General features: G+C 39.1%; 7 protein-coding genes, 2 long non-coding RNA genes and 2 pseudogenes across 37 annotated transcripts; 7 read left to right on the plus strand and 4 right to left on the minus strand.

Annotated features, from left to right (window-relative positions):
• Nucleotides 1-23,588: 23,588 nt before the first annotated feature.
• On the minus strand, nt 23,589-557,032 carry ITPR2 (inositol 1,4,5-trisphosphate receptor type 2). 4 transcript variants are annotated; one of them, XM_067695968.1, is made up of 57 exons: nt 556,481-557,029; nt 511,413-511,483; nt 452,706-452,821; nt 451,834-451,920; nt 450,043-450,201; nt 444,051-444,149; nt 443,700-443,783; nt 443,258-443,404; nt 438,971-439,066; nt 425,882-425,926; nt 413,983-414,134; nt 408,841-408,940; nt 408,146-408,306; nt 392,488-392,629; nt 390,261-390,422; nt 385,961-386,133; nt 384,934-385,053; nt 384,632-384,817; nt 383,017-383,268; nt 376,867-377,011; nt 375,039-375,189; nt 347,536-347,729; nt 343,864-343,993; nt 338,749-338,806; nt 337,152-337,317; nt 335,918-336,091; nt 309,188-309,277; nt 308,966-309,091; nt 304,001-304,123; nt 303,153-303,353; nt 300,591-300,842; nt 297,814-297,939; nt 274,882-275,010; nt 273,545-273,665; nt 257,710-257,900; nt 252,308-252,450; nt 247,426-247,534; nt 196,734-196,842; nt 195,593-195,780; nt 190,831-191,014; nt 189,865-190,121; nt 180,550-180,750; nt 177,592-177,702; nt 173,492-173,587; nt 171,918-172,040; nt 138,929-139,036; nt 134,497-134,689; nt 131,604-131,729; nt 124,066-124,241; nt 112,285-112,449; nt 108,832-109,027; nt 104,461-104,553; nt 94,012-94,142; nt 92,721-92,886; nt 81,470-81,630; nt 31,243-31,404; nt 23,589-30,289 (listed from the first exon to the last, which is right to left on the minus strand). In XM_067695968.1, the coding sequence occupies exons 1-57, from the start codon at nt 556,570-556,572 to the stop codon at nt 30,203-30,205; spliced, it is 8,106 nt and encodes a 2,701-aa protein (XP_067552069.1). In that variant the 5' UTR covers nt 556,573-557,029; the 3' UTR covers nt 23,589-30,202. The 4 variants fall into 4 exon arrangements, with proteins under 4 accessions (XP_067552069.1, XP_067552073.1, XP_067552072.1 ...); XM_067695971.1 differs by lacking the exons at nt 23,589-30,289; nt 31,243-31,404 and adding exons at nt 69,771-74,320; nt 78,047-78,230 and having other exon boundaries at nt 556,481-557,032; XM_067695969.1 differs by lacking the exons at nt 23,589-30,289; nt 31,243-31,404 and adding exons at nt 69,771-77,955; nt 78,047-78,230 and having other exon boundaries at nt 556,481-557,032.
• Nucleotides 557,033-557,165: 133 nt separating this feature from the next.
• Nucleotides 557,166-570,832, plus strand: LOC137201732 (uncharacterized). The gene is made up of 3 exons (XR_010932297.1): nt 557,166-557,436; nt 558,677-558,740; nt 569,271-570,832. It is a non-coding gene; the product is annotated as an uncharacterized lncRNA (long non-coding RNA).
• A 26,866-nt stretch (nt 570,833-597,698) lies between these two features.
• Nucleotides 597,699-598,652, plus strand: LOC137202789 (heterogeneous nuclear ribonucleoprotein A1-like; annotated as a pseudogene).
• A 46,798-nt stretch (nt 598,653-645,450) lies between these two features.
• On the minus strand, nt 645,451-678,506 carry INTS13 (integrator complex subunit 13). 2 transcript variants are annotated; one of them, XM_067695973.1, is made up of 17 exons: nt 677,946-678,505; nt 676,728-676,963; nt 674,242-674,316; nt 668,273-668,475; nt 667,788-667,868; nt 666,237-666,327; nt 664,733-664,861; nt 663,138-663,222; nt 659,737-659,826; nt 659,439-659,528; nt 658,140-658,318; nt 656,883-657,053; nt 656,467-656,621; nt 655,941-656,171; nt 652,472-652,611; nt 646,623-646,758; nt 645,451-645,802 (listed from the first exon to the last, which is right to left on the minus strand). In XM_067695973.1, exons 2-17 carry the CDS (start codon nt 676,950-676,952, stop codon nt 645,763-645,765), a joined length of 2,121 nt encoding a protein of 706 aa, XP_067552074.1. In that variant the 5' UTR covers nt 676,953-676,963; nt 677,946-678,505; the 3' UTR covers nt 645,451-645,762. The 2 variants fall into 2 exon arrangements, with proteins under 2 accessions (XP_067552074.1, XP_067552075.1); XM_067695974.1 differs by lacking the exon at nt 658,140-658,318 and having other exon boundaries at nt 656,883-657,007; nt 677,946-678,506.
• A 103-nt stretch (nt 678,507-678,609) lies between these two features.
• Nucleotides 678,610-711,383, plus strand: FGFR1OP2 (FGFR1 oncogene partner 2). 6 transcript variants are annotated; one of them, XM_067695977.1, is made up of 8 exons: nt 678,610-678,884; nt 681,472-681,532; nt 692,363-692,499; nt 694,692-694,809; nt 702,485-702,627; nt 704,985-705,098; nt 707,546-707,659; nt 709,361-711,383. In XM_067695977.1, the coding sequence occupies exons 3-8, from the start codon at nt 692,365-692,367 to the stop codon at nt 709,496-709,498; spliced, it is 762 nt and encodes a 253-aa protein (XP_067552078.1). In that variant the 5' UTR covers nt 678,610-678,884; nt 681,472-681,532; nt 692,363-692,364; the 3' UTR covers nt 709,499-711,383. The 6 variants fall into 6 exon arrangements, with proteins under 6 accessions (XP_067552078.1, XP_067552077.1, XP_067552079.1 ...); XM_067695976.1 differs by lacking the exon at nt 681,472-681,532 and adding an exon at nt 687,959-688,184; XM_067695978.1 differs by lacking the exon at nt 681,472-681,532 and adding an exon at nt 687,959-688,063.
• Nucleotides 711,384-720,119: 8,736 nt separating this feature from the next.
• TM7SF3 (transmembrane 7 superfamily member 3) lies at nt 720,120-756,352 on the minus strand. Of its 2 annotated transcripts, XM_067695982.1 has the most exons (12): nt 756,064-756,352; nt 746,315-746,469; nt 742,501-742,651; nt 739,100-739,220; nt 738,188-738,359; nt 733,208-733,385; nt 728,212-728,298; nt 726,581-726,661; nt 725,814-725,966; nt 722,963-723,060; nt 722,038-722,200; nt 720,120-720,772 (listed from the first exon to the last, which is right to left on the minus strand). In XM_067695982.1, exons 1-12 carry the CDS (start codon nt 756,152-756,154, stop codon nt 720,510-720,512), a joined length of 1,713 nt encoding a protein of 570 aa, XP_067552083.1. In that variant the 5' UTR covers nt 756,155-756,352; the 3' UTR covers nt 720,120-720,509. The 2 variants fall into 2 exon arrangements, with proteins under 2 accessions (XP_067552083.1, XP_067552084.1); XM_067695983.1 differs by lacking the exon at nt 728,212-728,298.
• Nucleotides 756,353-762,668: 6,316 nt separating this feature from the next.
• MED21 (mediator complex subunit 21) lies at nt 762,669-768,553 on the plus strand. Of its 3 annotated transcripts, XM_067695984.1 has the most exons (5): nt 762,740-762,807; nt 763,441-763,491; nt 766,746-766,860; nt 767,407-767,507; nt 768,068-768,553. In XM_067695984.1, exons 1-5 carry the CDS (start codon nt 762,766-762,768, stop codon nt 768,242-768,244), a joined length of 486 nt encoding a protein of 161 aa, XP_067552085.1. In that variant the 5' UTR covers nt 762,740-762,765; the 3' UTR covers nt 768,245-768,553. The 3 variants fall into 3 exon arrangements, with proteins under 3 accessions (XP_067552086.1, XP_067552087.1, XP_067552085.1); XM_067695985.1 differs by lacking the exon at nt 763,441-763,491 and having other exon boundaries at nt 762,669-762,807; XM_067695986.1 differs by lacking the exons at nt 763,441-763,491; nt 768,068-768,553 and having other exon boundaries at nt 762,669-762,807; nt 767,391-767,473.
• A 19,517-nt stretch (nt 768,554-788,070) lies between these two features.
• LOC137201739 (uncharacterized) lies at nt 788,071-855,829 on the plus strand. The gene is made up of 3 exons (XR_010932301.1): nt 788,071-788,191; nt 854,180-854,338; nt 854,703-855,829. It is a non-coding gene; the product is annotated as an uncharacterized lncRNA (long non-coding RNA).
• LOC137202673 (glutamyl-tRNA(Gln) amidotransferase subunit C, mitochondrial-like) lies at nt 825,215-834,028 on the minus strand (annotated as a pseudogene).
• Nucleotides 855,830-884,167: 28,338 nt separating the features above from the next.
• Nucleotides 884,168-965,656, plus strand: STK38L (serine/threonine kinase 38 like). 2 transcript variants are annotated; one of them, XM_067696003.1, is made up of 14 exons: nt 884,168-884,309; nt 938,529-938,673; nt 942,322-942,373; nt 947,610-947,732; nt 947,992-948,075; nt 954,210-954,333; nt 955,863-956,017; nt 956,623-956,725; nt 956,905-956,966; nt 958,715-958,832; nt 959,263-959,386; nt 960,589-960,684; nt 962,658-962,749; nt 962,856-965,656. In XM_067696003.1, the coding sequence occupies exons 2-14, from the start codon at nt 938,540-938,542 to the stop codon at nt 962,981-962,983; spliced, it is 1,395 nt and encodes a 464-aa protein (XP_067552104.1). In that variant the 5' UTR covers nt 884,168-884,309; nt 938,529-938,539; the 3' UTR covers nt 962,984-965,656. The 2 variants fall into 2 exon arrangements, 1 of the variants encoding a protein (XP_067552104.1); XR_010932300.1 differs by lacking the exons at nt 959,263-959,386; nt 962,856-965,656.
• Nucleotides 965,657-972,202: 6,546 nt separating this feature from the next.
• BMAL2 (basic helix-loop-helix ARNT like 2) lies at nt 972,203-1,076,235 on the plus strand. Of its 16 annotated transcripts, none has more exons than XM_067695990.1 (19): nt 972,441-972,650; nt 981,457-981,614; nt 982,073-982,217; nt 982,699-982,909; nt 1,006,056-1,006,206; nt 1,013,792-1,013,833; nt 1,018,340-1,018,497; nt 1,023,496-1,023,575; nt 1,024,649-1,024,741; nt 1,027,744-1,027,861; nt 1,028,692-1,028,835; nt 1,043,415-1,043,655; nt 1,044,348-1,044,454; nt 1,044,611-1,044,761; nt 1,046,186-1,046,244; nt 1,047,775-1,047,883; nt 1,050,888-1,050,966; nt 1,052,388-1,052,496; nt 1,054,480-1,055,035. In XM_067695990.1, the coding sequence occupies exons 4-19, from the start codon at nt 982,855-982,857 to the stop codon at nt 1,054,614-1,054,616; spliced, it is 1,833 nt and encodes a 610-aa protein (XP_067552091.1). In that variant the 5' UTR covers nt 972,441-972,650; nt 981,457-981,614; nt 982,073-982,217; nt 982,699-982,854; the 3' UTR covers nt 1,054,617-1,055,035. The 16 variants fall into 16 exon arrangements, 14 of the variants coding, with proteins under 14 accessions (XP_067552099.1, XP_067552092.1, XP_067552091.1 ...); XM_067695993.1 differs by lacking the exons at nt 972,441-972,650; nt 1,054,480-1,055,035 and adding exons at nt 973,077-973,331; nt 1,076,108-1,076,235; XM_067695987.1 differs by lacking the exon at nt 972,441-972,650 and adding an exon at nt 973,078-973,331.
• The last annotated feature ends 24,034 nt before the right edge of the window (nt 1,076,236-1,100,269 follow it).

Here is a 1,100,269-nt window from a genome sequence, read left to right on the forward strand (position 1 = left end):
CTGTTTGCAGATGACATGATTCTATACATAGAAAATCCTAAAGATGCCACTAGAAAACTACTAGAACTAATCAAAGAATTTGGTAAGGTTGCAGGATACAAAATTAATGCATGGAAATCTCTTGCATTCCCCTACACTAATAACTAAAAATCAGAAAGGGAAATTAAGGAAACAATTCCATTTACCACAGCAACAAAAAGACTAAAATACCTAGGAGTAAACCTGCCTAAGGAGGCAAAAGACTTGTACTCAGAAAACTATATATAAAACATTGATGAAAGAAATCAAAGATGACATAAACCAATGGAGAAATACACCATGTTCTTGGTTTGGAAGAATCAATATTGTGAAAATGACTATACTACCCAAAGCAATCTACAGATTCAGTGCAATCCCTATCGAACTACCAACGGTATTCTTCACAGAAGTAGAACAAAAAATTTTACGATTTGTATGGAAAAACAAAAGGCCCCGAATAGCCAAAGCAATCTAGAGAAAGAAAAACAGAGCTGGAGGAATCAGGCTCCCCGACTTCAAACTATACTACAAAGCTACAGTAATCAAGACAGTATGGTACTGGCACAAAAACAGAAATATAGACCAATGGAACAGGATAGAAAGCCCAGAGATAAACCCATGCACCTATGGTTAACTAATCCATGATAAAGGAGGCAAGGATATACAATGGAGGAAAGACAGTCTCTTCAATAAGTGGTGCTGGGAAAACTGGACCGCTACATGTAAAAGAATGAAACTAAAACACTACTTAACACTATACACAAAAATAAACTTAAAATGGATTAAAGACCTAAATGTAAGACCAGACACTATAAAACTCTTAGAGGAAACCATAGGAAGAACACTCTTTGACATAAACCACAGCAAGATCTTTTTTGACCTACCTCCTAGAGTAAAGAAAATAAAAACAAAAATAAACTAATGGGACCTAATTACCCTTAAAAGCTTTTTCACAGCATAGGAAACCATCCGTAAACAAGACACAGAGACAACCCTCAGAATGGGAGAAAATATTTGCAAATGAAGCAACGGACAAAGGATTAATCTCCAAAATACACATACAGTTCATGGAGCTCAGTATCAATAAAATAAACAACCTAATCCAAAAATGGGCAGAAGACCTAAATAGACATTTCACCAAAGAAGACATACAGATGGCCAAGAGGCACATGAAAAGATGCTCAACATCACTAAATATTAGAGAAATGCAAATCAAAACTACCATGAGGTATCACCTCACACTGGTCAGAACGAAGGCCATAAAAATCTACAAACAATAAATGCTGGAGACGGTGCAGAGAAAAGGGAACTCTTTTGCACTGTTGGTGGGAATGTAAATTGATACTGCCACTATGGAGAACAGTACGGAGATTCCTTAAAAAAATAAAAATAGAACTACCATGTGACCCAATAATCCCACTACTGGGCATATACCCTGAGAAAACCATGATTCGAAAGGATGCATTACCCCAATGTTCATTGCAGCACTATTTACGATAGCCAGGGCATGGAAACAACCTAAATGTCCAAAGATAGATGAATGGATAAAGAAGATGTGGTACATGTATACAATGGAATATTGCTCAGCCATAAAAAGGAATGAAATTGGGTCATTTTCATTGACCCAATGAATGGGATGTGGATGGGCCTAGAGTCTGTCATACAGAGTGAAGTAAGCCAGAAAGGGAAAAATAAATATCGTATATTAATGCACATATGTGGAATCTAGAAAAATGGTACAGATGAACCTAGTTGTAGGGCAGTAATAGAGATGTAGATGTAGAGAATGGACATGTGGACACAGCGGGGAATGGGAGGGTGGAACGAATTGGGAGTTAGGTTTGACATAAATACACTACCATGTGTAAAATAGATAGGTAGTGGGAACATGCTATATAGCACAGGGAGCTCAGGTCGGTGCTCTCTGACAAACTAGATGGGTGGGATGAGGGGGGTGGGAGAGAGATCCAAGAGGGAGGGGATATAAGTATACATATAGCTGATTCACTTCATTGTACAGTAGAAACTAACACAACATTGTAAAGCAATTTTACTCCAATAAAAAATTAAAAAGTGAAGACATCTTAAGGGACATTTCAGACATCAAATGGAGTAACATTCACATTATAGGGGTCCCACAAGGAGATGAGAGTGAGAAAGTTCCAGAAAATATTTTTGAATACTGTCTGAAAATGTCCCTAATCTGAGGAAGCAGAAATCCAGGTCCAGGAAGCCCAGAGATTTATAGAAAGATAAAGCCAAAGAGACACACATGAGGACACATTAAAATTAAATTATAATTAAAATGGTAAAAGTTAAGGATAAAGAAAGAATCCTAAAAGCAACAAGAAAACAACAACAACCACAACTCATTACATACAAGAGAAACCCCAAAAGACTATCAGATTTTTCAGCAGAAAACTTGCAGGTCAGAATGGAGTGGAATGACATATTCAAAGTGCTGAAAGTAAAAAACTTCCAACCAAGAATTCTCTACCTGGCAAGGTTATCATTTAGAATGGAAGGAAAGAATAAGAGTTTCCCAGATAAGCAAAAGCTTAAGGAGTTCACCAACACTAAACCAGCCCTATAAGAAATGTTAAAGGGACTTTTTTTAAAATAAAAAGAAATAGCATTAATTAATATTAAGAAAAACCTGCAAAAGTAAAAATCCCACAGGAAAGGGTAAATATATAATAAAAGTAGTGGATTAATTACAAATGAAGGACAAGCAAGATGAAGAGCAGAGGCTAAAGGAGGAGGAGGAGGAGAAGAAGCGCAAGGAAGAGGAGGAGGCAGACGAGGAAGATGAGGAGGACAAGGATGAGGATGAGAAAGAGGAAGAGGAGGAGGGAGATGCTGTCACTGGCCAGGCCAAGGATGAGCTGTAGGGGCCACACTGCCGCCTCCAGAGCTGGACTGAGGCCTGAGTGCTCCTGCTGCAGAGCCGGCCACACCAAATAATGTCTCTATGAGACTGGAGAACTTTCATTTTTTTCCCAGGCGGGTTCCAATTTGGGGTGGATTTTGTTTTTGTTCTCCCCCTCCCTTTTTCTTTTTTTAAGCTTTTTTTTTTTTTTTAACTGGTGTTTTGTCTCTGATTCTCCTTCACCCTCACCCCTTGCCTTCATCTTTCTTGATATGACATCTTTGCTTTCTGCTGTCCCCTTATCTCCCCAGATCCCTTAGTTCCCCTCCAACTTGGGGACTCAGGTGGGGTGTGGCATGGAGGAGAAGCCCCAGGCCCAAGATTCCATCTGCTCTCCTTCCTGTATCCCACAGGGGGGTAGGAGAAGAGGGTGGCATCACCAGCCCCCCAGCACTGAGAAAGAATGGGGATCCTAAGGCCTGAGCTCTGACCTCTCTCTCTCCTTTCTCCCCTGCCCCCAGAACTGGGCCAGTTCCGAGTGGCTCAGGGGGTTCTAGCTTGGCTCATACTGGGAATGTAAGAACTACAAACAAAATTTCTATTAAATTAAGTTTTGTGTCAAAAAAAAAAAGCATGAAGCTTAAAAGACAAAAGTAATAAAATTAACTAAACTTACAAGAATCAGTTAAGGGTTATAAAATAAAAAGATACAGCATGTCATTAAAAGTTTAAAATGTGGGGCAGGGGAGTAAAAAGGTAAAAATTTGGGATGTGTTCAATTTAAGTTGCTACCAACTTAAAACAGACTGTTGTTTACATAGAATGTTACATGTGAACCTCACAGTAGCCACAGGAAAAATTTAGTAAACACACAAAAGGAAATGAGAAAGAAATCTAAACACAATCCTAAAGAAAACCACCAAAACACAAGGCGATAGAAAAAAGAGAAGAATAAAGGAGCAGAGAGGCACCACAAAAACAGCCAGAAAATAATTAATATAATGGCAATAAGTACATATCTATCAACAATTACTTTAAATGTAAATAAACTAAATTTGCCAATGAAAAGACATGGAGTGGCTGAATGGATGACAAAATAAGACCCATCTAAATGCTGCCCACAAGAGACTCATTTCAGAAGTAAGGACACACAATGACTGAAGGAAAAGATATTCCATGCAAATGGAAATGAAAAGAAAGCTGGAGTAACTATACTCATATCAGACAAAATAGACTTTAAAATAAAGACTAATAAACACAAAGAAGGGCATTATATAATGATAAAAGTGTCAACTTAGCAGATGATATAACATCTGTACATGTACATGCACCAAACACTGGAGCACCAAGATATATAAAGCAAATTATTAACTATTTAAAAAGAGAAACTGAAAACAATACAATAATATTCAGAGACTTTAATACTCCACTTACATCAGTGGATAGATAATCCAGGCAAAAAATCAATAAGGAAACACTGACCTTTTTTTTTTTTTTTTTCTTTTTGTGGTATGCGGGCCTCTCACTGTCGTGGCCTCTCCCATTGCGGAGCACAGGCTCTGGACACACAGGCTCCGGACGCACAGGCTCAGTGGCCATGGCTCATGGGCCCAGCTGCTCCGCAGCATGTGGGATCTTCCTGGACTGGGGCACGAACCCGTGTCCCCTGCATTGGCAGGTGGACTCTCAACCACTGTGCCACCAGGGAAGCCCAAGGAAACACTGACCTTAAGTAACACATTAAACCAGATGAACTTAATAGATATAAACAGAACACTGCGTCCAAAAGCAGCAGAATACATATTTGTCTCAAGTTAACATGGAACATTCTCTAGGATAGATCATATACTAGGTCACAAAACAAGTCTCAATAAATTCAAGAAGACTGAAATCATATCAGGCATCTTCTCTGACCATAATGATATGAAACTAGAAACCAAGCACAAGGAAAAAAAGGGGAAAAAACACAAAAACATGGAGATTAAACCACATGCTACTGAATAACGAAAGGGTCTTCAAAGAAAACAAAGGGGAAATCAAAAATACCTAGAGACAAATGTGAACAGAAATATAACATACCAAAACCTGTAGGATGTAGAAAAAGCAGTCTGAGAGGGGATGATCATAGCAACACAGGCCTACCTCATGAAACAAGAAAAATCCCCCCAAAATGTCTAAATTTACACCTAAAGGAGCTAGAAAAAGAAGAACATATGAAGTCCCAGATCAGTAGAAGGAAACAAATAATAAAGATCAGAGAGGAAATAAATTAAATAGAGACTAAAAATTAAAAATAATCAATGAAACTAAGAGGTGGTTCTTTGAAAAGATAAACAAAAATGACAAGCCATTAACAAGACTAATCAAGAAAAAAGAGAGAAAACTCAAATAAATAAAATCATAACTGAAAGAGAAGAAATTAAAAATGATACCACAGAAATACAAAGAATCATAAGAGACTACTGTGCACAATTATATGCCAATATACAGGACAACTTAGAAAAATGGATAAATTTCTAGAAACATGTAATCTTCCAAGGCTGAATCATGAAGAAATAGAAAATCTGAATAGGCCAATTACTAGTAAGGAGACTGAAACAGTAATCCAACAAATAAAAAGCCAGAACCAGACAGCTTCTTTGGTGAATTCTACAAAATATTCAAAGAAGAGTTAATACCTATCCTTCTAAACTCTTTCAAAAAACTGAGGAGAAGGGAAACAAAGCCAGCATTACCCTGATACTAAAACCAGACAAGGACACCACAAAAAAGAAAATTATAGGCCAATATCCTTGATGAACAAAGATGCAAAAATCCTCAACAAAATATTAGCAAACCAAATTCAACAATACATTTAACAGCTTGTACACCACCATCAAGTTAGATTTATTCCAGTGCTGCAAGGATGGTTCCACAGCTGTAAATCAACAAGTGTGATACATCACATTAACAAAATGAAGGATTAAAAATATGATCATCTCAGTAGATGCAGGAAAAGCATTTGACAAAATTCAACATCAATTTATGATAAAAACTCAACAAAGTTGATACAGAGGGAATGTACTTCAACATGAGAAAGGCCAGATGTGACAAACTCTCAGCTAACATTATACTCAGTGGTGAAAAGCTGAAAACTTTTCCTCTAAAATCAGGAACAAGACAAAGATACTCACTCTTACCACTTTTTTAATGAACATAGTATTGGAAATCCTAGCCACAGCAAGTAGGCAAAAAGAGAAATAAAAGTATCCAAATTGGAAAGAAGAAGCAAAACCATCACTATTTGCAGATGACATGATACTATATATAGAAAACCAAAAAAAAAAAAAAAAAAAAAACTGACAGAACTAGTAAATGAATTCTAGTAAAGTCACAGAATAAAAAACCAGTAGAGATCTGTGATGTTTCTATACACTAAAAATATACCATCAGAAAGAGAAATTAAGAAAACAATACCAATTTCATCAAGGAGGTGAAGACCTTTACACTGAAAACCTTAAGACACTGATGAAAGGAATAGAAGAAAATGCCAAAAACATGCAAAGATATTCTGTGCTTATAGACTGGAAGAATTAATATTGTTATAATGCCCATACAACCCAAAGCAATCTACAGATTCAGTGCAATCCCTATCAAAATGCAAATGGCATTTCTCACAGAACTAGAAAAAATAATTCTAAAGTTTGTATGGCACCACAAAAGACTCTGAACAGCCAAAATAATCTTGAGAAAGGAGAACAAATCTTGAGGTATAATGCTCCCTGATTTCACACTATACTACAAAGCTATAGTAACCAAAACAGACTGGTACTGGCACAAAAACAGACATATAGCTCAATGGAACAGAATTGAGAGCCCAGAAATAAACCCATATGTATATGGACAATTAATCTAATACAAAGGAGCAAAAAACATACAATGGAGAAAGGACAGTCTCTTCAATAAATGGTGTTGGGAACTCTGGATGGCCACATGCAAAAGAATAAAACTTTCCACTATCTTACACTATACACAAAAATTAAATAAAAATGGATTAAAGGCTTGAATGTAAGACCCAAAACCATAAAATTCCTAGAAAAAACATGGGCGGTAACCTCATGACATTGGTTTTAGCCACGTTTTGTGGATCTCACCCTGAAGGCAAGGGAAACAAAAGCAAAACTAAACAAATGGGATTACATCAAACTAAAAATCTTCTGCACAATGAAGGAAACCTTATGTCCATTGCAGCATTATTTATAATAGCCAAGATAGGAAACAACCTAAGTGTCCACTGATGGATGAAAGGATAAAGAAGATATGGTATATCTATATACAATGAAAAGTGATCAGCCATAAAAAAGAATGAAATTCTGTCATTTGTGACAACATGGATGGATCTTGAGTGTAGCATGCTAAGTGAAATAAGTCAGATGAAGAAAGACAAATACCGTATGATTTCACTCATATGTGGAATAATAATAAAAAAAACTAAACAAAACCAACTAACAAACAAAATAAAAAAGTAAATTCATAGATATAGAGAATGAATTGGTGGTTACCAAAGGGGAAAGGGGTTGAGGTATGGGCAAAATGGATGAAGGGGGTCAATGTATGGTGATGGATGGTAACTAGATTTGTGGGGTTAATCACTCTGCAGTGTATACAGATGTTGAACTATAACGTTGTGCACCTGAAATATATAATAATAATTTTTAGAAAGATCTATAAATGGCCAATAAGTACATGAAAAGGTACTTATCAGTAGTCATTGGGGATATGAAAATTAATACCACAATGATATCTCATACCCACTAGAATGGTTAAAATTAAAAGGACTAAAACTTCCAAGTGTTGGTGAAAATGTAGAACAATGGGAACTCTTGGTGGTGGGAGTGCAAAATGGTACAGCAACTTGGAAAACAGTGTGGCAGTTTCTTATTTAAACACAAACTTATCAAACCATCCAGAAATTTCACTCCTAGGTATCTACTCAAGAGAAACAAAGTGCATGTCTATAAAAAGACCCATATTGAAATAATCACAGCAGTTTTATTTGTAAAAGCTTGGAAAACAACCCTACAGTAAAATGAGTAAATATATTGGAACGTATTCATAAAATGGAATCTTAGCAATGGAAAGGAACACACTGATACAGACAATAACATGAATAAATCTCGAATACATTATCCTAAGTGACATCATCCAGGTACAAAAGATTATATACTGTATCATTCCATTTCTACGAAATTTTAGAATTGGCAAAATTAATCTATGGTGATAGTAATCACATCAATGATTGTTGGAGAGTCATAAGGAGGGGAGAGAGATTGTAAAGTAGTACAAGGGAATTTTCCAAGGAGATGGAAATATCCTACATCTTGGTTGGGGAGGTTATTACACAATATATATATTTATAAAAAGTTATCAAATTATATACTTACATGTGTGAATAGTATAACTTATAACAAGATAAATTTGATTTTAAGTGGATAGGCACAGTATTAAATATGTTGTTATATGTATATGAATTTCATCAGAAATACACATAAAAATTTATGTTCGAAGACTGAGATTGTCATAGGGGATCAAAAGTCAAGACCCAACTATATAACTGCCTATATGAAGCCCACATTAAATATAAAGACACATGCACATGCAGATTAAAAGTAAATGGATGGACAAAGATATACTATGCCAAAACTAATCAAAAGAAAGTGGGACTAGCCATACTAATTTCAGACAGAGCACACTTCAGAGCCAGGAAAGTCATCATGGGTAAAGAAAGACATTACATAATGATAAAGGTATCAGTTCTTCAAGAATAAAATCCCTAGTGTGTTCTGTGCTTAACAACAGAGCACCAAAATATGTGAGGCAAAATCTGATAGAACTGCAAGGAGAAATAGATGAGTCCACTAATATAGTTGGAGACCTCAAGAACCCTCTAGTAGAAATGGATGGATCCAGCAGGCAGAAAATGAGTAGGACATTCTTGAACTCAACAAACATCATCAATCAACTAGACATAATGGACTTCTATAGACGACATCATCCAACAACGGCAGAATACACATTCTTCTCAAGTTCACATGGAACATTGACCAAGATAGGCCACATCCTGGGACATAAACTATACCTTAACAAATTTACAAGATTAGAAATCATACAAGCCTGTCATCAGACCACAATGGAATTAAACTAGAAATCAATAACTGAAAAACAGCTGAAAACTCCAAAATACTCCCTAATGATTAAGCAACACATTTCTAAATAAAACATGTGTCAAAGAAGAAATCTTAAGGGAAATTTTTAAATATTTTTGACTAAATGAAAATGAAACCTCAGTTTATCAAAATTTGTGGGATGCAGTGAAAGTGGCGCTTAGAGTGAAATTTATAGCATTGAATTCATATATTAGTAAAGAAAAATGATCTAAAATCAACTGTCTAGGATTCCATCTTAGTAAGCTAGAAGAAGAGGAAATTAAATCCAAAGAAGCAGAAGAAAAGAAATGGCAAAAAGTGAAGCAAAAATCAATGAAATTGAAAAAAGGAAATCAACAGAGAAAAACAATGAAATCAAAATCAAAATCAAAATGAGAAAAACAATGAAATCAAAGCCGGTTCTTTGAAAAGATGGATAAAATCAATAACCCTGTAGCCAGGCTAACTGAGAAAAAAAGAGAGAGGACACAGAAATGAAAAACAGAAATGAAAAAAGGACATCACCACAGATCCCATGGACCTTAAATGGATAATCAAAAATACCCTGGTGGCGCAGTGGTTGAGAGTCCGCCTGCCGACGCAGGGTACACGGGTTCATGCCCCGGTCCGGGAAGATCCCACATGCCGTGGAGCGGCTGGGCCTGTGAGCCATGGCCGCTGAGCCTGCGCATCCGGAGCCTGTGCTCCACAACGGGAGAGGCCACGACAGTGACAGGCCCACGTACCGCAAAAAAAAAAAAAAAAAAAACCATGAACAACTCTATGACCACAAGTTTGATAACCTAGATGAAATGGACCAATTCCTTGAAATGTACAATCTGCCAAAACTCACACAAGAAGAAATAGGCAACCTGAATAGGCTTCTACCTACTTAAAAAATTAAATTGATGCTTCTCCACTTTCTCTTACCCCTTGTGCAAGTGGTGCTAGCAACTAGAGGAACATCTGGGTTTCAATTCCCACTGTCTATGGCTAAGTATTGACTATCAGAACAAAGCACAATGTCCATGGAGGACCCTGAATTCATAGGCACCATTCCAGGGAGTAATCCAGGGAGAGCAAACCATTGGAAGCATGGACCCATTGTGAATCAGATGCAGTCATACCTCATACCGGCCCAGTCATCTGCGAAGACTCAGTCTTACTAGGTTTGCTGACTTACGGGTCACCTGAATTTAATTCACCTTAATGGATGAAGGATTAAGTAGACAAGAGGCCTCCATCTTAGGGCCAGCCTGTGTCACCAGAGGTTTTCTTATGTTGATAAGCGTGTTCTGGTGCCTTACTAGGCAGCTTGGGTTTTACGTGTGAGTCATAATGAGTCAGAATTTTGTCTTGATCCAGTTCAGCAGTTATGCCTCTGAGTCTGAGAGTTTCAGGTGGACACCTGGAGACACCCATCGCACAGCCGGACTGCAAATTATTTTGTAGAGGGAAACTCTACAAATCATTCTCTGACTGGTTCCAAAAAGGAAAAGGAAAACAGGATTGTACAGCATTTAGTGTCATCAATTAGCAAAGTCATGGGGCTGAACAAGTCATTCCCAAACTGAATATCTACAAACTCAAGTGGCCTCTTTGAATTATTTGGGAATAATGGGCCTCAGGGAAGCAAGTGCTCTCAACCTTGTGATCTGAGCAAGGTTCAGGCACTGGAGGGGTTTTGGCTGAGTCACCGCTGGCTGCATGACCCCACGCACATCACCTGACCTCCACATGCTTCAGCTGGCCCAGCTGTAGAGATGAATAAATGCAGCCCTGAGGGGCAGAGACAGCCTTCTGCACACTGCTTCCCTGGGGCAGCTTCTGGGGGTACAGGTTAGATCCAATAGGGGCAGGGAGACCCTGAGAGGGACTCCTAGGGTAGCCTCATCTAAAAGCCACCTCTGGAAAGGGGACCCTTGCCTGCTCTGTAAGAGTGTATACTGGCTAAAAACTTTTTGAAGCCTTAAATCTATTCATACATTTTGACTGTATGATTTTCCTCCAGTGAATTTATTCTTAGAAAATAATCAGAGATGTACACAAACTTTAATGTTCAACAATGTTCATCACAACATTGTCTTTAATAATGGAAATTAAATGTTAAGCCGTAAAGCATTATTAAATAAAATACAGTACGTCTATATGTTGGAATAGTGGACAGCTATTCAAAAAATCACTATAGCAGAATAATTAATGACCTGGGAAAATGTCCACAATAAAATAGATAAGTAGAAAAGGATTATGAAAAAACGTGTGAATAATCCAACTTATTTAAAACTATACATACTGCCACACATAATAAAAGGCTGGAAGGATATACACTAAATTGTTAACAGTTTAGTTTCTGGGCCTTAGAATTATGAGTCCCTTTTTTATTCATGATGTTTCCTGTAGGTTCCAAAATTTTCACAATGAACATGTGTTCTTTTTGCCATAAACATCAATTCCCTGAGTCTCTATTAACTGGGACTGTCGTGTATGGGGCCAACCTGCACGCATACCTATGGAGCAAATGAATACAGTGACATGTCTGTGAACTGAGGCTTGAGCAATTCCAGCCCTGGAGCCTCTCCAGACTGGGAACAGAGTGGGATTTTTGTTTGAGGAGCCTGAGCCTGGAAGAATGATGACTCTGTGGGTGGTTTCACAGATCCTCAATGCACGTGGCTTCCAGCCCTGACTGCCTAAAATTTTGGCTTGATGACCAAAACTGAAGAGTGAGTTTGCCTAAGCAGTTAATTACCCTGCATAAGCCCATGGTTTACTCTGTATCCATTTAATATATATTAAGCAACACCTGATCCTGTTCACCAGGAAGTTATGTTCCAAAGGAAACCTTTCTTTCAAAGTTAAGCAAACATCCTTGGTCAGGGGCCTTAACAGCTGGGAATCATGCAGCTAACTTCTTAAGCATCAAGTCTACGCAAACGTCCTGAGTCACAATTCCACGGTTGGCTGGATGCTAAACTCATTGTGATGCTCCCTGCGTGGGAACAGAACTTTTCAAATGGCACATCTTCCTTTGAGAAGAAAGCTGTCTCCTCCATAATTCATGCTGGGAAGAAAACAGGTAATTTATGGGACAATCAAAGCCCATGATCCATAGAGCTTTCAAGATGATATTCTGAAGCAACACCATCATTCCTGATCACCTTTACCAAAGCCAAGAGGCTGGGGCAGTAGATAACCTCACCATTCCTGATACCTGGCTTGGGATGTGTTGCTTAGGGCAGCAGTGAGCATGTGCTTTCCCTAAGCCAACTTGTTGAAGATGGCCCAGGGGCATGCCCAGTAAAGAGGGAAGGCAGTCGGAAGTATATTTTAACATTGTTACGGATAAATCACAGTGTGAAATAGGAATAATATTATCTCCATTTCACGTAAAAGAAATCAAATAATCAATCAGAATACTAATTTATTTAGCATTTACTTTGTGTCAGGTACCGTTTTAGGCACTGGGGAAACAGCAGTGAACATAAACAGATAAAGTTCTTGCCCTCGAAAAGCTTACATTCTATTGAGAGGAAACATTAAACAGATATATAATATATTGAATGATAATTGATATGAAGAAAAATCAGGCGGGGAAAGGGGAGAGAGATTGAGGGAGGTGCAACTCTACATGGAGTAGTACCGAGGGGAGCCTTCTCTGATAAGCTGACATTTGAGGAGAGACACAAAGGCGGCGAGGAAGTGAGACATGTGAATCCTTGCAGGATGAATGTTTGAAGAAAAGAAAGTGCAAGGTCTTAAGGGGCGTGCATGTCATGATGTGTTAGAGGATCAAGAGAGACGACAGTGTAGCTGAAAGCCAAGGTGGGGACTTTGGCCTTTGCTCTGAATAAGAAGAGAAGCCATTGGAAGGTTCTCAGTGGAGGAATGACACGATCTGACTTACCTAAAAGTGAAGGGTGGGCATGGTCATGGATGGGAGCAGGGTAACCAGTGAGGATGCTATTGCCGTCATCATAGTGATCATGGTTTGGACCAGGCTTGAAAGAATGAGAGTGTAAGAAGTGCAGCAATTTCAAAGGAAGATATGAAAGGACTGGCTGATTGCATGTGGGAGGCAAGAGGAAAAGATGAACAAAGGTAACTGATTGGCCCAAGCAGCTAGAGGAATGAAGTTATTTTCAGAGATTAAGAATGGGGTGGGAGGAATTCACAGGTAAGTTTTGGATATACAATGGTTTGTCATTATGCACAATAGCTATATTCTACAAAGTCATCGTGAACACTGAATTAATGAATACTGAACCCTTGCTCCTAGGGGAAATACAGAGTTGGCTTCCAGCGAGCCCCTGATTACAATATTTTTGTCAACTGATCAAAACATGACCTTGATTACAATCTTTTTGTCAACTGACTGATACATGACCTATGCTTCTGTTTAAAGACACCTCATGTTGTGCACCATGGTTCTCTTTCATTTCATACTATTCCCTGGCATCAACTCTATCTTAAATTGGAAACCACTCCCACTAAAGGCACTAAAACCTCTTATTTCCCATACTCAGTGATCTCTGTTCACTCATGGTTCTACCACAGCATCCGTTTTGCCAGTTGGTGCTGCATTTCATTATGTCCTTGTGTCTTTTGTCTCTTTATGTCCACAACACTCAACTCTCCAGTCTCCTTTCTGCTTCTCTGATCACTGCTGAAGTATAACCTTCTGGTCTCTCCCTTATATCTCTTTGGTTAAAGCCAGGGCACTTGTTTGTAACAGAAAATTAGTTAGTTGAATGGAAAGTGAAAATAACATAGAAAGTCCAGGGAGATTGGAGGAATCAGCTGAAAAATGGGCAGGAATAGAAGAAAGCAATACAGTGAGACAACAGGCAAAATCAAATCCCTACACTTGCTCAAAAGGAGCTCCTATCACTGCTGCTGAACTTTGGATGCCACAGCTCACGGTCACAATGCAGTTAGTGAAGATACAGGATACATTTGCTGCAGTCATGACATGGCTACCTTGGCTGACTTTGCAACCAAAATTCTTTTATCCCTGTCACTTTGTTTCCTCTCCATCTTACAAATTCAGTGTTGCTGAGTTTGAATGCTCAAACCTAGATCAAGTCCCCTGACTCTAGGTGCAAAGGGGATGGGAAAGTGAGTTTCTGGATCTTTTGATTTCTAGAGTAAGTGGCAGCCTTTGCCTGATACCAAGACTCATGTAGTAGAAAAGAGGATCACATTTTAGCTATCTAAAATGACATGTGTCTACTTCAAAACTTCTTTAATTTCCTCAAGTTAAAAAAAAAGACACCTTACTTAATATATGTTGTTTATTCATTATCATTGAACTCATTGCCAACAGCATGATCACTCATTCCTGAATGAAGCTTATGTAACACACGTATTTTCTCCATAGGGCTCATCACCACATTCTTGCGGAACGGAGCAATGCTAGACAGTGCTTCGGCACAGTGCTTAGGAATCATTTTAAACACTGAAATTACCAAGAGAAGCCCACAAATTTAAAAAAATGTGGTATTAAAGAGATCACTAAAGGATGCTTATTTACATTGTGGGAGCTGATACAAGAAGCCAGAGTGTTGTCATGTGACCTTAGCTGGAACGTGCATGTTGGATGACTCAAATTTTTTGCAGCTTTGCACATGTCTACAAATGATTGAGAAGGCACCATGACTATTGATTTGGGGGGTCACAAATAAATGTTAGCAAACAGACAAATTTGCAAATATGGAATCCTCGAACACTGAGGGCTGACTGAACTAAGATTAAGAGACCTATTATTCATCCACGTGGAGATGTGAAAAAAGAGTTGGATTCTGGGGGATTCCAGGGGAAACACTGGGGCTGCAGGTATTGATTTGGCAGTCATTGCCATGTATTTAAATCTATATCTGTAGTTAGTGCGAGACTGAACGAAATCATCCAGGGGGCATAGGAAAAGGACAGAGAAGTTCCAGAGACTGACCCCTGGGGCAGTGCAGTGAGGAAGTGTCTGCAGAGAAGACTAAGGAAGAGTGGCCAAGTGGAGTAAGAAAAGAACCAAGAAAGAGTTGTGTTGCAGAATGAGGGAATCCAGGATGGGTCAAATGCTGCTGAACGTCGTGTCCCATGAGAGAACCTTTAGAATTGACCTTCAGATTAGGCAAGATGGAGGTCACCGGTGATTCTGATGAACAATTTCATTGGAATATTAAAGATAAACGTCTGAATGGAATGGATCAAAGAGCAAGTGTACAATCCTTTCCAGGAGTTTTTATGTGAACGAGAGAAAAGAAATAAGGTCAAAACTAGAGAAGGATGTAAGATCAAGGATTCTCTTTCAAGGGAGCAGTGTTGCTGAGGGGAATTAACCAATGGAGAATTGTCGATGATAAGAGAAGAGACAATCGCAGGTGGTCCTCTCTGTAATTGTAGTAACTCATTTAACATCACATTAACTGCATGTGATCAGTACTACTACCATCTTCATCTACGGATGAGAAAAACAAGGCACAGAAAGGCCAGAAACTTGCTCATGGTCACCCAGTGAATAAGAGGCAGAACCAGGATGCCAATCAGGGCCTCCTAGAATGGGGGCCCGTGCTTTTAGCTGCTGTGCTGCACTTCTGCAACTTTAGATTTCAGTCAGTTCACATGTGTTGATTACCTTGTATCTAGCAGCCACCAACCAAGGTTGAATGGGGAGAGGAAGAAAGAGTGAAGTCCCAGACTTCTGCCTCTCAGCTTCCTGCACTTTTGGAAACATCACGCTTTGTCCTCAGAGGTGAGCCAGGAAAATGCTGCTGCTGCAGTTTGAGGAAAAGCCATGAAGTCTGGGTCAGTGCTCATACCTGATGCTTCTGGAACGTGTCTCACCTTTAAAAATGCTACGAGGTCAATTTTGCAGCACACGGGAAATAAAATTCATTCCTTGGGGTCATTCCCAAGTCAAGAATTTAATTAATCTTCTCACAAACTTCTCTGGCTCTTATTTTGGTCCCATATGAGAGGGTTCTGAGAAAACAGCTCAGCTCTTCCCCAAATGTATGCAGCTTGGCATCCCTTGGACCCTGTCTACTGCCGTTAAATAAATCACTTGTTGCTAAATAGAGCAATTTATTCCCCTGAAAACAACGTGGTCCTCTTGGTTTATTTTAAAATATATCAACTAACTTGCCACAACTGCCATTGCTTTTAATGTGTCTGACACATCCAATTTCGATAGCTCAATGAAAATGTCCTGTAATAAAATAGAGAGAGGTGGCTGAGGAGTCGGTGTGTAGGCGCACCCTTGGAAAGACAGCAATGAAAAAGCTTGTTCAGGTGGTATTCAGGAAAGGGTCTTCCTGCCAGCAGCATGGGAAACAAATTAGATTATATGGAAATATCTCTTTCTATATATTCTCTTTATAATATTACCCCCTCCCACAGTGTTATTTTAGCTAATGGAACCTACCCTTTCTCCCAAGCTTTGTCACAAGAAATAACACCTGCCTAATCTCTTTTTTTTTTTTTTTCGGTACCTGGACCTCTCACTGTTGTGGCCTCTCCCGTTGCGGAGCACAGGCTCCGGACACACAGGCTCAGCAGCCATGGCTCATGGGCCCAGCCGCTCCGCGGCATGTGGGATCTTCCCGGACCGGGGCACGAACCCGTGTCCCCTGCATCAGCGGGGACTCTCAACCACTGCTCCACCAGGGAAGCCCTGGCTAATATCTTTAATTTTTCATTTCCAAGAAAATATTTACTCAGGAATGTAATCATGTTATTTTAACAAAGTAAAGAATTCTAGAATGTTAGATGTGTGTCATCCATATCTTCATTCCACAAATGAATAAATCCAGTGATTCAGTGCTACCATACTCTGGGCATTGTGACAAACAACAGAATCATAAGAATTAACAAGACCAGTTCTGACCTCAGTGGCTTTGCAGTCTCATGAGGATGGTCTCTCTCTACAGGCAAAGGTAGAAGGAGGTGGTCCAGTTGTAGTTCCACAGCTAACTAACTGTGTGATCACTAACACAACTGACTTCAATTCCTCAAAATTGAAAGGATATTAAATATTACTTTGGAAGGATATTAAATACCTACCTTTAGGATTGCTGGGGGGATTAAAAGTAATACCATATGTTAAAGCATTGTAAAGCTTGATGCAAATCTTGGTTCTTCTTAGCTAAACTCAAAATACACTGCGATTATTGCATCTCCATCTATAGCGTTGAGGCAACTGATTCGGTTGCCAACCATCTACAATCCATTACTAATGTTTTTATAGGGAAGCTATCTGGCATTGAAAATAAGGTGTTAGGAGATCACAATGATGATATTATTTTGCCTCAACAATCATAGAGCCTACTATAATATTCATCTGGATGCCTGGTAGTTTCCTCAAACTCGACAGGTCACAAACGTATTCACTGTGAAGAATTTCCCCCCCCTTGCTAACGGACATCTCTCCCAAATTAGAATCTTGAGATAATCCTTAAGAACTCTCCCTCTATTGGTCTAAAATCGTGGCCCTCTAACTCAGTAATGTCTCTTGGGCTGTCCGTGCTTCTTTGCAGACCACCAGTGCCCTGACACAGGCCTTCTCTTGGGTGGATATTTGCAGCAACCTACCTGAACTGGCCTTCCTGTTGATAACTTCTTCCTCTCCAATGCAGCCCTCACTCTGCCTCTAGTTACTTTTCTGAAACTAAACATGATCATGTTCTGCTTCCTGTAAAAGCTTTTGCCGGCCTCTCTCCCATTGCTCCTTAAGATAATAACATGCACAGTTTCATGGCCTGGCTCTTACTACTCCTCCTCCGTGACACACCAGCCACTGCAACTTTGGCCATTCCATGAACACAGTTTCTTTCCTCTTGTCTCTGTTTGCCTTCACGCTGCCTGAGATTTCAAATGCCTATTCTCCCTGAGCCCTTTCCTCGGCCACTTCTAACTTCCCATTCAGTTCTTCAATGCCATTTCCTCTGTGCAACCTCTTTCCACACTTTGGACATGGAAACTTCCATACTTTAACCCTAGCATTTACTACATGGTGTTGAAATATATGTTGGCCCATCTCACTCTGGAAGTGTGAGCTTCTCAAGAATAGTGGTTATATTTTGTCTTTGTATCTCCAGTGCCCAGCTCAGTGCTTGAAACAGTGTGTGACCTTGACAGATGTTTTATGGATAAATAAATGTAGGAAGAGGCAGAGCTTGTCTTCATTTTCTCCCATCCCTCAGGCATTTGTCCTAGATCTTCATCTTCTGAGAGCTGCCTAGCTTTCCTCCTGCCCTGCCTCTCCTACTTCTACTTTAAGTATTTAACGACACTGCTACATTTCCATCTCTCCTCCAGCATGGCTTGTCCTACATCTTCTGTTTGTTTTTCAGTGCACGGGATAGCCCGTGGGCTGAGAGGATGGATTTTAGAATCAGACTGTGTTGGTTCAGATCGTATAAGCTGTGGGATTTGGGGCAAATTGCTTAACTTCTTCATGCTTCAGTTTCCTCATCTTTAAACTAGAGATAATTAAAATATATCATAGCGTTACAGGAAGATGAAATAAGTTAAAACATGTGCAGCACGTAGTATTCTTTGGTGCATATTCAGGGAATGTTAGATGCTTCTAGTATTAGCTCAGCTGAGAGTGCTCCAACTGTGAACTCCTCTCCCTTCTCCTCCAAGCTCCTTCTTCTGGGCTCCATAGAACACCTCTCTTAGCTAACCTTTCCCCTCCCATGAGTTCTTCTTTACAGAGCATGTTCCACTTTATCTCCCATCCTCCATACACAGCATAATTATTTTCTTTAAGAAAATGTACCATTTTTATTTCTAAATTTATTTAACTTTATCTTTTATAATTATTTTTAATTTAAAGAAGTGATTACCGAGTCACGGACAGTTTAAATCAGATAGACAGTGGAGTCTGGACAATCACGGATGGGCATGGCCTTCACAGAACAGGCCATCACACTGTGTTGGATTGGCTGCCTGCATAGCTCATTCACTGAGCCAGCCCAGGGTCTTTAAAGGTGACACTAGAGGAACAAGATTGTGCGGGGCACAAAGTCAGTCTCAACTTCGTGGTATAGTACATCCAATATTTGTGTGTTTGTCTACATGCATGTCTACACATTGCTGGATTATTTTAAACCAAGAGAAGGCACATACCACAAGGTACAGGTCAAACCAATAGCACAATGTTGAAACTACTGAAAAGCAGGTAAATTGTCATGTGTTGGGTATCTTGAAGCCAGAAAACTGGGCCCTGCAACTATGAATTGAGTTTGAACTGGTGATAGAAATATGCTTCTCATTTCAACTTTCCTGAGCTTATACTTCTCTGTAATTCTTCATGTAACCAAATTAAGGAGGGGTTTCGGGGAGGGATGTAATAGGAGATTGGGGTTAGCAGATGTAGCTATTATACATAGAATAGATAAACAACAAAGTCCTACTGCATAGCACAGAGAACTATGTTCAATATCCTATGATAAACCATAATGGAAAAGAATATTAGAAAAAGAATATATATGTATAACTGAATCACTTTGCTGTACAGCAGAAATTATCACAACATTATAAATCAACTATACTTCAATTTAAAAAATTCAGATGCAGAGAAGGCTCTGGTGCCACGTCCTTTTTAATTCAGCATTCAGTTGTATCTCTACCATGTGAAGGTTGACTTGAAAGGGAGGTCAGGACTTGGTTCCTTAGGGTGGCCTGTGCTACACTGAGCCTATTTGGTGCTACCCTCCTAGCTGCCCTCAATCAGCCATGCTGGAGGAAGGAGAACGTGGAGCTCCCTTTGGTAGAAGAAGACCATTTTCTGCATTCCCACTTTACTTCTCTTGCTTGAGCAGGTTGATATGCAAGCTAGCAGCCCAAATTGCAGTGCCTAGCAAGGAATTGTCGTAGAAGTGCGTTCTTTCTACACTAATTCTAGATTCTCTAGATGCAGCACATTCTTTTTCATTCAATATATGTATTTCTCCAGGCAACCTTCCTGTCCAGACTCACAACAGTTTTCCTCCACTGAGTAGACATGCCAAGATGAACCTTGCTTCTCGCCTGCCCCATTCTACTTCCTGTAGAGTTATATACAGGACGTTTACCTACAGAGGTAGAATGAGAAGATTTGATGGGAACAGAAGGGAGAAGGGGAAGGTTGACATGGGGACTGACTGACTCAGAGCATAGCTCTCATGTAAAAGGGGATGGTCACCCGTTTTCCAGATGAGAGCAGCCCATATCCAGGTGTAAGGACACAGTGTGAGAGTGAGTCAAAGTTTTCCCCTAGTTTCTTAGGTTAGGCTGTTGACAAACTGATTCTGAGAATGGAATGTCAAGGGAGTGGCCCAGATGCAGTTAGAAAAATTCCTTAATAGACTTTTCTTTGCTTTAGTAATGGTATTATCTAGTTTATGTGTGATGATGGAATTTTGTTTCTCTATTGTATTATTAGGTATGGCATTACTCTCTAGTTTTTATGTTTACAAATATAAAGTTAGGGTGTATATGAGGCTCTGACAGTCTACTAACATATTTGATAGGAAATTCTGTACCTTTTTGAATCTCTCTCCTCCCTTGACTTCTGAAACATCATTCCTTTTTTGTTCTCACATTAGCTCTCTGAGTTTTCTCACTTTTTTTTTGGCTTCCCTTGCTAGATGTTCTTTGGGGCTCTACCCTTGATCTTATTCTCTTCTTAATGTCTATTCTCTGTCTTTCAGCATTTATTTACTTCTTTGGTTTCTCTGTCATGTTATGTCTTGATGACTCTTTCTTCTATCTCTAGCCCTGACTTCTTTCATGGACTCTAGACCCTTATTTATATCCAACTGTCTAACAGATATTCCTTCCCAGATGTCTCTTAAAGAACTAAAACTCAGTATGTCCAAGAATAAACTTATCTTTTACTCCCCCCCTATAGCCTACTCCTTCAGTACTCCCCAGCTCAATGAACAGCATCACTGTTTCCCCATTCATGCACTGGGAGTGTGGAGTCTTAACCACTGGACCACCAGGGAAGTCCCTCCAAGAATCATTCTGGATTCCTCCTTCTTGAGTACCCAGTTGGGCACCACGTTCTGTACATTCTCCCTTTTGAATATTTCTTGTATTCAACCAACCCGTCTTTCTATCCCCAATGCTTACTCTTTGAGATAAAACCCTCATCATATCTTGCCTGGACTTCTGCAATATTCCTTAAATATAATAGACACTAAATAAACATATGTTGAAGTAAATGAATATATAAATATAGAGATAGAAGTTATGAAAAATCTCAAGGTCTGTTTGATTTTTACATGAATGTTTGTCTTCTCTACCCTATATTTATGTAACTGAGCTCTTTAGAGCTAAACTTTACATTTCTCCCAGTTAATCACAATAGCTTTGTTCACTATTCTAGTTTTCTGACCGTATTGTTACTTTGTCATCCATCCTGTTTACTCTACTTCCCAACTTTATGTCATCTCCACATTTTATAATTTTGCTATTTTGTTATTCCAGACATTGGAATAAAGGTTGGTCAGGAAAAGGCCAAAGACAGAGATCTAACAATAGGCCAAGGATACTTTACCCTAATCTCATGTTAGGTAAAACTGTTCACTTGCATGCATATTTGTAGAACTCTACTCTAATCAAGGACAAATTTTCTATTTTGTCCAAAGGAATATCATGCAACTTTTCTTAAATGTCTTGTTGAAATCAGTATAATCTGTGGCTATAGTATTTACTTAATCTACAATTCCAATGATCCTATACAATATAAATGAGTTTGGGAAAACTTGTTCCTAGAAAACACTTGCTGGATTTAATACAACTTTCATTTCTTTTAAAAAATGTTATTATACTATAAAAGCAACTTTTAAAACTATAAAAAGCTTAGAAAATAAAAAAAGGAAAATACTGTATAATCCTATAGTTGTTTTAAAACAAATACCATTATAGTGTATTTTGTTTAAGTCTTTTTGAGAAACATGTTTTTCTATAGTTAATAGTGTACATATAATTTGTAGGCATTTTTAAAGTTTATCCTGCCTGTTTTCCAATGTTGCCTCAGTTTACATACTTCCCATAGATTCATAACATTCCATCCTATGACTGAATCATAAATTTTAAAACACACCCAAAATTACTGGACCTTTGGATTACATTCAGTTTTTAAATGATAAATAATTAGATTTTGCCTACATAGATTTTTCTTTATATTTTTCTTGCACACCTCCCAGAAGTTGTATATTTGGGTCAATTTTCTGGTGCCTAATACATATATCTGGATTAGTCAGGTAGGCTGGGTTATGCTACAGCAACAATCACACATACCCCAATCTCATTTATTTAACAAAAAACAAAAAACCCTTAAATTTCAATGGCTTAACACACAAAAGTTTATTTCTCACTCATTTCAATTCTGCCGTGTGTATCAAGGATCTCCAGGATAGTTCCCTTCAAAGCCGTGACTTGGGGATTCAGGCTGGCTCCATCCTGGCCTCCATGATTAATGTGGTGGGGAAAGAACTGGAGGTTGTACAGGGACCTTTTTTCTACCACCCCTGCTTGTCAACTGAACTCACAGTCCACTAATCAGAACTAGTCATATCAGCCATATGCGAAAAAATGAAACCTGGGACCACTGTCTCACACCATACACAAAATTCAACTCAAAATGGATTAAAGGTCTGAAAAATTGGATGTAAGGTCTGAAACTATAAAACTCCTAGAAGAAAACAGAGGCAGTATGCACTTTGACACTGGTCTTAGCAATATCTTTCTAGATATATCTCCTCAGGCAAGAAAAACAAAAGCAAAAATAAACAAATGGGACTACATCAAACTAGAGAGCTTCTGCAGAGCAAAGAAAACCATCATCAAAATGAAAAGACAACTTACTGAATGGGAGAAGATATTTGCAATCCTATATCTGATAAGGGGTTAAGATCCACAATATATAAAGAACTCATAGTAACTCAACAACAAAAAAACAAACAACCCAATTAAAAATGTTTCTAAAGAAATACAAATGGTCAACAGGCACAAGAAAAGGTGTTCAACATCACTAGTTATCAGGGAAATGCAAATCAAAGCCACAATGAGATATCACGTCACACCTGTTAGAATGGCTATCATCAAAATACAAGGAATAACAAATGTTGGAAACAATGTGGAGGAAAGGGAACCCTGGTACACTGTTGGTGGGACTGTAAATTGGTGCAGCCACTATGGAAAACAGTATGGAGATTCCTCAATAAGTTAAGACTAGAGCTACCATATGATTCAGCCATCCTACTTCTGGGCATTTATCCAAAGAATATGAATACACTAATTTGAAAAGACATATGCATCCTTATGTTCATCATGGCATTATTTACAATAGCCAAGATATGGAAACAACCTAAGTGCCCATCAATGGATGAATGGATAAAGAATATGTGGTATGTATAGATACATAATGGAATACTAATGACCATAAAAAAGATGAAATCTTGCCATTTGTGACAACATGGATGGACCCTGAGGGTACTATACTAAGTGAAATAAGTCATATGGAGAAAGACAAATATAGTATGATTTTACTGATATGTGGAATATAAAAAACAAACAAACAGAATAAATGGGACAAACCAAACCAAACAAAAACAAACATGTAGATACAGAGTAGTGGTTACCAGAGGGGCGAAGTGGGTAAAAGGGATCAACTACATGGTGATGGACGGAAACTAAATATTTGGTGGTGGGTAGGCTGTAAGGTATACAGAAATAGAAATATAATGTTGTACACATGAAACGTATATAATGTTATAACCAAAATTACCTCAATAATAAATAAATCTAGGGAATTCCCTGGTGGTCCAGTGGTTAAGATTCCATACTTCCACTGCAGAGGGCACGGGTTCGATCCGTCATCATGGAAGTAAGATCTTGCATGCCGCACGGCGTGGCCAACAAACAAACAGAAAAAACCCTTAAAAAAATACAAACCCTTAAAAAAATCTAAAAAAAAAAAAAAGAACTAGTCGTGTGTTTCCACCAAACCACAATGGGTGCTGGGAAATATGTCCTTTGTGTGTCCAGTACGAGGAGGAGCATCGCTATTGGTGAGCATTAAGTTCTACTCCAGTGCAGTGGCTTTGCACTCCATCAGTTTAGCTTAGCTGGAACTACGTTTCTCAGAATCTCCTCTCTCAGAGGATTATAGGTTAATTTTGACCACAGGAGATATTTTCATGAGATTTGGAAGGTGAGAGTGAAGCAACAGTCATTAAGTTCAGAAGGAGTAGGCAACAGGTACCACTGAAGCCTGATCTCCTGCTCACCATGCTGGTGTGGGCAGCAGCCAGTCCACAGTCTTCCATCTTCCACTTCCCATTAGATCTCCTCTTCAGCTTCACTGAGTCCTGGGTCAGATGCACATGCTTCTCCAAGGTGAAGAACACTAGCTTCTTTTTTATGTCACATGAGCTATGGAGTTTGGAGGTAGCAAAAGCTAGATGCGAATTTTGTTCCCATGGGTCCTAGTTTGCCCTTGCTCTTCCATGCCTCACACACAGCTTTTTCTCCTGACCACCAGCCCCACTGACTCACCATGACTCCAGACCTTCCACCACTGATGCAGAAGCAGCAGCCTTCCGTCGAGTTCTTCACCAGCTCTTCACTACAACTGCATGATGTCAAATCCTTAAAATCCTTAAAATCTTCTCAGTCCATGTCACCCAACCTGATTTTTCTTCTCCAATAAAACCCTAAATGATATAAAATACATTAATATTTTTTATGAAGCAGGGTCTAATTTTAAGGTAATGTGTTCACAAAATTTTTATTTGGATATACTGCTGAGAAGACCAGGATCACAAAAAATCATTTGATCCACGTTGAGAGGGAAGAGGTTACGGCAGACAGAAAGGCAGATACAACTGTCCACAGTGAAGACAATTATAAAAACAAAACAAAAACCACAGTTATTAGAACACGCAGCAGCCTCAGAAGGTTTTTCCTACACAAATAGATTTGAGGGAAGGAGAACTTTGGAAGGAAGTGCTGCAGTGGATTGTAGAGGGGATCCCCACCTGTATCCACATTTCCACAGCTGTTAGGAGGGCAATTCTACCTGGAGCTGATTTTACCCCAAGGACCAGAGTGAAAAGGGAACAGGCTAATCTAGGGGGAAATCCACATCGAAGTGTAAAGACCAGAATTTTCTGTTAGATTGAGTCAAACTGAGTTCAACAACTTCTGTCTGTTCTTATAAATTTTCTACTTTCATCAAGTTTGGTCTCTGTGTTTCTTTGTTTGCCATGTGACACGTTCCATGTGACGTGCCAGCGCCTCTGCTGTCGGGGAAGGACATAGGAGAGGTTCAAGTACACAGATTTCTGGCCTGCAGTTGTGCTCTGAAGACTAGCCTTCCCAAGACTTCCTCAAAGCACTGCAGTTGACAGTCAAAGGCAGGGTGACTTTCAAATGTCCATCACACTCTCCTCCACGTGTATCCTCCCGCCCTTCGTGCTAGTTACTCTCACTGGAAAAGGAACACATTGTCCACTTTTCCTCCCGAAACCTTTCCTCGGATCCCAAACAAAACAAAACAATTCTTGCCACACAGCTTCAAGGACACTAGAAATTGCCCATGTGAGCAGAGAATTCTCTTTGTGGTTTGCGAGTGATTCATGCAAGTCATTTTGATATCAGCTGTCCCATGCTCTGGGGGTTAAGAACCAGGAAATCCTGGATGGTCAAAAGGCCTGTAATCACAGAGCCCCTGCTGTGTATCACCAGGATGTAGATATACCAGTAGGTGTTGGCCAACTGGGAATTTGACCAACTCTCAGTAAGCGCTGGACACAATGGTCCACCTGGATTAGCTCACCAGTGTGATTCAAGTCACCAAAATTTTTGTCCCCCATGTCTCGTTATGTAAAATAGCAATAATAATGACTTTCATACCAATGGATACATTATTCAGAAACGTTAAGAAATGAATAAAGCACTTAAAGTATCACATGCAAAAAAGCTAAACAAATTCAATTTTATTAATAATAATTTATGAGTTATACTTATCTGGCTTTGACATATATTAGAATCATGTTTTTTGAGGCAAATGTAGCATTCCTCTACTGCAGGAAAAAAAAAAAAGGCTACTGGTGAAATGAGAAGAACTGGTAGGATAATTTTATAAATTAGTTCAAGTCTGTGGAAACACTTCAGTTCAGAGGTGACACCTGGAATTGTTTTCCGATTTCTCAAGTTTCACATGCATTTTAGCTCCTGTGCTCCATTTTGGTATAGTGTATTTTCTTCTACTAAATGGGGTAGCTTTATCAACAAATGAGTGACTAGAGGGCCTCAACTGGCCTCAGGCATTTTCTTCAAAGTGGAATTAGGTGTCAAATCTTGCAAATAGAAAGTTCCCCACATTAACAGATGCAAACTATTACATACAGAATGGATAAACAACAAGGTCCTACTGTATAGCACAGGGCACTATATTCAGTATCCTGGGATAAACCATGATGGAAAAGAATATGAAAAATAACATATATATATATGTAAAACTGAATCACTTTGCTGTACAGTAGAAATTAACACAAACATTGTAAATCAACTATACTTCACTAAAATAAATTTTTTAAAAAAGAAGCTCTCCACAGGCTCCCCTCTCCCTACATACAGTGTACCCCTCACACTTGCATACATTTTAGTCACTTGCCTGGTTCCTGTAGGCACCTGTGCTTGTCTTTAAGATGCCTGCTGCACCCCTTTTTGCAATGTATCATGTGTCAGGGCATCCTGGAACAGGTCTGTGGGTCAGAATATGCTGACTTCTTATTCTGTAAAGATTTAAGAACTGCTGGAGGGAACACACCTCTTATGGCTACTCCCCACAAAGCCCTGTTCTTTGCATGTTTAAGGGTTATCTCTTGAGCCTGTAATCTGTCACATCATTATACTTGTGCAATATTTACTTACTTATGCCCCAGTCTACTGGGTTCCTGGAGGGTAAGCCCCGCTCATCCATATTATCTATCCTTTACTCCTTTCCCCTAATCATAGCGAAGTCCCAACCTGCACCTTCCCTCCCCAAGTTTCCAGATCCCCAGCCTCTCCGCTCATTCGCAGCCCTGGGGCATCGGGGTAGAGGGTGGGCCCTACTGCATGATTGCTTCTAATAAAACAACTATAAACTAAAAAGAGCAGCCAAAACAATGAGTTGCGAGCTGAGAATATGGAAAAAAGCAAACAATTAGTTCTGACTTGGATGAAATATCTTCCTGACTTATCAATAATCCACTAGAAACTGCATCCTCATCACAACAGAAAAATTTCAGTATGAAAGAAAATAAGCCCTAACTTTTTAAAGTTAGTTTAAATATGTTTTACAAGTATAAAATTTATTTATTTATTTATTTTGGGTTTTTTAACATCTTTATTGGAGTATAATTGCTTTACAATATTTTTTAATATTATAATCTTAAAACATACTTGCATGAAACTCTTGGACCTCAGAATGGAACATGTAGGGGAATAAAATCCTTTTGAAATTAAAAATTATGTTCAGCGGAAACATACTTTTAAACCAATATGGGTTTTAATAACTAAATAGTAAAACATTTTCCTTAACAACAAAATCAAAGATGATTATATTTATTTTAATATTGCTATATAAATATGAGAATGTTAATTGATACTTGCCTAGGTCAAATATTCCAGTTGCATTAACAAACATATACAAAACAAACATAAATTTATAGCGAATGTCAAATTTCCCCGTGATTATCTCCTCCATCATGAATTTCATAGCCTTGAAACTGCCTTTTTTTGTTTGCTTTTATTTTGCTTTATAGTCTTAAAGTATTTAGGCAGGAAAGAGAGAGACAGAACTGAGAAATATTTCAATTTTGACTAAATAAGAGTCTGGTTAGTTGTAATCGCTTTTGAATACTTCTCATAGGAGAAAACACACTGTGACACGGTGACCTGCCACTCCACAATGGTTGGAGAGGTGAAGCCATTTCTTGATGGCAGTACATACCCAATGGCTCATTCTCTATAAAAAAGTGTAAGGAAAGACTAGATGGTTCATCTGAAAGGCAGGTTGCTCTCATCTGTACAAATTAACTTATTTTCTTGATGCTAGAACATCCATCAGAAAAATTTTACTTTGTGTTAAACAGGGATAAGTTCTGACATTGGAACATAGCCAATGTTTTCCACCTTTCTCTTCTTTTCCCTACCCATGAAACTCTCTGCCTAATTAAAATACTTTGAAAGGTACTTTTCATCTAATACTGTTAATAACAATAATGGTCTTGGATTTTTAAAAAAATGGCTGCTTTGGTCTACTTCAGTTTTGGTGAAGCCATTTTTAAAAATCAAATATATGATATAAAGTTTCAATGAAGCATTAGGATCGAATGACACTGGAATTTCTCATACATTTACTGAATGCCTCCTAGGTTCAAAGTTCTGTGTTGCATACAGATATATATCCCAGTTTCTGAGTATCTTTGAATCATGATCCTTCAGCAACTGGTTAGGAAAAATACTACCAGATCAGAGCAAGGAATTCTTAACCTGGGGAGGGATTTGGAGGAGCGGGGGAGGTGTACCAGCAGATTCAGTTCAAAAATTCATTGCTCTGGGTTTCAACAGCTTTCCTCCAAGTCTACATTTTAATGGGGTGCGTGGAAAAAGGATTGGTTCAGGCATCCTTTATCATCTACCCAGACCATGATTTGAGAATTTTAGGAGCCAATAGCTTAAACTATATTAAAATAATCCAAAAGCTTTAAAAATGGTCACAGCAAACGCTGTCCTGAACTTAAACCTTGGTGGTGATAACATGAGAGTTCAAAAATGCAATTTTTTGTTCTTTTGGGGGCAGCGACTAGGAAAGGTCAGCTTGCAGAGCACCTCCAAGAGTCTGGTGTCATGTGCCTGCTCTCCTGCCACGTGGCAGTTCTCCTAACACTTTCATGATCTGAATTTTGTCTTAACATTCTAAAAGCATAATCGCTAAGAATAATACAAGCATGGCAGGTTAATTTCTCCCTCCACAAATTCTGGTTGCATAATTTAACATACAAACAATTTGAGGAAGAGATTATTATCTCTTTACATTTTGAAAAGCTCTTCCTGATACAGTTTAAAATACGCGATTGAAACTCTGCATTTTCTTGAGTATTCAATATGTTTCTTGGATTTTTTTCCTAACTGCAAGAAGAGGATAAATAAAACCACTCAGTTCTTAAGCACAGCAAACATGGATCAAATAGCTTTTACTCCATATCTATAAAAGGCAATGCCACCATCATGTTTCTCAATATTTCCTGTCGCCTTTAACATGCTCACTTATTAATCTCAATGTATTTTAATAGCATACATATGTCCTTGGGGCTTACTGTCATCTTTTTTGTCCCCAAATCTTTTAAAAATCTTAGCCTCTACATGACTTTAAGCATGTTTTTAAACAAGTTTTATGAAAACCTCTTTTTGTACTCCATATTGACAGAGCCCCTCTGAATCTGGGAGAAGGAAATCACATTCCAGTCGCATTGTCAGCCCGAGGGGCATAAGCTCCAAAGCTCTAGTTCCTAGAGCTGTAAATCCATTGTGTTGCAGGTTATAAATAAGGAAATTGGCCTGTGACAGCTACGGTTTGGAAGCATTAACATTTTTGTTTGCAACTCTCATTTTTAATCTTTTCAGTTATTTCCCTTAGTAAAACTTAGCCACCAAAATGACTTCCTGTATCACTGACCCATATGCCATCATTAAAAGAAAGAAATTCCAACCAACCATGACAAAGGTTGCAGTCAGCATTTAAGACAAAATGGACTCTTACAGATTCAGCCAAAGGTAGCTCTCTCCGCCCTGCATCTCCTTCCACCCCGCCTCCCCCTACCTTCTCCGTCCATTTGAGCAAGGGACCTCTCTTTGCATTAAGAATGCGTGATGTGTGCTTTTTAGTGGCTGCATTTTAAGTTTGGTCTTCTCAACCATGAAAACACAGTTAGAAATTGTTCTCGGAGCTAAACCACTCAACATCTTGGCACTTGGTTGTTTTTAACTTTTCAACAATAGGCACTGTTCACTCCCCTCCATCTCAGTTCTTTATTCAGTGATCAGGCAGTACACTGATGAAAGGCTAGTCACGGCTGCCCCCATGGTATCAGTGCGGTGGCATGTGATGATTCACATGGGGTGTGTTTGATCCGAGAAAGCCCAGTCTCTGCTTATTCTTCCTTTGTTCTGTCATCTGGGGGAAAAGAGAGAATGCGTTGAGCTGATTTTCTCACTCATTCTCAGTGCTGGTGGGACACACAATGCTGGGTGAATATTTCCCAAGCACCTATAGTCTGTCCAGCATCACAGAAAATATATTTATCAAAAAGGAGAAAATATTTTTTAAAGTGAATTTCCCTAGGCAGAGAAACAGAGCAAACCACTCCCTGTGGTTAAGAAAGAGGAACTGTGGTTCTTTTAAAGCAGCCCTTGCTTGTAACACATACATAATCATCGCCATCACCTTAGTCATTTTAAAACCTACCACGGTTACTTTTGATATTATTTTTACTAATGCTAACAATTTTACACGACAAAGGGGTTGATTGTAGTGTTGAAATGACAGGTACTAATGACGATCTGCCTTTCTGATGAATTTAGTAATGGTTATGATGGCAGAAAATACGATTTTTCTAGGGCTCCCCTGGTGGCGCAGTGGTTGGGGGGTCCGCCTGCCGGTGCGGGAGACGTGGGTTCGTGCCCCGGTCCGGGAGGATCCCACGTGCCGCGGAGCGGCTGGGCCCGTGAGCCATGGCCGGTGAGCCTGCGCGTCCGGAGCCTGTGCTCCGCAACGGGAGAGGCCACAACAGTGAGAGGCCCGCGCACCACTGAAGAAAAAAAAAAAAAAAAAAGAATACGATTTTCTATAAAAACGTCCAAAGAGGTCCTTGTCTTTCGGCAACTGCTCCTTCCTTCCCCGTTCAGTGGAAGTGTCACACAAGATGCGGAGGTGTGATAAGCAGAAGTAGCCTCTGCTTGTAGAGATTTGGTTCTTACAACACAACGTGGGGTGTTTTTTTTATGGGAATTTACAGTCCATCGTGGATAACAATCTTGCGCCCAGGAGTCTCCAGCCACCCCTCTCTCACAGAGGTGAACAATTTCACATGCCCCGCCCCCCCAGCTCCATCTGCCGAGCGCACCCACCTGCTCCTTGAGCTCCGCCAGCTGACCCGACAGCTGTCTGACCAGACTCATGGTCGATTCCAACTTCTCCTGCAGGTTCCGAATCTCATTTTGTTCACTGTCACCTTCATTGCTAACAAGGGACATAGCTCGCATCCGAGGAAACCAGTCCAAATTCTTCTCCTAAAAACAAATACATGTGCAGGAACAAGGGAATAAACGTAGAAGAGTGCCTGAAGTTCTGTAAAGAACGTTTATAAGTGTTCATTATTACTAACATTTAAATCAAAGTTTCTTAGCACCCAAAGCAAAAGGTACTCTTTCTGGCCAGGGGTGGGGAGAGGTTGAGGGTGGGAATTAAATATCGCAACAAACTTCGTAGGGGCTCCCAGGGAGGTCCCGGATAAAGTATTTAGAGCAGCGCCCTGAACGCTGTGGGCGATCAGTGAATCTTGATGAATGATGACGTAGGGTCTGGAGATGCTAAAAGAAATGTTTCAGTTCCAGCCACCCATGCTGGTTTACCTCCCACTTCCCCAAGACAGGCTCCCAGCTCTGCTCAGGGAAGAGGGAAGTGGAAGGGCATGGCCCTAGGTTACCTTGTCTGCTCTCTTTGGAAACATTTTATTACAGTGGGAGGCAGGTTTTAGAGTTAGACTTCCCCAGAGGGCAACAGCTGGTGCCACTTCTGTTTTTCCAGGCTGACTGAGTGTAGGGGTGTGAGTGCATACGTGTGTGTGTGTGTGTGTGTGTCCCCTCCATCGTGGTAAAGACAGATGGTTAACGAGATACCCACCTCTCTTGAAAACTCTGCCTGATTGCCTACCATCATAGAATCACTGTGAATTACTTATACCCCATCTTTCAATCCTCAAAAGAGCTTGCAAGGTAAATCACTGTCCCATTTTACAGACGAGGAATCAAGCAGCCCCAGCAGTTTAATTACCCTCATCACAAGCTAGAAAATGGCAGAGTCAGGATTTGAAGGCAGGTGAGCCTTTCCACCACTGATTGGATATGTCAGTCTGTATCTCTACCTATTTCTCTAAGTCACCTTCTCCCAATATCCCTAGCAGTGACCTTCCTGCTTCAGATTCTTTCCACTCCAGAAAAGTCCACTGCAGTGGCTACAAAGACGTCTGCCTAGCTGATCCCTAGAACAAGAGTCCGCAGAGTACGTTCCTCCCCTAAGAGGAAAGGGGAAAGACCCAACCTATGTATATCTGGACTTCTGCCTAAACCTCATCTGGCCCTTGGATTGTTTTTTTTTTTTTTTTTTCGTAGTTGTTAGTCAGAGAATAACAGGTTCTTTACAGTCCCCTACTCCCAATGGCAGTGAAAAGGGCTGATAAAGGATAGGATAAAACATATTAAAGACATTTAAGCTGCATTTAAATAGCTGTAGCCAATTAGCATTTCAAAGGAGAATGGTAACTTATGCGGAAGTGCAGAGTGACAGCCAGATTCATTCATTCCATCAATCCTTCAACATCTACTGCCAGGTATTTAGAGATGAAAATCAGGTAAGACAAAATGTCTGCTCTCAAGGAGCTTGTGGCTTAGGAAAGCCCTCCACAAAAAGTGAACTGGGCACTCTGCATATCAAAATCCCCTGGGGTTGCTTGTTAAAATAGCAGATTTCAACCCCACTGTCTCTTACGAAATTAGAACCTCTTAGGGGACCTGCATGATTCCTATGTGCACTAAAGTTTAAGAACTCTGATCTGTGGAGACATAGAAGATAAATGGTAACTGCTTGGGTAGTGGCAGGGTAGGGGAATGGAGTGAAGAGGAAAGATCTGAAATGGCTGGCATGAGAAATGGGAAGAGGAAGCCAAATAGGGGCCCATTAATTGCTTGCAGGGGCGGAGTGGGAGACCGTGCCTTTTTTTTTTTTTTTTTGTGGTACGCGGGCCTCTCACTGTTGTGGCCTCTCCCATTGCGGAGCAAAGGCTCCAGACGCACGGGCTTAGCGGCCATGGCTCACGGGCTCAGCCGCTCTACGGCATGTGGGATCTTCCCGGACCGGGGCACGAATCCGTGTCCCCTGCATCGGCAGGCGGGCTCTCAACCGCTGCGCCACCAGGGAAGTCCGGGAGACCGTGCCTTGTAATGACTCCAGCAAAGACCACTGTTCACCAACAGCCCAAGTGGGTGTGGAGTTGAGGCAGAGAGTTGGACTGATACAAGATGGTGTGTCCCCTGGAATGGGCCTCAGAAAGACAAAGGTATCAGGAAGCTAGGAATGTCAGCAGAGCAGTGATCGGAGTGAGGCACACTAGCGTGTGGACTGGTAGCAGGGATGGAGAAGCACAGACCTGTGCTAAATGCTCTGTCAGCACTTAATCCTTTCGACGATCCAGTGGACTCCAGTTCTCTTATCTATTTAGTATTTATATTATCTACCGTATTATCTATATCTGAATTTTACAAATGAGGAAACTGAGGCTGGCAAATAGTTTGGCTGGGATCCCCATCCAGACTTGTCTGCCTCCAGGCCTCCTAGCAAGAAGGGAGACTGTGGACAGAAAGTGGAATCATGTTTAAAATTCTGAAGGCAGCACAACTTCAGGAAATAAAAATTCTAGAGTGAGAGGGCCTGAAATCTGATAAAATACCAGGGAGTTTGGGGAGTTAGTATTTCATGGGTACAGCGTTTTAGTTGGGGAAGATGAAAACTCTCTGGAGATGGACGGTGGTGATGGCTGCAAAACAAGGGGAAGGTACTGAATGCCATAAAACTCTACACGTAAAATGGTTAAAATGGTAAAATTTTATGTTTTATGTATATTTTACTACGGATTAAAAAAGTCACAATTTGCAGAGGAGAATCTTTTGGATGAATCCTGCACGAAATCCGCAAATTCATCCTGAAGGAGGTCAGTAGAAGGGGTGGATGACACACAGGAGTGACTGGGGGTATTAAAAGACAGTGATGGAAAGGCTTGAAGAATGGGTTTTCACATGACGGTGAAGATGTGATGATTTCTTGGCGATGGGGAGTTGAGTCAGCTGACCCTCTTCTGGGGGCCCTTTCGTACTGAGGGGGTAGGAAGCTCGGCCGCTGCCACCAGTGGGTTAAAGGACAGGGGACTCCTCTCAGGAGAGCCAAGAAGGCAGCCTTGTAGGAGAGGAGAGTTGGTCTGTATCAGGACAGGGATTCCAGGGAGGCTGATGGAACAGAAGCGTTTGAGAACCTCAGACAGCTGGGCCTGGGGTGAGAAGGTACCAGGAGACATGGTGATGGACCCAAGGTGGGGCTGGAGAAAACATCAGCTTTCAGAAAGTTTCCAAGAGAAAGAGAGACAAAACAGTGTTCTAATGCTTAGCAAAGAGAACATGGGTGAGACGGTGGAATTGCCTCTGAAGAAATGCTCTTGTAGGTGTGGCGGGGCCCAGGTCAGCCCAGTCCACGGTCTCTTGCTTTTGAGGAAACAATGGCAGTTCTCAGGGGACCACTGCCCCAGCTGGTTGGGCCACAGGACTCTTTCCTTACACATTCTTTCTTCACTTGTTCCTTTGTTCATCCATTCATTGACTAATTCTTACAGTGTTGACTATGTCTGTGCTAGGCACTGGGAAAACAATAGAGAGCCAAACCCAGTGCAGTTCTTGTGCTGGTGGAATTGACAGTCTAGGTGGAGAGTAAGACTTCAATCAAAGATGATGAAAACAGCGACAAGCCGGGCTTCAGGGCTGGCTAGGAAAGCCATCCAGCTCCACTGTCCTTTCTCCTAGTCCCTAAAAATCATTCTCTCTTCTAACCCTCTTTTGGTTTTTCTCATCTTTCTTCCTTTCACTGCCTGTATCTTTCTCTGTTTTTGTTTGTTTGCCTGGTTCTCAGCCTTTTCTCTCCTAGCTTTATGCTTTTTGTTTCATTCCTCTCTTCCTCTGTATATCAACGGACCATAATCTGAAGCTAAAATATAACGTGTCATTAAGATTTTTTTTTCAGTATTGAATGCTTTCTGGTTCTTTTTCTTAATTTTTAGGAACCTGACTTGAATGTTTTGCATCTCACTAAAATGGCAAAAAATAAGCAACCTAAATGTATGGTCTTTTGTCCTCTTTTTACCAAAAAAAAGCCACACTTTTAAAAATAAATGTTCACAACTGATGTTCCTCTAAATTCGTGCAGAAAGTATATTCTTTTCACCAAAATTAACTCAAATAAAGCAGAGTTCTTAGAATAAATGCTGCATGGGCTTGTTCACTGAAAGTTGTTTCCAATGAAATACCCCAAGGTTCCTCTCTCTGCTCCAGTGTCAGAAAGAGCAGCTTCCATGGAAGGCTCGGCCTGAGCCTGGTGAGAAACGAGAGCACCGCACTTTAGTCTGAGCCAGAACTGCAGGACAGACACTCAGAACGGTACAGGACGCCACTCCCTCACCGCGTCGACTTGTAATGTGTCCATCGTCTAACAAAGCAGTTGGATTTGATTTGTTATTTCTCGGTTACTCACATATGCTACGTACACCTCGTGATCGTGCTCGTGATTAGCAGAGTCCCATGGCGACTCTGGTTAGTCAATAGGACACCATTTCCTTATTTCATCAGGAATGAAAATGTTTAATCACAGGGTAATATAAAGTCAGGGAAGCTGCAGATTAAGTGTTAGATTCTGAGGTTACAGTGTATGATCCTAGCTACTTGGTGATGGGAAATCCAGAGCTTCTCAAGCCTTCTAAAATGCAAAGCCCAGAGATGAAGGGACTGAGAGCATGCCAGCCATAACCCTCTTGCTATCCCTAAATTCTAATAATAATGGGTTTTTCTCGATGACTAGAAGATAGACAGACTTAAGTGTGAAAACCTTTCAAATAGTCCTTTCAACAGATCAATTTGACTTATGTAATTTTGTAGTTATTCTGCAAACAATTAGGTTGTCAGAGTCAGTTAGAGCTTAGCCGTGCTGTTTTCATATTTGGTTCTTAAATGTGATACCCCATTTGCAGGAAAGAGGCCATGCGATATAAAGGGAAGAGCATTGATCTAGGAGTCAAAACACCTGGGTTCTGGTTTTAGTTCAGCCCAAAACTAGCTATGTGATATAAGGATGGTGGGGAAGCCTTATTCTCTGAGTCCCAGTTTCCTCATCTGTACAACCAGAATGTTACCCTGGGTGGTCTCTATGTCTCTTCCAGCTCATCGTTCTGTAAGCTATGAATTCAAAACTTTACAAACCAAATTGCTGAGACAAGCCCCAAGCTCGCCAAGTGAGCAAACAGAAACATAGCATTTAGGCTAGAAGCAACCTTGAAGCCACATAACCCAAGCTCAGCATATTACAAATGCCCATTCTGAAACCTAGAGAGTTTAGGTTTCCTTGAGGTCTTATAACTGTTTCCCTGCACTTAACTTCCACTTCTGGACAAGTTCTTCCATATGACGTAGTGGAAAAGCTCTTGTATGATCTAGCCCTGCTGATGCTTAATTGGTGACAGGCTTGAGAAAATGTAAAGATTGTACGGATTTCTCTCTGCATCAGAACGAGAGTGAAAAGTAGGAGGAGATTGGTTTCAGTGAGCCCAACCTTGGAGAAACTGTCTTATGTCATTTTAGCTCCACTAGGTACATATTAAAAGTCACGTGGGATAATTTAGGAGTTTGGGATGAACAGATATACACTACTATATATAAAATAGATAAACAGCAAGGACCTACTGTATAGCACAGGGAACTATATTCAGTATCTTATAACAACCGATAATGGAAAAGAATCTGAAAAAGAATATATGTATACATATATATATATATATAACGGAATCACTTTGCTGTACACCTAAAATGTAAATCAACTATACTTCAATAAAAAAAGGTTTAAAAAAAGATTAAAAATAAGTCACCTGCATGTAAGCTAAAGAGAAAGCAAGCACTGTAGTTCTATAACACAGTAATAATCCCATTTTTTGGCTGCCTGACAAGTGTCAGGCACTTTAGTCATGCTATGGCCAATACCCAGAATGATTCCATAAGGTTGAGACTGTTACCATCTCCATTTTACAGATGACAACACTGAGGCAGGAAAAGGACTAGTTACTTGCCAAGGCCACATAGGGGCTATAAGTGGCTGGGCCAGGCTTTGGCCTCCACTCTGTGCGACGGGAAACCTTGTGCTCCCTTCACTGCACTGGACTATTTCTCCACGTCCAATGGAGATGTCAATGCTTAGCTTCTGAACTTGCCAGAGAAAACAGAGACTACACGGAGAATATATTTTATAACTTGAACCCCCTTGATTACTCCTTCTGGGGTATGCTAAAGGTTTATTTACTGAAAATCAGAAATAAATGCTTTAGGTATTGTATCAGAAATGCAGATGCAGATACTGTGCAAATACATTGATCGATGCTTGACATTCACTGCAATTTTGCAGAGTGCTCTAAAAGACTGTTAATGAGGGGTATCACATTGAACATACCATGCATTGTATTGTGTTGTACTGGTATATCCATAAACCATTTAATATGTATCCTCATTTCTGCTTCTAGACTCTCTATGCTTAAAATATGCTGTTACAAGACCACTGGCAAAGGTTTTCTTGGTTACCATCCTCTTCTAAGCCTTAAGTTTATATTTCATTTTCCATTCTAAAATCATACGCAAAGCCTCCTAGGCCGACGAGTATAACCATTTCCCCAAAGCCTCATTGTGACCCACTGCATTCCTCTCTTTGCACTTTTGGTTTGAAGATGTCAGCGGAAATGGCTCTCAAAAGGAACACCAGCAATGCTAATACTACCTACTTCCTGGGAGGTCCCCGAAGGAAAGACACAATTCCTGCTTTCCTGGAACTTCAGAACAAGGACAATATCTGGAACAGGGATTCTTTCTGAAGTCAAAGGAATCGTGTTGGTTAACGCGAAGTGCTTCACGTACCCCATCCCAGCCTCTGCTCCATGAAGGAGGGGCATGGCGGGCTTCCCGCCCTCAGACCAGCACGGCGGCCTTGCTGGCAGGTGAGACATTATCTCAAAAACTTAAGGGAGGGACTTCCGTGGCGGTCCAGTGGTTAAGAATCCGCCTTCCAATGCAGGGGATGCGAATTCAATCCCTGGTCGGGGAGCTAAGATCCCACGTGCCGCGGGGCAACTAAGCCTGCGCGCCACAACTACTGGGCCCGCACGTTGCAATGAAGAGCCCGTGTGCTGCAGTTGAAGAAAAAAAGATCCCGCATGCCGCAACTAAGACCCGATGCAGCCAAAAAAAGAAAAAAGAAACTTAAGGGACACCCACAACACTGGCATCTGGGCTTCTAGCTTTGCTCTCGGTGAACACCCGACCTGTATGTGACAAGCATTGCTCAGTTTGGACAACAAAAGGCTGATTCTCACAGGGGTTCGGATGCAGGCCCTGGGTTTTGAGGAAGAAAGGATGAGCTGGAAAACACACTCTTGTGTGACAAACACTGGGGACTGGAGGTGACACGGATGCAGGCCCTGGGTTTTGAGGAAGAAAGGATGAGCTGGAAAACACACTCTTGTGTGACAAACACTGGGGACTGGAGGTGACAGAAAGGATCCAGCTGTGTCCTTTGAAATTAAAACGTTATTCCTGGATTGACAAATAAATGAAAACCTTGGCAACTCATTCTAAAGAAAAGGGAGGGAAGAAGGGCAAATTTTGCTGCATTAGAAAAATAACACGTTCCAGGACTGGAAGATTCATTTGCCAGCCGTCACTTTTTTTAAAAAAAAATGTTTATTTATTTATTATTTATTTATTTATTGGCTGCGTTGGGTCTTAGTTGCAGTGCATGGGATCTTTCGTTGCAGCACGTGGGCTTAGTTGCCCCGGGGCATGCGGGCTTTTAATTCCCTGACCAGGGATCCAACCGGAGTCCCCTGCATTGCAAGACAGATTCTTAACCACCGGACCACCAAGGGAAGTCCCTCAGCCCTTATTAACTGTATCTTCCTTCTGTCTCTCCCTGTTTATTCTGTATCTGTATCTTCCTTCTGCAACTGAGTTCCTGCAAATGCGGTAGGAGTACCATATTTGTGTGGACTGAGAAATTTAAAATGTGTTAGTTATCCAAGGCAAATCTGTATTGAATGCTTTCGTAAAGTAACAAATCCCTTTAAAATGTCATTGTCAAACCTTGAAATATTTTACAAATCTAAGTGCTTGGACATCAAGTTTGCATTATGCATGTGAAAGCAGGTTGAACCCCACAAAGCAGTGTGTGAACTTCAAGGATCCTTGGACAGCTGAGCTGATGGCACAAAGGCTGGAGCCTGCCCCTTAGAGGCACCTGACAAATGCTCAAAGAGCAACAGCCCCTGGCATCACTGTGGTGCTCCTGCCTGGCCCCTTTCCACACCCCCACCTCCAGGGCATCGTTGCTGGGAAGGGGGCTGCTGGCTGGGGAGCCCTCCAGGGACAAGGCCTATTTAATCCAGTCACTGCTCCCAAGGGCAGAGAGAAAAATACGTCCAGCAAAAGTGCCCATGAAGGAGGAAGTGCTGGGATGAGGACGACAGGGTACTGATCTCAGCAGGACCTCAGGCTGGCAGTCAAAAAGTTACAGCTGGGAGGGACTGGACGCTGGTCCAGTTTCACACACAGCACAGCCGTGGGGGAAGTGGCTGCCCTGTTCCCAGCACGGGGTGTGCAGGAGGGCATCACAGCCTGGCAGGCTCAGCTTCTGCAGAGCTGAAAGCTGCCTTCTGTGGCTTCCTCACCTTAGGAGCCAGAGTGAAACAGGTAAGTGTGGACCCCCCTCGGCTGAAGAGAGGATCAAAACAGTTCAACAAACACTTAAACAAGAGTGTCATAATGCTGGAGAGGGTGTGGAGAGAAGGGAGCCCTCTTGCACTGTTGGTGGGAATGTAAATTGATACAGCCACTATGGAGAACAATATGGAGGTTCCTTAAAAAACTAAAAATAGAACTACCATACGACCCAGCAATCCCACTACTGGGCATATACCCTGAGAAAACCATACTTCAAAAAGAGTCATGTACCACAATGTTCATTGCAGCTCTGTTTACAATAGCCAGGACATGGAAGCCACCTAAGTGTCCATCGACAGGGAAATGGATAAAGAAGATGTGGCCCATATGTACAATGGAATACTACTCCGCCATAAAAAGAAACGAAGTTGAGTTATTTGTAGTGAGGTGGATGGACCTAGAGTCTTTCATACAGAGTGAAGTAAGTCAGAAAGAGAAAAACAAATAACATATGCTAACACATATGTATGGAATCTAAAAAAAAAAAAAAAATGGTGATGCCTCTGATGAACCTAGGGGCAGGACAGGAATAAAGACACAGACGTAGAGAATGGACTTGAGGATACGGGGAGGGGGAAGGGTAACCTGGGACGAAGTGAGAGAATGGCATGGACATATATACACTACCAAACGTAAAATAGCTAGTGGGAAGCAGCCGCACAGCACAGGGAGATCAGCTCGGTGCTTTGTGATCACCTAGGGGGGTGGGATAGGGAGGGTGGGAGGGAGACGCAAGAGGGAGGGGATATGGGGATATATGTATACGTATAGCTGATTCACTTTGTTATACAGCAGAAACTAACACGACATTGTAAAGCAATTATACTCCGATAAAGATGTTAAAAAAAAAGTGTTGGGCTCTGGAGTTTCAGACTCATGGGTCGAGATTTCTGTCCTTCAACATTTCCAGACTGGCGCGGGAGCTGGTGCTGGTCAAGTCAGGCATTAATGTGGACCTCGGCCTCCTGCAATGGGCAAGAGGCACTGCACGCACTAGGCCAATGGAAAAGTCATTGCCTGAGTGTGGTCTGCGTGCCGGATGGGGGACCCCGGCTATTTGGGGGTTGAGAGAACTGTGATCTTCAAGTCCTACCTATTCCAGCAACCTGAAAATGCGCCGATTTTGAAAAGTAGGGCTCTCAGCAGTGACCTGGAGTAGGTGATGCACCCCTGGGGGCGAGCGGCGGCTCTCATCATGGGCAGCAGGTTGGCCTGTGGGCAGAGACCACAGCCCCGGAGCACCCACCTTGCTTCCTAGCCCTTCCCGCCTTCCCAACCCTCCCTCTTAGCAACACCCTGTATGTCCACGATGGGAGGGCAAGGGCTGCACATGGAAGTGAAACTGCTTATAGGTTCTCTTTTGGTCTCTTTTCACCCCTGGCGCAGCTAACCGTGTCCCCTGGGTGTCTACACAAAGCATCAGCTACAACAGCAAGTGGAGGGGTTGATCTGCTCCCAGCCCACAGGGCACCCAGGGAGGGAGCTGTACCAAGGAGAGAGAGTGGTCCATGGCTGGGAAGATCTAAGAGGATCCGGACCCAAGAGTAGCTTAGGGCTGCTGGGAGCTACAGTCCTCTTGTCAATAACTAGCAGGATTGCTAGGCTGGTAACCAGGAACACTAAGGGGCAGAAGGTCTCTGGCTGTGGCAGCAGCTGTGATATGGGGTTGCTGGAGGCTATGGACCCCACCTTGAGCACCGACCAGGTCGGGGAATCACTCAGAGAGGAAGGGAGTGGAGGCCCGCAGCCAAAGATGCTGTGAGCCACCAGCCAGCTGATTCAAAGATACACAGCAGCTGCAGAGGCAGGGACCGAAACCCAGTCAAAGGTCTGATGATGTGGTGATGGGAGGCTTGTCTGCCACCTGGCTGTGAGAGATCAAGGAACCAAAGGGCCTGCCTGACATTCTCCCAGATCCCTATTGCCGTTTTTCCTGGAGAAGTGTGAAGTGGGAAGCACTCTGACCACAAAGGGAAAATAAATAAGTAAAGCTTGTGTAACAGAGGAGATTGTCGGGAACGCCAGGCAGCTCCAGGGCCTCCTTACAGCCAGTCATTTCCCTTCCTGTTTATGGTTTTCTTTTCCTGTCAGTTCATAACTCTACTTAATCTATATTTTTATTCTTGGGGCTATACCCCTTTCTTAATCTTATTATTTGTTAATTCCCATATTTACTCTCCTAAGTTTCCCTCTTGGCCTCTTTATCAAAGAACATAAATATTTATTTTCTTCCGCAAATAACCTCAAGTATGAGCATTTGGAAGTCTCACTGGGAAAGGAAAAAGCTGGAGATTCTCAAGTGGGCATCTGTCCAACTTCTGGCTGCCTAACCCCTGATGCCCTCCTGTGCTTGAGGAAACTGCCACCGGGGGGTCGTGTGGAAGGCTGGGTCCATCGTCCTGCTGAGGAAGCTGAAAAGTCTGTCCTCTCTGTGGTAGTCAGAGCGCAGTCACTTGACCTTAGAGTGGCCCACCAGTTGCTCCTGCTTGAGATTTTGACAAGGAACAAGGGCTACCAAGAAGCAGAGTTCTTTTTGTTCACAGTGATTGAGACAGTGACCTCTGGTTGTGGTGATGCCACTGGTGCCAGGGCCGGCTTCCAGGACACAGCAGCAGAGGCAGTGGCGCCTTCCCTCCAGCCAGCCTTGGCCCCAGGTGGGACTTTCTGGCCAGCTAGCTCACTTTGCTTGGATTCTGCCCAGCTGGGCCTGGTTGTCACTTTCCTCTTGATTCTGAGCATCCCTTCCACAAATTCCTTTTCCCCCTAAGATAGCCAGGTTAGTTGCTGTTGTTTAAAGACTCCCCGACTGGGGTTTCCCTGGTGGCCCAGTGGTTGGGAGTCCGCCTGCCGATGCAGGGGACACAGGTTCGTGCCCCGGTCCGGGAAGATCCCGCATGCCGCGGAGCGGCTGGGCCCGTGAGCCATGGCCGCTGAGCCTGCGCGTCCAGAGCCTGTGCGCCGCAACAGGAGAGGCGGCGATAGTGAGAGGCCCGTGCACCGCAAAAAAAAAAAAAAAAAAAAAGAGACTCCCCGACTGGTGCAAGTGTCAAGGGGCTAAAGAGGCCAGGTGCTAATTTAACACTGGCCTAGTTTGTCCAGCACAAAGGTGATAAAACTTTAAACTAGAATGACTAAGGCCCTTATCTAAGTCATACACAGCTAACTAATGATCTAAGTCATACAGCTAACTAATTATTATATAACAATCATATTTAATACTATAATAATTATGGGATAATTATGACCATACCATAAATCAAATATCACAATCATATCATATCATAAATGTCATACATGATTAATATTATTAATTAATTATGGGGTCATCAGTTACACAGAGGAGAAATCTGTGAGCTGTTTAGTTTATAAGCCCTTTAGAGGGCAGGATTTCTTTCTGATTTCTTCTCGCCTCTTCCATTTCTACGTCGTTGGCACTCGATACATATCGTTGGTAAAATGGAGGGATGCTTAGGAGTTGTTATATACGGTAAACACGGTAACCTGAGTTTTTCAAGAAGACATATCATTACCATGAACAACTCCCCTTTCTTTTTTTTTTTTTTGGTACGCGGGCCTCTCACTGTTGTGGCCTCTCCCGTTGCGGAGCACAGGCTCCGGACGCGCAGGCTCAGCGGCCATGGCTCACGGGCCCAGCCGCTCCGCGGCATGTGGGATCTTCCCGGACCGGGGCACGAACCCGCATCCCCTGCATCGGCAGGCGGACTCCCAACCAGTGCGCCACCAGGGAAGCCCCCCCTTCTTTTTGTTCTTTACTAATCCAAAGCAAAAAGACCTCCTTCCTTTCTTTCTTCAAGTATATGTAATGAACACCTATTATGTAGTCGATACTGTTCCGAGCTCTGGCTAAAGCAGTGAACAGCTCAGAAAGGGTCCTTGCTCTCATAGAGCTTACAGTCTAACAGAAGGTGAAGGAAGAGCAGGGAGACGATAACAAATGACAATAAATGAAATAATTTCAGATAAGGCTACACACTCTGAAGAAAACAGTGGTTTGAAACATTGTCTTTGGAGGAGAGGGGGCTATGTAGATTGAATAGGCCATACAGGTTACTCTGAGGAGGTGATGCCTGGTTGATGAGAAGGAAATAGCTCTGCACTGAAGTGATGGGACAGAGCTTCAGGCAGAGGGAACAGTCAGGCAAAGGCCCCAAGGCTCAAAGTGAGGTTGGCATATTTGAAGAACAGAAAGGAGGTTGACCTGGAGTGTGGTACTAAGTGAGAGACAGAGAGTGGTAGGAGATGAGGTACCAGAAGCAGACCCAGTTATGGGGAGGACTGGAAGCAGTGGGGGCCAAGGAGGGTTCTGGCCCCCAGTGGAGGAATGGCTATTCCTGGTTTACAGCAAATGCACACACACATGTACACATAAAAATAAAATGAAACAGAACACTTTGGCTGCTGCATGAAGAACAGACATAGTAGACTCCCATTTGGAGACCACCATCTCCAGGTGGGCATTCATGGGGACTTTGGCAAGGGTGGCAGGAGTGGGACACAGGGTGTGCTGTCACAATAATGTCAGCCCCGGGGGGCTTTGAAGTCAGCAAATAAATGTTTGGAAATGCATAGTTGACAGACCACACCTTTTCCTGGAGGATAAGATTGCATTCACAGAGCTCAAAATATTTTGTTTGCATGATTAATGTGAACAGATAGACTGGATAATTGGGCCCCTAAATGGATTATTGGGCCAGAACTCCACAGCTGTTCTCCCACAGAAGGGAGCTGGTTTGTGCCACTGTGTTCCACCTCTGAGTTCAGTGACACCACGTTGGCAGCCTGAAAGCAGCCACGGTGGGAATATTTACACCGTGGAAATAGGCAATGCGACCATCAGGGCTTTCTCGTTACCGCCAGAACTGGTCGTTAAACATTAGCACACCACTGGAGAATGTCCCTTTCTAACAGAGATGGAAGAAGCCTTAAAGATAGTTTAAATTTAACCACTAACCCCTGAGTCACAAATCAGAAGATCATTGGCAGAACCAGGATGACAATGGAGGACTCCTGATACATCAAAGACATCCCTGACCTTAAAAGTCTCTTGACCCTAGAAGGTGTCACCAACTGAATTTTTACTATACGGGGTTCACGGGTTAATCTTTGTTCTGAATCTTTCAGTTATTCGGTATTTACATTGTACTTTGGCTAGACCTCTCCTCCATTATGAAAATGACAAGCATGTTTAGATCAAGATCAGCCTGTTCTTTATAATCAAAAAAAGTCAATAATGAAAACAAAAAGGGCAATTTATATTTCAATACTATTGAAAAAATAGCAAGTGGTGAACCAGCAGTAAAATGTAAATCAAAACATCTTTTTCTGCTATTTTGACAGGACTCTCCTGAAATTTCTCTCGAATATCATCATCGTATTCATTTCCACTGTAGGTGACTTATTAAGAGGAGAATTAAGAATAATACATCTATTTAAAAAATCATAGTAAATTTATATAGAGAGCTCAAGGAAAAATTTACGTACACACACATACAAAATGTCTGTACAGAAAACATAGATATAGAGAAAAAACATTCCAGAACTTTTTTTAACACCAGAGTCAAACGTAACACAATAACAAGTGGAATTAAAATCTGTTTTAGTAACTCCATCTGTTACTGTTTGAACTTCACTGCCTTTTATACCTCACATAGATGTATATGTATGTATATACACAGCACATACAGGTTTGTCTCGAACAAAAAATGAGTAAATTTCTAAAAGACTACTTAAATTCCTTCTCTGGAACAACAACAACAAAAAGAATGCTCTTCCCCCCCCCGCCCCGCCCCCCTTGAGAGGGCGGGCCGGGGGGGTATGAATGGTCAGCAAATCTCAAAATCACACACAAAAATCAATGAAGGATCCAGCACGTGGTTATCATCGCGGGGCTTTACCTGTAATAATCTGACTAGACTGAATTTGCAGTCAGCCAGCTCACCAGCTGATGTTCTTATACCAGCCCCTGACGTTAAGACCTTTTATCAAATAGCTCCTTTAACTTGTTTGGTTTATCCTAAAGTCTTTTCCCTTGTCTTCAAAACACTACCCAAGCAGAGGAAAAGAGTTGTTGGTCCTTAAAGGCTGTCTGTCCTGGGTTAGCAGCACTAACATCAAATGGGAAACAGAAATGCAAATTCTTAGGCCACAACCCAGACCTGCAGAATCAGGAGCTGTAAGGTTGGGGCCCAGTAATCTGTGTTTAACAAGCCCTCTAGGTGATTCTGATGTACACTAAAGTCTGAGAACAACCACTTTAAATAACTCAGAACCTAACCAGTGATATCTCAACATCGCTAACCTTTGGCTGAACCTTAAAGGAAATCCTTAACTGTACTCCTGTTATTAACTATACTCCTGTTACAAATCATCTAATTTGTAGGCTAAATAGGGACACATGTGAGCATGAAAGCAGTGTTATTAAAAATTTTGCACAGTATGGCTGATTTGCTTTGCCATGTGGCAGAAACGAACACAATATTGTGCAGCAACTATATTCCAATAAAAAAAAATTTCTTTCTCCTAGCAATATTTTGTAGTTCTTTTTTTCTTAACAGAGTTTGCACCTATAGTTGGTTAAATCTCCTTGTAATTATTCCATGTTTCTGGCATTTAAAATTTTAATTTTCAACAGGTTTTGATTAATATACAGAAATATGATTATTTTGTGTATACGTTATAATTTTGAACCTCTTTAAATTCGCATGTTAGTTCTAGTAACTCTTTATGGATTCCTTAGGATGCTGTATCAGCACAGTCTTATCATATGCAAATAAAAACATTCTGCTTTCCAAAAACAAATTTTTGCAGAGACAATGGCATAACCAGGATTGTTCCCGTCACAACTATGGTCCCTCTGGTTTCCACTGAAACCTGGACTATCATTTATAGTATCTGGACCAATTAGGAGAATGAAAGAGTTCCGTATCTGGGCAGGCTGTAGATTAGAAAATTGCATTTATGTACATATATTGCTGAAAGGATGACTGTGAGGTATTATCTACTATGAAGTCATATGTATTTTGGTCACTTGTAAATTGCCTATAAAAATAGGTTTTGACTTATTTTTCATGGGAGTAGTCTATACCTGCTACTCTATTTTCATTATTTCCTGTTCTCTCTTTTTCTCTTATAAAGTGGATGGATATTAATCCTTCCCTGAAATTTGTCCTTGATTCCAATGACCTTCTCCTGAAAAAAATCCAGACTTTTTCCTTTAGTTTTTATTGTCACTGGCCTCTCTACCAGTCCCTGAATTGTTTCAAAAATCTATCATGAGGAGCTGGGGCATGGTCACGATCAAGATCCGGAGTGGCTTTTCTTAGATCAATCTCCCAAGGCAACAGAAATAAAAACAAAAATAAACAAATGGGACCTAATCAAACTTACAAGCTTTTGCACAACAAAGGAAACCATAAACAAAATGAAAAGACAACCTACGGAATGTGAGAAAATATTTGCAAATGATGCGACCCACAAGGGCTTACTCTCCAAAATATACAAACCGCTCATACAGCTCAACGACAAAAAAACAGACAACCCAACTGAAATATGGGTAGAAGACCTTAATACACATTTCTCCAAAGACGACATACAGATGGCCAGTAGGCAAATGAAGAGATGCTCAACATCACTCATTATTAGAGAAATGCAAATCAAAACTACTATGAGGTAGCACCTCACACTGGTCAGAATGGCCATGATTAAAAAGTCTACAAATAACAAATGCTGGAGAGGGTGTGGAGAAAACGGAACCCTCTTGCACTGTTGGTGGGAATGTAAGTTGGTGCAGTCACTATGGAAAACAGTATGGAGGTTGCTCGGAAAACTAAAAATAGGATTACCATATGATCCAGCAATCCCATTCCTGGGCATATATCCAGACAAAACTATAATTCAAAAGGATACATGCACCCCTATATTCACAGCAGCACTATTCACTATAGCCAAGACATGGAAACAACCTAAATGTCCATCAACAGATGAGTGGATAAAGATGTTGTACATATATACAATGGAATACTACTCAGTCATAAAAAGAATGAAATAATGCCATTTTCAGCAACATGGATGCAACTAGAGATTATCATACTAAGTGAAGTCAGAAAGAGAAAGACAAATACCAGACAATATCACTTATATCTGGAATCTGAAATATGGCACAAATGAACCTATCTACAAAACAGAAACAGACTCACAGACATAGAGAACAGACTGTGGTTGCCAAGGGGGATGGGAGGAGAGAGAGGGATGGGAGTGGGAGTTTGGGGCTAATAGATGCAAACTATTACATTTAGAACGGATAAACAACAAGGTCCTACTGTATAGCACAGGGAACTATATCCAATCTTCTGGGATAAACCATAATAGAAAAGAATATTAAGAAAAGGATGTATATATACGTATAACTAAGTCACTTTGCTGTACAGCAGAAATTAGCACAACATTGTAAATCAACTATACTTCAATTTAAAAAATAAAGAATAAAAAAGATCTGGAGTGGTTCTTTGGGGTTAGCACAATACAGAGACCTAAAAATAAATTCAGAATTGGACCAAGATGATTTGCCACATTGTACCAAAGAAATCTTACACTCAGGTCAAACTTTTTCATTAGCATCAACAAGCTAACATTTCTTCACTAAATTTTTCTGCATAGGACATCATGTGGATTGAGGGATGCTGTATAAAAAACTCTGAATTGAGTCCAAACCAATACGTTCTTCTGGCATAGGGGCAAGCAGGGTGTGATATCAACATGGGACTGAACTGTACGTTGGATGATAGCTTTGCAGAGCATAGCAGTGGCCACTGTCTGGGACTTAGAACAACTGTAGGATGGTGCACAGATTGAAAAGAATTTTACCAAGGCTGGCAATGCATCAACAGCTGGCCAGCTGGGTCCAAAGATGATGTAGTCCTGAACACAAGGAGCCCAGCAGCCGTAGACGATGACACATAACTCTGCCAAGCAGCAGCTGTTAAATGTGAGAAGAAATGAGGTAATCTCAAGCGGGATGAACACGGGAGACTTCAAAAGACAAAGCAGAGGTATGGGCTGCCCAGGACACAAGTGAGGCTGGGAGAAGAGTAGGGTGCACCGAAACCCCAGAGCATGGCGGCTCTTCTTGAATAATGACCCCTGGTTCATTATAATAATAAGATGCCAAGTCACAGAAGGCACAGCGTCTTGGTGAACAGGAATTGCAACCATAGGTCATAGAGCAGTTTGACACAAAGGCAATGTGGAAACAGGCGCTGAACATGCAGTAGGTGTTGCCTTTCTAATTTCTGTGCAGCTTCACAAATAAACTCCCTATTTTTCCAACTGAGGCTGTTCGGGTTTTATGCGTTTTATCCATTTTTCTATTTTTGAAACATTTGCCTGATGATTTGTTTTTATGGAATGTCAATCTGACACAAAACTTAAAGAAACTGAAACAGATGTTGAAGCGATGTGTACGTGTAAAACTCATTTCTGACACATGATGGAGCCAGTCGGTGCAACACTGTGATGCCTGGTGATGATTGGCTGCTGTACACAGGTGCTCTGTGTTGATGAGAACTCCGATGCTGTCCTGAGACGTTTTATAATGAACACCGGCTGACTTTTAATTGCCTCCTCATTTAGGTGGTACACATCTTAAGAGTTGAAACCATGGATAAATCCATATGTATGTGGCCCCCCGAGCAGTATAGGCAATTTCTGATCTCACATTTCTCCTCTGACTTGCTTCTACCCCCGTTACCTTCCTTCCCACCGCCAACTGGCCACTCCCAGGCCTGTCACTCTCCTTGGCTGGGGCACTGCTGTACAATAAAAAATAAGACTAGTCTTTGCCTGGCTCCTAGGGGGAGACCGTGCATCCTTGGAATTTCCCCAATGATCGAAATGTCTTTGTTATTCACAACCCCCCTGGATCACACTTGAGTTTATGCTAATGAGGTGACTCCCGGTGGGCCCCTATAAAGCTTCAAGACAGGGGCAAGGCACCAGAAAGACCAAGCGCTCCTGAACAGAGGGCTGGGACTTTGAGCCAGCCTGACCTCCGGAAAGGGGAGAGAGGCTGCAGATCAAGTTCAAGTCCATGATTCAATCACGCCCATGTAATGAAAGCCTAATAAAGCTCTGGGCATTGAGGCTTGTGGAACTTCCCGGTTGGTAAACACACTGATGTGCGGGGAAGGTAACGCACCCTATTCCGTGGGGAGAGGGCATGGAAGCTCTGTGTTCCCTCCCAGACTTTGTCCATATGTCTGTTTATTTTGCTGGCCCTCCTGATTTATAATAAAACTGTAATCATAAGTACAGTGTTTTCCTGAGTTCTGTGAGTTGTTATAGTGAGTTATTGAGCCTGAGGGGGGTCATGGGAATCCCTGAACTTATATGTAGGCTGTCGGAAGTGTGGGTGGCCTGGGGACACCCAAAGTGCAGTTGGCGTCTGAAATCTAGGCAGTCTTGTTGCGGATCATGCTCTCTAACTTATGGGGTTGCTGATAGTTTTGGGTGGTTAATGCCAGAACTGGATTGCAGCGCCCCTAGATGGGATAGCTGGTGTTAGAATAGGCACCAACCCTGTTCACCGCCTCTGGTTGTGGGCTGTGTGGCCATCAGTGGCTGCAGGTGGCCAGAGGGGCAGGGTGCCCTAGAAGCAATGGTGAAGAAGCTGCAGGACAAGCAGTGCAGGTAAACTGGGCTAGCTAGGCATCAGTTTTTGCTAACTTGTTGCTGGTCTGAGACATTATATATATATAAATATTCGATTGGACTGTTTTAAAGGGAGCTGCAGAAGCACAGAGTAAACCCAGAAATGTGCAGTTATATACATACTTAGGATATGACCATGCAAGGCAGAAAGATTTATCCAGGGTGTGTTTATGGGAAAAGAATAAAGTGAAAAGGATGCTGTTGGATTGCCATCTTAAGTTCTCTCTTTAGCCCCTATCTTCTGCCTGAGGGGTTAGGAGCAATTTGAAATCTACCAGCCTGTGAATGTTCTGTGAGTTGAACTATTTACCCTAGTATGTTCTACCCATTTCCTTGTCAGGAGTGAATTTTGTGTATGAGAAATAATTGATAATGTTGAACCAAAAAGTGAAAGCACTGATAAAGTTTTTAGAATAAATTTTCCTAGCATAAAATGTAAAATTCTTTCCCAGCCCAGGGGCCCTGCATGATCTAGTCTCTGTCCCTCTCCCCTCCCACATCCTTGGCTGCCATCTGCCTTCCTCACTAGCTCTGGTCACGTGGCTGCCCTGCTGGTCCTCCCTCATGCCCAGCCCATTGCTGTCAGGGGCTAGCTTTTGCTGATCCCTGGAGCTTTTCATGGCTTTCTCACTCACTCTAGTAGAATGTACCTCCATCCCTCTCTACTCCTTTAGCTTACTTTGTTTTTCCTCACCAGTTTAATTAAGTCCCATTTGTTTATTTTTACTTTTATTTCTTTTGCCTTAGGAGACTGACCCTAGAAAATATTGCTACAATTAATGTCAAAGGGTGTTCTGCCTATATTCTTCTCTAGGAGTTTTATGATTTCAGGTCTTACATGTAGGTAAACCATTTTGAGTTTATTTTTGTATATGGTGTGAGGGGATGTTCTAATCTCATTGTTTTACATGTAGCTGTCCAGCTTTCCCAGCACCCCTTGTTGAAGAGACTGTCTTTTCTCCATTATATATTCTTACCTCCTTTGTTGTAGATTAATTGACCATAGGTGCATGGGTTTATTTCTGGGTGCTTTAATCTGTTCCATTGGTCTATGTGTCTGTTTTTATACTAATACCATGCTATTTTGGTTACTGAAGCTCTGTAGTATAGTCGGAGGTCTGGGAGGGTCACATCTCCAGTTTGTTCTTTTTTCTCAGGACTGCTTTGGCAATTTGGGGTTTTGTGGTTCCATATAAATTTTAGGATTGTTTGTTCTAGTTCTGTGAAAAATATCCTGGGTATTCTGATAGGAATTGCATTACATCTGTAGATTGCTTTAGGTAGTATGGCCATTTTAATAATATTAACTCTTCCAATCCAAGAGTGTGGAATATCTTTCCAGTTTTTGGAATCATCTTCAATTTCCTTCATCAATGTTGTATAGTTTTCAGAGTGTAGGTCTTTCACCTCTTTGATTAAGTTTATTCCTAGGTATTGTATTTTCTTTGGATGCATTTTTAAACAGGGTTTTTTTTTTTTTAAACTTTCCCTTTCTGATATTTCATTATTAGTGTATAGAAATGCAACATATTTCTGTATATTAATCTTGTGTCCTGCAACCTTGCTGAATCCATTCAGTAGTTCTGATAGTTTGGGGATGGAGACTTAAGAGTTGCTTACATAGAGTATCATGTCATCTGCAAATAGTGACAGTTTTACCCTTTCCCTTCCAATTTGGATAGCTTTTATTTCTTTTTCTTGTTTGACTGCTGTGGCTAGCACTTTCAATACTCTATTAAATAGAAGCAGTGAGAGTGGGCATTCTTGTCTTGTTCCTGAATTTAGCAGGAAGGCTTTCAACTTTCCACCATTGAGCATTATGCTGGCTGTGGGTCTGTTGTAAATGGCCTTTATCATGTGGAGAGATGTTCCCTCTATACCCACTTTGATGAGAGTTTTTAACATGAACGGATGTTGAATTTTGTCAAATGCTTTTTTTGTGTCTCTTGAGATGGTCATGTGTTTTTCATTATTCCCTGACATGGCCTCCCTTATATAGTTATTTGTCTGTTTCCAGTAATAGAGTGTAAGTTCTAGGAGGGTGGGCATTGTTTCGCTTATTCTTAGAGCCTAGAATAGTGTTTCGCACACAGTAGGCTTTCACTAGATGCTAGCTGAATAAGTGTAGAGGCTACGATGAAGGATGCAGAGGAAGAAAAGTCTTCTGCCACTGCTCTGACTTTTTCAAGCAGCAGAGGTGAGGAATATTCAGGGAAAAGGTGAAGTGACTTGTTCTGTGCTGGGAAGGTGCAGACTTTGTGTTAGCACTAACCAACGTGAAACCACTCAAGACAGTCCCCAAATGAGAGGATGCTTCGATGAGCAAGGAGCCAGTACAGCAGGCTGTGATGGAAAAGGCAGGGGTTCTGCAGGCAGTCCACTCTCTGCCTGAATCCCAGCTTTGCCTCCCATTAGGTGTGTGATCAGAGAAGATTACTGCTCAAGTTTTGCCCTCTAAAAATGGGGATAATAATACCTATCTTTTAGGATTTGTGTCAGGATTAAGAAATGATGTAGATGAACTGGTGCAATGATTTTGTCTTGTGGGGAACGAGAGATAATATTTATAACAAGTTTCTGGTGGGAGGAGAGTCGAATGGGAGCCAGGCAGGGCAGAGTAGGTGCAGGATGTGGGAGCATAAGGTTGGGGCAAAGCGGATGGGAGAGAGTGGGAGGACTGGTCTGTAACTGGCCTCATGAGATTATGACATCACTGAAATCAACAAATTTTCAGGGACAAGAACAAGGAGTCACCCTGACATTGAGTTTTAACGTTTTCCCATGTCAAATGCTATTTGGGAGTTTCAGCGGGTATTCCCTCCACTCTGTCCCACCCCACTGTTCGTAACCCTGTGGGAAAGAGGAGCCTGTTCATTTGTTCCAGATCCCCACATGCAGCTTTTGCTTATAGCTTCCCAGTTTTTAACATGTAAATTCCTCAAGTCACCATGGATTTCAAAATCTACTGTTTGAAAATCACTGACACACAGAGAAGAGGGAGGCCACCTCAGAGTGGAAGAATTCTATTTTTGTTTCCGTTTCTTTGCAAGCCTGTGGTCAGGCTTCTCAGGAATGGTGCCACACAGTCAGAGACCACAGCATTGGTGTATCTGGACTGTGACTTTGAAAGAAAGTGACGAGGCTTTTTTCCAGGGTATTTTAGCCCTTCCACATTTTACAAAACACACTGTTAATTCTCTTCCACTTCCTCCTTCTTTGTCTAACCCAAGGGGGCACAGAGAACCCCTTCCACACATCAAGTTTATCTCTTCCCTCTCCCACTCTGACCTCCTTGTCACCTCTCTTCAAGGCTCACTGTTTTAGAGAAACAAGTGATGTTGACCTTTGGCTTTGCCTGGTCCCAAAGCCCAGGGTGATGCTATGAATTGTGTTAAAGAAGCCTTGCCCTTGGAGCCATATTTGGCTTTGCCTTAACTTTGTGCTTGAAAATTCGATTACAGGAGATGTCTGCACTTTGGCCCGGTCTGTGGTGTCAATATGCTGCCAGTGAATGCGTGCCTACTTAACTTCTGAGCTGACAAGGCTTTTTACTGCCCTAACAGGATTTAGTTGGATTTAAAATTTATCACCAGGAATGGAAAACTGATGGTTTTGCCTGTGTTAGTAGCCAAGACTTCCAAGGTCCTGCTGAACTCGAATTTATCCTTAGTTCCTCAGTAGATGTTCTGTTACATCTTATACATTTCACCAGGCAGATATGAATACATAGTTTTCTTTCTATGATGATTTTAATGGAATTTGCCTATGTCTTCATGTGACAGTTTTAAATACTTTTACATGACATTGTAGTTGTCCAAAGTTTAATAAATTAAACTTTGGGGTACTTATTTAGCATATAAAAGAATGTTACCAAAGAGCCTCACATTTTTTTTTTCAACATCTTCATTGGAATATAACTGCTTTACAATGGTGTGTTAGTTTCTGCTTTATAACAAAGCAAATCAGCTATACATATACATACATCCCCATATCTCTTCCCTCTTGCGTCTCCCTCCCTCCCACCCTCCCTATCCCACCCCTCTAGGTGGTCACAAAGCACCGAGCTGATCTCCCTGTGCTATGCGGCTGCTTCCCACTAGCTATCTATTTTATATTTGGTAGTGTATATATGTCCATGCCACTCTCTCACTTTGTCCCAGCTTACCCTTCCCTCTCGCCGTATCCTCAAGTCCATTCTCTAGTAGGTCTGCGTCTTTATTCCCGTCCTGCCCCTAGGTTCTTCATGACCTTTTTTTTTTTTAGATTCCATATATATGTGTTAGCATACGGTATTTGTTTTTCTCTTTCTGACTTACTTCACTCTGTGTGACAGACTCTAGGTCCATCCACCTCACTACAAATAACTCAGTTTCGTTTCTTTTTATGGCTGAGTAATATTCCATTGTATATATGTGCCACATCTTCTTTATCCATTCATCTGTTGATGGACACTTCGGTTGCTTCCATGTCCTGGCTATTGTAAATAGAGCTGCAATGAACATTGTGGTAAATGACTCTTTTTGAAGTATGGTTTTCTCAGGGTATATGCCCAGTAGTGGGATTGCTGGGTCGTATGGTAGTTGTATTTTTAGTTTTTTAAGGAACCTCCATAACGTTCTCCATAGTGACTGTATCAATTTACATTCCCACCAACAGTGCGAGAGTGTTCCCTTTTCTCCACACCCTCTCCAGCATTTATCGTTTGTAGATTTTTTGATGATGGCCATTCTGACTGGTGTGAGATGATATCTCATTGTAGTTTTGATTTGCATTTCTCTAATGATTAGTGATGCTGAGCATCCTTTCATGTGTTGTTGGCAATCTGTATATCTTCTTTGGAGAAATGTCTATTTAGGTCTTCTGCCCATTTTTGGATTGGGTTGTTTGTTTTTTTGATACTGAGCTGCAAGAGCTGCTTGTACATTTTGGAGATTGATCCTTTGTCAGTTCCTTCCTTTGCAAATATTTTCTTCCATTCTGAGGGTTGTCTTTTTTATGGTTTTATAGTCTTGTTTATGGTTTCCTTTGCTGTGAAAAAGCTTTTAAGTGTCATTAGGTCTCATTTGTTTATTTTTGTTTTTATTTCCATTTCCCCAGGAGGTGGGTCAAAAAGGATCTTGCTGTGAATTATGTCATAGAGTGTTCTGCCTATGTTTTCCTCTATGAGTTCCATAGTGTCTGGCCTTACATTTAGGTCTTCAATCCATTTTGAGTTGATTTTTGTGTATGGTGTTAGGGAGTGTTCTAATTTCATTCTTTTACATGTCCAGTTTTCCCAGCACCACTTATTGAAGAGGCTGTCTTTTCTCAGCCTCACATTTAACTGTGTTGTGTTGGGTTGGAAATTACATTATCTATTAGAATTACAGCAACATCTATTCAACATTACTTATGGTATTTGGTTATGATTTATATCCTTGGCCATGGTTTATGTATCATATAAGATTTAGCATAATTTCCCTGCATTTCTGTTCCTCAGAGTAATCCTTGTACTCCTAGCCCCATTGCTTCATAACTCTTTTTTAATCTGCTGAAAAACATGGGGAATGATTTGGCAATACAACTATATAATACAGATTGTATTGGTTTAGATTGTGCACAATGACCAACTACTGGAAAAAAATAATCTATTCTAACCTGAGACACAGGTGTCTTTTAAGTTAATGTGATATATAAAAAACAGATTTACAAAACCAAACATATTAGATTATTTACTATTCATTTCATAAGGCTCCTTTCCTAAAGGAATAACCACAGGATTTCTTTAAGTATCAACTTCCCCAGGTACATTGGAAGTATGTTTCAATTTTCAACACAAAATACATTTATATGTAATCTTCCAATGAAGCATCTAGGGTAAAAAGTGACGGAAAGATTTTTTGATGTGTACCATAAGGTTAAGCAGCTAATTTAGCAAGTTCTTATTTATATTGACAACCATTTTATTGCAAAGTCAAATTTTATAGGATGAAAGCAGTTGACGCGATGCGCAGTATAAGCTTTCTACCAGCCAAATCCCACGTTTAATACAGAGTCTCCTGTGCTATTCCCTGAGTCACAGCATCACCACCTTATTGCACAGAATCCCATTAAAATAAATACACTTGTGACAACTGGAGCAAAGCAATGAGGTGTTTCTGATGTGCCCCGCTTCCAAGTGGCTTGGGATCCTGCAGCTGAAGGGCACTGCATTCCCTGGCTTCCGGTTTCAGTCAAAGTGCTGAAGTTCCATTAACAGGCTGGAGTCACATGCAGCTGCCTGGGATGGTGCACAGAGCAGGGTGCCCGCCACCTGGTCCAAGTTCATTGACAGCACTGTACAGGCTCTCCCTCAGAGCTGGTCACTGGCAATTTATCTCCAGCCTGAGCTGAAGATCAAACCCAGAGCTCCCAAGGATGTGTTCTTTATTAAAAATAAAACAATTTACATAGCGCTTCTGGAGCCTATGTTACGTCAACGTGACATTTTAGAAAACATGCCTTTCCATGCTTTCCTGACGTCACATGCGCCTAACGACCACTTAGATTTTTCTCTGCCTATGCCTGGCATACAAGCCCAGCAAGCACTCAGATACTTGGGGCCGGATGCACACATGCGAGAATTTTTTTTTTACTATCATCATGCCCTCCACCTGCTACTTAGTCGCTGATTACTTATAATTACATTTTTATTTTGTCTGTCCTCAGACCCTTTTTATCTACTACAGTGCTGTCAGGACTCCTTTAAACCAGTGTAATAAGTTCCTCATCTGCTTAAACACAATCATTTTCTAACCTATCACATTGAAACTGCTTGGTCTCTTGCTATAACATTAAAGCCTAACTGCTAGGCAGCTACCCGGCCGCATGTACGGGTATCTTCCCTTGTATCCTGGTCAGCACCTTCACTCTCCCTCATCACCTCTTTGTAATGTAGTTGAAAGAATGCTTAACTGGGGGACAAAGATAGGGAACCTACTGGCAACCGATCTTGGATGAGTACTTTTGTTCTCTGATCCTCTCTTGGGAGAGGGATTCCTGAGTTGGGCTGGAAGGTTGGACTAGTTATTGCAGCCCTAAGATTCCTGAAGCCTACGCTTTATCATCTTAACTCCTGCTTAGGATTGTGGGCAAAATATTGGTACTGATATGAAAGGAAAAGTGAAGGAGAAACCACTAAAAACATTATTAAAATCGGTATTACTTCAATCACATACTACTTTAAATAGTTCATTGCTCTAAATAGGTGTTTTAAATAGTTCACATAAACTCTGTGGAGGGCACCCCAAGACACAGGAGAGAAAACTAAGGTTCACAGCTGTCATTGCTTAAGCAGTGTCACACAGATGATGAGAAAGTCAGAACTAGGATACAGGCTTTTGATTCCCAGGTCCCCGAATCCTTTCTCTGGAGATCATGAAGTATCAGAAGCCTTTTCATGATCTTATCTTAGAAGAGATCCTACAAATCGCTCTAAGTATGTAGATGCCTCTAAAATGCTTGAAGTCAGACTTAAAAAAATGAACTCATGATAAAAGAAATTTGTATTCTCACAACTTAAGGATAAAATGTCTTCCAGAACAAAGAAAGACCCACTCTTAATTCATCAATGGAATTAACACATCGAAAGGCAACTCTGTCAGTGGGAAGGAAGGTAGTTAGCTTGGGACAAAGCGGGCAGAAGTCGGCAGAACTGGCTTGCGTCCCTAGCACTCTCCTGGGGATATGTGCCTAGGTTCTGTGTGTTCCTCATGGAAGAGAAAATGAGAAGAGCAGTAATAATAATGACTCAGAATGAAAAATATAATGGTCCAAGTGCTGTCACATTTACATTCATTACTTCATTGCATTTAAAAGGAACTACACTGCGCTGGTTACTTTCCCTTCCCTGCTTTATTTTTCTCTGTAGCATCCATCACCATCTAGCATATTATGTTATTTATTCATGTTGTTGATTGCCTGCTATCAGAACGTAAACTTCATGAAGGTAGGGATTTTTGTCTGTTTTGTTTACTGCTGCTTCCCCAGTGCCTAAGATAATGCCCAGTTCATTATAATTACTTAATAAATACTTGGTAATGAATGAATAAATGAATGAGCTTTCACAATAACCCTAAGGTAGGCACTAGTCTTATCTCATTTTACAGAGAAGCAAACTGTTACACAGAGTGATTGTTTCCCAAGGTCACAGAGCGTGTAGGTGGTAAAGCCAGGACTTACCCGTGGGATTCAAGTTCTCTTTTACACTCTAGGCTACAGCTGCATGCAATGACGAGGCTGTATCAGCTTATCTGACCCACTAAACATTCAAATCATGCATCCAACTAACTCCCTTTGCGCCACACCTCTGCTCATTAAGCAACCTTCTGATTATAATCTGACTTCGCAGGAAAAAAATGCACCGACCGGCCAGCACACGTGTCTGTTCTGCTTGGAAATTATAATTTATCTTGTTAAATCAATGCATAAGCAGTCTGATGTCTCCACAGCTCTGCTTTTTGACTCTGATTAGCGTATTCCCACCCCAATCCATTCTGTGTGTCCTGATGATATCTAGGATCTGAGCCTGTGAAGTTTAGCACACGATCTAGAACTTTGTCACCTGGGAAAGGGCCTGTCTGGAGCTCGGTCCCTGAGACACCATCTGGTGACCTGCTGTAGGTCAGCCTCCCCAGGTGGTGGCCCTATATCACTGCATTCCCATCGGATCCGGGATAAGGGATAAAGCATTTTCAGTAAAGCAGTATTCTAACTACACTTATCTGATATAATTTGGGAATGACAGCAATAAGCAGTAATCGTGAAAGGACGATTATTGGTATCACACTAAGAGGACAAAAGCAAGCCACAACTTTATTGCGGGGTTTCCTAGCAAGGTTAAACTGGAAACTGTAAGGAAGTCAGAGGATTTTCATGCTTGAACACAGAGGACTCGAGGAAAGGAAAATGAACCATGTCACTATATAGAATGTAAATTAAATTTAAAGCTCAGTAATTCCTGTAGCCTGAGTAACTAACAATATTTTTAATATAAGAATAAGGCATTGTGCATTCCCCAAACATGCAGAAAATCAAGAAATGGCTCCTGCAACTTTAATTACATGAATCATTTTTTTATGAAACTGTTATATTTTTCTTGACATATTGTATCCCCAGACTTAAGACATGGGAATTCAGAGGTAAGAGATCAGAATTTTCATTAAGCACACATGACATCCCTGAAACGTAAGATTGTTCATGCTTGTTTACCATTATATATATAACTTTACAGTTTTAAATCCCAAAATAAATTTGCTCATCTGTGCATTTATTCTAGAAGGTGAGAAGCAGAAAAGAAGATGTTCTCTATGGAAAATAAGTTGTGAAAAATATATGCCTTCTACTTAAAGGAATAAAATGTTTTAATTAAAAGGCAAATCTGTCACCTCAAGAATTTAAATTGGATACTTCTTTTTTTTTTTTGCAGTACACGGGCCTCTCACCCTTGTGGCCTCTCCCGTTGTGGAGCACAGGCTCCGGACGTGCAGGCTCAGAGGCCATGGCTCACGGGCCCAGCCGCTCCGCGGCATGTGGGACCTTCCCGGACCGGGGCACGAACCTGTGTCCCCTGCATCGGCAGGCGGACTCCCAACCACTGTGCCACCAGGGAAGCCCTAAATCGGATACTTCTTAAAAAAACAATTCCATCTAATTAAGATGATGTCACGTGATGAGGGCAGCTAAGGGATGTAGGCACAAGAGTGAGTGTGCAAGAGGAAACCTTCGACAGACTCTGGCCCTATAGCTGCTGCCGGCACAGAAACCATTTCTGAGTTGAGTATTTTTAGGTAATATTGTATTACTCTTGCACATTGTCTAGTTTACCATGAAAACTATAAATTATATGAAACTAGAAAATAATAATACAGAGGATTTCTTTAAAAAGATACAAGAGACATCTATTTTAAATTAATTAACAGCCCAATATCCTCTTTCTGCTTGCCGACAAGGTTTCAGTATTTATGCAACAAATATTTTCCTACATTAGCTGGACTCTTCAGGAAACAGTTTAGTCTGTTTTCCTTGTTCTCTTTGCAGACTTTAAAGACATTGCCCATGTGATGCAGAAAATGTAGTTTCTGCTGGTTTAATGGCTAATTACAGGAACAACGGGGAGATAGGGAAATCCAACTAGATTGCAAATTAAGTCATGAATGGCTATGTGAGCTGTAACTACAATTTCACACCCTGTTGCAACTGTTTCACACCCTGTTTTTAAATAAAGCCTCTGTTGAGACAACTCTTTTTGCTAATTTTAGTTTGATATTTCAATGTTTATTAGGTATCTGTTTTACAGAAAGCGCCTTAATGCTTATGTTGGATTACACTTATACGGGGTTATGCTTACGTTTTTTCATTAGCAGGGATGTTTTTATCAGGATCCACTCAACTACAGTCCTACCTCTGCTCTATCTTCAAAATAAAATGCATTCTTCTGTTGTTGTTGGAATAACTCAAATACAATCTACCATGCTCTTCTCCAGTATTGTTTTAGAATATCTTTCAGGCTAAGAACACTAAAGAGAATGCAAGTTTCTATGAGAGGATTCTTCCTCCTCTTGTACACCCCTGTTTACATTCATGGCAGGAGGAAAGCACCCACTTATCTGGGGGGGGTGTACTTTGCTTTAATGTTTCCTTTTGAGAAAAAACAATAAAAACAATCTATTGAGCAGTCACTTCTAAAAAGGATGCCCATATTAATAGTTGCCGTAACCATAAGGAAAGAAAAGTCATTTTGACATTTTGCTCATTTTGGAAGAATACATTTTCTGGTTCTATAAAATCAACACTATGACTTCTTTTTCACAGTGAACAGAAAAGGGCATAACATGACACTTCATCCTACAGAAAACCATATGACAATTTAAACTAGGACTGATTAAAAACACTGATAGCTAACTGTGGGCTTTAAGGATTATTTGAAACCACAACTTCCCCCAAACTCCCAAGCTATAATGCAGTTCTTGATCTATTGAACTCTGTGGAGTAACTGTAGAGATGCCTATTATACATAGACTGGATGCGCCCAATTTACAACCTTAGATATAGACTTTTATATCTGAAGGCCCTCTGAGGCAATTGTGTAAAATTCTATATCAAGGATTGTTGGAAATATTGAAAGATTTCATAATGTAAAAACTACATCAGTGTCATTTAAATTGAACAAAATGGTTCTTTACTTTTCCATATACATTTTAACCATCTCCACAAACTTCTTCAATAAATACTGCATGAAAAAAGCATTTTGCACTTTGTCTCATAGATGCAATTTGCCAACCGGATTGATTTCTTTCTGTGTAGCTCACCTGACTTCTACATATTATATATTTTCTCCTTTATTAAAGATGATGTAATCTTAGCTTCTACCACATTCGCATCCACAAAACTACTGAAAAAAAGAGAGATATGCAAAGATGAAGATAGGAAAGGATAGGATTGCAACCAAATATAGAAATCTGACAAAAACTCATAATGCAGATGAAGATTAATGAAACAATGATATTATACGAAAAGAAGAAATCTGGCAAGTGAACCAAACTAAGACACATATCTGGCAAAAATTAAGAATAAGCAGTAGGGAACCACTTATGTGCTCTGAGAAGACAATGTTACTATGATTTGAACAGATCAAATAATGTGTGTATTGCCAGATGGAGAAATTGCATTCACATGTGTTAGCCCATGTTTCTATCACTGTTTCTATCTAGACAGTGCCCTTTCACTAATGATATAAACTAATCTCTCTTCCTTCTTAGGTAGTACTTTATCTGAGAAACAGTAAGAGAGGAAAGAGATGCTGACGTGGGCACTGACCTCAATCTGACTCCACCTTCAGCTCCATTTTTGTTGCCATTTCTCTAGACAGACCAGAACTGGCAACCTAATCATAACCAATGGAAGCATGCTTTTCAGTGACTGTTTATGTCTCACAAAGAAAATTTAATTGACACTGTAGGACTACTTGGTGACCATTTGAATTCGCAGGACCTTATAAGAAAGAGAGTGCCATTGCTTTTCTTCAAGGTTGGTGTATGATTCTCTGATCCACCTCCGGCTTCCATGTCTGCCCAGATTCGTGGCTTTGATTATAAAACCACAGAACATCAGGGCTCGAAGGGTCTTTTGATAGTTTAACTCAACTCCTTGTTTTTCATACAAGGGAGCAAGAGGTTAAGAAACATGGCCAAGCTCTCTCATGTCTCCTAGTCTCTAATTCAGTCTTCCATGTCCACAAGGTTTATGTTAGACTTGCTGGATCCTCTGATCCCAGGTTCTACTTGAATGTGTGCATACTGGAGAGTTATTAAGTATTGGGTGGGAGTAGTTTCCTCACTGTTAGAGGTCTTCAAACACAGTTTTAAGTGTTAAGGTAGATAATAGTTTTTTCTTTTCTTTTTTCACAGACGAGTACATTGAGGCAGAGAGGTTAAGCGAATTGCCAAAAGTCACACAGCTAGGAAGCAGCCAAGCTGGGATGTGAACTCAGATAGTCTAATCCCTGTGCTCTTCTTACTATCCCATTTTGCTCACTAGCTATCGTCTGCATTCTTAGGAACCTAAGCTAAGCCACTAGAGACATATCGTTACTTATTTCTTATTCATTTGTTTGTTCACTCAGTCATCCATTCATTCAGCAAGTATTTACTGAGCACCTACTACGTGCCAGCCACTGCTCTGAGTCCTGATGATATAGTAATGAATAAAAAAAAGTTGTTGCCCTAATGCAGATTATGTTATGTATGTATGAGGCAGACATATAATTAAAAAGTAAATATGCAACATAATGTCAGATTGCAATAAGTGTTTGGGGGAGTCAATAAGAAGGGTAAGAGGATTAAGAATGATACAGACAGGAGAAGGGACCCCTTTTGAAAAGGTGACCAGAGAAAGACTCTCTGAGATGGCGACGTTTAAGCAGAAACACGCAAGAAGTGAAAGAATAAGTAGAGTGCTGCGGGCCAAGAGAAAAACAAATGCAAAGGCCCTCAGGTAGAAACAGGCTTGGCGTATTGTGGGAAGAGCAAGGTCAGTGGGGCTGAAGACAATGAATGATGGAGGGGCAGGGGATGGCAGGTGTCAGAGTGTATAGGCCTGGGGAAGAAGTTTGCATTTTATTCTATGTACTTTAGAAAGCCAGCAGAGGGCTCTGAGCAGAGGAGTGACATTCCGAATCACATTTTAAAAATCATTACCTTGTTCTCTGAGGAATAATCAGTAAAGGGGCAAGTATGGAAGCAGAAAGACTCGTTCAGTGGCACCTGCAGCCGTCTAAGTGAGAGTGGAAGGTTATTTGGACTAGAGTGTTAGAAGTTTTGGGAATAGTAGATTCGTATCTGTTTCACTGGATAGTGTAGATGAAGTACTTTGGTGGAGTGTATGCTGTGTATAAGAGAGATAGAGGAATGAGGAGTCCTAACTTCCAGTTAAGGTTTAAAACTCCTTTCCAATTAACTGCTTAAAAAAAAAAAAAAAAAGCAACAAACGCATGTGCAGAAAATGGGGAATACATCTGCTGTATAATGTGATTGGTCTTTATCTCTTCTTCCAGACAGGGCGGTTCTAATCTAATAGAAGTGTATTTGTCATTCATGAGCCCCTTGGGTCACACCTCAGTGTCTGTTGAGTGATGAGATGACTCATGATGGGGCTTGGTTACCAGAAACACCAGCCATGTGATTTAGAGGGTTGGGGCTTTGAGTCAGCCCAGCCTCCAGGGAGGGGAAGGGGGATGGAGATTGAGTTCAATCATGTGACAAATGTCACAAAAAGTCAACTGTGCCTATCTACTGAAACCCCAACAAAAACTCTGGACACCACAGCTCAGTGAAGCTTCCTGGTTGGTGAACACATCTCTGTTCTAGAAGGAGGATGCACCCTGTTCCACAGAGGGAGGGCACAGAAGCGCTGTGTTTGAAACCCACCCAAATCTCATTTGGCTGTTTCCAATCTAAATCCTTTATAATAAAACTGTAATTGTAAGTATAGTGCGTCTCTGAGTTTTGTGTGTCACTCTAGTGAACTATCAGACATGAAGGGCTCATGGGAAACTCTGAATTTATGGTCAGAGTGCAGGTGGCCTGGGAACACCCAAAGTGCAGCTGGCATCTGAAGTCAGGGGAGCCTTGTTAGGGACAATGGCCCGTAACTTGTGGGGTCTGAGCTAACTCTGGGTGGTTACCACCAGAACTGTATTGCTATAACGACTGGTATCAGAATAGCACCCCAGGTCACCATGGCTGTACAAGACAGAACAGACCTGAGGAGAATGACTTATCCATAGTCAGGTCCTAACGAAAAGGGAGGCCTTTAGTCTCACCAGCACTCGGTACTAAACAGTGAGCAAATTCATGTAACTATTACATGTTAACGCTGATTTACCATGCTAAAAGCTCTTAACATGTTCCTTTAGGTTATTTGAATGAAAATGTAGGATTTTCATTCAAATATCAATAGCTACACTAATAGTTTCAAATAAATCAATCTTTGTTATTACCGCCAGTTAGAAAACATGAATTTCACATATGAGTTCCATAACTCATGTTCAGTTTTGGTCAGCCTACTCTCCTGGACCCCAGTTTTGTTATCATCAGGAACTTCTGGATGGATGGTCCATTGTAATCATACATGGAATGAGGTGGTAACCAAAATTACCGTTTCCCTGCATGATTTGGGGGAAAAAAAAGTATTCTTCTAGTCACCCAAACCTGAAACCTCAGTCTTCTTTTCCTTTCTCTTAAATCCATTGTCAGCTAATAGTTTTCTTCTTTTATGTGTCAGGTAGAATCAGAGAGTGAAAATTCAGGTCTGGAAGGGCCTCAGAGATCAGTGATTTAGTCACTTATTCAGTAGATATTTGTTGAGAACCTTTTTATTCCAGAAGCTGTTCTGGGTACTGGGAAAACAGCGAGCAGCACAGTCAAGAGTCCAGTTCCCAGAGAAACAAAGACCAAAGAAAGTCAGCACATTCACAAGGCAAATCATTTCAGATAGTGGTGAGGACTTTGTAAAGATATAACCGGGTACTCTTATCAAGGGCCTGGGGTCTTAGTGGGCTTGGCCAGGAATGATGATCTTAGTTCCTGAAGATAAACATTCCAGGTGAAGGGAACAGCAGGAGACAAGGTTGGCAGAATTGGAAAGCTCAGGGGAAAAGTCAGGGAGGCTGGGCACAGGGAGAGAGGCAGGTGTAGGGGGGCAAGACCGGCCGGTTGCTGGGTGGTGGAACAGGACAACAGCCCATCCTCACTCTTGGTCCAATCTTTGTCCCACCACACCCTTCCTTTTTTTTTTTTTTCCTTTGCGGTACTCAGGCCTCTCACTGTTGTGGCCTATCCCGTTGCAGAGCACAGGCTCAGTGGCCATGGCTCACGGGCCCAGCCACTCCGCGGCATGTGGGATCTTCCTGGATCGGGGCACGAACCCGTGTCCCCTGCATCGGCAGGCAGACTCTCAACCACTGCGCCACCAGGGAAGCCCCACACCCTTCCTTTTTATTCCAGATTCCTTCCATCACATTTTCCATCAGAGCAATGGTCACTGGTTTCCCTTCCTCCAGCCTTTGCCCTTTCATTACATCCTACTATGAACTATACGACACTCCATTAAAAAGAAACCCATTTAAAAAAGTCATATAATTCCTCTACTTAAAAATTGCCGACGTCTCTCATTTGTTTGCAAGATCATGCGGAAACTCCTCATCCTGAACAATGAATTACTGCTATCATTTAGCCCAACCTAATCCAGGTATGGGTCTACCTAGGCTTTGATATCATTACTCGAATCTGCTTCTTTCCTTTACACACAACATTCTCTCCCTAACTTGCAGGAGAGCTCCTCATCGGCAGCTCATCAAACATTGCTACGTGGTGTCATCAACCAACCTTCATGATCACACATTATGCTCTCGGAATTAGGCCCAAGCTTCTTGATGGCTGGGAATTCATCCGTCCTTTATCTGTGCTCTCCTATATGATCGAACCCATTGCAACCAACATGGTAGGCACTAAATATAAAAGTTGTTAAATAAATAATAATTTCTTGAGCCTTGAAATGCTATTCTGATCCTCACTCATATATATTTTAAATTTTCATGTAACATTTACTCTGCGTCAGATACTTATAATATTAACTTGTTTAATCTTATAAAAATCCTAGTGGTAGGGATGATTACCCATTTTTCAGATGAAGAAACTGAGACATAAGAAGGTTAAAGTAACTGCATAAGCCCCCAAGTCCGTGTCTAAACACCATGCCATGCTGTGTCTCTCTCACACACAGCCTCCTTCTAGTAACTCCCTTTGAACACTCCACTCTTATTTCATCCTTGGGTACTTGGGCACAAATGAGTTAGACACTAGAGGACAAAGTGAGGAAGGCATGACTTTCTTAAGTAACAATACAACTTATCATCCTCCAGTAAAATGAGTTATCTTGTTATGTATCTGTTGGCACTATGTCTTTGTCTGCTAAAATGATATTTCAAACTGGGTTTAGTGCTTCCAAATGGTACTAGGCGCTCATTCAGGAAACAGGTATTCTCCGAGGCCCTGCGGCACAGGTGCAGCTGAGACAGTGGAAACTTCCCAACCCCCCACTGGAACCACAGTTGAGTTTTCCCTCAGAGGTGAGGCTCCAAGTCTTAGAGGAAAATTCACGGTCTGGTCCTAACCAGTGCTGTCCTCTGGGGAATCCCAGCAGCATGGATGTGTTATCATGTGGACAGTAGACCAACTACCAATTAACAGCCAGAGTCCAGCCAGGGTTGGGGGAGGGGTCAGGCCACACACAGTCCTCCCAGTGAATAACACGGAAACAGTCAAATTCGGACCACTCCAAAATTCCTACCACAACTGCTTCCGGCTTGTAATAGAGAACAAACATTAACATACTCAAAATTTAGTATAAAGAAATATTTTAAATATTAGAGTTGTCAGAATTTTAGAACTAGGATGAAGAGACTTTGGAAACCACTTAGATTCTCATTGTGAATGAGGAGTTGATGTGCAGGGCAGTCAAGTCTCTTCTCAAAGTCACAGGTAGAACCAGGGCCAAGGGCCTTTATATCACAGCATGGTACCCAGCCGGCTAGAAAAAATTCCTGGGTAATTATCTCTCTGTCAAGCTGTAAGTACCTCTGCAAATAAACCACCCCTGAATTTGGCTAGTTTTGAATTTCAGATCCTGGTGAACTGGTGTTTTTTTTTTTTTTTTTTAATGTCAGTTGTGTTTGAAATGCTAATCAATAATCTCACAGAATGACATAAACAATTTGAATTCTTTCTTGAGAGTTAATAATGACAGCAGGACACCAATGCAGAAGGATATTCTTTCTAAAGTGAAATGTGTGCTTTGTATTGGAACTTTTTCAAATGTTGGGAAAAAATTAAAAAGGTAATTACATGACTGAAAAATGCTGTTAAGTTAGTTCTTCAGTTGAAGAAGCCTAAAATGTAGCCTTTGGAAATGAAACACACTTCCTTTGTGGCTCCCTCCACAGAGACAAGATAAGGGCAAAGCTTGCACCGCCCCCCAACCCCAGGGGGAACTTGAAGTAAGCTAGACAAAATCTGTTCTCCCAGCACTTTTTTTTTTTTTTTTTTGCGGTACGCGGGCCTCTCACTGTTGTGGCCTCTCCCGTTGCGGGGCACAGGCTCCGGACGCGCAGGCTCAGCGGCCATGGCTCACGGGCCCAGCCGCTCCGCGGCATGTGGGATCTTCCCGGACCGGGGCACGAACCCGCATCCCCTGCATCGGCAGGCGGACTCTCGACCACTGTGCCACCAGGGAAGCCTCTCCCAGCACTTTTGTTCTGACTCAGTGGCAGCTCCTGCACTCCTTCCACAACAGCCCTGCCCCGTGTCCTCTCTGGGACTCTCCTGCTGGCATCACACCATACCTCTTTGTGGCAAGATCTCTCCTAAAATCACTTGTTGAACTCAAATGGTTTCAATGGTTCAAGCCATTCAAATGTTTAAGTGAGCTCCTGACTTTCAGTTTAACAAAGGAACAAATGCAAATGGACTTGAGTTTGAGTCAGGCCACAAGCTATAGGAAGGTCCTTCTGCACGGCCTGTCCTGGTGGTAACACTCACTATGTAAAAACTGTGGTGACTTGTTTAGGGTCTGCCTTCTGCTCTAAACAGGAAACTCCGTGACAGGCCACACCTGTCCTGCTCTCCTCTGCCCACCTTTCCAGGGGCTAACGCAGTGCCTAGGGCACGGTAGGTAGTATTTATTGAACAAATGAAGTTGACCATTGCCTGACCTCTAAGAGAAACATGATGCTGAATCAGAAAAGGGTTTGAACATTAAAAGGCTTAAGAATGCTCTGAATCTGCAAAACAGTATTTAAATGTAGCCATATTATTTTAAGAGGCCAATACTTTAAGTGGAAGTGGAATGATCAAACATTTCTTGAGCAATGACCAGGAACCAGACACCACGTTAGGCCCAAGGATGGAGGTGGTTTTGTTGAATACATACAGGGATCCTGGCAAAGAGGGGTAGGATCCCCATTTACAGGTGAGGAAACAAGACTCAGAGCTGGGGTGACTTACCTTAGTTGCTATTATTTCAAAACACCTTGATCTTGAAATCCCCTTAAAAGTAACTGATTCCACAAACAGGACATTACGTGACTCATCTTTGAAATACAAGTGCTAAATCATTTTTGTAAAATTCAGCAATTATTTTTCAGTAATTCCCTTAGATAAAACTAGTCCAAAAGCCTATGGAAACTAGCTTGCCTGATAACCTTACCTAACACAAGAGTAGTGTTTCAGCTTAATTGCCATCTTGACTAATTACTCACGATGTGGCACAGGCTATGCTGGCCTATTAAAAACCAGTAGACAGAAGCTGTGTGGCTTTACAGTATATAGTTCTCATTCCCACAACTTACATTTTCATGGCATCTGTTACTCTCTGGAAGAAAGCCAGAATTTCTGAGTAAAACGTATCAGTCCTAACAATGTGAACATTATTACTCCAGAAAGCCAACTGAGAATTGAACAAGATCTTACAGTAATGACTAGAACTTTGAAACAAGAATTTTCATTGGCACAGTGGGAAGAAATCTTTTTATCAAGGTTATGAGAATCAGAGATGTGAGCATCCCTTTAGAAGCTTCAAATAAATGCCTTAGGATGGGTCACCACTTCAGAGAGGCCTCTATAGCTTGAACAAAGCCCAAATCACTTTGCTCTAAACATTTGGGTTTGCGGCATAATTCCACACTAAAACTTATTAATCAGTGTTGGGTTACAGGATATCCACATATTCACCAAAACACTTCTAGGTTCGCTGGCTGATGAAAAGTTAAAATCGTCTTTCGGAGCCCTCCTATGAAAATTGTTTTTCTCCTTTCTGGTTCTACTTTTTGATGAGTAAAATCTGGGTGGTAGGACCTACACATTATTATTATCATTAGTTGTTATTATCAGTATTAAATAACAGTTACAGTTTCGTGTCCGTCTGTCTAAGAGCGTGTTTCTCTGATTTACTCACTCTGTATAGTTTCCCTTGGAGCGCTTCATCCAAATCTGTGATTTCAGCTATCAAGTATACTCCAGTGGTGTATAAATTTTATGATCATTTAACAAATTTTTAGTCAGTATCTACTATATACCAGCCACTGCTCTATGCTCTGGAAATCTTCCCCATGTGGTAGTTGATCTTTTCTAACTCCTTGTGGGAATTGGAGACCCATCTATTCAGTTTCTTATTGGACATATGCACTTAGACACGCAAATTGTTCCTGTGCACTTGGACACTGATATCATCACATCTCCTCAGCTGGCCCTTGAGGAACTCCTAGGAGTTGGGTTGGGCCCCACTGCTCAACCCAGCACCCCCAACTATCTAAGGCCAGAGACTGAAACCTCTTTCCTCTTGCCTTCGGTGAGTCTTCTGCCTGAATCATTTCATACTCATCACTTCCTCTCAATCCGCAGCGGCATTTCATACCAGCTCTCATCACTGTTGCTAGGAAATGAAATCTTTCTACCCGTTTTTTTCTTTTTTTCCTTGCTCCAGGAAGGCCCCCTTGAATACGTTTCCTACACTGTTATGGAACATACTTTCTAAAATGCACATCTGACCTTGTCTCTTTGGTTTAATATCTCTGAAGGGCTTCCCTTAGCTTTCAGGGTAAAGACTTGCGAGCACACAAGGACCTTGTGATCAGGTTCCTAGTTACATTTCCTCCTGGACAGCCTCACTCTCTCCCTAGACAGGCTGACCTGCTCCCTCCACCTGCTCCCTCCTCATTTACTGACTCACCCAAGCATCCAGGCCTGACCCTGTGAAGCCTCCCTGCCCAGGCTGTCTGCTCTGCAGCAGGCTTCACAGCTGCAATGGGCCATCACCACCCTTTATTTGATTTCTCTGCTGTATTTCACCAATGTTTTTTGAAGGAAGCTACGGTATTTGCCTCAACCTTGAATCCCTAGGCAGCCCAGTGCCTGGAGCACAGTAAGCACTCAAGACTGTGAGCCTGCATTTATTGGATGAACAAATCTTGAACTGATGGAAAAAGATTTATTGGTTTGCAGTTTTAAGGCATTCTGGATCATACCTCAACTATTGCAGCTTAAAAACTAAGGATTCTAATTCCTTAAAATACGTGTTGGAGAAGCAGAAAGAGATTTCCTCCTTCCAAAGGATGTCTTTTGGTTGGGGTTTGGGTTTTTTTGCCCTCCCTTTTCTCCAACACTGAACTTACATATATTTGACTTTAGTCGTTCTACTTGATTCTTCACTAGGAGATGGAATAGCTAAAGGTAAAATCATAAGCAAAGGTGCCAGAAAAATGTGTGTTTGGATCCTGGTTCAAGCCCTATTTACTGAGAACCTTGGATAAGTAATAAGCTTCTCTGAGCCTCAGTTAACATAAAATGGGTATAATTAAATAGGATAACATGCAAAGCTGCTAGCACATAGTATACACTGAATTAGTTTTCTTTCTTTTTCTCTGCTTAGTTTCCCTTAAAGATACACACTTCAGGGCTTCCCTGGTGGCGCAGTGGTTGAGAGTCCGCCTGCCGATGCAGGGGACATGGGTTTGTGCCCCGGTCCGGGAAGATCCCACATGCCGCAGAGCGGCTGGGCCCGTGAGCCATGGCCGCTGAGCCTGTGCGTCCGGAGCCTGTGCTCTGCAATGGGAGAGGCCACAACAGTGAGAGGCCCGCGTACCGAAAAAAAAAAAAAAAAAAAAAGATACACACTTCACCTGGAATATATTCCTCTCCATCCCTTCTGACAAAATCCTCATTTTTTAAGGTCCAACTCTCCTCCTAATCTTCTCTGTGTAGTTGTCCCTGGAGCCTTCAGCCAGAAAGGGCTGTGCTGTCACCTGGGTTCCAGTGCCTCAATGTCTTATTTACTTTGTTCAACAGATCTATGCTGAGTGTCTACTATGTGCTGGGCATTAATTTAGGGGCTGGGAATCAGCAGTGAACGAAACAGATGTGTAAATGCCTGAGTCGTAGTGGAGAGGAATAAACATGTCAATAAGTATAAAAACAATATTAGGTCAGATGAATATACGTGCTCTAATGGGTAACAGGAAAGGAAGTAACCAGAATGGGGGTGTCAGGGAGGGGGCCAGGCATGATGGAAGGAGCTTGGGGACAACAACTGCAAATGGAAGGCATCCACACACCAAGGTACTGACCAGGGAAAAGTGTGGCGTTTTCGATAAATAGAAAAGGGCCAATGTGGTTGAACTGTCGTGGGCTAAGGAAGGTGGGATGGAATGGAATTGGTGAAGTAGGCTGAGGCCAGATGGCATAAGAGGGCTACGGGGAAGAGTCTAAATTTTATTCCAAGTACCACTGAAGGGTTTTAATAAATCAGGGGTGTACTGGTATAATTTGTTTTAAGATTTCTCCAGCTACTGTGTGTCTGAACGTCTATTATCTCTCTCATGGGAGTTCTGATTTGCACTATAGTTTCTGGTGAATATACCTGTCTTTTCTATCACACTGTGGTTCTGTAAGGGCAGTGATGATGTTTTATTCTTGTTTCCATCAGTGCCTCATGCATAGTCTCCCCAGTAAATGCTTGTCAAATTAAATGGAAATGTCCTGTTCCTTCTTTCTTGCCTGAAACTGTAGTAATTGTCATTGTAACCCTTCTAATCTTTGCAGGAAACTTGCAGTTGCCAGCGAGATCTGAACGAGGACAGCTTTCATATTTGTATTCCTCTCAGGCCTTCCTGCCATTGTAGGCTTCTCTGCTGACTTCCTGTCTCCCAGCCAGGTTACTCCCAGCCCCGGCCTGCAGGGCGCGTTTGTGGTCCCTCTTCTGTAGAGCGTGAGGTTTGTGCTGGGCACCCGCCCTCACAGGAAGCATCGCTGCTAGCTTTACACGACTAACAGCATCATCGTAGAACAACAGCACGCGCGCTGGCCACTTGCATGTGTCCTGCACGTAACCGACACAGCATCCCCTTCTGCTGGCTGTGTCCTCCCTAAGCCTCGGTTTCCTCATGTGTAGAATGGGGATAATCACAACAGACTGCCTCCCGGGGTTGATACAAGGCCTTTAAAGAGATCATGCATGTCAAACTGCACAGCATCCAGCAGATAGCACTCATCGAACGTCAATTTATATTAGTCGTAGTACTGTTTTTGTTTTTTAAAGATTTTTTTGATGTGGACCATTTTTTAAAAGTCTTTATTGAATCTGTTACAATATTGTTTCTGTTTTATGTTTTGTTTTTTTGGCCGAGAGGCACGTGGGATCTTAGCTCCCCGACCAGGGATCAAACCTGCATCCCCTGCATTGGAAGGCAAAGTCTTAACCACTGGACCGCCAGGGAAGTCCCATTAGTCATAGTACTGTTAGTATGCACAATTTGATTTAATCCTAGTAGCAACTCTGCAAGGGAAGTCTTGTTATATACAGGGTCAATATTCAGCTGGTTTGCATAGATATGGCTATACTAGTTGCTAAAACTATTGCAGTATCTCCCAGTTGCCAAATTACCTGCTGTCCCAAGCCCTCTAAATCCCGCTCCCCGACTCCATGACCCTGCAGCCTTCTCTGCCCAGGTTCTTTCCCTGGGATCCCTACCTCCCCCTTCTCCCCATGACCTGGCAGCTAATGGGACAGGGTCTGGCACAGCAGGAGGCCTCCAGGTTCCAGACAATTCCCCTTCTTCTATTCCGAGTGCTGACTGTCTGATTACACTTCCTTCATTGATGGGTAATGTGAAGTACAGAAGGAATAAGTCGTCCTCGATCTCATAAATGGGAATCCTAGGAAGTCAGACTTCAGAATCTGATGCCCCGGTGCCTTCCCTGACGCTGAGCTTCTCCTTAGACACTGATTAGAAAAACTAACAAGAGCCACTTTAGCTTCTTGAACTTGGAGGACTATTACCCGGACACCAGCAGATTCAGTTTCTGATCAATTCAGGAAGCAGTCAATGACATCTGAGAGTCCCCGCCTCAAGTGCCTGCCCTCGACCTTATTCCCCACCCCACTTCCATCCGAATCTCATTTAAAACAATTTGGCCCAAATCCTTCCACCCTCACTTCCGGCGCTGAGGACAGTCTTTGAGATGAAGACTGCGTGTACAGCCACACCGTTAAATAGTCACCATTTCTATCTCTATTTTCAAAATAAGAAGAGAATTAGAAAGACGTTAACGTGCACACATATGTGGTAACTCATGGATTATAGTACGAATACTAAATAGGAAATTAGGATAATGTATAGGATAGGTCCCACAACAAAAATGAAATCCAGAGTTGGGAATGGAAAAAGATCCCTCTTAAATTGAAGACACATGTCTGGATTTAAAATGTGGACAGTAGAGGTGGCATCTCCTTGAATGTAGACATTTCCTTCTTAATTGTACATTCTGAAGCTACAACCTCCCGCCCCCAGCTTGCCTTGAAATGTAAGCATTTTAAAAGTGTCTTATTATGTTCTAACGTCTTTAAAATAGGTTTTCAAGATTGAGCAGTTACATAATTGGCTTAATTAGATTCAATTACACAATTAGCGTAAATTGGAAATAATAGGATCAGAACATATAATTTCATAATTATGGCACATGACGATAAGGCAGACATTAAGCTGGCCAACAGTGCTAATGCAGGAGGAGTACATACAAACCTTAGAAGACTTGATGTCTTTCATGAGCCCAAATATATCCTCCCTCCAATAGTTACGGCTCAAAAATACGGTTTAACTAAACGAGATTGATTTTGAGTTCCAGACACAGAAAACAACATCTGGAAAATTCTTAGCTCTTTTCCTTCCTTCTGGGTGACTACATTTCTTTTCTATCTCATTAAAAGGATAATCCCTCTCTTTTTGAGGCCTTAATAGATTATGCAAGGAAGAATTCACTCTGAAGGGTGAATTACGCTGAACAACCCACCAATGCGCATGCTTGCCCCTCTGCTAGGACAGCAGCTTCAGGGGCACTGCTGAGGATTTGTGCATATATGGGATGGGTCAGCCTTCAGAAATACTGAGAGACGAAGGAGGGATTAAATTGCCTGTCTCTCAGATCAGCCACCCGACTTTTAATATTGCATTCATTATACTTGGTTCAGGTGGCATAACATCCCTGCTGCGTCTTTATCTTCCGATTTTAAAAGAGGGGAAAGATGACATTTGCCTAATGAGAAATTCATGTTCTCAACTCCTGCAGCTATTTTGGTGTATCTTTCCGTAAATTATGTCCAACTACCAGAGGGCTAAGAATAAACCGTTCATTTGTTAATTCACTCATTATTTTATTTACTCATTGAATAAACGTTTTGAGCTTCCTGAGGGAAGAGATTACTTCTTATTTATCCTTACGTATCAAACGCACAGCACAGCTGCTAGCATATAAGAGGCACTCAGTGTCTATCGAACTGCTTTCAATATATACTATAGCTATCATCTGCCCTGGTCTTACACAGAACAAAAGCTACTCTATTCCTGGTTGTGGCCTTCAAGAAACTTACAATTATTTTTTGTGTCATGACAATTATTATGTTAACAAAAACATGAGTTAATTGGTACTACCATTATGGAGAACAGTATGGAGTTTCCTTAAAAAACTAAAAGATAGAACTACCATATGATCTAGCAATCCCACTCCTGGGCATATATCCAGAGAAAACTATAATTTGAAAAGATACATGCACCCCAATGTTCATAGCAGCACTATTTACAATAGCCAGGACATGGAAGCAACCTAAATGCCCACCGACAGATGAATGAAGATGTGGTATGTATATATATGTGTGTGTGTGTGTGTGTGTGTGCGCGCGCGTGTGTGTGTGTATATGTACACACACACACACACACACAATGGAATATTATTCAGTCATAAAAAGAATGAAATAATGCCATTTGCAGCTACATGGATGGACCTAGAGATTATCATACTAAGTGAAGTAAGTCAGACAAAGACAAATATCATATGATATCACTTATATGTGGAATCTAAAAAAATGATACAAATGAACTTACAAAACATAAACAGACTCACAGACTTAGAAAACAAACTTATGGTTACCAGGGTGGAAGGGGAGGGGAGGGATAAATTCGGAGATTGGGATTGACGTAAACACACTACTATATATAAAATAGATAACTAATAAGGACCTACTGTATAGCACAGGGAACTCTACTCAATACTCTATAATGGCCTATATGGGAAAAGACTCTAAAACAGAGGGGATATATGTATATGTATAACTAATTCACTTTGCTGTACAGCAGAAACTAACACAACATTGTAAAGCAACTATACTCTAATAAAAATTTAAAAAACAACCCCCCTCCAAAAACATGAGTTAAATTGTCCCAGCTGACATCACTATGATGTCCACAAAGAATTTTTAGTCAAGAGTCAAATAAGTAGAAGAGCTTAAAAGTGCCACGTGCTAAAATGAGAAACTGGTCCCCACAAAGCCATGGTCATGGGGCACGGTCAGCCAGGGTCTGGGTCACAGCCCAGTACACCAGAACACGTGGGCAGTTCTCTGAACACACATGTGGTACCTGTCCTTCCAGGTACCTCTGGTTTTGATCCCACTGTTTGTCAAATTAAGTACTAAATATTCCCAAAGGTCCTGAACATACCTCAGCAAACGAACAACTGAAAATGTCTCCAAAGTGTTAGAGAAACCTCTAAAAGCCTTGGGCATTTTTTCTAATGATCTCTATTTTGTTTGTTCCTCTTCAATATCATCCTATGAGTAATGGGAGAAGCAAAAGGGCTTAGTGATGCTCACAGGCCATTACTAGCACAGGCTGCGGGACTTACCCTCTTAGACCCTTTCCTCCTAGTTTATTGGATTCTCTTTCATTACTTTTACTTTTCTGCATGATCCTTTCTTTTCTGTCTCTTACTTTCTGTCCCCAATAAATACTAGCTCAAAATATCATTCTCTTATCAAAAATGAGCGTTTGTTTACCAGAAGAAAATATATTACCCAAATACCTTGATCTATTCACATCTCCCCTAACAATATCCCAGAAGAGGTTTTGTGTTAATTCAAAGACTCAGACAGTGGATAGTCCAACAGCTTGGTGTAGGGTTTGAAGGCAGGGGTGAGGAATTTTTAAGCTTCTGTTAATATTTCAGGGTCTTGATCCTGTCACTAGAGGGATGTAGAGGCACAAATGTACTTCCTAAGATTCTAACCCCTAGAAGCTACATATTAACTTATTTAAAATGTATGTTGTAATGCACATTAGTATAAATATTCCTTATGGGACCTAGCAGTAAAGAATAAAGTTGAAGTACTGGAGGCGAAAAAATATACAGAGGGAGAAACATCCCCAAACTTGTTATATTCTTGTTTTTCTCATTTCACCAGAAGACAGGAAGCATTTTCTAAGGGCCTCTAGGTACAAACCAGGCTTAAAGTGTGTAGAATCCAGATGAGTTGTTTTGTGAACAAGTATGAAGAACTTCCTTATTTTATTTTGCATAAATCCTTGAGGGTAAAAGCTACGGCAATTATGAGGAATTAAAAACTTCTTCTAAAGCTCTACTGGTTTAAGCACTTAAATCAACTTGGTAAATGCACCTCTTTTTAAGGACCAAAAATTAAAGTGGGAGCAAAATGGAAGTTTTCCTACCAAACTGTTAAGAGTAGTTACCTCTGACCTGGAGGGAGAGAAAATGTAGTCTTTGTATTGAGCTACAGACAGGCTCCAACTTGCCATGTGCTCTAAAATCTTCTCTCTCTAGGAGGGTCAAGATTAGGAGGCCATGATCTCCAAGGAGCCTGGAATAACAGATTTTCCAAACTGGGTTCATCAACTACAGATTTTTAGAAGTTTTCCAAAAAGGCTATTTCAGTAAATGAACACTCTTACCGGCAAGTGACTTTTTGTTTCCATCCTTCCAAAGCTTAATATCTCTCTTTCTTCTCCTGCCCATTAAAATCCAGGACCAGTGCCTGTTCTCTTGGGTGTGCACTGCTTGGATGAGAATGAGACAGTTCATGTTGCAATAAGCTTGTGGGCTCTCCTCCCTCCTGTCCTGGTTCTGGAGAGAGTTCTGACAGGAGAGGATGGATAGACACACGGATCAGTATGTCTTAAAAATTCAAGCACGAGAGCCCGGCAAAATGAGGGTCTTAATGTGAAAGCTAAAGACGGGTCAACGTTTTTGCAGCAGTCTTCTCTCACGGTGAAAGTCACCTGGTGATTTCCTTATCACAAAATCCAAAGGCTTGGACCCGTCTCCTCTTTGCAGCAACTGATGCTGTGAACTCTGACACGGAAATACTCATCTCTTGGCTTCTAACACGCTCCATTGCCTGGTTCTTCTTCTACCCTTTTCAGTGTCTTCTCTTCTACTTATTTTACTTGTCTTTCTCTTTTTTCCTAAATGGGAGATTCCCCCAGGTTCTGTCTCTGGCTTTCTCTTCTCCTCTCTCTGCATTTCTCCCTTCTCCCACCTCTTGCTAACCTGAAGGCTTCAACTGTCATTCCATGTGGACGATGCCACTGAAAACTGTCAATTACTGAGTATCTACCATGAGCTGGACACTTTAAAAAAAATATTTATTTTCTTTTATTTATTTCCTTTATTTTTTTGGCTGTGTTGGGTCTTAGCTGCAGCATACAGGATCTTAGTTGAGGCACACGGGATCTTTGTTGAGGCATGTGCGATCTTTCATTGCTGCACGCAGGCTCTCTCGTGGAGGCGCACGAGCTCAGTAGTTGTGGTGCGCGGGCTTAGATGTCCCACGGCATGTGGGATCTTAGCTCCTCGACCAGGGATCGAACCCTCATCCCCTGCATCGGAAGGTGGATTCTTTACCCCTGGACCACCAGGGAAGTCCCGAGCTGGACACTTTTTACATGTCATCTCACTGATCTCACACCAATTTTCTGCCTTTTAGGTGAGGAGGTAGAATCTCAGGGAGGTTTGAAGACTCACCCGAGACATCAAGACCACACAGCAGACGTGCTAGAGCCAGTGTTGGAGTTCAGATCTTTCTGGCTGTAAGGCCCACACTGTTGTCACTACACCGGCCCTCCTAACCCATGACTCGGCCTCCGGTCTCATTTCAAAATCCACAAGTCTTCTTCTCTGACTGGTTTCTCCTCCTAACAGAGACTTTCTGAAACCATTCACCACCTTTCTCCCAGTGACCCAGCTCCCACTGGCGGGAGTCTCTGCCTCATCTCGCGGTCCTCCCCTTGCCCCGCTTCTCCACACCCACCTCCTAATCTCACCAGCTGCCAGATGCTACCTCTGACTTCATCTTTCCCTTCTCCCAACCAGCCGACACACCACTTCCTGAGCACCGTTCCCCAGGCCACATTCTTCCCTTAGGTAAAATCTTCGGTGGCTTCCCGCTGCTGGGAGAAAATAATGTCCAAATACCTCCACTTCTTGCTCAAAAGTCCAATCTACTTTTTGGGTCATATCTCTCAGAACTTCCTGACACGTAAACTGTGTACCAGTGAAACCGGGCAACTAACTATCCCCTGAGTGTCTGAATGTCCCATTTCTATGCTTTTGTTCAGGCTGCTCCTTCTTACAGGAACTCACTCTGAATCCAGCAGCCACTCCCCATCTGCACAAACTCTACCCCGTCTCATGTAATGCACACGCAGACACACACACACACACACACACACACACACCGATTCTCCTCCACCACCTTCCAGTTGGATGTCACTTTACATCTTTAAGCCTTCCCAGATTTCCATCTGTTCCACTCTTGGGGAACTTAGCCTGTGCTACTTTGGGTTTATTGCCCCCCTCCTCTTCTTCGTAAGCTCTAAATCCCTTGGCACAGAAGGGACATTGCAGACTCCTCAGCGTATTCCCTGCAATCTTTTAGTCCAAGGGACATAATGGATGCCTGCCAAATACATATTAATTCAATTGAGTCAAACTTTGGTAAAATCTAGCAGCGTGAGGTCACATTTTAAATGCAATGCTGTACACGATTCTCCCCTAGCAAGAAGAAACAAAATGTTTCACACAGTCTCTGAGCATCTTGAGATCAAGACTGTTTAAATGATGACTAGGAGTGCATAGCCTCAAAATGATTACCTTTTTGCCTAATGTAGAAGGGAGAGAGGGCAGAAAAGGATTTGTGGAGAAAAAGAAACAACGTTAGGTTCTGCCCACTGTCATATGAAGAATGGAGAGGAAATAACTTACGGTAGAATGCACATCGATAAGATAGGATGGCAAACGCTGAATGATAAAAGTTCAATTTACGTGTAGCTCTCCTGTGACACATAAATATTGTCAGGTAAGGTACACTACCGCAATATTAACCTGTACTTAGTGAGATGTTAGCCTCTGAAAATGTTCTTTGGTTTTTCCCTATATTGTAGTTTATGTCTTCCTAAGTGGATGGTAAGTTCACAGAGGGGAAGACATAGACCCACTGTTACCCGGCTCTTCTGACACTTTGGTGTTTACTAAATGTTATCCTTGGGACTGAGCATCAAAGAGGGTCATGACTCTTCTAAGGTCTCATTCTCAAAGAGTTATTAACACAATTTTGGAGGATGATTTTTGAGAAGATATCCAATATATGGCTATGTTTATACACAAGAATTTATATCAGATTCAATGATACTCACTCCCGAATTGTGTATCATGGATACAAGAAAGTTGTAACTTTGACTTCTCTTTAACCCTGTTAGTTTTAATCTACTATGAAGCAGAAGAAAGTTCAAATCATGGACAACCACGCCCTCTGTGCAATGCTACTGATCTTAAGGAGGAGTTACAAGCAACTGGATGCAGCAAGATCAGTGCAAATCTATCACCAACACCAGTCAATCTATCCAAAATGTGTGCTGACAAAAAGCCAGTGCTCTCCCATTGGGACCGAACATTATCCTCTCCCCGAACACAATGTAATTGCTTAAATCCCTAATTTCTGCAACTCAAGGAATTTCTTAAAGTATGAATCTCCTTTTGCCAATGGCAAAGTTCCAGGTTTGGGGAATTGAGACATTAGTGATGACAGGAGGCATGAGGTCAGAGGATGACAGACAGGACTGAATTCACTGCACAGAGAATTCTCCAGGAAATACCATCTGCACACCTGAGGCTTAGAGTTGGTGTGTATAACCAAGAAGTCCACTAGGAACCAATGATTTAGCCGGGATAGGGGCTCTCCAATGACTGCCAGTCCTATTTAAAAGTTAACAAAATGATTGCTAGAAACTTTATGTTCTGGGAGAAAGGTAGGGTAGGGAAGGTGAAAGCAGACAAAATGCAACATAGTCACAGATGCAAACCCTCTTCTCACTCACCACAATCATTTGAGCCACGTAACTTTCAGGTCCGGTGTATTCAGTCGGGTCTTTCACCTTCACCAGGACTAGGAAGTACAAATAATGCCACATATTGTGTTCTGACTTGATGTGCTCCTCAAAAGAAACCGTTTTATTATCAAACTTGTCCCTCTCGAGTCCTGCAAATCACAGGAGACACAATGTGTGTAATTTAATCAGCACTCGCTTCTTGGCATAAAAACAGAACATAATAATTATTGTGAAAAAACGCTTTCTGAAAGACCATGACAATTTAAAATGTTATGATTAAAAACAACGTAGTATATAAGGCCTGCAAAAAAAAGTCATAGAGTTTTTAATTTCTTTCCTGTGGATCCTTAGAAATGCACAGTCCTATTATAGATGTAAAATTTGCAGACAATTTTAAATATAGCTGTATCAAAATTGTCAAATTAAACTGGACCGCAAGTCTAAGAAAAAGAAGTCAAAATGATTGTGCAAGAAAAAGCACGCTTGCTAATCAGGGCAGAAAGAAAGTGTCATTTTAACCGAAACTTGGGTAAAAGGAGAAAAGGCAGCTAACAGTCATCTCTTCAAAACCACTTGTAATCAGTGAAGGGCAAACGAATGTCCACAGATATCTGGGCTCTGAGCGCAGTAAGGACTCACAGGCTCATTCCACCCCTTAGACTACTGTGTTCCAGGCATTTTGGGGAGGGGAAGGTCTGCTCAATTTCTGGGGCATATTTTTAGCCTCTGGAAGGACACGGAGCAGTAATCTCACTGGGTAGTAAGATTCTTTTCTCTCAAAGGTTGAAGCGCAGATGAAAGGAAATGAATGGGGATGAAGAAAAACATCTATGGAAAAATGAATTATACTGCCAAGTAAAATGGGATGTTGGGATTCAGTCTGGTTTTGCAGTTCAGATACTGGAGGAGAAATCTGGAAATTGAATTCCAAACCTGGCTACTCTTTTCCTAAACATATTTTTTTTTTTTTTTAAAAAAAGGTCATTTGGCCATTTAGGCATGAAGAAGACCCTTTAAACAATAAGATGCAAAACAAAGTCCGATAAGTAAAAAACCTGTCCCCAATGAAGGCGTGACCCTTTAAATTATATTACTGGATATTTTTACGGGAAATACCATAAAGTTTGGCTGGCAGATGGCTATGCCTCATCTTACTTGACCTATCAACAGCTCAGCATGCTTCAAATAAAATCCAATCCTCTCCCCCAAACCTGCTCCATCCATGTTCTCTTTTCATTCCATGACAACTCCGTTCTTCCAGTTTTCAAGCCAAAAGTCTAGGAGTCAACCCTGAATCCTCTCTCTCTCTCTCTCTCACATGCCACATCCAATTCATGTTGAAATTCTTCTGGCTCTACCTTCAACATATACCCAGAATCTGATTGCTTCTCACCACCTCCGTGGTTACCACTCTGGTCTGAGCCATGATCATGTCTCATCTGGATTACCCAAATAATCTCCAGACCCCCTGTTTCCACCTTTATTCTCTGTGGCCTATTCTCAACACAGCAGCCAGAGTGATTCTTTAAAAACCCGAGCAGGATGGTGTCCCTCCTCTGTTCCCAACACTGCGGCGGCTCACCTCCTCAGAATAAAGGTCAAAGTTCTTACAGTGCCCTACAAGTAGGGTTGCCGGGGAAAATACAGGATACCCAGTTAAGTTCAAAGTTTGGAAAAACATCGAATAATTGTTGAGTTTAACTACATCCCACGCAATATCTTTTTGCTAAGCCCTAAGTGATGTGGCCCTCCAGCCTCTCTAACTTTGTCTCCCTCTATCTTCTCCCTTGCTAACTCTCCTCCAGCCACAATGGCTTCCCTGCTGATCCTTGCACCCAGACCCCTGCCCCAGGGCCTTTGAACTGGCTGTTTCCTCTGCCCACAACCCTCTTCTCTCTGGTGTCTCTTTGACTAACTCACTTACCTTCCAGTTTTTCTCAAATCTCACCTTCTCAATGCGGCTTACCTTGATCACTTTATTTAATCCTATAGCCTGTCTCTTCCGTTTTGCCAATACTTTCGATCACTCTTTCCTTGTCCCCTTCCTTTTCCTAGAGCGCTTATCACCTCTTAACAGACTGAATATAGCCATTTCAAAGGTGTTCTATTAAACTGGACCACAAGTCTCAATTACAGAGGTAAAAATGATTGTGCAAGAAAAATCCAGCCTGCTAACTGGCACAGAAAAGAGGAATATCATTTTATCCAGGAACTTAGATATGAGCTTATTACGTTGATTACTTATTGCATGTCCATGGGCAGATATATGTGTCTCTTTTCTTCACCAATGGTCCCAATAGCTTAGAATATTGCCTGCTACATAGTCGGCACTGAATAAAATATTAATTGAGTGAATTAAGAATATGTCACTAAGAATATAACAGAACTGAAGAGATGCAGAAAGAGTAGGATATAAGCAGAAAGCAGTGAGGCAGTAGAAGCTGTGAACTGGCAGAAACCAGGAGGTAGAGCAGCAAGTAGAGAGAAGCAATTAGCATAGGGAAGCCATTCTAGACAGAAAGAAAGGGGAAGCTGAGAAAAAAGTTGTTGGGTAATAGCGTATGGTGGGGCTGAGGGTCTTGCTTTAGTTTCATGAATAGCATCTGGCTCCCCATGATGGCTCTTTGCTTACTGCACCTGTTATCTTAAACGGCTCATGTATTGTTTCAATAAATTCTCATTACTTTAAGAAAAAAAAGACTATGTCACTCATAAAATATTGTTCCACTAGGACGGCTATAATCAAAAACAGATAATAGCAATGTGGATGACGACATGGATAACTTGGAAGCCTCCTACACTACTGATGGAAATGTAAGATAGTGCAACTTTACAGAAGAGCTTGGCAGTTCTGCAAAAGGTTGAACATAGAGTAACCATGTGTACCAGCAATTCCACTCCTAGGTATATACACAAAAGAAAGACATATGTCCACACAAAAGCATGTGCATGAATATCCAGCATTATTCATAATAGCCAAAAAGTAGAAACAACCCAAATGTTCATCAGCTGATAAAAAGATAAACAAAATATGGTATATCCATACAGTGGATATTTTTCTGCAATAAAAAGAAAGGAAGTACTGATACACGCTATAACATGAACCTTGAAAACATATCAAGTGAAAGAAGCAAGTCACAGAAGACCACATATTTTATGATTCCATTTATATGAAATGTCCAGGATAGGCAAATCTATAGCAACAGAAAGTACATCAATGGTTGCCTAGGGCTGAGGTGGATGGAAGGTTTGATGGGAAGGAAGGGAGCAGTGATGGCTAAAGGGTATGAGGTTTCTTTTGAGGGCAATGAAAATGTTCTAAAATTGATTGTGATGATGGATGGAGAACTCTGAATATACTAAACCCACTGCATTATACACTTTAAGTGGGTGAATCATACAGTATGTGAATTGTACCTCAACAGAGTTATTACCAAAAAAAAAAAAAAGGAGAAAATTTTAAAGTAGCTTTCTCCTAGAATTCAATTCAAACAATTCCCTACCTGTTGCAAGATACACAGGACTATAAAGATAATGTCTACCATCAATTAACCTACAATATGGGAGAGGAAACAGACAACTTGTTTATATTCTGAAGTGATACAATCTTCCAAGGAAACATAAAGGAGGACAAAATGAGTTCTGACCAGGCACACTTTAAAAGGTTTCAAAGAGGCATAAAACTTTAAATGTCTGGCCTATGAAACATGATCATGGCAAATGGAGAAGAGACGAATGGTAAGAAAAGGTACTTAACTTTTATTGAGCACCTATTTCTGCTGACAACTATAAAGATGTCCAAACATGCTATAATAATTACAATAATCCGATCTGACCTTTTAGCATGTGAGGAAAGAGATTCAGAGAGATTCAATTAATTGCTCAAGTTAACACCTCTATTTAGTGGAAAAGTCAACCAGTATTTAAATAAAAATATTCCTGACTCCAAAGCCATGTTCTTTTGCCTCTGGGCTGAGGAAATAGCACAGCAAAGCTAGAGATGAGAGTAAATGCCCTGTTTAGGGGGACTGTCAGTTCCTCTGGTGTGGCCAGGAGGGAACACGCAGAAATTAAGATGAAATGGTACATTTGGCACAAAACATGGAAAGTATTAAACACAAAGCTAAGGAGTCTGTGCTTTATGCTGAAGATTTTTTTTTTTTTTTTTGCGGTACATGGGCCTCGCACTGCTGTGGCCTCTCCCGTTGCGGAGCACAGGCTCCGGACGCGCAGGCTCAGCGGTCACAGCTCACAGGCCCAGCCGCTCCGCGGCATGTGGGATCTTCCCGGACCGGGGCACGAACCCGCGTCCCCTGCATCGGCAGGCGGACTCCCAACCACTGCGCCACCAGGGAAGCCCAATGCTGAAGATTTTTGAGGCAGCCTGGCATACTGGGAGCTGTGCTTTAAATAACTCCCTGTGCCAGGATTTAGAGGAAGACTGTGAGAGAAGAGGCTAAGGGTAGAAGTCCAGGGGACTAGGACAGGGGAGGAGAGATATAAGGGAGGGAAACTGGTTGTCTTTCATCTTCACTCGGTCTTGCTCTCTAAGCTTGATCATCCATTCCCATGGTTTCAACCATCATCATGCTGATGAGTTCTCGATCTTTATCCCCAGTACTGACCCTTCTTCTCAACTTTAGATTCTACTTCCCGCTGCCTCCTGGATAACTTATGGGCATGTCAAACTCAACTCATCAAAGATTTGTTTCTTTAGCCCTTCTTCTTCCCCTCTGTTAATGAAATCCCTGTCCACCAGTGAACTTGAGGTCGCCCTCAGACTCATGCACTGACTATCCATTCTGTGCACGTCTTGTAGTCACCCTGACTTTCTCACCATTCTCCAAACACACCAACTCCTCTGAAAACTCTACGCCCCCATCTAGTCTCTTTCCCACTTTACAGGAATTTCTTCTCCAAGAGCCAACTCAACCACTGCCACAGCTCTGACTCCCTTGGTTGGTCCTCTCTGTGTCTTTGTTATGAAAATTTGTCTGTTTCTATCTTAGGCTCTACTGCTTTGTCTGATTTATTCTTGTATTACCGGCACCTGGCATAGTAGCTGGAAAACAGTAGGCATTCAACTAAAGTTCACAGAATAATTGAATGTATCAATAATAAAGATTGAAGAGGACTCTGGGGTAGAAACTGAAGAGGGCTTGATGTCCGATTAGAGGTACCAATTTAGGAGGAATCTAGGACTACTCGATATTCTGACTTGAATGACCAAGTTTAAGGTAATATCACTAAATCAAGAGGAAAAAAAATAGAAGGAAGAGATTTTAAAGGGAGGACGTATTTGATTTTGGATGTGTTGAGTTTAAGATGCCTACGGAACAACCAATGTTGGGATGTTAGGTAGGAAGCTGGAAATTCCAAACAGCATTCAAGATATAACTCCACTAGTCCAAGGATAAATGACATAAAATGAACAATGAAAGCCAGAGCATCAGATGAGACAACCAAGGGAGAAAGAAAGGAAGGGTAAGAGGAGCTCTGTGTGCTCAATACAAACTTTTCAGGAAAAATGTTAAGGCTACACTTATGTTGTGTTTCCCACCCAGTATGACTAAGGTAAGGGAACATACCCACTCACTAGCCAGGCATCCACATTCCTCTTCTCTGCTTTATTTTTCTCCATAGTCATCATTTGACATTCTATGTATGCTGGAAAATAAGTTCCATGATGGAAGTGTTTTTTGTCTGTTTTTGTTCACTGCAATACCCTAGCACTTAGTAGATGCTCAGTAAGTAACGGTTGAACAAATAGGTGAATGAATGACTTTCACGCATAAGTATAGACAATAAAGATAATAAAATAATGCGCAAAGTATAGAGAAGGGACTAATTACCAAGAGAAGAACCTAGATGCCCCCCCTCACAATTTAGCCTTTATTTCCTATTAAATCATCTAGAAAGATCTTTAATTCTAGGAACCTGACCCTCCTATGATAGGAGTTCTGACCTATCATCAAATCCTTTCTCCATTTTGTTATTTTGTCACACCTGGTCTGTCGACATCTCCTTTTCACTGGATTTTTCACCTCTAGTAATTCAAAATTAATAGTTAATGTGGACAACAGAGTCGATTTGTTTCCATGCTTACTGCTTCAGCTCTGTCATGTGCTCATCATCACCTCATCATGACCACCTTCTGGACCACTAGCAACTGTTTTCTGAATCCCAACTCTGAAACACCTGGTTCACTGTCTTCAAGGCTAGGAAAGTCCCATTTGCTCTCACTGCCTGTCACAGTACCTACGTCTTCTGTTGCTACTATGGGCATCCTTGGAATACTCCTGGGGCCAGCTCCTACTGTGGAGAATCTCTCCTCTGTTATTTGATACTATATCCCCCTTTGGATCACAATTTAACACCAAACTCCTCCAAGAACCGTTTCTAGATTAATCACAACTATTTGATAGCCTACTAATACAACCCCCAAATATCCCGAATGTTTAAATTATTCTTGTAATTAAGTTCTTCTAATATATATGGTATATATTAGATCTTATATGTGGTAAGTGATTCCAGGAATGAATGCATATCTAGATATACTTTATCACAACACTTCCCACATGTTTCTGCCCTTTGAGGGCAGAGAATAAAGAACCTTTATGTTACTGAGGTCACAGGGATTAGCAGCTAAAAGAGCTTGAAAACACTTTTCAATATTTAAGTAAGTTTCTATTTTATTTCAAACGTTCACACTAAATTTGTTCTACTTTACAAAGTATTTGTTCTAATATAAAAATACTATTTGAATTTGCTCTCAGGCTGACTCACCTCAGTGGTCTCTCAAATTTGTTAATAAATGTGAAGCTTCTGAAAAATAGGCCATGTTGATCTAATACCTTCTGATATAACACCCTATATCCCTGTGGACATGTGTGTGCCACAGAAACAATACCATACATGTGACAAAACTTGGGATAACTTGGAATTAGTGCATCTAAGTTTTTTGTCTGCAGTATATAGCAATTTAGGACTTACTTGCTTTATCTTCCTTTTATAGGTTATAAGCCACATAAGTATAGAGACAATGTTAATTTGGAGGTGACTAATTGGATAGTCATTCATTAAGCAAATATTTATGAATGATCCCTAATATACACTATGGAAGCATAAAAATGGATAAGATGTAGATGTGGATCTCCTAAAGACGAGAAGTTATCATGTATTGAGAGCTTACTCTCAGTTAAGCATGGAGCTAAGAATTTTTAGATACAGGATTTCATTTATACCCACCACAACCCCAAAACATGGCATTATATTCCTCACTTTCAAGGTGAAAGGAAACTTGACCAAGACCACATAGCCAGGATGTGGAACCAGTGTAGACCCATGTCTACTTGATGGTAAAGTTCATATACTTTCTATAAGATGGTAAGGCATAGTATACAACAGAGGAGATGAGGCAATGAAAAATATGTACAGTACTATATAGCTAATCGTGATCGACAAATTTAGGAGCAGATGTGTTTGCTTCTGGTTAGTGAGACCAGAGAAAGCTGAATTCATGGAACAACGGCTTTAGATCTGGGTCTTAGAGACAGGGCAGTAGTTCAACAGCTTAGGAGTTTGGGTATTCCAAACAGAAACACCATAACTGAGAACACATGAGAGAGAGTTAAAGATGAGTAATGCAGTTGAACCAGAACCTGAGCTATAAATGGGAGAACAGTGGAGGAAAAGGCAGGCAAAAAAGAAGGGGCCCAATTGTGGGGCAGCTTACATGCCAGGAAAATCAGAATTTTAGAGTTATAGACTGTACAATGTTATCGATAGGCTTTTGAGTAAGGAAATGAGTTCAAAGTGGAAAATTCTGTCTGGCAGCACTGAATAGTCCATTTGGGGTGTATGAGCCAGCGTGAGCCTCAAAAACCAAGGTGTGGCTGTGGGAATATGTGGAAGCAAGTGAGACTGTGAAAGCAGATTCAGTACCACGTGGTAACTAGTGCACCCGGAAGAGGAAAAAGGAGATGCTTAAAATGATGGAGAAGTTCCCAGCCCAGTGGGGTATCATTAATTGCAATACAGAAGACAAGAGAAGTTGCCAGGTTAGAGGAAGGAGATGGAAAGGCATGATGCACTGGTTTGCAGATATGGTAAAATTGGCTTCCAGGAAGCCATATCTTTTTAAATGTCAATCAACCATGGAAAATAAAGAACAAAAGCCTGGAGAGAGGTTGGAGCCCTGGCTGCATATTTGGCGATAATCTACATAAGGGCAGAGGGAAGAGACAAGGCGTCTATGATAAAATCAGAACCTCTGATCAGGGGTTGGGAGAAGGACTAGGGCCTTGTGATAGACCCAGAGAACATGCAATCTGAGCTAGAAGAAAAGGTCAGCAGGAAGTTCATGATGAGATTTGAGACAAACATTTCAACTTGGTGATGAAGGTTATTGTGATATTTTAAGGAATTTACAGGCTACAGGCTTTTTGATAACCGTGAAAAGCCAGAGAGAATTCTGACATTGAAGGGAAAGCTCAGAGGAGCAGAAATAGGGGTGAAGTGACACGCTTATTTTGCTGTTTACGTTTTTTTGTTGTTATAATAGGGGGGACAGGATGATGTCTTAGAATGAAGCTCAGTCTACCGATAGATTTTTCCAAAGAACTCATGTTTCGGAGGTAGTGTGCTGACATAACAGTTATTACGATTGTGAAGAAAAAGGCTTCGAGGAAGCAGTGTAAAGGCAAGACCATGAGACACAGGAAGATCTTCAAAGGTACTACCTTTCTTCCTCTGTGGGACTCACCCTTCTATATAATAACTCTCTTCCCCAAATCTCCCAATTATTGCACAACATCTTTCTGGCGCCACGTCAATCTTGTGTTCCTCCATCTAATCTAGACATATGAAGAGAAGACTCTTCTTTTTGTGTCATTTCCTTCCAGCAAGTCCCTCCCCAGCACTGTGCAATCTGGTATCTGCCCTTACTTTCCTGGAAACTCCTCTCTAAAATCTCCAAAGCCTCCTAAACGAGAAATTCAAAGGCTCTGCTTCAGTTCATGTTACTGCTTTGACACAGTTGATAATCAATTCTTTTGTTCCCAAGGGTATTTTCTCCCCTCACTTCCACGTGCCACACATGTCCGGTTGTCCTCACACCATTCGGACTGGAAAGGTTTTGTGAGTGTGTGATCCCCTTTCTCTTTCAACTTTTCAATGCTGACGTTTTCCATGTGAGCTCCCATCACCTCCTCCTCTCACTTGGAAGCCTTGCTCCACACTCCAGCTTTTTCTATGTCATACGGGCTGAGGATTCCCCGATACTGTCTCCTTCTCTGAGGCTCAGACAGATATGTTGACCTCTGTGCTGAGTGTATCCCATTGGGCTGTTCAGTACATACCTCAATTTCAGTACTTCCAAAGCCAAATTCAGTATATGCCTATGTAAAATTGTTTTTCTTTTTCTATTCCCAGACTCAGCTGTTGGTACTGCCATCCACCCAGGCACCCACGCTCTCTCATATCCATTCCAAACCAAACCATTGAAATTTAAAAATTCTATCTCCCCAGTATTTCTTAACTTTGTCCTCTAATCCTGAATACTGCCACCACTACCTCTCCCGGATCAAGGTTTTGTTACCTCTCATGGACTATGGCAATAACCTTCTACCTAGTTACTCTGCCTCCAATATTGTCCCCTGATGAACAACTTCCCATAGCTGCCACAGTGCTCGAAAATAAAAATTAGACCCTGCATCCTCTACTTAAAATTCTTTAATTGTTCGCCATCTTCTATAAGTCCATAGGATGAGGTCCAAGCTTTCTAATATAAGAGGCCACATATGATCTGGCCAATCTCTTTTGCTGGCATTGCCCTGCTCTGAAACTTACACTCCAGAAACATTGAGCTGTTTACAGGAAATGAAGACTCTACTCATGCTGTTCACCCGTCCACGCCTTTCCTCCTTCTGCTGGCCACTCTGCTTCTGCCCACTTGGATATGGCTCTCTCCCTTCCATCTTTTTTTTTGGCCGCGCCATGTGGCATGCAGGGTATTAGTTCCCTGATCAGGGACCGAACCTGTGCCCCCTGCATTGGCAGCGTGGAGTCTTAACCACTGGACTACCAGGAAAGTCCCTCCCTTCCATCTTTTACCATCAGCTCCATCACCATTTCTTCTAAGAAACCTTTCTTGACTCTTCCTCTGCTGCCCCCTACCACAACCCAACGAGATGTTAACAACCTGTAAACTTCTCCATCATTTCCTTTAATGCATTAGATAGCACTGATATTTACTGTGTCTGTATTCCACAACAGATCGTGGACACCCCGAAGGGCATGTCTAATTTGTGTTTGTTTCCTTGGAATAGAGCTCATGATCAGAGGTTAATATCTGGCATACTCCCACCTGTTGGAGGGATGCTGGAAAGGCTTGGAAGAACCATTCAGGGAAATGAGACAGTTGATAAAAGGTGAACCAAGGAAGGAAGGGGATTTATTGCGGGTCCAGTTTAAGTTATATAGAGTAAACATCGTAGTGAGGCCCTTATGTTTGTTTTGTGACTTTTATCAAAAAGATTCTTCAGCTTGACGTGGAAAAATAGATGGTGAGTATCACCAGGAGTTGGTGATTATTCAAGGAGGGGGAAGGATCCTAGGGTGACTAAGCCAGCTACAGAGATGACTAAAGCCAGAAAGGGCTAAGGTCTATGAAGCAGAGGATAGAGCCAAAGGAAATAATGAGGACAAAGAGAGGGTTGGGTGGGCCTGAGAGAGCTAACGATAGAAGAAGAGGAGGACAGGATGTGAGAGAGAGAGGGAGGGAGGGAGAGAGTGGCAGAAATTGAGAGAAACCACAATTCAGAATCAAAAACAAAGTACTGCCAGTGAGTAGAAGTTCAAGCTGCTGGGAAAATCATCTGTGGATTCATAACCTAACAAAATACAATAAAAATCATTCTATTGTTTAATCAATATGTTATTGTGATTAAAAATCTGTTTGCCAGTTGGTGGAACCTTTTGGTATTTTGTAACACATACTATAGTCGGAGAATCATACAAATTGCAGAAATAATGGCAAGTTAGCTTTGGGATGTAATTCTTCTGCTTCTTCTGGAAGCAGAGTATCCCAGTCCAATGCTCAGTTACATAAACTGAATTTTGTCCAGCTTTCATTTTGAAATAATTTTTCCCAAAGTACGGCAAACAAAAATCATTCTAGTCCCTCCTTTCTACTGGGCAGTTTCTTTCTCTATTATTTTAGTATCTTGAGAACACTTACCACAGATGAAGCAGGTTGTCTTTAGAATTTCTTCTTTTTTCTGTTTTTCACTTCTGAGATCCGCAAAAGTATCAATGATAACCCCAAAAATCAAGTTAAGAACGATAATGATGACAATGAAATAAAAAAGAAGGTCATACACCACTCGGGCAGCAAACAAGGGCTCCTGAAATAAAAAATTTTAAAACATTAAAAAAAAAGCCCATTGTGTATATATACACACACACACATTTTGGAGGCATGTTGATTTAGCATATTGTCTAGCAGAAAGTATATATTCAACCACTGTTTGCTAAATATGAATAGTATTCCAAGTTGGAAAAATAAGACCCACTTTCTATCTTCGTTTTCTTTAAGTGTTGTGAGGAAAATTTTCCAGTCTGTCCCCAGACCCCTTCCATTCCCTAGGACTTGCACTTTTCCTCTCCAAGGGAGGGACTTACTGTGTATTAAAAACCACTTTACGTGTCATTGTGCTAAATGCGTTTTGGTGCAGTGGGTCCCTATCCCAGAAGCTGCACGAAAGGTAAGACAAATACCAGTCCCAAAGGTCAGAGATCAGAGATTTGAGAGGATATAATGATCCGTCCATTTCTGGAGTTGAGTTTGTTCTTGGCCTTATAGAGTTAAGTACATTCAACTCAGGCTTATTTCTACTTGACAAATGGTATTAAAATACACATTAGAGATCAGATAGCCTAGATGTTTCATAGATGAGGAAACATGAGATGAACGGACAACGTGATACGGCTGGCCTGTTGGAGGACTGAGATTATTCAAGCTCCCAGCGTGGCCCTTGAGACGTTGTAGCCAATGAGAAATTTTTCAGCCTTGCCATTTGAATATACAAAATCCTGTTAGAATTTGTTCAGATTTGATATTCCTCGTCGATAAATAATAGAGGCTGTTCCTATTCAGAGGCAAAGAGTAAATATTCATGCCTGAGAAACCTGACAGACAAAAGGCAGCCTGGTTTCTGTTATTTACGTAACAATCAACTCCTCCATAAAGACTATAGTCGAAATATATATAGTTGAATATAACTCTGTCCACAGTTCAAAGGTGTACAGAGTTCATGACCCTACTAACGTACATAGATTTCTAGGACATTAGCTGTTTCTATGTAATCCCAGTATACAGCGAATTGGTTTCAATGGCCACCGTGATACTGTTAAAGCAAACAACATAACATACAGTACCCTGAAAACAAAAACCATATTGTAAATGCTGTTAAGAAAGGTTAAAACAAGATCATGTGCTTCTTGAAAAACCATTTTTCTCCAGCTTTTACTTCTTTTGAGGGTCTTCTCAGCACATCTCCCACGCCGCCGCCGTTCCTGAGGCCCTGGTTCAGGACAGTCACGATGCACATAAGGAGGGTGTCACACGTTCTTTCAATTCCATCTTCATATTCCTCAGCAGCTACAAAAACAAACAAGTCAAACAGTACAGCAACCTCATGCTTTTAAAACACACTCTTATGTACTGTCAAAGATCTATTTCTTTATAACTGTGTCAGGACACAGTTTTCTGAAGGGATATAACACGTTATTTTCCATGCGGCAGCCCGTGAAGCCCGTGACTGACACAGACTCAGAAAGCACGCATATAATATCCCCAAATCATTTTTTCTTCCATCGGTGGAAAATGACAGAACGAAAAGGACAGAATATAAGAAAGCTAATATTCATTGCGCATTGTCGTGATGTGGGGAGATTTCAGTGAGACCTTCTGAAAACACAGTTAACTCACCCAGGAAGCAAAAGTATTGTGGGGGGGAAAGAGTTTGTACAAGGAAGCTAGGTGAACCCAGCTTTAAATTCTACTCTGTTCCAGAACTGGGACTTGGGCAAGTTACTTAATCTCAACGTCCTCCTCTGTAAAATGGGGGGGGGGGGAGTCTGTTTAAGGATTAAACCCTTCAGAGGGTTATTTAAGGTATGTAAAACACTTTGTACAGAGATTGGCACATCCATAGTAAGTTAAGGGCTCACAAATTGGGGCAAATGCTATTTCACTTCTTTAGTAAGTGTTTAAATTTTTCTGAATGACCAGCATGGAGCTACAGGTAAGAAGCACGATGCATTTATGTAAACAATTTATTTCATGTAAATAATTTATTTTATGTGAATGTGTTTATGTGAAAATATTTAGGGACAAACGGAGAGAGATAAAAAAGTATAATGTGACAGGAAAATTCCTAGTCTTATTTTGTTTAAAGATAAAGTTACCAAATATGGTAGTAATCTCTCAGTCATTTAAAATAATAACAAATTCACACCAAATTGGATACTAGAATCAGGATTTCCTAAATTAAGTAAGCAGAAATGTACTTTTCTTGTTACAAGATTAAAGAACCAGAGTGGCACTGAACTTTGGAATGGTGTAGCCAGTCTGCATGTCACGGCGTGAATGTAAAAACAACTACCACCAAAGGAAAAAGAAAGAGAACGCTTCTATTGATAATTTTGTGTACCTGACCCACTACAAATAGCCTGTCTGGTACTTTGTTATGAAAGGGTTGATTTTCTTCTTGTAAGCTGACTTCAACATCACATGGACGAGGGATCCGGCATTTTCCCTTTATTCAGAGCTGCTTCTTTCTAAAACATACTCCTCAAGAGGAGGGTGGAAGTCAGAGAAGGGTAAGCATCAAATGCAGTATCAAAGATACCAGCAGGGTCTGTGCTGGACCACTTCCCGTAGAGGTGAGCACCAAGGCACATTCTGACTTAGAAAGTAGAAGAAATAAAACCGCTTTTGGAGACAGGAGAAATGAGGAAGAAGTAAAGCTTGTGGTACCAGCTGTCAGAACAGCAGAAGAGGCAAGAAGGGCAGAGAAGACAGTGAGAAAGCGCAGTCTGCACAGTGCTTGGTTAGGTCCCCGACACCTGGTGGTGGTGCTGGCTAGGAAGAATGCGAAGAAAATAGTCAGAAATGTGTACGAGAGTTAAAGGAATTTTTGAAGAGAAATATGGTTTTCCAGCAATGCAGTCACGTGCAGTATGTCTATATACTACTTTGCCACGGTCAGACGTTCAATCAGTCTTCTATCTAGTGGCAGGATCTGCATTCGTTTATTTCATCAGCAACTACCTGGTCATATGACACCAATGTTTACTAAAGGCTGATTAAGTACCAGATTAATCAGTTTATGGAAGCTACAGGAAAGTGCTCCCATCTCTCCCCAATAATTCAGAAGTGAGGTTGTCTGCTCTTTAATAAGAGCTGAGCTAGTAAAATCCACACACAATTCACACGATTAGCCATTGTGAAATAAAATAGATTGGCTGCAAATACATAAAGAGAATTGGCTTTCTGTGTGACATGTAAACAGCGGGAGAGTGCCCAGGTCAGGGTCAATGTCAGCCATAGTCCAGCCCACTCACTCCATAACAAGTGCTTGGGCATGCCAGTTACACAGTAGCCTCTAGGAGCTCGGTTAATAAGGTTTTACCTTTGTGAGATGGATCTATTCATCATATGTTAAGCCAAGTTCCCAGGCCTTCAGGCTGAGAGCCAGGCCCTGAGTCACGATGAATTCACCTAAATAAATGCCACCTTGTGGAGACCTATCTACATAACCAGCTCTCCCCAAGCCAAACCTGCTTCATGTTAATATATCAAGAGCCCTTGCATTAGGTGCTAGAAATACAAGTGGGAAGATGAAAGTGCTGCAGCCCCCAGGAAACTTATGGTCCCCTAGGAAATGTGGGTAGCAGATGAACAGAGGCAGTGCAGTACCATGGGTACTAAGGAGGCCGGATGGATAAGCATCTCATGGGCTGGGGTGTCAGGGGTAGCATCCTAAAGGAGGGGGCACCTGGGCTGAATATTGAAAGAGGGCATGGTTGGCCAGTAGGATCAGTGAAGACATTCCAGGCAGATAAAATGGGATGAGTGAAGGCAAACAGGCATGAAAAAACATCTGGAGTGTCTGGGGAATGGCAGGTGGATTGGGATGCCAGGGCCTCTGGGATCTGCAGATGAGTGCGGGAGTTGTAGGAAGAGAAGTAGGTAGGGCCAGATTATGGAGAGAGTCATACACCAAGCTAAAGGGTTTAAACTTTATCCTGAAAGCTATGGGGAGTCACTGGAGAATTTTAAACAGAAGAAAGGCGATTTAGCATCTAGTTGGCAAAGCAGTATGAGATAAAACATGAACTCAAATAACAAGACAAATTAACACACGATAAAAGCCACAAGGGCGGTGCAAAGAGATCAGAATAGAGAGAGAACTTTTAATACTAAGGATAATGAGGGGGGAGTCCCTCAATGGACTAAGACAGCAGTAGATAGGCATTTCACATGGCACGGGTAGAGAGCCCCAGAGTTAAAAAAATTGCTTATATGATGAAGAGCCAATAATACCAGTATGTAGAGGAGTGTAAGATATGGCTGGAGATAAACTGGCAGCTCTCTGAAAAGCTCTAGGGAGTTTGGATTTTAGTTGGCAGGTAATGGAGCATCGTGGACACCTTGAGTTGTGGGTAGGGAAGGACACATTCAAAGCAGTGATTTCTGACAAGTAGCCTAGTGGTGATATAGTGGGTAAATTGAGGAGGAGAGAATAATTGGAGGTAGAAAGACCACTTAGGAGGCAGTTGCAATAATTCAGGCATGATGTGCTATGAGCCTCAACCAGAGTAATGGCTGTGAGAATGGAAAGGATGAAAGATCGGGAGCTGACGGGACTCGGTATGAAGGAGACGGCAACGTGAAGTATCAGACTGAAGCTTCCAGCCAGCGGTGACCTGGGAAAGGATGGTCTCACTAAACCACAGAAACAGACCACCTGGAAGGAAAAACTGGATGCCGGGGCTTTGATGAAGACAAGGAAAGAATCTCAGATGATTTTTACGTTTATCGGACAAGACGACTTTTAAAAGGCTAGAGAGGACAAGAGCTGGGAGAGTACTGTCATCCAGAATTAAGGAAGACAATAATTTAAAGATGAAGAGAGTATCAAAAAACATCAGAATTACAGAAGTGTCAAAGGCAATGAGAAACAAGAAAAGGTCACTGGATTTAACAATTAGGTCATCAGGAAAAGCATAGGAAGATGTCATAGGAAGATGGCAAATAGTTTAAGAGAAGATGGTTGATTCAGAAATTGAAGGAGAGAGTGTAGGTCAATTGTTTTATAGAAAAATTTAGTACTGAAAGGAAGGAGATTAAGAGGATATTAGTTTGAGGGGATAAGAGAATGCAGAAGGAGGTTCAGTTAGGACCCAAGAGTGTATATAAGAAGAAAGAGAACAGATGGTAGCAAGGAAAAGATTTCAGGTGCAAGAATAATGATCTAGCTAATGGTGGCAAAGGGGTAAGGATGAAAACAGAGGTGGTTATAAAAGAAGTGAGAGGACACGTCCTTGTTTACATGCATAAAGGAACAATTAGTGGAAATAGACTTTAATGTGAAGACATTTTAAAGGAACTAAGTATATTCATGTAAAGAACTTAGAACATTGCTTGGCATATGTTTAGGGGTGTAATAAATTCCAAGTATCATAATTAGCATTATTATTGATAGATGGCTGTCAAATCTCATGCAAAGTTATAGTTTTAATATAACCAACAAATTCTATACTTAATATGAGGTTAAATTATCCTCATTTTCAGTTTAGGAGTATTAGAAAGGATTTTTTCTTAATTCATAATAGGGGTGTCTCATATGAGGAAAGGAATAAAAACATATTCTATTGACTCTGAAATACTTCCCCCGATCTGAGGTGTTAGTCTATAAATTTTTATGGACATGCATAAATAAAAGTATTTATTAACGCCATTTTTTTCTGCTTTAACAATTAAATAATTCCCTTTTTAATGGTTTCGTAGAAGCAATAGATTGTCATTGAGACATATTTGAAATTCTGAGTACAACTGAGAACCTCTTGTTTCTTGGCCTTACCCTTTAATCACAATCACCTCAATATGGAATTGCTGATTTTAAAAAACTTTAGGAAAAAAAAATTAAAAACACGGGGCACCCAGTAGGAAGTCAAAGGTAGTGTGACATAAAGACTGACCGGTTCTGCTAGACATCAATCATTTTTACTAAAGTAAAATACAAAAATATATTCAATTTGAATAACTCATAAATGTCGGACATCTGTAAACCTCTTTTTTCCCGTACATTCAAATGATTTTTACTTAGAAAATAATTGCAAATAATTTTTTTGCCTCAAAAAATCCTTACTTTTCTAGCAAATCAGTTTTGGGGTTTTTTTTAGGAGAACATTTTTGTCTAGGAAGTCAGGGAAGTCTGCAGCAAATGAAATAAAAGATTTCTGTTTTTTTATTCAACTGCAGTCAGTTGCCAGTTGCCATGAGAATTCGCTGCCTCTGGGAGGATGACTCTACCCGCACCTATGGAGCCTCCGCAGCAGCTGGCTGCTCAGCCTTCCACTCCCCGAGGCTTGTTACCATGCTACTGCGCGTGTCTGGGCCTTCTGTAATGCAGACCTGCTGTCCACTCGGTAACAAACCACGGCCTTCACAAATGCACGCTAGGGCTTGCAAATTCAGCTTTCATCCTGGGGCTTCCCTGGTGGCGCAGTGGTTAAGAATCCACCTGCCAATGCGAGGGGACACGGGTTCGAGCCCTGGTCCGGGAAGATCCCACATGCCATGGAGCAACTAAGCCCGTGTGCCACAACTATGGAGCCTGTGCTCTAGAGTCCAAGAGCCACAACTACTGAGACTGCGTGCCACAACTACTGAAGCCCGTGAGCCTAGAGCCCGTGCTCGGCAACAAGAGAAGCCACCGCAGTGAGAAGCCCACGCACCACAATAAAGAGTAACCCCCGCTCACCCGCACGCAGCAACGAAGACCCAATGCAGCCAAAAAATAAAATGTAAATAAAATAAGTAAATTAAAAAAAAATTTCATCCTGGTCTTAGACACAGCAAAGTTATTTTTACATCTAAGCGACACACGCTGCCCCACAAACACCAGGTTCTGGCTTTCATTCTACTTTTGCAGTTAGACACACGTGGCCAAGATTTAAAGGTGGCGGGGTTACAAGGTCAGATCCGCAGAGTTTTCAATCAAATGGATTTTATCACTTACCATGTCAAATGTAAGAAGGTCACAGAAGAAAGAGCAGATTAATACAGGCTTTCCTGTAGCTTTTAATACTGATTTACAAATGATCCCCAATCGTGAAAAGCTACTGCCACCATCTCTGGATCCCACCAGCGTCCCTGTCACACCTCCAGTGCTGAAATCCCTCCAGGATTCTTTCCTCCTTACTCTGGGAGCTTTCCCTGCAAAATCATACCCACAGCTCCCAGTTCAGGTCAGCCTAAAAAAAAAAATGCAGACTTTGCCCCTGGGGCAATACACCTGGAAGAATTGTCCCCTTTTGTCCACAGGGAAAAGGGAAGTTCTGTTCTTTGTGTAATGTATTAGGTGAAAATGACGGTGATAGCAGTATTATGGGAAGTCTTTAATGCGTTTGCATTCGGAGGTATAAATCAATGTCCAAACAGACTCTGTGACAGAACAGACTTTCTCAGCCTCAACACTGTAGACCTTTGGGGCTGAATAATTCTTGGTTGGGGGGGAGTTGTCCTCTGCATTGTGAGACGTTTAGCAGCATCCCTGGCCCCTACTCGTTTGCTAGATGCTAGTAAAACTCCTCCCAGAATTATGACAACCAAAAATGTCTCCAGACATTGTCAAATGTCTGGGGAAGAGAGGAGAGAGTCAACTCCAGTTGATAAATACATAATAGAGAAGATTTACTTTTTTTTAAGAAATTGCCTTTAGAAGACAATACGCATAATGAACATCTATCCAAGCATTCTATGAGGAAGGCAACATTAGGCAGAATTTTAACCATCTCTAGATTTTGGTTAGGAAAGAAATAATTTATAGAGATTAATCCTTTAATTAGGAGGCAATAAAATTTAGAAGGTTGGAGCACAGGCCTTGGAATCAGAGATCTAGATTTACTAGCTGTGAACGTAATGTCTCTGTCCTTCAGTGTTTTTACGTATAATATGAGGATAGTTAGCAGAATCTATCTATCCCTGGACATGCTTCAGGGCCTTCACTCATGCTGTTCCCTGGGCTCAGAACGGCTCCTTCTTTCTCTTGGCCTTTCACCCTCCAAGTCTCAGTTTAAATAATCCCTCCCCAGAAGGGCCTCTCTGTTTATCTACAGCTAGGCTCTCTTGTGATTACCTATCATAGCACCATTTGCAGTAACGTATTTTGTAACTTTTTATGCTTCCCTCACTATTTTATAGTTTCATAATGTCCAGGATTATTTCTTTATTCAACACTGTCTTGAATATGGTGGCTGGCCCACAGTAGAGGCTCAACAAATATTGCTGTATGAATGAATGAATACACAGAGTTTTTATAATTATTAATATCATCATCGTCATCATCATTGAGGACCTGTACTGATCTGACTTAACTAAATTCCTATTTTACAAAAACACTCACTTCATTCTGTTGAATGTTAAGATCAAAATGTCACCATGAGTAAGACTGTATGAAACAATGACACTAGGATACCTGGTTGAGCATCTACAACAATGCCTGGGAAACTGTATAAAGCCTAAGCTTTGCAGACTTGCACAGGGTTGGGCGGCAACATCCTGGGATGTGTCCATACGTGTATGACAGAGAGGATCTCATTCTCGGAGGGGGGGCTTCAGCGGCTCCCTCACTGTACCTTAGGGCTGGATGAGCACTGCTGGCTCAGCTGCTGTGCTGGGCCCCTGGGTCAGCCGCCTTTATAGACTCCGGCAGGAGGAACACTAGCTTTGTTTTTGGTTCACTGGCAAACCAATATTTTGCTCTTAAAATCAAACCACTGTTACAGTGTTTTTTTGTTTGTTTGTTTGTTTTGGGTTTTTTTTGCGGTACGCAGGCCTCTCACTGTTGTGGCCTCTCCCGTTGCGGAGCACAGGCTCCGGATGCGCAGGCTCAGCGGCCATGGCTCACGAGCCCAGCCGCTCCGCAGCATGTGGGATCTTCCCGGACCGGGGCACGAACCCGTGTCCCCTGCATTGGCAGGCGGACTCTCAACCACTGCACCACCAGGGAAACCCAGTGTATTTGTTTTTTTAAAAAAGTAAATAATTTTTAGAAGAGCAAGGCAGAAATAGGGTTACTCTACTTGGGACCATGTTGTTAAAATGCTCATGCTAACAAGAAAGTAAATTTTTTAACATACTCTTTTTCATACTCTGTCACAGAGAAAGAATGTTGAATTAAAAAAGAGATAAGTACTTATAACAATAAATTGATGCTCAAGGTGGCCAACAGATCCTAAGAGCTATTTAAATCTAGCCAGCTACTTAAACTAGGTCTGAGTTTTTGAAATAGCTCTCCGTGATTTTTTGAATTGTGGAAAATGGGAAGAGTAAAACGTCTGCAGATCTGAAGTTGAGATTATGACAAATTCTGCAAACCGCTGACAAATGAGATTGATCTGCTCCCCCAGATAAGATACGTCATTGAAGGGATTAGTGTGGGAAGGAGTCAGAATCAAGAGAAGCCAGTAACGGGTTCAGACGAACTTCACATTGGGAATATTGGCAAACATGATGTATCTGGGCTTTGGCAAGGAGGCTTTGAGAAGGAGCCTCATGAGATATTTTTTAAAAGAAGGAGGAACATGGGATAAGTGGTCGTTTATTTAAGGCAGATTTCTTTGTGGGTGAATAATGCACAAAACATGACTATGTTAATCTGAAAGCACATTTCTGGTGGCCACACACCAGAGGACTCTGTCCTTAGCACTGTCCCCGTGCAGCACTTCTAGCACCTTTAATGAAAATCTTTTGAGGTTGGCAGAATTTTTTTTCTGTTAAGAGCCAGATGGTAAATATTTTAGGCGTTGTGGGTCACATACAGTCTCCATTGAATCTTTTTCATTAAAGAAAAAAAAAAACTTAAAAAAAAGCTGCAACCATTCTTAGCCCGAGGGGTGTACAGAAACAGGTGACAATTCGTATTTCCCCACGGCCCAGGTTTGCCAACCGTGTTCTAGAGCTTATCAAACTTGAGGATGACGTGAGAGAGAATGAATATTCTGCTTAATAGAATCAGGACCCATAAAGATACCATGAGCCTCATGGCACGTGAGCACTGGAAGGGACCTGAAACCTAGAGATCATCTGTCAAGAAGTCCCTCCTCTATTCACAGGACAAACTGGGACAACCTGGGATTATGCGCTGGCAGAAAGATATAGACATAAGTGCATGATTTTATACTTGAAATCCCAAACTCCCAATTATGTGAGCACAGAATAGGCATTTATGGCTTGACAGCTGAACCAGGGAAGAACGGCATTTTAGCCAAGAGTCAGTCAAATATGGGTCAAGCGTGTGGTGTGACTGCAAACTGCACCATCCTAAACATGGTCACACCACTCAGCTTCTTGCCTCGGAGTGTTACATGAAGAGTCATCGCTGTAATATGTGAGGAAGCTGAAAAAATTGGAGGTATATAAGCCAGGGGATGCATGTAACGGGATTTTAGAAACTTCAGAGCACAGCAAAGCTACACAAGTAGAGAAGGAGCTGGTTTGTGGTTTATAGGCCTGAACTGGGTACCCAGGAGGTCAGGGGGGAAAGAAGTCTGAGTGGCAGCTTCAGCTTCACAGTGCCTGAGCTGCTGGGACGCGGAAATGGACCATATGCATGTGTTTAATTCTCCCTTTAAGTCATAGAGCATTTAGTCAGTAGACGAGACTGTCCATTTTTGTTGGACTTCAAGCAACAGTCCAGCATCTTAAGGCAAAAGGCAACTTGGGGAAAAAGGCTCTATCATTATGACCAAACAATGTGCTTCCAGATGGAAGTGGAGAAATCCATCCTTACGCTGTGATTAACTCTTGCTTCCTTCATTTTCTCTGAGTCTGATTTTGCCCTCTGTAGACATAACAGAGACTAAATCTATTCCTTTTTTATATACAGAACTCTTGAAATATCTAAATGCTCCCTAAATCTTTGCTGCTTCTGGAAACAGATCACTAATTCCTTCTACAGTTCATTAAATTTCACACATGCCATAGTTTCCAAATTCCTGCCACATCCTTCGAGAACAGATTAGAGTTTAAAAAATTCTTTTTATATGCATGGTTCCATTTGTTCCTTTGGAGGCAGGGAAAGTATCATATGCCCTATCTATCTATCTATCTACCTACGTACCTATGTACCGAGATAGATCTCCCTCTCTCCCTCCCTCCCTCCCTTCCTTCCTTCCTCCCTCTCTTTCAGGACAAGCCATCTGAACAAGGTCCAGGAAATTTGCATAACATATGCAAGACATAGACCTAGAAAGTGGCAGGTCAGGGATTATAACCAAGCTTTTTGAGTTCTAAACCCATGCTTTTCCATTCTTTGTTAAAGGATGGATTCTTCTGTTAAAGGCAGTATATTCTTAGTTAAAGGCTATACAGTGGAAAGGGTCTTGCTTAGTGTGGTATGGTTTTGCAATATGGTGACAGAATTTTTAGCAGCATGTACCACAGGGTAAATTTGATAAATTCTCATGATTACAAATAACTCAAGGAACAGGGTGAGGATACAAAATGACGGATGTGAGAATCCTTTCTCTAGTTGGAAACTTTTAGGTTCTTTTACCCTCCATTCTTCTATTTCAACTCACCATGAAATTTTTAGAGCAACTCTCTAACCTATAATAACTTTAATCAAATAAACATAACTTCAGAAGTATCGAGTTCATGCTGTCCTGGAGCCCTTTTTACAGACCTGTATTTGAAGCCGGTATTGTGGGTGAGCAGTTGTCCTTTTCACATGTTCCCAGGATTGAAGTTAAAGTCATAGCAGAAACTGCATTGCTACCTGAGAACACACAATAGAGACACGGTATAGAGACAAATATGCAAGTGACAAGAAATGAGCAGACACATTACCAAGGCACATAAATAAAAGGTGCTATTACTCCAAATTAGCTGTGTTCCTAAAGTTTTTAGTTAAGTTAGTGTAGCATTCCGCACACAGTCTTGCCTACTGAATCAATTTTATAAATAGAGAATAGGTTCATGGGCCAACCCACTAAAAGCCTTTTCTATCTTTCTAAAGTGGCTGAGATAAACGACTAATAATACTGCAGGCCCTAACCACCATGTGTAACAATGTTCCCATGGCCAAATGCATTCAGGGCTCTGGCTTGGAAATGCCAGAAACATGTTCCCCCAGTGTAGCTGGTAACCCTGAGCTCTCAGCCACTGGTGCCCACGGCTGAGGTAGAGCAAGCAGGAGGTGGCATCTCTTAACGGTAAACTGTGGGTTCCTGGGAACAGGCCATCAAACATCTCAGGGAAGCAAGAATCTTCTGCCAGATCCCTGTTCAGAATCTTTTCTTCCTTAGTCCCCAAGGATCCATCTTTACCCCCTATCTCCCTGGCCCCGATAGAAAAGTAAACAGTAACCTTCTTACCTGTGTAAAACAAGTTGCATATAACAAATTTTGTTGTTAGTACCAAATACAACATGAAGAGGTTCGTTCCTCTCAAACCTGTTTTTCACATGGAGCCACCAAGGAAAGTCCAGAAGGTGGAGGGAGAGGATTAAGTTCATTTTCAGATACTGAGGAAATATTCACGTGCATTTCGGGGCAGCACCCACCGAGGTTAGCCTGATTGTTTGATGAGGCGAAGGCAGAAGTGGGGAATGGTGGCTGGAGTTTGGACGTGTGATGAGGAGAGAGACCAGGCTTGGAGTTGCCACCAACACAAGCCCTGGAGCTGAGAGAGCTCGGGTCCATGAGGAAGGGAAGCCGCAAACTTTACCTCCCCGCACCCTGACTGGGGCAGCATGGCAGAAAGGACGGGTATATCACGGGGTGGAGTGAGCATCAAGTGGTCAGAGAGGTGGGGTTCCTGAGTGTTCCCCAGGAGCCATTCCCTTAATTAATATTTACTGACTTCGTGCTAAGCTCTGAGGACTCGGAGTCAGGGCCTTGGAGAACCCACAATCAATTAGGGAATACAGAGAGGTACAGACATAATTATAGTTGAATGGAGGGAGTGGGGTACACGTAAAGTGAGGTAGTGCATTCAGAGAGGGAGAGGTGAATTCTAGAAAGGAAAAAACAAAGGTTTTTGGAGAAGGATCCATCTAGAGGAGACAGGATTTACACACAGGAAGATGAGGTAGAGGGTAAAGGGGGCAATTCCAGGTACAATCCTATGACAAAAGGTACAGAGGCCAGCAAAGGCACAGACAAGGCAGAGCTTCTAGGCTAATGATTTTAAACCAAGCATCCCACAGCCAGCCCAGGGCCCAGCAAAGTTTTCAAACCCATAAGACACAGAATCAGAACCGTGGTAGGAATGAATGACTTGCACAAGCAGAAGAGAGGCTGAGCGGGGGGAAGCACCTGGGAAGTTTCTGCCATTTTCTGGGGAGAGGAAATGAGGGTAGAAACAGGAGGGCAGCACTGAGGATGGGGAATAGGGGGCAGTGGGAGAGACACTGGAACCTCCGCTTGTCAACACTACCTTCCCGCCAACTCCTTGGGCTTGTCTAAGACATGGATTCCCCTGAACACCGTCAAGTGCAGGCTCCTGCATCTACAGAGTCAGATTCCACTGGTGTCAGAGGTGGGATATGCATTGTCCTAAACTCCCAAGGCCATTTGCAAATTATTGGTCCTCTGCTCTCATATCCATCTGCGGTGCACCTGCCATTCAGCTCTAGAACCTCAACCTTCTCTCTTTGTTCACTGATTTCTTCACATTCACTGAAGAACTGTGTACCCAATTTCACTTGCTCCCTAGATGTGCTATGTTTGATAATTTCACTCAACTTTGGGAGAAAATAGTTTTCAATAATTGAAAGAATAAACTTTATGCTACATATCCACAGACATAATATATAGTATTAGGAATTAAATTTAAAATGTTATGAAAATATGAGTGCTTCTTCCAGGGCATGGTACCACATACACTCTCTATGAAACAAAAACTCTCAGTCTATGAAGAATCAAGAGTGTAACTTTGTTAGCTGTTCTTGTATGCCATATTTTTATACATTTTTATACATTTTATACATTTTTTTACAAATGCTTTCTCTTGTTTAACAACTTTTTATATAAATATGTATAAATATTTTTAGTGAAGATCTTGACATTTTAGTTTTCGTGCTTCCTATTTTGTAGAAGACAGGAAAGAAGACTTTTTTATATTTCTAAAGAAAATATATTCATAATATAATGACGCTAACTTACTTTTTTTTTATTGGAGTATAGTTGCTTTACAATATTGTGTTAGTTTATACTGGACAGCAAAGTGAATCAGCTATATGTACACATGTATCCTCTCTTTTGGGGATTTCCTTCTCATTTAGGTCACCACAGAGCAGGGGGTAGAGTTCCCTGTGCTATACAGTAGGTTCTCATTAGTTATCTATTTTATACATAGTATCAATAGTATATATATGTCAATCCCAATCTCCCAATTCATCCCCCACCCCCGTCCCCCTTGGTATCCATACGTTTGTTCTCGACATCTGTGTCTCTATTTCTGCTTGTAAATAAGATTACCTGTACCAATTTTTTCAGATTCCACATATATGCGTTAATATACAATATTTGTTTTTCTCTTTCTGACCTACTTCCCTCTGTATGACAGTCTCTAGGTCCATCTATATCTCTACAAATGACCCCATTTCGTTCCTTTTTATGGATGAGTAATATTCTATTGTATGTATGTACCACATCTTCTTTATCCATTCCTCTGGACACTAATTTACTTTTTAAACAACACAATTAAAATTATTTACTACAAGGTTCATAAAACAATAACGACTGTACACGTTTGGATTCAGAAATTGTGATGCTTCAGTGTCAGACTCACTCTGTACTGAATAACTCAATGTGATCATGCCTAGTAAATAATTGAGACAAAGAATTTTGAGAACAGATAGTTTATGATTCACAGATAGTTTAGTACAAGTGGAGTTTTGGGGGTACTTATATACATGAGCTTTTCCTCCAAATATTTACACCTATAAAACTCTAGACAAAGTAACATTTAAGGGAGAAAAAGAAAGGCCATAACAGAAAATATACCATGTGTCTGTGAATAAAGACTACTCCTAGGTCTGAAATTCAGTCTCAAGTTTAATAACTTTCCATCTATGTATATGATGTTTCTATTCCGTGCCTTGATTACTTAGACTAAATAATAGATCTAAATGCCACTTAATTATCCCATATTCTAAAAGCACCACTAATTAAATCCTACTTTTAAATTTGATGGTTTGAAGAAAGAGAGAGTCGTTTTGTGGTTTCCCTTCTCTGTAACCCATAGGCAGTGGAATCACCCAGAGAAACTATCAGCAAAGTGCAGAACTGCAATGTCCATGCAGCAAAACAGGAGAGGAGGAAAGAGACTTAAGAACAAAATTTAACCAAAACAACAAAATGTAGGAAAGGGGGAAAGAAGAAACCATTAGGGAGCATAATAAATAAAAAGTCCAAAGTGAGATGGAAAGAATCACCCCTCATACCACAAGAATCACAGTGAGTATAAATGGGTGATGTCTAACCAGTCAGACAATAAAAACAAATATCATGCAGAAATTCTGACAGTCACATATTCACGGACAGAGCCCCTTAATGACAATATTTTGAGCATTTTTCTATAGCATATTTTCTGACTATCTGATGGTTTCCAAATCAAAGCATTTATGCTTTCCAACTATTCAAGTATAATATAATGTACTGTGAGCAAACATGTATGAAATAATGGTTGTGAATGATGCTGGAAGTTCTTGGGGGAGACATCCCCCAAGAGAAAGAATCCCAAAGCTATTATTACCCTGCACTGAAATTGTCAGCTGTCCCCGGGAGTACAGTCAACACTGTTGAAACTTCTGTACTGAGACTGAGCTCAGGTGACGTTTCTTGTATGAAGATTTTCCTATGCACACTGTCAGCTAACATACAGCGCAGGGGTATTTCACACTCATGAGCTCTTAGTGAACAAGAAAATGTTTTCAAAGGAATGGAAGAAAACATTGCCTCCATCATCATTCATCTGTGATCCTCTTAGCAAGAGATGTACCAGTCAGAGCCGCCATCAGAGCAAGCTCATTTAGTGGTAACAGCAATACCTGTAAGGGGAGTTCTGTTTTTCAGCCTATCCACCTCCATAGTGAAGTCATCCTTCAGAAAAAGGAATCCAATAATGGAAAACAGGTAGACAAGGATGAGGGCGAGGACTGCAGTTAGAATAATGGAGCGGCCATTCCGTGTGACACTTTTTATGACATTGAGCAGAGTCTCTTCTCTATATACTAAATCAAAAAGCTACAAAACCAAAGAGAACAAAAACAAGGAAAAAAAGGCAATGAAGCAAAGGGTGAATAAATACAAAGGTAATCACAAATACAAATGCAGGCCATTTTAATTTACCTGTGAGAGAATAACAGTATAAATAACAACTTAAAAATGAACCAAAATATGTATTTCTTCTCCAGTTTGAATGTGTTAATAAACTGTTTTTCAATAAAGATAACTCTAACACAATATATAATGTGCATCTGTTGGTTTCATAACCAATGTAGTATGAATTTTTTAAGACATGGTAATAGCACAGCTTCAAATTTGAATTTAGAAAAATTGTAATATGATACATAACCAACTTAGCTACTTATTCCCTATTTTTAGCCTTTCCGATATTCTGTAGTTGCTTCTAGAATATGTAAAATGGCTAACATGAGAATGCTGAATTAGGGAACTAAGTGATGAATAATTGAAGGATTCATTCAACGGATTGTTTAATCAAGGGATTAGAGGTGAAATGACATGAATTCAATTTTATGAGCCCACTAAAATAGAAAAGGTATGAAATTTAAAAATATTTGAGAAATGCAAACATCTTTCTTACTAAACAGGTAGATTGAGGGCAAAACCTATTACTTTAGTAGATGCTTTTGGGAACAGAAGTATAAACAGAAATATAATTCACAAGTGTTAATTCACTTCCTCTATGGATAATGGGTTATTCTCCATTTTGTGTTTAGTAGTTGACAATCCATATGCACTGGTCAAGAATCTAGGTATGTGTTTGCTATCTGCAGTCAACTTTAAGAACAATTTTACTTATTGCTATATTTAAAGTTGAAATTATACATTCGCAACTACATGTTTCATTATTAAAAGCTGGTTAAAAGCAATATTAACATTTACTTTAATGAAGGCATAAGTATCAGTTTAGAAATGAATAGTATTTTTGATATTAGAATAACTGGGGTTTGTTTTCTGCTATCTATGGGGAGTGATTAAAATCTCTGAGCTGGTTGAAATGATTAATACCAGTGTCGCTCATCCCTTCAGAAACACCAGGGCCTTGTACTCTGTTTTTCAGAGTTTTGAGGCTTATACAGTTACTTTCCAATTTAACTATAGTCTTGCAAATAATTGCTGTAAATATATTAACTTGTTTGCTCACCTTAGGACACTGATGTTTTTTGATGGTCAAACACAAAAACATATGTTTAACTATTTTGCTATCTGTTTATCTCCTGGAGGGAGATACAACCTTTAGAAGCAAATTCCTTATTCTTCCCTAAAGACAAATTAAGTAATGCAAGTTCAGCTTCCACATTACTGACCTGGCTTATTTAACTTATTTAAGCATTTAGTTGATAGAAAGGAGATTTTCCCTCAGCTGAACAGTGGCTTAAAGAAAAGGTCTGGAAATGGTTCCAGATCATTTCTGGATAGTTTATGAAAGTTTATAGTTTTCAGAAGCCCATAGGATACTTGATGAAAATGCATATTCCTGGGCCCTATTCCATACCCATGGAATCAGAATCTTGAGAATGCAAAGGTATTGATGTTGGACAGGTGAACGGTTCCTTCCATTTATTTCTCAAAGGAAAAATCTAGAGTGTGGTTTCTATTACCGGTTAAAGGATTGGCATTTGTGGACACAACTGGGAATGCAAATTCATATATTTTTTAAAACATAAAAATATTTTTAAAATACATTTAAATACCATTTTGACATTATGTCCATTAAAATTTTCTTCTAGTCCTCTAAACATGAAAATGGAATATATCCTTTTTATAACCAACCCAATGAAAACAAATTAGCATAAGTGTTGTATGATTTGAAAAACATGAGAGAAAAATGCAACTGGAAATTAAGGTTAACATAAATTAAAAGTAACATTACTATTAATAACTCATACAATAATTCAAATACACCTTTATTTTTTCAAAAACCTTTCCTTAAATAACAAAGATTTTACATGTATCATTTCACATGTTTTTCATATTATTTCTTTAATGGGTCTTGATATTACTAGGCTCTCATATTACCCCTATCCATTTTATAGACAAGGAGGTTGAAGCACAAAAACATAATAAATATTACATATTTATTACAGTCAGGGAAAAGAGCTGGGTATAATAGACCTTTACCTATCACAGGCAGATATTAAAAAATGCAATTTTTGTGGTGAATTAGAGCAAAGAAGGAATTCATTAGGATCCTCGGATCAGAAAAAAAAGTCTACTTTTGATGGCCGAATACTAATCTAACTTAAGTGGCTGAATACTAATCTAACTTAGCTGCCTGGAAGATAATTTTGTATCCTTATGTTGATAAGGGACAAATCCGCTCTTCACTGTGGCTCTTTCAAGTGTTTTAGGGTAAACAGAAAATTAGTTTCTTACTTAATCTTCCTACATGGGTGAGCTAGGTCACAGGGAAGCAGGAGGCAATGAATTTGCCCCTCATGACCCAAGAAAACCAGGTCAGCATAATGTTTTTAGATCTTCAGCTTGTTTTCAGGGATTATTTTATTGGGTAGTGTTCTCCTCTGCATAGCAACTGTGAGCTGAAGATATGAATAAATTGTTCCTCTGGCATCATGATGCTAACCTGGTAATGCTCTAAGTTTCAAAATATTACCATATACTTGTATTGACTCCTCTCCTGGTTTATAGCTACAGAACATATATGTAGGAAGGAAAACTGATAACCAGCAAAAAAACAAAACCAAAACCAAAATGCGGCTTTAGAAGAAATCTGAAAATCCACTTAATGAATAGATATATGTAAATCAGCTTAACAACAACAACATATTAAATCTAAAACTATAAGACTGCCCTTAAAACAACTCATCATCTTTTTGCTAAGTTGGCTTTCCCCTTCATTTTATTTATATGCCATTCTAAAGATACACAAAATATTTGCTGTTATAAATAAATGCAATGAATTCAGTACCAAGAAAGTATATCCCTTTTCTTGTTGAAGAATCTCTAAGGGAAATATGACTTGGCTGAAACCCAAAGCAGCCTGCTATACAAAGCCTCGGTCAAGAGGTGGGTCTCAGAGATAAAATAAAGAATTGTACCACCTATGTCGTTTCTCAGAGATAAAGACTAAAAATAATAATAATGCATGATTTTCCTAGGCAAGTCTAAAAATAACATAATTTGTCCTAAATGCCAGACTCTGCTTAAAAAAAAAAAAAATCAAAGGAAGAAGCATAAGAAGCAGCAGCATTATGTATTTTTTTCAGCAGTGACTATCCACATAGAGATGTACTCACCAGGAAGCTATAGAAGAATTCGTGAACAAAGAGGCCCAGCATGCAAACCAGGACATACGCTACATGGTAGAGAAAGGCCATATCCAGGATGACCGCTCGGTACCCTCGGGTGAACGTGCCACGATTTCCGACAAAACTCACCAGAAATACTATTTTATTACAAAGCTAAAGGGAGGAAAAGATTCGATTTTACTGTCTTATTTGTTCTGAAACTCACAAAAACAGCATGTCATTGACAAAACCTATTATTCACAAAGTCTGTGGTTTTCTTTTATGATTTCTCGTTTTGTAATTTTTCAGCACTGCTTACAAATCTGCATGTAAACACCATAGAGACAAACCCTGTATTCTTTGCAGTTCCAGGAAAAGAGAGGAAGAGTGATTAAGAGCCGTAGCTCTGCAGTCAAGACAGACATGAATTTAAATGCTAGTTTTCCCACTACTATTATCTGACCCAGGCCATGCAACTGGAGGCCTTGGTTGTTTCTTCTCAAAAATTGGAATAAAGGAATTCCCACCTCATAGAACTCTTCAAGGAATTAAATAATTCATAATGAATATGAAGCCCTTAGTACAAGGACTCTTGAAATATTACTCATTATATTTTCCATATTAAAAGTAATAATGCAATGTTTTTATTATTATACTATAAATGAAATAGAAAAATATATTTTCAGAAAACATCCAGAGATTTGTCCTCGATTTTTTTATCCTGGACTTTCTCTACTGAATATTATTTTAAACAAGTAGGCCATTAAAAATTATTTTTGTATTTAATTTACTCTACATTCATAAAAAATATAAATATACTTCTCTACCTAGATTAAAATAAATATAATACTTGGATGTATCTTCTAAGTCCTATGTATGGTAATTATTCAGTAAACGTTTTGGAGTGTTTATTATGCTTGGTACCATGCAGAGCAGGGGTCCCCAATCCCCAGGCTGTGGACTGGTACCAGTCTGCGGACTGTTAGGAACCGGGTGGCACAGCAGGAGGTGAGCGGCAGGCCAGCGAGGGAAGCTTCATCTGCCGCTCCCCATCGCTCCCCATCACTCCCATTACCTCCTGAACCATTCCCCCCAACCCCGGTCCGTGGAAAAAATGTCTTCCACAAAACCGGTCCCTGGTGCCAAAAAGGTTGGGGACTGCTGATGTAGAGTATTCAAATTAAAAATACATTTAAATACAGAAATTTACATACAGAAATTTAAATACAGAAATTTATACTGAGGTTCTTTGGCAATGGTATCATATTTGTTTTTATATGTCCAAACCTAACTTTGGGAAGACAGCTTGCTCTTTGCAACATCATAGATTTTTTTCCATGTATATGAAAGAAACTGCCTTATGGAATGATTTTAAATAACATAAGAAGGAGCACAACACTTTGGGCAGAAGTAAAATTTGAGAGGTTGGAAAAACCTTTTCCTTCCACTTTCTGAAATCCAAATCAATACAGATAAAATGAGAAATGGTTTATCATTGCACGTTGTGAAGATAACCAAACCAAGTCAACAACATAGCAGTTAAAAACTTCAAACCTTTCCTAAGTTTGCCCCATGTTAATTAAATATCCTCTCAATAATAGATATTATCAATTTCATCATCTTGTTAACTTGAATAATGTTAAATAGAAAGTCTTACTTCACTATTTAGTGTTACATCATCACACCTTTACATTACTATTAAATATAGCTACTGTATTAATGGATGTCTTTATGTTTACTATCCAAAAGCAAGTTTAATTCATTCACCCATATCATCAATATGAAATAGAAATAAGAAGTTCTATAAAAAATAAAATTAAAAATTAAAATTATGACTTTTCAGAAGGATGAATTATATGTTGAAGACAAATTGTTTAAATGTTGTGTATTTGAGTCATAAAAAAATTATGCAGGAAAACTATAAGTCCTATATACTTATAGGAAAAGGGATACATTGAATTCAGGTTCTCAAGAGCAATATAGTTCAATTCTCAAATAATGCAAAAGCAAGGGCACACTTCTGCCTAAAAGGGCCTCTGCCATTCTTGCATGAAAAAGAAAGATTCGCCTTATTTGTTTCAGGTTAATTTTTTTGAACCTTGACCTAAAGCTTCATATTGATGAATATGCTCCTTTTCTCTTGATGGAGCCAATGCTGGTAGTGGCAGCCACCTATTTCTGCAGAGATCAGAAACAAGGAAACTGCTGTCTTTTAATTTTGAAGTATTCATACCATGAAGAAATAAGTGTAAGTATAAATGATTTGGGTAGGAAAAAACTTGAACGCTGGTTTTTCCTGATGCATGACCTGGAAATTTGCAAATTAGTTTTATTGAGCATTTTCCATGAAAGCTGGGAATATTTATGGAAATGAAGAAGTTACAGAAACATTCTCCCATTTCATGTCATGACTTACTTGACATTGTCTAACCAGTCCTTCGTTTGTCAATACCATTACGTAGGCGATCATTACTTCTGTGGCAAGCGTTCATGTGGGCAACAATAAACGGGGGGTGTGGGAACTGAGCAAGGTGGTTAAAAGGCCATCTTCTGAACTGGTGTTGGAAGGACCCTCGAGTCAGTACACAAATACCGATATAAACGATCACAACCGTCCCTTATATTTTTTTCTTTCTCCATCTATTCTTCAAAGCTGCCCTTGATATATTTTTCATTGAGAATGGGATAAATTGTGTGAAGGTTGGGGGAAAAAGTGGCAGGTGGGGGAGGGAAACGGCAGCAATGTAAGCTCTCTGTACAGCCTTTTAAAAGTAACACATAATCCAAATGATGGTCTTCCAAAACAGAAAAATGAATGTTCATTTGTTAATCAATGTATACTAAAACAAATTCATTAATTTTAACTAGGTAAATTAATTATACAGTATAGTAATATTTTCATAGATACTTTATATTTCATTGATATGTCTTTGCAGGACTTTTTTTTTAAACAGTGCAATATAGTGGGAAGACCCTGGCTTAGAAGTTGGGCCATCAGGGTTCCAGTCTTGGCTCTGCCACTAATTACTTAGGTAAATCCTCCTGGTGTCTATAGGATGTATACACTCATTTCTAAAATGAAATGACTAGAAGGGAATAAGCCTTAAGGTGCCTCACAGCTCTAGAATTTTATGTGGTGTCCCTTAAAGTTTGCTATTTTATGTGATCACAGAAATTTATAGCTGCCTTTATATAATCCTTTCTGTCTTACTTGGTTCTATGTCCCTGATCAATAATCCTATCCCCATCTTACATTGTTCCTATTTATTTTCCAACAATAATTATAGCAAAAAAAGATTGTCTACTATTTATTAAAAAGTAAAATTGAATCTATTGTCTTGAACTGCAGTTTAACTATATTACTATATATTCATCAACCTTCTTACTAAAAAATCAGATTATCTGATTCAAAAATCTCCATTTCAGTGATGTTACATCTTGGGCAGGATAAGGTTCTACAGTCAAAGCGTGAGGCAAAATTGTCATGTAGTCAAAATCACCCAAGAGATCTTTTAAATTGCCAGCGAAACAGTACAGTAAACGAGGGTGGTGTAAACTGTAGTGTCTCTTACTAAATTCAACACATGCTAGTATTCTCCCAGCACTGGGGCAGTTTTCTGTTTCTGCAACTGAATATCAGAAGTGGGAACATCAGTGACTGTATTATATGAAAAACAGGGAGTGTGTGTGTGTGTGTGTGTGTGTGTGTGAGAAAGAAAGGACGGGAATATGAATGTTTTGACTCAATATATTTCACAGGTGTTTATTGTATTATTTATTATAAAAATCTAAACAATAAGAATTAATGAAATGGTTAAATAAATTATATAACATCCATATAACTGGTTAATACTATCATTATTAAAATGAGATTTATAAATAAGTTTGATGGTATGAAAACATATTAAGTGATCCCAAACTGATAAAATGTGTTTATATTTGCCAAAATAATGTTAATTTTCATTAGCAATAACTAAACATGTAACGTAGAGGTGGGAAGAAAACTGTACTGGGTTATAAGATATGCTTTTCTAACAGAGAAGAACATTTGAATTTTTAAAAACAACTCAAATATTGAGGTAACCCTCGCGACAAGACAGAGAAGCGAGCTGCAAGCTAAATACAAATTTTTTAGAAACTAGCAAAGATGATAAAGATGAAGCAACATAATACACAGAAACTGATAATACTAAGTGCTCAGAATATAGATTGAGGTTTTTTCCTCCCACTTGATTCCTTTACCAAAAAAAGGACTTTCTGTGTTTGCTTAACACCGTGAAAGACACTGAGTCAGAAACAAACAAGTCCCTGTGAACCAAAATACAAACACTTTTACGATCATGACAGCAATGTTTTACAATTAAATCCTACTTCATGTATTAGATACTGGTAAATGGCAGCCTTTATTGCTATTATTATCGTACTATTGTTCTTTTCTAAATCTTCATACTAATCTTCTGAACTGATCTTCTCAACAACCTGATGAGGACAGACTAGGCTTTAATATCTTCATTTCACTGATGACAAGAATGAAATTCAGAGGCTTGCTATTTACCTAAGGTCTGGAATTCTGATGCTCATTAAGGCTTAACTCTCAGGTAGACGATTTTTCCCTGTTTCTGATACCTATAACTTTAGCAATTATAGTTCCACCTGTTACATAATGCAAAGTTTTAAGTGTAAATTAAGTTAATAAATACGTTAAAATCTAAGGGAAAAACATGATTGATTTATGTTTTCTTTTTTTTCCTACCTCCTAGGAAATGGTAAACCATAGACAGTTCTGTAATGAGCCTGTTATGTTAAACGTTAAGGTAAATGATATTTGCTAAAATGTTTTTATTAATCTGTACAGTATCAAAACTATAGGTAAAAACTCTTCTATCAATATCTATCGTAACAAAATTACAATTATTCCATTCAACTTGTCCCAAATCAAAGCTAATATTTTCTTTGGTCAAAATGCCCTGGACAGGCAGATCATAATGTATCATTTGGGGACTGTGCAAACGAGTGTTTTATGCTGTGAAGGCTATTAGACTACCCACAGATTCACATAGTTAATAAGAAAATTATATCTCCATGTAGATTTCTTCTCAGGAAGAAATTAAAGTATAACACTTGCTGCTCTTATGAAGTTATTTTTTTAATTAAATTAAATTAATTAATTTATTTTACACAGCAGGTTCTTATTAGTAATCCATTTTATACATACTAGTGTATACATGTCAATCCCAATCTCCCAATTCATTCCACCACCACCCCCCACCCCGCTTTGCCCTCTTGGTGTCCATACATTTGTTCTCTACATCTGTGTCTCTATTTTTGCCTTGCAAACTGGTTGATCTGTACCATTTTTCTAGATTCCACATATATGAATTAATATACAATATTTGTTTTTCTCTTTCTGACTTAACTTCACTCTGTATAACAGTCTCTAGGTCCATCTATGTCTCTAAAAATGACCCAGTATCATTCCTTTTTATGGCTGAGAAATATTCCATTGTATATATGTACCATATTTTCTTTATCCATTCATCTGTCAATGGGCATTCAGGTTGCTTCCATGACCTGGCTATTGTAAACAGTGCTGCAATGAATACTGGGGTGCATGTGTCTTTTTGAATTATGGTCTTCTCAGGGTATATGCCCAGTAGTGGGATTGCTGGGTCGTATGGTAGTTCTATTTTTAGCTTCTTAAGGAACCTCCATACTGTTCTTCATAGTGGCTGTATCAGTTTCATTCCCACCAACAGCACAAGAGGGTTCCCTTTTCTCCACACCCTCTCCAGCATTTGTCGTTTGCAGATTTTCTTAGGATGCCCATTCTAACTGGTGTGAAGTGATACCTCATTGTAGTTTTGATTTGCATTTCTCTAATAATTAGTGATGTTGAACAGCTTTTCATGTGTCTCTTGGCCATCTGTATGTCTTCTTTGGAGAAATGCCTATTTAGGTCTTTGGCCATTTTTTGATTGGGTTGTTTGTTTTTTTAATATTGAGCTGCATGAGCTGTTTATATTTTTTGGAGATTAATCCTTTGTCCGTTGCTTTGTTTGCAAATATTTTCTCCCATTCTGAGGGTTGTGTTTTCATCTTGTTTATGGTCTCCTTTGCTGTGTAAAAGCTTTTAAGTTTCATTAGGTCCCATTTGTTTATTTTTGTTTTTATTTCCATTACTCTAGGAGGTGGGTCAAAAAAGATCTTGCTGTGATTTATGTCAAAGAGTGTTCTTCCTATGGTTTCCTCTAAGAGTTTTATAGTGTCCAGTCTTACATTTAGGTGTTTAATTCATTTTGAGTTTATTTTTGTGTATGGTGTTAGGGAGTGTTCTAATACATTTAGGTCCTTAATCCATTTTGAGTTTATTTTTGTGTATGGTGTTAGGGAGTGTTCTAATTTCACTCTTTTACATGTAGTTGTCCAGTTTTCCAGGCACCACTTATTGAAGAGACTGTCTTCTCCAATGTATATCCTTGCCTCCTTTGTCATAGATTAGTTGACCATAGGTGCATGGGTTTATCTCTGGGCTATCTATCTTCTTCCATTGATCTATATTTCTGTTTCTGTGCCAGTACCATATTGTCTTGATGACTGTAGCTTTATAGTATAGTCTGAAGTCAGGGAGTCTGATTCCTCCAGCTCTGTTTTTTTCCCTCAAGATTGCTTTGGCTGTTCGGGGCCTTTTGTGTCTCCATACAAATTTTAAGATTTTTTGTTCTAGTTCTGTAAAAAATGCCATTGGTAATTTGATAGGGATTGCATTGAATCTGTAGATTGCTTTGGGTCGTAGAGTCATTTTCAGAATATTGATTCTTCCAATCCACGAAATGCTATATCTCTCCAACTGTTTGTCATCTTTGATATCTTTCATCAGTGTATTATGTTTTTCTGAGTATAGGTCTTTTACCTCTTAGGTAGGTTTATTCCTAGGTATTTTATTCTTTTTGTTGCAGTGGTGAATGGGATTGTTTCCCTTTCTGATCTTTCGTTTTTAGAGTATAGGAATGCAAGAGATTTCTGTGCATTAATTTTGTATCCTGAAACTTTACCAAATTCATTGATTAGCTCTAGTAGTTTTCTGATGGCATCTTTAGGATTAGTTATGTATAGTATCATGTTATCTGCAAACAGTGACAGTTTTACTTCTTTTCCAACTTGGATTCCTTTTATTTTTTTTTCTTCTCTGATTGCTTTGGCTAGGACTTCCAAAACTATGTTGAATAAGAGTGGCAAGAGTGGACATCCTTGTCTTGTTCCTGTTCTTAGTGGAAATGCTTTCAGTTTTTCACCATTGAGAATGACGTTGGCTGTGGGATTGTCGCATATGGCCTTTATTATGTTGAGGTAGGAGGTTCCCTCTATCCCACTTTCTGGAGAGTTTTTATCATAAGTAGGTGTTGAATTTTGTCAAAAGCCTTTTCTGCATCTATTGAGATGATCACATGGTTTTCATTCTTCAATTTGTTAATATGGTGTATCACATACATAGATTTCCGTATACTGAAGAATCTTTGCATACCTGAGATAAATCCCACTTGATCATGGTGTATGATCCTTTTAATGTGTTGTTGGATTCTGTTTGCTAGTATTTTGTTGAGGATTTTTGCATCTACATTCATCAGTGACATTGGTCTGTAATTTTCTTTTTTTGTAGTATCTTTGTCTGGTTTTAGTATCAGGGTGATGGTGCCTCGTAGAAAGAGTTTGGGAGTGTTCCTTCCTCTGCAATTTTTTGGAAGAGTTTGAGAAGGATGGGTGTTAGCTCTTCTCTAAATGTTTGATAGAATTCACCTGTGAAGCCATCTGGTCCTGGACTTCTGTTTGCATCTGAGAAGAAAGTGTAATCTGCTGTTTTCAGATGGAATGTCCTATAAATATCAATTAAATCTATATGGTCTATTGTGTCATTTAAAGCTTGTGTTTCCTTATTAATATTTTGTCTGGATGATCTGTCCATTGGTGTAAGTGAGGTGTTAAAGTCCCCCACTATTATTGTGTTACTGTCGATTTCCTCTTTTATAGCTGTTAGCATTTATTTGCCTTATGTATTGAGGTGCTCCTATGTTGGGCACGTATATATTTATAATCGTTATATCTTCTTCTTGGATTGATCCCCTGATCATTATGTAGTGTCCTTCCTTGTCTCTTGTAACATTCTTTATTTTAAAGTCTATTTTATCTGATACGAGTATTGCTACTCCAGATTTCTTTTGATTTCCATTTGTATGGAAAATCTTTTTCCATCCCCTCAGTTTCAGTCTGTATGTGTCCCTAGGTCTGAAGTGGGTCTCTTGTAGACAGCATATACATGGGTCTTGCTTTTGCATCCATTCAGCGAGCCTGTGTCTTTTGGTTGGAGCATTTAATCCATTCACATGTAAGGTAATTATTGATATGTATGTTCCTATGACTATTTTCTTAATTGTTTTGGGTTTGTTTTTGTAGGTCCTTTTCTTCTCTTGTGTTTGCCACTTAGAGAAGTTCCTTTAGCATTTTTTGTAGAGCCGGTTTGGTGGTGCTGAATTCTCTTAGCTTTTGCTTGCCTGTAAAGCTTTTGATTTCTCCATCGAATCTGAATGAGATCCTAGCTGGGTAGAGTAATCTTGGTTGTAGGTTCTTCCCTTTCATCACTTTAAATATATCATGCCACTCCCTTCTGGCTTGTATATTTTCTGCTGAGAAATCAGTTGTTAATCTTATGGGAGTTCCCTTGTATGTAATTTGTCATTTTTCCCTTTTTGCTTTTAATAATTTATCTTTGTCTTTAATTTTTGTCAGTTTGATTACTATGTGTCTCGGCGTGGTTCTCCTTGGGTTTATGCTGCCTGGGACTCTCTGTGCTTCCTGGACTTGGGTGGCTATTTCATTTCTGATATTAGGGAAGTTTTCAACTATGATCTCTTCAAATATTTTCTCAGGTTCTGTATCTCTCTCTTCTCCTTCTGGAACCCCAATAATGCGAATGTTGGTGCATTGGATGTTGGTGCATTTAATGTTGTCCCAGAGGTCTCTTAGGCTGTCTTCATTTCTTTTCATTCTTTTTTCTCTACTCTGTTCCATGGCAGTGATTTCCATTGTTCTGTCTTCCAGGTCACTTATGCATTCTTCTGCCTCAGTTATTCTGCTATTGATTCCCTTCTAGTGCATTTTTCATTTCAGTTATTGTATTGTTCATCTCTGTTTGTTCTTTAATTCTTCTAGGTGTTTGTTCTTTAATTCTTCTAGGTGTTTGTTCTTTAATTCTTCTAGGTGTTTGTTCTTTAATTCTTCTAGGTCTTTGTTAAACATTTCTTGCATCTTCTCAATCTTTGCCTTCATTTTTTTTCTTACATCCTGGATCGTCTTCACTATCATTATTCTGAATTCTTTTTCGGGAAGGTTGCCTATTTCCACTTCATGTAATTGGTTTTCTGGTGTTTTATCTTTTTCTTTCATCTGGTATATATTCCTCTGCCTTTTCATTTTGTCTATCTTTCTGTGAATGTAGTTTTCATTCCACAGGCTGCAGGACTGTAGCTCTTCTTGCTTCTGCTGTCTGCCCTCTGGTGATGAATAGTCATTACTTATAGTGGAACTATTCTCACCAAACCAGGCAGAAGTTATCTTTTTATCCTGTCCCATGAGGGGCAAAAGAAAAATTCTCCCAATGTTTTTGGCTTTCCCAATAGATTTTAAAATGTTATTCCATACCTCTTTATATATCCTTAAAGCTTCTGGATGGCAAGAACCACAAATCCTCTATTATTACCATTGTCTATTAGATAACAGAGACCCAATAAATGCTGTTATTTTGGTCTAATTCTGTCTAGCTATTATTTCATTTATCAAATTTGGATTTTCTCACTTGGATTAATGTCTTATTGAGAATCAGTTATCAGTTTAGAAATATTATTTGTTTCTTCAAATAATTGGGTTCAATAGTCAATGTATTTTTTAAAGAAAAAATAATAAGCTGGATGCAGTAATAGGCTTAGAAAAAATCAGATAAATTCATGAAGATTCCTTAATTCACTCGGTTGGAAATTTCGCAAAATTATCTTATTTCCAAAGCACCGAAAGTACTACTTCAGTTCACGTAAACAATTTTTGAATGTTTAAGTGCTAGGCATTAAGGTGGAGGAAAATGGGGTAGGGAGTGAGTGAGGTAGATAGGATTATATCTATGAATGTGACAACCCCTGCCCTCAAGAAACTTACAGAATAACATATTTGGTACTTTACGGAATTCTTTACTGATAGAGCCCTTTGTATGTATAGTATACTTCCCCTTATTCACAATGATTGAGGAATAATTGGTAATTTGGTGACCTGAATGTAATCATTTAATATATATAAACATATAAATATATCTGTCACATATATATATGTATATATATATGTAACCATCACATATATATGTATATATCTGTCATATATATCATGTCCAGTTTTTGAAGAATTATAATATTATAATGTATAATATTATATGTAATATTATAATAGGGGTCAGAAACATAGATTCGGCCATACTAGCTTGGCTTTATAGTTCTCCAAAGTTTGGTTGATTATTTCATTTATTCATTTTCAATATATATTTGCCACCTGTTTTTTATGTGCAAGGCACTGTAAATGTATAAGAATACAAAGATAATCTTTCACTCATTCATTAGTTAATTTAATTAAGAAATATTTGTTGAATACCAATGATGTTCCAGACATTGAATGATCAAGCATTAGTCTTATGAATTGTATAATGTAGTAGGGGAGATACCAGATACAGATATACAGACACCAGAATATAGGATATTATGTTAGAAACCCAGTAAAAAATATAGAAAGTGCTTAGCTATTGAGCAGACATATTAGCAAGATTTATTTACCTGCCACATGTTCTTTCATCAACCTGGTGATTTACCATTTCCTAATATCCCTTTTTAGCTGTGCCATACAAAAAGTTGTCTAGTCCCTTTAAAATTTTATCTCTTGGGCAAAATTACTGCTATTTGCAATAGTAGTCTGGCTTACTTATTCTAAACTTACTTAGCTCAAGTTGTGAAATGTATGCCCTTGTTCTAATATTTCAAAATTAAAAAAAAAATTAGTGGAAAAAAAGTCTCATCTATGCCTTTCACAAGTTAATAGGTTTTGTTCTCATAAAAAGAGTCCAACTTCATATTTTCTCTTACAGCAACCCTTTTCTTTTGGTCATTTTATAAAAGGTATTATTCACTTCTAAAATTCTGCTGAATATAATTTAATCTTTCTCGGATGATTTAGAAGTTACTTTAGGATGTTAACAGTGGCTCAGAGTTAATTTTGTCAATAGCTGCCCATATAGGATGCCAAAGGCATTAAAACTGAATTGGATTAAATTGACTGCAGAGCTGGGTCATGCCCCAAATGCTACCATCTTAAATATATCAAATTTTCACTTGCCATTTTTTTTTTTTTTTTTTTTTGCGGTACGCGGGCCCCCCACTGTTGCGGCCCCTCCCGCCGCGGAGCACAGGCTCCAGACGCGCAGGCCCAGCGGCCATGGCCCACGGGCCGAGCCGCTCCGCGGCATGCGGGATCCTCCCGGACTGGGGCACGAACCCAACCACTGAGCCACCAGGGAAGCCCCTCACTTGCCATTTTTCCTTTCTCTCAAAAGTCAATAAAAAAGGCACAAGTTAAACTCTGACTAACTCGGACTCACAATGAATTAGAATTTACTGTATATACAGAGTTAAAGCATAGAGTTACAGTTTTATATTTAGTACACTTTTAATTCATCCAGAACAGTAGAAAGCTAAGTAAAATACTTACATTAGCTGCACCAAGAAGTATTAACGTAGGTCCAAGACCTATTGTATATATTGATCTGAGCATTACTGACACAAGAAATGGCCGAATACCCACAGGCTTGGAGAAGAAAAACAGCATAGATGTGCAGACTGCAACTGCTATCCAAAGCAGAACCGAGAACAATGGTGAAAGTGTACCTGTAAAATGTGGAAGGAGTTTATTTTTACTAAGAACAAAACTAGAACAGTCTACTTTATATAATACAGCAAGATAAGCCCTAAAACAGTGAATTTCAAAATAACCCACTCTACACACTGTATACTTAGAGGAAATGTCTCTGTACACATTACTCATTATTACATTTCCAGAAAGTTTGTGATGAATTCCAGGCTGCTTAAATACTCACTAGTCAACGCTCCTTTCATTAAGTCTGAGACTTGTTCATCTTTCTCTCCTACGGGAGTTACATGCTAAATACTTTGGATAGAGGTATCTCACTTGGGAGTCTTAATTCAAAATTTATGATTAATGACCACTAAATGTTCAGCTAAATCATATGGAATCAGGCAGTGAACTCATACCTTGTCCTGTTTTATTATTATCAAGTTTTTATGTTATAGATTCCTCTAAAGAATTCAGAATGTAGAATATCCAGTCTTTAATGAAATAGACCTAAGCTTTAACTGTTAAAACATACAACTGTATTTATGTGTATGAATACCTATGTATATGTGTGTATTTAAAAGCCAAATCAACATCTAAAAAAAATGTTCAGCTATTTATGTCATCAGAAAACAGAAGTTCCAAATGTTTCAAAACTAAACTCCATTACGACAAAAATTTCTTTAGAAATGGCCCTAAAACGGGTTCAAAAATACATTTCCTTTTTTAAAAAGGACAATTCATTGACGTTTGCTCTGACATGGGGATTCAAAGAATCCCCCTCTGAAGGTCATGTGGTGCTATATTTGCAGAAGTAAATTAAAGGGCAACACTCTTGGGCTGATTAGACCTCAGACGTGTGTCTTTAGGCTGATGAAGGCAGAGGGGAAAGAATAAAATAGAGACTTTCCACTAGTGATTTCTCTGGGCCACACCTCCTTTTATTATTTATAAAATTCACTTCTGAATGCAAACACCACGAGTGCTCTGATGTGCAGAGTTTCTGTATTATCATGGACACCATGGAATTATCTGGATTCGGTCAGTGAATTCTGTACAGGCCTTTAGTTCATAGTGAGTGCTAATGGATCCAAAGTAGGCAGGAAGATCCTGTCAGTCATTAAAAAACAAACAAAACAAAAGTCAGATAATGAGCAGCATTGGCTTAGACAGGTTTACTCTTGCAAGGTTGTTCTTATGTTATCTCTCAAAGCAAGCAGTGATGAAAGAGGATTGGGAGCAGAGATCTGATCTGCCCCCTTACCAGATTTATGATCTGATAAGAGTACTTTGAAGATGGTGGGAAAAAAAGGGGTAAGCTGCTTGCTCTGGAAATTACCTTCGATTCCTGGTCTCTGGCAACACGAACAAAATGGGTACCCAACTCATGTGTATTAAGACGCTGGCTTGTGAGCCGTCTATGTCTACCAAAACATAGCCTGACCACCAGCTGCCCGGGTTTCACAGATCTGAAAGAGCCACGGAGAGGATGATGCCTTCCACCTTCTCTCATGCTTACTGGGGCGCCATCAGAACGTGAGCTCTGTCAGCGTGAGGACCACCTCTGGGCCCGTCCCAGTGCCTGGCAGGCAGTAACAAATAAATATTTGCTGACTAGATGAATAAACAGAAACATAACCTGTGAGCTCGTTTTGAATAAGTAACTAAGCCTCCAGTTATAAATTCCCCAAGTTGTGGAGCTTCACTGTTAAGTTTACTACAACTGCCAACATCTTTGCACACTTAACTCTCAGCCACTCACTGGACTCTTCAGCGTAATTCATAAGCAATGACTCGGTGTGACATGCTTATTTTAAAAGTCTCAGCTTTGGCACTGCTAGTCACACCGTGCACTGTCACTAATGCCTGATCATCTAACCACATCTTGACCACTCTTTCCCAGACAGTATCTGGCTTGCTGAGGTTTCCCCTTGATTAAATATGAAATTATAACCATGAACTTACAACTGGGTATTTGATCCCTTTGTAGAGAGAACTCAAATGGTGTCTAGCCTAGTACCTTGCACAAAGTTTAGTGTTAAATATGTATTTGTGAATAGTAAATAAATTTACAAGTTACTTAAAATGGCTATTAATTTACAGTTTTGTCATTTGACAGTTGACAATAATTTGTAATCATACTCTATATGAATGATCATACTGTTTTCTAGCTGAAGATTTGATGCTAAAAGAATAAACTGAAACTCTCTGACAAACTTTAGAGAAGACAGTACAGACTGTCAAAGCCATTTTTTATCCTTAAGGGTCGAAAGGGGGGACTGTCTTCTTAATACTTGATATTAATTTTCTATAATGAGCATGTATTACTTTTGTAACAGAAAACATTTTTAGAATTCCCTCTATATATTATTAAGTGTTAGAAAGTATAAAGTTTGTCCTTCATAAAAAAATTCAAACAGAAAAATTGGAGACCTCAAGGCAATTCACCTCTTCTATCTACCTCAGCTGCCTTGTTTATACGTTTACTTAGAGAGCTCGCCGCTTATTACTCCCCTCTCTTCATTGCTCTGCCTCTTGCAGAGCCTCAGAATTTCCTGTTTCCCCCACCTCAGTCCAGCTAAAGTAGACCAGATAAATCTATGGGTTCTTTACTATTGTGCCTCACTCCTTTCTTCATCCCTTAACTAGACTGTAAGTTCCTTGAGGACAAGGACAACCTTCCCAACCTTTGTATCTCTAGGGCCTAACACAGTGCCTGGCACCCAGCCACACTCCATCAATGGTTGCTATTAAGATGAATGCATTAAAACCACCCTGAAGAACTTATTTCCTTTAACACAAAGCACTTGAGGGAAAAAAGAATGACACCCAAAATTCGAACACAATATTCTTAAAAAATCACATGCTATCTGGATATAAGAAATTCCCATGGCAGCACTTTTCTCTGCTAACGGTCTGCCTTTGCCAAACTGGGCAGGGATGGTTGGCATGGCAACGCTCAACTTCTGAGTGGACATCTCGGAGATTCCCTAGCATCAACAGCTGTGGCTTCAGCCACAACAAGCATAGCATCATTCCTCAACTTTGGCACAAGTTTCTTTTTTAGAGAAGCACATGTTAAACCTATAAACCAATCAACCAAACATGGAAACCCAGACCAAAACCTACAGCCACATAATAAGCCCTGGATTCCTGAAGAAATTCAGAGCTCTACAAAGCCTGGCAATGAAAGGAGATTATCCGCAGTAGGGGTTGGGAGGGTGGGTGCCTTCTAAGCTGATCCTCTGAGAATCACCTTCCCCACTAAGTATCTCCCTTTAATTATTGTACACTACTACCCTGGTTGCAGGGTGACACCATTCTCTCAGGTAATATTACAACCCAAGTGTGAACCAGAGATCTGGGCACAACTGATTGCCAGTAGCTCATGTGTGGTTAGGCTGGAAAATACCCTTGGAGGAAGCATACTCAGCCCATTCCCCGTGCCGCATCAGCCACAGTGGCTCCGGAGCAGTTTGCATCAGGATCTGGGGGTGGGAAAGGTGGCCCATTTTGACCACAGGTCTTTTTTCGGCCCAAGATTCACTAGGTGATTTTTGTGATCAACTTCTATACCCAGAAACCAGGAACCTCAGAGTTGGATGGAGTCTTCATATTTACTTATTTTTTTCTTTTTTAACTTTTTATTTCAAAACTTTCTGACAATGTTACAGTTGCAAATACAATACAAAATTCCCATATACCCTTTACCTAGATTCCCCCAATACCTTACATAATCACATTACCATGATCAATATCTGGAAATGAATATGATATACCACTTTAATCTATACACCTTATTCAAAGATCATGGATTGCCCCAATAAGGTCTTTTTTCTGAACCAGGATCACACATTCTTTTTAGCTGTCATGTCTCTTTAGTCTCTTAATTCCTCAATATCTCTTTGACTTTCATAAGCTTCAAGAGTATGGGCCAATTATTTTGTAGAATGTTCCTCATTCTGGATTTGCCTGAAATTTCCTCAGTTTAAGCATTTTTGGCAAATGATGCCATGTCCTTGTCAGCACATCATGTCAAGAGACACTCGATGTTGCTGTGTCTCATTACTGGTGACATTAACATTGATCACATAATTAAAGTGATTTCCCCACTTTAAAGTCACTCTTGTTTCTTTTATAATAAGCATATTATGGAGAAATATACTTTGACTATGTCAGTGTCCTGTTTCTCATTATACGTTTTCATCTAACACTCACCTATTAATTTTAGCATCCACTGATGATTCTTACTACCATATGACGTTCGCCAAATGGTGACATTCTGTTTCCATTATTCCTTCTACACTGATTAATTGGAATACTTTCTCTTCTATCAATATGGACTGCTGGATTCTTATTTTATTCTATGGGTTATTACATATTACTGTCAATATTTTTTCTCAAAATTTCCACTGATGTGGCCACTGGGAGACCTTTCAAGTTGAATCCTGTGTTCTCCGACATGTTCCCATCATTTTTTTTAGCACTTTTTGGAAGGAATCTGTTTTTGTTTGGTTGGTTTTTTTTTCTTTTTTTTTTTTGCAGTACACGGGCCTCTCACTGTTGTGGCCTCTCCCGTTGCGGAGCACAGGCTCCAGATGCGCAGGCTCAGCGGCCATGGCTCACGGGCCCAGCCGCTCCGCGGCATGTGGAATCTTCCCGGACTGGGGCACAAACCCGTGTCCCCTGCATTGGCAGGCGGACTCTCAACCACTGCGCCACCAGGGAAGCCCTGGAAGGAATCTTATGATCAACTAATTCATCTCTAAATTGCCTCAAAGTGCTCCAGCCATGGAGTCATCTGGCCTGTGCTTGACAAAATCCAGGGTTAGAGACTTGCACGTCCAGCACAGAATTTACCTTCTCCAGCCAGTTCTGATGGCCAAGTGCGCCAGTCAGTCTTAATTTTGCTTCCTCAGCCTTCCTAGCTATGCATAGCGTGTAACTGAAGGTTGGAGGCTCAGCTAATCCTGACCAAAATTGTAACCTTATTCATGGAGCTATAATTAAATAACCCCTCTAGAACTGTAATCAGATTACGCAAAAAATCTGCGGATTCCACATTGCCAAAATGGCAGCTCATGCCTCCCCTTCCCTCTTAGGGCCACACCCACACCCAGATACCTAAGAGTGAGCGTCCATCTTGGTTACTACTGTTAACGTCTATTCAGTCCCTTTCGAAGAGTGAAGTCTGCATCTGCACCTGATGATGACACAGCATGTTTTCCTGCCTTGTTTGTGTTAGTCCTATTTCTTTCTGAGGCTGCAGCCTCATTCCAAATTCTACTATGCATGTGGTTTCGAGTTCTTGTTCAAGGACCAGTTGTATTAGCAACACCCTGGGAACTTGTTAAAAAAAATACACAGTTCCAGACTCTACTCCCGAATTATTGGGCAAATATTCCTAAGCCTCTAAGTCTTTATCCATGAGGATGAAGTACTTACTTTATGGATTGTCAGGAAGATTAAATGAAGTTATGTATGTGACGTGCTTAGCATTTTGCCTGAGCCTATCTAAACGGTAAACAATAACAGCTGCTGTTATCCTCATCAGTTTTACTATCATCGTTATTAGTCAGGCAAATATGAAAAAATGTAGCAGGTGTTCTACTTTCTCCTGCTGAGTAAAGAGTAGATGTCCGGAGTGGTGGCAGTGCCCATCTCCATGATATTTCATGTACAATTGGTGGCAGCAGAGGCTGTATACTTTGGTTCTGGTGGTCTTGTAAGGGATATCATGGAATGGAACTCAGGGAAGATGATGTCCTGTATAAAGGGGTACCTGCTACCTACACACTCCCAACCTAATCATCCACGGAGAAAGGTCCTAGATTGTAAACAAAAGCGTTAACCTTCTACTCTGAGATCTGCCATTCTTCAGCTTCTCTGGGCTTCCATCTCTGTATGTGTCAAATGATGATTTGATATTAGATGATTCCAGAACTGCTTCCATATCTAAGACGTTATGCTTCTGTTAACCGGGACACTACGATCTACTCTCAGCATTCCTTGTGCAGATGATACTAATTTATCATTTCCGGCTGGACTTCTCCCCGTAACAAGAGTTACATTCTTCTACGCCAAGAGGGCTATCATCACTAAATGAGACTAAACACAATGAAGAGAAAGCTGTTTCCACTTCCTGCTGTATTTGCAACTTCCCTACATAGGGCGGCCAAATATTTGCTATGTTTTCATTGCTATTTAACTCACACATCCACTCCACTGCCAAATATTCTTCTTTTATTAGCACTGGCGTACCTTCTAAAAGAATCAAACTTTTTATGACCACTCAGATTATACCCAAAGGCTAGAACTTTGATATCTGCTGTCTGTAAGGACCTTTGAAATAATAAATTACCAGCACACTCCCATTTCCCTTCCTGCTCACCTCCAGTTCATCTGAAATAGGCTTAAACACCTGTTGCTCGTGTCATACCATCCTTTTCACTGAGCTTCCCTTTGTAGTACTATTATTTATCTTGTAACAACAAACAACATCGACAGCTAAGCTTTACGGCACGCTCACCAGCCGCTATTCTAACCGCTGTACCTACAGCATCTCATTAGATTCTCACATAATCCTATGAACAGATGAGATACAAAAGCACCTTGTGGTGATTGTTTGCTGGCCTCTCCCATCTTGTCCTTCAAGCCATTCTTTCAACACCCATTCCAAAGTTATTGACCGGACTGTATCCCAAGCCTGTGACATACTTTCCCATATGCACTTTTGCCAGATTTAAACAAAACTTAATTCCCACAGTCCCACCCTTTAGCATACCTCTCCTATTATTTCCCATTTCACTTAACATGGGATAATTTCTCCTGTCCTTGCTTTTGCAAAACCTCATGTATTGTTCGTTTAATAATATTAACTTCATAGTCAATATCTTTTATGCTCTATTGTCGTATTTGGTCTTACCCTGTACATTTAAAAACTTCTTTTCAGACTACTTGCCTGCTCCTTGTAGAAACCTCAGACAACACGGAAAGCAAAGAGAAGAGAGTAAAATAGAGATTCTACTTATTTATCTCAGTCAACATTTTGGCATACATCCCTCTCATTTTTCCCATATATTTATGTAATTGAAACAATACAGTATAAAAGTGCTTTCAGTCACAAAAATTATGTACAAATAATTTTTTCATTGCCTTATTTGTCAATATATAATATAGCTCTACTAGCTCTTCTGTATATGAGCTTTCTAAAAAAACATTTATATCGACCATTGTTTTTTGCCTACTCTCCTTACCATCATTCTCTATTTCCAATGAATCTGTTCAACAAGATTGTAATTGTTGTAATTGGGAAGGTCTAGATAGTTAGGGCATGCATCAAGAGTATTGTTTCACACTCAAAAATACTTATCATTTAAAGATAGACAAGCACTTGCCTTCATCTCCATCATCCCCAAATGGGTAGAAGAGAGCCACAGCTAAGTTGATGAACACAGCCAGGTTGAAGGAGATGCTCCCCCAGAGAGAAATGTGCCTTGAGAACCAGAACAGGGCAGGATTACCTAGCGGGAAAGAAGTGCAGAGGAACAGGACAGAAAATGAATTTTGATTTCAACACAGGAGCCCTACTGAAATAACATTTTACTAAATGCATTTTTGTTAACTACCATAAAACTACGACTTATTTTAGAACATTTATAATCGATACCAAAAAGGAGTCTTCTATTTGATTCCTTCTTTCTCCTTTAGCCAGTTTACATCTAAGCCATTGTAGAAGGATGAGTAATTCCGCAATTGCTAAAGGTGGTCAGAAAAGATGATTCTATATGAATTCTCTTTAATTTATCCCTAGAACAGATTATGGGGGAAGAGAGTTTAGCAGCCGCCTGGGGCACCTTTTAATGGAATGGTATACATTGTTGTGTAATTTAGTAATATTGATAAATTGTTCTCACTCCCGTGTCTCAAAGTAAAATAAAACCCCCCACCCCTTGCACAGATTTATCTTTGGTGAAAACTCCAAATCACAGTCACAGCTACCTGAAACTCTGAAACTTAACAGCACGGCATAGCATTGTTTACTGGGAACCAGTGATTTATAACACTAAGTTTTAAACCTTTAGGCTTCCCGAGAACTTGTTGGGTTTGCAACAGCAGAAGTAAATGAAAGATACAACAAGAACTACCAATAAGTGGGAGAGGCTTTGCTGAATAGTTTCAGAAACGGGATTCTGTATCTGTCGTCAGAAATGAATTAGCAGATGCATCTACTGAACACAACTGACATTTACATAAACCAAAACTCAGCTGTTTTCACCTCTCCTAAAGAACTGAACAGATACGTCATGCATATAAGTTTGACACGTGACTTATTCAAGTCTTGTCCATTCTCTAACTCTTAATAGCTTAACATCAGATTTAAAATATTGGAGTCAATTGAGGGGGAAAGACATCTCAATTTTCAAATGGAAATTTTAAGCTTTTCAAATTATGTTCTGTGAATTCCAATCTCAAGTCTGTTCCTTACTTATAAACTACACTTCCCTTCAGTACTTCTTGTTTTCCTTCTCTTGGAATGGAGCATTCCAGTACTGGAGTAGGCTATGATTAGCCATGGGATTTAGTTGACTAATGTGTCATAAATTGTAAACATCTGCATCTCCATCATTCCTGAATTAGGAGTCCTCATTTTAAAAAGCAGAATATTGAGACAAAATCAGAAGATATTGATGCATACATTTGTCATAACAAATCCATCAAATGAATTAGATCCGTCTATAACCTGATCATAAGCTGCTTCCAAATTTTAAAAGTAAACTGCATGTTGGAAATTATTTTAAGATTTGTTTTTTTAAAAAATATTTATTTATTTATTTGGCCGCACCGGGTCTCAGTTGCGGCATGGCAGGTTATTTCAGTTGTGGCATGTGGGCTCCTTTAGTTGCTGCATGAGGGCTCTTAGTTGCAGCACGCAGGATCTAGTTCCCTGACCAGGGATTGAACCTGGGCCCCCTGCATTGGGAGGGCGGAGTCTTAACCACTGGACCACCAGGGAAGTCCCAAGATTTGTTTTTTGATAAATGACAAAACATTTATCTAAGAAAGCACAGATCCTACAAGCACTGGCTCATTATTCAATTTACTTTTTGTCAAGAACAAAAAGTATGCTTATCAAATTAAGTTTTCATATGTATTCTGGACACCCAAAATTTTCTCTGAATTCCATAAGGTTCTACATGGTAAAATGCTAAGGGAGAGTAATTTCTATATTTTTTCAAATATCCTGCTAAGAAGTGTGACAACGCGTGCTACAATCTTTATCCGAAGATGCTATGTCTCAAGCTCAACCAAGTTCATAAACCACAATCACTGAAGTTCCTAGGAAACTAAACTGATGAAGCACTGTTGAGTAGAGGTATTGAGAACATATGCCTGCCTATCTGGAAAACCTTCCCAGAAGTCAGAAAAGGATTAATCAAAAGTTTTCCCCTATCAATTTTTGTTAAAAACTCATAATATTTCTCATCTGGGAAAATAAACTTTATTTTAAACTTGAAAATTTTTCAATTTTTTGGTAAACTTTTTGTTTTATTTTTTCACTTTTTATTTTATATTGGAGTATAGTTGATTAACAATGTTGTGTTAGTTTCAGGTGTTCAGCAAAGTGATTCAATTATCCATATACATGTATCTATTCTTTTCCAAATTCTTTCCCCATTTAGGTGGTTACATAATATTTCCAAATAGACTGGAGACCTGAGAAATAAGTAATGGTAACTGTATTATGGTAACTTTTAACTGTGACGTTGTAACCGTGCCCTATTTGAATGCAAGTGTCACACAATTTTTACTTTGATTTGCTGAGGTACAGATATGTTGAAAGATAGAATGACTCTCAGAAGAAAATATTAAACAATCTACTCAATCATGAGATCGGAAACAGAAGAGGACAAAAGTGCTGGTGCCGACATCTCTCCACCCCGTTCACTGATTGTTAAGGCCGGTCAGGGCCTATTCATGCATTTCAAACTTGCAGCTGTTCCAATCTGCAATCCAAGCTGCAATCTTGGATGTCATAATATTTATAAAACTATAGGATCAGCACTAAAAGATGATCTAATTAGTCAGAGTTTTCTGTTTTCCTTAAGCCACAGGTGTCCTGGCTTCAGTTGCAGACTGAGCTTACAATCTTAAGCCTATAAACGATTTCAGTAACATCAGATGGCAAGAAATTAAGAACCAATTGAAACGAATGCTGTCAGTTATCCCGAAGTACCAAGGTATCTAACATTATGCTCAAAATGAACCATTTCAGTTTACTGTACTTACTCCTGATTTTCTTCTGCCACTTCATCTCATTGTAGAGATCTTCCGTTTGCTGGAAAAAGTCATTCACTTTACTTCCTTGTTCATCCCTTTCCGTGGTATTGAACACACGGCACTTGGATTCTCGCGTGAGGTATTCACATATATTGGGGACAGGAAACACTATTTGTTCCATTGTCCTATCATGCCGAACAATCTGAAAACATTAATTTGCATTTCTTTCAGGCTTTGGATGGTCTTAAACTATTTTCTGTTTTTAGCATGACTTTATTAATGATACTTTATGACTTCAGTTATGAAAAAATGTACCAACCTGAAGTATCTGAAATAGTCCTTTACATTTTTCTCTTTAAATGAGAGAAGTTAACTGGACTAATGTATTATAAGTATTATATTTTGTTATAAATAACAAAAGAAAATCTTTATTCTTTCTGGATTAGCATTAAACTCTTGCCACGCATTTTTATGTTCATGAAGTACATCAGAGAACTAAGAGGGTCTTAACTGGCAAGTGACTGGCTATGTAATCTTAAGCACAGCGCTTGGTATATTTTTAACCTGCTGTTAGCTTGTTCTTCCTAAAAAGGGCTGTTGGGGAACAAATGACATATACAACATGATGTGCCCTGAGTTCTACAGAGAAAAATGCTTTATGTCATTAAAATGTGGCAAGACATATTTTTGTAGGTATAACTTCCATTCAAGCATATACCCAGATGTGAACAGTCATTATTTTGTACTTCTCTTATTTGGTATTTGTAAGAATTTAACTTTAAACAACAACAACAACAGCGAAACCCAGGGTAAATGTTTTCATACAGCTTTCCTATGTCACAAGGGTTTGTGTAGACTAAGTCCCAAGCTTCATGTACTCTACCTAGCCCTCAAGAATGAATCACAGGGTTGGTTTAAGGCAAAAGAGTCATTCTATTTCCCTTTGACTGGTATGGTGAGGAGCAAATAGCCTAGCTCTGGGAAATGAGGCATAAGGAGAAATATCCTGGGGTTGCAAGGTGCTCCCAGGAAAGATTTTGCTTCCTGAAAAGGCAGAAAGCCACATGAGACAAATAAAATAACAACAAAAAATCAAATACACAACACAAAAGCTCTTTCTTGCTGTACCGTCTTTCTTCCTGCCTAGAACAAAAGGTGGTGATGATACTTAAAACTCTGGCAGCCATTCTGCCACCATGAAGTGACATATCACCAGCATAAAAAGGAAGACTTAGCAGAAGAGATGGAAAAGGTCTGAGTGTTTGAAGACATCACTGAGTCATTTAATCAATTATAGAACTACTGGTACCTCCAGACTTCCCATTATGCGGGATAATCAAACATTTTTATTGTTTAAAAAATTGTCAGTCTGGTATTCTTTTACTTGTAACTGAAGCTACCTTAAATGATATGTTATATACACAGACCACATACTAGAATACTATCATAAAACAAAGAAGACATTTGTAGTGGTAAATAAAATTCTTGAACATAGGCTAAAAAAATCAATTGTACAAAAGAAGAATTGGACCTCTTTGGTATGGTAAGCAACTATGTGTGGGGAAAAAAAGGTTTACTTGATCCAACAGTGTCAAACATTTTAAAAAAAACTCAGGGTGCATTTAAGAAATAATGTTCTGATTACTATAAGCCAAGCTTTTCAGCCCCTTTAGGACACATCATGTTTGATCTTGGTTGTTACATTTTACAAGGGGCATTGACAGACTGGAGGGATTACTGAAAGAGATGGGAATGCGTTAACTGTAAAAAGCCAAAAATGTATACTTTTTAAAATATACTTATTCAACAAATGCTTATTCAGTCCTTAGGCGAGGAGTCCTGGGAAATTCAAAGTGAAAAAACAACATGAATCCCTATCTATAAAAGCTTGTATTGCTTACTAATCACAATGGTTCTTCAAATGTTAGAGGTAAGCCTGTCGTGTTGACAGGGTAGCAAATATTCGGAACAGTAGGCAAACATAAAAGTGGGTTAGACTGCATGTTTTATCAAAAAATAACTTTCTAATTATTGGAGTTATTCCAAATTGGATGTTTCCTCCTGAAGTGGTAAGATCACTATCACAGGAAGAATTTAAAGCAGAAACAGGATCCTTATAAAGCAATTCCTCCTTGGATAGGTGAACAGACTAGGTAACCCACAAGGTCCTTCCTATTTCCCAGGGTCTTTGAGTCTATAACATATAGACAAACTATTATTTTCAACAATACTCATTATTATGGTTAGGCTCCAAGAACAGTGTTCAGTTTTGGAAATAAAAGGATGATCAAGACTAGCTTCTGCCTCAAATAGGGAACAAGTTACCCAGAAGAAGCTAACAGTATTCCAACATGACACGTTAACAGAATGATCAAACTGCTGTGGGAGCATAGTGGGATGAAATTAATGAATGCCTGAAGGAAGGAGGGCATGAGGATTGGTCAAAGGGAAGAATTTAGATCATCAACTCAGACTACTCCTTTGAACCCTTAACTTCTATATCCAACTTAATGCATTCCTCAAAGTCACCTCAAATTCAATTTATCCAAGAATCAACAAATGATCTTCCTGTACATTTTAACTGCCAAAGCTAGGATCTCCATGCATAACCCCAATTTCTGTCCATTTATTCAAACCAGAAGCCCCAGGGGCATCCTTTTCCCCAGTATTTCCCTCACCTTACATGTGCAGTCCAACATCAAGCATCAAGTCGTTTACATGTGTATATGTGTGTGTGTGTGTGTGTTATAATATATGTGTGTCTATTCTCTCCAATCAAGTCATCTTCAGTACAACCATTTCTCCCTTTTCTATCTTCCTATTTCCTCTACCTGCATTCTTTGCCTCATTCCCTTTTCCAATCCCTTTTCCAAACAGCAACTTCAGTAATCTTTTGAAGAGAGCCATTCCCCTTCCTATGTTCTTTCACCTTCCCTTCATTTAATTCTACCTGAAATCCCACGCCCAAATTTTAGTAGAGAGAAACCTCTACTTATTCTTTTAATATATACTTCATGACAACCTTCTCTGTGAAATCCATCCTGAAATTCCCCAGGCACAGTTAATTACTATTTTCTCCAAATTTCGTTGGCCTTTATTATACATTTACTACACAGAATGACCTTCTCTATGTGTATGTAATTGGTAAAGAGTAAAGGCTCAGTAAACATTTACCAAATATATGTATTTACAGCTAAATCTCTCCTCACTGCTGGGAACCAATAGAAGTCCAACTTCAATAACAACCTCTGTCTCTCACACACAAGTATTAACCCAACCTCTACCTCTGGCCCACCTGCTATTCTACCTGCCCATTCTGTCTATCATTCCTGATAGCCTCTGCTAATCCCTGGCTTTGTACTTTGGCCTCTGGGACCTTCTGCAGAACCTTGGTGGTTTGATGATTTATTCGTATCAATTCCTCCGGCTTGCTGACTTCGCCAGCTTCCCAGTTCCTAAGCCCCTGATGCAGGGAGCAATGTTTTTGCTGCTGGTCCAGCTCACGCACTGCACTAAGTCAAGTCTACCACCAAAGCTATTGATGCTTATACACGTGAGCGAGGGATTCATTTCGAGACACAAAGTAATGATTCTCATTATTGCAGAGGTTTGGCTACAGTAAACAAGAAGGTACAGTGACTATGTACCCTGCGAGTTAATAGCAGTGATGCCATCATGCACTCTGCTGAAAACTAAAACTACCTGCCAAAGTGAATGCATGTGTGAATGTAAATTACGAGTGACAGGCGTCAACTACTCTGCTCACTTCTGCCTGATTAGCTCTGCCAACCAGTGTCAAAATGATACCACAGCTAGTAAATGACAGCCAGATGGGTCTCACAACACAAAATGATTAAGGCCATGTTGACCCGCACCTCCTGAACTGCCACCAGCCCTTCAATAAAGTCTCATTTACGGGGGTGGGACTGAATCGCTGCAAAGTGAAATGGACATTGTTAAACCATTTCAAGCTCATGCTATCAATATGAAAACTCTACTAGTGCCTTCCGTTTTTCCCACCCTTCTGAATACTTTCTTACACAGAGATCTCTACTTTAATAAGCTTTCCATAGTTTTTAAAAAGAAACCATTTCTTGAATGATAATATCCACTGTAATAATCCCGTCTCTAAAATATCACTGCTCTGCAATGATTTCTTCCAGGACCAAAACAAAACAAACAAAAAAACAACCTTATTAATTATAAAAGACAATTTACATATATTTCTGGTCAAAAAATAAAGACAACTTTGAAAGAGGTGCACATGAATTTCTCACAAGTGACTGCTCACATCTCTTCTTTTGGTATATATACTTTTACAGTTTACATCACTCAACTCGACTTCGTTGTTCTAGGAAACAATCATGAAAATGGTCTGAAAGAGAAAGTAAACATATCTTTTCACAGTTGGTCCCATTCAAGAAACAATATAGATGGTTACCTCGATCTGTGCAGTGTGGTTGGCATAATACTTTAAGGCTTCATCTCCGTCATCTGGATCGGATCCTGGTTTGAGCATCTGCTGCAGGAGTTTGTTGTGGCGTGCCAACTAGAGGGGAAAAGAGGGAAGCAATGCGTTAGGACTGTTTTCTTCCCCTGTCCTGGGGACAAACTTTGAAAATACTTTGTCCACTTTATACAAAGCTTCACAGTTCTGGGGCTAATGGCAATTAATTCCATTTCAGGAAAGCATGTCTACTTGAAAGGCATAAATAACAACGTCACTATAGCAATCTTACATTTTTATTTGGCGATATAGGTTCTTAGCATGAGAAGACTGTGTCTTGCCCAGAGTAGGTATTCACTTACTAATTGTTGACTAAATACACATCTTCAATAATGTATAATTGTGCCAGGAAGAAGAAAAGCCCACAGTGATATATAACGGATACTCATAATAAATAACTTGATGAACACTGTGATAGTTCAGTGGTAGTGGTACCAATATAAATGGAAGCTTCTTATAGACACATAAATAGGTATCTATGTTTCCTACAGCATCTAATCAAAGCTCTACAATTAGCACTTTGTACTAAAATCCTATGCTTCTACATGTTCATATGTCAGTATTGGTGCTTTATGAGTACAGATCTCAGTTTTATTGTAATTGAAACCGAACATTTAAAACACAAAAATTTCACCATAAATTATCTTAACCTGCTGTTGATAGAAGTAATCTTTCTCACTTGAATGTCTATGGCATTTGTTGGTCAGTTCTCTCACTTTGTAGATAACGAATACCTATTGCCTTCAGATATCTCTTTTATGGTTTTCTTGAACAATCTCTAAAACCCCATAACGTCTTTAACCTTTCAGATTTTCTATTAAGCCTCAAGTTCCCTGAGGGCTTCTAGTAACAAAGAATCTGCCATATAATTCTTTTATTGCTAGTACCATTCCTATCTCCTACTCTGTGCCAGGTACTATCCTAAACATTTAAGTACGTGAACACATTTCATCCTAGTAAGAAATCCTGGGGTAAGCACTCTTATCCTCATTTTACAGATAGAAAAACTGAGGCACAGAGCACTTAAGGAAATTGCCTGTGAGAATGCAGCTTTCCAGCTAATAACAGAACCAGTACTGAACCCAAGCTGTATGGTTGCAGAGTCAATACTCTTATCAACGTTAAAGAGCAATAAATAAGTCTTTGTATTTACTCGTGAAATGTTACTATTAATTGTAAGTATACAGAATGGAGATAAATTTTAAACAATAATCCAGAACCTATAAAACTAAAAGTAAATAAACAGCATCCTTGTTAGTGATGATTTGATAAGTTATTCATTCCATTGATGTTGCTCAGTTTTGAAACTATTATTTTAGAATAGCCTTTCAGGGATATTTATAAATCACTCAAGAAAGCCGTTTCCTGTTTTATATTTACATTTTATTTTTGACTGAAATGTGAATTATACAGATTTTATTACAAACCACAGTCATAAAACTTGTTGTGACTTGTAGGTGTTTCTAAAAATCTAAATGAGTTTCAAAGGATAAAACTATGGTAATCATTTAGGCACATTAGCATATGTTTTAAGAAACGGCCAGTTCTTGAAAGCACGGACTGGCATGATTTGTGTACGGATTGGATCTGGGGCATGAGAGAAAGAGAGGAGTTCAGGGTGACTCCCAAATTATTGAGCAACTGAAAGTTTAGAAATGCCACTTACTAAGGGAAAATGCAGGAGGAGCATATTCAGGGGGTGAGTATCTGGACTTTGGTTTTAGACACATGAAGCTTTAGACGTCATCTAAAGGGAGATGGCGAGCAGGTTGTTGATGTTTGTCAGGAATTCTGGGCAGAGGCTGGGGCTGGAGCTAAATGTCAGGGGTCATCGGTATATGATTGATATTTGAAACCATGAACCTTAGTGAGATCACCTAAAGTAAGCTTAGACAGAGAAAGGAGATCTAAGGAACTCTGACAGAGGCTAGAAAGATGAGCGGTATTAGCAAAGCAGACTGAGAAAGTTGGGCCAGTGAAGTAGGAGCAAAACCAGTGAAATCAGGTGTCCTGGCAGTCAAATGAAGGAAGAACTTTAAAAAATGGAGGCAGCAATCGTCTGCATCAAATCAGATGAGGACTGAGAAGTGGTCACTTGTTTACCAACTTGGAGGTCATGGTAACCTTGACAACAGCAGGTCAGGCAATGGTGGGCACCAACGCCTAGCTGTAGTGAGTTTAAATAAGAATGAAAGGAGCAGAAGTACAAATGATGAGTGTAGGCAGATCTTGAAGAGCGTTGCTCTAAGGGGGGAGGCAAGATATAGGGTGGTAGCTAGAGAAAGGGACAGGGTAAAAGGGAGGATTTTTTTAAGATGGCAATTATAGCGTCATGTTTGTTTGAGAGAGATGGAACATTTGCTAAAGCAATGTCTTGACTAGGTGAGAATGCAATGATTTTGTATAGAAATGGAAGAACTTGCCTCAGATAGAAACAAGTCCAGCCACAGTGACAGCAGAGAATACGGGTGGGCAGTTGTCGTGGATACACAGAGTAGTTCTTTTCTGGTTACTTTTATTTTCTCAGTGGAGTAAAAAGCTGACAAGGAGGAGAGAGGTTTGGGAATTTGAGGAAGAGAAGGTATGGAACAGTCGGCTAGGGAAAGTGAATGGACTTGGAAAATGGGATTGTCGGGAAACCCCAAGGGTCCCCCTTCTGCTATGGTCAAAGTGAGGGCAATAAGCATCTCTGTGTTTTTCTCCCTTGATGTTTATTTGTCAGGGTCCAGACATGGAGTAAGCAGAGTTGTAATTAATGAGATTGTGGTTTTGCTGGGTGAAGTCAACAACGTACAAGAAACAGAGAGAGGTGGAATTTAAGAGTCTATGCAAGGAATGTATATGGGACCATGGAATCCAAGCTGAATAAGGAAGGAAAGGAAGTCAGGAGGGACAATGAAAAGGTGACAGGATCAACGAATTGTAGCTTCTAACATGGTTTTAAAATGTGTTGGGAGTTAGGTGGGAGAAGGAAGTCCTAGTTAGGGAGGGCTAGTCAGAGTGAGATACTCGGAATGGAGCTTACTGACAGGGTGCAGGGAGCAGTGATCAGCAAGGACCAGGTTTCAGAAGTTTCTATCATCTCATTGCTTCTCACACCTCCACACCACCCTGGTCCCAGTCACCATCTCCTCTTGCCTGGAATTCTGCAATAGCCTCATACCTGGTCTCCTGGCTCTACCCTTGTCTTCCGGAGTCGCCTTAACCCAGGAGCTGGTGTCATCTTTTTGATCAGGTGATGCCTCTTTCCTGCCCCAAACCCTCGGGTGGCTGTCACCTCATTTAGAGCCAGAACCCCGTCCTCACCGTGGCCAAGAAGGACGACAGAATCTGGCCCCGCTCCCTTTCTGGATCCTCTCCTGCTACCCTCCCCACAGTCCCAGCCCCACTGGGCTCCTGCCTGTTCCTTCAACCCGAGAATCACGTTCCCATCTCAGGGATTTCACAGTTGCGGTTCCCTTGGCCTGGATTCTCTACCTCTGGATCCCTGCATGGCTTTCTCCCTAACCCTACTTCAGGACTCCTTCCAAATACTGTCTTAGCAATAACCATGCTTTCAGAGACCAACTCCCTCACCTTCCCCAAAACATCTAACTCCATTTCCTGCTTTATTTTTCTCCATGGCACACACTACAACATACCATATTTTATCATTGATCTATTAGTTATCTCCCCCCTGAAGAAAGTAAGCGTATGTTCTTAGAGGACATGGGTTTTCATCTGGTTTGTTCACTGCTGTTCACTGTTCCAAGGCTTAGAACAGTGTCTGGCACATATTAGATGCTCAATACATACTTGTTTAATCGACTGAATGTAAGTCTTTCAATCTTAAATTATGGAGAGCTTCCCAAGGTGAGACATTAATTTGAATAATTTCTTTTAAATTTATTTATTAAAACATTTTATTTCTTTTTCCTTCTCTTTTTTCTTTTTCAACTGATGTATAGTTAATTTACAATGTTGTGTTAGTTTCAAGTGTACAACAAAGAGACTGTTAATATGTGTGTGTATATATTATATATGCATATATATATATTCTTTTTCAGATTCTTTTCCATCGTAAGTTATTACAAGATATTGAGTAGAGTTCCCTGTGCTATGCAGTAGGTCCCTGTTGTTTATCTGTTTTATATATAGTAGTTGTATCTGTTAATCCCAATCTCCTCATTTATCGCCCCCCCCACCACCCCCTTTGGTAACCATAAGTTTGTTTTCTATGTCTGAGTCTATCTTTGTTTTGTAAACAAATTCATTTGTAAAAAAAAAAAAAAGCTTTTACCTCTTTATGGTCACTTTACAGTGTCAAAATTGCTATAATTATTTTAAGAAACCACTAATGCTATTTTATGTGATATAATTCATAGTACAAATCTATACAAATACTTTTCATTTCATCCTGCTCAACAGAAACATGACAAGGCCTCTCTCTTTCCTTCAGGCTTAATGAAATGATCCTACATTTGTCTTGGTGGATTGCAGATAAGGGGCACTCTAAAAGGCATTTTAAAAAATGCCTAGGCCTCCCTTCACATGTTCAAACATTTAAAATAATATTTTCATTCATGATTATATAAGCAATCTATACAAATCTTGGAAAATTTGAAATATATAATTTTTTTAAATAAAAAAAAATAGAAGTAATTGTACCATTTTTTTCTACCTGGATGTCTTTTATATTCTTTGTAACTGATGGCCTTTCCTGACTAACGTCACCTAGTGTCTTTTTCCTTGTTCTGTGTTCAGATAGTGCCCTGTACATATCTAGATAGTATAATTTCTCATACTGTATCTTAGTAACTATTATGACTCTCCAACAGGCTGTGACATGCTTGAGGAAAAGTGCCTGGTCTTACTCACCTCTACATTCTCAGAGTCAAAAACAGAACTTGGTACATCAAATTGATAAAAATAAATATTTGTCGAATCAGTAAAGAAATGGGTTAATTAATGACATTCATTATGCACTTAAGTGAGCAAGTACCCATAAATCTCAGTAAATTATCTCTCTGTTTTCTCCTTGATAAAAGAGAAAGGCCAAAGAAATCTGATTAGATATCAGATGATGATAAAATTCCCAGTGTTTACAGAAATAAAATATTTTAATATTTTTTCTTGTCTCATAGTTATTCATGTACTTATATCCCTTCTGCTAGATTGTAAACTATTTGGAGAGGAAGGGACTGGATACTCAAAAAATGCTGAATTGAATTGAACCCTTTATGAAGCAAGGATAGCATTCCTATTATACAGACAAAATACAAAAGAAGTAGAGTATCTCACTGGTTCTGAAATGTGTGAAAGTGACTGGTATCAGTATAGAGCTCTCTTGGTCCAAATTTAGAGTTTACTAAAAAGCACAGTGCAAATTCTCAGAGACCAATTAACATATGCCCAACTGTTCTTTAAAGAAAGATTTAGTCCACTATTTATGCAATTCTATAAAAACTATCATGTAGAATGGCCACACTGCCAACCAGAGATATCAGTTTTTCCTTAGAGATGGGGTCTTCACTCTGGCCACATTTTGTCCGCTATACCTGCCATGTACCTTTTTATATGACATAAAAAAAGAAAAACAACCCCAGCACCCAAAGATGCAATGGCATCATTTAGTATTACATGCTTTGGAAACTAAAGGTGAAAACACTTGATAAGTTTCTGGACAAGTATAGCACATCTGTCGAGAGCCATCATAGTAAGAAATCTAATTTAAATCCTAATGAAAAACCGGAAAACAGCTAATTAAAATAATCAAGGATAGCCATATGACAATATCCAACTGTACTTGACAGAGACCCTTACCACAGTACTCGAAATCAGCTGATGTCACAACACAACATAGTCTGGAAAACCAACCAGCAATCAGTATTAGTAATAATGAGACTCTGAACATGGGCAACAGTACTGAAGGCCAAAAGGGATAATGTCATAGGTGGGAAATCTCTGGGTTCTAGAAAAACTTGTAATCCGCAACGATCTTTGTAAGGCAAAATAGCAATTGTTTTATATATGATGTGGGTTTACATTTGTCATCCCTGCTTAGGAAGGGATGCCAAAATGATTTTACCAATAAACAACTCTCATTAGCTCATTATTACAAACAGAAAAACTAGCCCCGAGATAATTTGTTGTCTATCATAACAGAAAAAATTTAAAGCAAAATGCAATGTAATCATGGGCAGATATATGCACATATATAAGTCAGGAAGGGATCGAAAGCTTTGGTGGACAGTCAGCCTTATAAAACAGTAAAGACATCCCTATGAAGCAAAGGACTACCAAGAAGGGCTAGCGATTCTTTCACTATATGTTGAAAAGAAAAGTGAAAATCATGTACCTCATTATTAATTATGACATATTTGTAATTTAGTTAAATACATACACAACACTGAATAGAAATTAACATATGTATATGTATATACACATACTTATGTATATACACACACCTTATACATAAACACGTATAACCTACAGCAGGGTCTTTGACTAACATTGTTCCGTTTTTAAAATCCAAGACTGGGGAATAAAGATGACAGACTTGGGCTTTTCATTTTTAGCAGCATCCCTTATTAAACCATTTCACATTTGTCTTCTTATCATTAGGATTTTAGTGTTCATTTCAGTTTGGGTCCAAGTACGGTTGGAGTAAAAAAACCAAGCAATTGCACTTGAACATTATTCAACGATAATTATTCTTTGGAACCTCTCATCTGTGAACTTTTTCATGTAAGCTCCACTTTTATTAATTGGTAAAACTGACATGGCTACCAGCTTTCCAAAGATCACAAAGTGAGCCACAGCCTGAAGTCAGAATAATTACCTTTATCTGCTTAGGTTTGGTACACTGCTTTTATACCAAACACTCTTCTTGTTTGAAGCAGAGAGAAATCAGCAAAAGAGGATATAAACTATTATATATAATAGTTTATATTATATAAATAGTTTATACTATATAAATAGTTTATATTATATATATATATATAAAATATATATAAATATATAAACTATATTCTAACAGGCTTAAAATACACAAGTCTTGTATTTTCAAGACATCTATTTTTCTCTGATTTTGTGATTCTGTTATGTGCAAAGCATAGAACTATTGTGGGAATATAGAGATAAGTAGACACTTTCTTCTTTCAAGCAACCTACTTTCTAGTTGGAGGAATTAAAGCAACTACAGAAATGTAATTAAAAGAGGGAAAACAAGGGCAGAAATACAAGGAATCACATTTGGTTGGTGGTACTAGGAAAGGAGTCATGTAAGAAATGCATCCGATAAAGGTTTTAAAGAATAGAGAAAATGATAAAGGGGAAGGAGGATGGCATGAGGAAGCCATTCTAAAGTAGAGAGGGATCTGCATGAACCAAGTCATAGAGGATGGATAGTAGGAGATGGGACTAGAATTTGGAGTCACACTAAATGCCCATGTGAGGAGTCTGAATAGAGACTACTTCTGTGGGTTGAATTGTGTCCACCAAAAAGATAACATTCAATTTCTAACCCCCAGGACCTGTGAAACGGACCTTATTTGGAAATAAGGTCTTTGCAGGTATAATGAAATCAAGATGAGGTCATACTGGATATTGGTGGGTCCTAATCCAATGACTAGTGCCCTTATAAGAAGAAGGAAATTTGGATACATACACACACACACACACACACACGGAGAATGCCAACTGATGACAGGAGAGATGGGAGTGATACAAGCCAAGGAATACCAAGGATTGCCAGCAACCACCAGAAACTAAGATGAAGCAGGGAGGGATCCTACCCTAGAGCATTCAGAGAGAGCTTGGCCCTGCCAACACTTTTTATTTTGCTTTTCTGCCAACACTCTGATTTAGAACTTCTAGCCCCCAAAACTGTGAGAGAATAAAAACCTGCTGTTTTAAGCTATCAAGTTTGTGGTAATTTGTTACAGCAGCCCGAGGAAGCTGTCTTAGTCTGTTCAGGCTGTGCTAACAAAAATACCATAGACTGGGTGGCTTATAAACATAACTTATTTCTCACATTTCTGGACGCTAGGAAGTCCAAGATCAAAGCACCCCAGATTCAATGTTCAAGGAGAGCTCACTTCCTCACAGTCGGATGTCTTCTCATTATAATCTCATTGGTGGAAAAGGCAAGGGATCTCTCTCAGGCCTCTTTCATAAGGGCACTAATCCATTCAGAAGGGCTCCACCATCATGACCTAATCACCTCCCAAAGGCCCCACCTCCTAATACCTCCTAATACCATCACATTAGGCATTAGGATTCAACATATGAATTTTGGGGAGACATAAACATTCAATCTATAGCAAAAGCTAATACAAACCATAAAGAAATTTTTCTATTAACTGTGGCAAGATAAACTGAGATCCTTACCTATTCTTTTTGCTTCTATTGGAAAAGGAATTGGGGGATTAGAGAGAATTCATTTGGGAAAGGTGCCATCTGTCAGAGCTACTCTCAGGACTGTGAGGTCCTTTATAAAGAAAATAGATCAAAGAAGAAATAACTCTTCTTCTAGCATGTGGTTGCCAGAATTATTATTCTGTTAGGAGTAGGGTCAAAGCCATGTTCAGAAGAAGAAAAGGTTTACTCACATGAGGCAGTTCAGCCCTGCGGTCTCGACAAGAAGACAGTCACCGTGGCAGGCGGTGTTTGCACTAAGATACTTTAGAAGAGAATCAGCTTCAGGCCCCCCAGTAGACAGGAGCACCCCCTTCCCACTTCAGGCAGCAGAATTCAGGCTGCAGGAAACCCCCATTAATATTCAGCTCATGTCTGAGGTTAAGTAGTGAAGGGCTCCTTTTCCAAGGAGGAAATGATGCCCCTTCCCAAAGAAGGGAGGTGATAATATTAGAGAGTTGGAGGAGGGGTCAGATGAGGATGAGAGGAAGTGGGAAGAGTATTATAGATGGGCTATGGGAAGCAGAGGAAAGTACTGATTCACCACCAACCAGTGTAATGGAATGGATTAGCTGGGAAAAGTAACAAATCTCAGTCTTTCTTAAAAAGTCAGTTAAAAAATCCCTTTTTCTCTTTCTCAAGCTTCCCTGTTCCTTAGTCAAACACAGCTATCCATATTATCTTGAGCAGAATTTGGACTGTAACCAGAATGAGAGAGAAAAAAGGCAATTATTCATTTTTCTGGATTTCCAAATAGGCTCTTGAGAATCCCAACAGAAAGCCCCAAAGAAAGCGTGACCAACCAGGAAGCTGGCAATGGACAGAGAGAGAACAGAGGGGGTGTTCATTCTGAGAAATACGGTTTGGCACCCTGGGAAAGAGATGGGGCAAACTTCTGAGCACCTTGCCAGGCAGCTGTGGAGAATTCATAAACCACCAGCCCAAAGAACCCCAGACCCGAAGGAAAGCATGAGATCTCAAGACTGTTTTCTCTCATCCCTGCCACATACACACCACCACAGGGAAGTAAGGAACTGGTCCCTTCCCTCCCCCTGCAGGACTGAAGGAGGGACCCTGGAAAGCCAGCATTACCCTACGGTAGAGCATCGTTATCCAAGGAGTCTAAAAAACATAGCTTTTACTTAACTAATATCTAAAATAAATTCTTTATGGTTCTTAGGGGTCAGTTTATTATTTCCATTTTACAACGGTGGCCAAACTAAGATAAAGATACATGCAAAATGACAAGAAATTTGTGAAAAGTTTTAAAACTCCTAATTTCCAGATGATCTAGACTCCTATTCATGAGGGTCTGTCCAAAATTATAGTAAAATCAATAAAACACCTTTAATGGTTATAATAAATATGATAGCTCAACCCTTGAAGCAGGGCAAAGAAGGAGAGGGGGCAAAAAAGGCAAGAAACAATGCATTTTTAAATGATTGAAAGTAGTAAGTTTTCTAGGTACTAAGGTTGTGACAGAAAGCATTACAAATTGTGATGAAGAATCTAGCTTTCCTACTGATGGCTAATATTCATGCTAATACAAAGGTTCTCAGAATGTGGTCCAGGGCCAGCGACATCAGCATCACCTGAGAACTTATAAGAAATGTAGTTTCTTAGGTCCCACCTCACCTTCAGAAACTCTGGGGGTGAGGCCCAGCAACCTGGTTTAACCAACCCTCTAGGAGATTCCAATCCTCCTAACAGAATCCTGGTCCTTAATATGTTTTATCACCATGACCAACTTATATTCTTGACAGGAAATCCCCTTTTTTTGTAATCTAAAACATAAAAGAAGCAACTTTTTTAAAAGAAGTTTTTTCCTTTAAAAACCTATAAGAAAAATGTAAACATTTATTAAATACTCTTAATAACAGTAGTTTACTGAATCCATTTTTCAAAAAAAATTGAAATTGGGATCAGACATATCAAAAGTATTCCACTTAATTAAAAGAAAACTGGTCACTTATCACTCATGGCTTCCAATTTCTGAGCTCACTTTGCTCTTTTAAAAAGATTTCTGTGTTCACTATTTACAATAGCCAGGACACAGAAGCAACCTAAATGTCTATTGACAAAGGAATGGATAAAGAAGATGTGGCACAGATATACAATGGAATATTACTCAGCCATTAAGAAAGAAAGAATGCCATTTGCAGCAACAAGGATGGACCTAAAGATTGTGATACTGAGTGAAGTAAGTCAGACAGAGAAGGACTAATATCGTATAATATCACTTACATGTGGAATCTAAAAAAGATGGTACAAATGAACTTATTTACAAAACAGAAATAGAGCTACAGATGTAGAAAACAATCTTATGGTTACCGGGGAGGAATGAGTGGGGAGGGATAAGTTGGGAGATTGGGATTGATATACACACACTACTGTATATAAAGTAGATAACAAATAAGGGCCTACTGTACAGCACAGGGAACTCTACTCAGTACTCTGTAATGACCTATATGGGCAAAGAATCTAAAAGAAGAGTGAATATATGTACACGTAGAACTGATTCACTTTGCCGTACAGCAGAAAGTAACACACACTGTAGATCAACTATACTCTAATAAAAATTTTAAAAAATAAATAAAAAGACTTCTATACTAAAATCCCATTCAAATAAAAAAAAGTTTATTAGAAGGTTTACATAATTATACTATATAATAAATATATTAGTTTATAAAATTAGTTTATAAGTGTATTTTCATGAATAGGAACAAAATTACCTTCTAAAGCAAGCTTTTCCCTACAATTATTTGTCATATTTATTCTTTAGTTTCATTTCTTCAACTGAAACAGGTCACACTTTCTCCTACCTTAATACTTAGAAGCTATATATATTAGTATTTTATTAAGAATTTATCATTTTAAGGGAAAATACCTGCCATTTTACATTGTTTCATGCAAACTTTAGCAAAGTATAAATCTGAACTGCTTCTGATGTCAATGTAAAAAGGTACATCAGTATTTTCTGAATGACTAAAAACTACATGAAAATAAACTGTATGTTAAGTAAGTCATCTTCTCTGAAACCTGTATTTTACAAAAATATTCTATATTAATCATTTTGGCAGTCCTAGTCGAAATAAATAAAATATTTCATGGTGAAGAGCAAGAAAAAAAGAGGAATTCTACATGTTTAGTGAGCTTACTCGAAATACAGATAAACATTAATATGACAAAGAAAGCAGCAGCTGATGTCTAGGAAATCCCCAAAATGATGTACATTCGGGTTTTTGCTTTTGTTTTGTAGAATTGATGACAGACATTTCTTACGCGGGCCTATCACGTTGCGGAGCACAGGCTCCGGACGCGCAGGCTCAGCGGCCATGGCTCATGGGCCCAGCCGCTCCGCGGCATGTGGGATCTTCCCGGACCGGGGAACGAACCCGTGTCCCCTGCATTGGCAGGCAGACTCAACCACTACGCCACCCAAGGGAAGCCCAAGACACGTCTTTGAAATTTGGGTCTTACTATTCCCATAGAGGAAGTAATGCATTTCTTCAGACGCAGAGATAAGAGGATAATAATACTTTAGTATTATTATCTAGAAATAATAATAGAAATAAATTTGCTGGATATTTACAATTATGTCCCCTCCTTAGTGATTTTTCAAATGTGGCTTGGGAAACACTAGCAGAACAGAAGGATCCTTCTCCATGACAATTAAAATAATGAAATGTGAGTGTGAATTATTATTTATTTGATGTTAGTGTATCTCCCTCACCTAGAATATAAGTCCTAGGAGGACAGGAATTTTGCTTTGTTCACAGTTGTGTCCTATGTAACTAGAACACTGTTCAGCATGGAACAGCTCCTTAATAAATATTTATTGGATGGATGGAGAGCTGGATGGACGCGTGGATGGCAGACATAGAGAGTTTTTGTTCAATTTTTAATGGTAAATGTGTTTAATTTTCCAAAAGAGATTGATTTTTAGAAAATATTGAATTAAAATTTGTGTATATGAAAGATGTTCTAATTTCCTTCTGGAATAAAGCAGTCATTTACTTACAACATAAAGAAATTAGGAATTATAGCATTGCTTATCTCTTCAAAAGTATTCTGATTCCTTCATTTTTTCTAGTGATCTTTTTTCCCCCCCCAAGGAAAGCACCAAGAGGTGAAGAAAGCCATCGTTTTGAGGGTTTGACCATATTAAAGTAGGTCTTATGGTTGGCTGGGAAAACTTAGAGAATTCTTGCTCTCACAGTAATTGTTGGAGTAAGTGGGATTATTATTCACACTAAGGGACTATCTCTAGTTCTGTCCCTGACCTTTCATGGGAACACGTACACATCCCTTGACCTTTTTATGTCTGATTTACCTGGCTGTGAAATAACAATAATACATACAATACCATATCAAAGAGAATTACTGGAGGGTCTGTGCTTCTAATGCCCCTGACATTCCTCAACCAAACAGACTTAGTGAAGAGCACAGTATTACTATTCTACTCTCCTTTCTGATAAACCTCTTCTAAGAATGAGCCAGTTGCTTTTCTCTTGCTCTTAGTCTTGACAAAGCCATTTGAAAGTGGCCTAATTAAAGGCTTGGAATCCTAATGATGATTTTCACAACAGTCCTCACCCTGCGGTGTGCTCAGGAATCCAATCTGAAGTGCACGAGCCAGATGTAAAATCAGGGGTGGAGTGTGGGGAGACGAGAGGAAGCACTGCGAGATCATTTTCAGGAACTTCAAGCTCAGTTGCTTGAAAGCGTTGCAACCTCCGGTTTCTGCAGCTTTCTATTTCTGAGTTACATCAGACTGAGAAATACCATGCTAGTGCCATCTCTATGTTTAACTGTCTAATCAACAGCTGCTTAAAAAAAAGGTCAGCTTTTGTTAGATAGAGCGCTTCTCAAAAGTGAGAGAATTATTGCTCAAGTGAACTTCTGCCTTTCAAAGGCAAACCTAATGAAGGAGGAAATGAGAAGGCAAGGTGAATTTCAGCTCTAAGTCAGGATTCAGATCAGTTGAATCAAACTGAAAAGAGACAAAGAATTGCAAACAGATGTCTTCTGTTACTTGTTCATTCTGTGACACCCAACACCTTTTCAATGTTATCTAGTCACTGAGAAGTTAAATTACCCAGGTTGCAAATGAGAAGACAAAGAGAGGGCATGCGAAGAAAAGAGAGAAAAGGAGGAAAGAAAATTTAGAGACAAACTCATTTAGGAAGATTTGCTCTCCTTTCTTAAAAAATACACAGCTAACTGGTAGACATCTAAAGAAACGCGCCTTGAACACAAACATATAGATACTATGGACAAAGCTACTGCCTGCATTTTAAGCGTCTTTGGTACTACATGACGAGGTCGTGAATTATCCATAAATATTGTTAGATCCATAAAGCACGTTATATGCAATTTTAACGTAACACAAAGACCCACTTATCCCAATCCAAAACAACAACAACAAAATTCTCTTCATCAGGTAAGCAATCATGAGCTAAGTGCTATGACTGGTGTATGCCTTGTGTGTTCATTCTAAAATACTTCAGGAAACTGTAGTGTGTGCCCAGTAATTCTCTAAGCATGATGGATTACAATAGTGAACAAAACAGACAAAACTCCTGCCCTTACGGAGTGGACTTTCTGGTCATGGGGGAGACATACACAAACAAATCTATGGTCTACCAAAAGGGGAAAGTGCTAAGAAGAAAATAAAGCAGAGGATGGAGGTATGAACACTAGGGGGGATGGAGGCTGCCATTTCAAATGAAATGGTCAGAACACTGTAACAGAAATGTAAAAGGCAGAAGAAACAGTAAATTCAATGACATAAAGCAGAATTATGTTTGCTGGCTTCAAAGCACAGCCATGAGACCAGTGTGGCTTAAGTTGGGGAGGAAGAGGGTGGCTGGAGATATAGGTAGAGGGGGCACAGGGGTCAGGTCATACTGAGAAGCTTATAAAGCCAGTGCCAAGATTTGACTTTTGTTTAGAAACTAGATGTATCAGAAAGTTGTAAGCAGAGAGGTGACATAATCTGCACTGCATTTTTAAGGGTTCAGTGCAGCTGCTGTTAGAGAAGACATTGAAGAATGCAGGGGTAAATGGAGCGGGGAGGACAGTTAGACGCTTATTAGAATAACTCAGGTGAGAGATTATGGTGATTTGGACTAGGTGGTAGTGAAGGATGTCGACAGATTCTGGAATATAAAGTACAAGAGGAAGGATGCTGATAGAGACGGCTAGAGAGTGGGATTGCACAGTGCTTAGCGTCAGGGGCTCAGAAGAGACCCTGTCCAATAACAGTACCTTATTCGTATTTATCTCAGAGAGTTATGGTGATGATTACATGAGAGACAGCACTTAGTACTTGATAACTATGAGCCAGCTTTTTTTTTTTTTTTTTTTTAAGTAATCAGGCACGTGATCATCAAAGGTCTCCCAAGCCCTGTTCCTGAGTGCGTGCCCTGTTCTACTGAAAGCAATTGAAAAGTTTGGTCAGGAGACAGACACGAGCAGTTGGCATTTTAAAACAATCCCTTTGACCTCCCTGTGGAAAGTGGATTAAAGAGGGACTTGACTGGAGGCAAAGAGAAAGGAAGCTGCTGCAGCAGCTATCCAGGCAGAAGGGCAGGAAGAGGAAGAAGACCGGGCAGGTCTGAGGGTGGCCCAGAGGGCAGAACTGGTGGGCCTTGCTGTCCGCGTCGGGTGGAAGAAGGGTCAAGATGAATGCCGGCTTACTAGCTGGGTAACTGCTTAGAGGACCGTGCCACTCAATGAGAAAAGGACCTCAGCACAGCTCCGGGGAGAGGCCGGTGATGATTTTCAGACTGTTTCCCTGCGCCACAGTAAACGCAGACGGCAACACACAAGAAAGGAGAAGGTCAGGGCCCTCAGGAGAAGCCAGAAGGGTCTGGCTGCCTCTCACCACCTGCAGCCTCAGCACTGATCTTTTCTTGATATGTGTGTTTAACTGATTACTTTGGAAAACTTCTCCCTTCATTTGTGTCAGTGTTGAACGTGTGGGAGTGATCAACTTCAAAAATGAGTTAAATACGCACTTCTAGAATCAGGGATGCAGTCCATAAAATAAGGGGTGATGGAGTATGTCAAGGAAAACTTGCCCAAAGAAAGTGTTTCCTGTTAATACCATATAGACAAATGTTTGTTTATTCCTTTTGGAGCTCATTTGTGGGCCCTCTTGCAGCATCCACTTAGGATCTGAACACGGCAGCTGTCTGAATTCGAGCCCTCCCCAACCCTAATGAGCTTCAGGAAGGCTGACGTGCTTCTCCTTCCTGCTTCTGTCTCAGGAATCTGAGCGCGAAGGCCTTGCTGCACCTCCTGAGCCCGCTGACATTTAATTAGCACCACTGCTGTGATCCCATAGCGTGCGTTGCCAGATGGGAACCGTGGAGCATCACGTGGGGTGGGTACCGGCTGAAACAAATCCCTTGTCTGGCAGCTAAAGATCTGCTTGTGCAATGGAGAACCTATATTTCCTATTAGCCCTTTACTGGTAGTGCTTTTGGGTAATGTGCTAAGAGCAGAGACAAACATACATGAGGAGGCTGCGGAAATCTTGGATGGACATTTTAAACAAAACACACACACGCAGACACCCACGTCTTCTGAAGAGCAACTGCAGTGTATTAAGGGTATAAATGAAGTTGCTCAGTGACAGCGAGACAATTTGAGTTGTAATGCCACCAGTGTTTATCTCATCCTCCCTCCCCTCTAAGATTTAGAACTGATATTTCACTTTCATGCTGCTGAGGATACACTGACTAAGCTGTTTTGATTCACTGCTTCTCTGACTCTAACATGCACCTGGAGTGAACCTCCTTTTTAGGTATTAATCCCACAGCCTCCTCTGCTCACTGCTGTCTGTTTACGGCCCCCACTGCTCAGTATGGATTGCTCTTAGTGAGACTGTTGGTAACCTGCTAAGTGCCAAGTCCTGGGGTTGGGTATAGGGCTGCACCTTGTGTATGGAGTTCCTTGGAGTCCCTGGTCCCCGGCTCCTTTGTGAGTCTCTCTCTTATCTTGCTTTCATGTCCCATTCGCTCAGATCTCTCATTCTCAACCTATACGTTTCTCTTTCTCCTCCTTTCCTTTAAAGTGTTCCATTCTCGATCTTTTTCCTCCTCTCATTCCAATTGCTTTTCCTGAGAAATTTCATTTACACCCAGCACTTCCAATAGCATCAACATACTAATGTCTCTGTCCATCCATGTTCCAAGCCCAGCTCTCGTTCCTGAGAATCAAGTACCTATAATCAACACCAGGTTAAACACCTCTGACCCAATATCCCATAAATTCCTCAAACACCAGAGGTCTAGAACCAAGCTTCTTCTCCCCCCATTCCACCTCCCAGCCTTCTCTATCTCCAGTCTTGTGAAATGCATCATCATCTAACCAGCCACTGACTCTACCCCTGGCAGTTATCCAAGACTCTCCCACATTCCGGTTCTCCTCATGCCATTCCCAGAAATGAAGTGGAGTTTGCGTTTATATGATGGTGATGGCTTCTCATTTCTCCAGGGATAAAGGCCAAACCCCTTAGGAGGCTCTACATGCCCTGACCTGACCCTGCCAACCTCTGCAGCCTCATCTCTGGCCCTCTCCCACCTTGTGCCCCAGCCATTCTGGCCTTCTCTTTTGGTTTGGTCCTTAGGAATTTTACATATAAACCAGTGAGAGTGTCAGGATTCTCACACTGCTGTAGGGGGTCAAAGAATACATGCCCAGGGAGGACAGAGTTATGGTTTTTGCTTGTTTTGATGCGAGTTTTTTAAAAAGATTCTTTCTGTTGACAAATAGCTCAGATTAATTCCTTTAATTTCACATAAAAGAAAATTAGGTGATAATCAGATTCGTTTGATAGCAGGAAGGTAGAAAGTTCAAAAGAGGCTGGATCTGGGTCAGGTGACCAGCCCCGGGGACAGTTAGGGAAGGAAGATGATGAGGGCAAACCTCTGGAGCAGCTTCTTTGAAACCGTGGCCTGCGGACAACTTGAATAAAAATACCCAGGATGTACGGTAAGAGGCAATTTGGGGTTCCACCCCAGACCTATTCAATCAAAGTATCTGGGGACGGGGTCCAGGAGTTTGATGCCCACTACAATGGCAGAACCACTGCTTTGACCTCCACTTTAATACACAGCGTTTCCCCAGTTACGTACCAGATGGAAGCAGAATGTTACCTTTTCCCCAGCGAAGTTTCTTTATTCTGACCTCTAATCTCCACCCCTAGATCTGTGTCATTTCAAGTACCTGTGCCTTCATGTTCCCCTCTTCTGCTTCTGTTCTACTCGATTCACTCACACTCCTGTTTCATACTTGATTCATTCATACTCTCAATCTGACGATTCAACCTACGCTGCCTGGTCAGAGTCAACTGTCATTTAGGATCAGGCTTCCACTGTTCACAGAAGACTGAAATCACAGAATCATAGCAATGGAAAGAACGAACCTCCAGTGAGTTCGTTTTTACCCAGGCAGACGCTCTAAGTGTACGTCTCTCTGTTGTGTGTGTACGCATGTGTGTTACACTCATATACAAAGTGAATTGAATGTTATAAATATAAACACGAAAGATACTTGCAAATAAATGACTTACCAATTCTGACTCATAAAGGTTTTTCAAATGTGAGAAACTTCTGATTGTGAAGATTCTAAAAATCATCTAAAGCAAGGGTTTGCAAACGATGGCTTGTGGGTCAAATCTGGCCTACCACCTGTTTTCTTAGATGAAGTTTCATTTTAACATGGCCATGCTCATTTCTTTATGTATTGTCTATGGCTGGTTTGGCACTAGAATGGCATGTTAAATGTTTGCAGCAGAGACTGTATAACTGAAAAAGCCTAAAATATTTACTACGCGGCCCTTTGCAAAAAGTTACCTATAAAAGTGAAAAGTAAAACACACTTGCAAATACTTTGCAGATCTCATACAGCTGACAAAATGTTAGATATAGATAGACAGATAGGAAAAAAGATATATTTTGAACCAAACCATTTTATATCTCTAGAAGCGATATTATTTCATTGATAACATGAATCCCAACAAGGGACTTTCCAGAACTTTCCCCTACTTATAATTTCAAATAACTGCTTGGTTGTGATGTAGATGGGGGACTTTTTTGGTCTGGCTGAGGATAACTATTTCAGTTTCTGAAACCTGACTTTTTAGTTCAACAGTTTATCTTCAAGCATTATTTTGTCACTATGGTGTCTCACTTTTCTGTGCCTCTGTAAGTAATTCTGCACCAACAGGCACAAAACATAAAGGCTGAGCAAGCTCATTACATTACTAGTAAGACGCACATACCTACAAAAGTCTCTTGGCTATTAAATCAGAAATCTTTTTATTTTAGTATTTTCATACACAACCTTAATATTCTACCACTGGATCTATTGACCAAAAGAGTAAAGTGGATCCCTATGTCCTGCCATCCCATCCCATCTCATACTTCTACAATGTATCATCGGAATAAAGTGTCAGCTATATAGTTAACCTTTCTTCACTTATGTTTGAGCTGGAAAAACAAGTTAACCAATAAACACAGGCAGATACACGCAAGCACGCACACAAACACATACATCCAGAGTACTACTTGTGCTCTGAAATAAGTGTTTTCATATTGGCTTACATGTTTACTAATTATATTTTCTCTTTTTAAAATTAAAAAAAATTTAACATCTTTATTGGAGTATAATTGCTTTAAAATGGTGTGTTAGTTTCTGCTGTATAACAAAGCGAATCAGCTATGTGTATACATATATCCCCATATCCCCTCCCTCTTGCATCTCCCTCCCACTCTCCCTATCCCACCCCTCTAGGTGGACACAAAGCACCGAGCTGATCTCCCTGTGCTATGCGGCTGCTTCCTACTAGCTATCTGTTTTACATCTGGTAGTGTATGCTACTCTCTCTCTTCATCCCAGCTTACCCTTCTCCTCCCCGTGTCCTCAAGTCCATTCTCTACATCTGCATCTTTATTCCTGTCCTGCCCCTAGGTTCATCAGAACCTTTTTTTTTTTTAGATTCCATATATATGTGTTAGCATACGGTATTTGTTTTTCTCTTTCTGACTTACTTCACTCTGTATGACAGACTCTAGGTCCATCCACCTCACTACAAATAACTCAGTTTCGTTTCTTTTTATGTCTGAGTAATATTCCATTGTATATATGTGCCACATCTTCTTTATCCATTCATCTGTCGATGGACACTTAGGTTGCTTCCATGTCCTGGCTATTGTAAATAGTGCTGCAGTGAACACTGTGGTACATGAGTCTTTTTGAAGTATGGTTTTCTCAAGGTATATGCCCAGTAGTGGGATTGCTGAGTCATATGGTAGTTCTATTTTCTCTTGGGTTCCTTTTTAATTGACCTATCTTTAAATACTTGCTTAGTAATGTCAGGTTATAAACTAGTGCATGAATAAAAGTATAATCATTAAAAGATCTTTTGAAGACTTGTAATAATGCTTTTGAGTTGGTGGATATCTTTTATTTTTTTGCGCTACGCGGGCCTCTCACTGCTGTGGCCTCTCCCGTTGCGGAGCACAGGCTCCGGACGCGCAGGCTCAGCGGCCATGGCTCACGGGCCCAGCCGCTCCGCGGCACGTGGGATCCTCCCAGTCCGGGGCACAAACCCGTGTCCCCTGCATCGGCAGGTGGACTCTCAACCACTGCACCACCAGGGAAGTCCTATGCTATATTTCAATAAATATTTTGACTGAATTGTTTTTTGGCGCTTAAAACCCTCCAGAATTTGCTAAGATGTGTCCCTCCATTCTCCCTCTACATCTGCACCACGCTGCTTTCCATATCCCTTGTTGTGGCGTCCCAGAGTTCCTCACCTCCATACACATATCGTGATGACTATTACCTCTTCCTCTGCTCTCTCCTTCCCTGTGATGGAAATGCCTTCCTCTTTTCTCCTTTTATCTAAATCTTATCAATACATAAGGTTCATCTAAAATGTTAGCCCCTCCACAAAGCCCTCTATAGCAACACCAATATTAACCTATTTCCTTTCTAGTGATCTATGGCACCTGTTAACTGTAATAGTCACTCATTTACTCACTCAATCAAAAGTATTTACTGTATCAAACACAGTCCTATGCACTAGGCAACACATTAATGAATAAAACACAAATCCTGACTTTGCTGAACTTGGAGTCTAGTGGTAACAAACAAGTAAACAGGCCACAGTAATTCAGTGATATATGTTCCGTGATCAGAGTAAGCACAGTGTGTGATGGGAGCACACAGCACAGGCATCAACCCAGCCTTGGGTTAGAGTAATGAGAAGAAACTAAGGTTCTGGAGTCACAGGGTCTGGCTCTGTATCTAAGTTTAAAAGACGGTGGGAGAATCAAGAGTTTCATTACAAATATGTAAAGTGTGAGAGGCCTAAAAAGGCATTCAAATGCAGATCTCAAACAAGCAGCTGCATATACCAGTCTGGTGTTCAGACGAGAGGCTCACGCTGACGATACAAATTGGGAATTTATTATGGTACAGCTGGAGTTTAAAGTCACGTGACTGAGTGAGATCATCTAGGGAGGGAGTGTCGACTGAGAGGACGAGAGAGCCATGGAATGGGTCCTAGAACACTCTGATTAGAACACTTCTGATAGAAGCAGGAGAGGAATGGGAACCAGTGACAGAAACTGAGAATAAGGGGCTTGAGAGGAAGCAGAAAGCAGAAAATCAATCGTGCTGCATGAAAGCTAAGTATTTCGAGAAGAGAGCAGCCGACTGTGTGAAATATTAGTGACAGGACAAATAATGATGGAGTCTGAGGACAAGCTGTTCGATTTATCCAGGTGGCGGTCACTGGTGACCTCGTTACGAGCTGTTCTGGTGGCATGGTCAGGATGAAAGGCTGGCAGGGATGAATTTAAGAGAGAATAGAAAGAGGAAATGGAGGTAGCGATTGTATACAACTTTTGATCGTTTTGCTAAAAAAGGGAGCAGAGCTATGGGTCAATGGCCTAGGGGTTTTTTAGAGAAGCTGATTTGCCTGCTTGAACGCTGAGCAAATGATCGAGTACGGGGGAAAGTTATATCTCTGTTCCTCTAACTCTCTCTCTCCCTCTCTGTCGCAGCCACACACTCATTTTCCCATGCACACCCCTAACCTGAGATCCCAGAGCATCCCAGGGACACATCTTCCACAGGGCTGCTGAGCTGTGATTGTCTTTATGTCTCCCGGTAATAAAAGGTAAATTCCATGAGGGTAGAGACTATTTCTCATTTTCACACCCTCGGGATTCCCCATCTGTGGCACAGTTGATGTCTGCAGCATACCTGTCCCAAAAGGAACAGGCAATGTGATCTCAAGGAGGATGACATCCCCACAAGAATACAGGCTCATTGAGCAAGGGATTTAGATCTGTTTGCTGAGAACACAGCCAGGTTATAGTATGTGATCAATAAATTTACACTGAATTAAGAACGAACTGAGAATGAATTTAGCTGAGGAAGGTCATGAAAATAAATCTGATTAGCCTTAACACTGATGGAGCACTTCTGATGCACCAGGCTCTGTCCAGGTGCTGGATTGTGTATGTAGGAATATTTGTGGAGACAATTGTCTATATAGCATCATGTTAAAATTTTTATTGAAAATTCAATTGCCTTTTATTATTACAGAGTATGCACGGCAACAGGATACAGCTAAGCTTTTTTTTTTTTAATCTAGTATCTGACAGACATTTTTAAATTACTAAGTTGTATTAATCTAAACCTCTATCACATCACCAGTAATTAATACTACTAGTGAGGGTTCCCTCAGTAAATTCCTATTAGCCTTAGGTACAAAGAAGTGTTGTGCTTCACTAATAATCAGTATGGGTTTGTTGTTTTTGGGGGAGGATTGGGTTTTGGGTGGGTTTTTTTTTTGCATTATATATGTATCATGTAACTTAAATATTTCTTTTTTTGCCTTGGTTGCCAAGAAACATAGAATAATTAATGCTCAAAGTAACATTAGTTTGTAATAACCTATTTTATTACATCAAACTGCCTTGTGATAGCAACACAGAAAAATATCTTTCTTGTAGGGGGAAAATAGCTGAACCTGATTTTTCTATTTCTTTCAAAAAAGAAAACCTGCAGTTATGTTAAGTTTTCAGGCAAAGTTCCTTCAGTTGCTTACATTTCTACATATCTATTTGCCAAGATTTGCAGGTTTTTCACGTAGCTAGGCAATTAGGATAAGCCTATTTTTTGCGATTTGATAAAATAATCTCTTGATATATATATATATTTTTTGCGGTACGCGGGCCTCTCACTGTTGTGGCCTCTCCCGTTGCGGAGCACAGGCTCCGGACACGCAGGCTCAGCGGCCATGGCTCAAGGGCCCAGCCGCTCCGCGGCATGTGGGATCTTCCTGGACCGGGGCATGAACCCACGTCCCCTGCATCGGCAGGTGGACTCTAAACCACTGCGCCACCAGGGAAGCCCTATCTCTTGATATTTAAACAAGTTTTATTCCAACTAAATTCACATATTGTAAAGTTTCTACATTATGAAAGTCTCTCTATGAAGTGACCTTACATATCTATTTTCAGAATGACTGTTGTATCATACACACTTCATGTTTATTTACATTCAACTCAATTATAATTCAGAAGTGTACATCGTTATTTATCCCTGAGGACTAAAAACAGCTATGTTCATTTTTTTTCTGGTACGTTCTGCAGAACAGTTTAGAAAACATTGTTTACCATGCTGTCCTCTGCCCTTGTATACATTTATCTGAGAATTAAATACCAGTAATAAGTTGGTCATAAATGAATAGTATAGGTATGACTTGTATGGCCCATTATTTTATATATTTATTTATTTTCTGTATGCGGGCCTCTCACTGTTGTGGCCTCTCCCGTTGCGGAGCACAGGCTCCGGACGCACAGGCTCAGCCCATTATTTTTTACTCTTGGTTACCAAGAAGCTCAGAGCTACCACTGATAAATAGTGAGGATATTGGCCGAGACCGTTAGCACACTTAGATTCTTTTCCTTCTCAAGGCTTTGATCTTGTATTCTAACAGTCTAATTTTACAAGTGTATTTCTTATTCAATCTCAAATTCCTTTTATAAGTAGGTAAGGTATAAATAAATGCATAAATATCCAGTAGCTGGTTAGTTACTTTGTTATGTTATTTAAAACATAATCTACTCCAGTAAAAGAGCCATCAGGGTCCAACTACTCTCTAGTTAGTGGCCAATAGGTCTCTGAAAGTTTGCTCTGCAAACATAGCTCATGGATACTCACCATATTTTTTTAGAGAAAGCTGAAGTCAGAGAAGTTGAGTGATGTAATCAGCTAATGGAGAAAGTACAGGGTTCGGGGTGAATAATAGTTAAGCTGTTTGTACTATATTCTAGCCAGCAAATTGCTGAGCTACAAGTGCCTCTGTGAGCTGAAAACCCAGCTGTGTTTTCTACTCTCTGCACTACAAGCAATAATAAAGATGAAGAAATTGTTAGTTAAAACCCTTCAAAGATATTAAAGATGGAAGTTATGTATCCAATTACAAGCTCATCCTTCTATTTCTACAAATAAAGTAAATGAAGCAATGCTGATTACTACATATAAGCATAAGAAAATAGAAGTGGCAAAGAGGTGAAGCAGCCTAAGTCTCTAAGGAAAACATTTTAAGTAGTTTGAGCAATACATACATTTCATATGACTTCAGTACAAATTAAAATTTAGCTACTTAGAGTAATGTATATGCATATCCCTTAAAATGAACATAGCTCAAGCAACAGCAGCTATGAGACCAAAATTCTAAGGAAAAAAACCCATATTAATGAGGACTATCAAGATATCTAGCAAATTCTGTCAGCATGACAGAAAGCATCCCAGTCCTTGAAACAGGATGGCAGTTCCTACCATCCTCTCCCCTGAAAGGAAAGAAAGAGATATTGGCTTTGGCTGGGGACAGGGTAACAAACCAAAGGTCTAAAATATGCTAGGAGATGTATGTATTTCCCTGCATGGAAAAAAATATATATAGATGCAGCCCTGACTGGTATCTCTAGCTCTCCTAGTAGATTTTGAATTCAATGAATACAGTTGAAATTAGAGCAGACCTAAGGAGGAGCTGAAGACACTGTGAAGGCCTCTTATGTTGCTAGAATTCAGACTGATGCTCTAATAATTATGTCACTCAGAAATAAATATAAATCTACCAAACATGAAATGTTAAGCAGAAAAATATTTGCTTCCACTGAACTTGGCTTCAAGATCCTCACGGCAAACTAACAATTAGAAGTCCAATTTCGATCCATTTCCTGGACTATATTTTTTTATTGCTCCCACTCACCATGAATCTGAGAGGTCATATAAATGGCTGTAATCCCAAGATTCTCTGTTGCTTGTTGAAAGATATGTAGGTGCCTATTTGAGGATTTAAATACCTAAGCATTTTTCCCTGTGATATTTTTCTTTGTGGGAAGTTTTTTTGTTTTGTTTTGTTTTTTAATGAGGCCTTATGGGTACCCAGATTTTGTGAATCTGCTACTAATTATGTAGCCTAGACCTATATACATGAAATAAAGAACAACTCTAGAATTATACACAGCATAAGCTAGTGTGAAAGAATGTATGCAGTTTGGGGTGAACATAATAGATATAAGAACTCAAAATAAAGAAAGATCATTGTTGACTGGAAATAGGGTAAGTAGGTTTCAATTTGAAGTTTAAAGGAACTAAGGTAATACTAAGTGAATTTTAAGAACAGGAGGAGATATTAGTTCAGCAGAAAGGTGGCATCATGAATGAAAATAAGAAAAGTTCCTGACGAGGGAAGATATCATAGGGTCCTACCTATGTAGGGTTTGCTGACATGATTAGCAAAGAATAAACTACAAAATTAAAAAGGAAGTCCATAGCAGTTGAATAAGATCCTTGATTGCCAGAATGCTAATATCAATTTTGTAGGATTCTATAAATCTTCCAGAGTACCTTCATTATATAAAAATATTCTCAGCACACATGCATTTTTACAAGAAATTATTCCCCCAAACTCTTCTTGAGTGTCTACCATAGCTAGGTATGTACTTGACACAGGAACAGAAAAAAATAACTGTGCACAAGGATTTACACTCCAGTGGGGAAAAATATCATTAATTTTATGATATTCGATGATAATGATGATAACAGTAAAATATTTTTATTCAGTTTTTTATTATAATACTTAAATTATAAAATACTAAATTTTTAAAGTGTACCATGTCCTACTCATTCATTCACTCATTCATGCAATATTTGTTAAATGCCTACAATCAGGGTCATTACAGTTATCAAAGATGTTGACTCAATTCAAATGATTGTAATTCATTTCATATAAACATATAAGTAGATACCACACAAAATCCTTACCAATATTCCCCAAAGAAGTTCCTTTCTCTAAAATATCTATGGTGCATAAGTCATTACCTCTGCCTGGAATGTTCTCCCCCTTCCCCCTATTCTTCAAGATTTAGTTCAAGTGTCACCTCCTCCATGAATTCTCTCCTGACTCCTAAGGGAAGCGTGTCTTGCGCACACCTCCATTTTAACCTAAGTACATTCAGTTATAATGACTTATTTGTCTCCCTCTCCCCCCTCCAACACACACTCAATTGTGAGCTTTTTGATGGCACCTTTATTCATTTTCTATCTTAGCAACTGAAGCAATGCTTGACATAAGAGGTGCTCAATAAATGTTCTTGAATGACTATCTTATAATAAATGAGCCTCAGGTGCAGTGTTTGTGAGTATTATAGTGTTCAAGTGCTGGTGGCTGGCTGAAGGTCCAGCTACACAGGTCTTTTATTCCTGTAAACATGCCAAGCTCACTGCCACTTTCCAGCCATCTGTGGGATGCTCCCCCACACTCTGCACCATTATATACTGCTGACTTTTGCTTTTTCACTTAGATCTAACTTCAGTTTCACCTTCCCAGAGAAAACCCTCATGATCAGCCAATCTACAACAGCACCTCCTGAGTGTCTTTCATCACACCCTCTTCTCATTCACTGCGTAGCCTGTGTCACTATCTGCTCTCTCTGGTTCGTCTATTTGTCACTGCTCCCAGTCAGAATGTAAATGTCCTGAGAGCTGATCTCTTGCTGGTCTCCTTCACTACTGTATCCTAGTATCTAGTACAGTGCCTGACATCTGGTAAAGCACTCAAAAGTCCATGCAACTGAATAAAAAAGGAATGAGAACTTTAGATCCTTTACTCTACAAGTGGCAAACTATGCCTCATGAGCTGCATTTTGCCTGCTGGTGAGTTTTGCTTCGACTGCTCAGTGTTTTACAAATTTTTGAATGAGTTGCCAACTTTTAAAAATTAGGAGCTTTCACATTTTTTTAAATTTCAAAATTCAGACTTTTTGAAATAGTGAAAGAAGAAGAAATTCAGAGCCTACAAGCCCAGGTGGAAAGTCGGAAGAGGTAAGCAACAGGTTTACCATATCACCCCATCGACCCAGCCTCACCTGCCCCCATATCACTCATTTTTGTTTGGTCCTGAATGTGGTTTGGATTTGGACCCTGATCTCTTCCAGTAAAGATCGCACATGCCCTACACCACACTCACATAACTACTACAAACCCTTCCCCCGTGGACCGCTGTTACTACTAAACCTTGGACTATGTCTTTAGAGATAAATTAACACAAGAACTTACCTTTTTATTATTCCTGCATTATGACACGGAAAAATTACATAGTTAAAAGCAAAAACTGAATTCATTATACACTAGAAGAAAATCTAGGTAAGTGTTTAACAGACCTCAAGGTGGTGGAAGAAAACTATCATTAAAACATTAAAAAGCAAATGAACCAGGATGAAGTAGACCTAACTACTATGACTAAGATTTATTAACCTTAACTAAAGTTCACTAAGACAAAAATGAACCCCAACTGAAGAATGGGTAAACACATTTTCAAGTAATTCAGAGAATAAATAGAAATGACCAAATAACATATTAAAAGACAGTCCAGGGCTTCCCTGGTGGCGCAGTGGTTGAGAGTCCGCCTGCCGATGCAGGGGACACGGGTTCGTGCCCTGGTCTGGGAAGATCCCACATGCCGCGGAGCAGCTGGGCCCGTGAGCCATGGCCGCTGAGCCTGTGCGTCCGGAGCCTGTGCTCCGCAACGGAAGAGGCCATAACAGTGAGAGGCCCGCGTACCGCAAAACAAACAAACAAAAAAAGTCCATTTTATTACTAATCCAAAAGATGTGAATTAAAATGAGATCCCTTTTCATCTATCTCATTAATTCATTCAGCAAACATGTGTTGAGTGGTCATTATGTTCCTGACACTATCAACTTGGTGAAGCTTTTTTTAAATGGTAATAATTTTAAGATTCAGTAAGATGACTACCATCACACTGTGAAAAACAATTTTATAATGTGTATCAAGAACCATAAAATAGTTACTACCCTGCAACCTAGTAATTAAACTTCTTGGAATTTATCCTAGGCAAATAGTCAGTGTAGCAGACAAGGATTAATGTATGAGGATGTTAATCATAGCGTAATTTATAATATCAAAAACATTAGAAACCTAAATGTCTAACAATAAAGAGTGATTAAATAAATTATGGTACATTCAAATGATGAACAATTATGCAGACATTAAAATTACATTTTCAAAGACTATTTAATGACATGGGGAAATGCTGATGAAAAAATTTAAAGCCTATATTTAAAAAATAATTTCACATATCCAATGAAAGGGATCCATGCTTTCCTGCCTTAAGAGCCAGGAGTTATTTTTGCTTTCCACAGGCTTGCTATATAATATTTCTCCTCATCTTGAAAAGCACATAACACTTCTCCCTAGGCTTAATTCTAGTAGGTATTGAAATAAAGGGTGTCATTGCAGCATTATTCACAATAGCCAAGGTATGGAAACAATGTAGCTGTCTGTCAATGGATAAGTGGATAAAGAAGATGTGGTATAGATATACAATGGAATCTTATTCAGCCAGGAGAAAGGAGATCCTTCTGTTTGCAAAAACCTGGATGAAACTTGAGGGCCTTACGCTTAGTGAAATAAGTCAGACAGAGAAAGACAAATCCTGTATAATATCACTTAGATGTGCTATCTAAAAATGACAAACTCAGAGAAAGAGCGTAGAGTGGTGGTCACCAGGGTTTGGGAGGTGGGGGAAAGAGGGAGAGATATGGGGGTCAAAGGGTACAAACTACCAGTTATAAGATTAATAAATTCTGAGGATCTAATGTACAGCCCAGTGATTATAGCTAATGACAGTGTATCATAAACTTGAATGTTGCCAAGAGAGGAGATCTTAAATGTTCTCACCACAAAAGAAAAATGATATTATGTTACTGGATTGGGTGTTAACTCATGCTATGGTGGTAATCATTTTGCAACATATAAATGTATCAAATCAACATGTTGTAACACATTAAACTGATACAATATTATATGTCAATTATATCTCAGCACAACTGAGGAAGAAATGAAGCTAAACTAAATGTCTTGGAAAAACAGAAATCGCTACATGGAATCAAAGAAACAATATGACTTATATGTTAAACTTAACCTAAAGTACTGAGCAATGTTCTAGATTGCAGGCAGCGATTGTTCTATAGAAAGACAGGAATAAAGAGAAGGAACAGGAAGAAAGCAGAATATAAAAGATCAAAACTAGAGCAGACAGAGGAGACAGAGACGCATGAGAAGGGCATGTGGAGGACAGAAAGTCTAACACGGACACACAGCTGAATTTTAAGGAAATTCTCTGCACGACACTATGGTATTAGAACTTAAGAAATTCCCTTTTTTGATGTATTTATAGTTCTATGTAGATCAGACAAGACACTTACAAGAAGCATTATTTTTTTCTTGTAACACCAACCACAGGAAGGGCCAAAAGGATGTCATGGTGGAAAAAGCAGAACTACCTCACTACCATGAAAAGAATAACAACAAAAATTGAAAGTCTGAGGGCACCAAAATAAACTGTCTGTACAAAAGATGATTATAGTAAAACAAGGAGGAAGTTGAACCTCAGTTTTGGAATTACTGAACTGTGCAAAGGCAGAAATCAATCTGCATGGTCATTAGCACGCTGGAGCCAAACGATTCTGCATTCGCGATGAAAACAGCCAAACCTGGATGCAAGAAAACTCTTGGAGCACAGCTACATGGCTACTTCTGAAGCAGTGTTCACAACCACTGTCTTTGGCATTTGTGTCTCAGTATGGGGGTATTTGGACAACAGGTTCACAACGAACTCAGCAACCATCTTTGGCCTCCTAAGAAACCAGCACAATATGCTGGCCTAGAGAAAGCCAAAGGAGTCATTTGTGGAAAGATCAAAAGAGCACAGCGGGCTCTCTTCTGGGTGAAAACTGAATTTTTCATTAAAATTGGTGGGAGGAGTCACCTCACAGAGAACACATTTATAAAGTGGCAAGGCAACAACTTCCTGTGTCACTGGAAGAAAGTGAGCAGACCTTTGCTTAACTACACTGCTGGTTACATATACTGTTGCATATATTTTGCCATTCCTGTCCTTTCCTTGAGTTCCTAGAAGGGACTCCCATGGACTCTCGTTTCGTGTTTACACTCTTACAATTTAACCACAAGCCCTTAAGTATTCAGCAATTCCGAACCTCCTTCTTCCCCTCACTCAGTCTGACATTATCTCTTCCTGAAGCCTGGCTTTATTTATGTATCTCTACATTGTACCATCCCAGCTCTGCAAACTACCACTTTTCTAACATTTTGGTTTTCAGAAATTCAGAAACCTCTAGACAACCATTCAGACCATTTTCACATCCACTGTTTCATCTCTTCATTTCAGTAAGTTGTTTTTAACCCCTTGTTACTTTTTTTTTTTAACTGCTTCTGAATTCCCACTCCTTAGACAATTCCACCACCATCGTTGAATTTAATCTGTTCTCTCCTAGCAGTTTCATAAACTCAAATCCATCAAAATCATTGACCTTATGCTGTCTTCATTTTAAACTTCTTTCACATTTTAAATCGTTATCTTTCAATCCATGACTAGCACTTGCATCCTTTATCCTTATTCTCCACTCTTCTCGACCTTCACCTTAACCTGTTTTTAAAAATCTGTATTCTCTACTCTTATACTTAATCCAGCTTAAAACTGGACTGACCTAACATAGGTCTTTTCTTGACGTTGATCTTTTTATTGTTACTCATATTATAAGTAGTAACATGAAACTGCATTTTTAAACTTTTTCTTCATAGGTATGAGGTGATCTGACTCCAACATCTACTCCTCTATTTGTTCTAGGTCTGACTTGGCTGGTCTGGTTGTTCATTTCCCACTTAAAAGACACAGGGTCAGGTCTTGCTCGTGTAGCTGGGATAACCTTTCCAGACAGAGCAACACTAGCTTCAGTCAAAAGGACATGGGTAGCTGTATTCCCTGACTTCCTTCTTCTAAAATTTATTACTGCTCATTCTGCCCTTCTCTTTTTTGCTGTTTTCCTTCCACAATGCTACAGCTTCTGAAATAACTCCTTGATCATGTACCCATGCTGTGTCACTGTATTTCTATATTCATTCTAGAAACCAATATGATTTTTTTTTTTTTTTTTTGGCGGTACGCAGGCCTCTCACTGCCGTGGCCTCTCCCGTTGCGGAGCACAGGCTCCGGACGCGCAGGCTCAGCGGCCATGGCTCACGGGCCCAGCCGCTCCGCGGCATGTGGGATCCTCCCGGACCGGGGCACGAACCCGTGTTCCCTGCATCGGCAGGTGGACTCTCAACCACTGCGCCACCAGGGAAGCCCTAGAAACCAATATGATTTTAATTCTCAGTTCGGGCTCATTCAGACTCATTCAGACTCTGGACAGTCCTTCTCCAGCTTGATTCAATTCCTGTCACCCAATTTATTTCTCCCTTCCTGCCTCCCTTCCTTTCTTTCTCTTTCTTTTCTTTCCTTCCTTCTCTTTCGTTCCTTCTTTCTTTCTCTGTCTCTCTTTCTCTATCCCTCCTCTTTCTCTCTCTCTCTCTCTCTCTCCGCCTCCCTCCCTCCTTCCCTCCCTCCCTCCCTCTCTCTCCCTCTCTCTCCCTTTCTTTTCCACATCCTAAATCTCTGTGTTCTACTTCCTTCAGTGTGCCCTTCACCTTAACTTTCAGTTCCTCAATAACTAAAATTCTCTCTTGTCTTCCTAGCTATAACCCATGTGCCCTCACCTTCTTCTGTTCTATCTGTGCATTTCGCTATACTGTGAGAGACCTAAAAATCTTCTCAATGGTGCAACTATATTACAAAATGATACCAGCTTCTTGTATTAGTATCTTTTAGAATTTGACTCCTTCCCTGATTTTTTTTTTTTCTGGTACGCGGGCCTCTCACCGCTGTGGCCTCTCCCGTTGTGGAGCACAGGCTCCGGACGCGCAGGCCCAGCGGCCACGGCTCACGGGCCCAGCCGCTCTGTGGCATGTGGGACCTTCCCGGACTGGGGCACGAACCCGTGTCCCCTGCATCGGCAGGTGGACTCTCAACCACTGCGCCACCAGGGAAGCCCTCCTTCCCTGAATTTTTTGTAAAAATTATATTCATGGTTACACACATTAGGGAGTTATACAAAGGACAGAGAAGGGCAATAACTGTCTAAAAGAGGAAACTTTTAACACCTTAAACTCACAGAGTGCTGTATGTCTATTACATCTCAATAAAAGTGGAAAAATTTAAAAACTAAAAAGATTAACCTACTCAGAGTCTTACTTATAGCTACCAATGTTTGTTCAATTATCTGGTAAGATGTACAGGGAAGCAGGAAAAGGAAGAGATTGTCAGTGGGAGAAAATGACTAGAAAGAGAGATTGGGAACGTCTAGAAGTCTGGACTTCATGCTGTAAGAAAATAAGAGCTATATGGATAAAATCAAATGGGCGTATGTCATTTCAATTTTTTAACTTCTAAAAACTCTGCATTAGAAGATGCAAATTTAAAGCTGATCTTCAGGTTAACGAAATTAAATTTATCAAATAAAATTTATCAAGCACCTGTTTTCACAAGTTACTATAAAATAGAAATGGTTTTCCTTCAAAAGACTGCAAATTTAGCCTTATATTTATTAGAAGTCCAACAAAACCCAGTTAGAGGCTGTCACTTTAGAGCTTCTGCAGGAAACATGCCAACCTACAATTCAAAGAGGCCAGAAGCCTGTTTTGATCTGAATGCAATCCCTTACTTCATACTCTCTATCTTCTCAGTAGCCTCTTTCCTCTCTCCTTCAAGACTTCCACCTGCTACCATGGTTTCCCTATTCCTCAGGCTCTGACATGGGATTGTCTCCTCCCTGCTGGCCCAGTTTTTGGTACCAAGTATCGTTTTCTTGTGGACCAGCCCCTAGCACAGCCCTGGAGGCACCATCAGGCATTCCGGGAGCTTTTTCTTTTCCTTGACCCAGAGCAAGGAAGGCAAGTGCTGAAAAAATGGAGGGACCAGAACTTGAAAATATGATAGCAAGCGTTGACACAAGACATGATTGATAAGATTAGCAAAACAATATAAAGATATAAAATGTGACACCTGATGGGCCAGAATATAGATATTGTGTCCAACATCTTTTGGGGAAACACCATCATCTCCGCCCTCATCACCCCCATGATCGCATTCCAGTCCTTGGTTATAGGCATTCTTCACCACATCCACCTATCAAAAAACAAAGGGGAACAAGAAGGCTTGAAATGCCACAAACAACATGCATTTACATCATCTATGAGGTGTAATTAAAACTTGGAATGCTTCCTAAGACTTGAAAAGTATAAAAGAGTTCTAAATGAAAACAGCCTAGGAAACCATCTGTATTTAAATGAATATGGAAGTATTTTCCTACAATATTCCCTGTTTTCTTTGCGAAATTTGGCTTTGATTTTTTAATGTTGACTGTGCCAGAGTTCCCATCAACTGGGAGATGTTGGAAACCTGATAAACATCCATTATTTATTAAGGGCCCACTAATAACAAGAACACATGGTGCTAGACACCATTCTCTGCCCTGAGGACCCAACAGTGGATACAACAGAGTATCTGCCCTCAGGGAACTTACTGTCAGCAAATGAAGAGGCCAACACAACTGTGAGACACTCAGCAAGCATAGGGCAGGGGCACTAACTCAGGCAAGAAGTAGATGATGGGATAAAAATGTTGTAGGCAAAGGAAATGGTATTTTCAAAGGGCTATTGTGCAGAGATATTGTCGAATGAATATATAACTCACCGCTCCATTTAAGCATAAGAATAAGGAACGCCTTGCTCCTCTTAGCCCACTGCCTTCCATGGATGGAGTTTTTTGTTTTTGTTTCTTGCAGGTCCTATGCTCTCATTAAATGTATGTTAAATCAAACTGCATCTTATCTTTCTCTTTATCTGCCTTCTTTGAATCCATCCCTTACTATTAAAGAGAGCAAAAGAGTGCCTTCACAGGTTTCCCCATAGCACCAACAATGGTGTTTATAAGACTGGGATTTAGTCATTGGGGCACTGGCTTATACGGTTCGAGAATGTTCTCAATGCTTTTGAAACCCAATGATTTTAAAGCATGGTGATATTTCTTCATAATTTCCATGTCACAAGTGAGGAGGAAAATGTAACTTCTACAATAGGAAGACACACTAATGATCTCTGTGGAATTCCCAGCAGGTCTCCACACAGTTTCCTCTAGGCTGAGTACTGTGTAACATTTTATTAATAAGAACAATTACCAAAGAGATTTATTTTGTTTTTATTTTCAGAAAGAGGTATAAATCAAATTTTTGAGGGGTACAAACATTTTTATATACCTTCCTCACCTATATTCCAATACAAAAACTAAAGCAGAATTTTTTTCTGGCAAAAAATAATTTGCAGATAGTTTAGGCAAGTGTGAAAATCTAGTTAAGAAAAGCACTTAAAGTGGATAAAGCCAATGAAGAAATCAGGACCCAAATCACACAGGCCTTCGCTATCATGGGGCTTCTGAGGTACTTGTAATAGCAGGTCTTGATGTGCCATGGTGCCTTGGTAGAGCAGTGAAAGCCCGCAGACATTTCCCCTGACATGCACACTATAAATTGTCCCTTTTAGGTTACACATTATTAACACAGTTTTCAAAAGTTTTCTTACCAGTTCTCTGGGTCTCATGTTAAATAGAATTCTTTCTGCATTCTCACTGTCATGTCTACTTTCCATGATGGCCAGCAAAAGCTTGGAGGCATTGTTCTAGAGATACAGATCGAGTTGATACACATGAAAGGTCTATTTCATGGATTAAGGATCCCCTCAATTTGTTTTAATTGAGATTATCAGGACTATTTTTTTTTTAAATCAAGCAGAATTTTAAACTGCTAATTTAGTTTGGCTTATTAACATTTTAAAATAGAGTATTTTACTTTATTGTTAACACAAAATAAAAATAATGAATATGAGAGATATGTTACAAAGGATATTTTAAATATCGGTGAAAAGGAATTTTAAACACAAAATTGAGTTTATATATAATGCATTAAAATCTAATCATATCTTCCTTGACTATTTCCTAAATAGGCATTTCTATGATGAAACTTTAACAAGACACCAGTATCAACGACATATTCCACAAAAATGGCATATAATTTACAAAGAATTTAGCATAATTGTTTTAACACGAAACATTAACACACACTGGCAAATCAAAATGTTAAATAAATTTGAGCGATAATTAGTGAAAAGTAATCTATAAAATTCTAAATTCATGAGTTAGAAACAAAATATTTATTGATAACAGTTTACTAGTCTCCCTACATGGTAGCATATATGCAACATTTTTACCATCTGGGTTGTAGAAGAAGAATATTTTCTATTTCTGTTTAACAGAGAATAAAAACAGCTTATGTTGTCTTTGGTGTTTTCTAATTTAGTTTATAAATATATTGTCTCAAACACGCTTACATATTGAAATCAGAAATGTTTCTGATACAGCCAATTTATTATCCAAAACGGGTACAACATAGTTATACACCATCTTGCAACGCAAAGTACAATATCCTCGACATTTGGAATGATGTTTCTTTTTTTTAAGTCTTTATTGAATTTGTTACAATATTGCTTCTGTTTTAAGTTTTGGTTTTTTGGCTGCAAGGCATGTGGGATCTTAGCTCCCCAACCAGGGATCAAACCCGCACCCCCTACACTGGAAGGTGAAGTCTTAACCACTGGACCGCCAGGGAAGTCCCTGGAATGATGTTTCTTTATACTGTGTTTTCAATAGCACTGCCCTAGAATTGTGGCACACTGCAAGATGATAAACACGACCTGGGAGATATTTCTATAGTGTTTTTGTAATATTCACTTAGATAAAAATCTCAACCTCCACACACGCAGAGCCAAATGGCTCTAAGATGCTTCTTAGTGACTCAAAATTAACATCTTACGGGATGAAAACTTAAATTGAATCAGTTGTTTGGTGATGCAGGCATTCACAATACAAATTTTGTTAAAGTTGTGCAAATTAATTACACTGGGTATTTTTAATACCAAATTCTACCCAACTATTTTTCTTTCAGAAATACAGCCTATTGATTAAATGGCTAATATTAGTAACGATGATGATAATGTGATGGTGATGATGATACCAACGTCACTAACCCATCCTAAAAAGATGTTAGGATTTTGTGGGAAAGGTAGCATTATTTTTTCTGTTCCATTTTCAATTTTTACAGATTTGTACTAATCCTAAAATTCCCTTTTTATAACCTAGCATCCCATATAAACAACATACCTAAAAAAATAAAGCTCCAGTGTTAGTGGAGAGCTTAGATCCTTAGAGCAATATTAATTGACCCCATAGAATTGAAAACTAAAACCCTGGCAACGCTAACAGTACTCTCTGATGAACCTCACTCAGCAGGCCCAATACGTAATAGCTTAAAAATACATCCAATTTCAGAATGCTATTGGCAATACGGTATTTTTTCTGACCAATCTTTTTCGTACTATGTTGGAGGAACAGAAATCTTGTAAATGACTTACTGAAATTTGAATCAGTTTGAAAGTACAAGAGCCTATATATGCTTAGAAATCAAATTCATGTGTGTTAAAAGAGGATTTTCTTCCAAAGGAAGCTGGAGTCCTTAGAAGAAAAACAAAAACCAAAAAACCAAAAATAGTAACAAAAAAACCTACTTATTTATAAATTTAGCACTTTATAGTCCCAGATCAGTTATGAAATATAAATTAAAAGGGACAAGATATATGTATCAGAAAATTCATAAAATGGTATAGTAAATTAGTAAAGTTAAATATACTTAAAATTATAACTGGTTAAGTATAAATTTAAGGGTGGATGGTATAAAATAAAACCTTAACATTTTTAATATGGAATCTCTATAATGTTCTGGAGAATTTATAATTAAAAGCACACTACCTATACCTTCTAAAATTTGCCGATATACTATATCATTCTGTCTTACAAACATTGTTCTCATATTGGCCATTATGTACAAAGCCTCATGGATTGTTTAGAAATGTACACTCACTTCTTTCTTTAAGTAGAAAACTATGAATATTTCAAGTCAAATTCATTCATTTTGTATTTTATACATACCTTGATCTATCCAACTGTCATATTTTGAAAAGGTATATATAAATTATGCCTAGAAACATAAATGAAATTTTAAATGACCCTTTTTCAAAAAAGATTTCCATTTGAATAGCCAAGAGTATCTTTGTACTGTTAAGTCATACCCCATCATTTAATTTAGGTTTTTTTACATAGGTCTGGATTTGTAAATAATCTGTATGCCTATACTTTGACAAATCCTTCAGTATTTTCCCCATTAAGTTATGTCAATTAAGAGTGAGACTTAGGGACTTCCCTGGAGGACCAGTGGTTAGATTTAGACTCTGTACTTTCACTGCCGAGGGCCCAGGTTCAATCCTAGTAGTTGAGGAACTAAGATCCCACAAGCCTCGTGGCATGGCCAAAAAAAAAAAAAGAGAGAGAGAGATTTAAAGGTATAGTCTCTAGGTAAAGGATTTTAAAAGCCTGTTTCTTTATGAATTATGGTTAAAAATGAATTCAAGATATAATAATTTTTTTCTAGTAATTCAAATTAAGCTGTCTGTTATATAGGCCTAGGCTGTTTTTACTAAGTGAAGCATGAAGCTAATTAGGAAAAGGACACACGTTCAATCTACATAAGGATCACCTTCTTTCTAATCTATGAAGATAAATACCCAAAGATTATATATATTGCAAATAAAAATAGTTAAGTTATCTCTTTGTTTGCTTATTAAGAGCCATTAGCACAATCTCCACATAAGTAGGATGTATATATAATATATATTCCATTATCTATCTAAATCTATATTTAGAAACATAATTATAGAAATGTCATTTCTATTCTTCTTGGCCATAAATTTACCCATTAAAAAGTTAAACTTTATTCTCTCTATGATATTGGATCAACCTGTCTTTACAGAAAAATTTTATTTAACCAATGATTTTTAAACCTGTTTAACACTAAACATATGTGGTCTTTAATAATTCATCTCAATTGAATAGCATGCCTTTATATTTGGGATTATATCGTTTCTTGTGTATATTCATTTATCTGTTTCTACTTGAACAAAAAGTTGAAGAAATTTTTTTCAAAATGCCATTGTGCTCCTGACCTCTGATCAGTGGAACTGCTGGGAAGTATGCGCATGGTTTAAGTTGAAGCACCTCCTCAAAGGGAGTGTGAAAATGGCTTAGCTTATTTGGGGAAAAAAATAAGATTCTAAGATATAATAAAAGAAAACAACTTTTAGAAAGTAGACAGACATAAAACTAAAATGCAGCCCTCCTCTGACATAGTCTCATTAATCGTGACTTGCTAGATAGAATTCTGTAGTCAAGACGACTTAAAAATATATGGGATAGTGAATGTTCAGAACCTTTTCCTCCTCTATATAATGAAAAATAGAAAATAAAAGCAGAAGAAAAACAGCAAAACAAAGTGGCTGCTTAAAAAAACTTCCAGTAAAGTACCCTCCAACTAACATTATCTCAAATCTTATTTGACACTATCAGGAATTTAGCGCTCACGGTGCTTTAACTATCCCTTTCTGCCAATTCATTAGTTGAAAATACGATAATACCTTGCTTTTTACAAGACCTACTTGAAGATTTAGAGTCAACTCTGAAAGGGAGTTTTATATAGAGAATGTCACTTCCCCCCCCCCGAATAGTGGATTTACTCTACCTTTAGTTGGAGCACCAGGTCCATTCGATATTTACCAAGAGGGTTTATGTCATTTAGAATCAAAGCAATGATGATATCAATCCCATTAGATTCATGAGTAGCAATACATGTCTAGGAAAAAAAAATGTTTATAAAATAACACTCTATGTACGACATAAGTGCGCTAGAAGCCATGACATAAAATTACAGAATCACCTTAGCCTTTCGACTTTTAAAATATAATTAAAATTTAACTTTGAGATTAAGTCTAAGATAACTCAAAGGTTTAACTTTAACTTATTCTTTTGCATAGAGTCTATTAGTTGATTAGTATTAGCTAAATGGCTTTGTATGAAGAACATAGAGATAGACATTGTATGAAACAGGTATCTTTTCAATGAACCATTTTAATAGAATTTCAAAAAACAATGGTTAAGTAAAACACTCAGTCACTAAATTTTAATATGCCCTTCATTAGAGGAATTCCTTAAATTTAGAATTTTAAGATCTGATCTATCCAGGCTAAGAGAATATTCCTATTTACAAAAGGAATGCGCCCCTTATGTCCAAGGTTTGTAAGTAAACTTTATTGGAAATGATGTAGCAACTTCATTTATCTGCTACTTAATGCTAAATGAGTAACAAGTGATGCTGTTGATCACTGTGGCAGCAGACAGGGAATACACGCACCTCCTGATGTTTTGGAGACATCTTGTCAATTATGGTGGTTGAGGGAAAAGGTCAGAAGATTCCTCAAACTTAAGTGATTCACAGAGGAATCTGACTTGAGAAAAGCTTATAAAATATCCTGAGAGGGGCTTCCCTGGTGGTGCAGTGGTTGAGAGTCTGCCTGTTGATGCAGGGGACATGGGTTCGTGACCCGGTCTGGGAAGATCCCACATGCCGCGGAGCGGCTGGGCCCGTGAGCCATGGCCGCTGAGCCTGCGCGTCCGGAGCCTGTGCTCCGCAACGGGAGAGGCCACAACAGTGAGAGGCCCGCGTGTACCGCAAAAAAAAAAAAAAAAAAAAAAATCCTGAGAGATAAATGTCAGTATTTTGAAGGTTAGGGTCTACTGTGCTAGGACTCCGAATTTAATTCATTTTATAGGACTTGAAAATCAGGAACTTGTGGGTTGGAGTTTGTGGAACTACAGCTTACCACACAGCACCCACTGTCAAGGTGTCTGAAAAATTGAAACCCAGGTAAGATAAATGAGAAAGAGTAAAATCAAGGTGACTCTGAAAGGACTGTTATTTTTCAGAATGGGCTTCGTTTCTCCCTTCATATAAGGAAATTTTTACTCCCCTGACACCCAAGAGAGGTGTTTTCCATCTGTCTTCTACATCTCCGGAGGTTCTTCTGATTGTTAAAATGTTTGCTAAACTTAGAGGGAATCAATTTGCAGACTGTGTCCGGAATTTGCTAGCCACTTTCTTTCTTTCCACACACTTCCAGAGCACGGGGTTCAGAGTAAGTATATTTCCAGAGTATACAGGATTCACGCTATTTTATTATTAATTTCTACTTTTAGAGCTTACCTGATTTAGTAAAAAACCAAGAGTGGAGAATACCTGTTTTCTGTTATACATGATTTTAACCAACAACAAAACCAAATCTTTGAATTTGCATGTATTTCCTTAACTTTAAATCAACAGTTAGGTTTTCTTGTATCGTTGCCCTAGGAGAGGGAAATATAACACAGAGCAAAATCCACAAACTCTCTCACCATGTCACGTGCATATTATGGGGGGGGAAGAAGTATGCCCCTAACAAATTATTTACATCAATAATTGCGTTTTTGTTCTACATACCTATGCATTTACATGTATGTGTGTGTGCATTTTTGTACATATACATCATATAATTCACAATAGAAAAGCAAATTACTTTTTTCACTTTTCTATATTAAGCACTGATATTTGGTCTCAATGGCTTCTTTAAAATTAATATCCAGAAATGTCTGTGACTTGAAAACTCTTTCTTCCAGGGTGGATCCATGCTTGTGATGGTAGCCCTGTAACAACCTGTGTAGATGTGAACAGTCAGTAAATTCCAGGGTGCCCCCCACTTTACTAGTCCAAGTGTTCTACTGTCTACTCCTTCTATGTGACTGTGCTATCCAAGAAAATGGAATCAGAGACAAACATTCTGGAAAAAGGAGTCGAAACCTTGCCCTGGAAAATGTAATACAGTTAAAAGCGCACTCTAGACTAAACCACAAGTCCTCAGTTTTTGTTTGTTTGTTTGTTTGTTTGTTTTTGCGGTACACGGGCCTCTCACTGTTGTGGCCTCTCCCGTTGCGGAGCACAGGCTCCAGACGCGCAGGCTCAGCGTCCATGGCTCACGGGCCCAGCCGCTCCGCGGCATGGGGGATCTTCCCGGACCAGGGCACGAACCCATGTCCCCTGCATCGGCAGGTGGACTCTCAACCACTGCGCCACCAGGGAAGCCCAAGTCCTCAGTTTTAAGAATGGCCCTACAACGTACAGATTCGGTTACTCTGAGACTCTGGAACACCACTTGATTTCTGAGTCAGAACCTATTCATCAGCAAAATGGAAGCACTATTACATATTTCATAAGTTTACTGTGAATATGAAGGAGATAACATACACAACCCACTGCAGTGGAGCCGAAGAAACCAATGGGAGTTGATGCCACAAATCCTAGAAAGATTGACTAAAGATGAAAAGTGATCAATGATGAAAAAAACGAATTTAACGTTTTTTGATAACTCTGATTTTTATCTGGAATATTTTCATGGGAATTTCCTTTCAAGGTGAAATTAAATTAAAATATGGCATAGTATTTGTTAGTCCATAATTCAGTCTTTGTATGTTTTGTTAGGAAGGTAAAACTATCTAGCAAAGCAAGAAGAAAGGTCTTTTACAGGCACACAAAGCTTGGCTCCTTCACCAATCTGATCCTTTTGCTGACTGGTCAGAATACTTGTGCGTGAAGGACTGCTTTCACAGTTACCTGATTTTCATGGCACGGGCCCTGGCAATACTCAGTCAAGCTCTCCAGAGTCTGGTTGACCAGCACTACATTCTTCTCATTGATGTAGAGACCCAAGAGGCCCAGGCCACCCGTTGTACTTCCACAAATGCAGTCCAAAAACTGAAGGGTCTCACAGACAAGGTTGTAATTTGTTTTGTTGTTTTGATTCCTCAAGAAATTCTAAAGGCAAAAGAAAGCATACCTGAAGCATTAAAAAAAAAATCACTGTGATAATTGTTTTTAGTTCTCTCCATAGGAGTGTTTTTCTAACTCGAGAGGATCCCCGTGGTAATGTGGAATGGAATGGCTATTTATATGGAAGCATTTACATTTATTAAATTTCTCCTGCGTTTAAGAAATAAAAGATGCATTTTTTTCCCAAGCATCTATATTTATCAGTATGGTTCATAACAAATATTTCTCAACATCATTGTCTTAAAACTATATACAAAGGACAAAAACAATAGGTAGTAGGAAAAGAAGGAAAAAGAAACTGGAAAGAAATTCATTAGGGAAAGAAGAAATCAAATATTCAACTAAATGATCCCTTATAAACAGTGTAGCTTCAAACAGTAAATGATGCAACCATTATGGAGGGCAACTTGGAAGCATCTATCAATATTTTCAGTTAACATACGACTGCAAAGAGGTTCACCGCATACTGCTTATAACAGCCCAAACTGGAAACCGCACCATACCCATCACAATGTGACTGATTTAATAAATAAATGTACATCCAAACACTGGAATATATTGAAGCTCTAAGAATGAGGTACTTCAATATGTACTGATATAAACATAATCTAGTAATAAGTAATTTAGTAATAAGATATATTAGTAAATGATAAAAGTAAGTGGAAGACCATTATATTGTGTGTGTATTTTTTTAAAGGTTTACATGTACAGATCAGTATGCTTATATGTGCATAAAAATGTCTGGAAGGAAACACAACCTGTTAGAGTGATTTCGAGACCTTGCCCGCTTGCTGACAGATGCGGTCCAGTAGCTGGAGCAGCTGGGGCCCCGCAGGAACTGAATCGGCAGCCAGCGGGGGGACCCTCTCTAGAACCAAGTCTATCGAGAGATTATGCATTCTGTCCACTCAATGCCATGGATAAGCATCCCCACGGTCTCAGTGCTCCTGCTAGAGGTGAGAGGTTACAGCAAACTATATGACAGCATAGAGGAGTTTCCATATGTATTGCTGAGGGAATAAGAATCTTACCGATCTTCTTTAAAGAACCAACTTCTGCAGAGGGCAGACAGCAGAAGCAAGAACTACAATCCTGCAGCCTGTGGAACAAACACCACATTCACAGAAAGATAGACAAGATGAAAAGGCAGAGGGCTATGTACCAGATGAAGGAACAAGATAAAACCCCAGAAAAACAATTAAATGAAGTGGAGACAGGCAACCTTCCAGAAAAAGAATTCAGAATAACAATAGTGAACATGATCCAGGACCTCGGGAAAGGAATGGAGGCAAAGATCGAGAAGATGAAAGAAATGTTTAACAAAGACCCAGAAGAATTAAAGAACAAACAAACAGAGAGGAACAATACAATAACTGAAATGAAAACTACACTAGAGGGAATCAATAGCAGAATAACTGAGGCAGAAGAACAGATAAGTAACCTGGATGACAGAATGGTGGAACTCACTGCTGCGGAACAGAATAAATAAAAAAGAATGAAAAGAAATGAAGACAGACTAAGAGACCTCTGGGACAACATTAAACGCAACAACATTCGCATTATAGGGGTCCAGAATGAGAAGAGAGAGAGAAAGGACCAAAGAAAATATTTGGAGAGATTATAGTCGAAAACATCCCTAACATGGGAAAGGAAATAGCCACCCAAGTCCAGGAAGCGCAGAGAGTTCCATATAGGATAAACCCAAGGAGAAACACACTGAGACACACACTAATCAAATTGGCAAAAATTAAAGACAAAGAAAAATTATTAAAAGCAGCAAGGGAAAAATGACAACATACAAGGGAATTCCCATAAGATTAACAGCTGATTTCTCAGCAGAAACTCTACAAGCCAGAAAGCAGTGGCATGATATACTTAAAGTGATGAAAGGGAAGAACCTACAACCAAGATTACTCTTACCCGGCAAGGATCTAATTCAGATTCGAAGGAGAAATCAAAAGATTTACAGACAAGCAAAAGCTAAGAGAATTCAGCACCACCAAACCAGCACTAAAACAAATGCTAAAGGAACTTCTCTAAGTGGGAAACACAAGAGAAGAAAAGGACCTACAAAAACAAACCCAAAACAATTAAGTAAATGGTCATAGGAACATACATATCGATAATTACCTTAAACGTGAATGGATTAAATGCTCCAGCCAAAAGGCACAGGCTTGCTGAATGGATGCAGAAACAAGACCCATATATATGCTGTCTACAAGAGACCCACTTCAGACCTAGGGAAACATTCAGACTGAAAGTGAGGGGATGGAAAAAGATAGTCCATGCAAATGGAAATCAAAAGAAAGATGGAGTAGCAATACTCATATCAGATAAAATAGGCTTCAAAATAAAAAATGTTACAAGAGACAAGGAAGGACACTACATAAGGATCAGGGGATCAATCCAAGAAGAAGATATAACAATTATAAATATATATGCACCCAACATAGGAGCACCTCAATACATAAGGCAACTGCTAACAGCTGTTAAAGAGGAAATCAACAGTAACACAATAATAGTGGGGGACTTGAACACCTCATTTACACCAATGGACAGATCATCCAAAATGAAAATAAATAAGGAGACAGAAGCTTTAAATGACACAACAGATTAGATAGATTTAATTGATATTTATAGGACATTCCATCCAAAAACAGCAGATGACACTTTCTTCTCAAGTGCACACAGAACATTCTCCAGGATAGATCACATCTTGGGTCACAGATCAAGCCTCAGTAAATTTAAGAAAATGGAAATCATATCAAGCATCTTTTCTGACTACAACACTATGAGATCAGAAATCAATTACAGGGAAAAAAAAGTAAAAAACATAAACACATGGAGGCTAAACAATACGTTACTAAATAACCAAGAGATCACTGAAGAAATCAAAGAGGAAATCAAAAAATACCTAGAGACAAATTACAATGAAAACACAACGATCCAAAACCTGTGGGATGCAGCAAAAGCAGTTCTAAGAAGGAAGTTTATAGCTATACAAGTCTACCTCAAGAAACAAGAAAAATCTCAAATAATCTAACCTTACACCTAAAAGAACTAGAGAAAGAACAAACAAACCCCAAAATTAGCAGACGGAAAGAAATCATAAAGATCAGAGAAGAAATAAATGAAATAGAAACAAAGAAAACAATAGCAAAGATCAATAAAACTGAAAGCTGGTTCTTTGAGAAGATAAACAAAATTGATAAACCATTAGCCAGACTCATCAAGAAAAAGAGGGAGAGGACTCAAATTAATAAAATTAGAAATGAAAAAGGAGAAGTTACAACAGACACCGCAGAAATACAAAGCATCCTAAGAGACCACTACAAGCAACTCTATGCCAGTAAAATGGACAACCTGGAAGAAATGGACAAATTCTTAGAAAGGTATAAGCTTCCAAGACTGAACCAGGAAGAAGTAGAAAATATGAACAGACCAAAAACAAGCAATGAAATTGAAACTGTGATAAAAAATCTTCCAAGAAACAAAAGTCCAGGACCAGACGGCTTCACAGGTGAATTCTATCAAACATTTAGAGAAGAGCTCACACCCATCCTTCTCAAACTCTTCCAAAAAATTGCAGAGGAAGGAACACTCCCAAACTCATTCTATGAGGCCACCATCACCCTGATACCAAAACCAGACAAAGATACAACAAAAACAAAAAATTACAGACGAATATCACTGATGAATATAGATGCAAAAATCCTCAACAAAATACTAGCAACAGAATCCAACAACACATTAAAATGATCATACACCATGACCAAGTGGGGTTATCCCAAGGATGCAAGGACTCGTCAATATACGCAAATCAATTAATGTGATACACCATTTTAACAAATTGAAGAATAAAAACCATATGATCATCTCAATAGATGCAGAAAAAGCTTTTGACAAAATTCAACACACATTTACGATAAAAACCCTCCAGAAAGTGGGCATAGAGGGAACCTACCTCAACATAATAAAGGCCATATATGACAAACCCACAGCAAACATCATTCTCAATGGTGAAAAACTGAAAGCATTTCCTCTAAGATGAGGAAGAAGACAAGGATGTCCACTCTCGCCACTTTTATTCAACATAGTTTTGGAAGTCCTAGTCACAGCAATCAGAGAAGAAAAAGAAATAAAAGGAACACAAATTGGAAAAGAAGAAGTAAAACTGTCACTGTTTGCAGATGACATGATACTATACACAGAAAATCCTAAAGATGCCACCAGAAAACTACTAGAGCTAATCAATGAATCTGGTAAAGTTGCAGGATACAAAATTAATGCACAGAAATCTCTTGCATTCCTATAAACTAATGATGAAAAATCTGAAAGACAAATTAAGGAAACACTCCCATTTACCATTGCAAGAAAAAGAATAAAATACCTAGGAATAAACCGACCTAGGGAGACAAAAGACCTGTATGCAGAAAACTATAAGACACTGATGAAAGAAATTAAAGATGATACCAACAGATGGAGAGATATACCATGTTCTTGGATTGGAAGAATCAATATTCTGAAAATGACTCTACTACCCAAAGCAATCTACAGATTCAATGCAATCCCTCTCAAATTACCAATGGCATTTTTCACAGGACTAGAACAAAATATCTTAAAATTTGTATGGAGACACAAAAGACCCAGAATAGCCAAAGCAGTGTTGAGGGAAAAAAATGGAGCTGGAGGAATCAGACTCCCTGACTTCACACTATACTATGAAGCTACAGTAATCAAGACAATATGGTACTGGCACAAAAACAGAATCATAGATCAATGGAACAAGATAGAAAGCCCAGAGATAAACCCACACACCTATGGTCAACTAATCTATGACAAAGGAGGCAAGGATATACAATGGAGAAAAGAGAGTCTCTTCAATAAGTGGTGCTGGGAAAACTGGACAGCTACATGAAAACAATCAAATTAGAACACTCCCTAACACCATACACAAATATAAACTCAAAATGGATTCGAGACCTAAATGTAAGACCGGACACTATAAAACTCGTAGAGGAAGACATAGGAAGAACACACTTTGACATAAATCACAGCAAGATCTTTTTCGATCCACCTCCTATAGTAATGGAAATAAAAACAAAAGTAAACAAATGGGACCTAATGAAACTTGAAAGCTTTTGCACAGCAAAGGAAACCATAAACAAAATATAAAGACAACCCCCAGAATGGGAGAAAATTTTTGCAAACGAATCAATGGACAAAGGATTAATCTCCAAAATATATAAACAGCTCATGCAGCTCAATATTAAAAAAACAAACAACCCAATCCAAAAATGGGCAGAAGACCTAAATAGACATTTCTGTAAAGAAGACATAGATAGAGATGGCCAAGAAGCACATGAAAAGCTGCTTAACATCACTAATTATTAGAGAAATGCAAATCAAAATTACAATGAGGTATCACCTCACACCAGTTAGAATGGGCATCATCAGAAAATCTACAAACAACAAATGCTGGAGAGGGTGTGGAGATAAGGGAACCCTCTTGCACTGTTGGTGGGACTGTAAATTGATACAGGCACTATGGAGAACAGTATGGAAGTTCCTTAAAAAACTAAAAATAGAATTACCATAGGACCCAGCAATCCCACTACTGGGCATATACCCAGAGGAAACCATAATTCAAGAAGACACATGCATCCCAATGTTCATTGCAACACTATTTACAATAGGCAGGTCATGGAAGCAACCTAAATGCCCACTGACAGAAGAATGGATAAAGAAGATGTGGTATATATATATACAATGGAATATTACTCAGCCATAAAAAGGAATGAAATTGGGTCATTTGTTGAGACGTGGATGGATCTAGAGACTGTCCTACAGAGTAAAGTAAGTCCAAAAGAGAAAAACAAATATCGTATATTAACGCATATATGTGGAACCTAGAGAAATGGTACAGATGAACCGGTGGGCAGGGGAGAAGTTGAGACACAGATGTAGAGAACAAACGTATGGACACCAAGGGGGGAAAGCTGCGGGGGGGTGGGGATGGTGGTGTGATGAATTGGGAGATTGAGATTGACATGTATACACTGATGTGTATAAAACTGATGACTCATAAGAACCTGCTGTATAAACAAACAAAAAAAAAGTGATTTCATGGGGGAATAAACCTGGTGAAAGGGTAAGCAAAGATGGAAACTTTTATTTTATTTTATTACTTATTTTCACAAATTTAATTTACTATTTAATTCATTTGAATTCATTTCTACCATTTATTCTATTTCCTTTTAGTTTGCATTTGTGATTTTTTTTCAATTTTTTGTATTGTGGCAAGATATACATAAAATTTACTCTTAACCATTTTTAAGTGTACACAGTCTGGTGCTATTAAACATATTCATAATGTTTAGCTACCATGTCCATCATCCATTTCTATAACTACTTTCATCTTTGTAAAACTAAAACTCTACACCTATTAACAACTCCATATTCTCCCTCTCCCTAGCCTTTGACAACCACCCTTCTACTTTCTGTCTTCATTATTTTGACTACTCTATCTCATATAAGTGGAATCACACAATATTTGTCTTTTTGTGTGTCTTATTTCACTTAGCATAATGTCCCCAGTTTCATACATGTTGTAGCGCATGTCAGAACTCCCCTCCTTGTTAAGGCTGAATGATATTATATTTTTTGTACACACTCCATTTTGTGTACCCATTCATCTGTTAATGGACACTGGGGCTGCTTCTACATATTAGATATTGTGAATAATTCTAACACTGATTCATAATAAAACAAAACTCTTTTATAAGTAGCATTTTCCAAATTGTTTGATCCCACATTCCTATCAGTAAAATGTTTGATCAGATACTACACATCCACTTCCCACATGGACAGACCACATGGGTCAGGATAAGTGCACAGGCACATATTCAATATCTCCCCTCTGCAAATAAAGCTTCTGGTCTTTTCCTGCTGACAGTTCTGCAGCAGCTCTCTCCAAGTTGTGGTGGGGTGGTCCACAAGAGTAATGGCTTCCGCCATTCATTAATTCCTGAGGGTCTCATCTCCTTGGAGGATATTCAATCCAATTAATATGAATCTACCCTCTCTTACCAATTCAGAACACCTGCACTTTAGATGCTTACTAGAAAACACAGCTTCAAACTCTGCTGTCGCTCTAATACTGGAGTTGTGCTCTTAGACATGACGTCACCATTCATGTGGTTTTTCTATGGTGACATAAGCAGCATGTACAAATGATGCCCAGAACAAAGGGGCCAAAATTCCTAGGCACACCTAAGTTCATCTATTTGACAACAAAAAATGTACCAAAGAAGATGTAAGGCCAGGATTATATTAATTTACAAAGGTATCAACCTTCACTGCTATAAAAAATCCTCTTCCCCAAGTAAATCAATGAAGTTAGAACGCTCCCTCACACCATACACAAAAATCAATTCAAAATGGCTTAAAGACTTAAATGTAAGACATAACACCATAAAACTCCTAGAAGAGAACATAGGGAAGATATTCTCTGACATAAATTGTAGCAATATTTTCTTAGGTCAGTCTTCCTAGGTAAAAGAAATAAAAGCAAAAATAAACAAATGTGATCTAATAAAACTTATAAGCTTTTGCACAGCAAAGGAAACCATCAAGAAAACGAAAAGACAACCTACAGACTGGGAGAAAATATTTGCAAACGATGCAACCGACAAGAGATTAATTTCCAAAATATATAAACAGCTCATACAACTCAATATCAAAAAAGCAAACAACTCAGTTGAAAAATGGGCAGAAGACGTAGAGAGACATTTCTCCAAAGAAGACATACAGATGGCCAACAAGCATATGAAAAGATGCTCAACACTGCTAATTATTAGAGAAATTCAAATCCAAACTACCTCACACCAGTCAGAATGGCTATCATCAAAAAGTCTACAAATAATAAATGCTGGAGAGGGTGTGAAGAAAAGGGAACCCTCCTACACTATTGGTGGGAATGTAAATTGGTGCAGCCAATTTAGAAAACAGTATGGATGGTCCTTAAAAAATAAACATAGAGTTACCATATGATCCAGCAATCCCACTCCTCAGCATATACCCAGAAAAGACAAAAACTCTAATTCAAAAAGATACACTTACCCCTATATTCACAGCAGCATTATTTACAATAGCCAAGACATGGAAGAGGCCTAAGTGTCCATCAACAGACACATGGATAAAGAAGATGTAACACACACACACACACACACACACACACACACACACTGGAATATTACTCAGCCATAAAAAAGATTGAAACAATGCCATTTGCAGCAACATGGATGGATCTAGAGAGATACCACTTATATGCGGAATCTAAAATAACAGTACCAATGAACTTATTTACAAAACAGAAACAGACTCACAGCCAGAAAACAAACATATGGTTACCAAAGGGGAAGGGGGAAGGAGGAGGGAAAAATTAGGAGTATGGGATTAACAGATTCACACTACCATATATAAAGTAGATAAATAATAGGGATTTACTGTATAGCACAGGGAACTATTCAATATCTCATAATAAGGTATGATGGAAAATAATTTAAAAAAGGAAATATATATATATGAATCATTTTGCTGTGCCCCTGAAACTAAAACAATATTGTAAATCAACTACACTTCAAAAGAAAGAAAAAAAATCCTCTTTATTAACTCTGTTTCTAATGAAGACATACAAAGATACTCTGTAACCTCACTCAAGGAATATGAACTGAGTCGGGAATGACGAAAACCTCTACAGTCTTATAAAACCATGAAAGATACAGATGAGGCAAATGTGACCTTACTTAACAAATCCCGGAGTCCTAAGGTTAGATGATACCCACTGAGGCTAAAGAGATGTGAGTTGAAAATGCAAAGAATGATACCGTAGGAGCCTGATTTTTTTTCATGCATAAAGGAATTTTTCTCTCACTTTTCTTCACTTAGATACCAAAGTTTCTTCCATTTCAGAAGAGCACTATTGTTTTTATTATTTCTCGCAAACTCTCTCCAAAACTACTTGTTAGTTTTATTTGAATTTAACTACCTCTAATCATAGGCTGTATGCTCAGCTTTCACACAAAATAGAACAAATACCTGCAGTTCCCGGTTGTGATTCTCACAGAGTAACTGAAGAAATCTCAGAATCGGCTGCATGATGGCAATGGCAGGACTCATTGTTACTTCCTCCGCAGACTTTTCCTCAGCGTTTCCCGCTTCTGATCCTGTGCAAATGATGTCTATTTCTGGATCCATTTCTCTTCTGTACGCACAGTATGCTTTGGATGTTGCCGAAGAAGCTTCTGTTAATTGCCCTTTCATTCCCTCTTTTAAATGTAATGGTGAATCTCTTACTGAAAATAAAGCAGTATTCTTACATTTATGAATTAACTTCCTTTTGCTAATTAAAAAAAAAGACAGTTATCCAAATTCTCTAACAATTGAATTTAAAATCACCTGACAAGAGGTGCAAGAATTTCCCAAAAAGAATCTGAGAGGTAGCAACTAAAAAATAAACTTTGCACTGGGATATTTAAAAAAGGTCTTAATGCTTAGCCAATTTTAGAAGGGCTCCTGTCTTTGTGATAAATATAAAATGTCAGAGTTCTTGAATACGAGAAGGTGGGAAAATAGGGCAAACTTCAAAAATGTTAATATTTAGATGATTTGTATTTACTACACTGACGACTTCATTATTCCAAATACCAAAAATCTTTCATAGAGTTTACTGCTGTAATTCCTGTTCTTACAGTTTAAATTTCATGAACATTCAGAAGGTTTGGGCAGTTGTTCTTTACCATAAATTTCACACTGAAATCAAACATTTTCATGTCACTTGTTGCTTTGCACTGATAACTCCTTGCTTGAGCTTGGCCCTACAGAGCTCTTTCAAGGTCAACCCCATGACCACAAAAATTCAAGGGTGGAGTTCCATAAACAGAGTCACAGCTGGAATAATTAGACTAAGACAAGTGAGATAAAAAACATAAGAGAGATCTAAAAAACTGTGTTACCCCTCTTTTCTCTCACTCTATTCTCCCCAATACTCAACTATTTCTTTACCTCTCATTCGTGGGCCAGATGTCATCAATTCGTTGTCATCATCCCTTTTTTTGTTACCTAAGTCTATGGTATTAACTGTCACTGTTGATCTTATCTCTTTCTGAGCAGCCTTCATTCGGTCATAGAGAACTTTGAAGAATTTTTCTGACTTTTTTTGTTCATGCAACTGCTGGTAGAAGGAATACTGCAAGAAAACATATTTTAAGACATCTATACCCAAGGGGAGAAAATAATGTTTTTACGTTTGAAATAAACATAAGCATTATGGATAAAAGTCTATATTTAATGTGCTGCCCATGATTATTTCATAAACTGACAGCTTTCCTAGTCTCCTGTACTATTTACTGTGTCCTAATAATAGCTTGTATTTGCTTAGCACTTTCCACTAAAATCCAACATAATTTCATGTTATTGAATTCATCTTTACTGATTATTTGTTTTAAAATTTTACAAAGGTACTGTAAGAAGGGGTATGCAAAGAGCGCTTTGATTTTTATATTATTATGAAGTCATGTTTTGATTCAACACATATTTACTGAGGGCCTACTATGTGCCGGGTCCCATGCTATGAAGGGATAGAACAAACAGGGGAAACAACTACAGTCTCTGCCCTTGTGACTTTGTAATCTAGCATGGAAAACAACCACTAATCTGATGGTAAATGTGAGTCTATAAAGAGTTATTTTTCTCTTTGTCTAAATTATAGTACATTTAATTTAGAATGTGTTACCATGGCAGCCTCACTCACAGGAACCCACTGATAAGTAGGCACGAAATTCTTTTGGTACTTTATTAGATACGTTGCTTTGCATGGGGTCTAGGGCAAGCCCACCATAAAATGTATAAAGTGAATTCTGCTTTAGAGTAAATAATGATGTAGAAAGGATTCAACACCCGAACTATGATAAAACATATCTCACGGAGAGGTGGAAATACTGAAACTTGAGAATATCTGCCCTAATCATGGTCTGCTTAATGACTTCAGGAAGTAACCGAAGAGGTAGGAGATGGGAAAGGTGGTACACTCCAGAGAAGTCAGGGTGGGTGGGGAAATTGTAAGTTATTAAGACTAAAACCTTGGAATAGATGCAACACAAACAAGAGAAAGTAAAAAAAAATTAATAAAGATAATAATTCCAGGAACTGTGCTGATAAAAAAGTTATATAACCTTGATGAGAGACAACGGGAAGAAAACATCTGAAGAAATAATGACTTCCAGATCAACTAGAATTGACCATAATCCAATATATCTAAACAGTCAATTTTGGGGAGTTTGGCTCCTGCAGATATACTTTCCTGAAAGATTGCCTGAAACCATGACTCATTGGTCCTGGAACTTATAGGTGAGACTCTAATGACATCAGGGCTTGAAATGGATGCCCGTCCTGCAATTTGTGATGTGGGCGATGCATATTCTCCAAGTGTTTCATGAAGTCTTACAAGTTGGCTTCATACCGACAAGGGGGAAGCTCTAAGCAGAGGGCTAGCAGCAACTCAAGAAAGCAGGCCCAAAAGCCACAGTAACCATAGCAACCACAGTGAAACAGTCAAGCTGGTTCTGTTAATTCAAAGGATAAATTCAGCATTCAGAGACCTCTGTGGTTTCATAAATTAAGCTGATGCTTGAACCCTAATATTTTCAAAATAATGGCGTTAGAAGGTAGAAAGGGATTCCTATATATTAATGAGGAAGTTATAGAACTTTGTGGTTCTATTAAAACAAAGTTTTATAATTTATGTTGTTCCTTGACATATATTATTATCTCATTGATTCTTTCAGTGCAACTGTGTGATGAACACGGTATTCTTATTTCCATTTTGTAGATCAATAAAATACGGTTTGGTGAATGTAGACAACTTGCCCAATATTATATAAGTAGTAAGTGGGTAGAGCTAGGATTTAAATCCAGATCCTCTGACTCTAAATCACTAAATTTATAAAAGAACCCCTTAAGCTCAAAATATCAGATGATTTACACAGACTTTTAAAAACCAGGGCTCTATAACGCTGAACAGTATGATTTTAATAAAGATAAACAGTATGCTTTTTATATGTGTATATAATCTCAACAGGTAGCATAACGATTTACCTCACAAAAGAGGTGGGCTTTGACTGGGGAAGCACCTCCATGAGCTTCAGAGTATAAGAGGAAACTCTAAGATTTTTGGGGGGAGCCACGGGTGATCGATAAACAGATCTATGTGACAGAGGAAGGAGTTTCCCCCAAGAAGGGGGTGGGGGAGACTAGAAATGAGAGGACAGAGAAGAGAAATGAAGTGAGGAACCAGAGAGATGAAGTAAGACCAGGGTTTGACGCAGGGTGATCAGCCAGTGAAACTTCCTAGGAGTGAGGCGATAGAAGGGTATTTTCGAAAGGAGATGTTTGCAGTGGTTAACAGCACAGACTCGGGAGCCAGTCTGCACGGGTTCCAATCCTAGCTCGATCTCTAACTAGCTATGTGAGTTTAGGTATATCTCAGATTCTTCTTTGTTAAGATGAGATAGGACACAAGTTCCTGCACAGGTTGTTTGTGAGGATTAACCAAGTTATTACACAGAAAGCACCAAGAATAGCACTTGGTGGAGGTATTATTTTCATTGTTGCTATTATTAGCGTGCAATTTGAAATTGTAATCTAACCACCTCCTCTATCCTCCCCCTCAACCATTCTCTAATAAAGTATATTAAACATATAAATTGATTTATGTAGCTAGGAGGATAGAAATTAAGGAAGAGGATCAGATTCCTACCTTAGTACTACAGAAGCTGCCAAGTGCCAAGACAGCCCATGAACTAATAAGAAAGCAAGACATTAGTGGCCAGCGAGACTATGAGAATGTAACCCCTCCTGGATTTTGGCAGAAGTCTTGGGGAGGGCAAGGATTCAAGTTGACCTCAACTAGACCTCTTAGGGCCAGGAGCACACAGTTGACATCTGGGTTACACAATGATGTAGATAAGTGAGAAACACGAATAGGGTAAGGCTGGTACATGAGACTGTCATAACCCATCTTAAAAGAAGGTTTTCTTATACAAAAATCATTGAATGCTATCCACACCAACAAATATTTGTTGAATGGCTATAAAGCAGCATAGATATAAAGAACAAGACATGATGCCCTACTTTAAAGAAGATGACATTTAACTGGAGAGACAGGATGTCATATAAATAACAACCAAACAAAGCTGCACCGGCAAAGTGCCAAGTGAGCATCAAAGAAACAAATGCTATGGGAGCTCAGATAAAGGACTGGTCCCGAAGGCCCCAACCAGACAGGGAAGACTTTGTGAATGAGGTAGAATTTGATTCGGACCATTCATTCATAGAGCCATTCACTCCTGAACATTTATTGAATCCCTAGGCTGGGCCAGCCATGGTGCCAGACACAAGGGATGTAAAGATGGAAAACATGTGGTCTCAACCTCTAAGGAATCATGGCCTGATGAACTCCTGCAGGATAGAGCAGAAGCGTACAGTACCTAGTGGACAATTCTGCCCAGTGGGACATAGGATCAGAAAAGGCTTCCAAAAGAAGTTCATGAGTTGAGTCCTTGAAGAGGAGAAAGTGACATGAGAAACGGCACAACACATCTACGGAACTACAAGAGCTTAGTATAGCTGGTGCACAAGAGAGAGGACGGGGGAGGGGAGAGATGGAATAAGAAAGGAAAGATGGAAAACTTGAAGAGATTAGATCACGAAGGATCTTATGGACTACGGTAGAGTTTGCCTTTACAGGGAAAGTGACTGATTTTAAGCAGGAGAATAACGTGTGTTTTGGAGAGATATCTTTAGAGGTAACATGATTTTTTTTTTTAGCGTTTAATTAGATGTGGCTTCTACTTGCCATGAAGAGGGAAAATGGATTCTGAATTTTCCAATTAGTTGTAAGCGTCGTTTCCTTCCTGACCAAGGCAAACCTAGAAATATCAGATTAGTGAGCGGCAGGGCTGGGAGGATGATGCCTGTTCCCTGGGAACACTTCCCAGCTCCGGGGATCACACAATGAGCGAGCTCTGCCTTTAAGTGGGGGGAGTCCAGACACAACTTGGCAGGAATTTCAAAGTGAAACACGTGCCTTCTAGAAGCAGTGGTCTGATCCTGCATGCAAGTGAGCACACCGCTCACTGGAGCAGAGCACTGAATAGATGAACGATGACTGTCAAGTCACCCCTCCTGAGGTGGATGAGCAAACGGAATGAAGAAAAGAAGACATGGTTCTTCTCTCCCCACACCAGTGAAAGCAGGGAGAGGCAGCAGGGTAACGAGCACTGAGAGATTTGAGGCAAAAGGGAAAGGTAGAGTTCTGAGCTTCTGAAAAAGTATCTGAGATGGGTGGGGAATGTTATGGGAACTTGTTTTAATGCCAAATACTGTGCGAGGAGTTTATATATATTACCTCATTTAATTAATGCACTTAATACTTTTTCTTCTACATTTAATTCTTTGATGAGTCAAAATGTTGTCCTGATTTGCTGAAAGTAAGCCTAAAATTTCCCTAAGCAAACCAGAATTTCTGGTATCATGTTAGAAATGATGGTGCTAAGGAATGTTCTGCTTCACCGAATAATCTGTGGAGCTCTGTAGTTACTACAGCAAATCAAATAAATATATAAGGAAAATGTGGTTGTTTTTGGGTGGGGGAACAGTCATGAGAAGCTTAATGAAAAAACATTACTTTCCCTGGGTTTCTATAACAAGTAAATAAGAAATACAAAATAACAAAATGTAACAAATGGTCATGATGGTAAGCAAGTACCTGAGTTTGTGTATTTCCTCCTTCAAGCAAGGCAATGCCAAGTAAAATGCCTTCCGAAAAAATTCTGTCATTTTTGGTGCTCACGATAACATCGATGACAAGTTCAGATGCACCTTCTTTATCCAGTAGACACTGAATATCTGACATGGATATCCCCATCTTATCTGAATCTTGTCCAGAAAAGCTTCCTGTGATTAGGAAAAACAAATAAATAAACCTTTGTCAGAAGGCAAAATTAATTCAAATGTTCAAATCCATTGTTTTATGAACCCAAAATTGTGCAAAGGTTTTTGGGCCTCTCACTGTTGTGGCCTCTCCCGTCGCGGAGCACAGGCTCGGGACGCGCAGGCTCAGCGGCCATGGCTCACGGGCCCAGCCGCTCCACGGCACGTGGGATCTTCCTGGACCGGGGCACGAACCTGCATCCCCTGCATCGGCAGGCGGACTCTCAACCACTGTGCCACCAGGAAAGCCCCTGTGCAAAGGTTTTTAATAGTGCTTTTAAAATTTATTTTTCCAGTTTTATTGAGATATAACATCGTATATCAATGATATATAACATTGTGTACGTTTAAGGTGTACAACGTAATGCTTTGATATATGATATATTGCAAAATGATCACGACAATAAGATTAATTAAATTCATCATCTCATAAAGTTAATTTATTTTCCTTGTGATGAAAACTTTTAGGATCTATTCTCTTGGCAACTTTCAAATATGCAGTACAGTATTGTTAGCTATAGTCATCGTGTTGTATATTACATCTCCTGGATGTATTTATTTTAGAGCTGGAAGTTTGTTCCTTTTGACCCCTTTCCCTTGATTCCCCTACTCCCCACTCCCTGCCTCGGGCAAGCACAAATCTGATGCCTGTGTCTGGGAGTTTGGTGTTTTTAGATTACATATGTAAGCGATAGCAAAGATAGCCTGTCTTTGGCTGACTTAGTTCACTTTAGCATAACGCCCTTGAGGTCCATCCTAGTTGGCGCAAACGGCAGGATCTTCTTATTTTTGCTGTGGCTGATAATAGTGCTCTTTAAATGATTTTTATATTTGTGCTATGTTAAGTAAAATATTAAGTAGCACTGCATGCAGACACGCTCTAAAACTCCAAAAATGAGGAAAAAATGATGTCTTGCCTCCTCCTTGTGCAGATTTGCAGTAGGCTCCAGAGAGGTGTCCGTTCATACAGACACCATAATCGCCTCTAAAGTACCGATTCAGGAGTATTTTTCTTAATGTAGTACCCTAATAAAAAGGATTAGAAAAGTGTAAGTTATTGTTTCTTTTTCTAGCAAAAGAAAAAATATCAATACATTAAAGTGCCACTTAAAATGCATTTTATCAATGATTTGAGACATGGAAAAAGTAACTTTATACTGCATAATATTTGCTGAGGCAAAAATTTGCAAATGTTTCCCAAGAAAATAACAATAGTTTTGCTTCTCCCAGAAATAAAGAATAAAATATAGTATTTTCAATGGACTATACTAGGAAAATCACAAACACTATACATTTTAAATTGTTTCAAAAGTGTTAGTAAGAATATTTATGGTGGCTAAAGAAAACACAGATTAATAAATACCCTAAGAATTGGAAAGAAAAAGCCTTAGTTAGAGGGGCTCAGTAAAAAGAGCTAGAAAAGTGCTGGGTATACAGCAGGTGCTCAAAAAATTAAGCTTGATCAGACAAAGAGAATTATATTTAAACTCCAAGTGCTGTATTCTGAAGACAGTGGGCAAAAGACAGTGTATCAAACATGTAATTCAAAAATTCCTAAATCTTCAATTTTGTATGGATTACAAGACATTTTTTAAATGATATATTTTGCAATATAGTTGCTTGCATGTACATAAGAAATATAGACAACTCTAAATCTTCCAGTTTACTGGTTATTATTTTAAGAGACAAGAGTAATTTTTAAAGTATTATTTAAAGACTGTATGTTTAAACTATTTAAATTAACACCACAACTGCCAAGGTAAGGACATTGTGGTCCAAGAGCTTATGTAACTGGCTGCAGATCGTGTGGCTAACAGGTGATAGAGTAAGACCTGAACTCAACTCTTGATGGCAAAACCCAGCCACTTCCCCGTGCTGCATTGCACGCTCCCTCCCCAGCATGCCTGCCTTTTATGCTGAGACAGGTGGCTTTCATTGCTCCTTCTCTCTCTCATGCTTTGGTTGTCCTTGTTTCTCCAGCCTTGTTTCACGTTTTGTCCTTAGCTCTTCTCCCCTCAGCTTCCTTCTCCCCATCAGCATCTGACCCTTGCTTGCACAATCACCTGTGCAGGTCTCACTGCCAAGTGTGTTTCCTTCAGCTTTGACCTCGTTTTCCTGAGCCTCTCATCCTGTTTCCACTTACATTTCCTTATCTACATCCGGAGATTCTGGTGGCACCGCAAACTCAACTTTTCCGAAGGGAATATTCCTTCTCTCTTAAACCGGTTTTCCTCTCAAACTGAAGAAATTCAATTTATTTCAAGGAGATCACATCGTTCTGGTCTTTTAGGCTCCAAACTTAAGGGATCATCTATTAGCCACCACCCCCAACTTGACAATGATTTGTGAAATCCTGCCTACTCTGCTTTTTCAACAGTTACTTCCAAAAGTGTCTTCACACATTATATTATAACCAAACTGAACTATGTGATGATTCCTCGACCACAGTTTTCTAAGTCTTTCTCTTTGTTCACATCATATTCTCTGTCTGAAAAGCTCTTCTTCTTCTTGTTTATGGACATGTCCTATCTTCCCTCCATTCTACCAATATTCATTAGGTACCAAGTGTGTTTTAGGAACTATCTTAAGTGAATAAGATATAACCCTCTCCTCAAAGAATTTGCAATACCATCGGTTCCATAATAGAGATGTATACTAAGCCCTATGGAAGCGCTTAAGGGGAAACAGCTGATTCGGAAGAGGCTTTACATGGCAAACCTCCCCTGCTAACCCAGACGATCATCCCAGCAAAGCTGTCTCGTGCACAGTGTGGAACAAATATGTATGTCCTAAACGTCACAGTGCCAAGAATTTCAACAGGCACCCAGAGCCTTATAGCAACTTTCACTTATTGACACTTAAATTTTTTAGAACACAGACATTTATTATTGTCCCCTATTTCATGTTTTCTTCCTCTAAGACTTTTTCATGTGGGGTGTTGTGAGCAAAGGTGATGATCAGTCTTGGAAGAGACAGTGAGGTGTTAAGAGCTTATTCTACCAGTGAAGAGAACTCAACTCGCCCCTGTCAAACCAAAGTGGGGCACTTAGAGAAGACGTAAGAAATGAAAATTTCTTTTTTTCTTTTAAAAGAAAGCCTTTTGAGTAAATTAATTTCATCTGGCCAAAGAAGCATCCTTCCAACAGGGGAGGAAAAACAAAATAAGACATTTCTTTGGAATCAAATGGGCTTTTACTGTGTATCTCATTACAGCAGAAGGAGATGCTACAAGAGACCTTTTTAGACCCATCAATTATAAGGCTGAGGTTGTATGTTGGGGAGAAAGACATGAGAACACATTGACTGAAGTACTTAATTTCTTTAAAGGGCACCTCAGTTTGCTGCACTAATCACGGTTCTCACCTCTACACATGAATGGATTGCTTCTCACTCTAACCTGGTAACATACAGTTGGCCCAGCTGTAATAAGTAAAACTGACAAACGTGAAAACACAGGACTGTTTTTCTTGAAATGGTACAAGTCAGTGTCACTGTCTGGAAGAGAACCTGTTGTGAGTGGAACCCCAGGTCCATGGGAATGAGCTCCCTTTTTATTCTCTGTAAGAGCCTTTTAACCACATTAATCCAAAAACTCAACCAAGAGATAGAAAAGCAATAGTTTAAAGGATAAATATTATAGAAAGCTACATTTTACCCTCTGTTTTTAAAAATGCTCTTTATACTACTAGAAGAATAAAGCTGTTCAAAACCAATCAGACAGTGGAAGTGTTTCATATCACATTAAAATGAGCACCATACTTGCCATCATTGCTAAATTCTTTTCAGGCAGATGAAATCACAGGTGCTTATCAGATTCATAAACATCTAAATCAAATGAGCAACACTCTTCTTATCTACTTCCGGCCTAGTTAGAAGCGTACATTTTCTAACTATGTGACATTCAGAATGCCACCGAAAGGAGATGGGGGCTCCCTAGATCTCTGTTCGCAACTCTGGAGCCACACTGCCAGCATTTCAATCCCCTCTATGCCACATACTAACTGGAATATCTTAAGTTACTTCACTACCCTGTGTCCAGTCCCATAATTGTCAAACGGAATGATCATAACACTTACTCTCAGAGGGCTTCAGTGATGATTAAATAGGGGGAAATATGTAAAGTACTTAAAACAGCACATAGTAAATGCTATATAAGTTGTGTATAATTGATGCTGTTGTTGCTAGTATTAATATTATTCAGATCACAGAACAGTTTACAGTTGACAAGGTGATTTTGTACATACTTTCTCACTTTATACCAAACCGTCCCACATACTAAGAAAATGGCAAAAATAATAAATGATAAACTACTTGAAAATCTTTAGTTATCCACTATTTTAACCAGTCCTTGGAATTATATACTTGTGAGCTAATGGACCTGGGGCTCACAATGGACCTTCCAACTTCAACTAGGTGGAAAAAATTCTACATTGGTCCAAACTCCATAGTTTTCAAAAAAGGCAAACTTTGGTGCTAAACATGAATGAAGAATGGGCAGAGATGGAGCAGGATTCTTTTCTGTTTGTCTTAATCGTCCTCATTTAAGATTGGAAAACTTTAGATATTGCCACATCACAAGTTTAGCAGAACTGATTCCTGTTGTCAAATACTGAGTTCTGCCTTGAGGCATGGGAGGCAAGTGTTACGTCCAAACCTGTCTTGGCCTTACAGTGGTGACAGCTCAGAGGCAAGTCATTTACACAAATTCCTTTAACTCAAATAAAAGTAATTGTAGAGCCATGGTCAGAAATTCTGGTGCCAGGGTTATAAATAATAGTCTCAGAGTTATAATTGCCATGGCAGAAATTTGGGAAAGAAATAAAAACATATTTTGAAAAGAATTCTACAACAATTGAGAAGTTCAACTTCTGTACTCGTTCTTCAATTCCAAAATGAATTCCTGACTGGGCTTCCCAAGAAGGTGTCTTTGTTAGATTAGGCCAAGTAGCAAGGAATGTCCTTCCCAGTCTTTTCAATATCAGAGTCAATTCCAGGCCACAAGACACAGCTTTTAGCCAATGTCTTCATGTGAACACATCCCAGATGTACTAAATGTAATGTAGCCAACATAACTAACAACCACCTTCTGAAATTACAATAAAACATCTCCATTAAAAGAGAAGTCACACTGACAGTTTGTGAAAATCTGAGATGATGGGTTTTTCCTGGCCATTTCCTGTTGCATCAACTCCAATGGATCAAAAATTAAGAAGCTCAGGACTTCCCTGGTGGTGCAGTGGTTAAGAATCTGCCTGCCAATGCAGGGGACACAGGTTCGAGCCCTGGAATGGGAATATCCCACATGCCACGGAGCAACTAAGCCCATGTGCCATAACTACTGAGCCTGCTCTCTAGAGCCTGCGAGCCACAACTACTAAGCCCACGTGCCACAACTACTGAAGCCCACATGCCTAGAGCCTGTGTTCCGCAACAAGAAAAGCTACTGCTCGCCACAACTAGAGAAAGCCCGCACACAGCAACGAAGACCCAATGCAGCGAAAAATAAATAAATAAATAAATAAATTAACAGAAAATTAAGAAGTCAGAAATGATTGCCTTTCATGGATAGAAAGGATAACAAAAATGTATTAGTCTTAGAAAGGACTAAAGGTTTTCTTTGATTTTCAAAAAAGCACAGCCCTGTTTGCCTTAACAGGAGTTAATAGCATTAGGAGTGAAGAGTTCAAGGACGTGATGTTTGAGGTACTGATTCCACCTCTGTTCCTGTTCCCTTGGAAGTATCATACACTAAAGTAATATTTTTTCCACAGTGTGCAATATCATCAAGACATCATCAAAATGTGTCACCACAACCAGAATCTTGGAAAACTAAGCCCTCAACTAGAAATTCAAAAGGTAATGAAAATTGCAAACTGAAGATGCTTAATTTAGGGTTTTCCCTCCAAGACTAACAATTAGCTGCTAATCAGCTTGGATAAGATCTGTAAGGAGGTGATCGTATGTATCTGTAGTCTCCACACAATCTTATTTTAACATTAAACTTGATATTAGTCTAACTGGCGTTCCCCTAACCTTTTCATTAATGATAGCCTGTCTGATTAGATATTTTTCCTCATTTGAATTCCCAGGGGTTAAAAAGGTATATATCTAATTTCAAATAAATTATTGCAACAGCTGTATCCTAGTGGAATTACATTAGATCCGTCATTATAATCAACTCCATCTTTAAGGAACTCCTTTGAGGAAATGTGGCCAATCTCCTATAATCCAACTGGCTAATGGTTTGTATTTCTTGGTCACTGACTCCAAGGAATGTAAGCCAATTCTTTCCCCTGATGATTTTCCCCACTTTCTTAAGATAAGAAACATAAACTTCAATAGGAGTAGTTATTATATACATTCACAAGATGCTCTTCATCAATCCAATGACACAATCATGATAATTTTGAAAAACATACAGATGTTTCAATAATTCTGAAAAGAATTCTGAAATTCTTTTTTTGTAAAGGAGGTTACAAAAAAAAAAGAATGTGGAAAAAATTTAAACCAATTATTCATACGTCACAATGGCAATCTACTGCCATCTCCTTTCTTCCCTTTTTCTAATTCACTGTAAAGACGTTATATTTCTACCATGTGTCAGGAACTAGGAAACGGGGTGCAAAAAGCAAGCATATGCTAAAAGAATTTTCAAATATGTAGAGGACATATGGCACTGTTTTTCAACATAAATAATCCTCACTAGACCATTTGATTCCATTTGTGAAATTTAAACATTTACACAGTAAATGATGATATTTAAAACATTTGATGATGATACTGGAGATAAGAGCGACTTAAAGTCATCATTCTGGGTTTATCAAATATCCCAGCCTCTAGACAAACAAGGTTGCTGAGAAGGCTTTTCTTAGAGGATGCGTTTGTGCCCTCTAACTAGTGAGAAATAAAGGAAACTATTTATCTTCTCTAGGGTTTAATAAAAGCCTCTCGGTACTGGGTTTCCAGGAAGCATACGGACTGACATGAAACTCAACAAAATCATACACCTCACCCATTTTAACACAGGGTCTGCTTAAATTCAGAGGTTGAGAACTTATGCAACCCTTCACCCACAGTACTGGAGAATGGATCTTTCTGCTTGTAAATGGATCTTTCTGAGTAAGCAGTCTTCGTCTCATCTCCAGAACATAAAGTCGAGAGAAGAGTAACTAATCAGACAATAAGCAGATGAGCCTTAGACACCATTTCCCTATTGAAGCAAAACTCCTTGACTCACACATCATAAATCACTACCTCGTAAAATTATACTCAAATGGCAGTGCACACAACCACTAAAGTTAAGCCCATAATCCGCTGGTTCACAGTATAGAAACTACTTGTTACTGAGAAATATGGAATCAATATGCTGCCAATGCAAGCACGCACACTCACACCAAAGGCCAGGAAAAATGGAATTTCAAATGGTTAATTTCAAAGCTTCTGCAAAGGCTTTGTGTACCTGAAGGATGATACGGAGAGGTATAGAGCAAATAAGATTCAGCTTATGGGAGGTCTCAGAGAACATAAGGGGACAAAGCAAGAAGGGGAGGAGATGGAAATAAATGAGAGAATTGACCTTGATCTGAATAATAATGTGAAGTACAATTGGAGAGTTTCCCTCCTGGACAACAGGAAGAGTGATATCTGTTTTAGATCCTCAAGTGCTGTGATTCCTCTTGTATTTTCACAATCATTTGGTAAAGACTGATACATAGGTACAACTTTGCAAGATGGAGTAACAGTGGCAAGGAACAATATATCAAGTATTGAAATTCAACCTGTATCTCACACAATCCACAAAAATCAATTCCAGGTAGGTTCAAGATTTAAATGTGAAGGACAAAAGTGTAACACTTTCAGAGGTCTGTGGAGGACAGTATATTTATGATACAGGGGTAGGGGAGGATTCTTTAAACAATAAATTAAAACTGCAAACTATAAAAGACTACAGTAAAATTGAGAGCTTCCATTAATTAAAACACATCATTAAAACCACAAACTGGGAAAAGATATTATATATGTGTGTGTGTGTGTGTGTGTGTGTGTATAGTGTTTAAGGAATTCCTGCACACTAGAAAAAAAGCATACATCATCCAAAAGAAAACGAGCAAAAGGCTCAAGCGGGCACGTCATGGAAGAGAAAAGCCAAGTAGCCAATAAACGTAAGAAAATAGATAATCAACCTCACAAGTAATTAGAGAAATGAAAACTTAAACTGCAGTAAGAGATTTCTCACCTACACAACCGGAAAAAATTTTAAATTCTTTCAACATCAAGCTTTTACAAAGATGTGAGCAAACGGAACACTGATAGCTGGGCAAATTGGTACAGCTACTTTGAAAAACAATTTGACATTCTTAGTAAAGCTAAAGATGTACAAACAAACAACAACAAAAAACAAGACAAAAACAAAACAAAACCAAAAGAAAAAAAGACAGAGAGGTAAGACCAGCACACTCCAGCCCTATATTTACCTCCCTGTTTCTATATTCACCTTCCTGTTTCAGTGTAGTTCATGAGCTCCAAGCTGGGAATCTACCACCTACAACCAAGAGGGTCTTGGCCCATGGGGCAGTGAGAGGAGCACAGGACTTGTAAGAGTTATCAAGAGAACAGCATGGTAGAATACCCACCCCCTTACAGAAAGAGAGAGACAGAAACCTAATCCCTTTGCCCAAAAATACTAGAAAGAAATTATCCTTGAAAGGGAAGGAGAAAACTAGCACTTGCATTACTTATCAATCAATGCCAATATTTTGACAAAGGAAGTATGAAGTCAAATTTTAATAAGTTCAGAATATATTTAGAATTTCCTCAGATAGAAGTATCTACAGAGTCAATGGAATGAAGAGGAGCTCTGCATAGCACAACTTCAAGGGAAGCTCTTGAGAATTAAATGAGATGATATCTATCTGCACACAGTTTAACACACAATCATGTGATTTACGAAAGGGCTCAGCATTGGAAAGCTGTGCACTTAGTGAAAATGATAATGTTTTAGAGACCACGCACAGCAACGAAGACCCAATGCAGCCAAAAATAAAATAAATAAAAATTTAAAATAAATAAAAAATTAAAAAAAAAAGCGGCTTGCTCCTTCAAAAAACAAAATGGATTCACAGTGCAAAATGTTGGCAAGGATTATGGAGCAATGGAAATTTTCATACACTGTTGATGAGTGTAAATTGGCGACACCATTTAAAAAAAATTGGTTTGATCTGAGTTCTACCACAGGCTTTGTGATCTCAAGAATTTTATTTAGCTGCCCTCAGACTCAGTTTCCCCATCTTTGTGTAATAATATCCACACTGCAGGACTATTTTAAGAAAAAGAAATTGTTTATGGAAAGCTTTATGTTCTTAGCCCATAATAAGTACTAAATAAACAGCTATTGTAATATTTTGTTTAATGTTTTAAAAAATAAGCTTCATTTGAGAAAGACTTGCGCAATTGGCATATATAGGATATGACAATGCCCAGTGCCATGAAGACACCCACAGCTTTAAGTTCTGACATAAATATCGAGTTCCAACTTCCTATAAATTTTTAAGAGAAGGCAAATGAAAAACAGCATTCATTTCGTAGAAGATCACTTTGAAGCCTACTTGAGCAGTATGCTATGGTTTCATAAAAATAACACATACACATGCATAAGTTTCAAGCATCCCTAGTGCGTGTACAAAGCAGAACTCTTCAGAAGCCAATTTAAATCAACTTTTCTTAAAGTAGTGTTAAGTGGGAAGACCAAAGGTCCAATGTTCTCTTAGAAAAGAGCAATATTTCTTCCTAATATTTGTTTTTAACATAAGAAATGTAAGAAAAAGTATTAAAAACATTTATAAAATTATCACACAATGTCCATTAGGAAATATTGTGCTTCCTAACTAGGCTCCCCATATGCACTTGGTGCCTCCCCCAATTCATTCTCTGTCATTCAGAGGGTTGTGAAACAACAGAGAACTATAACAGAGAACTGAGAACTGAAACAACAGAGAACTGAATATATATGAATACATAAAATGCTTACAGATCAATGAGAAAAAAATCTGGTAGAAAAGCAGACAAGAGAACTGAACTGGCATTTCTTATAAGAAACATATATGGCCAATAAACATGAAAACATGCTTACCTTTTATTAGTAATTAGGGAGTATTAATTAAGATTATGCTGAAAAAGAATATATATATAACTGAATCACTGTGCTATACACCTGAAACTAACACAACATTTTAAATCAACTATAATTAAAAAAAGAAAGACTACCATAAGCCACCATCTTACACGCACTAGACTGGCAAAAATTAAGAAGTCTGACAAAATGAAGTGCTGGAGAGGATGTGGACCAATTGTAGGAATGAAAATTGGTATAACCACTTTAGAAAACATGTTCTCACCCAGCAATTACATTCCCAAGGAAACATGTGCTCCAGGAGACACATAGTGCCACATCCTAGACATTTCTATTAGCATTGACAGCAAAACAAACAGGCAACAAATAAACCAAAACACTGGAATCAATCCAAATATCCACTGACAGGAAAAACGGATCAGTAAATTGTAGTATATTCCCAGAGGGCAATAATATCTTTGGTAAATAGAAAAAAAACTTGAGCCTCAGCAACACACAACAACCTTGATGACTCTCAGAAACATGATCTTGAGAGAAAAGGAGAAGTCCCAGAAGATACGTAGTGTGGTATTAAAACTGAGATGTCCTAGTTGCCTCTGCCTCTGGAAGGGGAGGCCAAAACACATAGGTAGATACAAGCTATTCTTCAGTTGGCTGAGGGATTCATGGGTCTCCATTATATTGGTATGCTTCATAATTTTAAATGATGTTGTATATATTATTTCATATAAATTCAATATTATATTTAAGCATCATGATGGTTGCTTCCTGCATATCATGTTCTGTGGCTTTTGAATACTGACCCAAACCCATAGCGTGGTTTAGGTAAGGACTCATGATCCAACATCTACAAATCTTGAACCATTGTCATCCTTGTTCTCTGAATCAATCTATATCTTCCTCCTGCCACACAGGCCTTTCAGTGTCTCCTCATGTCTCCTCTTCCTCAAGGCATTAGCAGATGAGGTTTCCTTTTGCCAGCCATGCTTTCTGTGTACCCCCATCCCCAAGTACTCCCAGCTTTGCTTAGTTAACTCCTACTCAACCTTTAGGTCTGAGCTCAACCATATCAGAGTCATTCTCTCTAACCTTACTAAGCTAGTTCTCATTCAGTCCTCTCATAATATCCTGCACTTCATTCACCAAGTATTTTAGTTTTATAGCTATTTATATCAGTGTTTGAATGATTTCTATCTCCTTCTACTAGATTATAAGCACCACAAGCACAGGGACTGTGCTTTTTTTCCCCTTTTTGGCTGCCCAGCAAACAACTCCAACACCTAGTGCAAAACCTGGCACATTAAGTACTTCATAAATACTTTTGAATGAATGTCTAAACCAATGGTTCTGAATGAGAGATCACTATCTACCAAAAGAGATTTGTACTGAGTGCCACCTATTTAAGGACTGCAATATATGATATCTATCATGTCTTACAACTTGGGTAGATATTTGAGATATATTTAATGTTACTTGCATATTAAATGTTTTTAGTGTACAAACTCATTAACTATAGTTTTATGGCTGAAAGAAGGAAGTTATGTTGGAATCCAACAAGCAAAATGTTAGAATACCAAAAAGAAAAAGTAAACAATTCTAACGTTCAGTCTGAAAAATTGGAAGGTAAAATATTAATCAATGATTGTGATATGGCCTAATGCAAGAGAATACGCTAATATGCCGAAAGTGTAGTCTAAGTTCTTCCCTGTCACCATATGTCTAATGAAATAGGATGTTCATACTTTACTGAAAAACACAGAAACCACCTTGATGCTGTACATCACTGCAAGGATCTGACTGAGCAACGTAATTCTTAATATTATGTAAATGTATCACTTGAAAAGATACCAAGTTACTATTTTCTTTAACAAATATTATGTTTGGGTGTGCCATAATTTATAACAAAAGATAAAATTAAAAATAATTCTATTTTATCTCATTTTCCCCTCATCAAATGAAAATCCTGTTTTTCTTTAGTGTTTTCTTTAGTGACAATAAAAAATTATGTAGGTCTAACGTTGAGGATTTCTTGCATCAAATTGTCATGAGATGATATATTTTGCCTACTGTTATATAAGCAAGTATCTTCTTACACCTCCCAACTGTGTTCTATATGTTAACCATAACTTTCAAAGAATTCCACAATGAAAAACTGTGAGACAATGATTTAGAACTAGTAGAATCTAGGAATTCCATAAATGTTCGACAACATTTCAAAGCACCAATACAATTATTACCCAAAGAAAACAAGATCTCAATCCAAACCAACCTAAAGATGCCTGAGTTGATTAAAAGACGAAGTGTCAAATGCCTACCTTAGGAAGAGGCTTTTGCAGAAAGTCTTTGACTAGGCTTATCACAGTCTCGTGAACACTATTTTGAAAGTCATTTTGATTCCCTCTGGCACGCATCATGGCAGATATTTCACTACTTCACACATCCTCAACTGTAACTGGAATCCAGGGCACTAAGAAAGTAACACTTTATGTCTAATAATATGCAAAGCACGTTTGCTGGTATGGAAGTAGAGCTGCTTGGTAGTGCTGGGGTGAGAGGTATCTGCATTATAAACATTTTCACAGGCCTGTGAATCACCTGTCTAGTTAGCTTTGGAAAGGAACAAAACAACATTCTCAGACTGAAAAGAAAACACAATCTTGAAAAAATCTGATTTGAGGGAAGCAAGCTACTTTCAATTAGTAAATTAAAGAATACAGGAAAAAGAAGAATTTCAGTGAATTATAGGTTGCTAATTTCATACTCCCACACTGGGTAATAATAAGTTGATGACTCTCCCTCTTTTTTATACTCTTCTTTATCTGTGTGTGTGTGTGTGTGTGCGTGAGTGTGTGTAATATGTCACTTTTATACTTCTGGATATTAATATGTGTAAAAAGGTATTTATCAAATCTTTGAGGTATGAAAAGTCTTGTTTTCTCCTGTAGCATAGATGATTGGGTCCCCTCCCCCCCAAAATGTGCACTAGCACATCTCCTATTACATTTCAATGATTCTAACAAAATTCTAAAATTTTCCCCAAATTTTAACATTCCTGAATCACAGGTCACTCTAAAATTAATGGTTTATCATAGCTCAACTGGCAACATTCTTTTCTTTTTTTCCAGTGATACAATTGATGGCGTATTAGAACTGATGAGATGTATATCACATTGAATGAAAAAATAAGAATATCGGGGCTTCCCTGGTGGCGCAGTGGTTGGGAGTCCGCCTGCCGATGCAGGGGTACACGGGTTCGTGCCCCGGTCAGGGAAGATCCCACATGCCGCGGAGCGGCTGGGCTCGTGAGCCGTGGCCGCTGAGCCTGTGCGTCCGGAGCCTGTGCTCCGCAACGGGAGAGGCCACAGCAGTGACAGGCCCGCGTACCGCAAAAAAAAAAAAAAAGAAAAAAAGAATATCTTTTAATCTGGCATTGGAACTCAACAAAGCTTCACAGTATCTGGTACTTCTATCACACCCATTTTTCACATAAAGCAAGATGAAATCATACCAGAGATTTAAATAAACTATTTGTCTTTAGTGTTTTCCCTTTTTTACTGCGACATGTTGTGTATAATACTTCAGTTCACCACTGTCTTACATTTTGATGTCACATGCTCTGAACTGGGCCTACATTAAAATCAGTAAACAAAATGACAATATTGACAGAGACAAGAGGTATATTGTACTTACAAATGAAGAGCCATGGAAAAGTAAATAAATAAGAGAGATGCATTTAACTAATTTATGAAGCATAGACAATATGAAATTGCTGTCCTTTAAAATATTCACCCTTAGATACCACTTTACCCCCACTAGGATGGCTAAAATAAAAAAAGACAGACAATAACGACACTGTTAATGTGGAAAAATTGGGACTCTCATACATTGATGACCATAATAAAATGGTGCTATCATTCTGGAAAACTGTTTTGCAGTTCCTAAAAATTAAACATAGAGTTTGCATATGACCCCTTTTGCGTAGGGATATGCAAAAGAAAAATAAAAACATACGTCCATACAAACACTTGTACGTGAATGTTAATCACAGCATTATTCATAATAGCTAAAAAGTAGGGACAACCCAAATGTCCATCAATGATAAATGGGTAGACAAAATGTGATCTATCCATATGATGGCATATTATTTGGCAATAAAGAGGGAATGAAGTACTGATACAAGTTACAACATGGATGAGTCTTGAAAACGTTATGCTAAGTGAAAGAAGGCAGTTATATAAGACCACATATATTATGATTGCATTTATATGAAACATCTAGAAGAGGTAAATCCATTGAGACAGAAAGTAGATTAGTGGTTGACAGGAGGTGGGGGAGGGAATGGAGAGTGACTGCTAATGGGCATGAGGCTTCTTTTGCGGGTAATGAAAATGTTCTAAAATTAGACAGTGGGTGTTGTTTGCAAATCTGTGAATATGCTAAAAACCACGGAACTGTATACTTCAGCCCGGTGAATTTTAGGATGTGTGACTATTTCAATAAAGCTGTTAAAAAAATAAAATATATCCATTAGATTACAGAAATTCACTCTTTAAATGATTTTAAAATCCACATCTTAAAGAAAATAACGTCGGTTCTGTCCAACTTTTTGCTAAGCTGCTGAGCCATTACTGCTATTTGCCACAAAGCTCTCGCATTTAAGTGCATCTGTACGACAGATGTATTATAATGGCTCATGTTTTGAATGTTACATCTGTTAGTAAAATGTAGAGCGGCTCAAACTGCTAATTAAATATAAAACTGTATGTGTCAATTAGGAGCCAATTTCTTTTCAAAACTATCTAATGTTTAAGGCACAATAAATTGAACTAGTAACTAAGACTGTTTGTGTCTTGACCTGTGTGGGAAGGCAGTCCAGTGCACTGAATACAGGCTGGACAGTTTCCATGGATACCTCACACTACTTGAGGTGGAGAAACTAAAATTTAAAAACAACCTCAAGAAAATTATGCTTCACAAAATCTATTAGTTTAAAGAAATACTAATTTTCCTGAAGAAAGATGCTAGAATTTGTTTTGTTGATAAGTGGATAAGGTTTTGGGGGGGGTGAGGGGGGGCAAGGTTTTTAAAAGGATAGTTTTTAAGTTGCATTAGAATTCATAGTAGTGGGAGAGCCATATTCAAAAGGCATCTATCATCAAAAGGTTTACAGCAAACCTCTAGAGTTTTAAAGATATTTAGCTTTTACAGAAACCAAATATATCGAATTATTCCAGCTGAGTTCAGTTAATCTGGCCACTGCGTACTAATATGCTGATCTTTCCAAATAAATGTACACTGTGATTACAACCAGGTTATTACCCCACCCACCATCCTTTTGTTCCTTCCCATGGAATATGACTACACACTTTCCAGATGTAGCATGAAAGCCACAGTGTTATTCAACAACCACTGCAGAATTAAACAAAACAAAGCACGAGAAGAACACATGTAGCTTTCATAAGAAAAGGAGACATTCCCCACTCCACTGTGCTGAGAAGACCTGACCATACACCTCTTTGTTCACACCTTTAAAGGTTAGAGAAGAAGAATCAGAAAGTCATAGCATCAGCTTTTTCCATGTCCCCAAATCACTTTCCCTATTAGGCAACCAAGTCAGGATTCATTCCCAGAACTCAAGAGAGAACAAGCGTGCATGAAAATATGGTTGTTTTCCTTGGACCACTTAGTCCTGTCATTATGTGACATCCAGCATGAGTGAGGGGAAAGAACACAAACTGTTTTAATAAAGGAGACAAACGAATCAGTAAATTTTAATCAAATTAAACCAATATTTGATATATATCAGGACAATTTCACAAATATCTCATTCGATGCTGACAGCAAACTGACATAACACCTCACTTAGCAGCAAGAGTCAACTCACTGCATATGCTTGTCCCAAATATTTTTGGAAGGTATGCATTCGTTTTAATTTTATGTTAAAATAGAGACATTTTGAAAAATTAGAAAACATTCACTAAAAATGTTGGGGGCAGAAGTTGATAGTAAAAGAACACAAAAAGAACTCTACCCAGGAAAACACTCATATTAAATAGAACTCGGCTCGAATCAAGTTTTCTTGACTGCTGCCAACTCTCTTCCCCTATTTCTTGTTCTCTATCATCTTGATTCCCCCCAATTCTTCCTGTTTTCTCAGTTTCCTTTCACCTGAGCTGTAACCAGTTCCTTCCTTGCAGTCCCTTTTGCTTCTGGGTGTCTAATTTTTTTAAAGGGAGGCGAGATCTGTACCAGTATCGTCCCATCCACGGTGCAGTAGCCTTTGACTCTGTTGTTCCCTCCACCCTGTGCTATGCCACTGCTCCTACCGCCTTCATCAACACCTTGGCATCCTTCTGGTCTCAGCTTAAATGTCACTTTCTTGGAAACACCGTTTTCTGGATACCCCTCTGCTCGCCAAACCTGTATCCTCCAGTTACACACTCTTATAGCACTTGGGACTTTTTGCTCAGAGTCATTAAGTAAAGAAAAAAAATTAATTAATCCCAGCCCAACTATTTCGCTGGTACCTGACTTTCTCACTAAACTCTAAACTCTCAGGATGTAACAGAGATTGTTCATCAACGTATCTTCAGGGGTTAGCAGACATTCAGTAATTTTTTTGTAAGTATATACTGTGTATATATATATATATATATATATATATATACACACACACACACACACACACATATATACACCGCTCTATATTTTTTTGTTAGTATTGCCATGATGCTAACATTTCAGCCCTTTGAAAAAAGAATATTAGTTTAGTTGTCCCTTTTGGAAAACATAGAACGTTTTAAAAACATCCAGTGTTAAACACACCAGCAGCTATCCCTGCCCTGTAAGTCTGACATTACCAACACAAGAGAGGAAAAGACAAACTCTCTGGTTTACTGCTAGGAGAGGAAGAGGCTGGCCCGCTCTTCACCAATCCTCTCTCTTTTCCTCTGAACACACAACTCGATTACGTTGCCCAGCCTTCCTCTCAGTCTGGTGGGGTCATGTGACTGAGTCTGAGCCCACTGAAGGGGAGCAGAAGGGACAGGGATGCGGCCCACGTGGGAATCCTGCATCCTCTCCTCTATTGTAGCCTAAGGCAAAAAGGCACAGCCGCCTAGGAAGATGCAGAGCCCGGAGAAGGAAGGAACCTAGGGCTCTGGATTGCTGGGAAGCTGCCTGGCCAGGACACTCCCCTTAGGATTCTAACTTTCATGATGCGAAAACAGAAGCAAACTTTTATTACACTAAGCTACGGAGGTTTTCGGGTTTATCTGTTCATTAGCTAGTGCTACCTTCAACAACATAGGCCAGCGTGGGTTGGCCTGAATGGAGAGCTGCTGGTCTGGTTCCTGGCAGCTCCAGCTGTGACTCTTCCTGTGGTATTTTGTCCAGACCCACCTCTGTCTGGAGAAACTCTGAGCACAAGCTAGTCATGAAGCTGCCATGAAAAGTCATCTGGGAATAAAATTTCATCCACACGAGAGCGTTTACAGGTTTTCCTTAGCTTACCACAGTATTCCCTCTTTCCAGCATCTTTGCCTTCTCTCTCTTACCCAATTTTTCCATTGTCTCCAACTCCCCATTACTACGATTCATACACACACACTCTCTCTCTTTCTTTCTCTCCTTCTTTCCCATGTGGCTGACCCTGAATACAGGGAAATACAGAAGGAAAATCAACTGACTTCAGGCCGCATGCCTATCACCAACTGTTTCAAACTCTCTACCATTCAGCTATGTTTCCACCAACTTTGTCATTTGTCTGTTTTCATTTGTCTCGTCTTTGAACCTCTGAAAACATATCCCTTCCACAGTGATAACTTAAGGCTTAATAAGCCTCTGAAAGTATTAGAAATCCCTCAGTTAAATACACATTCCAAGAACAATATGATACTTCCAAACAATATGAAGCAAGATTTATTTTTTTTATTATTTTACCAACTATGGAAGAAGTATGAGCTAAATTTCTTAGCATAATCAGTTCTCATGTAAAAACTTCCAGTTAACTTCATTCTTTAAAAAGAGAGACAGGAAAAAAGCAAGAGTGAGGGAACGGAAACAGGGACAAATGAATTGATGAATGGTACCAGCTGGAATTTGTATCAATTAGTTTGATACACAAAGAATAAAGTGATTATTGCTATTTCTTCTAATGAAGTCCAAAAAAATGATTTACAGGAATATTTACTACAGTCATGATGTTTCTGGGTTTGAAATAAATCCATACAAAAAAAATATTCTTCTGTACGGGATCAATCAAGTTCCCGCCTGGCTAGAAGTGATGATAATTATTGGAAAGTAAATTGTTACGTTTTTGTCTGACTGCCTGGTACCTTGGCACGTGGTATTATTTCCAATTCTGTCTGTAAATAATAGTACATCAAGCCACCTTGGGTGACTTATATAACCAGCTACTATCACTTGAAAATTGTCAGCTCCAGTAACTTGCTACCGCATGCGTAGTTACACTGTTGGAACACTGATTTCAGTTCATTTATTTTCTGTTGTGGAGAACTGTATTTTACAAGGGAAATTAATTCTAAAGCTTCACCTTTAATCTTAATTCAAGCCATTTAAGTTTGGTAACTAACAACAACCAAAAAGGGAAAAGACTTAATGAACAGCTGACCTTAATTTTTCTTATTTTAATTTATCAATTAAAACTTGCATTTAAACTATGACTACTCTTCAGACAAAACATAATTATCCACTGCTGTTTGTATTTATAACAACAGACTAAAAAAATTATCCTTCTAACAGAACAGAATCTGGGTTATTTCACATCAACTAAAAGTTAGACAGTAGAAAATTATTCTCCTATACTCTGGACAGTTTAACAAACACACAAAGTAATTTCTACCTCAGTACTCACTAACATATTTTGCACTATCAGAAAAAAAACAAGACACCTAAAAAACGGTGAAAAACAGGGTCCATAAAATCTTACTCAAATTGGGCCAATTTGGTCCGGTAGCAGCAAAGAGAAGAAGAAAAAGAGCTTACAAATTAAAAAAAGGGAAACTCTAGGGGAAAAGAACCACACACAAAAAACAGAAGCTTCATATCAATTATTAATGAAAATAATTTTCCTGGACTATCAAAATACTAGCACCAAGTTCCAATACTAAAAGATCTTTTTAAGGAAATAAAAGTCAAGAAAAAGAAAAGCAGCATCTCTCTCATTTTCTACAGTGACTTTCTGGGGGCAGTCTGAACATTATTTTGAACAGCACCTGTTTTAAGTACTATATTACCTGTGTAAACCATCAAAGTCCAATAGTAAAATGCTATTCTTTAAAAGCACATAGACTTCCAGTATGTGTTGTACTAATTAATTTAACATCATTATACTTCTGTGGAAATCAACAAAAACAACAATGAATAAAATGAAACCCTGAAAATTCCATTTTCAGCAAAAGGAAGAGATAGATATAATCCAAAGACTATAAAGGACATAGAAAGGCTGTCCATATCAGCTGCTGTCTGGCAGAAGCCATGCATGATAAAGTGTCAGGAAGAAGCATTAAGAGTGGTAAGATGGCCCTGCAGCAGAGCCAAAAAGGGAAGGCAAAAATATACCCCCTGAAGTTATGAACCAACCCCCCTCTGCCCCCCGCCCCAAATACAAAAGCTACATTCCATGTTGCATCACTAGATGTCAGGATGAGAGTGAGGAAAAGCAATGTGAGAGGTGCAGAGTAACTAGAGTCGCCATATTTATAGGATCATTCTGTCTTTGTGGTGGCAGAAAAGGAAAGTGCTTTTGGACCTTTAACACCTCCTGTAAAGTACTTGGTTGTATCAACAGAAAGAATATATAAAAAGGGACATGAAAGGATAGAAAAGGTGAAATGCAGCAGCAAAACTTATCAATAAATGTCACTCTTATGAATTATACATGCAAATTAAAACTGTTAACAAAATATTTCAATATGCATTTTTTTTTTTTTTTTTTTTTTGCGGTACGCGGGCCTCTCACTGTTGTGGCCTCTCCCGTTGCGGAGCACAGGCTCTGGACGCGCAGTCTCAGCGGCCATGGCTCATGGGCCCAGCCACTCCGCGGCATGTGGGATCCTCCCGGACTGGGGCACGAACCCATGTCCCCTGCATCGGCAGGCAGGCTCTCAACCACTGCGCCACCAGGGAAGCCCCCAATATGCATTTTTTTAAAGTTATGATGAAATCACCTCTATAAAAGAACAGAGCAGAGCAAAAAGATAAGAATTCAGAAAAGAGATTGTGGAAAAGATAGTAGGAGATGAAACTAAGAAAATATTTCTTCAGAAATGAATAAATAATTGGAAGGGACACTACAGAAAACAGAGAGACACAGAAGACAGATATACGAAAAACAAATAAAATGGACATTAAGTAATTTCTTCAAAAGTTAAAAGAGAAAGTGAAAAAAAAAGAAGATAGGGAATGAAAACAACGTACACATAATTGGAGGTATGAGGAAGAAAACCAAAGAAATGGAAGAGAGCAAATACTTAAAAAGATATAACATAATAGAATTCTCCTAAATGCAAAGAAAAATTTAAGAGTATATCATTGATAACAAACAAGAAAACTAGGGATTAGTTTTAAAAATCTGAAAACAAGATCCCCTGCATCTGGTAAATAATAAACTCTCCTTAAACTTTTGGGCCAGAGAGAAAATTCCAACTAAACTGCAGAATTTCTAGACAACAACAATGAATAAATTCCTATATAGAGACAGATGCTATAGGATATAGGAAAAACAGAGCCAAGAGAAAAATCCATAGCCCTAAACAGTTGCAGCAATAAAAGTAGATTAAATGTCATACTGAAAAATAAAAAAGAGCAAAAATTTAAGCCAGATAAAATTTAAAATATAGAAGTACAATGTAATGAGTTAGAAAAGTAAATAGCACTAATAAATAAATTTTTTAAAACTTTCCCTTTGGGAAAAAATGAGAAAGATTAACCATCTGACACAGTAAAGAAAGGGAAAAAATGCTAAAACACTAAGTAATACATTGCAAAGGAGAAATAACCAAACAGAAAAAAATTAAATGATCGTAAGATTTTCTACGAGCAATATAATTTTTCATCTCCATATAAAAGTTTTCTTCAAAATCTGAATAAAATAAATAACTTTCTAGTAAAATATAATTCAACAAAGTTGAACCAAAATGAAACAAAAAAAACTAAAGGTCCATTTCCAACGAAGAAACAGAGAAAACTGCCAAAGAGCTAAATACCCAAAAAGCACCAACCCCAGACAGTTTCACAGGGAAACTCTACCAAACATTAAAGAGATCATTCTAATGCTATCTGTGTCAGGAGAGGAAAACTAGAACGACTTCCAAATTCTTCTTATGAAACAGTAAAACTGATATAAAAACCCAAGGAATAGTGACAGATAATAACAAATACCTATAATCTTTTTCCCGTGAGGAGCACAGGCTCCGGATGCGCAGGCTCGGCGGCCATGGCTCACGGGCCCAGCCACTCCGCGGCATGTGGGATCTTCCTGGACCGGGGCACGAACCCGCGTTCCCTGCAACGGCAGGCGGACTCTCAACCACTGCGCCACCAGGGAAGCCCCCTATAATCTTTTTATAAGTATCATTGTGTGTGTGTGTGTGTCTGTTAACAATTCTATGACCCAGTGGACTCTGTTCTAGGAATACAAAGATGGCTCAATATTAGAAATATTAAGAAATCTATTAACAACATAGGAAGTTAAAAGAAATATATCTAATATATTAAGTATAAAAAGAAAAGTCACATGGTTGGTCATGCCCTATAGATGCTGAAAAGCCATTTAACAAAATTCAACATCATTTCTGATTATAAAAAAATAAGCTCAATAAATGGATAATTCCTTTAACAAAGTAATATATTTTATCATACCCCAAATCCAACATCATGCTTAATGGGAAATATTAGAAGCATTCCCAATAAAGCCGGAAAGAGACAAAGATGTTCACTATTACCGTCAATATTTAACACGGTGCTGAATGTACCAAAACAATTAGCAGAGAGAAATGATTTTAGAGATAGAAAGAAAATTTGGAAACGATCAGCATTTGCAGATGATGTCATTTCACCCTGAGAACACCGAAGAGAATAAAATTTGAAACTACTGAAAAGAGAGAATTCATTAAGGTAATGAGATATTAAAACATGATGAAGCCCTTTATGTATGAATACAGCAAAATCACCAAGATATACTGTTAAGTAAAAAGATCAAGATGCCAAAAAGTGGTATGAGAAGTAATATGATAACAAAGATAAGAATATGTACTTGTGGGCTTCCCTGGTGGCACAGTGGTTGAGAGTCCGCCTGCCGATGCAGGGGACACGGGTTTGTGCTCTGGTCCGAGAGGATCCCACGTGACGCGAAGCGGCTGGGCCCGTGAGCCATGGCCGCGGAGCCTGTGCTCCACAACGGGAGGGGCCACGGCAGTGAGGGGCCCGCGGACCACAAAAAAAAAAAAAAGAATATGTACTTGTGACAAAGGATTAACCTCCAAAATTTAAAAGAAGCTCATGCAGCTCAATATCAAAAAAACAAACAACCCAATCCAAAAATGGCCAGAAGACCTAAATAGACATTTCTCCAAAGAAGATATACAGGCTGCCAACAAACACATGAAAGAATGCTCAACATCATTAAACATTAGAGAAATGCAAATCAAAACTACAATGAGGTATCACCTCACACTGGTCAGAATGGCCATCATCAAAAAATCTACAAACAATAAATGCTGGAGAGGGTGTGGAGAAAAGGGAACCCTCTTGCACTGTTGGTGGGAATGTGAATTGATACAGCCACTATGGAGAACAGTATGGAGGTTCCTTAAAAAACTACAAATAGAACTACCATATGACCCAGCAATCCCACTACTGGGCATATACCCTGAGAAAACCATACTTCAAAAAGAGTCATGTACCAAAATGTTCATTGCAGCTCTATTTACAATAGCCAGGACATGGAAGCAACCTACGTGTCCATCAACAGATGAATGGATAAAGAAGATGTGGCCCATATATCCAATGGAATATTACTCAGCCATAAAAAGACACGAAATTGAGTTATTTGTAGTGAGGTGGATGGACCTAGAGTCTGTCATACAGAGTGAAGTAAGTCAGAAAGAGAAAAACAAATACCGTATGCTAACACATATATATGGAATCTAAAAAAAGAAAAAAATGCTCATGAAGAACCTAGGGGCAAGACGGGAATAAAGACGCAGCTACTAGAGAATGGACTTGAGGATACAGGGAGGGGGAAGGGTAAACTGGGACGAAGTGAGAGAGCGGCATGGACATATATACACTACCAAATGTAAAATAGATAGCTAGTGGGAAGCAGCCACATAGCACAGGGAGATCAGCTCGGTGCTTTGTGACCACCTAGAGGGGTGGGATAGGGAGGGTGGGAGGGAGGGAGACGCAAGAGGGAAGAGATATGGGGACATATGTATATGTATAACTGATTCACTTTGTTATAAAGCAGAAACTAACACACCATTATAAAGCAATTATACTCCAATAAAGATGTTTAAAAAAAATAGAATATGTACTTGTATACCACATGCTATCACTTATATGTGGAATCTAAAATATGACACAAATAAACCTATGTATGAAAAAGAAACAGAATCACGGACATAGAGAACAGACTGGTAGTTGCCAAGCGGGAGGGGGTTGGGGGAGGGATGGAGTGGGAGTTTGGGGTTAGCGGATGTAAACTATTATGTAGAAAATGGATAAACAAGGTCCTACTGTATAGCACAGGGAACTATCTTCAATATCCTATGATAAACCATAATAGAATAGAATATTCTTAAAAAAAGGAATGTATATATATACACACATACATATATATAAACTGAATCATTGGTGTACAGCAGTAACTAACACAACATTGTAAATCAACTATACTTCAGTAAAAATTAAAGAATTTTGTATTTGCTTATGAACGCATAAAGAAACTCTGAAAGGGTACGTAAGAAACGAACAACAGTGATTATCTAGTTGGAGGTAGATGGGAGGGCAGGAACAGGATACAAGGGGTGTGAAGGTGAGAGCGAAATCATTCTCTCTATATTTTTGTACCACGTGGTATATTACCTGTTCAAAAATTAAATTTCAAATTTTTTTTTTTTTTTTTTTTTGCGGTACGCGGGCCTCTCACTGTTGTGGTCTCTCCCGTTGCGGAGCACAGGCTCCGGACGCGCAGGCTCAGCGGCCATGGCTCACGGGCCCAGCCGCTCCGCGGCATGTGGGATCTTTCCGTACCGGGGTACAAACCCGTGTCCCCTGCATCGGCAGGCGGACTCTCAACCACTGTGCCACCAGGGAAGCCCTCAAATAATTTTTAATTGAGAGGGTTTTCTTAAGTTACTTAAAGTCGAGCGTGCCGGTTTTTAAGCTATTGCTTCTCAGCTCCAAACTGTCCCTTGAGGTGCGGGTGCTAGGATTTTATAAATCTCTTTTCTGCTTTGCTGGCTGGATCCAAATGAGGATCTGCCAGTAGGAGGCAGGAGAGGGAGAGAGTGCAGGACTGAAGGAAGAGGCTTGTTCTTTCCTGTCGGCTTCCTGCGGGCTGCCGGTGGACTTCCTGGTTCTACTTCTTGTTCTTGGGAGTGGCTTTCAAGCCACACATTATTCTGGCAGGGGTGATTTCTGTCCATAGCTACACCTAACCCAGCGTGTAGCTTTTCCATCATGCCTTTCCCCCAAACACATCTACTCCTGGCCTTTGCCACATGCCTCAGAAGTCTGATCCAGCCATACCGGTCCCCTCTGCTAAGTTTTTACATCTTAGTGATTCTAATCTCTTCCCTTTGCTCCAGCCCTAGGGGTGACAGCTGCTTCTTAAAGTTCCTTTCTATATCACACTTTAGTGTTTCTCTTTTAGCCTTTCATTTCTTCAATTCCTAATTAGCAATTCTTTATTTTAAACAATCTGTTAAAATAACTTGTGTCTTTTGCTTTTTCCTGACTGAAACCTGATTAATACACCAAACAAATCTTTTAAAAAAAATTTTTAAGCACATACTACCTATGAATTTGCTTAGATATTTGTGGGAATGGATCTTCTATAGGCTGATATAACTTTGAAAAACTATACAGAACAAGTCAGGAACTGGGGAGAAGTCATTTATGAAAGAAATATAATTTCTTTTTAGAGTACCTGAATAAATTATTTCCTGGACCGAACATCATCACATTAATATAACAATATGCGTCTTTGTGAAAGAAAGTACACTAGAGACCCAGATTCTGCCCTTAAGTAGCTTCCTTTCTATGGTGCAAATCCTCAAAAAGAGACTCCATCTAACCAGCCTGCATAAGGCTGATTTCATTTATTTTATTACCTAAAGACATTTTTGCGAGACAGTGCATTTTCAACAGTTATGAAAAACTGAAAATATATGGTTCATTTGTAAAGAAAAGTTTATTTGCTCATGACTGAAGTTCAGAAAACCATATCACACTTTATTATTTACTTTCATAAGTACAACACATGAAAAATTATTTCTATTTATAATGTAATGCTAGTATTACGTAAATACTAAAATGTAAGTTAAAAAATGCCTAAATACCTGCCAATCATGTACTTGGCAAATGTGTTATGACAGCTGAACTACTAAGAATGTGCTTCTAGAAAGTATATGTTCTGCAAAGTTGTCTGTACCCTGACTATTAACTTAGAACTGTCAAAAGTTTTCAGATTCGTTGCAGGCATTCAGAGCCCCCTTCCAAGTCTATCCAAAGCCCAAGCCATGATGCTTGGTCATGAAGCATGTAGGTTCACAGGCTTAATTTGGCCTTCGCAAACATCTCCCTTTAAAACAAACATTTGTGGTACAAAACAAGATGATCTTTGCAAAAAGATAGGGTGGGGCTGTGGGGTGGGCTTAAGCTGGGGAGTGAGATAAAGAAAGGAAAGATGCTCATGGAGTCCCGGCCCCAGGAGTGATGGATCACACATCCTCTTTTAAAGATGGAAACAAGAAAGGGAAAAAAAAGAATCATGGTAGGGTAAGGGATGCGCTAGTCCCTTTTTATTGTTTTTCAAAGATGCAGCAGCAAGTTACATCCACTGATGATAACGAGCCATCCCTCCAACACCAACTCATTAAACCAACTCTGAATTCCCTCGTTAACAAAGTTACACTAGCTAGCATCAATTTAAGACCTGGAGGCCAGCTGGCCTTTTAATAGCAGATGCCATTTATTGAATTACGTTTCTCACTGTATTCTTTTGAATATTATACTACTACGTTAGCCACAAAATAATTTAGGTCCATTTTGGAAAGATACATTTTCTATTAAAATTTTACCAAGAAACAGAAAAAGAATGAACTATGTTTTTACAATTTGGTCTGAATATATATATATACATATATATACGTACATATATAAATACACACACATATCAGAAGGATGAACAGAAAAAAATATTTTTGAAGTAGAGCATAAATAGAGATGTTCTACTGCTATCTCTATAGCTCAGAATATTAAACGTGAAGTAGCTACCAACTCTTATCTTGCATCAGAATCACCTGGGAAGCTATTTTAAAATGACATAATCCCAGACCTTCACTCTAGGCATAATAAAATAGAATTTCCTTGAAATATGGGCCAGCCTGGCACCAGTCCATGGAACAGCATTTGGGGACCATTAATACATAGAGGGATGAGAATGCTTACGAGCTGTTTTGGAAACCCTAGGCAGTCACTCCTTGCGGTGTCACCCGGGGCAGCTCATTGTACCTCTGTATGCATCAATTTTCCCTTTAGTTAATAAAAACAATAGTAATAATACCTACTGCAGATAGCTAGAAAAATTAAACCAGTGAGAAAAACCTATGCATGTTAAATCTCACAAAATTTAGATAATCTATCAAAAAAGAAAAATGGTTAAAATCTGGGTTTTACTACGACATGTTAGAAAACAAACTACTCGTGAATATCCACTTACACTAAAGGCAGGATATAAGGTTACCCTGAGCAAATTCGTGTCCTAAGGATTTCAAAGGATAGGAGAGAAATACAAGCCTTTTCCAATAGGGAAAAAACTACGACAACAGTGGTGGTTTTGCTGCAGTTCAAGACGACCTTACCTTAAATCACAAAGAAACTGTACTCTTTTTTTTTTTTTTTTTTTTTGCGGTACGCAGGCCTCTCACTGTTGTGGCCTCTCCTGTTGCGGAGCACAGGCTCCGGACGCGGAGGCTCAGCGGCCATGGCCCACGGGCCCTGCCGCCCAGGGCACGAACCCGTGTCCCCTGCATCGGTAGGCGGACTCTCAACCACTGCGCCACCAGGGAAGCCCAGGAACCATACTCTTAATCCCTGTTGATATAACAAAATGGAAGCTCTCTGCATAGCGTTTCGGCACCCTAGGTTTCAATTCAATGTCCCAAACAATTCTAATGAACTTTAACTTCTCACCGGGGGTTTTGGTTGACACCTTAAAGCCCATCTGGAGGAAAATGGGGGTATAAGAACCTGGGAAAGTCAAGCTCACATCACTGATTTTTGTGATTTCCCAGTGGCCCTTTAAGTCCTTAGTATGATAATAATCCTCAACTTTATTCCAAGTTTTCAATTTCTTAACACCTACTATTATCTTCCCTCCTCCATCCCAGATCTTCTTTTGTGAAAAGATTTCAAGAAGTTTCAGCCAAACAATACGGGGTTAATTTCAGATGACTCCCAACTTCTTAAATTGCTCAGCTATAATTTCACAAAGGAAGTAAACTTGCTCAGTATAAAAAGGTCATGGAACTCACAATTAAAAATTTTTTCCAATGAAAGTTCCTTCCCCCAACCAAATTATCGCTCTATCAATTTCTTTATTCTCATTCACAGATCATGGCATTAAAAAAAAAAAAAAAAAACACCACATAGGCAGCTTTTAGGCAGATCCCCCAAAACAATGGCAAAATCTATTTTTTAAAAAGAAAATCTATGGCTGTCTGTAAGAAAATATTTTTTTTCTAGTCTTGAGGGTTGGGTTTTTCCCCCCATTATTTATCCAGGTTACATAATGCTTAAATTCTGCTCTTCTGTGGCACAATGATATATATATATATATATATATATATGTATATATAATGCAACTAGCCTTGCTGGAATTATAATGGCAGTTTCTCAATTTACGTGGGGTTAATCAACCCATTTGCTTTCTAGTGGAGAGCAGTAAAAGCTTATCTCATGCAGATTCACGGATCATTCAAAGCAATCTAATTGAATTTCAGGGCCAAGAGCATTGCACAACACGTGACGTGTCTCCAGTGGAGCACAGTGCCAGACACTGCAGGCGTTACATAATCCCGTGCTGTCGCTGGCAGAGGATGCCTTCCTAGCCGCCTCGTGGCTTGGCAGTCCGTGTCTCCTCCAATCATGCCCTGCAGCTTTAATCTGCACAGGCTGTTCACATGGACAGTCACATGTTTTGAGACTTTCATAGCAGTTAATAAAACAGGGACCATTTCCCTACTGGTAGAAACAGTTCATTAAAACCAGTCACACAGCACATAAGATTAAGGATAGGAAAGAGGACACATACAACACTGAAGCTTCTAAGCAAGCGAGAGAAAATATCAAATATTCCACTTTTCATAGAATTAAGCGTGACTAATAATAAGTGTGAAATAATAATAGTCTCTGCCCACGGTTTCTGCTAATATTTGGTCTTTGACCCTGGTTCCCGACAAGAAGCTCCTAAAATCCTTGTAATTTCCTGAGTAATAGGAGTGTCTGACACAGAGCTCCTAAATCCCTTGGAACTGTCTGGGTGACAGGAGCATCCTTTGTTCTAAGGTAACTCTTGGTGGGCTCCTGGTTGGGGCTGGTCACCAGAAAGACCAAGTTGCGATCAGAAGTCTGGAACTTTCAGCCCTGACCCGCATTCTCCAGAGAGGGGAGAGGGGCTGGAAATGGAGTTAACAATCGATCATGCCTACATGATGAAGCTTCCATAAAAATCCCTAAAGTACGGTGTTGAGGGAGTTTCCGGGTTGGTGAACTCCTGGAGGTGCTGGGAGAGGGCAGGGAAGCACCGCACCCCTTCCCACATATTTGTCCTACACATCTCTTCCATCTGGCTGTTTCTAAGTTGTATCCATTTATAATAAATTTGTAATTCAGTAAGTAAACTGTTTTTCCTGAGTTCTGTGAGCCACTCTAGCAAATTATCAAACCTGAGGAGAGGGTCATGGGAATCTCGGATGTATAGCCGGTCAGTCAGAAGCACAGGTAAAAACCTGGACTTTACTTTGGCGTCTGAAGAAGGAAAGCAGTCTTGTGGGACTGAGTCCTTAATCTGTGGAATCTGATGCTGCCTCTAGGTAAACAGTAGTCTTGTCTCTGGTAGTCAGAATTGAATTAAATTGTAAGACACCTAGCTGGTGGTGGAAAATTAGTCAATGGGGGGAGGGAGGGACTTATACATTTGGTGGCCAGAAATGAAGTAAGAGAGTCAAGAAAAATATAGTCAGCCCTTATCTGCAGATTCTGCATCTGTGAATTCAACCAACCTAAGATCGAAAATACCTGGGGAAAAAGATTCCAGAAAGTTCCAAAAGGCAAAACTTAAATTTGCCACAGGCTGGCAACTATTTACATAGCATTTACATTATATTTACAACTAGCTGCATAGAGTATAACCAATTGTCAAACATGAGCTGGTTATTCCTGAAAATGAGCTACAGGGGCGCCTATAAATTCCCAGCCTCATGTACTCCTATTTCCAAGGATTGATTAGAATATGCACAATTTTAAAATATTAAGTATACCTAGTTTTCAAGTAATGTTATTTGATTTGAAAATACTGAGCTAGCATATAAACCTAGACATTTAACCCTTGCCTTCTTTCCATTTTACTGATAATGTTGCGCCCTAATGTTAAAAGAATTCTAAAACTGAGAGTGAAATATAATACATACTAAACAAACAAAGAAACCCCCCCAAACAAAGAACAACTACCCATATTTAGTTTTAAAATTTTTTAAACATATATTATGTACAAGATCCTGAACCCAGGCACATGGTGATGTCCACAGATTTTTTTTTTTGTTTTTTTTAACAAAAGAGATCAGTTTAGTCTATAGCAGGGCTATCTAACAGAACTTTCTGTGATGGTGGAAATGTTAGATGGAGAGGAAAAAAAATGAAAACAAAAGAAACAGGAAAATGAAAACAAAGTACACAAACCATATTGTTTCTGGTTCCCAGATGTGTCTACAGCTCCACCAAATATTAAAATATTATTGAAATAAGTAATGTAATACCAGAGTAGCTAAAATTAAGTGGACTATCAATTGTTAAAAAGTGTCACAAAACAGCAGAACTGTGAATAAAATGTGACTATGTTACTGTAACTAGATTTAGAAAAAACTTGTATGATTTCATGTGACCTGAATAAATATTTATAACTATGAAGTGAGAACTCAAAAGATATATGGGATAAAATAAAACAGTAATTTATTTTATATAATTTAAAGCTCTACATTTGACAAATTCTCAAAGTGGGATAAATCATTTGTGAGATGCTGACACCTACTGATGAGTTGTGACATTGCAGCCCAGCTTTATAGGTTCTTGGTTCATTTATCGTCTTAGCGAAGAGACAGAAAGAGGAAATTTCAAGATTTCAGTGCAAAATACGAGTATCACTACCATGAGGAGAGTATGTACATGGAAGAGAAGGAATGGCAAAGAAGAGACATTCATGTTCCTGCCAAGCTTTCCAGTCCTTTCTAATCCTAAAGCTTCCAAAGTCCAAGTCTTCAAGCTCTTCATTGCATGATAACTCCCTTTGAAGAGTTTTTATTTGGGGATTTATGACAGACATATAAATTCCATCCTTTTCTAGTTGCAAGAGTCATCGAAATACATTTCATAAGCTCTCAGATAGACAACTACAATCCTCTCCTACATGACTTCTCTGCCTACAGCATTTCTCACCAATGATATCACTGCAGGGTTAACTTTAATAGAGTCACTCCCTGATCAAAAATATTCTTTCAGTAGCTTCAAGTTGATTGACTGCAACGTGAATTCTATTCCCACAGCTTTAGCTTTAAGACCTTCTATAAGTTAGTTTTACTTTCCAATTTATATCCAAGTACAATTAAAATAAAACTGCACCATATAAACAGTATTACTCCCAAAAAGAACAGTGCTCTGCATAATTTGTTCACAGACCACATCCTGAACTATTTTGCACTTTCCTCACACTCTCACTCAAGCTGGAATGCCCCTCTCTTTCTCCTCTGCTTATATGAGCTGCATTCTTTTTTTTTTTAAACATCTTTATTGGAGTATAGTTGCTTTACAATAGTGTGTTAGTTTCTGCTTTATAACAAAGTGAATCAGCTACACATATACATATATCCCCATATCTCCTCCCTCTTGCGTCTCCCTCCCTCCCATCCTCCCTATCCCCCCCGCCTAAGTGGTCACAAAGGACCGAACTGATCTCCCTGTGCTATGTGGCTGCATTCTTAATAATTTTACAAATGTTTACTGAGTAATCCAAGACACTTTGATATGCACTGCAGATACAGTAATAAACACAAAAGACAAGATTCTTATCCTCATGGAGTTATAGGGTTACAGAGGGAAAGAGATAATAAATAAACAATAAAAGAATGGAACTAGACATTCGCATTTTCTAAAATGTGCTATGAAAAAAATGAATAGGATAATATAATAGAAGACAACTGAGGGAAGTTATTTTAGATGGGGTCATCAAAAAAAGGCATTTGAGCTAAGAATGTGACATGTGAGCTGAGACCTAAAGGATAAAAGGGAACAGGTACTCAAACAGCCAAAGGAACAGCATTCCAGGCAGAAGGAATAGCAAATGCAAAGCCTCTAAATGGAAAGAGATTATTTTGTTTGAGGAACAGACAGGATATTATGTGGCTACATTATAGTAACGTAAGGGAAAGAGATTAAAAAGATGGCACAAGCTAGATCATGTAGGGCCTTATTTATTCTGGTAAGAAATGTGACTTTTAAAGAACAATAGAAAAACATCAAAGGATTTTAGCAGGAGAATGATATCATCTTACTTATGATTTACAACTATTATTCTATGGAAAGAATGGACTGGAGGTTACAAACAATGGAAGCAGGGAGATGAATTAGGACATCATGGGGTAGTCCAGGCAGGAGATGATGATGTCTTAGGTCAGGATAATGAGTCCAGACCAGGGAGGTGCAAGGCAGACAGACAGCTGAGTGTGTTCAAGAAACATCATAGGTAGAATCAGCGGCACTTGCTGATGCATTTGCTGTGTGGATGAGAGGAAAGAGGGATCAAGAATGACACTGAAGGTTTTGATTGAGCAGCTTGGTAGATGGTGATGCTACTTACTAATAAGTGGTATGCAGGGTGAGAAGGGTACCAACGACTCGGTCCTTGGGATATCAGACGACCAGTTAAAATTCTACCTCCTTCCTGAAATTTCCTAGGACCAAAAATCTCACAATAATCTACTCCTGCAAAGTTAACAGTAACACTCATTTTTTAGTGTCTCAAACTTTATGAATAATTCCTAGGAAATGGCTTGTAGCCATCCCAAACCTGTCAAAAATGTCTTTGGTGCATGACTTAACATTCTGCCTCTAACACCTATATAATTCACTTAGCAGGAAGCACAGGCTTAATGCACGTTATTTCCTTTTCACATGTACTTGCCTGGCATGCATTCTACATTAGAGCACAAACTTCTTGTGGGCAGATAATTGATACTTTCTGATGCCTCAGAACTTGGTAGTACTGTACTTCGTAGGAAGCAGGTTTTTGAAAGTGTCTGTTGTTGATGATGAAGAGTATAACGGCTAACAGTAGCATCACATCCTGAGAATTCTAGTAAACAGTGTCCAACCAATCAGAATGGTTCTGATATAGCTGAATGCTCAGCATTTTGAGCAATGGAAATCAAATGAATACCTTTCAATTCAGGTTTACCGGTAAACTTACTGAGAAAATCAGTTCCAAATATTCATTTTAGAGACATTTTCCTAAGTCAGTCTAGACTAAAACATACCTATGTTAGGGGTTCTCAAGCTCACAGAGAAAAGAAAAGATTCAGCATCAGTGAAACTGGCAATTATGCACAGCTTAGCAGTAGCATAGACTGAAGTCCCAAACTTGACGGCAAGTTATTAATCAATATGTTTCTGTGAAAAAAAGTTAAGACCTAGTGCTCCCATTGTATAAAACAAGGAGTATACATATACAGTATTTCTTATAGAATTGTGAACTTAGCATGGATGAAGGCAATTAAAATTTGTTATGTAATTAAATAAAACTCCCAAAGGAGAAAAGTCAGTGGGGAACTTCCTTTTTCTGCACCTCATGTGTCCTGGGCGGCGGAACTCCTAAGAGTGACACTTTGACCTCTCTCTGCCGACTCACTCACTTCCCCCCTAAAAAGGGGAAGTATCTTATCCGATTGGTGAGTCGGAAAGACGGAATAGGAAGATGCTTAGCAAAGCTTCTGCTGAGTCCTTCCTGACCACAAAAGCAGGTGAATTCTGGGCTGCTCTCTGCCATTCTCTAAGAGGCTTGCCCTTCTGGGGAAATCTGGGGCTGTTATTAGGTTGGGGCAAAATGTTAGCAAACATATCCACAGATTGAAAGCATGTTGTCCAGTTGTAAGCTGACACTCTGATCTCAATCTGAGTGACTCTGATGTCTCTCAATAGTTACAAATCCTGGGAGAATGATGCTATTTAAGGGCCCCTCTCAAACACTAACAGATAGTTTGAATTAGAACCACACAGGGTGCTGAATTTTCATTTGAGGCTACAGAGCTAAACATAAAATCCAATACCCGGGCTTCCGTGGCGGCGCAGTGGTTGAGAGTCCGCCTGCCGATGCAGGGGACGCGGGTTTGTGCCAAGGTCTGGGAAGATCCCACATGCCGCGGAGCGGCTGGGCCTGTGAGCCATGGCCGCTGAGCCTGCGCGTCCGGAGCCTGTGCTCCGCAACGGGAGAGGCCACAGAAGTGAGAGGCCGGCGTACCGCAAAAAAAAAAAAAAAAAAAAAAAAAAATCCAATACCCTTAGATCATCTAGGAACACTGCATCTAATCCCAGGAAAACAGCAACTATCTAATTATCCTCTCCCATAGTCTTCCTTAGTCACTTGTTATAACAATACCCAGCCTTATGAAAACCTGAAGGGGGAAGATGACTGGAGTAACATTTCTTCACAGGTCACTGAAATCCATCTAGTATATCTAGTATATTTGGTAAAATAAATCAAGTACAGCAAATTGTTTTTATCTTAAATATCCTTAAGAGTAAGAGAAAAGATAAATGTCTGGGAGCTGAGCAAGTTCACTTCTGTACGTCGTTCCCTAGTAATGCCATCAACATTCATCGGACTTTCCTAATGTACCTCATTGTGTTCTGCCCGCTGAAATATCTAAGGCAAATGTGAAGTACAGACAAGTGTAATACACTCCAGCATTATGTGAGTAAGACATTTCAATAAAGGTACTGAAAATAACAGCAGTGAGCCGTAAGATCAGAAAAAAGATTTTCTCATTAAAGTCTGTAACGTCCTTCTAAACGTTCATTTACTACACAGTGGTCGTGTGTATTAAACTGGAGTGAAAAACTAAACTTAGAGAAATTCAGCAGTGGACAGGTATAAATAGTGGTTTTTAAAAATGCTCCTGGGTTTTTTTAGTCCTTTTAGCTTTGTGATACATCCATAAAAATGCTCTGATGATGGTTGTTCTTATATAGCTCAGACTGGCTCTCCACTTCCAGAATAATGTACCTTAGTCTAGTTTTTAATTATAGGCAATATTTTCTCACATACACCTTTGGTTTTCTACTACCATGTTCTATGTCTGATGTTTACTGCTTTACATACATGTATAAATGTTTACCTGAATGATCCAAGAAAATTCCCTTCTTCTTGTGCAGTTAGTGAAGTAACCATTTAGAATCCCATGGGAGAGATTACAACAAAAATCAAAACAAAAATGATCAAAAATCTTAATTTAGCTATACAGTCACTTGTTTACAAACAGAAGAAATTATTGTGTGAATGTGTCTTGAAGTATTTTTCTGATACTACTTACCTTACATTTGTTAGAATGAGAGACTTGATTTTAAATATACAAAAAGAAAAACTTTACACCTAAGAAAATAAAGTAGCACTGCTTTAAACTATCAGAAAAATGTTCTATAAACCAGGAGATCTACAAAAGTAATACTATGACTTGAGTCATTTTCTTTCTTAAAATAAGGAGAACCCATCACTTCCTCCCACATACAAGCACAAGGAATAAGGCATTGAGGCTAGGCTAAAAGTAGTGCTCCTGGTTGTGTTATGTTTTTTAAAATTTACTTTATCTAGGCTTCCCTGGTGGCGCAGTGGTTGAGAATCCACCTGCCAGTGCAGGGGACATGGGTTCGAGCCCCAGTCCAGGAAGATCCCACATGCCACAGATCAACTAAGCCTGTGTGCCACAACTACTGAGCCTGCGCTCTAGAGCCTGTGAGCCACAACTACTGAGCCCACGCACCACAACTACTGAAGCCCATCAGCCCTAGAGCCCATGTGCCACAACTACTGAGTCCGTGAGCCACGACTACTGAGCCGGCGCTCTAGAGCCCGTGAGCCACAACTACTGAGCCTGCATGCCACAACTACTGAAGCCCATGCGCCTAGAGCCCACACTCTTCAACAAGAGAAGCCCCCGCAATGAGAGGCCCAAGTACCACAATGAAGAGTAGCCCCCACTCACCGCAACTAGAGAAAACCCACAAGCAGCAATGAAGACCCAACGCAGCCAAAAATAAATAAAATAAAATAAATAAATTTATTAAAAAAACTTGCTTTATCTTTATATAAGTATTAGAAATAACCATTTAAAAAACTGATCACTTATCAAAATAAATAAAATTGTGCATTTGTGGTTTACAAATAGTAGGAAACCGGTCATCTAGAAAAGGTATATTTTTCAATGAAGGATTTTAAGTGTGTATTTTTTATGAGAGGACCAGAATGATAAATTGCTAAAATGATATTCCACAATAATTCTTTAATTTAATTTGGAGCAAACAGAGAAACTCCAAAGATCATATCTGAAACTTCCAATTCTTTGTGATTGTGCTGAAACACTGTCAAAAGTGCCCAAGAAAAAAAACTGGACTATGGTTTTGAAAGTCAGGCCAAGGCTAAGGACTATCACAAACATTAAATTCTATCAAATTTTAAAAGTTTCCCATTTTGTGTTTTCAGAACCAGTCAGATCTATATAGTGATTCAATTTTACGCTCAAACATCTATCCATGTACTTCCAAGCATCACTGGAATTTTTATGCCAATCAACGGTTTTCTTGCAACATTAATCCAAGATATGAAACAAGAGGGAAGCAAAATCCTTTTCCTACGTTTCTTCGTTGGTTTCGACTGATTTAAATAATATTTAAAAATAACTTCCTAAATCTCTGCTTGTAGATGCCAGCAATCTGCTCAGTCCATTCTGGCTGCCCTCGACCAAATGGGCAAAAGAGAAGCGTACACAGAAAACGTTTATACACGTCTTATCTATGAGTACAGTAAAGTCCGAGGTGGTCATACAGGCTGATCACGTCACCCAAAAGTTCATAGTTGGAGTCCTAACTCCCATTACCTTAGAATAGGACCATACTTGGAGGTTCGGGCTTTAAAAAGGTGAGTGAATTAAAACACGGTCGCCAGGGTGGGCCCTAATCCAATATGACTGGTATCTTTTATACGAAGAGGAGATTTGGAGACAGACACGTGTACAGAGGGAAGGCCATGAAAAGACGCGAGGGAGAAGACGGCCATCTACAAGCAAGGAGAGAGGTCTGGAAGAGATCTTTCCCTCACAGCCCTCAGGAAGAAACAACTTCCCGAACACCGTGATCTCTGGACATCTCGCGTCCAGAACTCTGAAAAAATTAATTTCTGTTGTTTACCAGTCTGTGGTACTTTGTTATGACAGCCCAAGAAAACTAATGCAGGTGGTATCGTGTCAATCCTTAGTATTTTACCACAGAGTATAATGCAGCTCGTGGCACGTTCTCAGGAGGTGTGGTTATCTGACTAAAACGGTACAAGTGAGGCCAGGCTTTTCTCCAAATAATCCTCTCTCTGGTGCCTAATCCCTGACCCAGAGGAACACCGCTCAGCACCCATCCCTCAGCTGCGTGGAATCACTGGCCGCCGTGGCAGAGGTCTACCTGGGGCAGGCCCTTCATCTACTCCTCAAATTCCTGGAGTAGATGGAGTAGGTCCCAAGTTGTGTGAGATTTTCTTTTCTCCCTAAAATATAGGCACAGCAGACATATTCAGTATGCTCTTTCCAGAAAGTATCCCTGGCAAGAATCAGCAGGATGGTATGCAACCGTGTGAATCTCGTTTTACTTTCAGGAAACTTCAGAGGTTGAGGAGAGCTGACTCTTGCCAACAGACCTCAGAGGGAACTGTGCTTGATCTCAACTGTGAGATACATTCCCAGACCCTGACACACCCCTTAGGACCGCAAAATGTAAAAATCTCTTCTACTCTAATTTTTACATGATTCTAGATAGAGCTGAAGAAATAACTTCATCGCACATCAGTGAGTTACTATATTTTCCAATTTATTAACTCTGCTTTAATAATAGAGTACTCTGGCTTAAAAAATGAGAGAAAGAAATACTCTTATGAAAACCTGAGAACGCAGTATTCTTCGCAAGCTCTTGTAATGAGATCTTGCAAGCTATTTTTAAAAACAGATTAAATTCAATGTTGAACAGGTAGTTTACTAAGGAAGAGAAGATCCCACAGCACTGTGAACAAATAGGTTCCCCTTAAAATGAGTCTCCTGCTGTGTCTGGCATACTGGCTTAACACACAGATAACTCTTTGGTAATAGGCCTTAAGATCAGGTATCTGTATGGAGGCTTTTCATTCTTATGATTAAAAAATGTTTTATTCAGTATGGAGGTTCCTCAAAAAACTAAAATAGAGTTGCCATAAGATCCGGCAATCCCACTCCTGGGTATATATCTGGAGAAAACCGTAATTCAAAAAGATACATGCACCCCAATGTTCATAGCAACACTGTTCACAATAGCTAAGACATGAAAACAACCTAAATGGCCCTTGACAGATGAATGGATAAAGAAGATGTGGTACATATATATTGGGTTGGCCAAGAAGCCCGCTCAGGTTTTTCTGTAACATCTTACGAAAAATCCGAATGAACTTTTTGGCCAACCCAAGACAATGGAATTCTACTCAGCCATAACAAAGAATGAAATCATGCCATTTGCAGCAACATGGATGGACCCAGAGATGATCATACTAAGTGAAGTCAGTCAGAAAGAGAAAGACAAATGTCATATGATATCACTTATATACGGAATCTAAAATATGACACAAATAAACTTATCTACGAAACAGAAACAAACTCACAGACATAGAGAACAGACTTGTGGTTGCCAAGGGGGAGGGGGTGGTAGGGGAGGGATCGAGTGGGAGTTTGGGGTGAGCAGATGCAAACTATTATATATAGAATGGATAAACAACAAGGTTCTACTGTATAACACAGGGAACTATATTCAATATCCTGTGACAAACTATAATGGAAAAGAATATGAAAAAGAATATATATATATATAACTGAATCACTTTGCTGTACAGCAGAAATTAACACAACATTGTAAATCAACTATACTCCAATAAAAATTTTAAAAATGTTTTATTAATTGAGGAATAAATGAAACAACTTAAAATGGACTGAATTACTGATCCCCAGAGTTAACAGTACAATACGTCAGAAACTATCATGCATAATAAAAATGAGCCTAAAAGCTGCATGGTGCATGCACACTGCTTTCCACTCGTTACTTAGAGCGTGGTCGAGGCCACCCAGGTCCAGGAAAAACTTAATCAACAGTCATTAGATAAGGCCCTAGGGTGGAAGTTGTGCTCACTGTATCTTCCATCACAGCCTTGTCAATTACCTTCTCATGCAAAGGTATGATTAGAAATTAAGACCATTAGTGAACATCTTGAATACGATATTTGTAGCCCAGTTCATGATCATGATCTGGTTCTCAAGTTCATAGTTTCAGACAAAGAAGGTGTAGTTACCAACCTTGGGACTCAGTCAAATGCCTGGGGGATTTGAGTTTCAATGTCTTCCTGAGGGGCTTTCAAGGGCTGAAGTGAAAGACTACTTTTCGCAAAACTAATGCGGAAGTGTTATTCCAATGGCAATACATTTAGTTAAGTAAAGGAAAAGGAGGGAGAATTTAAATGTTAAAAAAAAAAAAAAAGCATGTAAGTTACTGAATTAGAACTTTTAGCCCTTGATTTTAAAGTAGAAATTTTTCATAAGAAAACCCTTTTTTTTGTTGTTATATTGTGACACAATTATTTAAAGATGGTGCATATAAAGAAGAAAAGAATCCAAAAAGAACAACTTAGATGTCAGTCAAGATTTCAAAGATTAATATTTATGAAAACAATTGGCAAACAACAGTCTATGATCCAAGAGCAAAAAATGTTACAGCAGATGTCTTGTCAAAAGGCTACAGACTACGAGAAGTAGCGAGCTCTTTTCCATATGTTTTCTCAGCCTGAGAAAAGATATCCTCAGCCATTTCAATTCTGGAGAACACGGAGTGCCTGTGTATATAGTGAAGTAGAAGCTTTTCTGTCAGGGAACTTTGAGCCAAGAATTCTGGTTTCACTTGGAAAGACGTGGCATATACAGTTAGGTGGAGCATGAATAGAAAATCAGGCAAACGACTTAAATAATCTAAATTACTCAATCTGTCAAGAAGCAGAAATTGCAGAAGAAACTGGAGTGGTCATCGGTTGTTTTGGCCTTCCTGGCACCCTTCCCCTACCTTTTGGCAACAGGACTCCAATTCTCTCCTGGGGAACCACTCTCCAGTCTTCCATGCTGTTTTGTGAGGACTGCTTGTTAGCGGCCCGCCTTAAACAGCTGCTCAACAGTTGGGCTTGTGACTCTGAAATCTTGGGTTAACAGGCAGAGGAAGGGAGCAAGCTGGGCAATTGGGAAATTAGAAGGGTCAGTGGTTCTGATTAAGTCAAAGGACAGTCATAATGGGTGTAGTTAAATAAGCAAGCTGAATGGGAGAGAGGAAAGGGCAGCCAACAGGATGTCTGAATTCATTATTGTGGGGAAGAAGCCGTTCCTGGTGATAAAAACTTCCAAAATGTTGCCAAAGAAGTCAGTGATGGGTGTGGAGGGGAGAAGGTCAGTGCAAATGCAGGGGTCAAGGGCCTGAGAGGCCAGCGTGTTGGATGCACGGCCCACGTGGACTGAAGCTGCCCCGGTGACGGCAGGTCTGGGGGTGGGGACACAGAATGGGAGCCAGGTTCCAAAGTCTCAGAGAGCTGAGAGGGAGGGACTGGAATGCTGGCAGAGCCAGGGTGATCGTCAGAGGGCCTCAGATTTTAAAAGACAGCAGAGGAATTGGTCTAGAAATAACCAGGAGAAAAGAGCATGAAGACAAAGCCTCTTCGCACATTGGGTATGAGAGAAAAGCTCTAATCCACAGAGCTGCTGACAAAGAGGGGTGGCCTCAGGGAGAGTGACTCTTCATTTAAAGTAAGAAAGTGGGGGATGGACTGGGAGTTTGGGGTTAGCAGATGCAAACTATTATATAGAGAATGGATAAACAACACGGTCCTACTGTAGACCACAGGGAACTATCTTCAATATCCTGGGATAAACCATAATGGAAAAGAATATAAAATAGAATGTATGTATATATATATATATATATATATATATATATATATATATATATATATATATATATAACAGAATCACTTTGCTGAACAGCAGAAATTAACACAACATTGTAAATCAACTATACATCAATCAATCAATCAATCAATAAAATAATTTTAAGAAAAGAAGGTGGAGGGAACACATAGAGGAGAAGATAATGACATAGGAACACCTTCTGAGAGGGACAGAGTGGAGAGGAAGAGCCTGGGAGACCGAGGAGGAGAGAAACAGCAAGGTCAGGGCAAGGAGACGGGCAATGCCATGGAGACAGCAGGGGCTGTCTCACCAGGACTGGCTCAGCGTTTACACTTTGTGTCCTGAATGGCAAAAGCGTATGGAATTGACAGCTCTCTTTCAAGAGAGCGGGCAATTGGCCAACAGCCAGAGGTCTCATCTAACTCTGCCAAGGGGACAGGGAATCTCAGCCGACTCTACATATGGTGCAGCCCACTTGTTGAATGAATAAACGACTGCATGCACCATGGTGGAAGACGATGAGGAGCCTAAAGAAAGCATCCTTCTCAAAGGTGCGCCCAAGTGTGAGATTACTGCTGGTTACCACATCCCTTCTGGCAAGCACATCTCGGGTTACTATATGAACATACTCTGGCATTTTCAGAGAAAGGGAAATTGACTCGATACCTGGGATGGAAATTTACAAGTACACGTCCTCTGAGTTAGAATCATCAATATTATTCCATCTATCCGATATTAATTACAAGCATTCGATTTGATTTTAACTGTCACATGCCCTCACTTAGATTTTTTTGTGCCACCAACTCATTAAACCAAGCTGCCAGGATGTGTTCATTAACACATCATGTCTGTTTTCCCTACTCTGTGGCGGCAGAGCTAGTATAGTCTGTAATTTGAGTTTTAATTAAAAACTCAGCCAAAGGCTAAGAACAACTGAGAAAAGATAAACCTCACATCGCACTGAGCAATCTGCAAATATTCAAAATGTTGTATGCTGTTCTGGTGTAAGTAACCAAGATTTATCCAAAAATGCTTGAGAGTTTCAAGTACCAGATGGAATGTGCAAAAACCGAGCCTACCCTGAAGAAATCGGCAAATAGTAGCCGTTCAAAATCATTAAACACAAGAAGAAATATCTTAAGGTTGTTTGTGTTACTTGAAACAAGAAAATAGTTTTCCTCTGACAGCTATGAGTGACGTTCTTGTGGCTTTGTAAGTTGATACCAGACTAGAATGAAAGGCAGCCTCCCGCAGTGATTGCAAACATGGGCTCTGGAGCCAGAAGGCCTGAGTTTTCATCCTAGCTCCACCATTTTTTTGCTGTGTGACCTTGGACAAGTTCCGTAACCTTTCTGTGCTGCAGTTTCCTCAGTGTGTTGTTACGGAGGTTAAATGAATTAACACTGTAAAGCATTTATACGAGCACCTGGCTTTTACTATACAGTAAACACCACAGAAGTTATAGCTATTGCTATTATTTAGAGTATGTACCTAAAAAAGAATGAGAATACATTTCCTTTTTAAATTTCTTTTTCAAGATTGTTTGAACCTTCAGGTTTCTAGAGGTAGTAAAAGAACTGAAAGTCTGAAAGAGGTGGTTTCACAAGGTGAAATCAAATTTAAATGATCATTTACAGAGTAGATCATAGACAGAGTAGAATCAGAACACCTTGATTCATCCCTAGCTCTGCCACTTATGAATCATATGATTGTTACCAGATCATTCCACACTCTGGGCCTCAGTTTTCTTATCTATAAAATGGAGATTAAAAAATATTTTCCTCCCTCAGAGAGTTATTGTGAGGCTCCAAATGCCCACAGACACATTGTTACTTTGCAAATGGCTTCTTTAGAGACGCACCATCAACAATAGTTAAGCAACAGCAAGGACAATAATGGGGTTTTAGTGCCTCATGTACTAGGTCGGGTATCTCCTCTGTGAGCACCTGTTCAAATACTAGTCCAGAGATGAAGGTATCAGACGGAAAAAGTAAAATGTCTCAGGCCCAATCTGCTTCAAGCCTTTACATCCCTCTTCCTCGTTACGGTGGTAACAGCAGAACGGTTCCAAACACCAATCTGTCCCGTGGCAGGAGATCCTAGTGCTGCTTGAGATCAACAGTTAGTGGCCTCTACGGCTACTTACACTAGTTAGCGTGACAAACTCAGTGACCAGTTCAGCAGGGGCTCTGCAGAGCCCCAGTTGCTCTCAGGTTCTCCTGGCTACACAGTGGGCTCTTCCCCCTTCTAGTGTGGCCTAACTTCCTTGCTTGTTCTTCCCAGTCGCTTCTCGGGGAGCGGGGCCCTTCCTGGGAGAGAAGCCCAGTGGCCGGAGCCTTCCTCCCATTTGCTTGCCTCCAGATCCAGTCATCCTCCCTTTGCCACAGCTACCCTGAGCTGAGCACCCACGTTACTATGTCTGGGGATTCCCCAGTTCTTTCCCTTCCAAGCCAGAGAGCAAGCAGACACCACACAGCCCATCAGACAAAGCATTTGCTGCAAGATAATCCCCTTCCCCAGTGCTCAATGCTGTATGTAGCTCTCCCTGCAGCTGGCCCAACTCTGCAGGCGTGCCAAGTACCAAGAAACCTACCACGTCCTGGGTTACAAAGAGATGCAAAGTAGAACTGAAGTGATACTTCTAGAACCCGCTTCTTGGATATGACTAGTGAAGGGCAATGTGCTGTACTAGCAGACAGTCACTAACATTTATTGCTACTATGTATAAATTAGTCAGTCCACAAACACTTATTGAGCAATGATTGTGTGCAGGGCACAGTGCCAGCCATGGGGAACACTGCAGCGAATAAGATTGCCCACCTCTGCCCTCAATAGTACAACACGTATGGCGTGTGGAGTGGGGCTGGAGAGAAAATACAGAACTAGACCTTTACAGAATCTCAGCTCTGAAAGGCCGCCTGTGCATTTCTGCAGCGCATGTATCAGACCCATCCTCAAGGAGTTTCTAATTTATTTAAAATAACAACACACACCAAAGAAATCCTTCAGAAGGCAGGACAATAAAAGGTCTTGTTAGTGTACTAACAAGACAGACATGATTTTGTAAGTGCTGAAATGATTACAAACTAGAATAATATGGAGTTAAAAGAAACTGATCATGAATGCATCCTGAAAAAGAGTTTAGGTTAGATTTAGGTAGAAATAACTAACACGATAGTTTAGTAATATATTAATTTTAGTGTCTTTTCTTTTATTCTTTTCTTATACTTTTTTTTACTTTTTATATTATCCATGTTTATTTTTTAATCACAATACCATTTTTCACCTACAGTCATTAACTACCAAGTGTCTTACTGGAGGCAATAAATAGTTGGCTAATTTTTGAGTATTCATAATATTTTCAACATGATCTTTTAGTCACTGATCTCTACAGAATCAAAGCATATCTCAAAAATCATTGAGGCAGTGATGTTATTATGTCAGATTTTTAAGTGGGAGAGTAAAGGCAAGACGTAATTAAGAACTTCATAATTTTTGTAATAATGAGGTTACAATGGCTTTAGTAAATCTGATAAACGTATCACTTTGAATGGCCTAACAAGCGACCAAGCCAGCTCAGCAACTAAAGAGTAAATTTCTAAACGTAATTATTTCCTTTGTGCCCACCTGAATGGTCAAAGTCTTTTTGCCCAGATAAAAATATAAAATAAAAATTCCAAAGTGGAAGAGTATACCAATTATATTTCTAAAACAGATCTCTTACTGTAAGGAGACATCAACATAATTTCACATTTAGTTACCTAGTTAAAACACAATACACACATATACGCACACACTCACGCATTCACAATACAGGAATGGTAGTACAAAAGGTTTGCAACAGCACTTATTGTATCTAGTTTAAAAAAAAACACATTAGAACATACGGGAAAAACTGTACTCACCTCTAAAATGTATCTTTTAAAAAATTCTACAAAATGCAGCTGATGCTAAAACTGAAATTAATTTTCCCTTAGCAAAACAGTTATTATCAAATTCTTAAGCCACAGTGCACTCTGTACAACAATTCTACTTAAATCTGTTTATCTGCCTCCTAAAAAGTGAAATGAGTGCATGCACAGAAGGTGAATGATTCCGCACAGACTCTTACAATAAGAGGAGCTTGATACAATTTACAAATTTGCAAGAATGTGATTACTGTCGGGACTGAGAAGTCTGCGTATTTGATGAAGGAGTTAAGTTCCTTGGTATATATCTGACATTCTTTTTGCTGCTCCTCAAAATCAGAAATAAAAGATTAACTACAGTGATTTTTTTCCCGCTGAGGAAAACAATAAAATCTAGTTAACTCAGCTGACAGTAAGTTTTTGAGTTAAAAGATGGAAGATATTTAAAAAATAACTCAAGGCATCATTTCTTAAAGATCTTTATTCCATATCAATCCACATACCAACTTTCAAATCAAGAAGCCTCTGTCTGCCTGCACTGTTCAACGTGTAAATATCACCTACCCCACCTGGGCATTCATAAAGATCACAGCTCTCAATCAGATGCTATGCTGTTTGCTGAATGCCACATTTCCACAAGGGGCTATCTACCATGTCATCTTATAAAGCATTGTTTAGAACTTTTATATATAATATTCAGGCTACTAGCAACTCAGACCATGATCACAGGGTGGGTCTTGGGGAGCTCGGATATTGATCTGTAGGTCTGTAAAAATAAATCTTAAAAATCTGCACAGCTCTTGCATCATGTTGTTCCCTCACAGCTCAGTCTAAAATCTTCAAGCCTTTCCTTAGCAGCTCACTGAATAAATGGCTTAGGCTTTCCAGTACTCACGCATACAAATTTTATCAAGAACAAAACTAAAGAATTTTTCATTTTATTTAGTTGAATATCTGAGAAAACAGAAGAGGTGTGATTTTAAGTCGTATCATCTGTTTGGCTCTAACATGCGAGTTAAGACCTCAGGAGCCAAAATGTTTGGGTGGGATACCAGCTCTCTTCACCCACTAGATGTGTGACCTCAAACTCTATACCTCAGTTTCTTCATCAGTAAAAGAGAGATATAATACTACCTATGACAAAGAGTTAAAGATTAAATAATATAAAGAGGAAGAGTATCTAATTTTCAGGAAGCTCCCAATAAATGCTAGCTATCATTACTTTATAAACACCAGAGCACAAAACTACACGGGAGTAGAGGTGATTTCTAGATCCCTTTGCAATAACATTCCAAGGATATATGGCTCTTCAAACCTGAACATTTTAAGAATATTGAACTTGACTAAACATCTTTTTCATCCTGTAGATTACATGTATTGTCAGTGTAACTTACGAGTAGACAGGAATATATTCACAGGGGAAATTATGATTGGCATTCTAAATAGGTCAACTTCTTTGACTGCAATGTAAGGAAAGAGACCGTAAATCACCAGTTCCACAGGCTACCAGGGAATATTTTCAGTACTCATTATCTTTTCGAATTCTACAGCACAGAAACTACGAATTTTATATATTCAGGATCATATCTTATAGACATCTTTAATATTTATGATTTATATATTTCTCCCTTTTTATGAGAGGGAATAGTTTGTAATGCTCTATAAATCTTAATAGAATTATATACTGAAGAGTGTAAGGTGAAGAAAACTGACCCCCTCCCCCCCAAAAAAATCCTTAAAACCAAACCAATCCATTGAACCAAGTCCTTCCTATTTCCTGCTCCACCTTCCACCAGCCCACCTCTATCCAATCCACTCAGCTCCTTCTATCTCCTGACCACCTCAGGTGAACCCTTACTCAGATCTGGACCTAAAATACCTCGAAGTACACAAACCTAAGGTGTGATGCTATAATTAAGCCACACTGTTGAGCAGCACACGCGTCCTAACAGGTCTTTCTATTTTGTGGTAGAGAGTCACAGAAATAAGAGTAAAACAGCATGGCGCTGAGGATGGAGAACATTAGAAATCATACTGCCTTAAAGCCATTTTAAAAACATTCCTTCTCTTCTCTTTCCCCGCCCACATTTTCCAACATACATATTTTTTTTTAAATGCAAATAAACGTGCCTGCTGTTGTTACCTTAAAGGAGCCTGTCAAACAGAACCCATCCCAAAGGAACACTGAGCGTCCAAGGTAGAGTTATATATATCCTTTGTAACTTTTTGCTTTTCTACCAGAATCGCCTAAACAAACAAAACTTTATAAAATTTTTATAAAACTTAGCTAACTTTCCCCCTTCGGGACTTTCAGTATACAATTTTCATGTTTTAACCTTCAATAAAAATAAGTACTGTAACTTATAACAAACAGTACAGAGGTGATCACTGGATTTCACACAGACATGCCTAATAGAAAATTCAATTTTCATTTACTTATACTACTCTTAGCAATCTTCAAGATATTGCCACCCACATCTTCTCTCTCATCCTTTTGGTGCAAAGGAACACGAAAGCAAGGAAGAATATTAAGTAAAATTAATTTAGGAATTGTAATCAAAGGGATTACAAATTGTAAATGTTTTTAAGGTAGACTAAATACCAGATAAAACGTAGTTACATAATGATTTTCCTTAATATATCATACATAGAAGGCTAATAAAATCAGAAAACTCGGTCTCAAAGTCGCAAATTGCTTTAAGGATATGTTTCAACCATGAAGCAAACTTGCTTCATTGCTCTATTTTTAAATTTGCACCAGCTATACACAGACACACACACATATACACACACACAACTTCCAGTATCAGAGACCAAATTAACAAAAATGAAAATGGAGATTTTCTTTTAAGGTAAGATTTTAAATTTAAATAAGTGAAGTCTCAAATGTAGTATTTGGACAGCTTGTGTGAAAAACCCTGGTGTGAGTTTTCTGTTTTAATTCTGAGATATCTCTTGGGAATGCTTCGATACACAGACAGAAGAAATCCAGTTGATTAAGCGTTAGACAACCAGGTATTAGGTAATGTATGTAACAATGCAATTCAGTTCTCTTGAGTCCCTCCACATTACAAACCTGGAGATAACACTGCCTGCTCTGTATACTTCCTAGAACTGTTGAAAGGTAGCAAAATATTTTAAAATACTTTGAAAACAGCAAAGTGCTATACATTCAAAGCATTTTTGTCATATTCATTCACATGTAAACTGCCCTACATTTTAATCAGCCACAGGTAAGCTCTCCATCTACATTCTACATGCCATTTCTCAGTGTCAGTAAAAGGATCATTGTGATAGACTGGAGAATGGCCCTCCCCAAAGATGTCTATGCCCTAACCAACCAGAACCTGAGAATGTTACCTTACACAGCAAGTGAATTTTGCAGATGTGATTCAGTTAAGGATCTTTCGATGGGGAGGTTATACTGAATTATCTAGGTGGTTCCTATGTAATCACAAGTGTCCTCGTAAGAGGGAGCCAGGAGGGTCAGAGTAAGAGAAGGGGATGTGACAATGGAGACTGTGTGTGTGTGTGTGTGTGTGTGAGAGAGAGAGAGAGAGAGAGAGCGCGGGGAGAGGGGGAGTTGAAGATACTACTGCTGCTGGCTTTGAAGATGGAGGGAGAAGCCATGAGCCAAGGAGCACAGGAGGCCTCTAGAAGCTAAAAAAGGCAAAGAAACGAATTTTCTCCTAGAGTCTCCAGAAAGAACGCAATCGACACCTTGATTTTAAACTTCAACCTCCAAAGCCATAAGATAATAAACATGTGGGTTGCAAACCATTAACTTTCTGATAAATAGGAAACTAATATGATCATGAAAGCACAACCACCTGTTATCCCAGGACTGATATTCACAATTTTTTTCTGAGAATACACGATAAGTTGTAAAATAATAGCTTTGACCAGTTTCTGAATCTGTTTCCCAAACCCATTTCCCCCAGACTGGCGAGTCCTTTAGATCCCCTCCACTGGCACGGATAACGGAACACCAGCTGTGTAAGACGGGCCAACTGACAACATGTAGAGATCGTCCAGGCCTGTCTCTTTCCCAGCATAGGTATTTGAATCATTCTGGATCTAATATGCTTTTTAAAAAAATTTCTTGGGGGGGAAAAACGTCTTCTCCTTCCACTAGTAGAAATGCTTCTCATTCTAAAACATTTAGAATGAAAAAGTTGTCTAAGATGTAGAATTCTTTCAGCTAAAAATTTTTTTCTTACTCTGTCTTTAGTAAACATGGAAATTAAGAAATGATACTTATAAGTCTCTTTCAGGTTTTTCTTTCTAAGTTAATGACTACACTTCCATATTCTTTAATATTTTCTTAGAGGTTTTCTAAACCTTTATCTATTTTGGATATTATATTCTGCTATGTTCCGCCTGCCTATGACTTAAAATCTGGACCTCTAAACATGCTGGACAAAATATATTAACCTTTCTTAATAGTGATATACACCATTTGTAAAAGTTGGCTGTGATCTAATAAATAAGATTAGGCAGAGAGGAAGGAGTTCCAATTTAAGCCCTGGTTCTGACACTGCCGTGTGACCTTGAGCAAATCACATAACCTCTCTGGTCTCAGTGACGTCATCTATAAAACAAGGAACTTGAACTAAAGATGCAGTGTCTTAAAAGAGAGGTACAAAGTATTTTGCTAATTCTATTGAGAAAGTAGTCACCTCTGGCAAAAACAATTGATAAGTGCTCCTCATTAGCTCCTTCACAAAGATAACACTAGGGATACTGAGGCTTGTTTGGACTTTAACAATCCTGATTCCGGATGTAGCAAGCCTCAGTAGAGGGAAAGCCTGAGGGACACTGCAGGCACACTGAGTGGCACAGATTTTGAGAGGTTAATGGATGAGGAAGGGTGGGGGGAAGCATAGGGGGCACCATGGAGAGCCTGGAACACCAAGGCAGTGCAGAGCCCCTGAAGGTTCCTGAAAGGCTCTCGTGATCTCTGCAGATTGTGACCGGAGTCCACTAGCATGTGAAATGTACCCCGTGGTGGCCCTTAGCAAGCCGTGCCATTCGCCACCTTCTCCCCAGTGCCCAGGCACAAGAACCGGCACTTAATAGTTGCTCACAGTGTGTGTGAGCTGAGTGAATGAGCCCCAATAGCCCTTCTCGTCTGACCCTTTCCCTGAGGACCGTGTCCTAAGGGTGCCATGCATATTATGCGTGATGGGAATGGTGTCCTTGGAGTTATGAAAACAGCAGCCCTGCCTCCCTTCAGGAGGTCTCAGGGAGCTGGGCTATTGGAGTTTTCTAGACAAGAGGAAATGAAAGCCTGAACTAGTGACAGCCCTGGGAATGGAAAGGAGAAACAGTTGCCAGCATGATTTATTTTAGGGTGGTTTGGGAGATTTGCTGAAATACTCTTGACTAGTCAGAGTAAAATGTTACTTGATTTCTTCCCTATTTTCCTTTAGAGAAATTCAATAATAATCTATTATATAAAATTGGAAGGCTTATTATGTATCTCCTGATAAGCACAAGTTACTTATCATAAACCTCACTCTTCTGTCAAAAATTTATATGATCCCATTTTTCTACCTTTAGGATCTAGTACGTCAGCCAAAATCAAACAATCTACAGCAATATTTTGAGGAACCAAAGAAAAACAACAAAAAGTCCCAAGGAACTCTATGTACCATTTTTTTAAAGGATACCATATACTCAAACTTATAAGCATATTTCTTGAGTTCTATGTCACAGAAACGTTTGCTAAAACTGCACTGACCACCTCACCTGTATTTTGATGTTTCTCAAATATAGATTAAATGAACTAACACAAAGCTGAAGTCATTTTGATTACTGAAGAAACATCTGATTCAGATGCTGTATTTTAAAGCTATGCCCCTTCTATTAATATCCAAGATTCCACTGTATTTCTTTTCTACAAGAATACTTTTTTAAAAAAACCCCTACCACTACAATCTTTTTGGAATTAGATAGCATATACATAAATGAATAAATAAAAATAAAATCCTTCCAATTTTAAACACAGCAGATGATTAGTATTTACAGAAACAGACCAAAAAAATTATTAAGGAGCATGGTACAAATTATGTTTGATACCTAGCATAAAAGTAAAGGGTAAAGGTAGCTAGCTAAAAAAACCTACACTAGATATATATTTTATATTTAAGTGTATCATCTTGGGTATTAAACATGCTGCTAGCTATCTCTTAATGAGCAACTGAGCTGTCATTTTTAATAACAGACTGACAATTATTATCTATAAGTTGATATTCCCTGAAAAGTCATCTGTGCAATACTTACATTAATACAGTTAAGAATAGAAACTTACAGTTGCATTTATTTTAAAAAGTATTATTTTATAATACTTGGCATAATATTATAGAAAATGACATGAACATATATTTACAATGAAAAATCAACATATTCCAAAATGCAGAGACCATTTCAATACGCAGCAGAACTTTATACAGAATCTTAATAACGCATCTCAGTCGCTCATTGTTAAAAAAATTTACTTGGTCTGTTGATGTTATATGAGGAAAATATACATAATCAAGATAAAATATGATAAAAAATAAACCAAATACTTGGGCCATTCTAATCTTAGTTCCTTCTCAAATCAAAGCAGACATGAGAGTTGAATAGCATAAAAATTCAAATTATCTAATTCATCTAAGTACACGACACCATTAATACGTAATGCAAGGAATTATATAATAGCCTATTGTAATTCATTCATTATAATATTCTAGAAATTCTATTTTATTTTCAAATACTAAGAAAAAATTTTAAATACCTCTTCCACAAAGCTGTCTTTCTTCTCTAGCATTTCTCGTAAAGTTTGAAGAATTTTAATGCACAATTTTTCTTCTTTCTCCATCAGTTTCTTTGTATGATTGATCAACCTTAAAAGAAAACATTAAACTTTAATAGGACAGTGGTTTCTCTTCAAGCTATATACTAACATCATATGCTAGAGGAAAAAAAATCACACTATTATTTGAGAGTATAAAGTAAGCCAGATACATGTTGTCGAAGTTTTAAAATTATACTCCAGCTTATAAGCTTTGTATTATACAACCTTTGTTTTACAGTCAGTTTATCCCAGTGCACATGAATATCTGCAGTATATTACATTTTATTATATTATGTCATACTATATTATTTTCTATGTACTATATCACATTAACTGTATAGTAGAGTAGCAGTATACAACTTTGGAACCTTAGCATTAATGGGCTGCTTTCCAGTTTCCATTAATAATAATTGCTGTGTTTCACTGCTAGGGCTTGGTAGAAACAGGCAGTTTTTGTGATTAGAATAAAAAAAAAAAAAAAGGAACATCAACACAGTCTACCCATTTACTATTTTTGCTATAATTTGGGCAAAGACTCTAATTAATTTTACAGTGGTGACTTCTGCACTGGTGCTCTGTCAAGAGAAAAGTTTGCAGATCACAGTTCTATAACTCTCCAAAAATTCAGAATCAAGTAAGACGTTCAGAATCCGAATTTACAGCTTAGCACATATAGCTCATGTTGTTAAAAAGCTGGTTCTCAAAATGACCCTGTGAGATGTGTCCTCCTAGAAAAACAAAACGATGTAGAATACAACGGAATGATCTGATTTCAGTGACATAACAGGAGTCCTGAGGGACAGAGCCCTGAGGAAAAGTGAGCTTTCGCTAGATAATGTCCAGGAGTGCTTATCAGCTCTCAGGGTGAAGTATGAGGACCTCCCCTGGATTTTCTCCATTCATCCTCACAGCAAGCTAATGTAATAGTTTCTATTATCAGGCTAATTTTGCTCATGAGAAAACAGAGCCCCAAAGAGAGAAAGTAACTTGCCTCTGGTTACACAGTTGTTCAGTGGTGGGATCTGGAAATAGACCCCAGGACCATCTGACTTCAGAGCCAAAATTCTGAAGCACCACTTTGTGGAGACAGGACAGTTCACTGATGAAGAGTCCTGACACACGCTAGGTTGTACAGAGCTGCCTCTTATGTGACACGGTAAGTGCTGTAGCAGAGGCAGTGGCAAATGCCATAAACTGGACAAAGAAACAATTATATTCTGTTGGGGGAGCTGCTTAGGGCTGATCAGAGAAGGTTTCGGTGACAAGGTAACACTTAACTGTACAGATTTCACCTGGCAGGGAAGAGTGCAGAGAAAAGGCATCCTCGCAAAGGAAATGAACAAAGGGCAGATACAGAAAGCTGATGGCACGTCCAGGGAATAAGTCCTCCAACTGCCAGCTGACACTTAAAGACATGGAAGAGGAGAGTGTAAGAGGTGCAGCCTGAAAAGAAGGATCTGGGAATATTGTGCTAAAGAGTCTGGAATTTACGCTGTAGAAAATGGGGAACCACTGTGTTAAAGGACTTGTATGGCCCTGCCTGCCTGTGACAAAGATACGTCAGATGGAGGTGGGAACAAGGGCACAGAAGAGTGAGAACAAGCAAGAGATGAACAGGGCATGTGACGGGGTAAGGATACCAAAGGCAATATTGAAACAAAATAGCCAAGACCTGGCAAACGACGACATACAGAAAGTGGAAGAAGAGAGGGAAGGGAAATCACAGATGCCTGAAATGGGTGAGTTGGGTCAGTAGATGGAATATGATACTTTTAAATGACACCTATTTCACACTGTGAAGGAACAGTGATTTCCTTTCAGACATGTTACATCTGGGCAGGGTGCTATATGTCCATGTGGTCAGGCACAATAATTGTTCTAAAGTTCTCCTGACAAGAAAAAAAAAAACCTGCCTCTCTAAAACCTCAGCTATTTAGTCTTTTTTTTCCCACACGATATAGTCTTTAAAAGATATGAAAATCATTTGATGGACACTGTACATTTCTTTTGATTTTTTTTCTCTCTTAGGCTATTTCCATTTTCTTTAACTTTTCTTTAGATAAAATATTTAATTCACTAACCATCTGAAAATATCAGTGGGAATGAATGAACACTTGCTCGGGATTTACACAGGTATTCGTCTATCATATAATGTTTGGTTGAGTTCGATCAGGTGACTTTCAAATACTTTTTTCTATGAACCCCACCGTGCAAATACATGTCTGTGAGTGTATTTGTAAAACTAATGCAAAAGTTATCTTTACTCTATAAGATGCACTCTGATATTCCGTATTCTTTCCTAATTCATTTTTTAAAATTAACAGTTGCCTCTTCTCCACAAGTCACATACCACAGTTTGGGAAACAGAGCTTCTTCCTTCATAAGAGAGGAGTGAGTGCTGATATGAATGAACTATAAGCAGCCACCATAAAAGCTAACACCCACAATGACCTCTTCTCTTCTCTCTTACTCTAGGTGAAATCTGGTCCTTTCCTGGGGTTTAGCCCTCGCATTCTCCTGCAGACACATCTGACTCAACAAGTTCCAGGAATTAAATTCATTTGAGGAAGTCAGGAGGCCCACTTAAGGTCTACAGCAATTAATGAAGTTGGACTCTAATTTTAATAGATATCTTTGCAAATAAAACTCTTGGTTCTTCCCAGAATTAAGGAAGGAGTAAGTAAACAGATATCCCTGAGCCTCTGGCCATACTACGATCACACACATACAACAGAACAAAAATCTTTTCTCTAACCACTACACTATGTGTGACACCCTCTTCCTCCACCTGGGTGTAGGACCTGTGATATATTCCCATTATCATATCACTCTGCTTCTGTCCTTTGAATTTACCTAATATTGCAACAGATTTGCTTCATCTTCAGCACAGGTCAATATTTTCTTGATATTCTGAGTTACTTTATATTACCTTCATATAGACCTATATCTTTACGTTCTAGACGAGTGCTGTCCAACAGAACTTTTTCTGTGATAATTAAAATATCCTGTATCTGGGCTGTCTTAGTTGTTGGCCACTAGCTACATATGGCTATTGAGTACTTAAAATGTGGCAAATGTAACTGAGGAACTAAATATTTTATTTTTATTTAATTAATTTAAACGTTCATTTAAGTAGCCATGGATAGTTAGCAGCTACTGTATTGACACTCTAATTCTTGACACTCAATCAGCAAACTCTTGTTCTAAAGGGCCAAACAGTAAATATTAATAGTTTAGGCTCTGTAGGCCATGCAGACTAGGCAACTAGTGGGTTCTTCTACAATAGTATGAAAGCTGCCATAGATGACAACATGTAAATAAATGTGTGTGGCTGTGTTTCAACAAAACTTTCTTTGCAAAAATGATCAATGACCTGGGAGCCAGAGTTTGCCAATCACTTGTCTAAACTATCAAGTCTCTGGGATATAGCTATAGTATCATATGAATATACTGGAGTTAAAATTCTCAGGCTTATTACCCACTTTTTAACCTATATTCTATACACTGATACCTATTCATGGGAGGTTAAGTATATTTGTCAAAGACCCTATTTTTATACTAGGCAATATCTCTACTTATTTTTTTTTCCCAATGGCTTCCACCATCATCAGTTTTGCAGACACTCTGGACCTCTTCATTTAAAAATTCTTATTAGAAGTCTGGCCAATGTCCAGACAAACCCATTCTTCCCAGGCCCCTTAAGTCATAGCAATCAAAAGCCAAGAATCCGTGATTCTGGCCATAATACAGAAACCCACCTATTCTTCAACATGACCCCTGCAGTCAGTTCTTTGCACCCCATACCTTGTTTTCTCTCCCCAAATCCCAGCTGTAACTGGTAAAAGAAAGAACATACTTCTTGTGTCTCCACAACCTTCAGTTTCGCCCTCAGTATGTCAACAGAGGAGGTTTTGAGACCATTTCAGTTGTATCCTCAACCGCACAGGAACAGGCTGTGATGGATAATGGTCAAGAGGGTTGAAAGCCTCTTCTGACTCTCCATCCAGATACTCTCCCCAAGGTGACCGAGCACCTCTGACTGGCCATCTTGAGTCTACGTGTAATTACTTGCGCAAATCACTCAGCCAAGGGTCCTCAACATTAAGGTCTGTCTTTTCTTTCTGGAGCTACTTACACTTTTTCTCACAACTGCTTTTATTTCCTTAAGAATTGTTCCTTTACCATTAAAATGAAAATATGCTACGATTAACACATCTACTCTAATAGACCTGACAATACCACAGAAATGCTGAGAGAAATACGTAAATGAGAAAGCTACAGATGAGGATCATCAAGGCATCATGGGAGGTGCTGGGTGGAGACTTAACAGCTCTTCCCCGAAGCATGCCTGGGCCCCAGCTTTCTCATCTCTAAAATGAGGCTCAACCTCGCAGAGCACTTGTGCAGGTTAGATAACACACACAGGATAACAGTGCACATAGGAAGGCCTCAATAAATGCTACTACCCTTTCCTTCCTCTCTCTGTTAATGAAAATCAGTGACTTTAAACAGGAATCTTTTAAAACTTCACACCATACAGTTATAGAAAGGAATCAGAACCAAGATACTCTTTTACGTGATATTTTGTGCCCAATAATGACATTTCATTTTCAGCAAATATTAATAAATGTAAGTTGAACGTCACCAAAACAGAATTTCTGTTGAATCAGACTAATTTTTTGGAGGTATATTTTAACACGGATTTTAGACCTTTTACATGCTCTGCGAACTGTCATTAGGCATCAGCAGAGTAAAAAGCAGGGACGTCAGAGGCCAGCTCCGTGGAGCAGCACCTGCAGCGTCTCAGGCTGTACGCACTTACTTGGACATGAAAGCACCGCATCTTATTCTTGCATCGCTCCCCTCAGGAAACAGTAGCTCTGGACTGTACAGCACATCAACCAACACAGAGAATTCAGCCTGCATCATCGGACTGAACTGTTGCTCCAAGGACGCCACTACATCCTAAGGAATAAAGCAGAAGAGAGACCATGTAAAGACCTAACTCGGATTTCATCCTTTGAAGACAGGACAACCTTAAGAATACTAACCAGGAATGAGATGTGGGAATTTCAGAGAAGAGGCACCCTACTTCCCATGGTACCAAACGTCTGTGCTTTAAGTATAGGCTGGTTTTCCGTATGAAAACTGTTTGAGTCTCCTTTTTCATTTATACTATAAGGGAGGGGTGGGTAGCTATATGATTTCTAAGGATGTACAGACAAGATGATAAGTCAGTAAAGCCACTGTTACAAGCACTGCAGTGTTTAAGATTGCAATAGAGACGATGCAGGTATTCATCAAACTGGGGTATGCTCAGCAAACAGCTAAAAAAGACTTCATATATGTCATTGGTCATCCGGGACTAACCATTTCTTCCAACGGGAAAATTCCTTGACGTATTATCTGAACCAGCAGTAGTACTGTACAAGGGTTCAATGGCACTTAATAGTATTTCAAATTATATTTTTTGATAGACACTATTGGTCACCTGCCAATAGCCTTTCCTCATCCTCTTCCTTGCTAACAGAATCTCCAAGTTATTTCTCAGTCAGGTAACAACATTCTCAAGGAGAGGAGCTCCCTCAGCCTAAAGACAAGATTGATTAGTTTAAGCCAGTCATGGTCATTCCATTTCCCCTGCCAGTAATTGATTAGGAATAATTATGTGACATAGTCCTGGCCAATAAGACATCTGGTGAAGTCTGCTGAGTGCGGGGCTGTGTATAGGGGGAGGACGGGGCAGATTCTTTAGGAACTACTATGATAGTAGAATCTACAGTACACTTGATACTACAGTATACTTGAGATAGTAGCTATCTCAAGACAGCTCGAGAGTGTGAAAATCCAAAATACGAGGCAGCCCTCTTATGACCTTTGGAGGCCAGGCTTATGCTGAAAGGCAACAGACCAGTGGTGTTAAGGCCTGGACCTATCAAGCAACTGAACTAAACACCTCAGGAAGAGCCCCAAATCCAGATTCCTTGCTATGCGAAAGATATATTTTTTATTGTTTAAGCCACTTTTAGCTGAATATTGTGTTAATTATAGCTGAAAGCATCTGACAAGTTTCTAAAACGGACTATAAGCAATAATTTACTGATCATTCTTTAATGATTAAAGCATCCTCTTTGTTTTTAAGATAACTAAGTTAGAAAATAAACCAAAAAAACTCGCATAAAGCAATACTTTATTCACCCATACCTGTGGCATATTTTGTTAAGCAGAAGACTGACTGCCGATTGCTTATTGTTACTCTCAGCTATGGCAACACGCTTTTTTTTTTTTTAATTGGTTGCACCAGGTCTTAGTTGCAGCAGGTGGGCTCCTTAGTTGTGGCAATGCGAACTCTTAGTTTCGGCACGCACGTGGGATCTAGTTCCCTGAGCAGGTATTGAACCCAGGCCCCCTGCATTGGGAGCACAGAGTCTTAACCACTGTGCCACCAGGGAAGTCTGACAACATGTGTTTTTACGTTATTTTCTTCCTGGTAGTCTCTTGATTTCTTATGGCTAGATCTCAGGGGTTAACTTGTTTAACTCTTTCCTCTCTTTGTAGCAAAAGTGATCATTTCTACTTCAATTACTCTAAATAAGCTTTCTGAGAAATTCCTCATGACAGCTAGGAGAGACTACTAGAGAGGAAATCACATAAATGGGAAACTAGATATTATACAAAGGTGGGAAAAGAATATGCTTATCCAATGTGGCCATATTTAATAAAACATCACTAACACATACCTATCTTTCAGATTACCTCTCTTCTTCCTTTCATTTACTAAACAAATTGTGCCCAGGCTTCTATGATGTGAATTCTGTCTTTATCTCCTATTTTGATCATGGGCCAACTATGTGATCTCTGATTCATTATTTCTCCACGTGAAAACCCAGGATAATGATACTAGCAATTACATGGGATTAAAAGCAAATACATAAAACAGCCTCTACGTTGTCTTGTAATAACCTATAATGGAAAAGAATCTGAAAAAGAATCATTGTTGAACACCTGAAGCTAACACAACATTGTAAATTAACTATACTTCAATTTTTTAAATGGTTAAAAAAAAAAACAGGCTCTAACACATATTGACCACTTAGTATTCCTGAATAAATGTTAGTAATTACTGAGTACCAGTTAGCTGCAATCATCACCCTGTTGCCAGACCTAGTGGTTCCTTTTCTGACCTCATGTCACTCAACCACTGCTAAGCATTTTACACACTTGGCCCTACTCTGTCAAACACTTTCTGCGCTTGGCTTCTGTAACATCGCACTCACCTCATTTTCCACCTATGTCCTGACCACTCCTTTACCAGCTCCTGGTAGCTCCTGGTCCTTTTTCTTCTATATCTACAGTCTCTTGCGAGGAATCTCACGCAATTCCATGGTTTTAATATCATACGTATGCTGAAAATCCCCACATCTATATTTCCTGTGTGGACATCTTTCCAAACCACTTCAGACTCATATATCCAGCAGCCTATTTGACATATTCACAGAGATACTGACATAGACATCCAACACTTAAAATTCTCCATACAGAACGCCTGATTCCAACTCTCCCATTCTTCCCTATCTTAGCAAATGATCCAATCATATCATACCCAGGCTCATCCTTGATTTCTCTTTCCAACATCCCACATCTCATCCATCCATCCACCAAGTCCCACTGGCCCTAGGGGACCAACTATATCCGAAGTTCATCTACTTATCTTCATTGCTGCTGCTATCCCCTTAAGCCAAGCCACCAACACCTTTTGCCTGAATTAATACAATAACTACCTAACTAGACTCACTGCTTCCATGTCTGGACCCTACAATCCATTCACCATTCAAGATCCACAGTGTTTTTTAAAAGGTAAACCAAGTCATGCCTATAGTCTGCTAAAAATCTCCAATGATTTTCCATCACATTTAGAATAAATCCAAATGCTTTACCATGGAAGTCTCTACATGAACTGGCTCCTTATTTCATAATACTCTCTTCCTTTGCTCACTCCTGCCCCAATGGGCTTCTCTTGGTTCTTCAAACCCACATCCTCGTTCCTGCCTTAACATCTCTGCATTTACTCTTCCCTCCCCATAAAGCTCTCTATCCTCCTATCTTTGAACAGATTATTCCTCTTCATTATTTGGGTCTCAACTCACTGTCTCCTTAATAGAGAGGAGCTCCCTCACTGCAGGATCACTCTCCCAGCGATTCTCCATCATATTGTTATACTGATTTATTTTATTCATAGCAGTTTTAATTCTCTAACATCATATCACTTACTTACTGCATCAGAATGCATTTTCTATGAGGGCACAGACCTCATGGTTCTATCTCCAGTACTTAACACAGTGGCTGGAACGGAGTTTTCATCAAATATATATTTATCCAGTGAACGCCAATGACTGTGCTAAAAGAAGTTTAAAGCACGCCCTCTTTACTTCTCCCCTGAAATGTCTACCCCTCTGGCTCTCATGAACCTGACTTCCCTCCTTTCTGACGGTGTCTTTTTTTCCTCATTTATTTGGCCATTCTGCCACTTCCGGCCGCTCACAAAATGTTCTTTGTTTTTCCTATCACTATACTCTCTATTTCAGCAATACCAACCACTATCCTCACTCCAACTATTATCTCCAAATATAGACTTACCTTCCAATACATTCGGTAGCCTATAAACCTAATTCACTGTATGTTCAATGATCATAGCCAACATCTTTTACCGGATCCTCTCCTTCCCTCTTACAATGAAGAGTCTATAACATTACCTAGTCTCCAATCATCAGTGCCTCTTAGACACCCCTCATGTCCCCTCTCTGTCTCCATCCAAAAACCACCAGGTCTGTTCACCCTGCCTTCATTATTGTATATAACACCTACTTTTTCATTTCATTGATACCACCACCTGGCTGATATGTTTAGTAATTTCTTATTAATCTGCCTTCCTCTAGTCTCTTCCTGATATTTCTATCCTGCAAACCAATAACTGCTTACTCATTTATAATGACATTTTCCTCAAAACATTTAATGACTTATAACCTTCAAGTTTTCAGACTGAGTCTAACTTGTTTTTTGGTTTTTTTTTCCCCTTCGGCTTTGCCACGTGGCATGCAGGATCTTAGTTCCCCGACCAGGAATCAAACCTGCGCCCCTGTGGCCCCTGCAGTGGAAGCACGGAATCTTAACCACTGGACCACCAGGGAAGTCCCTAACTTGTCTTTATAATCATGTATAATGCTCATCTATCAAAACTCTGAACCTTCACCATTTAATCTACTCATTACCTCTTACAGTATTTATTTCAGTTCATGTCTTGACCATTCTTCACGCCAAGAACTTTCCTCAAGCCATACCCCAGATCATCCCATGAAATCTTCCACTAATTATGTGAGAGGAAAGATATCTGTTATGGGCTGAATTGTGTCCCTCTCAAAACTCATATGATAAAGCCCTAACCCTGGTACTTCAATGTGACTATATTTGGAGTTAGGGCCTTTAAAGGGGTAATTCAGTTAAAATGAATTCATATGGATGGCCTCTAGTCCAAAATGCCCGGTGTCCTTATAAGAAGAGATTAGGGCACAGATGTGTATGTGCACAGAGGGAAGACCATATGAGGACACAGTGACAACTAGGCCATCTGCAAGCCAAGGAGAGAGGCCTCAGAAGAAAACAACCTGCTAACACCTTGATCTTGAATTTCTAGCTCCAGAACTGTGAGAAAATAAATTTCTGTTGGTTAAACCACCCAGTCTGTGGTATTTTGTGATGGCAGTCCAAGCAGACTAATACAATGTCTCTCTTTACTCAGTGTCCCAGAATGTCCAGGCCAAAAACCGGAGTGGGATACTATGCAAATAAATTGGGAGTAAAGGTGCTCACACCATTCTCACCAAAGGAGTATAAAAGGATACTTAGAGATGAATTGAAGCAAGGTTGTAAATATTTATTACATGAGTCTTTACAGTAAATTATTTTACCTAATGTACTGAAGTTATTAAGACCCATTACTCTACTATCAGAGCACATTAAATAATACATACTCACCAAAAACAACTCACCGCAACTTCTACCTAGAAGCTATGCTTTTTAAAAGGGTGGTGTTCATAGGACATTGTAAAGTAAAGCCTGGTCCCCAACTAGAATTTGATATTTTTAACCATATTTTATTTATGTGACTACATATATTAAAAATTATAATTTAGAAAATATTAATGCCATTTCATGCTCTTATTGTACCTGTAACTTTTCAATAATATTTCTATAATCCCAAGAAGGCCCTCCAAGAGCTTCCTTAAAGCGTGGTCCAGAGCGAGCTGATAGTCTCCAACCCATGGCCGCTCTCTGCACCATATTGGAGTGACTCTTCATAAAAAGAGTATTAACTTGGCCGTCCAAATCCACTGGAATGGCAATTCCACGATTCTTTGCTGAAAAAGAAAGATTTAAAATATTTTCCTGTTTATTTGACTAAAGCTACTTGCATGCTATCAAAATAATTTTATAAAGATAGAACACATAAAAAAGAAAAAAATAAGATAAATAAATTCTGGGATGTAATGTAAAGCATATAGTTAGCCATAGTGTATTATATATTTGAAAGTTACTAAGAGAATAGATCTTAAATGTTCTCATCACAAGAAAAAAATTGTAACTATGTGAGATGATGACTGTTAACTAAATTTATTGTAGTAATCACTTCACAATATATACATATATCAATGACAATATTATATGTTAATCATATCTCAGTAAAATTGGGGGAAAAAGAAAATGTCAAACCTTCAAATTCTGTCAAATTATTTTATATAACTGCAAAAGTTTTTAACTTGAAAGTATCTCAATTCTTAAGACCAATTATTAAAGTGGGCTCATTAACATTCAAGAATTTATGTGATTTCTTGATGGTTAACGTTTGAAACGCACTTTACAAAGCACGAATATGGCAAAACACTGTATACCAACCATGTAAATTTGTACCTTCCAAGATGCAAAGGAAAGTTAAAAAGCAGACAGAAGACACATGATAAAATCCTGCCAGTCCATTTTATTACTATAATTCACGTGTATGTGTCTGTGCACAAACGTGAACAAATGCACCAAACTGCATGTGGTAAAACATCTGAGAGAAGAAATAAAAAATTCACAAGTATAAAAAAATCTGCATTGGAAGACAGTACACAGTACATGTCCTTCTTTCTTCCCAGGATCCACTGAAATTTATATTTTAATACACTTATATCACAATACTGAGAAATAAGAGTGCTTGCCGTAAGGAAAACAGAAATGTTGAGGCATTTCTGCAAGCAGAATGGAGATGGGATTTGTCCATCAGAGAAAGAAGAAAGAAGAAATTGCTCTACAAGACATAAGAATTAGAACAGGTCTTCCTAGGTTCCCAGACACACACAAAGTGGTCACGGGGGATGGGAAAGTCATCTGGCAACTCAAGAAGGAATAGTATCTGAATATCTGGGAAGTAAAGGCCTTCATCCCTCTGACTAGCATAAACAGAGCAGCTGGCAGCAGAGGTTTTTACCCAGAGGATAGAGTTAAAGACATGCAGAAATGTTCTCTCAACAAACACGAATACCTGCCTGGAGAGAATGCCAAATGAAGGGGCTAAGAATTGACAGAGAAGCAGAACAGAGCTTGAAGAAACTGCAAAGTCCTCATCAAATAAGCAGTAGCACAGCCGGGAGAGAGAAGGCAGCTCAAAGAAGAAGAGAAAATATACAAAAGATCCCAAGCCCTGACGAAAGCCCTCCTTATTTTAACCCTTGTTAGTATTCCCAGCTTGCCTTCTGCTTCACACACACACACACACACACACACACACACACTCCAAGAAAGCCTGTGTATCATTTATTCAGCCCCTCACCCAGAACTCAGGGTAAGCCCTGTCATTTACATGAGAAAGCTAGTAGAGAAACAGAGCCTCAAAACTGCAGTGGAGTAATATTCCATTGTATATATGTGCCACATCTTCTTTATCCATTCATCCGATGTTGGACGCTTAGGTTGTTTCCATCTCTGGGCTATTGTAAATAGAGCTGCAATGAACATTTTGGTACATGACTCTTTTTGAATTATGGTTTTCTCAGGGTATATGCCCAGTAGTGGGATTGCTGGGTCATATGGTAGTTCTATTTGTAGTTTTTTAAGGAACCTCCATACTGTTCTCCATAGTGGCTGTACCAATTCACATTCCCACGAGCAGTGTAAGAGTGTTCCCTTTTCTCCACACCCTCTCCAGCATTTATTGTTTGTAGATTTTTTGATGATGGCCATTCTGACTGGTGTGAGATGATATCTCATTGTAGTTTTGATTTGCATTTCTCTAATGATTAATGATGTTGAGCATTCTTTCATGTGTTTGTTGGCAGTCTGTATATCTTCTTTGGAGAAATGTCTATTTAGGTCTTCTGCCCATTTTTGGATTGGGTTGTTTGTTTTTTTGTTATTGAGCTGCATGAGCTGCTTGTAAATTTTGGAGATTAATTCTTTGTCAGTTGCTTCATTTCCAAATATTTTCTCCCATTCTGAGGGTTGTCTTTTGGTCTTGTTTATGGTTCCCTTTGCTGTGCAAAAGCTTTGAAGTTTCATTAGGTCCCATTTGTTTATTTTTGTTTTTATTTCCATTTCTCTAGGAGGTGGGTCAAAAAGGATCTTGCTGTGATTTATAAAAAATAAATAAATTTTTTAAAATTCAAAAATGAATAAATAAAAAAATTACTTAATTAATTAATAATTTGAAAAAAAGAACGAGGTTGGAAGACTGTCAAAACAGCACACAGATCACACACTCAAGCCCCGGAAGAGGGGGAAGTGCCTTAAGTCCCCCACTTCGGATGACATCTCCCTGCCTCACAAGTCTCAGTCCGACTGGGCTAGCTTTGGCAAGGGGACGGAGCTGGATCAGGAGCCGCTGCTGCCATATCTGGATCAAGTTCCAGTTTTGGTCTATCATCCAACACCTAGCCAGACTCGCCTAGCAACACAGCTGAGAGGAACAGAATAGGATAGCTCAAAAGAATAGGCCTCATACAGCATCAGCCTAAAGGAGTTTATGACCCTGGAAGAAATGGATCAGAAAAAAGGATCCGGGGGACTTCCCTGGTGGTGCACTGGCTAAAGACTCCGCACTCCCAATGCAGGGGGCCCAGGTTCGTTCCCTGGTCATGGAACTAGATCCCACATGCATGCCGCAACTAAGAGTTTGCATGCCACAACTAAGAAGCCCACCAGCTGCAACTAAGACCCAGCACAACCAAAAAAAAGAGATCAATCAATAAAATAAAACAAATATTATTAAAAAAAAAACAAACTGCAGTGGAAGCCCACGCCAGTCATTATAGATCTTTATGACACACGGCCAAGAATCACAGGGAAAACCAAGAACATTAAGAATAACTAGCCCCAGTGAAAACAAATGATTTAGGGAAGCACAAAAAATATTTAAATAATTGTAATTATTGTCCTCAGAAAATGTGAGCATATGGTGCCTCCAAAACATTAGGAAAAAAAGAAAGAAAGAAATCTTGGAAATTAAAATATGATTGCGCAAATAAATGTTTCAAAATTGGCTGAAAAAGAAAAAAATAGGAATAAGGACCAAGCTGATAATCTGGGAAAGTTAAGGAATCTTGTAGAGCATAAAAGAGTCAAAGGGGGGACTTGCCTGGTGGTGCAGTGGTAAAGAGTCCGCCTGCAAATGCAGGGGACTGGGGTTCGAGCCCTGGTCTGGAAGGATCCCACATGCCACAGAGCAACTAAGTCCGCGTGCCACAGCTGCTGGGCCTGCGCTCTAGAGCTGGTGAGCCACAACTACTGAGCCCGTGCGCCACAACTACTGAAGTCCGCGTGCCTAGAGCCCATGCTCCACAACAAAGAGAAGCCACCGCAATGAGAAGCCTACGCATAGCAATGAAGAGAAGATCCCACTTGCTGCAACTAGAGAAAGCCCATGCGCAGCAACGAGGACCCAACGCAGCCCAAAAATTAATTAATTAATTAATTTAAAAGAGTCAAAGGGAAAATAAAACAGAGAATATGAAATAGGGAGGGTCATCCAGGAAGTCAAATAACTAATACATGTAAGCTCTAGAAAAAATATCAGAGACAATGAAAAGGAAGAAATGATTAAAAAAAGATAGAGGACAATTAGTCACCTTGAGCTGAAGAAAGATGTTAAGTCCTTAAACTGAGAAGGTCTACTGTGTGTGTTTAATAGTATTAAATAAGCATATTGGCCATATTCTAGTAAACATCTATAATGTTATTATGGATTGAATTGTGCCTCCCAAAAATATATGTTGAGGTCCTAATCCCAAGGAAAACAACAGTGGGCAGTACTATTTCTGCCAGTGAAAATTCTCTGAAGCTCAGAGATACTTAAAAACTTCTCGAAAACAGATAATTTTAGCTACCAACACAAAAAGTTCCCAATTTAAACAAGGGCTCAAGCTGAAGCATTAAGGAAATAATAACAGCTCTAAGGCAACCCTAACGATCAATTGCACCACTGCCCAAATTTCCATAGTGAATGTTTTCCTAATATTCATTATAAATTTCCCTTTCCAAAGCATACAATGTCTCTGTTTCTGTCCATCACTCACAGCAAAGCAACTGCACTCCTGTCCCATCTGAAGGACCGACAGCCTTGAAAAGTCCAGGCACATATTTTAATAAATACTTAATCCTGCACCATGATCAAATCCCAGCGAGACTTTCATCCTTTTATGGCTGTTTCACTTATAAACTGGGTTTGCTCTAAACATTCAAAGTCAAACAGAAGACAATACTTCTTATATGTTATTTTATAAGCAACAGAAAATAACGAAAATTGTAAAACTGAAAGTTGCTCAAAACTTATTACAACAAAGTTTTCGCTCATGTTTAAACAAAGTTGGGGGGGGTAGACTTACCTCCCCTTTAGGAAACAGGTACGTTAGATACAACTAACCAACAAGTGAGCATTTGTTGCTATGAACGTCACTTACATGAAGACGTGCTCAAGGAGTATTCTAATGATATCAGTGGGAATGGAATCCGATGGTAGCACCTCTGTTATTCCTAGCAGTGCAGCCCTCCTATCAGTGTGGTCAGGGAAGTCTCACCCCCGCACCCCTACCTCATGCATCTATGAGCTGCTGCCACTATTCCACTATGGCCAGCAGCAGGGACAAACCAGAATGAGAAGACTCCACCATCCCAAAGTTTACTGAAAGGGTTTTTTTGGTCTCCCAAACTGTACCACTCTAGGTGGTATTTTCTAGTCTCTTGTCTTAGCACAGATTGCATGATATAAATTAACTGGCTAAAGTAAACCCTACTTTCTCATGCCCAAAGGTAAACTCTAGCCAAAGGCTAAATCACAATTTCTAGGCAATAAAAGAAAATTAACTATGCAACTGGGGAAAGGATTTGAGTTAAAATAAGTCAGCTGTGTAGATAATGACGAAACTTTTTCAAGCAATTGTAAAAATATTAATACCATTAAAGACATGGCCTGAAATAGATTCTCTGTACTGTCAAAATATTATAGAGATTAATTTGAAAGCAAAGTTGACAGTGTTGGGCTTCCCTGGTGGCGCAGTGGTTGAGAATCTGCCTGCTAATGCAGGGGACACGGGTTCGAGCCCTGGTCTGGGAGGATCCCACATGCCACGGAGCAACTAGACTCGTGAGCCACAACTACTGAGCCTGCGCATCTGGAGCCTGTGCTCCGCAGCAAGAGAGGCCGCGATAGTGAGAGGCCCGTGCACCGCGATGAAGAGTGGCCCCCGCTTGCCACAACTAGAGAAAGCCCTCGCACAGAAACGAAGACCCAACACAGCTAAAAATAAAAAATAAAATAAAAAAATAAAAAAGTTAACAGTGCTAATTCAGCTTTCTATATATTGTTTAAAAATTAAAGCAGAAGATTGTGACTAGGAAAAGAAAGGAATTAATTCATGATCTCACTTACAAGACCATTAATAACTAGAATAATATTTTTCAAATGCAACCAAAAATATGATTCAAACTTAGCTTCCTTTTATTTAGCTAGAAAAAATTCTGATATAAATAGTATATTGCAATGTGAACTAGGACGAATTCTTGGGGTTAATGGTTACCCCACCTCCCCACCCCCAATAAGGAAAAACTAATGAATTTACCAACAGTCAGTTATTCTTCGGGCACGTAGCATTAACTCCAACTTCTGTGTTTTAGAGGTCACATTGAAGTTTAAGATGTTTAAAAAATAAGTGTTCCTGTTTCACTCCTAAGTTGGACCGCAGCTAAGATACTATCTTGTTAAGGGTATTTTGCCAGAGAATAAGCATATGGAGTTCTTTAAAAACTAATAAGAGAGAGGATGGGTTGTTATTAATTCACCTTTTATAGAGCTCTGCGCAGCGACAGTTCTCTAAAATGCGCTATCTTTCTTCACAGGTATTGTGATTATTGGGCTAACCAACTAATTAGGCTTACAAATCCTGAAAATTCTCTAGATAAGACAAGACTTTGCAGTGATTTTAAGATGTAATTGAAATCTATTGCTAATTATTATTCATTAAGTCTTGCATATTGTGTGGAATTTTTAAATTAGACAAAATTACTGGTGGTAACTGCCAGACCAAAAATCTCTGAGAACACACATACTGCAGTGGTAAGTGCCATGGAAAAAAAATGCTTAGAGAGATAAACTGACAGGAAAAAAAATGCTTAGAGAGATAAACTGACAGGCAGGGGGAAAAGGCAACAGAAAGTGTGAGCAGTAATTATAACGCTTCATTTATTGTCAAGCTCTCCTGTACAGGTCCGCAAGAGCAAGGACAGCTGGTGCACAAGGAAGGTATAATGGGGTTCTGAATCATGTCAAAATATCCAGGATAAATCTGTACCAAAACACTAGTGTTCTTAAATACAAAGAACACTAAAAACACAAAATGTATCTTTCTTGTTTGGTACTCAAACTATACTTAATTAACCCCTAAATTGAATAAATAAAACAATTGTATTACAGGTGTTAAACAGGATGTGGAGAAAAGGGAATCCTTTTGCACTGTTGGTATATAAATCGGTGCGGCCACTATGAAAAACAACAGTATGGAGGTTTCTTAAAAATTAAAAATAGAACTACCATATAATCCACTTATTCTACTTCTGGGTATTTATCCAAAGAAAACGAAGGCACCAACCCCAAAAGATATACACACCCTCGTGTTCAGTGCAGCATTATTTACAATAGCCAAGATATGGAAACAACCTAAGTGTTCATCAATTAATGAATGGATAAAGAAGATATCTTTTATATATATATATAAAACATATATACACACATACAATGGAATACTATTCAGCCATAAAAAAGAAGGAAATCTTGCCATTTGGAACAACATGGATGGATCTTGAGGTTATTATGCTAAATGAAATAAATCAGACAGAGAAAGACAAACATCACATGATTTCACTTATACATGGAATCTAAAAATCGAAACAAATGAACAAACAAATCAAAACAAAACTCATGGATACAGAGAACAGATCAGTGGTTATCAGAGGAGAAGGGGGTTAGGAGGTGAGTGAAAAGAGTGAAGGGGGTCGACTGCATGGTGACGGATAGAAACTATACTTATTGTGATGATCACTTTGTAGTGTATACAAATATCCAATTATTATGTTGCATACTTGAAACTAATACATTGTTCTATATCAATTTTACCTCAATAAAAAAATATATATAATTTTATGGTTGTGCAAGAACTAGTATTGGCACACGTGACTAGTCATCTGGAAAAAATTAAGTTAATTCCATATCTTATACCTTACAACTAAATATATTCCAGATAACTCAAAATTGTAAACAGTCGCACCAAAAACACAAACAGACAGAGAAACTAAAAACATGAAAATTCTCAATGGGAATTAAGAAACAGCATCTTATACTGATCAAGGCCACTCTGAAGATGAAAGAAAACCTAAAATGCCTAAAAGAAAATAAATTTCTGGGCTTCCCTGGTGGTGCAGTGGTTAAGAATCCGCCTGCCAATGCAGGGGACACAGGTTTGAGCCCTGGTTTGGGAAGATCCCACATGCCGTGGAGCAACTAAGCCCGTGCACCACAACTACTGAGCCTCTGCTCTACAGCCCGCAAGCCACAACTACTGAGCCCCCGTGCTACAACTACTGAAGCCCATGCGCCCTACAGCCCGTGCTCTACAAGAGAAGCCACTGCAATGAGAAGCCCATGCACCACAACGAAGAGTAGACCCTGCTCGCCGCAACTGGAGAAAGCCAGCGTGCAGCAACGAAGACCCAATGCAGCCAAAAATAAATGAATAAAATAAATGTTTATAAAAAAAAGAAAAGAAATTCCTGCATGCCAAAAAATATTGAAATGACAAATGAAAAATTGAGAAAAAATATTGGCTACTTACAGGCAAAGAGCTCATTTTCTTAAGAAATAAAGGGCTATCCAAACTATCGAGAAAAACAAAGCCTTCAGGAAAAGTGAGCAAAACACAAAAAGTGACAGTTCACAGAAAATACCAACGAATCAATCATATGGAAAGGTTTTGTTTTCCCTCACTCATAAGAAGAGAAACAGACGTTAAAACTATAACAATACTTTTATATATAAGATTTGCAAATATGTAAGAATTTGATAACATAGCACATTAACAAGGAGAAAGACACTCTCCTACATTGCTTGTGGCATATAAATTGAACAACCTCTACAGAGGGCAGCATCTGTCAAAATTAGAATACCCAGAAATTCTACCTTTAGGTGTTTACCTTATTCTTCCTCATGAGCAAAATGACTGGAAACAACATAAATAACCAACAGTGGGGTTAAATAAATTAGAATATAGGCACACAATAGGATATCATGCAGCCAATGACAAGAAAAGGATATTCACTCATTTCTTTGTATTCACCCAGGTATTTTGTTCAGACAATAAATATTCACTGAGTACCTATCATGCTCTAGGCACAGTGTCAGGCTCTAGAAATTTGTAACAGATAAGGTACTTAGTTTTATTCTGCTTTGTGATTTCTATACATGTTACATCTACCCCCAATGTACTAGAAATTCATTGAGGGCAGGAAATATGGTTTGACAGACTGCAGTTCCCTTACAACTAGAATAATGCCTTTCAGGTAATGATGGTTCATTATAAATAGTTCAATTAATAAATAAGTGAAAACCTTTATAAGATTTTGCCCTGTCTTCTGACTCATTCATATTTAATTTTTTTAAAGTAATAATGGAGGGACTTCCCTGGTGGTCCAGTGGTTAAGACTGTGCGCTTCCACTGCAGGGGGCATGGGTTCGATCCCTGGTTGGGGAACTAAGATCCCACATGCCATGCAGCGCAGCCATAAATTAATTAATTAATAATGGAGTTTTTATATTTCCATTATTACTTTAAAACCATAATTACAGGGATGTATTATGTCAAGCTCTTTATACAATCAGCCATAACATCTAGATAGATGAAAATAGACATGTTTGTTTTAATAAAGACTGAATTTCTCTTCTCAAAGAATTAATGATTTACACACATTCGAATTTGGGGGGGAAACAACTGGCTTGAAGATGGATGTTCATTATTCAAACCATTTGTACAAGATATTTTACAGAATTTCCATGTGGAAAAAATGATTATGTTTCCAACAAAGTACCCAATATTAATCCCCCTAAATCATTTGAAGATTATGAAACACATGGAACAAAATTCTTTTTTAAGTGAAGTAACATGGGAGTAATCCTTGGATGCTTTTTCTTGAAGTACTTCTAACACGTGCTATTGTATTTTATATAAATGAATAAACTGAGGAACAGTAACTGACCAAGGGCATTAACATCTTGATCAATATTTCGTACTTTAAAGGTATAAAACAATGTTTACTTAAACTTATTTGTGATAGTAGAGCATCACAAATGCCTGCTAACATGTCAGTCTAGAAGGGGTTCACACCTGCCTGTGTGACCCAGCAAGCTGTCTAACCTTGCTAACTTCATGTTTGCATCTGTAAAATGGGGCTAAGAATTATGTCCACATCATAGGGTTTACCACAATGTCTATCACTAATAAATGCTCTCTACTCCCAGCCAGGTAAGTGCTAATTTAGTAAATACTTTTGCTGTTTTAACTACCTTTTGTGTCCAATGTACAAATATGGAACAGAGTGAAATACTTTTGATGATAGATGAGTTGAACCAATGTACTTGAGAGCACTTTACAAACTGAAAACTGTTATATAAATGTCACTATAATAGATAATATAATAGCTATTTGTATGTATAGGAGTATGTTTACCAATTTGTAAATGCACTGGAAATTTGCTTTATAAAAACTAAGTATTCTCCCGACTTGTAATATTTTTCTTAAATATGTATATTCTTTGTTTTATAACTATAAATTCTTACATATTTGAATTATAATAATGCCCTTTTGTATTCTTAAAGAGTTGCTGAAACACGGAAATGACGTTGCACCTGAGTTATAAAATTTCAGACAGCTCCCTACCAGCAAGCCAGACTGCCATAGTTCTAGTTTATATGTCAGGGCTTCCTAAGATATGACTTCTAAGATATGACACTCAGAGGAACCTGGATTTCAAATCCAACTCAACTACTTGTTAATTGGGCAAGTTATTTAACCTTTCTATTCCTAAATTTCACTATCTGCGAAATATCTAGCTCATGAATTATTGTCAGTCAACAACATTCATAAACCGGCTTCATCAGAACCAGACACTTTTAGGCAGTAGTGATCAGTGAATAAAGCAAAGTCCCTGCTTTCATAGTTTATGCTCTAATGGGAGAAGCTGACAACAAAGAAGCAAACAAACAAGGTGCTTTCAAATAGTGCTAAGACAGTAAGATAGGATGGGGGGAGCTGCAACACTTCACTGAGCACTGAACTTTTGAACACGTGACCACCTGGGAGATAAGGATCCAAATAGTGGGAACAGCACACGCAAATGCCCTACGATGAGAAAAAGGCTTGTAGATGAGAGACAGAATGAAGGCCAGTGTGGGTGAAGCGAGGGTAGGGAAATGGGGGAAAGGAGTAGTAGATGAAGCTCAGATGATGAAGGGCTTTCTAAGTCATGATAAGGTATAGGCATCTTCAGTGAAATGGGGAGTTTTACATAGGTGAAAGATAGGGTTTGATTTACATTTTAAGATCACTCTAATTATTGTGTAGGGAATGGATTGTAGTGAGACTGGAGAGGTGGGGAGTTCAGCAAGGAGACTCTTCTGTAATCCATGTCAGATTATGGTATATTTGGACAAGGGTGCCCCACAAGAGAACACAAAAAAAGGTGTATTTTAGAAGTGGAACCAATAGAACTTGCTATTGTATTTAATGCAAGTGAACAAAAGGGAAGAATCATATGTGACTCCCAAGGTTTTAAGATTACTAACTGTAAAATAGTTATTCTTTACAACGGGACAAAAATCTGCCTCTTGCAGCTACCATATGTTAATTATAATCCTATTCCTGGGAACCTGTAAAAGAAGTCCATTCACACCTTGAAATGTTGGAAAATAATTATGTTCCCCCTAGGATTTCTTTTCTTTGTCTAAATATTTCAAATGTTTTCAATCACTACACAAATAAGAGGGGTTTAGATCCCTTTACTACTATGGGTGCTCACTTCTGAATGTCTCTCATTTTGGTTATGTGTTTTTCCATAAAAAGCATCCACCAACAAATAAAAAAAGATGTGGCCTACCCATTGCATAGCAGAATTTGCTTTCCACCTTTTTTATCCTAGACCATAGCTTTTATTAATGTCTTTTTGACAGATACTTCATAGTCATTGCCCCTCAAAATCTAGTAGATTAATACCTATGACGACGTAAGCTAGGATACAGTAAAGACCGTAAGAAAAGTATAAACGGCCAAATGAGGGTGAGTTCAGATCTGGACCTGGGAGTCAGAAATGGCTTTTATGGAGGAATTTGGACAAAGAATTTTTTTGAGTAATGGAAAAGATGCTGAGAGATGGCAATGGTGGAAACTGGAGAAAGAAAGTTATAGTGTGAGCAATGCCTGGGGCATAATAGTTCAGTTTGCTGGGTGGGGATGAGAAGCAGTGAGCAAGGTCAAAAGAGGAGGTAGGGCTGTGGAGGCCACAAACATTGCAACGAGGAATCCATCCTTAGTTTGTTAGACAAAGGTATGCTGCTGAAGGCTGAGGACTTTGTTGTTGATGTTTTTAAACCAACAGAGAGAATTTCACTTCAAGAAGATTATTCTGGTAGCAGATTTAAGTGAAGAAAGACAGAAGGAAAGAACATTGAATGCCTACAGTGGTCCAAAAAGGAAGCAAAGTGGGGTCAAACTAGGCCATTATGGAGGAGAAGGTGGGGGAAGTACAAATGCGGGGGATAGCGGGAATGGAATGTCCATAGCTTCCTAACTGTTCAGGTGGAAACAACAAACAAGGAAGTGGAAGAAAACAGGCTTGCCATTTGCAGCAACATGGGCGGACCTAGAGATTATCATACTAAGTGAAGTAAGTCAGACAGGGAAAGACAAATATCATTTGATATCACTTATATGTGGAATCTAAAATATGATACAAATGAACTTATTTACAAAACAGAAACAGACTCACAGACAGAGAAAACAAACTTATGTTTAGCAAAGGGGAAAGGGGTAACAGAGGGATAAATTAGGAATTTGGGATTAACAGATACACAGTACTATATATAAAATAGATAACCAACAAGATCCTACTATATAGCACAGGGAACTATATTCAATATCCTATAATAAACCAGAATGGAAAAGAATATGAAAAAGAATATGTATATTTATGTATAGCTGAATCACTTTGCTATATACCTGAAACATTGTAAATCAACTATACTTCAATTAAAAAAAATGTTCACAAAGATAAAACAGATTTTATACCAATACATCACTCTTCCAAACCTACCCTGATTGTAGACTTAGATATAATTATTTTTTAGACTTCCTATCACATATGTCTTTTAGCATACAAAGAGACTAAAATTTCCTGTTAAATCATAAACAGTCGAGGAACTGGTAGAAAATGGAATGAAAGAATCTTTAGCCTGATCCAGTTTCAGTGACTGTTTTAAACCCCCAAAGCTCTGCCATCCTGCTCTGCAAGAGCTGATGTGAGTACACAGGGAACACCACTGAAGCAGCAACTTGCAACTCAGAAGGAAAGCACAGCATGGAATCTCACTTGTGGCTCAAAGCTCTTCGCCTCTCAATTTGCAAGTGGTGTGAACAGCATGCCCTCTGTGCCCCGGGTAGGGCCAACTGGTGTCTTCCCTCAATGCATTTACTAAGTACTGAGGGAGCAAGAGCAGAAGGAAAAAAGAGGAGAAAAAAGGGGAGGAGAGGGGCTTCCCTCGTGGCGCAGTGGTTGAGAGTCCGCCTGCCGATGCAGAGGACACGGTTCCTGCCCCGGTCTGGGAGGATCCCACATGCCGCGGAGCGGCTGAGCCTGCGCGTCCGGAGCCTGTACTCCGCAACAGGAGAGGCCACAACAGTGAGAGGCCCACGTACCGCAAAAAAAAAAAAAAAAAAAGGGGGGGAGGAGGAAGAGGGGGGACTGCCTTAAAATGTAAAATATAGAAATGTACTTGGCAGCAAACACAATGTATTCCTATGTAAAGTAAACAGCATCATCACATTTCTTTGCTTTTCCTTCAGATTTTAGTTTTTGATGGTTAGTATATTTCCCAGCTGATTTGGTCCAAATGAAGATGCTTTTAATACTGTTTTATCATAACTTGAAAAGTATATTATTAAGAACTCAGAAGTTAAAGGAAAGCAAGAACAACAGAACCAGACTGACTTATAATTCCACCAGCCAGAGATACCATGTTATTTCTTTATTGATATCCTGCCGGACATTTTGCTATGTGCAACTTTTTTTTTTTTTTTTTTGCGGTACGCAGGCCTCTCACTGTTGTGGCCTCTCCCGTTGCGGAGCACAGGCTCTGGACGCGCAGGCTCAGCGGCCATGGCTCACGGGCCCAGCCGCTCCACGGCATGTGGGATCTTCCCGGACCGGGGCACGAACCCGCGTCCCCTGCATCGGCAGGCGGACTCTCAACCACTGCGCCACCAGAGAAGCCCTATGTGCAACTTTTTAAAATAAAATTTAGGTTCTCTTCTGTGTCCTTCTTTATTTTATGGCAACGCATATGGTGGCCTCTTCCTTTACCTCTTCCCTTCCCCTCCTGAACTATTCTGTCCTAAAACCTGGAGGAGGAGCAGAGCAAAGTCAAATGCCAGCGTTGGACAAGGAGTGCTAGGGGCCGAGGTGGTCCAGAGCACTCGAGTCCAGAAAGGAGTGGAAGGCAGGTGCACAGGAGGCTGCCGGGAGTGGAGAATTAGACTTGAGTCGGGTGAGGAGGGCGTCCATGGCAGGGGACAGCCTGGCGCCACGTCAAAGGTGATAAGGGTATTCATGCAAATGAGTGACCCAGCACAGAGCCAGAGGCCACCCGGGAGGAGAGGCCGTCCCTCAGAGCAGCAGGGTGACGTGGACCAGTGGGAACTGCAGGAAGGTGGCAAAGGCCAAGCTACCAGAGGATGCATCTTTGTGGGGCGTGGCCCTACCTGGGGTGCCTAAGCCCGAGTGGGCCGTGACGAGGGGAGGGTGAGTGCAAAGGAGGGGTCTCGGATGTAAAGCATTAAAATTATAATTTTGAGGAGAACTGGCATCCTTACAAGTTGAATTTTGAAATCCAGAAATAGTATAGCTCTCCATTTATTAAAATCTTTCATATCCCTCAAAATAGCAATATAATTTTATTCTCTTATGTTTCTTAAGTTTTCTCTTAAGTAATTACTATTTCTATTGCTGTTGTGACATATCATTTTCACATTTTTTCTCCCTTTTGGATATACAGAAAATCTACCAAGTTTAATACTTATTTATAATTAATCACCTAGATGAACTCTATTAATCTCTTAGTTTTAATAATTTTCAATTGATCCTCTTGGGTTATAACTGCTTTTGAATGTACTCAAATTAAAATTGAGCCATCATTAAATTTTGTTAATATTAAGTTACTTAAACCAAATTGCAGATGGGGAGAAAAGACTAAAAATATTTTATGTGGTCATTAATTAGTTAAACCATTTATTCATTTATCAAATATTTACTGAGCACATACCATAACCCTGGCCAAGTTACCTAATCTAGATAATTCTGTTTCCTCAACTGTAAAATGTAAATAATCAACGAGCCTACCTAAGGATTAAATAAGATAATATGTGTGAATTGCTTAGCATTGCAAATGGTGTGCACTGACAAATGTCAGCAGTGATGATGACCACGATAATGAAACACACTATAAGCTGCCCTTCCCAATGCCTGCAGAACCACCTGTAGTTGAGAGAATGATCCAGCTCTTCTGTTTGTTTTTTGAAGTCCAGCCCAGTCCATATTTCTTTTCCCTCCTCCTTCCTGACAGCCCTAATTAACTTTATTTAAAAAAAAGAGGACTCTATGAGAAATTCTTCCTACAATGTACTAACCTTCCCTTAGCTGTTATCCCCTTGCATTCCATTTTATTTGGAATTTCTGAAGCCTTGTATGCATAACAGAGCCTCAATGAATACTGATGAATTTCACACAAAATTAGAAAACTAAAAACCCCTCAAAACGTCCTCCTGCCACATGAAGATGTTAATAAATCAGGCTACTTAACAGACAAGACAATTCCATAATGAAATCTGAGATAACAATTAAACTAAACTCATTTGTGTAATAGCTTACTGAGCTATATTAAAGCACCATATACAATATTAAATTTAAGGTTAGAAATATAATAATTTAAAAATAAATATATTTTAAAATATTTAAAAAGAAGAAATATAACAATTATATTCCCCTCTCAAAAAGGATGCAATTTCAGAGTCATTTGCTGATCACTGCTCTTCAGCTTCACAGAAACCACGCCTGCTCTCTTTTTAAGTTGAAAACTGGAAAGCTACGTGTATTACCTATTAGCCAAAAGCCTGATTTCTTTCACAAAATGTGAAAATAAGTAAAATCCGACACTCTGACTTACCCACTTCAGCCAAAGTTCTGATACAGGACTCCACCGAGGCTTTCTGTGCCGGATTTGGCCAGGTGCAATTGTAAATTCTGAAGGCAGACTGAAGCAGCTGAATAAAAACTGGCTGATGTGTCTGAGAACAGAAAGAAAAGAGGCAAACTGGTCACTAAACCGTTAACACTCCTGATGCAGTATCTATGCATTATCAAAAAAGGCCCACCAAAATAAAATACTGTCGTGCCTTTTAAGTTTCAGTGCCACTTAATGAACATCTCATTCAACAAATATTTATTTTGTACCCATCTCATGAGAGGCACCACACCAGACACTATAGAAAACTGATTATTTTAACTATATTCTTAATCAGGAAAATATGGCATTTCTTGAAGCCAATGACATGGATTTAAGTATATTTTTACAATCTCTGGTTTATTTCCAAGTATAAACAGAGCAGGCATTTTGGGTTTGTTTGTTTCACTGCTTGTATGTTTTTGTTTCCTATGATCAGCAAGTAGAGGAGACAACAATTTTGACCTACAAAAACAATTTTACATGATTCTAATAGTTCATTCAAAAGTTTTCCCTAAAAAAAGTATAACTGAAATAATACTTTTATAAGAGCAATACACAATCACTGTAGAATATTTGGCAACGAAAATCACCAATAATCCTAACATGGAGAGATAATCAGTATCAACATTTTTAAGATAATTACTTCCTGAGTTTTCTTATGTATATATGCACATATATTCTTTACACGCACAAACCTGGATGACACTATGATGCAATTTTGTGGCCTGTTTCACTTTACATTGCTTCATGATCACTTTCCTTAGGCATCAATTTTTCTTTTAAAACATGATTTTTAATTGCTATATAATAAGCCACCTACAGATATACCATAATTTATTTAGCTATTCCCCTGTTTGTGGACATTTAAGGTTGATGTCAATTTTTAAGTATTATAAACACTTCAATGAAAATCTTAGTATATAAATTCGTGCGAATTCTTTCGGGATTTACTAAACTGGAATTATTGAGTCAAAATGTCTATCCATTTAAAGAATCATTACCAGTTATTTCGACACTTGGCAGTCAATCTACAGATGTGAAAGTTCCTCTTTTGCTTAGAGGGAGAGCAAAAATAATTCAGTTTGAAGATGGAGCCTCTTTATTTAAAATAAAGCTTGGGAAACTCAGAAAGCGGCATAATAGTAAATAATAGGAAAGAAGAGTGATCTTGAGAAGTGTAGGAAAGGACTTCCAGGCGTATTGAAGTTTTCTACACTCAAATAAGGTACAGAAATTCTGTGTGACAGACTCCTTTTGTACTTGTTTGTTTATATTACCTGCAGGCTGGTACTGTTGTCTGAAAAGGGAGAATTAAAAAAGCCGCTCACAACGTTCATGATTGACTCAGTAACACACTTCTCCAAAAAGGTGTCTGCGTGTTTCCTGTCTGTAGTTGTGTTGCAAACCTGGAGAGAAAAACAAAACAACTCAATGTGTTCTATCTCATCTTTGAATTATAAGTCAATACTGGAACCTTCTAAAAATTGTCATGAAATGGTTGTTTATAACATTTCTTCTGCTTTTGAAAGTTGCTTTGAATAAAAACATTTCTGGGACTTCCCTGGTGGTCCAGTGGTAAAGAATCCGACTTCCAATGCAGGGGAGATGGGTTCGATCCCTGGTCGGGGAACAAAGATCCCACATGCCGTGGGGCAACTAAGCCCGCGTGCTGCAGCTACTGAGCCCACGTGCTCTGGAGCCTGCATGCCACAACCAGAGAAGAAAAAACCTGCATGCCACAACTAGAGAGAAGCCTGTGCACCAAAATGAAGAGCCCCGTACCGCAATGAAAGATCCCGCATGCCACAACTAAGACCCAATGCAGCCAATAAATAACTAAATAACTAAATAAATATACTTAAAAAAAAATTTCTGCCTGAAATCCATTCAAAGTTTATCATTCTGTAGTAGTTTCACCTTTAAGTTTGGTTGCCATTTCATTCTTGGGCCAGAATTCTTTCACAGACCCCAGCCCCTTCTTCCAGATCTGCTTCTCCCTCCTCCTGCACACAACCTTCTCCCTCCATCCTCAAGCCTAGCTTTGCTGGAAAACACTTTTCCACTTGATGTGAGGAAATCAAAGAGGAAACAGTCATTACAAGTACAAGAAAGTGGTGAAGGTGATTAATGGTGGCTCATATCTCTCTATACATTTTCACCTCTAATACCTGGCTCAGATTAGAAAATGCAAACAGAAAATATTTGGAGAGGAAAACAGAAAGATAAGAAAAGGTCGGGCTTCCCTGGTAGCGCAGTGGTTGAGATTCTGCCTGCCGATGCAGGGTACACGGGTTCGTGCCCTGGTCCGGGAAGATCCCACATGCCGCGGGGCGGCTAGGCCCGTGAGCCATGGCCGCTGAGCCTGCACGTCCAGAGCCTGTGCTCCGCAACGGGAGAGGCCACAACAGTGAGAGGCCCGCATACCGCAAAAAAAAATAATAATAATAAATAAATAAATAAAATAAAAGGTCAAACTTGCCAACAATTTTGACTGTTCATCCCCAGATTATCTGGGAAGCATGGAGGGTGTGTTCGTGCCTTCTTCTCAGAGTTGGCTAAGCAAGAAGACAGGACACTAGAGCAAAGGGAACATCAGCAAAGAACATGGGCTCTGACCTTTATGTGGGATTAAATGAGGCTGTAATTGGTCATTCTGCTAAACAAACTGTAAATTTCCAAACATGTCAGGGTTGACAAATTGCAAAAGCTAAGATACACGATTAAAACCGAATGAAAAAAAGTTGGGTGGTGAAAAAAAAGGGCACGGAGATAAAAAAAGAATGAGTGGGGGAGAACATAGGGTGCGAGGAAGGACTCAAGAACTGGGCAGAGGAAGAATGTTTAAATATCCACGAGATTACAGTGAGTCAGTATGGTGGCCAGATGTTCCAGATGTTCTTAGACAATTTGAATTTTTATATAAGTTTTTTATTCTTTTCAATAGGTGATTAATCAAGAGTAAGGAAACGTAATTTAATCTGATATTCCTTTAAAACTCTGCACACAAGTTCACCAAAAACTCCCTCCTCAAACCATGTGTCCCAATGTTTCAGTCTGGAAAATAACAGTGTTTGCTGAATGGAGAGAGAAGAGCACAGGGTCTGTTTTGCTTCTAAGTCGCTTCCCGTTGGGGGCAGCTCACTTTTTCCCCATCTATTAAATGACACCTACCTGACAGGGGTGTCATCAGAACTAAAAGGTTTTTAGTGTGTCTAATCCCATAGTTACTGTAGAAAATGATGCAATTAAAGAAAATAAATTATGTCAAGTTATGTCATCTTTTAGTTATTGTTTCAGCACATAACATAATGTGTAGTAAATACAAAAGTTCAATAAATGTTTGTGAAAAGAATGAACCAATTAATTTTTTTTTAATGAAAGAATAAGAGAGAATAAGAAAGGACTCATTTTATCTTAGTTTAACTAAGGGTTAGACTCTATTTGTAGAATATCAAACCTCAGGTTAAAATTTAATGTGGTCCCAGATCTAATACAAAATTGATTTTCCCATGATGGGTATTAAGTAGGAATTATTTCATTTAGTATCTTACAGCACTGGTTTTTATGGTGAATTTTTCTGATACATAGGATAAAAATATATTAAAGTTGAGTAAGTAGTTGAACAATTCTACCATAACCAGCCCAGAGAAGCTTCTTCCTCATCCAGTGACATTTCACACAATTGAACGGGGCTTTCTGGAGCTACTATAGAATCACACTACATTACCCGCAACTGATCATTTGCTAAAGAACCCCACAGATTTGCTTTAGTCAGTGGATTAATTAATAAAAGTTATCTATAATACTTCTAGATGAAGGCTTTCCTCAAAATCCTGGTCGTGGAAATTCTGGGCTTACACAACTGTGTGGAACCTATTCCTCAATTCATTTGAACAAGAAATTCAAATAATGTTCAAGATACTTTTTATGCCTCAGATGAATGACAACTTTTTCACCTTTAGAGCCTGTATCTTACACTGCAATATTATGGACAGGCAAGAGATAAGGAAGCCACTTTTTTAATTAAAGTCCTTAAAAATTTTTCAGGAAATAAGGAACCTAATTATTAGCAATATTTCTTTATCTTGTCTTTTATTTATTTTTACTGTTTCTTCCCAATAAAGATTAGAAATGGCTCAAATAAAATTACATCATATTAAATTAATTTTTATGTGTAATACATATATTTTTAAAGTTTCTGTTTGCAGATATTATTCACATACCATTATTTCCTATCAAACATTCCCATGTACCATCATTATTTAAACACTTATTTCAAAACGCTATATTTATTCCATTACTCTAATGCACCATCATGCTTTAATCCATTTTTGGAATGAGTTTAGTTAGGTATACGTAGATAAAAAATACAAATCATTTTCTTATTTTCTTAGCTATTTCTTTCCTGCGAGTCTTATGTGATTCCCCCCCGCCCCCCAATTATTGTTATTATACAGGATTATGCAAAATTATTATTTTTACTTTCAGATTTTGGGGGTATATTTCACCAAAAGAGGAATCACCAGATGAGGTTATATAGACAGTTCTGTACTACTTGCTGGGCTCATCCTCTAAAACAATAAATTTACAATGATATCAACAACCTATCTGTGCATACACAGGATGTTCCTTCATTACCATCAACTAGCTCTAGCTTTCGGGCTCTGGTTAGGTTCAGCTGATGCGACGCACTGGCAGAAGATCACAGAGTGGAAGAGAAAGAAGTCAGGTACCTACTCTGCCTCTGCCTCTACCTGCATCCCAATCTCCATTCTCCTCGTTGAGGCTTCAGCAGTGTCTGTGTCTCTGGGTATAGCTTCTGCTGGAGCCCTTCTGCAATGTCTCCAAGTTCTCTCTGGGCTCTGGTAACACTGGTGCCACCCTTGCCCCTTCAGGCCTGGGGTGGCAATAGCTTTGCATTGTTACCAATTCCTGGATGCTTCCCTGTCACTCCTGGTTCCTTTAACCCTTCCCACACCTCTTGGAGTGTGCCATCTGTTTGCTGCTAGAACTGTTATCTCTGTAAATTATAATGACTTTTGCCAGTTTAATGATACCTAAAAGTTATTTTATCTGGCACTTCTGACATTGCTAACAAGGCAGGGCATTTTTCACATAATAATTTCATGTCTATATTTTGTCACGTAGAGATGATTCAAACCCTCTAAGCCACTTTAAAATGAAACATGGATAATGACTGTATATTACATATCAGTAAACGTATTTTACATAATAAACTTTTCAGCAGTCATTTCACATGTATTTTCACATTCTGACTCTTTAGAATATTCCTTTCATTACATTTCATGGTGTAAAATAATTTTTAGCATTCAGGCACTGTTTTTTTCTATTTGGGTCATTTCCATTTGTTTAATATAAAGAAGGAAAAATCCCTTCCATGAAAGAAAAGAATATTCTGTACATTTTTGTTCTAGGTTTTTTTGGGAGTCCTTCTCCCATCTCCATCCACATGTTGACTCCTACTTAACTTTTAAAGCTATCTGAATTTGCTGCTGTAGGTGACCCGATTCATGCATTCTGATTAGTTTTTTTCCATACTGATATCCAATTGTCCTCCAAACATTGATTTAATAGTAATTTCTTGCCTCACTCTCAGGTTACTTGAATTTTATCTTATAGTGTATCACTAATCACTGTTTAAATCTCTCCTCATATCTCTGGTATGCTCCACGTATCATTATTTTTTAAGTATTTTAATTCAATTCTATAAGAATGAAATGATTTTCAATTTGAAATGTGTTTTACACTGGAAAAACAAGTCTACCTTCATTGTCCTTTCCAAGAAAAAAAAAATCACCTTTTGAAATATCTGTCCTTTTCTGCTTCCAGATGAATTTTACTACGCACCTATAAAATTTCATGGACTATCACTTAGGGACATAAATTGTTAAATTAAAACTATTAGACTAGGAGTTAGAACAGTGAACCAAACAAAACAAAGTCCCTACTCTACTGAAACTCTGATTCTAATCAAAAGAGACACACAATATACAAATTAACAAACATATAAGCGGTAAAAATAGAGCAAATAAATAGACTTTCAGAAAAATAAAAAGCAAGTAGTGCAGGCAATACAGCAGGAGGAGTAGGTACAGAGAAGGATTACTATTTTATCTAAATTGCTTGGAGAACTTCTCTGTATAAGGTAACATTTTAACAAAGAACCAAAGGAAGTGAAGAAATAGCCATGGAGGTTTCTGGGGGAAGAGCAAGTAAAAATCTGTCTCCACCATTAGAATGTAAGTCCCTAGACACCAGGAGCTGCTCTGTCTTGGTCCCCACTGCACATGCAGTACCTTAGCACATAGTACGTATTTAAAATTATTGGTTGAACAAATAAACATTAAGCATAATTTCTAGATATAATTATTTCTGAGATTTCTCCCCTTGTATATATGATGTCCCTTCTTTCTCCTGCTCTAAAAGTGACTGTTACTCTTCCAAAGATGACAGATTGGGTTAAATAAGTTATCATACATACACTGGAGCAGCCCTGTCCAAGAGGACTTTCGGCAATGATGGAAATCTTCTATATCTGGGTTGTTCAAGATAATAATCACTAGACATGTGCTTATTCAGCACTTGAAATGGCTTTTTTAATTTTATTTTATCTAATTAAATTTAAATGTGGCAAGTTGCTACCCTACTGGATAGGGCAGCTCTCGCCAGTAATATACTTTTGATCATACAGACCACGGAATACAAATCTTAAAAATCATTTTTTTATTCCTCATAGGCAGTAAAAATGTTCTTATAAATATCTGAGGTGATATCTCATATTTATTTTAATTTGCATTCCTTTATTTATGAGGCCAAAACTTTTCCAAACATTCGCTTTTAATATCTCCTTTTTATGTGAGTCATCTGTGCCTACACTTTCTTAGAATTTTAAATTCATTTTTTAAAAGGTAATATATATTGATGTTAAGAAAAATATTAACTGTAGGAACCCTGTAAAAAATAGAAAAATACAAAATGGAAAACAAAAATTATCCATAATCTCAAAATCCAAACAAAACCATGGTTAACATCTTGGAATCTTTTCTTCTAATCTTTTTGCTCCTATATATTTTACATAATAGAAATAATTCTGGATAAGCGGTTTTTTTATTCCCCTTTTAATACTCATCACTCAATCATTAGTACTTCTCATATCATTAAAAATCTTCAGGGTTTCCCTGGTGGCACAGTGGTTGAGAGTCCGCCTGCCGATGCAGGGGACACGGGTTTGTGCCCCAGTCTGGGAAGATCCCACATGCCGCGGAGCGGCTGGGCCCGTGAGCCATGGCCGCTGAGCCTGCGCGGCCAGAGCCTGTGCTCCGCGACGGGAGAGGCCACAGCAGTGAGGGGCCCGCGTACAGCAAAAAAAAAAAAAAAAAAAAACTTCAAAAAATAATCAGTGATACTATAACTTAAATCTTTTAGATATATCATAATTTGTTGAACCATTTCTCTATTATTAAATATGTAAACTATTTCCTACTGTATTTTATTATAAAAGTATGTTGAACTTCCTTGCCCATAAATCCTTGATATCATTTCTAATTATTTCCTAAGGACAGATTCTTGGAAGGTAAATTACTTGACACATTAAAAAGGTATGAAGGCTTTTTTTAATGTACTACCAAAATGCTTTTCAAAAAGAGCATAAATTTACTCTCATCAGCAAGGTATGTGAACCGACATTTAATATTACCGTTTTACTTTTATCTTTTTAGTCTTAAACTTTGACAGTTAGAAATTAGATCTTATTTTCCTTTTTATTTTCTTAAAATTATTAACAGTTGACTATTTTCTCAGGGATTTACTTGTATGTCCTCCTCTATAAACCATGAATGCCTGAATTTGGCTCATTTTATCATTAGATTGTTATAGTGCTTTTCTTATCTATCTATCTATCTATTTATATGTTCTTTGTATAAAGGTTATTAGCCTTTTTTTAATGTAGAGTAACTTTTTCTATTTTGATGTTCTTTTATTTTTATGATGTTTTTATATACTTAAGTTTTAAATTTTCAAATAGTGAAATGTTTTTTCCTTAGCTAATTTCATCTATTGCTCTTATGCTTAAAAATAACTCTCTCATCCAAAGACAGACAAATATCCACCTACACTTCCAACCATTTTTATCATTTCACATTTATCTCTAAAATCTATTGCAATTTACGCTAATGTATGATGTGAGGACATGAACTGAGTTCATTTCACCCCAAATAGCCAGGGTCTTCAAATGTCATTTTGATTTAGTTCAAATCAACAATTTTTATTGAATGCCCATATTCCATGCCAAGGACATTCTGTGTACCTGGGATCCATCAGTGAACAACAAAACATATAAAAGTCACAACCCTAATGGAGTTTATTATTTTTAATTTAATAATCCAGGGGTAGGCAAACTATCATGGGTCAAATCTAGCCATATCTATTTATTTATATATTGTCTATGACTCCTTTTCCTTTAGTAATTGTTATAAGACCTGTGATAGTAGCCTGAAAAACTATCAAGATCTGCACAGAAAACGTTTGCTGATCACCGGAAATAACCCATCATTTCCCTACTAATAGGTGATAATTTCTTTATTATATCTTAATATCTTACATAAGGAAAAATCTTTTTCTGGCTATTTATTCCATTCCATTGACAGGCCCACTTAATTCTATGCTAAAACCACACAATTTGTTTTCAAATTCACTTTTTAAATATTTTTAGCTTCAGATGATATTTATTTATTTATTCCACAAATACTGGGAATTCCCCGGTTGGGACTCAGGGCTTTCACTGCCATGGCCCGGGTTCAGTCCCTGGTTGGGAAACTGGGATCCCGCGGGCCACATGGTGCAGCCTAAATAAATACATAAATAATAACACAAATACTGAGTATCTACTATGTTTGAGACGCTGTTCTAGGTCAGCTATGCAGCAGTGAACCAAACAGACAAAATCTCTGCCTTTCTTTTGTTTCAGCAGAAACAAGCACAAATACATATAAACACATCAGGTGGGGATAAAATGAAGCAAATGAAAGAGGGACGGAAGGAAGACATTGTTACTTTACACCAGGTAGTCAGTCAAGGCCTCTCTGAAGACTTTAGGCAAGGGCCTGAAAGAAGTCACGAGAATGGAGGGTACCTGGGGGATGAGAGCATCCCAGGCAGATGCAAAGATGCTGAGATGAGAGTGTGTTTGCCATATCTGAGGAGCAGCAAGAGGCCACCAGATGAAGCAGAGAGCTAGGTAGGGGGAGAACAAGAGCACACTGGGAAGTAAGGGCGGGGATGGGGGTGTTTGTTGGACAGGGGAAAGCGCAATCATGTAGTGGTTTTACTCTGTGAGGAATCTGAGCAGAGGAGTGACCTGAATCAAAGTTCTTCCTCTTTTTTAATCATTATAGCTGCTGTATAGAGAACAGATGATGAAGGGAGGGGGCAAGAGTAGAAGCAGGGAAGACAGGTTATGAAGCTACTGAAGTTATCCAGATGAGAGTTAATGGTACCTTGTTGCAGGGTGGCACTGATCAAAGTATTCAGAGGTAGTCAGATTTTGAATATTTTAAGGTTAATGCTTGCAGAATTTGCTAAAGGATTAAACTGAAGAGCAAGAAAATAAGAGTTACAGATGACACCAAGATTTTTATGCCCGAATGCCTAGACTGAATGATGGAATTGCCGTTTACTGAGATACAAATGACTTGAGAAGGAATTAATTTTAGTGGGCCATGAAAGTGAATGAAGAGTCTGAGGTTCGATAGCCAACTGGAGATGTCTCATGGGCAGCGAGATATGTGAGACTATCAGGGGAAGGACCCAAGCTTCAACCAGCGTGGGATTAAAGTTAGGAGAGTGGATGAGATCAGCAAGCAAGTGACTGTAGACAGAGAAGGGAGCAAGTCTAAGGTTTAAGCCTGGCACATTTCAATATTTAGAAGCTGGGAAGATTTGGAGGAAACAGCAAAGGAGATTGAAAGGGAGTGGCCAGTGAGGTGGGAGCAGGGCTGATATCCTGGGGGCCTAGTGAGGACAGGTTTCAAGAAGGAATCAATCAACTATGATAAACCTGAAATTGACTTGAAGGGCAGGACAGGGGCCAACCAATCATCAGTCGAGAAGAGCCAAACAAGTGCTCATCCCATCTGGGCACCATCAGTATAATTCAGCATGAAAACTGAGGAGAAAAACAGAATTACAACTGAGGGAAAGGTGCTACACACAAAATAATATTTACAGAATATTTACACTCTTCACTTGGCTGCAATGTTAGCTAATAAGGGCATATTCAAAGAAGGCTTTAGAATGAGACTTTTCGATGGCTCGTTCAACTTCAGAAAGTGAAGAAAATAATGGAATCAACTCATCAAGGAAAGAAAACCTACACAATCCTATCAAATTAGAGAACCTAGAAAGTGTGTTTCAGAGTACATATAAATTTATCTTTACTCCCATTTCCTACCTATTTGGTAAGCTAAACAAAGGGAGAGAATGCTCAAGTGATCTCTTTGGAAATGAAATACTCTGATTTGTCTTGTTTAGCAATGACTGATGGGGCAATGACATGACAATGTGTTAGGTGTGTCTCTAAGTTATCCCTCGGTCTAATTTCATCTGCCAGTACATCATTTAGGGTATTGCTGGCCATTACAGAATCTTGAAATTGATAGCAAAATTGAGAACATCTTCAAAAGAAAAGGGAGTCTGACACTGAACACTGCCCCCCCCCAAATGCTTTCTAATGATGACTCAAATCCCCTCACTTTGCAACAACAATCAGTTATGAAGGCAAAGGAAAGCATTTCTGCCCTACAAACACCAATTTTAGCTGCACTGGCACGGAGATCAAAGTGGGCTGCCGTTAAATGCTCTAAAGGACAGTAGAGCAAATTTTCATGTATCTAACAGCTTTGCTGCCTATCTAAACCTGGTATATTTACAGGACATGGATGCAGTCTCTGTCAGAAAATCAGAATAGAGTAAGGACGTGAAACAATCCAGTGCAAATAAACAAATAAAAATAAATAAAATTAATAAAAATTAAAAATAAACAAATTTAGTTCATTAAAGGCAGTCTTTCAGAAAGCTTTTCTTATATGGGTCTTACCAAGATAACAGACAAGGGGGTACAAACAGGAAACTAAAAGATACTAATTAAGGGGACTCTTTAGAGAGCTTTACCAAGAGCAAACAAAAAGAACTTGCTGGTGCTGACTCCTGAGAAACATGAGGAGAAAGGCGGAAGGTGGTACGAGGGCCACTACATATTAATAGTTCATTTGCCTTCTAAATAGGATTGCTTTCCAAATTTCTACTAAAATAATCATCTGCTTCGTGCTGGCTGGACCCTGCCTGAAGCACTGGGTTCCATCGCAAATGCCATATGTTTAAAATACTGACAAATTAGAAAGAACTCAAAACTGTACTGAAAACAAGGAGCCCAGAAGCCTTAACAGAAGAGGAACCACTGAAAGTCATGGAGAAAATAATGGGAGACATGAGGACTGTCGTGACACATTTGAGAAGCTATTGTGGAAAGACCCCTGAAATAGGCTGCCACAGACCTCCCAGCTCTGTTACTAGCCAGGCGAGTCACTCCATGCTAGGAAATTAATCTCTCTGGAACTCAGGAACAAAATTAGGAGGTCAGCCTAGATGATCTTAAGTTCCTTTAAGTTGAATAATTTTGCCATTTCAAACTACATCATCAGCGAGGAGAATAGTAAACACCCACATTCTTCCTGAATGGAATCATTCTATGCTGCTAGAGAAGGAAAGAATAAGTAAAAATTATAATAGATAAAAATCTGGGGCCCTGAACCAAGACGGTGGAGTAGAAGGATGTGCTCTCACTCCCTCTTGTGAGAACACAAGAATCACAACTAGCTGCTGGACAATCATCAACAGAAAGACACTGGAAATCACCAAAAAAGATACCCCACATCCAAAGACAAAGGAGAAGCCACAGTGAGATGGGAGGAGGGGCGCAATCACATAAAATCAAATCCCGTAACTGCTGGGTGGGTGACTCACAGACTGGACAGCACTTATACCACATAAGTCCACCCATTGGAGTGAAGGTTCTGAGCCCCACAACAGGCTCCCCAACCTGGGAGTCTGGCAACGGGAGGAGGAATTCCTAGAGAATCAGACTTTGAGGGCTAGTGGGATTTGACTGCAGCACTTCAACAGGACTGGGGGAAACACAGACTCCACTATTGGAGGGGACACACAAAGTAGTGTTCGCATCGGGACCCAGGAGAAGGAGCAGTGACCCCAGGGGAGACTGAACCGTACCTACCTGCTAGTGTTGGAGGGCCTCCTGCAGAGGCCAGGGGTGGCTGTGTCTCACAGTGAATACAAGGACACTGGCAGCAGAAGTTCTGGGAAGTACTCCTTGGCGTGAGCCCTCCAAGAGCCCACCATTAGCCCCACCAGAGAGCCCGGGTAGGTTCCAGTGTTGGGTGGCCTCAGACCAAACAACCAACAGGGAGGGAACTCAGCCCAACCCATCAGCAGACAAGCAGATTAAAGTTTTACTGAGATCTGCCCACCAGAGAAACAGCCAGCACTACCCACCACAGGTCCCTCCCATTAGGAAACATGTACAAGCCTTTTAGATAGCCTCATGCACCAGAGGGCAGACAGCAGAAGCAAGAAGAACTACAATCCTGCAGCCTGTGGAGAGAAAGCAAATTCACAGAAAGATAGACGAGATGAAAAGGCAGAGGGCTATGTACCAGATGAAGGAACAAGATAAAACCCCAGAAAAACAACTAAATGAAGTGGAGATAGGCAACATTCCAGAAAAAGAATTCACAATAATGATAGTAAAGATGATCCAGGATCTCGGAAAAAGAATGGAGGCAAGGATAGAGAAGATGCAACAAATGTTTAACAAAGACCTAGAAGAATTAAAGAACAAACAAACAGAGATGAACAACACAATAACTGAAATGAAACTACACTAGAAGGAATCAATAGCATAATAACTGAGGCAGAAGAACAGATAAGTGACCTGGAAGACAGAATGGTGGAATTCACTGCTGCGGAACAGAATAAAGAAAAAGAATGAAAAGAAATGAAGAAAGCCTAAGAGACCTCTGGGGCAACAGTAAACGCAACAACATTTGCATTATAGGGGTCCCAGAAGGAGAAAGGACCAGAGAAAATATTTGAAGAGATTACAGTCGAAAACATCCCTAACATGGGAAAGGAAAGAGCAACACAAGTCCAGGAAACGCAGCAAGTCCCACACAGGATAAACCCAAGGAGAAATATGCCAAGACACATAGTAATCAAATTGGCAAATATTAAAGACAAAGAAAAATTATTGAAAGCAGCAAGGGAAAAACAACAAATAACATACAAGGGAATTCCCATAAGGTTAACAACTGATTTCTCAGCAGAAACTCTACAGCCAGAAGGCGGTGGCATGATATACTTAAAGTGATGAAAGGGAAGAAACTACAACCAAGATTACTCTACCCGGCAAGGATCTCATTCAGAAATCAAAAGCTTTACAGATAACCAAAGGCTAAGAGAATTCAGCACCACCAAACCACCTCTAAAACAAATGCTACAGGAACTTCTCTAAGTGGCAAACACAAGAGAAGAAAAGGACCTACAAAAACAAACCCAAAACAATTAAGTAAATGGTCATAGGAACATACATATCGATAATTACCTTAAACGTGAATGGATTAAATGCTCCAGCCAAAAGGCACAGGCTTGCTGAAGGGATATAAAAACAAGACCCATCTATATGCTGTCTACAAGAGACCCACTTCAGACCTAGGGACACATACAGACTGAAAGTGAGGGGATGGAAAAAGATATTCCATGCAAATGGAAATCAAAAGAAAGCTGGAGTAGGAATACTCATATCAGATAAAATAGACTTTAAAATAAAGAATGTTACAAGAGACAAGGAAGGACACATAATGATCAAGGGATCAATCCAAGAAAAAGATATAACAATTATATATGCACCCAACATAGGAGAACCTCAATACATAAGGCAACTGCTAACAGCTATAAAAGAGGAAATTGACAGTAGCACAATAGTAGTGGGGGACTTTAACATCTCACTTACACCAATGGACAGATCATCCAAAATGAAAATAAATAAGGAAACAGAAGCTTTAAATGAGACAATAGACCAGATAGACTTAACTGATATTTATAGGACATCCTATCTAAAACAGCAGATTACACTTTCTTCCCAAATGCGCACAGAACATTCTCCAGGATAGATCACATCTTGGGTCACAAATCAAGCCTCAGTAAATTTAAGAAAATGTAAATCATATCAAGCATCTTTTCTGATTACAACACTATGAGATTAGAAAACAACTACAAGGAAAAAAACATAAAAAACACAAACACATGGAGGCTAAACAATACGTTACTAAATAACCAAGAGATCACTGAAGAAATCAAAGAAGAAATCAAAAAATACCTAGAGACAAATGACAATGAAAACACGATGATCCAAAACCTATTGGATGCAGCAAAAGCAGTTCTAAGAGGGATGTTTATAGCTATACAAGCCTACCTCAAGAAACAAGAAAAACCTCAAATAAACAATCTAAACTTACACCTAAAGGAACTAGAGAAAGAAGAACAAACAAAACCCAAAGTTAGCAGAAGGAAAGAAATCATAAAGATCAGATCAGAAATAAATGAAATGGAAACAAAGAAAACAAGAGCAAAGACCAATAAAACTAAAAGCTGGTTCTTTGAGAAGATAAGCAAAATTGATAAACCATTAGCCAGACTCATCAAGAAAAAGAGGGAGAGGACTCAAATGAATAAAATTAGAAATGAAAAAGGTGAAGTTATAAAAGACAACGCAGAAATACAAAGCATCCGAAGAGACTACTACAAGCAACTCTATGCCAATAAAATGGACAACCTGGAAGAAATGGACAAATTCTTAGAAAGGTATAACCTTCCAAGACTGACAAGAAGAAATAGAAAATATGAACAGACCAATCGCAAGTAATGAAATTGAAAATGTGATTAAAAATCTTTCAACAAACAAAAGCCCAGGACCAGATGGCTTCACAGGTGAATTCTATCAAACATTTAGAGAAGAGCTAACACCCATTCTTCTCAAACTCTTCCAAAAAATTGCAGAGGAAGGAACACTCCCAAACTCATTCTATGAGGCCACTATCACCCTGATACCAAAACCAGACAAAGATACTACAGGAAGATGGCGGAAGAGTAAGACGCGGCGATCACGTTCCTCCCCACAGATACACCAGAAATACATCTACGCATGGAACAACTCCTACAGAGCATCTACTGAACGCTGGCAGAAGACCTCAGACCTCCCAAAAGGCAAGAAACCCCCCACGTACCTGGGTAGGGCAAAAGAAAAAACTAAACAGAGACAAAAGGATAGGGACGGGTCCTGCACCAGCGGGAGAGAGCTGTGAAGGAGGAAAAGTGTCCACACACTAGGAAGCCCCTTCGCGGGTGGAGGCTTCGGGAGGCGGAGTGGGGGAGCTTGGGAGCCGCGGAGGAGAGCACAGCAACAGGGGTGCGGAGGACAAAGCGGACAGATTCCAGTGCAGAGGATCGGGCCGACCGGCACTCACCAGCCGAGAGGCTTGTCTGCTCGCCCGCCGGGGCGGGCGGGACTGGGAGCTGAGGCTCCGGCTTTTGTCGGAGCGCCGGGAGAGGACTGAGGTTGGCGGCGTGAACACAGCCTGCAGGGCGTTAGTGCACCGCGGCTGGCCGGGAGAGAGTCCGGGGAGAAGTCTGGAACTGCCGAAGAGGCAAGAGACTTTTACGTCCCTCTTTGTTTCCTGGTGCACGAGGAGAGGGGATTAAGAACGCTGCTTGAGAGAGCTCCAGGGACGGGCGCGAGCCGCGGCTAAAAGTGCGGAGCCCAGAGACAGACATGAGATGCTAGGGCCGCTGCTGCCGCCACCGGGAGGCCTGTGTGCGAACACAGGTCACTAGCCACACGCCCTTCCGGGGAGCCTGTGCAGCCCGCCACTGCCAGGGTCCCGGGATCCAGGGACAACTCCCCCGGGAGAACGCACAGGCGCGCCTCAGGCTGCAACGTCTCGCCGGCCCCTGCTGCCGCAGGCCCGCCCCACACTCCGTGCCCCTCCCTACCCCCGGGCCTGAGTGAGCCAGAGCCTCCGAATCAGCGGCTCCTTTAACCCCGTCCTGTCTGAGCAAAGAACAGACGCCCTCCTGCGACCTACACGCACAGGCGGGGCTAAATCCAAAGCTGAGCCCCTGGGAGCTGTGAGAACAAAGAGAAAGGGAAATCTCTCCCAGCAGCCTCAGAAGCAGCGGATTAAAGCTCCACAATCAACTTGATGTACCTGCATCTGTGGAATACATGAATAGACAACGAATCATCCCAAATTAAGGAGCCCTGTGGATGAAAGGCTCTTGGGGCTGCAGCCAGGAGTCAGTGCTGTGCCTCTGAGGTGGGAGAGCCAACTTCAGGACACTGATCCACAAGAGACCTCCCAGCTGCACATAATATCAAACAGCAAAAATTTCCGAGAGATCTCCATCTCAACGCCAGCACCCAGCTTCACTCAACGACCAGCAAGCTACAGTGCTGGACATCCTATGCCAAACAACTAGCAAGACAGGAACACAACCCCACCCATTAGCAGAGAGGCGGCCCAAAATCATAATAAGTCTACAGACACCCCAAAACACACCACTAGACGTGGACCTGCCCACCAGAAAGACAAGATCTAGCCTCATCCACCAGAACACAGGCACTAGTACCCTCCACCAGGAAGCCTACACAACCCACTGAACCAACCTTAGCCACTGGGGACAGACACAAAAAACAACAGGAACTACGAACCTTCAGCCTGCAAAAAAGGAGACCCCAAACACAGTAAGATAAGCAAAATGAAAAGACAGAAAAACACACCGCAGATGAAGGAGCAAGATAAAAACCCATCAGACCTAACAAATGAAGAGGAAATAGGCAGTCTACCTGAAAAAGAATTCAAAATAATGATAGTAAGGTTGATCCGAAATCTTGGAGATAGAATGGACAATAGAATGGACAAAATGCAAGAATCAGTTAACAAGGACCTAGAAGAACTAAAGATGAAACAAGCAACGATGAACAACACAATAAATGAAATTAAAAGTACTCTAGATGGGATCAATAGCAGAATAACTGAGGCAGAAGAACGGATAAGTGACCTGGAAGATAAAATAGTGGAAATAACTACTGCAGAGCAGAATAAAGAAAAAAGAATGAAAAGAACTGAGGACAGTCTCAGAGACCTCTGGGACAACATTAAACGTACCAACATTCGAATTATAGGGGTTCCAGAAGAAGAAGAGAAAAAGAAAGGGACTGAGAAAATATTTGAAGAGATTATAGTTGAAAACTTCCCTAATATGGGAAAGGAAATAGTTAATCAAGTCCAGGAAGCACAGAGAGTCCCATACAGGATAAATCCAAGGAGAAATACGCAAAGACACATATTAATCAAACTGTCAAAAATTAAATACAAAGAAAACATATTAAAAGCAGCAAGGGAAAAACAACAAATAACACACAAGGGAATCCCCATAAGGTTAACAGCTGATCTTTCAGCAGAAACTCTGCAAGCCAGAAGGGAGTGGCAGGACATATTGAAAGTGTTGAAGGAGAAAAACCTGCAACCAAGATTACTCTACCCAGCAAGGATCTCATTCAGATTTGATGGAGAAATTAAAACCTTTAGAGACAAGCAAAAGCTGAGAGAGTTCAGCACCACCAAACCAGCTCTACAACAACTGCTAAAGGAACTTCTCTAGGCAAGAAACACAAAAGAAGGAAAAGACCTACAATAACAAACCCAAAACAATTAAGAAAATGGGAATGGGAACACACATATCGATAATTACCTTAAATGTAAATGGACTAAATGCTCCCACCAAAAGACACAGATTGGCTGAATGGATACAAAAACAAGACCCATATATTTGCCGTCTACAAGAGACCCGTATGCTAACACATATATATGGAATTTAAGAAAAAAAAAATGTCATGAAAAACCTAGGGGTGAAACAGGAATAAAGACACAGACTTACTAGAGAATGGACTTGAGGCTATGGGGAGGGGGAAGGGTAAACGGTGACAAAGCAATAAAGAGGCATGGACATGTATACACTACCAAACGTAAGGTAGATCGCTAGTGGGAAGCAGCCGCATAGCACAGGGAGATCAGCTCGGTGCTGTGTGACCGCCTGGAGGGGTGGGATAGGGAGGGTGGGAGGGAGGGTGACGCAAGCGGGAAGAGATATGGGAACATATGTATATATATAACTGATTCATTTTGTTGTGAAGCTGAAACTAACATACCATTGTAAAGCAATTATGCTCCAATAAAGATGTTTAAAAAAAAATAAAAAAAAAAAAAAAAAAAAAGATACTACAAAAACAGAAAATTACAGACCAATATCACTGATCAATATAGATGAAAAATTCCTCAACAAAATACTAGTAAACAGAATCCAACAACACTAAAAAGATCATACACCATGATCAAGTGGGATTTATCCCAGGGATGCAAGGATCCTTCAATATACACAAATCAATCAATGTGATACACCATATTAACAAACTGAAGAATAAAAACCATATGATCATCTCAATAGATGCAGAAAAAGCTTTCGACAAAATTCAACACCCATTTATGATAAAAAACTGTCCAGAAAGTGGGCATAGAGGGAAACTACTTCAACATAATAAAGGCCATATACGACAAACCCACAGCAAACGTGATTCTCAATGGTGAAAAATTGAAAGCATTTCCTCTAAGATCAGGAAAAAGACAAGGATGTCCACTCTCACCACTATTATTCAACATAGTTTTGGAAGTCCTAGCCACGGCAATCAGAGAAGAAGAAGAAATAAAAGGAACACAAATTGGAAAAGATGAAATAAAACTGTCACTGTTTGCAGATGACATGATACTATACATAGAGAATCCTAAAGATGCCACTAGAAAAATACTAGAGCTAATCAATGGTAAAGTTGCAGGATACAAAATTAATGCACAGAAATCTCTTGCATTCCTATACACTAATGATGAAAATCTGAAAGAGAAACACTCCCATTTACCATTGCAACAAAAAGAATAAAATACCTAGGAATAAACCAACCTAGGAAGACAAAAGACCTGTATGCAGAAAACTATAAGACACTGATGAAAGAAATTAAGGATGATACCAACAGATGGAGAGATATACCATGTTCTCGGATTGGAAGACTCAATATTCTGAAAATGACTATACTACCCAAAGCAATCTACAGATTCAATGCAATCCCTATCAAATTACCAATGGTATTTTTTACGGAACTAGAACAAAAAATCTTAAAATTTGTATGGACACACAAAAGACCCCTAATAGACAAAGCAGTCTTGAGGGAAAAATACAGAGCTGGAGGAATCAGACTTCCTGACTTCAGACTATACTACAAAGCCACAGTAATCAAGACAATATGGTATTGGCACAAACACAGAATCATAGATCAATGGAACAAGATAGAAAGCCCAGAGATAAACCCATGCACCTATGGTCAACTAATCTATGACAAAGGAGGCAAGGATATACAATGGAGAAAAGACAGTCTCTTCAATAAGTGGTGCTGGGAAAATTGGACAGCTACATGTAAAAGAATGAAATTAGAACACTCCCTAACACGATACACAAAAGTAAACTCAAAATGGATTCGAGACCTAAATGTAAGACCAGACAGTATAAAACTCTTAGAGGAATACATAGGAAGAACACTCTTTGCCATAAATCATAGGAAGATCTTTTTTGATCCACCTCCTAGAGTAATGGAAATAAAAGCCAAAATAAACAAATGGGACCTAATGAAACTTAAAACCTTTTTCACAGCAAAGGAAACCATAAACAAGACGAAAAGACAACCCTCAGAATGGGAGAAAATATTTGCAAATGAAGGAACTGACAAAGGATTAATCTCCAAAATATATAAACAGCTCATGCAGCTCAATATTAAAAAAAACCAAACAACCCAATCCAAAAATGGGCAGCATACCTAAATAGACATTTCTGTAAAGAAGACATACAGATGGCCAAGAGGCACATGAAAAGCTGCTCAACATCACTAATTATTAGAGAAATGCAAATCAAAACTACAATGAGGTATCACCTCACACCAGATAGAATGGGCATCATCAGAAAATCTACAAACAACAAATGCTGGAGTGGGTGTGGAGAAAAGGGAACCCTCTTGCACTGTTGGTGGGAATGTAAACTGTTACAGCCACTATAGAGAGCAGTATGGAGGTTCGTTAAAAAACTAAAAATAGAATTACCATATGATCCAGCAATCCCACTATTGGGCATATATCCAGAGAAAGCCATAATTCAAAAAGACACATGCACCCCAATGTTCACTGCAGCACTATTTACAATAGGCAGGTCACGGAAGCAACCTAAATGCCCACTGACAGACGAATGGATAAAGAAGATGTGGTACATATATACAATGGAATATTACTCAGCCTAAAAAGGAACGAAATTGGGTCATTTGTTGAGACATGGATGGATCTAGAGACTGTTATACAGAGTGAAGTAAGTCAGAAAGAGCAAAACAAATATCGTATATTAACGCATATATGTGGAACCTAGAAAAATAGTACAGATGAACCGGGTTTGCAGGGCAGAAATTTGAGACACAGATATATAGAACAAACGTATGGACACCAATGGTGGAAAGCAGCAGGGGGGTGGGGATGGTGGTGTGATGAATTGGGCGATTGGGATTGACATGTATACAGTGATGTGTATAAAACTGATGACTAATAAGAACGTGCTGTATAAGAAAATGAATAAAATAAAATTTAAAAATTAAAAAAGAAATCTGGTTCAGTTTTGGTTTCTAACAATTCAAGTTGCGCAGTAATGAAATCAGTTGTCTCACAAAAAAGTAATGAGATCATTAGAAATGGAAATATACAGGCAGGTGCTAGAAACTGTGAACGGTAGGACTGCCAGTCTCTTTCAACCCTAAGATCCTACGATTCTTTAGGTCCAATTGACCAAATACCTTTCCTCCAGATTACCTTCACCATGTCTCAATGATGTAAATCAGTTGCTCCAGGATTTCATAACTTTGCTGTAATATCTGAATTTAGTCCATCTCTACATCAAGTCACTATTGTGTGTGTCCAGCTTCACGAACATGGTTTCTGGCTCTTGCCTGCATAAGATGGGCCTCCTTTAGGTTATCCTCAACATTGTTATCGGGTCTTGGGGAAGCTACTTGAAATTGCTTTAAAGGCTACATATAACCTTGTAATACCAGCGATGTTAACCATGACAGGGATAAAATGGGTGATGGCACCAACTCTCTAAGTGCCGAGCATGTGCTAAGAGCTCTATACGTATTATCTCACTGAAGCCTCCCAGTAACGCCATAAGGAATGTGTTATTTACTTTTTTTTTTTTTTAGCGGTACGCGGGCCTCTCACTGCTGCGGCCCCTCCCGCTGCGAAACACAGGCTCCGGACGCGCAGGCTCAGCGGCCATGGCTCACGGGCCTAGTCGCTCCGCGGCATGTGGGATCTTCCCGGACCGGGACACGAACCCGCGTCCCCTGCATCGGCAGGCGGACTCTCAACCACTGCGCCACCAGGGAAGCCCAGGAATGTGTTAGCCACCAGGGAAGCCCAGGAATGTGTTATTATTGTATGTATTTGACAAATAAGGAAACTCAGGGTCAGAGGGCTAAGTACCTTGCCCAGGATAACTGAGCTAGTAAGAGACAGAACCTACACTTGAACTCTGGTCTGGCTAATGACTCTAAAATGCCTATTGCTGACTACCTTGCTCTACTGCAGTGATTCTCAAAGTGTGGTCGCTGGACCAGCAGCTTCAGCATCACCTGAAAACTTGTTAAAAATGCCAAGTCTCACATCTACTGAATCAGAAACTATGGGAGTGAGGCCCAGCAACGTGTGTTCTAACAAATCCTGCAGATAATTCTGCTGCTCACTAAAGTTTGAGAGCTACTGTTCTACTGAACTGAAAATTCACCTCAAAGGCCACATTCCACTTTTTTAACCATATTTTTTTTGTATTTGAATTTGAAAGTGTGTGTTGGCTCCTTAATCTGTCTTCACGGGGAGAAAGATAAATCCCAAATATGGAAAAGTCAGGTTTCCTGCCCCTTCCCTGAAGTAGGAAGGGTGAGTCCTTGTCATTCTCGGTGAGGGGATAAGAGAGTTGCTGCTTTAAAATATAAATCAGAGGGAAACAAGAAGGAAAGAAAAAAATGCTTCTGCAGTATAGTTAAGCTGTTGTGGTTAGACATAATGATTGAATAGACCAAGAAAACTTGCAATTCCCTTAAAGCCTTTATATACTAATAACACTATGTCTACTTAAATATTGAATAGCTAAAATAAAAATCCTCCCTACATGCATACTTTAAAAAAAAAAAGAATATATACCCTTTAGCCTTATGAATAAACACATCAATGGAAAAGACTGTTTCCAAGGTAGCATAATCAATGACAGTTATCACCAAGCCTTCTTTGGTTTAAGAATAAAAATCCTTTCAGCTTTGCAGATCATGATGCCTAGAATGTGACCTTGGTCTTTTCAAGCTTATCTTTAGTCCATAGCACTGTGCAACTCTGCAAATCAGTCTGTAATCTCTTTAATGTCTTCCTGCACGTGCAGTTTTAAAGCTCAGCCATCAGCATATAAACCATCCTTTGCTCCAAGGTCTCTGGAGATACTTGTGGCCAGTCACTTACAAGGGCTTTCACAAGGTCACAGGGGTAAATATGAGTGGTATGTAAGTCCTGTGTAAAACAGGATGACTCCTCCACAGGTGCAGGTCTACCTGAGGAAGGTAGCGAGTGGCTTTTAAGGTCTACAGAAATGAGATAAAACAGGATTGCCTTGTTTCACACATGCGTGAACACAGCAGAGCTCACTCATACTACCCCATACCAAAGGCAAAATAAGTACATTCCACCTGCGAGCCTTGACTAAATAAAAGAGTTCCTGGACTGGAATATGTGATTTATTCTATTATCTAAGATTGCTCTTGGATGTCTGGATCTACAGCTAATGTTTTATTATATCCCTTTAGCCTTCCTTCCTTCCAAAAAGAATTGTAGGAAGGCAGTGAGCTAACGGATAGCAATCGGCACCCATCCATGTGGACTTCACTAACCCCTCTCCTCCAATACATCTAAGTGAAGCCCCTGTAAACGACCAGCACTCAGGAATGTAGGAAGCCAAAGGACTGGGACAGGCCACCATAAGTCATATAAGTCTAAGGAGTTAGCTATACACTATCTTCTATTAGTGAAACTCATATTTGAACATTATGTCCCATAATTTTAATGGGAAAATGAGAAGATCGTCCCCCCACAAAATAACTAAAATAATACACCCTGGACATTATCATTCGGCAGGCAAAAAGGGGCTAAGATATACTAACTCAAATTAAGTGCTATCTATCAAAGATTCCTTCCTTCCTTTCTTCGTTCATTCATGTACTCGATATTAACAGAGCAAAAACCTACGCCAGACAGTATCTGGAAAATGCCAGCCAGCTCCATGTGTCCTCCCCAACCCCCAAAAAGCCAAACATGAGAAAATGGACTCAAAGTAAAAAGCAGACTGTATTCTGACTGACATGAGTGAAAGCAGCAGACGATTCAATTACTGGAGCACACTCCCAAAGAAAATGTGGAATAGGCAACAGTGGGCAGTGCTGGGTCCTAAATAGTCTGCAAGTACCTACCTGCCCGAAAGCAGTATCCAAGACCTCGTGAGATCTCTTCCATCTCTGGTTTATAATTGCATTCATGATACAAGGTCGAATACAAATTGACCTCTGCCAAATATCATCTCTAACCGATGTAAAAAGGCTACTAAAATTCCATTTACTAACAGGCCAATATGGTCAGCTGTAAAAGTGAAAATGAACACCTTGCTGCCATATACACTGTACTGGCATTCTGAGTACATTAACTCATTGAATCTCACAGTCTTATGAAACTCAGTCACAACTTTTTGAATGTAACAGATGACATCTAAACATAGTCGGTTTAATTCTAAGTTTTCATCCAGATGCTTGATACTGTTTAGTCAAAATATGTATCAATGACCTTACTAAACAGGAAGTAGTATTTAATGATCAACGCGTGACTTACCCTTGCCATATCCACCAAGAAGCTCTCAAATAATTTCCAGATGTGGTTACTTGTGTAGATTTCTTTCATTTCCACTTCAGTGTCAACGTAACAGTGATTAACAAAATTCACATAAGCAATTTTAACCTGAGCAAGTTTCAAATAGAAAAGAGAGTGAGTTTTTTCCTTATTCTTCATCTTCAAATATCTATTATGAATGGTTATGTGAAACTGTGTTATTTCCTATAGTAAATCATAGTATACTTTGGGTGTACCCAGAGAGCATTCCCATCTCCTTTCTTTTACTAAAACACTCCACCCCCTGACCCAGGGTAAACACGTGACCTAGTATTCCATTCCCCTGGGCCCAGTGATTGGTGTGAGAATGTGAACTTCATGTAAAACAAGTCTAACATATTTCAGACACTAGGAGTCAAAAGTACTCTTTCCCTCTCTGCTTCCCTCTCTTCCCTCCTCTCCCCCTCACCTCCCCACATCCCCTCCCCTTCTCTGTCTCTGTCATTCATTCATTCATACTCTCTCGTTCTCTCTCTCGCTCTCTTTCCCCCTCTCTCATTGTCAAAATGGAACAAGGTCAACCTGGACTCCAAGACCCATCTTCTCCAGGTGTGTGGAGGAAAATTATGCTCAGATGAAGAGAATGAGGCAAAACCACAAAGGAAAAGGTAACAAGAGATAGAAGGAATTCTGACATTGTTTGAACCTCTTGAATCATATGAACAACTATTCTTCAAATTCCCAAATACAAGAGCCAATAAAATTCCCTTTTAAAATTTAAACTAGTTTAAATTGGGTTTCTGTCACTGGCAACCAAAAGAGATCTAATACAATGCTTCAGTATGTTGACTAAATAATACTTTGTTGCCATTCAAAAGCATTTAAATTACTATTTCTGAGAAGAAGCAGGCTCACAGCTTACCAAAAAAAAAAAAATTGAATTATTTTAAGATGTAGTAAAGTTCCTTTCCAGATTTAGCAAAGTTCCTCATAAAAGACTGGCATGAGTCTCACCAACATATACCATTTCTAAAGTGCATAGGGCAATCGTTTTTGTTTTTCCTTTTCTTTCCCCTTCTTCTCTTTTCTCATCTCTTCTTTTCTCTCCTCTCTCTCTCTCTGTATAAGAATGTGATGAATGCTACAAATTTCCCCAGAAAAATGCACACACATAAAAAAATCATGTAAACAATTTCAGAGGGTTCACAGAATCCGAGTTAGAACCATAAGGAATACAGGGCCAGCTTTCATGCCCTTAGTACTTATCTCTGCCTGACTGAGGTCTGAAGCAAGTCTTCAATGGCAGGGTGCCTGTGTCACGGAGACATCAGAGCCATTTGGTGCATATCATAATCATCTTGACAGCAGTTAATATGCATTCAGTGCTCGCTACATGCCAAACGCCTTCAGCAGTCTGTATGTAATATCTTAATTTAATCCTCCACCAATCCTATCAGGTACATACTATAATTATTTTGCTTCAAAATTGTGTAAATTGAAGATTAGAAGGTTAAGTACCCTGTTGGAATCAGTCACACAGCTAGAAAGTAATGGATCCAAGATTCTGACTCATTCTTTAAACCATTCGTTCATTCATTCAGAACATACTTATTAAATGTAGGTTCAGGTTCAGACAATATAATGGTGACTACAAACAGACCCAGGTGTTACTCTCATTTAGCTTATAATCTTGGTAAAGAATGTGAAGGCTACAGATATTTTTAACTAATAAAATTCAAATATCAAATTTCAAATTATAGGCTCTTATAGACTCTACTATGGGAAGCCAGGAGGGTCTTCCTTAAAGAAGTAATGCTGGAATCAAGATCTGAAGGATGACGAGGGGTGAAGTATGTGAATATAAGAGGTTAGAGTGCTATGTCCAAGAGAACTGCACGGCCAGAATCAGGACCTCAAATGAAGACAGAACCCACGGATTTAATCACTACACTATGCTTCCTTTCTTTGCCATCTTATTTCAAACCAATCAAGTCATGAAGTACCCTTGGTTTGAGGTATCAACAATTCCACAAATTTTCATAAAAATATACTTTCAAGTCCATCACTGTGTAGGACTATTTGGAAGTAGGGAAGTTAACCTAACCGGATGCCTTTTTAAGCTACTGTGATTTAAAATGTTTGGATTTAGTGTATCACATGTTTATAAACTTTGCAACAATACACCACAATGGTAGAAAAGAAAAACATTATTGCAATGCACGTTCCTGGAAGCCTCGTTAATCTTGTTGGCAGACAACCAGCTTCTAATGAGTTTCTTCCCTGCCGTCATGCCAAACAAGAACGGAGGGCAAAAGATGATGTGTGAATAAAGCAAAATGTGTCCATATTTCCAAGAATGCATCTACTCCATAAAGCAAAGGTAAACCTAGAGAATCTGATAGTGATCCTGCAGTACCATCCTAGCCTCTCCTATTGATGACTGTGAATTATTTATGAAGCATCTGTTTTATGCTCAGGAACATACTAGAGGTTACAAGTCAATTTTTCCGTTTGATCACAATGTCATACCTAGAAATTCCTATGGTAGCTTCTAGTAAACTAATAGCGGCTATACTTTAAAAAGGTTTATCCTTTTTCATAGTTCCTTGTAGAACAAAAGAGTAAACTTTTTATGCTCTTTTAAATGTTCCTAATTGTATAGCTAAGTACAATTCCTTCACTAAATACATTATCTCATTATAAACAATAGTAGGAGGACTTCCGGCACTTATTAAAAATTACTAACAATTCTATAGCCACTAAGCTTTTGCCAGGCTTACCTCAGGGATGCAGTCGTCATGGGTCACCACCCTCACTATGTCGTCCAGGGGCAGAAGGGAATTGCACTTGATTTCAGTGTAGACATTTTTGCCCTCTGTGCATGCTGCCAGCAACTCCACAAGGGTGATGTGGTAGGCTAAGGGGCCACTCTCGTCCCCTCGGTCCCTCTCTGAACACATCATATGGAGAAGGATGGGAAATGATGCTCTATCATTGTAAAATACCAGCACATCTTCACCCCCATTTATCAACTGAAATGATAACAAGAGAGTCGACATAGCAGTCCAAATGTTCATCCTTGCAGTTATTTCCAAAGGCTTGGTCTATCTGGAAATACGTGCATCTCTTTGTAAAAACATAGATAACACTGCAAATGCAGAACTACACCAAGGCAGGATGGTAAAAAAGATTCTAGGCATGTGTCAAGTGATTAGTTATGAATGTTATCAAAACCAGTCGGAGAGACATGGGAGAGATGGAGAGGGGCAAGAATTAAGGACACAGATGACAGTAAGCTGTTCAGTGAGTCACCCACTGAAATTAAACCTGCAAAATATTCCAATGAAGTTACTTCCTTCTACTTCAAATGGCAGACTCCATTGCCAAGCATGAGAAATCTCGTAAGTCTAATTTTACTATAGAATAAAATATCCCCATCTCCTTCAATAGTGACAGAATAAGTAAGCAAGTACATTGAACCAAATGCAACTCTACGAGAATTTGGAGATTCCACGTGTCATGGATGTCGGTAGAGAATGGAGGTAAAAGCAGAGATGGGAGAAATGAAGAGAAAAAGACAACTTTTAAAAAAGAGAGAGAGAGACAAAGAATGAATATGTAGGGGCTTTTAGGACATAAATTTTCTTCCCTGTTTTGTTTATATAACTTCAGTGGAGAATTCCAGCAGGTGGTAATTTTATTGCTCAATCACCGTAATGCCTTGTCTATTTTGGGGGGGAAACTGTATTATTATTTTATTGAGGAATCCACTTTGACTCTCGTGAAGCCCAGGCTGAGTTAACAGTGATGAGTTCTGGAGGTAACTACACCCCACTCCAGACTTCATAACCACTGTCTTCTCTCTCTACCTCAACTGAAAACCCAGACTCAAGAGGTCGCAATCCCTGCCCTCCAATTCCTGGAAGGTGCCAAGGCCAACTATGTAAGAGGTTTTGGCAGAGAAGACTTTTGTCTTCCCAGAAGACAAACCCTCTACTTCGCTTTATGAGGCAGATAGCAACCCCAAACCACAGACAGGTCAGGAGCTGCGCAGGCCTCAATTCTTGCTGTCTATTACAGCACCAATTTTCTGACATCAATGTGAAATATTCTGGTGGAGAACACAGATTATGTAATTTTTCTCTCTATTTTATTTGAATTGATAAGACAATTAATTGGCTTACACTGAAAGTTTTGTTGAAAGTGAATGTATATGGGTCAAAAATTTATATATTAACATAATATTATAAATACTTCTTTACACACAGAAATGCTTCACCTAATAAATGCCATAGGACTGGCTTAACTATGTGCTGCTTTCCCATTTTAAGTCTTTCCATGATGATTTTCCAAAATCAAATTAATTCTCACATTTCTAGGCAATGAAGAGCTAATGTTCATGTAAATAGAGATAAGAGGTAAATTTTACAAGTTTAAAATGCTCCTTAAATGTTAATAACAATAATTTATGTTTAAAATTCAAGGCTTCCAGCTGAATTAACTTTAACATTTCTATGGAGCAAGAGGGACTCACATTGTACCAATATAGAAACTACTCCCACTCTCAAATTTAAGGTACATCATTATGAAAATCCCCCCAAATCACTATAATCTACTATATAACTTGTTTGTAGCCATGTTTGAAAGCTGCCTAATCCATACAGGCCTTTAGAGAACCATTAGGTCACAGAGCAATGATTTACCCAAACAGGCTCAAAGTATTCTCCAAAGTATCACTTGGTTCCCAGTGAGTAACTCATTCATTGTATAAATCTTGCTCAATGACAAACAACATAATGAAAAGGGCAAAATAAATGAAGTACTTCATCCATTTGCTTTTCTCAAAGTTTTAACTTACTCTAAATAGCTAAGTTTCCATATATAATGAATCACTGATGGATAATTTCTATTCATTAGTTTCATTCCCTTCAAAGCCCCCTGTAAATAGTAGCAAAGAACACCCATTCTATGTTTCAGGAACCGAGTAATAAGGGCACTTGAAAAGCAGAGTTTAATCCATTATTGTTACATACTGAAACTTAAAAATATAAAATTTAATCACTTTCATTCTAAATAATCTATAACTTTTCATAGGATTTTACCCATTATTTAAAATACACAAATTCATTAAGAATCAAAAAAAAATAAACTCCTAGAAAATTATAACATCAACTTACGATACGTTACTTCCCTAGGTCTAAGCAAAATACATTTGTGCTTAAGTAGTCGTACTTAATTTATTTTCCAAACCTATGTTGCTGGGGGATTGTTAAATTAACAGAAAACCCATATTTGAGCATATTGTTTACGTGAAGCTGATAAAATACAAACTGAGAACATACCTCGGTCATCACCATATCCTGGCATTTCTTCACATATTTACCATCTGCTTTGACAATCGTCTGCAGAAACCTCAGGTACTCCACGTGGCGGCCGTGTGTCTCAATGCAGTGCACGAAGTGCTGGATAACCCTCTCGCTAATTTCATTGCACAGATGATAATTGTTCATGAAGATGTGCCGCATGGTTTCTGCTTCAAGGAGCTACACACAGAGGAATGTGCCCTTGTAACTCTGACAAGATCAATTTTCTATTCTACAGTACTTAGACCAATTGCGCAGCTCGTGATTAGTTTCCTATTTTATGCAAAACTGTAGTGAGTTTTCTGTGCAAGTCTTCTACAAAGTGCATTGAGATTATTCAGCACTTAAAAAAAAAAACTGAGCTCACAAAGGAATTTAGTTGGAAAACGGAGCTTATTATAAACGCCAACAAGTTGGCAACAGTATTCTTGAGATTAATTTAATTATGTATTATTCAAAAGTAGCTGTTCCTTAGTATTCGCTGATACATGTTTTACAGAGCAGATTTAACCCCACCTTTGAGTTTTCCAGATTTAACTTACTCATGGCATCAAAGAGTTAGTCTTTGTCCTACCACATCTTTTTCCTAACATTAAACTATGTACATATAAATGAAGTTATCATCTGCAGGTAAGATCTGTGTAATTTTTCACGTTTCTTTAAATGTTTCCTTAATGGAAATAAAAGATATTCACTTTTAGGAGGAGAACCCCCTACAAGTTAAAAAATGTGGTGATGAAGATGAATAAAATTCTATCCATCAATGTTGCTAAAACGAATGAGATGGACACTTTACTATAAATATTAGAAGTCACTCAAATACTTACACCAGGGGTTAAGAACAAATTCAGATGTTTATGGAGGAGAACTTGATTCTGTGGATTTCCCCGACAGAAATTCTGCAGGAATGTATGGGCCAGATTCATTACTTCATTCATCTTTTCATCATTCTAGAAGTTAAAGAGTAGCACGTGATACAGAGAAACACACAGGAGCAAAAATATTATCAAAGAATATATTTTTTCGCACATGCATTTTTTCCTCCATGCCACTATTTTATGCTCCCCTTTCTGTGTCTACCCCTCTCCCGGTTACCCCGTCCCATCCACCCTCCCCATTTTGTAGACGTCTCTCCCCTTCTCTTAATTCTCCTCCTATCTGTTCTGCTCCACTCTTTCCTCCCCCTTTTTGTTTCACGGTCCATCTCTCATTCTCCCCAACTTTCCTGCTTGTCCACTACAATTTCCCATCTCCGTACAAAGCTGTCTCTTCTCCCCTGCCTCTGTCCCCACACCCCCGTTGTCCCCCCTTTCTCTCTCTCTGGCCCCCTCATTCTCCTGGGTTCTGCTCCCTTCTGTCCTGCACCCTCCAATCCCTCTTTCCTCCCCTCTCTTGGATTTCCCATCTTTCCCAGTGTTTCCATGTACCTGGATCTTCCTGTTCCTTTTGTTTTCTGTTTCTTCTCCTTCCCCACCATCTCTATCCCCCTCTTTCTCCAACTCCTCCCTTTCTACTTTTCCAGGAGGCATCTATCCCTCCTCCTCTGGCCCCTTCTGCTCCTTCTCTCCTGCTCTCACTCCCTTGTCCTCCTGCTTTGCCCCCATTCTTTCTTCTCTCCACTCACTTGCCCTCTTTTCTCCACTCTGTAAATTTCTCTCTGTATATATAGTTCTGACCTTACCTCTAGTCTCTCCTCTCCCCTCTCTGTGCACCCTCCTTTTGCGACTTACTTTGTCTATTTTTTCCATCTCATTCTTTTCCTTTTTCTCTTCGCTTTCCGACCTCCTCTTTTCCCCTCTCTCTTTGTCCCCCTCTTTCTTAACACACACACTCTTAAGTTGTTTCCTTATTCACTGTCATTTTCCAAAGTCCTACAATAAGGTACTTCACTGCTAATAAGAATCTCAATAAGAAACTTAAGGCTCAAAACTCACAAAGAATGCAAAGTTCTCTTTTTAAAAGTGGTCTTTTAACAATATCACTGAAACAAACTAAAATTTTTCTGGGTAGGTCATGGGGTCAGTGTCAGATATACAAAATGGACTCATGTTTTGAGTAATAGTTTATATTCAATGCATTTAATGTTTTCTTTTTTCCTAACCTGAGAGTCTATATTTTATTCCATCTATAACTAAATAAACTGCCTCGGATCATTAATAGACTCACTTCCTCACATTGAAAATAGGGATGAACTAACCAGACTAATAAATATGTCCAGAAAACTCCATTCCTATCTTGAAAATAGGAAGTTTTTATTTCAAAATCTACTAACATTTTCCTTTATGTGTGTAATCCAGGGATAGTGAAAAGACATCAAAGGAACTTTAGCCGCAGGAACACCCAATTCCCACAGAAAAGCCAGCCACACAGAAGGACATCAGGGCCAGTTCTACTGGAATTGGTGTTTCTTTGAAACTGTCATCTTATGCTTTTTTTTGTTTGTTCCTGAACAATCTAGGTATCAAAACTGAGCAAACCCCAATGGCATTTTTCCCAGAAATAATTCTAACATTTATATGGAACCACAAAAGACCCTGAATAGTCAAAACAATCTTGAGAAAGAAGAACAAAGCTGGAGATATCATGCTCCCTGATATCAAACTATATTACAAAGCTACAGTGATCAAAATAGTATGATACTGGCACAAAAACAGACACATATATCAACAGAACAGAACAGAGAGCCCAGAGATAAACCCAAGAACTATGGTCAATTAACCAAGGAATGAGCTCTGAGAGAGAGGATGCCACATTGTATGTGATTTTCAGTGATGTGTAGAAAAATTCTTCAACCTTTTATTTAAGCTTTAGGTGATGCACGTAAAAATCACTTGATTTAGACATTCTGGGCTGGTGAAGAGTGGTAGAAATGCATCAGGAAGGAATGACAAAGGAGGCAAGAATACACAATGGGGAAGAGGCAGCTTCTTCAATAAACAGTGTTGGGAAAACTGGACAGCTCCATGCAAAAGAATCAAACTGGACTACTTTCTCATACCATATACAAAAGTAGACTTAAAGTGGATTAAGGACTTAGATCTAAGACCTGAAACCATAAAACTCCTAGAAGAAAATGTGAGAAGTACACTTTTTGACATCGGTCTCAGCAATACTTTTTGGATATGTCTCCTCAGGCAAGGGAAACAAAAGCAAAAATAAACAAGTGGGACCTAATCAAACTAAAAAATTATTGCACAGCAAAGGAAACTATCAACAAAATGAAAAGGCAACCTATTGAATGGGAGAAGACATTTGCAAATGACATATCCAATAAGGGATTAATATACAAAATATACCAAAAAACTCATATGATTGAACATCAAAAAAACAAACAACCTGATTTAAAAAATGGGCATAGGAACTGAATAGACATTTTTTCAAAGAAGACATACAGATGGCCAACAGACACATGAAAAGATGCTCAACATCACTAATCATCAAGGAAGTGCAAATCAAAACCACAGTGAGATATCACCTCACACCTGTCAGAAAGGCTATTATCAAAAACAAATAACAAGTGTTGGTTAGAATGTGGAGAAAAGGGAACCCGTATGCACTGTTAGCGGAAATGTAAATTGGTGTAGCCACTACAGAAGACAGTATATAACGTTTCCTCAAAAATTAAAAATAGAACTATCATATGATCCAGCAATTCCACTTCGAGTACTTTTCTGAAGAAAACAAAAACACTAATTCAAAAAGATATGTACACCCATATGTTCACTACAGCATTATTTACAATAGTCAAGATACAAAAGCAAACTAAGTGTCCACTGACAGATGAATGGAATAAGAAGAAGTGATATACATATACAATGGAATAATACTCAGCCATAAAGGAATGGAATCTTGCCATTTGTGACAACATGGATGGACCTAGAGGGTATTATGCTAAGTGAAATAAATCATACAGAGACAAATACTGTATGATTTCACTTATATGTGGAATCTAAAAGAGAAAACAAATGAACAAACATAACAAAACAGAAACAGACTCATAGATACAGAGAACAAACTAGTGGTTGCCGGCGTCGGGGGGAATGAGTAAACTAGGTGGGGGAGATTAAGAGGTACAAACTTTCAGTTATAAAATAAACAAGTCATAGGGATGTAATATACAGCATAGGGAATATAGTCAATAATATTGTAATAACTTTGTATGGTCACATCATTTTGTGATGTATAGACGTATCAAATCACTCTGTTGTACACCAGAAACTAATATAATATTATAAGTGAATTATACTTCAATAAAAATATGATTAATAATAAAACAGCAAAACACAAAGTAGTAGTAAAATACGCAACACTACAGTTATACTAAATAGTAGAAAAAGGGACTTGATCACATGTCCAATGCCCATGTTACAATATCAAAGATATAATAATTTGGAAAATATCTTTTTTAATACCTTTTTTAAGGTTTAATACTTTTTCTTGCTTTTCAGTAATTCTTTCATTGCATTATCTAACCTAGTTTGAATTATACCACCTTATAAATTTACATATTAAAACATAACTAAGTCAGACAGGGGGCAATCCAGTATGAGAAGTGAAAAGTACAAGTGGGGAGGGTATCCACAGAGAGGGGCCTGGCATGGCACATTGGTGCCCAAGAGAGATGAAGAGGGCATCCACCTTTGTGGAGGGGTCAGAGCCTGAGTGAGGTGCAGAGGGCATTCATAAGGAGGAATGGGCAGCAGTGGTGATGGAAGATGAGATGGAGTAAGAGAATAACTATATTCACACACACATATATTCTCTAGATTTGTCTACTTAAAGGGCCTGGAGGGGCAAACCTCCACAGCAATAAGTACATTTAGTTCTCAGGATTTTTCTCCCAAATACCATTCTCCCCCAAATGGAACTGGGGCTTCCTGAATAAATGGCTAATTCCAGAGGTGGAACAAGAAAAATGCAAGGGAGCCTGGACTATTTTAATGTGCAACAAAGCAAGGAACTACTCGAAGAACGATGGGACCATGTTAGAGGACAGGTCAGCTGGCCTGAAGGGGCTCCATTGGCCAAATCTGGGACAATCAAAATAAACAGTGCTAGAAACCAAATATAACCTATTGAATAAGACGAGCATCTGTAAGTCCATACTGATAAAAATAAATAAATGAATAAATTGAAAGTTTGATTTAAAAAAAATGGAATGTTTACTTAGTTTCAAAGAACCATGCCACAAAATATTTGTTACAAAGGGAAACTGAGTACTTCACAGTGATAATCCTGGCAGACACCACCTTAATCAATTGACCCAAGTAAACATCACCGGTCATGGGGCAAATCAAAATCGCATGCTGCCTGATAGGAAGTGGTGGGAAAAACTTAAGTGTTACGTTCCTGCCAAAGATGCATAACTGAATCGAATCACGAGGAAACATCAAATGACCCAAATTAAGGGACAGTCTTCAAAATAGCTGGTCTGTCTTCAAAAGTGTCAACGTCAAAGAGTTCCAGCATGAGGAGATTAAAATGCACATAACACCGAACAGCTCCTGTTTCTGAAGTGGATCTTTTTGTCAAACAGGACATGATTGAGATGATGGGAGAAATGTGAATGGCATGTGAGGATTAGGTAGCAGTAGAGTGGGATGCTCTTTCCCGGTCTGGAAGGTTGTTACTTGGTTATACTTGTAGGGAATATACACTAAAGGGCTCAGGGGTGGTAGGGCATCAGGTTGGCAACTTACCTGCAAATAGTTCAAGGAAAAAGATTCTTTGTAACCTTGCTATATTGAAATTGTATCAAAATTTAAAAAGGAAAACAGTACCTAAGAACTTACCTTTTCATAGGGTATCTGCAGCAGGTCTAACACCACTGAATGGGCTCCCATATTTTTCAGTAATCGTTGATGTTGATTCCGACACTTTTTATTCTGTATACAGAGTTTACTTAGCCTAATCAAAATCTTTCCAAAGAAGAAGAAAAGCATTAAATATAATAAATGAACAAAACTTCTTTGCCATGCCAGTATAAACTCATATAGAAATATTTCACATCTGACCTCCTTTACAATCCGGTAGTTGTTGCTCTTATTGCTGTCAATCTGTGGTTTCTTTGTTCCATCTTGCACTGGACTTAAAATGTTTGAGTCCTAAAATAAACACGAAGATGTATGTTATGCCCTATATATCTTTGTAATAAATTTATTTATTTTGTAAGAAATACTTCTTGTAATTATTTTGTGATGAATTAATTATTCAACTTAAATGTTTCCTTGGTATTTTTTATCCCATAAAAAGCTCCTTGGCTTAAATGAGTCATGAAAATGACCACTTCCCAACAACAACCAATTACAAGATCTATGGCATTACTAATAATTAATGAATTAAGTTTAAAAGGAAAGGGTATTACAAGTAACATTATCAGTCTATTTCCTTATGCTAAATGTATTAGACATATCATGACTTTATATTGCCTACAGGAAAAGGAATAGTAAAAATCCAGGGCATAGGAGGCATAATTTTATTATTAGGGATGAACTTCAGGGAAAAAAAAAAAGACTGAAGGAGCATATCATAACATGACATGTTAAAACACTTCAGGGATGGGAGGAAAAAGCACCTTAACCCAAGAATTCTCTGACAGGTTACCATGACATCCTTAAGAGTCATGACTGGGGGCCAACCAACCATGTACAGAATCATGAAAATGAAAAAAAATTTTTCTTTATTTAAAAATAATATTTTAAATTAATAAAGCTTATTAAGAGGACTTGAAACACCAAAAGCATTTCAATATAACAACCATTATCTGTAGCAGTACAATAAAAAAACAAATACAGGGAGATAGATATTTTAAATATCAACTATTGGAGTCACCATATGAAAATAAAACATCACTTACAAACAATTTAATACCTGAACATTTATTAAGACTTAATACACTTCTGGTACTAGGCAATGGTGAATAGATATAAAAGAAATAGAAGATATGGTCCTTCCCACAAGAAAATTACAGTTTACCTAAGAAAACAGGGAGAAATATGAAAATAAAGATTTGAACTGAGCAGAATTCACTATTCAAAGAGAGAGACAGAGGCTAGTTATAGCTTTAGACAGCTTTATGAAGGGGGGGAAATTTAAGCTAAGGTCTTGAAAGATGAAAACTACTTATACTCATAGTTATAAGTACATATACTCATAGTTAAGTATGAGAGGGGTGTGGAAGGGCAGGGGTACACTTGTTAGGCGAAAAAGTCACCTTAGCCAAAGGCACTGTAGAAAGAAAAGCACAACAGTGTGTAGAAAATGACAAGAACTGACAAAGCATGTTGCAAAAGTGGACCATTAGATGGAGTGGGGCCCGACCACCTCCCTGATTTACAACAGGTACAAAATTGCACTTGGGATGAATGTCAAGTTCAACGTGGGTTAAAAAACACCCTAAAGTCCTGACTACATTGAAGGTGTTGGACTCACAGTTAAAGGGGACTCCAATCTAAGCTCAGGCAAAAGTAAAAAATATGTGAAGCCAATTGATAAATTTTATTTGTCCCTGTTTTTCCTACTGTGTTCCATGAAAAATCACAAAATTAATGCAAACCAAGAAAGAAAAATATATACATTTTCCTTGCTAGTCAAAGAATTCTGATGGAAGGCTTCAAGCAGGTGCGTGACTTGGCCCATGCGGTACCATCACCACTGCTCAGTAAGCTCCGTGTTCCTCTGTGACTTCTCTCCAGGCAAATACTGTCCAAGACGGAGGCTCCCAATCTGAACTCCACTTAGCAAGTAACTCTTCTCCCATTTTACTGAGCATAAGGAAATTCCCCTACATGACATTGCCTCTTCTCCGTCTGAAAATGTCCAGTATCATCTACAAAACCGTCTACCTTCCCTGCTATGTCTCAGAGAAAAAGAACTTTTGAAGCACGGATTTTTAAATTCCATCTCCCCCTGCCTCTTCTCTCTGCTTCATCTCTGTTTCTTGCGCACGGACAGTTTCCACCCTCTACTGATTCTTTCTTAACTCTCTGAAAATATGGCCAAGTTGAGGCCAACCAAGCACTTTCTGTGATACCACCCACTCTGGGAAGTAGTCTTGCATAGATTACTACCCCCACTAAATTCCTCAAAAGAATAATCTACTGTATTAAAATTCTTTTATGTGTCAATGACTCAATTACTAGAACTGTCTTTGGCATCTGATTCTATGGCTCACTACCATTTGCTTTAAATCTCACTTTGTTTTACTATGACAGGATACTCTCCAAGATTTTCTGACCACCTTATCTCTTTCACTCAATGGAACTGGAACTGCAAAAATTAAAGAATAAAAACACTGCAAGTATTCAAACCGTTACTGTTTCCTTCCAGGGTTGTATCACCTATGTTAATAAATCCTAGGAAAGAAATGAAAGCAATCCAATCTCCACCCCAGGTAAATAAAAGAGAAAAAAGAATGGGAGATATTGTCTACAAGACAATAAACATTAAGTGAATCTGAAAAAGTTGTAGAAGAAAATGTAAAGCTATATATGTAAGTGAAGTCAGTGTAGAAGAGGGAAGGGGCCCAAGCGGCTCACGTAAATATAAACTGTTTAGATGGAAGAGGCTGGAGGTCAGAGCATGAGACAAACAGCGTTTCTATTTGATACCAAAAATAATTTATTGATGAGAAATAGAAATCGCGAAGCTAGACATATAATTAAATTTCCTTTTTCTGATCACAAAGGTGAAGGCTGAATTTAAAAAGGCCATATTCATTTTTTTTCTGGAAGAGAAGCAATATTAAAGAAAACCACCCTTGTATTCCAAGCCAGGATTAAGATGCTACCAAGTCTAAAGACTGACAAAGCTCCTAAGGTGGAAAGGAGATCTTTCTGACATATGTCAACTTAAAAAAAATCAGTCAGAGATACAGGCAAAGTTTTGGCAGATATATTTAAGTCTATTTTTCAAACAATGGCCTGCAAAAAAAGCAACTGTCTTGTTTTAAGAAAAGTAATCTCAGGGAAGATGTACTACATTACAAAAAGTTATGTTCTCTAGTCCTGCCCAAGGGAGGATACAGACAATGTTAAACTTTCTAAGTATGGGAATGATGAAGAAAACTTATTTTAATTTAAAATTGCCAGCAGTCAACAAAAGGAGGCAATGCTGGAGAATTCAATAAATGGTCCCCTTTAGTTTCAGAAAATAATTCAATGTAATTAAACCAAACAAAAATATTAACCCACAGAACATCTGGAAGATCCCAAAACAGAGACTGGGGGAATTTAAGAAATATGTAAACTATATAACTACAGTGAGGTTTTGTTTTCTTATGTTGACGCCAAAATTCTCTATGTAAAGATGTTCTGAGACTTCTCCTCCAGAAAGGGAAGAAATTAATTATATTTTTTATATCCTATGCAAATTTGGCCCTACATCAGTGCCCAAATCTACAAAGCCGTGGCTTTATCCTAATGACAAAATATTAGTTATGTGTAAAATGTAGAATTATAGTTTATTCAGAGTCCCAGAGCTGAGCGGACTCAGGAAAAAAAAAATGTGTAACACTGAGAACAATGCCATGCTTCTAGTAAATATCCATATTATCCTTTTGACAGCAGTGATGAAGAATAAATATGGAACTCCAAAAATACTTGCACTTTATTGTAATTGTTTCCAATCATCTGGAAGAACTTGAATTTATTTCCTCTAGTGGAATATGGGAACCACTTAGTTAAGTGATTTTATTGAGGTGGCTAGATTTTTAATTGTACAGTATATACTGTAACATAAAGCAATACATTCAGAAACAACATAGCAAGGAGAGTCTAGAAGGGTCTAGAAATTTAGGGAAGAGTCTAGAAATTAGATGGTCGCATGGATCTAGACAGACTCAGAGTGAATACCTAAACAAATAGTGGTTCTGAACACAGCGTTGCTCTCAAATTTATTTGGCATCAGGCATGGAAACGCCTTTTAGATCAATAGCAAAAATGATATAAGAAAATAATATTGTATGAACCATATGGTGAACTAAACATGGGCACAAATTAATGAGGATCTGGCTCCTTAACTTAAACATGGGCAATCATTTTTTTTTAAAAAAAAAAAGAACTTTCCAAATCCTACAATGTAGAACTTCCTGCATCTACTACAGCTGTGATTAAAATAGCTCAGGGCATATTTACAATAGCCAGGACATGGAACCAACCTATGTCCATCAACAGATGAATGGTTGAAGATGTGGCACATATATACAATGGAATATTACTCAGCCATAAAAAGAAACAAAATTGAGTTATTTGTAGTGAGGTGGATGGACCTAAAGTCCGTCATACAGAGTGAAGTAAGGCAAAGAGAAAAACAAATACCGTATGCTAACGCATACATGTGGAATCTAAAAAAAAAAAGTGGTACTGATGAACCTAGCTGCAGGGCAGGAATAAAGAGGCAGACATAGAAAATGGTCTTGAGGACATGGGGTGGGAGGGTGAAGCTGGGGCGAAGTGAGAGTAGTATCGACATACACACATTACCGAATGTAAAACAGTTGGCTGGTGGGAAGCAGCAGCATAGCACAGGGAGATCGGCTTGGTGTTTTGCGATGACTAGAGGGGTGGGGTAGGGAGGATGGGAGGGAGGCTTAAGAGGGAGGGCATATGGGGACATGTGTATGCATATGGCTGATTCGCTTTGTTGTGTAACAGAAACTAACACAGTATTGTGAAGCAATTATACTCCAATAAAGATCTATTAAAAAAAATATCTCAGTGCATGTCTTCTCTTTGTCCCCATCCCAGTGAAGTGACAGGTGTCCTTCCCCAGCAAATGTCATCAAGTCAGCAAGACTGCAAAGCATTCTGCTCACCGTCTGGATTTCCAGCCTTCTCTTCCTGTATCCACTAGTTAACTGAATCAGTGGCATCATTTACCAATCACCCTCCTCCCAACTTCAGATGCCAAATGCCATCCTTTTCCCTTCCCACCTCCCTCCGAAACACACAGAAAAAATCTACTACTCAGTCTTTTATACTTGACTGACCAACCATATGATAATTTAGTTGAAGCTCTTCCTAGTAAATAGCACCTCCTTCAGACAACTGAATGATAACCTCACCGTGGGAGAAGGAAGTATTTTCTCTCCCTCCCACCTAAGACTAACATCGCATACCACCCATTCGGGATGATATCCAGGGGGATGCAGGAACCCTAGCATCAGCCTAGATCTACTTATCTGACCTTGTCTGTAAAGCTAATTCAGACCATCATGGGGTCATGGTCGTTTCTGCTTCCCTGGCTGGCACCTAAGGCTGCTTGAAGGCTTGGTCCAAGATCCACAGTGCGGGGAAGAGGCTGTGTCCACCAACACTGGCCGATAACGCCCCTCCAGATTTCCCTCAACCTAGGCACAAATCCCTGCCCTTCTAGAGGGTAAATGCATATTCTTAGTCTTACTCCAAACCTGTTTTCCTTTCCTTTGTCCTAACACAAATACAAACATGGCATTTTCAGATTCATTTGATGCCATTTTAATGAGTATTTGATGATGTTTAATCAGATGTCCTAGAAAATACCCCAAACTCTTTGACTATCTATATCTCTGATAAATAAGTAACCAAAAAAGGATGTACCACTGGAGTGCATTCTCTTTGCTTAAAGACATATTCCAGAAAAAAGGGAATGTACTGATGATAGGTATGTTCGATGTAAACTAATAGCTGCTTTCCTAGGAGTACAACAGGAACCCACTATAGCACAGCAATGTACAGTACTTTTTTCTGTAATACTTTCTATAATACTTTATTTATATTATATAATACTTTTTAATTCACTCCTCACCAGTATTATATGAAATTAGAAAGGATAGGCAACCCTTTAGTCAGCAGGGTGGCAAAGGTTAACAAAGCACTGTGCAGGAAATGAAAACAGTGATATAAATAGAGCCCTTACAGACTATGTCTGCTACCTGATGTCATGTGAAGGAAGCATTCTTAGTCACAGTCACCTCAGAGCGCACCCCAGTGTGACTGAGAGAGGGAGCTGTATGTATAGAAGGTGAGAGGAAGAAATCAGCACCACCTTCTCTTCGACTCCCTCTCCAGCAAGCAATCATTAAGGAAACGCTGCTGCCTGGCCCAATGACACAGGTGGCTCCTATTTGAATGAATCAACTTCTATAATTTCCTTGCAAGCCACTCGTTGAGCAAAAAAACATACAGGAAGTTCGAATCCACGCTACCAACTTATATGAAATTGAGAACAAATGGAAAAGTGAAAAACTGAATAAAATAGTAACTGTCCTCTATAACATGAAAGGAAATAATAAGTTTATGCTAAAATGGCATTAATTTTAAATGTAGGCCAGAAGACAAGAGGGAGAAAGATTCTTATCCTGGAAATAATTGGAAGAAACAAACTCAGGAGATATAAGCATTACATTTAAGAACTTGCATTACAACCAAATAGAATGAGAATGTGTATAAGTAGCATTTGGCTCAAAGCCAAAAATTAGTTTTCAGATGCATGGCTTGTGAAAGGACTTTGACACTCATGTGTAGCAATCACCTTCAGCAACATCAGCTCAGACATAAAGGACAGAGATATGTAATGGGATATAAAGAAGTAAAATAAATATACAAGGAGGTTGAGGGCAAAAACAGAAAGTGGAGACAAGAAAACAAATTCCGTAAAAGGAAAATTCCAGAAAGCACTCTCCCAAATGAATGGATACAAGTTCTCCATGTAGCTATCACAGTGTCCCTCACTGGTCAGATCCTGTAGGAATATTCTGTCTGAAACTCATGTAGTCTTTCTGAACCAAGCAGTGAAGGTTAGACATTCTACCAGTTACTTTTGCCAAGAGTCAATCAGAAGTTTTGCTGAAGAAACCAAGTCTATATAGAACTATTTCCCTGCTGTGCAGAATCAAAGTACTAACACTTGGGAAAGCACCATTTTCTTTCAAGATATCTTTCTAGAGGGATCAGCCTCCTTACCTGTTTGCTTCATCAAAGAAAAAAGATCAGAAGTGGTTGGCAAAGAATGGAAACTGGGTTTTGCTTTTAAAGAGTAATGAGATGTGGAGGTAAGAGAAAAACCATCAGACAGCGAAGGGGTGCTGAGAGAGAAGCAGAGAAAAAGCAAAAGAGGGAAGGAAAGGGGGAGGGAGGGAAGGAAGGAAGGAATTCATTCTCTCAGTAAGATAAATCAGCAAACTAAAATTCAAATACCTGTGAGGAAAGTTAATGCTAAGAAAGACAACAACAAAAAAACAATAATGAGATTATATCATTCCCAGTGAAACGCAAACAATCAAATAATCTGAAAGGACTTTGAAATATAAGTACGTTTAAAATAATCATAGAGATAAAGTGAGGAACAACATCTCTCACCCCAGGTGGACCCCTCTGTGGTTACCGCAGCTCGGGATGACCCGATAGCATCACTCGGCGGGGATAAGGGAGAGCTCTACTGGGAAAGGGGGAACTACAAGCCAAGGGCCAGCAGAGAAGAGAAGGCGTGTGCGCGCAGCCTTCCATCACCTCCCGGGGAGGTACGGCTGCTCTGCTGGTCACCAGTCTGGGTCTACACTTCTGAGTAACCACCCGTGCCCCTACCTCGTAGCAACTTCTCACAGGGCAAGTTTGAGAGTAACAGGTCAATGGACGTACACAAAACGTCTTGGGCACCAGGCAGTCTGGATTCAGGTACCTGTTGTTGGTAGAAATTGACCAGGTACACAAGCTATGAGGCCCACAGAAACGAGAATGCTCCTGCTGAGGGGCAGAAGCCTTAGGTCCCATGAGAAGCCAAATTAGTGCACAGCCTCTTAGGAGAGAAGATGTTGCCCTGCCCCTCACACCACCGCACCTCACACTGCAAACAGACAGCCAGTTGGTTGCCCAGGCAACCCAGAGTGAGCCCCCAGGGACACTTCCCAGTTAATTCTGCCCCATACATCACACACCCATTAAAAGAACAAAAAGTTATGAAGTGAAAACAGGCAGCTATGAATCTAGAATGCATAGATATGAAAAAGAATCAATCAGAAACCCCGAAAAGGAAAAAAATAGTCCTTGAAGTAAAAACTAGATAGATGGTTTAAACATCAGACATCAGAGATGACTATAATTTCTTTTTAAAGGAGCAGGCGACCACATATAGGTAGGTAGCTAGATGCAGAGACAAATAAATATAGATATACAGACACAGAAGCACAATCACTGTGAAGAAAAATTAACAACCACCAAAATATTTAACACGAGTGGGAACTTTGTGTCCTGTGATGCCCATGTGGCCTGCTTCTCAGCTCTTAAGAGGTGAATGAGCATAACGGGCAATCCCGACTTAACCCACTCGGATATGGCTTCCTGAGTTAATCCCTCCCCTTCCTATATTTAGAAGTCAACACAACATATTTGAATGTGAGGCGCTAGTAACACTACTGAGACAGTCAACTCGTTACACCCTAGCCATCAAGCTTTCAGCAACAATGGTATAATCTTTTCATGTCGTGGAAGGCAAGTTAATAAAGGGAAACCCTGGAAGATACACTAGGTAATAAAGCTCATAGGTACTAGGGACACAATGGGCTTACTAGAAGACCAAATCCGCCCGTCCTCCCCCTGCTTCTACGAGATCAACTTCAATAACGGGATAATTTTGGCTTCGCTGAGATTCGTTAGTGTTAGTAAATGGATCATCAATTCACATTTATTGCCCCAAGTACACAGAGTTTACCATTGAGGGAAAAAAACACTTTTATGTTATCGGAAACATTTCTGATTACTAAAATGAAGACTTACTTTAATGCTATCTGGTCTTCTGATGTCTAAGCAGGCACAAAGACCATTATGAGCTGTTTTAAAACAATGCCAATCATCGTGTGTTTAGAGCCTTTGTAAAGATCTACTAAACAACAAAGGATTATTATCTGATTGGCCTGCCAGAGTACATGCTGCCTGCTACTGGCTGTTTCCATTGATGTTGTGATATATTTCATCCTGTTTACAATAAACTGTCACTACCTCTGGCAGTTGGTTCATTGTATAATGTAGATTATTTGGCTGTGTACAATTAGTAACTTTGTAGTTTCTCACTTTTTCTCCTTATATTAATCTATTATAAATGTACCATTCTCCTGGCTTCTCAATGCACCTACTTGTATACATTTCTACTGCTGCTTCCCTAGTTCCTGCTTACCTAACCTCACACCTGAACTTGGGCAAGAGGCCCTTAACTGGTCCCCTCCTTTAGCCTCTTGTGCTGCTGAACCATCCTTCCCCCAAATCTTCAAAGGCTCCCAATGTCCCAGCCACTTCAAACACCAATCACTTATTCCTGTTGAATTTCTGCTTCTCTTGTGATTATTCCTGAATCACTAACAAAATCCTCCCAATCTTTCAAAACACTGAAGCCTTCTCCAAGTAGCCAGGCCCACACTGACCTCTCCCTTCTCTGTGCTACAACAGTTCAATATTCAATCATACATTTGTCATACTGTTTTATGTGTGTTAATCTGTGTGTTCATTCTTTGAGGACAAGAGCCATAGCTCAAATATTAGATTTGATTCTAGATATCAAACTTTAAGAAGGGAAATGAGAAATTCAGGTATGTACAAAGGCAAGGAAGCATGATGGTGAAGGGATGAAATTGTACTTTAAGCAGAATATTCAAAAAAAGGGGTTGTTCTCTGGAGAAAAATGACAGCCAATCAAGTAGAGTAGGTTCAGATATGGTCCACAGTGCCTCAATACTAACATCAGTAAACAGACATTACAAGGATAAATATATGAGCTCAAAATAGAGTTTTCTACTTTTAAGAACTGTCAGAAATAGAAAATGTTGAAGTAGAAGTGCAGAGGAACCCCTCTGACTACACAACATTCAGAAGTGATAGATAAAATATTTAAACTATCTCTTTTTTTAGTAAAGAGGAAGCAAACGGAGGCCGGAAACCAGAAAAATACATGAAATTTCCAAGCAGTAATCAAGCAGGGACTCATTTGTTGGCCCTGAGGGCATCAGCCCAAGCTGATAACCAAAAACTGAGTTTTAACTTGTCTCACACACACAACAGAAAAGAAGCAAAGCCTGAATTCCAAGAAGATGGAAGGTCTGACCAGAAACCTGCCTCAGGATCAGGAATACCTAAAGGAGACACCCACAGTGACGAGCCAGGGAAAAACGTGGCCCATAGAAGAACAAAGGGGTACCTGTCTTGGCTTGGCCTGGTCAAAGCCAAAAAAGGGAGAAAACTCTCTTGAGCTCCTATATACAAAGACAAGCCCACTTTCACTCAAGATTTGGGGATAGAATTCCCACTAATAAAAGGGCTCCAAAAGTTCTAAGCCAAAAACTTTGTCTAACATGTTTACAAAATGTCGTATCTCAAAGTGTCTCAATGAGGCAAATGAAATCTTCTCTGGATTAAACACAAACTTCAGAGGAATTCACATATTCCAAAGAATTTAAGTTCATAATACATTTTTTAAATTACTAACTAAGTAAACACATTCCCAAGGACTTCTGCAAGAATAGCACACTTAAAACTGCAAATGGCCTTCCTATTAGAAAACCACTAGATCCTAGATACAGAACCTATTTTAAGTACATTTCTGGGCTCACTGGAAATGAAGGACAACTCTGAAAGACCCCACCCACCATCTACAATGGAAAAAAAGTAAACTGAAACCAGATCAGAGAGTTCCAAGCTTCAGGGCAACATGGTAAGTTTCCCTGAAGGCAAATGCCAGTAGTACGAGGCCTGCAACCCAGAAAGACAAGCCAGCTCTAAGCAAGTGTCAAGTCAGAGTAGCTAAAGCCGAGACTCCTGCCTTTAGACCCATGTGTGGGAAGGGAGCAATGTGGTCTCAGGCTCACAGCGCCCCCTGGCCATAGGCCAAGGTAATCACAAATACTCTAAGGAGGAAAACATACCATCTTTCAAATTCTTAAATCCAAAAGATGTGAGCTCAAAACCTACACCCGAATGTTTACAGCAGCTTTACTCATCATGGCCCCAAACTGGAAACAATCAAGAGGTCTTTCAATAGGTGAATTAGGATAAACAAACTATAGTACATCCAGACAATAGAGTATTATTTAGCGATAAAAAGAAATGTGCTAGTGAGTTACAAAAGGACATAGAAAAACCTCAAATGCATATTGCTAAATGAAAGAAGCCAGTCTGAAAAAGCTAGATATGGTACAATTCCACCTATATTCTGGAGAAGGCAAAACTATACATGAGACAGGAAAAAGATCAGGGGTTCCTGAGGGGTTCCCAGGGGCTCAGGGACTCACAACAGAGAGACAAATGGGTGGAGCAGAGAGGAATTTTAGGGCAATGAAACTATTCTATATGATACTGTACATAGCATTACACACTTGTCAAAACCCACAGAATCATACAGCACAAACAGCAAAACCTAAAGTAAATTATGAACTTCAGTTAATAATAATGTATCAATACTGGCTCATCAATTGCAATGTACCACATTAATTAAGATGTTAATAGAAAACTGAAGGGAGGGGAGGAGAGGATATAAGGATATATTGTACCTTTTGTGCAATTTTTCTCTAAACCTAAAACTGCTCTAAAAACAAAGTCTATCAATAAAAGATATGAGCTCATAATCAAAGATGACCAAATATATAATGAAACATGGAATTAGTATTACATACAGGCTATTCAATAGCCATATGGAATCACAAAAATTAGCAAGCAACAAAAGATGATCAAAAATGACCAAAAAGATTTATTTAGTCAAATTGCAGGTGTGAAAAAGTATAATGGCTGACATTAAAAGTCAAGAGGTAAAGTGAACTGCAAATAAGACGTGCCTGAAGAGCGACTCAGACGACTCTAAGAAATTATTCAAATTCAGCATAAAGTCGCAGGTATGGAAAATATAAAAAGGAAACTAATAGATATGGAGGCAATAATAAGGTTTAACAAACATTTAATCAGTTTTAAAATCAGAATTAAAGCACCACTATTCAACATACAGCAAACTTCTCAACGGTAGCAACGGCAGCCAGAAGACATGCAACAGTATCATCAGAAGTGGGAGAAAATAAATCTCAACTGATAAAAGGTTTTTGTTTCCAGTTAAAAATAATTTTAAATTTATAGGCATCAAATAAAATAGCCTTAAAACATATAGAGATTAATAGAACTATAGGGGAAACTGATAAACCTACCATTGTAGTGGGAAATGTCAATAAATCTCTCCCAATTTTTGATACATCAAGAAAATATTTGTGACTAGATAGATGATTTAAATACAATAAACTAGATTTACTAATCACATATAAGGAAACTTACATGCATTCACCTTCTTCTTGAGCCCACATTAAGTATTTCTAAAACCTGAATATATAATAGACCAAAAATTGTCTCAACAAATTTTAGATAACTGATATCATCATAACCACATTCTCTTGCTACAAGTTAATTAAGAATTCAATAACCAAAAAAAGGGCAAATTTTGAGAATGCATTTGGAAATTTAAAAACTCATTTCCAAGAAACTATACTGGGCCAAAGAAGAAATCATAATGAAATTATTTAAATATCTAATATTGAACAGTAATAAAAATACCATTTGTCAAAATCTGTGGGACGCAGCTCCTTAGAAGGAAATTATATCATTAAATTTTTTAAAAGTCTGAAAAGTATGTCAACATAAAAGGCTATAGTATAGTAGGATAAATATAATGAAATAGCAAACAAACACAGGAGCTCAACAAAGCCAAAAATAGACTCGTTAAACGGATGAATAAAGTATATCCAGCTCTGGTGAGATTGTACCTGACATTATACATTTGTCAAAACCCACAGAATTGTACAACACAAAGAGTGAAAGCTAAAGGGAAAAAGAAGAAGAGAATGAAAAAGGGGTATGAGCTACAGATATAGCAGATACTTAAAAAGATAACAAGGGACTTCCCTGGTGGCGCAGTGGTCAGGAATCCGCCTGCCAATGCAGGGGACACGGGTTTGATCCCTGCACCAGGAAGATCCCACATGCCGCAGAGCAACTAAGGCCATGCGCCACAACTACTGAAGCCTGCACGCCTAGAGCCTGTGCTCTGCAACGAGAAGGCACTGCAATGAGAAGCCCACACACGGTAACCAAGAGTAGCCCCCACTCACTGCAACTACAGAAAGCCTGCACGCAGCAAAGAAGACACAATGCAGCCAAAAATAAATAAATAAATAAATTTATTTTTAAAGAAAGATAATGAAATAAGATGAATAAATTTGAAAACTAAAGTATATAGCCAGAAAAATATACAAGCTGACCCAAAATAGAAAATTTTAATGAATTTATAAACTTTAAAAATTAATTACTAGTAAAAGTCTTCCCACAAACTAAATCCAAGGCCCAGGCAGATTTAGAAAAGTTCTACCAAACATTCACAGAAGAGATAAAGAAAGGGGAAGATTGTGTAACTCACTTTGTTACAGAATTAGTTTAACCTTGATACCAACAATTGACAGGAAAAGTATAAGAAAGGAAAATTAGAGGCCAACCTCACTGACAACAAAGATGTAAAATCCTGAACAAAATACTAGCAAACTGGATGTAGTACTGTAAAAAATATCACCAAGATACACTTATTCTAGAATGCAAGGTTACTATGGTAGCAGCTCTATTTATGATTCATGTTATCAAAATTAGCAGATTATAATTAAAGAAAAATAACAATCTTGACAGATGCATAAACTGCATTTAATAGAAGTCAACAATCATAGTAAAAATTAGCAAACGAAAAACAGAAAAGAATTTCCTCAATTGGTAAAAGGTATCTACCAAAAAAAAAAGTACCATAAAACTATATTCAATAGTGAAATATTAAAATTATTCCCTTTAAAATCAGAAGCAAAACAAGGATACCCATTATCACCACATCTATTTACCATTGTACTGCAAAACCTTACCAACACAATAAAGCAAGAAAAAAAGAAATAATAGATGAAAAGATAGTGTTCAAGTTTGAATTATAGCATCACCATGACTTTATGTCAAAAATATTTTTAACCTTAGGTAGCTATACATGAATTGGTAGGACCTAACTACCTGCGCACACAGAATTTAGCTTAATCTAAACTGGAAGAGGAAGTGAAATGTCCAATAAACATATAAAAACATGCTCAACCTCATAATAATCCAGCAAAATGAAAATCACAACAGGGATAATATACCAAACACACTCAATTATCAAAAATGGAAAAGTGAGGGCTTCCCTGGTGGCGCAGTGGTTGAGAGTCCGCCTGCCGATGCCGGGGACACGGGTTCGTGCCCCGGTCCTGGAGGATCCCACATGCCGCGGAGCGGCTGGGCCTGTGGGCCGTGGCCGCTGGGCCTGCGCATCCGGAGCCCGTGCTTTACGGAGGGAGAGGCCGCAGTGGTGAGAGGCCCGCGTACCGCAAAAAAAAAAAAAAAAAGAAGAAGAAAAATGGAAAAATGAGAAAACCAGTAGTCATCAGGATGGGGAACCACAGAAACTCATACGCCCTGGAGGGAGTATCATTTGGTCTTTGGAAAACAACTGGCATTATTTGGTAAAGGTAAACATACCAGATATTAACACCTAAATATATATCCTGAAGGGGTGCTTAAACATGTGCATCAGGTGACATTAAAAAGTTTTTTAAGCTCCTTTTGGTAGCAAATTTTCTTTTAAAACTGTAGCAAATTTTCTTTAAAACTTTCTTCTAAAACTTTTCTTTTAGATATGTAAAGAACATAAAATGTTCAACAGTTTACTAGATAAACATGTGCATAAAATGTAATAATGTATATTAGAGAAAATGAATAAGTCATTGCTATACAACAACAAAGATGGAGGACAAAACATATCTAAAACAGACTAAGTGAAATATTTTTCATTTTGTTAAATGTTTTAAAAATATAGATATACATGGTAAAACAGTTAAGAAAAGCAAGAAAATTATTAACATGAACTCATGATAATGGTTTCCTCTGGGATATAGGGATGGACCACAGAGACTTCTTATTGGTACTATTCTATTTCTTAAGCAATACATTAATTTCAACAGAATGTTCTACCTCAGGAGGTATTGAATTTCCCATCACAGAAGTTTGTTTTATTTTAAGAAATATCTCACTTAGGTGACCTATTTAGAGAGAGAATACACAGGAAATAGACTTGATAACTTCCTACACAGGAAATAGACTTGATAACCCTACAAGTATCTTTTAATTTAACAAGTATCTTTTAAGATTTCATAATTCTATATGCATCATAGTAAACAGCACACTGTGTTGCACATGAAAACCAATAATAATTATAACAAGCATTCACTGACTGTGGACTTTTGGCAGACACTGACATCCTTTCTTCCTTCTTGCCAGCAGATTTTGATTTCGTTTATCCTTCCCCCACGTAACTCAGGGGAGAGTATCCTAGCCTGCAGAGCATCTTTTATTTAGTCTAAGCTAATCTTAGAGTCCATTGGTTTAGAGGTAAACATGTGGTCCTGCTTTGGCCAAGGAGACATGAGATAGAATCTACTAAGGGGCGCCTGGGAAAGGTTTACTTGCTCCTAAACAGGAGACTTAGAAAAGCACAGATATTCTTTTGTGACAGTGTTGTGATGTCTAGGATGCTGCTGTCGTGATGCAATCATGGGAAAGATCAGTCTCAGAAGTGGTCCATGATGATTGCATTGAGACAATAAATTAATTAAAACTGGAGCCTCACTTCTTGACTTGTTAGTAGATAATATGTCACCTTGTTGTTTATATTTTCCCACTGAAGCCGTATTAACTGACACACCACATGCACAGAGTTTGCTCATTTAATCTTCACAATAATCATATGAGCTAAGTACCATTATTAAGTCCATTGAACAGACAATGAAAATAAAACTGAAAGAATTAAAATAAGTTGCCCAAAGTCATACATACAGTTAGTGACTGTATACAGCTTTAGACTCTAAAACCTATACTCTTAATACACTATCCATTCAAGGCCATCTTCTTGTGGCTATGAGGGCTGAAAAGAAAATCCCAATAGATCTGAGGGTTCTGTTATCTGGCCACAAGCTTCTAAGGTATGCATCAGTGGTGGTGGCAGCAGCAGTGTTGGCATTAGCTGAAGCAGCTTCTTCAGCTCTGAATCATTGCTATGATTGTTTGACGCTGAAATCAATAGTCCAGTGGCAGCCTCTAAACTGTATTCCTCCAGACTGTTCAAAAATTTAATTCCTTGTATTAAATCACTTCCTGCTTTAAGTACCCAAAATTATTACCATTTGCTGAACTGATAAATCCTGAAGTCAACAAATAAATAAATACATTTCAGCTTCACTGACTTGTATTCGTCTGAAGTCCCTAGAAAAATAGTTTTATAGCCCACATGTAATGCAGTTTTATCTTTAATAAGATGACTACCCTCAGATGACTTATTCATCTTCTTTCTCACATCAATACAAACTGTTTATTAAACTGCTATGAGGATGCCATTGATATGCACTATAAAAGAGGTTCTTTCTCCACTTTTCCTCATGACTGGGAACTTAAACTGCAGACCAGTGACTAACATCCTTCATGGAACATCTCACCTCTACTCTTCGGTGATTTTTGGGGGCCAACTTTTACAAACGCATACTGCATTTTGCTGAGGTTTAGAGCTGTTCTATATTAAAATAAAAGAATTAAATGTTCTGAAAGGGGAAGCAACATTACATTTATCCTCTAGAATATTTACAAAATATGTATTTGTAAAAGAAAGAGGTATTCTAACTTCGTGAAAGCGTAATACATCTCTAAATAACAAAGTATTATATCAGAAAGTGCAATTTTACATTAAAGAGCCTGGAACTTATCATCAAAAAAGACCTGAGTTAAAATCACATAGAGCTTCTTGACAATGAGAAAACACTTGGGTTTTCTCAATTTCAGTTGGTTCATGCTCAGAAACATGATGTTTATAACTATCTCCAAAGTTTGTTGTAACATTTTAAAAGATATACCATGCATGACAGTGTCGGCTACAGGAGTTGGTGTACAGCAAATACTAAATAAATGTTGAAATTTCTCTTATTTCTTAAATATACCATGGAAGAACTCTATTTTAACCAAAAAAATAAATAAATAAGTAAAAGCTTTAGAAATTCTACATTCTACTAACTTACAACATAAAATCACAGAAACAGTTCCTAAAGAATTAAGTCAAAACTGTTGTGCAGATCAGTGATAATTAGTCCTGAGACAAGTAGAAAGTAGTTACCCACCACTGAATTTCCCTTTAACATTTTGATGACTCTAATTACCTCCCCCTCCCACTAATTACCTCTGCTCATCACCCTGCACTACAAAATATTTTAGGTATTCCAAGAAACAGAAGACTCGGGGTAGGTAAACCTCTCTAAATAGTAACAGTTTATAATCCTGCAGATTAAAATAAGAGCTAAGGAGGACCTTCAAGATGGCAGAGAAGTAAGACACAGAGATCACCTTCCTCCCCACAAATACATCAGAAATACATCTACATGTGGAACAACTCCTACAGAACACCTGCTGAATGCTGGCAGAAGACCTCAGACCTCCCAAAAGGCAAGAAACTCCCCCACGTACCTGGGTAGGGCAAAAGAAAAAACAGAGACAAAAGAATAGGGACAGAACCTGCACCTCTGGGAGTGAGCTGGGAAGGAGGAAAAGCTTCCACACACTAGGAAGTCCCTTCACTGGCGGAGACACGGGGTGGGTGGAGGGGAAGCTTCGGAGCCACAGAGGAGAGCACAGCCACAGGGGTGTGGAGGGCAAAGCAGAGAGATTCCCACACAGAGGATCGCCGCCAACCAGCACGCACCAGCCTAAGATGCTTGTCTGCTCACCACCGGGGCGGGTGGGGCCTGAGAGCTGAGGCTCAGGCTTTGGAGCTCAGATCCCAGAGAGAGGGCTGGGGTTGGCTGTGTGAACACAGCCTGAAGGGGGCTAGTGCACCACAGATAGCCGGGAGTCCGGAAAAAAGTCTAGAACTGCCTAAGAGGCAAGAGACCACTATTTCAGGGTGCACGAGGAGAGGGGATTCAGAGCACCACCTAAACAGCTCCGGAGATAGGCATGAGACGTTGCTATCAGCTTGGACCCTAGAGATGGACATGGAATGCTAACACTGCTGGTGCAGCCACCAAGAAGCCTGTGTGCAAGCACAGGTCACTATACACAGCTCCCCTCCTGGGAGCCTGTACAGCCCGCCACTGCCAGGGTCCCGTGATCCAGGGACCTCTTCCCCAGGAGAACACACAGCACGCCTCAGGCTGTTGCAATGTCACACTGGCCTCTGCCACCACAGTCTCGCCCCACATTCTGTAGCCCTCTCTCCTGAGTGAGGCTGAGTGAGCCAGAGCCCCCTAATCAGCCACTCCTTTAACCCCGTCCTGTCTGGGTGGAGACGTACATGCAGAGGCGGGGCCAATTCCAAAGCTGAACCCCAGGAGCTGTGCGAACAAAGAAGAGAAAGGGAAATCTCTCCCAGAAGCCTCAAGAGCAGTGGATTAAATCTCCACAATCAACTTGATGTACCTGCATCTGTGGAATACCTGAATAGACAACAAATCATCCCAAAACTGAGGCGGTAGACTTTGGAAGCAACTGCAGACTTGGGGTTTGCTGTATGCGACAGACTATTTTCTGATTTACATGCTTCTCTTAGTTTAGTTTTTAGTGCTTCTTATCATTGGTGGATTTGTTCTTGATTTCACTGCTCTCTTTTTTTGTTTTAAGTACTTCTTTTATTTTAATAATATGTTTTTTTATTTTAATTATTTTATTTTATTTTTCTTCATTTATATTTTTTCTCCCTTTTCTCCTGAGCTGTGTGGGTGACAGGCTCTTGGTGCTCCGCTTGGGTGTCAGGCCTGAGCCTCTGAGGTGGGAGAGATGACCAGCAGAGACCTCCTGGATCCTGTAATATCAATCTGGAGAGCTCTTCCAGAGGTCTCCGTCTCAATGCTCAGCTCCACTCAACAACCAGCAAGCTACAGTGCTGGATACCCCATGCCACACAAGTACCAAGACAGGAACACAACCCTACCCATTAGCACAGAGGCTACCTAAAATCATACTAGGTTCATAGACACCCCAAAACACACCATTGGACGTGGTCTTGCCCACCAGAAAAAGAGGATCCAGACTCATCCACAGAAAACAGCCACCAGGCCCCTCCACCAGGAAGCCTACACAACCCATGGAAACTACCTTACCCACTGGGGACAGACACCAAAAAAAACGGCAACTATGAACCTGCAGCCTGTGAAAGGGAGACCCCAAACACAGTGAGTTGAGCAAAATGATAAGACAGAGAAATACAAAGCAGATGAAGAAGCAAGGTAAAAACCCACCAGACCAAACAAATGAAGAGGAAATAGGAAGTCTACCTGAAAAAGAATTCAGAATAATGATAGTAAAGATGATCCAAAATCTTAGAAATAGAATAGAGAAAATACAAGAAACACTTAACAAGGACCTAGCAGAAATAAAGAGCAAACAGACAGTGATGAACAACACAATAAATGAAATTAAAAATTCTCTAGAAGGAATCAGTAGCAGAATAACTGAGGCCGAAGAAGAGAGAAGTGACCTGGAAGATAAAATAGTGGAAATAACTACCACAGAGCAGAATAAAGAAAAAACAATGAAAATAATTGAGGACAGTCTCAGAGACCTCTGAGAAAAACATTAAACGCATGAACATTTGAATTATAGAGGTCCCAGAAAAAGAAGAGGAAAAAAAAGGGACTGAGAAAATATTTGAAGAGATTATACTTGAAAACTTCCCTAATATGGGAAAGGAAATAGTCAGTCAAGTCCAGGAACCACAGAGAGTCCCATACAGGATAAATGTAATGAGAAACATGGCAAGACACATATTAATCAAACTATCAAAAATTAAATACAAAGAAAAAATACTAAAAGCGGTAACAGAAAAACAACAAATAAATTACAAGGGAATCCCCATAAGGTTAACAGCTGATCTTTCAGCAGAAACTCTGCAACCCAGAAGGGAGTGGGAGGACATATTTAAAGTGATGAAAGGGAAAAAATTACAACCAAGATTACTCTACCCAGAAAGGATCTCATTCAGATTCGACAGAGAAATTAAAACCTTTAAAGACAAGCAAAAGCTAAGAGAATTCAGCACCACCAAACGAGCTTTACAGCAAATGCTAAAGGAACTTCTCTACGCAGGAAACACAATAGAAGGACGAGATCTATAATAACAAGCCCAAAACAACTAAGAAAATGGAAAGAGGACTATACATATCAATAACTATCTAAAATATAAATGAGCAAAATACTCCAACCAAAAGATATACACTGGCTGAATGGATACAAAAACAATACCCTTATATATGCTGTCTACAACAGGCCCACTTCAGACCTAGGGACATGCACAGAGTGAAAGTGAGGGGATGGTAACAGATATTCCATGCAAATGGAAATCGAAACAAAGCTGGAGTAGCAATTCTCATATCAGACAAAATAGACTTTAAAATAAAGACTATCACAAGAGACAAAGAAGAACACTACATAATGATCAAGGGATCAATCCAAGAAGATATAACAATTATAAATATTTATGCATCAAACATAGGAGCACCTCAATACATAAGGCAACTGCTAACAGCCATAAAAGGGGAAATTGACAGTAACACAATAATAGTAGGGGACTTTTAAACCCCTCTTTCACCAATGGACAGATCAACCAAAATGAAAATAAATAAGGAAACACAAGCTTTAAATGACACATTAAACAAGATGGACTTAATTGATATTTATAGGACATTCCATCCAAAAACAACAGAATAAACTTTCCTCTCAAGTGCTCATGGAACATTCTCCAGGATAGATCATATCTTAGGTCACAAATCAAGCCTTTGTAAATTTAAGAAAACTGACATCTTATGAAGTATCTTTTCCAACCACAATGCTATGAGACTAGATATCAATTACAGGAAAAAAACTGTACCGACACAAGCCTCTTAGAGAGCCTCATCCACCAGAGGACAGACAGCAGAAGCAAGAAGAATTAAAATCCTGCAGCCTGTGGAACAAAAACCACATTCACAGAAAGAGAGACAAGATGAAAAGGCAGAGGGCTATGTACCAGATGAAGGAACAAGATAAAACCCCAGAAAAACAACTAAATGAAGTGGACATAGGCAACCTTCCAGAAAAAGAATTCAGAATAATGATACTGAACATGATCCACGACCTCAGAAAAAAAATGGAGGCAAATATCAAGAAGATGCAAGAAATGTTTAACAAAGACCCAGAAGAATTAAAGAACAAACAAACATAGATGAACAATACAATAACTGAAATGAAAAACACACTAGAAAGAATCAATAACAGAATAACGGAGGCAGAAGAACAGATAAGTGACCTGGCAGACAGAATGGTGGAATTCACTGCTATGGAACAGAGTAAAGAAAAAAGAATGAAAAGAAATGAAGACAGCCTAAGAGACCTCTGGGACAACATTAAACGCAACAAAATTCGCAATATAGGGGTCCCAGAAGAAGAGAGAGAAAAAGGACCAGAGAAAATATTTGAAGAGACTGTAGTCGAAAACATCCCTAACATGGGAAAGGAAATAGCCACCCAAGCCCAGGAAGCACAGAGTCTCATACAGGATAAACCCAAGGAGAAACACGCCGAGACACATAGTAATCAAATTAGCAAAAATTAAAAACAAAGAAAAACTATTGAAAGCAAAAGGGAAAAATGACAAATAACATACAAGGGAACTCCCATAAGGTTAACAGCTGATTTCTCATCAGCAGATACTCTACAAGCTGGAAGGGAGTGGCATAATATACTTAAAGTGATGAAAGGGAGAAACTACATCCAAGATTACTCTAACCAGCAAGGATCTCACTCAGATTCGATGAAGAAATCAAAAGCTTTACAGACAAGCAAAAGCTAAGAGAATTCAGCACCACCAAAACCGCTCTACAACAAATGCTAAAGGAACTTCTCTAAGTGGCAAACACAAGAGAAGAAAAGGACCTACAAAAACAAACCCAAAACAATTAAGAAAATGGTCATAGGAACATACATATCGATAATTACCTTAAATGTGAATGGATTAAATGCTCCAACCAAAAGATGCAGGCTTACTGAATGGATACAAAAACAGGACCCATATATATGCTGTCTACAACAAACCCTCGTCAGATGTAGGGACACATACAGACTGAAAGTGAGGGGATAGAGAAAGATATTCCATGCAAATGGAAATCAAAAGAAAGCTGGAGGAGCAATATTCATATCAGATAAAAGAGACTTTAAAATAAAGAATGTTACAAGAGACAAGGAAGGACAAGACATAATGATCAAGGGATCAATCCAAGAAGAAGATATAACAATTATAAATATATATGCACTCAACATAGGAGCACCTCAATACATAAGGCAACTGCTAACAGCTCTAAAAGAGGAAATTGACAGTAACACAGTAATAGTGGGAGACTTTAACACCTCACATACACCAATGGACAGATCATCCAAACAGAAAATTAATAAGGAAACAGAAGCTTTAAATGAGACCACAGACCAGATAGATTTAACTGATATTTATAGGACATTCCATCCAAAAACAGCAGATTACACTTTCTTCTCAAGTGTGCACGGAACATTCTGCAGGACAGATCACATCTTGGGTCACAAATCAAGCCTCAGTAAATTTAAGAAAATGGAAATCATATCAAGCATCTTTTCTGACAACAACACTATGAGATTAGAAATCAATCACAGGGAAATAAACATAAAAAACACAAACACATGGAGGCTAAACAATACATTACTGAATAACCAAGAGATCACTGAAGAAATTAAAAAATACCTGAGACAAATGACAATGAAAACGCGATGATCCAAAACCTATGGGATTCAGCAAAAGTAGTTCTAAGAGAGAAGTTTATGGCATACAAGTCTACCTCAAGAAACAAGACAAATCTCAAATAAACAATCTAAACTTACACCTAAAGGAACTAGAGAAAGAAGAACAAACAAAATCCAAAGTTAGCAGAAGGAAAGATATCATAAAGATCAGATCAGAAATAAATGAAACAGAAACAAAGAAAACAATAGCAGAGATAATAAAACTAAATCCTGGTTCTTTGATAAGATAAACAAAATTGATAAACCATTAGCCAGACTCATCCAGAAAAAGAGGGAGAGGATTCAAATGAATAATATTAGAAATGAAAAAGGAGAAATTACAAAAAACGCCATAGAAATACAAAGCATCCTAAGAGACTACTACAAGCAACTCTATGCCCCAAAAATGGACAACCTGGAAGAAATGGACAAATTCTTAGGAACGTATAACCTTCAAAGACTGAACCAGGAAGAAATAGAAAATATGAACACACCAATCACAAGTAATGAAATTGAAACTGTGATAAAAATCTTCCAACGAACAAAAGTCCAGGACCAGATGGATTAACAGGTGAATTCTATCAAACATTTAGAGAAGAGCTAAGACACATCCTTCTCAAACTCTTTGAAAAAATTGCAGAGGAAGGAACACTCCCAAACTCATCCTATGAGGCCACCATCACCCTGATACCAAAACCAGACAAAGATACTACAAAAAAAGAAAATTACAGACCAATATCACTCATGAATATACATGAAAAAAGACTCAACAAAATACTAGCAAACAGAATCCAACAACACATTAAAAGGATCATACACCATGATCAACTGGGATTTATCCCAGGGATGCAAGGATCCGTCCATATACGCAAATCAATCAATGTGATACACCATATTAACAAATTGAAGAATAAAAACCACATGATCACCTCAATAGATGCAGAAAAAGCTTTCAACAAAATTCAAAACACATTTATGATAAAAACTGTCCAGAAAGTGGGCATAGAGGGAACCTACCTCAACATAATAAGGCCATATACGACAAACCCACAGCAAACATCATTCTCCATGGTGAAAAACTGAAAGCATTTTCTCTAAGATCAGGAGTAAGACAAGGATATCCACACTCACCACTATTATTCAACATAGTTTTGGAAGTCCTAGCCACAGCAATCAGAGAAGAAAAAGAAATAAAAGGAACACAAATTGGAAAAGAAGAAGTAAAACTGTCACTGTTTGCAGATGACATGATACTATACACAGAAAATCCTAAAGATGCCACCAGAAAACTACTAGAGTTAATCAATGAATTTGATCAAGTTGCAGGATACAAAATTAATGCACAGAAATCTCTTGCATTCCTATACAGTAATGATGAAAAATCTGAAAGAGCAATTAAGGAAACACTCCCATTTACACCTGCAACAAAAATAATATAATACCTAGCAATAAACCTATCTAGGGAGACTAAAGACCTGTATGCAGAAAACTATAATACACTGATGAAAGAAATTTAAAATGATACCAACAGATGGAGAGATATACCATGTTTTTGGACTAGAACAATCAACATTGTGAAAATGACTATACTACCCAAAGCAATCTACAGATTCAATGCAATCCCTATAAAACTACCATTGGCATTTTTCACAGAACTAGAACAAAAAATTTCACAATTTGTATGGAAACACAAAAGACCCCAAATAGCCAAAGCAATCTTGAGAAAGAAAAACGGAGCTGGAGGAATCAGGCTCTGGGACCTCAGACTATAGTTCAAAGTTACAGTAATCAGGACAGTATGGTACTGCCACAAAAACAGAAGTATAGATCAATGGAACAGGATAGAAAACCCAGAGATAAATCAGCACACGTATGGTCAACTTATCTTTAATAAAGGAGGCAAGAATATACAATGGAGTAAAGACAGCCTCTTCAATAAGTTGTGCTGGGAAAACTGGACAGCTACATGTAAAAGAATCAAATTAGAACACTCCCTAACACCATACACAAAAATAAACTCAAAATGGAATTAAAGACCTAAATGTAAGCCCAGACACTATAAAACTCTTAGAGGAAAACATAGGCAGAACACTCTATGACATAAATCACAGCAAAATCCTTTTTGACCCACCTCCTACAAAGACAACCCTCAGAATGGGATAAAATATTTGCAAATGAAGCAACTGGCAATGGATTAATCTCCAAAATTTACAAGCAGCTCATTAAGCTCAATATCAAAAAAACAAACAACCCAATCCAAAAATGAGCAGAAGACCTAAATAGACATTTCTCCAAAGAAGATATACAGACTGCCAACAAGCACATGAAAGAATGCTCAACATCTTTAATCATTAGAGAAATGCAAATCAAAACTACAATGAGATATCATCTCACACCAGTCAGAATGGCCATCATCAAACAATCTACAAACGATAAATGCTGGAGAGGGTGTGGAAAAAAGGGAACCCTCTTGCACTGTTGGTGGGAAAGTAAATTGACACAGCCACTATGGAGAATAGTATGCAGGTTTCTTCAAAAACTAAAAATAGAACTACCATACGTCCCTGCAATCCCAATACCTGGCATACACCCTGAGAAAACCATAACTCAAAAAGAGTCATGTACCACAATGTTCACTGCAGCTCTATTTACAATAGCCAGGACGTGGAAGCAACCTAAGTGTCCATCGACAGATGAATGGATAAAGAAGATGTGGCATATATATACAATGGAATATTACTCAGCCACAGAAAGAAACCAAATTGGGTTATTTGTAGTGAGGTGGTTGGACCTAGAGTCTGTCACACAGAGTGAAGTAAGTCAGAAAGAGAAATACAAATACTGTACGTGAACATCCTATATCTGGAACCTAAAAAAAAAAAAAAATGGTTCTGAAGAACCTAGGGGCAGGACAGGAATAAAGACGAAGATGTAGAGAATGGGCTTGAGGACATGGGGAGGGGGAAGGATAGCTGGGACAAAGTGAGAGAGTGTCATGGACATATATACACTACCAAATGTAAGGTAGATAGCTAGTGGGAAGCCACATAGTACAGGGAAATCAGTGTGGTGCTTTGTGTCCACCTAGAGGGGTGGGATAGGGAGGGTGGGAGGGAGACGCAAGAGGGAGGGGATATGGGGATTATGTATACATATAGCTGATTCACTTTGTTATACAGCAGCAACTAAGACAACCATGTAAAACAATTATACTCCAATAAAGATGTCAAATAAAATAAAATAAAATAACAACTAAATAAAACACTAGAGAGGTGTTTAAGAAACTCAATACATTATCTTTATACTGTTGGCACTAGTCTACTAAAACACTGCTTAAAAATTTTTATGGTTTATTTAGTATTTAGTGAAATCTGAAAACAGCAACTAATTAACCTACTGAAAATTAAAACCAATATAACAGAGGATTTATGATCAGTGTCTTACTATTCTGTAGATGACACAGATTTGGGGGATTTTCATGTTGGTAATAAAGCATATTGTCCATCCATTGGGTATTTTTACATATTTATAAGGCTATTCAATAATAAAAGGAATGATTTATAGGTTGCCAATAAAAAGCCACCATGAATGGTAGAAACAAAAATTCCCCTCTCTGTACAGGTCTCAGCTTAGGACCTATTCCTCTTTTTCTCCACCTCACTCCCTCCTATTGTCCTGATTCCTGGCTTATAGGATTTGCAGTGGGAAGGAGGAAGAGTGAAAAAGTAGTCAGATGAGGTAACAAGTGAGAGCAATTGACAAGAATTAACCAAAGTACAAATTTATGCAGATATTTGACTTGGCAAATGGAAATTTTATGCTGATTTAAAAGATATTGTTTGGATTATTTCAAAATAGATCTTGAAAACAGACCTCAATTGGCTCTTCACCACCTTTTACTTGATTTTCACCCATTTCTCCATTCTCATAGCTGCTGCTCTTCTCAACCCATAACTCGGATTTTTCTACAGTTAGTCGAAGCTGGTCTAGGTCTGCCTTGATTTGCTTGTAGTTATCTACGTCCTGATTGGACACCAGTAACTGTACCTGGAAACAGAATTGCAATCCTTAGTTTACTTAACTTACTTATGGAATTTCCTTTATTCCTATTTCATTTATGTCAAAAATCCCAAGTCTTTTTAACATATTTGCCCCTCAGTTGAAGTTTAGTATTTCTAGAATATTTATGAATATTTTATATATATTTACATATATTTTACATATTTTAGATGTATATTGATCATGAAAATTCCCCTGAAAGTATCTGTGAACTCTACTCAATATATTCACATGTTATGAAGAATTATACATATAAAAAAGTGAGCCCTAGCAAAGCTTTTTAAAGTGTTAAAGAGTAATTTAAAATAAGAGATACCCTAACTCTAATTTTACTGCTAAAGTTAATTTTTCTGAGACTCTCTCTATTTGAAAAGAGGTAGAAGCATAAAAACAAGTGGAAGAAAACAGTGATACAGTCTAAACCTAAATTTATATGTATTGTGTGACATTTACAAATATATGAATAATTATCTGTATTTATATAATTACTCTTTTAATTATTTCATATTGTAACATACCCTTGTAAAACTTCCTAATGAAGATCAATGCTCTATTAAATAAATATTAGTGAAATACATGTAAGCCCTGAGATATTTCTCATTAATGGTCTCAAGATTGATATCATTCAAAGACAACAAAGAAAAAGATTAGATCCATCACAATTCCTTTCTTTTGGATTTCTACATTTTTTCAATCACGACATTTATTTCAGTGCATTACCCAAATTTATCAGTAAAATCTGGGGTCAAAATAACAGCACCGGCAACAAAATTCCTAATGTGGTTTTATCTCCCAGTGCCCTCCTAAATTTTAGTGCCTGTCATTTACATTAAAGATATTAACTGAAAAATCACTTGTGGGGATCTCTTTCTAAAATAGATCAAGTCTTGGCCTAAGACAAGGCCATATCTATCTTTAAAAATAGAAAGTGTTCCCAGGGAAAGCTGCACAGGCTCATTAACTCTGCAACCATGAAGTCAGGTTGGATGTTATAAACAATATTTTCAGAGCCTCTGCTATGGAACTACTGAGGGCTACTGAATCTCACCTGTTTAAATGCCTGTAAAACTTCCGCTCTCTGGCTGAAGTGCTTGAACAGCAGCTGCAGGGCTCCTGATAGCAAAGGAGGGTAGTCATGCATGATCAGATGAATGAGGACCCGTAAAAATGTCCTGCCTCCTTCATCATCAAGTTGAACTGGATTTTTTTCCTTTCTATAAAACCAAAAATTATTCTAAAATAACTTATATTTACATAAAATTTAGTCAGAAGTGGTTAAAATTGTGTGTACATCCTCAGTTATCACCCACCCACCCCGCCAAAAAAAACTGGAAAGTATAAAGGAAGAAATTTTTACTCTTTTTTGGCCTCGGGTAACTAATGAGGAAACAAAACATAGAGAAAACTTGTGTTTGTCCATGACAGTAGGGGTGACCTAAGTCCCAGTTTGTCCAAGACTGAGGGGGTTCCCAAGATAGGCGACTTTGAGTAAGTGCACTGGGAAAGTAGCAGGCAAACCGGGATGATTTGGTCATCTAGGCAAAGACAAAAGATAGAATCTGAATCAATCCTGAAGCGTTTATTGAGAAGACATACTTGGCTGGATGTACATCAAGGACTGAACTTCCCCAGAGTCCAAAAACCTCTCCACGACAGGTGGTGAGGCACGGGGAAGGCAGTGCTCGTGCACACAGGCACACAGGCATCACCAGAGCAACTCTGCGAGTTTGGTGTATCCGGACTCTGAGCAAGATTCCCCTGATAAAAAGTCCACTTATTTTAAGATGAAAATCATACACTGGTTTATTCTCTCTTCTCGGGAATAATGAAATACTTGAATAGGAAAACACAGCAACAATAACAACAGCAAAAACTGGCAAAACAATATAAAAACAAACTTAAACCAAATGTTCACTAGAGATAAAAATCCTTTTGGGTTCCCCTGATTCCTCATTCTTGTCTTTCTAACCAAAGAAAATGCAGTGCCTTAGTACAGAAATTTGTTTAGGTACTCATGGCAAATCTATGATAAAAATGAATGCCAGAAACTCAATAATTTGTAGCTCAGACATTTTACGGTTTTGACTTTTCTCTTTGACTATTACTTTCATTTATGGGAAAAAAAGAAACAACCTAAAAACAGTGAGTAGCAGGGCACCTGACAGCAAAGGAGAATAGTCATGTCAGAGATGTTTCATTTTCTTTAATCATGGATATTTCCAATTGGCAGAAAATAGCGTTATTTCTCACTTATAAAGTTAATGATAACGTTGAAAGAAGTTACTTTCTTGCCTCCAATTTCTCAGATTTGGGGAAGCAACATTTTGCAAGAGGCAGCAATATTCATACCAGGAAACTTAAAGGGCGTTCATGTGCTGTCATTATTTGAGCAAAGAAAAGCAAAGAATTCAGGGGAAAGTTCAATACACTGAACTCATGTCTCCTGTCTTTTTTTTACCTGACCTAAAGAAAAGCTATGCTTTCTCTTCTACAGTAAATTAGCAGCTTCATTTATGGCAGAAATTATGTTGGCAACGATAAAGGATCTAAAATTAAATAGATATAGCGAAGTGAACAATAAAGTGTCAATAAAATTCTAAGTAAAATCTTATTTACAAGAAAAAGACACATAAATGTTACTGTACCTTCCAGCAAACATAGTTTCTGCCTGAGCTGCAATTTCATCTATGTCAGGAACAACAGCTGCAAAGACAAATGGTAAAATCCATTCTTTATCATTTTATAATTAGGAGTCCCAATATTTATGATAATATTAGCTTACCTAAAAATACTTTTGTAATTTCTTTATGCCACCAAAAGTCAATTAACACTTTAAAAAAGTCACAATACAGTTCCCCTTATCAGTCAATATGTTAAACTGAAGTTTACATTTTAAAATATATATTGTTATAGTCAAAGATACATTTAAAAGATCAGAAAGGACCATTTACAAACTTTCCACATCTATATAAGTATGTATGTGTGTGTATATACATATATATATATATACATATATATATATATATATCAAGTACACACACACCTATATACACACATTTAATTTAAATGGGTAATGACATGGAAGGATAATATTTTTTAAAGAATCACAGTATACCTATACGGAACCTTGTTACTACATGGTACTTCCAAACATGATCTTTTAACCTAAGCTTACTTCTATAAATCCGTCCCTTCTTCTTCTGGGACAGGGTATTTGATTTTTTTTTTTTTTTAATGTGAACCAATCATGATTCTTCACTCATCCCCAACAATAACATTTTGAAAATATCTACGATAAGTACACAATTTATTTCTTACCTCCAAAAGTATGAAAAGAAAACAGAGCAAGACATAAAAAGGCAAAAAGAATTCTTCCCAGAATGCTACCTCTAATGAATACAACCAATTTAAGAGATCAGGTAAATCAGAGAGAACTGGTTTTCTGGGGATGCCCCTAGACTTTCCCTCCCACACTTTTACTGACACTTAGAGCTCCTGTTTCCAGAAGTCTGGCTTCTGAAAGCCAATAATTCTTATGCTAGTGTCAATGCAACTGCCAGCAAGACTTTCTGGTTCTGCCCTAACATTCCTGGAAATAGCCCTTTGGAGTTCTACAGTTCTGGGAAGCATAAAAAAACCAACACTGTTGCAAATGTTCCAAGGAGACTTCTAGCTCAGGACAGCTTAACCCCTTCCATAGAGGCATGCTGCCTTTGGATGGTACCGATGAGTCGGACAGCAGGACATTTGGTTGAGCATCTACATTAACTACACACTTATAATCATTGACTCATTCCTATCAAATCGATAGATGCACAAAGAAGAGGAGGCTTCCTGATGTTATCACAGTGGTTGTGGTTAAAAGAAAGTATCATATCTGTGTACAAATCCTGCCCCAGCAAAAGAATTCTGTTAACTGGCTAATTCTTCAATACAACATAGTTTCCAACTTGCCATGACTGGCCTGATCTATCCAGAAAAATGGTAATTTAATATACCTTAGGTTTCATAAGGTACTTTCCAGAGTCACAAAATTTTTACAATAAATTTTATGCTCTATGTCATTATGCTCCCACACTCACAGATAGAGTGGCTTCATTCTTACATATTTTAAATGTGAAAAACTGAAATATACTACCAATTTACAACCATGCAAGGAAATAGAGAATGAACGCATGCATACACACACACAATAAAGCCAACACCCACATCCAGACCATTGTGGGGAATGCCACGTCTTTTTTCTTGAGCGGGGTGATTCCTACAAAATACCTTTCCTCCTGAGAGCAGCATTTCGCACTATTCTTTGATCCAAGTCAAAAAAAAAAAACCAAAAAACCTTGGATTTTCACCAAAAGCGCATAATGCGTAAAAGATTCAGACTCTGAAACTAAAAGCTGGTTCTTTGAGAAGATAAACAAAATTGATAAACCATTAGCCAGACTCATCAAGAAAAAAAGAGAGAAGGCTCAAATCAATAGAATTACACATGAAAAAGGAGATGTAACAACTGACACTGCAGAAATACAAAGGATCATGAGCGATTACTACAAGCAACTCTATGCCAATAAAATGGACAATCTGGAAAAATGGACAAATTCTTAGAAAAGCACAACCTTCCAAAACTGAACCAGGAAGAAACAGAAAATATAAACAGACCAATCAAAAGCACTGAAATTGAGACTGTAATTAAAAATCTTCCAACAGACAAAAGCCCAGGACCAAATGGCTTCACAGGCGAATTCTATCAAACATTTAGAGAAGAGCTAACACCTATCCTTCTCAAACTCTTCCAAAATATAGCAGAGCGAGGAACACTCCCAGACTCATTCTATGAGGCCACATCACCCTGATACCAAAACCAGACAAAGCTATCACAAAGAAAGAAAACTACAGGCCAATATCACTGATGAACATAGATGCAAAAATCCTCAACAAAATACTAGCAAACAGAATCCAACAGCACATTAAAAGGATCATACACCGTGATCAAGCGGGGTTTATCCCAGGGATGCAAGGATCCTTCAATATATGCAAATCAGTCAATGTGATAAACCATACTAACAAACTGAAGGAGAAAAAACATATGATCATCTCTATAGATGCAGAAAAAGCTTTTGACAAAATTCAGCACACATTTATGATAAAAACCCTCCAGAAAGTAGGCATAGAGGGAACTTACCTCAACAAAATAAAGGCCATAGATGACAAACCCACAGCCAACATCGTTCTCAATGGTGAAAAACTGAAACCATTTCCACTAAGATCAGGAACAAGACACGGTTGCCCACTCTCACCACTCTTATTCAACATAGTTTTGGAAGTTTTAGCCACAGCAATCAGAGAAGAAAAAGAAATAAAAGGAGTCCAAATCAGAAAAGAAGAAGAAAAGCTGTCACTATTCACAGATGACATGATACTATACATAGAGAATCCTAAAGATGCTACCAGAAAACTACTAGAGTTAATCAAAGAATTTGGTAAAGTAGCAGGATACAAAATTAATGCACAGAAATCTCTGGCATTCCTATACACTAATGATGAAAAATCTGAAAGAGAAATTTAGGAAACGCTCCCATCTACCATTGCAACAAAAAGAATAAAATACCTAGGAAAAAATCTACCTAAGGAAACAAAAGACCTGTATGCAGAAAGCTTTAAGACACTGATGGAAGAAATTAAAGATGATACCAACAGATGGAGAGATATACCATGTTCTTGGATTGGAAGAATCAACATTGTGAAAATGACTATAGTACCCAAAGCAATCTATAGATTCAATGCAATCCCTACCAAACTACCACTGGCATTTTTCACAGAACTAAACAAAAAAAGTCACAATTTGTATGGAAACACAAAAGACTCTGAACAGCCAAAGCAATCTTGAGAAAGAAAAACGGAGCTGGAGGAATCAGACTCCCAGATTTCAGACTATACTACAAAGCTACAGTAATCAAGACAATATGGTACTGGCACAAAAACAGAAATATAGATCAGTGGAACAGGATAGAAAGCCCAGAAATAAACCCATGCACATATGGTCAGCTTATCTTTGATAAAGGAGGTAAGAATATACAATGGAGAAAAGACAGCCTCTTCAATAAGTTGTGCTGGGAAAACTGGACAGCTACATGTAAAAGAATGAAATTAGAACACTCCTAACACCATACACAAAAATAAACTCAAAATGGATTAAAGACCTAAATGTAAGACCAGACACTATAAAACTCTTAGAGGAAAACATAGGTAGAACATTCTATGACATAAATCACAGCAAGATCCTTTTTGACCTCCCTCCAGAGAAATGGAAATAAAAACAAAAATAAACAAATGGGAACTAATGAAACTTCAAAGCTTTTGCACAGCAAAGGAAACCATAAACAAGACCAAAAGACAACCCTCAGAATGGGATAAAATATTTGCAAATGAAGCACCTGACAAAGGATTAATCTCCAAAATGTACAAGCAGCTCATGAAGCTCAATATCAAAAAAACAAATAACCCAATCCAAAAATGGACAGAAGACCTAAACAGACATTTCTCCAAAGAAGATATACAGATTGCCAACAAGCACATGAAAGAATGTTCAACATCATTAATCATTAGAGAAATGCAAATCAAAACTACAGTGAGATATCATCTCACACCAGTCAGAACCATCATCAAAAAATCTACAAACAATAAATGCTGGAGAGGGTGTGGAGAAAAGGGGACCCTCTTGCACTGTTGGTGAGAATGTGAATTGGTACAGCCACTATGGAGAACAGTATGGAGGCTCCTTAAAAAACTACAAATAGAATTACCCTACAGCCCAGCAATCCCACTACTGGGCATATACCCTGAGAAAACCATACTTCAAAAAGAGTCATGTACCACAGTGTTCATTGCAGCTCTATTTACAATAGCCAGGACATGGAAGCAGCCATAGTGTCCATTGACAGATGAATGGATAAAGAAGATGTGGCACATATATCCAATAGAATATTACTCAGTCATAAAAAGAAATGAAATTGAGCTATTTGTAGTGAGGTGGATGGACCTAGAGTCTGTCATACAGAGTGAAGTAAGTCAGAAAGAGGAAAACAAATACCGTATACTAACACATATATGTGGAATCTAAAAAAAAAAAAAATGGTCATGAAGAATCTAGGGGTAGGATGGAAATAAAGACGCAGACCTACTAGAGAATGGACTTGAGGACATGGGGAGGGGGAAGGGGAAGTGAGAAAGTGGCATGGACATATATACACTACCAAATGTAAAACCGATAGCTAGTGGGAAGCAGCCGTATAGTACAGGGAGATCAGCTCGGTGCTTTGTGAACACCTAGAGGGGTGGGATAGGGAGGGTGAGAGGGAGGGAGACGCAAGAGGGAGGGGATATGGGGATATATGTATATGTATAGCTGATTCCCTTTTTATAAAACAGAAACTAACACACCATTGTAAAGCAAATATACTCCAACAAAGATGTTAAACAAACAAACAAACAAAAAAGAACACAGTACCTGGACTTCACAGAGTTGTGAAGATTACCAGAAAAACTGCATTCAAAGGACTGAGCACCAGTAGCAGCAAACATCCTCGCTGCCGTTCTAGGCAAGTTATTTAATTTCTATCTCAGTTCCTTCATTTTATTGGTGGAGATTATTTTGACATTTTTGTCTCATAGGAATACTTCTTGTTTTAAAACATAAAAGGAACTTTCAGGTTCTCAGGAAAACACCATCCAAAGAGGAAATATTGTCACAGAGGTGATACCTGATGGCAGCAATGTATCGGGAGAGCCATTGGTAGACGTTTCAGCATTTCCATTGTTCTCCCCAAATTCCTTCTTATATATTGACAGCATATATGAGATCCTATAATCCAGTCTGACACTCAGGATAAACTACAAGAAACATTAAAAACAACATAAGTTTCTTTCATCAGCCTGGTGTTTAAAAATTCATTACAGGACACCAAGAGCCACAGTACTATCAACATGTCACATGAACTAGTTAGAAACTTGATTGGTAAACTCTTATCACTTCTGTTGCTTACATGATAATCAGTCATAACACTAAGAAAAGTGATGCATTTCCATTAGCCAATGTCAGTAAAATCCCTGAACAGTTTTTGGAAAGAAGAAAACCTGACTCTCCATGATTACTCTCAGAATATTCCAAGTAGAGGTATCTCCTGGGTCTGGATGAAGAGGTAACAATGACATAATTTCCCAAGCACTTTGCAGATTTTTCACCGGCTCTGCAAGGAAAGTACCGGAGCTGTGACCCCCATTCAGGCACAGAAAGGCAATATTTCAGCTGCAATAGTGTGGATTCTGGCTACACCACAATGAATCCTGGATCTAGGCTACAAAAGGACAGCTTAAGTAATAGCATCTAATATACCAGGGATGTGCCTCCTTAGTGCCTGTTTTTCCTTGGGTCTGTGTTTTTGTCCTTGTTCTCCTTAATGGACGTACTGACAGAAACTAAGTGTCAATAAGGTTCCCGTCTGTGCTCGGCACTGAGAAGAATGCAAATGCCTGAAGCCCAGAGTCCTCAAGATGCCAGTGATTGAGTTGGGAAAACAAGATACAGCATTGTTAAAATAATTAGGAAATTAAGGAGGGCTACCTCACGTGGTATAGAATGCAGTGGAGATCAGAGAAGGAAAAAGTGTGTGCCACCGACATGAGTGGAGACGGGAAACAACAGAGAGCTGTACTTATACAGGGTGACCTTCCATCCCAGTTTGCCTGGGAGAGGCCTGGGTTGGCCTTCGCTCCCAGTATAATTATCATCTGTGTCCCCTACACTCTCTTGAGAGACTCTTATTGTTCCAGCAAACAGTAATGGTCAGGCAAGTTCCGAGAAAACTTGGTATTTGGTGGTATCTTCTCCCCCTAGCTCTACCTGCGCCGCCATCATATCAGACTCCTCCCCCGCGCCCCCCTCCTGCTGCCCCCTTTCTCTCACTCTCTGTTCCACTCTTCTCAGTCCTGACAGCACAAGCTGGAATGCCTGCAGTTTCTCTCTTGCCTCCGCACATTCATTTCCGTTGTTCACTTTACCTTGAATATTCTTCTCCTCCACCCCATAATTAACCAGCTTTTGAGATATCCTCCAAGGTCCTATTTAAATCCCTTTTGAAATGAAGCTTTCCCTAGCTCCCCAGTTCGAATCAATTTTTCTCCTCTTTGCTCACCCAACACATTATTTACACCTACAGGTCCAAAGTTGAATCAACCTCCCTCCCTCCCTCCCTCCCTCCCTCCCTCCCTCTCTCTCTCCCTCACTCTCGCCTCTCTCTCCCTCTCCCTTTTCCCCTTCTCCTCCTCTGCTAGACCTTTATGCTCCTCCTGGGCAGCAACCATGCTCTATGTTAGCTATGTTCCATCAAGTTCAACAAACGTGTTGAGCCAGCTACTGAGGAAGCTGCCAAGGGTACAGAAAAGGTACCGAGGATATAAAACCTGCCTTTGAAGAGCATATAATCCAGGAGGAAAAGTAAACACCAGAGAGACTCCTTTATTAATATGCAGTGAGCACTGTAACACATACTGGCTGAACTGATTCCAGTTAATATGGGAATTTTCAAAGCAGGAGACAGATTGTGGGAGAAGAGGGCTGAGAAAGAGCCAGTGGATTTGGCAGCCCCGAGCAGAGGGTGGGAGCAGAAGCTAGACTGTGGGTGCATAAAAAGAAGGGTGTTTTTTAAACAAACTTATGTAAAGAACAGATTATTAAAACATGAATTAATGAAACCTTTATTAGCTTTTAGGTGAAGATTAGCGTTCAATGAATTATATTTTATAAATAGAGCCAAAATTCAAACTATCATCCTCTACTATATTTAATTATGAAAAAGAATGGAAGGTAGAAGAGAAGGGGGGAAAGGGAAGAATAAAAAGAAAGTCAGAGAAAGAGAGTTGAGAAAGAGCTGAAGACAGATAGAGGGGGAGAATAAGAGAGAAATAAAAAGACTAAAAGAAATACAAGAAATGATGGGGAAAAGAAAGGAAGAGCCTGAGAGGAGGAAGAGATGGCAGAAAGCAGGAAACTTGCTTAAGGAACGTGGCTACAAAGAAATTCTTGAAGGGAAGTTCTAAGAAAGAAACATTCAGGAGCAGCACATGGGAACACAGACACAGCCCATCAGACTCAGACACGGAGGCACAAAAATCAGAGCAAGAACAGAGGTTCAAGAAGAAATACATAAAGAACCCAAAGAGGCAGCAAAAGCAAGTCAGCGCTAGCCTGCCCTGCCACAGTATCTCCATCTCATCGTTTTTTAGCTGTTAGGGACTGTTTTGTAAATGCTGCTTTTCTGAACTGTCATTGGGCTAAAACGAGGACACGTATTTCAGAGGCTCTCCCATGAGGAGAAGGAGGCTAAGCTGGAGGCCCATTACCCACAGGTCAGGTGCTCAACACCTTCCACAGGTTAAGAACAGGACAACTGAGTGATTTCTCCGGGTCATGAACACAGGGTTGGGAGGGCTGCCAATATTTCTCAGGATTCGGCCTTTGGAACTCCTGGAGGAACTGTGAAATCTTTTATGATTATAAATCTAATTACTTTAAATAAAAATGTACAGACCCTTCCAGGACTACTAACCCACTTCTGGTAGCTCAGTCTACATTAAATGATGATGAAAGACTTAGTAAACTGTTTCCAGAATTTTAATAGATCCTCAAAAACTCCAGACTCCATTCTTCGAATCTGGAATAAATGCTATAATTAAAGGATCATAAAACTACTTTCCAAACTTAAAAAAAAAGGCTAAGAATTCCTAGCTACAGTAATGGGGAATTTATCCACTAAACCACTGGTCATGAAATAGTAATTTACCCCCTTGAAATTCATAGAGATAGGTATTAGACTAGGTTAATTTTAAAATATATATATTATTCCTAGCCTCTTAGAAACGAAATCAAGAGAGATAGTCACTTACATAAAATACTAAAAACAATTATTAACATTTTTGTCAACAAAAATAAAATTTTATTTGAGTTTCTTACTACGATAAATCTGTATACGTAGAATCATATGTCTAATTCAATTAAAAATAGAAAAACAGTTGGAATTCAATCTTAACTTTGCCTACTCTGAAATCCTTCTTAAATAAAGGTAAAATTTAATCAGGGTCAATGCTAAATGAGAAAATACACATGAAAGAAGTTATGTCAACCTCAAAGCGCTCCACATTGGTTAGGTACCATCATTAATATATTATATTTAGTGAGAATTCACACATGTAATTAATATGTTAAATAGTGTCAGTGTGAGATTTCTTACCAGGCTTATCATTCATGTAAAAGACATAAAATTAGATCAGTACCACTTCAGAATATTTACACAATGATCTGGAACAAAATGTGTAAGAAGTTAAACCAATAGGCACAGTTAGGTGTTTTGTCACTTCCCTTCCATTAGGCCCTGTACCTGTAAAATCTCAATAATCTTCAGCTTGGTGTCCATGACAGTGACATCCTCGTGCTCGGCGGGGCTCCCCTGCTTGCTGGGATGCAGGCTGGGCTGGATGTCAGGCACACTCATGGGGAAGATGGAACCTCTGCTGAGCACCATCTGGGTCATCAATTCTCCCACCCCATGGATGGTTCTCATGACATTGTTTCCTGGCACGAGAAAAGTCCTTAAGTCAACACACACGCCACCTCGGGAGACAGCTGTTATATCCAGTTGGCCACAACCAGACTGAAAATGTGGCAGGAAGAGTACTAAGGATGGGAATGAATAGCCTTGCTCCAGCTATTTCCTTGCAGATAAAGTTAAAATAGTGCAGACACATTTCAAAATGACAGATTTTAGAATTGAAAGTTTACTTTTCTCAGAAAGTGCTTTCAAATGACACACTGCAGGTGAGCTGTCGGTAGCTCTAACAATATCCTAATCAGGTCCTTCTAGAGCACAGTAAGTCCTACCAACTACCGCACCAGTAGGCACTAACTCTTACAATAATGAGGAAGAAAGGTTATCAATCTCTACAATAAAGGGCATTGCAAGTGAGGATACAAAGACTATATGAAAACATTTAAATTAGTGTCCTAACCCTACCCTCAAACCAAGGACTTTTTAGCTTTGCTTTCGTAATGCTTGTGAAAAGAGCTTAGGAGGAGGATTTTTACAGCTTCATTTTAAGAAAAGCTCTTATCTAGAGAGGAAGCACCATTTTATCCATTCCTGCATCAATCTGAATAGAAAATTGTAATTCAAAATCCACAAAAAGCAGCTACGTTTGAGATAATTAGGGAAACAAATTATTGACAAATGATCATTTTCAACGAGGTGTTACTCCTTTTCTGTGTCTTCTCCTGAGTTTGGCTTCTCATTTAATTTGTCCTCCAATAAAACTGCCCACGCACTCATTCCTCACACTGACCACAAGCAGTTGTACCAAAGGATCCTCCTGCCACTGTTATGATTTACCCTCTCCAGCTTAACTGCTGTTTCTCACGTCTAAATCCCTACAACAAGCAACAAGGATTTGCAAGAACAACTGTCTACTTTCTCTTCAGAACAGTGGTCTTTGCTTCGTGGGTGTTCGTGGAGCTTTGCCTCAAGCAAAGGCCTAAGAATCTGGCAAAGAATTTTCCTTTCTCCCAGTGTCTCAGGGTGTAAACCAAGAGAAAGGGAAATGGAAATAAGACGGGATGAGATAAAACTTTAAGCTCTAAGCAAAGAGCATAAACTGTGGGAATACCTACAGGATTGAAAGGCAAACAAATAAAGAAAAGGAAAATATGTAAAGGATGACTTCACGGTCCTATGCGCAGACCACAGTTACCATGGAGCCAGTGGTAACCAATATTATTTGTACATTGTGAAAGGTGAAATGCTTTTTAAAATTCATTATCTTATCCATAGATGAAACTAGTATATGTACAAGAGGGTGGTACTGAAATAGTACATTTTTGAGTAGGCAATGAAGGAACATTTTTTCTAGAGTGGCACCTTTCAGGCAGAAATTAATTTGGGTTTTCATTCTGAGAATCTAGGAACTTTTATTACACTGCTGCTTGCATAAGCCAAAAAAAAGGGATAAGAAAAAAATATATGAAGGATAATTTCCAAGTTTGGACAGGGTTGAGACAAAGGATTTGAGACAGCCCCATTTTCTAACAGAAAAACCTGTAATGAGGCAGAATGCTTCACTGTCTATGGTTCTCATACAATCATAACAGTTGAGTATTTCCGAGTCCCCCCATAGATTGCAGGGATACAATCTGGTTGTTGGCAATAGTTCTGGGTCATCGATGTTCAACCAGTACATTTATCCGAGCCTGGATTCTAGCATGTATATGTGTTAGCCTCCAAGAGATGCTTTCTCACCACCAACACAGAACAGGCTCCTCTGTTATTCTTACACTTGAGTCACACAAAAATCCTTGGCACCCAGTGTCTGCATCTTATTTAGATTTGCATGGAAAATATCATTTAATCTAAATGATTGTTACATACAAAACATTCACTCAGACAATTCTTTCCCCCAAATATAGATCTTGTCACCAAGAAATTAAAATCTAGAGGCCAGAAACATAATAATATATAACACATGTCGTCAATGAAATGGGAGGGTTCATTCCAGTGATACCACATCCTTAGATGCCTGTGGCACGTGGTTGCCACACAACTCGCCTAACATCTCCATATATGGGCAACTCTGAGTTTGCAAATTAAAAGATGCTACATTTTCGGGCTTCCCTGGTGGCGCAGTGGTTGAGAGTCCGCCTGCCGATGCAGGGGACACGGGTTCGTGCCCCAGTCCGGGAAGATCCCACATGCCGCGGAGCGGCTGGGCCCGTGAGCCATGGCCGCTGAGCCTGCGCATCTGGAGCCTGTGCTCCGCAACGGGAGAGGCCACGACAGTGAGAGGCCTGCGTACCGCAAAGAAAAAAAAAAAGATGCTACATTTTCTAGAGTTGCTTGGTGGTAATGAGAAGTGCTTCAATTAGGAACTACTACAGCTTGGAAAACATAAGTCAAACACCACATAAATAACAGACATGCAAGGCTCCTGGTATCCATTTTTCCACAGAAAAATTTCTAATTCTAGACTGCTGAGATAAGTCAAAGGTGATCGGTCTTCAGCAATGCAAAAGAAGAAATCTATTTCTCTTCTCAACCATAATTAGTTAATACTACTGAAAAGTTTTCAGTGAAAGGGCTACTGTATCATAATATAAATCCTCTGGATAAATTCAGGTTTTCTATGTCTTTTATATTAACTCAACAACTAGAATTTGCATGTATGTATAAAGTATATTGAAATGGTGTGAAAAATGGAGTCATCTTCGTTAGGTAAAAGTACAGAGGAAAGAATTGCTTAGAAACAAAAGCAGATAGACTGTCCAGGTTCTTTCATTATATGACTGTATAGATATTTTTACTAATCCTAATTCCCTCAAGAGAAAAACCCCAAAGTAAGACAAGTACAGTAAATGCATACTAGAAATGGTAACTGGGAACGGGTTGAGCGTTCACTGCTTTATTTCTTTGATGGTTCCAGTGAGCCAAGTTTCCATTACCAATTCCAGAGACGTGAAAAGCAATAAGGAATTTACATAACACTAAAGCTGTGCTGACCGTGATTTAATTCTTCGTTATTCCAAAGTCATTTTACTGCCGGTAATCATACTATAGGCTTCAACAATCATTAAGAGTTATGTGGATTTATAGACAGTATAAGAGATTTAACAGAATCTTACATGATTGAAATTTACCTTACTTCCCTTGGTGTTTTATTTAAAGTCATCTTTATCTGTTACCTCTTTCTATTAGAAATACTTTTCTCCTATGAACACATAAGAATAAAAAGGATAATCTGAATTTTCCAGTTGTTTAGATTTCAGATAGACACTTCTGAAATCTTCTAAACATTTATAAGAGATAATAGACATATTTGATAAGAGTTCTGTGAATAACTGTTCACAGCAATTTTCTCGTTTAGTGACTACCAAAGGCAGTTCTCAATGCTTTATAGTAATAGAAGCCAAAAAATGGATAACCCCAAAACCATTCTTATTTCCCTTAAACATATTTTTATAGTTGGACTTGGAAAAATGTATCTGCTGTTATTATAATTCATTTGAAACAGAATGATGTTAAACCATAAAGACATGTTTCAGGACATCTTCCTACTACCCCTCCCTGCTCAGCAGCTCCTTATAAACTTTCACTTGCTGGAAAATGCCTACACTCTCTAGAATTAGAGTAGTTTTTTCTATTTTGAACATTCTCTGGAGCAGTGCTTCCTGCCAGCGGTTAGGGTCTGGGTTATAAAAGGACTTTTCTGATGCAAAAAACCCAAAAACATTAACACAAGATCAAAACCTTAGTTAAGCTAGTGATATAAGCAGAGTAATAGGGAACATGGTATCAACCTGGACTAAAAGAAAGATCAAGATTTAACATCTTAGAAGACAATAAATAACCAGCACTCCCAGTTCAAAGTCAGATCACAGTATTTTGGAGAACTACATATCCAGTCCATGAACTTCTTTTTTTTTTTTCCCCCAATGATATTTTATTTTTTTAATTTATTTTATTGAAATATAGTTGATTTACAATGTTGTGTTAGTTTCTGGTGTACAGCCAAGTGACTCTGTTATACATAAATATACGTATTCTTTTTCATATTCTTTCCCATTATGGTTTATTACAGGATACTGAATATAGTTACCGGTGCTATACAGTAGGACCTTGTTGTTTATCCATTGTATATATAATAGTTTGCATCTACTAATCCCATCCCTCCCCTCCCCTCCCTTCCCCTTGGCAACCACAAATCTGTTCTCTATGTCTGTTAGTCTGTTTCTGTTTCGTAGATAAGTTCGTGTCATATTTTAGATTCTACGTATAAGTGATATCATATGGTATTTGTCTTTCTCTTTCTGACTTACTTCACTTAGTATGATAATCTCTAGGTCCATCCATGTTGATGCAAACAGCATTATTTCATTTTTTTATGGGTGAGTAGTATTCCACTGCATATATGTACCACATCTTCTTTATCCATTCAGGCAAACAGAGTTTTTAATCTATGAGCTGGAGCTGGCGGGAACTTGGTATTCGTCTGCCTGGAGGTCTCTTACCCAGATGGTCGCTTGGCTCACTCCCTCAAAATCCTTTCTGATTTCTGGTTTAATGTCCCCTCCTCAGATCTCTTCCAGCCACCCTCTCTAAAGAAGGATTGCCATCACTCTGGATCCTGCTTTACATTTCAGTCATGGCATTATCACTCTCTCACACCATATTTTATATTTGTTTATGTGGTTATTGTATCCTCCCTCAAAAAAGAACATAAACTCCATGAAGACATGGATTCTATCTAGTTTTTGCGCTATCTCCAACACCAGGAATAGTGCCTGACACGTAGCAGCCATTCCATACATGCTTGTTAGATTACTGCACAAGTAAAAAAAAAGTTGGATCAACAAACCAATTATTAGAAATGATAATTTGGGATTTCCCTGGTGGTGCAGTGGTTAAGAATCCACCTACCAAGGGACTTCCCTGGTGGAGCAGTGATTAAGAATCCACCTGCCAATGCAGGGGACATGGCTTCCATCCCTGGTCCAGGAAGATCCCACATGCCGTGGAGCAACTAAGCCCATGTGCCACCACTACTGAGCCTGTGCATCACAACTACTGAAGCCCGTATGCCTAGAGCCTATGCTCCACAAGAGAAGCCACCACAGTGAGAAGCCTGCACACCACAACGAAGCATAGTCCCCGCTTGCTGCATCTAGAGAAAGCCCGTGCGCAGCAACAAAGACCCAACACAGCCAAAAATTAATTAATTAATTTAAAAAAAAAAAAAAAAGAATCCACCTGCCAATGCAGGGAACACAGGTTCGATACCTGGTCCACGAAGATCCCACATGCCGCGGGGCAACTGAGCCCGTGCACCACAGCTACTGAGCCTGAGTGCTAGAGCCCGGGAGCCACAACTACGGAGCCCACGCACCACAACTAGTGAAGCCCATGTGCCTAGAACCCGTGCTCCACAACAAGAGAAGCCACCGTAATGAGAAGCCCATGCACTGCAACAAAGAGTAGCCCCCGCTCGCCGCAACTAGAGAAAACCCACACACAGCAACGAAGACCCAATGCAGTCAAAAAAATAATAATTATTTTTATAAGGCTTATATAAAAAATTATATATTAGTACACTAAGGGTAAGTTTCATCAAGGTGAGTTTTTGCTTGTTTTCTTTTATACTTTCTTAATTTTCTAATCTTTTTCTAAAAGCATATATAATTTCATGTTACTTAAAAACGTATTTGTTAAAAAGAAAAACATGTTTAATACAATAGATAACAATAAGATAAGGAAAATCATGGAATCTGACTTTATCAAGGGCATATCACATCCCATGTACTTTGCTAGGCCACATACACTGTTCACAGCAGGTAGGGAGGTGGGGAACCCATCTCATTTTACACGGCCGGAAAGTGGCAGAGCCTCAGATTCAGGTCAACTAATGTCAATGTGCATCTTTTCCCCACACCATGTTGCTTCACTAAAGGCTATCACCTTCCAAGTTTCCAAAGATTGTATACTAGAACTCAGAAACCTACCAAATGCAGAAAGAAAATATCCTAGTTAAAACTGTGTACTGAAAACGTAGAATTACTATTAATCATATCATGAATCTGCTCACATTATTCTCAAGTGATTTTATCCACCAGTTATTATTATATAATGAACCAACACTACTCGTGGCATTATGTTTATATGACACAATTTAATTTTAAGGGCAGCCCCTGTTCAGAAACTATTTATTAGGTAACCAATGTTCATCTGGCTCTTATATTAGGGATATCGAGGATGGGAGGACACAAGAGAAGTAGAGAGTTTATAATAGTGCTAAGAAAACAGAAATCATGTCTCCCCCCCCCCCAATTGAAGACCAAATACAAAGCAAATAAGATAGTAATAGTATAGCATGGACGGTATACAAAATTGCTTAGGATGTTTATTTTAATTGGGAAAATTATCTTAGGGTGAGGAGAGTGAAAGGCAGCTTCACTGAAGAGATACAATTTTGAACTAGGCTTTGAATGGTGTAAAGGATTTAGATTACTGTGATCTTTCTCAAATCACTTTGCCATCCGACGCTCAGAACCTTAATCCTAATAAAATAGGTCCCAATTTCTTGTGAGAATAAAATTATATAATGTGTGCAAAAAAACATGAAGAATGGAAAATACCATATAATTGTATTACCTCAAAATGAAAAATGGAGGACACATGCATGTTTTCACTACAGCCATGAAAAACAGCTCTTCTCTATTTCATTATGTTCTATTATAGTGGTCGCCACCTTAGTAATGAGCCTGTTGTCCATCACATAATCACAGCTCATTACCTCTTACACTATGACATGGTTGACACAAAATATCACCTCTAAAAGGAGAAGTCTTGCAGAGGAATGATTTATAAAGAATACTCAATGGCCAGAGTAGATGATATGACACCTAATTTTCTTCATTCTGAATAAACAATCGTTGAACACAGTATGTTGATAAGCCATTTACAGACTCCAACTTTCCAAGACCTTAGAGACAGAACAGGGCTTCCCTGGTGGTGCAGTGGTTAAGAATCCGCCTGCCGATGCAGGGGACACGGGTTCGAGCCCTGGTCTGGGAAGATCCCAAATGCCATGGAGCAACTAAGCCCATGCGCCACAACTACTGAGTCTGTGCTCTAGAGCCCACAAGCCACAGCTACTGAAACCCACGTGCCTAGAGCCTGTGCTCCACAACAAAGAGAAGCCACTGCGATGAGAAGCCCGCACACCGCAATGAAGAATAGCCCCCATTCACTGCAACTAGGGAAAGCCTGTGCACAGCAGCAAAGACACAACGCAGCCAAAAATAAATAAAAATAAAATAAATACATTTATTAAAAAAAAAGAAACAGAACAAAGCAAAACCTACTAGAAACATGTTACTAAAGTATAGTAATGTTATTAGCCGTCTTTTTCTGAATATCAAGTAGACTGCTTAGAGGGAAATTATTTCCCATCCCACACCCTAAAGAAGTGTTATTCAAAGGATAGATTGAAAAAGCAATTCATACAAAACACTGGTTAAGTCCTACATCTTATTTTGGATTTCATCACTGTCAAATACTGACAAAGTCATTTCAGTATTCCAAACCTCAAGATTTCATTTTAATTTGCCAAACTGATCTTTAATTCTTAACAGCTGGTAATGCAAGCAATAAGTGGACTTACATACTATTTTTATAATTGAGATGTAAATTAAATACAGTGCAATACACAGATCTTAAATGAAAGATTTTAGTAGTTTGGACAAGAAGGACCCATATAAACCACAGGGTATCCAGATATTCAGACATTTCCGTTACCCCAGAAAGCTCTTTTGTGCCCTTTCCCAGTTATTGAGCTCTACATTCCCCCTCACCACCACCACCAAAAACAACCACTCCTTTGATATATCTTACCATAGAGATATAAACTGAATAGTGTACAGTTTCATAGGTATATGATTTTAGTTAACTGATTATGGCCAAAGAGTACTATTAAATTAATCACTGTTAAAGTACAGAAGGGCCTCTATTTCCTTGCTGATCTGTTGTTGCCTCACCCACATAAGTATTTTTGTCAGTGACAGGTGAAGTCAGAAAGAGCATGTTTTGCAAATGCAAAGACAACATGAAACAATGAAGGATAACTAATATAGTAAATGATTCCATCAAATCCCAAAACTACATGGACAGGTTGAAAACTAATGGATTAAAATCAATAAAACCAAGAGCTGGTTCTTTGAAAGGGTAAACAAAATTGACCAACCTCTGGCCAGGCTCACCAAGAAGAAAAGAGAGGACCCAAATAAACAAAATAAGAAATGAAAAAGGAGAAATCTCAGTTGACACTGCAGAAATCCAGAAAACCATAAGAGAATACTATGAACAATTAATTATACGCCAACAAATTTGACAACCTAGAAGAAATGGACAACTTTCTAGAAACATACAGCCCATCAAAACTGAATCAAGAAGAAATAGATGATATGAACAGACCGAACACTAGAAGTGAAATAGAATCTGTAATTAAAAAAAAAAAAAAAAAACTCCCTACAAACAAAAGTCTAGGACCAGATGGCTTCACAGGCGAATTCTACCAAACATACAAAGAAGAACTTATACTGAGCCTTCTCAAATTCTTCCAAAAGATTGATGAGGAGGAAAGACTCCCAAAGATATTCTATGAAGCCACCATCACCCTGATACCAAAACCAGACAAAGACACCACCAAAAAAAGAAAATTAAAGGCCAATATCTTTGATGAATATAGATGCAAAAATTCTCAACAAAATATTAGCAAACCGAATCCAGCAATACATAAAAAAGATCATAGACCACGACCAAGTGGGATTCATCCCAAGTTCACAAGGAGGGTTCAATATGTGCAAATCAATCTATGCATTAACAAAAGAAAACCAATGGGTTAAATCCAACAAAGTAAAATCAAAATATAAAATGCCCTGCCATTTAGGTCCAAATAAAACCAACTCAAGTATGTGATGGGAAAATGTGATGTTAACAGAGCACAAACTAGAACTTTCGTTTCATTCAAGTTCAGTAGAAATCAATACTATGTCATCATTACCAAAAACATTCATTTTCATCTAGACTGTATTACAAAAGAAAAGTGTTTATTATGAATGAGAAAATGACTTTTCTTGCCATATCAGTGATCAAAAATATTAGAAACATAAGAGGAACTGTTAAAGAAACTGCTGGTGATGACACAGAGAGGAGGAGATATTCAGGTGACATGCCGGCCATCTGCAAACATAGAAAGAACTGATATGTGAAAGTGAGGCTAGATTTCCAATGGCTCCAGGGAACAAAAGTAGGGCTGCTTGTTGGAAGTGAGAGGGAGGTATATTTAGGATAACCTAACAAAAGAGACAATATTTGGAGCTGTTGTAAATAAGAAAGGCCTACCTTTTGCAGCAGTAAAATCTTGGTCACTCAGGTGTTCCAAAAGATCCTAGATGACCATTTGCTACAGGTACTATGAAGATCTGAAGTTCGTACAGACGATTTCTACAGTCCCTTTACGTGCTAACATTCTACAAATCTATGATTGGGTTCCAATAAGGTGCCTTAGTAGGTCACTGGTGGATGCTCTTGACCAGAAATTGAGGGAACTGAGGAACCTACCCCAGTGTATTGAGGCATTAGATTCTGAGGGTCAAACAATTGGATGAAATAACTGAGTAGAAAGAAGGTGAGGACAACCTGGTCCTCTTTGGTCATTCTCATTATTTGTGAGGTCATCTAGGTATTGATTCTGTCCTATTAACTCAATTTGGTAATGTCAGTAGCTCTTCCTGGCTGCCAGGGATCATTTATACCACTCCTACAGAACTCCAGAGGTTTTGGAGTCACTTTATAGCTTAGAGAATAAGAATAAACTCCACACTAAACTGTGGAAGGTGCTTCATCCATTGTGTGGCTGATACCTTTGGGAAACCAAAACCCAAAGTACTATAGACAATGCCTTTGTTTCCAACACATCCCAGAGAAATACAGATGAACCTACAGAGTCTTCTGCCTCTACTGAGTTAAATTAATTACAAAGTATAACAAAAATATTTTTATGTATCATAAATTTATGTGAGAAACCCCTGACTGAGAGAACTAGAAGGCAGTTATAGAGTTGCTTCCTGACTTAGTGTAATATGGTAGTTATGCATGCATCATACCCATTAAATCCTCCTGAAATTTATGAACCTACACAGTTAGCAAGGGAATATTTGAACCATATTATTCTGTTAAGATGGTGCACCAAACCTAAATGCTCACAGACGAATGGATTAAAAAGATGTGGTATATATATATTCAACCAAATACTACTCAGCCATAAAAAAAGAATGAAATAATGCCATTTGCATCAGTGTGGATGGACCTAGAGATTATCGTACTAAGTGAAGTAAGTCAGAAAGAGAAAGACAAATACCATATGATATCACTTACATGTGGAATCTAAAATATTATACAAATGAATTTATTTACAATACTGAAACAGACTCACAGACATAGAAAACAAACTTACGGTTACCAAAGGGGAAAGCCAGGGTCGGGGGAGGAGGGATAAATTAGGAGTTTGGGATTAGCAGATGCAAACTATTATATATAAAGCCGATGAACAACAAGTTCCTACTGTGTAGAACAAGGAACTAATTATATTCAATATCTACCTGTAATAAACCATCATGGAAAAGAATATAAAAAAGAATATATTACACATATGTGTGTGTGTGTGTGTATATACACACTTATAACTGAATCACTTTCCTGTACACCAGAAACTAACAAAACACTGTAAATCAGCTATACATCAATTATAAAAAAGAGATGGTGCAGAGATTGTGAAAAGGTATAACATTAATCACTAAAATTGTAGAAACAAAATACCAGGAAGTATTTTAACATGAACTGGCATTTGTCATGTTATCTCCCATTCATTGGAAGTTTTGAAAGCCAGATTAAAAGTTCTTAAGTAATAAAAGAAAAACAATTATAAATCTGAGATGTCATGATCTAGAAAATATCCTTATCATTCAAATACATATTTATATAAAACATGTAGGTTACATACATTCATCAAATATATGTCACTCAGTAAATACTTCTGAAAGCCAAGTATGCATGTATGTTAGGCATGGTACAAGTCAGCTATGGAAACAGAAACAATGCATTTTCATAGCTTTTCTCCCCACTTCTGGCTCTCTCAGTCAATAATTTTGAATCTTTATTATTGAATTTTCTAGGTAGTAATTCTAAGAGTCATGGAGCCCTTCATAAGTCTACTAGGAAAAACAGACATAAAAAATTTCAACACTAACAAAAAAAAGTCACCAACATACATTTGGAATATTAGGGTCTCTAAATATTTTTGTCCTTCAAATGCATGTTTATATAAGGCATGGCACATACATTCATCCTAGTGATAAGCGAGTTATGAAAGTATATATGAAATACAGAAGTAGCTCATAGCAAAGTGTCCTGGAGGATAAAATTGTTTCGTATTACTGGGGCAACAGCAAGAGACAGAACTAGAGACGTCTAATGCAGATTATGAAGACCTGTGGGCTTCTTAGGGAACTGGGTTGTTACTCTCTAAGAGATGATGATAACTAGTAAGAGGTAGAGGATGTGATTCAGAAGGATCCTTATGTGGGAATGTGGAGAAAAAGCCAAAAACAGCGTCAGGGAGAACAGCAGGGAGCGAAAAGGAACATCCAACTTCAAGATATTTAAGCAGTAACAGTTTTAAGACTTGTGTTTCAAACTTTGCTTCTGAGACAATCCCAACAACGGTTCACGAAGGCGAGATTCTTGGCTTAAATTTTTTTTTTGGATCTGACTTGCGAAGTCACCTCAAGTTAAATCAAAACTCTTTAATAAACACCCACTGTTTCATGTTAAACTTTCTTGGGAAACTTGGAAAAAGTAGAAAGCAGAGTCCCTGCAGATGAAGAAGTCATCTGTACAGAAAGTAGTGTAACAGCCGAAAGCACATCCGCGGCAGGGCTGTTGGTTTTTGTGAAGAACTAGAGAAAAAGAAAAAGAAAGCTGAATTCAAACTGTGGCTCAGCAAGCTACAGGCTGTATGGTCTCAGGGCAAGTGTTTACCCTCTGTACGAGCACATGTCCTGGGCACAATGTGGCCACAAAACCTACTTGCTGGATTGTGACAAGGATTTCAGATAAAAATATGCAAGACTTTGATGTGTGCTAGGCGTTAAATATAAATAATAGATTCCCTTCTGAAGTAATCCTCTGTCAAATGTGTGGCCTAGCAAATGGTGGACACTCACGATTAACTATTTAATAGACATATTACACAGTTATTCTCTGCCTATTTTTTTACCTTCATTTGATTTTTGAAAGGGACATGATCTAGCGTAGATCATGTGTTTGAGAACCTCTTGATACAGAGAGAGAAGACTAGGCCCAGAGGGGGAAAACAAGTCCTCCCAGGCACCATTGATAACTAAGAGAAAACCTGACAGTTATAGGCACTTTTTCTAAAACTTCTACATGTGGAATCTAAAATATTATACAAATGAATTTATTTACAATACTGAAACAGACTCACAGACATAGAAAACAAACTTATGGTTACCAAAGGGGAAAGCCTTTGGTAACCTTAAGGCTTTCAAAAAAAATTTAAGCCAAGAATCTCGCTTTCGTGAACCGTTGTTGGGATTGTCTCAGAAGCAAAGTTTGAAACACAAGTCTTAAAACTGTTACCACTTAAATATCTTGAAGTTGGATGTTCCTTTTCACTCCCTGCTGTCCTCCCTGACGCTGTTTTTGGCTTTTTCTCCACATTCCCACATAAGGATCCTTAAGGTAACCTTAAGGCTTTGGTAACCTTAAAGCTTAAGGAGGAAAAAAATATATAACAAAAGTGTAAAAGACATTATACATTAAGCCAGAAAGGACTTAGAGGTGCAGTCAGCACAGCACAAAGTTGGTAAGAGAACCAGACTCAGAAGATCAGAATATCACAGAAATCTTCCTTCACATCCGAAGAAAAGGATTCCATAAAACACCTGCTGCCCGGAGTAGATTTCTGATGCCAGTGATTCTGGGGCATTTGGAAGTAGGTAGCCTCTAGAAACTTTTTTCATCTCTAGAATTTTTCTGTGCATTTAAATGTCTTAATGTTGTTTTTATTTGTCTCCCTAATCTCTATCTTCTATAAGATCTGAATCATTTTTATTTTTCTTCCTAATCTGTTATTTCCTATGAGATCTTAATCTTGACCTACAGTTTTTCCAGTCTTGATACTTCTCTGGAAAATATCTGTAGTGGATGCTGTGATGGTCCTGCCCAGATTCCCTTTCAGGAAGGAAGGACTATTGCCTCAGCTGCTAGCAGTGCCACTTGGGGGACAGCCCTCAAAAGTCAGTCCTCTGGGGATTGGCTGGTCTGAAAACAGCTGCCTCAAGCAAGACCACACCCCATTCCAGGGCAGCCCACGGGGCCATAAAAACTCAGCCCCCTCACTCCAATGAGAGAGAACTCTGAAAGGACACCCCAACTTCACACCACCCAGAGGCTCCCCACTAAGACCACAACACAACCCAATTTCTCGCTTGGCCCAGGCCTGCTTCTTTCCCTTCCATTCCACGAGTGTTGATGCTAAGAGCTCTCCCTAATAAGCCTCCGGCGTGCTCATCTCTGTTCAGAGTCTGCTTCCTGGGGAACACAACCTGCACTAAGGACCTCCAGAGATCCTGGGCAGTTGCTGTCAGGAGACGAATCTCAAGGCATGATGAGAACACACTCATCTGACCCAGGGCACACACACAGAGGACAAGAGAAACCTATCACTGTGGACAGGATTGCACACGTGTCCCGGCCGCCTCTTTGAGGCTCCAGCTCCCTCTACTAGAAGCATATGATGGGAATGGGGAGAAGGTGTAGGCAGAAGGGAGAAGAAGCTGATGGGAGCAGGCAGGTGTGAGGAACGAGACCCAGAGTGGATGAGACAGATCTGCCTGAAGGCGAGGGACAGGCTGGAAGCAGAGATGAGGCAGGACCATCAAAAAGAAGCATCACGAGGGGCAGAATGGTGGTGGGAAAAATTAAGTCCAGAAGTCCAGGAAAGAGATGTTCAGATGATGACTGGTCACCGTGGCATCTTCCTCCGGCAAGCCAACCTGCCTGACACTTCTGAGCACTGTGAGCTGTGCTGTGAACTCATGTCGTTTATACCGACCTGGAAGGAGCTCAGTCTGATGAAACATTGACAGGAGCTGAAGGGACATTAGAGAGAGTCCTTAAAATGAAGCTGCCTGGACCTTTGCTACCTGCTGTTTGGTGATGGTCACTGTACTAAACCTCATTTCTGTTCTTTCTCATCCTCCAACTCCACATATACACGTCCTCGGAGTCCCAACTTGCACACAGGTAAGCCTTTCTTGCTTGCTTACTTGCTTTTTTTTTTTTTTTTTTTGCGGTACGCGGGACTCTCACTGCTGTGGCCTCTCCCGTTGCGGAGCACAGGCTCCGGACGCGCAGGCTCAGCGGCCATGGCTCACGGGCCCAGCCGCTCCGCAGCATGTGGGATCTTCCCAGACCGGGTCACGAACCTGCATCCCCTGCATCGGCAGGCGGACTCTCAACCACTGCGCCACCGGGGAAGCCCTTGCTTGATTTTTTTGATACACTCGATATTTTAAGTGAACTAAGGCTCCTGGTTTCAAGGCATTGTAGCTGGTGTCTTTACAAAGAGCAATCACAGCTCTTAACCAGCAGTCATGCTTCATGGATATCTGCTAAAAGGAGTCTTTTGCAACACACATTAAAAAGAATACCATTGAGTGAGCGAATGAGAATTACATACTAATCTTCGAAGAATCACAGCTTTGAACTGAAAGAGACTGTAAAGATCACATTTAGATTAACCTCCTGATTTTATAAAGGAAGAAACTATTTTCTGGCAGACTTTTTGCTGCAAATATTTTCCTCCTTTCCCACCCATAGAACACTATTAAAAAATGTTTCTGCTCCACCTTCCATCTCAATTTCCCTTCTCCTTTTAAAAAGCAACTACGCTGCCAGGAAAAGCATTTCAAGGTGGATCATGTGAAGTCCCAGCCAAGGCAAAAAAAAAAAAGTTAAATTGAAGAAGCAGCTGATTCTTTGCCACTAGATGGGGAGTTAGCACACCCTCATTCTCCTCCCCCAATCTTCTGGGGCAAGGGGTACTACTGGACATTTGTGTATCCAAGGTGCCTCTACTACACTCCCTCCTTATCTCTTCTCTACCCTGGGTTGGGCCCACAGGGCTACGTGAGTCACCAGTGCAGCTGGAATCCTTTTAGGGCAGGAGGATAATTTCGGGCTGCTGTGGTTACCTGTATTTTATTCTCTAAGACCAAAGGCACTTCAGCTCCCACCCTGAAACCTCAAAGGAAAGGAGATCCTAAAAGTAAATGGAATTTCCATCGATTTTTTTTTGGTGATTTCTCTTCTTCAATATTATAACACATATGCCAAAAAAAGAGATTATCTGGTTACCGACTGGGAACAGGCCGACCTTTCAGGGATTGACTACAGAAACTCCCAAGAACTTGGAGCTGCGAAAAAGCAAAATGGTAGAAGATGAAAAGAAACTATTCGGCTCTTATTTGACCTTTTGGCAGTTTTCTGATCTATTGTCTTTTCAAACTGCGATGAGTTCAAGGGTTGGGGGGCAATTGTGAGAAGAAATGACAGTGGTGACCTAGACACCCGAATGAGCCCAAGTCTTACTCAATGGTTAGACCTTATTGCTCCATTTTGGAGGTTTAAATTTGAACCCCAGTTCCATTCAAACAACAAACAGATAAATGAAAGGATATTGACAGGATAACTAAACAACAAATTAGACTTAAGCTATTTCCAGACTGTGTCAAGTTCTATACCCTGCTCAAATGGAGATGATACTCTCACCTTTCCGAGTTAACACGTTATGCTGCTCTTAGGAGAATGTATAAGTACGATTCACATTTGTCCCAACCATTGAAATGACTCTCTAGTAGAACAAAATACACCCACGCACCTGCAATAAGTGATCTTAATTAATCACATTAGTATAGGCATACCTCAGAAATACTGCAGGGTCAGTTCCAGACCACCACGGCAAATCATATATCGCAATAAAAATGAGTCTCAGGAAGATTTTTTGGTTTCCCAGTGCATATAAAAGTTGTTTACACCATGGTTTAGTCTATTAAGTGTACAACAGCATTATGTGTTAAAAAAAAAATGTATACACCTTAACTTAAAAAATATTTTAATGCTAAAAATTGCTCACGATCTGGATTGTTTATTTTCTTTTAGCATCAAAGAAGGTCAGTGTCTACCCATGTTCAAACATTGCATGACATGCCTGTCCTAATAACAGTTGAGTCTTTCCACAGAGTGTATTCAAAATAACATGTCATTTGATAAATTCATAAATGTAAGAATAAATGAATGAAATTACCTTAATCATAAAAAAAAAATGCTAACCATCATCTGAGCCCTCACGGAATTACGATCTGTTGGCTGGTGGAGGCTCTTGCCTCAGTGTTGATGGCTGCTGACTGATCAGGGTGGGGCTTGGTGGTGGTTCAGGTGGTCACGGCAGTTTCTCAAAATAAGACAATAATGAAGTCTGCTGCATCAATCTTCTTTCCATGAACAATTTCTCTGTAGCTGTTTGACAGTATTTTAACCACAGGAGAACTTCTTTCAAATGTGGAGTCAATCCTCTCAAACCCTGCCACTGCTTTACCAACTCAGTTTATATAATATTCTAAATCCTTTGTTGTCATCCCAACAATCTTCACAGCATCTTCATCAAGAGCAGATTCCATCTCAAGAAACCACTTTCTTCTCTCATAAGAAACAACTCATCAATTGTTCAAGTTTTAACTTGAGATTATAGCAATTCAGTGACATCTTCAGGCTCCACTTCTAATTCTAGTTCTCTTGCTACTTATACCACATCTGCAGTTACTTCCTCCACTGAAGTTTTGAACCCCTCACAGTCATCCCTGAGGGCTGGAATCAACTTCTTCCAAACTCCTGTTAATGTTGATATTTTGACCTCTTCTCATGAATCACAAATGTTCTTAATGACATCTAGAATAAGAAGTCTTTCCAGAAGGTTTTCTATTTACTCTGCCCAGGTCCATCAGAAGAATCACTACCTAAGGCAGCTATAGTCTTATAAAATGTATTTCTTAAATAATAAGACTTGAAAGTCAAAATTATTCCCTGATCCATGGGCTGCAGAATGGATGCTGTGTTAGCAGGCGGGGAAACAACAGTAATCTGGTTGTATGTCTCCATCAGAGCTCTTGAGTGACCAGGTGCACTGTCAATGAGCAGTAATATTTTGGAAGAAATCTTTTCGTCTGAGCAGTAGGTTTCAACAGTGGGCTTAAAATATTCAGTAAACCATGTTGTAAGCAGATGTGCTGTCATCCAGGATTTGTTGTTGTGCTTATAGAGCACAGGCAAAGTAGAGTTAGCATAATTCTGAAGGGCCCTAGGATTTTCAGAAGGGTAAATGAGCACTGGCTTCAACTCAGTCACCAGCTGCTTTAGCCCACAACAAGAGTTAGCCTGTCTTTTGAAGCTTTGAAGACAGGCATTGACTTCTCCTCTCTAGCTATGAAAGTCCTAGATGGCAACTTCTTCAAATAGAAGGCTGCTTTGTCTACACTGAAAATCTGTTGTTTAGTGTAGCCACCTTCATGAATTATCTGAGCTAGGTCTTCTGGATAATTTGCTGCAGCTTCTACCTTAGCACTTGCTGCTTAACCTTGCACTTCAATGTTATGGACATGGTTTCTTCCCTTAAACCCCATGAACCAACCTCTGCTAGCTTCAAACTTTTCTCCTGCGGTTTCCTCACCTCTCTCAGCCTTCAGAGAATTGAAGACAGTTAGGGTTTTGCTCTGGATTAGGCTTTGGCTTAAAGAAATGTTGTGGCTGCTTTGATCTTCTCTCTAGATCACTACAATTTTCTCCATATCAGCAATAAGGCTGTTTCCCTTTCTTACCATTCATATGTTCACTGGAGTAGCACTTTTAACTTCCTTCAAGAACCTTCCTTTTGCATTCACTGCTTGGCTAACTGGTGCAAGAGGCCTAGCTTTTAGTGTATCTTGGCTTTCAACATGCCTTCCTCACTAAGCTTAATTATTTCTAGCTTTTGATGTAAAGTGAGAGCCGTGCAACTCTTCCTTTCACTTGAACACACAGAGGCCACTGTATGGTTATTAACTGGCCTAATTTCAATATTGATGTGTCTCAGGGAATAGGGGTGCCCAAGGAGAGAAGGAGAGACGGGGAACGGCAGGTTGGTGGAGCGGTCAGAACACACACAACATTTATTGATTAAGTTGGCCGGCTTATGTGGACATGGCTAGTGGTGGCCAAAAACAATTACAAGAGCAACATCAAAGACCACAGATTATCATGACAAACATATTAATAATGAAAAAGTTTGAAATATTCTGAGAATTACCAAAATGTGACACAGAGACACAAAGTGAACAAATGCTGTTGGGAAAATGGCTCCAGCAGACTTGCTGGACTCAGGGGTGACACAAACCTTCCGTTTGTAAAAAATGCAATATCTGTGAAACACAATAAAGCTAAGTGCAATAAAAGAAGGTATGCCTGTAGTAGTATCAATCCTTGATTGTGTATCCTTCAGCAAGCATAAAGAGAGACACATAATTTTTTATATTTGTGAAATGTACTTTCACAAATATATTGACAATATCCAGTTTATCAGCCTGTATATGGCATTTGCTTTTAACTTCTAAACATGACAAAGAAGAGCACTGCTTGACATAATCCTTCGATTCTAAAGATCAATTACACTGAATGGTGCCTGTGAATTCTAAATCACTGAGAGTAAATGACAGGTATTAGGCAAAGCACACTGACTGAACAACATAGCCTGCTGGGAGTGAATAAACTTGTTTGAAAACAGTATTTCTTTTCTTAAGTGAGTACATAGTGAATGAAAAGTTGACAGTTGATAGCTCCGAAGACGAGAATCTTCTGCCTCACTACAGTAAAGGCCAGGGCAGTGCCAGCTCCTTTTGTCTCCATGTGAGTGTGCCTGGATAATTTTCTGAATGGACCACCTCTAGGGCACGAAAATGAGAAGCTGCTTCTGAACCTATCAATTTCTGCTGAGCATGCCAACTAAAAAGCCACCGTGACGGTGAACAGACACAACCTGGGAGCTAGACTCAGACTCCCAACCAGCTCTAGGATGAGGACAACTCCCAGTGACGTGAAGGGCTGCACTGTAACCAAGGACCCAGAAGAGGAAAACTTCTGTAATTGCCACTTTCCAAGGCAGCCATCCCCATTGCCTCAAACACGAATCACTGGCATCTAAGCCTACAGGATTTCCCAGAAAAACATATGAATGCTGTGTGCACACCCTATTTTAAGACAGGCGCCACTGAGGCCGGCATGGAATTGAACTCCGGGACCGTAAGCCTTCACCTTCTCCACACACCTCTCTCTTCTTCCGCTCCCCTGGGTCTGACCTGCCAAACAATGACCAGACACATTTCTCTGAATGTCCAACCCCAACTGTGCTGGAGCAGAATTCTTAAGTGGTAAGTCAATCAAAAGGATAAAAAAAGACATAGTTCTATTGCACAGAATTTTCCAGACACAGTATGAGAAAAGAAAGCTGTTATCATTTACTTGAAAGAGCTGGCCTGTCCAGCAACAGTGCTTACAAAATTACCTCCTATTTTTAAAAAATTGTATTTTGCAAATGACTGCCAATAAAAATAAAGTTTCATTAAAATTAAGAAAATATAATCAAACACTTTTAATATACATAGCCAAGATGGTGCTACACTGGGTATTATACTGTGGCAATATTGCTACAGCTCCCTGACTCGTCCTTTAGAATAACATAACAATTCCTTTTTCTCCAGGTACTTCCCGTAATCTGGGATTTCCTCTCTGGCCATCAGCCTCAGTCTCACCCTGTACCACAGGAATTTTTCCCAGGCCTGACAATCCTGTCTCCACATATGGAAATTCCAGAAATGTGTTGTCTCTTGCTTCTTTTGCTAAGAATTTATAGAGTCTAATAGGGCTTTTTTAGGAATTTATAGCTTAAGAGAACTCAGCTATAATGACACATCTCCTAGAAGAGTTGCAAGATAATGCTGTAAGTTTGAAATGTCATCTTACACATAATAAATCATTTTCTTACTTGGCTAATTATTTAAGTCATTAATTTTTCTGTTTTGAAATACTTTCAAATTTATGGAAAGAGTTACAAGAATAGTACAAAGAACATCATAACACCCTCTGCCCACATTTATCAGATTCACAAATTCTGCCACATTTACATCCTCTCTCTCTCTGTACACACACACACACACACACACACACACACACACACACACACACAATCTTTCCTGCACTCTTTGAGAGTTAGTTCCAAACATCATGACCTTTTTAACTCTCACTTCTTCAGCACGTATTTGCTAAAAACAAGTACATTCTCTTACATAACTACAGTACAGTACAATTATAAAATTCAGGAAATCTGATACAACACTACAACCTAATGTACAATCCATATTCAAATTTTACCAATTGTGCCAATAACGTCTTCTGTAGATAATAATTTTCCTGATCCAAAACCACATATTATATGTAGTTGTCATGTCTCTTTTATCTCCTTTATTCTGAAACAGTTTCTCAAACTTTATCTTTCATAACACTGACATTTTCGAAATGTTCAAGCCAGTTGTTCTATAAAATACCCCCCTCAATTTGTACCTGTCTGATATTTCTTCATAATTAGATGGTGATTATGAATTTTTGTCAGGAATACTAAATAGACAATGTTGTGTCCTTCTCAGGACGTCACATCTAGAGGCACATGATGTTGCTTTGTCCCTACTTTATTATTTTTTATTTTAAAAATTTATTTTCAACTCTTTATTTTGTTTACTTACCTTAAAGAATACCTATAAGACCGAGCCCCTACAGAAGTGTTAACTTCAAAAAAATTTACGGACCAAAATTCTAACCTCAGTAACAATTTTTCTAAAATATTAGTTCATCAGACTAATAAATAATTGAGTGGTGCAAAAGATAGGAAGACTAATTCCTTGCACTTTAATTCTTCGCAATGCTACTGACTTACTCACGAATCTTACGCAAATTAATTAATCTCCCTGATTATGGTTTTCTATACTGGTACTTTTTACAAAACAGTGTGGAATCCAGGCACAATTCCATTACATTCGCATATTGGCAATATTTATGAGCAAACAATGTATCCCTGCAAGGTACATTCTTTCTTTTCTGTTTTATGTAATGTAAATAAAGCCACATATTCACTTTTTCAAATGTACCTCAAGGCAACATTGACAAAAAGTATAGTACTTTTTTTTTTGTCTTGCAAGTATAGTTATGCTCCAAAGAAATCTAAAGAGTGTTTTACTATAAAAGCATTGTCCTCCCATATGTATGCAAGAGAATGATATTAAATAAACATTTAGTGCTAGTAAAAGCAAAAATGATTCCTTGAGAAGGGCTTTTAGAGTTGAGAGAAATGAAGAAAGCTCATTCTAACAAATTCTCTCAGAGGTATCTTGTGTAGTATAACCATCACTGTCATCAAATCGTGCTTAACAACAAACTATATTTTCTCACAGTTTACATTATGTATCCAATAATAGGAATGTATAAAAGAAATAATTTACCCTCTGATTTGCAAATATCAAGAGAAGGGATCTTAAACTATAGTCCTTAAATTCAAATTAATTTCAATGCCCCAAGAACCAGAATAACAGATTTCTAGGGTATTTACTACTAAACATCTTCTTTCAAATGCCAAAAATCTAGGCAAAATCCACAAACCCTTTCCACAGATTAGGAAAATGCCTTTCCCCAAATAAAGAGACACCATTCTACACACCACACGAGTCGAGTGTCAAAAGGAAGAGGCCTCTGAGCCTCGGTTCATGCAGGACACATACAGGCATTTCTTACAGCACAGCAAGAAGTTTCTTAGAGAATTATAATGGGCTGATAAAAACTATCATGAATCCCCATTTATACTGGAATAGAATTATGGTGTTTTATATTTAATTAATGGAGTAACACTGTGTGTCATGGTTAAGCACAAGTCGCTCTACATGGAAAGTAGTCCATGGAAAACCACTCAGCACATACAGTCCTCGATGAACAGCAGCTATCTAGGAAATATATCATATAAGCCAACAAACAATTACAATTACTTTTCATTTGGCCTCCAAGACAACGTATTCTCCTGGTTTTCCTCTTTACTCACTGGTTCTCTGTCCCAGACTCTTTTGCAGGGGCCTGCTCTATCTTGGTGTTCAATGTTGGTGCAACCAGGATTCAGTCTTTAGATGTCATTTCTTCCCAATCAACAATCACTCCTTAAGTGATCATATTCATGTCTCCTATGCACCAATTCTCACATTCATATTTCTATCCTGACAATACCCTAAGTTCATCCACATATCCAACTGTCACCATAACATCCCCAACTGGATGCCTAACAGTCATTTCCCACCTGATGTGCCCAAACAGAAATCCCGATTGTCCCTACAACCCTACTTATCCACTAGTCTTTCTCCCCTCAATAAATAGCACCACATTCACCCAACTGCTTTCAAAACCCAGGAATAATCTTTGACTCTCTTCTTTCTTTCCCATTTCACATCCAAGTCCTATGAGTCAGGACAGTACCATTCCAAATTCATCCACTTCTACCACTTCTATTCTAGTCCAACACCATCTTCCCATCCTGCCATAGCCTCCTTTCTATGGTCTTTCTAACATTTATGTCCACATACATGTTCACTACTGTCCACTCAGCAGCCAAAGTTATCAAATCATACTGATCCCTTCTCAAAACCCTCTGAAGTTGCCCATCAAACTTAGAGCACAATTCAAATTCAAGGGTCTACAAATCTCTACAGTCTGAGCTTCCCCGGCCTTTTCTCCTGTATTCTCCCTTCCCTCACTTTGCCTCAGCCAAAATGGCCTTCCTGCTGCTCCTCACACAGAACAAGCTGACTCTGCCTCAGGGCCGTCTTCCTTGATGCATGTAGGTCTCTGCTCAGACATCAGAGAGGTTGTTCAATGCAAACAAAAACTAGCTAGAAATGCAAACCAAAACTACAGTGAGGTATCACCTCACACCAGTCAGAATGGCCATCATCATAAAGTCTACATATAATAAATGCTGGAGAGGGTGTGGAGAAAAGGGAACCCTCCTGCACTGCTGGTGGGAATGTAAATTGATACAGCCACTATGGAGAACAGTATGGAAGTTCCTTAAAAAACTAAGAATAGAACTACCATATGATCCTGCAATCCCATTCCTGGGCATATATCCAGAGAAAACCATAATTCGAAAAGATACATGCACCCCAATGTTCATAGCAGCACTATTTACAACAGCCAGACATGGAAGCAACCTAAATGTCCAGCAACAGATGACTGGATAAAGAAGATATGGTACATATATACAAGGGAATATTACTCAGACATAAAAAAGAATGTAATATTGCCATTTGCAGCAACATGGATGGACATAGAAATTATCATACTAAGTGAAGTAAGTCAGGCAAAGGCAAATATATGATATCACTTATATGTGGGATCTTAAAAATGATACAAATGAACTTATATACAAACAGAAATAGTTACAGATGTAGAAAATAAACTTATGGTTACCAGGGAGTAAAGGGAGAAGGGATAAATTGGAAGATTAGGATTGACATATACACATTACTATATATAAAATAGACAACCAACAAGGTCCTACTATACACCACAAGGAACTATATTCAATATTTCACAATAACCTATAAGGGAAAAGAATCTGAAAAAAAATAGATATATATGTATGTATAACGGAAACACTTTGCTGTACACCTGAAACTAACACAACATTGTAAATCAACTATACTTCAATTGAAAAAAAACTACTCTAGCTAAAAATAACTGCCCCTCCCTTCTCCATCATGCTCCATATTGTCCTACTTGATTTTTGTCCATAGTATTATCCAATGTAATAGTGTATATTCATTTGTTTATTATCTGACTGTCTCCCCCAATAGGGAGAGGTGAGGGATTATGCCTATTTATTAATTGTCTGTCCCCCCTAGGGCTAAGGACTCTATCTTGTTCATCATTTTTTTTTCCAGTGTCTAGAATAATGTCTGGCATGCAATAGTTGCTCGATAAATTCTTATTGAAAAATTAATCATTCTCAGAGAGTTGAAAGAATGATTAAGGTATCCAGAGGTGAATGGAGTTCATGAGAAAATATGAGAATTATAAACTATTGAAAAGAGTAGAAAACGTGTCTTAGAGGGCAGACACACACAGGACAGTGGAGAGTACGTACAAGATACCAGCAAATTTTCAGAGGAATAAAATACTCTGTAGGGTATAACTCTGAAAGTAGACTATAAGCACTGAGAACAAAAGTCGAAATCAATTTCTAAGTTTTTAAAGAATGGTCTGGTGTAAAGTAAACTGGGTATCGTAAAAAGCATCATACCAGGAAGCATCTTTCCTTCCCTTTATTCTCCATTTGCTTTCATAGTGCCTCCCTGTCCCCCTCACCACTCTGTCTGAATATATACTATATATAATAGTTTCATTTTTCTATGTCTTAAGTCTTGGAGATTACCATCCTACATAACTTCACCATGTAGAATTCAGGTTATCTTTTAGTTACAGAATGTTTTCTTGGATTGGAATTTTAAATCTCAGGTCTGTTCCATTGTTTTGCTTTTCTTTTTCAGGGACTCCAATTATTCATATGATGGCCCTTCTTTGCCTTTCTTCCATTTCAACCACTTTCTCACTGACCATTTTTACTTGTTTCTTTAAATCCTTAACATTCTCATCACTGTTCTCCTGCCTTTCTTCAATGGTGCTTACTATACTTTCATTCAAATGTATTCTTCCTTTGATATCTTGTAATTCGATCTGTTATTTCTAAAAATAATAATAATAAAGTCTTTTTCTTTTCTGAGTCCAATCAACTTTCATTTCATTTCCCACTGGTTTGTGTTGGTCCATTTCTAACCTTAGTTCTTGGATTTATGATTCAAGGTGTATTTCATACATTCATGTTTCATTGTTTGAAGATATTTAATTCAGTTTAGAGTATCATTGACAATTTTCTTCTCTTTCATGGTTGATGTTCAGAGAGAAATTTCCATCAACTGAAATGTTTTGATCTTACAGTCCTTTCATAGAGATGAAGATTGATTACATTTCTGCATTTCATGGACAAGGTGACAACATGAGCTGCTTTACAAGATCTTCAGTTCAGGAGCACCCTCTTCTGTCTGAGTCATGAAGTGCAGTTTCTTTAAAGCCTGGCTTTTGTTGGGGGGCAGTGGAGGAAGTTATATTTTCTTCAATTTTTTTTAATAGATCATTATTGGAGTATAATTGCTTCACAATACTGTGTTAGTTTCTTTTATCTTGTATTCTAGATTTCCCCACCTTGTTTCTTTTTGCCTTCACCAACAAGACTCCAAAGGGTGCCTCTTCCTTACTTTTAACCTCGTTCATCCCTAGAAGCATTGCTTTTCCACAACTGCTACCTGTGTACTTTCAAGTTCCTTCCTCCGTACTCAGTGCTCTTATCTACCTGGAATCTCTTTCAATATTTTCACCCTTAGGATAGACAGACTTTCTTTTTCTAAGGGTGGTTTTCTTTTTTCTTTTCTTTTCTTTTTTTTTTTTTGGCCACACCATGCGGCTTGATGGATCTTAGTTCCCTGACCAGGGATTGAACCTAGGCCCCCGGAAGTGGAAGCAAGAAGTCCTAACCACTGGACCACCAAGGAATTCTAAGGGTGATTTTTGTACAATCCCTTCCTGTCTCTTCCACATGGTTTTTCCAGAACTCCCTAACTGTCCACAGAGGCTCCCAGTAGGAACAGTGAGACAGTGCCACTAAAAACTGATGTTGCTTTTCCACTTATAATAACTGAAGTTCGGACTGTCCTCTGTTCTCTAGTTCTGCTGAAGGTGAGGGATTTATGGGGTATAATTTGCTTTTTATTGGTCTGTACAGATTTTTGGCAGATGTAGAAGGAATTGAGATTTAGGCATCACAATTAATTACTTCAGCTACTTGTTCGTTTATCATTCCTAGTCATATATTTCTTCCCTATGTCCGAAGTTAGATTTCTGGCTTTACTGTTTAATCCTGTAGTGGATACTATAGTGGATACATTATGCTCCACCCGCATCACCTCTTAGAGCTGAGGTATCTATTTCCTCAGTTGCTGGGCATGATGACTGCTGTCTTCTCGAAGCCGTGCTTCCCACTAAGAGTGACCCTTGTCCAGGGGGACTGCCTTACCCAAAGCTACACACTCCCTCTGTGATGAAGCCAGAAGTCAAGGCTGGCTAATGCGAGGATATAAAGCTCAGGCCCTTTGCCTTAATTTGTGACCACTTTGAAGGGCCAACTCAGCTCCAGAGCTCCCTGTAGGATCAGCAATGACCTCAACTGTAACCTCACTGTGGCTCAGCTTCTCCGTCTGCCCAATCCTACCTTCCCCACTTCCTTACAGCTGTATACCTTAAATGCACTCTTCAATATACATTCTGCAAACAATCCTATACCACACGGTATTTTCAGAGCATCCTACTTAAAGACAATCACCATCTGAAAAAAATTTTATTGAGTTATGAGATGGGCACTGTTATAAGTGCTTTGAATATGTTGTACACATTCACTTAATTCTCACATGGAGACTGTGAGGAAGATACTGTTATTTTCAACATCATATCTCAGATAAGAAAAGAAACTCTTGGAGAAGATAAGTACCGTGCCTAAGTTAATAAATGGTCAAGGCAGGATTTGAACATAGGCACTCTGACTCAAAAGCGCATGCTCTCTTGCCCACTTTACTGTACTGCCTCTTGTGCTAGCCTTGCACTCTCTGCTTCTCTGGTGTGACCCTGAGTGTGCCCATTCTCTGCATTTTTTATGCCATGCTATGAAGCGTAGCCAGCACATGACACACCACGATGATCAGAAGTATTAAGATGTTTTAGTGGATTGACCTTAACATGAGCTGCTGAAGGTGGAATTCATTGATCTTATGAAGTTGTCTTTTAAAGCTTTTCATTAAAAACAGAGAAGAATGTTTGTATATCCAGCCTCTGGTCACTCAGTCCTATCACAGGATGACATTCCATTTGCACACATATATTAGCAGGTACATGTTAACAACCACTTCTCTATAGATTTGTTTTCTATCTCACCTCAAAGAAATACCAAAAAGATTATAACTTTTCTCCAAAGTTCTTACCTCCATCTTGAAATTTGCTTAATCTTTCAAAATACGATGACATGGGGGCCTGAACGATGTCAAGGATAGCCAGAAGTGTTCTTGTTAGCCTTAATAATTCACTGAAACTATAAAATCCAAAGTATATAAGATTCCGAGCCAAGTGGACCACCTTAATTTTAAAAAGGCGGGGAGAAAAAGAAAAGAAAAAGAAAAGAAAAACATTAGGAACGGAAATTAGCATTGACTTTTTATTATCTAAGTTAGTGCAGGTATTTCTAACCTTTCTAATTCTTTAATACCTAGGAATTGAAATACCTGTGAAAGCAACCACTGAAGTCCAATTTAGTCAAGTTTAGAATTAAATCCAAATAAGACCAGTTCATCAACCCCATCAAAGGCCCATGTGACAAGAAGATGAGGTATCTTGTCAACAGCCAGCAAGGAAGGGACAAGACAAGATTTTAGTTGTATCAGGGTGGTTAAAAGAGATTTACATTAGAATGATTTACCTCTTATTTAAACATTAACTTACGTCAGTAGGATACCACTTAATAAATAGTTACTTTAATGAATTACTTTAATAAATGAATATTATCCAAGAAATTTGTCTAGATATATATGTTCCTTATGCCACTGTGTGGTCTCCTGGATACTGTAGGACATACTAGGTGTGAGAGCCAGCTTCCAAGATGGCGCCCAATGTAGGGTCTCCTTCCACATTGCCCCAGGGTTAGTCAGTGTCTCCAACGGCATATAGCAGAAATGATGACATGACAGTTCTAAGATTAGGTTATAGGAGATTGCAACTTCCATCTTGGGCTCTCTCTTTCTCTCTCTCTAATGGTTGCTCTGGGGGAAGCCAGGTGCCATACTGTAAGGACACTGAGGCAGCCTATGGAAAGGCCCACACGGCAAGAAGATGAGGTGTCTAGACAATAGCCAGCAAGGAAGTGTAGCCGCCAGCAACCACACAAGTGATCTTAGAAGCAGATCATCTAACCCCAGATGACTGCAACCCCAATCAACAGCTTGTGAGGCCCTGACCTCATGAGAGACCCTGACCTACAACCACCCAACTAATAAGCCCTCTCAGATTCCTGACCCACGGAAACTGCAACCCCAATCAACAGCCTGTGAGATCCTGACCTCAAGAGAGACCCTGACCTAGAACTACCCAACTAATAAGCCCTCCCAGATTCCTGACCCACGGAAGCTGCAACCCTAATCAACAGCCTGTGAGATCCTGACTTCATGAGAGACCCTGACCTAGAACTACCCAACTAATAAGCCCTCCCAGATTCCTGACCTATGGAAACTGTGAGATAATACACGCTTGTTGCTTTGGGCTGCTAAGTTTGGGGGTAATCTGTTACACACCAGTAGGCACCTAATACCCCAGATATCTTGTAGTGGCATTTTTTCTCTAGTTTTGCCCCTATATCCCCAAAGTGATATTATAACTGGTGGTATTTCAATTCAGTTTAATAGGCTAAAAACATTACCTTCATGGAGATGAAAAAAACGTATCCAACCATTTTATAAATATGCAAAGCTGTCTTTGTTCATTAAATGCAATAAAGCTTACACAATAAATGAAACTAAAAAAATCAGAGTATCTAACAGGTAATTATAAATAAAATATTTAGTATTCTATATCAGGTATAATTAAAGCATCAAATCTATCCTTTAATCAGTGGCAGAGGGAATCATATGTTCATAAATTTAACTACCTAATTACTAAAACATTCTAAATATTAGAGGGAAAAAAATCTTTGATGTTCAATGTATCTAATTTTAGACAGCATAAATTGAATAACCTCATGGATTAATTGTTTAAAAAAATTACCTCAAATGTCAGTTTGTTTTTTTCTTTATCTCCAAAAGGAAAAGGCTGATTTACAACCTCTTTCAAGTATTCTTCAACAAATTCCATTGTCAGTGCAAATTTCCTCTTCATATCATTTCTGGAAGAGTCTGTTATAGAATCATATCTATGAAGACAGAAAGAATTTAAAAGAAGTTAAATTGATTCTAATCATTTAAAATAGGAAAATATATATATTTTGACCTCTTGTCTTCTAAGCTTGGGTAAATTAATGAAACTTCTACACTTTGTACCCTCATCTATAAAATGGAGCTATTTTGAAATGAGTTGATACATGTAAAGCATTTAAATCAGAGTCTACCATTGTTACTCCTTTTATTAATTGTTACTCCTTTTATTAACATGATTTCTGTTCATTGGTTTCCAGAATAACTTTTCTATTATCAAGAGCTGTCATTTTACTTTACAAAAAGAGTATCTTGTTTGCATTTGGAAAATTAACAATCCAAGTCTGAATAAAGAAATGCCTTTCGTTATATTTCATTTCAAAACTGAAGACATTTGGGGGAGGGATGGATTGGCAGTTTGGGATTAGTAGATGCAAACTATTATATATAAAATGGATAAACAACTAGGTCCTACTGTATAGCACAAGGAACCACACTCAATATTCTGTGATAAATCATAATGGAAAAGAAGATGAAAAAGAATGTATACCTATGTATAACCAAATCACCTAGCTGTATAGTAGAAATTAACACAACACTGTAAATCAACTAAACTTCAATAAAATAAATTTTTTAAAAATGGAAGACATAATCAAAATCATTGAGTTCATCTGCTGAATTTAAAGGCTTCAAGAAATTTTTCCAGAGCAGAAGCAAGAAGAACTGTAATCCTGCAGCCTGTGGAACAAAAACCACATTCACAGAAAGACAGACAAGATGAAAAGGCAGAGGGCTACATACCAGATGAAGGAACAAGATAAAACACCAGAAAAACAACAAAATGAAGTGGAGTTAGGCAACCTTCCAGAAAAAGAATTCAGAATAATGATGGTGACGATGATCCAGGACCTCGGAAAAAGAATGGAGGCAAAGATCCAGAAGATGCAAGAAATGTGTAACAAAGACCTAGAAGACTTAAAGAACAAACAAATAGAGGTGAACAATACACTAACTGAAATGAAAAACACACTAGAAGGAATCAATAGCAGAAAAACTGAGGCAGAAGAAAGGATAAGTGACCTGGAAGGCAGAATGTTGGAATTCACTGCTGCGGAACAGAATAAAGACAAAAGAAAGAAAAGAAATGAAGACAGCCTAAGAGACTGCTGGGACAATATTAAACACAACAACATTCTCATTATAGGGGTCCAGTAGGAGAAGAGAGACAGAAAGGACCAGAGAAAACATTTGAAGAGATGACAGTAGAAAACATCCCTAACATGGGAAAGAAAACAGCAACCCAAGTCCAGGAAACACAGCAAGTCCCATACAGGATAAACCCAAGGAGAAACACGCCAAGACACATAGTAATCAAATTGGCAAAAATTAAAGACAAAGAAAAATTATTGAAAGCAGCAAGGGAAAAATGACAAATAACATACAAGGGAATTCCCATAAGGTTAACAACTGATTTCTCAGCAGAAACTCTACAGCCAGAAGGCGGTGGCATGATATACTTAAAGTGATGAAAGGGAAGAACCTACAACCAAGATTACTCTACCCAGCAAGGATCTCATTCAGATTCGATGAAGAAATCAAAAGCTTTACAGACAAGCAAAAGCTAGGAGAATTCAGCACCACCAAACCAGCTCTACAAAAAATGTTACAGGAACTGCTCTAAGTGGGAAACACAAGAGAAGAAAAGAACCTACGAAAACAAACCCAAAACAATTAAGAAAATGGGAATAGGAACATACATATCGATAATTACCTTAAACGTGAATGGATTAAATGCTCCAACCAAAAGACACAGGCTAGCTGAATGGATACAAAAACAAGACCCATATATATGCTGTCTACAAGAGACCCACTTCAGACCTAGGGACACATACAGACTGAAAGTCAGGGGATGGAAAAAGATATTCCATGAAAATGGAAATCAAAAGAAAGCTGGAGTAGCAATACTTATATCAGATAAAACAGACTTTAAAATAAAGAATGCCACAAGACACAAGGAAGGACACTACATAATGATGAAGGGATCAATCCAAGAAGAAGATATAACAATTATAAATATATATGCATCCAACATAGGAGCACCTCAATACATAAGGCAACTGTTAACAGCTATAAAAGAGGAAATCGACAGTAACACAATAATAGTGGGGGACTTGAACACCTCATTTACACCAATGGACAGATCATCCAAACAGAAAATAAATGAGGAAACAGAAGCTTTAAATGATACAAAATACCAGATAGATTTAATTTATATTTATAGGACATTCCATCCAAAAACAGGAGATTACACTTCTTCTCAAGTGTGCACGGAACATTCTCCAGGATAGATCTCATCTTGGGTCACAAATCAAGCCTCAGGAAATTTAAGAAAATGGAAATCATATCAAGCAACTTTACTGACCATAACTCTATGAGATTAGAATCAATTACAGGAGAAAACCATAAAAAACACAAACACATGGAGGCTAAACAAAACGTTACTAAATAACCAAGAGATCACTAAATAAATCAAAGAGGAAATCAAAAAATACCTAGAGACGAATGACAATGAAAACACGATGATCCAAAATCTATGGGATGCAGCAAAAACAGTACTAAGACGTAAGTTTATAGCTATACAAGCCTACCTCAGGAAAAAAGAAAAATCTCAAACACCCTAACGTTACACCTAAAGGAACTAGAGAAAGAAGAACAAACAAAACCCAAAGTTAGCAGAAGGAAAGAAGTCATAAAGGTCAGAGCAGAAATAAATGAAATAGAAGCAAAGAAAACAACAGCAAAGATCAATAAAACTAAAACCTGGTTCTTTGAGAAGATAAACAAAATTGATAAACCATTAGACAGACTCATCCAAAAAAAAGAGGGAGAGGACTCAAATCAATAAAATTACAAATGAAAATGGAGAAGTTATAAAAGACACCACACAAATACAAAGCATCCTAAGAGACTACCACAAGCAACTCTATGCCAATAAAATGGACAACTGGAAGAAATGGACAAATTCTTAGAAAGGTATAACCTCCCAAGACTGAACCAGGAAGAAGCAGAAAATATGAACAGACCAATCACAGGTAATGAATTGAAACTGTGATTAAAAATCTTCCAACAGGGCTTCCCTGGTGGTGCAGTGGTTGAGAGTCCGCCTGCCAATGCAGGGGACGTGGGTTCATGCCCCGGTCCGGGAGGATCCCACGTGCCGCGGAGCGGCTGGGCCCATGAGCCATGGCCGCTGAGCCTGCGCATCCGGAGCCTGTGCTCCGCAAGGGGAGAGGCCGCAGCGGTGAGAGGCCCGTGTACCGCAAAAAAAAAAAAAAAAAAATCTTCAAACAAACAAAAGTCCAGGACCAGATGGCTTCACAGGTGAAGTCTATCAAACATTTTGAGAAGAGCTAACACCCAACCTTCTCAAATCTTCCAAAAAATTGCAGACGAAGGAACACTCCCAAACTCATTGTATGAGGCCACCATCACCCTCATACCAAAACCAGACAAAGATACTACAAAAAAAAAAAATTACAGACCAATATCACTGATGAATATAGATGAAAAAATCCTCAACAAAATCCTAGCAAACAGAATCCAACGACACATGGAAAGGACCATACACCACGATCAGGTGGGATTTATCCCAGGGATGCAGGGATTCTTCAGTATATGCAAATCAATCACTGATATATACTATATTAACAAACTGAAGAATAAAAACCATATGATCACCTCAACAGATGCAGGAAAAGCTTTTCACAAAATGCAACACCCATTTATGATAAAAACTCTCCAGAAAGTGGGCATAGAGGGAACCTACCTCAACATAATAAAGGCCATATACAACAAACCCACAGCAAACATCATTCTCCATGGTGAAAAACTGAAAGCATTTCCTCTAAGATCAGGAACAAGACAAGGATGTCCACTCTCACCACTAATATTCAACATAGTTTTGGAAGTTCTAGCCACGGCAATCAGAGAAGGAAAAGAAATAAAAGGAATGCAAACTGGAAAAGAAGAAGTAAGACTGTCACTGTTTGCAGATGACATGATATTATACATAGAGAATCCTAAAGATGCCACAGAAAACTACTAGAGCTAATCAATGAATTTGGTCAAGTTGCAGGACACAATATTAATGCACAAAAACCTCTTGCATTCCTATACAATAATGATGAAAAATCTGAAAGTGAAATTAAGGAAACACTCCCATTTACCATTGCAACAAAAAGAATAAAATACCTAGGAATAAACCTACCTAGGGAGACAAAAGAACTGTATGCAGAAAACTATAAGACACTGATGAAGGAAATTAAAGATGATACCAACAGATGGAGAGATATATACCATGTTCTTGGATTGAAAGAATCATTATTGTGAAAATGGCTATACTACCCAAAGCAATCTACAGATTCAATGCAATCCCTATCAAATTTCCAATGGCATTTCTACAGAACGAGAACAAAATATCTTAAAATTTGTATGGAGAAACAAAAGACCGCAAATAGCCAAAGCAGTCTTGAGGGAAAAAAATGGAGCTGGAGGAATCAGACTCCCTGACTTCAGACTATACTACAAAGCTACAGTAATCAATACAATATGGTACTGGCACAAAAACAGAAATATAGATCAATGGAACAAGATAGAAAGCCCAGAGATAAACCCACACAACTATGGTCAACTAATCTATGACAAAGGAGGCAAGGATATACAATGGAGAAAAGACAGTCTCTTCAATAAGTGGTACTGGGAAAACTGGACAGGTACATGTAAAAGAATGAAATTAGAACACTCCCTAACACCATACACAAAAATAAACTCAAAATGGATTAGAGACCTAAATGTAAGACCGGGCACTATAAAACTCTTAGAGGAAAACATAGGAAGAACACTCTTTGCCATAAATCACAGCAAGATCTTTTTTGATCCACCTCCTAGAGTAATGGAAATAAAAATAAACAAATGGGACCTAATGAAACTTCAAAGCTTTTGCACAGCAAAGGAAACCATAAACAAGACCAAAAGACAACCCTCAGAATGGGAGAGAATATTTGCAAACGAATCAACAGACAAAGGATTAATTTCCAAAATATATAAACAGCTCATGCAGCTCAATATTAAAAAAACAACCCAATCCAAAAATGGGCAGAAGACCTAAATTGACATTTCTCCAAAGAAGACATACAGATGGCCAAGAAGCACATGAAAAGCTGCTCAACATCACTAATTATTAGAGAAATGCAAATCAAAACTACAATGAGGTATCACCTCACACCAGTTAGAATGGGCATCATCAGAAAATTTACAAACAACAAATGCTGGAGGGGGTGTGGAGAAAAGGGAACCCTCTTGCACTGTTGGTGGGAATGTAAATTGTTACAGCCACTATGGAGAACAGTATGGAGGTTCCTTAAAGAACTAAGAATAGATTTACCATATGACCCAGCAATCCCACTACTGGGCATATACCCAGAGAAAACCATAATTCAAAAAGACACATGCACCCCAATGTTCACTGCAGCACTATTTACAATAGGCAGGTCATGGAAGCAACCTAAATGCCCATTGACAGACGAATGGATAAAGAAGATGTGGTACATATATACAATGGAATATTACTCAGCCATAAAAAGGAACGAAATTGGGTCATTTGTTGAGACGTGGATGGATCTAGAGACTGACATACAGAGTGAAGTAAGCCAGAAAGAAAAAAACAAGTATCATATATTAACGCATTATGTGGAACCTAGAAAAATGGTACACATGAACCGGTTTGCAGGGCAGAAGTTGAGACACAGATGTAGAGAACAAATGTATGGACACCAAGGGGGGAAAACCGCGGGGGGGTGGGGACGGTGGTGTGCTGAATTGGGTGATTGGGATTGACATGTATACACTGATGTGGATAAAACTGATGACTAATAAGAACCTGCTGTATAAAAAAATAAATAAAATTTAAAAATTTTTTTAAAAAAAGAAAATTTTCCAAACATACTCATGAATCGTGATCTTTGTGGGGATTTCTGTCCAGAGCCTGGCATAGCGAACAGGCACCACAGACTCCTGGGGATCCCGGTCAACATGCATGTGCAGCATAAGGCGACAAAAGGATGCTCGGAGGTCAAAGGGCAGGCTCTCATCTGACATACACCGCAGGATCAAATCAACAGAGAGCTGCGTAGAAATCTGGTTTATGGCCAGATACTGGCGATCCAAGCACATCCTTGCAAAGAGATTTAGCTGGTACCTTAAAAATATTAAACATATTACATTATTTGTCTTATCTGGATAAAATTCATAAATATTAGTATCAATCAGCATCTACTTTTATGATTCCAATATTTCCCAGTGTAGGTGATAACTGGTGTAAAACTCTTCTGGTAGTAGGTTAAGTGATCAAATGACAACACACAGGGCTTCCCTGGTGGCGCAGTGGTTGGGGGTCCGCCTGCCGATGCAGGGGACATGGGTTTGTGCTCCAGTCCGGGAGGATCCCATGTGCCACGGAGAGGCTGGGCCCGTGAGCCATGGCCACTGAGCCTGTGCGTCCGGAGCCTGTGCTCCGTGACGGGAGGGGCCACAGCAGTGAGAGGCCCGCATACCGCAAAAAAAAAGAAAAATGACAACACACAGATGAAATCACCTCTATGCCCATTCAGTTGCAACTTCTCTTACTTGTTCCAGCAACATATATCTGGTGGAGAGTGTCATTAGGCTCTCAGTTCTCGGTTTCCTAGGTCTGCAAATACACTAAGCCTGTAGGCTATGGACAACAGCTCACATGAAACAATGTTCCTCTGCCTTTCCCAGGCTCACTCAGCTCCAGGCTCTGGTATCTACACTCCAAGGGTAGACTCACTCAGTTCCCAAACCAAATGTGATCAATCCAAAGGCATCAGTACACTTGGATTCATCAGCCTCCGAGATCCAGAAAGTAGCCTTTGGCTTTGTAGCTGTAGCTACAGAACCCAGGGAACACAGTGAATTCTCTGCCTTTCTCAGATTCCTGTCTTTTGGGCCCAAAGTTGCCCAAGGGCTTCTGCCTTGGGTTTCCAAGCCTTAGACTCAAAAATGCCAGCTAGTTTCTTGCTCCCAATATACTGACCACCAGCAACTACCATTGAAATTTCGACTGCCATATGCCCCCGCTGAACTTTCACAGCTAAAGACACCAGTTTCTCTGAAGCCCTAGGTCTCCACATAATCACAAGTGGTATATACATAATTACCAGCTAACTTTCTCTGAGGCCACCCCTACAACCGGATCAGCTTCCCCAACCCCAATTTCACCTCCCTCTCAACTCGATTACCTAGGTCCCAACATGTCTCTCACCTGCACCCACACCAGTCAACAAGAGGAGAAAATCCTTTGCTGCACAACAGTTCCAAACTAGTGGAAAACTAGAAAATTGCAAGTGGTATATGTGGAAAACACAGATGTTTACATTTACTGTGAATATTTTAAATAATACTAAATATTTCAGCTACCCTACTTCTGACACAACTTCTTAAATTTCTTCTTCATAGATACCGAACTTTTATAGATGTCAGAGAATCATCTCTCAATGAATATGTGAGACTAAGAACTACCATTCTCTACAACACTTAACCTGTAGTAGGTAAGAACTTCTAAATCAGCCTTGGTGCCTTCTTTGGCTTCCTGAGCAAGGTGCCTGATAGCTTTGCCATGAGGTTCCTTGTTGCTGTCAATCCAGTAGAGCCAAACTTCTTCCTCATCAATGTCATCTGAAAGGATGGCGCTCTCCATGGGGTTGTCTCCTTGCATTGAGACCAGCCTTGAAATAAATAACACACACAAAATCTATGAACAAGCTCATTCAGAAACACGATAAGGAACTGTACTGCTTACAAATAATGAACAGGATAGGATGTCTCCATCCTCTGGGCTTACTTAGTTTGAATGAGAATATCTGCATTGCCTGGGCTCAGCATAAATTTGCAGATGAGTTCTTGAGTTACAGGTATAGCCGTGGTATTAGACACACAGAGATCTGATAAATAATCCAAAAACCTGACAAGAGAAAAAATTAAATTGATCATTAACAAAAAGCATCTTATAAAATCATACCCCCAAATATACTTTGAGATATAATGAAACTGACTTTCTAGATATATTTTTAATATTATTTCCATGCAACATTTTTCTAATGTGTTGCGTATCTACCGCACCATTAGAAACAAATTAAATATCCAATTATTTGTATTTAGGACAAATCTTGTTTCCAAAAATGATATGTTTGCTTTTATTTATTTGGTGATAGTCATCCCACAGCACTGTGACTTGTTATATTTACAACATCAAAACAAAGCCAGATCAAGGCTAATGTTGTACTGAGTAAAACAGACATACAGCACATACTTAATCAACATGAATATGGCCTGGTCAAGTCTGAGGCCCAATTCTACCTTCTAACACTTATTTGCTTGCTAAGTAAGAAAATTTTGTCAATCTGCTTGACATTTCTGCATTCATTTCTCCCAGATAAGGCAGCATGGTATAAGAGACAGGGTACTTGGCGCAGAGTCAGAAACTCTAAATTCTGTTCCTAGTTGGTCTCTAGGCTTCTATTTTCTCATCTCTAAAATGTAGATAATATTATACGACCAGTGTACTTCATGAGAATGTGCAAGGGTTTAAATGAGGCAATGTATTGAATTGAATGAAATATGAATATATTTTGAAAAACTATGGGGTACTATAAAAACACAAGTTATCAGAGTGAAAATCAATTACACTTAAATATGTCTATAAAGGGTTTTGATCTCCTATAATAACTGTTTATGGTACATAATTATTATAGCAATAAGCCCAACACTGTTTTGTCCATGAAACAATTCGAACTTTAAAAAAGTTCTAAAAATAAAGCAAAAAGCCACAGTCCCCACAAGAAAAGGATACTGCATGAAGCACTTCAAACCTTGGCTCCCGATTTCTCCTGAGTAAACTAACAAATGTTTCTATTTCTTTTGCTGTGATGTGTTTCTCTAGTAGTTTTCTGTTGTTGTGCAACAAAGCTGTGATGGTATCTTCTGCCAAAATATCATAGCCAATCTGGGATTGCATGACACAGAAATTCTTAGCAATATATTCCTACAAAGGAGAAAGACTGTCAGAACGCACTGACAAAGAGCTCAAAAATAACAGGTTCTATTAGGGTCAGCAACATTGATTAATTTATTCATAACAGAAAACTCGCTAAAAATTATTGTTAAAGAAGAGCAAATAATTCTTTAGTAAATAGGATATCTGAGGAAGGAAATGGAAATCTATTCGCATATACCTCATTCAAATTATAACAGAAAATTACGTGCCTAGTAATAATTTTTCATACGGGTGCTTACACTCTTACAAGTGAGAAAAACAAAAATAAACTGAGTTAAAATGACAATTTTTTATGACATGTTAAGAAATGATTTCACCAGTATAACAGACGCCTTTCTTCGAACACTCACTAGGAGCTATAACCTAGGATTCTGGCATAATTATAGAAACAAAAATGATTCTTTGACATTTGGTTCATGAAGCATGAGCTCTATACCATTACATGATGATCCCAGGTGAACTTAGCTGATTTCCTTTTTGTACATATACCACAATGACCTATTAAATCTCTTTAAAATAATGATAAAATTTCACAGCACTTTTTGTCTTTAAAAAGCATCCAACAAGATAATGTGATTGATCACTTTATTGATCAGATCCATTCATCCAAGACATATTTCTGAAAAGCCATTCCAGGTAGTTTGCAAGACTAGGGATGCGGCAGTAAGACAGATAAGCTCCCATAGAGCTTACATCCTAGTGAGAAGGGGCAGTCAATGAGGTAGTAAATAGGATCATTTTACATGCTGAGAAGTGAAATGAAACAAACAGAGGGATGGGAAAAGGTGACAACTTGAGATGGGGTAGACTCTTGAAGAGGGGACATTTGCCCTATGATAGAAGTGATGGAAATGATAAAAAAAAAAAAAAGGAGGCAGCCGTGGGGAGAGAAGCCATCGAGCAGTGGGAGTACCAAGTGGAAGGCTCTATAATGGCGGAACCCAGTCTTCGGAGTTCTGTAAACACAAGGTGGCCATTGTGGCTGGAGTACAGTGAGTGAGCAGAAAGCAAGAGCTGACGTGGCAGGTGAGGCCCTTGCGAGCCACGGTGAACACAGAAACATTCATTCTTAGAGCAAGAGAAAGCCACTGGCGAGCTTCCCTCATGCATGGTTCCATCTGCTCCTTCTTCCCACCACCTCGCCTCTCTTCCGAGCCACGTCTCAGCCAACCACAGCACTGGTAAGCTTAACCCCGTCCACAACCCAAAGTTTTCACTTCAATTTCTTGGAGGTTCTCCTTGGGGATTTTTTCTATGATGGGAAAATGTATTGATTAGAAAGTGCTTTTGCCTTAAGATTTACTGGAACCTACCTGTTCCTTGAAAATGCTACTGGTTACACAAATCTCATTATATTCTACGCAGCAATTCTGTGGCCTTTTTCAAAATCATGGTTTTGTATATTGGGTACCAGTTAAGTAAAGTAAATGTCTTCTATTAGTGTATCATTTTAAAGATATGTATTAATTTATACACTCGTACGACTATGGTAATCAGACCCCGATATAAGGCAAACCTCCAGATGTTTGATAAATAGATCAAGATGTCAGTAAATAATCAAACGAAATTAGAGGTGTCTCCAAATTCTATAAATAACAATAAACAGAAATTCAACATGAAAGACTTGGGTTAGTACTAAATCACAAAAGAATTCCCTATTAGGACTCTATAAAATATAGGTGAGGATAAAGGAGAAGAAGGAATTATGAAGAAAGTAGCAAGTCTTTCTGCTCATGCTTTATTTTTATTATTATTATTATTTATTTTTGGCTCCATTGGGTCTTCGTTGTTGCACACAGGCTTTCTCTAGTTGCAGTGAGCTCTTCATTGCAGTGCGTGGGTTTCTCATTGCGGTGGCTTCTCTTGTTGCGGAGCGTGGGCTCTAGGCATGCGGGCTTCAGTACTTGCGGCATGTGGGCTCAGTAGTTGTGGCTCACGGGCTCTAGAGCGCAGGCTCAGTAGTTGTGGCTCACAGGCTTAGTTGCTCCGCGGCATGTGGGATCTTCCTGGACCAGGTCTCAAACCCGTGTCCCCTGCATTGGCAGGTGGATTCTTAACCACTGCACCACCAGGGAAGTCACTCCTCAGGACACCAGGCATGGGAGTCCCCAGCTTAGACAGGGAGGAGTGAGAAAGAACTTTGTGCCAGACCTCGAGGGACTGGGAAAAGACACCAGTTGAGACATGCTGCCTGGACAATCTACTAGGTACTAGCAGAACAGCCAAACCAAGGATATCCGGTGCTGAAGCACAGGGCAGTGCTATGGAAAGCGGGTCCACAGGACCCTCCCAAAGACTGAGTGTAACGGAGGACACACACATTAGGGGGTCCCATGGTTCTGAGGGTACCAGGTAAACCCTGTAGACCTATTGATTTTTTCAGTTAATTCAATCTCTCTCATAGACTACTGCATGTAGTGTGGAGTGCAGGCCTGTCTAGCAAAGTAGATCTTTCTAGGCCCGAGAAGGGAAATGAGGCCACAGAGTGACCGCCAGTCCCACCGCCATCCCTGACCTCCGCTGAATAACATGGCCCTGGTATCTGGGGCTTCTCGGAAGCTGACTCTCTGAGTGCTGTCGTTTGACGTTCTGGAACTTAATTTTCCTTCCAATAAAACAACATAACTTTACCTACATTACCTTGCCATCTTAAAGGAATGCAATGAAGTTGGGAAAAATAATTCCAATGACAAGCATTTTCAATTGGGAGGAAAAATGTTTATAACTAGGATTATATTAAAAAGCATTTAAGAATCTGTTTATATTATCTGCTTCCTCACTCTTGTCCTTGTCAAATTATTTATCTTCTGGTTAATCTTTTTCCATATTCTTTTTAGACTTTTTCTTAATCTTTAAACTGAATTTCAAAAAAAATGTATTTTCACACTTTTTTTTAAAGCAATTTTTTTTTCTTGCCAAATAACTTTTAGACTACTTTCGAGGCAGTACTATGATTATTAGGAACCTGGGTTTGAATACTGGCTCCAGTCAAAACTGTGTATTCTTTGGCAATTTATTTAACCTCTCTGTGCCTCAGTTCTTCATCTTAACCCAGTATTAACCAAGTTATGTTGTGAAAAGTGCTTAGAACTGAACCCGGTAAAATGTTAGCACTCAGTAAATACTACTAACTATTCCCAAATAACCTGCAGCCTCCAGGCCTGACAACCTAGCCCCTCCATGGCTCAGCCCTACCTGCCTTCCCAGCTTTCTCTTACAGCATCCTTCCCCATGGACCAAACTCATCAGTGAAGTTTACAAACTATGTACTCATCTCTCCAACTGGCTAAGAGAAACATGGGACACTAATACACCAAACGATAATTAACTGAAAGCAATGTTATATTCAGCAAATGTGTATTATTGAGCACATTGCAAAATATTATATATATTTTAAGACAAAACTGAGACTTAAAAGAAACTTCACTTGCAGTTGGGAACTTTTAGCTATATCCCTGGACACACCTGGGTTCCCTGTCCTCCACAGTTAGGAATGTCTTGGGATGAAAGTGCCCTTTCTAGGATCCATCATTCTCTTTTCAGAAATATCTCTTCACTAAAATGCTTGTTCCCATACAATTTCTGAAAATGATTTTCATCCAACCCAAATGCTTCTTCTCCAAGTGCTCTTCCTGGGTTCCCCCAGCTGAGCTCCTCTCTCTCCTGAATTCCCACAATGCTCTCCTATCTCTCCTGTCCCCTCTATGCCTCTACCTTATGTTTCAGATGTACATGTCATACCTTTTCCACCAGACAATGAATTCTTTGGCCTACACACAGCGATTTGGTACTGCACATGCTCCTGGAAATGCCAAAAAATGTCTCATTCATCTTTACATAACATATCCAGCATGGCTCCTGCCCAGCAGGAGCTAATACCATGCACATACAAGGACTTAGACATCCTCCCCTGACAATTCTAACTTTACATGGAAGAATAAATACATATGTCAGCTCAATTACATTTTAAGTCATTTTTGTGTGTTGCCGATATAAAACGTTGCATTGCAAAGCAGAATTTCCCGTTCCTATTTAAATGTCTTAGAACAGTAACCAAAGAACTTTGCCCATACTTTAGATATTAAACAGAGGTAAAAAGGAGAGCCACCCTCCACCTGATTTTTCCGGTAGTCCTGCTGTGAATGTCTCAGCACACGGTAGCACAGCCTCAGCATGTACTTGTAGGGGGCATATCTTTGATCCCCCAGATCTTCAAGTCTCAGCATTGAGCCTTCTCCGGCTTTCTCCTTAAAGGGTGCTTTCAGAATCCCAAATACCTAACAGGAAAAAAAAACAACCGCTTATTCTGATGAATGGAGGTGCACGTTTTGCAACATTGCAATAAACAGTGTGTTTATTACACTGACTGGAAAACACTTTTGTAATATTTGAATAGAATTAACGTAAAGTAAAAAATAAAAAAGATTTTTTTAGGATACAAGACCAACATATTAACGGACAGAAAAATACTGCTAAGAGGATTCCCTAAATTGAATGACAAAAAAATATTTAAATAAAATGCTTAATTTTGTTTAGAAATTCTATTGTATTAAAATAAAAATATAAAGATGTTAGGTTGTACCAAGTTACATGAACATATTCAGATGAACTAAAATATAGTTTGATTTCGATAGGCTTTATAATTCTATTATTTTCTATAACTTTCTAGAATCAAAATAATATAAGGAAAATATTTACTTTTCATCTGAAACTGACATCAAAAAACTGCCTCCAAATATTGCTTTTAAACCTCTTCATAAAAGAATTAGTTTATTGTTTCTATACATAAAGATGTGGCCAAATCAATGAATGCATAAGCATTCAAAATAAATAAGGAGCCATATGGGCAGCTAGTGATACCCAGTGACTCAGATTCTTCTTGTAAGAAGATTAGCAGTGGGAAGTATTTAAAAATCACTAAGGAACATAATTCTTTTAGGCAGCAAGACAGCAGGTAGGATCACCTGGAGATGAACTGGTAGGATAAGCAAATTGTTTATGAAAGAGCAACTAGGCAAAGATATGAGGAGTCATACAAGAAAGCGAAACGGAATGGAATTATCCTTTGTAGTTCATGAAATATAACATGAATTAAAGTTTCTTCAGTAATTCTATATTCACTAAACCTTGAATTTTATTATCTATAATACTAGAGTAAAATGTTTGACATATGTTGGTTGAAATAATATTAATAAATCATTCAAGGTCCTAAAAGTCCTTGAAATCAAATGTTTTATACAAAAGAAATGCTAATGTCAGAAAAGGCTTTCTCTCATTAGATTTACAACCTTTACTTTCTTTGAGAAAAATGTTGATTTTATATACTCAGACAATCAGCTATAGAATATTAATTGACAATATGTCTACTGTCTTCCTTTCCCAACTCCACAAGAACATGTATATCAACAACATAAATTTTATTTAAGTATCTTCCTTCAGTCCACAATTAATGCAGAAGCCCATTACTTTATATAACAATTATCAGAATAAAAAGAATGCATGAAGGTAGGCATGTCCAAATGTGCATATTATTAAGGAGTAAATTAATTTACTGGCATGTTATGAACAATTTCAGGAAGACATAGCATAGAAGCAGCTCTAGACTTTCAGGGAAAAAACCAGAATACCGTATAGAGCACTTGGGAGCTGATGAATAGACTGCCCTACTTTTCGAAGGAAGAAAGGGAAAAAAGTAGGAACCAAATGGAGATGGCAGCTTTCAAGTTCCCCTGGAAACTGTACTTAAAAAAGCATTACAGCATATTTTCTGGAGACAGTCTGACCACGGAGGTTTTTAAAGGTCTGTGATAGGCTGTCTCCAAGATGGCCCCCAATGATCCCTGCCTCCTGGAATTATACTCGTATGGAATACCGTCTTCTTGACTGTGGGCTGGATTTATGGACTCACTTCTAACTAAGAAACAAGGTAGAAATGATGAGATGTTACTTCTAAGATTAGGTTACAAGAAAACTATGGCCTCCATCTGAAGGCCCTCTCTTGCTCTGTCCTGGATCTCTCACTTCTAAGGAAAGCAAACTGCCGGCTCTTGAGGCAGCCCTGTGCGGAGGTCCATGCCAGTGAGCTGGAAAGTGAATCCTCTCCCATTTGAGCGTCGAGGTGACTGCAGTCCAGCCAGCACCTTGATTGAAGCCTGTGAAACACCCTGAGCAAGAACTGTCCACCCCCAGATTCCTAATCTGCAGAAACTGTAAGTATCTGCTTTGCGACACTAAGTTTTCGGGTAACTTGTTACACATCAATAGATAACGAATACAAGAACTTTCCTGATACTATAATTCAAAAAGGTAAAATATGAAAAATTAGTACATGGAAACATTCACCTGTGCCAATATGTTTTGTTCCCTCATTAATTTCTGACGTTCTCGGTTTGGCTTGGTGATTACCACATCCAGAACGTCTTGTCCATTGTTAGGTACATCAGCAACAAAGAAGATAAGGTCTTCCAATAATTTGGTCACAAACCTATCATAAAACAAAAAGGAAACATTATGGTGTGCTTAATTTTGGAAATGTATTTAAATAAACACTAAGAACTAAAATACTAGGAAAGTGAAAGTATTTTATAATAATTATTTAATTAACAAAATACCTAATGCAGTTAATATTTACTTAAATCTTTATGAAGAGCATACCTTTTTCAGTTACTCCAACCCGACCCCACCTCCACCTCTAATCAAATATCTGGAAACACAACTATGAAATAAAACCCTGTGAGTCCCAAAAACAGATGTGTTGAGAGCATTTCACCTATCCACAGATGCTCTTCCATGACTGATTACCAAAGAAGAGTATTTCTGCTTTAAGGGAGAACAGCTAAACTAAATTTCTTTTTTTTAATTATTTATTTATTTATTTATTTTTCTTATTAGTCATCCATTTTATACACATCAGTTTATACATATCAACCCCCACTGCCCAATTCATCAAACCACCACCCCCACTCCCCCGCCGCTTTCCCCACTTGGTGTCCATACGTCTGTTCTCTACATCTGTGTCTCTATTTCTGCCCTGCAAACTGGTTCATCTGTACCATTTTTCTAGGTTCCACATATATGCGTTAATATACGGTTTGTTTTTCTCTTTCTGACTTACTTCACGCTATATGACAGCCTCTAGATCCATCCACGTCTCTACAAATGACCTAATTCCGTTCCTTTTTATGGCTTTTATTCCATTGTATATATGTACCACTTCTTCTTTATCCAATCGTCTGTCGATGGGCATTTACGTTGCTTCCATGACCTGGCTATTGTAAATAGGGCTACAATGAACATTTTGGGGTGTATGTGTCTTTATGAATTATGGTTTTTTCTGTGTATATGCCCAGTAGTGGGATGGCTGGGTCATACGGTAATTCTATTTTTAGTTCTTTAAGGAACCTGAATATGGTTCTCCATAGTGGCTGTATCAATTTATATTCCCACCAACAGTGCAAGAGGGTTCCCTTTTCTCCACACCCTCTCCAGCATTTGTTGTTTGTAGATTTTCTGATGATGCCCATTTTAACTGGTGTGAGGTGATACCTCATTGTAGTTTTGATTTGCATTTCTCTAATAATTAGTGATGTTGAGCAGCTTTTCATGTGCTTCTTGGCCATCTGTATGTCTTCTTTGGAGAAATGTCTATTTAGGTCTTCTGCCCATTTTTTGATAGAGTTGCTAGTCATCTTAATATTGAGCTCCATGAGCTGTTTATATATTTTGGAGATTAATCCCTTGTCCAATGATTCATTTGCAAATATTTTCTCCCATTCTAAGGGTTGTGTTTTCGTCTTATTTATGGTTTTCTTTACTGTGAAAAAACTTTGAAGTTTCATTAGGTCCATTTGTTTATTTTTGTTTTTATTTCCATTACTATAGGAGGTGGATCAAAAAAGGTCTTGCTGTGATTTATCTCAAAGAGTGTTCTATGTTTTCCTCTAAGACTTTTATAGTGCCCAGTCTTACATTTAGGTCTCTAATCCATTTTGAGTTCATTTTTGTGTATGGTGTTAGGGAGTGTTCTAATTTCATTCTTTTACATGTACCTGTCCAGTTTTTCCAACACCACTTATTGAAGAGGCTGTCTTTTCTCCATTGTAAATGCTTGTCTCCTTTGTCATAGATTAGTTGACCATAGGTGTGTGGGTTTATCTCTGGGCATTCTATCTTGTTGCATCGATCTATGTTTCTGTTTTTGTGCCAGTACCATATTGTATTGATTACTATAGCTTTGTAGTATAGTCTGAAGTCAGGGAGACGGATTCCTCCAGCTCCGTTTTTTTCCCTCAAGACTGCTTTGGCTATTAGCAGTCTTTTGTGTCTCCATACAAATTTTATGATGATTTGTTCAAGTTCCGTAAAAAATGCAATTGGTAATTTGATAGGGATTGCATTGAATCTGTAAATTGCTTTGGGTAGTATAGTCATTTTCAAAATAATGATTCTTCCAATCCAAGAACATGGTATATCTCTCCAACTGTTGGTATCATCCTTAATTTCTTTCAGTAGTGTCTTATACTTTTCCACATACAGCTCTTTTGTCTCCCTGGGTAGGTTTACTCCTAGGTATTTTATTCTTTTTGTTACAGTGGTAAATGGGAGTGTTTCCTATATTTCTATTTCAGATTTTTCATCATTAATGTATAGGAATGCAAGAGATTTCTGTGCATTAATTTTGTACCCTGCAACTTGACCAAATTCATTGATGAGCTCTAGTAGTTCTCTGGTGGCATCTTTAGGATTCTCTATGTATAGTATCATGTCAACTGTAAAGTGACAGTATTACTCCTTTTCCAATTTGTATTCCTTTTGTTTCTTTCTCTTCTCTGATTGCCGTGGCTAGAACTTCCAAAACTATGTTGAATAACAGTGGTGAGAGTGGACATCCTTGTCTTGTTCCTGATCTTAGAGGAAATGCTTACAGTTTTTCACCATGGAGAATGAAGCTTGCTGTGGGTTTGTCATATATGGCCTTTATTATGTTGAGGTAGGTTCCCTCTATGCCCACTCTCTGGAGAGATTTTATCATAAATGGGTGTTGAATTTCGTCAAAAGCTTTTTCTGCATCTATTGAGGTGATGATCATATGGTTTTTATTCTTCAATTTGTTAATATAGTGTATCACATTGATTAATTTGTGTATATTGAAGAATCCTTGCATCCCTGGGATAAATCCCACTTGATCATGGTGCATGATCCTTTTAATGTGTTGTTGGATTCTGTTTGCTAGTATTTAGTTGAGGATTTTTTCATCTATATGCATCAGTGATACTGGTCTGTAATTTTCTTTTTTTGTAGTATCTTTTTCTGGTTTTGGTATGAGGGTGATGATGGCCTCATAGAATGATTTTGGGAGTGTTCCTTCCTCTGCAATTTTTTGGAAGAGTTTGAGAAGGATGGGTGTTAGCTCTTCTCTAAATGTTTGATAGACTTCACCTGTGAAGCCATCTGGTGATTTAATCACAGTTTCAATTTCATTACTTCTGATTGGTCTGTTCATATTTTCTATTTCTTCCTCATTCAGTCTTGGAAGGTTATACCTTTCTAAGAATTTGTCCATTTCTTCCAGGTTGTCCATTTTATTGGCATAGAGTTGCTTGTAATAGTCTCTTAAGATGCTCTGTATTTCTGCAGTGTCTGTTGTAACTTCTCCTTTTGCATTTGTAATTTTATTGATTTGAGTCCCCTCCCTCTTTTTCTTGATGAGTCTGGCTAATGGTTTATCAATTTTGTTTACCTTCTCAAAGAACTAGCTTTTAGTTTTATTGATCTTTGTTATTGTTTTCTTTGTTTCTATTTCATTTATTTCTTCTCTGATCTTTATGATTTATTTCCTTCTGCTAATATTGGGTTTTGTTTGTTCTTCTTTCTCTAGTTCCTTTAGGTGTAATGATAGATTGTTTATTTGATATTTTTCTTGTTTCTTGAGGTAGGGTTGTATAGCTATAAACTTCCCTCTTACAACTGCTTTTGCTGCATCCCATAGGTTTTGGATCTTCATGCTTTCATTGTCATTTGTCTCTAGGTATTTTTTGATTTCCTCTCTGACTTCTTCGGCGATCTCTAGGTTATTCAGTAATGTATTTTTTAGCCTCCATGTGTTTGTGTTTTTTACAGATTTTTTTCCCTGTAATTGATTTCTAATCTCATAGCGTTGTGTTCAGAAAAGATGTTTGATATGATTTGAATTTTCTTAAATTTACTTGATTTCTGACCCAAGATGTGATCTATCCTGGAGAATGTTCTGTGTGCACTTGAGAAGAAAGTGTAATCTCCTGTTTTTGGAAAGAATGTCCTATAAATATCAATTAAATCTATCCGGTCTTTTTGTCATTTAAAGCTTCTGTTTTCTTATTTATTTTCATTTTGCATGATCTGTCCATTGGTGTAAGTGAGAAGTTAAAGTCCCCCACTATTATTGTGTTACTGTCGATTTCCTCTTTTATAGCTGTTAGCAGTTGCTTTATGTATGGAGGTGCTCCCATGTTGGGTGCATATATATTTATAAGAGTTATATCTTCTTGCATTGATCCCTTGATAATTACATAGTATCCTTCCTTGTCTCTTGTAACAGTCTTTATTTTAAAGTCTATTTTATCTGATATGAGTAATGCTACTCCTGCTTTCTTTTGATCTCCTTTTGCACGGAATGTCTTTTTCCATCCCCTCACTTTCAGTCGGTATGTGTCCCTAGGTCTGAAGTGGGTCTCTTGTAGACAGCATATATATATGGGTCTTGTTTTTGTATCCATTCAGCATGCCTGTGTCTTTTGGTTGGAGCATTTAATCCATTCACATTTAAGGTAATTATCCATATGTATGTTCCTATTACCATTTTCTTAATTGTTTTGGGTTTGTTTTTGTAGGTTCTTTTCTTCTCTTGTGTTTCCCACTTAGAGAAGTTCCTTTAGCATTTTTTGTAGAGCTGGTTTGGTGGTGCTGAATTCTCTTAGCTTTTGCTTGTCTGTAAAGCTTTTGATTTCTCCAGTGAATCTGAATGAGATCCTTGCCCAGTAGAGTAATCTTGGTAATAGGTTTTTCCCTTTCATCACTTTAAGTATATTATGCCACTCCCTTCTGGCTTGTAGAGTTTCTGCTGAGAAATCAGCTGTTAACCTTATGAGAGTTCCCTTGTATGTTATTTGTCATTTTTCCCTTGCTGCTTTCAATAATTTTTCTTTGTCTCTAACTTTTGCCAATTTGATTACTATGTGTCTCGGTGTGTTTCTCCTTGGGTTTATCCTGTATGGGAGTCTCTGTGCTTCCTGGAATTGGGTGGCTACTTTCTTTCCCATGTTAGGGAAGTTTTCGACTACAATCTCTTCAAATATTTTCTCTGGTCCTTTCTCTCTCTCTTCTCCTTCTGGGACCCCTATAATGCGAATGTTGTTGCATTTAATGTTGTCCTAGAGGTCTCTTAGGCTGTCTTCATTTCTTTTCATTCTTTATTCTGTTCCGCAGCAGTGAATTCCACCATTCTGTCGTCCAGGTCACTTATCCGTTCTTCTGCCTCAGTTATTCTGCTACTGATTCCTTCTAGTGTAGTTTTCATTCCAGTTACTGTATTGTTCATCTCTGTTTGTTCTTTAATTCTTCTAAATCTTTGTTAAACATTTCTTGCATCTTCTGGATCTCTGCCTCCATTCTTTTTCTGAGGTACTGGATCATCGTCACTATCGTTGCTCTGAATTCTTTTTCTGGAAGGTTGCTATCTCCACTTCATTTAGTTGTTTTTCTGGGGTTTTATCTTGTTCCTTCATCTGGTACATAGCCCTCTGCCTTTTCATCTTGTCTCTCTTTCTGTGAATGTGGTTTTTGTTCCACAGGCTGCAGGATTGTAGTTCTTCCTTTTTATGTATTTTCCTTTGTGCTTTGTCTAGTTTCACATGCTCACAGGGGGCCTTGTGCAGAGACCTTGCATGCAGTGCTTCAGATTGTGAAAAGACAGCACCGGCACTTTAATATGGCGGCGGTGGGATGCCTGCAGAGACTCTGCATGGGACACGGCTCGAGATCTAAACTAAATTCTTAATTTAGATTCTTTTCTTTTTCACTATTAACTTAGACTACATTTCTTTTTTTTTTTTTTAGCATCTTTATTGGAGCATAATTGCTTTACAATGGTGTGTTAGTTTCTGCTGTGTAACAAAGTGAATCAGCTATACATATACATATATCCCCATATCTCCTTCCTGTTGCATCCCCTCCCACCCTCCCTATCCCACCCCTCTAGGTGGTCACAAAGCACCGAGTTCATCTCCCTGTGCTATTTGGCTGCTTCCCACTAGCTATCTATTTCACATTTGGTACTGTATATACGTCCATGCCACTCTCTCACTTCACCCCAGCTTACCCTTCCCCCTCCTCATGTCCTCAAGTCCATTTTCTTTTTTGTTTGTTTGTTTCTGCTTTATAACAAAGTGAATCAGTTATACATATACATATGTTCCCATATCTCTTCCCTCTTGCGTCTCCCTACCTCCCACCCTCCCTATTCCACCCCTCCAGGCGGTCACAAAGCACCGAGCCAATATCCCCATGCTATGCGGCTGCTTCCCACTAGCTATCTACCTTACGTTTGGTAGTGTATATATGTCCATGCCTCTCTCTCGCTTTGTCACAGCTTACCCTTCCCCCTCCCCATATCCTCAAGTCCATTCTCTAGTAGGTCTGTTTCTTTATTCCTGTCTTACCCCTACGTTCTTCATGACATTTTTTTTCTTAAATTCCATAAATATGTGTTAGCATATGGTATTTGTCTTTCTCTTTCTGACTTACTTCACTCTGTATGACAGACTCTAGGTCTATCCACCTCATTACAAATAGCTGAATTTCGTTTCTTTTTATGGCTGAGTAATATTCCATTGTATATATGTGCCACATCTTCTTTATCCATTCATCCGATGATGGACACTTAGGTTGCTTCCATCTCCGGGCTATTGTAAACAGGGCTGCAATGAACATTTTGGTACATGACTCTTTTTGAATTATCGTTTTCTCAGGGTATATGCCCAGTAGTGGGATTGCTGGGTCATATGGTAGTTCTATTTGTAGGGTTTTAAGGACACCCCATACTGTTCTCCATAGTAGCTGAACCAATTCACATTCCCACCAGCAGTGCAAGAGTGTTCCCTTTTCTCCACACCCTCTCCAGCATTTATTGTTTCCAGACTTTTTGATGATGGCCATTCTGACTGGTGTGAGATGATATCTCATTGTAGTTTTGATTTCCATTTCTCTAATGATTAATGATGTTGAGCATTCTTTCATGTGTTTGTTGGCAGTCTGTATATCTTCTTTGGAGAAATGTCTATTTAGGTCTTCTGCCCATTTTTGGATTGGGTTGTTTGTTTTTTTGTTAATGAGCTGCTTGTAAATTTTGGAGATTAATCCTTTGTCAGTTGCTTCATTTCCAAATATTTTCTCCCATTCTGAGGGTTGGCTTTTGGTCTTGTTTATGGCTTCTTTTGCTGTGCAAAAGCTTTGAAGTTTCATTAGGTCCCATTTGTTTATTTTTGTTTTTATTTCCATTTCTCTAGGAGGAGGGTCAAAAAGGATCTTGCTGTGATTTATGTCATAGAGTATTCTGCATATGTTTTCCTCTAGGAGTTTGATAGTTTCTGGCCTTACATTTAGGTCTTTAATCCATTTTGAGTTTATTTTTGTGTATGGTGTTAGAGAGTGATCTCATCTCATACTTTTACATGTACCTGTCCAGTTTTCCCAGCACCACTTATTCTCAAGTCCATTTTCTACTTCTGCGTCTTTACTCCTGTCCTGTCCTTATGTTCTTCAGAACTATTTTTTTTTTTTTAGATTTCATTTATATGTGTTAGCATATGTTATTTGTTTTTGTCTTTCTGACTTACTTCACTCTGTATGACAGACTCTAGGTCCATCCACCTCGCTACAAATAACTCAATTTCATTTCTTTTTAGGCCTGAGTAATAGTCCATTGTATTTATGTGCCACATCTTCTTTATCCATTCATCTGTCAATGGACACATAGGTTGCTTCCATGTCCTGGTTATTGTTAATTGAGCTGCAATGAACATTGTGGTACATGACTCTTTTTGAATTATGGTTTTTTCAGGGTATATGCCCAGTAGTGGGATTGCTGGGTCGTATGGTAGTTCTATTTTTATCAGTCTACATCTCTTAATGTTCACTACATTTCAATTTCTCCCTGTACAAAAGAGGAAAAACTTAACTGAACTTCATAGAAAGACAAGAGTAAGCAATCAGATGCTCTAAATTGTTCTGAAAGTATTACCTGATCTATAAAAATCATAATATTCTAAAATCATACACTAATGTTCACCTTTAAATTCTACATTTCAGTTATTATTTTAACAATTACTTGAACTTCAGTGGTTCCCCCCTTAGCCTTCTTCTTCCTCCTTCCTGTGATTTTTCATTTTCTATATGAATTTTTTTATGATCCCAGGTAGTAGACCACCAGGGAGCTGCACCGTATGTGAATTTTTGGATACAACAAAAGCTATCCAACAAATATTTAAATATGTTTTATCCAAGAAGATGTGGTATATATATACACAATAGAATATTTCTCAGCCATAAAAAAGAATGAAATAATGCCATTTGCAGCCACATGGATGGACCTGGAGATTATCATATTAAGTGAAGTAAGTCAGACAGAGAAAGACAAATACCATATGATATCACTTACATGTGGAATCTAAAATATGACACAAATGAACTTATTTACAACTTATTTATTGAAACAGACTCAGAGACATAGAAAACAGACTTACGGTTACCAAATGCGAAAGGGGGTGGAGGATGGATAAATTAGGAGTTTGGGATTAGCAGACACAAACTACTATATATAAAATAGATAAACAACAAGGTCTTATTGCATAGCGCAGGGAACGATATTCAGTATCCTGTAATAAACTGGAATGGAAAAGAATGTGAAGAAGAATATGTATATTTATGTATAACTGAATCACTTTGCTGTACACTAGAAACTAACACAACATTGTAAATCTACTATACTTCAATAAATAAATAAGCTTTATCCACATACGTTAGCATAATTATTCACCATTATCATCATGATCAATCATGATAACATCAATAAGAAAACTACAATTTAAGAGATTCAGCGACTCTAGCAAAGTGTGGAATGTATTCAGTTAGGAAGCATCTCGATCTTATCTCCAGATTTACCTCCTGCAATGGAATGGAGTTAAGTGGACACATCCATAATCCAGAATTTAGCCACCACATCCAAATTTCAGCACACTTCCAAGGATCATAAACTCCACCCCCAAATTCCAGAGATATTATGTTTTCTTGTGTGCCTATTTAAAATCTTAACCCAATCTATTTCTTTTTGACAACATGTCTAACGAATAGGATTCACTCACACAACTTCTGTGGGCAACCACAGAAATGTAAAACATGATTCCTACGCATCAAAATGTGGTGTGAATTTCTTTTGAAATTGTGACTCAATGTCTTCTATATCATTCTGTTATTCTTAAAAGAAATAATAAAACATTTATTTTGAGCTCAGATTTCTTGAACAAACTGAAATTAAGTTGAACCTTAGTGGCTCAATCTACAAGTCCAGTCCGAGCATAAATATATCTGCATTTTCTTTTTAAAAGTACTAGTGTTCTTTTTCTCCTGCTGTTTTGACGATATTGTATTCAGACGTTTAGACATCTAAGAAAGGGCAACTTTGGGAGCAACTACAAATGACTCTGCTTCAAACTCCTCCAAATGGCCTAAAAATTGATATAGTTAATGGAGTGATGATGAAGAAAATTAAGTCTTGACTGAGGATCGCTGTACATTAACTTATTTGCAGAGCCCACCTCCCTTGATGTTGAGGCAATGATAGCCAAGAAAACTAGTCTTCTCTTTTGACCTCCGAAACTGTTGAAACCTTATTCTTTTGTCTTTTCACCTCAAGCATCCCACCTGTGGCAGACAAAAGTGGGTTTTTTCAGTTTAGATAAAATTACAATTCTATACTGGGAGATGGTTAGGTCCTACTAACTCATTCAATCTTATTAATCTGCTTTTACTAAAAAAATTTTTTGTGACTTTTTTATCATAGGCAGCAATGAGAGATGAAATATATTTTTTTAAAAGACATACCTAAAACCATAATAAAAAGCTTTGTGGATCAGGAATAAAATAAGAAAGACAGCGATGAGCAAGGATAATACTCAGTACTGGCAAGAAAATGGGTACTGAAAGCATGTGATAAGGAGTTAAACTAAAGACAAGAAAGCAGAGACTAAAGCAGGGCTTCTCCATCTCTTAAAGGAACCTTAAAAATGTGGTGATCCCTGTTTGGGCCCTAGCTGTACAGTGAGTAGTAGGAGGAAAGAGAGGAAGCACAGACAGGACTGGACATACCCACCTGTGATCTCAATGGCTAAAGCCTTAAATTACCATAAGACATGAACTCTCAGCCCTCAATATCAGATCTGGCTCCAGACTTGTTGAGGCAAGCCAGGTAGAGGCAACCATAAAACTAATAAAAAAGATGAGTGAATGTAGAGAGAGGATAAGCAAAAATCGCCCATCCAAGAAGAGCCTGCATATTTAAATTCCAAAGCACATGAGAAAAACTGACATTAAGAAAGCCAACCATCATACTAAAAAATCAGGAGACCAATTCGTTACCAACAAAATTCAAGTAACAGAACAATTTCAAAATAGCTTTTAAATAAGTGTTTCCAACCCTCAAAGAGATAAAGAAAATAACTATATACCAAAAAAGACAACATATATAAAAGAGGGCAGATACAAATGAAGAAAAGGTGGCTATGCAAAAGAATCAATAGAAATCTGAGAAATAAAATTATAATCATTTAAATAAAAATATAATTCATGAAGGTAAACTATTATACACACATTCTAAGAAAAAGTAGTGACTTACAATATAGACAGTATTGAAAAATTCAATCCAGAGAGCAACAGATTCTAAAAGGCAAATTATAAAAGGAAATTTAAAAGATAAAGAAGATGAATTAAGTGGATCCAACATACACCTAATAGGAGTTCCAGAAGAGAGATAAGAGGAAAAGACAAAGAAGTAATATCTGAAAGAAAATGGCTGAAAATTTTCCAGAATTGAAGGAAGACTTAAGTATTCTGATCAAAAGCATACCCTAAATGTCAAGTGGGAAAAACAAAAATAAAAGTTACTTGTAAACACATTGTAGTGAAATTTTATGACATCAAAGACAAAGGAAAAAAAAACAGAAAATTATCAGAAAGTAAAGAAAAATGCCAATAAAGAATAACAATTCTTAATGGCAACAAGAGATAATAGAAAATAATTAAATTACAACTTTAAAATACTAAAAAAAAGAATTGTCAAGCTAGCATTCCATACATAAAGTATCACTTAAGATAGGAGGAAAAATAAAGACATTCTCACATACATGAAGATTAATAAGATTTATAACCTCATTGAATAGACTAAAGAACAAATTTCAGCAAGAAGAAAAGTGAACCCAGGCAGGAGTGAGATGCAAGAAATAAAAGCAAACAGAACAACAGGTAAAGTACATTAAGAAATATAATTAATAACTAAAAGAAATTTTTAGGAACTGGATTTTCAGTAATAAAAAGTGATACATCATAATTTACGTGACACAAGTAATTTAAAGAATAAACACAGAACTATGGTTTTAGACAACTATTCCAAAAAATGATGGGAGGTAGAATGTCAGTGTATAATTAAAGCATTCTGAGGCATTTTTCTCCCATGAGAGAAAGAAATATTTAATATCTTCAAGTTGTGTAAGAAAGAATATATAGTTGAAATGTATGACAAGAACATAAGGGCACTTGCGAAAGAATAGAAATATGATCTATAGCTTTTAAACCAGTAGAAGAAAAGGAAAAATAGGGAGAAAATAAAAACTTCATCAATCTAACAGAAAGCAAGAAAGAAGTGGAGGAAAAGGAAAAAAAAGCTACACTAAAGAAAGAAAATAACAAAATAAGATACCCATAGGGATTAAGTCCAAACACATTATTTATCAAATGCAAAGTAATTGAACTTTAGCAAATTCAAATAGACTATCAGATTAGATTTTAAAAATCCAGCTCTCAGCCGCTCACAAGAGACATTAACAAAACAAAATGACCGGGAAATCTGAAACAAATGGATATTGAAAATAAGACATCTAGTCAAACACTAAACAAAAGTTAGCTGTTGTCAAGATAGTAGTATCAGGCAAATAAAAATTCAAGGGGAGATGATACTGCTATAGGAAAATATTAACTTTGAATCAGGACATCTGATCTGGTGATCACATGTTGGATGACCCCTGCTCTAGATCCTGAAATCCTATCACAAGGAATTCGAACCAGTGCTCAAGCCCCCAAATTGCAGAAAGACTTGGCTGGGGTCTGGGCTGTTCACCACTGCATTGGCACTGTGTGTACACACGCTGCAGCGCCCAGTGCCTGGCATGGACCAGGAGTTCAGTAACACTGAAAACAAATGGACACTGAACTGTAAAGGCAGCAGAGGAACCCCACCTCTTTTTCTGTACCCTCAGAGGTAAAACGTGGTGCAGGACTCACCTCCTCCAGCTCTGAACGGATTTACCCCCCTCCATCCTCTCTCCTCTCCCACCCCAATGTGTTCCCAATACTGTCTATTTTGTTGGTGCAGCTATGCAGAGGAAAATTCCACGAAAAAAATATCTGAGGTTGAGGATCTTGGAGCAGAACACAGGAGCTGTGCCTCTGGAGCCCACTCCTGGGGTGAATGAAAGGGGAGGGGAGGTAGGGGAAGAAGGATTGGAACAATACAGGCATTTTCAGACAGATCTTCTATATTCTAACGTGTTCCCTTTGACCTTGTAACATTCTTCATGGTTTTGAGTAAAAGAATCTCTAATAATAACTTCATTCTCTGGGGAGGGGAGGGAGTCAGAGTTGTGTGGAATTTTCAGAAAGAATTTTATATCAAATTCTAAAACTGAGAAAATAATATAAACACATTCAACTAAGCCTATAAGCTCCCCTGTACTGACAGGCAGCTTTGAATGAGTTCTGATGGCAGGTGGCTTTTTGCAAATTACTAAATGAAGATCAATCATTGCAACTTCCTATTTCTCAGGTAAGACCTTCTTTTTGCTACGATGTTTTTCACTCTAAAATAGCGGGGGAATAAAAATGCACGATCCCTGGTCAGTCCTGGTCCACCACCTTCCTGAGAATCATCTCGAGAGGTTAAGATTCTCTCCGGCAGTAACTGAAGAAGAGTTACAGTCGGCAATGGCGGAGTGCTCATAATCAATCTTTATTTGTCCTTTTCTTCAAGGAACACCTTAATACTTAGCAAGGGAGACTTTTTAGCGAGGCTGAGGAAATTTCTGCGCGTATGTGACAATGACAGAGACAAAGAAACAGATTCATCAAAAGCAGAGTTAATAGCTAAATAACAGACATAAAAAAAGTGGTATCTACACATGGGAATCCATTGCCTGTCACAATTTAGTTCTGATATTTAATTATCTGTCGTCCAGAACAGGGGAGCAGTTGCTTCAGCTTGTGGTCTTTATTCATTTCACCCGACGGGGTTGGAGGTCGATTGCATACACAAGAGTGGTTTTCAAATGCAGGTGTGTTAGGGGGGAAACAGAGGTAAGAACAGAGGAAGCTGAGAAATAACTATTCCATTGGTTTGCATATTTATGACTTTTTCTATTGATACGGCTGGAGGGAAGCAACTTGGATTTTTCTGTTCCTTTGTATTGTAAGACAGGATCTAAAAGTTCATAAAACATATGTGTTTCATTATGGAATGCTTACCATGTAAACCTTATCAAGCCACCACGCAGAGTAGGAAGTGGAACATTGAAAAAGTCTCCTCAAATCCCTCCCCCCGAGAACACCATCCTGATTTCTGTGACAATTCTTTCCTTGCGTTTCTTTATAGTTCTGCCAATTTCTTAAACCCCAAAGAGTTCAATTTTGCTTGATTTTGGACTTTACAAATAATCTTACAGTGAATACATTTGTGTCTTGTTCTCACTCAATCTAAAGTTTATTAGATTTATCCATGTAGTTGTACATAGATGTAGGTCATGTATTTTCATTGTTATATATGTATACCACCATATGACGATACCAAAACTGTATTCACCTGTTCAACTGGTGATGGACATTTAACAGTTTTCAGTTTGGGGTTATTTAGACTAAGGCTGAACATTCTTAAATGTGTCCTGGTGCACACAGATAGAAACTTCTTTTGGACAGATGTTCAAGAATGTTCAGCCTAGGAGCAGAATTGGTAAGTCATGGACTACTTGCTTCTGTGTGTGTGTGTGTGTGTGTGTGTGTGTGTGATTGTGTGTGTGTGTGCGCGCACGCGTGCATGTGTGTTAGGAACACATGAGATCTACCTTTTTAAATTTTTATGTGCATAATACAGTATTGTTAACTACAGGCACAATGTTGTACAGCCGATCTTCATCTCATATAAATGAAACTTCATACCCGTTAAGCAGAAACTCCTCATTTCTCCCTCCTGCCAGCCCCTGGCAACCACCAGTCTAGTCTCTGTTTCTATGAGTTATTTTACAACATTATTAACAACAGCCAAATATGGAAACTAAATGTCCATCAATGGATGAATGCATAAAGAAAATGCAATATACACCTATGATAGAATATTATTCAACTTTTTTTTCAGTTTTCCTATAATCTATTTTATTATCATCTGAAGATTACATATGCAGTTAAGAAAATGAACCAAATCATGCAGTCGGCCGTTCTCTGGGTTCTGACTCCTCACAGCTGTGATATTAGGAGAACTAGAATGTGGAGGTCAGTACTTTAATGTCAGCAGTCTGCGCCCTCCCTCTCCATCTGTACCCACCTATTTCATTCAGCATCTTGACAGTTTGCACAAGAAAACTGTCCTAAGAATATTATTCAACTTTAAAAAATAAGGAAATCTCGTCACATGTGACAATGTGGATAAAACTGGAGGACATTATGCTTAGTGAAATGAGCCTGTCACAGAAGGACAAACACTACATGATTCCACTTACATGAGGAGAGACTGCTTCTTTAACTTTGCTCATTACTGTCAAACTATGTCCCAAAGTGCTTATACCAATTATCATCTCACCAGCTGTGTATGAGAGTTCCAACGTATGAATGCCTGGGAAATTGGTAAATAGCTTTTTCTTGTTCAAACTGAAAGGTATATAGCAGACCATGAAGTGGAGAAATACAGACAATGCTTGTGCTCTGGTGTGCTGGAAACCTATGGACTTTAAAACCACACATGATTAAATCCCCCACTTACTGTGTGACCTTACCTAATTTGCTTAACCTTTCAATTTTCCTTTATGTAAGATGGGAGTAATGTCCATCTCAGGGCTGTTTGAAGGACTAGAGAAATATATTTACGGTGCCTAACATGGTACCAACATAAATTAGGGATAAAATGACTGATAGCTATCAGTATCATTCTCTGTCTCACTTATTTCCAAAACCAGAGTTGAAGAATCAAAGATCCAGTTTCTCTGAGGCAGTTACAAGGGCAGAGAGGCACACTTTGCAGATTGTTTGCTGGTATTATATAACATGCTTGTTTTGTGGTACTTGAGCAGAGAAATGTATCTTGAATAAGTAAGAAGAGAAAAACATAAAACCTCTTTTAGGACCTTTAGAACTCCCAACTCAAATATCAAATCAAGTGCAGCAAAAGGCATCTCTTACGAAACATTTAAAAGGAAAGACCAGAAAGTAACTAAAAACAACTGTGTTCAAGCCAAGCTAAAATGGAAAAAGTAAATATTCCACCAGATTTTAATGTCACCATTTTCATTCACTCCCCGGGATCTGCTCATTCAGAAGCAGGTGTGCTGCTATGGAAACCATTCTACATATTCCCTTAGAGTCATTCATTCACCTGAGGTCTACTGCAAGAGTTGACAACTGACTCTATGATTTAAAAGTCATTTTAAAAGTCACTAACCTCCTTTCATTCTGAGTTATTGTGCCATTTTCCAGCTTTTTAACTGTGGTCGCCAGCACTTTATTTGCGTCATTGGCGAAGTCTAAGTCTCGGACCTCAGACAGCGGGACAGACACAATGGCAAAAGCTTCTTTATCTTCTTTTGTTTGGCAAGTTCCGATCTGCAATGTGTTTTTCCACTAAGATTAGTTGTTTTACTAAATAACTATGCAATATTCTTCAACTACTAACACATCTTAGTACCGTTTAAGAGATACAAAACAGGAGTAGAGAATCCAAACACAGTAATTCCTACACGCATCGTCCACTATGAAAGGCCGTAGGGACACAGATTTCCCGTGCCCATCTCCTGCCTTGTTTTCAAAGCCCGCCTAGAAACGTATCCCTTTCACACATGTTCTTTGCTTCAGTTTCAACAGAGGAGAGGAAATGCCCTCCTAGAATCTTCTTCCCTTTCTATATGCTACTCCCACTCTTTTGGTATCTCTGCTACATCTTCCTGAATCACAGCCCGGCTGCAGTCTAGCCTCTAAGTTCAGCTGCCTAAAGCAACCGGTAGGCATGAGTGCCTGATGAAATTAATTGCAATAATCTCTAATACTGGTGAAGCTCAACTGTAAGAACATGTCAGTCACCCCCTAATCCTATTCACACAACATCTGGCTGAAAAGTAAACCACTCTCGGCAACATTTACCTTCAACATAACAGGCCTCTCTTCATCTGTGTCTATGGGGATGCTAGTGCTGGTTACCCACGTGTTTGTACATAAATGTCTTAACCGAACGTACGAATTCCTAAAAGAAAAATAGTATTAAAAACACAGATTATAAAAAATTAGCACACTTACATATCAACATATTTACCAGTTTCATACATGATATGAATATAAATATATTTTTAGACTTAGTAACTGACTCAAGTGTAGATCAGTCTGGTTTAAAGGGACTATCTGAACTATAGGCTATTTCAAAGCATGCAGTATTATTACATAAACCAGTGGTTCTCAGAATCTGGTCCCTGGACCAGCAACATCAGCATCACCTAAGAACTAGTTAGAAATGCAAATTCTGAGGCTTCATCCCAGTCCACTGACTCAGAAGCTCTGAGGGTGAGATCCAACAGGATTTTACCAGCCTTTCCAGGCAATTCTGATGCATACTAGAGTAAGAAGCACTGACTGTGTAACCATCTGAGTTAAAACTGCTGTCTGATTGTAGTCCCTTTTGTGGTTTAATCATCTGCACGTAAAAGTACACAGTGCAGTCGATCCCCATTAATCGCAGATTCCATGCCTGTGAATCTGCCTACTCACAAAAATTTATCCGTAACCCCAAAATCAATACTTGGGTCACTCTGGAAGTCATTCTCAGACATACACGGAGTGGCAAAAAATCTGATTCCCTGCCACTCACATTCCCAGTGAGGCGAACAACACGATGCTTTTCCTTCTTGTTTCTGCTCTCATACTGTCAACAAGTGTCTTTCTGTGGTCTGTTTGGCGCCATGTTTTTCACTGTCTGTTGTTAGTGAATTCATTGTTTAAAACAGTCCTAAGCATAGTGCTGAAGTGCTGTCTTGTGTTCCTATACAGCAAGACTGTGATGTGCATTACGGAGAAAACAACTCATATAAGAGATGCTTCATTCAGGCATGAGTTATAGTGATGATGGCCGTGAATTCAACGCTAATGAAACAATATATATTAAATAAGGTGTCTTTAAACAAAAACACATATAAAATAAGGTTGAGTATGGATTGATTGACAAAAATATTGTGCCCAGAGGCTTGCAGGTACCTAACTCTGCATTTCCCTTAGAAGCAATGGGTCAGTATTTGCTAATTCATGTTCCAGAAATAATAAGAATCAACTATATGTGAACTGAGAGAGAGTGCATAAGAAAGGACAGCTAGAGCTTCACCCAGCTCAAATATTATCATTTTTGGTGAATCTATTATCATTATTTCTTTAACAAAATGGATAAAGTATCTATTAAAAGAAAACCACTGAGGTAAGTTCTCTGCCTTCAAGTTGCTGAAAGTTCAGTAGGAAAGATAAGATAAATAAATCATATAACATGAGGCAGAAAGCATTAAGGCCAATAAGAGAAAATCAAATAAAACGCCAAGGACTTCAGGGAAAGAGATTCATTCTCAAACATCATGATTCTTTTCATTCATAAAAGTAGATAAAATAGAGACTGAGTTAATGCACTGAATAAAATGTCTTACAAGCAATTTTTGTTAGCAGTAGCTAGAGAATGGGTAACTGACCATTTTGGTGAATGCAGTGGTAGTCCCACACCTGGTCCCTCTCGTGGTGTTTCTAAAAGAGACCCCCGCAAAGATCCACCTTGTGGACTATCAGGTAAAATAAAAGAACATATTCTAGAGGAAATAATACCCACAGGACTAAAAAAAATGCCACCAGAAAGTATAGAGTCTGCTCTTCCAGGGGAAAGCACTGTGAAACACGGTATGTTTGTAATAGATGTTCTGTTGCCCTGCACAGAGGTGCCTGCTATGCCGCTATCACACTTGGAACGAAATATTAGAATGCTTTAGCAAGACGTGAACAAAGTTTCAAATAAATTAAGTGCAAAAAAAGAAATAGAGATTGTTTCAAAAATCTAAAACAGCAAAGGTCCAATCCTTGTCCAAATAATCAGCAAAGGTCCAATCGTGAAATACCTCTGTATTACCACTTATCTTCTGCATGGAATTATACAGGAGATGTCACTTGGACTCAGTTATCTTCCTCATTGTATTGATATTTTAAGCATCTGGAAAGTGAGGCCATAGCTTATTCAGCTCTGTGTCGTTCCCCCTATTCTTACTCCTGGACCTTCTATAGCTGCTTATGGAGTCAACCTAGATGGCTGGGTTCCAAGCTAAAGAGACTACGTTTGAGCATAATAACCTGCAATTTCTAAGAATTTTGGAAATGAGTAACTATTTAGGACCCACACCACATAAATCCATTGTTAAAATCTTGATATAATCTGAATGTCTAAAAGATGAAGGCACAGTAGCATAGCGGTTAAGAGTACAGATTTTGATCACAGAATCCAGAATCAAATTCCACTTCATGAGCTTGACAAGGATCAATCAACCTAATCACACTGAGCCAGTGGTTCCCCAACTTGGCTACATGTTAGAATCACCTGGAAAGCTTTTACAACCCTATTATTGCCCAAGCTGCACCGCACACCATTTAAATCAGGATGTCTGGGAGTAAGAGGAGGCATCAGTACTTTTTAAAGATCCCCAGATATTCCAACGCGCACCAAAGACTGGGAACCACTGCTCCAAGCCCTTGATACTTAAAAGTCTAGTCCACAAACCAGGAGCATCAGCATTGAGGGTCTGTTAGCAATGCAGACCTCAGACCCCACCCTAGACCAAGCAGATCAGAATCCGAGCTGCCATCAGATCCCCAGGTGGTTCAGTACACATTAAAGTGTGAGAAGCACTGATTACAGAGTGTAAAGCTTGAGAAGTATTTGACCCCGCATTGGACTCACCTGGGTACTGATTTTTAAAAGTAAAGCCTGCATCCTGCCCCCAAGACTCTGATTTCACTGGTCTTGGTGCGGCCAGAGCATGGAGAGGGCGCAATGCTGCCCAGGTGATTCCAGTTTAGAGCCAACTTGAAAAGCACTGCTCTAAGTCCTTAGTTCCTGATCTGTAAGAGTTGCTGCCAGCATTAAATAAGACATTTATAAAGAAGCTGACACAGTGCTTAGCACACAGCCAGCGCTCCAGAGTTATAATAGTAGTCATTATTAAGTGTTCATTAGTGTTAGCGTTAAAACAATTAATGACAAATGAATCTATGTTAATACAAAATTCTGGTTCGATACTGAGAAGGGCTTCAGCAGTTCTGAAACAGGAATAGATGAAAGCTTCCATATAAAGTGAGGCTCAGGGGCTTGTCTTGGGTCTAGTCACATTACAGTAAGATCTTTCTATCATTTCCCTAAGCAAACTTTCTTGGTTAGAGTTCAAGAAGGACTCTATTCTTGCTGAGTTAAAATCTAAAATGCATAGTCAGAGTAAGGATTTATTAAGATGCAAGACTCAGAAGAGAAGGTCAAAGACCTGCATCAGGCCAGACCTTCAGAGGGTATTTCTTTACAGGCTTCTATTGGTACAACAGAGTGAGAGAGGGCTCACATAAGGCCAAGACTCAGCTACATTTCTCCCATCCAAGTATAAACCAGGTCCGACTCTGCTTAGCTTCCAAGATCAGACAAGACTGGGCACATTCAGGGTGGTATGGCCGTGGACTGAGCTACATTTCTCATGAATGAGAACAGCCAGGAAACAGCCAAGGAAGTCCAAGGAGCAGTGTTTCTTGGCAGTGTTAGTACAGCAACTTTTTACCTGCCCTGAAAGTAACCTACACAATAATGTCTGCATTTTGAGCAGGTACCTTCAGCCTAACCACTGCCATCTGCCCAAGGCAAGGTACAAGCATGCTGTACCAAGGACAATTTAGAACCATTTCACTAGACCTGAATATATGGGCAAAACTCCTCTATGCATCTAGAGAGCACATCAGAGTGCTATTGCTGGAAAGCAGACAGCTCTAGGCAAAACAAAAAAATCTTAATTAAAATAATCAAATCGAAGTGAAAGAACGTAAAATACTCTCTTACATTAAGTTCTGACTCCCTCATTAACAATCTCCTTTCCCCTCCCTCACTGGGGGCCAACTGGTCTCTTAGCTGGTCCTTCAGCACACCTAGTAAATCTCAAGATTCTTCCACTTTGTGTTCCTGCTGCTTGAAACACTTCTCCCATATGGAGAGGATCTGACCCTTCAAATCATTCAGATCTTTTCTCGGATGTCCTAAATCAAGAGGTCTCATAATAGAACTCCCCATACTCTTCAATTTTTCTTCAAAACGTTCTTATTACCTGACCTTATATTTTATGTTTGTTTATTGCCTCCCACTCCCATCTGAATTTAAGTTCATAACCAGTTTGCTCATGGTTTTCTTCCCAATGCCAAGGGCAATGCCTGGAATGGAATTGATGCTCAATAAAGGTTTGTTGACGGAAGGACTTCCCCGGTGGTCCAGTGCTTAAGAATCCACCTTCCAATGCAGGGGACGCGGGTTTGATCCCTGGTCGGGGAACTAAGATCCCACATGCGGTGAGGCAGCTAAGCCCACATGCCACAACTACTGAGCCCACGCTCTGCAGCCCCTGCCACAACTAGAGAGAAGCCCGCATGCCACAAGGAGCAGCCCGCACACTCTGGAGCCCGCACCACAACTAGAGAGAAGCCCGTGGGCCGCAACAAGGAGCCCTGTGCACCACAACAAGGAGCCCGTGCACCACAACAAAAGATCCCACATGCCACAACAAAGATTCAGAGTGCTGCAGCTAAGAACCAACACAGCCAAATAAATAAAGTAATTTTTTTTAAAAAGATTTGTTGACTGAATGACTAAATAAATGAACAAGTGGATGATGAGTGAATGAAATTTTTAATTTGACATAATAAAAATAAATGCCATGACTATTAATGGAAATGCTTCTAGATCATTTTTTATTTTAGTAACCACAAGCCATATAAGTAATAAGAATAAATGATTCTTATGAATTTTTCAGAATTTCTTTTCTCCTGCACATTTGAATTATTTTTAAGAATAAAACAAACTATGTTAATCTACTCACAAAAGAGGAATGATTTTTTTTAACTCTTGTTCTTCACTTATGCTTGCTCTCTTTATATCACAAAAATTATACTAAGATTATGATTTTTATTCCTTACCTGCCAGCAAAATTATTCAGAGAAACACTATTGTTTAACCATATTTTTTTTTACCTTGGGACCAGGCAGTCCGCTCTCTGAAGAGTTGTGGCATCCAGTTCAAAAAGGGATGCAATGTCATTTCCATGTGGGACTGAGACCAAAGTGTACATGATCTTCTCCTCTGCCTGGCGTTTCTTCTTTGCAGTTGGAAGATCTCCATCTCTCTGTTGAGGAAGTACAAGGTTTTTTACTTTTATATGTTTCTTACTAAACTCTCCAATTAATTGGAAGATAAGTTTTAAATTTGCATTTATTTCTTCATTGGATTATAGTGATATCCAGTTCACATCATCCAGAAAGAGCAGATTGGGCCTGAGAGCCTTTCAGGTAATTATTATTAACAGTGATAAGTCCCACATTCCAGAGGGGTGATTTGACCTGGGCAAATTATCAAGGCACTAACAGTCACAATAGTTTTGATCCCTTCCCTGGTATTAAACCTATTATCACAGTAGTAATTTTGACCATTCCACATTTAAAACAAACACAGAGAAGAAGTAGTGTGTTGAATCACCTAGAGTTCATAAATTAAAGAGTAAGCATGGAAGTGTTTCAGAGTTCCTGCCTAACTCCCAAAAATCATTGGGATATTAACTTGGAGGGAGGGGGAATCAACAGCAACATTCCCATTCAGTTCATCAGCTCATTTCATTAGATCCCAGAACATAGTATAATGGCATATAAAGTGAAATCAAATGGAATAGAAGCCTTCAGATGATGTGAAACTCAGTCAATATTTCTAGCACACTCCTACCATTTTAAGCAAAAAACAACACAAGACTGATGATTATGTATTTTCACTCGAACTTCCCCAAGTTCCAGCGTCCCATGGAAGAATCTGATGTATAAGAAAACCAAAACATGATACAGCAAATGTAATATAAGCTTGGTAGTAAAGTACATAAATATAATTACTTATATATAATTATTAAATCAAATGAAATTTGAAAATGAGAGAGAAAAACTGTCATTGTACCATCACAGGTAGTTGAAAGAAAATAGGTGGGAAGGGATGCTCAAAGGCAAATGAAAGCCATCTATATCCAAAGACAAGCATTTCTTTAAAGGCTGCCGTGACAATGAAATACTACATCCGATCATTCCAAAACATTCACTTGAAGCTCCATCCCAAGACTGTGAAAGTCATTTTCCTTGGATCAGTAAACCCTTGCAGTTTCATGCTGGTGTCTTCTGTAAATGGTGCACAAACGGGTAGCACTAGTTAACTGTGAATGGGCAGAGGAACTGCCAGTGTTCTTAAGAAGGAACAGGATTGCTATCTGCTAAATCTCACATAGGCTAGGAGTATCTGGTAGCTCTTGTCATCTCTGATTTATATGTTTTCTGCAGAGATCTAAGTTCAGACTTATATGAAGACAGGGGTCTGGAAAACTCTCCCCAGGTGGTTTAACCCCCATAACAGTTGTTTCTTACCAGCAAATGTGAACTGTGTTCATTCATCAGAAAAAGGTATTCTTAACTTACTATACACTAGAAGTGAGTATAAGGAAATAGGAGAGAAGGAAACGCAAAAGCAGTAAGCAAACCCCACTTCTGAATTGATACAAAAGTTCTCACAATAGCAAAACCGTTCCCTTGACTGTTCTCACTAATCTTACCACAAAAATTTAAGAGAGAGGAAGATGAGATTATTTCCTTTAAATAAAGACATGAGTGCAGTTACCTACAGGAGATGAAGGATGAGGGAAGGAGCAAAGGAAAGAGGATGGAGAGGGGGAAGGACCAGAGTAGAAAAAGGGGGAGTGAAGAAGAGGGAGAGAGGAAGGAGGGAGAGGAGGTGGAGAGGAGGGAATAAAAAGGGAAAAAGGAGGGGGGAAGAGGAAGGCAAGGGGAGCAGTGGGTGCTATAGTGAATGCTCAACCCCATATTCAACTAGTCACGCCTCAGTCCAAATTAACCAAAGCCAGCGGCCTGGTCTGCAGCCCTTAAGCACTGAATTAGTCACTCCTCAAAGGGTAGGCATGAACTCATGGTTAAGAACCTCCTTCCCTGGTGGCGCAGTGGTTAAGAATCCGCCTGCCAATGCAGGGGACACGGGTTCGAGCCCTGGTCCGGGAAGATCCCACATGCCGCGGAGCAACTAAGCCTGTGTGCCACAACTACTGAGCCTGTGCTCTAGAGCCCGCGAGCCACAACTACTGAGCCCGCGTGCCACAACTACCGAAGCCCGCACGCCCAGAGCCCGTGCTCCACAACATGAGAAGCCACCGCAATGAGAAGCCTGCCCACCACACTGAAGAGTAGCCCCCGCTCGCCACAACTGGAGAAAGCTCGTGCGCAGCAACGAAGACCCAATGCAGCCAAAAATAAATAAATAAAATAAATAAGTTTATTTTTTTAAAAAAAAGATCCTTCTTTAGGTCTTCTGACAAAATTCTCATGGGTCAGGAGACCCATTTCACAGTGATTCACAGTGATCTGCGTTGAGGGCATGGAAGTCTGTGAACTAAAGACAACAGTCTTTGAAGGGCAAAAACACCATCACATCCTGAGAGAGGAAAACCTAAATGTCTTTAAATGACCCAATAAGAGTAGTCTGGCCAGACAAGTAAGTCAGGAAAGAAGGCTGCCTGGGTAACATAACAGCTTAGGCTCATGGAATATCAAGCTTGGGAGGGATCTTTATAGATCATCTGTGAGCTAAAAAGACTTCTTCCAAATAAATCTCTGGCAGCAGCTAGTCTAGTGAAATACTATAACTTGTAATTTACTCCTTTGGGTCTTGAAAACATTAGTCTTTAATTATTCCCTACTGAAGTTTAGACAGCCTTTCTACAGTTTTGTTTATTTCCTATATTTCAACTCTCACAGTGGGTTGGGAGAAAGAGTCTAAAGAAAGAGAAATAGCTGGAACGAGAAAGTAGGAATGAGGGAGGGAGAAAGAAAGGGAAATGAGTGTGAACACTAGAAGAAAAATAGCAGTGTACAAGAAAAATACGACACCAAAGGCAATTTCCATGAAAGAAATCATTGATAAACTGGTTTTCATGAAAATGGGTTTCTTCTGCTCTGTGAAAGACACTCTCAAAAGAATGAGAAGATGAACCACAGACTTGGAGAAAACTGTTCCAAAAGACATATTTGATAAAGAACTGGTGTCCAAAATATACAAAGAACTCTTAAAATTCAATAATAATAAAACAAATAATCCAATTTTTAAATGGGCAAAAGACCTGAACAGACACCTCACCAAAGATGGCATACAGGTGGTAAATATATACATGAAAAGATGCTCAACATCAAATGTCATTAGGGAATAGCAAATTCTCTAATGAGATATCACTCAAAACAATGAGATACCATATACACCTATTAGAATGGCCAAAACCCAAAACACTGACAACACCAAATGCTGACGAGGATATGGAGCAACATGAACTCTCGTTCATTGCTGGCGGGAATGCAAAATGGTACAGCCACTGTGGAAGACAGTTCAGTGGTTTTACACAAAACACATTCCATACCATGTGATTCAGCAATCGTGCTCCTTGTCATTTACCCAAGTGAACTGAATAGCTATGTCCACACAAAAACTTGCACCGCAGCTTTATTCATAACTACCAAAACTTAGAAGCAACCAAGCAATCTTTCAGTAGGTGAGTAGGTAAATAAACTGTGGGACATCCAAGCAATGGAATGCTATTCAGCACTAAAAATAAATGAGCCATCAAGTTATGAGAAGACACAAAGAAACCTTAAATGCATCTTGAAAGAAGCCAATGTGAAAAAGCTACACACTGTGTGATTCCAAATATGGTATTTGGAAAAAGCAAAATTATGGACACAATAAAAATATACTGTGAATATACTGCCAGGGATTGGGGGAGGGAGGGATGAATAGGAAAAGCACTGAGGAGTTTAAAGGCAGTGTGACTATTCTGTATGATCCTATAATGGTGGAGACATATCATTATACTTTTGTCAAACTGATAGAATGTACAACACTGAGAGAGAACCCTAATGTAAACTATGAACTTTGGGTGATAATGATGTGTCAAGGCAGGTTTACCAGTGTAACAAATGTACCCCTCTGGTGAGGAATGTTGATAGTAGGCTGTACTTGTGCGCTGGCAGGGGTATGTGGGAACCCTCTGTACCTTCCACTGGATTTTGCTGTGCATCTAAAACGCTCTTTAAAAAGTGTCTATTAAAAAAAATAGTCTGAGAGAAAATATTTGTAAATTATATATCTGATAAGGGACTTGTATCCAGAATATATAAAGAACACTTACAACTGAATAGCTGTAAAGACAAATAACCCAATTAAAAATTGAGAAGGGACTTTGCTGGTGGTGCAGTGGTTAAGAATCTGCCTGCCAATGAAGGGGACACGGGTTCGATCCCTGGTCCGGGAAGATCCCACATGCCACGGAGCAACTAATCCTATGCGCCACCACTCCTGAGCCTGTGCTCTAGAGCCCAAGAACCACAGCTACACAGCCTGCGTGACACAACTACAGAGACTGTGTGCCACAACTACTGAAGCCCGTGCACCTACAGCCCATGCTCCGCAACAAGAGAACCCACCGCGATGAGAAGCCCGTGCACCACAACTAAGAGTAGCCCCCACTCGCCGCAACTAGAGAAAGCCCACGCACAGCAACAAAGACCCAACACAGCCAAAAATAAATAAATAAATAAAAATTGAGGAAAGGATGTGATGACATTTCTCCATAGAAGACATACAAATGGCCAAGAAGCACATGCAAAGGTGCTCAATATCATTACTAATTAGGAAAATGTACTAGGATGGTTATAGTCAAAGACACAGACAATAACAAGCGTTAAGATGTGGAGAAATTGTAACACTCCTATATTGCTAGAGGAACACAAAATGGTATAGCCACTTAGGAAGAGTTGGGCAGTTCCTCAAAATGTTAAACATATAACCAGCAATTCTAATTCTAGGTATCTACCCGAGAGAAATGAAAGTATATGACCCCACAGAAACTTGCACTCAATGTTCATAGCAGCTTTACTTATAAAAGCCAGAAAGCAGAAATAACCATCATGCGAATGATGGATAAACAAAATGTGGTACATGCACCAAATGGAATATTATTTGGCCATGAAAGGAATGAAGTACAGATACATTGTACAACCTGCAGGCACCTTAAAAGCATTATGCTAAGTGAAAGAAGCCATGAAAGAAAGGCCATATACTGCATGATTCCACCTATGAAATGTCCAGAAAAGGCAAATTATTCATAGAGACAGTAGATCCAGGTTGCCAGGGGCTGCTAGTGGATACAGGCTTTCTTTCGGGGGTGGTAAAAATGTTCTAAAATTAGATAGTGGTTATGGTTTTACAACTCTGTGAACATACTAAAAACCACTGATCTGTAATTCTAAACATGAGAATTCTTATGGTATGTAAACTATATCTCAATAAAGCTACTGAAGGAAGGGAGGAAAGAACAGAAAAGAGAGGGGGGAGGGAGGAAAGATGGGAGAGACGGGGAGATAGAGGGGGAGGGAGGGAAGGAACAAACGAATGAACAAACTAACTAAAACAATGAAAAAAAAGTGTGCTGTTGCGTTGATCTCTGCCATGCAGCTCAACAAGAAAATCCAGGTGTTATACTAAGATATGGATAGCAAAGGAGCAGTTTTCCATGAAGGCTCTGAAATGTAATGGTGACACAGGAATCACACTTCTGCCTGACCCCAAACAACTGAGTCAAGAAGGTCTTAAGAAGATCTACACAATCTTCTTACATAGGGCCCAGTAGAATACCACGTGCAGCTATGAACTCCTTCCCTACGGTAAAAATGGTGGTGACGTCTGAAATTGAAGATAATAATCACTATGATGAGGAAGAAGGCAGAGAAAGAGGAAGGAAGAGATTTAAGAAGAGGAAGTGCTAATTCTAAAAGAAAGAAAAGGAAGTTTGCTGTTTATTACATCTTAACATGAAAACTTGGGGGGAAATAGACGAGGAGAGTTACAGTCACAAAGAAATATTATGAAAGAGCTCTTTTCTGGATTTGGCAATGCTACTGCAGCCAAAAGAAAGAACCACCAACATAATGAGTGTTATTAATACATGTGAGGGAAGATTGCCTCAGAATGTAAGAATGCAGAAATAATGGACGAGATCAGTCAGTTGTAGAAAAAAACTCAAAGGATTTTTGTGAATATGTAGGCACAGGGATTTGAGCACAAGTGGTTTAAATGGAGTATTAGAAAGGCACAATTAAAATATGATTTTAGCTAAGGAAAATAAAATCTAATCAATTACGTTGAACCATATTTGAAGAAAGGCTTTATTAACAGAAGATAAGCATGTAACCTAAACAAACGGAGAGTCAATGAACAAGAATTTGACAGTTTCTCTCATCGCAGGCTAGGGTAGATGAAACAAATTAGTATTCCAGTTTTCCTGGAGGAATTCCATATCCCTGAAAGGCATGTGTGTCATCTAATTTCCTGAGCTCTCCACGCCAATCTTCTAATCATAATTTAGGTTTTGATATAGATTTTCCTTCAGGGAAAATGCACTAACTGACCCAAGGATTTAGATCTACTTAGCAACTGACAGTTGGCACTGTGGTTTATACATCAGTCATTTGTGAATTCACTAGTGGAATCAATCCTCCTGTATGCACTGTCCTTTTCCCCCTTTTGAAAGGCTAATAAAATGAACTTTCTAGACTTATAAAAGGCGAGTAGATTCAGGTTCCAAGAGATTGCCCTCCTACCCCATCCCCCTTGGTAATATCTCCCCGTGGGATCCTGATAAGAATAGTCAAAAGACCTATTTTGACACTCTTACAGTGAAAAATAAAAATCTTTTCCATAGAGAAACCTCACTTATTAGGGCTAGCTAAAAGAGGTCACTCTAAGTTACTCATACTATTTAAGACCTGTGGTTTAATTTTAATTACCTAGGATAAGTGGAATGTACCCCCAAATAATTTGCTTAGGTCTTTGAGGAAAAAAGCTTTAATGAATAGATAAGTTCCATTTATAAATAGCATAACAATTGTTTATGTGTGAATAAGAGCTTCTAACACATTTAGAAGTTTTTTAAAACAGTGCTATAGTCTTAAGCATTCTGCTATTAATCTCTTGTACTCTGTTAATTTGCTTAACAAGCTGTCATAGCAGTTTGACAGTAAACTTCAAGCCAGCCCCTTGGAATTTTTTAACTAATAAAATATGAATAATGAGTTATAAGCATACAGTTTTTAAATAAATGGATCAAGCTTCAATATCAAGAAAATTAATATTATATTTCTACAATATGAAGGCAGTTCTGTTCAAAATTGTGTACTTGTGGCTTTTGTTTACGAACCCACATCTCTTTTTAAGTAAGAAAAAAGACCCCAAAACACTAGTTCTCTGCAGAGAATTACAGAAGCACACTGCCCTCCCTCTTTGCATCATGAAAAGACATTAAGGTACAACAGAGCTTAAACAGGTGTGAAATTTAACAGCATCTCAGTCTCCAAAACACTCTCAATTTAGGGAATGAAGGGCTGCAGAATGTTAACCTAGTCTGCTGGGCTTTTAGAAAACTAGCATTTTCACTTGGAAGGAAAGGCACACAGTCTCGCAGATTATACAAATTGAAAATCCTGTATGAGAAGCCAGAGGATGCTAATGGCTCGCCAGCTTCTCTAGCTCCTGGGGGCCCTGCCCGCGGCGCACAGCAGGGAGCCTCCTGTTACACCTTCTCTGTTGCCTCATTTGTGAGTCATCGCATTTTCAGCAGAGACATCACGTAGCAGTTCTGCTGTGAAGAGCCAGAGACATTCGGTAAGAAACAATGTCTGCGTTTTCAGGGCCGATTCAGACCTGTGGCCACGGCAGCATAACTTTGTGTAGGCATCTGTGTTTTGGTCCAGACCCTCTGGGGCTCTCACTGCAGACTTTATGGAACAGACACAACCCTGCCATTTAAAGCTGCAAACCCTTCTTCTCTTGCCACGGTTCCTTGACAATCGGGTGCTCTCAAACTAATTCCCAATATGACCCTTTTTTCTTTCTTTTCCTTATCATCTTACCGCTGATGAATACATAGTAAAACACAAAGAAACTTGTGGGTCTTCTTTCAGGACCTGGTACCCTCCCCCAAAAGAAAAATTCTGCAGAATAGAATTTTCAAGTCTATTTCGGCAAAGTTTCATGCTTCCTAGAACATTTCTGTTTAATGTATGTTTTTGCACAAAGACGGATGGTTCTCAAAGGGAGAGAGTTTGGCTCCCCAGAGACGTCTGGCAATTTCCAGGAACACTTTTAGTTGCCACAACTTGGGCGGGGGATGGGGGATGGAGAACAGGGAGACCACTCCTGGTCTCTAGTGAGTAGAGTCCAGAGCTGCTGCTAAACATCCTACGATGAGGAGAACAGCCCGACCACAACCAAGAATGATCTGGCCCGAATATCAACATATCAGTATTGCTGAGGCCGAGGATCCCCAGCACAGACAAAAGACATTCCCTGGAAGAATCAGATCACATTCCACATAAATAAGGTAATGTTAAAATGGGTGGTGTTATTCCAGAAAAGTCTCCTTCAAAGAGCCATTTGAAAAGATGCCAGTTTGCACGGAGAAAAAACTAACGACTTTCAGGTTCCCAGCTGGGCTTGATACAGTTCCAATATTTACAGGGTCCCTGTGGATGCTGTGCATTTGTAAGATTGGAAATAATAGACTTCTTTGTAGAATAAATACAGCTATTTGGGTCTTAATGGGAGCTCTGACACACTCCGCCTCATTTCAGCAGTATTATCCATTAACCTCTGAAACTTCAAAAATGGAAGGCAACATGTGATAAAGGTTTCTAAATTACAGGAAAAATATTAACTGGATATTAAATAGACAACGTAGGGAAAATGAGGAAAGAAAATAATTAGCATGGTCACAGGGAACTCAGTGTTACTGGAACCCAGATCTGAGGTGAGATAGCATTGTTTTGGGAAACTGATTTCATTTTTCACAGGCTACACTCTAAACGCTCCTTTGTTTTCTTTTTTAGACAGAAACATCATCATTGCTAGATGGTAAATGGTGTATAAAATGAGAAGCCATATTGTTAGCTTTACTGTTCCATTTTCTCAGTTTTATTTACTTTCAAGCTAGGGGTTTTAGAGAGAAGGAAATCAGATGTCTCCAGTTGGATGTGTCTCTGAGATGACAGATGAGATCCAGTCATAAAATGCTACAGCAAAAGCAAACCCACCTATGTTGTATGCAATTAAAGTATTGCTAGTAACACTGCTTAAACAGAAGAGTCCTCTTTCTCACCTTTAGAGGAGGATAAAGAAACTGTACTTCAGAATACAAAGGAAAAATATTTAGCAAGTCTAATCAAAAGCTTGATTAACGCAAAGAGTAAACTTCACCATGGATTTATTACTTATTTATATGCTCTGCGCTGCTCCATAACCCTTCATTCACTCTATTCTCCCACTCAGCTCTGCCCAGAATGATCGGTAGCATCTCCAAAGGGTATGTAGCCAAAAGGAGATGAGCCACAGATTTAACTCAATTGCACAATTTGAAGCTTTGATATGATGACCTTTGAATAGAAACAACTTACATTTTTAGCCTACTAACATCTTTTATTCAGAGAGTTTCCCATTTATCTGCTGGCATTTTATCCCCATGGCATGCAGGTGAGAGATGTAGGGCAAACATCCTCATCCTATCAGACAGGTGAAGAAAATGAGTCTCAGGAAAGCTATCTGACTCGTCCAAGGCTACACAAGTTCATGGTGGTGCTACAGTAGAGCTCCGCTGTCTCGACAGCACGCTCAAGAAGTCACATAGAATATCACAGAAATGAACCTTGACAAAGAGAAAAAAGCAGTCCCCGACATCCGACAGCTGGCCTGGTGGATGAGCCAGGCCTTGGTGTTGCTAGGAGCTAGCCTGACACTCAAGCTGGTTCTCCTGGTGTTCTCCTGGTGAATATGGGCAATTTCACAAAACAGCAACACCAGACAAGGTCACTTCATGACTGGAATGGATCAAGACAAAACAACACCACTCCCTGACCATATCTGAACACCGACAGACTGTGAACATTGTTCAAGCCACAAAAAATGACAATCCTGCTCCTGTCCTCTAGCGAATATGAGCGACTGCTGCTTCTTTAGCAATTACAGACCTAGCCTGCCCTACCCACAGATAAAATGTATTAAGATACCTCCTCTTCCTAACAGCATTCCCGTCCACAGCAAAGCCCCACTTCTTTAAATCTTCCCCAAAATCAATCGCACAAGCCCAATTCCTATAAGACGTTTTTTCTAACACCTTCTTACTCAGAAGCAGCACGGTTCCCCATAGTGTGCGTGCAGTGAGTTATAAACGCCACTTGTATGGGTATTTTCCTGGTGGTCTCTGGCCGGAAACCATTGAGACCATCGACAAGCTTATAGGAAGAACCAAAGAAACTATGATTCACACTTTGCTTTTTAAACATGGCTACTGATAGCATTTTCCTAAATCATAGGAAGGTAAGGACCCAACAGTCCTGCTGCAGCTATTTGAAAACCAGGGGGAGAAAAGCCCACACAGACACATAAAATTGAATCATAAATAAAAGATCCAATGGATCTAACAAACCTACTTCTATATTTAAAGACATTTTGACACAAATTAAAGTTTTCACTGGGTCAGTGACCTGATACTTCGCTTATTTCTATTGTAAACATGATAATCATATGGAGAGAGGAGTCAAACAGGGTTGACTCAGGTCCAGAAATTCTTATTTGATCCATCTGCCCCATATCCTCCTAAAACGTAAATCTGTGCACCAATGTACAACAGTAGTCATTTTAATGAAACATTCCAACAGTTTCTATCAAAGAGCAGAATTTGGGGTGATGCAGTAATAATACCTACCCATTCCAAAAGGGATGGCAAAACTCCTAACAAAACTGTATTACAGACTGTGTCTATTTTATATCAAAATATCTGGCTAAATTGCTTTTAAAGAAATCCAGTCCTGCTGAGAGTCACACACAGAAAATGCAGTAGACACCATGGAGCAGTGGACAGTAGCTGCAGGAGTAATCAAAAATATTGATATAACAACAATAATAAAAATGATTGATAATAGGAAACACCAAAAAAAAAAAATCCAGTGCCTCGTCCAGGCTTTATTTGGATCACATCAAAATATCCTGAATTTCTGAATTTTTTAATAAGTTTCAGGTGTACAGCATTAACAGTTCGACATCTTATATACTACAAAGTGGTCACCACCACAAGTCTAGTTGCCATCCATCACCATACAGTTTCACCCATAACCCACCCCCATCCCCACTGGTAACTCCCTTCCTCTATGAATTTTTTAATTGAATTAAATCATGTTGTCATTGTTAAGTCATATTCTTTCCAAATTATGATGAGATGAGCAGGATAAATAATATTAAGTATTTATAATGAAAACTGGCTTTAAAATAAGATTGTGAATTTTTTTTGAGTAGCACACTGTAGATTATTAGAAATTAGAATTATCTAGTTACTGAACAATTTCTCCCCATAAATAGAAACCAAATTATTTTGAATTGAAAAGGATTGTTCTGTTGTCCTATTTTAATATTATGCCACAATTCCATTCCTCCTTCCTAATTTCTATGAACTTCTGAAAGCTAAACCTAGACCCACCATACCTCCCAAATCCAGTTGCCTTCAGCAATCTATCATAAGTGGCCTCCAAGTTGCTGGAAATCTCCCTAAACACCCACTTCTGGTCATCTTCTTATAATCTAAGCCAAATCATCATTTACTTTTTATCTTCAATCCACAGCCTCTACTTGGAGAATCTCTCTCAGAGCCCCAGTCTTCAAATTTTCTACTAACTTTTCAATTTGTTCATATAAAATATAAATAATATGCTTGTAGTTGACGGGGAAAAAAGCAATTCTACTCACCACATTTTTTCCTTCATTTTGGGCATCTCGATAATCAGGGTTAAGCTAAAAACAAAAAAACAAAGCTAGTTTTGAATTGCTATTAAAAGCACATTAACAAGACCAGTGATCTTTAATTCCAGTACACTATTGTACACTTAACTACGTTTAACATAAAAAGAGGCTAAGAAAGAAACGGTTAGGAAATACCTTCAAACCCTAGTTGCAGGAGACAAGAGTTAAAATGCCAAATTTATGGCCTTTGTTTGTATCAAACTGTTGACATTTTTGAACAAGTGAGAGCTGACAGTCTCACCACCTCTTAAGAAGCATTCAAGAGAGTTCATTTTGCCCACCACAGAATCTGCTCTTGACCAATAATGCAGACACCGATTTCTAAAAGTAGACCAAAGGAAGGTTTTAACAATGATTCAAGATCATGCTCCACGTGCTATACACACAAGAAAAGAAAGTCAAGCAAAAGAGGATCTATATATCCGCTATGTCAGCTAATGCATGAGGACTATTTAAACTAACAAACAAGAACACATGTCTCAAACAGATGGAGAGATAGAGAACAGTACGGAGGTTCCTTAAAAAACTAAAAATAGAACTACCATACGACCCTGCAATCCCACTACTGGGCATATACCCTGAGAAAACCATAATTCAAAAAGAGGTAATTCATAATACCATAATGTTCACTGCAGCTCTATTTACAATAGCCAGGACATGGAAGCAACCTAAGTGTCCATCGACAGATGAATGGATAAAGAAGATGTGGCACATATATAAAATGGAATATTACTCAGCCATAAAAAGAAACGAAATTGAGTTATTTGTAGTGAGGTGGATGGACCTAGAGTCTCTCATACAGAGTGAAGTAAGTCAGAAAGAAAAACAAATATCATATGCTAACATACATATATGGAATCTAAAAAAAAAAAAAAGGCTCTGAAGAAGCTAGGGGCAGGACAGGAATAAAGACGCAGACACAGAGAATGGACTTGAGGACACGGGGAGGGGGAAGGGTAAGCTGGGACGAAGTGAGAGAGTAGCATTGACATACATACACTACCAAATGTAAAACAGATAGTTAGTGGGAAGCAGCCACACAGCACAGGGAGATCAGCTCGGTGCTTTGTGACCACCTAGAGGGGTGGGATAGGGAGGGTGAGAGGGAGACACAAGAGGGAGGGGATAAGGGGATATATGTATACGTATAGCTGATTCACTTTGTTGTACAGCAGAAACTAACACACCAATATAAAGCAATTATACTCCAATAAAGATGTTTAAAAAAAAAAGAACACATGTCTCTGGGTTGGACTGTGGAGTTCAGGGGTCATTCCAATGAGAAAGCATGAGCTCTGCACATGCTGCCTGTTGGCCCACATACTTCCAGCTGCTTAGCGTCCGTAACTCCTGACTCCCACCTGACTACACAGTTTCAAAAAGATGTCCTCGCTGATCATTTGTAAAGCATATGGTTTAGAAGGTGTTTTCTCAAAATAACAAGCTGTCCAATTGAATGTAATCCTATGAATGTGAATCGGTTGGTGTATACAATACGCAACCCCAGGTAATTAAAGTCACCATTTAAGATGCAAGGCTGGGAGTCTTTCTCAGAATTACACTTGGCTAGTAGCTCTGAGGAATGCCCCTCCCAACTTATCACTAAATATTAATGACGGTACTGAAAATGATCAAAAACAAAGCAAAACACTCTCCATCTCATTGAAGACTAAGGTTGAAAACCATCTGAACCCCCAATCATCAATGAATTGACAGTAATTATAAAGCCGACAGTGCTGGGGGAGAGGCAGCAACTCCCCAGTTGTCATCTCATGGCAAACCTCAACCTGACTTCAAGCTAGTGGCTGGGTGAACACAGTTCAGAAGATACTTGGTGCGGTTCCACTATGTGCCCCCAACCCAGAGACCCCGAGTATTCACCAACCAAAGACCTATACAGAAGTGCTTCTCCATCACTGAGAAGCTGCTCTGAGATGGAGCAGAAAATTGTTTCCCCCATCCTCCCACCCACTGTCCACTACCTCTGTCTGTCTTCTCATGGCCAAAGAGATACAGCAAAGCTCAGAAAGCAAATGGGCAGAAAGCGGAGGGAGCAGATGATGGCAGAGGGCTTTCTAAGAAGCGCTGTCTGAAGAAAGGGCAAGAAGAGAAAGAACTGTAGCTGCTGTGGGCTGGAATGACACTGTGCGATAAAGGAAAAATAGCAGAGGGCCGGGGAGAGAAGCAACCTCAAGAGAGTCCAGAGACGCAGACTTGACACCTGCTGGAACTGGGAAGTACATCAGGACCCTGCAGGCTGCCCTGCAGCTGAAGATTTAGCAAGAGGACTGAGAAAAAAAGAAATGGAACAAAAAGACCGTCCACTCAACCGTTCTGCTTCTGCATGGAGCTCACTCGTCTGAGGACAATAAGGGAGGAAAGCAGGAAAAAACAACATGGGACTGGTTAAAAAGTATGTTAAAATGGGGGGGAATTCTTTCTCAGAGTCTTTCTGAATATTATCTATGGTATGATACAAAATAAATTTTCAGGAAATGGTTTGGCATATTCAAGAAAGTGCAAGTAAACATTGCCTCCATATGAAGGCAGCAGAAGATGAACAGAAAAATATAATATAAAAATAATCAGATAAATAATAAAATAATATAAGAAATAATCACAATATAAAAAGAAGTTAAATTAAGGAGGATCTCAATAACAATGAGAACATAAATACAAAATTAAAGTCCATGTCAGCAGCAGGAACAAGCATAGTTGACATTACTGGAAATGAGTGATGCAAAGGATAAACATGGAGCAGCTATCTTTCACCATAGAGGAAAGGTGTAAAGAAATGAAAATTAGGAAGAAGGAAATAGTCACGGACGACCAGAGAATGAGGTATCAACTAATGAGCAACCAGGATACTAGAAGGAACAGAAAATCAGTGGAATACAAGCAATAATCAAAGATTATGGAAAATAAAGCTCTCCTCAGCTAAAGAAAGAACTCTGTATGCAGAGGTAACCCTATTCCAGGAAAATCAACTCAAACAGGCACATTCAAAAAAAAAAAAAAAAAAAAAAAAAAAAACAGGCACATTCATTTGAGGATGATGGGAAAGGTGGGGGGAACAATGGTAGGGACATAAAATAGGGCCAGAAATTAGGCTTAGACAAAAATGCATATCATGTAACAGGAGAACGGATGAACAAAATATGGCGTATTCAAACAATGGAGTACTACTCAGCAATAAAATGATGGGCTGCCGATGTACACAACAAGGGTAGATCTCAGAAATATATACCATGGAATATTAGTCAGCCATAAAAAGGAGGAAATCCTGCCATTTGCAACAACATGGATCGACCTTGAGGGCATCATGTTAAGTGAGATAAGTCAGTCAGAGATAGGCAAATACTGTATGATCTCAGTTATATGTGGAATCTAAAACAAACAGAAAACAAACTTATAGAAACAGAGATCAGATTTGTGGTTACCAGAGGCAGGGGTGGGAGTGGAAGAGATCGGGGAAGGGGGTCAAAAGGCACAAACTTCCAGTTATAAGAAAATAAGTCCTGGTAATGTGATGGCGCACGGTGACTACATTTAATAATACTGAACTGCATATCTGAAAGTTGCTAAGAGAGTAGATCTTAAAAGTTCTCATCACAAGAAAAAAAATTTATAACTATGTGTGGTGATGGATGTTATCAAGATTTACTGTGGTAATCATGTCAATATAGATATATGTCATATATATATCTCAAGTCATTATGTTGTACACCTGAAACTAATACAATGTTATATGTCAATTACATCTCGATTTTAAAGTGAAAGAAGCCAGACATGGTATGACTCCATTTATAGGAAATCTAAGAACAGACAAAACTAAACTGTGGTTAAACAAATAGTTAAACAGATCAGAAAGTGAGTGGGAGAGGAGTGGCTGGAAGGCAGAACCAAGTCCAAGAGCCACTGGACAGCAGTCTTTCAATTTTCAGAGCAGACAGACAACGGGGGTGGGGGAGGGATGATAAAACAGGAATCCAGTTACAAGTTGCTTGTTGGTTCTAGGCCAGCAATTGGGGAGATCTGAGGCTGAATTTTATTTTTCTATGGAGATGCATACCTCAGGCTCCTTGAATTCCCTTGAATTATGAATAAACGAATCAGTCCCAAAACAGTATTATTCCTGCTTTTGGAATCCAACAGTGAAAGGTAGAAAGTGAAAAGACAGTGACTTAACTGGCCTCCTGTCTACTGATTAATCAAACTCAAAAAGACACACTTTTACTCAGTAGTAATGAAAGGTCAGCATAGTGCACAGAAGGGGTTTATTTAGCTCTTTTAGTCAAGGATCACTGTTTCAGGGAATTCCCTGGCGGTCCACTGGTTAGGAATTGGCGCTTTCACTGCCAGGGCCCAGGTTCGATCCCTTGTCGGGGAACTAGGATTCCCACATGCCATGTGGTGTAGCCAAATAAAAATAAAATAAAATGACTTAAAAAAAAAAAAAAAGGATCACTGTGTTATATTCTTCTGTTTTCAGTTTGAAGAATTCACACTTTTCTTTTTAAATTAAAAGATACATATTAAAATTATAGCTAAATTATATTCAAAAGATATGTAACATGTTTAACCAGGATACACCTATGGTCAAAGCTTTCATTCAGTAAGCATTTAGACTAGTTGGTTAAAGACTGTAAAGTATATTAACTTCATGCTGGAAGCCATGACATATCCGTAACTAAAATGTGTACAGAAACAGGAATTAACATACCTAAGTCAAACAGGAGTCATGTATGCCCCTTAAGACATAGGTCATATTCTACCTTAAAGACAATGTTACTTTCTAAAGTTGTCTTCACACATTTCACCCTCTTAGGATCACCCAGTTCAGTTCCTGAGGGATGTGTGTGGAACCAGATTCCAGACTCTGGTCTGGAAGGAAATGCCATGGGCCTTAGGAAAGGTCGCCTAACCTCCATGGAACTCAGGGTCCTCATTTGTAAAAGAGAAAAGCCTATGACTAAATCCTAATCATACTAATTACATGTCATTAAATTTTATATATTCATGTCTTTGGCAACAATACTAAAGACAGTGCCGATCAGTTAGATTTCGCCTCATCTTGTGTCTCACAGGCTGCAATGTGGCCTTTTTTATATAAAATTATTACTTCAGGGACTTCCCTCGTGGTCCAGTGGTTAAGAATCCGCCTTCCAATGCCGGGGACGTGGGTTCGATCCCTGGTCGGGGAACTAAGATCCCAAGTGCTGCGGGGCAACTAAGCCCACGGGCCACAACTAGAGAGAAGCCCGGGCACCACAATGAAAGATCCCGCGTGCCGCAACTTAAGACCTGACGCAGCCAAATAGATAAATTTTTTTAAAAAACATTAAAAAATAAATAAGATTATTGCTTCAGTAAATTCATTAAAGTGATAATAATAATAATGAGAAGGAGGAGAAGAACAGGAAGACGAGGAAGGAGAAAGAGGAAGAGGAAGCACCCAAACAAATCTATGGCTACATAAATTCACCAAAATTAACTAAAGGCCAAGTAAATATACACTTCAATATATGTTTCAATTATACTGCTGATTTCCTACTCTAACCATAATAACCACAGTAATTAAGTAATTAGACTAAGGATGAATCCAAAAAATACATTTCTAAAGGTGGGAGAAAAAAGACATAGTGATGTGGAGGTTCCTGAATCTTTTAGGGCTTTAAAGGAAACATTTCCTTATGTTAAAAAATAAGTTATAAATCTGGCATTGGAGAGAGAGAAATCTAATATGCTACTCAATCATTTACTCAATAAATATTAATAGAACATCTATAATGGACAAAGCATGGTGGCATACGGTATTTTAGCAAAGACAAAGAGCATATGGTCCCTGACCACAAGACCTTACAATCTAGGAGGGAAGAGAAGACATAAATACAGTTAGCGGTAATACAAAATAGAATGTGACAAGAGATATAAGACAGGAATGCATAATTTATAAATAATATAGGTCAGAAGAAGGAGGGATCTGTGGTGGGCAAATTTATTGAAGAATTATTCATGGAGAAGGTAGCACATGAGCGAAGCCTTGAAGGATAGGTAGAATTATTCAATATGACTGGGAGAGAAGGAAAGATTATCTATATAAAATTGATTCTCAACAAGGACCTACTGGATAGCACAGGGAACTCTGCTCAATACTCTGTAATAACCTATATGGGAAAACAATCTGAAAAAGAATAGGTATATGTATATGTATAACTAAATCACTTTGCTGTACACCTGAAACTAACACAACATTGTAAATCAGCTGCACTCCAATATAAAATAAAAGTTAAAAAAGAAAATAAAAACTAAAACTGCAAAAAAAAAAAGAAGAAGAAGGAAGAGGGGGTAAAGAGGACAGGCAGTGCAGGCGGCGCCAATGCCAAATAGGTGAGAAAATGAGCCTTGATGAGAGAAGACCCATAAATGTCATTTACGGAATACTTTTTATACGCTTTTAAAGTTCATTCATTTCCCCATACAATTACCCTATTAGAAGGGACCCTTAGCCCCATTTTCCAGAGGAGGCATCAAGTGAAGTACCCCATGCAAAGTCACACTGCTGGCGAGCGGCAGGGTTATTCAGAAGCACAGGTCTGAGGGCTCCAAAGCTACATCTTTTAGTTCTGATAGCATATAACTTCCCTCCCACCTCCATAACGAGTACTGGTGTGATCCAAGGTAGGAAGAGCCCGGGCCAACGGGGCTTTTTGCCACAGGCTAAAGGGTTTGCATCTTCAGAAAGATTTTGAATATCACTGGGAAAATGTCTGCAGAAACAGTGCATTAAAAATCCTCACTTGGCCGTAAGTAGTAGGAGACAGAGACAGATGATGAAAGAAGCAAAGTAACCAAGTGTGGGGTTCACGTAAGAGGTGGCAGAGCCCCAACGATATCAATGCTGAGATGGAAAGGAAAAAAGCAGATGCGAAAGATTTTGCAGAGACAGAGTCAGGAGAACCTGAATGCATAAACTGAGAGAGAAAAACACGTTTATCGTGACTCCCAAGTTTTTAACACAGAGCTAAGAAAATTCACTCTCTGTGGGAAAACAGTTCCATCTTAGATACGATTATTGAGTTTCAATGGCAGTGGGATACCCGAGATCGAAGTCACGACCCACTGCAGCCACGGGAGTGAGTGACAGAGAAGAGAAAGAGCTAACAGCCACCACTAAGCTCTGAAGGGAGTCCTCATTTAAGAGGCCAAAGAGGACCAGAATGAAGTCAGGTAGAGAGTGACTAAGTCAGAATAGAAAAGCGGCAGAGAGAGAGAGAGTGATATCATGAACACCTAGAGAGAGAAAGTCATGGCTGTACCACCTATCAAGTTAAAGACAGCTGCAACTGTCCCTCTAACAATAGCAAGAAGCAGACCACAAGTTGTAAGTCCATAATTTTTGTTCATTTTCGTAAAAAAAAAAAGTTACTCTTTTATAATGAAAAGTCTTTTGATCAATTTTATTATATATACCATTGAAGTTATAAAACCATCACATGTGGGTTTCTAAATAATTATATGTTCCTCTTTCGAATGACCAGGCATTTCAGAGCCAACCTATTATGCTGTTAGGTCTAGAAAAGCAAAGAAGGGAAAAATAACCTTTACTGGATGCTTATATGTGCCAGGCATCATTTCTATTTTGATATATATTTATACATGTGTATAGGGTCTGGTATGCATATTCCTCTATTATATATAAATATTGTACATGTATGTATATATGTGTGTGATATATGTGTGTGTATATATAGAGAGAGGGAGAGAAAGAGAGTGAGAGTCCTTTTTCATATACTATGGCTGGTACATTTGATAGAGAACTAAACATTGGGATATTTAAAACTACAGCCCTAATATGCATAAGATTCTATGCTAAGGTACAGGTTCTTGAGTACACAGTTTTTACCTAATTAAAGCCAAAGACTACTGTATAGTTAGGAAATAAGTGTTTACTGCCATCTGGTGGAAGTCCGGACTATCTACAAACAAATAAGCTAGCAGTCTTTAAAAGGGCAATTATAAAATCTTTAACAAAATTATTTTGCACTAGTCCCTCCATCTTGTTTTGGAAAGGATCATCAAAAGTTATTGCTTTAATAATATCCAAAGAAAGAAAATGCAGCAGATCAGAAATTATGATATTTGATTTATCATTCTCTCCATGGCTGTAGAACTATTTACTAAGGCTCCCATATTATCCTATTCAAAATATGATCAATTTACTTTCTGCCCCACAGACATGGTTGTGAACTCTCCTGAACCAATAAGGTGATACAAGAAAAAGATCTATAGCAAAATGGCACAGAGTGTGCTGACATTAAAAGCAAAACTGTCCTGTATATTAAAAGCAAAAAGACATGACTGTTTACTTTCCCCTCATGTCACCTAATTTCTTGTATGGCCCACAGAAACTGACATTATAGGAAGACAGCCTAATAATACAGTACTGTAATGCATTATCTGATGCAGCCACAAATGCCCTGATTACCTAATTCATAATTAAATACTTTGTTCCACATTTTGTCCATGAGTTTCTAGCACTGCATATTACTCAAAAATAAACCTTGAATTTCCTAAGACAATACTGTTGGAGATATTCAAATTGAATAAGGGTCCATTTCTAAATGTCGGTTCACTTTAGTAACTTAGAGAATAAAATCTAAACAGTGTTATATCACTGTCCTAATGCCTAGATGTTTTCCACAATTCACACACATATACACACACAAAATATGGTGCTATTCTTGAATAGCTTGCAATTTATGTGCTTTGTCTCTATAGTTAGACTACAGAATCTTCATCATACGAATGGTCTAATTTTATTTAGTTAGTTTCCCTTCATTTCTAAACAAACAATAAGCTTATTACATTTTTCTGAATAACTTAGCCACCCAGTAAGTACTGGTTAAATAGAATATCATGTTAAGCAAGTATAAGTAAAAATTTTAGGTGTTTTTTCTCACATATGCTTACACTTAAGGTTGCAGCCCTTTAAACTTACTCTGAGATTTATCATGGTCTTCTATAGATGTTAATAATGTAAACATTACACAAAACCAGTTATCTCAGATGTTTATGTATGCTGGAAACAATTGCAAAAGAGACGTCCTAGTGATGAGTTAATCTAATTCTCCTCTAGATTGCAAATTCTTAAAGAACAAGGACAAAATGTTAGTCATCTTTGTTTTTTCCACAATAACAAAGTAGTGCTTCCACCTAGTAGACTGTCAATAAAAGGTCGTGTAATTTCAGTATAACGGAGATCAGGGTTTCTCAACATTGGCACTATTGGCATTTGGGGCCAGATAATTCTTTGTTGTGGGGTGTGTCCTGCACATTATAGGGTGTTTAGCTGCATCCCTAGCCTCTACCCACTAGATGCCAGTAGCCACCTCTCCCCAACAGTGACAATAAAAATGTCTCCAGACATTGCCAAATATCCCCTGGGGACAAGATCACCCTCAGCTGAGAACCACTGGTACGGATGAAGTAAGTGTAGCATTCAGCCTGGATACTATCATTAATCTTGTTTTTTAAGTTCAGACAAAATAAATCACCTCTTTGAGTCTGGGTTTCCTTTTCTGTAAAGTGAAATGATTGGATGTGTACCTCATTGTCTCTATGATTCATTCATTAGACTATCTAATATTTACTGAATGTAAATTAAACATCAGACACTGTTCTAGGCACAAGGTAGCCAGTGGTGAGCCTCTCAGCTTTTTTCCCCATTAAGTTATCTGATTGACAAAGAAATGTCAGTTCTGGAAAATAAAAATAATAAAAATAAATTTTATAATAATAAACACTACTGCATAATTTCTGTCTCCTTCATCCCAGTGGAAGTGAAGGAACTTACTGAATACCTTTTACGTACAAGGTGCTGAAAATTCACAAGATATTCTTTAATTCCAAAAAAATCCCATGTAATATATATTATCACCTTTTTTACACACAAGGGAACTGAAATTCAGGGAGGTTAACTATTTGCTTAAAAGCAGAGAGATTGTGAGCGGTCTACCTGGGACTTTTCTTCCCACTACTCTAGGCCCTCTTTGCCACACTGGCCAATATAAACACCATAAACTCAAAGGCAATTCAAGAATTACATCATCCAATTTACCAGGGGTGCCTCAAGCACATTAAATTAATATTTTAAATTATAAATCGGTGTGCTGAGAGTGGAAAAGACACCATCAAATCCTGCCCTGTGATAGGTCCTTCCCTTTAATATAAAAACAACTCATCCACCTTACTTTTTCTAAAACTACTTCATAAAAGTCTGTCTAATTGGACTCTTACTCTCTTTTTATTAATATTTCTCCCCCTTCGCAGTCATTATACGAAAAAACTCAGTTGGCACTTCTTTCTGCTTCCTGACTTCCTCATCCCTTTCCCCACCCCCTGCATTCCGGTTTCCATTAAAAATGCTCTCAGTGAAGTCACAGATGACCCCGTTCTTGCCAAATATTGTAAAGACATTTTGTTCCTGACCTTTTAGGTAGCATCCCCCCTCGATGAAACACTTATCTTCCCTTGCCTGGCATCTGTGACTCAGCCCATTTGATTTTCCAGTTGCTTATATGACTTCTCAGGCTGCCAGTCTTTCTAATTTTACTTAATTTTAAGAATATTAAGTTTAATTTAAATAACCAGTGTGTGGCTGGTGACTACCACATTGGACAGTGCCACTCTGGAGTGGTCTGCTTTGAACACAAATTATTTAGAACACTGCTCTTTAAGTTACACATAAAATCCATTCTCCTTGGGGCTTCCCTGGTGGCGCAGTGGTTGAGAGTACGCCTGCCGATGCAGGGGACGCGGGTTCGTGACCCGGTCCGGGAAGATCCCATGTACCGTGGAGCGGCTGGGCCCGTGAGCCATGGCCGCTGGGCCTGCAAGTCCGGAGCCTGTGCTCCGCAACGGGAGAGGCCACAACAGTGAGAGGCCCGCGTACCGCAAAAAAAAAAAAAAAAAAAAAAAAATCCATTCTCCTTGGCTTAATATCCATGGCCAGAAAAAAAACAGCTGCCCTACATTTCTGGCCCCAGCACTCCCTTCCCATCTTCTAGCACCACTTCTAACCTCACACACATCTTACGTGTGATACATGAATTATCCCTAGGAAATGTAAGATGCCACACACCTCCTCTTCCTCATTGCCTGAACACGCTTCCCACTCTTCCCCAACTGCCTTACTCGTCCACCAAGCAGCTGCCCTTCCTTGTACCTCTCTGGCCCCCTCTACCAAAGGTGTGTTGCTCTTGAGTGCCTCCCTATCACCAAAAGAATTTTAATCCTAATTTCTATTCTTTTATAGGACATCTAGTAGACTTTTCTAATTCTTATTTTAGACAAGATTCTCTTACCTTACTGCTTCATTTTTCAAAGGGTTACTTTTCCAAAACAGTTACTTCAAAACATTTATGGTACAAACAGCCCACAAATTGCGAAGCTCTATTTCATTCAGTCAAGCAGACTCATTAAAATTGAGTCAGATATTTATAAAAGTAAGAACAAGCTCTACTTATCATATTATAAAATTAATCATGCCGGCGTCCCTTCTTAGATGCTTACCGTGGTCACACGTGATGCCAAGCACTTCACCTCGTTTCATTCTCTTAATAGTCTCATTATACAAATGTTGCAATTATCCCCATTTTCCAGAGGAGGAAATGGGAGTTTAGAGAGATTCATTTGCCCAAATATGGCTCCGAATGCCTCCCAGATACAAATCCCGAAATTTTCTTCTTCCCCTTCTCTAAGCTTAGAGAAGCCTGAATAGCTTCTTCATATTCATTCATTCAAAAATTATTTACCAAATGCTTTCGAAGCACCAGGCACTGTCACAGGTGCTGGAAACACAGTGGTGATGTTACCAAAAAAAATAAAATTTACGATAAGTGAGATTGTGGGAAGTACTATAAAGAAAATCATCACAGATTAACACGATGGAGACAGTAACAGGGTTGGGTTCCAGCTTAAACTGGGGTCAGCACGTTTATACAAATTTTTAGTAATACTACAAATTCCAACACCAAATTCTGGTTTAGAATCCCAGAAGAAACTCTAAATTGAAAAACAGAGTTGAGGAGAGTAGAATGAATGGACATTTTCATACATCTGAAAACATATTTTCCATACACTACCATATATAAAATAGAAAAACAACAGGATTTACTGTATAGCACAGGGAACTATATTCAATATCTTATAATAATCTACAATGGAAAAGAACTGAAAAAAGAATATAAGTAGATACATATATATATATGTGTGTATGTATAACTGAATCATTTTGCTGTACACGTGATACTAACACAATATTGTAAATCAACTATACTTCAATTACAAAAAAGATTTAAGAAAAACTAAATTAAAAAAATAAATCAAATATTTTCAAAATTAGTTTTAAACCAGATAACCAAACTTTCATTAAATCATTGCTAAAACACCTGTACTACTGTATCTACCTACCCTTCATTCTGACTGTCAACATGCATTTAGTGGAGAAAGAAAAGACCCTTCTAAGTTTTTACCATTTTTATTGACAGTTTTAGGACAGTGCAGTATCTCAAGGAAAAAACCCTTTCCTCTCCAATGGTTTGAACAATGAAAGCCACCCACCAGTAAAAGAACAGCCACAGAAGATCAACCAGAAACGATCTAGACTACACCACATCGACTATGCGCTGATCACGGCTCCAACGCAGACATTCTGAAAGAGTGAAGCTAAACAGCAAATCTCAGGACGCATCCCACACAGATGCAAATCAGATACCCCCTTAGATGCCCTTAGAGCAAACTAACCACACAGTTCTGTTGTGGCTGCTGCTGTTTTCATTTTCGAGACAAAGATTATTTTAAGGTGTTAACTAATATTTACATTTTGAGAACAACTGACATGCCAATCCAGAACACGACAGGCAGTAATGAAATGTGCATAATAACTGTTTCTTCAAATACAACATCTTCTGTATTGCCTGTTCCACTATTTGAGAATCAGAGATTTAACAGCACTATATCCATTAATCTTACCTCTGCAGCTAAATAGTTCCCGGTTGCAAGATGTTTAAACCTGAACAAGCTATTCCATTGTCCTGCACCTCCACGGCATGGGTCATGATGAACTACCTACAGACAAAAAGAGAAACAAAAATAATGGCTAAAAGACATGCATGTTCCTGGCCAGCAAATGCCAACAGTTTACATGGGGTGCCCACCTGTTCATGCTAAACTTGTCAGATCTAATATACGTTTCAGGAGGACAATGTGGCAGAAAAACAAAATTCCCCATAAATGCGTAATTACACAGTTAACTCACTGGGCTTGCATGACTCTCACACCTCACAGCTGCAAATACAGATGCCTTACTTCAAAAGACATGTTTCCCGGGCCAAAACTGTAAATACTGTGGGGTTTCCCCGCATTTGTTATTCATTCATTCAACAGATTATGAATGAATCTGTTGCGTACCATGTGTCAGGTACTCTTCTAGGCAGTAGGGACCGCAGTAATGAATAAGACCAGAGCTTTCAATGAATAAGATTTGGCAAGTGCCAGGAGGAACTGAATAGAGCGCATGATTGGGTACCTAGAGTAGGCTACTTTCCATCGATACTGCAATCAGCATGGGCACTCTGGTGGATAAGAATGAGACAGTCATGCAGAGAGATTGGAAGAGATCATTCCAGACAGAGAGAACCATAAACGCCAAGGCCTGGAGGTCTGGATTAACTTACTTCCTGGCCCTTTCCATGTGTTGCCTGTTTACTAACACCATGTCCTTTGATACCTGTCCTAGAAACCTGTCTTGCCCCAGATGCTAAGCCACTAGGCTCACTGAGAATGAAAGTGGGTCTGCAACTGTCACTTACGACAGGTGGCTCAGTGTTGTAGCAAAGCTGAGGTTTTGCAGTCCAAAGACGACTGTTTATGAGTCCCAGCTCCACCAGTTACTACGGTATGATCACAGCAAGTAACATCTTCAAGCCTGCTTCTTCATGTACCAAGTGGGTTTAATTCATAGGATTGTTGTGAAGATTAAATATCATAACACATATTAGAGTGCTCAGATAAGTTCCCACTATTCTCCAACAGATTAATACTCTTTGCCTCCATCTCGTTCATACTGTTTGCCTCCAACCCCAGCATCAAATTCTGGGTGCTAACGTACAGGACTTTCTAATGCCTTTTGCTAGACTCCAGCTCCTATGTCTTCTGCTACTCCAAAAGCTTAATGAGGTAATGATGAAAATACTTCAAAGTGGGTGAAGTCTTACAAAAATGCTCCCCCTGTAGCCAAACACCTGCCCATCCTTCAAAGCTCAGTTCTCACATCGACCTTCTACCACCAATCCTTTGCTAATCCCACCAGCTACTGTGACCTTGTCAACGTTTGAACTCTTACTCCTTTGCGAGAGGCATAGATATCTTTAAAAATCTGATCATATCTAGTGGTTGTCTCACATACATACATACGCGCACACACCTTTTGTATACCACTGCGAGAGGTTAACAAGTAACTTGAAGCTCACCGTGAATCACAGACTAAGAACTCCTGTCCTATCCACTAGCGGGTCTAGCAACAGTAGTACAGCTCCCTAGGGGACAATCTGCAGATAGGGAAGGGAGGGTGTTTTCATTTATGGACAATTTGCAGATAGGGAAGGGAGGGTGTTTTCATTTCTCACAATGATTTTGGAGGGATGCTAGTGGCACGAATGGGCAGTAGCCAAGACATTAAATATCCTGCAATTCACAGGAGAGTTCAGCATAGGCTAGATATTGTGTACGACACTCGGGAGCATCCCTGCCCTTCAAAGTGCTCCCCTGTAGCACAGGGGTGGGAAGCAGAGGAAAGTGAAAGAGAGGATCCTCTTAGGGCTCCAGTAAAGGTGGTGGCAGCTGTCTTGTGCAGGCTCCCACAGGGAGGAGTGGCTTCTGGCACTGCCAGATCTTCAGATAAGACCACATTCCCCGCCCCACTTTCTCCCACCCAGTCCTTCCAACAACGTTGAAACCTCATTTCCTGTATTAAATACCTCTCTGCTTGAAACACCTGATGCTCAGGCTTCCTGACTGAAGCCTGGCTGATGCAGCACACAATACAGAAACGTCCCATAGTATTGCAGAAATAAACCTACCACAAATATAAACTGGTAATGCTTTAACGTGAAATCATACTAGAAAGCTTTTACATCGAGTTATATGAAAAGGCGAATAATTTTAGAGAAATCCACTATGGAGAAGGAAGCTTACATGAATCCAAGACATTGTCTCAAAATTACTGAATAATCTATTCACTCTCTCCATTCGGACTGCTCAATGGGACGCAGCATTTCCAACCACACATTTTGTTGGAAAGGATTTCAGTGCAGAGGTGCAATTACAGCAAAAGCTATAAAACTAACGGTAAATATATAAGAGGAGAGATTCAAAACTCCTTTTAACAGACTTAGAACCAAACATTAAATAGACAGAGACACGTGAAATGCAGGGAACTCACTGTGTAGGGAAGTTGCTATCTGACTTTTTCATCATTGTAATTTGCTAATAAAGTTTTAAAATAATATTTCACATTATTGCTATCCCTATATTTTGAAAATTTTGGAAGCACAGTGATAAGGAAATGTGTATTTTAATTATGTATTTATCTTCGAGTTGCCTGTTATCTTTCTCTTACCCTGATACGAGAAGTTGTGGGGTAGGCTTCTGGGAAGAATATCATGTAGTTTGAGTGGTGGTTGTTTTCCCCAGACCTTCTCAATTCCCTTCACTTATTGAAGGATATGATCTCCAAATATACTGAAGGATATGGTCTCTTCTGAATGCTAGAGACTGAAAGTATGCCTCAACATGAGTGGGGTTTCAAGATAAAAGCTATGCTTTTGTGCTATTTCATCTCTATTCTAAACCATGTCATAACTTAGAGAATTATTTTGACGCTTCATTTATAATTAAGGCTCAGCTCATTTGCATAAACATGATACTTCCTCACTTTCTCTGTTTCAATAGTTTGGAACTTGCCTCATTATCCCTGTTTCAATTATAGCGATTTTTTCTTAAATCACGTACAAATAAGTCTATTCCTGTTATTACTTCACCTAATACTAGATATTATGCGATGGCACACATCTACCTCTGCTCTTTCATTTTCCTGTACTTGTACAGAACGTCTTCTGATCCTCTTCTTCTACTTCTCTCAAATCCAAATGTATCCATCAAAGATAGATATAAATATTTTGTCTTCTAAAGTAGGTACTTACATGTTGAAATACATATTGTTTTATATAAATTATTTTTCTTTTGTTTCTCCTTTATATTAGAATTTGGGCATTTTATTAACTTTTAATCATGAGACTATAAAATAATACTAAATATGACTTTCATTTTCATACATAAAGGAAGGATAACAAAATATATGCTGTAAAAGAGGTGTGATGAATTTTTGAAATGGTTGAGAACCACTGCTGTAGGGTCTGGATTTCCATTAAATCAAGATGGAACTTATCGGGGCTTCCCTGGTGGCGCAGTGGTTGGGAGGCCGCCTGCCGATGCAGGGGACGCGGGTTCGTGCCGCGGTCCGGGAGGATCCCACATGCCGCGGAGCGGCTGGGCCCGTGAGCCATGGCCGCTGAGCCTGCGCGTCCGGAGCCTGTGCTCCGCGACGGGAGAAGCCACAGCAGTGAGAGGCCCGCGTACCGCAAAACAAACAAACAAAAAATTCAAGATGGAACTTATCAGGTTGTTTGCAGTTAACTACGTATATCTTATCTCTTCCATGGTACAGAAAGGTCCTTTAAAGAAAAATCCATACCTTACATTTTCTTAATTACTCTATCATATTGGCACACTTAAGCAAATACCTCTTAAAGGACGATGAATTCTTAACTATGGGTCTCCTCGCTCCAATAGAAACGGCATCCCCAGAAGACACAGAGGTTCTTTTCAGTGACTGTGCCCTTCAGATCCTCACTTACAGTGAGTCCTCCTCACTCCATTTCAACCCCAGTACCATTCGAGGCACAAGGCCTATAGTCTGACCGGTCTTAATAACACTTCACGATGGAATTTTAAAAAGCTAAATCATACATATGCCCTTATTAAACGACAGAGAGAGAGAGATGCCCCTGAGAAGATAGATGAAGGAAGTATAGCAACATTTCAAACTGGTCACAGCAGTAAAGAGGTACAAGTGGCTTCACCAAAATTACCGTTTTATGGGTCTATCACAAATGACGCTTATAACAATAAACCAGCCAGCCTAATGACCTTGTCTTATTGATATAAGTATTTATTAAAAGCCACAAAATATTTACATACCTCTATTTCCCAGAGTGCTTTCGAACTGGTAGCAGAAGTGGCTGATTGACGCAAAGTTGTACGAAGGAAAATGTGCTGTTTTTTCTCATATTCATCACAAGTCAGAAACTTCTCTTGTTCCGCATGAAACAATCGAACAACATCACCCTAGAAAAACAGGTCAATAAAACTATATTTCCAACAAAAGTTTGAACAAATAGACATAAGAAGTGGGTGTTTCTCTATAGTTTTGATACTCTGGGACTTCTGCTAACACTTGGCTTTTAATGAGTATGCAGAAATATACGTTTCCAAATACAGGAGGGAAAACCCAATGTGAGTTTTAAGGTTTATAGTCACATTCTAAACTTCAAACCTCAGTGAATACACAGGTTTTGCATCTAGAAGCTCAGTAAGACTACCTTCAATTCTTCCAGTAAATGTCTAGGTAGCGCATACTTACCCCTTTTAGTACATCCTCTCGATAGGAACTATATTTCATGAACAGAGTGATTTTCCAGCTAGTGTTGCAATTAACAGCATTCACCTATTAATGAAGAAACATTAAGTTATAAGACTTCAGGTTCAACTTTATACCAGAAATTATTACTTCAACTAGTAGAAGGAGCAGAAAGAACAACTTTGGTATGTATGTCAAAAAATATCTTCAAAGGACCATCTGAAATCTACATGTACCTCAGGAATAGTAACTAGCATAACTGGGCTTATGCTTATGAAAACAATGAAACTATGGGACTTTTTTTTCCCTCTCATGAGAAAATCAACAAATTCATTTCCTTCCTCCTGAACTTACCTCTTTACACCCTGGATTATCGAGAAGCTCTATGTTGCTGGCATGTAGCGGCTGTCCTGCATTCACGGGCATCAAAACAACTTTATCTCCAACAACAATCTGGGAATCAGAAATAAGTTGCAATTGAGACAGTGCATGGGTCTGTGGTGCTATACCTGAAGCTAAAAATAACTGCACAGAAGTCCTCGTCATTGACCTAACATTTGACCCATTTATCCTTCATATAAATTTTAATTCTTTTTCTCTTCGAGGTAAAATATCTTCTGATAAATGATTATATAATCATGTCTGATTATGAATCAGTCTGGATTCATAAAGCTGGTATAGATACTTTTTTTTTTTTTGGCCACATCGCACAGCATGCAGGATCTTAGTTCCCCGACCAGGGATCGAACCCACAACCCTTGCAGTGGAAGCGTGGAGTCTTAACCACTGGACTGCCAGGGAAGTCCCTAGATCCTTTTCTTATTGGTCTCCTATTTCAGTTAGAGCTTTCTTAATGTCAATAAATAGGTCAGCATCCCTCCACACCAGGTCTGATGCCATGTATACAGGAGATACAAAGAGTGAATGCACCCACCACAAATAAACCAATCTGCCTAAATATTAGAATCACTTCAAGTGCAAGCAGGAAATCTTATACATTTGTATTATCTCCAGAATTAAAAACAAATCTATTATATTTGATCTTCCCTATAGTCTCAGAAGTTTATTAAACATTCTAATGTCATCTGGATTCAGAGAATGCAGAATCCAGTATGACCTTGTAGGAATACATTTACAGTTTGGGCCTTGGGCAAATGGTTCACTTTTGTCTTAAACATCCAACACTAATATTGCTCCTTAAACCTGGTGCTCATTTTTTTATCTCACTTTTTTTATTGGAGTACAGGTGCTTTACAATGTTGTGTTAGTTACTGCTGTATAATGAAGTGCATCAGCTATATGTATACATATATCCCCTCCTTCTTGGACCTCCCTCCCTCCACCCCCCATCTCACCCATCTAGGTCATCACAGAGCACCGAGCTGAGCTCCCTGTGCTATATAGCAGGTTCCCACTAGCTATCTATTTTACACATGGTAGTGTGTTTATGTCAAACCTAATCTCACAATTCACCCCACCCTCCCCTTCCCCCCACTGTGTGTACATGTCCATTCTTTACATCTGCATCTTTATTCCTGCCCTGCAAATAGGTTCGTGCTCATTTTTAGATAAATATTAAAATCAGTTATGGGAAAAGTGCTCTAAAGAAGTAAGTCTAAGTTGATTTTTTATTTATGCTATCATTAACAATGTCTGCTTAATCTTCAAGTATTTTTATTCATATCTCAAATTGTGGGGAAATGAAGTTGTGCTTTCTTAATGATAATAACGAACAGTTATTTTATAGTTATTCAAGTTACTTGTGTTGTTAGGTTCTGCTAGAAGACTTATTACTGTAGTTACCTACACTCTCCTTCAGAGAATTGCTCACCACCATCTCAGAAATGAAAACCAACACCTTCCCTCTGCATATTTCATATCAACTGAATATTAGAATAGATTAGTAGACAACTGAAAAACAAATTAGGACTCAGACAGTAAAAACAGACAGGACTTCTTCTCCCTGGATCTGAACCTAGACCAAGATTTTAAGGAACACAATTTCACACTTTTAATATAAATTAACCTTTAATAAATTATACACAGGAGTCTACATTCACCTATAGTACTGTTGGCACAAACTATATCTGAAGATTCAAATGTGATAGAGAAGCCTCAAGCTCGTTAATGGAGCAACAGAAGGTTATCCTTTAGTTTGCAGGAATAGCTTCTGTTATTTACAGGACTGGTCTCTATTCACCATCCTGCCTTTCAAGTCCATAATCAGGCAGATGCTGTGACTCAAAATATCCATCACAGAAACTCTTTATATGTCCAGATAAGGAAAAATCATAAAGAAACTGTGTTGAGTGAGAGGATGAGGGGGCAGAACTGGCCTATATTTGTATAAAAAAGGGAAAGAGAGTAGGAGTGTACGCATAAGAAATTCTCCCAGTGGTTAACTGTAAAAGAGAGAACTGGGAATTGAGGACATGAAAAAAAAAGATAAGAGAGAGACGTTTCCCGATATATCTTTATATTGTTTTCTATCTTTGAACCATGAATTGTTGCCTGTTTTAAACAATTAAATTATAAACAAAAAATAAAAGTCAACATGACATAGACATATTTTCAACATCCCCTCGAAAAACAAAAACATGTGTTATTGCACATGACACCAAGGCAAGTCTCAGAATCATGTAGAAGCCTGAGTAGTCTTCCATACCATAAACACTGGGACTTGATACCACATTCTGCCAGGGCTATATCTGGTCTTCCAATTTCTTAAAGAACAATTCGATTTGGTTCACTGTCATTCTTATCTGTACCATACAAATATTAGCCAGTAAGTTGCTAAATATAATGACATATTTTAGCTATTTCTTTCCAATTAAAAGAATACTTTTGATTGCACCTATATTCACTGCTCTAAGTCTTACTGTTTATTATAGCTGTCTGTATGCTTTGGGCCAATCCCAAAGTTAGTTTTACCTCAAAACACCACCTGTAAAGTCTTATATAATTTCAAGAGATTAGCCATATAGCCAAAATGTCACCAACTCCAAGAATTCATAAGAATGGTATTCATAAGGAGAATCTAGCATTAATTCACTAATTTCCAGGTCCTAGGTCTTGTTCTTGACAACAGTTACTTTGACTACCCACGCTGAATAAAACTTACAAATGAAATGGACAAGATGCTAATCATAAGATATAAAAAGAACGGTAAGAAGTGCCAGGAATAACACAAAAGTGTGTAATAAATAGTCTCTATTTTCAGGGAATTCACATCTACTTAGATAACTCGGTAAATATGGAACTTGGTAATATTTTCAGACGAGTACAGGCATGGAGCCTGATCCACTGATAGGGTCAGATGCCTTCTGAGAAGTCACATATTTAAAGCAGAACTTGAATTTTCTGCCATATCACATTCACCCTAGTGCACATTTTAAAAAACTGCAATTCCAAAAGCACGTCTGTTGATTCTATGTTAACAACCATGTAAGATTCACGGTGGGATTTTACCGAAAATGAAGAGCAATGTAATGCCACTGGCAGCTACCCTTCTTTTGAAGTGGCACCTGATGTGGTGAAAAGAACACTGCAGTAGAAATCCAAACACCAGGGATCGAGTCCACCTTCACCAGAATTCCAAGGGGTCTAGTTTTGCAAAACAGCAAAATCTACTTGCTATTTAAGGAGCCTCTTTCCCTAAGGGTTGGTTTTTTTTCTTGATTGAAAGAATATCTGGCCTTTTCTCCCCTTTAAAATCTACCACCAATGTAAAGAACTAAGGCCTTCTTAGATCAAAGTTTTAAATGAAAAATTAACTACTCAATCATGGGAAGATAAATGAAAATGAAATATTTATGAACTCTGCTCAAGGCTGTCCCCAGTGACTTTCTAACTGAGCAACAGCAAGTGAGGACTTCTATACAGCTGAGGGATCCATGAATCTATTTTCCCCCAAAACTATCCACCCCGAAATTCTATAAGATAAATGACAAAGGTGTCCTTAAACAGTAGAAACAACTGATTTCTGAGGATACGAGCATTTTTCTCCCCAGACTATCATCAGCCTCATTCTTACATTTCATTTTGGTCACTGAACATCTTGTGGATACTTATAACCTAAATCGCAACTTAACTAATTGCTAAATAGTGAAATAGAAATTTTAAAGTCCTTTAAACCTTGCAATTTCCTCTTCTAAGTTTAATATGTTTTTAAAGAAAATCAACAGTAATTAAACCCCTTGTTATGAAATAACAGTGTTTCCAATTGCCTTCAATAAAATACAGTAGGCTTATATTTTAGAAAAATGCTACCTATTCCTGGCAAAGAAAATGACCATTACGATACAATTATTTACATGGCAAATATAGGGCTGTGGATATGCTTATGTTTTCACAGCAACTTTAATCACACATAAAAGCTACACAGTGGCGAGCAAAAACAGTGAGCTATTTCAGCAAAAAGCAGTGTGTAAGGTTGCTTTAGCCATGCTTTATAGAGTACATCTATATAAGGAGGATCTCTACATCGCACTTAACAATTACATTGTCCATTTTAACCAAGATGGAATGTTTGGGTGGTAGGTTGTTCCCCACCCCACAACCCAATACAACTAATTATTTGAAATAGTTCATTACATTCAACTCTCTTTGAGCCTGTAAAGGCATTTGGGAGCAGGGAAAGGAACAGACAGAACGAAAAACCAGACAGAATTAATTAATAAAATCCACAGCTAGTCTCAGGTCCCAATTTATCCAATCATTTCATCACATTCCTTTAGAGCTTGAGTTCAGGTCTTATTTGTTTTGACGTTTTGTTTTGAAATTCACTGACCACCTGCCAACAGGGACCGTACTCAGTGGGAGTGAGGTGGGGGGCCCCGCTGGAGAAGGGAACGAGCATTACAAAACAGGGCATCCAAACACACAGGTTGTTCATAAACTGCATAACCAGTCCCTGAATAATTGAGAGTTGATTGTAATTAACTACCTACTGAAATTAAAATATATGTCATGCTCACAGCATACATCACTTGATGCCAAAAGGAAAAAAAAAAAGAGAGAACTTATTTTTAAGAAATCCAACACAAGATTTAAAGTGCATTACATTTCTACATGCCATGCTTCTCCCAAACCTTACCTAAGGAGGATATCATCAGATAACTTATTAACCAAATTAAACCATGAAGCTTGCATCCTGTGGAATTGAATTTGGACTTCAAAATTCACTGGAAAAAAATAGATTCACTACAACAGAAGACATTTCTAAGACAAGAAACAGCCAATACATTTTAATGATTTTTTTTTGGGGGGGGGGGTGGTACGCGGGCCTCTCACTGTTGTGGTCTCTCCCGTTGCGGAGCGCAGGCTCAGCGGCCATGGCTCACGGGCCCAGCCGCTCCGCGGCATGTGGGATCCTCCCGGACCAGGGCACAAACCCGTGTCCCCTGCATCAGCAGGCGGCCTCTCAACCACTGCACCACCACGGAAGCCCCAATACATTTTAAAATGTCATCACAGTATTGATTGAGAGAACTGTCAGAATAATTACACTTTTATATTGCTTTGAATTTTTATGTTAATTTTTTTAATCTCAACTATTTTTCTTGATCACCTGACCCAATATTTGTAAAGTCGTCTATTTATGAAAGTTATTCTGTATTTGGGGTCAACCAGAATTTATTAAGCATCTTCCATGTGCCAGGGACTGTCACCTGCTACTTCATTTATTACACACAAAAATATCTAACTATTGATCCTGTTGAATCATTGCACATAATTTTATTTTCTCTGCTCTATAAAGTAGCAGGAAAATATTTTAGCAACTACTAAAATTCACATGCTACAACACGCTCGCATTCCACAATGTATTTAAGTATTGTCGTCAATGAGCTACTGCCAATCTATAGCTCCTCATTCATTACACATCTATTAAGATGTACAGACTGCAAACAACTGGCTACAGAGGCAGTAAATGACATATTGTCATGATTTGCTGTGTCGCTCTATTAATTCAAAGGAATAGACTCCATCTTCTGCAACACAGCTCTTTTTCCTTGCAGCCATGCTCCCTCCTGAACAGGCCGAGAAGCAAACTCTGCCTCTCTCTCCCTTAAAAGTCTCAGCCAAGATTAACGTTCTTAAATTCTTTCACACAAATTCTGGCTGGAAGATGTTTTTAAATTAATCTGATCTTTGTCTTTTTATGATTCCTGAGCACGATTTGTACTATAAATCAATGCTTTCAACCTATTAAAGAAATTAACATAAAAATAATATGTTGAAGATTGAAAACTATATCTGTTTTCTTTGCACTTTCTGGATTCTCTACTACGAAGAACTACAGTCTTTAAGAATGTGCTGCTTTTCTCTTAATCTTATAGTTACATACATTGTCACCCTCGCTTCTCAGCTTCCAGAAGGGATGAATATAAAACCAAGACCCTTCATTTCCTGCAGCGTCCAAGGACACGCGCATGGCATTCTTCTCCAGTAAAGCGGGTAATCTCTTGTTGACAGTCAGATACTTGTTGCTTTTTATATGCAGTAGCTGTAGAAGAAAGATATGGATTACCGCCTTTATTCTTTGATCTCCTCTGCTAATTGCATATATGTGTTTATACTTATATCATGTGCTCACACAACACGGCTCGGGATAGAGTTTAAACAAAGAAGTTCTTTCCAGACTCCACAGTCACCACCTTTCTAAGCTGACTTTCTTTGGGTTCCTCCTCACCTCCATCCCCGATTCTCTTTCATAATGAAGTGAGTACATAAGGAAAACCAACCAGGGGACACTTCTGAATGATTTTCATCTACTGATAAATAATAGGATAAACCCAAGCTTTCCAAAGGAGACCAGGAGGTCCCCCCAAACTACATTCTTTCTCAATCCCTGCCTGGCCACAAAAACAGAACATATTAAAGAATAACCGAGGACCTGTAATAATGCACCTACCCACTTACTATTATTAACCACCCCTGCCTGCAGACAGCCCTCACCCCCTGGGTGCGGAGACAGCCTGCCCATCCTAAATAAACTCTGCCACTTCCATAAGAGGACGCAATCCCACTCCTCAGATGAGGGCAGAAGCCCAAGGGACATGCAGCCACAGGTATCACACAATCTATCATCAGATTAACTCATACATCCAGGGAGCCGCAGACCCAGGGCTCTCCTCTTGTACCATCAGAGAACCGCTTTGCCAGTCCTGTGCTCTGACACTTTGCCATTGGCCGATAACAAAACATCAGGGGATGTTATTTTTTGAAACAGCTCTGTGAAACACCTCATTGTAGTATTTACAGTAAGGACGTTGTTAAGGCCATTGTTTACTATATTAAACAGTGCCCTCTTTATGAGAGCTCATTGGAGAAACAGTTCTCTGATCTTCTTCCGGGGAACGTTTGTGCTTCCAAACTTCTGACTTAGCTCTCCGTACAGACCTTCTATGTGAATGCTGTAATATTTTACACTGCCCTTATAGCTACTCAAGCAACAAAAAGGCTTCCAGCCAAAGTTTATCAGCCTTTACAGCATGGATTTTATAAACATGCCTCACCCTTGACTTCATTTTATTCATGCAATCATTATTTTCCCTTTGATCCAGTTGCCTTATTTATTTCTATTAATATTTTATCTTATGTGGAATGTATTTTTGAAAATGCCTTACATTCTTTTTGGAACAAGGTGGGGCATTCACAACCACCCAAGTAAAAAGCTAAAAGATCTAAGTGAAGCACAAGAAAGAAATGCTGCTGAGATAAATCAGCGTGTATACTAATTGAAATGGAAGAGCTAATACCTCAAGGACAGTTCCCATCTAAAAGTACAATTTGAAAACTTTCCTCCCTACAAAATGAAAACGTAAAGCTTCATTTGTTACAGGTTAGTCCCATTAATTCTAAAGGACTCCTTTGTTACAGGCTTTCCCCATTTTCTTCCTTTTGATTTAATAACTTGTGCATACATCTGGATAAGCTCACTTCTTTATGTGTATGCACCAGATTTATTCATACAGAACGGTGTGCTGAATATCAACAGAAAAGATCACACTGTATAATTCCCACCAAAGAACAAACCACTGTATCCCCCAATTTTAAGGCAGGTTGGCATTCCTACCAAATGCAAATTAACCATAAAATATTCACCCCTTTTAAGCAAAAGTAAATAGACACTTACTTGTATAACATTACTATATTTCACAATTTCTCCCAACAGCTTCTTATTCTCTGATTCATTTTGTTTTTGTTCCAGTTCTGCAGCATGCTATAAATTGATTATCAAATATTTAGTGTGGAAGCATAGAAAACAGAGCACAATAATTGACAAAGAAATAAGGTTTATTTTAGGAACAAAGAATACAACCAAGACTAAAATAGGCGGGTTGCTTTGCTCTTGGTGCTTCGGGAGAAAGAGGGGCAATAATTAAATACATGATGATAATGTGCGATAAAAATCTCTCATTTTAATGCTGAAATGTAGGCCAAAATATATTGAGATGCTTTTATGTTGGAAATTTCAGAAAAGTACTAGGCACTTTGGTCTTATAAAATTATTTTCAGAAGGAATATTGCTAGAGAAACCAAACATAGTAGGTAAATTTCAAAAGCCTCAAAATTCAGTTTCAATTCGAAAGTAACAGGAATTTTAATGACACAAAATAAGTTCTATTAAATTTCCACAGAGCCCAGATCAGAAACAACAGACTTTCAATGTTTTTCCAATAGTCTTTCAAAAAAATTAGGTACTATGACAAGTAAAATACAACTGGATTTGGTGTTCCTGCAGAGATTCTGGACTGGCTTTCAGTGTGATGTGAATATCTGAATTAGTGTGGCACACCTGAATAAACAGCAGAAATGCACTACCTACATTCCAGGAAATCAGTAGCCACACCCTGTAACTTAAAAGTCCTTTCCGCTTTTAATGTGTTGCCACATCTATTCTGAATCTCAGTGTATTGAGTGAAATCATTAAGCTACAGAATAGATCTTTTGTTATTGCTGTACTTGTCCTAGCGTAAACCAGACAGATGGAAGGCTGGCCCTTACCTGTAATTTCTTCAGCAAGGCTGCCTCTGTGTGGTTCCCTTGTTTAACTTGCTTGGCTTTCCAATATTGTTTCTGAGCAGAATATCGGTTCATAGGGCACACCTTAAAGAGGCAGTCTATGACAAACCAACAAACAAAAACACTGTAACTAAGGAGACCAGCATTTCTTAGACTTCCCTTATAGCCTAGCATTGGAATCTCGGAATCCCTGAGTATAAATAACATTTAAACATCATCTAGCCCATACTCCAGTCAACTGTTAAATTATCCCTATAACATCCTTTTTAAATAATCATTTAGCCTGTTAAAATACCTTCTTTTTCATTAATTTATAGGAAATCACAGCTAGCGTGATTTATAAAGAAATCAAACCAATGTAATCATTATAAAGCACTTCTTAATTATAATAAGGTGCCTGGACTTAGAAAGTCAATAGAATGAGATTAGTGCCTTTCACTGCCTTATCTGACCTTGCACAATTAATTACTTATTCATGGTATGTATCTTTGACAGCCAAAGTGATGGAAGAAGTAGAAACAACCACAGTAATCAAGCAGTCGCATTTCAGGCATCTATTCCCCAAGCTTCCACATACCTGGGGTGAACATGGTGTAGACATCTGAGACGCAGTATGTTATAAGGGAAAAACAAAGCAAAACAAAGAAAACTAAATCAAGATTATAGTCCTAACTCTACTACTAAATATCAAGTTAGGAAATCATAGTGGAATAATATAGTTAGTGATATCTCTAAGTCAAAAAACAAATTTTTTTCTGTTTAATGAGGAAAATGAAAGTTTGACTAAACAAAGGCCTTCATATGCTAATGATTCTGTACATTTGTGGAATGGATAACACACAATCTAGAATAAAGGTCAAGTCCGAATACTCTATAATAAAGGAGTATTGACATAGAAGATCTAAACATTATTTTCATTTTTCTCACAAAAAAATTGTAAGAATTCTATGTAACAAATTTACCTTGTTTTGATCGATGTGTTAATATTTACAATCATTCCCATTTTTCAAGCATGTTTCACAAAAATAAAATTCAGTCAGCTCAAACATACATTTTAGCCACATTCTTGACTATATTATATGTGCACTCATTCTTTTATTCTCTTTAAAATTAATTATAAAATTAAATGAGACGACCTCTTTTCATATCTCACTTTTTTATGGTTCTAATGGCACACATGACCAAGAAATATGACCACAAATTTTTTAAAGAATTTTTCAAAGTCAGAAGAAATAATGACTTTTCTCCTATAGCTTGTAATTATAAACACAAGTTCTATTGATTACCTCCCACCTACACATACAAAGCTATAGAAAACATTATTAACTTCTGGTCTAAAAGTTACTTATGCGGATGAGTAAAGATTTTATAACCAACAGAAAACAGACACCTTCTAACTGCTGAAAGCTGGTTGAGAGACTGTTAGAATTACAGTAGGTTACAGGAATCATCACTTAGAACAACGGTGTGAAAACCAAATAACTGGACCTGAAAACTGTTTTTCTTGACAACATATTTAATTAGCCCTAGAAAATATTTCCATATATTAGTATCTACAAAGAGAATACACAATTTTTCAAGCACACATATAGAGGTTGTTTACAGATAGCTCCAAAAGAGTACTCCCAATTTAATACAGCAGGCTACTTAGACTGTCCTATATCAGGCAAGTGGCCAAACTCTACATTGTTTAGTGCAGCAAAAACACAAGTCCGTATTCAAGTAGAACTGAACTCTATAATCTGCAGTCTCTACTTCTGACTTCCTTTAACTATGAAAAGAGAAAAAAAAAATGTGTTCTTCTCCATTACTTCAAATTCCTAATTAAGTTCATTAGGAAATGGTCTTTTTTTTTTCTTCTTTTTTTTCTTTTGGCTGCATTGGGTCTTCGTTGCTGCACGTGGCTTTCTCTAGTTGTGGCGAGCGGGGGCTACTCTTTGTTGAGGTGCGTGGGCTTCTCATTGCGGTGGCTTCTCTTGTGGCAGAGCACAGGCTCTAGCCACGCAGGCTTCAGTAGTTGTGGCACGCGGGCTCAGTAGTGGCTCACCAGCTCTAGAGCGCGGGCTTCAGTAGTTGTGGCGCACAGGCTTAGAAGCTCCGCGGCATGTGGGATCTTCCCAGACCAGGGCTGGAATCCGTGTCCCCTGCACTGGCAGGCGGATTCTTAAGCACTGCGCCACCAGGGAAGCCCAGGAAATGGTCTTTTGACAAAGAAAATATTTGTCCTAAATTCTAGACCAACCAGTAGCACTCCTAACTAGTGGTATCCTTAGGTAACTAGGAAAGAAACTGGGTCTCGTGATCCTCGTCATCATAGCTAAAGTGATTGTGAAGCGAAGTTAAGCATCCAGCCAACTAAGGTTTAATGCTTAGGTTGTGCCTCTGGGTGCTGTAAGGCTCAGACCCTGTCCTCAGAAGCTCTCAGTCTAGTGGGTGAAACAGGCTGAAGTTTTTCAATGGGGCTCTGGAGAAGGTGCTGTGTGGTTCAGAGATGAATGTGACCTTTCACATTCTTTAGGGGAGGCCAGAAAAGTCTTCCAAAAAAGAAGGCACAAGTCAAGTGTTAAAGAACCCATACTAACTCAGCACATTCGCAAGAGGGTTCAAATGCTCAGAGGGGAGGGGCGTCCCAACCAGAGCCCACGGCCGGTACAAGGGCAGAGAAGGAGAATGCCCAGGGACCTGCCACCCGTGCCAAAAAACGACAGCCCCAGCTGCGAAATGAAATCGGTGAGGCTGGCTGAAATCAGCCTCTGCAGAGTGCCATGTTCTAGGTTAGAAGTATGCACTGCATCCCAGGGAAAAAGCGAACTCTTATACAGGGTTTTCACCTCTTACAGCACGTGAAGGGTGATGTGAACACGAGGCAAGAAACCCAGCACAAAAGCCAACTGCCAGTGTGAGGAGAGCCAGGGAGGATCTGAATCTGGGCGTATGGGAGTTCTAGGGTAGCTGTAGATTTTAAAACAAAGCAGCAGAACCAACAGGCTTGGTCTTATCTCTTAGTGTGGGGTGGGGAAGGGCGAGAGAGAGAGCGAGGATGGCCAAACAGGCTTCCACCCACTCCCTCTGAGACACTAAGGCTTAGATTTCCACAGCCCTTTCCATTTTCAGGGCCTCAGCTGTGTGGTTCTCCTCAGCAACACTCCCCAGGAGGCACCTCATTTTGTAAATAACCGATCTGTTTCTGTGTGGCAACTAATATCACAGTATTTTTGTTGACAGGAGGGAACCTAGGGCATGCAGATGTCTGTAAAAATGCTTGTGGTGGTGGTGATTGTGACGGGTGTGTGTGTGTGTGTGCATGCGTGTGTGTGTGTGTGTGATTCTCTCTCTGCCTCCTTTGGAAAACTTTTTTAAAAATCTACTGGTCTTGGACTAGTCGCGTATCTTGTCTGATTCTAAATTTACTACATAATAAATGCATTAATAATACCTGCCACGCCTAGTTCATAGGGCTGCTGAGATGCGCAAAAAAGAGAATCTGTGAAACTACTCTGTGAACTTGAAAGGCCTATTATAAATATTAAATGTAAGGTATTATTATCAATATTGCTTCATTCATTCAGCGATAGTTTCACTGAAAGGTGACTAAACCCTTACAGAGCTCTCAGCAAAGAGCTTCAATAAGTAGAGTTCTTGGATTAAACACAAACATAACCCAAAAGTGCCCAATTCGTGACAAGGTGTTCGCCCCTTTGTTTTAAGATACCACGATGTGTTTTTTTATACAGTTCTTGAATTCCCTGAAACAGCATGGCAGGGAGCAGAGGGTGAAATCTCCATTACCTTTTAATATCTTTTAAAATATGCAGAAGCAATCACTAGCGCCGGCATGGATGCAGTCTTTGACGAAAAGCCTGTGTTTCTCTGGCATGCAGGAACCCAGAGCTCCTCACCCTGCTTCTAGAACTAGCTCTCTAGAATCCCTTAGTCAGCTCATTCTCTAAAGTTAGAGATGTATAAACTGCTAGGAAAAAAGGTCTTGGGGGGGGGTTTCTAATTAGAAACCTGCTCAGTGTCATTTATTAACTAGGTAACAACAATCTTTTCAGCATTTCAAGACTCAAAGAATAATAAAAAAGGCAAGATTTGCTTCATAGAGCAAACACCAAAAGCACAAAGAGAAGGAAGTAATCTGAGTTAAATTTTTTAAAAGCTTAACCTTAAGAACTACGGCCAGCAATTTCACAGAATTACATAAGTTTAGGAAATGTTAGAAATTCGACAAAATGGGCTATGTTCAGTCGGGCAATATGCTAAAAACAACGTCTCAGAATTAGAACTGGTTTTTTACAACCGTGGAAGGAAACCAAGCCTCCCAGAAGTGCTCGTGTTAAACCAAAAGATCTGCTGGCATCTTTAACCTGCGAATAAATGCTAGTGGAGGGAAGAAATATGAAAGCCATTCAAATGGTGTGGAGCACATAATCCATGGTATATAACCCTGTAAATCAAAGAACTAACCTTCTCATGCGATTCCATGTACGTCTGGAAAGAACCCAGTCTAAACCTCCACTCACAATACCTCACTAAATAGTTCTGAAACGTTTTGCTTTGTATGTATACAAGTACTTCCTAAAATATTTGTATCTAAGGCAGCTTCTGCACCCCAGAAATTGACTATAGGACTCCATTCTGGGCTATTATATAGGATGTTCAAGTTATGTAGCTGCCAGCAATTTCCTTTGGTAATGGTGGAAAGAAAACTTTGTTTCATTTCTCCTCCTCCAAAAGATGTTGTAAGATTTCTTTTTTAATTTTTTGATGTGGACTATTTTTAAAGTCTTTATTTAATGTGTTACACTATTGCTTCTGTTTTTGTGTTTTTGGTTTTTTGGACCCAAGGCACGTGGGATCTTAGCTCCCTGACCAGGGATCGAACCCGCACCCCTGCTTTGGAAGGCAAAGTCTTAACTACCGGACCGCTAGGGAATTCCCCAGATGTTGTAAGATTTAAATGAGGCAAGACATAATTAAACCATCAGCAAATGCCTCTCACAAAGCAGGCTCTTCCATGGTAGCTTGTAAAATTATCTCATACTGATTACAGGGAACGTGGTTGCCAAGGGCTTTATTATCTCCACATGGAGAAAGGTGAGGAGGGAGGAGCTTTCCTTTTTCTCTTTTTCATATAAACAGGATGGAGCAGAATTCCATGAAGACAACAGAACCTTCCCAATGATAAACTGGAAAGTGGTAACAAAACTCTCCCTAGAGTCAGGGACAGGCAGACAAGGGGCCACTAGACACCAGCAATTAGAATTCAGAGTTGGTCAGGGGAGAGGTACACATTCATTAGCCAAAAATATAACTGTAGCTCTCTTTTTGTTCCTCAGTTTCTCTAAGAAATGCATCCTGAAATACAGTGTGTGTATAGAACTCTTTATGTTTAGAGTGTGTTTTTAAAAGGAGTCTGTTTTGTTTATGCATGGAAATTTCAAACCAAACATCTACTGCTTTGGTCATAGTCAAAAGCAAGTACAGAGAGGGTATGTAAGAGGCAAAGTGTCCTCTAGAATGTTACAAAGGCCAAAGAAAATTTATTGCAGTTGTTAGCAAACATTAAAATTTATCACAATATGGCTGGACGACCATGAATTATTTATCACAACATGGCTGGACGACCAATATGGCTGGACGACCATGAATTATTACAGGATAACTTCCTCTAAGCAAAAGTCAGCTATTTTACTACTCAAGAGGGAGAGAAACGGCCTTTTGTAATTACAGGCTTGTAGACTGCAAAGATGTTAGAACTCGAAGGGGCCCGAGATAAAATCCAACCTTTCCCTTCTCTGAGATAAACAAGCAAAACCTCAGAGTGAGTTGCCTTAGTCATTCACGACAGACTCTCTAGATTAAAATAATTTATAAATATGAACAAGTTCAACCACACATAGCATGCTTGAAAGCCCTGACAAGTGACTGTCTGGCCCCTTGGTGGCAGGGATGTTAATACCATACTTTGTAAGGACCTACTGTAGAGCACAGGGAGCTCTACTCAATGCTTTTTACTGGCTTATATGGGAAAACAATCTTAAAAAGAGTGGATATATGTATATGTATAACTCCTTCACCTTGCTATACACCTGAAGCTAACACAGATTGTAAATCAACTATACTCAAAAAAAAATTTTGAAGTACAAATAAAAAAAAAATTTAAATACCATACTTGGTTTGCTCATTACAGATTACTGCCATGGAGCACTTTGTGAACTATATAGAGTACTACATACTGATAATAAAGATCATTTGATCCTCACAACACCCTTGAGATTTAGCCAGGATTATTTTCTCCATATTCTAGAGAAGGAAACTGAGACTCTTCTTAAGTCCACACAGTTGGTAAGGAAATGAGCTGGAACTTGAACTGAGATCCTCTGATATATAGCTTTATCTATCTACATCCATAGATACATAAATATCTGATATCTAGATAGATAGATAGATAGATAGAAAAGAGTTGTAATACTTCAAAAGAAACATTTATGTTTTCTCATGGGAAATATGCCACATGTGCATATACAATTAATGGTAAGACATCAATAGGAATGTTATAAAATCTTAGTCTCAAAAACATTAATTATCTGATTCCTAGATTAATGGCTAAATACTCAGAAACAAATGAAACTTTCTATTTTGCTTCCGTTGGAGTGAGGCAGAAAAACTAAATCCAAATGCACGAATGCTAATTTTCATTCTTGTCAAGTTGTAAATTTTAGCATTAAGCAAACCATTACATTAGACGTAAGTAGAAATCGCTATCAGAACATCATAATGTATAATTTTTCAATTAATTTTTCCCATCCTCAAATTATCATATTAACAGTGATAATCAAAAAAAAGTGTAATAAGCAGACTGATTCCAAAATCAAAATACAAGTCTCCAAACCCCATTACACAAATTAAGTCTGAAAGAAAAGAAATGCAAGTAAATTTATATATACATAAATGTGTATGTCTATACATATAGACACATACATACACAATACTTACATATATAATATATTTTATATATGTTTACTTGTATTTTCATTTATAAGTATATAATATACTGCCATAGTGTCTCCTACGTATCAGGGGTGGTCACATTCCATCATTTAATTCTTCTAAAAACCCTCTGAGGTAACCATTAGCTTGATAAATGAAGAAAGAAAAACTCTAAACGTTTTAAAGATCTATCCTAAAGTCTCAAAACTAGTTTTAAGACTTAATCCAGATCAATCTCTGTCCAAAGCCCATCTTTGTAATTTCATAGAAGACACTCCATATTTATGAAATTAAAACATAAAAAAATATATGTACTTCACATCCATTAGAACAGTTAATTTTTTTTAAAAGAGCAGAAAATAACAAGAGTTGGAGTGAATGTGGAGAAACTGGAACCCTTGTGCATTGTTGGTGGGGATATAAAATGATGCAGCCGCTATGAAAAACAGTATGGCAACTTCTCAAAAAATAGGGTTTGATCATAAGATTACCATATGATCCAGCAATTCCACTGCTGAGTACACAACAGAATTGAAAGTTGAGTCTCTTATGTTCATAGCAGCATTATTCACAATAGACAAAAAGCAGATGCAATACAAATGTCCATCAAGAGATGAATGGATAAACAAAACGTGGTATACATTTACAATGGAATATTATTCAGCCATAAAAAGAATAAAAATTCTGATACATGCTAAAAAAGTGCATTTAGGTACATTCACTGAAATTAAAACACACAACATGATAGTCTAGCTTTCCCTGGTTTCATACTTCTAGAGATCTGAATTTCTCCTATAAGGGCCCCAAAATGTATGAAAAAGAGACTATCCAAGTATCTGTAACTATGACTTAATAGAAGTAACAAAGCAGAAAGTTAGAAACAGTGGGCAGGGAATTTTATGGCCTCAAGGTCTCCACTTGGAAAGTCCTAATTTTTGAATAGCTGAACAACTAAATTCTTAAGACAGGTAAATTCACTTTATAGAGATAGGCTTTTTAAACCAGTTTTAGCATTGCAATAATAACTACTGGCTTAAATTTTTTTTAAGTCAAACACAGGATATTTTATGCCATGTTGCAGTTATGTAATGGAGACTTATGTAATATTTAGATTGAAGAATTGCTCACTGTTCATTGTCTAGCTACTAAATTAATTGCTATTCTCATCTGGAAGAACCAAAACAAAATCAGTTTGTTGTGCTAGGTCCTCTGTGAGCAGATATTTACCCATAAGAACAAAAAAAGATCATAAAGTCCTAATCATCATTATTACTGTAGATTTATGCCCAAGTGAGACTAGCTTTTTGTTGCTTATTATAACCATAAAGCACCTATCTCTATAAATAATTTAGCAGTCAATGGACAATAACTTTAGAGAAGTGTTTTAAAAACTGTAATTGTGAAAACCATGTTTCAAGTCAATTTATTTGGTTCAATCAGCCATTTTTGAATGGAATGGAATGGAGTGGAATAGAATTGAATGGAACAGGAAGAGAAGGGAAGAGGAGTAGAGGACACTGCAATAGCAAGTAATCTTTTCAAGAAACTTGTTTCTGAGGGCCTACTGTAGAGCACAGGGAACTCTGCTCAATATTCTGTAATAACCTAAATGGGAAAAGAATTTGAAAAAGAATAGATATATGTATAACTGAATCACTTCACTGTACACTGAAACTAACACAACATTGTTAATCAACTATGCTCCAATATAAAATAAAAAAAATTTTTAAACTCTGAAAAAAAAAAGAAACTTGTTTCTGGGGTGTGTGTTTGTGTGTGTGTACATGCTGGATTACAATGTGAAATGTACAGTGTTCCATACTGAGAGTTGCAATATAAAGTGTCTGAGGACTTCCCTGGAGGCACAGTGGTTAGGAATCCGCCTACTAATTCAGAGGACAGGGGTTCGAGCCCTGATCCAGGAAGATCCCACATGCCATGGAGCAACTAAGCCCGTGCGCCACAACTACTGAGCCTGCTCTCTAGAGCCCACGTGCCATAACTACTGCAGCCCACGTGCCTACAGCCCATGCTCCGCAACAAGAGAAGCCCCGCACCACAACGAAGAGTAGCCCCCGCTCACCGCAAGTGGAGAAAGCCCGCGCACAGCAACGAAGACCTAACACAGCCAAAAATAAATAAATAAATAAATTTATTTTTTTAAAGAAGTGTTTGAAAGTCACTATTCTAGAGGGCTATACATGTATATAGGTTAGGGTTAAGGGAACCGAAGTATTTTAAAAAAACAAATAAATATAAAGAGAGGAGAGGAGGAGAGGGGGAGGGGGAGGGAGGAGAGGAAGCAAGGACGGGAAGGAGGGAAGAAAGGAATGGAAGGAGGGAGGGAGGAAGGAATACTATGCTCAAGAGGAGAAAACTGAGACTACTAAGGGACCTTCTTTTTGCTCTATAATTACTTTTGAAGTCCAGTTTTACTTTGAAATAAAAACTATCCTTTTATTAACTGCCCCATCAAATTTTTATATAGCCAATTACAATGAAACTGGAAGATGCCCTTTTAAATATATCTTCCTCCTTTTCACCTCCACTCTAGTTAACCTCTACCTTTACTCCAGTACCTATCCATCAAATGGTAACTTTCATTAGTTAATATGTTTGCATGTAACTCTACATTCACAACCTATTATCTGGTATATGGAAGATGCTCAGCATCTGCAGGGGAAACACCTGCCAAGTTGCCTGAGAAACAATCATTAGATTTCTGCTCCGGAAGGTTTTAGTCTTTTTTGTATCCTGTTAAAATGCAAAAACCTGAGAAGGGAACACACTAAGATCCTGATTCTCAGTTTAAAACTGGAGAGGGGTTGGTGCTGCAGATCTGGGGAAAGCACCTTTTACATTACCAACGCCTGGGAAGGATGTGAGGAAAGGGGTGCATCAAATCTTCCGATGGCGCAGACTGGGGAGGAATAACTAATTTGACAGACAAAAATCTAGATTTTAAATAATCTCTACAGGACAAACATCAACACAATTAAACTTCAAACAAACATACAGTTCTGCATTTAAATTCAGAAAAATTCAACTGCTTCAGTATGTGATAGACTTGAATTCAACTTCATATAATTATAGTGACCATTCAGCCCTGTGTGCCCAGGACAATTCTGGTTTATGCCTGTTACCTGTGCCTAATTATTAATTGTGTCCTTTTTCACTCTCAAAAGTGTCCTGGTTTAGATGATAAAGTATATGCTCACCCCAAATATAATAAATGAATACCGTGATGTGGCAGCTGGAAAACTGATGGAGCCATTTTAGACTTACTCATGGAAGAATGGAGCCCCAACCAGAGAAGCAGGGACACACCCAGAATATTAGGCTCAATTATAGACACCTTGGGACTTCCCTGGCAGTCCAGTTGTTAAGACTCAGCGCTTCCAATGCAGGGGAGCAGGTTTGATCCCTGGTTGGGGAACGAAGATCCCACATGCCGTGTGGCCAAACAAAAAAAAAAATTATAGATGTCTAGAATATTGGGCTCAATTACAGCTGCCACATTTTAAGTGGCATCCTGACAAAATAGCCTGTATCCAAAGTTGGGCAAATGGGAAAGCAGGCATAATATAGAAATCATGTTGTTTGAAGAACAATGGTTGGAACTGGAAAACACTGCCCAACACAGGAAAGAAACAGTAGGCGTAATCTTACTTTATAAAGCTGAAGGTCTACATGTAAAAAGGGGAAGACATTTTTTTCTATACTAATTCACTGTCAATTAGTTCAATGTAAGGAAAATCTTGCCAGCAATTGGAAATGTCCAAAAAATACAAATTAATCACAGACAGGTGAACTTTTACAATAGTGTTCAGGCAGAGGCAGATGAGAAATGCTGTAGAAGGGATCTTGCATTGGGAAGACGGCACCTTCCAAATACTACTTACTACCTTCTGTTTTATGACGGGAATTGTGGCACAGATGATTGGCATGAAAGGGTAGAGTTCATGTCTAGTATTTACTGATAAAAAGCTCAGACGGCTCACCTGCCCCAGCTGTGTTTATCACATTGTGGATGGGTCTGGAATCTCACTATTACAAGGACCAGAAAATTGCAGGCTTGGATCTTATAAGCCTTCTACTATTAAATATCTGTCAGTACTAGGTTAAAATACTCAAAGTTAAAGCACTACATAAACATCCATTATTATTACTTCCAACTTTACATTCCAGATGAGCAAATACAGTTGTGTTTATCATATATTGGAGTTTCAGAAGCATGATGCTTGTTGTGATATTCTGTCACTTAAGTTTTTTAATTTCATAAGATACTCCCAGATGAAAAGAAGATGAACAGAAAACTAAAGTTTAAAGAATGATAACCAAGAAATACCCTCTCCCCACAAAACAAACACACACACACACACACACACACACACACACACACACACACACACACACACACACACACACTCTAACAGCAGCTAACACTGAATGGTCAAGCACTATGTACCAAGCACTATGATAAGAGCTCCACGTGGATTCTTTAATCTTCACAGAAAAATAAGAGGCAGGTCCTACTATCATTCCCATTTTACAGATGGTGAAACTGGAGGTTGAAGGTTAGGTTCTGCCCAAGGTCACAGAGTTAAACAAGTGGCGGAGCTGGGATTCAAACACACACCACTAACTTCAGAGTCTGTGCTTTTATACACTGAAGGTGGAAAGGACACACATAACCCAGCTATGTTGCACGTTTGGCAGTAAGGGCAGTAGATATTGAAGAAGTGGGAAGTGGCAGAAAGTAGGCTGGACATGAGCCTGCTTTTCAGAAGAAGGAAACTGAAAGACGGGGTGACAGAGAAGCTGCTGCAGAAAACAGGGCAGGGGAAATCAAAGCATGAGGAGGCATTTTCTTCTCCCTGTATTTTTTGTCGTCTCCTTCCACTTTTCCTCTTCCCTCCACAACTGTAAATTTTTTTGTTGTCCTCTTCCTTCACTTCCTAGGTTCTCTCTCATTCCATCTCTCTTTTCAGTTTTGTCTAGTTCTTTCTTTTCTCCTAATCATTTTCTTCCTTTCATTTTACTCTTTCCCCAATGTTTCCTTTATCTCTTCTCTGAATTTTCTCTTTACTTTTCTTTTTTTCTTTTTTTTCTTTCTTTCTCTTCCTTACATGATTACAAAGTTGTGCTTAAGAGGTATTATGATTTTCCTTGGATAAGATTATACCGTTTGTATTTCAAATAAAATACAGATGAATTGGACATTTTCTTATCAAAACTCAACTTAAAATTAACTTGCAAAAGCAAATCATGTATCTAACAAGGGCCTGGATCCAGAATAGAGAAAGTATTTTTACAACGCAATAAAGGAACACATACAACCCAACAGGTATGAACAGACACTTCACCAAAGAAAGATACATGGAGGGCCAGTAAGCACAAGAAAAGGTGCTCAGCATCACTGGTCATTAAGGAAATGCAACTTAAAACCACAGTCACGTGCCACTACACACCCCCTAGAAAGGCTAAAATAAAAAAGAATGACAACATCACGGTGGTGAAGGTGTGGAGCAACTGGAAGCCTCGCACATGGTACATACATACGTGTATACACACCCTCATTCATGGTACGAAGCAAATGGTTCGGCAACTGGAGAGAACGTTTTGGTAACTTCTTGAAAAGTTAAACATATACTGAATATATGATTCAGCAATCCCCATTCCTAGGTATTTACTCAAGAGAATTAAAACACATATCCACACAAAGCCTCGTACACAAATGTTCATATCAACGTTATTCATAGTAGCCACAAAAACAGGGAAACAACCCACCTCCAGATGTGGTGGTATATCTATACAACGGAATGCTACTGAGCCGAAAAAGAGGACTGAACTACTGATACACACAAGAGCATGAATAAATCTCAAAAACATATACTAAGGGAAAGAAGCCAGACACAAAAAACTACACACCATGTGATGCCACTTATATAAAATTCTAGAAAAGTCAAACCTAGAGCATCCACAAGAAAGTCAGTGGTTCACCTGGCACTGGGCTGGGGACAAGGATTGACTGCAAAGGGGCAAGAAGAATTTTTTTTGCGGGGAGGGCGGGACGGTGATAGAAGTATGATGCACAACTGTTACCAAAACTCATTGAACTGAGCACTTAAAATGGGTGAATGTGATTGTATGTAAGTTATTGTGCAACAAAACATCAATAGATTTGTAGACAGCCCTCAACTGCTTACTTTTCTATGGATCAGTGGTGTCCCATAAATATTCTTAAGATAAAAGATAAAGCTTGGACTTCCCTGGGGGCGCAGTGGTTAAGTATCTACCTGCCAATGCAGGGGACACGGGTTCCATCCCTGGTCCGGGAAGATCCCGCATGCCGCAGAGCAACTAAGCCTGCGAGCCACAAATACTGAGCCCGCATACCACAACTACTGAAGCCCGCCCGCCCTAGGGCCCATGTGCCACACCTACTGAACCCATGTGCCACAACTACTGAAACCCATGCACCTAGAGCCCATGCTCCACAACGAGAAGCCACCACAATGAGGAGCCCGTGCACCACAACCAAGAGTAGCCCCTGCTCACCACTACTAGAGAAAGCCGCACGCAGCAATGAAGACCCAACGCAGCCAGAAAAACAAATTAATTAATTAATTAAAAATAATTTTTTTAAAAAAAGATAAACTTTGAGGACATAATAAGGACTTGTTTTTGTTGTTTGCGTTGTGGTTTGCTTGGTCTGGGAGGAAGAGTCAGATGGGGTGACTTGTCGGCTACATAACAGGCTCTAGCTGCCTGCCCTGCACCTGTAGGCTCTCACACATACTTGGCAGTTGACTGCTAAGGCACACCCAAGGGTGCACCTGGGAGATCTGGTTAAACCTAGTGAGATACATTTTCCTAAACATGCCACACAATGAAATTGAGGCTTATTCCAAACTTTAATTTTAATTTGGAGGAAAGAAGAGCCTGGAATACCTTGTCCCACCTGAAAATGAGTGACACAGACTGAGTCACATCAAAAGGACTTGAAGAGGGATGAGGCTTGTTGCGAAGTTCTCAAATACTAGCAGAACTGAAAGAATGAGGACTTCAAACAAGCCTCATCCTTGAACAAGAATGAGGCTACCTGTGCATAAAGATTAATGACTAAATTGGATTAAAGCACATCAAATACGTTAAAGTCCATGAGTTCATAGTTATAAGAAAAATACCTATTAGTACTCTTTGGAGGTCAGGGTACCAACTCATTACTCTAAATACGACGGAGTAAAGGAAACTAAGCATTAAAAGAGAAAGACAAGAAAAGAGGAAGGTAAGACAGCACATACGCAGCGTATACACAGAAGCATGTCTGTGCTGCCCTGCAAAGTGGAAGGAGCAAGATGCACCGCGCTGCATAATGTGATCTCAGGGCTGTAAAAACAAACACATCTACACCATGCTTGACAAAAACTCCAGGACGATAAACTATTAACCTTGAGGAATGGAGATGGGCATTGCAGAGGAGGGAAAATTATTTTCATTTTGTGCTTTTTATTAATTTTATAAAAATTTTAAGCCAATCATTTTTTTAAACAAAAATTTTTCATTTTCCAAGAAAAAGATCTAACTTACTGTGGACTACTTAATTGGCCACTTCATTTAGTCCACACACGTTCTTTTCCATGGAACTCTGTGATTGAGTGGCACCCAGTTATTCGTCCATGAAGAAAAGGTGAGACAGGAAACTCTGCCAGGCTGAGGAGGGGAAGGCTCCTGGTGAGGGAGGAAGCTGGAGGCGTGCACACCCAGCTCCGAGGCCAGCGGCACCTGCAGCCAGGGCAACGCCTTCTCAGCCTGGGAGGGTCCAGTTCAACTGCAATGTACCCTTTTTAATCTCCAGTTAAGGAGCTGAACAGGAGTGGTGAAGGATACAATTAGAAAAGTTCTCAAATGCTAGCAGAACTGAAAGAATGAGGACTTCACAACAATAACAGTGACTTTGTAAGTGCCAGTAATTCTTACCCCTTCTGTCAACGAGATGAGGATCTCTACATTAGCCAGTGTTATATCTGTAACTATATGGTCCTTCCTATGTGCACATCAGTTGACAATGACAGCTTGGAATAGAAGATCTTAAAGAGTAAGAGGAAGGCTGAAGAGGACTGATATTTTTAAGGTATCATAAAATTGAGAAGATTCTTTTTTTAATACTTTATTTCATTTCATTTCATTTCATTTGGCCATTCCGTGAGGCATGCGGGATCTTAGTTCCCCAGCCAGGGATTGAACCCGTGCCCCCGGCAGTGGAAGGGTGAAGTCTTAACCACTGGACCACCAGGGAATTCCCCAAAATTGAGAAGATCCTTAACCTAGGAACCAAGAACACACAGTTGGATGGGATTCACGGAGGTTCACAAATCCCACAAAGGTGTAAGATAAATTGTGTATGTGTGGGGGTGTGTGTGTGTGTGTGTGTGTACATTTTCTATGGGAGGGCCTATAGCTTTTATCAGATTCTAAGAGGGATCTAGGCCCCTCAAAACCCATAGTGACCATTACTGTAAGGTAATGCACCATTATAAATTATCTTAGGCTCTCAAGCTGGTAACTGTACAAACATAGTGAGCCGTAGGCAGGCATGAGCTAAGCTCTGCTTTGTTAATCAACAGGAGAAAAAGTATATAAGGAAGGAGAGGATTGTTACAAGATGCTTTTCAGAGAGACTAGACAGAAGAAAAGTCAGTCCTAAATGTGTGCCCAGGCAGGGAAGGACTCCTGCAGCAGGCTGGCAAGAAGCCAACGGCATGCCCAGCACCAATGTGAATAAGCACGCTGGAATGATGCGGAAAGACAGATAAAGAAGGATGGCCTAGCAACATCACTTCTGTGTATTTACCCAGGAGAAATGAGCTCTTTTTCCACCAAAAGACATATAAAGAATGTTCACAGCAGTATTATTCACCATAGCCTCAAACTGGAAACAATCCAAATGTCCATCAATTGGAGATAGATAAATTGTGGCATGTTCATAGAATAGAATCCTAAAAAGTAATGAAAAAGAATGAACTGCTGCAACGTGCAACAACAAAAATGAATTAATTACACAGACATAATGTTGACCAGAAGAAACCAGCCACATGAGGATGTACTTTTCACTCCTAGGTCTATACTCAAGAGAATTGAAAACGTGTGTCCCACACAAAAAACTGTACATGAATGTTTATAGCAACATTATTCATAACAGCCTAAAATTGGAAGCAACCCAAATTTCCATCAACTGAGGATAGATAAACAAAATATCGTATATTCCCACAATTGGGATATTATTCAGGAGTAAAAAGGAATGGTTTGCTGATTCATGATACAACATGAATAAACCTTGAAAATATTATACTAAGTGAAAGAAGCCAGTCACAAAAGGCCACATGTTATATGTTTCCATTTATATGAAATGTCCAGAATACACAAGTCCATCGGGACAGGAAATAGATTTGTGGTTGCCAGGGGTAGAAGTGGGGGAGATGGGGGAGTGACTACTAATACTTACATCTTTTGGGGATGTTGAAAAGTTCTGGAATTAGAGAGTGGTGATAGTTGCACAAATTTGTAAATATACTAAATAACACTGAATTGTGCACTTTAAAATGTAAATTTTTATGGTATATACATTATATCTCAATTTGAAAACTTAATTAAAAAATACTGTGGGGCTTCCCTGGTGGCGCAGTGGTTGAGAGTCTGCCTGCCGATGCAGGGGACACGGGTTCGTGCCCCAGTCCGGGAAGAGCTCACATGCTGCAGAGCGGCTGGGCCCGTGAGCCATGGCTGCTGAGCCTGCGCGTCTGGAGCCTGTGCCCCGCAAGAGGAGAGGCCACGACAGTGAGAGGCCCGCGTACCGCAAAAAAAAAAAAAAAAGAAAGAAAGAAAAGAAAAAATATGAAAAGCAGCAAGGGAAAAACAACAAATAACACACAAGGGAATCCCCATAAGGTTAACAGCTAATCTTTCAGCAGGAACTCTGCAACCCAGAAGGGAGTGGCAGGACATATTTAAAGTGATGGAGGAGAAAAACCTACAACCAAGATCACTCTACCCAGCAAGGATCTCATTCAGATTTGATGGAGAAATTAAAACCTTTACAGACAATCAAATGCTAAGAGAATTCAGCACCACCAAACCAGCATTACAACAAATGCTAAAGGAATTTCTCTAGGCAGGAAACACAAGAGAAGGAAAAGACCTCCAATAACAAACCCAAAACAATTAAGAAAATGGTCATAGGAACATACATATAGATAATTACCTTAAATGTAAATGGATTAAATGCTCCAACCAAAAGACATAGACTGGCTGAATGTATACAAAAACAAGACCCGTATATACACTGTCTAAAAGAGACCCACTTCAAACTTAGGGACACACACAGACTGAAAGTGAGGGGATGGAAAAATATATTCCATGCAAATGGAAATCAAAAGAAAGCTGGAGAAGCAATTCTCGTATCAGACAAAATAGATGTAAAAACAAAGACTATTACAAGAGACAAAGAAGGAGACTACATAATGATCAAGGGATCAATCCAAGAAGAAGAAGATATAACAACTGTAAATATTTAGGCACCCAACATAGGAGCACCTCAATACATAAGGCAAATACTAACAGCCATAAAAGGGGAAATCGACAGTAACACAGTCATAGTAGGGAACTTTTAACACCCCACTTTCACCAATGGACAGAACATACAAAATGAAAATAAATAAGGAAACACAAGCTTTAAATGATACATTAAACAAGATGGACTTAATTGATATTTATAAGACATTCCATCCAAAAACAACAGAATACACATTCCTATCAAGTGTTCATGGAACATTCTCCAGGAAAGATCATATCTTGGGTCACAAATCAAGCCTTGGTAAATTTAAGAAAATTGAAATCATATCAATTATTTTTTCCGACCACAACGCTATGAGACTAGATATCAATTACAGGAAAAAAACTGTAAAAAATACAAACACTTGGAGGCTAAAAAGTACACTACTTAATAACCAAGAGATCACTGAAGATATCAAAGAGGAAATCAAAAAATACTTAGAAACAAATGACAGTGAAAACACGATGACCCAAAACCTATGGGATGCAGCAAAGGCAGTTCTAAGAAGGCAGTTCATAGCAATACAATCCTACCTGAAGAAACAAGAAGCATCTCAAATAAACAACCTAATTTTACACCTAAAGCAATTAGAGAGAGAAGAACCAAAAAAAACCCAAAGTTAGCAGAAGGAAAGAAATCATAAAGATCAGATCAGAAATAAATGAAAAAGAAATGAAGGAAACAATAGCAAAGATCAATAAAACTAAAAGCTGGTTCTTTGAGAAGATAAACAAAAATGATTAACCATTAGTCAGACTCATCAAGGAAAAAAGGGCGAAGACTCAAATTAGAAATGAAGAAGGAGAAGTAACAACTGACACTGCAGAAATACAAAGGATCATGAGCGATTACTACAAGCAACTCTATGCCAATAAAATGGACAACCGGGAAGAAATGGACAAATACTTAGAAATGCACAATCTTCCAAGACTGAACCAGGAAGAAATAGAAAATATGAACAGACCAATCACAAGCACTGAAATGGAAACTGTGATTAAAAATCTTCCAACAAGAGCCCAGGACCAAATGGCTTCACAGGCGAATTCTATCAAACATTTAGAGAAGAGCTAACACCTATCCTTCTCAAACTCTTCCAAAATATAGCAGAGGGAAGAACACTCCCAAACTCATTCTACAAGGCCACCATCACCTTGATACCAAAACCAGACAAGGATGTCACAAAGAAAGAAAACTACAGGCCAATATCACTGATGAACATAGATGCAAAAATCCTCAACAAAATACTAGCAAACAGAATCCAACAGCACATTAAAAGGATCACACGCCATGATCAAGTGGGGTTTATTCTAGGAATGCAAGGATTCTTCAATATACGCAAATCAATCAATGTGATACACCATATTAACAAACTGAAGGAGAAAAACAATGTGATCATCTCAATAGATGCAGAGAAAGCTTTCAACAAAATTCAACACCCATTTATGATAAAAACCCTGCAGAAAGTAAGCACAGAGGGAACTTTCCTCGACATAATAAAGGCCATATATGACAAACCCACAGCCAACATCATCCTCAATGATGAAAAACTGAAACCATTTCCACTAAGATCAGGAACAAGACAAGGTTGCCCACTCTCACCACTCTCATTCAACATAGTTTTGGAAGTTTTAGCCACAGCAATCAGAGAAGAAAAAGAAATAAAAGGAGTCCAAATCAGAAAAGAAGAAGTAAAGCTGTCAGTGTTTGCAGATGACATGATCCTATACATAGAGAATCCTAAAGATGCTACCAGAAAACTACTAGAGCTAATCAATGAATTTGGTAAAGTAGCAGGATACAAAATTAATGTACAGAAATCTCTTGCATTCCTATACACTAATGATGAAAAATCTGAAAGTGAAATTAAGAAAACACTCCCATTTACCACTGAAACGAAAAGAATAAAATATCTAGAAATAAACCTACCTAAGGAGACAAAAGACCTGTATGCAGAAAATTATAAGATACTGATGAAAGAAATTAAAGGTGATACAAAGACATGGAGAGATATACCATGTTCTTGGAATGGAAGAATCAACGTTGTGAAAATGACTCCACTACCCAAAGCAATCAACAGATTCAATGCAATCACGATCAAACTGCCACTGGCATTTTTCACAGAACTAGAACAAAAAATTTCACAATTTGTATGGAAACACAAAAGACCCTGAATAGCCAAAGCAATCTTTTGAAAGAAAAACGGAGCTGGAGGAATCAGGCTCCCTGACTTCAGACTACCCTACAAAGCTACTGTAATCAAGACAGTATGGTACTGACACAAAAACAGAAATATAGATCAATGGAAAAGGATAGAAAGCCCAGAGATAAACCCACGCACGTATGGTCACCTTATCTTTGATAAAGGAGGCAAAAATATACAGTGGAGAAAAGACAGCCTCTCCAATAAGTGGTGCTGGGAAAACTGGACAGCTACACGTAAAAGAATCAAATTAGAACACTCCCTAAGACCATACACAAAAATAAACTCAAAATGGATTAAAGACCTAAGTGTAAGGCCAGAAACTATCAAACTCTTCGAGGAAAACATAGGCAGAACACTCTATGACATGTGTTCATAAGATCCTTTTTGACCCATCTCCTAGAGAAATGGAAAGAAAAAGAAAAAGAAACAAATGGGACCTAATGAAACTTAAAAGCTTTTGCACAGCAAAGGAAACCATAAACAAGACCAAAAGACAACCCTCAGAATGGGAGAAAATATTTGCAAATGAAGCAACCGACAAAGGATTAATCTCCAAAATTTACAAGCAGCTCATGCAGTTCAATATCAAAAAAACAAACAACCCAATCCAAAAATGGGCAGAAGACCTAAAAAGACATCTCTCCAAAGAAGATATACAGATTGCCAAACAAACACATGAAAGGATGCTCAACATCATTAAACATTAGAGAAATGCAAATCAAAACTATAATGAGATATCATCCCACACCGTTCCGAATGGCCATCATAAAAAAATCTACAAACAATAAATGCTGGACAGGGTGTGTAGAAAGGGAACCCTCTTGCACTGTTTGTGGGAACGTAAATTGATACAGCCACTATGGAGAACAGTATGGAGGTTCCTTAAAAAACTACAAATAGAACTACCATATGACCCAGCAATCCCACTACTGGGCATATACCCTGAGAAAACCATAATTCAAAAAGAGTCATGTACCAAAATGTTCATTACAGCTCTATTTACAATAGCCAGGACATGAAAGCAACCTAAGTGTCCATCTACAGATGAATGGATAAAGAAGATGAAGCACATATATACAATGGAATATTACTCAGCCATAAAAAGAAACGAAATTGAGCTATTTGTAATGAGGTGGATAGCCCTAGAGTCTGTCATACAGAGTGAAGTAAGTCAGAAAGAAAAAGACAAATACCGTATGCTAACACATATATATGGAATCTAAGAAAAAAAAATGTCATGAAGAACCTAGGGGCAAGACGGGGATAAAGACACAGACCTACTAGAGAATGGACTTGAGGATGTGGGAAGGGGGAAGGGTAAGCTGTGACAAAGCGAGAGAGAGGCATGGACATATATACACTACCAAACGTAAGGTAGACAGCTGGTGGGAGGCAGCCGCATGGCACAGGGAGATCAGCTCGGTGCTTTATTACCGCCTGGAGGGGTGGGATGGGGAGGGTGGGAGGGAGGAAGACACAAGACTCTAGAGATATGGGGACATATGTATATGTATAACTGATGCACTTTGTTATAAAGCAGAAACTAACACACCATTTTAAAGCAATTATACTCCAATAAAGATGCTTAAAAAAAAAAAAGGATTAATAAAAACAATGAAAATAAAAGAATAAAAACCCTAGAGCCATCTTTGACTCTCATCTCTTGTACCTCATGTCCAAAATAATAAAACCCCTATAGGTTCTCTTTTTTTTAACCCGCTGGAATAGATACAATTTTATTTTTTATTTATTTTTGTTGTTGTTGAAGTATAGTTGATTTATGACATTGTGTTAGTTTCAGGTGTACAGCAAAGTGATTCAGTTAACATATATATATATATTGATACATCTATTCTGTTCCAGATTCTTTTCCCTTATAGGTTTTTACAAAATATTGAGTAGAGTTCCCTGTGCTATACAGTAGGTCCTTGTTGGTTATCTATTTTATACATAGTAGTGTGTGTGTGTGTTAATCCCAAACTTTAATTTATCCCTCCCCCCCTTTCCCTTTAGTAACCATAAATTTGTTTTCTATGTCTGTTTTGTCTATAAATTCATTTGTATCATCTTTTATATTCTACTCATAAGCAATGTCATATGATATTTGTCTTTCTCTGTCTGACTTACTGTGCTTAGCATGATAATCTCTAGATCCATCCATGTTGCTGCAAATGGCATTATTTCCTTTTCTAACACCATACACAAAAATAAACCCGAAGTCGATTAAAGACCTAAATGTAAGACCAGATACTATAAATCTCCCAGAGGGAAACATAGGCAGAACACCCTGTGACATAAACTGCACCAATATCCATTTGCATCCGTCTCCTAGAGTAATGGAAATAAAAACAAAAACAGACAAATGGGACCTAATTAAACGTAAAAGTTTTTGCACAGCAAAGGAAACCACAAACAAAACAAAAAGAAACCTGCAGTATAGGGTTTTTTGGGGTTTGGGGGTTTTATTTTGTTTTTTTTTAGATGTTGGGGGTAGGAGTTTATTAATTAATTTATTTATTTTTGCTGTGTTGGGTCTTCGTTTCTGTGCGAGGGCTTTCTCTAGTTGTGGCGAGCGGGGTCCACTCTTCATCGCGGTGCATGGGCCTCGCACTATCGCGGCCTCTCTTGTTGCGGAGCACAGGCTCCAGACTCGCAGGCTCAGTAGTTGCGGCCCACGGGCCTAGTTGCTCCGCAGCATGTGGGATCCTCCCAGACCAGGGCTCGAACCCGTGTCCCCTGCATTAGCAGGCAGATTCTCAACCACTGCGCCACCAGGGAAGCCCCTACAGTATACGTTTTACCTTTAAAATATATCTAGAATCTGCTTTCTTACCAACTCATCGATCTGATCCAAATCACCACAATCTCTCTCCTGGCTACAGCAACACCTTCCTAGCAAACCTCCCTCTTTCTGCCCCTCTGACTGTTGAGTCTCCACAAGGCAGGGGGGAGTGAATCCACTGAAACACAAGTCAGGTCCCACAGCCTCTGCTCAGAACCCTCCAGTGGCTCCAGTCTTTCGCCTCCACCATCCCCAAGGACTGTCCTGACTTCACCTGCCACCCCCCAGGCCACTCCCGAGGTCCCCGCCAGCCACCCTACCTGCTTGCCACCACTGGCACTTAACCAGGACACCTCCACCTCAGAGCCTTTGGCCTTGCTGCTCCCTCTGCCTTTGCCTTTTCCCCAGAATTTCTGCATGGTCAACTCTGACTCCCACCTTAGGCCTCTGCTTAAATATCAGTGAAGCCTCCCCTGGCCCTGTAAAAATAGCACCCCTTTTCCAGCCTGCATTCCAGGCTGCCCTGCTGTACTTTTCCACCTAGCCTGTCACCACCTGATAGATGCCTGGCACTTAGTAGGTGCTCAATGAATGTTTCCTGAATAAATGAACACACACCCATGAATAAAGGAGTGAAAGAAATGAATAAAAATTAGTGATATTCATCCCTGGATGTTGAATAAAATCCCACAACCTTTGGTACAATCTGAATTTTTTTATCATAAGTATGGATTAATTGGACCATAAACGAAAGACACAAGGCACAACCACAGGAGCCTGCAATTTAACTGGATCCTACCCATGAAATGCCTAAAAAGTAAAACAAAAACAAGAAAGCACAAAGAAGTGTGTTGTCTTTCCCTGAAAGTGGTTGCTATGATCTTTTAAAAGGAAAGTGTGAGCATAGAGGAAATAAATGTGCAGGCACAATGTTATTATTCATTTAGAGATTGCCCGGAGAAGTTCTCTGTTAAAAAGTTAGGCAAATGGTGGCAGGTGCCACTTCTTTGAGCTAAAATGTTTTTGTGAAAGTGAGAGATCCTTCCCAGGTAGCAGTATCATAAATGTTCTCACAGGTCACAGAGGCCCATCCTGCCCACAGGTTAGTTGTAGCTTTGCCGGAACGGGCAGGCTTTGATGTGATGCAGGAACGGCAAACAACAGACCTCCCGTGCTCCTCGCCTGCCAGATGAAAACACGGTAACAGAAAAGAGACCGGGTGCTGTTGCCTTTTATCCTTGAACAAACACAGACATAAAGCAGCTGTGACTTCGCTAAGTGCAACCTGGTCCAGCAGAGGCGCGGTTTTGATTGCACTTCTAATGATGACACGTAGTGATGCTCCCATTCTGCGTGACTGAATCCAGGCAAAGGACAGCAGCAACCCTCTGAGCCACAGACATAAAAGTTTATTTGGGGCATAAATTCTGGATGCTCTAACAATACGGTAAGTGGTACAGGATTATTTTTCAATAGTCCAAACGGCAACGTTGAACTATCAGCTTGTTAGAACGACTGCTACGGAGAAAGCTGACTCACACTGTTTGCAGCGCCCTTGAACTCCTTCCCATAGCCACCGCCTCAAGAAAGGAGAAGCAATGCCTTAACAAAATCCTCACTTAGAGAAGTCTATAGGGGAATCACAATGTCACCCCACAAAAATTAAGAAACGTTTGGTTTAAAAGAGAGAGAGAGAAATGTGCTTGTCACAATGTTATTTTGTGTAACACGATTCTCAAAAAGTGGCTCTACCTAATGTATACAAAGAGAATTACACCAGAGTGGTTATTCATAACTCAAATTTTAGTCCTTACTGAGAACAGAGACTGGCATAGCAGATGTTCAATAAGTACCAATTTAACTGAAATTTAATTCTAAAACATAAACTTCATTCTTCCAAGAAGCTATCCTGACTACAGCAACTCATAAGAAATCCCCTTCTCAGATCCCTCCAATACTTACTATCCAACGGTGATTATAAACAGCTTTGTTGTTCTTTATTTTATACAAAGAGGCTTATCTCCCCCAACTGACCTCCCAACTCCCTCAAATTCAGAGACTGAGCATTAAATTTCTTTTGAATAACCCAACAGCACCTAACCAGGGGGACACAGCGTGGGATTAAATATAAAACATCTCACCCCATTTATCCCAAGGGGGCACAAACAGCTCGAAAGGTAACATTCCTGCAAACCACACAACATGCACACACACACACACACACATACACGTTCCTGCATGGCTTTTCATGAGCTGCTTCTTTCAAGACCCAGTAAAATCTGGATGCAAATGGAGGCCACCTAGAGAATGAGCCCATTCTATTTCGCCCCGTGTCCCACATTTACTGAGCTAGAGAAGACAGGGCTAGTGTTCTCTGTGGTGTGCAGGAAGCACTGGATGTGAGTCTGAATAGGAAATGAGCAGAAACAACCTGACAGTTTGCCACTCTAAACCGTGAACACTTCTTTCCTCAGCTACTGCTCGGTCCTACTTGGTGTGGCCTGACTCCTGGGAGATCAGGTCTGATGACTCACGTCTTTTTCAAAGGAGTCTATGGGAGATTTCATCCAGAGGCTCACATCACCCCTGGTTTGCTGAGAGCATCACTAATTTAATCTGGCAACACTGTTTTCTTTATTAGTGAAGTACATGTGGGCCACCTATGACTAATTTATACTCACCAATAAGATCCGCATAAAGAAAAGTAGAGGATTATCAAAGTAATTCAAAGTGGATACTTCAAAACAGTGCACTGTTGTCCATACACGCCTTTTCCTCCAAAGATTTCAAGTGTTCTCTTATCATTTGTGTGTGTGTGTGTGTGTGTGTGTGTGTAACAGTGTTATTTTGTTTAGTTGCTTAATTAACTTGAGCCTAATTCTCTTACTAGCTATGTAAGAATGACTGTAAAAGTGAGACAAACATGCTTCCAGACTCCCTTTCAAATTCACAAAAATCCTTTTTCTTCCTAATATCCAAATAAATCAAAAGTGAGCAATTGCCCAGGTCAGCATAAAGCTGTCTGAAGAGGTAACCAATCTTCCAAAGTTTCTCTACACTGGTTAAGGACTACTTAGTCCAGTTTCAAAGGCCATATTCTTTTATCTGGACTTTGAGTTAGTACCTAAATAGGAACATGTTTAAAATTTCAAAGAAAAATTATTCAAGAAATCTGCTTTTATTTATTTATTTTGTTCTCAATTCTACAATTTACTCAGCTCCCAGCTCAGAGCTCTGAAAATACCCACCGTCACTTAAAATCACTCTCCTCACTTAATTGGTAGCATTGTTACCCTTGCAATTCTTGGCTCCTTATTGATGCCATTATCCATTTTTGAGAGTGGTTATCATTAACCAGGTGTGTATGACAAGGAATCATATAAAACTACCACTTCGGTAGATTTAAAAACTCAAATATTGGTAATTTCATACAGTGCAAACATAATGTATGATTAAAAACATCTTCAGGAAAAAAAAAAAAAACATCTTCAGGGCTTCCCTGGTGGCGCAGTGGTTGAGAGTCCGTCTGCCGATGCAGGGGACACGGGTTCCTGCCCCGGTCCGGGAAGATCCCACATGCCGCGGAGCGGCTGGGCCCGTGAGCCATGGCCACTGGGCCTGTGCGTCCAGAGCCTGTGCTCTGCAACGGGAGAGGCCACAACAGTGAGAGGCCCGCGTACCGCAAAAAAAAAAAAAAAAAAAAATCTTCAACTCCTCTCGTCTTAATATTACACATTCAAATATAAATTTTTGTCTAATCGAATTCCATACGGTTTTCCTGATATGCCTCTTGTTCTATTTTTACTGCTACCATTCTCTATTTGCACAACTTCGTCAAAGCTCACAGCTCGTCACCTCTCAGCAAGACAACTGTAACTATGTCCTTGCTCGAGTCTCCCTCACAAATATCTTCCCTTCCAATCCAGTCTCAAGACCATTGGGTCAATTTCTTCCAACACTGCCTTTTTTTTTTTTTCGGTACGCAGGCCTCTCACTGCTGCGGCCTTTCCCGTTGCGGAGCACAGGCTTCGGACGCGCAGGCTTAGCGGCCATGCCTCACGGGCCCAGCCGCTCCGCGGCATGTGGGATCTTCCCGGGACCAGGGCACGAACCCGTGTCCCCTACATCGGCAGGTGCCACCAGGGAAGCCCCAACACTGCTTTTTAACATAGGTTCCTGTTTAAGAATTCTTCTGCATCAAATGCAAATTTATTTACCTCATCTTGAGTGTCCTCCACCAAGTCACCTATCTCATATCATTACTTCATTAACCTTTTCTCATTATTGTTCAACAGATTCTCTTTTTCAGACCAAAAAAAAAATTCCCTGCCCCAAACCCATAGCTTGTTTTTCCTTCCTAAGAGACCTATGTGTGTTGTTTTATCACCTAAATAATTCAGCCTAGGGACTTCTCTGGCGGTCCAGTGGTTAGGACTCCATGCTTCCACTGCAGGGAGTCCGGGTTTGATCCCTGGTCAGGTAACTAAGATCCCACATGCCATGCGGTGTGGCCAAATTAAAAAACAAAAAAAATTCGGCTTATCAACTTCCCACCAAGTCAAGTCCCTTCTAACTTCAAAACCCTGAAGAATCACTTTCTCCAGGAAGGTTTCCCTAACTAATTTTGTTAACACTCAACTAATATAATATTACCAAAAAAAAAAAAAATTCATTCTTTCTCACTGTTCTACAATTGCTCCTCCTTGAATTTCAAACATGTATCTCTAACCCATCTTCTCACAAAGGTTCAGTGCCATGATTTCCCAGTTGTCTGCAGAACGTGTCCACTGGGTGTCCCATTTTCCACATGAGATTAGACCGTCCTTTTAGTATTTTTTTTAACAACTTTATTGGAGTATAATTGCTTTACAATAGTGTGTTAGTTTCTGCTTTATAACAAAGTGAATCAGTTATACATATACATATATCCCCATGTCTCCTCCCTCTTGCGTCTCCCTCCCACCCTCCCTATCTCACCCCTCTAAGTGGTCACAAAGCACCGAGCTGATCTCCCTGTGCTATGCGGCTGCTTCCCACTAGCTATCTATTTTACGTTTGGTAGTGTATATATGTCCATGCCACTCTCTCACTTTGTCCCAGCTTACCCTTCCCCCTCCCCGTGTCCTCATGTCCGTTCTCTACATCTGCGCCTTTTAGTCTTAATGGGAATTACAAGGATCATTTCTTGATATTTAAATAAATTTGTTTTTAAACTGTGAAACAGTAGATGGGATTCTAAAACACCACTTCCTTCAGGAAACCCATGGGTGATGAGTCACTAGAGAAGAAAATTACAAGGAACATGAAATATAAATTTTAAAGTCCTTCAGCACAAAGATGGCAATTTATGCCACAAGAATAAATGAAATTTTTAAATGGAAGTAAAAGAATTGAGAAGGGAAAAGAGCAAAACCTAAGGAAATCTATACCTTTAGATACGCGTTGAATGACTAAACCAAGTGAAATTCATTACTGGGATTTGACTGTATGGTACCATACAGTACTCAAATACCTGCAGCCTTTCTCCAAAAGTATTCTCTGGATTCCCTACTAAGTTCTTATGGGTTATCATTCCTACTCTTCAGTAAGTCCAATATGGAAACTAAAGGACAAAACCGAACTCACGAAGGTTGGCACTGACTTGTAAACATCCAGGTCAGAAAATTAAAAATAGACTGTTACCCAAAGTAGCAATCATTCAGACATATTACTCATATAAATTTCTAAGGGGAAAGTCACTGCTTAGTCTACAGTGTAAAATGTCAAGCATTTGTGGAAAAATCTGAATTGTAGCCACATTTAAGTCATAAATGAATTTCTAAGTGTACTCATCATACAGTTTCAATCACTGGGTTTTTTTTTATTCCTGGAGAAGCAATGAAATGCTGATATGTTCCACTACATTCACAACATGCTCCTGCTTCTATGAGAAGAAATAAAGACTTTTGTTTTCAAGTCTTGTGTCAGGGTTGTTAACATTTCAACTCTAAGGATCACAACCAAATATTACGTTCATTTTAGGAAACCAAGCCTATAGATCTCGGGTAATGCAAAAGTTAACTTGTTCATTAGTTACTTATGTGATCAATTCCCACAAATGTCACTAATGTCAAAATAAATACCAAAAAACTCTTTTTCTTTCTTATGACGTAAGTCCTCTACCTATGATTCCCTAAATAATCTAGTAACTTTAAATACTATGTCTCAGGGACACAGTTATAGGATTATCTGAAAGTGAAAAGGACATGTATGATTTACTAATCATGTATGGTTTTTTCCCCCAGCACTGTTAGAATAACCTTCACAATTGGTAATTAATATTTGCTGAGTGTCCAACAGGGGTGAAGCATGGAGCCAGAACTGGGAAAAAAAAAAAAAAAAAAAACACAAGACAGGGAGCAAAAGTCTTGAGTAAACCATTAGGAGAACAATAAATTATTCTGCTCCTCCTTGAGAGCCTGAGGAAGAACAAGAAGACCTATTTCTAACTCCTGTTATGAATTTGAGGGTAACCTTACATAATAGCAGCACATTTCGTTCCAAATTGAAAGAACTTTTTTTCAGTTTAGAAAACGTTCACCATGATATCAAGCTTCAGGTGGCAGATGTAGACTTCCAAGTTCAATACCCAATAAATTCTTGATTTTCATTCTGCAATCTGAGTAGTAAGTCATGAGACCCCTCTCTTCTGGTAACAGATGGGATAAACGAGAGACTAACAGCTCATCAGAAGGTCACCATCTCTCGGCTGTGCAGTACCAAGGAGGTGACCTTCATTCAAGAGGTCTTCCCCCACAGAGGTCCTCTATACTTGCTGGTGACTGATTAATAGGGGGACCATGTCCTTTATTCTAAACCAGGACACCTTTAAAAGTTAAAAGAACCACTGCAATGACACTGGGACAATGGATAAAAACCAGGATTGACTCGTAAACTTGGACACCTCATTATAACAAATTAGCCTAAACAGATCCTCTCTCTCTGTACACGAGACTCAGGGGAAAGTCAGCAGAAACACACAGAGTGAAACTAGGAAGATAATATCCCAAGGCAGAAGAGAAGGAAGTGCATATCATAAATGAACGGAAGAGGTGACATAAAGAGAAATGGCATCAGGAAAAGTAGCTGACATTTCTGACACTGCGAACAACCTGAGATGCCTTAGTGCAATTCCATGAGATCGCTACAATTACCCCCGAATTTACACAAGAGTTAAGTGAGGATATCTGCCCAAGATCGGGTAGCTAGTTAACGCCACTCAGGCAATGAAAACAGCTGAGTCATCGTAATGGCAAAAATAGCAGTGCAGTAGGTTCCCCCAAAGATATGCACATTCTCAGGGAGTTTCTAAACAGTCTACTAGGGCATGGAAGGACGTGAGGATGCTTGAGCCAGAATCCTTAGAAAAACACCCTCTTCAGGATGTAGAAGATGGGAAGTAAGGATAGGAGATGACTGCTATGACTCTCCTACTCGAGAATTTGTAGAAAGTCAAAGATAGCTTTCGGAGCGTTAAGAATAATTGCTTATGCCTTAGTTAGAATTCCAAAGAACAATAATAGTCAACAATATTTGATTCTAAAAAAACTACCCAAATCAAGAGTCCAGGGTGAGTATCTCTCCTCCTGCCTCCTCTTCCCTGCACGTGGCTGGCTCTTCCATCTCCATCTCTTTTGTCACCTGGGGCCATCGCTACCTCATCCTGTCTTCCCTCCCACCACTCCCACCCTCCATCTCCCCCTTCTCATCTCTCTTCATGAACTAGACAGAGTATAGAAAAGCATATTCTAAGTATCCATTTAATATACACTGATGTCTCCTTTTCTCAGTGTTAAAAGATTAATGGGACAAGAAAACTGAGAAATAACCAAATACTACCTAGTACATAACAGATGATTATTAATGTTAACCCTGCCCTCTTTGTTGTTTGCTTTTGCCTTGTAATTGGCCTTTACTTGATTAATTTTGTGAGGATTAATATCCCTTAAGGAAGAAAATAGGATTCCCCACCTTAACACTGGCCTTTCCCCATAACACTGAGCCAAAATGGCTCTAAAAAATTCCAACTCTGCAATGTTTCTGTTAAAAGGCGTAAGTCCAGAATATGAAGCCTCTTATTAGGAAAGAGAACGTCCATGTCTACAGATGAGACACAGAAAGAGAAGCCCCAGGTAGGACATGGCACCTGATTCAGTAGCCTGACTACCCTACTGAGTTGCATTTGCCACCAAGGTATTTATTTCACCTGCTACAACTCACTCACCCATCTCTCAACAGTCCATGGCTTCCCCTTTTGAACTGGGCACATGGACGGAAAGAGGGATTTGTCTATATTCTCCTTAATGCAAAGGAAATGAGCCAACATTTTCTTTTAACTTTGCTTATTAAGTCCCAAAGGAAATATAAAATGAAGTATTTACAAAACATACGGCTTTTCAAACAAGCTATTAATCCTCTATGGACCACATCCGACCCCCTATGACCAAAGTCAAGAGGTCGAACTTAAATGTTCTGGGCATCAATGGCCATTTGCACCACGAGGGCAGAAACAGTGTCTGTATTAATTACTTTAAGATCTCCAGTGCCTATCAAAGTACCTAATATATACATGTATCAACACATCACCTTGTACACTTTAAATCTACATAATTTTATTAGTCAATTAACCTCCATAAAGCTGGGGAAAAAAATTCTTTTAACTTTTTAAAGTATCTAACACATAAAGAGTCTTCATTAAATACTTTAGAAATAAATGAATGATACACACATATAAATTCTCCCCTTGCAAAAGAAACACCCCTCCCCAGAATTAGGTGATGGGCCATAACTACTGTAAGAACTAACAGATAAGAATTTCCTTCTCTTAGGAACAAGACAGTTATTCTTTCAAAATTCTCTCATAGGAATCTAACTTGTGTTGCATTTGGAAACAAATTCAAATAACTAGGGTTTTTTTCTTAGTCCATGTAAATCAAACCACAGTAGCAAATCCAGGTATGCACTAAAATATATTATTCATTTCATCACAGCATAGCTCTTTTGCAAAAGAACAGAAAGAGTAGTTAACTGTCTGCCTTCCCTCAACAGCTGCTATTTAAATTGCAAGGTATCATTCTGTTGTAAACTATATCTTACCTAAGGAAATTACACAAGCTTTGCAAACACCAAGCAAATCTAGACAAATTAAATACAAAATTACAGATACTATGAGCTGGCACACACAAACCACCTAAGGAAAATGAGAAAGATTCCTTCAAAGACTAAAGAGTACTTAGAGGTGGCAGAGCAGGACTAAACGACAGAGTGATAAAACACTGAAGGAGCAGATTTGGGCAAGGCCAGGATCCACATCATCTTTTCCAGAGCTGCAGTGACTCATGTTGACACCTCCACTAAGGCCAAGCAAAGTCTGAACTAAAGAAAGTCATAGCAATATGGAGGTCACCAGAATCAAACATGACTGCATTGGAATAATAAAGATGAAATTAAAAACAACTCTCAAAAGATCTGTGGTTGCCAAGGAAGAAGGGGTGTGAAGGAGGGATGGAGTGGGAGTATGGGTGTAGCACATGCAAACTAATATAAAGAGAATGGATAAACAACAAGGTCCTAGCCCAGGGAACTATATTCAATTGCCTGTGATAAACCATAATGGAAAAGTATATAAAAAAGGATGCTTGTATATGTATAACTGAATCACTTTGCTGTACAGAAGAAATTAACACAACATTGTAAATCAACTATACTTCAATTAAAATATATACTTTTTAAATTTTCAATTAAGATATATACATATATATACATATATACGTATATATGTGTGTGTGTGTGTGTGTGTGTGTATATATATGTATGTATGTGTGTGTATATATATATATATATATATATATATATAAAATCCAACTCAGCATTTCAAGGAAAAGGTGAAGGAAAGAAGGGAAATTTAACTGTATCTTACCATCTGTATCTCTGATTTCTTATAATATAGGGAATGGAATGGGGGTTAGGAAGAAAACAACCCTTAGTGATCCTACCTTGAGCCAGTAACTGTGCTAGTTACTTTACACAAATTAATTTTCAAAGAACCCCAGGATGTCTATATCACCATCACTTTACAGTGTGTACACTGAGACAGAGTGGGATTAAGTAACCCCTCAAAGTCACATTCCTAGTAAGTGGCAGAGGCAGGGTCTAAATCTCAATCAGTCAGACTCCATTATACCCAGTGCAGGAAAAAAGAAGCTCCCAGTAAGCCAACCAAGAATTGAATGCCAACACTGTGGTTCCAGGAGAGAAGTAAGCCCTAATGCCTAGGGAATTCACTATAGATAACAAATCAGCTTCCCTCCTACCATGTAATAGAATGGACTGGTTACATGCCATCCTTTGGAGAACTTAGAAGAGTCCCTCAAATTATTGTCCATGCTCTGTAGTAAATGAGGATTCCTGGCAAGAAGGGCCAGAATGGAGCATCTGCTGTTTCCCAGCAATGCGACTCCTAGGGAAATACCCTAGCAGGAATGTGCCATGGGCCTTTGGTCATCCAGTGAAGCCCACGTACCCCTTCTGAGAAAAATATTTTATTACCTACATTCGTAATTGAAGGCAATAAACTAATAAAAAATAGTGAAACTCATGAAAAAAGGTGAGTGAAAAAAATGGATGCAATTTTTTTCCATTCAACTTCATGGACCCAGAAAACAATGAGACATGCATATTTAATTTAGGGATACATACATACATCTTAAATGATAAAACTAAAGAAAGGGATAGGTTAACACAAAAGTCAGGACAGTAGTTATCTCTGAAGGGGAAGAAAGGTCGGGAGATGAAGTAGGGGCACACAGGGTGCTTCCAAAGTACTTGCAGGTTCTAGCTTTAAGCTGGCCGATCAGCATTCAAGTTGCTGTTGTTTTAACAGTACTATTATTGGGGAGTTTCTTTTCCACTTCCATTGCTTCTTTCTGGTGATGGGAACTTGAACAGTCAAACTATGGCATTTCTCACCCCTTTGCTTCCCCCCACCCAGGGAAATGAAGGGGCTTACCTGATTACCTGAATGCTGCCTATTACTGGGTAAAGACTTCCACTTGATTCTAGATTCACAATCAGCACACCCAACTTGGCCAAAATGCCTAAAGCCAAATCTTCATACCTAGCCTTTATCTTATAAAAGGTGAAATTTTAGTATCCAACTTCCCCACCTCCCCTCAATTTGTCCTTAATGAAAAAGAGAAGGGCTACTTCAAGACTTACTATAAAACTGTAGTAATCAAGACAATGTGCTATTGATGAAAATAGAAAAACAGATCAATGGAACAGAATAGAGAGTCCAGAAGTAGACTCCCATAATTATAGTCAACAGATCTTTGACAAAGAAGCAAAAGCAACACAATGGAGAAAAGATGGTCTTTTCAACAAATGGTGCTGGAACAACTGGACAGTCACATGCAAAAAAAAGGCAAGGCCTTATACTCTTCACAAAAATGAACTCAAAATGGACCACAGACCTAGACATAAAATGCAAAACTATAAAACTCCTAGCAAATGACATAGAAGAAAACCTAGATGACCTTGGGTATGGCAATGACTTTTTAGATACAACACCAAAGCCTCAATCCATGAAAGAAATGATTGATAAGCTGGACTTCTTTAAAATTAAAAACTGAGACTTCTCTGATGGTCCAGTGGTTAAGACTCTGCCTTCCAATGCAGGGGGTGCAGGTTCGATCCCTGGTCGGGGAGCTAAGATCCCACATGCCTCGGGGCCAAAAAATCAAAACATAAAAAAAAGATGCAGTATTGTAACAAATTCAATAAAGACTTTAAAAATGGTCCACATCAAAAAAAAATCTTTAAAAAAACTAAATGAAATACTTCTGCTCTGCAAAAGACACTGTCCAGAGAATGAGAAAACAAACTACAGACTCAGAGAAAATATTTGCCAAAAAACTTATCCTATAAAAGATTATTATCCAGAATACACAAGGAACACTTAAAACTCAACAATAAGAAAATAAGTGACCCAATTAAAAACCAGGCAAAAGATCTAAACAGATACTTAGCCAAAGAAGATATAGAGATGATATATAAACAATTGAAACGATGCTCAACATTATGCCATTAAGAAATTGCAAATTAAAACAATGAGATACAATTATACACCTGTGAGAATGCCCAAAACTCAAAACACTAACACCATCAAATACTGGCAAGGATGTGGAACAGGAATTCTCATTCATTGTTGGTGAGAATGCAAAATAGTACATCAACTTTGAAAGACTATTTGGTGGTTTCTTATAAAACTAAACATAATCTTAACATCTGATCCAGCAATCCTGCTCCTTGGTATGTTCCCAAATGAGCTGAAAATTTACGTCCACACAAAACCTGCACTGTCTACAGCAGCTTTATTCATAATCCCCAAAATTCAGAAGCAACAAAATGTCCTTCAGTAGGTGAATGGATAAATACACTGTGGGACATCCAGATGACAGAATATAATAATATTCTAAAAAGAAATATTTTAAGAAGAAATGCTCTATCAAAGCCATGAAAAGATAAGGAGGAACAGTAAATGCATAGACTAAGTAAAAGAAGCCAGTCTAAAAAGGCTACATAATGTATGATTCCAAATATATGACATTCTGGAAAAGGCAAAACTATGGTGAGAGTAAAAGGTTCAGAGGTTAGAATGGGAGAACATATTTGTAAAACATATAACTGATAAGGGATTAATATCCAAAATGTATAAGGAACTCAGACAACTCAACAGCAAAATAACAAACAATCCAATTTAAAAATGGACAGAGGATTTGACACCAATAGCAAAGGTAACAAAAGCAAAAATAAACAAGTGGGACTACATCAAACTAAAAAGCATCTGAATAGCAAAGGAAGCCACCAACAAAATGAAAAAGCAAACTACTAAATGGGAGAAAATATTTCCAAATCATCTATCTGATAAAGGGCTAATATTCAAAATATATAAAGAACTCATACAACTTAATGGCAAAAGCCCAAACAATATGATTATAAAATGGACAGAAGATCTGAATAGACATTTTTCCAAAGACATACAGATGGCCAACAGGTACATGAAAAGGTGTTCAACGTCACTAATCATCAGGGAAATGCAAATATAAACCACAATGAGATATTAGAATGGCTGTCATCAAAAAGATAACAGATAAGATGTGCTGGTGAGGATGTAGAGAAAAAGGAAACTTTGTGCACTGTTGGTGGAAACGTAAAGTGGTGCAGCCACTATGGAAAACAGTTTGGAGATTCCTCAAAAACTTAAAAATAGAACTACTATAAATGTTCCAGCAATCCCACTTCTGGGTATATACGTGAAGGAAATGAAATCACTATCTCAAAGAAGTACCTGCACTCCCATGTTTGTTGCATTATTATTTAAAATAGCTAACACATGGAAACAATCTAAGCGTCCACCAATGGATGAACGGATAAAGAAAATGGAATATATACCACATACAATGGAATATTATTGGAATGAAATATTAATGGAACATATACATTGGAATATTATTTAGCCATAAAAAAGGAAAACTCTTACCATTTATGACAGCATGGATGGAACTTGAGGGCATTATGCTAAGTGAAATAAGTCAGGCAAAGAAAGACAAATACTGTATGATTCCACTTATGTGGAATCTAAAAAAAATAAAAACACAAACTCACAGAAACACAACAGATTAATGGTTGCCAGAGGTCGAGGGTTGATGAGGCGGGGGCGGGGGGGATGTGAAGGTGGTCAAAAGGTACAAACTTCCAGTTAAAAGATAAATAAGTTCTGGCAATGTAATGTACAGCATAGTGACGGTAGTTAACAACATTGTATGGTATATTTGAAAGTTGCTAAGAGAGTAGATCTTAAAAGTTCTCATCACAAGAAAAAAGAATTGTAACTACGTGTGGTAACAGATATTAACTGAACTTGTAGTAGTAGTTGTTTCACAATATATACATATATCAAATCATCTTAAACTAGTGCAATATTGTATGTCAATTATACCTCAACAAACTGGAAAAAAGGGCTCAGGGGTTGACAGGGGTCGGGGGGGAAGGAGGTATGAATAGGTGGAGAGCACATATGCAGTGAAACTACTCTATGTGTTACTATAACAGTGGATACATATCGTTATTCATTCATTAACTGCTATAGAATGTACACAACCAAGAGTGAACCTTAGTGTAAACAGTGGACTTTGGATGAAATGATGTGTCTACATAAGTTCATCAATTGTAACAAATGTCTTACTCTGGTGGCGGATGTTGATATGGAAAATCTCTGTACTTTGCCATCAATTTTGCTGTGATGCTAAAACTGCTCTTAAAAATAAGTGTCTGGGCTTCCCTGGTGGCGCAGTGGTTGAGAGTCCGCCTGCCGATGCAGGGGACGCAGGATCGTACCCCGGTCCAGGAAGATCCCACATGCCGTGGAGCGGCTGGGCCCGTGAGCCATGCCCACTGGGCCTGCATCCGGAGCCTGTGCTCCATAAGGGGAGAGGCCACAACAGTGAGAGGCCCGCGTACCGCAAAAAATTAAAAAAATTACAAATAAGTGTCTAATAAAAGAAGAGCAAGGCTAGTTTGGGGCTCTGCCCAGTTAATTCTAGATTAGCCAACCTAATATTGGCAGTTTTCATCTTTCCTCTTCCCTTTTTCCTCCTCCATCAAGTGGTATTTATCAAGTAAGAGAAGAGTGACCTTTTCCCCCTCCCTTTCTTACTCCTCGGGCTTTTTGTTTCCTCTGTAAAATGATCCTGACACCTTATCTGCCCTTCCATGAGAAAGCAGAAGACTGATAATGGTCTCTGAATTTGTGGATTGTGGTGACACTTTGAACAAAGTAGAATCTGCACCAAATAGCAACTCCCAATGTTCTAGGATGACTAAAAGTATGTGTTGCTCTTATTTTTCAATAATACTTACAATTTTAAAGGAAAATATTTCAAAACATAAAGTAACATATCCTCTTCAAATTTTATTAATAAATAAAAGGTTATACAGTAACAAGAGAGGTAGGTACATTATTTTCTTTTGTTTTTAATCTTTCTTAGCTATGAACTACTTCAAATATACAGAAAAGCCTAACAAAAAATAAAATTTTCCAGACTCATTTGTTGGACATTTAATGAGTACCTAGTATGTGCCAAACACTATGGTATTTGCTGTGTATGAAGAAATAAACAAGAAGGTTATACTCGGGACTTCCCTGGTGGCGCAGTGGTTAAGAATCCGCCTGCCAATGCAGGGGACTCGGGTTTGAGCCCTGATCCGGAAAGATCCCACATGCCGCGGAGTAACTAAGCCTGTGCGCCACAGCTACTGAGCCTGCGCTCTAGAACCCGCGAGGCACAACTACTGAGCCCACGCACCTAGAGTCCGTGCTGTGCAACAAGAGAAGCCACCGCAATGAGGAGCCCGCGCAACACAATTAAGAGTAGCCCCCGCCCACCGCAACTAGAGAGAAAGCCCACGCAGCAACAAAGACCCAACACAGCCAAAAATTTAAAAAATAAATAAATAATTTTTTAAAAATGGTTACACTCTGTTCGTAGAGCTTTTACTTTCATAGGGGAATGTATACTCATGAACGTGTAGCAAAAGTGCACATATTTCTTTTTAGTGGCATTGATATTTCATGGTTTACTTAGCCTAAAAATATAAAAATATTCCTAAATTGTTGAAGATTTTTATTGTTTTTCTTTTCTAGCTATTTTGAGGAACACAGCTTTAAAAAAAAAATAGTTCTGCAAGTTCTTTGTCCACTTTTTTGGCTACACTAAGACTCAACTGAAACAAAGGCTTTGATAAGATTACCAGGCCCTTCCATCTAGATCTGCTGTCAGATAGGACAGTAAGGAAAGTCTAACTGACATAACCTGGAACATTTCTTTGTCTAAGTGGAACTTAAGCAATACCCTAGAATTTTGTGCGAAAACCCCAAAAAATAGTATTTTCTATGGGACATACAAAACAACTAAAGATACCTTATTTGCGTTGAACTACAGCCATCCTATTTTGATTCAACAGCCTATGTTAATTATATACTTTATACGTTAGTAATAGATTTTATAAGTTCGTTCATCGTTGAACTTGTATCTTCACGAGTACGTAGAGATGAAACTTTATCATTTAACATTTAAGATCAGAATTCTTTGCTTGCTGGTTATTTTATATTTTCCTCCATCAGCCAAAGCCTTGTAAAATAGGCTTGGTTCATCTGACAGCTCTCCAGAAAGTCTTTGCCAATTTATAGTTTCTCCTTGAGTGTAAGAGTACCCATTTCCACACAGCCTCCTTTTTTTAAGAGGGGGAAGTACATAGCCTCTCTAGAGCTTACAATTTTCACATATTTTGGCTGATTGGACAATCATAATAGTACATCAAGTTGTTTCAACCTGTAACTATGAGTTTTAACATTTATCACATGTTGGCTACATAATATTTTGCTTTTTCATGGCAGTTTTATTAATATAAAATTTATATAGTATTAAGTTCACCCCTTTAAAGTTTACAATTCAATGGTTTTAAAAATATTCAGAGCATTGTGCAAATATCACCATACACTAATTTTAGAACATTTTCATTACCTCAAAAAGAAATTTTGTACTCACAACCCACCCCCGCATATCCTCTTCCTTCATCCCTAGGCATCACTAATCTAACTTGTGTCTCTGTATGTTTGTCCGTTCCGGATATTTCATATAAATGTAATCATACAATATGGAGTCTCCTGTGACTGGCTTATTTCACTTACCATAATGGCTTCAAGGTTCATCCACGCTGTAGCATGTATTAGTACTTCATTACTTTGTATGGCTAAATAATGTTCCACTGTAGGGATATATCATGTTGTGTTTATCCATTCATCAGTTGATGGACATTGGGAATTTTTCCACTTGGGGCTATTATAAATAATCCTGCTATGAACATCTGTATACAAGTTTTAGTGTGGACATATGTTTTCATCTCTTTTAAGTATATACCGAGGGAGGGATTTGCTGGGTCAAATAATAACTTTATCTTTTTGAGGAACTCCTGGATTGTTTTCCAAAATCACACATCATTTTGCATTCCCACCAGCAGTGTATGAAGGTTCCAATATCTCCACATCTTCAACAACACTTGTTATTATCCATCTTTTTGAGCATAGCAATCCTAGCAAGTGTGAAGTGATATTTATTGTGAATTTTATTTGCATTTTCCTAATGACTACTGATATTTAGCTTCTTTCCATGCTCTTAATTGACCAATTTATATCTTCTTTTTTTTGAGAAATATCTATTCAGATCCTTTGCCCATTTTTCAATTAGGTCATTTGTCTTTTTATTATTTTTTTTAAATACATTTATTTTATTTATTTATTTATTTTGGCTGCCTTGGGTCTTTGTTGCTGCATGCAGGCTTTCTCTAGTTGCAGAAAGCAGGGGCTACTCTTCACTGCGGTGTGCAGGGTTCTCATTTCGGTGGCATCTCTTTGTCGTGGAACTCAGGCTATAGGCACGCGGACTTCAGTAGTTGTGGCTCACGGGCTCTAGAGCACAGGCTCAGTAGTTGTGGTGCACGGGCTCAGTTGCTCCGCGGCATGTGGGATCTTCCCGGACCAGGGCTTGAACCCGAGTCCCCTGCATTGGCAGGCAGACTCTTAAACACTGTGCCACCAGGGAAGTCCCTGTCTTTTTTTTATTATTGAGTTGTAAGAGCTCTTTATATATTCTAGAAACAAGTCCTTTATCAGATATATGATTTGCAAATATTTTCTCCCAGACCATGGGTTGCCTTTATACTTCCTTGATGTTGTCCTTTGAAACACAAAAATTTTTATCAATAATTTTGATTAAGTCCAGTCTATCCATTTTTTTCTTTTGTTACTTGTGCTTCTGGTGCCATATCTAAGACATCATTACATAACACAAGATCACGAAGATTTACTCCTATATTTGCCTCTAATAATCTTACGGTTTTTTGTTTGGTTTTTGTTTTTTTGAGGTACGCAGGCCTCTCACTATTGTGGCCTCTCCCGTTGTGGAGCACTGGCTCCGGACGCGCAGGCCCAGCGGCCATGGCCCATGTGCCCAGCCGCCCCACGGCATGTGGGATCTTCCCGGACCGGGGCACGCACCCGTGTCCCCTGCATCGGCAGGCGGACTCTCAACCACTGCGCCACCAGGGGAGACCAGTCTTACGGTTTTAACTCTTACATTTAAGCCTATAATCCTTTTTGAGTTAATTTTTGTGTGTGGTCTTTTCACTTTTAAATGTCCAAAGATTTCCTGCTACTATAAAGACAGGAAAAAAGATAAAAGTGAAGCACCAAAGGACAACCTATGCGTTATAGCTAGAAAACTCAAACCCCTAAAAACTTTAGCAAGTAGAATATATGTGTGTGTAATATGTATTTTTAATTATTATTATTTTTCCTCCTATTATGGGCCTAGCTTTTAGCCCTTCCAGTGGCGAAGGGCAGGCAAAGCTGCAGATCAACAAGTATTTTCCTCTTCTTGCTGCTACAAGCTTTCTTGTTCTTTCTTTGACACCGCTGAAGCAGCCAGGCCTCCTTCTGAGCCTGGAGTCTGTTACAGATCTTCACATGGGGCAGCAGGTATTTCAGGACAAGTTAAAACGACTTTTTGAATTTGAGTCTTCCTTCTGATAAGAGCAGTACTGGCTGCCAGTACTCCCCCCTCTGCCTGGAACTCCCACCGGCCTCTGCCACCTCCAGACATTCAGGCCAGCTTCACATAGGCAGCCAAGAAATAAAAAAATTCTGAGCCTGAGACAGAAAACGAACTCAATATGAAACAACTCAAATTTTTTTCTAGTGGCTTTAAAAATGTATGTGTTTATATGTCTGTGTATATAAAAAAAACTTGGTTTTTTTTCTGAATATAAAACTGATATATGATCACTGAAAAACAATTTGGAAAATCTAAAGAAAAAATAAAGTCCCACCTCTTTTCATGTCCCAAAGTTAACAATGTTTATCATTTTGATGTATATCCTTAGTGAGAAAGGCAGACAGATAGTTACCAAAATATGCACTTATACATGCATATATATTTTAGATAACTGAAAATGTATTGTATGTACAGTTTCATGTAAAGCTCTTTTTCCACTTCACACTTTCTCTTTTTTTTACAGTTGTATTGAGATACAATTTACATACAGCACTTTATAAGCTTAAGGTGTACGGCATAATGATCTGACTTACATACATCATTAAATGATTATGACAACAGGTTTAGTGAACATCCATCACCTCATATAGATACAACTTTAAAGAACAGGAAAAAAACTTTTTTTTTTCCCTCCTGCTCAGAACTCTTAGGATTTACTCTCTTAACAGCTTTCATATATAACACACAGCAGGGTTCATTATCTTTATCATGTTGTACATTACATCCCTAGGGCTTACTTATCTTATAACTGGAAGTTTGTGCCTTTTGACTGCCTTTCTCCAATCTACCCTCTCTCCCCACCTCCCCCGCACCTCTGAAACCACAAATCTGTTACCTTTTTCTATCAGTTGGTTTGTTTGTTTTTGAAGTATAATTAACCTACAACACTATGTTAGTTCTTGTTATACAACACAGTGACTCGATATTTCTATACATTTCATACAAAGATAATTACATCGTTATTGACTATATTCCCTACACTGGTACATTTCATACCCACGCCTCAATTATTTTGCAAATGGAAGTCTGTACTGCTTAATCTCCCTCCTCTATTTCTTTCCTCCCCACACTCCTCCCACTCTAACAACCACCTGTTTGTTCTCTGTATCTATGAATCTACAACTCAGTTTCTATTTTGTTACGTTTGTTCATTTGTTTTGTTTTTTAGATTCCACATAAAAGTGAAATGGTACGGTATTTGTCTTTGTCTGACTTGTTTCACCTAGCAAAAGACTCTCTAGGTCCATCTCTGTTGTCGTAAATGGCAAGATTTCATTTCTAATCATGGCTGAGTAATATCCCATTGTACATGTAAACACTAATTTGTAAAGACAGATGCACCCCTCTGTTCATCATAGCATTATTTACAACAGCCAAGATATGGAAGTAACCTAAGTGACCACCAACAGAATAAATTAACGGATAAAGAGATGTGGTATATGTACATATATATATATAATACACATTTCACATTTTATAGTTATTAAACATTATTTGAAAACATTAAATTCCCACTTAGGACTCATCATGGTGTATACATCCTTTTCCTCCTTTTGTATATTTAAGTTTACTTCGTCGTGAAAAATACTATGATAAACACTGCATCTCAAACATTTCTCAAATTTTTATGCAGTTCTACAATCTTTATACTTAATTCAATCATTCACAAATAGTCATCAAAGACCCATCCTGCTATAGGCACAATGCTATGGATACAAAGCTGAACTAGAAAAGCTCATGGAAAGTAGCTATTTCTCCTGTCCCCTCATTTTGTCCTGCCTCCTTGGTATACCTGCTGGCTTCCTGACTTCTAATTACTTTTCCTGACCACAGTTCTCACCTATTCCCTGCCTGTTCACTGCTTTTAACACATGCTTTTTCCTATAGCTCAGTTAAGCTGATTCCTAACTCTTGCTACTTGACTGTGTCTCTAGTAAGCTGTTCTCAAATTTTTGGTCTCAAGACCTCATTATACCCTTAAAAAATTATTGAGGACCCCTAAGAGATTTTCTTTTGTGGGCTGTTTCTATGGATGTTTACTGTATAACAGATTAAAACTGAGACATTTGCAACACCATAAAACATAAGCACATGTTTCATTAGCCAACAGACAGATGACAGCATCACACTTCACAGAGCCTCTGGAAAACTCCACTGTACAATCAAGAAAGAATGAGAGTAGAAAAGGTAAATAACAAGTTACTGTCATTATGAAAATAATTTGATCTTGTAGACCCTCTCAAAAGGGTCTTGAAGACCCCCAAGCTAGAGAACTACGTCTAGGTCTTTGTCCTACGACAAACTCACACTTTGCATTGACCATCTCTTATGGCCTATGACCACGATGGTGGGGCTGTCTTTGGCTTGCTTGGTTACTATATAACCATCCCAGTGTGGCTCACAGGGCACAAGTAATAAATGCTCCTGATTGCCTTGTTTCCTCTGCAAAAAAGTGATCAGTTTCCAAGTCCTAAAGGTTTTACTCAACTAAGTCAATGTTTCTAGGATATTTACCTTCTAGGCTATTTAAGTGATGAGACCTTGAATTCCAGGCTGTTTAATAAATCTTATGTAGGAGGGCAAGGCAGGGACAGGCAGAGCATCCAAAGAAGCCACTAGACCATGCTACCTATCTCTTGTGTTAGGTGAAAACAGGAAACTCACTTGCTCTCCTGACTTGTCTACATGGAAGCCAACTAGTGAAGGTACCTGCCTTTAGTTTTATTAACAATGCTGGCCAAATATATATTTTGAAAAAACAAGGGTGAGAAAGAAATAGGAATTAAAGAACTTTCACTGTTATTGCTTTAAGTCAAAATATCCATTACACTCAATCAGTTGCTCTTTGCTTTGTTTGTACGTTTGCCCACTGGACAGCCACACTGTTTTTTTAACATGACATTTCCGGTATTGGACTTTTTTCTTTTGTGTTGTAACGTTACAAAACCTAACTCCCAACCTAACCACATACTTAACTTTGTTTTAACTCCTTTCCTTCCAGTATTTATCCACATGGAGGTTTTAATTATGCAGATACAATCAGAATACAAGTTGCGTAACTGTGAAGCTTTCTAGAACAATCATAGCTCGACTTGTGCTTCACGCAGTACATCTAAGTGGAACTAGAAGGACAAATTCTGCAGCCCTATTTCTCAACAGAGCTGAAACTTCTGTCGTTTAGAAAGTGCTAGCTTGAGAAGCATTTTTAGGCTACCTATGCCTATGATTCCAAGACAGGACACATTATCTTCTGGTTCTTCATGGACCTGGAGAGCCTCTGGAAATTTAATTTTAACCGGCTCTAAGTTACCCAGAGGAGGATTCACACACACACACACACACACACACACACACACACACACACCACCACCACCACCACCACCACCAATCACAGTCATAGAGCAAAACATTAGAAAAGTAGCGAGGCTCCGTGAACTCCTGGGGACACATCACTTTCACTTTCAGGGCATAAATCTCTTTGCAGGGGTCCCCAGCTAACAAAGGACAATAAGGCTTGAGAAGAACAAGGTGAGAGGGTGGTGCATGACCAGCTGAGGGTGGATCTCTACTCGAGGGCTGCTTTGTTCAGTTTTTACCTCTTGTTCTTCAGAAGGCCAAGTTTACAAACTACTTCCAAGCATTTGTAAAACAAACATTGCCACCCGCCAGCAGTTCGCTGTATTCTGAAATTGCTGTATTTACCTTGAAAACCACAAAATGTAAACAAGGGCACCTGATCAGAGAAGATCTTTAAACTGCTCATTCACTAAGTTAACACCTGGGAAGAAAAGGCAGTTGACTTGGACTTGAACACACAATGTACAAATCAATCTTTTATCTTAGGGGTAGCTTGAATAAGTTAATGATTAGTAAGCTTTATGGAGATGCACGGAGACTTTCATAAACAAAACATATTAATATATTTAATACTCAAAAGAGTAAAACAAGTAAGGCCCACCTACCGTAAGCTATAGAAGTATAATCTTAATTCACACATACTTTCACTTAAAATAACAAATACGTGTAAGACACTCTCTCTCCCACTGGGGATACTTTATGCTATACAGCATGTGAAAACTGGGGTGACTGACTTTTTAATATGTCTTTTTAAAAATATTTATTTATTTTTGGCTGCTCTGGGTCTTTGTTGCAGCACATGGGATCTTCACTGTGGCATGCAGGATCTTTAGTTGCGGCACGTGGACCCTTAGTTGCAGCATGCGGGATCTAGTTCCCCAACCAGGGATGGAAACCGGGCCCCCTGAATTGGGAGCACGGAGTCTTACCCACTGGAGCAGCGGGGAAGTCCCTTAATATGTCTTTTAATATGCCTAATACATGACAAAATACGAGAAGATAGGGAAATAGTTTATTTAAAAATAGCTACTATTCAGTGGGAAGCAGCCACATAGCACACGATCAACTCGGTGCTTTGTGTCCACCTAGAGGGGTGGGATAGGGAGGCGCAAGAGGGAGGAGATATGGGGATATATGTATACGTATAGCTGATTCACTTTGTTATGCAGCAGAAACTAACACACCACTGTAAAGCAATTATACTCCAATAGAGATGTTAAAAAAAAAGAAAAATAGCTACTATATAATACATTGAAGAGTTTTTGAGTGAGCCATAGTTTTAGTTTTACAGACAGTCTGTGCTTCTTACCACAATGTGTTTCTGAAAACTATATTACAAAAGCAATGCATTTCTCATAGGAAATTCCACTGGAGTAATATAACTGGGATTACTTTCCTAGGGAATACAAAGATAAAAATGGATATAGCATAGGTAGAAATACTCTAACCCTCCATATATTTAGAAGAACGAACATCTTGTAAAAGTGATTAAAATGTGCTTTGTTATACTTTCATAAGGATCATTCTTTTCCCCAAAATTACTACTGTATCATGTAAATATCTGAAGACCTCACCAAGGACCCTCCCATGTATGAGGACCCAGAGAGGCAAAGAGTCCTGAATGGATAAAGTCTTTCTCCATCTTCCCACACAGCTAGACTTAGAAGTTAAAAGAAGTCACAGAAGTGTCGAGTGGGGAGACTTCATTATTTTTCAGTGAAGTCAAGAGATTATTTTTGGGTCAAGTAAACTTCTAACCACCTCAGGGCTATTTTTCCTCTCCGGACTATCCTACCTTGAGTTAGCTAAATTCACCCCTCCTGCCTCAGCCTTTTCCAGAATGCTATATAAATGGAGTCATACGTTATGCAGCCCTTGGAGACTGGCTTCTCTCACCTAGTATCACGTTTTTGAGATTCATCGGTGTTGTTGGGTGTATCCATGGTTCACTCCTTTTTACTGCAGAGTGGTATTCCACTGCATGTATTGTTTATCCATTCACCAATTGAAAGATATTTTTTAACTGTTTCCAGTTTTTGCTGTTAACATTGAGGAACAGATCTTTGTGTGAACTTAAGTTTTCATTGCTTTTGGTAAATATTTAAGAGTGAGATTTAGGGCTCATATGGTATGTGTATATTTCACTTTATAAGAAACTGCCAAACTCTTTTCCAAAATGGCTGTAGCATTTGGTCCACCACCAGCAACATATGAGAGTCCTAGTTGATCTGCATCCTTGTCAACACTTGATATTGTCAGCATTTTTATTTCAGCCATTTTTGTAGAGGTACTTCATTGTGGCTCTTGATATTGCTGTTTTTAGGGCGGCACCTTAAATGTTGGTGTTCCCAGGGATTCCATCTAGGGTACTCTTTTCTTCTCACTCTCACAGTTTTAAATTCTATCTACATGCTATTAAATTTCAAATCTGAATTTTCCATCTGGATTTCTCTCCTGAGCCTCCAAATTAACATATCAGGAAATCTCTTAGATATTCTCCTCTGGCAGAAAGGATGCCAGAACCAAGTTCATTACTGTGGTAAACTGCAAACAGCCATAAATTCTTCTCATCCCTGTATGCATGTCCTTTTGCAGGTGACTTTGCAGGTACTCCCATCAAAAGACGAAGTCAATTTCTCCACTTTTTGCCTCTGAACTTAGCCATATAACATTAGCAAATGTGACACAGAGGTTTGAATAGCACTTGAGCATTGGGGGGTTGCGCTTTCTTGCTGTTCTCACGCTCTCCCTAGGGAAGAATGTGAGCTAGCCTGCCAAATAGTGAGAGACACATGGCCCAGCCACCCCAATCAACAACCTATCCACAGGCAGACACGTGAATGAAGCCAACCCAGACATCCAGCTGCCAGCTGACCCCAGATACATGAGCAAAAGCTCATCAGAGGTCAGCCAAGCCAGCTCAGAAGAAAAGAATCTACAAGCAAACCCGCAGATTCATCAGTTAAGTAAATGAATGCTCAGAAAGCCACTCAGTTTGGGGGGTTTTGTTACATAATAATACAGAACTAACATAATTATCCTCCCCTATCAAGTAGTTTGTTTTATATTCCATATCTCAATAAGTGCTACTAATACCTACCACATTGCCCAAATCTGACACCTGGGGGAATTCTAGGATGCGTCCTCTCCCTCACCTCGACCTTCCACCACACTCCCACATACAAGGAGTCATCAATTCCTAATATAGTTAAATTTCTAGCTACTTAGTCCCTTATCATATTCTGAACTTTTTTAACAGTCTCTTAGTTGACATCCCATCCTACATTTTCCGTCTCTCCATATAAGAAAATCATCTTTCAAAATTTCAATTCTGATCATGTCATAGCCCAGCTTAAAAGTCTTTAATTGTGCTCCACTATCTTTGACATAAAAATTAACTGCCTCAGCATACAAGACCATTGGGCATCTGGACTCTCCTCCAAGCTCACCTCCGCCACTCTTCCACATTCTCCTCAGCTTTTAACATTCCTAAAAGCCACAACCACAAATGGGTCATGCTACTCCACACCCCTGTGCCTATTCCTCCCCAACCCTCTCCTTTCCACCGGATTAACAACTGCCCATTCTTCCATAGCTCCAGCTCACCTCCGTGCTTCTTCTAAACTCCCAAGGCAATTATAATCCTCTTCTCTTACTTCCACAGCCCTTTGGGACTTAAGACAGTATAATTAGCGGTTAAGTGTCTGGATTTCAACCAATCCTTTGCTTCTTACTAGTTATATGACCTTGGTCAAGTTACTTAACTTCATTGTATTGTACCTCAATTTCCTCAATAGAATGGGATGTGGCAGAGAATGCTACCCTTCCCTCCACCCTCCAGTATCCATTCTCTTCTTCCTTTAGATGACAGAACTCCTGAATTCTAGGTAGGCACATGGCCAGCCCACTAACCATCACATTCCTCAGCCTTCTTGCAGCAGATGTAACTATGTGTATGAGTTTCCCGTGGCTGCCGTAACAAATCACCAAACTTGGTGGCTTGAAACAACAGACATTTATTCTCCTGTAGTTCTCAAAGACCGAAGTCCAAAGTCAAGGTGCCGGCAGGGCCGTGTTCCCTCTGAAGGCTCTAGGAGAGAATCCTCTCTTGCCTCTTCCAGCTTCTGGTGGCTCCTGGTGTTCCTTGGCTTGTGGCCACATAACTCCATTCTCTGTCTCTGTCTTCACAAGGCCTCTCCTCTATGTGTGTGTCTCCCCCTCTTTTGTCTCTTATAATGTCATTTGTCATTGGATCTGGGGCCCACCTGGGTAATCAAGGGTGATCTCATTTCAAGATCCTTAACTTAATTACATTTGCAAAGTCTCTTTTTCCTATGAAAGTAACATTCACAGCGTCTAGGTGTTAGGACATGGACTTACCTTTCGGCAGACAGCCATTCAACCCAATATACTATGTGACTATGACATATGAGTAGGAGTAATATACGCAATTCCAGAAGTCCTCCTTAAAGAAGAAGCTACTTGCCCTGGATTCCTCTTGCTCCCTTTCTACTTACTGAGAAGTAGTAACTATTGAAGCAACTTTGGAAACCACATGTTGAAGAGAGTAGAGTGGCAAGATGGTTCTGGATTACTCATCTAGGCGCTATTAAGTGAAATAAACTTCTATCTTATATAAGCCATTGGTTTTTGTTGTTGTTGTTTTATTTCTGTTACAGCGCCTTATCTAGTACATGCAGCTAATAATAATATCTTAATAAAAATACATACCACTGGGCTTCCCTGGTGGCGCAGTGGTTGAGAGTCCACCTGCCGATGCAGGGGACACGGGTTCGTGACCCAGTCCGGGAAGATCCCACATGCCGCGGAGCGGCTGGGCCCATGAGCCATGGCCGCCGAGCCTGTGCGTCCGGAGCCTGTGCTCCACAACGGGAGAGGCCACGACAGTGAGAGGCCCGCGTACCGCAAAAAAATAAAAAAATAAAAATACATACCACCTAGGGTTGCTTAAGGATTAAATGGATTAATAGAATGTAAAGCATTGCAGACATCACCTGACATATAGTAAGGACTAAATAAATGTCAGTGATTAGCCTCAGTGGTAACAGAGTAGCCCTGGTCACATTTAGTTATCACTGCTTTACTTGTCTATCTCCTGCAGAAGACCAAATTTATTGGGGTAATGGCTTGGCACTTTCATCTCAGTATTGTACTTGAAAAACTACCAAACATTCTGTTACTGTTTAAAAGGGAAATGCAATTTAACTCTGCGTACCAATCATTACCCTAGGAGCTACTTTCATGAAAAGGTGAATACTAGGCCTGAAAAGCCTAGATGTCCCTTCCCTGCAGGCACCAATCTTTCAAGTTACAGGTCAATTGCCATCTTAATTAAGAAGCTTTTCTCATCTCTCAAAACAGGAAATTAAAATCTCCATCCTCCCACCAAACCTTTACCACAACTTTTTATTTAGCCCTTATCATTGTCTACCTTGGGTTGCAATTATTTATAAACATATCTTACCTCCCTCAGTAGATTATAAATTCCTTGAGAGCAGCATTCGTTTATGATTCATTTGAACCTTAGTAACTAGTTCACACACTGCACTGCACAGAGTGGATAACCAATAAATCTCTACTAAATTTATCAAGATCTTACAGTGTGAAAACGCCAGCTTCAAATAAGCCCGCCTCGCCACCTACCAACTGTGAGACGTTGAGCATGTTAACTTTACTTCTCCACAGTGTGGTTTCCAAATTTGTAAAATGGGGCTATTAAGAATTAAGTAAGGTAACATGGATAAAGGCCATCAAAAGCACTCAAAGTTAAGAATTCCAATATTTAGGACTTTCTATTCTTAGAAAGAGCCATCTTGGTTATGAAGTTAAAGTGTTCACAGACAAAAGGCATTTATTCAGTACTTGCAAAAAATTTAGACACATATTTAATTTCATACGCAACATTAGAAGGGAGATTTTAACACACGAGCCCCCAGCTCAGGAAAATCGGCCCGTGGATACACGATCAGTAAGCAAGGGAGTTGTTCTAACACCACTAAACCACGTACATCACAAGTGTTAATTTTCTGCCCATTACTTTTCACTCTTCAAGAAGAACATTAAACTTCACAAGTCAAAGCCACAAATCAATCAAAGTTCATACAGCACATATATAGTTTAGATATTCAATTAATTGTATGAGGGCAGCCCTAAACAGCAGGTGATTAGATTTCCAAGGTAGTCTTATTTGACCATTCAAAACCACAGCAACTCCCCTCCAATAGAGACTAAGGTATTTTAAAGTACAAGCCCTTTTACAACCCTGACTAGCTTCAACAGAAGAAGCAAAGAAGCAAAGCAATCTGTTTTCATTTCATCCTTTGGGCCTTCTCTGAAACCTCACTGAAAAGAATAAACTTATTACCCCATTTCCACTGCCACTTAAGAGTTTAATAATAAGCTGTGGAAGGTTCTTAATATGATTACCATAAATACATAGAATCAACACAGCAATAACATTGAACTGGAGAGTTTTAAAGACATTTGTTAATAAATTTTGTAACTTCTGTCTTGGAAATCCACTGCAATTTTCTAAACTTCTCTGAGTAGCAGCAAACCACAAAACACTACAACCTAAAAGAACTTCACTTAACGCATGTAGAAGTTTTCCTCTTCTGCTATTCACACTACAGATTTATATGTTAGAATGCACATTTAACACCAATAAGCTGAAATTTAGAGGCCTAGAATACAAAACTGTAATACTATAACAGGTCTATACATTGCCTTCTCATAAATGAAGTAATCAGCTAACAACTATGTTACATGCTGGGTAGTATTAAGACTGCCAAAAAAAGCATGTGACAAAAAAACTGAAATTATGTTGCCTTTAAGAATTGTAATTTTTTTCTAGAAAAACATTTATTTATTAATTCAACAAAAATTAAGTCAGCCCCAGTGATATTGAAAACACTGTTCTTGATCTTGGGAATTCAACAGAACACAGTCTTGCCCTCAAACACTTGGCAGTCTAATTGCAGGTCTTTCAACTAAAGAAACGAGTGCAAATTCTGAGCACGCACAGTACTGTGACCGCGTCCTCGGGCCCAAGTTCACTGACACCACAGTGGATCCCAGCCTGTGGGCAGGTTCCAAGCTTAAGCTCCCGCATCTCTCCTCTTGTCCTCATGAGGGCTTCCCTGACACTTGAAGAACTTGCTCAGCTGCAAGCAGCAGCAGTCCAGATGTCTGTGTGGGAGGGGGTGACAACTCAACCCACAGAGGATGGAAGCTGGTCCCAGCCTTTCCGCCCTTGGGTAGGAGATTCTGAAGCACGTTCCTCGTAGTTTCTCCCAGGGCCCTGCAGGACTGAGTTCCAGCTGCCACAGTGGCGGGGCTTATTCACACTTTACTGACTTTCATTCCATGAGGCTGACTCTCCTTCACTCCCTCACTCACGCTTCCCAGGACCACCTCCCAAAGTAATTCGCTCCATCCACATCTTCCAGGGTCGAATGTGTAGATGCTCCAACTAACACAGTCCTAATCTATTTCTCTTCAGATATATCCAATCACACTAGAAGAACACATGAAAGGAGAGTATCACATATATCCTTTTTTCTTTTTTTTTTTTTTGCGGTACGCGGGCCTCTCACTGCTGCAGCCTCTCCCGTTACGGAGCACAGGCTCTGGACGCGCAGGCTCAGCGGCCATGGCTCATGGGCCCAGCCGCTCCGCAGCATGTGGGATCCTCCCAGACCGGGCCACGAACCCGCGTCCCCTGCATCGGCAGGCGGACTCTCAACCACTACGCCACCAGGAAAGCCCACATATATCCCTTTTATCCACTTAAATTTCAAGATGTCATGAGGCTGGGCATTTGAATAAATAACGTGGATGAGAGTTAAGATCGAAAAAGGGAGAGAGAAAGAGGAAGCTTGGCAGGTTAGAACAATGACCAATGCTAAAAAGATGAAAGTAGCCAATTCTCCGCTTGGTTCCAAAATACCAATTATGCAGCACACGAGGAGGGAAACAAGGGTCCAGAGATGCGAATGAAAAAGCCTCAGGAGTTTGGGTTGACTAACAGCTGAGTTAGGGAGTCCTACTCAGGACTCTTGGGCTGCAAGTGTGGCATCCAAAAAAGAGGGAGAGTCTCATCAGACTGCACCCAAATGTACTATGTTCAGTTCTTTCTACACCGCTAAGAATTAATTTGACAAACAGGAGCCTAACCAGAAACCAAACACAGCAGTGCGATGAAGACTAGAGAAATCACTGAAGAATCTGTAGCTGGCAACAGGTGAAAGAATTTTTTTTAATTAAGACGGTAGAAGAAAAGACCTACAGGAATATAATCGTTCTAAATAAATACTTAAAGCTCCACTGTGTGGAAGAGGGATTAGATGGAATCTGTGTGGCTTTACTGGACCAACAGGTAGAATTTACCGGAGGGCATTATTCAATAGACAGTATGGTATAGTGGTTCAAAACAAACAGCTCTGGAGTCAGACAAACTCGTTTTGACTCCCAACTCTACCACTAATAAGCTCAGCGACCTTAAAACGGTTGTATACTTTCTTTATACTGAACTGTCCAACTGCAAAATTGGGATAGCAACAATTTCTACTTTATAGGGTTATTGTGATGACTAAACATTAATGCACAGGAAGCCCTGAGCCCAGTGTAGCATGTATTAAATGCTCGATAAATGGTAGTGACTTCAAACCTGAAACAGTTTCAGTCTTCATCCCAAAAAATTTACACTAACATCAAATCTGAAGAAATACAATAAAGCAATTGTTAAGCTGGTAGAGGAAGTATTTATAATTGGCTCATACCAGAGGACTACTGTGCTAGACAAGACTGACATGTTCAACTACATAAAAAGTCGAAGCTACTACCTAGCTGGATGGCTTTTTCACAGATGCTTTTAAGTGTATAACCTCCATGAGTAGAGCCAAAAGGTAAGAGTGCCAGCCTTCAAGACAACTTCCCGGAATTATATGCAGAGAAGGAACTGAGTTAAAGAAATGGTCTTGTCAGTGTTCTCCCAAGTCCCTGAAACTCACTACCTGCTTTCGTGTGGCACCGCACAGCAGAGAAAGTCTCTGTTTTAGCTCCTGAAGCATTCTAACTTATTGCCTCAGAATGACTTTTTGCTTTCCAGAAGCAGCCACTTGGTAGGGTTAGCGGATTAGGAAACAGTCACGTGTCAAATGACCACAGAGTCTCAGAGTTGGAAATTTCAAGACCAAATGGCCCAAGGCTGTGAACTATCTAATCAACCAAGAAAAGGAGTTGTCTCTGCTTTCCTCAGCCCTCCTGCGGAGTGGCCACCGGGCTTCTGCATTACTTCTGTGTTTTATCACCCTGATGGTAATAAAAGGACACACAAACCTCCCTTGTTTTGATTTAGATCAGTTTCTCCTCCTAATAGAAACTGCACATGTATTAATACACACAAACTTTTGGAAAAATCTACACCAGGGTTTTCTAGAGAACAGGGGGAGATGTACGTGCATAAAAGAACTAGGAGAAAAAAAAGAAAAATGAAAAGAATATAAAGTCAACAAAAATGACTGCTATAATTTAGTGTGGGGGAAGAGGGTTAAATTGTATATCAAAAAACAGGACCACTGATGAATCGTGTTGATAATATGTGCCCCTGTACAAGGCAAGGAGAAGGGCAGTTAACCTCAGTGCCATTCCTTCTCAAAACCTAAGCCCCACTCTAATCATGACAAAAACATCAGCCAGACCGAAACCAAGGGACATTCTACAAAATACCCGGCCAGTACCCTTCAAAAGTATCAAGGTCATAGAAAAAATACAAGGAAAGACTAAGCAAGTGTCACAGGCCAGAGGAGACTAAGGAGCCATGATGACTAACGGCACGTGGGATCCTGGATGGGATGATGGGGAAAGGACAATGGAAAACTGGTGACATGCGAAGGAAGCCTGGAATTTAGTCAATAGGAATGTACAAATGGTAATTTCTTGGTTTTGACAAATGTACCATGGTTATGTAAGATGCTAACACAGGGGAAACTGGATGGAAGGGAAGTTTCTATACTACCTTCACGACTCCTCTTACATCTAACTGTATTCCAGGGACCTCCCTGGTGGTCCAGTGGGTAAGACTGCACACTCCCAATGCAGGGGGCCTAGGTTCGATCCCTGGTCGGGAAACTAGATCCCACATGCATGCCACAACTAAGAAGGCTGCAGGCCTCAAATAAGACCCAGCGCAGCCACAATAAATAAATAAAATAAATAAATATTTATAAATAAATAAATAAAAATGTATTCCAAAGTTTAAAGTTGATCTTTAAAAATGAGAGAATATTTGATCATGAAAATAATTTTGCACTCACTTAAGAGAAAGCCAATATGCTTCGGTTAATACTATTCCGATTGGGTGGTTTCTACTGAAAATAGCTCTCCATCCGCCAGGTTTTAAATAACCCTTGGGAAGTTGTTTGTTTGTTAAAACTTCATTTCCTCTGTTCATGAGAGGCAGTATGACACAGTCAAAGGAGCACTTCTCGTACAATTTTGTGTATTGAGGAGACATGTTAACCTCTTTCAAACTCTGGCGCCTCATTCAAAAAAGTGGGGAACTGTACTAGATTTACTTTTAATTGGCTAAAGCTCTAAGATTTTATGATTCACTTGAACAAATCATAAAGTGAGTATGAAAAATAAAAATCTTTTCAAATTAATTTCAGAACATCGTTTGGCTAAGGCAAGAGGAATTGAGGGGCAGCTGTACTATAGTTTCTGATACACTATAGTTTCTTCACATTATCTGAAAAGTAACAAGAAAGGAGGGTGGCTCTGGAAACCTAGCAGAGGAGTCTGGAAATGCAGGAGTGGTGATCTTGGAAGGCAAATCTATGAAAAAGTGATGGCTTTTACAGCCAAAGGGAACAGGAGAAATACACTCAGGAAGAGAAGAGTGAAGCTGCAAAAACACAAGGTATGAGAAAGGATACAGCATTGGGGAAAACAAGGTTTGCTTACAGCTGCCGAGCAGTGTGAAGGTCAGGGCAGAGACAAGCCCCTCTCAGGGAATCCTCCTCCGGGGCTCCGTTAGGATGGGCTTCCAAGAATCAGAGAAGAGTCGGAGCTTTAAGATAAAAGGGAACCTTGAATCTCCAACAGGAAGATACCCTCCTTCTCCAATGATGAGTGGAGTGAGACAAATGGCTTAGTCTTAAACTAGAGGTAGAAAATGAGAGTAAACTAGCAAGGACAATGACCTAAAGTATTAGATTACAGGAAAAGCCAGCCTTCCAGGGGCGGACGGAGCACCTGAGTGATTCATACTTTGAACCAGCGCCCGCTGAATCATATGACACCAAGTATCTGTGTATTATTACCTACTGGGTACAGAGCTGTTACCGCAGAGTTCCCTCAGATACAGTCAAATATCTAAAAGAAAAAAGGCAGCCACAAAACCTGAAGGTTTATCTTTGACAGATTAACCTCCCCTGACTGACAGAGGAATAAGGCTACCCAAGCTCGTGGCTGTGAAGCACCCCTGGGAACCAAGCTGTTTCACACGATCCCAGGGAAAGTTTGGGTCTCCCACCCACAAGCATCTAATGCCTTTTTTTTTTTTTTTTTTTTGGATGTCTACTATGGGCAAACCTCTGTGCCTGGGAAACACACACAAAAAATAAATAAATAAAATCCTTCCCTTGAAGAGGTTATAATGCAAGAGCAGAGTCAAATATGTTTAATGGAAATACATTATGCCTATTATAAGTTAGCTACCATTTGTATAATGACTTAAAACACTTCTACATTTATTCTCTGGAAAGATTCCAAGCCTCACAAAGCCTTGTGTGGTAAGATTATTCTTGTTTTTATACAGCCCTGGTCTCAGCAGCCAATGACAGATGTCCTCTGAGACGCTAAGTGGCTGGGTGACCTACTTAAGATGACACAGCCAGCGAAAGTGCAGTTAAAACCCGGACCCCAAGCTTTTTTCTGTTACAAATGCTGATTTGTTGTCCCAGTTCGCTTTTGAAACTTTTTATCTTTATCATCCTACAGTGCACAAAGGAGTGTCTGTGGATCTCGATTTGCTTATCATCCCTACTCTGAACTCAGTGTGTCTCTTCCACCTGAGGAACAGTGGTTTTCTACAATTTAGGAAGGTTCTCGCCCCTATCTCTTTACATGTTGCCTCATCCTCATGCGCTCCAGCCTCTCCTTCTAGAATTCGATTAGATGCTGCTGGATCTTCTCAGTCCCTCCTCCAAGCTTTTAATGACTTGTTCAAACTTTCCTCTGCACTGCATTCTGGGTAATTTCCTCAGCTCTCTTTTCTATAACACTGTCTCCTCATTTTTATATAATAGCTAGTTCACGCTCTTTAGAACTTATATCTTCCTTTTCATATTGCCCATTCTTCCATTAGGCTCCTCTAGCCTCTTCTGTCTCTGAAATCATTTCCACACACTTACTGCACAGCGTCTGGCAAGGTGTTCCGGAGCACTTCGCATCTTGTTTGCCACAACTGCTGACTCTCCTTCATGTAGTTCTACTGTGAGTCCATCCTCGGTGGGAACTGTGTATAGTTGAGAACACCTCACATGCCCAGGGCTGGGGGAGTGTCCCCACTGAGCACTGTTACGGGTGCTTCTAATGGGTGGTGTATCTCCCACAGCCTTCTTTCTGCTAATTTCTCCACCTGGGGAGACATCTGGATCACTTATTCAAAGTGACCAATTTTGGGACTTCCCTCGTGGTGCAGTGGTTAAGAATCCACCTGCCAGTGCAGGGGACACGGGTTCGAGCCCTGGTCCGGGAAGATCCCACATGCTGCGGAGCAACTAAGCCCATGCGCTACAACTACTGAGCCTGCGCTCTAGAGCCCATGAGCCACAACTACTGAGCCCACACGCCACAACTACTGAAGCCCGTGCACCTAGAGCCCGTGCTCTGCAACAAGAGAGGCCACCGCAATGAGAAGCTTATGTACCGCAACGAAAAGTAGCCCCCGCTTGCTGCAACTAGAGAAAGCCCATGTGCAGCAACAAAGACCCAACACAGCCAAAAATTAATTAATTAATTTATTAATTTTTTTTAAGTGACCAATTCCACTCAAAGGACATTTACTGTCCTCGTCACTCTCTCTGCAAGATGAAAATGCAATATTCTTGCATATTATTATAAGAACTGTGTAGAAAGTGCCTATCACAGAAAGTGAAACGTGGGAAACATGTACCAAACATTAGGCATCTCCCTTCCCCACTGCAGGGAGAACACATCCCGAGTTGGGTCTGGGGCTCTAGCAAATCCCTTTGACTCTCTCTCTAGATCTGTATCCCTTATTAAACCTGCTTTTCATCATTGTGAGGAGGAATGCTTACATAGTATGTTCAAAATGAATGCTGTTTTTAAATTATTATTATAAGTATACACAAACTATGAAATTGATTTGCACAAGCTCTTAATTACTGGTTTTAGTTGTCTATGATTCTCTGCAAGTTCCATTAATCCTTCTCTTGTAACAGTTATAATCAGTCTCCTACTATGAACAATTTCTCAGTTGACAGTATGATGCTGTCTCTAAAATTATACCTACAAGGGAGTTCTAAGACAATTGGTAGTTATTAGATACCAGCCAAAGTGACATTTTAAAAGCTAAGCTAACACATCAGCGTCACCATCCTGGAGATTTTACAAAGATAAATTAAAGAGTTGATAATGAAACACTAACATTTATAGTACAACTCACACGGAAATATATAAACACGTATCATTCGGCCGTATTTACTGGTTTGAAAAGTGGCCTCTCACAGTTAATTACCAAGATTTCCTTTCAACACACAGACTATTGTCCAGCAAAACAAAACTTGAAACTATTCTTTCAGTATCAACCCTTCAACGTGTAAAAGAAGAAAAATGATGGGGATATTTTTGAAAGAATTTTCAGTGGACATATTTCTATTTGAAAGTTTCACGCTGAATAAAGTTCTAACATTCCTTATTTTAAGACACAAAAGTATCCCCAGTTGGATCACATAATATAAAGTAAGCATCTCTTTCTTACCTCGGAACTTCTTGGGAGGGTTGGCGAGGTCCCCCGCCTCTGGGTGCACCACACATCTGTCATCCACTAGCCTGGAAGGAAAAGCATGTTCACATGTTGACATCGTCATATTCACAAAGCGCTGACTGCACGTGGATACCGCATAAATATTTACAGAGTTTTAATACCATTCTTCACTCAGAAATGTTTGAAGAGTCATGGATTTGTAAAAGGATTTGGTTACGAGGACATGAATTAAAGCAGGGTTTATGAAATACAAAATTAAGAAACATTGTTAAGTGGTAGGAAACTGGTTAGAGAAATCATGATATAGACAAACCACGGAACACTGTAGAGCTAGTTACAATTCTATTCTTTAAAAGCACTGGCCTGCAAAACATGTATAATATGTTGTGAAAATAAGTGGGAACCAATCAATAAGGTATTGTATACATTTAAACACACACACACACACACACACACACACACACCCCTCTACACAGACACATATGATGAGGATTGGAACAGAGACACTAAAACATTAACAGTGGTCAGACTGCTCATAGGTTTTTGTTTTTGTTTTTGTTTTGCCGTACGCGGGCCTCTCACTGTTGTGGCTTCTCCCGTTGCGGAGCACAGTCTCCGGACGCGTAGGCTCAGCGGCCATGGCTCACGGGCAGAGGCGCTCCGCGGCATGTGGGATCTTCCCGGACCAGGGCACGAACCCGCGTCCCCTGCATCGGCAGGCGGACTCTCAACCACTGCGCCACCAGGGAAGCCCTGCCCATAGGTTTTATGTTCTTGTGTGTGTGCGTGTGTGTTGTTTTGTTTTGCTTTTATAAGGAATGTGTAAGCTTATGAGATCAGGCTTACAGAATGACCACACAGTGCGGTAAAGAGCACTCCTCCTGTGTTCAACCCTGGCTCGGTCACTTTCCAGCCAGGTGACTTTGAGCCTCCTTCTTTACACCTGCAAAACAAGGATAAGAGTACCCACCCCACAGCATTGTTAGGAGGATTAAATGATTTAACATCTGTAAAGTACCTAGTACAGTTTCCGGCATAGAGTAAGCCCTTATACAAGTGCTTAAAAGATAAATAAAATCAGGGACTTTCCCTGCCTTATTCCTCACCATACTGTCTGCCTCTAGAAAGGTGCCTACCACATAGTGAGTACTCAGCAAACATTACTCAAATGAATAAAGTACCTATCTAGTTACAAAAACATACCCCTATTAAAATATTCACGAGAAGCCAATTTCTAGGACAATTCCCAGAGAAGCTGAATCTCTGACCTGAGAGCCAGGAGGCGTGAATCTCCTGCTCAGAGTAATATCTGACTAGCAAAAGACTCACTAATGTTCATTTTTTCCATTGATTAAGTGATGGAAGTAACTGGGGTTTTCTCCAGAATATTGTGACAATGCATGTGAATTAGTTCCAAATTTGTGAGCTTGTTTGAAGAGAGATGCCCCAGTTGTGACTTTGTTTTTTTAAAAAAAAAAAAACATATTAATCGGACTCACTAGTATGCATTAACTCCAGCAAAAAGTAAACCCCGATTCGTGACCAACTGTCCCCTTGAACTAGGATGATTACACAAATCAAGATGAAACTTTTAGTTCTTGGGTTACAAAAGCAGCCACTTCCTAAATCACTGGATTTTTCTATGAGATCCAATTTCCACAAAAAAAAATGCTAATTTGATCAAGCAATATGCTTCTTTCTTTGATTTTTTTAATATACTTCATTCACACTGGCTTACTAAAATGTGCTTCTACAGGAGCTGCCAAGCATGCAAGAAATTCCTTTTAAGAGTCTTTAAAATTGTTTTCCTAGAAACAGGAAGTCACATTGGGTCAAGAGAAAGCAAACCCAAACCTCCACAATATCCGATCAGGCTGTAACACTGAACGTGAAAGCCTCAGAGTCCTGAGAATGTCAAAACGTAGTATTTAAATTTTAAAAAATGCTGTGAGGGAAAGGTCAGCTTTTCTAATTAGTTAGGACACGTTAAGAATTCAAAACATAATAATCAAAAAAAAAAAAAAAACAGGGGTGCGGAGGGCAAAGCGACGAGAGATGCCCGCACAGAGGATCGGTGCCGACCGGCACTCACCAGCCCGAGAGGCTTGTCTGCTCACCGGCCGGGGCGGGCGGAGGCTGCGAGCTGAGGCTCGGTCTTTGGTGGGAGCGCAGGGAGAGGACTGGGGTTGGACGCCTGAACACAGCCTGCAGGGGGTTAGTGCACCACGGCTAGCCGGGAGGGAGTCCGGGGAAAAGTCTGGACCTGCTGAAGAGGCAAGAGACTTTTTCTTCCCTCTTTGTTTCCTGGTGCGCGAGGAGAGGGGATTAAGAGCGCTGCTTCAAGGAGCTCCAGAGACGGGCGCGAGCCGCGGCTATCAGCACGGACCCCAGAGACGGGCATGAGACGCTAAGGCTGCTGCTGCCGCCACCAAGAAGCCTGTGTGCGAGCACAGGTCACTATCCACACCTCCCTTCCGGGGAGCCTGTGCAGGCCGCCACTGCCAGGGTCCCAGGATCCAGGGTCAACTCCTCCGGGAGAACGCATGGCGCGCCTCAGGCTGGTGCAACGTCCCGCTGGCCTCTGCCGCCGCACGCTCGCCCCGCATTCGTACCCCTCCCTCGCCCCCTGCCTGAGTGAGCCAGAGACCCCGAATCAGCGGCTCCTTTAACCCCGTCCTATGTGAGCGAGGAACAGACGCCCTCCAGCGACCTACACGCAAAGGCAGGGCCAAATCCAAAGCTGAACCCCGGGAGCTGTGAGAACAAAGAACAGAAATGGAAATCTCTCCCAGCAGCCTCAGGAGCAGCAGATTAAAGCTCCACAATCAACTTGATGTACCTGCATCTGTGGAATACATGAATAGACAACGGATCATCCCAAATTGAGGAGGTGGACTTTGAGAGCAAGATTTATGATGTTTTCCCCTTTTCCTCTTTTTGTGTGTATGTGTATGCTTCTGTGTGACATTTTGTCTGTATAGCTTTGCTTTCACCATTTGTCCTAGGGTTCTGTCCGTTTTTTGGTTGATTTTTTGTTTCTTTATTTTGTTTTTACTTTTTTAAAAGATTTTTTCTTAATTATTTTTTATTTTAATAACTTTATTTTATTTTATCTTACTATATTTTATTTTCTTTTATCCTCTTTCTTTCTTTCTTTCTACTTTTTCTCCCTTTTATTCTGAGACATGTGGATGAAAGGCTCTTAGTGCTGCAGCCAGGAGTCACTGCTGTGCCTCTGAGGTGGGAGAGCCAACTTCAGACACTGGTCCACAAGAGACCTCCCAGCTCCACGTAATATCAAACGGCGAAAATCTCCCAGAGATCTCCATCTCAACACCAACACCCAGCTTCACTCAACGACCAGAAAGCTACAGTGCTGGACATCCTATGCCAAACAACTAGCAAGACAGGAACACAACCCCACCCATTAGCAGAGAGGCTGCCTAACATCATACTAAGTCCACAGACACCCAAAAACACACCACCAGACGTGGACCTGCCCACCAGAAAGACAAGATCCAGCCTCAACCACCAGAACACAGGCACAAGTCCCCTCCACCAGGAAGCCTACACAACCCACTGAACCAACTTTAGCCACTGGGGACAGACATCAAAAACAACCTGCAGCCTGCAAAAAGGAGACCCCAAACACAGTAAGATAAACAAAATGAGAAGACAGAAAAACACACAGCAGATGAAGGAGCAAGATAAAAACCCACCAGACCTAACAAATGAAGAGGAAATAGACAGTTACCTGAAAATAATTCAGAATAATGATAGTAAAGATGATCCAAAATCGTGGAAACAGAATAGAGAAAATGCAAGAAACATTTAACAAAGACCTAGAAGAACTAAAGAGGAAACAAGCAACAATGAACAACACAATAAATGAAATTAAAAATACTCTAGAAGGGATCAATAGCAGAATAACTGAGGCAGAAGAACGGATAGTGACCTGGAAGATAAAATAGTGGAAATAACTACTGCAGAGCAGAATAAAGAAAAAAGAATGAAAAGAACCGAGGACAAACTCAGAGACCTCTGGGACAACATTAAACGCACCAACATTCGAATTATAGGGGTTCCAGAAGAAGAAGAGAAAAAGAAAGGGACTGAGAAGATATTTGAAGAGATTATAGTTGAAAACTTCCCTAATATGGGAAAGGAAATATTTAATCAAGTCCAGGAAGCACAGAGAGTCCCATACAGGATAAATCCAAGGAGAAACACGCCAAGATACATATTAATCAAACTGTCAAAAATTAAATACAAAGAAAACATATTAATAGCAGCAAGGGGGCTTCGCTGGTGGCGCACTGGTTGGGAGTCTGCCTGCTGATGCAGAGGACGCAGGTTCGTGCCCCAGTCCAGGAGGATCCCACATGCCGCAGAGCGGCTGGGCCCGTGAGCCGTGGCCGCTGGGCCTGTGCGTCCGGAGCCTGTGCTCTGCGGCGGGAGAGGCCACAGCAGTGAGAGGTCCGCATACCACAAAAAAAAAAAAAAAAAAAAAGCACCAAGGGAAAAACAACAAATAACACACGAGGGAATCCCCATAAGGTTAACAGCTGATCTTTCAGCAGAAACTCTGCAAGCCAGAAGGGACTCGCAGGACATATTTAAAATGCTGAAGGAGAAACACCTACAACCAAGATTACTCTACCCAGCAAGGATCTCATTAACATTTGATGGAGAAATTAAAACATTTACAGACAAGCAAAAGCTGAGAGAGTTCAGCACCACCAAACCAGCTTTACAACAAATGCTAAAGGATCTTCTCTAGGGAAGGAACACAACAGAAGGAAAAGACCTACAATAACAAACCCAAAACAATTAAAAAAATGGGAATAGGAACATACATGTCAATAATTACATTAAATGTAAATGGATTAAATGCTCCCACCAAAAGACACAGACAGGTTGAATGGATACAAAAACAAGACCCATATATATGCTGTCTGCAAGAGACCCACTTCAGACCTAGAGACACATACAGACTGAAAGTGAGGGGATGGAAAAAGATATTCCATGCAAATGGAAACCAAAGACAGCTGGAGTATCAATTCTCATATCAGCCAAAATAGACTTAAAAATAAAGGCTATTAGAAGAGACAAAGAAGGACACTACATAATGATCAAGGAATCGACCCAAGAAGAAGATATAACAATTATAACTATTTATGCACCCAACATAGGAGCACCTCAACATAAGGCAAATACTAACAGCCGTAAAAGGGGAAATCGACAGTAACACATTCATAGTAGGGGACTTTAACACTCCACTTTCACCAATGGACAGAACATACAAAATGAAAATAAATAAGGAAACACATGCTTTAAATGATACATTAAACAAGATGGACTTAATTGATATTTATAGGACATTCCATCCAAAAATAACAGAATACACGTTTTTCTCAAGTGCTCATGGAACATTCTCCAGGATAGATCATATCTTGGGTCACAAATCAAGCCTTGGTAAATTTAAGACAATTGAAATTGTATCAAGTATCTTTTCTGACCACAATGCTATGAGACAAGATATCAACTACCGGAAAAGATCTGTAAAAAATACAAACACATAGAGGCTAAACAATACACTGCTTAATAACGAAGTGATCACTGAAGAAATCAAAGAGGAAATCAAAACATACCTAGAAACAAATGACAATGGAGACACGACAACCCAAAACCTATGGGATGCAGCAAAAGCAGTTCTGAGAGGGAAGTTTATAGCCATACAATCCTACCTTAAGAAACAGGAAACATCTCGAATAAACAACCTAAACTTGCACCTAAAGCAATTAGAGAAAGAAGAACAAAAACGCCCAAAGTTAGCAGAAGGAAAGAAATCATAAAGATCAGATCAGAAATGAATGAAAAAGAAATGAAGGAAACAATAGCAAAGATCAATAAAACTAAAAGCTGGTTCTTTGAGAAGATAAACAAAATTGATAAACCATTAGCCAGACTCATCAAGAAAAAAGGGAGAAGACTCAAATCAATAGAATTAGAAATGAAGAAGGAGAAGTAACAACTGACACTGCAGAAATACAAAAGACAATGAGAGATTACTACAAGCAACTCTATGCCAATAAAATGGACAACCAGAAAGAAATGGACAAATTCTTACAAATGCACAACATGCCAAGAATGAATCAGGAAGTAATAGAAAATATGAACACACCAATCACAAGCACTGAAATGGAAACTGTGATTAAAAATCTTCCAACAAACAAAAGCCCAGGACCAAATGGCTTCACAGGCGAATTCTATCAAACATTTAGAGAAGAGCTAACACCTATCCTTCTCAAACTCTTCCAAAATATAGCAGAGGGAGGAACACTCCCAAACTCATTCTACGAAGCCACCATCACCCTGATACCAAAACCAGACAAGGATGTCACAAAGAAAGAAAACTACAGGCCAATATCACTGATGAACATAGATGCAAAAATCCTCAACAAACCACTAGCAAACAGAATCCAACAGCACAATAAAAGGATCATACACCATGATCAAGTGGGGTTTAGTCCAGGAATGCAAGGATTCTTCAATATATGCAAATCAATCAATATGATACACCATATTAACCAATTGAAGGAGAAAAACCATATGGTCATCTAAATAGATGCACAAAAAGCTTTCAACAAAATTCAACACCCATTTATGATAAAAACCCTCCAGAAAGTAGGCACAGAGGGAACTTTCCTCAACATAATAAAGGCCATAGATGACAAACCCACAGCCAACATTGTCCTCAATGGTGAAAAACTGAAAGCATTTCCACTAAGATCAGGAACAAGACAAGTTTGCCCACTCTCACCACTCTTATTCAACATAGTTTTGGAAGTTTTAGCCACAGCAATCAGAGAAGAAAAGGAAATAAAAGGAATCCAAATTGGAAAAGAAGAAGTAAAACTGTCACTGTTTGCAGATGACATGATACTATACATAGAGAATCCTAAAGATGCTACCAGAAAACTACTAGAGCTAATTAATGAATTTGGTAAAGTAGCAGCATACAAAATTAATGCACAGAAAATCTGGCATTCCTATACACTAATGATGAAAAATCTGAAAGTGAAATCAAGAAAACACACCCATTTACCACTGCAACAAAAAGAATAAAATACTAGGAATAAACCTACCTAAGGAGACAAAAGACCTGTATGCAGAAAATTATAGGACACTGATGAAAGAAATTAAAGATGATACAAATAGATGGAGAGATATACCATGTTCTTGGATTGGAAGAATCAACATTGTGAAAATGACTCTACTACCCAAAGCAATCTACAGATTCAATGCAATCCCTATCAAACTACCACTGGCATTTTTCACAGAACTAGAACAAAAAATTTCACAATTTGTATGGAAACACAAATGACCCCGAATAGCCAAAGCAATCTAGAGAACGAAAAACGGAGCTGGAGGAATCAGGCTCCCTGACTTCAGACTATACTACAAAGCTACAGTGATCAAGACAATATGGTACTGGCACAAAAACAGAAATATAGATCAATGGAACAGGATAGAAAGCCCAGAGATAAACCCATGCACATATGGTCACCTTATCTTTGATAAAGGATGCAGGAATGTACAGTGGAGAAAGAACAGCCTCTTCTATAAGTGGTGCTGGGAAAACTGGACAGCTACATGTAAAAGTATGAGATTAGAACACTCCCTAACACCATACACAAAAATAAGCTCAAAATGGAATTAAAGACCTAAATGTAAGGCCAGAAACTATCAAACTCTTAGAGGAAAACATAGGCAGAACACTCTATGACATAAATCACAGCAAGATCCTTTTTGACCCACCTCCTAGAGAAATGGAAATAAAAACAAAAATAAACAAATGGGACCTAATAAAACTTCAAAGCTTTTGCATAACAAAGGAAACCATAAATTAAACCAAAAGCCAACCCTCAGAATGGGAGAAAATATTTGGAAATGAAGGAACTGACAAAGGATTAATCTCCAAAATTTACATGCAGCTCAATAACAAAAAAACAAACAACCCAATCCAAAAATGGGCAGAAGACCTAAATAGACATTTCTCCAAAGAAGATATACAGACTGCCAACAAACACATGACAGAATGCTCAACATCATTAATCATTAGAGAAATGGAAATCAAAACTACAATGAGATATCATCTCACACCATTCCGAATGGCCATCATAAAAAAATCTACAAACAATAAATGCTGGAGAGGGTGTGGAGAAAAGGGAACACTCTTGCACTGCTGGTGGGAATGTGAATTGGTACAGCCACTATGGAGAACAGTATGGAGGTTCCTTAAAAAACTAAAAATACAACTACCATATGACCCAGCCATCCCACTACTGGGCATATACCCTGAGAAAACCATAATTCACCAAGAGTCATGTACCAAAATGTTCATTGCAGCTCTATTTACAATAGCCAGGAGATGGAAACAACCTAAGTGTCCATCATCGGATGAATGGATAAAGAAGATGTGGCACATATATACAATGGAATATTACTCAGCCATAAAAAGAAACGAAATTGAGCTATTTGTAGTGAGGTGGTTGGACCTAGAGTCTGTCATACAGAGTGAAGTAAGTCATAAAGAGAAAGACAAATACCGTATGCTAACACATATATATGGAATCTTAGGGAAAAAAATGTCATGAAGAACCTAGGGGTAAGACAGGAATAAAGACACAGACCTACTAGAGAATGGACTTGAAGATATGGGGAGGGGGAAGGGTAAGCTGGGACAAAGTGAGAGAGTGGCATGGACATATATACACTACCAAACGTAAAATAGATAGCTACTGGGAAGCAGCCACATAGCACAGGGATATCAGCTCGGTGCTTTGTGACCACCTAGAGGGGTGGGATAGGGAGGGAGGGAGGTAGGGAGACGCAAGAGGGAAGAGATATGGGAACATATGTATATGTATAACTGAATAACTCTGTTATAAAGAAGAAACTAGCACACCATTGTAAAGCAATTATACTCCAATAAAGATGTAAAAAAACAAAAAAAAACACATAGTCTCATTTAGAGCGCATAAAAATTATATTAAAAGCGCCATGGGTATTTTACATATTCTTAGTGCCTGCCAATCCCACAGAAATGCAGGCTCCCCTAGAATGCCCCGAAGAGTCCTCAGCTGCATGGGCTAGCCACCAAGAGGAATGGGAAAAACTAAAGCCATCAATCAGGTCACAGTGCATTTATGTAAACATTTATGCCTATCCTCAAATATCTGATAACCCAGAGAAAAACACAGTAATTAAGTGTGCCTTCAGTTCTAAGAATCTGTCCTATCCCTTATAAACAAAGGTCTGTGAAAATTATAAAGAAAGTCATCTCATCATGCAGACTTAAAGAACTGGAGCTGAGTTTAGAGAGAAGGGAAGAAAGGGAAGGTTAGGATTAAATGGGTGAGAAAAGAAACAAGGAGTGTGAATCTGTTATAAAAACATATATGATCACTGATGCTAAATGTCAAACAGGATTTTACTGCACAACTTCTATAATATCTACAAGAGCATCTTCTTGAATACCTCCAGGGCCAGAGTATTCACCACTTACCACCTTTCTGCCAGTACTAATATTAGAAATCTGTTGTATAGGTCTTTTTCCCATCCCAGTACTTACATTTTCTTATGACCGCTTGCTTAATTGTCTGATCTTCCAATAAATTGTAACTCCATGAAGGCAGAAACTAAATCCAACTTGTTTACCATTATATCCTTGGCATCCACTAGAATGTGTTATACATAGTAGCCACTTAATAAACATTTGTTAAATAAATCAACGAAAAAATGAGACTTGCTTTCCCAAATATCTTTCCCTTTTTGATCTCAGTTCTTTCTTCTGGAACTACATAGACTAAGTTTTCTTTTTCTGGAATGAACAAGACTGTTTCTCTCCAGTTCTTCCTCATATGGATATTTACCAAGGAACTCAACATCCTTTCATACACCCAAGTGTCAACATCCCCCTTAAATGTGATCCTGGAAGCTATTCACATGAGTCCAGATGTGCCCCCAACAAGTGCAGGGGTCAGGGGACCGTTACCTCTTTCTTTCTGACACTACGCTTACAGTTATGCAACCTAAGACTGCAGTAGCTTCCGTGGCAGTCAAACCCACCTCTGACATTCATTGGGCTTACAGCTAAACGATTCCAAGTTTTTTTCGTATGTACTACTGATAAGCCAGGCTTTCCCATCCACCACTGGGGCAGTTAACTTTTACAACTTAGGAATAAGAATTGACAATTGAATAGGGACATATATAAAGATCAACCTTTGGCCTAAGAACAGAAATCCTCTGAAAACCATCTATTCCATCCCTAAGTCATTTAAATACCCTCTCATGATTACCGCCCATTTTTCTCACTGATAAACAATGTTTCCCACATTCGGCTCATTGGCTGAATCGTATATATATAGGAGGTAATAATAAGAAGTTTCTTTGGTCCAGATCTAACAAAACAAAATTTCTGGGGATAAGGTCTAAGAATCTGTATTTTTTAAAGGCTCTCCAAACTTTCTTGAATGGATTACGAGTACCTGCTTTCCCAGAGTACCCAAGGCTCTCCTCTATAAGACAACTTATCACACTCCATCAAGATTTCTTATATAAGCATATTTCACTAGCACCAACAATTATAAGTTCCATGAGAGTCAGTGCATTCCTGTTCTGCTCACCATAATATGCCCAAATCTAAGTATTAGGCCTCAAACATGGAAGATGCTAAATAATTATTAATTGAGTGAATGACTGAGTCACTTTTTGAATAAGTGAGTAAATCAATCATGGTATTTTTGGTAGATCACAGAAACATTAAAAAAAAAACCTGGAACTAACAAATGGTTACCTAATAGTAGATGGAAGAAGGGGTAGGAAATATTCCCCATCCAGACATGTCTCAGAAAGTTATCAAAAATGTCAAATCCTGAGAAGGGTCAAGATAGCCTGCTCTAAATAACAATATCTTATATAGCACCTTTCAACCCAATCTATCAGTGCACTTTAATGGGCTAAATTAAATGCAGCTAATGGGGTGCATTTATTTTCCCCTGTCTGAATCAGCAACTAAGCCAAACAGGCAATTCTAAGCGATAGCTTAAAATTCTCAACCTGTCACTGAAACTCAACTAACATAAAATCTGTTTTCCTTCATATCTATCTTTTCTTCATAAGGTCATAGCTGTAAATTATTTGGTCACTGCAACTGACAAGAAAAAAATCATTCAACAATTAGACCTTCCAAGGTATCTATAAGGAGATTTCATTAGCTCCTTTGAAGATTTCATACATAAATATAAATCAAAAATATATGTGAATCAAATTTTAACTGGACAGATATGCCCCCTAGAGAAATCTTGCAAATGTGCATATGGAGACATGTACAAGAGTGATAGCAAACACTGGAAAAACCCAAATGTCCATCAGTAATAGTAGCATGGATAAATAAATTATGACAAATGAATGATTTCATACAAAAGATAACTATTTTTTAATAGCTAGCTAGTGGGAAGCAGGCGCATAGCACAGGGAGATCAGCTCAGTGCTTTGTGTCCTCCTAGAGGGGTGGGATAGGGAGGGTGGGAGGGAGATGCAAGAGGGTGGGGATATATGTATACATATAGCTGATTCACTTTGTTGTACAGCAGAAACTAACACAACATTGTAAAGCAATTATACTCCAATTTTTTTTAATTTTAAAACTTTACTTCTCTAAAAACATGGTTACCATGCTTTGTACACAACAGCACATTTACTAGATAATACTCATTCCAGAATCACTGTCTAAACCAAACAAATAAGTGGGGGTATATGGGCACATAAGGCAGATGACACACAGTTTTAAAATAATTTTCAGAGCCAGAATTGGTAAGTTGGGCAGAAAAGCAGTAAATCAATCCTTATATGGATACATGAAAATTATATGCAAACTAGAAAACGAGCATATGTTTTAAATAAATCAGGTTAGATTTAATCAGGCACTACAATGAATGGAAATTGATTATATTCCTTTTGATTCCAAATTTCCACTTTATTGGAAAATCTAGTAACCATTACAGCTTCTAGCTGAGGGACAAGAGGACAGACAGTCCTTTAACATCCAATAAAGATGTTAAAAAGAAAGATAACTATTTTTTAAAGTGAATAAATTGCAGCTGCATGCAACAGCACTGAAAATCTCACAGACATAAAGTTGAGCTAAAAAAAAGGAAGTCCCAAATGTTATATAATTCCATTTATATAGACAGCATAAGTAGGCAAAACTAAACAGCATATATTTTAGGAACACACATGGAGTGTAAATAAATTATTGTATAAAAATACATGGCTTTCAGATTTGTAAGTAGATTTCCAAAAGAAAGCAAGTTATTCTTTGGTCTCCAGTCTTGCGTTATTCCACCAACTGCCAAGAAAATGTCATGAGATAGGTAAAATATGCTAGTCATATATTTTTCCTCACAAAGCCATAAACGGTATTTCTACCTTGAATACTTTTTAAAAGTAAGTGTGCTATCTTCCTGATATATGCCTACCACATATATCTGATATTTGTACAATTAAGTGATATAATTCATTTCTAATATTGACACAATGGCACTGAAGCATATTTAAATAAAATGAATTTGAGGGGAGAGAGAAGGTGGGGAATCCACAGTGGGTATTATTAAAAACTATTGGTAAAAAAGGGGGCTAATATTGTGGCCAGGTTCATAAGTAGGGTGGAATTGCCTTTACAGCACTTTCAGGACTGTCACAAATCACTTTATCCCTAACTCTAGGATTTTTACCCTGCTGGCCATATGAATTTCTCCCTTAGCTGCAATCTTCTGACTTCTTAGCAAAACTGTCCATCCACCGCACACAACCCTACCACCCACCATCACCACAACCCTGGCACATCAGTCAAACCTCTCCTTCACCTTCATCTAGAAGTAGTACTAGAGTAGAAGAAAAAAAAAGAAAAATTGAGCTCTCTAATCCTTGGTCTGCCATTCCATAACCAGCTGTGTTTACGCTAGCCACTTAACCTCTCTGTGCCTCATTATCTAAATGCGGCAGCTGTAATCTCACAAATTCCTTCTATTTCTGTGCTTTTCCATTTCTCTGATCCTGTACTATAATCAAGTTTGGCTTGTGGTATCATCTTTCAACAGCAAATTCTGACTTTATAATATTTTATACATTGTAGTTTGAAAGTTTAACTGTTTAGAATCAATTTTTTTAAGTTTATTCATTATTTTATCATTCCAAGCAAAGTGCTGGTATGTGATTTTTTTTTTTTTTTTTTTTTTTTTGCGGTACGTGGGCCTCTCACTGTTGTGGCCTCTCCCGTTGTGGAGCACAGGCTCCGGACGCGCAGGCTCAGCGGCCATGGCTCACGGGCCCAGCGTCTCCGCAGCATGTGGGATCTTCCTGGACCGGGGCACGAACCCGCGTCCCCTGCATCGGCAGGCGGACTCCCAACCACTGCGCCACCAGGGAAGCCCCTGGTATGTGATTTTTGTTCCATTCATTCACCATAGTGACCATGGTCTCAGAACACAGTATTTTAGCATCTTAAGGTGTTGTCATTTAGTAATAGGGACCTTTTTTTACTGACCAGTACTCAAGCTGCCTAAGTACGGAGCCAACCTCCAGGCCTGTAGATTCTTGTTTGTAAGCCAATTAATCTGGCTCATAATTCAGAGCATCTTAACAGGAAATGCTAGGTTCTACAAATGTCCAGTTCCATACCTTAGGTCTGATAGGTCCTGTGGACACACCCCTGCACAAGGCCATAAACAATTCTAATCACACAAAGAGGGAAGTAATTTCATTGTAAAACTTTCTGCCAAAAAGTATTCTAACTTGTAAATGCAAAACAGATGCAACACAGAAAATTCACTCATAGCTGTAACTCATATTTTGTCTCTGATGACAAGTAGAGTTAAATTCCCTTTTGCCATTGGAAATATGAGATTTTTAAAAGTTAAACCAATAAGGTTTAACATTATCTTCTCTTTTTAGATTTCTTATTTCAATAATATATCTTTATTAGCACAAATATTTTAAGTTTAAATATTAAAAGTATATTTAATTCCATGTGCAAGTTTTTCAACCATGCACAGGTTTGTTGCTGCTAATATTTCTAAAATTGGTTCCTTCCAAAGCTGAAATTGTGCTTGCTCTTTAGGTATTTAAAATGCTTCCAGTTGTTCTTCCATGAACGATAAAACTAATCTAAACCACATATAAATGACTCAAAGACCTTTAAACAAAATGGGTATCATGAGGACTACAAACGGAACGCTGTCACTCACATGTTAACTTTTTTTAGAAATCACCGCAAGAAGCCATCATTTTGTGAAACAATTTTTTAATTTTATTTATTTATACAGCAGGTTCTTACTAGTTATCTATTTTATACATATTAGTGTATATATGTCAATCCCAATCTCCCAATTCATCCCACCACCAATCACCACCCCCCCTCTCTCCCCCCTTGGTGTCCACACATTTCTTCGATACATTTGCGTCTGTATTATATTCAGAGTATGGACGCTAGTGAAACTTGGGGGAAAAAGACTAAGAGTTACACATTGCCTTTCAAAGAGAAGCATGTATATCTGACCATGACTTCAGACAGGATTTGCCTGTATATTTTGAAAGCTTAAAGTCCTAATCCAGCCAAAGAAAGCAATCTGATTTTTTCTTCTAGGATTTTCCTTCTCCATCTAATAACTTCCTTTCCTTGATCCTCTCTACCCTGCCTGCTCAACTTCTTTGAACCCAATACTATTGCAAGTCAGTACGTGCAGCATTTTGTTCTAGCTGGTCCATTACTGTTCTCGTGAAAGTCAACGCATTTGTAAAGTGTCTTTCTCAGGATATGAATGGGCATCTATACCAGTTGAGATCACTTCTTTAGTGATGGCTAAGGTGACCTTAACTACTACCAGTTCTCAATTATCTGCAGAGAGCTAGAAAACCAATGGCACTGGTAAAAGAGACACACTAGGCAAAGTTCAAGTCCAGAACTTTGCTACTACTACTACTACCACCACCAGACTGTCATTCCTATCTGAGCTTTTGCCACATGGTGGGCACCAACTTTCTCAGGAAAAAAGGCTGTAAAATGGGGAACTCACCTAGGTACACTCTCTTATTCCAAGAATAGACACCTCCCTGGCCCCAGGTTTCTGCCTGGCTTTGGTCACTTCCTCACATTTCCACATAGTTGTTTTTTATATTTTGTCCAGAATTTATAGTAGTTATACTGAAGATTAAATTCAAGAAATATAAGTTCAAATATTTTACAAATTACTAATAAGACAACGCAACAAACCGCTATGCATGTATCAGCAAAAACAACAATAAACATATTGTTAATTACCAACTAAAAATATAACTATTATGAATGTTTAAAGACATTAAAGATAATTTTCTTAAAAGAGCAAAGAGTAAGAGCCCATCAAAAATGGGCAGACAAATTTGATAAAGAATTTCTAGAAATGAGAAATAATTGTTTAAGTAGGTGGATTTAAGACAGTAAATTTGACACAGCTAATTAATAATCTCTAGAGCCCACGAGCCACAACTACTGAAGGCCGTGCACCTAGAGCCCGTGCTCCACAAGAGAAGCCCCCGCTCACCGCAACTAGAGAAAGCCCACGTGCAGCAACGAAGACCCAACGCAGCCAAAAATTAATTAATTAATTAATTTTTAAGAAAAAAGAAATGGGAAGGAAAAAACTGTTAAACATGTGAATAAATTTAAATAAATGTTGTTGGTATAAAAGAATAATAATGACTAACGTGAGTCTTTAAACGTACAGCACTACATACCAGACATCTGCATATAAGTAGAAAGGGGGTGATCAGAGTTAAATAGTTCCATGGCTCTGAATTGTACAGGAATGAGTTAAAATATCAATTAACTGTATACTTTGCTGAGTGTACAAAGTATAATTTTAAAAGAAAATACTGAAACAACAGAAATAGTATATAAATACAAAGCCAATAGAGAAAGATGAATGGAACAAGAAGAAAAATAAGAAAAACTTCAGTCGATCCAAAAAGAATTAAGAGAGAAGAAAAATCAGGGCAAGTCATGATTAATATAAAGGCACAAAGTAAGAGGGTAGGAATAAGTCAATATTAATCATAATATATTTAATTTTTGACATCACTTCAAAGCCAGATTTAAAGGAAAAAAAAGAGATTTCCAGACTGGATGAAAAAATCCAACCATATGCTATTGACTAGAGCCATACCTATAACATATGGACAGAAAAAAGCACAACAAAGAAATACTGATCAAAAGAAAGTTATGGTAGCAGTGATAATATCAGAAAAATAGACTTTAAGGCAAAAAAAAAAAACATTATTCAGGACAAATAAGGCCATTAAATATAAGTGTTTCAGTTCTCTAAGAATATATAACAATTCTAAATTTAAATGTAACAGCCCCAAATTATGCAAAACAACATTTATAGAACTAGAAGGAGAAATTAACAAAGACATTATCAGAGTAGGAGATTTCAACACACTTCTCAATTACTGATAGGGCAAACAGATAAAATGCAGTAAGGACACACGCTTTGAAACCCAGAATTAACAAGCCTGATCTAACGGACATATATAAAACATATAACTTCTCATGGAAATGTATAAAACTCAACAACTGGAGAAAATATTTTCTTTTTGAGCATATACAGAACATTAATACACCAGTTCCCTCAATTCTTTTCAGATTATATGGTTTCCTTATCCCTACTATATTTCTAAAATATAGCTTAAATTCACAAGGTTTTAAGAAATTCTCTTGGCTCACGTTACACTTATGTTTAGCTTAAAACCCCATACTCATCCATCCTCTAGAGGCTTAGGGTCTCCTTCTACGATCCCACCATATTTGATATACACCCTTTCAAGCTGTTATCTACTATATGATACCTTTAGCTCCATGTCGCTAATAAAAACAGTGAGCTCCTTGGGGACTGCAGCAGTATATTTTTAATCTTCATATTCTCAATACCTAGCACAGTGACTGGCATGTAGTCAGTACATAAAAATAATTGTTGAATGAATGAACTTCCATACTTCAATGGACAAAATGAGGCTGATGAAGATGCAGCAGGAAGAACATAGGAAGAAAAGATGAATTAAGTACGTAATAATGATAAGACCGTTCCTCCCTGGCTCATGCCCTCAGCAAGCCATAAAGTAACATTTAACTATACATTCTAGAAGTGAATGGCTAAAAGAGACCTCAAAAAATAATCCAGTCAGTAGAAGCTCCTAGGCAGAACAGAACATAATTTAGCCAGAAACATTTCTTTCCTTTGAAATCGTCAGAGTACAATGCAATCGGCGATTAGTTTTATAGCTGTAAGGACCTGCCTTCTCCCTGTTCTTTTAAGTATGCTGCCTTCTTCAAAAAGAGATGAATATGAGAACCAAATACCACTTCCTGGCTAATCAGACACAAAAGAGAAACGTACCTAGGAGGAAACAGTTGGCAAGAGAAGTTCCCCGGCCAGAAAAACTTCTGGCAACTATAGACCAATTTCCACAATTATTAGCACGAGAAACGAGACTTTTTTTTCCAGGAAGTTGGAAGGTATAAAAGTTACCTCATTAAAGCTACAAGCAGATGACTGAGTCAATAAGAACTGGGACATTTCTAAGATCTACCAGAAAAGGGGGGAGGTAAAAACTCTTGTTACAAAACAAAACAAAACAAAAAAACTTCACACTCTCACATAATTCCCTCGGAGACATAGCTTCCAACATTTAATTAACAGTGGCTAAATGTGTATAAGTATGGGTTTAAAAACACAGATGTCATTCTAAAGTCACACCTGTAATTGGTATGGATGGAATCAATGGGCATAAAACCCTCTTTTAAGTCATTTCTGTGCACAAAGAGAATAATCCCAGACTTATTTGTGTTATTGGCAAGGGTCTAATTGTAGCTGAAATGACATATATACCCTCTTCTGCAGTGTTTTAATTAAGGAACAGAGCCTTCTCTTTCTGGGATGAAGTGAATGAATCCTTACCCGAAAATAATGAAGCAACACACATGATCTCTAAAAGCAGAGCCAACTGAGGGTAAAATCCAAGGTAAACAAAAACAAGCAGAAAAGTCTGGTAACTGAAAAGAGCCGCACATATATATGCTAAATTAAATGATTTCTCTTGCTTCCAGATTGGGCAAAATTTTTTTCCAACCCCTGGAAAAAACAGAAATAGTACTACTATTAAAGTAGAATTTGTAATCAATCCTAGGTAATGAATTTATCTATTGATACAAATGCATGCAGATCCCTAATCCTCCAGACAGCGATCATCAAACCACAAATAAATATTCCCAAAGAGACATATTGGCTTCTACTAGATTAGGACAAAAATGGGATAATATAAATTTAACAATACACGTTTCCTTTTAAGATTCTAGTATCACAACTGTATCTACTCCATATAAATGTGTGATGTTGGGAAGTTATTTCTCCGGCCTACCTATAAAATTGAGATAACTCTAGTACTAACTTCATAGAGCTGGTTTGAAAAACAACTGATTTGACGACGCAAAATGCCCAGTACAAAGTTAACATTCAATAAAGGTTAGCCATCATCATCATCAATGCTATTTATTATAAATGCCCCGCACAAAGTACATTCTCAATAATTATTAGGGTTCATCATTTTCATCCCTGTTATCTATTATTACCACTTAATTGTTGAAAGAAGTTCAGCAGTAAGGTAATCATTTCAGAAAAAATGAAATCTCTTCATGAGGAAATTCATTCATTCGACAAACACTGACTGCACAGCTATGATGTGCCAGGCATTGTTCTAAGAGCAAACAAAACCAACACTCTGGCAGGGAGTAGTAAGAAGGAGACAAGAAACAATAAACATAATAAATCCATAAATTACATAGTGTGCTAAGGGATAAGTGCTATCTAAAAAAAAGGAAACATAAAACATAGCAAAAGACATAAAGGAGGTGAGGGAGCTACCTAAGATAACTGCATTCCAGGCAGAAGGAACAGCCAGTGCAAAGACCCTACGGTGGGAGCATGTTTGCAGTGCTTGAGCACGTGCAAGGAAGCCAATACACCTGACGGGAGTGAGAAGAAGATGAGCGATTGGAAAGGTCAGAAAAGCCAGGGAATGGAAGGCCAGATCCTATAGGACCTCCTACGTATAGTAATGACTCTGGCTTTTAGTATGCATGAGATAGTATGTGCCCCTGAAAGGCTTGGAGCAGAGAAAAGTCAACATGATCTGGCTTCTATGTAAAAAGCTCCCTCTGCTTTGCTGAGCTGAGAATATCAGGGAGACAGAGGTAGGGAGCTCACTGTGGAAATGAGCACAGGAACCCAGGTGAGAAAAGTGAGGGTCCATATGTGTCTCATGCAAACTATCAATATCCTAACGAAGAAGAAGAGAAGATATGTCAGGAGAGATGTGAATACCTATTGTCTCTTTAAGGGCCATTATATTGGTTTTCAGGTAGAATTTTACACATTATTTATAACTAATATCAGTATAATATATATATTTACCATAGAATGTTACAGCAATTAGTGTTGTAGCAATATAGTATTTACCATAAAAAAGTACTTCAGAATCAAAAAAACCAGACAATGTCTGACACAGAGTAAATACTTAATAATCACTTACTTAATTCTGTAAATTAACTTATTCAACTTCTTGGTGGAAAATGTTCTTCAAACATGATTTTTAATAGGATAAAATCTGATTTAGACCTGCTGCTCATGAAGCACACCGTTAAACACTGTTGCATGCTGTTACACATTAATTTACATTTGCTCATCCTTTCATTAAACACAGACAACTGGCACACTAGGTTCCAACTGAGTCTCTAAACTAAGAGACTCAGGGGAAAAAAAAAGTCCAAAGGTGTGGAAAAATTCCAAATAAGTTCGCATTGACTTACTAAACATGAAAAGAAGTTCAGGATGAGGATCCAAACATACTAAAAATCTAAGTTTCAAAAGTTAGCACTGGGGCTTCCCTGGTGGCGCAGTGGTTGAAAGTCCGCCTGCCGATGCAGGGGACGTGGGTTCGTGCCCCGGTCCGGGAGAATCCCACGTGCCGCGGAGCGGCTGGGCCCGTGAGCCATGGCCGCTGGGCCTGCGCATCCGGAGCCTGTGCTCCGCAGCGGGAGAGGCCACAACGGTGAGAGGCCCACGTACCGCAAAAAAAAAAAAAAAAAAGTTAGCACTGCATCAAGGATTTAATAGTCTCCTGCTCAGCACGGGTTCACAATGAACCAAAAGAAAATTAAGAACATTATGCATTTCAAAATTAAACCATCTTAACTTATCAAAATATATCTTAAGATTTTAAATGCATTTGAATCTTCCTCAACAAGTTATTCTCAAACTTGCATGATAATTACAGAAAGAAAACATTCCTCTTCTCCTTAAAAAAAAATGCATTATTGGAAAGTCAATGTTGAACAGAATATATGTCAAGGAAAGAATCATTGAAATTATAATTGAAGCAACTTAAATGTCCATTGACGGATGAATGGATAAAGAAGATGTAGTACATATATACAATGGAATACTATTCAGCCATAAAAAGGAATGAAATAATGCCACCTGCAGGACATGGATGGACCTCGAGTTGTCATATTGAGTGAAGTAAGTCAGACAGAGAAAGGCAAACATTGTATGATATCACTTCTATGTGGAGTCTAAAAGAAAATGGTACAAATGAACTTATTTACAAAACAGAAGTAGAGTCACAGATGTAGAAAACAAACTTACGGTTACCAAGGGGGGGAGGGATAAACTGGGAAATTGGGACTGACATATACATACTACTAGATATAAAATAGGTAACTAATAAGGACCTACTATATAGCACAGGGAACGCTACTCAATACCCTATATGGGAAAAGAATCTAAAAAAGAATGGATACATGTATATGTATAACTGATTCACTTTGCTGTACAGCAGAAACTAACACAACATTGTAAATCAACTATACTCCAATAAAAATTAATTTTAAAAAAGAAATTATAATTGAAATAAATATATAGAATAGTATTTCAAACAATACCCTCATATTCTAAAGCATTTCCTTCCCCACCCAGAGCCAACTGCACTGCTTCCATTTGTGAGCCCTGCCGAGCACAGTGTGCTCAGCACAGGCTGATACCCTTCTGGAGGCACCAGAGGGCCAATAAGAAGCCAAAGCTAGAACACGATGTCACGTACCGCAAATCCAAATCACTGCCTCTGCAATCTGAAGACAGAAGCTCTCTCTGATTTATAACAGGTTTCACAAGGTTCCTATTAATGCTCGCCTAGTTAATGTTGGTATTTATTCTCTTCATTCTTAAAAATTCTGCAAGAAAGATAGGAGTCTTTCTTCTGAGGACGTAAGTGCATTTGGTGATATCATCCAGAAAACCAGTTGCTCAGTAAGGGACCCATTGAGATCCTAAGACCACAATATCAACCTTAGATTGAACTAATTATATATAATAGGTGCTTCAGACATATGTTACTTTTTATTCTGCCACTTACCCTTTTAGGAACTTCCATTTCCCACTTAAAACTCTTAGGACAGCTTAAGAACCAAAAGGACCCCTTTGCCACCCAAGGGAGGGTAAGAGACCTAGGCTGGGGGCTTCCCTGGTGGCGCAGTGGTTGAGAATCTGCCTGCTAATGCAGGGGACACGGGTTTGAGCCCCGGTCTGGGAGGGTCCCACATGCCACGGAGCAACTAGGCCCGTGAGCCACAACTACTGAGCCTGCGCGCCTAGAGCCTGTGCTCCGCAACAAGAGAGGCCGCGATAGTGAGAGGCGCGCGATGAAGAGTGGCCCCCGCTTGCCACAACTAGAGAAAGCCCTCGCACAGAAACGAAGACCCAACACAGCAAAAAATAAAAATATATTTAAGAAAAAAAAAGAAGAGACCTAGGCTGGCGCTTCTTTCTCCCATCCCCCCAGACACAGTACTTGGTCCAGAGAGTGTACACAACCCCAGCAGGGCCAAAGTGCCTTTACAGAAGCAGATATGAACAATGAATGAATGGGAAAGGGAGCGGTCTTAATCTCCTTCTAGGATCAAGCATTGTGAGGGAAAGTGTATGCCTAACACTGCCAGGAATCATTTTTCCCCACCATGGGTGGCAAAAGTCTACCAGAGAAAACAGCCTAGAAGGAGGAAAAAAGTGAAGAAAAAGACAAAATCCTGGTCTCATCAACTGAACCCCTGATTCTAGCTGTACCTGAAGCTAGCACCTCCTCTTGGACTTCCCGGAAATGCATACCAAAAAGCCTCTATTTCGTTTAAACAGATTGGGTTTCTGTTCCTTGCAAAAGAAGTAAATGTAGCCATGAAGGTCACACAGCTGGTAAAGAACTGATAAAGGAAGTATAAGCAACCAGAAAATCCAGACTAGCCGCATAACCAAAAATAAAATACGTTCATTTTGTCCTTGAGTCATTCATTCAACAAATATCCATTGAGTGCTGACTGCGAGCCAGGCATGGTCCTAGGCACTGGGGAAACAGCAGAGTACAAGACAGACCAAACCCAGAGCTTATGTCTTCATGTAAGGACCATTATTACATGTTAGTACAAGTGCTCCCAAGCTTGGGTGGGAGTGGATTTTAGGGAGTTTTGAACACCCTCAATATATGTAAAATCTTATGTCTGTATATATTCATGGGAAGTTGCAACATAAATTTTCTTTTAGTCTCAAAGGGGAAGATGACCCCCCAAAAGATTAAGAAAAACTCTCTGAACATAAGCATACCTTAGGATCAAGATGTTTTAAAGTGCTTACGGAAATTCTCATATCTTAACCTTAGCCTAGTTTTGTTGGAAGAAGACACACTCTATCCAGCAGGCATTTCACAGAAATATCACTCTCCTTGAAGATATATTATGAGGCTAATTCCTTTTTCTGTGGAAACACAACTAACAGCTAATAACTGGTTGCCCCAACCCCTAATAAGCTGGAGAGTATCTCAAAAATTAGCACCTCAGTTAAGGGCTGTATGGAACAGAGGATAAAATAGATCCTCTCCTCAAGATAACATAGTCTCATATTCCTAGGAAGCTGTTCATGGCTAACATATAGCTCGATAACTTTTTTTAAAACCGATGGGAAGCAAAGGAATTACACATCTCTTTTTAAAAGGAAGATTCCATCCCCTCTGCCCACATTGTTTTAAAGGGCCCCGCTTACAAATATTGCTATCATTAATAGCCAGGGTTTTTTTCTTCTCCCTTAGCAACATAATTTGTATTTGGAAGTTTCCATGTGGTAAATTAATACCATACTAAAGAGCAATCAAGTTGCAACAAGCAAAAATCACAGGGGAAATTACCATTATAGAAGTTTCTCTTGAAGTTCTATGCCTCATCTTTAGAATTTTAAGTGTGAGGAAAATCATTTTCCAAAGACAAACTCAAGGAAGGATATATCATCTTCTGCATTCTGCCCTTCATCTGAATGGATGGGAATATTCTGCCCTACTTTCTAACTCCTTTTATAGACAGGCTGTCTATGTTTCACACTTGCATTTCCTGGACCCAAAAGAAAAGGTATCTCCTTTAATCTGCAAAATGGTTTTCTTCTAACTGATACTGATCAGATTCCTATCTGATAAAAAGACAAAAAAAAAAAAAAAACAGGAACCAGGGTCACTGCTTTCTCTTATTCAAAAAGAGGCCTTTAGAGATGTTTAAACAGCAGCTGATTCGTTACAATTATTTTCTCACCAAAACTGTCCCTAAGAATTGGGAGATTGGAATTGACATATATACACTAATATGTATAAAATGGATAACTAGTAAGAACCTGCTGTATAAAAAAATAAATAAAGTTCTAAAATAAATTTTTAAAAAATAAAAAAGAATGTGATCTGGTGGCTTTCACTTTGGCTGCTCCTACATTTAAGCTACCAAAAGCAGATTCCTTTTCAAGGCAAAACAACTCATTTCTCAACCTCCTGCCATCCTATGGAACGAAACTGAAGACCAAGAAATCAAATGGACACAATGAATTTTTTTATCCTGCCCAAATAATTCACTGATTCATATTCACGAGGGACCCGCTACTTCCACTCTTCTCCAAAAGAGGTCTCCCAGGGACAAGCAACAATTGACATTTTGGTAAGGTTTCCCAGTTTCCTCCAAGATGGTACAACTCTCTTTCCCCGCTGGAGAGGTAAGAGAAAAACAATGTCGCCAGCAACCACTTTGCTCCATAATAAAACCAACTACAGTCTTTAGGTAACCCACGCTCCCCTTAGTACCCTATCTATATCTGTCTCTCTCATTCTTTCCCTTTCATAATGTCAAGCTTTAAACAGATATTAAGTACAATTTATTCAAAGTATTTTTTAAACTGTCTTTTAGAGCTACCGTCTTTAGGGCTCAATTGCCAAACTGATGATTTCAAACCAAACTTCTGATCAAGAAGAAAAAGACAAACCTCCATGGTTACCCTATCTTATTGGACATCCTCTAAGAAACAAACGTAGATCTAGTAACAAAACCTCTCCCACAAACCAATACAACTTTCAGCTTTTTTGTTTTAAGTTTTTAGCTTTGCACATTAAGTCACAAACCATTCGTAACAACAAATTACATGGAAAAAGTACATCAATTAGGAGACAAAACGATTCTGCAACTGTGTGTTGGTTCTGGATTGTACACTAAGGGCTTTGTCACGGGAAGGACCCATCCCTGCAGATGCTGACAACTGCTGCCGGGAGGAGTAGAAATTACCCTAAATCATAAAGAATAAAAAACCTTCACCATCGCACTTGGCCCTTGTTTCCGTCCTGTCTGAAGAAAGTCTATGAAAAAGGCATGTGATTCACTCTGGACCAAGATTTAGTATTACCAGTAGAATCACCCCATTCCCTTTTTAGTTTCCTCTCTCGAAGTAATTCTATGGATAGTCCCTATAGTAAAGGGTCCCCCAAAAGCCTTATAGTTTTTCCCCTGGAGAGTGCTATATTTTGGTGTTAAATTAGTGAAATGACATCTCTTCAGTTACCTGCTGAATTCAATATTCTAAACCACTGAATGCTCTCTGAATGTAAAAAAGCCGTACAGTAGGGACTTGCTGCTTCCCCGGCACCCACCCTTTCTAATTCTCCCCTTCTCTTCAGCACAGCACCACAGGGATGTTCAGTCCTCCTTTCTTTTCACAAACCAATCAAAAGCCTCTTCCCTGACTGTCGAAAATCTAAATTCCAAGAACTTGGCAGTACAGGGGCTGTTACTAGGCCAGACTCATAAGTATTCCATCCATGGCCTAAAGAATTGCTAAGCAGCTAAACTTTTCTCTAAAGAGCCTGTCATTTAAAAACAGGAACAGTAAGGATGTGATAGGAAATGCTTTATTTTCCCTCACTTAATGTTACATTTCCTTTCATTTATGAATACCTTGATGCAGACACATAACTATGCTTAGTATTTCACCTTTTAAACTTCCCTGAACACTGCAATTTTAAGAAATAGCTTGACTAGATTTCTTTTTAAAAATCAACAAATCTTAAATCTATGTCTCATCTCTTCTCTCATGTTTCAAGGTTAAAAGAAAGTAATAAGGTAGGCTACCTTAATGTTACTCCAAATATCATGATGGATCTGTTGAATTGTAATTAGATGATATTTGGACTGTAGTTTTAAAACCACTGCCTAAAACAGTGGTTTATCCAAAATATCCAAGATATTTAATTATGTATATAACTAGTATAAATTATTTCTCTTTTCCAAATATGTTTCTTTATCAATAAACACAAAATAAATCAAGAAAATACTGAGTTATGTAACTAATTCAACATTTTCTTTTTATTTGCATCACTGGTACAGGGGAAACATTTTCCTGCCTTTACAGTTATAGCAAATCTGGAAAAATAAGCCACTGATATTAAAATGTGTAATATGATTCAACTGTTGCTAATAAATAGGTTTAGGTGACCTCTTTATGACTTTATCAATTTTTAAACCCTAAGAATAAATTTAAGAAAGGAGGTGAAAGAGCTGTATATTGAAAACTACAAGACATTAATGAAAGAAATTGAAGACACAAATAAATAGAAAGATATTCTGTGCTCATGGATTGGAAAAATTAATATTGTTAAAATGTCCATACTACCCAAAGCAATATACAGATTCAGTGTAATCCTTATCAAAATTCCAATGGTATTTTTCACAAAAGTAGAACAAACAATCTGAAAATTTATATGGAACTACAAAAAAAAAAAAAAAAAAAAAACCCTGAATAACCAAAGCAAACTTGAGAAAGAACAAAGCTGGAAGCATCACACTCCCTGGTTTCAAACTCTATTACAAAGCTATAGTAATTAAAACGGTATGGTATTGGGGGGGGGAAACAGACACATAGATCAACAGAACAGCATACAGAGCCCAGAAATAAACCCACACATATATGGTCAATTAATTTATGACAAAGGAGCCAAGAATATACAATGGGGAAAGGATAGTCTCTGCAATAAATGGTGTTGTGAAAATTGGACAGCCACATGCAAAAGAATGAAACTGGACCACTTTCTTACACCATACACACAAATTAATTCAAAATGGATTAAAGACTTAACGTAAGACCTGGAACCATAAAACTCCTAGAAGAAAACAAAGGCAGTAAGCTCCTATTTGAAATCACTCTTGACAATGATTTTTTGAATCTGACACCAAAAGTAAAAGCAACAAAAGCAAAAATAAACAAGCAGAACTACGTCAAACTAAAAAGCTTCTAAGCAGAAATTAACACACCATTGTAAAGCAATTATACTCCAAAAAAGATGTTTAAAAAAAAATAAAAAGAATACACAAGGCTTCCAATACTATTTTGAACTGGCATATCAATGATAAAGGAAGATGTGTTGAAATATGGCAGAGGTACAAAACACTGCAGCATATGCATGGCACACTTTCAGAGTGGGTACACTTTAATGAAAGGTTTTGGAGAAATGTACTGTAAACCAAAGAAATCATGGCTCTATTGTGACTTGGGATGGAAACTACATAAGAAGTTTTAAATAAAACTTGAAAGAAAAAAAAAAAAAAGCTTCTACACAGCAAAGGAAACTATCAACAAATGAAAGGCAACCTACTGAATAGGAGAAAATATTTGCAAATCATATATGTAGGGGTTAATATCCGAAGTATACAAAGAACTCATACAACTCAATAGCAAAAAAAAAAAAAAAAAATCCAATTTTTAAATGAGCAATAGACCCAAATAGAGTTATTTCCAAATAAGACATTCAGATGGCCAACAGGTACATGAAAAGATGCTCAATATCACTAATTATCTGGGAAATACAAATCAAAACCACAATAAGATATCACCTCTCACCTGTTAGAATGGCTATTATCAAAAAGACAAAGAAATAACAAGTGTTGGCAAGGATGTAGAGAAAAGGGAACCCTCATGCACTGTTGTTGGGAATGTAAATTGGCGCAACCACTATGGAAAACATTATGGAGATTCCTTAAAAATTAAAAATATAACTACTGTACATGATCCAGAAATTCCACTTCTGGGTATATATCTGAAGAAAACAAAAACACTAATTTGAAAAGATATATAAACCCCATTTCATTGCAGCATTATTTACCATAGCCAAGATATGGAAATAACCTAAGTGTCCATTGATAGATGAACAGAAAAACTGTGGAATATACCACATAAAATGGAATATTATCGAAACAAAATATTAATGAATATATACAATAGGATATTATTCAGCCATAAAAAAGAAAGGAAATCTTTCATTTGTGACAACATGAATGGACCTTAAGGGCCTTATGCTAAGTGACATAAGTCAGACAGAAAAGGACAAATGCCATATGATGTCGCTTATATGTGGATTCTTTAAAAAAAAAAAAAGGCTCACAGATAGTTGCAAGAGGTGGGGGGTAGGAGGTGGGAGAAATGTGTGAACTTTTTTAGTTTCAATAAACTGAATTTTTTAAATTTTTAAACTCTAATACTAACTTTTTAAATATCCAGCATGTACCAGTAGAGCTTTCCAAATACTCACACAAGTATAGCATCATTTCCTACTCCCAAAGGACCACTGAGGATCAGAAGACAAGTATTAATAGATGGGGAACTGAATTCAGAGATTAAATGATTTGTCCAAGTTCTCGACCTCTTCAGGGTAGACTAGAATTCAAATCTAAGCACTTAAACAGCTCTTTCCAAAATCCATACTGCCTTTAAAAACTCATTATCAAACATCTTTTTATTCAATGGTTTGACTTCAACCTTGAAATTAAATATGAGTTTTAGACAGTCATTTCATAACCAACCAGTTTGTTCAATAGTTCAAGATGGACCCAAGTTTTAAATATTTAAGATATGACCAAAAAAAAAAGTTGAAGACACTGACTCTTAAGAGTTAGAAAAATTTACTATGTGTTTTCTAAATATTATATAAAGATCTAAATATTACATACATTTCAAATATTAACATATTAATTAGGAATTATAATTCAAATCTAACTCTGGCACAGTAAATATTGGTTTTACAGAAGGAATTTTTAATAAAAAGCATTTTAGCTACCAAATTTTCCAATTTTGATATCAGAATTAATAATTTTTCAATTTTAAATTTTGTGTTTTAAATCCTGCTTATATTACAGCCTGCTTTGTACACATCTCCATCATAATAATTAATTCTTGTACACTGTGTACACAGAAGGTGCCACAATCATTCCATAAAGTGGATAAGCTATTTGTGTCTAAACAAAAGCTATTGAAACTAAAAGCAAATACGTTCACAATCAAATTTACTGAGAAGGGGCTCAAATCATATACCTTCATGGATGAGATTCATTTATCGAAGCAGGTTTATTCATAGACTTATGAATAGTGTACACATTTTGAAAAAGTTTGTTTCCTAAGCTCCTCTCTCTTTTTTATTTTGCATCAACATTACAATAAAATGCTGCCTTCCCTTTCTGACTCTTCACCATGACCCTCACCCCTGATATCCTCAGAATGCTTTCCTTCAGGAGCTGATGCTAAAAGAAAAGTTTAGACCAGACCAGACTAACAAGGCTTTACTGAGGCATGTAAAGTACTTAGACAATTCTACTTTGCATCAGGCAGTAGGCTCCGCCTGAAACAGTGTTAGTATAAAGCCCAAAACTAGTAAACTGGAAAGAGAATAGCCTTATATAAGTACCAAAAATAATTAACGGCTTCATATTTTAAAACCTGACATAAGGACACAGGAAACATGGCTTGTGAAGGCCACGGGGTGATCCTATCTGGCTACAAGGGACACGTGTTGTCTTTGCCTTTCCAGCATCCACTGCCTTCCTCCTGGCAACTGAGCCCTGAAAGAATAATGGAGAAGGGCTCTTCTTCTTCCACTCAGAGCATGATGACGTCACCTCTGTCATCAGAGCATCCCCTCCTCTGGCCACAGTGTTTGGCTGAAGATGAGACTATGAGCCTAGTCACAAAAGTAGAACAAACAAACAATGCAGCACTTTTAGAGTTTGAGGAAATGAGGCACTCTCTATTCAGCTCTGGATGTAAGAGGATGGGATACGCAAAGGCTGAAGCTGCTAGCAGCCATGCTGCCACCAAAGGCGGAAGGTCTGCCTGAGGATGGGACTAATATTGATGACAAAACAGAATCAGGGATAAAGAGAGAGAGTCTATAACAATGTTATGCATAGACTTTTCAGCTACCTCAACCAGAAAGTTCTCTTCTTTGCTGGCAATTGTTCTAATTGGGTTTTCTGTTTCTTGCAACCAAAAAAATCCTGGTTAATAAATGGTCTTCAGATTGACTAATTCACTGTCATAACAAGGAATGTGGCACTTTTCTCTCATGCATTAGTAGTTAGTCCAATATGACTACAAATAACAAACTGGCATAAACTACACCATAAGGTATTTATGTTAACTGAAAGGAAACAGCTTCTCATAGAGAAATTTTCTAACAAGAGTTTGCAAAGAAAGTTCTTTTTAAGTGCTTTTTAATGCTTTAATTTTTAAGAGTTCTTCAATAGTTTGTGTGCATATACACACTAAGATTTAGAAAACAGTAAAATCTCCTTTTATGGCATAACCAAAAGAAGGCTACAGCCGGATAATTTTTGTTCATTAGGTGTATCTAAGAGACAGGAGTAAGGTACACTCTCTATGCCTTTCACATCCCTAGGATTTTGTCTAAAATTCATTAGCATTCTAAAGAGAAGTAACCATTATCCTTTGATCAGTCACTGTTTAAAATCTGACAAGACTGTCCTAGACCAATTTGTTTATTTGTCAACTGATTCATTATCCAAGTTAGATACATGTTTTTGCTAATCCCTCTAACAGTCACTGAAGTTTAGCAGAAATTCTTGGCCAATAGGAAACTTGTGCAAAACATCCATTCTAATGGCTCCAAAGCAAACATTTGCTTTGTCTCAATAAATAAAACAAAACTGTTTCCTTTTACCACTATGTTCCAGTAGGGAGAAATGTTAGCAACTGAAATAACATGTTGGCTTTAAAATTTAACAAGACTTGAAAATTCTAGTCAAGGAAGATATGGTATATATATATATATATATGCCAAGCAATTCTAAGGTTAATTACTAATGCTGATACACTTCGGGTGTTTGCATTACATCAAAAAGATAGCATGCATCAAACCACTAAGAAAAGATAATTATAAGTGCCTGCAGTTTAGTAGTATGCATTATCAAAGTAAGGAAGGGGAAAAAAAAGGTCCAAAAACAAAATAAACAATAGATAAGGCGGAGTGCCTTTGAACAGCCTACTAAACAAATACCAGCTGAAAAACTGGTTTACTGCAAATTTTTATAAACATAATACAGCAGAACTTTTAAATCAATGCAATATGAACTTGGCCAAGCCTCCAAAGAGACTCCTGCTGATTTTTCAGATATAAAAATAATAGTAGTAGTAATAATAATAATAGTAATGGTTTCCACCTATTTAACACTTAGGTGCCCAAGGGCCTGATGCTTACTAAGTGTTTTACATATTTTAACTGCCATTAGTCATCATGGCAATACTACAAGCCAGGCAATAATCCCACCTTACAGATAAGGAAATTGAGGTTCTCAATATTAAGTAACTTCCAAAGATCATACCATGAGAAGGAGTAAAGCCATAATTTGAAACCAGGTTCGTCTGAATCAAACACTCATCCTCTTAACCATCATGCTAAAATATTCATTTGTTCAGTATATTTCTTGAATACCTGTTATGTGACAGACACTGTGCAAGATATTGAGGACATAACTGTACACAACACAGTTGCTGCCCTTACAGAGTTTAAAGTCTAGTGGGAGAAACATACATAATCCAATAATCTTATAAATCTTATAAATAGAAGTACAATTCAAACTACAACTGGGATAAATTTTCTGAAGGAAACAAATATGGTGCTGTATGAGCATATATGTAGCAAAGGGAGCTCACACAGTCAGGGAGATCAGGAAAAGCTCACTGCAGAAGTGTCACAGAGGAATCTAAAATATGGCAAAAATGAACCTATCTACAAAACAGAAACAGACTCACAGACGTAGAGAACAGACATGTGGTTGCCAAGGGGAGGGGGGTGGGGGAGGGAAGGACTGGGAGTGTGGGATGAGCAGATGTAAACTATTATTACAGGATGGATAAACAACAAGGTCCTACTGTATAGCACAGGGAGCTATATTCAATATCCTGTGATAAACCGTAATGGAAAAGAATATAAAAAAAAGAATGTATGTGGATAACTGAGTCACTTTGCTGTGCAGCAGAGATTGCCACAACATTGTAAATCAACTCGACTTCAATAAAAATTAAAAGAAAAAAGAAGTATCACAGAGCTGAAATCTGAATGATAAACAGGCATTAATTAGGTGAAAGGCGTAGGGGGTTAAGAGGGGAAACCAATCGAAAGAAGAAACAAACATGTGAAAAGGCCCTATGGTAAGAGGGAGCTCAGAATGTTTGTGCAACTAAAAAGGGGGAAAAAAAGGCCTTATGCCTGAAACAGAGCCAGAGGATGGAAATATGGTGCAAGACAAGGCTTGTACCTCTTCCCAGAACCATGGAAAGCCTGAAGTCATACCGGGCGTAATGACATTCTAACCAACTGTAAGCAAATGAAGGGGAAACTTCTTTCAAGTCTATATGTTCCATTTTTTAAAGTAATAAAGCAACAATGAATATTTTAATTCATAAATCTTTTGGGGTCTAAAGGCAAACACTAAACAAAGATACTGCCCTTTCAATGATTCTGATGACAAGCTACTCTTCATTCCCAACTCCAGCTGCTGGATTCAGGCTGCCTTCATGTATCACCTGATTCCTCCCATGCCTGCCATTTGCAGCCTTCTTCTATTTCTCTTTACCACCGTCTGATCTTCCTAGAGCAAAAGCTGATTATTTCATTCTTCTACTTAACAATCCATCAATGGCCTCACACTGCCTAATGGGGAATACATGATCTGGTCCTTGTCTGCCCATCTAGTTTCATCTTCTGTTCGAATACAGTAGAGTCAGGATTTGAGGTTGTCCAGAGATCAGGTTCATTTCTTGATATTCTATTATTCCTGAAGTATTGGCCTCATCCACATGGTTCAAGGTGGCTTCTTCCCTGCCACATTACAAATAGCTGAATGGGGACTGGAGAGGGAGGAAAGGAAGGAGAGTAAACCTCTCCTTTAAGAACCTAACCACAAATTATAGTCTGAGGCCACACCTGGCTACAAGGGAGGCTAGGGAACGTGGTCTTTATTCTGAGCATCCACAAACTCAAGTACTTCTATTAGTATGGAAGAGGGAAAAATTAATTTGGGGGAATAACTAGCAATCTCTGATACAGAAATAAAAATTAATATGCATTTTTTGCTAAATTAAATACAGTTCAAACTAAATGATTCAGTTGATATTAAGTTTATTATAACTTCTATTTTGAAGAAAAATGTGCAATACAAATGTTGATCTACTCTTTAGAAAATGTTAATGGTATAAATTTATGGATATCTTGTTGCCAAAGTAATTACTGCCTCTCAAGACTTGTACATGTCAGTTTACTTAAACAATTCTTTATTCAGATTCTCCAGTAATTAACAAAGTGTTTTTCGACTTGCAATTTGATAATTTTTAAGACCCAGTTCTGAGAGATTCTTTAGCAGCCAAGACTTCAGAAATAAGTACTTGGTTTCACCCTGACAGATACAATGACTTCATCTGTACTGACCAGGAAAGGAGACTCATTCTTGACACGGATTTAGAATTGGAACTCAATTACTAAATCATGTCCTGCCAGGTAAATAGGGAAGAAAGGTAAATAAAGGCCCTTTATCATTTGTTACTAATCCTAGCAATGGATTAATTTAGTAAAGTTTTAGATAACTAACACTTTCATCAACGAGTCTTGATTTGATTTAAAATGTCATAGTATTTACCATTCCTAGCCACAAGTAGAGTCCTCAATACAACAAAATTCCGTCCTTTACCTTCCCTGCCTATTTTAACAAACCAAGACTGAAATTACCCTCTTTGAAAACATGGCTGAATCCAAAAATCTACTTGAAATGCAAATGTTTTAAGTAGTTATGTCCCTGATACTAGCAATGACATTGAACACTTTAGCCAAACACAAGTAACTAGTCCTTAAATCATTACCTTACGTTGGATCCCTAACGTAACTGTGTTTGGTGATTTGGGTAAGATTTTTTAAGTCACTGTCTTTACTTGGTATGATACACTTCAAAAGGATTAATCTGGATGTTATAGAAATGAAGCAGAACTCTGATAACATTTTGTATCTTTCATCTCAAAATTATTTTCTAAAGATACATTTTTAAACATCATAGTGGATGTTAGAACTAGAGGGAACAGAACGACCTTGTTTTGCTTTTTTAAATTATTATTGTGTAATTTTTACATATCTATATTTTTCACTTTATTTCTCTGTCCTATACGCAGATATGCTCTCAGAGAAGTTCTCATTTGTACACCGCTACCAGTGAGGATTCCAAGAATAAGAGTACAACACCGGAGAATTTCAAGTTCTTAAAGAGAATGACCAAACGTGTCTTTTAGAGTAAGACTGAGGCAAAGCACATTAAAACAGACTTAGTCAATAGAAAGAATATAAAGTAATGAAAACAAAAATACCGTTCATTTGTTCTCCTCAACCTATATTTAAATGCCTATCCCTTTCCAGACACTTACTCCTAAATTTCAAAAATAAAAATTACAAGTTGCTGTATGCCCTCTTCTATTTTTTTAAAGTTCTATAGATTCCCCAATTACTTTCTGATTCCAAATTGGCAAATTATTTCCAACTAAACTTTTCTGCTGATAGCTGTTAAAGTATAAAATATTTCCCTGGATGTATTATATATTATCCACTAAGAGAAAGGGCTGATCGAAATTAAGAAATGGTCTCACAAAATGCTTACAAATTCAACTCTTTGCACACATTAAAAACAAAATTGAACTTTCATAAATATTAACTTTAATGTGCCTATAACATACAAATCATTAAATAAGGCTATATACATTACTTTTTCTAGGCTGTAAGTTTTATCACATGTTGGACTAGGTAGGTGCAGAGATATGACCCAAGAGATTATAAAAGTACCTAGTATAGCAAGATTTAATGGCACTATAAATCCACTGACAGCCTTCATCCATTTTAAAAGAATTACCCATATGAATTCTCAAAATATTTAATAAGAACAATTACACTGACTTTACAATTACATTGACTTTTTTCCAGAAAGGGACTGATATTAACAGCTACTTAAAGATTTGGGAATATGCATATCTTAATTCAACAAATATTCATTCAATAAATATTTATGGAGTCAAGCACTTGAGATGCTCAGTGACAAAACAAAAGACCTCTGCCTTCAAAGAGCTTACATTCTACCAGTGTAGACAGATGATAAACAACGAACACAATAAATAGTAAATTATACTGTGTGTAATAAGATGGTATGTAAAAAAAGGTAAAGCACGGTAAGGAGAACAGGAAAGGCTGAGGCAAAATGTTAAATACGTTACTATATGATCCAGCAATTCCCCTGCTTAGGTATATACCCAAAGGAATTAAGAACATATGTCCACATAGAACCTTGTACACAAATATTCATCACAGCATTTTTCATCATAGTCAAAAAATAGAAACAACACAAATGATAATCAACTGATGAATTGTGATGAAACACAATGTGCTGTATCCTTACAATGGGATATTATTCAGCAATAAAAAGGAATGGAGTACTGATACATGTTACAATGCAGATGATCCTTGGAAACATTATGCTTAGTAAAATAAGCCAGACACAAAAGGACCAATATCGTATGATTCTACGTATACGAGGCCCCTAGAATAGGTAAATTCATAGACAGAAACTAGACTAGGGATTACGGCGGATGGTGGGGGAGACGATGGGGAGTTATTGTCAAAAGGATAAAGAGTTTGTTTGGGATGATGAAAATGGGTAATGGTGATGGTTGCCCAATATTGTGAGTGCACTTAACGCCACTGAATTTTACACTTAAAAATGAATAAGATGTACAGTTTATGTTATGTATATTACCATAATTTATTTTAAAAGGTGCTAAGAAGTTACTATTAAATTACCTACTAAGCGGTAACACCTCAGCTCATGCCCAGGTCCTCTGTGCTTTCCTTCTGCCCTACCACAATGCCCCAGAAGCAGGCAAAACTCAGAGCCCTGCTAACAGGGATCTCCCTGGTAGTCAGATCTGGCCTCGTGACTTTCTTTTATGGACATAAGTGAATAATCCAAGAGGGGCCAAATTCTATCACTCTGTATTTTCAATGTTAAGAAGAGAGATACTGGGCTTCCCAGGTGGTGCAGTGGTTGAGAATCCACCTGCCAATGCAGGGGACACGGGTTCGAGCCCTGGTCTGGGAAGATCCCACATGCCACAGAGCAGCTAGGCCCGTGAGCCACAGCTACCGAGCCTGTGCTCTAGAGCCTGTGCTCCGCAACAAGAGAGGCCGCGATAGTGAGAGGCCCGCGCACCGCGATGAAGAGTGGCCCCTGCTTGCCGCAACTAGAGGAAAGCCCTCGCACAGAAACGAAGACCCAACACAGCCAAAAGTAAATAAATAAATAAATAAATAAATAAAATTTTAAAAAAGTAATAAGAAGAAGAGAGATATAGAGTATAGGAAACTGCTGTATCCTAGTCATGTAAATGGCAGGACCCAGAGAGAAGGTTCTGCTACTGAGATGCCCACAGCAGCACTGGGTTTCTGCCTTTCTTAACGCTCAGTTGTTCAGCTCATCATTCAATTTCTTGGAGCTCCTCCAGTATCTTTATACTAATAATTTCCTTCTTTCCTTAAGCTGTCCAAAGATGGTTTCTGTTCCTTACAAACAACAGAACCTTAGTTCTAATACTCAACTCTTAAGCTTTATCCATAGGGGCAAAGGGATATGCAAATGTCCTTTGCTTTCCAAATCTCTGGAGCTTTTGTGACAACACAGTAAGAACTGGGATAGCAAGGGATACCTATAGATTGTTTTTCAAGAGTTCCAAGACAATTCAGTACGAGGCTTTCAAAAATTTAACTAAATGTGAGTTGGAGAGCACTTTATTCTCTGAAATTTTTACAAATAATACTTCTATTTGCCGCTAGAAAGTTAATCAAGAATTTTTTAATCCAGTTTCTTTTTGCTGGGTTTTTGTTTGTTTGTTTGAGCTCTTATATTTAGCTCTGCTGATCCATAAATTCCTTACACAATTTGCAGAATCCTCTTTAAACAGGAGACATACGGACAGCAGTAGTGTCTGCTCCTAGTGGCTATTTCCTAATCAGTCATTACCACAAGGTCTTGGAGAGCTAGATATTATGGTATCTATTTCACAATCAGTCATTACCACAAGGTCTTGGAGAGCTAGATATCTAGGAATTAATTAGAAACCTAAAAGTTTTTTCTAAGACTCCACCGAGGAATTTTTTGGATAACTAACATATAAAAGTCCAGCATTTTGTAATTTTCACAGAGATTTTTATGATGACAGTTTAACAATGACTCAAACACTTTAATAGATAGAACCTCAGTAACATGTGCTTGAATTAAGAATTTAGATACGAATATAGATTATGCTCTGTTTACTTCCTAAGTCTTTCCCGGCATTCATGGGACTCTATCTATGGCCTCTATCGCTTGTTAAACACCAAAAGGAAATGAGGGCATGGTGTACTGCACACATACCAGAAGGGTATTCTATGCCAAGTGGGGGAGAGAGAGCGAGAGTGTGTGTGTGTGTGTGTGTGTGTGTGTGCGCGCGTGTGTGTGCGTGTGTGTGTGTGTGTTGAATAGTCACAGGCACTATGAGACAAAAAAATTTAGAACTATTTTATTACAGATGGAAAGTTGTCCTTAATGCCAAAGCTTCCAGGGATCTAGAAGACTACTGAAGTTCATGATTAATGAAGAAAAACTACGAAACACTGGGGCTAAGGAAAAATAAAGGGGAAAGGAGTGAAAACAGAATATGCAAAGGAGCTGGCAACATTGTAAAATTCCCCCCCAAAATTGCCAAGTTTCTGGGCTTTATATCCTGCCCTCTTCATCTCTGGTCTCAGTAAACTCAGCACACATGACAAGGATTGAAGGCAGTCCAAATAAACTCAGAGGGTCTGAATCAAACTTAAAGCTCTCACATTTGATAAATAAGCATAAAATATGGTTTTTGATGATTTCTTCTATCTTTGCATATCTGAATAATATCAAATTGTTTCCTTCCTTTTTTGGAGCTATTAAAATGAACAATAAAACGTCACCAATTTTTTTAATAAAAGAAAAAAGTACCAAGAATATATGATCAAATTATGGGTATAGATTTGAGACAAATATCCATCTTAATGATCCTCCAAAGTTCAGCTACATACCACCTCCTCCTTGAAGTCCTCCTCAGGTCATACCAGCCAGAGGAAGAATCCTCCGTTTCCCTATGAATACGGTTTTTAATCATCTTTATTTGAAAAGAATTGCTTTATGTTGCAGTTATTCAATACCAATCTTATCTCCATTACTAAATAATGACTACATTGATTTCACAAATATTTATTAAATGCCTACCATTTACCAGGAATTGTGTGAGGTGCTGAGCATACAAGGATTATAAAGTCAGAGTCAGTTCCTGATCTTGTGGCATTTACAACTGTGAGAGCAAAACTATCAAATGCCTTTAGTTTCCCATAGATCCTAGTCAAGTGTCATACCACAGATTTCTCAAAGGAAGTTTGAGTTTTTGAGATAATAATTTAAAATAGCACAATATCTGGCATCTCTTCATACTGTATCCCTAACTCATAGTCAGGGCTCGTTAAATATGCGTCAGGTGAACCAATGATTCAGTCTGCAGCATCCTCCAGCATAAACCACATCACCAGGAAAGGTCCATAGACTGGATTCACGATGCGGACACATTTTCAATTTTATGATTAAATTTTTTTCTGAATAAACTGATAATTTATTCTTAATTCAGGGTTGGAGTTCTATAGGTTTGTGTCAGAATAAACTATAAAGTAGCATTATTAACCAATCATTGATTTGAATTTTGAGAGGGCTAATCCAACCATTTCAAAGATATTCAATAAAGGGCTTCCCTGGTGGCGCAGTGGTTGAGAGTCCGCCTGCCGATGCTGGGGACACGCGTTCGTGCCCCGGTCCGGGAAGATCCCACATGCCGCAGAGTGGCTGGGCCCGTGAGCCATGGCCACTGAGCCTGTGCGTCCTGAGCCTGTGCTCCGCAACGGGAGAGGCCACAACAGTGAGAGGCCCGCGTACCACAAAAAAAAAAAAAAAAAGGAGTAAAATTCAATCTATTGTTATGCTAGAAATTTGTCATAGAAGACCACTGTTACTTCCTTTGTATTTATATATGAAGATATACCTTGTGCCTGGAATTTAAGTTTTAAAGTTTGAATTTAACTTTAAAGTTTTAAAGTAATCTGTCTCTATTCTGTAAGTTATATACATGCTATCTATACAAGAACAGTTCCAAAGGGGAAACATGACTGTGAAAAGTGCTACCTACGCAAAAAAAAAAAAATTTTAAGCAAAAAACCTCTGTTAAATCTAGAATGAGGCCAAGCAACTGCTTCTGAATTCTCTTTCTATCAAAGCCAAGGATCGGGGTACTTAAGGAACGATGGTTGTTTACCTGACTGAGCGGGTCTAAAAGCTGCAGTGTTGTTTATAGAATGACTTAAGTTTAAGAAATGGTGGACCTTTCAGCTTAAAATAGACTTTATGTTCACCACTTCAGAAACTGTCTTTGTACTCCAGCTGATTTAAAGTTCCATAACATGACACTACTAACCCTTAGACTTTCCAGAACAACTCAGTATTCAAGATTATACTGTCTTCTTCCTCCCCACTAAACACACATGCAAATACCCAACAGATTTTTAGACACTTTTATCACAGTAACATATGCCCTAGCCAAAACAAAGCTAAGTTCATACACCTAGTTATAGCAGAAAATAATGCTGTTACTTGGTGGGGTTCTGTTTAGAAGAGGCTAAAGATAAATTACAAATTATGCAAATATAAAAGTTGGCTATAACCATTCCTTGCTTCATCTATGACTCTCTACTGATCAAACAGTCCTACTAAGGGAAAGATTTTTCAAACCATGATAAGAATAGCACAATTAAATAAGAAAAATAATAATAAATCTGCAACCATTTAAATATTAAAACTTTAAGCAGAAAAAAGATCAGGAAGGGAAATTCAAAGGACTATAATTGGTAAAAATAAAACATAAGTCTTATTCATCCATCTAAGCAATTAAGTCAGAATTATACACTGTGTGACCCACCGTCCCCCTACCTGATGTCTACTGTTGAACATGGAAACAAAGGAATTAAAAAGCGCATTGAATTGGCCACAATCAAGCAGTAATTAAGAATAAGGGCCCTGATCTTTTCCCACTCTGGTAAAACACTGTCATGATACTTGGCAGTCACTGCACCAATGGGTGGTCACCTGAGTGTTTTCTCAGACCTTAATTAGTGGGTGCTGATTCTTAGTAGATCCCAAAAAGAAGCCACAAGTCAAAGGCAACAATCACTTAAACATATGTATACAGACGTGCATAAACACCACACACACACACGTGCACACTTGTCATTCACTAACCTCTCAACCACATGGAGAACAGACAATGAAACAACTGTATACTTTCTATTGATTCTACTGTCCCACCCGTCCTGGGAATTCTGCCATGCTCACTCCCACTGTGTGGTACCTGACCATTGGTCAAGTTGATATACCCAAAATATGAAGTGTCAGAAGTGTCAATGACCAGAGAAGTAAATCTTAGTATAAAGAAATGGAGGAAGGAGGAAGGGACAATTAACACTGCATTTGATACAAATCAAAACTACAATGAGGTAGCACCTCACACCAGTCAGAATGGCCATCATTAAAAAGTCTACAAATAACAAGTGCTGGAGAGGGTATGGAGCAAAGGGAACCCTCCTACACTGTTGGTGGGAATGTAAGTTGGTGCAGCTGCTATGGAGAACAGTGTGGAGCTTCCTCAGAAAACTAAAAAATAGAACTACCGTATGATCCAGCAATCCTACTCCTGGGCAGATAGCCAGACAAAACTCTAGTTCAAAAAGATACATGCACCCCTATGTTCATAGCAGCATTCTTCACAATAGCCAAGACATGGAAACAACCTATATGTCCGTCGACAGATGAATGGATAAAGAAGATGTGGTGCATATATACAATGGAATATTACTCAGCCATAAAAAAAGAATGAAATAATGCCATTTGTAGCAACATGGATGCAACTAGAGATTATCATACTAAGTAAATTCGAAAGAGAAAGACAAATACCATGTGATATCACTTATAAGTGGAATCTAAAATATGACAGAAATGAACAGAAACAGACTCACAGACATAGAGAACAGACTGGTGGTTGCCAAGGGGGAGGGAGTTGGGGGAGGAACGGAGTGGGAGGTTGGGGTGAGCAGATGTACCTTTTATACATAGAATGGATAAACAACAAGGTCCTACTGTATAGCGCAGAGAACTATATTCAGTATCCTGTGATAAACCACAATGGAAAAGAATATTAAAAAAAAGAATGTATATATATGTATAACTGAATCACTTCACTGTATAGCAGAAATTAACGTAACATTGTAAATCAACTATACTTCAATTTAAAAATAAAAAAAGAAAAAACAAAAGTAACACTGCATCTGAAATTGTACAACATATCCCAAAAGTCCTCCCTTCTATTATTTTTTTTTTTTTTGCGGTATGTGGGCCTCTCACTGTTGTGGTCTCTCCCTTTGCGGAGCACAGGCTCCAGACACGCAGGCTCAGCGGCCAAGGCTCACGGGCCCAGCCACTCCGCGGCATGTGGGATCCTCCCGGACCGGGGCACGAACCCGTGTCCCCTGCATCGGCAGGCAGACTCTCAACCACTGTACCACCAGGGAAGCCCCCTCCCTTCTCTTTTAAAAGAAAAATAAAAACCATAACCCTAAAATGTACAGTACAAAAAAAAATTGTTTATTTAAAATATATTCACCATCTTCATCCAACAGGATTTAAAGTAGTTTTCCTTAAGTCAAGATAAGTGTTTCCTAAATAGATCTTTAGATGAAAAATTAAGTTAGAAAACATAAACCAGGCCCCTTTTGCACCAATACAAGCTGGGAGAACAATACTCTACCTCATTTAGCAATAACTCAGGGTTCAGAAACGTCAGGTAAATCCTGGTTAAAGGATAACTGGGGAAAAAAGGGAAATGCAAGTCTTTGCAACCGGAGCAGTCTAATTCCTCAGACTGAGATATCAAACTTAAAAGCTAGGTCACAGAGCCTACAAAAAGCTTCCTACATTTCCAGTTGGAAGGGCCTCTGAAAGGGCCTACTAAACTCTAATAGAGTGAAACTGTGATTTTTTTCAGGTGAAAAATTCATGACCTTATTACAAAAATTCCCAAAAGCAATAATAACAATGTGCATCCTGCCAAACAAATTTATACACGAGATACTAAAATCAGACAAAATTTATCTGCAGAAAAATAAATATGTATGAATTACCTGTAATGCTGTAAACTCCATTCTCACTAACTATCTCCTAAGGTGAATTTGAAAAACCATCATGCAACCAAAAGCGTCAAATAGATAAACAGCAACGATAGAAATCAGAAACTTCCAGCCTCGTTTTTAGCTCTTCCGTTGAGTTTTTAATATTACAGTGGAACGAACTATGCTGGCTAAATAGATACAATGCCAGTGTCTCCCATGGAGCTCTCTGATTCACTTTAACAATTCCCACAACTTTGAAGAAACTTAAGGCCCACAATAATATAAGCATAATGTGGATTTTCCTAGCAACTCTTTAAAAAAAATGGGCTCTTTCCTTTCTGTCTCTTTCATTCACTTTTATAATATTCCAGGGGCAGGGACATCATATACTCCTTCTCTTACTCTCCACAAAGACATGCTGACACAGAAAAGAGAATAAATGATATGAACAAGGTCATAATTAGCAACAGACCTTGGACAACTGACCTCCAACTATAGAAGAGCAAAGAAATTCAACTTGAAGTATGTACTCTGTCTTTGATAGAAAAGCTGTATAATGAGCCTACAAAAGTATAATGAAAAACTATAATGCTGCTTTGATTTCATGGTCCTAAAACACATCCTAAAGTATCTACCAGTTGTCATCTAAGCTAACAAAGTAGGTGATGCTACTTTGCCTAGATAACATTTCATGTGGCATGAACATAGGCTCCTGCCAGCTTTGTAACTACTAAAACTCTCAGGCCAACGTAGTTCCATGAGTTAAAGAAAAAGGATATCTAATCAGAGCACCAAGCTTCACCAGCGGCAGCATTTCCAACGATCCGTCCTCACCTTAGAATTGAGCTGCACAGAGGTCTTGTCATATTAACCTCAACAAGAATCAGTTTGTCAACGGAAAAATAATACTGCACAAACACACTCTAAGGCAACTCAACTTCCAGAACACCAGCAAGAAATGTTGAATATGAATAAATATTTTATACAAACATACGCTACATTAAAGCTTCTTTTTCTCAAGATGATGTGTAACCAACGAAACACACACTTGGCTGAAAGTCTGGAGACAGGGTTATAGTTCCAGCTTTTGGCATTAATGTCCTTCCTCTGCTTCACAGGTAAGTCACTTCATTTCTCTTCCCCTAGGTTTCTCTGTCTCCAAAATGAGCAGGACAGACTCCACAACTGCTAAAGTATGTAGTGACCGAAACACATACCTTTGCTGAATGAGACACTACAAAAACATGGTTTTTTATTTCACTAGGTTTTATACTCTATTCCTAATCCTTTTTATTATTTTGCCCACGACTGTAACTGTCACTCACAGCCACCTAGGTAGTGACAATTACAACAGCTAACCCTTAATACAAGTGCTCATACGCCACGTACTGTGCTAAGCACCTTATGTTAACTCACTTCTTCCTCAGCACAATCCTACGAGGCAGTAACCATGAGTGAGGAAACTGAGATGCAATTATGTGACTTGCCCAGGGTCATAAGGTTCACAGGCAGAGAAGCCGGGATTTGACCCCAAGCCCTTCCTGATCAACCACCAGGTTAAACACACCTAGAGAGTCTACAGAGGGGAAGGGTGAGGTGAAGCAGAGTCCATCTGCAAAACGTTGCGGGAAGCCCAAACACTGACCTTGTACTAAGAACTCTCTGGGAAACAAATGGCAGCTTATGATTTACAAACCCAGCACAAAAGCACCTGTCACAGCTATTCTTTTCTTCCATGCTTCAGTTTCACTTAACATTGATCTTAAAAGGATTAAGTTAAATCTACCTCCCTTCTTTCACCCATTGAGGGAGATGCACAAATAACAGAAACTGGGGAAGTTCTGGTGACGTCCACGTCCCCTGTGGGGTAGACACCACTCCATTAACGGCATGGCTCAAAGCCACCGTCCGGGGATACTGCATGTTAAGTCATGTGCCCTAAAACCTAACAGCAGAAAAAAGTGACCAGTCCGAAGTGGAAACACCAGTTTCTCAGCCTGAAATCTCTAAGACTGGGGAGTCTAGCTACTGAGACCAGGCGGTAACAACAACAAAAAAATGTACGCATCAAAATACAGTGCAGTCAGTGTGCGTTTAAACTGCGAGCTGGTATTTACAATCAGGACAGAGAGAAAATACTAGTAATCAAGGAAGTCCTCTTTAACCATCTAGCACACGGTTATGTTTATATATCTATTTCCCCCATTCGTAAATCAACTCCAATCTCAAGAGCCCTGCACTTGGCCGAGTCCCAGGAGAGGTTGAGCATTTCAGTGGGCCAAAGCCCGGGGAGGGGAGAAATCAGGTGTGAGTTCTAGAACCCAGGAGGCCGTCGGAGCCCCCAGGCTGCCCCCGAGGCGGGGCGAGTCCCCGTTTGGCAAGGCCAAAAGGAAATCACTTCAGCGAAGTGGGACGGTGAGCTCCTCCCGCAGGCAAAAGCCACACTCCCGCTCGCCACATCGCCTGAGTTTCATATCCAAGGCCACGGACTTTTATTGACTGGTCTTACAAACCCGGCCCTGAAGGACAAGGGCTTGAGAGCGGTGGCGAGAAAAGATGGGGAAGAGGAGGCATTTTGTTTCACAGGGAAAAAAAAATTTTTTTTAATCAAAACAACCCACGGAGAAGCCAACGAAGACTTCTTCACCGGGCCTGTCTCCGGGCTTTTGAATCACTTCCTCCTTTTCAGATGCGTCTCTGAGCTTGAGATTACGAAGTAGCAAAGAAAGTCTCGCCTCTATGGGCAGCTTCCCGCGAGCGAGCGAGCCGAGCGCACGGCGCTGTCCGCGGGCGCAGAGCCTCCCCTGCCTCCCGGCCACCCGAGGCGGGAGCGGGCGCCGGGGCACGCGGCGGCGCCACGAGGGACTGGGATGGGTTCCTAGGGGCCCTAGCGCCAGCGCTCCCCAGCCCGCGCCCCGGCTTACCCCAGCGTGTTGATGAAGCCGTTGACCGAGCCCTCCGCGTACAGGGACACGATGTCCCCTATGTAGAGGAAGCTGGACATTTTATCGGACATGCTGCTTCATGCTCCGAAGAATACGTCCCTCCTCTTCTCTGCGCCCTCGCCGCCCTCTCCGGGGAGCCGCCGCGGCAGAGGAACTGAGCGCCCGCCTGTAGCGCCCAGAGCGGCGGCGGCGGGCACGGCCCGAGGGATCAAGTGTCAGGCTCAGCCCTGCCCCGCGCCTGGGGAGTCGCCAGGAGCGGCGCTGCAGCTCCGGACACCCCGCGACGTGCGCCGCCCGGACGCCCGGAGCGCCACAGCCGCCGCCGCCTCCCCGGCAAGTTTCCTGTTCCTTTTAGAAGTTTTCTCTCCAACACCTTTTGCTCCTCCTCCTCCCTCCTCCGCTCCCTCCTCCGCCTACCCTCCCCGCTGCGCGCCCAGCCGCAGCGGTCCCCGCAGCCCGGCCAGAGATGGTGCTTGCAGAGCCCCTCGGTTCCTTCGGGGGAATTTTTGCACCAGGTGGTGGTGCCCATTGGGCGAAGGGGAGGAGAGGAACCGGGGGACGAGAGGGCGGAGGCCAATCAGGCGGCGGCGGCCTGGGGCGGAGCCGCGCCGGGGCGGGGCGACCAGGGTAGGGGGTGGGGCCCGGCCACCCGGGAAGCAGTGGCGCGCGCTGACCGAACGCGGGGGTGGCGCTGGAGGGGCGGCGGGATCCCCGAACCGGGAAGCGGTCGCCGGAGAGCCGCCCAGGAGAGGGTAGACTTGGGGTGCGACAGTTCCCGCCTGGGAAAGCGAAGGATGGCGGGGCCGAGACCCAGTCCCTTGTCTTAAAGGGGGCGGGGAGGATTGAGAATTGGCGATGGGGCGCGCGCGCGGGACCGGAGCGGAGTGAGCCGGCGATACCCGTGGAGATGAAAAGGAGGAGCCGGAGCGGTGTGGGTGCGTGGGGTGGATAATTTGCTGACACAGGGAGAGGAAGGAAGGTGTTGAAGCAAAGGAAAAAGTAGAACATTTTTTAAAATACACAATAAGGAAAGAAAATAAAAAGGAGAAGGAGGGGGAAGGGGGGGGTCTGTCTCTATTTGGACTATGTAGTTTAGGTTTTGTCTCGAGTATAGGGCGTTAGTGAAACTTGACCCGTCAGCAGATGTCCAGGTGGACATGAGGTAAAAGTCACTTGGCCGGGCCAGCAATTTTTTTAGCCAACCATAGGCGGTGAACCTTCTCTTAAGCCTCCTGGTCTCTTAATCCCGCGCCCCCTGCTCTTAACCCGGAGCCCAGGTTTAACTTTCTACTTCCGGAAGCCCAATGTCACAGTCTCATTGACCGTCTTGGTTTGTTTACTTTTAAAGCTTCTGACTCTTAAAGCTCCAACGGTCATAAATGAAACTGGCAGCGGGACACGTTTCCACACCTTCCCCGTTGCTTTTGTAACCCTCATCATTTTACAAGACTTTTGTCCTACCCTTCCGGAAGATCTGGAGAAGGCAGACTTGGACAGCAGTTATGACACTAGCCACCCAAAGAATTGTGACCTAAGTAATCCCCCTAGGGCAAGGTTTACTGAAAGGTGGAGGAACCCAGGGCGTGCACAGAGGTGTGTGCCAAATTGTGCAACTGACCAAAATGTAAATTTACAGTTTGAGGCTGTCTTACAGTTTGAAGATGGTTTGGGTTGAGACTTATAATCACATAATGGAATAGGAAAGAATAAGCTTAATGTTCAGACACCTGTGTTTAGAAAGCCTGCAGGATAGAGGAGAATAAAGTGTTAGACCCAGAATCCAGGAAATTCCAGCACAAAGCCTGAATGAACTGAGATAAACTGGACCCAGTCATTGTCCTACCATGCAGCTGACAGATCTGTCTTTACTTCTGGGTTCTCCTTTGGAAATGGTTACTTAGCAACTTAGAAATGCCTGTTACATGATACAAGCCCTCTTCTGTCTACATGATACATGATATTACTGTTGGGAGCCTCCACGACATTGGACGAGCTATTTAAAAGCTTGAGATGGAGCGTGATGAAGACCCTGAAAATGGAGGTTTCTGTTTATCCAAGAGATCTATGGATTACATTCTATGGTTTCCCATGTTGCACAGTCCTGTACCATACATCCAAATGGATGCTCCACAATTATTAGCCCAAGTCATGAATGTTTTTCTTTGTTTCCTCTAGGTACAAACTATCAGTGAACAAGACATTACAAAACAAGTGTGTGACTGTTTATGCTAATGAACAGGTACAAACTTCAAACCACATACCCAAGACCAATGGGTTTCTTCCTCCTCACCCCGTCCTCACAAGTCACCACCCACTGAGGTGTCCTATATAGTCTGAGGCCTGGATCTGGTCACACTGCTGCATTAACATGGCAAAGATAGTCAGCCAGCCACCAAAGGTTTAGGCTCTCCTTCCATGGCAGCCAAGCCTCCTTAAAAGTCTTCCCAGCCTTGCCTATTCTGGCAACTCTGCCTTTATTTGCTCAGCTCAGAAACCTTGGAATCGTTTTTTTTGTTTGTTTGTTTTTGTGGTACGCGGCCCTCTCACTGTCGTGGCCTCTCCCATTGCGGAGCACAGGCTCCGGACGCACAGGCTCAGCGGCCATGGCTCACGGGCCCAGCCGCTCTGGCATGTGGGATCTTCCCGGACTGGGGCACGAACCCGTATCCCCTGCATCAGCAGGCGGACTCTTAACCACTGCGCCACCAGGGAAGCCCTTGGAATCGCTTCTGACTCCTCTCTCACACCCCACATTCAGTCCGTCAGCAAATCCTGTCAGCTCTACCTTCACAATATAAACAACATCCTACCACCCTGGTCCATGCTTCCATCATCTCTCTCCTGGGTCGTAACAGACTCCTCACTGATCTCCCCACTTCCACCTTTGCACCTTTGTGATCTATTCTCAACCAAGAAGCAAGACATTTGCTGTTAAAATAGAAGATAGAGCAAGTCTCTGCTCAAAACACTGCAACGACTTCCCATCTCAGAATGAATTCTGAAGTCACTTCCATGGCCTATATGGCCCTATTTAATGTGCCCCCTGAGCCGACGTATTGTTCGTCTGTGCAGGTACGCATGTGTGAGTGGCACTTACACGTTAGTGAGCAGTGAGCAGTACGCACCTGCACCACTGTTCTCAGAGCCCCCCACTGCCCCTCTGACTTCATCTCCTGCCACTGACTTGACCTTCTCATTCCAACCACCTTGGCCTCCTTGCTCTCCCTCATATATGCCAAGCCTGCTCCCTGTTGAGGGCACTTAACTTACTGTTCCCTCTGCCGGGCATGTTCTTCCCATGTGGATCTGCAAGTCTCAGTCCCTCTCTTGCTTCAGATCTCTGCTCTGATGTCACCCTGTCATGAGGCCTTCCCTGACGACGCTATATAAAATACTGTCAGCCCCATTTGCTATCTCCCTACTCTATTTTTCCTTTTTTTTTTAATAAATTTATTTATTTATTTATGTTTGGCTGCATTGGGTCTTCGTTGCTGCACACGGCTCTCTCTAGTTGCAGCGACTTGCAGAGCACGGGCTCTAGGCACGCGGGCTTCTGTAGTTGTGGCACGCGGGCTCAGTAGTTGTGCCTCGTGGGCTCTACAGCACAGGCTAAATAGTTGCGGCACACAGGCTTAGTTGCTTCTCATCATGTGGGATCTTCCTGGACCAGGGATCGAACCCATGTTCCCTGCATTGGCAGGCAGATTCTTAACCACTGAGCCCCCAGGGAAGTCCCTCTATTTATTTTTCTTAGTTTTTTTTTTTATCATAGCGTGTTATACATTTATTTGCTTATTTATTTGTCCTGTCTCCTCCCAGTAGAATATAGGTTCCATGATGGCAGAGAATTTGTGTGTTTTCATCACTGCTTTATTCCACTCTATAAAAGAGTTCTTGGCACTATCATGTGCCTATTAATAAATATATGTTGAGTGAGTGGGGGGAAAAAATCACCTAGTGCAACATCTTTGTGGAGTCTCAGGACCTCTGTGAAGCTTGCTCCCTCCAAGAGTAACCATATTTCAGTTGGGATGCATGTTCACCCTAATCTCAGATCCCCAAACTTTTTTCATGTTCTATCATTATCTTCTCTCTGAAGCTAATCGTGGGACACAGACCTCCCCATTTACACCTAATCCTAATTCTAACTCACTCTACACTACCTGTCAATAAGTACCATTAACCCACTGTGACTTAGCTAATCCCACATGAGAGGAGAATGAAGGAAAAGGGAGAGTCCTGAATTTACTGAGACTAAAGCTGCAATGACTGAGAAAACCTGAAGTTACTGAATTTATCCAGAACTGGCCAGGTTAAGTTTGCCATCAGTAGAGATGGGCACTTAAAACAGATTAAATTATCAAAAACTAGTTTGGCCTCACACCATGTACAAAAATTAACTCAAAATGGACCGAAGACCTAAATATAAAACTTTTATAAGAAAACGTAGAGGTAAGTGTTCATAATATTGAATTTAGCAATGGTCTCTTAAATATGACACCAAAGCCATAAGCAACAAAAAAAAGATAGATAAATTTGACTTTACCAAAGTTAAAAACTTTTGTGCTTCAAAGGACACTATAAAAAAAAGTGAAAATACAATATACAGAATGGGAGGGAATATTTGCAAATCATGTATCTGATAAGTAACTTGTATCTAGAATATTTTTGAAAAACTCTTACAACTCAACAATAAGAAGACAAATAACTTTTTAAATGAGTAAAGGATGTGAATAGTCATTTCTCCAAAGAAGATATACAAATGGCCAATAAGCATGCAAAAAGATGCTCAACATCATTAATCATCAAGGAAACACAAATTAATACAACAATGAGATTTCATTTCACATCCACTGGGATGGCTACAATAAAAATGACAGATAATTACAAGTGCTGACAAAGATATGGGAAAACTGGAACCCTCTACTGCTGGTAGAAATGTAAAATTGTACAACACTTTCGAAAAGAGTTTGGCAGTCCCTGAACAAGGTGAATGTAGACTCGCCATTTGACCCAGCAATTCCATCTCTTGTATATATCCAAGAGAAATGAAAACATATGTATACAGGAAAACTTGTACAAAAAATGTTCATAGTAGCTTTATTCATAGTAGCCAATGTCCATCAACTGATGAATGGATAAATACATAGTGGAATATTACTTGGTCATAAAAAGGAATGAACTACTGATTCATGCTGCAGCATAGATGAACCTTGAAAACATTATACTAAGTAAAAGAAACCAGTCAGAAAAGATCACATATGATTCCATTCACATAAAATGTCCAGAATAGGCAAATCCACGTAGATAAAAAGTTAATTAGTGGTTACCTAGGGCCTGTAGTGGGTAAGTAAAGGACACAGGGTTTCTTTTTGGGGTGATGAGAAAGTATTCTTCAAACTTACACCTCTGTTCAGCATATACTTCCCTTTAACTTGACCTGTGTGTTCTTGGTTCCACCTGACACCTACTTCAAGCAAGGGTAGCCTCATACCTAGCTGCCGAGAAGGGGGAAAGTGTGCTAGGTTACAACTAAAAAGAATTCAGGGACTTCCCTGGTGGTCCAGTGGTTAAGACTTCACCTTTCAATGCAGGGGATGCAGGTTCAATCCCTGGTCAGGGAACTAAGATCCCACATGCCTCTTGGCCAAAACACCAAAACATAAAACAGAAGCAATATTGTAACAAGTTCAATAAAGACTTTAAAAATGGTCCAAGAAAAAAAAAAGAGAGAGACTTTTAAAAATAAATAAATAAAATTTTTTAAAAATAAAAAGAATTCAGTGAAGCTGTAGGTGGGGTAAAACACATTACTTAATTCCTCACTAATCGTCTGACTACACAAACTCAAAAATGTCCCATCTTCCAATGAAAATCACTTTTGTCATCATGTAGCATCAGCAACCTCTTAAGAATCCAGGCACAAAGTCTTAGAGTCACTCTTTATTCTTTCCTCTACCTATTTCTTTCTTTTATCTCAAGAATGTCTCCTCGCGCTTCCCTGGTGGCGCAGTGGTTGAGAGTCCGCCTGCCGATGCAGGGGACACGGGTTCGTGCCCCGGTCCGGGAAGATCCCACATGCCGCGGAGCGGCTGGGCCCGTGAGCCATGGCCGCTGAGCCTGCGCGTCCGGAGCCTGTGCTCTGCAACAGGGGAGGCCACAACAGTGAGAGGCCCGCGTAACGCAAAAAAAAAAAAAAAAAGAATGTCTCCTCTTTACCTTCTCCACTATCCTTGCTCTGTTCTATACCGTTGCCTACTCACTGGTCTCCACCCTTCCAGTCTCCCCCACTCACCATCCTCAAAGCAAGCCAGAAGTCTCCTTACAAAGTTGATCTGATCAAAACTGTTCAGACTTACAATGACACCCCCCTGTCTGCAGAAGAAAGTTCAAAATCTTTAACCTGCTAGTGTGAATATTAGATATTGTGAACATCAGTCCATCTAAATGGATTTCCACCACCATGTCCTAGCATTCCACACTGACCATGACCTGGTCTCCTCCTTTGATATCCTTAGTTTCTACTCTTCCACTCCTCATATCCTCGTGGAAAGCCAGACTTCCCACATATAATCTGACAATTTTAGTCTCCATGCTTTTGAGTGTGATGGTCCCTCTGCCAGAAATTGCCCTTCCTCCTTTCCTTCTCCTGCTTCTACATGCCCAAGCTCCATTTCCCCAGTGAAGCTTCCCAGATACTGCCAGGGCAAAGTTCTCCTTCCTACTGAATCCCCATCTCCATATTCATGATGGAGAGTTCTGTGGATTTGCTCCCTAGCAAATATACCTTAGTCATTTATACGGCCTGCTGTGAAATTTTGAACTAAAAAAACATGCTGTGACTTGCCTCTAGGTTCAGGCTGGAAGGAGAAGAGTAGATGATGATATAGGGAAGAACGTAGAAGGACAATCTCATAGTCATCCTCAGCTGCTGTTGTGAGGTAGATCCCAGAGAGCCGTCCACTTTTCCCCCATGTCTAACAGCCTGAATGGGGTTAACTCCACCCCCCAACTCCGAGCATGGGTCCTCACTGGTCTAAACCAGGGCTTCTCAAACTTTAGTGTAAGAACCATCTTAAAACACAACTCCCTGGGCCCCGTCCCATGAGATTTTTGACTTAGCAGGTCTAGAGTGGGGCTTACTAGCATTTCTGAAGGGGGTGGTTTTGTGTGGGCAAGGGTTGGGGGAGTCGGGGGTGAAACAGACCTTGGTTAGTGGGAACACTTTGCTGAGAAAATGACTTGTTTTTCATTTTTATTTCGAAATAATCTCAAACTTACAAAAAAGTTACAAAAGAGTAACTTTTTACAAAGAGTACATCACTTTGACCCAAATTCATCCGTTTTTATAATTTGCTATGTTTGTTTCATCATTGTCTTTCTCTACAAACACACACATACACACATACAATTTATGTTTAGAACCATCTGACTATAGGTTGCATAATCATGCCCCTTTACCTAATACTTCGTGTATTCCTAAGAACAAAGATATTCTCTTCTATATCCATAGTACAGCTATCCAGCTCGGAAAATTTAACATTGATCTAAAACTTTAATCTACTGTCCATATTCCAATGTTGTCAATTGTCCAAATAGTATCCTTTATAGCATTTTTTTCCTCCAGGACAGAATCCCATCCAGGATCACATATGGCATTTAGTTGTCATATCTCTTCAGTCTCTTTTGATCTGTACCAATTCCTCAGCCATCCTTTGTCTTTAATGACATTGATGTTTTTGAAGAATCAAGCCATTTACTTATAGGATAGTCCTCAATTTGGGTTTGTCTTGCATTTCTTCATAATTAGATTAGGTGAAGCATTTCCAGCTAGAATAATACACAAGTGATGAACTGTACTTCCCCAGGTAACCTTGACTTCAGGCACACAGTGTCCATCTGCCCCCTCATTTATGACATTAGTTTTGATCACTGTCAAAGTGTTGTCTAGTGGAGAAGAGTTTGGCAGTAATCCCAAACCAGCTGTCTTTTCAATGTTTGCTTCACAAGAAACATTCTCTTAGCTTGAGAAAACTCCGGAAATGTAGGCCAATCTCAAAGCAGGAGCAAATCTGATTTTCCTGCCAAAAATGGTGTCCAACCCATCTCCTGACCTTTAACCTCTCTGTTTCCAAAGCTGGAGTTTGACATCAGTCTACCGTGTTTCCCTACCTGCCAGGGACAAATACCAAGCTCCCCCAGTGGTGCCTTCGAAGTTCTTCCCACCAAACTAGATATGAGAGCCAATCATCCCTTCCACACCCTCTCCCCTAACACACACACACACACACACACACACGCACACGCACACGCGCACACACACACACACACACACACACACACACACGGGTCTTGCCCATGCACTGGGGGTGTGGTAAGACTCACAACACAGCAGCAGCTCACTCCAAAGCACTTCAAAACCATCTCTCATCTCCAACAGCCCAACTCAAATGTTTCCCTTCATGATTTGCATCTATTCAATGCCTCCACTGAAACTCACAATCTAACATCCTATTAAAATATTCTTCAAATCTATCTGATAGTCACAAATCTTAGAGCTATTTACACTATCTGCTCTTAAATTACTCGAATATTTCAATTCTTGCTTACTTCAATTTGCAACGATTCTTCCCCAAATATAATTTCATGTTCTCAGCTAGATATCAGGACAGTATTCATCAATCATAACTATACCAGAATACTTAATACAAGCATCACATAGACCTGGTTTAAATTACTAACTCACTAATTTACCCCCTGCGAATCTTTATGCAAATATTCAACCTCTGATGCCTCATTTTCCTTATCTGTAAAATGAGGACAATAGTACCTACCTCCTAAGGGCCTTGTGAGATTTAAATTGAAGGGTTTGGCACGGTACCTGGCACAAAGTAAGTTAGCTATTTTTATGATTGTCATTATTTGAGAGAAAAGCAATATTAAAGGTCATAAGAAAACCAAGCATCAGAGATGCTGTGACCTGTGCAAGAAGACACATTAGTGACTGAGCCAGCACCAGACCCGTCTCCAGAGTCTGAGTCGTAGCTCCTTCATTTACACTTCAGTCCCTTCAGTAAACAGTCGTAAATGCCTGATAACCTCTTTCAGGGATATTGGAATTTTTTTAATTTCTGTAAAAGAAAAAAATCTAACTTTTAACAGGGAAATGTCAGGCATAATAAAGAAAAGAAAACAAGTTTTGAGACAAAAGAAACAAAAGTGGCTAAATTCCCAACCTGGTGCTGTAAAACCACCCCAAAGTGCCCCGTGGGAACTCTGCCTTCCACAAGCTGACAGTTTTTATCTCTTCACAGAAGGGGGCAGATAAAACCCACAGAGAAAACTGCCATCTAACACCAGAGAAAGCCGTCAGGCTTGCGGTCCCTGGCATGGTAACAGGGAAGACGCAATGCAGAACTTTGACTATCCTTCACCTCTTACAGACTTCCGGTACCATAAAACGTGCAGCTGGGGCAGTTAAGGCCCTACAATGCAAACCAAGAGCAATTTCTCAATTTATAATTCCATTTCCCAGATCCCCGGGGATTTCTGGGTTGCTCTTAAAGGCTTACTTCAGGAATTTTAACCTTGTCTTAATGAATGGAAACAGGCTACTAAGGCCAAACTCATCAACTGGTAAATGCCAATGAGAATGAAAGATCTGGATCTGAGAACAAGTTTGGTAGAGGGGTAAGAGATGGAGGAAAGTAATATATACTAATAACATATATCTGAGTCTCTGTGCTGAGCACTTTTCATATATTGATATTATCTGAGAACCTCCAGGAGGTAATTGATATTATCAATCCCATTTAACAGCTGAAGAAACTTGAGTCTTAGAGAGGTTAAGGAACATACCCAAGGTCACCCAAGTAATAAGATACATGGGAGAAAGGAAAAAATAGCACCATCACTCAGAAAAGGGCAAAAACAGGGAGAATAAACCCAACGAGAACTTCCTGAAGTCTTTTTTCTGACCTCTTGACCCTTCCCCAAATTTGCCTTGCTTTCCTCTCATTTGTGTACATGGTATGAATTTTTGTACAGTTGTCTCTCAGTATCTGTAGGGGATTGGTTCCCGGAGCCACCTTGGATGCCAAAATCCCCCGAGCATATAAAATGGTTGGTACGGTCGGCCCTCCTATCCATGGGCTTTGCATCTGAGGATTCGACCAACACCCAGGCACTCACACATCCATGTAAAGTTGTACCATGTTGGCATACCATGGTTGGCTGAAAATTTTAGTTTAGTTCTAGGATATCACATGATATCTTAGGGTGAAAATAAATTCAGGGGAATATGTGGTTTTTCAATATAAAAACTCAAAAATGGAATTAATATTTAAAATTCTATGAGTAAGGGCTTTCTTAGCTTAGAAATACATATGCATTAATATAAAAACAAAGCAAAATATCAAGTAGATTTGATTCCTATAGCTATAAATTTTTATGTCAAAATTCTAATAAACAGAACTTAAAAGAAAACAACCAAATGGGTAAACCATGTGCAACAAATGTTATAGGCAAAGGGTTGGGTGTAAGCAAGAAATAGAAGTAATATAATAGTGAAATATCATTTCGCATATATCAGACTAGCAAAAAAAATTTTTTATTATAATAACCAATGCTGAGAGTGAAACAGCCAATCTCATATCTGTACAACCATTTTAAGCAACAATATGGATCTATGGAGTATATCCTAAGGAAAAATCCTATATATGAAAAATACTCAAAATTATGTTTGTCATAGTATTAATAATAATAATAAACACTGGAAACAAAGCAAATATTGAACAATAGCAAACTAATGATGTAGAAAGGAGTAGCTAACATGATATGTACCAATGATTCTTATTAAGACTATGTAATAATATATAAAAAGATTTATATCATGACTTAAAAGTAGGATAACAGTTCTGTAATGAGTTTGGCCACTACAATATCAGGGAAAAACAACATACTAGAAAAAAACGATTTGTATGATAAAACTATGGCTAATTTTCTCTACTTTCCTAATGTTTTAGAGAGTTTATATTATTTTTAAATGACGAAAAACACAGCAATAAGTGACATTTGGTTTTAAACGGAAAAATTTCTAAAGAAGAAACTATGAGAAAGATTTTTCAAAGTCTCAGTTGACACAGTAGAGTGAAAACAGAGCAGGAGAAATTGGAACCAACAGATTCAGTCATGCAGAAGACATGCTTAGGAAACTGCCTTTTGATTTTGGTGTTTTAATTAATCTTTTCTTATTAATGCATATTTTTAAGAAGTATTTATCACAGTCTTTACAGTGAAATTACAAGCAGAAGACATACAGCTTCACAGCATTTCAGTAATTCAGTTTAGGCTGGCCCAGTGTCTTCCGGCATCTTTCAGAACATCTCAGTAGACAAAGATGCTAAGTGGAAATTCAAGAAGCCTGTAGAATTCGAATCCACCCTTCTTGGCAAAAAACAGATTTAAGACTGGAATGTAGTTCTCCATGACAACCTTATCAGTGTTTGGGGTCTGGTTATTTCTGGGTACCATGTTCCAGGAAAGTGTTGCAACTAAACCTGTTACCATTTTTGCCTCGGGCTAAGCAAGGATTTGGCCATGCTCACCATTACAATCTCTGCTTATCAAACTGGAGCAGGCTTGGTATTGAATAAGCCTTGCAATAAGTGACATAAAAATATTGATAGAGAGATAAAATTCTAAACTCTTTTCAGTAAGAGATTTTGATGGATATTCAAATACATGGGCCAAAACTCAGCTCCCCAAAACTCTCCCAAATCAGATTGCATCTACTCTTAAGAATGCCTAAAGGCTCTTGTATAAATTGAATCCAGTATTTTTCCTATTGAAGTAGGTTTACACTAGAAAAAAAATTTCCTTCAAATACTGCAACCATTACAGCTGCTTCACACAGACTTTCATTTCCCTGAATGGATGGACACCTGCCTCAGACGTCATTTCCTACCCATGTTTGTGTGGGACTGAGATAACACAACAACAGGTTTTGAATACATGCTCACTTCCTTGTAGTCTGTCTTTTCATAGTAGAATTTCTGAGAGAAGGTGTAAATGGCAGTGGGTGGAACTAGAGGATGGGCAGGGAATGTGGTAGAACCTTTAAGAAAACTTGCTAGCAGCATCTTTCTGTTTGCTTCTGACGAACATGCAATTTCTTCATTCCCACAGCATTTGGAATACTCTCCCCTAGAGTCATTCCATAATGGTCCATGTCTCTGATATTAAGATTTCTTAACATAAGCCATCTCCCCCAACACGGGCATACACAACACCATATAAAGTTGCACGATATTGGTTTTTTGGCAGCTACATTACAAATCTACATTAACTTTACTTTGCATCCTTAGAGTTTAAAAATCATTTGTTTTCAAAACAGAAATAGAGTCACAGATGTAGAAAACAAACTTATTGTTACCAGGGAGGACGGGGGGAGGGATAAATTGGGAGATTGGGATTGACATACACACACTACTATATATATAAACTAGAGAACTAATAAGGACCTACTGTATAGCACAGGGAACTCTACTCAGTACTCTGTAATGGCCTATATGGGAAGAGAATCTTAAAAAGAGTGGTTGTATGTACATGTATAACGGAATCACTTTGCTGTACAGCAGAAATTAACACAACATTGTAAATCAGCTATACCCCAATAATATAAATTTTTTTAAAAAGGGAAAAGAAATCATTTGTTTTTAGTCATTAGTATTTTCTTCCAGCTTAATGTTTGTCTAACTTTTTTTCACAGATTTTCTTACTGTCGGCATATTCTTGGACCAAAAGACAGGGATATGGAAAGAGAGGAGAGTGCTCATTCTGTCTGCTCTCACGACTGCTGCAACACAGCCCACCAAGCCACATGGCATCATACATCAGGCGCTATTCATGTTTATTCCTGATACAGCTTTTGACCTTTCCCAAGAGCCCTGTTAAAGTTTGCGTCAGGTTAGATGCTTTCAGGTTGCTCCACTTCTGTATATCCATCCACTCCTTCCACTAACCTGATGGAAGTCTCAGCCTTCTTTTTTTTTCCCAAACTGAGTCTCCCTGTGTTCTTTTCCTCCATGGCCAGGTCAATTTGCACACAGGCTTTGGAAACATAAAACTGTGTGTCATTCACCTGACAATGTTCTTATAAAGCAAATAGACATAAACGCTTTAAATGCTTTAAATGTAACAGTTTATTCAAAGTTAATGGGACATACTGGCAGTCATTTTACTCATTCAGCAAATATTCATAGAGCACCTACTGTGTGCCAGTACCTATGCTCCGTGGTAGTTATACAAGAGTGATAAGAAATTGTTTCTGCCCTCAAGGAGTCTGATCTAAATATCCTTTAGAAAATGCCAACTTATTTTCGTAAGTCATGTAAAATTGGATAGGCATTAAAGAAAAAAATTGATATTAAATATTTTATGAATTATACAGTCCAGTTCCATCTTGCTTGAAGATTGAGTTCTAAAATCAGAATTAATTTGAAAACTGAATAAAGTGAAAAAAAAATTACCCTTTAAGCATTTGAATCTCTTCAAGAACTGTCATGAGCTCACACTCCCAAAGGTCCGATGCTGCTGAAACAGGGGAGAACAATTCCCCTCTCCTGCTATCCCCAGGAGCTACACAAAGCGAGAGGCAGCAAAATCTCCTCCACCACTAAAATTGTTATTTTCCTCTTTTTTTCTGAACAAAATATTAAAGTCTAAATTAAATTTGGCTATATTTCAACATCACAATAAGGATTAAACTCCTGAATATGAAGTGTACAGCATGGGGGAATACCTTCAATAACTATGTAATATCTTTGTATGGTGACATATGGTAACTAGACTCATCATGGCGATCAGTTTGAAGTGTATAGAAATGTAGAATCGCTATGTTGTGTAACAGAAACTAACATAGTTTTGTAAGTCAATTATATTTCAAAAACGAACACATTCATAGGAATAGAGATCAGAGTCGTGGCTACCAGAGGTGGGACTGAGGTGTAGGGGGACTGGATGAAGGCAAACTTCCAGTTATGGGATAAATAAGTACCAGGGATGTAAAGTACAACATGATAAATATAACTAACACTGATGTATATTATATATAAAAGTTGTTAAGAGAGTAATTTCTGAGCATTCTCAACACAACCACCACCAACTTTTTTTTCTATTTCTTTAATTTTGTGCCTATATGAGATGATGGATGTTCACTAAAGTTACTGTGATAATCACTTCATGATGAAGGTAAATCAAATCATTATGCTGTACACCTGAAATGTGTACTGTATGCCAATTATATCTCAATAAAACTGGAAGAAAAAACGATTAAGCTCCTGAAATTTTTGGATGGACACTTTCCTCTGATAAGGATGTATTGTTGTGTATGTTATTAAGAAAGCATCTGGTGGGGAATGAGAATTTAGAAAACTGGTGCTCTGACGGGAAAAAAAAAAAATGAAACCGTATACTGTCACCCATGAACAATAAGTATATAATGACACATGTCCTTCAAAGAATACATATTAAAAAATTCCAAAATTTTATATTTATAACATAATTATTATAAAGAGACTCTCAAGGATAAAAAAAGGCAGTTTTGAGTGGTTTGTGTGATAAATGATGTGAAATATTTTCACATTAAAAATATATTAAAATATTAGCTCAATAAAGTTCATCCTCTGTGTGCATAGTATTTTCTTTTTTTTTTTCTGTTCCATTAATTTTTAAAAATTTTTACTGGAGTATAGTTGATTTACAATGTTGTGTTAGGTTCAGGTGTACAGCAAAGTAAATCAGTTACACATATACATATATCCACTCCTTTTTTAAGATTCTTTTCCCCTATAGGCCATTACAGAGTATTGAGTAGAGTTCCCTGTGCTATACAGTAGGTCCTTGCTGGTTATCTATTTTATATATAGTAGTGTGTATATGTCAGTCCCAATCTCCCAATTTATCCCTCCCCCCCTCATCCCCTGGCAAGCATAAGTTTTTTTTCTACATCAGTGACTCTACTTCTGTTTTGTAAATAAGTTCATTTGTACCATTTTTTTAGATTCCACATATAAGTGATATCATATGATATTTGTCTTTCTGTGTCTGACTTACTTCACTCAGTATGACTATCTCTAGGTCCATCCAAGTTGCTGCAAAATGACATTATTTTGTTCTTTTTATGGCTGAGCAATATTCCATTGTATATATGTACCACTTCTTTCTCCATTCCTCTGTTGATGGACAGTTAGGTTGCTTCCACGTCCTAGCTATTGTAAATAGCGCTGCAATGAGCATTGGGGTGCATGTATCTTTTCGGATTATGGTTTTCCCGGTGTATATGCCTAGGAGTGAGATTGCTGGGTCATATGGTAGTTCTATTATTAGTTTTTTAAGGTACCTCCATACTGTTCTCCATAGTGCTGTACCAATTTACATTCCCACCAACAGTGTAGGAGGGTTCCCTTTTCTCCACATCCTCTCCAGCATTTATTGTTTATAGATTTTTATTTATTTATTTATTTATTTATTTATTTTATTTATTTTTTTGGCGGTACGTGGGCCTCTCACTGCCGTGGCCCCTCCCGTTGCGGAGCACAGGCTCCGGACGCGCAGGCTCAGCGGCCATGGCTCACGGGCCCAGCCGCTCCGCGGCATGTGGGATCTTCCCGGGCCGGGGCACGAACCCGTGTCTCCTGCATTGGCAGGCGGACTCTCAACCACTGCGCCACCAGGGAAGCCCTGTTTATAGATTTTTTGATGATGGCCATTCTGATCGGTGTGAGGTGATACCTCATTGTAGTTTGATTTGCATTTCTCCAATAATTAGTGATGTTGAGCATCTTTTCATGTGCTTCTTGGCCATCTGTATGTCTTCTTTGGAGAAATGTCAATTTAGGTCTTCTGCCCATTTTTGGATTGGGTTGTTTTTTTAATATTGAGCTGCATGAGCTATTTATATATTTTGGAGATTAATCATTTGTCCGTTGATTCATTTGCAAATATTTTCTCCCATTCTGAGGGTTGTCTTTTCGTCTTGTTTATGGTTTCCTTTGCTGTGCAAAAGCTTTGACGTTTCATTAGGTCCCATTTGTTTATTTTTATTTCCATTACTCTAGGAGGTGGATCAAAAAAGATCTTGCTGTGATTTATGGCAAAGAGTGTTCTTCCTATGTTTTCCTCTAAGAGTTTTATAGTGCCCAGTCTTACATTTAGGTCTCTAATCCATTTTGAGTTTATTTTTGTGTATGGTGTTAGGGAGTGTTCTAATTTCATTCTTTTACATGCAGCTGTCCCATAGTATTTTCTACTTATAAAAATCAAACACATTCTATTATTTGTTTCCATAATTTATCCCAAATTGAAATATTCATAATGTTTTCTGTCTGTATGTGCGAATTTCTTATAATCAAGTATTATTTTGGTAGTATATCTTTAACAGCATAATGACACTTACAAATGTGTTTTATCAATTTGAAAGAAGATGAAACTAGGAATTTTTTAAAGTTACACAAAACATATGGAAAGAGAAGTAAAGGAGAGCAAAGGGAATGGAAGGAAAAGGAATGGAGAGGGTCGAAGGGCAGAGGAGGGGCGGAGAAGCAAAGGAACAATAAAGATAAATATCCCCCTACCCCTGCAATGCGATGCAGAACAAGGTAGACAGGCTGGGCCAGCAAGAGCCAGCCTTCCTAGGAGCTTACTTATTAGGATGCATCTATTCTCTGTTTGGATTTTAGAATGTCAGTGCCACAGACACTTTCACTGAATGTTTTTCAAAGAATAAAAAGATGCATTTTGACTAAAATAATTGCCTCCCATGTGTAATAATTAAACGGCTAAACACTTACCAATATTGAGAATTTCTGATTTTGCTCTCAAGCTTTTTATTTCTTCTAGGATATAGCTTGTTCCCAAACAACTAATTTTAACAAAAAAATTTGCATATTAATTTTGATCAAAACTATAATATATTTTGGATTCATGTCACATTTGCAAAAATTGCAGTTGAGGGCACATAGCTGACTGCACTTACGCCTTTTTTAGGTTCGTATGTATTAATGTGGAAAATAAAGACATGTTTGCAAAGCCAAAGCAAAGCAGGAAATTGTGGCAATCACAAATCAACAAATATCACATACCATCAGCTACCTATTACTCACTGGCAGTTTTCAATGAATCTGGACCAGCATCTCTCTGAAGGTCAGGAAGGACATCACAATCCCTCCTCAATAACATGGTCTGCTTATAAAATAGATTTAACTGTCTAAATATTAATATTTAATATGAATTCTCACAACAGAATTCTCTTGGCCTAACCATTCGTACAAGGACTGCTTAAAACGACTTTATCACTTAACATATATTTTATCAGTTTTAACAATTTTCAGAATTACTTCTGTATCTAGTTGAGCTATACTCAAATAGACACAGTGAACAAAAGGAGAAAATTTTTAAAAATTATGTCTGAGGGGCCTCCCTGGTGGCGCAGTGGTTGCGAGTCCGCCTGGCAATGCAGGGGACGCGGGTTCGTGCCTTGGTCCGGGAAGATCCCACATGCCGCGGAGCGGCTGGGTCTGTGAGCCATGGCCACTGAGCCTGCGCGTCCGAAGACTGTGCTCCGCAACGGGAGAGGCCACAACAGTGAGAGGCCCGCGTACCGCAAAAAAAAAAAAAAAAAAAAAAAATTATGTCTGAAAATAGGGAAGGTATTTGTAAATGTGAAAAAACTGTGATGTATATTAATAGATTATCAGAACTTGTTTCTTTGGTAACATTTTCGGGAAAATAAGTTGCATTTTCTCTTTTTAATCACTCCCTCAAATTGTAATGAAAAGTACCAAATAGCTTCCAGGCACATACTTCGTTTGCCCACTTATAGATTTTTCATCTTTATTCTGAGTTAGAGAAATTCTCAAATTGGATTTATTAACAGAAAATGCATCTATTCTCCATGTGGTATAATCCCAAAGACTGTATTATTAAATTTTATGTAATCTGAAGAAAATCACAATATAAATTTGTGGAAATTGTGTAAGGATTCAATCTATATGCCTGGCATATATTTAACAAGTCACCATTAACCTTAAAATGAAAGTCCTCTTATTTCACTGTAACACTTGCATATTCCAGAAGAATAGGAAATTCCTTATTCATCAGTTTTTCAACATAGTTCATACTCCAAGGTGGATTATAGGAACAGAGGGTGTGCCTGAGAGAAGTGAAAGGAATCAATGACTGCGAACTTTATATCATTCAATCTGATCATGAGAAATGACTGAATCATCAATATTAATTAATCTTAATATCCCTAAGATAGCAATAATAAGGTGACTATTTCCATATATCTCTTTCAGTTAATATTTTTAAATTTCTTAAGATATTATAGGTGAAGGAGTTAAAACATTTGTGGGTGTTTCTGATGATGTTTACTAACAATGCAAAATGAGGCAGAGACCTAAAGCAATACTCTAGACAATTCACACTATAATGAAATAGCCAAATACTGGACTTTAAGCTTAGGTGTTTGTTTTTGCTCTCTGTTTTGTTTTGAGCTCAGTTTTCCTATTGATTTTGCAAACAGAACACTCCCAGACTTGATAACATCTCCACACCTAGATGAATATCATCTTTTTCTCATTTAACAAGTGACAAAAGCTAGGGACTAAATAAATCAGGTGACTCATCCATAAATCAGGAATTAAATCATAACATTCTCATCTCATTATAGTATCATATTAGAATCTTCTTTATTAATCCTAATAACAGAAACTATGCCTAATTTTTAAAGTACTATACAAATAAATCATGCTTATAGTAGTAAAATAGAAAATAAGACTAACAATAGAAAAAGATAGTCCTAGTCAAACAATTTGGAAACTAGTGTTTCTCACTAAACAATAAATCATTATCATACTTCCATTAGGAGTAAATTTTTATTTGCCTTGTTTCTCAAATGCTTATTTCAATTATAAAAAAAATTGAATTTACCTACAGTTTATCATACTAAGTGAAGTAAGTCAGAAAGAGAAAGACAAATACCATATGATGTCACTTATATGTGGAATCTAAAATATGGCACAAATGAAGTTATATACAAAACAGAAAGACTCACAGACAGAAAACAAACTTACGGTTACCAAAGGGGAAAGGGGGTTGGGAAGGGATAAATTAGGAGTTTGGGATTAACATATACAAACCACTATATATAAAATAGATAAATAACAAGGCCTTACTGTATAGCACAGGGAACTATATTCAATATCCTGTAGTAAGCCATAATGGGAAAGAATATGAAAAAGAATATATATATGTATAACTGAATCACTTTGCTATACACCAGAAACTGACACAACATTTTAAATCAATTATACAGTCAACAAAAATCAACACTCATTTATGATAAAAACTCTCCAGAAAGTGAGCATAGAGGGAAACTACTCCAACATAATAAAGGCCATATATAACAAACCCACAGCAAACACTATTCTCAGTGGTGAAAATCAGGAACAAGACAAGGTTGCCCACTCTCACCACTATTATACAACATGGTTTTGGAAGTCCTAGCCACAGCAATCAGAGGAGAAAAAGAAATAAAAGGAATCCAAATCAGAAAAGAAGAAGTAAAACTGTCACTGTTTGCAGATGACATGATACTATACATAGAAAATCCTAAAGATGCCACTAGAAAACTACTAGAGCTAATCAATGAATTTAGTAAAGTTGCAGGATACAAAACTAATACACAGAAATCTCTTGCATTCCTATACACTAACAACAAAATATCAGAAACAGAAATTAAGGAAACAGTCCCATTTTCTATTGCAACAAAAAGAATAAAATACCTAGGAATAAACCTACCTAAGGAGGCAAAAGACCTGTATGCAGAAAACTATAAGATACTGATGAAACAAATCAAAGATGACACAAACCATATGGCGAGATATACCATGTTCTTGGATTGGAAGAATCAATATTGTGAAAATGACTATACTACCCAAAGCAATCAACAGATTCAATGCAATCCCTATCAAACTGCCAATGGCATTTTTCACAGAACTAGAACAAAAAATTTTACAATTTGTGTGGAAACACAAAAGACCCCGAATAGCCAAAGCAATCTTGAGAAAGAAAAATGGAGCTGGAGGAATCAGGCTCCCAGACTTCAGAATATACTCCAAAACTACAGTAATCAAGACAATATGGTGGTGGCACAAAAACAGAAAAACAGACCAATGCAACAGGATAGAAAGCCCAGAGATAAACCCACGCACCTATGGTCACCTAATTTTTTTTTTTTTTTTTTTTTTTGCTGTACGCGGGCCACTCACTGTTGTGACCTCTCCCGTTGCGGAGCACAGGCTCCAGACGCGCAGGCTCAGCGGCCATGGCTCACGAGCCTAGCCGCTCCCCGGCATGTGGGATCGTCCCAGGCCGGGGCACGAACCCACGTCCCCTGCATCAGCAGGCGGACTCTCAACCACTGCGCCACGAGGGAAGCCCTGGTCACCTAATTTTTGACAAAAGAGGCAAAAATATACAATAGAGAAAGACAGCCTCTTCAATAAGTGGTGCTGAGAAAACTGGACAGCTACATGTAGAAGAATGAAATTAGAACACTCCCTAACACCGTACACAAAACTAAACTCAAAATGGATTACAGTCGTAAATGTAAGGCCAGACACTGTAAAACTCTAGGAGGAAAACATAGACAGAACACTCTCTGACATAAATCTCAGCAAGTTCTTTTTTGACCCACCTCCTAGAGTAATGAAAATAAAAACAAAAATAAAAAAATGGGACCTAATGAAACAAAAGCTTTTGCACAGCAAAGGAAACCATAATCAAGACGAAAAGACAACCCTCAGAATGGGAGAAAATATTTGCAAACAAAGCAACTGACAAAGGATTCATCTCTAAAATCTACAAACAGCTCATGCAGCTCAACATCAAAAAAACAAACAACCCAATCAACAAATGGGTAGAAAACCTAAATAGACATTTCTCCAAAGAAGATATACAGATGGTCAAAATGCACATGAAAAGATGCTCAACATCACTAATTATTAGAGAAATGCAAATCAAAAGTACAATGAGGTATCACCTCACACCGGTCAGAATGGCCATCATCAAAATATCTACAAACAACCGATGCTGGGGAGGGTGTGGAGAAAAGGGAACCCTCTTGCACTGTTGATGGGAATGTAAATTATACAGCCACTATGGAGAACAGTATGGAGATTCCTCAAAAAACTAATAATAGAACTACCATATGACCCAGCAATCCCACTACTAGGCATATACCCAGAGAAAACCATAATTCAAAAAGACACATGCACCCCAATGTTCATTGCAGCACTATTTACAATAGCCAGGACGTGGAAGCAGCCTAGATGTCCATCAACAGAGGAATGGAGAAAGAAGGTGTGGTACATATATCCAATGGAATGTTGCTCAGCCATGAGAAGGAATATAATTGTGTCATTTGTAGAGATGTGGATGGACCTGGAGACTGTCATACAGAGTGAAGTAAGTCAGAAAGAGAAAAACAAATATTGTATATTAACACATATATGTGGAATCTAGAAAAAATGGTATAGATGACCTTAATTGCCAAGCAGAAATAAAGACAGACGTAAAGGACAAAAGTATGGATACCAAGCTGGAAAGGGGTGGGTGGGAGGAATTGGGAGATTGGGACTGACACATATACACTATTGATACAATGTATAAAATGGACAACTGATGGGAACATATTGTATACCACAGGGAACTCTACTTAATGTACTGTAGTGTCCTAAATGGAGGGGATATATGTGTATATATGGCTGAGTCATTCTGCTATGCAGTGGAAGCTGACACAGCATTGCAAAGCAATTATACTCCAATGAAAATTAATTTTTTAAAAAATATGTACTCTAATATAAAATTTAATTTAAAGATGGCACAATCTATACAAATACTTTCCAATTTTAGAAAATTAGTTATCACTATTAGCAATTAAAATTTCTTGATAAACTACTATATGCATGAAATTGTTACCTTCACTATCAGCAATACCTTTATATAAGTATTTTTTGCTTTGATATTTTAAATGAGTAACAGGTACCACATTCATTTTGCAACTATTAAACAGATACATTTTATTTCCCCCTCTAAAATCAGGTTTCAGTGCAGCCTTCATCTCAGAGACCAAGCCCTGGAGCTTTATGGTACTAGGCCTAGGATGGCCTGTTTTGGATTTGTTGATCAAGACAATAAGTTAGAAATTCAGACTGGTGAAGAAGGAATTTACTAAATTTTTTATCTCCCTTTCAACAAAGAGCACCTGCCACAGAGTAGGGAAAATGTCTTTGGTGCCATTAATGGACTGAGTTGTGAGGATAAGGAGGAAGGTAGGAGAATGTGATAGAGGAGAAACAGAGAGATGCAGCAATTTATAGACTCTAAGAGAACATTGATTGTAAGATGCACCATTATACCATCAAGCAAGAAAAAATTCTGCTAATTTAACTAGGACATGATACGAGTTCTAAGACCCAGTTTCAAAGATGCATATGAAGGGGGTGGAGAATGTTTCTTAGAATGCATGAAGTATGGTTAAAAAAAAAAAAAAAAAAAAAGACAAGAAAGGAGGCAAGGGACGTGGGGCGAGATGCTCTGATCTCCTCACTCTGGGGCTTTAGAGACAGGAGGATGGAGGGCTCCTAGGCTAGTTTGAGGGCAGTGCTGAGGGCAGAGAAGGGGTCTTGCCCTGCTTCCAGTTAGAGTTCCAAAAGCAGGTTGCCTCTCAGGCAATTCCCACACTAACCAGAGAGGCAGAATGCCACATCAGAAAAAAACTGGTGAGTCAGTGTAATTGTGCAGAGAGGGAAGTTTGATAGCGGATCCCCAAAGTTTGCTTTCCCTCCCATGTGGTAGAGGTGAGCACCAAAGTGCTCATCTGAGAGTTAGCATGTGAAGTCACATGAACTGAAACCCAGTGGGGCTGCCACAGGGCCACTGTATCACAGCCCTCCCCACTCTGGTGAAGGGCTAGATAATCCATAATCAACCAGGCCAGTGGCCAGATAGGAGACAGGGCAGAAACTCAGAGGGGAGCATAGCGAGCAAGGTAATGCCAAGTCAGTGAAAGAGGATTACTGGGCTCAGATCAATCTCAGGGACCAGACCATGAGTGACACCAGCTTAGAACTCAGCCAAGAATGTCAGTAGAGTGAGCAGCAGCCTGGCAGACAGACACGTTGCCACAGAGAAGAGAGAAGCCAGAGCACAGGGCAGGGACACCATTCCCCCACGACCACAAGGTCACAAAACCACATCCCACCAGGTGAAATCAAAAAGACCAAATATTTCACCCCAAAGAGATTAGATATTTACCTAAAGAGATTGCTTAAATTTATGTAACTAGATAAACACTTAGAGCAGACCAAAGTCAGTTATTTTCCGGTCACCCAGCTGGTGGGGCCTTCATGAGGATCAGATCCATTTTAGACAATGCAGTTTTAGTTTTCTTTCTAGTTTTTTTGTGATATAATTGACATATAACTTTGCATACGTTTGTGGTATACAAATTGTTGATCTGATACAGTGAAGTTTTAGACAAATGAAGGAACCACGTTTCCTCTGCTCCTCTGACTTGCAGAGTAAGTATGTGACCCAAAAAGTATGACATCTTATTATTCAATATATGGTATTTGATTATGTCAAACTCTGCTGTTTCTAAGAGTACACAGAGAAATAAAGAATATTCTCCATGAACCTTCCTTGCAGTCTCCAGCTAGAAGAAATCCCTCCTCATCCTAAATTTTCATAGCACATTCATTCTTGAAATGTGGCTGCTAGACCATCAGCATCAGTGTCACTGGGAATTTGTTAGAAATGCAAATCATTGGGCCCCATCCCAGACCCAGTATATGAGAAACTCTGAGGGGGTGGGGCCCAGCAATCTGTATATTAACAAATCATTTAACAAGTATTCAGATGCTTGATAAAATTTGAAAACCATGGTCATAACACTTTGTGCTTCCTTTATGAGATCTATTACATTCCGGCATTACTGGTTTAGTTTTACTGCTCTTGGTGCCCAGGTTTGAATATTCTATGTCATTGGATATTAATATACATTAATCATCCTTTTCGCAGTCATCTATAGCAGGGGTCCCCAACCCCCTGTTAGGAACTGGGCTGCACAGCAGGAGGTGAGCGGCAGGAAAGCACGCGAAGCTTCATCTGCATTTACAGCCACTCCCCATCGCTCGCATTACCGCCTGAGCTCCGCCTCCTGTCAGATCAGCGGCGGCATTAGATTCTCATAGGAGCGGGAACCCTACTGTGAACTGCGCATGCGAGGGATCTAGGTTGCGCCTTATGAGAGTCTAATGCCTGATGATCTGAGGGGGAGCTGAGGCGGTGATGCTAGCGCTGGGGAGCGGCTGCAAATACAGATTATCATTAGCAGAGAGGTCTGACTGCACAGAGACCATAATAAATCAATTGTACGCAGACTCATATCAAAACCGTATCAGTGGGTGGCAAGTGAAAACAAGCTCAGGGCTCCCACTGATTCTGCATTATGGTGAGTTGTATAATTATTTCATTATATATTACAATGTAATAAGAATAGAAATAAAGTGCACAATAAATGTAATGCGCTTGAATCATCCCAAAACCATCCGCCTCCCCCCACCCCAGGGTCTGTGGAAAAATTGTCTTCCACGAAACGGGTCCCTGGGGCCAAAAAGGTTGGGGACCCCTGATCTATAGACCCCTGAGTCATCTTTCTCAATTCCTTGCAGAGTTACCTCCTGCCTCACTATTACTGTTGCCAACACTTCAATCATAGCTCATAATACTTTCAGCATCTATATAAAAGATCTTTCTCGCATCCTGGTGTCTAACTTATTAACCCCAATTTTTCCTCTCTGCTTCAGCTGCTCACTCTATGAGCATGTCATCGATCCTATGGTTACCAATAATTACAAACCATAACATCAGTCTCAAGCAGCTTACTTTCTTACTACCATCTGCTTCCCGTCTTTCTAACTACAGTAACTCCAACATCTTTCAGTGCAGTCCCACTGATCCACCACTCTTACATGGGAAGCCGCTTCTCACAGGCCCTATTTTCCTTCCTTACTCAGCTGGATTAGAGTCCATCGTCATCATCACGCACAACTATTTCAACTCTTTTTGTCCTCTCTCTCTTTGTATTAGTCACCTAGACAACTCCTACTCCGGCTAAATCCAATATCCAGCTTGCTGCACACTTTCACCACTAACTAATATTACTAGAGAAAAATGTAAACCTACACTCATCAGTCCCATTCTAATGAGGTCCCATTCTATTGGACCTCAAGGGAGTGCGGCAGTCATAACACATTCGCTTAATCCAGTCCCTCTCCCACTCCTCTAGATGACTGCTCACACCTTCTCCTCCCTCCTCAAATGCCGCAGCTACTCCCCAGTTCTAACTCTCATCCTGCTGATAGCGTATTTCCTAGTTCACTGAGGAAATCGAAGCAAATGAAACAGAACTTCCACAAGCACCTGACAAGGCACCTCTGCCACTTCCTGCGCCCTCTACTCTGTTGTTATGAACTCACCCGGACTCCAGCTAATCCCCTTACAGAAAATCTCCTGTGCATAGTTGCTGTCTCCTATTTGTCTCCTCCCATTCTCTTTTGAACTTTTTGGCTTTGCCCCCATGAATCCACTGAAACTACTCTTGTCAACAACACCTGTGACCTCCATGATCCTAAATCAATGGTCCTCTGTCTTCATCTTACTTGTCCTATCATCAGCATTTTACACAGTGGTTGACTCCCTCCTCTTTGATACGTTTTCTTCAGTTGGCTTCGAGGATACCAACAACCCTCTCTTGGTTTTCCTTGTACTTCACTGACTACTTTCTCACTCTTCTTTGCTGGTGCCTCAGTATATCCCCAGCGTTTAAACAAAGGCATGCCCCAGTGCTTAGACATTGGACCTCTTCTCTTCTGAGTCTACCTTCCCTCACAAATTTACCACTCCAACTTTAATTCCAATGTCTATATCTAACTGCCTAGATATTTATACTTGTTTGTCTAACAGACAACTTTCAGTCCTACCAGTCAGCAGCATTTGAAACAAGATGGCTCTGTCTGCTGTGTGAAGAAAAGATTCAAGGACAGCAAGAAATGATGCAGGGACAATAGTGAGAAAGTTTAACGTAGTAGCCCAGGTGAAAAATAATATTGATGCAAACTCTAGTGGGGGTGGTAGAGATGAAGAGAAGTGGACTTATTTAAAATTATCTGAAAGTTTGAATCGAAAGATGTGAGGATGGATTGGATGGAGGTGGGGAGAAATCAAAAAATTTTTGTAAAAAGACACTATCTCCTCATGTTCACAGTCATCACAAACTGTCAGAAAAATGAACCAAATTTTCCTGTGGGAAGCTGTGTCCTAAGGGTAGTAGAATGGTATTATCTTTCTAAGACCAGTCAATTCTTAACAATCTCTTTTTTGGTTGTTCTTTTTCTTCCAGTTTTATTGATATTATAATTGACATACAGCACTATATAAGTTTAAGGTGTACAGCATAGTGATTTGACTTACATATATCATGAAATGATGATTACGATAATTTTAGTGAACATCCGTTATCTCATATAGATGCAAAATTAAAGAAAGAGAAAAAACTTTTTTCCTTGTGACAAGAACTCTTAGGATTTACTCTTAACAACTTTCATTTATAATGTACAGAAGTGTTACTTATCTTTGTCATGCTGTACATTACATCACTAGTACTTATTTAACCTGAAACTGGAAGTTTGTACCTTTTGACCACCTTTATCCAGTCCGCCCTCCCCCCAACACCTGCCTCTGGTAACCACAGATCTGATCTCTTTTTCTGTGAATTTGTTTTGTTTGTTTGTTTGCTTTTGTCTGTTTTTGAACTATAATTGACCAAAAACACTATGTTAATTCCTGGTACACAAGAATGCAGGGAAGCCCTGCATTCTTTATGATAGCCATTCTGACAGGTGTGAGGTGATATCTCACTGTGGTTTTGATTTGCATTTCCCTGATGATTAATGATGTTGAGCATCTTTTCCTGTGCCCATTGGCCATCTGTATGTCTCCTTTGGAAAAATGTTTATCCAGGTCCTCTGCCAATTTTTTAATACATCTGCCTCCAAACTTAAAAGTTTACTGTGGGGCTTCCCTGGTGGCGCAGTGGTTGAGAGTCCGCCTGCCGATGCAGCGGACACGGGTTCGTGTCCCGGTCCGGGAAGATCCCACATGCCGCGGAGCGGCTGGGCCTGTGAGCCATGGCCACTGAGTCTGTGCGTCCGGAGCCTGTGCTCCGCAACGGGAGAGGCCACAACAGTGAGAGGCCCGCGTATCGCAAAAAAAAAAAAAAAAAAAGTTTACTGTGTATGACAAGGAAAAAGGCAGTAAATGCTTGTGGATTGATTGTCTCAATGTCACCAGCTGAATGCAACCAAATTTTAGGTGGCTTAGCAGGAATTCTGAAATCATTTTATTTTTCTCTTTTTATGAAAACAAATACAAGCCTCGCTCTCCTTTATTGCTCGTAAGTGGTCAGTTCTCTACCATGACATCCCCTGATTCTTCACAAACATAGAACTTAGCCTTTCTTTTACCTTCATCAAAAATTGCTTTTAATTTTAAAAAAGAAGGAGGAACATTTCTTTCATTGAAACAGAAGGAAAGAGGAAGAAAATGGATGCAGAAATAGGTATGGTCATAGTATTGTTCATGGGATAATCAGAGAGCATGACTCAATGCCTTTTTTTCTCAATGAAATGGGATGAGGAGAGAGAAGAAGTGGGAGAAAGTGAGAAGGTTAAAATAGAGAGGAAAACATGTTAAATAATCAAAAAGAGAGGGGAACTTATTAGAAAAATTCTTATTTGTAAGATGGAAAATGAATAGATTAATACCAATAACACTTGCTGTGAAAGGGTGTTAGGATACTGCTGGGTAGAAATAAATTTTGTATTTCTGTGTTCAGAAGAAAAGGGTCCATATAAAGTTTAGGCATTAAGGAAATCATATGCTGTGTAAATAAATAAATGTAAGCTTTTATCTTAAAATGATAAGATTTTAGGTTTATAACGCAAACAAATAACTACCTATTTGCCTGTGATGAAAATAATACAGAAAAAAAATTAGCAGGAATTCTGTTAACTGTCACTTAAGCAAAACCATTTCCTTTCTTTGAAATCCAGCTGGAAATGTTCACAGGGCAAGAAGTTTGTTGCAAACTCAAGGTACAAACACTCATTACAGGACAAACAGAGGAAATTATTCCGCCGTAAACCTGTCAGTCATCAAAACAGCCCATTCAGACCATTACAAAGGCTTTATTTGCTCACTGGCTCTTGTGCTCTGGCTATATTTCTCTCTCCTTTCCTCAAGAAGGGACAGATATTTGGTCATTGGAATCATGGAACTTGAAATATGGGAGGGGCATTGAAATTTATCTGGCTCGGTACTCTCCATATGTTTGCACTGCTTTTACATAAATCACGGAGAGTCCATACATGAGAGTCTCCAGTGAAAGAAAACTCAATAGCTCTCGAGGGAACCCGTTCCAGATCGAACGGCTCTTCCTTCCATTGAACTAAAATGTTTCTCTGATGTGGCCAGCTCTTTCCTTAGTTTGTCCCATTAAAAATTTTCATAACAACTCTAATGCTTATTCCATATGCTATTGTCGCAAAGAGGGAAGATAGCTATGCTATACTCCACAACCCTCTTTCTCCAGTAGACATCTCCAATTTCTTATTCTAGCTCCTCATTCTTACATCCTTTCACAATATGTCTTTGATTGTACCCCTGTTTGACTGTATTTTAATGTATGGTATCGGGAGCTGAACTTAATTTTCTACATATTCTCTGGTAAGGAAGAGTAGAGTAAAACTATAACCTCTTTCATTTGAAGTATTATATTATTTTTATAGTTTGCTATATTATCAATGTATTTATTAAATATGATCAAAATAAACTTTTATTCAAAATATTAACGCCTCCAATGATCTCATAACTTTTGGCAATAACATCATTGCAAAAGGCTGAATAATGGTTCTCCAAGGATGTCCACATCCTAAACCCCGGAGCCTGTGAATGTGTTACCTTACATGGCAAAAAGGACTTTGCAGATACAATTAAGTTAAGGATCTTGAAAAGGGGAAATTATCCTGGATTACCTTGGTGGGCCCAATGTAATCACAATAAGGAGGCAGGAGGACCAGAGTCAGAGAAGGAGATGTGACAACAGAAGTAGTGATCCGAGCAATGTGGGGCCACAGGCCAAGCAATGTGGGCAGCTTATAGAAGCTGGAAAAGACATGAAACAAATTCTTCCCTAGAGCCCCCAGAAGAAATGCAGCATCGCTAAACCATTTTAGACTTCTGACCTCTACAACTGGAAGAGAATAAATTTGTGTCCCTTTAAGCCACTAAACTTGTGATAATTTTTATATAGCAGCAATAGAGAAGCTAACGTACTCATATTCAGCTTAGGCAATAGAGGTTTTGCTTATAGATATTGTAACAAATCTCCACATCACATGTATATGGTTGATTTTCTGGATGAAAGAACAGAACCTTAACAATCATCTACATCAATTTTATTCTGCTTGCTTCATCTCATCCCTTCAACTATCAGGAAATTACTAAAACCTAATTCTGATATCCAAGTTTTATGGAATCTACTGATGTTTTTATGAGTATTTCCTTCTGTATCATTAATCAAATCACCGATAAAATGTGTAATAGCGGAGGACAAAGGGGAAAACCAAGAAAGATGTACCTCCCTCCAGATTCTGGAAACCATTGTTTAACAATGACCTGGTACTTCATTCAACCTATATTTTTCAATTGTATCCAAAAGAATATCATGAGACTTTCACAAAGGCCTTGAAGTGGTCCACACTTCCCTGATTGTAATGTTATCAAAGAAGGAGATGCAGTCAATCCAATGAACTTGCTCCCTGTGAATCTGTGCTGGTTTCTGGTGACCATAGCTTTCTTTTCTAGGTGCACATAAATCCCTCCTTTACTAATATAATCTAGAATTTTGGAGCAATGATGCATTCGTAGGCTTCAGTCTGATGAGTATCAATGCTTAATAAATTCTTTTACAATATTTAAAAATTATCAGAATATCTGTACATGGCTTACCTTTACAAATTATATTGACTCACTTTAACTCTCTTTCTTGCAGATTTTCTAAAATATTAGGATACCAATTATGACCTAGAAAATAACAATTATCAATATGGTGTCCAGGTACTTCTTAATGACATTTTTATCCCCCTGAGAATGAAAGGAAACCAAGAAAAGAATTTATAGAATAGTAGAAAAATATCTTAATGTTCTGTATTTTGTTTGATTTTAGAATAAAAGATTTAGAGACCTAGACATTTATTAAATCAATCCAAAATTCAATATTCAGAAGATCCTGTTTACATCACAAGTTTGGGATAGTAAAGTAACAACAGTAATAGATAACAACTATTGGTGTTTACTAAATACAGACATTATTGACTCAGTCCTTATAAAAACTCTAAGAGATAGATACTATTATTATCCCTTTTTACAGATTAAGAAACTGAGGTTTCAGATAGTTTAGTAACTTGCTTCAGGTCACGTAACTAGTTGATTGTCGAACTAGGACCTGAAAACTAAAAATCTGAAATTAGAAACTGATTTCTTAATCAATGTGCCCTGCTGCATTGTAAAATGGTGTTTTGACTGAATAAATGTTTCCTTTTACTTTTTATTTTGAAAATTTTCAAATATACAGAGGAGACATTCCATAGATTAACAGTTGCTAGAATTTTGTCACTTTTGGTTCAGCTTTTTTAATTTTTAGTTTTAAACCAACATAGAGTAAAACTAACCCATGTATCAAGTCATAAAATCACCACCACAATCAGGATATAGAATTCTTTACTTACCTCCCCCAAATTCCCTCATGATATCTCTTTGCAGTCATAGCCTCCCCCTGCCTGTAACTCCTGGCAACCACCAATTTGTTCTCTATCACTACAAATTTGTCTTTTCAAGAATGTCATATAAATGCAATTATATAATATTAGCCTATTAAGGCTAGCATCTTGTAACACAGCATAATTTCTTTTAGATTTATCCAGATTGTTGCATGACTAGCATTCCAGTATATGAATGCAGTAATCTGTTTATCCATTTACTTGTTGAAGGACATTTGTGTTGTTTCCAGTTTGGGGCAATTATGAAATTATATTCTATTATGATATAATAATATTAATTAATATTTTGTTAAATTTTATTTATTTAATTGATCTTTAATTATTAGGATATAAACATTCATGTACAGGTTTTGTGTGAATGTTAGTTTTCATTTCTCTAGGGTATATGCCCATTAGAGGTATTGCTGTATCATATAGTAACCATATGTTTAACTTTATAAGAAACTGCAAACTGGTTTTCCAGAGTGGTGATACTATGTTAAATTCTCACCAGCAATTTAGAGTTCTAGTTGCTCCACATCTTTGAAAGCACTTGCTACTATCAGTATCTTTTGTTTTAGCCATTCTAATACGTGTTTAGTGGTTTCTCATTGCAGCCTTAATTTTCACTTCCCTAATGACTAAAGATGTTGAGCATTTCTCATGTGCTTATTTGCCTTCCATACACCCTCTTAAGTGAAGTGTCTATTCAAGTCTTTTATCCTTTTGGGGTGGAGAGCTATTTGTTTTCTCATTATTAATTTTGAAAGTTCTTTATCATTTTCTGGATAAAAGTCCTTTATCGAATATGTGATTTACAAAAATTTCCCTGTCTGTACTTTGTCTTTTCATTCTCTTCCTAATATCTTTCACAGAGCAAAAGTTTTACATTTTAATGAAGTCTAATTGGCAAAGTTTTTCTTCTAAAGATTGTGCCTTTGGGGACTTCCCTGGTGGCACAGTGATTAAGAATCCCCTGCCAGTGCAGGGGACACGGCTTTGATCCGTGGTCCGGGAAGATCCCACATGCTGCAGAGCAACTAAGCCTGTGTGCCACAACTACTGAGCCCACTTGCCACAGCTACTGAAGTTCGCCAGACTAGAGCCCGTGCTCCGCAACGAGAAGCCACTACAATGAGAAGCCCGCGCACAGCAACAAAGAGTAGCCCCCGCTCGCCGCAACTAGGGAAAGCCCACGTGCAGCAATGAAGACCCAACGTAGCCAAAAATAAACAAATAAAATTTAAATAAATTTATAAAAATAAATAAATAAAGATTGTGCCTTTGGGTTTTATATCTAGAAACTCTTTGTCTCCTCTCCTGTTCCTCGTGCTTGAACTAGAGGCTTCTGGGGCTCTCTCTGTCCACAGTCATGTCCACTTCCATGTTTCAGATGGTCTCGAATCCATGCTGCTCAATGTTAGAATTTTTAAAATCTGTAAATTCACTGCCATTTTCATGTTACTTCAAATTCTGTTCTTATTGCCAATCTGCCTGTCCTAGTTATTTTTCAGAGTCCTCAGATAGCTGCTCCACGCCTGTTTTTCAGGTTTTATAGCTGCACACAGTTGGAGAGACAGGGAGTAGCACGCTTAATCCATCTATCCTGGAACCAGAAACATGACACCAATTTTTTTTAACATCTAACTCTCAGTGGGTCCATGGACGTTTGTTCCCTCCTTCTCCTTCTTACCCATCCCCAGCAACTGGAGTTTTAGTTACAGAGGAGATTGGAGAAGTGGCAGCAGGACAATGGTAGCATCTGCTGCAGCTGCCCCTGGCTGAGTTACGGGGCTACTTTTCCATGTGCCTGTCCCCAGTCTTTTTTGTTGTTGTTAATATTTATTTTAAGATAAATTATAGACATCATGACATATCACCCATAAACGCTTCAATATAAGCATCTATAAAGGACATTTTTTTCTACACAACTGCAATACCATCATCACATCTAATAAAATTAACAATAATTCCCTAAGGCCTAGACCACATTCAAATTTTTCCAATTGTCCCCACTATGCAACTGACCAAATCTTAATATTTTAAAAGATTATAATAACACTGTAGAGCTAATCTTAGCCAGCATGTATTCAGGAAAGGCCATAATCTCCTTCATGTACAGTCAAACACAATTACAACCCCCATCTGTGAATCATTTTTTAAGTTGAAGTATAGTTGATTTACAATATTATATTAGTTTCAGGTGAACAACATAGTGATTCAATATTTTTATAGTTTAAACTCCACTTAAAGTTATTACAAAACAGTGGCTATATTTCCACCTGCTGTACAATATATCCTTGCTGCTTATTTATTTTATACAGAGTAGTTTTTATCTCTTAAACCCCACCCCTATATTGCCCCTCCCTCTTTCCCTTTCCCCTCTGTTAACCCTTAGTTTGTTCTCTACTTTTACGTCTGTTTCTGTTCTGTTATACTCATTCTTTTGTTTTATTTTTAGATTCCACATACTAATGACATCATACAGTATTTGTCTTTCTCTCTCTGACTTATTTCACTAAGCATAATATACTCTGGGTCCATCCACATTGTTGCAAATGGCAGGATTTTATTCTTTTTTTGGCTGAGTAATATTCCACTGCATATGCATATATGTACCACATCTTCTTTATCCATTCATCTGTTGATGGACACTTAGGTTGCTTCTATACCTTGGCAATTGTAAATAATGCTGCTATGAACATTGGGGTGCATGTATCCTTTTGAATTAGTGTCTTCATTTTCTTTGGATATATTCTCAGGAGTGGAATTGATGGAGCATATGATAATTCTGTTTTGAGTTTCTTGAGGAACTTCTATACTGATTTCCATAGTGACTGCACCAATTTTCATTCCCACCAACAGTGTACAAGGGTTTGCTTTTCTTCACATCCTAGCCAGCATTTGTTATTTTTGTAGTTTTTGATGATAACCATTCTGACAGATGTGAGGTGATACCTCACTGTGGTTTCGATTTGCATTTCTCTGATGATTAGCAATGTTGAGCATCTTTTCATGTGTCTGTTGGCCATCTGTATGTCTTCTTTGGAAAAAAATTGTCTATTCAGGTTTTCTGCCCATTTTTTAATTAGGTTGTTTGGTTTTTTGATATTGAGTTGTATGCGCTGTTTATAGATTTTGGATATTAACCCCTTATTGGTCATATCCTTTGCAAACACTCTCTCCCATTCCATAGATTGTCTTTTCATATTGTTGGTGGATTCCTTTGCTGTGCAAAAGCTTTTAAGTTTACTTATGTCCCACTCATTTACTTTTGCTTTTGTTTCTTTTGCCTTAGGAGACAGATCTAAAAAATATCGCTATGTTTTATGTCAAAGAATGTTCTGCCTGTATTTTCTTCTAGGAGTCTTATGGTTTCCAGCCTTACACTTAGGTCTTTAATCCATTTTGAGTTTGTTTCTATATATGGTGTTAAAAAATTTTTCTAATTTTATTCTTTTACATGTAGCTGTCCAGTTTTCCCAGCACCACTTATAGAAGAGCCTGTCTTTTCTCCATTGTATATTCTTGCCTCCTTTTGATCATAGGTGCAGGGGTTTGTTTCTGGGCTCTCTATTCTGTTCCATTGATCTATGTGTCTGTTTTTGTGCCAGTATCATACTGTTTTGATTACCATAGCTTTGTAGTATAGTCTGAAGTCAGGGCATGAGATACCTCCAGCTTTGTTCTTTTTCCTCAAGATTGCCTTGCATTTTAAAGATAAGTCTAATCTTAAAATCTTTCTCACATGATGCTCCCCCCTTACTGGCATTTTGACCTCTAGTAAGCATATGGAACATAGGAAAACACAAATAATTTGCATAATTTTTCACAGATAATCAAGGCATGAACATATTTTGGTCTGAATCTATTACTAGTGAAAATTCACTGTATGTTGAGTTAGAAATAATTCTTTATTGTGGTGTGTTTTAATCTACCAGTCACGGCCCATTAATGGGTTGTGAAATCAATTTACTGGATCTGAACCAGCATCTTTAAAAAAAAATAGAATAGAATAGAAACATTCAGAACACATATCACATAGCAAAGGTAAGTGTTGTCTTATGATATTTTGTTTCAGTTCTTTGTATGTAAATATATGTGTTTTGAGTTGCAACAGAAATGTATTTCTAATGGTAAGTTGTGGTCAAGAACTTTGAAAGCTGCAACTTTACAGCCAATCTAAAAAGAGCTGGGAACTTATAGGGCTAGCCCCTTTTCCAATATCTATAGAGAATGCTCGAATCCAGGACACCCAATCTTTCTGTTTTGCTGTATCTCTGGTTGACATGAGATTTCCTACAAGTTCAAATATCTGGAGAGTGGGGTAATCAGCAGTGCACTCACCAACTTGCTGAGCTTCCCCTCATACTATGCTCAGAATACTGTGGAATCAGATGGTGTGACCTCAGAGAGAACATAAGGGACACAGACAGGAGTCAGGACACAGAGCAGGAAAGTGAAGAGGACACATGTACGGACTGTTAGGCCATTAGTTACATTTGTAAGTCACCATACATAAAGGGGAAAGATGAGAAGTAGTCAACCCATTTCTATACTGTAAACCACCAGAGCATGCAGAGACACTTCAGCTTAGTGGCTGAGTGCTTAGACTCTGGAAACTGACCCTCTGAGATCTAAATTCTGTTCTCAGAAACAGACTCACAGACATAGAAAACAAACTTATGGTTATCAAAGGGGGCAGAAAGTTGCGGGGCAGAGGGATAAATTAGGAGTTTGGGATGAACATATACACACTACCATATTTTATAGTAGATAATCAACAAGGACCTACTATGTAGGTCAGGGAACTGACCTACCGTTCCCTACAGGGAACTCTACTCAATATTCCATAATAACCTACATGGGAAAAGAATACGTGAAAGAATGGATATATGTATATGTATAACTGAATCACTTTGCTGTACACCTGAAACTAACACAACACCATAAATCAACCATACCCCAATATAAAACAAAAATTAAATTTAAAAAAAAATCCTGTTCTCTTCTTACTAGTTGTGTGTCCTTGGGAACATTAACCTCTCTGACTCTTGTTTTTATCCTCTGTAAACTGGGAGATATTAACACAGGGTTGTTGTGAGGATGAAATATGTTAACACATGTAAAGAACTTACACAGCTTCTGGCAAATAGTAAAGATTCAACAAAAGTAACTTATTTTTTGAGGGGTTTATAGAGATGAAAGGGAGAGTAAGGAGCAATAAGGAAATGACTAGAAAAAGCAAAATACAATGACTTTCACAATATAATTACAATATTCTTATTAGATAGATAGGATTCAATACCAAGACAGTCCTGAAACCACTTACATTTTATTCTCTGTTAAATATGTCAGTTTCTCATCACACTGACTTCATTGAATTTGCCTTTGTCGGACTCATGACATGCAGAAATAAATGAAAAATTAGCACTGAACTGAGAAATGCAAATGTTGATTTTCTAGTATTAGTGTCTTTTATCTAATCTAAAATGTCCCTACTTTAAAATTGCTCCCTTAGGTGTGTCTCTTACAATTGGAAACATCCATCCCCTATGCTGGGTGTCATCTCCTTAGAGACACTGGTTATTTAGGGCAGGGAGGGCCCAGGCAGTTAGAGCAAGGAGAGTGCAGGAAGGATTGGGGACTGCAGGGCTGGGAAGACAGCTATCTGTTAAGGATGGGCTGGGGCCTGGGGACATGTCGTTCCCAAGGATCATTCCCAGATCCCAGTGAAGGGTGCCTGGGTGAACGGAAAGGGTGGACATGCCTTAGGCTTGTCCGCCTTACTAGCAGATACTCAAGTCCTACAGGGGAATGCTATTGTAAATTACAGCCTATAGATTAGCTGTTATACCACCATTAAGGATAACTTTGCCTTTCCGCTGTTCTGCTGTAAGTCGAGGACAGTTAACAGGTAGATGGTGATGATATATTGTCATAGCTCAACAGACAGATGTTCCTTTCTCTACCTCCTAAACTATGATAGCAAAGTAGATGCACAGCATACCTTATATATTTCTCGAGTCCATTAGACAAATCATAGATAAGTCTGGTTGGAAAACAACGTAGATCACACCGGTTACAAACCAGAATCATGGCCACTTGCTGTATGTATCAATTATAAACAAATATCCTTGGGTTTAAGCAGTATTTTAAATGTGAACCATTTCTAGGATTCTTAAGGACATTACCCAACCCTATCTTCTATTTTATAATTTGGATGTTGCTTTAGTTTTTACTTTCAAATGCGGGGGTATAAGTTCCCAGCCCTTTGAAGGGTTGAATGCATACACATTAGACGATCTTTTTGACTATCCTTTCCCGAAATCATTGTTCAGATGGAGTCCCCTCTTACAAGTTTTTATGACCCCTAGGGCCCCAGGCCCCATGCCACAGCATCCTAAGAAACCTAGAGTTCAGAGGAAAGAAAGATAGGGAGTGCCTTTTTCATGTCTATTTGACTATTTATATATGTGTCTAGTATTTATGGCTTGAAACAAACCAGCTGTATAATAAATATTATTAATAATCCGCTTTTAGAAATAGCTAAATTCTAGAAAGAATAACAATTAAGGCAATTATATTCCATCTTTATGATAAATAAAGATTGCTTACCTAAAGCCCAACTTCCACATTTCAAATAGCTTAATAGAATTTTACAAGAACAATTTTTGAACAACTAGTAGGAGAGAAAAATGTCTAGTAGGAAAGAGTATTCTCTGGGTCTATAACATTTGGTTTGGTTATAAGCTGAGTACATTTGATTTACTTTTCACAGAGTTCTATCATAGAACTGTTGTGTCTGTAAAGACTGCTTCTCTTTCTCAAATCATAGCGATAATGCCAAGCCATAGTACCCCATTACACGCTACACAATTTTGTTGCTAAATTACATAAGAAAAGCCAGTATTTTTCTTATACTTTTGTGCCTCTAAATGCATCATCCTGGGCCTCTTCCCTCTTTCCCAGCTTCACCCTTTTTCTTCATAGAAACCATTGTCTGGCTCCATGAAAAGAGCACTTCAGCTTGCTGCCGAATTTTACCAAGGAGAAAACAAAAACTTAATTAGAAATAAAATAAACACTAGGGCTTCCCTGGTGGCGCAGTGGTTGAGAGTCCGCCTGCCGATGCAGGGGACACGGGTTCGTGCCCCGGTCCGGGAAGATCCCACATGCCACGGAGCGGCTGGGCCCGTGAGACATGGCTGCTGAGCCTGCGCGTCCGGAGCCTGTGCTCCACAACGGGAGAGGCCACGACAGTGAGAGGTCCGTGTACCGCCAAAAAAAAATAAAATAAAATAAAAAATAAACACTAAAAGGCTATCATTAGAGCTTCACTGCTTTAATGTAAAAAGGACTTATTCTAATCATTTCATCTCTCTTGAATTCTCTTTTTCACAAAACAGTGCTTTTCTGTACCTCCTTTCACAGGAAATGTCTCCACGCGATGCATGTATTTTCTACCAGTTGTTCTGCCACCAGCAGGTTCAACCCAGGTGGGTAGCTTTTTTTTTTTTTTTTTTTGCATAAGTTGTTCACATTGAGTACATACTGACTTCTCTCACCCAGAAACCACAAGTCTCAGTTTCTCCTCAGCTGAGGCAAAATGATTCTCCCCAACTTCTCAGCAGTTTTCCAGCAAACTTACTAAATATTTCATGATCTTTCTGTTTCATAAACTTGACCACGTTAGCTATCATTAACCCACTGAATTGGCCAAGGCCTACCAGTGTCACCCAAACCTGTCATGAAGTAATTTCTGCTCGGGGTCTACTGTGTACAAGGACATTTTAAACAGATGAATGGAGCTCGAGAGCATTTTTGGAACCTGTAAGATGCTATGTTAAGTGTGGGAAAACTCCTCTGCTACAGCAGACATGACGGCCTCAGTTCAGAATCTAGTGCCTCCACTTCCTAATTCTGTGACTTTGGGTACATTGTTCAACCTCTCTGTGCTTCACTTTCTTCACGGACTTGTTTTTCTCTGTCCTTGTGCCCTGTACTGATCTCCATGGTGACTGGTACGTCAAGCCTGTATCACCCAGATGCCCCTGACCTCAGGCTTCTAGTTGTTTCAGCCAATAGGAAATCAGAAGGAGGAAGAGCCCTAGTTTCCCCAACACCTCACCAACCCCCAAGACGTTCACTTCCCCTGCTTCCCCCAACCCCACATCACTGGGGCTCTGGCGTCATCCCTCCATGACTGCCATCGGCCCCTTAGAGCAGCTCTTCCTCGAATGGCTCTTCATCAGGCTCTAACTACACCATTTTCTCACCTGCCATTTTGGCCTAGGAGTAAGAACAGCTTCCTGCTATGGCTAGTCTCCTGTGAACCTCCATATTCCTGATTGATTCCCTTAAATCTGCCTACACATCTGCAAATAGTCCCTTCTTTGAATTCTCTTCAGAATTCCATCTCTGCGTGCCTCCTATTTCTTGCTGCAGCCTTGACTAACATACCTCATAGGACAGTTGTAAGGATTAAATAAATTAATACGTATAAAGTACTGAGAACAGTACAGGGCACAGATTAAATACTATATGATTAGCTGTTGTTATCACTAAGGCTGCCCTCTCTTCCTTTGCTATCAGTCCTGGACGACACAGAACTCTGGTTGCCAAAATAGATAGGGGTCCTACCTCTAGAAAGCCGCTGGTGTCTGGAGGGCCTCCTGCTAACCTCCCTCCATGAGGACATTAGCACAGGCTTGGATGGAGAAGCTAGCGGGAAACTGACTCAGATACAGATGGGAAATCAACAAGCTGGGGCAGGTGGGAGTGGGAGGGGCATCAGGGATTCTCAACAAGTGAACGGGCAGAAGCTGAAGAGCTCAGTCCCTCTGGCAAGATTTGGGCTCCAGGAACGGAAAATTAGAGGAGTCTTTGGTTGACAGGATACTTAGAGGGTATGGCAGAGTGCAGAGGAGTATAAAATGCCCGAGACAAACTTCCTCTACTTCACAACTTGGCCAAGGCCCAGCCTGGCTGTTTTCCAAGTTTTTGAAGACCAGGTGGATTTAAGTGTTTAGGACGAATAAAATCTTATCTAAAAGAGTGCCAGCTGGCAGAGTTCACGTTCACATATTTATCCTGGTGAAGTCTTGTTGGGGCAGGAACGAAGATCATTCTTTATTAACAGGACTGAGGACGTAAATAGGGGATTAAGAGGCTGTATACGGCAGTGGTTGAAAATCAGCTCTACCAACTTTTTAACTGGGCAGCACCGGGCAAGTCACTCAGGCTCTCAAAGTCTCAAAATTTAAAAATTTTAAAAAGTCTGTAAAAACGTTAATGACAGATTCTACCTGAAAGTGCTTATGAGAACTAAATAAAGAAATTCAGGTGCAGTGCTTCACACAGCTCCTGAGACGTAGTAAGTGCTCCGAGATGTTTGCTTTCGTAATTCTCATCATTATCATATCTCCATCACGGTTCTTAACAGTCATCTGGTAAAAATCTTGCAGGCACAAATTAATGAAAGGGTAACAAGCCTTGTGAGGATATTATAAAGGAAATGGAAGTTACACTGTATGATGGTATTAAGTCAACCAACTTATTTTTTCTCCTTTTGTCATAATAGCAGATGCACAAAATCCAGACATGGGAAAATTGCAATCATTAGCCAAACCTCAGGATGCACCTGCTCTTTAGCACAGTGATTTAAAAGTCAAGTTCTAGGGACTTCCCTGGTGGTGCAGTGGTTAAGAATCCGCCTGCCAGTGCAGGGGACACAGGTTTGATCCCTGATCCGGGAAGATCCTTCATGCTGCAGAGCAACTAGGTCCGTGCACCGCAACTACTGAGCCTGTGCTCTAGAGCCTGCGAGCCACAACTACTGGGCCCATGTGCCACAACTACTGAAGCCTGCCAGCCCTAGAGCCCGCGTGCCACAATTACTGAGCCCGCATGCTGCAGCTACTGAAGCCCGCCTGCCTAGAACCCGTGCTCCGCAACAAGAGAAGCCACCACAATGAGAAGCCTGCGCGCTGCAACAAAGAGAAGCCCCCGCTCACCGCAACTAGAAAAAGCCTGCGCGCAGCAATGAAGACCCAATGCAGACAAAAAATAAATTAATTAATTAAATTTAATTTTAAAAAATAAAATAAAAGTCAAGTTCTAGCCTTTCTGCCCGTGGACGCCACCAAGTAAGCATCGTTAAAGTCTCCCCCCACCCCGCCACGACTGAGGTCATGTCTAAGTCAAAGTCTCCCAAAGAGCCTGCACAGCTATGGAAGCTCTTCATTGGAGGTTTGAGCTTTGAAAGAGAGTCTGGAGAGCCATGGTGAGCACCGGGGAGTGCTCACAGACTGTGTGGTGTTGAGGGATCCAAACACCAGGCGCTCTAGAGGCTTCGGGTTTGTCCCATATGCCACTGTGGAGGAGGTGGGTGCAGCCATGAAGGCAAGGCCACACGAGGCGGATGGAAGAGTGGTGGAACCAAAGGGGACCGTCTCGAGAGAAGATTCTCAGAGACCTGGTGCCCACTTCACTGTGAAAAAGATTTTTGTCGGTGGCATTAAAGAAGACACTGAAGAACATCACCTAAGAGACTGTTTTGAACAGTATGGGAAAATTGAAGTGATCGAAATCGTGACTGACCGAGGCAGTGGCAAAAAGAGAGGCTTTGCTTTCGTAACCTTTGATGACCATGACTCCGCAGACAAGACTGTCATTCAGAAATACCACACTGTGAATGGCCTCAACTGTGAAGTAAGGAAAGCCCTATCTAAGCAAGAGATGGCTAGTGCCTCATCCAGCCAAAGAGGTCGAAGTGGTTCTGGAAACTTTGGTGGTGGTCGCGGAGATGGGTTTGGTGGGAACAACACCTTTGGTCGTGGAGGAAACTTCAGTGGTCGAGATGCCTTTGGTGGCAGCCGCGGTGGTGGGGGATATGGTGGCAGCGGGATGGCTATAATGGATTTGGTAACGATGGAAGTAATTTTGGAGGTGGCAGAAGCTGCATTGATTTTGGCAATTACAACAATCAATCTTCAAATTTTGGACCCATGAATGGAGGAAACTTTGGAGGCAGAAGATCTGGCCCCTATGGTGGCGGAGGCCAACACTTTGCCAAACCACGAAACCAAGGCGGCTGTGGCTGTTCCAGCAGCAGCAGGACCTCTGGCAGTGGCAGAAGGTTTTAATTACTGCCAGGAAACAAAGCTTAGCAGGAGAAGAGAGCCAGAGGAGTGACAGGGAAGCTACAGGTTATAACAGATTTGTGAGCTCAGGCAAGGACAGTGGTGGCAGGGCCTAGCTGCTACAGAGAAGATATGTTTTAGACAATACTCATGTGTATGGGCAATAAAAAACTCAAGGACTGTATTTGTGACTGATTGTATAACACGTTATTTCAGTTTCTCTTCTGTGGAAAGTGTAAAGCATTCCAACGAAGGGTTTTAATGTAGTTTTCTGGGTTTGTTTTGTTCTTGTACCCATGCTGTTGATTGCTAAATGTAATGGTCTGATCCTGATGCTGAATAAACATGTCTTTTTAAAAAAAGAAAATAAAAGTTAAGTTCTAGAATCAGGCCCATCTGAGTTCAAATTCCAGCTCTGCCACTTAAGAGCTTTTTGGCCTTTGGGAAACTCACTTTATCTCATTAAGCTTCAGTTTTCTCATCTGTAAAATGAAAGGAGTAATAGTTCCTACCTCATAGAATAGTTATGGGTATTGAGATGATGCAGCAAACGTTGGCTGTCACTAGTTTACTTCCAACAGATGAAAGTTGTCAGAATTCAAATGCTAAATAAAATAGAAGACATCCCTAAGAACATTTGGGAGCTTTCACAATAAAAATTCTGCCATATTGGCAGGAGAATTGACTGGAAAGGGGTATGAGAGTATTGTGGAGGGAGGTGATAAAAATGTTAAGTTCTTGTTTTGGGTGGTAGTTAAATGAGTGTATAGAATTGTCAAAAACTCATTGAATTGAACAAAAGATCTGTTCATTTTACCATATAAAAATTATACTTGGGGCTTCCCTGGTGGCGCAGTGGTTGAGAGTCCGCCTGCCGATGCAGGGAACACGGGTTCGTGCCCGGTCCGGGAGGATCCCATGTGCCGTGGAGCAGCTGGGCCCGTGAGCCATGGCCACTGAGCCTGCACGTCTGGAGCCTGTGCTCCACAACGGGAGAGGCCACAGCAGTGAGAGGCCCGCGTACCGCAAAAAAAAAAAAAAAAAAAAAAAAAATTATACTTCACTTAAAAGAGAAAGATAGTTATGAACTCTGCTCTGGATCTAAGATTTTATCTCAGCCAACTCTCTATGTCAAGCCCGGAAAGTATCACTGATAACATTTATTTAGAGAAGAGGTGAGGAGGTACTGTTGTCCATAAGTCACTATTTCTGCTCTAAACTACTTGTTCACTAGAAACCAGTAAGGGCAATGGGGAGGCCCTAGTCGTGAGCATCGTTTATCAGATCCATGGGAATAGTGACTCTAGGGCTTATCTTCACTGATCTTACTTAAGGCTTCCATCTAGAGCTGACTAGATAAATGGCTAGGGCAGTCACACCCATCCGACGACCTATTTGTACATATCACAAAAGGTTCATTAACAGTGTCTATAGTCTTGCTATACAGGAGTAAGGCATGCATAACTGATGAAAGAAAGGGTGACCATATGAGTGGATAGACGAATGAATGAACAAATAAGAATTTACTGAATGGTTGTCATGAATCACCTCGATTATTTAACATGATTTAATTACCACAGAAAGATTGTGAAGTAGAGGTTATTATCTCCACTTTACAAATGGGGAACTCTATGCTCAGAAAGTAAAGCGATGGATGAAGCCTAGCATTCTACAGCCAGATCACAGCAGAGATAGACTCCATATAATCTAATTGTATTCTAAGTAATTTCTGTTTGTTGCAGATAATATTTTTTAAGAGCTCCTATGTATTATATGAGAGCATGTACGCATCATTCAGTCGTTCATCAAGAGGTTTATTCTGTTTCAGATGCCATTCCAGTCTGTGTTTCAGACCTCTGTTAGGGAATTAATCAGTAGAAAGTTATGAGGTAGGATACAGTTTTGAAGTACTCGCCAATGCTTTCCTCTAGTATTTTCTCTACTTCTTCATTCTTACCATCTTCCAAACAGCAGATAGGTTACTTGAATTCTATTACCTTCAGGGAGAATAAGTTAACAGAAAACAGAAAATAATGAGCTTCTTTTGGATTTTGAGTCTCTAAACTACAGGTCCCAAGGGCAATGGCAAATGCGCAGGGCGTAAATAAGATGTAGAAATCTACTCGGTAATTTAGAGGAAGGGCTGCCTCACAAAGATTTCCCAGGGCAGGAAGCCGTCATAACACAGATGCTAATATGGCCCTGGGGTGGGCCTGTCCCCTCCCCTTCTCCCTCACCCATTCAAGTGTCAGGTGGGAAGGAGGCATTACCAAAGCTCCAGACAGGTTTGTGGATTCCCAGATCAAAGGAAAAGAGCAAGAATAACCAGCAGAGAAATGACTGTGAGGTGAGTCCAGCAGATAGATACTGAGGGTACGGTCCCTGTGGGAGCTGGAGTGGCAGGAGGTCTTTTACGTTCCTGGCGTTGGCCATCACAGTGACGCCAGAATGGACAAACGGTGACCAGTGGTCAGACTCAACCTGGTACTCCCACCCCCAACCTCTTGTCACTTGAACATCCTCCAGATATTCAATGCAACTCTGGGAAGTGTGGGAGGAAATCCCTGAATTGACAGAGATTAATTTCTGCTGCATTGGAAGAATGCTCAAAACAGAAATTAGGTTATAGAAAAACAGACTTCTGGGGACTTCCCCAGTGGTCCAGTGGTTAAGACTCCACACTTCCCCAGTGGCCCAGTGGTTAAGACTCCATGCTTCCACTGCAGATGCGGGTTCGATCTTGGTTCTAGGAACTAAGATCGCACATGCCACAGGATGCGGCCAGTAAAGAAAGAAAGAAAAGAAGACTTTTGTACTCCCTTCTATAGCTCAGCTGGTAGAGCAGAGGCCTGTAGAAAAACAGACTTCTTGCACGGTTCAGTTTGCTGACTGGCATTCATTTTGCTGCAGTTGTATCTGTATTAGATAGTCATACTTCAGACAGAGTGGAGAAGGGAATAGTACTTGAAGCTTACAAACAGAAATCTAGGGGAAAAAAAATTCATTAAAGACAAATTGTCCCTTTCAACTTGGCCCCTGCGTTTAATGCTGTCATATTCAGAGGACTTCCCTGGTGCCACAGTGGTTAAGAATCTGCCTGCCAATGCAGGGGACATGGGTTCGATCCCTGGTCGGGGAAGATCTCACATGCCGCAGAGCAACTAAGCCCGTGTGCCACAACTACTGAAGCCCGCACACCTAGAGCGCGTGCTCCTAAACAAGAGAAGCCACCACAATGAGAAGCCCACGCACCACAGCGAAGAGTTGCCCCCCACTCACTGCAACTATAGAGAAAGCCCGCACACAGCAAAGAAGAGCCAACACAGCCAAAAATTTTAAGAAAATAAAAATAAAAATAAATGTTATCATATTCACTGAGGTCATCCTATTTTGTGTGTATAGCCCCATGTTTATCTTTGCTTAAAAATTCCTGGACCTTATTCCTCATGAGTTACGTGACCTTCTGCTTACTCCCCTCGGAGTTTCTAATTATATTAAACTTTTGTCCTGGAACTTGTTTATTTTGAAGCAGAAGCTGTTAAGATAGGAGTCACTTATTCGTGCAAAAAATCCTCCTGTCCAACATGAACTAGAATATTCTTTTCATGATTCTTCTCTGTGTGCTCTACACTCCACAGCAGCTCCTTATTCTTACTTATGTAGTAATATCTAGTCTCTCACACGTCACCTCTCAGGGATGAGCCAGGGACGACCATCCAGATAAGGCAAAAACAAACCGCGTGAGGGACGGGACCTCCAAGCCAATTTCCTTGAAAAAATGTTGCCATTTAAACCTCTGGAGACTCAGTGGCCCAACCCGACAGCTGGGTGGGTGGGAAGGTGGTAGAAGGTAGTGGAAGTAAAGAAACCAATTACAACTCTATTTCAGCGGTCCAGGAAATAGTTAATGGTGTTTTGGACTAAGATGTCATGTTGAGACATACTTGATTTAGGAATATACTATATTTTGAAAGTAGAACCGACAGAATTTGGATGTAGGGTATGAGGTAAAGAAAAGGGTCAGGTCTGATGCCCATGCAGGCCACACTTACCTGAAATTTCACATGAATGGATAAAATGTGCCTGAAAGTGAGTTTAAAAACTGAAACTCACTAACTAGAAGCCAAAGAGGAAAAAGAAAAAGGAAACTTGAATGAATTTTTTTTTTTAACTTAGTGAAAAGTGAACTTTTCATGGACTCAACAACAACAAAAACCTCCGTCTAATCAACTAATCAAGTGACTTAAACTACCATTAAAGATCCAGTAAAGCATGAAGTTGCACCTGATTGAAAAGGTATCGCGTTGGCCAAAAAAGTTGGCTCAGGTTTTTCGTAACATCTTCCGAAAATCCCGAACGAACTTTTGGCCAACCCAATATATGCAAAACCGAAGTCCCCAAGTTAGTACTGAAAGCCAGCTGGTTTTCCTGCTCCATACGGAGAGTTCAAAATGCAATCACCTCTCTTTGTGACCACCTAGAGGGGTGGGATGGGGAGGTTGGGTGGGAGACACAAGAGGGAGCGGTTATGGGGATATATGTATAGCTGATTCACTTTGTTATACAGCAGAAACTAACACACCATTGTAAAGCCGTTTTACTCCAATAAAGATGTTAAAAAAGAAAAAAAATGCAATCACCTGATTATAGTCAGGTAGGGCCCCTGGTGGTAAATAGAAAAAGTACCTCTGGGTAAATGTATGCTCAGTGGTCTGTGCTAATTTTGCCCTGAGCAAATGTGAGGTAAGCCAAGTTATCTTTTTTATGTTATATCTCTCCTTTCTCTTGATGCCTAACTCACTTCCACCAAGACTATCACTAGCATCCGGGGCTCCCATGCAGCACCCCATCTAAAGTCTATATCCTAAGAAATAACATTGCATTTTCCTGGGACTCTTTATATATACATATATCTTTACTGGAGCATAATTGCTTTACAGTATTGTGTTAGTTTCTGCTGTACAACAAAGTGAATCAGCTATATGTATACATACATCCCCATATCCCCTCCCTCCCTCTTGAGCCTCCCTCCCACCCTCTCCTGGGACTCTTGAAAACATCCTTTTATGTCTCATTTGTTAAAACAACTCTTTGTGACAATGTGCAGCAAAGGGTCAAGTACTTTAAATTTGTTTCTCAATAATGTAATGTTTTTAAACTAAACACAGATTTTTTTTCTCATGAAGAGAGAATAGTGTAAAAATTTCAGATAGGACTAGTGATGAGAAAGGCATACCGATCAGAAGAATATTGTTGAAGATATGAAAAAAATAAAGATTTCTCATCACACCAGGCTATCCTGGTAAGCATGGTGCCCACGATATTCCCTATTTAAAATTAGTCTTTTCCACTCCAACACTCCCTTCACCTCCTCCCCCTCAGGGCGAATGGTGGTTGCCCCAGTCTCCTGATCTAGAGAAAACAGTGCATGGGGAGTGGGCCAGATGGCCAGGGCCCAAGGGAAAATACGGCTGTTTTGGCTTCTCCAGGCAAGATGCGGAGGACAGCTCGGAGACTTGGAGTCAGGCTTTCACTGCAAAACGATACAGGAAGGGTCACTTATATCTTGCAACAGTCACCATGGAGACAGGGAGATGAGCTCGGTGCTTTGCGACCACCTACAGGGGTGGGATAGGGAGGGTGGGAGCGAGAGGCCAGAGGGAGGGGATATGGGAATGTATCTTTACATATAGCTGATTCACTTTGTTATGCAGCAGAAACTAACACACCATTGTAAAGCAATTATACTCCAATAAAGATGTTAAAAAAAAAAAAACAAAACTATCAACTTCACTTTTGCGTCCAGAGCTCAAGCAGAGAGAACAGGGAGAAGCCAGGTGCTAACAAGTAGCAACAAACAAATTAGAAGGAGCATACGTAAGGGGGCGCTGGTGAGTACGCCAGCTCTCAGGTTTGACATCTGAAAAAGGAGAGAAAATGGTCTTAATGCTCCAATGGGAGTGTTAAGCTTTATCTATTATTCCTGAGAAAACCCTAACACATACTAGTGCTAGAGCCATTCCTGTTCATTTAAGAGCCTGTGTGTTAATGGGCTTTTTATTCTGTAATATCTGATTCACTTATGTGGCTGCGTTATAAGGGGGTGTGCTCAGAGCTCCCAACCAAGATGCAAAATATTTTTTTTCAAACAAAACTTTTTCTTAAGAGCAGTTTTAGGTTCAGAGCAAAATTGAGTGGAAGGTACTGAGATTTCCCATATACTCCCTGCCGGCACAGATTCATGGCCTCCCCCGTTATCAACAAAAGGGGTACATTTGTTACATTGATGAACCAACATTGACATATCATAATCACCCAAAGTCCATGGTTTACGTTACGGGTCACTCTTGGTGTTGTATATTCTATGGGTTTGGAGAAATGTATAATGACATGCATCCATTATTATAATATCATACAGAGTATTTTCACTGCCCTAAAAAATTGCTTTACATAGGGATTTAATTTTTAAAATAAAGCTATTTTTGTACACATAGAAAAATACTAAAATTTGATTTTTTAGTTCTAAACTAAAAATTTTCTTCACTTCCTTTTCCCACTCTTGTCTAAGAATTACACATGCCAGGCAAATGTTCCAATGTTTTGTTTATTAAACAGCCTTTCTTGATATAATATATTTGAAAGTTTAACCTTCTCTGAAAGGTTAAAAAAAGGTCAAATAATTATTATATTTTCTTCATTATTCATTGCTCCTTTTCCCACCCCACCCTCCATGTCTCTTTTATAGGGACATAGTTTCTAGATACCATTTTATATGCTGCGTTGTGACGTAGTACAATTTTGACTGAAAAGGTCCATGCGGACCCATAAGAGTGAACACAGAGGTGGTTAGGTAGCAGCTTCTACCACCGGTATCCCGGTCCTCATTAAACTTTGGTAATGGAATCGTCCCTTGTCTCATCTGCCCTCCATTCAAGGACCGTGCGCTGTAGGAATGGGGTTGTTTTGCTCCCTGTTGTATCTCTAGCACTTATAACAATGCCAGAGACCACAGTGGACACACAATAAATATTTTTTTAAATTATGGAATAAGCTGTTGTTTTGTGAGATCTTTGACTTAGGGATTCCTAACTGCTTACCTGTCTCTTTGAGACCAGCTTTCTAGATTGCCTACTTGAACAGGACTTGGAGGAACAGGGGTAGTCTCATCACTGGCCACTCACTCTCCCTACAGTGAGAGCCACATTCAGCTAACTGCTTTCCGAGAGATAGTAGAAGTTTCTATGTATAGTCTGCAGTAAATCAAAGAAATGATAGCATTTTTAAGCTGGAAGAAATCTTGGGTCTCTGTGGGCTACAGGAAGCAGTAGCTGAGTATGGAGTTTCCTTCTTTTTGTTATCTGGTTGAGGAACTCTTAAGACAACAGCAGGTTTCACTGTGTCCTGTAGAGGTAGAAACAGGGATACAGCCATTTGCCTTTTTCTAGGAACATGGTGTTTACCAACTTGCTATTGGCATTAAGAGTAGTCTGTTCATGTGAATTTCCAAAGTGAACTATTTTTCAGAATTGTTCTCAGAAAGCAATACCTGTTTCTGACCTCAGGGCAACTGAGAAAGTCAAAAGAAAAAAGAGAAGGCAAGGAGGAATGCTTTCCTGGGTGTCATCACAACACACCTGGCTATATCCATCCGTGGGAACTGACACTTTCAGACCCAGTATCAAGTAGGAAGCACTCCCAGTGTGGATCTTGCACGTAAAATAGGATAATTTGTTTATTAATATTAAATTACTAGGAGGGATTCCATCCAAGTCTCTTTTAAAACGTACATTTTACTTTTTAAAGTCAGTAATACAGGTCTTGAGTACAGTAAATTCTGAAAGTTGGCAAGTGTCAGGTACTATGTGCCATGGATGTTACAAAAAGTAGAACTACGGCCCCATTTACATTATAATAATTCTCATTTTCTCTTTCTGCTAAGCTTGATCCAAATTGCATGGCTTTGTAGTCACTGGCATTTTGTGTCAAAAAAGAAATTCTGGGGGCTTCCCTCGTGGCGCAGTGGTTAAGAATCTGCCTGCCAATGCAGGCGACACGGGTTCGAGCCCTGGTCCGGGAAGACCCCACATGTCGCGGAGCAACTAAGCCCATGCGCCACAACTACTGAGCCCACGCACCACAACTACTGAAGCCTGTGCACCTAGAGCCCGTGCTCCACAACAAGAGAAGCCACTGTAATGAGAAGCCCACACACCACAACGAAGAGTAGCCCCTGCTCGCTGCAACTAGAGAAAGCCCGCACGCAGCAACGAAGACCCAACGCAGCCAAAAATAAAAATAAAATAGTTATTAAAAAAAAAAAGAAAAGAAATTCTGGTGCCAAAATAAATTGCATTCAACTTGGAATTTTATAAGATTATTCCATTTCCAGCAGTATGGCAGATTAGACGCCCTAAATGACTCTCGCAATAGAAACAAAGTGATGGATAAAAATAGGAAGAAAGTAAGAAATATTCAGATCTTCTAACCAAGTAAAAGCCCTCTCTGACAGAAATTAACAGCCTGACTTTCACAGGGACTGATAGCCTGAATTGTGATTTATAATTTGTCACTGTGATAAAAACAAAACAAAATTTAAGATGACAATTTTATTCAAAGTGGTGATATTCTCTCCTAAATGGTTGGCAGAAAAGAGTAAAATCCAGGACTCAAAAATTCCCATACAGAAAGATCCAAGGAAAAGGAGTAACTCACAGCTGAATATCACAAAGCATGAGGTAGCAAGGCACCATGAAAAAGAGACAGCAGAAACAACAGGGGAAGAATATCCCCAAAGGCTTCTGATGTGGGAATGATTAGACACAGAATATAAAATAACTATATTTAATATGTTTAAATAAATAAAAATGAAAACTCAAAATATGAGTAAAGAACAACAGACTTGGGAGAGACCTTCAAGATGGCGGAGGAGTGAGACGTGGAGATCACCTTCCTCCCCACAGATACATCAGAAATACATCTACACGTGGAACAACTCCTACAGAACACCTACTGAACGCTGGCAGAAGACCTCAGACCTCCCAAAAGGCAAGAAACTCCCCACGTACCTGGGTAGGGCAAAACAAAAAAGAATAAACAGAGACAAAAGGATAGGGACGGGACCTGCACCAGTGGGAGGGAGCCGTGAAGGAGGAAAGGTTTCCACACACTAGAAGCCGCTTCGCGGGCAGAGACTGCGGGTGGCGGAGGCGGGGAGCTTCGGAGCCGTGGAGGAGAGCACAGCAACAGGGGTGCGGAGGGCAAAGTGGGGAGATTCCCGCACAGAGGATCAGGGCCGACCGGCACTCACCAGCCCGAGAGGCTTGTCTGCTCACCTGCCGGGGCGGGCGGGGCTGGGAGCTGAGGCTCGGGCTTCGGTCGGAGCTCAGGGAGAGGACTGGGGTTGGCGGCGAGAACACAGCCTGCAGGGGGTTAGTGCACCACGGCTAGCCGGGAGGGAGTCTGGGGAAAAGTCTGGACATGCCGAAGAGGCAAGAGACTTTTTCTTCCCTCTTAGTTTCCTGGTGCGCGAGGAGAGGGGATTAAGAGCGCTGCTTCAAGGAGCTCCACAGACTGGCGCGAGCCGCGGCTATCAACGTGGACCCCAGAGACGGGCATGAGACTCTAAGGCTGCTGCTGCCGCCACCAAGAAGCCTGTGTGTGAGCACAGGTCACTATCCACACCCCCTCCCGGGAGCTTGTGCAGCCCGCCACTGATAGGGTCCCGGGATCCAGGGACAACTTCCCCGGGATAACACACACGGTGCGCCTCAGGCTGGTGCAAAGTCATGCTGGCCTCTGCCGCCGCAGGCTCGCCCCGCATACTGTACCTCTCCCCCCACCTCGCCTGAGTGAGCCAGAGCCCCCTAATCAGCTGCTCCTTTAAACCCTGTCCTGTCCGGACGGGAACAGACGCACTCAGGTGACCTACACCCAGAGGCGGGGCCAAATCCAAAGCTGAACTCCAGGAGCTGTGCTAACAAAGAGGAGAAAGGGAAATCTCTCCCAGCAGCCCCAGGAGCAGTGGATTAAATCTCCACAATCAACTTGATGTACCTGCATCTGTGGAATACCTGAATAGACAATGAATCATCCCAAAATAGAGGCAGTGAACTTTGGGAGCAACTGTAGACTTGGGGCTTGCTGTACGCAACTGACTGGTTTCTGGTTTTATGTTTATCTTAGTTTAGTATTTAGAGTTTATGATCACTGATAGATTAGTTTATTGATTTGGTTGTTCTCTTCTTTTTTTTTTTTATATACATATTTTTTTTCCTTTTTCTCTTTCTGTGAGTGTGTATGTGTATGCTTCTTTGTGTGATTTTCTCTGTGAAGCTTTCCTTTCACCATTTGTCCTAGGGTTCTGTCTGTCCGTATTTTTGTTTTTTTTAATATAGTTTTTAGCACTTGTTATAATTGGTGGATTTGTTTTCTGGTTTGGTTGCTCTCTTCTTTCGTTCTTTCTTTTTTTTTTTTTTTACTACTTTTTAATTTTTTATTAAAAAATTTTTTTAAATTTTTTAGTTCAATAACTTTCTTTCTTTTTATTTTAGTTTTTTCTTTCTTTCTTGCTTGCTTTTCTTCTGAGCCGTGTGGCTGACAGGGTCTTGGTGCTCCAGCTCAGTGTCAGGCCTGTGCCTCTGAGGTGGGAGAGCCAAGTCCAGGACATTGGTCCAGCAGAGATGTCCCAGTTCCATATAATATCAAATGGCGAAAATCTCCCAGAGATCTCCATCTCAACGCCAAGACCCAGGTCCACTCAACAACCAGCAAGCTACAATGCTGGACACCCTATGCCAAACAACTAGGAACACAACCACACCCATTAGCAGAAAGGCTGCCTAAAATCATAATAAGGTCACAGACACCCCAAAACACACAACTGGATGTGGACCTGCCCACTAGAAAGACAAGATCCAGCCTCATCTACCAGAACACAGGCACTTCCTCCACCAGGAAGCCTACACAACACACTGAACGAACCTTAGCCACTGGGAGCACACACCAAAAACGAGAACTACGAACTTGCAGCCTGCAAAAAGGAGACCCCAAACACAGTAAGTTAAGAAAAATGAGAAGACAGAGAAACACACAGCAGATGAAGGAGCAAGGTAAAAACCCACCAGACCAAACAAATGAAGAAGAAATAGGCAGTCTCCCTGAAAAAGAATTCAGAGTAATGAGAGTAAAGATGACACAAAATCTTGGAAATAGAATAGAGAAAACACAAGAAACGTTTAAACAAGGACTAGAAGAACTAAAGGGCAAACAAACAATGATGAACAACACAGTAAATGAAATTAAAACTTCTCTAGAAGGAATCAATAGCAGAATAACCAAGGCAGAAGAATGGATAAGTGACCTGGAAGATAAAATAGTGGAAATAACTACCGCAGAGCAGAATAAAGAAAAAAGAATGAAAAGAACTGAGGACAGCCTCAGAGACCTCTGGGACAACATTAAATGCACCAACATTCGAATTATAGGGGTCCCAGAAGAAGAAGAGAAAAAGGAAAGGTTCTGAGAAAATATTTGAAGAGATTATAGTTGAAAACTTCCCTAATATGGGAAAAGAAATAGTCAGTCAAATCCAGGAAGCACAGAGAGTCCCATATATGATAAATCCAAGAAGAAACATGACAAGACACATATTAATCAAACTATCAAAATTTAAATACAAAGAAAAAATATTAAACACAGCAAGGGAAAAGCCACAAATAACATACAAGGGAACTCCCATAAGGTTAACAGCTGATTTCTCAGCAGAAACTTTACAGGCCAGAAAGGAGTGGCATGACATATTTAAAGTGATGAAAGGGAAGAACCTACAACCAAGATTACTCTACCCAGCAAGGATCTCATTAACATTTGATGGAGAAATTAAAACCTTTATAGATAAGCAAAAGCTGAGAGAGTTCAGCGCCACCAAACCAGCTTTACAACTAAGGCTAAAGGAACTTCTCTAGGCAGGAAACACAAGAGAAGGAAAAGACCTCCAGTAACAAACCCAAAACAATTAAGAAAATGGTAATAGGAACATACATATCGATAACTGCCTTAAATGTAAATGCATTAAATGCTTCCACCAAAAGATATAGACTGGCAGAATGGATAAAAAACAAGGCCCATATATATTCTGTCTACAAGAGACCCACTTCAGACCTAGGGACACATACAGACTGAAGTGAGGGGATGGAAAAAGATATTCCATGCAAATGGAAATCAAAAGAAAGCTGGAGTAGCAATTTTCATATCAGAAAAAATAGATTTTAAAATAAAGACTATTACAAGAGACAAAGAAGGACACTACATAATGATCAAGGGATCAATCCAAGAAGAAGATATAACAATTGTAAATATTTATGCACCCAACATAGGAGCACCTCAAGACGTAAGGCAAATACTAACAGCCATAAAGGGGAAATCAACAGTAACAAAATAATAGCAGGGGAGTTTAACACCCCACTTTCACCAAAGGACAGATCATCCAAAATGAAAATAAATAAGGAAACACAAGCTTTAAATGATATATTAAACAAGATGGACTTAATACATATTTATAAGACATTCCATCCAAAAACAACAGAATACACTTTCTTCTTAAGTGCTCATGGAACATTCTCCACAATAGATCATATCTTGGGTCACAAATTGGGCCTTGGTAAATTTAAGAAAATTGAAATCATATCAAGTATCTTTTCTGACTACAATGCTATGAGACTAGATATCAGTTACAGGAAAAAAATCTGTAAAAAATACAAACACTTGGAGGCTAAATAATACACTACTTAATAACCAAGAGATCACTGCAGAAATCAAAGAGGAAATCAAAAAATACCTAGAAACAAATGACAGTGAAAACACGATGACCCAAAACCTATGGGATGCAGCAAAAGCAGTTCTAAGAGAGAAGTCTACAGCAATACAATCCTACCTCAAGAAACAAGAAACAACTCAAGGGCTTCCCTGGTGGCGCAGTGGCTGAGAGTCCACCTGCTGATGAAGGGGACACAGGTTCGTACCCCGGTCCGGGAAGATCCCACATGCAGTGGAGCGGCTGGGCCCGTGAGTCATGGCCGCTGAGCCTGCGCATCCGGAGTCTGTGCTCCACAACGGGAGAGGGCACAACAGTGAGAGGCCTGTGTACCACAAAAAAAAATATATTAAAAAAAAGAGAAAAAGAAACAACTCAAATAAACAACCTAACCTTACTCCTAAAGGAATTAGAGAAAGAAAAACAAAAAACCCCAAAGTTATCAGAAGGAAAGAAGTCAGAAAAATCAGATAAGAAATAAATGAAAAAGAAATAAAGGACACAATAGCAAAGATCAATATAACTAAAAGCTGTTTCTTTGAGAAGATAAACAAAATTGATAAACTATTAGCCAGACTTATCAAGAAAAAAAGGGAGAAGACTCAAATCAACAGAATTAGAAATAAAAATGGAGAAGTAACAACTGACACTGCAGAAATACAAAGGATCATGAGAGATTACTGCAAGGAACCCTATGCCAATAAAATGGACAACCTGGAAGAAATGGACAAATTCTTAGAAAAGCACAACTTTCCGAGACTGAACCATGAAGAAAGAGAAAATATAAACAGCCCAGTCACAGCACTAAAATTGAGACTGTGATTAAAAATCTTCCAACAACCAAAACCCAGGACCTAATGGCTTCACAGGCGAATTCTGTCAAACATTTAGAGAAGAGCTAATATCTATGCTTCTCAAACTCTTCCAAAGTAAAGCAGAGGGAGGAACACTCCCAAGCTCATTCTATGAGGCCACCATCACTCTGATACCAAAACCAGACAAAGATGTCACAAAGAAAGAAAATTACAGGCCAATATCACTGAAGAATGTAGACGCAAAAATCCTCAACAAAATACTAACAAACAGAATCCAACAGCACATTAAAAGGATCATACACCATGATCAAGTGGGGTTTACCCCAGGAATGCAAGGATTCTTCAATATACGCAAATCAATCAATGTGATACACCATATTAAAAAATTGAAGGAGAAAAACCATATGATCATCTCAATAGATGCAGAAAAAGCTTTCAACAAAATTCAACACCCATTTATGATAAAAACCCTCCAGAAAGTAGGCATAGAGGGAATTTATCTCAACATAATAAAGACCATAGATGACAAACCCAAAGTCAACATCATTCTCAATGGTGAAAAACTGAAACCTTTTCCTCTAAGATCGGGAACAAGATAAGGTTGTCCACTGTCACTAGTATTATTCGACATAGTTTTGGAAGTTTTAGCCACAGCAGTCAGGGAAGAAAAAGAAATAAAAGGAATCCAAATCAGAAAAGAAGAAGTAAAGCTGTCGCTGTTTGCAGATGACATGATACTATACATAGTCTCCTAAAGGTGCTACCAGAAAACTACTAGAGCTAATCAATGAATCTGATAAAGTAGCAAGACACTAAATTAATGCACAGAAATCTCTTGCATTCCTATAAACTGATGATGAAAAATCTGAAAGAGAAATTAAGCAAACACTCCCATTTACCATTGCAACAGAAAGAATAAAATACCTAGGAAAAAACCTATCTAAGGAGAAAAAAGACCTGTATGCAGAAAACTATAAGACACTGATGAAAGAAATTAAAGATAATACAAACAGATGGAGAGATATACCATGTTCTTGGATTGGAAGAATCAACATTGTGAAAATGACTCTACTACCCAAAGAAATCTACAGATTCAATGCAATCCCTATCAAACTACCAATGGCATTTTTCACAGAACTAGAACAAAAACTTTCACAATTTGTATGGAAACACAAAAGACCCCGAATAGCCAACGCAATCTTGTGAAAGAAAAACGGAGCTGGAGGAATCAGGCTCCTGGACTTCAGACTATATTACAGAGCTACAGTAATCAAGACAGTATGGTACTGGCACAAAAAGAGAAATATAGATCAATGGAACAGGATAGAAAGCCCAGAGACAAACCCACGCACATATGGTCAGCTTATCTTTGATAAAGGAGGCAAGAATATACAGTGGAGAAAAGACAGTCTCTTCAATAAGTGGTGCTGGGAGAACTGGACAGCTACACGTAAAAGAATGAAATTAGAACACTCCCTAACACCATACACAAAAATAAACTCAAAATGGATTAAAGACCTAAATATAAGGCCAGACACTATAAAACTCTTAGAGGAAAACACAGGAAGAACACTCTATGACATAAATCACAGCAAGATCCTTTTTGACCCACCTCCTAGAGAAATGGAAATAAAAACAAAAATAAACAAATGGGACCTAATAAAACTTAAAAGCTTTTGCACAGCAAAGGAAACCATAAACAAGATGAAAAGACAACCCTCAGAATGGGAGAAAATATTTGCAAATGAAGCCACTGACAAAGGATTAATCTCCAAAATGTACAAGCAGCTCATGCAGCTCAATATCAAAAAAACAAACAACCCAATCCAAAAATGGGCAGAAGACCTAAATAGACATTTCTCCAAAGAAGATATACAGATTGCCAACAAACACATGAAAGGATGCTCAACATCACTAATCATTAGAGAAATGCAAATCAAAACTACCATGCGGTATCACCTCACACCAGTCAGAATGGCCATCATCAAAAAATCTACAAACAATAAGTGCTGGAGAGGGTGTGGAGAAAAGCGAACCCTCTTGCACTGTTGGTGGGAATGTAAATTGATACAGCCACTATGGAGAATAGTTGGAGGTTCCTTAAAAAACTAAAATTAGAACCAGCATACGACCCAGCAATCCCACTACTGGGCATATACCCTGAGAAAACCATAATTCAAAAAGAGTCATGTACCACAGTGTTCATTGCAGCACTATTTACAATAGCCAGGACATGGAAGGAATGTAAATGTCCATTGACAGATGAATGGATAAAGAAGATGTGGCACATATATACAATGGAATATTACTCAGCCATAAAAAGACACAAAATTGAGTTATTTGCAGTGAGGTGGATGGACATAAAGAGTGTCATACAGAGTGAAGTAAGTCAGAAAGAGAAAAACAAATACCGTATGCTAACACATATATATGGAAGCTAAAAAAAAAAAATGTTCTGAAGAACTTAGGGGCAGGACAGGAATAAAGACGCAGATGTAGAGAATGGACTTGAGGACACGGGGAGGGGAAAAGGTAAGCTGGGACAAAGTGAGACAGTGGCATGGACATATATACAGTACCAAACGTAAAATAGATAGCTAGTGGGAAGCAGCCGCATAGCACAGGGAGATCAGCTCGGTGCTTTGTGACCACCTAGACGGGTGGCAGAGGGAGGGTGGGATGGAGATACAAGAAGGAGGAGACATGGGGATATATGTATATGTATAGCTGATTCACTTTGTTATAAAAACAGAAATTAACACACCAATGTAAAGCAATTAGACTCCAGTAAAGATGTTTACACACCCAAAAAGAAGAACAACAGACTCAAAAGATGAACAAACAGATTTTAAAGAGAACCAAACAACTGACATGTACACAGTGCTATATTTAAAATACATAACCAACAAGAACCTAGTGCATAGCACAGAGAAGTCTGCTCAATACTGTGTAATAACCTAAATGGGAAAAGAACTTGAAAAAGAAGAGATACATGTATATGTATAACTGTATCACTTTGCTGTACACCCGAAACTGACACAGCCTTGTTAATCAACTATACTCCATTATGAAATAAAAATGTTTTAAATAAAATAAAATGCATGAGCAAAACATAAATACATAAATAAATAGAACCAAACAGAATTTCTAGAGGTCAACAATTGAATTAATAAAATATCCGTGGACAGGAATAATTGGTTAGCTACACCTGAGAAGAGAATTTGAGAACTGGAAGAAAGACACAAAGACGTTCAGGAAATATCCCAGACAGAAATGAAAAGTATGAAATAGAAGTTAAAAGACATGGAGTGTAGAGTGAGGTCTAACTATCATTCCAAAATGAGGTAATAGAATAGGTTAGAAATAATATTTGTCAGGATAATGGCTGGTAATTTCCAGAATGGTTAGAAGACACAGATCCAGGAAAACCAAACCAAATGAAAACAAAAACAAAAAGCAGGATGGAAAAAAATTCCATACCTAACCACAACCGCAAAACACCAAAAGACAAAAAGCCTTCAACAGTCCACAGGGAGAAGACACAGCACCCACAATGGAATAACAATGAGGCTGACAACTGACTTCTCAACAGTAGTGAGACAAGCCAGAGGTAGTAGAATATCTTCAATAGACCGAGATAAAACAACTGACAATCTATTACCTTTAAGAAAATAATTTTTAGACAAATAAAAACTGAGAGACTTTACCACCAAAGAGCTCACTAAAGGAATATTAAAGGAAGGACTCTGTTGCTAAAGAAATGGTGATCAAAGACATTGGTAATATATGGGTAAAATAAAGCAACATCGATGGTTTATAATAATTGGCTACATTGATTGTCACATAATAAAAATCAATGGGAATAATTGACCCAAAAGACCATTATAGTAGCTCATAAATAGTGAGGGGGTGATCAGAATTAAAACACTCTAAGGTCTTTGCAATTTTTGGAAGGCAAAAATATTGAACAACTATAAACTCTGACAAGCATTCACATTAAAATAATCTGAGGGACTTCCTGGTGGCACAGTGGTTAAGAATCCGCCTGCCAATGCAGGGAACACGGGTGTGATCCCTGGTCCAGGACGATCCCTCATGCTGTGGAGCAACTAAGCCCGTGAGCCACAACTACTGAGCCTGCACTCTAGAGCCTGTGGGTCACAACTACTGAGCCCGTGTGCCACAACTACTGAAGGCCTTGTGCCTAGAGCCTGTGCTCCACAACAAAGAGAAGCCACCGCAATGAGAAGCCCGTGCACGGCAACAAAGAGCAGTCCCCACTCACCGCAACTAGAGAAAGCCCGCGCACAGCAACGAAGACCCAACACAGCCAAAAATAAAATAAATTAATAAAATAAAATAATCTGAATAACCACCAAAATAAAAGACACAGAGCTTATTACTTCCAAGTTAATACATGTGAAAGACTCAAATAAGAGGAGGAAGGGAAAACTCAATGAATTTGAAAGACAGCAATAATAAAGAGGGGAGGCAGAAAAGGCAGCACAAAGAGAAAGGACATAATGAGACTTATTTCTACAATCCTAATATTTTAATAACCACAATAAAGGAAAATGTATTAAATTTTCCCACTAAATAAAAAAGCAAATGTCAGTCTGGATTTTTTTAAAACCCACTGTTTAAAGCTGGTACTTACAGAACGTTTGAAAATCAAACTGATAATCAATGAAATAAATCATTTAGTGTTTGCGTTTTCCCTGAATTTTCTAGTTTTAGAATCAGGCTACGGTGAAGTGGCCCCCATAGTCACTGTAAATAAGCAGTTACTAGGCAACCGCTGCACGCAGCATATCTAACTATGCGCTGCTGAAGTTCTGAGAAGAAAAAGAAGCAAACTCGAATCTTTTTAAGATCAAAATTTTATGAATTTTCTAGCCATAGTTTTTTGAGTTGTATGATTTTTAGACCTTGCACATGAAATATACTTTTCTTTTGGAAAAGTACCTTAAAATCAAGATTTTAAGAATGAGACCATTCTCTATTGTTTACTTCTTCGATCATCCTGTTCACCAACAAAAGGAACACAGAATCTAAAACTCTGGCAAAGTTATTCTATTATTTATATTCTAATTGTTATCACTTGTTGCAGAGAATAGAGAGTCCGTTAAGTTCCTACCTATTTAAATGAACAGGACTTCCCTGGCGGCACAGTGGTTAAGAATCCGCCTGCCAATGGAGGGAACACAGGTTCGAGCCCCGGTTCGGGAAGATTCCACATGCCGTGGAGCAACTAAGCCCGTGTGCCACAACTACTGAGCCTGCGCTCTAGAGCCTGCACGCCACAACTACTGAAGCCCGTGCGCCTAGAGCCTGTGCTCCGCAACAAGAGAAGCCACCGCAATGAGAAGCCCGCCCACAGCAATGAAGAGAAGCCCCTGTTCGCCGCAACTAGAGAAAGCCCGCACGCAGCAACGAAGACCCAACACAGCCATAAATAAATAAATAAATTTTAAACTAAATAAATAAATGAATGAACAGTAGCTTTCTGACGGACTCAATCACATATTCTCAAGCTCTCCAGTAAATCTGTTTCAGGGTTTCTTTAACAGTGTGTGTCATGAAATGGAATTTGAAGTGCTCAGTCTTTTCGACACTCTGGAGTCACTGAAGTGCTTCCAAGTAAGACAGCCAAGTCAGCAAGGGTAGTTATTTCTGTTAATTCTCTTATGATTGCCACAGGGAGAACGATTCACTTTAGTAAGTTCTTGAGGCCTATTACTACAAAATCATAAAAGGTGAAGAATCAAAAGAGACCAGAGGGAACTTCTGGTCTGACCCTCTCTAATTGAACAACTGCAAAATCTGAGACCATGAGAAAGGAAGTGATTCTCCCAAAGTGTACTAGCTGATTCATTGTGAAAGGGACAAGAACCCTTTGACTCCCTCCAATTCAAAGAGCTTTCCATTCACTCCCCCACTTTCCATTGATCATTTCTGTTGATAAACCTTAAATGCCTAATAAGCAGAGTACAAACTGTTGAGTGGAGGGACTTCCTGTTTTCAGGACTCATCAGAATGATGGATTCTAACTTTCTTGGGTCATTGATTCCCAGTGAAACAGCTGGCAGTTTGTCCAGGTCCACATTCCCTTTCTGAGACATACCTGCATTCCCTCCTGGCACCACCGTCCTATTCACAGGGAGTTCAAAGGGTGGACCCCAGCAGGTGTGGGAAACCTGCAGGGGTGGCAGTCATGCTCATACAGTCAGCTACTTTCCCAAAGTCAGCTTCAAATGTTGCTAGTGCTTTGCCACATTTCCCCCCAGTCATTTTTTAGTGAAATTGTCTTTTTATATTTAGACAAGATGAAACCCTTCCTTGAGGTTTACTTTTACTCTCTTCATGTGCAAGGATGATGGAGATATTAAAGAGGGTCTAAGGTAAGTAACTAAAAAGCCTAAAGGACAGGAAGTGGTTTCTTTGCAGGAGTCGAGTGAGCTGGGGATGTTTACCTAAGAAGAGACAGCTAAGTGATGATTTAAGTGCAGAAAAATACATTAAGGAGGAATTGCCTCATTAAAAAGCAAAGTGCTAATCCTTAAGGTAACTTCAAATTCGGGGTTCTGAAATGTTATATTGCCACTAGAAATAATAACAAACTGTATATTTGATAAAGTCTATATTTATGTGATTAGCTCTATCAGTGTGTTTTTCAAAGTGTCTGTGGCATTTTGTAACTATATTAGCAATGTATGAGAGTTCCAGTTTTCCCACATCATTGCCAGCATTTGATACTGTCAACCTAAAAAAAATTAATCATTTTGGTAATTATGTGCTTTTTATATCCTAAGAATTCTTTGTCTAATCCAAGGTCATAAAGCTTTTCCCCAAGTTTTCTTCTAGAAGTTTTCTAAGTTTAACTTATATTTAGATATAACCTTGATTTTTCAAACTAAAATTAAGTTCAAGGCACAAGTCAGGCAATGGGCTTAGGAATGCTTTGGTCAAAAAAAAAAAAAAGGAAAGCATGGGCAACAGTTATTAAAGTGAGTAGTATTTTACTTTGTTTTTGCAATTTACAAGTAAAACCAATAATCATTTCAGTATTTCTCAACATTCTGTGTGTAATACACACAAACAGGAATTGTGGGCAGGGAAGAATCTCAAGAAGTAGTAGACCCACTGACTTTTTCCTAATGTGTTTCCATTTATGTAAAGAGATGAGTCATGAGAATTTAAATAATAGAAAATGTTTTTAAAGCAGCACACATTTCACTGAGAAACATAAGGTATAGACCAGTGATTCTCAACAGGGAAGGAGCCATATCCTTCTATGGAGACATATCAGAATCACTGGGGAGACTCTTTCAAATTATACATGTCCCCCATACCTATGTGCTGAAATTCTGGCAAAAACCCTCCCTTTTCCCACTGAGAATAATGCATATTGAGGCACTGTTACAAAAGGGCATATTTTAACTCCCAGATAAGTTGCTTTGGGAAAAGCTGTGGATCACTGTTCTAAGTGCTTTGGGAGTTGTCTACTGAAGATTCATGGATGCTTTTAAACTGGGTCTTAAAGCATAGGGTTTGGATAGACAAAGAGGGCAAAGATCATTTCACGTTTGATAATTGGTAGAGAGACAGGAAAATGACCAGGAGTTGTTTACTTTCCCCTGGATCACAGGTTAATGCAGGGAGATACGTCTGGAAGGATAGATTAGGGTTAAATTGTGGAATATAAACTCCATAAACGTAGGGGCTTTGCCTATCCAGTTCACTTCTGTATGCCCGGCACCCACAATAGTACCTTGCACATTAAACAGGCCCTCGTGAATGTTGAATTAATGAAGTCTTGACTGTCAAATTAAAAATTTAGGACATTATCTTCCAGCATCTAGACAGTGGAGAATAACTGAAGAGAGTCATAGAGACATAAGCCTAGAGCTCCAGCAAGAGATCAAGACGAAGCTATAGGTATGAGAAGCTAAGGTATAGAGAGAAGGCAAAAGTCAAGAACCAACATCCTGGAAACATGCAGAGAGAGGGTGAGACTAAAGAAAATAAGAGAGAAGGGCTGTTAGATAATAAAAACAACGAACATAAAATGTCACTTCATAATTTACAGACTCTTCCAGATGCATGATAACAGGTAAGACAGGCAGAGCTTCTCCCATTTTACATAGACTTCAGTGGTGGAATAGTAATAATAAAACATTACCAACCTAAATATAAGAAAAGAACAAAGCCAGTCACCGAAACTAAAAGTAATGTTAAGAATAAGGGGTGAATCAGTCTGGACAATAAGGAAACTGGAAACACAGTATGTTTGAACAGGGAAGGTTTTATGTAAAGAATTATTAACTTAAAGTAGGAGAGTAGCTAAAAAAAGATGTAAAGAAGACTCTAAGGGTACCTAGGGCTGCTGGAGAGTGCCTAAAGAAGAGAAAACTTGGGGGAAGGCCCACTCTCCAATAGTAAGGTTTAGATCTCTTTAGAGAAAAGGATGGTTGCCACCCATGGGATGGCAGGGAAGTTTACTGGGTTGTCAGATGCAGAGCTGGTCCACAGTCACCAGGCAGCAGGAGACAACCTTGCAGGGTACAGATGCGCCGACGCTGGTGGGAGGATGCAGACAGGGTCTGGGTGCCGCTGCCGACACGAGGTCTGGAACACACCAGCGTCCAGGCAGGAGGGTCATGGTTAGTGGCCAACTGGGCCTGGGCTGGACTGCAAGGTCACCAAGGGACAGTGTGAGGCTGGTGCAGAGCGCACTGAATGTCCGCTTCCACATACAACCTTGCTGAGCCCTACAGCAGCAGCTACCGAAAGCAAAACAGCGCCCGGAAACCAGACGCCTCCTTCTTCCTGCAGTGTCTCTCCAGTGCCCTCTACTGGCCAAGCTTAACATCGTGTTCAACATAAAGAAGAAATGCTACAGACACTAGTCCACTGGGAGCTGAAAAGGAATACATTGCAACTAGGGCCGTGGGTTATTCCACATTTTCCGGAGTGCCTGCCTGTACATGACTGGGCTGTTCTATAACAAGTTCCAGAAACGAGAGGAGGCTGGGCGCGGGGTGCTGGGAAAGGATTGAGGTGGGGTGGGGAGGGGAAGGCGTACTGATGAAGCGGCAGGTTAACACGCAACCCTAGAGGAAAGAGAGATTTTATGTCCCAGCACGTCCATGGAAAACCCCAGAAAACAGTAAAAGCCAAGACTGGGTCTCCTCCCCGAACCTGGGCTTTCCCCACAGCAAGAAGCACTGAGGATTTTTTTTGTGTGTGTGTGGTACGTGGGCCTCTCACTGTTGTGGCCTCTCCCGTTGCGGAGCACAGGCTCCGGACGCGCAGGCTCAGCGGTCATGGCTCACGGGCTCAGCCGCTCCACGGCATGTGGGATCTTCCCGGACCGGGGCATGAACCCGTGTCCCCTGCATCGGCAGGCCGACTCTTAACCACTGCGCCACCAGGGAAGCCCGGCACTGAGGATTTTGACCTACCAGCCCCGAGTTATTTGCTCACCTCTCTGGCCAGAGAGATGGGTGACTACGATTGGGACCTACATCATTTGGTCATGAGGTAGGCGAGGGAAATTTTCCCAAAGGGATATTGTTATGACCAAAAGAGGGACAGGGATGCTGAGAAACCTCTGATGTCTATTATGGGGGCACAGATGAAAATGGGAATAAGGCTATCTTTGCGGAAGGCTTTTTATTGCTGTATTGTATTTGTTTTTACTGTCTTATTACATTAACTCATCCTTTTATGAGCACCGTATTAATCTCTAGGTACCGCTGGATGGAGATCACTAAAGGAGTCATGCAAGGCTGACTCTATGTCAAAATGCATCAGGGCTCTCCCTCTCTCACTTGTGCTTTCACCACAGAGCAGTGATGTTTTGAGATAGTGGGAATCTTTAATTCTCCGTTGATGCAAATGATATGTGAAAACAAAAGGATTCTAAACCCTAAATATTGCTCTGAAGAGAGATAAGAAATAGTAATCGGTTGAGCAGTTTGCGGTTCAGTAAGGTGATATCCAGTTACCCAAGTGGAGCTGACTATACAGAAGCCATGGATACCAGTAAGAAACGCACGGGAGCGGACCTCGCCGGCACCCATCAGTCCCTGGACTGGATCCGAAGAGTTTCAGCAATACCGTATCTCGCGCTGGTGCTGACCTCTGTCTCCATGCATGGGCTGGCTGTGACAACTCACTATTCATGTGCAGAGACCCGAGTTCTTCACGGCGTGCCAGACACAGCTGCTCTCATTGGAAAATTATTCTATTATCCAGTTTCTCCATATGCCTTCCAAGGGAAAATAAGTCAGTTTCAGGTAAGCATCTAAGTATCTCTAACCAATCTGTTCAGCACTGTGTTTCGTAGATATTAAAAATAAACAGGGTTCAAGCTTTCCAAGTAGTCCCTGTAACCCTGTAATAGTTTATATGTAGGTGTCTCAGGGCACTGTCCAAGAAAATGAAAGTACTTTTAAAGGCTTACAAATAACGAGCTACTGTAAGGAACCTAGTCTGAGAGGAAAAGCAATCCAATATATGAATTTAATTGAATTTAGCATTTTTAGACACAAGCCTTAATTGTCAATCATATTAAATAGTTCCTAGGCTTTGTAAACTTCTTTTAATGAAATACTTGACCCAGTATTTTAATGAGTTTAGTGATGATTCTGTGATTCCTACTCAAAGTTTAGGTTTTTCAAAAGAACTTTATGAAGCTGAGAAGAAAGAAGTATATTCTTAGCGTTTAAAAAAAACTGGTTTATGATTAAACTTGAAATGTATACCTCAACAGAGATCTTTAACTCTTGTTATCAGTGCTCTGCCACAGGGACAGAGCAAACAAATGTAAAACCTCTTCCTAAAGGCAAGTTCAGACTTTATTTCATGTGTAATTGAACAGGTTACAGGGGTTCATAACGTCAAACTGCCAAGATGGCTGGAATATAATCCTTCTATCAAGACCTTGCAAGGACTGCCCTTAGAAGATGAAGGAAGAGATTACCAAATCATGGTGCTAGTGTCTGGGGATTTCTGTTTCCAGCAAACACGAACAGCCTCCATCACCTTTACCCTTCATGTGCTGGATAGGGATGAAGTAAAGGAAGCAAGCTGGATTCCTTCTCCAAGTGGGTAAGTGTCCGCATTAAAAAAGTACCAGGACACCTGGGTGTGGCGCTGAGCCTATGAGTTTAGTCAAAAGAGCAAGGGCAGGATATGAAGAAGCAAAACCTTGCACTGGAGGAAGAATAAGGAACAGAAGACCATCACAAAAGCGAGAAGTAGACACATTTCACAGTGTTGCTAATAAACAGGCTCTTAGAGCAAAGCTTATTATGGTAATTCCTTGAATTGGAAAACAACCTCCCCAAATAAATGAACTCTTGGGAACTAAGTTTTTATTTCTCATACCATTTTATTTTACACTCATGGACCATGCACTAACTGAGAACAGTCCTTTTCTCTTTTCCTCTTTCAAAAAGCAGCATCTGAATACACATACGCCTTGTAAGCATAGAATACATTGGAATATTCTGGTAACAGTAAGGGAGGAAAACTGGGAGACTGGGCAACAAGGATGAGGGGATAAAAAAGGACCACAGTGTATTTTACATGATTTTCATTTTTGTGCCTTGTGAATCTTATATTGTGTTCATGTATTATCTGTTTTAAAGTCGATTAAAAGGTAATTCTATATGGTTTAACAATTCACATTTTGAGTATTTTTTATTTTCCTTAAGTTATTTTCCAATATGGAAATTACCATGTTGTTTGCTATCCCTCTTAATCTAAAATTTTGAAGTTTTTCTCTAGAAAGTTGCTTTTTAACTTCTAGAATAATTTTTATGCAAAACTATGAAACATAGTTCAGGCCAATAATAACCAACTCTTACACAGCAACTCACAATTTATAAGGTGTTTCCCCATGTATCATTGCATCTTTTTTCATTTTTTTTCATTTACTTACACATTCATTCATTAAGAATTTAGTGAGTGTCTACTATTTGCCAGATCCCTGAGCTGGGCGTAGGAGATAATATGAATAAATTGCTGCTGAGGAACTTGCTCCAGTAGGGTATGTGGAAACGTAATTTGAAAAATGGTAATATGGTGCAAAGAATGCATTACATATACCTTATATATGTAAGATATAGAGGCTAAATTAGTAGGTTAACTCACCTTGGGGAGGATGTTGGCAAAACTTTTTGGATGAGGTAATGTCCATGATGGACATTAAAGTTGAAGTTGAAATCAGCTAGCCAAAACAGGAGGAAAGGCACTATAGGCTCAAAGAAGGACCTGTTGAATGGTTACAAAAACATTAAACAGAATGTTATGTTTGGGAAACCACACAAAATTTGGCATTGGTGAAACACAGGGTGAGCTGGGTAGTGGCGGGACATGAAGCTGGAGAAGTTAGCAGAGGCTGGATCTCGAAAAGCCTTATGGGCTCCGTGGCACATTTGAAAGTCTTACAGATGAAGGGAAGAAATGAAAGCCTTAACAATGCATTCAAAACAGAATCTAATCATTTCACCCTAAAAATTAATCCTGTTTTCATTTTCTTAAAAGAACTAATTTTTTTTTTAATACTTTTTGGTTTAGCATACCTGTTCATTTCAACAGTAAACTAGGGCTATCCTATGCTCACATCCTTTCTGGATCTGTGAGAGTTATTACTTGGGTTTCCATTCAGCAAAGCCACGAGCTTCTAGAGACATTGGCCTCACAATCCCAACTATGGACTAAAGTCAAATCATGGGCTATTACTTAAAAGAGCGTATTTAGTAATTGCAGGGACTACTCACCAGTACTTCCATTTAAGAGGAGGTCCACTGTTGGTCTAGATGCAAAAGATGTGAGATAAAGAAGTACAAGAGAGCAAAGCAAAAGGAAGGATGCAAGGAAAAGAGGGATACAGAAGGATGAAAGAAAAAAAAGAATGCAAGGAAGGCAAGGACACAAGGTAGGATGAAAGGAAGGACACAAGGATGGGAAGGATAGGAAAGGTCACAGGGAAGAGACGAGAAGGGACAGAAAGGAACAGGACAGGCGCAGTAAGAGTGAAAGTCTTATTGTGTGCCAGGTAATAACTTGTGAAGTGCATATATCAATTAATATGCAAAATAGCTCTGCAAGGGAAATTTTTACACCCATTCTCTATTCGAAGAAACAGAAGCTCAGATCAGTTAAATAACTCAAAACTTTCTAACTCCAAAACAACTTTCCCACTGAAATTCTTACCTTCTGATTGAAGTCAGAACACCTGAATTAGGATCAGGTATTTACTCTGTGCCTTTGGACATTTTTCTTAGCACTTTGAATCTCAGCTTCTTCAACTATAAATTAGGGATTATAATAATTGTCTTCCCTATCCTCCTAGTTATTGGAGGCAAGAATAAACGATGTATGAGAGAATACTATATATACCCGGAAGGCCTACATAAAAATAAGGGATTGCTAATAAAGCAATAATCCATGCTGTATTGTTCTTTTCAATCTTCAGTATTAGGGCCCACGGAGGCTCAAAGGAGTTTTCCACCATCATAGCTGAAATTACTCTTAAAGCAGCTGCTGAAACTCTTGGTGTTCAAGACCGTCTCTTTTTGGTACACACACTGGCAGACTATTTCCACTTGGATCCTTCTTTGGTGACCATGAGCACATTCAGAAGCAAGGTAAACAAGCATCTCTGGAACCTTCCAGTGTTGGCTGAAGATCCTGGGCAAGTCATTCCTTTACAAGGTCACTCTGTACAATTCCACTGGTCTATGGAACATGATGTTTCTACAGCACTGCCAGAGCTAATGCAAGTTTTTCAACAGCATGCTTCCTCTAAGTATCTTGCCCAAATTTTAGGATATAAGATTGAAGGTTGGAGATTACTTCAAAAATCTCAAAGAAGACCCAGGCAGTTAAGGGCTATCCCAGTCCCAACAGTAGGGCCAAATGAAATGACGAGAAAACCAAACAACCCTTTCTCTGTTTCATTACCCACCTTAGTGACTCCTTGGATCCCTAAAGATGAGGCCTCTTCAATTTCTGGCTTATTTGCTGCCTTAAGACGGATCACTCCTATCCTCCATCCTGACTTTATTCCAGGTACTCCAAGGTATACAAAGATGACAAGGCCACTGCATACAGTAGCATCACAGAACTCATTAAAGGAAATGTCCTTGACAACAAACCTTGAATATTCTTTTGCTTTTCCTGAGGTCCTTCCTTCTATGGTATTAACAGCTACTTCATTCACAGATTCTGACTTCCTTCAGAGTAGAACTTCTACAGTATCCGTGTTGTTAGAAAGACTAGACTTGACAGAGTGGGAGATAAGGGGGCACACCCCAATCCACGGAACAAAAATACAAAAGCATCCTGTTTTATCTGACCTTGTCTCAGAGTCTGTCAGTCAACCTTGGTATTCACGAGCCTTTCTTGCCTCATCCAAGTACTCTCATTTTCCTGGGTCCTCAGTCTCTGAGGAGGTGATACAGGATGTGGCCACACCTTCCGAGGGACTATCTTCAATGACAACATTCCTCTGCAGATGGAGTGGCTCTCACCCAGTCTACCTGGGAAGGTTTGTACAGTCACGTAACAGTCTCCTGATACCTGCAGCCTCAGCGAGGGAGATACTGGCAGTCTCGCATTTTCCCCTTGAGTTCAGCCAGTTGCCCCTGTCAAGCTGGCTGAGGCAGAAGCATCTTCGTGAGCATGGTCATGTGTCTGAGACTCCTGAAGTTTCTCAGTGGATTCATTCATTCCCCACTCCTACAGAGACAGTTTCACCTCTTGGCATGAGCGTAAATACCAAATTTGCATGGGATAGTACATTTGACTCAACTCTTTTGCTGTGGGAAACTGCTCATTTCTCCAGCAACCAATCAGAGGAAGACTCATCATCTGATGTGATTTTGAAAACTCAATCTTATTCTAAGGAGACCTCATCATTTACTCATTTACCTGATTTATTGGATTCATCCCTTTCTGAGCTGCCCAAATTTGCAAATGCATTTGAGTTACCTGAAAGCATGGGCTCAAAGACTATAATGCATTTTCTTAGTGACTGGTATTCAGGCATAGAACATTTAGCTTTTAGCAAATTCTCAAGAACTAGCCAAACTTCACCAGGCAACACAATGTTTAACCTGGATCCTACTGGAATGGTGGTAAGTCACCCACATACAACCCAAAACTTATTGACAAGATATGGGACTATTTCTGACATTGACAACATGCAAGGTAAGATTGTGGTAGTTGCTTAGTTTTCTATTTGCTATATTTTTCAGTGAATCTTTATACTAACAAGTAGTAACCAAATAATGTTGGTTAAAATATTCAGATTAAAATAGTGTTAAGATTCAAATACAGTACCTAATGTTAACTGTGATGACGTTATGAGTGCTGGATTTTCTTCTGTCTATATTGTCTGTATTTTCCAATATTTCTACAAGGAGCATAGTGATTTTCAGGAGGAAAACATTTTAAGAAAATATTATGTAAGAAAAGTCAACAACAAAATGCAGTACCCATTTTATGCCCTCTACACATTAAATATAATTCAGATTTATCAAAGATTCACAAACGTGGAAGGAACTTCAAGCCATCACTTAGACCATACTCTGTCTAGTTACTATTATTCCTTAATTATCTCAGAAAGACACTGATAATCTGTTGCAACCTTATGGTTCATCATAATCAGAAAAAGGCTTGCTAACAAATTCAATCTCTATTGGTAAAATTAAGACCATCTTCTCTCTCACCATATACTCTAAACACAGGCAGTACTGTGATTAAGAATTCAGTATCTATAGTCAGACAAGGGTTCAGAATCTAGCTCTATAACATACTATTTGTGTGACCTTGAGTAGCTACTTAATTTTATTTTCGTCATTTATAAATTGAGGATAATCATTATCCCAATATGTTTGTCATGAAGGTAAAATGAAATATGTACTTAGTGCAGTGCCTGGCATTGGGTAAATGTTCTTTAAATGCAACCTGTTATCATGTCTGCCCAGCTTCTCTTTTCTGAACTAGGTAACTCATATCGGAGTGATTCTCTTAGAACTTGTTTCATATTGAAGCATACTTGTATGGTAACTTCCATGGAAAATTGCATGGATGATTTTTAATTCTGGGGGATTTCCTATGTTTCAATTAAACATCTAATTTAAATTGAGGCTCACCATTTTATCTGGATTCACTACAGAGTTTCCAGAGACATCATTTAGACAAGGTACAACCAGTTTGTCTCTCACTAAATATGAACTGCTTCACGCAACAAAGATTCTGAAGACATGTGCTCTCCATCCTGAATCTCAGAAACCCGAGGACATGTCACCCCCAGGTAAGCAATTCTATCACCAAGGAGGGAAAGCTGATGGAACTTGAGCCTGTTTGAAACTTATCTCCCTGGTAGTTAGAACATACACCGTTAGTCAATCCCATGAAATATGCAACAGTGCTCAGATCTCCCTTCAAAACAGTCTTTCCTTCATCAAGTAATTGTCCCATCCTGTCTTCTAGATTCACTGCTTTTTCCTAGTATGACACTCTTCTTTCCAACTTAGTGCGACTCACAATATCTAAAGCCACCTGCCTTTGTTATATTGCAGCATATTCCCATTTTTGCGATAGTCACCTACCTCATCATCTCTCTCAGACAACACCAAATCTTTTCTGTGCAGAGCTTGAATTGTTTTCTAGGTGCCTTGGGATTTAAATGTGTTCTTTGAAATTAGAGCACTAGTTCATTACTATGTTTCTGTTCAATTATACAACTGTTACGTCCTGAACTTTAAAAAATGTCCCTCTTGAGCTTTTTAACATAGACATACAGACACACACACGCACAAACACACACACACAATCAGTTTAGAAATTTGAGCCCACTGCCAAAATATTGTTTTTCAGAAGCTCTCTAACCCAGACTTAGTTACTTGATACTACTAATGAGCTAATCTCAAGATCTTCTTCCATACTATAATTTAAGGCTGAGAGGATTAGGAAATTTGGAAACTAACAACCTCTGTGAATATGTAGAAGTAGCATCAAAGCTATAATGCAAACTCTACCAGTTGATGATAAGACAGAAGATAAAGAAGGTCAGAGAAGAGGGAGAGGGAAGTGAGAGAAAGAAAACCAAAAGAGAAAGTGCAGACAGAGCTTAAGACGGATGAACCTGACCCTTGAGTAGATGGAGGAAGTGTCCCCAAATCAAAGGCTAAAAACAGAGATGAAAGAAGTCAGTCTCTTTCACTCCTTCCTGGAATTACTTATGTGGTACCCAAATACAGGATGTCTGTGATTTCCCACATTCCTATGCAAATCAGGTCCAAAAATGAATATGGGGGGGGGAAATAAGTCAACCACCAAGACAACCTTAAACATCTAAATAAGAATGGTTTTTGTTGAAATTTGTTTCTTGTTTGCTCCTTCTAGGTCAACCCAACACATCTCCAACAGTTGTTAATCCAATTCAACTGATAACAGCAACTGTCGGGCACAGACTCCATTTCCCAATCCATCCTGACACATTTTATGATCAGGAAGATGGCAGCTCAACTCATTTGACACTTGCAATAAAATCAGTAGATGAATATCCTTCAGGCTCAGAAAGCTGGCTGCAATTTAATTTGACTCATCAAATACTATATGGTTATCCCCTAGAACTGGATTTTCAGTATTCCCCTCAGGAATTTATTCTTCATGCCACAGATTCTGGGGGCCTGGCTGCTCAGATGCTTTTCACCATTGAACTGAAGCTGCCCAGAAGTACACCCTGCCACACTTACACTCTGCGCACTAAAAACAGTTTCTACTCATTTTCAAGAAGAGAGAGAGGATTAGTTTGTTTTTTGCTAAACTCACTGACTATCTAAACTCCAGTAGCCCTGAACAAATTGTATTAACCACCCTGAAACCAGGGTCTACTATTATATCCTGGTATAACAGAACCTTATGTGAAGTCAATGGCAGTTCTCTGAAAAGGTGTCCTAACAGAAAAATTCAGGAAGTGATGTTTAAACTAAGAAGGCCTGATGGGAACGTCCATCCAGATTTTGCATATGCTATGTCACCGGAATACAAAATTGGCACAATTGAGAACATCACATATGGTGGAATCTGCCTTATTCTGGAGCCAGATAATGGGTCATTAATTGAAAACAGCATTCTTGCCTCATCTAACATAGAAAATACCCACTGGATTAGAAATCTTATTTTGGCTTTGTTGGTAAGTATGTGTATACTGATTGTGGCAATAGCGGCAAGTGTAGCTTACCATTTCTATAGGAACTATAAGACTTTTCTTATTCCTCAGTCCCTGGTGTTTCAAGGGAGAACCTTAATAAGTAATTCAGACCAAGAAATGTACATGCTAAGGCCGAGAAAGCCCCCTATCCTGGAGTGTGAAGTTCCACCCTCAGCTGGATTATGGAGAGGGACACCATTGTCTTCTCAACATCAACCTTACAGAGAAAACGTGACCTCTGCCACAGACACAAGAGTAGTCAATCTTCCAGCCTTCAAAACGTCAACTCCCATTCCATGATGAAATGGATCTCACTAGCCAGAGGAGAAGTGAGTACTACTATCAGAAATCCAAATGTATCAACAACTGTATGAGAAACAGGGATAACTGATCTAGAAAGCAGGTAAAATAAACAATTGCTGAGTCAAATTGTAAAAAGATAAGCAATAAATAATTCATCCTCCATGTTAACTGTATTAACATACTACCAATTAATTCTAATCACTTATTTCTCCTTAGAAGCCTGATGGTCAATTATAAATTTATGTCACCCAGACCACCGCTACCATAAACAAATCATGTAATGAATCATCCATTATGGAAAGAAATTGCATCACTGGCAACAACATATCCAAATGTAAAAAATGCTGTAAACTGCCGGTCCAAGATACTCATCACAACCTTCAGTATGAAGGCATAAATAATATAACGATAAATAATAAATTCTGCAATAGGTTAAGGTTTGACTGTGTATAGGAAAGAATGATTAAATGTTTACCTCTCCATTGTATTTTTTTTTTGCGGTACGCGGGCCTCTCACTGTTGTGACCTCTCCCATCGTGGAGCACAGGCTCCGGACGCACAGGCTCAGCGGCCATGGCTCACGGGCCCAGCCGCTCCGCGGCATGTGGGATCTTCGCGGACCGGGACACAAACCCGTGTCCTCTGCATCAGCAGGCGGACTCTCAACCACTGCGCCACCAGGGAAGCCCCCTCTCCATTGTATTTTTAAAGTTTTTGTCCAGTTTTATTGCGATATAGTTGACATACAGCACTGTATAAGCGATGATTTCACTTACATATATCATTAAATGATTACCATGATTTAGAGAACATCCATCATCTCATATAGATACATTTAATAAATAGAAACAAATATGTGTCATTGTGATGAGAACTCTTAGGGTTTACTCTCCTAGCAACTTCCATATATAACACACAGCAGTGTTCATTATCTTTATCATGTGGTACGTTACATCCCTAGTACTTCTTTATCTTACAACTGGAAGTTTGTACCTCTTGACTGCCTTCATCTATCCCCCCTCTGGTAGCCACAAATCTAATCTCTTTTTCTATGAGTTTGTTTATCAGTTTGTTTTTGAAGTATAATTGACCTACAACTCTAGGTTAGTTCCTGGTGCACAACATAATGATTCAATATTTCTATAAATTTCAAAATGATCATGAGAAGTCTACTTGTCATCTGTCACCATACAAAGATATTACATAGTTACTGACTGTATTCCTCACACTGTACATTTCATATCCTTCACTCATTTATTTTGTAACTCAAAGTTTGTACCTCTTAATCTCCCTTACCTCTTTCTCTCCTCCCCCTACCCAGCTCCCTTCTGGCAACCACATGTTTGTTCTCTGAATCTATAACTCTGTTTCTATTTGATTTTGTTTGCTCATTTGTTTTGTTTTTAGATTCCACATATAAGTGAGATTGTACAGTATTTGTCTTTCTCTGACTTAATTTCACCTAGCATAATACCCTAGAGGTCCATTCTTGTCACAAATGGCAAGATTTCATTCTTTCTTATGTGAGTAATATTCTATTGTGTATGTGTGCATATGTGTGTGTGTGTGTATATATATATATATATATATATATATATGCCACATATTCTTTATCCATTCATCTATTATGGGTCTCTAGGTGGCTTTTATATCTTGGCTATTGAAAATAATGCTTCAATGAACATAGGGGTGCATATATCTTTTCTAATTAGTATTTTCATTTTCTTTGGATAAATGCCCAGGAGTGGAAGTACTGGATCATATGGTAGTTCTATTTTTAGCTTTTGAGGAATCTCCATACTGTTTTCCACAGTGTCTGCACCAATTTACAATCTCACCACAGGGCACAAGGGTTCCATTTTCTTCACATCCTTGCCAACACTTGTTATTTGTTGACTTTTTGATAATACCTATTCTGACAGGTCTGAGATGATATCTCATTGTGGTTTTGGTTTTCATTTCCCTGATGATTAGTGATGTTGAACATCTTTTCATGTGCCTGTTAGCCATCTGTATGTCTGCTTTGCAGAAATGTTTATTCAGGTCATCTGCCCATTTTTAAAATTGGGTTGTTTGGTTTTTGGATGTTGAGTTGTATAAGTTGTTTGTATATTTTGGATATTAACCCCTTGACAGATATATCATTTAGAAATATCTTCTCTCATTCAGTAGGCAGCCTTTCATTTTGTTGTTAGTTTCTTTTGCTGTGCAAAAGCTTTTTAGTTTGATGTAGTTTATTTATTTTTGCTTTTGTTGTCCAGCCTGAGGAGACATATCCAAAAAATACTGCTAAGACTGATGTCAGAGAGAATACTGCCAATATTCTCTTCTAAAAGTTTTATGGTTTCAGGTCTTACATTTGAGTCTTTAATCCATTTTAAGTTGATTTTTGTATATGGTGTGAGAAAGTAGTCCAGTTTGATTCTTTTGCGTGTAGCTTTCCAGTTTTCCCAAAACCATTTATTGAAGAGGCTGTCTTTTCCCCATTGTATATTCTTGCCCCCTTTGTCATAGATCAATTGCCCATATAAGTGTGAGTTCATTTCTCAGCTCTTTATTCTGTTCCATTGATCTATGTGTCTGTTTTTGTGCCAGTACCATGCTGTTTGATGACTGTAGCTTTGTAGTATAGTTTTATGTCAGGGATGTGATACATCTGTTTCGTTCTTTTTTTTCTTAAGATTGTTTTGGCTATTCAGGATCTGTTGTGTTTCCATACTAATTTTAGAATTATTTGTTCTAGTTTTGTGAATGACACTGGTATTTTGATAGGGATTGCATTGAATCTGTAGACTGTCCTGGTTAGTATGGTTATTTTAACAATGCTAATTCTTCCCCCAAGACTGAATCAGGAAGAAATAGAAAATATGAATGAACCACTTATCAGGAATGAAGTTGACTCAGTAATTTTAAAACTCCTAACAAACAAAAGCCCTGGACCAGATGGCTTCACAAATTCTACTACACATTTAGAGAAGAGTTAACACCCATCCTTCTCAAACTATTCCCGAAAATTGCAGAAAAAGGAATGCTTCCAAACTCAGTCTACAAGGCCAGCATCACCCTGGTACTAAGACCAGACAAAGAAAATTATATGTCACCCTGGTACTAAGACCCTGGTACAAAGACCAGACAAAGAAAATTATATGTCATTATCACTGATAAACATAGATGCAAAAATCTTCAACAAAATATTAGCAAACTGAATTCAGCAATATATTAAAAGGATCATACTCCATGATCAACTGGGATTTATCCCAGGGATGCAGGGATGGTTCAATATCCACAAATCAATCAGTGTGATACACCACATTAACAAATTGAAGAATAAAAATCATACGAGCATCTCAATAGATGCAGAAAAAGCTTTTGACAAAATTAAACATCCATTTATGATTTAAAACTCTCCAGGAAGTGGGCATAGAGGGAAGCTACCTCAACATAATAAAGGCCGTAGATGACAAACTCACAGTTAACATCACACTCAATAGTGGAAAGCTGAAAGCATTTACTCTAAGAGCAGGAACAAGACAAGGATGCCCACTCTCACAGAGAAGTCCTAGCCATAGCAATCAGACAACTAAAAGAAATACAAACATCCAAATTGGAAAGGAAGACATAAAACTGTCACTCTGTGCCTTTGACATGATACTATACATAGAGAATTTTAAAGATTCTAGCAAAAAAACTACTAGAACTCATCAATGAATGCAGGATACAAAATTAATATAAAGAAATCTGATGTGTTTCTGTACACTAACAACAATCTATCAGAAAGAGAAATTAAGAACACAATCCCATTTACAATAACAACCAAAAGAATAAAATACCTGAGAATTGGGAGTTCCCTGGTGGTCTAGTGGTTAGGGTTCAGTGATTTCGCTGCTGTGGCCCAGCTTCAATCCCTGGTGGGGGAACTGAGATCCCTTAAGCCACAAGGAGGTACGGCCTAAAAAAAAAAAAAAAAAGCTTGTCAATAAATCTAACTAAGGAGGTAAAAAACCTGTACTCAGAAAACTATAAGACACTGATGAAAGAAATTGAAGATGACACAAATAGACATACTGTGCTCATGGATTGGAAGAATTAATATTGTTAAAATGACTTCTCCATTGTATCCTTACCTTTGATTCACAAACAAGCACCTCATACTGATCTTTTAAAAGACTAACAAAAGGGCTTCCCTGATGGTGCAGTGGTTGAGAGTCTGCCTGTGCAATGCAGGGGACACGGGTTCGTGCCCCGGTCCGGGAAGATCCCACATGCCGCGGAGCTGCTGGGCCCGTAAGCCATGGCCGCTGAGCCTGCGCATCCGGAGCCTGTGCTCCACAACGGGAGAGGCCACAAGAGTGAGAGGCCTGCGTACCGCAAAAAAAAAAAGACTGACAAAAAACCACAAACCTTCCCTCGATTCTATTCTTTTATTGAGCTACCATAACAGGCAAGGGTGCTTTGGTCACTACACTTCTGAAAGAGCTGACTCATATCCTCTACTTCTAACTTCATTCAAGTAACATTTTAATCACTACAATTTAGTTTCTACTCCCGCTGCTCCATGGAAATGGCTTTTTGGAAGTAATCGCCAGCATCTGCAGCATCTTGGTTGGCATATCTGTTGGTTGGCCTTGTTTAAGTCTTCAGGCTTCTGAACACCTCTGCAACTTTTGTGGCGCTTCTTTATTCTGACCTCTCTGACCTTTATTTTTCCTTCTCTTCTACCCCTTAAAACATATTCCCAAGGACTGTCCTTGAACTTGGTATGTACATAAATTTAATGTGATGTCTACTTTTAAATAGGACAATATTTTCTCTCTTCTTTTAATATTCTCATCTAAATAGTTAGGACCCCATTCCTTACTAAGAAAGAAATTACAGGGGCATTTTAATTCAAAATGTTTTCTCCTTTGAAGCTTTTCATTTTCAGTTGATTCAGAGCAGTGATGGAATTAAATTTAAAATGTTACAAATAAGACAATCCTAATCAGACATTAAGTTTACACATTTCACTAGGAGGAACTTGTTTCAATATACACAACCTGCTAAATTTAGTTTCTACTGAATATTTAGACAGGATATAAAAACAAATCTATAAATTGAACCATATGAAATGGCCAATATTCAATTTTGTTTTGAATATAAAAATGGTAATTTTGTATGGTTCAATCTAATATGTTCATTTTAATCATGGAAATAGATCTGAATGAAATTAAACCTAATAAGTGTAAATTCAGATCCTGGAGATCTCAAAATTAAGTCTAGTGCTTCAAATCCTTACGATAATATGGAAATTTCTAGATTTGCTCATATGAGCAGCACCTCCATAACAAAGTTAGCATCTGGACACTTTTGTTCTCTACACGTTGTGCAGTTGTACTGGTGACTTTAATTGAAATATTCCAGAAATAACAAAACAAATAACACAGTGCCTCATAAAACAAGTTGGCCAAAATACTGTAGATTGTTTTGCCCTCAATTAAGGGCACCTTAGTAGTGTAAAGTCAGGAATACAAGTGCAGTATTCAAGAATTCAAACACTTGGTGACCTTCCTCTAAAACTAAGCTGTGTATTTTTCAGTCTTATTCTTAATACTTACATGATATACCAGTGTCAATCCATATATTAATAAGTCTATGTATTAATGAGGTTTGCACATGTCCACACAGTGATTTTGAACAATCTCCATATAAACTGGAATTTTTGGAGTAAAATATTACAGTATTTATGACTGTAATAGTTTGTCAAACAAGCCATGCAATTATCAGAGGATTGTGAAAATTTTGCCTTTTACTATGATTACAAAAATAAAAGAGCTTTTAGTCAGTAGAATCTTTCCCCCCAGCTTTATTAAGATAAAATTGACATATAACATAGTGTAATTTTAAGGTGTATACTTGATATACTGCACTTTTATATTGCAAAATGATTACCACCATAGGGTTAGCCATCACCTCCATCACGTCATGTAATTACCATTTCTTTTTTGTGGTGGGAACATTTAAGATCTACTCTCTTAGAAACTTTCTAATATATAATACAGTAATATTAACTAGAGTCACAATGCTGTGCTTAGATCCCCAGAACTGATTTGCCTTATAACTGGATTCTGTATCCTATGACCGACATCTCCCTGTTTCCCCCACCCCCAAGCTCCTGGTAACTACCATTCCACTCTTGCTGAGTTTGATTTGGTAGATTACATATATAAGTGATATCATACAGTAATTGTCTTTCTCTGACTTATTTCACTTAGCATAATACCCTCAAGGTCCTTTCATGTTATTGCAAATGGCAGGATTTCCTTCTTTCTTATGGCTGAATAATATTCTATTTTATATATATAATACAATAACAATTTCTTTATCCATTCATTTGTTGAAGGAAACTTAGGTTGTTTCTTGGCAATTATGCATAAAACTGCAATAAACATGGGAGTTCAGGTACATTTTCAATATCCTGTTTCCTTTCCTTTGGATATATACCCAGCGGTGGGATTGCTGAATTATAAAGTTGTTCTATTTTTAATGTTTTGTTGTTAATGTAATGTTTTGTTAATTTAATTTTTGTTAATTAAATGTTAATTTAATGTTTTGTTTGTTAATGTAAGGTTGTTCTCAATAATGTTTTCCATAGTGGCTGTACAATTTACATTCCCACTAGCAGAGCACAAGGGCTCCCTTTTCTCCACATCTTCATCAGCATTTGTTATCTTTTTGATGATAGCCATCCTAACAGATATGAACTGATGTCTCATTGTGGTTTTGATTTGTATTGCCCTGATGGTTAGTGATGTTGAGCACATTTTCATGAACCTGTTGGCCATTTGTAAATCTTCTTTGGAAAAAATGTCTATTCAGTCCCTCTTCTATTGAGCTGTATGAGTTCTTTATATATTTTGGATATTAACCCCTTATCAGATATATAATTTGCAAAATTTTCTCCCATTCCAAAGGTAAGGTTGCCTTTTCATTTTGTTGATTGTTTCTTTTGCTGTGCAGAGGCTTTTCAGCTTGATGTAGTCTCACTTATTAATTTTTGCTTTCGGTGTCATATCCAAAAAATCATTGCTGGGAACTTTTCCCCCTATATCTTCTTCTAGGAGTTTTATGGTTTCAGTCTTGTGTTTAAGTTTTAAATCCATTTCAAGTTAATTTTTATGAGATAGGGATCCAGTTTCACATGTGGTTATCCAGTTTTCCCAACACCATTTATTGAAGAGACTATCCTTTCCCCATTGAGTATTCTTGGCTCCCTTTTCAAATATCAGTTGACCATATATGCAAGGGTCTATTTCTGGGCTCTCAATTCTGTTCCATTTGTCTATGTGTCTATTTTTATAACAGCACCATACTGTTTGATTACTGTAGCTTTGTATTTAGTTTAAAATCAGGGAGTGTGATGCCTCCACCTTTTTCTTTCTCAGGATTGCTTTGTGGTTCCATACAAATTTTAGGGCTTTTTTTTTTATTTCTGTAAAAATGCCGTTGGAATTTTGATAGGGATTGCATTGAATCTATAGATGGCTGTTGGTAGTATGGCTATCTTAACAATATCAGTTCTTCTGGTCCATGAACATGGGGTATCTTTCCATTTGTTTGTGTCTTCTTCAATTTTTTTCATCAGTGTCATAGTTTTCAGTGTGTATAGATCTTTCACCTCCTTGGTCAAATTTACTCTTAAGTACTGATACTTTACTTTTTTAATGCTATGGTAAATGGAATTTCCATTATTTCTTTTTCAGATATTTCACTGTTATTGTACAGAAATGCAACTGAATTCTATATGTTGATGTTGTATCCTACAACTTTACTGAATTTTTGATTAGTTCTATCAGTTTTTCTCGTGGCATCTTTAGGATTTTTCTATATGTAAGATTATGTAATCTGCAAACAAAGTCAATTATACCTCTTGCTTTCCAATTTGCATGCCTTTTCTTTCTTTTTCTTGCCTGATTACTCTGACTAGGACTTCTAGTACTGTACTGAATAAGAGTGGTAAGAGTGGGCACCCTTGTCTTGTTCCTGATCTTAGAGGAAAAGTTTTCAACTTGTCATCAATGAGTATGCTGTGAAATGTGAGCATTTTATATACGGCCTTTATTATGTTGAGATGTTACCTCTATACCCAATTAGTTGAGTGTTTTTATCACAAAAGAATGTTGTATTTTATCAAATGTTTTTGTTGCATCTATTGAGGTGATTATATGGTTTTTATCTTCTATTCGACTAATGTGGCACATCACATTTACTGATTTTCATATGTTGAACCATCTTTGCATCGCAGGGATAAGTCCACCTTAATCATTGTACACTTTTTAATTTGCTGTTGAATTTTGTTTACTACCATTTTGTTGAAAAATTTGCATCTATATCCATAAGATCTAGTTTTATTTTCCTGTAAGTATTCTTATCTGGATTTGGTATCAGGGTAATGCTGGCCTCATAGAATGCGTTTGAAAGTGTTTCCTCTTCAGTTTTTTGGAAGAGTTTGAGAAGTGTTGTTATTACTTCTTTAAAAGTTTGGTAGAATTCACCAGTGAAACCATCTGGTCCTGGGCTTTTCCTTTTGGGAATTTTTTTTTATTATTGATTCAATCTCCTTACTCATGATTGGTCTGCTCAGATCTTCTATTTCTTCATGATTCAGTCTGGGTAGGTTGTATGTTTCTAGGAATTTACTCATTTTTTTCTGGGTTATACAATTTGTTGGCATATAATTGCTCATAGTAGTCTCATCATCTTTTGTATTTCTGTATTATCAATTATAATGTCTCCTCTTTCATTTATAATTTTGTCTTCTTTCTTCCTTAGTCTAGCTAAAGATTTGTCAATTTTATCTTTTCAATAAATCCAGCTCTTAGTTTTTATTGACCTCTTCTATTGTTTTTCCAGCCTCTATTTCATTTCCCTATGCTCTGATCTTTGTTGTTTCATTCCTTCTGCTAACTTTGGGCTTAGTTTGTTTCTTCTTTTTCTAGTTTCATGAGGTGTTAAATTAGGTTTACTTCAGATCTTTATTTTTTTCCCTAATGTAGGTGTTTATTGCTACAAACTTCCCTCTTTTGCAGCATACCATATGTTTTGATATGCTGTATTTCCATTTTTGTTTCAAGATATTTTAAAATTTCTCTTTGATTTCTTCTTTGACCCATTGACTGTTCAAGAGTGTTAATTTCCACATTTTTGTGAATTTTTAAGTTTTACTCTTGTTAGTGACTTCTAGTTTCATACCACTGTGGGCACAAAAGATACTTAGTATGATTTCAACCTTCTTAAATTTGCTAAGACTTGTTTTGTGACCTATATGAACTATCCTGGAGAATACTGTGTGTACTTGAGAAGAATTGAGTATTCTGTTGCTGTTGGATGGAATGTTTTGTATGTCTCCTAGGTTCATTTGGTCTAAGTAATGTTGGTTACAGTCCAATTTTTTTTTTTGGTTTCATATCTGGATTATTTATCCATTGTTGAAATTAGGGTACTGAAGTCCCCTACTATTATTGTATTGTTACAATACGATAATATTTATCCTTTCAGATCAGTTAGCATTTTCTGAATATATTAAGGTGCTCAATTATGGATGCATATATATGATTCTTGTATCTTCTTAATGAATTGACCCCTTTACCATTATATAACGACCTTCTCTGTCTGTTATCATTTTTGGCTTTAAGTCTATGTTGTCTGATCTAAGTATAGCTATCCTGCTCTCTTTCGGTTTCCACTTGCATGGAATATGTTTTTCCTCTCTTCATTTTGAGCCAGTGTGTGTCCTTAAAGCTGAAGTGAGTCTCTTGTAGGCAGCATATAGTTATATCTTGTTGTTTTTTTTTTTTTAATCCATCCAGCCACTATATGTCTTTTAATTGGATAATTCAATCTATTTACATTTAGAGTACTTATTGATAGGTAAGGACTTAGTAACGTCATCTTTTTTCCTGGCTGTTTTGTATTTCTTGCGTTCCTTTCTTCTTCTCTTGCTACCTTCCTTTGTGAACTGATGATTTTCTGAAGTGGTATGCTTTGATTCCCTGCTCTTTATGTTTTGTGAATCTACTGTAGATTGTTGCTTTGTGGTTACCATGAGGCTTACATAAAATATCTTATACATATATCAGTCTCTTTTACACTGATAATAACTTAACTTCAATCACATACAAAAACTCTACACTTTTACTACCCCCTTCAAGCTTTTGATGTCACAGTTTACCTCTTTTATATTGTATATTCATTAACAAATTATTGTAGCTATAGTTATTTTTAACACTCTTGTCCTTTAACCTTTACACTAGAGTTAAGTGGTTAATACTCCACAATATTATAGTATTATTCTGAATTTGACCATACACTTACCTTTACCACTACATGTTCATGTTTCTATGTTACTAATTATTGTCCTTTCATTTCAACTCGAAGAATTCTTTCAGCATTTCTCATAAGGCAGGTCTAGCAGTGATAATCCCCTCAGCTTTTGTCTGGGAAGTTCTCTCTCTCTCCTTCATTTCTGAACAGCTTTGCCATATAAAATACTCGTTTAGCAGCTTTTTCCTTTCAGCAATTTGGATATATCATCCCCCTGTCTCTTGGCCTATAAGGTCTCTCTGAGAAATCCACTGATAATCTTTTGGGAGTTCCCTTATAAGTTATTAGCTTTTTCCCCCTTGCTGCTTTTAAGAGTCTCTGTCTTTGATTTTTGACACTTGTATTACAGTGTATTTTGGAAAGGAGCTTTTTAAGTTAATTTTGTTTGATGACATATGAACTACATGTACTTGGATATCCGAATCTCCCCCCCAGGTTTGGGAAGTTCTGTCATTATTTCTTTTTTTAAAAAATTTATTTGTTTATTTTTGGCTGTGTTGGGTCTTGGTTGCTGCGCGCGGGCCCTCTCCAGCTGCAGCGAGTGGGGGCCACCCCTCGCCGTGGTGTGTGGGCCTCTCATCGTGGTGGCCCCTCCCGTTGCGGAGCATGGGCTCCAGAGCGCAGGCTCAGTAGTTGCAGCTCGTGGGCTCCAGAGCGCAGGCTCAGCAGTTGCGGCACACAGGCCCAGCCACTCCACAGCATGTGGGATCCTCCCGGACCAGGGATCGAACCTGTGTCCCCCGCACTGGCAGGCAGACTCCCAACCACTGCACCACCAGGGAAGCCCTGTCACTATTTCTTTAAATAAGTTTTCTGCCCCCTTCCTGCTCTCTTCTTCTGGAACTCCAGTAATTCACCAACTGGCTCTTTTTTTTTTTTTTGGTGGTACACGGGCCTCTCACTGTTGTGGCCTCTCCCGTTGCGGAGCACAGGCTCCGGACGCACAGGCTCAGGAGCCATGGGTCACGGACCCAGCTGCTCCACAGCATGTGGGATCTTCCCGGGCCGGGGCACGAACCCGTGTCCCCTGCATCGGCAGGCGGATTCTCAACCACTGCGCCACCAGGGAAGCCCCAACTGGCTCTTTTGAGGGTAGCCCATAGAACACTTAGGCTTGTTTCACTCCTTTTCATTCTTTTTTCTTTGTACTCCTCTGACTGGATAATTTCAAAGTTATGTCTTCTGTTTCACAGATTCTTTCTTCTGATTGATCCATTCTGTTTTTGCTGCTCTCTAGTACATTTTCCATTTCATTTCATTCATTGTATTCTTTATCTCAGGAATTTGTATGGTTTATGACTTCCTTGTATTAGACTTCTCATTTTGTTCATGTATTTTTGTCCCTGATTTTGTTGAATTGTCTTTGTTTTCTTGTAGCTTACTGTGTTTCCTGGTCAACAGCTATTTTAAATTCTTTATTGAGTAAATTGCAGATCTCCATGTTTTGGGGTTGTCACTGGAAGATTGTGATCCTTTGGTGGTGTCATGTTACCTTGATTTTTCATGTTTCTTGAAGTTTTGTATTGCTTTTTTTGCTTTTGAAGTAGCAGTCACCTCCTCTAGTCTTTACTAACTGCCTGTAGGAGAGAGATACCTTCTGTCGGCCCTGCTAGGTGTTCAGAGGCTATCTCAGACCTTCTGTGAATACACCTGCTCCACGCTCCTTTCTCCCTCTTGTAGAAAAATTCTTAAGCTTATCTGCCTTCTCTGGATTCTACAATACAGCAGGCCAAGTGCTGACAGCGTCTCTTTGTTTTCCCAAAGGTGGCTAAAGCTCAAGTTTGTAGTTTCACCCTTGCCTGCAGATTTCAATCCAGCTTTCTGCATGTGCTCACTAGCTGTCTGTCAAAGCTCACTCTCACTGCTGCCATCAGCAGTGCACAAAGGGAGCTGGCCACAGCGTGGTAGGGGTCTCTGGGTGAGGCATGCAGAGCACTGAGCGTTGTCCATGGGCTAGCTGGGCAGACCCAAGATGAGGTGTTCCCAGCAGCTGGCGGATGGGCTTCTTCATAGAGTCTACAACACAGTAAGATTCACATCCCTTTAATGCCCTCTGAGAATCCTATCTGCCACTCTCCCAGCATCTTCCCACCCCCTCCCACCAACCCCCTTGCCTTGTAGCTCACAGTTCAGTACTCTGGATGGGGCAACAAAGAAATGAGCCCCCTTGGCAACGTTCCACACAGCTGGGGAAGTTGGGTGCTCGCTCACACACTCTCACTTTCCCCCACAGGAGAAATCATGGGCTGAGCTCCCTTTTGGCCCTAAGCTGTGTCATCACCTTGGAGGAAGGGTAATGTGGGTAAAGTCAAGGTATTTCTCTTATCTACTCCAGTGCTTCCAGATGCATATTTTTTTTTTTACTCCAATGGTGTGCTGAAACCTCTCACCTAGAAACCTGGAGTTCCACAAGGCTCCCATGTCCATGGATGAGTGCCTAAGATAGTGTTTTCCAGGGGTTCCCAGACTGTGGCTGAGAGGGTATGGAGCCTTTCATGGGCTACTGCAGGGTCCACAGCTGAGACCAAGGTTTGTCTGCCTATTTATCCAACACACAGGTGGGTGACACCCTTCCCAGGTCACTTGGCATTGGATGCTGGATGCCACAGCTCCCTCAAAGGCACTTTTGTCCATGGATGGATGTCAAGTTTTTGCTGTTGTTGGGGAGCAAGGGGACAAAAATGAGGGACATCTTTTGCTACCATGATACTGATATCAGAATTTTATAACTGAAAGGGCACTTGTTCTCTCTAGAGTAACTTTCATTCCCACAATCATTAAGTCTGGAAGGGTAATAATTTTTTTTTAATTTAAATTTTGTCCACTTATCTTGACTAGTAAATCCTCAATATGGATCCTGTTTTAGAAGAGCCAACAACTACCAGTCATTTTTCTATTTCTGTCCTAAAACAGTCACTTCCACCAAAAGGCTGTAAAATGTATCTCAAGATAAGACCAAGAATATATAGCTTGATGCTCTGTGGGAGGTGGAGGAGGAGCTCAATTTTAGGTGCTCAAAAGGCATCTAGTTAAGCACATAGAATGAGTCTGCTGGACAATCTTAACCACCAACAATATATGGAATAATATAGAAAACTACTTGTACAGTAGTTCAAAATGTAGCCACAGAAACATTCTACCAGTTGGTAGAACACAATAACAGCAGTATATATGCAAAGATAATACTTAAAAATGGAGACTGAAATGTAGATAAGACTGTCAACAAGCATGGCCTTAGCACATGGGAAAGGAGAAAGCACAAATTGAGAGTAAAAAAAGGGTCTTTGAAATGGTTTATAAAGAAAAGATTTTTGAATCAAGAACTACAGCAAGGACTCCTACTTGGTACAAGCTGAATGGGTATCAAGGATAAGACACAAAAGGTCAGAACTCAACCACAAGTAAATATGATCCAATAATTGAGTACTGGGTTACAGCTCCTGAAATCTTGCAAGTCTAGGTGCTAATAAGGCCTGGTCATGCTTTTGAGTGGTGTATATCTAAACACAGTGGTAAGGAATAAAAATGGCTCTAGCTTAGGGGAGAGGGCAGATGCAAGGGCTAAGAATGATACAGGAGTTGATAAAGGAGAACAATGTATATTTCACTGGATTGAAAGCCTGCTGAACCCTTATTTAACCACCAGTTATTTTTTTTTTAATAAAAAATACTGAATCTCTATATTTAAAAAAAGAGCTTTTCCTTCTCTAACAGATACTCAAGGAAAAATGACAAGCCTAGAATTAGCATTTAACATTGAAATAACATGTTTCTTGCAACATGTTATGAGCTTCCAGAAGCAGCACAGGAAGAAGACTCACCAAATATACACCATATAACCATGACATTTCTGAGAGATGAGGAGACCAAGATTCTTTTCTGGGATTAAAACAAGTAACACAGTAACTTTTCTTTCTTCCAAGTCTGCGAAGCAATCTCCTTCATGCTTCTCTTGCAACATGAAAAGTTAATGAACAATAAGTTTTTAGCATAAAAAGTATATATAACATCATCCAATATGGGTAAACATAAATTTACCCCAACTACCTGAAAACTCTGCTTTTAAGTAGGCAACACACACACAAAACAACTTAAATTAAAATACAAAATAAATAAACAGAAAAACATTATTTCTTGGAAAAGCACTGCATATGCTGCAGGTTCATAGGCAATATTTTATATTAAACATAAATCTCACCCAAATTCTGTTAAAATTTCTTAAAACTGTCAGCCATTATATGAATATTATCTTTTTCCTAAAGGAATACTCCGATATTTTGCATTTCAGATATTTTAAGAGTTTTATTTGGCAAAGAGAAGTCTAAGAATTTTTTAAAAAACATTTCCAGAGGGAACACCCTTTACCATAAAATAAATTTGTTTAATTTGGGAGGACAAATGTATATTTCTGACATATGTGCTAATTTTACAATTAATACAAAAAAGATAAAGTTAGTTGAAATATTTTAAAAATGTAAAAACCAGTCCAGGCAACATAACTATACAATCTTGCTGTAAAAGTTCTTATATCAAATTCCATCCAAAATATTTATGCAATATACTAAATTCAGTTGCTCAAGTCACTCTTCACTGACGGCTGGCTTTTCCATTTTCTGTTGTCTCCATTCTGAAAAATAGGAGGAAAAAATGAGTTGGTAAAATTAACGACCAATACTTTTTCTCCTTATCTAACTATTAAATGAAATTAAAATTTAATATAGTCATAGAAGAGAAGAATGTAAGCACTTTAGAAAATGACTAAAATTAGGGTTCCCCCCGTTAGTTTAACTTCCTCATTTTGCAAATGAGTGAAAATTGAGGCAGGCCCAGAGGGATTACATGACTTCCCCAAGCTTTCATTTCAAAGGCCACTGGTTTTTTTCCACTATACTGCTCCAAGCAAAACTAAGGAAAAAAATCTCTTCCATTTTGACAAGGATTTATTTCCTCTTCCACTAAAGAAATTCCTTTATCAATACATTTTTAAGAGAATTTCTTCCAAAAAAGATTAAAATAACCATTTAAATTATTTTAGATTTATTCTAATAAATCTTCAATTATTTTTAGATTTTAGATTTATTCAATTAAAATCAATATTCCTAATACTGTATTACTTACTAGGAAAATATTTTCTCCCTGTTATTTTATACAAGAGTCAGTGTTGCATACTATGTTTTCGCTACAATTTTTCCCTCTATGATGTTTAATGAACATTCATGGTTACAATCAATAATATCAGGTCTTTTACAAGTACCAAGAATCAAAGAAGGTAATTTTTTTTCTCTTCATAAGTAACATGTATGAATCCATAATATTATAAGTAATAAGATAAAAGTTATTATAAGTAATAAAAAAATTGCTGACCACAACAAACAAGCAGCATTTATTTTTCTAAACTTACTATAAGGCAATTAACAAAACTAATTTCTACAATAATGAATACAAACCCATTTTCCTCTTTAAGATGTTGATATAACTCAGCTCTGTTATTAACAGAGTTCAAACGTCCAGCAAATTCCTGATGTTTTCTGGAATTGGCAGTATTGATTCTATTACTCCATAAGGATAATAAGGACACTGGCCCTGGTGTAATATTTGAAAGAGAACAAAGGTAGAATAATTCATTACTTTAAAATTTACAAACTTAACAAATTTACCCCTTAGTCTATTGTTCACTTTATATAATTTAAGCAATATCATCTTCCCTTTATTCTAAAATTTGTATGTGTTTAGGGGTCCCCAAGCCTACCTACTAGAGGTTCAGTGATTTGCTGGAAGGACTCAAATGACTAAACATAAAGTTACAGTCACAGCTAGGAATCATTACAACAGCATAGTAAGGACACACAGCCAAACCAGTGTGGGGAAAAGGCACAGTAGTCAAAAGACTAGAGGAATCCATTTGCAGGTTTTCCATGCTCTCTCCCTCCCATGAGGGTTCACACAAGAGTGCATACTCCCTCCAGCAGCAAAAATGCAGCGATGTGTGTACAATATTTCTGCCAGAAAAGCACATTTAAGATTCCAGAGTTCAAGGTTTTTCTGGGGGCTGGTCACGTAGGCATTCCCTGCCTAACTACAACTACCAAAATTCCAGACTCCCAGAAGGAAAGCAGGTGGTCAGTTCAGATATAAGGCAAAATAACTTCATCATTTGGGGAATGTTTCAAAAGCCATATTCCCAGATGTCAGCCAAGGGCCAAACTTGAAAGCAGGTTTTTCTAATGATAATACCCTCAGGCCTGCTATAGTCAACTCTTTTCTGCACAATAGAAAAGGCAAAAAAATTCTCTAACACCATATACAAAAATAAACTCAAAATGGATTAAAGACCTAAATGTAAGACCATTAACCATAAAACTCCTAGAGGAAAACAAAGGTAGAATACTCTTTGACATAAATGATAGCAATTATTTTTTTCTGATCTGATTCCTAAAGCAAAAATAAACAAATGGAACCTAATTCAACTTAGAAGCTTTTGCACAGCAAAGGAAACCATCAACAAAACAAAAACACAACCTACCAAATGGGATAAAATATTTGCAGATGATATGACTGATAAGGGGTTAACATCCAAAATATAAAAACAGCCCTTACAACTCAACATCAAAACAAACAAACAAACAACCTGATTTAAAAATGGGCAAAAGGGGCTTCCCTGGTGGCGCAGTGGTTGACAGTCTGCCTGCCGATGCAGGTGACACATGCCGCAGAGAGGCTGGGCCCGTGAGCCATGGCCACTGAGCCTGCACGTCCAGAGCCTGTGCTCCGCAACAGGAGAGGCCACAACAGTGAGAGGCCCACGAACGGCAAAAAAAAAAAAAAAAAAAAAAAAGGGCAAAAGACCCAAATAGGCATTTTTCCAAAGAGGAAATGCAGATGGCCAAAAGGCACATGAAAAGATGCTCAAATCAGTAATAATCAGGGAAATGAAAATCAAAACCACAGTGAGGTATCACCTCACACCTGTGAGAATGGCTACTGTCAAAAAGAATACAGATAACAAACGCTGGCAAGGATATGGAGAAAAGGGAACCCTTGTGCACTGCTGGTGGGAATGTAAATTGGTGCATCCACTGTGGAAAACAGTATGGAGGTTTCTCAAAAAACTAAAAATAGAACTACCATATGACCCAGCAATTCCACTCCTGGGTATATATCCAAAAAAACCAAAAACACTAATTCAAAAAGATACATGCACCCCAATGTTCATAGCAACATTATTTACAATTGTCAAAATATGGAAGCAACCTAAGTGTCCATCAACAGATGAATAAAGATGTGGGGTGTGTGTGTGTGTGTGTGTGTGTGTGTGTGTGTGTGTGTGTATATGTATGTATACATATATACACATACATACAATGGGAGACTACTCAGCCACAAAAAGGAATGAAATTTTGCCATATGCCACAACACAGATGGACTTGGAGGGTATTATGCTAAGCGAAAGAAGTCAGACGGAGAAAAACAAATACTGTATGATATCACTTATATGTGGAATCTCAAAAATACAACAAACTAGTGAATATAACAAAAAAGAAGCAGACTCACAGATAGAGAAAACAAACTAGTAATTACCAGTGGGGAGAAGAAAGGGGGAAGGGTTACCAGTGGGAGGAGGGAAGGGGGGAGGGGGTTAAGAGGTATAAACTATTATGCATAAAATTAGCTACAAGGATATATTGTACAACACTGGGAATACAGCTAATATTTTATAATAACTATAAATGGAGCATAACATTTAAAAATTGTGAACCACTATACTGTACATCTGTAACATATAATATTGTACATCAACTATACTTCAATAAAAATAAATAAATAAATAGATAGATAAATAAAATTATAGCACTCCTAAAAGAAAACATAGAAATAAATCTTTGTGACTTTGGGTTAGCAAAGATTTCTCACATATAACACCAAAAGCACATCATAAAAGAAAAAAATTTATATATTGAACTTCATCAAAATTAGAAACTTCTGCTCTGCAAAAGTTGCTCTCAGGAGAGGGACAATCCACAGACTTGGAGAAAACATTTGCAAATCACATATCCAACATCAGATTTGTACCCAGAATAAATTAAAAATTCTCAAAATTCAACAATAAACCACCCCCCAAACAACCCAATTTAAAAAAGAGCAAAACATCTGAATGGACCTTCGTCAAATAAGATATACAGTTGGCAAATAAGCAAATGAAATGACACTCGCCATCATTAGTCATGAGAAAAATATAAATTAAAACCACAAGGAAATACTACTACATACTTATTAGGAGAGAAAAAAAAATCGTGACAATACCAAGTGCTATCAAGGGTGCAGAACAACCAGAACTCTCACTAACTCCTGGTGGGAATGCACATGTACAGCCACCCAGAACTCTCACTAACTGCTGGTGGGAATGCACATGTACAGCCACCCAGAACTCTCACTAACTGCTGGTGGGAATGCACATGTACAGCCACTTGGAAAAGTGAGTTGGCACTTTCTAATAAAGTCAGTCATATACAGTGGAATAAAAAAAAAAAACTAATGATAAACACACAACACAGATGAGTCACAAATGCATTATGTTCTATGAAATAAGCCAACCTCAAAAGGCAGCATACTCTATGATTTTATTTATATGACATTCTGAGAAAGGCACAATCATAGAGGGAAAAAGACACATCCATGGTTATGAGGGATTGGGGGCAGGGCAGTGTAGGACGAGCACAACTGTTCTATATCTGACTGTGGTAGTGGCTGTTACACAACTGTATACAAGGTCTAAACTCACAGACTGTGTGCCAGAGAGAGTTTATATTACTGCATATAAATTTTCCATAACAACAAAATTAGAAACATTTTTTTCTTATTATAAAACTAATACATATTCATTAGATAAAATGTAGAAAACAGCAAAACATATAAAGAGGGGATAAATCACCCATAATACTACTGCTCTAACAACTATACATATTTTTTTAATGTCAATCTATAGCAATAAAATTACATTTTGGTTTTTCTATTATTGCATTACACAAAGAGAGGCGAACAGATTTTCACCACATCTATAGGGCATGTTTGGAATAGCCCAACCTTCCATGCAGACTACACAGCAAGCACAAAATTCACTTTGGAGAGTCCTAGGAAGTTATTTTCCAAAGCAGATGAAACAGAGGTACAATAAAAGACCCATATCAAATTGCTGATCAGGAGAGACATATGACTTAGGTTGTAAAATAGAATGAAAAAAGAAACAAAAATACCAGTCTTGAATGGAAAGTTACAAGGGCAGGCAGTGATTTGCAATCAAGTTGCTTCTCATACAGGCCACTCTATATAGTGTTTCCAGGATGAAAAGCTTCAGGGATCTGGTTAATTGAATTATAGCTGATATTTCATCTAAGTGACACGCTCTAGTGCGTATGTGTATAAAAATTCCTTTTAAAACAAAGTGGACATCATGGTATATACGGCTGTGTAACCTGCATTTTAAATTTAACTTATTATACATTAATTCATTAATTTTTTCATTTAACAAGTAATAATTGAACTTCTACTATGAATCAGGGACTGTAGTGGGTGGTAGTGAAAATTTACGACAGTAAATTTTTAAAAGCCCCTGCCTTCGAAATGTTTCAGACGAATAGTAGAGGCAACATATCAATCAATAATGTCAATGTAGTACTCTAAGTGCTACCATAGTATTAATCATGGGATGCAATGGAAACACAAAGAAGTACCTAACTTAATTGTGAAAGGAAGTCCTCAGGGAAGTCTTTTCTGAAAAAGTAGTTACTTAAGTTAAAGTCTGAATGATATACATTAGCAAGAGGAAAGAGTGGGTATTTGTGAAAATAGTTATTCTGGGGCTTTATAAATTCCACCCTATGGACACACCATCATTTAAGTCATTCTCTTGCTAATTCATGTTTCAGTTGCTTGCAACTTTTTGCTACTATAAATAATAATTTTTAGAGTTCTATTTTCCAAACAGTGTTGAAGCATTGCTTAGATTAAACCTAAATTAACCTCATCCTAATCAGCAGTGGCATGTGAGTAATAGAATAATTTACCAATAGACATTTATTTAAATCCCACTATTTTCCAGGTACCCTGGGCAAATGCCTAAAAGACAAATATGATAAGATCTTACCTCTAATTTCAAAGAAATCAGTGAACTGGACAATATTAACATGTATTACAATATATACTATAACAATAGTATATAAAAAAACAAACAATCCCACCTTCTCCCTAGGATGAGCTGCCAATAATTGTAACTAGCTCTGAGGTCTTATGTAAAGGCACAGTGGTAAGAACTCAGTCCTTTGTCATACCATTTCCCATTTACCCTGAAAGAACTGAATTTAGTTTACCTTCAAGATAACTAAAGCCTGCGGTGATTTCAGGCACTCCCAAACCCAAATCCTATCTTTGACTGCTAGAATTCCTCAAGAGGAAATTCAGCTTTTCAGCGTATAACTAAGACATAAAAGGCATTACAATAAAAATATTTTTGTAATACCTTTACTGAAACCCATTCACAAGACATTTTAATGTATCAATAAATGGGGATATTAGATCCTTCCCTAAGTTCAGTAACAGCTTAGAGAAAAGAGTCTGTCCTCAATAACCTAGCACTTAGTATAGTGTTAGGAACATACACAGATTCAAGTTTATGTAATTAAAATTTCTTAAACCACAGACTTTATAGTAAAAGTGTTTATCTTCCAAAGGCTTCATTAATAAAGCTATGACACTATGTTTCCTTTAAAACTGACAAATGGGACTTCCCTGGTGGCACAGTGGCTAAGAATCTGCCTGCCAATGCAGGGGACATGGGTTCAAGCCCTGGTCTGGGAAGATCCCACATGCCGCAGAGCAACTAAGCCCATGTGCCACAACCACTGAGCCTGCGCTCTAAAGCCAGGGAGCAAAAACTACTGAACTTGTGTGCCACAAATGCTGAGGCCCACACACCTAGAGCCCATGCTCCACAACAAGAGAAGGCACTGCAATGGGAAGACTGCACACTTCAACGAAGAGTGGCCCCCGCTCACCGCAACTAGAGAAAGCCCATGCACAGCAACGAAGACCCAATGCAGCCAAAAATAAATTAAAATTAAAAAAAAAAAAGCTGACAAATGTATTTACTGCCTATATTTTCCAAGGCTGTGAACAAAGGGTCTCCTAAACAACATCAGGAGCAGTGAGTAGCTCTTCCTCACACACAACATAAAAGGACACTGTACAACAGAACTAAACTGGAAAACTTTTTACAAACATAGTTACCGCAGTTCTACCTTACCTTTTGATTTTTCTACTGGTGGAGTTTCATCCATCTCAACAAGAGGCTTTTTATTTGGAGGTTCTGGGGAATCAGGTGAATCTTTGATAATCTCAGCTTCAGCCAACTCTTCTTTTCCACGTTCTAAGATTCCTTTTAATCTGTGAGAGGGACAAATAATAAAAACTTAAAAAGTTTAAATTCTTAGAAATCTGAATGGTTCAATAATTTAACTAGACTTTACATACCAATCAATAAAAGATACCCGGCTCTCACAACATAAGCCTAGGAACAAATCAGAAGCTATACCTCAATTTAAAATCAGGTAAGAGAAGTTAACAAATTTAAACACAAGTTTCCCTTTTCCTCCCTATAATGCAGTAATTCAGTAACGTAGTCAGCGGTAAAATGGGGCTAAAATTATAAAAGAAAATGAAGAAGAATTTATAAAGGTAAAATTTTAAAGGTCAGAAATAATGTGATCTCTGTTGCAACAAAAAGAATAAAATACCTAGGAATAAACCTACCTAGGGAGACAAAAGACCTATATGCAGAAAACTGTAAGACACTGATGAAAGAAATTAAAGATGATACCAACAGATGGAGAGATATACCATGTTCTTGGATTGGAAGAATCAATATTCTGAAAATGACTATACTACCCAAAGCAATCTACATATTCAATGCAATCCCTATCAAATTACCAATGGCATTTTTTACAGACTAGAACAAAAATCTTAAAATTTGTATGGAGACACAAAAGACCCCGGATAGTCAAAGCAGTACTGATGGAAAAAAACAGAGCTGGAGGAATCAGACTCCCTGACTTCAGACTATACTACAAAGCTACAGTAATCAAGACAATATGGTACTGGCACAAAAACAGAAATATAGATCAATGGAACAGGATAGAAAGCCTAGAGATAAACCCACGCACCTATGGTCAACTAATCTATTACAAAGGAGGCAAGGATATACAATGGAGAAAAGACAGTCTCTTCAATAAGTGGTGCTGGGGAAACTGGACACGTACATGTAAAAGAATGAAATTAGAACACTCCCTAACACCATACACAAAAATAAACTCAAAATGGATTAGAAACCTAAATATAAGACCGGACACTATAAAACTCTTAAAGAAAAACATAGGAAGAACACTCTTTGACATAAACCACAGCAAGATCTTTTTTGATCCACCTCCTAGAGTAATGGAAATAAAAACAAAAATAAACAAATGGGACCTAATGAAACTTCAAAGCTTTTGCAAAGCAAAGGAAACTGCAAACAAGATGAAAAGACAACTCTCAGAATGGAGAAAATATTTGCAAATGAATCAACAGACAAAGGATTAATCTCCAAAATATATAAATAGCTCATGCAGCTCAATATTAAAAAAACAAACAACCCAATCCAAAAATGGGCAGAAGACCTAAATAGACATTTCTCCAAAGAAGACATACAGGTAGCCCAGAAGCACATGAAAAGCTGCTCAACATCACTAATTATTAGAGAAATGCAAATCAAAACCACAATGAGGTATCACCTTACACCAGTCAGAATGGGCATCATCAGAAAATCTGCAAACAACAAATGCTGGAGAGGGTGTGGAGATAAGGGAACCCTCTTGCACTGTTGGTGGGAATGTAAATTGATACAGCCACTATGGAGAACAGTATGGAAGTTCCTTAAAAAACTAAAAGTAGAATTACCATATGACCCCGCAATCCCACTACTGGGTATATATCCAGAGAAAACCATAATTCAAAAAGACACATGCACCCCAATATTCATTACAGCTCTATTTACAATAGCCAGGTCATGGAAGCAACCTAATGCCCAATGACAGAGGAATGGATAAAGATGTGGTACATACATACAATGGAGTATTACTCAGCTATAAAAGGAACGAAATTGGGTCATTTGTAGAGATGTGGATGGATCTAGAGACTGTCATACAGAATGAAGTAAGTCAGAAAGAGAAAAACAAATATCGTATATTAATGCATCTATGTGGAATCTAGAAAAATGGTACAGATGAACTGGTTTGCAGGGCAGAAATTGATACACAGATGCAGAGAACAAATGTATGGACACCAAGTGGGGAAAGTGGCAGGGGGGTGTTGGTGGTGTGATGAATTGGGAGATTGGGATTGACATATATACACTAAACTATTAGGTAACTAATAAGAACCTGCTGTATACAAAATAAAGTAAAATTCAAAAAAAAAAACAAAGTGATCTTTGGAAGATACTTCACAATTTTAATTTCTAAAGATATAGACAAAATACTATTTCAAATTACAAATAAGATTAATACATCTACTAGCATTTGTTCCCAAGTTTATGTACTGTGGAAATGTACTTATGTTCCTTAAGGTAGGAACTTAACTCCAAGCTTATTTTGAATTTCATATACTTGAAGATCAGTGGGATCTGAATGAGAATATTCTTTCCCCCCTCTTCTTAAAGCAAGACAATTCTGTTTCAGAAACTCAGCAGCACTAAGGAAGAAGTGAACTTCTAAGGCCAAAGGGAATAAAAGTGTCCTACTTATTTATGAATGAAATAATACACTTTCCAGAATTAGCTTCAAACTATTCGGGTGGGGGAGTTGGAGGGTGGTAGTGGTGAGGGGAATGGATGTGACTATATATGAAATGAGATCTGCCATGAACTGATTAACTTTTAAAAGTAGATAATAGGTAACTTTTTATTCTACTCTTGGATTAAGTTTCAAATTTTCCATAGTAAGTTCTGTTTTTAAGGACTGACTACATTGCCATTGTAATAGTTACCTGGTTCTCTGCCTGATTTCTGGAAAGGAGGTAGAAGATAAAGCCAACTACTGATAATATGTCATGATATTTTTATTTATAGACCTTTATTACTTTTAACGTTTTTTTCCAAATTTAACCCGACATCACTATATAAATCATGAACTGAGGAAAAGAGTGTACTATTGAGGAAGGTTTTCAGAATAGGACTATGATTTTTCATGCTTTCAAGGGTTTCCTATGCCTATTTTTATAATAGCATCTTCCACACTTTGCTGTAAATCGCTCATTTACTTGCCTACCTCTACACAACACTGTACATTCTTCCAGGGCAGGGATCGTATGCCAAATGCCTGGCACATCATGGGCATTTAATACGTATTCACTGAATAAAGAAATAAAACTATGCCTTTGATGTTCATAACACATAAAAGCAACTACTGATACCAAAAATCATGTATTATGACTTTCAGAAGTTAATTAGGAAAAAAATTAAACACTATCTTTGCCCCAATAGTAAAAAAAAATCATACCTCTTTAAGGCCAAGAAAAACCTTCCAGACTTGAAGAATGATAAAATAATAGTTATAAAATACAATAAACACATATTAAATGAAGTACTAATAAATAAGGTCTGAATGTTCAAATGTGCTACATGTAGCATGGATTATGCCAAAAGGCACCACAGTGCTATGTTAATTTAATTAAGAAATCACCTCTCAGAATCTTGCCAAGATTTCTCCTGTTCATAATCTTTCACTGCTTTCTCTGACTTGTCCTCTTTGTCCTCCCTTTTTCTTCCTCGTTTCTTTCGTTCTTCTTCTTCTGGGGGTTTGCTCCTACATGCCATTAGACATTCCAAGACTCTTTGATGTTTCTCCGAATTGTTGATATGGGCTCTGACAAGCGTTTCTAATTCATTCCACATGATACGGTACTGTTCATCTCTAAAAGTAAAGATTTAAAATAATGTTCTTACAAAATACTCTTTAAATAATATCCAAGTGTCACTTGTTACTGATAAAGTTAAAAGAAATAATTAAACATGGGTTTCCTTTCTCTTCCAATGGTGCAATTCTAAGTGATAATGTATCTAATTCTGCTATATCATTTCATCTTAATCATATGTATGTGTATATACACACTCCCAAACATATAATTTACATATGGAATAAGTTAGCTCAAAAAACCAGTAAGCATCAAGAAAATGTGATATACGAGAAAGAAAGAAAAAAACCCTACCTTTTAGGGCCTTTTCCTCTTGTACCAACTGTGGAAATAGGTAGAGGATCATTTTTTCTTTCCATATCAACTAAGTTGTATATTGTTTTTTGACAGTTTAACACATCTTCTTCTGTCAAAGATTCTTTCACAATAACACTGGCTAATGGAACTACCTGTTAGATTTAAAAAAAAAAAAAAAGAAAGAAAGAAAAAGAAAATCTGTCATGAAAAATAAGTATTGAAGCATCTAGACAGTACTTGAATTGATTTTAAACATCACCATGGAGAGCTAATCTATAACCATCACTTCCATTTTCTATTACTAATTCTTTAACTGTAGCAAACTCTTATATTTCATTCTTTGCTTGATAAATGTTATTTGTAAAGAATATATAACTAATCTAGAAGAAAAACTGAAACTATTTAACACTTACCGCTTGCATGTTAAAGATGGTGGTCTGTGAAATAATCATAGGCCAGTAACGGGTATGTTTTTCTAACTGGTCTTTTGCTCGTTCCAAAGGGATCTCAAGACTTCCATCGATTTTATATCTGGGGTCTAGAAAAGGAGTTAATCTGTTTTCCCTCATAAATTCACCAAAATCCTAATGATAACCAAATAAGATAAAATTAGAAACTATTTTCTAATGTTTCAGTACGGATTACATGTAACAGTCTGTTCCCCTGAGGTCTTCTGTCCTGTGATATGCAACAAAGCATTTTCTCTGACAGCCCGCCCTCCACACACTAATTTCTTCCTTTCTTTTTGAACATGAAACCTATCAGCCTTTATTCAACAGAGATGAAGAAAGCTTCAAACATTAATACATTCATGGTTCTTTCCACTTTTTAAAAACACTCATTTTTCTTCACTTCTATAATTTAACTCTTTTCTATTATATGCAGATAAAAGAATAAGTTCATCACATTAGAATACCATTTTGCTTACTTAAAAATTACCTTAATACAACATCAAAATGTTAATAGTGGTTATCTTTGAATGATGGAATTACAGGTAATTGAAAGTCTTTGTTTTTGCTTTTTTTATAAAAAGAATCTACATTTTCTACAATGAATACTTACTAGCTTTCTCCTTATTTAAAAAATTATGTAAAAATAAAAATGAAAAGCCTAATCAAAAACAATTACAGTACAAAACACTTTGTGGTTTACAAAGTATATTCATATACATCATTCACATTTAATTTTTATAACCACCTTAAAAAGTAGACAGCCATGAAATATCAAAGAAGGGTGGAAGAGTGAAAAATTCAAATCAGAACAATACAATTTCTACTAAAAATAGATAAAATTTCCTTGTATGCACCTCTCAATAATATAAAAATTTATAGTGTTATTTCAAAGTAGCAGAATCCAAACTTTCAAATGTTTATGCTTGGCACTTAAGTTACTAGAAATAAAATTCTACCTAAAATATTAGTTTGAATCAACTTCCATTCTCGCCTATAATTCCAGTGTGTGTCAATGCTATTCAGGTACTTCTCAGCACTGAGTATGTAAGGAAGACAACATAGTGATAAACAGCTCTTTTGAGCAGGAAATTCACCTAATTAAAACAATAATAAAAACCCAACTTCTCTAAACTTTTTGTCACAGATCTTAGCATATAATAGGTACTCTATGTACTTGCTGAATGACAGACTCAAAATTTATAGATATTAGAGTCTTACTGTAATCCGGTAGTCTGTAACTCTTCCTCCACACCCTTCACTAATTGAAGGCGGATCTTCTAGAATGGATCGAGAACTGCTAAGGACGTGCAAAAAAATCTCTCCTCCATGGCTACTAAGCATATGACTAATGACTTTGGAACCTGACTTTCGTGGTTGTTCCAATAAAACAGAACGACCTGTCAAAAACAAGATACTCTATCAGTAATGAAATCCCAAGGGCTCTTAGTTCTTCCCTTAAGATTTATGTCTAGATTTTTCATTTTATTTATTGCTCTTCATATTTTAACCAGCATTGCTAATTGAGTGTATCTGCATACCAAGTCCTAAAAATCTGCATTCTAGCCTTAGCTTTCTCTTTGCTTCTCCAAGCTTACATAGTTACACAGTTTTCCAAAGTAAGTACAGTGGTCTCTGGTATAATGTTTGGTTATATTATTCGTTCAATTACAAGTTCATACAAAATTTTTCTCCTGGACATCAAGAAGGAAAGTGGGACAACTCCTATATAACCCTTAGGTTATCAAAGCTACAAACCATTTAGGGGAGAAAGCAAGTCTCAATTCACTTCTACAATACCTCCTTATTGGCACTGTTATTTTAACTACTTGCTACTTTACATGACCAAATGTTATTTAATCTGAACATTACATAATCTGATAATCAAACTGTGCTTAATATAACAATGAAATTAACCTTATGATAAAGGCAGAGTAACTCTTTACAACAGTGGTTCCAAAACCTAGTTATTACAAGAATCATCAGAGGAGCCATCAGAATTTAGATTTAGCAAATGGAATTCAATAATTTTTTAAAAAATTTTTTACACAAGGAAACATCGGATTTAAAGTCATATCTATAAGAATAATATGGTATATTATTGAAAATAACATATTTATTTATAATAAAGATATAGTGTTTAAAGAGAAATAATTCCATATATATTTTGTAATTTAAAATTCAATAGGCCAAGATAAACAAGTCTATATTATTCTATCGTCCAAAAAAAATTAACTTAGACTCTAAATGTCAAATTTTTAAAATAAAAATTCTAAAAAATATATTAAGTAAATTTACTTAGCTACAATAGTGTGAAAGACAAAGTCAACTTATTTTTAAACATTAGTAAAACTGTTAAAGGGTATTTACCATTACATAAATTTAAAACAGCTTTGGGAAATAAAATGGTTAGACTATATTGAAAAAAACAGCTTTCCAAGAATTCACATTTTCACATATTCTCACTAATGATTTCACTTGACATAATCTCAGTCAAAACAATTAAATGATGAAAGTTACCATTTAGAAGAAAATTAGTAAGGCAGGAGGAAGGTCTACTATTTACATCTACGGGTGAAATTCGATAAGCGCCAGTGCAATAGTGTAATTCTGAAATAGAAGAAAACACTGATTTGAAAGAATATAAAGAAATATTTCCACAATTAAAAGAGGAAAAACAAGCAAAAACAAAAGCTTGTTCCTTGATCCTCTAAAACACTGAAAAACAAAAATTCAAAAAGAAACAAATAATCCCTACACAATACTTAAAGAATCTTTTGATTATTATTTTCTCTTTCAATTATTTTTAAATACCTACCAATGTTATTTGTCCTTGGTGTGCACCACTTTAATGTTATTGTTTCTTTAAATGAGCCTTCTCTACTGCTTCCACTTAAGTGGTTATCACCTTTAAAAATAAGTTAGAGAAATAATAACATTACTAAATAATCACAAACTTCAAATGTTTGACAACATTTCCAAGAGTTTAAGGTCTATAAGAGAAAATACCTCTGAGAGAACATCTTTGTTTAGAAAGTCTCCTAGAAAAATACCAAATTGACTTTGGATATCAGTTATTATTAAAATAAGTACTTTGTTTTCCTCCAAATTTCTCATTAATTAATTTAATCATTTCAGTCACTACACTAAAAATAACAGCAAATTTTTTAAAATTTTAAGAATCTACAACTGCTACCCTCTGACACCATTAAATGATAAAATAACATGGTTATGTAGAAAGCTTCAGGAACCTAAAATGCACAACTCATTGTACTGAATCCCAATAAATTTATTAGAAGAAACATAAAATGAGGAATCTATAAGGTATATATATAAGAAGATGTAACAATGAGCACTTTTTGCCTTAATGGAGTTCAGAGTAAACAGATGTTAAAATAATAATGAACACTGAAGTCTTAAACCCTCAAGGTCATCCAAGAGGGTTGGAATCAACTTCTTCCAAACTCATGTTAACGTTGATATTTTGACCTCTTCCCATAAAAAACAAATGTTCTTAACAGCATCCAGAATGGTGAATCCTTTCCAGAAGGTTTTCAACTTTCTTTGCCAAGATCCATCAGAGGAATCACTATCTATGGCAGTTATAGCTTTATGAAATATATTTCTTAAATAGTAAGACCTGAAAGTCAAAATGACTCCTTGATCCATGTGCTGTGGAAAGGATGTTGTGTTGGCAGGCAAGAAAACAACATTAATCTCATTGTATGTCTCCATCAGAGCTCTTGAGTGACCAGGTGTACTGTCAATGAGCAGTAATATTTTGAAAGAAACCTTTTTTTCTGAGCAGTAGGCTAAATCGTAGGCTTAAAATAATGAGTAAACCATGTTGTCAACAGATGTGCTGTTATCCAGGCTTTGTTGTTGTACTGATAGAGCACAGGTGGAGTAGATTTAGTGCAATTCTTAAGGGTCCTAGGATTTTCAGAAGGGTAAATAAGCTTTGGCTCCAATTTAAAGTTACCAGCTGCATTAGCCCCTAATAAGAGTGTCACCCTGTCCTTTCAAGTCAGGCACTGACTTCTCCTCTCTAGCCATCAAAGTCCTAGATGACATCTTCTTCCAATAGAAGGCTGTTTCATCTACACTGAAAATCTGTTTAGTGCAGCCACCTTCATGAATTATCTGACCTAGATCTGGATAACTTGCTGCAGCTTCTATATCAGTACTCGCTGCTTCACCTTGCACTTGTATATTATGGAGACAGTTTCTTTCCTTAAACATCATGAACCATCCTCTGCTGGCTTCAAACTTTTCTTCTGTACCTTCCTCACCTCTTTCAGCCTTCACAGAATTGAAGAGAGTTAGGGCCTTGTTGTAGATGAGGCTTTGGCTTGAGGGAATGTTGTGGCTGCTTTGATCTTCTACCCAGACCACTATAACTTCCTCTATATCAGCAATAAGGCTGTTTCACTCTCTTATCATTTGTGTGTTCACTGAAGTAGCACTTTTAATTTCCTTCAAGAATTTTTCCTTTGCATTCACAACTTGGCTAACTGTTTGGTGCAAGAGGCCTCGCTTTCAGTCTATCCTGGCTTTTCAACGTGCCATCCTCACTAAGCTTAATCATTTCTAACTTTTGATTTAAAGTGGGAGACATTTCACAGCAAAGGAAACCATAAACTAAACGAAAAGACAACCAACAGAATGGGAGAAAATATTTGCAAATAATGCGACCCAACAAGGGATTAGTCTCCAAAATTTACAAACAGCTCATGCAGCTCAATATCAAAAAAAAACAACCCAATCAAAAAATGGGCAGAAGACCTAGAGACATTTCTCCAAAGAAGACATAGCTTCAGCTGGCCAACAGGCATATGAAAAGATGCTCAACATCACTAATTACTAGAGAAATGCAAATCAAAACTGCAATGAGATATCACCTCACACTGGTCAGAATGGCCATCATCAAAAAATCTGCAAACAATAAATGCTGGAGAGGGTGTGGAGAAAAGGAAACTCTCTTGCACTGTTGGTAGACATGTAAATTGATACAGCCACTATGGAGAACAGTATGGAGGTTCCTTAAAGAACTAAAAATAGAGCTACTATATGATCCAGCAATTCCACTCTTGGGCACATATCCAGAGAAAACCATGGTTCGAAAGGATAAATGCACCCCAATGTTCACTGCAGCACTGTTTACAATAGCCAAGACATGGAAGCAACCTAAATGTCCAGTGACAGAAGAATGGATAAAGAGATGTGGTACATATATACCATGGAATATTACTCAGCCATTAAAAAGAATGAAATAATGCCATTTGCAGCAACATGGATGGACACGGAGATTACCATACTAAGTGAAGTGAGACAGAGAAAAACGAATATCATATGATATCACTTATATGTGGAATCTAAAAAAATGATACAAATGAACTTATTTACAAAACAGAAACAGACTCACAAACATAGAGAATGAACTTATGGTTACCAGGGGGGAAGGGAGGGGGGAGGGATAGATTGGGAGTTTGGGATTGACATGTACACACTGCTATATTTAAAATAAAATGCCTTTCCATGAAAAAAAAATAAAGTAAGAGATGTGCAACTCTTCCTTTCTTAGAGGCCACTGTAGGGTTATTCACTGGACTAATTTCAATATTGTTGTGTCCCAGGGAATAGGGAGGCCCAAGGAGAGGGAAAGAGATGGGGAATAACCAGTCAGTGGAGCAGTGAGAACACACACAACATTTATGGAATAAGTTCTCTGTCTTATATGGGTACAGTTTGTGGAACCCCAAAACAATTTACAAGAGCAACATCAAAGATCATTGATCACAGATCACCATAAGAAAAATAATGATGAAAAAGTTTGACGTACTGTGAGAATTACCAAAATGTGACACAGAGACATGAAGTGAGCGAGTGCTATTGAAAAAATGTCACCAAAGATTTGCTCAACCCAGGTTGCCACAAACATTCAATTTGTAAAAGAACGCAACATCCGTGAAGCACAGTAAAGCAAAGCATGATGAAATGAGGTATGTCTGTATTTGTTCCATTAGCCTAGTCTTTCCCAAAGTAAATCCAATAGAACACTAGTTCCATGGCCATTAATGGGTGATATTGTCAGGTAAGTTTGGAACGGGATGAACTAAAGTCAATCAGGTTTATTTACTCAAGAACTTCTCAAAGCTGTTAGTATGCTTTCATATGTTAGATCTTACAAAATAGTATTTTCCAATGTCTCTTACTTACCACTTTTCAGAAAATCTACATGTGCATCTTTGTGATGAAGTAACTCCACATCGTAATTGGCAGATGTGTTAGCATGTTGTTCTTCCTTAAAGCAAAATTTAAAATAACTTGGTTTTGTTTTTAAAACAATGAAGTAATTATTCATTTTGCTTAAAGTGAGATCAAATATACCCAACAATAATTAGCTATAATAAGGGGATAGTTTGCTCAGTAATTAATCTATTTAAAGATGCAATAATTTTCCACAGCAATATAAACTATATTAAAAAACTACTGGCTACATATCAGTAATAAAGTAGTGATTTTTCTTATGTTATGTCAGAATTAACATAGATGGTTCATCTAGAAATTTTAGAATTTTTTTTACTCTGAATGCATTGTCCTGCCAATACTTTTTATACACAAATATGTAATTGAAATAGTTTACTCAATGTAAAATAGTTGATTGAAGGAGGAAATAGCATCTTTAAATACCTATAGTAAATTAGGAAGCACCAATTATATAAAATAGCAAATACAGACTAATAAACAAGTTTAGTAACTTGTCCTCACTAAACAGTAAATAGAAACTTCAGTATTATCTATTTACAAGAAAAAGACAAAGACTGAAGAGTCACACCAGTAGCACACAAATATGGTCAAATTTAAAAAGCAAGGTATCTGTCACCCTCAGAGTATTTTTCTTATAACTCACGAAATTATATTAAAATACGTCTAGCATGCTATTTTAGTTGTTCACTGCTGCCTCACCTAAACTGTTCTACTGGTTAAGGCTATAATTTCTATTAAAGAGCCAGCCAGTGGTATAAGGAGGAAATCAATAATGAAAAGATTACATTTCTCATGCAATTTAGTTTTCATCATATGGTGGCAAAAAAAATGAAACTGGACTTATAAGAAAGCTAATTTAAATTTTTAGATATACTGGCTACTTTATATTTGTAAATATAATCAATACAATTAAATGTAACTCCCCTCAGTAAAAATTCATTTGAAGCTTTCTATGGCCCAGACATTGTGCTGGTCTTAGACAACTAAATAACATAATGAAAATGACAAGACAGTAACAGATTCCTAAGAAAATCCATTAGTAAAATCATAAGACTCATATGTTTTTCAGCTAGAATCATAAACTTGTTTAAAACTATAAACTATTTTTCCCTAGTTAGACCTATTAGTTACAAACACCTTTATACTGGGTAGGCAAGAACAAAAATATAAGAAAGAAAAGATCTACTAGAACACACAAAGTGAGTAAAATCTAATAACAACTGTCAGGAAAAGAATCACAGAAAAAGTAATCATTTCAGATAGAAATTATATTTTGATGAAAGTAATGAGAACAAAATTAAAAACAAAAAAGCTGATACAGAATGTTCTTATTAGGAAAAAAAAAATACAGCACTTTGTTCTGTGATCCTTTCTTGTTGCTTTTCATTATTTACTAACCTGGTCAAAGACACTGAATGTGTGCTAGCAAAACAGAAAATATGATATGGGAAGAAAAAGTTAAGGTTCATTAAAATAAATAATACATATCAAATATTTAAAAAGCAAAGCAGAGCTTTCAAAACAGCAAGAAAAAGACTGCCTACCTTCATTGGAATATTTGTAATAGTAGTTGAAGCCAAGTCGAAATGCTGCTGTACTAAAATATTTAATTTGGTAGCAAGATGCCGTCCTGCACGAACACTATGAACTTCGCTGGTTAAAACGGGGGACAACTATAGAAAGGTATGAAAAAAAACCCCACAAAACTTTAAACATTTTAACTTAGTGCTAAATATTTTACTTCAACCCATGAAAATTAAGTACTTTTACTTGTGAGAATTTAGGGGGGAAAAGGTCCATAAATTAACCATAATCATTATTTTAGTAATACATTTTTATACATTCACTCATTCAACGATAGGTATTAAAGAGAACTTACTGTATAAATTGCCAGAAGCTGTGTGAGCTACTGGAGGATACAGCAGTGAACAGGAGAAATCCCTGTCCTCTTGAAACTTAGCGTAGAATAGTCTTTGATTTAAATCTATATTTTAATTTATAATTTTTACTTCTATTTATCTATATGCAAAATTGATTTGAAGTGTCCCACAGAAATACGGTAGAAAAAATAATTAATTTTGTGGAGAGGACAAACCTCTGCAGATACTACTACTTATTACGAAGAATGAAAATCACTGCAATCATCATATTTTGTCACCAAGAAATGTATAAGGCAGCCAAAAGTTACTTATAACAAGGCAACAAAATTTTACTCATTCCAGGGTAATAGTATTTATTGTAAGTAAATTATTTACTTATCTCAAAGTAAAGCCAATATAATATTATGTCACCAAGAGTCAGAAAAAAGTTAACAAAAAATGGGCTTACACTGGAAACCACATAAAACACAATGATAGAGATAATGACCTAAAAAAGAAATCAGCTATTAAAAAAAACATTATCTAAGTTAATACTTCACGTTTATATTAAGTAATGCTAACTAAAAAGAACAAAAATAAGAACATACACATTTAATATAGTTATACAAACACACATATCTCTATTTCTAAACACAGACCACCAATGGAGAATATTATGTGATGTGAATCCATTTAACAATCAACAGACTCATCTCTTCCTTTAAAATTGTTCAAATTTATTTGAAAAGTAAAACCAAGGTTGGAAATTAATCTTTTACCCCTCTCGATAGGTAAAGTTAATTTCTTTGTTATAGGAGTGTATTTTGATTAAAGAGTGTATTGTTTTCCTAATGAGAAGAAAAACAGTTCTACAGAGTAAGAAGTCATTAAAGCAATTGAAATCCATTACAGTAACTGAAATTTGAGGAACAATACAAATTGTGTATGGTTTGAGAACACAGTTATTTAAAATAAACATCAACAGGCAAACAAAACAAAATACTTTCAAAATCTACAATTATAACATAAAGAACTAATCTAGGTACTTTGCCATACAGGTTGCTTTCAAAACTCTAAATATTTTTGTATCAGAAAATGTTGGCAACCTGATCATTCTTATGCTAAACCTTCTCAGCATTTATTATTAATAATTAACAATGATCTCTTCTTCCATTACTTCTGCACTTACCTCTTTTTTAGGACGATCAGATACAAGGCTGTCTTCACCAACTGGGTAGGTATGGATCAAGACTAGCTCACACTTCTGAATCTGCATGAGACTTAAAGAGAAACTTTTCACTTAGAATATAAGACTATATACTACGTAAAGAATTCAGGCAGGTAAACTATAAAAAGTTTTATATACTAAAACAGTGTGTCTCTATAATCAGATACCACGGTTAACATAAAAGCTAAATATTCAGAAAGACTGTGTAACTGCTGTACTTATATGAACATTTAATGAATAATTTATATGAGTTTAATTGAAATGCAAAAATGATCATTTTGTGTATTCGAAGGATAAAATAAAGAGAAAATTCTTATACTCTGGTATAATTTTCAATAGATAACTGCCACAGAGAAAATGAATATATTGTGTATTAATTTCCCTTTTACTACTGTTTTTCAAGAACAAATTATATTACCTATAATTGGTTATTTCCAAGAATACAGAATTTGTAATACTAAAAAGTTACCCCCAACTTTTTATTTTATTTATTTTTTGCCCCCTCCATTTTATTTCTTTTTTTAAATTGAGGTACAGCTGATGTACAATAATAAAAGTTTCAGACATACGACAGTAATTCACAATTTTTAAAGGTTATACTCCATTTATAGTTACTATAAAATACTGGCTATATTCCCTATGTTGTACAATATATCCTTATAGCTTATTTATTTTATACATGGTAGTTTGTATCTCTTAATCCTTACCCCTATCTTGCCCCTCTCCCCTTCCCTTTCTCCACTGGTAACTACTAGTTTGTTCTCTATATCTGTGAGCCAACTTCTTATTTTAAAATTTCCAAACCTACAGAAAAATCAAAAGAAAAGTACTATTCAATGAACACCCATATATCCTTAACATAGATTAGCTAATTAGCTGTTAGCTACATTTGTTTTCACTATAAATGCCTAAATAGATGTACATTCTTTTTTTTTTTACTAAGTCATTTGAGAGTAGTTGCAGAGGAAATGATACTTCATTCCTAAATACCTCAGCATGCTTCCTTCTCCTAGTGAGAATAATCCTACTTGTTGATGATAATAACAGTACTCTACCTAGAAAATTAATAGTAGCTCGACCTAATATAGACTTCTCACAGCAATTGCCCCAAACATATCTTTAGTGGCTTTTTTCTTTTTTAAAAATTCAGACAATATAATTAGTTATGTTTTGATTTGGTACATACTGAATAATGCCACCAATGATTTGCTCATTTTATAGATTTGTAATACAGAGTATGAGAACAAGCCATCAAAAAAATATGCATTATAAATTCATGTATTATTTTATCCTTCTGCTCACCTTTTCTGTTAGCAAAAACTAAAATTTTAAACTTAAAGGGAAAATGGGACAAGAAGTTTCTGATCGAACATACATTTTTGACTAATTTGTAGAGCCAGTAGAGAATTCAAGGGAATGGTACCAATTACCATTAAAATTATTGGAATAATTATAATGAAATAAATATGACTATAAAATGGAATATTTATTCCATTTATGGATTATACTCACTGATCTGAATTTGCAGCAAGCTTGTTATGTTCATGAATTGTTTCCTGGACACAGTCCTCAAGCATTCGCACATGACTATCACTATGGCATAAAAAAGATAAAACCAACTTAAATAAATAAATAGTAAGAGAAAAAATTAAACACACTATTCAGCTGTAGTATCTTGTTACAGGCACTTAAAATTATTTCAATAAGGACTGTCTGTAGTGTGCTCATTCACAATACCAAACGACCAATTGAATGAAAAACTAGTGAGGAAAAAAAGTCAAATCAACCTACGTGATAACAATCTAAACAGTTTTCAATAAGATGAACTGGATATTTTAGAACTGGATAAACACAGTTTCGATATTAGAAAGGCCACATGTGATATCCTTAAATATCTAACATGGGGCTAACATGTTGCCCCTGCTTTTTTTTAATAAAAACTACAATAGGATATTAAAATTCCCTCAGTGAAAGAATTACTGTGATTAATGGCTCACCTTTTTGCATTAGTAATGCAAATTATTCGTCCTCTATTTCCAACACGTTCTGCATTCTCCATTAGTAGAGTACGAGCCTCATGTTGGTATTCGGTAATTTTACAGAGGGTTTCCACTGCTGCAACAAGACCATGCAGAATACTGCAGCATTCTGGATCTGCCCGTGGATTAGGAGGCCCAACAGCAGCTAACGCTGCCATCAGCTAAGTAAAAGGGAAAACAATCATGTTGACAAGAATAAGCACAAGTCAGACAAAGGCATCACAAGAAAATGAAACTACAGACCAATGTATCTTATAAATATGGATACAAATATCCTCAACAAAATACTAGCAAACTGAATCCAGAACATATAAAAAGAATTATATACCATGACCAAGTTGGACTTATCCCAGGAACACAAAGTTGATTTAACGTCTAAAAATTAATTAATGCAAACGATATCAATGGAATTTTTAAAAATCACATGATCATCCCCATAAATACAGAAAAAGCATTTGACAAAAATCTAAAACCCTTTCATGATAAAAAACACTCAACAAACTAGAAACAGAAGGGAACTTCCTCAAGCAGATAAAAGGCACCTATGAAAAACCTATACATAATATCATGCTTAATAGTGAAAACTAGATGTGTTCCCTCTAAGATCAGAAACAGAAGGATATTCACTCTCACCACTTCAATTCAATACTATACTAGAGCTTCTAGCCCAAGCATTAGGAAAGAAAAAGAAATAAAAGGAATTCAGATTGGAAAGGAAGAAGTAAAACTATCTCTATGTTGCAGATGACATGATCTTGTATGTAGAAAATCCTAAGGAATCCATTAGAAATTTTTTAGAAATAATAAGCAAGTTAAGCAAGGTTGCAGGATACATGATCAACAGACAAAAACCAATTGTATTGCTGTACATTTGCAAAGAACAAGCCAAAAATGAAATTAAGAAAACAATTCCATTTATAATAGCACCAAAAAGAATAAAATGCTTAGGAATAAATTTAACAAAGGAAATGCAGATTTTATACTCTGAGAACTATGAAATACTGTTGAAAGAAATTAAAGATCTAAATGAATAGAAAACATCCTATGTTCATGGACTGGAATACTTACTATTGTTAAGATGACAACATTACCCAGACTGAACTACAGATTAAACATAATCCCTGTCAGAATCCCAGCTGACTTCTTTGTATTGATAGAAATTGATAAGGTGATTCTAAAATTCATATGGAATTACAAGGGATACAGAATAGCTAAAACACTCTTAAAAAAGAACAAAGTGTGAGGACTTTGCTTTATATATGCATAAAGATACGCTGGAAGGACCCATTAAAAACTAATAGTGGTGGGGATAAATAGTGATGTGCTGGTAAACCAGCTCTCCAAAGGGAAAAAAAACACCTAATTTGTAGTATTTGCCAATATCTATGGTTAAGTACTCCCATGATCGCTACTTTCAAGCTTTCACTGAATGTAAAGTTGATAGGAGATGCACACACTCAGCTCTTCCAAGTTGGTATAACCAGGCTCTAGCACAACACTAACTGGAACAGGGGATGAGTGGGAAATTTTTCAAGGCTTAGCTTTTACTTACACACACACACACATATGTGTACATGCAAGTATATACGTAAAATTTATTTTTAAAAAACATAGGTATTACCTAGTCATAAAAAGTGATCAAAAATGAAAGAAAAAATACTGTATATATAGGACTATAAAAAGTCCCTGGTACATAGGAGAAAAAATAAAAAGCTTTTTAGGACAGGGGTGTTGTGGTCCTGGGAAAGCAGCAGAAAGCTTAACTTCTGGAGTCAGGTAACTATGGACTGAAATGCTGGCTCTGACTTTTAATATTGTGTGACCCTGGTTTAACTCTCCTAGCTTTTTTCCTAATCTGAAAGTGAAACTAATAATAGAACCTGTGCCACATTAGTATGATACTTTCAAACTTTAATTTACCCAACAAAAACAAGACCAAAACTCCTGAAATCTGATAAATTTTTTGTAATAAGATCTACAATGTAGAGGATAGAGTCACGTGCTGTAACAGAAAGAGTCCTGGACCCAGGTATGCAAGTCAAACTACCTCTGGCACCTGTGGGCTTCAGTTCCTTCACCTGCAAAAGGAAGGAGTCAAAGCAAAAGATGTCTACAATCTTTCCAGCCCAAACATTCTTCAATCAATCTACTTCAATTGCTTCTCATGATCAGTCACAATAACTAGAGAAAGGTGTGACACAGATAACGAAAGCTAAACATTAAATGTGTTTACACAAACAAGATTATACATAATTTATACAAAATGTCAATTACTTTATATCATCTTAAACATTAGGGATCTGCTATATAGTTGCCTTCACACCTGGAGTTTCCCCTTCTGTTCATAATCTAAAAGCAATGCGTGTGATATAATATGCCTTCACCTTCAGAAAGCAGAAGGAAGCAGTAATTCTCGTATCATCAGTATAGCTCCCATTATTAAATGCATACCTCTTACTGCACTGCAGAGGTGCAGTAACGAAAATCTATTCAAATTTGTACTTATTTTTATTTATACACAACTAGAGAAGCTTCAGTCTTCTTTCACAGTACCTCTTGAAAGAACAAAGCAGAATACATGCTATTTCAAAAAGATAGTACAGGGGGAATGTACGGAATCCTTAATATTTTTTCAAGCAATGAAAGAATAAAGAACATTTTGGAGTGATATAAATGCAAAGCCAAGCCAACAAAAGTCCCCCTTCAGTGAGTTACCTCAAAAGAAAAAAAGGTTAGATATGTTTACATATTATAATATTAATCACAACATTTTAAGACCAAACATCGTAAGAAACACATTTTCATTGAAACACATTTGCATGGGATTATTTCCACTAAAGGGCATCCATTAACAGAAAAATTTTAACATGAAATAGTTCAAATAATGTATTCAAATATTTCACTAATGCCTGTCTCTCATGTTCATATTCATCAGTGAAGGACCTAATAGACTGAAGTCTTCTATCCACCTAAACGACAGAAAAGAACGTAATCTACCACTAATTCAATAGCTTTAGACACGTTTAAAAAGCATAAACTTGATGAATTGAGCATGGGTTTATTTCTGCTCCCTCAAACTCCACTAAAACTGTAGTAAAGGAATTTAATTTAAAAAAGCAAACACCAGGGCTTCCCTGGTGGCGCAGTGGTTGAGAGTCCACCTGCCGATGCGGTGGACACGGGTTCGTGCCCCAGTCTGGGAAGATCCCATATGCTGCGGAGCGGCTGGGTCCGTGAGCCATGGCTGCTGAGCCTGTGCGTCCGGAGCCTGTGCTCCACAACAGGAGAGGCCACGACAGTGAGAGGCCCGTGTACCGCATTTAAAAAAAAAAAAAAAAAAAAAAAGGAAACACCAAAGGGGGTAAAAAAAAAAAAACCCATAAACCCACAAAGATGAAGAGAATGGCGGAGGAGACAAGAGAACAATCAAGAGATGTCAGCAAGAATGTATGAAAATGGATGGAGGAATGGTAATGGACTTAGCAAGACTGAATAAACTGAAATCTAAGCACCTACAGAGGGAAAAGGCAAGATGATATGCCTTTCAGAATCCAGGAGAAGTTCAGGAACTGGAGGCATCAAGTACCACATAAAGCAAGGATGAGGCAAGATACTGAAAACTGAAAGACTTGAAGCCAGTATAAGGAACAACTTGACTCCCGATCTTACTCACACCCTACCCATGCAAGTGACTCTCTCTTCCTGACCCCCCCAGATACAGAATCACAGTCCTTGGAGGAAATGAACCAGAGAGGTACCAAGCATGGATACCACAAAGCACAGCGGAGTGTCAGGGGAAGACACTAGACCAGTGCTGCCCAAAAGAGCTTTCTCTGATGATGGAAAAGTTCTATAACTGTGCTGTACAGTAGCCACTATCCACATGCGGCCTACTGAGCGTTTAAAACATGGCTAGTGCTACAGAGAAACTGGATTTTTTAACTGCATTTAATTTTAATTAATTTAAATTTAAATAGTAGCTATCTGATAGCTAATGGTAGCTACATATGGCTAGTAGCTACTATATTGGACAGCACAGTACTAGACCAAAAACAGAAAGACTGAGTGAAAGTTCACCTACTGGATGGTAGAACCTACCCTCTCCCCTGGCTCCCAGAAGGCTGACAACCAAGTTTATAGCATGCAGGTGGAAGAGTGGAAGATCTTCTCTGGAGACCCCGAGAAGTCTCGGAGAGACAATCTGTCTATTCTGACATCTGGAGGCCTCCCAGGGAAAACAACTAGATTAAATAAATCACGATGAAGGCCAGTCAGCAATACCTACTCCACAACATGCAGATCTTCTAACCTGCTCTTTAGTGGCCTGCTTTTAAATAAGGTTGCATAGCTAAATATCAGTAGGCATTTAAGCAAAGCCTCAAAATGAAAAGAACACTGAAAACAGAAGGAGATCAAAAGAAAACTTCAAATAAACTAATACCTTTGGATTAAAAAATTACACCCATAAAACAAGAAAAGGATATGACAAAAATGGACATAATTAGAGCGTAAGTAAAAGTTCTTGGAAATTAAAAATAAGATCAAATAAAAAGTTCCATATAAGGATTAAAAGGAAATAGGTAAAAGGCCCAGAAGGAACAACAATGGGAGGATCAGTGAGAAAAAGAATAAGGAATTTAATCCAGGAGGTCCAACATCCCATTCATAGGGATTCCAGAAAAACACAGAACACAAAGACAAGAACATTATCAAAGAAACAACAGGGGAAATTTTCCTGAAGAATATAAAGCCTAGCACAATGAATGAGAAAAGACCAACACCAAGGCCAATCATTGAGAAATTTCAGAACATAAAGGGAGAAAGAAAAGATTCTAAAAGGTTTCAGAGAGAAATTATGAAGAAAAATGATACTGGACTTCACAGTAACACTGGGAGTTATAAAACAGTGGGGTAAGGCCCTCAGAATTTTGAGGAGAAAATTATTTCCAATCTGAAATTTTTATACCTCAAGTATCAATAAACTGTAAGGTAAGTTACAAGAATTCTGGAGGTTATATTTTACCAAAACAAGAGATTACACACACACACACACACACACACACACACACACACACACACACAAAAAAAAAAAAAAGCAAAGAGGATGACAGCAGTGCACCAGGCGTAGAAAGCAACCAGTTCAAAGTGCAGCCCAAGACTGCGTTCCAAGAAGTTTTTCAAGGGGGGAAAAGAAAATCAAACTACTAAAATTCTAATACATTAATGATAAGTATATTGGGAAGTTTCACAGACACATGAGGAAAAGCAGCAATAGATTCTCAGAAAACTAAGCATATTAAAGGAGAAAAAAAGGAAATGATAAATTCCAGGAACACCAAAAAGTTGTACAACAAAGAAAATAACACAGAAGTCAAATCATTGTGCTGTAGACCTTAAACTTATACAGTACTGTATGTCAACTATATGTCAATAAAACCTTAATAAAACACAAAACAAAGGAAATAATCGCATATGCCACTTGGCTTAGCAGTGGATAACACTTTATGTAGACATTACAATGTAAACATGAAATTTTGAATTAAACAAAACTTCTGATATAATATTGAGAAAATCAGGGAAGGGAAGAAGGCAGTGAAAGTGGCATGGGTGAGAGGAAGTATAAAAGGTAAATCCTCATCGACAGTAATGATAAATGAGGTTTAAATTGAGAACTCTGTAAATAGCAGTAAAAACATGTTATTTAGAAATATGAAGTAAATACTAGATGAGCTAAAGAGTTGAAAGCTTGCTTCTAGAAAGTGGGGAAAGACTGGAAGACAGACAGCTGTTTTTCTTTTAGTATTAGTTGGTGTTTTAAAATTATGTGCAAATACTATACCTATTTAAAACATTAATTATATTTTAAGAAAGTATTATCAGGTCCAGATAATTTTCAAAAATGGCCACAGTTCAAAATCTAAGCATACCTCCTGCAAATTTTGGTCTTCTTGAGTCCAAGAATTTAAAACATGTGCTCCAGAGTCACTCACAATGAAATTCACCTAATAGAGTTCAAAGAAATAATTAGTATTCAACTCCAAGTCTTCTCAATCACATCATATTTAAAACATTTATTTTATTATAAATACCTTTTAATATATTATATATAACATAAACATAAATAGAGAGTGCAGTCTCTAGCTCTGGTTTGCTGATTGATTCATTCATTCATTTTATAGTTACCGAATGCCTAGTACAGGCCAGGTGCTATTCTCAGCACTAGGGATATGGGAATACAGTGATGAATACAACAGTTCTGTTGCTCACAATGTGGGGAAAGCCAGGATTCTGAGGTGTGGTAAGACAGAGGGTAGTGCAGGGAGAATACAAACAAAAATAAATGAACAACATAATTTCAGAGAGTGATAAATGCTATGAAACAGAAGTTGTTTAGTTTCTTTAGGTTGGGTGATCAGAGAAGGGCTCTCTACAGAAGTGGCAATTGAGGGAAATCCAAAATGACCAAAAGAAACCAGCCAGGGAAAGAGCTGGAGGTACAGAATTCCAGGTACAGCAAACAGCAAATGCAAAGGCCTCTAGGTGCACACCCTCAAAAGGGTGAAGGTCAGAGAGGTAGGAGATAAGGTCAGAAAAATAAGCAGTGGCCATATAACCTAGAGCATTGAAAGCTAAAAGAATGGATTTGCACTTTATTCTAAATTTTAAAGTAAAGGGACTTCCCTGGTGGTGCAGTGGTTAAGAATCCGCCTGCCAGTGCAGGAGACAAGGGTTCGATCCCTGGTCCGCGAAGACCCCACATGCTGCGGAGCAACTGAGCCCGTGTGCCACAACTACTGAGCCTTTGTGCCACAAATACTGAAGCCCGCATGCCTAGAGCCCATGCTTCACAACAAGAGAAGCCACCGCAATGAGAAGCTCGCGCACGGCAACAAAGAGTAGCCCCTGCTTGCCACAACTAGAGAAAGCCCATGCGCAGCAAAGACCCAACACAGCCATAAATAAATAAATAAATAAATAAATAAATAAATAAATAAATAAATAAAAAGCATCCTAGTTCTTCCACTGTATCTGTCAAATTTCTTAAAAAATTTTTTTAAAGTAAAATGCAAACAAAATATATCAGGTAAGATGATAACAGTAAGGATACATTAGAAAATATATCAAATGAGGGCTATGTTCCCTTTGGGGAGGAGGGTGAGATTACTTCTTTCCCCTGGACTATATAATCTAAGTCATGATCTTTTTTCCTATTATCCATGTAATACTCATTTTGCCTCCCCAGTAAGTTTGATAAGCAGCCTTTTCTCCTAAGACTTACCTGACAGGAACATATTTTACTGGCCACTTTACTCACATTACCTCACTGAAATCTTACAACAATCATAGTTATGCTTACATGGGAGGAAACCGAGGCTTGGAGAGATGAAGCAAAATGATCAAGGTCACACTGCCGGTAGCTTAACGATGCCAGGACCTGAACCGAAACCTGTGTGCTAAACCACTACATTATGCTTCCTCTCATATATACTTTTTTACCTTACATGATACACAATTTACAGAGGGACTAAAACAATTTATATTTTAATTTGGAACATATCTGAATGTATAATATATATTAGCCTCTCTGTGTTCAGCCTTACTGTTACTGCTGTGCCTGTGCTGGTCTATGAACAGCCTAGGTCCCAACCTATGCTGCTCCAACTGAGACAGAAAGCAAAGCATCCACTTGTGGCTTAACCAAATGACTTTCCCAAAATAAAACAGTGGGGATTCTGAAAACTGAAGATAATTTTCACACTTGGAGTTTCTATCAATCTTCAATTTCTCTTCTTACTGATAAAAACAATTTCCCCTTAGCATTCTTAAGAGCATTCTTTACAATATGGCCAAATCCCGCAGCAATTTAGGACACTTCCACTAAAACTGTAAGCAGCCAGGTTCAAATTCTGGTTCTTCCTCTAACTAGCTACATGACTCAGGGCAAATTGCTTCTCTCTACCTCAGTTTCTGCATCTCCAACAAGGCAGTAATAAACAAGGCTGATATTCAGATGGAACATACCAACACATTCTGACAAAGTGCTTTCAGCCAACATCCCTTCTGCTTCGGCTGACAACAGTTCTCAGTGGTCAGTGTCTGTTCCATTCTGGTTTTATACACTTTGAATACTGTCCAGGTAATTACAGTAGCTACCTCATAGGACTGCTGTTAAGAGTTAAAGGAGTTAATATGAAGCACACGTTAAGTGCTCCATAATTGTTAGCTGTTATTATTGTTGTTGGCCCCAATTAAATACATGTATTAACCCCAAAGGGGAGTTCTATATACTACACTTTTAAAGTAGTAAATAAACAGTTGTAAGTCAAATCTAAAGCAAAGTCATACATAAAAAGTGTAAAAAGTAGTCAAGTACATCCCCCAAATCATGATTTTACTTGTACTTCACACTTACCAGCTTTTTGAAAGGAAATATATCATACATTATTCTACAATATTCCATGGAAGATTCTACTGAGCAAGTCCACAATGATTTAGATATAGGGGCCAAAGGGATGATTCCTTGGGTCCTATTCTTCACCAGCATATCAAACTCGACATGCTGTCTGCATGATTCTGCCATGTAAGGGCAGTGATCCACAACAAATACTGTTTTATGAGATTCAGAAAAAATCTTCATTTTGTTTTAACCTGTAAGGGATAAAATATATTAGCCAAACACCTTATACGTAACATTTAATATCTTAAATTATTTCTAACGAATGCGTCTTTTCCTCAAGATTTGATAGGGAACATGAATAATCAGTAGTCAAAGAAATTTATCGAACAAAGGACAAGATTTAATGAGGTCATGACCAGAAAGTAACAATTCAAGGGACGAGCTACACCATATTCACCTGTCATTCTACCAGACACAGGCAGATTACAATACATGCAGATATTTTCTGCTTTTGGAATGAACTTAAATTTGCCAGAAGAAAACATTTTTACAAATAATCGTATTGGTTTCCCTTACGTAATACCAAACAAAATAAACGACAAACACCCTTCAAACACACTTTTGATGATCCTTGCTAATTGACATCAATCAAATATAAACCCCTAAAGTAATATAAGTCAGCATTTGGGGGCTTCCCTCCAAAAAAGTCTCAAGACTTCTGAAAAAGGGTGGGGATTGGGGAGAAAGAATGTACTGGAAAGAGTGACAACAAAAGGTAAGCTCAAAACATAACAAACATCTCCTACGATAACTGCATATCTGGTCTTCGCATTAGGATAAGGACCTCAAATTCACACTCTCCACCTTAGCTTCTGAAACACCATGGTAATTCATCATGTAGAACAGAAAAACTTAGGTGCTACCATCACATGGTGGGAAGGAGGAACTTTTGAAACTTTTTCTTGTAAGAACTCCCTTGCTTCGCTAATAAAATCTTACACTGAATAGACAATCCACATTCGAAAAGCACAGGGTAAACACAGCAGAAGTGTTCATTAAAACGAACCGACTTTTTACAATCCAGCTATTTTCTTCTCCTGCTTTCCAATGCATTTCCCCTTCATGCAAAACTCTTCTTTGAGAAACCTAGACACACTCTGCTGGAAACTGGGGTGGGGGGGGGGAGTACAAGGTGAGTGGATAAGGAAGACCTCAGGATCGAGGTTCGCTTACTTTCGTGCCTGGTCCTGCAGTGAAAACGAACAGAGGCTATGCACCACAGCCTCTCTGGAAAAGGCTGCTGGCTGGGTGGGGAGGGTCAGCGCTCAGTCAGGAGTGTCTGGTACCAAAGACAGGGGACTATGCTTTCCCCGCTCATCTCCTAACACACCGGTCCTTCCCAGGCTTCCTAAATGCAGGAGCGCGCGCGCCTGCGCGTGAACACAAACACTCACACACTGGGACTGGCGCGTGCGCAAAGCACTCTTCTGCAGCCCCGCCAAGCTGCCCTTCCCCCTCTGCGGGCCAGACGCCCAGGTCTCTAACAGGAAGAGGGCGGAGCCAAGAAAAAAAATGCCTCCGACCCTCAAGATTTTCTACCCCCTAATTTTCCAGTCACCCATTGGGAAAATTGATCCGGGCGACCTGAGAGCGTCCCCAACAGCGAAGTACCAACCACAGCACCGGCTAACGGTGCTACGGTCCCCTAAGCGCAAGGCCCGCCCACCAGATCTCCCCTTCTCAGCCTCTCCACCCAGGCCCGTTTCCCCTAGCAAAATTCGCGAGACTTTGCGAGAGGCCGAGAGAAAGCTTGAGCGTGGATTAGTGGGGAGGCCCGCCCCTAACTCTCGCGCATGTCAGCTAGAGGCCTCAAAAAAAATCGCTGGGCTCTGCCCCCACGGTTACGCGAGGAAGGAAATCTCGCGAGGTTGAAGCGCTCTGAGAGCGCTGGTCGGAGGCGGTGAACGGAGGTTTTCCGTTGGCAAGTGATGGGGCTGAGCCCCTCTGTTTCCCCCAGGCCGCCCCTGCACTGCCTCTGCTTGGTTCTGCGTCTGCTCGTTGAAGAAGCTGAACAGGCAAGAGGAGTCTCTTTCCCTGGGTGCATAGGTCCCCGTTGGCCGAGGCTTGAGTCCTAACCGCCACAGCTGACGGCTGCGAGGGATTGAGACCAGAGTAAGTGGAATCAATCCAGGGACCAGAGCGGGCATAGGGAGTCGGAAGCTTCCTTCCCCGATGGTGCTTTGCACCACCTCTTGAACTACCGGCTGCCAGTTACTGGGCGCGGTACTTCCTCTCCTTGTTCAGCTCTGAGCACCTCTTTCCGGAACTGAGGTGCGGAAAGTTCGATGAAAAGCCTTGGCCCTAACCCTGTGGACACACCTTCCCTCTCTGTTTCCTGCCTAACCCACCTGGGAGCTCACCGTTTGTGGGGCGGGGTTGGGGGGTGGTCGGCAGGGATGCAAAAGGGGTTCTTTTCAGTTTTCAATTTACCTCTTTGCATATGACATGGAGAACCATTCCCTCTTTCTTGAAACTGCCCTCCAAGAAATATTACTCTTTTCCTGGTACTCTTCACGGATAACCATACTGTCTGGAAACTGCCCTCTGAAGAATCCTACTCTTTTCTTGGTTTTCTTCCTGCCTTTTTTATGTATCCCATCTCAGATAATGGTACCGGTGTCCAGCCTGCTGTCCAAACTAGGAACCTAAGGCTCATCCTTGACTGTGTATTTCCACTTACACTGCACGATGCTATTTCTTTTTCTTTCACCTGATGATTTCTCCACCATCATCCTTCCCTAGAGTTACCATTCTGAAATACAAATCTGTTCATAGCAATACTTTCTTTAAGCTTTTTGAATAACCGTATTGCTGACAGAATTAAGTCCTAATTGTTAAGCATATCACTTAGGACCTTATACTGTCTGTTCCAATACATTCCATTCTACCTTTTCTGTCTTATTTTGCCTCTCCTCCAAATACTTCAATACCCAGTCATGCCAGACTGCTGGATGTTTCTCCAAACATGGAAGCACTTTCACAATTCTGTGCCTTTGTATGTGTTGTACCATCTGTCTTGAATGCTTACTCTTCCTTATTTTTTTTAAACCAACTTTCAAGATCCAATTCATAGACCATTGTCTTCTCAGGCTCCCACAGATGATATTGATAGTACCACGGTGTTCCCAAAGCACTTGAGACGGTACTTCTGCAGTATTCCTTAGGTTGTATAACATTATTTGTTCCACTATCTGTCTCTTGCGCTAATTTGAACTTGAGCCTGGGATCATGTCTTATTCATCTTTGTAACAAAAGTTAGACCAATGCTTGGCACATAGCAGGTGTTATAGTTCTGAAGATTCACCATAGGAGTAGGAATCCTTAGCATCCTTAAAAGTGTAGAATTTTAGAGCCAGAGGAACCTTGTATATTAGCTTAAAGAACCCTGACCTGTTTTGAATATGAGGAACCCTGTACCACCAATACACAAGTAATTGTACTTTTAGTATCTGTTAGTTGAGATTGTGCATAGTGGCAAAAAGACTATTATGCTTTTAAATGCTTTTGTATTTTATTATTACTAGTTTCTATTAAAAATAGTGGGCTATTTATGTGAGAGAAGTATTTAGACTACAGACCATGCTTGGTATATGTACATCCATGCAGCCCTTCCAATGATTCCTTGCCCATAGGTTAGAAATAACTGGTTTAGATTAAGTTAGATCCTTCTTGAATTGTCATACCTGTTTGAACATACAGGTGTATGCAACTTATATTTAGCCACAATTCCAAGGTAACGTATAATTAAAAAAAGAAATTCTCCTGTGTCCTCACTTTCAGATTGTTTCTTATAACTTTAAAAATTCATTTTCTTCATAAAGCACCTTCATAAAACTCCAAACGTGTTCATTCCATCATTTTCAAGGACAGTGAAAATTTTTTGTGCTTTCAGATATGTGCTGAATGTGTGCTATGTCTGTATAAGATGCTTTTTAAAAATATGTAATTTATAATTTACATGTTTTCTTTCTTGATCTCTTTATAAGTTTCTAAGAGAGCCATAACTAGGACTTTTTATATTTCCATATGTGTCAGTTAGTATTATCTACTAATTAACTTTAGAGGCACCTGCCTGAACAATAAAATTTTTAAACTAGATTGTTGACATTGATAGACACATCTGTGGTATGTCAGCGGTCACAGTATTTCTGTGTAGTTCCAGGTATAGGGTAATGGATTTGTGGATAAAGGGGAAAGAAGAGTGGTTTGAATTTCTTTAAATTTTTCTTAACCAAAATCTAAAACTAACAGCTGGCAGTTTCTGTCTTGGGTGGGTGGTGGTTTCTCTTTTATCAGCAGCACAATGTTCTGAACCCTCTGCCAGGAGTCTGACTGCGAATGTCTTTGGGCGGTAAAGTGGGTGAGAATGTGGCTAATGTGGAGGGCGGGGAACTGCTTTAAAAAATTTTACCTGTAATATGAACCTACCTATAGAAGATAATGTAAGTAAGTACACTAGTTAAGTGTGACTAGTTAAGACATGCTCTCTAAAAATAGATAAAATTGAGAATATCTTTTTTTTTTTTAACTGGAGTCTTTTAAATTTAAAACTTGTTAGAGAATGTGGAAAACAATCTTCCTCCCACTCCAGTTACCAGCCAAACAGTGCAGGGGGAAAAGCACAATGGTTTTCAAAAAAGGTGGCAAAGTAAAGGCATATTATAAAATATTTTAAACTTTTCTGTGGTTTTACATACAGGAAATGAACATGCAGATTCACAGAAACTTTGTGTCACTGTTTTTCTGAAATGCTAATAAAGGTATGCTTTTAATTACCTGCTATTTATAATTCCTTTCCCTGAACAGGTATGTTTTTATAGTTACAAAAGAAATTACAAATGTAGTTCATTTTGATAGTAGTATTTCATTATGCAATGTAGAGAATGTTTTTTAAAGTGGATGTTAATTCTAGTTTCAGAAAGTCTAATTGGTCTCCTTAAAAAACAAAATTCAACTGAGTAAACTTTAAAAATCTTATTGGCTTTGTTCAGCGACTCATGAATCAGGCTGCATCCCATCTAGCAGAAAGGAGTTCCAAGGAGCTGTACAAAATGAAAGACTTTTATAGGAGAAGGGACAAGGAAGTTATACTAACAAAAAGCAGATTGGTTGGGACAAGGTCACTTTCCTTTAGAGGACGGCAGGGGTCTGTCAGACAAACTACCTCACAGTGATTCCTGATCGACAGATTTAGGGTTCTATTTCTGGAAGAGGCCAAAACTGTAAGTTAAGTCTTGGTTTGGTGATGTGGGGCTTAGCATAAGTGACATGGCATTTGGGGGCCTGTTTTCTTGTTTTTAACAGTCTTATAATTAACTGTGATGGCTGGTTAAAATAGGTACTAGGCTTTTATTGGTTATGCAGAAAAATATTAAATATTTGTTATTTTTTCATCTTCATTTACACTTCCATTTATTTTCTATTGCTGGTTTGAAATGCAATTTATATAATACTTTGGAAGTCTCATCGGTCGAGTAGGGCAAGGAATTTGCTTTGTTTTTCCACCCAGGAGACCAGGATAGTCTTTATATAGGTAAAAGCAAACAGGGCCCTGGAGAGCCATCATGGCTCATGAATATCCACTTGACTGGGGGTCAGAAGTGCTATTTCTGGTACTAGCTTGGCTCCTTCCTTGCTACATGGTGCTGTCAGTCAGCTCCTTACCTTTGAAATCCTGAGTCTGTTTCCTCATTGGTAAAATGGAAATAACAGTTATCCCAATGAGCAAGATTCAGTGTAAGGTTGTATTACTCAGGCTCAGAAAGCTACCAACAGTTGGAATTAATTAAAATTATTACCTAGCAGTTTGATTTTACTCTGGAGTGCTGTAGAAGTCCATTTAGATTGAATTAGGTTGGAGAAAAGGCTAACACACTTTTGAAGAAGGAAAAGATGACTTGCCATATCAGATAGCAAGCGTTATTTTACAACTGTAACAGTTGAGGCAGCATATTGATGTAAAGATAGATAATAGATACAAAGGTAGTATAGAGAGCTCAGAAACATACCCATACATTTATTGAAAAAACATACAACAGGTGTGGCATTACAATTCAGTGGGGGAAGAACGTACTATCCAATAAATGGGAACTGGCGCAACTAGTTGTCCACATGAGAAGAGGAAAATATAATTAGATATCTTCCTTATACCACGCATGCAAATAAACAGCAGATGAATTAAAGACAAAGGCAAAACCTTGGGGACAGATCTTTTTTTTTAAGTTTTAAAATTAATGTATTATGCCCTTTTTTGCAATATAGTTCTATTCATTTTAACATGTGTACAGATTCCACCGCAATCAGGATACAGAACTATCCATTATTTCAGAATACTCTCTTGTGCCACACCCTTCTCCCCCACCCCCGTGCCCACTCCCACTCCCAGCTCCTGACAACCACTGATCTCTTTTGTACCCTCTTATCTACCGCTGTGGTTTTGTCCTTTGGGCAGTGCCAGGTAAATGGAAGCAGTATGTAACCTTTGAGATTGTCTTCTTTCACTCAGTCAGCATAGTATTTTTGAGATTCACCTATGTTGTTCCCTCATCAGTGCTTCATTCAATATTATTGCTGAGTAGTATCTCATTGTGTGGATGGTATGTACTGCAGTTTGTTTATCCACTCATTTCTCTACAGTAAATACCCAGAATTGGTATTCCTGGGTCATATGGTAGAATACATTTAACTTTTCAGAAACTGCTAAACCATTTTCCAAAATAACCATGTTATTTTGCATTCTCACCAGCACTGTGTGAGAGTTCCGTGCCAGCACTTGGTATGTCAGTACTTTCTATTTTATCCATTTTAATAGGGGTGTAGTGGAGCTCATCATGGATTTAATTGCTTTTCTTTAATGGCTAATGATGTTGAATATGTTTTCATGTGCCTTTTTTGCCATCCATATATTTTTTTGGTTAAGTGTTAAAGTCTTTTGCTCATTTTTAAAAATTAGATTATTACCTTATTGTTAGTTTTGAGAGGTTTTTATGTATTCTGAATACAAGTCCTGTGTCAGATATGTGATTTGTATCTTCTCCTAGTCTATAGCTTGTCTTTTCAGACTGTCTTAACAGTGTTTCCCAGAGCAAAAGTTTCTAATTTTGATGACGTCCAGTTTATTGAATTTTCCTTTTTTGAATCAAGCTTTTGGTATCATGTCTAAAAAGTGTTTGCTTAACCCCAGGTCACAAAGATTTTCTCTTGTTTTTTCTTCTAGAAGCGTTACCATTTTTCGTTTTACATTTAGAGCTATGGTCCATTTGGAGTTAATTTTTGTGAAAATTGTAAGAATTACTTAACATGTTGGCATGCAGATGTCCAGTCTCCCAGCACCATTTGCTGAAAAGGCTATCCTTTGTCCTTTGACTTGCCTTTACACCTTCTTCAAAAATCAGTTGGTCGTGTTTCTGTGGGCTTATTTCTGGACTCTGTTCTGTTTTATCTGACTGGCTCTGCCAATACCATGCCATCTTAACTGCTATAGCTTTATAGTAAGTCTTAAAATTTAGAAGTGTGATTTCTCCAATTTTGTTTTCAAAATTATTTTGACTATTTGGTTGAATTTGCCATTGAAACCACTTGAGTCTAGAGATTTTTGGCAGAAGAGTTTTAACTACGAATGTTTTTAATAGTTGTAGGACTATAGAATAGTTACAGGTATTTAATAGTTATAGCTATAATAATTATTACTAATAGTTGCATCTTGTATGACTTTATGTAGTTTGTGGTTTTTGAAGAATTTGTCCATTTCATCCAATTCATGTGTATGAAATTTATTATTGTATTCACTTATCCTATTAATGAATTAGGAGTCTGCAGTGATATCCCTTCTTTCATTCCTGACATTGGTAATTTATGTCTTCTCTCTTTTTTTTCTTGGTGAGTTACGCTAGAGGTTTATCAACTTTTTTTGCTTTTTCAAAGAACTAGTTTTTGGTTTCATTGTTTTTTTTTCTGTTGTTTTCCTGTTTTCAATTTCATTAATTTCTCCTCTTGTATTATTTCTTTCTTTCTGTTTACTGTGTGTTTATTTTGCTTTTCTTTTCCTTATTTCATGAGGTTGAGGCTTAGATAGTTGATTTGATATCTTTCTAGTTTTCTTATATAAGCATTTAGTGTATGAATTTCCTGCTTTACATGCATGCCAAAATTTTGATATCTTGTACTTAGATCAAAATATTTTCTAATTTCCAAAAAAACTTTCTTTTTGTCTCATGGATTACTTATGTGTGTTGTTTAATTTCCAAACATTTAGAGATTTTCTTGTTGTCTCTTCGTTATTTATTTTAGTTTAATTCCATTATGTTCAGAGAACATAATTTGTATGACTGCAGTTCTTTTAAATTTGTTAAGGTTTGTTTTTTGATCCAGGATATACTCTATCCTAGTGAATGTCCCATGTGTACTTAAAAATAATGTGTATTCTGCTGTTGTTGGTTATAGTGTTTTATAAATATCAATTCAGTCTACTTAGTTGACGGAGTTTGTTCATTTCTTCTATATCGTTGCTGATTTTCTCTGTACTAGTTCCATCAGTTACTGAGAAAGAAGTGTTGAAGATTTCAGCAGTAAGTGAGGGTATGTCTATTTATTTTTTTCAGTTTTTATTTGATTTTGAAGCTCCCTAGTTAGGTACATATACATTTAGGATTCTTATGTGTTCTTGGTGAGTTGGCCCTTTTATCAACTATGTATTGCCCCTCTTTTATCCCTGGTAATTTTCTTTTCTCTGAAGTCTAATTCATCTAGTATATTTTTTAAAATAAATATATTTTTTTATTTTTGGCTGCGTTGGGTCTTTGTTGCTGTGCGTGGGTTTTCTCTAGCTGTAGCGAGCGGGGGCTACTTTTAGTTGCGCTGTGTGGACTTCTCTTGTGTAGCACGGGCGCTAGGTGTGCGGGCTTCAGTAGTTGTGGCATGCAGGCTCAGTAGTTGTGGCTCGTGGGCTCTAGAGCATAGGCTCAGTAGTTGTGGCGCATGGGCTTAGTTGCTCTGCAGCATGTGGGATCTTCCCGGACCAGGGCTTGAACCTGTGTCCCCTGCGTTGGCAGGTGGATTCTTAACCATTGCGCCACCAGGGAAGTCCCTCATCTAGTATTAATATAGCCACCAGCTCTCTTTTTTAAATATAATACCTTTTTTGAGATACAATTTCACATACCATAATATTCCATCATTTAATGTGTACAATTTGATGGTTTTTTTGTATATTCACAGAGTTGTGCAACCAGCACCACAATCGATTTTAGAATATTTTCTTCACTCCAAAAAGCTATGCCTATTAAGTCACTACCCATTCCCCTTATCTTCCCCCTCTCCCTTTGACCCTAGACAAATCACTAATCTACTTTCTGCCTATATGAATGTGCATCTTGTGGACATTTCATGTAAATGGAATCAAAATATGTGCTTTGTGACCAGCTTCTTTCACTTAGCATAATTTTTCAAGTTTCATCCATTTTGTAGCTTATGTCAGTACATCATTCCTCTTTTTTGGGGGTCAAAAAATATTCACTGTATCACATTTTATTTATTCATTTTTCAGTTGTTGGACATTTGGGCTATTTCTACTTTGGAGCTATTATGAATAGTGTTGCTATGAACATTCATGTACAAATTTTCTGCAAGGACATGTTTTCATTTTCTTGGTGTGTACCTAGGAGGAGAATTGCTAGATCATGTGTTTAACCTTTTGAGGAACTGCCAGACTGGTTTCCAAAGTGGCTGCAGCATTTTACATTCCAACCAGCAGTCCATGAAAGCTCCAAATTCTCTACATCCTAGCCAACACTTAACTATCTTCTTTATTATGTAGCCAGCCTAGTAGATATGAAGTAGAATCTTGTTATTTTGATTTGCAGTTCCCTGATGGCTAATCATGTTGAGCACCTTTTCATGTACTTATTATTAGTACACTGGCTTTCTTTTGATTGGTGTTTATATCGTGTGTCTCTTTCCATCCTTTTACTTTTAACTTACCTATATCATATTTAAAGTGAGTTTCGTGTAGACAACATATAATTAGGTCCTGTTTTAAATCCTAATTAAAGAGTTAGATTATCAGACTGCGTGTTCTAATGTGTTGAGAACATTTATATTTAGTGTAGTTATTAATATATTTGTATTTAGATCCACCATCTTATTTGTTTTCTGTTTGTACCCTCAGTGTTTTGTTCCTTCCTTTCCCCTTTTTTCCTTCTTTTGGGTTATTAAAACTTTTTATTCATTTTAATTCATCTGTTATGATTTTAACTCTTATCTCCATACTGCTTTTTTTAGGGATTTCACTAGTATTACAACATATATGTTTGTTTACAATTGACATTTTATCATTTCAAGTGAGATGTTGAAACATTATAGTATAGGTCCATTTACCCTCCCCGTTTATGTTATAGTTATATATTACATCTACATAAATTGAAAATTCCATCACAAAAGTTACAGCTTTTGTTTTCAAATATCAGACATTTTAAAGCACTCAAAAAGAGAATAGTCTATTATTTTTTTCAAGATATTTATGATTTCTCTTGCTCTTCCTTTATTCCTGATACTCTAAGTTTCCTTCTGCTATCATTTTGCTTCCCTCTGAAGAATTTCCTTTAGAACAAATCTACTAGAAGTGGATTCTCTTCTTCTTCATCTGAGAATGATTTTTATTTTACCTTCATATATGAAGGGTATTTTCACTGGATATAGAATTATGGGTTGAGCGTTCCATTCTTTAGCACTTTTAACTGGCCTTCTTGATTTCTTTTTTTTTTTTTTAGATGTTGGGGGTAGGAGTTTATTAATTAATTAATTTATTTTTGCTGTGTTGGGTCTTCATTTCTGTGCGAGGGCTTTCTCTAGTTGTGGCAAGTGGGGGCCACTCTTCATCACGGTGCGCGGGCCTCTCACTATCGCGGCCTCTTTTGTTGCGGAGCACAGGCTCCAGACTGCGCAGGCTCGGTAGTTGTGGCTCATGGGCCTAGTTGCTCCGCGGCACGCGGGATCCTCCCAGACCAGGGCTCGAACCCATGTCCCCTGCATTAGCAGGCAGATTCTCAACCACTGCGCCACCAGGGAAGCCCCAGCCTTCCTGATTTCTGTTGAAAAATCTATAGTCATTCAAAATGTTGGTTGTCTGTAAGTAATATGTTATTTTTCTCTGGCTGCTTTCAGGATTTTTCTTTGTCTTTCATTTTCAGAAATTTGATTATGATGTGTCTGAGCTTGGACCTTCTTGGATTTATCCTGTTTTGGGTTTGCTGAGGACTGAGAATGATACAAGCAGAAAGATTTCTGAGAAAGAGGCAAAGTGTTGCATAATTTAAATTCATGAATAACTGATCCAGTTAAATGTTTCTATTTTACCTTATTGGCAAGTTAGAATATTCTTGGAAGGACACAAAATATAATAGTATATTAACCATTGTGAGTATTATGGCTTTTCAGTAGGGGACTTTTAAAATCCATACGTAACAAAAATAAATATGCTATTATTAATACATTGCTCATATATTTAGGAATGTTATGTAGTCCTAAACCATAGAGAGAGGCAACCCTATAAAATCCACTTGGAGATGTTCAAAACCTCCTTTAGGAATGGTTTTAGTCCTCGCTTCACCTTTACAGTTTTTCCGGATACATTTATTTACAAATAAGGTGTGTACTGGACCATATCCTCTGCCATCCAAGCAATTTTCCCATCAGTGTTTAATATTGTGGCTAATCTTTTTCTACTGGAATGAGTTAGTGTTCATTCAGGGTTTTGTCTGGTACTATCAGGTAGCCATCCTGATTATGTCAGCTCTTATACTCATGGATTTTATAACCTGATCATCCCATGTTTCTTTCTGGAATTTGGAAGGCCAGATTTTGTGTGTCTGTGATGGAATCTTTGACTTCTCCATGGATTTCTTATGATTTTATTGTTTTACGTGAAACCCTTGCATAGGACTTTTAGTAAAAGTAATGTTTTTATAACTATGTACTTTAAAGTAGTTCGATAGTATCTGTAATATACGATACTAGCTTTAGAATCTTTTTTTTTTTTACTGTGCATCTCTACCTTATTATTTTAGGTAGCATCAAGCCATCAAGTAGTTAATGTATTTGTTGTTTTTTAAAGGATATCTGAGGAACTTCCTTGCAGCATTTAAAAAAGTGAATTATTCCAAAAACAACTCAGCTACTAGTGTATGTATTTACTCTTTCATTTTAACGAGTTGCTCTATCTTAGAAGGCCACAGTTAAGTCATTTGATCAGTTTGGCTTCTGGTAAGAAATTGAATTTTATCAGCATGACTGAAGTGCCTGTTATGTGTCAAGCCTGATGCACGTCACTTTTCATGTTTGATGTAAAACCCATTAACAAACAGTAAAGTCGGGATTTGGTGCTAGAGAGTTCAAAGTCTTTGCTTTGGGCTTGGACACTCCGTGAATCTTGGGAACACAGTCACGAGATTTTCTTCCAGTAGGTATGATTTTTGGAGTAAGAGTTTTGTACCAGAAGATGGTAATATGAAGCGGAGAAAGTAACATTTCATAATTATTCCACTAGTAGATGATTTAGGGTGCTTTCATTTAGCAGTTGGGATTTACTACATATGGGAACATTAGGTATAAAGACCTAGTATAAACTCTGATGGTGCTTTGACTAATTTAGTTGAGGCCTGTGATTGCTCTGAGGCAAGGAGGGTGAGCCTTAGCTACTGAATCAAAGCATAGGATTTAATAGGCAGTGGGTCTTTGGTGCCATGTTGTCAAGTTGATACCCCCAGAACACAGCTTAACTTTTTCATATTCCTTTTTTTTAAAATATTTATTTATTTATTATTTATTTGGCTATGCAGGGTCTTTGTTGCAGCATGCGGGATCTTTAGTTGTGGCATTGCGGGATCTAGTTCCCTGACCAGGGATTGAACCTGGGCCCCCTGCGTTGGGAGCATGGAGTCTTAACCACTGGACCACCAGGGAAGTCCCAACTTTTTCGTATTTCAGAAAGAAAGATTTATGATTATCTGGAAAGATTCCATCTAGTTTCAGGGCTCTGTAGATTCCTTCGCCCAGAGAATTCTGGGAGCATGGCTTTTGGGGAGAGGGCAACTTGTTGAATTACACACAGTATAGGTATTCTCATGTCTAGATCACCTATCATCTGATCATATATAGGAACTTTAGTGCATTTTATTTGGAAACGCATCCTATCTATTGTTTGTAGATGTCATGTTGTTACAAAGCATAAAGAGGTATTTTGATAGTAGTCCCAACAGTATCATTTAACAATATCCTAGGTTGGAACCTAGGACTGTCAGAGGTTCCTCATACTTGTTCTATTAAATCAAGATAAACTTTACTTCTCTAAGATCTTTTATAACTTTCTCTAGACTTTGTTTTTTTTATTTCTTTCACCATCTATTACAACCAGTTATTTTTACTATAAGACAAATATTTTTTCCTCTTTTTAATTTTTTTTCCCACAAATAACTTTAAAATTTTACTCTGAAGAATCTGCTGTTCTATAGTAGTGGGATTGATAGGAGATATGGAGATATAGTAACTCCCACATAAATAGGAAAGCCATACTATTACCTATCTATAATTTTATTTTTTTATTATTTTTTTTTGCGGTATGCGGGCCTCTCATTGTTGTGGCCTCTCCCGTTGCGGAGCACAGGCTCTGGACGCGCAGGCTCAGCGGCCATGGCTCACGGGCCCAGCCGCTCCGCGGCATGTGGGATCTTCCCGGACCGGGGCACGAACCCGTGTCCCCTGCATCGGCAGGCGGACTCTCAACCACTGTGCCACCAGGGAAGCCCCTATCTATAATTTTAGATTATTCCCCTTGGAAGTTTAGAGGAAGGGCAAGGCATTATTGGAGACTAATGTCTCCCTTGGAGCAGCATCTTAGATAGATTTTGAATGGCTGTCCTTTTGTGTTTTAGCCAGTACAAGCCATTGGTTCCTTTAATTGCCCTTTTGCTTGTATTTTGAAGTACACTTATCTAAATCTCCTAGATATTAGAGGACAAATCTTTTGGTGGTTTTATCTAGAGAGACAGAAATTGTATTAGTTTCCAGCTTAATTCTTAAAGCTCTCTGGAAATGTCTAGTCATGAATATTTTCTAGATTGGCAGTTTTACATTTTAATTTATTTTGATTAAATCTTTTTATTCAGCTTTAAACCTGTTTATAATAACAGGACAGTATACCCTTTGCTTCAGCTGTTGGGTACAACCAAGAATACTGTTTGAACGTTTTTTCATCTTTATTTAGTTTACAATTTTGAATCTTTGCTATATAACCTTAAATGAAAGCCTGCTAAAATGGCCTGATGTGTTTTCTTTCCTTCTTTTAAAATGTTACACAGTTGGGTTATTTAAATCTCTTTTGTACTTACTGCATTTTTCTCTGTCTGAGGGGCTAATAATTAACTGAACTATAGTCCAGTACAGTAGCATCTAACTGTCCTACATTCTGTAGCAAATTTCTGTCTTCCTAAACTTGATGAAAATCCTTCATTATAGCCCTTAACTTGGTTCTATACCTGAGTTTTAATTTAATATCTATAGACCTGGCTTCTGGCCTAGTAATTTTACAGTGTAATTTTATTTTTTGAGAAAATCTTGAAGAAAGGGTAGCTTATATAGAAAGTAAGGTGACACTTAGTAGAAAGAGAAAAATTCAAGAATGATAAGTTTTAGAAGGTTAAAGTTTTTGAGAGGCATTATTTTAAGATTAAAATTTTGTTTTGAGGTCTCAGCATGCCAGTTGAAGAAACTACAATAACTGTTGGCTGCTTCATGTTTTGCCTACTAATTTTTTGAGCTCCTTTTATGCATATTAATTATTGATTTTAACACCTCAGAAGTTTCCCACAATGGCCAGTGTTGTTCTAAATTAAAACTTTCTTTGCCATTCACTAAGGAAAGTGCAAGAGTTAGGATTATAATGCAATTTTATATAAGAAGCCAAAGTTCCTCCAGAAGGAGGTTGACACTTGAGCATAGCATGACACATAGAGGCCACTTTAGCTGGTCAGTAGTGTGCATTTGTGAATGGTGTCTCAGGTCACCTGACCAAGCAGAGGCTAGGAAGGGTCTATGGTCAGAGACCTGACAGTCATTGACTGCAGAATAAAGACTATTAAAGTGACCTTTTTCACAAATGACAAATGACTTGATAGGGTTTGCCCTTATGAAGAGCACAATTTGTGTATAACATAAAATATATCCATCGGATGTGTACTTTTTTTCCCCACTATAAATTCAGGGTGTTTTAAATACATTCTGATTATGTCTGCAAATCATACATGTATGATCGCACACACACACATATGTGTGTGTGTATATATATATGTAATTATATAATTATATATATTTACACGCATTGTATTTTTTGAATATTATAAATTCACTTTTGAGTTTGTTCTACCTTAACAGAATCAAAACCACAGATGTTCTTAGATGTTTTTTCTTCCGAGACAGTGAGCAATCCAGTAACAAATGTAGCTTAAGCATATCTGTGTTAACATGAAACTAAAATAAGATGCTATGCCAGCTTTGTTTTGAATCTTGATTTTCATTTTTAATTTTACATATTCCTTTAGAAATGAGTTGCACAATTGAGAAGGCACTTGCTGATGCTAAAGCCCTTGTTGAAAGACTGAGAGATCACGACGATGCAGCAGAATCTCTGATTGAGCAAACCACAGCTCTCAACAAGCGAGTAGAAGCTATGAAGCAGGTTTGATGTTTTTCCTTGCTGATTCCATTTTTAAAAAGCAGTCATTGATATTTATGTGTTGCTTGAATTGTAAACTTCTGCTTAATTAGTATTTTATTATTTTTTAATGTTCTCTAAAATTTAAAAGTAGCTTGACTTGTGTGTTTCAGTTTACTTTAGATTGAAATGTAATTTTGTCAAGTTCAACTGGCATGTATATATGTAGATATTCTAAAACATATAGACTTGATTACTTTTCTGACAGTGAGGCACATTTGAGTTTGGAAAATACATGAATTTTTTAGGTCTAGATACATTTGACAAAGACCAGATAATATCTTTCACTATATAATTGACACATATTTTGCTCTGTCTCCTATTTTTATAATGTAGAAATATTTTTCTTTATAGGAGTATTTAGGTGACACTATTTAACAATAAAATAGTTTTTGAAAATGATGCAAAGCCATATCTGGTTTCCACCTTTTGCAGTTACTGCATTTGTACTTGCTACCTTATTTTTCATTTAATGCTGCCAGTTAAAGAAGAAATAAAAAGGACTTCACTTCTTGTTATCCTTACTGTTGTATATAAGAACTTTACAGTGAGCTACTATTTTAAGCCCTCTTTTGATAAAGAGTTGCAACTCTAAGAGAGTTATAAAATCTCTGATATTATGATGGAAATCACTGGAGGAAAATATATATTCATAGCTTACTCTCTAGAAATGCATCACCCCTTTTGTAAAAGGAAGCAACCCAGGGTTACTGCTTTTAACAAAGCTGCTGAAAATAGTGAAGGAAGTTTACTTATTTTGTTTTGCAACTCTGTTGCCCTAAGCACATTACATACGTCCCTGTCTACCTTGATTCATGCATTCCAGTGAACATATATGTCTGGTATTGAGTTGTAAAAAAGGGGGGTTGACAACCAGAGTTAAGAACCATACCATAAAGTTTACCCTTTTGAAGAGTGCAGGTCATTGGATTTTAGTATATTCACATGCTGTGCAACCATAATTACTATCTAGTTTGAGAACACTTCATTACCCCAAAAGCCCATATCCCTTAGTAGCTACTCCCTAGGTCTCCCTTTCCCTGGCTGCTGGAAACTACAAATCTGTCTGTCTCCATGGATTTGCCTATTTTAGACATTTCATATGAATGGAATCATACAATATGTGGCTTTTTGTGACTTTTTTTAACGTAATGTTTTCAGGTTTCATCGATGTTGTAGCATGTATCAGTACTTGATTCCTTTTTATTGCTAAATAATATTCATTGTAAGGATACAGCACATTGTGTTTATCTGTTCATTGGTTGATGGACATTTGGATTGTTTCTATTTTTTGGCTATTATGTATAATACTGCTATGAATACTTGTTTGTAAGTTTCTATGTGGACATATGTTTTCAATTTTCTTGGGTATATACCTAGTTCAATTAGAATGGATGGGTCTTAAAAATCTATATTTAACTTTTAGAGCATCTGCCTGACTGTTTTCCAGAGCAGGCACATCATTTTACATTCCCATGAACAGTATATGAGAGTGATTTCTCCACATCCTCTCCAACACTTGTTATTACTTGCTTTTTGATTAAGCTCATCCTAGTCGTTGTGAAGTGGTATCTCCTTGTTACACTGAATTGTATTTCCTGAATGACTAATGATGTTAAGCATCTTTCATGTGTTTATTGGCCATTTGTGTATTTTCTTTAGAGAAATGTCTCTTCAAATCCTTTACCCATTTTTTTCCAGCTTTACTGAGATATACTTGACATACAACATTGTGTAACTTTAAGGTGTACAATATATATTGATATATGTATATTTTGTGAAAAGATTACCTACCACAATGAGGTTAGTTAATACCTCCATCCCCTCACATAATTACCGTTCGTGTGTGTGTGTGTGTGTGTGTGTGTGTATACATTTAAGATGTGTTCTCTTGGCAACTTGCAAGTATATAATACAATATTGTTAACTCTAGACACCATGATGTACATTACATTCTCAGAACTTACTTGTTTGCCCATTTTTAAATTGAGTTATTTTTCCTTTTATTGAGTTGTATTGAGTTGAGTTGTAAGGGTTCTTTATCAAATATACATACGTGTGTGTGTGTGTGTGTGTGTGTGTGTGTGTGTGTGTGTGTATCAGATACATATTTTCAAATATTTTCTCTTTCATTTTAATAAAAATCTTTTCATTAGTATCAAGAAGAAATTCAAGAACTTAATGAAGTTGCAAGACATCGGCCACGGTCCACATTAGTTATGGGTATCCAGCAAGAAAACAGACAAATCAGAGAATTGCAACAAGAGAACAAAGGCAAGCTATATTATCACTGTGTATACCAAATCAAAAGAGAACTTTAATCTGCAACTGTACTATCAACTTGGGACCAATTACTATTTTTTAAAATGGGAAAAAAGGGAATTTCCTGGTGGTCCAGCAGTTATGTCTCTGCACTTTCACTGCCATGGGCCCGGGTTCAGTACCTGCTTGGGGAACTAAGATTCCACAAGCTGTGCGGCATGGTCAATAAATAAATAAATTAAATTAAATGGGAAAATAGCCAGTTAAAGTTACTTTGTGACATTTCTAGTCCATTATGCCTAAATCGTAGTTATTGCTCTTTTTTTTTTAAACATCTTCATTGGAGTAAAATTGCTTTGCAATGTTGTGTTAGTTTCTGCTGTATAACAGTGAATCAGCTATACATATACGTATAACCCCATATCCCCTCCCTCTTGCATCTCATTCCCACCCTCCCTATCACACCCCTCTAGGTGGTCACAAAGCACTGGGCTCATCTCCCTCTGCTATGCAGCTGCTTCCTACTAGCTATCTATTTTGCATTTGGTAGTGTATATATGTCATTGCCAATTTCTCACTTCATCCCAGTTTACCCTTCCCCCTCCCCATGTCCTCAAGTCCATCCTCTACGTCTGCGTCTTTATTCCTGTCCTGCCCCTAGGTTAGTTGGAACCATTTTTTTTTTTTTTTTAGATTCCATACATATCTGCTAGGATACGGTATTTGTTTTTCTCTTTCTGACTTACTTCACTCTGTATGACAGACTCTAGGTCCATCCACCTCACTACAAATAGCTCAGTATCATTTCTTTTTATGGCTGAGTAATATTGCATTATATACATGTGCCACATCTTCTTTATCCATTCCTCTCTTGATGGACATCTAGGCTGCTTCCATTGTCTGGCTATTGTAAACAGTGCTGCAATGAACACTGCGGTGCATGTGTCTTTTTGAATTATGGTTTTCTCTGGGTATGTGCCTAGTAGTGGGATTGCTGGGTCATATGGTAGTTCTATTTTTAGTTTTTTAAGGAACCTCCATATTGTTCTCCATAGTGGCTGTATCAATTTACATTCCCACCAACAGCGCAAGAGGATTCCTTTTCTCCAAACCCTCTCCAGCATTTATTGTTTGTAGATTTTTTGATGATGGCCATTCTGACTGGTGTGAGGTGATAGCATCCTTTCATGTGTTTGTTGGCAATCTGTGTATCTTGTTTGGAGAAATGCCTATTTAGGTCTTCTGCCCATTTTTGGATTGGGTTGTTTATTTTTTTAATATTGAGCTGCGTGAACTGCTTGTACATTTTGGAGATTAATCCTTTGTCAGTTGCTTCATTTGCAAATATTTTCTCCCATTCTGAGGGTTGTCTTTTCATCTTGTTTATGGTTTCCTTTGCTGTGCAAAAGCTTTGAAGTTTCATTAGGTCCCATTTGTTTATTTTTATTTTCATTTCTCTAGGAGGTAGGTCAAAAAGAATCTTGCTGTGATTTATGTCATAGAGTGTTCAGCCTATGTTTTCCTCTGGGAGTTTTATAGTGTCTGGCCTTAAATTTAGGTCTTTAATCCATTTTGAGTTTATTTTTGTATATGGTGTTAGGGAGTGTTTTAATTTCATTCTTTTACATGTAGCTGCCCAGTTATCCCAGCACCACTTATTAAAGAGACTGTCTTTTCTCCATTGTATATTCTTGCCTCCTTTATCAAAGATAAGGTGACCATATGTGCGTGGGTTTATCTCTGGGCTTTCTATCCTGTTCCATTTATCTATATTTCTGTTTTTGTACCAGTACCATACTGTCTTCATTACTGTAGCTTTGTAGTATAGTCTGAAGTCTGGGAGCCTGATTCCTCCAGCTCCATTTTTCTTTCTCAAGATTGCTTTGGCTATTTGGGGTCTTTTGTGTTTCCATACAAATTGTGAGATTTTTTGTTCTCGTTCTGTGAAAAATGCCTTTGGTAGTTTGGTAGGGATTGCTTTGAATCTGTAGATAGCTTTGAGTAGTATGGTCATTGTCACAATGTTGATTCTTCCAATACAGGAACATGGTATATCTTTCCATCTGTTTGTATCGTCTTTAATTTCTTTCATCAGTGTCTTGTTGTTTTCTGCATACAGGTCTTTTGTCTCCTTAGGTAGGTTTAGTCCTAGGTATTTTATTCTTTTTGTTGCAATGGTGAATGGGAGTGTTTCCTTAATTTCTGTTTCACATTTTTCATCATTAGTGTATAGGAATGTAAGAGATTTCTGTGCATTAATTTTGTATCCTGCTACTTTATCACATTCATTGATTAGCTCTAGTAGTTTTCTGGTAGCATCTTTAGGATTCTCTCTGTATAATATCATGTCATCTGCAAACCATGACAGTTTTACTTCTTTTCTGATTTGGATTCCTTTTTCTTGTCTGATTGCTGTGGCTAAAACTTGCAAAACTATGTTGAATAATAGTGGTGAGAGTGAGCAACCTTGTCTTGTTCCTGATCTTAGTGGAAATGGTTTCAGTTTTTCACCATTGAGGACGATGTTGGCTGTGGGGTTATGGCCTTTATTATGTTGAGGTAAGTTCCCTCTATGCCTACTTTCTGGAGAATTTTTTCATAAATGGGTGTTGAATTTTGCCAAAAGCTTTTTCTGCATCTGTTGAGATCATCATATGGTTTTTCTCCTTCAATTTGTTAATATGGTATATCACATTGATTTGAGTATATTGAAGAATCCTTACATTCCTGGGATGAACCCCACTTGATCATGGTGTATGATCCTTTTTAATATGCTGTTGGATTCTGTTTGCTAGTATTTGTTGAGGACTTTTGCATCTATGTTCATCAGTGATGTTGGCCTATAGTTTTCTTTTTTTGTGACATCTTTGTCTGGTTTTGGTATCAGGGTGATGCTGGCCTCGTAGAATGAGTTTAGGAGTGTTCCTCCCTCTGCTATATTTTGGAAGAGTTTGAGAAGGATAGGTGTTAGCTCTTCTCTAAATATTGGATAGAATTCGCCTGTGAAGCCATCTGGTCCTGGGCTTTTGTTTGTTGGAAGATTTTTAATCAGAGTTTCAATTTCAGTGCTTGTGATCTGTCTGTTTATATTTTCTATTTCTTCCTGGTTCAGTCTCGGAAGGTTGTGCTTTTTTAAGAATTTGTCCATTTCCTCCAGGTTGTCCATTTTATTGGCATAGAGTTGCTCGTAGTATCCTCTCATGATCCTTTGTATTTCTGCAGTGTCAGTTTTTACTTCTCCGTTTTCATTTCTAATTTTGTTGATTTGAGTCCTCTCCCTTTTTTTCGTGATAAGTCTGGCTAATGGTTTATCAATTTTATTTATCTTCTTTACGAACCAGCTTTTAGTTGTATTGATCTCGCTATTGTTTCCTTCATTTCTTTTTCATTTATTTCTGATATGATCCGTATGATTTCTTTCCTTCTGCTAACTTTTGGGGGTTTTCTTGTTCTTCATTCTCTAATTGCTTTTGTTGTAAGGTTAGGTTGTTTATTTGAGATTTTTCTTGTTTCTTGAGGTAGGATTGTATTGCTGCAAACTTCCCTCTTAAAACTGGTTTTGCTGCATCCCATAGGTTTTTGGTCATCATATTTTCATTGTCATTTGTTTCTAGGTAATTTTTAATTTCCTCTTTGATTTCTTTAGGGATCTCTTGGTCATTTATAGTGTATTGTTTGGCCCCCATGTGTTTGTATTTTTTACAGTTTTTTTCCTGTAATCAATATGTAGTCTCATAGTGTTATGGTCAGAAAAGATACTTGATATGACTTCAATTTTCTTAAATTTACCAAGGCTTCATTTGTGACCCTAGATATGGTCTAGGAGAATGTTCCATGAACACTTGAGAAGAACATGTATTCTGTTGTTTTTGGATGGAATGTCCTATAAATATCAATTAAGTCCATCTTGTTTAATGTATCATTTAAAGCTTGTGTTTCCTTATTTATTTTCATTTTGGATGATCTGTCCATTGGTGAAAGTGGGGTGTTAAAATTCCCTACTATTATTGTGTTACTGTCGATTTCCCCTTTTATGGCTGTTAGCATTTGCCTGATGTATTGAGGTGCTCCTATGTTGGATGCATATATATTTACAGTTGTTACATCTTCTTCTTGGATTGATCCCTTGATCATTATGTGGTGTCCTTCTTTGTCTCTTGTAATAGTCCTTATTTTAAAGTCTATTTTTTCTGATACGAGAATTGCTACTCCAGCTTTCTTTTGATTTCCATTTGCATGGAATATCTTTTTCCATCCCCTCACTTTCCGTCTGTATCTGTCCCTAGGTCTGAAGTGGGTCTTTTGTAGACAGCATATATATGGGTCTTGTTTTTGTATACATTCAGCCAGTGTATGTCTTTTGGTTGCAGCATTTAATCCATTTACACTTAAGGTAATTATCGATATGTATGTTCCTATTCCCATTTTCTTAAATGTTTTGGGTTTGTTATTGGAGGTCTTTTCCTTCTCTTGTGTTTCCTGCCTAGAGAAGTTCCTTTAGCATTTGTTGTAAAGCTGGTTTGGTAGTGCTGAATTCTCTTAGCTTTTGCTTGTCTGTAAAGGTTTTAAGTTCTTCTTTGAATCTGAATGAGATCCTTACTGGGTAGAGTAATCTTGGTTGTAGGTTTTTCCCTTTCATCAGTTTAAATATGTCCTACCACTCCCTTCTGGCTTGCAGAGTTTCTGCTGAAGGATCAGCTGTTAACCTTATGGGGATTCCCTTGTATGTTATTTGTTGCCTTTCCCTTGTTGCTTTTAATATTTTTTCTTTGTATTTATTTTTTGATAGTTTGATTGATATGTGTCTTGGCTTGTTTCTTCTTGGATTTATCCTGTATGGGACTCTCTGCACTTCCTGGTCTTGATTGACTATTTCCTTTCGTATGTTAGGAAAGTTTTCAGCTATAGTCTCTTCAAATCTTTTCTCAGACCCTTTCTTTTTCTCTTTTTCTTCTGGGACCCCTATAATTTGAATGTTGGTGTGTTTAATGTTGTCCCAGAGGTCTCTGAGATTGTCCTCAATTCTTTTCATTCTTTTTTCTTTATTCTGCTCTGCAGTAGTTATTTCCACTATTTTATTTTCCAGGTCACTTATCCGTTCTGTCTCAGTTATTCTGCTATTGATTCCTTCTAGAGAATTTTTAATTTCATTTATTGTGTTGTTCATCATTGTTTGTTTGCTCTTTAGTTCTTCTAGTCCGTGTTAAACGTTTCTTGTATTTTCTCCATTCTGTTTCCAAGATTTTGGATCATGTTTGCTATCAAAACTCTGAATTCTTTTTCAGGTAGACTGCCTATTTCCTCTTTATTTGTTAGGTCTGGTGGGTTTTTACCTTGCTCCTTCTTCTGCTGCATATTTCTCTGTCTTCTCATTTTGTTTAACTTTGGGGTCTCCTTTTCGCAGGCTGCAGGTTCATAGTTCCTGTTGTTTCTGGTGTCTTCCCCCTGTGGGTGAGGTTGGTTCAGTGGTTGTGTAGGCTTCCTGGTGGAGGGGACTGGTTCCTGTGTTCTGGTGGGTGGGGCTGGATCTTATCTTTCTGGTGGGCAGGGCCACATCCGGTGATGTGTTTTGGGATGTCTGTGAACTTAGTATGATTTTAGGCAGCCTCTCTCCTAATGGGTGGGGTTGTGTTCCTGTCTTGCTAGTTGTTTGGCATGGGGCGTGCAGCACTGGAGCTTGCTGGCTGTTGGGTGGAGTTGGGTCTTAGCGTTGAGATTGGAGATCTCTGGGAGAGCTCTCGCCAATTGATATTACGTGCGGCTGGGAGGTCTCTGGTGGTCCAGTGTCCTGAACTCAGCTCTCCCAGCTGAACTCAGCTCTCCCACCTGACACCAGGACCGAGCTCCAAGACCCTGTCAACCACACGGCTGCTGTATTACTTAGGGTTCCACTAGGAAACAGCATGCTTAGCTGGGACTTTGAGGAAAAGGCAGTGAAGGCACTATTTCAGGAATGTGGAAGAAAACAACAAGGAATGTTGAGGCACCCACGGACTAGCAGCCATACCTACACATTTCCTGACTCACTCCATCTTCACTTCTTCTCCATTCTTGCTGCTATCACACATCTATTTTTTGTTTCTGCTGGGTCACACATCACTCTTTTTACAGTTGAATTTTATTAAATTGGAGAAATATTTTATCCTTTGCAGAGTCTCAGTTTCTCCATCCAGATGATGGAATGGATAATATCCTCTTCTCAGATTTGGATGAGGATTAAGATAGCATATTTTTAATGGACCTGACACTCTACATCTCCTCCCTTGTATCAGCCAGTAGTCTCAGTACTAAGTAATAAAACTATTTTAGCTTAGCTATGAAGGGCAATTTCATTTGTGCTATGTGACTCAAGCGTGGAAGACAGAGGTGCACGGTGCTAGCTGGAAGCCAGGCAGAAGCCTGAAGTCAGATTGCTCCCATGTGAAGTTAGCTGGAGCCCATGCAGAACCAGAACCACAGACAGCTGAGGGCAAAAGGCTCTGATGTGGTGATTAAGAGGCGTGTGATCAAGGTAGCTCCCCAGATAGAGAGGATATTTATTGCTCTTTATCCTTTCCTACATATGAATGTCTACCTTACTTGGATCTTAGACTCTCACCCTCAGTATCCAGCTTGCACCATTGTCATTACCTATGAAATAACTCAGTTTCATTCTCGGCAGTCCCACCACTTTGGCCCACAACTTAGGTGTTCATAGTCTCTTGCCTGAACTGTCCTCATTGGTCTCCCTGATTTCAGTGTGTTTTCCCTCCAGTCCATCTTCAACACAGGCATCAGATTGATTTTTCAAAAATATATCTGATTATGTTATTCTTTTGCTTGAGAACCTTCACTGTGTACTATTTTCTTATCCATCGTCCTTCAAAGTCGACTCCAAGCCTTCTTTTTTGTATTCTTCCCATACTTCTCTTCTCCGTGAAACCTTTGCTCTTGTCACCCTGAACGATTTCCCAAACACACCATCCAGTTTCATGCCTCCCTGCTTAGAATGCCCTGTCGTTTATTTTTCATTTCAAGGAATGCAAGTTGATCTCAATACCATACTTCTGTGAAGCTTTCACCAATTTTTCCTCACAGACTTTCTGTATGTATTTGGATAGAGCTCCACTCTACACTTACCACATTGTATTTTAATTATTTATGTTTTGTTTTCTCCACTAGACTCTGAGCTTTATGGCCTTTTGGTATTCCTAATATAGAGCATGATCTGATACTTAATCCCTGTTCAGTAAATATTTGTTAAAATGATTTCTCAAAAACTGAGTTTAAAATGGTCATTTTGAGAACTAATAAAGGACTCCATTTGGTATCATTTCTTTCTTTTTTTTTTTTTTTTTTTTGCTGTACGCGGGCCTCTCACTGTTGTGGCCTCTCCCGTTGTGGAGCACAGGCTCTGGACGCACAGGCTCAGCAGCCATGGCTCATGGGCCCAGCCGCTCCATGGCATGTGGAATCTTCCTGGACCGGGGCACGAACCCGTGTCCCCTGCATTGGCAGGTGGACTCTGAACCACTGTGCCACCAGGGAAGCCCCAGTATCCTTTATTTCTATGTGGCTAGATTTTTGTACCTCATATTTTCTTTTTAAAATACCCCCTTTATAAATTGCTTTTTTGATTAATGTGGAAGAGAATACCTTGTACACCCTGAACTCAAGTTTGAATAAAATATACTGTTGTTTTTGATAGAATTACGTACATCCCTGGAAGAACATCAGTCTGCCTTGGAACTTATAATGAGCAAGTATCGAGAGCAAATGTTTAGATTGCTAATGGCTAGCAAAAAAGATGATCCAGGGATAATAATGAAGTTAAAAGAGCAGCACACCAAGGTAATCCTTTCTGTAAATATAATTTGAAATAGAAAAGGAGGACAATTGGTTAACTTGTGTTCAGATTTTTTAAAAAAATCATAGGAATCTTACTTACATGATATTGAATACTTCTCTTCTTGACATTTTCTTCTTATTTTTTTCATGTTATGTGTCATTTTCTGTTTGATTTACTCTTCTAACTCCCATTCTTCCCTAGTAGCTTTAATATATATTAAAAAATAAACTTTATTTGGGAAATAAAGGTAAGTCTGTTCAATTCAAAATTATTTTTATAAGGTTATCTGCTTGTAAGAAATACTTCTTTTAATTTGTGTATTGATATCTCTTGCAAAAATGAAAATTAAATGCTTAAAACTTTTTTAAAAATCTGAAAACAGCTAAAGGTAGATTTGTTTTTCTTAAGACTATTTTCTGAATGAGGTTAATTCATCCAGACTATAGATACTCCTGATTATTAATGGTAGTGCCATGGTGGGGGGAGAAGACATATATATGTCAAATATATGTATAGATTTATGTATATATAAAATACATTGCCTCCCCAACCCCCTCCTCCATCACATATCACTTAATATCATTTCTAGAGACAGAGCTGAACTAATAGAAATTAGTGTTTTTCCTGCTGTTCATCGTACTCATTCTGATCCCTGTGTTTACTAGCACCTGTTTTGAAAACAGGTAGAATAGTCCTTTTCCGTTTATGTTTTATTTTAAACTGATTTTTAACTGCTGGTGTGAAATAAAAATATTAGAATAGATTGTGACTACTAGGCCATTATCTGTATTGGATAATGGTGAACTAACTATTAGTTATAACTAATATTATTTAAGAAATATTCATATAACATTTTTATCTTTCTCGATTATTGAAACACTTTTTAGATTCCTTAAAATATTATATTTCTTCCATCTTGGTGCTTGTAGGTATTTTAAAATTATTAATTCTATTAAAATTAAATACCTAGTGAATTGCTTTAATATGTAAATTCAACTCTACATATTAAGGAAGTTAGTAATCGACAGCTCTTGTGTCAAATAGTAAAACAGTAAAAATAAATGTGGCTTTAATATTATCTAATTATGTTATTCATCTCCTATCCAAAAAGAAACCTTGGATAGTTAAATGGCAATCTTTTGACTATAAACTGTATCTATTGTTAATGAGATCATTATAAAAAGTTTAATTTTAAATATATAATTTAAGAGGTTTTTTTAAGGTACAAATATGAACTGACTTAAAATTATTGGTAAGATAAGTATAATCTTGAGACATTCCAAAAGGACCTTATGTTTAACAACTTAGATTTTTTTAAGATCTAAAGAGAATGCGCTGGCAGACTAGTGCTTAAGAATAAGGTACTGACGCTAGCTAGTCTCTTGTGGTAGCAGCTATGTCAGAAGCAAATGTTTTCTAAAACACATTAGATTTTACCACTCATCACAGCTGTTTTATTAATTAGCAAAGTTAAACATTTCTTAAGATAGCTGTAAATCATCCTTTTTCAATTATGTCAATTGAATTCTTCATCTAAGTGCTGATTCTTGCCTTCCATGAAATGACAGTTCAGTTACTTGTTATTAATTCTAACTAATACATTTAATGTTTGTGATTTTGATTTTTCCCAAAAAGGAGACACTTTGATTCAAACAGATATTTATTAACACTTGCACTGGCTTAGTTATTATTAATAATAAGATGAATGAATAAGTTTATTACTCTACCATAGAAGCTTTCAGTGTATTGGGAGATACAGACACAAACATGATTATCTAATATAAGGTAGGATGTGATGAATCCTAAAATAGAGATCTGAATTATTACTGGAATACTAGAGGAAGCAAGGTTAGTTCTCATGAGGAGAATCTGGGAAAGTGGCAAGGAAAGGTAGCAAATCCATCTAAATCTAGCCTTGAATTAATTATTGGAGTCAACAAGCAGAAGTGGGTGAGCAGAGAAACTTGTATGATAAATATGAGCTTCCAAGATATGTTTAGGTACTAGTGCTCTGATATGCCTAAGCACAAAAATAATTTTATAACACATTTAGGGCTAATAAACAAAGTTACACGTAACAGCATTTTGGAGTAAGAGAACCTTTTGAGACTAGTGTAACATAGAATTTTGTCCTCACCTGGAAGTTTTTGAGCACACATTTAAAAACCAATAAAAAGTTTGAGGAGAACTCATTTTCATTCAAATACTCATTTTTACATTATTTTTGAACTGCTACCTTTTTGGAAATCTTAAAAAAACAAACATTTCAAACAGTTGGCTAACACGCATGAACTAACACATTCAGTTTTTCAATTACGGATAATATCCGTATTAACATTATAATGACTCTGTACTACAGATTGACATGGTGCATCGTAACAACTCCGAAGGATTCTTCCTTGATGCATCTCGACACATCCTTGAAGCACCTCAACATGGACTGCAGAGGAGGCACTTGGAAGCAAATCAGAATGTACACTAAATAAAACAGTCAGCTTTTGGGGTGTGGCTGGAAGGGGGGTCCATTTAAAAAGTTCTTTTACATTGAATTCTCCTCCCAAATTAAATCAGCAAATAAATGAAATTGCTTTTAAAAACGCTGTGCTTTTCATAGCCTTGCAAAAGTATTCAGTGTAGAAACTTTAAGTCTGTCATCAATTCTCTGTGTATTGTATTATACATAGCCTGTTAGATAATTGCAGGCTTTAAAGGTTCTTTGGGCCAGCCTTTCATGTTATTGTTCTTGTTAGCTATAGATGCAAAATTTTAGTAAGCTTCAAACGGTCATCCTCTTGCTGGACATCAAAGATGTTTTCTTGGTAATAATTTTAATCTGATTTTCTAAAAATTTTGTTCAATCAAACTATTAAATGAACTGTTTTAATTCAGATTTTCGATAGTTATAGTCCTTTAGTTTGAGTTCACAGTAAAATTGCCTTTGTTTAGGTGTTACTAAGTATAGCAGTATTCCCTCTCCATTGTGTCTATTGTGTTTTAACTGCCTTTTTTTCTTGAAAGGCATTTCAAGACAGTGCAAGGTTTATGTTGCTAGCACTTCTTGCCTTTAAGACAGTTTTGAAAGCACAGGTCTTGCCTTCTTGTGCCTATTAAGAGATCCATGACACTTCCCTGAAGATTTTATTGTAATAAGTGAACCACCCAGGAACCAGACCTATAAAAATACACTTCTGTTTGAAGTATTGGGGTTTTTTTCTTACAATGATTGTATTAAAACAGACTGTCCTGAAAAAATTAGTAGTTTCTTGTCTTCTTTCGTTTTAAAGGCAAGTAATTATCTGCTTCCTTGTAGTCGTTTAACCTAGGTCAGTGCCATAAGACACCAAATCATAAACTGAGAAAGCTGTTGGTATTCAAAATTTTTACTCATTACCCTTATTCAGTTTGCTGCTGCAGTTATCTATACTTAACTTGCGTTTAAACATTAGGTTCCCTTTACAGTGGGAGGGATTGTAATCATTTTTTTTAAACTACTACAGAATACGACAGATGTTTGTCTTGATATCATTCTTGCTATCATAATCTAATCCAGAGCTGTCCAATAGAACTCTCTGCAGTGATAGAAATGTTCTTTATGCTGTTCAGTATGGAAGCCACCAGCCACATGTGGCTGTTAAGTACTTGATGTGTGACTAGTGCGACCTGAGGGGCTGAATTGTTAATTTCTTAAAATTGTATTTGACTTTAAGTAATTTAAATTTAAATAGTGCCATAGTGGACAGCGTAATCTTTTATTTTGACTTCTTCCTGCGTACCAGCTTTTTATAGATTGTGTTAAAATAATATAAGGATCTGTATTTTTGTTGGTTAAGAAGATATTAAATGTGTGGTTTGCTAAAGATATTCCTATTCTCTATTATATTCCTTCCATAGTTTACTAGTTTTGTAGGTTTTGGGGGGTCTTGTTCAAATACTTTTTACAGAGTATATACAACTATTTAAGAGACAGTGTTTATTTGGGGAGCTATTAACTTTTATATTTAAGTTTTGTCCTTAGTATAATAAAATGACCCTCAGTTGCTAGTGAACAATGGTCTATAGAACTTGTTCATTTAAAAAAGTATTATTCTCATGTTTGTTGATTATAAACCTTTTGTCTGTCTGTTTCATTGACTGTAAGCTCCTTGAAATCAGGGAACATTTCTTAACAGGCTTCATATTCCTGTCACCTAGCACAGTGCCTGGCTCATCATAGGTATGCAAAAAAGAATAAGAGAATGAGATTGGAAGAAATTTATGCTACTTGCTGTGCCAAACAAATGTGGATGTCTATTTTATACTAAAATTATATTTTGAACAGTTTGCAAAGGCCATTTAATATTCAATACTTTAAAGAAGGACTCTGTTCATTTTACTCAATACTTATTATCTATTATGTACCTAACATTAAATAGTAGGCAAATATAAGCAATGTACAGTTAGTTCCTGCTCTCAATGAGGATTATAATCTAGAAGAGGTTCTGGATTGAATTGAGATGAATTTTTAGGCATGGAAAATACAGAAAATATTTTTAAATCATGAAGACTTCAGTGAGGAAAAGAGATTGAATGCTTATCTTTCCCATTACTTTGGTCAATGGGGTATGTAGGTGCAGAAAAGAAAGTTGCTGATCATTTGTGGTGAGAGGAATGTGAAATGAGTATTTTTCCTGTTTGTGGGTTTAGATATACTGTGCTGCTTATCCTTAATCCTAGTCCTAACAGAAATCTGACTTCAAAAGCACATTCATGGTCAGTCAACTTTCTTGTAAATATGTTTGATATATTACATTTATGTTAAATGGCAATGTAAAGATATTACATTCATATTAAGTGGCAATGCAGATTTTATAAAAAGGGGAGGATCCAAAAATTTTAAAAAAGTATTTCACTGATTCACAACTTCCATCTCTTTTTTTTCAGGAATTACAAGCACACGTTGACCAGATAACTGAAATGGCAGCAGTAATGAGGAAAGCCATTGAAATCGATGAGCAACAGGGTTGCAGGGAACAGGAACGAATATTTCAACTTGAGGTAAGTTTTAAATTGCACATGTAGATGAAAACTGTCCATATAAAGATTTATGCCAGAAAATATATCCCACTTTAAAATATATACTTTCTGGGGACTTCCCTGGCGGTCCAGTGGTTAAGACTTCACCTTTCATGCAGGGGATGCGGGTTTGATCCCTGGTCAGGGAGCTAAGATCCCACATGCCTCGTGGCCAAAAGAACCAAAACATAAAAAAAACAGAAGCAATATTGTAACAAATTCAATAAAGACTTTAAAAATGGTCCCCAAAAAATCTTAAAAAAATAATATATGTATGTATATGTATATATATACACACATACTTTCTGGGATACTAGTAATGTTCTTTTTCCTAATCTGGATACTGGTTATATGGGTGTATAATGCAAGACCATTTATATAGTAATGCAAGAGTCTAGGATCAATAGTAAACTTATACCAGTAATTGAGAAAATTGATTTTTTTTTATCCTGTGTCTCTTCTGTTATTAGGTGAATATACTTCTTCAGCTTAGTAATTTTTTTTAATATCTTTATTTTATTAGAGGTCACAGTGATGCAGGGAGAAATGGTTTCAGTCCACAAATCATATTCTTTGGCCACTTGTATTTTTCTGGGGAATATAAAAGCTTTTATCGCATCTGTCCTTTATTTTGTGGTAGCAGAAGCACAAGTCATTGTTGAATAACTGAAATCAGTAGAGTAGACCTTTATACTTTTAAAACCTTTCTTTTGAAATCATGGTGGAGAAATTGGTTATAGAGGGCCAAAAATGATTTCTCTAAGTGTACAAAGTTCTCTCATTCTTTATAACAAAGGTAAGCAAACTTTTTCAGTAAAAGGCCAGATAGTAAATCTTTTAAGCTTTGCAAACAGGCAGTCTCTATTGTAGCTACTCACCTCTGGCATTGTAATGAAAAAGCAGCTATACACACAAAAAATAAGATTGGACTCAACTGTGTTCCAGTAAAGTTTAATTTACAATAACAGGCCTCACTCAAGCCAGGCCATAGTTTGCTGATCTCTGCTTTATTTATACCATTGAAACTTAGAACGTAAGACCAAAGACAAAGCAGTAGAGAATAAATTATGAGAGTTATTTGTAAATGTCTAAAAATTTCTTGCAGTAACTAATCTAGAAGGAAAGGGCAAAGGCAAAGTTGTTTACCAGTGCTAGATTTGGTCACTTAACTTTCCTTCTAAGAAATATCACAATCTATTCAGCCAGCCCTGCTGCTGTTAAATTCCAGTGAGGGAAGCAAACCAGGCCTTGCCCTGCATTCCATGCTATCATGGAAATAATCAAATTACTAAAGTACTGAGAGCTTTTAGCCCCAGGGTATTATTCAGACTTTCTGAGTTTACACAAATATAAATCTAGGTGTTATTTTCTTACTGTGATTTTCTATACTGTGATTATAAAATAGGGCTGTTTCTGAGGTTCTGTCTACAGTTACAGCTGCATAAATAAAAAGGCTTTTCAGTGGTGGAAGACATTGAATACATGATTCCTACCTCTTTAAAAAAGTGTTCCGTGGATTCAAGTTGTCAACTTCAGCTGCATATATCATTTAATACATTTCTGCCAATAACAGTACTTGCTTTTTATTTATCATACCTTCATGTGTTTGGCTTTTCTTAAGATATGTTTGTACTCTTGTAGCCACCTCGGTGACTGCTTCTTTGTTTTTGTGCTTTCTTATAGCAAGAAAATAAAGGCTTGAGAGAGATCCTTCAAATAACTCGAGAATCATTCTTGAATCTTAGAAAAGATGATGTGTCGGAAAGTACATCTTTATCAGCATTAGTGACCAATAGTGACCTGAGTCTGAGGAAGAGCTGAAGAGCTTTTAAGTCTGTGAATGAATTAACAGAAAAATCCATCTCAAGCTGCCCTTTGTTTTATTTTTTATAATATGTACAGTGCACTGGCAATGACATTTTTAAAAGACAGCAACAAGAAAATGCATAGTTAATGGTCATAGACGTTATTCCAAACTATAATTGAAAAATAGAAACTAAGCCTTTGTTAATTGGTGAACAAGTTAAAGATTTTCACAGTGACTGCTGAATGTATCAAGAGCTTTCAGCAGTGCTGCTGGCTTTCTGGTTGACACTTGGATAAACATGAATATGCCCGACAAGTGTCTGGGAATTAATAGAAACATCCCAATTTTAAAATACAAAATTTGCCACAGTATTGTGAATGGAAAATCGTCATACTAAATTATATCCTCCCTGTATGGTGAAAGTTAGCAAGTAGCTTATGTACCATGAGACTTCAGCTTTAATGATTGCCTACCTACCTTCTCATTAATTTAAATTTTTGTCAAAGAAAGTTCAGTTTGAAAGACTTAGGAATGTTTTATATGCACCATAAATAAAAGAGGTAATTTAATTTTAGCTAATTTATCCTAATTAATACTAACAGTTGTCCATGATTTGCTTAAGTATATGAAATATTTCAGGAATGAAAGAGAAGGAATACTACTTTCTAAGAAAGAAGAGCTTATAAGAGACATATTTAGTAGGTTAAACTACTTCTTTGAAAGAATAAGTTTTGGTTCTAAATCAGTAATGGAGATGAGATTTTTCTCTTCTCTGTTTGATCTTTAAGGATATTATGTAGTTCATTTAGCTAACAGTTGAAATGTTTGATATAGCAAGATAAGTATGGTAATTTCAAAGTAAATTGGGAATTCCTCTGCCTCAAAACCTTTTTTTTTCCCTTAAGTAATTACGCTTAAGACATATAGAAACAGTAAGTTAAAATTAAAAAAAAATTTTTTTCTAGATCTATTCTTAAGTTCCATCTGGTTCTCATAACCTACAAGATGTTTCTTGTAACCTTTCAGTCAAAGGGCTAGGGGGTGGTGAGGGGGAAATCTGGATTTATAAGTATTTGTTTTATTTTTTACAGAATATATATCCAGTATATAAATTTTTAAAAGCTGCTAGAAATAGAAATGTGCTTTAACATCAGTTGAAATCTAAATTTTTCATGTTTTGTCGTGATTATAGAAGAAAAGGTAAGAGTGTCAAATATGATTATTAAATATACTGTACTCACATTAAATATATATTAAAAATAGCACAGTAGAAAATTCTACTTTGGAGTATATAATTTGTTAAAGTAATATTTACATGGTAACTTTTATGTATAATTTCATATATTGGTAAAATTCAAAACTACTTTTCACTTCGGAATTTTTTATCTTAAGTTTGGGGAAAGTGGGGTTGATGGGACTGATTGAATAGAAAAGGGCTAATGGCCCAAACATTAAATAGATTTCTTTTCTCATTCAGAGGCCTTAATTGTTATTTAGTAAACAAGTGACAGTTTTTATTTTTCAACTTTTCTGTTGGTTTTGGGGAAAGTATCCTTTAGTTTGATGCCACATTCATTCATAGAGTTTTTATCCCAAGTCAGAATTGAAATAAGCTACACAATTGAGAGTAAGTCTGAGGCAATTCATTGGGGCAGCTCTATTATAAAACATTACTTGATAAATAATTATTTTTGTAAACAGATAAGTTGAGTTAATTTATTCTTGGTCTTCTTACTTGGATATTATTTTAAGAACTTGGTGTTTAAAGACATTTATGTTATTATATAGCAAGTGTTCTAGCCCATACTTTTTTTTTTAAGCAGAACCTTAAAATTTATGTCTGAGAATATGTACTACTAGGAACCTATTTTATCAATAAAGATGAGCGATTAAAATTGGTATGGTCTCCAAGTTTATTTTTTCTTACCAGAAACTTAGTACTTAGCAACAGCTTCTATCTGTATTTCTTAGGAATTGGCCAGCAACTTATTGCTGACTTGGCAGACCTTTTGATCATCTGTGGTGGGTTTAATAGTGTCCCCCAGAAGTATGCCCAGGTCCTAACCTGTTGTACGTGTGGATGAGAGCATACTTGCAGATAGAGTCTTTGCAGATTTAAGGATCTCAGGATAAGATCAGCCTGGATTTAGTATGGGCCCCAAATCCAATGACTGTTGTCCTTATAGGAGAGGGGGAGATTTGAATCACACAAGGAGAAAGTCATGTGAAGACAGAGGCAGAGGGTTTTGCAAATCAAGGAGCCCTAAGGTTTATGAGGGGCCAGGAGAGATGCATGGAGTGACCTTGGCTCCCTCAGAGCCTCCAGGAGGGACCAACCCTGCTTGATTTCAGACTTCTGGCCTGTCAAACCAAAGGCTGATGTGAGAGCAAGTGAATGAATTTCTCAAATACTAACTTCCCCTAGAATATGTTCATTTTAAGACCTACCTCAGTAATTATAAGGTTTTTGTTCCTAGCTCATGCAGACTCTAGCATGTATAGAATACAAGAAGTGAAAACCATCTCTATTCAGTAGAAAGAAAATCACTGGTATCTATCATTGAAGGGATTCAGGAGGGAGAGCTGGTTTGGAAGAAAGGTTGAGTAGCTCTACTTGTGGAATGGGAAGTTGTCCTCTGTTGGAAAAACCTTCCGACGTTAATAAGCAAAATGAGAGAGTGCATTTTTTGTCTTCTTTTTCAGAGAAAGGCCTTCAATCCCATCCCTGAAATTAGTCCCCTAAAACAACGGTCCCCAACCTTTTTTGGCACCAGGGACTGGTTTCGTGGAAGACAGTTCTTCCGCAGACGGCGGGGGTGTCGGGTGGGGAGCTGGTGTCAGGATGATTCAAGCGCATTACATTTATCGTGCACTTTATTTCTAGTCTTATTACATTGTAATATATAATGAGATAATTATACGACTCACATCATGCAGAATCAGTGGGAGCCCTGAGCTTGTTTTCCTGCAACTAGATGGTCCATCTGGGGGGGATGGGAGACAGTGACACCCAAGTGTCCTGCTTATGTTCAATCTACTCTGTGATCTCATTTTGGTCACCGTCACTGCAGAAAACCCTGCTTCACAAAGACAGGATGCTGGAAATGGAAGCAGGCCTTTCGGTGCTTTTGTGGCAATCTCAGGATATTCCACCTTGACTTCAATCCAGAACGTATGGGGATTTGAAGTTGTCTCACGCATACTTTTAAGGCCACCGTCATTTGCGATCTCAAGCAGTTGATCCTCTTCTAGCACGGACAAAGTCAATTCACCTGGCTTATTCACAAATGGGTCACAGATCCATTCCTTCCCAGTTCGGGCTTTTGTGGTTAAGAAGTCATGCTCAAACTCTTGAAAGCTGAGACAGGTGATCATGCCCCAGCTGGGAGAAAGAAGGCCCTGGCTCAGTCTCTTTTAAAATCTCTGCTAATGTTTGAAACATGTCAAAAATCCCAATGTTCACTTGTCGCCCCCATAATTTCAGTTTGGCTTTGAAGGCAGCCGCTTTATCTGCCGACTTGAACACAGTTGTCATTCTCCCCTGAAGTGACATTGCATTCGTTGAGCAGGTTGAATATGTCACACAAGTAAGCAAGTTTTGCGACCCATTCTGTGTCACTGAAATGTGCTGCCAGTGGTGACTTTTTCTAAAAGTAATCTCTGGAGCGGCTCTTGTAAAAAAACTCTGGCCAGTAATCTACCTCTAGAAAGCCATCTCACTTCTGTGTATCGGAAAAGACGTGTGTGCTCTGCACCCATCTCCTCACAGAGCTGCGTGAACAGACATGAGTTAAGGGCATGTACTTTAATGTGGTTGATAATTTTAATCACATCCTACAAAACAGTTAAGTTCAGGTGACATTTTTCGGCTAGCCAGCATTTCTCTATGGATGACACAGTGCATAGACTCACATTCAGAAGCGACCTCTTTGACCTGAGTAGTGAAACCAGAAAGCCATCCAGTCATGGCAGCCGCTCTGTCTGTGCATATACCAACACAAAGTGACCAATTCAGTTTTCCTGATATGTAATCAATCATTCAAAGACTTGAATAGTTCTGCAGCTGTGGTGTTGGCTGGCAACAAAAGTGCACATAACATATCCTCATGCACATCCTCCTGAAAAATATATTGCACAAAAGTGAGTATTGTTGCCTTGTTTTCAACATCGGTAGACTCATCAACCTGGATTGAGGACCTCGGTGACTCATTAATCCTCTCTAACAAACAACTGTGCCTTAATATCCTCTGCTGTTTCATCAGTTCGTCTACTTATGGTGCTAGCCGAAAGAGGAACACGTGCCACCTTTTGAACTGCAGCCTCTCCTAGAAGTTCACGACAAATGTCCTTAGCAGCAGGCAGGATCAACTCTTCACCAATACTAAGGGCTTCTCAGCTTTAGCAATGCGGTTAGCCACTAAGAATGATGCTCTCAGTGCAGACACATTTGAGGAAGTTGTGGCCTTCAATAATTGCTTGTGTTCTTTGTGTTCACGGTTCGTTTTTGAGAAACTACAAAGGCTTGTCTTTTAATGCAGGGTGTTTGATCTCCACGTGGCGAAGCAGTTTTGAAGGTTTCATGGTTTTGTTGGATAGCCGGTCGCCACATATACACAGCGGGCTTGGAGGACGTGAATCACCTGTTGCAATGAACCCGTAATTTAAGTAGGACTCTTGGTATTTTCTTTTAAATGCAGCTTTCTTTTTGTTGGCAGTCTTAGAGCCTTCTGCTGTCTCATCATTGTGTCTTTCCCCTTTTCAAAGAAGCTCTCCAGCGACGTTTGGTTTTTACTCATTTTGGCTAGGGTTAGCTTGCGGGCTTACCAAAACTGTGACTGAGACAAGTGCGCAGTGTGGGAAAGAGGCACGGGTGGAAGTAGTAAATAAAATAATGGGTGGGCCACGCACGGACTAAAATACGTGTCGGATTCTGACTTAAAGCCTGCCCCCAGATGCAGCTTAATTGTCACTTGCCACTCACTGATAGGGTTCTGAAATGAGTCTGCAAGCAATTGATTTATTGTGGTCTCTGTGCAGTCAGACCTCTCTGTTAATGCTAACCTGTATTTGCAGCCACTCCCCAGCACTAGCATCACCGCCTCAGCTCCACCTCAGATCATCAGGCATTAGACTCATAAGGAGCGCACAACCTAGATCCCTCGCATGCGCAGTTCACAGTACGGTTCGTGCTCCTATGAGAATCTAATGCCGCCGCTGATCCGACAGGAGGCGGAGCTCGGGCGGTAATGCGAGCGATGGGGAGCGGCTGTAAATAGAGATGAAGCTGTGCTTGCTTACCCGCTGCTCACCTCCTGCTGTGCGGCTTGGTTCCTAACAGGCCATGGACTGGTACCAGTCTGTGGCCCAGGGCTTGGGTACCCCTGCCCTAGAACCTTAGGCCCGGCCCTAATGATACATATATTTTAGTCATTTTAAGGAATTTTGATACACAGATGGTCTCCAAATGAGACAGCTAGTTTACTTTAAAAAGTTGAGAACTGGTTCAATTCCTGAAAACACAGCCCATGGAGCATGGGGGAGCCAAGGCAGGCTTAGTAATGTGTCTCGCTTGCTTATTGCAGCTGCATTCATCTTCTTATCCTCTAGCCCTTTCCTCAAAGCTCCCAGATCATCCATCCTGCACCACGAGTGCAGGCAGGCCAAGCACATTCAAGCTAGTCTGGGAGAGAGAATCCATTACAGGAGGAGCCACGAGAACCTCATGGGAGACAGAATAGGCCTTTCACCCTTAAGGACTTCAAAAAGAAAAAAATTGTGGCCATGCTTTAACCTCCTTCCAGGGGAAGGCATTCACCCTTAGGGGCAGTAGAGTCAGGTATATTATTGTACTCATATGTATAGACTCTGGAATAGAAAGAATGATTCCGAGGGCCACAGCTTGTGGGTCACTCAAGTTCTGAACTACCTGCCAGGGAATGATTGGAAGGAATCATTAGGAATCACTAGGGTCTTGGAAGGAATGGAAAAAGAAAGGTAAATAAAGAGGTAAGGTGTGCTCCGTGCAGTTCTGTAGTACAGTTAAAATTTAATGAGGAAGAGAAGACTGACAATAAAAACGGAACTACCATATAATCCAGCAATCCCACTTCCGTATATCCAAAAAGAACCAAAAGCAGGATATTGAAAAATAATCTGTACTCCCAAATTTACTTCAGCTGCAGCATTATTCACAATAGCCAAGATAGGGAAACAGTCTAAGTGTCCTTCAACAGATGAATGGATAAAGATGTTGCATTTGTATGCAATTGAATATTATTCAGCCATGGGAAAGAAGGAATTTCCGCCATTTGTGACAACACGGATGGACCTTGAGAGCGTTATGCTTAGTGAGATAAGTCAGCAGAGAAAGACAAACACTACGATATCACTCATCCGTGTGATCTAATAACGCCAAACTCCTACTAACAGAGGGCAGAATGGTAGTTACCAGGGGCTGGGGGTAGGGGAACTGGGGAGATGTCTAAAGGTATGAACTTACAACTAGAAGATAAATACATTCTGGAGATCTAATATCCAGCATAGTGATTATAGTCAACAGTATTGTATTATAAACTTCAAAGTTGCTAATAAACTAAATCTTAACTGTTCTCACCACAAAAAAAGAAATAATCATGTGACATGATAAGAGATGTTAGTTAATGCTGTGATAATCATAATATATAAATGTATTAAATCAACACGTTGTACACCTTCAACTTATACAATGTTGATATGTCAATTATTACTCGATTTTAAAGAAAACAAAACAAAACCTGACAACGTCCTGATCTGGATCAACTGCTCAAAATGTCCAAAGCTGAGAATAGGAGAGCTGATTCCCACCAAGCACCAAAATGAAGGGCTATAATGACTGGTGGGCATACAAGTGAGACTCCACCGGGGCACCTCCCAAGTGAGAAGGGAAGGCCTCCAGGCTTTTGTTGGTGCTTTTCCTCCACTACATGGAACGCACTGAGCCTCCCTGGGGTCCTGCTCTTCCTCCAAATCTCCACTTAAATGTCACTTCCTCAAGGAATTCTTCCTCAGCATCTCAGATTCCACCCCCAATTCCACTGTAGATTTTCACTGCATATTGTTACTTCTTCTGTAACTATTTTAGTGTCTGTCTCACTTATCACACTCTAAGTCCTGAAGCAGGGACCAGGCCTGTATTGTTTGTCATCTTCTTCTAGGCCCCAAGGCAATGCCTGGCATTTAGGAACTCAACAAAATATTGAGTGAATGGGTGAAGGTGAGATCGAAATCAGACTATTATCATTCACTGTATTACGGTTATTAAAATTTTGCCCCTGGTGATGCAGCTTCATACAGAACTGCCAGCCTCCCCCGTGTAATGATTATGGGGTAGTCCCTGGTAAGCCCAAGTTTCCGCTAAACTTGAGCCCCTCTTTACCTCAATTTCCTAAAGAGTGGTCCTTGCAAACGTAGTGGCTGAAGTGCCCAGGTGTCTTTCAATCAACCATCAGGATAAAAGGACTTGTAAAGTGTACTAGTCTGCTAGGGCCGCCATAACAAAATACCACAGACTGGGGGGCTTAACAACAGAATCTTTCTCACAGTTCTGGAGGCTGGAAGTCCAAGATCAAGGCTGATTTCTTCTGAGGACTCTCTCCTCTGCTGGCAGATGGCCACCTTCTCACTGTGTCCTCACATGTACTTTGCCCCAGGGTCTCCGTATGTTCTAATCTTTTTGTAAAGACACTAGTGAGATTAGATAAGGGCTCACCCTAATGGCCTCATTTTAACTTAATTCTCTCTTTAATAAAGCCCTCTCTCCAAATACAGTCACATATTGAAGCAGTGGGAGGTGAGGGCTTCAACATATGAATTGGGAGGGGGGAACACAACTCAGCCCATATCAAAAAGGAAAACACAGGTAGCCTCCCTCCCAAGAAGGGCTGTAGCACAATGGGAAAGCCTCCACCCAGTTCTCAGGAGATTAGCCAAGAATTCTGGGGTTTTAATGAAGGTTAATAACAGGTATCAAGTACATCATCAAGGAGTGAACTTTATACCAAAAAATTCTTTACAAATGCTGCTGTGGAGAAATACTTATGGATACTGGAAATTTTAAGTATCTATCATGTACTTTGTAATGAACAGGAAATGGTCCACGACCAAAGAGAATTAACTTGGAAAAACATGTTTTCACTGTGTAAAGTTAATAACTCCCCAAAAGTAGAGATCATGGCAATATTAGGAGCATACGAGCTTCCTACCAATTCAGCAGCAGAAGAAAACTGAAAATAGCCAATGAATTACATTTTCATTATGACAGAGTATAAAGCACATTTGAACAGGGAGTTCTCAAATTTTGGTCTGGGCACAATTATTTGATAACTGTGACTTCATATAATTTACTCCTTGGTTAAGAATTGCCTCAGGTATGAAATAACATGATAACATGTTAAGATCAGTTAACATTATCTCTGAAGTTCACTCCTGGTCTAATATTCTAGCAATTTCTTTGCTAGAATCAGTTTTCTATCCCAATTTATATAGAACTCAATTGGTCTATAGCACCGGTTAGCTGCTGTGGTTTGGCAACCTAGTAGCTAATCTACAATAGGTTAATCAGAACCAAAACATTTAAATAGTAGAGCCGAGTTTCCAGCAACACTATTTTTCTTGTTTGACACAACTGAAGTACTAAAGATACCAACACAAACTAATGCATTAAAGACATCAGCTTTCCTTTTAACAAAAGATATAACTTTTTTTTTTTTTTTTTTTTGCGGTACGCGGGCCTCTCACTGTTGTGGCCTCTCCCGTTGCGGAGCACAGGCTCCGGACGCACAGGCTCAGCCGCTCCGTGGCATGTGGGATCTTCCCGGACCGGGGCATGAACCCACGTCCCCTGCATCGGCAGGCGGACTCTCAACCACTGCGCCACCAGGGAAGCCCCAAAGGATATAACTTTTAACACATTATCCCATATTTTGTTCATTTCCTATCATTCAATTTATACTTAAACTGATTTTTTTAATAAAGAATTGTTTGTCCAGATTAAATAATTTTGTTTTTATAGCTGTGAAACCGTCCTCTCGTGTCTTGTTACTTTGGTACAAAAATACAGTTGGTAAAAAATTTTATAAGAATTTTATAATAATGAGACTTCTTAGCATTTTTTCAAAATAGGTATTTATTATTAAAAAATTATACGAACTGACTTATTACTCACAAAAAAAATTAGCATGAAAAATTTTAAACAATATGTCTCCCCCTCCAAGAAAGTGTGTTTTGTCTTTATACTCTTTACTGTCAGTGCATTTTGATGGTATAGGAAAAAATTCACACATATTCCATATAACTTTGTTAGAATTTACAACAGTACAGCAGAATCCAGAATCCCTACAGCGAATTATTAAGAAAACACATTTTTTCTTCAAGTTTAAGTGTTTTTGAAGTTATATAAACAGTGAAGATTACAAAATAAATAGTAAACAAACACCTGTGTATAATTTTTCAATGCAAGAAATGATTAGTCATACATTTTTTCATTTTGTTTCAACCTTACCAGAACACTTTTAAGAGCGAAAGTTGAAAATTTTCCAGTTACCCGAAACTTCAGAAACCTACTGTCCATTGAAAACCTCAGAAAAGCAGCATCATGTAAACAGCGGTTAACTTACAAATGGGAATGCAACAACCACAACCGACCTCAAGGCCACTCCGGCACGTCAGAGTTCCCAGCTCTAAATGCAAGGCAGAACCTCCTCGGCAGAGGCTCTGACAGTTAAAAGGCCGTGAGGAGAAGGGATGCAGCCCAGGGCATCGGGCGCTTTCTCGTGGTGGAACAAAGTCAAAACTGAAGGGACTCTCCTTACAGAGTCCAAGTCACTGAAAGCAGCTCTATTAAACACCTGAGTCCTTTCTGACGCCCTCCTCAGCGCTTTACAACACAGACAGGACAAACAAAGGCTTCATGCACAGATTTTCTGAAACTGTGCCAATGCTCTAACAACTAATTTAGCAGAAAGAACTACAAAATGCAAATTTTTTAAAGGTTTCCCTATTAATGGGATTATGGATGAAGCTAGGAGCCAATCTGTCTCCTAAAAATAAAACAATTCATACGTCATCGAATACAGTTTCAATTAGAGATCAGCTGTCAACACTATTTTAAAAGGTCTTGAAAGAAAAAAAAAAAGGCCATTTTTTAATATGGAATATAAATAAATCATCCATATAAAAGCTCTATTATCTATATAAATGGAGCTACTTTCAAATAATTGGAATAATTTAGCTATTTAAAATACCATTTTAAGCAATAAAAGGCAAACACGAGGGGTACCTACTGAACTATACACTTAAAAAATGATCGATACAGTAAATATGTATTTTACCATAAACAAAAGAAGGGTACTTTTTGATAATATATAATACTAAGAAAGATGCAACTAAGTAATCAGACTGCTATCAGTAAGAAAATAATAAGAAATTAGTTTTCCCTGTTTTGTACTCTGAAGTTCAAAGGCCCAGTTTCAAATTCCCAAAGCTCCAAACAGAGTGACAAATAAAAGTTCAATCCAACCCTTAAATTAAACCACTCTCCGTGCCCTGGCCCCCGAGTTTGGACAGACTCAGGTGACAGAATTGTTCAAGGTGTTATAAAAAAAAAAAAAAAAACACCAGGGCTTTACAAGAGAACCACTGTTTTCAAGTTCCTTTTTTTTTTTTAAGTGTATCTATTTAATGGAATAAGTTGACATATATTTATAAACCAAAAGGTAATGCCTTACGTATTTTATAATAAGGAAGAACCTCCCTACCACCAACTTTTTGGCCATCTTTCTCCCTCTCACTTAGAATTACTGTCATCTCCCTGGTATACCCTTACCCTGTATCAATAAGGAGACCACAATACTGTACAAAGCACAGACACAGAAGCTGGTTTCTTAGCAGACTTGCCCCAGAGACTGCTGAAGCAGCAAGGCAGCAACACCCAATCTGAGGCGGTACCTGGGTTGTACTTCAAGATTGCACTGACCAAGCCCTCCACATCTACAGAAGCAGGGGCGTTCTTTCTCCAGCTGGCTGTTCCTTCTGAAAGAGCTCTTTGATCTGGGCTAATCGGCCGTAGAGCCTCTCTCTCAGTGGAGGGATGTGGTAGCTGGGGTCCAGGATGTTCGTCACTCTGCGCTCACGCTCTCGCTTCCATAACTTGTATGGGTGGGGAGGGAAAAACGGTTGCCCTCTTTCTCTTCGAATCTGTAATGTAATTCCACTTACAGCCAGCATGCCCCATACTGCCAGGATAATAAAGTCTAAAGAATGGTAGAGAAGCACAGTTTGAACTCTTGTATTTTAAAACCTAACACAGATCGAAGACAACATTTCATAGCCTCAACCTGTATCATCTTTTCTCCGTTAATATTAGACTTTCTGGTAAGTTTGTCCAAACATACGTGTATTTCCTCACCAGCCAAGGAATAAGTGAGGAAGCTATGGTCTTACATTTTAAAATAGGAGTTTCCAATTACCGGCATTTCAAAGTCCAGACAGGTTGTAAAGGAATCAGTTGTTTGGACCCTTGGCATTCCAATATTTTATGACTAGTGCCCACAGACACAGCTGTTTGCTGTTTGCTGTGTTTCTCCAGAGGTGGGGGGGAAAGGCAGTGATCTCACAAATGTACATCATTGGAACGTCATGATGCTCTTTTTTGCCATCCCACCCTATATGGGACCCCACCCCACTCATATAGAGTGGATACAGAAGTGCATGAAAAGATTCAACAAATTGTACTGAGCTTCTAGCAGAAGACTTGGCAAAATACTGTCAAACTTCCAAGACATGTGGATTTCAAGGTCTTTACCATCAACCTCCTAAAGAATGAGGGCAGGTTCAGGATAGCAGAGGGAAAGATGTGCCCTTAAATATTCATAACAATCACAATGGTGCTTATATATCTTCAATTCTAAGACCTGCTTTTCCATCCTCGCTATTCTAACATTTCTGAAACCAACGTATCTTATAATCTTTGTGAACATTTAATTTAGTAGTCATTTTTTTCAAAAAGTGAATGGAAAATCTTTAATGGGTAGACTCTTACAATTGAGGAAAAATACAGCTACTGATTGAAAACCACTTTCACTTTGATTAGCAAATTACGTGCTTCTTTATAGGAGGAAAACAAGGGAATAGCTTAAAAATATCAGGTTGTCGTTCTCACCCCTCACCCCACCCCAACTCATAAGGTGCCAAACAGCTTTATTCTCAGCATTTTTCTTACAACTGGGAATTGACCAGATAAACCTTTGTAATCCTGACTTAGAAATTTCTTAATAAAGTTCATTTACTAGATTTTTAGAAGTATGGCTTTCAGCCACCTTACAAATTTAAATTCTTCATTCCTATGATCATAAGTTATTAACACAGGGCTCTTATCGCATTTGGATGGTGTGAATTTCCCCCTTTTGTCCAGTTAACCTTCTTTCAATCTTTCAATCTGGTTACCAAGAGTTCTTGTTAGCACAGGTGGGCCAGTATTCCTATCTGACTATCACTTGGTTCTTGGATTGAGTCTTACCATTCGTTTGAAAAGGCACATTTATGAAAGCTCTGCGGAAATCCATGTGGAGCGCTCTCTTCAGTACGTTCAAAGTGATGTAGGAAAGGCTTGTGTACAAGTAACTGTCAACGGCCAAGACCACCGAATAGGAGCCAATGAACCCACAACTCAGTATGTTCAGCTGTGGAAGAGCAGAAGCGTTTAGGCGGCACCTCTGGTAGAACAATAATAGTTTTTAACTTTGATCACTGGCCTCAATCCCAGGGAATTACTTCTCCCTCAGAGCATGTGAAGAAGAGACCAAGTCTTACAGCTGAATAAAGGTTACCTGAAAATATAAACTGAAAACAATCTTCAACACCTACAGTTGGTAAAACAGTTTCCCTCATCATAGAAAATATCTTCCCTGTGAAAGAACTTCAACAATAAATTCTAATTAGATTAAGAACCATTCTTCTGGAGAGACGGCTGAAATGAACAATCCGGCAGATTGTTGCATTACTGTAAGCCCTACCTTCTCCGCTTCTGCTGTTAAAAGAGGGATGACCTGCACCACTTGATGGAAAAAACATCGTAACTAGGTAATGGTAACTAGAACTTCTCTTGCTTTCATAGTAACAAGGCTATTTAAAAATCAATCATCTGGGACTTCCCTGGTGGCACAGTGGTTGAGAGTCCGCCTGCCCATGCAGGGGACACGGGTTCGTGCCCCAGTCCGGGAAGATCCCACATGCCGCGGAGCGGCTGAGCCTGTGCGTCCGGAGCCTGTGCTCCGCAACGGGAGAGGCCACAACAGTGAGAGGCCCGTACCGCAAAAAAAAAAAAAAAAAAAAAATCAATCATCTGATACAGATAATCAGACAGCTCTCTCTGGTGAATAAAAATGCAAAACAACTGAAGGCCCAGGACAATAGGATGAATAAACTGACCGGATGACACTTACTATTCTTAGGCAGCCCATGAAAACCACTGGAATGAGAATAGCTATACAAGAGAAGGTCACCCAGAACACTGAGTCATCACGGAAAATCTTTAGGTTTCCTGGAAAAGCAAAAAGAAATCAAGAGTAAACAACAGGTTCACCAAGTTAAATTTCATTTTCTCAACGTGTGAACATAGACGCACATCGAAGATTTAATTTAACAACCAGGGAGTATGTCGGCAATTAGATATGAACTGACTTTTTTCATTTAACTGTCAATACAATCCCCTTTGAAGGGAGTGTCCTAAGAAGGTAGAGGGGTGGGAGGAAAATCAAGCAGGTAAATGCTCTGCATTTATTACCAGGATAATTTAGAAGAGGCTGGACTAGTCCAAGCTCTTCCGTTTACCAGCTGTGATGCTGGGCCTCAGTTTCCTAACCCATAAGACGAGATGGTTGAACTACTTCATCCCCAAGCTTCAAATCGTCCCTTCTAGCTACAAATTTCTATGATTCCATGATTCTGTACTGCAAAGTAAAAAATATAAGTGGCATTCAGAGTTAACCATATGAACTCCCATATAAGCACCAAAATCGATTTAATAGGGTTTTAAAAATATATATATATATATATATATATATATATATATATATATATATATGAGTTTGCACCCACTCTTATTAAGGAGACACTCACCCTAAATGTCCTTAAGCAATGAGATAGTTCATACATTAACTACCAAAAATAAGATAGTTCAATACATCAACTACAAACAATTCTAACCCATCATCCCTCCATCCTCTAAGCATTAACACAAAGGGAGGAAGCTCATTAAGTAGTATTTGATTTAGCACTTCTAGAGTAGAGCTCTGAATCTGCATTTTCAACAGACATCCCTGGGAACCTGTCATTTAGTCAAATCTAAACACCGCTACTTTCCAGGTAGATAAAAAGCTACCTGCGGCGTGGGGGGGTGGCTGTGGAAATGAACTCGGCTATAGGTTTGCTAAAATCAGAACAAAGGGCCTTGGAATGGTCAGTAAACACACAGGTCACCAATTCTCTCTGATCTTAAAAAACAATCTTTAGAGAGCCAACTGCACTCAATATCCTGTGTTCTCAAGAACTGACAGCCTCAAGAGACAGGCATTCTTTTTTTTTTTGGAGACAGCTATTCTTATATCTAACATTTTCATCACCTTTAATCTGATATTATTATATAAGAACTAAACATTGTCACAAGAAGGAAATAGCCTAATACTTTTTTGTGTGTGTGTGTGTGTGTGGTACGCGGGCCTCTCACTGCTGTGGCCTCTCCCGCTGTGGAGCACAGGCTCCGGACACGCAGGCTCAGCGGCCATGGCTCACGGGCCTAGCCGCTCCGCGGCAATGTGCGATCCTCCCGGACCGGGGCACGAACCCGTGTCCCCTGCATCGGCAGACAGACTCTCAACCACTGCGCCACCAGGGAAGCCCGCCTAATACTTTTGAATGTAGATACTCCCTTTTTTTTCTTAATTGAAATACAGTTGATTTACAATGTTGTGTTAGTTTCAGGTGTATAGCAAAAGTGATTCAGTTATACACACACACATACACATATATATATATTCTTCTTTGGATTCTTTTCCATTATAGGTTATTACAAGATATTGAATATAGTTCCCATGGTATATAGTAGGGCCTTGTTGTTTATCTATTTTAAATATAGTAGTGTGTAGATACTCCTTTTTTTTGCATTTTTGACAACAAACAAGAAATGTTAAGTTATTGTACAACTGCAAAGTGAAGGGAAACAGAATGGGGCACCCCAAAATGTGCCCCTTTGGCATGAGCTGAAAGGCAATCAAGACCCAGCAGATTCAGAAAAACTTTTCTTTCCCTTAACTGCCTAAAAGAATTTAGATCAGGGGCCTGGCCCGGAACGAAAGCAATTACCAGAGGTAACTTTTTATCTGAAAGACTTACCTGCATGGCAAACATCTGCTCTTCTTATAATGTTCCTGTAAACTGCCCTCCTCCCCTTTGAAACCCCAGACTCCATTCCATTTCTTAGCTCGGGATGGCAGATAAGCCTCAACTGCTTGACTGCCTTTGAGGCGTATATTTTTATGGGACTCCAGTGGCATGAAATTAAATCTGTTTTTCTCCTATTGACCTGTCTTATGTCAATTTAATTATTAGAGCAGCCAAAGAACCTAGAAGGGTAGAAGGAAAATTTTTCCTCCCCTACAAAAGGAAGTTAACTTACAAGCTAACTAGATTTTAAAAATTGATAGAAATTGAATAACTTAAAAAAATCCCCAGAACCATCCCTTTGCTACTGTCCTAGGATGACTACAAGTAGGTACTTTGGGAATACTCGGGGTTTGGCAAAGGGTGGGAGCAGAGGTTAGGGGTAAAGAGAAGACGGGGGACGAAGCACCAGGTTCCTCAGCTCAGCTGCCATCAGAGCAGCACCAAGTTTATCTGTGGGGTGTATCAGGCTTCTGCTTAAAATTCACTTGAAGAAAGAGTTCCAGGGTTTAACAAATGAAAAACGAAAACCACTATTCTGCCATATATAAAGAATCCCCTTTACCTCCCTTAATTTTAACTAACAGAAACACACACCCACACTGCCCTTAACATGACAAATAGATACAAAGCTACCTCCAAAGACATTCTAGAATTATCTATACAGAGCGCCTTTGAGGAGAGAGGGATTCTTACTGGTACTGACCCTCCCCAAAGTGCCACATTATCCGTGCAAATTTCCAGAACTCTAAGGAGAGGCCCCGAATACCTGACGAAGGGATATGTGTACTAGAGAGCTGAAATGAACTCTTTAAACAGTGAACTGAACACACACGTGAGTTCCACATCTCCTACCCAGTGGAGTGAAGAAAGTCACTGATGAGACGAGGAACCCCAGCACTAGTCCAACACACAGCATGCAGAGCACGAGGATTCCAAATCGCCACCAAGCAGCGACCAAAAAAATCCCACCGACACTTCCGGCAACGGCCGTCAGAACCAGGCGGACTGCACAGGGAGAGAGGATGAACAGTTAGATCAGAGGAAGCTTTTCCAACCGCACCCTTAGACACACTATACCATTACCAGAGCCAGCCTAGCCCTTCTCTGGGTCAGGCACCGAAGGTGCATCAGTGGTGCAGTGAAACCGGCACGGGGAGGCCCTCTCTAGGGAGGGCCCGGTCTGAGGCTGGAAACCAGCCGGGGAGCTAAACCTCCAAGGACTAGTGACAGGCATGGCTTCGTACAACCTATAATTGGGGCAGAGGAAGAAGCGGTGACAAGCGTTCTGTTCAATGTGACACGGAAGGAGGGGCTGTGTTTGTTTTAAGGTAAAGAAAATCCTAACACTCTGATTGCTGTAAATGTCATATGGTCAATATACCACACAGCTGGAACACAGGTTTATAATCAATATGGTCCTTCACTTCCCTCAGTACCAAGGAATTCCTCCAAGGAACGAGGAGTAGTTTAGAAAAGATGTGTAGAGCACAGGTGGCCAGTTATTTTACACACATAAGAGGATATCACACACAATACTGGTCAAACTGTAGAAGGAAAGGTGGGTGTAAACGGTGCCTTCCTTTTTGAACACTCAATCAAACTATATTATTTTCACTTACCATCATACTTAATAGGTGTCAGTCTTGTAATCAGTATATAAAAGAAGAATCCCATGAAGATAAAGCCTATGAAGAATAGTTCTAGTAGCAAATGACCAAGGAAGGAAAAAAAACAAAAGCTACAGTTAGTAAATGCAATTTAAATGTCTAATCTACAAATACATGCTTCAGTTCCCAGAATGTACACATGAGGGCATTCAGAGAAGAGAGATAATTATCTAAAAGGCAGGAAAAATTCAGAAGTCATTGGGAGTAAATATTATCATTAAATGGGTACAAATTCAAGTATTAACTATTGGATACATTTTCTTGTGTATAGGTCAATTTCAATTGGTCAGTTAATTGTTAATTTCATAGCTCATTTTAATATATTTATACTTCCTACTTAAAACAAAAATAGTACTTCTGTCATTGTGTCTGATCTGAAATTACAGACTAGATTTCAATTCATTACATGAGCAAGAATACAATTTGAAAGGTTAAAAAAAAATATATTCCAAAGGAAAATGTGACTTTTATGTCTTCTTTTAAGTCATCCTTTCCTGTTTAGGATGAACACCAACCATTGTCTTTATCTATAAAAAACCTAGTAATATCTTTGGGACCTTGCATACAGCTTAACAATTAAATTCTGTATTACAGAATCATTTTACACTTTGAGAAATTAAATATTCTTCACAATATTCTCTTCTCAATCAACAAAAAAAGTATAGTAATGGAGGGAAAGGAGTTGCTGCTTCAAACAATTTATTAAAGCAAGTTCGAGGAGTTTTATAAGATCAAGATTATGTTTACTATCCCCTTGATGCTCATTATACTGCCTGTTAATGAATTACATAAGGATTTTTTTTTTTTTTTTTAGTAACTGCAAACATTATATAAAAGTCAGCCCAGGGCTTCCCTGGTGGCGCAGTGGTTGAGAGTCCGCCTGCCGATGCGGGGGACACGGGTTCGTGCCCTGGTCTGGGAAGATCCCACATGCCACGGAGCGGCTGGGCCCGTGAGCCACGGCCGCTGGGCCTGCGCGTCCGGAGCCTGTGCTCCGCAGCGGGAGAGGCCACAACAGTGAGAGGCCCGCGTACCGCAAAAAAAAAAAAAAAAAAAAAAAAAGTCAGCCCAATGAATTCAAATCAATTCAATGAGCATAATTCATATTCTACTTCCCCCATTGGGTTTCACTGAGCAGATCGTGGAGTTCCCATTTGCTGTCTGAACCTCCCAGGGTTGTGCAGACATTTCGACCTCCCTGTACTGTACACTGCAGCCTGATTTATACGAAACCATGTCAATCACCATCACCAGAATCCACATATATTTTTACATAGACGTCCTGATTTCTAATTAGTAATCTTTGGTCAACTAGTCAATCTAGCAACTGAAGTTTTGATGCACAGATCAAATTTTATTCCCCTCTTAATAAGAGAAGCTTGCATTCCATTGCTGAGAAAAGAGAAAAAATCAAAATGCATTGTAATTCAGTAGAATCTTTACTAAAAGACCCCAGCTACAAATCTATAAAGATAGTGGAGGTAGCCAGTTGCTTACTCTCCTTACAGGTCATAAATTCCCCAGCAGCATTTCAGAAAAAAGACCACAAGGCATGTAAATAGCAACTATATTAGACAAAATACCTGTTTTCCAGAATCTGTGTCCAAAGAAACAGATGAAGAGACCAAGCAGGGCAAAAAGAGTGAAGAACACTTTGGTAGATACTCTTCCTAAAAATAATGAAAACTGAGTGCATAATACATCGAATTTGATACTTTGAATCAATATAGAACAAAGCTTCATGGAAAAAAGCAAAGTGAACTGACAATAATTTATTCCATACGTGTATAACTTATTTTAAAAACATCCTAAAAATAAATAAATAAAATAAAAATTAAAAAAAAAATCCTTGCCACCCCTAATGACTTACTCTATGTGGGCAGTGAATACCAATGGTTGCTGGTGTCACAAAAAGAGAAGTCAGACGACACTGCTTCCTGATGAAGGTCTGCAATGCTACCCACGACACATTTGGGGGAGGGGATGGGGGAGAGGTGGGAAAGGAGGAGGAGAGAGAGCGTGCCTGAAACAAATAACTGTTTCTTCACAAATAAACTACAAGAAGAAAAGGAGGGTCGGGGGAGGGAGAACGATGGCTTAAAGGGGATTTAAGACACACATCAACTAAAAACAATGTGCAGACCTCATCTGAAACCTGATTCAAACAAACAAAACTGTGAAAAACAATTAAGAAGCCTGGGAAAATGTAAACACTGGCTGTTAATCTGATGCTATTAAGGAATTATCTTCAATATTTTTCATTGAGACTTGTGCTAATGATACTGTGCCTATATATTTTTTAAAAAACAGCACTTATCTTTAAGATATACATACTGTACTAAAATTTCATAAGCAAAATGACCATTAGGGACCCACTCGAAAAGAATCCAGTGATAAGGGGGGTGGGGCACAGGGACACAGGTGGGTGTATAACTGCAACAAGATAACGGCCATGAATCAAAATTGCTAAGGCGGGATAATGATATATGGAGGCTCACTGAAGTTTTCAACCACAAAAGATTTTAACCAAAACTCACATTAAATTAAAGAAGACGTATTATTCTATAAGTAACACATGAACAAATTACTACCAATCTTCTCAATTATACACGTTGCTTGGGAAAAAAATGTAGTGTAATAACTAATGATGAAGCACAATATGCTCCCTGATGCCAAAGAATCCAAACCCTGTGATCCTCAATCGGCACAAACTTAAATAGAAGAAACAGGATTCGAAAGACAAGCCCTACTGAAGGGAAAAACAGATCCACTAAATTCACCACCATCGTGACACCTTTGAGATAAACACAAGAAAGTCATCCCCGAACTAAAAACAAAAACAAAGCACATACGCAAACTCCTGTGAAGTGTTACAAACTGACCACAAGTCAAAACACATAAAAGGGGCTTCCCTGGTGGCGCAGTGGTTGAGAATCTGCCTGCCAGTGCAGGGGACACGGGTCCGAGCCCTGGTCTGGGAGGATCCCACATGCCATGGAGCAACTAGGCCCGTGAGCCACAACTACTGATTCTGCGCGTGTGCTCCGCGACAAGAGAGGCCGTGATAGTGGGAGGCCCGCGCACCGCGATGAAGAGTGGCCCCCGCTTGCCACAACTAGAGAAAGCCCTCGCACAGAAACGAAGACCCAACACAGCAAAAATAAATAAATTAATTAAAAACAAAAGTACCAATGCCACTGTGGATGTGAGGATTAAATCAGTCAGTGCTTTAAAACACACACACACACACACACACACACACACACACATAAAATACTTGAGCGTTCAGATGGATACCATGAAGACCTACATTTAGATAAGGAACACAAAACAGAAGACCACCATTTGCAGGGCATAAAATATACCTACATATCAGTTTCTCTGAGAATGAAGAGCTCAAAAGAAAGATGAAATGAGAGTTACTGCAACATCCTGCTTATTTCAGACCTGCGGCTGACAGCAGTTCTACGATTCAATCCTTAGAGCAAAAACATGCAGTTCAGTGGGATAATTTTTTTCAAGTGAAAATCTAGCGGAAGTTTCCAGCAAGTGGTGCAGTCACCAAAGACAGCAACCCAAGAAAAACTGGCACACACAGTTAGATATGTTCCTCCAGGACATTAGACAGCAGAGAGGAACTAAATAGAATCTCGGATCACAGTACCAGGAAGGAAGGAGAGAAAAAGTTAAACATACAAGTAAAGCCCGAGAGGAGCGATTTCATAAGTAGAATCTAGAGACAACACAAGGTACGAATTCTGGGGAAAATGAAGACAAAGGGGTGAGTGGGAGGGGAAGACACAGGGGAGCCAATGTTTAGTGTTTTTAATCATGACGGAATCACTATAGCTATGACAGAGGCCAAGGTTTTAATTAAAAGGCAACGTGGGGCTTCCCCGGTGGCGCAGTGGTTGAGAGTCCACCTGCTAATGCAGGGGACATGGGTTTGAGCCCTGGTCTGGGAAGATCCCACATGCCGCGGAGCAACTGGGCCCGTGAGCCACAACTACTGAGCCTGTGCATCTGGAGCCTGTGCTCCGCGCAACAAGAGAGGCCGCGACAGTGAGAGGCACGCGCACCGCGATGAAGAGCGGCCCCCGCTCGCCGCAACTAGAGAAAGCCCTCGCGCAGAAACGAAGACCCAACACAGCCAAAAATAAATAAATAAATTTTAAAAAATTAAAAAAAAAAAAGGCAACGTGGGTCCATCCGCCCTACTGTAAGCTCAGGAAAGGCATCCTAGTGTGCATCGAGCTTGAAGACAGAAGCCACAGAACCGAACTCTGAGCTGGAGGAACAGTAGGATGGGACCTTTCCCTCCCCTCCGCCTAATGTGAAAAGACAAGTCCCAGAGCTCACTCTCATTAGGAGGGGCCCTGGCGCAAAGAGTTTGAGGGAAAGGAAAGGGAGGAACCCAGACAAGATAAACCCATCAGTCAAAAACGCAGAACTTATATCTGCCTGGTCTCTTGCTCTGTATCTCTCAAGGACCTTGCGCGTGGCAGTGGAAGACTGGGCAGGATACAGAAGACAGCAAACATTAAACCCTGGCTTGAACCCAGCCGACAGACTTCATTCTTTAGAGCAAAACTCCTTGAAAGAGTTGTTCGAACTCTTTCCAATTTCTTTCCTCCTATTTGTTCCTGAACATATTCGAGTCAGGCTACCTGAAATGCTCTGACTGGCGCCTGTGGCCTCCATGCTGCTAAATCCAATGGTCATTTTCCAGTCTCCTTCTCAGCTGCCCCGCCAGCAGCATCTGACCCAGGTGGTCACTCTGCCTTCCTCTAAACACTTTCTTCTCTTAGCTACAAAAAACTTTCCTTTTACCAATCTGGTTGCTCCTTCTCGGTCTCCTTGGTGGGATCTCCTTCAATTTCCTGACCTCAGTAATCACTGGAGCACCCGGGGCTCAGTCCTTAGACCCCCTCCCTCTCCTACAGCTATAAACATAAAAGGAATGATAGACATGGAAAAATGCCATTTGGCAACCGGCTGGTAGTAAATGTTTCAGGCAAGGCTCACCAGATGCTAAAGCCAGCAAGTGAAGAGTTTGAGAAACGACTATTTACCTGTACTCAAAGTATCTCCCCAAAAGATACTTAAAGGGGAAAACAGTTACTACACAGTGGAGAAACCTGGCTGACACCCAACCAAGTAATCAGGGTTACTACCACCAGTAACGGAAAACACAGATATCAGGTGCCTCTAGAGAAGGACACTTCATCACTTCTTTTGTATTCCTATAAAAATTCAAAATCTGAACTTAGTCACAAGGAAACATCAGATAAACCCAAATTGAGGATTTTCTACAAAAATAAATAAACTGTACTCCTCAAAAAGGTAAAGGTTTTGAAAGACAAAAACAGACTAAGAAATTGTGCCGGACGCAGGAAGATAAAAGAGACAGTTTAATGCAACATGTGATCATGAAGTGGACCCTAGACCAGAAAAAAAAATTTTTCTTCTGGTTATAAGGGACATTGGTGGAATAACTAGTGAAATTTGATAACATCTGTAGGTTAAATAACAGTACTATATCAATGTTAATTTTGTGATTTGATAGTTTTACTAGTTACATAAGGAAATAAATAGAAACATTTAAGGGCCAAAGGGTCTCTATGTCTGCAACTTGCTCTCAAATGCTTCAGGAAAAAAATGTATATATATGTGTACATAGAGAGAAAGAATAAAAAGCAAACAGCCTAACGTGGTAACTAACATCTGAGGACCATTGGTGAAGACTATGCAGAATTCTCTGAACCATTTCTGCATCTTTTCTGTGAAACTGTTTCAAAATAAGATGCTAAATAGACATAAACAGAAAGATCTTACAGCAGCCCCACTGCCAGCGCCCTCTCTCTCCTGGACACTATGATGGTCAATCTCCCTATTTCTGCTCTTGCCTGATTTTTCTCAAACAAAACAAAACAAAGCAGCCAGAGTGATCCCATTGAAACACGAATCAGCACCATCTGCTCAAGCTCTCCAATGCCTTTTCATTGCTCTCAGAAGAAAAGCTATAGTCCAAACTGGGACCTGCGAGGCCGCCCGCTCCAGCAGCCACACGAGGCAGGCTCGCAGCTGAGGGCCTCTGCGCTGGCTGTCCCCTTGGCCTGGCACCCCCCGCCACTGCCCCCCCGGTGACACGTCCATGGCTCCCTGCCTCGCCCTGGGTCTTTATCCTAATGCTACCTGTTCAGCAAGGACTTCCTGAGCCATGCTTTCTCAAATTCTCTCGCCCTCACTGGTTATCTCCCTTTCCTACTTAATTCTTGCTTCTTTACCCTCGTCATGTATATCTCACATACGATATATTTCACAAATGTATCTTGTCTGTCTCGTCTCCCCCACTAAGATGCAGGCTGCAGGAGGGCTAGTATTTTGTCTGTTTTGTCCACTGCTCTATCCCAGTGCCTAGAACAGAGAGTGGAGTAACTGGACGGGTTCAGGAGGCATGCGCTGAATGCATGAATGCATGAGACAAAAGCACTTCTAAATATCCTTAAGTTCTGTACTAGTTGATAAAGATCCGCAAAGCCAAAGAAGAATTTTCACAGTTGAAATCCACATACTCACCAAGGGAAGAACAATTATCCTCCCCTGCCTCAAAGCTGCAAGCGTACGTGTGAGCAGGGACGTAAGCTGCAGACGTATTTAGAAATGGATCCCTAACGATGACGTTGTAAATGACACCTTGTCCACGGAGGGAGGAGAAAGAAACACTTGTCTTATCATCAGCTGTTAGGGTAACCACCTGAAGCCAAAAATAATGCACGATTAGTGTTTAGATTAAAAAAAGCAAACCCCTTTTCTCCACACCCTATCCAGCATTTATTGTTTGTAGATTTTTTGATGGTGGCCATTCTGACCAGTGTGAGGTGGTATCTCACTGCAGCTCTGATCCGCATTTCTCTAATAATTAGTGATGTTGAGCATCTTTTCATGTGCCTCTTGGCCATCGGCATGTCTTCTTGCACTGTTGGTGGGAAAGTAAATCGATACAGCTACTATGGAGAACAGTATGGAGGTTCCTTAAAAAACTAAAAACAGAACTAACTACCGTATGACCCAGCAATCCTACCACTGGACATATACACCGAGAAAACCATAATTCAAAGGACTCATGCACCCCAATGTTCACTGCAGCATTATTTACAATAGCCAGGACGTGGAGGCAACCTAAATGTCCATCAACAGATGTATGGATAAAGAAGACGTGGTACATATATATATAGTGGAATATTACTCAGCCATAAAAAGGAACGAAATTGGGTCATTTGTAGAGACGTGGATGGACCTAGAGTCTGTCATACAGAGTGAAGTAAGTCAGAAAGAGAAAAACAAATATGTCATATTAATGCATATATGTGGAATCTAGAAAAATGGTATAGATTATCTTATTTGTAAAGCAGAAATAGAGACACAGATGTAGAAAACAAACGTATGGATACCAAGGGGGAAGGAGAGGCATGAATTGGGAGATTGGGATTGACATATATACACTACTGATACTGTGTATAAAATAGATAACTAATGAGAACCTACTGTATAGCACAGGGAACTCTACTCTATGCTCTGTGGTGACCTAAATGAGAAGGAAATCCAAAAAAGAGGGGATATATGTATACGTATAGCTGATTCACTTTGCTGTAAAGTAGAAACCAACACAACATTGTAAAGCAACTATACGCCAATAAAAATTAATTTTAAAAAAACCCCACAAGCTTTTCTATTATAACCCCACCTACATGTGCTATTAAATTCTAATATGAAAGTACAATTCTTGTTTAAAATATACACTAGCCCATTTGGCTTTTTTAAAACAATTTATTAAAATATAGTCGATTTACAAAGTTGTGTTAATTTCTGCTGTACAGCAAAGTGATTCAGTTAAACATACATATATATATATATATATATATATTCTTTTTCATATTCTTTTCCACTATGGTTTATCACAGGATATTGAATATAGTTCCCTGTGCTATCCATCCTACATATAAATAGTTTACCAACCCATTAGACTTTGTCAAGAGATTGTCCTGCACAGTATGTACGTGTTGATGTGAACAAGCTCTTACACAAAATGCATCTAAAGATTTTGTATATGTTAATAATTTAAGTAAAATGTGATATAAATAAATGATTTAAGTAAAATGCGCTAGTTAGGACAATGAAAAGAACTTTTGTCTCGTCTGCTAGACTGTAAATGACGTGAGGGCGGGAACCTTATTGATCCTGCTCACTAGTGTCCCTCAGTAATTAGCACAGAGTAAGTGTCCAACAAACGTGAGCGGTCACTGCGAGCTACAGAGCTGACGCAGGCCGTGTGGGTTAACGTCTCACAGAGAGCACTCACTTACCTTTGTCTAGCAGGCTCTGAAATAAGAAAAATCACATACAGCTGTGCTGCCCTGTAGCCCTTCACTTCAAAAATTCCCTTTTAAAGGTTGTTTGTTAAATAGGGAATAAATATAATAGGAGAAGCAAAGGCCCCACGTAGCCCTAATACACAGACATGTTCCTACTAACAGAGGGAGAAAACGAAATGTTAGGGTTTCAGGAGTAAATTATTAGGAGGCTCTTAGAAAACTTCTAGTGTTTAAATATAGTGCTTAGCCTTCAGAACTATGTTTTCTGGGGCTTCCCTGGTGGCGCAGTGGTTGAGAGTCCGCCTGCTGATGCAGGGGACACGGGTTCGTGCCCCGGTCCGGGAGGATCCCACATGCCGCGGGGCGGCTGGGCCCGTGAGCCATGGCCGCTGAGCCTGTGCGTCTGGAGCCTGTGCTCCGCAACGGGAGAGGCCACAACAGTGAGAGGCCCACATACCGCAAAAATATATATATATATATATATGTGTGTTCTGGGCAAAGGATTGGTCAAGTCCAACACAATGTTAAGAATAATACAATGAAAACGTTATACACCACACTTGGATTCAACAGCCGTTCTTGCTTTAGCGGATTTGCTTCTCTGTCCCTCCCTCCTGATCCTCCCCACCCCACATATATAGTTTTTGGCTGAACCATTTAAAGTAAGTTACAGGAATCATGACATTTCACCTCTAAATACTTCAGCATGCATGTCCTAACACAGTGTTTCTCAGACGTAATAGCCTATGAATCACTGGGGAGCTTGTTAAAATTCAGATTCTGATTCTGCTGGTCAGAGGAGGTACCTGAGATTCTGCTTTTCTAAGAATCTCTCAGGTGATGCAGCGCTATGCATTCATCCACCACACTTTGAATAGCAAGGTACTAAGTACAAGGATATTCTCCTATGTGCTCACAATACCTCAGTTCACCTAAGAAAATTAATAATTTCTTATTCTCTAATACACGGTCCACATTCAAATTTTCCCAAATGTCTTTTATAGCTTTTCTCCCCCTTAACCAAGATCCAACCAAGTTTCATGTATGATGTTTATCTCCAATTTCTGCAATCCAGAATCACCCTTGAAAGATTAAGGAAGTTATTTTACAGATCACTCCACAATCTGAATTTATCAGATTGTGCTCAAGATGTCTAACTTGTACTTTGATCCTATGCATTTCTTGTAAACAGGGACTCCTATAAACAGGAACTCAAGTTAAACCTGTTTTGCTGGAATATTCCATAGGTTATGGCGATAAAGTCAGCCTACATTCACATGAGCACATAATGCAGGTTCACCTACTATCAGCAAAGCTAACTCTGACCACATGGATAAGGTAGAGACCATCGGATCACTCCACTCTGAGAGTAGTTTTCCCTTTGCAATAAGAATTAATCTGAGGGTGCTATTTAGGTATCCTGGGAATATCCTTCCCCCCAACACTCTTTCCACCTGGTGATCCTTGCCTGAATTATTTCACTGAGGGTCAGAAAATGGAGATTTTCTAATTCTATTATTCCTTCTACATTTACTAGCTGGCATTCTTCTGTAAAGCAGAACTTTCTCTTATCAACTGGGAGTGAATTACAGATCCTCCTTTTAAAAAGGCAGGGTAAATTCCTTCCCTTTATTAATTTTCAGAGTGTAATTTTGTGTACGTTGCTCCAACGGTAGCAACTGAGCATTTTTCCTTTTTCTTTTTTTAGTATCAGTATGGACGTGTTTTTGTTTATTCAAGGCATAATCAATCACGTTCTCTTTGATGACTGAATTGTCCCAGAGATGGCCAGTGTGAGCCTCCTCAAACAGGCTCCAGGGACTTCCGTGGTGGTCCAGTGGCTAAGACTTCGCCTTCCAATGCGGGGGATGCGGGTTCAATCCCTGGTCAGGGAGGTAAGATCCCACATGCCTCGCGGCCATAAAACCAAAACATAAAACAGAAGCAATATTGTAGCAAATTCAATAAAGACTTTAAAAATGGTCCACATCAAAAAAACTCCAAAGAAAACAAAGAACAACCAGAAAAAGCAGGCTCCAGAGTCTTCTTGACACGCCCTCATTAGTCGTTGAGGGTTTCCTTGAATTCTGGCACGCGATATTCTAGCTCTTAACCAAAAGTTAAGAAGTAAACTAAAAAGACTCTAAGAAGTCTTACATTCTTTATAAGAATAAAAATGGTCTTCAAAATTTCCTATGTACGAAGGCAACCTTTGCCAATAGAGCTTCCTAATTGGTGAATAAGCACAATGAGTTTTCTTGTTCAAGGCTCCCTCTTAGCATGGGGAAATAACATGCTAGGTGACACAGCAACAAAATCAGATCTTACTCTGCAACAGGCTGAGTGCCTAGGTTAATCACAGACACCCAGTTTCAATCGCTTCTTTCTATGTAATCTGATAATCTACAACCTTCTAGGAAGATCTTAGCAGTCTAGAAAAACTTTACCCACCAACCACTAGACTGACAGATGACCTTGTTTATTAGACCGATATCAGGCACCCTTTAAGACATAAAGATAAAATCCTGCCCTCCACAAAAATGATCTAGAGCATGAGTCTCAAATTTTAATTTGCATAGGCATCACCTGGGGATCGTAAAGACAGATGCTGATTCCATAGCTCTGGGGTGGAGCCTAAGAGTCTGCAACTCTAACAAACTCCCAGATGATGCCAAGGCTGCTGGCCTGTCCCCACCCTTGGAGTCACAAGAGTTTTCAGGGGTTTCAAAAGCTCGAAGAAAACTTTTGCTGCAAGTTAGAAACTTTGCATTTGGGTTTAAATATTAAAGGTAACGTATATATCCTTAAACAGTTTCACATTATTTTTTCTCAAAACACTATAACCTTTAGACTTGCCAAATTTTTTTAATCTAATAGTTATGGGAGTACATAGAAAATTACCACCCACTTCCATCCATAGCTCAAGATTACCAGTCATAGATGTGGCTGCAACTAAAATATAACACAATTTACATGCATCTCCTCAAAAGGCAACGTTACTTAGGGATATCACTAGTAATGACTTCCAAGGTGATAATGAAATAAAAGAGAAAAAGTGAGAATCCCAGAAAAACCAAGAAAACAGTTTAAAAGAAAAAAAAAAAGCTCCTGGTAGCTTCTCCCCTTCTCAACTCTTACAAAGGCATCACAGTCTGGCCACACAAATTATGAGAGTCAGATTTACCTTGAGAGCATTGGCCTGCACCTGAGGCACCTCGGCCATCCTCTGCAGGTGCCTTAGCAATGCCTCTTCAGTGAGGTCGTTCTCCGGCAAAAAATACTGATAGACGTCATACTGTAACCTCCACCTGGAGTCCTGGCCCGTCTTGACGTCACACGGCGGAGCATCTGCGCCTCTAAAGTCAACCAACAAAACTGAACATCAGTCTCTTGTGCTGCAAGTCTCATCTATAAAAAAGAACCAAAAGCTGGAACTTCAAACTTCTGCAACAACGGTTCCAAGTTTGGCACCACCAAGAAAGGAGAGGCAGTATGTATGGTTACATAACCAGACGTATCAGTCAGGTTGAGTCAACTGCCCGCTTTGCTACTTGTTGGCTGTGTGTATGTGGGCAAGTCACTTAATCTCAACAACCCTTAGGGGGCCTTTCTGTAAAATAAGAACAGCAGCCCCTTCTTCATAAAATTAGGATTAAATGACAACACACAGCACTTAGCAGCACCATGGATGATACACAGGGAGCATTTCAAACGTTAGCTATCATTACTATTAAAGTAGAAACTACGGCAGAATGTTAATTAAAATAATAAAATGCTTACAAAAAATATGAGTGTTTCATGCCTCCAGAATGTTTTCTATATTTAAAACTCTTTACAAAAACTAAGATGTACTTCTAAGCTCATAATAAAGGCTCAACATCTGGCTCTTCCTAAGAATGAAGGGAAACAACATTAACTGTAAATGACAGCTTGAGTATTAGTAACAAAGCTTAAATTACTTCCATTCCAAAAAAAAAATTAGCAATTCAATTTTGCTAAAGAGAAACTATGGATTTTGAGAGAATTTACTCAATCTACGCAACAGCGAGCAATGCACGTCCTAAAAGGAGTTTTAGGAGTCGGGAGACAGACATACCTCGCATGACCTAGGTTTGCTGGAGCAAATTTGATAGTTGTTTCAAAGAAATTATACTCCAGGTAAATGTTGGAATCGATATCTAAATCAAACTCCAAATTACAACCACCAGGGATAGGATCTGGATGGAAAACAAGGAAGTTACTTAACATAGAATTCTTATATATTCAACCCACACTAGGAAAAACAGAACCCCACCCCTTATAAGAACTCCCAATATAGAAGTTAAATAGACAGCTTCTGGTTTCGTACTACCTCATGGACTAAGGGTAAAGTTAACTGAGGTTATGGGCTGTGGAACAGGGATTAGAAGACCTTTTCTGTAAAGGGTCAGATAGTAAATATTTTAGAGGCTTTTCAGACTCGATGGTCTCTGTGGCAACTACTCAACCCTGCTCTTGTGGCAGGAAAGCAGCCATAGATGATACGGAAGCGAATGGGCTGTGTTCTTTTGTTTTTTTTTTTAAGTATAGGATTTTTAGTTGCTTTTCTTTCTTTTTTTTTAATATTTATTTATTTATTTGGCTGTGCCAGGTCTTAGTTGCAGCACACGGTATATTAGTTGCAGCGTGCAGGATCTAGTTCCCTGACCAGGGATAGAACCTGGGCCCCCTGCATTGGGAGCGCAGAGTCTTAACCACTGGACCACCAGGGAAGTCCCTGGGCTATGTTCTAATAAGACTTTATGTACAAAACAGGCAACGAGCTGGATTTGTCTTGCACTCTGGAGTTTGCCTATCTCTGCACTAGAGTTAAAAAGGTCAGAAGAGGCAGAGATTCTTAAGCTGGCGTCCAAGAGTGGGTTTCAGGGGCTCCATGAACACCTTGAAATTGTATGCCAAAGGTTGAATGTGTGCCTTTCCTACATAGAGAAGTTTTTATTAGATTTTAGTATATACAGAAGAAGGGTGTCCACTTTTCACATGACTCTTTCAACAGGGAGGAAGATGGTGTCATCCTCATTGCTGGAAGTCTTTGTGTATATATAAAAGAGTAAAAATTTAAAAATCTCAAGAACCCCAAGACCACATATTAGAATAGCATATGTATAATTAAACAGAAAATAAATTTGGGGTATTTAAGTTACATTAATAATGTGGTTAAGGGCTTCACTGGTGGCGCAGTGGTTGAGAGTCTGCCTGCCGATGCAGGGTACGCAGGATCGTGTCCTGGTCCGGGAGGATCCCACATGCCGTGGAGCGGCTGGGCCCGTGAGCCATGGCCACTGAGCCTGTGCGTCCGGAGCCTGTGCTCCGCAACGGGAGAGGCCACAACAGTGAGAGGCCCACGTACCGCAAAAAAAAAAAAAAATAATAATAATAATGTGGTTAAAACAGCTCTTCTTTTCTTATTAGAAATCCTATTCATAACCTTTAAGCAAGACAACACTTAAAGAAGTCACTTGACATTAGTTCAATTCCATGTAAAGAACTGTATACAGCAGACTCAAGTGGAGAAGCTAAGAACAAGGTAAACCAATTTAAAGGTTTTTAAGATCTCAACTTCATACACTCATCCAATCATTCCCAGAGCTGGTTCTTAGTTTCCATAAACTGCTGGAACTCTGCAGATTTGGAATGGAGATACCCAGTGTGCACTGTTTCAATATTCTGTGGAATCTTTCTCAGAATTCTATGCTCTTCTTTCACACTCTCCTTTCCCTGCATTTACAAATATTTACCACACCTGAGAAAAGCATGTGCATTGTAACTGACACTCCACTGTTCATAAATTTTCTTGTGCACTGACCCTGAGGGAAGCTTGAAATCTATCATTTTTCAATCAGGTAATTACCCTTTTGCTACAGAACACTGTCTTTCTTCAACTCCAATCACTTTTTGGCTTCTACCTCCTTTACTAGTTATTGCAACCTCTCCTTCCCTTTACTACCAAACTTTAAAAGAACGTAAATTTCCTCACCTCACCTTCACTCCTCAATCACTATAATCTAGTTTTCACCCTCACTGTGCCACTAAAATGACTCTCATTAAAGGCCACCACTGACTCTGGGTTGTGCTATCATATGGACACTTTCAGTCACTCTCTTGATCTCTCTGCAAAGTACTATTTACCACTCCTTACTTAACGCAGGATGTCCAGGCTCTCCTCTTACCTTCCTGTCTACTCCTTAGTCTTACAATTATTCTTCAGCAGTTAGCATCCCCCAGAAACAGTCTGGCACGTGGTAGGCACTAGGAAGTTATCTGCTATTATTTTTCCCCCCTAAATCTCTAAGTTCATGCCTGGACAATCTCACTCACTTCCATGGCTTTTACTAACAACTATTCAGTTGGATATCTAACCTCACACCTCCACTCCTGGCCCTTATTTTAAACTGCCTACTATACATTTCCATCCAGATGTCCTATAAGGGTCTCAGATTCAATGTGTCCCAAACTGAAGTCACCATCTACCTCATCCCAACCCCCTGAAACATCCAGCACCACAAAAATCCTATCTCCATGCCTATTTTGCATCACCACCTCCCAGCTGCCCAAATGGGAAGCCCATGCTCCCCACTTTTACAATCCATAACCACTGGTCGTTGTGTCTTGTCAATTCTACCTTCTGAATATCTCAACCCAGCTCCTCCTCTCCAGCCCCCTCTAGGGGCCTTTGTTCGCATCTTCGTTTCTCACTATGAGTCCTGAAAGCTGTGCTGTCTTGACTCTGCTATGCCCTCTCCAACCCACTCCTCACACTGCTTCTAGAGTTAACTTTCTAAGAGATGAAATGTATCAGATCATTCCTCTGCTTAAAAACTCGCGATGGGGCTTCCCTGGTGGCGCAGTGGTTGAGAGTCCACCTGCCGATGCAGGGGACACAGGTTCGTGCCCCGGTCCGGGAAGATTCCACATGCCGCGGAGCGGCTGGGCCCGTGGGCCATGGCCTGCGCGTCCGGAGCCTGTGCTCCGCGACAAGAGAGGCCACAACAACAGTGAGAGTCCCGCGTGTACCGCAAAAAAAAAAAAACAAAAAAAAAAAACTCACTATGTTCCTCAGCATAGAGGGCAAACCTCACATTGTACACCAGGCCCTTCACACCCTGGCTCCAGCCACACCCACTGTTCACCATCCTCCAAACACCCCATTCTTCTTCCACGTCTTCCTCGGCCTCCGATAACCAACTAATGTGTGAAGGACCATGCCTTGTCTTTCTGTTACAGCTTCTCCAAGGGCTCCTTAAATGTTTTCCAAATGAATAAATGTGTTCTCCTATTCCCCACCTGGGCTTTCAGTCATCATGCTAATTCTCTGACTCCCCTGCTGTTAATACCTTTCTGACTCAAGGTATTGTACTTATAATAAACACTTTTAATAGGATTATAGTTTTCCCTAAATTTTCACACACAAGTCCCGCATTCTGGAGAGTAACGGGGAGTCGACAATAGAAAGGTTACCGCTTTCCGAGTAGGAGAGTGGAATGGCCACATTTTGGACAGGCTCAGGGTCTGAAGTCTCCAAGTGCCAAGTGCATATACTCTGCTCTGGTCTAAGAATGAAAACCAGTCCTTTGTCAGTGCCTGTTCCCGAGGCATTGGGAAGGAGAGTCTGCAATAAGGAAAGAAGAGTCATCGTGAATCGGGAGTCGAGCAGAGTGTTTACATTTTGGAGTGGATCTAGTGTGCATGCCCTACCCCAAAGCTTATCAAATCAAAAAGGAATAAACACAGATCTTCCTTAGATGATTAAAGAATTCTTTTCACCTCTATGTGCACGTGACCACACACACATGTGAAGGAACTCTTTAAAATATACGTCTTTGATCAGGAATAGCAGATACACAGAAAAATCCCCAAGCTTTTCAATCCTCTCAGTTAGGATCTACTATGTCAAGTACTAAGACCACTGGGTTAAGGCCTACTGTGTGAATGACAAAACTAAAACAATTTAGTAATGAGTCTGATGTCCTTTATTCAAGGGAGAACAACCCATGGATTCGGGGAGGACAGTGCCTTACTAGCTGTGGAGTCCTGTTCCCAAGGAATGTGGGGCATGAACTAGTTTTTTAGAGCATTAGAAGGGCATGCTTGGCTAGGTCAGGATTTCCATAAAAGTCGAGAGGGTCCTGTTTTCTAGGCTAAGCTGAGCTGGAAGACTGTGGTCAGTGTAAGTTAGGTTTCCTTGACAGGGGTTCCCTGTAAGTGCAGGCTGACTTAGGTTTAGATTTGTGACATAGACCAAGCCATTGGGGCAGTCTCCATTTGTGGTCCCGATATACAAATTAACTTGACCACTACCAAGGCAAAAATATAAGCTCTGCCCCCAAAGAGTTCAGTTCTTGGAAAGCTTTTTTAAAAAACTGAGTTGTAATTAACATATTATAAATTACACATAAAGTATACTAACGGTAGGTTTTGGTAAATGTAGGCACCTTTGACACCATCACCACAACCAAGACAGTGAACACACAGATCACCTTCTTTGTGCCCTGTTCTAACCCTTCCTCACACCCCAGCCACTCTCCCATCCCCTGCCCCCATCTGCTGGGAAAGCTTTTTGAATAACAAAGTACTAAGTTAAGAGGTAGTAGATTCAGAGTGTTTTCTTAAAGCTAAGGAAATAGAAAGAAAAAAGTGCCAGATGGGTTTCAATTTGACAAGCGTAAAAGAGAATGACCCAAATACTAAGTGAGGAACTACAGGGTCAGCAGTTTCAAAGAACTAACTGCTGGGCTTCCCTGGTGGTGCAGTGGTTGAGAGTCCACCTGCCGATGCAGGGGACACGGGTTCGTGCCCCGGTCCGGGAGGATCCCACATGCTGCGGAGCGGCTGGGCCCGTGAGCCATGGCCGCTGAGCCTGCACGTCCGGAGCCTGTGCTCTGCAACAGGAGAGGCCACGACAGTGAGAGGCCCGCGTACCGCAAAAAAAAAAAAAAACAAAACTAACTGCCAAGATGACCCAGAAACTCCAAAGTGCCACACTTCATCAGGAAGTTACAACAGAAAGTTCTCTTCACAGACTCACTTCTAGAGCTATGTGCAGTTCTGGTTATCATCTTCTCAGCAGCATAAATACAGTGAGAACTAAAGGCAGTCCAAGAAAGGAACACGATTATAATTAAGGATAACTAAGATCCTTTCTGCATGAAAACCGAGGCCCAAGATGCTGTTCATCCAGGCCATTTTTGTCACGTTAGTAATGCTGGCCTCCCTTTATCTAACCTCAGTTTCCTCAAATGTAAAAATAGGCATTAGAACTACTTGGTTGAACTGTTACGAGAATTAAATTAACTACGTGGAAAACCAAATGCAAGGGTTCCTAACTAGGAGCCCCAGAGGCCCAGTGAGTTTCCAGAGGTCCCCATGAAATTATACAGATGTAGTCATACATTTTGCCAGGTAGAGAGTCCTGAGATTTCAGCAAATTCCAAGTCTATGGCCCCAGGAGCTTAAGGATCACTGGCCTAGCACACAGTGGGCATGCAATAAATATAAATGCCTTTTTTCTCCATCCTTTCTCTTCCCTCAAATGTTGTCTTTGCTATGATATTATTAAGAAGGAAATTATCTCTGTGCCATTTTACTATGTATCCTATGTAAGGGCCTGACTAGAAAGTTTCCATTTGAATTTAGTGCCAGAAAAAAACTTCGCTTCCCCTCAAGAACTGGCATGTTTCTTCCTTCTAAGAAAGTTATGAAATTTAACATGCTTTGATCTCTGTTCTGGCTGCAAAGAACTCAGGCAAAATCAATATATGGGTCATAAAAACAAAACAAAACATATATATATATATATATATATATACACACACACACACATGGGTCATAGACACTGTTATCTCTTCAATTAACATAACTTACTCCTTCCTCTTTTCCTTGATCAAACCCTTCCATTTCTAGTCTATTAGATCACCACACACAACTTCAAAACCTTCGTGGCAGAGACAGGAAAGCAGGAACAAAAAATACCAAATACTTAGTTTGAAAGATACTGTGACCAATGCCCATAAGATATATAGGAATTGGACTAAGACAGCTCTGTTTAGCAAATACCACAATATTAGAAGGTAGGCTTAGGACACATAAAAACGCAGCACAACTTTATACAGAGTGAAATTCATTTATTTGTCTAGGGGGTCATATAGACTAAATATAAATAGATTTGTAGAAGGTTAACATAAATGGCAGAGCCTTAATAGCTTAAGCTGACCCAGGACATTTGAAAAACTTCCCAGAGCTGAGGTTGAGGTTCAGGGGTGTAGTGATGATCTCTGTAACAGGGTCCTAAATGCTGCTGGAAGCAAAGCACTGCACTGGTTAAAACTGAGTGTTAGGATTCTTTTGTTTCCATGAGACTCCAAAGAATAACGCTGAGCCTACAGGAGTCTTAATAAACTTCAACACTAAATGGCTGAATGACAAAGCAAACCCATTAAAATGTACTCTCAGGTAAAAATCACTGAGGACACACTAGGGTAAGAAAAAGAAAAGGTGGGAAGCATGAGGAAAGCTTAACTGCAGACAGGAGACACTTGGTACAAGCCACCCTCCCCCAAACTCAGGAGCATCACCCCTCTTTAGGTCAGAGGTCACCACTCAGGAAAGGCCTGTGATACTCACCTCTTAGCCAGTCTAAACCACTAATTTGACAGGACCCAATCTTGATTATTTTTTTAAAAAATTTAAGACATACACTTCTCCACAAATTTATCACCCTTTGTTAAGATGGTATGGGGGCCCCAAATTCTAACCACCTCTTTGAATTACTCATTACTGCGTTCCCCCACGTATACGCACATTGTACGTGTAAATAAGCTCTTTTTTTTCCCCTCCTGTTGAAAAAAGAAAAAAAATTTAAGACATAAAGTGGCATCAAATTCTAATGCTCAGGACTTCCCTGGTAGCTCAGTGGTTGAGAATCCGCCTGCCAATGCAGGGGACAAGGGTTCGATCCCTGGTTCAGGAAGATCCCACATGCCACGGAGCAACTAAGCCCGTGCACCACAACTATTGAGCCTGTGCTCTAGAGCCTGTGCGCCACAATTACTGACCCACACGCCGCAGCTACTGAAGCCCGTGCGCCTAGAGCCCGTGCTCCACAATAAGAGAAGCCACTGCAATGAGAAGCCCGCGCGCAGCAACGAAGACCCAATGCAGCCCAAAAAAACCCAACAATGTGTCTTTAAAAGAAAACAAAACTCTACCGCTCATGCTAAATACAAGACCCCAAAATGTGGAAATGACTTTTATGGAAGTAGCTCTTTGTACTTACCTCAGAAAAAGAAACTGTCGTATTCTGATACTGTGAATGTATTTGGAAAATAAGAAAAGTGACATTGCTGGAAATATGACGCAAAATAGCTTCCTCTGGAGAGGGCTTCTTGAGCTCCAAGTATCTAAATCTCCCCACAGAAAATTCAAGAAGACCTACAAGGAGAGAAACGTTTCATTGTAACACTTACATCTCTCCCAGCGATTTGTACAAACTGCACACTTAAACACAAATGCATGGCTAATTTAATCCTCAGAAAAACCCGTTGAGACAAATATTATTCTTACTGCTCCTATTTCACTGATGAGAACAATGAAGCTCAAAGGGGTGAAGCTGCCCGCCCAGAGTGCCTCAGCTACAAAGGGTGCAACTGAGAACCTAAGGGGAAGAAAGGTATTTCAAAAGATGTGAAAAACAGGTCGTTCAAAGCGCCTGGCTCCCAGAGCCCAGGAAAATCCCCCTTCTGGTAGCAGCAATAACAACTCTATTCAGAACAGAGTCCCTGAATTTAAGGCTTAACCACCCTGATGAGTTACTAACAATCGTAAATGCACTGGTACTAAAGATTATTACAACCCAGTGAATTCTGAAGTCAGCCCGGCTAGAGAGACACATCTGGCTTCAATTTTACCCCACCATTTACTAGCTGTGTGATCTCAGGCAAGTTACTTAATTCCCTTACACCTCAATTTCTTCATCTGTCAAATGGGACTGAAGTACTCAGCTTGCAAAGGAAGGTGTCATCATCACAGGCAAAAATGTCTATTGAGTGTCCCCACCAGGAACTTCATGAATCATAGGGCTTCTGGAAGAAGGAGCTTTTCGTTTGTTTAAGGATCAAGTTCAGAGTCCACATAAAAGATAGGCTCTAACAAGTTCTCCAACACCTCACCTAGGCTTTCCCATTTGTCCACTTGCCTCCACTGTCTGCTTGTGTTTCACTCACTCACTGTATCTTATCTCCCAGCTGCTCACCAGTTCTTTCCTTTTCCAACCTAATTCTCAAGGGATCCACTAAATAGGCTGCTTTGACTTCTGTGTGGTTCTGGGTTCCCATCTCACCCCCTGCCCTAGAGTCAGTATGTCTTTGCATAAACAGCAGAGGAGCCTGCAAGCATTACATAAGCAGTCTTGGGGGCTGGAACCTCAAAATAGAAAAAAAGATTTCAATTTCATAGAGATGAAAAGTAGGTGATGAGGTAAAGATTATATTCACCAGAGTCCCACAGTGGAAGGATCATGTTTTATTTTAGAAGGAAATTTGAGTCAGTGGGAGCTAAAAGAAAACACCCCAGACACTTACTCATTCTTATGTACCGTTTCCTAAGAAGGCTAATTTTTTCAGCACTTTTTGTTGTTCTTATAGTTAACACAAGTACTCTGTTTGGATGATTAAAAAAAAGACTATCAAGAAAGGCTAACCAAGAAAGCCAAACAGAACATACAAACATTGCAAGAACTAGAATAAAGGTTACTCTCTATAAAATTTCCCCAAACTCCATGATGTTATTATATTATCTTCATAACTTTTTAATTGATTATAGAAAAAAAGGTTATTTGTGGTTCTAATTTAATTTCTAAAAATCCTGAGAAAATTTTAATAGTTGTAACAATGACAAATGAAGGTGGTGTATTTTCTATTTATGTAACTGGAAAGACATTTCACCTTGTATGTGGAACAAAACTCCAGCCTGAATAGTGGTAAAAATATTAGGAAGTGGCTAACAGAATCTACGGAAGTCTGGAAAACGTGGGGAGCTTTCTGGGTTTCTTTTTGTTTTTAAAGGGGAACAAGGAACATTTTAATATTCCAGGTTTTCCCAGCATCAGGATTACTTTATTAGGAAACTAAATTATACATAAAATTAAGTGGAACTCGGTAAATGGCCCTAAAAACTTTTCATGTATTGCAGTTTAACTTTGGTCCCATCCATTCTCCACCTTCCAACTCTTAAAACTATCCACAAATTCCAGTCTAAGAGCAGTCTCAGTTTGTTTTCCTAGGAATTAATTGGATTTCCATCCTTTAACTGTCCAAAGCACTCAGCTCACTTACCGGCCTGCCTTTTCGAGTTACGTTTTCAGTTTTTCTGTTTTTTCAGTCCCTCGCCATCCCATTTTCTCTATTTGACAAATACTTATTTTAGTACTTATGGACTAGTCGCTCTGCCTATTGAATACTGTGACCAGAAATGACGTAAGTAAATTCATAAAGGTTATAATCACTTAACTAACACTTAAATTTGCCCTTAAGCCTATCTTAGAAATTTTTGATGATCTTTATATCTGTCTCTCATTACATGGGCCTTGAAGCAAAATACTACCCAGAACATTTATAAGCCCTGGAAGAGACTGAAGCTATCAGTTAGTGAAGTGTTGGTTTTCTTAACGTTTCCTTAATGTATCACATAAGGGTGAAGATAAATCACAAATCAGAAATACTTGGAGAACCAAAACTTTCAGTGATTTAAAAGACAGTAAGGAAATACAGGACCACAGAAATTAAAATATACTACTAAACAACTGGTAACTTAACAAAATAAGTAGGGCTAATAAAAGTTGGTATTCCTGGGAATGTATGTTAAGTGCCTTTTCTTTCTTTTTTTTAAAATTTATTTTTATTTTATTTATTGTTGGCTGCATTGGGTCTTCGTTGCTGTGCGCAGGTTTCTCTCTTGTTGCGGAGAGCGAGGGTTACTCTTCGTTATGGTGTGCGGGCTTCTCATTGCAGTGGCTTCTCTTGTTGCAGAGCACGGGCTCTAGGCGCGTGGGCTTCAGTAGTTGTGGCACGCGGGCTCAGTAGTTGTGGTTCACGGGCTCTAGAGTGCAGGCTCAGTAGTTGTGGCACACGGGCTTAGTTGCTCCACGGCATGTGGGATCTTCCCGGACCAGGGCTCAAACCCGTGTCCCCTGCATTGGCAGGCGGATTCTTAACCACTGCGCCACCAGGGAAGCCCTAAGTGCCTTTTCTTTACACATTTCATTGTTTATCAGATTTCTATAGCGATAATGAGGCGTTCTTACCAGAAAGGAAATGCACAATTTGGAAAAAACCTCCTTCCTGATGGCACTCAAAACACAGGTTCTACCTCAACTCTTCATGTGAAATTAATAAAACAGGGACACAATCTAGACAAAATGGTGACACTGTCAACACTCAACAGATGTCACCTGTTTTGTTTTTCCCTTAAAATGGTAATATTGTTCCAGATCATACATAAGCCATATTTTAAAAGGCAAGAACTGCAGAGAAAGTTAATTCCTCCAGCAAGTACACTGTACAGAAATAATCACTATTAGCAGTTTGGTATACATCTTTCAGGATTTAGGCAGATATCAGCATGAGCATCTCTATGTAGATGGAAAAAGAAAGACACAAATATGTTTGGTATAGCCATTTCATAGATCTTAGATATCTTTCCACATCAACAGATAATTCTAGCTTTATCATTTTAAAAGCTACAAAATATTCCATTCTAGGTAAACATGATTATTCAACCAATCCCTTACTAATGAACATATAGGCTGTTACTATCCCAGCATGAATAAGAAATAAGAAATAAAATAGTTCTATTTTGTGAAAGAATACTCTAGAAAACACATATACATATGTGTGTGTGTGTACATATATATGCCAAGCAATAAACCTATTTGAGAAGGTTTTTGCTGTGACAGTGTAGCAGATCACCTTTGATTTTAAATAATTAAAATAACTAAGAAGTCTTGTTCTCATTAAGAAAATCAGAAATCAAAACGAACAGCTTCTGTGAGAATATAAAATGATCAGGACAAAAACAGTAAGTGACAGTCTCTGCTTCCGACTTCTTCGAGAAGAACACCTGCCATTTCAGAAACAGATTTCCGAAAGCTTCCGAAAGGAAGGTGATGCCTACTAACCCTCTTTCCCCAGTCAAATGCCTGTGACAAGAACCAGAAAAAAGCCAGACAACGAAGGGGAGAGACACTGTATACATTATTTTTTTAAAAACTGGTCACTTGACAAAGTAAGTAGGGCTATTAAAAACAGGTACCTATGGGGTGTATTTTAAATAGTGTTTTCTTTTCTTTACACATTTCCTATTTTTCATATTTTCTGTGGTGCTCATGAGGTGTCCTTCTTAGAAAGGAATTCTAATACAGTGGTCATCCACCTTGGTTGTACGTTACAATTATCTGAAGGTGCTTTTTAAAAGATATTGTTGCCTGGGCCCGTCTCCAACCAGTTAAATCAAAATTCCTGGGGTTAGGGTTCAAGTATCGATTACAAAACAAATATTCATTAAAATAACATTCAGGGACTTACCTGGTGGTCCAGTGGGTAAGACTCCATGCTCCTACTGCAGGGGGCCCCCAGGTTCTATCCCTGGTCAGGGAACTAGATCCCACATGCATGCCGCAACTAAAAGTTTGCATGTCGCAATTAAAAAAAAAAAAAATCCTGCATGCTGCAACTAAGACCAGTCGCAGCCTAAATAAATTAATTAATTAATTTTTAAAAAAATGCCTACAAAGAAGTGCACAAAGTTTACACTGCCAGATCAAGAAACAGCATTCTAACCTCTTAGAGGTCTCCTGGTGGCCTCTTCCAATCACTACCTCTTCCCCCCTCCCCAGAGGTAACCATGATCCTAACTTTTAACACCACAGATGGGCTTTTTTCTTTGAAATTTAATTAAATGGAATCATACAGCATGAATTCTTTTGTGTGTAGCTTTTTAAAAATCAACATTTTATTTCTGAGATTCATCCCAGCTGCTATCGTAACTGCTATTCATTCACTTTCATTGTTGTATGCTTCATGAAATAAATATATCACAATTTATTTATCTATTCTACTGTTAACAAACATTTGGACTATTTCTAGTTTGGAGTAATTATAAATAACTCCATTCAGACAATTTTTTGTATGTGTCTTTTGGTGCACATGTACACATTTCTATTGGGTAGAACCTATGAGTAGAATTATCAGGTAACAGGGTATACTTATGCTCAATTTTAGTAGATACTCCTGAACAGTTATCCAACATGGTTTTGCCAATTTAGACCTCTATCAGCTTGTGAGGAAGTATTCCAGTTACACTATACTCTCACCAACACTTGGTAAGAACATTTTGTTTTACCTATTGGTTATTTAAATATCCTCTTTGTGAAAGGGTCTGTTAAGCCTTTTGCCTTTAAAAACTGGATTATCTGTCCTTATTGAATTTTAGGAACTCTTTAGTCATCACTGATACGAGTATTCTGTCAGATATGTGTTACAAATATCTTCTCCCACTCTTATAGCTTGTCTTTTCACTCCTGTTACCTTTAGATTAACAGAAGTTTTAATTTTAATGCAGTCCAATTTCTCAAGTTTTTCCTTTATGATTTTAAAGAATTCTTTGCCAACATATTCCAAGATCAGGAAGATACATTCCCCATGTTAACTTCTAGAACTTTGTTCTACCTTTCACATTTAAGTCTAAAATCAACATGAAACTGATTTTTATGTATGGTGTGAGGCGGGATGGTCAAGGTTCATTTTCCCATATGAATATCCTGTTGGCATAGCAACCTTTATTGAAAGTAGTTTCCCTACTGCTCAGCAATTCCACCTTTCACATAAGTCAAGTGACATATGTGAGGGTTTATTTCTGGACTCTTAACTGTGTACCATTGGTTTATTTGCCTATCCTAACACCAATATTACACTGTCTTAATTTCTGCCCCAAATTGTACTTCCTCTTCAAGACTGTCTTGAGTATTTTTGGCCCTTTTTCATTTCCATATAAATTTTAGAAAGCAGCTTGTCAATTTCCACAAAAAAACCCTACTGGGATTTGATTGACATGGCACTGAATGTATTAATTTAGGGAAAAATGATACCTTTATAACACAGAATTTTTCTAATCTACGAATTTGAGATATCCCTCTATTTATTTATTTTCTTAATTCATCTCAAGAATGTTGTATAGTCTTCTCTATAGAGATTGTAACATATCCCTTTATAATTATCCCTAAATATTTAATATTTCTTGATGGTATTATAAATTTACTTTTTATTTTCTATTTCAATTTCTAGCTGTCTCTTCACCAACATGCCTTTTTTTCAAGGCTCCAGGTGATTCTAATGTCCAGCCAGGCGTGAGAACTTCTAACACAACGTTTGATGAATTAGGGAAGGAAAGCTATATTTTTTCCTATTCTTTGTTATCTTTATCTAACTTTTGTGTGAAAATCCTCTGGCAATCCAAGAGCCATTTCACAATTTTTATAGAATACTGTATATTAAACAAACCAGTTATGGTTTGAGTCCTGACTTGCAGGGCCCTGTCATATTTGATGTTCCGGAGCCTCACACGGTGCCAGGTACCTGGTTGGCACACAGTAAATGTTTGGTAAATGATAGTTGAATTTTGTGACCTCAGACAAGTAATTATTTCCTATGGGCCTCAGTTCCCTCATGGTAAAATGCAGTTAACTGTGCTGCATACATCACGTGGCTGCTGAAAGTATCAAATGGGAAAAAATTTGTAAACTGTCCGATACTGCACAATAAAATATCATTATTAGTTTCTATTAGCTTTCCAATGTTTCAGAGGCTCATGTCCTTATCAAAAAAAAAAAAAAAAATGCAGGCAGTCAGTATGGTCCTCCTACAAATAAACTAGTGGAAAGAAGAGGTCTAACAGATATAAAACGCCCAGCACATCCATCATGAACAGCGAGTTGAGAAAGTGACTTCCACAGAGCGACAAGGAAATATACTGAAAGTCAAGACAACTTTAACAGTCTAGCCTGGCAGAAACTGCATTTCATTTCTACTCATAAAAACAGACATGGCAAAGGGAGACACAAATACAAAAATATATCCTGAAGAGGTTAACAGGAACTTAGCTGCGCTTCTAAGTCATCTGGAAAAGGATGCATCAGAAACATTTTTTGAGGGATAATTAGATCTTATGACTTGAGGAGTGGACAGGAATGACAGCACATCAAGGATATTACAGGGTAGGGCTTCCCTGGTGGCGCAGTGGTTAAGAATCCGCCTGCCAATGCAGGGGACACGGGTTCGAGCCCTGGTCCGGGAAGATCCCACATGCCACGGAGCAAGTAAGCCCGTGTGCCACAACTACTGAGCTTGCGCTCTAGAGCCCGCGAGCCACAACTACTGAGCCCACGTTCCACAACTACTGAGCCCACGTGCCACAACTACTGAAGCCTGCACACCTAGAGTCCGTGCTCCACAACAAGAGAAGACACCACAATGAGAAGCCCACGCACCGCAACGAAGAGTAGCCCCCGTTCACGGCAACTAGAGAAAGCCTGCGTGCAGCAATGAAGACCCAATGCAGCCAAAAATAAATAAATTTAACAAAAAAAAAGAAGGCTATTACAGGGCAAATGGCTAACACAAGACTGAGCACTTAAGCTGTAGCTCTCCTCTAAAAAGCAGTAGCTCTGCTTTTTCTGGCAAAAATGTTTCTTGCCATCTAACGTACAGCAGGGGACCCTTTTCTATTTTTCATACCCTTCCTCCATTCCTACCCAGAGTCACTCTTTCCTTCCAATAATTCCATTCTAAAAAGAGCTGCCCAATCCCAATATGTTCCTTTTCTTTCTCAATCAGATCCTAAACTTGCAACCTTAAAATTTTCCACCTCTTCCTTTTTACTATTTACTGAAATGTACCTCCACTGTTTCTGCTTTAACTCAACAGAAAAATTCTAGGACAGATTTGTCAACGCTTAGTCTTCATAATTCTTTCAGATGGAATATTAAAAACAAAAACCATTCAGCTACTTGAGCTGGCCAGCATTCAACTGCCCCTCCCAATTTCTCATTGATACTTTCTTATGAATTTTCATTAGCCCTAAAAGGTGAAAGGAAACACAAAAATGCACACACTTTTGAGAGAAAGAGAACACCTGCAACCAACTACACAAGTGGGCTGCTACCTTCCTTAAGCATTATGGATAGCACAAACTGGAGAAGGTTCAAATAGCACTCTGCTCAACTCCAAACACTAGGTAGGTTCCTGTGAGTTACCAGATATGAACCTGAATCAATAATGAAAGGTGTTCAGGGTAGCAGGGAACCGGGACTCCAAGAGAAGGGAAAACTGTTTAGATGTATGGTTCATCTCCTGCTGGTCACAGAAAGCACCATCCTCAGACATTCTAGAACTCGATCTGCCACCTTCAAAGATTCACTTAGCTTCTAAGCCACTACTCCAGGTGTTTAGCTCTTCCTGCTAAAGATGGGTAAATCCTCCTAACTTACAGCAGCTACTCAATTTCGAGTTTGTGTACTCATCAGAATCCTCAAATAGAAATCCAGACATTTTCCAGGAGGATCATGCAAGTCTGGAACTAAGTCTTCCTTAATTTCCACTCTGACCTTTATCTGACAGATGTGGAGAATATCAGCTTTCATTTACCCTCAGCAGTCAAGTTCCCACCTGCTGTCCCTCTCCTGCACACAACAGCAATACTGATGCAAGGCCAGAAGAATAATGTGGTTGAGGAAATAACAGTGCCGTAATCGCAGAAAAGAGGTGAGAAACAGTGTCCGAAAAACATTAATTTTTCAAATTCCTTCTCTCGTCTGATCATCTGCAAACTCAATCTCTCAGATTCTTCACCTTGGAAGAATGGAAATAGCCATATGAGGGAGGGAGAACTGACTCTACTTTGAGGAATGAGAATTCAGAGAAGAATTAAGTGTAAAGCACCACACTAAGTAAAACATTCTCACTGGAGGGCAGCTTTGTAGAAGTGGAAGACCATGAAATTGACAGCAAGACACACGGGTTCATCTGCTGTCTGTGCCCCTCTTAGCTGTTTACTTGTGTAGTGAGCATCGTCTTGGGCCTCAGGTTCATCCTCCACCAGTGAGGACAATAATTATCTAACAGGGTTGTAAGGATTAAATAACACTGCCATGAAAGGCACCTGGCACATACTGCACGCAGTGAATGTTAGCGCCCTGTTATAAATAAGGCTATTTTTTCTGCAAAACTATAACCGCCCTTTTCAGCTTTGGCCTTAAATTCTAGGCAAAAATTCTAGGATTCAGTTTGCACAAGTGCTTTTCAAAGATAAGCATTCAGAAACAGAATCACATTATTCAGAAAATATTATGTTTCAGAACTACAACTAGTCTCTTAAGCTCAAAACAAAACCAAGAATGTTCTTGACCCCGTGGAAAAGCACATGATTATCAGCTTCATACAATTAACGCTTTTTACAGTTTATATTAACAAACCACCAACTATTGCTAAAATCCATTCACCAAGCACATGACCTATGGTCTAAAGTCCCATTCTGGGTTCACTTTTCCTCTGAAACTCCGTAGAGCATAACCAGTTTGAAAAGCACCTAGATTTTGGAGTACAAAAACCCGCTGCACCTTGGCTGCATCAAGCCTCGCAGTCCAGACGCTCAGACCAGCCACTTGGGAGCAAAGAGGTGTTTTAATGTGTTAAATAAAACCTACAAACATGGCTGCACCCTAAGGGAGAGAATAATGTGTCTGAACAAGAGAGTTTCCTATCTCTTCCCATTCCCCCAACCTAAATTAGGAGGTTGACAGTAAGGCCTCCTTAGCAATGGGACTTGCCTTCTGCAGGAAAGGACCTCGATCCATTCCTGCCGGTTCTGAACTCACCGCCTCCGCCGCTGCGCGGACAGACCCCGGGGTGGACTCTGACCTTGCAAGAAATGCAAGACCAAGTTTGGGTTGCAGCAGTCAGGCGCCCCCGACCTTACCCTCGCTGGAGTTCCCGACGGTCTCGGCTCCGGCGGCCGCCGCCGGTTCCGACGCCAACACAGCCAGGAGCAGCAGCCGAAGGAGCTCCATTGCTGCCCCAGCTGGGCGCCGCCACCTAGCCCGCGCTATCCCGGGGTGCCCGCGTCCGGCGCCATCGCTCGCCAGGTGCACGCACAGCACACCTGCCACCCCCGCGGAGCCCGCGCGCCCCCTGCCCCGGCAGAGGGCTCCAGTTCCGGCAATCAGCCCCGCTGCGCGGCCCCACGCCTCCTCCAGCCCCTCACGTCACGGCGACGGCGCCCCCCGGGGCGGGGGCGGGGACGGGAGCGGAGGGGCGTGCCCGGGCGGCGCTCGCCTCCTCCCGGCCGGCGGCGCTGCGGGCACAGTTCGCAGCGGGTTCTGGGTTGTAACCTGTACTTCTCCCTTTGGTATCTTTCGCACTTACGAAAACTACCGTTCGAGTGAAAAATAACCCTTTCTGTTGCGGCCTAACGTCTCCAGGCTCCAGTTTCCCGCGTTTCCTTTGCAAACGGAAAAAAACAGGAATCTGGTGCTCAAAACGGTAAGAGTTGATCGTTTCTCCCTGTCGCAATTGCCTTAGCTCCTCAGGGATATGTTGGTATGAAAATACGGGGGCAGTGCTGTTTCTGTGGTGGTTATTGCGCTGGTGATGAGCGCCACAATTAAAAATGTTTCGTTTTCTCTAAGTGAAATTATCCTCGAAGACTCAAGACCTTCATCTGAACTTCCTCTCTCAAATTTTATACGTGAGGGCTGTTTAAAGGACCGTAGTCCATGTGACAGATGGCTCGTGAGACGATTGTGGAATTAGATTTATAGACTCAAATTTATTTGGGGAAGATTGCCCTGCTTTATTTTTCCTGCTCTTTAACTTTTTCAGTTATCTATTTTAATAAGCAACTATGTTGAAAATTCCATATGTGGTTAATCCACTACTAAACTAAAAACCTATAGCAATCACCATAATATTAATAGGCACAACTCTTTTACTGTCCTTCCTCTGCCTGGTCCAAATGTTCACACCTGCGGTAGTACTATTTATTCCCATGCTGTTTATTCACTGTCCTACCTACCCTCTTTCCAGTAACTCTCAATAGATGAAACCCCGGGACGATGATAGCAGCGATTATAAGGGTAGCATTTGGACCCGTGGATGTATTATTCAGTAAATTGTGTCTGATAACTGATTAGCTGCACTGTACTGGGGAGAGAGGATTACAACTCTATCTCACATTGTCACAATGAAATCCCAAAGTAATAAATAAAATCAAAATCTTAAAAGAGCTAGAAGAAATACACGTTTAAGGAAAAAAGTTGATCGCAGAATGATGGAACTGTCTTTTTTTTTTTTCTTTTAAGAGTTTATTTGAACAAAAATCTATTGGAATCTGGCAGTGCCAAACCAGAAGTGATCAGAATTATTCAGTGGAGGAACTTTCTAAGCAAAAAAGCAAAGGAGGAAACCATAAAGGAAAAGATTGGTAGAGTTGGCTACTTAAAAATTTTAATTTTATTAAAGTCAATAAACACCATAAACAATAAACCATATGAAAAGTCAAGTTGATGACCAAAAGTAAAAGTTAGCAAACGACATGAATAGGGAATTAAAAAAACAAAAAAATAGAAGAAAAGAAACACAAATGGCCAGTAAACACATGAAAAAATGTTCAAATTCACTAGTAACACACAAAATCAAATTAAGAAACTAAGCTGTAAATATTTTAAAAGAACAAGAACTTCGAGTGTGGATGAAAGAGCTGAGAAGACATTCTAAGATCTAACTAGTGAGAGTGTAATTTCATACAACTTTTTATGGCATGAGCTGTATCAGAAATCTTAAAAATACTCAGCTTTGGAGTGATAATTGCACTTTTGGATTTAAGTATGTAAATATGTATAAAAATTATATATATATATATATTAGTGCACAAAACTGTTCAAGATGTTATTTACAATAGCAAAAAAACTAAAACAACCTAAATGCCCAACAATAAGTTAGTTAAATAACCTGTAACGTAGCCATATAATAGAATATCTTGTAGCCCTTCAAAAATCATTTTTTAAAAGGCAACTGATTGATCAGGAAGTGTTTATGAAAAGGCAAGTTAAAAAGCAATATATATATATATATATGTATGTATATAGTATAAGCTTTATTTTGTTTTCTTTTTAATATGCATTCATGTTTATATGCATAGAAAGGTTGAAAGAACATTATCAAAATGTTTAAAAGAGTTTATCTCCAGGTGATTGGATTAAGAATGATTTTCTCTGCACATTTCTGCTCTTTGTAAAATTTCTACATTGAATGTGTATGGCTTTTGAATAAGAAAATTAAAATTTTTTAAAGATATACTTCTAAAGGTTTTCTGGTAAAAGCATTCAGGATAACAGTCCATCTTCCTGAGTATGACAGATAATGTTTTTCATGATGTAGCGCCTGTCCAGCTCTCCAGGTTCTTGCTGCAACTCAACTCCTCTATGCTGGCCATGCTGAATTAATTTCACTTCCCTGAGCTAACCCCATTCCCTCTCTTCCACACTTTAGCATTGCAGTTCCCTGTGCCTGCAGTGGACAGCTGATGACAGATGTGTCAGTAAGCAGCAGAGGGCCTCATTACCTTGGCTCCAAAATACTGTAACAGCTTGGGAAGAATATTGGCTGGGGTTCCTTGCTCATGTCAGAGTTCCACTGGCAACCTGTGAAGCAAATGGGCCCAGCAGCTTTGCAGATGAGTTTTTATTCCTAAGAATTGAAAGGAAACACAAAAACTGACAAGATTCCCAAATCCAAGATATAGATAACTAGAGCCTTAAGGACTGCTTCAAGTCTAGAAAAAGAAGGCAGGCAACCTATCCTAGATTTTTGACAAAGCCCAAGACACCGTGGATGGAGATGGGAATAGAGCTCCAGGGGAAAGGCAGGAAAGGTGCTCTGTGAAGCTTGCCCATGTATTCTATCTCATTCTAACCTCACCTTTGCTCTGTATTTTTTTTTTGGAATTTTAGAATTTTATTTATTTTTTTTATACAGCAGGTTCTTATTAGTTATCCATTTTATTGCTCTGTATTTTTTAACACTTGTTCTTCCTGTGGGTTACATTCTTTGGACTGTGTTCATTAAATTAAATTCAATAAATGTTTATTTAGTAACATATGGAAATCATTATGCTAGGAAATTCATTCATTTAGTCCATAAATATGCTTTCAGAGTCTTCTAAGTGTCAGGCTATATGCTAGGTGCTAGGCATTGGAAATATGGAAACAATTAAAATATGTTTCCTGCCCACAAGTAGCTCATGGTGGTGAGTGAATTAGAGTCATGTATGGATAATTAAACCTCAATGTGTTAAATGGAATAACAAGTACAAGGAACAATTCTGAAGATTGGGAGCAACTAACTTACTCCAGGGTTTCAGGAAAGGTTTTATCAAGAAAGAAATGTTTACACTGAGGTTTAAAGCTGAGTGGATGATCAACAGGGGAACAAAATCGAGGTAGGGATGGAAGTGTGGGCTTTTCATACAAGGAAGAGAGAATTAATGCATCTTATATGATGTGCATAGGAGTACGAAACAGCAGAGCATCTGTAGGGAATTGCAAAGAATCTAATGTAACAAATGCTTATTTACAGTATTTCAGCACAGTGCTTGGAACAGTTTAGATGTTTAATAAATTGTGACTGAGTAGGTAATAAAGGTAGTTAAGGGTCTAGAATGTCAAGTTAAAGAACTGTTAAAGACTTTTTTTCCTGAAAAAATAGGGCGTCACTACAGATTAAAAAAATCAAAGTACTTACTACAAGATTGGCTATGAGTTGATAAAAAATCAAAGCTGGGTGGTGGGTACATGAGTGTTCACCATACTGTTCTCTCTACTTTTGTGTATGTTTGAAACTTTTAATAATATAAAGTTTAAAAGGACATACCAAAATTGTGTTTCAAAGATAAGAGATACATAATACTGAGTTCCTCCTCTTAAAACCATATAATCCAGTAGGGGATTCAAGAAAAGCAAATTAAAAAGCATATGAAAAAAATGTTGGGGCTTCTTCCCTGGTGGCGCAGTGGTTGAGAGTCCGCCTGCTGATGCAGGGGACACGGGTTCGTGCCCCGGTCCGGGAAGATCCCACATGCCGCGGAGCAGCTGGGCCCCTGAGCCATGGCCGCTGAGCCTGCGCGTCCGGAGCCTGTGCTCCGCAACGGGAGAGGCCACAACAGTGAGAGGCCCGCGTACCGCAAAAAAAAAAAGTCAAAATCATGAGAGAGAAGGGGTCCATGTGGAATCTAGTAATTTACATTAAAAGTAAAAAGCAAAACTTTAAAAGATCGAGTGTGAATTAAATAACAGCAAAGAAATTGTTTTGATAAAGGTAAAGAATTGAGTGGTTATCAATTGGAGGCAATTTTGCCCCACACTTGCTAGGAGTCATCTGGGAATATCTGGAGATATTTTGTGTTGTCACGACTGGGTGGGGGGGCATTGCTACTCTCATCTCGTGAGTAGAGGACAGGGATGCTGACACACATCCTACAATGCACAGGACAGCACCTCAGAACAGAGAATATAATCAGCCTCAAACGTCAATAGAGCCATTGTTGAGGCATCCTGAGCTACACATATAAGACTGTATTTTGCAGGTGGATTATTACCTGAAGTCCACAGCTTCAAGAGGTTCATAAACCCCTGAAAATGTATGCAAAATTTTGAGAGCCTGGTCTGGGAAAAGGTCCACAGTTTTCATCTGATTCTTTAGGGGTCCATGGCCAGAAGAGGCTTAAGAAGCGCAGGAAAAACAAAAGTTTTCAGGGGCTGTGGCTGAATAATCTGAAGTGATTATTTCACTCAGAAAACTATTGCACGAGGAGGCGGGAATCTGTTTCCTAGAGCCAGATTATGGTCAACCTTGAAACCCAAGCAGAAATGGCTGAACATCTATCTACCTGAAGTCTCTGTGGAGCTACTGAAAACTGTAAGGAATGTAACGACAGGACAACAGGATGGAAGTTGGGTTGTAATAGGAGTTGCTTCAGAGTGGTTCTACCCCAAGTGCCCAAATTCTCTTCAATCAGGCTACAAAACTTAGTATTCTCCCTTCATGGGTGCTGTCATTCATCCCTCTGTATCCAGCCAGGCACCAATCCGTGTGAATTTTTCCTTCAAAACTAGCCTTGTCTTCTCTTCTCAGGCTCAACACCCTAGTCTAGGCCCAACTCACCTCATTTTTGAATAACTGCAGACCCCTCCTCCTTGTGAGCCCCTGGCTTATTCATCTTTGCAAACCCAGCACCCACATAACTTTCTGGCAGGTGGCAGACATTCAGTAAGGAACACTCTCAGCTGGGGGTGAGAAGAGAGGGTCACAAGCTTACCCCATATTACAGTTAAAACAAATTAGAATTCTCTCAATAATCTCATTAAGGGGGGAGGTGCCTCACTTGTAGAGGTTCCCAATTAGGTCCCAGCAGTTATGTCGATTGTTTGGAGGTGGGGTCGTGTGGTGGTGAAGCAGAAGTGGAGCTTCCCAGCTAGGCCTGGAGTAGATCCCACAAGCCAAGCTCCCAACGGAGAGTTTTCTCCATCCTCCCCCAACCCCAGGAAGGTAATCAGGGATAATCAGCCTGAGGAGGAGGGTCTGTGAGTTTGTCTCAAGTCCACAAAGCAGTCATTAGCTGATTCCAGCCTCATTTCTTTCCAGACTATCCCCAGCTCTAACTTTCCTTAAATACCAAGTTTCAACCATCACTCTTCACACTGAAACCCTCAATAGGTACCAAGTCTAAGCCTAAATTGCACAGCTTATCTTTTTTAAAACTGAACATACCGCACCTACGCACCTGGCTTATTTTCCAGGAACCTCCTCTTTTCCCACTACCTTCTCCTCTTTCCCACTGTGAAACTTCCACTCTCTTCTCCACCAACCCTGCTCTGTTCCTTACCGAGTTTCTCGCAGTCACACAAACAAGCGATGCTGATTACACCTTACCTCTTACCTTACCGTCTTCCTCCTCTCACTTTTGCCCACAAGACCTATGTTTTCCATAATCTTCCAACACGGCCATTACAGCTCAGTTTAGTACTAGTTTTGGACACTTTCCATCTCACGTGTGTCAGCTGCCCCAGCACACCCACATTTAAATACGCATCCAGGCGTTCCGCACCCAAAAGCAACGGAGGGGCACCCGAACACAGCCCGTCCTGATTACTTGCTGAATTTTAATTTGGAATTCTTGACACTCAGGTCGGTACCGTGACTCCCAAGTATTCTTTAGTTGTTTGCTGTGTATGTTTTGTGGTCCATGCAAGTATTCAAGGCGATGTTTATAAATGGATACAAGGGAGGATAGGGAAAATTACTTTTAAAAACCGCATAATCCAACAATCTCTGTAAAGTGTTTAACACCTAAAAGCCACGAAAAAGTATTTTGGCACCCCAAGCAAAGTGGGCCCTGTACAGTCCCCGCGTTACTGAACGTGCGCACAGCTGAGTCGCCCCAGGTGGGAGTAGTCCATATAAAGTAGGCCTCCGGAAAGTCCCGCCCACTCCGCGCCGGGCGTGGAGTAAGGCTTGACTCCACCCACTCCAAGAACGCAGCCCTGTGATTGGCCATGACGCATCCTAGAGCTGCCCAATTGCGTACGAGCAGCTACTCTCGCGTTTCTTTGTTTGCGGGAGGAACATGGCGGATCGGCTCACGCAGTTGCAGGACGCCGTGAACTCGGTGAGTAATTGCGCGCGATTAATCTCCGTCGTCTTCTTTCCCGAGGGAAAGCAAGGCAGAAAAAGAGGTCCGAGGGACAAAACTCGGAAGTGGGGAGTGGAGTGAGGCCGGGCTTCAGCATCAAGCGCTGGGATTGGAGGGGGGCGGCGCCGCGGTCTGGAAGGTCTTAGGCCGGCGGCGGGGCGGTGCGGGAGCCAGCGGCCTCTTAGCCTGCGAAGTGGAGAATCTCACTCCACTCCGTGACAGGACTGCGTGGACTGTCACGCTTCACGGCCTTATCATGTTCTCTCGGAAAGGTTTTATTTGCTTGTCAGTGGTGCTTATGGGATTTTTTGGCCGGGAGGGGAGGGGAAGCGGAAGCTTTTTTCCCCTTATCAATTTTAACCTACGGAGGGCAATTCTTGTTCTTAATGATTGGATTTTTGCCATTAGATGTTAGCCGAGAATATTCCTTCGCCAAAATTTTCAGGTTGGGGCGGGAGTGATAGTAAAGTGAAAAGTTTTGTTTCATCTTAGTTGGTTCCTATAGACCAAGGGTTCCATCTCTTGGCTACGCCTCCAGCATGTCAGTTTAGGGAAAACCGACGTCTTTATGATAGTCAATCTTCTGACCTTCGTATATCTTTATTTAAGGTTTTTAAAATGCCTGCCAGTGGGTTTACTCCCTATGAAAAGTCAGGTGTTGTGAGTAGACCCCCTTACTTTGATCCTTCTGATTATTTTTCCTGTTATGTGTACGTAGAAAGTATATGCAAACCAAAGAATTCATATACTTATTACCATTAAGAGCTAACTTGTTTACATTTCTGTTATTCTATTTATAATTTGATGTCCCAGGTGAGATGTTGACTGGAAAATCCAAGTACCTGGTCTCTTGCCAGTTTTTTCTCAGCGGAAGCTAATAAGTTGGTATTCCTGTTATTAGTCTTTGTGCACTTGAAGAGTGTGAATCTTCTCACAAGAAACTGATCTACTTTGTGTGTGAGGGCCAGCCCCTAAATGTTGATGAATTCACCAAGGTAAATTCTACCTTTGGTGACTTGCCTGGGCTGCCAACCAGTCTCCCTCAGGGAGATACTCCTTTGACGCTTTACAAAATCAAATTGTAATGATGCAGCTGGATACAAATGTTATTTTAGGGGAAATGTTGTGTATTCATACATGTCTCAGCCAGAAGGATGGTAAGGAAAAGTGAATATGGCCGTTAACTCCATGGTAGGCAGGCTGATCATTGGATTTTGGAGAAAAACCTCTAGGTTAACTGGTATGGGTGCCTGGTATCCATGATGGGTGCACCACCATGGTTACAGAGAAATACTCCTTGAGGAGTTTACAGTCTGATTAGAACGATATCATATACTCAAGAGACATTTAAATAATGCAAAGGCAGTATGTGGTTATGAGTTGTAACGAATTGAGTGTTTTCAGCTGTAAGTGCTGAAGTAAAGTGAACTGTTGAGTGATATTAATTAAAATAGAGGGAATCTTATTAGCATTTATCTGAATTGTAATTATTTGTGAAATTATTAAAATAAAATTTATTTTACCCACTGAGAACTCCATGAGAGCAGAAACTGTCTTGTTCACTGTATCAGTGTGTTTATACAGTTATATACAATGCTTGTCATAGAGTTGATTTTTGATAAGTATTTGTTGAATAAATGGATTTTGAGAGCTTCATAAGGACAGAGCAAATAGCCAGTGTGTTGAATATTTGTGTGTGTTTTCTGTCTTCTTCATGACAATGCTATAATGTGAGAATGTTCCCAATTTAAAAATTAAAAGAAACTCGAGTTAGCAGAACCAGAATTAGAATCCACATTTGTACAGCTTCAGAGCAGTGACTGCCACTCTATTACCTTTGCAAAATGTGAGCAAAAGCAGTGTAGTCAGGAATGAATTTATCACCAGTCAGGCATATGTGAAGGAGGAGTAGATAATGAACAAGTAGAGTTGACTTAGATTATTGAAAGCTTTGAAATAGCCTGAAGACTTGGAGATTTATCTTGAAGACCATGCTGGGGCAAACTCAAAATTTTTGAGCAGAGTAAAATAACATAGAAAATAATAAGAACTAGGAACTTCCCTGGTGGCACAGTGGTTAAGAATTTGCCTGCCAATGCAGGGGACACGGGTTCGATCCCTGGTCTGGGAAGATCCCACATGCTGCGGAGCAGCTAAGCCTGTGCGTCACAACCCCTGAGCCTGTGCTCTAGAGACGGCGAGCCACAACTACTGAGCCCTTGAGCTGCAACTACTGAAGCCCCTGCACCTAGAGCCTGTGCTCCGCAACAAGAGAAGCCACCCCAGTGAGAAGCCCGTGCACCACAACAAAGAGTAGCCCCCACTCGCCACAACTAGAGAAAGCCGGCTTGCAGCAACAAAGACCCAGAGCAGCCAAAAATAAATAAATAAATAATTTAAAAAAAGAAAATAAGAACTAGAAATTAATAAGGAGTCTGTTGTAAACAATTCTTGTGTGAAGTTGAACTAACAGCAGCAGTGATGGTAGAAGGAAAAGGGAAAGATTTGTAGTAGTATTAGCAGGATTTGAAGATGAAAGTTGAGTCTGAAGTTAGACTGGTTCACTAGGAGATTCTCAATAGAAATTAGATATTAAACAAAGGAAACAGTTGACTTTGAGTTCTGTCATTCAAATAATGGCAGTGAATCTTAGTGGAAATGCTGATTCACTGATTGGAGATAAGGAATTGAGGTTTGAGAGGTCGGGACTATGGAGAGCAGTTGGTGGGGAGACTAGGAATCTTAGGTTTGGAGATGGTAATGTTATGGAGCCAGGTTTGTTTGCTGGACTTGGAGCAGGCCGAACACTGAGACACCGAGTTTCATAGCAGAGAAGGGGTTTATTTATTCAGGAGGCAGCGGAGTGAGGAGACAGGAGAACAAATCTCAGATTGCTTCCCAGAAGGCAAGAGGCTTGAGATTTTATGGGTTAAAGAAGCAGGGTGTTCTCAGGCCTGGGGAAGGGTGGGTGGAGGTAGGGAAAAGGTGAGGTAATTGGTGTTGTGCACGGGACCAGTTTTAGGGTTGGTGGTCCCAACAATTCTTAGGTGGTCTGAACTGGGCAGGGGCCCACTCCAAATCTTCCAAATTTCTGGAAAACAACTTAAGCCCCTGTTACTACAGTGATGGACGCATCAGCAGTGTTATCTGTAGGGGTGGTAAGAAGTCTGGTGTGGTATGACATGGGCTACGTGAAGCTTGGAGGGTGTGCAATTAGGGAAAGAAAAAAAAACTAAAGCAGTCTTAATCATTAAAGGCAGGTTACAAGCAGAGGGGTTTCTAACGAGCTGTTCCCTTATCTGCTGTTCTGTAAGACATACTCCAGTATTTTTGTTAGCGTGACAGCTTCCATTAACCCCATGGGACACGGTTTCTGTAAGGACTTGGTATTCTCCATCTTCAAAACTGATTAAGGAATACTTTTAGAGCCCTGGGAGTTCACAGCTTGAGTCCTGGAGAAAAACATTTCAGAATACTTAAGGTACAGTCTTTTCCCCACTTTTATTCTTGTAACTACTCTAGTTTGAGAAAAGGGGTCACATTTTAAAATTTACCCTGGGGCCATTCTTAGATATTTGCCTATCACATTTGCTCTTTTCCACCACTACTTCCCCAAAAGTCTTTACTTGTGCTTGCAGTAAGTATTGGCATATATTTCTCTAGTGATTCTGTTACCTTGGGAAGAAAAAGATTATTTTGTATTTCTTTGATTGAAACCAAACGTAGTTTCTTTGTATGATTAAAACATTTAATCATTGTTAGTAACTGGTTTATGTTATCCAGAATTACTCCTTTCTGTTTTATTTTCTTGCTCAGAGACCATTATAATAGGAACATTGTTGCTGCCGTTACCAATAAAATCGGTAAAACTGATAAATCCTTTCTAACTTTGCCACCTTTCCTTTGGCCTCAAGCTTGCGGATCAGTTTTGTAATGCCATTGGAGTGTTGCAGCAGTGTGGTCCTCCTGCCTCTTTTAGTAATATTCAGACAGCCATTAACAAAGATCAGCCAGCTAATCCTACAGAAGGTAAATAGATTTTCTTGGCTTCTCTTAGTTTGACTCTCACATTACCTGTAATCCCTTAAAATTAGATTTATTGAAAAATTCAACTTATTTATGGCTTTCTAAAAATGTTATTGTTTGAGAATATTACTGCAAGTTTGTCATAAAAGAAATGAATTTGTTATAGTCAATTTATGTAACACCTCATAATTCTTTTCTTGTCAAATAACAGACGTTTTACTTGTTTAGAGGAGAATTGTATGAATTTAGCTGAATTTTACTTGAGGGACCTTAATAAGAAAGGCATCCCATTTATAGATTCCTTTATTCAAGTGACCACTGTATTGTCCTAATAAATGAAATGATATACATTATGCTTACATTCCAATTTGAGTTAATATTAAAGCTAATTCTCAAACGTAATAGAATTGATGTGTTGAAATTACACTTTAATCATTAGAAGCCTGCTACAGAAAAAGTTATGAAGTTTTCTGTTTTCATAAAGTTTAATTTCTCTTTCTGAAAACTTGAGATTCTCTAATATCCTAAACGAGTACCATCTTTCTCTAGAATATGCCCAGCTTTTTGCAGCGTTGATTGCACGAACAGCAAAAGACATTGATGTTTTGATAGATTCCTTACCCAGTGAAGAATCTACAGCTGCTTTACAGGTAAAAATATCTTTTCCTTTGAGAATTTTGTGAGTAGAGAATTTTGAATTAAAGAGGTAGATTTAGTGCCTTTTGTTACAATTTTCAAAGTTAATCTAAATTTTGAAGTGGGAATTTTACGGTGAACTACTGTAGTCTGTTAAAGACTGAGCTGAATGTGTATAATTGTCCAATTTTGAGCTTAAGGAAAACTTGCCATTTTCCTCAGTTTGCTTCTTTTCCTTGCAAAGAGTGAGAGGAGGGGCACATTCTGGGTGTGGAGTAGAATAGTAGTGTCCGAAAGCAGCGTGGAAGGAAGTCTCATGTAGCCATCCAGAGATCTCCAATCGAAGTCATCTTTTAAGTTAATTCATACAGGGAAGACTCTGATCTTAGGATTTCTGCCACTGAAAGTTTTATCTGATCTTAGGATTTCTGCAACTGAAAACTCTATCACAATGGTTGGGTAGTCATCAGATTTAAAAGTAAATACTTCTACTGCAGGTTCTTTCCGCCTCAACTTTCTTTAATCTCCAAGTTTTTCATTTCTCAGAACATTCTTAAATTTGTGTCTTACAAAGGCTGCAAGCTTGTATAAGCTGGAAGAAGAAAATCACGAAGCTGCTACGTGTCTGGAGGATGTTGTTTATCGAGGGGACATGCTTCTGGAAAAGATACAGAGCGCACTTGCTGATATTGCACAGTCCCAGCTGAAGACAAGAAGTGGCACCCATAGCCAGTCTCTTCCAGACTCATAGCACGGTGTATCTATACCGTGCATGCGGCTGAGAAAAGAACTGTTTCAATGCCATTGAGAATTCTGCATCAGATTTAGATGGAAGCCTTACCAACAGTTACAGAAACGTTAAGCACTATGACACATGTTATCTTCTTAGCTATTTTAAATAGTCTTCTGTTTTCACTCTTAATAAGCTTGTAAAATCGTGATTGAACCAGCTTTAAACTGTCATTATGCCATTTTTTTAAATTGTTATCTGGGTTAAATTATTGAGGCAGATATTGCATTAATGGTCATAATATAATTAAACAGATGTACTATAAAATTCTGTTGTGATGTAATTTGTCTTTATTTTTGTCATATTTCTACAGTCTTTACAAATCAAAACATCCCTCAAGCCAGAGGAGAGGTGGTAAATGCAGAGATAGTGGACTTTTGAATTTAGGTTGATATCCTTCTGCCTCTTTTATTTATTTATTTATTTATTTTGCGGTACGCGGGCCTCTTACTGCTGTGGCCTCTCCCGTTGCGGAGCACAGGCTCCGGACGCGCAGGCTCAGCGGCCATGGCTCACGGGCCCAGCCGCTCCGCGGCATGTGGGATCCTCCCGGACCGGGGGCACGAACCCATGTCCCCTGCATCAGCAGGCGGACTCTCAACCACTGCGCCACCAGGGAAGCCCTGGGAAGCCCCCAGAATTTTAACTAAGTTTCCAACTGGGATTTCTGTGGAAATTGACAAGTTATTTCTAAAATTTATATGGAAGTACAAAGTGTCAGTAGAAATCAGTATTCTCATTAGAAAATACAGAATGACAGCTTGCTTTAATAAGACAGCATGTATTAGTGCAGGGATAGATAAATAGGCCAGTGGAAGAGAATAGAGAGATCTAACAGAAATCCACGCAGATCGGAAAACTTGATTTGTGATGGCGATGATGTGAATCACTGGGGAAATAATAGAAATTGTGCTGGATGTTGGTTATATATACGCTATATATTAAATTCAGTGCCTATGGGGTTTCTTTTTGGGGTGATGAAAATGTTTTGGAATTAGTGGACGTTGTTGCACAACTGAGTTTACTGAAAAACACTGAAATACATACTTTAAAAGGGTGACTTATGGTATGCTAATTATTTCCCAATAAAGCCGTTACAAAGAAGGAAAAAGAAAAAAAAAATTTCATGCCAGGTGAAGGGCAAATATCTAAAATTTTTAGAAGACATTCTTAGGAAAATATGCATAGCTTCAGGATAGGAAAGGCTGTTTTAAAGTAGATATAAAAATTTCACATCATAAAGGAAAAGAATTCAAAAATTACGATAGACAATGTGTCAGACACTGCTTCAAACTTACATATATTAACTAATTTAGAAAAGGTTAATACATTTAAATGCATTAAAATTTAGATCTTCTGTTCATGAAAGTACTCCAAAAAGAATAAAAATGCAAGCTCAGCCTTGCAGCAGGTATTTACAGTACTTGGAACTGGACAAAGGGCTAGTATCTAAAATATGTAAAACCCTTCTATGAATCAAAAGAAAAAAGCAACCCATTAGGAAAATCACAAAATAATCATTTCACAGCAGAGGAATGGCCAATAAAGGTGCACAAATGCTCAGCCTCATTGGTAATCTGAGAAATTTGAATCTGGCTTTCTAGGTGTTCAAGAAGGTTCACTTTTCCAGGCAGGAGGACAAAACTTACTTCTTATTTTTTTAATTAACACTTTGCTAGCTTGATTTATACATTTTATAATTTGGATATATGGTCCCTAGGCTTCCAAGTATTCTTTGCCAGGGCTGTATATGTTCAGGGCAGGCCTATACATGTATGTTTATATAATTTAAAAATGAGATTCCAAAGACAAAATTCGGGGCACTGATTACCTCTCTGGTGGAAAGAAGGGAATGCTATTGGGAAGAGGGTCTTTTAAGGTAAGTGTAATAATATTCTTGAACAGGAAGGAATATATTTAATAAAACTCAATATTTCACGTAAACTATGTTTAAGGGTCATGTTTTCAATGATAAGGTTTAAGGCAGCACATTTTAAAAAATTTTTTGTTGGAGTATAGTTGATTTACAATGTGTTAGTTTCAGGTGTGCAGCAAAGTGAATCAGTTATACATATATCCACTCTTTTAGATTCTTTGCCCATATAGGTCATTACAGAGTACTGAGTAGAGTTCCCTGTGCTATACAGTAGGTCCTTGCTGGTTATCTATTTTATATATAGTAGTGTGTATATGTCAATCCCAATCTCCCAATTTATCCCTCTCCCCTTCCCCCCCTGGTAACTGTAAGCTTGTTTTGTATGTATGTGGGTCTATTTCTGTTTTGTATATAGATTCATTTGTATCATTTTTTAAAATTAATTAATTTATTTTTGGCTGCATTGGGTCTTCGTTGCTGCACGCGGGCTTTCTCTAGTTGTGGCGAGTGGGGGCTTCTCCTCGTTGTGGTGTGCAGGCTTATTGCGGTGGAGCACGGGCTCTAGGCGCGCGGGCTTCAGTAGTTGTGGCACGTGGGCTGCTCAGTAGTTGTGGCTCGTGGGCTCTAGAGCACAGGCTCAGTAGTTGTGGCACACGGGCTTAGTTGCTCTGCAGCATGTGGGATCTTCCCGGACCAGGGACCGAACCCGTGTTCCCTGCGTTGGCAGGCAGATTCTTAACCACTGCGCCACCAGGGAAGTCTCTATCATTTTTTAAAAAATTCCACATATAAGTGATGTCACACAATATTTGCCTCTCTCTGACTTCACTTAATATGATAATCTCTAGGTCCATCCACAAATGGCATTATTTCGTTCTTTTTATGGCTAACGTTCCATTTTATATATATATATATATATTTATTTATTTATTTATATTTATATTTATATTTTTATATATAGGGTTGGCCAAAAAGTCCGTTTGGGTTTTTCCATAACATCTTAAATGTATACCACAACTGCTTTATGTTCATCTGTCGGTGGACATTTAGGTTGCTTCCATGTCTTGGCTATTGTAAATGGTGAGGCAACACATTTTTAAGCAGCATAATGCTTCACTTGTGTTTGATTTCGGCAGAACTGGTTTGCTGTTAGCCAGTTATAGATATTGGTGGAAGAGGCCTTTCGATCTTCTTCCACAGGACTGACTCCCGCTGTCTCCCCAACTCCTCAGAAGTTCAACAGTGAGTAGAATTTAGGAAGATGAACTGCCTGCCGCCGTGTCCTTGCTCTGCATCCTTGTCCCTGCCTATTGAGGGTTGCATTTTTTTTTCTTCCAGTTGCCTGAGAAAGGCCTCAGATGGAGCGAAAGCTCCATTAAGGCACTGATGCTGCAGGTTGGGGCTTCTGAGACCAAACAAGTATCCATCTTTCACCACGAGAGGGCCGTTTGACCCTGAACTTTGGTTCCATTCAGGAAGTGGCTGTTCTGTGACCTAGAGGGGTATGTGGAGACTAGCTGTCGTGCCAGGTTACGATTCCCCTGGAATCCACTCAAACTAGTGTTATGATTCTGATTTGAACTAGTGTCCTCCTGGAGCCAGTAACTTGAATCTGAGAGCAAATGTCCACTCTCAGCTGAAAATAAAAGGACAGGGACACACCTTCATGGCTTTTCATACAGAGGTTGTTAAGTCCTGGCATGGGCCACAGAGGAAGCTCAATGAGCACTTTCTCTGGATGGTAAATTATCTTTTACGTCCACCTTCACACATGTGGGTGTGTGTTGGACAGGCCACACATCAGAAACCTGCCCTACATGGAGAGGCAATGAAAAAAGTGATTAATAGTATAGGCGCATGTGCCACCTGCTTGCACTGCCACTAATTAGCTGTATGACCTTGGGCAGGTTATCTATGTCTCAACACAACTGAAAAACAGCGGAAATATTACTAATTTCCTCATGGGGTTGTTATGAAGGGTAAATGAGTATACGTGTGCAGTAGTCTAGCATCATCCTCCTAGACACGTGTTTTGTTTTTTATTGAACTATAGTTATTTACAATGTTGTGTTCATTACTGTGGTACAGCAAAGTGAGTCAGTTATACATATATACATTCCTTTTTACAAAATATTCTTTTCCATTATGGTTTATCATAGGATATTGAATATAGTTCTCTGTGCTAGACAGTAGGACCTTGTTGTTTATCCATTCTATATATAAAAGCTTACATCTGCTAACCCCAACCTCCCACTCCAGCCCTCCCCCCAACCCCCTCCCCCTTGGCAACCACAAGTCTGTTCTCTATGTCTGTGATTCTGTTTCTGTTTCATAGATAGGTTCATATGCTGGACGTGTGTTTTTGTAGGGCCTAGACTATTGAATTAAGTAGGGATGTGATGGTGATAATGGTGCCTGAATCTTTCGGGTCTTTAAGGGTGGCTTCAATCTCTGCCATAGTTCCAGGCAATATTGTTTTTTCTTTACAGTATTTATAAGAAAATTTTATAAATTTGTTTTGAATTTTTACAGCATTTACAAATATTTGCAATATTTGTCTTTTATTTCCAATATTGCCAATGCAATATTGTTTTTTATTTACTATTTTGACCAAGGCAGAGTGGGAGGGACAGTTTCAGAGCTTCCACTTGCCTTTGTCCACTTCCATAGCTCTTATGCCAGGGGTTAAGTAACTCATGTGGAGTGGTTGCTAACTGTGAAGTTTACGGGCTGGGGAAATGGTTACTGGATAAGTCATGGAACCAGTGGACCTATTATGCGTGGGATCTTGGCCCAGGGCACCCTTTATTGTTTATTATTACCTTCCCCAACAAAGGGGCCATGATAATGCTTTGGATCCTCATGTGTTAATGTCAAATCAGACCCTTTAGCTAACACTCCTCAAAATGCCTTGGGTATTTCTCTTTTCCTTGTATACAGTTACCTGGGTAAACGGCCATGGGTCCCTTGGGAGTAGGCCTGGGAGAATCATCATAAACACTTGCTATGATATTGTAGAGTTTTTCTTGTGGGGATCCTCATGAGAACAATGGGTTCTAAATCTGACAAGGGTCTCAGGATTGGAAATAGGGAAGAGATTGTGACTTTTAATTGGGGCAGCGGCTCTTTGGTGTTTAATCATCCATCCTTGGTTTCATTGGATTGTATTGATTGAGCAGTACTGCCCACCTCTCCTGCCCTTGGGGACTCGTGTTCTCTTAACACACTCCATAGTTCTCTGAAGTCAGGGTCCCCATTGCTAGCCACTCTGACTTTGCTATTTATTACTATGATTGAGCCCATGTTGTGCATCTGATAAGCATTACCACCTGACCCCTATTTGGGATCCTATCATTTCTACTACTGTCAGGTAGCCCAATTTAATGCCAGCATCTTCTGCCATCGGCCTTAGCCAGTGGTGTGCTAGGGCAGGATGGCTCTTATCAGTTCTTACAAGACCCAGTAGTGACATTTTTAGGAATTTTATGAAATAGTTGTTAAACACAAGATGTTAAATGTTATATGACAAGAGAGTGGTCTGATGTCAGTAAAGTCTCCCTTGTCCAACTTTATTTTTTGTCCCCTTGGTTCTGTACACTGGTGTCATGTCCTGGTCTTGCATATATTTTCTCAGCTCCTCCCATACACCTTAGCTAGGTCCTGCAGCACCTTATCCTTCTCAGCAGACCCAGAACCTCCTTAGCTGTGTTAGACTGTGACTGATCCTAGTTTCTTATCTGGTAGCCAGGCTATGAGGTGGCGGTATATCCCGGCCAGAGGTGTGTGGGTATGGCATTTGTCTTGCAAAGCAGAGGATTCTGCATCATGTTCAAGGAAGTGAGTAGAGCTAGCCTTTAATGGGGGGGGGGGGGAGCTAGCCTTGTTCAGTCCCAGATGAATCTGGTGATTCAAGATGTTTGAGTGCTGTCACCAAGAAGGCCCCATTCTAAGTCGGAGTGTCACATTCCTTCCCAATCAATGCCCTGACTTTGGTGAAACTGACTTGCCTGGGTTGAGAATCAAATATTTCTGGAGGCTCACTTCTCTTATAATTAAAGACTGAATGTGATCTTCAGCTTTTTCTGCCTTCAGGCTATAAGAGCTGAGTGTCTGCTGTCAAGGACACCTTCTGGCTTTCACACTTTGCCTTAAATTGGTGATTAATACCTCTAGCCTCTCATCCCCCCCCCCCACCACAATGCATTGATTGTAGCACCTAACAATAACCATCATATTCCAGTCCTTTGTTTTTACAAATTTCTTCAGGTACAATTGATAACAATAAACTGCATGTGTGTTGGGGGGTGTAGTGTACAATTTGATAAGTCTGATGTACACATACACTCATGAAACCATTATCAAGGCCAAGATAACAAACATTTCCAAGAACCCCTAAGGTTTCCTCCTGCCCCTTCTTAATTTATCCCTCCGTCCACCCCCATCCTCAGGGAAATTCTGATCTGCTTTTTGTCACTATAGATTAGTTTGTATTTTCTAGAATTTTATATAAATGCAATCATACAGTGTGTACTCTTTTTTTGTCTGGCTTCTTTCACTAAGGATAATGATTTTGAGATTTACACATGTTATTGAGTTTATCAGTAATTTATTCCTTTTTATTGTTGAAGAGTATTCCATTTAATGGATGTGCCAAATATGGTTATCCTTTCACCTGTTTATGGATAGTTGGGCTGTTTCCTGGTTTGGGATATTATGAATACAGCTATTTTATACAAGTCTTTTTGTGAACTTGTTTTAATTTTTCTTTAATAAATATCTAGGCGTGGAACATCTGGGGTATTTATTAGTTATATATTTAACTTTTTAAGAAACTGCCAAACTCTTCTCCAAAGTTTACCATTTTACTTTCTCATTGGCAGTGGATGAGAGTTGCAGTTGTTCCACACCTTCATCAACACTTACAACAGTCTGTTAACTTTAGCCACTCCAGGAGGTGTGTAGGGGTAACTCCCCAAAGTTTTCCTCATGTCCCTTTGAAATTCCTTCCTCCATCCCCTCCCTGCTCCTGCTTTCTGACCCCAGGCAACCACTAGCCTGCTTTTTGTCACTGTAGATTAGTTTGTATTTTCTAGAATTTTATATAAAAGGAATCATACAGTATGTACTTTGTGTGGTTTCTTTCGCTCAGCATAATGATTTTGAGATTCATCCATGTTGAAGTATGTATGAATAGTTCATTCCTTTTTACTGTTGTCTTACTCCATTGTATGGATGTACCACAGTTTATCAATACACCTGTTGATGGCCATTTAGATTGTTTCCAATTTTTGTCCAACGCAAATTTCTTTATAAACATTTAGGTATAAGTGTTTATATGGACATATGCTTTTATTTCTCTTGGGTAGATACCTAGGAATAGAATGATTGGATCATATGATAGGTGTATATTTAACATTTTTTAAGAATCTGCAAAACTGTTTTCAAAGTGGTTGTATGGAAATAAGAATGAGAAACAAAATAAAGCACACACAGAAAAAACACATTTACTATGTCATTTCAAGAGAAGGGGAATATTTAACACTGAGTGAGAATATGTATCTTCAGTTTGAAAGAAACTCTTCTAATGTAAAAGACGTTTTGACAACAGATGTTTGGAAATACTCCCATTATTACAGGATTTTTTTTTGGCCAAAAATGATATTCATCCTCTATGAAGCTGTCCTATCTAAACACTTAAAATATCTCTGAAACAAAACTATCTGATCTATTTTAAAATTTTCCAAAAAGTTAGTTTTGAACCAATTTGTTTAAAATATGGAAATGCAAAAACTTTCACTGTTTGGAAGAACAATTTATTGACATCTGGGAAGATGGAAATTTACTACTTAGATGTTAAAAAAAAGCTTTTTATAACAGGTGGATGAACTGATTTAGTAAATGCAGCTAACCTTTCGATTTGAATCCATAATTCTTTGCAGGATCTTTTTTAGCTGTGAGAGCCATTAACACCAAATATTGGAATAAACTTAACTTGTAACCAGAACTTCGTATCACTTTATCCCATAGTACCAAGCCAAATTTTATGGAAACAAAACTCTTCAATTACATTTCTCTCACTAAAATTTCTTTGGCGAAGGCAAAGAAATGTTTTATAAAACATAAAATAAAATACCATATTGAAGAATAGTTTTAATTTTTTATCTCATCTTTTCAAAATTTCTGTCTTTGGAAGTATGACTTATAATAACAAATATATTAGGACAGCACTACGTATAGTTTGTAAAGAAATAAATACGCATATATCAGGGATGTCAACTCAACATTTGTTGGGATGGGGTGTGCAATAATAAATTGGGGGATCATAGACCTCTATGATAACAAAGCAACCCATATACTCAATTAAATATCAGGTCATCTCAATAGCAACATTTAGTCAGAATATTTTTCTAGGGCCGTCTTTCAAGAAGAAAACCCTAGAAAGTGGTTTTAGAATATCCACATTTAAATCCAGGTATTGATGTGCTATGCTATAGAAAACAGTTCTTAAAGTATGGCTCATGGATACCCAGGTCTGTGAAGTCAAAAGTATTTTCATAATAATGCTGAGATATTACTTGCTTTTTCTGCTGTGTTGGCATTGTACTGATGGGACAAAAGCCATGGTGGGTAAAACTTCTGGAGCCTTGCCATGAGTCAAGGCACTGGAAACAAACTCATCATAAACTGTCATTCTTTACTGTCATACACTCACATGGGGGAAAAAGCCTATTCATTTAAGAATGCCCCTGATGAAACAGTAAAAATTAATTTTATTAAATCTTGACCCTTGAATGTACATCCTTTTATTATTCTGTGTGACAAACTATGATGAATACATATAGCATTTCTGCTGCATATCCATGTATAACGGTTGTATGAAGGAGAAAGAACTTAGTTTTTTGACTTGTGAGCTACACTAGCTGCTTGTTTTCAGGGAACATCATTTACTAATGACTGAGAGACAAACTATTCGGACTCAGGTAACTTGGGAGATAATTGTCTCAGAAATATTATAAATCAAGTAATCTTGTCACTTCAAGGAGCACAACTGACAGTATTTGTTGCCAACGATAAAATATGAGTTTTCAAGCAAAAATTAGAATTTTGGAAAACTTGTATCCTCCTCGTGAGTTCAACAGCTTCCCAATACTTAAAGATTTTTCTGAGATCTTTCTGATGAAATCAGTGATGAGGTTACCAATTGTGATTTTTAAAGTATTGTTTAATAATATGTGTCGATATAGGGAAGATCTAAATAGCTCAGCAAACCATTTTCCCCCAAATGGCCATTACTTGATGTTATAAAATAATTCACCAGTAAAATATCCATTTAAATGCAATGGATTTTACTGTAACGCAATAAGAAAGCTCACTGATAATGATTTTGGATTCCACATTGCAACTGACTTTTAGTAAACTGACTTGATTCTCAGGGCTGGATCAAAGAAGAATATCCACAATGATCTGAAAAGACTATTAAAATACGCTTCCCTGTTCAAATTGCACATCCAGATTTTTTTCACATACTTCAATCAAAACAATATCATAATAGGTTGAACACAGAAGCAGATATGATAATCCATTATTTGCAAAATCCTTCTGTTCTCACTAGTTTGTTTTGGAAAATATAATTAAATTCCATAAAAATCTACATTATTTATATTTACATATATTGGGCTCATTATTTTATTGTAGAATATATTAATACAGGCATACCTCATTTTATTGTGCTTTGCTTTATTGCACTTCAGACACTTGTTTTTTAAACAAATTGAAGGTTTGTGGCAACCCTGCATCTAGTAAGTCTATCAGCACCATTTTTCCAATAGGATTTGCTCACTTCCTTTCTGTGTCACATTTTGGTACCTCTTGCAATATTTCAAAAAAAAATTTGTTAGTAATATATTTATTAAGGTGATCTATGATCAGTGATCTTTGGTGCTACTACTGTTGATTGTTTTGGGGCATCACAAACTGTGCACACCCAAGACAGCAAAGTTAATCTATAAAAGTTGTGTGTGTTCTGACAGCTCCACTGAGCAGCCAGCCATTCCCTGTCTCTCCCCGTCTCCTTGGGCCTCCCTATTCCCTGAGTCACAATAATAGTGTTGAAATCAGGCCAGTTAGTAACCTTACAATGGCTTCTGAGTGTTCACGTGAAAGGAAGAGTTGCGTTTCTCTCACTTTAAATCAAAAGCTAGAAATGATTAAGCATAGTGAGGAAGGCATGTTGAAAGACAAGATAGGCTGAAAACTAGGCCTCTTGAGCCAAACAGTTAGCCAAGTTTTGAACACAAAGGAAAAGTTCTTGAAGAAAATTAAAAGTGCTACTTCAGTGAACACATAAGAGAGAGTTGTAGCGGTCTGGATAGAAAATCAAACCAGCCACAACATTCCCTTAAGCCAAAGCCTCATCCACAGCAAGGCTCTAACTCTTTTTAATTCTGCGAAGGCTGAGAGAGGTGAGGAAACTGCAGAAGACAAGTTTGAAGCTAGCAGAGGTTGGTTCATGAAGTTTAAGGAAAGAAGCCTTTTCCATAACATAAAAGTGCAAGGAGAAGCAGCAAGTGCTGATGTAGAAGCTGCAGCAAGTTATCCAGAAGATCTAGCTCAGATAATTCATGAGGGTGGCTACACTAAACAACAGATTGTCAGACAATTTGTAGATGAAACAGCCTTCTATTGGAAGCAGTTGCCATCTAGGACTTTCATAGCTAAAGAGGAGAAGTCAATGCCTGGCTTCAGTGCCTCAAAGGACTCTGTTGTTAGGGGCAAATGCAGCTGGCAAGTTTAAGTGGAAGCTAAGTTATTTACCATCCGGAAAATCCTAAGACCCTTCAAAATTATGCTAAATCAACTCTGCCTGTGCTTTATAAATAGAACAACACAGCCTGGATGACACACAGCACATCTGTTTACAGCATGGTTTACTGAGGAATTTCAGCCCACTCTTGAGACATACTGCTCAGAAAAAAAAATTCCTTTCAAACTATTACTGCTCACTGACAGTGCACCTGGTCACCCAAGACGTCTGATGTAGCTGTACAAAGAGATTAATGTTGTTTTCATGCATGCTAATACAACATCTATTCTGCAGCCCATGGATCAAGGAGTAATTTTGAATTTCAAGTCTTATTCTTTAAGAAATAAATTTCGTAAGGCAATAGCTGCCATAGATAGTGATTTCTCTGATGGATTTGGGCAAAGTAAATTGAAATCCGGAAATAACTCACCATTCTAGATGCCAGTAAGAACACTTGAGATTCATGGGAAGAGGTCAAAATATCGACATTTGCAAGAGTTTGGAAGAAGTTGATTCCAACCTCATGGATAATGTCAAGGAGTTCAAGACTTCAGTGGAGGAAGTAACTGCAGATATGGTAGAAACAGCAAGAGAACTAGAATTAGAAGTGGAGCCCGAAGAGATGACTGAATTGCTGCAACTTCATGATAAAACTGGAATGGATGAGGGGTTGCTTCTTATGGATGATCCAAGAAAGTAGTTACTTGAGATGAAATCTACTCCTGTTGAAGATGTTGTGAAAATTATTGAAATGATAACAAAGGACTATTATATAAAGCAGCAGCAGGGTTTGAGAGGATTGACTCCAATTTTGAAAAGAGTTCTATGGGTAAAATGCTGTCAAACAGCACTGCATGCTACAGAGAAATGTTTGTGAAAGGAAACTTCATTGTCTTATTTTAAGAAACTGCCACAGCCATCCTAACCTTCAGCAACCACCGTCCTGATCCGTCTGCAGCCATCAACACTGAGGCAAGAATCTCCACCAGCAAAAAGATTATGACTCACTGAAGGCTCAGGTGATGGTTAGCATTTTTTACCAATAACGTATTTTTAAATTCAGGTGTGTACTTTTTTTAGACAAAATGCGACTACAGTTTAGTGTAAGCATAACTTTTATATGCAGTGGGAAACCAAAAAATTCATGTGACTTGCTTTATTGCAAGATTCGCTTTACGGTGATAGAACAGAAGCCACAATATCTCTGAGGTATGCCTGAACTTTAACAATTTCCCATTTATTAGATATCATCCAACCCAAAATTCTTTGGAGTTCTTGATAATTTTTAAGAGTATAAAGGGGTCTTGAGACTAAAAAGTTTGAGAACTGCTACCTCAAAATAAAATAAGACAGCATGGTACCTTTACTTTGCTAAGATTGTTTAAGGGTCTGGGTGAGAGGAGAAGACGCTTACCTCAAATAGTGATGCAGCAGATGTAACAATTAGTGGTTATATTTTTTTCTTCTTACTCTTTCCTCTTTGGCTGAGGTCTGTTATAGCTTGGTATTTTATCTTAGTTGTTTTGTTTTGGCAAGAAGAATTCCGACATCATGGAGGACGCTCCTAAGTTTCATAACCATGCTGAGCGTGACAGTGAAGCATTTCCTTGTCAGTTATCCAGACTGTTTACGTTGATCTTATTTATTTCTCAGGCCCAGGATTGGCTAAAGTTGGAAGACTCCCCTGAAATTATACTTTTCTTCTGCCAGAGCTAAAAATTTAAGAAAATCCTTAGACACCAGGGTCCTATCTGTGATCTTGAAATTATTGTTCTCAACCGACAGTGAAGAAATTGTGTATTAGAAACAAGTGCTTTTCAAAGAAAAAATCCAATAAGAGATTGAATATACACTTTAATTTTAGAAGAGTTAAGCTCCTTCCTGATGTAGTCTGCTCCCTCAGACAGCGGCTTATTCTAAATGCTTCAGCAAATAACGCAAAACAGTACGGTAAATCCCTATCCTTCCTAAGAGCGCTGCTGGAAGAGATTTCTCCCTAACCCTGGCTAAGGCTCTCTTTATTTATTAGGGGGATTAAACTTAATTCCCTTGATTTGTACTTATTCTTTCTAACAATGGTTTATACATAGGAATTCAGAGAGGCTTTTTCAGATTTGAGATGCAAGTTCAATGTCAGCCTTTTTTTTTTTTTTTTTTTTCTGGTTTGGCTAAATCACAACAAAGGAATACTTGCCAATAAAGCATGCTATGCAGAATCCAGGACTTATATGGTGACTCAGCGTTGAATTTTACTCCCATGATTTTGTTGGAAATTAGATGCAGCTACTGAGAATACCAGAAGCATTGGCTTTGGGTTCAGTAGATGTAAGTTGAGCTTATGAAAAATAGGATCTTACTATGCAGTCTCTTGATTACTGCTGAAAGAACTGTGCGGTCTCCTGATTATTGTTGCAAGAACTTCTTGATTGAATTGACACATCACCTTTGAACAACTTTTTACTATTTAGAAGGCATAAGACATAATGGTTTAGTACATAGGCTCTGGGTTTGAACCCTGGCCATACCACTTACAAGTCATGTGACCTTGATTAAGTCACATCACCGCTCTGTGTCTCAGATCCCGAATCTATAAAATAAAAAGTATAATGACCTACCTCATTGGATTATGAAGTTGATATGAACAATAATGTCAAGTATTTAGTCTGTTATGAAGTGACCAATAAATGTTATTTATAGGGCTTCCCTGGTGGGGCAGTGGTTGAGAGTCCGCCTGCCGATGCTAGGGGACACGGGTTCGTGCCCCGGTCCGGGAGGATCCCCCGTGCCGCGGAGCGGCTGGGCCCGTGAGCCATGGCCGCTGAGCCTGCGCGTCCGGAGCCTCTGCTCCGCAACGGGAGAGGCCACAGCAGTGAGAGGCCCGCGTACTGCAAAAAAAAAAAAAAAAAGTTATTTATAATTGGTTTTCTTTTATTTCTTGAACCTCACATATCTCTGTGGTTATTGTGGGGTAGATATCAGTATTTCCAAGGGTAAACTGAGGATCAACAGTTAATTGTCAATTGACCCAGAGCCTGCCTGTGGCAGGCCCTCTGATTCCAGTACTCCAGGGCACTTGCCAATACTCCGTCCTAAATCTTGTAAGTACAGGAATCAGAATCATAAAAGCTTGATCTCTTACATAATCTTAGACCTCATTTAATAAATTCGGAGGATTTATAGAATTCAGATAAGTATGTAAACTTGAACTTTGAACATTTGTGAACAAAGCATACATTAATTATTGGATTTATTTAATTTTCTGTTGACTATATATTGTTTTATTACTTTCACATGAAACTAAGATCTATCTCTCTTCAGTAGATATTTATGGACCCAAACTTTAGGAACATTGGCTCACACTTGACATGGTAGTGTTTCAAAAAGAGCAGGGACCATCTTAACATTGTACAGGGTCCAGCACAGTGTCTTGAACAATTGAACATAGTAGGGGAGGTCAGTTACTTATTCATTCATGATGCAAATGGTTATTGCATCCGCGCTGTGTGCAGGGACTGCCCTGGGATATAGCAATGAATAAGCCAGACCAGGTCTTTACTCTTTTTTTTTTTTTAATCTTCATTCTTAAAGAGATCACAGGGCTTCCCTGGTGGTGCAGTGGTTAAGAATCCTCCTGCCAACGCAGGGGTCATGGGTTTGATCCCTGTGGGATCTGGGAAGATCCCACATGCCGTGGAGCAGCTAAGCCCGTGTGCCACAACTACTGAATCCCACGCGCCTAGAGCCCGAGCTCCGCAACAATAGAAGCCACCGCAATGAGAAGCCCGCGCACCGCAACAGAGTAGCCCCCACTTGCCGCAACTAGAGAAAGCCCACGCATAGCAACAAAGACCCAATGCAGCCACAAAAAAAAAATGTTCATCCCAGGGGTATCTTTAAAGAGATCACATAGTGGAGGGAGGAGATGAACAATCAACAAATAAATACATCAAAATGGTAATTTCAGATAGCGTACATAGGAGCTAAGAAGACAGTAAGACAGGGTAATGGGATGCAGGCTGATGGTGAGAGATGGTGAGGAGGGTGGAGAAGTCTCAGATAAAGTTGTCTGGGAAGACCTATCTGTGGGGGGCAGCAATTTGAGCTTGGACTTTGATCATTAAAGAGAACCAGCTGAGCAAAGAGCCAGGGCTCAGGCGGGGAACAAGCTTGGCCTGTTATAGGGATAGAAAGGACTCATTATGAATAATGAAACTCAAAATCCTTATGAGGTCTTTTTGGTCCATATAAGAAAAATACAGGCTTCAGATCACCAATTGCTTTAGTCACCTTCGTTTACCTTCTAGAAGAAAGAATATAGGAGTGGCTGAGGTACACCTTTCCTTTGAAGTACTTTGAAGGGCAAAATTGGTTTCAGCTTGTTGACTCATTACAGTTCTGAAATGTGTATGGTTTTTCTTCAGCAGATATTTGAGAACCAAAACTTATACTTAGGAGCATTGGTTCATCTGTGAGGTGTTAGTTTCTCTTAGTAAACTTCACCAAGAACATGGAATTCTGTATCCCTATTTATAAATCTGATCTTTAAGCACACATGATTATTCATGCTCATTTTATATTTAAAGAAAATATAAAATCTTACTCTATCTCCACTTTTAATTCTTCCCATTTTTTCCCTCACTCACTGTAAATAGTCAAAGTACTTATTTATAGAAAAACAACAACCAGAAAACAGAAGAAAGGTAGAGAGAATTTGGACTGTTTGCCTTTCCTAAACTATGTCATGCAGAATACTGTAGTCATAAAAGATGTTATGTTTGCTGGGGGGGAAATTACTGTGTTTGTATCTTTCAGTGTCTAGTCAGAATGATAGAAACAACTTGGGTATTTTTCTTTTTAATAAATTTATTTATTTATTTTTGGCTGCGTTGGGTCTTTGTTGCTGCGTGCGGGCTTTCTCTAGTCTCAGTGAGCAGGGGCTACTCTTTGTTGCGGTGCTCAGGTTTCTCACTGCGGTGACTTCTCTTGCTGCGGAGCACCGGCTCTAGGCGCACGGGCTTTAGTAGTTGTGGCACACAGGCTCAGTAGTTATGGCGCAAGGGCTTAGTTGCTCCGCGGCACGTGGGATCTTCCCAGACCAGGGCTCGAACCCATGTCCCCTGCATTGGCAGGCGGATTCTTAACCACTGTGCCACCAGAGAAGTCCCACAATTTGGGTATTTCTAACCTTTAGCCTTTTATATAGAGAATTGTTTGCAAAAGTGTTAGAAGGGCTGAAGGGGCCAAAAGGTGAAAGGATGCTACTCAGATATCAGTAAGTCCAGGAAGCTGCCAAACTATAAGGCGGGAGGAGAAAAAGGGAAAGGGTGCTGCCCAGATCCCCTGAGTGCTGTGCTGCTAGGGCTTGGAGAGCACCACTGCTGCACTGCCACTGTTGGAACCACAGCAGCTGCTGCTTCACAGGAAGCCAGAGGTCCCTGTGATGGTTCAGGATTCTGGAAGCCACAGTCCCGTTTTTGCTGAACGATGTTGCTGTTGCTGGAGCTGCTAATTGTCTTCCGGCACTGTTGCTATGACTGTGCCACTATTATAGCAATCTGTGTGGCCTGTGATGGCCTGCCACCGCTGCTGCCCCAGCCAGAGCAGAGGAAGGAAAGTAAGGGCTCTTCTGCGCTTCCTGCTTTGTAACCTCTTGCCAGGACCTCCCGTGCCAGAACCTAATCAGACCCAGCAGATGAGAGAGTCTGGGAGATGTAGTTTTCAGGCTTCCGGCCCCTGAGATGCAAAAAAGAGGTGAAGGCCAATATGAAGTTGGAGGCCAATAGTCAGATAACTAGAACAATAGTCTAGTAAGAATGGTCAAAGCTGAGTTAAAATTAAACATATTTCTTTACTTCAAGATTTCCCCAAACTTTAATATGCTACTGTGCTTTGAAAATTTTCAAAAGGGAGTTATAGTTTGTAGTGCTTCTCAATGTTATATGGTAAGTTTCCCTCCACAGAACACAGTTTGAACATCTCATAGGACCTCAGACTAGGATAAAAACAGGGACAAACAAAAATGCTATTGCTGTTAGATTATAATGAAGACATAGGATGGTAGATTATATAAAAGATGCTTTCCTCATATAAATTATAAAAACTGCAGAGGGACAGGTTAGAGTGGTAATGTAAGAATTCAAATATACCAACATCCTGAAAAACAATTATGTTAAAGGAATGACGCTGACAGATCCTTACATTTCTTGGATATTTTTGTAAAGGTCAGTTCTTGTTTTGGTAACCCAGTACATGGACACCTTCTTTGTTTGGGAGAATCCCAAGGGGAGAAATAAGAAACAAAGAGCTCTGATTGACAGCATGGAAACTGAAAGGGAATGCTAGTCTTTCTGGTTAATTAATAGTTGATTCTGGTAATGTCAGTCCAGGCACTGTATATATAGAGACACCGTGAGTTCGGAGGCATGAGAGTAAATGTGCAGAGGGAGCAGATGCCAGCAGCACAGCTGTGACTCTCAAGCAGGGCCAGTGCCAATAGGGCATCCTGCACAGATGGCTCTTTTGGCAGGATCTTGGCTGTGCTTTGTTCACCTGTGTTCCTGCCCAAGTCTGTTTATCCAGCCTTCTTGCCTATTGTGCAACTTTCAGCCCCTCCAAAAGTCATTTTTCTCCTTAACCAAACTAGATTTATTTTCTTTGTTTGCAACCAAGACCTCTAACTGAAACATTCTTAGAAAGTAGAGAAAGTCAAAGGGAAACCCAATATTCTAATTTTTCCCCTACCAATAAGAAAGAAAAGACTGGTTATATGGGAAAAAAATTACTATGAAATAGTTACATCCTAACAGAATGGATAGGTTTAGAAAAGCAGGTTTACAAAAATTCAGAGAAATACCATATGTAATAGGAAAAAAGGAGAACATTCTGAAATAATATCTGACTTGGACTTCCCTGGTGGTCCAGTGGTAAAGAACCTTACAATGCAGGGGACACAGGTTCGATCCATGGTCGGCGAACCAAGATCCCACACGCCGCAGTGCAACTAAGCTCCTGGACCACAACTACTGAGCTCGTGCGCCTCGACGAGAGAGTCTGCGTGCAGCAAACTACAGAGTCCAGGCCCCCTGGAGCCCACACCACAACTAGAGAGAAACCCGGGCAGACCGTGCCCTGTAACGAGAAAGGTCCCACATGTCTCAACAAAGATCCCCTGTGCCGCAGCTAAGACCCGACACAGCCAAAAAAGAAGAACAAAAATATCTGACTGCATAAATGTGAAAAATTCCAAAGGAGAAAAAATTGGAGAAACATATGAAGACACTAGGATGGTTGCAAAGATTAAAGTCCAGAATAAATGTAAGTTTGTGAATATTCTTAATAAAAATGGAAAGACTTTCAAGGCATGATCTGAACAAGAACAAGAGAAGGGTAAGCCAGCATCCCGGGAAGGATGCTGTAAGGTTAGATGAGGGCAGAACTCATGGACCAGGTGATCTCCATGGTCCCGACCATACATAGAACTTTATGATAATCACTTTACTCAATTTCTACCTTTGCTTCAGCTTCTCTAGCAAGAAGGATAGCCTTCAATGTACAAACGTCAGGACAATTAGCCTAAATAAAGACGTTCATCTAAGTAAGACAGGTGAGGTAATGAGAGAACCCAGTCACATTTTAAAATGAAACCATTAATTTAAAAAGACTTATATATGCTCATTGTAAGAATGTGCGCCAAAACTGCCAGCAGCTCTGTCATGTAAAAAACATCCTTCCTGGGCTTCCCTGGTGGCGCAGTGGTTGAGCGTCCGCCTGCCAATGCAGGGGACATGAGTTCGTGCCCCAGTCCAAGAAGATCCCACGTGCCGCAGAGCGGCTGGGCCCGTGAGCCATGGCCGCTGAGCCTGCGCGTCCGGAGCCTGTGTTCCGCAATGGGAGAGGCCACAACAGTGAGAGGCCCGCGTACGGCAAAAAAAAAAAAAAAAAAATCCTTCCTGAAGTAGGATAGGATGAAGCCAAGAAGCCAAATAAATTGGAGATACGGACAAAAAGAGAGTCCTGGAGACTCAAGTCCATTAGATTACAACTCCATCCCTGCCCTTTTCAATCACATGAACACATAATTCCACTTTTTTTGCTTAAGTTTCGGTTGTTTTTTTTTTTCCTTTTTAGTAAAAAGGCCAGAATGATAATAAATTCACAGGTGATGATTCTGATGCTCGATCAGTCAAGTTACAAGCAGTAAGCAAGAGATCCAGGCTTCTGAGATCTCTCTGAGTCACAAACCTATTTCTCTTTCCATTTGCCTCTATTGATCAGTAGTTCTCAATCTATTAGTTACTGGAAGGTACCAGGGTCCTGCAGGAGACTCTCCCATGTAGTTTATTACTGCACCTAATTACTTGCTCCTCTCCCTGTGAGAAGGGCCCACACCTTTGTAGTGCTTCCCTGTGGAAGAGTATACATTTGCTCCTACAGTGCCCACCATGCGGTATTTTTAGGTTCAACTCGGCATTCAGACGCACAAATCTACCATCGACCACTTTGGCATCGGAGTCACTCAGAAGAACACAGGAGAGGAACCACAGTTTGCCAGCAGGGCGCCATCAGGTGTTCCTCTTCTGTTGGGACATCAAGTCACACAGCTGCCTAGGGACAGCTCAAGTGCAAGAAGATGAGATCTACCTGGGGCAGGTGCAGGAACCACTCCTACCCCACAGGAGCCAATATGTCCTTTAACAGCTTCAGAGCCATAACTTCTAGCATCCCCACGAGGACACGCCCAGTGAAAACAGTCACCACACTCAGGAAAGCTAAAAGCTACACAGCCTCCACCAGGGGTCTATCGTGCATTTAGAGTTCCTCCCAGTACAGATGCAACTTCCAATCCGAGATCATTTTTATTATAAGCAAAGCTGTTGAGGAACACTGTTAACATATTACTCTCATCTGGTTCCAGGGGAATAGAGTTAGTGAGGTTAAAGGTTGAATTCTTACACAGCGGGGAAAAAATTTTGTTCACCCTTTATCCAAACTGCCCCATTGATAATGGGTTTGACCACTTGACTTTGCTTTTAGACACAAGTGGAGGTGATTTATGCCTCCTCCCAGCAGCCACTGTCTGGTTCCACTCTTACCCTCTTCCCTCTGCCAGGAGACAAGGAGAGGGGCATCCCACCTTTGGCCCAGGCCTCCAAATGAAGAAGATATTTGGAGCAGAGCCATGGAACAGAGCTGCAGCAGATCCTCGGCTACCAGGAAACCTCTAAGATAGGTAAATGTTCTAAGTCATTGCTAACTGGAGAGTTGCTTGTTATTGTAGAATAACCTGTTTGTGATTAATACAACCCCTTTGGAAAGATGTAGGTTGGGTTATCGCTCTCCAACCAGGATTCCTTAAGGGGAGCTTGCCAACTAAGCCAGCTAGTTTTTTGATTCTGGCAATAATCCCCAGCTCAAGAGGCTGATGGAAAGTTTCCCCTTTTTGCATAGTCTGTCTGTTAGGGCAGTTCAAGTAATGTCTGAAAAATACCATGTATGTAGATTGTACCCTTTATTGTTCTACTTCATCTTCCTCTTTGTACCCGTCGGGGTCTAGTCAAGAGACAGAAACTACACAGTTATTTGACAAAGAGAATTTAACATAATGAACTGTCAGTTAGGTATACGACTGTCAACTTGGTAACCATAAAGGTATAAAGAGAAATCGAATGTATTGTTGAGGTAGCAACTACAGGAAATGGTTAATTACCTTCAGGATTGAGGAAACAATGTCAAGAGGTAAGAATTATTATTAAAATGTAGAAACTTAGAGGAGGGGCCCTGTGGAGCTGAAACTCAGACTTCTGAGGAAGCGGGTGCTGCTCAGGGGGCGCTGGTGTCTCTGCGTTTGGAGGAGGTGCCTCACTGAGCTGGGACCCACCTCTGAGGAAGGGTCTGGTGCCAGGTGTCCTTGAGGGGGCACGAGACAACTAGTCCTGCAAGTGCTGGGAGAACTGCACACGGGATTTAACTGCTGCTACGGGGAAGAAGTGGTAATGGAGTACCACTGGCAAGAACACAGCCACCAGGAGGGTCACAGGCAGGAGCAAGTCCCTTGTTCCTCCTCCAGCCCTTCGGGCTCCCTCTAGCGCCCCCTATTGTCAGAGCCTAACAAGGAGACCACTAGCAAAGCCGAGATGTGTGGTCAGCACACGGGACTCCTGGCCGAGGGCGTGAGTGAGGGCAGAAGTCCAACCCGTGCTGTTCTTGACAAGCGCTTGTGTGAAGTTATGTCAGCCTGGGGAAGAGTCATCTTTTTCTAATTTGCATACAGGTGCCATGTCGACTAGTACACACGTTGCTGATTCAAGCAACAGCGGTCAAATCTTCCTTCCATCTTCTAATTGGCTGTGAAAAGCATGTATCTCTTTTGTTTGTTTTGTTTTGTTTTTGCCAAACTAATTTTTAAATTGAAGTATAGTTGATTTACAATGTTGTGTTAATTTCTGCTGTACAGCAAAGTGATTCAGTTATACATATATATACATTCTTTTTAAAAATCTTCTTTTCCACTATGGTTTATCCTAGGATATTGAATATAGTTCCCTGCGCTATACAGTAGCACCTTGTTGTTTATCCATTCTGTATATGAAAGCTTACATCTACTAACCCCAACACCCCACTCCATCCCTCCCCCAATCCCCTTCCTCTTGGCACCAGTCTGTTCTCTATGTGCGTGATTCTGTGTGGTACATACATACAATGGAATACTAGTTGGTCACGAAAAAGAACAAAATAATGCCATTTGCAGCAACATGGATGCAACTAGAGATTATCATACTAAGTGAAGTAAGTCAGAAAGAGAAAGACAAATATCATATGATATCACTTATATGTGGAATCTAAAATATGACACAAATGAATCTATGAAACAGAAACAGAAAAGCATGTATTTTTATTGTAACGTTCCAGGCATACTTAAACGGCATCAACATGCAACTTTTTGCAGTCATACAGATACATAGCTCTCCCTGGGATAATATCAAAGATTTGTGCAGATTTGTTTGAATTCAGTTCCCCGTTCTCACATCTTTTTTCACCGTGGGTACTGCTTTTGGTTGACAGTACAAGTTTTTTTTTTAAACTTCTTTATTGGAGTATAATTGCCTTACAATATTGTGTTAGTTTCTGCTGTATACCACAGTGAATCAGCTATACATATACATATATCCCCATATCCCCTCCCTCTTGCGCCTCCCTCCCACCCTCCCTATCCCACCCCTCTAGGTGGTCACAAAACACCTAGCTGATCTCCCCGTGCTATGCAGCTGCTTCCCACTAGCTATCTATTTTCCATTTTCCCTTCCCTTCTTTTAAGCTGGAGTTCCAGCTGTGCACCCAGAGCAAGTCATTACTGCATCCATAGGACTTCTTCTTATTTTTCTCTCTTTCTTATTTGTCTTTTCACTGGAGTTGTGTAGTGAGCTACTTGGTTCTTGTCCTTTCTCTTTTAGCCATCCTTACGATATCCTATAAATGGTTTGACATTTTAAATAAATGCTTTAAATGAAGGCTTAGAAGAAATTATTTTCAAATGTGTTGATCACAAAAAGTAGGAGGTTTAGCTAAAATGAGAGATTATGAAATTAGGATTCCTAGTGATTTCTGTGGACTGAAATGCTGTGCTGATAGCAAAAAGATAAAATCTATGAGATAAAGGAAAAACCCAGCAGAATTTAAAATAAGGATAAGGGATAATTAGAGTAAGATAACAGAAATGAAGACAAACCTTTACTTAAAAAAGAAAAAAAGAAAGAAAAGAACAACCAAATGAAAAGTAACCAAATATATTTGGAGTTTTAGGAAAATTTTGATGTAAGAAATATCTTCTTTACAATGATTCAAAATGCATAATAAAGCAATGATTGGAAATAAAAATTATCTGATATACTCCATTCAATGAAACCTAAGTGAGGAGTAATTTGATCTAGAGTCACAGATTTCCAAAGGGGGCAAAAAAGAATACATTTTGAATCTACTAAAGCAATATCTATGGAATAGGTTTGCAAATAAGAACCCATGAAGCATCTTTTTTTAATATACAGAAAATATTTCAAGAGGGTAATTCATTTGACAGAGAAGCAAAATGATGAAAAATTGCTGGAGATGTTTTAAAACTCTTTTTTTCTCACTTAGATAATTTATGGGAATAGCCAGGGCAGGGGGCACCGTGTAAAATGTATCGCTTAGGTGAGTGATGGTAAATATTTCCTCTCAGATGAGAAGGAATACTTTTGGTGGGGAAAGGGTCAAGATTAAATTTTCTTCTACTTACCTTTAGAATTAATAAATAGGCTGTTTGCTTGGCTTACAGCAATGCCATTATGAAAATAAATTAAATCTTGTGTTGTAGATCCAGTCAAGTTTGGTCTTGATGTTGTTTTGGTTTGTTTCCTGTGAGAAACCTGGCTGTCCCTCTAGTCTTGGTGAGGTTCCTGCTGTTTGGATTCTAAGATTGTGTTCTTTATTTTTCAGAAAGTGAACCTTATTTCATAATTATCCCTCCATTAGTGTGATTACTTGATTACTATCTGAATGCCCCATTAGATGTTCAGCTCTATAAGAGCAGGGACTCTGTCTATCTGTGCTCACCATGACATTCCCAGAGCCTAACCCAGGGACTGACACATAGTAAGGGCTCAATTAATACTTGTTGAATAAATACATAAATGGATGAAGGAAAAACATTAAATGTAAGTAATTAGAATGTATTCCTGGGAGTAGCAGGGAGGAGGTGGCAGTAGAAAATTTTAGAGTTAAGTGTTTAGACACTGTAAAAGAATATCTTTAAGATGCTTCTTGTAGATGTAACAGCAGGAGATGAAGAGCCAATACATTTAAGGGAAACAGCATATCAGAAAAAAATATGAAAAACTCTCAGCTTTCCAGAAAATCTGATAAATTCCTTATATAGATTTTAATACTTTATATATATATAGTATTAAACTATATACATATAGTTTAATACTTTCTGCTCTGAGCTATATTTGAGTGTTTTTCTAAAACAGCATTCTCTTTTTATATGGCATATAAAGGCTATCTGTTTTCTTGAGTAAAATATTTTCCTAACCTAGTGTCACTGGTTAATAAACTGTCTTTATACTGTAAGATCTGGAATAGAAAGACTCATTCAAACTTTAAGTAAATAGAGAAGTTAGACTACAAGAAAAGAGGCTTTCCCTTAATTTTTTTTTTAAACCTCTTTGTAGTTTTCTGGGATTTTCTACTGAATCTTGGTTGGTAGATTTTCTAAGTAAGATTTTTGACACCTTTTATTCAATACTTCTAAATAAGAAAATAAAATACTCCTTTTCCACCATCTTATAGCTCTGGGGAAAAATACTGTAAGATTTCCACTGTGGGTGAAGAAAATTTTTATTCACTCTAAAAAATCAGGGTCATCTTCTTTTCAGAACTTTTTTTTCCCCTAAATCTGAGAACACATTCAAGGGAAACAAAGGTGAAAAGTTTTCAACAATCCAGTGGGGAATTCCTCTTAGAGACAAAAGAAGTAAAATAGCTAGAGAGGATGGTTGCATGGAATTAGCAAGATTGAAATAAATATTTCTAGCGGATGAAAGAAGTGTGTGAATTAGTGGGTTAACAGTTGATTTAATGAGAGACAAATCGGTTTCTCAGTTTTGTGGGAGAACAAAGATCAACTGACTTCCCTCAAATTTAAATGTATTGATTTATCAGTTCTCCAACATACTGATTCACTGTGGCTTTTAGGTTTATGGTTCTTAGTATGAGAGAGAAAGGTAATTCCCTTTGTAGTTTTTTATTTTTATTTTTTAAAGAAGAAAAAAGAGCTGTAGTTGGCATTTTTGCAAGGATTTTACTTAAGAATCTGTTGAACACTTTAAAAGTTGATTAAAGGAAGAAATACAAGGGTCACAGATGAGTGGGAAAAAATTACAACTGAGCTTGAGGAGAAACAAGGTCACACTTCAAGAAGGGCAAAATCAGAAGTGTTGCAGTACAATCTCCCTAATGCTAAGATGGTACATTTACACATTTTAAAAATTGAAGTATAGTTGATTTACAATGTTGTGTTAATTTATGCTGTACAGCAAAGTGATTCAGTTATACATATATATGTGTACATTCTTTTTTGAATATTCTTTTCCGTTATGGTTTATCACAGGATATTGAATATAGATCCCTGTGCTCTACAGTAGGACCTTGTTGTTTATCCATTCTATATACAATAGCTTACAGCTGTTAACCTCAACCTCTCACTCCAGCCCTCCCTCCAACCCCCTCCCCCTTGGCAACCACCAGTCTGTTCTCTATGTCTGTGATTCTTTCTAAAGTTTTTTTTTTTTTTTTTTTTGCCATGCTGTGTGGCGTGCAGAGCTTCCCAAACCAGGGATCGATCCTGTGCCCCCTGGAGTGGAAAGGTGGAATCTTAACCACTGGACCACCAGAGAGGTCCCTATGTCTGTGATTCTGTTTCTGTTTCTTAGATAGGTTCATTTGTATCATATTTTAGATTCCACATATAAGTGATATCATATGGTATTTGTCCTTCTCTTTCTGACTTACTTCACTTAGTATGATAATCTTTAGTTGCATGCATGTTTCTGCAAATGGCATTATTTCATTCTTTTTTATGGCTGAGTAGTATTCCATTGTATATATGTACCACATCCTCTTTATCCATTCATCTGTTGATGGACATATAGGTTGTTTCTATGTCTTGGCTATTGTGAATAGTGCTGCTATGAACATAGGGGTGCATGTATCTTTTTGAATTATAGTTTCATCTGGATATATGCCCAGAAGTGGGATTGCTGGATCGTATGGTAATTCTATTTTTAGTTTTCTGAGTTACCTCCATATTGTTTTGTATAGTTGCTGCACCAACTTACATTCCTACCAACAGTGTAGGAGGGTTTCCTTTTCTCCACACCCTCTCCAGCATTTGTTATTTGTAGACTTTTTAATGATGGCCATTCTAACCAGTGTGCGGTGTTACCTCACTGTAGTTTTGATTTGCATTTCTCTAATAATTAGCAATGTTTGAGCATCTTTTCATGTGTCTATCAGCCATCTGTATTTCTTCTTTGGAGAAATGTCTATTTAGATCTTCTGCTCATTTTTTGATTGGGTTGTTTGTTTTTTGTTGTTGTTGAGTTGTATGAGCTGTTTGTATATTTTGGGAATTAAGCCCTTATCAGTCTCATCATTTGCAAATATTTTCTCCCGTTCTGTAAGTTGTCTTTTCATTTTGTTTATGGTTTTCTTTGCTGTGCAAAAGCTTGTAAGTTTGATTAGGTCCCAAATGTTTATTTTTGTTTTTATTTCTATTGCCTTGGAATACTGACCTAAGAAAACATTGGTACAGTTTATATCAGAGAATGTTTTGCCTATGATCTCTTCTAAGAGTTTTATGGTGTCATGTCTTATGTTTAAGTCTTTAAGCCATTTTTATTTTTGTGTGTGGTGTGAAGTGTGTTCTAACATCAATTGATTTACATGTGGCTGTCCAACCTTCCCAGCACCACTTGTTGAAGAGACTGTCTTTTTCCCTTTGTATATTCTTTCCTCCTTTGTCAAAGATTAATTGACTGTAGGTATGTGGGTTTATTTCTGGGCTCCCTATTCTGTTCCATAAGATGGTATATTTAATTTTTCTCTCTGGTTCTTGGAAAATGTATCCAGTTAAGTAGTCATCTATCTTGACTCATAAGTAATGCTAGAAACTTTTTATTTCTGTTATTTGATAAACTCAAGAAACAACTAAAATTATTGTATTCACAGAATATCTACTTCAGTTCTCAAATGTAGTGTAATAAGTTGTTTTAAAGGTTTGCTTACACAAAATAAACCAACATTAAACATTAATTATCCACAACTAAAGTAAGATAAAAGTGAGAACAAATGATTAAAAGATCCACACTAATAAATGCAAGATTGTTTAAAATACCTTTTAGTGTCTTAGCATATCTAAAAACAATGGGATAAAAAAAAATCTTACTAAATTTGAGGTTTATGGGAATTCCCTGGCGGGCCAGTGGTTAGGACTCAGTGCTTTCACTGCTGGGGCCAGGGTTTGACCCCTGGTCAGGGAACTAAGATCCTGCAAGCCGTGTTGTGCTGCCAAAAAATAAAATAAATAAATAAATAAATAAATAAATTGTCCAGTTTATGGAAGCTGTGATTGAATTAAATTAGAGGAATTTAATGTATTTCTCCACTTTCCTTAGAGATTCCCATGGAGAGAAAATAAATTTCCACAATCATAAATTATATTTTTTTAATTAATTTTTAGTTTCCCTTTATTAATAAGTAATTAAGATTCTTGGAGATAATTTAGATGATCCAGATTTTCAAAAAGAAGAAAATAAAAAACCATCCATCATTTCATCACCAAAAAATAACCATTACAAACATTTTGTTGTCTATCTGTTCAGACTCTTTTTGGCCTTTGTATATGATACATATTGTTCCAATTAAAAAGTGGGATCATAATACATATTATTTTTATGTAACCTACTTTTTTTCACTTAAACATATTGAAAATAGATTATGTCACTTAAATATCTGAAGTTTTAGCAATTTGTATATTGTTGGACATCTAGTTTGTTTATAATCTGTGATAAAGATATTTATTAGATACGTTATTTATATAAAAGGCATTAAAAATTACTAACAATTTCTTCTACTGGATTTATGGGATAAAAATCCTTCTGATTTTGGAGAGAAAAAGTAAAAATCAGGATTAAACTTTATTAGATAAAATTTTATTTAACAACACTCATATAGTACCTACTCCTACTATTCTAAGTACTTTAGAAAGATTAAATCACTTAATCCTCCTAATAACTCTACGAGGTACATACTGTTACTATCCCCATTTTACAGATGGGAAAATGAAGCACAGAGAGCTTAGCCAACTTGCCCAATGTTATACAGGTAGTACGTGGTAGAGCTAGTCTAGCATAAGGGTCCACGCTCTTAGCCATTCCCTTACAAGGCTTCTCTCTGTTGTTGTTTTCCTGGGGTATCTGAGAAATGGGATTTGAGATGTTAATGGGACAGCACGGGAGTATCCGAGAAAGAGAATTTGGTGAGCATGAGAAGGTTCTGGGAATGGAGAGGGTCTTGCGTAATCATTTTGAAATTAAGGGAACCTAGAACTTCTTAGATCAGGAACAGAAGGCCAGGCATCAATTATTTTATTAAGACCAAAAATGGAAAACCTTATCTGAAGAAATCTGTATCGCCCTCTCTTCAAATCTTTTGTGATTTTATAACGCGGCTTTCCAAAACATAATTATTATGCAGAACGTAATTATTTCCTCTTCCTTTCATCATTTTGCTGTGAAGTAAATTGAATTAATATAATTTACTTAATGAGAAAAGATTTTTAAACTGCATTTACAGATATAGGCTCTCTTAAATGCCCCAAAACTTCTTATCTTGGCTTTAATATAATTAAATTTGGGAAATCCTGTTCTCATAAAGAAATGACAACATAATACTGCTAGTTTACCATCAAACTTAGTGACTATAAAGATTAATTTAAAAGCAGACTATCCTAAAAGTAACTTCTAAACAGGCAACTAAAACCAGCAAAAGATCTGGCTTACTGTGACAATGAAACATATTAGGAGCAAGTAAGGAAATGCTCCAAGAACAGAACTATTCAGAAGTCTCTGGAATTGCATGGAAGGCGAATTTAGCAAGGGAGATTAGTTGTTCTGAAGATGAACAAAGGCCCTTCCGATCCTCACTGAGGCTGTCCTTTTGGGGAGGTTTGTGCAGCTCCTTTTCACTGTTACAGTTACGGGGCCTGGAGTTCTCATTAATGTTTAAAACTGTTGGTGCAACGTGTAAAATTTAATTCTGACCCAGTTAATAAGCCCTGCCAGTGGTGAGGTAAGAGGAAGAGAGGAATGTAACCAGACAATGGAACAAAAGGGAGGGAGCGCGAACGGAACAGACGACCCACGGGAGTAAGGCTTATCGCATTTCATCATCACATCGTATCATATTTTAGAGCTAGTTCAGACCACTTATGCTAAATCAGAGGTAACTACAGGAAAACTAAATTTGCTGAACTGAAAACATTATTTTGCTGGATTCCAGTGCAAGTTTTATTCCTTTGGAAAGACTTAGTTTCCATAATATCTCACAGCAACCCTTATCACCCAAGAGGATTGTTCTGGAGCTCACCATGCTGCTAACAGTGCCCCAGGGAGGTCTCATTCTCCACTGCACAGCTGAGAAGGGGAGGAGTCTGTGGTAGAACCAGAGAAAGTTCTACCACAGAAACTTGTCTCCAAAGACAATTTCTCCCTCTTGTAGTAGTCACCCCACCAGCCACATGGTTCAGGAAGCTTAACGTAAGGAACCAGATTCTTTCTACGTAGTCTAAAATTCTAAAAGTGACAACAAAAATAACTCTAAATAAATCAGACTTAAGTTTGATCAGTGTAGCCTAAAGGGGCCAAAAGACATAGTTTGATCACATGGTAAACATGACAAAGAGCCAAGCTTGGAGAAACTGTGGGATTGTTATTGCTTGGTTGCACTATTGGAGGATTCTGTCACTAAATTTAAGACAGTTGAAGCAACCTGTTCTGAACATTGACCTAGATTTATTCTATAGGTGGCCTCAAAACTACAGGAAACTCTGGGAACTGGCAAACTGAAATCAAGGTATGGGAAGATACTCAAGAACAACTCCAGGCAAATATTTTCAAAGATGCTGTTACTTTGTTTCATAAAAAGTAAAATTATCCTTCCATCCATTCATTCGTTCAACCAATCATTCAGCAAATATTTATTAAGTGGTGCCAGGAGCATCCAGAGGTGAGTGAGGCAGGTCCCAGCCTTGTGGTCTTTAGAGTCCATTGGGGGAAGCCCAATTCCGTCAGAGACATGCCCTTCCTGTGTGACCATTTGTATTATGCAGGGCTTGGGTTCCGACTTCTATTTTTAACTTAGGCTTTCAATAACTGGACTTGGAGTCAACAGAATACAGTAGCAGCTACCATTTATTACTACTTACTAGGTGCCTTACATATGTGATCTCATTTAAATCCTGACAACAGGCAGGCCTGAAGTAGCCTATAGGGGGCCTTGTGCAAATTAGAAATAGGTACTGCAGCATGGTAGATGCTACCCAGGGATCTGAGCCCAAGTGGGATGTCAGCCCCTTCTCACCTCCTCCACTAGGTACGTTTGTGCAGTTCACAGGCTGCACAACTGTACTTGGCAGGCCTCTCAAGAAGCTAGTTAAAGTATCATCAACCTTGTTTCACACAGAACGACACTGAGGTTACGAGAAATTAAATAGCTTTCCCAAAGTCATACACTTAGTAAGTGGCAGAGCCTTGACTCAGAGCCACATTTATCTGGTTCTGAAAGCCTGCTGGCCTGCTACTTCGATTTGCCTTCTTGTTCTTTCGCTAAGGCTTACCAAATCTCCCACCGTGGAGGCAACATAACAAAATTCTCAAGAGCCTATTAACTTCCCATGCATGTTCTCCATATGGTCTTGGAAGTCTTTCCCTTTGATTCTCTCTTACTAACAATGTTAATGGTAGTAGCGAAATAATTTTCATTACTGATGGTGTAATTTAAACCCAGGACATTTAAGCAAACACTTAATACAAATATTATTTTTAAGCACTATATAAAGCTTGTGGGTAGAGGTAATATACATTTAAAAGTTAACATGTGAATGTATACAAAGACAATTTCATTATTTTTTTTAAGTGGCCTGACCTTTGAGAGGATTTACCTGCACCTCTGTCGTTCAAGGCCACCCCTGAATGGGAATTATCAGTCCGTTATCAACCCGAACTAACTTCACCCAGCTCATCCGTCTGTGAACCAAGCTTGGGTTTTTCTTCCTCTGCTGGCTGGTCGTTGGGAAACCACCGTGAGGCCATAGGCGTGAACTGAGGAAGAGATGTCAGTCAGGGCAACGGCAGGGTGATCCCAGGGGTTGGGGTCATTTCCCATGCAGTTTATTTGGGCCTCTGTGCCTATTCAAGGCACTGTCTCCAGGGTACCACTTATCTCTTTCAATAGCACATTGCTGCTGGGTCCGCCTAACTTAGAACTTGGGGATCTGAGAGCATCCAGCTCATGATGACCAATTCTGGACACAGGGTTACACGATGTCCCATGGTGAGGTACTCAGACTATATATCAGGGCCTGGTAGTCTGCCAGGAGCTGCATTTTGAATGAGGCATAGTTCTCTGCAGCAAATGGCATGGCATCATTTGAGAACCCTAGAGGTCTGCGTTGCGATCCTCCTACTGGGACTTGCCAAAGAACTCACACGGCATCTTTTCTTCCACTGGTACTCCTGCTACCATGGGATCTGCGGGGTATATGACCCAAGCCGCAAGCTTGCTTTTATTACTGGACCTGCTACAAAGCCTTCTCTTGCTCTGGGCTCCACTTCAAAGCTAGCAACCTTCCTATAAATGGACTGAAGGAGTGTATCTCAGTGTGGAATAGCCTGCAAGCAAATGATAAACAGGCCTGACAAGGGACTTCCCTGGTGGTCCAGTGGGTGAGACTCTGCACTCCCAATGCAGGGGCCCAGGTTCAATCCCTGGTTGGGGAACTAGATCCCACATGCATGCTGTAACTAAAATATCCCACATGCCACAACTAAGACCCGGAGCAGCCAGAATAAAAAAATAAATTAAAAAAAAAAAAGAGGCCTGACAAGTGGTGTCCTTCTTTTTTATAGATTGGAAGTGAAAGATGCAGTAACCTACCTTGTACTTGGGAGGGGATAGCCCTGCATGACCTATGCTAATCTGGCAGGCCTCTGGATCTTTCTAGGGTTGGCTTGTCACCCTCTGGAATTCTGTATGTCTCATCAAGGCATCAGGGGTACATGGCACATTTTGCTCATCAACATGTTTCCTCAAAATGATAGACCAATGTAATTTTTGTGAAATGTCCAAATAGTATGGATCCTTACAAGAGAAAATGGGAGAATTAACATACTGCCTGGGCAATCCTGTGAATATATACTGTTGTCATTCCATGCCAATTAAAACTGCTTTCGGTCCTTCTTTCTGAATGATATGGAAAATAATATGCTCACCAGATCAAATGAACACTACATACTTGAGGCTCTGTTAATCTTCTTCAGTAAAGGTCCCACATCCAGCCCAGCAGCTGCAATTGGGGCTCCTCCTTTGTTACCGTTGAGTAATGCATGATCATCCACCATCTGGTTTCCATAGATGCCAGAATAAGTAAATGGGAGCTACCACCCCTGCATCCTTAAAGCTTTGAGGATGGCTCTAATCTCTTCCATGCTCCTCTGAGATGTGACTTGGTTTTTTTATTTACTGTCTTGGCTGGATGGGGAGGTGGGTAGTTTCAGAGGATCCCACTTGACTTTTTCTTCTACAATGAGGCTCTTACTCTAAAAGAAAAACAAGATAAGACGTGCGTCTCATCACATTCTAATTAAGAAGAGAGTCATGACTGGAAGAGCAAGGCATTTCAATCCCTAAACCTTCACAAAGCTATACATATGGTGTACCTCTCATGCCCTAAGGCTCATTCTCTCGTTTCATCTCGTTTTCCTCAGTTACACTCTGGCACCTCACTTTAGCTGCCCTTCATAGCTCTGGCTTTCTGTCCAGAGGTGTCTCTGCTCTGCAGTGGGTCACCTGCAGCAACCTTCTTAGCTTTTCTGTCAAATGTGTCAACCTGGAAACAGGAGGGGCTTAACACCCTTGACCAGTGGGGAAGGGACCACAGAGAAGTCCTCCTGTCTTATGTCCCTCAGGCAGAGAACGGGGAGGTCCATTCCATCTGACTCTTCAGAGAGAGTTCTAGAGAGAACACCTCAGTTTCCCACAGTGGTGGTCAGCTTTATACCACATCACACCCTTGATTTCACTTTCCTTCCATCCGGTTTCACTCTGGCACATTCCCACTCCTGCTCCCTATAGGATCGCTGACCAAGACAGCATCACTGTGTGCAAGCTCTTGTTTCAGGATCTACTATGTGAGCTCAGTGTGGCACTATGAAACATAAGATTTATTCATGTTGAGATTGGTTCAAGATGGTGAACTAGAAGGACGTGCGCTCACTCCCTCTTGCGAGAGCACCGGAATCACAACTAACTGCTGAACAATCATCAACAGGAGGAAACTGAAACTCACCAAAAAAGATACCCCACATCCAAAGACAAAGGAGAAGCCACAATGAGATGGTAGGAGGGGTGCAATCACAATAAAATAAAATCCCACAACTGCTGGGTGGGTGACTCACAAAGAGGAGAACACTTATACCACAGAAATCCACCCACTGGAATGAAGGTCCTGAGCCCCACATCAAGATTCTCAACTTGGGGGTCCGGCAATGGGAGGAGGAATTCCTAGAGAATCCAACTTTGAAGGCTAGCGGGATGTGATTGCAGGACTTCAACAGGACTGGGGGACACAGAGACTCTACCCTTAGAGGGCACACACAAAGCAGTGTGTGCATTGGGACCCACGGGAAGGAGCAGTGACCCCATAGGAGACTGAACCAGACCTACCTGCTAGTGTTGGAGGATCTTCTGCAGAGGCGGGGGGTGGCTGTGTCTCACTGTGAGGACAAGGACATTGGCAGCAGAAGTTCTGGGAAGTACTCCTTGGCGTGAGCCCTCCCGGAGTCCACCATTAGCCACAGCAAAGAACCCGGGTAGGCCCCAGTGTTGGGTCGCCTCAGGCCAAACAACCAACAGGAAGGAACTCAGCCCAACCCATCAGCAGACAAGCAGATTAAAGTTTCACTGAGATCTGCCCACCAGAGAAACAGCCAGCTCTACCCACCACAGGTCCCTCCCATCAGGAAACTTGCACAAGCCTCTTAGATATTCTCATCCACCAGAGGGCAGACAGCAGAAGCAGGAAGAACTACAATCCTGCAGCCTGTGGAACAAAAACCACATTCACAGAAAGATAGACAAGATGAAAAGGCAGAGGACTATGTACCAGATGAAGGAACCAGATAAAACTGCAGAAAAACAACTAAATGAAGTGGAGATAGGCAACCTTCCAGAAAAAGAATTCAGAATGACAATGATCCAGGATCTCGGGAAAAGAATGGAGGCAAAGATAGAGAAGATGCAACAAATGTTTAACAAAGACCTAGAAGAATTAAAGAGCAAACAAACAGAGATGAACAATAAAATAACTGAAATGAAAACTACACTAGAAGGAATCAATAGCAGAATAACTGAGGCAGAAGAACGGATAAGTGACCTGGAAGACAGAATGGTGGAATTCACTGCTGCGAGACAGAATAAAGAAAAAAGAATGAAAAGAAATGAAGAGAGCCTAAGAGACCTCTGGGACAACATTAAACACAACAACATTTGCATTATAGCAGTCCCAGAGGAGAAGAGACAGAGAAAGGACCTGAGAAAATATTTGCAGAGATTATAGTTGAAAATTTCCCTAACATGGAAAAGGAAATAGCCACCCAAGTCCAGGAAGTGCAGAGAGTCCCAGGCAGGATAAACCCAAGGAGAAACATGCTGAGACACATAGTAATCAAATCGGCAAAAATTAAAGACAAAGAAAAATTATTGAAAGCAGCAAGGGAAAAACAACAAATAACGTACAAGGGAACTCCCATAAGGTTAACAGCTGATTTCTCAGCAGAAACTTTACAGGCCAGAAAGGAGTGGCATGACATATTTAAAGTGATGAAAGGGAAGAACCTACAACCAAGATTACTCTAGCCAGCAAGGATCTCATTCAGATTCGATGGAGGAATCAAAAGCTTTACAGAGAAGCAAAAGATAAGAGAATTCAGCACCACCAAACCAGCTGTACAACAAACGCTAAAGGAACTTCTCTAAGTGGGAAACACAAGAGAAGAAAAGGACCTACAAAAACAAACCCAAAGCAATAAAGAAAATGGTCATAGGAACATACATATCAATAATTACCTTAAATGTGAATGGATTAAATGCTCCAACCAAAAGACACAGGCTCACAGAATGGATACAAAAACAAGACCTGTATATATGCTGTCTACAAGAGACCCACTTCGGACCTAGGGACACACTGAGACTGAAAGTGAGGGCATGGAAAAAGATATTCCATGCAAATGGAAATCAAAATAAAGTTGGAGTAGCAATTTTCACATCATAAAAAATAGATTTTGAAATAAAGACTATTACAAGAGACAAAGAAGGACACTACATAATGATCAGGGGATCAATCCAAGAAGAAGATATAACAATTATAAATATATATGCACCCAACATAGGAACACCTCAACACATAAGGCAACTGCTAACAGCTATAAAAGAGGAAATCAACAGTTGCACAATAATAGTGGGGGACTTTAACACCTCACTTACACCAATGGACAGGTCATCCAAACAGAAAATTAATAAGGAAACAGAAGCTTTAAATGACACAATAGACCAGACAGATTTAATTGATATTTACAGGACATTCCATCCAAAAACAGCAGATTACATGTTCTTCTGAAGTGCACATGGAACATTCTCCAGGATAGATCACATCTTGGGTCACAAATCAAGCCTCAGTAAATATAAGAAAATTGAAATCATACAAGATCATTTCTGACCACAGTGCTATAAGATTAGAAATCAATTACAGGGGAAAAAACGTAAACAACACAAACACATGGAGGCTAAACAACACGTTACTAAATAACCAAGAGATCACTGAAGAAATCAAAGAGGAAATCAAAAACTACCTAGAGACAAATGACAATCAAAACACGACGATCCAAAACCAATGGGATGTGGCAAAAGCAGTTCTAAGAGGGAAGTTTATAGCAATACAAGCCTACCTCAAGAAACAAGAAAAATCTCAAATAAACAATCTAACCTTACACCTAAAAGAATTAGAGAAAGAAGAGCAAACAAAACCCAAAGTTAGCAGAAGGAAAGAAATCATAAAGATCAGAGCAGAAATAAATGAAGTGGAAACAAAGAAAAGAGCAAAGATCAATAAAACTAAAACCTGGTTCTGTGAGAAGACAAAACAAATTCATAAACCATTAACCAGATTCATCAAGAAAAAGAGGGAGAGGACTCAAATCAAAAAAATTAGAAATGAAAAAGGAGAGGTTACAACAGACACCACAGGAATACAAAGCATCCGAAGAGACCACTACAAGCAACTTGATGCCAATAAAACCGACAACCTGGAAGAAATGGACAAATTCTTAGAAAGGTATAACCTTCCAAGACTGAACCAGGAAGAAATAGAAAATATGAACAGACCAATCACAAGTAATGAAATTACAACTGTGATTAAAAATCTTCCAACAAACAAAAGTCCAGGACCAGATGGCTTCACAGGTGAATTCTATCAAACCTTTAGAGAAGAGCTAACACCCATTCTTCTCAAACTCTTCCAAATAATTGCAGAGGAAAGAACACTCCCAAACTCATTGTATGAGGCCACCATCACCCTCATACCAAAACCAGACGAAGATACTACAAAAAAAGAAAATTACAGACCAATATCACTGATGAATATAGATACAAAAATCCTCAACAAAATACTAGCAAACAGAATCCAACTACACATTAAAAGGATCATACATCATGATGAAGTGGGATTTATCCCAGAGATGCAAAGATTCTTCAATATATGCAGATCAATCAAGGTGATACACCATATTAACAAATTGAAGAATAAAAACCATATGATCATCTCAATAGATGCAGAAAAAGCTTTTGACAAAATTCAACACCAATTTATGATAAAAACCCTGCAGAAAGTAGGCATAGAGGGAACTTTCCTCAATATAATAAAGGCCATATATGACAAACCCACAGCCAACATCGTCCTCAATGGTGAAAAACTGAAAGCATTTCCTCTAAGATCAGGAACAATACAAGGTTGCCCACTCTCACCACTATTATTCAACATAGTTTTGGAAGTGCTAGACATGGCAATCAGAGAAGAAAAAGAAATAAAAGGAATACAAATTGGAAAAGAAGTAAAACTGTCACTGTTTGCAGATGACATGGTACTATACATAGAGAATCCTAAAGATGCCACCAAAAAACTACTAGAGCTAATCGATGAATTTGGTAAAGTAGCAGGATACAAAATTAATGCACAGAAATCTCTGGCATTCCTATACACAATTAAGGAAACACTCCCATTTACCATTGCAACAAAAGAATAAAATACCTAGGAATAAACCTACCTATGGAGACAAAAGACCTGTATACAAAAAACTAAAGGACACTGATGAAAGAAATTAAAGATGCTACAAACAGATGGAGAGATATACCATGTTCTTGGATTGGAAGAATCAATATTGTGAAAATGACTATACTACCCAAAGCAATCTACAGATTCAATGCAATCCCTATCAAATTACCAATGGCATTTTTTATGGACTAGAACAAAAAATCTTAAAATTTGTATGGAGACACAAAAGACCCCGAATAGCCAAAGCAGTCTTGAGGAAAAAAAACGGAGCTGGAGGAATCAGACTCCCTGACTTCAGACTATAATACAAAGCTATAGTAATCAAGACAGTATGGTACTGGCACAAAAATAGAAATATAGATCAACGAAACAAGATAGAAAGCCCAGAGGTGAACCCACGTACCTATGGTCAACTAATCTATGACAAAGGAGGCAATGATATACAATGGAGAAAAGACAGTCTCTTCAACAAGTGGTGTTGGGAAAACTGGACAGCTACATGTAGAAGAATGAAATTAGGACACTCCCTAACACCATACACAAAAATTAACTCAAAATGGATTAGAGACCTAAATGTAAGACTGGACACTATAAAACTCTTAGAGGAAAACATAGGAAGAAAAATCTTTGCCATAAATCACAGCAAGATCTTTTTTGATCCACTTCCTAGAGTAATGGAAATAAAACCAAAAATAAACAAATGGGACCTAATGAAACTTAAGAGCTTTTGCATAGCCAAGGAAGCTACAAACAAGATGAAAAGACAACCCTCAGAATGGGATAAAATATTTGCAAACAAATCAACAGACAAAGGATCAATCTCCAAAATATATAAACAGCTCATGCAGCTTAATATTAAAAAACAAACAACGCAATCCAAAAATGGACAGAAGACCTAAATAAACATTTCTCCAAAGAAGACATACAGATGGCCAAGAAGCACATGAAAAGCTGCTCAGCATCACTAATTATTAGAGGAATGCAAATCAAAACTACAATGAGGTATCACCTCACACCAGTTAAAATGAGCATCATCAGAAAATCTACAAACAACAAATGCTGGAGAGGGTGTGGAGTAAAGGGAACCCTCTTGCACTGTTGGTGGGAATGTAAATTGATACAGCTACTATGGAGGACAGTATGGAGGTTCCTTAGAAAACTAAAAATAGATTTACCATATGACCCAGCAATCCCACTGCTGGGCATATACCCAGAGAAAACCATAATTCAAAAAGACATATGCACCCCAATGTTCATTGCAACACTATTTACAATAGCCATTTCATGGAATCAACCTAAATGCCCATCGACAGACAAATGGATAAAGAAGATGTGGTACATGTATAGAATGGAATATTACTCAGCCATAAAAAAAACGAAATTGTGTCATTTGTAGAGATGTGGATGAATCTGGAGACTGTCATACAGAGTGAAGTAAGTCAGAAAGGGAAAAACAAATATCATATTAACTCATATATGTGGAACCTAGAATAATGGTACAGATTAACCAGTTTCCTGAGCAGAAATTGAGACACCGATGTAGAGAACAAAAGTATGGACACAAAGGCAGGAAAGTGGGGCAGGGTGGTGGTGGTGGGATGAATTTGGAGATTGGTGTTGACATATATACAGTAATATGTATAAAATGGATAACTAGTAAGAACCTGCTGTATAAATGAATTAATTAAATTAAATTAAAAAATTAAAAATACCCACAGTGCGATACCACATTATACCTGTTAGAATGGCTAAAATTTAAAAGACTGACCATGTTATGTGTTGGGGGAAGATGTGGAGGAAATGAAACTCATATGGGCTGCTGGGAATGTACAATGATACGACAACTTTGAAAATAGTTTGGCAGTTTCTCAAAAAGTTGAAGAAACGGCTGCCATATGACCCAGTCATTCCATTCCTAGGTATTTATCAAAAAGAAAAGAAAGCATATGTTCATGAAAAGACTTGTACATGAATGTTAATGGAAGGTTTATTTTGAATAGCCTCAAATTTGAAACAACCTTAATGTCTATCAAAAAATGAATGGTTAAACTGTGATGAATATGTTCATTATCTTGATGATGGTGATGCTTTCCAGTTGTACACATATGCCAAAACTTGTCAAACTGTACATTTTAAATATGTGCATTTTATTGCCTACCAATTGTATATCAGTAAAGTTCTTTAAAAAGAAAACGATTAATTCATGTTATTATAGAAAGTCAAAACATACATGTAGACACTTAGAAGAAAAACTCATGCAAGACCTACTACCCAAGCGTAAGCTTTCTAGATTGTTGTTTATGCATATACTTTTTTGAAAAATGGGACAAGATTTTTTTAACTTATTCTCATTCTATGTATTGCAATCATTTTTTGTGTGCCTGCTCATGCATGGTATTCTATCACACAGTGTGACTGCAACTAATTCAACATTGTCTCACATTTGGACTTCAAATTTGTTTCCCAGCTCTGTGATTCTAAAGCAGTGCTATGATTTACATCCTTGAAGCTATTTAAGAAGCAGCAATAGATATGGTATCACTTATATGTGGAATCTTAAAAAAACAAAAAGCCAATTTCATAGAAACAGAAAATAGAATGGTGGTTGCCAGGGGTTGAGGGGAGGGGGGAAATGGGGAGATATAGGTCAAAGGGCACAAACTTTCAGTTATAGAAGAACAAGTTCTGAGTATCTAATGTACAGCATGGCAACTACAGCTAATAATAAGTTATTGTATACCTAAAGTTGCTAAGAATAGATCTTAAGCATCCTCACCACACACACAGAGTTAACTATGTGAGGTGATGTATGTGTTAATTATCTTGATCTTGGTAATTATTTCATTATATTTATAAAATAAAATATTTATATATATAAAATCATCACGTCATACACTTTAAATATACATGACTATTTTTGTCAATTATTCCTCAGTAAAGTTTGGAAAAGCAAGATCACTAGAAAGAGACCATACCTTTGGAAATTAAGAGGTCTATAGGTCAAAGAAGAAACAGAGAAAAAAAAAGTAGCAGTATATCATAGTGGTTGAAATTTTGTACAAGCTCAGGACTCAAGCTGATTGATTTAAATCCGGGTACTCTATTAGTTATACAATTTTTAAAAAATATGAATAGTAAAATTTATTTTAAAAATTAAAAATATGTGATATACAGAGATATGCATACGGTATATGCATAATGAAAGAGGTACCCAACACATGTTCCCAGGAGTTGGACCTGGGAAGGCTGTTATGTAAAGAGGAACGTTCACTTCTTTAGGTTAGGAGAAACTTTCGTTTATTTTCCTAGACATATAGCTTTCTTTAAACTTTTTTGTGCAAACTACTTGTACTAGAAAATAAATCACAGAAACATAATGTACAACACAGGGAATATAGTCAATAATATAATAATTTTGTGTGATGTATAATCTAGAAAAATATTGAATCATTATGTAATACACCTGAAACTAGTATTATATTGTAAGTAAATATGCTTCAATTAAAAAAATTAAATTTTTCTTGTAAAACGTAACATAGATAAATAAAAATGAACAAACCTTGAAGTAGAGGTGCATTTAATCTCAAACCAACCTTAAGTACCACCACTTAAATCAAGAAATACAAAATTGCTAAACTCTGTAATCTCCCCCTGTGCTCCCTCTTCCTTACTACTCCTCTCTGTTCCAAAGTTAAAAACTATCATGACTTTTATTGTCACTACATTCATGCTTTTCTGTAGAGTTTGCCACCCATGCATGAATTTTCACACGTTGTAGTATTGTCCTGCCTGTTTGTGAACTTCATATAAATAGAATAACCCAATATGAATTCTGTTGTGCTGACTTCTTTTCTTCAATGTAAAATTCATCCATATTGCAGGATGTGGAAATTTTTTTTAATTTACCTTTTTTTTTTCTTTCGTGAGAACATTTAAGTTCTACTCTCTCAGCAAATCTCAATTATATAGTACAGTGTTATCAACTATAGTCAGTATGTTATACGTTAGATCCTCAGACTGTTACCAAACCAAACTTGGGTCTCCTCATCTGATGAGCAGCAAAGCCAATCTACTGCAACAGATTTTGGTGAGGGAAAGTACAGTGTTTATTGCAGGGCCAAGCAAGGAGAATGGGAAGCTCATGTTCTAAAGACCCAAACTCCCTGATGGATTTCAGGGAAGGTTTTGGTTTTTTTTTTTTAACATCTTTATTGGAGTATAATAAAGTATAATAACATTGCTTTACAATGTTGTGTTAGTTTCTGCTGTATAAAAAAGTGAATTAGCTATACGTATACATATATCCCCATATCCCTTCCCTCTTGCATCTCCCTCCTACCCTCCCTATCCCACCCCTCTAGGGGGTCACGAAGCCCAGAGATGATCTCCCTGTGCTATGTGGCTGCTTCCCACTAGCTATCTATTTTACATTTGGTAGTATATATATGTCAATGCCACTCTCTCACTTCGTCCCATCTTACCCTTCCCCATCCCTGTGTCCTCAAGTCCATTCTCTACGTCTGAGTCTTTATTCCTCTCCTACCCCTAGGTTCTTCAGAACCTTTTTTTTTGTTTTTAGATTCCATATATATGTGTTAGCATATGGTACTTGTTTTTCTCTTCCTGACTTACTTCACTCTTTATGACAGTCTCTACATCCGTCCACGTCTCAACAAATGACCGAATTTCATTTCTTTTTATGGCTGAGTAATATTCCATTGTAAATATGTACCACACCTTCTTTATCCATTTGTTTGTTGATAAGTATTTAGGTTGCTTCCATGACCTGGATATTGTAAGTAGTGCTGCAATTAACATTGTGGTACATATTTCTTTTTGAATTATGGTTTTCTCAGGGTATATGCCCAGTAGTGGGATTGCTGGTCATATGGTAATTCTATTTTTAGTTTTTTAAGGAACATCCATACTGTTCTCCATAGTGGCTGTATCAATTTACCTTCCCACAAATAGTGCAACAAGGTTCCCTTTTCTCCACACCCTCTCCAGCATTTATTGTTTGTAGATTTTTTGATGATGGCCATTCTGACTGGTGTGAGGAGATACCTCATGGTAGTTTTAATTTGCATTTCTCTAATGATTAGTGATGGTAAGCATCCTTTCATGTGTTTGTTGGGCATCTGTATGTCTTCTTTGGAGAAATGTCTCTTTAGGTCTTCTGCCTAGTTTTGGATTTGTTTGTTCGTTTTTTTGGTATTGAGCTGCATGAGCTGCTTGTACATTTTTGAGATTAATCCTTTGTCAGTTGATTCATTTGCAGATGTTTTCTCCCATTCTGAGGGTTGTCTTTTCATCTTCTTTATGGTTTCCTTTGCTGTGCAAAAGCTTGTGGGGTTCATTAGGTCCCATTTGTTTATTTTTGTTTTTATTTCCATTTCTGTAGGAGGTGGGTCTAAAAAGATCTTGCTGTGATTTATGTCATAGAGTGTTCTGCCTATGTTTTCCTCTAAGGGTTTTATAGTGTCTGGCCTCACACTTAGGTCTTTAATCCATTTTGAGTTTATTTCTGTATACGATGTTAGGGAGTGTTCTAATTTCATTTTCTTACATGTAGCTGTCCAGTTGCCCCAGCACCACTTATTGAAGAGACTGTCTTTTCTCCATTGTATACTCTTGCCTCCTTTATCAAAGGTAAGGTGGGGGCTTCCCTGGTGGAGCAGTGGTTGAGAGTCAGCCTGCCAATGCAGGGGACACAGATTCGTGCCCCGTTCCAGGAAGATCCCACATGCCACGGAGTGGCTAGACCCGTGAGCCATGGCCGCTGAGCCTGTGCGTCTGGAGCCTGTGCTCTGCAATGGGAGAGGCCACACAGTGAGAGGCCTGCGTACTGCAAAAAAGAAAAAAAAAAAAAAAGATAAGGTGACCATATGTGCATGGGTTTATCCTGTTCCATTGATCTATATTTCTGCTTTTGTGCCAGTACCATACTGTCTTGATTACTATAGCTTTGTATTATAGTCTGAAGTCAGGGAGGCTGATTCCTCCAGCTCTGTTTTTCTTTCTCAAGATTGCTTTGGCTCTTCAAGGTATTTTGTGTTTCCATACAAATTCTGAAAATTTTTGTTCTAGTTCTGTGAAAAATGCCATTGGTAGTTTGATAGGGATTGCACTGAATCTGTAGATTGCTTTGGGTAGTAGAGTCATTTTCACAATGTTGATTCTTCCAATCCAAGAACATGTTATATCTCTCCATCTGTTTGTAGCATCTTTAATTTCTTTCATCAGTGGCCTTTAGTTTTCTGCATACAGGTTTTTGTCTCCTTACGTAGGTTTATTCCTAGGTATTTTATTCTTTTTGTTGCAATGGTAAACGGGAGTGTTTCCTTAATTTCTCTTCCAGATTTTGCATCGTTAGTGTATAGGAATGCCAGAGATTTCTGTGCATTAATTTTGTATCCTGCTACTTTACCAAATTCATTGATTAGCTCTAGTAGTTTTCTGGTAGCATCTTTAGGATTCTCTACGTATAGTATCATGTCATCTGCAAACAATGACAGTTTTACTTCTTCTTTTCTGATTTGGATTCCTTTTATTTCTTTTGCTTCTCTGATTGATGTCACTAAAATTCTCAAAACTATGTTGAATAATAGTGGTGAGAGTGGGCAACCTTGTCTTGTTCCTGATCTTAGTGGAAATGGTTTCAGTTTTTCACCATTGAGGACGATGTTGGCTGTGGGTTTGTCATACATGGCCTTTATTATGTTGAGGTAAGTTCCCTCTATGCCTACTTTCTGGAGGATTTTTATCATAAATGGGTGTTGAATTTTGTCAAAAGCTTTTTCTGCATCTATTGAGATGATCATATGGTTTTTCTCCTTCAATTTGTTAATATGGTGTATCACATTTATTGATTTGCATATATTGAAGAATCCTTGCATTCCTGGGATAAACCCCACTTGATCATGATGTTTGATCCTTTTAATGTGCTGTTGGATTCTGTTTGCTAGTATTTTGTTGAGGATTTTTAAATCTATGTTCATCAGTGATATTGGCCTATAGTTTTCTTTTTTTGTGACGTCTTTGTCTGGGTTTGGTATCAGGGTGATGGTGGCCTCGTAGAATGAGTTTGGGAGTGTTCCTCCCTATTCTATATTTTGGAAGAGTTTGAGAAGGATAGGTGTTTGTTCTTCTCTAAATATTGGATAGAATTGATAGAATTCTCCTGTGAAGCCATCTGGTCCTGGCCTTTTGTGTGTTGTAAGATTTTTAATCACAGTTTGAATTTCAGTGCTTGTGATTGATCTGTTCATATTTTCTGTTTCTTCCTGGTTCAGTCTCAAAAGGTTGTGCTTTTCTAAGAATTTGTCCATTTCTTCCAGGTTGTCCATTTTCTTGGCATATAGTTGCTTGTAGTAAACTCTCACGATCCTTTGTATTTCTGCAGTGTCAGTTGTTACTTCTCCTTTTTCATTTCTAATTCTACCAATTTGAGTCTTCTCCCTTTTTTTCATGAGTCTGGCTAATGGTTTATCAATTTTATTTATCTTCTCAAAGAACCAGCTTTTAGTTTTATTGATATTTGCTATTGTTTCCTTCATTTCTTTTTCATTCATTTCTGATCTGATCTTTATTATTTCTTTCCTTCTGCTAATTTGGGCGGGTTTTTGTTCTTCTTTCTCTAATTGCTTTAGGTGTAAGGTTAGGTTGTTTATTTGAGATTTTTCTTGTTTCTTGAGGTAGGATTATATTGCTATAAACTTCCGTCTTAGAACTGCTTTTGCTGCATCCCATAGGTTTTGGGTCATCGTGTTTTCATTATCATTTGTTTTTAGGTATTTTTTTATTTTTCTTTGATTTCTTCAGTGATCTCTTGGTTATTTAGTAGCGTATTGTTTAGCCTCCATGTGTTTGTATTTTTTACAGTTTTTTTCCTGTAATTTATATCCAGTCTCATAACATCATGGTTGGAAAAGATATTTGGTATGATTTCAATTTTCTTAAATTATCAAGGCTTGATTTGTGACCCAAGATATGATCTATCCTGGAGAATATTCCATGAGCACTTGAGAAGAAAGTGTATTCTGTTGTTTTTGGATGGAGTGTCCTATAAATATTAATTAAGTCCATCTTGTTTAATGTGTCATTTAAAGCTTGTGTTTCCTTATTTATTTTCATTTTGGATGATCTGTCCATTGGTGAAAGTGGGGTGTTAAAGTCCCCTACTATTATTGTGTTACTGTCGATTTCCCCTTTTATGGCTGTTAGCATTTGCCTTATGTATTGAGGTGCTCCTATGTTGGGCGCATAAATATTTGCAGTTGTTATATCTTCTTCTTGGATTGATCCCTTGATCATTATGTGGTGTCCTTCTTTGTCTCTTGTAATAGTCTTTATTTTAAGGTCTGTTTTGTCTCACATGAGAATTGCTAATCCAGCTTTCTTTTGATTTCCATTTGCATGCAATATCTTTTTCCATCCCCTCACTTTCAGTCTGTATGTGTCCTTAGGTCTGAAGTGGGTCTCTTGTAGACAGCATATATACAGGTCTTGTTTTTGTATCCATTCTGCCAGTGTATGTCTTTTGGTTGCAGCATTTAATCCATTTACACTTAAGGTAATTATCGATATGTATGCTCCTATTCCCATTTTCTTAATTGTTTTGGGTCTGTTATTGGAGGTCTTTTCCTTCTCCTGTGTTTCCTGCCTAGAGAAGTTCCTTTAGCAATTGTTGTAAAGCTGGTTTGGTGGTGTTGAATTGTCTTAGCTTTTGCTTGTCTGTGAAAGTTTTAATTTCTCCATCGAATCTGAATGAGATCCTTACTGGGTAGAGTAATCTTGGTTGTAGGTTTTTCTCTTTCATCACTTTAAATATGTCCTGCCACTCCCTTCTGGCTTGCAGAGTTTCTGCTGAAAGATCAGCTGTTAACCTTATGGGGATTCCCTTGTATGTTATTTGTTGTTTTTCCCTTGCTGCTTTTAATGTTTTTTCTTTGTATTTAATTTTTGATAGCTTGATTAATATGTGTCTTGGCATGTTTCTCCTTGGATTTATCCTGTATGGGACTCTCTTTGCTTCCTGGACTTGATTGACTATTTCCTTTCCCATATTAGGGAAGTTTTGAACTGTAATCTCTTCAAATATTTTCTCAGACACTTTCTTTTTCTCTTCTTCTTCTGGGATCCCTATAATTGGAATGTTTGTGCATTTAATGTTGTTCCAGATGTCTCTGAGACTGTCCTCAATTCTTTTCATTCTGTTTTCTTTATTCTGTTCTGCAGCAGTGAACTCCACCATTCTGTCTTCCGGGTCATTTATCCATTCTTCTGCCTCAGTTATTCTGCTATTGCTTCCTTCTAGAGAATTTTTAATTTCATCTATTGTGTTGTTCATCCTTGTTTGTTTGCTTTTTAGTTCTTCTAGTTCCTTGCTAAACATTTCTTGTATTTTCTCCATTCTATTTCCAAGATTTTGGATCATCTTTACTATCATTAGTCTGAATTCTTTTTCACGGACTGCCTATTTCCTCTTCATTTGTTTGGTCTGGTTGCTCCTTCATCTGCTGCATATTTCTCTGTCTTCTCATTTTGCTTAACTTACTGTGTTTTGGGTCTCCTTTTTGCTGGCTGCAGGTTCATAGTTCCTAGTGTTTTTGGTGTCTGCCCCCAGTGGGTGAGGTTGGTTCAGTGGATTGTGTAGGCTGCCTGGTGGAGGGGACAGGTGCCTGTGTTCTGGTGGATAAGGCTGGATCTTGTCTTTCTGGTGGGCAGGACCACGTCTGGTGGTGTGTTTTTGGGTGTCTGTGAACTTATTGTGATTTTCGGCAGCCTCTCTGCTAGTGGGTGGGTTTGTGTTCCTGTCTTGCTAGTTTTGGGCATGAGGTGTCTATCACTGGAGCTAGCCGGTCGTGAGTGGAGCTGGGGCTTAGTGTTGAGGTGGAGATCTCTGGGAGAGCTCTCGCCAGTTGATATTACATGGGGTCCAGTGTCCTGAACTTGGCTCTCCCACCTCAGAGGCTCTGGCCTAACACCTGGCTGGAGCACCAAGACCCTGTCAGCCACACAGCTCAGAAGAAAAGGGAGGAAAAAAAAGAAAGAAAAAACAATAAATAAAGTAAAATAAAGTTATTAAAATAAAAAAATAGAAAAATATTATTAAAATAAAAAAATATTTTAAAAAAGAGAGCAACCAAACCAATAAACAAATCCACCAATGATAACAAGCGCTAAAAACTATACTATGATAAACATAAAAATCAGAAGCTAGTCTGTCGCATACAGCAAACCCCAAGTATACAGTTGTTTCCAAAGTCTACCACCTTGATTTTGAGGTAATTCCTTGTCTCTTCAGGTATTCCAGAGATGCAGGGTACATCAAGTTGACTGTGTAGATTTAATCCACTGCTCCTGAGGCTGCTGGGAGAGATTTCCCTTTCTCTTCTTTGTTCGCACAGCTCCTGGGGTTCAGCTTTGGATTTGGCCCTGCCTCTGTGTGTAGGTCACCTGAGGGTGTCTGTTCCCTGCCCAGACAGGACAGGGTTATAGTAGCAGCTGATTAAGGGGCTCTGGCTCACTCAGGCCGGGGGGAGGGAGGGGCACGGAGTGCAGGGCGAGCCTGCGGCGGCAGAGGCCAGCGTGACGTTGCACTAGCCTGAGGTGCACCGTGCGTTCTCCCGGGGAAGTTGTCCCTGGATCCCGGGACCCTGGCAGTGGCGGGCTGCACAGGCTCCCGGGAGGGGAGGTGTGGAGAGTGACCTGTGCTCGCACACAGGCTTCTTGGTGGCTGCAGCAGCAGCCTTAGCGTCTCATGCCCGTCTCTGGGGTCCGCGCTGATAGCCGCGGCTCATGCCCATCTCTGGAGCTCGTTTAGGTGGTGCTCTGAATCCCCTGTCCTTGCACACCCCAAAGCAATGGTCTGTTGCCTCTTCGGCAGCTCCAGACTTTTTCCCGGACTCCCTCCCATCTAGCCGTGGCGCACTAGCCCCTTCAGGCTGTGTTCACGCCGCCAACCCCAGTCCTCTCCCTGGGATCCGACCTCCGAAGCCCGAGTCTCAGCTCCCAGCCCCCGCCCGCCCCGGCGGGTGAGCAGACAAGCCTCTCGGGCTGGTGAGTGCTGGTCAGCACTGATCCTCTGTGCGGGAACCTCTCCGCTTTGCCCTCCGCACCCTCGTTGCTGTGCTCTCCTCCATGGCTCCGAAGCTTCCCCCTCCGCCACCCGCAGTCTCCGCCTGCGAAGGGGCTTCTAGTGTGTGGAGACCTTTCCTCCTTCACGGTTCCCTCCCACTGGTGCAGGGCCCGTCCCTCTTCTTTTGTCTCTGTTTATTCTTTTTTCTTTTGCCCTACCCAAGTACGTGGGGAGTTTCTTGCCTTTTGGGAGGTCTGAGGTCTTCTGCCAGCGTTCAGTAGGTGTTCTGTAGGAGTTGTTCCACATGTAGATTTTGTGTGTGTGTGTGTGGTACACGGGCCTCTCACTGTTGTGGCCTCTCCCGTTGCGGAGCACAGGCTCCGGACGCGCAGGCTCAGCGGCCATGGCTCACGGGCCCAGCCGCTCCGCGGCATGTGGGATCCTCCCGGACTGGGGCACGAACCCGTGTCCCCTGCATCGGCAGGCGGACTCCCAATCACCGCGCCACCAGGGAAGCCCTAGGTATATTTTTCATGTATTTGTGGGGAGGAAGCTGATCTCTACGTCTTACTCCTCTACCATCTTGAAGGTCCTCCATTATATAATTTTTTACAAGTTGCTCAACTTCTCTAAGCCTCAGTCTCCTTGTGTAAAAGTGTAATAATAATAGTAGGTAGTAATAATAATGTCATACATAATAGGATTGCTATAAGCATTCTAAATTAATTTGTGCAAAGCACTTAGAAGAGTGCCTGGTGCATAATAATTGTTCAGTAACATTTAGCCATTATTATTGATTATTTCATTAGTATTAATTCCTAGGAGTAGAATTGTTTGTTCAAAAGGTATGCATTTTTGAGGTTTTGTTATAAATTGCCAAATTTAAGCTTAGAATTAATATTCACAAATCAACATTCATACTGTCATTAACATCAATGATATTTTAGGAATTCCCTGGTGGAACAGTGGTTAGGGCTCCACGCTCTCACTGCTGAGGGCCTGGGTTCAATCCCTGTTTGAGGAACTAAGATCCCACGAGCCGCATGCCCCCCCCCCAAAAAATCAATAGTATTTCCATGGGTGCAAATATATGTATTGTTTTTAATACAAGAGGCTAAATTTAAATGTTCTTTAAAATATTTTTTACTTGGAAATAATGCCAGGAGTCATCTGGTTCCATTTATCAGCAAGGATAGGGCAGTTTATGCTGTGGTAACAAGCAATCCCATAATCTCAGTAATTTAAAACAACACGGATTATTTCTCACTCATGCTACAAGTCCAATGTTAGTGTAGTGGGGTAGGAGGGAGGGTGTCTACTCCTTGTATGTCATGGACTCTGGCTCACAGGGGTGCCATGATGCTTCCATGATCTATAAGGCGGGAAAAAGAGAAAGTGGCAATACATGCACTGGCTCTTAAAGCTCCTGCCTGATGTGGTGCACATCAGTTCTGCTCATATTTTCTTCTTCAAATAGGACATGTGGTCACACCTAACTTCAGCAGACATAGAGAGTTACAGTTCTTCTCTGCACGCAGGAGAAAAGTATCAGGCTATTCATGCACAACTTAATGACTACCACAGACTTCCTTGTTTTTAAATTTATTTTCATTTTTAAAATGTAAATGTTATTTATTTTTAGAAATAGGTGATGCATTCACATGGTTCAAAATTCAAAAGCTATAAAACGTTATAGAGTGAAAAAGTCTATATCCTTCGATCTTTCTCTTTCCCTGGGAGCCAACCAGTGTTAACAATTTTCTTGTGTTTCTTCCAGAAATATTCTCTATATATACCTTATTAGCAAATACTTGTGTGTGTGTGTATTCTCTGTTTGCCCTCAGATTCATTATCTACCTTTCATGGATCTGCTCTGTGGTCAGAGAGTTGACCTGTAGGCAAATAGCACCCAGGTTGCCTTATCCTCTGACTTAGAGCTGAGTTTGGTCAATGTGAGGCATCAGTAGATTGAAGGGCAGGAGAGGAAAAAGATTGGGTTATTCCCCACGACCGCCACCACTGACCTTTTCTTCTTCTGAGCTACTGTTGGGGCAGTGGCTGAATCCCTCTACCGTTGCAGCTCTTGCTGGGAGTGCCTCCTCTGGGTCTTTATCTCACACAGGCTCTGATAACACCCTTCCGTCTTCTTGCCCCATGAGACTTAGGGATGATGGTGGCTTCCTGCCACTGATGGTCCCTGGGGGCCTCAGCATCTTTCTCTTTTTTAAAAACAGCTTTGTTGAGGTGTAATTCACATACGATACAATTCACTCACTTAAAGTGTAAAATTCTTTTTTTGGATATTCACAGATTTGTCAGCCTCTCTTTGTGTTTCCTTAACCTTGATCACACCCTTCAATTAATTTTCTTCAGATTTTTTTCTCTGGTTTTTTTTTTGGGGGGGGGCGCTGTGTCAGGTCGTTGAAGCATGCAGGATCTTTCGTTCCAGTGCTTGGGCTTCTGTGGCTTGCACGCTCCAGAGCTCATGGGGTCTGTAGCTTGTGGCACACGGGATGTCTCGTTGAGGCATGTGAGCTCAATAGTTGTGGTGCGCGGGCTTAGTTGCGCTGCGGCATGTTGGATCTTAGTTCCCCGACCAGGGATCGAACCCGTGTCCCCTGCATTGGAAGACGGATTCTTTACTACTGAACCATCAGGGAAGTCCCAAATTTTCTTCAGATTTTCATCTAAGTGTGTTTTCTGTTTCCCCGCGGGAAATATCTAATTGTATACCTGGTGGTATACAGGAGTTTTGTGTGCTGGCTATCAAACACAGCCACTATTTTAAAATAAATAAAAGAAACTTACAATTAAATAAATTATAACAGATAATAAATACTAAAATTTCATCACTTCCTAATTATTTTACTACATTTCTCTATTGTATGTGTGTTGTGAGATTATTTGCATCTACTGTATCTGAAAGGTGTAAATGCTGTATAATGACGTTCATGCAGGTACGTGCATCTCTTGCAACTCTGTATTCAGTGATGTCACATTTGTAGCTTGAAATTGGCCATAGTGGGAGTATTTCCACCACAGAAATCAGAATATGATACAATCAGTACTTAATTTTTTGTTTCAGTGATTGTCTAGACTTAAGAAAATGATGGTAAATATGTTAATAATACAAATTAAAGCTAAATGTTTGTTTATGTGAATATAATAAAAAATTAAAGAAATATTCTTCCAATATTTGAAATTGTTATCCAGTCCGGCAAAGAAGTCACTCACAGCACTGAGGAACCAGTGAAGCCCCAGAATACACCTTCATTGCTTCCCTTTCACTTTACTTGTCAACCATCATTCATGGAACTACACTTGGGGAGCTGGTAGTTGAACATGTACCAGCACACCATGGTATAAACACACACACACACCCCAACTATCATTCCATATCACTAATAGAGCTTCTTCAGTCTTTTTAGGTTTACGTTGTATATACCTTGTTGATGGAGAGTTAGGCTGTAGTATTTCACTGTTACAAAACAAAGCTACAGTGAATCACCTATGAATCATCTGTAAATGCATTTGTAATTTCAATAGTTATTTCAAAATTGCTGTCTATGAAAATCATCAATTGCTATGCCTACCTGTAATACATAAGAATGTCTGTTTTCCCACACCCTCAGCAATACAGTGTGCTGTCAAATGCTTTGTATTTTGCTGTACCATTATTATTATTGCTCATTAATAATCCATCTGAGATTTTTTAAAATGCAGTTTTTAGCTAATACCATGCATCAATTATTGCATTTAATAATAATTGCAATTCTATTTTAAATGATAGCCTTGAAGTGATTTGTTTGAGAACTGGTAACATTTATTCTTAGAGATACAATTCAATATTTTGACTCTTCCACTTCAAAAGGGATATGGGAGTATTTTTCTAGTAGACACAGGAAAAAGTGAAAGAGAAATGTCACTTTACAAAAGAAATGTCCATATAAATGAAGTGATTGCATGGCAGTGTTTGACCATCCTGTACTACAGTCCCCTGGGCTCCAAGCTGCAGAACTCCCCTGGGGTGGTGGAAGAGAGAGTCAGGCAAAGGTGGAATTGTTTCTGCTAAGCTGCAATCAGACCCACTGTCAAGGTCCTAAGGGATTTTGAGCACAGCCTCCACTTATCCACACATAGTTACAAGCTAGGTTTGAGCAGGAAAATGTGCATTCATACACTTTCACTTCCTCGGCATCTCTCCCTTTCCTATCCCCTTTTCCACTTCAAAAAGAAAGAAAGTCTTCTGAACCTGTAACTGGTAAAGCCTGGGCTGGAAGAAAGTGCATAAAGATTGAGACCTGACCGACCATGTTTCCTTGTTCACATGGCTTATAGGTCATCATCCTTCCCTTCATAAACAGGTGCTAGTAACTGACATCAAAAATCTCTTTCTATCCCCTAAATTCGCTGGAGCCAGGTTCACTCTTTGACTCCCAGCTGACTGTGCAGTAGCTCTGTAACACTTGGAAGTTACTTGACCTTTTGACCTTCAGTTTCCTCATCTTTAAAATGGAGATAATAACAGTTCCCCTCATATGGTTACTGTGAGGAAATGAGATAATCCATATAAGATACACAGCCAGGGCTTTACATATACATGCTATTGCTTAATACATGTTATCCATTATTTTATAGAAACATATACATTGTATGCACCCTTATTAAGCAGTAGAAATTCAGTCATTCACAGATTTTTTCTGTTGCCTTTATGAAATCCTGAGCTAAAGAACTTAACTAGATATTCCTATACAGAGATGATTGTTGAAGTAGATCTTGAAAGTAGAAAAACTGTGCTCTTCACAACCATTATCATGAGCTTTATTTCTGTCTGGATTGGCTACATGATACATTTGAGTTGATCCAGTCTTAATCTTAAGCAACCATTTATTTTGCTGAACAAAATTAGAGCTTATGTGCATTTATTATAACATATATCCAGGCCCTATTTAATCTCCTAGGAGAAGAAATTTACCAAATGATACCCTGTTGTTCTAGAAGGGCTTACTCAACTTAATGGAGGATGCCCTTTATTCACACAGAGTAGATTAGACATGTTCATTCTTTCTGATGATTCTGCGTTGGAATTTAGCTGACCTGGGAGTTGGTTGTGCATAAAAAAGCATGGAACACACCTTTCTTTTGGCCACAGTTAAATTATATACAGAGAGTGTGGAAAAGAGTTTTGCCAAGCAAGTCCAATATGGCCTAACATACATTGAGTGCGTGGCAGAGTTTGTGTCTCTCTCTCTTCTGTTGCAAGTAGCAAAGCAACTGACCTGATTATAAGACTGATTTTTGAAAAATAGATTCAGTTCAAACGGAGAAGTATTTCTTGAGAATGTAATTATCTTCAAGGCACTGTGCTGGGTGGTGTGAATAATAATAAAACAAAGAAGGTAATATCTCTGCTCTCAAGAAATCACCATCTACAGGAACAGAAAAATAAGTGTGGAACAGACAGTAACAAAATGTGGTAAGAGCTCCACTAGTAGTATGCAAAAATGTTACGTGGTAAGGAGCCACTAATTCCACTGGGGTGGCAGGGAGGAAGCTGCTAAGGAAGACTTTGTAGAAGTGGCACTTGGATGGGATCTTAGAGGATCTATAAGATTTTTGGAGGCAGCGGGTAGAGAAACAGAGGAGCAGCATGACCCGAGGCAGAGAAGCTCCATGGTGGGAGATGAAGGTCAGAAGATTTGCTAATCCAGGTAATAAAGGAGGCAACAGTCTTCCTAGAGTGTGTGGACTCTATCCTGAAAGCAACAGTGAAAATGGAAGGTTCTCAGTTGCGGCAGTGACCTGTCCAGGTTTGGTCTGGAGAAGGTTGTTGCGGAAGCAGTGATTGAGATCAGGGAAGAGGGGAGATGAGCTTGCCAAGGGGGCCTGTGGTCAGAGAAGAGGCTGGAATGATAGCTCTGGAGAACATCTAAGGGTGAGCTGTAGAAGAGAAACAAGTGAAGAAGCCTTGGAAGAAGTGATCTTCAGAATCAAGAGAATCAGGAGACATATAAGGAAGCAAAGAAAGGGGCGAGGAAGAAGAGTTGATCTACGTGTCAACCACAGCACACAGTTCCAGTGGGAAGGAAACTTAAAAGAATCCATTGGATGGGGCAACTAGACTATTTTTAGCAACCCTTCTGAGACCAGTTTCAACAGAATGAGCAGAGTGGAAACCAGATACTGTGCCAGACATGGAAAAAATATTTATATCATACAGGAAATTTAAAGATAGGCAGGAGCTGCTGTTGCCTCCCTCAAGGAAGGGTGAGTTTAAGAGCAACCGATGGAAATCATGAGACATAGGAGCCCCAGAAGTCCCAAGCCCAAAACCAGACAGACGAGAAACATTTGCAGAATGAAGTCAGCCTCCCTCCTCGGATGATATCACTTTGTTCCTCAGATGTTTCACCCAGACGGCATGAGTCAACCTCTTTATTTGGGCATGGGAGAGCTACCTTTTGTGCTATGTGCCAATTCAGAAGTGTGTGCTAGTCTGGTTTAACTCTGCCAAATTATTTTCAGCTATGACCTCACCACCAGTCCATGGTAGGTAATCTGTTTATTATCTCACAGCTTGAATTCCAGGACACTCAATTTTATGTAATGTAATCTTCATTGGGTTTTCCCCCCTTGCATTTGGAAGACACCAGTTTATTTTTTACAAGTACATTCGTAACCAATGTAAAAAAAAGCAAAAGTAGAAATGTCAGAAGCCACCATAAATAGATCCAAGAGATTATGTAGATTACTGGACATGACTAGAATAACAGGAGTAGCTTCCATGAATTCAGTGCCTATTATTTGCCAGACAGTTTTCATAGATTGTTTCTAGTTCTCACTATAGTCCAAAAATATAGCTATGATTTTCAGCTGAAAAAAATTAAGGAACTTGCCTATGTTCACTCAGGCAGCAAATGGAAGAATAGGGACTCAAAACTACACCTGACCCCGAAACCCTGGTCTTCCATCACACTCCAAAATGTCATGGTGTCCGTAATTGTAAAAGAAAAGTGAGCCACGTCAGATCAGGTACGTTCACAAGTGATGACTTAGACATTGATTTCTAGAAGCTCTTATAAGATAGATGTAAACTGCCCATCTAACTTTTATTCAGACAAAAGTATTACAGGTTGCCTGTAGTTGACCAAACTTAATAGTGAGTGACTCTCTATCTTGGATGGGGGATCAGAGGAGAAGGCAAGAAGGGAGAGAAGACAAGAGGATTACATAACAGGAACTATGCCTGGAGGAAAATTCAGCATTAAAGAAAAGCTGGAGATGGGTTCTCTTAAGATCTTGAGAAGGTATAACTTTTCTGAAATTCTAAACTAGTGATTCTTTCTTTGGCTAAATTATAGTGAGATCACTCATCAGAATTTTATTTGTTTTATACTAAACTCATTGCTGTGACCAACAAGTAAACCTGTGATATTTATTTAGGAAGGAAAAGGGAACTAACATTTGGTCAGTGCCTGGTGCAGAGTAGTTGTAAATGTGAATGAATGTCTACTTTGCTTTGGACACTGTGCCATGTGTCTTTGTGCCGTGGGGGTTAAATCGAAATGAAGGAGAGGGACATTGATTTGGGTTTTTCGGGCTGGAATGCTGAGTGATCAAGTGTTTGGTATTTGATACTATTACAGGGCTATTTCCAAATGAAACACACAAAAAGGAATTGTTTGGGGAAGGTCATAGGGACATCAGTGTCTTATAGATTTGTTGTGTCTAAAGATTCCACGGAACAGTGAAGGAGAAGCTAAAGGAAGGGGAGCAGGGAGGATGCTGCTTCTGGACGCTGGTACCCAGCACAGCGCCTGGCACGTGGGAGGCAATCAACAAACGTTTGTTGTGCTGTCCCTCACTTTATAATCAGTGTAAGTCATGTCCTCAATTCAGCTTCCTGGGGTCACATTTTCCTTTGTATCCAAATAACACCATCTTTCAAATTCTCACCCTCCTTGATGACAGTGAAATTCTCAAGAGCAGGGACCAGCTTCCTGTTGCTGAGCATTTTCCCAACACCAGCAAGGTACTTGGCATACGGCAGGTATTTGAGGAATGTTGTTGGCTGGGTGAATGAAGCCTGCATCATTAAAGATTTTGTCAGCAAACGTTTCCGAGGACACCCAGGTAGTCCTGGTTTTCGTTGTCATCTCAGGTCGAGACTGCTGATCAACCCACTGTGTGGCAATTGCCTCTCTGGGCTGCTGTGATCTCTTCACCGACTTTGCTTAATCATGGACTCAACTACTCTGAGCCACCTCCTGAAACAACTCCTAAGAGGCTTTGGCGGTTTAACAAATTTAACTCAATTCTTTTTAAACCATTTTACTGAAATATAGTTGACCTGTAAATAGCTGTACTTATTTAATGTATACAAGTCAGTGAGTTTGGGGTTAAGTATGCATGCATGAAATCACAACCGTGAAGGCCGTAAACATACACATCACCTCCCAAAGCTGCCTCCTTACTCCTTTAACTTTAGCTGAAAGTCAGCCCTCTGCTTGGAATACAGTGGGTACCCAGGAACAAATTTAGTGTGTTCAGTAAAGATAAAAGGCTGCTCAAGTCGATGGAAACAGCAACTGAAAGGGACAGCTCAGGTTGTCACATAGTGATCAGATGCAATGTCTAACAGTTACATGAGTAGAAAACTTCACTTAAGTGCCATTTGCTAGACCGTCTTTGGGGAGGGGATAAAGCCTTCCATACTGAACAGCCTGTGAGTAAACACTTGATCCATTTTCTTGGAAACTGGCAACACCTTCTACTTCCATTGGCATCAGGGACTCTTTGCCTTGTTTTAGCTAGATCTTTCCCAATTCTGTCTTCAGAAGAGTTAGTTACTAAAAGATCCCTAACCATCACTTTTTTCAGGTGACTGAAGAGAGCGGGAACACTTGTGTTCATAATAACAAAATAGTCGTTGCCCTTCCACCTGTTCATAGGGCGCCCCTTCACAGAATAGGTCCTCAGCAGTGTGAGAGGGGCTCTTTTCCATCTAGCTTTGGCCAAGACATACGACCTGGGGGGCCACAAAATACTCCTCCACATCTCGACGGGAGTTTTGTAGCAGTTCTTTGGCACAGTTGCCTTCTGCCACATTGTCGGATCTTAAGCACAGACATGCATCCTCCAGGACTGACTGCACGGGCTCCACCCCGTCCGTGTCCACGGCGCAGAGCCTGTAGGCGAACGCGATGGCTTTCTCTGGCCGTGCTGCGACCTCCGGCTGCCACAGTCCGCAAGCGCTCGCGGCTCCAGGATCTGGCCCACTTCCCTGGGTGGGGGGTGGGGTGGGGATAAGGGGGAGGGTGTGGGTCACGTGTGGCGCCCCACCACCTCCCGCCGCCCTTCAGCACCCGCCTAGACGCTCCGGCCTCTACCCGGGGACCCGCCTTAGAGGTGGAGCCCCGGCGCCCGCCCGCCGAGGCCCGAAGACCCACCCACACCTAACTCAATTCTTGAGGCTGACAGAAGGGATGGATGACACTGGAAGCAAAGTTAAAATTACATACCAAATAACATTGTTCCAAGACTCCGCAGACCATGCTTCTCAGGCGGTCCCCGCAGTTTTCCTTCTTCTTTAGTCCCTGGATGACATCAAGTTACTGGGGTACGTTTCCTCCCACTGATGACAGTTCCAGCTGACTCCGCTGTGGGTTGAATATTTTCCCCTCCTCCCCAATTCATGTCTACCCAGAACCTGTGAATATGACATTATTTGGAGTAGGGTTTTGCAGATGTGATCAATCTAAGATGAGGTCCTGGGCTTCCCTGGTGGCGCAGTGGTTGAGAGTCCGCCTGCCGATGCAGGGGACGCGGGTTCATGCCCCGGTCCGGGAAGATCCCACATTCCGCGGAGCGGCTGGGCCCGTGAGCCATGGCTGCTGAGCCTGCGCCTCGGGAGCCTGTGCTCCGCAACGGGAGAGGCCACAACAGTGAGAGGCCCGCGTACCGCTAAAACAAACAAACAAACAAAAACAAACAAAAAAAGATGAGGTCCTATTGGGTTAGGGTAGGTCCTCCTAAATCCGATGACCAGTATCTATAAAAAGAGGGAAATTTTTATTAAAAATATTTATTTTTAAATAAAAACAGACACAGAGGAGATACAGGGGAGAAGGCTATGTGAAAACTGTGGCAGGGATTAAAGTCATGCTTCTGCAAGCCAAGGGGAACACCAAGGGTTGCTGGCAACCACCAAAAGCTATGAAGAAGCAAAGAAGAATCCTTCCCTACAGTCTTTGGAGGGAACGTGGCCCTGCTAACAACTTGATTTTGGACTTCTAGCCTTCAGAACTGTGAGAGAATAAATTTCCGTTGTTCCAGCTTGTCGTAATTTATGATGGCAGCCTTAGGAAACAAATACACTGTGCCTGCTTCCTGAAATCCAGGACTCTGACATCTGTCCTGGCTCCAGTCAGAAGAAGTGGGAAGAGAAGAAAAAAAAAATCAGTTCACATCAAAGAATCTCCCTAAGATTACTTCCCATCCCCACTGTCACTGAGAAAGTTTTTAGTGTATTTCACAGGGAAGTTCAGCTAGTTTTTCTCAATCCCTCCTTGTCAGACCAGGCTGGGAGTGAGGGGTGGCTTACCTTTGTAGGCCCCCTGCTCAGAGAGCCTTCCCTTGGCATCAAATCTGAAGTAGCCCCCCCTGCCGCCACACTCTCTAGCACATTACTGGGCTATATATTCTTCATAGCAATACCTGAAATTATCTTATTCACTCAATTTTTTAATTGACTGAAATCATACCCCTCCCCCAGAAATTTAACGTCTATGAGAACAGACCTCGTGTCTTTGTCTCAAGGCCAAATCTGAAGTTCTCAGAACAATGCCTGAAACATAGCAAGTGTTCAAAAAAATTTATTGACTGACTGAATGAATAACATTGCCAAATGCATAATAATGTCAATTCCCAACTTAGAGATCTTCTCTCAAGAGAGGAACTCTACATGTCTCCTAGAAGGGGGATAGTAATAAAGGGTGGGGGTCATTTATGTTAATAGGCTATAAAAGGAAGACTAGGAAAGATGGTTTATTACAAACACATGAATAGAGCGGATTCTAACGTATCTCCTTCCTCCTAAAAGTGAAGAGTAGACCTACAGACATCCAAATGTATCTTGGCTTTAAGGCAAAAGGATGGTGCGTTCTGTAGCAGGCATGTGAAAGTCGTCAAATGATGTGCTAAATAGATGCAAATAATTAAAGTGAATTATTAACATTCAGACCTTACATGATGTTGAATTTACTATTGTCCAGGAATTTTTCTTCTTTTTCTCGCAGGTCAGAATTTTTAAAGCAGTTCTGAAGAGAGAGGAGTTTTTATCCTACTGGAGTCTTACAGCATGGAATATCTTATCAGCTCTTAGAGCTATGTATGCTGGAGTGCTTCAAAGGACAGAAATAAGATGGCTAGCACTTTTAGTTGACAAGGCTGGATGCATTAGACAGATGACCTTTCATAAGAAGTCCATTCCTTGAGTTAGAAAACACAGCCAATCCCCACCCAACCTGAATAAGATATGTTGGTCAGAGGCACATGAGCACAAGCATGCCTTTATATTTCACTTTAATAAATTCCTGCTTATTGCACCAAAAGGCAACCTGATATGTTTTTGCACAAGTCTTTGAAAAAGTATATCTTCCTAATGAAAAGTGATTATTGTATCGCTGAAAACTGGGAAACCACATACACCAAATATGTGTAGTTTTCCACAGCATTTTATGATGTTGAGAAATCATCCTAACTAATCAGCCAGGCATATTATCAAAAATTGAGCAAGGGAAAATCGAAATATGAAGTTAAGTGAAAGAAAGCAATACGATTAACAAAGGAGGAAAAGTCAGTCAAAGACCGATTTCAGTCAATTCACTGGCAGTGTCTGTGGTGGTAGATTTCAATGGATAAGTTGAACAGACAGATTTGTGTGTCTGAGGCTTTAGGGAGGTATCGGTTTGGGAGACTTGGCATTCAGGTGTCTGTTACAACTGTAAGAGTGTGTGAGGTCTGCCAGGGAGGACACGTAGAGCAAAAAGAGAAGAGAGCTAGTGGGAAAATGAGAGAATATCGAGACCTATGGAGTGGGCCGTGGTTAGGAAGGTGGCCAAGAAGAAAGGATTAGAAGGGCTTAAGAAGCCTCAGGAAAATGTGGTGTCACCAAAGCCAAGTGTTGAGAATTTTAAGGAAGAAGTAGTCTCCAGCAATACATTCAGCAGAAAGATCCACTTAAATAAGGACAAATGTAATCAATGGATTTCTCAATAGAAAGTCACTGACTGCTCTTGAAAATCATGTTTTAGCGGAATGGTTGGGACAGAGCTATGATGCAACTATGAACTGAAGGGGAGGGTGAGGAAGTGAAGCCTTCCGGTAAGTGTAGACAACTTTCAAAAGTCTGATGGGTAGAGGAGAAAAGAGATGGTAGAAGAGGTAGGGGCAGGTGGAGGGGTAAAGGAATCTTTGGGGATTTTTAATAGAAAAAGATCATTTTCCCTTCCATTCTGAGCAAAGAAACTCAAGCAACACTATCTAAGGCAGTGCCTCTTTTAACTGTTCCAGTTGCATTGTTTTCTTTCTGTTAAAAATCCTTCCGGTAAACTAAACAAAAAAATAACAAACACACAAAATAGAGTCTTTCTTTCACTGGATCCCATTTGACAGGTAAGGAAAGGAAATATTCTGATTGTGTTCTATTACTGAAAGCTGTGTATAAATAGGTGTACTAATTCAGCAAGTCTTCGTACAACTATTGAGTATCCTCAGGTTTTTAACTTAGGATTTGTTTTCCTGATTCTAAAAGTTATAGACGCTCATTGGAAACACACACACACACACACACACACGCACGCACACACACACGCACACGCACACGCACCAGAAAAGAAGTAAGAAGGAAAACACTGCTTTTTAAAAACTGTAAATGTGAAACTCTGCTAGAAATTCCAATTGTCTGTTCAGGCGGAAATTTCAGTTGTCTGTTCAGGAAAGGTAGATTTACTTACGATCTGACATGTGCATGTTTATGACTGTTGCAGTCTTTCTGTTTGTTCTTGAGTCTTAGTTTTTAATGTAAACAAGATAATACTCAGAATGGGTATAAGTTTGGTGGAAATATAAGCTGTTATTACCTTTCTGTATCAGGACCTTTAAAAATTACTATCCTCTAACCCAGTAATTCTAAGAATTTAGCTAGAGAAATGATTAGAAGTTGTCCTAAATGTTTAAGTACAAGACTCATAATTGAATCTTGGAAAAACAATCTAAAATCCAATAGTGTAAAATCATTAATAAGTATGGTAAATCCATGTGATACAACCAGTAAACTCAGATTTTTTTCAAGAATATTTAATGACCTGGGAGAATGTTTGTGATACAATACAAATTCAGGTTGTAGTTTTTCAGTATGTTCTGAATGTTGTAAAAAGAAAACACACACACATTAGTATATAAACGTTTAAAAATTGTCTTGAAATAAAATATATTTAAAAATTCAGTAAGATGCTAATAGTTCTATATCCAGGTGGCTCTGTTATGGCTGATTTGTATTTTCCTATTATACACTTTTCTGCATTCCTAAATTTTCTACAATGACATGCACTGTTTTTAATAATCAGGAAAAAAATTAATAATAAAAATGACGTATCTGGGGTTGAATTTGTGAATTCTAATAACTGTGTACCAAAACCCATTAGGTTCAATGTCACTCAAACCAAGTGTACTTGAAGCTTTCTAAAAACCTTGGAGGTCTGAAATGATACAATGTCATTCTGTGAATGATGCTTTCCTGGGGAGCAACTCAGCAATACTCCCAGTGTTTGGCAAGCAGCCTTTACAGGGAACAACTTTAGGAAATTTAGATAGTCCTGTTGAAAATGGTAGTGTAGGGACTTCCCTGGTGGTGCAGTGTATAAGAATCCGCCTGCCAATGCAAGGTATATGGATTTGATCCCTGGTCTGGGAAGATCCCACATGCCGCGGAGCAACTAAGCCCGTGCGCCACAACTACTGAGCCTGCACCCTAGAGCCCGTGTGCCTAGAGCCCGTGCTCCGCAACAAGGGAAGCCACCGCAGTGAGAAGCCCGCGCACTGCAACGAAGAGTAGCCCCTGCTCGCCGCAACTAGAGAGAGAAAGCCCGCACGCAGCAGCGAAGACCCAACGTAGCCAAAACTAATAACTTAATTAATTTAATTTAATTCCAAACAAAAGGTAGTGTATTGGTATTTAAATTAGTCACACAATGGCTGATTAAAATGAAATTATTACAGAATATGTTTGCAGTTACCCCAGAGCCAGGGATAAATCAGGCACAGTGGTAACTTGTTCTTGCTAATGCTGACGTTTTTTCCTTCTATGGGTAGAATGCTCATGAGTCTGGATATGCATGAAAAACAGCATGAATTTCCTTAGAATCAGAACCACTCCCTATGTGTCATTACTTTCTTTAATCCTTTAAGTTTGGGTAGAAATTTTTTCCCCAGGGCTTTGTTTAGAAATCTAGAAAGAGAATGTATTTGTATGTCTATGTGTTTCTTGTTTTTGAGCCACACTGTCCAGGAGAAAACAAAGGACAGTTTTACTGGAGCCCCTTTACGTACAAGGCACGGTCCTGGGTGCCAAGCCAAGGTGCCATTCCTCACCCCCAAAGCCTGGGATCCAATCTCACCTGGTGCAAGTGTGTCAGTCCTTAACCTTAAAGAAAGTCTGGGCAGCGCACAACTTGCTTTGATTCAACATACCTTTTCATGGCGGGAAACCAGTTCCTGACATTTCTGGAAGCACCGCCTTCTATGAGCTGGTTAGAAATTACATCCATCCCAAGCTTGAGGCTACTTCTTGGCACTTTCTCACAGACTGTCCTACCCTTGAGGACGTCCAGGGACTTTCACCACCTCACCAATTCTACATCACCCGCGCCAGTAGCTGCCATGCCTGCCATGCTGCCCTGTTCTATCAGTTTCCTATGGCTGCTGTAACAAATTCCAACCAACTTGAGAGCTTAAAAACAGCACAGACTTATTCTCTTATAGTTCTGGAGGCCAGAGGTCCAAAATTGGTTTCAGTGGGCTAAGCCAAAGTGTCAGCAGGGCTGTTCATTTCTGGAGGCTCTTGGGGAGAATCTGTTTCCTTGCCTTTTCCAGCTCCTAGAGCTGTATTCCTTTTTTTTTTTTTTTTTTGGCTGCTTTGTGTCTTTTTTTTTTTTAATTGATTGTGTTTTTTTAATTTATTTAATTTTTATTTATTTTTATTTTTGGCTCCGTTGGGTCTTCATTGCTGTGCGCATGCTTTCTCTAGTTGCGGCTTCTCATTGTGGTGGCTTCTCTTGTTGTGGAGCACGGGTTCTAGGTGTGTGGGCTTCAGTAGTTGCAGCATGTGGGCTCAGTAGTTGTAGCACACGGGCTTAGTTGCTCCACGGCATGTGGGAATCTTCCCGGACCAGGGCTCGAACCCGTGTCCCCTGCATTGGCAGGCAGGTTCTTAACCACTGCGCCACCAGGGAAGCCCCCGCATTGGGTCTTAGTTGCAGCACATGGGATCTTCATTGAGGCATGTGGGATCTTTCCTTGTGGCGTGGTCTCTTCGTTGCAGCAGTTGGGTTTCTCTCTAGTTGTGGTGCACGGGGTTTTCTCTTCCCTAATTGTGGTGCATGGGCTCCGGGGCGTGTGGGCCCTGTAGTTTGCGGCACGCGGGCTCTCTTATTGAAGTGCGCGAGCTCAGTAGTTGTGGCACGCAGGCTTAGTTGCCCCGCGGCATGTGGGATCTTAGTTCCCCGACCAGGGATCAAACGTGCGTCCCCTGCATTGGAAGGCGGATCCTTTATCACTGGACCATCAGGCAAGTCCCTTCTTGCATTTCTTGGCTCATGGACCTTTCCTTCATCTTCAAAGCCAGCAGCATAGCATCTTTATTTTTTTAAAAAAGATTGTTTTGATGTGGACCATTTTTAAAGTCTTTATTGAATTTATTACAATATTGCTTCTGTTTTCTGTTTTGGTTTTTTGGCTGCAAGGCATGTGGGATCTTAGCTCCCCAAGCAGGGATCGAACATGCACCCACTGCATTGGAAGGCAAAGTCTTAACCACTGGATCGCCAGGGAAGTCCCAGCATAGCATCTTTTTAAAAATTTATTTATTTTTTTTATTTTGCTGTCGCTTTGTACCAGTTTTTTTTTTTTTTACATCTTTATTGGAGTATAATTGCTTTACAATGGTGTGTTGGTTTCTGCTTTATAACAAAGTGAATCAGTCATACATATACATATGTTCCCATATCTCTTCCCTCTTGTGTCTCCCTCCCTCCCACCCTCCCTATCCCACCCCTCCAGGCGGTCACAAAGCACCGAGCTGATCTCCGTGTGCCATGTGGCTGCCTCCCACCAGCTGTCTACCTTACGTTTGGTAGTGTATATATGTCCATGCCTCTCTCTCGCTTTGTCACAGCTTACCCTTCCCCCCCCCCACATCCTCAAGTCCATTCTCTAGTAGGTCTGTGTCTTTATGCCTGTCTTACCCCTAGGTTCTTCATGACATTTTTTTTCTTAAATTCCATATATATGTGTTAGCATACGGTATTTGTCTTTCTCTTTCTGACTTACTTCACTCTGTATGACAGACTCTAGGTCTATCCACCTCATTACAAATAGCTCAATTTCATTTCTTTTTATGCCAGCATAGCATCTTTAAATCTCAGTCTTCCTCTACTTCCATCTTCACATTGCCTTCAGGCATTGCCTTCACTTGGAGAATCCAGGACAATCTCCCCATCTCAAGATCCCCAGTCTCATCACATCTGCAAAATCCCTTTAGCCATATAATGCAGCAGCCATAGGTTCCAGAGATTAGGACATGGACATCCTAATGGTCCTGGGGAGGAGGCAGTGGGGACAGAAGGGCACCGTTCAGCGCCCCACACCATTTGATGCTGGCCAGCTGCTACTACCTTAGGCACCCTGAATGAAACATACCGGTGCTTCTCAGGAGTGCCTTGTCATATGTAACACCTATGTGAGGCGGCATTTTTATCCTATGTTAAGAGGGCATGAGAGCTGAGTGTCAAACTGTTTAGCAGGCTCTAGAGTCAGACTGGATTTCAATCCTGGTCTCTGTCCGTTAACCGCTTACAAGCTATGTGACCCTGGGAGAGTTCCTTGACTTCTTTAAATCTCAGTTTCCTTGTCTGTAAAATGACATCTGTCTTCTGGGTTATTGTGACATTTAAAGGAGACAGTCCTTGTAAAATAATTAGTACAGGGTCCAATTTTACAGAGAAAAATATTCAATAATTATTTGTTCTTATTAGTATTATTAGTCTATCTTCCTTACTTTACAGATAAAAATAAGAGGCTTAGAAATATTAAGTGATTTTTTTTTTTTTTTTTTTTTTTTTTTTTTGCGGTATGCGGGCCTCTCACTGCTGTGGCCTCTCCCGTTGCGGAGCACAGGCTCCGGACGCGCAGGCTCAGCGGCCATGGCTCACGGGCCCAGCCGCTCCGCGGCATGTGGGATCTTCCCGGACCGGGGCACGAACCCGTGTCCCCTGCATCGGCAGGGGTACTCCCAACCACTACACCACCAGGGAAGCCCTAAGTGATTTATTTTTGCCTCACAGCCTCGGTCTCAGAATCTATAGACAGGGTGAAAACAAGTGTGACACTGGAGTTATTTGTACCCAATTGAGAAATCCCCTTCCCTTACCTGCCCGAATGCTGCCACTGTCACCTGGCTGATGCCGTGCCTGACACCACTGCACGAGGGCTTCTGAACTGCTGGCCACCATTTCACCTTCGGTTCTCCTTGCCTGCGAGGTGGTTCCTATTTTATCCTGCTGCTGTCCCCACACAGGCCCTCGAACCTGTCGTGGAAATACTTGCTGTAGTCACTCTTTTTATTAATGTTCCACTATAAAATCTCATTGCTACTGCCTGCTGAATTTGGATGTCTAATTTGTATTTCAAAATTAACATGTCCAAGACCAAAATTTTTTATTGAAGCATAGTTGATTTACAATATTGTGTTAGTTTCAGGTGTACAGCAAAGTGACTCAGTTATATATATGTTGTTTTCAGATTATTTTCCATTGTAAGATGTTGAATGTAGCTCCCTGTGCTATACAGTAAATCCTTGCTGCTTATCTATTTTATGTATAGTAATTGTATCTGTTAATCCCATACTCCTAATTTATCCCTCCCCCCACCTTTGTTTGTTATCTATGTCTGTGAGTCTGTTTCTGTTTTGTATATAGATTCATTTGTATTATTTTTTTAGATTCCACATATAAGTGATATCACGTGATATTTGTCTTTCTCTGTCTGACTTACTTCACTTAGTATGACAATCTCTAGGTCCATCCATGTTGTAGCAAATAGCATTCTTTCTTTCTTTTTTACGACTGAGTAATATTCCATTACATATATATACATATATATATATATCTCACATCTTCTTAACCAGTCAAGACCAAACTTTTCAATACCTCCCCTCCCCCAATGGCTCCTTCCTGAATGACGCTCACCTCAGTGAATGGTGATACCATTCTCCCTAGTTGCTCAGAACAAATACTTCCATGCTTCCTCTTTCTCTCACACCTTGTGACCAACCTGACAACAAGGCTATTATAACGTCTCCCTTCAAATACAGTGTCTTCTTACTACCCAGGCTAAGGCACCATCATCTCATATCTAGGTGATTGTCACCCAACAACTCTCCATGCTCTCATTCTCACCCTTGTAATCCTTCTACACATAAATCAGGTAATGTCACTTCACTGTTCAACTCTCTCCAGTGGCTTATGGCTAATCTTAAACAAAATCCAAAGTCCTCATCACGCCTACAAGACTCTGTATGATCCGGCCCCTGCCTACTTCTCTGATCTCATTTCCTACCCTTTTTCCTTACACCTCTTGAGTCACACTTGCCTTCCTGCTCTCTTGGGAGCTCCCCAAGCATGTGCCTGCCTCAGGACATTTGCATATGCTCTTTCCTTTGCCTAGAATACTCTTCTCCCTAGATAGCCACACTATTTGTGTCCTCGCTCCATTCAGATCTTTGTCAAATACCATCTCCTCATCAAGGCCTTTCCTTACTATCCTATGTAAAAAAGCATTCCATCACTTCATTTTCTTTAGCGTGCGTATTATTACATGCCACTGTATTATATACTGTGTTGCTTATTGGTTTATTACCTGTCACTCCACTAGAATAGAAGCTGCATGTTCACTTGGTTTGTTTGTTTTTTCCCTCCTCCCTCTTAGAATCATGCTTGAAACCCTTTTTTTTTTTTTTAACTTTCTATGAAAATATGGGTCAAAGAATCACACATTCCAGATATGCTCCTGTTATCTCTTTGCTTCATGGGTCAGTTTATTTTTTTTTCAGACACAGAGTCCTTTTAGAGGTGATGATGTCATCCCTCAGTTTTTTCTGCAAACAGTTTATGTTCTTTGCTATTTCTTAGGACTATTTACAGTTTCCTGTTGGATAGGATTTTGTCCTGTTGGAATTCTATTTACAATGATTTTCCCGTTAGTTTAAAATCTCACATAGACACACACAGAGGCTTTCTTTCCCACCATTCACCCATTTTTCAGCTATTTATTAGCTTTGGTTTCAGAGGCATTGTAGAGTGTATGACCTTCTAGCTCTGCCTCACTGATTGAGATGCTTATGCTACAAAGAAAAAAAGCCCTAAAAGGTCAAGTAACCACAGGAGAGCAGAACTTCAGTGTATATGGTACGGGAAGTCAGGCGCTCAGAACAAAGGTGGCTGCTGTGCTGGGTTGCGGTGGGCAGGGCTCCCTCTGTCTCTAGGATGGCTCTCCTGAGGTTGCAGTTTGCTGCAGCTGCAGTGTTTTGGGAGAGTGGAAGTCAGGAGTAGGCAGGATGGGGGCAGTAACTGGGAGGTGGGCCATCAGCAATCCCTATCCTGTCCTGGCGCAAGTGGTACTAGGGTATCTTAATTTCTTCCTTTTCTTTTCTTCTTCTTTTTTTCTTAAGCCTACAACCTAGATATCTGTTTGTTTTCTTTCTTTTTTTTTTTTTTTGCGGTACATGGGCCTCTCACTGTTGTGGCCTCTCCCATTCCGGAGCACGGGCTCTGGATGCGCAGGCTCAGCGGCCATGGCTCATGGGCCCAGCTGCTCCGCGGCATGTGGGATCTTCCCGGACCGGGGCTCGAACCCGTGTCCCCTGCATTGGCAGGCGGACTCTCAACCACTGCGCCACCAGGGAAGCCCATCTGTTTGTTTATTAATTCAACATGTGGCTCTTGAGCAATATCTTTCCGTCAGGCACATCGATGAATGTCTTGTTTCCCAAAACCATATAAGAGTACTCTAGGACCCCATGTATTTAATTACCTCTTCCTGCATTCATCCTATAGTTGAAAAAACTTTGTCTACAAGATTGTATTTATTAAGTAACAATGTTTCTGTTTTCCATTGTTACAAATCACTTTCATATAGAATTCTCAAATGATACTTCTAATTGGCATGATATACCCAGAGAGATTAACTTAGTTGATATAATTTAAATCAAACACTAAGCAAATTGATATTTTAGTCTCAGCAGTCTTTCAGTTGGAGATTTCGTGATTTTATTTGTCTCTTGAAACATGGAAAATAGCTCAGAGATTTCCAATTTGCTTCTCCTTAGCAATTTCTCCCTTTTCTTTCTCTCTTTCCTCTCTCTGCTCCTCGCCTTTCCTCTCCTTGAAACTCATACTGTCTTACTAGCTCTCTTCTGTAAAGTAGAAGAAAATGCTGGCATGAGAATACATTCTTTAAAGAGCAAAGTGTATGACTGCAACAGAAAATCTGGGGCTGCTCAGGAAAAAAGGGGCAGTGTGGCCAGTGTGCCTCATTTGTTTGTTTTGTTTTATTTTATTTTTTTTATTGAAGTATAGTTGATTTCCAGTGCTGTGCCGGTCTCTACAGTACAGCAAAATGACTCAGTTATATTGGTTTGGCCAAAAAGTTCGTTCGGGTTTTTCTGTAACATCTTACATCTTCCGGAAAAACCCGAACGAACTTTTTGGCTAACCCAAAACATAGATATATATATATACATTCTGGGCTGCCTCGTTGAGCTTTACTCTGCAAGGCTGGCCATGACTAGTCTCCTTCCTTCTTCTCAATGCCAGTCTGACCATTGCAAGGACATAAGAGGTGGAGGGCGTGAGAAGTACTGCCAGGATGTAAGTCTGCCAAGTCTCAGAGTCTGTCTCTGCTTTCCCAAGCTCTTCTGTAGAGAGGCCCTGGTTCTTTCTTTTACTCATATTTTGTGCCTACTATGTGCCAAGTATTGGTGCTGTGCAAACAGTGATGATAAAAATAAAAACAGGAAGAAACACAAGCCATTGAAGGAATTGCAAGTGTGATGAGTGTTACCCCAAAGCATATTGCAGATACCATGGAAGCACACAGTGAGGGGCTGATCTGCTTCCCTTTACCTGTAGGTTCAGCCCTGCCTACAATGTGAGCCCTTGCCCATCAGTTGGTGAACCTTCAGGATTAGAAAATGACCTAGAAAACCAGGCGCCTTGGACATCCATGTGGACCCACCAGATATCAGCCTGCCCCAGTCATCTGCCAGGTCAGCCCAGTAAGTTTGGGTGGATCTCCATTCCACTGTCCTGCAGTCTAGTACTTTGCTGGTGTTTGGATCCTTTCACCTTCTTAGCTCTTTCCAGGTCCCTCTCCTATAAGACTAAATCCTTTCTCTCATATCTCCAGCCACTGACTAGGTTCTGCTAGGACTGGAATGTTCTCCATCCACCTGACTTTGATTCTAGCCTGTCACGGGGACTCACGCTGTCATTCCCTCCCCTCTAGACTGGACCAACTTGCCCAAACCCAACCCAAGCTGGCCCTGAACCACAGATGGTTTCCAGAGCTGGTTTGATTGTCCCCTCTGTCCTTATTCTTCTGACTCCTTGTTTCTCTCTCAATCCTGTTTCATTTTGCTGTGACCCAACAGGCTCTGTGGCTAAGTCTGAGCTGTGACATTATTACCCAGAGTGCCCTGGGTTGGTTGATAATTGAACACCTATTGATTTGTCCTTTCTCCCTTGTATGCGGTGTAAGTATTGACCATTCATTCAACAAAAATTTTCTGAGAGTCCACCATCCACCAAGAATTATTCTGAGCACTGAGGAAACGCAAGTGAATTAAACAAGATCCCTGTCCTTCTAACCATGTCCATCCTGTATGTGCTCTCTGCAAACATCGATCTTTAAAATCAAACACACTCTGACATGAGATCAGTGGGTCTTCCACTTAATGGCAAGACACACTGTACTTCCAACCCCCCCCAATTTTCCCAGATGATGGAGACAAGTATTGCCTTAATTCCATGCCTATCCCTTCCTCCGTCGAAAATGAATTCCCGGGACTTCCCTGGTGGTCCAGTGGCTAAGACTTTGCACTTCCACTTCAGGGGGCATGGGTTTGATCCCAGGCTGGGGAGCTAAGATCCTGCATGCCATGCAGCGTGGCCAAAAAAAAAAAAAAAAAAAGAAGGAAGGAAGGAAAAAAAAAAAAAAGAAAATGAATTCCCATTTGGACCATTTCCAAACCACCCTGCTGTAAGCATGACATCAGCTCACAAATCGCTACACCAAGTTTATAAACTACCACTGATAAACGAGGTTAAGACTTGGAAATCAAATAATTGCCTTTTGAGACTTGCAGACTAGACAACACAAATTGCTCATTGCTGGCAAAGAGATTCCAAGCTAATACATCTCATTGTGGAGGCTCTAACCATGCTATTTAAGGGAACACAATTGACTTTTGCTCGGATTAAAATCTATTATAATAACATGGATCATGTTTGATAAATATTCCCTTATTTCTCCTTCTAATAGGAATAGTAATTTGATGATACGCACACACACACACACGTTCTATATGGGGTGTGTATAGCTGTGAATGTATGTGTGATTGTCTATGCAGTTTCTTTAGCTGTTTTCTTCTATGCTTTTCTCTCTTCCCAGCTTCAGAGTTTTCCTATTGACTATAATAATTACTGAACAAACAAAAATATTACTTATCTATCAAGAGCAATTACTACTAAGAAAAACTTTTAAAATCATGCCCTAGGACTGAACACTTTCCTTGAGCCTTGAGACAAATGTTGCCCCACATGCTGGCCAGGTAGCAAACCAGATGAGGTCAGGATGGTCTTCCTGATTCTTCCAGCAAGCAGAGGATGTGCCAGTGATGTGAGGCAGAGCAGGGCAGGCATCAGATGGGTGGAGTGGGGAAGTGACCATGTGGTGTGATGTGAGAGATTCCCACAAAAGGTACTGGATTGAGAAAGTCCTTCTCTTCTACAGGCAGAGCTGTGATTATTAGAATTAATGTGGGGTGAGCCTCACCATTCTTACTCTTCTTGTATCTGCCAACATATTCTTCAAACAGGAGATAAATCCAAGGAGGAGGCCTCTGTCCTCAGGTCCCTGGCCACTGGTTTGGAGCTAAGCATTGTCATAACCTGTTCTGGATCCCAGGCAACTGTCCCTGACCTCCATAGATAGAATCCCTCTTCCTTCTTCCATCCTTGCTTTCACATTTAGCAGTGCCTTCCAAAGAGCAGGGCACCACATGAGACTCTGAAAACACAAAACCAAATAACATAGCTGTCCCTTCGCTCAAGGATCTGATGAGCATTTTTAAAAAAGAAAGAAACATGTAAAAAGAGTTGGAAATAGGGAGCTCCTTGTGGTGATGGAATAGTTCTGTGTCTTGACTGCAGTGGTGGGTCCACAAACACACACAGGTGATAAAATGGTATAGAACTACACACATTGTTCCCACGTCAATTTCCTGGTTTTAATATTGTACTACAGTTATATAAAATGTAACCATTGGGGGAAACTGGGTGAAGGGCACAGGGGACATCTCTGTACTGTCTTTGCAACTTTCTGTGACTCCATAATTATTTCAAAAAAAATTTTAAAGGATAGAAGAGATAGGTATCTCATTTTCATATTACACTCAAGAACATAGGTTAAGGAGAGTTTAATGAGTTGGCAAAAGCGATAGATTTGAGTGTGTGCATTAAGCAAATGCATATTTAGGTCTGGAGCTCAGCAGAGAAATCTGAGCTGTTTCTGTAGATGTAGAGGTCATCTCCCTTAGCATGGTGATAGAGGTGTGGAAGTGGATGAGAACACTGGTGGAGAGTGTTGAAGAGCAGAGGACAGCGTCATTTAAGAGATGAATAAAGACACTGAAGGGGGACTTCCCTGGTGGCGCAGTAGTTAAGAATCCGCCTGCCAGTGGAGGGAACATGGGTTCAATCTCTGATCTGGGAAGATCCCACATGCCGCGGAGCAACTAAGCCTGTGCGCCACAACTACTGAGCCCACGCACCTAGAGCCCTACTGAGCCCGCACACCTAGAGCCCGTGCTCCGCAACAAGAGAAGCCCCCGCTCACCACAACTAGAGAAAGCCTGCACACAGCAGTGAAGACCCAACCCAGCCAAAAATAAATAAATTAAATAAATAAATTTTAAAAACCAAAGAATGACACCCTTAAAAAAAAAAAAAAAAAAAGACACTGAATGGATATGAACAGAGAGAAAGGAGCAAGACCAAAAGAATTAGATATCTTGGAAGCCCAGGGAGAAACTAATATGCAGAGTCAAAAGCTGCTGAGATGGCAAGAGAGATAAGGACTGGCATCCTCTGACTTTTGTCACAAGAAGGCCATTTGTGACCCTGGTGAGAGCAGTTACTATGGAGCAGGAAGAAGTGGAAGGGAGGAGAGAGACTGGAGGTCACGTGAATAAGATGCTCTTTCAATAAATCTGGTGTGAAGAGGAGGAAAGAGACAGGACCGTAGATGGAATGGGAGGTGAGTTCTAGGGAAGGGTGTTTGCCTTCCCTAGATGGGAGGGAGGAGGCAAGGGAGACAGAGTTTGGAGACTCATGAGAGAGAAAAAGCAATCAATTGAGGAGAGTCACCAAGAAGACGAAGGGAATGTTAAGAACAGGCAGAGAGGGAAGCAGCTGCATAGCACAGGGAGATCAGCTCTGTGCTCTGTGACCACCTAGAGGGGTGGGATAGGGAGGGTGGGAGGGAGATGCAAGAGGGAGGGGATATGGGGATGTATGTATACGTATAGCTGATTCACTTTGTTATACAGCAGAAACTAACACCATTGTAAAGCAATTATACTCCAATGAAGATGTTAAAAAAAAAAAAACAGGCAGAGATGTTGGCCTTTGATGGGGGAGAGATGCCTCTTATTAAAGAGGAGAGAAGAGAGATGTGATGGGTGTAGACGTAGATGGAGTGGTAGAATTGTCAGCAGAAATTTGATGAGTTCTTTCTGATAACTTCAATGTTTCTCTGTGAACTAGAAGGCAAGGTCATCTGCTGAGAGTGAGGGGACAACAAACAGCGTCAGAGGTTTGAAGTGACAAGGAATTTTGAAATGGTTGTAGGGAGGGAAGACGAAGGGGACTAAGATATCAGGGCAAAGATGCTGGGCCACACTGAGGCTGCAGCATATGCGGTTGGTGACCCACCAACATCCCCTGACACTCACAGTTCTGGTGCACACGTGCTGATAACTTTCTACCACAAACACCTACAACTCTGCCCGAGGGTGTTCTCTGGCTAGGAGCTTGCGTGACCTGTTCATGAGGCCGCCTGGAATGAGAGGGACTTCATGCCCCTGAGAGCAGTCCTCAACCAAAGGCAGAGAGGAAGGAGTGGCTCTACACAGTCTCTTGGAGCTCCCGGTGGAACTGAGCTTCAGTTGCCCATGGTGGTAATCTGCTCATTAACATGCCCTGTGTTGGGCCCTCTCCCCCAGCCCCACTTCCCTCTCTCTCTATTTCTATCCCTCTCTCCCTCTTTCTCTCCTCTTCTTGCTCCCCACTTCATTCCTCTACTTGGGATTATCTCCAAATAAACCATTTGCATCCAAATCTTTGATTCAGGCTCTGCCTTTGTGGGAACTGAACTCATGACAAGGGCCCAGCTGAAATTAGTGAATCAATGAATAGTGACACCTGGCCTTCCAGGGTGTGATACTCTAGTGTTACTTGGTAGCCAGGGTATGAAGAGAACAACAAGAACAGATAATCCAAACCACAAAGGGCAGGAGATTTTGCAGCAGGTATGGGGAGAATAATGAGGTAAAGGAGTTTAAAATATGGGCAAGAGAATGTTTGAAATGGTCAATCATTAAGTCTACAATGACTAGAGGGGTGCCTAGAAGATCTGAAGCAAAAGAAAAACAAATGTATCATGAGAATCGAGCAGGCTAGTTGAGACGAAAAGAGGATGTGGTCAGAGAGAGGGATGCTTTAGTAATTTTAGAGATGGGGCAATTGGTGCAGACCATGGCCAAGAAAGTAGGTGACGACAGAGTAACATCTACCGTATTGTATTGTAAATGAGGAATTCGAGAATTCCTGAGACTGGAAAGGGTATGGGTTGTCAATACAGATATTTAAGTCACCTTGGATGATAGTCAATTGGAAGACGATGAGCTAAGTGCCAAAGTCTATGATTAATAAGGGGAGATTTATCGGAAACTGCTGATGAGGAAGGCTAGTGGTTGATATGACTGGATGGCATGATCCTCAGAGAATCAATAATTGAAGTCATCTTTCTGTGTCAATATAGATTTACATCATTCTTTATAGTTTTTATAAATTTATTTATTTATTTTTGGCTGTGTTGGGTCTTCGTTGCTGCGTATGGGCTTTCTCTAGTTGCGGCGAACGGGGGCTACTCTTCATTGCTGTGCACGGGCTTCTCATTGTGGCGGCTTCTCTTGTTGCAGAGCACAGGCTCTAGGCCCGCGGGCTTCAGTAGTTGTGGCTCACAGGCTTTCGAGTGCAGGCTTAGTAGCTGTGGCACATGGGCTTAGTTGCTGCACGGCATGTGGGATCTTCCCGGGCCAGGGCTTGAACCAGTGTCCCCTGCATTGGCAGGCAGATTCTTAACCACTGCATCACCAGGGAAGTCCCAGATTTACATCATTCTTTTTAAGAGCTATAGAGTAGTCCAGGGATGCATGTAACGTAACCACAACTACTTAAATAGCCCCTACGGAGGAACATTAAAGTTGTTTCTCATTTTTCAAAATGGTAAAGTCTGAATACATCTTTTCAAATGTGTGTAATAATCTCTTTGGATTAAAGTCCCACATGCAGAATTGTTGCATCAAAGAGTATATACATCTTATTCTTTGATACTTCTTGTCAGATTGCCCTCTGGGAAAGTTGTACTATTTTACATGCCCACACAAAAAAAGCACGAAGTACACCTTTCTTCCAACCTCGTCAATTTGTGAGTTTCAGCAATTAAAAATTTGCCAATCTGACAGTGAAAATTATCTTGTTATTGTTTCAACTTGCCTTTTTTTTTTTTTTTTTTTTTTTTTGCGGTACGCAGGCCTCTCACTGTTGTGGCCTCTCTCGTTGCGGAGCACAGGCTCCAGGTGCACAGGCTCAGCGGCATGGCTCATGGGCAGGGCCGCTCCGCGGCATGTGGGATCTTCCCAGACCGGGGCACGAACCTGTGTCCCCTGCATCGGCAGGCGGACTCTCAACCACTGCGCCACCAGGGAAGCCCTCAACTTGCCTTTTTGAATATTAGTGAAGTTGAACATTTTTTCATATATTTATTGCCCATTTGCATTTTAATTACCTGTTTGTGACTTTTGCCCATTTTTTTCTGTTGAAGTTTTAATTTTTCATGCTTTGTATGAGCTCTTTTAATATTATGAATAGAAAGCCTTTGCCTCACATTATCCTTATTATTTTCCTGATTGTCACTTATGTTTCAAACTTATATGTGATTTAAAAATTTTTGCCACACAGAAGTTTCCAATTGTTTGTACTCAACATTATTTACTTATTGTTTTTCCTATTTTAAAGTTATTTTTATGTTTAAAATGTTTACATTAAATCTTTGGCCTGTCTGTATTTATTTAGATGCAGTGAAGTAATGAGCTAGTATTTTTTACCCTAATTACAAGTCAATTTACCCAACATTTTAAAATGATCCATTCTTGGGACTTCCCTGGTGGTCCAGTGGTTAAGACTCCATGCTTCCAATGCAGCAGACGCAGGTTCCATCCCTGGTCAGGGAACTAGGATCCCACATGCCTCGCAGCATGGCCAAAAAATAAAATGATCCATTACTTTCTTCAATGGTTTGAATATCACTTTTTGTCACATACTCACATAACTAGGGCCCAGTTCTTTCCCATCTCCCTGCCCACTGTGGCTCTGTGCTAGCGTCAGAGTATGAGACCCAGCCCAGCCCCTAACTCATACACAGACTTGGTGACGGGCATCTCAGATGGGGTCCAGGAAGTGGGGGAAGAGGGTGGAATGGAGGCGGCGTTGCAGCAACGCTTGGAGAACAAGACTCTGACTCATGCAGTGACTGGAAAATTGATGGGCGGCTCCTTCGAAAGACAAAAATAAATGGGGCTCTAACAGCACAGTGGCAGACTGCCTGGGCACTTATTCTCTGGACTGCAGTGCTGGGATGATGGCTCCTCTATTCTGGCCGTTGCTTCAGGCACTGGCCCGATGCCCATTTGCAGCAGAACTGCACCGTGATCGCCCAGGTTCATGGTGCTCAGGACCTCCAGGGTGAATGCCGATCTCCGACTGGTATCAGAAGGCACACCCAGATTCTGGTGTCCCCTACACCCAGACCCTGATCTTGATCATTTTCCCTCCCTCTCTTTCTGCTTCAGGGTGCCAGTGCCTCTCTTTTGCACACCCACCTTAAATGGACTGACTGCTCCCTCTTTGGGGACAATGGGGGTATGACTTCTCTTTGAAGAGGGGCTACCCTACAACTTTGAATACAACCTTATATTGGGTTGGCCAAAAAGTTCGTTCGGGTTCTTTAAGCTGTTACAGGAAAAGCCGAACGAACTTTTGGGCCAACCCAATTAAAACACGGCATTCCTAAATCCTCATACTACCTCTCCTAAGTATAGCTTCCTTAAATCCTTACACAAGCACCCCCTTCAAAGGGGAGTTATTCTTCATGTTTCAAAGGTAAAAATAAAGGAGCCAAAAATGCTTTTTAACATTTATTTTATTGAAGTATAGTTGATTTACGATGTTGTGTTCATTTCTGCTGTCCAGCAAAGTGATTTAGTTATTCATGAATAACTTTCTTTTCATATTCTTTTCCATTATGGTTTATCATAGGATTTTTTTTTTTTTTTTTTTTTTTTTGGTACGTGGGCCTCTCACTGTTGTGGCCTCTCCCGCTGCGTAGCACAGGCTCTGGACGCACAGGCTCAGTGGCCATGGCTCACTGGCCCAGCCGCTCCGCGGCATGTGGGATCTTCCTGGACCGGAGCACGAAACTGTGTCTCCTGCATCGGCAGGCAGACTCTCAACCACTGCGCCACCAGGGAAGCCCTATCATAGGATATTGAATATAGGTCCCTGTTCTGTACAGTAGGACCTTGTTTTCTATCCATTCTCTATATAATAGTTTGCATCTGCTCATCCCACACTCCCAGTCCATCCCTCCCCTCCCCCCTCCCCCTTGGCAACCACAGGTCTGTTCTCTATGTCTGTGAGTCTGTTTCTGTTTTGTAGATAAGTTCATTTGTGTCACATTTTAGCTTCCACATATAAGTGATATCATACGGTATTTGAAGGAGATAAAAAAGTTTCATCTCTGTCAAGGCATTCTGCTATGTAAATTCTTGATTAAGTAATTGATTAATTAATTAATTCTTGATTTTTTTCAAGTATCACAATGTTTATTGATAGATACAAGTATATAAAATCAGGGCATGAACAGGACTTGATAAATTAAGTAGGACCAATTCAAATTCTCACCATTTGTTTCACACCCACAAAGACCACTTCAAGGGCATTTACGATCTCTCAAAACTGATCAGTTTTGTGCAAGTAAACCATGTTTCTTTTAAAAAGACTTGTGCACTTGCCCAGGCTCAAGGATATTAAAATCTAGCACATAAAGCCCATTGCCAGAGGTAGAAATACAGGCAATATACTATTACAGCAACAACCATCAATTACAGTTAAGAATTTTTCTGTAGCAACCAAATGGATAATCAAATATTGCAACAACTCAAGTATTACTGAGCAAAGTGCATTTCTACAGTATTCAGTGTTGCTATTCAGTTTTCTAACTTAAAACAGCCTATGATAACTGGCAGCAAAGAAGGTCCTTGCAATAGACTGCCTCTGCTTGAGAACTTATGATGTAATTATTACATGCTGCTAATATGCAATAATTACATCTTTGTAAGTGGGAGAGACAAGCATGCACAGACCTTCATCATTGCTGCTCCTTGAATCACTCCAGGAGCCTCAGAAGCTAATGATGCTTCTGCTGTTGCTCCGCCCATGGAGTTTGCTGCTGGCCTCTCCGCTCCCAGAGATGTCCCTATGGCTCCGGTACCAGAAGTCGGCTGTCCATCCCTAGAGTCCTTTGAATTCAGCCATTGTTGCCATTCCTGCTACTGTCTTCCATCACCAAGCCCAAGCTACCACTGAGCCTTCACTTTTTTTTTTTTGCACGGTACGCAGGCCTCTCACTGTGGTGGCCTCTCCCGTTGCGGAGCACAGCCTCCGGACGCTCAGGCTCAGCGGCCATGGCTCACGGGCCCAGCCGCTCCGCAGCATGTGGGATCTTCCCGGACCGGGGCACGAACCCGTGTCCCCTGCATCGGCAGGCGGACTCTCAACCACTGCGCCACCAGGGAAGCCCCTGAGCCTTCACTTTTACTGATGCTGGAAGTCTCGCTTTTGGAGAAGAGATAGCCTGCCTACCTCACCTCCTTCTGGGTGGGCCAGGGCTGCCAGAGATGCTTGTGCAGGTGGGACACAAGGGTGTCCTGCCCAAGGGTGCCTGGCTGAGGGGTACGTGGAAGCTGAAATTCAGCACTCAACACGGGAGTCCTGGCAGGGTGCTAGGGAGGTGGGTGGGCGCTGGGTCTGCCTCAACGAAGGTGTGCCTTTGTGATTTAGACAAAGACACTGCATGGGCTGGCAGCAGTCCTGGGCAGGGATTGGAGAAACCTTAAGGCACTCTGTAGTTATAGTCTTTCATATTAGGAAAACAGACCAGACCCCTCCCAGTATGCTCCATTTCAGGTGCTACACATGTTAGGTGCTTCTTGTCAGTTTCTCTCAAAGCCCTTTGATGGGAAGCCTACTGTCACTGACTATAGTTAAACATTTCACCTCTCCCTACCTTTAGCTGAAGCTACTATGATGAAAGTCTCTTCTCTGAGGTCAAGTATCCAGGGTAAGTCTCTTCACTAGCCCTGTTTTGTCTTTCCAGAATCTTAGGGATTTGTTTGTAAATAGGACAGTGCATGCCCTCAAAAAAAAGCAAAGAACATTGATGGAGTTGTTAACCCAATAACCTTCCAGCCCCCTTCTCCTAGGATCTGTCTCTCCTCCATCCTCTCTCCCTCTTTACCCTCATGGCTAGGTCAAGAGTATCATTTTCTTATATGACACATCTCCTGTTAGGTTTGATCCAACCTGGGCCCAAAGGATCTCCCTGGGGTTTTTCTAATTAAAATTGAGACACTGTCCCTCTTTAGGAATAGATCTGTAAGATTTGAAAGAGGGGGGAAAAAGGAGATGTGTAAGGTTAGGTTTCCTCCTGGTAGCGTAGATTGATCTATTGAGATTGAGGGTAGCATGTGGAGAGAAGCAGAGATTCCAAATGGAGAAGGAGAGAGTTCTGGTAGCTTTCCAGTCCCTGGTTCCCATTGTTTCAGAAGCTCTGCTGCATCCTATTTTCCCCCATCATTTGGTTATTTACCTCCTTGGATTTTGTGAACCAGCAACCCCTGCTGCCCATCCCCTTCTCTTAGGCAAATTCAAGCTGTGTTTCTATCGTCTTGCAACCAATACCTTTATTTACACAAAGGCAAATAAAGTACTTAGAGATGCTTTGTTTTTCAAGTTAGTTTCTACTGGGTCTGAACTATAAATATTACTTCACAGGGATGAAAACCAGAGGCCTATTGGATCACCTGTCACTTGGATTGCTAAATGGGATTCATTATCTGCTGAAGTTTAACAGTAAAGAGTTAAGGAAATAAAGTCCAGAAGGGTGTTCCAGTTTACAATAATGTTAATTTCCTGAGAACATTGCTTGACCCCAGACAAGCCATTTACTTTTTCAAGAGAATTGTTTTGTCTTGTGTTCTTTTAAAACAACAGAGCGCTATTGTATATAAGCATTCTTGAGATGACTTCCTTTTTGTACACATATATGAACAAATGAAACAGAGATATAAGCAGAAAAAACAGGGTTGAAAACGTGTATGCATGAAGCATAGTATGAAGAATCTCTGCTGAGGGATTGCCCGAGGTTTCATAAGATCAATGTATTGTAAACCTATTTTTCATGTTTGTCTTAGTGACATTCATTCAATTGCCCTTTATCAATACCTGATTTGGGAAAACTCCATGGAGGCTGCAAGGTTAGAAAAAAGGTTCCTTACCACAGGGTGTTGATAACCCGAGTCTGGAAGTACACTCATGAAAAGAAATTAATGCAAGGGCAATTGAAATAGACGTTGTGACAGAGAGAATGACGTATTCTGGAGGCTTTGGGGGAGGAGAGACTAACTCTCGCTGGGGTGGACACAAATGGCAGGTTCCTATTATCCAAGTTCAGAGAAAATTATCTACGAATCTAAAATGTCAGGTCATTATTTTTCAGTGATAATTAGACACTTTCTAGACATTTTGGCTGTAGATGAATTTCCTACAGGGCCCTTAGCTGACACCTGACACTTCCCGAACTGAGATTCTATTTTATGATGAATATTCCTCTTCACAATTCTAATGCTTGCAGATTTTATAAGGTGAGAGGGAAAACAGTGAGTGGTTTAATGGATTAAGTCCAAAGGTCACATCTCTTTTCTTACTAAAAATGGATAAGGATTAGCAAGACTTTTTTAGTAAAGGGCCAGATAATAGATATTTTCGGCTTTGCAGGCTTTATATTTCTGTCACAACTACCTAACACTGTTGTTTTAGAGTGAAAGCAGCCATAGACAGTGCATAAATGACAAACATGACTGTGTCCCAATAAAACTTTATTTACAAAAACCGGTAGAGGGCTGAATTTAGCTCACAGGCTGTCGTTTGCTGACATTTGAACTAAAAGAAAGAGGAAAGGTTATGAGCATTTAAGAAAAAGAATCTACTAACACCGTGTTGTGCATTGTGGAGAAATATGAAAATGCAAAATGTACAGACAGTCTCAAGTTCAGTACCGTGGAGGGAACCTGTAAGCAGATAAACAGAATACGATGTGAAATGCGGTGTCCTCAGTGAGGACCAAATATTTCTGGCTTAGAAAGGCTGGAAGGTATAGGATCAGCTCATCTGGAAAGAGGGAAAGGGATTGTAGGCAGGAGGAGCCATGTGAGAAAATGAACAGAGACAGGGAGCACAAGGGGGGGAAGAGGGGACACCGAGAAGTAAAGTCTGATACGTAGCTGTGGGCCTCACCTCGTTTCCTGTCTTTGCCTTTCTCAGAGCTGCACAGCTGGGTGCCTACTCTAGGATTAGTCTCCCTCAGCACGTAGCTTAGCAGCTGTAGCCTCACCAAGGTGGCTTGGAATGAAGTCATGCTCCTGGGACCCAGCGCCTGGTGGTATCAGCACTGGTCTCCTGCAGTCGTGCCCTCTGAGATTCCTTCACCACAGCATTTTCCATGCCTTGTGTTTTCTTTTTCTTTCATAGACATTCAGTTTTGTCTAGTTTCTCCTCCTGAGTCTCCCTGACTGGTACCCAAGTGCCTCTTTAGGACTAGGACCTCGGTACACAGACAAGTACCTCCCAGCCTTTCCTTCCAGGAGCTGGATCTCGCTCCCCAAACTCTGCTCAGAGCTGTTAAGTCTGCTGTATCAGGGCAGATATCCAGATAATTGACCAGTGTCCCATCTGACTTCCCAGCTATACTAGCCCAGTCTCTGCTCATGAGGTCATCATATCCAAGCTGGGTTTGCCCACTGAATATTGAACTTTGGACCACCTTTTCTTTCTTTCTTTTTTTTTTTTTTGCAGTACGCGGACATCTCACTGTTGTGGCCTCTCCAGTTGCGGACCACAGACAGGCTCCGGACGCACAGGCCCAGCGGCCGTGACTCACGGGCCCAGCTGCTCCACGGCACGTGGGACCTCCCGGACCGGGGCACGAACCCGTGTCCCCTGCATCGGCAGGCTGACTCTCAACCACTGCGCCACCAGGGAAGCCCTGCTCTTTTCTTTAGCCAAGTCTTTCCCTGGCCTCTGTCCAGGCCAAAGAAGCCAGTCTTCATCCGTTCTGGCTTATTGCGTTTTCTTGTGGGTCTTCTGTTGCAGGGACTTCCCTCACCCTGTGCCTGAGCCCACCTGAGCTAGTGCACTGTCACAAGCCTCAGCTTGAAATGGGCCGTGCTGAGACAAGGGCAGCTTTCGAGCCATCCTTTGATTCCCTTGTTGCCAGTCCACAGTCAAGATTCCCATTTGTCCAGTTAAAAAATATAAAAAGTCTCCATTGATGGGATGCAAGCAGATTTTATCTACAGTTATTGGTAGAGGCCCTCTGGAGCTGTTTTGAGAAGGATTGTGGGGATGCATTTGGCCTTGATGAGAAGAAGTAACATGATTAATTAGCAATAAATCCAGTTTACCTACCTGAGATCCGGTCCCCATCGAAGAACTACCTGGAGAGAAACTATAGGGTTGTCAGCCTCTGCTTTAAGACCTTTGTCACCAGATCTCGTGGAAGGATGGCGACAGGCATGGATACCTGAGAGATGTTCCTAGATGAAGAAGAAAGTACCCATCTCTGTTCACTTGGATCCTATCCACTGTCATGCTCTTGCCAACTCCAAGTACCCACCATCTACCTGCTCTGCTAGATATTTGACAGATGTCGGATATTTGGAGTACTGTGTTCTGGAGCATTTAGAGACCACATTCAGACTTTTCAGAAAAGGCCACCATGATGGATTAGCAATGTCTGCCATGGGCCGGGAGGAAGGATGGGGAGAATAATGGCATGCGTGCCACATATTTCCATCCCTGATCCAGACCAAGAGGGTGGTACCCTGAGTTGCGTATGTTGGGAGAGGGGCAGGATGCTGCAGCAGGGCCTCAGGGAGCGCTGGCAGCATCTGCTATGTGGTCTCAGGACCTCTGTGTGAATCACGAGCACCTCAACCAGACCACAAGAGTATTTACCTCCTGAGAGCCTGCAGAAGGTCCCTGGGATTATCAGTGGAGACCATCTTGAAATATAGTCTAGGAAGATCAATTCTAATAACAAGATTAATCTTCCTCTCTTAGCACTTTTATTGCAGGTGGGCCTAAATGCCTTTTGTAGCCTAGCATAACCAGCCTGAAAAGACTCTGCATTGATATTCTCCCAATGTCACCTACATCTCATAGGTATCCTTGCTTAGGTGACTACCTTGAAATCTCAAAAATGCTAAAGCAAAGGGGTACAATGTGAAAAACCCAGTCATCACTGAGCGAGGCCATAGTCCACAGGATGGTCCAGGGCAGCGGTCCCCAACCTTTTTGGCACCAAGGACTGGTTTCATGGAAGAAAATTTTTCCACTGACCCGGAGTGGGGGTGGGGTGAGGGGATGGTTTCAGGATGATTCAAGGGCATTATATTTATTGTGCACTTTATTTCTATTATTATTACATTGTAATATATAATGAAATAATTATACAACTCACCATAATGCAGAATCAGTGGGAGCCCTGAGCTTGTTTTCAGTTGCCACTCACTGATAGGGTTTTTTTTTTTTTACATTAATATTTGTATTTTTTATTTTGTTCAGAAGTCTGTTCAAAATTATTAATTATTTAGAAAATCACATCACCAGTGACAACTGTAGTATGTGGTATCCGTCTGTATTTATAGTTGTCATATTCATGGTGATCCATGTATAGGTCCAAACATTTTGACTGCTTCAAGTAGCCATGCTCCAGTTACATTAACATTTTTATATCCTGTGGAACACTAGGCTTTTTTTTTTTCACATCTTTATTGGAGTATAATTGCTTTACAATGGTGTGTTAGTTTCTGCTGTATAACAAAGTGAATCAGTTATACATATACATATGTTCCCATATCTCTTCCCTCCTGCGTCTCCCTCCCTCCCACCCTCCCTATCCCACCCCTCTAGGTGGTCACAAAGCACCAAGCTGATCTCCCTGTGCTATATGGCTGCTTCCCACTAGCTATCTATTTTACGTTTGGTAGTGTATATATGTCCATGCCACTCTCTCACTTCCTATCTTTTTAATCAAAATAGCCATGAAGAAAGTAACTCTTTAAGCTTGGTAGTTTATAGTGGAGTAGATGAATTCTGATCCTTGCAGGTGAGACGTTTCTAAAGAATGAAAATATTAGCTTTCAGGTGGACAGAAAGGAAGGAAGTCTGTAAAAAGAAAAATGTGGCAGTTGGTGGGCAACAAACATAATCTTTGCCTAGTTCATTAATTACTAGGGCCCACTCTGTTGGTCACTATTGCTGATTAATTGTAACGGCTCTCTTGCTAAGCCATCCTGTTTATTCCAAGAAGATAAAATCCCGTGTGTAATCAGTGAGCAATCTCCCCTTCACATTTCAATTTTCAGTGAAATAATTCAATCACAGGATTAAAAATAATCGAATAATAATGGTTTATATTGAAAGGCAATAGCTCCCTGCCCCACTCCACCAAAACCCAAGAGGAACCTTTTAAAATAATATATACATATATTTAACTATTTGTAATTTATCAATGTTAAACATGGTATGTTGACATCCTATTACAATGGATGATGAAACAGCTCACTTCCCCATACCTTCCTCTATTTCCCCTCTGCTTTCCTTTTAATATAATTACATCACCATTTTTGTTCCTATACTTGTTACCTTAAAATTAATTATTAAAACCCAGAGTTAAGTACTATAAAAGCAGTGAGGTAGAAGACATTTTACATAGGGAGGTGGACCCAAAGATTTAGGCTATAAAATTAATGTGGCTGGACTTCCCTGGTGGCGCAGTGGTTGAGAGTCCGCCTGCCGATGCGGGGGACACGGGTTCGTGCCCTGGTCCGGGAGGATCCCACATGCCGCAGAGTGGCTAGGCCCGTGAGCCATGGCCGCTGAGCCTGCGCGTCCGGAGCCTGTGCTCCACAACGGGAGAGGCCACAACAGTGAGAGGCCCGCGTACCGCAAAAAAAAAAAAAAAAAAATTAATGTGACAAATTATATTAGCATTCAGTTATCTTTAACATCCAGTTTGAGCTAAATGCCTCTCTTTCTATTCACCTCTCAAGGGAAACTTCAAATACACAATGGAATTTATTGTACTGCTAAAAATAAAATCATTTTAATATTAGAATTGTAGTAGATGAGGAACCGTAGGAAAACTAAAACTGGCTAATTACTCTAGGGAACAGGGAGAGGAAACATGGGTTAAAAACTGGAGGATTAAGCAACAGAAGAAAACTGAAGGCTCAACATGGCAGCGACTCTGCTCATAGACTGCTCTGCTTCCGATTAGATGCCCATGTTGTTGGGTGTGACAATGTGTCCTGTCAAATTAAAACGTTAAGTTTGCCAGCCTAACAAATTAAAAACATAGGACTCTCAGTTAATTTTGTCTTTCAGATAAACAATGAATAATTTCTCAGTATAAGAATGTCCCATGCAGTACTTTATATGGCAATCCTGAGAAGTATACTTACCAACCTCCCTTGTAGATAGCGGTGGTCAATGAGATGTCAGAAGCCCTTGGGCGAAGCATCTACAGAAGTTCTTAAAAGTGGACTGACTTACCTACAGGCACACACTTCCTTTCTCTCCCTCTTTCTTTCTGCCTGGAATGTTAATTTTTATTTTTTTATTTTTTATTATTTATTTTTACAGCTACTGTCTGGTATTCAGGAGGCAACCTTGAGTGTGGAATCCACCACTATGGACAGGATTACAGAATGAGAAAGGAGACTGGTGAACATTGACGACGTCACAGAGCAACTCTACAGCCTGGATTTATTTTACATGGGGAAAAAAAAATTTCTTACTTGTGTAAGTTAATTATTTTAGTTTTCTATTTTACATAAATGAACCTAATACTAACCCAAACACTTTATGGTCATGTTCTATTAGCAAAAGGTCAGAACCATTGTCAAAGCAACCATCTCTACCCAAGCCATGTAGAAGAAGGGATGAGCAGAGGATAGAGTTGCAGATAATTAACAAAGACCCATATGGACAAGTAACTGGCATCAGAGAGGTCTAGAAACAGGCACGAAAGACCTGGTCAAAAAGGCTGGAATTCAGAGCAAGGAAATTTAACTCTTGTGGAAAACGGGGTGGAAGGCAAAGACTTTCTCCTAGAGGGACGTGATTGTGAAGTCAGATCAATTTTGTTTGTTTGTTTGTTTTGCAGTACGCGGGCCTCTCACTGTTGTGGCCTCTCCCGTTGAGGAGCACAGGCTCCGGTCGCGCAGGCTCAGCGGCCATGGCTCACGGGCCCAGCCGCTCCGCGGTATGTGGGATCCTCCCGGACCGGGGCACGAACCCGTGTTCCCTGTCTCGGCAGGCGGACTCTCAACCACTGCGCCACCAGGGAAGCCCCAGATCAATTTTGACTCAAAAAATTGATGGGGCAGAGCTTAAGTGTTTGGCGAAAGAGAGAGTTGCGGGGGTGGGGGAAGATCCAAGACCCCAGGGATAGCTCCAGTTTAATGCTAGAGGGAGAAAGTGGTTTCAAGCCAAATACAGAGATTTGGAAGAAGAGATATAGCTAGTGGACTCTCTCCCTCCCTCCCTCCCTTTCTTCCTTCTCTCCTTCCTTTTTTTTTCTTTTTGTGGAAAGCTTATACATATAAGTATAAGTATAAGTGCACTATTCCGCAGTGGAATTTTCAGAAAAAATTGAGTCACTAACATTATTGTTAAATGGAGTCTTGTTTAGGGGAAACAAAGAAGAGGATGAGTATACTGTTGGAATAAGGGTTAGAGACATGAAGAAAAAGCATACAATTTCAACTTGCCGAAAATCAGCTTATCCTTTTAATCACACACACACAGAAGTTAAGGAAATATTTTTAAGAGATTGGTTTGAAGAGACACCAAATCAGAAGCTTCTCTTGCGCCCACAGAAACCTTAATACAACCCAGGCAGTACTTCTTGTACATTCCTCTGTAACAGTTGTGCACTAAATATGTCTGAGGATTTTATTGGTGGTACTGAGTTTGATGGCATTGTTATTTCTGTTAAACAGTAGTGTGTGTAATTTTTAGGATAGTTTAATGGCATCTTGTCCTTAACATTTGATAAAAATGAGTAGAAAGCAGAAAAATTAGTGCTGATAACTTGTAAAAAGTATAAAGCCATCAACTTAATACAATTGAGAAATGAGATCTAGTAAATAGAGATCTAACGTAAGAAAATAACAAAATAAAGTTCATGGATGTCATCCTGTGCCCAAAAACCAGTCAGAATTGGAGCTGAGATTAGGGAATGGCTTTAGGGAAAAATGGATTTGATTGAATAAACTGATGTGTCTGGCATTTGGAAAATTATCATTGCTACAAGTGCAACAAATTGATAGAAAAAATTAAGGATTATAAATATTGGAAATTAAGCATATGAACAAATGAGGCAGTGGTTAACTGTAGGAAAAATAAAAAGATAGAACCCCCCCAAAGTACATTGCTTATTTCAATAGTCAACAATTACATAGTTATAATAATACTATTGAGTTATCCTGAAGTTGTGACCTAACTCTATACAGTGAATGAGAGTAGGGAAAGTAGAGTTAAAGTTTTATCCTCCATCAAAAGAAGTTAGTAGATTTCTGACATTAGTCAAGAAATATAATAATAATATTATAATATAAGCATATTATTTAGAAACACACCAAAAGAAATAGATAAAAAGTGAAGAGTGGCCTGTTATGACAGGTACTGGGGATTGGTGAATGGTGAAGCAGGAACTGCTGTTTTCATTGTAAACCTTTTTTTCACTATTTGTTTTAAGTGCACCTGTGTTGTTTTGATAAGATTTAATTAATTCATTAAACAGATTTTTTTAGAGGACTGCACATACTGTTTCTTCTACATCTTTTATTTACGTTTTGAGAAGTTACAACTATCCTATACTGGTTTGCTTCCCTTTGACATGTAAAATACATGATATTGACAGGTACCTTGATTGAACATCTAAAGATGTTTCAACTGTGGGGAGTCAGACAGTAAATATTTCAAGACCTACCTGTGGAGGGCTCTGCAGTCGAGCAGCCCACCTGTCGATAGCTCACTTTAATTTCTGCAACTGCCTGAGGATGTGTGCCCTGTGTTCTGACTCTAGCCCTTCAGTTTGGATACTTCTGTTATCTCCAAAGTCCAGTATTTCTTCAGTTCTAAGTACTTTGCCTTGGTTCTGTGAAAGACTGTATCCTTCTTTGTTCTGTCAAAGCTAAGTTTACCTTCTCATCTTTCTGGAAACTTGTTCTATTCGATTTTTTTTTTCAAACTCTACTTTAAAAAAGACATAATTTATTAATTCATCCAGGAAGCATTTTTAAAGCCACTACTATAGGTCCAATCTTATGCTGCAACCTGGAGACATAGAAGAAGGGTATCTGGTTCCATCTAACAGAAGACATGAAGTTTCTTAAGTTGCAGTTTGGATTTCTTTGTTTCTTTTTTTTATTGAAATACAGTTGATTTACAATGTTGCATTAGTTTCTGGTATACAGCAAAGTGATTCAGATATATATATGTATATATATATATATATATATATATATATATATTCTTTTGGGTTTGAATTTCTTTTAGGGGATTAGGGTGCCACTAACCCTCTTCTCTTCTAGGAATACAAGTGAAAAGATCACTAGGCAAATGAAAAGGGTAGACCACTCTCTTAATCCAGGCAGTAGCCACACATGCCCCCAGATGCAAGGCTGTGATAAACTGCAGCGTCAGAGACTGAAGTTTGAGTCTGGCTGAAGCTGTACTGGGGTTTCCTCCTTTGCACACTGACTAGCAGACTCGCTACCTGAGTATTTCAGGCATGCGGCTGGGAAACACAGGCCGGGCCTTCAGAGCAGCCTCTGGGTCACTTACCCAAATGGCAGACAAACAGCAAGGACCACAAGTTCCTTGTTAAGAGGTAGGCTCCAGGCCCTGCCCACATGTGCTTCCCACTCTGACAGGAAGTCAAGTCAGATCTGGGCTCAGAAGCAAAGGAAAGGACAGGACAGTCATGAGCACTGACCTTTAGCCTTGAAAACAGGTCCCCCACCAGTGAATCTAGCCCAACAAGTGTTCCCAACTCTGACCAATCATCTCAGTCACTCCCATGAGGAGAAACAAAGAAAGAAGTGAAACGAGAGAGGGCAGAAGTGTAGTGAGTTTCATTCTCCTCTGGGATAAGGCAAACTCATGAGGTGAAAGGAGGTCCCTCCCTCTTCAACAGGTTTCCTTACCTGTGTGTCTTCTATTCTTAGAAATAATTAGAATCATAAAGATCTACAAGTGTCTCAGTGTTCAGTTCGATCATAATTAAACACGTTTCCTGAAATGTGAAAATACCAGTGAAGCATGTTTCCTTCATAATAAATACATAAATGTGGCCACCCACAAAATGGGTGAATGGCCCCCAGCGTATTCTGGGTCCCAGTTTTCTGGGTCCCATAGTCACATCACAAAATACCATTGGGTTGGTACAAGGATTGAATGGGTTAAAATGTATAAAGTTTGTAAACAGCGCCTGACATAACAGACAGCGTTAGTTATTATTATTACTATTAATTTATGTTTTATATCATATTACAGTCATTATCTCATGTGATTTTCACAACACCCTGTGAAAAAGGTTAAGACAAGCCATATTACCACCTTTGCCGATGAAGTTACTCAGTACACGAGGTCTGCAATTCAGATTTTCTACTACCAAAGCACAGGTGGCTGCCTGGTTTTCCTTATTCAGAAATTTGAAGGTTGCATATCTTGCCTTGTCATTGGGAACTGTCAGATGATGACAAGGTAGAACTTTGGAATTCTCCTACTCCGCTAGGAAAAGCGTTGCTTGGCTTAAATTATGTGCAGCATTTCGCTTTGCAGTTTACTGGGTAAATCAATACGGGTATTACACAACTGATAAACATTTGCTTTCTGTCTTGCACACAAAATATTTCATATGCTGATTGTTTTTTGTTTTTGTTTTGCGGTACACGGGCCTCTCACTGTTGTGGCCTCTCCCATTGCGGAGCACAGGCTCCGGACGCGCAGGCTCAGTGGCCATGGCTCACGGGCCCAGCTGTTCTGCGGCACGTGGGATTTTCCCGGACCGGGGCACGAACCCATGTCCCCTGCATCGGCAGGCGGACTCTCAACCACTGCACCACCAGGGAAGCCCTACTGACTGGTTTATTCCTCATGACTTAAACTGTTACAGGAGAATGTGAGGGTAAACCTATGTCACTCCTGATCCCCTCACTGAAGGAGGCTGATTTAGCTCATTTGTCTGGATAGGTGGGTATCACCATGCCCCTCCTCTTCTTAAGCACATATTTTAGATTTATATAGATAAAATGTATGTATAAAAGATATCTGCATGTGTGCATGTTAAAAATGTGTATATAAAGGACATGTGCACATTTGCATGTATGTACACACACACAGCTAATGAGGACCACGCCCCATACATGCTCTGTAACCTACTGGTGTGGCTTAACAACATGCTTAATATCAAGACCATTTCCCATGTCCTATGAATTAGCTAGATTTGCATTCCACTGTAAAGCCTGCATATCAAGTCTTAAACAAGTAAGGGGGTTATTTGTGACACAAAATAAGAAACCCAGAGATACACAGTCCAAGGCTGGTATGATCCCTTCACAATGCCTTCTAGGACCCAGGTTCTTTCCAGCTTTCTGCTCTGCCATCCTTAGTATGTGGTTTTAGACCTTGGGCTTGTTACCTCATTGTCACAAGATAGCTGCTCCACACTTTAAAATGCATCTGTAACCCAGGCAAAAAGAAGAGAAAAAGCAAAGAGCAAAAGGTGTGTGTCAGTTGAAACTGCTTCTGATGACAGTACTTTTCTAGACTCCCACCTAGCCACTTCCACTTACATCTCACTGGTCAGAACTGTGTCATGTGTCTGCCCAAAGCCACAAAGGAAGCTGGCTGTCATCAGTTATGTTCTTCAGGAAGTATCAATAGATGCTGAGATAGTGAGGAGTGAGAAAGGTTTAATGGGGAGTGACACTGTGAAAGAAGCAGGAAGCCAAACTGGGCAGGGGGAGCCAGCATTCACTGATGCAAACCTGACAGTCTCTGCCAGCCCGGTGAGAGTCAGGGTTGCCCGCTAGGGGAATCCTGTGTTGGGTGGAAATGGCTAGGTCTTTGTATTACCATCTTACTTAGTTATTGGCTGTGGGCTGCCTTGAGGAGAGCAGGGTCTCAGCTTGAAAGTTGACAGGAGCTAATAACTGGAGACAGTCAGCTAACCACACTCTTTGACATGGATAGCAAATCCTTTCCAGAAGCAAGGGGATTTGACCGGTACATCCCCACGTATGCCACTCTGGAAAATGGGGGTTTCCAGCTGGACATGTTGCCCTCCTAAAGAGATTTGGAGTTCTGTTAATAAGAAAGAAGAAAGGATATTGTATAGGCCACTGTTGTATCAGATATACTTTGTTAAGTTTCCTTCTCGAGTGACAAGAACAACTTTACCAGATAAAGCGGACTCTATGTTGAACAAACTTCTACGAGTAAGTGTATCCCATGGTGGAAGGTACCAAGAAACAGAAATGTCATCTTAATAGGGAGCACCCTGTAGGTCGTCTTCTAAGGGCATCAATCTGCCTCTGGTTTGGTAATTCAAAAGGAAATGGGGTTAGCTTCCAGGTGAAGTGATGGACTCGGGTAATGGTAGAAATCAGGGAACATGCGTGTTGCTTTTTGTCCTTACTCCTAACTTTGTGCTTTTCTAAAAGTCACTGACATAATTACAATTTTCCCTTTAGGTTTATAAAGATTTGGCTCATTGATACTTTGTTAGTAAACTGGGGAGAGACCAATTATTCGATCCTCTCTCCAGGGGTTGGGTAACGTAGAGGCTCTTTGGTTGATGCCACGTCTCATTCATAAAGGGAATTCTCCAGGAGAAACTGTGAGTAAGTGAGCTTAATCACTTACCAGTGAGTAAGTGAGCTTCGGGAGCTAAGGTTTGTTCATTTAGGGTGTTTATTGCTCTCTGTTTTACTGAAGTAGTTTCCTCTAATCTGAATATTTCTAATACGATCAAGAAAAAGTCCTGGTCTCTAGCAGTAGGAAATACACTTCACTTTCTTCAGATACATTCAGGAGTAATTGTAAGGTTTAGAAAGGAACCCTGAGTCTCTCTCTGTGTAGATATCTGGGCCTGTGCTTTGAGTGTGGAGCTGGCTGGTTGATTAATTCTGAAAGACTTAGTGGTGTGCCTACAAAAAAAGCCTCAAAATGTGGAAATGTGACACAATGGAGAATACATTTGGGTCTTAGCTAATCTTAGAAAACTGGTGAATTGACTGTAGAAAATAGAGAAAAGTATGGGAATGATTAAAATTACTCCTAATATCACCAACTAGAAGTAATCAACGTCATCTATGCTTTCAATCTTTCAAAACATTTACACAATATGTTTTTTTAGATAAAATGTGTCCCTGTGTAAAAATATGTATAAATTGGGACACTGTGCCCTGTTGTTATGCTTAACACACCATGAACACTTTGTCACGTCATTTTCTTCAACAACACACTTTTCAAAGGCTGCATAGTGTTCCTTTGGATACATGTATCATAATTTATTCAACTAATCCCTTATTATTGAATATTTCCATTCTTTCCGGTTTCGCATTATTATAAATAATTCTGTCGTGAATAACCTTGTAACTCTCTCATACCCCTGATTATTTCCTAAGGGTAAATACATAGAAGAATAAGAACTTTGGGTATAGATGTCCTTTATTTCTGCCTGTGCAGAATTCTTTCCCCTTTTCAGATCTCACACTCTACTTATGAACTGCCTTTCGGGAATTGCTTCTCCCTGACCTGGTGGAACTTTCTGTCACATGGCTGGGATTAATCAGAGCGTCCTGTTTCCGACCACTCCAGACACAGTGACTGGCCCAGGAGTGGTATAAAAGATCTAAGCAGGGTCAATTAGGGGGAATTTTTCCAAGTCTGCTAATGATACTTGGATAAAAACATCTCTTTTCTTCTGAAATTATGGGCACCAAGGACTGTTTAAGATTGAAACTGACAAAAGTCAACTTTGCCACAATGGTGCCAGCACAGAAGAAAGCAGAGCTGAGAGGTAGAGAGAGAAGGGAGATTCCTGATGATATCATTTGAGTTCCTGGTTCCAGCCATGCCAGAAGCAAGATGCTGCCCGAGACTTTTCCAATTACTTGACCTAATAACTTCCCCTTTTTTCTTAAAATAGTTTGAGCTGACTTTCTGTCTTTAGGCAACCAAGACTTTTGCCTAATATAGATAGTCTAAGGTTTCGGTGCATGTTTCCAAAATACCTCCCAGAATGGTATTGCCAAATATACTTGTGGAATATGTGGAATTTTGAATTGAATTATAGTTGATATTGCTACAGTGGGTCAGGGTAGAATTATAGTATGAAACAGTCTTGTCTCTTCTTTTCATACCCCCACCCCCTCCTGACTAAAGGAGAGCATCCCAGTCAAACCATCACACTTGTATGAGTAAAGGTGGGGACTGTGGTGAGTACAGATCAAGCTAGGGTTATATGATGCCCATATATCAGACTGAGTAAAAATTCTTACTGTCAGGTCCATGTACTCCTTAGCCAAGTACATAGTGAGTCTCTAACACTTTTACTTTCTTTCCACCCTCAGAAGTGAAAGTGAAGAGAGGTCTTAAAATGTGGCCATTCCAAGAAAGGAGTTAAATTATTCAGGGGCTCAATTTCAAGTCAGCAAGTCAAGGACGAGTATTTTGGGCTTCCCTGGTGGCGTAGTGGTTGAGACTCCGCCTGCCGATGCAGGGGACACGGGTTCGTGCCCCGGTCCGGGAGGATCCCACATGCCGCGGAGCGGCTGCGCCTGTGAGCCATGGCCGCTAGTGAGAGGCCCGTGTACCGCAAAAAAAAAAAAAAAAAGTATTTTAAGGAGCAACTATGTGACTGGACTAGGTCACAGAGTTTCAGAGCCAGATTAAAGAGGCAGGCCAGTGGGCAGCTGTGGAAGGAGGTGGGTGGGGAAGGGTGATTTTAAAAGGATGTTAAAATAACATTGGCAAAAACAAATCAACTCGAACATTTCACTGGAATGAACTGGAAAGCAGTGTCCTTTAACGCTCGTTTATCTATCAACTCCTTATATAGCTAAGAAAATGAAAATTGGTTCCAGTCTCACTGAGGTAGACATTCCCCTCAAAAGGAGATGAAAACAGCACTCTTTATTAGTAGCAGTCCATCTAATTTGGATATTTTTGAGATGCATGTGTGCACTAGTGGGCAGCTGAAATTCCTGAATCAGTTAATGTACGACCTAGGGCTATTTTTTGAGAGTGGGTGGTTTGTTTTACTAACCCTTTCATATGCCTCTCAAAATGTTTTCTGGTTTATAGAATTACAAACAAACAAAACTCAAGAGAGAAGAGAGCTTCAGAAAAATAGGAAGTGACTGTTAAAATTTTTTTTAGAACATTTCCTGTTCTTCAGCTAGTGGAAGTGAATTGGTAGTAAATATGTTTCTAAATACATTTTTTTTTTTTACTGATTAAAAAAAGTTTAGCCATATCCTGACCAAATCAATGTTGAACAAACGTTTGTAAATATTTGCTTGTAGGGGCTACTTGACTTGGCCCAGGACTTCCAGGAGGTTGGGAGAGAGGAGTAAGATAAAACAGCAAAGGTATATATATATATATATATATATATATATATATATATATATTTTAAGTTCGAGGTTGCTCCACTAAGGAGCTGTCTCTCTGGAGACTAGCTGGGTAGCCAGGGCTGCAAAAGAGCGAACCTGAGGACCAGACAATTCCACATTAGAAATTTTAGAAGCATTGTACAAGGTCCTGAGAACAAGATGGTATCTCCAACCATCCGTGGCTGTTTGGGCAAAGAAAGCACTTAGGGGAAACAATAGCCAAAAATCAGACAAAATATCTGAAAAATTGGTGAAGTAAATATCTTATTCACCCACTATCTCATCCCTTCACTATCCTTCTGAGTGACTTGACCTAAACACAAGCTTCATCTGAATTGCAGCTCTGCTCAGTCCAGTTTGGGGAATCAGGGAAAACTGTCTGCCCACAAACCCTTTCCCCCAACTCTGGTGCTCCACTGGAAGTAACTGAAACAAAACACAGGTGTAACAAAACTTAAAAGAGCATAAGTGGTCTATGTAGAAAGTCTGAAAGAATAGAGAAAAAAAATCTTCTGGAACTAATAAGCTATTATAGCAAGGTTGTTGGATATAAGGTTAATATACAAAAGTCAATCAATTTCCTATCCCAGGAATAAGCAAGTAAAAATTGAAATAAAATACACAATACTATTTCCATTAGTACTCCCCAAAAGAAATACTAAAGAAATACTTGGGTATAAATCTAACAACATATATACAATATCTATTTGAGGAAAACTACAAAACTCTGATGAAATAAATCAAAGAAGAAATAAATAAAGGGGGAGGTATTCTATGTTCATGGATAGGAAGACCAAATCTGGTCAAGATGTCAGTTCTTCCCAACTTGATCTATAGATTCAAGGCAATCTCGATAAAAATCCCAGCAAGTTACTTTGACAAAGAAGCAAAGGCAATATGATGGAGGAAACATAGCTTTTTCAAGAGATGGTACTGGAACAACTGGACATTCAGATGCAAACAATGAATCTAGACACAGAACTTACACCCTTCACAAAAATTAACTCAAAGTGGTTCACAGATAATTGTAAAATGCAAAACTATAGGACTCCTAGAAGATAACATAGGAGGAGAAATTGAGATGACCTTGGGTGTGGAAATGACTTTTTAAATACAATACCAAAGGCATTATCTGTGAAAGAAATAATTGATAAGTTAGACTTCATTAAAATTAAAAACCTCTGCTCTGTGAAAGACACTGTCAAGATAGTGAGAAGACAGGGCTTCCCTGGTGGCACAGTGGTTAAGAATCCGCCTGCCAATGCAGGGGACACAGGTTCAAGCCTTGGTCCGGGAAGATCCCACATGCCACGGAGCAACTAAGTCTGTGCGCCACAACTACTGAGCCTGCACTCTAGAGCCCACGAGCCACAACTACTGAGCCTGCAAGCCAGAACTACTGAAGCCCACGCACCTAGAGCCTGCGCTCTGCAACAAGAGAAGCCACCGCAATGAGAAGCCCATGCACTGCAATGAAGACCCAACGCAGCCAAAAATAAATAAAATAAAATAAAATATTTGAAAAAGGAAATGCATGGTGTTAAAAAAATTTTTTTTAAAGATAATGAGAAGACATAAGATGGGAGAAAATATTTGCAAAAGACATATCTGAGAAAGGACTTGTACAAAATATACAAAGAACTCAACAATAAGAAAAACTCAACAGTAAAAAATAAACAATCTGAATTAAAAAATCAATGAGAGACTTGAACAGACACTTTACCAAAGAAGATATACAGATGGAAAATAAGCATATGAAAGAATGCTCAACATCATATGTCATTAAGAAAGGAAGCAACCAAGATGTTCTTCAGTCAGTGAATGGATAAATAAACTGTGGTACATCCAGACAATGAATGTTATTTGTTGCTAAAAAGAAATGGTCTATTAAGCCAAAAAAGATGTGGAGAAACCTCAAATGCATAAGACTAAGAAGCCAATCTGAAAAGACTACAAACTGTATGATTCCTACAATATGACATTCTGGACATATAAAAAGATCAGTGGTTGCCAGGGGTTACAGGGTAGGGATAGATGAATAGGCAGAACATAGATGAATTTTAGGGCAGTGAAACTATTTTGTATGATACCGTAATGGTGGATTACGTTCATCATTCATTGTTTTAAAACCCAAAGAACATGCAATACCAAGAGCGAACTCTAGTGTAAACTAGAGACCTGGGTACTAATGATGTGTCAATTAAGTTCATCAATTGTAACAAATGTACCACTCTGGTGCTGGATGTTGAAAGTGATGGGGGTTGTGTCTGTGAGGGGAACTCTTTGTACCTCCACTCAGTTTTGCTGTGACCCTAAAACTGCTCTAAAAAATAAAGTTCATTTTTGAAAGACTATAAGTGATGAGTCAGTGAGAGGTATAAAAGTGTTGAGTAGCAGAGGCTAGTTTTCTCTGACACTGCTGAGGAAAGTTTGCTTTCTTCCCTGACATCCTGTATTCCCCCACTCCATCCCTACCTTCACCCATTTAAGGATTCAGTCACTTTGTCTTTCCTCCAATGTGCCCATTTTATCAGTCTGATCGAATATTAATATTTCTATATTTCAGGGTGGATACACTTTACAGCCTAAGCCATAGGTAGCTGTGCTAAGTCTCAGAATGATGGGCTCATCCTTAGCTGAGCACAGTCCTATGTGTCTGATTCCTACCTGTTTGTTCCCAAACTTTCCTGTTCCCTCCCATCCTTGCTTCTATCTCTAGCTCCCTGGTGCTCTGGATCCAGAACGCTTGGGCCCACAGTACAGCAGACATGCTGGTCTAGACTGGCCTGGCCTGGCCATTGCCAGCCCCCAGCTTCTGAGTTTCTTTTGCCTTCACAAATACCCAGACATCTAAGCTTGGCCATTTGGGTAGGAGTGGGGCTGCAAGGGAGATATCTAATACTTTTTTTTTCCCACTAACTACTTGCACTTCAGAGGGCTTTACCGACTCCTTAGGCGAGCGGATCTGTAGAGTTTCCCAGTGGACATGCCACAGGCTACAGGTGTCTGTGAGATGTTGATGGTTTTAAATTTTTATAGTCTTTAAAAATTTTAAACCATTTAAGTATTAAAAATTTTACAGCATTTGAAATTATTTTTTGCATTTTTGTAGATAATAATGGTATCAGACAAAGAAAATATAGTGTTTTCACCAAGCCTCATAGAGTGTATTTCCAATCCCCTCCAGTTTATGGATGGTGTCTGATGAGTTGAATTCCTAGCCTGGAAGTCAACACACCTGAGTTTAATCTCAGTCGCTCTCAGTTACTTCATACCTTAGCTTCCTCATATATAAAAAGAAAGGAGGGGGACTAGATGATGTCAAGTCTCTTCCAGCTTTAAAATTTTATGATTTATGTACTTTAAATACAAATACAGATGGTGATGGTTTAAGCCAGCACGGTTTTCTCCTGTATCATATTTCTCTCCAAGTGAAACCTAAAAGCCTGAAGAAGTTTCCTGTAAATGGCCACATTTCAGAATTCATCAACTCCCAAAGTAAATTGTCTATGGATCAGAAATTCTCATCTTGAAAAGGGGCAAGTCCTAACTTGTCCACATGTTCTTTCCACTCAAATGCAGACACTGTTTTTGTGGAAATAGTAGGGAAATTTGGCCAGCCAGAGGCCCCAGTCCATGGGGATTGAAAGGTCTCCTGAGGCAACCACTCCCAAAGGCAGGTTGAGTTTCTGGGTACCGTTTCCTGTCTGAACAAACAGCCCCTCCCAAGCCCTTGAGGCTGAGCTGGTTCAGGGACTACCATTTGGGATCAAGTGCACCATAGGGGCCAGTGAGCCTTGGACAAAAATAAGTGTGAAGAAAGTGGTCCCTGGGTTTGACTCCATGGCAGACCCAGAAATAATGTGTTTTTTCAGTCTGTTGATAAGTAACCTGTACCTGTGCCAAACCTGGAACTCGTGCCAAACCTGGAACTCATGCCCAGGTCTATCTTGGTTCTAACATGTCAATGTGACACAGCCAGGACTGGCCATGGGGAAACTGGAGCCAGGACTCTGTTGGTTGAAGTCTGGCTCTTGGCCACATGGGGAGGTCGTTTGTCTTGGAGTTCTCCACGTTAGTTGCCTTTTAAACTATCCCCTCACCTCCCTTTCTGAAGCTGTTTACTCTCCTGGCAGGTGGAACCCTCTGGCCATCTCAGCAGCCCACCATGCTGCCTCTGTGTTCAGACAGCAACCAAGGTTGGAAAGGATTTGATTGATTCAAACACGTTTGCAGCAAATGAGAATTTAAGATGTCATTCCTCTCAAGAGAAATTTTACTGAACGGGGGACTCTAAAAGATTGTAAAGCCTTGGACAAAATTTCTGATAATGGAATTTCATACCTGTAGGAGGGAGAAATTCGGGTGGAGCAATTTTCTATTGCCCTCTAATCATACTCCGTTTATATTTTAAGGAAACACTAATTTAATGCCAGCTATGTGCAGATACTGTTCTATCTACATTACAAATGTCAACTCATTTACTCCTTACAGCCACATGAGGTAGGTACTTTTATTATCCCCATTTTCTAGATAAGGAAACTGAAGAACGGGTAATATAATTTTCCAAAGGTCACACAGTTGATAAATGGCAAAGCTGGGATTCAAATTCAGGCAGTCTGCTTCTAGAAGCCGTGCTTCTAACTACTGTGCTATTCTGCTTCCTCTGTTTCACGCTTCCCCCAATCCATCCTAAAATCTGAAAGTCAATGAAAATTATTTCTATTTTTGTGTTGAGTTAAATATCTTTCAGTGGAAAGGCGCCTAATGTGCCATGATTACCTTTATTTTTTCTACCACCTTTTCCCCCTATAGTTTCAAATTACCTTCCATTTTTTTCTCTCATTCTTTGGCTTGATCCTTAACATTTTCCATTATTTCAATCACACATTCAAGCCCATGAAATCCTCCTTTTCATATATCCCTCCGTTGTCCTGCTCAGTTCATCCTCTTGCTCTAAACCCTTCAATGACTTATGGGCACAGTGAACAGGACAGAGAAGGCCCTTGTGATCTAGCCCCTGCTTACCTCTCTCACATCATCTACCACACCTTGTGTCACTCCCACCATTCTGGCTACAGTTACCTTCTTACACTCTTCAAACACACAAAGCTCATTTCTACTTCTGGGGCCTTGCACTTCCTGTTTCTTCTTCCTGAAGTAATTTTCCCCCAGCTTTTCCTATGACCCAGTTCTTCATTTCTTTCAAGCCTCCCCTTAAGTGCCACCCCTCAGAGGGGCTTTCCTTGTCCACCTTGCCTGAATGAGCAACACCTCTTCTTTCCCTGCTTTCTTTTTCATCATAGCATTGATCACTTCCTAAAATTAGCTTATATACATACTTGTTTACCTCTTTTGTCTCCCGTGTCCGAACGGAAGCATTATGATGACTTTGTTGATCACTGATGAATTCCCAGCACGTAGAAGAGTGCCTAGGAGACAGTAGGTGCGTAGTCAGTATTGGCTGGATAAATGAAGGAGTTTCTGTCTTAAACCTGCTAAATAGATGCCACGCTGGTACCTGCCTTCATCACTTTCCTTGATCGGTCCTATGGATCTCTGTTTCCATTTTGCTGGAGACAGTATTCAAATACTTCCTAAGAAAGGATGCATTGGGAGTAAAATTGCCAACCTCTTACATATTTGTAAAGTCTGTATTTGGTCTTCAGCCTAACTGATAGTTAGGCTGGACATAGAATTCTAGGTGGAAACTCTTTTTCTCTTAGAATTTTGACAGCACTACCTCTGTTGAGAAGTCTGAGTCATGCCTTTGATGACAGGTGTGTGTGTGTGTGTGTGTGTGTGAAATTTCTTTCTAGAAGCTTTTAAGATTTTATCTTTATACATTCCCAGTGATGCATCTGGGTTTTTACTTTTTCTTTTTGTTTTTTTCCTACTCATCCTACTCTGCAATCAGTGGGCTTTTGCAATGTGAAGACATTTTGTTTCTCCATTTAGCTTTTCTTTTATGTTGCCGTTCTTTCCTTCTGAAACGCTTTGTAGTCAGTTGAGACTTTCTGGAATGATCTCTCATTTCTTGACTTTCTCTCCTATTTTTTACCTTAATGTCTTTTTTATTCTATATTCTAAATGTATTTGCCAAATCTCCTTGTTTTACTGTGCATCTGGGTGGGTTTTGCTGGCGGGCTGATTTCACCTCAGGAGCCAGACTTTACACGGATCCCTCAACTTCCTGAATGCAAAGGGAGACACTGGGGAAGCCTAATGCCCACACTGGCTGCACGTGGTTTTCTTTTAGGCAAGAATCCTCCATATTGCAGCTAATGGTAAGATTGCCAGATTTAACAAAAACAAAAAATAGTTTGACCTGGATGGCTTAGCTGGGTAGTTGCGTGTTTCTCACTTGAATTCTCTTATGCAGTTGCAGTCGGATTGTATCTAGGGCTGCAGCTGGGGCTGGATGTCTGGTGGCTTGATGGTTTTCCATGTGTCATCTGATCCCCATGGCCTACTCTCTTTAGCAGGGTATCCTAGACCTCTTACCTGAGGGCTCAGAGCTCCAAGAGGGAGGATGCAGAAGCTGCTGAGCCTTCCTAATGCCTGAGTTCAGAAGTCCCAGAACATCACTTCCTCTGCATTCTATTGATGAAAGCAGTCTAGGCCCAGCCAGATTCAAGGGGAGAGATCAGAAGCTCTACCTCTTGATGGGAGAAGCAGCTTGAGTATATAGGGAATGGTGCAATTGTTTGGAAGCATCTTCAGACCAGCTACCACAGCAACATTCCAAAACCAAATTCATCCCCCTATTCTGTTTGTTTGTTTGGTTTTTTAATATACATAGCTAAAACTGTCATTCACTAATTCATCCAGGCCCAAGAACATAATTCTTTACTTCCTTCCCTGACCTTGCCCATAGCCAATCTACTATAAAGATCTTTTCTTCAAAATCTCTCCTGAATATATCTGTTTTATGGTGGGATCACAAACAAATAAAATATCTCTCTTGTCTGTCCTTGCTTTTCTTTTTTCAAGGCCACCCTCATGTTCTTGCCTTTTTGACTTGGACCAGTGCCCTGGCCTTTTAACTAATCTCTGTGTCTTCCCTTCCCTCATTCAACTAATGCATCCATTCCTTGCCACTAATCTCCCAGAAGAATTTCTTTGATTTCTATCATCTCCCAATTCAAACCTTTATTGCCTTCCTTTTGCCTAAGAACACCAAGTTAAAAATCCTTACTCTGATGTTCAAGCCCCTTAACACTTACTTTTCTAGCTTTATATTCTAAATTCTCCTTCCTGGGACTTCTGGTCCAGTCACTATTCTGTGAACACATTGTTCCTGCTTCCGCACATTTGTCCACATTGCTTTCCCTGTCTCTGAATGTCCAATCCTTTACTTTCTCCAAATCCTTTAAGATTCAGCCAGAAGATTTTTTTATTCACTGAGGTACTCAGTCAGCCTTTCAAAAACCATTTCTTTTTGGCCTTTTATTTACCAAGCATCATGGCAGCTAGTGGAGATGTGATGGTGAATGAAATAGAGTTTCTACCTTTAAGGACATTCTTGCTTAGTGGCAGAAAAAGAGAAGAAAAGGCAATTTCAAAACCTCCATACTGTGAGAGTGATACCATAAGAGGAACATATAACCCGATCTTAGGTCATCAGGCCAGGGTTCCTGGAGAAGGTGAATCTAAGCTAAGACCTCACCTACTCTAGTCTAGGTCACAGTGATCTTGCAGTCTCCTCCAAGTTTACTGTCCTTATCATTCATTTGACTTTTACTTATGTGGAGAGTTGTACTATTGTACTGAACACAAGGCATTTTTAAACTTTTAATCATAGCTCCCTAATATAAGGTCAATCTTCTTAATGACAGAAGGCTAATCTTACATTCTTTGTCCTCATACCCTTCCTCCCAATTAAGAACAATGTCTTACCATTGTCTAGTTAGCACCTGTGTGTTTAGAAGAACTAATTTTCAGTAGACTATTTACCCTTGCCTGACTGCTTTTCTTTCTCCAAGTATTTTCTTCAAGAAATATTTATTGAATATTCATTATATATCAATAATCACTGTAGATGCTTGGAATGTTGCAAATGCTGCGGTAAAATGTGAACAGGATACAAACAGTGTAAATGAGGGAATGTTTTCTTCTTTGTATGCTTTCTTTTTGTTCCATTTACTTTTCATTTTTAAGGGATAGTTACATGAATTAATTACAGGTAATTTAATTGCTATACACAGTAGCCATACACATGGCTATACACAATGGCTGTTTTATTCATTTTAGTCACCTTTTTAACCTCATCTTTCCTTATATATAAAATATGAATAAACTGTAAGTCTATACAGTACCAATTTATAGTGGGATGATGTTGATGATGATGACAGTGATGATGATGATGGCATTGATGATGACGATGATGATGCTAGCTAGGGTCAAGATCCAGTGTTACTGTAGGAAGCCATCATTAACATACTTCTTGGTTCTATTTTGCCAAAGTCTATTATTCCTCACAACATCTCTGAGAGTTCTATTGATGTGTTTTTTGATTTTATGTTTTTCCTAGTCAACCTTCCTATTATGAAGCTTCAAGCCCCTTAAAACTTTAAAAACTTCTGTTTCTCAGTGCTATGAATTTTAAGATTGGGCTCACAAGAGGCAAGAAGCAATATGCAATTCTGTTTTATACCACTATTTATATAGTCAGTTCCTCAAAAAAGATGTGAGTATAAAATATTTGGTGGAGAATGCAAAAGCCCATGTAAGTTGACCCAGGTCTCACTTCTTTAATAGAACAAAATGAGAGTTTAAATTTATGGGACCACAAGGCCAGTCCATAATTTATTAACTAGTGGGGTCTCTGACTTTTATAGTCAATTTTCATTCATTTACCTTGAAAAAAAGCAAAAGTTTTACTTAGAGTGACCAATGGGCCTGCTTTGCCTAATATCGAGGGAGTTCCTTGGACACAAGATTTTCACTGCTGGAACCAAGAAAGTCCCTGGCAAACTGATGAGTTGGTTATCATATTTATATAGATATAAATAAAGGGCATTAGGTCTATGTGATAAACATTGTTTTCCATTAATTTTATAACCCATATAGGCACTTAAATATATATATATACATTTATATGTATATGTATGTATATATGCACCTTTTAATTTTTCTTTAGTTGAATCAGCTTTGAAGTGAGGAGAATAATATGCAGTGTGCTCACAGGAGTGTTTGATTGCTTAAGTAATACCTGTAAATTGCTTTGGGATCCTTTGATGAAAGCACTAAGTAACTGTAAAGCTTTGTAACAATATTATTCTTATCTTATTCAGAGAGACTCAGCAGGATTCAAAGCACCTTACTGATTGAGCTTAGAGGGATTCTTTTACCATTATTTAGATACTATAATTCCCATGGAGGTTCACTAACAATATTTACATAATATGGAATAGTTCACAACAAATTGTTCTTTTAAAAAATATCAAAGAAGGAAGGTAAATGATACAGGGCCTTTGGACCTAAGGAACATAGGCAGGAAGGAGGTAGTTGCACCAATCTAAAATAAACAAAGCCACCTGGCTTTTGAAAAAAAACTATAAGAAAGGGCCCTTTTAGAAAATAGGATCTATTCTTCTTACATGCATTCTAGGTAAATGTATTTCTGTGAGATGTAATTAGTCCTAGTTACTGAAAATGTCATGTTCTCCATTGACAGATAGAGTAGTTTTTCCCAGGGCAAAATTGGGACTATTTGAGATAAAAATAAATGGTACTGTTCAAATGGAACATTTTACCATTTTATGCTTAAATATTCCTGTGTGTATTTCTTAGGAGAAAGATATTCTCTTATATAACCACAGAATGGTTATCAAAATCAGAAATTTACATTGACTTTATCTAATTTACCGATCTTAATCATATTTTCGTCAGCTGTCCCAATAATGGCCTTTACGGTAAATAATGCAATTCTGGTCAAGGATCTAATTGGGGATTAAATGTTGCATTTACACATCTTATTTCTTTAGTTTTTAAAAACCTGGAACAATTTCTCAGTCTGCCTTTTTTTATGACATTTATATTTTGAAGAGCATAGGCCATTTATTTTGTATAATATCTCTGACTGTTTGTTTGTTTGATGTTCTTCATGATTAATTTGAGGGTAAGCAGGGTAAGACAGAAGTGATGTGACCTCAGTAAATCATATCAGAAGGCAAAGTAGAACATTTTTAAAGAGCAGTATTTTACTGGTACATGCAATAACCAGGCCTAGGACCAAGGATCAAGGCCAGGACTCCAGGGGGCTGGTAGTGGATGCTGTGGGGTACCATCAAACCCACAGCTGCTGGGAACCCTGGCTTCTGACAGCCCAGAGACATGTCCCTCTTCAGTTATTCCCTCAGCCAAGAGGCTGCCTCTCCCACATTCAACAGCTGGCTGCAGTTGGGGTACAAAGGTCTGGCTACTTGTCTCAACTGGGACAACTCGGAAAAGTCATCACCACTCCAGAGCTCCCTGCAGGTTAGGCTGAGGCCTCCTTTTCACCTGCATCTGAGTTCAACTTCTTCCTCTGCCTCATCCCACTGTCTTCTCTCACTCACCTGAGTTGTTCCAGAGAGCACTCCCCAGTAAATCTCTTGCGTGTTAATCTGAGAGTTTTAGGGTCTTTTCCCCAGGAAACCTGACCTACGACTGGGCCATTTTACATATGTGAGTGAGTCTTTTCATAATCATTTCAAACATTAAAACAGGCTCATTTTAAACATATTAAAACCATTAAAATAGTCTGCATATTAATCCTCTTAACAAGAAGTTTACTCCAGTGATATTCTACCATAGACTGTTGTAGTCAGAGAACGTGCACGCTAAGAAGTCAGCGAGACACTGTCTCTGTTGCTCAGGATACAGCTTGATCCTTAGCTTTGCATGGCCAGAAATTTAACTTTGTCAGAGGTGATAAAACTCAGAGAAACTAATACAGAGTAATGGTAATCTAACTCAGAAAAGAACATGTAGCAGTTTATAATGAGACATGTAATTGCCTAGCAAACCAAAAACTTCTATTGGCTAATTGGCACACCCTTAATTTATAAGAAAATCTAAATGAGAAGCCAAGTCAGAAATTTACGTGATGACTAAGATGATTTATCTGATGTTCATTTATCTGATTTATCATATCTGATCATATTTGCACTCTTCAGCCCTGGTGGGACACACCTACAAGTAGACCAGACATTTATTTCTGCTTACCATGGCATTCTTGCCCCAAACTGTTTACAATATACAATTTAATATTGATACTTATGAGACCAGTTCTCTATACAGCATCAGAGTACTTTTCAAATGCCTATTTGACACATCACCCCTCTGCCTAAAACCCTTTAATAGCTTCCAGTTGCTATTAAGTGAAGATAAATCTCCTTAACCTTGTCCACAAGGCCCCGTGTGGCCGAATGAGAAAAAAGATCAATTTTTTGAAAGCCCTATTTGGGTTACTTCCTCCGGGAAACCAAGTCAGCATAAAATGCATGAGGCCAACCCTCTGAAAACAACCTGACTCACAGAAGGGTTGGAAAGCATAGCACAATGAGAGGCAGGTCCAGTAACTTCTCCCCTACAATCCCTGTCTTCAGATTTATAAAATTATCTGGCAAAGAGAAATTTTCAACGCAGCAACAACCAGCACTACCCCTGACCGTACTTGAATCCTCTTTGTTTAAACAAGCCACAGGTTTTGTCACTTACTTCCTTACACTGTCTTGTTCCCAACCTTAGCTCCAGAGCTGACAGGAAGAAGAGGTACTCTGGTGGTGGTCAGTTCATGTACCTTATCTAATTTAGTTTTCACAACTCTATTAGATGGAGGGAGGGGGTCCTCCTTATTCATTCTCTGAGTCTCCACTGTTATAAAATTGTTCGAGGGAATCATCAAAACATGAAAATAATTACTAACCAACTGGCCAATTACAAAATGAGTCTCCATACAAATTCCCTTCTGCTTAACACTAGGGTTTATCTCTAATATCATGCCAAGGTCTTAGTCTCTGTCTTTTTTTTTTAAACCATTAAAAAAAATTGAAGTATAGTTAATTTACATGTGTTAGTTTCAGGTGTACAGTGAAGTGATTCAGATATATATATATAAAATATATATGTATATATTCATATATATGTATATATTCTTTTTCAGATTATTTTCCATAATAGGTTATTACAAGATATTGAATATAGTTCCCTGTGCTATACAGTAGGTCCTTGTTGTTTATCTATTTTATGTACAGTAGTGTGTATCTGCTAATCCTAAACTCCTAATTTACCTCTCCCCTCCCCCCACTATCCCCTTTGGTAGCTGTAAGTTTGTTTTCTATGACTGTAAGTCTCTCTTTCGCTGTTAAGATTAAAAGTCTGGACAAAGCCTACTGTGAACAGCATGTGGGGAAATGGGGAATTTTCTTGTACTGCTTGCCGGTAACAGTGGAAATTAGTGCAACCTCTGGATGGTAGTTTGGCAATCGGTGTGGGAAAAATAAAATGTGCATTCTCTTTGACCCACTTCTAGGAATTCACCCTAAAGTCGACACTCTCTAGTAGGAAGAGATAACTGAGAAGGAAGTTCAATTGTTTTAATTGTTTTCACAAAGTGGACACTGTTACAAACAATGGTTTAAAATAGAAAAATGTGAACATCAAAAGATCTCAGAAAACATTTTTTTTAAGAGCAGTCCTCTATATGATTGTGATGTGATTCAGCCTTTGTTCAGTCTAAGTACTGCATGGCTACAACTGCAACCTGAAATTTCTTTCCAATTACTTTTATTTTGGTAAAATACATATAACATAAATTTTCTTCCATAGTTTCTATAAAATACTGGCCCTCGGACTTCCCTGGTGGCACAGTGGTTGGGAATCCGCCTGCCAATGCAGGGGACACTGGTTTGATCCCTGGTCCGGGAAGATCGCACATGCCATGGAGCAACTAAGCCTGTGTGCCACAACCACTGAGCCTGTGCTCTAGAGCCCGCCAACCACAGCTGCTGAGCCCGCATGCCTAGAGCCCGTGCTCCACAACAAGAAAATCCACTGCAATGAGAAGCCCGCACACCGCAACGAAGAGTAGCTCCCCACTCAACGCAACTAGAGAAAGCCCGCGTGCAGCAACGAAGACCCAATGCAACCAAAAAAAAAAAAAAAAAAAATACTGGCCCTCCCTCTGATATTTACTTTTTTTTTTTTTTTTGCTGGTAACAATTATCCTCTGATAATGAGAACATCCTACATTTTCCATATTATGGATGAGTAGATTGAGGTTTAGAGAGTTTAAGTGCCCAAGACCACAAGACTAAGGACTCAGCCCTTAGTCCAAATGTGGACCTCAGATGTGGTCCTCCCTCCATTGCACAGTGTGACACATTTGGGACCCTCTGTCCTGCCTGACTGTTTGATCAGTCCTGTCCTCCATCTCTGAGCACAGGCTGTTTACTTCAAACCGTGGAAAATAGATCTGATTGTTGCCCCTATGTCCGACTGTCCCTCCAGGCTCAGACTATAGAACTATAGAAACATCTACTGGCACTCGGGCATCTACAGGGGTATGAGTTACAGACATTCTCCATCTGCCCTGTTCCTCCATTCCCAGGAATTTCAACATCTAGAAAATAAAAATAAAAAATAAAGAAAGTAGATTGAAAGTAGAATGTAGTAGTTGAGGAGTAGCAGCTGCACTTAGAGTCACTGAATAACGTGGCTGTAAGAAAAGGAAAGAGTCCCCACCCCAGCAGATGGGAGTTGCAAAAAAGAAACCCCCTCTAAACCCTCTTAGTTTATAGATTTTCTGAGACCTGACATCATCTCTAAAGAGTGCATTATAACAACCTAAATAGATTTTGAAGCAGAGTCATAATCACTTATAAAGAGATCAACTTAAAAAAATATATTCTATATAAATGGGCTAATAAGTTATAGAAGAAGAACCAAATAAAGTATAGGAACTCTGGTGCAGATCCAAGAACCAGATAGGTTATTTATTTATTTATAATAAATATTTTAATGATAATTTAAATAAATTAATAATAATAATTAAAATAAATGAATAAAAAACTGGAGAGTCGTTGCTTTTTAAAGGTATGATAATTTTAAGTACTAGACTCACAGAATATGAATAGACTCTACAACAAAGTGACTATAATAATTTCCTAGAATGTATTCAAATTATTTTAGCTTTCTTCAGCTGCCTACATTAAACATGAATGGGTTTTTCTGTAAGTTGAATTCTACTATTGTGATGAAAAACAGTCTTTGGGGCGGGGTATTCTTTTTCTTACTTGAGAAAATACAATTTTTAGGACTCAATCCTAAAATTAGGAATGAGAAAGACAGTGAGATTTAAGGGGAAAAAACCCCCACTTTTTAGTTTTTAAAAGAAGGTATTTTTAAAACTTAATATTATGCAATGTTAGTGAATTTCTAATGTCAATGAACGTCACTTTTAGGAGACTAAAAACACTAAGCAGAAATTTATTTTTTCTGTTTTGATTTGCTATTCTAAAACTTTAAACCATTCAAATATAGCATATATTATCACAAAATATTATATAGTGTCTTGTATTTTTCTTTTGTAAAGAGCTTAACTATCAGTTTTTCTTTAAGAAGTAGAGAAAGGGAATAATGTACCATCTAGCATTTGGACAGTGTTTTTCACATATACAATATGTGGTGGTCATTAGTACTATTGCCAAATATTCCTGGTTTTTGCTCCTTCCTGGAATATTAAAAGATTGTACCTCCTGGCTTTCTTTTATTTGTATGGGGCCATCCAACCACTTCTGGCCAATGAATGGGTTGTGAGCAAAAGTCTCTACTTGAGACTCTCCAATCTTTTTTTTTTTTTTTTTTTTTGCGGTACGCGGGCCTCTCCCGTTGCGGGTCGCAGGCTCAGCGGCCATGGCTCACGGGTCCAGCCGCCCCGCGGCACGCGGGATCCTCCCAGACCGGGACACGAACCCACGTCCCCCGCACCGGCAGGCGGACTCCCAACCACTGCGCCACCAGGGAAGCCCGAGACTCTCCAATCTTGTCTTTGCCTTCTGGCGTGAAGATCAGCAATGTGCAAGATGATATCTGCTCCATTGTTCTGGAACCCTGAGTGACCCTGATGAGCAAGCACTATTGCTGACCTGCAAAGGACATAAAACACTAGCAATAAATAAGTACTCAACATTTGAAGCCACTAAAATTCTGTGATTGTTACCACAGCATCACTTATCCTCATCTTACTTATGCACTGTATTTCCTATTTCACAGATAGAAAATCCACTGTATCTCTGTTAGTATCAGGAATCTGTAAAAATTAATAGAGTAGACAAGAATCAAAGCAAGAAAGGTCTGACAGGGACTTTCTCTCTTCACGGATATAAACAGCACCCAAAATCTTCTGCAGATGCAGAGAATCCATTTAATTTGCAGCTGACAAAAGGGTTTCATACTGAAACATGCGTTTTTGTTATATCACTAATTATTAGTATTAGTGATGATAATAATAATAATAGCTACCTTGAATTGAGTGTGAATATATCCTAGGTGTTTATTTATATTATCTCATTTAATTTCATTTAATCCTAAGAGGTAGCTATTTTTCAAACTGAGATCTTTCTATCTTCAGTGTTCTTTCCATTATGGCAGTGATGTTGTATGGTTCACAGAGTCCTTTCATCAAAAGATATTTCATCTTTGCAGCAACTATCATGTTGATATTCTCCCATCTTACAAATGAAGAAATAAGACTTCACAGAACTTTTTTGATCCGTGCAAGGTCGTACAGTAGTAAAAGAATCAGGTCTTTGGAATACAAATCCCGTGTGGTTCTTTGTTACACTTTGCAGAGCAATAAATATAATGCAAAGAGATAGTTAGACATAATATATTTTCACCTTTCCTTAATGCTTTTCTTCAGGTTTCTGGTTTACAAAGGTGCTTTTAACTTTGGAGGATTAATAGCCTAAACCTGGAATGCTTTACACCCTAGGTGATAAATAGTTTGCACTTTAGTCAAGCCAGTTAAAAATTAAAACATGAATCAATTAGAAGTCATTGTTTCCAGGTTTATAAAGTGTTCTGCAGAAGGCAGTCTGGTGAGAGTTCTGAATGGATTGTCATGTGTTTGATTAAATGGTCCAATGAAAGTCCCCTGAAGCTTGTAGAAAAGAACCTTTATTTTCAAACAAACAAACTCAATTGCATTTAGCCTGTCTGGGCAAGAGCCCCTTTGAAAGTCTTGGCTGTGAGAAAAGGAGCCAGGGGTCAAGCACTCTTCATGTCAAACTGGAAAGGTCCATTCAACTTTCTTTGTATCCCATCAACTTTCTATTTGTCCACAATAAAAAAATTAATGGTTTTCCATCGGACAGTCTTCCAAGAGAACTGAAAAGCACCTATTCTCTCTCTCCTCAAAAATTAATTGGCATAACATTATAGATCATTAACTTTTTTCCATAATCACAACATTGAACGTTTTTATTTTACTGTTTTTCTTTTTAGTCTTTAAATATAGATGTGGAATGTGTATATTATGAATACATAGATATATTATTTTTCAAATAATTTGTATACCAAAGCTATTACACTGTCGGTAACGTGCTTTAGAAGAACTCCCAAACCTAACAGTATATTCTGAACATCTTTCTATGTCATTAACCATTTATCTACATGTGATTTTTAACACACATATGCTATTACACTGTATGGATCCACCATAATTTATTACACCAATCCCTATCTTTAGATATTTAGATTAGTTCCAACTTTTTACAGTTATGGATAAATAATGCTGAGATAAACATCTTTGTATGTGACTTTCTGTCCATATCTCTGCATGTTTGCAGTTGTAGTATTCTTAATCCCATTTAAAGGATGGGGATTATCATAATAATAGTACTCGAGGCTAACATTCATCGAGCATATTGTAAACAGGTAAGTACTTCGAACTAGTTTCCCTGTCTCCAAATTCCGTTTTGTACTTTTGCTCAGTAGTACTTCTTTTATCTACTGTTAGGAATCTGGGTTGCCGGCTTTGCCACTTGCTATTGGGTGATCTTAGGTAAGTCACTACAGCTCTTTGAGCCTCAGTTTCATCACCTATAAACTGGTGACAATAATACCTAACTCACTGGCTTATTGTAAAGATTAAATGAGACAGTACAAGCAAAGAGCACAATGTTTGGCACACAGAAAGAACTCAGTAAATATTAGCTACTCTTCTTGGTCTATCCATGGAGCTAATCAGGAATTAGCATTGCTCATACTCACACAGCTTGTCTTGATAGCCTCTCTCTTTTTAATCATAATTTTGTAATGCTTAAAAAAACTCCATATCTGCAGTTACATCTCTATTAACATTCTTGCTAGTTGTGTCTCCCCCCACCCCCTTCCCCCCGGCCACTGCTCACCCCCAATTAGTCTTGCCAAAGTTTTTCCTATTTCTTTGACTTTTCAAAGAATCATCTTATTTGTCAATTTCAGACTTGTTTTTAACTCCCTGTTACATTAATTTCTGCCTTTATATTTCAGAACTGTATTTGAACTTGTTAATCATAACAGAATTTACATCCATTTGAAAAATAGAGTTATATATGGGAGTGATTATGTATTTGAACTGTAATGCTTGGTACACATAAGGGCCAGGACATCTGGAAGGGATCCTGCTCTAATCTTTATATCCTTCTATTTTCTTTGGATTTATTTTGTTTCCTTTTTCAGGTTTCCTGAATTGAGAGCTTGGCTCATTTTTTTTTACATTTTTGTGTTTTCTGTTAAATGCATTTAAAGCAGTAAGTTGTTCTCTAAAAGCTGCTTTGACCATATCCCACAGTTGCAAAGCTGCATATATACGAAAGCAACTTTTCTATGTTTCTGTGTTTTCTATATGGAAGAGTTTTATTGATAGTTTCCTTCTGTTATCATTTACTACCATCATTTGTTATTCTTTGGTTATTTACTATGTGGTAGGCCTAGGGGAGTAAAAGTAATACTAAATTGCACACACTGAAAACAAAAATCAGATGAATTCTGGGTGCTGAAAAGATTTTCATCATGATTTTTCTCTCTCTCTGGCCTACAATTTTAGCTTGTCCACCTACACTTAGCATAGATTTGGAGAAGAGGGAACAAGGGAAAGGGGATAAAAATTCATATTCAACTGTAGGTTAATACAGTTTGCAATGGCCATGGTTACCTGGGTTTATTTGATTCCAATTGATAATAAGGCAGTTGATAATAAGAGTTTTGGAAAGCCCTACCAAAAAATCTATTATCTAGACTAAGTGTTCTTAATCTGGGTCTGTAATAATATATATGCATAAATGTATTTTTCACTAAGCCCTACCTAGTTGAAAATTAGCATTTCTTTCATTATGAAGGTAGTCAGCAAACCACAGTAATATTAGCAACCAGTGACTTTGCCCCCAATAGAACTCATACATATTTTCTACCACATTAAAGTTGGTGCAGATATCTCAAAATATTGTTTATGTGCATCATTACTGCAAAATTACTGTAGGTATTGATCTTGTAATTTAATGCATTAATAAAGAAGCAAGTATATAACTATTAGTTATCTATGGTTGTATAATAAATTAACTGTCCCCCCAAATTCGTGGCTTAAAAAATAAATACGTATTATTTCACAGCGTCTGGGGGCCAGGAATCTGGCAAGGCTTAGCTGGGTCTGTTGGCTCAGGGTCCTTCACCAGGCTCAGTCAAGGTGTCAGCTGGGGCTGCAGTCATCTCGAGGTTCCACTGGGACGGAGTCGGCTTCCAGGCACAGTGGTTGTGGGCAGGATTCAGTTCCTCATGGGTTGTTGAACTGGGTGCCTCAATTCCTCAGTGGCGGTTGACTGGAGACCTTGCTCTGTTCTGTACCACGTGGGCCTCTCTATAAGACAGGGCACAGCCTGACAGCTGGCTTTCATCAGAGTGAGTAAGAAGTGGAGCAAGAGAAGATGAACTAGATGGAAGCCAGAGTCTTTTGTAACCTAATCATGGAAGTAACACCCCATCATTTTTGCCAGATTCTCTTTTTCAAAACCAAGTCACAGGGACTTCCCTGGTGGTCCAGTGGTGAACACTTCGCCTTCCAATGCAGGGGATGCAGGTTCGATCCCTGGTCGGGCAGCTAAGATCCCACTTGCCTCGCAGCCAAAAAACTAAAACATAAAACAGGAGCAATATTGTAACAAATTCAATAAAGACAAATGGTCCACATCAAAAAAACTTAAACAAAAAAAACCCAAACCAAGTCACTAGGTTCAGCCCACACTCAAGAGGAGGGGATTGCACAAGACAGAAATACCAGAAGGTGAGGATTATTGGGAATCATCTTAGAAGCTGCCTACTACAGAACTATAACAAAACCTCATTTCTTTTTACTATTTTAATAATTGTATATTAATATAATCAATTTCCTTTATAGCCCTAGGTAGTTTATTTTATGCCTTTAAAAACACTGTTCTGAAAAAGGGTCCATAGATTTCACCAAACTTCCAAAAGAGCTGTTGGATCTAATTTGATTCAGTTCAGGTACCTTCGACAACCAGGGGCAATTTATTTGGAATGGCCTCAGTTAAGAAACTAAAAGTTGAAGCTTTAGCCTGCCTCATGTTATCCTAGTCTGACACCTAGACAAGTCCCTATTACTCTAGCTCCATGAAAATAGCACGGCGCATTTGAAAACATAAATTTGCTATATAATACTCCATAAACTGTTCTTAATCCTACCCACTTGAAGTAGTATGTGCGTGGTGGAGGGAGAGAGGTGTACAGGCCTCTGTCGAGCATGTTTGATCACAATTAAACCTCATGCTCACATATGGCAATTGTCATTTGAGCCTCAAAATGACCGTATGATATAGAATGAACTGATTTCCCCAAGAATACACTAATTACCAGACTACATAGTGCTTTTTCTGCTATCAAGCTATGCATGAAAAAGCACAGAGTGAAAAAAAAAATAGAAGTGATGTTAAGATTCTTCCCTAAGTCTTTCGTACATGTCACCTGCTCTTGGTGAAACTTAAAGATAATGATTGGCATCTCTGAATTATATTTTCTGCAAGCACAGTACTAGCTTTGTATACTGTCTTAACAGACTACAAGTAAATGGTATTTAATAAAATCTCCACTATTCAGATAGAAGATAATTTGTCAACAATAATTGGGAACTATTCTCTTGTTTGGCTTGCCCAATATAAACTCAAATGCATCATTTTCCCAAAGCCATCCTTTCTGAGTCATGCTACAGGCAGGTGATTTTCCTCTTAGTTCTCTGATCCTAAATAAGCAGCCCAGTATTGTCAGTAATTTTAGATTTTCCAAGATAACCCAAGCAAGTTTTTCATGAATACCGTGGAGTTATTTTGGTAGCTTTTCCAAATGTGGATCCCTCTCTAGTCTTTACAGTTGAGTCATGATGAAAAGGAAAAGGATCAAGGAAGCTGGGTGGCTTCTAGACGCCACAGCTACTACCTAGGCAACTAGGTCAGTCAATCCATTTTTGTTGATCACATTTTCCTACTCTGCTCTACAGTTATGTTCCAAAAAAAAATTGAAATGATCTCTAAGCCCCTTTCCTCCTCTAACATTCACATTGCATTGTGAAGCATCAAGAAAAACTCTGGCGACATTTAGGACACGTGACTAATGTGGCAACACACTGGGCCACTCTCAAGAGTGGCCTGAACTAGCTTTGAGCAGAGAAGAGGGAAGTGAGGTGAGGCTGATGAGGGCGGGAAACGGTGACTCCCCAAACAACCCCTCCAGGGTCAGTCACGAATTCACTAGGTGCAGGTGGGAGGGGCGGTAGGGGGGCTGGCTGCGTTGACGACAGAAGGCTACTTCCGGCTGTGGTGCGTATGACGTCAGGACCGAGCCAGACCGGCCCAGCCACCTAGAAGCGGAGCAGGGAGGTCTCGCGAGAGTTCAGGGAGGCCGCTCCGAGATTCCGGCGCGGCGGCGGGTCCCACCTCTCGGGGGCGGGGCGAGGGCGGAGCGGGCAGCAGGGAGCGGACTGGCGGCGGGTCGGTTGCGGCCCGTGCGGAGGCTGAGCCGGCCGCTGGAGCGACCGGAGGCAGGTGAGTGCGCGGATGCGGCGCTCCGCGGCGGAGGGGGCTGGGGCGCTCGGCTCGCCGCGCCGGCCCCAACTCTGAGAGCGGGAGCGGTAGACGATCTTAGGTGTCTTTGGCTGTCCAGGGAAAGCGGGGCTAATTTCGGGGCTGGAAATGTCTCCGGTGAAGCTCCGGCGACGGCCTTGGCCCTCTTGTTTCCCGGGGTGGTACTGGCACCGGGTGCCCGGAGAGGTGGCCTCGAGCCCCGGGAGGCATCTTTGTCCTTCCCTGCTCCTTTCGCCTTCCACTCCTCGGCCCCCAAGCACCACGCTCCCGGTCCCTGCCTGGGCTTCATAAACAATAACAAATGTCGCGGATCCTGTCCTGTATCCCCCTCTCTCCCTTCCCTTGCCCTCAGCCGATGCCACCGACGGGAAGGATTCTGGGCATGGCTCTTAGATTGTGGGGGCTGTTTGTGTACCATTCCTAAAAACTGATGCGTCAGATTGCTAAACATTTCTCAGATAGACACAGTAAAGCTGCCCAGCTCCCAGAAGACACGGAGTGTTCAAAACCGGTCTCAAAATCCGTCCCTACCTCTGGAACCCTAGACCCTTCTTTTCAACATCATTTTCTCCCACTCCCTTTTTTCACATTTACTATCGGGGGCAAATGAGTGGTTGTTTGGTATGGGAATAGGGAAGGTTGTGCCCGATTGAGGAGGAGACGTTTCACCTTTAAAAAGTTGTCAGGTTGATAGCAAAAGAACAAACTTTATTTTCAAAACCAGTGGACTCCCGTTTACTGATACTTTTGTTTCGTGGGACCGCTTTTCAGACTGTAAATTTGGAGGAAAGACATAAAAAAAAAAAAAATGGGGAGGGGGCCTGGGAGAGCTGGTGGTGCTGGGAGTAGTGGCTTCTCCAAAAAGTGTGATGCTGTTGTTATTCACTTGATAAAATGCAAAACCAACGCTCCTGTCTATTTCATGCAACTTGTGATAAGTTTTGATAGAAGCCGATTGCTCGGAGAAGGTGGCCTGAGTATTAGCTTTATTACTACTAGAGTCTGAGGAAACAACTTACAAGTGTTTTAATTATGCCTCCTAGCTGTAAGAAGGGAGTGAGACTTAGTCTTTTGGGGGGTGTGAGTGGGTTGGGGGCTTAAACTTGTGAGGTCTCCCTACTTAAAGGCAGGGTTTATTGTGGTTTAAGCCCAGTTTTGCTTACTGAGGGCAGGTTTTTGAAAGTTCTTTGTCTCAATCATAAATGTATATAAGATACTGGAAACCTCTTTGTGTTTGTGTAGCCTTTCTTTGTATGCCTCAGGATATATAAAACAATTAAGTTTATTATACTCTACCCAGTAGCTGAGAGGTATTGTATGTGAATTGGCCATTCTTGTGACTATTTGAGGGGAGAGAAATTAGTCCAAAATAGGATGTTAAATTATGATATTTGTTCATTGCATAGGTACGTCAAAGTACCTTTATGTAAAAAAGTCCTAATCTCAAACGAGGTACAATGGATAAAAATTTTCTTTTTTGGTTTGATCTTTGGTTTGGTTTTAGCTTTGTGGTGTTCTTCTTGTTAAGATGGCTGATAACATTCCCCATTGGGTTGGGTTATGTTTAGAATGAGAAACAAATTGGGTGTAGTTTGTGTAATCCTTTGAAAGGCCGTGCCACTGGGGAATGAAAAAATTAGACTTAGAAAAACCACATTAAATGAGTGCAATTCTTCTTTAGCCTTTTGTTTTTGAGTTTGTTTTAAAATAAATCAAAGAGTAGAGGCCAGGAATATTTGTGCAACTAAGAAGGTGTCCTCAGCAGTTTTTATGCCAGAAAAAAATTAATTTCAATAGGTAAGACGCTATAAAAACAAAGGAAGAATTGTACTTTGTAGAAAGCGGTAACAAAGCAAGGGACTCAATTCAGCCATTTGTTTTCAGAAAAGTTCTGTCCTCTCAAAGTAAGGGCAACATCATTATGTTAGCGAAGTAGGATAACACTTTAGAAAGTGTTTTCCCAGTGATCTGGGATAAGTTGGAAGCTTTTTTGTATGTGTGTGGCACTTTTTTGTGAGCGAAAAGAGGGCACAAATCAAAGCCAGAAAGATTGGCATCTCAAAGTAATGTTAAAATCAGCAGATGGTCAAGTTACGATTAAGTAGACTTGACATATGCAGAAATTATGCTACTGTATTTTTATATTAAAAGCACCATAGACTTTTTGAATGAAAAAAATGAGAATAAGCTTTTAAAGCATAAGAAATTTTTAAAAATTAATTTAAGAAGATAACCTTGGTCATTAGTTATAAAAATATTAAGTGAATCCTTCTTTCCCCCCACTCCAACCCCTCAAATGTTTGTTTAAGTCTTATAACATTTAGCAAGGTATGCCCAGTACTTAAGTGTGCTGATTACATAAAGCTCCTTTCTCCAGGTAAAGGTTTGCTAATTGACAGGATATTGTTGTTCAGAACTTTTAGAGAGAGGAAACTGAAGGGCAACAATGAACAGTATTTGCTGTCCTGTACACTCAGATGAACTGGTCTCTGTCTCCAACGTTATGGGAGGGAAATATACCCAATAACTATAGTACACAATGCATTTTGTGGAGAAGCCAAGGAGGGAGGGGTTAAATTCTACTAGACCAATTAAGGAAGGCTTTCAGTAGAGAAAGGCATTTGTGTAGATGATTTGGATGAGCTAGTCATATGATAAGTCATCATAAGCAAACACTTTATATAATGCTGCTTGCCTCTAAACCCTTACAGTACTAATCTACCTGGGTTTAATCCTTACAGCAACTGTATGGAGTAGGTGTTTTTATTCCCATTTTGCAGACAGGGTAACTGAGGTACCTAGAAAATGGTAAAACAAGGATTCCAACCCAGGCATTCTGACTTATACTTGCATCCCTGTGCTTAACCACTCTCCTTATTTTATCTCCCGCTTTTGTTTTTTTTTTTTTGTTTGTTTTTTTGTTTTTTTTGCGGTATACGGGCCTCTCACTGTTGTGGCCTCTCCTGTCGCGGAGCACAGGCTCCAGACGCGCAGGCTCAGCGGCCATGGCTCACGGGCCCAGCTGCTCCGCGGCACGTGGGATCCTCCTGGAGCGGGGCACGAACCCTTGTCCCCTGCATCGGCAGGCGGACTCCCAACCACTGCGCCACCAGGGAGGCCCTATCTCCCGCTTTTGATGACTTTTCTCAGGTCTGTAGTTTCAAAGACTTGATTTGGAAAAATACATTCCTCTGGCACTTAAATTTAGGGATTTGTTTTCTAGAAAGAGCTCCAAGATAGCAAAAACCCAGGTAAATAACTTATTTTTGGCATGTTAGATATTTAATCTCTTTTTGGAAGTTGCTCTTGGTGCAGATTAAATGTAATCATTGAGTGGGACTTTTGATAAATTTGACTTATTACCTAGAAGCAATACCCATAAGGATTTATAAGTGAGAAGTTATAACTATATTAGCTCCTTTGCCTAGTGGAATGTTTGAATCATTGTATATTTGGCTTGTGATTTTTTTAAACCACTTGGCACTGGGTATTTTTTGGATTGAATTGTGAAGTTGGAATTTAGTTAATGATTGACTGTCATTCTCAGCCCTTTCAGTTTTTATTTCCACAAACAGCTAAATTTATAATGCCTGAATCAGTGTTTTGAATAGAGTGTTGTGCATGCTTAAAATGAGAGAAGTTCAATCACTGATACTTTATGTTAGGGCAACTTTGAAAGCTCTCTGGGATTGTGAAATAAAAGGTGCTATAGAATTGCACTGGGCCCAGTACAGGCCTACACAGTAAATGCTTCTTTTTTGAATGAATGGTCCAACTGATCTTGTTTATGAAGTTTCAGGAATGGTTCGTATTTGTTATTGGTTATCTAGGTATTGAAATCACAGTAAACTCAATTGGATTTAAATGTTAGGGAAAAAAAGTATGTCTAGGCAGTGGTAGGGGTACTTACCTGTCCTTACCCGTCTAGCAAGATGGAGACCTTTGTCAGTGCACTGATCGACCATACTCATAGTTTTAAGTAGAGCTCCAGAGGCACAGTCTCTGTGAATGAATATAAGTGTTCTCTCCTTGTGTGAGTGTGGTAGATTCTAGAAAACCTTGATGACTGTAAAACCTAATCGGAAAAGTGGCAGAACAATAACCAGGATTTAAAGCCCATGTATTTCTATTATTACAATAAGACAGAAATGGCAAGACAAATTTAAGAAATTTTTTCCACACAGCTTGAATTAGCAGTGCTGGCATATTATTTCCATTTACCACCCCCTGATTAATAAAATTTTCAGGATCTTCAGCCCATAATTTCAGGGAGATGCTTTTAAGTCCACTATGCTTTGTTGTAAAAAGTTCCACATTCCTTTAAGTACGGGTTTTGTTTTGAAAGGTTATTCTCAGTAAAAAGGAGTGTGAGTTGGGCAAACTCAAAGAGAAATCAGACACATACTCTCACCTCCTTACTGATAGAAATTTTGGGGGCATCTTTTCCCATCATAGGCTAGTTTTTTTTTTTTTTTTGGTACACGGACCTCTCACTGTTGTGGCCTCTCCCGTTGCGGAGCACAGGCTCCGGACGCACAGGCTCAGCGGCCATGGCTCACGGGCCCAGCCGCTCCGCGGCATGTGGGATCTTCCCGGACCGGGGCACGAACCCATGTCCCCTGCATCGGCAGGCGGACTCTCAACCACTGCGCCACCAGGGAAGCCCCATAGGCTAGTTTTGTCTGCATTGAAAGTCCACTGAGACAGGTAGCCTCCCTGAGACCTTAGCAGGTACAGGTCAGATAGTGAGCCGACCATTCAGGTTGATGTTGTGTAAATTCAGAAAGGCCTCGAACTTTGGCAATTTGTCTGTGGCTTACAATAGTAGTACTTGTACTGTGCTCAACTTTTAAATTCTTAAACAAGCTCCTTGTCTTCCCCTGAATTAACACCAGACCAGCTGACAACCCAAATTGGTGCTGATTCTCTGGGCACACATATGGAAGGTTTCCTGTCTTCCTTGTCTTTTGCTGATTCTTATTGATTCCACGGGTGTGTAAGTCACTGAGCCCATGTGCAAAGGCAGCATCCATTGCTCTTTCACCTTTTACAGGTATTTGCTATCTCTACATCAGCCTCAGGAGGGGATTCTATTCCTCTTCTTCCTAATTTTGGGGCACTTTTACTGCTTTTGCAATTACCAAATATGATGGAGTTAATAATGGTTAACACCTCAAAATCAACCGCAGATACAACCACTTCCCCAGAATAAAGAACAAGATGGCAGAAACTTAAATGACTCTGCATGATGCTAATACCATCTATTTTGGGCAAGCAGAGTTGCTGTGTCTTTGCTATGGAGCTTCGCTTTCATTCTGTCTATGAATATTTAGAAAATCGAAAGTTCGGAATCAGAGACGCCTCTGTACACATCAATAAGCACCTCTGATTTTTCTTGGTCTTGTTCTTCTGTACAGTCATCGCTCTTCAGCTTTTATGACTCGGAGATTTTGGCTACGCTTCTCTAGATCCTTCTGCCGTCCTGGAGGCACAGGAAGTAATTTGTGCATTTAATATGAAAAATGCTCTGTGTAATCTGTATTTCTCACACACTGTCTCCTAACAGTGGTATGTAGACTTAGCTCTCTGTATATCATCTTCCCCACTGACATGTTCTTGGCTCCTTTTTCTTTCTGAATGTCACCAGTTAGGGTGCAGGTCTAGTAATAATTTTTTTTTTTTTTTTGGTACGCGGTCCTCTCACTGTTGTGGCCTCTCCCGTTGCGGAGCACAGGCTCTGGACGTGCAGGCTCAGCGGCCATGGCTCACGGGCCCAGCTGCTCCTCAGCATGTGGGATCTTCCTGGACCAGGGCACAAACCCGTGTCCCCTGCATTGGCAGGCGGACTCTCAACCACTGCGCCACCAGGGAAGCCCCTAGTAATAATTTTATCAACAACAGTAATCATTTACTTAACACTTACTATGCACCAGGTATAGTGCTAAATACTCTATATAAATATTATCCCAGTTAATCCCCACAGCAACCCTCTGAGTTATTATCTCTACTACTTACAAACAAGGAAACTGAAGCCTAGTGGGGTGAAGGGACCAGGGCCTCATGAGTAGATGAGTAGATAGTTAAGTGGCAGAGTTAGAAACTGATTCCTAAGAGCCAGGTTTGCTTTCTCTTTAATTGCTTTATTTTATTACAAAAACTTCTCCTTTGCTATTTAATTTACCTCCTTCTTCTAGTCCCACCTGAATTTTCTTTCTTCCCTGTCCTCCCTCCTTCTTTAGGAGTTATTTACATTTTTGATGTAGAGCATAAATTCTCTTGCAAAAAGTATACAGAAATATTTCAGCTCTCTTCTGATTTCCTATAGAGGGAGATTTACTCTTGGAGAGAGCTTATTGTAAGAATAATACTAGTAACACCTTACATTTGTGTTGTTCTTTAGAGTTTTATAAAGCATTTTTACACATTTTCTCGCTTAATCCTCAAAGCAAACTTAAATTCGGGTCTTTAGATTAAAAGCTGCTACAGATAGTTTGCTAAGGCTTCTATAAAGTTAGTTGATGAGACAGTTCTTGCCCTAAGCAGTTTTAATGTTGAAATAAATGATATGATCAAATGTTCTGACTTCATTCAAGCCAAATGGGAGCAGATATATATCATTGTAGCCCAGTGTTTTCTTAAAAGGTCTTATAGTTTTGAGCTTTGAACTTCTTTTTTGGTCAAAATTGAGAAGTTGGAGCTTTAGTTCTGCATTTTAAATCATAAAATGTTTTAAGTTCTCAATTCTTGTGATTCAGGTGAATGATAGTTAAATTGCTGTCTACCTCATCCTGCACACAACTGTTGGATTTAACTAGAACAATTATGATGAAGGAATGGGGTGGAGGGAGGACAGATATTTTTTCAAAAGTGAAATTAGGACTTCCCTGGTGGCACAGTGGTGGTTAAGAATCCGCCTGCCAATGCAGGGCACAGGGGTTCGAGCCCTGGTCCGGGAAAATCCCACATGCTGTGGAGCAGCTAAGCCCGTGTGCCACAACTACTGAGCCTGTGCTCTAGAGCCCGCAAGCCACAGCTCCTGGAGCCCACAAGCTGCAGCTACTGAGGCCCGTGTGCCTAGAGCCTGTGCTCCGCAACAAGAGAAGCCACTGCAAAGAGAAGCCACCGCAATGAGGCCCGCGCACCGCAACGAAGAGTAGACCCCGCTCACCACAACTAGAGAAAGCCCATGTGCAGCAACGAAACCCAAGGCAGCCAAAAAATACAATACAATACAATACAGTACAATACAGTACAATACAATACAATACAGTACAATACAATACAATAAAATGTTAGCTTAAAAAAAAGTGAAATTAAAGAATTGGGGATCCTAACAAGGGCTTGATGGGGTATCTTACAGTAGCACTGTTGTAGGAAATTGGTTATAAATTTTAAAGAATGGATAAGCTGCAAGTATTCACCTCTGGAAAGTTGTGTTATTTGAGAGATCAGAGAGCTTATTTAATGAACCATTTTTGAAATATTATCTTGTGCCAGTATCTTGTTTTATTAAATTTAGTTTTTATTGAGTTGTGGACATTTTTACTTAGCTGAGCATTTGTCCATTGACTTGCCCCCATTATGGAAATACCACACCATGTTTGTCCTTCTTAATTTTTCTGTATTTGTCAGCAGGGGCTAATTGTCTGGTTTTGAAGACTAGGGAGTTGCCTTTTGTTGTCTTTTTACAATAGAGATCCATTTCATTTGGACACATCTTTCAAATGTGGTTGAGAATGTTCTCCATATGTCCACTATTACCTCGCCAAACAGAATAGACTTTCTATTTTTGTGGCTAGAGTGGAAAAATTTCAGTCTTGAATCGTATGTATTTGACCCACTGATAGTCTTAATACTGGCAAATCCTAAATTAATCACAGACTCAATATTTTAGTGAGGTTAATCATCACACTTCAACATTTATCAGCTATTTTCTGGGCACTGTATTAGGTACCATGGCAAGATAGAGACAAGTAAAATGTATTGCCCTTCTATTTAGAAAGCTTCAATCCAGTAAGAGACAAAATGTATGGGTACAAATAACTGTAATTCAAGCAGAAAGTGATAAGCAAGTAACAGGGCCCTGTGGGAGCAGAGGAAGGAGAGATTGCTTCTGGCTGGAGAGATTAGGAAGGCTTCTTATATAAAGTGAAATAGGAATTGACCATTTATGAGTGAAGGACATGCTAGGCAGAGGGATTAGCATGAGTTGGTAACATCTGTACGACACCTGATAAATTATATGTTAATTATTTACTTCTCTGCCCTATTGGACTTGAGCCCATTCAGTTTAGGGAACAGGTGTTTTTTCAGCTTTTCATTTTCTGCATCATCAACTGCTCAACCTGGTATATTTAATTAAAGTATTATCAATACTTTAGTAATGTTACAGAGGCAAGAGTATACAGAACGGATTCAAGGGAAGAGGGACCGGAAATGGGAAGACCAATGAAGAGACTAATTTAAATAATCTAGGAGATAGATAATGAAGTTCTAAACCATGTGGGATTGGAAAGGAGAGACTTGGATGAATGGGTGATGCCCCTTCATGTTGAGACCTAGGGAGTTCTTGGACTCTGTGAATTACCTATGAGGTACGTGTCGAGTACCAGGAAATGCAGTGATGAAAAGACATGGTGTGCACTCAGAAAGCAGGCAGGCACCTGCAGGGCTGCTTAGAGGTTTAGAAATAATTGCAGTGTCATGTAGCTGCTGTAATGGAGGAGCACTCAGGGGAGCACGTAAGGAAAGGGAGCACCTATCTGGGAGAATCAAAGAAGGTCTCCAGGGAGGTGGTAGTGTTTGAGCTTAGACTTGAAGGGTGAGTAGGAGTTTTTCAGGCCAAAAAGCAGCAGGAAAACATTATAGCATAGAGTGTAAGAGGCTGTTGAGGGATTATTTTAGTGTTGGGGCAAGAGGCTGGATAAGATAAACGAACTTGTCCTAATAAAATAACTTTATTTTTGCTGTGTTTTTCTATATTTATTTTATTCAGCTTTAGCACTCTGAGCTTCTGTAAGGAGGTGTTTCTGTTGCCTCTTACAGCCTCGTGGAAGCACCTCTGCTGTGTTTCGCACTCAGCCTGCTGCCAGGGATAAATGTCTCTTGCTTCCATTTTGTGAAATTAAATAGAAAAGGTAATGACACCATTAGCCAGAGAGATAGAGGAGAAGAAATCCACTAAAACCTTTTTCTTTGATGAGTGCCCGGAGCAAATAGGGTTGACGTATAAGGAGATTGCGGCGTCAGAGCATGGCTTCAGGAGCACTTGACTTGAGGGAGAGGGGATTGTGGTAGGAACATAACTATTTACCTTTCCCATCAAGTTTTATGGCGCCCTAAAAGTTTCCCAGAATTGTAATATCTAGTGCTAAAGTCCTTTTATTCTGGATATAGCCTTTTTTTTTTCATCTTCTCTATGCTAGCGCTTATTATATTGTAATTACTTAGCATGACTCTAAACTTCAAATGGTGTCAGCCATTGTCTCTAGTTTGTCCTGCTTCCACCTTTTTTGGTCATTTAGAAACCTGCATCTGCAAGTCATGATTCTGAGTCTCGACATTAGACTGCCAGAGCTAAAAAGCACTCAAGGTTTCTTTTCACAAAGGTTTACTTTCTGCAGCCATTTGTTTTTTCTGTCCTGTGAGTTGGGCCACTGACACAGAATATAGTTTAATTGTTTTCTAAGGACAACTGAAAAGTTCATTGTAGACCCCAGTTAGGTGTATATCAGTTGCATTTCTGGCGGGGGAGGGGGGCGGCGGTGTTGACAGCTGTGTTAGCTTTAGTGCCATTAGTGGTAATAAAATCTATGGCCACTACCAGGAGGAAAGCGAAGGGCAGGACAGGGGAAGAAAACGAAGGCTTGCCGAGGGGCAGGAGAGGCATCTTCGGGGGGCGGGAGAAAAGGGGCATATAGTTGACGGAGGTCAAGCACCTCTAACACCCATTCCAGGTGCCACTTGGTGGGGCCAGTGCCATATTTTAAGGTTAAGTTGAGCCACAAGTAGTGTTGTCTAAAAATACCCTGGGTGTATTGTGCCAAAAATGACAGCTTGTTTTCATCAAACATTTCTGGATTTAAGTTTAAAAACTTGTTTATGTACCTGTGTCTCTCTGTTTTTAGAATTGAGCAGAAATGGAAACAGAAACCAACACACTTTAAATATTAGTGAAAGTTATAGCTACCTGTCTGAAATGTTAAGACTTAAAACCATAGATTATGTATAGTCCCAGTCAGGTACAAGGTGACAGAAAGGGAAAGGAAGAATAAGTAGGCACATGTGTTTGGGTAAAACTGCATGCTGATACCAGCCATATAACTGGACGCATAGAGGGGAAAGTAGGATAAGAAATTAGCTCTAGAGCCTGTGTTTTCCTTTCTAGGTCAACACAGGTCCTCCTTCCCTTTATGAAAACATTATCAAATAAGAAACTTGTTCTTCAAAATGTTTTTTCATCATTGGACAAACAAAGCCAAAGAATAAAAATAGGTATGATTTTAGTTTTTCTGTTAACAGTGATAAAAAGTTTTCTCAGATTGTAAGAAATACTGGATTGAATTAAAGTCTTTGACTCAGAGTTGAAAGATGCTGTGGAGTTGAAAGATGCTGTAGAGGTCAAACAGTCCAGTTCTCTACTGTGAATTCCCTCTAATCCCTGGTAAGTGGGTGTTTAGTCTTTGCCTAAAGATTTCCGTTCCTCGCCTAAAGATAAGAAACTTAACAGATCACAGCATTGCTGACTTTCATTCTCTTCAGTGGTTGGTGTTCTCCAGCCTTCTGTCTCCAATCCTCTTCTCACTCCACACACTCTGGGGCCTGGATGATCTCATATGCTCCGATATCTTCTTCTTTGACAACCCTGTGATGATGACTTCCAAATCAGACCCTTTTCTGAGCTTGAGACCCCATGGTCCATCTCTTTCCTAGATATCACCACCTGGGTGTTTTCCGCAAGAGTCAATGTTATCTTCTCCTTTCCCAGAATCTTTCTCATGCTTCTTACCTCCTCCAATGCATGATGTTATTCTCTCTTTGGTTGCCCCAGCCATAAACCTGGAAATCATCCTTGACTCCTCTTCTTGTTTATCCCTCACATCCAGTTATTTATTAAGTCCTCCTTGCTACCTCTTGAATTCTATCCATCTCGGCCCTTTTTCAGTGTCAGTATCTTCACGTGGACTCCAAATTACTAAAATAGCCATCTCTCTGCTACCAGTCTTGCTGTCTTCCGTTTTCTATGTGGCTGCCAAAAGAGTTCTCCTAAAATGTAAATCTGATTATGTAACTCCTACAGTTAAAATTTCCAATGATTCCCCATCGCCTCCTCCAGATTCCTTAACATGGCATGTGAGCCTGAGTCCCTTTAAGAGGTGGTGCCCTTTTGCTTTTCTAGCCTTATCTTTCATTACTCCCTCTACACACCTCTGCAGCTGTACTGAACCTCTAGCTTTCTCTGACCTTGGGTCTTACATGCTACTTTCTGGAATGCCCTCTCCCATACTCTTCTGGGTAACTCCTGTGCTTTCTTTAGTACTCTGCTTAGGCATCTCCACTTTCAGGGATGCCTGCCTTGACCTCTCACCTCTTGTTCAGGGTTAGGTGCTCCTCCTTTGCTTTCCCACAGCATCTTGTGCATCTCTCTCATGACACTTTTTATATCTTAAAACCCAATCATAGCTAACATTGTGAACATTTATCGTGTGCCAAAACTTACTGAGCTTTTTCTATGTGCCAGGCATGGAACAGTGTAAATTGGAAAGTTCTTCCTTATGCAGCTTTCAACTGGTTGTCATCACAGAATTAGAGAGAATTTTGTATCACTGTAAGAGTGATGTTTGAGGACAGCTGTCTTATGCCTTCTCTGTTTCAGGCTAAGCGTGCTCATTTAATTTGTTCAAATATCATGGATTCCAGACTTCTTACCTTCCTGGCCACTCTCCTCCATATGTGTTACATTTCGTTAGTTTTCTCTCTTAAAATGTGTGGTTCAGTTTTAGATAAATTACAGTTGTCATAAAGAGAAGCAGAACTTCACAGGTGTGTAGTATCTGGATATATAGATTGTCATATTTAAGATACAGATCTCACTTTTCCAGGTACATAGATGTGAATTTGTGTGTTTGTGTGTGTGTGTGTGTGTGTCCAGAAATACTCAGGATTCTAGAATTTACTTACATTTAGCAAGTGACCAGGAGACTGACATAGAAACAAAAATGTCAACTAATGAGTTTGTTAATATCACTGTGAGTAGAACGGAAGCTTGCATCATTTGATCAGCGCACTGTCACCTCAGTAGAACAATCTACGTAGGAAGTGGTCATTCTAATCAAAATGGGTCATCCTCATGAGGAGTGTCACTAAGCCAGAATAGCTGATGGAGCCTCTTTTTTATAAGGGTGCACCTGCCCAGCACTGCTCTGGATATGGTCAGCCATCTCCACCTCAGACAATGTTAGGGGAATGCAGGCAAAACCTTGCTTGTTAAACTCCTGCTTCCCCCGCCCCCTAGATTAATGGAACTCTTAATGTAACTCTTAATTAATGTAACTCTTCTATTAACACAGTCTTTCCTTCAGCCAGAAGAAAAGCAATTGACAAGGTTTCAGCTTTCTTAATTCACATTCTAATCCTGCCTCCCAGAAAGTACACCCTGCTCACTTTTGATTGCATTGGGATAGTCTCAAATATTTTCAGTTACACATTTTCTTGGAATTACTATCTAATTGATTTGTTTCATGCTGTTATTACTCCCAGAGAGGACTTAATTTTCAAATTACGAGAACATTTTACTTTGTCCCTTCATACTGTCTATAGGGCATTGCCGACCATTGAAAGCTTCTCCAGGTATGAGCCCAACAATACAGCAAAGAGTATGGCATTCACCGTGCTTCTTCCTAACCTGTGTCTGTTAACTCAGCCTAAGATTAAGGTCATGTAAGTTTTGGGGGCAGTCATTCCACACTTTTAATTTGTGGCAAGCTTTATTGAACAAAAACTTTAGTTGTTCTTTATGTATATAACAGTTTATCACAATTTATACTTAGCATTTGATTGCTTTTGAATCCAAATATAATTTTTCCCTTCTCTCTATTCAATTTCACTTGTTAAAGTTAACCTTCTGTAAAAATTAGTTTGGATTCTGACTCTGCTGCCCCACTTTTGATTATTCTCTAGGATCTATTCATCCTCATGTTTTGATAAGGATGTCGTCAAAAGCTTTATCTGGTTCATTGGTAATATAACTGTCTAAGCCCAGTGAGCCTTGCAGAACTTTCTTATGAGCATTTTGGGTTTTGTTGCTTAATCAGTTATCAACACATCTATTACTCAGCCCATTTTTCTTCATCTTTCTCCCTTACCCCCCTAAAAAGAATTGGAGAGTGGAGCTTGTTAAGTACCTTTCAGAGAGTCACATAGATTGTTTGCCTTGAGATTTGCCAAGAAAAGAAATAAAGTTACTGGGCAAGACTTATTCCTCCTGAATCCTTGCTGATTTTTAGCGATCACCCACCTTTGTCTGTGCTGTGTGACCACCTAGAGGGGTGGGATAGGGCGAGTGGGAGGGAGGCTCCAGAGGGAGGGGATATATGTATACATATAGCTGATTCACTTTGTTATACAGCAGAAACTAATACAACATTGTAAAGCAATTATACTCCAATAAAGATGTTTAAAAAAATTAATCAAGGCTAGTTTAACTAGAATTCTGTTCTTGAGAACTTGCTGAAACGTATGACATATCTTACCTTTTATAGTCCCAAGCGGGATTTACTTTTCTCTGAACTTTTTGTAATTTTTGTTCCCTAGTTATGTCCCACATTCCCATCCCTAGCCATTGTAACCAACTTCAGAATTACTCTGAGGTTTCCCAATTAATCGTTGCCATTTAATTGGCTAATTCCTTCCTAGTGGTTGCATTCATATCCAGAATGTTTCTTTCCCTATGTGAGAGATGGAAGGCTAAGCGAGGCATTTATCAGATGCCTTGATTTTTAGCTGTGGGAGAATTCTAGTAGATATCCCAAATGTCGAAGTCCCCATTACAGCTCAGTTTGTCTCTATGTCAGCTTCAGTCTCTAACATATTCCAAATCAGCAGTTCTTTTTTTTTTTTTAACATCTTTATTGGAGTATAATTGCTTTACAATGGTGTGTTAGTTTCTGCTTTATAACGCTTTATAGCAAAGTGAATCGGCTATACATATACATATATCCCCATATCTCTTCCTTATTGCATCTCCCTCCCTCCCACCCTCCCTATCCCACCCCTCTAGGTGGTCACAAAGCACCGAGCTGATCTCCCTGTGCGATGCGGCTGCTTCCCACTAGCTATCGATTTTACATTTGGTAGTGTATATATGTCCATGCCACTCTCTCACTTTGTCACAGCTTACCCTTCCCCCTGCCCGTGTCCTCAAGTCCATTCTCTAGTAGGTCTGCATCTTTATTCCTGTCCTGCCCCTAGGTTCTTCATAACCATTTTTTTTTAAGATTTCATATATATGTGTTAGCATATGGTATCTGTTTTTCTCTTTCTGACTTACTTCACTCTGTATGACAGACTCTGGGTCCATCCACCTCACTACAAATAACTCAATTTCATTTCTTTTTATGGCTGAGTAATATTCCATTGTATATATGTGCCACATCTTTTTTTTTTTTTTTTTCTGTACGCGGGCCTCTCACTGTTGTAGCCTCTCCCGCTGCAGAGTACAGGCTCCGGACACACAGGCTCAGCGGCCACGGCTCACGGGCCCAGCTGCTCCGCGGCATGTGGGATCTTCCCAGACCGGGGCACGAACCCGTGTCCCCTGCATTGGCAGGCGGACTCTGAACCACTGCGCCACCAGGGAAGCCCGTGCCACATCTTCTTTATCCATTCATCTGTCGATGGACACTTAGGTTGCTTCCATGTCCCGGCTATTGTAAATAGAGCTGCAATGAACATTGTGGTACATGACTCTTTTTGAATTATGGTTTTCTCAGGGTATATGCCCAGTAGTGGGATTGCTGGGTCATATGTTAAAACTAAACATATTTTTAGTTTTTTAAGGAACCTCCATACTGTTCTCCATAGTGGCTGTATCAGTTTACATTCCCACCAACAGTGCAAGAGCAAACCAGCAGTTCTTTATGCTTCTCCTTTTCCACCATTGCTCTATTCCAGTTCAGAGTCCCATACCATCAAATCTCAGCGATGCTTAGTGGTATTATATTAACTTGTTTTTAAAATGTCAGTTTTCTTTATTTAATACCATATTCTTGACATGGGTTTGCAGGGACCTAAGACCACATTGTTGCTCACACCCTTCCCATTTCTTTTTCTGCAGTAAATAATTTGTTAGACCCTACGCATTATTGTCATTTTTTCTTTAAGAGCATGACCAGCTTCTTTCGTAGTTACTGTAATATCTGGACTTTTTCTACCGCTGCTTCCATTTTAAGCTTAAAGTCCACTTGATCAGTGAGTCAAAATTACATAGTAACTTCTGGGAATATATTCAAAGGAAACAAAAACACTAACTGGAAAAGATATCTGCACTTCCATGTTCAAGCAGCATTATATACACTAGCCAAGATGTGGATATGACCTAAGTGTCCATCAGTGGATGAATAGGTGAAGAACTTATACACACACACACATACACACATACACACACACACACACACACACACACACACACACACCACACACTAGACAAGTTCTGAAAAGTGAAATGTAAATGAGGTTGGAGAAATCAAGAAAAGCTTTGTAGAAGAGGGAATATTCATTAGATTCTTTAAATATAAGTAGAGGGGAAGGGAAGGGCCATTTTTATGTTTAGATATATCAGGGCTTGGTGGTAAGATTGATTATGGCATGTCTGTTGGTTGATGAGGGATGAGACTGGAAAATAATGGAAAATAAAGTTAAGTAGTAAGGGTGGAGCCAAATTATGGGGTTTAATAAAAGCCAGGCAAAGAAATTTAGATTGGAATGGAAAAAAGGGGGTGGCTTTAAAAGTTTTTGAGCCTAGGAATGACATCAGCCAAATTCTGTATAAGGAGCTGTGATTTAGCAAAGGGAGAGAATGGCATCAGGAAGACCCACTTGAATACTGGTATAGTCGTGTTACTGACAGTGAGTGCAGTCAGGGCCTGGACTGCATGGTGATGGAAGTAAGAATGATGAGTAAGATGGGATGGGAGAGAGATTTCAACAGGTTTTAGGGAAAGGGAGAGATGAATTAAGGCTACTTTCTAAGCTATCTGATTGGGAGAAAGGTTAGTGCCATGGCTAGAAATGGGGTTGTTAGAAGATGGGCTGTGGGGGAAGAGTTATGTATTTACTTTCAGACATAATTAAATATGAGTTACCTGTAAGGTGTTTAAGTTGAAATGACAGCAAGAAATATGAGACTGCCAGTAGGATGAAGAGATAAGAGGGTGTGTTACTCAGGTGTGTTGCTCATCCTTGTAGAGTATGGCTTAAAGGCATAGGGAAGGGTGACTCCTCTCCCTGAGAGTTCAAAGACAAAGTCAAGGACTGGCATTCATGGATAACTTCTTACAGATAAATCTGAAGAGATTCTAGTATTCGTATTGGTTGAAATTACTTTAAAAGTAATTTTTTTTCCCTTGGTGATGAAAGGCATGTAGTGATATTTCAGGAAATTAGAAAATTTGAAAAGGTATCAAGGAAAAGAATATAATTATTAACAGTACTTTGGTGACTTTCTTTCTGGTCTTTTTCTTATGCATACAAAGAAATAGGAAATATACATCTATGTATATATGCATGTGATACATATATGTACATATGATCATATACTACATATACTTTCTTTTTTTATTTTTTATTAAAAAAATTTTTATACATTCTTTTTAAAATATTCTTTACCATTATGGCTTATCATAGAATACTGAATATAGTTCCCTGTGCTATACAGTAGGACCTTGTGGTTTATCCATTATATATACAAAAGCTACATCTGCTAACCCCAACCTCCCACTCCATCCCTCCCCTAACCCCCTAGGCTCAGGTTTTTTGTTTCTTTTTTTATACAGCAGGTTCTTATTAGTCATTAATTTTATACACATCAGTGCATACATGTCAACCCCAATCTCCCAATTCATCACACCATCACCACCCCCGCCCCCCCACGGCTTTCCCTCCCTGGTGTCCGTACGTTTGTTCTCTACATCCGTGTCTCAATTTCTGCCCTGAAAACTGGTTCATCTGTACCATTTTTCTAGATTCCCCATATATGCGTTAGTATACGATATTTGTTTAACTCTTCCTGACTTACTTCACTCTGAATGACAGTCTATAGATCCATCCACGTCTCAACAAATGACCCAGTTTAGTTCCTTTTTATGGCTGAGTAATATTCCATTGTATATATGTACCACATCTTCTTTACCCATTCATCAGTCGATGGGCATTTAGTTTGCTTCCATGACCTGGCTATTGTAAATAGTGCTGCAGTGAACACTGGGGTGCATGTGTCTTTTTGAATTGTGGTTTTCTCTCGGTATATGCCCAGTGGTGGGATTGCTGGATCATATGATAATTCTACTTTTAGTTTTTTAAGGAACCTCCATACTGTTCTCCATAGTGGCTGTATCAGTTTACATTCCCACCAACAGCACAAGAGGGTTCCCTTTCCTCCACACCCTCTCCAGCATTTGTTGTTTGTAGATTTTCTGATGAAGCCCATTCTAACTGGTGTGACGTGATACCTCATTGTAGTTTTGATTTGCATTTCTCTAATAATTAGTGATGTTGAGCAGCTTTTCATGTGCTTCTTGGCCATCAGTGTGTCTTCTTTGGAGAAATGTCTATTTAGGGCTTCTGCCCATTTTTGGACTGGGTTGTTTGTTTTTTTAATATCGAGCTGCATGAGCTGTTTATATATTTTGGAGATTAATCCTTTGTCCATTGATTCATTTACAAATATATTCTCCCATTCTCAGGGTTGTCTTCTCGTCTTGTTTATGGTTTCCTTTGCTGTGCAAAAGCTTTTAAGGTTCATTAGGTCCCATTTATTTATTTTTGTTTTTATTTCCATTACTCTAGGAGATGGATCAAAAAAGATCTTGCTGTGATTTATGTCAAAGAGAGTTCTTCCTATGTTTTCCTCTAAGAGTTTTATAGTGTCCGGTCTTACATTTAGGTCTCTAATCCATTTTCAGTTTATTTTTGTGTATGGTACTACGGAGTGTTCTAATTTCATTCTTTTACGTATAGCTGTCCAGTTTTCCCAGCACCACTTATTGAAGAGACTATCTTTTCTCCATTGTATATCATTGCCTCCTTTGTCATAGATTAGTTGACCATAGGTGCGTGGGTTTATCTGTGGGCTTTCTACCTTGTTCCATTGATCTATGTTTCTCTTTTTGTGCCAGTACCATATTGTCTCTATTACTGTAGCTTTGTAGTATAGTCTGAAATCAGGGAGTCTGATTCCTCCAGCTCCGTTTTTTTCCCTCAAGACTGCTTTGGCTATTCGGGGTCTTTTGTGTCTCCATACAAATTTTAGATTTTTTGTTCTAGTTCCGTAAAAAATGCCATTGGTAATTTGATAGGGATTGCATTGAATCTGTAGATTGCTTTGGGTAGTATAGTCATTTTCACAATATTGATTATTCCAATCCAAGAACATGGTATATCTCTCCATCTGTTGGTATCATCTTTAATTTCTTTCATCAGTGTCATATAGTTTTCTGCATACAGGTCTTTTGTCTCCCTAGGTAGGTTTATTCCTAGGTATTTTATTCTTTTTGTTGCAGTGGTAAATGGGAGTGTTTCCTTAATTTCTCTTTCAGATATTTCATCATCAGTATATAGGAACGCAAGAGATTTCTGTGCATTAATTTTGTATTCTGCAACTTTATCAAATTCGTTGATTAGCTCTAGTAGTTTTCTGGTGGCATCTTTAGGATTCTCTATGTATAGTATCATGTCATCTGCAAACAGTGACAGTTTTACTTCTTTTCCAATTTGTATTCCTTTTATTTCTTTTTCTTCTTTGACTGCCGAGGCTAGGACTTCCAAAACTATGTTGAATAATAGTGGTGAGAGTGGACATCCTTGTCTTTTTCCTGATCTTACAGGAAATGCTTTCAGTTTTTCACCATTGAGAATGATGTTTGCTGTGGGTTTGTCATATATGACCTTTATTATGTTGAGGTAGGTTCCCTCTATGCCCACTTTCTGGAGAGTTTTTATCATAAATGGGTGTTGAAGTTTGTCAAAAGCTTTTTCTGCATCTATTGAGATGATCATATGGTTTTTATTCTTCAAGTTGTTAATATGGTGTATCACATTGATTGATCTGCATATATTGAAGAATCCTTGCATCCCTGGGATAAATCCCACTTGATCATGGTGTATGATTCTTTTAATGTATTGTTGGATTCTGTTTGCTAGTATTTTGTTGAGGATTTTTGCATCTATATTCATCAGTGATATAGGTCTGTAATTTTCTTTTTTTGTAGTATCTTTGTCTGGTTTTGGTACCAGGGTGATGGTGGCCTCATCGAATGAATTTGGGAGTGTTCCTTCATCCGCAATTTTTTGGAAGAGTTTGAGAAGGATGGGTGTTAGCTGTTCTCTAAATGTTTCATAGAATTCACCTGTGAAGCCATCTGGTCCTGGACTTTTGTTTGTTGGAAGATTTTTAATCACAGTTTAAATTTCATTACTTGTGATTGGTCTCTTCATATTTTCTATTTCTTCCTGGTTCAGTCTTGGAAGGTTATACCTTTCTAAGAACTTGTCCATTTCTTCCAGGTTGTCCATTTTATTGGCATAGAGTTGCTTGTAGTAGTCTCTTAGGATGCTTTGTATTTCTGTGGTGTCTGTTGTAACTTCTCCTTTTTCATTTCTAATTTTATTGATTTGAGTCCTCTCCCTCTTTTTCTTGATGAGTCTGGCTAATGGTCTATCAATTTTGTTTATCTTCTCAAACAACCAGATTTTAGTTTTATTGTTTTCTTGGTTTCTATTTCATTTATTTCTGCTCTGATCTTTATGATTTCTTTCCTTCTTCTAACTTTGGGTTTTGTTTGCTCTTCTTTCTGTAATTCCTTTAGATGTAAGGTTAGATTATTTATTTTGAGATTTTTCTTGTTTCTTGAGGTAGGCTTGTATAGCTATAAACTTCCCTCTTAAAACTGCTTTTGCTGCATCCCATAGGTTTTGGATTGTCGTGTTTTCATTGTCATTTGTCTCTAGGTATGTTTTGCTTTCCTCTTTGATTTCTTTAGTGATCTCTTGATTATTTGGTAATGTAGTGTTTAACCTCCATGTGTTTGTGTTTTTTACATTGTTTCCCCTGTAATTCACTTCTAATCTCATAGCGTTGTGGTCAGAAAAGATGCTTGTATGATTTCAGTTTTCTTAAATTTACTGAACCTTGATATGTGACCCAAGATGCAATCTGTCCTGGAGAATGTTCCGTGCACACTTGAGAAGAAAGTGTAATGTGCTGTTTTTGGATGGAATGTCCTATAAATATCAATTAAATCTATCTGGTCTATTGTGTCATTTAAAGCTTCTGTTTCCTTATTTATTTTCATTTTGGGTGATTTGTCCATTGGTGTAAGTGAGGTGTTAAAGTCGCCCACTATTATTGTGTTACTGTCAATTTCCTCTTTTACAGATGTTAGCAGTTGCCTTATGTATTGAGGTGCTCCTATGTTGGGTGCGTATATATTTATAATTGTTATATCTTCTTCTTGGATTAATCCCTTGATCATTATGTAGTGTCCTTGTCTCTTGTAACATTCTTTTTTTTAAAGTCTGTTTTATCTGATATGAGTATTGCTAATCCAGCTTTCTTTTGACTTCCATTTGCATGGAATATCTTTTTCCATCCCCTTGCTTTCAGTCTGTATGTGTCCGTAGGTCTGAAGTGGGTCTCTTGTAGACAGCATATATATGGGTCTTGTTTTTGTATCCATTCAGCAAGCCTGTATCTTTTGGTTGGAGCATTTAATCCAGTCACATTTAAGGTAATTATTGATATATATGTTCCTATGAGCATTTTCTTAATTGTTTTGAGTTTGTTTTTGTAGGTCCTTTTCCTCTCTTGTGTTTCCCACTTAGAGAAGTTCCTTTAGCATTTGTTGTAGCGCTGGTTTGGTGGTGCTGAATTCTCTTAGCTTTTGCTTGTCTGTAAAGCTTTTGATTTCTCCATCGAATCTGAATGAGATCCTTGCTGGCTAGAGTAATCTTGGTTGTAGGTTCTTCCCTTTCATCACTTTAAGTATATCATGCCACTCCCTTCTGCCTTGTAGAATTTCTGCTGAGAAATCAGCTGTTAACCTTATGGGATTTCCCTTGTATGTTATTTGTTGTTTTTCCCTTGCTGCTTTCAATAATTTTTGTTTGTCTTTAATTTTTGTCAGTTTGATTACTATGTGTCTTGGTGTGTTTCTCCTTTGGTTTATCCTGCCTGGGACTCGCTGCGCTTCCTGGACTTGCTTGGCTATTTCTTTTCCCACGTTAGGGAAGTTTTCAACTATAATCTCTTCAGATATTTTCTCGGATCCTTTGTCTCTCTCTTCTCCTTCTGGGACCCCTATAATGCAAATGTTGTTGCGTTTAATGTTGTACCAGAGGTCTCTTAGGCTCTCTTCATTTCTTTTCATTCTTTTTTCTTTATTCTGTTCCTCAGCAGTGAATTCCACCATTCTGTCTTCCAGGTCACTTATCCGTTCTTCTGCCTCAGTTATTCTGCTGTTGATTCCTTGTAGTGTAGTTTTCATTTCAGTTACTGTATTGTTCATCTCTGTTTCTTTGTTGTTTAATTCTTATACATCTTTATTAAACATTTGTTGCATCTTCTGGATCTTTGCCTCCATTGATTGTCCGAGGTCCTGGATCATCTTCACTATCATTATTCTGAATTCTTTTTCTGGAAGGTTGCCTATCTCCACTTCATTTAGTTGTATTTCTGGGGTTTTATCTTGTTCCTTCATCTGGTACATAGCCCTCTGCCTTTCATCTTGTCTATCTTTCTGTGAATGTGGTTTTTGTTCCACAGGCTGCAGGATTGTAGTTCTTCTTGCTTCTGCTGTCCTCTGGTGGATGAGGGTATCTAAGAGGCTTGTGCAGGTTTCCTGTACGTATACTTTCATAGCTTGCTTTTTTCATGTAATGTTGCACCATGATCATTTTTCCATGTCATGAATTACTGCTTAGAAGTACTTTTCTTTAAAAACTGCATTTTTTCATCATTTAGATTTATCATTATTTATTTGCAACTTTATCATTGAACGTTTAGATTGCTTCCATATATTTTTGGTCTTATTAATAATATTACAGCAAACTTCGGTGAAATATATACTCTTCAGCTGTTACTTAAATTTGAGCTCTCTGAAAGCAGAGACCTCTGTATCCCTAGGACCTGGAAGAATGCCTGGACATAGAAGTTGCTTAATTAAAAACAAAACAGAACAACCTCAACAATAAAAAACACAACAACAGTTATTGCCAGGATGACAGAAGACCATTAAGTACTCAATTCCTCTTATTTCCTTAATTCTGATTCCATGCGTACTCAGGAACTGTGTGATTGTGATTTGGCTGTCAGTATCAATCTGGCTGTAATGAAATAATTGGCCATGTACGGCCACAAACAGGCATTCTTCCTTCTGTCACAGTCATATTTGTCATTCTGTGTTAATAGGTTTGTATTCTGATTCCTGTTGAAGCTTGATTTATTTTTGTTTGCTCCTAAGAGAAGGAGATACCTGATGCTGGTAAAAACAAATTTCTGAATTTGTGAGGCTGTAGATTGGGCCTGGGTTGCAGTAAATCGTCAAGTAACAATGCCATCTGTCAAGAGCCCTCTGAAGAAGCCCGTCTGCCATCTTTACAGAAACCTGTGTCAGGACCACATTTTCCAGTTTGAATCCCTGTGCTACCCTGGAAAGACAGATGCTTGATTCTCTTCAAATAATATTTTAACACATTTGAGATACAAAGACATTATGTCTGACAACTTTTTCCTTAAAAATACAGAAGTTAGTTTCCAAGGGAAATAAGTGTTTGCAAAAGTATATGTTAGTGGTCTAATCATAAAGAAGTTTTAAAAATAAATGTGCAGAGTTTATATTTTCTTTTGAAGAGCATTATCATCTTATTTTCCTATGGTAATAAAAGCACATTAGGAAGAATTGGCAGATCCAGCTCACAGATTCTTTGTACCTAGGGAAAACTTTAGTAGAAAACTAGAGAATTTCTAATTGTATTAGGAGAAGCCTAGTGGAAAAACCTTTCAACTGAGAGATATGATTTGAAACAGATTTTTGTGCTGGAGGCTTCTATTGAACTCTACCTAAGCCAAATAAGACCCTCTGTCTGTTAGTCTACCCGGACCCTAAAAGCTGTAGTAATGTTTCTTTATATACCATCCAGATCTTTTCTGTTGCACCTTCTGCTTATATCATGTTTTGCCCCCAAGGGAGGCACGTAAAGCTGTCTCCATGTTCATGCAACACCTCAAATGACTGTTCCCTTAGTTACTAAAGTATTGTAATTGGTTATGGGTTTTGATCCCAACTGCCAGGGTTTGGCTTGGACTGCTCAGCTACTGAAGACTGAGATATCTGAGTACCTTTTATCAGAGTATCTCCTGCTCTCTTTCTAGTATGACCTCTGTGTCATAAAATGTTCCCCAATTTGTGTTATAGGAAACATGAATCCTAAAAGAATCACTATGTAATTCACCATGTTAAAAGATTCCAGAGTTAAGGAGTTTGGGAAATTCTGTTTCCTCCTTAGGAGATTTACTTGTTTAACACATTAGTCCTCAAATTTATTTCACTCCTGGTACCCATTTTCCCTCAGACATCTAAGAAAAAAGTATCTTGTAGAACACGCTTGGACAAATGATGCTTTGGGTCATTACTGTGTTGTTTTTCTGCTTGTGAATTAGTTTGGTTCAATTTTAAAGTTTTAGGATTTTGTTTCTGTTGCAGATTTGAAGGTTTTCTTTATTTTAAAGTAGTTACTTTTCTACTCTGCAGTGTATACATTGTTTCAATGATGGATTCATTATGTAGACTTGCCTACAAAGGAATGAATACATGTTAAATTGTTTTTTAAGATTTTTGAAGTGTGTCACATATTAGCATATAAAATGTATCTGTACAGACAGATGTATCTGAAACAGACAACAAAGAATCCTCCAGGGAGCTTAAGAAATAGAACTTTACCAGTATCCCCAAAGCTCCTCATATGCCCTTCCTCCTCCTGGTGGTAACTGCTGTCTTTAATTTTATGGTAAGCACTTCCTTGCTTATACTTATAGTTTCATCACCTAGGAATACATCCCACTGAGTCAATATTATTTTTTAGGTTTGCTTCTTTTTGAACTTTATATAAATAGAAGCATACAGTACATATTCTTCTATTACTCACTTCCTTTTTTTTAACTTCATGTGTCTGAGATTTATCCATGTAGTGGTCCTTTGTTCATTTTAACTGCTGTGTAGTTTTCAGTTAGATGAATATACCAGACTATTTTTTTTAATTCCACTTCTGTTGATGGTCATTTGTTTCATACTTTTTTTTGTCCGTGGTAAATGTCCAGTGAATGTTGTTAGGTACTGCCCATGTGCAGGAGTATCTTTACTGTGTATACCTAGGAATAGGATTGCTTGGTCATTGGCTGTTCGTTTTTACTGAGTAATATCCAACTCTTCTCCACAGCGGTTATACCAATTTAGACCTTTACCAGCAGTGGATAAGAGTTCTCATTGTTCTACTTCCTCAATAGGACTAGATGCTGACAGCCTTTTCAGTGTTTGCAAATCTGGGGTATGAACTGGTACCTCATCAGGGCTTTAATTTTCATTTCCCTGATTAGAATTGTAGTTGAGCATCTTTCATTATGTGTATGGGCCATTTGTGTTTTCTCTTCTGTGAAATTCCTATTTGGGATTTTTGCTCATTTAAAAATTTTGTTGTTTGTGTTTTTCTTATTGATTCATGGGAATTCTTCATGTATTTAAGATACACATATATTGTTTAGAACAGTACCTGATACATAGTAAGAACTATATAAGAATAGCTATTAATACTGTATTACCATTGTATTTAGTTCTTTGTTTTTATGTGTTGCAAATATCTTATGCTAGTTTATGGCTTATTTTTCATTCTGTGATGCTAATGTGTTTTTTCTACCATAGTATTTTCGTATGTATAAATTAAGTTTTATATAAAATCTTGAATTACATATTTATCACCATGGCAAATTCATGGTGCAAATGTTATAGTTCATAACCTATAACTTTTCAATCTGCAGTACCATTTTTTTTTTGCTGCTGCTGTTTTTTCCCTAACCCCAGGAAAATTTAACCTATTTAATTTCCTGTTCCAATTACTGTAGTTTAATTCTCTATATTGTAGCCTACTTATAGGTACATCCTTCTCTCCAAATGTATTGTGATTGTTTTGAAGACGAAACATTTTTGGCTTCATGATTTCAAAAGTTGAATACTCATAACTTAGGGCCTTCCTGAAGTCTGTAACAGTTGCCCATAAGAGATTCAAATGAATCCTAAACTGTTATTATAGTTGAGTCGTTGAGTCCTTATGGTGTTAAATCACAGACTTAAGTTCTTTGGAATATGTAACTTGCTGACCAAGCTGTTAACGTATTATTTTCTTTAGCTTAGTGGTAATTCAGAGATCTAGTTATCTCTTGATAGATTCTTCCATATACTGGAAGGATGGTAAAAGGGACATGTTAACAGATTGTCAAGTTAACAACAGTGATGATAGATAGCAATGATAATGGTAACTAGTTTCTTCAGACAGACCACTTAGCATGTGCTAGGTACTGTCCTAAAGGCATTACAGGTAGTAACTGGCAAGAATTTCCTTGATCAGTGAGAAAACCAAGGCTCAGGCAGGTGAATTAACTTCTGTAAAATCACACAGCTAGCAAGAGTGGAATCAGGGATTCAAATCCAGGGAGTCTAGTTGCAGTCTTAGAAGTAGATTCCTAAGATAGTTATCAGCTTGGTATCTGAAGAAGTATTACTTCATTTAGTGTTTTTTTTTTTTTTTTTTTGGCGGTACGCGGGCCTTTCACTGTTGTGGCCTCTCCCGTTGCGGAGCACAGGCTCCGGATGCGCAGGCTCAGCGGCCATGGCTCACGGGCCCAGCCGCTCCGCGGCATGTGGGATCTTCCCGGACCGGGGCATGAACCCGTGTCCCCTGCATCGGCAGGCGGACTCCCAACCACTGCGCCACCAGGGAAGCCCGAGGCAATTTTTTTATGTTGCTATTACTGCTTTGGCTATTGGCTATTTTCAGATACAATTTTCACTGAGTTGTGGTTTCTTTATTCATTTAGCTATAGATTAAGTACTTAAGTGGATTAAGGTCAGTGCATTTACTCTAAAAATTATAGGGTTAAATGACTAAGTGAAAAGAATGAAACAAGTTATAGCTTCTTACCCATTCTGTTTTGAGTCAATTAGCAGAGTTGGAAGACCATGTATAGGAAAGGTAGTACTGAGGTGAGCCACTGTAGGGTTTTATGCTGATGACTCAGCTAGGGTGTGTATCTTAATGGAAAACTTCTAAAACTTGGCTGTGGGATTTAAATATTATGCTTTTTCCTCTATTGCTTCCCCCTCAAGGAAGGACTAGGAAGGTAGCTCTTTTCCCTTCCTTGTATGGTCATAATGAAGGATTGCAAATTAATTAGCTGTGTTCAAAGCATCACACAGATTGAATTCCATATTTGTCTTGGAGGGAAGTCCAGACTTCTGTTTGGGGTGATTGAATCTGTGCTTTGTGAGACTGGGTGCAACTTCCTTGTATTCAAGGGTGGGATCATCTTGTCAACAGCCAAATGCCTTATGAGATGTAAGTCACTTAAAAGAAATGAACCCCACCAAGTGTGGTTTGTTTTCAGTGTTTCTCTCTGCCCTCTTTCACCCCTCCTGTCCTTCTGCTCCCCCTGCCCCACACCCGCCCAGTGCATTGGAGAAATATTGCACCTGCTTGTCACTTGGCAGTAGGTTCTATGAGCATTAATTGTATACATTGTTTTCTCTGTGGGTTGGGGACAGAAAATTGCTCTTTAACCTTTTCCCAAGTCCTTGATAAATACTGAAAACTTTGACAATTGAATGTGGACTGTAAAAGAAACACATAAATAAATATTGGGAAAGCAAAAATAAATGTACAGTTAGAAATCTGAAAAGCATTATGTTCGAAATTAGCTCCTTTTATGATCTGAGTTAAAAAGTGACTTTGATGCGTCAAAAAGAAATCTTACTGGCTTTTCTCTCTTTTTTTTTAAGAACCTCATGACCTTTATGCTATGTTGACAAAGCCATTTGTGTTTGATTTTCTTTTTTTGAAACAGGGTGGGGATTTTATACTTTGCTGATTCCTGTGGGGTGGTTATGATTTTTTCATGGAACAGATCCAGCATTAGAGGTAGAGTGGTAGAGGCCCTGAACCAGGAGCCTCACGCTGGCTCTATTCTAAATGTGTGACCTTCGACAAGCTTTGCCAACTTCCTGAGCCTCAGGTTTTTTGTCCTTAAATAGGGATATTACTTGCCCCCCTACCTGACATGGTTTGGGAGAGACAGTACTGCAGAGTGATGAAGAGTTCTGGGCTACTGAGTCTGACAGGCTTGTTTTGGTTATTTAAAATCAGATATGATACACATCTCCGGGCCCCATTTTTTCCTACTTCAGAATGGCAGTAACTATATACTACTTCTTAGGGTTAATGTGAGGATCACAATCAAATGAGACAGTGTATATAAAGTGTTAAGCTTTACTACCTGGCACATAATTAATATTCAGTTAATTATTATTAATTATATATTGTCATTATTGTCAATAACATGTCAGTAACATCAACATATTATTGACAATTATGTCAATAACATTTGGGGTGATATTAACATTTTATAAAGTTATGAGTTTGGAATAGAGTGACCAGATTTCTACATTTCATTGTTTGGTACCACAGGCTTACTGCTGAGAAAATCTTAAAGTATAAGAAAGTAGTACTTAACAGATGGGCAGAATTTTCTAATTTCAGAGTAATAGCCATTAACAGCAAGACATTGTCTAGATGACCTACCTTCCTGTGCTTTACTTTTTATCTTTATTCAAATAAAGATAATGGCTTTTGAGGGAAAAAGTATTGCTTTTGTTTTATAAAAGTTGAAACAGAAGTCCATGTGGTTTGCAACACCTAGGACTGACTGAGCACTTCTGATTCTTCTCTCAGAGGTGCCCCTTTGGGGGCTCAGGTTAAAGGTACAATGTAATTTATAAGGAAAAAAATATCTTCTATAATGCTCTACATGTGGGGTGTAGTCTAACTCAAATAACAAGAACTTAGCTGTCCACTCCATTGTGTGAGGATTATTGCTGATATGGTCTAAAAATCTGAAGGGGATGAGGGGTTATGGGAAGGGTTTCAGAGGGGCGTAAAAATCACCTGAAAAAGAATTTTCATCTTTCCTTACTTGGGCTCTTGATCAAATCATTGCTAATATGGCCGGTGAGCAGGGAGTTAACCACCTGTACCATGTGGCACTGTTTCATTAGTTATTAAAACTCGTCACGTTCGACACCTAACCCATATTTATTAAGCGCCTAGTATGTGTGGCACTGTGCTTGAAGCTGGTCCCCCACCGGTGGTGAAGAGATACTGTTGTCTCATGCCGTAGTTTCTATGGTATCTTGAAAGACGGGGGTAGAAATAGAGTACCTAAAATGTGCATTTCTGAGATCTTTGCTTACCTTTACTTTGGAGAAGGAACTGATTACCTTTACTGTGCATTAACAACTCCTTATATAATTTAGTATGCTTTCTATTCCCTACTCCAAGCCTCAAGATGCTGCTAGAACAGTATCTCAGTAATCTCCAGTAATACTACCTCAATTCAAGGCCTCATCATATCCTGCTGGACCATTTTAGTTATCTCTTAAATACTAGGTTTAACTTCCTTCCTTTTTACTCTCCTCTGTTCCCAAGACACCACCAGTCACCACCAAATCTATATTCCTGTTCCAGCAATTCATCTAAAATGTAAATTGGACCACATCATTTCTGGCTTAGAAATCTTTAAAATACCTTCTTTATCACTTTTCAACATACTGTCCAAATTCTTTGGCATAACGTACAGGGCTCTTCTCAATCTGGTCCCTACTTTCTTGTCCAGTCTCATCTTCTGCCACTTACTTCCTCTTTCCCTCTGCATATGAAATTATTTACAGTTCCTTGCTTTCTCACGCTAGGAAGGCCTTCTACTATTTTCACCTCCATCACCGCTCTTATCATATACTTATATCGTATTGTTTATACATCTGTCTTCCACCATTAGGTTGGATCTTGAAGGCAGAGATTCTGCATCATTTAACTTTGTATTCTACCCACATGTGATACTGCCAGGCACATAGTGCACATTCCCTAAATGTTTGTCAAATAAATAAATAAGTGAGGGATTAAAGATGCTCCTGTGTGACCATAGTATATTATTAATAACGTGCAGTTCTTAACTGTATTATGCAGTAACTAAGTCAGTTTTATAAATCCAGTAATCGTGTTATAGCTAAAAGGGAACTTAAGACATCATCTCATCCAGCCCTTTTCATTTTTTCAAATGAATCAACTCAAAACCAAAGAGACTGAGTATCTAAGGCCAGAGCACACAGCTGAGGAGTGATAGCGTCAGAATTAACTCTGGTCTGACTGCTGATCTCCTTGTCGTGAATAGGTCTAATAAGTGGGAATGGGGCAAGGCTTTTAATGTGATAATAGTTAAACAGTTTATTTTAGTTTGGGGATACTTTTTGAACACTTTATTGCGGGATAATTTTAATATACACAGAAGTACACAGGAGAGTGTAATATATTCCCATGTACCATCACCAGCTTCCACAGTTACCAAATCATGATAAATCTTATTTCATCTATACCCACACCCATTCCTTCCATATTATTTTGCAGCAGATTCTTGATGATGTTACAATATTTCATCTGGGAATACTATAGCATGTATGGGATACGTTTTTAATCTTTTAAATATAGATCTCTCTGGTGTTCTGGGAAGTCTTGATACTTCAGGCAAAATAATGCAGCCTCACTGAAGACACGGTTCCAGAAATCTGCGGCCTCTCCCACTGGGTGGTGGTCTTTGTACCTGTGCTCTCCCCTTCCCCTCCCCAGCTGTTCCAGGACTGTCACCTCCACTGAGCCCATCTCCCTGAGCTTCCTTTGTCCACATGCCCTAGAGAGAGTTGTGCTTTTTTTACGTAGACTCTGTTAGATGGAGGTGTAAGGAAGAAAAGAAATGGTGACGATATTAATAAGGAAAACAGATAGTTGTTAGTAGTAAACAATCTACTCTATTTATATACAGTAAAAGGTTAAATAGCTTTAAAAAGGTTTATCCGCAAGAAACCTTTTAAAAGTCCTTGGAATGTTTGTCATTTTTATTTTCTCAAGATTACATTAGAAACTTAGAGTTGACTTTTTATTATGAATTATTATAAAGTTATAGAGAAAAATGTAAGGAACATTCGTGTACCTGCTGCACAAATCTTAACTTTTTGCTCTGTTTGTCTCGGATTTTACTGAAGTAGCAAAACATTACAGATAGAGTTTGAGATGCCTTTGCAGTCCTTCCCTTCCTTCTCTCCCCGAAAATAACTGTTATCCTGGACGTAGAAGTTTTATTGTCTAAACCATATAGAGTGTTTATTTCACTTCTAAAAATGTACAACCCACCAAATTAACCCAGTTTCACTTAATAAAAGCTATAGGATATGAGGAGATGTTTTATGATTTACAGTGTATCTCATTAGAAATTGAGTTCTGAGGCTTGTGTGTGAAAGCTCTGCACAGCCTGCTAGGTTCTCTGCTTAAAGTACTAATAATTACCTTTAAAAAGTATAAACAGTGTCATGGGATTGGGAAGGAACCTCAGAAGATTAAATAGTCTTAACTTCCTCATTTTAGTGACACTGTCTTAAAACTAACTCACAGGTAAGTTTTCTACTCATTTTCAAAGCAAATACCCTCCGTAAGTAATGCTTACTGACATGTCAGGTTGGTAAAGAAGTCACTGAGACGTCTTGCTTTGCATTATCTATTAATGTTTTAAAATTAATAACTGTAGAGGTTGCATATGATTTCAGGTTTTGAGAAGTTCCACCCCAATTCCTCCCAACCAGTTTTCCCAGCTATGTTTAGCACTATTTTTTTGCTCCTTGGAAGGAGATACAGTGCTCATCCTGTTTATTCAACTAAAAAAATTCTTTTTTCCTTTTTTTTTGAACAAATCTAGTGCTGGTAAAAATTTCTGACTCAGTACTTTTGGAAAGAGCTACCTCTTTCCACGAATAGATGAGCCCACATACTAGGTCTTCTGAGTGAACTAGTGAATTTCCATGATGTCAGGAAACTGGGTGGAGTTTTTGTGGATACAAGTCCTCTGGAAAAGGGACTTTTCAGGTTGAGTATAGGGGAGTAGGGTCAGGTTCTGGTACTGAATAGCCCTCAGGCCGCAGAGTATTTGGGGATTTCCCATTGTGTTAATCCGGTTCCGGCCACAGTTTCTGCATGTCATCTGGAGTAGCTGCTGCAAGAACAGTGAGAGATGCTTGCTTATAGGCTCTCTGCCCTTTTATCAGGGTGCTGGAAGTTTGGCTCAGTCATGATTTATAAACCAAGTTGAGCTCATCACTGTTTGTCTTCACATGGGCTTCTAAATAGCTGTCATTAAATTTTGGTTACCACATTCGCGTAAGCTAGAGTTGAGTGTACCCAATTTATTAGTCTTCATTGGGCACTGCAGCCCACACTGATCTTTCCCTGTTCTGAAGCCCTGCTTATATCAGAAAGGCCCACGCAGGCATATTTGTCATATGCATTGATTGCTTTTGTGGGTTAGCCTTGCTTCTTTCAACAGATTACGGGATTTTAAGCGCTCGGGTCGTCTCTCTTACTGTTTGGGTCTCTTCGTGCCAGCAAAGTGTCTGTTCTCTAATGGGTGCTTTTGATGCCAATTATTTGATCAGCTCCTTGCTTCTATTTCTCTATCTTTAGGCATCCTGAAGGCCTGCCTTGCAAACACCACCTGATAGGTTTATTGAATATTTAATTTTTTTCTGTAATCAGTAACAGACACTGTAAATTTGGATGCAGCTTTTTAAAAGGGATTTTAAAACCTTAACCTTCAGTTTGGATATTTGTCTCCCAGGTGGCAGAAATACCTTGGCAAAGGAACCAAAGTCAAATTGGTAATTTTAATCCTGGGGCTGAAGCTGGATTTGCTTGAACCATGCTTTTTTCCCTCTTTTAAAAAACTGATACTCAATCAATATTTTTAATTGAACTTTACAAGCAGAGTCTAATGTTCAGGTGAAAGAGTGTGTAAAAATCTGGGGGTGGGGGAAAACAAAGCAAAAAGGGGAGAGGCTTACCCAACCAGATGTCAAAATGTATTTTACAGCTCTGGAAATAGCTTAGTTTAAGTATGAGAATAAATAAATAAGTAGGTGGATGGAACAGAGTAGAATTTCAAAGTGGACTGTTACCAGATGGTTATCTAGTGCAAAAGTTCTATGCTTGCTGAAACTCAGGCTCCTAAATCTTGGCACACGTATTTTTTTCTTAGTTTTTTAAGATATTTGCTGCATTCTTAACTACGACTCTCTTTAGTTTTGTCAAACCTTGGGGTTGTTTTATTGCACAAATTTTGTATTGGAAAGAGATGAGGAAAATAAAATTACTTATAAAGAACTTGGTGCTTTTAGGAACAAAATGCTCTATAAACAGAGGCTTTTACCCATTTAAAAATAAAGGTCAGATGAGAGACGATGCAGCCGAATGGGTTATAAGCTTAGCCTCTGGTATGAGGCAGACCCGGTTCCATTTACTAGTTGTGTGTCTTTGGGATGGCGACTTAACTAAGCCTCAGTTTCCTTATTTTTAAACGTGGGAAACATCTACTTCATGGAATTATTGTGAAGATGAAAGAACGTCATACATGTTAAACGTTTAGCACTGTACTTGACACAGAAGCCTTTGATAAAAGTTACCTATGGTTTGATTTTGTTAGTAAAGGCTGTAAAAGCACTGTGAAGGGCTTTTGTTTTTGAAATTCTCAGTTAGGTACTAGTTATGAAGATTTATAAATAAAGCAACTTTATTTTCAAACCAATTTCACAGTTTTCTTGAGAGAGACAAGCAATTCTTCCCTTAGCAAAAAGGACTGAAAATTAAGAACTTTTGATTATGCAATGAAGAGAATCAAAGAAAATCAGTGCTGATTCCAGCTACCTTTTTTAAAAATTTGCTGTGAGAATGTGAGCAAGTTAATTGCTGCAGTAAAGTTCTTTCTTTTTATGGAGAATTTGAGAAAAAGAAATAGGTTTGAATTTCAGTGGGAGAGATTTAGGTTAGATGTAAGAACTCGCTGACTGTAAGGCTGCCAAGCAGATAAGAAGGACTCCTTTGTCACCATAGGAGACCTTTCTGTCCCCTGAGGTTATTTCAGGGCTCCTGCAACCCCATCTAGATACAGCTTAAACCTGGACTTCAACCCGAGTGATGGTATCTTTGCCAAGATTCTGGCTGCCTCTCAGTGTTGGTTAATCCTCCAGCTCATACAGCAAAGCATTCTGATACTTCTTCCCTATTTAGACAAGTAAATGAGGACGACAAAGATTATAAATCTCTTTTAAACAACTTATAGAGCTGTTTGGGTGAGAAGGCAAGTTGAGTGGGAAGAAGGTTAGCACAGCCTTGTTTCTGGTAGAAGGATGGGCAAGTCCATCCTTTTAAGTTTCTTTAAAACTGGGAATTATACAGCAACTTAAGATTTGTCAAGAATAAGTAAGGTGATCATGTGAGAAAAGACCAGTCATTCTCTGGAGTTGCTTTTTGAAAGTCATAGATTTATTTTCGGCTTTAGCTTCAACTGCTTGAGTCTGGTCACGAGGGTAGGCACCTTACTGGAACAATAGAACAGGGTCTGGAGTCATACAGGGTTGAAATCCCAGCTCTGCTACTTTCTAGTTAAGAGGCCTCTGGCAAGTGACTTAACCTCTCTGAACTTCAGTTTCGCATTTGGAAAATGCGAAAATAGTACCTCACGCGGCCATTGGGCAGATTAAACGAGATGAGGCACACAGTACTGTCGGGCCCATCACGATGGCTGTGACGATGGCAGTGATGATCATGATAACAGTAAAGACATTGATTAGTTGCTTTCCAGAGATTTGTGGTCTAAGCTGGGAAGTTTTCTGCTAAAGAATAAGTTGGCATTATTAAAAAAATTTATATATGCTAGTCCAAATAAATAGGGTCTAAGCAACAGGGTCTTAATGTCACATCTGTATCACAGAAAATTGTACTTGGTTTGGAAAGTCATATTCTACATATATTCTCAACCTTTGCATTTTGTGACAGTAGTTTTGATTTGATCCTATTGATTTACAGGAAAGTGCCCTGCTGCTAATGTAATAACTATAGTTCCCGCATGAACTAAAGCATGCTCTGATTTTTCTCTTAGATTGTATAAATTGAAATTATTTAAATATTGGCATTATGGTATGATTTAAGCTGGGCAAAGAATTTAAATCAGGCAGCTTATAAAAGAAGAAATAATTACTTAAAATATATGAAAATATGCTTATCTCATCACAATCAAAGAAATGCATAAGCAAAACTAAGATGTCCTGTTTAACCTATTGGGCTGGCAAAGATTAAAACGATGGGCAGTGACCAGTGTTGGCTCTGTCATATAACTGTGATGGATCAATTGGTTCTGTATCTCTGGAAAGCAGTCTTGCAGTGTGTATCAGAATTTTAAATGTGAATTTTTTTTGACTCAGCAATTGCATATATGGAAGAATATAGTAAGGAAATAGGAGAAAGACTGCACAACCTATGATCTAATATGTTCACGGCAACATTGCTAAAAATCTCACACACACCCCCGCACAATGGAAACCATCCAAACATCTGTTAGGGGACATTAGTTACAAAGTACAGCACTGTAGAAAATGGAGTGTGCACGGTCCCTCAGTTGCAGAGGAACCCAGGTTCACATCCTGGTTCCACCATGTTTAGCTGTATGATCTTGGGCAAATTACTTAATCCAGCTAAGTCTCACCTCCCTCTTCTCTAATAGGAATAATAATGGCACGTGCATTTTAGGGGTCTTATGAGGATTAAGTGAGATGATACACAAAGTACAGGGTCCAGCACAAAACAATTCATTATACGTTAGAAAATATTCTTACTGTGTGTTGCTTACAAAGGATAAAGTGGATGTGTTGGTATTAACATTGAAGGATGTCTGCAAGATAGTAAGGGAAAAAGCAAGATACAGAACAGTTTATATAAACCCATTTATGTTAAAACTGTATGTGTGTGTGTTTATATGGGCATTAAAGTTTTGGAAGGATATAACAACAGTTAGCACTTAATGAGCCCTCGACTAATTCTCAGGCACTATTCTAAGTGCTTTAACCATTTAGTGGATCAATCAACTACCTTATTAAAATTGGTTAATATGTTTTAAGTGCTTAGAACAATACCTACACTTTGTAAAGTACTTAATCAACACTAGTTAATAATTCTCACATGCTGTCATTATCTCTGTTTTGTAGATAAGGGCACTGACACCCTGAGAGGTCTTACAGTTCATAAGTGGCAGGCCCAGAATTTAATCCAGGCAGTCTAACTCCAGTCTGTCACCCAGCAGTTAAAACCGGATATTATGGGTGGTAGGATGGTGAAGTCACTTTCACTTGGCAGTTTATATATTTCAGGATATTTTCACATTTTTACATGACAGATATTTTACTTTCATAAATAGAAAAGAAGATATTTCCAGTTTGGAAAAAAAATGTATTTTTATGTTTTAGAAACCTTATTTCATCTGTTATAGAATACCTGTGGCAAATTCCAGAGACCTGAATATTTGTACATTTAGGTTTGCCCTCGTGCCCATGTGTCTTAGACAAGGAGTACACAGGACCCTGTTACAGTATATATGATTTTGAGAACCTCACTTTGGGGCATAATTTTATAAGGAAATAATTATAGATAGAGGTGGAGTCCCAAGCTAAATCTAGATCGCTTAATGGTGACTAACTTCTGTAATCGTGGTACTAATAGCCTTTAAGAAGACTTTAGTCACAATACTTTGGCTTCCAGGAAGTTTGGGGTAAAAATGTCATTCTTCGGTCGTCTGAAAAGCAGGCAGAAAACCAGTTATTTGATCCAAGGACCCGTAATCCTAAGATAGGAAGCAGTGTCAGTGTCAGATATGGACATCAATGACAGAGCTGGTAGGCACCATTGTGGTCCAGGACTGACCTAGCTGTCAGTGTTCTGAAGGGCAGCTTCTCTGCAGGGGCCACACAGTGTCCTAGAGCTGCCACTGCACTGTGGACTCTCCAGCTGGACTGGGGGCTCCCCCTAAAGGTTGAGTGGTCTGTTCTAGTCCAGGCTTTTGCCCCAGATAGCCAAGTGACTGTGGGCCTCACGTCTGTAAAATGAGGGAGATGGACTAGATAATAGAGTTTCTGTTTTCGAGTTCTGTGATTCTAACAGTCTTGCCTGGTGACGAGCTAAATTTGTGACCGAGACCTTTAGTGGAGTCTAGAAAAATGCTGAACAGAATTGAGCTCATAAAGTGATTTATGGAAGGGTTTGCCAGAATGTTTACTTGAATTGCAGGCTATCCCTGATGACAAAAAACTGTATTAGTTACTTTTTATTCCATTTTAGGCATTTTTTCTCCTATCTTTGTTTTCCAAATAAACCAGAATTGTGTTCAATAAAGTGGTATGGCCCTGTTTGATACTTAGATAATAAGCTGTTCAGGTATTAATTATAAAGGTCACTAGCACTAAAAATATTTTTTTCTGCCTTAAAGTTTTCTGTTCTCTGGTGTCTAACTGAGGTGGATACCTCCTGGATTTTCTCATGATTGCAGAAGTCAAGTAATCTGTGTGTTAAACACAATATCTGAGTCTGATGAGTCATATGGTATGTCTGCTTTTAGCTGGGAACAGTTTTCGTTGGTCAGTTGTAATGGTCAAAAGTCTCTTGGGAGAGTTTAAATCACTCAAAATAACTAAAGGTAACTCATGATATCATGTTTTAATTTTAGTCTAATCCAATCTTTGCCCTCAAAAAGCACTTCTGCTTCTGGCTCTTTTGTTGTTAAATTAGTCTGATCTCTTTCAGCGAGTGGTTTTCATTTAAAAAGAAACAACAAACAAAAAGCAACCCAGTAATTTTAAAACTAAGAAATATAAAAGAAATTGATATAATGGAGGAATCTACCTAAGTCTCTCCTGAAGCTATTTAGTGATGTAGAAGCTTTGAATATTTTGAATGAACGGGGAAATTAAAATAGGAGTTTATATATATATATATATATATATTTTTTTTTTTTTTTTTTCTTCCCGGTATGCGGGCCTCTCACTGCTGTGGCCTCTCCCGTTGCGGAGCACAGGCTCCGGACGCGCAGGCTCAGCGGCCATGGCTCACGGGCCCAGCCGCTCCGCGGCATGTGGGATCTTCCCGGACCGGGGCACGAACCCGCGTGCCCTGCATCGGCAGGCGGACTCTCAACCACTGCGCCACCAGGGGAGCCCCTATATTTTTAATTAAAGTCATTTAATGAAATTTATATTTTACAGCCTCACTTAAACTCAGGTCTGTTTTCAAGTTTTATTGTGTGCGTGAATGTTGATCTGTTTCTCTCTCTTTCTCTCTCTGTCTCTCCTCTTAGAAGCTTACTTTTAGGAAAGTGAAAGGTAATAGTGCAGAGATGACCAAACTTTTTATAACTGGGCTGCTGAGGGATTTGTGTGTTCAGGCTGCTTCCCAACGCTCCTCCCCATTCCTTTACCAGCAAGTCACACCACCTCTCACAACTCACCATTTTCCTGCCTTGCCCATTCATTGGTTGTTCTCTGTACACCAAACCTTCACCTGTCAGCACAAAATAGGCAATTTTGGTTGTACTGGTGCTTTGAATCAGGCATTATTATCTCCTTTAAAACAGGTAGAGAAGGAGTAAAGGGGAGTGGGGATCTTCTTTAAAGCTGGAGCAATCATTTTGTCTCTTATGATTTTGGAGAAGTAGTTCCCTTACCTTAAGTAAGACTTGAAGTTCATTAGCTGAGATTTGTGCTGCCTTGCTGTTTGATTTCGGTATGGGCCTTGTGAGTCACCAGTAGAAAAGCTGTCTGAGAAGAGAGTGACAGTTTGAGCCCTTGTAAATATGCACAGGTATAAGCCACTAAAAAAATGCTTCCCTAAAAAGAAGTGTAAGGTATGACTGAAAAACTTTGCAGAATTCCCATTAGTCTTCTGGTTGCCTTTAGTTTTATGCTGTGGCCTCAGACTCTTTTTGCTATTCCTCACAATCCTCCACTAAACCAAAACTAAGAATTTGGTTCATAGAGAAAAAATTCAAGTACAGTGGTACCTGGAAAACCACCTCTGTGGGCTGAAAAGTGCAAGTTGATTCCCTTTTACTGTTCCTACCTGCACCCTCACACACTCTTAAATATTTTTTTTCTATAAAAATGGTTGTTTTCCCATTATGGAAAAGTTAAAAAATTCAAAAAAATATAAAGGACAAAATTTCAATCATCCATAATTTCACATCATATTTCACCCGAATTTACCCCCCTTTCCCCCCATATAGTTGAGTTCATATTTTACCTGAAGATAGAACATTGTATCCTGTTTACTTAACATTATTTTTCATGTTGTTAAATTTTGGGGGGAAAATTTTCTTCAGTATTATTTCTATGATATTTCATGCTATCACCATTCCATCAGTCATTTCACTTACTTTTAAACATTTGTGTTTTTTGCTGTTTTAAATAATGCTTTGATTTAAAAAAAAAAAAACAACTTCGAATCGTTGCTGCAATTTTGATTCTTTTCTTAGCATAGATTCCTGAAGGTGAAATTATTTATGTCAAAAGATAAAAAAACAACTTTAAGGTTCTTGGTATAAACTGCCACATTCCCTGTCAGAAAGGATTAATCCCGACCAGTTAACATAAGCACAGGGAAAGTTATCATCAAGATGGTGACATAAGTCATCGCCAACTTCAGTCCCCCTCACAAGAGGACCAGTTATTGATTATCTGTGGACCAGACACCATTGTAAAAATGCCACAACCCAGGGGTGAGCTTGACGCACCCCTCGGGACTGCAGAGACCGAGAACGACCACATTAAAAGGGGGAAAGGAGCAACCACCCTCTGAATGCATTGCTGCTCCCCCGGGCCAGCACATACCACACCAAGAGGGCCCCCCTGAGTCTGTGGTTTTTCCAGTGGGAAAAAGAGCCCAAGTTGGACATCCGGCTCCCCCAGTGATGCGGGACACTTCCTGGGAAGCCCACTTGGGTTTCACCTCACAGGAATCGCTGGGGAAATCTGTAGGACTCAACCACTGGGAGACACTAGAGACAGAGAAGGTAGGTGGGGTTCACAGCAACCAGTGCTCAGATCTTGGTGGACCACATTCCTGCTTACAGTGGTGCCTGAGCAGAGATCCCAGTCAGTGGCTCTGTCCATCTGCAGAGGCAGGCTGGTGGCCCTGTCTGGCCAGGGAGCTCAGTTAGCAACTCGGCCTGATTTAGGTCTCCAGCCAATGAGCAAACTGGGCGTGGAGCCTATTCCACAGGCCTACCCAGGCAGAGAAGCACGTTCACAGTCCTGCCTAACTGCTGAGCATAGCCTGTAGTCCTGTCTGACCAGGAAACCATGGTGACAGCTGTGGAGCCACCCTACTGCTCTGGTCCGCAGCAGAGCCCAGCCTAGGGCCCTGCCCAACTGTTGAACACAAGCTGTGGCCTTGCCTAGGCAGGGAGTCCAGCGACTGACCCTGCCCAATTGCAGAGCATAGCCTGCAGCCCCACCTGTTGAGGGAGCCTGGATAGTGACCCTGACCATCTGAAAAGCACAGTCTGTAGCTCATCCAACTGCCCGATACAGCCTCTCCCAACCAGTGAACGTGGCCGGTGACCTTGTCCAACAGTAGGGCACAGCCAATAACCTGCCCAATTGCGAAGCCCAGCCTGGACCACCCCCCTTAACATGGAGTCCAGCCAGGAGCACCATCTGGTTAGGAGGCACAACCTGAGACCCCACCCAACCAGGAGCATCCGCAGAGCCCAGGCCACAGACCTTCCCATTCATGGAGTCCAACCTGCAGCACCATGTTGCCAGGGAACACAGCCTGCCACCTCACCCCGCCAGAGGTGGTTGCGGAATCCAGCTGGTGACCCCATCTGACCACGGGTACAGCCAGCAGTCCCACCGTGTGAGGGGGCCCTCCCAGCAGCTCTGCTTGGATGTAGAGTCCAGCCAGCAGTCTCACCCAACCACAGAGCCCAGCCAGCAGCACCGCCACATACCGCAGAATATGGGCAGTAGCCTCAGCTAGCATCTGTGTAAGCCTGCATACAAGGGAGCCCTCATGCAACTGTAAATCGATTTCTTAATAGAAACTTTGCAGTTCAGGAGAGAGTGGGAGGATGATTTTCAAAATACTGAAAGAAAAAAGTTGTCAACCAAGAATACTATACCCAGTAAAGCTGTTTTTCACAAATGAAGGAAAGAAAAAGATTTCCTGAACAAACAAAAGCTGAGGGATTTCATCACCCCTAGACCTAACTTACAAGAAATGCTAAAGGGTGTTTTTCAAGGAGAAATTGAAGGATGCTAATTAACATCATAAAAACATCTGAATATGTAAAACTTACTGGTAATGGTAAATATATGGTCAAAATCTGGCTCTTTGAAATAGTGACCCTAGTTTAAAAGTTAAAAACTTCGTTTAAAAGTTAAAAAACAGGGCTTCCCTGGTGGCGCAGTGGTTGAGAGTCCACCTGCCGATGCAGGGGACACGGGTTCGTGCCCCGGTCTGGGAAGATCCCACATGCTGCAGAGTGGCTGGGCCCGTGAGCCATGGCCGCTGAGCCTGCGCGTCCGGAGCCTGTGCTCCACAGCGGGAGAGGCCACAGCAGTGAGAGGCCCACGTACCACAAAAAAAAAAAGAGTTAAAAAACAAACGTATTAAATATAGCCATAACTACAATAATTTGTTATTGGATACACAATATTGAAAAGATGTAAATTGTAACAGCAGTAACCTAAAATATGAGGGACAGAGGATTAAATGTATAAAGTTTCTATATGCTATTGAAGTTAAGTTGTTATCAGCTTAAAATAGGATGTTTTATGTAAGCCTTATGGTAACCACAAAGGAAAAACTTTCTGTGGTAGGTTCACAAAAGACTAGAGTAAAGGAGTCAAAGCACACTGCCACAAAACGTCATCATTCACAAAACAAGGTAGCAAGAGAGGAAGCAAAGAACAAAGGATCTACAAAACGGTCAGAAAACAATAAAAAGGCAATAGTAAGTTTTAACCTATCAATAATTACTTTAAGCATAACTGGATTAAATTCTTGATCAGAAGGCATAGAAAGGCTCAATGGATAAAAAAAGAAGATCCAATAATGTGCTGCTTACAAGACACTTTAAGAACACACATAGACTGGGAGTGAAGGGATGGAAAAAGTTATTTCAAGCAAATGGTAACGAAAAGAAAGCAGGGGGAGCTATAGTTATATCAGACAAAATAGACTAAGCTTAAAATAGTCAAGAGAGACAAGAAGGTCATTATATAATGATAAAGGGGTCAATTCATCAAGAAGATAGAACAATTGTAAATAATTGTACATCCAACATCAGAGCACCAAAATATATAAAGCAAATACTAACAATGAAAAGGGGAAATAAACAGCCATACAATAATAACTGAGGACTTGAATACCCCCCTCAATAATGGATAGATCATTCAGACAGAGAATCAATAAGGAAACAGCAGATTTGAATTAGACCAAATAGATCTAACAGGCAAAATCAGAACACTCCATCCCATTGAGGCAGAATGCATATATTATTCTTAAGTGAACATGGAACTTTTTCTAGGAGAGATCACGTGTTAGGCTACAAGGCAAGTCTCAACAAATTCAAGAAGATAAGGATTATATCAAGTATCTTTTCTGACCACAACAGTATGAAACCAGAAATAATAACAGGAGGAAAGCTGGAAAATTTACAAATACATGAAATTAAATAACACAGTCATGAACAACTAATGAATCAAAGAAGAAATCAAAAGAGAAAATTTTAAAATGTGAAACAATTGGAAATGAAAACACAGCAAACCAAAACTTGCAGGATGTAGCAAAAGCTTCTAAGAGGGAAGTTTATAGTGATAAATGTAAAGCATACATTAAGAAAAAGGAAAGCTCTCAACTAAGCAACATAACTTTACACCTCAAGGAACTAGAAAAAGAATAAGCTAAGCCCAAAGTTAGTAGAAGGTAGCAAATAATAAAGATCAAAGCAGAAATGAGTGAAATGGAGAATAGGAAAACAATAGAAAAGATGAACAAAACTAAGAGTTGATTCTTTGAAAAAACAAAATTGAGAAAGCTTTAGCTAGACTAACCAAGAAAAAAAGAGGACCCAAATAAATAAAATTATAAATGAAAGACGAGATATTACCCTGATACCACAGAAATACAAAGGATCATAAGAGACTACTATGAACAATTACATGCCAACAAATTAGGCAACCTATAAGAAATCAATTCCTAGAAACATACAACCTACCAAGAATGAATCCTGAAGAAACAGAAAATCTGAACAAACCAGTAATGAGCAAGGAGATTGAATCAGTAATCAAAAATCTCCCCAATTAATATCCAAAATACACAAGGGACTCATACAACTCAGTAGCAAATTAACAATCCAATAAAAAAATGGGCAAAGGATCTGAAAAAACATTTTTCCAAAGAAGATATTCAGATGGCCAACAGTTACATGAAAAGGTGCTCAGCATCACAAATCATCAGAGAAATGCAAATCAAAACGAGATATCACTCTATACTGGTTATAAAGGGTATTATCAAAAAGACAAGAGATAAGTGTTATTAAGGATGTGGACAAATGGGAACTCTTGTACACTACTGGTGGGAATGTAAATTGGTACAGCCACTATGGAAAACAGTATGGAGGTTCCTCAAAAAATTAAAAATACAACTACCATGTTGTCTGGCAATTCTACTTCTGGTATCTATACAAAGGAAATAAAGTTACTTTCAGAGACACTGCTGCACCCTCATGTTATAATAGCCAAGACATGGAAACAATCTAACTGCCCATTAATGTATGAATGGATAAAGAAAATGGTACACACACACACACACACACACACACACACACACACACACACACACACACACACACACACACACACACACACACACCCTCACTGGAATATTATTAAACCATGAAAAAGGAAACCTTGCCATTTGTGACAACACTCATGGACCTTGGGGGCATTATGCTAAGTGAAATAAGTCAAACAGAGAAAGACAAATACTGTATGATCTCACTTAGATGTGGAATATAAAAAAACTGAAACTCATGGAAACAGAGCAGCTTGGTGGTTGCAGTGTGCCAGAGGTGAGGATGGAGTGGAGAGGGGGAGTAGGTGAAGGTGGTCAAAGTGTACAAACTTCCAGTTTCGTTTTGTTTTTTTTCATGGAAAGGCATTTTATTTTAATTATAGCAGTGTGTACATGTCAATCCCGAACTCCCAATCTATCCCTCCCCCTCCCCCTTCCCCCCCGTAACCATAAGTACTTCTCTAAGTCTGTGAGTCTGTTTCTGTTTTGTAAGTTCATTTGTATCATTTTTTTTAAGATTCCACATTAAGATTCTGCATATAAGCGATTTCATATGATATTTGTCTTTCTCTGTCTGACTTCACTTACAAACTTCCAGTTTTAAGATGAATAAGTTCTGGGGATATAATGTACAACGTGGTGGCTATAGTTAACAATATTATACTGTTACTTGAAAGTTGAAAGTATTTGTAAGTATTGTATATTTGAAAGTTGCTAGGAGAGTGGATTTTAAAAGTTCTCACTAGACAGACAAAAAAATTGTAACTATATGAGGTGATGGATGTGTTAACTAACCTTATTATGATAATTGCTTCTGAATATATACATATATGAAATCATTACATTGTACATCTCAAAGTTACACAATCTTATATATAAATTATATCTCAGTAAAGCTAGAAAAACATACACATGAACACAGATGATGTGTAGAAAGATGTCTGATGATAGACTGGACCCCACCAAGAAGGTTTTCCCCAAAACTGTGGCTACTTTCAGGTAGGGAATATATTGCATTATTTTAAAGTTTCCATGTCTGTGATTTATTGGTAAAATTGAATATTTTTCATATGTTTGTTAGCTACTTTTACTTATATATATTTGTCAATCAGTATTAGCCACTTACTAGTAAGGTTTTTATTGTCTCTTTACAACTTTAATGTTATAAAAGCTGTTACGAACTTTATATATGTTTTAAGAAATATAATTTGTTATTTTAACATGGGTATAAGGTATTTTTAACATAAGCGTTTAATGTATAATGTTACTTTGCAATTTCGCTTAAAATACTATCCTTTAATCTTGTTTGACTTACATATATGTATATTCCAAATTTTTCTCTAATGATTCCTAGCAGTATTTTCATTGTGATGATTTCCTTTTAAGACAGTCCTTTTTCTTTAAAAGATCAGTTATTCATCTTATTTTCTTGAAGTTTCATTTTTCCTTTTACTTTTATTTGCCGTTCTTTTCCATCCTTTTCTTTCCCTTTCCTTTCTTTTTCCTTCCTTTCTGTTTTTTCCTTTAGTTTTTATGTTCACCCTTTTGAACCACTTGAAATTTATTTTGATCTTTGGAGTGAAATGAACATCTGACTTGCTTTTTTTCCCAAATAGATAACCAGTTGTCTCAGCACATTAATTGAATAATTCTTCCCTTCCTTCCATGATCTATGATGAGATTTCTTCATTAAAAGGCCAACAGTTTTTTGTTTTGTTTGTTTTGTTTTGTTTTGTTTTGGATCATGGTTATTCCAGGGATTTTATGAATGTTGTTCTCCGTCTCCTCCTTGCTACTTTTGTGAACAGGATTATTTTTCCATTTCTAAATGTCTATCTTTAAAACTAACCTTTTAAAGCATAAATTTTAACCTTCAAATTGAACACTTTATTTAGAAAATCATTGTCTTACTTTCAGTGACCCATATTCTTTATAACAGAGGCGAAAAACAGAAAACTCATGTTGTTGGGTATTGGAAATAGATGGGAGTGTGACCATCTGACAAGGCGCAGGGAGGGGTAGTTCTCTTGGCGCCTTCAGTGTCTTTGTTCATCTTACTCCTCCACCTCCCAATTCAGAGCCACAGCTTAAGGCTGGGAGCCCAGAAGGCTCCAGATCACTCGTAACCCCTCACCCCCTCTCACGCTCTCTCGCTCTCCAAGAACTTCTCTAGGCTACTAAGTTCATGTTTGTAAATTCTATAATTTCTACATATATGAATTCTATATGTAAATAAAATATTAATAAATAAGGATATATTTTTATAATCTATTAATCCTTGTTTTTTTCCCATGTTATTTTTGTTGTTTTGTTTCTGCATAATTCTCCATTACAAATAGCTTTGAAGTCCTCACTCTGGTCCTCCCTTACTCTCCCCCTCCCCCCTTCCTCCCATGCCCCCCACTTCTTGCCTAGCAAATTGTGATTTTTATTTTTCCTCTTTTAGTCTAATAAAGGCGAGTATATTCCTGTGTGTGTTTATGAGGGTACCAATTAATAGAACTTGATCTAAAATTCTTTTAGGGGTGCCTCTACTATCTAACTGTTTTACCATTCTGGTGCTAAATTATCAGTATCTAAGTTGTTCGGCATTTCAGCTGAAGTAGTTTAGTTTTTATTTATTTATGTTTAAAATTTTTAAAAAATAAATTTATTTATTTATTTATTTTTGGCTGTGTTGGGTCTTCGTTGCTGCGTGCAGGCTTTCTCTAGTTGCGGCGAGCGGGGGCTACTCTTCGTTGCAGAGCACGGGCTCTAGGTGCGTGGGCTTCAGTAGTTGTGGCTCCTGGGCTCTAGAGCACAGGCTCAGTAGTTGTGGTGCACGGGCTTAGTTGCTCCGTGGCATGTGGATCTTCTTGGACCAGGGCTCGAACCCATGTCCCCTGCATTGGCAGGCGGATTCTCAACCACTGCGCCACCAGGGAAGCCCCAGTTTATTTTTATAAGTTCACTATGACTTGGTAGATTGAACTGAGCATCTTTTGCAGGCAAGATCTAATGCATTACTAGACAGCTATAACGATAGAAAATTTAATTTTGTAAATACATTTAAGAATAGATGGCTTCTTTCTGAATATTTTTGAGAAAAATGGGGTTCTACCTTACCTAAACATTAAGATCTGTAAACAGGCCAGTTTTTAGATAAAATTACTGCTACTTTGTTTGGCAAATTTAATTCAGTTTAATTTAGCTTAATTGTATACATTTACTTCATAAACACTTTCCCTTCTCAAGTTAAAAAAAACAATGTGCAGAGGGATTTTTAGTAATTATTCGGATCAACATACTTAAATAGTCTGCTATTAACAGTATTACTATAGCTAAATAAGCTTTTGGCAGCTCAACCTTTGAACTATATTTTGGTCAGCAGGGAAAAATGCCTCTTTGTAAAACAGGTTTGAAAATAAAAATGATAATGTTGATTTCAGCACCACTGTGCCATCACCACCAGGCTTATGACACATAGAAAGCAAGGACAACCGTCCGTATGAATTCGCTCCTCTGGACTGGTGAACAGGACACACACCAAGTGGAGAGAGTCACATTAACTAATGAAAAACAAAAGCTCTTGGCACTAAACACAGTAAACAGATTATAAGTAGAGTGGATGTCTGTTGTCTCAGGAGAATTACTCCATCTTGTAAGAGGAGTGATTAGTTTTTCTCTGGAACACCTTCTCCTGTCCTAGTCATAGCCCCAAATCACCACTAACTTCTAGTAAGACTTCTACCGAAAGCTTTTGTTGTTGTTTTTTGTTTTTTTGTACTTCACATCTTTCTATTTAGAAAACTGATAAGTACTTTTTGATACATTTCTTTCTCCACTAAAAGCACTCTAAATTTTCAAATCAAGTAGGTTTGAAGACTGGAAGAGATAGAGAATATCCACTAGAGAATAAATTTACAAACTAACTTACTAGGATAGCAGCTCTAGGAAGGAAGAATGAGCAGGAGGATTGGGTAAGGAAGGGAAGAAAATTCATCATTTCTGTGCATTTAACATGAGCCAGATGTGTTTAAAATATTTTCTCATTTATATATTGATTTATCAAACACATGACGTTGCTCTGTGCTAGGCACCGTTCTAAGTCCTTTATAAATATTAACTTCCATAATTCTTGTAAGTCTTGCATTAACATAATAAGCATGTACACAAGTTGGCCATCATTATCTTTATTTTAGTCAACAGGAAACTGAAGCACAGAAAGTTTAAGTAATTTGCCTAAACTCACACGGCCAGTGAGTGTCTGAGCCAAGATTCAGACCTAGCGCTCTGGGCCTTCATCGCTGTGCTCTGCCATCATTGGAGCATCGCATCCACTCTGTAAGGCTGGCATGGTTTATATCCATTTTAGAGACATGGATCCTGTGTCTGGTGAAATAACTCAGGATCAACCTTGAACTTATTTTCTTTCCCCACCGTTAGCTCTTCTTATACTTCCTATTCTTACTAATGATATCAACATTTACCCAGTCATCCAAATCTGAAAATGAATTATAGATTTCAGTGTTTTCAGTTGAGTATCTCAGCCCTTCTTGTAATCTCTCCTGCTACTATGTGAAACTGGGCCCTTATTATTCTGCACTAAACCAGGATTGGAATCTCAAATGCTAACGGAAGCAGGCAGGTAATGCAAGGAGTGAAGGAGGCTGGGCCTGAGGGAAGAAAGTTGGCGGACTCTGGCGGGATACGGGCTTGCAAGGGGCCTGCTTCTTCTGTCCTTGCTGCCTATTTGCAGGCAGGAATATGGGTTCAAATTTGACAGACTTGATTTTTGGAGAGGAACCAGAAATCTGGATTTTTACGTGAAATCTTCTAATGTCTGAATCATAGTGCAAGTCACACAAAACATGGCTGCAGGCCACCAGTTTGTAACCCCTGAGTGTTTATTACTGAGTCCCCTAACCTGATTTACACTCCTCTAGTCTAGTCTACTCCCAGGCTTCTTGCCATCTTCCCTTTGCTAGCATAATCTATCTGAAGTGCCAATCAGATAGAATTTTAGGGGTGGTTAGGCGGATTAAAAGTATTAAAACATGTAACATTTTTAGGAAAGTTCTTGCACTGGGGTACACACTCAATTAATGTTCTTTATTGGCTATTAATTCTTCACTTAATTAAAAGCCTTAAATGACTCCCATTTATACTCAGGATAATCTTTTAACATGGCATAAAAGGTATTTTATCATGATTCCTAACTGACTTTCCACCTTCATCTTTGGCTGTTTCACCAAATGTATACTCAAGCCCTTCTCTACACTCAAGTGTGTCAGTTGATTTCATGCCCTTTCACCTCTTCCTCTTCTGCCCTGGCCGTCTGACTTGTGAACTCTTATCCTTCCCAACCCACCACCAAGATTCAATTCAGGCATCTCCTCCTCTCTTAAACCTCTGACTACACTTTTCCTTGAGTTTCCCTTGTGTTCGCATAGGATTGTGAACTCCCTAAGGGCAGGGACTGTATTTTATCATTCTTAGTACTTTGTGCAGTGCTGGAAGGTAGTGTATATCTGCAGTAAATGTTGGTTGGAAATAATACAACTAGTAAAAGTTAGTGCTGGGACTTGAACTCTCACCTGACTGTGAATTTCTTGCTCTTCGGATCGTACCTCATAGAGGAAAGAAGCTGTGGTTGCTCTGTTATCATTAGGGACCCAGCGGACACAGTGTCCAACCTGAGGACCTGTTGCAGCCTAGGACACTGTGGTGGCAACTAATGATGAATCTAGGAACATTTTTATACTCCAAGGCATTAATGATTCGCTGAAATATAGTATGAGGAAGCTAAGGTGAAATCATCGGTTAAATATTGTTTTACCAGTCAGGTAAAGCAGCTCTGTTTTCCTATTTTAGAAGTGTGATGGCAAATGCTGGAGACACTACGTGTATTTATAGATGGCCTGAGCGCCAGATTTGTTATCTCCTTTCCCCAGGCTTGATAAACACGAAAGAATGCTGGACTCAACGATTGGTAGAGTCTCCATTAATGAACAGGGGAGTCTGGAGAAAACACATGAACAGGAAATCCAAGGGCACCTAGTGTTGTTTTTATCAGTCCAGGAATTCTAGACTTGCAAATTGTATCCTGTTCTTTTTCTGGCTAAAGAAAGGGCTTTAGTAAAAGACAAAGAACAGTGTGAAATCCGTTAGAGGAATAAATCTGCAGTATAGTAAGTGCCAGTCATCCAGATCATTCTTTTTAATAATTTGGTCACTTCTGTTCTTAGTTATGTTTAATTTGAATTTTATAAAGCCTATTTGTGTCTGGTTGGAGAGTAATAATTTTTTCTTGTTTTTTTAAGCTAATCTCTAAAAGATGTTATTCAGTCAAGACCAAGGGTGGGATTTTTGGCTTTTACTGTAGTTGTATCTCTCAAGTAGGATTTGTCTCTCTGAAGCTTAACATAACAGTAAGTAATTCTGTAGTTTTTAATCCAAAGGAAATTATTATATATGGGACATATATAATTTAAAATCCATTAAACTTGAGTTCAGTTGCTCACCGTCGTTTACAGAATGCCGACTGTGTGCTCAGCACTTTGCCGGGTGCTGTAATACTTCCGTTACAAAGATGAATAGACATAGGTTTTGCTCTGATTTGGTTTTTAAACAGGGCTTGCACACTTGCATGTATGTATAACTAGAATGGAAAGACCATAGTGATGATGGTTAAATTATACAGTGTTTGGAAGTTGTTTTTCATTACTCGATATCCACTTCTGAACCTTGGAGTTATAAACTCATTACGTCTTTATAATGGAGAAACCTGATCTTCTCTTTACCCCTCTTTTATAAAGACCTCAGGTTCAAAAATCTTTATCTAAAACAATTTCATATTTATTTCTGTACTGTTAATGCAAACAATTTCTGTAGTTTGGAATTGTTTTCAATTCCCTAACTTTCTTATGTTTCACAAAAATTTCCCCCAAAGTTTTTCTCAGTAATATTTCTGCCCACTGCTAGCCCCCCCAATTTTGCATCGTCTGGGAAAGCCCAGTTAGTAGCAGGGCTTAATATTGGCCATCTCCTCTAGCCACTTTGAAGTGGGCAGAGGTGTCCTGGGCAAGATAGCAATCGATCTTTTTTTTTTTTAAGATTCCACCTTATCCTTATGCCATTAAACAGTTAAATTGCATAACAGTTCTCTGTTTTGATGCCATGCTTACCAAGCAGTCTTCTTCAGTCTGTACGTTCAGCTAGTCTGCAAGGACGGAGCACATTTGCCCAGAGATACAAGTATCTGTTTCGTGTTCCTCAGTTTCTTATTGTGTGAATCAGCAAATTGCCATTATGTCTTGTGTATCAGTCTCTTGTGAACTTGGTGAGGATAAAGGAGCTTCCAGAATTCCCTTGTCCTGGGACGCTGGCAGCTGAAGGCCAGACCTTGCTTCTTGCCAGACAGAGCAGAGCAGCGTGTCAGCTGCCTTCCAAGGCCACACCCTGAGTTCATCATACATCTTTCTTTCCAACTTCTACAAATATTACTGATGTGTTATTTCTCTGTGCTTTTTTTCAAGGGGCATGATTTTGTTTGTTAGTCTTTGCATCATTCACTTTTTGAAAGGAAACTATAGACCACTATAGTTGGGTCTTGACCTTTTTTCCTCCTGCAAATTGGCAAACCAATCTGAAAATTCTCTATCAGCTACAGATACTCTGGACAAATCAGAAAGCACTCTAAAATTTCTAGGTATTTTTTTGTTTGTTTTGTTTTTTAAGGGAATTCCTTTATTTTTATTATTTATTTATTTATTTTTGGCTGCGTTGGGTCTTCGTTTCTGTGCGAGGGCTTTCTCTAGTTGTGGCAAGCAGGGGCCACTCTTCATCGCGGTGTGCGGACCTCTCCCTATCGCGGCCTCTCTTGTTGCGGAGCATAGGCTCCAGACACGCAGGCTCAGTAGTTGTGGCTCACGGGCCTAGCTGCTCTGCGGCATGTGGGATCTTCCCAGACCAGGGCTCGAACCCGTGTCCCCTGCATTGGCAGGCAGATTCTCAACCACTGCGCCACCAGGGAAGCCCTAAAATTTCTAGGTATTAATTACTCTTTGTTGGAGTTTCTAAGTCTCCCTCCCCCAGATATTGAAAAAGAGTAGCAGGCACTTTTTAACCAGTGTTTAAAGATAACTGTCTATAAATTTAAATTTTATATGCCTAAGAGGCTCCCTAGAATACTACTGCAAATGTATACCCAACCCTTTTTGAGGATTCAGGATACATATTAACATATTAATGATGCCAGGAAGTCTCGCAGTAAGAAACTTTGTATAATCTGGATTTCCTAAATTTATTTGAATTCCTCCACCTCTAGTCCATCCTCCCAGCTCCCCTCTCCTCACCAAATCCCCAAATCCCAATTAGCAAACACGATTTGGGATGTTTGCTATATACAATCCCACTCCCTCTTTTCCTTTCTTTGACTTTTCTGCATGTGATCCTGAAACATAAAACACGAACCCAGGTGAGATTTCCAGAGATGGTATGGCAGCATTGCCTTAGGTAGCATTCCAAGCTTAGTGCTTGAAAATCACTTGGCCAGAGTAATTCTTGAGCTTATTTTTATTACTGTTTAAAAAATAATGCTCACTATCATTAAAGCACATTAAAAAAATTAAACTAGATGCCTAAAATAATGTCTTACATTTGTATAATTTCTATGTTATATTATCTCAGATGGCCTTAGAGTAGGCCTGTGAACGAGGCAGAGCAAGTGCCGTAATTCCTGTCTGGGCCGGAAAGTGACTTGAATTCAGAGCGTTCTGGTGATTTGAATAAGACCATGTGATCAGTTAGCAGCAGGACCTGGATTAGATCTCTAAATATCTGACTCCAAGGTTCAGTAAGTTTCGTTTTCCACAGTTGCCAACCTTTATAGGCAGTTTTTGCTTATTTTTTCAACGCTCCTCCCACACTGCCCCCTCCCCCTGCCATTTGATAGGTGGACTCCTTCACTCATTAATGCCCACTGTGTGTCCAATACGGTGCTATCAAGGTGAACGCTCAAAAATGATTCAGAAAAAGTTCTTTCCCAGAGGTATTCCTAGTTTAGGGGGACAGGCAGGTGAAGTGCTCAGCACCGGTCCTGGGAGTATTTGTTACAAATGGTAGAGAGCACGCTCGAAAGAATGCCGTTTGGCCCCTTCTGGTCCATCGATGTCTCTTCTGGCAGGGAACCTTAGAGAAGTCACCGCAGTTAGGCTTCAGACAAACTGGGCTGTAAAGGACCATCAGGATGCCTGCAAATAGAGTGTAGGACGTAACTGGTTCAGGAATAGGTCCTGTGAGGGCTTGGAGGCACGAAAGGGCCAAGTATGTTGGGAGAAGAGTGAGTGGTGAGGAAGGGCAGCAGATAAGGCCAGAAAGGCAAGTTGGAGATAGCACTTGGGTGGGGTTGGACTCTGCAGCTCACCAGCTGTGTGACTTGGCCAAGCTTCACTTCCTTTCTTTACCAGGCTTCTGTGAGGAAGAAATGCAGTCATGCCTAGGAGTGCCACTGCCTTAAATCCTCAGGCAAGAAAAGGGGAAAATTAATGAATAAACTCTCATCAAGTTTCTGTTAGATACCAGCACTCCGCGTTTGTGGGTTGTCTTTGTTTATCTTGCTAAGCTAATTTGACTTGCTGTACGTGCCATGAACAATTTAAACAAGTAATGTCATCAGCTTCTTGTTATAAAAAGATTTATAGGGGCTTCCCTGGTGGCACAGTGGTTGGGAGTCCGCCTGCCGATGCAGGGGACACGGGTTTGTGCCCTGATCCGGGAAGATCCCACATGCCGCGGAGCGGCTGGGCCCGTGAGCCATGGCCGCTGAGCCTGCGCGTCTGGAGCCTGTGCTCCGCAACGGGAGAGGCCACAGCAGTGAGAGGCCCGCGTACCGCAAAAAAAAAGAAAAGATTTATAGTAGTCAGCAGAGGAACAAGTTTATGATGTTAAAGTAATCGACATAATGAGGCTGAAGCAGTAAATGGAGGTATAAACCCACTAAGACAACAGTGGAACTGGGAGTCTGCCATAGTTAAACTGTTTACTTTCAACCTGTATTTGACTTGTTTCACATGAAGAACAAGAAAGGTCTTTGGTTCATTCCACTATCCCAGTTGAGGTCGATATCCAGGGCTCTGTGTCTTTATGTAGTTAAGGAGAGGTAGGTGTTGGGAAATAGGTGGCAGATTTGGAAGAATACTTTTCGGCTAAGAATGCAACGTTGGATGGTCGCCCTGGCAATCTGGATCTCCTCTAAGATAGTCTGTTATGATTCCCGTCCAGATAAGCAAAAACATCTTTAATGTATGGAACCATTCTAGGTTTTTTGTTTGTTTGTTTTTTGTGGGCTTTTTTTTGGGGTCTAGATGTGGACTATGGTAGGCAAGTCTCTTAGGGTCAGTGCCCACCTATAGCAGCCACCAGAGTTCAGTCTTACATTCCTTATCTTGTCTAATTGTCCACATTATCTTTTTTTTTTTCTTTTTTTGGCCACACCATGTGGCATGTGGGATCTTAGTTCCCGACCAGGGATCGAACCCGTGCCCCCTACAGTGGAAGTGCGGAGTCTTAACCACTGGACCGCCAAGGAAGTCCCCACATTATCTTCTTTAAACCAGCACTTTGTTTGGCTGGCTCAGTGGTTTTTAAAAGTTGGCTTTAAGTAGACAAACATTGTTCAGGAAAAGCCATAAAACTTCCATGTTGTCACCTGGCTTGATTCATACATTTTTGTTTCCTGCCTGGTTCCTACAGGGATTTGAGTTTCATTTGAACGTCTTAACTGTTAGGGTAAAATGTTGTTGACTAGTAGAAATGAAACCATTTCTAGAGTTTGTTAAAAGGGATAGAAAGTTTTCTTTCTATTGAGTAATTTGTGTCTCTGTGTTGTTCTAGTTTCTGTTACTATGGCAATGACGGCAGGGACCACAACCACCTTTCCTATGAGCAACCATACCCGGGAAAGAGTGACTGTGGCCAAGCTCACGCTGGAGAATTTTTACAGCAACCTCATTTTACAGCATGAAGAGAGAGAAACCAGGTATAGTAAAGGCTGGTCAAAATTTTCCGTGTAGTTAAATAAGCTGTTATACCGCAAGTGGGGTGTAAGCATGTTGTCCATGAATAATATAAATATTGTGGGTCCCTGTATGCTGACAGTATACCTGGTTCCTTGTTTTATTTTCACAGAATAGTGTCCTGTCCTGGGCACCCATATACTTATATCACATGTCAATTGATGTTTTAAACAAAACGTTTCTAACCATGAAATTATGGTATATCTTTATACTTTCTTTTTTTATATACTCTCTTTTAGAGGGCTACTTAATGACTGCCTTTAATCCAGAAACTTTTGTAGTGTTGTGTGTATATCAGTGGAAATGGGAGAATTATAAAAAGAATGAATGACGTTATTTTGCCTTCAGGAAACTTATAGTAAGGGAGATAATGCACATGAATATTACATGAAAGGGTGAAAAGTATGCCCTTTGAGAAGGGCAAAGAAGGGGGAGATTGGTTTTGACTAAGGCAACTGGGAAGGCTTCATAAATGGTGGTGGCATTTAAACAGAGCTCCTAAGGAAGAGAGTACTATTTATATATACATAAAAGGGGGAAGAAAGAGGTTAAGGAGCAGGAGGAAGGATATCAGAGACAGAAGAAAGCACCTTTACTGCCAGGTCAGGCACTGTCCAGTTTAACTCAAGCTGGATTTTTATACCGTTTCCTGAGAGCCTTGGATGCTTTGTAATGGAGCTATTTTCCTGGTAGTAAAGAGCCTGGAAAACTTTTGAACAGATTTAAATGATCACAGGTGTTTCTCTGGAAGATTACTTTAGTTGTGATGTACAGAGTGGACTGTGGGAGGAGGGATCAGAAACAGGAAAGGCTGGCACTGTAGTCCAGGCCAGTGGAAGGGAGGCTTGCTTTAGGATTATGACAACAACAGGGAAGAACTGAGTGAGAAAGACAGAAAAAACACGGCAACTACCCAAATATGGAATGTGAGAGAAAGTAGTCCACGCTGGCTCTGAAATTTCACACCTGGGCAACCAGAAAGTGGTACAACTTAGTGAAACAGAACTCGAGGGGAAGAATCTGGTTTTGCACATAATTTTGGGCAGGTCCAACTACAGATTAGACGTGGCTGGGGAGAGAATTAGAACTAGAAAATGAAACTTAAGTAACTATTCGGAAGTCAACTTAGAGTAAGGAAATATAAAAGAGAGCTAAGAAACGTGCAGAATAGTGAGGAGAGCAAACGTATCTTTGATCAAATTTCCTAAAGGAAGAGAGGAAAGAGAACTAAGAGATTGCCATCAGCAGAAATTCCAAAAGATTCAACTTAGGCAGAAGGAAAGTGATCGCATTCAGAAGATCTAAATGTAAATATGTGGCTAATGTGTAAGAAAAATCAACAATAATGATAATGTCACATGTATTAAAAAATATATATTTTCCTGCAGTAGACTGTCAGTCAGGAGGGAAGTAAGTGGAATTAAATTGTTCTTAGAGATCAGTGTGTCTCTAAGGATAGGGATACAACACAGAAAGGGGTAAAGATTGGTTAATTTAAGGCTTTGACAAATTAAGTGTACATGTAATTTCTAGGGTAGCCACTAAAAGAATAAAAATAGAGTTTGTAACTTTCAAACTAATAGAAGGAAAAAAAATGGATGGGGGAAAAATAAGTTCAGAAGAAGCCAAGGGAAAAAGAAAAACTGAAATACCAAAAGGCAGGCACAAGTAGAAACCACACCATAAGTTAGAAATAAATCCAAACATGTAAGAAATTATACTAATTGTAAATGCAATGGAAGTCTCTGGAAGTGAGCAGATCATCAAGGGAGACTGAATAAAGTAAAAGAGAACCAAGGAAGGAAAGACCTGTATTTTTTCGACAGTCACTCAAGTTATTCATCAGAATTTTAAAGGTTCATTGTCTTTTATTGCTGAAACCTTAAAATAATTCAGTTTTGCTCTCTGTTTCCAAACAAAGGAAAATAGGAATAAAAGTATCTACTGTTATTAAAAAAAAAAGCATGGTGGTGCCATGGAAGTCAAATTAAATAGTCAGCTATTTTCTAGAAGCTAATACTTTAAGAAACATGTGATGAATTTTTAAGGCTTAATTAACTGGATAAATGCATAAGTCAAATAAAGTACCAATCAGAACAAAGCATAAGGTCATTTTAGCAGGAAAGCTATTTTTTAGAAAGGTACAAGAGAAGTCCTTGGGTCTTCTCATTTAGGTATGGAAATGGATAGAAGTTATTGCATGTCTCCCTAGAAGGAGGGATAATTTACTGAAATATTAGCTTTAGCAAGGACTGAGGAAAGGGGACAGTAGGGATAAAGTTGTTCGTATATTGATAGTCCTCCTGGGTTAATGGTCCTCTTACTCTTTGGATTCTTCCTGCAGAGAAGAAAACTCAAATCATTCAACAAGCAGCTCTGTGGCGCCTGGAGGTGCCTGATGGCAGGCACAGAATCCAGCATTAGGAACTTAGTCCATTGGAAGGGTTGGGCTTGGGTGAATAATGTGTAAAAAAAAGATAAAAATCAGTGTGATTAGCATCAGGGTAGGTGCTTATTACTAGAATTGAGAAAGTCAGTGGAGGATATACTTTTAGGTGCTGATTTATGAACAGGCTTTAGGTATTTTTGTTATGAATTTTCCATAAGAAATAAAAAAGATCTTAACAGTGGTTTAGGAAAGAGCTTATCTTTGGACATATTGTCATAAACAACAAATGCCAAAAGATTTGTATGATGGTTTCAATCCTCAGCCCTCATACCCATTTGGATAAATCCTTGAAAGTTAGTCTTTATCTGAGACGCTCCAAAACTAATTAGGACGAGCTCTCCCAGGTTTATCTTTAGGGAAAAGAGCAATGCCATGGAAATAAAATACTAATAGTCACTTGGAAATGAGTTGCAAAATGTGTGCCACAGCTATCTCTCTGGTTACTGGTTATTTCATCCATCACCCCCTCACCCGTAGCTTAAGTAACTTTCAGGGTGCATTTTAAAATATTGAAGAACTGAACTTGGCTATACCTAGAAAAGCAAATGTTCTGGTAGTTAATGGGTTATTTTTTAATGTACGTATATGACTTTCCAATTTTCCAAGAATTAGAATAAAATACACTTAATTGCACTGAACATCTTTCTGTGATTAATTAGGAAAATCAAGTTTAGTGTTTAAGTGAAGCACTTAAGACAAGCTCCTTTAGCTAATAAGCGTTAAAACCAAGGTTCGAGCACAGGGATGTCCACCTTAAAACTTTTTACTTTTAGTCACTGTAGTTACCTTTTTATACATCTAGTATAAACTCTGATAAATGTTAATGATTTTGGAGATTTGAACACTAGATAACAGAGTTTTCTGTATCAGAACATGAGTCACCTTTGCTAACGATTCATTTAGGCAGCTTTAGAAGTAAATTATTCATTTGGCTAGTATGAGGCAGCTAATTCTGGACTGTATTTATATTTTGAGAAAGAAATATTTATATGTGCATATATGTTTATAAATATTAGTCACTATTCTTAGTGATTATTTTGATTCAACTTGAAAGATTTTTTTAGCATGGCAAACTGAGTGTAAACTTGAAAAAATAAATGTACATTTCTTAAATGGGAATACTTAGGTACATATTAAAATTTAAATAATTTTTTTTGAAAAGGCAGAAGAAATTAGAAGTGGCTATGGAAGAAGAAGGATTAGCAGATGAAGAGGTATGTAAGCTATAATTACTATGGCTCTAGTTAACAGTACTCTCTTACATAATTGAAAGTTGCTAAATCTTAAACGCTCTCACCACAAAAAAAAATAGTTATGTGAGGTAATGGATGTGTTAACTAACTTTATTGTGGTCATCATTTCACAAGGTACAGTATATACCTGTATCAGATCATCACATTGTAGGGACTTCCCTGGTGGTCCAGTGGTTAGGACACCACACTTCCACTGCAGGGGGTCCGGGTTCGATCCCTGGTCAGGGGAACTAAGATCCCGCAAGCCCAAGCCGAGCGGCATGGCCAAAAAAGAAAAAAACAAAATCATCACATTGTATACCTTAAACTTACACAATGTTACATATCAATTATATCTCAATAAAAGGGGGAAAAAGTACTGTATGAAAGCAACCCCAGTGACTTTTTCTTATAATGGTATCAGATGATTTTATAACTTAGATAATGTGGGTTTCCTATTTGAACGTGAGCTTCTTCCTTTGTTGCTGTGATGGAAATCTTTGAAAGGGGGCAGCTTTTTTTTTTTTAATTCCAAGAACATATATATATTCAGTGAATAGTATCTAGTGCGAGGAATAAGAAAAGAGGGCTTCAAGAATAACTGATCAGTTGCCAAATTTCCTTACATTTTTCCTAAATATTTCTTAAAACCACCCAGTTCACTAGTCTGGTGCCATGAACCCAGTGGTTTCAACCACCGTGTATTTCACCTGAAGAATCACTGCCCCCAACTGGTCTCTCTTCCTCCATTCTCAGCCACATTCCCACTCCCAGTTTTTCTACACACTTCAACCAGGGTTATCTGTCAAAAACCAGATTTGACCATGTCACTCTTTTGCTTAATACCCTTCACTGGCTCCCAAGTACTCTTGGGATAAGGCTAACTCTTTAACATGGGTGTACAAGGCCCTTTATGATTTGGCCTCTGCTTCCATGTCTCTAGCCTCATCTTTTGTCACCCTGCTGCCAGGCTGACCAACAATGTCAAATTACTTTCATTTCCACGCTCTTGCCTGTGGACCTTTTCCCGTGCTTTATTTTGCTGCTTGGAACTCTTCCTTCCTCCTGCCTGAGTCTCATTATTCTTCAAGACTCTTTCCATCTCACTTTAGGCATCATGTCCACTGGGACAGAGCTCTGTTCCTGTCCCTGTGGCAGCCTTAAAATACCATCTTCCCAGAGTAGAAACTCCTTACATCTCCAGGGCTGTCAGAGGGCGAGAATAAATATTTGGTGAATAAATGAACAAATGGACAATGGATCTCTCCCTGAAGAGTTTACAGATTGGAAGGAAAGATTACGTGTGTGTGTAAAAATATGTACACACGATAGAATGTGGCAAACTTTGAAAATATGGAGATTTTTTTCCCCTAATTCAGGGGATCAGAAAACGTTTCATGGAAGAAGTAACAATTGATTTGAATCTTAAAGAAATAGGTAGAATTTACATGATCGTTAAGAGGTATGTACAAAATAATGAATATATGAAGACTATTGAACTTTAATAATGAACAACTGTATGAAAGCAGATGTCCAAGGGCCAAGCAGGTAAACATGAATGAGAAAAGCTGGCCACGCTTGTTTCATAGTGACGTCTTAGGTTATATTCTTTTGATCTAACATACTTTGCATATTCAACTCTCATTTTTTTTTCATTTCCACGAAGAAATAGATTCTTTTTTTGCCTTGTTGTAAAAGATTCCCTCCTCACAGTTTATCTTTTGATAAAGACATACCACTTTTCACTTTACTGAAAGAGAACAAGAGCACCAGCCCGATTATACCTGTCGCCCGGTGACTGGCGCCTTGATAGGGACTGACCGGTCCCAGAGCTGCTTGCTGCCCACCCAAGGGGGCTGCACCGTTGGCCCAGTGAGGCCAAGTTCCTATTTTTCAAGAGAAGCTGGAAATCTGGAGTTTTGTGAAAACACTCACTTTTTAAAATATTGGCAAGTCATTAGAGTGATTTAAAGACAACTTGGGGTGGGCTTCCCTGGTGGCACAGTGGTTGGGAGTCCGCCTGCCGATGCAGGGGACGCGGGTTCGTGCCCCGGGCCGGGAGGATCCCGCATGCCGCGCAGCAGCTGGGCCCGTGAGCCATGGCCGCTGAGCCTGCGCGTCCGGAGCCTGTGCTCCGCAACGGGAGAGGCCACAACAGTGAGAGGCCCGCGTACCACAAAAAAAAACAAAACAAAAAAAACAAAGAAAAACAACTTGGGGTCCCAAATCAAATGCATCTGTGAGTTGAGTACAGCTTGTAGCTTCTGGCTTGTAATCTCTGGTTCACACCAGGAAGTACTAAGTACATCTAGAGCTGTTTTCTTTGTTTCTCCTTAAATAACTTGTAGAAAATGTGAGGTGATTTTACCCCTAAAAATGCTCATTGGCCCATTATAACCATTTATAAAACATCTAAAATTTTTGGTAAAGGTATTTGAATTCCACAAATGCTTCTTGTTAGGCCCCATACTAGGTCCCAGGCTGTCACATTCTATAAAATAGACATGGTCTCTCAATCTAATGTACAGTATTTTGGAACTATCTTTATGTGGGGTGGGTCTTTTCAAAGTAAAATTGGTTTATAAAAATAAATTCATCCTTAATCCATTCTGTAATAGAAAGTTATTTGTGAAATAATTTGTGAAAACTCAACCATATATAACGTGGCCTTAAAAAGCATTTATACTGAGGTGAAGTTCTTAGCTGACCCCTTTCTTATCTTAAAACTTCTGTGTACACCGTCTTCTACAAAAACCGAGCACCCTACAGATTGAGAGTTTGAAGAACGCCAATTTGAAAAGGAATGGAGAAAAAAAAGAAAATGGCGTACTTCTAGTTTCATCTCACTTAAAATCCCATCGAACATGGAATATTATTTACTCTAATGGAAAACCAAACTGGGCAAGTCTTAAGCTGCAAGAGAGCCATGAACTGTTAAGTTTGTCCACAGATTTTTGTTGTTGTCTTTGGAGAGGAAAGAATGTGATTACCTCAAAAATGTTATTTGTTTTTCAAGGTGACTTAATCTACACAGGTTGTGAGCAGATGTGTCAATGATTTTTCATCGATTTTTTTTTTTTTTTGTAGTTTAATGTGAACTTGTTTCAGCTGTCTCTGGACTACAACACTGACTCTAATATCATGGATAGATTTTTTTTTTTTAAAGTACTATAACAATGTTGTAGGTGATTTCCCTTTTTTGTAGGATTATATATTCCATACACTGTGATCTTCCTTTTTGCCATTTAATAGCTGTCCCCAAAACTACATAAACATCATTTACTTACTGCACTACACAACCTATCAAATACTAATAAACATTATTTTCTTTGGCTGTTTCTCTTGTCTGTCGATTTTGAGCATAATTTATGAAACTGTGTGATGAGGTCATCTTTTCCATTCAGATTAGACCAGTTTCTGAACTACATCCAACTGCACACTGTTTTATAATCCATAAAGTCATAAATCCAGAATGCCTTTCAAAATTCTTATATTTGTTCATTTATGTAATTTTAAAAAGGGCTTGTGCTGTTTTGAAAGATGGTGGTATAGTGCCACCATGTGGCCTTTTTTATTAGATATATAGTTGAAAAGCTACTTTTGAGCTCTCCTTTTGTTTTACTAATAATTCATTTTTCAACATTATTATTCAAAAGGCATTTTTAAACAAAGGAGGGCTTCACTGTTTTCACCATTGATGTGACTTTACTTAGCTGTTTAAAGATATTTAGATTGAAGACATATTTCCTAATTTTATCCTCTTAGATTAACTTTGTTAGAAGTATCAGAATTCTGTTGCATTAATGATACATACTTGCATATTTCTTTCTTTTTTTTTTTAAATAAATAAATTAATTTATTTTTGGTTGCGTTGGGTCTTCGTTGCTGTGCGCGGGCTTTCTCTAGTTGCGGCGAGCGAGAGCTACTCTTTGTTGCGGTGCGCAGGCTTCTCATTGCAGTGGCTTCTCTTGTTGCGGAGCATGGGCTCTAGGCGCGCGGGCTTCAGTAGTTGTGGCACGTGGGCTCAGTAGTTGTGCCTCAGCGGGCTCTAGAGCTTAGGCTCAGTAGTTGTGGCGCACGGGCTTAGCTGCTCCGCGGCATGTGGGATCTTCCTGGACCAGGGCTCGAACCCGTCTTCCCTGCATTGTAAGGCGGATTCTTAACCACTGCGCCACCAGGGAAGCCCATGCTTGCATAATTCTAATTAATAGTTCACCTTACCCTTTTGGAAACAGATGTACACAGGGGTAGGAAGGGACTACTCAGTGGTTATATCTTGTACTGCATTTAGGAGCAATGTTTCTGAACAGTTTCAGTCATTTTGACTTATTTTCTCCTCAGACCTGAACCACTGAAAGCTTGATAGGGTTCAGTTGAAGATGAACCGGGGTTTAATTTTTTCCCTGATTTTGTTCGTTACCCATTCTATGTGACCTCTACTAGGAGAGGTAATTTGACATAATTCTATGTCAAAAAAAGAGAATTTTGTTTGGTGAGGGGAAAAATGAGGTTTAGAACAGTTAAATAAATGCCCATTCCAAGTGTAACCTTCAGGTATTTCATAATGTTTCTTATTAATAGTATTTTTTGTAATCTTTGGAGAATGAATTATGAAATTCTTGACTTGGATATTTTAAAGGATACTTTGTGCAATTATTTTTTTGTTGCAATTTCATATCTTCAAGAAGTTGTGTGACAAGTCTCAAGCACTTTATTAAAAATCTGCCCAAGAATAAATTCTACCATAAATAAATCTGTATGGAAATACTGCTGTTGTGTTATTTCGGTGTCAGAAGTCTCAGTAGTTGTGACAGAACAACCTTGGAAATTAGGGAATTGAAGCAAAGTAGATTTCTTGACAGTAAAAAATCAATATCAGAATACTATTAGCATTTCCTAAAGTTTAATTTTTGTTTTTGAATTACTTTAGCATAAAAATGAAAGAATATGTGAACTAGTTAAGAAGAAATATTTAATGGAGTCTGCCTCAAGCATAAAGATTTATCAATTGTTAAAAATTTAAAATTGTTTTTTTCAGATTATTTTATTTTTTCCACGCTTAATAAATATTCAACTTTGGTAAATAAGTTATAGCACCAGTATGTAATATTTAGATACATTACCCTCATTATAATGTATCTCATCTTTTAATACTATAGGCTTCCTTTGAAATAATCTGATTTTAAAATCATCCTTTTAAACTGTCCTTTTTTAATAGAAAAAGTTACGCCGATCACAACATGCTCGCAAGGAAACAGAGTTCTTACGGCTCAAGCGGACCAGACTTGGCTTGGATGACTTTGAGTCTCTGAAAGTTATAGGAAGAGGAGCATTCGGAGAGGTGTGCTTCTTTTTTAAGTCACTGCTGTTGAACATGTGCATCTTAAGATAGTTCAGAATATGTATTAAAATAGCTCAATATGTATTAAAGTAGTGTAATATATTAAAATGTGTATTAAAATAGCTTAATTTTAATAGAATTTCTAAAACACCAGCAACAGCAAACTACAACACTGCTTTCTTTAAAGGAGCCTACCTTTCACTCCGAAACAAATAGTAGTGATTGTTTGACATTTGTGATATGAATTTTTACATTCTAGGTGCGGCTGGTCCAGAAGAAAGATACAGGCCATATCTATGCAATGAAGATATTGAGAAAAGCTGATATGCTTGAAAAAGAGCAGGTATGAGCTCTCTAACACGTAGCCGAAGGGGTGTCCCCTGACTAGGTGTTAGAGCAAGTGCTAAAACTGGGACTTTTAGAAAGAAACCTACACATCTTACTATATCATCTGTAGACTTTCGGTAGCCTGCTTTGTTGTTTCTCAATTCTTATAGTTCAGATTTCTTCCAAATTCATAATCTGATTTACATGTCTAACAAAATACCACAGACTGGATGGCTTAAACAACAGAAGTTTCTTTTCTCACAGTTCTGGAGGCTGGAAGTCCAAGAGCAAGCAGGGTTTGGTTGCTGGTGAGAGCGCTCTTCCTGGCTTGCAGACGGCCGCCTTCTCACCAGGTCCCCACATAGCCTCTCCTTGGTGTGTGCACAGAGAGGGGAGAGTGACTCTCTGGGGTCTCTTCATACAAGAACACTAGCCTTGCCCCTTACGACCTCACTAACCTTCAGTACCTTCTTAGAGGCCCGTCTCCAAACCCAGTCACACTGGGAGTTAGCACATGACCGTAGGAATTTTCAGGAGGGACAAAAACATTCAGTCTGTAACAGAATACCTCCTTCTCTGAATTCAGTGAAAATAAAGGACAGTTCTCAGCTCTCTCAGTCCCTGTCACCTATCAAATAAGCAAACCAGTCTCTTGAGAATTTGCTGATTTTACATATTTCCCAAATCTGTAACCACTCCAATTTTGTACTCCTGGGCTCTCTCCACGTTTCCTGTGACTTGATGCAGTTTATGGGGCGGCCATAAATCTGAAAACATCAGTAGTATTATTTCATGCATTCACCTGTATCTCCAGTCTGGGTGAACTCTAAGTGAACATATATATGCTAGTGAAGGACTCAACAAGGGTACAGAGAGAGATGGTACCTCTCTGCACCTAATGCTTGATTTCAGTCTCTAGTCCCACCTACAGCTTACTTTGTTATTATAGCAGTATGATGTTGATTTTTATTTAAATATGGCCCACTTTAATTTTCACTGCACTGTTTCACTTTATTTCTATTCCATTTATTCAACAAGTATTTATTACGTGCCTATGATGTGTCAAATACTATTCTACATTCTGGGAGTACAGTGATTAACAGGAGAAGCCTGATTCTTGTTCACTGACAGTCGTGGGGAAAAAGGGCAGACAGCTATTTGAAATAGTCATTTCTGATGAGTAGTATGAAGATAGATTTTACAAAAGGATAAAGTGATGCAGATGACCTGGCTTTAGGAGGAAGAATGAGATGAGGGAAGGTTCTCTGAGAAGGGAATATTGATGAGAGACTGAATAATTAGAAAGTATGAGATCTAAGGATCTGGTAGAACAAAGATCCAGGGTGCAAATGCAGAGGCCCTGTGGCAAGCATAATCTTGGCCTGCTCAGAGATGGCAAGAAGCCACTGTGGCTGAATTCAGTGAGGGGAAGAGTGGTGGAGATGAAGGGGGAGAGGGAGGCAGGGACCAGATCACACAGCTTTGCAGGCCATGTGGGTCTTACTCCGAATGCAGTGGGAAGCCATGTTCTGCTTAAACAGAGAAGCGTCATGTCTGATGGATGTTTTACAAAGATGAATCAATCCCTTTGCTTGCTGGAAGGAGAAACAAGAGTTGAAGCAGGGAGAACACTTGAGAGACTGTGTAGCGATTCCAGCCAGGATGTGACTGTGGCTTATACAACAGCAAAGAGGAAAAAAGTCAAACAGATTATGTTTCCGTGGAAGAGCCAGCAGGATTTTCTGTGACATACTCTGTGTTGGGGGGGGGTGAGAGGAGAGGTAAGGGGAGTGAAAAGGGAGGGAGGAATCAAGGATAATACCTAGAGTTTTACTTGGGAATGGGATGCCTGATGCTGTCAGTTTCTAATGTAGGAAAGACTGAGGAAGGAACAGGTTTGGTGACACTGGGAATCAAGTGTTCTCTTTGTGGCATATTAAGTTTGAGCTCCCTGTTGGATATCCAAGTAGAGATAATTATGTTGACAGTTGGCTAGAATATGGGGAGAAGTTTGACTAGAAATATAATTTAGGGACTTCCCCAGTGGCACAGTGGTTAAGAATCCGCCTGCCAATGCAGGGGACATGGGTTCGAGCCCTGGTCCAGGAAGATGCCACATGCCACGGAGCAGCTAAGCCCGAGCGCCACAACTACTGAGCCTGCGCTCTAGAGCCCACGAGCCACAACTGCTGAAGCCCGTGCGCCTAGAGTCCGTGCTCCGCAACAAGAGAAGCCACCGCAATGAGAAGCCCGCACACTGCAACGAAGAGTAGCCCCCGCTCACCACAACTAGAGAAAGCCTGCGCGCAGCAAGGAAGACCCAACGCAGCCAAAAATAAATAAATAAATAAATAAATAAATTTAAAAAAAAGAAATATAATTTAGAAGTAATCAATAGATTGATAGTATTTAAAGTAATGGGACAGATGAAGTTGCCTAGGGAACAAATATAGCGAAGACAAGAGGGCCTTAGGGAACACTAGGCAGAGGAGAATCCAGGAAAGGAGACTAACAGGGGACATCTGCTCAGTTAAGGGAGACCCTAGGAGAACATGGTGTTACGGGAGCCAGCAGAAGGAAGCGTTCAAAGGAGAAGGTGAATGGTCACGTATGTTGAAGGCTGCTAAGAGAGGGGGCAAGAGGAAGACAGGCCACTGGGTGTCACTGTTGGAGATTCTGAATAACTTGGGAAGGACAGCTCCAGTGGATTGGAGTGCCTAAGTGGAATAGTGGGAAAGAAAATGGGAAGCAAGAAGTGGAGAACGTGAGTATAGATAAGTCTTTCACTTAAAGCGGAACAAAGAACAGTTTGGTAAAGAATGTTGGTTTCTTTGTTGTTATTGTTAAGGCACTGCTGATTGGAAGAATCCATTAGAGAGAGAAAAATTGAAGATGCAGGAGAGAGAAGGCAGATAATTACGGGAGTACACAGATGACAGAGAAGTTGATCTTCGATAGGAGCTGGGACATTACGACAGGGAAGAAAAGCAGAGAAAGTAGGAACAAACGCAGGGTGGTTGATCTGGCGTGCCAGGTTCCTCCTGAGTGCAAATAAGGGAGTCATCAGCAGGAGGAAAGGAGGGGTAGGTAGCTTGCTGGAGGTGTAAGCGGAGAGAAGTTGTGAAACAGTCACAACTATTGACTTGAAGTGTGGGAAAGCAGACTTGCAGTTGAATGTCCCTTGAGATTTTCAGTCGTGAACGTAAAGTGAAACCACTTGGTATCGTTGGGTGATTTTTCTCTGGTAATACTTAGTTGCTCTGGGGCAGGTACAGAATAGGCAGAAATTTGGGCCTAACTAGGGTTGGTATTTTGCCAGGCAAATACAACAGAGGGAGAGGAGGACAAGGGAGTTGAAGCTGTTTGCAAAAGAGTGACTATAATGATGGAACCAAGGCCGGGTAGAGAAAGAAGTGAGGTTCTGAGGAGAGTAACAGAGAAAAAGTGGTGTAGGGTCCATGGAATGGAGATTGAAGTACAAGAATAAGACACCTGGGAGGATAAAAGGTGGGGATCAGAAACAGAGTTCCTTAAAGTGGAGATTTTAGAGGGAGGGCAGTTATTGGTTATGAAAAGGACAAGAAGATTACCATGGGTGGCTGAGGTGCAGTGGAGGAAAAGATCACTGGAGGTGAGGGAGAATGCAGGAGCTGTGCAGATGGGGTATTTGGTGGTTCGTCCTTATGGATCTTGAAATTCACCCATGACTAGAAAGGATGGAAAGGAAGCTGGTGAGCCATGAGCTGAAGTCATGAATGACTGAGGGGGTTGACCAGGAGGAAGGATGACAGCTACGGCGCCTGACAGCATGCCCGCAGAGGAGCTGGGCATGAGGAAAGTATCAGTGGTTCAGAAGCAGCTAGGATGAGCAGGAAACCAAGAAACACGAGAGAGAAGGCAGGTCATTCCTGACAACTCACTCTGCAGGAAGACGGGACTCTCCATGGACAGCCTGATTTCAGTTAGGATGAGAAGGTGACAGGAACAGAGATGAGGTGACAGGGGTTCTGTTGAACACAGGCTGATTCCAGGGGGAAGCGGTTCGGAAGACAAGGAAGGTCGAGATACTGAGCTGTGTTAGAGAATTGCAGACAATGATGGGAATAAGTGTCTGTGTCAAGATGTTGATCCTCAGAGATGAGGACATAAACAGGAATCTTCTAACTAAGCCATATGGGATTAGTCCTGGGTTGGGTTTTAGAGGAAGAACAAAAGGCAGCAGTTAGTTCCAGCTGTAGTCTTTAGTTACTGGCCACGTGTGGCTACTTCAGTGTAGCTAGTCTGAATTGAGATGTGCTGTGAATGGAAAATGCTCAGCAAATTTTGAAGATTTGGTGCAAAAAAAAAAAAAAAGAGTGTAAAATATCTCAATTTTTATATTGATTATATACTGAAATTACAACATTTTAGATATGTGGCTGTTACAGAAACTATATTGTTAAAAATAATTTCACCCATTTCTTTTTACTTTTTGTGTGGCTACTAGAAAACTTAAAATGATGTACGTGGCTTACATTTATTTCTATTGGACAGCCCTGGTCTAGAATATTTTGCAGGAGGATCTCGCTGGAGTCCAACATCAAGTCTGTTTTGCACTTTGGGGTTGTTTTTTCCCCTATATAAATTAATCTGCTTTTGTCACCATTGAATTTCATTTTAGAAAACCTTTTCCCCACTCAATTCTAATATGTCATTATTTTAAGTTTTTATCACATTTACTTGAATGCTAACCACTCTGCAAAATTAAGTAGCAACTTTTCTCCCCACTATTGTGGTACTGGATTACTGTGCATGATACTTCCTATACTTTAGAAACATAGGCTCATTTTTGAAAACATATCCTGTAATCTGGCTTTAAGATACTTAAAAATAATCAAGCCAAGTTTATCCTGACAACCACAGAGGCAACATCAAAAGTTTGTTTTTCCTTTACCGTCTTAAAATGCTTTGTAAAGGGCAATAGGTAAGAATTTTGGTATCATTTTTCACTTTATGAAACAGGTCCAGAGAGATTTTAAGGTTTTTGATGCCAGAAAACAAATTTTTAGATTTTTTTTTTTTTTTTTTTTTTTTTTTTTTTTGCGGTACGCGGGCCTCTCACTGCTGTGGCCTCTCCCGTTGCGGAGCACAGGCTCCGGACGCGCAGGCTCAGCGGCCATGGCTCACGGGCCCAGCCGCTCCGCGGCATGTGGGATCTTCCCGGACCGGGGCAGGAACCCGTGTCCCCTGCATTGGCAGGCGGACTCTCAACCCCTGCGCCACCAGGGAAGCCCAAGTTTTTAGTTTTTAACGTTTATTCTTGTGCTTTGATTTTGATCTCAGAGCATTTACTGTATCAGATCATAATACAGTAATCCCAGATAATTTAAGCAGATCGTGTTTTGTTGTCATGAAAAGGTTTACAAAATCTGTGTTCTTGTGTGCTTTAGGTCAGAGTTCATAATGATGCACAATGAAAATAGCAAACGCATAAAGTCAAATCCTATCATTAATCTTTGAAGAAAGAATGTATAACGATATCAGTGGAAAAGCATCTGAAAGTTGATTATACCAACCCCACAAATCACTCAGTTTATAAAATTTTTCAGTCTATTGTTCATGTAATAGTAGCTCTAGTAATTATGTGTCTGACAAAAGTAAGTAGCAAAATCCCAAAAAGTTATATAATGATTTGCTGTAGATGTTTATAAATATTATAAAAGTTCATTGTAACAAAATGATATAAAATTATTATAAATGTTTCTCCTTCTTAGAAAAACAACCTAATGGTTAAAGACCAAGTCAGTCCCTTTTTTGGACTAGTAAGAGTTAAAAATAGTTTGCTAAGGACCCAGACTTTGTCATACCCATCTATAGGGCATTGCTTACTACTTTTAACTTTTAAAAGTCAGACCCTAAATTTACATGACAAAGCCAAGATCCTTGGCTAGGTGGAGATTCTGGTTAGAAAAATTTTAGACTAATCATTTTTCTGCTTCAGAGGCCTCAGCTTCCCCTTGTGATCCCACCTTTTCAGGCCTAATGATATCAGCTAAAATAAACTATTTCCTGAGCTTCTCCAAATTTACTGAGAATATGATAATTGTTAAGAAGTAAGCTTGGAAAATATGTAATGTGTTACAATTATTTTTTCAAAATACATTCTTCCAGGTGGCCCATATCCGAGCAGAAAGAGATATTTTAGTAGAAGCAGATGGTGCCTGGGTGGTGAAGATGTTTTACAGTTTTCAAGATAAGAGGAACCTTTATCTAATCATGGAATTTCTCCCTGGAGGTAAAAGCAAACAATAGCAATGACAGACTGACACAAGCACATTGTTATATGTAATTATAGTTTTTTTATTAGATTTACTTTTATATCCCTAGCTCTGAGGTTTTACACAGTCAGTCATGATTTTCTAATAGTTCTTCCCACAATAATGCTAATTTGGACCACAAATCAGATTATTTTGAAGAAACGATAAAGTTGGCACATTTTAAATATTATCATTCTGTGTTTACTGTATATACTTATTTAGATCTTTACAAGTCTGGAGTTAAGAACAAGTCACTAAAGAAGAAGACAGACAACCCAGTGGGCAAATGGTAGGCAGTGTACACAAGAAAACTCTGGTTAGTCCACAAATAGATAGGAAAATGTTCAACTTCACCCATATTCAGGGAAATGCAAATTAAAACAAGAATGAGATTCCATTTCACACTCATCTGATTAGTAAAAACACCAAAAGTCTGATGGGGCTGTGGGAAATGGGCCTCTCATCTGTGCGAAGGAATCTCTAACCCTTCCAGAGAGCAGTTCAGAGATACCAGCAAAGCTGAAAATGCACGTGCGCAAGAGGCCTGTAAGAGGATGCTCATTGCAGCAGTGTCATAATAGTGAAAAGCTAGACACAAGATTAATGTCCATCAGTAGAAGAATCGATAAATAAAATGTGGCATAATTGTGTGATGAAATGTTTTACAGTAGTGAAAAGTCAGGAGCTCTATTTCAACAGTAGGATCTCAGAAACAAAGTAGAATAATAAGGCAAGCTGTGGAATTATGTACAGTTGATATTACTTATGTAATTTTTAAAAACATACAAAAGACGGTAAATTCATAGATTAATATATATGTATATGAAAACATACTTCAAAAATAAGCTGGAAGAATGCACACCAAACCAAATCCATGATAATGGCTACTCAGCAAAAAGGGAAAGGGGAATAGAATGGGAATGGAGGACAAAGAGCCTGCATGGTATTTTTTTTTTTTTTAAGACATGAAGCATCATGAAAAAATATCAACAACTGTCAATTCTGAGTTGTAAATTCACCAGTGTTTATTCTTTGCCCCTTGTAAAAGAGCAAGATTTCTTGAAAACAAAAAAATGTCTAGAAATGACCCTTTTGGTGGGATGATGACCTATTTTTGTTGGCCCAGAGAGTACTGAGTGTTTTTGAAACCTGAATTTGAAAGACTATATCCCATTTCCAGGTGTGCTTACACTGATTCATTCTCACATTTTGACATATTTTCCTCAGCCACTTATTCTGGATGTTGAGTGGTAGATATGACTTCTTTATCACCTCTGCCCTGATTTGATTTCACATACTTTCTACCTTGAAACCATTAAATGTCATGAAACTTTTCCTTATGCAGTGACACTTTTTTTATTGGGCCCTAGAGATGGTAGGAGGTACACTGGGTAGATCATAAAGTGCAAAAATCAGGCATATGTTGTATATTACAAAGAAATCTTTTATAAGGCATTCCCCTTTTTGAGGCATTTCTAACACATGGTACTTATTCTCATTTAATTAGGTGACATGATGACATTGCTAATGAAGAAAGATACTTTGACGGAAGAGGAAACACAGTTCTACATTTCAGAGACTGTTCTGGCAATAGATGCGATCCACCAGTTGGGTTTCATCCATCGGGACATTAAACCAGACAACCTCTTATTGGATGCCAAGGCATGTGAATAAAGTGAATTATTAGGTTGCTGATTATTTTATGAAGTAATAGAGGTGATTTTGTGATTGGAAATGGGCAACTGCAATTTATATTATTGCTAACCTACATTATTTCATAGACTGATACGGTAGGAGAGAGCTGTGAAGTGAAATGACATCAAGGGAAAACTGGCTGTCTTTTTATCATCTTCCATTTTCTACTCCTTAAAATAATCATCATCAAATATTGATAATTTTACGTTTCACCTGTATGAATTCTAAGCTAAGAATTTTTATGATTGCATTTAGAAGAGTTTGTGGGGTTTTTTGGGTTTTTTTTTTTGCGGTACGTGGGCCTCTCACTGTTGTGGCCTCTCCCCTTGCGGAGCACAGGCTCCGGACGCGCAGGCTCAGCGACCATGGCTCACAGGCCCAGCCACTCCGTGGCATGTGGGATCTTCCCGGACCGGGGCACGAACCCACGCCCCCTGCATCGGCAGGCGGACTCTCAACCACTGCGCCACCAGGGAAGCCCATTTAGAAGAGTTTTTAATGAGGCTTTTGTCTCTAAGTTAATAAAACCTATTGATTTTACTAGGTTTTGTCTTTCTTCTTTTTTTCCTTAGGGTCACGTAAAATTATCTGATTTTGGTTTGTGCACGGGATTAAAGAAGGCTCATAGGACTGAATTCTACAGAAATCTTACACACAACCCACCAAGTGACTTCTGTAAGTTTGATTTTTGGGGGTTAAAGTAGTACAGCTGGTTAATGCAGGACTGTTGAGAACTGAAGCTTCTCTCCTTCTCCTCACCCCTTAAACCAACGTATTTTCAATGGATATGTGTGAATTTGTTTTCTGGTAAGAGTTTTTCCCTCGTAATTACAATTCTGTCTTGTTGAAATTAGCATTCCAGAACATGAACTCAAAGAGGAAAGCAGAAACATGGAAGAAGAACAGGAGACAACTGGTGAGTTGAAGGCAGAAGTTTGTGCCCTGGTCCTAAACTCTCACTTGGTATTTGCTTGGTAATTTGGAGCTTCACAATGATTAGTTCTTACTTCATAGCAATGATAGAGCTTGTTCCAGGATCATAGAGTTTTCCTAGTTTCTCGGTAACATTTCCCTGCCTGTAAAGGAAAATGCTGATTTTTACTTTATGATTTCACTTCAGAATATTTTACCAAGCATATCTATAGTTAGTTAATCTGTCTATTTACGAGTGCATTCTCTATAAAACTCACCGAGATGAGTGTAAATTGTAGTAAATGCCGTATGATTTTCATGCTTCCATTTTCCCTACCTGTCCTGATGCAACAAATGTCAATCAGCATAAGTAAGGTTATTGTGTGCTTCTAAGAACTTCATAGAGAAAGTAAACAGAAAGTTAGGCATGTTAACAGTGTTACAATAAAATAGATAAAATAAAATTGGAAAGCAGACTTTACTGCAGATAAACTTAATGACTGCTTTAATGTGGAACGACATTGTCTATTTTTAACCCCACACGATTCCTCCTCCATTACTCAGCAAATATTAGAATCATTTGCCCCTTTTCCTCTTTCCCTTTATCCTCTTAACTAGGTCCATGAACATTGTCAAGGTTAGGAATGTGCCTTTTGACTTTAATTTCCTAACTTCTTGTACAACAGCCTGGTACATATCGACACTCTAAATATTTGTTAAATTCAACCGAGTGATGAAGAGAAACTCATTCAGCAGTCCCTCAGGAAGGTAAATAGACTGAAAGGCAAGAGTCTGATACCCTCTCAAAGCAAATAAAATGACCTTTGCATTATTGAGCTCATTCTCTCATTAGCCCAAGTAAACTTTTTGTGCTTGTAAAACATTTTGGTGTTTTTATAAGTTTTTTAAAATGTTTTGAGCTATGCATTAATGACAGAATCTTCCTTCTACTTTTAAATGTGTCACTTTTAGATCAGATTTTACAATTGAGAAAAGAATTGTAGTATTTCCTACTTTTAAAGGGAAAAATGAATACTGCCTAAGGCTATGGTGGGAATTCTGTACCCCCTGATTACAGAATATTCACACTGATTACTCATGTGCAGGTTTTATTATTCTTGTGACCATCGTGACTTACATCAGTGTTTCCCAGTGAAGAAACAGAGGGGACTCTTGGTATTTGGGGCAGGAAATTCTTTTAGAACCTGTATCCCCTGCCCACTCTATGCCAATCATAAACTGCATTGCTTTCTGATGGATAAGCAGTGCCCTGGAAATGAGTTTATAATGAAAATACGTGACGTTTTTATAGTAGGCTGTAGTTTACAAACACATTCCTTCGCTTGTTTCATCCTCGTATCCACTCTGTTAGGGCAGGTATTACTACTCCAATTTTATGTGAGCAGAAGCTGAGGCTCAGAAAGGTTGAATAACTTGCCTGAGAGCACATTACTAGTGAGTGGGGAAGGCAGGCTCACTGGGCACAAGCTTTTTATTCTTTTTGGAATGGATTTAGCGCTAAATACATAAATAACGTTGTTGAGCTCTTTGGGGGACAGAAATCATGTCTTAAATAACAAATTATCTGACTCAGTGCCTATCACCAAGCCTTATACATGATAAACACGCAAAACAAGTATTAAATGAAAAATTAACTTCTGTATATATTGTTTTTTCCAGTAGTGAGCCATACTTGGATCTTTAAAAAAATATACATTGAGAACACTGATTTGACAAGCTGTTCCTTTGCAGGCATATTCCACAGTGGGGACACCAGATTACATTGCTCCAGAAGTGTTCATGCAGACGGGGTACAACAAATTGTGTGACTGGTGGTCTTTAGGAGTAATTATGTATGAAATGCTAATAGGTATGTTTTATCATTCATTTATGTACATACCATATAAATTTCCTTGAGTGCCACTGATGAACATATTGTAGATATTATGGGCTGAAACATCTGAACTCTTAACTGATTTCTGACATCCGCCAATGTTAAATACACACTGATAAGTATCAGTGAGCTCTCCAGGGATCCTCTGTCAGGAAGGGGGCATTTAACTGGAACTCCCGTGTATCAAAATTGTGTCTGCATGGCCTTTTAGGTAAAAGAGGGGCAATGCTTTAAATCCTTTACTTTATTGACTTTATTAGCAATTTTATTATAAATGGCTGAATGGTGGTATTTTTTATCGTTAAGCAGAGCACCCAGGGCTATTTTGTTTTTTGTGACACACATATAATAGGTGTAGCATATTTGATCACAAAAGCTCATGAAACTTGTTTTCTCTGATACGTAGGATATCCACCTTTCTGCTCTGAAACACCTCAAGAAACATATAGGAAAGTGATGAACTGGAAAGAAACTCTGGTATTTCCTCCAGAGGTGCCTATATCTGAAAAAGCCAAGGACTTAATTCTTAGGTTAGTAGTTAAATCCCTAGAAGAGTTTGTGGTATCTTAAAACTTCACAGGGACCTAAAAGACTAAATTGCCTGTTTCAGCTTTGTGGGAGGAAAAAGACTATCACTGATCTATACAGTCAAAGGCATCAGTAAAGAAAAGGTGTTTTTTAAAAATGAAGACTCTTAAAAGGAATTACGCAGGAAGAAAAGTCAGAGTTAAGAAGAGGGAAGAGGCCTTGTATTATTTCAAAGGTCACTCCTGTTAAAATACAATGACCTGGGCTTCCCTGGTGGCGCAGTGGTTGAGAGTCCGCCTGCCGATGCAGGGGACACGGGTTCGTGCCCCGGTCCGGGAAGATCCCACATGCTGCGGAGCGGCTGGGCCCGTGAGCCATGGCCGCTGAGCCTGCGCGTCCGGAGCCTGTGCTCCGCAACGGGAGAGGCCACAACAGTGAGAGGCCCGCGTACCGCAAAAAAAAAAAAAAATACAATGACCGTATCCCTATTCCCTAAAGAGAAAGGGAAAATAAATTCTTAGTAGCAGTTCATATCACAAAAGTCTCTATATGAAACCTTTTCTAAGCACAAGATTCCATTCCGTTTCTCAACTAAGATGAAGTGTTTAGGCTCTGTTGTAAACGGCTGGAAGGAATATAAATTGGGCAACCCATGGGAACAGCCAGTTGGCAGCATATTATACAAAATCTTCAACTGTCTATGACCTTTGAGCCAGCAATGCTACTTCTAGGATTTTCGCATATGCAGATAATCAGATGTGTGTAAAGATTTAGGTACAGTATGTTATCTTGATATTGTTTTTAGTAATGAAAAATTGAAAAACCTTCTAAATGTTCAACAATAGTGAACTGGCTAAATAAATTGTAGTGTTTCCATGTGTAAATTTTAGAAAATGAAGTTATAGAAAAATATTTAATGACTTTGAGAAATGTTCTAAGTGAAAAAAATAATCCTAAAATGGTAACTACTTATTAACACAGTATTTTAAAAATTATATTAAAAGACTAGAAGGAAATGGCTTCAGTGTTTATAGTAGTTATGTCTGAGTAGTGCAATTATAGATGATTTCTATTTTTTTCCCACATCTCCCACAATAGAGTTAACTTCAGTAAACAGAAAAAAAGATGAAATGTTTGAAATCATGCAAATAGACTACTTTAGATGTAATCTGCATATGATAATTTCTCTGTCTCCGTTTTCCAGGTTTTGTATTGATTCTGAAAATAGAATTGGGAATAGTGGAGTAGAAGAAATAAAAAGTCATCCTTTTTTTGAAGGTGTAGATTGGGGGCACATCAGGTATGTTTATAGGCTTTGAGTGGGAGAGGTCTGAGTAAAAACTTTTCTACTAGATTTGGTGATTAATTTTTCTTTGATTCTGCTAGATTAAATACAAGAAGTAGCACTGTGATAAATCAGTGTTCTCTGGATTATATAAATGAGTGAGACTATAGTGGCTATAGCTAAATGACTCATTTTATCTAATGTCCACTTTAAGGAAAAAGCACATATTGTGCCCCTGTTTAGATTTTGATATTCAGAGTTACATGACGGAGACTGTTCACACAACAAAGATATAATTACATTTGACTCTATAACCCCTCATTTTTGTCCTCTAATTAATATTCCATACTGTGTCTCCTTCATTAATTTGTAAGAATATACAGTCCCTCTTTTGAACATTGTGGGGAAAGTTAAATAATGCAAGTAACTTTTAAGAATTTGCTTACAGTTGTTTGTTGTGAGCATTGGCGTTTATTCAGTCTGTGGCCAAACCACCTTCAGTGGCTCTGGTCTGTTCCTCAGACAGCAACAGTTTAGAAACAAGTCTGATCGTGCCGTTTTCTTCCTTCTCTTTGCACTTAGAATAAAACTAAGGATCCTTAACTGCTTTTCAGGATCGTAGGATGTGGCTCTTGCTTCATCTGTACAAGCTGCATCTTGTATGGTCTTTCCCACTTCTCCCACCCCAGGGTTTTGTCATTTGCTCTTCATTCTGACGAAAATGCTCTTCACCTCCCTGCCCCTGCCCTTGCCCTGCCTAGCCAGCCCCTTTTCACCTTCAAGACAGTCTATGTGTCCCTTCACTGGAGATCTTCACTGGAGCTTCTATGATATGCTAGGCACTCTACCTGATTATAGCCAATTTGGGGGGATCATTTATTGTATGTCCAGCACTGTTCTAAGTGCTTTAGATGCATTTCTCATCTTATCCTCATAATAAACCTGTCACAGAGAATTAATTTGCCTGCAGTGCCTCAGCTAGTGAATGATCTAGCTAGAACTGCTAACTAGAACTAGACCCAGGCAGTTTGATTCTAGAGTCCTGACTCTTCCCTGCTACACTGTATTATACTGTCTATACAACACCTCATTGAGCAGAACTATGATTCCCCCCCGTTACAGTTGGAAGGATGCTTAGAGACTACCAGTCCAGTCTCCTGGTTTTATATTAGGGAACAGTCGCAGTACCTAAGGTCATCCTGCTAAGTAATGACAAGAGATTAGATCTCAGGGCACCAGGGTCTATGCTTCTTTACACTAAACTAATGTAAATTTATTACGTTAGTACATTAAGCATAAATAGGTTAGAATAATTCTGGGGAAAATATATACATGCTCTTACAGAATTCTGTAAACTTATCACCTAATATATCCAATAAGTAGTTGTTAAAAAAACAGAAGCAATAAAAATTGATAAATTCTTTTAACTATTTTTAGCATGATAAGAAGGTATTCTCATGACTTAGTATTTTTTTAACCTAATGTCCCTGATCCCCTTAACATTTATATGACCGAGAAGTGTTTGGATTCAGATTTCATCACAAATGTGTAGTCCCTTCACTCTGAGCCCCTTATTTTCCTAAATGACTTGATTTACGGATCCTCTACTGGAAGAATTCTATTCCTGAATTAATTAGGTAGGATCCAGTCCCCACAATATCTAGGGTACTTTATATAATGATAAAGTTCTTTAAATAAAATCTTTTCTGCTTTCCCTTTCATTAACTCTTATTTTTCCTCTTTAAAAAGACAGCATGAGAAAGTCTTGGTACAAAGAAATAAAACTTCCAAGTAAATGATAATATTTTAATAAAAAAATTATACTCAGCTATGAAATCCACTTAACTACAGGTATTTTCAAATCCATAATAAATTTCCTTGGCTCTTCTAATATCTATAGAACAGCATGCAGAATTTGCAGGCAGGATTATGTTTTGGAAAACTGAGTTCAAGAAAACTTACCATGGTTACTCAATACCTTTTTATAGGGAAAGGCCAGCAGCGATCCCTATAGAAATCAAAAGCATTGATGATACATCAAATTTTGATGACTTTCCTGAATCTGATATTTTACAACCAGGTAGGACAATCTACAACACAATTAACACTATTAAAAGTCTCTGAAGATGATGACATTTTCATTAATGAAATCCCTTTGCTCTTCGTTAACTTTTCTATCTTCCTAGTGCCAAACACCACAGAACCGGACTACAAATCCAAAGACTGGGTTTTTCTCAATTATACCTATAAAAGGTTTGAAGGGTTGACTCAGCGTGGCTCTATCCCCACCTACATGAAAGCTGGGAAATTATGAATGAAGATCACATTCGCTCACAACCCAGAGAACTCAGGTAGCTGCATCACCAGGCTTGCTTGGCGTAGATAACAGTACACTGAAATACTCCCGAAGATGGTGGTGCTTCTGACTACAAGAGGAAATTCTACAGGATTAGGATTTCTAAGACTACTACAGGAATTGGTTGGCAGTGCCAGCTGGCTTTTTTTTTTTTTTAATATTTTATTATTTTTGTTAACTTTATTATATGAAGGTACTGGAATAAAAAAAATGTACATCCCTTTCTAACTGCACTGCCTACATGCGTATTAAGGTCCATTCTGCCTGTGTGTGCTGTGGCTTTGTACTGTAACACCTCTAATCAATTCAGGAGCAACATATGTCATTTAAAGCAACATAGGCTAACCTGTAGGTAACACTGCAGTATTGCTGTTTTACTGCAAACCTTATGGGTCTAGATAATCAATAAAAGCCATTAGAACACTTGCCCTATTGGTTTGGACATGTACAGAATATATATGAAGACAAATTCCATAATGGTTTTAAGACATTTTAAAAAGGAAATACACTGGTTATTTAAAAAATAAGAATTTATCATCATGTTATTGCACAAACTCCACAGTAGGGAGTGACAGGTTTATAATAAGGAGGAAGTTTTAACACCTTCACTCAAGCACTCCACTAATATATTTACTTTGCATTCAGAAATACTGATGACCTTTATATACGTAGTCTGTATACTCATAGGGAGATGTACTGTATTATATAAAATGTAAAGTTGCTTTTCTTGTGACAAGAGGACTTCTTTTTTAACAAGAGGACATGGCATTATTTTAATTTGATTATGGTGAGTTGAATTTAAGAAATGACCATGAGGGCTGCTTGTAGAGAACTAGTGTATTTTTATTAAACTATTTTTTTAAACGTCAGACTTCTGATCATGTAAATGGACTTGTAGAGAACAAAGAGCTATTTACTTTGGTTTTCTAGAAAGTTGTTACATATCATGGCTGGTTAACTTTTCTTTCTTTTGATGAAAATTTTTCCTTTGATAGTACTTGTATTATTGTGCCATTATTTTCTTATACTCCAAATGTACCAAAGATCCTGAACCGAGTGGATGTTCACAACTGAGGAGAATTCTGCTGTCCTGTGGGAATGCTGTCTTCAGATCTTTGATAGAGGCCAGCTCATTCAAGGGCAATATTGTTCATGTTTAGCTACATCACTGTGGCTAATGTAAATGGAATTAAGGAAGTAAATGAAGGCCGGTGGGTTGTGATTAGAGAATAGGCGTGATGATGTCAGCAGCAAATTCTTTGGGTATTTCCCTAAGAATGGAATAGTCTTTTCTAGCTCAACATTTTAATTTTAAAATGACTCTCTGAGGTTTTGGTTTCATCAGTAGTAGTGGAGAAGTAATACTTTATCAAAGAATGGCCTAATGTTTGTCTTAACTGTTAACTGGTGGAATTTTTTTAGATACAACAGTTATCACTATTACAAATGATCTGTGATCAGAATCTAAAATGATAATTTATTTGTACGGATGTTCTTCTTAGTGGGGAAGAATTGCATAGGATCATTATGCAAATCTACAAAAGATTTTATAAATGTCGCTGCTTGCTGGGGAACTCCACAGTGTTTTAATAAGGTCATTCTAGGTTTTTTTCCTGCCCTGTTCTCCCCTTCCCTTCCTCCCCACTCCTTCCCTTCCCTCCCTTTCCTTCCTTTCCCTTTCCCTCACCCCACTCTTTCCTAGTATTTGTTTGATACTTGTTATGTGTTCATCTAATAGTTCATCTCCATTTTTCTTATTTGGATCATCTCTCATCTAGGAGAGAGAACTATTAAAATCCTGGGGTTATCTCAATTTGACTAACTCTGGTTTTTCTAATTATAACTGCCTCTAATTGTAAAAAATCTTTAACTTATGTTTAGTTTTATGAGATTTTTCTCAAACACCCCCCCCCCCATTTTAAAAAAGGATGTTTTGCTAGTGTGATAGTGAATGGGTAAGATATGGGGAAATTGCAACATTCTCTGGCTCTAATATGGTAACTCTTCTAGTATAAAAAAATTCATTAATTCAAGTTGGAGAGAGAGATTGATATAAAGGAGCTGAGTTTACCTTTTAATTGAATAAGAATAGAGCATTTTAGTTTCCATCTCCTTCATTCTTAATAATAGGAAGAACTTGGGAACAGTTATGGTTTCTTGGCAGTGGAAGGGCAGTTAGGGAAAATTTACTTTGTTTAGAGTCTCATTTTTCCCTGGAGTTAATAGAGTGATTCATAATCTTTGGGGTTTCCTCCTCATCAAAAGCATTTCTTAAGTGCCTATCTAGAAGCAATTGAAGACTGTATCTGCCCTTTGGAAGCTAAGAATTTGATTCATGATGCAAATTAGCTAGATGATTTGCGAAGTACCCTTGAGATTGAATTTTCTCTATTATATACTTCCCATATTTCAGGTGAACCATTTAATTTAAATGACAAAACCCTATCTAATCAACTGAGCATAATGACATTTTCTTTAAATTAGACTCTATTTTGAATTAAAGAGTTTTGTTATAAACTGTGTGTTCTTGGTTTTTCTAAGTATATAGAAAGCTTGTATAATTCAGATTTATTGATTTCCTGATTTAATGTAGACTTTGACTTTTTTTATTAAAAAAACCTTTATATTAAAGCAAGTTATGTTATTTTTCTTTTATGCTTTTCTTATTAACATAGCTTTAAATCTTTAAATTTATTGAAGCATAGTACAATCTGAGAATAGGGAATTTCTTATAAGTCAACCTCTTCTGAATGGAATATATATATGATTTAATAAGCTATTAGTTGAATGGAAAATAAGTGTGGAATATTCAAAACTTTCTTTGGTTGCTAAGGCTCAAGATAGGATTTCATTTATTTCTATAATAACATACTTTTTCTGTTTTTTTAAACGCCTGTTATCTTTGTATAAATCTGTATATCTCAAAACATTTTTAAGTACATTTATTTTTGGTGCTTTATTGTAGAAAACCTTTAGACAATCAACCCATCAGTATCTACTGGTAGGAGAAACAGCTATCCATCTATCAATGATCTACAAATAAACGAATTGAGCTTTTAATCAGTAGAGAGGTCCCTGCCCACCAAACACACTCTCTCTTTGAATTGCTAAGACTGAGAACATTCAAAATAACCGTTTTGGTACAACCATGATTATTTCCTCTCGTCTTTATTTAAATTTTATTTTCTCTATAGAAGTGCACTTATTTCTGGAAACTTTTAATGAAACAAACACTTGGAACAAATATAAGTACAAGACACTTAGGACTACTAGAGATATTTTAGATTTTTGTGAAAAAAAATGAGGGAGATATTGCTGTTTTAAAAAGGTCTGAAATAATAAAAATAGATCTTAGTTATTTTTTTTAAAGCAATATAAATTATTCAGTTGTCTGGAAAAATAATCACCGGGCTATCGAGTTCTGTCTTCAGTTACCGAGTTTCAAAGAAATGTTTTGGTGGCATGAGGCCTTTTTCCTTGAAGGTAAGAAAAGAATAAAAACTATGTTTATAATATTTCTGCTGGTGAGGTTTTTTGGTTATATTTTCAAGTTTTGAGATAGGTGTTATCCAAAACTCAAGAAAGACTATTTTGTAAGTGTATCCAACTTTTATACTTAAAGAATTACATCAAGAACAAAATAAATATTTTAAGTTTCAATTGTGTTTAAACAATTAAGATAGTTGTACAGGTTTATATACAGCTACCCCACCCACTAGGCCAAAACCAATTGGCAGGCAGAAGTGAAATCTAAAATGCCTCAAAATTAAATTGAAAATGCCTCAAAATAGTATGGAAACGAGTGATGTAAGTGCCCCAGGTACCCAGGTACCACCACATCTGTCCCATGGGAGACACTGATCATCGATCATGATACTCTTTCTGCTGAGCTCAGAGGGAGCCAATCAGAATCCTGTTCATCCTAGTTGTGCTCCCAACTGTTCCCTGGCTGACATTATTTCAGTAATGCTGTTGTTAAGACAAAACGGTGAAAACATTGAGTGTCAAAATTTGGACGCTGGAGCAAACTTGGACTCCTCTCTACATTTACCTTCTTTCAAAAGCATCTTGTGATTAAAAGAACTTACATTGGTGTACAAAATGCTCTCACCTTATTCTATTAATCTGTGAAATAAAATAATTACTATCATTTTACAGGTAATGAACATGAAGCTGAGCGTGACTTACCCAAACAGGTAATAAATTGCTCTTGGATCAAGTCCAGTCTGCTCCCAAATCACAGAGCATGCTTCATTGCAAATTACCTCGTATGCTTCTAGACCTCAGAAAGACACATGGGAAGCAAGTGACAGAGTTGTCACTTTGGGTGCTTTTGACTGCAAGTATCAGAAGATGAAAGTAAAAGTGGTTTCAACAGTAAGGAAAATGAGTATCGTGTAAAACTAAGACACAATATAGGGACCTTCCAGAGTAAATTTAGGATCTCAAAAATATCATCAAGAATATAAGTTCTTGGCTTCCCTGGTGGCGCTGTGGTTGAGAGTCCGCCTGCCGATGCAGGGGACGCAGGTTCGTGCCCCGGTCCGGGAAGATCCCACATGCCGCGGAGCGGCTGGGCCCGTGAGCCATGGCCGCTGAGCCTGCGCGTCCGGAGCCTGTGCTCCGCAACGGGAAAGGCCACAACAGTGAGAGGACCGCGGACCGCAAAAAAAAAAAAAGAATATAAGTTCTTTGCATTTTTCTACTTTGTCATCCTCATTGTGTTGGATGTCCTTGGTCTTGTTTTCTTAGAGGGGCTAGATGGCCACAGGGAGCCTAAGCATCAAATCCTCACACAACAAGTCTTTAAAAAGAGAAACTACTGCTTGTTCATCCTCTTTTTAAGAGCAAAGAAAATCTTTTCCAGAAGCATTCAAAGCAAAGTACCCCCCACACACACACACACATTTTGTTGGCCATGATCATGTCATCCATCCCCTCCTACAACAGTACCTGGCCTGGTGACTGATTTAAAACTAATCAGGATTCACATCCCTGGTGCCAGAGTGAGGCTCCCCTAAAGCACAGGGCTACGGGATACCAGACCCAAAGTGGAGTTAACCTCCAAGATACTCAAAAGGGTGCCACACAGGCTTATAGCAATGGTTCTTACCTGAAGTCACTGCATCTGGATTTTGTTGCTGGTTCTGCCACTGCCTATGTATAAACCGAAGGCTGGTCCATTAACGTCTTTCTTGACCCATCTAAAATAGGAATACTGAATACCACTGTGCTAGACCATGGCTCAGTTACTGAGACCCCAGGTTTCTTGTCCTTCAGAGAACCAGGAGTACGGGTGGGTCTCTGGACATCATTCAAACAATGGATGTTTGGCCCAGTGATCAGGGCTTGGTCTTTTTGGTGCTATTGCCATCCCTGCCAGCTGCTATTGCCATCCCTGCCAGCTGCTATTCATCTCCTCATTGGTCCATCTCCCCCAGAGCTGTTGTATCAGTATTAGGGATCCTCACCAACTTACTTCCCTTCAAGATCCAGCCAAGGGTGGGCCTAATCACTGTTGGTTCAACTGCTTTGTCTAACTTGAGAATCTGGGCTTTGATGAATAGAAATCAAGGCATTTCTCAGGGACTTCCCTGGTGGCGCAGTGGTTGAGAGTCCGCCTGCTGATGCAGGGGACACGGGTTCATGCCCCGGTCCGGGAAGATCCCACGTGCCGCGGAGCGGCTGGGCCCGTGAGCCATGGCCGCTGAGCCTGCGCGTCCGGAGCCTGTGCTCCGCAACGGGAGAGGCCACAACAGTGAGAGGCCCCTGTACCGCAAAAAAAAAAAAAAGGCATTTCTCAGGAGACTGCTAACCATTACAAAGTTATCTCTGAACTTACATTCCTTATCAAACCCTTAAACATAGGCTGACTTTTAAGTCTGTCAAAGGGAGAAATCCATAACAGGAAAGGGAAATTGTCCTTTGCCTTTCCTGTCCTCTTGGGTAAGACAGTCATGAGCAGAACTTGAAGAACCCTCCTGTACAGTTCTGTACAATATGGGGAGGATTGAGGGGGACCTGGGGCACCATACTTACTGTAAGAGTGTCCAAAACCTGCAGAAGTAAAAATTAGTTTAGCTTTTGACACGTACATACACAAATACATAATCTCTAAGGGGGAAATCCATATATAAAGAGATGTCCGCACAACTATTCCCTCTTGTCCTAAGTTTTGTTCTCCCTGTATTTTTCTAGAAAGTTTAGTTTATTACTACTTCTGTCCTCTGGCTTTTGTAGAAATACACACACAACTTATCCCTTGCGACAACCTAGCCTTAAGAAAATTCATTTTTGACAAGTTGAAGCAATATTTCCTGAAGTAAAGTGCTCAGAGCAACTATTTCAAAATCAACTAGGGTGCGAATTCGAAATAAGGATTGAGTGTGTCTCACCCCAGACCTATTGAATCAGAGTTTCTGGGGTGGTTTTGAACTTCTGCACTGTCTCAATCCAACTTGGGGAAATACTGAGCTAAAGGAAAAAGGGCACTGGTTGGACTTTTCTAAAATGAAATAATACCTGCCTCATCAATTGTTGTGAGAACATCTATATGAAGTAACGAATGCCCAGTAGGTGACGTACAGCAGTCAGCCCTTAGATTCATGCCTGGCACAGTGTAGGTGCTGTATAAGCATTTGTGAACAAATGAATTAATAAATAACTGCATTTTGTGGGCGGCCCTTCTTTCCCTCTAAGGCCAACCTCAAAATGTTTTCACTTTTAATAAAAACATAAATCAACTCCAAAAGCATTGAAAAGGAATGTATCTCTTGCTAAAGTTGTTATTTTACAGGGAAATAATGTAAGAAAGTTTGCATTACACAGTGAAGCTCCCTAAATACCCTTTTAAAAAATCTTTCTCAGATTTCCCTCCCTGTGGCAGCTGCCACCACTTCTTTTCCTCTCTCTCATGAGCATACCCTCCTGCAATTACCTTCTCTGCTTCTCCCCTCCACAGGCCAAGCCCAAGCCAATCTTTCCCATTCCAGAAGCCCACTAGAGGCCCATCTATCCCTCTAAGCACATTTGGCACCCCTGTTTCTCCTAACTGCACTGCCTCTCATCAACCTGCTCAGCAAATCCAAGAATCTTCCCCAGTATTCACCCTCCATAAAATGCCAGGGGTGGCAGAGTGATGGGGAAGAAAGGGTAGTTTTAAATATTAATAATTTATTTCCTCAGTCACTTGGGAGCTCATTAATGGGTAGTTATTTAGTTTTATGCATCACTAGAGATGGTGTCTTCAATTTAACTACACTCTGAAGCAGGTGGATTTGTTTTTTGTCCTGGACCAACAGAAATATCTAAGTGAACTTAAAGGGTACCCCAAACTAAATTACATTGTTACAATCCCAGCAGGAGGCTGACAAGAATAGGAATTTATAGTGTGTGAGACAGTGGTTCCTAATGCCAGTCCTGTTCTTGCCTGAGTACTTGGCAGTGAAGCAAATTACTGAACAAACTTAAGTTCCTCCTAGGATTAGCAATAATTCCTAAAGAGCAAACCTATTCCTGGGCTTTTGTCAAGGAAACCACATTGACCAGAAGAAACTATACCATGCACTGTACAAGTTATGTTCCAAATCACTTTTCTTACATTTTGCCCGAGGAGAAAATGTAAGAAGACCAATAGTTGGAAATGAAAGATGAATTTCCCATCCATCTGTCAAGACATTGTGTGACTGTCTATTTCTGCCTTATCCTAGGAGGTATAACCACTCTTGAAAAAAAAAAAATCATGCCTTAGAATGTAAAGCTCCAGAGCATAAGGAAAAACTAGAAAGTAGAATTTAAACTTGAACAGTTGGGGGAACACACGTTAAACTAAGAATGATTTGCCCCAAGGAATCCAGTGGGTCTGTTCCCCTTGTGTGTTATACTTCCTCCTATCATGTTTAGGTTCTAGATTCTTTTCTCTTGCTCTCAGGCTTTTGGTGGAAGTGAATCAACATTTCCAAGAAATGAGGACTGCAGTGATTCACCGGCAACCTTATCATGCCACTATGAACTCCTAAGGAGATCTGACTTTCACCATCTGGCTTCTACCATCTACTGAGTGATCCTGGCCAAAATACTCATTCCTGAACCTCTGTTTGCCTACCGAGAAGACAAGAATTATAGGTGTTCAACCACCTCACAAAGGTTGTTGTGAGGCTCACATGAGATGATAAAGGGAAAAATGCTTTGTAAGCAAAAGTGTATACACAGTCTGTATTGTACATCGTAACCAGGATCCTAGCAATTCCACTTCACCATTAAGGTGGCACTGAACACGTGTGGGTCTAAGAATGTCCCCTTAGCCTCCCAATCTTGGAAAACCACCTCCGAACAGTGTACACTTGTCTGGAAAGCCAGGGTTTGAACGCGTTCAGGGAAACCTAGGCCAGATTGCAAGAGTATCTGCCAGGCTCTGTGTGGAATTTTTCTTTCTGAGCTGACAACATACGTTGGTGTTGGTGCATTTGGGGTAGAGCTCCAAGTCAAGGCTAGGGCTGGGATGTTTCAAGAATGGTTTTCATTAGGGATGTGTCTCGCTGTGTGCTACTGAGAGCAGCTTCTCCTTTCACCTCCAGCAGGATGAAGTCCCCGTGCCCACCTTAAGCGCAACAGTTTCTCCGGGTCTTGCCTATTTCCGTCGGGAACACGCGTCCAAATGCCCCCGCCAGGTTCAGTCCTAAGTAGCCCTCAGGACACAAAAAGCAGCTAGTTTCTACGCTGTAATGAAGAGTCCTGGTAGGAAGACTAATAAATTTAGCCTGGCTGATGCAAAGCTTTGGTGTTTTCTCGGCCGTTCCTTTTCTCCACTACCTCTACTAGACAAACTGTGACCAAGTAAAACCCGAGGGTCCCGTAGGCGTGGAGCGAACCAGCGTATTCGGCATATGATGAGGGGCTGTCAAGTGATCCGCAAAGGATCTTGCTTCTGGATTCACAACAACTGTTGCAGTATCCCAAAGGGCTTCCTCGGTGACCCCTCTCTGTCATCGTACCCTCGTCTTCGCAGCTAAGCCCTTCCACGGCAGAAAAGAGAAGGGGCCGGAGCAGTCCCCCTTCCAGCTCCCCCCGGAAGCCCCTCCCACGCACCCCTACGCCCCCGGCCCCGTAACCCCCGCCATGCAATGATTTGCATCCATCCTTTACCTTTTCCCCCCAAGGGAAACAACTCCTACCTCCGGAATAGGCAGACGACTGACCTGTAAGTGATCGGGGAAACCTGTTTTAAAGAGGCCGGTTTCCAGAAAGCCTCGAGGGGCTTTGTCGCGGGCCTCTACGCACTTTACCTCCTGCCGCAGGGGTCGGCGGGGCGGGGCGGGGCCGCCGTGACTCCGCCCTGCGCGCCGTCCCTTTCTCCCGCCCCCGGTCCGGCGGCGCCCAGACCCCCGCGAGCGGGCGAATCCCCGCCGCACGTTCCGCGGACTCCGCTGGCCGCGTGCCCGGGGCCTGCAGTGGCGGCCGCCGCGGCACCGGGCAGAGCCCCGCGTGTGCCCGCGCCCTCACCCCGGGACCGCCGCCTGGGCCGGCGCAGGGCGAGCCCGGGGCTCTCCATGCTGCCGGCCCGGGGGCTGCGGAGTCGGCCGGGTGGCTCCTGCGATGGCGACGGAAGAGGAGGAGGCGGCGAGAGGTGAGGCTGCGGGCGCGTGGCTCCAGCTGCGGGAGCGGCGCCCGATGCGCTAGGGGCGCTCGGGCCAGGCTGAGGGGCAAGCGGCCGGCACGGCGACGCCAGGTGGGCGCACTTTGCGGGGGGGCTGTCCTCCGGCCCGGCATCACCTGCTGTGGCCTCTGGGGCCAAGGTCGTTCCTTGCGGTACAGGTGCGGTGCGTCGCCCCGCGCATCCTCCCCGAGACCGGGAGGCGGGCAGTGACGCCCGCGGTCGCCGCCGGCTTTCGGACTGCCAGCAGCCCAGTTTCTTGGCCCCGGGCCGGACGTGTCGACGAAGGTGAGCTGGCGAGGGACCATCCACCCTGTGATGGCGAGCAGCCTGACCCCGCCCACCACTGGGCGTTCACTTCGCCGTCTGCAGGGACTGCTGTGCGGACTTATTAGATTTCGTTTTTCCCGTGTATAAACCAGTTGCCAGCAGCCATTAAAGGAGCTCGGGCTCTGCGAGCCCATCACCTCTGAACTGGAAATACTCACTTCTGTTCCCTTCTTCAAAAACTGCCCAGCGGCAGACGAGCGCGGGGAGGCAGGGCTCCCCGCACTTCGTACTCTCGAAAACCACAGATTGCACCGCAACAGCTCTCTGTCAGCGAGAGGCGGCTCTTGTGCCACTACAGCTTTAGGAAAGCCATCAGTGGAATTGGTTTGTTTCGTTTTATATTTCTTTGGAGTTTTTGTGACTTGAGCTGGAAGCGTTGCTACGTCTTTTTCCTCTCTTTGGTATTCACTGGCGGTCTCTTCCGTATGACTACTCATGTAATTATGGGCTGATCATAAAATATTTGTTACTTAAGACGAACAGGAGGCAGGAAAAAAAACCATAGAAATAGCTAAAGGAAGACTGGCAGAGAGAAGTTCAGGGAAGCAGTTTATTAAATTTCCACTTTCCTTTTGGAATATTGTGATGAGTTTAGATTGCTCTCTGAAATACAGCATCATGAGAAGAGGTGCTTTTGAAAAATCTAATACAGTTGTGGGGATTTGGGTCATGCAGAGATTTCTAAAATTCTGTCATGTGAATATTTGAAGTCTTTCTGGACGATATGAAGATGTGAGTAAGCACTGGTTTGAAAAGAGAAGGCATCGTTTTAAGCTCAGACATCCTCTCTGCTCTGGCTGTGACTGAACTCTGCCCTTTACTCTGTCACCTGGGTTAAGTTATTGCTATTTAGCCTTAGTTTCTTCATCTGTAAAATGGGGATAATTATAGTATCTGTCTTATAGAATAGTGACGATTAAAGGAGATATGAATATATTTAAATACCTATAAAGTGCTTAGCTCAGTTCTTGGGAAATAGTAAGTATGCCGTAAATATTAGATTAATATAGTTATTAATTTACAGCTTCAATTTGCTTTGTGAAAGTAATGAATCTCGTTTAGCCTATTAAGAAAGTGTTGTTGCACACAAGCTGAAATTGGCCAAATTGAAAGACTATTTGGGCTTTTCTGAAAAAAAGAGATGTGAAAATATACCTACTAATTCAAAACAGGGCTTTCACCAGGTAAGTCTTATGACAAGTATTTGGACAAAGTTTACTGATATTTAGCTGAATACCAGATGTTAACTTGGGAGTGGTCAACACTAATCTTTCTTAGGTAAGAGGAGCAAAGTTTCCATGGGGGCCGGAAGGGCCAGCATTTATTGAGGTCCTATTATGTACCAGGCATTGCATGAGGGAGACCTTCTGTGGCCTCACAGCAGCCCTGTGATGTAGGAGATATTATCTCCCTTTCATAGATGAGGTGAGAACACTGAGGCTGTAGCCAGAAATTGACAAACCTGAAGTTCAAATCTGTGACTACTGCCTGGGCTGCTCTCCTTTCTTTCCTGGCTGGCTGGCTGGTTGATGAGCAGTGTGCTCACTTCCAGACACCCTCTTTATCTAAAGAGGGAGAAAAAAAATATTGTTACAAGTTCTCCCATTCCTGGAGAAGAAAACTGAAACAAAACAGAATTCTCAATGTCAGAATCCAGGGCCATGGTTTTTTTCCCTGGCACAAAATCCTTGCAGATTCCTTTTTCCTAGGCGATTTGACATTCAGGCCCTCACAGTAAAATAAAAATCTGGGAATTCCCTGGAGTTCTGGTGGTTAGGGCTCTGCCCTTCCCCTGCAGGGGCCACGGGTTCAATCCCTGGTCAGGGAACTAAGATGCTGCATGCTGTGCAGCGGGGCCAAAAAAAAAAAATCTAAGACTGGTGTATGGAGAAACCTCCCCATGGTTTGGTTCCACTGCTGAAAAAACTGGGCGCCTGGTTTTGAAGATGGCCTCCCGAAATCAGCTGGTACATAATTGCCTGCTCACTTGTTTTTGACAGGCTATGGTAAACACCAAGATTAAGCAAGCTGTCAAGTGCCTGGACGTCCTCCTGGTAACAGATTCCAGAATCCTTGGAGTTAGGAAGCAGCCAATCTTGGGGGAGCAGCACATTTCCCACGACTGACTGCCAGACTTGCTCTTCGGTCTAGGCATCTGAGGGGCAGCTTTCTCACCTTCCCTTCCCTCCACCCCTATCTTTTACCTTACCGTCCCATGTTCTCACCTGTGATGTCATCAGATCCAACTCTTTTGAGGTGTAGTTATAGTGGCTTAAGTTCATTTTTGTCATTCGTGACATCAAAAGTCATGTCTTAATCAACTTTGCATAAACTCCTTTTCCTGGCCTAGATCCTTAGGCAAAGTTTCAGCCTGACGTGCATTACTCAGGATAAACCAGGATGGACTAAAATTACTTTTCACATGTTTTAGGTTAAGGAAAGGGAGAGGAAAAGAGAGAAGGGGGAGGAGGAGTGAGGAGAGGAGGGGTGGAGTAAAGAGAGAGGAGGAGAGAGAGAGGGAAGTAGCCGGGTAGAAAGGGTGTAAAGGGGAGGACAGAGGGGGAGGAGACGAGGGAGAACGAGGCGGAGGAGGGAATGGGGAAGTAAGAAAAGGAGCACTGGGGGAAAGGGGGGAGGGCTGAGGAGGGATGGAGGTGAGGAGAGATGGGGGAGAGAAGGAAGGGAGGGTAGGGACTGCCACCCATCAAAGTTTGACTCCAGGAAATATAAAAAGAAATTTAATGTTTAAAATATATGGGAGGGCTTCCCTGGTGGCGCAGTGGTTGAGAGTCCACCTGCCGATGCAGGGGACGCGGGTTCATGCCCTGGTCCGGGAAGATCCCACATGCCGCAGAGCGGCTGGGCCCGTGAGCCATGGCCGCTGAGCCTGTGCATCCGGAGCCTGTGCTCTGCAACAGGAGAGGCCACAACAGTGAGAAGCCCGCGTACCGCAAAAAATAAAAAAAAATATGGGAAAACCAAAATATTTGTAAATACAGTGATTTCAGTGTACTTTTTTCCTTGTGGAAAGACTTCCTGGTTCTAAAAAGCATGATCTTTTTCTGTGCAGTGAACATTGATTAGAGCATCCTTTCAAAACCTCTCCCTTTACATAATGTTCAGGACATCATAACCAAGGTGATAACATTTCATTCTATAGCCCTGACTTCAGTTGCCCCATTGAGCTGAAGACCTGCAGATTTCCACCACGACAGCTGAGTAACACAGGTGCCTGGGATCTGGGTCAGCATCAGCATCACCAGTGGCTCAGTGAGCCAGGTGCCCCACAGGAGACAAGTGTACCTGAGCCATCTGCCTTTGCTTTGAGACAGTGATTTCTTGCTCTGGTTTTTGCAAGTCTGCTGTATGGAGTGGCTCCCCCCAAATCTCAGCCCTTCTGTACCCCCTGCTTCACCCAATGCCTCTCTCCTTCCAGGCGGCAGGAGGCTCTGAGAGCTTAGAAGAACGTACAATTTAAGCTTAGTGGAGCTGCGACCCCAGGTGAAAGATGTTCTCTGCAGTAGTGTGTAGTGTTTCTGGATAGTTACTGCTAATTTATGAAGCACTTGGCTGTACACGCTCCCCGCCCTGTTTTCTTCTCTTACTCGAGTGAAGTCACATCTACTGGTCTCTGACACATAGTGTTATATCACTTTAGGCTATAATATCTCGTTTACCCAGCCTGCAATTTTTAACCTTAAAATATTTTAAAACTAATTAAAATATTTAAATCAGTCCAGTTATATAATGTTAAAATTCTCATTTGAAAATACTTAAATGTTGGTTGGCATGATAAGAAATTTGTCATTTATCTAAGTAAATTAGTATTTCGTTTCTCTAGTCTTTAATCTTATGATTTAAATCTCTAGATAGTGTCTTTACAGAGAGAGAAAAACAAAGAAGACTGAAGGAAAAGGACATAGAGACTCATTCTTCCTCTTAACATGGTTTGCATGATAGGATACTTACAATTGAGGGTCAAGATGATTGCTATAAAACAGCAATTTCCAATACATTCCAAATGTTTTACTTACAATATTTTATTAATATTTTTACTTAGGTAAGAAGCATGCTTTACTGTATATTCTGAGCCTATTACAGGGAAAGTAGAGAAGCATCGATCAACTTTCTCTTCCAAAACATCTCCACTGTGTCTCCCTTACACGTACTAGACTCAGTTATGTGCCTTTCCCCATACGGTTTAAACGGTCCCACGTCCAGGCCTCTGCTTAGGCTGTTCACTGCTCCTGGACTGTCTTGCCCTCTCTCCAGATGGGCCTGTAGGAGTCTTGAGGGCCGAGCTCAGGAATCACTATGTTTCATCCGCCTGTGGAGCAGAAGATCTGGTGTAGGAAAATCAGCACAAGCTTTGGAGCCAGGCCATTGGGAATGTGAGTGCGAGTTTATATACTAGCTATGTGACCTCAGCCAAATTATTTAACTGCTCTGAGCCCCAATTTCCTCATCTATAGAATGGGGGTTAAAAATTTACCTTGGAGAGTTATGGTGAATTAAATGAGATGATTCCAAACTGTATAGTGAAATCTGATGTTCAACAAATGATTTTTCTTCTTCTCCTCATGAACCCTTCCCAGAACTTCCCTCATCCCTAGATGGAAATGATTCTCCCCTTCTATTTCCACACTGTAGATTTTGGTGTGCCTATGAGAACATTTGTGCCTGCGTGCCACGGCATACGTACGCATCTTAGCTCCATCCTTGGGTGGCACATTCCTAGGAGAACAGGGTTGGTTCTTGATCATCTTTACAGTCTTCAACTCCTCGTACCTATTAAGTACCTAATCAAGTTTTATCGATTTTAAGTGAATATTGGTTTGAGGTACAGGCAGGGCTGGTTCATTCACAAAGTATCCATTCAGTACGTACTTACTACTGTTCTAGGCAAACAGAGATAAAGAAATGGATAAATCAAGCAAAAGGGTTAAAGAGCTTATAAGATGTATTAGGCAAGGTGAAAAGCCTGATGTGTCGTGTAAGATAGACCTTAGCAAAATCTATAGTTTAACTGCTAGGAGTGAGCCTCCTCACCCAAAGTTGGGAAAAATTATACCTAGTTTGTGGGGGAGGGACTCAGAGAAGGCTTTTAGAGAAGAGGTCAAGTTTAGTATTGGTGACTAGACAACTCTTGTTTAGCAGCCCAGAAGAGGGTCCTCCAGGACAGAGACTAGGCATGGATGTGGAAAATTGTCAGTGATGTGCTTGGAAAAACTGTTGCTAAGATCCTTTGGGTCTGGCCAGGAAAAGTGGAAAAGGAAGAACTGGCCTGTCGTTGTCTTGTTAGTGCCATCGAGGGCTTCCACTCCCACGCCTGTGATGTGGCAGGACAGTTAACACAGAAAGCCTGAGTTACAGCCTGGTGATTTGCCTTCTCTCCAAAAGGAAAGATCCATGTAGCTTCTTTTGGGTCCCTGGCCAGCAAGAGAGCATTTGTATCACCCTGAAAGGCTACTTGTGGCATGTTTCTGATCAGAAAGAAAAAAATAAGAGATCCTGGTTCTCGGCAGATGATTAGTTGTATGGTCTTAGCCTTCACTCCAAGTGCACCTGGGACACTACTTTCTCTCATCCTCTTTTCCCTGAAAAAAAGTAGCTGCTTATATCTTTAAATCCATTTCACATTCTTTCTTCTGAAAAGCCTCACTAGTGCTATTTCATTTATTCCCATTGCAGCCAGTTGAGAAGCAGGTTTCTGGACTTGCATCATCTGTTCAATGTAATGACCTATGTTGTTCCACTGTCCCCGTCGCTGATGTGCCCCTCCTATGGACATGTGCTCCTGGCCTGATCTCAGACCCTTCCCGTGCAGCTGCACGGGACAGGGCTGCACCAGGCTCTCAACCTTGACTTCCAAAACAAACAGTGAAGATTTATAAACCAAAAGGAATCCATTGCCAGGCAAGTCAGAACATGTTCCTAATGTGAAAAGAGCACTCCTGGAAACACCTGTGTGTGATAACATCAGAAGATGTTCTTATTTTGATTCAGACACCGTGCAGAGGATCTCTGGCTTAGAAGTTACTTGAAAGCAGAAGCTCTTATATATATATCAAAATACCTCTGCATCTTTTTTTCTTAGGAGAGGAGAATATAGGGAGAAGAGGTTGTTGTTGAGCTAGACGGTACCAAAGCCGTATGTATTTTATAGAAATACAGATTGTGAAAGAGAGATCAGCATACCATGAGCAGAACTGAAATTGAATGCTTTTCACAGCAGAGATCAATATATGTTTAAAGGCATAGAAGATAGTGAAGATTAGTAATTGTTTTGTCAAAATCTAGAGAATAGTTTTTACTGAAAAAGTTGAACGCAGTCTCCGGCTCTACATTTGTCTTTCTTCCCAGCTCCCTGGTTGGAGTATTGGATTTCCTCTCTGAGTTACGTGGTACCCAAAGGTAGGCAGTGCTTACACTACCAGGGAGACAAACCGTATTGCATTGTAGGGAGGCCATCTCTTCTGGAATGAGTCATCCAGACAACAGCACTGACCTAGAAAAGAGAGACCAGACTCAATTTTCCAGGCATCATGGCGCTAGTGGTTTCTTTAGGACAATTCTCTTTTCTTTACTTTTCAACTTGAGTTCACATAGAGCTTTTGGCTTGTCAGTTCCTTTCAGCAGCAGTAACCGTTGCCACCTCCGGGATATGTGGTCGCAAACCAAGCAGCCAGATCTTAGAAGGACGTTCGAATTCACACCTCAAATTTTAGAAGACGTCTAGGCTGAATTCTTTATCAAGAGGTTTTAAAATAATTTTTTGTTAGCTATTCGTTTAGGAAGAGCCCGAAGGCAGCTTTAGATTCTAATCATCATTATAACTATGGTATGTTATCTGTAGATAATATTGAAGTCATAAATGTCATGTTGGGTTTTATTACTTTTAAAACTCATACTGTGTTTCAGTTTTAGGACTTCAGCGTTTTCCTGTTGCAGTGGCAGTGCTTCCCGCCCCACCCCCTTTTAAAGGGTCTCCTTCTTTCTAGACTAATCACCATTGGGTGAAGAGATACACAAATATTTTTGTGCACACTGACAAATTTTTTTTTCCCCAAAGTTAACTGAAGGTGTCTTACTTTGTTGATACTTTAGATGTGAAGAACCATGATATGTTTTGTAGGTTCTGTATCAAATTTTGCATATCAAATCATACCTGACTAATATTACTCACGATAATAGCCTACACTGTGTTTCCTATGTACTATGCCAGCGTTGTATCTTCCTGTGTAACAATGCTGTGGGGTAGCCCATCAAAATCTAAAGATGTTTCTGTGACTTTAGGAGAAAGCAGCTGATACTGAAAATGCTGAACCCCGCATTCTTATGCATGAGGATCAGTCAGGCCTGGACCAGGTTAGGGGAACTTTCTGTCTCAGTGTGGAACAAATTCTGAATGAACTGCTTTTTCTTGCTTTTGCCATCCTGGATGAGGTTATAATGCCTCTGGAAGATTGGCCTTTTCTGCAACAGGCGTCGTCAGGGAAGCATTCTTAGGTGCTTATATCACTCTGATTATATTCTGCATCATAACTGCGTGGTTTCCCGTGACTCCAATTTCCTTCGAGTCATTCTGGGTGTTTCTCTTCCCGCTTTGCCCCATTTCAAAAGCTTAGCATGGATCATTCTCACTTTTTGGCTCTTCTAAAGAGTGAATAATTCTTAACCTTTATTGAGGATTTACTCTGTGCTAGTTGTCTAAATGCTTGACGTGGTATGATTCACGAATCTTCAGCAAATCTATAAAGTTGGTACTATTATTGTTCCATGTTTCTGAGGAAGAAATTGAGACACAGAGATTTTAAGTACATTGCCCAAGGTAAAGTGTGCATAGTAAGTAGCAGAACCAGGATTTGAACCCAGGCAGACTGGCCTCCAGAGCTTTTATCCTTTTCTTCAAAGCCTGCTAGACCTCTGGATGAGGTACCATTTCTGTGATGTTCTGATGTCTAAAACTGAACTCCCGTTGGGAGGGAGTGTGGAACACTGGCCTACTTTTGGCTTTGGAAGAATGTGAACTCTTTCACCTAATAATTGTGTGATCTTTGGCATGTGTACCAGTCAGCGTTCAACCAGAGGAGCTGAACCAGTAGGAGATATGTATATTAAGAGATTTATTACAAGGAATTGGCTTATGCAAATGTGGGAGCAAACCAGGCAAGCCTGGAATTCGTAGGATGGGCCATCAGAAAAGGCCGGCTGGAGCTCTCAGGCACAGGCCGAAGCAGCTGTCCGTAGGCAGAGTTTCTTCTTCAGGGAAGCCTCAGCTCTGTTTTTAAGGCCTTTCAACTGATAAAATCAGGCCCACCCATATCATCTAGGATAACCCTAGATAACCCTAGCCCTACTCTAACCCTGACCCTAATCTAGGACAGTCACCCCTATTAATGTCAACTGATTATAGAGTTTAATCACATCTACAAAATACCTTCAACAGCAACACTTAGATTCGTATCTGACTGAGTGAATTGAGGACTGTAGCCAGCCAAGCTGACACGAAAGACCGCGGCAGCAAGTTACTTCATTCCTCTGAGGCTGTTTCCTTGTACACTAAACCATCGCCATAGGGCTGTTGTGAGGATTGTACGAAGTAAGGTATGTAAAGGTCACGGTGCCTGGCGTGTAAAGATTCAGCACAAGATTATTTAACTGGTGGTGGTGGTGGAAGTGGGGATGCTGACAGCAGCAGCAGCTGTGATCTCGCCCAGCATAGTGACTTAATCCCCTTTCCTGTCACTCTCCTGACCAGTCTGGTTTACTGCAGGGAGTGCTGCCTAACTGATGTTCCTGCCGAAAATCTCTTCTCATCCGTTTTTTTGCTCAAGACTATATTGGAGAATTAAAGTAGCTCGCTACTCTCCATCTTTGAAAAAAATGTCTTACTGCAATCCAGGCTCACTGTGTTTATAGCTTTCCTCAGTATATTACTGCAGTAGTGTGCTCCCTCCCCCAAAAGCGCTACCCACCGCTTGCTTGCTAAAAGCTCGCGGGAGGGAGGACTGCCTTCCCCAGTGGCAATGAGTGCTTTTGTTTTTGTTTTTGAATTTCTGTAGTGATTGAGAGTGGGACATGCATGAGAACTGTTTCTCCAAAAGAGGCTACTGTATTTAAGTTCTGTTTCTTTTATTGAAACTGTAGTGTAACACACAGCTGGGCATCTTGTTTCACACTCTGAGCCTCAGTTTCCTCAACTGTAAGGTGAGTGAATTGGACAGGATAATGTCTTTTGTTCCCTTTCCCTCCTCTTAATCTTTTATTGCAAATTAAGAAAATCAGGTGTATATTTTTAGGGTTTTATATTTTATAGTAATTTTTATCTTTTTGAGCAAAAGTTGTTTGTTTTTTTCCAGATCAAAACAGATACTTAAAAGGCAGTACTTTTGAATATAGGTCAATCAAACAGTAGTTGAATCAAATAGTAAATAAAGAATTAGCCAAGAGAATCTTCCACTTCCCACTCTATCAGATGAGAAACAACTCGTTAACAAATGAACGAACTTAGGAACTGTTAAAAGTCTATAGGAATAACATCTTTGGCGTTGAATGTCATACAGCAAGCGAGTGGGCTGTGAACCTTAACATTTAAGATCACGTTCCAGATTTTATTCACTGAAATGCGTAAATGATGCCTTTTCCCAATAATTTGTCCCTTTTTTCCATTTCACCGCACCCCCAGCAGCACTCAAGCCTTTGGTTAATACCTGGTAGAATCCCAGGTATTACAGGAGGATCGATCAGATTTCCAGTTCCATGAAGGAGCGGTCTCTGGTCACCATCATATCTCAGCCCCTACAGCACGGTGTCTGCTTCATAGGAGCTTGATGAATATGTACTGATGGCACGACATGCAGGATGTCCAAGGGCCACAGCTGACAGGTTCCACTCACCAGGTGACTAGGCCAATAGGGGACTTGGCTAGCTCTTTTCCTCCCATGCCCTTTCTACCTGTTGTGTTGTACTGTTGTGCTGCACACTGGGGAACTGTCTTTTTAGCTCATTCTAAGGTTTAGAAGTCATAAATTTCCTATCCTCCTGTATCCTACTCCTCCCATTCACACCCATGCAATTGGTTTGTGTTCCACCCTGAGCACTGCGCCCTCATGGCCAGATATGGAGGGCCTTAGCATATGCCATGCAGGAGATCCAGGGCACCTGCTTATTTTAAAGCCATTTTTAGTACCTAGTCAGATGGGGATGATGTAAGCAAATCCACATGTTACCTCACACGTGCTCTGGAATATAAAAGCCTTCGCACAGAGCGAGCCTGGGAGATCCCTGGCCCCTCCTTACTAGTAGCAGGGATGTGTCATATAGGAAACCAGATTGCCCTCTGGCCCATTTTAAGCCAGGAGGCCCAACATAGTCCATGCAGCGAACACCACTTAATCCCTGAGGCTCTCTGACACCCTTGCATTGTTCACTGTCGTACTCCCAGACTGCTTTCCCCACCCCAAAGTGGATCCTTTCTCCTATGGCTGAGTGATTGTCTGAGTCCACTCTGACCATTCACATCTCTTCCTTAGTGTCAACCTTTGGCTTACCTCTGTGACTCTGACTTGAGCTCTCGCTTTGTCTATGCTGTATTTGGTCACAGTGAATAATTCCCTACTCTTCCCTCTTTGGCTTTTTGTTGTTGCTGTTCAACATGCCAGCCGGACATTTGGTTTGAAAATGTAAATGTCATGCTGGTCACTTTTGCAGATGGCATATTTTAAGGAGGCTTAGTCAATCTGGTAGACAGATTCTGAATCCAAAAAGATGTTTATAGGGTGATACCAAAGAAGATTAAACTTAACAACAAAAAAAAGGGCCAGCACCTCAGTGTAAAACAAAATGCAGACGTATGAAATGGTAAAGATGTGACTTAACAGCAGCCCGTAGAAAAGACAGATTTGGGTTTACTCCAGAAAATCCCTACTGGGAATCAGGAGACTTACATAGCAGTCCCTCCTCCATCAATGTCTGGCTGTATGATAAAGGGCAAGGAACTTAATCAACTATGGAATTCTGTTTCTTTCTTGGAAGAAGAAGGAGCTATACTAGACCATCTCTGATGTTAGTTACAGTTCTAAAATTACATGAATGAATCAACAGTTTACATTTTATTTATTTATTTTTTGGCTGCGTTGGGTCTTCGTTTCTGTCCGAGGGCTTTCTCTAGTTGTGGTGAGCGGGGGCCACTCTTCATCGCGGTGCACGGGCCTCTCACCGTCGCGGCCTCTCTTGTTGCGGAGCACGGGCTCCAGACGCGCAGGCTCAGCAGCTGTGGCTCACGGGCCCAGTTGCTGCGCGGCATGTGGGATCTTCCCAGACCAGGGCTCGAACCCGCGTCCCTGCATTGGCAGGTAGGTTGTCAACCACTGCGTCACCAGGGAAGCCCGAATCAACAGTTTAAAGTGAAGGCCCAGGGGCTTTTTGCAATAGCAACATCAAAGATCACTGATCACAGAGCACTGTAGCAAATATAATAATGATGAAAAAGTTTGAAATATGGCGAGAATTACCACAGTGTGATGCAGGGACATGAAGTGAGCTGTTGGGAAAATGGTGTCAATAGACTTGCACTATGCAGGGTTGTCACAAACCTTCAATTTGTAAAAAACACAATATCTGCAAAGTGCAGTAAAACGAGGTGTGCCTGTACCTTCACTTAGGTTTTCTGTTTATTCACCCCTCTTCTATCCTTATTTTAATCATCTACCCACCTCCAGGATGCTGCCCCTTGTGTTCTTAGACATCTTCCTCTCCTGCCCATCCCCTGATGTCATCCTGGATGACTTTGGTCTTTCTTCTCTTCCCCAGAATACCCCATCGTCACTGCACTGCAGTGCCCCCTGGGCATCTCTTACTTGGCCCTTGAATCAGCTGCAGATGCTTTACCTCTGAATCCCCAAGTCTGAACTTCTCCCTGCTGACCACGGTCTTGTATTTTTATGACTCTCCCACTTACACAAACATTCCAGCCACCTGCCTGTTCTTTCAGCTCCTTTTTGGTGTCTCTTGCTTTCCTACCAGCCTGTACTCTGTGATGCACTATTTTACTACGTTGTCCCTTGAACAACAGCGGGGATTGTGGTGCCCTACCCTCCATGCAGTCAAAAATCCTTGTATAGCTTTACAGTCAGCTCTCTGTATCCATGGTTCCACATCCACACATTCAACCAACTGCCAACTGTGTAGTACCCTAGTACGTATTTAGTGAAAGAAATCCTTGTATAAGTGGACCTGTGCAGTTCAAACCTGTGTTGTTCAGCGGTCAATTGTAGGATGTTGTAGGCATCACTTATTCATTGTTCTTTTGACTTTCTGCATACTTCCCCTGCTAGTGACTGGCCTTGGGCAAGTAAAGCCACCTATTTTCTCTGCTTTGGTTCTCCAGCTTTTAGACTTCTTGCTACGTTTGAAGTCAAGGCCAAGAGTATAAAATTTCCTCCTCCAGCCTACGCAGGAGAGGTGGCTCCTTCTGTGATGCTTTGATGCTGTATCTGAGATAAGTGGTGGTTGATCCTTAGGTGGGACCCTGATCCCCGTGTGGAAGGATCTTTGGCTTTCCCTGCTCATGCTTGGCAGCAAAGCCTTATTTTCCCAGCCAAGCCGGAAAGGGTTCAGTGAACAGCTCTGAGTACAATCTTCATTACAGAAATAAATAGGGACCCAGGTAAGAAGTGAGCCGTTCAGGTTGGACAAAGGTGGAATGCATTAGGATAAAAGTTGTAGCTTATGATGGGAAGACTAGTTCCTAGAAGAGAGAACAAATGTGCCCTCTGCCTTAGTGCTGATTGGCCAAGAAACAAAGGGGGCTGAAATGCAGTGCTAGGTAACTTCACTAGCTCCCTGCTACCTGGAAATCAAGCTCAGACTCCGCAGTAGGACATCCAGGGCCCTCCACCAACTAGCTCATTCTGTGTTTCCAGCTTGATTTCCTAATGTTTCACAGTGTATGCAGCCATATGGATCTACTTGCTATTCCCTAATAGTTCATATATATTCTTTTTTCTTTCTGAACTGTAGGTATGTCTTACAAAAGTAAGACATGACACTTGTAAAATTTTAGAACAATACAGAAGAGTAAAAAGGAAAAAAAGCTTTAATTGGCCACTCAGACAAAACACTTGGAAACATTTCACTGTGTTTCTTTCTAGATTTTTTTTCTCCCTGAAAATACATTATCTTAGTTTCTTGATATTATGTAGTCTCTGTGTCTTTCATCCTGCTTTTTAAACTAAATGTTACATAAACATTTTCCATATTTATAAAACCCATAAACATTATTTTATTTTTTGTCAACAACAGAAATTTATTTCTCATGGTTCTGCAGGCTGGAAGTCTGAGATCAGGATTTCAGTGTGGTTGGGTTCTGGAGAGAGTGCTCTGATGGTGCAGCTGGCCAGCTTCTTGGTGTAGCCTCGTGTGACAGAAAGACAGCCAGCTCTCTGGCCTCTTCTGATAAGGCACTAATCCCATTCTTGAGGACTCCACTCTCAGGATCTAATTACCTCCCAAAGACCCCACCTCCAAACATAATCACATTGGGGATTAGATTTTATATGAATTTTGTGGGACACATTCACTCCATAACAGCATCCAAACGGGTGCTAAGACAAAGTTAAAATTATGTCCTCTTATTTCTGCCTCACATTGCCTGTTAACAAACCAAGTAGGGAGTGCCCATCACCTGAGAAGGAGCGTGCTCCTCAGAGCCCTGTGTGAGGTGGTACAGCAGGAAAGGAGAGATGGGAGAGCCGCTTGCTGCGAGATTTTCTGAGTGTTCGAGATCAAAGCCTTCACTGTGGGAAGCCTGTCAAATAGCTGAAGCTGTGACTCTCCAACTTCACAAATGATGATGCATGTAACAAGTTTCTACTGAAGAGCTGTAAGCGTTGGAAAAAAAATGTTTATGGAAAGGGGCCAGACAGACTCCCAGGCAGAAGGGCAACGTGAGTATCAACCAAGAGTGAAGCACTTTCAACCTCTCTGGTCCACAGGTCAGGTTAAAATTCCAGACCCTCTGTGTGGAGAAAAGGGAACCCTCCTACACTGTCGGTGGGAATGTAAGTTGGTACAACCATTATGGAGAAGAGTATGGAGGTTCCTCAGAAAACTAAAAACAGAATTACCATATGATACAGCAATCCCACTCCTGGGAATATACCCAGACAAAACTATAATTCAAAAAGATACATGCACCCCTCTGTTCATAGCAGCACTGTTCACAATAGCCAAAACATGAAAACAACCTAAATGTCCACTGACAGGTGAATGGATAAAGAAGATGTGGTACATATATGCAATGGAATACTACTCAGCCATAAAAAAGAACAAAATAATGCCATTTGCAGCAACATGGATGCAACTAGAGATTATCATACAGAGTTAAGTAAGTCAGAAAGAGAAAGGCAAATATATGATATCACTTATATGTGGAACCTAAAATATGGCACAAATGAACACATCTACAAAACACAAACAGACTCGTGGACATAGAGAGCAGACTTGTGGTTGCCAGGGAAGAGGAGGGGATGGAGAGGGGTGGACTGGGAGTTTGGGGTTGGTGGATGCAAACTGTTACATTTAGAATGAATAAAAAACAAGGTCCTAATGTACAGCACAGGGAACTGTATACAATACCTGTGATAAACCATAATGGACAAGAATATTAAAAAAGAACGTCTCTGTGTACAACTGAGTCGCTTTGCTCTACAGCAGAGATTGCCACAGTATTGTAAATCAACTATACGTCATTAAAAGTTTTTCTATTTCAAAAAAAAAGGAAAAGAGTGCATGTGAATTAAACATGTATAAATAAGACCAAAATTAAAATAAAATAAAATTCCAGGCCCTCTGACTTTAGATTAAATAACAGGGCAAATACCAAGTAGAGTGTTCTTCAAATGCAGCAACTGGATGGTGCTACAAGAAAATAAGTGCTTCCTAGAATATAACTTCTATCAGCCCCTGAAACGTCTTCCTCCAAGCCACACCCACTTGCCAAAGGTGTTGCACTTTTCAACGAACAGAAGAGGGAGACCAGTGACACAGGCTGGTATCATAGGGAGAGACGTTAAATGTCATTTTTTTGACATGTAAAAACAGGATGCTAATTTATTAGTGAGTGCAAAGTGTCTCCCTCATAAGACTTTGTCTGGGTGTCCACGTGGTTTCCTTCATTTTCTCCCTGTAGGTAGACCCACGTAGAAATCCTGCCTTTGAATCAAAGTTCAGATTCTTCTCCTCTTCCACGGTGACTGAGGCTGAGATGGTGGAAGAACCAGGTTATCACAGGTGCAATTCTTCCAGAATAGGAAGGCATGCACTGGAGTCTGAAATTGAGTACCCTTCAAAAAGAGTAGGGGTGTTTGAAGTGTGAAGATTCTGTTGACAAGTCCTGTTGAAGAGAATGGATGGAAATTTGGAAAATTACCTAATTAGGCTCTTGGATCTCAACACCCACTATGAACCCCCATTTTGAGCAAGATACTCTGCTGGCTTCAGTTAAGACCAGTCTGGCTAAATATCTGCTTTTCTTCAGGGTTTGTATGGCTGTTTGGATTGGAATTCAGGAAAGGTGGTCATGGGGGACACACTTGCCTGCCTTTTCCAAGTGTAGTAAGGATTCATGGATAAATAAATCTTGATGGACTTGCATGAAATATCAATGAATCCTTTTTTTATATACATTTTTGAAGTAAACTTATTTTATTTATTTATTTTTGGCTGCAGTGGGTCTTCTTTGCTGTGCGTGGGCTTTCTCTAGTTGCGGCGAACAGGGGCTACTCTTCATTGTGGTGCGCAGCTTCTCATTGCAGTGGCTTCTCTTGTTGCGGAGCTCGGGTTCTAGGCGCGTGGGCTTCAGTAGTTGTGGCACGCAGGATCAGTAGTTGTGGCTCATGGGCTCTAGAGCACAGGCTCAGTAGTTGTGGTACACGGGCTTCGTTGCTCCGCGGAATGTGGGATCTTCTTGGACTAGGGATCAAACCCGTGTCTCCTGCATTGGCAGGAGAATTCTTAACCACTGCACCACCAGGGAAGTCCAAAATATCAGTGAATCTAAACCTCATCCCTATTTTGAATTTTCCTGGGAAGCTGCATTTCTGGATGGTGCATGATGATTAGGTATCTGGTTTCTGGTCTGATAGATGTTCTGTCAATTTAGTGTGCATTTTGGTTCATGTGTGAGAAGGTAAAGTTTGTTTTGAAAAAGTCCAATTTTACTGATCAGAGTCATATCAGCAGATGCATTTTCTAACGCCTGACTTTGATATGTTTTCTGGGTTCATTACCCAAACGTCATTTTTAATGATAGCATAGGATTATACTAAATGCATTTGTTTCACCTCCTGTTCATGGTATTCTCTTAGTCTGAAATACCCATCCAGAAAATGCTTTCAAATGTTACTCCTTTCCCAAAACAGAATTAAGTGCCCTTCCTTCTGTGTTCTGGCAGCATAAACTCACAAACCTGTGTCTCCATCTAGGTCTAATTGCATTCAGTATTTGATTTCTATGTCTGTTCCCCTGCATATGCACAAACATATACAGGATCATAAGCTTCTTAAGGGCAGGTACTAAATCTTAACCCTTTTAGACATATTGTCCACCTGGGTTAAATTCTTAAAAAATATTGTGGAATAATACTGTGTTTTTAATCTCTGCTGAGCCAAAGCTTTTTCATAATTTCTATATATATAGCGAGTTGGTATTTTTCTTGAATAGTGCCAACTAGTACTGCATTTTTATTATTGACTAAGCATCTTACAGTAATTTGTCAGTGGTGAGAAACAGTATTTGGTTTCCATTGTAATGCATTAGCACAAACCTGTGAAACAACTACTGCTTGTTATTCCAGAGAGCTACTTCCGATTGCCAAATCTCATGCCACACAGTGCCTTTTTTTTTTTTTCCAGCGGACAATCAGGTATATTTTTCCTTTTGTGAAAGAAAAATAGTAAAAATGAAGTAATGGTAGGGAGTAGGCCTCCTTGTTTGTGAAGTAGGTACAGTGGGGATTTGCATATTCCTTATTCTGGGAATTTCATCATCCCAGCAGCCCAAATACATGAATCTGGAAATCCTGATTTTACACCTCTTTCAGATTCTCTTTTGAATGTCTGGGGGTAATGAAATGAAATGTGATTCATTCCTTCAGCAAACCCTAAACACCATATGTCAGCCCCTGTGCTAAGATTTGGAGCTAAAAAATGACATGATTCTGAAAGCTTTCCAGTGATGGAGCTTACAGCCTAATTAGAGGATCTCATAAATCTTTGCCCTGCCTTCTTCTTCTGTGGATTCCATGAGTTGAACACCATTTGGCATCCTGAAGAAGAGGATCTTAATGAGGCAACAAAAAGCACCAGAAGCAATTAAATTTAAAGTGAAAGCATTTAGTACTGAGAAGGACACAGAAACCAATTCTGTGGTATTCTTGAAAAAAGTGCATAACCTGAATTTAGTCATGAGGGAATAACAGAAAGAGTTAAACTGAAAGACAGTCTATACAATACCTGCCCAGTACCCTTCAAAAATCTCAAAAAAGATGAAAGAAAACCAGATGTTTAAAGAAAACTGAGGACAAATAATAGACACTTAAATGTATCATGTGATCCTGGATTGGATTCTGGACATTAGGGGGAAAATTGGCAAAATTTGAATAAGGTGTATAAATTAAATAATAATACTACATCAGTGTTAATATCCCGGTCTTGATAATTAGACTGGAGTTAAGTAAGACATTACCATTTGGGGAATCTGATTGAAGGGTATCTGGGAATTCTTTGTATTATTTTTACAAGTCTAAAATTATTTCAAAATTAAAAGTTTAACATTTTTTAATTAAAAAAAGATTCAAAGACATTTAACTCAGTTCCTTTTCTTGACTGACACCTTAAGCATCTGCAGTGGTTCATCAACAATGGACTCTTTTTGAATGAAAAGAAATGACAGTTTAAGAGGCCTCTGGGACAACATCAAGCGCACTAATATTCACATTATAGGGGTCCCAGAAGGAGAAGAGAGAGAAAGTGGCTGAGAACATATTTGAAGAAATAATAGCTGAAAAATTCCCTAACCTGGGAAAGGGAACAGTCACCCAAGTCCAGGAAGTACAGAGAGTCCCATACAGGATTAACCCAAAGAGGAACAAACCAAGACATACTGTAATTAAAATGAGAAAAATTAAAGATAAAGAGAATATTACAAACAGCAAGGGAAGAGCAATAGCATACAAGGGAACTCCCATAAGGCTTTCAGCTGACTTTTCAATAGAAACTCTGCAGACCATAAAGGAGTGGCATGATATATCTACAGTGATGAAAGGGAAAGACCTAAAACCAAGAATATTCTACCCAGCAAGTCTCTCATTCAGATTGGATGGAGAGATTGAAAGCTTTACAGACAAAAGCTAAGAGAGTTCAGCACCACCAAGCTAGCTTTACAAAAAATGTTGAAGGAATTTCTCTAAGTGAAAAAGAAAAGGCCACAACTAGAAACAAGAAAATTACGAAATGAAAAGCTCACCAGTAACAGCAAACACACAGTAAAGGTAAGAAATCATCCACACACAAAGCTTGTAGGAAGGTTAAAAGACAAAAGTAGTAAAATCATCTATATCCACAATAAGCAGTTAAGGGATACACTAAACAATTAGATGTAAAATGTGATATCAAAAACAGTAATTATGAGGGGAGGAGAGTACAAATGCAGGGTTGTTAAAATGCATTTTAATTAAGAGACCCGCAACTTAAAACAACCATAGATAGATAGGTAGATAGATAGATAGATAGATAGATAGATAGATAGATAGATAGATAGATCAATAGCTATATAAAAACCTCATGGTAACCACAAATCAAAAATCTTTAATATACACACAGAAAAAGAAAAATGAATCCACACATAACACTAAAGATAGTCATCATCACAAGAGAAGAGAACAAAAGAAGGGAAAGAAAGACCTACAAAACAACCCCAAAACAATTAACCAAATAGCAGTAAGAACATACATATCAATAATTACCTTAAATGTAAACGGATTATATGCTGCAGTCAAAAGACATAGAGTGGCTAAATGAATACCAAAAAAGACCTGTATATATGCTGCCTACAAGAGACTCAATTTGATTCTAAAGACACACACAGACTGAAGGTGAGGGAATGGAGAAAGGTATTCTGTGCAAATGGAAATCAAAGGAAAGGTGGAGTAGCAATATTTATATCAGGCAAAATAGACTTTAAAACAAAGACTGTTAAAAGAGACAAAGAAGGGCACTACATAATTATCAAGTGATCAATCAAGAGGAAGATATAACAATTGTAAATATATATGTGCCTAACATAGGAGCACCTAAATATATAAGGCAAATATTAATGGACCTAAAAGGAGAAATTGGCAGTAACACAATAATAGTAGGGGGCTTTAACACCCCACTTACATCAATGGACAGATCATCCAGATGGAAAATTAATAAGGAAACTCTGACCTTAAATGACACATCAGACCAGATGGACTTAATTGTTATATATAGGGAGAGCATTGCATCTGAAAGCAGCAGAATACACATTCTTTTCAAGTGCACATGGAACATTCTCCAGGATAGATCACATGCTAGGCCACAAAACAAGCCTCAGTAAATTTAAGAAAATTGAAATCACATCAGGCATCTTTTCTGGTCACAATGCTATGAGACTAGAAATCAACTACAAGAAAAAAATTACAAAAACACAAACATTTGGAGGCTAAACAATATGCTACTAAACAACCAAGGGATCACTGAAGAAATCAAAGAGGAGACAAATGAAAACAAACACATGACAATCTAAAACCTAGGGGATGCAGCAAAAGTAGTTCTAAGAGGGAAGTTTATAGTGATACAAGCCTACCTCAGGAAAGAAGAAAAATCTTAAATAAACAACCTAACCTGACACCTAAAGCAACTAGAGAAAGAAGAAGAAACAAAACCCAAAATTAATAGAAGGAAAGAAATCATAAAGATCAGAGCGGAAATAAATGAAGTAGGGACAAATACAGAAAAGATCAATGGAACTAAAAGCTGTTTCTTTGAAGATATAACAAAATTGATAAACCTTTAACCAGATTCATCTAGAAAAAAAGGGAGAGGGCCCAAATCAACAAAATCAGAAATGAAAAAGGAGAAGTTACAACTGACACCACAGAAATACCAAGGATCATAAGAGACTGCTAAGAACAACTCTATGTCAATAAAATGGACAACCTAGAAGAAATGGACAAATTCTTAGAAAGGTGCAAATTTCCCAAGACTGAACCAAAAGGAAATAGAAAATATGAACAGACCAATTACCATTACTGAAATTGAATCAGTAATTTTAAAACTCCCAAAAAACAAAAGTCCAGGACCAGGTGGCTTCACAGGTGGATTCTACCAAACATTCAGAGAAGAGTTAACATCTGTCCTTCTCAAACTATTCCAAAAAGTTGTAGAGGAAGGAACACTCTTGAACTTATTCTGTGAGGCCAGCATCACCCTGATACCAAAAGCAGAAAAAGTTATCACAAAAAAAGAAAATTGCAGGTCCATATCAACTGATGAACATAGATACAAAAATCCTCAACAAAATACTAGCAAACTGAATCCAACAATAGATTAAAAGAATCATACACAATGATCAAGTGGGATTTATCCCAGGGATGCAAGAATTTTTTAATATTCACAAATCAATCAGTGTGATATACCACATTAACAAATTGAAGAATTAAAAACTGTATGAACATCTCAATAGATATAGAAAAAGCTTTTGACAAAATTCAACATCCATTTATGATAAAAAAAAAAAAACCTCTCAGGAAAGTGGGCATAGAGGAAACATACCTCAACATAATAAAGGCCGTATATGACAAACCCATAGCTAACATCATCCTCAGTGGTGAAAAGCTGAAAGCAGTTTCTCTAAGATCAGGAACAAGACAAGGATGCCCACTCTCACCACTTTTATTCAATATAGTACTGGAAGTCCTAGCTACAAAATCAGACAAGAAAAAGAAATAAAAGTCATCCAGATTGGAAAAGAAGAAGTAAAACTGTCACTCTTTGCAGATGACATCCTACTACCCATAGAAAATCCTAAAGATGCCATCAGAAAACTACTAGAGCTCATCAATGAATTTGGTAAAGTTTCAGGATACAAAATTAATGTACAGAAATGTTGCATTTCTATACACTAATAAAGTATTGGAGAAATGAAGGAAACAATCCCATTTATCAATGCATCAAAAAGAATAAAATATCTAGGAATAAACCTACCTAAGAGGTAAAAGATCTGTACTCAGAAAACTATAAGACACTGATGATGTTCTTGGATTGGAATAATTAATATTATTAAAATGACCATACTACCCAAGACAGGCTGCAGGTTCAGTGTAATCCCTATCAAAATATCAGTGGCTTTTTTCACAGAACTAGAACAAATAATTTTAAAGTTTGTATGGAGACACAAAAGACTTCGAATAGCCAAAACGGTCTTTAGAAAAGAGAACAGAGGTGGAGAAATCACACTCCCTGTCTTCACACTATACTACAAAGCTACAGTATTCAAAATAGTATGGCACTGGTACAAAAACAGACACATAGATCATTGGAACAGAAAAGAGAGCCCAGAAATAAACCCACACACTTATTGTAAATCTATGACAAAGGAAGCAAGAATATACAATGGAGAAAAGACAGTCTCTTCAATAAGTGGTACTGGGAAAACTGGACAGCTACTTGTAAAAGAATGAAATTAGGGCTCCCCTGGTGGTGCAGTGGTTGAGAGTCCGCCTGCTGATGCAGGGGACACGGGTTCGTGCCCTGGTCTGGGAGGATCCCACATGCTGCGGAGCAGCTGGGCCCATGAGCCATGTCCGCTGAGCCTGTGTGTCCGGAGTCTGTGCTCCGCAATGGCAGAGGCCATGACAGTGAGAGGCCCGTGTACTGCAAAAAAAAAAAAAGAAAGAAAGAAATTAGAACATTCTCTAACATCATATACAAAAATAAACTCAAAATGGATTAAAGACCTAAGTGTAAAACTGGAAATCATAAAATTCCTATAAGAGAACATAGGCAGAATACTCTTTGACATAAATTGTAGCAGTTTTTTTGGATCTGGCTCCGAAAGCAAAGAAAATAAAAGCAAAAATAAACAAGTGGGACCTAGTTAAACTTAAAAGCTTTAGCCCAGCAAAGGAAACCATCAACAAAGCAAAAAGACAACCTACTGAATGGGAGAAGATATTTGCCAATGATATGACTGATAAGGGGTTAATATTCAACATATATAAATAGCTTATACAACTCAACATATAAAAAACAAACAACCAGATTAAAAAATTGGCAGAAGAACTGAATAGACATTTTTTCCGAAGAGGACATGCAGATGGCCAACAGGCACATGGAAAGATGCTCAACATTGCTAATCATCTGGGAAATGCAAATCAAAACCACAATGAGATATCACCTCACACCTGTCAGAATGGCTATCATTAAAACTACCACAAGTAACAAGTGTTGCCAAGGATGGGGAGAAAAGGGAACCCTTGTACACTGTTGGTGGGAATGTAAATTGGTACAGCCACTGTGGAATATAGTATGGAGGTTTTGCAAAAAGCTAAAAATCGAACTATCATATGAACCAGCAATTCCACTCTTGGGTTTGTTTTTTTTTTTTTTTTTGGCCGTGCCATGCAGTTTATGGGATTTTAGTTCCCCAACCAGGGATTGAACCTGGGCCCTTGGCAGTGAAGAGCATGGAGTCCTAACCACTGGACTGCCAGGGAATTCCCCACTCCTGGGTATTTATCTGGAAAAAAACAGAAAACACTAATTCCAAAAGATACATGCACTCCAATGTTCATAGAAGCATTCTTTACAATTATCAAGATACGGAAGCAACCTAAATGTCCATCAAGAGATGAATGGATAAAGAAGATACACACACACACACACACACACACACACACACACACAATGGACTACTACTCAGCCATAAAAAAGAATGAAATTTTGCCATTTGCAGCAACATGGATAGACTTGGAGGGTATTATGCTAAGTGAAATAAGTCAGACAGAGAAAGACAAATATCATATGATATCACTTATGTGGAACCAAAAAAATAGAACAAACTAGTGAATGTAACCTAAAAAAATGCAGACTCACAGATATAGAGAACAAACTAGTGGTTACCAGTAGGGAGAGGGGAGCGGGGGGAGGGGCACTATAGGAGTAGAGGATTTAGAGATACAAAGTATTATGTATAAAATAAGCTACAATGGTATATTGTACAACACAGGGAGTATTGCCAATATTTTATAATAACTAGAGATGGAATATAACCTTTAAAAATTGTGAATCACTATATTGTACACCTGTAACTTATGTAATACTGTACATCAACTGTACTTTTTTTTTTTAATCTATTTTTGGCTGCATTGGGCCTTCGTTGCTGCACACGGGCTTTTCTCTAGTTGCAGCGAGCAGGGGCTACTCTTCGTTGTGGTGCACAGGCTTCTCACCGCGGTGGCTTCTCTTGTTGCGGAGCACAGGCTTTAGGTGCGTGGGCTTCAGTATTTGCAGCACGCAGGCTCAGTAGTTGCGGCGCTCGGGCTCTAGGGCCCGTGGGCTTCAGTAGTTGTGGCGCATGGGCTCTAGAGTACAGGCTCAGTAGTTGTGGCACCTGGGCTCAGTTGTTCCGCGGCATGTGTGATCTTCCCAGACCAGGTATTGAACCTGTGTCCTCTGCATTGGCAGGTGGATTCTTAACCACTGCACCACCAGGGAAGTCCCTCTATCAGCTATACTTCAATTTTAAAAAATTTTTCCTTTGGAAAACAAAAAGTAAAACAAAACAAAAACACTGGACTCAAATTTCGCTGGACTAGTTACTTAGCATCATTAAACTTTTGGCTTTCAGACAGATTTCAAATACATTATTTGATTCCCAAAAGAAACCATGAGGTCTGCAGGAAATTACTTCTGTATTAAAGAAACAGGCTCAGATATGTTAAATGCCTTGTCCAAAGGAAAAAAAAACCCCCAGTTTATAGTGGGAAAGCATCGAATCCTAGACAGTAGACCACCAGGTGCCTCAGCTTACATGTGTAGACCAGATTAAAAAGATTTTGTGAGCATAGACTCTCAGAAGGTAAGAAGCAAAGGCCACTTCCATTTTTTAAGGAAGTAATTTAAATGTTTACATTGAAAAAATGGTTTTTAACAACAAAAATTATTCATGGAATAATTTAAATTTTAACATGCAGCACACTGGCAAGGAAACTAGGTAATGGGACAAAATTTTTTGTTTTTAAAGAAGTATATTTTTTCCATCCTGCCACTGCACCTCTGTGAATCAAATGTGTGTGCACATGTATATGTATGTGTGTAAATATATTCTCTCAAGCATAATGTCAGATTTTAAAGTTGAACCGCTTTGTAACTATGGGCCTAAGCCACGTGGCTACTTGGTCTCCCCTGCTTATGGCTTCTAAGCAGCAGCTCATATCCCACAATTTATTTCCATGCTTGAGCAGTTTGATACTAAATACTTTAAAATATTGTTAGATTGATTACCATCACCAGGGAGATGCACGTAGAGTGGAGCGAGATTTACTGTGGATCTCATTTTAAATAAAACCACAAACTTCCTTTGTAAAAGATAATCACAGTATCTTTTTTCAATCTAAATTCTGCGTTATTTTACCGAGTGTTAAATAACACAAATTACTTTCGCCATTGAGAAGTGACCCAATTTGGCGAGGAAAGACAATACCAAAGTGTTAAATCATACCTCCAAAATGAGTTATATAAAAACAGAGTTAAATTTCAGTTCTCAACACATGATCTCATCTTCTACATAAGTATATGTGGAGGCTGAAAGTAAAGTAAACTGGAAGGTTAAAAAGAAAGCTTTACTCTTTAAATTGTGAGTCACCTAACAAATAAAAATCCACTACATGAATTGTTTCCAAGGAACAGATCCTTTCTTCCAGAACTACGTAGTCCCATTAACCCATCTTTTCCTTTTGTTTACAGAAAGCCCTGTTTTGAATACACTTCTACTGACATAGCTTCATGATGGAACATAGCTAATTATGGGGCAATACTCCCCCACCCATTAAGGAATATAAAAATAAGCCCCTTAGGTGATTCAGATTTGATTTCATGAAAAGAAGTATATTATTCTGCCTGCCTAAAGATAGTCCATTTCTTATTTTCAAGGTTAATAAGAAAGAAGGATTAAAACGTGGAGATCGTGACTTCTAGAATGAGAGGCAAAAAGGGATCTTCATTTTATTTCTGTTTTGAACTTATGTGAGGGAAAGAGTGTGCCTGCTTGAGTCTGTGTTGGGGGGTGGGAGGGAAATGGGAGGGGTCTAATATTACATAGTGAATTTTTCCTTTTGATCTGCTATTTAATCTCATAAATTTCCCCACATTTTTCTCTGGAGACAGATGGTGTTCTGCCATTCAAAATACATTAGAACGAAGCCTAGGGGCTGAAACCGTAATTAATCTCATGTGGTATCTGATGGTCCCGAATTGGTCCCATGAAGAGAGTCCAGGCCTAAAAGTCTTGGGATATAGTAAATTAGAAACTTCATTCCCAACGATCATTGGTAAAATTATTCTCCTCCCTTCTTTATGGTGAGATCCATTATACCTACAGAGGACTGTAAAAATTACATATGTAGTTTAAAGGATGAAAACAAAACAATTCTCTGTGAACCCACACCTAGGTTAAGAAGTGGAACATGAATTCCTTAGAAGTACCTGTATGGAGGGCAGACAGCAGATGCAAGAGGAACTACAATCCTGCAGCCTGTGGAACAAAAACCACATTCATAGAAAGATAGACAAGATGAAAAGGCAGAGTGCTATGTACCAGATGAACGAACAAGATAAAACCCCAGAAAAACAACTAAATGAAGTGGAGATAGGCAACTTTCCAGAAAAAGAATTCAGAATAAGGATAGTGAACATGATCCAGGACCTCGGAAAAAGAATGGAGGCAAAGATCGAGAAGATGCAAGAAATATTTAACAAAGACCTAGAAGAATTAAAGAACAAACAAACAGAGATGATCAATACAATAAATGAAATGAAAACTACACTAGAAGGAATCAATAGCAAAATAACTGAGGCAGAAGAATGGATGAGTGACCTGGAAGACAGAATGGTGGAATTCACTGCTGCGGAACAGAAAAAAGAAAAAAGAATGAAAACAAATGAAGACAGCGTAAGAGACCCCTGGGACAACATTAAATGCAACAACATTCGCATTATAGGGGTCCCAGAAGGAGATGAGAGAGAGAAAGGACCTGAAGAAATATTTGAAGACATTATAGTCGAAAACTTCCCTAACACGGGAAAGGAAATAGCCACTCAAGTCCAGAAAGTGCAGCGAGTGCCATATGGGATAAACCCAAGGAGAAACACGCTGAGACACATACTTATCAAATTGGCAAAAATTAAAGACAAAGAAAAATTATTGAAAGCAGCAAGGGAAAAACGACAAATAACATACAAGGGAACTCCCATAAGGATAACAGCTGATTTCTCAGCAGAAACTCTACAAGCCAGAAGGGAGTGGCATGATATACTTAAAGTGATGAAAGGGAGGAACGTACAACCAAGATTACTCTACTCTGCAAGAATCACATTCAGATTCACTGGAGAAATCAAAAGCTTTACAGACAAGCAAAAGCTAAGAGAATTCAGCACCACCAAACCAGCTCTACAACAAATGCTAAAGGAACTTCTCTAAGTGGGAAACACAAGAGAAGAAAAGGACCTACAAAAACCCAAAATAATTAAGAAAATGGTAATAGGAACATACATATCGATAATTACCTTAAACGTGAATGGATTAAATGCTCCAGTCAAACGACACAGGCTTGCTGAATGGGTACAAAAACAAGAACCATATATATGCTGTCTACAAGAGTCCCACTTCAGACCTAGGGACACATACAGACTGAAAGTGAGGGGATGGAAAAAGATATTCCATGCAAATGGAAATCAAAAGAAAGCTGGAGTAGCAATACTCATATCAGATAAAATAGACTTTAAAATAAAGAATGTTACAAGAGACAAGAAGGACACTACATAATGATCAAGAGATCAATCCAAGAAAAAGATATAACAATTATAAATATATATGCACCCAACATAGGAGCACCTCAATACATAAGGTAACTGCTGACACCTATAAAACAGGAAATCGACATTAACACAATAATAGTGGGGGACTTTTAACACCTCACTTACACCAATGGACAGACATCCAAAATGAAAATAAATAAGGAAACAGAAGCTTTAAATGACATAATAGACCAGATAGATTTAATTGATATTTATAGGACATTCCATCCAAAACCAGCAGATTATACTTCCTTCTCAAGTGCGTGCAGAACATTCTCCAGCATAGATCACATATTGGGTCACAAATCAAGCCTCAGTAAATTTAAGAAAATTGAAATCATATCAAGCATCTTCTCTGACCACAACGTTTATGAGATTAGAAATGGATTACAGGGGAAAAAAATGTAAAAAACAAACACATGGAGGCTAAGCAATACGTTACTAAATAACCAAGAGATCACTGAAGAAATCAAAGAGGAAATCAAAAAATACCTATAGACAAATGACAATGAAAACACGATGATCCAAAACCTATGGGATGCATCAAAAGCAGTTCTAAGAGGGAAATTTATAGCTATACAAGCCTACGTCTAGAAACAAGAAAAATCTCAAATAAACAATCTAACCTTACACCTAAAGAAACTAGGGAAAGAAGAACAAACGAAACCCAAAGTTAGCAGCAGGAAAGAAATCATAAAGATCAGAGCAGAAATAAATGAAATAGAAGCAAAGATCAATAAAACTAAAAGCTGGTTCTTTGAGAAGATAAACAAAATTGCTAAACCATTAGCCAGACTTGTCAAGAAAAAGAGGGAGAGGACTCAAATCAATAAAAATAGAAATGTAAAAGGAGAAGTTACAACAGACCGCAGAAATGCAAAGCATCCTAAGAGACTACTACAAGTAACTCTATGCCAATAAAATGGACAACCTGGAAGAAATGGACAAATTCTTAGAAAGGTATAACCTTCCAAGACTGAACCAGGAAGAAATAGAAAATATGAAGAGACCAATCACAAGTAATGAAATTGAAACTGTGATTAAAAATCTTCCAACAAACAAAAGTCCAGGACCAGATGGCTTCACAGGTGAATTCTATCAAACATTCAGAGAACAGCTAACACCCATCCTTCTCAAACTCTTCCCAAAAATTGCAGAGGAAGGAACACTCCCAAACTCATTGTATGAGGCCACCATCACCCTGATACCAAAACCAGACAAAGATACTACAAAAAAAGAAAATTACAGACCAACATCACTGATGAATATAGATGCAAAAATCCTCAACAAAATAGTAGCATACAGAATCTGACAACACATTAAAAGGATCATGCACCATGATCAAGTGGGATTTATCCCAGGGATGCAAGGATTCTTCAATATATGCAAATCAACCAATGTGATACACCATATTAACAAATTGAAGAATAAAAACTGTACGATCATCTCAATAGATGCTGATAAAGCTTTTGACAAAATTCAACACCCATTTATGATAAAAACTCTCCAGAAAGTGGTCACAGAGGGAACCTACCTCAACAGAATAAAGGCAAAAAAAAAAAAGTACCTGTATATCCCTCACTGATTGCACCCCACTTTCTTCTCCCAAAGAGAATTCTAACTTTTGTGTTAGCTGTTCCCTTTCTTTTCTATATAGTGAGGTAACTTATGTAGATATCAGTAAAAACATATTAGTTAGTTTTACCTGCTTTTGAACTTTATGCAGTTTTTTTAAAAACATGCTACTGTTTTGTCTGTGACTTTTTTTTTTTTTTTACCTAGCATCATTATCTTGAGATTCATCCATGCTGAGTATATCAGTACTTTATTCATTTTTACTATTCTTGGTATTCCATTCAATGAATAAGCAATTTATCCATCTGTTGATGGAAATTATAGTTTCCAGTTCTCATTATTTTTTGTTGTTCAACTGCAAGCAATGCTGTGAGTGTATTTCTTGTACATATCTCTTAAGATATATTAAGAATTTTCCATATACTTAGAAGTGAAATGCTAAACCATATTATTTGCATGTGTTCTACTTTATTAAGTAATGCAAAAAAGGTTTCCAAAGTGTTGTAGCAATGTACTTTCCCACCAACAGAGCATGAGTGTTCCGTTTCTCTTTCCATTGCTCTGTTTTCTCACTTACACTTGGTATCATCAAACTTTTCATTTGTAGCCATTAGATGGGTATATAGTCTATCACTATAGTTTACTTTGGATTTTCCTGATTACTAATGAGGTTGAGTATCTTTTCATTTTTGTACTGACAATTAGAATTTCTTTTATGAAGTGCCCATTAAAGTCTTTTATCCAGTTTTCTGCTGGGTTTTTGTGTTGGTCTTTTTCTTAATGATGCACAGGCATTCTTTATACAGTCTACATGGTAACACTTTATTGTTTATGTGTGTAACAAACATCTTCTCCCAGTCTGTGACTTGCGGTTTTATTCTCTTTATAGTGTCTTTTGATCAAAGTTAACTTAATTTTAAGAAGATTGAATTGATCAGTCTTTTCCTTTATTGTTTTTAGTTTTTGTTTTGGGAAATTCTTTCTACGCCAATAACAGAGATATTCTTTCTCCTTCAGAGTATTCTCTGTTTATTTTGGCCTTTTACATTTAGGTCTTCAATCCAGTTGAGTTGAATGTTTATATTTGGTTTGATTTTTATATTTGGCATATGGTAGTAGGGGATCTGGTTTTATTCTTTTCCATAGAGAAAATCAGTTGGCCCAGGACTGTTTATTAAAAAGCTGGTCTCCTCACATTGATCTGAAAATTCCATCTCTGACATTTAGCAGATATCCATATTTACATGTCTGGGCTCTCCGTTCTTTTCCTTTGGTCTATCTCCGTACCAATACCACACTGTTTTAATTGCCATAGCTTTATAATGTCTTGATATATGAGAGGTCCAGTTCTCCCACATTTCCCTTAGCTGTTCATAACTCATGGCACTTTCATGTGCATTTTATATTCAGCTTGTGAAGTCCCACCAAAAAAAAGAATATTTTGAGAGGAATTACACATCTATTTTAGGAGAATTGACATCTTTGATATTGAGACCTCCAGTACATAAGCATGGTGTATGTTTCCATTTATTTGAATCTTTTTCAATATTTTAAATAAATTTTTATAATTTTCTCCAGAAAGACCTTGTATACTTTTATTAGTTTATACATTTATTCTAAATACATTTATTCTTTAGGTACTATATATTTTTTGAAGTTATTATAAATTATGTTTTTTAAAATATCATTTTCTTATAGTTTGTTGCTGGTGATTAGAAAAGCAGTTGATTTTTATATATTGACTTTACAAACAGTCAACCTTGATACACTCCCTAGTTTTAATAATTTATATGTTGATTATTTTGTGTTTTTTGTATTCTCAATCATGTCATTTCCCAATAATGACAAATTTTTTTTCTTCCTTTCCAATTCTTATACTTCATATATTGTTTTCTTGCCTTATTCTACTAGCAGTTCTTCCAATACAGTGTTGAAAGGGTACTGATAAAAGATCTTCTTGTTTTGGATTGTAAAAAGAATTCTTTCAGTGTTTCTTCGTTAATATTTCTGAATCTATTAGGATAATCATATTTTTCTACTAAGCTGCTATTGTGGTAAATTATATTCATTAATTTACTAATATTAAACCAGTCTTGTGTTCCAGGGATAAAGCTGTCTTGGTCATGATGGGTTATTCTCTTTATACATTTCTGAATTGTGTTTGCTAATATTTTGTTAAGATTTTTGTATCTTTGCTCATGAATGAGATGGGCCTATAGTTATCCTTTATTGTATTGCCATTGTTGAATTTTAATATCAAATTTCTATAAGCTTCATAAAAGGAGTTGAGTTTACTATATATTGGGATAGTATGTGTAAGAAAGAATATAGGAATATGCAGGTTTTTATTTCTCTTTGCTTCGTTTTCTGTCAGTTAAAGTTCTCTAGGGACAAATATATGATATATTTATATGTAGAATCTTAAAAGTAATACAAATAAATTTATTTACAAAACAGACTCACAGTCATAGAAAACAAACTTATAGTTACCAAAGACAAAGTGGGAGGAGGGATAAATTAGGAGTATGGGATTAACAGATACTCACTTCTATGTATAAAATAGATAAATAACAAGGATTTACTGTATAGCAGAGGGAACTATATTCAATATCTTGTAATAGCCTCTAATGGAGAAGAACCTGAAAAAGTACATATATTATATATATGTACAATCGAATCGCTTTGCTGTACACCTGAAACTAACACAATTAGTGTGTCACAATTACATATTGTGAATCGACTATACCTCAATAAAAAAAATTCCCTACAAATTTTTCCATTTCATCTAAATTTTCAAATTTTTAGAATAATGTTTTTCTAAATTCATGAGAATTTATCTTTTATATCTCTAGAGCATCTAAAATTATGACCCCATCTTCATTCCTATCTTTATTCATTTATTCCCTCTTTCCTTATTTTGGAAAAATCTTGCCATAAGGTTATTAGAGTTTCCAATGTTTTGGAAGAACCTATGTTTAGCTTTTTTGATCTGTACTAATTTGTATTCTATTTCATTATTTCTGGTATTATTTTAATGATTTTCTTTCTCCTAATTCTTTAGATTTATTTTAGTCTTCTTTTCCTAATTTCATAAAATAAATTATTAGCTCATTAAATTTCAACCTTTTTATGGTGTCTAGCATAATTACATTGTAGTCAGAAAATGTTTCATGTGTAATATCAATCTTTTTGGTCCAGTATAAATGCCCCATGGGTACCTCAAAACAAACAACACTGGATTTTGAAGCTGCTAGGTATAGTGGTCTATATATGTCTGTCATATCAAGCTTGTCTGTTGTGTGGATCACATTTCTTATATCATTATTTTTGAATGCTCACTCTATCAGTTACTGCTAGAGATGTGTTAAAAAGCTCCCACTCTTACTGTAAGATGTATTGCATTCTCCTTGTAAATATTGCTTATATATTTCAGTCTATGTTATAAGGTGCAAATGAGTTTAAACTTGTTAGGTCAATTTTAATATGAGAAATATATTCAGAGAGGCCTACATTTAGACTATAAGTTATTTTTAGTTCAGCAATTCTGATTTTTACATTTTATAAAACATTTAGTAAACTACAGTTTAGACCAAAAGGATTTTACTATCATATTTAGCAATTCAGGGTTAAAAATATTCATGTCCCATAACCTTGTTAACTCATTTCTGGGATGCTATCCCCCAAAAATAATAATAATGACTAGAAGATGAAAAGAAAGAACCAGTAGATAAAAAGTTTTATGCACATAGATAAAAGCACCATACATATTTATGATAGTGAAAGAAACCAAATATACATTCCAACAATAGAAGAGTGGTTAAGTAGCACACAGCTACACGATGGTATATTATGCAGCCATTAGAATCATTTATAAAGAATTTGTAATAACACTGTAACGTTATTATCACAATGATATGCAAGTAATGCAGAGTATACACTATGACTTCAATTACTATAATAACAACTGTAGAAAAAATTCTACAAGGAAGTAATTCTAAATAGTAATATTAGTTGGTGAGATTTGGTTTTCCCCCTTCCTTTCTACTCTTTTGTGTTTTTCATATTTCCTACAATATCCATATATTTTTTTCCAATTAGATAGGGAAAATAAACTTAAAAATATAGACTAACAATACATTTCTAACTAATATTTGGGTGTACATGATTAGTCTTTCATTCTATGTTATGTTGCTGTTTAGTTGACATTTTAAAATATCAAAGTAAAAAGCAATTTAAAATGTGGGATATGGATATGTATAAAGTAAAAGTCAGTGTTTCAAATAGATGCCTTATTGTGCTTTATGTCTCATAGGTAAAGTGTTGATCGAAGGGAACCAGTGCATTGCTGCCATGGTTTCCAGTCATCTGAGCCCATGGACAAAACCAGCAACTATTGGATCCTTCAGCCCACATGTGACAGAGTTTCCAAGAAAACGAAAAGGGAGTGATTCAGACCCATCCCAGTAAGTGAATTTGTTCTTCTAACCCCAAGAAATCTTCGACTCCAGGGAAGAAAGAAAAATATTACTTTTTTTTCTTTTAGAAACAAATTAAAACCTTTAGTTTCTTTTTATTTATTTATTTATTTTATTGAAGTTTAGTTGATTTACAATGTTGTTAGTTTCTGGTGTACAGCAAAGTGATTCAATTATACATATACATACATATTCTTTTTCATATTCTTTTCTATTATGGTTTATCACAGGATATTGAATATAGTTCCCTGTGCTATACAGTAGGACCTCGTTGTTTATCCATTCTATATGTAATAGTTTGCATCTGCTAGTCCCGAACTCCCAATCCAACCCTCCCCCTACCCCTCCTTGGCAACCACAAGTCTGTTCTCAATGGCTGTGAGTCTATTTCTGTTTCGTAGATAAGTTCATTTGTGTCATATTTTAGATTCCACATGTAAGTGATATCATGGTATCTTTCTCTTCCTGACTTACTTCGCTTAGTATGATAATCTGTAGGTCCATCCATGTAGCTGCACAAGGCATCATTTCATTGTTTTTTACAGCTGAGTAATATTCTGTTGTATATACCACATCTTCTTTAGAAAAAGACTACTTTTTAAATCATTATTTTTAATTACATGGTAATTAAAAATTTGGGTAGGGTCAATTATTTATCCACCCAGCTGCCACCTCTGTCATTGACTGATCCAACTCTGAAGGTTATTAGGTATCCAGGAAGGTCAACTGGAGGTTAATTTGCTTAACATTTATGGTCACAGGAAGATATTTGCCTTCCTAATTGAAATACTTGACTTTGAGGAGAACATCGTCTTGCATGTTTGGCTTACAATAATAATCACCACTTGCTTCTTTCCTTACTTATCATTCGTGTAACAACCAACCCTTGGTTATCTGTGGCGACTTTAATCAAATAAAACTCTTGTTTTCCCTGTTTAGTAAGCCAAGTAGATTATACAATCAATGTTGAGAATACTTACTATCTCCTGGTTCATTTTTATTGCCTAATGCAGCTTGAAGTCCCAAATATTCTTTAATGACCTCCCCAAGGCTGGGGTTGATCTGGTGGAAGTAATAGGGCACAGTAAATATAGCAATCTGAAGCAATTCATTTTAGGCTGGTACTTTATGTAAATCATGAACGAAGGGAAAAATCCTGAGTGGGGGACAGGATGAGGACGTAATGAAACATCATAGCTCTTTATAACTCAGTTCTTCCTAGGACACTTTATATACTTTAGCTTCAGTTTCCAAGACAGCAGATTCAGTGTTATTCAAATATAAGTACCAACACGCTTCCCAAGACACATATAAATGACTTGAAGATTATCTACTGCTTTTGGTTGTCTGTATTCTCTTAGTCTCTTCCAATAATGTGGATGATTGTAAATAACTACAGTTGATCAAGTGACAGTCTATCTAGAACTGTTTGCTGTGCTACATCCTAGGCTATCAGTTAGTTAGTCCCCATTCACCTCGAGCTAGAAGTGACTGTCAGTCCTTTTTTATTTTCTTTAGAATCATAAGCACCGTTGTTCTTTCTTAATATCTAAATAAGAATGTGGCTTTCAAGTGAGAACTAGAGTCACATGATTTTACGCGACGTAGGGGCATGGTTGAGACTTTATAGTGGTTTTGAGAGTGAATGGGAAAATGAGGGCAGTGACACGGGAAATACTAGAAACATGCAAAGTAATGACAGATAATGATTTTTTTGGCAGAAGGCAACACTAGAGATTATTTAGTCAATTACCTGCATTTTAGAAAATGAAGCAGCTGGAACTCAGAAATATCAAGTGCCTTGCCCAACATTATCCAGCTAGCTGGAATGCCTGATAGTCAGTGTGGTAGTTTCCTCATTACACCCTGGCTCCTGTTTCTCTGCAGCTGGAGGGGAGGGTGCTTCTAGCACATGAGAACAACCATGCTGTCCATTTTCCAGCATGTCTGGTAGGGGTGACCCAAGGCCTCCCTCCTTCCAGGTCAGGAATCATGAAAGAAAAAGTGGTGGAAAAACTTTCTCAGAATCCCTTTTCCTATCTCCTTTCAACAAGGGTAGAAATACCAGCATCCAGTGGCAGCAGGTAAGTCCTGGACTATCATTTGACATAATTCCTACTTGAAGACGGCATATAGTAGCAGCAGAAAGAGAGCGTACACCCTACTGATTTGCTCATTATCTATCCCAGAGCTTCTCCATTCTGCCCCAATCCTTCTTTCATCCCACCATTTTCCATTCTCTCTAATGAAATGAGGGATGTCAAAGTACTTTATGGATTTTACGAAGTACTGACTGTATAGCATCCTTCCCAGAGACTTGGGGCATGAAGTTGATTTCATTGGTGGAGCCTCCAAGTGTTGGATATATTTAAACAAAGAAGAATATTTGAGAAGGTTCACCCTTTCTGCAGCACTGTTGGGTTTGAAACCAACCAACTGTTGGGTTGGTTCTTTAAAACAGTCATTGATGAAGATACCCTGGAAGGTAGTCATTAACATTTACTGAGTACCTGCTATATGATACCCAGTAGACCAGGTGGGAGACACACAGATAAGATACAAGAAACTTGTACAAATGGGAAAGATACAAATAGTTATTGAACATCATGATAGCTTCCATAAGGGGGACCCTAGGTATTATGGCAACAAGGAAAGTTGGGTATTTACATAATATTGGGATCAGAGTGAAGGACAGCTTCCTGGAGATGTTGACTTAAGCTAAGTTTTGAATGAAGAATGGAAATGAGCCATTCAGAGCAGGAGTAGAGAAGGTACTTTAGGCAGAAGGAACAGCTGTGCAGAAGCACAGAGTATGAAGCAGCGCACTGCTTGATCAGGAAACAAGTGGTTGTCACAGTAGAGCGGAGGGCACACCAGGAGGTGAGGTGGGTGGACTATGAGACTTGAGGGGTAAACGTGGACTAGGTCATGAACCTCTGCGGAACTAAAGCGTCAGAAAAGTGTCTTTGCTAAAGAATCTAAAAGTGTCTTGAATGCAGTAAGGAAAATGGAAGGATTTTAAGCATGAGAAGAGCTTGATCAGATTACATTTTTAAAACTTTGCTTGCCTTTGCACTTTTTAAAAAACGTTTTATTGTAGTAAAATGTATGTAACATAAAATTTGCTGTTTTAACCACTTTTAAGTGTACAATTAAATGGCATTAATTACACGCCACTGTTTCTGAAACTTTTTCATCACCCCAGTCAGAAACACGGTACCCACTAAATAGTAGTTCTCCATACCCCCTTTTCCCCCAGCCCCTGGTAACCTCTAGCCTACTTTCTAGCTCTAAGAATTTGCCTGTTCTAGACATTTCACATAATTGGAATCATACAATATTTGTCCTTTTGTCTCTGGCTTATTTCACTTAGTGTAATGTTTTCAAATTCCACCTACGTTGTAGCATGTATTAGGATTTCATTCTTTTTTACAGCTAAATAATATCCCATTGTATGTATATACCACATTTTGCTTAACCATTCACTTTTTGGTGGATATTTGGGTTGTGCCCACCCTTTGGCTATTGTGAATAATGCTGCTATGAACATTGGTGTACAAGTATCTGAGTCCCTGCTTTCGATTCTTTTGGGTATACACCTATGAGTAAAATTGCTGGGTCAGATGGTAATTGTTTTTTCTTTTTTTTTGGAGATTCATCAGTTTTTAAAATTAATTATTTATTTATTTAGTTTTGGTTGCATGGGTCTTCGTTGCTTGTGTGCGGGCTTTCTCTAGTTGCAGCAAGTGGGGGCTACTCTTTGTTGTGGTGTGCGAGTTTCTCATTGTGGTGGCTTCTCTTGTTGCGGAGCATGGGCTCTAGGCGCACGGGTTTCAGTAGTTGTAGCATGCGGGCTCAGTAGTTGTGGCTCAGGGGCTCAGTAGTTGTGGCTTGCAGACTCTAGAGCACAGGCTCAGTAGTTGTAGAGCATGGGCTTAGGTGCTCCGCAGCATGTGGAATCTTCCCAGACCAGGGCTCGAACCCATGTCCCCTGCATTGGCAGGCGAGTTCTTAACCACTGCGCCACCAGGGAAGCCCCTCAGATGGTAATTCTATGTTTAGTTTTTGAGGAACCACCAAACTGGTTTCCACAGTGCCTGCACCATTTTACGTTCCCACCAGAAATGTGTGAGGGATTCAATTTCTCCGTTTTCTTGCTGGCACTTGTTATTTTCCATTAAAAAAAAAGTTATCATAGTAAGTGTGAAGTGGTACAGATTTATATTTTGAAAGGACCACTCTGGAAACAGCATGGAGGATGGGCTGAAGGAGGAAAATCCAGCAGGCAGAGAAAACAGCTGAGAGATGTTTGCTAGGGAATAGGTTTTTCTGGGCATTGGTCCAAGAGAGTGGCCCTAGGCAGGAAGGGCATGGAAAGGGAGGGACACATTATGGCACATTTAGAAGATAGAATCTCTAAGATTTCGTGCTTGTTCATGGGGGGGAGCGGAAATGTAAGAAGCATCCAGGTTTTCTGACTTGGACACCTAGATGGAGGATGGTATTTTCGTTCACAGAGGCTGAGGGAAAGATGATGAGTTCAGTTTTGGCCACAATGAGAGTGTGATGTTTATGGGATCTTCAAGTAGGTGGATGGATATGAAGGTCTGGAACTCAGGGTTGAGGCCTGGCCCGGAGATGGAGATTCAGACACCATTAATGTACAGAGAGCAAGTGGACTGGCATGGATGCATGTATGGAGTGGGAAGACTGGGGGGCTCAGGGAGGAGGGGACACCTACCCAGAAGGTGAGGAGACAAGGCTCTGAAGTGGGAGCGACGTCTCAGAAACCGAAGGAAGAAGATTTTAAAAAGAGAAAGGCATAGAAAGCAGCAAATCTGGGGCTTCCCTGGTGGCGCAGTGGTTGAGAGTCCACCTGCCGATGCAGGGGACACAGGTTTGTGCCCTGGTCCGGGAAGATCCCACATGCCGTGGAGCGGCTGGGCCCGTGAGCCATGGCCGCTGAGCCTGCGCGTCCAGAGCCTGTGCTCCGCAACGAGAAAGGGCACAACAGTGAGAAGCCCGCATACCACAAAAAAAAAAAAAAAAAAGAAAGAAAGAAAAAAAAAGAAAACAGAAAATCTGGAGGCTGTTTTGACCATATTTGCTTCCAATTTTGTTTGTGTTTCGTTGATTTAGGGATTAAAAATGCAGTGAAAGTAGTTTTCAAGGAAAGCTTGCACTGTGTTTTGGAAAAATTATGTTACTGTGATATAAGATGCTACACTAAGAAAATGCATCTAAGTAATGTGAATGTTATTAATATCAGAGAGCTTATTAAAATTCATAAATAAAATATTATAACTGTAGACCAAATGCCAGCATGGAGAAAAATACAAAGAGCAAATTTACTAATTATCTAGGTGCGTGCTGCAAACAAAGGAATGAATTATATGACTAACAACGTCGTGCCTTTATTCTATTCTGCAGGGGACCATTAAATAAGAGTGTATTTGGATTTCCTAAGTACAATAGGTCTGGATTTCACCAAGGAGGCAAGTTCAGTCAGTGAGTTAATTTGCTAAAACACGTATAATCAAAGCAAAAGCATGATTTAAAACAGCCAAACTTTACCTTTTGAGATTGAAGTAATGTATATGTATATATAATTCCAGACCATTAGGAAGAAAATCATTCGTCTATATAATTATTTTCTGTTTTAGTCCATAAATATGAAGTCAGGCAGAAAAGAGAAAAAAAAAAGAAGCTGACTTAATCTAACCCTCTCTTTTGCTTCAAAGAAGCTGTTTAATTTTATACCATAGAGCAGGCTGACAATGATCAAGGCATAGAGGAAGGTACACCAGCCAGCATAGAATAAGTTTCACTGGCCTCCTGTTAGGTCTGTGACCTTGAGCGGTCATTAACCTTACTGGGCCTCAATTCCTTCATCTGTAAAATCGGGGATAGTAATAACTACATGATTCTTAAATGCTGTGAGAATGAAATAACACATGTGAAAATATTTTTGATAAACTATCATCAAAGCTATTTATTTAGACAGTGATAAGGAAAAGCGTCCTTTGATTAAGGTTTTACCTTAGTGGTCCTTTTTTATTTGGAATATTTATATGCATCTGTTCATAAATTTTATTAACTTTTCTATAAACAGCATATATTTATCTTTTGTAAGCAAAAAATATTCTTGAAACCTCAAATAAAATACACCACATGAATAAAATAGTTCAAAGGTAGGTCAAACTTTTTTCAAAGCCTGGAAAATGATCATTGTTGAGTCGTCTAAGAGGGAAATTTGGCAAGATGAGTCAGAAGCCTTAAAATAGTTATCCGTAAATGGTTTGTCTAAGGGTTTATCCCAGGAGAATCATCAAAGATGCATGTACCACAATAGTATTAGTCATACTATTGATAATATTGAAAAATTAGAATATTGAGATATCTAATAATAGAAAATTATTAAATAAATTGTAGTGCAGCTAACCAATGGGCCACTATGTAATCATTACAAATCATATTCTCCAAGAATATTTGAAACTATGGGAAAATATTTATGTTACAGCATTAAGTGAATAAGGCAAGACATGAAAAATTTTACACTATGATCTGAATTTTGTTTATTTTATATATATATACACACATATATATATAACACACATCTACATAAATATCCTCCCATGCCCCACCACCACCCCCATAGCTAAGTAAAATAGTCAAAGCTGTTTTTTGTATGAATCTAGACACATGTCTAGGAAAGAGATTGGAGGGAGACCCATTGAAATATTGACTGTGGTTATTTCCAGATGAGATTATGGGTGCTTTGCCCTGAATTTTTAAAATGCCCTTTCAAAAAGTGATACATTTGGGAATGTATTTTTTAAAATACATATTTAAAAAGACCTATTCCTTCTGCATAGTTTTTTAATGTGGAAAGTATTCTATCACCATCAGTATATTTCACTTTGGTAGTGGTCTGGCGACTACATTTCTGAATGAATAAACACACACCCATAGAGCACATGTATGTATGTATATGTATATATAAATATTTATACACACACATATATATACATTTAGTATATTCTGCTAAGGCATATACTAATGTGAAAATTAATATTATTGGCAAGTGATCGGTTTCCAGTTTTTAAAAATATTTCTTACCATCTAGATGAATTTTCAGGTAAAATGAATTCCTTTTGATTAAAGATCTGAGATTCTTAATGTATTTTCAGGCTATTTTAATAGAGCTATTATAAAATTTTTGGCTAATCCATCAATTGTTTTAAAAATAGCTATTTTATTTAATGTTATCTCTATGAACATTATATTCCTTTTCAAGATTGGCATGGGATAATTTCTAAATAGAACGGTAATTATCATTCATTGTCAGTTCACATAGTTTTGTTACCTGATGGGGATGAGGCACCTGTCAACTTTAGTAGGAGAGCAGCCCATGCAGACAGTAATAATTGTTTCAATTAGGAGCTCAGGGTAGCATGTATAACTAAAGACTTAATAGGAATTAGGATGATTGGACTTAATCCCACATTTATTTCTCAAGAATTACCAAAAATCTGTTTCATGTAGTTTGATATTTTATCCTGCTTTTTTGTAGAATGGAAGATGGTGAACAACAAGTAAAAATGAAGTCCTTCAGGTATACTGAACTGTTGAGAGGGTACACGGTGGGTGGGAGAGGTCGCACATGTAGACCGTTAGCTAAAGCAAATGGTGATGTCAAGGTAGAATGGATTCATGAATATTAGCTTTTTCTCATATGTTCTGCTCTGAGAAGATGCAGATACCTCAGGCCCAAATTGTGGCGCTCATAAGTTCCTTTTGCTCTGATGAGCTCATTTCCAGCTCTGGAATGCATGCAGGGAGTCAGGTGGGTGATGCCAGCAGTTCTGCTTCTCTGTCAGAGAAGCCAGGCAGATCCCACAGGGCAGGGTCCCTGCCGCGTGCCTGCCTGCCCTGAGTCCAGAGCATTCCCGAGCTCCCTCAGCCCTGCTGGACCACCTTTCAGCATAGGAAGTCTGAAATGGGAACTCATTTCCTTCTCCACGGAGCCAGAGACCCCTGCCTTGAAGTAATGCAGCCACTCAGGGTGAAGGAGTAGGAGTGACTGGAAATAAATACAGTTCTAAAAACAAAACAAAACAAAACCATCTGGTACCATCATCAGATACATTATACCTTTTTTCTCTATCTACTTGAATAACATTTTGGCTTACGTGTCTTTAAATTTTTCTCAGAATAGCTATTTATTGAAAACAACTATTATTTTCTTGAAGCACTAGAGAAAACCTAATTCTTCCAATAAGCAAATCAGAATTAATTACAAGGAGTGTCTGATTATTAGGAACCATCACCATAAAGTCTGTCACTTGTTTCATCATATTCTTTCAACGTCAACAAGTTTTTTTCCCTACATCTGGCAACATGGCCAGATCTCAGTTTTGCTTTTTCTCCATTTATTCTGTTTTTTTTTTTAATATGACTCTGCAGAACACTGACATGGTTCAAAGTGACAGTAACAGTTCACAGAATTAAGAGCCAGAGCCCTGATAAATTATTAAGCAGAGAACTTGCCTCTGGGTAAATATGCCCTTCTTTAATAAAATTCTTTAAGAAGTCTTTCCAGGTGCACCTCCTTCAAGTAAAGTACCTTATTCAAAAACTGGCTATTTCACCTTCCTCTGTCTTTCCTAGCTCCCAGCATCATCATTCATTATTCCCAAGTGACCTTGTTCCTACCTGTTCTCATCTCCCTCAAAACCCTGGCTCTAAGAGAAGTCAGTTTCCCTTCTGCTGTATATTCCTGGAATCAGGCATCTCTTTCCACTGCTACTGTCCATGCTAATGGGTAATATTGTTAGAAAGAAGAGGTGAACATTATAGCAAGTAGATAATCATAACATTTTAAAAATCATAAATCTTTAAAAAGTTCTCATGGGGGAATTCCCTGGTCCAGTGGTTAGGACCCAGCGCTTTCACTACTGTGGCCTGAGTTCAGTCTGGTCGGGGAACTAAGATCCTGCAAGCCGTGTGGTGTGGCCAAAAATAAACATAAATAAAAATTGCTCATGAATAGACCAAAGTACAAGCGGATAACTGCATTTTATGTAAATACACAGGTAACTTGAATTCCATCCAGTTCACCCCAAAGTACTGATTTTGTTCCAGGAGTGTCATTGGCCAAGCGTGAATGTTTGGCGGATGGTGCTCCATCAGCGCTTCCTGCCTTGGCCCCACTCTTCCATCTAGTTTAAAGTCTCTAAGAACAGATCGGGACGAGTCTCCTATTTTTCCTCTTTCTCATTAGATTGCCTTCCCCAAACTCTTCTTCTTCTTCTTTTTTTTCTTTTGTTTTAATATAATCTTTTTCTTTCTTTTTTTTTTTTTTTTTTCCGAGGTACGCGGGCCCCTCACTGCTGCAGCCTCCCCCGCTGTGGAGCACAGGCTCTGGATGCGCAGGCTCAGCGGCCATGGCTCACGGGCCCAGCCGCTCCGCGGCATGTGGGATCTTCCCGGACCGGGGCATGAACCCGTGTCCCCCGCGTCGGCAGGTGGACTCTCAACCACTGCGCCACCAGGGAAGCCCTTTTTATACTTTTTAAGTCAGTTTAAGTGAAGATTTCTGTCACTTGTAACCACAAGATTCTTTCTTTTCCCCACTCAGAACCTAGATATGTTTATTTTATTTATTTTTTTATTGGAGTATAGTTGCTTTACACTTCTGTGTCAGTTTCTGCTGTACAGCAAAGTGAATCAGCCATATGTATACATATATGCCCTCTTTTTTGGATTTCCTTCCCATTTAGGTCACCACAGAGCACCAAGTAGAGTTCCCTGTGCTATACAGCAGGTTCTCATTAGTTATCTATTTTATACATGGTAGTGTATATATGTCAATCCCAGTTGCACAATTCATCCCCTCCTTCCCCCTGGTATCCATGCATTTGTTCTCTATGTCTGTGTCTTTATTTCTGCTTTGCAAATAAGATCATCTATAACCACAAGATTCTTAACAAATCTTAAGAGAGAGTGCTTAGGTTGCATTACTTGTTCAACGTTTCACATGTTGCCAATATTTCTCTTATGTCAATGCAGCTGAATGACCATTTTACCCTGGGAAGAACCAGTTCTCTCTTGGGCTATGGCGACCACTTTGCTGAGCACTGTGATAATAGCAGGAGGCTCGAGAGACCGGGGCCATGTGTGGTTCAAGTTTCAGCCTCATGCTCATAGACAAGTCACGTAACCTCTGAGTTAGAAAAGGGGCACAGAGATGAGAGGGGATTAAGTGACATCACATCGTTGTGGTGTCATCCGGAGGCCAAGACTGCCCCTCATCTGCTGAACTGGCTGCTGGGGACTGTAAATGAGGCCCCCCCAGACTAGGCTGCCAGATAAAATACAGGACACCTGACCAACTGTGAATTTCAGATATGTAATGAAGACTTTTTAGTACAAGTATGTCCCAAATATTGCACAAGGATATACTTATACTAAAAAAGTATTCACTGTTTATCTGAAATTCAAAATTAACTGCGCGTCCTGGTGCCCCAAGTGCCCTCCCATGTTCAGGCTCCTCAGGATGTGTACTCCAGGGAAAGTGACTCTGCAACTTCAGTTTGACCACGTGGCTCAAGCCATCTCAAATATTTAAGAACTATTTTAAGACCTAGAATTTATAGGAGTCTGTGGTTATTTGGCTCTTCAGGGTGAAGAAGGGAGGGAGGGTCTAGAGCTAGTCTAGTGGCGTCACCAATCAAGATAAACCCTATAGAAGGAAGAGTAATCAGGGCTGGCAGAGGAAGGATTAAAATGGGATCAGCTGCAGAGAATGCATTCAGTTTGGGATTTCTTGAGTTTTAGGAGGCTTATGAATCCCTGAGGTGCATAATTTTAGTTCTGAAGGTTGGGAATTGGATAAAGAATGAATGAGATAGGGATTGAATGGTAAGTAGCTTATGAGTAGTTGTAAAGCCTTATGAAGGTGTGCAGTCCCTTAGGGTGAAGCTATAGGTGAGGAGAGAGCGGTGTCAAGTGAGGGGTCTCTGGGGGGCCAGTATTGAAGGACAGAGGAAGAGCTGAGTAGGGAGGCTAAGGGGGCGGAGCTGAGCAGAGAGGCTGGAGGAGCGGAGAGGTCACAGAAGCCAGCGAAGAATGAGAAATGGCAATAGTGTCAAATTCAAGGCAGGGATCACCTGGGGTTGCATAAGATGAGGATGACCTCTGCTAGAGTAGTTGTAGTGGAATGGGGGCTGGGAGGATGATTTGATTTCAGTTTTTTTTTTTTGGCTGCACTGGGTCTTCGTTGCTGCCCGTGGGCTTTCTCTAGTTGCGGTGAGCGGGGGCTACTCTTCGTTGCAGTGAGTGGGCTTCCCGTTGCAGTGGCTTCTCTTGTTGCGGAGCACGGGCTGTAGGTGCATGGGCTTCAGTAGTTGCAGCACACAGGCTCAGTAGTTGTGGCTCACGGGCTTAGTTGCTCCATGGCATGTGGGATCTTCCTGGACCAAGGATCAAACCCATGTCCCCTGCATTGGCAGGCGGATTCTTAACCACTGCATCACCAGGGAAGTCCTGGGAGGTTGATTTTAATAGGAGAGGCACCTGGGAGATGAAACGTTAAGTGGAGACCGTACTCTCAGGAAGCTGGCCAAGGAGGGAAGACATTAACAAGGAAAAAAAATCCCTAGAATTCTGGAAAGGGGTTTCTTCCTCAAAGGGAAGAGACTTGAGCCCATTTATCGACGCATAGAAGGAGCTGTGAAAGAGAATGAGCTTAAAATGCTGATAACTGTGCAAGCAAAGACCAGAAAGGAGTTAGCTTTGAATAGAAGGCGGCCCATTCTTCCTCTACAGCTGGAGGGAAGCTAAAAAACCGCCTGCTGCAGCTCTCACACAGAGGTCTTAGTTCTTGAAGGTTTCAGGGAATAAGGTCAGGAAGGAAGGAGCAAGGGTATGGGGGGTGGAGGTAAAAGCAGTGTGAATGAGTGCCACTCCCGCCTCTTCCCTGAATGCCACCCGCAGGGCCAAAGTCGGGAGGAAGAACAGTGGGGGCTTGCTGGCCTCACCCGTGCTCCCACTGCTGCCTCTGGGGTCACTGGGGGTCTGTTAAATGTTAAATATAATGGAAGCTCTTTCTCCTTCTTAGAGAAGCGCATAGCCAAACCGAAAAGCGCAGGAGAGATAAAATGAACAACCTGATTGAAAAACTGTCCGCGATGATCCCTCAGTGCAATCCCATGGCACGGAAACTGGACAAACTGACAGTTTTAAGAATGGCTGTTGAACACTTGAGATCTTTAAAAGGTGAGTTTGAAAATGGCCTCCACACTTGGATTTGTGAAGTCTTCCCTGTAATTGAAGTCCCTGATGGGTTTGTTTTGTTGTTATTGGCTACTGAGATTTTATACAGATGTGTCTTTCAACTTTATAGGTATTCATTTTGATGCTTGTCCGTATTCTGTACGTGGAGAAAATACTAATTTGGATGTCAGAAAACTTGGTTTCGCTAAAAGCTTCATCTTGAGTTTACTATGTGAACTTGAAAAGCCTTTATATTTCTACTAGTTTTCTCATACATAAGATGAAGATGATAAAACCGGCTGTACATACCTCTCAATATTTTAGAAGTTTTTAAATGTTAATTATTATAATTTTAAGTTATTGACAGATTTCCACTATTAGAAAAGAAAACCTCCTTAAATTCAGCAATTTCTCTTACAACTTTATTCAGACTTGTAAGTAGTACTGAAAATGCATCACACCTTACTATTCTAAGATATTCTCACATTTACGAGACATTGGGTGAAGGAGGTCCTTAGCTGATGCTTCTCGGGGCGTGCGGGATCGTTTCTGACTTTAGAAGTTCCCCTATTTGAGCTTGAATTTTAAATCAAAGTGTAATAAGTATTCTGTGCGTATGTGTAGTCGAAATCACATCTGGTTTGGGAATAACCCTGGTCTGACTTGGGGGGCAGAATGATGGACATAGAATTGAGTTTTAGGTACAGGAATGTTAATGACATAAATTCACATTGAGATTATCAGAGGACCAGCAGAGGAGTTCGCTGCAGACCACTGAGAAGACGCTGAAAGTTCAGATTTGTAAAGATCTAAAAGATTATAGTGAAATCTGGCTCAAAAAGTATAAGAAAGGAATAAGCAAAGGAAGACCAAGGGTCTTCTTTAGATCTCTGTCCTATACTGCATACCAGGAAAAGGAATCTGTTTCAGGGAAAAGGAAGTTCTGTGGTCTGAACATAGAGACTTTGCCAAGTCAAGTTAAAGTGGCTTAGAGGAAAGCAGTGCTCCCTGGACTCCAGGTGCAAACTGGAGCCCAGACAAAGAAGATCTTACTTCATAATGAGACAAAAAATCCTGGCAAATCTGTTCGGATTGGAGGAGGAGGGGGCATTGGCAAATTAGGAAGTAAAACTAGAGACAGCTATTAAAGGGCTATTCAGTAGTAATTTGTGCAAGTTGTACTTTAAATCACCTTCCTTAGATCTCCACAGATGGTAGAAAAATGACTTATGCACTGTGATCAGCTGAGTGCATGCAGATCTGGAGTGCAGGCAGTGGGGAAAAGCAAGTTCAGCCCTTGATCCCTTCAGTGCCATGCAGAGAGCAGCCCAGGTGTTGGGAGACTGCCTGGCAGGCTTCCTTTTGGGAGTCTGATAGGAGGTCTTTGGTTCCTAAGAGTCTGTTGTGAAAGAAGATTCTCTTTTACCCACAACTGGGTCTTGCATAAGTTGTATGCAACACTTCCCTTAAATCTTTTAGCAGTGAACATTAGCAGGCTCAACCGAGGTCATTTGCTTGCAGCCCTAAAATTACCCAACAGTTTTCACATTCACAACGTCCTGGCAGAAGAGGACCTAAGGGAAAAGCCATGAATCAGTCAACTAATTCAACAAACATGAAATGAGCATCAGCTCGGTTCCTGTCCTGTGCTGGGGTTAGGAAAACGAAGGAGGCAAGATCTCTGTGCTTGGAGGGGTTCGTGGTGGACAAGGGAGACAGACCCCGGAGGAGATCATTAACACCCAGTGTGATAAATGTTATGTGGAAGTACGCGTGGGACGAGGGGCAGCTCAGTAGGGAGGAGATGCTGCCTAAATCCAGAAGGGATTCTTTGGAACAGAGCGTAGATTTCACCATTGGCCCTTCTAAGCTGAAGCGAAGTGGTCATGTACGCATCACACATCCTGACCAGATCCTTAGTCAGTGCTACCCACGGATGAGATGACTTAAAGCAGCTGGGGCTGCATTCCAGTGCCCTAGCCAGAGTGTACCCCAACTCGATCCACAAATGCCCAGATGCCAGATCATGAGAAGGCTGCACGTGGATGGTCCACACGTAATTACTTTGAAGACAGAGGGTGGTGAAATGATTTTTTTTCTCTACACTCTGCAGCAGTGCTTTGCAGACTATCTGGGGGGGAGAGCAAGTGCTCCCCACCCCCATCCATTGTAAAATACGGTACAATTATTCAGTGGAAAAACGTTCATGGGCTGGGATGCCGCAACAGTGTTACATTTCCATAAAAGTGTCTAAATGTGTATTCTTAATTTCTGTGCTCATCTCACCACGGGTGATGACGACAGTGGTTTGCAGACCACATTTGGAGTAAGCCTTCTTCTGCAGCAGCAGGTGCTTTCCGAGAACCTGCGTGGGTCTGAACACCTGGGAGCCAATAATGCATGCGTGGGTCCTGGAGGCAAACCTGGGTTCGAATCCTGGCTCCCTGCCTTAATTGCCATGGGACTTAAGTTACTTCACATTCTAACCCTCAACTCCCACAGCTGTGAAGCAGGGATAATGCATTGCCTCATAGGGTTGTTGTTAAGAGTAAAGGACAAGTGTAAAGGGGGAGCACAGTGTTTCTCTTTTTTTCATTATTGTTCTTTTTTTTACTGCAGTATAGTTGATTTACAATGTTGTGTTAGTTTCAGGTGTACAGCAAAGTATATATTGAGCTATACATATACAGTAGGTCCTTGTTGTTTATTTTGTATCCATTAATCCCAAACTCCTAATTCATCCCTCCCCCAACACCTTTCCCCTTTGGTAACCACAAGTGTGAGTCTACGTCTGTGAGTCTGTTTCTGTTTTGTAAATACTGTTTCTGTTATTTGTATCATTTTTTTAGATTCCACATGTAAGTGATATCATATGAAGTTTGTCCTAAGACAGATGTCAGAGGAAGAGCACAGGGTTTCTTGATGCTGGAGGTGGTGGTCAGAGGACAGGAGGAAGAATTGTTATTGTCATATTGATCATTATTATCCTTATTATAATGATCATTGTCATACTGTCATTTTTCAATGACGGTGATGAACTTTATAACAGAAGTCAGTGATCATGTTTCCTCATTTATTTTTGCCACCAGAATCTGAGAATCAACTTTGTCACTGCCCTTTGGCAGGCGTACAGAATCGCACGGCTTGCATTTTCTTAGCTCACCTCACCCTGGCTTCAGCTCTTTGCTGACTGCCTTCTTTTTCTTCCTGGCACGTCCTCACGTCCTCACGTCCTCACTCTCCTGTTGCGTCAGGGCTCGCCCATTCTGGCTGACAGACACTGACCGGCTTTCCTCAGCACGATTCCGCCAACCTCGCTTCAGGCCAGCCTGGAAGTGTCAGCGCCTCACTCACATTGATTTATTCCTGTGCCTGGCCTGGCACGCAGAGTCTGCGTCTTTCATCCCTTTCTCAACTCCCTCCTACCAGGCTACTGGGTAGTAATAATAATAATAACAAGTAGTCATTTGGGGGAATTCTTTGAGGGCTACCTAGAAGGTAGATTCCAAAAGAGATTTCGTTTGCTTATGCCAGGCCTTTCAGGGGTGCTGCCGGTCTGAGAAGACTTTACCAAATCACTCCATGAGTGTGTGTGATTTTTCTGGTTTTGTTTTTTCCCCACCACTTAGGTAGTTGGTGAGTTTCGGCTATAAATTCATCCAAGGACCAATTAATGGTTAACATGTCTCAGGGTGTTACCCTACCTTTCTTTTGCAAAAGCATCTTTCCTTGCGGTGCCTAGAAGGAGAGGTTTAGGGTTAGGGAGGTTGGGAAGTGTAAGGGAGGGAAATGTGATTTACTTTTGAATCACCCTTGCTTGGAGGTTATCTGGGGACAGCACACCTTGGCTTGATGAACTGTCCCCTGCGCCCCGTTGTGGCCATGAAGGGCTTTCCCTGTCAAGGTTGGTGGATGCCCTCAAGACAAACGTACTTTTAGTTCTTCCCTTACTTCGCTCAGGTCAAATTTTACCTAGCTTTGACATGATCATTACTTATCATTTTCCCAGCTCTTCTGGTTTCTTTAGAGACTTTCCTTTTAATACAGTAACCTCTATGCTAAGGGCTTAAAGTGAATTATTTCATTTATATTTTATACATTTTTTTGTATTATCAGACGTCTCCATATGCTCTTTAAAGGGTCCTATGGGAAATCTTATGAATCCATAAAATTTGCTTAGAATTCCAGAATCTCTCTATTCAGGGTAATTCATATGATCAGTTTTAATAAGCTAAGAAATTATAAAAATAACCAGAGTCATGAATATTGTTGCATGTTATTATAATGTTATAGATAATATATTGCACTTTATTACTTTTCAATATACAGCTCTTACTGTCTGCACATGTGAGTATAATGGAATAAGTAGTTCTAAGAATTTACAGTCTGAGAGGCTGTATTACTAGACATTTCAGTCTAGTAATAACGAAGAAAGAGAATGATTACAGAAGAGGTCTTAGAGTGTGCTAAAAGAGAAAATACCATCATCGTTGTCACCAATAGCAACAGCAGCATTGCTAATGTTCACTGAGCATTTACTACATGTCCATCTTTAATTTTTTTTAAAGAAATACTCTATTTTATTACTCTATTTTATTTATTTATTTATATTTTTGGCTCATTGGGTCTTCGTTGCTGCACGTGGGCTTTCTCTAGTTGCAGTGAGGGGGAGCTACTCTTAGTTGCGGTGCGCAGGCTTCTCATTGTGGTGGCTTCTCTTGTTGCGGAGCACGGGCTCTAGGTGTGCAGGCTTCTGTAGTTGTGGCACGCGGGCTCAGTAGTTGTGGCTCAGGGGCTCAGTAGTTGTGGCTCGTAGGCTCTAGAGCGCAGGCTCAGTAGTTGTGGTGCACAGGCTTAGTTGCTCCGTGGCATGTGGGATCTTCCTAGACCAGGGCTCGCACCCATGTCCCCTGCATTGGCAGGTGGATTCTTAACCACTGCACCACCAGGGAAGTCCCTCCATCTCTATTTTTAATAACTAGTTGACTTCTTTATTTTCAGGTATGACAAGTTCTTATGCAGGAAATAATTACAGACCTTCATTCATTCAGGATAATGAGCTCAGACACTTAATTCTTAAGGTAAGTTAAGAGATATGTTTGTTTAAGTTGTATTTGTCCTTTCATTTTTGTTTGAAAGGGAGGAAGATTTTTAGTTCTAAAAATTCCTGTTCTAAACATACAGGACTCTGTATTATACCAAATTTCCTTTAAGATAAAAATTTAAGTTATGCAAGTAAATATGTCTTATTAGTTTGGGCTAATGAATGTAGAGGCAGAGGATAGGCACTTTCCAAAGGAGAGAGCGTAGCTTGTCTTTAATGCTAAGCTCCTTACACTGCCTGCTGCACTCACTTCCCACACCGTAGGCTCTACTCCCCACTATTGGCACCTCCTTCAAGGCCATCTACCTTGTACTCAGTTCCTTCAGGATCCCGTTCTCTGCAGATGAGCCAGCCACTGCTTACTGAATGAGTTATTAGTCGATGCTTTGCCATTTCTGTCCTCATCATTTCACGTGCATGCCTGGGTTTCAGATTCACTGGTCTACAGGTTTATTTGACGTGGAAAATATGACCGTGTCATTGGCTTATCCTGCTCCCAGGAGGTGATACATGTCTTGATCTTGTGCTGTTACTACTAGGCTTTATGCCTCAGTATGATTAAATAGAAAGATTTTTGATATACATTTGTCCGTTTTTCTTTTAATTTTTTTAAAGAGCCCCTTTTTTATTTGAACAGCTGAATTCAAATATAGTATTCCTGATGCTTCCTTCATCCCAATCTGCACAGTCCTTCCGTCTCAGTGCATCCACAGGCAACTGTTATTGGTGTGTTTTGATATCTTTACAGAGTTTCTGTATGAGTATAGAATTCAACATAGGTAATTTTTATATTTTGAAATATCTCAACTAGATATTCCATGCCTGGACTTTCCAAGTCAAAAACATTACTTTAGACTGGGGTTCAATTTGATTTTATCAGTCTTTTTATGTAGTGAGAAAATTTCTTAAAATTAATTTTACTAGCTCTTATGACCACTCTACTAGTTTTATTGCTACAATAATTTCCTCAAAATCTGAATGTATGTGTATGAGAGAGACAGAATTCACTTTGTATTTTTAAAATATTCACTTTGTATTTTTAAATTCTAGACTGCAGAAGGCTTCCTATTTGTGGTTGGATGTGAAAGAGGAAAAATTCTCTTCATTTCTAAATCAGTCTCCAAAATACTTAATTATGATCAGGTATCCAAAACTGAGGATATTTTCTTACTATGTTTATTAATTTTTAAAAAAAATTTTTTGGGGGGTGTGTGGCTGCGTCGGGTCTTAGTTGAGGCATGCAGGATCTTTCGTTGTGGTGTGGGCTCTTCGTTTGGCGCATGGGCTCTTCGTTGCAGCATGCGGGCTTCTCTCTAGTTGCGGTGCATGGGCTCTAGTTTGAGGCACGCGGGCTCTCTAGTTGAGGCGCACGAGCTCAGTAGTTGTGGCATGTGGGCTTAGTTGCCCCATGGCATGTGGAATCGTAGTTTCCCAGCCAGGGATCGAACCCATGTCCCCGGCATTGGAAGGCGATTCTTTACCACTGGACCACCAGGGAAGTCCCACTATGTTTATTTTGTAAAAAAAAAAAAAAATATCTTGAAGCTCTTTTTCTGAACTCTTTCTTCCCATTGGGCTGTGGGATTGGCTTCTGCTAAGTTAGAACTAAGAGAGATGGGAAGATGTGTGGAAAAAGTATGAATTTTTGTTATTGACAGGAGTGTTCACTTCCTTCAGCAAGTTATTTCATTTTCCTGAACCTCAGCTTCCTCCTATGTAAAAAGTGGAAATTATGATTATACCTGTCTCTCAGGATGTAAGCACTAAATACGATATCATATTTGAGTGTCTGAAAAATATCGGTCACGCTTCTCTATTTCCTCCAAGAGACAGCATTATTATTTATTAAGTTACACACACTACAAAACAGCTTTTTATCTAGGCTCTGGCAACAAACTCTGAAATACATCTTTCATTTAACTAGTGGTGTGATTGATTTGCCTCCTTTTTACTGAACACCATTTAATTTAAACTAGTTACTCAAAAACTATAGCACTGAAACCAACAGAGTGAATAAACTAGCACCTGTGGTCTCCTTCAAAATAGAAATAGAATAATATAATACATAATAAAAATAATATATATAGCTCTATTTACAGTAGCCAGGACATGGAAGTAACCTAAGTGTCCATCGACAGATGAATGGATAAAGAAGATGTGGCACATATATACAATGGAATATTACTCAGCCATAAAAAGAAATGAAATTGAGTTATTTGTAGTGAGGTGAATGGACCTAGAGTCTGTCATACAGAGTGAAGTAAGTCAGAAAGAGAAAAACAAATACCGTATGCTAACACATATATATGGAATCTTAAAAAAAAAAATTGGTCGTGAAGAACCTAGGGGCAGGACGGGAATAAAGATGCAGACCTACTACAGAATGGACTTGAGGACACTGGGAGGGGGAAGGATAAGCTGGGACAAAGTGGGAGAGTGGCATGGATATATATACACTACCAAATGTAAATCCGATAGCTAGTGGGAAGCAGCCGCATAGCACAGGGAGATCAGCTCGGTGCTTTGTGACCACCTAGAGGGGTGGGATAGGGAGGGAGACGCAAGAGGGAAGAGATATGGGGATATATGTATATGTATAGCTGATTCCCTTTGTTATAAAGCAGAAACTAACACACCATTGTAAAAAAGATAATAATAATATATATAAAGATATAATAAATAATATAGAAATAAGATAGCCCCCAGCTTTAATCTTAAATAACTCCCATTAATCTCTGCCTGTATTCCCCCCAAACTTGAAAATTTGGAGAGATAGAAGGCATTCATAGGTAATGAGTTAAATAACAGAAAAAGATTTTATGAACCTACATACAGAGGGAGTGAAAACCAAATGAATCATGCAGCTGGTTATAGGTGGGGACACAAAAGCAGGGTAAGACTTGATTTTTCTGTCTTCTAATTGGAAATAGAGAACATCACACACATACATACACACCAAGATACTTGACAATTCAAGGTTGCTCTTAAGTTCCAAATTAGTAACATGGAGGCCAGCCCCACTGGACACTGACTTTGCATTTCAGAGACCATTCAAGAGACTCACTGACTGCTCAGGAGGACTTTGGGATCCCCATGGTACAGGGTCTGGTCTTCAGCTTTTCAGCCTCAGAAATCTGATTTGTCTAGAACAGCAGAGATTGGCACAAATTGTAAATCACCTGTACTTCAATTAAAAAAAAAAAAACTGATTTGCTCGAAGCAGTTCTGGGTATAGACTTATCTTAGCCAATCACACAATAGACTGATGTATAAATCAGATTGCTAGTGGGGTTTTTTTGTTTGTTTTGTTTTTGATAGCGATATCTAACTGCCAAGCACTCCAGGCCACTTGGGCCAGCTGGTCCATTTTTTTACCTTCTGTAGGAATGTCTGCTTGGATAATAAAGGAGTTCAGAAGAGGGGTGATCACTGTGGGCTTCACATGTGAAGTAGAATGTCTCCTAGGCTTTAAGATGAGCAGAGAAGGGGAGGAAGACATTTCAGGTTGGGAGAAGGAAACTTGGAATTCAGGGAGTAAAAGGCAATTGGCTGGATCAGCCAGGGAACTGAGTTTCTAGAGAAAAGGTAATGAATTCCAGGTGATGAGACCATGCAAGCAAAGTCATGGGCTGAGGAATGCTGTGCATGTGGGGAGAAGTGGAATGCCAAATGAGACGTATTCCAGGTTGGATTTGAGTTATCAACAGTATGGTAATTATTTGTAAGCAGTATGGTAAATTTGAGTTACACCATAAAAATCACAGGTATTCTCTGACTTCTGTATTATACTGTAATATAATCTCTTTTACTAATGGTAAAGTTTAAAGTAAATAATAATATGCCTTGAAGTAACATGTGAATTGGGGATGTTACCAAGAGTAACAAGAATAAATAGAATGTTAGTTATTAGGTGTGTGTATGTGGTTTGTGTGTATCCAGTTATGGGTCTGTGTGCATGTGTTTTTTTCTATCTACACGTATCACTGTTTTTAACACTGACCAAGCTAAGGTCACCCAGTACAGTAAATGTACCTGAGCTTAAGAAAAAGCCACTTTAAACCAAAGAAAGAGTATCCTATGTCTGTATGAGGACAGGCAGAAATGACATGATACTGATTTTCAATGAACATCTACCTTATAAATAGGCTAGTTTGACTGGACAAAGCTTATTTGACTTCTTACATCCAAAAGATGTTGCCGAAGTAAAGGAACAACTTTCTTCCTCTGATATTTCACCAAGAGAGAAGCTAATAGATGCCGAAAGTAAGTACTCATTTCAGCATTCTTACCATTTTACGTAAATGTAATTATTACTTCAGAGTACGTCTGTACAGTGTTTTGAAAACATTAGCTAATTATGGTTTTATCAAGAGGAGAATTATTTAGTAAACTTTATCATCATCAACCTCAGTTTAAAAAAATATATAACTATGTAGAGAATTCATGTATTTGTACACATATATAAAAACAAATACATTCATCTGAAGATGCTTTGGGGAAAATGTGATTACTTCATATTCTCTATTTTTCATATGCTAATAAAATATTTATAGGAAAGTATCATTTGGGATAAAAAAATTGCTGGAGTTTTTTTATTATTTAGTTGTATGCTGAGGGACAATTATTCTCTTTCTTAAATGTGTTAGTTAGGTCTACTCAATGTGAAAGGCCTTGTATAATTGTGCTTGAGAAGTATACATATTCTTTATCTTCTCCAGAAATAATTTTCTTCTCTGAAAATGCTTATTGCCTAATAATTATTTATAATATAAAAATAATAATGCTTTATGCTACTGATTACTGTTTTAGTTAAGGTTTTTTTCATTTAATTTTTATTTCATTTAAATTATCTTCACTATCTGCCCCCCTGGGGAAAAATATAAAGGTAAATTTCAAGTGATTATAAGTTATCAAAATGTGATTGCTTGACAAATACATTTTTTGGGTATGTTTCACTTCGGGGTTTACTGTATAATAATGTCAATAACCATTTCTCAAGTAATAGATGACCAGAAAATGTTAGGAGATAGATTTCAAATTTATTTGAAAATATTATTTTCTACCTATTCTCTTACCTCTTTGCACTATGAAAGCTGGTTTGCAAGCTCACAGTAATTTCCACACCGCAAGGAGTTGTGTGTATTCTGGCTCAAGACGATCCTTTTTCTGTCGAATCAAGAGCTGTAAAATCTCTGTTAAAGAAGAGCACGAATGCTTACTCAACTCAAAGAAGAAAGGTATTGTCCTTTTGAAATGTCAAGTGATTTGAGCCATGGATATAAAATTAAATGTCCTAAATATTTTCTGTACAAGAAAAAAAAAAATAAGCTGAATGGTCGAGGCAAATAATTGAGGCCAAAAGCATTTATTTATCTAAATAATTCTGGTTCTGGTGAACCAAGACCGTGTTAAGTAGATCCAACAGTAAGTGAATCAGCTAACCTACACAGCAGTCCATATGAGAGAAAACCTTGGCGGCCAACCCAACTACCTTAACATGGCTGAAATCTCTGTGATGTTTGATGCAAGTTATAAATTGAGTAGAGGCTAACATTATCAAGTTTTGTTTGTGTTTTAAAGACTACCAGATTAATTTCTCTCTCCTGTGAAGAAAAGAGTTTCCACGTGGACTTATTTAGTACTAATATTTCAGTCATCTCTTTGTTGTGGTGCATGGCTAGTGTCCAGGATAACCATTTTACTTCTGTAAAACCTGACCTCACCCTCTGCCCCCTGGCCTAGCATCTTACTCTTTGTTTCTCAACCTTGCAACTGCGTAGGTTGCAACCTCTCTATTCTTTTTGAGAACCACTGCTTTAAACTCTTGTGTCAAGTATGAGATTCTTTGGGAACACAAGAAGAGGAAAGGGTAGAGGAAGAGGGGATGCCCTGGGCAGCAGTGCCGAGACTGGTGCAGGCTCAGCGGCCATGGCTCACAGGCCCAGCCGCTCCGCGGCATGTGGGATCTTCCCGGACCGGGGCATGAACCCGCGTCCCCTGCATCGGCAGGCGGACTCTCAACCACTGCGCCACCAGGAAAGCCCGCTTACAGTTTTTTTACAGCGTGCAAAGTAATGTTTGAAGGCCATTGCTTTAGAGATTAGAGAAGTAATAGATGAGTCACAGGATACCCCTAGGAACACCTCTGTGCTTTTAGTAGACCCCTCACCTGATAGTGAGAAGGACTTTTTTCATGTTATATGAGGTCCAGTGGGAGCTAAGTGACATTGCCATCACCGCAGTAACATATGAAGTACTAAATCAGACACCCTGGGTCTGCCCCCCTTAGGACTTCATATTAAGACCACAGGAAGGTCAAGACGTGTAGACCAGCTAGGAGAACCTCACAAACATTTCAAAAGATCTGTCCCCAAATAAGGAAGACTACAGGATGATCAGTGGAGATATGAAAGATTTAAGAGGACAGCTTGGTGATGTGCTTCTCCACCATAATGAAGGTTTAATCCTGAATTGACAAGTGCCCAGTGTGGAAGAAAAGATTGGTGCCTGTCAAGCCTGTGGCCCTGGAGGCTTCCCAGACTCAGATCTCCAAAACAGGATGCCAACAGCAGCACCAGGGCATCCTGCTGGAAGGAATGGAGAGTGCAAGCCCATTGGCAGATCCTGGACCATTAAAGCACAGGCAACACCTCTTTCCAGGAAATCTTCCCTGACACCCTCCCCTTGTTGGTTGGCTTGAGTCCCCAGTACCCGCTTTTGCTAATCCATTAATAATCCTGACATCTCTTACATCACGGCCCTTTCCACACTGTATCAAAATTATTATTATTTTTTTGTTTGCCTCCCACACTAAACTGAGAGCTTCATTTCTCTTTCCATGATGCCTGGCACACAGTAGGCACTGAAACATTTACTGAAGGCGTAAGTGACCGTCCTCTTGCCCTTTGTTCCTGATTCACTGACCACATCATTGCTCTTCAGTCTACAAGAACAATTAAGAATCCAGTGAATTAGTCTACATTATAGGGTCTTTCTTTCACCAAAGAAGCAATTTAAACACATTTTGAGATTTTTTTCCCCCAAGACATTTTGAGCAAATACTATGGACTGAATTATGTCCCCTAAAATCCATATGTTGAAGTCCAATGTGGTCGTATTTGGAGATGGGACTTTTGGGAGATAATTACGTTTAGGTGAGGTCATGAGGGTGATGCCCTCCTTCTAAGAGGAGACCCCAGAGAGTTTGCAGTCTGTGAGCACACAGCGAGATGGTAGCTGTCTGTGAGCTAGGATGAGAGTCCCCACCAGAACTCAACTATGCTGCCATCCTGACCTCGGAGCTCCAGCCTCCAGAACTATGAGGAAATAAACTTCTGTTATTCAAGCCACTCAGCCTGTAGTGCTTTGTTATGCGGGCCCCAGCTGACTAGGATGGGAAACAGCTTGGATCATTTTTCTCTACCAGAATTCCAATAAGTAAAAGGCTCTGCAGTGGAAACCAAAGGAATCTTGGCCTTGCTGAAAATAAATGTACGTTTATTAAGTTGGCATTTTACAGTTTGTCTTGAAATACGGGACTGCAAGTCACAAATCGGTGGTAGGACTCTACCTTGTCTAGGCTCGTCCTTTCTCTTACCTTAGAGTTTTCATTTCATTTTTTGTCAAATTCTAGGACAGCACATGACTGAATATATACAGTTAGTCACTAATAATAATCTTAGAGGTATAATGCTTTCTGTGTCTGGCCTTTTAACCCTTTGTAAAGATACCGAAAGGAAAGTGAGATATCTTCTGTGAAACTACATGGTACTGTGGTAGCATTCCAAAGCAGTCTTGTAAATACTGAATCTTAAGCAAAAACACATGTGTATAGTCATAGGTTAAAAAAAAAAATCCAAGCAGCATTCTTGAAGAATGTAATAATCAAACTTTAGTCCTTCCATGTGGTTTCTAAAAGGATTGTTTTTTTAATTATAAGTTTTAGAGATGTATAAGAGAGGCAGGGAAAGTTTCTTTCCTTTGAAATAAATATTGATAATCCTACTGGGAAAATACAGATATTTCAAGAATATCTGGTAAACGGTCAATTGGAGCTAATTTATGGTTGAATTCTGTGATGCATTAAAGAAACTGAAATATCTTTAAGTCCCTCCATTGTCACAGGTTCTTATACTAGGCCCTGCTTCACAACAGCCATGCTGGTGGACAGGCTTTAGGACAGAGTGGACAGGGCCTGGGCTCTGAATTCAATAGAGTTTTAATGTCAGGTATGCTGCTTAACAACTGTGTGACGTTAGGCAGGTTCCTCTCAATATATGGAAAATGGGTGGGTGGACTGAATTGTGTTTCCCCTAAATCCACATGTAGAAGGCCTTATTCCCAATGTGACTGTATTTGGAGACAGGGCCTTTAAAGAGGTAATAAAGGTTAAGGGAGGTCGTAAGAGTGGGGCCCTAATCCGGTGTGACTGGTATCCTCATAAGAGGAGGAGAAGACACCAGGGGTGCATACACGCAGAGGAGGCCACCTGAGGATGCAGTGAGAGAGGCCTCAGGAGAAACCAAGCCTTCCAGCACCTTGATCATGGACCTCTAGCCCCCAGAACTTTGAGAAAATAAATTTCTATTGTTTAAGCCACCAGTCTGTGGTATTTTGTATAGCAGCCTGAGCAGACTGATACAATGGTTAGGCTAACAGCACCTCACGGGAGTGTGGTTAGGATCACATGTAGCTGAGGCGGTGTTTGGCTCCTAGTAAGCACTCCCTATGTGTAAGCTCTTATTTGTGGCTCAGAAAGAAGAGAGGGAAAATAAAGAGCAAGAAGGAGAATCAGTATGTATTTAAAGTCTGTATGCCAAGCACTTTGCATAAGTACCTAATTTAATTTGCATAACAATCCTGTGCAAACCATCCCAGTCTTGCAAATGAGAAAAACCAGAAGCTGAAAAAGGTTCTGTAACTTGTCTGAAGTCACATAGCAAGTGGCAGAATCAGGAATCTGGCTTTAAAATCTGTCTTCTTTCCACTATGCCATGCCGCCTATTAGAGTAGCTTCCTAGATGCCAAAGGTTATTAATGGGAGAGATCCATTCTAGATGATTTCTGCAGCAGACACACAGCCAGGGGGTCGGCTCCTGTTGTGGGAATGTACCCCCGCCCACACACAGATGCTCATCCCCGCGTGAAGCTGGGCCACACAGATGCCTGCAGTTAGAGCCAAGTATGTTTTCAAAGAGGACTTTTTAATCTGCTCAGGTACTTGACCAGGTATTCACTTAATACTCCAAAGCTCTGTGCCAAAGGCATGAGGTCGATTTGGCCTAAGAGGTGATGAGGGCTTGTGTTAACCATCAGCAGGGCCAGTCCCCACAGTGGAAGAGTTGGAAGTTGGGGAGCAGTGTATGTAGACAGACATGTAGACAGATGCCTGGGCCCCAATGAGGTAACCGCAGAATGTAACCCTGATTGGCCACGTGGATGGCTTCCCACTCATGAGACTGTTTTGTATTTTACTTTAACCAAAGGCAATGTCCGTCAAGTGAAATGATTATCTTTTGCATAGAGTTGCCACTACATTGTTTTTTCCAATAATAATTAGCTAATGGAATTCACTATGTTTTAAGACCACTCCCTATTAATGAAGAAAGCCTGTAGTTAGTAAAGGTGTTTTTCTTCCCTTTTACTAGGACGTGCCAGTTCCATTTAAAATTTTAAATTATTGCTTAAGACTATTTTTTAGAGCAGTTTTAGGTTTACAACAAAATCGAGAGAGAGGTACAGAGATTTCCCATGTACCCCTTGCCCTCACAGATGTATAGCTTCCCCCATTATCAACATCCCCCACCCAGAATGCCATATATATTTTTTAAAACAAGGGTGAAACCTACATTGACACATCACAATTACACAAAGTCCATTAGTTTACCTTAGGGTTCACTCTTGGTGTTGTACATTCTGTGGGTTTGGACAAACGTGTAATTACGTACGTCCATCGTTGTAATATCACACTGAGTATTTTCACTGCCCTAAAAATCTTCTGTGCTCTGTCTATTCATCTCTCCCCCAAACTAGCCCTGGCAATCACTTATTTTTTCTTTCCTACTTTTGCCTTCGTTATATTTAAATTTAAAAGAAGAGAGACTAGAAAGCAGCCCTTTTAATGCTAATTGAAAATAAATTTAAGGGGCTTCCCTGGTGACGCAGTGGTTAAGGCTCTGCACTCCCAATGCAGGGGACCTAGGTTCGATCTGTGGTCAGGGAACTAGATCCCACACACATGCCGTAACTAAGAGTTCACATGCTACAACTAAAGAGCCGACGAGCCGCAACTAAGGAGCCCTCCTTCCACAACTAAGGAGCCCATATGCCACAACTAAGGAGCCTGCCAGCCACAGCTAAGAACCAACACAACCAAAAAAAATAAAAATTAAGGTTTATGGAAAGGCCATTTCTCAAGATTGGCTATGAGTCGCTCAAGTGGGGCTTCATTATATTATTCTCTCTGATTTTGTGAATATTTGAGATTTTCCATAATAAAAAGTTTTTTAAAAACACGATTGGCATTAAAAACATTATTTCTACCATGATTCTAACATAAATGCCATGGATTCAAATTTTGAAACAGCTTTTGAAATGGGGTTAAGATTGCTTATGTGTCTCCACTTGTGAAATCAAATGCTGATAAGGATGGATGATTGTTACCAAATATCTTAGGTATTTCTTAAATTTATCTTGGTAAGATAATCAGTAATCCATGGGCTTCTTGTGCAACAAGATGTGGCATCCTCTCATGCCCCTTGGCTTCCAGTGTCCAATACTCGTGACTCTCTGCTTGACCTCTTTCTCTGGTCCTTAGAGACAGTTCTGCCTGTACCAGCAAGGGGCGGACCTCCAGTGCTGGGGAGTCAGTGCTCCCTGGAGGGTCCCTCATCCACTGACTGAGGGGAGCTGATGGATAAGTATTCTTGCTCTCTTTTCCTTGAGGCCATTCAAGCTGCATAACTGTGGTTCTTGTTCTACATTTTTTTCCCAGAATGCCCCAATAGGTTAAGCTTTAGTTTCCCAAAGTGGGGACTTGTTGAAAAATGTATCTATTATTAGCTTCTTTGTCTTCCCTGTCTCACTTCCCTGCCAGAGTTCCCTTGGGAGCGCCTCTCAAATACACTTCTTATACTCAAATCCTTGTCTCAGGATCAGCGTCTGTGAGAATTCAAAGTAAGCCATCAAGATACCAAGTTGAGAGACCCAGCTGGCAACTTGTGGAAGAAAAATTTCATAAAGGATTTTGAAAAGATACCCTGTGGATTAAGGCAGTGTTTGGGTTGTTTTTGTTTCTTTGTCTTTCTCTTTTTAAAATCATGCAGTCGACTGCACATGAGTCTACCCTGTGGAGCTGATTGTAAATAATTAGTTTGAGAGGATTGAGGCCCATGACCCCAGTATTTAGGTAAAAGTCTAAAGAATTCTTGGGATGAGAGGAATTTCTTTTTCTGAATTTTTCAGTTTTATTTTATTTTATTTTTATACAGCAGGTTCTTATTAGTCATCAATTTTATCCACATCACTGTGTATATGTCAATCCCAATCTCCCAATTCTTCACACCACCACCACCACCACCCTGCTGCTTTCCCTGCTTGGTGTCCATACGTTTGTTCTCTACATCTGTGTCTCTATTTCTGCCCTGCAAACCAGTTCATCTGTACCATTTTTCTAGGTTCCACATATATGCATTAATATATGATATTTGTTTTCCTCTTTCTGACTTACTTCACTCTGTATGACAGTCTCTAGATCCATTCATGCCTCAACAAATGACCCAATTTCATTCCTTTTTATGGCTGAGTAATATTCCATTGTATCTATGTACCACAACTTCTTTATCCATTCATCTGTCGATGGGCATCTAGGTTGCTTCCATGTCCTGGCTATTGTAAATAGTGCAGCAATGAACATTCGGGTGCATGTGTCTTTTTGAATTATGGTTTTCTCTGGGTATATGCCCATTAGTGGGATTGCTAGGTCATATGGTAATTCTATTTTTAGTTTTCTAAAGAACCTCCATACTGTCCTCCATAGTGGCTGTATCAGTTTACATTCCCACCAACAGTGCAAGAGGGTTCCCTTTTCTCCACACCCTCTCCAGCATTTGTTGTTTGTAGATTTTCTGATGATGCTCATTCTGACTGGTGTGAGGTGATACCTCATTGTAGCTTTGATTTGCATTTCTCTAATAATTAGTGATGTTGAGCAGCTTTTCATGTGCTTCTTGGCCATCTGTATGTCTTCTTTGGAGAAATGTCTATTTAACTCTTCTGCCCATTTTTGGATTAGGTTGTTTGTTTTTTTAATATTGAGCTGCACGAGCTACTTATATATTTTGGAGATTAATCCTTTGTCCGTTGATTCATTTGCAAATATTTTCTCCCATTCTGAGGGTTGTCTTTTCGTCTTGTTTATGGTTTCCTTTGCTGTGCAAAAGCTTTGAAGTTTCATTAGGTCCCATTTGTTTATTTTTGTTTTTATTTCCATTACTCTATGAGGTGGATCAAAAAAGATCTTGCTGTGATTTATGTCAAAGAGTGTTCTTCCTACGTTTTCCTCTAAGAGTTATATACTGTCCAGTCTTACATTTAGGTCTTTAATCCATTTTGAGTTTACTTTTCTGTATGGTGTTAGGGAGTGTTCTAATTTCATTCTTTTACATGTAGCTGTCCAGTTTTCCCAGCACCACTTATTGAAGAGATGTCTTCTCCATTTATATCTTTGCCTCCTTTGTCATAGATTAGTTGACCATAGGTGTGTGGGTTTATCTCTGGGCTTTCTATCTTGTTCCATTGATCTGTGTTTCTGTTTTTGTGCCAGTACCATATTGTCTCGATTACTGTAGCCTTGTAGTATAGTCTGAAGTCAGAGAGTCTGATTACTCCAGCTCCGTTTTTTTCCCTCAAGACTGCTTTGGCTATTCTGGGTCTTTTGTGTCTCCATACAAATTTTAAGATTTTTTGTTCTAGTTCCATAAAAAATGCTATTGGTAATTTGATAGGGATTGCATTGAATCTGTAGATTGCTTTGGGTAGTATAGTCATTTTCACAATATTGATTATTCCAATCCAAGAACATGGTATGTCTCTCCATCTGTTGGTATCATCTTTAATTTCTTTCATCAGTGTCTTATGGTTTTCTGCATACAGGTCTTTTGTCTCCCTAGGTAGGTTTATTCCTAGGTATTTTGTTCTTTTTGTTGCAGTGGTAAATGGGAGTGTTTCCATAATTTCTCTTTCAGATTTTTCATCATTAGTGTTTAGGAATGCAAGAGATTTCTGTGCATTAATTTTGTATCCTGCAGCTTTACCAAATTCATTGATTAGCTCTAGTAGTTTTCTGGTGGCATTTTTAGGATTCTCTATGTGTAGTATCATGTCATCTGCAAACAGTGACAGTTTTACTTCTTCTTTCCCAATTTGTATTCCTTTTATTTCTTTTTCTTCTCTGATTGCCGTAGCTAGGACTTCCAAAACTATGTTGAATAATAGCGGTGAGAGTGGACATTCTTGACTTGTTCCTGATCTTAGAGGAAATGCTTTCAGTTTTTCACCACTGAGAATGATGTTTGCTCTGGGTTTGTCATGTATGGCCTTTATTATGTTGAGGTACGTTCCCTCTGTGCCCACTTTCTGGAGGGTTTTTATCATAAATGGGTGTTGAATTTTGTCAAAAACTTTTTCTGCATCTATTGAGATGATCATATGGTTTTTATTCTTCAGTTTGTTAGTATGGTTTATCACATTGATTGATTTGCATATATTGAAGAATCCTTGCATCCCTGGGATAAATCCCACTTGATCATGGTGTATGATCCTTTTAATGTGTTGTTGGATTCTGTTTGCTAGTATTTTGTTGAGGATTTTTGCATCTATATTCATCAGTGGTATTGGTCTGTAATTTTCTTTTTTTGTAGTATCTTTGTCTGGTTTTGGTATCAGGGTGATGGTGGCCTCATAGAATGAGTTTGGGAGTGTTCCTTCCTCTGCAGTTATTTGGAAGAGTTTGAGAAGGTTGTGTGTTAGCTCTTCTCTAAATGTTTGATAGAATTCACCTGTGAAGCCATCTGGTCCTGGACTTTTGTTTGTTGGAAGATTTTTAATCACAGTTTCAATTTCATTACTTGTGATTGGTCTGTTCGTATTTTCTATTTCTTCCTGGTTCAGTCTTGGAAGGTTATACCTTTCTAAGAATTTGTCCATTTCTTCCAGGTTGTCCATTTTATTGGCATAGAGTTGCTTGTAGTAGTCTCTTAGGATGCTTTGTATTTCTGCGGTGTCTGTTGTAACTTCTCCTTTTTCATTTCTAATTTTATTGGTTTGAGTCCTCTCCCTCTTTTTCTTGATGAGTTTGGCTAATGGTTTATCAATTTTTTTTATCTTTTCAAAAAACCAGCTTTTAGTTTTATTGATCTTTGCTATTGTTTTCTTTGTTTCTATTTCATTTATTTCTGCTCTGGTCTTTATGATTTCTTCTGCTGACTTTGGGTTTTGTTTGTTCTTCTTTCTCTTGCTCCTTTAGATGTAAGGTTAGATTGTTTATTTGAGATTTTTCTTGTTTGTAGATGTAGGCTTGTATAGCTATAAACTTCCCTCTTAGAACTGCTTTTGCTGCATCCCATAGGTTTTGGATTGTCGTGTTTTCATTGTCGTTTGTCTCTAGGTATTTTTTGATTTCCTCTTTGATTTCTTCAGTGATCTCTTGGTTATTTACTATTGTATTGTTTAGCCTCCATGTTTGTGTTTTTTATGTTTTTTTCCCTGTAATTGATTTCTAATCTCATAGCGTTGTGGTCAGAAAAGATGCTTGATATGATTTCAGTTTTCTTAAATTTCCTGAGGCTTGATTTGTGACCCAAGATATGATCTATCCTGGAGAATGTTCCATGAGCGCTTGAGAAGAAAGTGTAATCTGCTGTTTTTTGGATGGAATGTCCTATAAATATCAGTTAAATCTATCTGGTCTATTGTGTCATTTAAAGCTTGTTTCCTTATTAATTTTCTGTTTGGATGATCTGTCCATTGGTGTAAGTGCGGTGTTAAAAATCCCCCACTATTACTGCGTTACTGTCAATTTCCTCTTTTATAGCTGTTAGCAGTTGCCTTATGTATTGAGGTTCTCCTATGTTGGGTGCATATATATTTATAATTGTTATATCTTCTTCTTGGATTGATCCCTTGATCATTATGTAGCGTCCTTCCTTGTCTCTTGTAACATTATTTTAAAGTCTATTTTATCTGATATGAGTATTGCTACTCCAGCTTTCTTTTGATTTCCATTTGCATGGAATATCTTTTTCCATGCCCTCACTTTCAGTCTGAATGTGTCCCTAGGTCTGAAGTGGGTCTTTTGTAGACAGCATATATATGGGTCTTGTTTCTGTATCCATTCAGCAAGTGTGTGTCTTTTGGTTGGAGCATTTAATCCATTCACGTTTAAGGTGATTATCAATATGTTTGTTCCTATGACCATTTTCTTAATTGTTTTGGCTTTATTTTGTAGGTCCTTTTCTTCTCTTGTGTTTCCCACTTAGAGAAGTTCCTTTAGCATTTGTTTTAGAGCTGGTTTGGTGGAGGTGAATTCTCTTAGTTTTTGTTTGTCTGTAAAACTTTTGATTTCTCCATTAAATCTAAATGAGATCATTGCCTGGTAGAGTAATCTTGGTTGTAGTTTCTTCCCTTTCATCACTTTAAGTATATACTGCCACTCCCTTCTGGCTTGTAGAGTTTCTGCTGAGAAATCAGCTGTTAACCTTATGGGAGTTCCCTTGTATGTTATTTGTTGGAAAACCCTTGCTGCTTTCAATAATTTTTCTTTGTCTTTAATTTTTGCCAATTTGATTACTGTGTGTCTCGGCGTGTTTCTCATTGGGTTTATCCTGTATGGGACTCGCTGCGCTTCATGGACTTGGGTGGCTATTTCCTTTCCCATGTTAGGGAAGTTTTCAACTATAATCTCTTCAAATATTTCCTCGGATCCTTTCCCTTTCTCTTCTCCTTCTTGGACCCCTACAGTGCTAATGTTGGTGTGTTTAATGTTGTCCCAGAGGTCTCTTAGGCTGTCTTCATTTCTTTTCATTCTTTTTTCTTTATTCTGTTCCATAGCAGTGAATTCCACCATTCTGTCTTCCAGGTCACTTATCTGTTCTTCTGCCTCAGTTATTCTGCTATTGATTCCTTCTAGTGTATTTTTCATTTCAGTTATTGTATTGTTCATCTCTGTTTGTTTGTTCTTTAATTCTTCTCGGTCTTTGTTAAACATTTCTTACATCTTCTTTATCTTTACCTTCATTCTTTTTCTGAGGTCCTGGATCATGTTCACTATCATTATTCTGAATTCTTTTTCTGGAAGGTTGCCTATCTCCACTTCATTTAGCTGTTTTTCTGGGGTTTTTTCTTGTTCCTTCATCTGGTACATAGCCCTCTGCCTTTTCATCTTGTCTATCTTTCTGTGAATGTGGTTTTTGTTCCACAGGCTGCAGGATTGTAGTACTTCTTGCTTCTGCTGTGTGCCCTCTGGTGGATGAGGCTGTCTAAGAGGCTTGTGCAAGTTTCCTGATGGGAGGGACTGGTGGTGGGTAGAGCTGACTGTTGCTCTGGTGGGCAGAGCTCAGTAAAACTTTAATCTGCTTGACTGCTGATGGTTGGGGCTGGGTTCCCTTCCTGCTGGTTGTTTGGCCTGAGGCAACCCAACACTGGAGCCTACCCGGGCTCTTTGGTGGGGCTAATGGCAGACTTTGGGAGGGCTCAGGCCAAGGAGTACTTCCCAGAACTTCTGCTGCCAGTCTCCTCATCCTCACGGTGAGACAGAGCCACCCCCCGCCTCTGCAGGAGACCCTCCAACACTAGCAGGTAGGTCTGGTTCGGCCTCCTCTGGGGTCACTGCTCCTTCCCCTGGGTCCCAGTGTGTACACTACTTTGTGTGTGCCCTCCAAGAGTGGAGTCTCTGTTTCCCCCAGTCCTGTCGAAGTCCTGCCATCAAATCCTGCTAGCCTTCAAAGTCTGATTCTCTAGGAATTCCTGTTGCTGGACCCCCAGGTTGGGGAGCCTGATGTGGGGCTCAGAACCTTCACTCCAGTGGGTGGACTTCTGTGGTATAAGTGTTCTCCCGTTTGTGAGTCACCCACCCAGCAGTTATGGGATTTGGTTTTACTGTGATTGCGCCCCTCCTACCATCTCATTGTGGCTTCTCCTTTGTCTTTGGATGTGGGGTATCTTTTTTGGTGAGTTCCAATGTCTTCCTGTCGATGATTGTTCAGCAGTTAGTTGTGATTCTGGTGTTCTCACAAGAGGTAGTGAGAGCACGTCCTTCTACTTCGCCATCTTGAAGCAATCCCCAAGAGGATTTTTTAATAGGATTTTTTTAAACTTTAAATAATTGATCAAATGGGTCAAATTCCATCAGTGAATGGAATTACACAATCCCAGCTAGAATTTTGCCAACTGAATAAATGTTCAAGGTGAGAATTGAGGGACAGATTGAGTTGGAAATTGTTAGTAATCCTGTTGTTAGAGAAGAATTAAAGAGGCTAAGTTCTGTGTGATGAGATTCCATATATAAATTTAAAACATTTTTCAGTCTATATTTTCCATTGAGTAGAATATTTTTCGTCAGTATCATTTGTACATTTGCAAGCATCATCAGAAATGCCAAACTCAGTTTATAAGCCTTTTTTAAAGTTAATTATTTTTTTATTGAAGTAACTTTTGTTTATAACATTATGTAAGTTTCATGTGTACAGCATTGTATTTCTACTTCTGTATACCCTGTAGTATGCTTACCACCAAAAGTTTAGTTTCCATCCATCGCCATATGGTTGATTCCCCTTTACTCATCTTGCCCTCCCCTCTGCCCCCACTCTCCTTCTCCCCTACCCCTCTGGTGACCACCACTCTGTTCTCTGTATCTATGTGTTTGCTTTTGTTTGGTTTGGTTTGTTCATTTATTTTGGTTTTTGTTTGTTTGTTTTTTATATTCTAAATATAAGTGAAATCACATGGTATTTGTCTTTCTTCGTCTGACTTATGTCACTCAGCATAATATACTCAGGGTCCACCCATGTTGTCACAGATGTAAACCTTTTTATTTTTGACTGCCATCTAATTTTGTTAATATGAATGAAAACCTTGTATTACACTTACCCCAATTTTTAATTCCTTTAAGATATCTTGGATGTTGGGTGAGGTGAAGGGAGGAGCCCAGGTTTCTCATTTAACGACCTGGGTTGATTGTGGTGTCATTAAGCAGGATAGGGAATAAGTGATAAAGGCTTGGGTTGGGGTTGGAAGAGATAAAGACATGTAATTTAAGGCATCTGTGGGCTGTGGAGGGGATGATGTCTGTTAGGTGTTGAATACAAGGTTCTACGCAGGGCTTACAAGAGCTAAACTATCTGTTCCCTGCTTTATTCTGCCACTTCCCCATCACAGACTATGCTTCAGCTGCTTCTGACTGCTCGCTCTTGACTCTGTTTGCACTGGCTGTTCCCTCTGACTGGAACACCTTTTGTAGTACTCCCCCTCCATCACTCAGGCAACTCCTGTTTGAACACCTTCTATGACAGGCACTCACTACCATCAAATAGCACCACAGTAGCGGTTCACAGAGGGAGTTCTCGAGCCAGCCTGTCTGGATGTAATTTACCCTCAGCTCCACCCTTCCCTGCTGTGACCCTGGCAGTAACTCTCAGTTTCCTGAGGTAATGGGGATGATATTAGAACCTATCATAAGACTACTAAGAAGAATAAATGAATTATTCATTTAGAGAACTTAAAACAGAGCATGGCACATAAAGTGTTCTTTACACCTTTGCTAATACTATTAGTTGCTATCTTATAAGACAGCCCATATCATCTTCCATTAAAAAAAAATTTTTTTTTTTTAAAGATTTGTAGTAACAGTCTTAGCCAAAGGTGCCAACTTAAAACAATGACTGTTCTGGTTTTTTCTAAATTTTATCACAAGCAACTGTTTTAAGTAATTTTTATCAGCTTCCCCCCCCCTTTTTAACCTTTAAGTTACTTTTTTGTAGATTGCCATAATCTGTATACTGCCTATCTTTTATACTGTCACTGTTTTCTTAAGCATTTCCTGTTATTTGAATATATGGATTATTTCCAATTTTTTATTTTTCTGGTTGGATCTGTTTGATGAGCTTTTTCTTATGAGTTAATTGCTTAAGATTTTTTTGAAAAGTGAAATTTGAGTCGTTTTATTTTTATACATTTTATTATAAATTTCTCTAAATGTTCTCTGAAATGTCTCTATATTATAATCATATGTATCTATTAGCCATTATAAGTGCTTATATAAGAAATTTATGAATATATCCATGTATCCTTTAAATTTATGAATATAAATTATAATATACCAAAATTTAAATAAGCTGAAAACAATACTTCTGTAGCTGACAGCAAGGGAGCATGAAGTTTAACTTTTTCTAACACATAAAGTACTGTAATTTAAAAAATTAACTTGGAAATAACAAAATAACTATAGACCTATTTAAACCGAAATTAAAACAATCATTTTGATGTAGTACGTGTAGTTTAGTTCTTGAGAAAAATAACCCATTAGGGATGAAGCTGTTAAGTAAACATGATTGATGATTTCTTTTTAATGCAATCCTATTCCCTTTTCATATTTAGCATATTTAAAGACTATTTCATAGCATAATTATAACTATTACAAATGTCAGTGTAACAAATTTAAGAATTCATAATGGTTCAAATGCTTTTTAAATTTTTATCTTTTTTTTAGTTTTATTGTGATATAGTTGACAAATGCTTTTTTTTTTTTAAACCTTTGAATTAGATCATAGAAAATTCTGTACTATCCACTGCACTGGTTACTTGAGAAACTGGCCTCCAAATATTGTTGGAATGGAAGAAGAAATGGACAATAAGAAAGACAGTAGTAATTTTACCTGCCTTGTTGCCATTGGAAGATTACATCCATATATTGTCCCACAGAACAGTGGAGAGATTAAAGTGAAACCAACTGAATTTATTACCCGTTTTGCAGTGAATGGACAATTTGTCTATGTTGATCAAAGGTAAACATTTATGTGCCATAATGATTAGAGTTCAATGGGATGTTTAAGGCTATTAAAGATGTGGCTTAGGGGCTTCCCTGGTGGCACAATGTTGAGAGTCCGCTTGCCGATGCAGGGGACACGGGTTCATGCCCTGGTCCGGGAAGATCCCACATGCCGCGGAGCAGCTGGGCCCGTGAGCCATGGCCGCTGAGCCTGCGCGTCCGGAGCGTGTGCTCCGCAACGGAAGAGGCCTGCGTACCGCAAAAAAAAAAAAAAAAAAAAAAAAATGTGGCTTAGTAGCACGGCTGGATTTTTTTTTTAAGGCTTTAGAACAGGAAATAAAGTTTAAATGAAATAAGGATATGGATATATCAGTAAATTTGTTCAAGCCAAATTGTAAACTTGAAATATTTCTTAGCCAATGGTGCAGAAACTGGGCATGGTCTATGGCCACAATTTTATTGGTGAATGGTAGGAATAGCATACCCTGGATTGGGTAGGTGGCCTCTGGAGTAGCCTGGTGCCTGGGTGTCCATTCTGCTTTGCAGCTCTAATCTGGGTCAAGGGCAGCCAAAGGAGCCCAGTAAAGCAAATGGGTTACTCATCCCCCCGGTCTACTTCTCTACTATCCTGACCACGTGTGGACCAAAAGTATTCTGGAAGGGGATACATTCACCAATTCTGAACTTTATTTTTAATTTTAAAACCAGGGCAACAGCAATTTTAGGATATCTGCCTCAGGAACTTTTGGGAACTTCTTGTTATGAATATTTTCATCAAGATGACCATAGTAATTTGACTGACAAGCACAAAGCAGGTATGCATTGAGTGGGATCGTCTTTTGGTACTTTTTAATTACAACTTCAACTCTTAATTTTTCATTCCTGTGAAATCTGAACCTTGAATTAATCCTTAAGGGATTGATTTATATAGTGGTAGACTGTTATGCTGATTATTTTCTTTTCTTGTTAAGTTCTGCAGAGTAAAGAGAAAATATTTACAGATTCATACAAATTCAGAGCAAAAGATGGCTCTTTCGTAACTTTAAAAAGCCAGTGGTTTAGTTTCACAAATCCTTGGACCAAAGAACTGGAATATATTGTGTCTGTCAACACTTTAGTTTTGTAAGTAATTTTTTTATGTTGTTAAGACCTTTATATTGATTTCAAATGAGTATCTTTGCTTCCCTCTTTTCATCTTGCTAAATCATTAAACCTGTTTAATCCTCTGGCTTTATAACTTGAGTATAATGGCATTTGCAGCAACATAGATGGACCTAGAGATTATCCTACTAAGTGGAGTAAATCAGACACAGAAAGGCAAATATCATATGATATCACTTATATGTAGAATCTAGAGAATGATACAAGTGAACTTATTTACACAACAGAAATAGTCTCACATAGAAAACAAACTTATGGTTGCCAAAGAGGAAGGGGGGTATAAATCGAGAATTGGGGATTAACAGATACACAGTATTATATGTAAAATAGATAAGCAACAAGGACCTACTATATAGCACAGAGAACTATATTCAATATCTTATAATAACCTATAGTGGAAAAGAAACTGAAAAAGAATATGTGTGTATACATATATGTATATGTATATTAATCACTTTGCTGTACCCCTGAATCATTGTAAATCAACTATACTTCAATTTAAAAAAAAACCCTGTGTGATCCTCTGGCTTTGGAATTTGAGTATATATTTTGAGTAATTCATTCACTGTTCATTGGCATTAGTTCTCAGAGTTAAGCTAAAAGTTTGCCCTTTCATAAAAAATTCCTTTTGGCTTAGTATAAAATGTGACAGTAAATGCACTTATTCAGGCAATTGTTTCGTACCCTTCATGGCCTTGCTTTGTCCTTCCAAAAAACTATGTGGATGTGGCTTTAAACTGTTTAAAATGGTAAGAAACTGTTTTGTCCTCCACATCATTTTTGCATGTCCATCTTCTGAGCCTGGGGAGCACATATGCTTGTGCAGGAGTACTTGGCTGAGGGATAAGCACAAATCCAGCCCGTTCACTGCCTTTCAAGCCCTGGTCTATGGCTGTGTCAGCCTGAAGGGAGAGGCAGCTTTTCCTGATTTGCTCAATATGCTAGAATGGCCTTGTTCTTAAGTATTATTTTTCTATGTTTCTCTTTAAAATTGCTATAAGGTTTTATCAAACCAATTCTATTTCCTTATGTACAATATTTTAAAAAAGAGCCCCCCAGTTCTTAGTGCCTCCAGCAGGTACTAATTACCCATCCCAATAATTCTATTATTCATCCCAATAATTCTTGTCTCCTTATCATTAGAATATGAGCTGAGAGTTTGTATCTTTGGAAGCATGTACATTACAGGGTAATATGACATCTGGCAAAAGCCCTGGTACTTAGCACATCAATACCTCTGTCTCTGGTGGTGACATTAACAATATGTATATAAAACACAAATAGGTCAAAAACTGGTAATTCAAATACACAGAGCTTAATGTAGTTGCTTTAACATTTTCCTTCACCTTAAAAAAAAAATCACCTATGGTGTTTCTTAATTCTAGGGGACATAGTGATACTGGAGAAACATCATTACTTCCTTGCAGCTCTCAATCATCAGAAGGTAAGTTAGTTTTAGGTGATGGAGACTTATAGACTGTTTATTAAGTTACCATCATTTTCTGTCTTGGAGAGGGAAAAATTTCAAGGTGAAATCAAAAAGATTTCAGGGGCTTCCCTGGTGGTGCAGTGGTTAAGAGTCTGCCTGCCAATGCAGGGGACGCGGGTTCACGCCCTGGTCTGGGAAGATCCCACATGCCGCGGAGCAACTGGGCCCATGAGCCACAGCTACTGAGCCTGCGCGTCTGGAGCCTGTGCTCCACAGCAAGAGAGGCCGCGACAGTGAGAGGTCCGTGCGCCGCGATGAAGAGTGGCCCCCGCTTGCCACAACTAGAGAAAGCCCTTGCACAGAAATGAAGACCCAACGCAGCCAAAAATAAATAAATAAAATGCTGGCTTAACTCCTAGAGAGTTTCATTAAAAAAAAAAGATTTCAGTGGGTTGAGTTACCCTCCTCAGAATTCCCACAGTACTTTGGTCACACTTCTGTTACAATCTTACATTGTACTGCAATTATTCGTTCACTCAACTGGCTCCCTGCTAGACTGTGAGTTCTTCAAGGATAGGAATGGTGTTTTACTCATTATCATCCCCAGCAGCTGGCATAGTTCCTTATACATTAAGGCACTCAAATATCTGTTGGTCAAATTAATGAAAAGCACTAAGGGGGAGTTATCTTAGTTCTTTACCACAGGAATATTTTAATATATTATTTGTATAAAGAAAAATTAAAATATTAGGAAATATTTAAAATAAAGCAGTATTCAGCCATAAAAAAGAATGAAATATTGCAATTTGCAGAAACATGGATAGACAAAGAGATTATTATACAAAGTGAAGTAAGTCACTTCAGAGAAAGGCAGATATTGTGTGGTATCACTTACATGTGGAATCTGAAAAAGTAATACAAATGAACTTATTTACAAAACAGAAACAGACTCACAGACATAGAAAACAAACTTATGGTTACCAAAGGGGAAACGGGGGAGAGAGGGATAAATTAGGAATATGGGATTAACAGATATACACTACTATATATAAAATAAACAACAGGGATTTCCCATATAGCACAGGGAACTATATTCAATATCTTGTAGTAACCTATAAAGGAAGAGAATCTGGAAAAGAATATATATACATACATATATATAACTGAATCATTTTGTTATACACATGAAACTAACAATATTATAAATCAACTGTACTTCAATAAAAGAAAAAAAGTGGTATTGCTCTGGCTTTAGTGTGGAGATTAAAGTGGGAAGGAACTGTATGTACTCAAAGGTTACAGGTCATGATTGAACCCTCAATGACTTTCCACATATTTGATTCACATCACTCTTCATAAGCATCTTAAACCATCATGAGTTACGTTTGTAATGTAAGCATGAATATTTGTAACATTTTAGGATGCAGCTGGTTTATTAAGTAAGAGGGAAATAGGAAATATATTTGAATTGAAAGAAAGATATTGACCAAAGTTATATATTTTTTTAAAGCCCTCTATTGAATCTTTCCTTCTGTTATTATTTAGGATCCTCAAGACAGTCTTGCATTAGTGTGCCTGGAATGTATACGGGAACGGTACTTGGTGCTGGTAGTATCGGAACAGATATTGCAAGTGAACTTCTGGACTTACAAAGGTAATGTTTTATTGCTGCAAATACTTTCACAAAATTATCATCATATTTACAAAACCAATATTAAAAAATCAATAGGTTTCCTATATGCAAACAATAACCAGTTCAATAATATAATGGAAGAGAAGATCACCTTTACAGTAGCAACATAGTTTGGAAAGTCCTTTCTAAACATCACACAAAATCCCAAATTTATTAAGAAAAAAATGGATAAATTTAATTAGATAAAAACTCAAAAAACATAACTATAACCATTATAATTAGTAAGGTTAAAAGACAAATTATACACAGAAAATGTACTTCATATGATAAAATGTACTCATTATCTTAATACATGAAGAGATTTGTATAAAGAATAAAGTTATTGAACTTTATATTAAACTGTATAATTTTATATATATTAAACTTTATGTGTAGAATAAAGAGTAAAGTTATTAAAGGAGTCATTTAAATAACTCAATAACAAAAAATTTAGAGAGTGGACATAAATAGAAAATAAAAGTGCAAATGGCCAAGAAACTTTAAAAATTGCTCAACCCCACTCACAGTTAAAATTATATATATACAAAATTAAACAATAATGACATACCTTTTTTCATTTAGGAGATTGTCAAAGATTTGAAAGTTTGGTGATACTAGTGAGAGTCTGAGGAAACAGTCCCTCTTAAACTGTCCATGGGAATATAAACTAGTGCGAGCTCTTTGAAGCACATTTTGACTACAGCCATCAAAAATATAAGTGTATATGATCTCAGACTCAGCATCTCTACCCCAGGATCAAATATTCTTACACAACTGCGCAGAGACCCATGAACAAGACTGTTTCTTGCTGCACTGTTTAAGTAGTGATTTAAATATTTAAATCTTTACCATAACCATAACTTATTTTGGTATATCCATACAATGGCATACTCTGCAACAGTTAAATATTAGGTAGCTCTGTTTATGCTAATATGGCAAGAGCTTTATCTGGTTAATAGAAAAAAGCACAGGAATAGAACAAAAGAATAGCATGTATAATAACTCACTTGTATAAGAAAAAAGAAAGATATGTGTGGATATATGTGAATATGTGTATATACAGGCCCATAATTGCTCATCTAAAACCCTTTAGACCAGATAGGTTTTGAACTCAGAATTTTTCTGGATTTGAGAAAGGCAATGTTTTGGAATTCAATTTTTTTTTTTTTTTTTTTTTGCGGTACACGGGCCTCTCACTGTTGGGGCCTCCCCCTTGCGGAGCACAGGCTCCGGACGTGCAGGCTTAGCGGCCATGGCTCACGGGCCCAGCCGCTCAGCGGCATGTGGGATCCTCCCGGACCGGGGCACGAACCCGTGTCCCCTGCATCGGCAGGCGGACTCTCAACCACTGCGCCACCAGGGAAGCCCCTGGAATTCAATTATTTTTAAGAGATATGTGTAATACCCGCAGAGAACAGTTATATCATGGATAGCACCCCAAAATCAATTAAATCAGTATTTCTGCAGTGAGAAGGATTTACAGATTAAATGGTGAAATGTCTGGGAGGAGAGGGGAAGTATGAGTTCAGGTTAAATACATTTAACAAGATTAGGATAATTATTGAAGCTGTTTGGTGGGAATATGAGATTTCATTATATTGTCTGTTTTTATATCTAAGTTTTCCATAATAAAAGCTTAAAATGTATTTCTGGAGTGAATTGTAAATACTTGTACTAAGTAGGACAAAGTTCGACCAAAACACTACCCTGAGTAGGGTTAGAATCTAACTTCCTTTGCATGTGGATATTCAGTTTCCTCACAGCATTTACTGAAAAGACTGTCCCTGCCCCAACTGAATGATGTTGGCACCCTTGCTGAAAATCATTTGACTGTATATGCTGGCAGGGATTCGTAGGGAAAGTGGAAATTGAGCCAAAGTTGCTAGCTGGGTGCAGCTGCAGGATACAGTGGGGAGAGCATTTATATATGGCAGCACCTCAGCCAATGTATGGAGGTGAGCGGGAGAAAGGATGGTGGTTTCAGCAAACATCAAGGAGATTCACTGAGAGAAGAGTCAGGTTGCTGAGCAACTGAGTTTTAACTTGATTAAAGGGACTTTTAACTAAGGTGAAGTCAAATAGGGGAGGGACTTAAATAGCAAGTTTCTGCCCAGTGACTAATACGAAGAAAGCCATATTTCAGAAGATTAATCTGGTAGTGATGTGCATGTGGGGGCAGATAGTTTTCATCTTTAAACAAAGGCTACTTGAACAGATGGTGATTTTAAACCATGAACCACAGATGGGAAGCCAGCCAAGCTATATACATTACATTGTGAAAAATCTCTAAGACATGTCACTGATCTTTTTGTCTGTGTTTCCTACCTAATTCATTTCATTCTTCTGTTTTAATTTCTCCCTCTATACTTTCTTGTCAGTTGCCTTCTTGGGAATACAAAAGGACATAAAGTTATGTTTATGCCATTATGTTTCACATAATTGAGCATTTAGTAATATATTATATGACACTGTCAGTTTTACATATTAAGTCTTGAAGAGATTTATGATCAAAGCGTATGATTATGTTTTTGTCTTTATGTGTTCCATTGATTTTGGACCTGGGGATGACCTATTACAGTAAAAATATGATGCATTTTCTACTTTAAAAAAAAAGGTTGCAGGATGTTAGGAAATCTTTCTTTATTCTTAGTTCTGCTTTTCAGTATCCTGATAAGGAACTGAATGCCTGTCTTGAACCATGTTGTTATTCCATTACTTTGCCACGTGCTGTATTAAGACAGGTAACGTGATTTACTTAAGAGCTTTCACCTCAGAGTTTGTTTCTATTTATATAGTGTTTTCAGCACTCCATAGTCAAAAATAAGTCTGGCACTGAACGAGTCAGTCTGATTATGAAAACTGTTGTGATATTCAGTCTTATGTTCCTCCCTGTATTTTTATCAGTAGATTATGTATTCAGAGGAGAAAATTTTCTAAAATATATATAAATAGACACATAAAATGTTTTATGTGTCACTTTTTGAAGGTTACAGTCTTCTTCATCCCTTGATGATTCAAGTCCAACAGATTTATTGAAAGATACTCACACTATAAACTGCAGGAATGTAAGTACCATTGTAAGTGATAATATTTGTGAAATAAATGAACAATAACATTGCTCCTTGTTGATTATTTCCTTTGAGAAAAGAGGCCATCCTGTAAAGAATGAACCCTTTCTACTTAGCTCAGAGTTTTTAAGAGGCAATGTAGAATAGTGGTTAAGAGTGAAGTCGCTTGGGACCATACTATCTGGGTCCAAGTTGTGATTCAGGGTAACCTCCTGCATGTTATTTAAACTCTGCACCTCAACTTCCTCATTTGTAAAAAAGGGATTAATAATAGCACCAGTCTCTTGGAGTGGTGTGTGAATTAAATGATTTAATACACAAAGAAACAAAAACTTCACAGTGCCTGGGACACAATGTGTGCTCAATAAATGGTAGCTATTATGGTTATTTTAATAGATTCGATTCCGTGGATTAAATATACTCCTTAGGGTCTGGAAAGATGTTTAAATAATATAAGCTACAGATTAAGTACTACCTACTATTTAATTCAATTGAACAAATACTAGCTATTTGAAATGCATTGTTGCATATACAAAAATGACTGAACATAGTGCTGAAAATGTGGAAGACCCATATACAGTTCTGATGTACCCCAGACAACAGAAAGCTCTAAAGTAGGTATATAAACTAAGTGGTAAGAATGGAGGAGAAAAGGGAAATTAAATCTGACCAGGGACAAAAGGGAACTTGAAAATATCTTTTTATATTAATATAGGCTTTTGATCTAGTATTTGCCAGTTTTACTCATATATTTAGCAAATGTTTATTGGGTACCCATTTTGTGCCAGACAATATGCCAGAAACAGGGATTTAAGTCCTTGTAACACACAAGAATCTCCAAGTAGTGTACGTTATATAGGCATTCTATGGCAAAGTTCATCAACTGAATAAGACAACATAAGTAAAAGATTTCTTCTTATGATGAGCTACATGAACATTGATTGTTTGTCCTGTGACTATTTAACAGTATGATAACATTTTGGTAAAAGTCTCTGGTTTACTCCATTCCCTACTCCAAAGCAGTATTTCCCATTGTAGTTTCATATGAGATACTGTTTTATCATCATTTTAAAAAAACTGAAATAGCTTTTCATTTTTAATTGAAAACTTTTCCTTATGTATGTAATTCAGTTACGGTTATGAATAATGCGGGGGCTTTGAAGTCAGGTAGACTTGGGTTAGAATCATGGCTCCAACACTTTGGGCAAGATATTAGACTCCTTAGGCCTCAGATGCCTGACCTCACGACATGTGTAACATGAAACGAGATGATGCTTATGGAGTACTTAGCACAGAATACAAAGTGTGAGCTGCCATGTTGTTGATGGCATTGCCAGAGTGCCCACATCTGAAAATTGCTAAGAGGTCTTTATTTCATTCAAATAGGAGACTTTCTATTTGTTATTCTTTCTTTACAGATGTCAAATAAGGAGCTGACTACACTAAGTCCTTCTGAAATAGGGGAGCTACAGGCTACAAAGCAAAACCAAAGTGCTGTTGCTCCCCATAGGCACGAACCACTCCTTGGTAAGTTTTCTTTGGCAACTGCCTGCCATTTTGGTTTGCCAAAAACTCTTTCTTAATCACTATATTTTCAGGCTTAGGAAATTTCTAGAGATGCAAACAACTTTATGATTTTTCCCAAAACTACAGTGAGGTATCACCTCACACTGGTCAGAATGGTCATCATCAAAAAGTCTACAAATAATAAATGCAGGAGAGGGTGGGGAGAAAAGGGAACCCTCCTACACTATTGGTGGGAATGTAAATTGGTGCAGCCACTATGGCAAACAGTACGGAGGTTCCTTAAAAAACTAAAAATAGAGCTACCATATGATCCGGCATTCCCACTCCTGGACATATATTTGGAGAAAACTAATTCAGGAAGATACTTGCACCCCAATGTGCATAGCAGCACTGTTTACAATAGCCAAGACGTGGAAGAACCTAAATGTCCACTGACAGATGAATGGATAAAGAAGATGTGGTTTATATACACAGTGGAATATTACTCACCCATAAAAAATAATGAAATAATGCCGTCTGCAGCAACATGGATGGACCTAGAGATTATCATACTGAGTAAAGTAAGTCAGACAGAGAAAGACAAATATCATATGATAGCACTTATATGTGGAATCTAAAAAAATGAACTTATTTACAAAACAGAGATAGACTCACAGACATGGAAAACAAACGTATGGTTACCAAAGGGGAAAAGGCGAGGAGGGATAAATTAGGAGTTTGGGATTAGCAGATACAAACTACTATATATATAATAGATAAACAACAAGGTTCTACTGTATAGCACAGGGAACTATATTCAATATATTGTAATAAACTATAATGGAAAAGAATCTGAAAAAGAATACATATATATTTTATATAAAATGATTCAGTTTTATACATATAAAACATATATGTATAAAACTAAATCACTTTGCTGTATACCAGAAACTAACACATTCTAATATATTTTTTATACTTCAATAAAAATAACTAAGAGTTTTTCATTCAAAATCATAAATACAGTAATCATGCTGTTAATTTTTAAGTGTATGCTACTCAATGGACCTGACACTGAAAATCTGATTATCCACTGAATCAGTTATGGGTATTATTAAAACACACAATTTCAGTAAAACTAAAGTTCTTGTATTTAGGGGAAAATGTCCATTCTTAAGAAAAAGAATTTTTAAAGATACCAACCATAAAATGTTTAAGATGTAATTATTCATTTTAACTATGTTTATGCAAAGTCCAAATGAAGAAAATTGAAATGACACAATTTTATACCCCCCCATAACTGACTCTGATCTCCTGAAAATATATGTTAAAGAGAATCAAAGGACTTGAAGGAACCTGGACGTCAGCTTCACAGAGAGCCACATATTAATCATTGCAATTCTATTGTGCTTTGAAAGATACCTAGAAAACTTCGATTAATCTGTAGCTGTGTTTTAACCCTGAATTTCTAGAACCTCTTCCTTATCTCTGATTTAAATCTCATTTCCATGGTTCCTCCTTATTTCCTTTTTCAATCAAAAATCTGGGGACCGCCCCCACTTTCATAAGAGTCTTTCAAATTTGGGGGAAGATGCTTTTGTCTCAGCCTTCTCATTTTGGGGTTAAACAAGCAGAGTATTTTCACAGGCAGATTAAAGTTAAATTTCTCCTTCAAGGCTCTATATACACACATGAATAAACCCCAACCCCTAGCTTCCAACTGTCTGGGAGTCTGTACCTCTTAGTTTTTACTTTCTATTAGAAAGCTCGTAGACTAGCTCACTTACGTGCATCAAATGAGTGAAGCTCAATTTATCTGACAGCAGATTGTTATAAAAATAGGCGACCCATTTAAAAATGTATCAGGCTTCTGCAATTTAAGACATATACTTTGCCTTCAGTAATACATTGTATGGTATCCTAGCCTTGCTTTGCCATTTTTGATGATGACTCATTTTTTAACCTCCAAGTGTACTTACATAAGCCTGTATTTTAATTCAATAGGAGAAGGTGCCCAGCTGGATTTTGATGCCCTCTGTGACAATGACGACACAGCCGTGGCTGCCTTCATGAATTACTTAGAAGCAGAGGGGGGGCTGGGAGACCCTGGGGACTTCAGTGACATCCACTGGGCACTCTAGCATTTGATTTTTAACTCAACATGAGAAATATTTTGAAGCATTTCGCTTACAAAAAACTATATATTCTTCTGTACTGTACTGATAACTGTTTTTATCTTTTATTCCTATTAATGGTTGACCAGTTTTTATAGATTTGCTCCTGACTTTCACAGGGGTACAGGGAAATGTGATGTTTCCCTTCAAATTCTCAAAATTTTCTATAGACCACTTTACTCACTGACATAGCTTAAAACCCACTAGTTGCTATATTTTTGCTAAAGTCTTTCTAACCAAGGATACCACATGTATCTTGTTTGGGTTTTGTTTTTATTTTTTGATGCACTTGTTTTGAGTTTGGGGAATTTAATGTGTTGACATCTTCCTTGTGTCTGAGATTCATTTATAATTGATTTATAATAGAAGATTTGTGTAATTTGGAACATTTCCATTCCTTGTGTATTTCCTTAATTGAGGATAGGGCTTATCCATTTTAAGAAAACGATGAGTACTTGAACATTTAAAGGGACAGTGCAGGGCTTCCCCGATGGCGCAGTGGTTGAGAGTCCGCCTGCCGATGCACGGGACACGGGTTCGTGCCCCGGTCCGGGAGGATCCCACATGCCGCTGAGCGGCTGGGCCCGTGAGCCATGGCCATTGAGCCTGCGTGTCCGGGGCCTGTGCTCCGCAATGGGAGAGGCCACAACAGTGAGAGGCCCGCGTATCGCAAAAAAAAAATAAAGGGACAGTGCAATTTGTAGTGGTAATCACAGTGAATACTGTATTCAGTCTTTGTAGACTTGGGCAAGCACAGAGCCACGATAGTTATGCTCAGTTGAGCACTTTGAGATGGATTTTAAGTGAGATGATTTCTTATTTAAAACTCAGAAAAGAAAAAAAAAGCTGAGAGAGTTTCAGCTTTGCTTACAGAAAAGGAAAGATCTTGGGCCCTACAGCTTGGTGGTGGTTAACCTTTTCCTATAAGATTTAGTCTTAATATAACCACTCAAGATTCTTATTACAGATGGAACAGGGTTTTGATGCTGAAAAGGCTTTTAGCAACCTTTAGGATTAGTCTTAGAGGAAGAAACAGGCCCAGGCAGAGTCAACGCCTTGTGTAATGTCACAATTAAGTTCATATGTCTTTTAATGTTTAATGTATATAAACCAGTTTCTTTATACACATTTGAGAAAGCAGTAGTCTCACTGGTTAAATGATTAGTTAACTGACCTAGGAACAGTTGTTGGCTTTTTAAATTATTAGGCAATTACAGTTACTATTGCCTGTAACCAAAGGTAGTTATATAAGTGTGTTTTTAAAACCATGAGGCAACGAGAAAGAATTTAAAAACCAATTTTCTAGCTATAATTAAAAATCGAGAGCATTTTTTAAACCAGTAATTAATTCAGAGTAGCTCAAATTGAGGGCAAGAATTAAGGATATTTAAAATACTGTATGTAGGGACTTCCCTGGCAGTCCAGTGGTTAGGACTCCACGCTTCCACCGCAGGGGACATGGGTTTGATCCCTGGTCGGGGAACTAAGATCCCGCAAGCAGTGCAGCGCAGCCAAAAAAAACCCCCCAAAAAACCAAAAATAAAATTATGTGTAGCTACCTTTTTGAAGATCATACTTCCATAATACCTATGGTTTTAATAGCTCTTTCTAGTTTATTACGTGTGTTCCCATATATTCTCTTTTGTGCCCCACAGGGAAAGTAATGATAGTCTAGGAAACTAATGGGGAAACTCTGAGGCTCAGATATGGGGATCAAATCCAGTTTTCCTTTTCTATGTGGTGCTGTACATCTCCAGCAGATTTCCCTCAGAGCCCCACGAAAACAAAGCATTCTTTTGACCTCACATATTTCCGTAGGCTGTAAGTAATAGATTAGAACTTTCAGACACGTTAATGGCAAACATAGCAACAGGCAACAACCAAAATCAAATGTTCCTTCACGTTTGACATTTGCAGTGGCCGTGTGGGCAAAGATGTATTGGCCTATTGTCTTGAGCCGATGCAATGTTCCAGTAATGTCAGAGGGTCAGCACCATTCCTGGTTCTGGCATTTGAGGACTTGGGAGACATCTAGGTTTAGAATAAGCCAAAAAAAACCCTCACAAGATGGGGGATACATTGGTTTGTAGTGGCCTAAGCATGACAGTTAAGTCTGAAGAAGCATGAAGGATCACATCTGTTCTCTAAGCCAGAGAGGCCTGCCTACAAATGTAACATTTTAGGGATCTGGACCATTGCAGGTCGGGCTAGACCGCCAGAGTCAGCCTAAGCTAGTGGTAGCAGGATAGGTCATTGTGGCTGCATGACCTCCAAAGCAGGTGGGGCAAAACTTCATGATGCAGGGATCTGAGAGGCAGACTTTCTAGAGGCTGGCCATGGCTGCTTGCACAGTAACAATTCTGTCTTTGCAAGAGGAGAGGTTATCCTATAGCCTTATGGATGGAAAGTCAATTGAAGGCTTTGATCCTTTAGTAGCCCACTCTGATATTTAGCTTTTGCCCTGGACCCAGGATCCAATCCATGCATTGTATGATGCTGTAGCTCTAAGCTCAGTGCTTTCTTCAAAATGCATTCTATTTATATATATATTTTTTCTGTTTATATTTGATTGCTACTGGGAGTGACGTATTTTTATGCTTTATACTATATTACTTTTTTCTCCTACCAATTAAGTTCTTACGTTTTGGTGAAAAATATAAGTTTAATGAAAACATCCTATAAAGAATACTCTTTTTTTTTTTGGCGGTACGCGGGCCTCTCACTGTTGTGACCTCTCCCGTTGCGGAACACAGGCTCCGGACGCGCAGGCTCAGCGACCATGGCTCACGGGCCCAGCCGCTCCGCGGCATGTGGGATCTTCCCGGACCGGGGCACGAACCCATGTCCCCCGCATCGGCAGGTGGACTCTCAACCACTGTGCCACCAGGGGAGCCCTATTTTGTTTTTTTTAATTCTGAGAATTACCTACAATGATGTAGTGCAGTGAGAGGCATGCCTGGAATCAGGAGAGCCCACTCAACCTAAATTTATCTGTGTGACCTCAAGCAAGCCATTTAAACTCTCTGTACCTCTGTTTCCTTTTTTGTAAAAAGAGGTTTGATCTCTCCATTTACTTCCAGTTCTAATTCTGTGATTCTGACCCGCAGGACTCGAGCATTAGCCTGTTGCTAGACATATGCTGTCCGGTATGATAGCCGCTGGCCACATGTGACTACTGAGTACTTGAAACATGGCTAATACATATTCAGATGTGCTATGGATGTAAAGTGCGTACCAGATTTCAAAGGCTTAGTATGAAAAAAGGGAATATAAAATATCACATTAACAGTTTTATATTGATTACGGTTCAAATATTTTGGGTATACCAAATTAAACATTAAAGTTAATTTTATTTTCTTACAGTCCTAATGTGGCTACTAGAACGTTTTAGATTACACATGTGGCACACTTTATATTTCCATTCTATGGCCCTGCTCTAGAACATTTTATTAAGTGGATGTTATTTAAGCAGACCAAAGGTTATAAGTATGATATTTACCTCTAAATGCTATGGTTTAAAGGACATTTATTGATCCTCGGTTCAGTGCAAATAACTGTGAACCTCTATCGATGTATCAAATTTAAAACTTTTTTGAAATGAGTAAACTTGAAAATGTTAAACATTTTATTAGCCTGAAATCAAACAAAACTTGAGGTATATGTTGACACCCTATGGTAGTCACTAAATTGGGAAATCCATTGATAAGCACAAAGACAAACAAGAAGATACAGAATAGACTTTTGGTAAATAAATGGAATTAAAGGGAAGTATCTAATTACAGTGTCATAATGGGAAAAGGCTTATATTCATTGGTCCTCATAATCTTTGACAGATCTCCATAGAGTCTAGGACACAGGTATATAAAATAGCAACTCTCTAGGTATCAGACCATGTTTAGTGGGTCCAGTTTCAGATCCTGCTGTAAAGAGGAATCCACCACTCAGGTAGGTCATTGTTGGGCTCTGGAATTAGAGACTCAGATTTGCCAAGCGTAGTATTGTGGGCACAGCAGCCCTGACGTCTACAATGATCAGAAGCCATAAAGAAAACCTGCTGCGTGGCCACTAGGTGTCACTTTCCCATTCCTATAGGGCTTTGTTTTCATTAGATTAATTTTTCCAAGTTCCATGGGGCCTAGGACAGGCATTTATGACTTCTGTGTCCAGAATAAGTCTGCCCCTGTTTTATAAGAAATGCTTTTTAAGAGAAGTCTGGGAAGATCCCTTCCACATAAAATAAGAATTTTGGTTTAGAGACCTCTCCAGATGTGGCTCCAGTAAAAGCGGACTTTGGAAGGAAAACCCATCCAACCTAGAATGTGCTTTCTGAACTCATTGCGGAGTGTTGAGTGTGTGTGTCACTGCTCTTAGTGTTGAGTTTAGGTTTGTCTTTTATACAATTTTTAAGCTCTTTTCCATTTCACTTGCTCTTGTGTGTATGTTGGTATTTTTTAAATTTTGTGGTAAATAATGAAGAGTGAAATTAAACTATATTTTATAATAATTACTAGTTTGAAGTTTTCATTTAACATTTTAAACTTCCTCCAAAAAGTGTGTCCTTAACTATTTTATAAAGTGGAAACATAGAATGGGTAGAAGATCCAGTGTTCTAAGACCACTGGGAAGGGAGGTATATGTTACTTTATACATTTTGGGGTGTGTTCATCAGGGTGTACTAACTGCTGTCACAACTCTAAAGTGTCAGTGGCTTAATCCATTAAAGGTTTCCTTCTGCTCATATCACATCTGATGTCATTAGCACTGTCTCCCTGACTTGACTTCTCCCCCTTCCCTGCCTGTCTCTCTTTCCAACTCTCAGCTTTGCTTTCCTGTAAGCGGGTGTTATCCTCTAGTGGACCTTGTTCTCCATACTAATGCTCAGAAGCTCCAAGCACAAATTATCCTTATACCTGACAATTACAATGGAAAGAGAGCTTCTCTATTTCCTAGTAATTCACACAAAAATGTCCATTGATTAAGCCTCTGGTTCAACTTGGTTCAGATGGACTTTTCTGTGGTCAACAGGCTGAAATATACAGATGGCAAGGCTTTGGTTCCATGACTAAATCTGGGTTTAAAGGCATCCTTGAAAGGGAAATCAGGTCAAAAATAGCCAACTGCCTGACAGCCTAGGGCCAGAGGAAAGAATGAGGATGTAGGCAGAAGAGACAATGGAAAGCTTGTAACTCTTGAGAGCTGATGATTTCCTAGAATTGTGTGTTTAGGTTATGTGAGCCTCAAGTCTTTCATAGTTTGTTTTTGGTTGTTGTTTTTTGGTGTGTGTGTGTTTTTTTTTTTTTTTTTTTGGAGCGTGGGTCATGGCAAGGAATAGCAAGTTACATCACATGTTTTTAAGCCTTGGCTACCTCTTTTGTTTGATACCCAGCCACTAGTCACTTTGGAGGGCTCTGTCCATTGCCTAAGGTATGTGTTGAGAGAGACAATAAAGGGTTGTTAAATCCTTGTCTCCCTATGTGTTTCTGGCATTGACTTTACACTTTCTTAGGCAGTCCTAGCACTAGGCTGACTGTTAGGCAGTATTTCCCACATTTACTCTTATCCAGGAAGAAATCTGTTGCATGTTACCTTGGGGGTAAAGGCATCAAAATAATTTTTGCGATAAAATATTTGTTAAAAAATACTAAAATTAGAAGCCTAGATTATATAAACTTGTAACTTAAGTGACCTCTTGGAAATCTCATTTAATACTTGGTTGAATATGCAGTAACCCAAAAGGCTTCCCGTCTATCAGAACCAACATCTAGACCAATAGCAAACAATTACCTGATTGTTCAGTTATTTGTGGGAATCCATAGTATTCTGTTTCATTTAACAAAGATCAAGAAAGACATAGTTATAGGGCCTGAAATGGTTTTTTGGGGGGAGGATGGATACATATCAGATTATATGTAAGATAATCAAATTCGTAATATTTACAATAGAAAGGATACTATTCTATTTCTTTGTAATAACGGTAGCAGCATATTTTGTTTTTAATTGGTTTTCTGATTATAAAGGAACTTTATATTCATTATCGAAAATTCAGAAATACAGAAAAGTGGGATCCAATCAAGATGGGGAGTAGAACGACGTGGAACTCACCTCCTCCCACAGATATATCAGAAATACATCTATATATGGAACAATTCTCCAGAATACTTACTGAACGCTAGCAGATCTCAGACACCTGAAAGGACAAGAAAGATCTGCAGATAACTGGGTAGGACGAGAGGAAAAAAAAAAAATGAAGCAGAAGAGGACCTGTGCCCCTGGGAGGGAGGAAAGGTTCCCACACCCTGGGAAGTCCCAGGGACATCAGCCAGGACAGAAGGGAGCTTTAGAGGCTCCATGGAGAGCACAACAACTGGTTTGTGGCAGGCAGAGCAGAGACCTGCACAGATGGTCCGTGCCACAGCTCTGCGTGCCCCAGCCCAAGACGCATGTCTGCTGGTACAGGCTGGGGCTGGGTGCTGAAACTCGGGTTTCAGAGGACAGATCCAGGGAGAAGACTGGGGTTGGCTGCATGGAGACAGCCTGAGTGGGGCTGGAGCGTGGTGCAGCTGCAAACAGGGGTGTACACGGAAGAAGCCCAGGCCTGCCATTAAAGCAAAGTGCCATTGATAAGTGGCGCATAAAGGGAGGGGTGGGCCCGCCTTAGCAGCCTCTTTCTCTGCCCCCCAGCCACTGCCTCAGTGGGCTCCAGGAGCAGGTACCAGCAGGTTGCCCACATGCAGAGGTGGGGATGAAATCATAGCTGAGCCCCAGGGGCCATGTGAGTTAAGAAGCAGGGCTGAGGGCTTCCCTGGTGGCACAGTGGTTGAGAGTCCTTCTTCCGATGCAGGTGACACGGGTTCGTGCCCAGGTCCGGGAAGCTCCCACATGCCGCGGAGCAGCTGGGCCCGTGAGCCATGGCCGCTGAGCCTGCGCGTCCAGAGCCTGTGCTCCGCAACGGGAGAGGCCACAACAGTGAGAGGCCCGCGTACCAAAAAAAAAAAAAAAAGCAGGGCTGAAATATCTCCCCGTGGCTGTATGAAGCATGAATTTAAACCTCTGCCACCAGCTTTGTAAACTCAGTGCCTGCAGGACATCTGAGCAGACAACAGGGGCTCCTGTGGCTGGGATGGGTCTGGCTTTATCAACCATGAGCTTTGTGGGCACATACAGGTGGGGGCTGGGTGAGGTGAGGGTCTGAGCTGCCTCATTAGCTCCCACAGCAGGTTCAGATACCTGATTACTGCAGTCCGGGACCTGACGTAATGGATCTGTGCTGGTGGCCTTGTGAAAACAATGCCTGAGGGACACTAGGGTCAATTGCCAGCATTCCCACGGTTGAGGCAGGGCCAAGGGCGATGCCAACAACAGTGTACTTTGTGAGCCCACACAACAGGTGAAAAGTGACACAACAGAGCGCACTCACTGGTGGACAGCTGTGACGGAGGAATATGATCCCACCTACCTCACACCGCAGCTCAGAAATGCAGCTCAAAAACGGATCTGGCAGCTTCTACTCCAGCAACTAGGGAGCAGACCCTGCCCCTGACAGTGCTGTGACAACCACAGAGCAAAGAGGAGGACCCGCTCAATATCCAGGGCAGGCTCTGGTCACCACAACATCAGTCACACCCCCTATCAAGGGGATAATGGCTAGGACACACCGAGGAAAGAGGTGGCAGGCATTCATACTAAAAACAGCCCTTGCACTAAAAATATTAAACCCACGCAGGCTACACAGGGACACCCACATAGAAATAGCCCTCCAAGACCACAGTAGATAATCGTTTCTCCTAAACTCACAGAGTAAGAGAAATACAAGTGAAATGAGGAAGCAAAGGAACCGCTCCCAGTTAAAAGATCAAAAGAACTCCCCTGGAAGAACAAACAATGAAACACCTCTTCCGTCTGACAGATACCAAGTTCAAAAATGAGAGAATGAAAATACTGAAGGAACTAAGAAAGGCTACTGATAGAAATGCAGATTACTATAAAAAGGAACTAGAAACTATAAGAGGAGCCAAGAAAAATTAGAAAACTAATTTGCTAAGATAAAAGCTGAGCTAAAGGCAATGAATAGCAGATTGAACAATGCAGAGCAAATAAGTGATCTGGAAGATAGAATAATAGAAATCACCCAACCAGAACAGCAGACAGAAAGCCAAATGAACAGAAAAATGAAAGCAATGTAAGAGACCTATGGGATAATATAAAGTGTGCCAATCTATGCATAATAGGAATTCCAGGAGAAGAAAGAGAAAAGGGGACCAAAAATGTATTTGAAGAAATTATGACTGAAAACTTCCCAAACCTAAAAAAGAAAACAGATATCCAGGTACAGGAAGCACAGAAGATCCCAAACAAGATGAACCCAAACAGACCTATACCAAGACATATTATAATAAAAACAGCAAAAGTTAAAGATAGGATTCTAGAGGCAGCAAGAGAAAAACAAAGAATTACAAGGGAACCCCATAAGGCTATCAGCTGATTTCTCTACAGAAACGTTGCAGGCCAGAAGGGAGTGGCAAGATATATTCAAAGTCCTGAAAGGGAAAAATTTGCAACCTAGTATACTCTATGCAGCAAGATTATCATTTAGAATAGAAGTAGAGAGAAAGAATTTCTCAGATAAACAAAAACTAAAAGGATACAGCAATACTAAACCTATCCTAAAAGAAATATTGAAAGGTCTTCTTTAAATAGAAAAGAGGCAAGAAACTATAGGAAAGAGAAAATCACAATTGGAAAGTAAATCACTTAAATAAGCCAGTATACAGATTTTAAAAATCAAAACAAATTTTTGTGAGGTAATAATAACCACAATGAACAGCAAAAGGATAAACATGAAGATGTAAAAGAGGACATCAAAATAATAAAATATGGAGGAGGAGAGTAAGAAAATGTAGGGTTTTTTTCTTCTAGAATGTTTTTGAGCCTGTATGAATATCAGTCTAAAGCAAGTAGATACAGGAAGGGGTTAACATACTTGAAAAACAGGATAACCACAAATCAAAAACATACAATAGATTCACAATAGCCAGAAAGAAGAGAACACAAGCATAATATAAAAGGAACTCATCAAACCACAAAAAGGAAAAGAAAGGAATAAAGAAGAAATACAGAATCAACTGGAAAACAAGGTTTAAAATGGCAATGAATACATATCTATCAATAATTACCTTAAATGTCAATGGAATAAATGCTCCAATCAAAAGACAAAGTGGCAGATTGGATAAAAAAACAAGAGCCTACAATATGCTGCCTACAATAGACCCACTTTAGGGCAAAGGACACACATAGATTGAAAGTGAGGGGATGGAAAAAGCTATTTCACATAAACAGAAATGACAAGAAAGCAGGGGTTGCAATACTCATATCAGACAAAATAGACATTAAAACAAAGGCCATAAAGAAAGATAAATAAGGACACTATTTAATGATAAAAGGATAAATATAAGAAGAGGATATTACACTCATCAACATATAAGCACCCAATAGAGGAGCACCCAAATACATAAATCAAGTACTAACAGACATAAAGGGAGAACTTGACAGGAATGTGATGATAACAGTAGGAAACATTAACACCTCACTCACACCAATGATCTTTTAGACAGAAAATCAATGAGGCAGCAGAGATCCTAAATGATACAATAGAACAGTTAGACTTAATTGATATTTTCAGGACATTACATACAAAAAAACCACAGAATACACATTCTGTTCAAGTGCACATGGAACATTCTCTAGAACTGACCACATACCAGGGCACAAAACAAGCCTCAACAAATTTAAGAGTATAGACATTATGTCAAGTATCTTTTCAGACCACAACTGCATAAAACTAGAAATCAACCACAGAAAAAGAAATGAGAAAAAAATGATTACATGGAGACTAAACAACATGCTACTAAAAAACCAGTGGGTCAACAATGAAATCAAAGAGGAAATTAAAAGACACCTTAAAACAAATGACAATGAAAACACAACCATACAAAATCTATGGGATGGAGCAAAAGCAGTTCTGAAAGGGAAGTTCATAGCAATACAGGCCTTCCTCAAAAAACAAAATCACAAATAAATAACCTGACCTACTACCTAAAAGAATTAGGAAAAGAACAACAAATGAAACCTAAAATCAGCAGAAGGAAGGAAATAATAAAGATCAGAGAGGAAATAAATAGAAGAGAGATTTTAAAAAGTAGAAAAAATCAATAAAACCAAGAGTTGGTTCTTTGAAAGGGTAAACAAAATTGACAAACCTCTGGGCAGGCTCACCAAGAAGAAAAGAGAGAAGACCCAAATAAAGAAAATAAGAAATGAAAAAGGAGAAATAACAACTGATACCACAGAAATATAAAAAAAAAAAGAAGAATTATATGCTAACAAATTTGACAACCTAGAAGAAATGGACAAGTTCCTGGAAACATACAGCCCACCAAAACTGAAGCAAGAAGAAACTGATAATTTGAACAGACTGATCACTAGAAGTGAAATAGAATCTATAATTTAAAAAAAAACTCCCTACAAACAAAAGTCCAGGACCAGATAGCTTCACAGGTGAATTCTACCAAACATACAAAGAAGAATTTATACTTATCTGTCTCAAATTCTTCCAAAAGATTGAAGAGGGAACACTCCCAAAGACATTCTGTGAAGCCACCATCACCCTGATACCAAAACAGGACAAAAACACACTATCAAAAAAGAAAATTACAGGCCAACATCTGATGAATATACATGCAAAAATTCTCAACAAAATATTTGCAAACCAAATCCAACAACACATGAAAAAGTTCATACATCACAACCAAGTTGGATTCATCCCAGGATCACAAGGATGGTTCAACATATGCAAATCAATCAATGTGATACACCACATCAACAAAAGAAAAGACAAAAACCACATGATCATCTCAAGAGATGCAGAAAAAGCATTTGATAAAATTCAACATCTATTCATCATAAAAACCTCTTACCCAAAGTGGGTATAGAAGGAACATATATCAACATAATAAAAACTATTTATGACAAACTAACAGCCAATATAGTACTCAATGATGAAAAGCTGAAAGCCTTCCTGCTAAAATCTGGAACAAAACAAAGATGCCCACTCTCACCACTTCTCTTCAACATAGTATTGGAAGTCCTAGCCACAGCAATCAGACAAGAAAAAGGAATAAAAGTTATCCAAATTGGAAGGGAAGAGGTAAAATTGTCATTATATGCAGATAACATTACTATATATAGAAAACTCTAAAAGCTCCCCACAAAAAATTCTAGAACTGATAAACAAATTCAGCAAAGTAATGGGTACAAGATTAACATACAGAAATTGGTTGCGTTTCTTTACACTAACAATGAAATATCAGAAAGGGAATGTAAAAAAAAAAATTCCTTTTAAAATCACATCCAAAAAAATAAAATACTTAGGAATAAACCTGACCAAGGAGGTAAAAGACTTATATGTTGAGACCTATAAAACATTAATAAAGGAAGTTAAAGATAATTCAAAGAAATGGAAAGATATCCCATGCTCTTGGATTGGAAGAATTAACATTGTTAAAATGGCCATACTACCCAAAGCAATCTACAAATTTAATGTAATCCCTATCAACTTACCTGTGACAATTTTCACAGAACTAGAAGAAATAATCCTAAAATTTATATGGAACCATAAAAGACCCAGAATTACCAAAGCAATCCTAAGGAAAAAGAACAAAGCAGGAGGCATAACCCTCCCAGACTTCAGATAATAATACAAAGCTACAGTACAAATCATTAATCAAATAATACAAAGCTACAGTACTATACAAATCAAAACAGTGTGTTATTGGCACAAAAACAGACATATGGATCAATGGAACAGAATAGAGAGCAAAGAAATAAACCCACACACCTATGGTCAATTAATCTTTGACAAAGGAGGCAAGAATATACAATGAAGAAAAGGTCTCTTCAGCAAGTGGTGTGGGGAAGGTTGGACAGCTGCATGTAAATCAATGAAGTTAGAATACACCCTCACACCATACACAAAAATAAGCTCAAAATGACTTAAAGACTTAAATATAAGACATGACAACATAAAACTCCTAGAAGAGAACATAGGCAAAACATTCTCTGACATAAATCATAGCAATGTTTTCTTAGGTCAGTCTCCCAAGGCAATAGAAATAAAAGCAAAAATAAACAAATGGGACCTAAATCAAACTTACAAGCTTTTGCACAGCAAAGGAAACAATAAACAAAACGAAAAGACAACCTATGAACTGGGAGAAAATATTTGCAAATGATATGACCAACAAGGGCTTAATTTCCAACATATACAAACAGTTCGTACAACTCAGCAACAAAAAAACAACCCAATGGAAAAATGGGCAGAAGACCTAAATAGACATTTCTCCGAAGAATACATACAGATGGACCACAGGCATATGAAAACATGCTCAACATCACTGATTATTAGAGAAATGCAAATCAAAACTACAATGATGTACCACCTCACACGGTCAGAATGGCCATTATTAAAAAGTCTACCAATAACAATTGCTGGTTGTTAGGGGAACCCTCCTACACTGTCGGTGGGAATTGGGAAGTTGATGCAGGCATTGTGGAAAACAGTATGGAGGTATCTCAAAAAACTAAAAATAGAGTTGCAATATGATTCGGCAATCCCACTCCTGGGCATATATCCAGACAAAACTATAATTCAAAAAGTTACATGCACCCCTATGTTCATAGCAGCACTATTCACAATAGCCAAGACATGGAAACAACCAAAATGTCCATCAACAGATGAATGGATAAAGAAGATGTGGTACATATATACAATGGAATATTACTCAGCCATGAAAAGAATGAAATAATGCCATTTGTAGCAACATGGATGGACCTAGAGATTACCATACTAAGTGAAGTAAGTCAGAAAAAGAAAGACAAATACCATATGATATCACTTATATGTGGAATCTAAAATATGACACAAATGAACCTGTGTACAAAACAGAAACAGGCTCACAAACATAGAGAACAGACTTGTGGTTGCCAAGGGGGAGGGTGGGTGGAGGAGGGATGGACTGGGAGTTTGGGGTTAGCAGATTCAAACTATTATATATAGAATGGATAAACAACAAGGTCCTACTATATAGCTCAGGGAACTATATTCAATATCCTGTGATAAACCATAATGGAAAAGAATATAAAAAAGAATATATATATATATATATATATATATATATAACTGAATCATTTTGCTGTACAGCAGAAACTAACACAACACTGTAAATCAATTCTACTTCAATAAAAAATGTGCAATGGTGAAAATGAAAAAAATGAAATATAGAACAGTGCTAAGAAAATAAAAATCAACTATAATTTTACTACCTAGTGAAAAACCACAATTGATACTTGAATATTTCTTTTTTCTAGGCCTTTATATTCTGATGATTTTTTTTGAAGTTAGAATCCTGCTACTTATACAATTGTATTATTCTTATATTTTTTGTAGGAAAGTAACAGATGTATATCAGTTAAAAGTCAGTATTGAAAGGCATAAAAGTACCAAAAAAAAAATAGAGGGGGCAACTTACTGTTAATTCTCATTCTCTAGATCAACCACTGAAACTTTTTTTTCACTGACTATGGTATTTGTAGTTATATTTCTAAATATGGTTCTATTGGCACTTCCTGATTTATCCAGAATGGGTATAGAACAGGGAGCCAACAATTTATTTAAAATATTCCCCTCCTATGGAACATTTAGGATGTTTGGAAAGTTTTACTATTATGGATAATATGTCAGTTAACATCCTTCTACACAAATGTTTACTATTTTGTTTAGAATGACTTTATTGAAGTGTAATTACAGATCAACATTGCCCAATTCCCATGAAGTTTGTATACAGTGTTCTATCTAGAGTTAATTTTTACCTGGTTAAATATGTCGATATTTCCTTTTTTTTAATCTTGTTTGCTTTTATGCTCAAAAAGAAAAACTTTTCCACCCCAAGATCGAATAAACACACACCTGTATTTCCTCCTCGGTGTCATGTGCTTTTATAGTGTCACCCTAAAGGCTTCGATCTAGCTGAAGTTTATTTTAATTGTTAACCATACAGAAGTTTACTTATTCTTTCCAAAATATTAGCCACTTGCCCCACAACCATTCAGTGACTAGTCCTTCCTTTTCCCACCATTTTGAAATGTTACCTTTACCATCAATTAAGTTGTTATATACTATTCTGGAACCTATTTGGAAAAGAGGTGGTGGTGGAGATGCAGGTAGTGGAAGGTAGGGAGGGGAGAGACTTCCGTGCTATTGAGTTAATCTGTCTATTCTTTCACCAGTACCAAACCGCTTAAATTAATTAAATGTAATAGTATATCACCTTTTCTTCTGAAGGGTTCAGAACATGACTTTCCAAAACATGCTGCTTTGGCAGATTATTTTAAACTGAAGGCACTTGAGAACAGCAGGTACAGGAAGGGCTCTGTGACTCCCCCTTTCTACCTAAAAGCAGGACATGAAATTTCCCCAAAGAAAGATGCCTTCCCTGTACCAGGAAGAGAAGAACATTCTTTCACCAGAAACTGGAAATCGATGTTGAAATGGACCTGTACAAACACACCTTGTAAAATAACACCAATCTTCCATCAGTTTCCCCCGTTTAGTTCCTAGTCACTGTCCCACAATTTACTGCCCCTAGCCCAAGCTCCTTTGTCTTATCACATCCCCACAATTTATCCTTCCTCGTGTAAAAATGGATATAAGCTTTTGGGCCTAATAGCTTCTTCAGGTCTTCATTTTCCTTCTAAAGAGATCTCATGCACACACAAAAAATTAAAGCAATTTGAATGCTTTTCTTCTGTTAACCTGTCTTTGTCAGTTTAATTCTTAGGCCCAGTAGCAAAACCTAAGAGAGTGGAAGGAAGTTTCCTGCGCCACACTTTTTCATTCCTTTTCACTGAAAAGTTTTAAAAATAAAAATATGTATTTCTATGAATTTATAAATTCATAAAGTAGCGAGAATAGTAGCCTTTTCTGATCTCAACATTTCTTCTTCAATAAACTTTTAAATTTATCAGACTACAAATAGATCACTTAAGTCAGTTAATCACACTTATGTTACAACTGCGTCTTTGAGGAATGGTGTTGATGTGTTTAGCATTCTTCTATGCTTTTGTTATATATAGAAGACGTTTATTCTTGGAACAACCATCTGTCCAATGCTACAGGCTGCATTCCCTTAAGTTGCTGACATTCTGAGGGAATAAGAATAAAATCTAACTTTTATTAAATTCTTAAAACGGCAGGCACAGTTCCTAAACCTTTTACATGTATTAATTTAAGCCACCTAAGAACCCTGAAGATAAATGCTGGTATTGCCCCATTTTACACATGAGGAAACTGAGGCTCAGAGTTAAATAACTCAACAATGTTTCCCAGCTCGTAAGCTGTGGAGTTGGATCCGACCTGAGCGGCCCAGACTGTTGCTCTTAACCTGCGTTTTGGTAAACCTCTTGATTTGCTGTGGGACTCTCAGGGTCTTTCTACCTTCCCCTAACGCTGTCCTAAACGCAATGCACCACTATTTTTCTTTTCTTTTAAATATTTTTTAAATTGTAAAACACACAATACAATTTATTGTCTTAACCATTTTTAAGTGTACAGTTCTGTAGGATTAACTATATTCACATTGTTGTCCAATAGATCTCTAGAACTTTTTCACCTTCAAAACTGAGACTATACCCATTGAACAACTCCCTGCTTCCCCCTCCTCCCAGCCCCTGATAACCACAATTCTACTCTCGGTTTCTATAAGTTCAACTGCTCCAGATCTCGTATAAGTGGAGTCATACAGTATCTGTCTTTTTGTGACTGGCTTATTTCACTCAGCATGATGTCTCCAAGGTTCATCTACGTTGTAGCATATGCTAGGATTTCTTCCTTTTAAGGCTGAATAATATTCCATTATATGTATATACCACATTTTTATTCGTTCATCCATCAATAGACATTTGCTTCTACCTCTTGGCTATTGTGAATAATGCTTTTATGAACATGGGTGTACAAATATCTCTGCAAGATCCTGCTTTTAATTCTTTTGAATACATACCCAGAAGTGGGATTGCTGGATCATATACGGTAGTTCTGTTTAACTTTTTGAAGAACTGCTATGCTGTTTTCCATAGTGGCTGCACCATTTTACATCCCTACCAACAATACACAAGAGTTCTGATTTCTCCACATCCAAATAACACTCGTTATTTTGTTTTGTTTTTTATAGTGGTCATCCTAATGGGTGTGAGGTGATATCTCATTGTGTGTTTTTTTTTAATTTTATTAGAGTATAGTTGATTTATCATTGTGGTTTTCATTTGCATTTCTTTAATTGTTCGTGATGTTGTGCATCTTTTCATATGCTTGTTGGCTATTTGCATATCTGCTTTGAAGAAATGTCAAGTCCATTGCCCATTTTTCAATCAGGATATTTTTGCTATTGAGAGTTGTAGAAATTCTTTATACTTTGGATATTAACCCCTTATCAGATACATGATTTGTAAATATTTCTCTCATTCTGTATGTTGCCATTTCACTGTTGTTTCCTTCGATGCACAGAAGGTTTTAAGTTTGATGCATTTCCATTTGTCTATTTTGTCTTTTGTTGCCTATACTTTTGGTGTTTATTTCCATCTCAGTTGCTGAAGTATATAACCTATCTATCTGGGAAAGAAATACATTACAAACTTTTAAAGACCATAGTGAAACGAATTTTGAAAACCTTAGGAAATTTCAAATAGGTAGAAGGAAATTGTATTTACAAATCATTACTTAGTTCAGCATAGTAAATATGAGAAGCTAATTTACACAGTTATATAAGAAGAAATGGGACAAAGAAGAACTATTCTTCTAAGATATCTAGAGGAGGTATGGCAGGACATGGTATTTATGCCACCATCCTCTTCACATGCATGGCAGACATGGCTAAAGAAATAACATAATTTTTCTTGTTGAATCCAACTGGGTTTCAGAATCCTTCTCAACACACTGCTCCAGGCAACCACTCATAATCAACTGAGGCAACATATAGATAAAATCTATTTATCATCCTGTCCTCAAGCACCTCCAAAACAACATTAGGTGAAGGAGAATTCCTCAAACATGCCACATTGAAAAAGAGTCATGATTGCAGATTCATAATGATTACAAGCATATTAAACTCACTAAGAAGTTCCCCCAGAAAGAAATTACTGAACTGATTAATCCATTGTTTCCTAATTTGGTATTATCATAGAACCCTTTTTGTCACATTGTTCCTTATTAAAATACTATGAAATTAGATTTTTATGAAATAGGTAATATTTGAAAAAAAAGAAATAGGTAATATTTGAGATATTGAAATAGTTCTCTGATATTTCCCATTGAAAGATCATTTTATATTGCTGTCAATACTCTGAAAAATGTTAGTCAACTTTATTTTACATCTTGTGGAATCTGGTCTGCACAAATTGTTTAATTTGTTTTCATTGAAATATAGTTGATTTAGAATATTATATGTTTCAGGTGTACAACATAGTGATACAATATTTTGTAGATTATACTCCACTTAAAGTTATTAAAAATTGGCTATATTCCCTGTGTTGTACAATATACCCTCACAACTTGTTTATTTTATACATGGTACTTTGTACCTCTTAACCCCCTACCCCTGTATTGCCCCTCCCCACTTCCTTCTCTCCACTGGTAACCACAAGTTTGCTCTCTGTCTCCATGAGTCTGTTTCTATTTTGTTATTCATTTGCTTTATTTTTTAGATTCCACATTTAACAGATAACATACAATATTTGTCTTTCTCTGTCTTATTTCACTAAGTATAATAGCCTCCAGGTCCATCCATGTTGTTGCAAATGGCAAAGTTTCATTCTTTTTTATGGCTGAGTAGTATTCCATTGTATGTATATGTATATATATATATATATATATATATATATATATATATATATATATATATATATATATACACCACATCATCTTTATGCATTCGTCTGCTGATGGACACTTAGGTTGCTTCCATACCTTGGCTATTGTAAATAATGCTGCAATGAACATTGGAGTGCATGTATCTTTTTGAAATACTGTTTTCAATTACTTTGGGTACATACCCAGGAGTGGAATTGCTGGGTCATATGGTAGTTCTATTTTTAGTTCTTTGAGGAACCACCATACTGTTTTCTATAGTGCTTGCACCAATTTACACTCCTACCAACAGTGTACTAGGGTTCCCTTTTCGCCACCTCCTCACCAACATTTGTTATTTGTGGTCTTTTTGCTGATAGGCATTCTAACAGATGTGAAATGACATCTCATTGTGGTTTTGATTTACATTTCCCTGATGACTAGTGAAGTTGAACATCTTTTCTTTTCACGTTCCTATCAGCAATCTGTATGTTTTCTTTGGAAAAGTGTCTATTCAGGTCTTTTGCCCATTTTTCAATTGGGTTGTTTGTAATTTTTTGGTATTGAGTTGTATGGGCTGCTTATATATTTTGGATATTAACCCCTTATTGGTCATACTGTTAGCAAATATTATCTCCCATTCAGTAGGTTGTCTTTTCATTTTCTTGATGGTTTCCATTGCTGGGTTAAAGCTTTTAAGTTTAATTAGGGCCCATTTGTTTATTTTTGCTTTTGTTTCATTTGTCTTAGGAGACAGATCCAAAAACATATTGCTACAATTTATGTCAGAGAGTGTTCTGCCTATATTTTCTTCTAAAAGTTTCATGGTATCAGATTTTAGATTTAGGTTTTTAATCCATTTTGAATTTATTTTTATATGGTGTGAGAAAATATTCTAATTTCATTCTTTTGCATGTAGCTGTCCTGTTTTCCTAATATCATTTATTGAAGATTCTGTCTTCTCTCCATTGTATATTCTTGCCTCCTTTGTCATAGATTAATTGACCATCGGTGCATGGGTTTATTTCTGAGCTCTCTATTCTGTTCCATTGATCTATGTGTCTGTTTTGTGCCAGTACCATGCTGTTTTGATTACTGTAGCTTTGTAGTATAATATGAAGTCTGGGAGGATGATACCTCTAACTTTGTTCTTTTTTCTCAAGATTGCTTTGGCTATTCAGGGTCTTCTGTGATTTTATTAGGATTATTTGTTCTAGTACTGTGAAAAATGTCATGGGTATTTTGATAGGGATTGTATTAAATCTGTACATTGCTTTGGGTATACAGACATTTAACAATATTAATTCTTCCAATCCATGAAAATAGGATGTCTTTCCATTTCATTGAATCTTCTTCAATTTCCTTCATCAATGTTTTATAGTTTTTAGAGTATAGGTCTTTCACCTCCTTGGTTAAGTTTATTCCTAAGTATTTTATTCTTTTTAATGCAATTTTAAATGGGATTGTTTTCTTGCTTTCTCTTTCTGATAGTTCATTATTAGTGTATAGAAATGCAACAGATTTCTGTAAATTAATCCTTTATCCTACAAGTTTACTGAATTCATTTATTAATTCTAATAATATTTTGGTGGAGAATTTAGGGTTTTCTTTATGGAATATCATGTCATCTGCAAATATTGAAAGTTTTACTTCTTCCCTTCCAATTTGGATGCCTTTTTTTTTTTCTTGTCTGATTGCTGTGGCTAGGACTTCCAATACTAAGTTGAATAGAAGTAGTGAGAGTGGGAATCCTTGTTTTGTTAATGATTTTAGAGGCAAAGCTTTGAGCTTTTCACCATTGAGTATGATGTTACCTGTGGGTTTGTCTTAAATGGCCTTTACTATGTTGAGATATGTTTCTTCTATACCAACTTTGATGAGAGTTTTTATCATGAATGAATGTTGAATTTTGTAAAATGCTTTTTCTGGGTCTATTGAGATGATCATGTGATTTTTATCCCTCCTTTTGTTCACGTGGTATATCATATTGATTGATTTGCAGATATTGAACCATCCTTGCATCCCTCAAATAAACCCACTTGATCATGGTGTATGATCCTTTTTATATATTGTTGAATTCAGTTTGCTAATATTTTGTTGAGGAATTTTAAACCTATATTCACCAGAGATATAGGCCTGTACTTTTCTTTTTTTATAATGTCTTTGCCTGGTTTTGTTATCAGGGTCATGGTGGTCTTTTAGAATGAATTTGGAAGTGTTCCCTCCTCTTCAATTTTTTGAAAGAGTTTGAGAAGTCTAGCTATTAGCTTTTCTTTATCTGTTTGGTAGAATTCCCCTGTGAAGCTATCTGGTCCTTGTCTTTTGTTTGCTGAGAGTTTTTTTGATTACTAATTCAGTTTCACTACTAGTGATTAGTCTGTTCCTCCTGATTCAGTCTTGGAACGTATGATTCTAGAAATTTATCCTTTTCTTCTTGATTATCCTATTTGTTGGCCAGAACTATTTGTAGTATTCTCTTATAGTTTTTCGGTATCTCTGTGATGTCAGTTGTAATTTCTCCTCTTTTATTTTTTATCTTTATTTGGGTCCTCTTATTTTTTCTTGATGAGTCTGGCTAAAGACTTATCAATTTTGTTATCTTTTCAAAAAACCAGTTTTTGGTTTCATTGATTTTTTTCTTTTTTTCTTTTTTTTTCTTTTTTTGGTCTTTATTTCCCCTCTGATCTTTATTTCTTTTCGGGGAGCTTTGTTTGTTCTTCTCTTTCTAATTCCTTTAAGGTGTTAGGTTAGGTTGTTTATTTGAGATTTTTCTTGTTTCTTGAGGTAGGCCTTTATTACTATAAACTTCCCTTTCAGAACTGCTTTTGCTGCGTCCCATAGATTTTGGAAACTTGCGTGTTTATTGTCATTTGTCTTGAGGTATTTTCTGATTTCTTCTTGGATTTCTTCACTGACCCATTGGGTTTTTATTAGCATGTTGTTTAGTCTCCACGTGTTTGTGTTTTTCCTACTTTTCTACCTGTAATTTATTTTTGGTTTTATACTATTGTGGTTAGAAAAAATGCTTGATATAATTTCTATCCTCTTAAGTTTGTTGAGTCTTGTTTTGTGGCCTAGAATGTGATCTGTACTGGAGAACATTCCATGTGCACTTGACAATAATGTGTAATCTGCTCTTTTTGGATGAAATGTCTGATAGATATCTCTTAAGTCCAACTGGTCTATTGTGCCATTTAAGACCACTGTTTCCTTATTGATTTTCTGTCTGGATCATCTGTTCGTTGATGTAAGTGGGGTGTTAAAGTCCTCTACTATTATTGTATTATTATCAATTTCACTCTTTATGTCTGTTAATATTTGCTTTATGTATTTAGGTGCTCCTGTATAAGGTGCATATATGTTAACAAGCATAGTATACTTTTCTTATATTGATCCCTTTATCATTATATAATGCCCTTCTTTGTCTTTTGTTTTATAGACTTTGTTTTACTGTCTATTTTGTCTGGTATGAGTATTGCTAACCCTTCTTTCTTGTTTCCATTTGCAGGAAATATTTTTTCCATCCCCTCACTTTCAGTCCATGTGTGTCTTCAGTCCTGAAGTGGTTCTCTTGTAAGTAGCATATAGATGGGTTTTGCTTTTCTTTAATCCAATCAGCCACTTTATATCTTTTGATTGGAGCATCTAGTCCACTGACAATTAAAGTAATTATTGATAGGTATGTTCTTATTGCCATTTGTTACTTGTTTCCTGGTTGTTTTGTAGTTTTCTGTTCCTTTTCTTTTTGGTTTAATGATTTGTGGTTTAAACAAATTTAAACCCTTTGTGGTTTAATGATTTTCTTTAGTGGTATGCTTGTGTTCCTTTCTTTCTAGTTTTTGTGGTTTTTGATTTGTGGTTACCATGGGGTTCATAGATGTTGACCTATAACTATATCTACTTGTTTTAAACTGGTAGTCACTTAAGTTCAAATACATTCTAAAAGATCTAAATTTTTTCACTCCTCCCCCCCTTTTGTGTTTTTGATGTCATATTTTACATCTTCATGGTTATTCCTTCACTGTTTATTGTAGTTATAGTTGATTTTACAATTTTGTCTTCATTTTTTTGTCTTTTAATATTTTTACTAGCTTATTTAAGTGGTAGATCCACAGAATTTACTATATATATGCCTTTACTACTGCAATTTTCCCTTTCCTATAGAGTCTAACTTCTTTTCCACTTAGAGAAGCCCCTTTAATATTTCTTTTAGGGTAGATTGATAAAACTCTTTCAGTTTTTGCTTATCTGAGTTCTTTATCTCTTCTTCAATTCTGAATGACAATCTTGATTGGTAGCATATCCTACGTTGTAGGTTTCTCCCTTTCAGAACTTTAATGTATTATGCCACTCCCTTCTGTCCTGCAAAGTTTCTGCATAAAAATCAGCTGATATCTTATGGGGGTTCCCTTGCATTGACTCTTTGTTTTTCTCTTGCTGACTTTAGAATTATCCCTTTAACTTTTGCCACTTTAGTTATATGTCTTAGTGTGGGTCTGCTTGGTTTCATATTGTTTGGGACTCTCTGTGTTTCCTGTACCTGTATATCTGTTTCCCTCCTCAGATTCAGGAAGTTTTCACCATAATTTTATCAAATACATTTTGACCCCTTTCTCTCACTCTTCTCCCCCTGGGACCCCTATAATGTGAATGTTGGTATGCATGATGTTTTCACAGGTCCCTTAAACTGTTCTCATTTTTTTAAATTTGTTTTTCTTTTAGCTGTTCTGATTGGGCAATTTCCATGATTCTATCTTCCAGATCACGTATGTGTTCTTCTGTATCACCTAATCTGCTTTTAATTCCTTCTAATGGGTTTTACATTTCAGTTATTTTATTCTTCATGTCTGAATGGTTGTTTTTTATATTCTCTAGTTCCTTGTTAAAATTCTCACTGTGGTCGTCTCTTTTCCCTAGTTCAGTTAACATTCTTAGTACTAATGCTTTGAACTCTTTGATAAATCATTTATCTCTGTTCAGTTAATTGTTTTTTCCCTTGTTCTTTCATTTTAAACCGATTCTTCTGTCTCCTTACTTTGCTTAACTTTCTCTTACTCTATGAAGTTAGGTGAAACAGTTACCTATCCTGGTCTGGAAGGGGTGTCTTTGTGTGGGAGTGACCCTATGCAGCCTGTGTGTGCCCAGTGACTATGGTGAAGAGCTGTATCTGAAGTGAGCATGAGTCACATCTTCCCCCAGGGTTTGCTGGTAGCTGTTACCTTGGTAGGATGTGGGGCTGGACACAAAGGGGCTAGAGCCAGAGCCAGAGCCAGGTGTGAGCCACGGCTTCTCCTCTGCTTAGTGACCAATGCCACCTTATTAAGGGTAGGGTGTGTCCTAAGTTGCTGGAAAAGAAGTCCTGAAGGTAGAGTCCAGGCTGGTTTTGTTCCCTCTAAGCATGTGTGTTCTTCCCCCTCCCAGCCTTGGCACCTTTGCCCCAGAGGGGAGCAGTGCTGGAGCAAGAGGGGCTGGAGAGGGCACCCAGTGTGGGCCCACACTGGGGTGGTCTGGCACACCAATCAGAGTTCCAGATTGCTTCTAATCTGTTGCCTCCACATGTGCCAGGAATAGTTGCCCTGACCCCATTTCAGATGCTGGGTCTGAGGCAGCTTCATCCTACACATCTGTGCATTCTGCTAAGCCCTGACTGCCTTCACCCTAGTGTTCAGCTATGCTATAGAGCGAGAGGGGGCCAGAATGGGTGCTCAGCTTGGGCTGGGGTGGTCACTTCCAGTCTGCTTCCTCTGCCTTGTTTTGGAAGTAAGCAAGTATGTGTGTGGTCTTCACGAATGGAGTCTAGGTTTCTTATAGCCCACTATCAGTTCTACTGGTTTTCAAACCAGCTAAGGGGATTCATCCTCTCAGTGTTGGATCCCAGGGCTGAGTGCCCAGTAAGTGGTTTGAACTGCTCTGAATCTTTGTAATCCTTCTCTTCTGTGTCCCCTCCTAGGGGCACAGGTCCCCAACATGATCACTTCTCTTCTCTTCCTATCCAGCTCTGCATGGATCTTTCTTATAGCCTTGGTTGTAGAAAAGTCTTTCTGCCAATTTCTCATTTGTTTTCAGTGACAACTGCTCCACATGTAGATGTATTTTTGAAGTGTATGTTGGGGGAGGTGAGCTCTGGGTCCTTCTACTCTGCAATCTTGATCTACTTCTATTTAATTTTTACTGACTAAAAAGGAAGATTTTTTTAAAAGAATATCATATCTTCAAACTAGGAATGAAAATTTGAAAACTGGGAAGAGAAAGAAAGTCTAAAACACTGTCCTACTTTTAGTGACTATTATAACCCAAAATGATTAAAAAGATTGAATAACTAAACAAAAGGGATGATGTAATTATTAATATGCTATCTACCTGGTATTTTATACAAATGAGAAACATGGCCACTCAGGCCCACTACCTAGAGTCTGGCTCTCACTTAACTCTAGATTTTTGTGTTTACATAGGTATAATTTTGGTGAGCATTTATTAAATTGGTCCTTTTCAAGAGATTATAGAAAATAAATCAAGTCCTTAAAAATCATAGCAGCAGTTGCTGTGAATATGCAAGTTTGCAAAACATCTTAAGGCTTAATGTTTTTCACTCTCAGATATGTGTGTTCACAGGAATACCTGTTAAAAAACTAAATCTAGCCTTTCTAAAACAGAAAAACATACTGTATGGTGCAAAACCTTATAAGGACCTGATTTCGTAAACATAAATTAACATGGAAATAGAATTCACCAAAAAAAATGTAAAACTCCACACTGGTTCTAAATATCTGGTCCTGGGATAAGTAACATCAGTATCACCTGGGAGCTTGTCAGAATGCAAATTCTTGTGCCCCACCCCAGGCCTACTGATTGAGAAACTCTGGGATTAAGGCCCAGTAATCTGTTCGACCAAGTTTTCCAGGTGATTCTGATATACGCTAAGGTTTGAGAATTAATCTAGTTCACATATGCTATTAGTATGATCTATGTTATCTAGACTCTTTGAAGTTTCTCATTCTGTGTGATCTTGATAATAATGGAAATTCCCCACATTTGAGGAGCAGAATACAGAGGCTGTTTTCCAAATATAACATCTAATGAGCAATCAGAAATGACCCTCCCTCTGTAGCAAAATAGAGTATAAAAATTGTCTCTGTATTTTTAGAACATAAAAAGATTTGCTAGCATTTTCAGGAAAACAAGCCAGCTATAAAAGATCCATTCTGTTGTCACTAAGTTTAGATGATTGCTCTACAAATAACAAATAAAAGGGGAAAAAGTACAGGATAAGAGTATAGTATAGCTATGAAATTGACTAATATCTGTGGCAGCTTAAGAAGAAAATAGTGTAGCTCTTCCCCACCTATGAAAACAGTCCAAACTCATATAAATAGAAAGAGGACATTTTAAATAGTGGAGGCTGTCCGCAAGCCAAATAAGAGGGCATCTTTGCTCTAAGGATTGAAGGGACATCCCACCCCACAGAGCAGATCCAGTGGCTGCACCTCTGTAGGAGGCTGTCTGCTATATAGAGGTGGCATCTGGTACTGGGCCATGGTGGGTGGCTTGAAGGCTCTAGTCACAGCCACCACCTTCTGAGGGGTTCCTGAAATCTACGCGCCTTCTGTAGACCTTCACATTCACCTTCATAGCAGTGTGAATTTTGCTGAAAAACTGGGTCCCCTAACCAGGCATTTGAAAAAAATCCTGAGTAATATTTCCATTTGGGGAGACACTTCATAATTTTCAGATTATAATGACACTCCCTCTAGGGCAGAGTTTCTGTACCTTGTCACTATTGACGGTTTAGGCTGGGGGAGTCTTTGCTGTGGATGGCTCTTTTGTACACTGTAGGATGCTCAGCAGCACCTCTGGCCAATACCCACTAGATGCCAGTAGCAACCGCCATGGTGACAACCGAAAACATCTCCAGACATTGCCACTGTCTTCCGGAGGAAGGGGTGCAAAATCTCTCCCCTCTCTCCCAAGCTGAGAACCACTGCTCTAGAGAGATCATTTCCCCTTTTTGTTAAAGTGGGCAGGAAAAAATCACCCTTCCTTTCCTTTATCTTCATTAAAACCACTACTCCTTTGACCACTCTCATTTTTCCTTATTTATCCCCTCCCCTCACGCATCCTCCCTTCTTCCCCAAAACACATACAGTCTTTACTTCCTTCCACAACTGGACTGGTCCTCAAAGGCTATCGTTTGGCTTACTCTTAATCAATGTTCAACGCCTTCGCCCCATTGTCCTTTAGCCTCAGTGAACCCCAGAAAATCCCAGTTCTGGATCAATTCAGCTCTCTGACGACCCCACACCTACACTAGGACTACCAAGTAATATCACTCGAGAAAATCGTAAGTCTGCATAAATGCATGGTCTCCCACTCATGAGCCTCAGTGAGGCAGCCTGAAGTTCTTATTTCTCTTCACCCACCTCCATCTCTTCCATCCTCACCTGGAGTGGGGAGCTCATACACACATTGGAACGGTGTTCAATATTAACAACAACAAAAAGTTGTTTGGATTTGGTTTGGTTTTGTCTTATTAATACTGCAGATTGAAGAATGGAAAATGTTGGAGGTGGGAGACTGGGACTGTAGGAGTGACCCACTGAATGGACCCACACTTACCCACCACAATGAGCCAGGAACGGTCCTTTCCCAGCCCTGACCCTGAAGGGCACATTCAGGAGGGATCTAATAGGAGAGGAGAGGGGTAGGAAAAAAATGAGGTGGGGGTAGAAAAAGAAAGCCAGGGAGAGAACGTGCTACTGGATGCCTACCTCAGTCTGATTCTGTATAAGTTTGTGACCAGATGGGCCATAGTAAAATTTTACTCCATCTATTGACCCCCACATATGGTCCTAGTGAGCTAGCTAAGGGTAAGTTTGTAATATTGTGCTCTCCTGGTAATGGACTGTATCCACATGCCCTTTCAGGCACTGAAGGGCCTGACAATAAGGCTACACATATATTTCTAAAGCCAGTTGTCTTGCCCATTTCCATTAACAGCTATTTCAGACCGCCCTCTGTAGACCTTCACATTCACCTTCATAGCAGTGTGAATTTTGCTGAAAAACTGGGTTTTTTTGTTTAAATGTAAATGGCCTAAATTCTAAAAGACAGAGTGGCTGAATGGATTAAAAAAGACTCAACTATATGTTGCTACAAGAGGCTCACTTTGCCTTTAAGAATACACATACACTAAAAATGAAGGGACAGAAAAATATATTCCATGCAAATAGAAACTAAAAGAACATAGGGGTGGCTAAACTTATACCAGACTAAGTAGACTTTAAGCCAAAGTCTAAGAGACAAAGATGGTCATATAATGATAAATGGGTCAATTCATTAAAAGGATATATTAGTAAATATTTCTATACCCAATATAGGAGAACCTAAATATATAAAGTAAATATTAACAGATCTGAAGGGAGAAATAGGCAGCTATACAACAATAGTAGAGGACTTTAATACACCACTTTCAAGAATCCAGACAGATCATCTAGACAGAAAATAAGGAAATATTGAATATATACTACACACTAGATCAGATGAACCTAAGAGATATTTACAGAATATTCTACCCAACAGCAGCAGAATACACATTCCTCTCAAGTGCACATGAAATGTTCTCCAGGATAGATCATATATTAGTCCACAAAGAAGTCTTAACTTTAAAAATATTGAAATCATATTAAGCATCTTTTCTGACTATATTAAGCATTTTCTCTCACTATAAATGTATAAAACTAGAAATCAATCACAAGAAGAAAATTAGAAAATTCACAAACATAGAGATTAAATAACATGCTCCTGAACAACCAATGGGTCAAAGAAGAAATTGAAAGACAAATCAAATAACACTGTGAGACAAATGAAAATAGAAACAATGTACTAAAATGTATGAGGTGCAGCAAAAGAATTTCTCAGAAGGAACTTTATAGTGATAAATGTCCACATTAAAAAAAAAATCTCAAAATGACCTAACTTAACACCTCAAGAACAACAAACTAAGCCCAAAGTTAGTAGAAGAGAGGAAATAAAGATCAGAGCAAAAATAAATGAAATAAAGACTAAAAAGCTAACAGAAAAGATCAATGAAACTAAGCTTTTAAAAATTTGGTATTTTGTATTGGAGTATAGTTGATTAACAGTGTTATGTTAGTTTCCGTTATACAGCAAAGTGATTCAGTTATACATATACATGTATCTATTCTTTTAAAATTATTTTCCCATTTAGGTTATTACAGAGCATTTAGTAGGGTTCCCTGTGCTATTCAGTAGGTCCTTGTTGATTATCTATTTTAAACATAGCAGTATGTACATGTCAATCCAAAAAACTAAACTTTTTTTAAAAAAATAAACAATAGACAAACCTTTAGCTAGACTTAACAAGAAAGACGACACAAAATTGTAAACAAAAAAGGAAGCATTACAACTGGTACCATAGAAATACAAAGGATCATAAGGCTACTATGAACAGTTGTATGCCAACAAAGTGGACAACCTAGAAGAAATGGATAAATTCCTAAGAACATATAACCTACCAAGACTGAATCATGAAAAAATAGAAAAGCTGAACAGACCAATTACTAGTAAGGAGATTGGGAGGTTTTGATTACTGATTCAAAGTCCAGAAGTAGATGGCTTAACTGTTGAATTCTACCAAACATTTAAAGAATACATACTAATCCTTCTCAAACTCTTCAAAAAAAAAAACTGAAGAGGGAACACTTCCAAAGTCATTTAAGAGGCCAATATTACCCTGATACCAAGCTAGATGAGGACACAAGAAAAGAAAGTTACAGGCTAATATCTGTGATGAACATAGATACAAAAATCCTCAACGAAATATTATAAGACTGTATTCAACAGCACATCAGAAGGATCATACACCACAATTAAGTGGAATTTAATCCAGAAATTCAAGGATGATTCAACACACACACACACACACAAAATCAATGTGTTACACTACACTAATGTGAACAAAATGGGAGATAAAAATCACATGATCATCTCAATAAATGCAGAAAAAACCTTTGACAAAATTTAATATCCTTTCATAATAAAAAGCTGTCAACAAAGGTGGTATAGAAGGATTGTACCTCAACATAATAAAGGGTACATATGACCAGCACACCGCTAACATCATATTCAGTGATGAGCAGAAAGCATATCCTCTAAGATCAGGAAGAAGATAAGGATGCCCATTTGTGCCACTTTTATTCAACATAGTTCTGGAAGTCCTAGCCAGAGCAAGTAGACAAGAAAAGGAAATAAAAACATTCAAATGTGAAAGGCAGAAGTAAAATTGTCTGTTTGCAGATGACATGATCTTATATATAGAAAGTGCTAAAGAATCCACTAAAAAACTATTAAAACAAATGAATTCAGTAATTTTCAGGATACAAAAATAAACATTTAAAAACTCAGTGGCATTTCTATACACTAACAAACCATCAAAAAAAAGAAAGTAGTCTCATTTGTAATAGAAAAAAACCAATAAAATAATTAGGAATAAATTTAACCAATGTTACAAAAAAACTGTACACTGAAAACTATAAAACATCAATGAAAGAAATTGAAGAAGACACAAATAAATGGAAGGATATCCTATGCTCATGGACTGGAAGAAGTAATATTGTTTAAATGGCCATACTACCCGAAACAATCTTCAGTTTTAATGTATTCTGCATCAAAATTCTAATGGCATTTTTCACAGACATAGAAAAGATGTATGGAGCCACAAAAGAACCTGAGCAGCAAAGTAATCTTGAGAAAAAAAAAAAAAGCTGTAGGCTTCTTTTTCAAATTATATTACAAATATCATGTATTTGTAATATATATTATATTCCAAAGAAGAATGTACAAGAGAAAAGGAGAGTCTCTTCAGTAAATCGTGTTGGGAAAACTGAACAGCCACATGCAAAAGCAAGAAACTGAACCCCTACCTTATACCACACACAATAGTCAACTGAAACTGGATTAAAGACTTGAATGTAAGACCTGAAACCATAAAACTCTTAGAAGAAAACAGAGGGCATGCTCCTTGACATCAGTCTTAGCATTGATTTTTTGGATTTGGCACCAAAAGTAAAGGCAACTAAAGCAAAATAAACAAATGGGACTACATCAAACTAAAAACAGCTTCTGTACAGCAAAGGAAACCATCAACACAATGAAAAGACAACCTACAGAATGAAGGAAAATGTTTGCAAATCATATATCTGATAAGGGGTTAATATCTAAAATATACAAGGAACTCATAAAGCTCATTAGCAAAGAAAGCAACCCAATTTTTAAAATGTACAAAGGACCTGAATAGACATTTTTGCAAAGAAGACATACAGATGGGCAACAAATACATGAAAAGATGCTCAACACTACTAATCATCAGGGACATGCAAATCAAAACCACAATGACATATCCGTTCATATCTGTCAGAATGGCTATCATCAAAAAGACAAGAGACAAATGTTGGTGAGAATTTAGAGAAAAGGGAACTGTTGTACACTGCTGGTGGGAATGTGAATTGGTATAGCCATTATGAAAAACAGTATGGAGGTTCCTTTAAAAATTAAAAATAGAACTACCATGTGATCTAGGAATCCTACTTCCAAGTATATATATCCAAAGGAAATGAAATTAGTATCTCAAAGTGATATCTGCACCCTCACATTTACTGCAGTGTTATTCACAGTAGCCAAGATATGGAAACAATCTAAGTGTCCATCGGGACTTCCCAGGCGGTCCAGTGGGTAAGACTCTGTGCTTCCACTGCAAGGGGCATGGGTTGGATCCCTGGTTGGGGAAATAAGATTCTGCATGTCGTGTGGTGTAGAAAAAAAAAAAATTAAAAATGTAAGTGTGCAACAAAATGAACAAATGGAGAAAATGTGAGATATGTAATATTCGGCCATAAAAAAGAAGAAAACCCTGCCATTTGTGACAACGGATGAACTTGGAGGATATTATGCTAAGTAAAATAAGTCAGACAGAAAAAGGCAAATGCTGCATGATCTCACTTATACAGAGAATCTACAAAGTGGAACTCAGAGTAACAGAGAGTGGAATGGTTATGACCAGGGGCAGAGAAGTGGGAGAAAAGGGGAGATGTTGGTCAAAGGGTACAAACTTCAGTTAGAAGATGAATAAATTCTAGAGACCTAATGTACATCATGGTGACTATAGTTAATAACATACTGTATACTTGAGATCTGCTAAGCGAGTAGATTTCAAGTGTTCTCATAACGCACAAAAATAATGGTAGCTATGTGATGATGGATGTTAATTAACTTGTTTATGGTAATCATTTCACAATGTATACATAAATCAAAACATCACATTGTACACCTTAAATATATACAATTTTTGCCAATCATACATCAATAAAACTAGAAAGAATTATTGTAAACACACTAACAAAAAATAGAAAGTCACTTTAAAAATGCTACATGTATAACAAACATTTTGTTTTAACCTAAAAATTGGGCCTCCATTTGTTAATAATTCTGAGTTAGGACCAAGGCATTTTGGGGGCGGTCCATTACCTGGAGTTCTGCAGAAACCATGCCAATGATTTATCATTTGTGTTGTCCAATCTGAATTTCTTTAGTTGAAGAAATGTGAGTGGAAAATCCTACTAGATTTTTTGTTTAGGTTTTATTTTTTTAACTCCAAACATTTAAAGTTGCATTACCCACACCTACTTTAACAAAAACAAAAAAGGGCAACTCACCGTTTTAAGATTTTTTTCCCCAAAGCTTAACTTTCATAAAAACAACGGTTTACATTAGCCAAGGCAATGAGTACAACTGGATGAACAGGTCACAAGGGGAAAAGTTCCTTCAGCAGGGAGTCTGTGTACAGGGCTCCTGCCACGCTCCACATCTTTCCACCGAGCCCACCTGTTCACCGCGCACAGGGCCATCCCTCCATCCTCCTTCCCATCTGAACAGAAGAGGGCTCCTCTTCTTGTCCAAAGAGCCCTTCTCCTGGACTCTGCATCTGGTCTCCCAACACCTTAGCCACCTCAGTCTGTCTTCTCTTTTGTTTTCAACATCTCCCTCTTTTCTACCTCTTCCCCTTCGGCATTTAAACCTACGCTATTGACTCTTGGTAGCAAAGCAATCATCCTCAGTTCCGTGTATTCCTCTTCACAGCTTGCCCAGAGTCCATGCTGCCTGCTTTCAGTTTCTCCCCTCCAAGGTACTTCTTCCCTCACACTCCTCACTGAATTTCTCATCAAGTTCACCAGCGACCTCCTTGTTGTCTCTAGCATTTCTTTCTTTTTAATATTCGTTACTGCAGACACCTTCCTCCCCTTCCTGAATCTGCTTCCCTCAGCTTCTGTGATATCTCACTCCTGGTTTCCTTCTCAGCTCTCTGGCCATTCAAATGGTGGAATTCCTTCAGGCTTAGTCCTAGGCTTTTTCTTTCTATGTGGCCTATATTCTGTGATCTCATCCACAAGTAGAGATTCCCTACCACCCAATTGCTTATGATTCTCAAATCTATGATTCTATCCTAATCTTTCTCCTGAGCTCCAGAACTGTGTCTCCAACTGCCTACTGGTTACATCTACCTATTTGTTCCAGAAAGACCTTAAATCTCAACGTGTCCAAAACATAATTCATCCCTTTGCCCTTCCTCCTCAATCAGCTTTTCCTCCACGGCCCCTTGTTTTTCTGTAGCCACAGAGATTTACCCAGTTTTCAAGCCAGACACCTGTAAGGCATCATCCACTCATCACGCCTCTCACTTGATACATCTGATCAACCACATCATTCATTTGATAAATATTCATCTATCTATATTAATTATAGGTTAGAGTTTCTACTTTAGCAAACAAAAATATAGGACATCAGTTAAATTTTAATTTCAGATGAACAATGAATAATTTTTTAGTATAACCCGTGCACTGTTTGGGACATACTTATAGTAAAAAATTATTTGCTGTTTATCTGAAATTCAAATTTAACTGAGCATCCTATATTTTATCTGGCAGCCCTATTTCAATTTCAAATACTCATACCACTACCTTAGTTTAGGATACTGAAAAATGAAACAGGAGCCACAACTGCAAAACTGATAACTTGCAACACAAGCTACCTAAGCTTAGTTTGTTACAGCTAAAACTTGTTCAGACCCACATGTTCCAAGAGCACGAAGTGCTTTAACAGTAACTCCACAGGGACCTCTTTATGAGACATTGATAGAGTCCAAGGAATTCTAGACTTTGATCAACTTTAGAAACTGCCAAGCTGAGGCTCTCATTCCTCTTTTCTCGTGAAAATAATAGGAAGATACAAACACATGTCATTTATTTTATCGCTACAGATAGTTATTTACCATCTGCTATTTCTTTTCCTTCCAGAATTTCAGATCCCAGTCAGTTCTCGTTATTTATGGTAGTTACGTTCTATGAAGTCGCCGTGAACACTGTGAATTAGCAAACAGTGAACGGCTGCTCTGAGGGCAAATGCAGGGCTAGGCTTCTGCGAACCTCTGGTCACAAGTTTGTCATCAACCGATCAATACATAACCTCCTTTTATGTGTGTTTCTGTTTAAAGACACCATATTTAATATATATCAAGACTCATTAATATTGAACTACCGGCCAACAGCACTGTAACTCATGCCTGGATGAAGCTTACCTAATGCACTTTTTTTTTTTCTGTAGGGCACATCACAGCCTTCTTTTTTTTTTTTTTTTTTTGGTGGTACTTGGGCCTCTAACTGCTGTGGCCTCTCCCGCTGCGGAGCACAGGCTCCGGACGCACAGGCTCAGCAGCCATGGCTCACGGACCCAGCCGCTCCGCGGCATGTGGGATCTTCCCGGACGGGGGCACGAGCCCGTGTCCCCTGCATCGGCAGGCGGACTCTCAACCACTGCGCCACCAGGGAAGTCCCCACAGCCTTCTTGTACAAAGGAACACCAGACAGCACTGTAGCATTCTGCTTGGGGTCTGTTCTAAACAGTGACATCAACAAAAAAACACTAAAATGTGAAAACCATGGTTCCCCAAAGGATGCTCGTTTACGGTATCAGAGCTGAATCAGGAAGGCAGTGCATCACCTTGCCCAGCCTCAACTGGGAACGTGTGGTCAGGAGACTCAACATTTCCACTGCCCTGCGCGAGTCCACAGATGACTGCAAAAGTGCCAAGAGTTTTGATTTTGAAGTTTATAAATAAATTTTCGTGAGTAGGTCAGTTTGCAAATATGGAATCTGTGACTAATGAGGACTGACCGTATATATTCTTGGTTCCTCAGCCACCTCTCCCTCAAGTACCTTCATTCATTCTTGGTCTTCTGTTCTAGAACCCTCCTGGGCCTGCTTTCCTGACGCAAAGTCCTTAATCTAATCCCTTCCCTCCCCACTGTTAAAGTTGGCTAATATCTACCACTCTCTGCAGGGAACATATGTGAGCTCGCAGGAATTGATTGCAATAAATTCAATCGAATTTAACAGGTCATAGTTGATATGATGCCTGTTCCAGAGATATTTATGATGTTGTAAAATCTGTTCCTTCATTATATTTAATGAAACTTTAATAAAAGTTTGCAGAGTGGGAGGGTGGATTCTAAAGGAAATGAGGATAAAGAAGGAACATTTCTGATATCATATCATGTAAGGGACCACCTACTCTGGGAACTGAATCTTTCTTCCTAGGCCCATGGTTGTAAAATATATTCTGTGAAGTCTGTGGTCCTGGAGTTCTGTTTAATGCCAGAAATCTCAGAGCATGAGAGCTCCCAGACCACTCTTCCTGGGGTCTCTGTATTTCAAACTTTCATCTCAATGTCCAAGGAGAGATGTACCTGTCGATTGGCCCCAAGTTTCTAAGCAGATGGGATTTTGGAGTTGAGCATCCCTCATACCATAGGAGATCGCTGGCGTTGGAGTACCTCCTCCAGTGGCTGGCTGGCTGGGAAAGCATGTACCATGACAGCCTTTGAAACGTGGTCCAGATTCTTTAGGGTGGTTTGGGTTTGCCATCTGTTGTTTAAAGGTTTATCATTATGAAAAGATGATTCTAACTAGAGCCTGCTGAGATAAAAGCTGCTGCCCCATCCCATGCTGGGGAATATGAGTGTTATTTCAGTGGCTGTGTGCACAGTTCTGTAAATCTATTCCTTGGATTAAAGCCCAGCTAGAGAATGGAACATTCGCTTGTATGTATTCCCTGAAAAACTGTCACAAATTCTCAGACATGAAGGAACAGCAAGGCTGCCCTGGCAGCTCCCCACATCGCAGAATTTCAAAAATGCCTGTTGTCTCATTAGAACGAACTGTCTGGGGCTTCCCTGGTGGAGCAGTGGTTGAGAGTCCGCCTGCCGATGCAGGGGACACGGGTTCGTGCCCCGGTCCAGGAAGATCCCACATGCCGCGGAGACGCTGGGCCCGTGAGCCATGGCCGCTGAGCCTGCGCGTCCGGAGCCTGTGCTCCGCAACGGGAGAGGCCACAACAGTGAGAGGCCCGCGTACCGCAAAACAAACAAACAAACAAACAAAAGAAAAAAACGAACTGTCTGAACAAAAGGAGGTAGGAAGAGTGAAAGGAGCCTGGATACGGGCTGCTTTCTCAGCCTCCCGGCCCCTCCTCCGCCAGCCTCACTCCTCCCAGATGTTTTCACTGAACTCCTGTCGGCCTTCCCGGCTTACTCTTTGGCTCACTCCCCAGGGAGCTGTATTCGCGCAAGTATGGCAAATGTGTGAATCAAGAAGAAAGATTGCCTTTTCCCAGTTAGGAAACTAGTTTCAGTTTGCTTTTAAAGCGATACTTTTTTTCTAATTCTGAAAGTTGTCAGGCTCATTGCAAAAAGTGTTGAAAAATGCAGATAAGCAGCAAAGCAAATCACAAAAATCAAGTATAACCCCGTCTTCCGCATATAATCATTGTTGACATTTTTGTTTTCTTTTAGCCTTTCTCTGTGAATCAGTGCGAATAAACATGTTTCCAGTTGGATTATATTGGGTATACTGTTTTGTATTCTGCCTTTTCCCCCACTTGGTAGTATATTCTAAATATTTTGCAATGATATCATGTATCTTCAGATTATAACTTTTTAAAATAGACTTTAATTTTTAGAGCAGTTTTTAGGTTCAGAGAAAAATCGAGTGGAAGGTGCAGAGATTTCCCATATACCCTTTGCCCCCACACATGCATAGTTTCCCCATTTTCAGCATCCCCCAAACCCCCATTTTTAATAGCTGCATGGTCTTCCAGTTAACCAATTCCTATTGTTGAACTTCCACATTATTTCCAGGGATTATATGCAAAATACATAGAAAGCATTTAACAGCCCCAGGCATGGGCCAACCAATCAGAATGACCAGGCAGTCGGACCAGAGCTGGGTTCTGGAGGCTTCAGACTGCCAGGCATGAGCCTTAGTTTAGTGTTTGAATGGCAGGGATCTGGGGGAGGATCTAGGAGGCAGGCAGTATACAGGGACTTGAGCGAAGGGATGCAAGCAGCATCTCTTCATCAATCACACAAAAGATTTTCAATATTTTAACTACCCATATGGTTATATTGGTGCAAATTTTCTGAATATCAGAATATTTATCAATATTACAACTAGTAGAGCTATGAACATCTTTATAGAGATATCTTTGCACAGATCTCTGATTATTCCCAGATGCACCTTTGTTGTGTCGAAAGATATGATACAGCTGTACAGCTTTCAGTATATAGTTCCACACTGTTTTTCCAAAGTTAACACAGTTTATACTTTTGCCAAGCTTATTATCTCACCAACTTTACCATTGAAACCTGTGTGCCTGGGCTTCCCTGGTGGCGCAGTGGTTAAGAATCCACTTGCCAATGCAGGGGACACAGGTTCGAGCCCTGGTCCGGGAAGATCCCACATGCCACGGAGCAACTAAGCCCATGTGCCACAACTACTGAGCCCGCGCACCTAGAGCCCGTGCTCTGCAACAAGAGAAGCTGCCGCAATAAGAAGCCCGCACACCGCAACGAAGAGTAGGACCCCCTACTCGCCACAACTAGAGAAAGCCCGCGTGCAGCAACGAAGACCCAACGCAGCCAAAAATTAAAAAAAATAATAATAAAATAAATAAATTTATTAAAAAAAAAACTTGTGTGCCTTGGGGTAGGATATTTTGCATCTCAATTCCTCTCAACCCAGCAAATCCAATTATAGGTTATGTATCCAAGAAAAATACTCTGAATATATTCAGGAAAAAAACGCATATGCCCTTTTTGGCCAAGTGCATCATTGTCGAAGTTCTGCCGCTTTTCATATGCTTTAAAGGCAACTCCAATCTACCTCTTGAAATCTGTTTCCTGCAATTCTGCCTTGCTTTCAAGTCCTCTTCATAGCCTTACCTCAATATATTTTTGGACGATAGTTGTTCTTTATAACTCTGCAGGTTTGTGAATTGCAGTGCCCCTGAGCTGTACAAAAAGAGGCATGGACACAGACATTCATTGTAGAGTTGTTTATTGTAAAAACAACAATCCCCCAACTGAAAATAAAATAATATTCAGGAATAGCAGGAAATGGATGGTTTACATACTTTATGGTAATCCATAGTATGAAATATTATACAACGATTAAAAAGAATGAGGAAGATGTATAAGACTGACATGGAAAGTTCTAAGATATTGAGGGAAAAAGCAAGTTATAGGACAGAATATGCAGTATCAGCACAGTAATGTTATATTAAAAAGTATCTGAATATGTAATGTAGATATGAATAGATAAGTATCTGGGAGAATACAGATCAAAATATTGATACGTACCTCTGAGGAGAGAAATGGGATTGTAAGGCAAAATTTTTAGTCTGCATATTTTTATAGTGTTTTAATTCTTATAACATTAAACTGTTTTCATTTTGTGATTTTTAACAATATTCTTTAAAGTAGGAAATAAAAGGATTGAAGTCAGTTGTTTTCCTTCTGTCTTTTGTTGTCGCTGTTTTTTTTCTAGCAGGAGAAACCTTTCCCCTCCTAACTTTTAAGTAAAATTCCAACATATCTGAAACCTGAAATCAGCACAGGCTTCATTACAAACCAGCTTCAAAGGCTTGAGATCTGCGCAGTTACCTGAGCCCCACCCTTGATTTAGTGTTCTTCTGTTGCTGTCTTGACAGTCTTAATAATTTTTAATAAGGGGCCCCATATTTTCACTTTCACTGGGCCCCATAAATTATGTAGTCGGTCATGACAGTAGATTAGACACTCTCTGAGTTCCAAGAGTCTTCTTCGTGCTTTCAAAGTATCAGCATCACTCACTAGCCAACCAATGGTAGGGGGTTGGGGGATTGGGGGTTGAGGGGGATGGAGCCTTGGAAGTCAGCCTCAGCCAGAGTTCTGAGCAGCCGTCAGCACCCACGTCCTGAAATCACAGCTTTAAATGACTGATGATTTCTGCCAATACATGGGCTCATGTGTTCTACCTCCTTTTTTTTTCTTTTTTGCATTAGCAGAAAAATTAAATTGTCTTCTCATGGTTTACTGATATGGGCTTCCACAATGATCCCCTTGTCTCATTTTACATCAATTGCATTGTTTAAAATGTTTGAGAGAAGATTTTTGTGTGCAGGAGAGACTAATGGCATCTCTGTCCTGCAAAAATAAGTGAAATGAGTTTCACAAGGCTTGTCTTGGAAAACCCACGCCAGTGCCCCCAAACCACTGTTTCCTCTTCTACCAGCTTGCTTAGAAGCCATACATTCCTTTCTTAAACCTTGCCTGAAACGGTTGTGTTCCTACAGCATGACTGTTTCATGTCACGCCCTTTCATGGGAATACTAATTCCCCATTGCCAGTGGCCTTGTCTGCCTTCCTGCCTTTCTTCCTTTCTCTGCTCTTTTTTGAAATCTGTATTGCACATAAAAATCACAAAAATGTCCACCACTCCAAAATAGCCTCTTTTAACCTTTGGGTGAACATCCTGCAAATTATCTACGTAAAGTAAAAATATAGATATGGCTATAAATACATATTGACATAAATGCCTTTTGCCATTGCCTTCTTTCCTATTTAATAGGTTAAAACACCAATTAAATTATAATTGAATAAAATACAATGAAATGTGTCAGAAAAACTATCTCCTCATCAAGTCCTATTTAAGTTCGAACTTTTATGTTAGCATTTAAGACATTTCCCATTCCCTGGAAGATTTTCTTCCCTACTCTTCATTTATCTGAATAATATTAAAGTCATACTCACTGTGTGAAATTCTCTAGAAGTATTAGAACAGCTGTCCTACGCCCATGTAGGCATCCATCCAATAATCCCTTATCGCCGCGATCCTGTAGCAATCCTGTATTTGCCGCTCAACATTTGCCATTCAACATATACTGACTGTTGTTGTCATTTACCTTCTTCTAAACTGAAGTAAAGACTGTCTTGCACATCCTTTTATCCCTTGCCTTCTTTAGCACATTGTCCTAGATTCAATAACCGGCTGATGAATATTTGATAAGAGAGGTGAGGATGCTGTTACCACCACATAAGGGAACTTCACACAGATATTGATTCCTAAATATCTGTGGAGGTGCAGGCACTACTTTCCCTAATCTTTCTCTCTCTACGAGCTCCCTAGCAATTTCTATACAGTTCCAACTCTGACATCACTCTTGTTTAGGGTCTAATGGAGAGTTTGGGCTTCCAAGATCTTTCCTTAACCTCAGGCAAAACACAGTTTTCCTCCCTCTCCTTCTTATGCCCTTTCTCTCTTTCAACTCAGTATCCTTAAAAACAGTGACTTTATCATTTTATCAAAGGGCTGGAAGCCAGGGGCTTCCCAGATGCAGAATGAGTAATGTTCTCCTCATCCCAAGCAATGTTCTCCTTGTGTGACCAAGACCTTCACATGTGGTTTTACGTATTCTATTCCTTCAGGCCGTCACTTCTCATTTTTAGTGCCCACTGTGCTCCAGGGACTGTACCAGCTGCTTTATACACAGCATTTCACCTCCTACTCACAATAAGCCTTCAAGGTCGACGTTCTTCCATTTTGTTGATGAAAGAAGGGAAGCTCAGAGACATGAAGTAGCTTGCAGGGATCTCTCTGTCCTGGCAAAGTTTGAAAAGAGGCACATTCAAAGCAGATTCGGTGAACTAACTGCTGGCTTCACAACAATGTTAGTAAATGAAAATATTGCAGAACCCGCCAAGGAAAGGTGCTCATTAAAAGTTCCTATTCCTTTGGGAACATACATAAACACATATTCACTCGTCTCTAGCTTTTAGTCCTGAAATCTCTGGGCCCTCAGTGAGGCCTTTTGCCAACATATACAGGGCTTAGGGTTTTCACAGGAATCCAACATCCTTCTTGATACTAAGGCCACCTCTCAGGACCCGCTGGGCTGGGGGTGGCCTGGTGACAGGCAGTGAGGACAAGCTGGGACCAAAACTCGCTGGATGGGACAGATGCTGGGGTTAGACCTCGCTGAGGCCTGGGAGAAAGCCTATTTCTGAGCACCTAGAGATTATGACAGTGGACAAGAAGAAGTCGTTCAAGAAAACTGCCAAGGTCAAGAATTCCAAGATGCAACAGTGGGGACGCCCTATGACTGTGGTCGCTGCTGTTTAGGAGAGCTTCCTGTGTGCCTGGAACTTTACTTACAGTATCTCTGATCTTATAAAAGGGTTTCCCAAAGTGTGGTCCATGAGACACAGTGCTTTGAGCTCAGAAGCAGCTCTGGTGGAGTCAAATGAGTGTGAGAAACAAAGTGTACTATTTTCACCCCACCAAAAATCAAAGCCTCTAAAAATAGAAAACTAAGCAACAAACAGACAAACTAACAAAAACCTTGCAAACAAGAAGCCATACTGAAAGCATTTAGCGTAAGAATATGTAATGAGCAACATACAGTCTCTGAAATGTTGAGAAATTTTTGTTAAAAGGAAAGAGACATAAAAGATCGTAGCTCAAATATACAGGATGAAGGATATTTTCCTACAAGAGGGGAAATAGGACGTGGTTTGCACACGGAGGCAAAGTGATAGGACAGAGGCAGAACTTGAAGATGTGAGAAGATGTAAGAAGATGTCTGTTTCCTCAAAGAAACTGTGAGCTTCTTCGTGGGATGCCTGAAGTGGAGCTCAAAAAGAGTTTTTGAAATTGCAAGGGAATTGATCCTGATGGAATAGGATCCCACCCTCCCCCTCAAACAAACAAGGGTCTTCCAGGGAGCCTGAGGAAGGAGAGTGAAAAGAACTTTCTCGGAGCTTAGAAGGGCCGTGGGAGAGGATGAGGGAAACGTGGTGTGTTCTGAATGGAGAAGCGCTACACCGAGGAGCTGTCTGGTGGTGGAGAGGAGATTCCCATCATGTGGCCTCCATCAGTGCAGTAATGCAGAGGCTGGGTCACTGCTGGCGGAGGGAGCTGGCAGCGTTTGGGAGCGAGCCTGGCAGTGGGAAAGGAACGGAGCGAGACAGGAAACAGCTGCTGGGGCCCACGTGTTTGGGAAGCAACAAGAGATGCGTACAGTTTTGCTGAGTAATACTGAGAAAAATAGTCGTGTACAGGGGCGCTTAAGGACATGGTCCCTGGAGCCAGATTGAGCAGGTTTGGGTTTGAATCCCAGAACCCCCCCTGTTTGGAAGGTGGTAAGAATTAAATTAGGTCATATATGTTAACACTTAGAAGAGTGCCTGGTACATCAGGAAACATTCATAAGTGTTAGATATTATTGTTGCTGTCGTTATTAAATTGTGGTGGAACCGCTCATAAGAATCTTGTGATTTTTCCTAAAGAAACATGAGGTCACCTGGGACAACAAAAGCTAGGAGCCTAGTCCTGATATGGGACAGGTACCCAAGGCTGAAGCTTAGCCCGGCAGGCACTGGGGGTAGGGGGGTGGTGGGGCAACGCGAGGGAGTCTGGGTTCCCAGCTAGGAAGAGAGCATAGGGAAGCCCAGGAGGGAGGTGAGACATCTCAGATTGAGCTTCTATCTGAGGAAACGCTCAGGGTGATGACAAGACCTAATTTGTTGCCATAAAAATCATGGCTACCATATGCGCGTTTGTCCCATTCCTTTGACAAAATTTTGCTGAGCACCTATTATGTGCCAGCCACTCTTCTAGTGCTGTGGGTGCAGCAGTCAACACAACACACAAACACTCCTGCCTTCATGGAGCCCACATTCTAGCGGGATCACTAGCAATCGTCCAGCTTGACCCTAAACTCCTTCTTTACACTATTACCTTCATCTTCTCGACACACCAATTAGGCAGGTATTATCAAACCCATTTTTCAGACAAAAAGTTAAATTTTGCTGCAAATCAAATAACTAATAAATGGCAAAACCAGGTTTCCAACACTGATCTAACGCTAATGTTTATATGTATGAAAAAACGTTCTGTATTTCATCTCCGTGCTGCTGAATAATTTGGGTAGGTGAAGGGGAAAGCCTTAAGAGTTGAGGGACTGAGAATCTGTAAAGTCAGAATGTTAGGCCCCTCGCCTAGGTGCTGAGTTCCTGGAGAATGAGGGGAGAAGATGAGGTACAGAGGGAAATGTGAACTTAGCACTGAAGTCCTGGAAGAAGTGAGAGTGGGCTGTGAATGTGGTAGGCAAAGGCGAGTAGGTGACCGAGCCGTAAAGTAGGAGCAGCCCTGGTTTGCAACATGACCAACTGCTTCCTCATTGCTGCTGAGGGGGGAAGGAGTAGGTGAAGTCCTGTCCTCCCTTGTAGAAGGTCTCAGATGCTTCGTTCAGGCGAGGAGATGAAAGGGCAGGCATGGGAGAAGACGAGGTGGGAAGAGCCTCCCAGAGCCTCCTGTCAGAGGCCAGTAGGTGATGGACAGAGGGTTGGGGCAGGGGAAGGATTCCGTTTCCAGAAAGTTGGCAAGAGAAGCAAGAAGGCTGGGAGACAGGCTGGAGATGCAGGTGAAAGAAAAGCGCGAGAGCACTGCGTACCTGGAACCTTGTGAGAGGGGGGTTGAAGGGTCACGTGTGCCACATTCCAAGTAGAATGTCAGAGAGGGCGAGTCCAACTGCAAACTCACCTGCCGAAGTGTGCACCCTCGTCAATGGCCTCCCCTCTGCCTTTGGCGCTGGGGAAAGGAGGCATCACCAGAATTTTCCAGGGAAACTTGACTGTTTCTAGTCTACCCCACCGAACTTAGAGGTATTTGTGATCACCAAATTGGGAAGAGCAAGGATATCACCAGGTATATACAATTTCACAGCCATACCTGCACATTATAACCTTGCCAGGGCCAGGGTGACACCAAATCCCTGATTCTTGGAACCATGCTTTAAAATTTCTGATATCTCAAATTGTCCAGCTAACAGGTACTGAAGAAGGTTATCTGGGTGGTCTGGCCTAGAGGAAATGCTCACAAAATGTAAGTTAGAGATGTCATCGGTGGTCTTTTAAAACAGTTGATCTGTTCCTTTTGACTAACGCTTCTCCGAATTTGTAATTGTAAAGGTTTTGGTGAGGTGCGGGTGGAAGGAGGAGGGATCCATTCAGTTGTACCTAACAGTCCTAGAGGCCCATAGTGTAAACATATAGGAATGAAGAGATGGGATGTAGGAAGGGGAAGAAGACAGATTCTAGCTGATGAGGCCTAGAGTGCAGGCACTTCCAAACTTTAATATGGCTGGGAATCACCTGGCATCTTGCGAAAATGCAGAGGCTGATGCAGTGAGTCTAGGGTGGAACCTGAGATTCTGTGTGTTTAGCAAAAGCTCCCAGTTTATACTGATGATCTACAGACCGTACTTTGAATAGCAAGGGTCCACACTACATAACTAGCCAAAAGTTAGCTTCAAAAGATGGCTTATTTTGAGGTAAGAAGGCTGCTAACCAATCCATTAAAACATGTTGGGCGTCAGATTTATGTTTAATGGTAGGATGACTGCAAAACTTGTAGCCAGAGGTTGGCAGGTTGAAATCCTGTTTCTACCATTTTCTAGCAATAAAACTTTGGGCAGATCATGGATCATCTCTGGGTGTCAGTTTCTGCATCTAAAAAAATCGAGGTAATAAGATCTGCCTTGGTTGACTGACTATACAGGGTAGGTGTGAGGATCAAAGAAACAACTTAGTGAAAGTGCCTCTTAAACTGAAGGTGCTGCACGTGTGTAAGCATATTATTATTATTTGTAATATTTGAAGCCAAAGAAACCTTACAATAGCTCCCATTCCTACTGTTATAAATAGATAGATACCATTGCCCAGCTTTTGCACTGTGTTAAATCCCATTCTACAGATGAGGAATGTAAGACCTAGAACCTTAAGATTAGGCCCAGCTGCTGAGTGTTGATGCCGTGATACGAACTCAGCCTGACTCTCCGAAATCCAAGCTCTTATTCAATGTATTCAGTTGATTCATTGTAGCAAACACCCATAGAAAAAGCTTCATGGAAAAAAGTGATGGTCTAGAACAGGGGTTGGCAACTTTTTTTTTTTTTTTTTCTGTAAAGGGCAAGATAGTAAATATCTTAAGCTCTGCATGCCAAATTTAGGTCTGTCTTGCAACCATTCCATTCTGTCATTGCAGCACCAAAGCAGTAACAGACAATACATGAAGGAATGGGTATGGCTGTGTTCCAATAAAATGTTGTTTATGGAAACAGATGGCAGGATGAATTTGGCCTGTGGACTCTAGTTTGCTGATCCCTGGTCTAGAAAATTCTGAGTTGTCCAATATGGTAGCCATTTGCCACAGGTGGCTATTTAAAGTTAAATGTATTTCAATTAAATTAAAAATTCAATTCCTCGGTTGCCTTAGCTACATCTCAAGTGCTCAGTAGACACAGGTGGCTGGTGCTACTGAAATGAACGGTGTAGAAAACATGTCCATCATCACAGAAAGTTTTATTGGAGAGCCTTCATCTAGATCATCTTTAGGATGGGGAAGAAATCCCTTATGAGTAGCTGTGAGGATATGGGAGTTCTGGGTCCTGGCTTTGCTAAGTACATCATGCGAACTCCCAGAGCCTTGGTCAACGTGCACAGAAAATGGGGCTAATACCTTCCCCACCGTGTTGTCGTGGGAACTGAATAAGGACATACGTGAGAAACACTGTGTAATTTATTAGGAGCCGCACAAACATAAGCCATCATTAGGACTCTGTTATTTGAAATGTGAGGAAATGTATGGAGGCAGAATTTGTGTAGCTACCTGAATTGAGAAGAATAGATTTTCCTTTTAAATCACCCAATGGAAGCCATTAGGATGTCAAAAAGTTACCAAAATAAGGAAACCTTATTATTTGTACAGGATTCTAATTTTCGGACAGGAAAGAGACTAGGTAGATCTCAGTGGTCATTGTCTTTCAGAGCTTGGAATTGTGTTAGTAATGCTTCAGGTTACAGACGGACTGTCCGGATGGGAGCTGTGATGAGATCGGGCAGGTCACAGTGTCCTTCCTGAGAGAGATCAAAGGTTTATTCTTTTTTGTTGCGCTCAAGGTTCTGGCCTTTTTCTGCTGCTTCAACTTTACAGGGGTCCCCTTTGAACAACATCCACTGTGGATCCCCACACAGGTCAAAGATAAAGCTCAATTTTGCCCCAGAGTGATAGGCCGGGCCCTTGGTTGCTCAGATGATTCCAGTACCTCTGTGGTTCCCAGTGCCTCTCCTTCCCTCTGTTTCTAATCGCAGCCATAATCACTCTTCTAGGACCATCCCTGCTAATCACTTCCATTCCTGTCAGTCTACCGTCCCCTCTGTCCCTCAGG

Source organism: Pseudorca crassidens, chromosome 11 (genome assembly GCF_039906515.1).
Source record: "Pseudorca crassidens isolate mPseCra1 chromosome 11, mPseCra1.hap1, whole genome shotgun sequence".
Classification (NCBI taxonomy): domain Eukaryota; kingdom Metazoa; phylum Chordata; class Mammalia; order Artiodactyla; family Delphinidae; genus Pseudorca; species Pseudorca crassidens.

What these genes read in the sequence shown, in the direction of transcription:
- MED21 (XM_067695984.1), top strand. Translation starts at nt 762,766, where the DNA reads ATGGCGGATCGGCTCACGCAGTTGCAGGACGCCGTGAACTCG. An exon ending in TGCAGGACGCCGTGAACTCG is followed by an intron (nt 762,808 to 763,440) that starts GTGAGTAATTGC and finishes TCTTTATTTAAG; the next exon opens with GTTTTTAAAATGCCTGCCAG. An exon ending in CCTATGAAAAGTCAGGTGTT is followed by an intron (nt 763,492 to 766,745) that starts GTGAGTAGACCC and finishes TTTGGCCTCAAG; the next exon opens with CTTGCGGATCAGTTTTGTAA.
- TM7SF3 (XM_067695982.1), bottom strand. Translation starts at nt 756,154, where the DNA reads ATGGAGCTCCTTCGGCTGCTGCTCCTGGCTGTGTTGGCGTCGGAACCG. An exon ending in GGATAATTGTTCTTCCCTTG is followed by an intron (nt 728,299 to 733,207) that starts GTGAGTATGTGG and finishes CATTATTTTTAG; the next exon opens with GAAGAGTATCTACCAAAGTG. An exon ending in TCATGGGCTGCCTAAGAATA is followed by an intron (nt 722,201 to 722,962) that starts GTAAGTGTCATC and finishes GCTCTTCCACAG; the next exon opens with CTGAACATACTGAGTTGTGG.
- BMAL2 (XM_067695990.1), top strand. Translation starts at nt 982,855, where the DNA reads ATGGCACGACATGCAGGATGTCCAAGGGCCACAGCTGACAGGTTCCAC. An exon ending in TCTGTCAACACTTTAGTTTT is followed by an intron (nt 1,044,762 to 1,046,185) that starts GTAAGTAATTTT and finishes TCTTAATTCTAG; the next exon opens with GGGACATAGTGATACTGGAG. An exon ending in CAGCTCTCAATCATCAGAAG is followed by an intron (nt 1,046,245 to 1,047,774) that starts GTAAGTTAGTTT and finishes GTTATTATTTAG; the next exon opens with GATCCTCAAGACAGTCTTGC.
- FGFR1OP2 (XM_067695977.1), top strand. Translation starts at nt 692,365, where the DNA reads ATGAGTTGCACAATTGAGAAGGCACTTGCTGATGCTAAAGCCCTTGTT. An exon ending in GAGTAGAAGCTATGAAGCAG is followed by an intron (nt 692,500 to 694,691) that starts GTTTGATGTTTT and finishes TCTTTTCATTAG; the next exon opens with TATCAAGAAGAAATTCAAGA. An exon ending in ACTTGGAAGCAAATCAGAAT is followed by an intron (nt 705,099 to 707,545) that starts GTACACTAAATA and finishes CTTTTTTTTCAG; the next exon opens with GAATTACAAGCACACGTTGA.
- ITPR2 (XM_067695968.1), bottom strand. Translation starts at nt 556,572, where the DNA reads ATGTCCGATAAAATGTCCAGCTTCCTCTACATAGGGGACATCGTGTCC. An exon ending in GAAACTATGTTTGCTGGAAG is followed by an intron (nt 337,318 to 338,748) that starts GTACAGTAACAT and finishes TTGGTTTTATAG; the next exon opens with AAAGGAAAAAAATCCAGTTC. An exon ending in TGCAGATACCCTATGAAAAG is followed by an intron (nt 304,124 to 308,965) that starts GTAAGTTCTTAG and finishes TTTAACTTCTAG; the next exon opens with AATGATGAAAAGATGAATGA.
- STK38L (XM_067696003.1), top strand. Translation starts at nt 938,540, where the DNA reads ATGGCAATGACGGCAGGGACCACAACCACCTTTCCTATGAGCAACCAT. An exon ending in GAAGAGGAGCATTCGGAGAG is followed by an intron (nt 947,733 to 947,991) that starts GTGTGCTTCTTT and finishes TTTACATTCTAG; the next exon opens with GTGCGGCTGGTCCAGAAGAA. An exon ending in CATGGAATTTCTCCCTGGAG is followed by an intron (nt 954,334 to 955,862) that starts GTAAAAGCAAAC and finishes TCATTTAATTAG; the next exon opens with GTGACATGATGACATTGCTA.
- INTS13 (XM_067695973.1), bottom strand. Translation starts at nt 676,952, where the DNA reads ATGAAGATTTTTTCTGAATCTCATAAAACAGTATTTGTTGTGGATCAC. An exon ending in AAGACCAAAATTTGCAGGAG is followed by an intron (nt 668,476 to 674,241) that starts GTATGCTTAGAT and finishes CCTTTTACTTAG; the next exon opens with CTGATGGCAGCGTTAGCTGC. An exon ending in ACCAGTAGAAAAATCAAAAG is followed by an intron (nt 646,759 to 652,471) that starts GTAAGGTAGAAC and finishes ATATTACACCAG; the next exon opens with GGCCAGTGTCCTTATTATCC.